The sequence below is a fragment of the Rhinoraja longicauda genome, chromosome 4, assembly GCF_053455715.1.
Source record: "Rhinoraja longicauda isolate Sanriku21f chromosome 4, sRhiLon1.1, whole genome shotgun sequence".
Lineage (NCBI taxonomy): Eukaryota > Metazoa > Chordata > Chondrichthyes > Rajiformes > Arhynchobatidae > Rhinoraja > Rhinoraja longicauda.
In genome coordinates, this window is record NC_135956.1 from 76,116,092 (window position 1) to 77,166,383 (window position 1,050,292).

A 1,050,292-nucleotide genomic window follows, 5' to 3' on the forward strand; every position below is an offset into this window, starting at 1 on the left:
GAACTAGTTTGTAAGTTCTCCCTGTGACCTGTGTGGGTTTTCTCTGGGATCTCTGGTTTCCTCCCACACTCCAAATACATACAGGTTTGTAGGTTAATTGGCTTGGTATAATTGTAAATTGTCCCTCGTGTGTGTTCAATAGCGTTAGTGTGCGGGAATCATTGGTTGGCGCGAACTTGGTGGGCCGAAGGACCTGTTTCCACGCTGTATTTCTAAACCAAACAAGACTAGTACACGGGTGATCAATGGTCTGTGTGGAGTCTGTGGGCTGAAGGGCCTGTTTCCACGGTTTCTCTAAACTAAATCAAACTAATTGTATACAATACTCCAAATGCAACCTGACCAAAGTTTAATAGAGCTGCAAGATGACTTATTTTTCTCTTATACTTAACCTCAACTAATTAAGGCAGGTATACCGTATGCCTCCTTTACCACTCTATCTATAAATGTGATACTTTCAGGGACCGATGGATTTGGACCGTGAATCCTTATGTATATCGGTAGTATTGAGAATCCTGCTATTAAATGTTCCCCTTACATTCAATGACCCAAGGTGCAACACCTCACACTTGCTCAGGACTAAGCTGATAGGCAGATTCACTTCTCACCCACACTCTGAGCTTTACATCACGGTTGGCCTTCATTCGAATAGGGTCACCGACCTTGAAGTCACCAACAGACCAAATCCTTGCACTTTTTGCCATGCCTTGGAATTTGATGAGGCTGAGGTTGCAGCATACTAACATACAAAATATTTGGCTAAAACATTAATAGACCTTAAACAAATTATACCAAACTTTAAAAATAATACTTTGGTATTAGACTGAAAGGTTGATTAAATGAATAATTCATCTACATAAGCAACAACATCTACAATTTCATTCACTGCAGACCCAGTTAGCATTTTATTCAACTAACATGTACATTTAATTTCAGTTTCTTTTCAAAATCAAGCCATTCCTTTATCAGTCAAGGCTAGAGTATACCAGCTGTATTATTATGCTCATTATTCGAATTACTTTATACACCCATTAAAAAAACCCACTTAAAAGCAAGACCTTCTCATCAAGTGTCAACCTAAAGTAATTCACCAGTACTTCAATGCCTGGTCTCAAGGGCAATAATCATCCATGTACATTTATACCACACTACCACCTCTGATAAAAGTCTCCAAATCCACATTGTTTAAATAAAATTTACCAAACTGCTTGCTGAGCTGGCAACTGTTTCAGTAGTATCAACCCAAATTAAGAAATTAAGAGCAAAATAAATATGTGCACATAGTCCAGGTAAATGAAATATCAAGGAACATATTCTATGCTTTGCCTCAAATATCAAGTCCCAAAGCAATTTACACATCAGTTCACATCTCCCTTGTCCTCGTGCAGCATTTGTGGTAAATGCATCACTAAATACAATTGGCTAAAGTAGTTACTCAATTCATTGTGGAAAGCAATGGAAATGGAAATGATGATAATTATCAACTTTAACCAGTTAGCCACCTTGAAAATTTTACAGTACCTCAGACATACAGCTATTGATATTTACATCAACCGTTTGTAAAAATCAGCATGTAATCAAAACTTCAAAACAATTAAGTACCATCTCCTCTGATATGTTGAAGTTAATGTTCACCTTTTACATCCAGATTTTATCTATTATTTCAACAGCAAGTTTAAAACAAAGTATCTTTTTTATCTAATAATTCTCAATCCTTATCCCATCACAGACTTTGCACACTTAAACTTTATCACATCTGCAACAAAACCTTGAACATCAACTTGACCTGCATTTCACAAAACGTTGTATTAAAATACAATAAAATAATAAAATATATAATTTTCTAATATGTTCAGATAAATTTCCTTCTGGGCGAATTTAAATAATTGAATGAACTATGTGTCATCTTGCAACATTAAACTGTACAAGGTTGTCATTTCCTAGTCCATTCTCATCTAGTATCATCTGGTCCTCATCGTTGCTCTTTAGATTTATTAAAAAAACATATTTAAATTTCTAAGTAATGAATGGTTAGAAAAGGTGAGATAAGCTTACTGTTCATTGACTTGTCAGTCGTGTGATAATCTTTATCCCCATATCAAATGACTGCAAACGTCTGCTTCCTTTCTTTTGCTCCCTTTCCTGCATCTGTGCAGTCATAGAAAATGCCCAGTCTTTTCTGATCATAACGACGTTGCACAAAAAAAAAACGATCACCCTATCTCAGTTACCATACACTTCCCTCTTGTAATCCAAGTTCAGGAAATAGCCGTATATACTTTGTCGTGTCCCTTGCCAATACCTTTCATCATTTGTGCTTGTTATTTTATTCTTCTGAAAGGGCAACGATGAACACCTTATACTTTAAATATAAATACGTCCTCGTAAATACAATGCAACGAGATTACATTAATGTCAGATGACATATAGGCCCTGCACTCACAAGCCTGACACTCAAGGTTTGACACAAGCCTGAATATTTACGCATACAGACATGTTTTGGGCATTAAATTGTTTTACATTTACTTTTTTTTTAAAATCACAGTTAATCTCTGTAAATTTAAACAGGCGAACACCGTGTTTATTATAAATACGTGAAGTAGTCCTTTCTCACCTAATGCTACCTCGCAGGCTTTGCGCAACTGGGAATGATGCGCCTTCTTCACCTCCTTATCTGCCAAAATCTTCTCAAGCGCTCTGGTGAGAAACATGTTCTTCGTCTTTTTCCCTTCATACATGTCGCGCTGTCCACTGGAAGCGGCCCGGGGTTCTTTTCCTCCTCTCTCTCTCTCTGTGTCTTTCTCTCTCTCTCTCTCTCCTGTTGGATTTTCCGATTATTATTAATTTATTCTCTTTTTCCTTTTTGCCTTCTTTGCCACCCCCCCCTTTCTCGAGGCCAGCACCGCCGATCAACAACAAGAGGAGGAGAGAGAGGGGTTGAGGAGGGGGGCGGTGGTGGTGCCGCCGGTGCAGTGAGTGTCTCGGCGGGACGAGAGCTGTGGCGTTGTTGCTGTGCCGAGCACCGAGCTTCCCCCATCACCGGCCTTCCGTCGCCATGTTGGAAGGAAGCAGCGTCACGCGCGTCACGCCGGGCTGCAGCAAAGAGGACGCGCGGCGCGGCGCGATGCGATGCGATGCTGCCCAGTTGTGCCTGCCTGCACCCGAGCTGACATGCACCCTTCCCACTTCCCCCAGGCCTGCAATCCAGCAAGCAGCGAGTGGAGCAATACAACAAAGAACGGACACACGCACCGCTGGAGCAACTCAGAGGGACAGGCAGCAAACATCTCTGAAGAAAAAAGGAACCGGGATCTGAAGAAGTCGAAACGTCACAATGATCCATTCTACATTTCTTTGATCATCATCTGCATCATTGATCTGACGATAGACATTAAAAAAAAGACTGGAATAACTCAAGAGGAGTTACTCCAGCAATTATTTTTTAAAAGGTTTTTATTCACAAAATGCTGGAGTAACTCAGCAGGTCAGGCAGCATCTCGGCAGAGAAGGAATGGGTGACGTTTCGGGTCGAGACCCTTCTTCAGACTTTAATGTCTGTATCTTCGGTGTAAACCAGTTCCTTCCTACACATTTACGTCTGTTTTGATTTGTCGTTTTCACACCTTATCCTTCAACATATCTCCAGCGTCCCTCTCCCCTGACTCTCAGTCTCAAGTCAATTTTCAAGTCAAGTCAATTTTATTTGTATAGCACATTTAAAAACAACCCACGTTGACCAAAGTGCTGTACATCAGTTCAGGTACTAAGAACGAACATACAGTGGCACACAAAACATAACAGCACATACATAAACAGTTCACAGCACCCCCTCAGAGGGTCTCAAACGCTAGGGAGTAGAAATAGGTTTTGAGCCTGGACTTAAAGGAGTCGATGGAGGGGGCAGTTCTGATGGGGAGAGGGATGCTGTTCCACAGTCTAGGAACGTCACCCATTCCTTCTCTCCAAAGATGCTGCCTGTCCCTCTGAAGTTACTCCAGCATTTTGTGTCAACCTTCGATGTAAACCAACATTCCTTCCTACACAATGAAGGGCCTTGCCGTTGACTTCAACATCAACCTGTGACACTGCAACTCATAATAAACGCCCATTACATCATGTAAGGTGCTTCTTAAAATCTCAATCCAAGTCAAGTTGTACCATCCATTTGAAATCAATTTGTACAAATTCATCGAGTTAATAGTTTTTTTTTGGGGGGGGGGGGGGGAGGTTTTAATGTCAGAAAGCTGCCTCGGCGAAAACAATATTACCCCCAACGGCCATAAATAGTGTAGCATAAATTAGTCATTCGGAGTGGAGCAATAGACATAAATGAAACGTTCGAACATAAAATAATTTTATTTAAAAGAGTTATACGGAACTATGGCAACATTTTACAATGGAAAATCAGCAGAGCATCCGTAAAGATTTTGAAAACAGGGCGCGGTGTGTGTAAGAATTGAGACTGAAAGGTAAATGCATTTTAAAGAATGCCTGGGTTTTTACATTGTTTTATTGCGCAATTCTATTTACTGTAATATTCCCAACTAGTAACCCAACCAGCACATCCCAATAAATGAACTTCTTGATCTACACACTGTAATTAAAATTAAATGTTATAGATATGATAGAGTACAGTTAAAAAAATATATGATTTTCCAGTTGTCCAGGGAATCGGCACACTGAATAATGAGGAGAGGTGTGGAGTGGGTAGATTGGACTGTAAAACCAGTCATCTTAGGGGAGGGACACGTTTGTGAGAGGCGGGCACTCGTTGGCAAGGCGGTGGGAAGGAAGTAGGAAGAAAAATGCCAAGGCTATAAAATTATCAGTTCGAGTCTAAATAACACGTTTATTCAGATAAAAATGCGTTTTGTACTTTGTGACAAGGTTTCTCGTGATATTGGATTGACGGGTATCAATCACGGGAACACACAGCCCTTGCTTTCCCCCTCTCTGTCCCTCCCCCACCACAGTTCTTCGACTAGTTTCACTGTCCTTCAGATTAATTTTACAGATTGTATGCCTCCTTGTCACCTTCCCCTCAGCTAACAATGAACCATCGTCTGCTTTGATCAGTTGCTTACACACCTTACCCTTCCAGATTTCCAGACTCCCTCTTCCCTGACTCTCAGTCTGAAGGGTCTCGACCTGAAACGTCACCTATTCTTTCTCTCCAGAGATGCTGTCTGCCCCGCTGAGTTACTCGAGCATTTTGTGTCTATCGAAAGCTAATATTTCCACAGGCCAAGTGTGTTTGAGCCATTTGCAACCAACTATCATTTTCTTCTCACCATTCAGGTGGGAGAAAACACAAAGGTCACGGAAAGAATGCATAAACCCCACGCAGGTAAAACCGGAGGTCCAGATTAAACTCAGCTGGCGGGTACTGTATGACAGTATCTGCTCGGCGCATCGTTGGGTTGTCTAGAGTAGACAAATTAGCTGTTTTAGATACGTTACTGATGGAAAGAGGAAACTGGAGAGGCCCTGGTCATAATCTTCCAAATATTTATAGATTCTGGACTGGTGCTTAGGAGCTGGAAGAACCGCAAATGTTACAGCCTTGCTCAAAAAGTTCTATGAGGATAAACTTAATAACTAGATAGCAGTCCTGTGCCTTCTTCTGATGATAAATAGGTGGCTAGTGTGGAGTGGGTCTTTGATGATATTATCTGCCTTTTAGAGGCAGTGCTTCCCATAGATCCCTTCACTGGTGGAGTGGTCAGTACTCATGATGGATCCGGCAATGTCCACCACTTTCTGCAGCTCCCTTTGGGCATTTGAGTTACTGAACAAGGCCGTGATGCAACCAGTTAATATGCTGTCTCCCATGATGGAGTTCAATAGAGTATTTTGTGACATGATGAAGAATATCAATCTTCTAAGGAAGTTGAGGCATTGATAAGCTTTCTTTGTGATTGCATCAATGTTCTGGGCTCAGGACATATTTTAAGAGATTATGTACATATGTAGACATACACAAATAAAAGACACCTCAAAACTATGGATAGAAGAACTAAGAACAGATAGTAGAAAGTATGTTGTTTTTGGACTGGAGGGAAGTGTGCAATGGAGTTCCTCACAGATTGGTATGAGGACTACAACTTTTCTTAATATGTACAGGTATCAGGTTCACTTAAGCTATAATATATTGTTAATTATGTTCAGAAATACGTACTGCCTATGTTTATTTTCAAGGGAAACTTGATAAATCACTTGATCCATTTACTAAATCTCAAAACAGGTGGAATCTGAACATACATATGGATGTACATTTCATGGCATAAAAGAAAGATTTCTATGTTTGAGTAACATTGAAATGGGTTGATGATATTGTAAAGGATTTAAAGAACTGTGTCTATAGAGAGAGAAACAGTCAGAATTAAGAGACAATAAGCATGAAGGGTGACAGGAGATGTATGAATGGGAGGAGAAATAAAGGCCTTTATAAGGTTTAGTCAGGAATTACACCAGAACAGAAATATTTAAATAACGCTTTCTAATTTCTAAAGATCAGATCAAAGCTCTGCAGTCATAAATTCCAGTCATAAATCGTATTAGACAATTAAAAAAGCTAAAGGGAGGCTCCAAGAACATTCTCATCTTCAACAATCGTGGAAACCAATTGCACAGTTAGTTGAGAGCTGAACATGGCCAGGGGAAGCATTTGCAACCATGGTCAGCCAGATGTGCCAATGCAAAAATCTTGTGTCCAGGTGTCAAGACAATAACCTTTCTCGCAATGTCAGCAAGGCAAAGGAGATAGTAAACGACTTCATAAAGCGAAAACTGAACACTGGACCACCCATATTGAAGCAATGGCCAAGAAACCACACTAACGCCTCTACTTCCTTAGAAGACTTAGGAAGTTCGACATGTCTCCACGACATGTCCCCAACAACTCTCACCAACGCCTAGAGATGTACCATAGAAAGCATTTTATCGGGATGCATCACAGCTTGGTTTGGACCCCAAGAAATAGCAGAGAATTGTGGATGCAGCTCAGACCATTACACAAACTAACCTCTCTTCCATTAACTCCATTAATACCTTGCGCTGCCTCGGCAAGGTCAGTGGCATAATTAAGGATGAGTGGCACACTGGCCACTCCAGGCGAGGTGGACAGGACGTGTCGCTGAGAACAAAGGGGGACGCAGCATGGGGGAACGAGAAAGGAACAAGTAGTTTTTGTAGGTATACGCAAAATGCTGGAGTAACTCAGCAGGTCAGGCAGCATCTGGAGAGAAGGAATAGGTGATGTTTCGGGTCGAGTCCCTTCTTCAGACTGATGTCAGGGGAGGGGGCGGGATAAAGATAGGATGTAGTCGGAGACAGGAAGACTAGTGGGAGAACTGGGAAGGGGTAGTGGATAGAGAAGGAAAGCAGGAACTATCTGAAGTTAGAGAAGTCAATGTTCATACCGCTGGGGTGTAAACTACCCCAGCAAAATATGAGGTGCTGTTCCTCCAAATTGCGCTGGGCCGCACTCTGACAATGGAGGTGGCCCAGGACAGAAAGGTCAATAGACAATAAGTGCAGGAGTAGGCCATTCGTCCCTTCGAGCCAGCTCCGCCATTCAATGTGATCATGGCTGATCATTCACAATCAGTGCCCCGTTTCTGCCTTCTCTCCATACCCCCTGACTCCACTATCTTTAAGAGCTCTATCTAGCTCTCTCTTGAAAGCATCCAGAGAATTGGCCTCCACTGCCTTCTGAGGCAGAGAATTCCACAGATTTACAACTCTGACTGAAAAAGTTTTTCCTCAACTCTGTTCTAAAAAACGTTTTTCCTCATCTCCGTTCTAAGATTGGGAATGGGAGGGGGAGTTGAAGTACTGAGCCACCGGGAGATAAGCTTGGTTAAGACGGACTGAGCGGAGGTGTTCAGTGAAATGATCGCCGAGCATGCGCTTAGTCTCGCCGATGTAGAGAAGTTGACATCTGGAACAGCGGATGCAGTAGATGAGGTTGGAGGAGGTGCAGGTGAACTTCTACCTCACTTGGAAAGACTGTTTGGGTCCTTGGATGGAGTCAAGGGGGGAGTTAAAGGGACATGTGTGGCATCTCCTGCGGTTGCATGGAAAGTACCTGGGGAAGGGGTGGTTTGGTTTTTTTTCCTACACAAGTAGTTTTTGTAACTTTGTCGGCACCTTTGTGGCGACTCTTTTGTGTACTTTGTATGCCAAAGCAAAAAAAAAAGAATTTCACTGCACCTAGCTAGGTACAAGTGACAATAAAGTATCAACATCATCATCAATATGGATCACATTTAGGCAGAGATTAGTGTAACTTGGTTTCATGTTCGGCACAGAAATTGCGAGATGCTGGGCCTGTTCCTGCGCTGCATTGTTCTATAATGTAATAAAAAAATAACTGCAGTTGCTGGTTGATACCAAAGATAGACACAAAATGCTGGAGTAACTCAGCAGGTCAGGCAGTATCTCTGGAGAAATTGAAAGGTGACGATTTGGGACAGGACCCTTCTTCAGACTGATTGTAGTAGGGAGAGTGGGAGAAAAAACTGGAAGCAAAGAAAAAAAACATTACAAATTGGGGCCGACAACAGATGACCTCAAGCAGGGAGGGTTGGTTCGAGACAGTGTGAGCCCAAGAGGAATAGATTGTCGCAAACTGGGGAGAGAGGGGGGGACGAGGGGGGATAGGGCCTATCAGGGAATCTCCTTGTCCTAGGTTATCTGATGCCGACCCCGATTTGTTTTTTTTTCCTTTGCTTCCATCTTTTTCCCCACTCTCCCAATGACAATCAATCTGAAGAAGGGTCCTGACTCAAAATGTCACCTATACATTTTCTCCAGATGTTGCCTGACCTACTGAGTCACTCCAACATTTTGGCCTTCTGAATTTTTTAATGTTCTGTGAATAGTTACTTGAATGAACAGGACATGGAGGGATATGGAGTGAATGCAGTCAAGTGGTACCAGTAAAGATAGGCACGATTGTCAGCATGGATGCAATGTGCCTTAGAAAGTGCTTCTAAATTTCCAACTCTATTACTCCATGAGAACTGAAAACATGTTGAATGTCCCTAATTTTCCCATTCCAAATACAGATCAATCCAACCCTCAAGAATCCTCTCCAATGGCTTCCCACCCACTGATCTGAGGCTCACCTGCCAACAATTTTCTCTCTTGTCTTTCTCAACATCTCTATGTGCTGCAATTTGTGTTCATAAATATCTCTACCTTAATACATGTGCACATGCCACCCAAAAGGGGAGGATTTTTTTTCACCTATATTAAGATGCTATCATTCTTGTTCCTTCGTAGACATCAAGCAAATCATATTTCTTTCACCTTCTGGCATGCATCTTACTCCAATATTCCCTGATCTTCCTCTCCGGCTCTATCCCAGTTAATTTTGCTGAGTAAAGTAACATTCAGCATCTTCAGTCTTTTCCTACACAACTTCCCTTTGAGTGGGGAGCATGGGAACTGGGGCTCCAGTGAGTGGGGAACGTGGGGATTGGGGCCCCTGTGAGTGGGAAGGGAGCATGGGAACTGGGTGCATCAGAAGAGAACATAGGAATTAGGGGCACTCAGCATGTTTTCAGTTCTCATGGAGTCATAGAGTTGGAAATTTAGAACATAGAACAAAGGAACATGTCCTTTGGGCCACAATGTCAGTGTTGAACTTGATGCCAAATTAAACTAATCCTTCTGCCTGCACATGGTCCATATCCCCTCATTCCCTGCATATGTAAAAGCCTCTTAAACACCACTATTGTATCTGCTTCCACCACGACCTTTGGCAGCATGTTCCAGGCACCTGCCACTGTGTACAAATCTTGCCCCACAAAACTCCTTTAAACTTTCTCCCTCTCACCTTAAAAGATATGCGGTCTTGTATTTGACAGTTACACCCTGGGGAAAAAAAAAGTTATTGACTGTCCATCCTGTCTACATCTCTTATAATTTAATAAACTTCTATCGTGTCTCCCCTCAGCCTCCGACACTCCAGAGAAACGAAAATCCAAGTTTAAGGTCATAAGTGAGTAGAATTAGGCCATTCGGCCCATCAAGTCTATGTAATCATTCAACCATGGCTGATCTGTCTCTTCCTTCTAACCCCAAGGTTTGTCAGCCCTCTCCTTAATGCCAATACCCTCTAATCCAGGCAGCATTCTGGCAGTTCTCCTCTGTACCCTCTCCATAACTTCCTCATTATGCAACCGGAATTGCACACATAACTTCAAATACAACCAAGCCAAATGTTAACCATTTGTACCAATAATACAGCTAGATTACAATCAGTGAATGTATAATTTTGAAGATTTGAAACCCAAAACATATCTGACTAATTGAAGATAGTCACAAAATGCTGGAGTAACTCGACAGGACAGGCAGCATCTCCGGAGAGAAGCAATGGGTGACATTTCGGGTTGAGACCCTTCTTCGGACTGACCCGTCTGAAGAAGGGTCTCAACCCGAAACGTCACCCATTGCTTCTCTCCAAAGATGCTGCCTGGCCCACTGAGTTACTCCAGCATTTTGTGTCTATCTTCGGTGTAAACCAGCATCTGCAGTTCCTTCCTACACACTTCTTCTGACTAATTGAACTCTGATGAATAATTAACCATCTGAAAAGTCAATTCTCTGCAGATGTTGCCTGGTCTGTTGCCCGCACTATTTTTATGTTAAATTTTGATTAGGAACCAATTTGTTTTCTGGAAAAATTAATCTATTTAATTGAGGACACGTGGCACATTTTCACTCTCTTCCAGGGTTTAACCCGTTTTCTGAGCTTAAAGCAGCTGAAGAGAGGAATTCATTGCTTTGCAGAAGAACTAAGTGTTTATTTGGCACTGATGTGGAACAGAGATAATAGCAGCGTCTTTAATTCCAATGATGAATACTTTACCAATCTTCTCAAAATACAATTTATAATTCTGTCTTTGGAATCTTTTACTTCTGCATCAATGCAGTAGTAAAAGATTCTGTCTCCTTGTAGGGTTCTCGAATGATATGTCAATATTCACATTTTTAATACAGTTGTTTTCTAAGATTTAACCTCTCATCAGTGAAGTATATTAACTTCTTTTCAATAAGGTTTGAATACATATTAAAGACTTAATTAAAGCTATCAAGCAACTGTAGAAGACATTCCCATAGAAATGTGGGACTGCTCAACATTATTAAATACGCCAAAGGGTGATTTTATCTCATTCTCATCATCCAAAATAATTTGAACATTGAAATACCAAATTATATTTAGCTAGCTATTTTACTGTTCATCAACCATGTGTAAAATCCCATGAGAAATATGAATTCTACAAGTAAAGTTTAATATTAAGATGCACTTCATTTTCTCATGATCCACATGCAGCAACAGGATTGAAGTGTAACCAAGTCCCAGGTGGCACAATAGTTTGTGTGCTCAATGACATTGGCTTACAATAAATAGCTGCCCTCAAGATGTCTCAGCCTTTCTGTGCTTCCTTCTGGGATAAATAAATTATGAGCAAAGCTCAATTAAAAAAATATTACACAGTCAGTAACTTTGAAATAGAAGCTGAAAACGATAATTGTTTAGATATTTCCTCTTTGGGCCACTGGACTATTTGAGTAGCTATTCACAATTTCTTCCAAAAAAAATCAGAATTTTTCCGATAACATCAGTCACTGTAGTAGTCCCAATGAAAGCACCAGTGAACTTAGAAACACTGTATCTACTCCACCTGCTGTCTAATGCTGGTATTTTTCCTATGTAATATCAAGCACCATCATGAATGGGTAAAGGAGGTATTAGGGAAAGGACTCCAGTTACTGGATTTGGACATATTTTGTATTGCATTTTTCTGGCAAGGCCACATAATAGCACATCTGACATTTTCCCAGTATTAGATATTCATCTACTGATGCCATCATCTTTGCAATGCCCACTTTTCAAATTACTAAATTGCAGCTGTCACTTTTGGAAAAACAAGATGCGAATTTGTGGCAGTTTGGCGAAGGGAGGCGAATTAAAGAGTCATTAAATCAATGTTCCCTTCATAGACTCGGTCTGACTTATTTTTCAGCATTCAAGTCAAATGCACAATCATTACTGTGCATTCCCCTAATGAGCAGAGCACTTCCCAGATTGATGAATCTTTACCACAGTGACATGGGCTCAATCAGGCAGTTGATCATGTGGGGGCATAGTTGGGGATGCAAGGCTGTTCCCTCTCCCACGATTGACCTCATCTCCTTGAAGAGATGACAGTTGTCCTGTCGTGCCATGTTTAGCCATGGGAAGGCAATCAGATCTTGAAGGATAAATGTGAGGTTATCCACTTTGGCGGCAAGAACAGGAAGACAGATTATTATCTGAATGGTGTCAGATTAGGATAAGGGGAGGTGCAACGAGATCTGGGTGTGCTTGTACATCAGTCACTGAAAGTAAGCATACAGGTACAGCAGGCAGTGAAGAAAGCCAATGGCGTGTTGGCCTTCATTGCAAGAGGATTTGAGTTTAGGAGCAAGGTTGCAGTTGTACAGGGCCCTGGTGAGACTGCACCTGGAGTATTGTGTGCAATTTTGGTCTCCTAATTTGAGGAAGGACATTATTGCTATTGAGGGAGTGCAGCATAGGTTCACCAGGTTAATTCCTGGGATGGCGGGACTGACATATGATGAAAGAATAGGTCGACTGGGCTTGATTTCGCTGGAATTTATAATGATGAGAGGGGGTCTTATAAAAAACATATAAAATTCTTAAAGGATTGGACAGGCTAGATGCAGGAAAAATGTTCCTGATGTTGGGGGAACCCAGAACTAGGGGTCACAGTTTACGAAAAAGGGGTCGGCCATTTAGGATTGAGATGAGGAAAAACATCTTCACCCAGTGAGTTGTGAATCTGTGGAATTCTCTGCATAGAAGGCAGTGGAGGCCAATTCACTGGATGTTTTCAAGCGAGAGTTAGATTTAGCTCTTAGGGCTAAAGGAACCAAGGGATATGGGGAAAAAGCAGGAACGGGATACTGATTTTAGATGATCAGCCATGATCATATTGAATGGCTGTGTTGGCTCGAAGGGCCAATTGGCCTACTTCTACACTGAGTTTTCTGTTTCTAACCCTATGGCAGCTTTGGTTTTCTAGTTGATCTGTAGCTGCCATGGAAGAGATTCTTTAAGGTCTGTTGGGCTTCCCATAATTAAGCACGGCAAACGCAGTGCAACTTCATCTTCATCTTCATGCAGCTGCTGTTACAAAACCCACACGTAAAGTTTTAATGGGCGACAACCAATCTAATAATTTTGTTCCTGTGTATTTCCTCAATTTCCAGATATTTTCCAGGTCACTGGATGCAGCCCCCAATTGGTACTCCAAAAATCGGTGCATTCCAATTTGTAGGCAAAGTTGTTTGTGTCCTTCCTAGTTATAGTTGATAGGAAGTATCAACCACCGGGTGACACTGCAATGGCTGCCTCGCCAACAGTTTGTCTCGTCCTTTTCTCTCTTTGTTGTTTTTTAGTATGTGTTAAATGTATGTTTTAGTGCTCTTTAAGTTTGTTTTACGTGGGAGGGGGGGATACTTACCTCGACGGAGATGCGATTATTTTCCGTATCTCCGTCCGCACTGCGGCCTAACATCAAGGAGCTGGCGGCCTCTTGCTTGGGATCGACTTTGGGAGCGGACTTTAACATTGTAGAGCTTTAACATTGTGGAACCCTTGGTTAGGTATCGACTTCGGGAGCTCCAGGCCGCAGGAGCTTCGACCACCCCGATCTTGGGAGCTTCGATTCCCCCGAAGAGTGAAAAAGATTAGACTTTATTGCCTTCCATCACAGTGAGGAATGTGGGGAATCAACTGTGGTGGATGTTTATGTTAACTTTTATGTAGTTGTGTGTCTTGTTGCTTTTTTTAGTGTGACTGTATGGTAAATCGAGTTTCACTGTACCTTAATTGGTGACAATAAAATACCTTGAACCTTTATTCAAAATTATTGCCTCGAGATTCTGTGGTAGCAAGCCTTTATTGATTCAGATGTGATTTTAAAAGCGTCAGTTCCAGAGTTGTTAGAATTTCCTGATTATTTATTTACATGGAACATCATAGTCATTAGCGTTGCTACAACAGTATATTTGAGTGTATGTAGGAAGGAACTGCAGATGCTGGTTTACACCCAAGATAGACACAAAATGCTGGAGTAATTCAACGGGTCAGGCAACATCTCTGGAGAAAAGGAATAGGTGGCGTCTCAGGTCAAACCCTTCTTAAGTGAGTCAGGAGGGGGAAAAATTAGAGGTAATCACAGAGGGAGAGCAGCAAGAGAGGGTGTTTCTGAACTCCCATCAGAGAGAGGTGGAGAACTTCTTCAAAGTAAACATACCTTGAGGAGATATTGCAGTGGAGCAAATCAAATGTTCAGGACGGAAATGTATATTTGAGTACTATGGTGACACATTTGTACCATATATGATTGCACAAAAAGATAAAATGTAGGAATAGACGTAAATCTTAGTTTTAACTTATTTAAGCAAAAAGAATTACACTGCAAAATTAAAATATCAAATTGTGTGGCTATGGATAGTTCCTCGCTTCAATGGGCATTCTTTTAGGAGATTATCTGTGATATTTTTGATGGCTAATGTTGTCTCTGTACATGTGGGTTTAATTAGAGATTCTGGCAGCAAAAATCCATAATATCCTGTATCTCGCAATTCAAATGCAAATGAATAAGGAATCCCATGTTTATAGGCCCAATCAATAGAACTACCGGAAGTGACATCTAAAAGGCAAGAAACAAATGTATTACAACATGCATTTAGTAGATCATAATACAATATATTTACGTATGATAATAATTTGCCCCACCTCAAAAATTACTCTGAAATCCAAAATATTTAAAAAATCAAGGATCTCGCAACTACATCGCTGTTCAGAAGTCTACATTCTTTCCTCAATCTATGTGAATAAACTTTAGAACCTGATCGAAATTTACCACAGGGGAGAACATTAATGCTATACTGACTCAAGTTGTGTTCTTAAAATGTAATTCTCCCCTTGGGCTATTCCCTCTGTCAAATTATGCTTAGAAATTTTCTTAAAGAAGGCAACATTAAAGGAAAAAAATGTGTCATTGACTTTATTCAATTCTTTGATTAGATAACAGGGAAAGTTGCTCAAGGTAATGCAGATTATGTATGTATGGATTTTTAGAAGCTATGATTAAATGGCATACAAGTGGTTTGCTAAGGCGATAAAAGCCAATACAATTAAAGGAAAAATGGTGATATAGACATTTTTTATTATTTGAAAATTATGTCCTATTATCTAATTTCAGACCATTAATATATAGCTAAAGGAACAATGGTTTTCTTTTCAATCACTGAGAACGGCATTGTGAAACTTTTTCTTGCCATGTGAAACATGTTCACAATTATTCTTCTGATTAAGAGTGAATTTAGATTCTGTGCTTTCCCTTTCTATCTATTACATGGATTTAAAAAAATGTGGCATTTTAACCAGAATCTTTGAAAGTCCGTGTAGAAATTTACAGCAAAACTTGAATCACCTAACATTTACACAACATCACAATAATTGATAGTGGAAGAGTCTAGGACTAGAGGTCATAGCCTCAGAATGAAAGGACATTCCTTGAAGAAGGAGATTAGGAATTTCTTTAGTTAGAGGGTGGTGAATCTGTGGAATTTTTTGCCACAGAAGGTTGTGGAGGCCGTCAATGGATATTTTTAAGGCAGAAATAGATTCTTGATGAGTATGAATGTCGGGGGTTATGGGGAGAAGGCAGGAGAATGGGGTTAGGAGGGAGATAGATCAGCCATGATGGAATGGCATAGATGATGGGTCGAATGGCCTAATTCTGCTCCTAACACTTATGAACTTATGAGCCAGGTCATCTCAGTTTGTCCTTAACAAGTGTAATTTGCATCTTCCTACAATTTTATTACCCCTTATAAATAATTGCCCCACAAATATTTCCCCACCATCGACATTTCGTATTCTACTCTAATTACCAGATTTATCTCTCTCCCATTTAAAAAAAGCAATGTATTTCATTTTACAATCATTAGACATTCTGAAAACATCCTAATGTCCAAAGAGAATTGGAAGATTGCATTCAAGCCCACATCAAATTCCACTTTTGCTTCCGTCCATAACCAGGTTGCATCCCCTCCAGAGCAGTGGTATTTATGCTCAAGAACTGTCGAACTCTAAATAATCCCCTTTCCATTCTTGTTTTCCCCAACAATCCTGATGGATTATTTTACTGTTACATTGGTAGCACCGTTTCCCAAATGAAGATAGATTTCATTTAGCACACCAACAGGCCCATGTAAAGCTTTGTCTCTTAATCACTTAATCACCTTAATCACTTTGGACATTGAGGGAGCATCAGGGTTTAAATTGTCTTCTACACTTCCAGTTAACCTTCCTACGAGGGCATGGCACCAGATTTGTTAATTGGCAACTCATCTATGTGTCTTGGATGATGTGTCTTGGATTGATTGATCTAATTATTATTAATGATAGTTTTCAATTTATCTGGCAAGTTTCATTTGCCATTGTTTTACTTTGTATTCAGTTAGAATTTTATAACAATATTTATTGTAAAATATCTGTGATATATTTTCTTTACAATTAAAAATGAAACATAATTTCAAATATGCTTATATAACCTTTACTGGGGCCCTATTTAAATACCATAAATTTTAAGACTTACATGCTAGATGCTGGCCCATGTTTGTACTTGATACGATACGCAGAGTAAAGAGCACTGACTGCTTTGTATGCTGCAGATTCCTGAAAAACAAAATAAAAAATATCATTACTTAAACAATAATAGTTGAAGTTAAAAGTAACGATTGTGTTTAGTTAAGTTGTTGACATCAAAATGATCACAATGTATATTGGTGATCACAATTAATTCATTAAAGTAACATGTTATGTCATGGTGTTTATCCACATGTGATGGTCTAGAAATTGCTTTATACCACCATTTGGTGTTGAAATATTTTTGAGCATAACCTTAGTGTTGTCTGTGAAAGTCCCATAAAGATCGAGAACTGCAATTGTGAGGTTAACATGACAGTACTGTTCGGTAGACACAAAATGCTGGAGTAACTCAGTGGGCCAGGCAGCATCTCTGGAGAGAAGGAATGGGTGACGTTTTGGGTCGAGACCCTTCTTCAGACTGATGACAGGGGAGGGGGTGGGACAAAAATAGAATGAAGTCGGAGACAGTAAGACTAGTGTGAGAACTGGGAGGGGATGGAGAGAGAATGCAAGGGCTATCTGAAGTTAGAGAAGTCAATGTTCATACCGCTGGGTTGTAAACTACCCAAGCAAAATATAAGGTGCTGTTCCTCCAATTTGCGCTGGGCCTCACTCTGACAATTATAAATCATACTTTATTAGCCAAGTATGTTTTGCAACACACGAGGGACATTGAGTCTTCCGTTGTTGGGGTGATTTTGCCTCCCACAGCCGGCGATGGGTCCTCCACATCGGGGCGATCAAGCTCCCACATCGGGGGTATCTCAGCTCCCCGCGCAGAGCGATCGGACCCCAGGTCAGGGCTAGGTGACCTCTTGCAACTTTTGAGCTTCCCGACATCAGCCTCTACCCGAGACTGCGAGCTCCTCGATGTTGAAATCCGCAGGTCGCCAGCAAACAAACCAGAGAACATTAACATATACTTTTTAAAACCAACTAAAAATAATGAAAAAGACGAAAAGGCAGAGAGTTGGAGAGGCTGCCATTGCTTACGGCGCCACCCGGTGGAACAATGGACGAGGCCCAGGACAGAAAGGTCAGATTGGGAATGGGAGGGGGAGTTGAAGTGCAGAGCCACCAGGAGATCAGGTAGATTAAGACAGACTGAGCGAAAGTGTTCAGCGAAACGATCGTCGATTCTGCGCTTGTTCTTGCCGATGTAGAGAAGTTGACACCTGGAACAGCGGATACAGTAGATGAGGTTGGAGGAGGTGCAAGTGAACCTCTGCCTCACCTGGAAAGACTGTTTAGGTCCCTGGATGGAGTCGAGGGGGGAGGTAAAGGGACATTTGGGTCCTTGGATGGAGTCGAGGGGGGAGGTAATGGGACACCTCCGCTCAGTCCGTCTTAACCTACCGGATCTCCCGGTGGCTCAGCACTTCAACTCCCCCATTCCCAATCTGACCTTTCTGTCCTGGGCCTCCTGCATTATCAGAGTGAGGCCCAGCGCAAATTGGAGGAACAGCACCTCATATTTCACTTGGGTAGTTTACATTGACTTCTCTAACTTTAGACAGCCCTTGCTTTCTCTTTCCATCCCCTCCCATTCCTAGTTCTCCCACTAGTCTTACTGTTTCCGACTACATTTTATCTTTGTCCCGCCCCCTCCCGACATCAGTCTGAAGAAGGGTCTCGGCACGAAACGTCATCCATTCCTTCTCTCCAGAAATGCTGCCTGACCTGCTGAGTTGCTCCAGCATTTTGTGTCTACCTTTGATTTAAACCAGCACCTGCAGTTCTTTCCTACACAGTACTGTTCGGTATCTCTTTGTATTAGTGCAATGAAACTGGTATTACCACTATTCGAATTCTTGCATTAGCCTTAGTTGATTTCAGGTGATCTAAGTGGTATTTGCAATCAGATGCAAAAAGGGACACATCACAATAAATAACATTGTTTCAGCTGTAAGAGGAGCTGTTGTTGCTTAATGTGGCAGTAAAAAAATTCCAGGGAGGACAAAAATCCTGCTGAAGAGGCGATGGATTCCCCAACTGGTTCAAAAACACACAGAAATGTGCACATGAAACTCTACTCTGACTGCTTACAGCTGCACAATGACATTTCTTCTACCAACATTTCAGTCTGACGAAGGGCCCCGACCCGAAACATCACATATTCATGTTCTCCAGAGATGCTGCCTGACTCGCTGAGTTACTCCAACACTTTGTCTTTTTTTGTAAACTAGCATCTGCAGTTCCTTGTTTCAACATTTCTTCTAACTTGCCTATATCCAAAGATAAAACTTTCATGGTAAATCTAAAAAGACTGGTCCAAGTCACCTTAATTAGTTGATTTCAGGTGATCTAAAATTGTTCTGTAAAGTCCATACTAAACAAAAGATAATTGGAACATCGACTTTGAATTTTACAATTAACATTTTGTTACCATGATACATCATCATTACACTTAATGGCATAGGGTAAGTTGAGCCTGATCTTGTTAGTTATTGCCACTGTGGGACAGTCTGTGATACCTTTGTAAAACTTTGTAAAACTGAGATGTGCATGAAGTAAAAAATGGACTTCACAAACGGATCTGGAATCACTCTGCCATCGAACTTCACGTTAAGTTCAGGAGCAAGCTGGGCTTTCCTGAGACTAAAGGAAACATCCTTGTATGTCTATTTTAAAAAATGTGCCATAATTCAAATCGCCTTTAAAAACTAGTAAGAAAAAAACAAGATATGAAATACACTTTGGGAGGGGTAACAGATTAGCCTGAAGCTATGTAGATTTAATTGTCTTGCTGCAGTACTGTACGTTTTAATAACATCAGGACCCCTGGCAGCACATGGAGGAAGTCCCGGACCCAAATCTGCTTGGTGGCAGTCATTTTAATTGACGTTCAGAGATGATAAAATGATCAAAAATAAAATAAATAATTAACATTTGGTTAAACTAAAATAAAAACTTAGTTTTCCATTATTGGATTAAGCAAACTTAATGAAAATGAATGTGGAGAGATGAATGCTTACAATTAACTTTACCATGTGCGTAGAATTCGCAACCAAAGACTAATTTCTCCCTCAAATGAACTTTTGGTTAAAAACAGATTAAAATGAGCATGCTCATTCCTAAAATGCATTTGTCAACCAATTGAGGTTTATATATTTCAAGGTATTCCACAAACAGATTCACTGAATATTTCTCCATGTGACGCTATGTTTTTGGACTAACTAGATTGCAGGTTCACTATACTTGCCTTTTACAGCGTTTCTTTGTTCAACCCTCCTTGTCATTGTTAATACTTGTTTTTCTTGAAACACAGGTGGTGATGAATCAGTACACCTGTTTGAGTGCACCTAAACGACAACTTTTTTGGTAGAGAGGTTGAAAGACCCTCTACCAGTTTTCATTGGTGGGTCAGCAGTGGGGAGAGTTTTCAGCTTCAAATTTCTGGGCCTTAACATATTGGATGGCCTGTCCTGGGCCCAGCAAACGTATTGATGAAGAAAGTGTTTTAGCCCCTCTACTTCAAAGAAAGTTTAAAGAGATTCAGCATAAGTCGTAAGCAATAGTAGAATTAGGGCGTTAGTCCATCAAGTCTACTCCACCATTCAATCATGGCTGATCTATCTCTCCCTCCTATCCCCATTCTCGTGCCTTCTCCCAATAACCTCTGACACCTGTACTAATCAAAAATTTATCTATCAATCTCTGCCTTAAGAATATCCACTGACGGCCTCTACAGCCTTCTGTGGCAAAGAATTCCAGATTCACCTCCCTCTGACCAAAGAAATTTCTCCTCATCTCCTTCCTAAAAGAACGTCCTTTAATTCTGAGGCTACGACCTCTAGTTCTAGACTCTCCCAGTAATGGAAACACCCATGTCGTTGAATACTCAAACAACGACCATAGAAGCACTGTACAAAGTATCCTGACTGGTTGCATCATGGCCTGGTACGGCAATTCCAACACATAAGTAGGCAAGAGGCTGCAGGGAGTGGTGGACTCAGCCCAGTCTATCACAAGCACCGCCCTCCCCGCCATGAAAAACATCGACATGAGGTGCTTCCTTAAGAAGGCAGCATGCTTTATCAAGGAACCTCACCATCTGGGCCATGCTCTATTCTCGCTGCTTCCATCAGGCAGGGGGTACAAAATCCTGAAGTCACACACGGCCAGGTTCAGTAACAACTACTTTCTAACAACAATTAGGTTCTTCAATCGACTTGTACAACCTTAATCCTACATTGGAAATAAAATACTGCAGACCACCCTCCTGTTGGGCAGAAGATACAAAAGTTTGAAAGCATGTTTCAGCGGATTTATGCTTGACTAATCTTCTGGATTTTTTTGAGGATGTGACAGGTAAAATGGATGAATGGGAGCCAGTGGATGTAGTGTATCTAGACTTTCAGAAAACCTTTGATAAGGTCCCGCACGGGAGATTGGTGACTAAAATTAGAGCACATGATATTGGGGGTAGGGTGTTGACATGGCTAGAAAATTGGTTGGCAGACAGGAAGCAAAGAGTAGGAGTAAACGGGTCCTTTTCAGAATGGCAGGCAGTGGCGAATGGAGTGCCGCAAGGCTCAGTGTTGGGGCCGCAACTGTTTACCATATATATTAATGATTTGGAAGAGGGAATTAGAAGTCACACTAGCAAGTTTGCAGATGACACAAAGCTGGGTGGCAGTGTAAACTGTGAAGAGGATGTTAGGAGGTTGTAGGGTGACCTGGACAGGTTGAGTGAGTGGGCAAATGCGTGGCAGATGCAGTATAATATAGATAAATGTGAGGTTATCCACTTTGGCGGCAAAAACAAGGAGGCAGATTATTATCTCAATGGTGTTAGGTTAGGTATGGGGGAGGTGCAGCGAGACCTGGGTGTCCTTGTACACCAGTCACTGAAAGTTGGCGTGCAGGTACAGCAGGCAGTGAAGAAAGCTAATGGAATCTTGGCCTTCATAACAAGAGGATTTCAGTGTAGGAGTAAAGAGGTTCTTCTGCAGTTGTATAGGGCCCTGGTAAGACCACATCTGGAGTATTGTGTACAGTTTTGGTCTCCTAATTTGAGGAAGGACATCCTTGTAATTGAGGCAGTGCAGCGTAGGTTCATGAGATTAATCCCTGGGATGGCGGGAATGTCATACGAGGAAAGATTGAAAAGACTAGGCTTGTATTCACTGGAGTTTAGAAGGATGAGAGGGGATCTTATAGAAACATATAAAATTATAAAAGGACTGGACAAGCTAGATGCAGGAAAAATGTTCCCAATGTTGGGCGAGTCCAGAACCAGTCTTAGAATAAAGGGGAGGCCATTTACAACTGAGGTGAGAAAATAACTTTTTCACCCAGAGAGTTGTGAATTTATGGAATTCTCTGCCACAGAGGGCAGTGGAAGCCAAATCACTAGATGGATTTAAGGGACAGTTAGATAGAGCCCTAGGGGCTAGTGGAATCAAGAGATATGGGGAGAAGGCAGGCACGGGTTATTGATTGGGGACGATCAGCCATGATCACAATGAATGGCGGTGCTGGCTCAAAGGGCCGAATGGCCTCCTCCTGCACCCATTTTCTATGTATACTCTAGGAATGGCTTCTTCCCTGGTCTGATCAGACTACGAAACACTTCTCTCATTAGCTAGGTGTGTAGTCCGCATCTCCCAGCCTACCTTATTGCGCTTTCTTCTTTTACTGGCACCTCTGTCACTGTAACGCCATAATGCTGTAACACACTATTCTGCTCTCTGGTATTTTTCTCTATATTCTACCTGTTGTACTCATGTATGGCTTGATTGTACTCATGTAGAGTATGATTTCACTGTCTAGCTTGCCAACAGGTTTTTCATTATGTCTCGGCACATATGACAAGAAAAATCTAATACCAATATCCCTTTTGCACCACCATGGACTTGTTTTCTAATTGTATACCTTTGCACTTATGTCTTGTCTTGTAGACTTTTTGTGTAATTAATGGATAATTTGAGTTTGCGTGTTTTCTAAGTCTATGTGCTTGTGACATTGCTGTAAGCAAGATTCTTATTATTCGTGCACCTCACTCTACTCGCACATTTGACAATAAACTTGACACTCCATAATGGTTGGAGAATGGCAATTTTTTCTTGCTCCTTCACTAATTTGTTCAGATAAATCACCCTAAAACAATACCCTCACCTCCACTATAGCGCACAATCCCACAATCTATACCGACTGATGGCATATGGAGGTCTTCCAGTAATGTAGAATATCAACATGTTAATTATTTCCTTTCAATAAAAACCATTAAACCTATACTATTGCTTGGCTCTAGGTATGAAATCTTGTCACATTTGGGAAGCAACTCCTTAAATATTATTCATCACTGAGGTGCAGACAGGTAGCAGTAAAGGAAAACCTATGCTGTATTCAAAACTTTTCTTACAAACTTGAATTTTATTATTTGAGGTAGCCTTCTCTTCTAACTTTTTCAAAATATTTAGATGTGAAATAAAAGATCCGAACCTATTTTGTTACTTTCACACAAAGTTTCTCATTCACCAGCTTATCCTATCTCTGATAGAACTATTCTAGTTCTAGCTCTGCTCAACCTTTGATCTCTACTTGCTCTCCTCCTGCTTTTAAAGCAGCTTCAGCTATGAAATTGACATAATATGCAATCAAATACATTTTAAATTATATCTACTGTTATTGTTTGATTCACAATTGGCAAATAATTGTTAATATCTGGTCTACAACATCAAGAAAGGAACCAAGATTTAATTTGTTGCACTTTGATTTGTTAAACAGGCACTGACATGATCTTGTAATATGATTAGAACACTAATTTAGGTTAATTCTACTTACCACACAATTGAAGTTAGGAATGATTGCTTCCCTATAGGAATAAGGATATAGGAGCATTTGTGAATATGAATGGAATGAAATGTATGCTTTAATTTGTTTCTTGTTTTTACGCAAGAAGTTTGCAACAGCCTTTACTTCCGGTTCAGATTCTGGCGTGGGTCCACAGTATGTGTCAGCACAAGGATGCAATGATGCCCCTTCGCCTAAGAATTACAAAAAAATTGTTATACGTAGAAGCTAGAGAGTAAATCAGAAAACTGGTAATATTTAAAAAGCATTCATATTATAGAGGAAATATAATGATGCCAGGATTACAATCAAACTTAAATAGTTGATAATGATTTGCTTTTATAGATGAGATTAATGTTTGAAATCACTTCCATACGTCTGAAATATGAAAACATAATCATCACATGCAACCTAAAAGCAGAAAATGTCAAAATGCATATCACCTGAAATAAAAAGTCAAGTTACCATTTAATTGTAGACCATAAGAGTTCCTATATTTTCATTTTATAAATAGAAGCTAGGTTTGAGAGAGATCTTCTTCTGCCCAGTTTGTTTTACTGATGCCAGGTTTCATCGTAGATAAAGATAACCAAAATACTCCATATTGTTATTATCTGACAATATCTACACTAAAAAATATATAATTGTGATGTAATCATGGCAATTATACCATGGGAACATATAAAATCAGGTTAATGCACAACCTTTATTAAAGTTATACAAAAATATTAAATAAAAAATATTTTTCATTTGTAAAAAACAATTATTTTTTAGAGATGAGAGATTTATTTTGTAAACTTTGTAATTACACTAAATATAACTTATACTTTTACTTCTTATAATCACCTTTTGGTTTTCTCTCTTTTGACATAACAGAGGAAATGTTTAAAATAAGCCATGTTTAAAATTAATGCAGTGAATAGATGCAGTCCCTGAATCCGAAGGAATTGCAGTCTGTGAAGGAATTCCCAGGGCATTGTTGCCAAACTAGGATATTCTAATGTTTTAGGCCAGCAACAAAGAAGAAACAACTTAGAGAGTTTCTCGGGCAGAGGTTACTGATTGTAGATGATCAGCCATAATCACAATGAATGGCGGTGCTGGCTCAAAGGGCCAAATGGCCTCCTCCTGCACCTATTTTCAATGTTTCTATGTTATAGACAATAGACAATAGGTGCAGGAGTAGGCCATTCGGCCCTTCGAGCCAGCACCGCCATTCAATGTGATCATGGCTGATCATTCTCAATCAATACCCCGTTCCTGCTTTCTCCCCATACCCCCTGACTCCGCTATCCTTAAGAGCTCTATCTAGCTCTCTCTTGAATGTATTCAGAGAATTGGCCTCCACTGCCCTCTGAGGCAGAGAATTCCACAGATTCACAACTCTCTGACTAAAAAAGTTTTTCCTCATCTCTGTTCTAAATGGCCTACCCCTTATTCTTAAACTGTGGCCCCTGGTTCTGGACTCCCCCAACATTGGGAACATGTTTCCTGCCTCTAACATGTCCAACCCCTTAATAATCTTATACGTTTCGATAAGATCCCCTCTCATCCTTCTAAATTCCAGTGTATACAAACCTAGTCGCTCCAGTCTTTCAACATAGGACAGTCCCGCCATTCCGGGAATTAACCTAGTAAACCTACGCTGCACGCCCTCAATAGCAAGAATATCCTTCCTCAAATTTGGAGACCAAAACTGCACACAGTACTCCAGGTGCAGTCTCACTAGGGCCCTGTACAACTGCAGAAAGGACCTCTTTGCTCCTATACTCAACTCCTCTTGTTATGAATGCCAACATTCCATTGGCTTTCTTCACTGCCTGCTGTACCTGCATGCTTCCTTTCAGTGACTGATGCACTAAGGCACCCAGATCACGTTGTACGTCCCCTTTTCCTAACTTGACACCATTCAAATAATAATCTGCCTTCCTATTCTTACCACCAAAGTGGATAACCTCACACTTATCCACATTAAACTGCATCTGCCATGCATCCGCCCATTCACACAACCTGTCCAAGTCACCCTGCAACCTCATAGCATCTTCCTCACAGTTCACACTGCCACCTAGCTTTGTATCATCGGCAAATTTGCTAATGGTACTTTTGATCCCTTCATCCAAGTCATTGATGTATATTGTAAATAGCTGCGGTCCCAACATCGAGCCTTGCGGTACCCCACTAGTCATTGCCTGCCATTCTGAAAGGGACCCATTTATCCCCACTCTTTGCTTTCTGTCTGTCAACCAACTTTCTATCCATGTCAGTACCCTACCTCCAATACCATGTGCTCTAATTTTGCCCACCAATCTCCTATGTGGGACCTTGTCGAAGGCTTTCTGAAAGTCGAGGTGCACCACATCCACCGGCTCTCCCCTGTTAATTTTCCTAGTTACATCCTCAAAAAATTCCAGTAGATTAGTCAAGCACGATTTCCCCTTCGTAAATCCATGCTGACTCGGAACGATCCTGTTACTGCGATCCAAATGCTCCGCAATTTCGTCTTTTATAATTGACTCCAGCATCTTCCCCACCACTGATGTCAGACTAACTGGTCTATAATTACCAGTTTTCTCTCTCCCTCCTTTCTTGAAAAGTGGGATAACATTTGCTATCCTCCAATCCACAGGAACTGATCCTGAATCTATAGAACATTGAAAAATGATCTCCAATGCTTCCACTATTTCTAGAGCCACCTCCTTAAGTACTCTGGGATGCAGACCATCAGGCCCTGGGGATTTATCAGCCTTCAGTCCCATCAGTCTACCCAAATCCATTTCCTGCCTAATGTGGATTTCCTTCAGTTCCTCCATCACCCTAGGTTCTCCGGCCCCTAGAACATTTGGGAGATTGTGTGTATCTTCCTCAGTGAAGACAGATCCAAAGTAACGGTTTAACTCGTCTGCCATTTCTTTGTTCCCCATAATAAATTCCCCTGCTTCTGTCTTCAAGGGACCCACATTTGCCTTGACTATTTTTTTCCTCTTCACGTACCTAAAAAAACTTTTGCTATCCTCCTTTATATTATTGGCTAGTTTACCCTCGTACCTCATCTTTTCTCCCCCTATTGCCTTTTTAGTTAACTTTTGTTGCTCTTTAAAAGAGTCCCAATCCTCTGTCTTCCCACTCTTCTTTGCTATGTTATACTTCCTCTCCTTAATTTTTATGCTGTCCCTGACTTCCCTTGTCAGCCACAGGTGTCTCTTACTCCCCTTAGAGTCTTTCCACCTCTTTGGAATAAATTGATCCTGCAACTTCTGCATTATTCCCAGGAATACCTGCCATTGCTGTTCTACCGTCTTCCCTGCTAGGGCCTCCTTCCAGTCAATTTTGGCCAACTCCTGCCTCATGCCTCTGTAATCCCCTTTGCTATACTGTAATACCGACACTTCCGATTTTCCCTTCTGCCTTTCCATTTGCAGAGTAAAACTTATCATGTTGTGATCACTGCCTCCTAATGGCTCTTTTACCTCTAGTCCCCTTATCAGATCAGGATCATTACACAACACTAAATCCAGAATTGCCTTCTCCCTGGTAGGCTCTAGTACAAGCTGTTCTAAGAATCCATCTCGAAGGCACTCTACAAACTCTCTTTCCTGGGGTCCATTTCCAACCTGATTTTCCCAGTCTACCTGCATGTTGAAATCTCCCATAACCACTGTAGCATCACATTTTTGACACGCCAATTTTATCTCCTGATTCAACTTGCACCCTATGTCGAGGCTACTGTTTGGGGGCCTATAGATAACTCCCATTAGGGTCTTTTTACCCTTACAATTTCTCATTTCTATCCATACTGATTCAACATCTCCTGATTCTATGTCACCCCTTGCAAGGGAATGAATATCATTCCTAACCATCAGAGCAACCCCACCCCCTCTGCCCACCTGTCTGTCTTTTCTATACGTTGTGTACCCCTGAATATTCAGTTCCCAGCCCTGGTCCTCTTGTAGCCATGTCTCAGTGATCCCTACAACATCATACTTGCCCATGACTAACTGAGCCTCAAGCTCATCCACTTTATTTTTTATACTACGCGCATTTAAGTACAACACTTTAACTTCTGTATTTACCTCCCCTCTCACATCGTTCACAATTGGCCCTGCCCTTAATTTCTTTTCCCCTCTAGAACTTCTGTTCCCATTCTTCCGAGAGTCTTTTGCAATATCTCCTGTATTCCCTTTTACCTCATCTTCATATTCACAATTTATTAACCCCTCCCCCCCACTACTTAGTTTAAAGCCACAGGTGTCACAGGTGCAGCACCCTCTCCCCCCCACCCCCCCCACCCCCCCACTCCCCCCTTTCCCTCTCCCCCCCACTCCCCCCTTCCCTCCCCCTCCCCCTCCCCTCCCCATCTCCCCCTTCTTCCCTCCCCTCCCCCACTTCCCTTCCCCTCCCACCCCCCTCACCCACGCCATCCCCTCAACCCCCCTTATCCCCCCCCTCCCTCCCCCACTCCCTCCGTAAGTACCGGATCAACTGGCCCCAACTGCGCATGCGCGGTTTTAAAAACTTTAAAATGTGAATAACTTAAAAAATATATAGCACCAATTTGAATGAAATTTCATCCAGAGCACCACAGGATGATGGTGAGTATGGTGGGCCTAAAATGGTTGCGCTTTTATGTACCGTTTTGGCTGTAGTTCAAGAACAAACAAACAAACAAAGAGTTTTAGTATATTGATGGGCTAAATGCAGGTAAATGGTAGTAGCTCAGCATGACAAACTTGGTCAGCATGGACAAGGTGGGCCTAAGGGCCTGTTTCCATACTGTAGCATGTAAAGCTCTATGACTCTATGAATGTAAATTACATTATTTTCATAATGGAAATAACAATGTGTAGATTAAGTATTTATATCAGACAAGTATTTTAACCCTGCATATGCAGTGAGTGCTACAAGATTTCAATTATAATATATTTTGGATTGAAGCAAAAGCACGTTTTTTTTCTTCCACTTAAGGCTGTACAAACATATCGCAGTGATCCTGTAATCCGAAGGCTTCTAAATCAACTGTATTTTTACATCATGCCTGTTTTTAATGTAGACGGATACCATTACAGCTGGACAACTGTAAGTGAATTATTTGATTTAATTCATGTCGTCTAAAGATCAGTTTCAATTAGTCTACCTTGATGTCTTCTTTAAAAGAAGCAGTTTAATCTCCTGCATTCTAAAACATAATGAATGAATCATATTACTCTATCATAGGATAGGATAGTTACTCTATCATTTTCCAGAATGCCGCCTTGGTTAAAGGGTATTAGATACAAGGAGAGGTGGGGCAGACTTGGATTGTTTTCTCTGGTACATCGGAGGTTGATAGAAGTAGAGAAAATTATGAGAGGCAGAAAAGAAGTAGACAGTCAGAACCTTTTTCCCAGGGTGGAAGTGTCTAAGACTGGATGGCATAGCTTAAAAATGAAACTGACACCATTTAAAGATGTTTGGGGCATTTCTTTTTTACACAGAGAGTGGTGTGAGCCTGGAACACACTGTCAGGGGTTGTGATGGTGGAGGCAGATATCATAGTGGCATTTAAGAGGCTTTTAAATAGGCACATGGATATTCAGGGAGGGCAGGGACATGGATAATGCGCGGGCAGATTTGATTTGTTTAGTTTATCATCGTTCAGCACAGACATTGTGGGCCAGAGGGCCTGTTCCTGTGCTGTACTTTTCTATGTTCTTTGTTGTTCCTCAGCCTCAAGACAAATTAAGCTTTGCCCATTCTTGCCAATATGTAGGAAGGAACTGCAGATGCTGGTTTAAACTGAAGATAGACACAAAAAGCTGGCGTAATTCAGTGGGTCAGACAGCATCTCTGGAGTCAGTCAGCTCAGATGCTCAGTCTGAAGAAGGGTCTCAACAAGAAACGTCACTTATTCCTTTTCTCCAGAGATGCTGTCTAACCTGCTGAGTTAAGGGGTTGGACACATTAGAGGCAGGAAACATGTTCCCAATGTTGGGGGAGTCCAGAACCAGGGGCCACAGTTTAAGAATAAGGGGTAGGCCATTTCGAACGGAGATGAGGAAATACTTTTTCAGTCAGAGAGTTGTGAATCTGTGGAATGCTCTGCCTCAGAAGGCAGTGGAGGCCAATTCTCTGAATGCATTCAAGAGAGAGCTAGATAGAGCTCTTAAGGATAGCGGAGTCAGGGGGTACGGGGAAAAGGCAGGAACGGGGTACTGATTGAGAATGATCAGCCATGATCACATTGAGTGGCGGTGCTGGCTCGAAGGGCCGAATGACCTACTGCTGCACCTATTGTCTACTCCAGCTTTTTGTGTCTATCTTCCATTATTTACGAATATATGAACTGAATCTCAGTACCCTGGGATTAAGATTGCCCAGATATAAATGGCAGAATCTAGGTTAAGTAGGAAGAGCTTTCAATTTCTTAATGTATAGCCTCACATATCGATTTCAAATTGGGTCAGTCTGAAGAAGGGTCTCGACCCGAAACGTCACCATTCCTTCTCTCCAGATATGCCGCCTGTCCCGCTGAATTACTCCAGCTTTTTGTGTCCATCTTGGGTCAGTTATTACTTAACTCAATACGGAAAACCTTGCCTGGTTTCACAGTGTAACTGAACTGTTGACCTGTTGGTCCTCTAAAGAGCCATTAGGAGGCAGTGATCACAACATGATCAACCTATTTCAATAACCAAGGGAAGGCCAGCAATTCCCCACTGGGAATATCAAACTGTTATGTAAAATTGGGTTAAACCTGGAACACCCATATCATTCTGTTGAAAACTACTGCAAGACACCATCAGATACTCCATGTCACCACTCTAGGCAGCTCATGTGGCAATGTGCAACCAAATACACTTTACACATGCTATGTTCATTTTAATCCGGATGTCACTGTCAGATGTGCTGTAAGGAGGATTTTATTCTGCAGATAATAAAGCTTAATTCACGAAGAATCATACCTGATCAACTGCAAACAACAGTTGGCTGCTGCATTTTGAAATGTGATCTTTCTTTTCCTTTTCAGTCATTAATTATTATCTAGCAATAATGATTTTCATTCACTGCAGCTATATAATAGCTCATTTGTTGCAATACAGTGATTTAATTAGGATCTTGAAAATATTTTAACCAATTTAATGCTAATGTATTAAAACACTGTCAGAGTGTGAAGTTTACTTGCTTTCTTTGTTGAGTGTAAATAGAATTTTTACGGACGAAAATCCAAAGGTGTGATTAAATTAAACACTTCATACAATGTTATTTTTGAAACACGATTGTATCAAAAACTTGAACATGTATTAAGGAAAAAAAGTAACAGGAACAAACAACAGATTTGACCAGAGGAAAAATAAAAACTAAGATTTCGCCTCATTAAGATTTAGCACTTGGAGATATCATTTCTTTTAAAATAAAAACATCACTAAATATGTGCAAGATGTTTGGAATACTAGCAGAATGAACAGAGAAAAGCATTCTTAACAGATCTGAAGATCGAGAGAGAATGAGGCCCTTATGATTTAACTATCCATATTTGATCAGAATGTGTAGTCTGTATGACTTCTTCATACAATATAACAACCATGAATACAAACCCATGATAAAGAATATTAATAGAAAATGCTGGGACTATTTGCCAGAAATATGCAGACAGAGAAACTGAGAAAATATTTCAGGTCAATGTCTTTTCATTAAAATGACGAACAGTTGGAAGAGCTTTTAATATGGTTGAAAGAAGATGAAGATAAAGAGTGGAGTGTGCTTAATCAAGTTGTTTTTTGAGTTGCTGGAATGACACACTGATGCAAACCATCCCAAAAAAAGTACTTGATACATAAAAAATTGTATTTTTTTAAACAAGTGGAATAACCCAAATTTTAAAATTACCTTGGACATTAATATTTTTTAAAGAATTTTTGCTTTTACCTTAATCTCACTTCTAATTTTATCTCGTTCACTGTATGCCACAGATAACTTATTGCTGATTGTTTTGCATAGCGTGATGATCACGAACGTTTCTCACTTTAAGCTTTCTGTGTTTGTTAGCACTCTGTTGAGTGCTTAACTGTTCATTGTGTTGCCACGTCATTCGTGTAGAAACATTTGGAGCTGTAATGCAATGGTTAAAATAGGCTAAAGATGGACACAAAAAGCTGGAGTAACTCAGTGGGTCAGACAGCATCTCTGGAGAAAAAAAATAGGTGACATTTCTGGTCTAGGCCCTTCTTCAGATAGGCTTTCAGCTAAAAAGATATCTGCTGCCAGTCTCAATATTGAGCAAACAAGCTCGCTTAGAAAAACAATTAGGCGCTTAAGAAAAGAATAGGGTTAACTTGATAGAACTGGTAAATCATGCCGTCTCAGATCATGCAGCTGCAAGCACATAGTGTAGTAAGAGAAACCTTTCTTTCCAGAGACACCTGAGATTAGCTCAACTCCTGGTATAATAAATAACCACTGTTCCCATCACTAAGGAGGATACCTAGTTTTTAAAACATAGTTGACTGATGTTTGAAGATCAGGGGTTTATGGAGTATACAAGTGTTGGCTATAAGCCAATTTACTGGACTTTTTGGACCAGGTTCCAGAATCGGACCAGGATCCTTGAGTTCAGCCATCACAAGCCAGAGTCCACAATGGTCAGCAAGGTCAGCGAGACTTGTTGCTACCAGCCACTGCTCAGTGAAGACCTGACGAGCAGTAGGGCCTAAGACTTGTGACCTATTTAATCATTTTACTGTATTTCACTATACTTTATTAAACTTAGTTTCTTTGTAATCTTGAAGTGTTTTTTCTCTACCAGGATCCCAATCCTCAGAACCTGCATGTGCCTGAGAGGAACCCACCTCTGAGGAGCCATTACGATTATCATTCATGCCTGTTAGGGGGCTGTTGTGAATATATTGAGTATGTTACTTCACAGTCCAACAGAGAACATATACAACACAGTAGAGAAAAGGAAGCAATACTATGGAAAGTCCGCACTGAGGAAGGTGGGATTGGGTGAGTCTGGAGATATTGAAAGAAAGTGACACAAGTCCAGAAGGCAGATCCCAGTAAGGGAATTCAGAAACAAAATTATTATAGAGGTTATGTAAAATGATAAATTAAACACAGGCGTGATAACTTGGAAAGCTGGATGGGTGCAATAAGGCACCGAAAATACTTTGCACTTATTTAGTTTCACAGAAGCAGTGATAGAGAAACTTGAGGAACAAAATTATGAATTTTTATCCCTGGCATGTGTGGTCCCATGAACATTGGGCTAACATTTCTGAAGTTATTTCTAAGGTTATGAACATTTTAGAACTATATTTTCATGTATTTAAGATGAACAATTATTTATCAGATTGGCTCATGATTCAATATTAGTCAATAAAATATCAATGGTGAAAGTTCAGCTTTTTCTGTAATGACAAATACAATGAAATATCACCCACTTTGACCTGTTCACTGATGTCCTTTAGTGCTTCCACATGCTGTTCAACTTTTGGAATTAATCGAATAACTTGATCTCTACATCAAAAAAAGACAAGTTGATCTACGCAGTATATAACCAAACTTAATAAATGTTTTATTGTATGAACAATATTTGGAATCACAATTTTTATTATCACTATATCTACAGTAAATGGTAAGACAGTATTTAAAAAATCCATTAAACCACTCAGGATTTCAAACAGAAATTGTTGAGAGCAAAAAATATTCACCTAGCATTCAACACATATCTGTTCCTGAGATTTGCCTGAGTGTCACTGGCAATCTAGAAACTTAGTACCTTAAATACAATTGCAATCTAGGGAATATTGGGGCAGTAATTTCACAGCTGTCATTAGCTATTTGAGGATGGATGACAAAAATCTCCAATTCTGAGAAAACTTGACAACCCATTTGATTTGTTTAGAAGATATGTGTGTTTCAAAGTCATATTTTAAAAATTATTTCAGGGAATGTGAGCAGCGTGTTGAATTCTCAAACTGCGGTTTTGCAGAGTTCAAGCATTTTGACCCAGTGACGATGGCGATATATTTCCTTGTCAGAATGTTATGTGATGGAGGACAACTTGCCTGAGCTACTGAACCAAAGACACGGTTGAATTCCCATTCACAGCAAATGGAAGAATTTAAATTCATTAAATGGATCTCAAATAAAAAAATCACAAAATATACTGTGGTTGTAGAGAAATATGAAGCCATCATCAGACTCGGGAAACCCAGAAACAGAATGGTAATTTCTAGATTTGATCCACTACTATCCTAGATTTACACTCAGCTTTGTCACGCAAATTCACAGCTATTAAGGAAATGTATATAATTTGCGCAACAAAAGTGTCAGTTGCAAATTGCTTTTTTGTACACTGCAATGCCAACCAGCAGTAAAACCCGCTCGTAATGTTTCCTAACATGGAATTGGTCAGTAATTATGGATAGTGCTTGTAAAAAATATTTGTTTTCATGTTGACTGCATGTGAAAATAAAGCTAAAATAAAGAAGGTTGTGTTGGTAATTAGACTAGGAGTTGCAATATTTCACCAGTTCTCGTTGAGAAAACCATTCACACAAGTAACTGACCAAAGGTCCCCAACTGGTCATTTTGGGACAAAAACATTTCCATTTCTACGACACCAATATCAAAAATGCATAGATGGACTTTGCTGCAACAGTGATACTGCACACAGAGCATCCAAATAAAACAGTTGTCTTGTCGAGATGACCCTTTCAAGAATCCCTAACAAAGATAGAAAACCAAATTTTTGGTATTTCTCATAAGTATGAGGTGCTACTCCTCGCGGAATGTTAATAAACCAAACATTTAACACGCAGTTGAGTATTGAGGGTAAATTGGAGTAGCAAGGCTCTGTGGGAGAGGACCACAGTCTAGGGTCCTTAGGCTGCTGGACATGGGGGGAGGGGCAGGGTGTGGTGGTATTATCCGCTCCAAATAAGGGAACGGATTCTGAATAATTTTGTATAAATTTGGCAATTAATATCGGTAATGAATGAATGTATAACCTCCGGGAATGTCGGATAGAGTTTTGAAAGGTACATGTTTTGTATTATATTTATTTCTGGATTAAAGTATTTTTTGATTAAAAAAAAAAATCAGGCTGTTATTCCTTTGGGCATTGTGTCATGCAATTGCCTGCTCTCCAGATTGTAAATTGTGATGGTGCTTTCAAAAAAGACCTGTGAGGAGCCCTTGAATAAATCACCCACACACTTTGTTTGAGCTCTGCATACCTCATGTGTTATATGATGATCCTGTAATAGACTTTGCTAAGGTTAAGGACTGATTGAGCATAAAGGACTGTTACTTATTAATACTTCTGTTTGTATTTGGTCCTTACTGTTTACTTATTCTGATCTCAACTACGGTCAATACTCTGCAGTGATTTATACATGGGTTCCTTGCAATTTTAAAATTAATCTTATCAACCTTTATTAAGATGGAGCAAACTTAAATGTTATTGCTTGCTTGCATTTCCCACATTAATGTGTAAACCGTTAAAACGTCTTTTAGTTTAAAAGACTGGAAATATATTTCCACTTTCATTTTGTGACAATGTAAATGATATGATCGTCACTCTCAAGTGTCGTTCCATTTATTGAAGTAATGAATTGCACAAATATGCTGACTGACTTAAAAACTCCAGTTTCCCCTCTAACTACCACCAGTGTAGATTTTGATGCATTTATTGCTGGCAGAGAAAACCCCTGACCAAGTAAACAGACTCCATAAAACAAGCGCAGGTTCACGCAGTTAATCCCTGGGATGGCGGGACTGCCATATGGGGAAAGATTGGAAAGACTGGGCTTGTATTCACTGGAATTTAGAAGGATGAGAGGGGATCTGATAGAGACGTATAAAATTATAAAAGGACTGGATAAACTAGATGCAGGAAAAATGTGCTCAATGTGGGGGGAGTCCAGACCAGGGGCCACAGTCTAAGAATAAAGGGGAGGCCATTTAAAACTGAGGTGAGAAGAAACTTTTTCACCCCGAAAGTTGTGAATTTGTGGAATTCTTTGCCACAGAAGGCAGTGGAGGCCAATTCATTGGATGAATTTAAAAGAGAGTTAGATAGAGCTCTCGGGGCTAGTGGAATCAAAGGATATGGGGAGAAGGCAGGCACAGGTTACTGATTGTGGATGATCAGCCATTACAATTAATGGCGGTGCTGGCTCGAAGGGCCAAATGCCCTCCTCCTTGCACCTATTTTCTATGTTTCTAACGTGACTACATTCCAGATTTTGAACCAACAAAATAATCAAAAGTCTCGAAAGGTAATAAAAACCATTTATGACTTCTTTCCCTCAACTCAAGACAATATTCAAACCGCTGGTTCAAATTACCATAACAATCTCTTACGGCCATTCATCATGTTTTAATTACAGAGACTAATTTTCATTTCCATCCAGTAGCCGCGCATCTGAAAAGTTACCACCTGAATGAAAGTAATCCAATAAAAGGGAGGGGAGGGGAGGGGAGGCAATCATCCCGAAAACACCTCATCTGTGGAGAGAGAATGTGAGTTCATTTTTGCCACTGTTGATCATTCACTTAAAAAAAGGATTGGCCAGTTCATTGGCTATATTTAAGAGGGAGTTAGATGTGGCCCTTGTGGCTAAAGGGATCAGGGGGTATGGAGAGAAGGCAGGTACAGGTTACTGAGCTGGATGATCAGCCATGATCATATTGAATGGCGGTGCAGGCTCGAAGGGCCGAATGGCCTACTCCTGCACCTATTTTCTATGTTTCTATCTGGTTTTCTTTTAATCATCTGAAAGAGAATTAGCTACTAAGTCTTTGGACTTTACTGGCTTTATCTTGCGCTAAACTTTATTCCCATATCAGGGTAGACACAAAATGCTGGAGTAACTCAGCGGGTCAGGCAGCATCTCGGGATATTACCCATATCAGGTGTCTGCACATTGTTAAATGGCTCGATTGTAATCATGTGTTGTCTTTCCGCTGACTGGTTAGCACTCAGTTTTTCACTGTACCTCGGTACATGTGACAGTATACTAAAACTAAAAGGACACAAAATGCTGGAATAACTCAGTGGACAGGCAGCATCTCTGGAGGGAAGGAATGGGTTGAAGTTTCGGGTCGAGACCCTTCATCAGTCTCAAAAGGCCACCCCTTCCCTCCAGAGGTACTGCCTGTCTGGCTGAGTTACTCCAGCATTTTGTGTCTGCAGCAGCATCTGCAGTTCCTTCCACATACTAACAACTTCATGGGACTATGTACCTTACATCCCCAGGTCCTTGGGACTCTCTGACCTACAACACTCTCGAGGGCCATCCCATTTTTTGTGCAAGTCCAGCCCTGGTTTGTCTTGTTAAAATGTAACACCTTGCATTTATCTGAATTGAGCTCCATATAATAATAATAATAATAATCCATTTATTTTATATAGCGCCTTATCACATGCTCAAAGCGCTTTACAAAAACGATTAACATAGAAACAAACAGACAAACTATCCTGACGGAAAAGCGGCGAATACACAACGCCAGCGTCCTCTCACGTCAGGGTCCGGCAGTAGACATTAAAAAGCACAAGACCCACAGATATAATTTTTTACACAAAACAGCCATCACAGTGATTGCTCTAGGCCTACCCTCACTGTGATGGAAGGCAAAGTCTTATCTCCTCCTCATTCTTCTCCCGTGGTGCCACGAGGTGATCGAGGCTCCCAACTTTTTGAAGCCCCCACCGGGCGATGGAAAGTCCCAGGGCCAAGCCGAGCAGGCCGATGAAAGTCCTGAGCCCCCACCGGGCGATGGAAAGTCCCAGGGCCGAGCCGAGCAGGCCGATGAAAGTCCTGAGCCCCCACCGGGCGATGGAAAGTCCCAGGGCCGAGCCGAGCAGGCCGATGAAAGTCCTGAGCCCCCACCGGGCGATGGAAAGTGCTGCGGCCGAGCCACGCAGGGCGATGAAGGGCCTGCGAGCGGGTCGATCGAACCTCGCGCTTCGGGGCTACGGCTGGAGCTCCCAAAAGCCGGTCGCCAGCCAGGGACCTGCGAGCTCCCGATGTTGCGGTCTGCAGGCCCACGGCCGAAGCCTCCGAGATGGTAAGTCCAGGCCCTGCGACCGGAGTCTTTGAGGTCGATCCCAGCTGGAGGCCGCCGACTCCACGGTGTTAGGCCGTAGCGCGAACGGAGATACGACACAGTAAAGGTCGCATCTCCGTTGAGGAGGAGATTTGAAAAAAGGTTTCCCCCAACCCCCCCACCACCCCCCCTACATACACAGAATTAAAAATAAAACAAAACGTACATTTAACAACGACAATGACATATGCCTTTCCTTGGCCCATTGGCCCAGTAAATGTAGATCCCATTGTAAATTTAGATAACCTTTTCATTGTCCACTATACCACCAATTTTAATTATATTGGCAAACTTACTAACCGTGCCACCTACATTCACATCCAAATTGTTCATATAAATAATTGACCACAATGAATCCAGCACCAATCCCTTGTTAGACACAAAATGCTGGAGTAACTCAGCGGGACAGCTGAGTTACTCCACCATTTTGTGTCGTCTATCTTTGGTTTAAACCAACATCTGCAGTTCCTTCTTACACCAATCCCTTATTGATCTTTAAGGGGCCTTCAGTCTGAAAGACAATCCTCTACCATTATACCCTGTCTCCTACCTTCAAACCAATTTTGTTTCCAATAAGCGGGTTCGGTATTACAACTGTGCATGCCCAGGTCATGGGTCATTCGGGATAAACTTTCTCGCCAGCTGAGCTACTGTGTGTATACGGACCTGCGTATTCATTTCAATGAGATTTATAAATAAATTTATCCGTCAAATATGTCATCAATAGGCCACAGCATACTGCAAGCTGCACAAATCCACAATTGTATCTATTTAAATTATTGACTCAATACAGCACCAGCCTTGGAAACGCACGAATGCCTGGAATGAACCTGTCAATTATCAAATCCCTGGCATTAGCCTGAGTCACAGCCATTCAAATTCAATATTGATTTACACGAATTACAAGTTTTGTGGTCAACCAATTTGAGACAGTCCTTACATTCTTATCCAAACAACCTGTAGAAATTACAGCAGTGTTATACATAATCCCCCCATTTCAGGGCATCATAATGTTTGGGACACAGCAATGTCTCTATCAACGGGGACAGTGTGGAGAGAGTGTCCAGCTTCAAGTTTCTTGGCACTCACATTTCGGAGGACCTAACATGGTCCAATAACACTGCTGCGCTGGTCAAGAAGGCACAACAAAGACTGTTCTACTTAAGAACACTGAAAAAGTCTGGTCTACCCCAACAGCTGCTGACGACCTTCTACCGCTGCACCATAGAGAGCATCCTAACGCATGGCATCCCTGTGTGGTACCTCAGCTGCACGGAGGCAGAAAGGAAAGCTCTACAGTGGGTAGTCCATAGAGCTCAGAGGGCCATCGGAACACAGCTACCAGACTTGGAGGGCATCTACAACACACGATGCCTCAGAAAAGCCACCAGCATCCACAAAGACTCTTCACACCCCTGCAACAGTCTGTTCGAACTCCTTCCATCGGGCAGACGATACAAGGCACCTCCAGACTCAGGAACAGCTTCATCCCCAGGGCCATAGCTGCTATGAACCGGTCCTGCTGAGCCGGATGGCCACAACGCATAGATCAACTTGCACTTTACCCTGTCCAAAACTGTTACAACTGTTTCCTTTCGTTGGGTTGCTGCTGTCTAAATTACCTAAATTATTGCATCGTATGGGAGGCGCATTCCCAATCTCGTTGTACCCCTGGGTACAATGACAATAAAGATATATTGTATTGTATTGTATTGTTGTATTGTAATGTTTAGTATTTTGTTGCATATCCTTTACATGCAATGACTGCTTGAAGTCTGCGATTCATGGACTTCACCAGTTGCTGGGTATCTTCTCTGGTGGTGCTCTGCCAGGCCTGTATCATAGACAATAGATAATAGGTGCAGAAGGAGGCCATTCGGCCCTTCGCGCCAGCACCGCCATTCAATGTGATCATGGCTGATCATTCTCAATCAGTACCCCGTTCCTGCCTTCTCCCCATACCCCCTGACTCCGCTATCCTTAAGAGCTCTATCCAGCTCTCTCTTGAATGCATTATTGCAGCCATCTTTAGCTTATGCTTGTTTTGGGGGCAGGTCCCCTTCAGTTTTCTCTTCAGCAGAAAAAGGCATGCTTGATTGACTTGGCCATTCAAGAATTGACAATTTTTATCTTTGAAAAACTCCTTTATTGCTTAAGTAGTATGTTTGGGATCATTGTCTTGCTGTAGAATGAACTGTCAGCCAATGAGTTTTGAGGCATTTGTTTGAACTTCAGCAGATAGGATGTGTCTATACACTTCAGAATTCATTATGCTACCACCAGCAGCAGTTGTATCATCAATGAAGTGAGCCAGTACCTTCAGCAGCCATACATGCCTAGGCCATAACACCCCCACCACCATGTTTCACAGATGAGGTGGTATGCTTTGGATCTTGGGCAGTTCCTTCTCTCCTCCATACTTTGCTCCTGCCATCACTCTGATATAAGTTAATCTTCGTCTCATCTGTCTACAAGACCTTTTTCCAGAACTGTGGTTGCTCTTTTAAGTACTTCTTGGCAAACTGTAACCTGGCCATCCTATCTTTGTGGCTAACCAGTGGTTTGCATCTTGCAGTGTAGCCTCTGCATTTCTGTTCATTAAGTTTTCTGTGGACAGTGGTCATTGACAAATCCACACCTGACCCCTGAAGAGTGTTTCTGAGATGTTGAACAGGTGTTTGGGAATTTTTCTTTATTATGGAGAGAATAATTCTGTCATCAGCTATGGAGGTCTTCCTTGGTCTGCCAGTGCGATTAGTAAGCTCACCAGTACTCTCTTTCTTCTTAATGATGTTCCAAACAGTTGATTTTGTAAGCCTAAGGTTTGGTTGATATCTCTAATAGTTTTATTCTTATTTCTCAGTCTCATAATGGCTTCTTCGACTTTCATTGGCACAACTTTGGTCCTCATGTTGATAAACAGCAAAAAAAAGTTTCCAAAGGTGATGGAAAGACTGGAGGAAAGACAAGGTGCTGAGAGCTCTCTTATACCTACATTAAGGAGGCAATTCAACATGCCTGAGCAATTACAAACACCTGTGAAGCCATGTGTCCCAAACATTATGGTGCACTGAAATGGGGGGACTATGTATAAACACAGCTGTAATTTCTACATGGTGAAACCAAAATGTATAAAAATGTCCTTTAATAAATTCTGACGATGTGCACTTTAACCACATGTGATTTTTTCTATTATAAATCTCAAATTGTGGAGTACAGAGGCAAATAAATAAATGATGGGTCTTTCTCCCAAACATTATGGAGGACACTGTAAATTGCTAATTACTGAATGGTTTTGGGGAAAAACGTGTTGATGTCAGAATATGAATTGTCTGATTAATGAGTATTTTTATGTTGTATTAGGATCCATTCCACACAAATTAGTAACAGATCGTGAATATTTCAGAATAACCAGTGTCCAATTAACAATAATTTCATACCGTGCCCCAAAGCTAGAGAAAAGAAATGCATGGATTGGTGTTTTCCTGCAGGAAAGCAAATAGAATACAGCTTTAACAAGATAGACATAAAATGCTGGAGTAACTCAACGGGACAGGCTGGACCCGAAACGTCACCCATTCCTTCTCTCCAGAGATGCTGCCTGTCCCGCTGAGTTACTCCAGCATTTTGTGACTATCTTCGATTTAAACCAGCATCTGCAGTTCTTTCCAACACAGCTTTAACAAGGACTGACTTGTTGAGTGATTTGAAAGCGTAGGTGTAAGGAAATTATTTCCTCTGTATGATTCCTTGGGGCAGAATGTTAAATTGGGGATGAATTGTTATCATATCATATCATATCATATATATACAGCCGGAAACAGGCCCTTTCGGCCCACCAAGTCCGTGCCGCCCAGCGATCCCCGTACATTAACACCATCCTACACCCACTAGGGACAATTTTTACATTTACCCAGCCAATTAACCTACATACCTGTACGTCTTTGGAGTGTGGGAGGAAACCGAAGATCTCGGAGAAAACCCACGCAGGTCACGGGGAGAACGTACAAACTCCTTACAGTGCAGCACCCGTAGTCAGGATCGAACCTGAGTCTCCGGCGCTGCATTCGCTGTAAAGCAGCAACTCTACCGCTGCGCTACCGTTATGTTATGTTACCGTTTCTTATGTTAGAAAAACTCCTTCATGCAAAGCATAGTGAAAATCTGATACTCTTCAAAAAGCATTTTGAGACTAGAACCACTGAAAATTTCCAGACCAAGATTTGTTTAAAAGTAATCTGTATTAAATAATGTGGAATAAAGAGAGTCAACGCAGGTTAAAGTTATAGAAATCTTATTGAATGGGGAACATGTTAGGGGGATTAACAGGTTTACTGCCTTTAAACATTGATCTACAATTCATGATTTCATGTGCATCAAGCAGTCTTCAATCTCTCCAGACAGCTGTGTTGTAACTATTTTACTACTAGGATCATCATGCCATCTCAATGCTGCATTCTATCTGCTTCCCTTCATAAAAACACCAATTAATGCTTTTCATATCATTTCTTTTCTCTGGCTTTGGGGCACTGAGTACTATATTACTGAAATACTAATGCCCTCCCAGGAACAATAAGGATTGAACTAAGAGATGCTTTTTTTTCCTGTTTATCTGAGCTCTGACATATGAATTAACTTGCTCAGCATTACTCATATTAAATCTATATGTTTTCTTTCCTTAATCGATTCCGCTGTCATAATATTGAACTTAAGAAAATCAAAAGCATTGCACTTTTCTTGAGAGTCAAAGTAGCTGAAGATGCTTGAAATCTGTAATTGTTCTTTCGAAGAGATCTAATTGTAGACTTTCAAAGAGATCCCCCTCCCCTTCCCCCACTCACCATCAATAACACCAGTCGCTTCTGTGGAGTCATTTAAGTTCCTCGGAACCATCATCTCCAGGGACCTTAAATGGGGGGCCACCATCGACTCCACAGTCAAAAAGGCCCAACAGAGGATGTGCTTCCTGCGGCAACTGAAGAAACACAATCTGCCACAGGCAATGATGGACCAATGCTATACTGCTGTCATTGAGTCCGTCCTCACCTTCTCCATCACGGTCTGGTTTGGCTCAGCCACCAAGCACGACATCCGGAGGCTGCAGAGCATCGTTCGATCAGCCGAGAAGGTTGTTGGCTGCAACCTTCCCCCCATTGACGAACTGTACACTGCAAGGGCCAGGAAGCGAGCGGGTAAGATCATCTCTGACCCCTCTCACCCTGGCCACAAACTCTTTGAAGCACTTCCCTCTAGAAGGCTACTCTGGACTGTCAAAGCAGCCACAGCCAGACATAAAAACAGCTTTTTTTTCCGCGAGTGATAGTTCTACTCAATAACCAAAGTCTGTAGTCTCTTTTTTGCTTTGGTTTATTTTCACCCACATGTTCAGACCGTAATGGTGTATCCTTATTGTTTTGATGTGTTTATGCTTTATTCTTAATTGTTAACTGTATGTTTGTGTTGTCATTTGTGAGCGGAGCACCAAGGCACATTTCTTGTATATGCATACTTGGCCAATAAACTTATTCATTCATTCATTCATTCATTCATTCATTCATTCATTCATCTGAAAAAAAACCAAAACATGCTGGAAGCACTGAACGGGTCAGGCTGTAAGAGAAGAAGAGTTAACATTTTGGTTTCAAGTCTCTTTGTTAGAACTGTAAAAGGGAGAAAACAAGTTATTTTTTCAGGAGCAGATGGAGAGGGTTGAATAAAACAAAGAATATCTCTGGTTGACACAAAATGCTGGAGTAACTCAGTGGGTCAGGCAGCATCTCTGGAGATAAGGAATGGGTGACGTTTCGGGTCGAGACCCTTCAGACTGATGACGGGGGTGGGCGGTACAGAGATAGAATGCAGTAGGAGACAGTAAAGGGCCTGCCCCACTTAGGCGGTTTTAAGGCGACTGCCGGCGACTAGGCTGTCGCCGAATGTTCGCCGGGGTGTCGCGGGCATGATCGTGAGGAGTCTTCAATGAATCGTAGCGGATCTCGGCGCGGTCGTGGAAAAATTTCCAGATCGAAATTTCTCGGCGACAGCTGGCTTGTCGCCAGGTATCGTAGCTTATTGCGGGCGCTGTCGCATGCTGTCCCCAGGTTTGCTAAGTTGTGGCAGATGCATTTAGAAGCACATAATATTAAATTAAGAAAAGGCATTTGAAGACACCAGAAGATAGTTTTGTTTAACCAATTTATTTACCGTCAGGACATTTGACAGGTAGATTGGAGGCGACAGTTTGACGGTCAGGTAAGCGTGAGAATTTTGCGATGTTTCCGAAGACGGTATAATCTCTTAGACGGGTGCTAGTTTCACAAAAAAGTAACTTGTATTGACCTGACTTGGCATTGTCATGGTCATTGTCGTGGTCATTGTTGTAGGGTAAAAGAAGATTTTGGTGATCTGCTACGACTTTGACAGTCGCCGGCAGTCGGCTTAAAAATCGCGTAACTGGGACAGGCCCTTAAGACTGGTGTGAGAACTGAGAAGGGGAGGGGATAGAGGCAGAGGTTAAGCAAGGGCTATTTGAAGTTAGAGAAGTCAATGTTCATACCGCTGGGGTGTAAACTACCCAAGCGAAATATGAGATGCTGTTCCTCCAATTTGTGCTGAGCCTCACTCTGACAATGGAGGAGTGGTCAGATTGGAAATGGGAGGGGGAGTTAAAGTGCTGAGCAACCAGGGATTAGGTAGGTTGAGGCGAACTGAGCTCAGCCCGCCTCAACCTACCTGATCTCCCGGTTGCTCAGCACTTTAACTCCCCCTCCCATTCTCCCTCCTATTCCCAAACTGACCTATATATCCTGGGTCTCCTCCATTGTCAGAGTGAGGCCCAGCGCAAATTGCAGGAACAGCACCTCATATTTTGCTTGGGTAGCTTACACCCCAGCGGTATGAACATTGACCTCTCTAACTTCAAATAGTCTTACTGTCTCTGACTACATTCTATCTCTATCCCGCCCACTCCCCTGTCATCAGTCTGAAGAAGGATCTTGACCCAAAACGTCACCCAATCCTTCTCTCCAGAGATGCTGCCTGTCCTGCTGAATTACTCCAGCATTTTGTGCCTACCTTCGATTTAAACCAGCATCTGCAATTCTTTCCCACAAAGAATATCTCTGATTGTGTGAAACCAAATGAGTTAAAGTGGCACCGAAGATAGACCCAGAAAGCTGGGGTAACTCAGTGGGACAGACAGCATCTCTGGAGAGAAGGAATGGGTGATGTTTTGGGTTGAGACCATTCTCTCTCCTACGAGTTAAAGTGGGAGTTAGAATTAGATTAAACTTCTTTGTCTGTTACATACTGCTGGTTGTTAGACAAGCCAGAGGCCTTTCTGTACTAATGGAGAGGAAGAACTGAGCCAAATGATGGCTAATAGGCAGAATTGGTAATTTTTAAACAGACAGAAATAGGGCAGGAGGGGCTACCTATGGAGGAGAATTTGAGATTGTGCCCGAAAGGGAACAATGTGCTCAGAAGGAAGATGAGATATTTACATGGAGCCAAATTTCAACAGTGCAGAAAGCCATCGACAGATATACCAGTGAAGAACGAAGAAGGGTCTCGACCCGAAACATCACCCATTCCTTCTCTCCGGAGGTGCTGCCTGCCCCGCTGAGTTACTCCAGCATTTTGTGTCTACCTATGACAGATATGCCAGATTGGAGTGGGATGGAGAATTAAAGTAGAAGGCAACTGGAAGCTCAGAGACACTCATGCGGTCTGAATATAGATGTGCCGCAAAGCGATTTCCCAATCTGCATTTGGTTTCTCCAATGTAGGGGAGACCATGTTGACCACTGAATGTAGTATACTAGATTGCAAAAAGTGCAAGTAAATTTTTGCTTCATCTTGAAAAACTGTTTGGCTCCTGGATAGCGACGGAAGGGAAGAGACTCGACAAGCTCGTCAGGAAGGCCAGCTCTGTCCTGGGTTGCGCCCTCGACTCAGTGCAGGTGGTGGGAGAGTGGAGGATGATGGCAAAGCTAACATCGCTGCTGGACAACGACTCCCACCCCATGCAGGACACTGTCACTGCACTAAGTAGCTCTCTCAGTTGCAGATTCCTTCACACCAAGTGCGTGAAGGAGAGATATAGGAAGTCCTTCATTCCCGCTGCTGTGAGACTGCACAACCAGCACTGCTCCCAGCAGACGAGTCAACAATAACAGCTAAGAACACACAGAAAACTGCTCACAATTTATGTATCTTTTATTTATAATGAATGATCTCTTGCTCTCTTGCTATCTACTTTGCTGCTGTAACACTGTAAATTTCCCCGGTGTGGGACGAATAAAGGAATATATTATTATTATTATGATAGTGGGAGGGGAAGAACCAAAAACGTGATGCTGAAGATGGAACACCCGCCATCTGCAGTTTTATTTAACCATTGGCTTGAAAGCTCGTTTATTCCTGTACTGGTAAGTTAAATTAGACGTGATTTATAATAAAAATGTAATGCAATGTAGTCTGAAGAAGGGTCCTGACCCAAATCATCACATCCATTTTCTCCAGGGATACTGCCTGACCCGACTAGTTATTCCAGCATTTTGTGTCTACTTTAAGTTAAATTAGCCACTTATTCCAGCAAGGGTAATATTTTAAATTCTGGCAATAAAAAGTGTTGCATCTTATTTTGCTTTGTAATCCGCTTTTTAGATTAGCATGCTAAACACCAATGTTAAGTATGCCATATTATAACATTCTCCAGTGAGTCTTTCATCTCCCAAGTAGATCCAAAGCCTTTTCACCACTGACAGGTTATCAGTCAGGATGGAATACTCTCCTTATATTCACAAAATGCTGGAGTAACTCAGCAGGTCAGGCAGCATCTCGGGAGAGAAGGAATGGGTGACGTTTCGGGTCGAGACCCTTCTTCAGACCGATGTCGGGGGTGGGACAAAGGAAGGATATAGGTGGAGACAGGAAGATAGAGGGAGATCTGGGAAGGAGGAGGGGAAGGGAGGGACAGAGGAGCTATCTGAAGTTGGAGAAGTCGACGTTCATACCACCGGGCCGCAAACTGCCCAGGCGAAATATGAGGTGCTGCTCCTCCAATTTCCGGCGGGCCTCACTATGGCACTGGAGGAGGCCCATGACAGAGAGGTCAGACTGGGAATGGGAGGGGGAGTTGAAGTGCTGGGCCACCGGGAGATCAGTGGCGTTAATGCGGACCGAGCGCAGGTGTTCAGCGAAGCGATCGCCGAGCCTGCGCTTGGTTTCGCCGATATAGATGAGTTGACATCTAGAGCAGCGGATGCAATAGATGAGGTTGGAGGAGGTGCAGGTGAACCTTTGTCTCACCTGGAAAGAATGTTTGGGTCCTTTGATGGAGTTGAGGGGGGAGGTAAAGGGACAGGTGTTGCATCTCGTGCGGTTGCAAGGGAAAGTGCCCGGGGTTAGGGTGGTTTGGGTAGGAAGGGACGAGTGGACCAGGGAGTTGCGGAGGGAACGGTCTCTGCGGAATGCAGAGAGGGGAGGGGATGGGAAGATATGGCCAGTGGTGGGGTCCTGTTGTAGGTGACGGAAATGTTGGTGGATGATATGTTGGATCCGCTGGCTGGTGGGGTGGAAGGTGAGAACGAGGGGGATCCTGTCCTTGTTGCGAGTGGGGGGATGGGGAGCAAGAGCGGAGCTGCGGGATGTAGAAGAGACCCTAGTGAGAGCCTCATCTATAATGGAGGAGGGGAAGCCCCGTTTTCTGAAAAACGAGGACATCTCGGAAGCCCTAGTCTGAAACACCTCATCCCGGGCACAGATGCGGCGTAGACGGAGGAATTGGGAGTAGGGGATAGACTTTTTGCAGGGGACCGGGTGGGAAGAAGTGTAGTCCAGATAGCTGTGCGAGTCGGTGGGCTTGTAATAAATGTCCGTCACTAATTTTTCTCCTGTGATGGAGATGGTGAGGTCCAGAAACGGGAGGGAGATGTCAGAGATAGTCCAGGTATATTTAAGTGCAGCTGCAACAACTCTTGGTGTTTGATTCCTTCAAAGTCATATGAGGCACCTTGATTGCGAATACATTTACAGCTAAAATCTCCTCACAGCATTGGCATACTGGTTGCAATGTGTAGCAGCAGCAGCAGCAGCAAGCTGCATTGCAGCAACTTACAGGACATCTTCAACAGCACCTTCCAAATCCATAACCACTTTCATTTGGGATGATTGGAATAAATTTACAGGAGCACCAGCATCTCCAGGCTTTTCTCCAAGCCGAGTACTATCCTGACTTGATTGTATACCGCTGATCCATTGCGGTGTTCAACACGGGAAAGATGTTTATATTCTGCATGGAATAATTTTGAGTACTGTTTCCACAATTTCATTTGGTGTAAACCAATAGTTAGTCATTAGTTAGAATTAATCTCTAATTCTAGTTTTCAGCATCACTGGTAGAAGATTTCTTTTAAAATGTTGTGTAATAGCTATTTACATGTTAAAATATATTAGCCCTACTGCTTATAAATATTAGCTGTGTATATTAAGAAAATAACTGCAGATGCTGGTACAAATCGAAGGTATTTATTCACAAAATGCTGGAGTAACTCAGCAGGTCAGGCAGCATCTCAGGAGAGAAGAAATGGGCGACGTTTCGGGTCAAGACCCGAAGTATGGGTCAGTCTGAAGAAGGGTCTCGACCCAAAACGTCGCCCATTCCTTCTCTCCTGAGATGCTGCCTGACCTGCTGAGTTACTCCAGCATTTCGTGAATAAATAGCTGTGTATATTACCTGCCTTCTGTCTATGATGCAGAGGAATGCTCCCAGGACAGAGAATTGGCAAGATTATGCAGTAACTTGCCACTTGGCACTCTGCTGTGACATTAACTCTGGAAGGAAAATAACAGCTGTGCCTATGCAACTTTCCAATTAATATATACACTCAGTGAGAGTGTCCTCAGAGTGCAGAAGTGTAAAATGTAATTATTTTACTGTCAGTTTAGTCAGATATTCAAACAAAGTGGTAAAGGTTGTGCTTTATCTATGAGGTATTTTGATTACTTTGATTAAGTATTTGCAATCTGTCGAATCAATAGATTTTTCTGGTATTACGTTGAATTTCGTCATAAAATTTACAGAGGAGCTCTCAGAAATTCCTGTGAATTATTTGTTGACACACAAAATCCACAGGAATGTCTCCAGCACCAAAGCTGTGGTCTTTTGCATTACTAACCAAGCTGACTTTTCTGACTGCAGCAGTGTCCAGAACTAACTCTGCCCCCAGTTTTTCATTTAGATCAGGCTGATCCAACTTTCTGTAATTGGCACCAAAACTTGTCTGAAAACACATGAGTGGGTTGAAGAAATAAGAGCCTCCATACACAATAAGCAAAATAAACATCAACCATGCTTGGAATATTCAACAGATAAAGCAACATCGGTGGAGGTATACTTTCAAGGTCGCCAGAGGAACGGCAGGTGAAGGAGGGAGCGGCCTGTCGGGGAGTGGCCTTGTGGAGGGAAGTGCCTTGTGGAGGGAAGTGCCTTGTGGAGGGAAGTGCCTTGTGGAGGGAAGTGCCTTGTGGAGGGAAGTACCTTGTGGAGGGAAGTACCTTGTGGAGGGAAGTGCCTTGGGGAGGGTTGTGCCTTGTGGAGGGAAGTGCCTTGTGGAGGGAAGTGCCTTGGGGAGGGAAGTACCTTGTGGAGGGAAGTACCTTGTGGAGGGAAGTGCCTTGGGGAGGGAAGTACCTTGTGGAGGGAAGTGCCTTGTGGAGGGAAGTGCCTTGTGGAGGGAAGTGCCTTGGGGAGGGTTGTGCCTTGTGGAGGGAAGTGCCTTGTGGAGGGAAGTGCCTTGGGGAGGGAAGTGCCTTGTGGAGGGTTGTGCCTTGTGGAAGGTTGTGCCTTGTGGAGGGAAGTGCCTTGGGGAGGGAAGTACCTTGTGGAGGGAAGTGCCTTGGGGAGGGAAGTGCCTTGGGGAGGGAAGTGCCTTGTGGAGGGTTGTGCCTTGTGGAGGGAAGTACCTTGTGGAGGGAAGTGCCTTGTGGAGGGAAGTGCCTTGTGGAGGGAAGTGCCTTGGGGAGGGAAGTGCTTTGTCGAGGGAAGTGCCTTGTGGAGAGAAGGGCCTTGTCGACTAAAGTGCGAGTATTTGGCTCGAGAGTCTTTGGCGAGGAGACTGAGGGAGGAGACTACACCAAAAGCTGGAGAGAGCGAGACGCTGTAAAGAAATGACAGGTAAGCTGAGTCAGTGTGATTTTTGCAGGATGTGGAAGGAGGAAATGTGGGAAATGTGTCCAGGTTCAGCTCCTGAAGGATCGTGTTGGGGAACTGGAGAGGCAACTGGATGACCTCAGGATCATCTGAGAAAACGAGAAGTTCCTGGACAGGACCTAGAGTGAGATTGTTATACCAAAGGTGCCGGAAGAGAGAAGGTTGGTGACGGTGTGGAAGGGAAGAAAGCTTGGAGTACAGGAGACCCCGGGGGTTGTACCTCTTGAAAACAGGTTCACCCTCTTAGAAGCTGCCGGGACAGAAGACACTGCCAGTGTGAGCGGTGGACAAGTCTGCGAGGCAAGACGTGGTGCTGAGCTGAGGCAAAGCCGAAGAGACCGACGTCAGGCAGAGCCGTGGTAGTAGGGGATTCCATTGTGAGAGGTACAGATGGGGATATCTGTGGCAACAAGCGGAATTCAAGGATGGTGTGTTGCCTCCCTGGTGCCAGGATCCAAGACGTCACGGACCGATTGCAGGGCATGCTCAAGGGTGAAGGTGAACAGCTGGAAGTGGTAGTGCATGTCGGCACAAACGACGTCGGGAAGAAGAGGAAAGAAATTCTGCAGCGTGACTTTAGAGAGCTCGGAAGAAGGCTGAAAAGTAGGACCTCCAGGGTGGTTATCTCAGATTTGCTTCCAGTTCCTCGTGCTGGTGAGGGCAGGAACAGGGAGATAGGGGATCTGAATGCGTGGCTGAGGAGGTGGTGCAGGCGGCAAGGATTTAGATTCTTAGACCACTGGGATCTGTTTTGGGGTAAGAGTGAATTGTACAAAAGGTTGCACCTCAACAGGCGGGGGATCAGCATTCTGGCAGGCAGGTTTGCCACTGCTACACGGGTGGGTTTAAACTAAATAGTGGGGGGGGCGGGGGGTGGGTGACAAATGGGATAGACAAGGATGGAGTCAAAGGGAAAGAGAGTATAAGAAAAGTTAAGAAAGACGCCAGAATTAATGGGACAGAATGCTCACGAAACGACAGGAGAGTATGGCCAGGTGTAATAGGAATCGATGTGAAAGGTGAGTAATGGATTAAAAGTATTATATATGAATGTGCGAAGTATAAGAAGTAAAGTGGATGATCTTGAGGCTCCGTTAGAGATTGGTAGATATGACACTGTGGGGATTGCAGATTGCTGAATTAAATATTCAGGGTTATACGTCCTATAGAAAGGACAGGCAGGTGGGCAGAGGAGGTGGGGTAGCTCTGTTGGTGAGGGATGAAATTCAGTCCCTTGCGTGCCGTGACATATGGACTGACGATGTAGAGTATTGTGGATAGAATTGGGAGTTATCTACAGGCCCCCAAACAGTAGCCTGGATATAGGGTGTAAGTTGCAGCAGGAGTTAAAACTGGCATGTAACAAAGATAATGCCACTGTGGTTCTGGGGGAATTCAATATGCAGTTAAACTGGGAAAATCATGTTGGTTCTGGACCCCAAGAAAGAGAGTTTGTAGAGTGCCTCCGAGATGGATTCTTAAAGCAGCTTGTACTGGAGCCTACCAGAGAGAAGACAATTCTGGATTTAGTGTTGTCCAATGAACCAGATTTAATAACGGAACTCAAGGTAAAAGAACCGCTTGGAGGTAGAGGGGGGTGGAGGGAGGGGGTAGGGGGAGTGATGGGGGGTGAGTGGAGGGGGTGAGTGGAGGGGGAGAGTGGAGGGGGGGAGTGGAGGGGGGGAGTGGAGGGGAGGGGAGTGGAGGGGAGGGCAGTGGAGTGGAGGGGAGTGGAGGGGAGGGGAGGGGAGGGGAGGGGAGGGGAGGGGAGGGGAGGGGAGGGGAGGGGAGGGGAGGGGAGGGGAGGGGAGGGGAGGGGAGGGGAGGGGAGGGGAGGGGAGGGGGAAGAGGGGAGGGGAGGGGGAAGAGGGGAGAGGGGGGAGGAGGGGGAGGGGGTGGGGGAGGGGGTGAGGGGAGGGGGAGGGGGGGGGGGAGGGGGGGAGGTGAGGTTGCTGCACCAATGCAGGAGAGGTTTGGGCCCAACAGGTCCACTTGGTCTAGTGCAATATGAAACTTGAAGAAACGATGTGAAACTTTCCAGGTGTTCAACTTGAATTGGGGAAGCTAGAGTTGTCAACAGATTTAAGAGTTGGGGAAGGACGAGGAAAGAGCAAACAATTAAAGGGGAAAGGCTGTAATCGGGTGAAAGAAAGAAATTATGGATCAAGAACCAAATGGGTAATAATGTACACAATTCTAGATCTCTAGGTCTCTGGATGTTGAAAATGAAAAATAAATATTGCCATCATTTGCCATGATCTGAAATAGTCTGGAACCATGCAAAGTAACTCTGAAAGATGAACTTTGTTTTCCCAACTTGCAGTTTTTCAACCATGAGCCTGAGTGGGAATGGGGTAGAAAACCAAAATACAAGTGAACTGAACCAGAGAGCCATGATTTAGGTGAGCGTATTATAGCGGAGACCATACTGTGAGAGATCGTTGAGAGGGCTATCCCTCAAGGTCGAGGATGATGTTCTACGTTCCGATATCAGAACGAAGACGCCTGTGCGTGTGTTTGTTTAACGTGTACTTGATGTTGCACTCCAAGAAGCGCACGGTCCTTCACAAATCAATCAACTAATTCTAATGGCAAGGGAACCAAGACGATTGGAGCTGATAGATTTGTTGCAGCCTTCATCCGCCTTCACAGCCGTTGAGTTCAAGATAACTTTGTCCGCCTGGCCTGCCGTTGAGCTCTTGTACATTGGATCGTTCTTAGTCTGGACCCTCATCCTCGACCTTACCGCCATTGGTGGCCCAACCGGAAGCTTGTGTTTCCAACGGCATCGCTCTCGGAATCATGGGGGCACGCAAGCCTCTTCACCACAACAAGGTGAACGACCCGAAGAGGTGTGAGAGATAATGCTAACTTAATACAATACAATACAATACAATACAATACAATATATCTTCATTGTGAGAAATAATTGTAACTTAAGAGGTGTGAAAGATAATTGTAACTTAAATTGCAAATCAAGTAACAGGTTGTTTCACCAGACGTGATGAAGGGTCTCAACCCGAAACATCACCTATTCCTTTTCTCCAGAGATGCTGCCTGACCCACTGAGTTACTCCACCTTTTTGTGTCTATCTTCGGTTTAAACCAGCATCTGCAGTTCCTTCCTACACAGGTTGTTTCACCTGGCAGATCCAGGATTAGGTGGAAGGAGAAGCGAAAAGGAAAGGTGTTAGAACTCCAGTGATTGCATGGGATGGCCCTTGCTGGATGGGAGAATTGTAAGGGGTTTCTGCGGCGAGCTTTCGCCCGACCTAAGGTCCCTGTGCCTTGCTCTGGTCCCTCGACCAGGCCGCGCACACTGGTTCCCCGTGAGTGGTTCGACCCACTCACCCCCTACGGTTCTAGACACTGGACTTAGATGCAGGAGCGTTGATAGTGCAGAAAATTCAACCAGACCAGATTTGAAGACCAGGGTTTAAACGGAAAAAGGCTTTTATTGAGCGCTTGGGACTATGGTACATGAATGCTTTGATACCGTTCTATAAGACATATGCATAATTACATGAATACTTTGACACAGTTCTATTAGACATATGCATAATTACATGAATACTTTGACACAGTTTTATTAGACATATGCACAATTACATGAATATTTTGTCTCTGAATCATAAACGCAATGTTCTATAAGACATATACTTGACTGTAAGATGGGGAACGTATGACACATCGTAAAATTGGCCAACACATATACACTTACACCCACGTTAATTAAAACCACCCTCCCCTCTACACCAAACTATGTCCAGGATGTGCAGGATCGGGGTACATGCTCACCATGGGGCTATTACTGGGGTTACTGGCTATTCGTGCTGCTTCCTCCGATGTTTTCCGTTTCTTGCGTGCCCGTGCTTGTCCTGTGAGTTTCCTGCCGTTCGTTGCGTCCTCTGACTTCTGCCGTGAGACTTCCTCTTCTTCCTTCTGACTGCCGTCCCCTTCTGGCGTTCCGTTTTCCGTTTTTAAAACCCAAAAATCGTGGCCAGTTATACTAATCTTGACCCGTCATATCTCCTGCCAGATCTCGGGATCTCTTTGTTTCAAAGATAGGTTTCGAGTTTTCTCTTTGTTCTGCGTTATGTCCGGGGGTACCGGTGATGGCTAGACGGGCTGTTAATTTGTTTCTCGTTGAGAGGTGATGGGTTTAACTGGTTTCCCATCACCTGCCAGGTAGGTTTCTATGGGCTATTGTGCCCCCTTAACGGGATTAACTGTGTAGGTCGGCTTGGGGCATTGTGAAACATGCTGATGTCAGCGCCCCAGTGTCTGGACTTCGACCTGGTTTCGCGGGTTTCTGCACGGCCAATATCCATCCATTGTTCTGGCCGTGGCTTTGCAGAAACCTAGAGACTGGGCTGTGGGGTTTTTGCTTTTGTGGCTGGTCACGAGGTCCCGCGGCCATCTTGGGACCCACGGATTGTGACAGCCCTAAAAAAACTGACCGCAGCCTTTCTCCGCTATCAGCCCCGGTCCCGTATAGAATGTCCAAACTGCAGCTCTTTGGTTTTGTTGTTTGCAGAATGAGGGAAAACTTCTCAAATCTTACAGAATGTGTTTAGAGGATTGCTGTGTGAATCAAGGCACCACATATAATCGTTCCTTTGTAATGTGAACATGAATGAGAAATGGGTAATTTTTGTTTGAATCGTGCTGAAGATGGTGAAATTGTTGGTGGAGGATCTCTCGAACATTGAGGCAGGGGAGATTGAAGAAGGTCTCTGGGAAGGAAGGTAAAGCTGTGCAATGGGCATTGTTGAAGACGCTATCAACCACAGTGAGTGGAATCCTCAGTTCAGGTGAAAGGAAGATGTACTTGTGCAGAAGGTTCCATTGTTATGGTTCCATTATCCAGCAATGAGTACGTTAACATATGATGAACGTTTGACAGCACTGGGCCTGTACTCGTTGGAGTTTAGAAGAATGAGGGGGGACCTCATTGAAACATACAGAATAGTGAAAGGTTTGGATAGAGTGGACATGGGGAGGATGTTTCCACTAAAGGAAGAGTCTAGGACTAGAGGTCATAGCCTCAGAATTAAAAGACGTTCTTTTAGGTCAGAGATAAGGAGGAATTTCCATAGATGCAGCCTGACCTGCTGAGTGTTTCCAGAAATAAATTTTTTCTATTAAAGCAGATCACTTGATCTTCCAAAACTTTGTGGCAGTTTTAATCCCTGTCAATATACTAATTTGAAGTTAAAATATTGTTGCATTACTTAACTTAGTGTCAATTTTCCTGAGGTTAGAATATTAAATTACAATAATAATAATAATCACAATAATACATTATTAGCCAAGTATGTTTTGCAACATACGAGGAATTTCATTTGCCATCACAATAAAAACAACAGGACACACAAAATACATTTTAACATGAACATCTACCACAGTGACTCCTCCACATTCCTCACTGTGATGGAAGGCGAAAAAAAGTTAAATCTCTCCCTTCTTTGTCCTCCAGCGGTTGGGGGCCTCTAACCTTCCGTTGACGGGACGATCTTGAGCTTCCGTAGCCGACGGCGGACCTTCCTCGTCAGGGAGACTCAGCTCCCGCATTGGGGGGGGGGGGGGGAGGGGGGATCTCAGCACCCCCGTGCCGGCAATCTACCCAAGGTCGGGACCAGTCGAACCTCGTGCAGCATGGAGCTCCCGACCTGGTCTCAACCCGAGACTGCGAGCTCCTGATGTTAAAGTCTGCAGGCCACGTTGGAGCATTGATCCCAGGCAAGGGATCGCATGCTCAGATGTTAGGTCCACGCCCCGTGGGGGCTCAAAGTCAGTCCCAGGCATGACCTCCAGCTCCGTGACGTCAGGCCGCAGAGCGACCGGAGATACGATCCGGAAAACAATCGCATCCCCGGCAAGGTAAGAGAATGAAAAAAAGTTTCCCCCGATCCCCTCCCCCACTCCCCACATAAAACAAACCAGAGAACATTTACACAAACTTTTAAAACTTACCAAAAATAACAAAAAGAATTCAAAAGGGACGGACAGACTACAGGCAGGACTGCGATTGTGCGGCACCCCCTGGTGGCACCCTTTGATAAGGAAAAATAGTTTAGGCTGCAATTCAATCATGATGCTATGAATCAGCGGTTTTGGTCTAGTATCAAGCTTGTAAAGATATATCAGCTTGCATTGCATGTATCAAAGCCACTCTGCCTCTGTATCATTCCCGGTTGCAGTAGTTAGAATGCCCCTTATTAATGTCTATTCTTGCAGCAAAGTGCTAAGAGGACCAGCACGTATTATATTTCCTCTAGACAACAGGAAAAAAGATGAAAGAACATAATGAGCTTTTCGAGAATATGATGGTTCAACTGTCCGAAGATTAATTAATTGTATTTTTGTTGCTATGTGAACACCTATGCTATGCTGACAATTTTCCTAAAAAGGAAAAGCTTAAATATCATTGCTCTTTCAGTAGCAAAAGCAGGCATATGATTGATGACTGGCAGTAAGGCAAAGGCTCCAAAAATCCAGTTAAAAGATATTTTGCATTATTCTCACTGTTTGGCAGAGCAGTATTACAGCTGCAGCCAAAGCAATCTCCATAGTGTGATAAGGGCAGGAGTTCTGAAACAAACATTCACATTTCCATGTAAGGGAGCTCTTAAAAAAAAAAGCTACTCTGAATTTCCCACATGCAAGTCGTGCAGGCATGCTGCAGAACATCGCCATCCATAAGTTTTCACAAATAAGAAATCAACATTTCCTAAATAGGGACGAGCCAAACTTCAACTGCAAACACAGAGGGCTACCCCATCCAATAGCACTGATGTGAAATCGATGACACTGGAAATGCTTGTCCAAGGGACTTGCTGCAGACGAATGCATCTTGACATATGTTAAGGTAATGTGGCCCAAGTAATATAGTCAGTCCTTTGTAGTCATTGGATAATGGCGGGTTTAGAAAAACAGTACTTTCCTTCCAAGGGAACAATAATATCCTTGTTTACCAGGACCTCCAGGGTATTCTGTTGCATGAAGCTGAGAACCTGTTGATGGATGGCAGTCCTCCTCTCATTTACTTTTATCCAGAAGGGCAGCATTTTAGTTTCTGAAACTTTGGTTTAGCATGGCTGATAGCAGGAGGGTTGGAATCATCCTCATTGATCAGAATTGGGCAGATAAGGGAACGGCGAGTGCAAAGGGTAGGCATCAACACAAACAAAGTAACTTTTCCCTTGTCTTTTTTTAAATTTATTATTTTTTTTAATTTATTTTTTTACAGAACTTTTTAGAAAACAAACCCTCCCACCCTTCCCCCCACCCCCCTTATACTAACCCCAAGTAAGAAAAAAGAAGAAAAGAAAAAAAGATTAAAGACTGCCTGGGTGTTGGGGGTCCTGCACACGCCCCATGGAATTCCAAACAGAATAAACTGTATATATATATATACATCTCTCCCAAAAGAACCATTGAGAATATGAACAATTCTTCTATATATATAGGCCCCTCTTTTGTAGATAAGGACGCCAGATATTTAAAAAAGTATCATATTTGTTCCTTAAATTATAAGTAATTTTTTCAAGTGGGATACAGTTAGAAATTTCATTATTCCAAAGGTCCATACTTAAATAGGAATCAGATTTCCAAGTAACTGCGATAGTTTTTTTGGCTACTGCTAATGCAATTTTTATAAATTCTTTCTGATATTTATTCATTTTAAGTTGTGGTCTTATTCCTTCAGCATCACCCAATAACAAAAATCTTGGGTTGTATGGAAGTTGTATTCCGATAATCTGTTCTAGAAAACTTCTTAAGTTTGTCCAAAAAGGTTGTATTTTTGAACAGGACCAAGTAGAATGAAAAAAAGTACCAATTTCTTGATTGCACCGAAAACATTGGTCAGATAAACTTGAATTTATTCTCTTTAATTTAAAAGGTATATTGATGTCATTTGAACAATTGAAAAATAAATATCATATATCAAATAATTCTCTTTTCTGTTACTTTCAATTAAGAGCTTATTTAAAAGATAAATTGGGTCAAACAATGTTATTGCCGAAATCTAAGGAAATTGAAAACCTAATTCAAAAAGGACAAATTAAAAAATTTACTTCTATTATATATAATCTAATTCAAAAAAAGGCCCCTAAACAAGGAATTCATATATCAAGGCGAAAATGGGAAACGGATTTGAATATTAATATTGATGGAACAAATTGGTCAAAACTATGCCTTGACAGTATGAAAAATACAATAAATGTTCGGTTTAGACTAGTACAATATAACTTTCTGCATCAATTATATATCACACCACAAAAATTAAAGAGAATAAATTCAACTTTTCCCTTGTCTGAACACTTTGTGTCACCAAAACTTTCATGGCACTTTACTGTGACCTGGAAGAGAGGCTGATGGTGTTAATTAATGTGTTGTCCCCATTATTGCCTCTACAGTGTTGGCCTCAAGATTTGATTCATTCATGATTGGAGGAGGACACCATTGCACACCCTTGCTGGCTCCAACAAAAGCATGAGTGTGAAGAAGGGTCTCAATCCAAAACATCACCCATTCCTTCTCTCCAGAGATGCTGCCTGTCCCGCTGAGTTACTCCAGCATTTTGTGTCCACCTTCGAAAAGCATGAGTGTTATGTCTGCAATTTTAAGCATCGTTGTACAGTCAAGACCTTTTACCTTCAGGAAAATGTAAAGATATTTTTGTTTGAATTTGCCTTCAGAGATAGAAATGTGTTTATATGGATGATAAGTTGCTCATTAATGTCAAAATATGTGGACGTGCCTCTAACTTTGGGCTGCATTCAATTGCATGAAAAGTGCTAGAGAAATAAAGTTATTATTAAGATATTTTTATAAATGAAATGCAAATATGGGGTAAAACATTTCCAGTAAACAACTGGGTAGATTTTAATATCATGTTTGGATGGGGAAACCAAACATGATATTAAAATCTACCCAGTTGTTTACTGGAAATGTTTTACCCCATATTTGCATTTCATTTATAAAAACATCTTAATAATAACTTTATTTCTCTAGCACTTTTCATGCAATTGAATGCAGCCCAAAGTGCTTTCCAAAAATACAAACACATGTCTAAACAAAAATACAATTTATGTAGACATATGCTGTTAATAGCATATAAAGCATAGATCTATATGAAAAAATAAAATGTAAAATGTAAAATTGTGAGTGTAAAAAGTCAAATGAAGTAAAATCAATAAAAAGCTTGATTAAAAAGATTTGTTTTTAACTGCTGTTTAAAAATGTCAACTGAGTGGGCGTTTCTCATAGCCCTGGGTAGTGTATTCCACAGCTTGGGGGCCTAGTTGAAAAAGGCTGCTTTACCATTTTTTTTATTGCTGCGGCATTGAGTGGCTAACAGGCCAGCATCAGCAGACCAGAGCACTCGAGTGGGGGCATACGGAAGGAGGGACTCTGTAAGATATTCTGCTTCTAAGCCATTTAGGGCTTTGTAGAGAAGAAGGAGGACTTTGTTGTCTATCCTAGATCTCACAGGGAGCCAATGCAGGGAGTGTAATACTGGGGTGATATGTTCCCTTTTCTTGGTATTTTTTAAAAGCCGGACTGCGGCATTTTGAATGAGCTATAAATTGCTGGTAGATCTTGAAGGCAGACCGGTTACTAAGGCATTACAGTCTGAAGAAGGGTCTCGACCCGAAACGTCACCCATTCCTTCTCTCCTGAGATGCTGCCAGACCTGCTGAGTTACTCCAGCATTTTGTGAATAAGACATTACAGTAATCAAGTCTGCTTGATATGAAAGCATGTATTAGTTTTTTACACTCATGTTGAGTTAAGAAAGGCCATACATTAGCAATATATCCGAGGTGATAGAAAGCACACTTTGTTACCTTATTTATGTGAGATTTAAAATTAAGATCATTGTCAATTATTACCCCCAGGCTTGTGATTTCTTGTTTGACATAGGCAGTCTAATTTCCCAGTTTACCAAGTAAAACATCTCGCTCTTGGGTTTTGATCCAAGTAATAACATTTCTGTCTTGTCATCGTTGAGTTTAAGAAAGTTGGCATTCATCCATTTTTTAATGGAAAATAGGCAGGAGGTCAAAGAACTTAAGGCATTTGCATCAGTGGGTTCGACAGAAAGGTAGCACTGAGTGTCATCGGCAAAATTTAGAAAATTTACATTATGCTGTCTGATAACTCCTCCTAGCGGCCGCATATACAAGGAAAAGAGTAACGGGCCAAGGAAGCTCCCTTGTGGTGTACACAAAAGGGTATATCATGCAGCTGTGACACAAAGTCCCCAGGGCTAACAAAGTACTTCCTTCCACTTATATATGATTGGAACCAACTTAGTACCTGATCTGACAGGCTGACCCAGTTTTTTAGGCGATCTATAAGAATACTGTGATCTATGGTGTCAAAAACTGCTGTGAGGTCTAAGAGGATCAGCACTGAGACTTTGCTATAATTTCCTCTGAAGCCAGATTGAAATATCTCTAAAATCTCTATACCCATCAATTTCTCCTGATAACTCAGAATATTCAGGTGATGGAGATTTATGATCACCATATGGCCAGTTCCTCCTATGATCATTTCAGCCATCAAAATATGATTTTCCTACTCCTAATATTTTAAAATCACATTGTAATTATTTGCATTATGTTGTTGCCATTGACCCCCTGTCAGAATCAATTGCACCTTCTCTCAGCAGATGCGAAACACAGTCACTTGCTTGCTTCACCGTACAGATGACAAAAACAGATATTAAAATGATTGTGCAGTAAACTAATTGTAGAATCCAGATGCCAGTTATGAAGCACTTCAACTCAATCTATGTAGTGCATGATATTGTCAATGCCCTTTAATAATAGTATTGCAGTGCAGTACGTCACCTATCCATTATTTGTAACATATCCAGCTTCAGTGTCTGATTTACCTTCGGGGAGGGGGGGGGAGGAGAGGGTGGAGAGGGCGAGAGGGGAGGAGGGGGGAGGGGGGGGGAGGGGGGAGAGAGAGGAGAGGGAGGGGGAGGAGGGGAGGGGAAGGGAGGGAGGGGGGAGGAGAGGGTGCTGCACCAGTACAGGGGAGGTTTGGGCCCAACGAGTCCACTTGGTCTAGTACATTAAAGAAGTTGTTATATTTGGTTATTATTGCTTAAAAAGAATATACTAAAAACTAAGAACACAGATTATAAATCATATTTTTGTATTAAACAATGAACACATATCACAGAACAGATTTTCAACAACACATTGGTCTGGGATTTGCACTAAGTAACAATAAGGTTATCAGCGCTTACTGTTACAAAGAAGGTAACTTGTATGAGCTTCTGAAATACACATATGTGCACTAAAATCAAGAAATCTGGTTTCAGTGACATGTACCTCCTTTGTGGGGAACACTGTCGCAGTTTTGACTGAGGCAGTCAGTCAATAGATGTAAATTCAAGATTTTATGTACTGTTTGCAGAGAAATGCTGCAAACGTCTTGTGGAATGAGGTGAAATAAACTTCTGTGGGTTCCAATTCCTGAGAATAATTTCATATTTTCATGTATTTTAAAGAGTAAAATCTTATAGTTTGTTCATGATCTTTCAAATTCAATTTTAATTCATAACCCACAGCAAAATATATTTTAAATATTTACAAATTTTAAAGATTAAAAATATTGTTCTTAGACAATAGACAATAGGAGCAGGAGTAGGCCATTCAGCCCTTCGAGCCAGCACCGCCATTCAATGCGATCATGGCTGATCACTCTCAATCAGTACCCCGTTCCTGGCTTCTCCCCATACCCCCTCACTCCGCTATCCTTAAGAGCTCTATCCAGCTCTCTCTTGAAAGCATCCAATGAACTGGCCTCCACTGCCTTCTGAGGCAGAGAATTCCACACCTTCACCACTCTCTGACTGAAAAAGTTCTTCATCATCTCCGTTCTAAATGACCTACCCCTTATTCTTAAACTGTGGCCCCTTGTTCTGGACTCCCCCAACATTGGGAACATGTTTCCTGCCTCTAATGTGTCCAATCCCCTAATTATCTTATATGTTTCAATAAGATCCCCCCTCATCCATCTAAATTCCAGTGTATACAAGCCTAATTGCTCCAGCCTTTCAACATACGACAGTCCCGCCATTCCGGGAATTAACCTGGTGAACCTACGCTGCACGCCCTCAATAGCAAGAATATCCTTCCTCAAATTTGGAGACCAAAACTGCACACAGTACTCCAGGTGCGGTCTCACCAGGGCCCGGTACAACTGTAGAAGGACCTCTTTGCTCCTATACTCAACTCCTCTTGTTACGAAGGCCAACATTCCATTTGCTTTCTTCACTGCCTGCTGTACCTGCATGCTTCCTTTCAGTGACTGATGCACTAGGACACCCAGATCTCGTTGAACATCCCCTCTTCCTAACTTGACACCATTCAGATAATAATCTGCCTTTCTATTCTTACTTCCAAAGTGAATAACCTCACACCTATCTACATTAAACTGCATCTGCCATGTATCCGCCCACTCACACAACCTGTCCAAGTCACCCTGCAGCCTTATTGCATCTTCCTCACAATTCACACTACCTCCCAGCTTAGTATCATCTGCATTCTTGACCTTTATCTCAGCAGCAGATAGGCACAAAAAGCTGGAGTAACTCAGCGGGTTAGGCAGCATCTCTGGAGAGAAGAAATGGGTGATGTTTCGGGTCGAGACCCTTCGGCAGACTCAAAATGTGTGATGTTTCTGATCGAGACCCTTCTTCTGACCCTGAGCAGCAGATCAGATTATTTTGATTTTAGTAACAGATTTCCTACAGCAAATGATCTTGAATAAGAGTATCTTGCTATGGGCAATTTCAAAAGGTGAACAATGGTCCCATTGATAGTGAATGGAAAATCAAAGGCATTGTTATACAGATTCCATAACATATATGATGCTGTTAGAACCAAGTGACAGTGGAGTTGTTCATTAACCTAATAATCTGTGCAACAAGGTATATCTTTATGAATTAGGCCTGCAAGGGACATGAAAAAAATAGATATGATCTGGAGAAATAATACCCCACGTATATCACTCTTATAAATATGAACCAAAATTTTGCAGGATGACCGATGCATAATTATAATGGCACAGAAGGAAGCCATTCAACCTATCCAGATAAATGGGAAGGGGGGGGGGGGGGAAGGAGAGGTGATGGGGATGCAACAAGAAAAATGTGATTTTTCGCATGGGTGATTGGGCTTGATGATTGGGCCTGGTAGGATGTTGGGCTTGTTGCTTTCTGCTACGCTGTAATTTCTGCATTAATGCTTCACAGCTTGGGAAATAATATTTGTGGTCACTTTTTATGGGGGCCAGGAAGAGAAGCTGAATTGTTCCAAACGATAACGAATGGGGACATAATGGATTTGAAAATGCAAAATAGACAAAATGAGCTTTGCAAAAGCCTGAGGGAAAAATGCAGGAGAAAGATGCAGGTTGGGAGTGGGGCACAAAGTGCGTCAAACCTGGGGCCAGTATAAATTTGTTGAAAAATAGGATGTTAAGTAATTTAAAAAGGGGATTGAGCAACTAGATCTCCTCAACCTGGTCAAAAAGGCCCACTTCAAAATTTAATCACTACTCTATTCACTCCGACCTGTGCGAGATAACCACTTATGAGGTGTTTGCGTAGTAATCATGCCAGAACCAGAAGCAGCTGAATCAGCTGGAAATTGGATTTCACTGATTTTTAGTGTGATTTAAATGCCTATGTGTTTCATGCTAAGTCCATTCATGTTCTCGAAAGAAGATACTGAAATTGCTCAAAAATACATCACCTTCCAGTTCCCTAAAGGTGGTGACACACTTTTGCCAGATGGGGCGTAAAGAAGACTTGAGACATGCTGGCCATCATCATAATGGCATTGAGAATAGAAGTTGGAATGCGACAGAGGAAAGATTTAAAAGGGATCTGATGGGCAACCTTTTCACACAGAGGTGGTATATTTATGGAACGAGCTGCCAGAGGAACTGGTTGAAGCACGTGCTATAAGAATATTCAAAATACACTTGGAAAGATACATGGATTAGGAAAGACTTAGAGAGACACCTCAAAAGGATGTGAAGAGCAGGCACCTACGATTCAGGATGTACCAGCTGTGCCAACTGAGTAATCTCCATGTCCAGAGGTTTGATTAAGAATCTGTAAGCCGCCAACCATTCTGATCATTGACCCTTCAGAGGTCATGTTGACACCAAATTACCTTACACCTCTGAGGTAACATGCTCACCTCTGCTCCAGAGTAAGCTGTTCCAGACTTTTTTTTCAACTGGCTTTAAATGCCTCATTGGGTTCCCTGCAATGTTGGTCATCAAAGATACTTTTGCAGACAGAGCAGCCCGATTGCACCCACACATGGAATATAGCATCTGGACCTTAAAGTCCACATCAGTCTGTACGGAGTTTGTACGTTCTCCCTGTGACATGCGTGGGTTTTCTCCGAGATCTTCGGTTTCCTCCCACACTCCAAAGACGTACAGGTTTGTAGGTTAATTGGCTGGGCAAATGTAACAATTGTCCCTAGTGGGTGTAGGATAGTGTTAATGTGCGGGGATCGCTGGGCGGCGCGGACTTGGTGGGCCGAAGGGCCTGTTTCTGCGCTGTATCTCTAAATCTAAAAAAAAAATCTAAAAGCAAACAAGTAAGTATGAAACAAGCAAACAAGTCCACATATGAAACAAGCAAACACTAGGGTACAAAGACACAAAGTGCTGGAGAAATTCAGTGGGTCAGGCAGCATCTCTTGAGAACATGGATAGGCGATGATTCCGGTCAGGACCCTTCCTCAGACTGCTTGCAGTAGGGGGGAGAAAGCTAGAAGACAGGTCGAGGCAGGACAAAGTCTCTCACTTGCCAGACTTTGTCCTGCCCCCACTTCTTTTCCAGCTTTCTCCCTCCCTATTACAATCAATCTGAAGAAGGGTCCCAACTGGGAAAATTGCTTATCCATGTTCTCCAGACCCACTGAGTTACTCCAGCACTTTCTGGTAAACCAGAATCTGCAGATCCTTGTATTTACACACAGACCTCAAAAGTTCAGACCTCAAAGTTATAATTTTTGTTTAATGTTATTTTTTAGTACAGAAATTATTCCAAATATATCGTAGAACTTTTCAAACATCATTATATAGAGCAAATCACATCTTTCATTGTGCAGAGATAAGTGATGCTGGAGTGACAGCTGCTGACCTTGCTATAAATCTTCCCATTCCTCATCATGAAAGATTGCTGATGGAATATTGCCTTTGCTGGTGTGACTATCAGCAACAAAATGCTGGATAAATTACTCCTTGGTAGTTGTAGTAAATTCTGTGAATCTTAGAAATTTGAATACTCTACAGTGAGTTCTGAAAATGCCCAGTCAGATCTGTCAATGTAATTAAGGATAAAAGCAACTAAATAGCAGAATTATTCCTAAATGTATCAAGACTGTTCTATAATGGTTACACATTGCACCTTTGAGCTCCAGTTTATGTACTTAATGGCAGAAACTTGTTCTGTATGAATAATGATTTCATTGAGTGCCTGTTTGACATCCAAAAGGCATTAAGGGTGCAAAGGTGAACAGCATTTGGAAATACCCTGACTACTTTCCCAATCACTTAAACCAGAAATGATCCTAAGCATGTCATTTTTGGTGCTATTTGTTTATAACAGAGGTGTTAACTGATTTCATCTGAAAATGGGAGCGATTGTTAAGGGATAAAGTTAATGTTAGCATTAATGTTAGCATTAGCTGCAGAAGTGAATAAACTTAACTTTATTGCCTATATAGTTGTACACACACCCATTTATTCTGAATGTTTTGGCCACTTTTCCTGAGTTGGCATGTGTATTAGTGTAAGGACCCAAGGATAAAGAGGTTAAAATGGAAAGGAAGGAGAATTAAAATAACACGCGACTTGGAGCTCAGAGCTATGATCACATAATCACGTTATTTTTCCAGATTGTTTGTATATTCTTCAGATTATTAATGTCCTGAGATGTTCTCAAATCTGTTTTTTTCATTTCCTTCAACTACTGATTCAAATTGTTTGTAAATCAAGTACTGTACCTGATGAAATGTGGTAAAATTACCTTCCATTTAAAAAATTTGGTCACCTTAATCTATAGAAAACAACACTGTGGGCCTGGATAGAGTGGACATGGAGAGGATGTTTCCACTCGTGGGAGAGTCTAGGTCCAGAATTAAAGGACGATCCTTTAGGAAGGAGATGAGGAGGAATTTCTTTAGTCAGAGGGTGACCAATCTGTGGAATTCATTGCCAGACAGCTGTGCAGGCAGTCAATGGACATTTTAAAGGCAGAAACAGATAGATTCTTGATTAGAATGGGTGTCAGGGGCTATGGGAAGAAGGCAGGAGAATGGGGTTAGGAGGGAGAGATAGATCACCCATGCTCAAATGGCAGAGTAGATTTGATGGGCCGAATGGCCTAATTCTGATCCTATCACTTATGAACTGATATAAATCCAAGGCACATCTTTGAAACACCAGTACTTATCTTTTTTTCCTCCTGAATCTAGGACTTGCTTCCCCTTCCAGTTCTATGGTGGTTGGAGGCTGGTGTAAGATCTGTAGATTCTGCCACAGGTGGCGACTAATGGGGCGTATTAATGGGTGTATTGCAGTAGTATCACATTCTAATTACCTGAAAACTCGCAACACGCTAAACCCTTTTTTGCAATTGGTGTTACAAGAAATGGCGCACATCTGAATCTGAAGCAACAAGCAATCTGCTGGAGGAAATCAGTGGGTCGAGCAGCATCTGTGGGCGGAAGTGAATGATAGACCATTCAGGTGGAAAGTTTACATAGGGGCTGAGAGTGGAGAAGGGGAATCGCTGGTTCAAAGAGCGGGATGGGTTGAGGATAGTGAGATAATTAAGATAATTGATGGGTTGGGATGGGGGTTAAAGGTAGACACAAAATGCTGGAGTAACTCAGCGGGACAGGCAGCATCTCTGGAGAGAAAGAATGGGTGACGTTTTGGGTCGAGAACCTTCTTCAGACTGATGTCAGGGGAGTGGGCGGGACAGAGATAGGGGGTTAAAAGTGACGGGTTAACTCGAGAAGGGTGAGGAAAGGGTGAAATTGGTAGGCAAAGAGAGGTAGATGATGGATGAAGGCAGACAAAAAGGGCAATTGAAGTCAGGAACCTGTATGGTGGCCTCAGGTCCCAGCGGATACTTTAAGATTATGCACTGAGATTGTCAGAGTTTGAAATCAAGGTGTTTTTGTTACTTTTAAATTAAACTGAAACATCATTTCCCAGTTTCCCATGACTATTGCCGAAGCACGCACACACAGAAGGATCAACAGTAGGGGGCGCTTCACATTGAAATGTATTATGTAACAGTTCTCTCCTTCGTTCAGTTGTGACATTTTAAGGTCATTTAGAATTTGAATGCAACAGGTTATCAAGAATACAGAAAAGTAATGACTGTGTTAAATTACTAAATTGCGCCATCTAGCGCACCACGGACATCTTTTTTATAAAAACGAAATACAGTACTAGAAATAAAATGGAAAAATATTTAAAGGGTTCTGTTTTATCAACAATGCTGGTGTTGACAGTTTGCTTAACTCAAAAACACAATGCCTGCTTGTACGATTATTATGGTAAAGCCTTTGAACAGCATGTACCATTTTCTATGTGTCTATTAATCTAAAACGGTATACAGATAAGCACTCTTCCATATGCAATTCAGCGTTCAGTTCAGTACTATTTGTGCTGGTATTCACTAATATTAATTCGACAAGTGTGATGGATTTTACGGTTTGACGTTCAGTAAACAAGCTGGTTCTTACTGTTGGCTGATTTACAAATTGGTTGAAGTAACAGGTTTGTGAGATCTGACATTACTAATGCCTTTAAAGCTTTGTGTTTGCTTGTTTCCATTTGCAGTGTCCCAAAATAAAGGGGCAGTATTTTGAAATGGAACAATTTTAATTGTTGCATTTTATCTCGTGAATGTTTCCCAATTTTAGACATGTGTAAATGAATGAAACACATTATAATCGGAGGACTCCTATCTCGCCGGTTCTTTGAAAGTGCTCTCACTCCCCTCCTCGCGGTAATTTTTCACCCTTCAGGCAAACTACCCAACTCGTCAAAAACTCCCTGCATAAATTATGTTTCCTCCTGCGCCCTTTTGAACTTTTGCCTATTACGTTATTTTGGTTTGCAGCTGAACATAATTTGTTCTCATTTAAAACATGATTAAAGCATGTTTGAAATGCAGTTTTGCAATTCAGCAAATGTAGTTCATCTTAATCCAATCATACGTTGTAAGCATATCCTCTCCTTCCACATTTCGGATTTTACTACCTGTTAGTCCCTTCGGTAATATGAACTTCACTGGGGGAAGAGGTAAAATGAAACCTCGAAGAGCTCTCTTTCCAAGTTAAGACATTTAAAAATTCCCACATAAATCCTGACAGCGTTTAATAGTTAATGCGACTCGGGCCCTGAGCAGGTTTGATGGGAACACTCTGGATATCTGTGTGTGTGATTGAGATGTCACAGTACTGTAAAAGAAGTCAGTGTGTGTTTTGAGCGATATTCGTGCGGCCGTAACAGCGTCTGAAGATAGTTTCATGATGCTTTAAGATGCTTTCCACTTTCCTGATTCGGTTTGGCGATGCAACTATTTGAATGGGCAAAGAAAAGTCTTTCCATTGGATTATCGCATTCAGTCAACACAGAGAGCGCCTGCTCGCCTTGGCCTCTCCTGCCCTCCCTTCTCCACTGCAGCCTTGATTTATTGGAGTCGTCCAGCTGACGGGAAGCCAGCCCTCCCCTCCCCCTCTCACCTCTTCAACATTCAGCAGAAACTCGCCGAAATCCCAAGAAAACAATGCTCCCTTTCCCACGTGTAGACGGACTGACCCCTCTAACGTGAAGGGGGGGGGGGGGGGGGGGGAGACGAGCAAGTGGCACATCCAGCACGTTAGATTAAATGCAAGCGCATCTCTGAAGTAAGATGACCGACGAGGGAAGGTCGGAGAGCAAAGGAGAAGTTAGCGGCAAAGATTTGGAAAAACAGCTTCGTCTTCGAGTTTGTGTCTTGACTGAAATCCTAAAGACTGAGAGAGATTACGTGGGGACTCTGGAGTTTCTCGTCTCCGTAAGTTTATTTTCTAACCCCTCGCCAACATTTAAGACGTTTCATGGTCCTACTTGAGTTACAGCTGCATTCGCGTATGTTTTGTCAGTTTGATCAGGAACCGAGAAACCACAGTGAACTTTCTTTCGCACTGAATGGTAGGGTCTGAGAGAACACTGTTCTTAATGTTTGTTAAGGTGGAAGTTTGAATCTGTTCGGCTGACCGTTATAATTTTTGTTTGATATTTATTTGCTAAACATTTGATGATCAAATATTTTTTTCTCGTACAAAAAGAAACTCTTGTGAGTGAGAGCACCTTTTGATTATTCATCATCCGTCCCCAGACCCCATTAACTGTTTGGGTTATTGATTTAGCTTCAGGTTTCAGTAGGTTTCCCGAGTTTTAGTTATACCTGTAAACTTCACTCACACTGCTCAGTCAGACTAAGGCTTACATGCCTATTAAAAGCTCGAAATGGTCCGGGTTCTTATTGCTGCCATAGTTTACGCTCTCGTGGGCTTCGGAAATGTACACAACTTTTCCCCATGTGGCTAATAATTTGTCCTGATCGTCGTTTCAATTGAACGGAGCATCTCTACTGTTCCACGTTATTGGCCGCGGGCAACGCCGGCTCCACAATAAACGCTCAGGTGGCTTCTGTGAAACAGCCAAAGTCTCTCCCACGATTTATTTGTTTGTCTGGATTGTGCAGATGGTGGGAAACTTCGCAGAGGGGAACCCTGCGGGAAATGTTTGGAAAAGGCGATTTGGCTTTTCTGTGATTAGGGAGGAAATGACGCGAATCCCGGGAATTTGTAGGCTATTTATAAACACTTTATTTCCTGATTTAAGAGCCCCCCAAAGGACTCGGAGGGAGTCCAGACAATAGGCTGTAAACTGGTCGGTATCCTGCCTGAATGAAGGAAAAGCACAACACAAAAAATGATATTATTTTGGAAGCCTTTGTTCGTTTCAGAGATGCATTGAATGACATATTGTGACACTGTGCAGTGTAGAAAGACATATACTTTAGGAGTTTCAATAAGAACGTACGCCAATTCAGAAAACAACCGCTTAAGTAATATCTGACCGTTCAGTAAAATTGAAACATTACACTTGACAATTCACAAATTTGCCATTCATTCATGCAAGTTGACAGTGTGATTCTGCAAAGCGAGGCTCTTCTAAGCCCGGCTGCAAATAAACCTAGCTGCAGATGAATGTTTATTCATTTCGAACCCAGGAATGGACTTGAATCTGATCGCTGACACTGTGATTAAATCGTCCCACCAGCTTTACAAACTTGACCGAAATATCTACGTAAGAAACTAAGAAGGTTGCATTCGGAGACAAGTCCCACGTTTCCATGATGAATTCCGATGTCCACATTTATTCAGGGACGGCCGTGCAAGATTGTCATGCTGTATGTATATACATTCGCTCACCCCAGGTGGCGATGAGACGCTTGGATTTGTGTGCCTCGCTCTCCGAGTCTGCACCGCGGGGGAGGAACCTAAGCAATCACTACTTCCCTACATTCGAGGATGTCTTTTTATTCGCCTATAATTAAAATCGAGATATGGTATGAAATAAAGGCTCCGTGGAATTTACGGTAGAAAATAAATTATACAATACAATACAATATATCTTTATTGTCAGAACTTGTCTTCGCCCTAAACAATTTCTTCTTTGCCACTTCTCATTTCCTTCAAGTCACAGGTGTAACCAGGGGCACCTGCACGGGCTCCAACCATGTCTGTTTTTTTTTGTGAAGTTAGGAACTGCAGATGCTGGTTTACACCGAAGATAGACACAAAATGCTGGAGTAACTCGGCAGCATCTCTGGAGAAGAATGGGTGACGTTTTCGGATCGAGACCCTTCTTCAGACTGAGAGTCAGGGGAGGAGAGGGACAGAGAGATATGGAAGGGTAGGGTGCGAAAACTAGACAAAGGGGACCAAGTTCAAGGACAATGTAGATCATTGTTTGCCAAAGGAAGATGACAACAAAGCATGCAAAGATAAAATTGAATCAGGGGGACAGTCCAAATGGTCGAAAAACTAGGATGGGGGAGGGATGGAGAGAGAGGGAAAGCAAGTATTACTTCAAGTTAGAGAAGTTAATATCTCATACCGCTGGGTTGAGAGCTGCCCAAGTGATATAGACAATAGATGCAGGAGTAGGCCATTCAGCCCTTCGAGCCAGCACCACCATTCAATGCGATCATGGCTGATCACTCTCAATCAGTACCCCATTCCTGCCCTCTCCCCATACCCCCTCACTCCGCTATCCTTAAGAGCTCTATCCAGCTCTCTCTTGAAAGCATCCAACGAACTGGCCTCCACTGCCTTCTGAGGCAGAGAATTCCACACCTTCACCACTCTCTGACTGAAAAAGTTCTTCCTCATCTCCGTTCTAAATGGCCTACCCCTTATTCTTAAACTGTGGCCCCTTGGTGCTGTTCCTCCAATCTGTGTTGGGCTTTCTGTCCTGGGTCCCATACTGACCTTTCTGTCCTGGGTGTCCTCCACAGTCGGCGTACTCAGGTGTCATTCCCCGACTCTTTCTTCCTTACATGGACCATTGCAACAGGGCTGCTCCCAGCACCATGCAGAACTTGTTGAATGCATCAATTTGACTACAAATTGCACCCTGCCCTCAAATTCACTTGGACTATCTCTGGGACCTCTCTCCCCTTTCTCAACCTCTCTGTCTCCATCACAGGGAACAGACTATCTGCTGACATCTACTACAAAACCCATTGACTCCCACAATTCCATTGACTACACCTCTTCCCACCCTGTCTTTTTCAAGGACTCTCAATTGTTCCATATCCACCACAACTGCTCCCAAGATGAGGCTTTCTATTCTAGGACTTCTGAGATATCCTCTTAATTTTCAATAAATATGGTTTCCTCCTGCTATTGTGGATGGAGCCCTCACACATTTCTCTTTTATGCCCCACCAGGTAGAAAAATGGACAGCGTTCCCCTGGTCCTTACCTTTCATCCCACCAGCCTCCGCATTCAACACATTATTTTCTGACTTTTGCTACACCTTCAATGTGAACCCACCACTAGTCAAATCTTCTGGTCCCCTCTGCTTTCTCCAGAGACCGCTCACTCTGCAATTCCATTTGTTTGCTCATCTAGTTCCACCTAACCTGCCTCTCTCCAGGCACTGTCTCTGGCACCCGCACAAGATGTAATGCCTGCCCTTGCACTTCCATCTAGGAACCCCAGCAGCCCTTCGCATGCACCTCTTCCACCCTTGCCTGTTGCATTTGGTGCTCCCGATGTGGCTTCGTTAGACTGAACGACTATTTTGCTCTATCTGCCAAATCCTGCTGGAGGTCCCGGTTGCGAACCATTTCAACTCTCCTTGCCATTCCCATACTAACCTTTCTGTCATTGGCCATCACCATTGCCAGAATAAGACCATGCAAACTGGCGGAACAGAGCCTCATATTCTGCTTGGGTAGCCCACTAACCTATGGTGTGAACGTTGAAGTCTCCAATTTTAAACAATAATCCCCCTCCCTTTTCCACCCTGGTTCTTCACTTGAACAAAGGCTACAATTACCTGAAGAATAGTCCTGACCTGAAATGTCACCTGCTGATGTTCTCCAGAGATGCTGTCTGTCCCGCTGAGTTACTCCAGCTTTGTGTCTATCTTCGGTTTAAACCAGCATCTGCGGTTCCTTCCTACGCCAGTATCTATAGTTTCTTGTGTCTACATTGGTCTTAACTGTTGGGTGCAATGCCATCAAAGAGCATTGAGTGATACATTGCAAATGTTATGTCAGTGTTCACTTTCAGTTAAGCCTGACAATTGTTACATTTAGATTACACTGTTGAGTCAGCACTTGATTGTGCATATAACCTTGTTTGCACTTCAACTGAGTATGGCAGAAAAGATGTGGCAACATGGGAAAATAATGTCACATTATTACAGGAGAGATTTTGTGAATGAAGGAAATTATTTCGAGGAACAAAGTAAGATTACTTAAGTTAAAAAGGTGAGCAACCAGGTAGCGGCAGAACTGCAAGTTTAAATTTGGCTATGAGAAAAGTATCAAAGTTGTAATTGGTGATGGATTAGTTCAGCACTTGGACCAGTGTGAATTGATCAGAGAGAGAGCATGTACATGACAAAAATAGACTATGCCTGGTTAATTGAGAGTTTAACTTTTGAGGAGGTGACTAACATGGTGGGTAGGAACATGATGGTTGGGGGACTCCAAAAGGCATTTGATAAAGCTCAAATAAAGGCTCAGTACAAACATTGGGCAAAAATGTTTACCTTAGCTCTACTTTCCTGCCAGTTTTTCATAACTCCTGATTACCCTCTTGTCTAAAAGTATCCATCTCAGTCTTGAGTATATTCAATGAATTAGTTTCCACAGCTCCCCTGTGGAGGGAATTTGAAGGATTTGCGACCTTATAAGAAAATTAATTACTTTTGATTTCTTATATAGCAAATCCTCTCCCCTACTCTATTCTGAATCTATGCCACAGGGTAGAACATCCTTTCAGTATTTACGCTACCAAGCACTTGCAAAATATTCTGTTTCAAAAAGATCACCGAGTGGGTCCAATCTGCTCAACCTTGCCTCATAAGATGACCCTTCCTTGCACGAATCAACCCAATGACATTTTCCTGCCTCCTCCATTAAATGCATATCCCACCTTAAATAAGGAGACTAAAATACGTAAAGCTCCAGATGTAATCCTTCCAATGTTCGGTACAGTTGGAGTAAGATTTTTTTACTTTTTTAATTCCATCCTTCAAATAATGTTTAATATCCCATTTGCTTTTCTAATTACTACTTGTATATGTGTTTCATGTACAAGGTCATTAAGACCCATCTGAATGTATGCATTTCTGCAATCTCTTTATTTAAACAATAATCTACTTTCTGTTCTAATCACATTTTCCCAGATTATATTCCATCTCAGCGCTATTTGATTTTGTACAGCTTTGTCCACTGGGCACATTTGGCTACGCTGGGTTCCCTTCTTCCAAATTATAAATATAGATTGCAAATTGTTGAGGCCCTAGCCCTGATTTGTGTAGTATTTGCAAGCACCAGCTTGAAATTGATCTATTTATCCTGACTCTATTTTCTGCTCATTTGCCATGGTAATATGTAATCCAATACCATATCACTTCTTATGCACCGTGACATTTCCAATCTTCAGGAAGTCCAAGTACACCAAATCTATGCGTTCCCCTCAATGCACCCTGCTAGTTAAATCCTAGATGAACACTAATTCATAAAATTTGTCAAACATATTTTCCTCTTTATGAAATCGTATTGACTCACTTTATTTGAATTCTAATTTTTGAAAAATATATTATTTATACCTGCTTAATATTTGATTTCAGCAAATTACTGTTCTCTTTCCTGATTCTAGGAAGCTTTGAAGCCAATGCGTCCACAAATTTGCTACCATTTCACTCAATTAGAAAAAGCAAGTGCATGGTACAAAAGGAACAAATATCCACTTTCATGTTGGCCTTTAACTTAAAGAAATTACTGGGCATTTGATCATAGAAAACTTTTAGTCTTACAGGAGGACTCTATCAATTCACCAGTGTAAAATAAGTTAAAAGATTAAATTATGAAGAGAGGTTATAGCAAAAGCTTAGCATCTATTTCCTTATATTTAGATGGTTGATGGATCATCTAATCAATGCCATTATATTGATAAAATGATTTGACAGGCCTGAAGCAGAGAAACTATTTCCCCCAGTGAGACATTCCAGGATGTAAATGGGATGAAATCAGGAAATATTTTGTGAAAGAATTGGTCATGTAAATCTGGAAGTCTTCCTTAAAAATAATTGTTGAGGCTGCACCAACTGCATTTCAAGTCTGGATTAATATATCTTTGTGTGGTAAATATTGGATCGAAACATGGAATGTGCATTATTGATTCTCAGATAAAACATTGCATCGTTAGATGGATCAATTGATCCAGGAACTGATATGTGATGATGGGATTGGATCTCATAATAAGCAGCATTGGAATGGCAAAGTAGCCCTGAGCGTAGAATATTTAAATAACAGTGACCACTTTAAAGTGAAGGTCAAGGTTAGGATTTTAATAGGAAAGAGAATGTTTACAAATGTAGTCAGAAATTCTTGGGAAAAGGAAAGGTAATCAAAATAAATTGACTCAACAGCATTTTTAGAAGTTAAACATTTAGAAATACTTTACAGAAGACAGAGATGTGACATTCCAGGGAAAAAGGATTGCAGAGAAAAAATCTAATGTAGGAAATCATGAAAGGAACGCACTGAGGTGAAAATTACTTGAGACAAATAAACAGTAATATGCGGATGCTGAAAAGAGTAAAGATACATTCCTTTGTGTTAACATTTAGTATTTCTAAGAGAATTAAGGGTATATGGAAATCAGATTTAAAAAATATTTTAATATATAAATGTTATATAATATCTACATACCTGTAATATTTACTATGTTTTAAGTTTAGTTCAGCTGAGTTTAGTTTATTATTATTGTCAAATGCACCAAGGTACAGTGAAAGGTTTTTGTTTGAGTCCTATTCAGTCAAAGAAAAGATTAAACATGAATACAATCAAGCCGTCCACAATGCACAGGGAACAACATTAGTGCAAGATATAACATTGAAGTCCGCTAAAATCCAATTAAAGATAGTTCAAAGGTGTTCAATGAGGTAGATGGGAGATCAGGACCCTACTCGAGCTGATGATGGGAAGAACTTTTTCGGTCAGAGAGTGGTGAAGGTGTGGAATTCTCTGCCTCAGAAGGCAGTGGAGGCCAGTTCGTTGGATGCTTTCAAGAGAGAGCTGGATAAAGCTCTTAAGGATAGCGGAGTGAGGGGGTATGGGGAGAAGGCAGGAACGGGGTACTGATTGAGAGTGATCAGCCATGATCGCATTGAATGGTGGTGCTGGCTCGAAGGGCTGAATGGCCTACTCCTGCACCTATTGTCTATTGTCTATTGTAACCTGATAACAGCTAGGAAGACACTGTCCTTGTATCTGGAATATTTTCAGACTGGAACTTGATTATGCCAGTGGCCTTGTCGAGGCAGCGTGAATGTTGGAGTCGATGGAAAGGATTCAGCAAAACGATCATCCAGTTTGCGCTTGGTCTTGCCGATATATAGGAGTCCACACCAAGAACAGCGGATACAGTAGATGAGATTGGAAGAGGTGCAACTGAATCTCTGCCTTACCTGAAAAAGGACTGTTGGGGTCCTTGGACGGAGTGATGGAGGAGGTTTCGGGTCAGGTGTTGCATCTCCTGCAGTTGCGGGGGAAAGTACCAGGGGAGGGGGTGGCTTCCCATTCCTTCTCTCCAGAGATGCTGCCTGTCCCGCTGAGTTAATCCAGCATTTTGTGTCTATCTTCGGTGTAAACCAGCATCTGCAGTTCCTTCCTACACCTTAAACAAATGTTCATCTGTTCTATCAGGTGGGCATAGAAAATTGCTTGGCACTATTTTAGGGAAAATAAATTGTGCCAGGTACATTGATGAATATTACTTAAATAGATTAGCTAATCATTATAAGGTTACAAATGGTGGAATTTAGCAGCTGCATTTCCTACATTCCATCAATAACTACTTTTTAAAAAAGTGCTTCAATGCCTGTGATGTACTTTGTGACTTCAGAAAATGCAAATGTTTCACCAATATCCTACCCTTTATAATTCTGATTTCCATGGTTTAATAAAACCTCTGCCCTCCATCCCTGCTTAACCTGAAAACCAAGCTTCATCTTGACTAGCTGGCTGCATTGCCAAGGGAAGTCATATATTTTTGTGTTTTGAATAAACTGTTACATGTAATTGTTTATATCGCACTAATAGTTGGAATTTTAATTTCGTTTCACATTCAGTCTGATTTTTATCTGTGTCTATGCAATATGTTTGGTATTTGCTCTCTTGTTTATTTTCAGCTTAAATATTTAAAAATGAGATGTCTTTCTTAATGGTGTTTGCATATTTATGTAAGCATCTGGTCACATCATGTTCCCTTTTTTTGTTTTGGATGCACGACAAGCTTGTGAAACATCGTCTCTGTCCAGTTTATTCAAGTTTTCCATGACAAGTCCATTTATCTACAGGATTTTGAGCTTATTTATAGTTTTTTTTTTAACCACAATCTGATGGATAAAGCCCTCGGTCTGAACAAATGACTTGCATAACTTTATTACCTTAATTTTTTTCAAAACTCTGTACTCCCTTATTAATTTAAATGACTTTTGAACATTTTATTTACACAGATCTTCAATAAGCAATTATCACGTTGTGGTGGTCCCTGGGTATCAGGCCACTCCTTGGGTCAGCCCCCTCGGCACTTGACAATACAATACAATACAATATATCTTTATTGTCATTGTACCCAGGGGTACAACGAGATTGGGAATGCGCCTCCCATACGATGCAATAATTTAAGTAATTTAGACAACAGCAACCCAACGAAACAATTGTAACAGTTTTAGACAAGGTAAAGTGCAAGTTGATCTATGCGTTGTGACCACCGGCTCAGCAGGACCGGTTCATAGCAGCTATGGCCCTGGGGATGAAGCTGTTCCTGAGTCTGGAGGTGCGGGCGTAGAAGGCCTTGTATCGTCTGCCCGATGGAAGGAGTTCGAACAGACTGTTGCAGGGGTGTGAAGAGTCTTTGTGGATGCTGGTGGCTTTTCTGAGGCATCGTGTGTTGCAGATGCCCTCCAAGTCTGGTAGCTGTGTTCCGATGGTCCTCTGAGCTCTATGGACTACCCGCTGAAGAGTTTTCCTCTCTGCCTCCGTGCAGCTGAGGTACCACACAGGGATGCCATGTGTTAGGATGCTCTCTATGGTGCAGCGGTAGAATGTCGTCAGCAGCTGTTGGGGTAGACCAGACTTTTTCAGTGCTCTTAGGTAGAACAGTGGTTGCTGTGCCTTCTTGACCAGCGCATACGTGTTATTGGACCATGTTAGGTCCTCCGAAATGTGAGTGCCCAGAAACCTGAAGCTGGACACTCTCTCCACACTGTCCCCGTTGATAAAGATCGGGGCGTATTCCCCATTATGTGACCTACGGAAGTTGATGATCAGCTCCTTGGTCTTGGTGGTATTTAGGGACAGGTTGTTATCAGAGCACCAGTCCGCCAGGTTCTGCACCTCCACTCTGTATTTTGTTTCATCACCGTTGGTGATCAACCCGATCACCGTTGTGTCGTCTGCAAACTTGACAATGGTGTTGGTGTCGAATGCAGGAACACAGTCGTGTGTGAAGAGGGAGTTGAGCATGGGGCTCAGAACACAGTCCTGTGGTGTGCCGGTACTCAGGGTGATAGTGGAGGACAGGTGCGGGCCCATTCTCACTGCCTGCGGTCGCCCCAGCAGGAAGTCCAGGATCCAGTCGCATAATGACGAGCTGAGGCCTAGCTGGTGGAGTTTGGTGATGAGCTTGGTGGGGATGACCGTGTTGAAGGCAGAGCTATAGTCAATGAATAGGATCCTCACGTACATGCCCTGTCTCTCCAGGTGAGTCAGGACAGTGTGAAGAGCCAGAGAGATGGCGTCCTCTGTGGATCTGTTTGCCTTGTATGCAAATTGATGTGGGTCCATTGAGTCAGGGATGCTGGATTTGATGTGTGAGAGGACGAGCCTTTCAAAGCACTTCATGACTATCGGAGTTAGGGCAACCGGACGGTAGTCATTCAGGTTGGAGATCTTTGCATTTTTCGGCACCGGCACTATGGTAGCCGACTTCAGGCACTTGGGGACCGTAGCCAGAGATAGTGACAGGTTAAAGATCCTGGTGAATACCTCAGCCAGCTGTTCAGCACAGTCCTTCAGTACCCTTCCTTGAACTCCATCCGGGCCTGCAGCCTTGCGTGGGTTGACCCTTTGCAGAGCGCGTTGTACTTCCTGTGTGCTCAGTTGCAAGACCAGTCCCTCCGCCTCGGCTGGGGTTCTTCCACTCAAGGTGGTGTTGCCAGTTTCGAAGCGGGCAAAAAAGGTGTTTAGCTCGTTGGTTAGTGTCATATCGCTGTGGGGGCAGGCAGGGCTGCTCTTGTAGCCAGTGATGTCCCTGACACCTTGCCACATGCTTCTGGTGTCCCTGGTGTTGAAGTGGTCTTCCACCCGTTGCCTGTGGGTGTCTTTGGCCCTTTTAATACCTCTGTTCAGGTTTGATCTGGCAACACTGTATGCTGAAGTGTCACCAGATTTAAAGGCATTGTTGCGTGCCCTCAGCAGGTTCTGTACCTCCTTATTCATCCAGGGTTTCCGGTTTGGGAACATCTTTATCTCCTTGTCATCCGTGACATTCTCCACACAGCAGTTGATGTAGGAGAGCACAGTGGATGTGTATTCCTCCAAGTCTACCTCTGAACCGCAGGTCGCCTGCTGTGCAAACAGGTCCCAGTCGGTGCGATCAACGCAGTCCTGGAGTTGTAGGGTGGCGTCCTCGGGCCATATTTTGACCGTCTTTATTGTAGGTTTGGTCTTGCGGATGAGGGGTTGCAGGGGTGTGAAGAGTCTTTGTGGATGCTGGTGGCTTTTCTGAGGCATCGTGTGTTGTAGATGCCCTCCAAGGCTGGTAGCTGTGTTCCGATGGTCCTCTGAGCTCTATGGACTACCCGCTGAAGAGCTTTCCTCTCTGCCTGAATGAATGAGTGAATGAATGAATGAATGAATGAATAAGTTTATTGGCCAAGTACGTACACGTACAAGGAATGTGTCTTGATGCTCCGCTCGCAAGTAACAACACGAACATACAGTAAACAATTTAGAATAAAGCATAAAACATTAAGAATATAACATTACAGTTTAAACATGCGAGTGAAGTAAACCAGAGCAAAAAGAGACTACAAACTTTTGGTTATTGAGAAGAGCTACTACTCACGGGAAAAAGCTTTTCATTAATGGGCGGCACGGTGGCGCAGCGGTAGAGTTGCTGTTTTACAGCGAATGCAGCGCCGGAGACTCAGGTTCGATCCTGACTACGGGTGCTGCACTGTAAGGAGTTTGTACGTTCTCCCCGTGACCTGCGTGGGTTTACTCCGAGATCTTCGGTTTCCTCCCACACTCCAAAGACGTACAGGTATGTAGGTTAATTGGCTGGGTAAATGTAAAAAAAAAAAAATTGTCCCTAGTGGGTGTAGGATAGTGTTAATGTACGGGGATCACTGGGCGGCACGGACTTGGAGGGCCGAAAAGGCCTGTTTCCGGCTGTATGTATATGATATGATATGATAATGTCTGGCTGTGGCGGCTTCCAGAGGGAAGTGCTTCAAAGAGTTTGTGGCCAGGGTGAGAGGTTATATTACCCGCTTATTATATTATATATATTATATTATATTGAGGGGGTGAGAGATTATATTACCCACTCACTTCCTGGCCCTTGCAGTGTAGTTTGTTAACGGGGGGGGGGGGATGGTTGCAGCTAACAACCTTCTCAGCTGATCGAACAACAACCTTCTCAGCTGATCGAACAATTCGTTGCAGCCTTCGGATGTTGTGCTTGGTGGCTGAGCCAAACCAGACCATGATGGAGAAGGTGAGGACAGACTCTACGATGACAGTATAGAATTGGACCATCATTGCCTGTGGCAGATTGTGTTTCCTCAGAAGGGGGTCCCAGGGTTATGTTTCTGTTTCTCGAACCTGCAGTAGAACTCGTTCAGGTCTTTGGTCAGCTGATGATTGATCAGCATCTCTAAATGATCAACTGTTTCTTTGATTATTGATTCCAACATTTTGCTATCAATTATGTTAATGGACAATCAATGGATTGATGGATGTGGTGTCTATCTTCAGTACAGAATACAAGTTGGGACATTATGTTACAGTTGTACAAGACATTGGTAGAGGCCGCACTTGGAATATTGTTCAGTTTTGCTGCTATAGGAAATATGCTATTAAGCTAAAAGAGTGCAGAAACGATTGATGAAGATGTCATCAGCTCTCGAGCTTTTGAGGGAGATTGGAAAAGCTAGTACTTTATTATTTGGAATGCCTTGGTACTTTACCAATTGGTACATGGTACCAATTCCTTGGTACTTTACTCTTTGTGGAACTTGGAATCAGTACTCTGCTCAGCAACAAGATTCTTGACTTCCGAACAAATAGCCCGCAATTGGTGAAGATAGAAGACAGATGATCCTCCATGATAATCCTCAACATTGGTGCTCCTTAGGGATGCATTCTTGGCCCCCTTGTTTACTCTTCATACACGCATGATTGTGCAGTCAAATACCAATTCGACTCAATTTAAAAGTTTGCAGTCGACACCAGCATACTCGGCCAGAAATTAAATAATGCGGAGACGGAGCGCAGGAAGGCGATCGAGAACCTCGTGACCTGGTGCCATGACAATAATCTCTCCCTCAATGTCAGCAAGACAAAGGCGATCACGATTGACTTCAGGAAGCAATACAGTGCACACATCCTGGTAACAATAATGGCACCGAAGTAGAGGTAGTCAAAAACTTCAAGGTGTTGGGAATAAACATCACCAGCAATGTTCTCTGGACCAGCCACATCGAAAATACGGCCGAGAGAGCACACCAACACTCCTACTTCCTTAGAAGGCATGGGAAGTTCAGCATGTCCTCAACAACCCTCACCAAATTTCACTGATGTGCCGTAGAAAGCATTTTATCAAGATGTATGACAGCATGGTTTGGGAATAGCTACATTCATGACTGCAAAAAATTGCAAACAATTGTGTACAGAGCCCACATTATCACACAAAACAACCGCCCTCCCTTGACTCCTTGTAGAGTCACACTGTCTCGGCAAAGTTACCAGCATAATCAAGGAAGAGACACACCCCGGTTACTCCCTCTTCTCTCTCCCATCAGGCAAGAGGTGCAGAAGTTTGAAAACTCACACTTACAGATTAGTGGACAGTTCTTTCCCAGCTGTTATCAGGCAACTAGAAACATAGAAACATAGAAAATAGGTGCAGGAGGCGGCCATTAGGCCCTTCGAGTCCTTGTGATCATGGCTGATCATCCACAATCAGTAACCTATGCCTGCCTTCTCCCCATATCCCTTGATTCCACTAGCCCCTGAAGCTCTATCTAACTCTCTTTTAAATTCATCCAGTAAATTGGCCTTCAATGCCTTCTGTGGCAGAGAATTCCACAAATTCACAACTCTCTGGGTGAAAAAGTTACTTCTCACCTCAGTTTTAAATTACCTCCCCTTTATTCTTAGACTGTGGCCCCCGGTTCTGAACTCCCCCAACATTGGGAACAATTTTCCTGCATCTAGCTGGCCCAGTCCTTTTATAATTTTATACGTCTCTACACGATCCCCGCTCATCCTTCTAAACTCCAGTGAATACAAGCCCAATCTTTCCAATCCTTCCTCATCTGACAGTCCCGCCATCCCAGGGTTAAACCTCGTGAACCGAGGCCTGACTGCCTCAATAGCAAGGATGTCCTTCCTCAAATTAGGAGACCAAAACTGCACACAATACTCCAGATGTGGTCTCACCAGGGTCCTATACTACTGCAGAAGGACCTCTTTACTCCTATACTCAAATCCTCTCGTTATGAAGACCAACATGCCATTAGCTTTCTTCACTGCCTACTGTACCTGCACACTTACTTTCAGTGACTGGTGTACACCCAGGACTCGTTGCACTTCCCCTTTACCTATCTGACACAATTGAGATAATAATCTGCCTCTTTGTTTTTGCCACCAAAGTGGATAACCTCACATTTATCTACATTATAATGCACCTGCCATGCATCTACCCACTCACTCAACCTGTCCAAGTCACCCTGCAACCTCCTAACATCCTCTTCGCAGTTCACACTGCCACCCGGCTTTGTGTCATCTGCAAACTTGCTTGTGTTACTTCTAATTCCATCATCCAAATCATTAATATATATTGTAAATAGTTGTGGCCCCAGCACCGAGCTTGCAGCACTCCACTCGCCACTGGCTGCCATTCTGAAAAGGACCCATTTATTCCTACTCTTTGCTTCCTGTATGCCAACCAATTCTCTACCCATGTCAATATCCTACCCCCAATTCCATGTGCTCTAATTTTGCTCACCAATCTCCCGTGTGGGACCTTATCAAAGGTTCTGAAAGTCTAGATACACTACATCCATTGGCTCTCCTTCATATATTTTACTTGTCACATCCTCAAAAAATTCCAGAAGAGTAGTCAAGCAGGATTTCCCCTTCATAAATCCATGCTGACTTGGACCAATCCTTTTACTGCTATCCAAATGTGCCGTTATTACCTCTTTAATAATTGACTCCAGCATCTTCCCCACCACCAATGTCAGCTAACTAGTCTATAATTCCCTGTTTTCTCTCTCGCTCCTTTCTTGAAAAGTGGGATAACATTAGCTACCCTCCAAACCACAGGAACTGATCCTGAATCGATTGAACATTGGAAAATGATCACCAATGCGTCCACGATTTCTAGAGCCACCTCCTTGAGTACCCTGGGATGCAGACCATCAGGCCCAGGGGATTTATCAGCCTTCAGTTCCATCAGTCTACACAATACTATTTCTCGCCTAATGCAAATTTCTTGTAATACCTCTCTCTCCCTAGATCCTCTGTCCTCTAGTACATCTGGGAGATTATTTGTGTCCTCCTTAGTGAAGACAGATCCAAAGTACCTGTTCAACTCTTCTGCCATTTACTTGTTACCCATAATAAATTCACCCGTTTATGCCTTCAAGGGACCCACATTTGTCTTTCCTAATCTTTTTCTTTTAACATACCTAAAGCAGCTTTTACTGTCCTTTATATTCTTGGCCAGCTTCCCCTCGTACTTCATCTTTTCAGCCCATATGGCCCGTTTTGTTACCTTCTGTTGTCCTTTGAAAATTTCCCAATCCTCTGGCTTCCCGCTACTCTTTGCTATTTTATATATCTTTTCTTTTAGTTTTATTCCATCGCTAACTTCCATTGTCAGCCACGGTTGCCTCTTGCTCCCCTTAGAATCTTTCTTCCTCTTTGGAATGAAATGATCCTGCATCTTCTGGATTATGCTCAGAAATTCCTGCATTTGCTGTTCCACCGTCATTCCTGCTAAGATCCTTTTCCAGTCGACCTTGGCCAGCTCCTCATGCCTTCATAGTCCCCTTTGTTCAACTGCAACACTGACACTTCTGATTTAACCTTCTCCCTCTCAAATTGTAGATTAAAACTAATCATATTATGGTCACTACTTCCAAGTGGGTCCTTAACTTTGAATTCCCTTATTAAATCTGGTTGTTTGGACAACACTAAATCCAGAATCGCCTTCTCTCTGGTAGGTTCCAGTACAAGCTGCTCTAAGAATCCTTCTCGGAGGCACTCTACAAACTCCCTTTCTTGGGGTCCAGAACCAACCTGATTTTCCCAGTCTACCTGCATATTGAAATCCCCCATAACCACCATTGCATTACCTTTGTTACATGCCAGTTTTAACTCCTGCTGCAACTTACACCCTCTATCCGGGCTACTGTTTGGGGGCCTGTAGATAACTCCCATTAGTGTCTTCTTACCTTTACAATTCCTCCACTCTATCCACAGAGACGCTACATCATCAGTTCCTATGTCACTCCTCGCAAGGGACTGAATTTCATCCCTCACCAACAGAGCTACCTCACCTCCTCTGCCCACCTGCCTGTCCTTTCTATAGGACATATAATCCTGAATATACAGCTCCCTGTCCCGATCCTCCTGCAGCCACGTCTCTGAAATCCCCACAATGTCATATCTACCAATCTCTAACTGAGCCTCAAGCTCATCCACTTTACTTTATATACTTTGCGCATTCATATATAATACTTTTAATCCATTACTCATCTCACCTTTCACATCGATTCCTATTACACCTGGCCATGCTCACCTATCCCTTCGTGAGCTTTTTGTCCCATTAATTCTGGGGTCTTTCTTAACTTTTTCTAAACTCTCTTTCCCTTTAACTCCATCCTTGTTTATCCCATTTGACCCCCCCCACTATTTGGTTTAAAAACACCCGTGTAGCAGTGGCAAACCTGCCTGCCAGAATGCTGGTCCCCCGCCTGTTGAGGTGCAACCCGTTCCTTTTGTACAATTCCCCCTTACCCCAAAACAGATCCCAGTGGTCTAAGAATCTAAATCCCTGCCCCCTGCACCAGCTCCTCAGCCACACACTCAGATCCCCTATCTCCCTGTTCCTGCCCTCACCAGCACGAGGAACTGGAAGCAAACCGGATATAACCACCCTGGAGGTCCTGCTTTTCAGCCTTTTTCTGAGCTCTCTAAAGTCACACTACAGAATATCTTTCCTCTTCTTCCCGACGTTGTTTGGGCCGACATGCACTACCACTTCCGGCTGTACACCTTCACCCTTGAGGATGCTCTGCCCTTGGTCTGTGATGTCCTGGATCCTGGCACCAGGGAGGCAACACACCATCCTTGAATCCCGCCTGTTGCCGCTGAAACCCCTGTCTGTACCTTTCACGATGGAGTCCCCTACTACCACGACTCTGCCTGATGTTAGTACCTTCGGCTTTGCCTCAACTCCACGTTTTGCCACGCAGACTTATCCGCCGCTCAGACTGGTAGTGTCTTCTGTCCAGACAGCTTCCAAGAGGATGAACCTGTTTTCAAGAGATACAACCCTTGGGGTCTCTTGTACTCCAAGCTTCCTTCCCTTCCTCACCGTCACCCACCTTCTCTCTTCCGGTACCTGTGGTGTAACAATCTCACTGTGGGTCCTGTCCAGGAATGTCTCATTTTCTCGGATGATCTTGAGGTCATCTAGTTGCTCTCCAGTTCGCCAACACGATCCTTCAGGAGCTGAACCTGGGCACACTTTCCACATTTGTAGCAGCCAGTGGTACCAGCTGTGTCCCTGACCTCCTACATCCTGCAAACATCCTGGAACTGACTTAGCTTACCTGTCATTTCCTTACAACATCTCTCCATTGGGCGGCACGGTAGCGCAGCGGTAGAGTTGCTGCTTTACAGCGAATGCAGCGCCGGAGACTCAGGTTCGATCCTGACTACGGGTGCTGCACTGTAAGGAGTTTGTACGTTCTCCCCGTGACCTGCGTGGGTTTTCTCCGAGATCTTCGGTTTCCTCCCACACTCCAAAGACGTACAGGTATGTAGGTTAATTGGCTGGGTAAATGTAAAAATTGTCCCTAGTGGGTGTAGGATAGTGTTAATGTGTGGGGATCGCTGGGCGGCACGGACTTGGAGGGCCGAAAAGGCCTGTTTCCGGCTGTATATATATGATATGATGATATGATCTCTATCTTTTGGCATAATCTCCTCCCTCAGCCTCCTCGCCAAAGACTCCCACTTCCTTCGACAAGGCCGCTCCCCGACAGCAAGCCTTGCTTATATTAGCTGTTAAATTGACTAATTAGCAAACTTACCAATTTGGTGATTTAATTGCACAGCCAATCCCTGCGCTCACTCCTTCACCTGCCGCTCCTCTGCCGACCTTGAAGGTATGTGTTGTAGGCTGGTCCCGATCAGTTTTTAAAACCCCCTCTCCTGTAAAAATACACTGAAAAACGGAACCATCCTATCACCATCTAGAGTGAAATCCTGACCTCCCATCTACGTCATTGGAGACCTTTGAAATATCTTTAATCGGACTTTATCAGACTTTATCTTGCACTGAAGATTGTACCCTTTATCCTTGTTTATTGTGTGGATGGCTTGATTGTAATCATGGAGTCTTTTCTTTGACTGGATAGCACGCGACAAAAAGCTTTTTACCGTGATGATAATAAACTAATAATAAATTAACCTAAGCACTGCCATCAATTTTCATGTCGTGTGCATAAATGAATTCTGCTCTAAGTACACATGTTCCAAATTATGAGGGAACCAGAAAATGTTGTTAAATTACGACTCGAGTCTGCACTCACAAGCAGGAGACTTTATCTCTAACTATTTCTTTAAGATATCTTATTGTTGATTGTTAATGACCTGTTTGTTGACATGCTATTGCTGGAACTAATTAAAGCTAGAAAACTCATTGCACCACAATAGTTGTTATTTTCCACCAACACTTTGAGGTCTCCTGTATTTCTGGTTATCTTTCTTGTTAGAATTTGATATCAATGGACTGAAAAAGTTTGGCAAAATATTTTTTCCCCTCTCTTTAATCTCTTCACACTTTCATGGTAATTATTCAAGGTTATTATTTTGTCGAGGAACCTTCTTTTTCATATATTAAATTCAAACAACCACAAAATGAAATCTGACATTATTGAAATGTTATGAAATCTGCAGGGGAATAGTGGGACTGCCATTTGTGGGCTGTTTAGCTTAATGGAAGATCATGGTACTCGTGAGAACAACCTTACATTTTGAAGAAAATAAGTGAAGAACTGGGAAATGTAGGTTGCACAACATGTGTATATTTAAGGTATCTAATGAAATTCTGCACACAGCAATGTACAGCATGATGGTTCAGGGATTAAAGTGAGAACAAATGTTGGAACTGTGTATCTGAGTCTGAATGTTATTATATGACAAAACAGGTGTGCACCCGTTGGGTGCCAATCTTTCCTGTGGGCGCGGCAACCCCCATTGCGTGCAAACCTCTGCTGAGGGCCCAGCAACCCTACAGATCCGTGGACTCGTTGGCGGGCGGGGAGTGTCCCCAGGGGCGTGGGTGGGCGAGGGGGGACAGGGAAGGGTAGAGGGAGCCACTCACATCGGCCTTGGGCTGCCATCATATCGGCCAGAGCGAGCCGTGGACCCGAAACCTGTCCTGCAGCGGTCGGCAGCGAACGGCGGCGACGGCCATCTTGTTGGATCCTGTTGGACCCTCTGCCGCCGCGCTGCACCATGGAATAAGGTTAGGCACGGGGCACGCCGGGATGGGCACCGGTCCTCCCTCTGGTCCTCCCGGCAGGGGGGAGGGGGGGAGGGCAGTGTGTTGGGGGGTGGGGAGCGCATTTCTTAAAGTTTATGAAGTAAATTGTTTTTAAAAAGAAACAAAAGTTTATTTATTGAGTCCGCGGAGGAATGGTGAGCAGGGTGGGCCTATAATTGTGGTGCTATCGTGTACCATTTTTTTTCCAGATTAACACTCCAATCCATCTGGTGCACTGATGTCTTTCAGAGTAGGAAATTCAGTGTTCAGTTTGTGATCTCATGTTCACAGCCACGTAGTCCACCCTTTGAAATGATTGGAATGCTACTCAGTTGAGGGGCAAACTATGACCTTTCTAGTAATGCGAACATCCTGTCAATAAAAACGTAAACATTTTGCTGTTAATGCAGTAGATTATTATTAATTTGCATGGAGCATATTACAGCTCCAACAACACAAGCAGCTTCGCACTATCCAGGACAAAATAAACAACTCGATTAACACCCACTCCACCATTGTAAACATAGAGTCGAAACAAGTGACTGCAAATGCTGGTTTATAAAAAAGGGCACAAAGTGCTGGAAAAACTCAATGAGTCAGGCAGCATCCCTGGAGAACATGGATAGGTGAGGTTTCAAGTCGGGACCATTCTTCAGGAGGATTGTGGGGGTGGGGGTAAAAAGCTGGAAGAGAGGAGGGGCATGGTAGGTAATAGGTGAACACAGGCGAGGGCTAGGCAGATGGTTGTATAAAGGCTAGAGATGAAAAGACAGAAGGTGTGAGACAAAAGGATTGAAGAGTAATGAATTGTGAAGCCAGAGAAGGAATGGAGGGGGAGGGGGAAAGTAGTTGTGAGTCCAGGTTGGGCACTGGGGAAGAGGAAGGTGAAGAAATGGAGGTGTGGGGAGAAAGTGGGGGGGGGGGGGGGGTTAGGGGGGTGGGGGAGGGGGGGGGGAAGGTGAGGGTTGTTACAGGTTACTTACAATTGGAGAATTCAATGCTTATTTTGTAAATAAATATTGACTTATGGATGGATGTATCTTAGTTGCATTGTATACCATCCATGAAAATGTTCTGCAAGTTACGGTGGCGCAAAGGTAGAGTTGCTGCCTTACAGCGAATGCAGCGCCGGAGACCTGGGTTCGATCCCGACTAAGGGTTCTGTCTGTCCGGAGTTTGTATGTTCTCCCCGTGACCTGCATGGGTTTTCTCCAAAATCTTCGGATTCCTCCCACACTCCAAAGATATACAGGTTTGTAGGTTAATTGGTTTGGTAAATGTAAAAATTGCCCCTAGTGGGTGTAGGATGATGTTAATGTGTGGGGATCACTGGTCGGCGCGGACCCGGTGGGCCGAAGGTCCTGTTTCCACGCTTTATCTCTAAACTAAACTAAATTAAACTCACAAAGGCATCTTTGACTTGTTTGGCTTCCTTGTCATCTCATCATAACTCTCCACTGCTTCATGTATTTTAACAAGTGTAGTGTCAAGAATTGCACACTATACTCCTTAGGAGTTGAAATATTTTCTTACATAGACTTGGAAATGATATTTGTGTGATTAATAGAATGGCTCACCAATTGGCTCCACACTGACATGGAGCTTGCGGAGGTAAGGTCCCAGGTGATGGTACCATGCCACCCTTCATTTTGCTTGAGCTCAGTGGTTAAATCCAGTAATTGAAGCAATTTAGAAGCAAACTCCATCACTAATTTTACATTGACTTGCCAGAAATGCTTCTGAGCCGCTTAAGAGTTCTCTTCTACATAAAGCTGAATGTGAATGGAATGAATTAACAATGAGCTGGAATTTCAGCTGAAGATTGAGGATTCTTACTATTACAAAAAGGCCCTTATTTGCATGCTGAGTACATCTTTTATGAACCCCCTGAGTATTCTGTGTGACAGCAGCATGAAGGTTTAGCTGGAAATTTGCGTGGGAGAGAGTTTCAAGTGGAGACCGGGTGTGATTGTGGAATGTGACATTTCTTGGTCTCTGCACACCCGATTCTTAATCCATTAGGAAATTTTAACTCATTATGATAATATTTTCAGCAGACTTGATCTATTTCTCACTTTAATCACATTTTCTTAAAAGGTCTTGACTTTTATGTTGCACACTGTAATTACTTGCTAAGTTTCTTATATGTTTCATTAAATTGTGATTTTATAAAATGGTCCCCACCAGGTACCACCTTGTCCCCTTCATTTGTCAATGAATCAGGCTAAACATGATAACTTGCAATTCAACCTTGACCCGTCTTTTGATCTGCACATTCTAATCATTAACAAAGTCTGCATGTTCATCTACACAGCATTGTTTTCCTTCCCTTCTATCTCAGCCTTTCACTATTTAATCACACTTTGTCAACACAGTTGGGATTACAGTCATGCTGCCTTGCTCCATCTTTGTTAAACTCAAGTGTGTCGTATGTATCCGCTTTCTTAATATATTCCATTGTTTCTCAAGGTTGCTGATTCACATGGGCTCGTTTTTCTCAATGATAATTCAAAATCTTTGTCGTTATGCGGAGTGTCTTTTTTGGTTTTGCCACACGAAATCCATACAATTTCCTTAACCTCTGTATCCTCTTATAGTCACACAACACAGAAACAGGCCCTTTTGGGCCAATTTATCCATGACAACCAATGGGATTTAAGCCAATCCCCTTTGCCTGCATTTGGCCTTTATTCCTCCAAACCTTGCCTATCTGTTTACCTGTCCAAGTGTCTTTTAGATGTTGTTATAGTACCTGCCTCACCTTCCTCCTCTGGCAGCTCATCCCATATACCCAATATCCTTCTGAATGATCAATTCTTAACCTCTGGCCTTTGATGTGATGCTCCTTCCTAACATATCCTAGTTTTGTTAAGTTTATTATCGTCACATGTACTGAGGTAGTGAAAAGCTTCATATTGCTTGCTATCCAAAGAAAAGACGATTACAATCAAGCCGTCTACTTTGCATAGATAAAGGATAAAGCGTATCATTGATGGTCGAACTCTTATTCATCTTAATCCAATTCCTTGGTGATGGTGCATTGGTGGGGTTACCAGACTAATAATTCTGAAACCTTGAGTGACAATCCAGACTCTCAAGTTCAAATCGCACTACTGCAGCTGTGGCGTTGATATTTAACTAGACCAAGTGGACCCGTTGGGCCCAAACCTCTCCTGCATTGGTCCACCACCCTGTCCCCCCCCCCCCTCTGTCTCCTCAATCCCTTCTCCCCCACTCCCCCTTCCCTCCCTCCTCCCCCCTCCCCTCCCCATCCCCTCCTTTTAAACTTTAAAATGTGAATAACTTTAAAAATATAACACCGATTTCAATAAAACTACTTGCATTATCACTAAAGTGACAATGGTGAGTAAGGTGGGCCTAAAATTGTCGCGCTATCGTGTACTGTTTTGGCTGAAGTTCAGTCACAAACAAGATAACAAACGAGAGTTTTAGTGTATAGATTAAATGGAATTTCGGGTGAAAGAAATGCCAACTATTCTTAGTAATGAGAACTATTGATTGTTGTAAAAATTATTTTGGTTTACTCTTGTCCTTCAGGGATGGGAAATTGCTATTCTTACCCAGTGTACATGTGACTCTAGACCTATTCCACATGATTGACTCTAATATACCCTCTGCATGGCCCAGCAATCCACTCAGTCGTACCAATACTTATACTTTTAAGTAAAGAAGGGAATAAAACTGGGCTGATCATTCAACGTCAACCAAGGCACTGAATCTTGACAGGCTCAGCCTAGTCACCCTTGCACAGTGTTTCTCACAGACATCCGAGCACTGGTAGTCTAAAAAGATAGACCAGTATACAGACTAGTTCAAGCAGTACCCTGACATAGCCATTCCCACAGAATCAAGCCATACCTTTGTTTCTTTATTTCAGTAATATTCTGGTTTGCTTCCTCACTCTTTCTCTGAAACTATGAATGGAATAAGCTGCTTCTTGGCATCATACAGAACTTGAAAATTTCATCCCTTTTTTTTTTTACTGCAATTTTTCACATTGTTCTCACCCATGGTTTATCTCTTTCTTAATTCTCCTCTTTTTGGATGTCTTCATCACTGTATCAAATGATGGGTTAGCCAGAAACATCCATTGCTTCCACAGATACCCTGAAAATATTTCCTACCACACGACCTCCTGAACGGTCTCCATTCCATTCTCCTAATTCTTCTATCTCCATTGCATTTACTCTGATGATAACATATTCCACATAAATACCTTGATGTCTTCCTTCTTCCTCACCCACGGCCCCTCTTCTAAAAGGATCAGTTTTAGTGTGCCTGTCAAACATAATGTTAAAGAGTCTCCGTCCATCCCTCTTCTCCACAGCTGCAGAAACCCTCATCCACGCCTTCATCACCTCCCGTCTGGACTACTGCAACAGCCTCCTCTATGGTGCACCTTCAAAAATCATCAGTAAACTTCAATACATTCAAAACTCCGCTGCCCGTCTACTCACCCACACCCCGATCCGTGACCATATCACCCCCGTCCTTTACAAACTCCACTGGCTCCCCATCCCCCAGAGAATCCAGTACAAAATCCTCCTCATGACCTACAAAGCCCTCCATAACCTGGCCCCATCCTACCTGACTGACCTCCTCCACAGGCACACTCCCAACTGCACCCTCCGCTCTGCTGCTGCCAATCTCCTATCCCCCCCCTCCGGACCAAACTCAGATCCTGAGGGGACAGGGTTTTCCCCATCGCTGCTCCCACCCTATGGAACTCACTACCCCAAACCGTCAGAGACTCCTCCTCACTCACCACATTCAAAACATCACTGAAGTCTCACCTCTTCAGCACTGCCTTCAACCACTGAAGGTCACCTCACCTTCTGTCTCCTTTCTCTGTTCGTTTACTTATTTATCTATTTATTCACTTCCCTATGTTCTTTAAATCCCTGTAAAGTGTCTTTGAGTGTATGAAAAGCGCTATATAAATGTAATGCATTATTATTATTATTATAGTTGTAACATATTTTTGCCAAGTCATAGGCTAAGCTCCATCCTAAGACTCCAGCACTTAATTTAAATTGACAGCTGGGTGCAGTTCTGATTAAAGGTTGCATTGTCAAATGTGCTACTTTGCAAATGAGATTTTGATCTAAGATCCTGTCTGCTTGTTCAGATGAACAACCCCATGGCACTTCTATAATAGGGTGTTTATTAGATATTATTGCACACATTCCTCATGAGCTTGGTTCTGGTAATCCCATTATTTTACATGGAATAGGGTTGAGGTTAATAGATCTTTTGTTGCCTTCGGCTATGTTATCCTCCTCTACGAATATCGTGTTTAATCTACTTGCATTTCCCCAAGGTTCATTAATCTCTAATAATGGCTGTCAAAGCCTTAACTGTCTGCAAGAACTGCAATGGATATCATCCAGCGTGGCCATTTGTTTCCTATAAACCTTGTTAGTCTGTCTAGGATTTCCATTTCATTTATATTGAAACCATCATTTTTATTTAGACAGCCTCTGTTTGGTTGTTTGGAACCAACATGTTATCTGTGACTTTTCTCGTGAAAATTGGATACTTCATTTCAAAATTGTGCTTGTGTTCATTTTGATCTAACGGTCCGATCTCTGTTTACAAAAGGTATACATTCCTGGAAAATGAGCAATTCCGTGAAATTTTGTAATTTTAAAATGCAGAGTGAACTGCATTATGTATATTTCATTAAACTTCATTGTAGTGGATGGAATCTTGCACACTATTTGTTATAGCAAAAATAGATTTGTAAATCCCTCATGACCTACAAAGCCCTCCATAACCTGGCCCCATCCTACCTGATTGACCTCCTCCACTGACACACTCCAACCCGTAACCTCCGCTCTGCTGCTGCAAACCTCCTGTCCCCCTCATCCGGACCAAACTCAGATCCTGGGGGGACAGGGCTTTCTCCATTGCTGCTCCCACACTCTGGAACTCACTACCTCAACCCATCAGAGACCTCCTCACTCACCACATTCAAAACATCACTGAAGTCTCACCTGTTCAGCACTGCCTTCAATCACTGACTGTTACCTCACCTTCTTTTTCCTTTTCTCTTCGTTTACTTATTTATCTATTTATTTTATTTTCTGTTTTAGTAAACCTTGTAAAGCGTCTTTGAGTGTTTAGAAAAGCGCTATATAAATGTAATGCATTATTATTATTATTACATCCCAAAAAATCAATAAAGTGAATATTTGTAAAATGAGGTATACCTGCATTTTGTTACTTTTATAGTTTAGATCTCTATCTGTTCCCTAGCAGTGGTTCAAATTAATCATAGCTGGTGGCCAAAGAGGACGGAGTGAATATTCCCCAAGAACCTTTAGTTGATATTACAAATTCACACGTGGGAGTGATGCGCTCGCACTAACTCATCATCTGTTTCTCTGTGGGGTCTGAAATAAAAGTGGTTGAACTAAGTGTCTTATTAAGCTTGTTAAAGAACTGTTTCTGTTCGAGGGACCGATGTCGGGCTTGTTACACAAAGGTGCAAGTCGGAGGGCAATATTCTGAGATGTTGCAATTCACATGTTCACCAAAGGTCTGTGATCCAATTTCAGGTATGCGTAAATCATTCACAGGTTAAAAATGCACCATAAATATGTGAGTCTGTTGGCCATAACTCCTTTTCCCTCGGATACCAATCTTACACACATTACCCTCTGAAAATCATTGAAACAATTCTGCACTTTTGAAAATCATTTTTCAGAAAATTGATAATATTTCACTGTAAAGTTGATCTGATGTGTCTGCTCATCTTGGAGTGTATTTTCTCCAAGTTGGGTCATTTCACTATTTACTGTTTAGGCCTACCATTTAAAATAAGGCTCAAAGTTTTGATTAGTTAAATCAATCCTTATTACACTGCTCTTGCTATTCTTATTAAACCTGATTTTTTTCCCCATTATTTAAACTTTAATTTCAGTCAAGTTGAGTTTATTGTCATATACACAAATATGATGAAATAGAGGGATAATGAAAATCTTGATTGAGGCAGCATTACACATGTATTGTACGAGACAATGAGAACAAAAATTATGTCAAAGAAATTGTGTAAAAATACACAATTGCTCAACAAGTTCATGCAAGAGTTGGACTGCAGTGATCCTTTGCAAAGCTTGGATAATTATTTTGCAGGTCGGTTCAAGAACTTGATTTTTGTAGGAAAGTAGTTTTCCTGAACCTGGTGCTGTGAGACTTCAGGCCTTCTGTACCTTCTGCCTGATGGTAACAGCAAGAAGAGGGCGTGACTCGGATGATGGGGAACCTTAATGGTAGATGCCACCTTCTTGAGACAAAGCCTCATGTAGATGCTTTCGGTGATTGGGAAGGGCTGTGCTCAGGATAAACTAGGCTGAGTCCACCATTCTGTCCACCTTTGCATTCCTGTTTGTTGGGATTACCATAACAGGCCATGATGCCACCAGGCAGCCTACTTGCTGAAGTGCTTCTGTAAAAGTTTGTTTTTGTGTTCAGTGATATGCTGAATCACTTTAAACTTTGAGGAAAGTATATGCAGCGGCACACCTACTTTGTGATTACGCCTTTGTGCTGGGCTTGGGACATGTCATCTGACATGCTAACTCTCACCTTCATCGAATCTCCATGAAAGCTGACACACAGTCTCCTAGCTTCCCCGTTCTGAAGTCTCTATTTTCCATTCTGAAGTAATCTATTTTGACCATCAAGGACAAAATAGATTACTTGATCAATACTTCTGTTACTGGATGCAGTATACCTTTTCTACTAATGTACTCTCCCTGAAAGATTCATGATTACAATTCTTGCATTGACAGTACTTCCCAGTCTTACCATTAACAAACAGAAGAGTGGGATGGAAACATTATCATCTTTAAATTTCTCACTTTATTTCCATCGTCGTGCTTATTCCTGTTCCTCATCGTCACTGAACCAAAATTCTACAATTCCATATCTAATACCATTGCAGGAGAAACATAATTGGAAGGAATATAAAGTTTCAGAATTAAGGTGCACACGATACGTTTGAAGCAAAAGAAATAGGCAATATGTGGGGCTTATCAGGGTCATCACATTGAGAAAATAAATAAATGGAAAAAAAGCTACTGTCTGTTTCTGCCATTACCATTAAGTGTCTTTGTTTTCATCATAGCAGGCTGGGGATTAGTCAGTGAAATATTGTGAGGGAAGGAACTGCAGATGCTGGTTGTACACCGAAGACACAAAATGCTGGAGTAACTCAATGGGCCAGGCAGTGTCTCCGGAGAGAAGGAATGGGTGATGGTTCGAGTCGACACTCTTTGGATTGAGTCAGGGGAGAGGGAGACTAGAGATATGGAAGTGTAAGGTGTGAAAACGACAGATCAAAGCAGACGGTGTTCAAGTAAATATAGAATAGTACATTGTTAGTTATGGGGAAGGTGATATGGAGGTATACAATAGACAATAGACAATAGGTGCAGGAGGAGGCCATTCGGCCCTTCGAGCCAGCACCGCCATTCAATTTGATCATGGCTGATCATTCTCAATCAGTACCCCGTTCCTGCCTTCTCAATAGTCAATAGTCAATAGTCGTTTATTTGTCACATACACATAAATATGTAGTGAAATGAAACATTACCCGCAGTTGAAACACTAAGACCAATAAGAATAATCAATAAAAATGCATTAACACATACAATCATACACTAACACCAAACAAAAGAAACATCCATCACAGTGAGTTTCCTCCAGTCTCTCCTCACTGTGATGGAAGGCCACAATGTCTTTTCTCTTCCCCTGCCGTCTTCTCCCGAGGTCAGGCTGTTGAACTTGCCACGTCGGGGCGGTCGGGACTCCCGACATTGGAGCGCCCGCTGGGCGGTGAAAGGTCCACGGCCTATTCCAGGCCACGCTGGACGATGAAAGGTCCGCGGCGGGCCGACCCAAGCCCCGCGATTCGGGGCGGGCGAACACGCTGCCTCTGCCGTTGCCGGTGCTCCCGATGTCAGCCCCCATCCAGGGGCCTGTGGGCTTCCGACGTCCACGCGGCCCGCGCCGGAGCCTCCGGAGACGAGTCGCAGCCGCTCCCGCAGCATCCGCAGGCAGCCAGCGCCGCAGGTGGTGAGTCCGGGCCGTGCGTTCTGCGAACCAGAGCCCCAGGTGGTCCCAGGTGCATGGCCGGTGGTAGGTGGAGCCCGCCGGTCCCAGGTGCATGGCCGGTGGTAGGCCGCAACGGGAATGGGGACACGACACAGAAACAAAGTTCGTGTCTCCGTTCGGGAGAGAGAATTTTTTACAGTTCCCGTTCCCTCCCACCCCCTCCCCCCCACATAACATACAAACACTACACCATATTAAAACCACAATTCATACAAAAACAACAAAAAACATAAAAGACAGACGGACTGCAGGCAAGCCGCAGCTGCGACGGCAGCGCTGGCTCCCACCATACCCCCTGACTCCGCTATCCTTAAGAGTATCCAGCTCTCTCTTGAATGCATTCAGAGAATTGGCCTCCACTGCCTTCTGATACAATCCAGTAAAATTAAGCAGGAGGATAGTGAAACTAGTTGGAGAGCTAGGGTGGGGGACGGAGTGAGAGAGAAAAATAAGGGTTACTCCAAGTTAGAGAAATCGATATTCATACCACTGGGCTGTAAGCTGCCCTAGCAAAATATGAGGTGCTGTTCCTCCAATTTGTGTTTAGCTTCACTCTCAGTGGAGGAGACCCAGGACAGAAAGGTCAGTATGGGAATGGGAAGGGGGAGTTAGTGTTTAGCAACCAGGAGATTGCGTAGGCCTAAGCAGGCTGAGCGGAGGTGTTCAGCGAAACAATTGCCAAGCCTGGTCTTGGTCTCGCCGAATATATTGGAATCCACGCCTGGAACAGTGGATACAGTAGATGAGGTTTGGAGGAGGTGCAAGTGAACCTCCACCTCAACTGAAAGGACTGTCGGCGTCCATACCACACTAGTTAGCATGGTGTGTAAGTAATTTATATTTGTATTTAATTGGCCCATGGACTATCCTATTACCTTGATAGAATGAAGTTGTTCAGAGCTTGGGCTTTAGGCATTTATGGTGTGCTAAGCAGATCTTGCACAAAGCCCCAATGCCCAACCCAAAGACACACAAAAGAAAATTGTGAAATCAGGATATCCTAGCTTTAAGAAATAATTTGTGGTTTTCTTCCCTTTAAGGTTAAATCATGTACTTTCTCATTTCACAGTTGCATCTCAAAAGGCAGCTCCAGTCTCATTGGCCTGATGACATTTGCGAAGCGGGTCACTGGTTTGAAGGGAATTTCTCCAAGGCATTTCTGAGAGCGAGGGTTGTGGGTGCTCACAGCAAATGCTGGGAAGGGTGGAGGATAACAGTGTGTGGTTACCATGACTGTAGCAGTCTGATCACGCCTTGTTGCCATGCACGATCCTGGCACAGGTTTGACAAATCCATGGACCTGTGAGATGGCAGTTAACAATTCATCAAAGCCTTGATGTTCACATGCCTGCTGACACTTGTTTTAAAAATTATAAATTACAGGATTGTTTTTTTAAAAATCACTTAAAAATAATGACCGGGGATCACTTTAAATTGTACATAGCTCTTTAGTTTCAATCTAACAAGCCTCTCATTTTATTGTGGATTGTTTATTAAGGGCACAGCAGAGGTTTTTCTGCCTTATTTTTCTGCCTTAATTTTTTTTAAATAGGGCTCCCAGATATACATACATTGTGTATGTGGAAAGCACCATCATAGATATGAAACCTATACAAAGGTAAATTTCAAAAGAATGTCCGAATTATACGAGTCCAGCATCGATAGTGTGAGGGACACCACACCTCTGGAAACTTTAGAAACAAGAGCACTGTGTGATTATCTTCATCAGAAGGACCTCCTCAAGGGAAATAAATGCTGGAGCTTCCAGTGATGCCCAAAAACCGGGAAACTCGTTTAGAAGAAAAAGCGACTCTTGTCCTTCATTGGCTTCGTCAATCCCGTCGGAACTCTCAGAACTAGAGTGGAAGTGTACCATCTTCAATCTCAAGCGTCTGCTTGAGAAAAATAAGCCATCTCACCCTTATGACCTTTGTAAAAGCAGGATATTTCACCATGAGAAGCATCCAAGCAGAATATGCTCATATTTTCAGCCAATATTCAATTCCTACATTCCTTTGGGGGGGGGGGGGGGGAAAGGTCACATTCTTAGACCTAGTTGACCGTAACATTAGGATGAAATTCATTTATATCTCTGGCCTTTGCTACATTTGTTAAAATAAGTTCAAATTAAATGTTGCAGATGTTTATTGTATTTTTAAATGAGGATCAGATGCTTTCCTGTTGAAAGAATTGTAAAGAGACAGAATTGCAGTTAATGTTAAAAGAAAATGCTGTTAGTATGGCAACAAAATATTTTCAATAATGTGTAGTAATGGAAACGTTATGCTGGTGAGTGACCAAATATATTCTCAGTGATCATCGTGGATCTATTTGTAGATATTTGTAGGTCCACATCTTAATTTGAAATATATGTTTGATGTAAATGGGTAAATAAGCAGTCCTATTACTTAGCGTCATTTGCTAATGTAACATGAGCATTTGGCATATTTCCATTGTCCCAAACCATAGTTATTTGTGTTGCTATTTTGGGTGCGTAAACATGATGTGGTTTTATACTTGTGGCTGGTAAAGCTTCCAAAATATGTATGGATAATTGAACTCAGGGTATTTTAAAGCTTGTTTCAGTCCAAGCCCATTTCCTGGAATGTTAGTACATGTGGCTTGTTACAAGTTGGATGCATTTCTTCTCTTTTTTCTATTTGAACTTGGAGATGTTTGAAACATTTTGTTATAATGTAATCAGTGACGTGAAACATGGAAATTTATTTAGCTGATTTTGGTAAATTTCTGAAGTGTGTTCTAGATAGTTTCTCACAACAAAATATTCTAAAACCATCCTGCTCTGGAAACAAAGATTAATTAATGTGGTTGGTGCAGTTGATGTAGTCATCGTCTTCAGTTTGGTCTTTGACAGGGTCCCATATGATAGACTTGTTCAAAGTTTAAAGCCCATGCAGTTCCAGGCAAGTTGACAAATTGGATCCAAATTTGGCTTGATGATAGGAGGTAGAGGATGATGATGGATGGTTGCTTTGGTAAAAGGAGCTTGTGACCCATGGTCTGCCACAGGGATTGGTGTTGAATGCCTACAGATTGTTGTACACATTAACAATTTTGATGTGAATGTAGGCGACATAATTAGTAAGTTTGCAGATGACACAAAACTAATGGTGGTTTGGTGAGGAAGAGTGAAGTATTGGGTTATGGAATCATACAGGTTACCCATGCGTTTCAAAGAGAACCATCTGTATCATGATTTTCTGTCCAGTGAACCCTGTCTTCTAATTGAACTGCAAGTTTTAGGTGGAGATGCCATCCCACAGGATGTTTTATTCTTGTATTTTATTGGCCGATGCCTGCATTAGACTGAGGATGTAAAAGGCTCATGTGAATAAAATAAATGTTATCAATTTTTATTTTTCGTCACTCAATATTGTGGGAAAATAAGATTTGGATATAGAAACAAAAAACTGCAGATGCTGGTTTATACCAAAGATGGACGCAAAGTGCTAGAGTAACTCAGTGGGTCAGGCAGCATCTTTGTGTCTAAGACTTGGATATGATTGTGTCGATTGGGTTGGCTGTCACAGCTGAGATTCCCCTTTGCCACATCCTTCCAGTCTGTGGTTATGGAACAGATGTCTCGGAGTGTAGCACTGTCAGGTTTTTTTTATCTGTGACGCATTGATTCTGAAATGTTAGGCTTGTGGATAGGAAAGGATTTAAGAAGTGGAGGTACTGGGGAAAGGGATGGGATTTGATGATATGATAAACGGGGGAAATGTGGCGCAGAAGGAATTCAGCAGAGTAATGGGTTAAAGTGCGATGACTCAGTAGAAGTGAAGTACAGCATAACTTTAATTGGTCATGGCTATTGCACTGGAATGAGTAAATATGAGTACTCGATGGGCAGTATGAACGTGGTGGCCTGAAGGGCCAATTTCTGTGCTATATGAGGTTGCTCCATTGTACCATGATAAGATAAATGGAATTGAGGTGAATTTGTTATTTATGGTATGTCTGACAAAGTCCCCTAAAAAGACAGCTCTTTTCCATTTGTAACCTATTATTAGGCAATTATGCAAAAATGAAAACACTTAAAAAGAACTAATTGAATAAAGAGGAATTTCTATCAATGCAATTAACACTCAAGAAGGCATTTGAAATTAAATATGAAATTGAGTCTCGTATGAATTTCTTTTGCCAATTCTGACACAGAAATATTAGCCCCAATTGGAAACCAGAAACAATCAAGAATCCAACATAGCGGGTGCCCTGGTCATTCTATGAAAGGTAATAGTGGTGAGGGTTGCCATCTTTACCTTCCATTTTTAGCCAGGCTGCTCTTGAGATTGGCAAACTGAATGATCAGTCATGGTCCATGGCATGAGATGAAAGCCTTCAACCCTAGGGGCATGGTTTGTGCAAGTGGAGGGATTTTGGGGTAGACAGGATTATGATTGGAGATTGTCGAAGAGGAATAGAGGAGGCAATGATCTGCAGAGACGAAGCTTTCCCCTCACGTAATGAGGCATAAACTCTCAAAATTGTCAAAATATCCAATGGTCTATGAATGTGTTTCTATTTATTTTCATGTTAAACCAATACACAGACTTTTCTTGGTGTAACTGAGATCTCTGGAGAGAAAGAATGGCTGGCATTTTGGGTTGAGACCCTTGAGGCTGATAAAGGTCTCAATCCGAAATGTCATCCATTTCTTCTCTCCTGAGATGCTGCCTGTCCCGCTGAGTTACTCCAGCATTTTGTGTCTATCTTGGGTGTAAACCAGCATCTGCAGTTCCATCCTATACAGACTTTTCCTGTTTGTCATGGATGACAATTACAAGGCAATCCTGACAGCAGCTTTTTCAGATAAAATGCAAGGGAATGCGACTGATAGATCTTTGAAGTCTTAGGTATTAAATGATGGGGATGGTTCAGGAAAAATGCAGATAGAAGAGTTTAGTTCAGAGAAAGACTGCAGTTGTTGCTCTCTTAAATTGTTAGATCAGAATGGAAGCAAACTTTTCATCTGAAAATGATGAATGGGTGAACTGCTCCGGTGGCAGCAGCGTCTTCGCCCGCCCCGAATCGCGGGGCTTGGGTCGGCCCACCGCGGATCTTTCACCATCCGGCGCGGCCTGGAATAGGCCGCGGGATATTCTCTGCCCGGCGGGGGCTTCAATGTCGGGAGCCCCGACCGCCCCGACATGGCAACTTCAACAGCCTGACCGCGGGAGAAGACGGCAGGGGAAGAGAAAAATACATTCTAGCCTCCCATCCCAGTGAGAAGGTGACTGGAGGAGACTCACTGTGATGGATGTTTCTTGCTTATTTTTATTGCTTATTTTTATTGGTCTTATTGTTGGACTGTGGGTAATCTTTCATTTCACTGCACATTTACGTGTATGTGACAAATAAATTGACTATTGATTAACCTACCTTGTTTATTTCTATTGGGTGAATCAGTATTCAAAACTGTAACTGAAATATTGTGTATTTCAGGTTGAAACTGTGTGATAACTAACCACTCCTCATGATAGTAACCAAAGAAGAGAATTATTTGAGACCAAATATACCACATACAGAAAATTCCCAGTAAAAAATCTTAAGTTAACCTCGATTGAGGCTGCCTTCTTCGTTCATCCATTGCACAGGCTCTTGAATATTTTAGTAAGAAGCTGTTCAAAGGATATGGGGTTTATATAACTCTCTGGTCTAAAGGCATTGAGCCAAATGTAAAATCCTCCAAAATTAAAAGCATTGGATGCTTATGGGGTGTGTAGAAGATCCAATGTTGACCACTGGGAAAACGTGGATTGATTAAGCAAAGCAGCTACTGAATATTTCTTGAATAATTTAGAAACAGATAGTTGTGTGTTCATAATCTGCCGAGGGGAGCCAGAGTGGTTCAAAGTAAGTAGGGAAACACTGTCAAGACCCCTTTCACAGGGTGTGATGAGGTCTAGCTGGTTGAACTGGGTCAGATTCATCTCGCAAACAAACATTCTGTTCTGTGGCACTTGCAACAGGATGCTGCTGGATTCCCTGGCTGCATCAGTGGTCAGGGCAAAGGTTGAGCTGCAGTTTCATTCACAGACACTGGGATGGCGTGGGGCCCAGTTTCTATCTGTGAGTGCTGTCACTGCAGCTTTTCATTTCAACTCATGATGCTGATCAGATTTTTTCAGGCTTTTTCTTTCACTGGAGCCAATTCCCTCTTGTGAGCCAAAAACATGCTTTGGGAAAACAACATGAAAATCAGAGCTGGTTTCTCAGCAAATCACAGAACCTTTCTCAATTATGACATATATATTTTCTCTCCTGTGTATGTGCATATATTTCTGTTTTATATATGTAAAAATATTTGTATTATCCTGTATATCTAGTGAAAACAAAATTTGGTGTTTTAAAAAGTTTAGAAATATGAAAATCACTGTTTAAGTGAAACTGATTGGTCTTGCATTTTGCCAATATTGCGGTCAGTGCCCTGACGTTGGACATTAGCAAATCTCTCCAGTTCAGTAGCACAGGAGGGGGGTGCTGATCTTCACTGACAAGAATCCTGGGGTTTAGCAGCCTTCGTGAACATAGGGCTGGACCTTTCCTTCCAGCCTGAATTTCAAATGCTCGCTTTCTTTTTTCTTACTATTTGACATATATTGTTCTGCAATAACCTTCTAAAGCCATTTGTGACATTTTTCCACTCAAGAAATAGACACGCGCACCGTTGTTGTTGTTATGTTACTCACACCTGCAAGGCCATTCCATATCTGTTGCTCAAAACAGTTTATGAATGGAGTTGACATCTGATGTAGACATTAACTAACTAGATAGTGGTGTATTGGCTACAAGGAGAAGTTGGACAAACTTGGATTATTTCCTCTGGAGCATCAGAGGTTGTTGGTTGAGGGCTGATAGTGCGTGCAACCTACTAGGACAATATAAAATAATGAGAGGCATGATTGATAGGGTAGATTGCCAGAGCCTGTTTCTAGGTGTGGAAATGTAGAGCATTAGAAGGGATATGTTTAAGGTGAGAGGGGGAAAGTTTAAAGGCAAGTTGTGAGGCAAGTTTCAATTACAGAGTGCTAAGTGTCTGGAACATGCTGCTGGGGAGGTAGTAGAAGCAGATATGATAATTTAAAAGAGGCATTTAGACAGTCACAATCACTTACAGAGCCATTCACAGTGTACAGATACATGATAAAGCCAGTAAAATCCCATCAAAGATAGTCCGAGGGTCTCCAAATGAGGTGGATAGTTGTTCAGGACTGCTCTCTAGTTATGGTTGGATCGTTAAGGTACCTGATAACAGCTGGGAAACATGATACTTGGTTTTTTTTTTAAATTGCCAGTTCAAAGGTGTGGTCAAACCTTGGAGCTCATTGATTAACATAATTTAAACATCATTAAAGAGACACTTTGTGAAGTTAGGTAGTTTTCTTGGAGTTGTGTGTGCAAATTTCCTCCACCTAAAACGAGGATTGCGTAGACCGCAAAAGACTCCAAATGCAAAGGAGCAGATATAGCAACAGGCCCTGCCTGGGTCCTGGTGGAAGAGTGGTGTCCAGAATGTGAAGGAACTGGTGAAACTTGGTTAGACAGATAAGGGCAGCAATACGTGTGGAAAGGTCTTCTCCTGTGTCGCAAGGCTGCAGAGAGTACATAAAGACATTATGTCCTATGGTCAGAATACCAGACAATGCCGCTCTGATTAGAAGATTTTGGTATTCTAAATGTGTATCCCTGTTGGGGGTTAGTGGAAAAAATGGAGTGGTTGGAAATATCTAGGAAGAGAGAACAAGTACGAGAAGAAAGTGAGAGAACAAAATGCAAGACATACGAGCAGGAGAAGGCCAATCAGTCCTTTGAGCTGTTCCATTATTTAATGAAATTACGGCTAATTGTATACTCCCACTCCACATACTCTTTGATTCCCTTATGAATTTAAATAATCTACTAATCTCAAAGCGCTCGGACTGACAATAATAATTATCAATAATAGTTCTTATTGATAAGAAGGCAGAGATTTCTTAAATTGCAAAACCTTTGATTAAAGAAGTTGTTCCTCATCTCAGCCTAAAGACTGAGACTTTATTCTATACCTGTGACCTGGTTTCTTCAGCCAGCAAAACATTAACCCATGTGCACCGTGTCAAGTCCCTTGAGAATTTTATGTTTCAATGAGATAGCCTCTCATTTTTCTAACCCTTTAGGGAATTTTGACCAATTCCACTCAGTCTCTGATTGCACAAAATACTGTCATCCACAAAATTCAAAGCAGTTAATCTTTGCTATTTTCTCATTGGAGTGCACCCAAAGTACAGTTCTTCCAGCAATACAGTGTACGCCAAATTTAGCAAGGGTTGGAGGTTGAAACACATGTTTTATAAAGGGGTGGTGATGTGAAGGGGGAGGGGGGGGCAATGAGGTGTAGAAAGAATATTGAAAGGGAGAAATTTAGGGGCAGCACCTCTGGATAGACAGAATGGGTAACTTTTCGGGTTGAGACCCTTCTTCAGACTTCAGAGATGCTGCCTGTCCCGCTGAGATACTCCAGCATTTTGTGTCTACCTTGAATCTGTTTGTCTGGCTCCGATGCAATTGACCTTATAGTGGCCTTAAATTTCACCCTTTCTATATTCTTTCTACCCCTCATCTATCATCGAGGTACCTAAGGGTAATATTTTGTTCGAGGTGGAGTGATCACAAATATGCTTGTGCGTGCCAATCACGAAAGAGTCTGTGCCGAACGATTAGTCATTCGTTCCTGTTGCAATTAATTATTAGCAGCCGGAAGGAACAAGTCTTGAATGCATAGACAACATTTCATGAGTTTAATTGATCCTGTAGTTGTGCCATGTAGAAAATGCAGCAGCCAATTTGTGTGCTTCATGCTTCCACAAATGTTAGTGTGATAATGTTTGATTATCTATCTTAAAGTTGTTGATTGAGGGGTAATTGTCAGTCTGGACAGTGGTCTTTGATTTATCTGAAAAAGTAGATGGTTTAATTTGTCTTCTGAAAATCTCTACCTAAGCTCTGTCAAGAGTCAAGAGTGTTTTACTGTCATATGGCCCAGATAGAACAATGAAATTCTTACTTGCAGCAGCACAACAGAATATGTATAATATATATATATAATATACATAAGTGCTGTATTGAAGTGTCAACCCAGATTTTTGTGCTCAAACTCCTGGAATGGGATTCTAAAGTACAACCTTCTGAATCTGATGCAATAAAGGGTTCATTAAATGTTACTTTTATGTTGTCGTCAGTAAACTTGAATTGGTCGGTTTATCAGGTGCTAAAATCGGTGCTTATGCATTTGACTATTAAAAAGCCGAATTGGATGTTACTAATCAAAGGATATAGCAGGCAAATTTCACTATACTCTACACTCAAAGCAGTTCCCACAATAATATGTTTAAATAATATTTGTTGAGCTAAGGAAGCAACTGAACACCAGAGGGTCCTTTACATCCTTATTTTCTCCTTCCAAAGCAACCTCAATGCGAGCATTTATTTCAAGAGAGCTTGTATACAAAAACAAGGATGTAATGTTGAGGTTCTATGAGGTGCTTCCAAATGCCGCATTTGGAATATTGTGAGAAATTTTGGACATCATATCTGAGAAAGAATTTACTGGCTCTGGAGAGGATCCAGAGGAGGTTTACAAGAATGATCCCAGGAATGAGTAGTTCAACATATGATGATCATTTGACGACCTTGAGCCTATATTTGATGGAGTTTAGAAGAATGAGGGGGGCCTCATTGAAATGTACAGAATAGTGAAAGGCTTGAATAGTGGATGTGGAGAGGATTTTTCCACTAGTGGGAGAGTCTAGGACGAGAGGTCATAGCCTCAGAATTAAAAGACGTTCTGTTAGGGAGGACAGGAGGAGGAATTTCTTTAGTCAGAGGGTGGTGAATCTGTGTAATTCTTTGCCATAGAAGGCTGTGGAGGCAAAGTCAGTGGATATATTTAAGGCAGAGATGGATAGATTCTTGATTAGTATGGGTGTTAGAGGTTATGGGGAGAAGGCAGGAGAATGGGGTTAGGAGGGAGAGGTAGATCAGCCATGATTGAATGTCGGAGTAGACTTGATGGGCCGAATGGCCTAATTCTACTCCTGATCTTTTGATCTTCCCAAACCTCCCCATGCCCCTGCCCTGCTCCTCTCTAAAATCATATATATATATATCCATGTTTCGATTGCATTTGCTGTCCACAGACTCAATTGATCTAATTTACTATTTTGAACATTTGCTATCTTCTCCATTCGAGAAGGAATTTTTAAAAATTTGCTGGCCATTTAAAAAAAAACTGGTTGTTTATTGATCTGTTGTGTCAAATGTAACCACATCCTCCTTGTAGCAGATAAATCAATATGTGGTGAGATTGCTACTTGTTTTTGTCTAAGTAAGTGTTCTGGTTCATTACATCAGCTGTGAAATTGCTGAACTGCAAAATAACCATTTCAATTTTCAATTTCAAAAGTTAGGAAAAGGGGATGTACAACAAGATCTGGGTGTCCTAGTGCATCAGTCACTGAAAGGAAGCGTGCAGGTACAGCAGGCAGTGAAGAAAGCCAATGGAATGTTGGCCTTCATAACAAGAGGAGTTGAGTATAGGAGCAAAGAGGTCCTTCTGCAGTTGTACAGGGCCCTAGTGAGACCGCACCTGGAGTACTGTGTGCAGTTTTGGTCTCCAAATTTGAGGAAGGATATTCTTGCTATTGAGGGCGTGCAATGCAGGTTTACTAGGTTAATTCCCGGAATGGCGGGACTGTCCTATGTTGAAAGACTGGAGCGACTAGGCTTGTATACACTGGAATTTAGAAGGATGAGAGGGGATCTTATCGAAACATATAAGATTATTAAGGGGTTGGACACGTTAGAGGCAGGAAACATGTTCCCAATGTTGGGGGAGTCCAGAACCAGGGGCCACAGTTTAAGAATAAGGGGTAGGCCATTTAGAACGGAGATGAGGAAAAACCTTTTCAGTCAGAGAGTTGTAAATCTGTGGAATTCCCTGCCTCAGAAGGCAGTGGAGGCCAATTCTCTGAATGCATTCAAGAGAGAGCTAGATAGAGCTCTTAAGGATAGCGGAGTCAGTGGGTATGGGGAGAAGGCAGGAACAGGGTACTGATTGAGAATGATCAGCCACGATCACATTGAATGGTGGTGCTGGCTCGAAGGGCCGAATGGCCTACTCCTGCACCTATTGTCTATTGTCTAATTTTCAGTCTCTCACTGGAGAAATTATTCATTTAATAGATAATAGGTGCAGGAGTAGGCCATTCAGCCCTTCATACAACTATTTATATCAGAAACAAATACTGCTTTAAAATGGACTAACTAAAATATGTAATTAGAAATTATTATTAAATGCATAATCATGCTTAAACAGCGGCATCAAATTTGAACACGTCTATTGAAAGTTGTCTTGGAATGTCAAGCTGCTGGCGTGAGTTTTAAGGTTCTGGATAAAGCAATACTTTGTTATGCATCAAGGATACTTGGAGTATGAAACAAAACTTATTTTCTCTGCAATGTCTCCAAACAGGCAAGTGAGTCTTTGAGCCAGTTGATTAGAAAATTGCTGGAGAATATCAAAATAGGACAAGTTTTTGCTGCACTCTCTCTTTGCTCTGTATCTTTCTCTTCTTCTCAATTTCAATATCAGTGAAATAAAAACTTTGATGCATGTCCCTGTCAGGATAAATATTATGTGTTTGCATTCTACTGGTTAATCCTGCTAGCAGCGTGGGATGTTCTAATGAAATAAGCTAGGAGGTTTGCTCAGTTTTTCTGTCGACTGCATCTTCTCAATAATATGGTTGTGCAGGAAGTGAAAGACAGATTCATGTTCATGATATTATTGCTTTATCGTGTATTCAACCTTGAGAGCGATGATATTTCACCATTCCCTACCTTAAGAGAGAAAGTCAATAATCAGTGAAGGACAGCTGAGATGAAGGCATCAGTGGGACCTGACTTAACTCTAATAATTGCAAGTGTTTTCCATTGTGTTAAGTATTATTCTACTCAAATAAATGGAAGGTATTCCCTTTTTGCCCTTTGACATAAATTCTGAGAACAGCCTGGTGCAATGCTCAGTTAAATGGCACTTTTCTGTTGAGAGCAGCTGCTTCTCAAACATTCTGAAGATTTGCACTTTGTTTAGTTTAAATCATGAAATTGACAGTTGCTAAGACCAAGAAGAAAAAAACATACCTGATTGTAGATAAGAATAATAACTATAAAGTAATGGTTAAATACGACCATTGCAGATGGTTAAGGGGTATATTCAGAATGTTGGCCAACTGAAAAGTGTATTATTGATCACTTGACAGTTTATCAATGCACAGGACAGTGATTAACCCTTGAATGATAGTTAATCAGTACAAAAATCAACAACGGCTGGCTACGTTTTGTAAGTTCCAACATGTATAAAGTGCTGAAGTAACCCAATGGATCAGGCAGCATCTCTAGAGAACATGGATGGGTCTGAAAAGGGGTCCCAAAGCAAAGTGTAGCCAATCGATGTTCTCCAGAGATATGTGACCCATCTCCAACCAATCTCTCAAGCAGTACACCCTAAATACTTTGTCTGAAGAAGGGTCCCAACCCAAAACATCACCTTTCCATTTTCTCCTGTGAAGTTGCCTGACACATTGTTATTCCAGCACTCTGCCTTCTATTCTAAATACTTACCCCATTGCACCTTCTCCAGCGCTACTGCATCTTTCCTCGAGCAGGTGACCAGCAGTACTGAAGAAAAGGACTAACCAATGTTTTATAAAGTTGGTGCATAGTCACCCCACTTCTGTATTCGGTGCTATGACCAACAAAGGCTAGTATCATATATGCATTCCTAACCACATTATCCACCTGTGTTGCCATGATCAAGTCTCTCTTTACTCCGTCCCTCTTCTTCAATACTAGCGAGGGAAGGCGATCAACCGGAAGTAGTTGTGCACGTGGGCACGAACGACGTCGGGAGGAAGAGGAAGGAGGTGCTGCAACATGATTTTAGAGAGTTAGAACAAGACTGAGAAGTAGGACGTTGAGGGTGGTTATCTCTGGATTGCTTCCTGTACCTCGTGCTAGTGAGGGCAGGAACTGAGAGACTGGGGATATGAATGTATGGCTATCAGGTTGGTGCAGGGAGCAGGGATTTAGATTTCTAGACCACTGGGATCTCTTCTGGAGTAGGGGTGACCTGTATAAAAGGGATGGGTTACACCTTAACAGCAGGGGACCAATATTCTGGCAGGCAGGTTTGGTAGTGGGGGGGAGGGGTTGACAAATTGGGAATGTGAAGATGGAGTTAAAAATACAGGAGAAATTGCAAAGGACTCTCGAATAAATGAGAAGGAAAGTTCTAGATGGGATAAGAGAGTTAGGTCAGGGCCAATGGTGACCGGTGTGAGAGGGGAGATGAATACTGAAGTTAAAGTGTTGTATTTAAATGCGCAAAGTATAAAAAATAAAGTGGATGAGCTTGAGGCTCAGTTAGACATTGGCAAGTATGATGTTGTGGGAATTACAGAGACATGGCTACAAGAGGACCAGGGCTGGGACCTGAATATTCAGAGGTATATGACCTATCAAAAAGACAGACAGACAGATGGGCAGAGGGGGTGGGGTCGCTCTGTTGGTAAGGAATGATATTCACTCCCTTGCAAGGGGGGACATAGAATCAGGAGATGTAGAATCAGTATGGATACAAAAGAGGAATTGTAAGGGTAAAAAGACACTAATGGGAGTTATCTACAGGCCTCCAAACAGTAGTCTCGACATAGGGTGCAAGTTGAATTAAAAACTAAAATTGTCATGTCGCAAATGTAATGCTACGGTGCTTATGGGAGATTTCAACATGCAGGTTGACTGGGAAAATCAGGTTGGTACTGGACCCCAGGAAAGGGAGTTTGTGGAGTGCCTCCGAGATGGATTCTTAGAACAGCTTGTACTGGAGCCTACCAGGGAGAAGGCAATTCTGCATTTAGTGTTGTGTAATGAACCTGATTTGATAAGGAAACTCAAGGTAAAAGAGCCATTAGGAGGCAGTGATCATAATATGATAAGTTTTAATCAACAAATTGAGAGGGAGAAGGGAAAATTGGAAGTGTCAGTATTACAGTATAGCAAAGGGAATTATAGAGGCGTGAGGCAGGAGCTGGCCAGATTTGACCGGAAGGAGGCCCCAGCAGGGAAGACGGTGGAACGGCAATGGCAGGTATTCCTGGGAATAATGCAGAAGTTACAGGATCAATTCATCCCAAAGAAGAGGAAAGATTCTAAGGGGAGTAAGAGGCACCCATGGCTGACAAGGGAAGTCAAGGACAGCATAGAAATAAAAGAGAAGTATAACATAGCAAAAAAGAGCGGGAAACCAGAGGATTGGGACTCTTTTAAAGAGCATCAGAAGATAACTAAAAAGGCAATACGGGGAGAAAAGATGAGGTACGAAGGTAAGCTAGCCAAGAATATAAAGGAGGTTAGTAAAAGCTTCTTTAGGTACTTGAAGAATAAAAAAATAGTTAAGATAAATGTGGGTCCCTTGAAGACAGAAGCAGGCGAATTTATTATAGGGGAACAAGGAAATGGCAGATGAGTTGAACCGGTACTTTGGATCTGTCTTCACTAAGGAAGATACAAACAATCTCCCAGATGTTCTAGTGGCCAGAGATCCTAGGGTGACGGAGGAACTGAAAGAAATTCACATTCGGCAGGAAATGGTGTTGGCTAGACTGATGGGACTTAAGGCTGATAAATCCCCAGGGCCTGATGGTCTGCATCCCAGGGTACTTAAGGAGGTGGCTCTAGAAATTGTGGACGCATTGGTGATCATTTTCCAATGTTCTATAGATTCAGGATCAGTTCCTGTGGTTTGGAGGGTAGCTAATGTTATCCCACTTTTTAAGAAAGGAGGGAGAGAGAAAACAGGAAATTATAGACCAGTTAGTCTGACATCGGTGGTGGGAAAGATGCTGGAGTCAAAAGACGAAATTGTGGAGCATTTGGATAGCAGTAACAGGATCGTTCCGAATCAGCATGGATTTACGAAGGGGAAATCATGCTTGACTAATCTTCTGGAATTTTTTGAGGATGTATCTAGGAAAATGGACAGGGGAAAGCCGGTGGATGTAGTGTACCTTGACTTTCAGAAAGCCTTTGACAAGTTCCCACATAGGAGATTAGTGGGCAAAATTAGAGCTCATGGTATTGGGGGTAGGGTACTGACATGGATAGAAAATTGGTTGGCAGACAGAAAGCAAAGAGTGGGGATAAATGGGTCCCTTTCAGAATGGCAGGCAGTGACTAGTGGGGTACCGCAAGGCTCGGTGCTGGGACCGTAGCTATTTACAATATACATTAATAACTTGGACGAAGGGATTATAAGTAACATTAGCAAATTTGCAGATGACACAAAGCTGGGTGGCAGTGTGAACTGTGAGGAAGATGCTATGAGGTTGCAGGGTGAACTTGGACAGGTTGTGTGAGTGGGCGGATGCATGGCAGATGCAGTTTAATGTGGATACGTGTGAGGTTATCCACTTTGGTGGTAAGTATAGGAAGGCAGATTATTATCTAAATGGTATAAGAAAATAACTGCAGATGCTGGTACAAATCGATTTATTCACAAAATGCTGGAGTAACTCAGCAGGTCAGGCAGCATCTCGGGAGAGAAGGAATGAGTGACGTTTCGGGTCGAGACCCTTCTTCAGACTGATGTGAAATGGTGTCAAGTTAGGAAAAGGGGACATACGACGAGATCTGGGTGTCAATAGACAAAAGACAATAGGTGCAGGAGGAGGCCATTCGGCCCTTCGAGCCAGCACCGCCATTCAATGTGATCATGGCTGATCATTCTCAATCAGTACCCCGTTCCTGCCTTGTCCCCATACCCCCTGACTCCGCTATCCTTAAGAGCTCTATCTAGCTCTTGAATGCATTCAGAGAATTGGCCTACACTGCCTTCTGAGGCAGAGTCCTAGTGCATCAGCCACTGAAAGGAAGCATGCAGGTACAGCAGGCAGTGAAGAAAGCCAATGGAATGTTGGCCTTCATAACAAGAGGAGTTGAGTATAGGAGCAAAGAGGTCCATCTGCAGTTGTACAGGGCCCTGGTGAGACCGCACCTGAAGTGCTGTGTGTAATTTTGGTCTCCAAATTTGAGGAAGGATATTCTTGCTATTGAGGGCGTGCAGCGTAGGTTTACTAGGTTAATTCCCGGAATGGCGGGACTGTTGTATGTTGAAAGACTGGAGTAAGTAGGCTTGTATACACTGGAATTTAGGATGAGAGGGGATCTTATTGAAACATATAAGATTATTAAGGGGTTGGACACGTTAAAGGCAGGAAACATGTTCCCAATGTTGGGGGAGTCGAGAACCGGGGCCACAGTTTAGGAATTAGGGGTAGGCCATTTAGAACGGAGATGAGGAAAAACCTTTTCAGTCAGAGAGTTGTAAATCTGTGGAATTCTCTGCCTCAGAAGGCGGTGGAGGGCAATTCTCTGAGTGCTTTCAAGAGAGAGCTAGATAGAGCTCTTAAGGATACCGGAGTCGGGGGGTATGGGGAGAAGGCAGGAACGGGGTACTGATTGGGAATGACCAGCTATGATCACGTTGAATAGTGGTGCTGCTGGCTCGAAGGGCCGAATGGCCTACTCCTGCACCTATTGTCTAAACTCCATCTGCCATTGTTCTGCCCATTTCACCAAAACTTCAATATCTCTCTATGGCTTAAAACTATCTTCTGCATAATCAATATCTCCACTAGTCATCATATTATCCACAGACTTAGTGATCATTCCTCCCACATCCAAGTTATTCATACATATAGCAAACAGCAAGGCTCCCATTATCCATGTTCTCCCATAACCTATCAAAAGTACGAAATGACATATTGCTGACTCAATATGTACAGGTTAAACATGAATGCTCTATTTATGTGAGCTCAAATTGTACATTACTTAATGGAGAACACAAAGTAGTCCACATATGGTCACCTAGGATCTGGATCTTTCTGTCAACATTAGTATATATTACCCATCCCTAATTGCCTTTGAACTGAGTGGAATGGTGGACCATTTCAGAATCAACCACGTTGGTCAGTTTGGAGTTACTGATAGGCCAGTTCAGTATGGACAGAAAATTCAATTACTTTCCCCCACCTCCCCTACAAAAAGGCATTTGTGAATGTGAATGGCTTTACTACCATCTGGTGCTGTTCATCACTGCAACTTGTGCTTACTAATTTATCGACGTGAGGAACTGCAGATGCTGGTTTACAAATAAAGATACAAAGTTCTGGAGTAACTCAGCAAGTCAAGCAGCATCTCTGGAGAACATAGATAGGACCATGTTAACTGTTGTTAGCTGTTTAAATGTTATTAATTTACAGTTTATTCCATGAATTTAAATTGTACAACTGGCGAAGTGGGATTTGATTGTTCGTCAACTTTTCTGGCTTACTCGTCCAGTAATTTAGGTGTTGCTGCACCAGCATGCATGTTATACCAGCACATTCAAACGGGTGCAACAAAATACTACAATGTTCGCTTCGCCACGGCACCGCCATCATACACTAGTTATGTTCTTTGAAAACTGTTGCCCTTCTGAAGACTCTTGGAATATAGTTTTTGTGAGATGTTTATTTGTGTAGCTTTATAAACATCTTCTAATAGTTATCAGTGGTGCAGCTGGTGGGGTTGCTTACTCACTCCACCAGAGACTCTGGTTCAATCCTGACCTTGGGTGGTGTCTGCGTGGAGTTTGTGGGTTTCATCTGGGTACACAGGTTTCTTCCTACATTTAGTTTAGAGATATAGCATGTTCACTGGGAGAACTCAGGGAGCTGATGCCCTTAAATGTGCATCAGCTCAATGATCGTCAAACTTCCCTCATTTCAATGATTTTTGTCACATAACAACATTTCTGAAACACATGACTACCTGGTTAAAGTAGATATATATGTAAATACTCTTGCTCGATCACAAATTTATATTTTGATATTAAATGTACAATAATTATAACTTTGACCAAGATGAATTGCCTACAGCAGCCACTGTGATGAAAATTCAAAATGACCCAATTTCATTATGAAACCATGTTTTTCTGTATTTTTGGGAAAAATGTATTGCAACAGGTAAAAATGTTTGAATATCAAATGCATTGATTAATTGATTGATTAAACGATACAGCATGTAAACAGGCCCTTTGTTTCACCAAATCCATGTTGACCATTGATCAGCGGTTCACACTAGCTCTATATTATCCTAGATGCTAATTAACCCACACACCCGCACGTCTTTGGGATATGGGAGGAAATCGGAGGATCCGGTTGAGACCCAGGCGATCATGGGGAGAAAGTGCAAACTCCACACCGACAGCACCCAAGGTCAGGATCAAACCCAGCTGCTGTGAGGCAGCTGCTCCACCAGCTGCACCTCTGCATCACCCCAATGGATGTTTCTATCTCCATTTAGCCATTAATCTAGATGATCATTATTTCAAAAATATTTGTGAAAGAAAAACGCATTTTGTCCTTGTGCAGCCATTTAATTTGTGTCTAGGTTCTCTTGTGGTGAGTTTTTATTGTATTATCCTAAGATACACAATGTACAACAAGGGTTCAGGAACAGAGTTTCCTGCGTTGCTAAGGAATCTTGTCAAAAGGTATCCGGTAATTATAGCTGCTTTTGTATCCTTATCATTCCCAACACAAAGCCTTGTCTCAGCTTGAATCCATGTACATTACAACCAATGGCATGCATGTGAAACGTAGTTACTGTTGTAATGTAGGAAGGTAACTGTAATTAGGAACCTCCTTCCTGCATCTAATCTGTCCAGACCTGTTGTAATTTCATAGGTTTCTATGAAACCTCCTGTCCTTCTAAATTCTAGTGAATATAGGTATAATTGACCCAATCTCGCTTCAAATGTCAGTCCGCTTTCCAAGAAACCGAGGATCAGTTTGGTGAATGAGGAGTAGGACTGAGATGAAAAGAAACTGCACTCAGAGCGTTGTAAATCTTTGTAATTCTCTATCCTGGACTGTTGTGGAAGCTCAATCGTTATACATACTCAAAATGCTTTCTAGGCATTACGGAATTGAAGTGAGACTGGGATAGTGCTGGAAAATGGCACCGAGGTTGAAGGTCACCCATGGTTTTGATGAATGGTGAAGCAGGCTTCAAGTTTAGACAATAGACAATAGGTGCAGGGGGAGGCCATTTGGCCCTTCGAGCCAGCACCGCCATTCAATGTGATCATGGCTGATCATTCTCAATCAGTACCCCGTTCCTGCCTTATCCCCATACCCCCTGACTCCGCTATCCTTAAGAGCTCTATCTAGTTCTCTCTTGAATGCATTCAGAGAATTGGCCTCCACTGCCTTCTGAGGCAGAGAATTCCACAGATTCACAACTCTCTGACTGAAAAGTTTTTCCTCATCTCAATTCTAAATGGTCTACCCCTTATTCTTAAATTGTCCCCCCTTGTTCTGGACTCCCCCAACATTGGGAACATGTTTTCTGCCTCTAATGTGTCCAACCCCTTAATAATCTTATACGTTTTGATAAGATCACCTCTCATCCTTCTAATATCCAGTGTATACAAGCCTAGTCGCTCCAGTCTTTCAACTTATGACAGTCCCGCCATTCCGGGAATTAACCTAGTAAACCTATGCTACACGCCCTCAATAGCAAGAATATCCTTCCTCAAATTTGGAGACCAAAACTGCACACAGTACTCCAGGTGCAGTCTCACTAGGGCCCTGTACAACTGCAGAAGGACCTCTTTGCTCCTATACTCAACTCCTCTTGTTATGAAGGCCAACATTCCATTGGCTTTCTTCACTGCCTGCTGTACCTGCATGCTTCCTTTCAGTGACTGATGCACTAGGACACCTAGATCTCGTTGTACGTCCCCTTTTCCTAACTTGACACCATTCAGATTATACTCTGCCTTCCTATTCTTACCACCAAAGTGGATAACCTCACACTTATCCACATTAAACTTCATCTGCCATGCATCCTCCCACTCACACAACCTGTCCAAGTCACCCTGCAACCTCATAGCATCTTCCTCATAGTTCACACTACCACCCAGCTTTGTATCATCTGCAAATTTGCTAATGGTACTTTTAATCCCTTCATCCAAGTTACTTCTCCGTTTGCTGATCATAATGGATTCCTTATTTGTGGCAGGAAAATTTGATACGGTTGGTCCCATACATAACAGACTTCAGTTTGGGTGCATGTGAAGCAGAATTACAAACCACGTTAAGAAGGATTTGTGTAGATATAAAATGCGTAGCTTAACTCTCCTTTATTGAAAGTTTATATTTATTTTGCCATTGAAGATACAAAAGCAAAAAGCCATGCAGGCCTTGCAATGGAAAAAAAAACAATGAGAAAAATCCTGAGATAGATGGAAGCCAACTGTTGAGAGAGAGTTGTAAGATAATTTGCATCAGTCGCATCAAAATGTATTGGCTCATGATAGACGCTGAAGGGAAAGAACACACAACTATTTGTACTTTTCAATGGCTTTTACATAAACGTTAAGGGAGTGTAGCTTCTTCTTTGGGGATGATTTTGCAGAATATTATTTAGCTTATACATTTAGTCTTGTCAAGAGATTTGTTTCATGTTTAATTCTATTATATATGTTTGTATTAGCAACTGATTCAGAATCATGTGGAGAATCTGAGAAACTGAAGAGAGAGTCTGTTGTATCCTGTATTTTAAACACTTTAAGTGTGTGATGCAGGGTGAAACTATTGTTTCAAAAGGCTTAGGTTTTATCAAAGTATTAAATAGCAAAATTGCATTGTGCCAATATGGCATAACCACTTGTTGTACTTTAAACACATTGTCTGGCGAGTGGGATCTCATATCCATGATGAAAAAAAAATTAAAGACATTAATCTATATATTTAATCTTAATCATCTTAATCATCAAAGAAGTTTTTAACATAGATAGTTGTCAGAATAAATAAAATTACCGGAGAATTAATAGGTTCAACGAGAAACATGATTTATTAAAGATAATTTATTTCATAAACTTATTTTAATGCTTGAAATTAATCTGTTGATTATTTGCTTTTGCTTGCATTTCAATGAGATATTGCACAGATTAAGCAATACTAAATTCAAATTTTCTTTTGGTGTTATCAAATTCCTGTTCCTTTTAAATAGTCTAGCTTCCTTTTTTCTTAAACTTTAACAAAAGTGGCTATGTCAGCCTGAGTCCATTGGTATTGTCTCCTCAAAATTTAGAATTTAAATTATTTTTCTTACCTAATTGGTGTTGAGTTTATTAATTTCATCTTGACTTACATCCACAACATGTCATGTGGACTCCTCAAATATTTAATGATATATTTATTGTTTATCTCCATAAATATCTTATTAATCTTAATTGCATCAAAATGGATGAATGTCAAACTGCTTCAGTTCCTGATTGATTAAAATATTAAAAAATTAAAGCTTAAATATTTGCACTATAATAAGCTCAGAAAAAAATTCAGAAGTTCACATGAGTTACATGTGACAAGAAAGTGAGACTGAGCTATATAAGAAAATATTGGGGTGTCATTGTCAATGAGAGAGATTTCATAAGACCTGAGGTATAGGCAGGGAATTCTGGACTTGGGATCTGGAGAGCAAAAGTTACAGCTGCTACTCGTGGAGTGATTACGCTGAGGAAGATCCTGGCTAATGGGCAGAATATTGGAGACCTTACCAGATGCATAAGGTCTTGTGCGCACAGTTCGACTTCAGACTAAGAGCAACATCTTGGAAAGACCGATAACGAAGATATGTCTGCTCCTCGAAGCTGAAACCTAAGTACAGCAAAGACTGGTGGCCTTTAAGATTGAAGAATCACTGAAGTAGATTAGATGCCAACATATAGTGCATGCTTTTTTTTTGATTATGTGTGAAGTTTTTATGGCTCCTTTTAAAGTTTGTTAATAATTGTTTCGTTATATACTTAGAACAATTAGGGGCCGGTGTGTAGGAGCCATTTGTGTTTATTAGCTGTTTTAGCGTATTATATTATTTTGTATCCATCCTGTTTTTGGACACTTGGAGGTTGTCGTGAGATGAATACATATATGGGCATTAATGGACTGGGAGGAGCCAGAATTATGAGTATAATTGGGAACGCAGAGATGTGATGCGTCAGACACGAAGGAGCCATGGCTAGATACAGTTCTTAACAAGTCGATGATGGGAGAAATACTATCTGTTTGTAGCACTACTTCAATAAACGACTCATTAAAATGAAACGTTGTGAAGATCTCTCTGTTGTTGTTTGCATCAGGAGTGATCACTCCACTCCTTTCGTGAAGTGGTGACTAAAGGAGACGACTCGATGGTAAGAATCAAAGTTGCCACTATACCTTCTTTTCATGAAATGTAGGAAAATAACTGCAGATGCTGGTACAAATCGAAGGTATTTATTCACAAAATGCTGGAGTAACTCAGCAGGTCAGGCAGCATCTCAGGAGAGAAGGAATGGGTGACATTTCTAGTTCTGAAGAAGGGTCTCGACCCGAAACGTCACCCATTCCTTCTCTCCTGAGATGCTGCCTGACCTGCTGAGTTACTCCAGCATTTTGTGAATAAATACCTTTTCATGAAATGTCTATATGCAATAGGGAACATTGGCGAAAACTAAGACTTCCAAATGCATCACAGTAGTTAATATCTACAATACAATACAATATATATTTATTGTCATTGTACAGGGGTACAACGAGATTGGGAATGCACCTCCCATACGATGCAATAAATTAATTAGATACCCTCGGTATTAATTTAAACAACCCAATGAAACAAATTAGAACGGTTTTAAAACAGAATAAAGTGCAAGTAGATCTGTGCCGGTTCACTGTCAATGTGACCATCCGGCTCAGCAGGACCGGTTCATAGCAGCTAATGCCCTGGGGATAAAGCTGTTCCTGAGTCTGGAGGTGCGGGCGTAGAAGGCCTTCTATCGTCTGCCCGATGGTAGAAGTTCGAACAGACTGTTGCAGGGGTGTGAAGAGTCTTTGTGGATGCTGGTGGCTTTTCTGAGGCATCGTGTGTTGTAGATGCCCTCCAAGGCTGGTAGCTGTGTTCCGATAGTCCTCTGAGCTCTATGGACTACCCGCTGAAGAGCTTTCCTCTTTGCCTCCGTGCAGCTGAGATACCACACAGGGATGCCATGTGTTAGAATGCTCTCTATGGTGCAGCGGTAGAAGGTCGTCAGCAGCTGTTGGGGTAGACCAGACTTTTTCAGTGTTCTTAGGTAGAACAGTTCTTGCTGTGCCTTCTTGACCAGCGCAGCAGTGTTAGTGGACCATGTTAGGTCCTCCGAAATGTGAGTGCCCAGAAACTTGAAGCTGGGCACTCTCTCCACACTGTCCCGGTTGATAAAGATCGGGGCGTATTCCCCGTTGTTATTGAGTTATTAATGCACTACTGCCATTGATTTAAAAAAATGCATAAAGTCATGAGTTTCCATTAATTGAATCCATACTATTGAAACCTGGTGTAAGCAGATCCAGCTTATGCATTATTAAAAAACACAAATGAAAAGCAACGCAGATAAAATATGACTCCAAAATGATCACTCAGCAAAATCAGCATAAAATTAATGAAAAAATAAAATTTAGTGCTGTCCTTGTCTCTAATTGTTCATATATAATAAATAATCTGAAACTCATTAGGTTATGCTGACTGTTTTTACTGAATTAATAAATAATGAAGAATCTGTCTAATTGCATGGTCTATACATTTCCCTTCCTTGCGATTACTCAACACCAATTAGGATTGTCTGATGGAACATGAAGCATTTCAATACTGGTAAACTATTTTTAATGTTTACTATCTCAAGATAAATTAATTTAATTATTTTTCTTTATATCAGGCCTTTCTTCAGAGAATGATCCAGCATGCAGCTTCACGAGTTGACAAAAATGTAACTGAAGAAACTGTTAAGGTAAGAATCATATAAATAAGAACAAATTTGTTCCTTTGAGCCTATTTCATGACAAATATGTCATTTGAGCAGCATATATTTAGAAACCACTGCTGGTTTCCAAGTCCGTGTGCGATCAGTGAGACTACAGTATAAATGGAGTCAGCTTAGGCAACAGGAAAAATGTCCTCAATATTGCAGCTGAAAAAAATTATTATCAATTGTGTTTTCTTTATTTATCATTCCTAGATTTTGCATTGATGTGAAGTTGGTGTGAACAGGATTAGATCTATTGTGATGGTATTTGTGTCTAGAAGTTGGTCTGGCACTTGCATAAGAACGATATGGGTGATCAACTGGAAAGTTAACTGGGCATATGGAGGCATATCTCAGCATTAATCATGGGTTTTGGTGAAGTAGGGAGAAAATGTACTTGGCGTGGGTATGGAAGTAGCATAGGGAGAAAGAAGAGAGTGTTGAAAATAACTCTTGACAAAAACTATTTTGACAATACAATTTGACAATTGTTACAAACTCTGATTTTGTGATTTTTGATATTTACTTTCAGACATTGTTTTCTAATATTGAGGACATTCTTGGAGTCCACAAAGAATTCTTGAGTATGATAGAGCAGTGTCTGCAGCCTGAACCCAGTGCCCAACATGAATTGGGAAGTTGCTTTCTTCAATTTGTAAGTGTTACTATCTCTGACCAGACTGTCTCTGACCAAATACTTCCTCATGTTCTGCACTGATTTCATGTCCAATATTCTAACGAAAGAAACATGTTTTTATTTATCTATGGTATTACCACCAAAATCACTTTTTTTCAATATAATCTTTTCCATAACTTTGCAATCACTGTTTTCACTTTGTAGTTGTGTTTCTATGTAAAACTGTTTGTGTAACAATTAATATCATAACTCCAGCTTTTGTTTGAATCTCGGGGTGATGACATTTTAACAGATCTGGGTGACGCTGGGGATAAACAAATTTTAGTAAGTGGAGAAGGAAAGAAAGAACAAAAGGGAGAACATGGAAAATAGGTGCAGGAGTAGGCCATTCGGCCCTTCGAGCCAGCACCGCCATTCAATATGATCGTGGCTGATCATCCAAAATCAGTACCCCTTTCTGGCTTTTTCCCCATATCCGTTGATTCCCTTAGCTCCAAGGGCTAAATGTAACATTCTTGAAAACATCGAGTGAATTGGCCTCCACTGCCTTCTGTGGCAGAGAATTCCACAGATTCACAACTCTCTGGGTGAAAAAGTTTTTCCTCATCTCAGTCCTAAATGGCCTATCCTTTATTCTTAAACTGTGACCCCTGGTTCTGGACTCCCCCCAACATCGGGAACATTTTTCCTGCATCTACCCTGTCCAATCCTCTAAGAATTTTGTATGTTTCTATAAGATCCCCTCTCATCCTTCTAAATTCCAGCGAATACAAGCCCAGTCGACCCATTCTTTCATCATACGTCAGTCCTGCCATCCCGGGAATTAACCTGGTGAACTTTCACTGCACTCCCTCAATAGCAATAATGTCCTTCCTCAAATTAAGAGACCAAAATTGCACACAATACTCCAGGTGTGGTCTCACCAGGGCCCTGTACAACTGCAGTAGGACCTCCTTGTTCCTAAACTCAAATCCTCTTGCAATGACGGACAACATGCCATTGAGTTTATTCACTGCCTGCTGTACCTGCTTGCTTATTTTCAGTGACTGATGTACAAGAACACCCAGGTCTCGTTGCACTTCCCCTTCTCCTAATCTGACACCATTCAGATAATAATCTGCCTTCCTGTTCTTGCCACCAAAGTGGATAACCTCCCATTTAACAACATTATACTGCATCTGCCATGCTTCTGCCCACTCACCCAACTTATCCAAGTCACTCTGCAGCCTCATAGCATCCTCCTCGCAGCTCACACTACCACCCAGCTTTGTGTCATCCGCAAACTTAGAGATGTTACATTTATTCATTTATATATTTATATATACATTTATACAAATTCAAACTACAACCAATGGCAGGGGCCTGCATCCGAGCGAGGCCCCCCTTCCCCCCCTTGGAAACAAAGTGCTATCAGCCGCAGACTGGTAAAGCAATACACACAGTGCTAGCTGCTTAGCATGTGGAGTTTTAATCAAAGCGCTGTTGGCTACAGCGCTATGGGCTTTAAATATAGCACTACTGGCCACAGCGCTGTGGGTCACAGACTGTTCGAGCAAAATTCTTATTACACATATATGATAATATTTAAGTTGCATTTGGACAGATAATGAACAGGGAGGAGATGGAGGGTCATAACCATGTGCAAGCAGGTGGGATTAGTTTAGATTGGTACCATGGTTGGCACCAACTAGGTGGTCCAAAACGCCTGTTTCAGTGCTGTCCCGTTCTACGTTCTATATTTCATTGATATGTTACTGTGTAACATCTTTTTAGAACTGAATTATAAGCACAGATCATTAATTAAATAACATCTGGAATTCTGGAGAATTTGCCAATCCACCACCACCAAATTTGTGAGCGTGCCAGATTAACACAGCTTTAGTATCATTAGGTTTGGAGTATTTAAAGGGGCAGGCCTCGAGCCCACAACCCTCCACAATGCCACAATGCAACACTCCCAAGCAAAGTGTTGCACAATAGTTCTCTGTTTTACTGCAACTCATCAAACAATCCATTTGTCCTTGGGAGTGCACAAACGGTAATCCATTATTGTTGGGGTAAGATACTGATAAATAAATCTCACGGGTAGCTCAGGAGGAGTTATCTGCTATATAAAAGGGAACTTACTATCTCAAAAATCAAGAAGGATGCATTTAGTAGAGAAAGAAGCAAATGGACATACAGACTGGATGAGGTCAACCGAAGTGGAGTGTTCATTGCAACAGGTCATGTCAGTACCTCACTGGATGGAAATGATTGCACCACGAGGTGTCTGATCCGACAGGCGCACTGTAGAAAGCATCTTATTGGGTATATACAACTTAGTTTGGCAACAACTCTGCCCAAATCCGCGAGAAATCAGAGAGTTGTGGGCAAAGCACCGTCCATCACACAAATCTGCTGAGCCCGTCTTGATTCTGTCTACTCTTCATACTGCCTCGTGAAAGCAGCTAACAAAATCAAAGACCATTTATGCTCCTCCCCCCCCATCCCACTCCATCTGGCAGAAGATGCAAAAGGCAGCAATCACGCACCACTAGATTCAAGGACAGATTCTTCCCCACTGCTATCCGAGTGCCGAGAGACATGTTGTTTGGAGCAATGTGACCCTTTGTGCAGCCTTCTGCTAGAAGCCTTGCTCCATCATTTCTGTGTTTTTCCTTATTGTGTTCCTTTATTGTTTGAAAATGCAGAAACACCGATTTTCTATCTATGATGAGTATTGCAGTAATCACGAAAAAGCACAAAGGTTGCTATTGGAACTGAATAAAATGCGGACTGTGAGGACGTTTTTACTAGTAAGGACACCATTTTATGCGATTGTAAAATGTGTTTAGTTGAATTGTTTTGAAGGCAAAGCAAAGTGATATTGTGCACAACAAATTATCTTTTAATGATAAATAAGATTTTCAGAAAACCACTGTAGATGAATGGTTGCTGGTAGGATTGATCTAGGGGAAATCTCCTGGTTGATTTTAACTGCCTTCTTGTGAGGCAGCGTTAAAATGTTTCGTTTTTCTGTAAGTTAATATTTGCATGAGAACTTGCACCTGTACAGTTCATGAAGTATGCACTTACACTTATGGGAATGCAAAAGCATCCACATTTAATCACTTTTATATCTCTGAATGTATAATTTCGAAACTGCAAATAATGTGTGTATGACATTCGGTGCTTCATTTAGTTGATTGGGAAGAACAAGTAAGGATTTATATTTTATTCATGAAAGGTTTGTACTTAGGTGGCCAGTGATGTACATTTTCATGACGTTGACTGTCTTACCTGATGAATACCTTTGATGTTTTCTATTGAACTCATAGTGCTGGAGTAACTTAGTGGGTCAGGCAGCATCTCTGGAGGGTCTCGACCCGAAACGTCACCCATTCCTTGTCTCCAGAGATGCTGCCTGTCCCGCTGAGTTACTCCAGCTTTTTGTGTCTATCTCTGGAGGAAATGAACTGACGATGTTTCAGGTTGGGAGGATCTGAAAACAGGTCCCGACCCAAATGCTGCCTATCCATGTCCACAGGTACACTTCCTGACCCATTGAGTTGCTTGAATACTTTATGGGCATTGCAAGATTCCAACATCTGCCATTCCTTGTATCACCATCTTAATGTTTTTTACTTTTGTTTTGGATTTTCAACAACAAAACTATTTTTCTTATTTTTGAACCATTTTAACAGACCTATAATTCAAAATGTTATTTCAAGACTAGACCAAGTTGGGCCCAAACCTCTCCAGCATTGGTGCAGCACCCTCTTCTCCCCTCCTCCCCTCCCCCACTCCCCCCATCACCTCTCCCCTCCTCATCTCCCTTCCTCCACTCCCCCCTTCCCCTCCCCCACTCACCCTCCCCCACTCCCTCCCTCCCCTCCCCCACTCCCTCCCTCCCCTCTCCCACCCCCCTCCCTCCCCTCTCCCACCCCCCTCCCTCGCCCCCTCCTCCCTCCCTAGGAGATAGATTTAAACTTTAAAATGTGAATAACTAAAAATATAACACTGATTTCGATGAAACTTCTTCCATTAGCACCAAAGGGACAACGGTGAGTAAGGTGGGCCTAAAATTGTTGCGCTATTGTGTTCCGTTTTGGCTGTAGTTCAGGAACAAACAAACAAACAAACAAGAGTTTTAGTATATAGATGAGGTTATTTTTGCTTTGCAAATATCAAACTAAAGAACAAATAAATTGATGGTTTAAGTAGTAATACAATGGATAACATTAGGCTGGTGAAATGCAGGTGCAGGAATTATTTTCACACAGAGCCCAAGAAGATTTGGAATTTAACTCTGTAGGATGCATATCCTTGCATGTTAGTGCAAGTAGGTGGATAATATATAGAAACTTCTTTCTCCATGTATAATTTGAGGATGCAAGTTACGTCCCAAAGGATCCAAATCAGCAACATGTTATGCTGGAGCAATGTGGGAAAACCTCATCCAAACAAAGCCAAGTAGAATTCCCTAAAAGTCAATATATGAGGCTTCCACATCTTGAACTAATTTCCAACTCATTAATGCACTCCTGCCCGAACAATCCCAGGTGTATCATAGAGTCCCCAGCTGGAACTATCATAGGTTTTTAGTGCCTTTTAATTGAAAGATGTAAGTGAACACCAAAGGTTGTCTTTCATGATTCTGTGAGCTACAGAAACATTTGTACTTTCCCTTCAAGTCTCGTGATGGAGCTGCGATCTAAATCGCTGCAAGTTAGTAATTTAATAATTATGTTTGGTTTGGCACTTTCTCCTTGTTGTAATTCCTATTCTTTGTTTCTTCGTGTTGAAAATCAGCACAGGATTAATTCTTGTAATTCTCTCTTTCATTCATCACTGTGCCATGATTTTAGGTACTTAAACCATTTTACCATCTGAGATGTTTAAGTCATCCACCTGTAATCCATCGACTATTGGTGGATTAAACTATCTGAGTTAATAATATTGCTTTTCATAGGCCATGATTGGTATCTTAATACAGATATAGATACTTTCTCATAGAATTATTTATTACTGCTTTGACCTTTGAGTGTAGTTTTGCAACACATGAAAGGAAGCTTCGTGCCATCTAATCAGTACTTTGTGGTTTGCTCCATCTTTCATGCTTGGAGAGGAGTTGCGATTTAGTCCTTGACCATTTTAAAGAAAACCAGTTCTGGGAGTCTGCAATTTAAAATTCCTAATTGTTGGACTGTGAAATATCAATGCATGTGAAAAAGAATATTAGGAATCAGTTGCGTCATTAGAAATATGGCTTTACAAATGGATGGCTGGAGAGCAAGGATTTTTTTTGTGTAACTTGTATCACCCTTGACAATACCTCTGCAGTAGTTACATTTCTTGTGATTTATGGCTACAGGAATTGTTTTTTAACTATAATAAGTTGCACTAATATCAATGCATATACAATCTAATTCACTTTTTCATTTGGCTATACGAGGGTTGTATGCTGCTGGCAGGGCGGAAGAACCCTGATGTTCCACTTGAGGGCTATCTCGTGGCTCCAATACAAAGGATCTGCAAGTATCCACTTCTGCTAAAGGTACTCAAAATGTTGATATAAGTGGTAACATGATAGATGTGGATTTTTTTTTAACTAGAACCATATGTTGCTTCCTCTGTGACATTGAAATATTGAAGTAATATTCAGACCAAAATTGGTGCTGAGATTTCAAAAAATCAGTTGTTTTCTTTAACTTTGAGCCGTTGTAATGAAATAATTTCATTTTTAATTGGCTGCCGTGTTTGTGTAGTATTTTTGGTGCTCTGGGTTTAATATTCAGTACATGCACAACTCAACCCAAACAGTGGATGGTGGGATAGAAGTATGGATACGTCAGTGGAGGCTGTGGTTTAGCTAAGTAAGACTAACAAAGTTAAGTTTTCCCAAATATGGAAAAACTTGTGTCTTTCTTAAAAAAGAACACATTTATGAATACTTTGGAATTGCTTGAAACTTTAATTGTTTAGGCAAGTGTATGTTTTTGTATCTTTATAAGTTAGTCATTATTTGTGTTTATATTGAGAGATTTGAGAAGTTTGTGACTACATTAAGTTGGTTTTCTAACTTGTAAGATGAGAATACCAGTTGATGATAGACTGTCTTATATTTTTCGAAATTGTAATGTTCATGGTAACGAATCAACATTTTTTTGGGAACTAATATGAATCAGTTGTTAGATTTATTTCCAGTTCATGAAACCTTCTTTGAGAAATCTTTTTCATTTGTTTTATAACACAAGCAATTCCAAAGTATTCATAAATGTTATAACATAAAACAAATAAGATTGTTTCTAAACACATGTTTGCTTATTATTAATATAATTAATTTTCCATTCTCAGACTCACTAATAAAAGAGTCTTATTGAATACTTTGGAGAATAATTACCTTGAGGTGAAGCATAATTTTCTTTTACCACTGGAAGTAAACAGAAGTTAACATTTTTAGGAATTATTTTCGTGAGCAAATGTGCACTTGCATTTATTCAGGAATTGATGAAGAGGACACCAAAGAGGCACAATGACTATTCAGCAGTACTCGAAGCTCTTCAGGCCATGAAAACTGTTTGCTCCACCATTAATGAAGCCAAGCGACAAATGGAAAAGCTGGAAATTCTTGAAGAATGGCAGTCACACATTGAAGGATGGGAGGTATGTCTGCCCTTTCTATTTTAAACTTTTGTAACCTTGAAGTTAAAAGTTCAGCATGTTCCCAAACATGATGTTCTGTTTTAATGCTAGCAATGAGCAATTGCTGCATGGTGTATGAAAAAGAATGCAATTCTTTTTGTCATAGTATCGCTTCACATATTAGAGATATGTAGCACATTGATTGTGTATTTGGCCTGTTACATTTACTCTGGCTCTTTGAAAGAACTTTTCATTTCATCCTCTCCTACTTCTCTCCCCATTGTCACAGAACATGTTTTGGAATTTTAACCCAATGACAATAAAACATTGCAAAATATCTTAAGTCTGCATAGTGTATGAATGAATGAATACTTTATTGTCACATGTGACAAATCGCAGTGAAATGCTTTGATTGCATCTCCAAGGCATGCAAAAGTCACTGTATAAGTATACACAGTATCTGCACCAGGTCCCCCTTTATTTTCCCCCTCATGGCTCACCGCCCACGCCGGGTCCTCCATTGTCCATTGTTGATTGAGGTGGTGGAACACTTGGAAGTATTGATGTTCCAAAATTTCAGAGTTTTGGGTGATTTAGAAGTTGTAATAAAAGAAGCTTTAATGGATTGCTGCGTGTGTATTTTGTGTATTGTTTTTATTTGATACGCAATGTCGCTATTGCTGGTGAGGCACCATTAATTTTTCGTCTTTAATTTCAAATATCGTCTTGAACCTATGAAGACCATTGGGGTAAATGTTGAGGTAAAGTTGTTGCTGCAGTTTTGTTGCACAGGGAGCTTCAATAAATATACTCAGCCATGGTCAAGGAAAGTTTTGAGCAATTGGGTCACACTTAATCGGACGTTGTCTAAAGGTCGAGGTTAGTAGCAATGTGCTGATGAATGGAAGTAGCATGGTAATTGGTCCCATCCCGAAACATCACCTGTACTTTTTTTGTCTCCAGCCATGCTGCCTGACCCACTGAGTTACTCCAGCACTTTGTGTCTCTGGTAATTGGAAGTTTAACTACCACGTATTTGAATGCCTGGGTCCACAGCATTGTGAGTTAGAGAATTCCAAAAACTCATGACATGACTCATTCTTAGAAGACCGCTTCTTCATCTCAAATGGCTAACTTATTATTGTGAAAGTATGCTCGTTGTTTTAGATTTCGAACCCTCCCCTCCCCCGGAAAAAAAAAAAGTCCTGATACCATCTACTATATATGGATTACAGGACAGGAGGAGGACATTTGGCACATGTGATCCATGTCAATTCCCAGCAGAACAATCCCATTAGTCCTGTCCCTTCTCTCACATGCCCATCAACTCCTGACCTTCCAGCCTTTACCTTGTCCAGCCATCCTTCTTTAAATCTTATGTCTCTTATATATAATCACTTCCCAGTTTTTCTACATGCCAATGAGACTCAAAAAGAACACAGCGCTCAAATGGGGCTCAACAGAAGTAACGTGACTTCTCAATTTTTGTGCTCTATTCTTTGCCACAAAGGGCAATGTTTCAGTTGCCTTACAAATGTCTTGCTGTATCTGAATGCTGGCATTATTAATGCTGGATTGGAACTGATTGGCAGAGTTGCACTCGTTCTTGAACAAATTCATTCAACATTACGCTGGGATAGTTGTTTTGTTTGCTTTCTGGCTTTGGAGAAGGGTTAAGCAATTAATATTTCAATTTGACACCCAAAACATATTTTACTACAGAATGCCAAAGAAAGTGGAGATGTTCATTCTAGACATGGAACAGGAAATATAGTATTGAACTTTTCAGTATTCTGTTAGGCACAAGGAAATAAAACTTTAATAATTGTGTTAATTACTATTTTTCTTACTATGTGTTAATGTGTTAAACTGGTCACGCGGGGAGATTATGAAAGCACACAGTGTCAGAAAATATAGCGTAGAGATTAATAGTATTTTTTCAAACAGGTTAAGATTTATGGAATACGCATGGCATTTCAATTGGTTGGATAGATGATTTACAGTCATTCTTTCTTTGCTGTCGATTCCTCTGAACAACCGTTACTGCAGACAAACTGAGAAAACAAGTGATGCATATCTGCACCACCTACCTTAAAGTTATCGTTTAGAAGGTAATTATTTAGTTGAGGGAGAAACATAATACAGTGAATATTTTTGTGCCTTGCATCTGCATGGTCAAAACAAAATCTCTCGCTTCTCAGCCAATATCTTTATTTCATTCATGTTGCAGTGGAATAAACTGAGGAAGCTGCAAAAAAGAAAAATTGTGGGAATGTTATTGCACAATATGTTGGTGAAGTTGCACATGCATATAGTGTTCAGTTTTGGTCACCCTGCTATCAGAAAGATGGCATTAAGCTGGAAAAAGTGCAGAGAAGGTACAGGAGGATGTTGCCAGGACTCGAGGGCCTGAGATATAGTGAGAGGTTGGGCAGGCTTGGACTTTAATCCTTGACGGGTAGGAGGCTGAGGGGACTATCTTCTCGATGTGGTTCAAATCATAAGGGAAATAACGCATAACCGAAACTAGTAATTTGTGAAAGGTTTGATGACAATTTGCAATTGTGTTGAATATTCAATCCAAGGTTGTGCAAATGTCACAATCAGAAGTGGAAAAATTATTTGCGACAATACAACTAACATTTTGCTTATATTTAATTTGCATTGTCACAAAAATCAACTTGCAAGAAAAATATCAATGGATATTGAAATGGAACACAAAGCAACTTAATGTTATCACCAATGACAATGAATGGCAGGTTCATTGAACCTTAATGCAACAAAGCAACTTAATGTTATCAACAATGAAATGTTCAGATAAAACCAGCACTATGATTAATGAAGTGACTTTATAGCCAGCATTGTTGGAAGGTCAGGTGTGGAAGAAAATAACTTCTAGCATAAGTTATACATTTATCAAAACCTCAGACCTGCTAAGAAAAGAACACTTATGGTTTACTTTATCGTATAATTTCAAATTAGATCCAGAGCTTGGTCTGGAGCCAAAGTAGGAAAGGAATCGAATTGAAAAACACTTTTGTGTAGCAAAGTTGATTTCAAATGAAATTGTTTCATACATTTTCCACAACCGCTACTATTAAATAAATGATTATTAAAAGCAGCTATAATTTACAGTTTATGAAATGTTATAAAGGTAATTGTGAAAAGACAACAAATAATAAATCATTTTGAGGGAACAAAATTTCTATGAAATTCCTTTTTAGCTGTGTAAAATGTGCAAGGTATATACATATTCCTTCAATATCTCATTGATAAGCTGTTAGCTAAATTGCAGTATTGCACAAATTACATATTTGGTATCCACTGCATTAGGCTGGAATGTATGTCCTGCTTCTGCGTGTGAAATCTATGGCCTCTGTTTCAGCCACTCTCGGGATTTCTGGCCTCGATCTTGACAGCTCCCTATGTTGTTGGCCTTCAGCTTGGCTGTTCCTGGGGTCCCTTGCAGCCATTTCCAGAGTTTCCCATTTGCCAACCTAATCCCAAATTCGCCCTTGTCCACAGCAGATCCCATAACCCAGATCAAATGTGTCCCCTTGTTAGAGCAATTGACTGAAGTGCATCAAGGGATGTATATTTAAAACCCAGGTGACTAATGAAGGTAAACTGCTTATGGACATGATTTAAATATTTAAAAAGAAATATAATTGTTTGTTTAGTTTAAGTTATTTCTCAACAGAAATGAATATGGCAACTAACATTTTATGCACTATCACAATTGACAAAAGTAAATATTACTTTTCTGCCTTGTCCATAACCTAGCCACATTTTTTAGAACTTCGTACTGCAACCTAGGTAGGGTCTGACTGATGAAATGCACAACTTGTTTAAACCCATTTTGCAAAAATGTGGTGTGTGCCTATTTTCCCACTCAGATAAAATTCCTTGGTTCTAATTAAGCCTTTAGTCGGGGAAAAAAAGGATAAGTTTCACGTTAATAAACTTAAAACCATAGACGATGGCACACCAAATATTTGGCCTTTTAACCAATGCAGGCATTTAGATGGAACTAAAGTAATCGCACTACAAAAATATCTTCACAAGTCCATGTTTAACTTTAAATAATTCAATACTTTAATGGAGGTTTAAGAGAATATTTTTGGTTTAATTCACAAAGAGGTCAGTGCTGAAAATAGGGCAGTTGTAAAGTATGTATTTTTATAAGTGTGTGTTTCATTCTAATGCAATTTATGAATCTACCTTAAACCAGTGTTCCCTGTCAGAAAAAGCAATTTCCATCATTAATTTAACCCCATGGTAAGTCCTAATCAAGATTTTTGAGCACTACTGAGAAACATGTGTTCATTGGATAATTTTCTTAGAAGGGGGTGATGATTTTGCATTTCCACCAATTGGTGAATGGTAATGGCTTCAGATATCATGTTAGATGACCCCCCACTATATTGAAGGTCGAGAAATTCAACTTGCTGGTGTTGCAGAAGAGCAAGGGCAGAGAGTTAGTTTTTCTTGCACTCACACTGACAACTTAACACTTGCAAGGTTTAAGCAACAAGCCTCCAGTCTCTTCTCAGCCAATATCTTTATTTCATTAATGCTTTGGCCAAATAAATTGAGGAAGTTGCACTTATCATAAGTGGCAAAAATGTTGTAGCTGTACAAGACATTGGTTAAATTGCATTTGGAGTATTTTGTTCAGTTTGGGTTGTCCTGTTAAAGGAAAGATTTCTTTGGGCCAGAAAGGGTGCAGAGAAGATTTCCAAGGATGTTGTCAGGATTTGAGGGCCTGAGCTAAAGGTTGGGCAGGGTATGACTTTATTCTTCAGCACGCAAGAGACAATAGGGTGATTTTGTAGAGTATATTAGGGAAATAGTCAGATTAATGCAGTCTTTTTCCAAGGACAGGGAATCCAAAACTAGAGGCCATGGGTTTAAGGTGAGAGGGATGGAATTAATAGCAACTTGAGAGGCAACTTTAATATATAGAGGATGATGGGTTTATAAATGAATGAATTAATGAATTGAATGAACAAATACTTTATTGTCACATGTCACACGTCACAGTGAACGTCTTTGCTTACATACCCAAGGAATGCAATTGTCGCCACATAAAGGGCGCTGACAAAGTTACAAAGTATCCGCGCTCAGTCCCCTTGCACTGGGTCCTCCATTGCTCTCCCTCCCCCCTCCCACCCTTCCCCAAGGCCAGGTCTCCATTGTCCTTCCCCCCCCTCCCTCACGGAGGTTCCCCCATGCGGGGAAATGAGCTGCCACCGTAAGTAGTTGAAGCAGGTATAATAACAACATTTCAAGGTATTTGGGGAGGTAGATGGAATGCACGATTTCAGAGGGAGAAAAGGGCCAAACACAAGCAAATGGGACTAACTTACTGTAGATGGGGCATCTTTGACTGTATGGATGAAATGTACTGAAGGGCTTGTTTTTGTGCAGTATGATATGCATTCATGCTGCATCTGACCTTATGATAAGAATATTTACATCGGGCAATAGGTTAGATGGGTGGTTGGCATAAGCTATTTAATATATTATTGAAGTAATACCAGAAAAATGATTACAGTAAACTCTTAACAATGACAAATATATATTGTGATGGCAATTCTGCTTTGGAATAGTTGAGATTCTGTGAGGATATAGTAAAGCAAGTTGACGTGCATAGCAGGAGCTATGTATCACTGGGTCTAGACATGCATACCATTTTAGTGTCGAGGATTGAAGTGTGGAGACATCAACTTGGTTTGAATTAAGCGAGGTGATTTAGTAGGTTCTTTATGAAACGCTGACAGTGGCTCTGCCCTCCGTTCAGTTTGGGCATGAGGTTTTGGATGTTCGGCTGAGAAATTCCTCTGGTAGCTCTGTTTTAGGCTCAGTCTCGTGCTGCTGATATTCCTTGTTTTCTATACTACTCTTCCACTGGCTGCTGTCTGTGGAATGCAAGGTTGTGGAGCATTTTGATGGAGTCTTCACATCTGGTTGGGATTTATTGCTGGGTGTCCCCAGAGTGATGAATGTAACACACTATCATCTGAGAGAGAAATAAATTACCAGAATTTTGCTTTCCTCAAGTGACTCTAATTCAGTTGGATTGATGCTCAGCTGTTGTGGTCGGAGCTGAAATAGATGTGAAGAGCAATAGAAATGGAGAGTAGCCATATTGCCTAAGGCTTGATCCCTCTGGGTATTGCTGGCCACTGTAAATACCTTGCACCGCGGCCTTCCTCAGAAGTAAAGAGTCATTCGTACTTCCAACAAACATGGCATGTGCCATTGTGCAATTCTTCGTATGATTGATAATCAGGTGTACATTTAAGAAGCAGCAGTTCCGTGTTCTTAATTGGGGCCCTCACAGTGGCTGCCTGCATTCACGGGGAACCGGCAAAGCTGGCAAAATACAACCCTTGCGATGCCACCTCAGTGAAATGGGAAAAAGGATGTAACAATTTATTTATGAGCAGAGACGCTGGGCGATCCTAGGCTGTACTGAGCATCAAACTGAGAAATATGGCGACACTTGGCTGGGAACTGAGGCACCCACTGAAGGAGTAACTCGGCACCTTCTGTGGAACTTGATAAATGTTTGAGCAGTCTGCAGTCACCTCTGTAACTGCCCAGCCATACCACTCAACGTCAATAGAGTGTCCCTATAAATAGCAAGGAGAGCTTGTGTGACCTGCTCTTATTTCTACCAAGACTGAGCTTTGATCCATAGCAGTGCAAGTGTTAACGTGTGGTACTGCAAGCAGCGACACCACTAGGTGCATGCTTGATGGGGGGTGAGATAGGGGGATGGGGAGGGAGGAGACGGGGTGGGGGGCTGGGACGGGGTGGGGGGGAGGGGGGGGGAGGGGAGTAAGGAATGCTAATGGGGTTTGCAACTTGAAGTGGCTGATACAAATTTGCCAAAGTGATCCATTCCAAAGTGTTGTTGTGACTGCATTTAAATTTCAGAAAATCAATATTTTGACTGAAACTCTTTAAACAGGAAGTAGACCACATCTTTGAATTCTGAATAAACAGTTCTGATTATTCAGAGTGGGTGCCAACGTCTCAGATCAAGTCCCAAGCTTTTTGTCATGGAATGGATAATATATTTTTTTAATACATCGACATCTGGTTCTGGGTGAATAAGCTGAAATACAAAAGAGAAAAGCTTGAGGATTTTCTTCCAGAAGGAAATGCTTAGCTTGCTGCTTGGCTTTGAGGAAACGGAGGGTTATTTTTGGATTTTAACAAGATCAAAGCTTAGTTGTAGTTCCTGTGTGGGGTAAAATAAAAGGGGAAGGTCGTTACTGAGATCAGCAGAATCAAAAGTCAGATGTTGGAAACCTGAAAAAAAATCCATAATGCTGGAAATGCTCATCAGGTTAGGCAGTATATGTAGCTAGAGAAACAGAATTAATTATTCAGTTCACTGACGTTTCATCTGAACTAACCAATTATTATCTGTATTTATTCAATTCATTGTTTTGCTCCGTGGGTTGAATGTCCGAAGCAGTGATCTGATTTCTCATGCTCACACAGGGTTTCATTGGAGCCACATAAGAGGGCAAAGACGGAGAGGTCAGTGTGGGAGGTGCATAGAGAATTCAAGTGATAGGCAATTGCAAACTCAGGAGGAGTCATTGTAAAGGACTAAATTGAGCTGTTTATTTGAGTATAGAGTTATAGGACATAGAAGCAAAATAGCCCCTTGTGGACCAAAATGGCCCACTGTATCTATGGCTTTCACTGTATCTATCTATATAATCCCATTTACCTACATTATGTTCTTGAAGTATGTCTCCAGAATTGTTCCCAGTTTATGTTTGACTTTCCCAATATAGAGGACGGCACTTCACTGTCCCACCATAAATGGCAATCCGTCTGGTTTTGTATGTTCACCCAATCTTTCATTTAACAGTGTTGTAAGCTTCACACCCACTTTTCACAACTTCCACACACTGCCAGCTATTCAACAATGACAGGCACATCACCTGAAAACTTTGCATCACACTGGGCCTTACAGCGCCAGAGACCCGGGTTTGATCCTGACCACGGGTGCTGTTTGTACGGAGTTTGTAAGTTCTTCCCGTGACTTGCGTGGGTTTTTTCCCCAGGAGCTTTGGTTTCCTCCCACAATCCAAAGACATACAAGTGTGTAGGTTAATTGGCTTGGTTAAATTGTTCCTAGGCTGTGTAGGTAGTGCTGGGATTGATGGTCGTCATGGACTTGGTGGGTCGAAGCGATTGTTTCCGTGCTGTATCTCTAAACTAAACTAAACACTGACAAGAAGGTAGACACAAAATGCTGGAGTAACTCAGCGGGTCAGGCAGCATCTCTGGAGAGAAGGAATGGGTGACGTTTCGGGTCAGACTGAAGAAGGATCTTGACCCCAAACGTCACCCATTCCTTCTCTCCAGAGATACTGCCTGACCCTGAGTTACTCCAGCATTTTGTTTCTGCCTTCGATTTAAACCAGCATCTGCAGTTTTCTTTCCTAAACACTGACAAGAGTTCTTCTCAATGGCAGGAACAGGTGGCACAGGAAAGGGAATCTGTTTTCTTTCCTAAACACTGATAAGAGTTCTTCTCAATGGCAGGAACAGGTGGCACAGGAAAGGAAATCTGTAATTCTTAGCTGGTTTGGACTTCATATCCACATTGGACTTAAGAGCCACCTCTGCTCTTTGAAATGGCATTGAAAGTCATCAGGAGCCAATAGGGATAGATAATAAGTGTTGGTCTTGCTAGTTACAATAGCAACTTCTACTCAGATGATGTCAGGGTGTAATTTAGAAATTACATTGGGGACAAGAGCGCTTTTGAAGCTTGCTTTTTCCCAGTACTCACTTTTATTTTAATATTTGCTGCTTGGTTTGTTTCTCTTCAAGCCTAGCCAGTAAAACTGGTGTGTTAAAAATTAATTATCTCAGTTTGTCAGACCTTTTCTCAGATGCTCCATTGCATGCCAATTTAGAGCAGGTGACTGGGTGATCTTATGCCATTTAAAGACACCACAAGACATTAACATTTAGTAAAAGAGACACCTAGAGTGTAATGTAGTCTTTTATATTCTAACAACCATAAATTAAATAATTATAATTCAGTATTCATAATATTTGGAAGAAACTGGATGAGGGGAAGGAAAATATTTTATTTTCAATCTCTCCAACATTTGTTAATTAAAGGATATGAGTTTTGAGAGTTAATATAGATTAAAGGGTCAGAGTTGGTTTCAGACTGAGATAAAGAAAAATGGAATTATGAATAAACTGCGTGCACATTAAAATTCAATTTTATGCATTTTAAATATGACTTAACTGGCACTGTTAGTTGTCAATTGGCGATTTTGGAAGTGAGAATGATCTGATTGTTCATTGCCTACTTCAGCGAAACAATACAAATATTGTCCTCGGATTATCTTGGCCTTTCATCCATCGTGGCAGAGTGACAAGTGAAGTTCTGTACGAATAATTTGCTAATCGAATTTTAAAAGAAATGAAGTACATTGATTATTTCTTGCTTAGAACTGTCAATAATCAATTTTATTTTGCTTTATATGTTTTCAGGGATCCAACATAACAGATGCATGCACTGAAATACTGATGCAAGGCAATCTACTGAAAATTTCAGCTGGGAATATTCAGGAGCGAATTTTCTTCCTCTTTGATAACTTGCTGGTATACTGTAAAAAGAAGCATAGGTGGGTGATTTCATTGTCACTGTTTATGATTTGGAAATGCTTTGAAGTATATCATGTTCCGTTTGGGGTACATAATTTACGAGTGGCTGTCCTTCACAAGATTTGCTAATCCTAATATAAATTACCAGAGGAAACATTTCTAAATTGTCGAGCACCTCACCAAAAGTTGTCTGAAGTTAAGTTTGAAGAGAAAGAAATATGTGAAGGTGATGGTGGGGAGGGTTGGAGCAGTGTATTTGCTGAATTTGTACAGACGTGCTGGGAATATATTTGGTGTACCACATTATTCAAATTTCACAACAGGTTGAAACTATATAGTATCACATCTCATGATATATCCTGTTCTCACTGTCTGACACAAAAACTTAACAATACCAACCTGCTGTATTTGTTCTCAGTATTTGTTCTTTATCATCATTCATGGTGGGCAGGTTGCCTCTGTTAGAAAGTTATGGCTTATGTCCTGCTTCTAACACCAGACCACAAAATGTTGCACTATTGACGGAGAACAATACAGCCAGAATAGCCAACAATTGCATAAGATTTTAAACCAAGGCTTTGCCTCTCCTCTCGGGAGGTTTCCTCTCATGATTGAAGAACCGTGAGGAATTTTCCCCGGAGTCTTGGCAAATATTTATTCCTTGACAATAGCCTAAAAACACATTATCCAGATATTGAATTTATGGGGTGGGACCAAGCTGGCATAAGTTGGTTATTGAATTGTTTATTGAATTTAAAAGAATATATATTATCTGGGTGTATTGCATTTAGGGACCTGATAAGCTGCTGAAGGAAGAATTTCATTATTCTGTTGTCAGTACATATGACAATTAATCTCGCTTCACTCTTGACTGTCATCCAGCTTTATGAAGGAGTAAATTCAAAAAAAAATTTGTATTCAATGTGAGGCGCTTCTAATGTTTCAAGGTCTTGAAAGGTGCTTTGTAAATATCGTTTTTAAAGTGTTTATTAGATACAGCAGTTTAGCCATAATTACCAGCTGTCACCTTATACAATATTCAACAGAAAAAAGCATAATATCATAATAGTATGTCACAATGTATATTACAGAATAATGAAAGGCTTAAATAGAGTGGATGTGGAAAGGATGTTTCCACTGGTGGGAGAGTCTAGGACCAGGGGTCATAGCCTCAGAATTCATCTGTGGAACTCATTGCCACAGATGGTTGAGGAGGCCAAGTCAGTGGATATTTTTAAGGCAGAGATAGACAATTTCTTGATTAGAACAGATGTCAAAGGTTATGGGGAATAGGCAGGAAAATGGATTTTAGAGGCTGAGATCAGCCATGATTGAATGGCAGAGTAGACTCGATGGGCCGAATGGCCTAATTCTCCTCCTATAACTTGTGAACTTGTGAACAATAGAATGGACTTTATTTAAACATTGACATTGAAATTGACTTGTGTATGCATGGGATGGGAACCTATTTGCTCAAAACCACAATATAATATTTTAATGAAATGGCTAGTTTAAAACATACTGACCGATGCATTGCATTAATTTCCATGCTTGCCTTGTGCTACTTGCCCCTGGTGTCCAGTCCGCAGTTTTAAGTTAAACTTTAGCCCAATATTTCCATTCATGTACAAACTTGTACATTTGAGGGCAGAAAAATGAAGCCGCCTTCATTTTATTACTTTTTCATTATTTCTTCCACCTGCTCCTTGCAGCAACTTTGAATTGCATTACGTTTTTGAACCTGGACTTGTAATTTCATGAGCAGCTAGTAATGCATTGCATATGCTATGCATTTGTTTGAAGTTCAAAGATGGAGAGGCTTAATTTTATATTTCCTGTTCTCTGATCACTTTCATTATTAAAACCACCTCGTTAAGCAAACAGTATTAAAATAGTAGGAATCAGAGTGAAAAGGGTATAATTTTTAGCTTTTGTTTGTGGAGTGAGGACATCACTGGCAATGCTGACAGATATTGATCATTCCTAATAGTTTTGAAGTGAGCAGGCACTTAAGAGTTGAGTTCACGATGATAACATTGGTTTGTTATGCATTCAGATCATGCCCAGATCCTATTTGCCTGCACCATGTTGTCTTCTCCCTTCCCTATAAAGATGCAAGTGGCAAAATGCTCCATGTGATTCATGAGGCTCCTGAAACATTGACATACTTCACATGGGGAGGCGCATTGTTGATCACCTGACACAGGTGTTTAGATTTTAATTTGTCCCCCTTGCAGGCTGTTTAAAGGTTGATCACGTCACATATTTTACAAGTTCTCAGCGTTGCAGTTTTAATCAGGTAAAGTTCCAATGGCAGATGGGGGGAGGATTGGAGCAGATAACAATGGGAACAAAGGGAGAAGAAAACTAACTGTACAGGTGCGTGCGTATGGGAGAAAAACACTCGGGATGAAGTTACCTGAAACATTCTCTGTCCCGCTGAGTTACTCCAGCTTTTTGTGTCTATCTTTGGATTAAACCAGCGTCTGCAGTTCCTTCCTACACATTCCATTTTTTTGCACCAGATTCTGGTATCTGCAGCCTCTTTTGTTTTATTAGATGTACTTTCGGCTATCTTTATTTTGAATTAAAAAAAAATTGTTCATAAGTTCATGGCTTGCGAATTGAAATGTATAGTTTTATTTAGTGTGAGCACATTGTACTCCGCTTTGTACCCATTTTACCACATTATAGAAGAAGAAACGTGTGTCAAATCAAGTTTTTAAAACTCAGATTTATTTAGAGATGAGCAATGTGAGTGTCCTCCATTTCCCCTTCACTTTCTTCCCTACTTCTTTAATATGCTCACTTACTTTCCTCCAATTGTCAAATCTGGAGAAGAGGTTCTGTACTTCATTATTACTGCAGCAAGACATCAGTTGCATTGCTAGCATGAATAGTGATTTTGCGAAAAATTCAATTAAATTGTTGATCCTCCTCTGAAGTTACATAAGAATCCACCAATGTGTAATTCCATAGGAAACTTCTCGAAGAAATCATTTAATGGTTTCCTACATATTATGTCAAACACATATGTGGGAAAGCATCAGGTGATGGGTATAAAGTGCTCTTCCAAATCTTGTCCTAATTTAAATGGGAGGTGCAGTGTCACAGCGATAGAGTTGTTGCCTTACAGCGGCAGAGAGCCAGGTTCAATCCAGACTGTGGGTGCCGTCTCTATGGCGTTTGTACTTTCTCCCTGTGATTGCATCATGCAGCATATGTGAAAGGAGAAACGAGGACCAAGGTGTCATTGAAACTTCACAACCTAAACCATTAGCTTTGTATCTCTGTCAGACCTGATGAATATTCTGGCTTTTTCTATTTTTAAATCAGATTTCTAACATTTGAATGTGTTTGGTTTGTGAAAATTGTGGCATTGCAGCTAATATCCATTTCACATTTACAACTTCATAATCCCAAATCATCAGTTCATTTAAATACTATTCTTGTGCTCAATGAATTCTTATATTGAATACATAATGTGATTATGCCCTTGATAATACAGGAATACATTAACACTCCATAAAACTAAATTTAAACACAATTAGAATGAACTTGAGAAAGGAGGTAAAATGTCGGGTTGGATAAAGGATGCAATACTTAAACTTGCAGGCGTTTAAAGAATACCACACACCCAAAGAAAGTAGCTGATGGACATCGGTATCTTTTTCGTGGCAGAATAAATACAGAGATCATGGAAGTGGAAAATGTTGATGATGGAACAGGTAATTATTTTTTACATTGCTTAACCTATGTTTAAGGATTTCATTTTCTTTTCTGTGTAATGGATTAAAAATGTCACCAAATATAAATGTTACCTTGGAGGGAACATTAATGCAATGAAATTACAATTATTTATGCAGAAAATGAAATATTAATTTCAAATATTCATAAATCAGGTTTTTTTCCCCTCAAAATTCCAGCATCCGTAGTTTCTATATCTCTAGCCTTAAACATTAACTTTGTTTCTCCCTCAGAAAATGTCCTGAATATTTGCAGTTATCCCTGTATTTATTTAAACTGGTCGACAGTTCGCTGCTCTCTCTCTTTCTTTATTAATGGAAGAACTGATGTAAGTTTCCAATCTAAGGGGGCAGCTTTGAATCTAAGGGAAACTTGCAATAAAAACAAACACATTGCTTTGATCCATCTAGTAAAAATGAGTGTTTGGGTCTTGGTCACTCTTTGATGTTATTATTTTCTTTGTGCTGTTATTTTGTTTCTGTTCACTTCGGTGAACTTCCAGTCCCTGAATCAATGTTAGGTTCCTTTGAATGTCCAGTTAGCTGTTAATACTGTAAATACTGAGGCAAAGTAAACGTAGGTTTGTCATTTTAATAGTTTCATTTATTATATTCCCAAAACCAGTTTGCAAAGGGCATGCACTGCTCCTGACTCCCTTAGAACTCCCTCCTCCTGCCATTCTGCCATGCTTCTCCTTTGCTACCTTAACTTGTATTAATGTATACTAATTCAATGACTCAGCCCAAAAATTTGCTTGCAAAATATTTCACTACAAAAATAAAGTAACATGAAAAAAAGAATTTCTCATAGATTAGAAAAATCAAATTGTAATTTCAGGTTTTGTTCAAGCACTAACATTATGCAATTGATCAGAAATATGTTGATTGGGATAAAAAAATACTTTATCATGGAAATAAATAGAGTTCATGCACTTTCATTTACATATTATAATGTATTTCAATTAATTGACATTAACTACTGAACTCACATATTTTCATTCACAACTTTCATTCATTCAGAGATATAACTGACCAGAATCATGATCTTCACCAACTTGGTGGTTGGAACATTATGACTAATACAATGTAAACATTGAATCATGGAAATTATCCTTGTTTGGGTGGGATTTTGAAAACAACGTTGTTATATTTTCAAGGAAATTCTGAGCTTTTACCCACAGGACAATTTTCCTTTGATTAGCATTCTCCTCAAGGATGTGGGGAAGGGAGAGGGGAAAACCAAAATGTTTGTCTGGTTTGCCAGATTTTAGAATTACCCTGCAAACATAGCTAGGCAGGAAAACTCTGGTCATTTTAGAGATTATAAAGTAGTCCCAATCTGATACAATTTGATAGGTTTTGCATTGACCGTAGAGCACCCTGGAAATTAAAAAAACCCCAAGAAGTACTTTAATTCCTTCTCTGTGCAGAAAACAGAATTGTCATAAAAATAGAGAGAGAATTGTAAATAAGTTAAAGAAAAACAGTTTAAAAATCATTGAGGTAATTTTACATAGCATTTGAGCATCTGATATTGTGATATCTAAATAATTTTGTGCACTATGAAAGTAATGGTATTACAATTATAATTATAAATGTTTTTTACATATGCAAGCTCTGGAACAGAGCTTCATCCATTTAAGATTAATACTGGGAAACGTTTGGCCCCTGATACCATTTTAATAAGGTTTGCCTAACACTTTATGTGCTTTTCAAGTTTTCACAAGACAAAAATTTGCAGCTGTCCTGACACTTAGAAGGAAAATATTTCTCAGATAATTGCTCAGCTTGATATTTTCCACTTTGCTCGTGAGGATTCTTGATTAGTCATTTAGTTTAGTTTAGAGATACAGTGTGGGAAGAGGCCCTTCGGCCCACCGGGTCTGCGCTGACCAGCAATCCCCCGCATATTAACACTATCCTACGCCCCATATTTTAACAGCCCAAACCATTCCGTGGGAGTAGGTTTGTCGACTGGGCCTTGCCCTGCTTTACTCTGAAGTGGGATATTTGGAATTGAATTTCAGATTTCGTTTTTTATAAACTTTTCTGTCAAGTTGAAGCCACCAGTTTTCCTTGAATTAAGGATCCCTCATGCACTCCAAAAAAATATTATCTTGTGATTATCACTGTTTGAAATTAAGTGGTTGGGATTTTTCCTGCAAAGTCATGCCCTAGACTGAAGGAATGAACAATATTGCATAGTGTTATTTAAGAAATATTATGCTGTGCCATATTATTTGATCTGATCCTTGAGTCCATTTCCTGGAATATGAAAAAGTGAAACTTGATTGATGAGAAAATGGTGACATTACTGATGTAATTTGTCTATTTTCCATATTAACGTTGAACAGTGTAACGTTCTTGAATTTATGATGGACGATATATGGATGATACGGAGTGATTAAACACCTCTTGCGACTTTACACCATGACCTTATATTGTGGATAATCGTGGATAATCCAAAACGTGTGATATTTTAAACATTTTCCCTTTGAGATATGGAATATAACACAATGTTGTGTATAATTAGCTTTGTTATTTTCTCCAGCGGATTATCATAGCAGTGGCCACACTGTGATCAATGGTTGGAAAATACATAACACTGCCAAAAATAAATGGTTTGTCTGCATGGCCAAGTCATCAGAAGACAAACAGAAATGGCTGGAGGCCTTTCTAAAGGAGCGAGAACGAAGAAAGAGTAAGCTGTATAATTTTACACTTCATTAAGCATGAATGACATTAATGAATTTGAGTTTCTCGGTACAGCTGCCCTCTGACTTCCTGTCCTCTTTCAACCCGCGACGCTTCAATCCTCACCCCTGCTTCTCTCTGCACACTCTCCCAGCTGTGCTCTGACCCAGGCAGTTATGTACTTGACTATGGACCTGGCCATATTCTGGCATCCTTTGCTCCCGACCACATACCTGCCCTCGCTTTTGCCCACTTTCCCTCTGCCAGTGATTTAAAGGGTGTTCTGCCCAGCCATTGCTGAGTGGGATTGGTTAAGACAGAAGCAGGTGAGTGTGGCTGCAAATGGCAGTTATCCCGTAGTCAGTGAACTCATGGTCTGCTGGAACTGTAATGATAGCTGTTGTCTATGCTTCTGAGACTTGGACCACTTGTATAGAGCAATTGTTTTCCATTTAGGATCTGGTTGTTGCATGCAAGACCAACTTTTATTACCCATCCTTGATAGTCCTCGAGAAGGTGGCAATGAGCTGCCTTTTTGAACTGATGCAGTCAATAAAATAAAGGAATCACCACAGTCCTATTGAGAGGGGAATTCTAGGATTTAGATCCAACAATAAAGAAGCAGTGATATATTTCCCAGTCCAACTTGAAGGGGATCCTGCAGGTCTTGATCCTCTTTGGTTATGGTTTGGTGATTGCTGTCGGACTAGCGTGGGAAATTGACTGCCACGCATTTTATATATGGTACATCCAGCAGTCATTGTGTGCTGGTGTTGGCAGCAGTGAATGTTTAGGATGGTTAATGCAAGGCCAAGCAATTAGCTACATTGGCCTGGATTGTATTGAGCTTCCCTGAGAGCTGGTACTGCTCTTATCTAAATAAGTGCATGACATTCCATCATTCTCCTGACTTGTGCTCTGTAAATGATCTAAAAGACTTTGGCGTCAACTGTATAGGAAGGAACCGCAGATGCTGGTTTACACCGAAGATAGACACAAAATGCTGGAGTAACTCAGCGGGACAGGCAGCATCTCTGGAGAGAAAGAATGGGTGACATTTCGGGTCGAGACCCTTCTTCAGAATGAGCAGGTTACCTAGCCTCTGCACAGCTCCTGTAGCCATAGTATATATGTGGCTTGTGTAGTTGAGTTTCTGGTCAATGGTGACCCCTGGGATATTCATTGATAGTAATGCTATTGAATGTAGGTAGGTGATTGGGCTCTCTCTTATTGAGTATGGTCATTGTTGATAACTTATGTGGAGCAATCATAACTTGCTGGTTATCAGCCCATGGCTGAATGTTGTCTAGATTTTACTGCCTCTTGTCATGGGCTGTTTAATTTGCTAAGGCACTATAAATGCAATTTAACATGATGCTAACATCCCAATTGTGGAATTTATGATGGAAAGAAGATAGATGGGGCTAGATCACTGTCCTAAATAAGTCGTGTAGTGATGTCTTGAAAGTGTGATGATTGACCTCCGATAACACTCCCATCCATTGGCAGGATAACTGAACCCTAATCAATGCCTTTGCTCAGGCTGACATTCCCAATACTGAGCCTCTAATTACACGCACGTGTACGATGAAAAGGCCGTGCCATTCACATGCCCAACACGAGTCCCGAAACACATTGCCAGAGGAAAGGTTGCAATAAACTCACCAACTCCAGGGAATCCCATGATGACTCAAAATGGAGAAACACCGTTCAGGTATAGCACTGATGTTGACCTTGTGCACATGTGGTGGAAACCCGGCTTAAATGGTGAAAGAAACACACAACTTACAAACTGCTCTCCCATTAAAAAAAACCTTTGTGCAGAAGATGCGTGTCCCACATTGGCCTCATCTGTCACAGGTCCAGGAGTGGAAGCAAGTTTCAGGGCTGCCTAAGAAGAGAAATTAATTTATAGTGAATTAATTGTTGTTTGTATTTCAACCTTTTTGTATTTCTACCTTTGATTTGAACACAGTACTTTTTTGTGTGTTAAGATTTAGGCCATGAGGTATTTAGATTTAGATTTTAAGAAAAGCTACAGTTTTTTCTATGGAAGATAGACACAAAGTGCTGGAATAACTCAGCAGGCCAGGCAGCATCTCTGGATAGAGGAATGGGTTACGTTTCGAGTTGAGACCCTTCAGAAGAAGGGCCTTGACCCGAAATGTCAGAAGAAGGGTCTCTACCCGAGACGTAACCCATTCCTTCTATCCAGAGATGCTGCCTGCCTCTCTGAGTTACTCTATGTCTATCTTCCGTGTAAACCAGCATCTGAAGTTCCTATCTACACATCCTGTTTTTTCTACGATTGCTTTAAAATGAATTGAGGTACTGAAATAAAGAACACATATTTCTAATTTTACTATGGATCTGATATTCTGGCCTTTAACATTTTATGCTGTTTGTGGTATTTGGCCATTAATTGTGGCCTAAATAACAAACTTACACCCTCTGTTTTCATTGGGGTCAAGTCAGGTAGAAAAACACAAATAATATTCGGAAATATCCCCAACGCGTTATTCCAGCTGCAAAATAAACATTTATTTTGTTTTTATCTCTTCCACATAAAATGTTGCCTCTTTTTCCAATTTTGCTTAATTTCCTGATCCTGCTCTGTTATGTTCAGCCAAATCAAACAATTTTACGAGAATACTACATTTTTGCTAATGGTGTATTTCCTGAATGTTAGCCATTGAGTTTGAGAGGCTTTTGAGCAAATGGATTAGAATAAAGTGCAAGGGAACATATTCACATCCTGAAACTCTGGAATTCCATTTTGTAGTTCAACTCTGTCCATGTATGATCAAACAATTCAATAGTGGAATTTATAGTGTGGTCAGCTATTATAGTGCACGCCAGAGAGGGAAACGGAAGGATTTTTTAACACTGATATCATGTAGCATAGGATTTAACATTTGTTGAAGGTCTTGAATGTGTACAATAGTGAAAACCATGATGTGTGATTTTTTTTTTTTGAGAAACTATTTTGATGCTAAAACCTTTGGGCAATTGAAAATGTAGCTTTTTCAAAATTGGCTCTTCCAATCTGAAATTGGACATTTCCGAGTAGACTGCAATAGATTGTTTTCATCATTCAAAAGAGAAGCTGTTTTGTTTAACTATCCTGGTTTGCAAATGTCACTTTTCTGGCATGGCTGACAATTTAAAAAAACATTTTGTATCATTAAATTACAAAGGGAAAATGTTCTCATAACATTCAGGTTGCCAGAAGAATATATTCAGACTTCTAACATTGCTCCATTGGCATAACTATTCTGACTGAGTCACAGAGTCAGTGTGGAAACAGGCCCTTCGGCCCAACTTGCCCACACTGACCAACATATCCCATCTACACTAGTCCCACCTTCATGGGTTTGGCCCATATCCCTCTAAACCTGTCCTATTCATGTACCTACCTAATTGTTTCTTAAACATTGCGATAGTCCTTGCCTCAACTACCTCCTCTGGCAGCTCGTTCCTTACACCCACCATTCTTTGAGTGAAAACGTTACCCTTCAGATTACTATTGAGTCCTTTCCACTTCACCTTAAACCTATGTCCTTGGTTCTCGATTCCCCTCCTCTGGGCAAGAGACTCTGTGCATGTACCAGATTCATTCCTCTCATGATTTTATATACCTCTATAAGATCACCCCTCATTCTCCTGCGCTCCAAGGAATAGAGTCCCTGCTTGCTCAACCTCACCCTATAGCTCAGACCCCCGAGTCCTGGCAACCTCCTTGTATATCTTCTCTGTATTATTTCCAGCCTGATAACATCTTTCCTTTTACATGGTGCCCAGAACTGAACACAATACTCTAAAAGCGGTTACACAAACGTCTAATATAACTGCAACATAACCTCCCAACTATACTGAATACTCTGATTGAAGAAGGCCAATGTACCAAAAGCCTTTTTGACCTCTGTGATGTACATGTAATATAAATGCCAATGCCCCCTTGAGGCCAAGAGCAGAAGCTGGCCAATGTGCGTGTGCCTCATGACTGAGGTCAGGTGACCTTCTAGAGGTTTCCTGGTGAAGGATCATTATTAAAATCGTCTTACAAGATGTTGGGCGTATATTCATTGTGCTGGCCACAACAGGGTCTTACAGTGGACATTACAACCTCCCTATCTATCTGTAATGTTACCTTCAGGGAACTATGCACCTGCACTCTGAGATCCCTCTGCTCTGCAACACTCCCCAGAGCCCTATCATTCACTGTATGTTCTGCCCATGTTACACAGGGACATGCATGTCCTGAGTTCTTGTCAGCACACTTTTAAAAACATCCCACTTTCCTGCTGTTCCTTTTCCTTCAATCAACCTACTCCAATTAAAGTGAGTCCTGCTCTCATACCCTCAAAGCTGGCCAATTTAGCATTTAAACTCATGGGCCCTCACTGTCCCTATCCATAACTATCTTGAACCTAATGGAACAGTGGTCACTGGTCCCAAAAGGATCATCCACGAACACATCATTGAGATTTATCAAGAGATTGAGAGTGTTTATTTGATATATGCACCGGATATAAACCGAATCATTGAAATTCTTAACTTGCTGCAGCTTTACAGGCACTTTAGACACAAGGTGATAAATATAGGTGTCAGAGGTTATGGGGAAAAGGCAGGAGAATGGTGGGGTTAGGAGGGAGCGATAGATCTGCCATGATTGAATGGCAGAATAGACTAGATGGGTTGAATGGCCTAATTCTACTCTGATTCCTTATGACCGTAGGACAATAACGACAAAAATCAATAATCAATTATTTTAAGTAAAGTAGACCATGATAGTACTGGCAGTAGTAAAAGCAATGTACATAGAACAACCATAATAGTTTCCGACTAGTATAGTTGAAACTCATGCTGGAGTTGAACAATGGGCATTGAAATTATTTTTGGAGTTTCAGGCCAAAGCCATATTTTTCCAAGCGCAGTAGCCGAGAAATGATTGCCATTCTGCTCTCCTCCACTCTACAAGTTCAACGTATTTTTAAAGGCGAAGCATCCATTTTAATCGCTGTTGTAACAACCCGTTTCTTTTTCTAGGAATATGAAACAATGAAAGGTTTTGAAAAGTAAAGTATGTTGGATTGTACTTCCTAGGTTTGAAACTTGGCATGGAACAAGATACCTGGATGATGATCTCTGAAAAAGGGGAAAAGCTTTACCATATGCTGTGTAAACAGGAAAATTTGATCAAAGACCGAAAAAGGAAACTCAGTACATTTCCAAAATGCTTCTTGGGCAGGTAGGATATGGAATTTTATTATTATCTATTGGGGCAATATCATATATCACTTTTTATTCCCTCTGCCAGTTTTCTCTAATTTGCTTCTCTTTTGAAAATGTTTGGCCAGGCATATGATAAAGTCACTGTGGTTGAAAACTCCGATTTTTATGTGACTGTTGGGTGCTTAAAGGCTACTTCAGAGAAGGTGCCATGATAGTTGAACTTCTCTCATCCAATACTCTTGCACATCCATAATGTCTGACACCAGTGATACAGAAAAGGAAAAAAATCAATATATTTTGTGAACAGACACATAATTAACACTAGAGCTGAGATCCGTTTAAAAAGTAGAGGGAAGATTAATGTTAAAAGATTATTGGCTGTATTGCTCAAATGCTATACTCGATAAAATGTTATTTACCTAGAGAGTGGTTCTGGCACTTCTGCTCCTGCCCTTGTTGAATCTGCACCCACATGAGATGATTATGCAAATATTTTGTTAGCAACATTTTGTCATTGTTTATTCATTTTGTTGAAATCATATATCATTGGCAAGACCAGCATTTATTATTCATTCCTCATTGTTCCTGAGAAGATGGTGGTGAGCTGTCATCTTAGATTGCTGAAGATGTGCCGACAGTGCCTTTTTGATGGGATTTATAGACAATAGACAATAGGTGCAGGAGTAGGCCATTCGGCCCTTCGAGCCAGCACCGCCATTCAATGTGATCATGGCTGATCATTCACAATCAGTACCCCGTTCCTGCCCTCTCCCCATACCCTCTGACTCTGCTATCTTTAAGAGCTCTATCTAGCTCTCTCTTGAATGCATCCAGAGAATTGGCCATCTGAGGGAGAGAATTCCACAGATTTACAACTCTCTGACTGAAAACGTTTTTGCCCATCTCCGTTCTAAATGTCCTACCCCTTACTCTTAAACTGTGGCCCTTGGTTCTGGACTCCCCCAACATTGGGAACATGTTTCCTGCCTCTATTGTGTCCAATCCCTTAATAATCTTATATGTTTCAATAAGATCCCCTCTCATCCTTCTAAATTCCAGCGTATACAAGTCTAGTCGCTCCAGTCTTTCAACATATGACAGTTCCGACATTCTGGGAATTAACCTAGTGAACCTACGCTGCACGCCCTCAATAGCAAGAATATCCTTCCTCAAATTTGGAAACCAAAACTGCACACAGTGCTCCAGGTGCGGCCTCACTAGGTCCCTGTACAACTGCAGAAGGACCTCTTTGCTCCTATACTCAACTCCTGTTGTCTTAAAGGCCAACATGCCATTAGCTTTCTTCACTGCCTGCTGGACCTGCATGCTAACTTTAAGTGTCTGATGAACAAAGACACCCAGATCTCTTTGTACTTCCCCATTTCCTAACTTGACACCATTCAGATAATAATCTGCCTTCCTGTTCTTTCCACCAAAGTGGATAACCTCACATTTATCCACATTAAACTGCATCTGCCATGCATCTGACCACTCACACAAGCTGTCAAAATCACCCTGCATCCTCATAGCATCCTCCTCACAGTTCACACTGCCACCCAGCTTTGTGTCATCCGCAAATTTGCTAATGTTACTTTTAATCTCTTCATCTAAGTCATTAATGTAAATTGTAAATAGCTGCGCTCCCAGCACCGAGCCTTGCGGTACCCCACTAGTCACTGCCTGCCATTCTGAAAGGGACCCGTTAATCCCTACTCTTTGTTTCCTGTCTGCCAACCAATTTTGTATCCATGTCAGCACCCTGCCCCCAATACCATGTGCTCTAATCTTGACCGCTAATCTCCTATGTGGGACATTATCAAAGGCTTTCTGAAAGTCCAGGTACACTACATCCACTTGTTCTCCCATCCATTTTCCTAGTTACATCAAAAAAATCCCAGAAGATTAGTCAAGCATGATTTCCCCTTTGTAAATCCATGCTGATTTACAAGGTTTAGATCCAAAAATGATGAATGGCGGGCTATTTATTTTCAAATCAGTAGAATGTATGTTCTGGAGTGGGTTCTGCAGGTGGTGCTCTTCACTTTAGGTGAGAGACGTTACAGGTATGGAAGGTGTAACCTGGTCAAGTAAATACTCTGCTTTGTAAATGGTACACATGACAGCCACTGTGCTCCAGGGAAGGACGGAGGGAAGGAATATTTAGGGCTGTTAATGGTATACCAGTCACGACCGTTGGTTTATCCAGAATGGTGTCATGCTCCATGAAAGTTCAAGGCACACTCATCTGGAAATATAGTGTATTCCATCACGCCCCTCACTTGTGGCCTTCAGATTGTGGAAAGGCTGAGATGTTCGCTGCAGGATACCAAGCCTCTGACTTGCTCTTGTGGCCACGTTTCTATGAGGATAGTTTTGTTGATTTTTTTCAAACTCTCCTGCAGAATGTGAATTGTGGTGGATCGGCAGTGGTCATTCCATTGAATGTCAAAGGTAGATATTAGACATCTCTTGTTGGAAAAAAAGAATATTAGAGCATAAGGAAAACAAGAGTAAGAGTAGATTCTTGACCTCTCAAGCCTGCCCTGTCATTCAATATGATTATGGCATTGCTACCCTTGGCATCATCTCTGCTTCTGTGCCAGTTCCTCAAGGATCCTGATCTTGAAAAAAAAAGTATTTCCTCTTCACATATTCAAATAATCTATGCTGTGCAATTGTGTGGGGTAGAGAATTCCAAAGACTCATTATTCTTTCTGAGAAGTTTCTAAGTACCTCAGTTTAAATCAGCATCTGCAGTCCCTTCCTACACATCAAGAATCCATGTAAGTTGTGGAAATCGGCCAGCTCCTTGGACATCCGACAGTTTTTGTACCAGAGTTCGAGGGATTCTAGGGGCATGAGGCTTAATGATGTCACAGCAGTCTGAAGAAGGGTCTCAACCCGAAACGTCATCCATTCCCTCTCTCCTAGATGCTGCCTGACCTGCTATTAAAATACTTCAGTTACTTCAGCATTTTGTGATACCTTCACAGCAGTGTGTTGTGTGAAACCATCTGAGAAACCATCACATTTGTCCTTGCTCTCTTGGAGCTGGAAAAATCAGTACTGAGAAACAGGCTTCTTCCACAGAAACATACATGCAGGATCAATGAATGGAGGCCAGAGATGGGTGGATCAGAGTGCTTTAGGGCAGAACAGAAGAGAACATTTTGGACATTTATAAACCAACTTTAACAATGTTTTACTTTCCTGAACTACCTGAATATACATGATGTTGACAATGATAGTTAAAGTTTGCGGTGGAACCGGCCAATCAAGCCCAATTACAGTGATTTGAATTCTATGAAATCTTGACAAGATGAACTGCAGAATTATGAAGGGTGGGTGAATGACTTTTTGAGATCAATAATATTTTAATAGGATCAAAAGATTTAAGACCTGCTTTATATTTCTTGTTGCTTTGACACTTTAGTGAGTTTGTTGCATGGCTGATGGAAATTAAAGAGATCAGTAAACCCGAAGAAGGAGTTCATCTGGGTCAAGCCCTGTTGGAGAATGGAATCATCCATCATGGTGAGTGACTATGCAGTTAACACTTGGCTGATAGAACATTTGGAGGGTGTAGCACACACCCATCATTAGTTTGACCTTATCCTGGCTGAATGGGGTAAAAAGTAGTCAAAACGCACAAAGCAATGAAAAACTTTTTTTTTTAATAAGAAGCCTGAGCAAAGGTCACAAGTAAACAGAAAGTAGTGCTGTGGAACAGAAAGACCTAAGAGTGCAGATACATAGTTCCATGAAGTTTGCATCACAGGTAGACAGGGTAATGAAAATCGCATTTGGCTCTCTTGTTTCCAGTGGTCAGGGTATTGCGTACATGAGTTGGGACGTTATGTTCCTGCTGCACAAGATGTTGGTGAGGCCATATTTGGACTTCTGTTTACAATTCAAGATGCCTCATTGTAGAAAGTATGAAAGTATTGTAAATTTCCCAGGTGTGGGACGAATATAGGAATATTTTATTATATTAAATTAGAAAGAGAGTGACAAAGATTTATAAGGATATCACCAAGTCTGGCGAGTTTGAGTTTAAGGCTGGATAGGCTGGGTATTTTTTCTCTGGAGTGTAGAAGGCCGAGGGATGACATTGTGGAGGTTTGAGGGGGACTGATGAGGGGCACAGATAAGGTGAAGAGCAAGTTTTCTTTTCCTCCCATGGTGAGAGTCTAAAATAGGAGGGCATGAGGAGTCTCCACCCCTGAGGAACACCGTGAGTCACTGGCAGTCAACCCGAATAAGCCCCCTTTATTGCCACTCTTTGCCTTCTGCCATCTAGCCAACCTGCTATCCATGCTATTTTCTTCCCTCTGATACCATGGGCTCTCATTTTCTTTAGCAGCCTTACAAGCGGCACTTCATCAAAGGCTTTCTGAAAATCCAGGTAAACCGCAACCACTCACTGACTCTTCTTCGTCTATCTTGCTATTTACTTCCTCAAAGAATTCCAACAGGTTCTCCAGGCAAAATCTCCCTTTCACAGAATCAAGTTGACTTTGGCCTATTTTAGCATGTGCTTCTAAGTACTCAGAAATCTCATCTTTTATAATCTAAAATCTAAAATCTTGCCAACCACCGAAGTCAGGCAAACTGGCCTAGTTTTCATTCTTCTGTCTCACTCCCTTCTTGAACAGCAGGGTAATATTTGCAATTTTCCAATTATCTGGAACCACCCTTGACTCCAGTGATTCTTGAAAGATCACAACTAATGCCTCCACAATCTCTAAAGCCACTTCTTTTCGAACCCTGGGGTGCAGTCCATCCGGTCCAGGTGACTCATCCACCTTCAGATCTTTTAACTTCCCAAGCACCTTCTCTTTAGTGAAGGTCACTCCACTAACTTCCACCCTTGATTCTCTTGAATTTCCAGGACATTGCTGGTGTCTTCCACTGTGAAGACGGATGCAAAAAATGTATTCAATTCGTCTGCCATTTCTTTATTCCCCATTATCACTTCTCTCCAGCACCATTTTCCAGCAGTCCACTCTTGCCTCTTTCTAACTCTTTATATATCTGAAGACACTTTTGTTATCTTCTTTTATATTTATGGCTGACTTTCATATTTCATCTTTCTCCTCATATTGCCTTTTTAGTTACCTTCTGTTGCTTCAAAATGCTTCCTAATCCTCTAGTTTCCCACTGATCTTTGCAATGTTATATGCCTTCGCTTTTAGTTTTGTGCTGTCTTTGACTTCCCTTGTCAGCCACAGTCACCTCTTTCTCCCGTTAGAATCTTTCTTCCTCTTTGGAATGAAAACATCCTGCATCTTCCAAAGTGATGCCAGAAATTCCTGCCATTGCTGTTCCACCGTCATTCCTGCTAGGGTCCCTTTCCAATCAACTTTAGCCAGCTCCTCCCTCATGCCCCTGTAGTTGCCTTTGCTCGACAGACAAATGGGCACATGCAATTTCATCTTCTTCCACTCAAATTGAAGGTTGAATTTTAGCATATTAATGGTCACTGCCCCCTAGTGGTTCCTTTACCTTAAGCTCCCTCATCAAATCCAGTTCATTAAACATTACCAAATCCAGAATTGCCTTTTACCTGGTAGGCTCAACTACAAGCTGTTCTAAGAAACTATCTTGGAGGCACTCTACAAATTCCCTCTTCCCTCATCCCCCAATACCAATTTGATTTTTCCAGTCTACCTGCATATTGAAATCCCCCATGACCACCGTAACATTGCCTTTCTTACATGCTGATTCTATCTCCTGATGTAACTTGCACCCTACGTCCTGGCTATTGTTTGAAGGCCTATAAATAGCTCTCATCTGGGTCTTTTTACCTTTGTAGTTTTTCAGCTCTGTCCACAAGGATTCTACATCTTCTGATCCTATGTCACCCCTTGCTCAGGACTGAATTTCATTCCTTACCAGAAGAGCTACTCCACCCCCACTGCCCACCTGTGTCTGTCTTATCGACAGGACGTGTAACCTTGGATATTCAGCTCCCAGCTCAGATCCTCTCACAGCCATGTCTCCGTAATGCCTACAACGTCGTACCTGCCAATTTCTAACTGTGCTATGAGCTCATCCACTTTGTTCAGTATAAAGGGATTTAAGGATCAGTGTTTTCATACAGAGGATGCTGTGTACATGTAACTCGTTCCCGAGGAAGTGATAGAGGCGTGTACAATTATACTTAAAAGGCACTCGTACAGGTACATGGATAGGACAGGTTTGGAGAGATATGAACCAAACGCAGGCAAGTTGGACTAATTGGGCATCTTGTTGGCATGGGTGAGTTGGGCCTGTTTCTGTGCTGTAGAGCTGTTTGACTTCATGACTCTATGTAATTGCTGAAGATTACCTTATGCAAATTACATGCCATTATGCACTAAACAACATCTGTCTTCCGCACCGTACACAGCTTTTACCTTTAACAGTATCTGGATCATCCATTCATATACATCTCCCTCTGATTAAAACCCAACTCACTCCAAAGGTTATTTGAAAGAATCCTTCCCAATCATGCACAAGGAATGAACTGTCCGCAGTCCCCTTGCAAGCTGTTCTTTAACTTTAAAAATGTATCACTTTTGCGCAAGACTGTGGGTGTAATATAAGGCATAAAAGCTGCTTTGCTTCAAGATATTTAGGATATGCAAGTACTCCCTTAGTAGGATTTTGTATACTTAGGTTGAAAATCACCATATGGTTGCATGTGTATTGGAAAAACATCTTCTATTAACTTTGGTTTTCTGAATTTTGTGCAACTGAATCAGTTCTATGCACAGCAATTGAAAGTTTTACACATATACATAATTGGCACAGCAGGCAGAAGCTACCTTCAAGTTATTAATTATTGGAGTTTGAACACTTAACGGGTTCATTTTAATATGAGAAATCTCCACAGAATTCAAATATGATCATTGTCTAAATGTGCTTTGTATTTACAAGTTATAAACATAGAATTAATTGGTAAGTCAAGTTTATTGTCATGCCCACAAGTGCAGGCAGAGGCAGTTTAGATGCAATAAAAATCTTGCTAGATGCGGCATCACAGGCAGATAGGCATAAACACAAAAACAAATAATGCATATATGTCACATAAATTAGACATTAAATTTCTCAAAGAAAGAAGACTGTAAAAACAGGCAAAAATGAAAAACACAATTAGAAACTAAAACGTCCATGGTAGTGCATAGGTTGGACTGTAATCGGTTTGTAGTAGAAAATGAAATTGTGGAAAAATCTTAGCAGCTTGTGCACTTTTAATTGTTATTAAATTACATTTATGTTAAATTAATAAAAGATTACATTCACATTGAATTAATTATTATTGTTTTGAAATGTTATTCTTGTTAAATTTGTGGATGCTTGTTTTTGACTAATACACTTTAATATTCAGTAACAGATAAGCACCAGTTTAAACCTGATCATATGCTGTACAGATTTCGATATGATGATGGAACATATCATCCAAGATGTGAAATCCAGGATGTTGTTTCTAAGGTACAGATTTCATAAAGGATCTGCTGATACAGCTAAAAATGTTAAAAAGCTAACGGAATGAAAAACTGTATAGAATTAACGCATGCACATTTTAAAATTGATTTTTTTAAAAAGTAGTGTTTACAACATTGGCTTTGCATCCTTACTGCAGAATCTTTCATAGATTTAGAAGGTACAAGGGAATAAGGTATAGAAGCAGGAGAAGACCATTTAGGCCGTGTCTCCACATATTTTCAAAACGAAAATTGTTGATATTGACCTCGGCTTGACCTAATTCCATTAGGCCCATAACTCTTTATTCTATTAAGATGTATAAACAAAACTCTATTGATCTCTAATAAAGGCAGAAAATGCTGGAGGTACTTAGTGGGTCAGAGGGCTGCAATGTAATGAGAGAGAGAAATAAAGTTAACATTTCAGGTCAATGTCATGGAGTCTCTGAACTGGGAAAGTGAGAAAACAAGTGTGTTTTATGTGTCAGAAAGGGGGGAAAGGTTAGTGAAGAAAGGGAATCTCTGTGATAGGGTGAAGGACAAGGTTGGCTGGGTGAATACTGGTCTTCAATACCTTCAAGACTCAACCATTCCTTGTGTAAGATCTGGCCTCATGAGTGTTCCCAAAATGCATCACTTAATATTCAGAATTCTAAGTATCAGGTCAGGAAGGCACATTGCACAGCCTCTGAAATCAAAGAAGAATAAGGAAAGGTGAAGGAGTAATTGTCATTCTGCTAATATAGTTCTATGTTGTAGGAAGGAAATGCAGTTTCTGGTTTAAACTGAAGATAGACACAAAATGCTGGAGTAACTCAGCAGGACAGACAGCATCTCTGGCTGAAGGAATGGGTGACGTTTCGGATCGAGACCCTTCTTCAGACCCGACTCGAACATGACCCGAAACGTCACCCATTCCTTCTCTCCAGAGATGCTGTCTGTCCCGCTGAATTACTCCAGCATATTGTGTTTAATATGTTTCTATATGTTATTTTACTGGATGGAAAGATTCATGTTATGTTTTGTTGACAGGGTGTGAGACTTTACTACCGACTTCATAGTCTCTTCACTCCTGTGATCAAGTAAGTAAATAAATGTATTGCACTATGTAGCGACAATTTGAGTAGACTTCTGAGCACACCTGCAGTATGCAGAGAACTCATTTTTAGCAGACAATGCGCTGGTTTACATTTATCTTTAGAGTGGGTCTTTTGAATATTTTCAGTTTTTTAAACTTCATTTAATCTAATGAGTAGCATGAAAAAGAAATTCCTGGTTAGGTATTTAATCCAAGACTCAGTAAGCATTTGTACAAACATATAATTAGGTGTCCATGTGTCCCATGAACCTAGGGACCACTTTCTGCAGTAAATCAATATGGGGATAGAATTTGGCTCACTTGTGCCAATGGTCGAGACCCTTCTTCAAGCCCGACCCTAAACATCACCCATTCCTTCTCTCCAGAGATGCTGCCTGTCCTGCCGAGTTGCTCCAACATTTTGTATCTACGGTGTAAACCAGCATCTGCAGTTCCTTCCTATACATATCCCTGGTTTTCTTAGCTTGGCCAAAATTCTGCAAAATGTCAATATTTGATCTGATGGCTTTGATGGTGAAATGGGGTAACTTTACACCTTCAAACAATCCACACTAGGTGGAAGTTTTGGGCTGATTGAAAGAAGGAAGAAAGATTTGTGGTAAAGTGGGTGAAGGGTGGCTTCGTGGAGAGGTGCGTGCTTCCATGCAGTTGTACATAGGTTCAGGTCTCCTTTGCAATGAATGTGAACGTTCTGAACATCAATGTGGCTGAAGTCCAGTCATGTGAACACTGCACTTTGCTGTATCCGTTCCTGTGGTGGACTGAACTAACAATATAGTTTTCCAGTGCTTATGTTGGAAAATCTGTCCACTGAATGCGGGTTTTATTGGCGAAGGTACACCATACCCATCCATCTTATGGGAGAAGAATTTTTAGAAAGTAGAATGATGCCTGTAAAGTTACTTAAATATTTGTGAATTTAACAGAGTTAATTTAAATATTTACTTTTTAAATGTATTTTCGGAAGATTTTGTTTTAATGTTTAAAACATTTCAAATCGATTGTATGTTTAACTTTCAATAGCTTTTTAATGATCTCTGAAAAATTTGACAGTTGCAAGTTCCTGTGGTTGGGCATATTATTTTGGATTTATGATCAGTTAGAACCTGTTGCAGGTCAGACCAGAGTTACTGGGCAAGTAACCAGCAAGCATAGACCATGACTCAGCTGTACCAAGTTTACGCCAGTGAATATGTTCGTGCCACATTCTCTTTTTAATCCTGTATTTTCTACTCTTTGTGGACAAAATGTCTGGAATGGTTCTGTGCATCATTTTCATCAGTAGACCATGTCCACTTTAAAGCTTGGCTCACTGATCTGGTTCATGGGCATCGTGCAGCAGAAGAGTTCAGAGCAGAAGGTTCTGGCTTTATTTCTTGAGATATCTGAGGTAATTGTCAATAGTTGGGTGAAGTTTTCAAAGTGATAAATGGCAACACTGAGGAGTTTGGTACCTGGTGAGGTGGCTAGGGATGGGAGTTGCTAAGAATCAAGCTAATGTGTCAAGAGTGAGTGTAAAGGACAAGATTAACAGGAGGAGGCGATGGGAAATCCGAGGAAAAACTTGGTAAAGAGATGGTTTAAGAGCAAAGGCAGGGGAGAAACTGAGAGCAGATTTGATTTGGTGAGTAAAGGGAAGAGAGGAAGTAGTCGAGGTGGTTTAATTAATTTCTCATTTGTAGCTGCAATGTGGCACATCTGAGGTTATTTAATGGACTCATATATTTGTGTACTGATAAAATCTTTCACCAATTCTGTGTTCTTGTTTGGATTTGATACATTTAGGAAATTGATATTTTCTCCAAGATGATGTCACAATGTGAAATTGCAACCATATAATTCAACACTCTTTGAATGTATCCAAGATCCCCAACATGTATTTAAACAGTGAAGTTCTCACTGAAATTCTGAAATATTTTATAATCTTGAATTACTCATTAATGGGATGGATTACGCATATCAATAAATAAATAAAATAATCGTCACATTGAAATACTTGCTTACACTGGGAAACAGTCTTCAGAACATATTTTGACATGAATTTATTTTTAAAATCAGCTAATGAGGAATCTGGGTCAATCTCTGATTTCGTTCTGGATGGGAAGATTTACTCAGCTGCAGTTTCAGCTGCAATGACAGCAGGAGACGGCCCATGCAGATTCAACTCGTACAAGCACAGCGTTTAATAAGCCAACAAACATTTGCCGGGTTGAAGCATCGCATGTGTAACAATTGCAATGTAGAGTTATTTACACAGCATACTTTTAACTTATGTTTTTTATATAGGGATAAAGACTACCATCTCAGAACTTACAAGTCAGTGGTAATGGCAAACAAGCTTACAGACTGGTTAATTGCACAGGTAAAGAAAATATTTTGAATGCCTCTGTTGTAAAGTCCAACATCTGAATGACTACTTTGAAGCATCATGATAAAGAAATCAGTCACTACAGTCATTCACTATTTGGCAATATCTTGGATGTGTGGCAGGTTACATTGAGGTGATGCTGAAATATCAGGCAGTATGTTTTGTAACGCAAGTCAAACTTTTATGAATGGCTTGGGATCATTCCGAAAGCTGTGATCACATATCTTGATTGAGTGATTTAATTATAAATTAGAATTTTATTAGTACTAGAACAGTCCACTCCCACATCTGTAATATTGCCTGACTTTGTTACTTGTTCATCTCATCTGCTGTTAGATCCTTATATTTTCCTTTATTACCACATAACTGAACTATTTCAACACAGTCCTGACCAGACTTCTATCTTTCAACATCCATTAACTAATGATAATTGAAACCTACTGTCTTTTTCCTAACTCTCAGCAAATCCCGTTCATCCATCATCCAAGTAATCTTGTAGTTGAGCAATGCATTATTAAAAAAAAAAATTGTTTTTAAATCTCTCTGTGATCTTCCCCACCCCTTTAAGGCACTGACTAAAACATACTTTTTAAAATCAAACCTTTTTCTTTCTCTTTCTCTTTCTTTCTTTCTCTTTCTCTCTCTCTCTCTCTCTCTCTCTCTCTCCCCCTCCCTCTCCCTCTCCCTCCCTCTCCCTCTCCCTCTCCCTCCCTCCCTCTCCCTCCCTCTCTCTCTCTCTCTCTCTCTCTCTCTCTCTCTCTCTCTCTCTCTCTCTCTCTCTCTCTCTCTCTCTCTCTCTCTCTCTCTCTCTCTCTCTCTCTCTCTCTCTCTCTCTCCTCTCTCTCTCTCTCTCTCTCTCTCTCTCTCTCTCTCTCTCTCTCTCTAAATGCTGGAAAAAGCTTATTGGGTATTTTACTGTGTCAACGGCACTGTATAAATGCAAAGTGATGTTCGTGATACCTTTTGAATATGGCTTTATCCATTGGCAGTCAAGATTATGAAATTAGTTCTTGCATTATGCTAAAAGTGCATTCAAATATCTTTTTCTCCGTAAACAAGGTACTTAAGAAAATGTAACAGTAATTGGTAGCTATTACATTGTATTTGCATTATCCATGGAGAATGTCTATTATTTTTTCATCAGGGCGACTGCAGGACCAGAGAGGAAGCAATAATCCTGGGTGTGGAACTGTGTGACAATGGTTTTATGCACCATGGTAAGGTTACATTCAGTGCATCGTTTAAACACCAGCTCTTTTAGAATAGCAAAATGGCGCAAAATTTATGCTGAATTTCAATTGCCACAGAAACAAAAAACCTTTTCAAGTTTATCTTTTCTGACCTTTGTTAACTGCAATTTTACATGCACAACTTTCCCCATGCCAACATTAAAACATCTGTCCTCATCTTTAATTTAGTAAATAAATTCTAATGTTTCCAGAATTAATATTTACTATCTGATTTAAGGTACTATGGTAAATGACAAGTACTGTGTGATCTCAGAACATCTCGGTCGTTCAACATTTATTTATTTATGGCAGGCAGTAACTAGTGGGGTACCGCAAGGCTCAGTGCTGGGACCCCAGTTATTTACAATATATATTAATGATTTGGACGAGGGAATTGAATGCAATATCTCTAAGTTTGCGGATGACACGAAACTGGGTGGCAGTGTTAGCTGCGAGGAGGATGCAAGGAGGCTGCAGAGTGACTTGGATAGATTAGGAGAGTGGGCAAATGCATGGCAGATGCAATATAATGTGGATAAATGCGAGGTTATCCACTTTGGCAGCAAGAACAGGAAAGCAGAGTATTACCTGAATGGTGGCCAATTAAGAAAAGGGGAGATGCAACGTGACCTGGGTGTCATGGTGCACCAGTCATTGAAAGCAAGCGTGCAGGTGCAGCAGGCAGTGAAGAAAGCGAATGGTATGTTAGCATTCATAGCAAGAGGATTTGAGTATAGGAGCAGGGAGGTTCTGCTGCAGTTGTACAGGGCCTTGGTGAGACCGCATCTGGAGTATTGTGTACAGTTTTGGTCTCCTAATCTGAGGAAAGACATTCTAGCCTTAGAGGGAGTACAGAGAAGAGTTCACCAGATTGATCCCTGGGATGGCAGGACTTTCATATGAAGAAAGACTGGATAGACTAGGCTTATATTCGCTGGAATTTAGAAGACTGAGGGGGGATCTTATAGAAACATATAAAATTCCTAAGGGGTTGGAGAGGCTAGATGCGGGAAGATTGTTCCCGATGTTGGGGAAGTCCTGAACCAGGGGGTCACAGCTTAAGGATAAGGGGGAAGTCTTTTAGGACCGAGATGAGAAAACATTTCTTCACACAGAGAGTGGTGAGTCTGTGGAATTCTCTGCCACAGAAGGTAGTTGAGGCCAGTTCATTGGCTATATTTAAGAGGGAGTTAGATGTGGCCCTTGTGGCTAAAGGGATCAGGGGGTATGGAGAGAAGGCAGGTACAGGTTACTGAGCTGGATGATCAGCCATGATCATATTGAATGGTGGTGCAGGCTCGAAGGGCCGAATGGCCTACTCCTGCACCTATTTTCTATGTTTCTATGTTTCTATTTTACCATAAATAAAAATAATAACATAGTAGGGCACCAGTGGAGGCCTATTGAGTCTCTTGATGAGCTCTCCAGTTCACAAGTTATAGGCCATTCGGGCATCGAGTCCACTCTGCCATTCAATCATGGCTGATCTCTGCCTCCTAATCCCATTTTCCAGCCTTCTCCCCATAACCCTTGACACCCGTTCTAATCAAGAATTTGTTTATCTCTGCCTTAAAAATATCCACTGACTTGACTTCCACAGCCCATTGTGGCAATGAGTTTCACAGATTAACTACCCTCTGACCAAAGAAGTTCCTCCTCACCATCTTTCTACAAGAGCGCCTTTTAATTCTGAGGCTCTGGTCCTAGAGGTCCTCTCCAGTTAGTCTAAATTCCTGACTTCCTTATCCTGACATATCCTTGCTGTTACACTTTGAATTGAAATGATGTATTTGTTTACATTGTGTTTTTTTTTGTTGCAGTACTGGAAAAAAGTGAATTTAAAGATGAACCCCTCTTATTCCGCTTTTTTGCTGATGAGGAAATAGAAGGCTCAAACTTAAGGCAGAAGCATATGCGTCATGACTTGAAAATAGTTGAAAATGTTATCGCTAAGACATTGTTGGTAGGTAGCTCTGACTCACGCAGTAAGAAATGATGTGAAATGGGAGTGCTTGGATGACAAATATAAGCATTCAAAGCAGAAACAATAATTAATTTGACAATGTTAGGAATTATGTATCATCCCTTAAGTACATTTTACAATTATATGTAAAATTCTTGCTCCTGTAACTTGATCTTTGTATATTTGTTGTATGTAATTTTTTCAAGTATATTTTTAAATTTAAAACTAACAAATCGTCATAATAGAAATTAGTTTTTGTCTAATATCTGTTCTCTTAATTACTGTTGTTAGTAAATTAACATGGATATTTCATTCACATAAATTGTCATGGATGAGTAGATTTCAAAAAAATAAGCTAAAAATTTCAAAACTCAATGTACTTAAATGTGTTGAATTCTGTGTATTAGTTCCATGCTGCTTTTTCAAGGTATTGCCTCATGCCTCTCATTCAGTATGTTGTAAGTTCAAATTTTGCTCTAACTTTTAAATTCAGATTCAGTTGCCACAAACACCAGAGTGCAGTGGAATTTGTTATTCACACAAAGCTCAGAGTAAAGAGTGTAAATACAGAAATGATAAATACAGCAATAAATAGAATAATAACTGAAAAACAGCAGAATGGTGCAAGAGTCATGGAGTGATATAGCGTGGAAACAGGCCCTTTGGCTAAACTTGCCCACACTGGCCAACATGTCCCAGCTACACTAGTCCCACCTGTCTGCGTTTGGTCCATATACCTCCAAACCTGTCCTATCCATGTACCTGTCTAACCGTTTCTTAAATGTTGGGATAGTCCCTGCCTCAACTACCTCCTCTGGCAGCTTGTTCCATATATCCATCACCCTTTGTGTGAAAAAATTACCCCTCAGGTTTAAGGTGAAGGGGAAAAGATTTAATAGGAGTCTTTGTCCTCTGGTCCTTGATTCACCTACTCTGGGCAAGGGACTCTGTGCATCTACCCAATCTATTCCTCTCATAATTTTATACACCTCTATAAGATCACCCCTCACCCTCCTGTGCTCCAAGGAATAGAGACCCAGCATACTCAACCTCTCCCTATAGTTCAGACCTTCCAATCCTGGCAACATCCTCATAAATCTTCTCTGTACCCTTTCCAGCTTAACAACATCTTTCCTATAGCATGGTGCCAAGAATTGAACACAACACTCTAAATGTGGCCTCACCAACGTCTTGTGCAACTGCAACATGACCTCCCAACTTCTATACTCGATACTTTGACTGATGGCCAATGTGCCAAAAGCTATTTTAATCACCCTATCTACCTGCGACTCCACCTTCAAGGAACCATGCACCTGCACTCCTAGATCCCTCTGCTCTACAACACTCCCTAGAACCCTACCATTCACTGTGTAGGTCATGCCCATATTAGACTTCCCAAAATGCAACACCTCACATTTCTCTGTATTAAATGCCACCAACTATTCCTCGACCCATCTGGCTAATTGATCTGGGTCCTGCTGCAATTTTTCACAACCATCTTCATTATCTGCAAAACCACCCACTTTTGTATCATCTGCAAACTTGCTAATCTTGTCAGGTATGTTCTCATCCAAATCATTGATATAGGTGACAAACAGTAACGGGCCCAGCACCGAACCCTGAGGCACACCACTAGTCTCAGGCCTCCAGTCTGAGAAGCAACCTTCCACCATTACACTCTGCTTCCTTCCGTGAAGCCAATTTTCTATCCATTGAGCTATCTGATGCGATCTAACCTTCCAGAGCTGCTTACCATGCGGAACCTTGTGAAATGCTTTGCTGAAGTCCATATATACAACATCTACGGCCCTGCCCTCATTAACCTTTTTGGTCACATCTTAAAAATAATTAATCAGATTTGTGGGACACGACCACCCACGTACAAAACCATGCTGACTATCCCTAATCAGCCCTTGTCCATCTAAATGCCTGTATATCCTATCCCTCAGATGTTTGTAACGTAATCTAAAGTAGTGCAAAAAATTATTAAAGTACAATAATGGAATAACCGAATGAGGTAGAGTAAAGAATAAAAGTGCATGATCGCACCTCTGATTCAATCTATCCTTCTAAGGAGCAACAGTGGATCGTTACTTTGTCAAAGTTTTAACAAACAAACAATCTGCTGGAGGAACTCAGTGAGTTGAGCAGGATCTGTGGGGGAAATAGGTGATTGATGTTTATTGTTGTTATAGATTCCAGCATCTGCAGTCAGAAAGTCAGAAGTGATAGGCGCAGAATTATGCCATTTGGCCCATCAAGTCTACTGCGCCATTCAATCATGGCTGATCTATCTCTCCCTCCTAACCGCATTCTCCTGCCTTCTCCCCATAACCCCAAACACCCGTATCTTGTTATTTTCTCCAGTCACTTGTATCTCCTTGTTTTCTCTCTCAGTTCATCTAGAGGTTCGTCAACCACAACTGTTAACTTGTTTTTTTCCCCACAGATGTTCCCCAACCTGCTGAATGATTTCAGTGCTATTTATTTTTGCAACTAATGTTACTCAATGTCTGCAGTTAGCATTGTTTGTTATTGGTGAATGTTCTTGTGCAATCCACTGCGGAGAAAATTATACTGGATTAGCAGTTGAATTGAAGGAAAAGATTGCTAAACTCTTGTTTGCTTTGGTGATATGCAGAGGTGGATTTGCAGCTGTTAATCTAAACATCTCATCAGACCTGTAATAATTTTTTTGTAGAATGATAATTTCTTACATATGAGCAGGAATGACTCTGTGGGGGTTCTTTTCTTGCCAAAATTAGCACAGTAAACAGAAAGAAGGAAACCAGATGAAATGGGATCTGAGGCAGATGCAGCCCTCTGGATATTAAACCCACTCAAGATCTTAGCAAGAAGTATTGTCTGACAACATTAAGGATTGCAAAAGAAACTAGTTAAATTCTATCTGATAGCACAAAAAGACCTGCTTCGTATTATTTCCTGTGGCTGTTAAAGGGCATATCTTGATGGTGGATTTAAGTCACTGGCATGTTTCAAGCAGCAATGCAAACCAAGCATGTTTCTGATGGATTAGGCACACAATCCTTTGAACACTCGGTGAATACACCGATGAGCCAAAACATTATGACCACTGACAGGTGAAATGAATAACATTGATTATCTTGTTACAATGGCACCTGACAAGGGGTGGGATATATCAGGCAGCAAGTGAACAGTCAGTTCTTGAAGTTGATGTGTTGGATGCAGGAGAAATGGGCAGGAGTAAAGACCTGAGCGACTTTGACAAGGGTCAAATTGTTATGGCCAGACGACTGGGTCAGAGCATCTCCGAAACGGCAAGGCTTGTGGAGTGCTCCCGGTCAGCAGTGGTGAGTACCTATCGACAGTGGTCCAAGGAGGGACAAACCACAAACTGACGACAGGGTGTTGGGCGCCCAAGGGTCATCGATGCGCTAGGGCAACAAAAGCTATCCCGTGTGGTCCGAACCGACAGAAGGTCGACTGTGGCACAAGTCACAGAAAATTTAATGGTGGTCACAGGAGGAATGTGTCACAATACACAGTGCATCGCACCTTGCTGCGTATGGGGCTGCGTAGCCACAGAGTGCCCATGATGACCCCTGTCCACCGTCAAAAGCGCCTACATTGGGCAAATGAACGTCGGAACTGGACCTTGGAGCAGTAGAAGAAGGTCGCCTGGTCCGATGAGTCCCTTTTTCTTTTAGATCACGTGGATGGCCGTGTATGTGTGCGCCATTTACCTGGGGAAATTATGGCACCACAATGCACTGTGGGAAGACGACAAGCCAGTGGAGGAGGTGTGATGCTCTGGGCAATATTCTGCTGGGAAATCCTGGGTCCGGCCATTCATGTGAACGTCAATTTGACATGCGTCACTTACCTAAACATTGTTGCAGACCTGGTACACCCCTTAATGGCAATGGTATTCCCTGATGGCAGTGGCCTCTTTCAGCAGGATAATGCACCCTGCCACACTGCACACATAGTTTGGGAATGGTTTGAGGAACATGATGAAGTGTTCACATTGTTGCCCTGACCTCCAAATTCTCCAGATCTCAATCCGATTGAGCATCTGTGGGATGTGCTGAATCGACAAGTCCGATCCACGGAGGCTCCATCTTGCAACTTACAGGACTTGAAGGATCTGCTGCTAATGTTTTGGTGCCAGACACCTTCAGGGGTCTTGTAGATTCCATGCCTCGGTGGGTTGGCGCTGTTTTTGCGGCACACGGAGGACCAACAGCATATTAGACAGGTGGTCATAATGTTGTGGCTTATCAGTGTCTGTACAGTTTGGATACTACAAGGCAAAATCATGAATCATTTTTTCTCTTCATTATTACGTTGCTAGTAGTTCCCATAATCCCCAGAGAGAAATAATAGACAATATTCACTAAACTGTGGTTATCAGGCAACTAAATCATCCTACCACCACGAGAGAGCAGTCCCGAACTAACTACTTCATTGGTGACCCTCGGACTATCTTTGATTGGACTTTACTGGCTTTACCTTGCACTAAACTTTATTCCCTCATGATGTATCTGTACGCCGTGAATGGGTCGATTGTAATTGAGCATTGTCTTTCCGCTGACTCAGCTTATCACTGTACCTCGGTACACGGGACAATAAATTAAACTGAACTGAACTGTACATTGCAATGACACAAACCACCACTTTTGACTCTCCAAGCCAATAAACGTAATGTGCTAAAACAAATATTGCGCTTAAATGTGAAATATTCACACAACTTTGACTGTATATTTGCGGTCTTTCCTGGAAGGCAGTAGAACGTTCTCCTGTTCAATAGAACTTTCTCTTAGCATCGTGGACCTTAGCTTCTCCAAAACAATAAGAGCTGAAACTGAGGTTTCATTCATCATTGAAAATCAGGAAAAAATGCAGTTGTTGGAAATTGGAAACAAAAGGAAAAAAATATTGAGAGCTTGTCAGGCTAAGGTCAAACACATTTCTGTTGACATCACAAGAGTGTCGGGAGGAACTGCCAATGCTGGTGTACATTGAAGATAGACACAAAATGCTGGAGTAACTCAGCGGGACAGGCAGCATCTCTGGAGAGAAAGAATGGGTGACGTTTCGGGTCAAGACCCATCTTCAGCCTGTCCCGCTGAGTTACTCCAGTATTTTGTCATGACACAAGAGTGTCTGTAAGTGTCCTGATGTCTGTAACTGTAATTCTGCATTCCATCCCCACACTGACCACTGTGCCAAGAAACAAGATCTAGGTCTTTGAACTGTGCAAAAGGGAACAATCTGGAGCAAGTTACTTACTTTATGGATTGTGCTTTCTCATGTTTTCCTGGAGTTGTTTGTGCAGCTCTTTCATTGCCGTCATGGTTAAATATTGTTGTCATTACTTGACAATAGTAAATATTGCTGCGGGGATAAGCTATTGATGAAGTCATCTGGCTGATGAGGGCTAAGAGAGAGGTAGAGAGAGAGAGATTAATCCATTGATCCGTTGAATGTGGAGACTAGGACGGAACTGCAGATGCTGGTTTAAACTGATAGACACAAAATGCTGGAGTAACTCAGCGGGACAGGCAGCATCTTTGGAGAGAAGGAATGGGTGACGTTTTGGGTCGAGACCCTTCTTCAGACTGGTTGGAAACTGGTTGGATGGAAAGTAAGGTAGCGGGGAACACCATTCTTGCTCACTCTGGTAGAGAAGTGGATGAGAGCAGAGGTGTGTGAATTTGATGGCAGGATGGAATGGAGTCCATGGATGAAGAAGGATAGAGGAAGTTTACTTCAGATTGTTGTGGGAGTCCGTAGGCTTGTAATTGATGTTTGTGCAAATATCTCCCTGAAGATGGTGACAGAGAAATCCAGAAAGGGAAGAGAAGAGACAGACTTGGACCATGTGAAAGTAAGAACAGGATGAATATTGGCAAAGAAACTAATTACATTTTTTGAGTTCCATATGGGTCACACGAAGCAGTTATAGAAGCCAATGTAGTTGTCAATGTACTGGAAAAAATTGATGAGGGAACTCAGATAGCAGTGAATTAGAGATTGTTCCATGTAAGCAACAAAAAGATAGACTAAGCTTGAGCACATGCAGTTCCCAGATCTAAATCTTTGAGCTTTTTTTGTAATCTCTCGCTTGACCCACTCTTATTAGCCTATCTCCCAGATGACTTTATCACATCTTATCACAGTGCACCTGAATATCATCTTCAGAGATATTCCGTGTGTCGATCCAATCCACCCACTCTCGCTGCAACTTAAAACTGAGTAGTTTCTCTCTTCCAGATTTTACTGAAGGGTCTTCAACCTGAAATATTAACTCTATTTCTTTTTCCACAGACTTCCCAAAGTTGAGAGTTTTCAATATATTTTTGTTCATACTTTGACGATGATATTTTAGTTGCTTTAAATCGCAATGTGATCGAATAGTTTTAACTCATTAATTTGTTCATTTATTTAATGTATTGATTTAACCATGGAAACAGTACATCTAAGCAAGATGTCACCGTTTAATGCAATTCTTAATTGCAAATTGAAGGTTATTTATTTCATTCACTTCAGTGAATAGGTTGACACCAAATGGTCATGATATTGTCACTGCTGACGATGTTCGAAGTTACTGTTCTGCTTTCAATGGCTTCGAAAAGTACAAAAACATGGGCAGATTAGCAATGCTGAGATTGCAGCAATAGATGCCAAGATTTATAATGTGTCGTTTAATGTACATTTTTCCTCGGGTGAAAATGTCAAAGACTAGATGACATGGCTTTAAGATGAGAGGGGCAAAGTTGAAAGGAGATGAATGGGGCAAATGTTTACGCAGAGAGGGGTGGGCACCTCAAACGCACTGCCCGAGTTGGTGGTGGAAGCAGATACAATAGTGGTGTTTAAGAGGCTTTTAGATAGGTGCATGCATATGCAGGGATCATATGCACGCAGAGGAGATTAATTTAACAGCGTCATGTTTGGCACAGACATTCTTGTGCTGTACTTTTCTAAGTTCCATCTTCTCCATTACTCTAAAGTCTAGACCATTGCGTCAGAATGCTTTGAAACATTTTGATGTGGTAGGAAATCCAAGTACCACATGGCATGTTTCTCTAAACGGAGAGGTTTTTTTCCCATCTAAAAGATCTTAAAATAGATCTAAATAACATTAATGTCATGGACATGCTGTGCACATGTGGTTGCCTGTGCAATTAGTAATAAAATAATTGGTGCAATGCAGCATTTTAAAGAAAACAGCATATGTGACCAATTGATGTTAGGCCATGCAGATGTTTAAGTTTCTGTTATAAATTACTCAAACTATAGTCTTAACTCTTTTGTATATTCTTTCACTGTCGTTAGATTAAAGCTCAGGATGAAAGTTATGGATTCACTCTGGAGGAGAGAAACAAGGTTCCTATTGTGAAATCTGTGGAAAAAGGATCTTATGCTGAGGTGAAGTTCAGCATATTTAAAAGTAAATCTTTTGGGGAATGATTGTTGCATTTTGAATTATCATAAATTTGTGAAAAAAAATATTGCACAACATTTAATGTTTGAGTAGTACGTTTGTACCACTAAGTATTAAAATCCTCAGATGAATGACGACTGATCTGGACATTTTCAGTTGCTGTTGCATATTGGAGTTTAATGCCGTTTACTGCAGGCTTAGTTGAGGTTTTCTTCTGCCCGTTTACCAAATGGTAGGTTGAGGGGTGATGAGTTGGGGAGGATGCCATGCACAAAGTTTAGGAAATTTGGAACAGAATCATGATGATCACCACCTTTTCCTGGGCAAAACCTGGCAATAGATTCCCCAGCTCATCAAGGCTAGGCATGGTATTTGAAGCAAAGGCAAAAAAAAATAATATCCTGTTGAATTTTTAATTAATTATCAATATTTACAGTGGAAAGTCTAAAGAAAATGACTTGTTTTATGAGAAATATGTAATGCTGCTATAGTAACAATCTTTAAAAAAAAACAGTATTGGGCACTAAACATCATTACTGTTGCACAGCTAATTATTTGATTATGATGTTTGACTAAACTATGTCTACACCCTTGGAACTATCTGTAAACACAGGCTTTAAATGATTCACAATGATCTTGTATGACTCAACTTTCTGCTGTTTCTGTAACATTTGCTCTGTTGTGTGCAGAACTTATGTGCATCCCATTTTTATGTGATTCCACACAGATGGCAGGCCTGGAGGTTGGGAAAAAGATTTTTGCTATCAATGGAGATGTGGTTTTCCAAAGACCCTTTCAGGAAGTTGAATGCTTCCTGCAGCAATGCATCAATAGCAGGAGGCCTCTCAGGGTGCTTCTAAGCACAAAGCCACGAGAGTAAGTGCTTTTAATTTAGCTCATGCATGCAACAATGGAACACCTGCCTCAAAAATAACCCTTTTTGTTTTCATTCACCAATGAACAATTCTAGATTTCACCCAACAACCTTCAGTCTTCAAGGATACAATAGGAAAAAAAAATCAACTGATGAAAATGATTTGGTTTACCTGAGGTTTACGATTACCTGATCTGTGCTGCTTATTGAATTATTTTTCAAAATTCAGTACCTCCTCAAACCTCAGTTCCAGATGTTTAAATTGCAAACATTTATGAAGAGCCATTGACATTTGATCCACTACATCCTAACTCTACAGTGCTGGAGAAAACTTAGCTGTGGTGGCTAAAGCTTGCTGTCTTTAGTGCACGAGGTTCACTTCCCGGTAAATTCTCTTCTGAAGCTTAAAGAATCATTTAATTTCATGTAAAAATGCAGAGTGAAGGCATGATTCCTTCTGTATTATTTTGTGAAAATTTTCCCTGGAGGATGTTTTAGGGAAGTTTGCACATGAAAGTCTGGCAGCGTCTTTGGAGGGAGCAAATCCAAGAATGTTCCAGGTTTTTGACTGACCAGACAACGAGGTGGCCAACAGATCACCAAGGTTTTATTGCTGAGGATCTTTAAAACCTCCTGCAGCAACATGCAGTTTTCCACTGATTCCCAAATTAGAGACTAGTGAAACAATTCATTGGGGTGAGAGTAGGAAAGATCATCATGTTACCTAGCACAGTCATTGGACAAAGAAAGTTCTGACTCTAATTGGGCAGCCACTTGTGATGTGATGATTTTACGTTTATATGCATTTTGACTTGCACTTACAACGTTCATGATCTCAACCATGTCATCAGGAGAGGAGACTGGGCAACTGAAAGATAAGAGCTTCATCCCACAAACCAATTTACAACTGGAAGTAAATGAATGGAAACAATTTTTTTTTTCAGTTGCATTTCTTGATGCATGTGCAGATGATGAAACTTTACATTATGAAAAATTGCAATCCGGACCGTACTCTAGGATCGCGACCCTCTGTAATTCTGGGGTTGCCTGTAATTCTAAGTGATTAAATGTTAGATATTAAACTTGGATCGTTGAGCATGAAATGTTTGTAGGCCAACAACAACTTTGTGGATCATCCCAGCAATGAAGGCACAAGAAACTGCTGTTGCTGGAATCTTGATTGAAACAGTGTTCGAGTAACTCAGCAGGTCAGGCAGCATCTCTGGAGGGAATAGACAGGCGATGTTTTGGGTCGTGTTGCTCTGAGTTACTCCAGCACTTTGTGTGTTTCACCCTAGAAATAATAGTTGATACTTAAATGACTTAAATCATTCTATGGCTAAAAATGAAATAGAAAAATATACAGCAACATCAATTTTTCAATTTAATGTTACGTGATCTGCCTTCATGAGAAAACTTGAAAATGTATTTTCTTCATTTTGCCATTATTAGGAGAAACAGTTGTTGAGGGCAAGCTAAAAAGCACAAGCTAAATTTCATGCATTTTTTTTTTCCTGAAGATAATTGAAGATTTGTAGTCTTTAATGCTAGAATGTGTAACAGTAGAATGCGCATAGGATTTGTCTTATGATCTATTTTGCACCGGGCCTGTTGGCATATTCACAAAGGAACTGAACTGTCAGTTTGCTTTTCCAGAGTTTGGACACTTAATACTTATCCTTGTGTTGAACTGCCTCAGAAGGCAGTGGAGGCCAATTCTCTGAATGCATTCAAGAGAGAGCTAGATAGAGCTGTTAAGGATAGCGGAGTCAGGGGGTATGGGGAGAAGGCAGGAACGGGGTACTGATTGAAAATGATCAGCCATGATCACATTGAATGGCGGTGCTGGCTCGAAGGGCCGAATGGCCTACTCCTGCACCTGTTGTCTATTGTCTATTGGTTAGGACTGACATTCATTTGTGCTTGGGATCCAACTAGATGGCCATTATACATGCAATAGAAAGCCGAATTATTTATCATTTTACCCCTGATGAAAACAAATAATCTTACCCAGGAGTATGAATTTGTTTGAAATTGAATGTGAGGAAATGAGAGGTTTAATGAACACTTGTACAATATACCATGGCGAGTCTGGACTGTGATCTCGAGTATTTTAGTTATATGATGTTTTCAGTTAATTTCTGTGCAAAAGAAAGTGGTACATTACAATACATTTCCAATCAATACACACCAACCCCCTTTTTGCTCTTATCCTACCATTGAACATCATTTTTTCATTAAAGTGTTACCATACCCAAGGTAATATAACAGCTATTCTATTAGCAGTTATATTACATTGAGTAATGTATATTTTCCCCATATTCACAATTTGTTATTTCATTATTTTTTTTTGCATATTCCTTCTCTAAAATATTTTAATCAAACTAAGTGCTGAATGATAAAATTATGTTTTGATTACATAAAATAAAATAATTTAACCAAGATTTTCTAGTTTTGAATACCAATCAACTGAAATGTACTTAATATTATTTTCATAGAATCAAATAATAATTGATAAATTAAGTTATTCTTTAGATAACTTCAATATCAGGAGATGAATAAAATAAAATAATGGAAAAATAAATATTTCAGTCCAAGTGGTGAGGCAGCTGCTGCTCCAATTGAAACATATGTATATGCCTCCTTTCATTCTTTGGTTTTTCAACATGCATCAATTGGATGCACTGATCCTGAAGTGCTCTGGTATTGCAAATGAGACATCCTCTAATTGGGCCATTCTTATTACTTCCCTTCGATTGAGTTGGTGAAGAAAATTGGAATCTGGAGAAACGTATATCTGGAGTTCTGACCATAAGACTCCCGGTGGAATGAAAGATATTTAGCATGCATTCTGCAACGCTGTACCTTCCAGCAGCTTCTAAACTTGTAGCAGATCTGCCAGTGAGTACAGAATACCAGTGCGAACCCCTTTGCCCTTTTCAATTGCCTGATTTGCTGCCACATTGGTGGCCCAGCGGTCGAGTTGCTGCCTTACAGCGCCAGAAATCCGAGTTCCATCCTGAGTACGGGTGCTGTCTGTACGGAGTTTGTATGTTCTCCCCATAACTTGCATGGGTTTTCCCTGGGAGCTCCGGTTTCCTCCCACACTCCAAAGGCCATACAGGTTTGTAGGTTAATTGGCTTGGTAAAATTATAAATTTTCCCTTATTGTGTGCAGGATAGTGTTCGTTTATGGGGATTGCTGGTTGCTGCGGAATTGGTGGACTGAAGGGCCTGTTTCCGCGCTGTATCTCCAAACTAAACTTTAAAAAATTTAATAAAAAGTGCAGTAAGATAGAAGATCTTTTCTAATTTATTCAAATGCATTCTTGCTGCTGTTAAGACCATCCTTGATTTCTTGCATTTGCTTCTCGATTCATATTTAAAACAAATCCACAGACTCTTGTTTTGGGTGGGAATTTAATCCAACACCAATCTCATTTTAACTCTCCTCTCATTCCGAGCAACTGTACAATTGTGTACACTGCCAAATTCTGGACCACACCAACATGCTGGGGGCAATTCATTATCATCACTTAATCGATGAGTCCTCGCATCTTCAGGATGTGGGAGGCAACCAGAGCACTTGGAGGAAACCCACATGTCACAGCGAGGAGATGCAAATTTGATTTCAGCATTTCAATTCAACGTGCTGTTTCCACACTCATCTCTCTGTTATTCATGGAGTCTTTCAACGAAGTCCATCACGAACTGCAAAGGGGTCTTTTATTCTCCATAGCACTGAATAATCCTTTGATCTGAATTCACTTCAGTAGCTTAATATTTGTGTTATATTTTTATATTTTAGCACGTTTTATTTCAACTTTTAATTTCTTTAATAATATATCGCAGTTGTTAAATACTTGACAGAGTTTACCTGCAATACTTTTCTATCAAAGCTTCCTCTCAATCTTTATTGTTTCTTTCTCATTGGATATACATTAATTAATATATAATAAAACTGATGCCAAACTTACAGATTTTTGACGTTAATACCTTGACACATTTTACTTCAATTTTAATTTATTGCATGGTAGTATTAAATGTTTTCGTGAACTCAATGAGTTAAAAAAGACTGTGGGAACTGGAGGCTCTGGAGAGTTTCAAAGGGGTGTGGGAAACAGCATCCCACATAGTTTAAGGGGAACTGGGGAAATAGGTACTAAGTGCTTTTGGAGGGAATGCATGAGATGCTGCCCGAGTGAATTTAAAGGAAATGCAGAAAACAGGGCTCCCGTGAGTTTACAGAGAACAGAAGAAACAGATTTCTGGTGATTTTGTAGGGAATGTAGGAAGTTGGGCCCCAGTGAATTTGGTAGGACTGTGGGAAATGAGGTTTGAGTGAATTTAAAGCCAGTGTGGGAAACAGCATTCAGTGAGCCAAATGCTGAACTGTTGGGATTTCTGAACGAAAGAGTTTATGCTACTTGTAATGCCGGCGACAATGTGTCCCCGATGAACTCAATGTATTCTGTGCATTATCAAAAGACTCTGGTGCACTCATGCCTGTGGTCACTGGAGCAGATATCAGATTGGCCTTCCTGTGAGTGAACGTGCGGAAAGCACCAGGCCTGGATGACCTCGTCCTTTAGATCCGTGCGGATTAGCTGGTAGGAGTATTCAAGGACATTTAAATATTTCCCTCCTCCATTCTGAGGTTCTCACCTGCTTTACGAAGACCACTATCTTAATGAATGCAGTGCAGTGACTCTAATGCCCACCGTCATAAAGTGCTGTAAAAAGCTAGTCATGGTCCACATTAACTCCAGCCTTCCAAACAGTCTTGATCCTCGGCTGTTCGCCTATCGTTGCAACAGGTGCATGGCAGATGCCATCAACCTGGTCTTACATTCATCATTGGAACACCTGATAACAAGGACACCCACTTAAAAACATCCTATTTATTGACTATGGCTCCACCTTCAACACCATAATCCTAACCAAATTCATGTCCACACTCCTGGACCTAGGTGTAAGCACCTCCTCTGCAATTGGATCCTTGTCTTCCTGACTCACAGACCACTGTCAGAGCCCTGCTGGAATGTGTTCTCAGCATCTTTGTCTGCTTCCTACACTCACGACTGTGTGGCCAAATTTAGTCTAACTTCATTTACAGGTTTGCAGGACAGACTGTTGTAGAGGGAGATTAAGGTCTGGTGCTCGTCTGTGTGTTTGCAGGACAGACTGTTGTAGAGGGACGGATCTTGACAATGACTACTGGACAGAGATAGGGAGCATAGTAACCTTGTACCATTACAGTAACCTCACTCTCCATGCCCCAGTCAGCATCAATCTTGACAAGTGGAGATGGTCGAAAGTTCCCTGGTGTAAATATCATCAACAATTTGTCCAAACCAACTACTACGGCCCAAACAGTACATTTATGCCTCTTCTTCCTCAGAAGACTAAAGAAGTTCGGTGTGTCTCCAATGACTTGTGCACAGTAGAAAGCATCCTATCAGGATGCATAAGAACTCCCCCGGATGGCCCTCTACCTTCTTTAGACCTTTTCATTTCCAACTGCCGGGGGGACATCAACTGCCTCAACTTTTCCACTCCCCTTGCTTACTCTAACCTCCCCCCCGCTGAACCTACAGCCCTCTGCTCACTCTGCAGCAACTGACTTGATGATCAAACTCGTTGACAAGGCGACAACTCTCAGACACCTCCTCCTACTTATCCTTGGACCATGACCCCACAGACGAGCACCAGGCCTTAATCTCCAACACCATTTCTGATTTCATCACTTCCGGCTCTCTGCTCTCTAAAGCCTCCAACCTTATTGTTCCCCAGCCCCGCATGGCCTGATTTTATCTTCTCCCCAGAATCCACAAACAATGGCAGACCCATTGTTTCTGCTTGTTCATGTCCCACCGAATTAATTTCCATATACGTTGACTCCATCCTATCCCTCCCTACCTATGTCCAAGACACCTCACATGCTCTTCGTCTCCTTAATGACTTCCGTTTTCCAGGCCCCCACTCCCACATCTTTACCATGGATGTCCAGTCACTCTACACCTCCATCCCCCACCAAGAAAGTCTTAAAGCCCTCCGTTTCTTCTTCGACCGCAGAACCAGGCAATTTCCGTCCACCGATACTCTACTCCGCCTAGCAGAGCTGGTCCTTACCCTCAACCACTTATCCTTTGACTCCTCCCACTTCCTCCAAATCCAAGGCGTAGCTATGGGCACTCGCATGGGCCTGAGCTATGCCTGCCTCTTTGTAGGGTGCATCGAACAATCACTGTTCCAGGCATACACTGGCCCAATCCCCAAACTCTACCTCCACTACATTGACGACTGCATTGGTGCTGCCTCCTGCACCCATGCAGAACTCACTGACTTCATCAACTTTACCATCAATTTCCATCCTGCACTCAAATTCACTTGGATCATCTCTGACATCTCCCTACTGTTTCTAGACCTTACCGTCTCCATCACAGGAAACAAACTATTGACCGACATCTGCTACAAACCTACTGACTCCCATAGCTATCTAGACTACACTTCTTCCCACCCTGCTTCCTGTAAAGACTCCCCTACTCCCAATTCCTCCGTCTATGCTGCATCTGCGCCCAGGATAAGGTTTTCCATACCAGGGCATCGGAGATGTCCTTATACTTTAGGAAATGGGGGTTCCCCTCTTCCATTATAGTTGACGCTCTCACTAGGGTCTCCTTGATATCCCACAGCTCCACTCTTGGTCCCCCTTCCCCCCATTCATAACAAGGACAGTCCCCCGTGTCCTCACCTTTCACCCCATCAGCTGTCACAAAGAGCATATAGTCCTCCAACATTTTTGCCACCTCCAACGTGATCCCACTGCTGGCCACATGCTGGAAAATTGTTCCCAATGTTGGGTGAGTCCAGAACCAGGGGACACAGTCTAAGAATAAAGGGGAGGCCATTTAAAACAGGTAAGAAGAAACTTTTTCACCCAGAGAGTTGTGAATTTGTGGAATTCTCTGCCACAGAAGGCTGTGGAGGCCAGTTCACTGGATTAATCTAAAAGAGAGTTAGATAGAGCTTAGGATAAGGTTCTCCATACCAGGGCATCGGAGATGTCCTTATACTTTAGGAAATGGGCTCGTGGAATCAAGGGATATGGGGAGAAGGGAGGCACCGGTTACTGATTGTGGATGATCAGCCATGATCACAATGAATGGCGGTGCTGGCTTGAAGGGCCAAATGGCCTCCTCCTGCACATATTTTCTATGTTTCGATCTTCCCATCGCCACCCCTTTCTGCTTTCCGCAGAGACTGTTCCCTCTGAAACTCCCTGGTCAACTCATCCCTTCCCAACCAAACCACCCCTTCCCCAGGTACTTTCCCCTGCAATCGCAGGAGATGCAACACGTGTCCCTTTACCTCCCGCCCCGACTCCATCCAAGGACCCAAACAGTTTTTCCAGGTGAGGCAGAGGTTCACGTGCACCTCCTTCAACCTCATCTACTGTATCCACTGTTCCAGGTATCAACTTCTCTTCATAAGCGGGACCAAGCGCAGGCTCGGCGATCGTTTCGCTGAGCACCTCTGCTCAGTCCGTCTTAACTTACCTGATCTGTCGGTTGCTCAGCACTTCAACTCGCCTTCCCATTCCCAATCTGACCTTTCTGTCCTGGGCCTCCTGCATTGTGAGAGTGAGGCCCAGCGCAAATTGGAGGAACAGCACCTCATATTTCGCTTGGGAAGTTTACACCCTGGCGGTATGAACATTGACTTCTCTAACTTCAAATAGCCCTTGCTTTCCCTCTATATCCCCTCCCCCTTCCAAGTTCTCCCTCCAGTCTTACTATCTCCGACTACATTCTATCTTTGTCCCACATCCTGACATCTGTCTGAAGAAGGGTCTCAACCCGAAACGTCACCCATTCCTTCTCTCCAGAGATGCTGCCTGTCCCGCTGAGTTACTCCAGCATTTTGTGTCTATCAGACTGCAGCTTGGCTTGGTTTGGTAACAGACCTTCCAAGACTGCAAGAAATTGCAGAGAGTTGTGAATACAGCCATGACACAAACCCTATCTCCCTGCTCTCTCATTGTCTCCACCTACAGCTCATGCTGCCTCAGGAGAGTAAGCAACATAAGCAAGGACCATTTTCACCTCAAACATTCCCTCTTCTCTCCTCTCCTGTTGGACAGAAAATGCTAAAGCTTGAAAGCATGTACAACCAAATTCAGGAAGATTTTTTCCTCACTGCTATTAGACCATCGAACAGGCCTCTCATTGGCTAGGATGTAGTTCTGATCTCCCAACCTGCATTTTTTGAAATCTGCACTTCCTCTAGCTGTAATGTTATAACCCTGTAACATTATATTCTGCACTGGTATTTTTCTCTTTGCACTGCCTGTTGCACTTGTGAATTGCTTGATTATACTTGTTTGTTGTGATTTGACTGGATAGCCTGCAGTTTTTACTAAATCTCAGTCAGTGTGACAATAACAACCAACCAATATCAATATTTTTCAGGCCTGTAAAATGGTCTCTATAAAAGTAAAAAATCGTCTTTCAACCCAGAAATGCTCTGAAATCTCATCATTTTCTTTTCTGTGGATTGCCTATGTTTGTCCTGCCTTGTGCAATGGGACATTAAGAAAGAGACACAAGAAACCTTATAATATAAAGGAAAATAAATTTGAATCTCATCGTACAATGACCTGATTTATTGAAAATTGCCAATTGCTATTCAAATAATTTTCCTCAATTGCTTTTTCCTGATTTAGTGTCTGGATTTTCTTTTAGATCATTTTATTTTCTAATTAAAAATACCTGTCATTTAGTACGTCACAAAATAGCATTAATTACCACGTGGATTTTCTTTGGACAGGACAATCAAGATCCCGGACTCTGTGGACGGTCTTGGATTTCAGATTCGAGGATTTGGTCCATCAGTTGTCCATGCTATTGGCAGAGGTAAAAAGATTTTTTGCCAAACAAGTTTAACGTCAGCTACTCACAAGCACCTGGCTGACAGCTGGACCCTGAGGTGGATTATCTCAGTTACTGTTTTAAATCAGCCTCATTGTGCACTGGTGTGTACTTTTACCAATGGACCACGCTGAATGTTTCACTTCAAATGTTGTACTGTTGCAACTTGTAATTTACGTTCCATGGTTGTACTGTTTCAACCCGCATATTTATTAGTCATGAAATTTAGAATGGTGAATAGTGAACATCATGAATAGTGAAGGGCTTGGATAGAATCGACGTGGAGAGGTTGTTTCCACTAGTGGGAAAGTCTCGGACTAGAGGTCATAGCCTCAGAATTAAAGGACGTTCTTTTCGGAAGGAGATGAGGAGGAATTTCTTTAGTCAGTGGGTGGTGAATTGTGGAGTTCTTTGCCACAGAAAGCTGTGGAGGCAATGTCAGTGGATATATTTCAGGCAGAGATAGATAGATTCTTGATTAGTATGGGTGTCAGAGGTTATGGGGAGAAGGCAGGAGAATGGGGTTAGGAAGGAGAGATAGATCAGCCATGATTGAATGGCAGAGTAGACTTGATGGGCTGAATGGCCCAATTCTACTCCTACAATGCCCTCCATGGGACAAAGACCCATTATTTATTTATTTGCCTCTGTACTCCACAATTTGAGATTTGTAATAGAAAAATTCACATGTGGTTAAAGTGCACATGGTCAGATTTTAAAAAAGGCTATTTTTATACATTTCAGTTTCACCATGTAGAAATTACAACAGTGTTTATACATAGTCCCCCCATTTCAGGGCAACATAATGTTTGGGACACAGCAATGTCATGTAAATAAAAGTAGTCATGTTTAGTATTTTGTTGCATATCCTTTGCATGCAATGACTGTTTGAAGTCTGCGATTCATGGACATCACCAGTTACTGGGTGTCTTCTCTGGTGATGCTCTGCCAGGCATGTATTGCAGCCATCTTTAGCTTTTGCTTGTCTTAGGGGCTAGTCCCCTTCAATTTTCTCTTCAGCATATAAAAGGCATGATCAATTGGGTTCAGATCGGGTGATTGACTTGGCCACTCAAGAATTGACCATTTTTTAGCTTTGAAAAACTCCTTTGTTGCTTTCGTAATATGTTTGGGATCATTGTCTTGCTGTAGAATGAACCGCCGGCCCATGAGTTTTGAGGCATTTGTTTGAATTTAAGCAGATAGGATGTGTCTCTACACTTCAGAATTCATTATGCTACTACCATCAGCAGTCGTATCATCAATGAAGATAAGTGAGCCAGTACCTTCAGCAGCCATACATGCCCAGGCCATAACACCCCCTCCACCGTGTTTCACAGATGAGGTGGTATGCTTTGGATCTTGGGCAGTTCCTTCTCTTCTCCATACTTTGCTCTTGCTATCACTCTGATGTAAGTTAATCTTCATCTCATCTGTCCACAAGACCTTTTTCCAGAACTGTGGTTGCTCTTTTAAATATTTTTTGGCAAACTGTAACCCAGCCATCTTATTTTTGTGGCGAATCAGTGGTTTGCATCTTGCATTGTAGCCTCTGTATTTCTGTTCATGAAGTCTTCTGCAGACAGTGGTCATTGACAAATCCACACCTGACTCCTGAAGAGTGTTTCTGATCTATCGAACAGGTGTTTGGGGATTTTTCTTTATTATCAGGAGAATTCTTCTGCTCATCAGCTGTGGAGGTCTTCCTTGGCCTGTCAGTCCCTTTGCGATTAGTAAGCTCACCAGTGCTCCCTTTCTTCTTAATGATGCTCCAAACAGTTGATTTTGGTAACCCTAAGGTTTGGCTGATGTCTCTAACAGTTTTATTCGTGTTTCTCAGTCTCATCATGGCTTATTTGACTTTCATTGGCACAACTTTGGTCCTCATGTTAATAAACAACAATACAAGTTTCCAAAGGAGACGGAAAGACTGGAGGAAAGACTAGGTGCTGAGAGCTCTCTTATATCTGCATTAAGGAGGCAATTAAACACAACTGAGCAATTACAAATGCTTGTAAAGCCATGTGTCCCAAACATTATGGTGCCCTGAAATGGGGGGGGGGGGGGGGGGGGGAACTATGTGTAAACACAGCTGTACTTTTTCCCTGGTGAAACCAAAATGTATAAAAATGGCCTTTAATAAAATCTGACAATGTGCACTTTAACCGCATGTGATTATGTTTCTACTTTAAATCACAAATTGTGGAGTACAGAGGCAAATAAATAAATGATGAGTCTTTGCCCCAAACATTATGGAGGGCACTGTATATCTGGGAGCACCAGTTAAGAGGACATTGAAATGCTGCTGGAGGGATACGGGTTGCTGAAGAGCATTAATGGGACTGCTTCGAATTGGTGGACTGGGCCACATTCAAGAATTTATTAGTGGACCTGTTGAATATGTTACAGTCGTTACCAACCTCATGCAGAAATGCTTCGATGAGTCAATATGTGTGAATCAATTCCTGCCTCAGAAATTACTTGGATCCACTTCAATTTGCTTTTCTTCAAAAACAGATTCACATCAGATTCTATCTCTCGTTTCCCTGTCCCCCGACTCTCAGTCTGAAGAAGGGTCTCGACCCGAAACGTTACCTATTCATTTTCTCTAGAGATGCTGCCTGACCCGCTGAGTTATTCCAGAATTTTGTGTATATCATTGGCTTTCCACTCAGCCCTGGGCCATCTGGATAATCAAAATACATACAGCTGTTGGATCGACTATATTTCAGGATTCAACACAGTTGTCTCTTCCAAACACATTACCAAGCTCCAAGACCTGACCTCCGCACCTCCCTTTGCAACTGGTTCTTTACTTCCTCAATAGCAGACCTCAATCAGTGCAGATCAGTCACAACATCTGCACACTGGTTATTAACACAATGTGTACTTAGCCCCCTGGTCTACTCTCTTTATGCCTCATAATAAACAATGGCTAAGCTTCGCTCCAGTGCCACCTACAGATTTGTGGGCAACATCATTCTTGTTGGCCTAATCATGGGTAGTGGTGAGTCGGCATGCATGAGAGCGATTGAACAACTGGCTGAATGGTGCCACAACAACAACAACAACCCCGCTCACAACGTCAACAAAATCAAATATACTAATCGTTGACTTCAGAAAGGGGAAATCAGAAGACAATGTGTCAGCTTTCACCAAGACTGTACGATCGTTTCGCTGAACACCTTCACGCAGTCCACTTTGGCCTGAATGATCTCCAGGTTACCAAACGCTTTAAGTTGGCGTTCCCATAGTGATCTTTCTGTCCTGAGCCTCCTCCATTGTCAGAGTGAGGCTAAACGCAAATTGGAGGAACAGCATCTCATATTTTGCTTGGCAGCTTTCAACCCAGTGTTATAAATATTGATTTCTCTAACTTCAAGTAGCCCTTGCATCTCCTCTCTCTCCGACCCTCCCGCAAAGCTAGTCATCTTAATAGTTTCACAGTCGTCCTGTTAAATATCACTGTATAACTACCTCTTCTTGCGTATGGTGTGCACAGCCTAAAGTTGTAGGTCAAGGGTAGACATCCAGGCCAGGGCAGCATCAGTTGCTGGGTGGATGGCCTTGATGCCACCAGGAAAAAGCCTCAGTGAGCAGTCATTCACGATGTTTGGGATGGTCTGGTCTGGATATCCGCAGTCGCAAGCAGGGCTTTCTGTCTGTCATCCCCCACTTGGGCAGGTGATGGGCTGTTCTTGCATGGAGGGTGCCGATCCTGTTCAGGGTTAGCCATTGCTTGCGATGGAGGTCAAATCCCAGTGGTTTCACTGTATAACTAGTTGACACCTACTCCACAGCCAACCATGGACCTTTGTGGGCCCCACCTTTCCTTGATCATCATTGCTTTTTGCAGATCTTCCATTCTTTTGTTTTATATCTCTCTATATCACCATCTATATCCCTCATTTCCATTTCCCCAGACTCGCTTTCTGAAGAAGGATCTCGATCTGAAATGTCACCTATTCCTTTTCTCCAGAGATGCTGCCTGACCCGCTGAGTTACTCCAGCTTTTTGTTTCTATTGTCAGTTTTCATTGGTGGGTTGGTGATGGAAAGTGTTAGCAGCTTCAAATTCCTGGGCATTAAAATATTGGATGACCTTTCCTGAGCCTCGTACAAAGATAGAATCACGAAGAAGGTTCGCCAGCATGTCTACTTTCTTTGAGGTTTAAAGAGATTTGTCAAGTCACCAACCTTCCTCAGAAACACAAACTTTCTCAGAAGCACGATAAAAAGTACTGGCATTTCAAACACACAGGTGTGCAAGAGTCTCCAGGGACTAGTGACTCAGCTCAATCCATCTCAAGCACAGCCCTTTCTACCATTGATTAATCTACATGAGGAGTTGCCTCAAGAAGGCGGCATCTATTATCAAGGATCCCTACCATCTGAGCTGGCTTCAGGCAGGAAGTACAGATGCCTGTGGTCCCACACCACCAGTTTCAGGAAAGCTGAAACCATTGGGTTCTTGACACCTGCTCAACCCCCTAAACCCACCCTTATCCCCTCTTGCACAATAATGTTTTATAGACAATAGACAATAGACAATAGACAATAGGTGCAGGAGTAGGCCATTCAGCCCTTCGAGCCAGCACCGCCATTCAATGCGATCATGGCTGATCACTCTCAATCAGTACCCCGTTCCTGCCTTCTCCCCATACCCCCTCACTCCGCTATCCTTAAGATCCTAATTGAATTTTGCATGTATTGTCTTGTTTTTGCAGTCTTTTTCTTTACCCTGTGTTGTAGAATATATGTGTAATTTATATATAAGTTACATATGTATATTTTATGTTTTTGTGTATTGGCTTGGTCAATATGCCTGTGATGCTGCTGTAAGTAGATTTTTATTGTACCTGTACATACGTGCTTGTGCAGGTGGCCATAAACTTAAATTGACTTGACAAAGTCATGTTGGCCATCCCTGATCATCCCTGCCTTTCCAAATGGTCATGTATCCCATCCTATGTAATTTTCTCCTGACATTTCCTACCACTGATGTAAGGCTCATTGGCCTGTAGTTACCTGACTCATCCTTACTGCCGGTCTTAAATATAGAACTAACATTAGTTATCCATCGGTAGACACAAAATGCTGGAGTAACTCAGCGGGACATTCTTCTCATACCTCAACTGTGGCTAACAAAGATGCAAAATCTCCAGGGCCCCAACAATCTACTCCATTGCTTCCCAAAGCAGCCCGTGATAATGTAACCTGATTATCTGATTAACTTGGGGATTTGCTGATCATTATGTCTTGCATGACAAATAACACCTTGAACTTAATGAATCTCGACCATCATTGTGATCGTTATTACTGTTCCATTCTATTATCTCAATCTACATAGGATTTTTGTAATCGTGTGTATATTTCTCCAGAATTTCTACTTTATCTGTTTAATATAACCTGGTGTTTCAGAGCTTCCTTGTGAATTCCATGCCAGTGGCCTTATTGCTTACACTTGCTAATGGAAGTGATAGAGTGGAATATGGTAATATATCCAAGATGTAAAAGGCTAATTGTTCTACCATTGGTATAAACGGTGCATCAATTTTTAATTAATCAGTCCAGTGTTTTGAACTGTATTTAACTTGGGCATTATTGCCATTTTATTATTGATGAAATAATGAGGCTTAAACTTTCATGAAATATTGCATTATCCACTATTAAAGCACAAAAGACCAAAATTGATATTGTACTTCAAGTTTTCTGATGGCCTTTTTATGTGGCATAGGAACTGTGGCAGCGGGAGCTGGCCTGCACCCTGGCCAATGCATCATCAAAGTAAATGGGATCAACGTAAACAAAGAGAGTCATGCAAGTGTGATAGCACATGTCACAGCATGTCGGAAATACAAGCGCCCTTCACAGGTAAACACTTGATTTTTTTGGTCAGTTCGGAAATATTTGAACTTACTGAAAATTAAACTTTATTCACAAAATGCTGGAGTAACTCAGCAGGTCAGGCAGCATCTCAGGAGAGAAGGAATGGGTGACGTTTCGGGTCGAGACCCTTCTTCAGACTGATGTCAGGGGGGGCGGGACAAAGGAAGGATATAGGTGGAGACAGGAAGATAGAGGGAGATCTGGGAAGGGGGAGGGGAAGAGAGGGACAGAGGAACTATCTAAAGTGGGAGAAGTCGATGTTCATACCACTGGGCTGCAAGCTGCCCAGGCGAAATATGAGGTGCTTGCTGTTCCTCCAATTTCCGGTGGGCCTCACTATGGCACTGGAGGAGGCCCATGACAGAAAGGTCAGACTGGGAATGGGAGGGGGAGTTAAACCTTTGTGCTTTTAAAGTCGGATATCTTTATCAAGAAAATAAAGGGGTTAACAAAGTGGCACGGGCTGGTGGTTGGCCGGAGGACTCGGAGGTTCTAGAGTCTAACAACAACAAAAAAGACAAAAGTTCACAAGAAGTGAGAAAATTGATTTTGAGAAAAAAACATTTTGTGTCTGTGGTTACCTAAATAGGAAGAAGGTGGGTGGGTAGTTGTGGGACTGCTCGAGACCAAGACCGATGAATTTAAACGAGGATGCAAAAAACTGCAGATATAATAAATAAATCAAATTAATTGCATCAGTTTTCACCATGAGATAACAGGTGGGCTAATTTCAAATAAATTCCAGGAGGGCACCAGCAAATTGGAAAACACCTAACCAGATTCACTTGTACAAAAAGGGAAGAATGCAGAAGATTGGGAACGAAATGCTTGTTAATTTAATGTCTACAACTGGCAAGATGATAGAAACCATAATCTTTCTTGAGTAGTACAGGTGTCAGAAGTTATGGGGAGAACGCAGGAGAATGGGGTTAGGACGGAGAGATAAATCAGCCATGATACATAGGCCAAATGGCCTAATTCTACTCCTATTCCTTATGACCTTATGACCATAATGAAAGAGGAAATAACTAATTGTTTAGAAACCTGGACATAATTCAGCCCAGTCAACATGATTTTATGGAAGGTACAACCACATTTGGCAAACTTGGTCTGAAGAAGGGACCCGACATGAAACGTCACCGGTCCATGTTCTCCAGAGATGCTGCCTGACCTGATGAGTTACTTCAACATTTTGCGTCTTTTTGAGGATGTGACAGGGAGTTGATTGAGTGTAAAACTATGGATGTAGTGCATTTAGATTTCCAAAATGTATTCGTCAAGGTCTTGCATAAGTGCATTATTTATGCTTGGGCATAAATTAAGAATCTAGGTTAATGGAGGAAGTGTATTGAAAACTTGTTGTTGCATGGAAATCTCAGAGCTGGACCAATGGGTTCTTTTCAGGCTGGAAGGATATAACTGATGGAGTACCCCAGGGATCAGTTCTTGGCCCTCAACCGTTTATTATTTGTATTAATGACCTGGAGGAGAGAATAAAATGTAAGGTTTGCAAGTTTGTTGATGATGCAAGAATAGGTGGAAGGACATTCTGTGATTTGCAAATTATGGTTCTCCAATGAGTGAATGGAAGATTGAGTGATTGTGCAAAAACCTGGCAAATGGAGCTTATTGTGGGTAAATTGTGAGGCCATGCAACAGGGTGAAGGGATTAAAAGGCTGATTATTATTTAAACAAAGAGAAATTACAACTGAATGAAGTCCAGCGGGATTTGTGTGTTCAAGTGCACGAATTGCAAAAGAAGATAGCAGGCATGTCCAACATGAGATTAAGAAGCATGTTGGCTACTATTGGTGTTAAAGAATGGGGAAGTTTTATTGCATTTATGGAAGGTAAAGCATATTTGCCAAACTTGGTTGAAGTCTGAAGAAGGGTCCCCACCTGATGCAGAAGACTGTGGAGGCAAAGTCAATGGATATATTTAAGTCATAGATAGATAGATTCTTGAAAGTATGGTTGTCAGAGGTAATGGGGAGAAGGCAGAAGAATGGGGTTAGGAGGGAGAGATAGATTAGCCATGATTGAATGGCGGAGTAGACTTGATGGGTCAAATGGCCTAATTCTGCTCCTGTCTAATGATCTTATGATGGAAACTTGGAGTTGATGCTGTTCTGAATGCTTGTTGCATTGACCTTTGATATGATTGCGGCTTCAGGCTTGTTGGATGCAGTGCGTCCATTAGATTGTAACCATTAAGACAATAAATTCCAATTTGGTTAAGGAGCTAATGGAACAAATGACTTTGACCTGCATGACATTGAGCTTTTGTTACAGCATAACAACACAAGATACGTCAATCTAACGTGGCAATCTACCACAGATTCAGAGTTGTGCAAACTCCACAGACAGCAAAGTCAGAATTGAATTTGGTTTGTTGTTGAGAGGCAGCAGCTCTGCTAGCTGCTTTACTGTGCTGCCAGTGTACCATGATGGTGTAGAAAGCACTCCACTTATCACTTGACTTCCATACCATTCATTTAAAAACTGGTTAAAATTTCTCCACTTTCCTCCCCTTTCAAAAAAATGCAACAGCTTTTATTAACATCTTTAGAGATTAAGATGGACTACGAGGTCCATCTTGGAATTATTCAGCACCTAAAAATATATGTTTAGTAGCAGTTAAATGGCCTCACTGCCAATTTTGCTTACCGTCAACTGGATAGCAATATTCTGTTGTACATGATCCCAATAAACAATGGGTATATACATTAACTCATGCAAAGGTCTATCCTCCACTGCCTTCAGCATTGCATGTTTAGCAGAGATCAGGTTGGCAGTAAATCTGAAAATTGCAATACCTTTTTATAACAATAGATAAACTGTGTCCAGAGATTTCCATGCTTGCTTATGAATTCAGCACAGAATCAGCATGAAATGACAATGGTGAAATTAATTTTACCCGTAGAATAACTTTTGTTTTGGTCATGTAGCAAGACTCCATTCAATGGGTATATAATAACGCTGAGAGTGGTCAGGAGGATCTTCAGAAACTCTGTTCAAAGGGTCCAGCTTCAGGAGGAAGTGACACTGATGTGCAAGATGGTTTTAATGAAGGTAAGCCGCAGTTACATGTTAATGAAAATGAAACAGAGAATACCAGAGATGCACAGCAGGTTAGGCAGTATTTATGAGGAGTCAGAGTTTCAGAAAATTGACAAGTCAAGTCAAGTTTATTTGTCACATACACATACACGATGTGCAGTGAAATGAAAGTGGCAATGCCTGCGGATTGCGGACATTTCATCAGAATGTTAATACTCTTACTATCACAGGGCGGCACGGTGGCGCAGTGGTAGAGTTGCTGCCTTATAGCAAATGCAGCGCCGGAGACCTGGGTTCGATTCCGACTGTGGGTGCTGTCTGTACGGAGTTTGTATGTTCTCCCCGTGACCTGCGTGGGTTTTCTCTGAGATCTTCGGTTTCCTCCCACACTCCAAAGACAAATGAAGGTTGTAGGTTAATTGGCTTGGTAAATGAAAACATTGTCCCTAGTGGGTATAGGATAGTATTAATGTGCGGGGATCGCTGGTCGGAGCGGACCTGGTGGGCCGAAAGGGCATGTTTCTCTAAAAAAAAAAAAGGAAGCTGCATGACATGCTGAATATTTCCAGCATTGTGTTCTTGTATCAGATTTCTAACACCTGTAACTTTGCTAATGAGACGTTATCAAAGGTTAACACTATATTCACACACATGATTTTAAAGTACTGCTTTTTATCGTCCTTTCAAATTATTTCATTGCAACCTTGCAACTCGATTACTTTTTTCCACATTGCTACCCCCCACCCTTATTACTCTGCTCCTCCTCCATTTAAAGTTTCTATTGCCCCAATTTAATGACATTCTTTCCCGATGTATTGATTTTGTAATTAAATGATTGCAAAATAATTGAGTAATGCAAGAATGAGTCTTGCCTGAAGACTGCAGGATTTGAGGATTTTCACTTGTTCAACTGGGTTTAAATCTACATCAGGATGAATGTCAACAATATAAGGTATTTTGAGCCAGTGGTCCAGATCCGTCTTTTAGTCCATGGGGCAATAACTGCAGCAAATGTATTGGAATACCTTGCAATATATTTTCCAATTCATTTATCTTTTGCAAAAGCTGTAAGATGGAGTAATTTATGATATATTAACATCTGTTAAATGACCAAGAAAGCAAAGGATCAAAATTTAAAATGTAGTGTCAAGTAGAAAATCCTCAAAAGAAGCAGAAAAATCACTTGCATCCCTGCAATAGACAATAATGCATGCACTGTCATATGTCAATTGATGCATAAGTCTGTAAGATGCTCCCTTTCCCCCAAAAACTGCATGTAAATGAATTAATAGCAAATCACAAAGATTAATGTAGCAAATGAAATGAACTGCGTATTAAAATAGCTTAAATTATTTCACTCGCCTTCTCGTTTCCATACTGACTTTGCTGTCCTGGGCATTCTCCATCGCCAGTGTGAGGCCACATGCAAATTGCAGGACTGCACTTCGTATTCCGTTTAAGTAGCTCACAACTCAACAGTATGAATATTGGATGCTCCAATTTTAGTGACATGGGTGCACGCATGGCCCCAGGCTGTGCCTCTGCCTCACCTAACAGGAAAAAAATATTCAGCATTGCTTATGATCAAATTTCACTCTATACCTTGAGCTCCAGGTTCTAGACAGACTCCTTTCAGCATCCCTCAGTGCAAGTTCTCTTAAAATCTTCCTTAAAAGCTCCTCTACAGACTTTATCTCTGAAATAAAACCTACAAATCTCCAGACATTGCATCCTTGACTTGTCCCATTTATAATTCCTAGAAGTCTTCTCATAATCTTTTCATTTACTTTTTTTCTCCCTAGAATCTTTTACAATCTACTTTTCCCGTGATGTCTTCTCCGAAAATCCGGCCTACAATTTTCAAACGCCTCTGTGTTTTCTCCACTGCATTCTCTATCTCTTCCTGTTACCTCTCCTCTACTTCAATTTCAACTCAAATGAAATCTCTCTACTCATTAGGAATTATTCTCCATCAATATTCTCAATACATTCCCTTTCATCCTCCACTGTCCCCTTGATCCTGATTTTGTTGAATTCTCCATAGCAAAGTATCACTGCCAGGCAAGAGCCAGAGTTAAACAACTCAAACCAGTTCCTGTTGTAATGTTCTGCAAATATTTTGCAATCTTGCCTTTCTCGAGTCATCAGGCTGTTTACCCATTTCATCCCATAATAAATGTTAAGGCCATTGTATTTGCAACAGAAACTACATTGGCATAAACATTACATACAGGTATGTAGGTTAATTGGCTGGGTAAATGTAAAAATTGTCCCTAGTGGGTGTAGGATAGTGTTAATGTGCGGGGATCGCTGGGCGGCACGGACTTGGTGGGCCGAAAAGGCCTGTTTCCGGCTGTATATATATGATATGATATAGCTAAAATATATGAAGAAGTGCCTTTTGGTTGTAAATTGAAGGGTTGAAACTGGTTAGTGCCAGTATGTAGCTTACCTGTAACCTATCTAAGGTACATATTTAATGCGGAAATAATATAATCTAGAATTCCATAGAATATAAATGGATGTGAAACATTGTTTGAATGCTTCCAATTCTGTCATATGTATGATATTGGGATTACACCCTAAATTATAAATCTGATTCAATTGTGTTCAGTTTCCCTTTTTTAATAACTATTTTCAGTTGTATTTAATGAAGAGAACAGAGAATTATTTAGGAGTTTGCTTTTGGCCTTTCTTGTTAGTTTTATGCCAGTATTACCAACATGCCTGACTCTTGAAACTAATAATCGATATGTCTGTCGTTCTTACTGACAGAAACACATTTCAATGTTATGTTCACCACATTAATCACTTTCATACTGTAGATTATATGTTTATAATGGTTTGTTTTATCTTGAAGTAAGTGGATGTCAGGATGACAGTATCTTTCCTTCTCCCCAGAAGTCTTTGATAAATTTAATACGATGGCTATAATTGATGGGAAGAAGGATCATGTGAGCCTAACAGTAGATAATGTTCACTTGGACTATGGTGTGGTGTATGAATATGACAGCACTGCTGGTACAAAGTGCCATGTTTTGGAGAAAATGAGTGAACCCAAGGGATTTTTCAATTTGACTGCAAAGGTATGATAGAAAGAACAAATGAAGAATCAGTTTGTAAATTACTGTGTTTTTAAAGTTTAACATTTTCTTTCCTCATCAAATGACTTGAAGGCCTTACTAAAAGAGGCAAGCCTGGCAATGTAGCTGCCTGTAACAGAATTCCCGACATATCCTCTCAGGAGATGCATTCGTTGGGAAAGTGGTCTTATTTGGACACTCGCCATATTCCCATAGGTTAATTCCCGGAATGGCGGGACTGTCATATGTTGAAAGACTGGAGTGACTAAGCTTGTATACATTGGAATTTAGAAGGATGAGAGGGGATCTTATCGAAACATATAAGATTATTAAGGGGTTGGACACGTTATAGGCGGGAAACATGTTCCCAATGTTGGGGGAGTCCAGAACCAGGGGCCACAGTTTAAGAATAAGGGGTAGTCCATTTAGAACGGAGATGAGGAAAAACTCTTTCAGTCGGAGAGTTGTAAATCTGTGGAATTCTCTGCCTCAGAAGGCAGTGGAGGCCAATTCTCTGAATGCATTCAAGAGAGAGCTAGATAGAGCTCTTAAGGATAGCGGAGTCAGGGGGTTTGGGGAGAAGGCAGGAACGGGGTACTGATTGAGAATGATCAGCCATGATCACGTTGAATGGTGGTGCTGGCTTGAAGGGCCGAATGGCCTACTCCTGCACCTATTGTCTATTATAGCTATTTAAACAGTCTTTATCCACAGTGTCAGGGTTCTATTGTTATGGCTCCAAATCATCTCACCTCTTCTTCCTCACCCACTGGGCATTCCAACTTGGCCGAATCACATGCAGTTATGCGATTCATTCCAACATTGCTGACTCAAGGAAGCCCTATTTATCAGTAATTGTTAAGGTAATGGTTTGGGGGCAATATATTTAACAGTATGTTTTAAAAATTAATTAACAGAGCTCAAGTGATGTTACTTTCTGCTCACGCAATCTATGGCATTGTTGTGAAAATTACAGAAATGTTAAATCATTGGGAAAAACTGTGACAGAAATCAAACACTTTTGGGAGAAAAGTAGCAATGCTGTGGAAATGTTAAGCAGGCGAAAAACATGGGAGAATAATTTTCTGGAGCTTTTAAACATAATTCTTACAAAATACCACAGGAAATAATTAATGTTTTATGGCTTTTTGAATGCAGAACTCAAAATAATAGAATATGCAACCAGTGGTTTATATTATCACATAACAAATATTTGGCAACTCCTTTCGCAACTTCTCTCTGCCTCAGAGGGCAGTGGAGGCCAATTCTCTGAATACATTCAAGAGAGAGCTAGATAGAGCTCTTAAGGATAGCGGAGTCAGGGGGTATGGGGAGAAAGCAGGAACGGGGTACTGATTGAGAATGATCAGTCATGATCACATTGAATGGCGGTGCTGGCTCGAAGGGCCGAATGGCCTACTCCTGCACCTGTTGTCTATTGTCTATTGTCTAATCTTTGGAACATGTACATTAGATGCATTTTTATCTTGAATGGTAACATCATTTTGGATTAGGTTATGAATGACAAAAAATTAAACGGTATTTCTTTAACAGATCCTTGAGTGCATGGCTAAGAACGATGAGCTGTTTGTAGAGAACTGTGTCAGGCTAAACTGCTTAAGTGAAGCCATGCCTCGTGAACTCCATTCGAGGTTCAGCACTGTGCCTGGTGAAAAGCTTGAACATATTAACCGAAGAATCATGATCTACAAGAAGGTAGGATGCTTTTGAGGTGCTGTGATTTAAGGAGGCCAATGTTTCATCCACTTAATCGCAGCCCTTCATTCACGGGAGAAGTAAATTAAAACACAGTTAAACGGTAACCATGCCACTGTTTAAATCTGCTAATCTTGTACTATTTATTCCATGACCTCCAGTGCATTTCTGTTGGAGTGAATAAGATAAATATGGAGGAATTTCTATAATGCATGGATTAAAGGGGTCAAAAAGGCGGCAGTGTGAGCTGCGAGGAGGATGCTATGAGGCTGCAGGGTGACTTGGATAGGTTGGGTGAGTAGGCAGAAGCATGGCAGATGCAGTATAATGTCAAGTCAAGTCAAGTCAATTTTATTTGTATAGCACATTTAAAAACAACCCACGTTGACCAAAGTGCTGTACATCTGATTAGGTTCCAATGGAAAAAAAATGAAACATACAGTAGCACGCAAACAGTTCACAGCGCCTCCTCAATGAGCCTCAAACGCTAGGGAGTAGAAATAGGTTTTGAGCCTGGACTTAAAGGAGTCGACGGAGGGGGCAGTTCTGATGGGGAGAGGGATGCTGTTCCACAGTCTAGGAGCTGCAACCGCAAAAGCGCGGTCACCCCTGAGCTTAAGCCTAGACCGCGGGATAGTGAGTAGCCCCAAGTCGGCCGACCTGAGGGACCTGGAGTTAGAGAGGGGGGTTAGAAGATTTTTGATGTGGGGGGGGAGTGTCCATTTATGGCTTTATACGTGAATAGGAGGAGCTTGAAGTTGATTCTGTACCGTACAGGGAGCCAGTGGAGAGAGGCCAGAATCGGGGTGATGTGGTCCCTTTTACGGGTACCCGTAAATGTGAGGTTATCCACTTTGCTGGCAAGAACAGGAAGGCAGATTATTATTTGAATGGTGTCAGATTAGGAGAAGGGGAGGTGCAACGAGACCTGGGTGTGCTTGTACATAAGTCACTGAAAGTAAGCATGCAGGTACAGCAGGCAGTGAAAAAAGCCAAAGTTATATATATATATATATAATATAATAATATTCCTATATTAGTATATATATATACTATATATATAATATTTCTTTATTTGTCCCACACCGGGGAAATTTACAGTGTTACAGCAGCAAAGTGGATAGCAAGAGATCATTCATTATAAATAAATAAATAAGTTCGCCTTCATTGCGAGAGGATTTGAGTTTAGGAGCAAGGAGGTCCTACTTCCGTTGTACAGGGCCCTGGTGTGACCGCACCTGGATTCGTTGTGTGCAATTTTGGTCTCCTAATTTGAGGAAGGACATTATTGCTATTGAGGGAGTGCAACGTAGGTTCCCGGGATGGCGGGACTAACGTATGATGAAAGAATGGGTCGAATGGGCTTATATTTGCTGGAATTTAGAAAGGATGAGACGGGATCTTATAGAAACATATATAATTCTGAGAGGATTGGACAGGGTAGATGCAAGAAAAATGTTCCCAATGTTGGGGGAGTCCAGAATCCAGGGGTCACAGTTTAAGAATAAGGGGTAGGCCATTTAGGACTGAGATGAAGAAAACGTTTTCACCCGGAGAGTTGTGAATCTGTGGAATTCTCAGCTACAGAAGGCAGTGGAGGCCAATTCACTGGATGTTTTCAAGAGAGAGTTAGATTTAGCTCTTCGGACTAAAGGAATCAAGGGATATGGGGGAAAAATCAGGAACAGGATACTGATGTTGGATGATTGGTCATGATCATATTGAATAGCGGTGCTGGCTCGAAGGGCCGAATAGCCTACTCCTGCACCTATTTTACTATGTTTCCAACTCTATGTTAAATTAAAATCATGAGAGAGATTGTAGGAAAGGTGTACATAATAGCTTTTTAGAATTTAAGCTATTACCTGGGAACTAAAGATTAGAGTTTTCAGTTTAGTCATGTGTTCAATAGGTGCCATGTGCCCAATCAGCTGATCAACAAAAAAAAACTTAACATCTGGGGAAAATCCGATTAAAATATCACCTAGGAGGTTTTCCCCCTGAATCAAGCATAAAAACTATGCCTGTGCACTGTGCCTGACCATTGCGAGGTGAGTTAGCTCTTCAAGTACACTCTATGTGGTGGTTACAGGGCAGTAGCATTAAAGGCTGAATGGAGATGAGGGAACTTGGACCAGGGGGCCAGGAGATGGAGGGGTACTTTATGGTCTCTTGTGTGATTTAGCAGCCTTCTCCCCAAACTAGGGGACAGGTCCAATTTCCCCTGTCCTTATGTTGCAAATAGCCCCAAGGGCACCGTTTAATTGAGAGGATTTTTTTGAGATGAAACTGTGATCAGTGAAGGGAATATCTGGAAATTATCTAACATAACATTGATCTCATATAATATAATATGGAAAAGGAAGTTTATCCTGAACCATTATGAAAGCGGAGGTGTTGGTGGTCTTAAAGCACATAAAGATGTATACATGCCTGGGGACTGAAGCAGGTGTACATTAGGACATTGTGAGTGAGAATCAATGGAAGAAATTATTGATGCCATAACAGAGATTGTTGTATCCACGTTTGAGCTATCAGGTGATGGGGGTGGGGGTGGGGAGGGGGGTAGTTAATTTTGTAGTTTAACCCCGCACCAAATGCACTTTTGAGAAGATAGTAGCCCCAGCCAAATGGCCGTTGAAGTCCTGGATGTGGGGCACGGGGTAACGGTCCGCGGCGGTAGCGCCATTCAGCCGCCGATAATCCCCGCAAGGTCGCCAGCCCCCACGTGCCTTGGGGACCATGTGGAGTGGGGGCGCCCATGGGCTGTTCGAAGGGTGGACGATCTCTAAGGACTCCATCGTGCGGAACTCCTGCCGGGCAGACGTAGCTTATCGGGCGGCAGTCGGCGTGCTCGTGCATGGAGGGGTGGGCCGGTAGTTGATATGTAATGCACCACCCCATGCTTGGGGGTCGACGACCGGAACTGTGGGGTCAGGATGTCCGGGAACTCGGCCAAGACCCGAGCAAAACTGGAATCCACGGACAACAGGGGGCGTGCAATCGGCTCATCCAGGCGCAGCGCGATTGGCTCCATCGTGGCGGTGTGGACCAAGCGCTGCCACCTGACGTCCACCAGTAGGGAGTGAGCCTGGAGGAAGTCGGCACCGAACAACGGCTGGGAGACATCGGCGATGGTAAACCGCCACGAGAAATGGCAGGAGCCGGAAACGATCTGGACTGTACAAACCCCATATGTACGGATGGGGCTGCCATTTACCGCGGTGAGGACGGGCCCCTGCTTACCGGAACGAATGTCTGCCAGCGAAGGGGGCAGGACGCTCAGCTCCGCCCCGGTATCCACGAGGAAGCGACCCCCGGAGCCCCAATCCCAGGCGAAGAGGTGGTGAATCTGGCCGGCCGCCACAAATGCAGTGTGCTGGACCTCAAAGTGGGCTCTTAAAAAAAAAAAATCATCCCCTTCCCAGACCATGTTGGTATTCTCCAGCTTTATTTTGAATATCGAATGAAAGTTACATGTTTCCCAGAAGCTAACCAAGCTGGCATGTTGTAAGATGCTTCTTTCCAAAAAACACTGCACCATTATTTGCTCAGCACAAATCTACAGCTGTTTCAGTATTTCTGATTAAAGGTAGATATTGCTTATTTGTATAATAAAATTACATATAATTTATCTTCTCGTTCAATTATCAATTATACCTCCTCTACTGACCACCATTGTCATGCTGTATAATTTTAGCAGCCTTTCAATGTTTTGTGAAAACAGTCTATTTCATCTATAAATTGAATGTCTCTTGGTGAGCAATGTTGCTAATAGAGAGACAGATTTGTGTTCATCCTAATCTGACATTTATATGTGTGTGTTCCCAACAAGTGGATGTGGCAGAGTATTTTTTCTCCCCTCCCTTCTCAGGATGCAGAATTCCCTATATCACTGTTGTTTCAGACGATGGATTTCTCTTGTCTATATTCTTCAGTATCACAGAAAATTGTGTTATTAGTCACGGTGGCAATTGTTTTCAATATTATTCATTCTATCATAGGAATGATAACTATAACTGTTACATCAGTCATTAGTGTCTTAACAATTTTTATCTGTCTAGTTTTCCCGAGTTCTGAAAAATCGAGCCTGGCCGACTTTTAAACAAGCCAAGTCCAAGATTTCTCCACTACACAGCAGTGATTTCTGTCCCACCAATTGCCACATAAATGTCATGGAAGTATCTTATCCCAAAAATGTTGCATCACTAGGAAGTGCTTTTGGTGTTCAACTGGACAGTCGGAAACAATCCTGCAGTGACATTGACGAAAAAATCTTAGATCAAGGTAAGACTCCAGGCTTCATGATTCAATTTTATGTTTGGTTACAGGGTAATGTCATGCTGGAAAATCCAAATCTGCCAGTTTTACGTTGATTGGTTGTTTATCTCTCAATCTAGAAAAGCCTTAAGTTATTTGCATTATTTTGCGGTCCTGGTTGGAATCTTTCAATTGCTGGTATCAAAGCCTCAAGAATTGTCAAGAAAATTAAGTGTCCAATGTTATTTATGAAATACTTTCATGAGTATGGACGACAAGAATATAATAGTGGTGGCAATGCCTTACTTGATGTTGACATTTATGTTCCATGTTATACCATCTTCAGAACTTGACCTAATTATATTTATGAAGGGTTTGTGACTTGCTGTACACTTTTGCTTAATGGGCAGATCATTTAGCAAGGTTATACGTGCCAGTTAAATGTAGATACAAGTAGGAGAAGAGAGACAGTTTTGAGTGTGGGGATTAAGGAAATTTGAAGGATGATTGGGTGAGAACTGTAACATATTTGATTGAATGATGGAATGGGTAGCAACAAGGAAAGTCTAATTGGTGCTGTGAAAAACAGGCTACAACATCATAAGAAGTGGATACATTTACAGCCACATCAACAAAGAAATGTAATTGAGCCGGAGGGATTATTTTACCCAATAAAACTTTTGAAAACCTTCACCACATGATCAACGAATGAATACAAATATCATATCATATCATATATATACAGCCAGAAACAGGCCTTTTCGGCCCTCCAAGTCCGTGCCGCCCAGCGATCCCCGCACATTAACACTATCCTACACCCACTAGGGACAATTTTTACATTTTCCCAGCCAATTAACCTACATACCTGTATGTCTTTGGAGTGTGGGAGGAAACCGAAGATCTCGGAGAAAACCCACGCAGGTCACGGGGAGAACGTACAAACTCCTTACAGTGCAGCACCCGTAGTCAGGATCGAACCTGAGTCTCCGGCGCTGCATTCGCTGTAAAGCAGCAACTCTACCGCTGCGCTACCGTGCCGTATCCGTATCATTTATGACTGTGACTGCAGCAATGAGCCTCACCAAATTGAACTTGAAGACTATATAGTTATGTAGAAACAGGTCTAATGGCAGGGCAACCAATGTAAATCTGCTGCTTTCCTTGCAGTTGCTCTATATGATATGCACTTCTTATTCATTGAATGCTTGATAGCAGACGTGTGAGAGGTGAGAGCTGAACAGACTTCAAAAGTAATCTGATGTCTGAGCCTATGTGACCAAATTCACTCCTCATAAAACAATGACCATTACTCTCATGTAGATATCCTGAGGATCATTGAAGGATTCAGGATAGATTGTCGAGGTCTCAGGAAAGTTCATCCATGTCATCCTTGTTGCCAATATGTGAAAAGGACGGAACACAATACACTACCTGCGCTAGATAGTAGTTTCATGATATTTTACATATATCTACAAAGCTACCTTCACATCCATCAGGGGGTATGGGGAGAAGGCAGGAACGGGGTACTGATTGAGAATGATCAGCCATGATCACATTGAATGGTGGTGCTGGCACAAAGGGCCGAATGGCCTACTCCTGCACCTATTATCTATCGCCTATTGTCTATTGACATTCGAGGTGTTCATTATATATCCAGGAAAGGTAATTTTGAGAAGATGATGGGAAGCTGGTCTGAACTTTGGGGGGCACTGTATTAGGATCTAACTGGTGACATGGCAACTGGTACAGTGGCGCAGCGGTAGAGCTGCTGCCTTACAATGCCGGAGATCCGGGTTTAATCCTGACTAACGGTGCTGTCTGTATGGAGTTTGTACGTTCTCACTGTGACCACGTGGGTTTTCTCCGGGTGCTCGGTTTCCTCCCACACTCCAAAGCCGTACAGGTTTGTAGTTTGATTAGCTTTGGTAGAATTGTAAATTGTCTCTAGTGTGTGTGTGTGCAGGATAGTGTTATTGTATTGGGTACAATACAATATGCTGGTTGGCGCATATTCAGTGGGCCAAAGGGCTTGCTTCTGCACTGAATCTCTAAAGTCTAAATCAGATCTTTCTTTTTGATGATCAGCAGGAACTTGCATCCAGTAGATTTCAAACCTGTCAAATAATTCAACATGGCTAGAGTTTTTCCCTCATGAATCTTTCTTCTGATGATCACAGGGTATATTGATTTAGGATCAGTCTCTCCCCACATAATATAGCAGTGCCCAGACATTATCTCCAGATATTAAACCTACATTCTCTTCACCCCCTTTCCAAATCTCCAGACATCACAGCATTGACTTGTCCCATTTGTAATTTCTAGCCACTCCCACAATATCTTGAGGCCTTCTCATAATATCATATCATATCATATCATATATATACAGCCGGAAACAGGCCTTTTCAGCCCTCCAAGTCCGTGCCGCCCAGTGATCCCCGTACATTAACACTATCCTACACCCACTAGGGACAATTAAAAAAAAATTTTTTTTACATTTACCCAGCCAATTAACCTACATACCTGTACGTCTTTGGAGTGTGGGAGGAAACCGAAGATCTCGGAGAAAACCCACGCAGGTCACGGGGAAAACGTACAAACTCCTTACAGTGCAGCACCCGTAGTCAGGATCGAACCTGAGTCTCCGGCGCTGCATTCGCTGTAAAGCAGCAACTCTACCGCTGCGCTACCGTGCCGCCCTGCAATCTTTTCAGCTTGCTGAATGCTTCTTTCAGAACAAGGCTTAAGTTGACTACCATTTTAGTTCCAGAAATCTCATAAGAGCACTGACATTTTTGCCATAGTCTCAGGTGGTAACGTGATAGTGCACAGGTTTAGTTTGATAACAGAGCAGAGTGCACCACAGTAATCATTGTCCAAAGGGAGCATTTTCTATATATATAACATGGTGAGTACACCCCAATGTGCAAGCATATATTAGCACAGAAAATCCTTTGCTACATGTAATCAAACATCCTGAAATATGTCTGGTTTTCATTTTCATCTCTAAGAGTCTGTTTAAAGGTAAATTTGCAATGGATTACACAGGAGCCTATTTTGGTCTCTTGCATCTGGTAGGAACTGGAATAAATCATTTGCTGTTTGTTTGCAATGTTTGAAGATCCTTAACAAGCTCTGGGCCTCTACGGATAGACCTGATGGCGGAACTGCTTTTATGTGGAAAACATATGTACTAACTGACTTTCTAATGAAAGAGTTGGTAGCACAAGCTGCCAGAGGAGGTAGTTGAGGCTGGGACTATCCCAGTGTTTAAGAAACAGTTAGACAGGTACATGGATTGAACAGGTTTGGAGGGATATGGATCAAACGCAGGCAGGTAGGCAGGTAGGACTAATGTAACTGGGACATGTTGGCTGGTGTGAGCAGGTTGGGCCAAAGGGCCTGTTTCCACACTGTATCACACAATGACTAATCTTTGCATACCGTTAGCATTTTTTCTAGGGCTCTGAGTGCAGAAATAAAAACTATGTGCGAAACTAAACATAATCATCTGAGTGGGGAACGTCATAATATGTTTGAATGAGAATTACGCCCGGGTAGACCGACTTAATAGTTGTAAGCATTCATTGGTCATATCGCCAGGCTGCCACATGCATGCACTTATTTTCTCAGGCAAATAAAACCCATTGGAACATGACTGGAAGCATGCATTTTTATGATGGGTGGTCACTGCTTATTTGCACTCAAATATTACCAGAAATTATTGCCAGTGCCATTGATATAAAGACAATTCAACATTCAGCATTCATTTTCCCCTTTGTTATTCATTCATAGATAAATTGGATCCAGTGGAATACGTTCATCATTGCATCACCACCATGGCAGCTCCCTCTGGACACAGCTTGGGTCAGCAAAATGGACCTGGTCTGTACTTCACTCTGAAGGAAAAGGATATTGAAACTCAAGATGTCTACCAGAAGCTTCTGAATAAGTTGCAGACAGTTGTGAAAGAATTGGAAACCTATATTGGTCAGATAGACGAGTGAGTTCACCAGCAATTTCTTATTTAATATTGAAAAAGATGTAAAATTTGCATCTGGAAATTGTGGTTGTAAATTCTTCCTCATGTTGTTATGAAATTTTATGAAACCCAATCCTACCTACAGTGAGCTTATTTGATGATATTCTGAGCCTGTAACCAGTGTATTCTCTGAAGATTCCCATTTGATAACAAACACCCACTGACTTCGCTAAAATATAATGGCATAATGCCATTGGGATGCTAGATCTGTATTTATTAAAAATCTCAGCATCTTTTCCACCAAATATTTGCAACCAAATAAATGTAAAATGAATCTCGTGGTAATCTTCATATTTCACAAGAATACTCAGCAGTCAGTATAAATAAAAATACGAGAGTGCCTTCGAATTACACTGGTGTTATGAAAAGCATATTCTCCAGTGATGAAAACTGAACAATAATCAAAACCTGAAGCTATCAAAATGAGCCATTTGGAATTCATTTAACAGTAACTGTCTGTTTCACAGGTTGGATTAATTTAAAATCCACATGCTGTATTGCTTTGAAAATCATGAATGCAGGTGTAGAAAATATAAATGCAACCAAATGTTCCACTATCGTACCTCAATTCACAAGCTTGTAGGTGGTTTGTTTGAAACATTGTTATTTAATAATGTTACGTACTCTCCATGGTTCTGTTGAGAAAGTTGAATCCTGTCCTTATTGTGAAAATGGGAACTGGAGATCCCAGTGGCAATGAAGACAATAATAATGTTAAAGACGTAAGAAGATTGGTACTAGATCCCTAATGGTATGCTAACATAAATAGCCAATGAACATGTCTATTCGGTTTCCCAAATATTTGTTACAATATCAGCTTCCTGCTTTTGAGTTTTTGGTTCAATTCAATATTATCACTATATATTCCTTAGCTTTATTGTGCTCCATAATGGGACCCATATTATTGCAACCCTACATTGCTCACCTCATGAGCTGACATAGAGGACCAGTGCCTTTAATGATTAATGGTGGTCTTGTGATTGTGTGCAGTGAGAACTGGTGGGTGGGGAATGGGTTGGTGGTTGATTCTCAGCAGCTGCTAACTGAATTTAATTCTGAATTACATTGGGGAGACAGTCTTGAGGGATAAACGCTATAGTGATGTATTAATCTTTGAACAGCTAATTAAACACAAAAACCTTCATTTTGGATCATTCTGTCTGTCTGTCTGTCTGTCTGTCTGTCTGTCTGTCTGTCTGTCTGTCTGTCTGTCTGTCTGTCTGTCTGTCTGTCTGTCTGTCTGTCTGTCTGTGTCTGTCTCATAACTTTTGTGGTTCGCACAGCCAAAACGGTACACCATAACGCCACAATTTTTGGCCCACGTTACTTACCATTATCCTGGGCATATTATGTAACAACTCTCATTCAAATTGAAGCTATATATTTAAAGCTAGAGAGATTTTAAAGTTTCAAAATTTCCTTTCTAACCCATTTCTTGAAGGTCTTCAGCGTGTGACATCACAATGGGACCCGTGTGCCTGTGAGAGATGAGCTCGCACTCCCCCCCCCCCCGGTATGACGTCACAATGGCACATGCACGTCTTCAACAGATCAGCTCGCACCCCACCCCCGGACCTTTAACTAATGCGCTCCCCCCCCGGACCTTTAACTAATGCTCTCCCCCCCCCCCCAGACCTTTAACTGATGCGCTTCCCTGCCCCCGACCTTTAACTGATGCGCCCCACCCCCGGTGCACCGCCGCCCGTCCCGGCATGTCTCGCGCCTGACATTCCTCAGATCGGGCAGCGCTGACCGCCAGGAGGTGTGGTCGCCTATCCCCCTCCGGGGGGTGGTGTTTTGCCCACTAATCTCCTATGTGGAACCTTGTCGAAGGCTTTCTGAAAGTCGAGGTACACCACATCCACCGGCTCTCCCCTGTCAATTTTCCTAGTTACATCCTCAAAGAATTCCAGACGATTAGTCAAGCATGATTTCCCCTTCGTAAATCCATGCTGACTCGGAACGATCCTGTTACTACTATCCAAATGCTCTGCAATTTCGTCTTTTATAATTGACTCCAGCATCTTCCCCACCACTGATGTAAGACTAACTGATCTATAATTTCCCGTTTTCTCTCTCCCTCCTTTCTTAAAAAGTGGGACAACTTTAGCTACCCTCCAATTCACAGGAACTGATCCTGAATCTATAGAACATTGGAAAATGATCACCAATGTGTCCACAATTTCTAGCGCCACCTCCTTAAGTACCCTGGGATGCAGACCATCAGGCCCTGGGGATTTATCAGCCTTCAGTCCCATCAGTCTACCCAACACCATTTCCTGCCTAATGTGGATTTCCTTCAGTTCCTCTGTCACCCTAGGATCTCTTGCCACTAGAACATCTGGGAGATTGCTTGTACCTTCCTTAGTGAAGACAGATCCAAAGTACCGGTTCAACATCCGCAAAATTGAATGATCAGGGGTATGCCTTCTGTTGTAAAGTCACAAGATTATAGAATTTCCCCAAAAACATCTCCATCTCAATCTGCCAATCTTGCTTTTTGAAGCTACTTAAAATGTACCTAATTGATTTTAATATCATATGTGCTATTATTGAATTTGTGGCTTGGTGTCTTTTTTGTTTGAAGGTGCTCCTGTGCAGAATCCAATTGCTTTTGCTACATTAAAGATGTAGAATATTTTAAATATATTGTTACAATGGCAGCTAAAGTCAAAGAATCCACTATGATTTGTCATGAGCTTTTAAGTACAATACATGCATAGCATTTACGGCAGATGAAATTAAACTCAAAATACCCACTAGGTGTACTCAGAATGTCCCGAAATAATCTCTGCTAATTTTGCTGAATGAATCAAAATCAACACATAATTAGTTGTTCAATGTCAAAGAAGTAAAGCGTTATGATTGTTTATTGCATTTTAAAAAAACCCTCAATTACATCTAGACCTACAGCTATTTTCAAGATGCTTTTACTATGTGAAGTATTGAAATACCTGTCAATTGACTAATTTAATATTTCAGCAAAATCTGCATTAGTGCACTAAGCAGAGGAGCAGGATCTCCCTATCAAAAACCAAAGGTTCCCCTCTTATAATTGTACACATTCAGTAGGGGCAGTCAGCGTCCTTTCATTATAATGATGAGTGGTGATTGTTAATGTTACTTTCTCTGTCTACTTTAATTGTATATGGGACACCAGCAGTGTGAGCAGTGCCGAATACTGTCCAGTACACCATAATGCAAAGCTCTCACCTTGTATGGATAATGCATTCGTCTATGCATGGTTGTCAAATGGCCTTTAACAGAAATGAATCATGGCCTGCATTAATTTGGTCAATTGAACGTGGTGCTTCCCTGATCATACAAATGGCAGAAGAGAATTAACAGGAGCAGGATATGATAGCAACAATCAAATAGGAAAATACATTGGAGACTTCAGGGTCAGAATTTTAATATGCTGATATAGTCCTTAAGAAGTTACAGTACTTCTAACTATTCCACACAAAGAGAAGGAACTCAGTCCCCTGTGTCTCCAGTTTAATTCTATGCATGTGCACAGATTACATCATAGAAACATATTTTCAATTAATTTTCATGGAAATCTGTATGGTTAATGTCTGAGCTTCAACTATTCCATGCTCTTGTATCTGCAAAGTTAAAATTTGTTAATAATTTGTAGCACTTGGTCCAGTATTTCTGTTAGCTGGTACAATATGATAGCACACTCTGAACAATCTTATTATTGAACTTTTGCATAATGTTGGATTTTACATTACAACATTTTATTTATGGAGTTTACGAGCAGATACTTTGTAAGTCTGTGTCAAAACCAATTACAAAATTTAGTTTTAACATGGAGTACTGTACTACATTGCAGAACCTTCTCCTCCCCTCCCTTAATGTATTTATTACATGTTGTTAAGTCAATATTGGAGAAATAGGGTTTTTGGTGAACAGTTGTTATTTCTCAGTGTTAATGCCAGAATTGTGATTTACGCTGTATGCCAAAATCCCAAACCAAATGGATCGATTTTGCTGGTGAGGCCCCAATTGAACTTCAATATTGGTTTTGGCATGGATCATAGGACTACAGCAGTGGAATGTGAACCTATTGCAGTTCCCCAGAGTTATGGTGGGTAATCAGTCCACTGGACACGTGCCAGAGTAGAATTGGCATAGGAAAATTATACTGAATTATTTGATTTGAGAGAACAGGTGTGAAGGACCAAGCTAAGTAATTTAAATTTATTTTAATTAATTGAGCTTGTGACATAATTTTAAATACATTTTTAGATTATAATTTATGAATTATTAACTGCTTTAATGCTTTCAATGATTTTCAATATTTTTTGGAAAGTTTCTGAATCCTTGACGGTTTTGCTAGTTGGCCAAACCCAGGTCATGGCTTAGTCAACCAGTGGTTTCTTCCCATCACTTTATTAGTTGGGGGTGGGGTGCAGGAAAATGTGCACGTTCTGATGTGGCCACCTGATGGCATTGGAATGGCAATGCCTTGTCACTAATCATGATAAAAATGACTTCATCATATCAGGATGAGGCAAGTCCATATTCAGTTCAGTTTCAATTTCAGTTTAGTTTATTGTCACATGTACCGAGGTACAGTGAAAAGCCTTTGTTGCATATTAACCAGTCAGCGGAAAGTCAAAACATGGTTATAATCGAGCTATTCACAGTGTACAGATACATGATAAAGGAATCACATTTAGTGCAAGATAAAGCCAGTAAAGTCCGATCAAAGATAGTCCGAGGGTAACCAATGAGGTAGATAGTAGTTCAGGACTGCTCTCTAGTTGTGGTGGAATTTTTCACTTGCCTGACAAGAGCTCGGAAGAAACTGTCCCTGAATCTGGAGGTGTGCCATTTCACACTTCTATACCTTGTGCCCGATGAGAAAGGGGAGAAGAGGAAGTGGCCAGGGTGCGACTCGTCCTTGATTATGCTGCTGGTCTTGCCGATATTTACCCTCATGAGTTAGTAATAACTGTCGGTGGCTCTCTTCTGGGAGCAAGATTGCCCGTAATCTGACTTTGCATTTTGTAACAGGGCTGTACTAGATGGATAAAGCAGAACAGAGAGGAAAATTATCTACCTCAGGAATGTTAATAGGTTGACCAGACTAGTCAGATTTATTGCACTTTTGAAACTTGCATGCATCATTTATTCAAGGCTGTCAGCCTCTATTTATTTCCTCATGGCATAACAAAATCCCATAACAATTTCATTGGCCCTAGACTTCAATTGGCATTTATAAATCCACAGAAAAAAAGTTAAGAAAACTGAGACGATGGAGATAAACTGTGTTCTGCATGGGAATCTAACAACAGGAGCAGATGGAGCATTTATTTTGTCAACATATTTGGCAAAGTGCTGAAGTTTAGTTTTGAGCTGAAAAGGCTGGTGTCAGTGTAGTGTTGCAAATGAGACAGAAACGCTATTTTTCAGTGCTGGATTTAGAAATGAAATTTTATGCATGGTGAGTTCAAGTGCATGCATGAATACAAAATGAGGTCTTTGCATATTTACACATCCATGAACGGATCATTTTCCCAGCAGAATTAGATCAGTGAGACTCTGTATTTATACTTGACTCCTGCCCAGCGTTTGACTGAGTAACATGTAGAGAAACTCGAGTATAAAAGTCTTTGATGGAATAGGTTGGGATAAACAGTTTTTAAGGCAGGACGAGGGATAACTGAAGTTTAGTTTAGTTTGGAGATACAGCGCGGAAACAGGCCCTTTGCCCCACCGGATCCGTGCCAACCAGTGATCCCCGCAAATTAACACTACCCTACACACACTAGGGACAATTTTTACATTTACCAAGCCAAATGCACGGTGGCGCAGCGGTAGAGTTGCTGCCTTACAGCGAATGCAGCGCCGGAGACTCAGGTTCGATTCTGACTACGGGTGCTGTCTGAACGGTGTTTGTACGTTCTCCCCGTGACCTGCGTGGGTTTTCTCCGAGATCTTCGGTTTCCTCCCACACTCCAAAGACGTACAGGTATGTAGGTTAATTGGCTGGGCAAATGTAAAAAGTCCCTAGTGGGTGTAGGATAGTGTTAGTGTGCGGGGATCGCTGGGCGGCACGGACCTGGTGGGCCGAAGGGCCTGTTTCTGCGCTGAATCTCTAAATCTAAAAATTCTAAAAATCTAAATAACCTACAAACCTGTACATCTTTGGAGTGTGGGAGGAAACCGAAGATCTCGGAGAAAACCCATGCAGATCAAGGGGAGAACATACAAACTCCATACAGACAGCACCCGTAGTAGGGATCAAACCCAGGTCCCCGGTGCTGTAAGTGCTGTAAGGCAGCAACTCTACCGCTGCGCCACCGTGCCGCCCTTGCTGTGCTACCGTATTGGAGCTGACGTGGACTGGATGTGCCAAATGCTCTCACAATGCTAGTATTTTAATAAAAAAACAAGTGGCTTTATTTCAAAAAGTATGTATCAATAACCAATTAATTTTAAAGGTATATAAAAGGAAACACCAAAATTAATTAACTTGCTATTGACTATTCAGTAAAAATGGCACAGCCCATGATTTTACCCAAGGCAGTGATTTGTGTGGAAAAAAAGACACAAAGTGCTGGAGTAACTCAGCGGGTCCAGCAGCAACTCTGGAGAATATGGATAGGTTATGTTTCGAGGGCAGGGCCCTTCTACAGACTGGAGTCAAAAGAAAGTCCTGAATCAAAATGTTATCTATCCGTATTCTCCAGAGGTGCTGCCTGACCTGCTAAGTACTCCAGCACCTTTTGTCTTTTTTTGTAAACCGGTACCTGCAGTTCCTTGTATGAATGGTTCAAGAAATTTTAAACTCCAATTTCTTGGCCTTGATATGGAACTCAGACTGAAGCTGGCTGAAGGCAACTGGTGATCAGACAGGAAACAGTCGAAGTCAAGCAGAAAATCAGGAATGGTTTGTGTTTGGGTAGTTAGTGAGCATGCGATTCTGAAACATCTGCATTTGGGGAACGAATATGTTCTAATCGGACAAAATGAGCAATGTTCCTGTAAGAAAACTCCTGCAAGAAAAATATAATTGACCTTGATACTTGATGCAGTGATTCGACCTGAAACATCGCTATTCCTTTCCTCTCTCGGATGCTGCTTGGCCCGCTGAGTTCCTCTAGCAGATTGTTTGCTGCTCCAGATTCCACCATCTGCGGTCACGTGTCACCATTATTTACCTTGACTCCCTGTGGCCTGGATCCTGTTGATTTCAACTCTCAGATTACAATGACTTTCCCATGGTTGAAATTGACACTACAGTATGTCATTGAGGTTTCACTTGAAATTAGGCACCTTCTCTTGAGAAAGAGTCTGCGCTACCAAACCTTGGCTATAAGAATGTAAGGGACGTGGGCCAACAGTGAAAATACATAGAAACATAGAAAATAGGTGCAGGAGTAGGCCATTCGGCCCTTTGAGCCTGCACCGCCATTCAATATGATCATGGCTGATCATCCAACTCAGTATCCTTTACCTGCCTTCTCTCCATACCCCCTGATCCCTTTAGCCACAAGGGCCACATCTAACTCCCTCTTAAATATAGCCAATGAACTGGTCTCAACTACCTTCTGTGGCAGACAATTCCACAGATTCACCACTCTCTGTGTGAAAAAAAACTTTCTCATCTTTGTCCTAAAAGACTTCCCCCTTATCCTTAAACTGTGACCCCTGGTTCTGGACTTCCCCATCATCGGGAACAATCTTCCTGCATCTAGCATTTGCTGCCCTATTTTCTCCACCTAACAGAACGTCCCCCCTCCCCTCCCCTCCCCTCCCCTCCCAATGTACATCTGACATGTTTGTCTCAAATTGTTCCTTAAATTTCTCTAAAAAACAGATTTCAAAATAGAAAATTAAAAAAAATATAGAGCAAAAAAAATGCTTACAAGTGTGACTTTGGTCTAAACGGTTCTTGGGTCCTGCATGATAGGATTTGCTGTACTGTAGGAGAATTGTGGTTCCCAAAGGACCGAACAATTACTTGGGGTACAGTTAAATGAAATAAGAGGGGCTGTTTTAAAAAATGTAATTTATCGGTTTTCATGAACATGAAAACCAGCACAACCTTTATGTCAGCGTTTACATTAATATCTAATTATCTTTGTCTTTGTTGCTTCATTATAGTTACGTTTAGGCTTGCATTCAAAGATGAATAAATCACCACTATTCCAAATTACTCCCTGGCCAATTGATAATGACAATAAAGGGTTCTAATTGAGTCATTGCGAGAGAGAGCACCGAAACGGGGGCCTTTATCCCACCAGGTCTGTGCAAATTGTTGACCATCCATTTACACTAATCCTACAAATGCAAAAGCCTGCAGCATGTTTTCATTTTTACTGTGTTGACTCCCAGTCAATTGTCTCAGACTCCCAAATCCACGCACTACTGCAGATTAAAATTCAGCCCGCCATTTTGTCCGTTTTCCAGTGAATAATCTGCTGCATTATATTGACTTCTTATTCCCATTATATTCCCATCTTAATTGACTTGCTTTGTTTCCCATTTTATAGCCTCCTCTCATCAATAACCCATCCAACTACACTAGAGACGGAGACCACTGAATCGCTAATTACGGGAGAGAATGAAACCGACAAGGTAGAACGCAATAGCAAGAAGGTCTGTTTTGTGGTGACTGGGGATGACCAAGAAGATTCGGGTCACGATACAATAAGCAACAGGGATTCTTACAGGTAAAATATGCTTTGGGTTGTTCTGCAATGGAGTTAAACTAAATAGTTTTTTTGGAAGCAGGAACTGTAAATCATGAGTCACCTATGCCTTTACTTCATCTTAACCAGGCATGTAGATGTGTGTTTAAATTTGGTGGAATTATGTTCCTGAACTGAAATACACAAGCATCATTAGCCAAATCTTCCAAATTAGCCAATCAGTGGAACTAATTGTAGACTTTCGAAGAGCTCCCCCTCCCCTCCCCTCCCCTGACTCACCATCAACAACACCACAGTCACATCTGTGGAGTCACTTAAGTTCCTTGAAACCATCATCTCCAGGAACCTTAAATGGGGGGCCACCATCGACTCCACAGTCAAAAAGGCCCAACAAAGGATGTATTTCCTTCGGCAACTGAGGAAACACAATTTGCCACAGGCAATGATGGTCCAATTCTATACTGCTGTCATTGAGTCTGTCCTCACCTTCTCCATCATGGTCTAGTTTGGCTCAGCCACCAAGCATGGCATCCGGAGGCTGCAACAGATCGTTCGATCAGCTGAGAAGGTTGTTGGCTGCAACCTTCCCCCCCATTGATAAGCTGTACACTGCAAGGGCCAGGAAGCGAGCAGGCAAGATCATCTCTGACCCCTCTCACCCTGGCCACAAAATCTTTGAAGCACTTCCCTCTGGAAGGCGACTCCGGACTGGCAAAGCAGCCACAGCCAGACATAAAAACAGCTTTTTTCCCCACGAGTGATAGTTCTACTCAATAGTCAAAGTCTTTAGTCTCTTTTTTGCTCTGGTTTATTTTCACCCACATGTTTAGACCGTAATGTTGTATCCTTATTGTTTTGATATGGTTATGCTTTATTCTTAATTGTTAACTGTATGTTTGTGTTGTCATTTGTGAGCGGAGCACCAAGGCACATTCCTTGTATATGCACATACTTCGCCAATAAACTTATTCATTCATTCATTCATTCATTCATTCATTCATCTTTCCATCTTAAGAAAATAGAAAAAAAATGCAGACGTAAGTACCTCAAATATCACTGCACTTTGCATGAAACTGTATGACCCTATATGGCAATAATGAGATTTGAGTATATCACTGCATGGCGGTAGTTGATTTAAACCATCAGAAGATACAGTATTTGTACTCGCTTTGCCTCTCAGTTTAATCACTTGCAACTAGCTCGATACTTGTGTCAAGAAATTTTAAAAGATGGCTTGTCCTAATCGGTCATCTTTTACTTCCACATAGTGTGTAGGAAAAAAACTGCAGATGCTGGTTTAAATCAAAGGTAGACATAATATGCTGGAGTAACTCAGCGGGTCAGGCAGCATCCCTGGAGAGAAGGAATGGGTGACGTTCAGAAGAAGGGTCTCGACCCGAAACGTCACCCATTCTTTCTCTCCAGAGATGCGGCCTGACCCGCTGAGTTACTCCAGCATTTTGTGTCTACCCTCCTTTTACTTCCGCATCATTCCCCTGTGTGGATCTTAGGGCTTTAGCTAACACGAATATCCTGTTATTTTTTTTGTATTTTTAAATTCAAAAATGGTTTTTAATTGGATTTGGCAGCTAATCACCAAGAACATTATTCTCCAACTTAGTGGGTGGTTCACAATGCAATTTAGAAAGCATGTAATTTATGGCTTCTGTGGCTGCATATTGGCTTGAGAATTGAAGCACAATTCAATAAAGGGGGTGAGTACAGATGCTCATTAAGGCATTTATTAATGTCAGATTGCCAAAAATAGCATTAGTTAATGCTTCAAAACTACACCAACAACTCACTTGTTTCAACTGTCATCAGCACACACTGGGCAATAAATTTTCAGTTGGTGAAACTCAATTACAAATGTTTTGTGTGCTTTTCGTATATCTACTGTTCCAAGCTTTGGGCAGGCAAACTGAAATATTTCTAAATATGTTAACTTCTGCTCAATGAAGCTCACAGCAAAATGTAATTCACATATATTAACCATTTATATCTGGATATCACCAACAACCTAATATTTAAAAGCTGAGTATTAATGTTGCCATTGGAGAAATAGCTTGGTGTAGAATCTCTTACTCACCTCATGTCAATGTACTGAATTATAAGCAGTAATTAAAATATAGCCCAAGGACATAGCAATTGATTTAGTTGATTGCAGTTAATACAGCAATTGGTTTAGTTGACCTTGATTTAATTATGTGCTCGAAACTAATCTTAATACTATTAGTTGTTTCCAAAATAACTTTAGTTGACTAAACAATATACCATTGTTGCAAAGAATGATCAACTGTGAAATCTCAAACCAGAGCCTGGCTACTCGAACTGAGCCTGCTAAAACCTTACTATGCGCCAGGTCAGATCAGGTCAGGTATCATTATAATTAGAAGTACTCTGTCTGGGATTACATGGTGAGCTTGGTTCTTGGTAAACAATGTATTGAGGCTCAATACTATTGGAGATGATGGGTCTAAGTGTCCTCGTATAACTGGGAAATTTTATGTAGCACATGGAACAGATTATATTTATCAATATAAACATTCACATAAGCCAACTATATGCGTTAGTTCAGGGTTGGGTATCAAAACTAAAATGTCCTTGGGCTCAGGCCAGTATTGGATTGACAGGTTTTGATTTTTTTTATCCGAGCATTCCTAACGCATTGTGGGGGAAGGAACTGCAGATGCTGGTTTAAACCGAAGATAGTCATAAAAATCTGGAATAACTCAGCGGGACAGGTAGCATCTCTGGAGAGAAGAAATGGGTGACGTTTTGAGTCAAGACCCCATCTTCAGATTAGTCAGGGAAAAGGGAAACGAGCGATATAGACGATGATGTAGAGAGATAAAGAACAATGAATGAAAGATGTGCAAGATGATAAAAGAAACAGGCCATAGTTAGCTATTTGTTGGGTGAAAATGAGAAGCTTGTGTGACTTGGGTGGGGAAGGGATTGAGTGAAAGGGAATACCGACCGGGGTTACTTGAAGTTAGATAAATCAATATTCATACCACTGGGCATACCTAATGCATTGTTAGGCTTAGCATTGTGTGTAATCATTTTAACTACAAGAGAAAGGGCCTGATGTTTAACGACGTGCAGATGCAAGAAACCTGAAATGGAAACAGAAAATGCTGGCCAGACAGCACCTGCAGAAAGGGAAAGAAAGTAATGTTTTTAGTTTAAAGATCTTTCGTCATAACTGAAAAATAGAGAAAATGTTAGTTTTAAATTGCAGAGAAAGGTAAGGGAGAAAGGGATTTCATAAAGGGTGGAGAGATCAACTGTTGATGAAGTAATAATAATAATATATTCCTTTATTCGTCCCACACCGGGAAAATTTACAGTATTACAGCAGCAAAGTGGATAGCAAGAGATCATTCATTATAAATAAAAGATACATAAATTGTTATCAGTTTTTCGTGTGTTCTTAGCTGTTATTGTTGACTCGTCTGCTGGGAGCAGTGCTGGTTGTGCAGTCTCACAGCAGCGGGAAGGAAGGACCTCCTATATATACGGTTATACGGTTAACAGATTATGAGGTGGAAAGTGAGATAGTCACATTTTTATAGGAAGGTGAAAAAATTATGAAATGCAGATCAAAGCTGTTGAAAATGTCCAGTAGATCAGGCCATAAAAGGAGAGAGAAAATTGAATTAATATAACAGATGGGGAAACCACAGCTGAACTGCCGGTTCTAGTATAAACAAAGAAAGCAAATTACCTGATGATGGTGAAATCAGTATTGAGTCCTACAGAGTTCATTGCGACCAGATAAAACACTGTTTCTCAAATTTGCATTGGGATTCATTGGAAATTTGCATTCAGCCTCAGATGGATGGTTCAGAATGGCAGTGAGTTTGCAAATTAAAATACCAGGCAACTGGAAGATCATTGTCAGTGCTGCAAACTAACAAACATACTCTGCAAATGATCACACACTGGGATTTGGTTTCTCCAGCGTAGAGGAGATCACATTGTGAATGTCAAGTGCGAGACATCACATTGGGAAAAAAAACAAATTAACTGCTGCCTCATATAAAAGGCATGTTTATGTCATTGGGTGGTGGGGAGGAATGAGATGAGAAAGCAGATGTTAATCATTTGCAGTTGCATGGGAAATGCTGCTAGAAGAGGAAAGAAAGGTGGAGATTGAAAACAAGAGATGAGATTCATTAAGAGAAATGTCCCTTCAGAATGCTGAAAGGAGAGGAGAACATGTGTCTGGTGATAGAATCTCGTCAAATATGGAAGATATACAAATTTCCAAAGTGGCCACTTTTTTAATAATCCGTACTGAAAAATAATTTTGGAATAAAACTTCTGTTCAGAAATATATGTTATTAAAATTCTGGAAATTCAGGAATACTGAGGAGGATAAATCTCATCTCCAGACATACTAAAGAAGGATTACACGCCCGATTTCCCATACTAAAACAATATTCAACGTGAGCTGCATCTGTTCTGAGAGAAAGAAGACTTAATGTGTTTTCTTCCTTCCCCAGTGACTGCAACAGTAATAGGAATTCCATTGCTTCTTTTACAAGTATCTGCAGCAGCCACTGTGATTCTTACGTACACAGTGACGACATGGATTCGGGTAAGCTGCATGTGGTAAAATGTATTCATTGAACAATAATTGCTGTGGGTAGAAAAAATCATATTGGGTGTAGGTGAGAGATTTGCTGGCCAGAGGTGCATGGGAAAGTTGAAAAATCGTACAAAAATTTGATCGCTCATTTCAAGATTTTACTTGTGTAGGAAGGAACTGCAGATGCTGGTTTAAACCGAGCTTAGACAAAAAAGCTAGAGTAACTCAGCGGGTCAGACAGCATCTCTGGAGAAAAGGCAGAGGTGATGTTTCGGGTCGAGACCTTCAGACTGAAGAATGGTCTCGATCTGAAACGTCACCTATTCCTTTTCTCCAGCGATGCTGTCTAACTCACTCAGTTACTCCAGCTTTTTGTGTCTATCCAAGAGTTTACTTGCCTGCCATGTGTCTTCTGCATGTCTTTTAATTTTACATGGTGAATTTATCTATGCAACTACATGCATGTCATGACCTGGAAAGCATTTTGACAAAATTATTGTAACAAGGCTACAGAACATATCATGGGGAAAGAATAAAGAGAGACATTTTAGAAAATTCAGTCTGAGACGGAACTTCGAAAGGATATTGGGAAAGAAAATCCAAGGACAAAATGTCTTGAGAAAAGTTGGAGAAGGTAGCAGAGGAATTTGCTATTCAAAAATGAACAATGGTTCGATCCCACTTCCTAGGTTTTGGGTTAAGTCTGGAGATTATGGCTCTTCGTGTCCTTTTCAATTGAAAGCATATCCCTCATCATGGCTAGTTCCAGATTCCCACAAAATTTATTTCAATCTCATATCTCCTCTCATCCTTTCACTAAATAAGTTAAATAATTAATAAAATTGTGTAATTACAACATAATTGATAATATTTATAAAATAATAATGAATGATTCTCCATATTTACCTTCACTTGATTTTTCGTAATTTTATGCACCTCAATTAAATCTGCCTTCAGCCTCATCTTTTTCAGTGAAAACAATTCTTGACAAGACTGTCTCTCTTCTAAATCTCCAAACCTGCTTTAAATCTGCACCCTTTCCGGTGCTCTCCCTTCCTCACTGTAGAGTGATGATCAGGATTGTACACAGTGCTCTGGTCGAGACATAACTGGCATTTTATATATTTTCTAGATGATCATTATCTTCATGTATTAGATGACAGCCAATAAAGGCACATTTTCCATATGCCCATAACCATCTTATCCAGAGTGCATTTCTGGACAGGCACTCCAAGACCTCTGTTTCTGAAAAAATCTTAGATTACCGTGGGTTCGTTTGCCTTATTTATATTCCCCAAATGTATTATCTTGGGTTTGTGGAACAGACTTTCAAGAAGATGGTTGAGTTAATTTGAAGAATAAATGTGTAAATGTTGAAAATAAAATTTTTATTGTGACAACCTAGAATAGGACAGAATGGTCAGATATTCGATGTAACGAGCTGGATGGATTTTGTCTGAACTTCAATGTTTCAATTGTTTTGCGAATCACTTATTCATTCCCAATGTTTCAAGTGCATTGCTTTTGGGCTCTGTTAAGTTTACTTCTAAAGTATAAAATGATGGGATTAAACATATTGGATGTAAAACCACGATCCTATCTCAATTTGTGATAAAAAAAATCAGTCCTATTGATACTGTGGTGAATTTTGTTTAGAATGGACTTGAGTATAATTTCTATTTTTCTTATCCAGGTAATTATGAAGGTCCTTTTCTAGCTGTTAAATAGATAAAGGCTTGGACAGAGTAGACGTGGAGAGGATGTTTCCACTAGAGGGAGAGTCCAGGACCTGAGGCCATAGCCTCAGAATAAAAGGATGGTCCTTTAGGAAGGAGATGAGGAGGAATTTCTTTGGTCACAGGGTGGCAAATCTGTGGAATTCATTGCCACATAAGGCCAAGTCAATGGATATTTTTAAGGCAGAAATAGATAGATTGTGGATTAGTACAGGTGTCAGGGGTTATGGGGAGAAGGCAGCTGAGAGGGAGAGATACATCAGCCATGATTGAATGGCGGAGTAGACTTGATGGGCCAAATGGCCCAATTCTACTCGTATCACTTATGAACTTATGAAATGTGAATGGTTCTGAAAGTATTGTGTTGTCAGTGTTTTAAAAAAATAATTATTTGAAGCTTGAGGTTGTTCCCATTTCAGTGAACCCGAGTCCCCTGAGGGGTATGTGGAAGATTGGACATCCTGAACTAGAGATGGACTTTCCTTGCCCTATCTCTTTCCTCCACGAGTGAGAGGATTTGAAGGTTTTGTAGGAAATTTTATTTACTGAACTGTTGTGAAAGTCTGCTGGGCCATAAGGCATGGATTACTTTTGGCCATGATTTACCAGAAAGGCAGACTGAATCAATCGCTGAAAATGTTTCGTTTCATTTATTTCCAGTCTCTTGTAACTGGTATCCAAGGGGCCTGCATCTTAGGTGAACCGGCTGTCCAGAGCTCTGAGTTTCTTTAACAGTTAGACAATAGACAAGAGGTGCAGGAGTAGGCCATTCAGCCCTTCGAGCCAGCACCGCCATTCAATGCGATCATGCCTGATCACTCTCAATCAGTATCCCGTTCCTGCCTTCTCCCCATACCCCCTCACTCCGCTATCCTTAAGAGCTCTATCCAGCTCTCTCTTGAAAGCATCCAACGAACTGGCCTCCACTGCCTTCTGAGGCAGAGAATTCCACACCTTCACCACTCTCTGACTGAAAAAGTTCTTCCTCATCTCCGTTCTAAATGGCCTACCCCTTATTCTTAAACTGTGGCCCCTTGTTCTGGACTCCCCCAACATTGGGAACATGTTTCCTGCCTCTAATGTGTCCAATCCCCTAATTATCTTATATGTTTCAATAAGATCCCCCCTCATCCTTCTAAATTCCAGTGTATACAAGCCTAATTGCTCCAGCCTTTCAACATACGACAGTCCCGCCATTCCGGGAATTAACCTAGTGAACCTACGCTGCATGCCCTCAATAGCAAGAATATCCTTCCTCAAATTTGGAGACCAAAACTGCACACAGTACTCCAGGTGTGGTCTCACCAGGGCCCGGTACAACTGTAGAAGGACCTCTTTGCTCCTATACTCAACTCCTCTTGTTATGAAGGCCAACATTCCATTGGCTTTCTTCACTGCCTGCTGTACCTGCATGCTTCCTTTCAGTGACTGATGCACTAGGACACCCAGATCTCGTTGAACATCCCCTCTTCCTAACGACACCATTCAGATAATAATCTGCCTTTCTATTCTTACTTCCAAAGTGAATAACCTCACACTTATCTACATTAAACTGCATCTGCCATGTATCCGCCCACTCACACAACCTGTCCAAGTCACCCTGCAGCCTTATTGCATCTTCCTCACAATTCACAATACCCCCCAGCTTAGTATCATCTGCAAATTTGCTAATGGTACTTTTAATCCCTTCATCTAAGTCATTAATGTATATCGTAAATAGCTGGGGTCCCAGCACCGAACCTTGCGGTACCCCAGTGGTCACTGCCTGCCATTCCGAAAGGGACCCATTTATCCCCACTCTGGCTAGTTTGTGCTGGATTTTCCAGGCTTGCCGTTTTAAATCATTAAAAACATCAGAACAAAGAAACAGAAGTTGGAATAGGCAGTATGTTGCTGACTGACCACCCCCTTCCCCATGTTTGCTCCATCAACCAGAGAGCAGTGCTGAATTTTTATCTACCTCTTAGATGACCCTCGGACTATCCTTAATATATACCGATGAGCCAAAACATTATGACCACTGACAGGTGAAGTGAAAAACATTGATTATCGTGTTACAATGGCACTGTCAAGGCAGCAAGTGAACAGTCAGTTCTTGAAGTTGATGTGTTGGATGCAGGAGAAATGGGCAGGAGTAAAGACCTGAGCGATTTTGACAAGGACCAAATTGTTTTGGCCAGATGACTGGGTCAGAGCATCTCTGAAACGCCAAGGCTTGTGGGGTGCTGCTAAAGGATCTGCTGCTAATGTTTTGGTGCCAGATACCACAGGACACCTTCAGGGGCCTTGTAGAGTCCATGCCTTGGCGGGTCAGCGCTGTTTTGGAGGCACACCGAGGACTGACAGCATATTAGGCAGATGGTCATAATGTTTTGGCTTATCAGTGTACACCTTGCACTAAACTTTATTGCCTTATCATCTATACAATGGCTCGATTGTAATCGTGTATTGCCTTTCTGCTGATTGGATAGCACGCAACAAAAGTTTTTCACTAATACCTTGGTAAACGTGACAATAAACTAAACTAAAACTATCATTCAAAAGATCATGATTTTTTTCATCTATATGTTATTATCAATGCTCTAATGTGATTACTGTCATCAAACGTACATCAATTGTCCCATATTTGCGGACAACTTGCTGATTGTCTCAACATGCTCTTTCTTTAGTTGTTGAGCTTCTCAGGTATAGATTCTTTGGTTGCTCAAGTCAATATGTGTTCTTGATGTCCCAATAATGGCCATGTCCTTATTAACAATCATAACTTGCTCTTCATTACCCATGCAATATGATGCAAGTCTGAGTAATTGTTTTCATTAGATTGCAATGGGCTGATGCTTATGAACAGGAAAACAACAATAACACAGGTGAACCAAATAATGATTGAAGTGCGAAGAGATCTTGAGGCCTGTTTTTTGTTTTAAGATCTTGTTGAGTTTCTCAAGCACATTTAAAAATTGAAAGTAGGTTAAATCCTTCAAAATAAAAATATCAAAGTCATTTTCAAAATGTGTAGGAAGGAAAGCGTTTCTCTTTCCCCTGACTCTCAGTCTGAAGGTCTCGACCCGAAACATCACCTATTCCTTTTCTCTAGAGATGCTGTCTGATCTGCTGAGTTGCTCCAGCTTTTTGTGTCTACATTTTCAAAATGACTTAACAGTGTTTAACCTGACAATTACTTCTATTAAAAAAGTCATTTAAGCAGCCAGCTCTGATTAGATTTTAAAATAAAACACAACACTGCAGATATTCAGCAGATAATGCAGTATTTAGGTAGAGAGAAACAGAGTTAATGTGGTTAAATGACTGATACAACTTTACTATGTAGCAGCCAGATCATCTATTATCTTGACACTTCCGATAATCTGCCTTCCTGTTAAAAGGGGTTCTGGCTTTGTTGTCTTAAACCTCCTCTTAAACTTTAAAAGTGTACAGAGAAGATTTACGAGGATGTAGCCAGAACCTGATGGCCTGAGCTACAGGGAGAGGTTCAGCAGGCTAGGACTCTATTCCTTGGAGTGCAAGAGGATGAGGGGTGATCTTATAGAGGTATACAAAATCATGAGAGGAATAGATCGGGAGATGCACAAAGTCTCTTGCCCAGAGTAGGGAAATGGAGAAGCAAAGGACATAGGTTTAAGGTGAGGGGGGAAAGATTTGATAGGAACCTGAGGGGTAACCTTTTCACACAAAGGGTGGTAGTTGTATGGAATGAGCTGCCTGAGGAGGTAGTTGAGGCAGGTACTATCGCAGCTTTTTAACAAACATTTAGACAGGTACATGGGTAGAACAGGTTTAGAGGGATATGGACCACATGCACGCAAGTGGGAATACTGTAGATCGGACATGTTGGCCAGTGTGGGCAAGTTGGGCCGAAGGGCCTATTGCCTCGCTACAAGACTCTACGACTCCAAGAATGACATCTCTATTCTTCTGTCATTTACCAATTTAATGCAGCTGATTAGAGGTGAAAGTTGAATCTATGATATAAGATAAACCTTCACTCTGATTGCGGGGTATGGGGAGAAGGCAGGAACGGGGTACTGATTGAGAATGATCAGCCATGATCACATTGAATGGCGGTGCTGGCTTGAAGGGCCAAATGGCCTCCTCCTGCACCTATTGTCTATTGCGATGGTGAGATCAAGAAAAACCATAGCAAAATGATGCCGATGGGAAGTTTTTGTACTTTCTCAGGGAGACTCCTGAATGTTGGTTCCTTTATGTTAGTTGATTTGATGAGATCATTAAACTTTTTAAGAAATAGATCATTCAAGAGATTCAGATGACAGCTTTACAACTCCATCATTCTCACTCAATGACAGCAAGAAGCACAATAACTTCTTCTGTGTCATTCCATTTGATCTGAATAACCAGCCTAGTGTCCTCACCACAGTTTGAAACTGTCTTTCTCAGTTGCTACTTGTCTGCACCAACAAGACCTCCTCTGAGCAGTCTGAATTAATCTGAAATCATTAATTTGGAAAGGTTTTTAAGAGGTTGCCAGGATGTTACCTGGACTTGTGGGCTTGAGTTATAAAGAGAGGTTGGATAGACTGCAATTTTTTTTCCTTTGAAGCCATGGAGGCTGACGGGTGACCTTATTGAGGTGTACAAGATCATGAGAGGCATGGATAAGGCAAGTCCTCATAATTTTTTTTCCTGGCGTAAAATATTCAAAAACTAGAGAGCATAGACTTAAGATGAGAGAAAAGAGATTTAAGATGGATCTCAATGGTAACTTTTTCACAGAGGGGGTTGTTGTATCTGGAATGGGCTGCCAGACGAACCCATAGCAGTGAATGCAATTAGAACTTATAAAAGACCTTTGGACAGATGTGTAGACAGGAAGTGTTCAGGGGGATATGCACCAAATGCAGGCAAATGGGACCAGCCATGCCCAAAATAAACCATGCTCAAATAAACGACAGGATTTTTAATTTCATCAGGTCTGGTACTAAAGATTGTGTAAAGGCATGCGCAGAAATGCTCTTGGAAAGCACTATGTAAATCCACAATGTATCAGAATTCACTGCCTCAGAAGGCAGTAGAGGCCAAGTCTCTGAATGCATTCAAAAGCGAACTAGATAGAGCTCTTAAGGATAGTGGAGCCAGGGGTATGGGGAGAAGGCAGGAACGGGGTACTGAATGAGAATGATCAGCCATGATCACATTGGATGGTGGTGCTGGGTCGAAGGGCCGAATGGCCTACTCCTGCACCTATTGTCTATTGTCTATCACTGTGTGATATTCATGGTACTCTAAGAAGGCAGATATTGGACTTTACAATCCACACATTCAGTCCACATTAGTCTTTCTTTCATGATGGAAATAAGGTTGTGTGGCAAACATAAATACAGAAAGGGATACTTGAGAGATTAAAGGGAGGGAGAAATTGAGGGTCAGTCATGGGACGTAGAAGGAATAGGTGAGAGAGGTTGTGGGTGAGGAAGTCTTTGGGAGGAGGGGTGCCTGATCAAGGGGGTGTCAACAAGGTTCTTGCTGGGACACAGAAAAAAATCCTACACAACCCGAAGTACAAGCAGTACGGGTAAAGCTCATCTCTGATTAATACATTCATTCTTATTTCCTTCAGAACTGGATATTGGAGATCTCAGAGATCTGTAGTTGGCAGTAAAATCAGAAATTGAGATAAAATCAGAGAAACAAATGTTTGAATAAGGAACCTGCCTTCAGAGATCGGATTGCATGTCTGTCTCCCCGGAAGCCTTTATTGAAATTGAAAGTTGGGGGTCACATTTCCTATTGCTTTGGGTCTAAATTATCGTAGTATTGCTCACCCCATCACTGGTAATTGTATTTGATAATTGTATTTAATAAACTTCTTAATGGAGATAGATAGGCAACTGGTGTTTAGCAAAGTAATACATTATAGATTGTACTCCCTTAAATAGACATATGCTGAATGCAGTTTGAGTAGGTGAATAAAAGTTGATAAGGATCATTAAAAGTTGATAAAGTGTGCTGTGGTGAATTAATAAGTTTAATTTATTTGTATTTTGCAGGCGATGAGCTACCTTGCAGTGTACGCATTTCCCATGATAAGCAAGATAAATTACATGGCTGCCTGGAGCATCTCTTTAGTCAGGTGAGTCAAAATTAATCCTAAATATTTTTTGCTAGTTATTTCTTAACCAAACTGTCAATAGGTTTGCCAAAAATGACCTCACTTTCATGAATCCATGTTGACACTGGCCAATCCTATTATTTTCCAGGTGCCACTCTCTTTGCAATAGATTCCAATATTTCCCCAACCACTGATGTCAAGAGAATAGTTCCCTGAGATCTCTCTTCCTTTCGTAAACCATGGTGTTATATTTGAAGTTTCTAGAACTACCAGTGTTCAGTGTCTAGCTGGTGATCAAACATGCATGGAGAATCATGGATGTCATTCCTGGATATCCGTGCAGCAATGATGTTGAAACAAGGAACTGCAGATGCTGGTGTACACATAAGGACTCAAAGTGCTGGAGTAACTCAACGGAGCAGGCAGCATTCCTGGAAAACATGGATAGGTAATGTTTCCAGTCAGGAACCTTCTTCACTTTGATTGTGTGGATCAGTTTGAAGAAGGGTCCCCGACCCAAAATATCACCTATCCATGTTCTCCAGGGTTGCTGCCTGGCTCGCTGAGTGACTCCAGCACTTTGTTTCCAACAATGATATTGCCTTTGTTCCTGCTATGTATTGGGGGTTGGATGTATTAATTTATTTTAATAATGTTTCAGTGTAATTTGGCAATCATCACTGCCTGATTCACACATGTGATCATTATGCATTTAGTGTCATGGCATTTTGGCCCTCGGAGCATAACTTCTGGCATTGATAATCTACATTTTCTCTTTTAAATGCCTTTGCAGTTTGCATCAGGGTGATTTCTTGGCAAACAGCTTGAAAAGGTGCAAATCTTTTCAGTGTCAAAGATTGTGGATTTCCCTTAAAGAAATCTGGGCTAGCTTTAAACACAGCAGACTAGTTGTAAGTGATACTAACCATTCTTTAGTTTGGTCCTTTGCTGAGCTTTACAGCTAGTAGTTATGTAGCAGTCCATATAAAGAAGCAGGGAGCCTATAGCTAGCATGTTGTCCATTGCCATTATCTAATGATAGCCGGTTAATTGCACATCATGCTCTCTATACACCTTTTTTAGAGGACATCCACTTTAATCTGCATCGCCACTATACATAGTTATAGTATTTTCTTCTTGTCACAGTCAATTTCTATCATGCCAGCAGATGTTGAATTTGCCTGCAGAGATGGGTTCAGGCAAATGATTCCTTTGATAATTATATGGCATTCAGGCTCTTGCATGATTTTACAGTAACATGGTGTAATTGCATGTTATTCGCTCCAGCAGTTGTGGTTTTCTTTGATTGAACCTACTGCTGGGCATGCAAACGTGAAAATATCACCTCAAGATACAAAGCTATCATCAATAACACATGTGAGAAGTGCAGGAGTTCAGCTGACCTCGGCTCTAGGAATTTGATGTCTTGACCTTCGCACAACAGTCCCTTCAACATCAGTAATGAATAGATATTGAGTAGAGAAGCAGGGGATGCTGGTTTTAATGCAATAAGCTTCAAGGATGACAAGAAACCCTTTTCCACCAGGGAACAGTGAATTTATTGAAAGGATTCCCAGCATTATAAGCTGAAGCTGTGATAAATTACTTGATTAAAGAGTTCGGACTGTTGTTTCTTTGCAGAATTGGTAAAATGGTATAATGTGGGAGCATAGACCAGTTATTGTGATGTAGATGATCTTGGAAAATGAAAGGCTAGAGTACTTGCCAGGAGCATTTATTAAGTAATCCTCTGAATATTTAGCAGATACAAATTTTAAAAACTCTCTTCCCTTCGAGGACAACAATATTCACCACCATAAATCAGCATACTGTGGTTTCTTGCTTTCTTTTGTCCTTTGCCCTCAAGCACACATCCAAGCGAGATGTATACTCAGCAATAAAAATGAGATCCCAAGAGCAGATCTTCCATAAATAAATTATTTTCTACATTGTTGACATTTTCAATGTGTGACACAGGAAGTTTACCCGACTGTGTATGAAAATAGAGGAAAGTGGAAGAGAAAGACAGAGGTGAAGAAAAGAAGATGAACAGACATTTCTTGATGCCATGTGTATAAATCACTGAACAGGACACAGTAGGCTCTCTGTCCATTGTTAGCAATGGTGATTGTGCTTTCTGACTGCAATAGACAATAGACAATAGGTGCAGGAGTAGGCCATTCAGCCCTTCGAGCCAGCACCGCCATTCAATGCGATCATGGCTGATCACTCTCAATCAGTACCCCGTTCCTGCCTTCTCCCCATACCCCCTCACTCCGCTATCCTTAAGAGCTCTATCCAGCTCTCTCTTGAAAGCATCCAACGAACTGGCCTCCACTGCCTTCTGAGGCAGAGAATTCCACACCTTCACCACTCTCTGACTGAAAAAGTTCTTCCTCATCTCTGTTCTAAATGGCCTACCCCTTATTCTTAAACTGTGGCCCCTTGTTCTGGACTCCCCCAACATTGGGAACATGTTTCCTGCCTCTAATGTGTCCAATCCCCTAATTATCTTATGTTTCAATAAGATCCCCCCTCATCCTTCTAAATTCCAGTGTATACAAGCCCAATCGCTCCAGCCTTTCAACATACGACAGTCCCGCCATTCCGGGAATTAACCTAGTGAACCTATGCTGCACGCCCTCCATAGCAAGAATATCCTTCCTCAAATTTGGAGACCAAAACTGCACACAGTACTCCAGGTGCAGAAAGCAGAATGCAAAATTTGAGAATAGCAAATAACATAGTACCTGAAAACATGTTCATGGGGATAGTAAGCTGCCGGTGCTTATTTTGAAGTTTACCTTGCCTTCAGGATCTCATACCGATTACTTTTAAGTTTAACGAATATTTGTTTTTGTTAGTGTAGGCAATGTCAAATAGGTGATTACAAAGTGATAATTTTTCCTTTGAGGTCACCATTGCATTTAACTTTTAATAGTGACATGCAGTAGTTTAATGTGCAGGAAGGACCTGCAGAGGCTGGTTTAAACCGAAGATAGACACAAATGGCTGAGTAACTCAGCGGCTAACAAGCAGTATCTCTGGAGAAAAGGAATAGGTGATGTTTCGGGTCGAGACCCTTCTTTAGACTGAGTCAGGGGAAAGGGAAACGAGAGATATAGTCGGTGATATCGAGAGTTGTAGAACAAATAAATTAGAGATATGAAAAAAAAGTAACGATCAACGAAGGGGTCCATTGTTAGCTGTGGACTAGGTGAAAATGAATTATACAGACAATGAAACTCACCAGGATGACAGTGAAACTAATACACCGACGAGGGTGGGGGAGGGACGGAGAGAGAGGGAATGCAAGGGTTACTTGAAGTTAGAGAAATCAATTTTCATACTGCGGGGTTGTAAGCTGCGTAAGCGAAATATGAGGTGCTGTTACTCCAATTTGCGTTTGGCCTCACTCTGACAATGGAGGAGGCCCAGGACAGAAAGGTCAGTAGGGGAATGGGAAGGGGAGTTAAAGTAGAGCAGTAGTTTGATGTTGCAGTTGTGAGTTGTGCAGCTGACAGTGCCGTACATTTCCTTTGTGATGTGAAGGCACATCATGCATTGCTATTTAGTGAGAAGAGGCTAGTGTTTTGCACTGTGTAGACACTCTATGAAAGTATTTTCCCAGAATATGCCTATCATCAATACCTCATGTAGGATGTGCAGGAGTTCAGCTGACCTGAAGGTTCTGATAGTAGACAACGAAACGTATAAGATTATTAAGGGGTTGGACACGTTAGAGGCAGGAAACATGTTCCCAATGTTGGAGGAGTCCAGAACAAGGGGCCACAGTTTAAGAATAAGGGGTTGGCCATTTAGAACTGAGATGAGGAAAAACTTTTTCAGTCAGAGAGTTGTGAATCTGTGGAATTCTCTGACTCAGAAGGCAGTGGAGACCAATTCTCTGAATGCATTCAAGAGAGAGCTAGATAGAGCTCTTAAGGATAGCGGAGTCAGGGGGTATAGGGAGAAGGCAGGAACGGGGTACTGATTGAGAATGATCAGCCATGATCACATTGAATGGGCCGAATAGCCTCCTCCTGCACCTATTGTCTATTGTCTAAACTAAGTGGACAAAAAGCTTATGTCTGTTGGGGGCTGTTCTCTTAATGGCTGTTATCTTAATATCTTAAAAGAGACAGCTACTGAGATGGTGTATTCATTATTTATAATCTTCCAAAAGCTCTGGAGAAGTGCCATGGGATTGCAAAACCTAAAATGTGATATCCCTATTGAGAAAAGGAGGGTGGCAAAAAGGAGGCAACGTAAGACCGATTAACCAATGTATATTGTCTTAAAAATGTTAGTATCAATTATGAAGGAAGTGATATCAATACATTAAAAAAATCATAACCTAATCAAGCACAGTCAGCATAACGTAATGACAAATTTAGTCGAGCATTTTTGAGCAAGCCCTGACCAAAGTTGATGGAGAGGAACCTCTGGATCTATTGCGCTGGAATTGCCAGAAGGGGTTCACGAAGGTGCCTCATGAAAAGTTGTCACAAGTTAAAAGACCATGGTGTTGGAGGTAATACATTGCCGTGGACAGAGGGATGATTAACAGGCAGGACGCAGCAAGTATGAAAAGGGAGTCATTTTCAGATTAGCAACCTCTGACCAGTGGCATCAGTACCAGTACTACAACTATCTGAAGATTAGGAAGAAGAAAGCAAATGTATGGTAGTCAAATTTACAGGTGAAACAAAAAGGTGGGAAGGCAAATTCTGAGGAGGATACAAACAGTTTACAGATGGATATTGATAGATTGTGAGTGGAATGTTTGTCAAATGGAACATAATGTACAACTTATGAAGTTGTTCACTTTGGAAGGAAGAACAGAAGAGGGCGATATGGTTGCGCAGTGGTTGCCTTACAACACTTTCAGTGCCAGAGATGCAGGTTCGATCCTGACTACGGGTGCTGTCTGTATGGAGTTTGTGTGTTCTCCCCGTGACCTGCGTGGGTTTTCTCCGAGACCTTCGGTTTCCTCCCACGCTTCAAAGCCAAACAGGTTTGTAGGTTAATTAGCCTGTTATAAATGTAAATTGTCCCTTGTGTGTGTAGGATAGTGTTTGTGTGCAGGGATCACTGGTTGGTACGGACTCGTTGGATCAAAGGTCCTGTTTCTGCGCTGTATCTCCAAACTAAACTAAACAAAAGAACAGTGCCATTTAAAAGGAAAGAAATTGCAGAAAGCTATTGCACAACGGGATTTAGCTTTCTTAAGCAGGGAAAAAAACAACTCTCAAATTTGACAGGAAAGGCCAAGAAATGTTGGCTCTTTTCAGGTTAGAGTATAAAAGTAGGAATGTCTAACTGCAAATTTTACCAGATCTATAGAATTGTGAACATTTCTGATCCCTTTATTTGAGATATTATTCCATTGGAAGCAGTTTGGGGAAGGTACACAATGGCTATCCTGGGGAGTAATCTGGTCACATTCTCAAAAGTAGTGTGGACCAATTGACTGGTATTTCATGGACATCTTCAACCTCTCATTCCTGAGGTCTGAAGTTTCCACCTGCTTTAAAAAGGCATCAATAATACCGGTCCCAAGTGGAGTAAGGTGACGTGCCTCAATGACCGATGGCACTAATGTCCACGGTGATGAAGTGCTTTGCGATGTTGGCTATGGCGCATATTAACTCTGACATTAGCAAGAATCTGGACCCAGTAAAATTTGCCTACCGCCGCAATAGATCAATGGGAGCTGCGATCTCTGGAATTTTATGCGATCTCGCTGGTTCGCCACTCTGCACTGGACCACTTGGACAATATAAACAATAGCGTCAAAGTGGCACAGCTGGTAAAGCTGCTGGCTCACAGTGCCAGAAACCCAGGTACAACCTTAACCTTGGGTGCTGTCCTTGTGCAGTTTGCACGATCATCCTGTAACCGTGTGGGTTTCCTCCGGGCGCTCCAGTTTCCTCCCACCTCCCAAAGACGTATGGGTTTGCAGGTTAATTACCCTCTTTTCAATTGTCCCTAATGTAGGGTGTGGGTGAAAAAGTGGGATAACCGATCTATTGTGAATGGGTTATCGATGGTTGGGGTGGACTCGGTGGACTGAAGGGCCTTTCTATTCCGTATCTTTTAACTAAACATACATCAGGCTGTTGTTCATTGACTACAGCTTACCTTTCAACAACATCAGCACCTTTAAACCTGTTACGAAGCTCAGGGAACTGGGTCTCTGACTTCCAGAGCTAGATAAGTTCTTAAAGATAGCGGAGTCAGGGGGTATGGGGAGAAGGCAGGAACAGGGTACTGATTGAGAATAATGTGCCATGATCACATTGAATGGCAGTGCTGGCTCAAAGGGCTGAATGGCCTACTCCTGCACCTATTGTCTATTGTCTATTATCTATTGTCATTATTGGCTGAGTAAAAATGGAAATCTATCCCCATTTAGACGTGCTAAAGATGCAACACAGTCGGAGCTTGATCTTAGTCTCAGCTTCTAAAATTTAGTGCTATTGAAGTCGATGGAAATAAATTGCCAAAGTAGAATATAGTACACCAATTATGATTTGCTACTTTAAATCCTTTATATTACAGACTAATCCAATTGTAACACAGAAGTTTGATTAAATTGTGCAAGGAATGCTTTACAAGTGATATTTCATTGATTTCAACAGGTGGATGCAGTCACCAACCTTCTGAAAGGCCCAGCGGTGGTAAAGGCATTTGAACAAACAAAGAATTTTATCCCAAAAAGAAACTTGCAAGGTAACATTAAACATTAGTCTAGGAAAGCTGCCAAATCCCTAGTATGTTAGAGAATTTGATAAATTCATTATTATTATTATACTTAGTATTGGGAATATGAGTCATTTGTATTTCTTTATCTCGATGGCTTTCCTCACACCAATGTGTTCAATGTGGAAAAGAACAGCAGCACTTATATATATAATACATATTATTATAATATATATTCCACCGGGTGGCGCCATCAGCGATGGCAGCCTTGCCAACGGTCTGTCTGTTTTTTCATCTTTTTTCTTATTTTTAGTATGTTTTAAAAGTATGTGTTAATGTTCTCTGGTTTGTTTTATGTTGTGGGAGAGGGGAGGGGGAATTTTTTTCAGTCTCTTACCTTGCCGGAGATGCAATTGTTTTCCGGATCGTATCTCCGGTCACTCTGTGGCCTAACATCATGGAGCTGGCGGCCTTGCCCGAGACTGACTTTAAGCCCCACCGCAGGGACGTGGACTTACCATCAGAGCCTGCGATCCCTTGCCTGGGATCGACGCTCCAACTGCGGCCTGCGGATTTCAACATCGAGGAGCTCGCAGTCTCGGGTAGAGACTAATGTCGGGAAGCTTCAGTCGCAGAAGGTTTCGACCAGCCCCGACCCGGGGCAGATCGCCAGGCCCGGGGGAGCAGAGATTACCCCCTGATGCAGGAGCTTGATCGCCCCAACACGGAGGGCCCACCGCCAGCTATGGGAGTCAAGATCGTCCCGTCAACGGAAGGCTCGAGGAGAACAAAGAAGGGAAGAGATTGAACTTTTTTTCGCCTTCCGTCACAGTGTGGAATGTAGAGGAATGTGGATGTTTATTTTAAAATGTGTTTTGTGTGTTTTGTTGCTTTTTATTGGTATGACAAAACAAATTCCTCATGTGTTGTAAAAAACATACTTGGCTAATAAAGTATGATTATGATTATTATGAATAACTTAATATTTATCTATATAACTGCATTTGAATGGGTGTTAACTGTTAAAATTATATTTTTGCTTACTATAAATACAGAAGACATTCAAGACTTGGCGTGAGGAAAGCCATCGCGACAGAACTCATTCCCAATGGGTCTTTGCCAGTTCCCGGTAGAGGATTTCCATCTATCTAATTTCTTCTCCCTTTATTTCCCTGTGCTCCTCCAACTCCTTTTCTGTTTCATATTGCCCATCAACTCGCTTGCTGTTCTTTCTACCATTTAGCTACGGCGAGGTTATTTACAGAAGCCAATTAATGTGCCAGCAAATCATTTAGGATGTGTTAATAACCTGGAGAATCTGACAGAAACCTGCACATTCATGATGTCCAGATTAAACCTGAGTACCTAGAGCTGTGAGGCAGCATGCAGTTGTGCACAATAGGATTTTAGTGAATTTTTTAATGTGCCTATTTTGAAATTGAAATGAAGCGATTTTTAAAAAAAAACTGAGTTTAATATTCAAGCCCATTAGTATTAGTGCAGTAAATATCAGAGTTTTGAAAATTTGTATAGTGATCATAGAGTTAAAAATTCATTGAGCACAGAAACAGGCCCTTCGGCCCAACTTGTCCAAACAGTTCAATGTGCCCCATGCAAGCTAGTCCCATTTGCCTGCATTTGGCGCACATTTCATAAAACATTTCCTATCAATGTACTTGTCCAAGAGTATTTTAAATGCTGTAATGGCGCCGTTCTCAACTACCTCCTCCGACAGCTTGTTCCATATACCCACCAACCTCTGAGTGAAGGATCCTAGTGGCCACTGGGAACTTCCAGTGATCTTGAGGGTGCTTCCTCACTGACCAGGGTTCGATACTGACCTCGAGTATTCTCAGTGTGAAGTTTGCACATTCTCCCTGTGACCACATGGGAGCTCTCCGGGTGCTTTGGTTTCCTCCCACATCCCAAAGGTGATTGGGTTTGTTGGTTAACTGACCTCTTTAAATTGCTCCGAGTGTGTAGGGAGTGGATGAGAAAGTGGGACAATGTAGAACTAGTGTGAATGGGCGGTTGGCGAGGTCTCAGTGGGCTGAAGGGCCTGTTTCCATGCTGTGTCTCTAAACTAAACGAACAACATTGAACTTCTGTTGATATACATTACAATTCTTGGGGGTGGGGTGGGGTAAATTGGATAACCATAGAAAATGGGTTAGGATAATCCTGTATCTTATACCCTGTGACAACTTTGTGCTTCCTGCTAATTGAGACTGCAGCATGATAATAACTCACCAAGCTGTCAACAGATGCTTGTAGGCCATCGTGTTCTGTATTATCTATATGCATACTGATGGAAATGACATAAAGAATCACACCAACTAATCTGAAAGTAGTTGATGAGCCCTTTATATTGTGTGATGGTCCGCATCTCTCCCATCACTCATTGTGTGGTCAGCTGTGCAATGATAAGAGGCGTAGGAAAGAACTGCAGATGCTGAATTAAATCGAAGGTAGACACGAAATGCTGGAGTAACTGGGGGCCAGGAAGCATCTCGGGAGAGAAGGAATTCAGAATTGTCTGAAGAAGGGTCTCGACCCGAAACGTCACCCGTTCCTTCTCTCCCGAGATGCTGCCTGACCCGCTGAGTTACTCCAGTATTTTGTGTCTACCAAGGATAAGAGGCAATGGAATTGGACACTGCTTTCACTCGTGGAGAAGTATGAAATGACAAACAGTAGCTGGCAATAAAAACAGAAAATACTAAAAATACACAGCAACAGGGTGTATAATCTCAAAAGAAAGTCTTTACTTTGAAGTGCACAATATTATTTCTTACAATGCCCCAGAAAAAGGAGCACTAGAATGTGTATGACACATCTCGATCTCTTTCAAAACTCATCCCTATTCAAATGCTTTATTGATCAAAGAAGTGGCTGAGTTCACCTTGAAATATTTGCTTTGCAATCCACTCTTTTCTCAGTGATGCCATAACTTAAAGCTCTCTGGATATTTCCACACATTCCTTTATATTGGAAACAGAATGAGCCAGAGCAGGAGAAAGAGGAAATAACGTGGGCACAAGGTTGCAGCGGCAACTGCTCCCTCATCTCGCGTCAGAAACAATCTTTTGGAGCATTGACACAAAGTGCTGGAGTAACTCAGCATCTCTGGACCCTTCTTCAGACCCGCCCGAAACGTCACCCATCCTTTTTCTCTGGAGATGCTGCCTGACCCGCTGAGTTACTCCAGCACTTTGTGTCTATCTTGGGTATATACCAGCATCTGCAGTTCCTTTGTATAAATCTTCTGGAGCAACAGAATCAATCGGTCAAGCAGCATATGTGGATGGAAGGGAATAGTCAACCTTTTGGCTTGAAACCTGCTGTGTCTCCTTTGTGTTAGATGAGTAGATGCAGGAAGATGTTGTAGTGGCTGTAAACTACAGATGTTCCTGCTGAATTTAAGGGCAGGATCCCATTTTAATCTCTCATCTCAGTTTCCTGCCTGGCAGTCGGCCAGTGTCTGAAGGTGGTTACCTTCTGTGAGCATTGAATTAATTGCCTGTTCCAAAACATGTCTGAATTGAAAGCAGATCTGTACATTCACTGCAGATAGATTGTCATAAATTTCTCGATTTGTGGAATTGTTGGCGTCTTTAATCTCCCGTCTATCCTTGAAGGTGAAAACAATGACAGAGCTTGTTAAGAAAAGCTCTGTTTCTCTTTGAGAGCTGACACTCAAACATCCTCAGACCCTTTGCAACGTGGGACTTTAATATGATGATGCAGTTTTACTGCAAATGTCGCAGCTGGCGAATATTCCCAAGTTAATCCCAGTGAATTGCTGGGATGTTAGTGGTACTTGACCATGCTTTGCTGTCATGAACCTCTTGGGAGAAAGAATCCATGGATACCCATTCACATTAGGCCTATGTTATCCCAATTTTTACATCCACCCCCAACTCTAAGGGCAATTTACAGAAGCCAATAAACCTGCAAACTTGTATGTCTTTGGGAAGTTGGAGGAAATGGGAGTTTCCCATGGAAATCCGTGTGGTTGCAAGGAGAATGTGCAAACTTCATACAGACAGGACCCAAGGTTGGATCGAAGCTGGGTCTCTGACACTGTGAGGCAGCGGCTCTACCAGATGCACCAGCGTGATGCCCTCAGAATTTTGTCAATTTTGTATCAGAATTTTGAGACATGGGACCATCTTCATAATTTTGCGAGGGATCTTTCGACCATGTTGGTATTCTGAAACTCCTCCTCAAATACTTTAACCATTTCCCATCTCATACCATGCTCAAAGTTCCTGGTTCAGGAATTCCGGTACTCCTATTTTAATTCATCTTTCTTGGATCACCATTTCATTAAGATTTTTTTATTTCGGGAGCCTGTACTTTTCTTTCCCATATTGATGTTTGTTGCAGAAATTAAGGTGCCATTATTTTTGAGTATTTCTTCTAAGTAGCCCATCAGTGGAATGAGAAAATGAAGTGAGTGGTTTTGCAAATCAGAGTTTGACTGAATAAATGGCTGTCAACTGTAGAAGCCAGTTCCTGTGCCACCGCACATGCATGACCTGAGCAATTTGATTAAATATTTATCTGCATTACCTCTTGAAATTAAATGGTTGTAGAATAAGTATTGAAGAGAGGGATTCTACAGGTTGAAGTCCAACATAGTTGGTTGTCTCAGTTTCGGCATTGGCTAAAGAACCCATGTCAGAGGATAGAATATGGGCTTTGGTAAGTGGATCTGCTGTAGCGAGCACTAGAGAGACAACATTCTCCATTATCACCAACAACTCAGTCACAGTGGCGCAGTGGTAATGTTGCTGCCTTACAGCACCAGAGACCCGAGTTCGATCCTGACTATGGATGTTGGCTGTATGGATATTGTACGTTCTCCCTGTGACCTGCATGGCTGTTTTTCCGATATCTTTGGTTTCCTCCCACATTCCCATTTTAATTCGTCATTCATTCAGACACTGATGTTCACAAACTGCAAAGGATGTCTCAACCTGATAAATAATACTGAAAATTGAGTTCTGTGCAATTTGAAGTTGACTCTCGATATAGACTGTTTTGTACTTCTGTTCTATAGTGGGTGAACTTGGGTCAGACTGACCTGGAGCTGAATGAGAAGCTGTGCAATGTGTTACCATCTTGTAATATGCGGATCTGGCATCAGCTGTATGAATGCTGATGATTGGATTTTTAACTCAATGGCATTTCCTGTAAAACATCATTTGGTTTCTCTTAAATAAATGTGATTTAATTTACATAGATACATGGATACATAGACAATAGGTGCAGGAGTGGGCTATTCAGCCCTTTGAGCCCAGCACCGCCATTCAATGTGATCATGGCTGATCATCCATAATCAGTACCCTGTTCCTGCCTTCTCCCCATGCCCCTTGATTCCACTAACCCTACGAGCTCTATCTAATTCTCTTTTGGATACATCCAGTGAATCGGCCTCCACTGTCAAGCTCCTCATGTTTGTGGATGACATAACCCTGATTGGACTGATCCAGGATGGGGAGGAATCTGCCTACAGACGGGAAATGACACCGCTGGCATCCTGGTGCCATCGCAACAACCTGGAGTTCAATGCTCTTAAGACAGTGGAACTAATTGTAGACTTTCAAAGAGCTCCCCCTCCCCTCCCCCCCACTCACCATCAACAACAGCACAGTCACATCTATGGAGTCATTTAAGTTCCTTGGAACCATCATCTCCAGAGACCTTAAATGGAGGGCCACCATCGACTCAACGGTCAAAAAGGCCCAACAGAGGATGTACTTCCTGTGGCAACTGAGGAAACACAATCTGCCACAGGCAATGATGGTCCAATTCTAAACTGCTATCATTGAGTCCGTCCTCACCTTCTCCATCATGGTCTGGTTTGGCTCAGCCACCAAGCACGACATTGGAGGCTGCAACGGATCGTCCGATCAGCTGAGAAGGTTGTTGGCTGCAACCTTTCCCCCATTGACAAACTGTATACTGCAAGGGCCAGGAAGCGAACGGGCAAGATCATCTCTGACCCCTTTCACCCTGGCCACAAAATCTTTTAAGCACTTCCCTCTGGAAAGCGACTCCGGACTGTCAAAGCAGCCACAGCCAGACATAAAAACAGCTTTTTTCCCCACGAGTGATAGTCCTACTCAATAACCAAAGTCTGTAGTCTCTTTTTTGCTCTGGTTTATTTTCACCCACATGTTCAGACCGTAATGTTATATCCTTATTGTTTTGATGTGTTTATGCTTTATTCTTAATTGTTAACTGTATGTTTGTGTTGTCATTTGTGAGCGGAGCACCAAGGCACATTCCTTGTATATGTACATACTTGGCCAATAAACTTATTCATTCATTCATTCATTCATTCATCACTGCTTTCTGAGGCAGAGAATTCCACAAATTCACAACTCTCGGTGTGAAAATGTTTTTCCTCATCTCAGTTCTAACGGCTCCTCTACAAATTGCAGTGTGGAACTTGTTCACCTGGAGATGTCCAACAACAGTGGTGTCATCGGCAAATTTAAAGATGGCGTTAGAACTCAGTGCAATTACACAGTCATGGAAATAGAGCGAGGAGAGCAGGGGACTGAGCACGGCCTTGAGATTCCCCTGTGCTGATGGTTATTGAAGAGGAAGTGTTGTTGCCAATTTATACAGATTGTGTTCTATTAATGAGGAAGTTGAGGATCCAGTTGCAAAGGGATGTTGCAGAGCCATTTTGTAAATCTCCTTCATTCCTGGGCGTTCGGGTTGCCGAACCAGGCCATCTTGCAACCAGTCAATACGCTCTCTACTGTACAAGAGAAGTAGTTCCGGAACACAAGAGACCCAATTCCATGTGGTTGTAACATGTTTGGAGGTGGGATAAAGGGATCATTGAACCAGATAGATTTTTGTTTATCACAAAAGGACACAAAGTGCTGGAGCAACTCAGCAGATCACGGAGTTACTCCAGCACTTTGTGTCCTTTTGTGTCAACCAGCATCTGCAGTTCCATGTTTCCACATTTTCATAACAGTTCAACACTTTCATGTCCATCATTACCGATGCACTCTTTTTATTCCACATTTTGAATTTTGTCAAATTTTGTTGTAATTTACATACCTCTCAGATGGATTTCTAATTATTAAAATGAGATTGTGGGACATCAGTATTGTTACAAACATTGCACCAGAGGGCAGTCTTGTTCCCTAGGTCCCCTAACTGTCTGACAGTAGTCATTCTCTGAATTACCTTTAGTTCAGTTTATCTTAATATTCTGTCTATTAATGGATTCGTACAAAATATTGTTCCACCTTTATTCATTAACCTCCAACCCCCATTCATGGCCACTGAAATGTGTGTAAAGTTAAGGTCAGGATATGATGTTGAAGTCTCTGCAACGTGATCTTATGCCTTTTTCCTAATCATATGTGCAGCACTTTGGTCAACGTGGGTTGTTTTTAAATGTGCTATACAAATAAAATTGACTTGACTTGACTTGACTTTTTGTCACTGTTCTATAGATAATACCTATAACATGGCATGGTTACAATAGTTTTTTTTTAAAGTATGAAAACAAAAAGATACATTTAATTTCTGCTTGTCGTTCTTAAATCTCTTTTTGGACAGAATTCAAGAAAGAAATGGAGTCAAAGATCAATTGCACAACGCAGCTCAGAATTCACGTTCAGAGAGATCCCTGGAATCTACCAAGTGGCGTTCACAACCTTATAGAGGCCATTACAAGATTTGTAGAAGGTTTGTATCAAGTGATGACCAGTTCTGTAATTATGCAAGTGTTAGATAAGATGACACATGATGTGAGTAACGTGCAATTGTGAAGCAAGTATTGTTGGAAGAAAAATGTCATCTCTTTCTTTAAAAACAAAATTGATTTAGCTGGTAAAACGTGTCAATGTTTTCTGGTCTCATCCAACTTCTGCTATAATTAAATAGTTAAATACATTACAGGTGAAATATGCACATAGTAGGCAGCATTTAAGCATTTCTTTAGAAATATTTTGACGCTATTTTTGAATTACATTGCTTGTGACATTGCTATTTAAGACATTGGTTTTATATGTCTCCTCAGCATTTGTCATAATGTATATGATAACAATGAAAACAATCTGTGTCCTCAGTTTCATTTCCAATTCCCAATAATATGGCTTTAATAACTAATAATTGGAGAAAATATTAAATGTGTGAAATAAAAAATATAAAGTAACACCAATTTGATAAGAATATTGCCTTTGATGGGGAATGCTGCATTTTGGTTAATGTTCTTCAGCTCTGTGGGCCCAAAAGTTGGGAACATTAATTCAATCTTCACATCAGAGCAAATGAAGTAATCTGAAGTGTACTTATAATCTGAATTATTATAAATATGCAGAATAATGTTCTAAAAGCATTCACATATATTGATGGACACATTTAAATATTTAATTAGCTAAAAGGAGATGATATTACCAAACAAACTACTTCTATGTATTGATATTTGGAAGTAGATATTGGGTTTTAAAATCACTAGGTTCAGCGGTGTAAATAAAGACTGCACCATATTTACAGAGACAATGACTGGTTTCTCAACATGCATCTAGATATTTGTACAGGTAGATAAATGTAGGTATAGGTATAGAAGGTATAGAACTGTGAAAGACAGTAGACAATAGGTGCAGGAGTAGGCCATTCAGCCTCTCGAGCCAGCACCGCCATTCAAGGCGATCATGGCTGATCACTCTCAATCAGTACCCCATTCCTGCCTTCTCCCCATACCCCCTCACTCCGCTATCCTTAAGAGCTCTATCCAGTTCTCTCTTGAAAGCATCCAACGAACCGGCCTCCACTGCCTTCTGAGGCAGAGAATTCCACACCTTCACCACTCTCTGACTGAAAAAGTTCTTCCTCATCTCCGTTCTAAATGGCCTACCCCTTATTCTTAAACTGTGGCCCCTTGTTCTGGACTCCCCAACATTGGGAACATGTTTCCTGCCTCTAATCTGTCCAATCCTCTAATTATCTTATATGTTTCAATAAGATCCCCCCTCATCCTTCTAAATTCCAGTGTATACAAGCCTAATTGCTCCAGCCTTTCAACATACGACAGTCCCGCCATTCCGGGAATTAACCTAGTGAACCTACGCTGCATGCCCTCAATAGCAAGAATATCCTTCCTCAAATTTGGAGACCAAAACTGCACACAGTACTCCAGGTGCGGTCTCACCAGGGCCCGGTACAACTGTAGAAGGACCTCTTTGCTCCTATACTCAACTCCTCTTGTTACGAAGGCCAACATTCCATTGGCTTTCTTCACTGCCTGCTGTACCTGCATGCTTCCTTTCAGTGACTGATGCACTAGGACACCCAGATCTCGTTGAACATTCCCTCTTCCTAACTTGACACCATTCAGATAATAATCTGCCTTTCTATTCTTACTTCCAAAGTGAATAACCTCACACTTATCTACATTAAACTGCATCTGCCATGTATCCGCCCACTCACACAACCTGTCCAAGTCACCCTGCAGCCTTATTGCATCTTCCTCACAATTCACACTACCCCCCAGCTTAGTATCATCTGCAAATTTGCTAATGGTACTTTTAATCCCTTCATCTAAGTCATTAATGTATATCGTAAATAGCTGGGGTCCCAGCACCGAACCTTGCGGTACCCCACTGGTCACTGCCTGCCTTTCCGAAAGGGACCCATTTATCCCCACTCTTTGTGCACACCTCCAGATTCAATGGCAGTTTCTTCCCAGCTGTTATCAGGCAACTGAAACATCGTACCACAACTAGAGAGCAGTGCTGATCTACCATATACATTGGAGACCCTCAAACAATTTTTGATCGGACTTTACTGGCTTTACCTTGCACTAAACGTTATTCACTTTATTCCCTTTATCATGTATGTCTGCTGTGTAGGGCACGATTGTAATCATGTATTGTCTTTCCACTGACTGGATAGCATGCAACAAAAGCTCTTTTCTGTACCTCGGTGCACATGACAATAAACTAAACCAAACTTGTGTTCAAGATAATTTAACATGGAACTGGAGCTGACCTCATGAATGTGCAGAACCTCCATTTGCAAATCAACAGGTAACAATGAGTGAGAGTCGATACTTCTGTCGACTGTTGCTTTGCGGATTACTACCACATTATTGGTCCGCCTCGTTGGATCATATTGTATTCTGAGGCAGAGATCAAAGCTATGACCAAACATTTAAAATTCTGAAAACTTAAATACTTAGTAATTGCTCCCAGGCCATAAAATTTATTAAACTGACACTTCACAGGAGCCAACGGTAAAATAATAATATTCTCTTGTGTACAAGGGGCAAGGCTATGGCTGAAGGAATATAATACATTTTAAGTTGTACTTGGGTAATATTGTCTTCAGGGAAAGAGGAAGAGAATAGTGATTAGACCTTAAAAAAAATACAATTGACCAAGTAGCTTGTTAGCTCTAAGAATTGCATTTTAGCAATACTAAAGTATTGTTAGTATCCATGTGACCACCATGTCAAAGAGTATTAAATTAGGTTTGAAGGAGATGTAGTTCAATGTGTGACCAGGGTCTTAACTCTAAGCATAGGAGACAATGGCATTAGGGGAAAATTGGCTGTGGTTGATTTGGAAATTATTTTGAAACGTCTGATAATTCCTCGGCAAATCTTTTGTAAAAAAAAAAGTTTATTAAATAGAGAATGCCTTTAGGGCATAAAAATCCAACAGGAAAGTGGTCTATTTATGGCTGACAGGATAATTCAAAAGTTAGAATTCAATGAATGGAAGAGGCTTATAAATTTGGGAGAAATAACATTAGGTCTGAGACTGGAAGCTTTAAAGAATGCAGCAAAGAGTAAATTGATAAAGAAAAGAAATATAGAACATGAGAATCACATACCAAAACTTCCATTATTATGTAAAAAGTGGACCATCAAGGACAAATGTGGATCCCTTACAGAAGTGGGAACTAATTGTTTGTGAACTGTCTCCACAGATGAAGGCAAAATAAATATTAAAGACCCAGGGTTTGGCAAGAATGAGGAACTGAAGGAAATTTGAATTGCTTAAAAAAATTGAGGGAAGTTGGTGAGTCAGCAGATGATAAAACCCAAGGACCTGATGATTTACACTGCAGAATTTTGAATGAGCTGACAAAAGTGTTGATAATCATCCTTCAAAATTCAATAGCATTTGGAATGGTTCTTGCAAATTATTTAATATGACCCCAATACTGAAGAAAAGAGGGGAAGTGAATAAGATGAGCTATAATTATATCTCATAAAAACTGCAAAAGGAGAAAAGCTGGAATATATAAAGAAAGATGATGTAAAAAAACACTAAATAATATTAGGATTGAGCAAAGCCAACCTATTTGATTGATCTGTTGGTGTTCTTTGAGGATAACAGTTGTTTACAATTTCGATCAGCAATTTGGCTGAGAAAACCAAGTGTCATATTTTCAAGTTTGCTTGTGGTGTAAAATCAGTTGGGAATATGCAGGAGGATGTGAGAAAGGTTCAAGGAGATGTGTACAAGTTCACTGAGTGGACACACTCAGAATAAGGGGTAAACCAATTGGAATTATTCAGGAATCATGTATATCGGTAGACACAAAATGCTGGAGTAACTCAGTGGGTCAGGCAGCATCTCAGGAGAGAAGGAATGGGTGATTTTTTGGGTCGAGATCCTTCTTCAGACTGATGTCAGGGGAGGGGCGGGACAAAGATAGGGTGTAGTAGGAGACAGGAAGACAGTGGGAGAACTGGGAAGGGGGAGGGGAAAGAGAAGGACAGAGGAACTATCTGAAGTTGGAGAAGTCAATGTTCACTCCGCTGGGGTGTAAACTGCCCAAGCGAAATATGAGATGCTGTCCTTCCAATTTGCGCTGGGCTTCACTCTGACAATGGAGGAGGCCCATGACAGAAAGGTCAGATTGGGAGTGGGAGGGGGAGTTGAAGTACTGAGCCTCTGGGAGATCAGGTTGGTTAAGGCGGACTGAGCTGTGTAAATATATCAGGCATTAAGTTTTTTTAAAGTCTTCGAAAAAAGAGAAAAAAGACAAACCTGACACATTCCACCCATCTCCCAATCACCCTCTTCCCCACTCACCTGTATCCACATATCACTTGCCAGACTTTGTCTCGTCCTCACCTCTCTTTTCCAGCTTTCCCTTCCCTTGCTCCGTCAGTCTGAAGAAGGATCCTAGCCCGAAATGTAATTTGTCAATTTTCTCCACGGATGTTGCCTGACCCGTTGAATTCCTCCAGCACTTTTTCTTCGTTCAAGTGTATTTTAGGTTTCAGGTGTTCTTTGCTCAGAAACCTTCAGACCAGCCAGTGGCATTTAAATATTCATATGGATTCTGCCAGTGGAATGTGCTTCTGTTGCAGTTATATCATTTTGCAAAAGTTAGCTTCTCCATTTTTTAATGTCAACGTCAAGTATGTAATTGCAGCCACTGAAACTAGTTAATTCAAGTCAAGTCAAGTCAAGTTTATTTGTCACATACACATACACGATGTGCAGTGAAATGAAAGTGGCAATGCCTGCGGATTGTGCACAAAAAAGAATTACAGTTACAGCATATAAATAAAGTTAATACAGAGAAGACTAAATTTAGTCCCAGGAGTTATAAAAGTTGACAGTCCTGATGGCCTGTGGGAAGAAACTCCGTCTCATCCTCTCCGTTTTCACAGCGTGACAGCGGAGGCGTTTGCCTGACCATAGCATCTGGAACAGTCTGTTGCTGGGATGGCAGGGGTCCCTCATAATCTTGCTTGCTCTGCATCTGCACCTCCTGATGTATAGGTCCTGCAGGGGGGCGAGTGTAGTTCCCATGGTGCGTTCTGCCGAACGCACTACTCTCTGCAGGGCCATCCTGTCCTGGGCAGAGCTGTTCCCAAACCAGACTGTAATGTTGCCGGACAGGATGCTCTCTACAGCCCCAGAGTAGAAGCAATGAAGGATCCTCAGAGACACTCTGAATTTCCTCAGCTGTCTAAGGTGGTAAAGGCGCTGCTTTGCCTTACCCACCAGTGCGGCAATGTGCGTTGCCCATGTCAGATCCTCTGTGATGTGGACTCCCAAGTATTTAAAACTGCTCACCCTATCCACAGTAGACCCATTTATCTCCAGTGGCGTGTACGTCCCTGGAGGTTTATTGGAGTCACCAGAAACTGCAGATTCAAAATCTTGACTGAACTTAGAACATAGGACAGTACAGCACGGGAACAGGCCCTTTGTCCCAACATGTCTGTGCCAAATATGATGCCAACTTAATCTAATTTCCACCCCCTGCACATGATCCACAACCCTCCATTCCCAACATATCCATATATCTATCTAACAGCCTCTGAAATGCCGTTGCACATCTGCCTCCACCACCAGCCCAGCTTGAGCGTTCCAGGCACTCACCAATCTCTGCCCACATCCCTTGCCCACATCTTTTATACTTTGTGCCTCTCACCTTAAGGTCATGCCTACTACGGTAGTCTTTGACACTTCCACTCTGGGAACAAGGTTCTGACTGTCTCCCCTATCTGCGCCTTTCATAATTTTATTCTACCAGGTCTCCCCTCAACCTCCAATGTTCCAGAGAAAATAATCCAAGTTTGTCCAACCTCTCCTTGCTGCTGATCCCCCATCCCCTACCTCTAATCCTGGCATCATTCTGGTAAACCGCTTCTACACTCTTGCCAAAGCCTCCACATTCTTCCTGCAACGGGGTGACAGAATTGCACACCATAATCCATTTGTAGCCCAAACAAAGTCCTTTAACATCGCATCCTGACTCTGAGATACAATGCCCTGACCGATGAAGGCAAGCATGCCTTTATCCACCTTTCAACTTGTGTTACCACTTTCAGGAATTTATGGACTTGGACCTCAAGATCCCTCTGCACATCAATGCTGTTAAGGGTCTTGCAATTAGCTGAGGGTATCACAAACTGCTGGAGGATTCAGCGGGTCAGGCAGCATCTCAGGAGAGAAGGAATGGGTGATGTTTCGGGTTGAAACCTTCTTGGGACTTGCAATTAGTTGTGTACTTTCTCCTTACATTTGACCTCACAAAATGCAATACCTCACCCTTACTTGGGTTAAACGCATCGACCCCGAAAAATCATGTGTGCATTTCCCTCCGCAGATGTTGCCTGACCTGCTGAGTTCCACATTGTTGATTGTATATTGTTGTCTTTTGTGTTTTAAAAGTATAAAACAACACTGTACTGTTGAGTGTGAGGAGAGGAAAAATAGATATTCCTGTCTGTGATGAGTAAAGCCTAGTACATCGGTTTTTGCAGTGACTTAATTCATTGTCACAACAAGCCATTTAGGACAGAAACGAAGAGAAATTTCTTCACTCAGAGGGTGGTGAATTTTTGGAATTCTTTACATGAGTGAGTTGTGGAGGATCAGTATGAGGTCATTGAAAATAGAGCAATGGATACTTAGAGATGAAGGGAATTGAAGTTCTGGGGATTCTGCAGGAAAATGAAACTGAAGTAAATGATGCTAACAAAGAACAGAGTAATCTTGGAGAGTTAGATGGTCTATTCGTGCTCCTGATTCTTATATTCATATTAAAATGTTAATGTCATATAAATAATGGATAATAAAATTACATAAATCCTTTAATAACATTTGCAGATCACATGGATAAATGAATCTCTGTTTAAATATCACTAACGGATTGGAAATAATTATTCTTTTGATTACTTTATAATCTATCTGCTACTTTAAAATTCCATTATTGTAAAGTAGTATATTAAATATAACATTTTATCAATAAATTAATACAATTTCTTTCTGTTCAGTTCAAACCTACAGGGCAGAAACAGGCCCTTCAGCCCACCAAGTCCGTGCCAACCTGCGATCCCCACACACTAACACTATTCAACTAGGGACAATTTACACATTTTTCCTGAAGCCAATTAACCTTCAAACCTCTACGTCTTTGGAATGTGGGAGGAAACTGGAACACCCGGGGAAAACATGGGGAGAATGTACAAACTCCGTACAGGCAACACCCTAGTCAGGATCTAACCCGGGTCTCTGGCGCTGTAAGGCAGCATTTCTACTGCTGTGCCATCGTACCGCCCGAACCTTTTGCACAACTATGGTCTAGAAACTAATGACGCTATATATATAATCATGCTCTTATAGGGCCTGTCCCACTTAGGCAATTTTTTTGGCGACTGCCGGCGACTACCAAAGTCGTAGCAGATCGCCGAAATTTTCTTTTACCCGACGACAATGACCACGACAATGCCGAGTCAGGTCGAGATTACACCGTCTTCGGAAACATAGCGAAATTCCCACGCTGTCAATGCTTCTCCGGCGTCCTAATTTTCGCTGAAATCACTGACAGGTCGGTAAGTACTTGAGAGTTTTGAATTATAACATCTTGTATGGGTTACTTAAAAACCAAACTTCACTGTAACAAGGCATAAACTGGATTTTGTTTCAGTTTACTAATAGCTGCATTAAAAAAAAAATTTTTTTTAAGTGGTTAAGTGGATTTTTGTGAAAAGTGTGTGGGCATTCTTTGAAAATGTACGGGAGATGCATATCTGGTTTCTGGGTTGCATATTTGGGTTGTAAGCCCACTTTAAATGTAATGGCTGATGGCCATAAACATTGCGAAAATTCCCATGCTTACCTGACCGTCAAACTGTCGCCTCCAATCTACCTGTCAAATGTCCTGACGGTAAATAAATTGGTTAAACACAAGCATTTTATGGTATTTTGAAATGACTTTACTTATTTTAATATTATGTGCTTTTAAATGCATCTACGAGAACCTATCAAACCTGGGGACAGCACGCGACAGCGCCCGCAATAAACAACGATACCTGGCGACAAGCCAGCTGTCACCGAGAAATTTCAAACCAGATGATTTCTCAGCAAAATGCTGAGATCCACTACGATTTTTGGAAGACTCCTCACGATCATGCCCGCGACACCCCGGCGAACTATCGGCGACAGCCTAGTCGCCGGCAGTCGCCTTAAAATCGCCTAAGTGGGACAGGCCCTTATTTCTGTAAAGAAATGTATGCAATTTAAAAATAAGCAAATTTAAGTGTAATTGCATCTGAATAGGAAAACTGAACTTTGAGTCATCGAATTTTTCTGCATGAATAAATTGCCTCTAAAAATCGAGGGTGTTTTCCAAGAAAATACAACTGTCGGCGGATTCTCTGATTCTTACCAGTAAATCATAAGATTTATGAGCCATTACTTGCCCATGACATCTTAATATTAGTGTAGCAACTATACCAATAATACAATGTTTAACACTACACAACACTAACTTCAGCAACAATGATCTTCTATGCAGTGTGTTTTTGGTTGCACTTTAGGTGTTTGCACTATTTTGGTTAGGTTTAGGTTTATTATTGTCATATGTACTGAAGTACAGTGAAAATCTGTGTTTTGCATGCTATCCAAACAGATCAGAAATTCTGTACATAAATACAATCAAATCAAACTCAAGTGTAATAGATAGAGCAAAGGGGAAGATACAGAGTGCAGAATATAGTTCTCTGCATTGTAGCGCATCAGTTCCAAGGAAAAAGTCCAATGTCCTCTTTGGGATAGAGGAGAACTGGACAGTACCCAAACTGATGGAAGGGCCGTTCAGAAGCCTGATAATGGAGGGGAAGAATCTGGATGTTTTCAAGCTTCTGTATCTTCTGGCAGATGGAAGCAGGGAGTAGAAGGAATGACAGGTGTGGGACAAGTTTTTGATTATGTTATGTTCGATTATGTCTGCTTTTATGGGGCAGCATGAAGTATTATGGCTATTGATTTATAATATTGCAATTATTATATATTTATCTGTGTGTTATTGTGATTACAGACCTGTTAAGCTGCAGAAATTAAGAATGTTATTGTTCAGTTGCCAGAAGATATGGCAGAAGAGGCACCCTTGCCTCTTGATCAGTTTGCCACTTATTGCATTTTCTAATGAAGTCGTTTTCTTTCAGAGGTACAGAAGCGAGTACTCCTGGCTCTGCTAGAAAATACAGGTAATGTCAGAACTCATTAAATTGAAACAAATTAGTTAGTGGTGGAAGGAACTGCAGATGCTGGTTTGAAACAAAGATAGACACAAAATGTTGGAGTAACTCAGAGGGACAGGCAGCATCTCTGGAGAGAAGGAATGGGTGACGTTTCGGGTCGAGACCCTGGTGGCATGTAACTTCCTAAGCTTATGCAGAGCCATAAACAGTTCACACCCTCTTGCAAGAGCTTAGGGATATTCTATTAATGTCAGGATCATCCAATGATCTTTTACTCCAGCTAGTGATTGCAGTTCAGGGGTGCCTGGTCAAAGCACAAACCTGACCTATTTCTAAATATGGTTCTGCTGAAGTTTATACGTTCATAAGTACTTGGCCCATCAAGTATACTCTGCCATTCAATCATAATGTGACTTCTAATTCGATCATCCAAATCATTAATATATATTGTAAGTAGTTGCGGCCCCAGCACCGAGCCTTGCAGCACTCCACTCGCCACTGCCTGCCATTCTGAAAAGGACCCATTTATTCCTACTCTTTGCTTTCTGTCTGCCAACCAATTCTCTATCCATTTCAATACCCTACCCCCAATACCATCTGCCCTAATTTTGCTCACCAAACCTCCCTTGTGGTCAAGAACCAACCTGATTTTCCCAGTCTACCTGCATATTGAAATCCCCCATAACCACAGTGGCATTACCTTTGTTACATGCCAGTATTAACTCCTGCTGCAACTTACACTCTATATTCGGGCTACTGTTTGGGGGCCTGTAGATAACTCCCATTAGTGTCTTCTTACCTTTACAATTCCTCAACTCTATCCACAGTGACTCTACATCGTCAGTCCCTATGTCACCCCTCGCAAGGGAGTGAATTTCATCCCTCACCAACAGAGCTACCCCACCTCCTCTGCCCACCTGCCTGTCCTTTCTATAGGACGTATAACCCTGAATATTCAGTTCCCAGTTCTGATCCTCCTCCATCCACGTCTCTGTAATCTGCACAGTGTCATATCTACCAATGTCTAACTGAGCCTCAAGCTCATCCACTAATAATCATTGAATAGCTAGGATTTATTATTAATAGTTCTGTTGCCCAATGCATTTTTCACGCACAAACAGGAATTGTATGAATTATTTATTTTGTACAGAAGGAACAGTATTAATAATGTTTTTTTTGTCTAATTTTAATGTAGCTACTGCATTGACATACTTGGTACAGTAATAAAAAAATTGAGAGATAATTGTGAAATCAATTCATGGTTTGACACCTAATTGGTTTCTGGTAATTTGGGTGGTAATTCCACATTTCTTGGCCACCAGGCTGATATTTCATATAAATGTACAATTAAAATGATCATTGTACCTAATTAAAAATATGATTCTAAGTCAATTTTTCATATTTCATTGGACCACAAGTTCTAAGTTTAAAATATATGTATGAAGTTAAGAGACAATCCATTTTTAATTACTTCAAGGGAGCAACCTTGTTCTGAGCAGGTACGGGCATTGTACCACTTCAGGAGAATGCAGATCAGAACACATGATGTTTCAGGAAAAGACTCTCTTCGAGAGGACATAGAATTTTGATTTGAACATATAATTTGCTGCTATAATGAACTGCTGTGTGTGATACAGAGAGGCTTTTAATTCCTCAATGTTACATTCATTTGCTGTTTGTAGAAATGCTGAAATACCTTTATTACATTTTACAAAATTTCTGTGAATGTTACAACGTATTAAATTATTACAAAGGTCTATGTTCAGATTTATTAAGTCACAGGATGCTACAAACATTTCACGAACATCACCCCTTAAACAGTTACAGTAGTTCAATCTTCACTTGATTTGCACACAGGTTTTTTCTAGCTCTTGTCAAGATGAAAGGGAATCTAGCTGGAGGGATGAAGAGTGGGTGAACCACGTCAATTCATTCAGTAAAAATATATATTGTTTAATGGATGGGATTAGTTTACTTTTTAACAGTATTCAGTGACTTCAGCAGCAAATTTCTGTGTGAGCAAAGGTGCATATTTTAGTGCATTTACTGCCAATTGGGGTTCATTAATATAGGGCTTATTGCAAGGCTAGTAATCTTGTGCTCACTGTAACATTTGGAAAATTTAAATTCAGTTAATTAAATAAATCTGGAAATAAGTATTGCCAATGAAGGTGACCAGAAAACTACAGGTTGTTGTAAAAACATGTTATCATGGAAGGAAGAAAATCTGCCACTGTTATGCAATGTGGCTTCAGACTCTCAGATCCTTAACAATCCTCTGCAATTGCCAGTTGTATGAAACCACTATGACAAAGAGTAATAAGAAATAAAAATGTCCACCTGTCATAGTTTGGGAAGATCTACCTGCACTAACAAATTGAAAGAGATGTCCTGCAGACTTGTCAATAAATATCTTCTTCTTGCGTATGAGGCAGCAGGAGTTATGAAGCTGCTTCTGCTTCTGCTGTCTCTGTTTGTTGTCGTTTGCCTGACTGAGGTCAGTTGACAGGGCTCACCACGGGGAGGTCGACATTGAGAGCCTCTAATAAATATCAGAGACTTGCATACGTAACTTTGGCCTAAAGGCACATTCTTTATCATCCAGCATGCTTGGGTGCCACAAGTACTGTCTAGGTTTAATAAGAGTTTTCAGCATTAACTCCAGATCTCATCAATTTTATGCTTCAGGTCAAATGTAGGTCAGGAAGGCTGATAGTTATCAATTCCTGCCATCCGTTTAATCGTGAGTCACAAGTTGTCCATGTTGAATGCTGCTTGGAAGAAGGTCATAAAGGCATCCAATATAATCATGGACCTCAGTGAGGACTTAATAGCAATGTTAATGATCAAATTGGTCAAATCCTGAACAGTGACAGGTGGTAAGATACAAGATACAAATAATTTATTAGCCAAATATTTACGAATATACAAGGAGACCAACATGAACAAATATAATTCGTAAAGCTCCCTACGCAAGAACTCTCCATTACAAAGCTGTCTCCAGACCTTGAAAGGTGATGAATCAAACATTGAAATACCTGGCGGCACGGTGACACAGCGGTAGAGTTGCTGCCTTACAGCACTTGCAGCGCCAGAGACCCGGGTTCAATCCCGACCATGGGTGCTGCCTGCACAGAGTTTGTATGTTCTCCCTGTGACCGCGTGGGTTTTCTCTGAGATCTTCGGTTTCCACCCACACTCCAAAGGCATACAGGTATGTAGGTTAATTGGATTGGTGTATGTGTAAATTGTCCCTAGTGTGTGTAGGATAGTGTTCGTGTGCGGGGATCGCTGGTCGGTGCGGACTCCGTGGGCCAAAAGGCCTGTTTCCATGCTGTATCTCTAAACTAAACTAAACATAGCAGAGCCACTCTCCTTAAATCTAGACCCTTTGAGAAGATTCTCACAGATAAGAAATTATACTTCAGTGTCTTTTGAAGGAAGAATTATGGTGGACTTTATGATATGTTTATAAAAGGAATCTTACAAAAAAAGACCTGAAATATAATTTATGCTCAGTGTGTAATTACAGGGACATATAAAAGGAAAATGTATAATATAACAGTCATTTGTGACAAATATTGTCACAGTGAGGATGAAATAGCACTTCTAAACTTTGATAGCCTCTAACTTGGGTCAGACAGTTTCCTCAAAGTTTCCATTGAGAATTTATAAGAATAACAGTTTACATTTCACAAATCTTTTGGACCAGTTCATTTGGTGAAGGTGCTCACCTTTCAGTAACCACCTGGGATTGTAACAAATAGCTGCGTCATATTTCAGATGTTGCTCACAAATGTTAGAACTTCCATCGGACTTCCACTGGAGTTACAGGAAAGTACTGATATAAATTTTGAGGTGATTTTGGGCCATTGTTAACTTTAATAATACCTATAATAGTCTGTTATCTTGGGATTGGGCATTGTATGTAGATCTAATCTTTTCTTAATTGAGAATACCGCAGTTAAAATAAAACCCTCTTACTGGTGTTCACTGAATCATTTTCTATCACTGATTTTACTTCGACATTCATCCTCAAATGAGTCAATTTATCCTAATTATCAATGTCACTGAGGATTTGTAAATGTTAATTGTATCTTCACACCACTCAGTTATAAGGGACATGTGCTAATTTATTTAGATATTTGAATAAATTATTTTGTTATAGGCTTCACTTTAAAACATTGTCACCATCCATTCCACCTACATCCAGTGCACCTCGTTGCCCTCCAGCATTTTGACATCTTCCGATTCCCTGGGACCCACTAACTCATCTTCAATATGGATGCCCCATCTTTCTTTCACCTCCATTAGACAATAGACAATAGACAATAGGTGCAGGAGTAGGCCATTCAGCCCTTCGAGCCAGCACCGCCATTCAATGCGATCATGGCTGATCACTCTCAATCAGTACCCCGTTCCTGCCTTCTCCCCATACCCCCTCACTCCGCTATCCTTAAGAGCTCTATCCAGCTCTCTCTTGAAAGCATCCAACGAACTGGCCTCCACTGCCTTCTGAGGCAGAGAATTCCACACCTTCACCACCCTCTGACTGAAAAAGTTCTTCCTCATCTCCGTTCTAAATGGCCTACCCCTTATTCTTAAACTGTGGCCCCTTGTTCTGGACTCCCCCAACATTGGGAACATGTTATCTGCCTCTAATGTGTCCAATCCCCTAATTATCTTATATGTTTCAATAAGATCCCCCCTCATCCTTCTAAATTCCAGTGTATACAAGCCCAATCGCTCCAGCCTTTCAACATACGAGCATAAGCTACGTGCATAAGATATTCTGGAGCAGTCTCGAGTGTTGCAGTCATTCAAGAATATCATAGTATGATAAAGTAGAAATGTCTAAGTAAGTCAATGGATTTTCAACATTTAATTTTTTTTTAATCAATGTCATAGTTGGCTATAATAATATAAAGTATTGTTAGGATTTAATTTGTATTCTTGTTTGAAGAAAAAAATCTGTGAAACATTTAATCACTACTTCATTATTTTTCTTCACGATTTTTTGTCATCCTCAGATACCGAGATCCAACTCAGACAGGACATGGTGTTTTGTCAAAGTCTCGTTGCCACAATTTGTACTTTCTCAGAACAGCTACTGGCTGCATTGCATCAGATATACGACACTAACACAGAATATGAAATGGAAATACAGGAGCCAAGTAGAAAATGGTTGGAACAAATAGCCAATGTGGGAATCCTCTTTAACTTCCATTCACTGCTCTCTCCTAATCTGGTAAGAAGTTACTAATGGCAGAATTCGCTATTAAGTTTTGGTAGCCATGTAGATGTATCAAATGTTTAGTCAGGGATTATCTGGCTGATTGAGTAATGTGAACCAGTTTTCTAAATTAATGCATTATGAATTACAGACATCGAATAATATAAGGTAACTGAATATATAATTGTTGAGAACAATATTTTATGCCAAATAAAAAGACATCTGATACACCCCAAGCCATGAGGATATGTTTTGAATAGTTTAGCCCCAACAAGAGGACAGAAAATAATGTGATCAGAATAAACAAAAATGTAGACCCAGGGCACTTGGTAGGCAAAAGGGACCAACCTAGAATGCCAAGTTGGTTGGCATGGGCAAGGTGAGATGAAGGGCCTGCTTCCTTGCTGTGTAGCTCGATAACTGTATCGACTCACTACACTCAAAATGTGTCTAATTGGGGTGAAGAAATCGGATTAGAGAACTATCCCAATTCTGCTGAGTGCCTTCTTCACTATCTAAAAGATGGGTGTCAGATGTTTGGACAGGGGCTCAAATTCAGTGCTTGCCATAGGGGCTATTTTCCGTAGATACACCCCTGATCACACTTCACAACAAACAGTAAATTTGTGGAACATGTTATATCAGATGTGATGTTAATTAAAAAATATAATGAGTATGGCATTCAATCCTCTGATTTGCTTCCAAGTACTGTAGCTGAAATACATTCAATCTCAATTTTCTGTTTTTGTCCAATTTTCTTTAGTACCTTTATCTACTATTTATTTCCATCATGGAAACTGCAGTTGATTCACGATTCTCTAATACTGGTGTGTAATTCTTTTGAGAAATTCATCTCTCCTTGGCAGCTTGGAACGTTGCACTTATTGCTCTGCTTCCAGAATTTGATTCCATTGTTTTATTGAGACAGTAAATTTTCAAATATTGAATTGTCCAAGATACTTCTGGAATTACTCTTGGCTTTCATAGATCTGTTTGCAGTTTTCATTTTGTGATAAAACATTGCATCATTGAACCTATCAAAACAATTGAACATTTTTTTCACAAGATATGAATACATTGAAATAAGACCAATAAATGGGTTGCCTCCTCTGATATCTATCAAAATGTATGTTTTGTTGAAAGTAAAGCAGTGAAAGGTCATAATCTGAGTAATTAGCTTGATTGCATATACCCAAAATAAAGAGAATGAGAGAAAATGGATAGAATTTAAGGCACTAATGACTGAAGCAGAAACCATATCAACTTAAGAATTAGGTCTTAGATGAATAATTCATGTAGAGAAATGAAAGGTTTAGCACACACATTGAAATGGAATAATTGTCTTTTAATTTGTAGGAATGTTATACTTTTCATTTAAATACCTTTTATATATGAGAAGTTGTTGTTATTTATCGCCCATATGGGAATTGTACTATTCAGAACAGTATCTGAAGGAAGTTCCAAACTCCGTCTTAGATGCCGGCAGCTCTCCTTAAGCATCTCCAATGAACAATTATTGAGATCTCTGGGATATGAATAGCCAATAATCTCATGGAAATAACAAATTAGATATTTAATTTGCATGTAAGTGAAAAAATAAACTGTAATATTTATATCCATTTAAGTTTCAAAGTTTGAGTAAGGTTGTTAATTTCTTCTATCTCTGATTATTGTTCGATTCAAAGGCATGGTTTGAAAATGAAAATAAAATTAGAAATAGAACAGAAAATGCTGGAAAGAAACACTCAGGAAGTCAGGCAGCATCTGTGGAATGAAACAGGACATTTGTTCTGACTACAATTGATGTTTTAGGTTTACTGTTGTCACTTGTACCAAGGTACAGTAAAAGCTTAGTTTTGCATGCCATCCTCTCAGATCAGATCATACTAACTATAAATACTATCAAGTCAAACTCAAGTGCAATAAGTAGAGCAAAGGGGAAGATAGAGAGTGCAGAATATAATTCTCAGCATTGTAGTGCACCAGTTTTGTTGACAAACTCCAATGTCTGGGGTAGAAGTGAATCGTTCAGTATCCAAGCTGATGGAAGGACCATTCAGAACCCTGATAAAAAGAGGGGAAGAAGCTATTCCTGAGTCCAGTGGTGAGTGCTTTCAAGCTTCTGTACCTTCTGCAGGATGTGAGTAGGGAGAAGAACAAATGACAGGCGAGGGACAAGTCTTTGATTATGTTAGCAGCTTTCCCAAGGCAGAGTGAAGTGCCGATGGAGTCAATGGTGGTAAAGTAGGCACGGTAGCGCAGCGGTAGAGTTGCTGCTTTACAGCGAATGCAGCGCCGGAGACTCAGGTTCGATCCTGACTACGGGTGCTGCACTGTAAGGAGTTTGTACGTTCTCCCCGTGACCTGCGTGGGTTTTCTCCGAGATCTTCGGTTCCCTCCCACACTCCAAAGACGTACAGGTATGTAGGTTAATTGGCTGGGTAAATGTAAAAAATTGTCCCTAGTGGGTGTAGGATAGTGTTAATGTGCGGGGATCGCTGGGCGGCACGGACTTGGAGGGCCGAAAAGGCCTGTTTCCGGCTGTATATATATGATATGATATGATAAAATGCTGGAGTAACTCAGCGGAGTTGAGTTACTGCAGCACCTTCTATCTATCTTCGGTATAAAGAAGCATATGCAGTTCCTTACTATTCTCAGTTGTGGTAAGTCTGTGTGAATGAAACTGTGGCTCTGATTTTACCTTTTTATACAAAATTAACAATATTTATAGTGACAGTTCAAATAATGTCCAGGAATTAATGGATTATTTTACATGTAGAACATGTAGTGGTTCAGTTATTTTCATGATTTATTTGGAAAATAATCAAGTTTTGCAAGTAATGAGAAGAAAAACTAGTTCATTTGGGGCGACTGAAACCACTCTGCATTAGATCTTTTTTTCAACATGACACGAGAGTATGCTGCAGCTTATTAGTTAGAAAAGGATAGAAACATGCAGTAATATTTAAGTTTTGCCTTCAACAAGTGTAACTGCTCTGAAAAATTATTTGTATCATAAATTTCAAGAATCAGCTTTTCCCGAAGATTAAAAAAAAAAAATCACTCCACTGCATTGTTCACTTCGCTAGAACTGGTTAGATCTAAATGCAGCACGGTTCTATCAGGTTATTCAGACCTGAAGAAGGGTCTTGACCCATTCTTTCTCTTCAGAGATGCTGCCTGGCCCGCTGAGTTATTCCAGCATTTTCTGTCTTATCTTTGCTTTAAACCAGCAACTGCTGTTCCTTCCAGCACATTATTCGAGCCTTGGTGCAAATCAAACTAAAGTTGAAGCTGGTGTATAATGATGACAAACTGAACTTGAAATATGGGGCCTTTTGGTGTCACTATTTCAAATAATCTTACATATCCACACTCATTGTGGCTTGTTGACTTAAATAGAGATTTCTGAGCCACGTCAATATTTACTTTATCAAAATGGAATTGCGATAATTTGCCAATGAAGCTTATAAAAGTGAAAACTATATAAATAACACTGATTGAAGGTTCTATTTTTAGATACATAGTGTCGATGGGCAAAAATGGTCATAGTGGGCCGAGATTTTGTACTGTAGAACTCTTACGACTTTATATCAGGCAGAACTCATAAAGAGATAGATTTGTACCAGCATGGATATTCTTTTGTATGATGGGTTTTATTCTTCCATGCCATAATCAAATATATTTTCAAAAAATAGAATTGTGATGCATATATATTTGCATGCAGAAACCAAGTGAGATTGATGAGCAAAACTGTGGACATCCGTTTGTATTTGAGACATGTACCGTGCAACCTTTAACATTGACGGTGAAAGAGAATCTATCATTTTTTTTGTTTTTGTTTAAGCATTTCCTTCTGTATTATACGGAGCTAACCCTTAAAATTCTGTTTTGCTCTTTGATGGAAGAATGGGAAAAGGTTTTTAGAACATAGGGTTGCAGAGAATGTAAGTTAATTAATCCAATTTTTCAAGAACGTTGAATTTTAATTGTTTTCATTCAGTCAAACTCATTGCAGGATCCACCAATGTTTGAATTAGACTTTTGTCTGTGAAACATAAAATCATGAACCATTATTGGATTCTCGACTCAAAGATAAAAGAACATTTGCTGCATTTTGATAAATTAGCTTTGAAATTCAATTGCAAGAAATGATCTCTGCTACCAATTCTGCAAGATCAGAAGTGCATCGGATATTTGGCCTCCGTCTTCATTTCCGTGACACTATGAGCGATGGATAGATATGCCGTGGTCAATCGGCTCACTCACAAGGATGATTAGATCTTTGAGCACTTACTGATAGCAGCTCGAGGAGAACGTTTAAAAAAGGAAGTGAAGACTATTGGGAAAAGAATATCAGCATTAGTTTGCAGTTGAATTGACAGAAATGTTCCTGCACCTCACAGCTGCACATTTAAATTATTATTTTTTGTAAGCCCCCTATTTTAACAGCAGCAAGCAGTAGTCAGTGCATAATAACGTCCTCTCTTCGCTGACCGTAAGCACAGGCGCATCTCAAGGTTGTGTGCTTAGCCCCTGGCTATACTGTCATTACACCCATGACTGAGTGGCTAAGCACAACTCCAATGCCATCGATAAATTTGGCATCACTTTTGTTGCCCAAATCACAGGTTATGCTGAGTTAGTATACAGGTGAGTTAGAACACCTGGTTGAGTGATGCCGTAACAACAATCTCTCATTCAACATAAACAAAATCTAGGAAGTAATCATGGTAGCCATATTCAGCAGGTTAAGATGCTTGGGATCTATGGTGAATTGGTAGTTTGGATTCAGAACTGCCTTATGCATAGAGGACAGAGGGCAGTGGTGGAAGGATGGTCTGGAGGTCTGTGACCAGTGATGTTCCGCAAGAACCTCTGGTGTTTATGACACATAGAAATGACTTGGACAAAAATGAGTTGATGGTTGTCTGTAATCTCGTTTGTTATCCTTTGTAATTGAATATTGCTGCCGCAATAAACTTCTTTAACAAAGTACAAGCCTCCAGACTCGCCATAATGGGTTGGTTAGTAAGTTTACCGATGACACAAAAATTGGTGGAGTTGCAGACAGTGAAGAAGGCTGCCAAAAGATGCAGCAGGATATTAGATCAGTTACAGATATTGGTGACGAAAAGGCTGATTGAGTTTAATCCAGGCAGGGGTGAGGTGTGTAGAAAGGAACCTCAGATGCTGGTTTACACCGGAGATAGACACAAAATGCTGGAATGAGGTGTTGCACTTTTGAAGGTCAAATATTAGGGGAACATATATAGTTAATAGCAGGACATGAGAGGGATCTTGGCGTGCAAGTCCATAACTCCCTGAATGTAGCAACGCATAGAGATAGAATGGTAAAGAATGGTATGCTTGCCTTAATTGATTATAAATGTTAGGAAGCCATGTTGCAGTTTTATAAAACTTTGGTTAGACCACATTTGGAGTATTGTGTGCAGTTCTAGTTGTCCCATTACAAGAAAACTTTGAAGAGGGCGCAGAAGAGATTTTCCAGGTTGCTGCCTGGAGTAAAGAGTATTATGTTTCAGGAGAGATTGGACAAACTTGGATTGTTTTCTCTGCAGTGTCGGAGGCTGAGGGGAGACCTTATGGAAGTTTATAAAATAATAAGAGGCATAGACAGGGTAGACAGTCTGTCTACTATTCCCAGGTGAAATGTCTAATACCAGAAGGCAAAGTGATAAGACTAGATGGAGAAAGCTAGGGTCTAGAAATAGTAAAGAGCGTTGAAACATGTAGCACTGGACATTGAACCGATGAAATGCAGTTTTGTTATTGTATTGGAATTGTAATGAATTTATTAGCCAAGTATGTAAAAACATACAAGGAATTTGATTTGCCATATAGTCATACCAAAAAAGCAACAAGACACACAACTACATAAAAATTAACATTAACATCCACCACAGCGCACTGTAATGGAAGACAATAAGGTATTATCTTTTTCTATCCTTTTGTCCGGCGATCGGAGTAGTCGAATCATCCGCAGTCGGGGCGATCGAAGCTCCTGCGTCGGGGCGGTCGAAACTCCCGTGACCGAGTCGGTTAAAGCTCCTGCGGTTGGAGCTCCCAAAGTGGATCCTTAACCAAGCTCCACGATGTTGTCCGCAGGCTCCCGCGATTGGTGCTCCCGAAGTCGATCCCTGACAAAAGGATCGCAAGCTCCACGACGTTAAGTCCACAGGCTCCCGCTGTTGGAGCTTCCGGAGTCGGTCCCCAGCAAAGGGACCGCCAGCTCCACGATGTTAGGCCACAGCGTGGATGGAGATATGATACGGAAAAAGTCGCATCTCCGTCGAGCAAAGTTTACCCCCCACATAATACAAAACTAAAGATACACTAAAACGTACATTTAACAACAGGCTAAAAATAACAAAAGAAGAAAAGGACGAGACAGACTGTTGGCGAGGCTGCCATCGTATGGCGCCACCCGGTGGAGTTATGTGCTCAATATGCAAGAAGGCATGAATATAAGCATCATGGATCCTGCACCTTCAATGCTTTTGTGGCGGCTCCCAAGGGTCGGGCCATACTACTACCGACCCCTCGGCACGGGAATGTACCAGTCCCGGGAGGCGGTCCTGGACTCAGGTATATAAGGACAAGGTTTGGGCGCCAAGCCATTCCGGCAGACTAGACCCGTCTAATACCCACGATACAATAAAATATACCTTCCCGAAATACCTGGCTCCTTGCCTTTATCGATGCGCTACATTGGTGACCTCGACGGTCCATTCATTAGGATGGACAGAAAAGCAGAATCCGACCGCCCGTCCGGCTCGCAGGCCGACCAGGCCCCAGCTGTCGACGCGGTAGCCATCAAGCTCCCGACCTTCTGGATCACCCGGGCTCGCGTTTGGTTTTACCAAGCGGAGGCCCAGTTCCAGCTGCAGGGCATCACAGTGGATAACACCCGGTTTTTCCACCTGGTGGGAGCCCTTGACCAGGACACGGCCGAAGAGGTAACGGAGTTCCTCCAGGACCCCCCGGCCAACGGTAAATACGAAGCCCTTAAGGAGCTGCTGCTCCAAACCTACGGGCTAACCCGAATGGAGCGGGCCGAAAAGCTCCTCCACATGCCGGGCCTCGGTGACCGGCGCCCATCTAGCCTCCTGAAGGAGATGGTCGCGCTGCTCGACGGGCACAGACCGTGCCTAATGTTTGAATACACGTACCTGCACTTGCTGCCGGCCGACATTCGCCTGCAGCTCACCGACGCGGTGCGAGGTTACAACCAGATCCCGGTCCACCCGGAGGATGTACCCAAGACGGCAATCATCACGCCGTTCGGACTCTACGAGTTCGTACGGATGCCGTTCGGCCTCAAGAACGCCGCGCAGTCATTTCAGTGGTTAATGAACGGCGTGTGTCGCGGGCTGGATTTCCTATTTGTCTACCTTGACGACATGTTGGTAGCCAGCCGCTCGCGGCAGGAGCACTGTGCCCACCTCCGGCAGCTTTTCCAGTGGCTCAGCGAACACGGGTTGGCCATAAACCTCGCCAAGTGCCGCTTTGGCGTGGCCACAATCGACTTTCTCGGCCACCGTGTGTCCTCGCAAGGAGCGGTTCCCCTGCCGGACAAAGTAGACGCCATCCGCCGGTTTCCCCGTCCGTCCTCGGTGCGTGGCCTGCAGGAGTTCGTCGGCATGGTGGCCTTTTATAACCGGTTCCCGCCATCCGCGGCCCACATCATGCGGCCGCTATACGAGCTGCTGGCGGGCAAGCGTAAGACCGTCGTGTGGACCGACGAGGCCGTAACAGCCTTTGACGGCGCGAAGGAGGCCCTGGCTCGGGCTGTGCTGCTGGTTCACCCACGGGAGGATGCCCCGACAGCCCTTACGGTGGACGCCTCAGAGTTGGCGGTTGGTGCCGTACTGGAGCAACTCACGGACGGGGGTTGGCGCCCCCTGGCCTTCTTCAGCCGGCACCTCGACAACGCCCAGAGGAAGTACAGCGCTTTCGACCGCGAGCTCCTCGCCCTGTACCTGGCCGTTCGTCACTTCCGCTATTTTCTGGAGGGCCGCCCGTTCACCGCTTACACGGACCACAAGCCACTCACTTTCGCCCTGACAAAGGTCTCCGACCCATGGTCCGCCCGACAGCAGCGCCAGTTGGCCTACATATCGGAATTCACCACCTCCATCCGCTTCATCAAGGGGAAGGAAAACCGGGTGGCCGACGCATTGTCTCGCCCCGCCATCAATGCCGTGTTAGAAGTGGCACCCGGCATTGATTATTCTGCCCTGGCGGAGGCCCAACTAACGGACGGGGAGATGCCTGCTTACCGGACTGCCATCTCTGGCCTCCGCCTTGAGGATGTTCCCCTCGGCCCCGGAGCGACGACGATACTTTGCGATGTGTCGGCAGGTCAGCCGTGCCCCATCGTCCCGGCCGCGTGGCGCAGGAGGGTGTTCGACGTGGTCCACGGGCTGGCTCACCCATCCATCCGGGCAACGATCTCATTGGTAGCTGCGCGGTTCATGTGGCATGGTCTGCGCAAGCAGGTTGGCCACTGGGCCCGCACCTGCATTCCGTGCCAGACGTCAAAAATTCAACGCCACGTCCGGGCGCCACTCCAAGGGATCGGTCTACCCTGCCGCCGTTTCGACCACCTGCACGTGGACATTGTGGGCCCGCTCCCGCCGTCCCGGGGCATCACCCACCTCTTCACGGTGGTGGACCGCTTCACGCGGTGGCCGGAGGCCATACCACTGGCTGATACGTCTACAGCCACATGCGCTCGTGCGTTGGCCGCGCACTGGATTGCTCGCTTTGGTGTGCCGGTGGTCATCTCATCGGACCGGGGGCCACAGTTCACCTCCGAGCTGTGGTCGGCCATGGCCCACCTGTTGGGCGTGCGGCTGCACCACACCACGGCCTATCACCCGCAGGCAAACGGCCTGGTGGAGAGGTTCCACCGGCAGCTGAAGGCAGCGCTGAAGGCGCGACTCGCCGGCCCCGACTGGATGGACGAGCTACCATGGGTTTTGCTGGGCATCCGGACCACCCCCAAGGAAGACCTGGCTTCATCCTCAGCGGAGCTCGTCTATGGGTCTCCGCTCACGGTGCCCGGGGAGTTCGTGCCCTCGTTGCCGGGGCAAGAGGAATCGTCCTCATCCACCCTACAGCGCCTCCGAGAGCGAGTTGGCAAGCTCGCACCCGTGCCGACGTCCCGCCATGGGACATTCCGCCCTTACGTGCCATCAGCCCTCCGGGACTGCGCCTTTGTGTTCCTGCGCCGTGACGCCCACCAGGCGCCACTCCAGAGGCCGTATGAAGGCCCATACCGGGTGCTGGAGCACGGACAGACAACCTTTGTTTTGGACATGGGGGGCCGGCCGGAGGCCGTGTCAATTGACCGCCTGAAGCCGGCCCACTTAGACATCGACCAACCGGTGCGGGTGGCCCAGCCTCGGCCACGAGGTCGCCCACCTTTGCGGGTCCCACCGCCTGTCCCTCCAACTGTGCCTCCGCCGGCCCCTCTGTCGACCGATTACCGTACGCGGTCCGGTCGGGTTGTGCGACCACCAGTGCGTTTCGTGCCTCCGGTTCTGGGGGGGGGTCCTGTGGCGGCTCCCAAGAGTTGGGCCATACTACTACCGACCCCTCGGCACGGGAATGGACCAGTCCCGGGAGGCGGTCCTGGACTCAGGTATATAAGGACAAGGTTTGGGCGCCAAGCCATTCCGGCAGACTAGACCCGTCTGATACCCACGATACAATAAAATATACCTTCCCGAAATACCTGGCTCCTTGCCTTTATCGACGCGCTACACTTTGTTTATAATGACCGTGCACAAATTGAAAAGAAGTGTGAGGAGCACTCACTACCTGCATGAAGTTCCACCTTGGTGGGATCTCTTAATTTGGCTGTGAGAATTTGTGCTTCAAGTATCGATGCTGAATTGGATTAAGTGAAGAGGCAGTGAAATAGCAGCAAGAAAGGTCTGCCATACCACTGACAAACTGACATAGCAACAGTGGCAGTGCACACTTGGGAGAAGCGAGGGAAGATTTGAGATCCTCTCTCATCTTCTAAAGAAAGAAAAAGGTTTGATTTCAAACATCAGGACATTGTGCCAAGAATGAAAGTTCCATGGCTCACTGGTAGATGTCTCAGTGGCCACTTCGGTAACAAATTCTATTTGAAGATGATCTCCTGTTAAGTCCTGCTCCTATGGTCAAGATTTATGTCTTCTTGTAACATAGTTCAGCAACATGGCAGAGATGTCAAAATGTATAGTAGGGAATAAGAAAATGGATGAGGAATTGTGTTCTCATGGAAGAAGACACATGACACTATTCCGCCGGGTGCCGCCAGCAATGGCTGCCTCGCCTGTCTGTCCCTTTTTTATTATGTGTTAAATGTATGTTTTTAGTGTTCTTTAGCTTGTTTTATGTGGGGGGGGGGGGGGGGTTGGGGGAGATGCGATTTTTTTCCGTATCGTATCTCCGTCCACACTGCGACCTAGCATCGAGAGGCTGGTGGCCTTCGCTGGAGACCGACTTCGGGAGCTCCAACCGCGGGAGCCTACGGACTTTAACATCATGGAACTCGCGATCCCTGGTGAGAGAGCGACTTCGGGAGCTCCAAGCTGCAGGAGCTTCGACCACCCCGTCGCAGAAGCTTCGATCGCTGGCTGCGGGAGCTTCGATCGCCCCGACTGCGAATGGCTCGACTGCCCCGACTGCGGGAGAATTAATGAGAAAGGAGATTGGACTTTATTGCCTTCCGTCACAGTGAGGAATATGGGGAATCCGCTGTGGTGGAGTTTATGTTAACTTTTATGTAGTTGTGTGTCTTGTTGCCTTTTGTTTAGCATGGCTGTATGGTAAATCGAATTTCACTGTACCTTAATTGGTACATGTGACAATGAACTGACCTTTGAACCTTTGAGATATTCCAGAAAAAAATCGAGAACCAGTGCAAATGAGGAAATCAGTAAAAAACTTCTTGGGTTACTTTTAATGAACAAAAAGCCCCCCAGAGTGTATTCCACAGCAGTGTGGAATTTATAATTGTGTTTGTATATGTGTGTGTCAGAGAAAGATCAAGATACATTTTAATCTCCTGGCTCTTATGTTCCCCATCATCAGTCTCCTCCTTCAATGAACCATCCTTGACAATTTCTGCATTCTTTAATGAGGTTCTACCACCAACCACATCTTCTCCACTTTCAGTATTCTTATGGGAGTGTTCCTTTTGAGACACACTAATTGGCTCTCCCGTCTCCACCAACCACTCCTCTTTTCTCCTCACACATTACCATTCAATGAAGGGAGATGCAAACCTGCTCTTTCAAATTATCTTATTCAAGGGACCCAGTAGTCCTCACTGATGAAGAAGGAAGCCCCTTGCACTTCTTCCAATGCGATGCGTTGGATTTGGTCATCACAATATGGTTTCCTCTAGATTGTAAAACTAAACATAGGTTAGGTGGCCATTTTGCAAAACACCTCTGTTCAGATTGAAGGGACATGAACTTCCATTTGCCTGCCATTTTAATTATCCATCCCACTCCCACTCTGACCTCTCTGTGACCTCATGCACATTTCCAACAAGCCTAAACTTAACTTTGAGAAACAACACCTCGTCTTCCCTCTGGAAACATTGCATTCAATTGGACTAATGTGAAATTTAATTATTCCCGATAAATTGCTTTTCCTGTTTGTAGAGAATCGTGGACGCAGCCCAGACGGCAAACCAACTTCCTTCCATTGACACTGTTTATACCTCATGCCTCCTCAGCAAGCCCACTAGTATAATCAAGGATGAGTTGCACCCTGGCCACTCTTCTCCCCTCTACCATCGGGTAAAAGGTATAGGTGTGAAAACGCACACCTCCAGATTCAGGGACAGTGTCTTCCAAACTGAACCACCCTACCACAACTCGAGAGCAGTCCTAAACTACTATCTACCTCAGTGGAGATCTTCGGACTATCTTTGGATTGGACGTTACTGGCCTTATCTTGCACTAAACGCTATTGCCTTATCATGTATTCGTACACTGTGAATGGCTCGATTGTAATGATGTATTGTCTTTCTGCTGACTGGTTGGCACGCAACAAAAGCTTTTCACTGTACCTCGGTACACGTGCCAATAAACTATACTAAACAGTATCAGCACTAGTAAGTTCTGATGTAAGGTTATCCCTCTCTATATTAACTCAGTTTTACTCTGCTCAGACGGTGCCTGATCTGTTAGGCATTAGCAGCATTCTTCTTTTGGTTTTGGGTCTCAGCAGCAGCTCTGATTTGCATTTCACTGCTTCAATATCTCCCTTCATTTGCTTTCTTTTTCTTCAATTGTCCTTGTGAATCTATCAAACTGACAGTTCCATTCTTGTGAAGACAGCAACAAACTATGAGAAAAGATTGGGTCAGTAAGGCTTGTATTCACTATAGTGTTTGGAAATAGGAGGGGTTCTTGTCGAAACCTATGAAATTCTGGGGGAGGGAAACGGACAAGAAATGGGAAGGATGTTCCTGATGGCTGTCGAGTCCAGACCAAGGGTCACGACCTTGGGATATGAGGCATGCCATTGAGAACAAAGATCAGGAGAACTTTCTTCACCTGGAGGGTGATAAACATGTTAAATTCTCTATCACAGAGGGTAGCAGAGGACATGATTAAATATATTCAGGGAAGAAGTAGAATTTATTCATAATGCTAAAGGGATCGGGGATTACGGGAAGAAAGCAGAAACAGGGTACTGAAATGAATCTGAAGAAGGGTCTTGATCCAAAAAAAGTCACCCATTCCTTCTCTCCAGAGTTGCTGCCTGGTTACTCCAACATTTTGTGTCTATACTTAAATGAATGATCAGCCTGGATTGCATTCAATGGTGGAGCGGATAGGCAGGGCTGAATAGCCAACTCCTGCTCTTAGAAGGTAGACACAAAATGCTGGATTAACTCAGCGGGTCAGGCAGCATCTCGGGAGAGAAGAAATGGGTGACGTTTCGGGTCGAGACTCTTCTTCTCTCTGACGAGAGTTTAGCAACATCCTCTCTCAATGCTCCCCCTCTGTGCTTCTCTCCTCCTGCTCTTAGATTTATGTTTCTAAACTACAGGATCGTGTTGCCAGTTCTATTTTCACCTTGTCAGAAAGATTCACTTTATCCTTTTAATTCCTTCCTCCATTCTCTCTGTTCCAGTTCTGACATAGTCCTTGACATGATATGTTAACACTGTTACTCTTTCCATAGCTGCTGCCTGTGCTGCTGCGTGATTCCAGTATTTTTTGACAATCATCTTTGGTTCTAGACTTAATTCTAGAAATAAGTTATTCTGAAGTATATATTTTATTTGTACCGTCGATTTGTACTAGCATCTGCAGTTATTTTCTTATAAGAAAATAACTGCAGATGCTGGTACAAATCGAAGGTATTTATTCACAAAATGCTGGAGTAACTCAGCAGGTCAGGCAGCATCTCGGGAGAGAAGGAATGGGTGACGTTTCGGGTCGAGACCCTTCTTCAGTCTGAAGAAGGGTCTCGACCCGAAACGTCACCCGTTATTTTCTTATATATTTTATGATATCAACCAAGTTTTTAAAATTTGAAGTCATCTTGTTAGGTGGTAGTGGTCACGGGTATAGAATATTTCTTCATTTGGTAACATGTGAACAGCATCAAATCATTTCAGGAGCAGGAAAAATTACTTTAGTCAGGTAAATCTGCATCTCCTCTGGCCAAACATTGATTGTTATTGCATCACAGCATTGCATCCTTAGCGGAAAAACAAAGTGCTGGACGAACTCAGTGGGTCAGGCAGCATCTGTGAAGGGAAATGAACAGACAACGAATCCGGCTGGCTTCTTCAGACTGACAAATTACAGGGGAGGGAGCTGGAAACATATTGGAGGGACGGGGGAAAATATGGCAAATGACAGGTGGATGCAGGTGAGGAGGGGTCATTGGCAGATGGGTGGATGTGAAAAAGAGACGAAAGGATGTCAGATAAGGAATGAAATGCAAAGCTGGAGGTGGGGGGAGGGGGGTTCAAGGTGGAAGGGGACAGAAGGGTGGGGAAAGAGGGGAATAAAATGGGAAGGGGGGATATGTAAATCAGAGGGGCGGGCAATGAGCGAAAGGAGGGGAAAAGAAAAAGTTGACAAGGGTGATGGGAGAAATATATGCACACTGAGCGGGTGGGCAATGGAGGAGGATGAGGACAGAATGGTGGGCCTGTGAGTCGTGCAATCAGCATGATTATGGCCAAAGATACTAGAGGAGCAAGATGAACCACTCCTTTGAAATTGCCTATACTGAAGTGTAGTATGCAAAGGATCGGAACATCTGCCATTTTAATAAGCAAAACCCACCGTTTGTTATGCCTCTCGCAGTGTAATCAGTGTTTTGGGGGAATAGTATGTGTGATGATACCATAAAAATGCAGAATATATCTCATCTATCAATTCACAGATTTTTGTTATTTTTCTTTTTAAATGTTTCTGCAAGTTTCTACCTACTTAAATGGCGCCATGACATACTATGTTTTTTATGGTCAAGGGGTCTATCTTGCTCTGCTCTGTTATCTTTGATTATGGCTGATCTCCCCTCAAGCCTCAAGCCCTCCTCTGTGACAGATACCCGTAACCTTCTATTCCCCAACCTTTCAAAAAAATTGCACCAAATGCTGGAGTAACTCAACGGGTCAGGCAGCATCTCTGGAGAACATGGATAGGTGATGTTTGAGGTTGGGACCCTTCTTCAGACTGATCAAAAATCAGTTTCAAAATATCATCTACCTTCACTTTAAATATAGTGATCTAGCCTCCACAACTCTCAGTTCCAAGTGATCAGCTTTTTAACTTGAAATGATAACCCCCTCATTCGAGACACTCACCAAATGAAAACATCCCAAAGCCTCCTTGGAATTTTAAGTATTTCAATAAGATCACTTCACATTCTGCTGAACTTCAAAAGAGGACAGATCCACCCTGTTTAGCTGCTCTGATAGAACAATCCACTCATCCCAGGATTAGCCTAGTGAATCTCTTATGGACTGCATCTTAATATCACTACCTTAACTAACATCCCAGTTCATTTAATCAAAGAATCAGCATCATTTTTGGCTATGATGTCACATTAAAATGAATACATGCAAATACATTTTGAAGTCAGATACATTAGGAGTGGTAGTATATACTTTTACAAGATATTAATTCCATCTAATACTTTATTAAACTTTCTTCTGTTTGCATGCGTTTTCTAGATGGATGAGCAGGCTATGCTGGAAGACACCTTGGTTGCCATGTCTGACCTGGAAAAAGTCACTTTCTATTTTCGACAGTCTGAAGAAGAACCACTTGTAGCAAGTAAGATGTTTTTCCCCATTGTATGTCCACAATAATAACTCTGTTCAGATGTCAGCAGAGGAATTATAAACATAGTTTTTGTTTTAATAGATTGCTTTGCTGAAGTAGAGAACAAAACATTGATTTTTTGGTTAAATTATGAATTGTTTATAAGAGTTTATATATTGTTCAAAACTATACTGAAATTATCAGATAATATCGGACGTTATCTGCATTTTCTCAACATGCAAAGGGCATCGCATTAATATCTATGCTGAGCAGAGTCTCCGGTCTCTTAAGTTTCAATGATACTGCACAAGACAGTGCTCCACCTGTACTGTGCAGTTCACAAATAACAAACAAGTTCTAATATTGATTGCGTATAATTGTGTTCTGGATGTAGTGTAATCACTGTCTCTGGCCAGAATGTAGATGAATAATTCTCTGCCAGTCGCGCGTGGATACCACAAATGACTGGGATTCATATTATGCACATCATTGGTATTTAATAGCGATTGTCCTGTCAATGCATTTTTTTAGGAAACATTACTCTGTTTTCATTGGAAAAAATTACATGGTGGCAAGTGTTCTGTTGTTTGTGCATTTGCAAGTTTTGGGTTACATGGTGCAATCTATGACTGTTTTTGTCATAGCAGACAATATATCAATAATTGGGTTTTACACTAAAGCTTGTTATGAGTGAGTACTCAGAGTACATCCTTTGCTGTATCCACAAAGCGCCACTCAATGGTGATTAATTTTTAATGCTTTGAAAAAGCTGGTGACTACATCCATTTTTTGTGCACATGGAAATTATTGAGATGTTATAGAGACACGAGGGGGGGAACGACGACAGGGGAAATACATGGGTTTAACCCGAAACATAGACAATCCCTTTACCCCTACAGATTCTGCTCAACCTGTTCCTCCAACAATTATGTTTTGCTACGGTTACAGAGTGCCCAGGGACTCCATTGTATTGTGCTCAAGTTACACTATACATTTACCCAGTGTGATTATCTTCCAGGAAAATGACCTGTACTGTATCTCAGAGTGTTACTGACCCACAATGAAAACAGACTCCTGAATTTCTCCGAGATCTTCGATTTCCTTCCACACTCCAAAGATGTAGTTTTGTTGGTTAATTGGGCTTGGTATAAGTGTAAATTGTCCCTAGTGTGTGTAGGATGGTCTTTATGTGCGGGGATCGCAGGTCAGTGCAGGCTCGGTGGGCCAAAGGGCCAGTTTCTGCGCTGTATCTCTAAACTAAACTAAACTAAAAAATAGAAACGTGAAAATCATAAGCAAAAATGACTCCTAACCTCTGGTGATGCAGCCAATGCTCATCAGTCACTAATATAGTGGACAAGCATAATTCATATGAATGGCAAAAGCACACCCTGACATTGTACGGATCAATCTCTGAAACTTCCTTATCTGTCAGTGATATCGAAAGGAATTTGGGCCTAGAGGTCGAGAACAACCCCAATAGTTTTTAAGACTTCAGGCTGTTGCCTTTGTTGAATCTAAACCAGCTTTATTTGATAGAGACCAAGTGTACCTGTTGGGCCCAAACCTCTCCTGCATTGGTGCAGCACCCTCTCCTCCCCACTCCCCACTCCCCTCTTCCCCCTCCCCCCTCCCCCTCCCCCTTTCCCATCCCCCTCCATCCCTGTCGCCTCCCTCCTCTCCCTCCCTCCCCTTCCCACTCCCCCTTTCCCCTCCCCCATTCCTCCCCCTCCCCTTCCCCTCCCTCCTCTCCCCTCCCTCCCCCATCCTCCTCCCCTCCTCCCGTCCCCCTCCGCTCACCCCTCCATCCCTCCTCCCCTTCCCTCCCCCTCCCCTTCCCCTCCTCCAACTCCATCCCCCTCAACCCCCTTTATGCTCCTCCCTCTCTCCCCCCTCCCTCCCTAGGAGATAGATTTAAACTTTAAAATGTGAATAACTTAAAAAATATATCACCGATTTCAATGAAACCAAATGGTGAGTAAGGTGGGCCTAAAATTGTCTCGCGATCGCGTACCATTTTGACTGTAGTTCAGGAACAAACAAACAAGCAAATGAGAGTTTTAGTATCTAGATAAACAGGTAACTGAAATAGATAGAGATGAGAGTAGATTAAACCTACCTATATTTTCTTCCCTGTTAATGCTGCTATCAGTACAGCATTTAAGTACCAGTGACCTATGCCTTCAACCTAGACTTCTGCGGGATGATTTTATCCCAGTCAAAGAGGAATATGGGGATTTAAACAGAAGCAGCATTCTGCTCTCCAGTTTAACGTAGCACTGATGGTGACATCAATTTAACTGACCTGTTTTGCTCAGCTTGAGGCCATTTCTGAAAGAATTCTGAAACAATTTCCTAAATATGAAGAAGTGAGAACTTTAATGTAAGTAGGAGCTTGATGTGATTTTAGCATGTGATTGCATGACACATGGATAATACCATATTTGCCACGGAAGTTTGATGGCAGCAAGGTGTCAGCACAAAAAAGGTCAGAGTTATTTTCATAATTTTTTAGTGGGGCTTTTAACTAGTAGTAGAAAACAAATTCTAAATAACAAATATAATTCTAAGTCCTCCATCAGTTTGTTTGGATAATGAAGTCACGGAAGTAATATCCACTATAAATCATTTGGTATTCTCATCATGATATATATTGTCATTACTTCAACTATATGTTGCTTGGAATTCCTCACCCAACCCCATATGAGATACCGTGCCACTACCATTCAAATAGAATTTTAAGCATAGAGAAAGATCCCAAGATATTTTATGGAGATATCATCAGAAGAAATGAACAGACGATTTTAAAAATGGAGAAGATGCCTCACAGATGTGTCTTAATAAAGGACTTTGTGACAAGCACACATATATCTGATTTGTCTGCTTACGCAACCCTCTGAATAATCTCATTGAAGCAACCAAAAAGAAAATCAGAAAAATAAACTTTCTTAGAGGAATATTACCTTTATGAAGAATCTCATTGCTGCGGTCCCAGTGCTTATGACAAGTAAACACTTTTGACACTCCCTCAACACTCTTGAGCTGCACACGGCTTGTTGTTAAATCACACCCATCATTGGACTGGGTAAAATGTTCACTTACTTTTCATTTCACGCAGATAATCCCATCACGTACAATGTAGAAGGGAATCGACAGGCCTTAAAAGTATTTTTCTACCTGGAGAATTACAATTTTGAGCAACTTCCTCAGAGATTAAAGAATGGAAGTGGTGTTAAAGTCCACCCAGTGCTGTTTACACAAGGTATGAAATAATATCCTTATTCCTAGATGATGTAACTGGAGTTTGTGATCCTGCTAATTGTTTCAAATGCACAAACTGATGAATGAAACTTCTTTCTCCTCTAGCAATGGAAAGCTTGGAAGGTTATTACTACACAGAAAATACGTCCGTGGAAGAATTTCAAGCTCAGATCAATGCATCCTCCCTGGAAAATGTCAAGCAATACTGTCAAAAGCTCAGGTATGGGCTTTGCTTGTATATTTCATGATTATTGTGCTGACTGACAATGTTTTGAATGTTAGAAATCAGACAAAAGAAATACACTCTTGTAAATCACCTTACAATGCTCTTCAGGAGTTAGCAAACAGACAATAGCAATGTAATTTGAATTGGTAACATAACTTCATTATGACAGTGTGGAATAATTAATCGAAAAGCATCTCGCTTTTCAAAGCTCAGCTGCAGCTTTTGTGTTAGTTTATGTGAATCAAAGAAAATCAGCCAAAAAAATCTTCAATCAGGCAAATTGCCAACAAATAATCCATTTCTCCACCCTGGACTATCTCATAATATCTGTCTGATATGGCAGTGGCATTTGGTGGCTGATTTCAGCATATAAACTCCAGAATGCTGCTGTCCTACATTCTCTTCCAACTGAACCGTCATCCAATTGATGAGGTCAACAGCGCTGGCATTTAGGCATGTGATTCATTTGGGCATCAGAAATACAAAATCTAGACATGGCTGTCTTCTATTAGACCCTCTGAAATCACTTTTGTAATTATATTTAACTCGTTATCAGTGATCATTCAAAGTCGAGTATGTTTGTCCTCCTGGTGGGCTGTTTCTATGGGTCTCATAGACCCAAATACATTGATGTATTCAAGAGGGAGTTCAATATAGCTCTTAGGGCTAATGGCATCATTGAATATGGGGAGAAAGCAGGAAAGGGGGTACTGATTTTGGATGATCAGCCATGATCATATTGAATGGCGGTGCTGGCTCAAAGGGCCGAATGGTCTACTCCTGCACCTATTTCCTATGTTTCTGTTTCTATATCTTGAGATGGCTAAAATGGCTGATCATGGAGCCACAGGCATTATTTAAGTGTGGGTATGGATGGATGAGTGGTATTGATGGTGGGACATGGTTGTGCCTTTTTGGTGGTGAGCCTCCCCTTTTGTTGCTGGCATGTCGGAGGACATTTTCAAGGAGTGTGACTCCTTTGTGAACGGTGATTCTCCATATTACTCCATCCTGTGCCAAGTCCTCTCAGCTATTGGGGCTGTAATGGCGCTTTTTGAGTTGATCCTTATGTTGTCCTTGTGTTGTGCTTCTGGCTTCTGGGAGCTCACTGTCCTGCCAGTAGTTTAGAGATACAGCGTGGAAGCAGGTCCTTTGACCCACTGAATCCATGGTGACCAGCGATCACCTGCACACTAGTTTGAACCTACACACTGGGGACAATTTACAGAACCCAACTAACCTACAAACCTGCACGTCTTTGGAATGTGGGAAGAAACCGAGCACCCGGAGAAAACCCACATGTCACAGGGAGGACATACAAACTCTGTACAGACAGCACCCATGGTCAGGATCGAACCCAGGGCTCTGGCGCTGTAAGGCAGCAATTCTGCCACCGTGTCACCCTGGTAGTTGGGAGTTGAGGGTGTATTTTAAAATAGCACCTGTACTCATTCTGTTATAAAATCTGGACCACCTTTCATAAAACCAATTGCTGTTTTGATGTTTCTAATTGTTCAGTGTGGAATCCCAGTTTCCAACGAAGCACTCGCCAATGGAACATATGGATGATGATAGCACCTAACCCTTCCTGCTTACCTTCCCAACAAAGTCTATAAGTTCAGTGTCAGTTATTTGTCTCTTAGGTACCTCCAGAGCTTATGATTTCATCAATTTAGTCGGAAATATTACCGAGTATTGATCAATTTCTGGACAATGATGTGGATCTAGAAATCTGATTGCATCATTGTCTGAACCTGAAGACGAGTCCTGACACAAAATGTCGCCTATTCATGTTCTCCAGAGATGCTGCCAAACCCACTGAGTGACTCCAGCACTCTGTGTCCTTTTGATTGCATCATGCTATTTTATTTCTAAAAGCAAGACTTCATGATTACCAGAGACCCTGGGCCAGTTCACACCATTTCACAAATTTGATCAGACACTTTCTGTCATGAATTGCATTTGCACAGTTTCCTCACTGAGCTCACACATTATAATGACATCCTCCATTCTATCCTTGTTCAAAGTGTTAGCAGGAGAAACAACTTCACCTTGTTCAGAAGGTGATCTGAAGGAGTTCTGAAGCTTGCCTTATTAAGCTGCACGAGGGCAATTTAAAGGAGCCCTTTTGTCCCAACTCAGCTCTGGAATTTGATTTAGATAAATGATTTAGGTAATTTGATTTAGTTTATTTACTTACCTGGTGTCCATCAAGTCCTCCACCATGTCCTTGTTTCCAGTGGATATCCTAGACTATTACTAACGGTGTTGCCTGTTCCATCCTGACACCAAGAGGTCAGTAATTTAAACAAAACTTTAATCACCGGTCCTTAGATCCACCCTCTATCTCCTTGACACCAATCCTACCCAAACTGCCAATCACAAATGACCACCAAATGCGGCATCTGACCTTCATCCCAACATCTTCCTATTCTGAACCTTAATCCAAGCCTCTAGTTCTTGATTCAGGTGATATTTACCTGTGGTACATTGGTGTAGCAGTTTATGTAGTTACCTCACAACTCCAATGACCAGGTTTAATTTCTGACCTTAGCTGTACATTCTCCCTGTGATAGTGAGATGTAGATGTAGCTAAGTCAATCTCACAGACCAGACTCACCACCACAACACATAATCCTCCAAAACTTCCGCCACCTCCAACGGCATCCCACCACTGGCCACATTTTCCCATCTCCACCCCTTTGCGCCTTCCGCAGAGACCGTTCCCTCCGCAACTCCCCGGTTAACTCATCCTTTCCCACCCACACCTTCCCATCCCATCCCCAGGAACCTTCACCTGCAACCGCAGAAGATGCAGCACCTGTCGCTATACCTCCTCCCTCGACTCTGTCCATGGACCCCAACAGTCCTTTCAGATTAGGCAGAGGTTCACTTGCACCTCCTCCAACCTCATCTACTGTATCCGTTGTTCAAGATGTGGACTCTTATACATCGGCAAGACCAAACGCAGACTGGGCGATCGTTTTGCAGAACACCTTCGCTCAGCCCGCCTGAACCTACCTGATCTCCCAGTTGCCGGACACTTTAATTCTCCTTCCCATTCCTACATAGACCTTTCTGTTCTTGGTCTCCTCCATTGTCAGAGTGAGGCTAAACGCAAATTGGAGGGACAGCATTTCATATTTCACTTGGGCAGCTTACAGCCCAGTGGTATGAATATTGATTTTTCTCACTTCAGGTAGCCCCGGCATTCCCTATCTCTCTATCCCTCCCCACCCTAAGTCGCATTAGCTTCTCATTTTCACCTGAAAAACAGCTTACAAGGGCCTGTTTCCTCTATCATCGTTACTTTTTTGCATATCTTTCATTCATTGTTCTTTATCTCTCCACATCACCGTCTATATCTCTCATTTCCCATATCCCTATCAGTCTGAAGAAGGGACTCGAGCCAAAACGTCACCCATTCCTTCTCTCCAGAGATGCTGCCTGTCCCACTGAGTTACTCCAGCTTTTTGTGTCTATCACCACCATTAACTCCATCTACACGTCATACTGCCTCAGAAAAACAGCCAACTTAATCAATGACTTGATCCATACTGGTGATTCCTTCTTCTCCCGGGTTCCGATGGGCAAAAGATACAGAAACTTGAAACGGCACCTCTAGACTCAGGAACAGCTTCTTACACTTTGTTGTTAGGCTTCTGAATGATCCTTCCATAAGCTTGAGTACTGTCTGATTTACTTCTAATTGCATTCCCATTGCAGTCATTGGACTTTGTTTACGGAACAGTTGTGCTACAACGCACTCTGTATCTTCCCCTTTGCCCCACCTATTGTACTTGCATTAGACTTGATTGTATTTATTTATCATATTATTTGGATTCTTTATTATTACATAATATTTATGCATCATATTATCTGATTGAAAAGCATGCATAACAAGGCTTTTCACTGAACCTTGCTACACGTGATAACAATAAACCTAAACCTAAATACCAAATGGAGTATCCTGATGGTTAGCAAAACACAAAGAGTTGGAGGAACTCAACGGCTCAGGCACCATCCGTGGTGTCTTCTTTAGACTGATTGCAGTAGAGGGGAGAAAGTTGGAAAAGAGAGGTGGGGGCAGGACAAAGCCTGGCAAGTGGTAAGTGGATGCAGGTGATGGAGGTTTGATTGTCAGATGGGTGGACTAAGTGACAAAGGCTTGAGGTGAAAAGGAGACAAAGGGTGTCAAACAAGGAGTGAACAAGCAGTAAGAAATGTGAAGACCGAGGGATGGATATAGGTGGTGTTAAAGAAAACTTTAAAACACACCACAAGGATTGGGTGAAAAAGGCAAACATGGCTACACGTTATTCAAAAGTGTCAATAACAACAACCATTGGGAATAGTCAAACTAGACAGTTCACCAAACAAAGATTCATGTGATCTTTTATACAAATTTTTTTTCTTTGTTGTTTGTTAACACTATTAGCCTTGACAGATTTCACAAGGGCACTTCAGCATTCCTCATTCTCAGAATGCTCGAACAACAGTGGTAAATCATGCACCTCCGCGTTCCTGGGGTTTTCTTTCAAAACCAACCCCAAGGCAGTTCAACAGTTGTCCTGTTACCTTTGGACATCATCATCCCATTTTACGATTACCGTTTTATTTTTTACAGTGGCAGAGGAAAGTGGAAGGATGAAAGGGAAACGAGGGATTCAGGGATGGGAGATGAGTGTATGAAAGGACACTCAGAATATAAAGACGTTCCTTTAGGAAGGAAACACGGAGGAATTTCTTCAGTCAGAGGGTGGTGGATCTGTGGAAATTAATTACCACAGAAGGCTGTGGAGGCCAAGTCAATGGATTTTGTTAAGGTAGAGATAGATAGATTTTTGATTCTTATGGGTGTCAGGGGTTATGGGGAGAAGGCAGGAGAATGAGGTTGAGAGGGATAGATAGATCAGCCATGATTGAACTGCAGAGTAGACTTGATGGGCCAAATGGCCTAATTCTGCTCCTATCACTTATGAACTTAAGAAGATGGGGAAAGATGCAGTGCGACTGGGGTGGGAGGCTGAGATGGCCTGCAATAGGTGCACACCAGGGTGGAAAGGCACAGGATAGAGGGAGAGAGTGAAGGGGGGGTGGGTAGAGGGTGGAGTTGTCCCCCCCCCCCCCCCAGGTGTATTACTCAACATTGGAAAACTCAATGTTCACACCGTTGGGTTATAAACTATTCCGCTTAGCAAATTCTGTGAAATAATTCTGGTCAATTTTCCAGTTCATGTGAAATCGGACAGGCAGTGAAATTTAAAGAAACCAGCTTAAAGTACAAACTTAATTAGGGATGAAATTTAATGAGCACAAGTGTTGATAAGAAGGAAAGGTGATTTACATGAATGACATTGTAAACATTACATGAATAACGTTGTTTTAATCTGAAGAAGGGTCTCAACCCGAAACTTCACCCATTTCTTCTCTCGAGATGTTGCCTGTCCCGCTGAGTTACTCCAGCATTTTGTGATCTACCTTTGTTTTAGCTACAGATCTATTTTGAGACCTGGATGTCTTCACAGACTCAGTGGGGATAGTTATTAATCACCTTTAGTATCTAGAGAGCAAGATGACCAATAAACAACTATCTGTTGAAGAGCACTTCTGTTTTCCCCACAGTAAAAACAATGCAATAATCACCAAAGTCAATTGAAAACTGAATTACCCAAACTAATCAAACTGTGTAATATTTTGATTGTTCTGCACGTTAAAAGCTGTGTTCTGATTATACTAATACTATATATTTATGAATCAATGACTATGAAGAGAAGAAATATTAGATAAATCTTCAGAGCTGTCAATCTGAGTAATGGAGAAGGAATTGGAAACAATCTGAATTTTTCAACTTGAGAGATGATATGTGGACTAGGCACTAAGTTACGAAATGATGTTGAAGATTACAACTAGAAAATGACTGTTAAGCAAAGTTTCACATTAAGAGCGGAAATTTCAATTTACCTAAAGGCAAACTAAATGCTGATTTGTGAATTTTAAAAAGTATGATTAAAGCAGAGAACAGACGCAAATATTCGGAGATAGGATGGATGGTGCAGTTTACAATCTCCCTGAGTGGATGATGAGGCCAATCGGCTTTATTCACATGTAATTATTTTGTGGTGATATGTTAGGGTGATATTCATGAGGATAATTTTTCAAATCACATGTTCTGAGCAGAATTTTGCCCAGGGCAATGTTGGTTGGAAATAGAATTTATATGACTCTGCTTCTCCGAATCAAACTCCCACCAAGTGCAGCTTCAGCGTGGCAGCCTTAAACCTGTGCCTTTGCTCGAAGATTTGAAGAAAGTAGGATTAGAAAATAATTTTAAACAGAGTAGACAAAAAGATTGGATTATTTACCTTCGTGTCAGTCAAGAACAGTTGAGGTGGGGGGGGGGGGGGGGGGGAGTCAGAATAAAAATCGGGACTTTTTGCATTTCATAAGCCACAAAATACTGGAGTAAATCAAAGAAGGATCTCAACCCAAAACGTCACCCATTCCTTCTCTCCAGAGATGCTGCCTGTCCCGCTGAGTTACTCCAGCATTTTGTGTCTATCTTCGGTGTAAACCAGCATCTGCAGTTCCTTGCTATACAGTTGACGCCAAAGTCTTTTAGATCATTTACAGAGCACAAGTCAGGAGAATGATGGAATGTCATGCACTTATTTAAATAAGAGCAGCACCAGCTCTCGGGGAAGCTCGATACAATCCAATACAATGTAGCTAATTGCTTGGCCTTGCATTAACCATCCTAAACATTCACTGCTGCCAACACCAGAACACAATGACTGCTGGATGTACCATATATAAAATGCGTGGCAGTCAATCTCCCAGGCTAGTCCGACAGCAATCACCAAACCATAACCAAAGAGGATCAAGACCTGCAGGATCCCCTTCAAGTTGGACACCATCCTGACTGGGAAATATATCACTGGTTCTTTATTGTTGGATCCAAGTCCTAGAATTCCCCTCTCAACAGGACTGTGGGGATTCCTTTATTTTAATGACTGCATCAGTTCAAAAAGGCAGCTCATTGCCACCTTCTCCAGGACAATCAAGGATGGGTAATAAAAGTTGGTCTTGCATGCAACAACCAGATCCTAAATGAAAAACAATTGCTCTCTACAAGTGGTCCAAGTCTCAGAAGCATACAGGACAACAGCTATCATTACAGTTCCAGCAGACCTGACTAAGGGATAACTGCCATTTGCAGCCACACTCACCTGCTTCTGTCTTAACCAATCCCTCTTAGCAATGGCTGGGCAGAACACCCCTAAATCACTGGCAGTGGGAAAGTGGGCAAAAGCGAGGGCAGGTGTGAGGTCGGGAGCAAAGGATGCCAGAATATGGCCAAGTACATGACTGCACTTGAAAGCCCTAGGTCAGAGCACAGCTGGGAGAGTGTGCAGAAAGAAGCAGGGGTGAGGATGGAAGTGTCGCGGGTTGAAAGAGGATAGGATGTCAGAGGGCAGCTGTACCGAGAAACTCAAATTCATTAATGTCATTCATGCTTAATGAAGTGTAAACTTATACAGCTTACTCTTTCTTCGTTCTCGCTCCTTTAGAAAGGCCTTCAGCCATTTCTGCTTGTCTTCCGATGACTTGGCCATGCAGACACACCATTTATTTTGGGCAGTGTTATGTATTTTCCAACCATTGATCACAGTGTGACCACTGCTATGATAATCCGCTGGAGAAAACAACAAAGCTTATTATACACAACATTGTGTTATATTCCAAATCTCAAAGGAAAAAATGTTTAAAATATCACATGTTCTGGAAAGCCATTTCTTCTATTTTGATTATCCACAATATACGGTCATGGTGTGAAGTAACAAAAGATGTTTAATCACTCTGTATCATCCACATATCATCCATCATAAATTCAAGAACATTACACTGTTGAACATTAATATGGAAAATAGACAAATTACATCAGTAATGTCACCATTTTCTCATCAGTCAAGTTTCACTTTTTCATACTGCAGGAAATGGACTCAAAGATCAGATCAAATAATGTGGCACAGCATAATATTTCTTAAATAACACTATGCAATATTGTTCATTCTTTCAGTCTAGGGCATGAGTTTGCAGACATTACAGAAAAATCCCAACCACTTAATTTCAAACAGTGATAATTACAAGATAATATTTTTTGGAGTGCATGAGGGATGCTTTATTTATGGAAAACTGGTGGCTTCAACTTGACAGAAAAGTTTAAAAATACTAAATCTCAAATCCATTTCCAAATATCCCACTTCAGAGTAAAGCAGGGCAAGGCCCAGGCGACAAACCTACTCCCACGGAATGGTTTGGGCTGTTAAAATATTCCATTAAAGCTGGAAGAATCACAGATGACTTCCCTTGCAAGATTTTTGGTTCCCAAGGAGGATATCGAGGATAGTTTCAAGGAAATGTTGAGAAGCCTTTCAGTTCTGCCTTTGGGCCACAAAAGGTTATCCCTTCCATTCTTCCAAGTTCACCTGCTTTGCTGCCATCAGGTTGGGAATACACCCATTATCCCCTAGAAATACCCACCCACAGATCGGGAATCAGAGTAGCCATGGATTGATCACTCACCCCAGGATCAGAGTCTAACTTGCAATAGGATCAACTCCCTCAGGATCAAACTGAGAATCAAGGATCAAAACACCCACCACCTAATAGAGCTCGGGATTGGATCCCTTCCTCTCCTTGGTTGCCACCAGATGTTTTGCCTCGGGCAGTGTTGATTGGAAATAGAATTTATATCACTCTGCTTCTCTGAATCATACTCTCACCAAGTGCAGCTTCCGCATGGAAGCCTTGAACCTGTGCCTTTGCACTAAGATTTGAAGGAAGTAGGATTAGAAACTAATTTTAAACAGTAAGCAAGATTGGATTATTTACCTTAGTCTCAGTCAAGAACAGTTGGGGGGTGGGGGGGGGGGGGGTCAGAATAAAAAGAAGTTATTGCATTTCATAAGCCACAAAATGCTGGAGTAACTCAAAGAAGGGTCTCGACCCAAAACATCACCCATTCCTTCCCTCCAGAGATGCTGTCTGGCCAGCTGAGTTACTCCAGCATTTTGTGTCTATCTTCGATTTAAACCAGCATCAGCAGTTCCTTGCTAAACATAGAATAGTACAGCACAGGAACAGGCCCTTTGCCATACAATATCTGTGTCAACAATGATGCCAAGTTAAACTAATCTCCTCTGCCTGCATGTATTCCATATCCCTCCATTCCCTGTATATTCATACACCTACTCAAAACCTTGTATTTGGTTCCATTACTGCCCATGACAGTGCAATCCAGGCACCCACCACTTTTTTTTGGTGTAAAAAAACTTGACCCACACACCACATTTGAACTTTCTCCCTCTGTCCTCGAAGCCACGCCCTCTGGTTTTTGCCATATCCATCCTTGGAAAAAAGTTGTGAGTGTCTACCCTATCAATGCCTCTCTTAATTATATCTAATGCTCTCCGGTGTCCCCTCAATCTTCAATACACCAGAAAAAACAACGCAAGTTTGTCCAACCTCTCTTTATCAGACTGGATCGTCTCTAATCCAGACATCATTCTGGTAAACCTCTTCTCTCCAACACTTCCACATCCTGTAATGGGGAGACCAGAACTGTACACAGTACTCCAACAATAGCCACACCAAAGCTTTATAAAGCTGCAAAATGACTTCCTGATTTTTATCTTCAATGAGCCTACCGATGAAGGCAAGCATACCACATGCCTCCTTTATCACTCTATCTACTTGTGTTGCCGTCAGGAAACTATAGACTTGGACCACATGATCCCCCACCCTGTACATCAATCCCGTCAAGGGTCTTCCCATTAACTGTATACTTTCCCCTTGTATACACCATCCCATATGTCACACTTGGTCGAATTAAACTTCATCTGCTATTTTTCCACCCATATGTGTAACTAATTGTTATCCCACTGCATCCTTATTCACTGACCGCAACTCCACCAATTTCGGTGTCATCTGCAAACTTACTAACCAATTTGTCTACATTGACAGAGTCATACATTATGGGAACAGACCCTTCGGCCCAACATATCAATGCCGACCAAGGTACAACATCTAAGGTGGTTCCATTAGCCTGCATGTGGCCCGTATTCCTCCAAGCCTTTCCTATCCATGTACTTAGCCCAAGTGTCTTTTAAATAATTTTATAATACCTGCCTCAACTACCTTGTCTGTAAGCTCATTCCCTATAACCACCATCCTCTGAGTGAAAAAAAAAAGCCCCTCAGTTTCCTGTTAAAGCTTTCTCCTCTCAACTTAAACCTATGTCCTCTGGTTCTTGATTCCCCTATCCTGGGTAAAAGACTCTGTGCATTCACCTTATTCCCCTCATGATTTGGTATGCCTCCATAAGATCAACCTTCTGCCTTTTGCACTCCAAGGATTGCCATCCTAGCCTTTCTATAGCAGGATGACCAAAACGGGACATAATTTTCCAAATGTGGTCTTATCGATGTCATGTACAACTGTAACATTATGTCCCAACTTCTATACTCAGTATCTTAACAGATAAAAGCCAATATACCAAAAGCCTTCCACCCAATCCACCTGTGGCACCATTTTCAGGGATCTATGTATCTGTACTCTTGGATCCCTCTGGTCTCTAACACACCCCGACCCCTACCATTCACTGTGAAGGTGATGCTCTAATTTGACTTCAATGCAACAGCTCACACCTATCTGCATTGAACTCTATTAGCTATTCTTCTCCCTACTTGCCCAGCTAATCCTGCTGTAAGTTTTGATAATCATATTGTCTGTCTATGATACCACATACTTTAGTGCTATCTGCAAACTTATTAATCCTATCTTGTACATTCTCATCCAAATCATTGATATAAACACATACAGCAATGGGCCGAGCATAGATCCCTGATGTACATCACTAGTCACAAGCCTCTAGTCTGAAAAACAACCCTCCCCACGACCCTCTGCTTCATTCCATAAAGCCATTTCTGTATCTAGTTGGGAAGCCCAACAACAGTACACTGGGGAACTCAGAAAAAAACATTACAATCTTCATGGGACAGATAAAAAGATTGTTAATGTAGCATATTAAAAACTAGGAGAGGCTTTTCGAGACTGCTATGATGCAATTTTATTTCATGTTTTCTGATCATTAACCAAAACTTATGGATCATTGGTTCAGTAGCCTAACCACTATATTGCTATAATCTTTGCTTTATTTTATATCATGTAAATGACACCGAAGATAGACACAAAATGCTGGAGTAACTCAGCGGGACATGCCGCATCTCTGGTTTAGGAATGGGTGACATTTTGGGTCGAGATCCTTCTTCAGACTGATGTCAGGGGAGAGGGATTAAGGAAGTGTAAGAGATCAAAGAGATGAAGCTCAAGGAAAGTGTAAAGTGGAGCATTGTTGGCTAGGAGGTGACAACAAAGCAAACAGATAAAATGTAATCCGGGGGACAGTCAGACTGATCGGAGAACTGGGAAGGGGGAAGGAAGGAGAGAGAGTGAAAGTAAATGACAATCATTGAAATCAGAAAGCAAATCCAGTCCATGTAAATGACAGTTGTGTGTGAAAAATAATAAGTGAGATATTGCAGACAAAGGGGAAAAATAAAAAACAGCTATTGGAAATCCCTTGATAATACACTACATTGACAATACCTGAATTGCAAAATGATATACATGTGACATAACCAAAACATAGATTGCAGAATTTAAAGGCAGTATTTGCATATGTGCTGTCACTGAATTTGACAAGAAGTTTGTGAAGTCAATAAAATTATAACGTTTGGTCGATTCATCTTTCCACAATGTTTTCAGTTACAGTAGGTTCATTAAGTGGAGAGCTCAGATATAAGATGATTGACAAAAAGTTGTCAAGCACAAAAATAGGTCCTTTCGTCCACCATGTCCATGCTGACCATTGAACTTTTCTACATTAACTCCATTTACCAGCACGTGGTTCATAACATTTGATAAATTGCTATGCTGGGCTTGTCTAGTTACTTCATAAATGGTATGAGAGAACCTGCCTCCAAATGGCGAGCACCTTCCATATTCTGGTCACGATCTGGGCGGAAAACATTTCTCCCCTGATCTCCTCCAAACTACTACCTTTTACTTTAAACCCATGCTCTCTGGTATTAAACACTTCTGTTAAGGGGATAAGTTTCTTATTCTCCACCCTACCTGGGCTTCTCATAATATTGTCTATGTTTATCGGGTACCCCCTTTGCTTCATCCATCCATCCCAGCCTTTCCAGTCTCTGCTCACAATTGAAACACTTCATCCCAAGCACCACTCTGGTGAAACTCCTCCGCATTCTCTCCAGCCTAATCCCATCCTTTTTAATCGCACATAATATTCCAAATGTAGCTGAATCAATGTTTTATGAAGTTGTACCATGAGCTCATCCCTTATAATCTATGCCCCAATGACGATCGGCATCCTGTATGCCGACATGCCACCTGATTTGCTTGCATTGCCACCTTAAGATATTTTTGGGCATTCACCCCAAGCTCTCTGTTCCTTAATACTGTCTTCATCAGTTCATAAGTGATAGGAGCAGAATTAGGCCACTCGGCCCATCAAATCTACTCTGCCGTTCAATCATGACTGATCTATCTTTCAATCTTCATTCTCCTGCCTTCTCCCCATAACCCCTGACACGCAAACTAATCGAGAATCTATCTTTCTCTGCCTTAAAAATATCCATTGACATATTTGTTTTTGGTCTCTGTCATTATCCCAATTAACTTTTTTTCTCAAAATAATCTCTTTTTTTAAACCACAATGATTTGACTTTCACTATTACTCATTGTTGTGATTTCTGACTGGGCTGACAATTCTGTCAGTAGTGTTAATTATAACACATCAGTTCCCGTAGGAAAGTTAGAAAGGCTAAATTAGTCTTGCTCAATTTGTTAGATGCATTTTTGTATGTAAGCCAACAGCAGCAGCAGGGAGAAACTCTGAAGCAGGATTGCAGTTGTAATATTCCGAGTATGACATGGAATGTGCGACCTTTGTAAATTGTTCAATGAGGTTCACCAGGCAATACATCTGTTCTCAAGTCATAAATCTGAAGCAAATGCCCTCCTGTTATTTACTTTCACAAGCTGAATACAGTTTCATTGTGATCCTTTAATTGGAACTTCCAATCTTCTGTGAGCTTGATACAGATTAATATCTGTCATAGTTTAGATGAAAATCTTCAATTCCGTGCAGCCTTCATGACATATAATAAAGTGTTTTGTGCAGGTCGAGTTGATCATTTCTGGTATTATGCCTGATACAGGAAAAATAATTAGTTCATAACCATTCAAATTTTCCTCATCTTAATCAGTCTCTCCAATAAGGCTCTAGGCTTTGTACCCTCATGACCAGGTGGTTCAAACTTAAACATGCCCTGAACACAGATGGCGTAGCTAAGATATGTCAGCTCTGATTAAAAACATCGAGTTGGATTGACCTGTCTCCTCTGCAAAAAACACTCCTTCCTGCTTCCCTTGAAGCAAGTATATCCCTACGTACCTTTATTCACACAAGGTACCTTATTTTACTGTAGCTATAACATTGATATTCTGTGCTCTTTTTATTTTCTCTTTTGCATTACCTCTGGTACTCATGAATGGTATGATTGTTCTCGTGTGTGGAATAATCTGCCTAGATGGCAGGCAAAACAAACCTTTTCACTGCATCTCAGTACGTGTGACAATGATAAATCGGTATCTATACCAATACTGTTGTTAATCTGTCATCCTGCAAAGTGCCAAAGCTCATTTCATAAAGTGACATTTTAACGGTCAATATACATATATGTTATTGAATTAGATTTGAAACATTTACTGTGAACATCCACATTGGTAACTGGTGATCAATAATTCAGGAGGTTATCAAGATCTTTACAATGGTTTCCATTTCATGATCTTCCATTAGATGATGGGGGTTACTGAAACTCCATCTCCCAAAATCACATTTTTTATTCCTGGAGTGAATTGAATTGAATTGAATTACCTTTATACAAACCGTCATACAAGTGTTTTTTCTCTTTGGGAAAATGGGAGTGCCCAGTCATAAAAAAAGCTGATATAATTAACCATTGAATAAAATTGATAAATCGTTGATTTATTTATTATGCAAGTTTTCTGAGTCTACTCGTCTCATGATAATATGGTACTTGAAACGTGAGCTTTTCCCCTGCTGCTGCATCTTACATTCGTATGTCTGAAGTTTCTTTAAATAGCAGGCCCATAAATTTAAGATGGAACAAGGTTAGCGGTATTTATTAATTCATTCCAGGGATCACTAGCTTGGTCAGAATTTGTTTTTATTTTCCATGGATAATAACCAACATTTGTCAAAAAATTAACATGATGAATGAATGAATGAATAAGTTTATCGGCCAAGTATGCATATACAAGGAATGTGCCTTGGTGCTCTGCTCACAAATGGCAACACAAATATACAGTTAACAATTAAGAATAAAGCACAACCACATCAAAACAATAAGGATACAACATTACGGTCTAAACATGTGGGTGAAAATAAACCAGAGCAAAAAAGGGGCTGCAGACTTTGGTCATTGAGTAGAACTATCACTCGTGGAAAAAAACTGTTTTTATGTCTGGCTGTGGCTGCTTTGACAGTCCGGAGTCGCCTTCCAGAGGGAAGTGCTTCGAAGAGTTTGTTGCCAGGGTGAGAGGGGTCAGAGATGATCTTGCCCGCTCGCTTCCTGGCCCTTGCAGTGTACAGTTCGTCAATGGGAGAAGGTTGCAGCCAACAACCCTCTCAGCTGTGCGAACGATCCTTTGCAGCCTCCGGATGTCGTGCTTGGTGGCTGAGCCAAACCAGACCGTGATGGAGAAGGTGAGGACGGACTCAATGATAGCAGTATAGAATTGGACCATCATTGCCTGTGGCAGATTGTGTTTGTTCAGTTACCACAGGAAGTGCATCCTCTGTTGGGACTTTTTGACTGTGGAGTTGATAGTGCCCCCCATTTAAGGTCCCTGGTGATGATGGTTCCAAGGAACTTAAATGACTCCACAGATGTGACTATGGTGTTGTTGATGGTGAGTGGGGGGAGGGGAGGGGGGTCTCTTCGAAAGTCTACAATTAGTTCCACTGTCTTGAGAGCATTGAGCTCCAGGTTGTTGCGATGGCACCAGGACGCCAGCTGTGTCACTTCCCATCTGTAGGCAGATTCCTCCCCATCCTGGATCAGTCCAGTCATGGTAGTGTCATCCGCAAACCTGAGGAGCTTGACAGAGGAGTCTGTGGAGGTGCAGTCGTTGGTGTAGAGAGAGTAAAGGAGAGGGGAAAGTACGCAGCCTTGTGGTATTCCTATGCTGAGGGTCTGATATCACCTATATCATGATGTCACCTATATCATGATGTCAATATAAATCTTACTGGAACACTTAAAAAACACAAGTAGTTGTCAGAAATAACATTGAATCACATATGAATGAATGAATGAATGAATGAATGAATAAGTTTATTGGCCAAGTATGTGCACGTACAAGGAATGTGTCTTGGTGCTCCACACGTATGTAACAACACAACATACAGTAAACAATTAAGAATAAAGCATAAAACAGTAAGAATACAACATTACGGTTTAAATGTTTTATTTAGAAGCAGTAGATTGTAAGTGATTGATAGTTCCCTTATGCCTGAAGAAAATTGTATTATTTTTCTTTGGAGATTCTAATGGAGGGGACGTGGGTGACTATATTCCCCATACTGTTTGTTGAGACCATTGCTTTCGATTCTCATTCAAAAACGTGGCGTTCTCATTTAGACATTTGCTTTTGCCTTTATTCCAACACTTGTGGGAAATGTGCCGTTAATGGGCAGAGAGGACTTACATGCATTTTTTAATGGAAAAGCAAGATTCCTGGAATGACTGCTCCGTTATCAATTTGTACATGCTTAACTTCTTCCTCGAATGCTAACTAATGGCTTTATTCCCTGAACAGGGCTTTTTATCTGGACAAATCAAATTTGCCTCCGAATTCATCAAAAGCTGCTGCAATTGATAAGGTAATGCAGATAACTTGAACATTTTTACAACTAAATATATGTTAATTTCATACATGTCTTTAATTATATTAAAATTAAATTAAATCAAAGGGTGGTGAATCTGTTGAATTCATTGCCACAGACTGCTGTAAAGGCCAATTCAATTAATATTTTTAAGGCGGAGATTGACAGATTATTGATTAGTAAGGGTGTCGGGTTATGGGATGAAGGCAGGAGATTGGGGTTGAGAGGGAAAGTTAGATCAACCATGATTGAATCATGGAGTAGACTTGATAGGCCGATTGGCCTTATTCTGCTCCTAGAACTTATGGGCAGGATTGCTTTAATTTTTCAGTCTTTTTATGTAAAACCTAATATTGCTAATTTTTTCTCAGAACATTGAGGATGCGTCCCAGCGCATCCAGAGGATGTATCTTTCACATCACATTGGTTTAAATTCTTTTCATCGAGCAGGAGTTTGCAGAGGGTAGAAGCACTGTTCAAATGTTGATGTCTTATTAGCCTTGTTAATTTTTTTCCCCCATGAGCTGATTGTAAGTATTAAATTCAGTATCCTTCGCTCTCTGCCTCCAGCTTATGCGGCCCCTCAATGCACTGGATGAACTTCATCGACTGATGGAATCATTTATTGGGTCAAAAAGGACGGCAGCCTGCACTTATACTGCCTGTGGAGCCTCTGGCGTGGGATTGTTGTCAGTTTCTTCTGAACTCTGCGATCGTTTGGGAGCTTGCCACATCATAATGTGCAATAGTGGAGTCCACAGGTTTGAGACGTGTTTTGTTTTCATATTGTTGTGACTTTGAATGGAGTCCAGAGCTGTAGAAGTATAGATCTTTATTCTGCACGGCTAATGGACCTGGTGAAAGGTTCTCTCAGTAGTGTCTCGGGAGAATCTCTCTAAACTCCAGGTACTTTGAGATTTTATGCTCGTCATGCAGGTGATTAAATACTGTCTCAATAGTTACAATTGCATAATTTACATCAGTATATTTGAGGGTAAGCAATGGGTCCTTAAAATTACATATTTTCAATGGGAGAACATCTTACCAGGCAAAACCACTACTAAACTTTCTAACACCTTTTATTGGAATCCAGGCAACTAAATCAGAATTATTTTACTATTGCATTGAGAGATGATTCTCTGGAAACACAAGTAACAAATATTGACTGACAAAACAAATATGACAATTACCAGACTTAATGTGCTGTGTGGAATCTTCCTTGTTCTCTGCCACAATTGTGCTTGGTATTTTATCTAAAATGTCTGTTTCTTAGATTGATGTCCACACATAAACTCTACTGTTTGTATGTTTGGTTAATGCACACGAGAATTTCTTACGGTGACATCAGGTTCTTGAAAAGGAAATTAGAGCATCAGGTTGAAGAGATTGAAAGGACAGCTGCCCATTATCATAGATTCACAAGAAATCAGAGAAACAGGAATAGTGTTTGCTGGGTGTGGGTGGATGGATAAGATGCCTATGGAGCTGGAAGGTGTAACAGAGTTAGTGAGAGGTTTATTCAAAATGCATATGAGAGTTTTATACATGGAGAATATAAAATTACCAAATATGAAATTAACATAGGTAAATAAGACAAGCCTTGATGGGTCCGTAAGCCAAATGAGAAATAGGATCTTATTTGGATTTTAACTATAGGGCAATGCCCAGCAGTTCAACTGGAGCAAAACAAACTCTGTCTTTACTGAGTGACTCCCCATATTAACAGATGGATGGGCCTCAAATATCTATTCTGCTGCAGCTTTGATCTTCTGCATGTATGTATTGTCAGAAGATCAATCAGATCTTCTGAGATGTTATCATATTAAGCCCCAGAGAGAATGGGAGAGCCACTTCATCTTTGCCTCACGAAGGTAACTTCAACACCAACCTTTTTGAACTTCTTTAGCTGCTCTGCCAGGTTTAATTGAGCTTACAATGGCGGATGAATTATCCAGTGAGTAAATAGTTAAAATTATACCAAGGTCACATTCACATCATCTGACATCAATTTGCAGAGATCGGTGAGGTTCTGGCCTGATTCTGGAAGTTATCTTAGCCACCCAGTGAAATACCTGACTCAAAAATGGCAGTATAGTAACAAGAGAAAACCGAGTCGCAAAGAGGATTTTCCTTAATTTATGTCATGGGATAGAATATGCAATATATTTGCGACTGCATTTTGTAGTGCTGAATCCCCATCATGGAGAGCAAAGCATTGCTGCCACTATACAGTGCATTTAGCATACATGGCCGAGACTAAAGTTCCACTTCCATGTTCAATGCTATCTGCAATTACAGGATTCCCGAAAGGTTAATTGCTGGTGCAGGATTCCCAGAAGGTTAATTTGCAAGTTGTTTGAGTCGGTAATAAGGAAGGCAAATTTAATTCGGATTTCATTTTGTAAGGATTGGAATTTAAAAGCAAGCATGTAATGTTGAGGCTTTAAAAGGTGCTGGTCAGACCACATTTGGAATATTATGAGCAGCTTTGGACCCCATATCTGAGGAAGGATGTTGGAGAGGGTCCAGAGGATGTTTACGTGAACGATCCCAGTGATGATTGGTTTAACATACGATGAATGTTTGATGGCTCTGGGTCTGTACTCAATGGAGTTTAGAATGATGAGGTGTGATTGCATTGAAACCTACTCAGCAATGAAAGATCTAGATAGAGAATTGTGAAGAGGATGTTTCCAGTGGTGGGAGAGTATAGGACAGCCTCAGAATAAAAGGTCATGCCTTTCGAATAGAGATGAGAAGGAAATTATTTTGCCCGAGGTTGGTGAATCTGTGGAATTCATTACCCCAGGTGGCTGTGGAGACCGTGATTGGGTATTTTTAAAGCAGAGACTAATAGGTTCTTGATTAGTAAGGGCATCAAAGGTCATGGGGAGAAGGCAGGAGAATGGGTTTGAGAAGGAAAAATAGTTCAGGCTATTGGTCGAATGTCCTAATTCTGCTCCTATGTCATCTGGTCAATCCAGGCAGGAGAATGGGGTTGCAAGGAAAAAAATTGATCAGCCATGATTGGATGGTCGAACAGACTTGATGGGCTGAATGGCCTAATTCTTCTCTATATCTTTAGTTCTTGGGGTTTATCTTTCCTTATGAAAGCGGAGCCAGAATATGATTAGACAAAGAAACTTGTCATTTGACTGTTGGTTTCATGTGATTCACTTAGGGTTATATTTGCAAATTGTAATTTTTCCTGCAACCTATATTTTCTCTATAAAGCATAGTTACTTGGATTATCATTGATTATCTTTGGATTACAGTTACTGGAGAATCTTTGCTTAAAATCCCAACAATCCCGAATTTACCTGTCCCATAACAGTATCACAGACCTGTTTTACTTAGTCCGCAGCCAAGTGATGAGGCACACCTAGTGTGCATACCCTCTGCAAACAGCATAGCAGTAAAACTTAGTTTATCTTTATGTTAGTAGTGTCTGTCTATGTGTGAGCTTTGGCCTTTAATAAACGTAGTGAAATGCCTGTGTATGTGTTTGCCTCGTTGATCTAACTAAATGAATGAAAAGTGTTCTCATTGCGCAGCATGTATGTCAGCGTTTGATTTTAATGGTCAAAATGAATGCGACTAAAATCTTTGAATGAGATGTCATGATAAGGTACTTAGAAATTCAATAAATTCCGACACCTATTTTAAAAAAAATCACCAAAATCAACTTTATTCAAAAACAATATATTCCTATGAAAAATGGATAACTGCATGCCAAAATCTTTTTTTTAAACAGACACTTCACACAAATGCAAAATATACCTAGAAATTTCACTGGACGGACCTTGCTGTCGGTTTGTTCACTTGTGAGTTGTGCTTGTGATACCTCCACATAAGTGCAGGTTTTCGTTGGTTGTCTTGCATGCCGTGGTCCCTCTCGTAGTGGACGTCCTAGGTAGCGAAGACTGAGTCGCCAGTTGACGTCAGCTTGCCGTCGTCTATGTGGTAGTTTGTTTTAGCTTGTCGCGGGCATTGTCATGGACATTGTCGTAGGGTTAATTTTTTCGGCGATCTGCTACAACTTTAACAGTCGCCGGCAGTCGCCTAAAAAATCGCCTAAGTGGGACAGGCCCTTCAGTAAGCTCCTACTCCAAAACTGGGCTTCTTAACTCCTTAACTCCTTAACTAGCAAACTATTAAGCAGAGTTGTCAATGGTTCCCAGAACCAGGGGTCACAGTGTAAGAATAAAGGGTGGGCCATTTAGGACCCTATCTACTGTGGATAGGGTGAGCAGTTTTAAATACTTGGGAGTCCACATCACAGAGGATCTGACATGGGCAACGCACGTTGCCCCACTGGTGGGTAAGGCAAAGCAGCGCCTTTATCACCTTAGACAGCTGAGGAAATTCAGAGTGTCTCTGAGGGTCCTTCATTGCTTCTACTCTGGGGCTGTAGAGAGCATCCTGTCCGGCAACATTACAGTCTGGTTTGGGAACAGCTCTGCCCAGGACAGGATGGCCCTGCAGAGAGTAGTGCGTTCGGCAGAATGCACCATGGGAACTACACTCATCCCCCTGCAGGACCTATACATCAGGAGGTGCAGATCCAGAGCAAGTAAGATTATGAGGGACCCCTGCCACCCCAGTAACGGACTGCTCCAGATGCTACAGTCAGGCAAACGCCTCCGCTGTCACGCTGTGAAAACGGAGAGGATGAGACGGAGTTTCTTCCCACAGGCCATCAGGACTGTCAACTTTTTATAACTCCAGGGACTACATTTTTGTCCACACTATAGTAACTTTATTAACTTTATTTATATGCTGTAACTGTAATTCTTTTTTGTGCACAATCCGCAGGCATTGCCACTTTCATTTCACTGCACATCGTGTATGTGTATGTGACAAATAAACTTGACTTGACTTGACTTGACTGAGATTAGGAAAAACGTTTTCACTTTTAGGGCTAACTGAATCAAGGGATATGGGGAGAAAGAGGGAACGGGGTACTGATTTTGGATGATCAGCCATGATCATATTGAATGGTGGTGTTGGCTCGAAGAGCCGAATGGCCCACCCCTGCACCTATTTTCTATGTTTCTATATTGAGCAACAAAATCGGGGCAGCATTGACCACAGATTAATATTGCACTATTTGTATCCTCTCCTGAAAGTTCCATAACTGGACTTATTATCTAACTAACATTTTGATGAAACTTGGACTCTGAATGTAAACCTCAAATGGATTAAAGCATTTCCTACCCCGTAATAATTCAAGCATCATAACAATACAGTTCATTGATGACTCATAACAATTTAGTATTGCTGCATAACATCCTCATTTTTATAACTCGGTTTCATATCGGACATGGTTTTTAAGAAATGGTTTTACCTGGTTGGATTATTTAGATACCCCAACATTTTATAAATAAGATTCATCTTCTCCTGATGTTAACATGTTATAGAAACAACACCATTGATCTGATTTGGAAAGTTCAGGAGATCCTTGCTAACGTTATATTTTAAACATTTTTTTTTCAAGTTAAGATATTTATTACTGTCCAGATATTTACCATTTACGAATAAATCACATATGTGAAAGGAGACACAAAATGCTGGAGTAACTCAGCGGGTCAGGCAGCATCTCTGGAGAGAAGGAATGGGTGATGTTTCGGGTCGAGACCCTTCTTCTGACCCGCTGAGGGTGCAGGTGGGAGTGTGCCTGTGGAGGAGGTCAGTCAGGTAGGATGGGGCCAGGTTATGGAGGGCTTTGTAGGTCATGAGGAGGATTTTGTACTGGATTCTCTGGGGGATGGGGAGCCAGTGGAGCTTGTAAAGGACGGGGGTGATATGGTCACGGATCGGGGAGTTGGTGAGTAGACGGGCAGCGGAGTTTTGAATGTATTGAAGTTTACTGATGATTTTTGAGGGTGAGCCATAGAGGAGGCTGTTGCAGTTGTCCAGACGGGAGGTGATGAAGGCGTGGATGAGGGTTTCTGCAGCTGTGGAGGAGAGGGATGGACGGAGCCGGGCGATGTTTTTGAGGTGGAAGAAGGCTGTCTTTGTGATGACAATAAAGGCATTCTAATTCTAATTCTAGTACATTAATACACAATTATATAACGTCCATCGCAATTAAATAGGTGGTCAGTCGTGAGGTATAATTAGGATTGTGTCGCTTGTTTTCAGAACCTCATGGTTGTAGGAAAGTAGCTTTTCTGAACCTTGTGATGTGGCACTCCAGGCTTCTGTACCTTCTGTACAACTGTTGCAGCAAGAAGACGCATGACCCAGATGTTGCAGATCCCTGATGATGGATGCCACCTTCTTGAGGCAGCACCTCATGTTGATGCTTTTGATGGTTGGGAGGACTGTGGTCATAAAGGACTGGGCCAAATTCACTACATGTGCAGCCTCTTGCATTCCTGTGCATTGGGATTGATGTAACAGACCATGACGCCACCATTCAAGATATTTCCAAAGTGCATCTGTCAAAATTTGTTGGATATTAAGTGGCATATTGAATTTCTTTAAACTACTTGAAAACCTATGTTTTATTTCAGTAAAATGCAATTTAATCATGCATCAATAAAGCGATAAACATATCAGTAGTGAAATGCTTTGGAACTAGACTGATCCCATCAAAAGCACTCTTCTATCTAATATAAACATAAAACATATAAACATGAATTTAAAAGAGAGTTAGATAGAGCTCTCGGGCTAGTGGAATCAAGGGATATGGGGAGAAGGCAGGCACAGGTTACTGATTGTGGATGATCAACCATGATCACAATCAGTAGCAATGTTGGCTCGAAGGGCCAAATGGTCTCCTCCTGCACCTATTTTCTATGTTTCTATGTTTAAAGCTGTAAAATGTGTTAATTCTTCTTGAGGTGGTGGGAATTATTCTTTAAACATTCTTGCAATAGATGATGGGAAAATCAATCAGATACGCAAGAACTGAAGTATCCTCAGGGCATATTTTCAAACAAGTAACGAAGGAAAGATGTAATTAAATAGCGTGGGAAGCTCAGTCACTGAAAACTATTAATATGCAATAACATTTGAAACTATCTCTTTCAATCCCCCCTGTTAACTAGTTGGCAAGTAAACATTCATTATCTTTGTAGTTTGATCCCAAGGTTGAAAAACGAGTGATGGTGTTATCCCTGTAGGAATGGGGTAATTTAGGAAGATGTAAGAGAAACAGAGAAAACAGTTTAAAAAAATGGAGACAAACATGATTGTAAAAGGTTATTTTCCAGACAGCACAAATTTTTTTTATGTCGGAATAGTTCCCATTTGGAACGCATGGGTCATGTTTTAATGCATAATTCTGTGCGCAAATCATCTTAGCAATGTTTCTGATTTTTCTTTAGTTCGATTGGGGATCTGGCTATATTAGCTCATGCCTAGCACACCAAAAGAGAATAAAATCCATTTTCAGTCCATTGTATTCACTGACTCATTTAGCCAAAATAGCCAGGCAGGGATCAGACCTTAATGCTTTTTCAGACTATAGGTATGTGATCGCGTATGGAAGCGGGATTGGGGAAGGGGGGGGGGGGGAGGGGGGGGTAATCCAGATGCACCTCTCATTCTGTATTCTCCAATAATGTCCTTGCTTAACAAACTTGCAGCAGAGAAGCCAGAGGTACCATTGAATGTGCAAAATTACCCCTGAGACCCAAACATTTGGTGCATAAATAATAATAAAAGTGTGGCAGAAAGAGTCTGCTTGAGCCTCTACCCTTTCATGAGGGCATAGCAGGATCATCGCCAGGGCCTGCTGTCATTTTCCTCAGGAAATAAAGATAACATGGATAGGTGATAGGAAATTTTCTCTAAACCTGTGTCCAACATTGCTACACCACCACCATATTTTAAATACATATCAGAGTGTTGAATGTTTTCATTGGCATTTTTATATAAATATAGCTAAAATAACTTATACCATCAATTATTTAAAAATGCGATACCTTAGATTCAGGTTTGCAAACTTGAACATATAATGCACAACATTTTTAATTTTAGTCTTTAAACATTATCATATCATATCATATATATACAGCCGGAAACAGGCCTTTTCGGCCCACCAAGTCCATGCCGCCCAGTGATCCCCGCACATTAACACTATCCTACACACACTAGGGACAATTTTTACATTTACCCAGCCAATTAACCTACATACCTGTACCTGTACGTCTTAATACCTCACTGACACTGAAAGCAAATTCTATTTTCCACTTGATTTGTTACTGATGCACATTTTGGGAATTGTGTTTCTTGTGTGTGTTTAAAGATGACCTGAAATGCAGAGTTCATATTTTAAGATATATATATATATATATATATATATATATATATATTTTGCTCAGCAACATTTATTGGAACATTACAAGAATGTGAATGATCTTCTAACATACATGAGACAATAATTTTTTATTGGAGTCGTTTTCACCAGAGATGGGAAATTATGTTCACAATAATCTGTGTAGGAAGGAAATGCAGATTTGATTTACACCGAAGATAGTCATAAAATGCTGGAGTAACTCAGTGGATCAGGCAGCATCTCTGGACAGAAGGGATGGGTGACATTTCGGAGCGAGACCCTTCTTCAGACTAAGTGTCAGGGGAGAGGAAGACTAGAGCTATGAAAGGGGAAGGTGTCAAAATGACAGATGCAGATCCTTGATCAAAGCAGATGCTGATCAAGGAAATGTAGAAAGGTTTGTTGTCAACTGAGGAGAAGGTGACTACGGGGCATACAATCAGTAAAATTAATTTGGAGTACAATGAAACTAGTCAGAAAACTACAGTGGGGGAGGGACTGAGGGAGAGGGAAAGCAAGGATTACTTGAAGTTAGAGAAATCAATATTTATACTGCTGGGTTGAAGAAGGGTTTCGACCTGAAACATCACCCATTCCTCCCTTCCAGAGATGCTGCCTGTCCCGCTGAGTTACTCCAGCCTTTTGTGTCTATCTGCTGAGTTGTAAGCTGCCCAACTGAAATACGAGGTGCTGTTCCTCTAATTTACGTTGAACCCCACTCTGACAGTGGAGAAGGCCCAAAACAGAAAGGTCAGTATGGGAATGGGAGGGGAAGTTAGTGTTTAGCAACCGGGAGATTGCGTAGACCTAGTGGACTAAGCCGAATAATCTTGTTTAGAAATGGGATCCACAATGTTTGTTGGCAATAGATTTCTTTCCTAATCTGATACTTCAGTAAGTACTTTGAATAATTAATATTTAGTTACTCTGTTGCGTATTCATGATTTTCCCCTTAATGCTAGAATTACCATCATCAAATGAATTAAATATAAACCAAGTTGGAATGCAAAACACATTTATGAACAATGCACATAAATGAGCAAAACCATGCCATCTGCTAGATGGCTACTTGCTGGATCCAAATGGCAACGTGAGATGCACTTGGGCACATGCATTGGAAGCCTGGGTGACAATGCCCCATTTATCACTGCACACTCTGATCCTAGATTCCACATAAAAGTCCTATGATGTAGCCCAGAACAACATGGAACCACAGCAGTTTGCTGCAAGCATGAAATGAATCCTCGATCTGGCACAGAGTCTGAGAACTTGTTATTCGCAGTTGGTATTCTAGACATGCGGATTGGAAAACAAAGTAATGATGTTATTTTTATATTATTTAAATCTAGCTAAATATCTGTCAGCGTTTTAAAATTATTTTTTTATTTTTATGTTTACATATTTAAAGTAATTATTTTGTTATTTATTTCAATGTTAACGGATTACATAGAAATAAATAATAGATAACTTCAGTAACAGGTTTGACAGGAGACCATGCTGCAACAGATAGTGCAGACAAAGGAGGAGTAAATACCTCCTTGTCCCTGTCTGCATGTAGATTTCTAATAAAGCACATGCAGGACCTTCAGCGTGAATCAAAGCCATGGGTCGGTCTCAGGACGAAAGCTCTTTTGGACAGACGATTAAACTTGATGTTTTCCATTCAAAGTGCAGCCTCAGGAAAGCAATATGTTTAACATGGAGATCTCATCAAGGGAATAAAGCTGGAAAATAGTCCAACCTGCCCAATGTCTAGCCAGCATGCATTTGATCTCCAAGCCCATTCCTGGACTCACCATTGAGTTTAGAAGTATGTGGCTAATGCACTTCATATTTGGCCCACAGCTCTATGGCATATAATTTGGCATGTTCAATAAAAGAGGCCACTGATATCCATTTAAAAGGTTTGTTTAAGTCAGATTAAAAAAAATAATTAAGTATGTCTTTATGGTTTTAATTCATTAACTGTTTTAAAAAATAAATAATTTAAATCTTTTAAAACTATTTTCAATACTTATTTTTGTTTTAATGTTTCTGATTATCGGTGAGATTTAGGTACAGTTGAAGAACCTGAGACACCCTTAGGGCCTTGGTTCCCACTGGTGGCAGCCCTTGTTGCTCGTGGCTGTGGAACTGAGCATAAGCTTGATGCATCCTGTGTAGTAATGGACTGCAGCAGGGATGGAAAAAAAGGATCTGCTTTGTATTCAGCCCATCATGTGAAAACCTAATCCTATTTTACAGCATTTGGTCTTTAGCTGTACTGGCTGTGGCTTTTCAAATACATATCCATGTTTAAATGCAATTAGGGTTTCTGTCTCTACCACTGTCATTCAGCCAGTGACTTCTTGATCCTGACCAGTTCACAAATAAACATAAGGATTTCCAAGTACCTAATCTACAAATTATTTTAAATCCACCCCCTCTACTAATGGAAATAGGTGCTGTCTATTTTATATTGTTTTTTATAATTTTATCCAGGCCTTTCATAATTTTAATCCCTCAATTAAGTCTCCTTGGTCTTCTGTAATCCAACAAAACGAGTCCAGCATATCAATCTTCCAGTCTTTCCTTATGGCTACAGTTTTCCAGTTCTGGCAACATCCTTGTGAATCTGAATCGTGTCCAAGTGATATTGGGGAAGATGATGAGGATGTTGCTTTTGATGAATGCAACATCTCGTGTGTTTGTTGGACCCACAGATATTAATGTGGCCCATATCTTCCCAATTTGATTAAAAAGATTTGATTTATTTGAAGATTAACATGGTGTGCCATTTAACATCCCATGAGTAGAGCCATCCTTGTTGTCAAGGTTGACAGCAGGGCAGTTTGAAGTGGGGCGATGGGGTTTAGTTTAGTTTAGTTTTAGTTTAGATACAGCGCGGAAACAGGCCCTTCGGCCCACCGGGTCCGCACCGACCAACGAACCCTGCACATTAACACTATCCTCCACTAGGGACAATTTTACACAGACACCAAGCCAATTAACCTACATACCTGTGATGTATATGTGATGTAAATGCCAGTGCCCCCTTGAGGCCAAGAGCAGAAGCTGGCCAATTGGCTTGTGCCTTGTGAATGAGGTCAGATGACCTTCTAGGGCCAATGGGCTTGTGACTGAGGTCAGGTGACCTTCTAGAAGTTTCCTGGTGAAGGATCAGTAATAAAATCTTCTTACAAGATGTCGGGCGTATATTCATTGTGTTAGCCACAACAGGGTCTTACAGAAGACATTACATGGTCCCAGTCGGGCGTATATTCATTGTGCTAGCCACAACAGGGTCTTACAGAGGACATTACATGGTGTCAGAAGTAAAAAGCAACTAAAGAAAAGAATGTCTGGACTTAAGCCACCGGGACCACTCTCTCTGCAAGGGAACTTGGCCAAGAATTATAAGGACTGGATAAGGGCATTCCAGCTGTACGAGACGGCAACAGAGCTGACGAGTAAGCCAGAAAAGATTCGGTGTGCAACATTCCTCCACGTAGCAGGGCCGGCCACTCAGCAGATTTATGAAACCTTTCAGTTTGCCCAGGAGGAATGTGATAAAATATAACCGCTGAAGAATAAGTTTCAGACATACTGTGAACCAAAGAAAAACCTAACTGTCTCAAGATATATCTTTAATACACGTGATCAGCGGCAAGGGGAGACCTTCTCCAGCTACCTGACTGCAGTAAAGTCTTTGGCTAATGATTGCGAATTTGGCATTATCCATGACTCGTTGCTACGAGACAGAATCGTCTGTGGCATCACCAGCCAGCCGCTCCGGGAGAAACTACTACAATGCGATGATTTAACACCGGAAAAATGCAGTGACATGTGTTTGATCGCCGAGGCATCAGCCGAACACATGAAGCAGATTGCCCCGACCACCATCGACACCGAAGAGACTGTTGATTACGTGAAGCGGGACAGCGCCGGTCGGCCATGGGGCCAAGGCAGGGATTCGCAACCCAGACAACCACAGACAGGAATCCGTGATTCTGGTAAGGATACCATCTGTCGGTCATGCACCCGTGAGCATAAAAGCAACTACTGCCCCGCTCAGTACATCCGATGTCACACCTGCGGAGAGATTGGACATTTTTCCAGATCCCCCGACTGCCCGGTAAATGGAGCGCCCACCAGCCGACCACGGTCCCAACAACATGACCGGCTAATCAGACAGAAGGCCGGGGACTGGAGCCGTGACGTTCGCGACATTGAGTTCCAGATCAACACTTATCCACTGCCTGAGCCAGTGGATGATGACGTTGATGTATTCTACATTGACACTGTGATTGACGCTGTGATTGAGTCGACGCGTGAATGGGGACAGATGTGCAGCATCAACAATGTGAACATTGAGTTCAAACTTGACTCTGGAGCTCAAGTGGACATCCTGCCAGAGCACTTGTTCAGAAAGACTGGTCTTGCCTTACTGAACACGAACGTAACACTGAGATCATACTCTGGACATACAATGAAGCCTGTGGGACAGGCAAAGGGGAATGTCAAAGTAGGTAAGAAAGAATATAGGGTTGTCTTTCAAATAGTGAGGGGGAATGTGAAAACCAAATTTGGGAAGCAAACGTGTGAAAAGTTAGGGCTTCTTACACGAAAGGAGGCAGTTGATGGCGTGAGTGCAAGCCCACTATACACTGCGAAGATCATTGAGGAAAACCGCGAGCTTTTCCAAGGGCTGGGGAGGCTAAAAAGACATGAGTACAACATAGCGCTCCAAGCGAACATGCAACCTAAGCAAAACCCACCCCGCACTATCCCCTATAAGATCAGGGATAAGGTCAAGGACGAATTAGTGCGCATGGAAAACTTGGGAGTCATAACGCCCGTGCGCGAACCGACAGATTGGGTGAATTCAATGACTGTGGTTAGAAAGCCTAATGGCGAAGTCCGCATATGCCTTGACCCACGTGACCTCAATGCGGCCATTCGTAGGGAGCATTTCCCGATGCCGACGTTCGAGAACATTGCAGCCCGCATGCCGAAGGCAGAATGGTTCTCGAAATTTGACGCTACAAGTGGGCAGTTCCCACTGAGCGACGATAGCTCGCGTCTGACCACATTTAATGCTCCTTTTCGGCGATACCGATACCTCGTCCTTCCATTTGGCATCTCATCTGCAAGTGAGATTTGGCAGCGGGTGATGCAGGAAGAGTTTAGCGACTTAGAAGGGGTGGAGATAGTCGTGGACGACATTCTCGTTTGGGGTGTGAATGCAGCACAACATGACGAAAGGGTGAAAGCCTTACTCGAACGGGTGAAAGAATCCGGCCTAAAGCTCAATCCCAGAAAGTCGGTAATGCGTTCAAACGAGATTGAATATGTGGGACACGTCATCTCGCAAGCAGGCGTGTCACCAAGCCCATCTCGTGTCAGCAGCATGCTACAAATGCCATACCCGACAAACAAGGCGGAAGTGCAAACTTTCTTGGGGATGGTCACCTACATGGCCAAGTTTATTCCGAACCTCTCGGAGATCACCGCCCCACTTAGACAGCTAACAGAAAAGGGAGTAACGTGGCATTTTGAGCAGAAGCACAGACGGGCAGTAGACAAGCTGAAGTGTCTTCTCACATCACCACCCGTACTCAAACTGTAAGATGTGAACGCACCCGTTTCAATTGCCACAGACGCTTCCAACAGTGGATTTGGAGCGGTCCTGATGCAAGACGAGAGACCGGTTGCATATGCATCACGACGCGTGAACGCGGCCGAGCGCAATTATGCGACTATAGAGAAGGAGCTGTGCTCCATATTGTACGCGTGCAGAAAGTTTCATGACTTCATCGTCGGTCAGCGCACAGTGATCCTTACTGACCACAAGCCATTAGTGGGCTTGCTCGCCAAGCCGCTACACAAATTAAGCCCCAGACTCCAGCGAATGCGAATGCACCTGCTACGATACGACATGGAAATACGGTGGAAGCCGGGACGTGAAATGTTTGTCCCCGATGCCCTGAGCCGGCTGCCCCGTGCAGACACACCTGCGGAAGAGCACATCGCACTGCCGATCGTGATACAAGCTGTAGAAGCCATCCTACACATGTCAGACGAGCGCCTTGCGCAGTCCAGAGCTGAAACAAAAAAAGATCAAACCCTGACACTTGTGCGAGTATATAAGAAAGGGTTGGCCTAATGACAGGCGCGATTTGCCCTCGGACTTGACTCCGTTTCATACATACCATGACGAGCTGGTTGAAGTCGATGGATTAGTCTTGAGGGAAAACTGAATCATAGTCCCCCAAAGCATGCGGAGGCAGATGCTGAACGCGCTACATGAACCACATCTGGGAGTAGTGAAACTTAAACAACGAGCCCGCAATTTATTTGCATGGCCAGGAATGAATGCACAGATTGAGGACACAGTGGGAACATGCTCGATATGCCAGGCGACTAGGAAAGCACATGCAAGCGAGTCGCTACAACCACACCTCATCCCCAGCAGACCTTGGTCTAAGGTTGGCGCAGACATCTTCCATCTGGATGGAGTTGACCATTTGCTTGTAGTGGACTATTACTCCAAGTACCCAGAAATAGCACAGTTGACAGACATGACGTCACATTCGGTGATACGTGAGATGACGGGCATGTTTGCCCGGAATGGCATTCCTGACTTGGTGATGACAGACAACGCGAGACAATTTGACTGTGCTGAGTTTCGAAGGTTCCAGGAGGACTGGGAATTTGCCCATGTCACCTCAAGTCCCATATATCCACAGAGCAATGGGCAGGTAGAGCGCTGTGTACAAACTATAAAAGGTCTCATGAGAAAAGCAAAACGCAGCGGCCGTGACCCGATGTATGCCATCCTCGAATACCGCAACACCCCCCTTGATGGGACAGGCGGCTATGCCCCCTCACAGCTATGCCCCCTCACTGTTAAGAAGCCAATTGCCGTCGCCTCTATCGCTATTACTGCCACATCATGTCCCTCCCATGGGACCACAACTGGTCGCCCGGCAAGAAAAACAGGCAGCATACTTCAATGAGAAGGCAAGCGCCGAGCTGCTGCCGCGCCTGGAACAACAACAACAGGTGTGGTTTCGTGCCAAACCAACCGAGTGGCAACGTGGCCGCTTTGCAAGAGAAAACCTGTCCCCTCGGAGCTACGTCATCTCTACACCGAGTGGTACTGAGTTCCGCAGAAACAGGAAGGACATACAACCTGCGCACGAAGCAGCTGAGCAATACCCTGGCAACACGCAGCAGACGAGCGCGAGCACTCACCCACAAGGAGGACCCCCTCTCCTAGAAGGAGCTAGTCTCCCAGATTCAAGAGGACTATCACAGGCCGCATCACAAGGTCCTGTGGTGGAGGAACCGGCTCAAAGCGTGCCAAGCCACACACGCATACAACATAAATACGACACAGAACGGGTTGGAAATACGACTTGCACGAGAAGTGGGCGATTGTCCAAACCCTCGGCACGGCTTGTTATGTAACGTTGATAGTTTTGTAGTTTGAAGAGCATTGTGTAATTTGTGGTGTTTCATCCACATTAAATTGATTAAAGCTTCAAGTTATTAGTTTTGACCCCAACGTTGAAGGGGGAGATGTGATGTATATGTGATGTAAATGCCAGTGCCCCCTTGAGGCCAAGAGCAGAAGCTGGCCAATGGGCTTGTGCCTTGTGACTGAGGTCAGATGACCTTCTAGGGCCAATGGGCTTGTGCCTTGTGACTGAGGTCAGGTGACCTTCTAGAAGTTTCCTGGTGAAGGATCAGTAATAAAATCTTCTTACAAGATGTCGGGCGTATATTCATTGTGCTAGCCACAACAGGGTCTTACAGAGGACATTACAATACCTATACGTCTTTGGAGTGTGGGAGGAAACCGAAGATCTCGGAGAAAAGTGACTGGTGTACAAGGACACCCAGGTCTCGTTGTACTTCACCTTTTCAATCAAGAACCTATCAATCTCCACTTTTAAAATATTTAATGCCTTGGGCTCAACAGCCATCTGTGGCAATGAAGTCCTCCGATTCACCACCCTCTGGCTCTAGGAATTCCTCCTCATCTCCATTCTAAAAGTACGTTCTTTTAATCTGAGGCTGTGCCATCTCATTCTAGGGTCTCCCATTACTGGAATCATCCTTTCCAAGTCCACTTTATCTAGGCCTTTCATTATCCGGTAGGTATCAATGAGATTCCCACCTCATTTCAAAACCCCAGCGGGTTCAGGCCCAGAGCCATCAAACGCTCCTCATATGTTAACTCAAATATTCTCCAGAATCATTCTTGTAAACCACCTCTGGACCCTTTACACATCCTCAACACATCCCTCCTCGGGTATGGGGCCCAAAACTGCTCAGAATAGTGAGTAGATGAGTGGCAGAATTTGGAAGGTGGGGAACCACTCCGTCGTAATCACCTATACTGAAGTGTAGTACGCAAAAGAGCGTAACGTCCGCCATTTTAGTAGGCAAAACCCACCGTTCGCTATGCCTCTCGTAGTGTAATCACTGTTTTTGGGGAACAGTATGTGTGATGATACCATAAAAATGTAGAATACATCTCATCTATCAATTCACAGATTTTTGTTATTTTTCTTTAAAAATGTTTCTGCAAGTTTCTGCCTACTAAAATGGCACCATGACATACTACGGTTTTTAGGGTTGATTGGTCTATTTTGCTCTGCTCTATTATCTTTGGTGGGGAAGGAGTTGATGGGAATGTGGAAAGAATAAAATGGGTTAAAGTCAGTGTTAAAAAATTGCAGAGTCTTTTCTGGGGTTCATTTAAGGCAAAGCCTTACCATACCATATTTATCCATACCACCAAAATTTGGCCCATTAACTGCAAGCAATAAGAAAACTTTGTATTGCTTTGATTTTACCATTGATAGCTGGTTTAGATAAATTCTAAACTAACAAAATTGCTGGAGTTACTTGGTGGCTGTGGGGATAAGAACTGTTAATATTTCCAATTGAAAGCAGTGTAAGGAGAAGAATGTCACTTTTAGGCAATTAGTACTACTTTAGTACTATCAGTAATTAGTACTATCAGGCAATTAGTACTATCAGTCTGAAGAAGGGTCTCGACCCGAAACGTCACCCATTCCTTCTCTCCTGAGATACTGCCCGACCTGCTGAGTTACTCCAGCATTTTGTGAATAATTACTATTTTTAAAGTAATAAAGAAATTAATTTTGTAGAAATGTATTAAACATTAAAAGGTATTATTTTAAATGGATTCTAAGCAAAATATTGCTTGTGAACACAAGTTTTTAAAAATTACTTTTGGTATAAATATTTGTAACCATATGCTGGAGCAGTAATTCTTAAAACAAAGTAAATGCTTAGAAATCCCATGGTGTGTTGGAAATGGCAGAGATGTGGTGGAAGAACAGCAATTTCTGCCATGCTTAACCTAAGTTAAGACTTAGTTCTGACTGAGGTCCTTGAGTCCTCTGCTCCAGTGTCTGAACTCAGGACTTGGTCTCGTGATTGATTTGCCTGTGAACGGTTGGGCTGAAGTGCGGTAAGAGATCGGAGCAAATGTGCAGGATTGGGTTGGTAAAAATAGGGAAGGCTGGCTGGTCCTTAAGATGGCGAGACATTGGGGATGCCGGTATCATGTTTGAAGGGAGTGGAGAGATTGGGATGGAGGTCAGCATCATAATGCTATAGCTGCAAAGTAGGGTACCTCAGGTCAGGGATGGAGGTGGTTGTCTTTGGGGAATGAATGTTGGTGGCAATTCAGTGTGGTCGGATGTGGGGGGTGGGGGTGGGTAGGGTGTTGTTTGGGGAGGCTGAGAAATGGAGTAGCTTCAGATCTAGTTATGTTTTTAGACTGGCTCCCAATTCCCTCTGGTCAACACCATATGGTTTTTGAAGTGGCTTGTGATGAAACGTGTCTCAGCAATACTGCAAAAGGAACATTGCACAAGGAATGACATAATCCCATGTGATATTAATTTATAAATCACTTTGAACTACATTGGTGACTCGTGTAGGAACTGCCATCCCAGATGTATTGATTGTCACGATTCAACCAACAAGTGGTAATAAACACCGTTTTCTGTTGGTTAAATTGATTTAAAGATATATGTGCTATGTAATCCAGTTTCAAGGTCCATGTTTTCGAAAGTAGTTAGTGGCTGCAAGCTTTGGACATGTATATTAAAGCAGTCAGGCTAGAAAAGGAGAAAGTATAGCACCTTACCTGATCAAAAAGAATGCATGCCAGATGTGATCCAAACCTGTTAGGTCAGAGTGTCTACAATTCATTTTAAGAATCGAATGAGAACATTGGTAATCAGGAGTTTGAGGCAGCTGCAAACCTTGGCCACTGCAAACTGTCTGTTGTAAAGCAAAGCCAATTTATTGAAGAATACAGGAAACAGCATGGTAATTTCTCCAGAAAATTCAATAGATGGTGGTTAGAGAGAAATAATGTGCACCAAATCAATATCAATGATTTACAGCACCACATTATTAAGGTTTGATTGCCAGAGGCATAATTCAGCCACTTCCATTCTGCCAGAAAAATAGCATTATCATTATCACAGCAATTTCCTCTGTTGGGATCGCATGGCAGTCAATTTTATTGATAGGCTTATGGACAAATGGCTGATTGTGGAAAGAATCTTGGGTGTTAACATGTCCACTAATTCAGCGTATCTAAAGTTGTTTCTAAGTTGATGATACTAAGTTGGGGGGTAGTGTGAATTGTGAGGAAGATGCAATAAGGCTGCAGGGTGACTTGGACAGGTTGTGTGAGTGGGCGGATACATGGCAGATGCAGTTTAATGTAGGTAAGTGTGAGGTTATTCACTTTGGAAGTAAGAATAGAAAGGCAGATTATTATCTGAATGGTGTCAAGTTAGGAGGAGGGGGAGTTCAACGAGATCTGGGTGTCCTAGTGCATCAGTCAATGAAAGGAAGCATGCAGGTACAGCAGGCAGTGAAGAAAGCCAATGGAATGTTGGCCTTCGTAACAAGAGGAGTTGAGTATAGGAGCAAAGAGGTCCTTCTACAGTTGTACCGGGCCCTGGTGAGACCGCACCTGGAGTACTGTGTGCAGTTTTGGTCTCCAAATTTGAGGAAGGATATTCTTGCTATGGAGGGCATGCAGCGTAGGTTCACTAGGTTAATTCCCGGAATGGCGGGACTGTCGTATGTTGAAAGGCTGGAGCGATTGGGCTTGTATACACTGGAATTTAGAAGGATGAGGGGGGATCTTATTGAAACATATAACATAATTAGGGGATTGGACACATTAGAGGCAGATAACATGTTCCCAATGTTGGGGGAGTCCAGAACAAGGGGCCACAGTTTAAGAATAAGGGGTAGGCCATTTAGAACGGAGATGAGGAGGAACTTTTTCAGTCAGAAGGTGGTGAAGGTGTGGAATTCTCTGCCTCAGAAGGCAGTGGAGGCCAGTTCGTTGGATGCTTTCAAGAGAGAGCTGGATAGAGCTCTTAAGGATAGCGGAGTGAGGGGGTATGGGGAGAAGGCAGGAACGGGGTACTGATTGAGAGTGATCAGCCATGATCGCATTGAATGGCGGTGCTGGCTCGAAGGGCTGAATGGCCTACTCCTGCACCTATTGTCTATTGTCTATTGTCTAATGTTTATAAAAATCAAATGTGAAATGTAAGAAATAGAAGGCAAATATCAGTAAGAGATGAACATTACCTTGCATGTGTAATATTGAAGATCCTTTTGTTGAAAAAATAGTTATCTGATTTAGTTTTTTGCTGGAAAATAAGCAATTTATACCAACACATCAAAAATCATCAACAGATTCGCCTATATTAGCTTGAATGAAATAAGAATGGGAAAATTATGCATCAAGTACAAGGAATTAAACTCTTGAAATTGCAAAAAGGAAGGAGCCCTACATCTTAAAGCTAAAGGCATGATTAGGACCTAAATTCCAATGAGAAATACAAACAAAATGAATATTATTACTGTGAACATGCTGGGTGGCACCAGCAAGTGGCTGCCTCGCCAACAGTCTGTCTGTCCTTTCTCCTGTTTTTGTTATTTTAAGTACGTGTTAATGAGTATCTTTTAGTGTTACTTGGTTTGGTTTAGGTGGGAAACTTTTTTCAATTTGTTACCTCGACGGAGATGCGATTTTTTTTCCGTATCATATCTCTGTACCCACTGCGGCCTAACATCGTGGAGCAGCGCAGCCTTTCCTGGAGACCGACCCAGCGCTTCAACCACGCGCGTGGCACAGACTTGCCATCGTGGAGCTTGCGATCACTTTGCAAGGGATCGATTGTGGAGGGCCTGTAGACTTTAACATCGTGGAGCCTGCAGTCCCTGGTTAGAGAGCTACAAGCCGTGGAGAGTTTCAACCGTCCCGACGAGGGAGTTTCGATCGCCCCGACCCGAGGGCTTCGGATCACCGGCTGCGGGTGCTTTGATGCCCCCGTCTGCGGATAGTTCGACAGCCCCGATCGCGGGAGAATAAAGAGGGAGAGGATTGAACTTTATTACCTTCCAGCACAGTGAGGAATGTGGGGAGCCGCTGTGGTGAATGTTTATGTTAACTCTTATTTTATGTGGCTGTGTGTCCTGTTGCTTTTCACTTAGTATGGCTGTCTGGTAACTCAAATTTCACTGTACCTTAATTGGTGCATGTGACAATAAACTGACCTTGACCTTGTAGCCTTGAAGTAATTCAGTGAGAGTACAATTGCCATGCTCATCATGAGAATGCCAATCTTACTCGTAATACCCTAATCAGAAAATTGTTTGGTTTGATTCTGTTTTTTGACTTCCACTACATATTGTAAATGTTTTTTTCTCTCTTTACCCATTGATTGAAATTGCATTCCTAAATAAATTAGATGGGAGTGAACCATTTAATCCTTGAAATAGATATTAGCTGCCAAATAAAAACAAGTCAGGCAGAGATTAGGTGGACTGGTACTTTGTAAACAAGAAGCTTTTTATCTGTAGATGAGAATTTAAAGATTATGTTGGTGACTGCTTTCATGATAAATTATGTAAATCAGAATAACATAGTGGTATGGTTGTGAGATGAAGCCATATGTCTGTTAAGTCCTTACTAACTCAACTCCTCGCCTCTCCCCAATGAATGACAAATTCTTCACTTTCCATTGTTTATCCAACTCCCTTGTCAATGCTGCAGTTGAACTCCATTACTACACTTGGCAGAGCATTGGCTTTCTTCACATTTTATTATTTTGCAGATCACCTTCATTCTACATACAACTTCTCTCTGTAATAACCAGCATCTACATCGTCTCTCTGTCTGCCCTGTTTCTATTCATCCTGATTTTAAGTACCTTTGTCAGATCTCCTCATATTTCTCTGTTCCAAGATGAATAATTCCAGCTTCTCCAGTGGGACAAAATGATGTTTTGTTATTGGAACCATTTAATAAATCTCTTATGTACACTTTCTAAGGCTTTCATATCTATCTTAAAGTGTCCAAACTGGATAAACTACTCTTGTGCTTTCCTTGTTCTTGTACTCTATGTACTCAAAAAGCTTAAATTCTTGTATGCTTTACTCATTTTCTCAATCTGCCCTCCACTTCATTAGTTAGCCCTAGATCTGTCTGTTCCTTGCCATCTTTTAGAATTATGGTGCTTTGTTTATATCAGTTTAGTTTAGTTTAGAGACACAGCTTGGAAGCAGGCCCTTCGGTCCATCGTGTCCATGCAGGCCAACAATCATGAGTACACTAGTTCTAACCCCACACTAGAAACAATTTACAGTAGCCAATTAACCTACAAACCTGCACATCTTTGGAATGTGGGTGGAAACCAAAAGACCCGGAGAAAACCCACGCAATCACATGGAAAACATATAAACTCTGTACAGACAGCACCCATAGTCAGGATCGAACCTGGGTCTCTGGTGCTAAAAGGCAGCAACTCTACCATTGAAGGGATCCATAAGAGGCACTGTCTCAAAAAGGCAGCAAGCATCATCAAGAGCCCACACCATCCTGGCCACACTCTCATTTTACTCCTGCCGTCGTGAAGAAGGTGTCGGAGTGTGAAAACCATTAGCGTCCTGGTTCAGCTTCTCAATTATTGGAAGAACCAATACTGCGATGATTGATTATGCAGGGTGGAATAGGTTCCTCATTCCTGGAGGCATAGACATGCTTGTCAAATATGACTCTATTCCCCAAAAATCTTCAGAGACACAACATCCTCTCTATAAAATTATTCCGATGTCACGTCAGGTTTTCAAAGGTAATCATAACAAGAACACGTGACCTGGAGACAGAAGGAACTGCAGATGTTGGGATTCTTGAGCAAAACCCAAAGCGCTGGAGGAATGCAGCGGGTCAGGCAACTTCTATGGAGCAAAGGGCAGACAAAGATTTGGGAGGGGACCCTTCTTCAGACTGACAGTGGAGGGAGAGAGGTGAAAAAGAAAAGTGGGAGTGGGTCAAAGCCTGGATCCTCTGCCCATCACACTCAGTATCATCACCCCCTATTTGGGGGACACTTTCCTTATTCTTGTTCCTGGATACCTTTGCTTAAATGGAGAATATAAAGGATATCAGTAAACGTTGTTATTTGTTTCCATTGAATGCTTGACCCCTGTTTGCAGTTAGTGCATACCTCTGTACGACAAATGGCATAATATCAATGCAGGTGATGGTGGAGAGGTATGTAAGAGATAAAGTATCAGCAGGAGAGATCCATTGCTTGGCTTTACATATTACTTCCAGACATATCTGGTCAAATGTTAAAACTTTCTGCAGCACCTCTCCATTGCAATGGGAATTGATGTTGGCAGCTAGACACTATCCCACTTGCCTCCTTGTCAAACTCTTTTGTTGTCAGAGACACAATTTGCAATTACAGTATTTCAGCTCAGAACCAGAACAAATGAAATTACGTTTTTAAAAATGGGAATTTTTCAAGATGACAGTTTTGCTTATTTTTAAAATTCAAAATAGTTTTTGTAACGATTTGCATTTTGTTGATAGCATAAACAGGAACTCCTTCTCGATCACTTGTGCTAAATGCTGAACATGGTAAAAGCTGTGTTTTCTGCTCTGCTTCTGAATTCTGAAGCATGCCATAATGGAAGGCCACTACCAATACTCTGCATTCAAGAGAGAGCTAGATAGAGCTCTTAAGGATAGCGGAGTCATGGGGTATGGGGAGCAGGCAGGAACGGTGTACTGATTGAGAATGATCAGCCATGATCACATTGAATGGCGGTGCTGGCTCGAAGGGCCAAATGGCCTCCTCCTGCACCTATTGTCAATTGTCTATTGTCATATCGTGCTGGTAACCATGGAAAATGTCTGCTTGTCTGAAAATGTGTCCAGCCCTCAGGATAATTTGTGAATTAATGTTTCTCTTTTCTTCCAGATGTACATTGAGTGTCACTTTGGAACAGGCAATAATCCTTGCAAGATGTCATGGGTTACCTCCACGTTATCTGATGCAGGCAACTGATATGATGAGGAAACAGGTACACAAACTAAAATCTACATATTAAAAAAATGCACAGAATGTTAACTGAATCCTTAGATCATGGGTCAAAGCTCCTTGCTTTATGAAAGTAGATCTGAAAATTCTGATCCGCTTCCCATTGACTCAGTTGCAGTTTAAGCTGAAGAACTAATCAACTGAGGTACGAGCAACATTTGATTCAGTTCTTTGGACCAAAGGAACCATTTATTATAATGCACGGCCAGCATCAAATGCAAGATTTAATCTTGCAGCTTTCATAAAATTGTACATATCCAGGGCTTGAAGTTTTATTTGGTACTACTTGGAGGAGTGAATCTTTTGGTTATTATTCAGGCATGGTTAGTTAACTGAATATATGTGGCCATCACCGGGCCTCAAAGGCCTGGCACAAACATATCAGGTAATGTTAAATAAATTGGTTGATCCTGCAGACATCCTCAATGTTAGGATGAAAAGAGAAGGGGATTTAAAATCTTAATGTTATAATCATCTAGATAGCCATCAAGAGTGCCATACTAATAGAAATCTGTTTTAAGGAAATAGCACAGTTCCATCATTATCCTTTTGCTGTGCCTCAGTTCATACTGAGTATAAATGTGGATGCAGCCCAGACCATCACACAAAACAATCTCCCTTCCATTAACTCTGTTTATACCTCACGCTGCCTCAGCAAGGCCAGCTGCATAATCAAGGATGAGTGACCCCCTGGCCACTCCCTCTTCTCTCCTCTCCCATTGGGCAAAAGGTATAGACGTGTGAAAATGCCCACCGCCAGATTCAGGGACAGTTTCTTCCCAGCTGTGTTCAGGCAACTGACCCAACCTACCACAAGTAGAGAGCAGTCCTGTACTACTATCTACCTCATTGGAGACCCTCGGACTCTCTTTGATTGGACTTTACTGGCTTTATCTTGCACTAAACGTTTTTCACGTTATTCCCTTTATCATGTATCTGTACACTGTGGATGGCTCGATTGTAATCATGTATTGTCTTTCCACTGACTGGTTAGCATGCAACAAAAGCTTTTCACTGTACCTCGGTACATGTGACAATAAACTAAACTAAACTGGGCATTCGTGCAACAGAAGTGGAAGATTTTGCAACCAGATCACCAACAGAGGCAGCTGTAAACTTCTTGTGATCTTCACTGATCCATCCGAGCTCTCTTCAGCCAAATTTTGTAATCAGTAAATATAAAACCTATTTATTATTTTAGAAATCAACAGTGCAATCAATTATCCATCACCATCCACAACCACTTGTATTTTGCTCTATTATAAGTTCTGATAGATTGGATATCTGAACTGCACTACAACTGTCCTTTCTTCATCAATCTTCAACCCTGTGAAGTCTTTGTGTTACAGCATTTGGTCTGGTACGTTTTGTGATGCTTTTTTTAAATATCCAGATATTTTATATCCATCGATTTTCCTCCCTTAATGACTTTGCCAGTTACATTCTCCAAAGCTCCATTAGATGTGTCAAATATATATTTTTGCCTTTATAGAACCATATCAACTGCATAATTATATTATGATTCTCTAATGTCCTGTTACTGGGTCCTTAAGTGATGAAATTCCACCATTTCGCAACAATATATCTCAGGCTGCCTGGTTTATAGCTCCCTCTGTTTTCTCTTTCACCTTTTTTAAAAGGCACAGTTACATTTGTTAATATCCTATCTGCTAGTGTAATTCCAGAACTGAGAGTGTATTAAAAGGTAAACAAAAGGCATCAGCGGTGGTCTCTGTGATCATCTCCTTTAGAACCATGGATGCAGACTGTCAAACTCAGGGGGTTTGTCCAGTTATGGTCCTAATTAATTTCTCTTAACACTTTCTTTTGCGTGATATTAGATATCTTGTCATAAGAGCTTTCAGTTATGTCTCCAGAATCTGTCTTTTGCAGTGCAGACCAATACAAAATATTATTTGGCTTCTCAGTCATTCTCTATTCTGCATTGTGATTTTTCTGTCCTTGATGGAAATGTATTTCTGTTGTTATTCTGCATATGTCAGGGGTAGAATATGACAGGATATAGGTGTATGATTGCAACAGGATCTCAATCATCTGGGAAAGTGGACCAAGGGAATGGTGGATGGAATTTAATTGTGACAAATATGAAATAGTTGCCATAGCAGATGTCTAACAGATTAAGTGGGTCATAGTTACTTTCATTTTGGTGTAGATATGAACTAAAGAATCTTCCATAGAAAATTATGAGCTGAACACAACGTGGCAATTTCGATTGTATTGCTTTGAATTGCCCTTGGTACCCTTGGAGTCAGATTTTTTAGCAATCATCAATGAATTGACATATGCATGAATAGTGTCTAATGAAAATCATGTTACAAAGCAGCTGTGGATAAGATATTGGTGAGACAGAGAGTAATAAAAGTGTATAGCTGGTGATGCTAGTCAGACTACTTTATAATATCTCCGATTTGAACAATATGATTTTAAAGCTCTTTCAGTTTGGATGACAAGTGGCATAGGTTGAACCATATTATTGACAGTTTTGACATTTTGTGAATTGTAACTATCAGTTTAATATTGTCTAGGATAACACTTGTTGTAGAATTGTTTAGTAGATTTATTTGTACTCTCATCTGCCTGATTAGACACTCACAATGGGGCCAAGGAGTCCAAGAATTATCATCAGTCTTATATTTTTTTCCCAAACTGGCATGAAAGCATAATGATGTTGTACAGGCAGAAAAATAAGTTTGTTAGCATTTCAATTTAGTCGCCATATTATGTTGACGAAGAGCTGTTTGTAGCTATTACTTCACTTCAGATGTTAATCATATTGTTAAATCTATAGATTACATTTCCCCAACTCTCTGAAAAATGCATTTTGGCACAGCACAGTGCATTGCAGCTAATTAAAAATCCTTCTTCATTACTTAAGACATTAATACCAGAATATAACATGTTATTAAGTACAGGCAGCAATACTTAAAAATTTGGAGTACAATATAGAATCAATTTGTGAAATAGGTATTGTTCAAAAAATGTTATTAATTAAATTACCTTTCAATGACAAGAAAATGAAAGAAATGTGAAATTTTCATGAAAAAGTAATGGAAATCATGAGTATTTAATTATTGCCCTAATGACTGCTCATGGAATATACAGTATCCCCTTAAATAGCACATTTAATTTGTAATGGTGATAATTCAGGTTAAATAATAATGTCAGTGTGACAGATATATTTATACTAAGGCTATTGAATTCTACTAAATTATGTGTTAATGTAAATCAGCAACTTTCCAATCTGCTTCTGTGTGAAGAACAGAACTGAATCAGATCCCATTTGCAGAACCAGAAGGAAACATATTAAACATTTCTTTTAATGTTCAATTTTTTTTGGAAATTCAAATATTTCAAAATTTTACTTTGAAACCTTGCAAACTTATCACAACTAACCGTCATTTACTTCTATTACCATTGCACTTTCCAGTCAGAACAGTTTCCTTTGTGCAAAGTTGTATCGGTGTCAGAATTCTGTGTCCAAATTGATACCAAAAGTTAACTTGTTCATCGTTGTTTCCGAGATGCACCCGGCCAAATGCACAATTTAGGTTTGCACTCTGGCGCACAATGCTGATTTGATGTAGATGCCAATTTTCAGATGAGATATAGGTTAAAGTTCTGTTTACCGTGCCCCAGTCATCTTGTGGAAAATGAAAGATCTTTTAACAATGCTTAATGACAAACAATAACAGGTCTCCTTTGTGTAGGAAACTACAACTGCAGATGCTGGTGTAAATTGAAGGTAGACACAAAATGCTGGAGTAACTCAGCGAGACAGGCAGCATCTCTGGGGAGAAGGATTGAGTGACGTTTTGGGTTGAGACACTTCTTCAGACTGATGTCAGGGGAGTGCCCACTCCCCTGACATGTCTGAAGAAGGGTCTCGACCCGAAACGTCACCCATTCCTTCTCTCCAGAGATGTTTCCTGTCCCGCTGAGTTGCTCCAGCATTTTGTGTCTACCACAGGTCTACTCTGTCCTCCCCTTCACGCAATTGCCACAGCAACAAATTTAATGATCAATCATGTTATTTTAATGTTCTTGTGATGCATAAAGTGCCTGTCATGTTTCCACTGCATTTCAAATTAAATGGTTGTACATTAAATTACTTGAAATGTTTGTGTAATTTATGGTAAAATGGTTTACAAATTAAGTTTTCTAACTTTTAATGCACTATTTGTTGATGTATCGTCCAAGAAATTAAATTACCTGAAGGAATCAATTAATCTGCCACCATCCATGAAACTCTGCACTCCAGCTTTTATCCATTATAGACAATAGACAATAGACAATAGGTGCAGGAGTAGGCCATTCAGCCCTTCGAGCCAGCACCGCCATTCAATGCGATCATGGCTGATCACTATCAATCAGTACCCCGTTCCTGCCTTCTCCCCATACCCCCTCACTCCGCTATCCTTAAGAGCTCTATCCAGCTCTCTCTTGAAAGCATCCAACGAACTGGCCTCCACTGCCTTCTGAGGCAGAGAATTCCACACCTTCACCACCCTCTGACTGAAAAAGTTCTTCCTCATCTCCGTTCTAAATGGCCTACCCCTTATTCTCAAACTGTGGCCCCTTGTTCTGGACTCCCCCAACATTGGGAACATGTTATCTGCCTCTAATGTGTCCAATCCCCTAATTATCTTATATGTTTCAATAAGATCCCCCCTCATCCTTCTAAATTCCAGTGTATACAAGCCCATTATGAATGAGTAAAGATAATTTGATTGGGTATTTTTATCACTGCGGTCTCTTCGAAGACGTGCATTAAACAATTGAGTCAGCTCTATCCATAAATAAGAAGTGCTTGTTTTATTTCAGGGAGCAAGAGTGCAGAACTCTGCTAAGAATCTCGGAGTGAGGGACCGAACTCCACAATCTGCTCCAAGGTAACTGCTCTGTACACTTTAAACAATCAAATGCTCCCAACAACCTAATACTTCACCGTGGCGGCACGGTGGCGCAGTGGTAGAGTTGCTGCCTTACAGCTCTTGCAGCGCTTGAGGCCAGGTTCGATCCCGACTATGGGTGCTGTCTGTATGGAGTTTGTACATTCTTCCCGTGACCTTTGCGTGGGTTTTCTCCGAGATCTTCGGTTTCCTCCCACACTCCAAAATGTACTGGTACACTATGTAGGTTAATTGGCTTGGTAAATGTAAAAATTGCCCCTAGTGTGTGTAGGATAGTGAATGTGCAGGGATCGCAGGTCGGCATGGACCCGGTGGGTCGAAGGGCCTGTTTCTGCGCTGTAACTCTAAACTAAACTAAACAAGCAACTGAAAGGTAATAATTTAACGTAAACGATCATACATTTATTTATGGTGAAATAGTTATTGTACCACAGATGATGCACCAATAAACCAGAGGTAGATTGTATAAGATTATTTTTGGCAGCATTTTAAATCAGTTCCAGTATCAAAATATTCTTTCTGTTGCATTTCAAGTTCTAATAACATGATGTAAAAATGTTTCCTTGTGCCACTGCTAATTTATTTGTAACTGTAAATCTGTGCTAACTGGTCATTCACTTTTTTATAGACACAAAATGCTGGAGTAACTCAGCGGGACAGACAGCATCTCTGGAGGGAAGGAATGGGTGAAGTTTCAGGTTCTCCCATTCCTTCTCTCCAGAGATGTTGCCTGTCCCGCAGAGTTACTCCAACATTTTACGTCTATCTTCAGTTTAAACCAGCATCTGCATTTCCTTCCTACTCACTCTTTTATCATTGAAAGCAGCTTTGTTTTTGTTTTTCAATTCTTCTTACGAGGCAGTCCCTAGGGATGGAGAATGACATGCTTCCATCTGGTTTAGTGAGCTCTAAACTATCTGATGAGGTCAGAATGGGAACATCATGCCAAGATAACTTGGTTTACTGGGTTTGTGTCTGCCCCCAACACATGGACTCTTAGGTTCTTATCAACATTCCAAATACTTGTACTCTCTGGGTAGCAAAATGTTGAACCTTTTAAGTGCTCTCTCATCATCTTTCTGTTCATCCTCCTTTTTTATTTCCCTTCTGACCACAATAACTTGAGCCATACTATTACATTATTAAGTTGAGAATAATGAACCCATCCAGGTAGGATAAAGTTAGACAAAATTCAAGCGCAGCTCAACACAAATCTTTTCAAAACTTTACTGAAAATAAATAATATTAATCCTAAATAGAGTAAAACACCACTAATAATGTGACATATTACACGAAACGACAAAATAATTACATCACATTGGATGTACAGCAAACTATAATAAATGCATGCCATACACCATTGTGTTTTAGTCATCTCGTACACATATAACTCCTTGCAACAGTAACTTCCAGTGTACAATTATCTCCAACTCTTATTCTGGATATCAATTTATCCCACAGATCAAACAAAAGTAACTTGACCCTCATCTGTAAAGGGTGATAGAATCAATCTGCACATTCTTATTGCCAAGATTTGCCCTTGAAACCATCCTTTCATAATACAAAATAATCACGGCCGAAATAATTGATTGTTGCACAACCTCCCATTGCAATTGTCTATTCAATGACCAATTCATTCCTTTTGTCCAGGCATCTGAGTCCAATTAATTTAATTAGTCCTCTGTCATTAATTTTCATGAAAGCATTGTTTTGAAGGAGAAATGCTCTTAGCTTATCAACACTGGAGAAGTTTTTACTCTGTAGAAATTCTGCAGAGAATCATACTATAGTGTCTGTGGAGAAAGCAGATAGTACAAATTGAGTCCTTGGGTTAATGTTGTTTGTGAAGGAAAATGACTTTTTCCGTAAATTATTCAGTTCACACTCTCTTAATTTAGAAGTTGTCTCTAAAAAGGGTGCTGTGGTTTCTCGTGGCATGCTAAATTAGGATTTTTGGTTGGTGTTGGTCCATCAAGAATTAAATGGTCTTCTTGCTGAATCTGTCTGCCTAGAGAATATGATAAAGGTTGCACGATGAGATTAAATATTTTTTGTTGCATAAATAGGAGAGAGAACATTTGTCAAAGTGAGCACCTGTGCAGGAAAGCATCACCACACTGAGCATATTCAATTGTTGTGAAAAATGTTGATTGTCATTATGGAGGCATATTGTTTCTATCAATGAGGCTTCATAAGTTCTTACCCATAACTGAAAATGTTATGGTATGTTGTGCCTTAAAATAATCCTTACCTAGGAGTTCCATGAGTGTTTTCTCATCAGTTAATATGTAGTCTGGTTTAATCCCTGAAGCATCTACTTACTTAATGCATACCAAAATAATCAATCTGCATTGACTAAAATGGTAGATAACAACCACAAATGATAAGTCCAGAATATTCAAGCTCTCAATCACTGTTTACTCCTGCAGGATCGAAATCCTCTGAGAAAAGGCATAATTCTTTGAACAAGATGCTATTTATCAGAAAATGTATTGATGTTGTAGGAAGCCATTCAATTGATCAGAAATTCAGTCATTTATCTGTTATAATCAGTGTAGGTAAAGCCTAAGGAAAACTAGTGTGCAAATAGATCCAGACAAGAGAAAATGGGGATAATTCAAAATCAAAATCTTAATAGATCTAATAAGTTAACAAGAAAAATCTAAATATATTGGGTTCTAAATCCATGAAGCATTGTAACAAAGAGAAAACATTTGCAGTGCAAATAGATATAAACAGACAATGGAATTGTCTTTTTAGAGGCAACACTGTAGTGTAGCCAAAGTTGGGAAATAAATAGTCAAATGGATTTGATATTTGAAAAGGACAGCTAAAATGGAACAGGAGAATGAGTGGCATTGTTCGTAAAAGATGAAGTTGGTGCAATAATGCGTAAAGATATTTGTTTGTAAAATCAAGATTGAGAACCAGTGGGCAGTTTGGATAGCTATGCCTGCCTCTTTGTAGGGTACATCGAACAATCCCTGTTATCGCCGTCTCCATCACAGGATACCGACTATCGATTGACATCTATACAAACCTACTGACTTCCACAGCAAGATATGCTCTTTCTCTCCCTGCCTCAAAGACTCTATCTCTACTCCCAATTCCTTTGTTTACGCCGCATCTGCACCCAAGATGACGTCACCATCCAAGATGTCCTCATTCTTTAGGGAACGGGGTTCTTCTATCATATGTGAGGCCCTCACATGTGTCTCCTTGGTACCCCGTAGCTCCACTCTTGCTCCCCCTCCCCCCAGTCGCAACAGGATCAGAATCCCCCTAGTCCTCACCTTTCACCCCATCAGCCGTCACATGTAGCACATAATCCTCTGCCATTTTCACCAACTCCAACGGGATTCAACCACTAGTCACATCTTCCCATTGCCACCTCTCTTCCCAGGTACTTTCCCCTGAAACAGCAGGAGATGCAACACCTGTCCCTATACTTTCTCCCTCGACTCCATTGGGGACCCCGAAAGTCCTTTCAGGAGTGGCAGAGGTTCACTTGCACCTCTTCCAACCTCGACTACTGTATCCATTGTTCGCTATGTGGACCCTTATATATCGGCAAGACTAAGCATAGACTGGACGATCATTTTCTGAACACCTACACTCAGTCTGCCTAGGCCTATGTGATCCTCCAGTTGTCCAACGTTGTAACTCTCCTTCCCATTCCCACAGTAACCTTTCAGTCCTGGCCGTCCTCCAGGTCCTGTTTTATAATATTGAAAACACATTTGCCCCACTTCAGAAACCTTCATTTCCTGACCATTCATATCCATTCCTATAACTACCTTGAAACGTGCAGATTTATGACCAATGTGTCCAAAATGCTCTCAAATTACACTTCAACCACTTCCCTAAGATTACATCCAGTGCAGTCCCTTCTATAAGTGGATTATTGGTATTGGGGAAAATGCTTGAGGCTTGGAGAAAAAGATGATATTCAAGATTCAAGATTCAAGATATCTTTATTTGTCATCCAAAAAACAAGATTTTTGGACGAAATTTAGTCACCCACAGTCCAATAACAAAAGCAATAAAACAAGCAAATTACACAACCCCAACCAACACACAAAAAAAAGAAACATCCATTACAGTGAGTCTCCTCCAGTCCCCTCCTCACTGTGATGGAAGGCCAGAATGTCTTTTCCCTTCCCCTGACGTCTTCTCCCGCGGTCAGGCTGGTGTCTGATAAGATAAATAGAGTTAGATTGGAAAATGCTGATGTACATAGGGACGGTGTTTTTATACATCAATCACTGAAAGCAAACACGGATGTGTAAACAAACAATTAATAAGACAAATGGTATGTTGATCTTGAGTAAGAGAGCTTTGATGAAACTTGCTACAATATACTAGGGCTTGATGAGACCATAGTTGGAGTCCTATGTGTAGTTTTGGCCTCCTTACCTGTAAAGATATCTACTTGCCATAATGGGAGTGCATTATAGGTTGAACAGACAGATTCCTAAGATGGGAGGACTGTCATGTTCAAAAAGAATAAGTGAAGATCAAGTAGTATGCATTCACTCAAGGTTGAATAATGTAAGAAAATAACTGCAGATGCTGGTACAAATCGAAGGTATTCACAAAATGCTGGAGTAACACAGCAGGTCAGGCAGCATCTCAGGAGAGAAGGAATGGGTGACGTTTCGGGTCGAGACCCTTCTTCAGAAAGTGTGTCTAACTGAAATGTACAAAAATTTTGAACAGGCTGAACAAATCTGGAGGGTCCCGACCCAAAACATGACTTATCCATGTCCTCCAGAGATGTTGCTTTACCCACTGACTTATTCCAGCACTTTGTGTTCTACATAAGATTCCCATGCAGTTTCTTGTATCTTCCTCTTTCAATATTTTGACAAGGTTAATCAAACTAAATATGGAGATGTTTCGCTTGGATGAGCTGTATAGAATGAGAAATCACAGTATCAGACTCTGGGCAAGAGACTTTGGGCTATTTATCAATGCAAATTTTCTTCACTCAGAGGATAGTGAATTTATGGAACTCACTGGTGCACCCAGCTTTAGAGGCCAAATTACTGAGTATTCTCTTTGGATACATTTCTGGACGCAAAGGTCACCAAGGGTTGTGGAGACAGTGTGGGAATATGATATTGAGATCTGATGTTGATCAATCGTGATTTAATTAAATGGACGAGCTGGGTGAAAGAGCTGATGGTTCATTCCCCTGTTGCATTTTTTCTTTGATTATACGATCCATTCCTCAGTACGGTGCCGACTGCTGCAAATCCAGCAGTGCGGATTCCCTGAAGTGATATGTCCCACTTCAAAATGCGTTACTAAATGACCATAAAATTAACTGATTCCAACAAATCAACAGTGGAAAAACACTTCAAGATGCGATAGAGCTAAGCGACACTTTGCGTGCTGTCCCATACGAGGCTCTGCTATCATACGTTATAAAACAATGTCGCTGCATAATCAACTGGGAAATCCCCACTAATTGTTGGCCACAGTGAATTGCTTTAATGTTGTTATATGATGAATACAAAGAGAAGCAGAAAATGTGTGAAGAGATTTGCAAATAAATTTAAATTATTATTTTGGAATAATGGTTTTACTTTTTTCTTAAAAACAATATAAATGTTAGAATTCTGAAATAAAAATATAATTTGAGGAAAATACTCACCAGCCCTGGAAAGAGAAAAAATAAATTGTTTCAGGTTGAAGACCTTAGATAGTGACACTCTCTGTGGATACCACCTGATCTACTGAGTATTTCTAGTTTCTTTTTTTACAATATGTCACTACGATGGCCTATTTCTGTTCACAAAGATTTTCTGTGGATTTAGCACCAATAATATTTCAATAAAATATTAATGCAAGCCATGTCTAAACCCTTTGAGATAGTAGGCTTATCAACAAAAACTACAGCAGGATTTTGATCAGCTGGATACTGGATAAATAGGCTAAGGAATGGCTAATGGAGTTCAATGCAGGTAAGTGTGAGGTGTTGCATTTTGGGGCAGGACCTTCACAGTCAATGGCAGGGACCAGGGTAGGGTTGTGGAGCAGAGGGATCTAGGAGTGCAGCTACATATTTCCTTGAAAGTGGCATCACAAGTAGGTCAGGAAGGCTTTTAAAAGCTCCATTGGCCTTCATCAGTCAAGATATTGAGTGTAGAAGTTGGGATGTTATTTTACAGTTATACAAGACATTGGTGAGGTTGCATTTGGGGTATTGTGTTGTTTTGGTTACCCTGTTAAAGGAAGGATGTCGTTAAGCTGGAAAGAGTATAGAGAAGGTTTACGAGAATGCTGCCAGGACTCATGGGCCTGAACTATAGGGAGAGGTTTGACAGTCTGGGACTTTATCTCCTGGATTGCAGGAGGCTGAGGGATGGTCTTATAGACTTGTATAAAAACATGAAGGGAATAAGTGTGGTGGAGGCACAGAATCTTTTACCCAGAATAGGGGAATCTAGATCTAGAGGACATAGGTTTAAGGTGAGAGGGGAAAGATTTAATAGGAGCCTGAGGGGCAACCTTTTCACACAGAGGGTGATGGGTATATGGAATGAGCCAGAGGTTGTTGAAGCAGGTGCTATGATAACATTTAAATGACATTTGGACAGGTGCATGGATAGAAAATGTTAAGAGGGATATAGGCCAAAAGTGGACAGTTGGGACTACTGTAAATGGGGCATCTTAGTTGGCATGGACGTTGGGCTGAAAGCCCTGTTTCTGTGCTGCATGACTTTGTGCTCTACCAGTATGGCGCACTGTCACACCAATAACAATGCTTGCAGCTGCTCCCTGCACCTTTGCTGGATGTAGTGATGTCAAAATAATTATTTGGTATCCAGCTGTATCTCTGAAAATGGATCATTGATGCCAGGCCAGGAAGTATGGGTATGATTTTTTTAATACATGTCAATGGAGATCTCATCTGAGTCTATCCTAAGTGAGTTGAGATTGTTTAATATTCCACTCACATTATGGAGTGGGTAAATCATTTAAATAGAACTCGGATCTAATGCATCCCTGAATATGATGAACCTTGCGTGTCTGGTTGAGAACTTCTATCAGATTGTGCAGCTTTCCAATACACCATGCTGCTGAATTATTTTAAAGGCATACTCACTAAATGAGGCAAGATACTTTGAGTAATCACAAATTTTGATCTGGGCAATTGGTGGAATGACAGGGGATTAAAGAGAGAAGGTCTTTGTATCAGAATGTATGTATAAAGGCGTAAAACCTCTTTTGCTATTTACAATGCTTTGGACTTCATGTACATTGGAGCCCTGTCCCTTGCACGAAACAGGTGTAGGCTCATTGTGCAGCATGTCCTTAAAAGGTATTGTAACATTTGCTTCAGTTTCTAAGCCTTTGAGTTTACTTTCAAAATCATGATATCTGATACACTCTCGTGCCATAATTGCCTACCATCTAATTATCAGCCCTGTGCAACATTGAGCCTTATTCAATGTAGATCTTGAATAGCTTTACAGAATGATACACTAAACACAAAAGACTACCTCCCCATTAAATTGCATCTGCTTATATTAATCAAGGAAAAATAATGAGTTTCTATTTCCAGATGCTCATAGTATAAAAAATCCCAAAACAAGACTGGTGTCAATGATTATGGGGAGAAGGTAGGAGAATAGGGTTAGGAGGGAGAGATAGATCAGCCATGATTGAATGGCGGAGTAGACTTGATGGACCGAATGGCCTAATTCTGCTCCTATAACTTATGAGGATCCCAATTTTGTAAAATTGACCAATTTAGTGAACTTCTCCCAATATTATTCTAAAAGCATTTTTGTAATTAAACAGAAAATTATTGTATTTGAATTATGCACATAGTGAATCATTTCTGAAAGACTATTATATAATAAAAAAGTGTATTGCAAATTAATAGTAAAAAATCTTATGCAGGGGATGAAGGGATATAGACAATAGACAATAGACAATAGACAATAGGTGCAGGAGTAGGCCATTCAGCCCTTCGAGCCAGCACCGCCATTCAATGCGATCATGGCTGATCACTCTCAATCAGTACCCCGTTCCTGCCTTCTCCCCATACCCCCTCACTCCGCTATCCTTAAGAGCTCTATCCAGCTCTCTCTTGAAAGCATCCAACGAACTGGCCTCCACTGCCTTCTGAGGCAGAGAATTCCACACCTTCACCACCCTCTGACTGAAAAAGTTCTTCCTCATCTCCGTTCTAAATGGCCTACCCCTTATTCTTAAACTGTGGCCCCTTGTTCTGGACTCCCCCAACATTGGGAACATGTTATCTGCCTCTAATGTGTCCAATCCCCTAATTATCTTATATGTTTCAATAAGATCCCCCCTCATCCTTCTAAATTCCAGTGTATACAAGCCCAATCGCTCCAGCCTTTCAACATACGACAGTCCCGCCATTCCGGGAATTAACCTAGTGAACCTACGCTGCACGCCCTCCATAGCAAGAATATCCTTCCTCAAATTTGGAGACCAAAACTGCACACAGTACTCCAGGTGCGGTCTCACCAGGGCCCGGTACAACTGTAGAAGGACCTCTTTGCTCCTATACTCAACTCCTCTTGTTACGAAGGCCAACATTCCATTGGCTTTCTTCACTGCCTGCTGTACCTGCATGCTTCCTTTCATTGACTGATGCACTAGGACACCCAGATCTCGTTGAACTCCCCCTCCTCCTAACTTGACACCATTCAGATAATAATCTGCCTTTCTATTCTTACTTCCAAAGTGAATAACCTCACACTTATCTACATTAAACTGCATCTGCCATGTATCCGCCCACTCACACAACCTGTCCAAGTCACCCTGCAGCCTTATTGCATCTTCCTCACAATTCACACTACCCCCCAACTTAGTATCATCTGCAAATTTGCTAATGGTACTTTTAATCCCTTCGTCTATGGATCATGTGCAGGCAGCGGAGATTAGTTTAAATTGGGATCATGTCCGAATGAACATGAGGGACTGTTTCTGTACTGTACTGTTCTATTCTATATAAGCCATCTTGTTGGAACTCTCAGCGTTAATAAAAAAGTTCTTAATTAAGGATTGGAATTCTGCTGCATGTCACCATATCATTTTCCTCATGGTTCAGCCATGATTGGATATTAATTTTGTAGCTTGATTGAAAGTCACTGATTGCCATTTTTAGGTATCTCACTTTATGGACAGGCATGATTTAATCCAGCTGAAATTAGTAGTGGTTCGCCATCACCAATTTCAAATAAAATTGTCAATATTGTTCACAATTTAATTTACCCTATCTTTAGTCTGTATATCTGACTGACAGTGATCTTTGTTATTTTGACCAATGCACTTATAAAAATTCAGAAGATTGATACAAAGGCATGGACAAATACACACACCCTGATTCAGATGGAATAAAGTATTCTTTACTGTCCTTTTCGCACACCCTGCCTCCTTCACAATAATTTGATTTTCCTTCTTAACTAATAACCTGGTTGAAAAAGACTGTATTAAAACTCATTTTCACCTTGAACTAAGTTTCATCCATTCTTAATGGCTACACCTGTTTCCCCGATCCTCACTTAAAGAAAACACAATAATGCTTCCCAATTGCTAACTTCATGCAAGATAAACTGCTGATATACCTATACTACACCTTGGAGGGATGCTATGAACTTTGGCATGAAATATTAGTATCAACTCACTCAGATAAGGAGTAACCGATATGTGAGTTATTGTTTTTAACATCATGAGTTAATAGATGTACTGTGCTAAGAAGATCGCAGCAGAAGAATGAGTCCTCTTTATGTAACTGAGTAATATCAGTGCTTATCCAGAAGAGAGGGAGCGTTTTAGAAACCAGTAAAATAGAGGCAAGCATGTAATATTAAAAACAACACTGAGGTTTCTGTAATTATATCAAAGAATATGACGGGAAGATCAATAGTGAATAATGGGCAGAGGCTTTGTCCTTGTCTTCATAGTAGATGGCGTTAAAAACAACTCCATAATAGCAGAAAATCCAGAGATAAAAGGAAGGAAAGAACTTAAAACTATTACTATCACTAGGAAAAGTGGCCAGGCAAACTAATGACAAAATTCCCCTGGACCTAGTGACCTGCATACTGGTGTCAAATTAAGTGGCTGAAGAAAGACAAATTGCACTGTGAGATCTTTCAAATTCCCCAGGTTCTGTTACAGTCCCAATGAAGTGGAACATCAAAAGTGTAACCCATGCCATCCCTACTCCATATCAGTAAGGCAGAAGATAGAAAGCAGATAACCATTGTTCTCTTAACCTAACATCTGTTGTGGAGATAATGCTTGAACGTTGCATTTATGGAAGTGAAAGTTTGACACTCAGAAATGATAGTGGTGTTAAATAGAGTCAACATGGTTTTATGAAAAAGGAAATCATGTTTGGCATATTTATTAAAGTTTATTGAGAATGTAATGACCCGAGTGGATATTGCGAAGATTTAGCACACTTGGATTTCCAGAAGATGTTTGATTAGTTAAAAGGTTAACACACAAGGGAAGGGCTCATGGCATGGCATGTCGTATATTTTCCCTGAATATAGGATTAGCTAAGAAAAAAACAGAGAGTAAGGATAAATGTGTAATTCCCTTGTTGGTAAGCTGCAAGAGATCAGAACTAGGTCCTCACAATCTAGATGAAGGAGTTGAGTGTATTGTAGCCAGATTTGCTGATGATACAAAGATACGTAGGAAAGCGAGTTGTGAGGAGCATACAAAGTATCTGCAAAGCAGTACAGATAGGTTAAACATAAGAACAAAAGTCTGTGAGTGTAGAAAAAGAGATATAAAAATGCTGGATTAACTCAGCACATTTTTTCACTTACTCCAGCACTTGTGTCTTTTATTTGTAAACCAGCATCTGCAAGTCTTTGTTTCTATAGAAATATAGGTTATTGTTTGAATGGAGAATCACCACAGAATCCTGAAGTCCATGGAGATTTGTGTGTCATTGCAAATGAAACACAAAATTAACATGCAAGTATAGCAAATAATTAGATGGGCAAATGAAATATTAGTCTTTATTGTATAAGCAATGGCTTAAGTTTCTATTGTACATGCAAAGTTTCTCATCCGATTGCACAGGACACGGTGAAAACACCCTCGTGATGGCTATTCATGGAAACTGACAGCCAGCAATAAAGATGATGATTTTGGTAGGCCAGCAATTAAACAATAATCAGAAGAGAAGGAATGGGTGACGTTTCGGGTCTCAACCCAAAACGTCACCCATTCCTTCTCTCCCGAGATGCTGCCTGACCCACTGAGTTACTCCAGCATTTTGTGTCTACCTTCGATTTAAACCAGTTTCTTTTCCTAAACAATAATCTGAGAAGCTTGAGATCTGTGTGGTGCAAATTTTTGATGACTTTGTAAATAGGCAAAAAACCCGAGTACCTGAAAGCAGGTATTAATTTTAACAAGTATGCAGTTCAAGGCTTTATCCTATTCTTTACCTATGGCTTTACCTATTACCAAGGCTTTACCTATCGTCAGGTATAATGAATGATTTGTCATGGCCTGTGATTGCCCCGCATCACGCACTCCAACTTCCCTTCAAACCTGCTTCTAACCGAACGTCAGAAAATTGCTTGTATTTTAGCGCTTGGCTGACATTTTGCTGGTGTTCAAAGAACTGGTGAACTTAACAGTGCTGACTGATCTTAGGCAGAATTTAAACAGAATTCAACCATTATAATTGCTTGAGACTCCTGGTGAACAGATAGAATGGTTGCTTCTCTGACTTACAGCTATTTTGGATGCTTCTTGAAGGACACGCAGTTTTTTCCATCCTCCTTTCACAGGAGTATCTACATATGGACCTAATGGAGGCAAATGGGATTAGTGTCGACAGGCATCGGCGTCAACATGAATGCTTTGGACTGAAGGGGGCTTTCTGTGCTGTACAACTTTATGACTGAACTCGGGCCATCTCAAGTCAAGTCAAGTTTATTTGTCACATACATATACAAGATGTGCAGTGAAATGAAAGTGGCAACGCCTGCAGATTGTGCTAAACTACAAAACAGAATAGAATTTTTAAAATTTTTTAACACAACTAAATTAATACAGTAAATTAAATTAGTCCCTGGTGATATGAGAGTTAACCGTCCTGATGGCCTGTGGGAAGAAACTCCGTATCATCCTCTCTGTTTTCTCAGCGTGACAGCGGAGACGTTTGCCTGACTGTAGCAGCTGGAACAGTCCGTTGCTGGGGTGAATTGGTACAATGAGTTTACTCTGAGATCTCCGAAGATGAATTGGTACAATGAGTTTACTCTGAGATCTTCTTAGGACTTGGAATGTCCTATCAGAACAAGTGTTAGAAGCAGACTTTATAAAGGCTTTAAAAAGAAATATAGATGGTTTAGAGATAAAAATATAAAAGTGAAAAATAAATCATTATAACTCGGTAGCCTCCTCCTGTGGTGTAAAATCTATCACTCCGCACTGCAGCATTGTCTCAATCTGCTTCTATCTAATCCCAGTCTGCAGAATGTTATGTTGATAATTTGTATTGAAATTTCCAATATCCTTCTTGTCAGCATCTTACCACGTTATCTACAATGTTCTTACTAAGACCCACTCATATGTGACCAGCATCTGATTATTCATCTAAGCTGGCTCCACATGCATATTAGCCTGGTCTTTGTTGGTAATTGGATCTGCCTACTCTGGGACTTTCACACATGGAAGTTCCAAACCTAAGGAATAATACTAGCAGATGTACTGTAAATTTTGCTTTATTGGGGACTCCTGATGGAGCTATGCAATGGATGTCAGGTTGCCCAGCATTTATACTGGGAAGAAGAGTTGAGTATAGGAGCAAAGAGGTCCTTCTGCAGTTGTACAGGGCCCCAGTGAGACCGCACCTGAAGTACTGTGTGCAGTTTTGGTCTCCAAATTTGAGGAAGGACATTCTTGCTATTGAGGGAGTGCAGCATAGGTTCACTAGGTTAATTCCCAGAATGGCAGGACTGTCATATTGTTGAAAGCCTAGAGCGACTAGGCTTGTATACACTGGAATTTAGAAAGATGAGAGGGGATCTTATTGAAACATATGATTATTAAGGGATTGTACACACTGGAGGCAGGAAACATGTTCCCAATGTCGGGGGAGTCCAGAACCAGGGGCCACAGTTTAAGAATAAGGGGTAGGCCATTTAGAACGGAAATGAGGAGAACCCTATTCACTGAGAGGGTTGTAAATCTGTGGAATTCTCTGCTTCAGAAGGCAGTGGAGGCCAATTCTCTAGATGCTTAAAAGAGAGAGTTTGTTAGAGCTCTTAATGATAGCGGAATCATGGGGTATGGGGAGAGGGCAGGAACGGGGTACTGATTGTGAATGATAAGCCATGATCACATTGAATGGCGGTGCTGGCTCGATGGGCCAAATGGACTACTCCTGCACCTATTGTCTATTGAATACAGCTGTCTGATCCTGCACCACATTAGATCCAGGATCCCATGGATTTCAATGGAATTTATTGGGATACATTGAGGAAATTAGAACAGAAGGCACATTTCTTCTTGTAAAATTATTTATATTTTTCTTTAGTGTGTTTCTTTGCTGATTATATCTGTTTCATTTTAAATTATTTTAAACATTTCTGACTATCAAAGATGCTCAGAAGTATCTAAAAATCCTTGCTATCACAGCCAACGAAATGATGAAATGGGCCTTTAAGAGGTGTCAAAGGCTTTCAGGAGATGTTTGGGTGCATGGGGTGGGGTGTGAGATGAGATGGGGTGGTGTGAGGGGAGATGGTCTTCTGTTCTGAGGCCATACAATCCTTCATGCCTTGTCATTGGGATCTGGGAGGGTTTAGGCCAGTGAAATTGACTCTGCACATCTTGAGATGTATCAAAGGGTCTAGACCTGAAATGTTAACTGTTTCTCTTTTTACGGATGCTGCCTGACCTGCTGACTATTTTCAGCATTTTCTGTTTCTATATAAGAATGAGGGCAGCAACTGCTGGTGTCAGGCTTGCACCTGCATCTTTAAATTTTAATTCAAATGTCTAATTTTTCTCTCTTTTCAGTCCCTTTTCCCCATCTTATCTCTTGATCCTCCACCAATCTTCCCACTATTACTAATGAAGACTCTTGGAATCTACTCTTGTAGTTTCCTCCAAGAACCAATTTGCCTTTATTTCCCTTGCCATCCTTAAATGTTTTGTGAAATCTGTCTTTTTGAGCAGCCTTCAAGCCACTATTCCTAATTCTGCCACAATGGATTCGATTATATTCATTTCTTATCTTAGAGCACTTTAGGATGCATTTAATTTAAGTATAATTGAACTCCAAAAGTCGGTGACAAAAACTGTTATGAATGTTCTAGTAAAATACTGTCTAAAGCATTCATTCAATGAGTTTTACTGAAATATGTTTGAGTATATCACTTTGCATATTCACAGCATATTGAATTTAATATAGAACTTTTATTATAATGAAAACTCAAAGCCAAATACATAATCACTGTCTTTAAATACACAAACCCTATATCTTAATTTACCATGTATTTTCTCACATTTGCAATGAGCTTTCTAAATGTAAAGAAAAGCACCAATCACTTCTGATTGGGAGGACTCATCATTATGCCAACTTGGTTGCCCTGGGTAAAGTGAGGTAAAGTGTGCTGTGAGGCCCTCTGACTCTTAAGTGGCAGCAGATATAGCAATGAGAACATTGTGATTCTGAAACAAGACAAAGATAGATTAATAATGGGCAAAAAATATTGATAATGGGCAAAAATCTGACAAATGGAATTTAATGTGCAGAATTATGAATCATCCATTTTGGTAAGAGGAATCAAAAGGCAGATTATTCCTAAATGGAGAGAAACTGCAAGGGAGTGAAATTCTGGGTGATCTAAGTAATAATAATAATAATAATAATAATGTATTACTTTATTCGTTCCACACCGGGGAAATTTACAATGTTACAGCAGCAAAGTGGATAGCAAGAGATCATTCATTATAAATAAAAGATACATAAATTGTCATCAGTTTTCTGTGTGTTCTTAGCTGTTATTGTTGACTCGTCTGCTGGGAGCAGTGCTGGTTGTGCAGTCTCACAGCAGCGGGAAGGAAGGACCTCCTATATCTCTCCTTCATGCACTTGGGGTGAAGGAGTCTGTCACTGAAGGAGCTACTCAGTGCAGTGACAGTGTCCTGCATGGGATGGGAGTCATTGTCCAGCAGCGATGTTAGCTTTGCCATCATCTTCCTTTCTCCCACCACCTGCACTGAGTCGAGGGGGCAACCCAGGACAGAGCTGGCCTTCCTGACCAGCTTGTCGAGTCTCTTCCCTTCTGCCGCTGAGATGCTGCTGCTCCAGCGGACCACTCCATAGAAAAGGGCCGATGCAACCGCCGTGCTGTAGAAGGTCCTTAGGAATGCCCCCTGCACTCCAAAGGACCTGAGTCTCCTTAGCAGATAAAGTCTGCTCTGGCCCTTTCTGTATAGCACATTGGTGTTTTCAGTCCAGTCCAGTTTATTGTTGAGGTAGACACCAAGGTACATAAGAATCCACCCTCTCGATGTCCATTCTCTGGATATTCACCGGTGTCAGGGGGACCTGGCTGTGGAAATCTACCACCATCTCCCTGGTTTTCCCCGCGTTGATCCGGAGACAGTTCCGCTGGCACCAGTCCACAAACTCCTTGATCAGTTCTCTGTATGCCCTGTCCTCGTCGCCCGTGATGAGGCCGACGATGGCAGAGTCGTCAGAGAACTTCTGTAGATAGGAGTCTGCAGAGCTGTGCCTGAAGTCCGCAGTCTACAGGGTGAACAAGAATGGAGCTAGCACTGTTCCCTGCGGAACCCCAGTGCTGCAGACCACCCTGTCCGAGACCAGGTCCTTTGTCCTTGCATACTGTGGTCGGTTGGTGAGGTAGTCCAGAATCCAGGAAGTGAGGTGGTGATCCACTCCTGTGCGCTCCAGCTTGCCCCTCAGAAGCCCCGGCTGGATGGTGTTGAATGCACTGGAGACATCAAAGAACATGATTCTCACAGTGCAATCCGGCCTCTCCAGGTGTGAAAGAGCTCTGTTCCACAGGTAGATGATGGTGTCCTCCACCCCGATGCTGTTCTGTGTTCCAGTGCATGGATCGAAAACAGTTAGCAGGTCCAACAAATATTTAAGAAGGGCATGTTAGCATTTCATTACAAAGGGGTTGAAATTTAAGAATTGGTTAAGTTTTGTAAAGGATGTTGGTGAAGTCACACCTGGAACATTATGCAGTGTTGGTCCTCTGTTTAAACAAAAATACATAATTGCATTGGGGCACTCCACAGGAGATTTATCAGGCTAAGTCTTGGCAGGGAGGTTCGACCCTATCAAAAGACACTAGGCAGTTGGAGTCTGCATTTGGGGTTTAGAAGAGCAAGAACATGATCTTATTCAAACATATGAGACCTGCAAGGGACTCGACAGGTTATATATTGAGCTGTTTTAACTTGTAGGAGAGTCATGAACAAGGGGACACACTACAAAATAAGCAGCTGTCAATTTAAAATTGTGGTGCACAATATTTTTTACACTCAAGAGTATGAAATCTCTGGAATTCTCTGCCCCTAAAAGCGGTGGAGGTTAGATCATTAAATATACTTAAAATAGAGATAGATAAGTATTTGAAAGATCTTTGGAGTCGAAGGTTATGTGAATCTGGAACAAAAGAAAAGTTCAGGCCAGCATAGATTAGCCATGGTTGTATTGAATAGCATGGCAGGGTTGAGGGGCCTGGTGGTCTGCTCCTATCTTTATGTTTAGTCGACCCACTGTAGCAATGTGCTTCGGTAAAAAATCCAGTAAAAATCCAGTGAACTGCAATGCACATTACTTATTTATGGCAGGGCTCAATGTGGTGTGATGTGATGGTTCAGCTCAATCCAGTGCTCTTTATCGATTGCTTAATAAACTTGATTATTATTGACACTTTCATCCTTTCCATATATAATTAACGCTATTTGTTTCTTCTAGATTATACAAGCTGTGTCAGCCGCCTCCTGATGGTGATGCTTGAAGATCCGTGGTTCACCATTGAACTTGGAGATATATGAACATAGAATCTTCAACAACAATTCAAGAGTTTTCATTGTAGATAGTAGTATAATCCTGGCTTGCAAACAAGATATTGCTGGGATGTACCGGTAAAATGTGCTGATTTTATAAAATATTCTAAGGTAAACCTCAGACACTCAAAATGGAATAGATGCCTTTCTTTGCCACACTGAACAGACGCAAACTAGGGTTGTTGTTAAACCATAAATTTAATTATTGCTTAATGTAATATCATTAAGCATAATTTTATTTCATTAACTATCAATTTCAAAATCTAGTGAGCTTGAACTTATACATTCCTTTCATCTTTACCTTTTAAAATAGTAAACAATAATTTGTTGATGCAGTTTTGTATATTTGAACAATTTCACTATTGAGAATGATATTGTAACTGCCTATTTTCAGCCTATGAACATTAACAAAAATGCATTATAGTCAGATGTTTGGCCTAAGCTCTTTGCAGATAGCTGAGAGCTTGTGAAAAGACTGCAACATTACCAAGGGATTCAGATGTTTTAAATAGCACAAGTACAGTTTTATCTTATCTCATCAAAACTGAGATTATGTTATAAACTTAGACCCAGGACCCACTATGTTATTTCTATATGATAAAATATAGTTGTTTTTTAATGTAGTAAAGAAATCACTGTTCCAGTTTCTTCTTTCCCTGTGGCAGTATTTGTACTGTGAGATTGGAAAGCAAGGGACATAAAACAGGAGTAGTATTTGTTCATATTGTCAAGAAGGAAATGTGATGACGTTTTCTTTTGCAGAAGACTTACCATCTTGCATATATTGTAAACACTTAACACTTGAACATGCATTAATTCCTTCAATGCATACAATATGTAAATGCATATATAAAGATTTGGATGTACTTCTCATAAGATAGGAACTGATTTAGAAAACCTTTACATTGTATAATAGACAGTAATATCAGGTAACATTCTCTCAGGACAAAGATTTTTACTGATTCAGGTGCAAAAATAACTTTAAGGTCCAAAAATAACTTAATGGCCTCGCTTGTAGGTCTTTTAGCCTTACACTATTTTATCTACCTACTTCAATGTAACAAATTATTAGTGTTTCTTTATTATTGTCAAGTGTACTGAAATACAGTGAAAAGCTTTTGTTTGTGCACTATCCAATTAAATTAGATCATATTATACACAAGTACAATCAGGCCATTCACAAGCACAAAGGTTGTGGAAAGACAATACCAGAATACAAAATATAGTTTTTACAGCATTGTAGTGTTACAGTTATAGAAAAAAGGTCCAATGTTCACATTGAAGGTAGGTTGGAAGATTTGGATTACCAACTAATTTATGGGAGGACCATCGTATAGTCTGATTACAGAGGGGAAGAAGCTATTCCTGAGCCTGGTGTTGCAAGCTTTTGTATGTTCTGCCCAATGGAAGAGGGAAGAGGAGGGAATGGCCAAATTGAAAACAATCTTTGATTATGTTGGCTGCTTTCCCAAGGCAGTGTGAAACGTTGATGATGGGAGTCTGCTTTGTGTGATGGACCAGGCAACATCCACATTTCTCTGCAATTTCTTGCTATCCTGGCATTGTTCCTGAACCAAGCTGTGATGCAACCCGATAGCATGCTTTCAATGGTGCACCTGTAGAAGTTAATAAGAGTTGTTGGAGACATATCAAACCTCAATAGACTCCTGAGGAAGTAATGGTGTTGGTGCACTCTATTGACCTTGGTAGTGTCGTGTCATTGTAGTTGGTTCAGGGCAGATGGTTGGTGATATTAAGGCCAAGGAACTTTCAAGGTCTTGACCATTTCCACTTCGGCATCATTGATGCTATTTGGAACATGTACTCCACCACACTTCCTGAAGTCAATAACTTGCTTCTTCGCCATGCTGACATTGAGGAGAGGTTGTTGTCTCTATTTCCTTTCTGTACTCCATCTCGTCATTGTTTGAGATCCAGCTCACTACAATGGTGTCATCTGCAAACTGGCAGACGGAGATAGAGATGACTGGCTGCACAGTCACGATTGTAGAGGAAGTAAAGTGAGGAATTGAGAATGTGTGCATTGCGGGGAACCAGTGTTGAGAATTATTGTGGAGGATGTTTTGTCACCTATCCTCATTGATTGTGGAGGTCAGAAAGTTGAGGTTCCAGAGGCAGATGGGGGTACTGACTTCTACAAGGCCCAGGAGTTTGGAGAAGAGTTTGGATGGGATTATGGTGTCAAACATGGAAAAATTATGCCTTTTTTTATGTAGCTCTAGATTGTGTTAAAATGGACAATCATGTGGAAGGTTGTGCATGATCGTGCATGACCACAGTGAATGGCAGTGCTGGCTCGAAGGGCCGAATGGCCTACTCCTGCACCTATTGTCTATAGTACACAGGGATGGCTGTAATTTTGAATAATAAGTGGTTACGTTTCTAGATATTTTACTACTTGAAAAACGATTGCTTTCAAATATTTGGCTTCACAGATGCATAGTCAAATGTTCTTGTACTCTGATGACCATTGCACATTTATGGACGATAATCATGTAACTTAGCTGATCAGTGATATCTTTCCATAAGGGCCATTTGGATGTGTCCCATTCAAGCATTAATGCAGTGACCTAAATTATTTTCTTCTCTTTTGCAAAAAATATACAATTCTCTGACTCGTATTTGTGAAGAATATCCCTTTTTTTCTCAGCAAACAACAAAACTTTATATTTCATTAAGCTTTTAATCAAGCTAAAAATTGGTGTTCTTCATGTTGATCTTATTGTTAGCCCCATCCTTTGTCTCCCCGTGATCCCCAGTGACTGTCAAGGAGACTATAAGTCTCAGTTAAGCTACCTACTTAATCAAATGGTGTTAGGTTGTAATAGTTCTGAAAGGTGGAAAATTACAATAGTTTTTTTTAAGGCAATAATATAGTACATTTACAATTTTTTGTGACTTTCTCTCGGGCAAAACAAACATATAGTGCATCAAAAATTTGTGAAATCCTATTGCTGGAAAAATTCTGAGGATGAACAAGGGACTGGCCACTGCATCATCTCACAACTCACTTTTTGAAGTGTTGTATTTATATTTCTTTCCCTGTAGCTTGCTCGGTTCCTGATTAATAAGTAAATAACTTGCTTTAAGAAAAAACTATTATCATTATAGGCAAGTACATGATAAGCTGGTTCTAGAAACTGCTGCTACCTACAAATGCATGTTTTATTGGGTATGTAGCACACCTATTTAAACATTCAAAATTAAGTCAATGAATTGCCTATGAATGTTAAAATCATTCTTGCAGAACACAATCTGAAACATTAATGTAAAATTCTGGGTTTTTCCACTGACCTAGTTTCCTACAGGACAAGGGACTGGCCACTGCATAATCTCACAACAGCAAGCAAACCTATGTTGCTTCGTATTTTAGAGTTGCTTGATGGCTCTGAAACATTTGTATAAAAAAAGCATTGTTTTTAATTTTTAGAATATGTGAAATTATTGAGTCTAATTTTAGCTTAACATATCTGTCAGGAAACAGATGGCATTGATCTTTTACCCATTTTGCACACTCTCTGATTTTTGCCTTCTGGCAGGTGGGATGCAGTTAGTTTCCTGTCAGTTTCCCACTGGATGAGCTAGAAGATAATTACTTCCATTACTTCACAGGAATATTTCTTTCTTAAATATTTTCAACGACATTATTCTTGGCCAATGGTATGTTAGATTTACATTTTTTTAAATATACATGTTAAAATTATAAGAAACAAAGACATGAGTTTATCTAAATATTCTGTTAACTTGTATTGAGATTTGTGGTTCATATTTCAAGTATTTTAATTTTGCACTAACTCATAGAATTCAAACTGGGAGATGGCATCAGGGAAGAAATATTATAAAAATGTGATTGTATTAGTTCTTGATGTGGAATCTGCCTGAATCATCACTTTGCTTACCGACATTCTGAGGTCTATTGTAATCAAGATGGCAAAAGATAAAAGAAGCAAATTAGGTCATATTTTTACACTAAAATTCAATTAACCATAAATTCAACCTGGATCAGTCCATGTGGTTTCGAGATGCATCACAAAGTACAATTATTGTAAACCAATATAGTTAGATTTGCCAGGAATGTCCAGGTTGCATTTCTGACATTTTCTCTGTATTTTCTTTGGCGAGGGCGCTGAGAGATTGTTACAATGAAAATAGGAAATCAAAATGTTGAGTGAGAGGGGGAAGTTTTGTGAGAGTGCATTCTCTGCAAATTTTTAATGAAATATTGTAATCTTCAACTGTCAGACAAGTAATGCAAAAATAATTAACTAAAGAGCAGATTATTTTTCTTGCATCTTAAGTAAATTATAAGAGTTTATTTGTTTTCTCATATCTGCATTCTTGTTGCTAAATAGAAAATTGTTCAGAATGGAAGGTTAAACATAAAATCCAATTTCCTTCCATGTCCATTGAATGCCTTAATGTTTAGTAGAGTATTAAGATGTTAAAAAATTCCACTTGGCTTTATGTATCTTGTGCGGCTTAACTTCTATTGATGCAATGGTGTTTTGTTTGGATAAAGCCACGGAGAAAGCTTATTCTGAAAATAATGATTGTTTCTGAATGTTATGAGCTTGATGGTTAAAATTAAGGCTTTAAATTCCTTAACGTCTTGGCACTGCAAATGTACCACAATGCATTTTAGTTCAATGTACATAACATGTTTTCTTTTCTCTGAGAGACTTATAAACTGATGCCTGTTTACCTTTAAAAAGAATACCTTTCTCTGTAAATACGTAATTGCAGTATAGTGTGATATATTGTTAAATTATACTGACTATTTAATCATACTTATATATTAAACATATTGCAGGAATTGGAACATTGTATTTAAAGCAAAACAGTTACATTTTCTTTACATTTTAAGTATATTGTTGTAGAAATGCAAATAAATTCAACTGAAAATGAAATGTGCAAGATACAATAATCATACGAATTTTCCAAAATAAAGACAATTATGGTTTAAACAAATGCTAATTTACAAAAATATAGCACTGGATTTCAGATGTCAACATTATCACAATGCTCATCATTGATCTTTAAGGAAGAGGTCCAGAAAGTTCTTAATCTTTGTGGTGTGTATTTAATCTTTCCTAACATCAAATTAGTTCACATTGCAGCAACAGGGATATTCCAGAGATAGTATGGAATTTTATTGGTATGGTACTTGTAATGGCAACTTCAGTCCTTACAATAAAGTCCTTCCGCTTGCTACCACTTCACAGAGGGTGGAGTGATTGATCTTGACGCAAACCAACAACAGAGAGATCTTAAAGACTCTTCAGTTTAATCAGTCATTTATTGAGTAGTAATACAAACAGATTTGTATCTATCCAAACTTTTCTCTTGTCATCGGTCTTGTAAGAACTATATCTGCCAAGCTTCCTGTCTGACCCCTCCCGTCTCTGCATTCCCAGATATACTTCCAATTCTGGCTCCTCCCAGTCCATTATGCCCATATATGTATTCATCTTACGACAACCCCCTAGTGTCCAAAAATAATACAACAAGATACAAAATAATATAATATGTTAAACAGCTAGTACAAACACAAATGGCCCCTACAGTACTTTATTGGTCACATGTACCGAGGCACAGTGAAACTCATTTTTGTTTACAGTTCAGAACAAGTATCACTATACATAAGCACTGAGATACATCTTAGATAAGCATCTCAGATACAATACAAGTGTATCGCAGTAGTACACTGATATAGTCGCAAGTTTGGTGCCATTTTCAAGTCCCAGAAGTGCACGGTTTTTGGCCTAACCTTGAAGGCCCGTTGGCCTGGTGGTATTGCAGGGTTGGCCTGGCAAAGCGTATCTGCGGTGTCGTCCGCCACTTCTCCACCGCTGTGGGCCGCTTCTGGTCCGTATACTCGGCTTCTTGTTACGGCGCCCGGTCCAGCCAAGCCCCAGACTGTTGCAGGGCCTCCAGTGGCTCACTCCACCATCAAGGCATTGCACTCCCTCCCACAGACGGTCTGCTTACTGGCACTCTGTCCGAATCCTTCTACTCTAGGCGGGCGAGCCAGGCCTTCTGGGCGGGTTCTGGTCCACGGTGCGGGTCCTCTATCTGCGGTGTTCTCTGGGCTTTTTGGTTGGAACCTTACTTCCTCGGTCCGCGGTGGGCGAGCTGGACCTACCGGGCAGGTCCTCTGTCTTCTCTCCGGGCCTGCTGATGGGTCTGGCTGCGGCCTGCCGGAATACCCCAGGTATCATCAAGCAGCCTGAACAGGAAGAGCTAAGGTATAAACATTTTACGAACAATACTGATAAGATTAAAGCAGGTCAAAATATCATGATACTTCATCAAACTGAATTAATTATGATAGAAGCATAATATTTGTAAATTGAAATTCAGGGAACAAAAATCCATCCGTAGATTTTTTTTGAATATCAGTAAGACTGTTTGGTGTTAATTTCGGCTTAATGCACATCATTCAATGAGATTTACAATTTTGAATGATTTTTACAAAAAAACATTTGTCTTTTTATGTTCTTGTCAAATGGACATTTTCTATCTGCCTCTGTGGAATCTTGAGCCATCTCTACCAGAAACCTCATTTAATTCCACATTGCATCGACACAAATGGTTGTTGCATATGTTATTTTTTTATTATGTTTAGACAATTGAGCCAGCGCATAGAAAATGCAAACTTTTGTGCAATATACTTTGCAGTATACTAAATGTAGTAATGTTTGTCATGCATTTGATTAAATATGCTGTAACTGCTCGTTGAGATCTAAGTCCACAAAACAGCTGGTAACTTCAACGCTCCAGATTCTCTGCTGCATATTAGCAATTGGAATATATTTCCAGCAGTGTTATGGAGAAAATAAGTGATGATCAGCCCAAGAATGATGCATGAAATTGAGCCATAGGTGATGATGACTCAGTCATTCACAGCTAAAGGATAGTTTGATCATTCAAACCATGTATGGACATTTAGTATGATTGTACTGGGAGATTGTAAGAATTGTATGTTAACTATTTAGGAACAATCCAATTTTAGCTGCACATAAAATACACTGAAACTGCATTTTCACAGTAAAACAACTGTACATGTAGAAGCTCACTTCCTACTGAAAATGTTATGAAATAATGATTTCACATGCAAGGTTTCTTGGCTAAAACCATTTTCTAAAGCTTATTCTGATATATGCAGTTCACAGTTCATTTAATGAAGACTTGAAAATGGAGCACACAGTATTTCCTGTGCATAATTGGAAAGTATATAATTTGAATTTATAAATCACAAATTAACATTTTCATAATGCAAAAGATCTTTCTATTGATCATTACTAATAGGCAACTAATGAATATTCAGACAACTGTAAGACAAAAACTGTTCTGATGGAGTGCACTAAAATTATACTTTGTCTCTGAAAGTCATGCTCGAAGCAACTCATTTTAAAGGATAAAATTAATTTCTCCCCTAGGCACACAGAATATTCTACTTGAAGAGTCTACACTAACCTGCAGGCCCTTCCTCATAATTACTAAAATAATAAATTAAAGCATTAAATGCAATTATAAACATAATTATTGTTGAAAATTAATTTATTGAATTCATTCTATGAGAAATGCATATGATTTGAAGTTCATATAGTGTATTGGGATAAAGACGGGCTTTTATTCATCCCTGATCTACCTGGCATGAGATAGTACTTTGAAAAATATTGAAAAATAATACTCACTTCGTTATCTCAAAATATCTCATCTTGGTCAATAGAAAGGTTGCCTCTTTGAATGAACTGAGATTACTTATAATTGTTGTCTTTTATTCCCTGATGCCTGATGATATTATTGATAATCCCCAAGAGTGTAATTATACGTAAATACCAGTTTTATTCAATTTAAGGCTTGTATTTTTCCTCTGACTTTACCTTTCCCTTGCGAGGAGCATTTTTAACTTAGGGACTGTTAACTTATTGAAGACTAACTGTCCACCAGGAATAGAAACAGAGACCCATCTGACCAGAATTGACATATACTGAGTGCAACATTTTCACCAACACTTTGCGTTGCTTGGGGAGTTAAAACAATGGGAACAAACTATAATGATTCACGGAACATAGAACCGTACAGCAGAGCAACAAACCCTGTGCTGATCCAACCAATCCCATCTGCCTGCATGTGGGTTGTATTCCTCTATTTCCTGTCTGTTTATATATCTGTCCAAATGCCTGAAATGTTACTATCATATCTATTTCTATCCCCTCCCCCTGTCAGTGCATTCAAGCACCTACCACTCTCTGTGCAAAATAACTTTAGTTCTACATTCCTTTAACCTTTCTCCTTCTAAACTTGAACCTGTGCATTCTGGTATTTGACATTCCCATCCTGGGAATAATATGCTGAATATCTATCCTTTCCAACCCCTCACAATTGTATATACTTCTATCAGATTGCCCCTCAGCCTCCAATGTTCCACAGAAAACAATTCACAAAGGGAAACGGAATAAAATAAAAAGTTCATCCAAACTTTCCTTACAGTTAAAACACTCCAATTCAGGCAATACCCTGGTGAACATCGACTGAACTTTCCCAAAGGTGTAGCAACCAGAATCTCTACACAATACTCCATGGTGGCCTAACAAAAGGTTCATATTGCTGTAACATGACTTGCCCACTTTTACACTTAAGGTCCTGACGTACGAAGGCAAGCATGCCATATGCCTTCTTTACCACTTTTTCTATTTGTTTCGCCACTATCAGGGAGCTATGGACTTTCACAGTACATCAATAGTCTCAATTTGCATTTATTAGATGACAAGGGCATGGATAAGATTTCCTTTTCAATATCTCAATGCCTATTTTACAGAGCAAAGTATTGAACAGCATTTGCACATTCCATGCAGGTAGCTTCGGAAAATACCGCACCAGCTCAGTGCCATTCGCTGTAGTTGCCAGGATTTTGTGGTGCAATGTCCTACCAATGGCAAGGAAATTTGAGAAATACATTAATTGTACATACTGCACAGTGAAGCACAAAAATGTACACAACAGAAGACAGGCATATGAGCCATCATGTCTGTTAGAGCTACCAGAAGAGCAATCCAGACAAAAAACGCTTTTCCCAACCCCTCATCTATGGATACCGGCTGAGACATATCAGTAGGCATCGTTTTAAATGCCACAGGTTCTGTCTCAGCCACCATGTCAGTTAGTGAGTTTCAGACATCTGTTATCCTTGAGGTGAAGAAAACAAAGTCACCTAAAGCTGCTCTGGTCTTTCTACAAATAATCTTAAATCAATGCTCCTGGTTGTTGACCATATTTACAGAGATTTTGACTCCGTCTTAATATAGATCATGCAAAGTGAGCTGCAGAACATTGGTTGACTGGCCCATGAAAAAATAACATGCAGTTATTATAAGATCACCTACAAGTCATACAAAATGAACATAATGTTGTCATGATGTTGGCCCAATTGGTCAGGGAAGCAAGCAGCAGCATGTTATGTGGTTCAGTTCTGGCAGCAAGCTATTGGGAAGAGAACAGCTGAGTGTTTTTCTTTGGTCATCTTCTTGGTTTAATAAACTGTTTAGACGAGGGTGCACTAATTCCCATTTCAAGAAATCTGGTGGTCATGTTCCTAAAATCTGCTCTATCCTGGTTGATTGTAGGGTTAAGGAGGATTCGTCAATCAATCACTGACTCGGATACAACTCTCAAAGCAAACTCTCAATTGTAAGAAGACAGGTAATAAGAGGAATTCTCCTATCCCAAGAACTCGCCCAAGGACTTTTCTGGTTTAGACAACTAACTAATTTTAAAAAGGAAGGAGAAAGCAGGAAAATGCAGACTGGGTGACCAGCATAGAAACAGGTCTATGCTGTTTTGGCCCATCACGTCCAGGCCAACTGTCAAGTACTAATCCCAAGATAGATGGAGGCTTCTGTCATGAATCCCCATTACTCTGTTAATCTTACTTATAACTATTAATTATTTATCTGATTACTCTTATTATTTGTATTTTCCTATCCTTGTTCTGGATTTTTTATGCTCTGTGTAAAGCACTTTGAATTGCCATTGCTGTATGAAATGTGCTATATAAATAAACTTGCCTTGCCTAATAGACGCAAAAAGCTGGAGTAACTCAGTGGGACAGGCAGCATCTCTGGAGAGAAGGAATGGGTGACGTTTCGGGTCGATCTGAAGAAGGGTCTCAACCCGAAATGTCACCCATTCCTTCTCTCCAGAGATGCTGCCTGTTCTGCTGATTTACTCCAGCATTTTGTGTCTTCGGTTTAAATCAGCATCTGCACTTCCTTCCTAAAGAAGTAATAATCCTAATAGTCTTGATTAATTTTGAAGGGGATTTATAGAAACGATCTGGACAGTGCTATTGCCAGCCTTTCATCAAAATGTTACAACCTCTACAACTGGTCTTTTTCTGACCAATGTCCTTGATCCACTAATAACTAATGCAAAAAATATTTAATGCATTTTCTGAAGTTGTGCTGACATAGCAAAATAGCTGGCCAACAGTGGGCAAATGTATACAGGCCTCCTCATAAACGACAAATTCTTAACATAACATCAATGTAGGTTTCATGAATTATAAACCTGTTCATTCGCGTTTACGGTAGTACCATTCCTCATGTTTTTACGATCCATTCTATCAAGATTTCTCATAATTTTATACCTCTATTAAACCTTGCCTCAGAAGTAAGAAATCGGTCCCATAAAATGTAATCTTTGCAGTTAAAGTCTGCATCACTGACAGCATCTTTGTAATTTCTACTTTGCCTTCTCTGATGTAATTCCACGGTGCCCAGAACTGAATAGATTACCTTAGCTATGCCTAGCTCATTGGTCTTACATTCTATGCATGGACTAATATTACCTTGAATGCTCAAACATCTTTTCTGCTCCCATTATCTACCTATACCCTCAGCTCATTGTCCTTCTTAACTAGAATTCATATAAAGCACTTTGAAACACGTATTGTTAGTTTTTTAGCTTTTGTCTCTTGCCTTCTTAACTTACTAATTCTCAGCCTTCTAATTCCAATTTTGATGCTCCTACTGAAATGATGTAATGTTCCCATCCTCTTTCTTAACAGAGCTATATAACCAGCTACCATACTGAGTAAAGGACACCGTAGACATTGTAAAGGCCAACAGAGTTGAGACTCTGCACAGGAACACCTGACAGGCACCAAATTTTACTGATAGGTCTAAAAGTTACTTTAATATGTGTAGGAGCAGCGATACTACTCGTTTTGGCATTGTAAGGAAATTTATCAACGCTGTTGACTTTTCTGCATTTCTGAAGCTCCCTTGCATCTGCCACTTGTGCTTCCTGGATATCTGGCTGCTGGATAGAACTCTTGAGGACCATGTGATATCAGCCACCTGGTTCAGACTGGCTACCCAGAGCAAATTATGAGATGAGGGACTGGCTTGTAAAAGATACTGGACCTACTTGTGGGTGACCCCGAGAGCCAGGAATCCAAATTACCTGGATCTTATTTCTAAATATTGCATTTTATTGTTGACAAAGAATTTTAAAAAACAGGATCCAGATGCCTACCTTCCCTAATGCAGCCACCCACACTTCACCATGTCATTCATCTCCCCCCACAATATGTGATTCAGGATCCATCAGCTCTCCCAGATGTTTGACTTTGTTAGCATGGATTGAAACAAATATTTCAAGGTGGCAACGTGCAGCCCAAATTGGATATTGTAATTATTGGTGCTCACGCTATACAATTGCATTATTTTTGGAAAATATTTGTGGATGTCAGGCAGAATTAAAAATAGAACATGCAGCTGGAGGACTGGGAAGTAAAAGAGCATCATAATACCTGCAGGGCATCGAACTGTAAGTGATTCAAGCACTTTTATAAAATGTGGGAGGAAATCACTGAAATTTGCAGACTAGCTTAGCACAATTTGTCCTCTGATGCTACGTCTGACTGTTCATAATTTGTCGGAACAGACACGATTGTACAAACCTTTCCTGAACTCCGTGACTATGCATGGCGTAGTTATTATTACACTGATTGCTTCTGGCTGACTCCATCACTTATACTTCCTTCCTTGCACCCTTGTCCCACTTCACTGATAATATATTTTACGTGATTGAATGGCTGTCCTCCTTGCCACAGTTGATCATTAATAGACAACAGCGTAAGTTTATAATTTAAATGAAATCATAACGTCAAAGTAGCCTACTGTTACATCAGTTTTGGTGGAGTGACATACATGCCCCTAGCTAGCACAATAACAGTTGACAGCAGTTGAACAGTACAATTCGGTGAGACAAATGAGTTAAATATAAACAATGGTATGTACTCATTACCATTCCACTTACTTATTCCATCTAATTTTTCCTTCACTTTCAATTTGATGTTTCTTATCCATCTCTCCTTTGTATTCATATACCTTCTTGCTCTTTCTTTTACTGGCTTAATATGTACTAGTTTCTATTCAATGGTTTTGCAATATTTTTATTTTTTATATAATGTATGTAATCTCACAAAATTAAAAACAGAATATGTTAGAAGGACTCAGCTGCTGGACGGTAACTTTAGAGAGGGGTATTTTAATACCCAAGATTATCAACCAGAAACATTAAGCTTGCCTTTGTATCTACACAGAGAGCTGCCTGATCCGAATGATGCCAACATCATCTATTATAGTTGAGAATTCCAGAATTTATGGCATTCTAGCATTTAGCAAGTGTTACTTTTAAGCTTAAGGTATCAATAATTGTGGGCTGTTTTTTGCAATGATACGAGTGCAAACTGTTTCACAATTATTATTGAGCAGTAAAGAGCAAGTACAACTAAAACATTGCAACTGGTTGCCAAGTTACCCTGCTCCTCCGCAAACTTTGCAACAATAGTAACTCAGATTGATTTTAATCTTGAGTCAACAGCCGTAAAGCTGCAGAACTTACTAAACATGGCAGAAGAAGTTAGTAATGATCAGTTTTAATGGATACAATGCTATCATTTGTCCAGTTATTATGGCACAGGAGAAGCCACATGGCCCATTAAATCCATGCACACTCACTGCAGAGTAGTCTGGCCAATTGCATTCTTCCAATCCAGTGACCCCTCAAGGGCCGCTACACTGGGGACCTGGCAATAAGTTGAATGGCAAATGCAGTGTTGAGCAAATGAGACCGCACCTGGAGTACTGTGTGCAGTTTTGGTCTCCAAACTTGAGGAAGGATATTCTTGCTATTGAGGGCGTGCAGCGTAGGTTTACTAGGTTAATTCCCGGAATGGCGGGACTGTCATATGTTGAAAGACTGGAGCGACTAGGCTTTTATACACTGGAATTTAGAAGGATGAGAGGAGATCTTATCAAAACGTATAAGATTATTAAGGGGTTGGACACGTTAAAGGCAGGAAACATGTTCCCAATGTTGGGGGAGTCCAGAACAAGGGGCCACAGTTTAAGAATAAGGGGTAGGCCATTGAGAACTGAGATGAGGAAAAACTTTTTCAGTCAGAGAGTTGTGAATCTGTGGAATTCTCTGCCTCAGAAGGCAGTGGAGGCCAATTCCCTGAATGCATTCAAGAGAGAGCTGGATAGAGCTCTTAAGGATAGCGGGGTATGGGAAGGCAGGAACGGGGTACTGATTGAGAATGATCAGCCATAATCACATTGAATGGCGGTGCTGGCTCGAAGGGCCGAATGGCCTCCTCCTGCACCTATTGTCTATTGTCAGTGTTCATTGCTGAGCTGGGATGTGGGATTATTTAAGGTACTTTGTGACCCAGTCTTTTGTCATTACTCACCACTACTCTTGACTCTGGGAATAGAAGGTTGGAAACTACTCCTATTAGGAGTGGGCATTAAAGGGGGAAAAACATTTAAAATAAAATTCTCACTTGATAAATTACTCAAGTAACATCTTCTGGATATACACCTGTTAAAGCCAATAACCTGTTAAAGCGAATATGCATTGCAAAGATCAATCTTACTTTTTAATAGTAACTCTCTCACGCCTTTGCAGAATACGACCTTGCAAATTTATGTGTGTAACAGTTAATTTTTTGCATATCTTTCATTCATTGTTCTTTATCTCTCTACATCATTGTCTATATCTCTCGTTTCCCATTCCCTGACTAGTCTGAAGAAGGGTCTCGACCCAAAACGTCACCAATTCCTTCTCTCCAGAGATGCTGCCTGTCCCGCTGAGTTACTCTGGCTTTTTATGTCTATCTTTGATTTAAACCAGCATCTGTAGTTCCTCCCTACACAGCTCTTCTTACTTCATCTCCTCTGTTCTCCTTTCAGAATTCTGAGGAGGCCATTTCCTCAAAGCACCCATCTCATTCACCTTCCACTAACAGTCCTTCCCCTTGTAGCTTCCCATTCATTCAAAGTAAATGTAACATCTGTTCATTCACCACTTTGCACACCATAATACCCTGACAACTTTCAAATGATTGACCAATACTTCATTTATTCTGATATAAATAATAATAATAATAATGCATTACATTTATATAGCGCTTTTCATATACTCAAAGACGCTTTACAGGGATTTAGAGAACATAGGGAAGTGAATAAATAGATAAATAAGTAAACGAACAGAGAAAGGAGACAGAAGGTGAGGTGACCTTCAGTGGTTGAAGGCAGTACCAAACAGGTGAGACTTCAGTGATGTTTTGAATGTGGTGAGTGTGGAGGAGTCTCTGACGGTTTGGGGTAGTGAGTTCCATAGGGTGGAAAATACTGCATTTACTGCTCACAATGTGGTTGTCTTTTCTTTAGGCAGATTAAATATCATATCATATCATATCATATACATACAGCCGGAAACAGGCCTTTTCGGCCCTCCAAGTCCGTGCCGCCCAGTGATCCCCGTACATTAACACTATCCTACACCCACTAGGGACAATTTTTTTACATTTACCCAGCCAATTAACCTACATACCTGTACGTCTTTGGAGTGTGGGAGGAAACCGAAGATCTCGGAGTAAACCCACGCAGGTCACGGGGAGAACGTACAAACTCCTTACAGTACAGCACCCGTAGTCAGGATCGAACCTGAGTCTCCGGCGCTGCATTCGCTGTAAAGCAGCAACTCTACCGCTGCGCTACCGTCAGATATTACCTAACTGCCTACATGTTGTGTACAAGTACAAACTTCGGTTTATTTTATCCTTCCCTGATATTTATTTCCAAGATTTTCATCACAATTTAAATGAGACTCAATAACAAGCTGATGAAATTACACCTCATCTTTTGAAATACAAAATTATCCCAATCATTATGGCCAGCATTCCTCTCTCAGCTAACATTAGTAAATTTCAATATCCTCATTACTATTTTGCTGTTTCTATGAACTTGCTGTGCATACATTAACTGCCTCCTTCAAGATAACAATGACCACCATGTAAAAAGTTATTAATTTGTTGTAAAGTGCTTTTGTGTGCACTGGGGTAATGAAAGAAATTATACAAAAACAATTTCCTTTGAGGTATTTCACAGATATCTGGCCATAATATTGATTTCAGCAAATACAGCTTCCATTTTTCCTCTGACAATTATTGATGAAAGTGTTGTGTGATTTATTCTCATTCTGCCGTAGATTTGTCTTCAGATTGTTAATGCTATTTTTGCCAAACTCAACATGATCCCTTTCCCAATCACATGTACCTTGTATCATAGTACATAGTATAAGCTACCCAAGTGGAATATGAAGAGCTTTTCCTCCAGTTCACTCCAGGAGTGGAGGAGGCCCAGGACAGAGAGATCAGTATGGGTATGGGAAGGGGAGTTAAAATTGTTAGCAACCGGGAGACCCAGTAGGTCTTGGTGGGCCAAGAGCAAGTGTTTGGAGTATAGGCTTGGTAACGCCAATGTAAAGGAGGCCACATCAGGAAAACAAGATGCAGTAGATGAGGTTAGAGGATGCAGTGGATGAGGCTGGAGGAGATGCATGTGAACAGAGGGAGTAGATGAGGTTAGAGGAGATGCATATGAACCTGTCTCAACTGGGAGGACTGCTAAGGTTCCTGGATGGATATGAGCGGGTTGGTTGCAGGAGAAATTACCTGGGGGGGGGGGGGGTTCCTAATGCTGTCCAATTTATCACAACTCTGGAAAATAGAGAACCTGTATTCGCCCACAACCAGAGGATGAATCATGCACCTGGAACAGCACCTCATATTCTGCTTGGGTACCTTGCAACCCAACAGTGTGAACATTGAATTTTCCAATTTCAGGTAACTAACCAAACCCCCTCTCCTGTGCCCTACCTGGACTCGCACCCATTTCTCCCCTTCCACCTACATTCCTTTCTCTGGCTTCACAATGTGCATCTCTGGAGAACATGGCAGGTGAAGTTTAGGACGAGACCATTCTTCAAACTTCCCTCAGTCTGAAGAAGGGTCTCAACCCGAAACGTCATCTATCCATGTTCTCCAGCGATGCTGAGTTACTCTAGGATTTTGTCCTTTGTGTGTTGTGTATCCACAGTTCCTTGTTTCTTCCAGTTATTTTCAAATTTATCATGCCTGTTAAAGCAATGCTACAATCAACATCACAAATCTTTACAAAAAACTACAGTCCTCTGGTTCCTCAACTTTTCATTAATGTTTTAAGTTATGTTCAAAATAGTAACTACTATAAATAAACGCCTTCAATGATTTGTACATGGGCAACACCTCAGAACTAAATTATGTGTAGGAAGAAATGCAGATGCTGGTTTACACTGAAGACAAAATGCTGGAGTAACTCAGCAGGACAGGCAGCATCTGTGGAAAGAAGGAATGGGTGACCTTTTGGGTCGAGGCCCTTCCCCAGGCTAAGAGTCAGGGGAGAGGGAGTCTAGAGATATGGAAAGTAAGGTGTGAAAACGACAGATCAAAGCAGACGCTGTTCAAGGAAATGTAGAATGGTTTATTGTTGGCTGAAGGGAAGGTGACAACGAGGTATACAAACAGTAAAATTAATCAGAACAGTGAAACTAGTCGGGGCAGAGACGGAGAGAGTGGGAAAGCAAGGGCCACTTTGAAGTTAGAGAAATCAATATTGATACGTGAACATGATGAAGGGTCTCGACCCGAAACGTCACCTATTCCATTCCTCCATAGATGCTGCCTGACCCGCTGAGTCACTTTGAGTCCATCTTCGGAATTAAATTATGATTCGTTACATTCCGCTTGGGTCCGATTTGCCACGACTCTGGAAAGCATCGTGCAATTTGCATTGCAGTAGGGGAAGGCGGAGCTTTGTTGCTGGCGGATCTTTGCCGTGTTTGGCGTGGAGGCAGGCTTGGAGGGGGTGGGCTCTTGCTGCCGGGCGGCCGGCGATCCCAACTCCACGCTGCCTGGAATGACCAAAACCAAACGTCGCTAGGGAGCAACCGAGAGACGCAACAACGCTCTGTGTTGACTAGGGAACAGCGAGCAACAATCTGAGCCCGTGTGCCAGCACAGCTCGCCCTGCCGGCTCTCACAACTTCTACACCGCGAATGCAATGAGGAAAAAGTGCACCGTCGGCGAGTTGCACTCGTGAAGCAAGCACCGCACTGTCCAACCCCTTGTTTCCTTTCCGAAAAGTTAACGTTCTGAATTATTTGCAAACAATTTCGGATGTCGTAAAAGTAAAGGACAAAACAAAAATCCCCGCTCTCGGCTCGGTGACAGGAGGATATTTTGGATGGCGTCTCAGCAGACCAGAATTCAAGCCTACCTCGAAAAAAACAAGATTGGCCCTCTGTTCGAGGTAACGTACAGATAGAAAAGTGATTGGAATATTTAACACCGGGTGGGAAAAGACTGCAAACGGGGGGGATGAAGAAAGTGATCGTCGAAAACTGGAGTTAACCGTGATGTCATCAATTCACACAAAACTAATGAGGGGAATTAAACCTTCAGTTTCTGGCAAAGAGGGTGGTTGAAATTATGTCAGGAAGGTCCAGTCGCTCACCGAAAGTGTCTGAAACCTGGTGGCACTAAATGTGGTGCGGGGTTAGTTGGTGTTGAGGGGTGTCAGTCAGGTCACTGGAACCTCTTTCAGAAATGTTGCAGTGTACACTATTCATGCTTCTTTTTGGATTTGGCGAGGTTCGGATTGTGATGCTTATTTAAAAGGTGTGGTGGTTAATTCCCTACATTTGTCCAGCAGAAGTTACATAGAAAATAGGTGCAGGAGTAGGCCATTCGGCCCTTCGAGCCTGTACCGCCATTCAAAATATGATCATGGCCTGTACCTGCCTTCTCTCCATACCCCCTGATCCCTTTAGCCACAAGGGCCACATCTAACTCCCTCTTAAATATAGCCAATGAACTGGCCTCAACTACCTTCTGTGGCAGAGAATTCCACAGATTCACCACTCTCTGTGTGAAGAAATGTTTTCTCATCTCGGTCCTAAAAGACTTGAGCTCCACACATTGAGCTCCTCAAGGCAACAAACGCGATTAAAACATAACGATATCTTACTGCTTGAGGCGTTGTAAAGTTGTCGTTTTATCTAAGAGGCAGGCACGTCTGTGCTCGGAGCCGGAGACCCAGAACACAATGATGTGCACGACTTTTGTCCTGGTGAAGCGACGCTTCCTTCTTTGGGCACTTTGAATGTGTGGATCATTTTGCATGTGTTTTCGCTAAGCTCTTACCTAGTTACGGCTTTGATATTTTTAGAGGCACTCGAGGTTTAAACAAAAAAAAACCCTCCATGGTCATCGACATTACAGCGCAGCCTGCAGCAGAATTCATCTCTTTAGAGAAGGGGACATTTCTGAGGCAAGCACGTTGTGCACCTAAGCCCCAGCACAAGCGGCCAAGTCCCTTCTGCTACATTTTGTTCTCTGGGAATCAGTACTTTACATGTCGGGGCGCGCAAGCGTGTTTCAGTAGCGACGATAACCACGAATCTGAATTCGTGGAACAACCCCTTCTTAAAGGGACACTGTTCTTTTGAAAGCAACATCTCACTATTTCTGTTTGTGGTTGCACAATTAGAGTTGATAGTTTTCAGCTGCAAACACTGGCGCGCACCTCCATTCTGTGAAATGGTTCCTCTTTCCCAAACGAGAGATAATGCTGTTCAGGTATCCTTAATGAAACCGGGGACCCTTTAATCGTATTTTTAAGATGTTCTTACGATACACAAATTACACTGTGCAATAACCCAGATAATGCTGAATATATGGTGTGCATTTAAATATATCTCAATAACGCAATTAACATCGCAAGGTTAAAATACCACCGATGATGAGGAAACCATGAATTAAAAAAAAAAAATGTATAACTCTTCAATCTTCCCTTTCTCTCTGATTGTCTTTTCAGTTTAATCCTTTAACAGGTGCGAATGCATGCACCTGTGAACAAGTGTAATTCTATTTTTATACCCAGGATAAGTTTCTATCCCAAGTAACAGAATTAGACAATTTAGTAATTGGACCCTGTTTCATTGTTCGGTGAGATTAAGTTTAACCTGAAACTGACCATTGTTCGTTTTGTGCACATTGATTAACCCGTTTTGATTAAAAATCTGTCAATTTTGTTTAATAATTTATATTTGCAGAAGAGAACTCCAAACGTTATATACCGTTGTGTATAAAAGTGTTTCTTAACTTCATTCCTGGAAGACCGGACTTTAATTTTTAGCTATGTTTCTTGACATAAGCCTGAACCAATATACACAGTTTATGTGCCATACTATCTGTGTCCTTAATATCTTATCCAATTGAGAAACCACCTTTCTAAATTTTAGCGAATAGTAGCCCTATTTAAATATTCACCTCGTAATTGAACCCTTAGTGTTTAGATATTATTGGTAAATTCATACTACACTTTCTTCAAGATGAATACATTTTGTGATATATTAACCAGACCATATTACCATAAGATGTAGGAAATTGAGTAAGCTAATAGGCTTCTTAAACCTATTACATTCAATGGGACCACCTTCCTCAAGTCCAATTTTCCCATCACCCTTGATTTTATTTTACTGATTCAACACATATTTATCTCAAAAACGTAACCAAGTATACTGGCCGTACAACATTATGTGCTGAGGAACTTCCAACGACACAATTATCTCAGAAAATAAGTTAATTCTCAAAGAATTAAATAAGCACCCTCTTATTCTGCAGTCATGCCATGGACATGGACACTCTCACAAAAGGGAAAAACCTTTCGCCAATTACTCTGTGTAGCCCTTGAGGATTTTATCATTTTTAAATAAGGTTTTATCTCATTTGTCTAAACTCTATTGAGTAGTGTCCCAACCTGTTTAAACTTTCCTTGAAGGAAAACTCCTCGATATGTGGGATCATCCTAGTGAATCTTCTCTGAGCCTTGGAGCCATAGAGTCTTGCAGTATAGAAACAGGCCCTCCGACCCAACTTGCCCATGACGGACAACATATCCCATCTACACTAGTCCCACCTGCCTGCGTTTGGCCATATCACTCTAATCCTGTACTATCCATGTACCTGTCTAAATGTTTCTTAAACATTGCGTCAACCTGCCTCAGCTACCTCCTCAGGTAGGAGATAGGCACAAAATGTGGAGTAACTCAGCGGAACAAGCAGCCTCTCTGGAGGGAAGGAATCTCATTTTGAGACCCAAAATGTCACCCATTCCTTCTCTCCAGAGATGCTGCCTGTCCCGCTGAGTAACTCTGGCTTTTTGTGTCTATCTTCGGTTTAAACCAGCATCCTTCTTACACATACCTCCTCTGGCAGCTCGTTCCATATGCCTACCAGGCTTTGTGTGAAAAAAGTTACCCCTCAGGTTCCTATTAAATCTTTCCCCCCTCACCTTAAACTTATGTCCTCTGATTCTCGATTCCCCTACTCTGGGCAAGAGACTATGCGTCTACCTATTCCTCCCATGATTTTGTGCACCTCTATAAGATCACCTTCAATGAAGTAATGTCTTCCCTTAAAAAGGAAGGTCAGAATTGTTTACAGTATTTCCAATGTGATTTCCTAGTGCTTTGTACAGAGGCCATATAAGTTTTCCTCCCAGGTACTCCAAACCCTTGAAATTTCCCCGTCTGTTCCCTGTAATTTGCAGCAATTGAGAGCTAGCTATCTATGGTTTATGCACGATTCTCAATTCTCTTTGTGCTACATCTTTCTGTAATCTTTCTCTAGGTAGCTAGCACTCTGACCTTTTGGTTTTGTTTCCAAAATGAACATTTTCACATTTGTTCATGTTATCCTTAATTTCCCAACTATTAGCCTATTCTCCTAACTTACCAACATAGAATCACAGATAGAATCGTAGAAACCAACCTGAGAGAAATGAGTTCTCACACCGACTGCAGTGCACACCTACACTAAACCCTCACCCCACCCTCCCTCCACCATTACCACCACCCAATTTGGCCCATATCCCTCTTTACCTAAATATCTATCCAAATGCCTTCTAAACATTGTAATTGTATCTGCTCTTACTCTCTCGATAAACTCAAACTGTTTGTACCCGCCTCACAATTTGCCTTTTCATCTATATTTGTGTCATTACAAATTGGCCAGTATATATTCTTTTCCTTGGTCATTAATATGTACCGTAAACAGTTGCACCCCGATCGCTATGGTACTGTCTGCTTCCAGTTAGCCTGCCTGAGAATTATCCTTCGTCCCTACATGCCGTGACAGTCTCAGTGTAGTTTAACTAGGATTTTGTATAGCATTAATATTCTTTTTAATTTCTTGTATATTGGCACTCTTGATATTAAAGTTAGTATTTTGTTAACTTTTGACCATTTTCTGTTCCTGCCTGTGATATTTAATTAACTTTTTTTCATGGATTCCTATATTTGACCTCATCGTTTCTAGCTTTGCATTATTTATGGCGTATTGTACCCTTTCAAGATCTGAAGTGGATGACCTTCATTCACATACTACAAAATCTATTGTCCACAGTTTTTCCCATTCCCTTTGGAGAGTAATATTACTTTGTAGCATAGTATTTCTCTCTGCATTGATTACAGTCACACCTATCTGTTGCCCATCGACATAATAGCTTTTTAAACCATCATGTAAATTGTAATAACAATGCAAACTGTTGAGATCCTGTCTCTGTCAACAGCAGGACAACATCAGTCAAATAATCTGTTCATTGTCCCCATTCTGTGTCCTGCTACTCTAACTTGCCTTCAATTCCAAGAGTTTCAATTTTAACTCAAAGTCTTGTGAAAGCACCATCCAGATGTCTACAAAATAGCATGCATCAGACATCCCCATTTGCCATATTAATCATCTCTTCAAAGATTTAATTCAGGTTCATCAGTTATGACCGACTCTTTCCAAATCTATGCTGGTTCCCTCTGATCAGCTGGAAAATGTCAAAGGTCACTCCATTATTAACTCTAGATTTTTTAAATTTCCTGAAAATACTGCAAATTGACACTGCTGCCATCAATGTCTGTTTCTAGTTTCAAATTACAGCACTGTTTTTTTCCTTTTGCTTAGGTGCTCCCACACTCCAAAGATGTACAGGTATGTAGGTTAATTGGCTGGGTAAATGTAAAAATTGTCCCTAGTGGGTGTAGGATAGTGTTAATGTACGGGGATCACTGGGCGGCACGGACTTGGAGGGCCGAAAAGGCCTGTTTCCGGCTGTAGATATATGATATGATATGATATGTGTCTATTTTAAGCTCCATCGAGTTCAAACACACTGCTTTGACATACGCCAAACAAATGCACTACAAAACCTAAATTATACCCTTTTTGAACTGAAATGTTCATTTGACGAACACCTTCCTGCCCTCTGGTGGATCATTCAGATTAGGTAATGGCATTTCCCTTATCTTTTAAATTGCAAATTCAAGCTCTTTGCTTTTAGATTTTTTTTTTTTTTTTTTAGATTTTAGAGATACAGCGCGGAAACAGGCCCTTCGGCCCACCGAGTCTGCGCCGCCCAGTGATCCCCGCACATTAACACTATCCTACACCCACTAGGGACAATTTTTACATTTACCCAGTCAATTAACCTACATACCTGTACGTCTTTGGAGTGTGGGAGGAAACCGAAGATCTCGGAGAAAACCCACGCAGGTCACGGGGAGAACGTACAAACTCCGTACAGACGGCGCCCGTAGTCAGGATCGAACCTGAGTCTCAGGCGCTGCATTCGCTGTAAGGCAGCAACTCTACCACTGCTCCACCAACAATCCAGTTATTCCTAACTGATGCTTTTTATGAGGAAAGCAATTCCATGACAATTCTATTCAGTTGCATTCTTTGCAGTTGCTCCAAAGTGTATGGAGCAACAATATTACCGTCCACAGGATCTGTCACAGCCCCATCTTCTTTTCAGCTAATCAACTTGAATGCTTCCACAATGTTACACGAGTTCTGGTAGCATGTATCCATCCTCCTGGCACTTGAGCTGAATCAGAGAATTTAACACCAGTGTGATCAGAAAGCAATCACTAACCTAATTGGGCAGTCCTGCTACCCTGATGCAAGTGCTTACGACAAGGAGTTATCAGTGGATGCCATGATATCCAGCTCTGGGGTGGCCATAGGTCAGTAGCAGAATCTTCAATCCCGCAATCCTGCCAGCTGGCTTGGTGCTGCTCCGATTGTCCGTGGGGCAACACAAAACGTGGGGAATTCTCCAGGTCTCAGGCTTGGAAATCATCCCACTGCGCCTGCAGTCGGTTGAACCTGCCGTGTTTGAATAGATGGTAGAAATCAGCTGCTTGGAAGATAGCAAGTGAAGGTCTTTTTTGATCAAGTTAGCTTAACCTTTTCGGTCATCACAAAGTATATACAGTTTTTAGATCTTTTAATGGAAAACAATTAATATTTCTCTCATTTCTACCAAATTTGTGTTTTTATATGTTTATGAATCTGAGGCATATAATCATTGACAACATGACAGTGGGTTATGGCAGTATTGTATTTAGGTACTGGAATATAAATGCGAGGTGCTACATTTTGGTAAGACAAACCAGGGCAGGGCTGACAGAGTAAATGGTGGGACCATGGCAAATTTTATAGAACAGAGAGACCTATGAGTGCAGGTACATAGTTCCATGAAAGTGGTGGCATAGGTAGACAGGATAGTAAAAAAGGTGTTGGACACGTTTGTCTTCATCGGTCTCTGTATTAACTATAGGAGTTGGGATATCTCCCACTTCAGGTAGTCCCTGCTTCACCTCTCTATCCCCTCCAACTTCCCAGTTCTCCTACTTGTCTTCCTGTCTCCGTCTACATCCTATCTTTATCCCGCCCCCTCCCGTGACATCAGTCTGAAGAAGGGTCTTGATCTGAAACGTCACACATTCCTTCTCTCCTGAGAGGCTGTCTGACCCACTGAGTTACTCCAGCATTTTGTGTCTACCTTCAGCTGTACAAGATGTTGATTTGGCCACATTTGGAGTATTATGTACAATTCTGCTCATATTGCTATTGGAAGGATATCATTAAACTGGAACGGGGGCAAAAAAAAATTGACACAGATGTTACCAGGTCTGAAGGATTAAGGTTATATGGAGTGGCTGGATAGGCTGGGTCTTTTTGTCCTGGAGCATAGGAAGGCTTACAGAGGATTATGAAGTCATGAGGGGCATAGATAAGGTGTGTAGTCACAGTCTTTTCCTGAGCATAGGAGAATCTAAAACTAGAAGGCATCGGATTACGGTCAGAGGGGAAAGATTTAAAATGGACCCGAGAGGCAACGTTTTCACACAGAAGAGGGTGGGTACATTGAATGAGCTGCCAGAAGAAGTGGGAGAGATGTGTATAATTACGAGATTTTAAATGCATTGTTGTAGTTGTTGACAGGTACATGGATATGAAGGTTTGGAGGGATATGGGCCAGGCACAGGCAAGTGGGACTAGCTCGGTTAGGCAACTTGTCGGCAAGGATGAGTTGGTCCGCAGGGCCATGTTTCCATGCTATACAACACTTTCATCTCTGATTCTAATGCTGGACCAACTCAGTGGGGCAAGCAGCATCTGTCGAGAGAGAAACAGTGTTAATAACTCAGGAGGTTACCTTTCTGATGAAAGGCCATTGACTTGAAACGTTAACTGTGGATCTCACTCCATGGGTGCTGGCCAATCTACCAAATATCTTCTTTTCTAGTTCCCTCTATTTCAAATGTTCTGCAGGTGCAGGGTTTAGCTTTTTGTTTATATTACTGACTCAGCAGACAGAGTTCTGGATCATTGATTCAGAGGTACATATTGGAATCCTGCCATTGTAGCTTTGAAATTTGTTCAAATAATTACATTTATCCTGAATGTAAGTTAGGCTTGTAACAATGAAAAATTAGACTGTAACAATGATAAAAACTACATAGTACACCAGTATCCTTGAGGGATGGACATTTTATCCTGTCTGGCCAAAATGCGACTCCAGAAGCACCAATGTAGTTGACTCTGAATTGTCTCTTCAATTCAAGTGACACCACCAGCATAGGAGGCTGTGAGCACATGCCATGGACAAGTAAGTATAAAGAAGGTGATGAGTCAGGGAACATGGTCTCACCATATGTCAACACTATCCTGTGAAAGCAGTTAGATGTATGCACTGAGACACACAAGTTGCTGCATTCTGTCACATCAATACGTTCCCAGTTACACAACTTTGACTGTGCCAGTCAAGAAGAAAGGGCACAGCCCAGGGGAAGGTGGTCTACTCCAATATATTCCTTCTCCAGAGGAGCATCTGGACTGGACCAAACTTCATTCAGTACAAGATCAGTTAAATCCCACACTGTTTTTCAAGAAGATTTTTAGGTAATTAGAGTTGTGTGATAACAGCAGCACTTAATAAGTAAGTAAGTACATAAATAAATAGATCAATAATAATAAACACATGCACACTATATTTGACTTCTGGACCCTGGAAAGATGAAACACACTGGAGGCCATGAACAACACACTGGGTGCATTGGCTCATTACACACACACACACACACACACACACACACACACACACACACACACACACACACACACACACACACACACACATATATATAGATGTATAATGAGCTAATGCTCTCAGTATGTTGTTCATGGCCTCCAGTATGTTTCAACTTTCCAGGGTCCAGAGGCCAGATATAATTGTCTGCACAGGCAACTTTATTATAGCTTGCTATAGCATTTCCCCGCTGCAACAATTGGCTAGCCACCTTGGCAATCTTTTCTATGATATTGTCCTGGGGAGGGGTGTAATGAGAGTGCAGTAGGTTGATTCCTGGGTTGGCAAGTCTACCCTCTCACTAGGTTGGATTATAAAGGGGAGTTTAGAAGAATGATATTGGAATTCATTGAAGTGGAAAAATCTGTGGTCTTGACAGGCTGGATGCCAAGGGGTTAATTCCCATGCTTTAGTCAGGATCAGGAGAGAGCCATTTAGCACACAAGGATAACTGGAACCATTCAGATGGTTGGAAACGTTTGGGATTCTCTCACCTAGAGAGGCGATAATACGCAATCACAAATATATTCAAGATGGATAATCTGGCAACCAAAGGAAATAAAAACCAATCGGGTGGGAATATTATGGGTGTTGTGGATTAACTGATGGTGGAACAGTCTTAACGAGGAGAGTGGGTTAATCCTTCAAAAATTACCTCTGTTCTTTTGAGGGAATTAGGTCAGACATAGAACATGAGGCATTTCAACAGATACATGACCAGGTATGGGATGGAGAGATATAGACCATGTACTGTTCTATTATAGGAAATTGACAGATAAAAATGTCTAAAAAGCTGTTTTGAAGAATAAGCATCTTTTCGAACTGCTGACATGTTTTCAATTTCAAAGCAGACGGCCAACAGAGAAGTACTTGCTGATTTTCACTGGCTCAGCATTACCAGGCAATATTATTTTGATAAGCTGGTGGCCCAAATTAGAACATCTCACCAGGTAGAGGTATATGTACGGCTAAATTGGTTCAATTTGTGCGACCTCAAGGGATTATTTTACTTGTTTTTATTACATATAAACATCACAGAAATCTTTCCCTTGCTGTGCAGAAATTTAAAAGATGATTAAGTGGAAAAAAGAAAACCACAAGTGTGTTGTTAATGTTGGTGAAGACAAGTGGAATAAATGACTGCAGTGTAAATAAAATGCAGTTTCTTTTCCCAACCAAGAGAAAAGTGACTATATGATTTTTTTTTTCAGCTCTAAACTTATGAACTAGAAGTTGCTGCCTTTAAATCATGTGGCGAGGGATGGTTCCAGACGGATCTTAAGAAAACGGACACAATTTTAAAAAGCAATAATAGATTTGCCGAATTGTTCTGTAAAAAGTAAATGAACGTTAAAGTAGATTGGTATGAAATGATGTACCTTGGTTGATGGAATAAGGAAAGCACATACACTTTAAAAAATAATTAAAAATAGATTAGTGAAGCAAAAAAAAAAAATCAGAGTTCAAACTCGCTTCATATTTCAAACCCATAAAATTGCACGAAAACACTGAGCCAGAAGTGGAAAGCAAAGAATTGATGTTACATTTGGTAAGAATATTGGATAGAGTCAATTATAAAATGGACTCAGGAAAGAGCAAAAATTATTTCAGCATTAATCCTCAACACAGGTGCCCCGCAAAGATGCATTCACAGCCCCTCACGATACCTATACCTTCTTCCTGATGGCAGGAGTCAAATGGGATTGCGGCCAGGGTGGTGTGGGTCACTGATGAAGCTAGCTGCCTTTTTGAGACAGCGACTCTTGCAGATCCCATCGATCTGGGGGGGGGGGGGGGGGGGGGGGGTCTGCACCCGTGATGGACTGGGCAGTGTTCACCACTTTTTGTCGTCTTCTTCGTTCCTGGGGATTCAACTTGCTGAACCAGACCATGATGCATCCAGTCAATTTGCTCTATAATTTGTACACCAGTAGAGAGTCAAGAGAGTATTTTGCAACATGCAAAATCTCCTCGATCTTCTGAGGAAGTAGAGGCATAGACAATAATCTTCCACTTCAATGAATTCCAAGAATTCATTTGTACACAATATTCAGAAGACTCCGCAAACGTGGAAGTAGATTATTCATTTGAAACTGGTGCAACACTTTCTGAATATGCAAATTCGATTTTTATGCTGGTTAAATAACTCAAACTGGGAATGTCATGTGCAATTGGGTCTTGTTTGGTCTATGTAGATGTGTTAGCCTTTCAGGGATCAATGCAGATGTTGCACCTGCTCAACCTAATTTTCAATGTGCTGAGAGGACAAATGAATAGTTCCATGAAGCAGTAGAACTTGTACTGGGTGTACAACAAAAAATATTTAAAATGATGTGAGTTGCCAACTGCTTAAACCAACATCCCAGCTTCCTCCTGCGGCAAACGACATAATTTAGTGGTGATAGGGTTTGAATTGATGCCCAGCTCGAATCGGGCTCAGACTTGGCATGGCACAAACTGACAGGGATGCTAGTTGCTTTCCTGGCCTTTTGTACAGAAGACTAATTACTTAGCAATTGCATTGATGCAAGTGCATTAGGATAAACTTTCCAAACACAACATTTGGTTATTGGGGTTCTCTATCACCAGCACATGTACATAAAATTTCTCAACATTTCAATTAAATGTAGCTGCCATTTGGTAAACCTCTCGGGTAGCTCTTTTCAAAGTAAAATTAATAACTATTTAATTTTTTTTAAAAGGGCAACAACAACACGTGTGGAATTTGACACAATGTTGTCAGCGGATATTTGGGCCATTGTCAACCCTGGTATGTAGATTCAGACGACTGATATCATCCCCCCTCCATAGTTTGCCAAGCTGTACGCTCACATGAGCCCCAGAAACAGCGATCCAGATTGCTCCTTCAATTAGTCCCAGGCAGAAATGCAAACCCACGCATCTAGCGCAATCTGCAGACCCTGCTATGTCTCAACTAGCATTGTTGCTATTGATGAATTGCTAGCAGTGCCGTCACTAAGGCTTCCATTTAAGCAGCACTATATCAATCCCAGAATTGCAAAAGCTCTTTATTGTTAGTTATGCCGTCAGCACCAAGAACGTGTTCCAAGGGTATAGTTTGTGAGGAGCTCTTGCTAAGTAACTTAAGAAATTACATGTGAGGCTTGAGTCACAAATGTGTCATTTAGAGTGCAACACAATAGATGGATGGTTTGTTGATTACTTTTTGGAAAAGTTGTTTGGGAGAATGCCAAGTTCAGCTGTAAGAAAAACTTTGCTGTTCCCAGTTTATAAAGAGATATGAACATGTAGATCTACTGAGCAGTTGCTGTATTTTCTAATAACCTAATTATTCTGAATTGCATTGTATAAATGAATCCAAAGCAATACGTTGAATTCAATAAGCAAATGAGAATAATCACCTCAAATGACCCAAGGAATTAAAAAAATTCAAGCACTGAACAATCGAGCATTTGGCATCCCCTGCTTGATCTGGCATACAAATAATCTTTTGTTCATTTATGACTAATTAGCTGTATTTCAAGTTTAAAAAAAATATTTTAAAAAGTTAATAATATTTTCAGTTCCTTTGAACAATGTTGGAGAAATCTTGTGACTATCATTTGCTGCAATTTCATAGAGTTTCTTTATCAAATTGCTAATGGGGTCATGTCATAAAAGCTATCTGTCAGATTGAATACCGGGAATAAAAGGACTGATCTTTGCACAATAAATGGTAGAAGATTGGACCATAGGAGATCAATTTTCATCATCAGATACATAGAAATTCAGCAAGAGATTGATGGGATTAGATTACTGCAGTTGAATTTTTGAACTGTCCTAATGGTTAGTGAGCTGTCTTGGATAGACAGTTCAGCATCACCAGGCACAATAGATGTTATTATTATAGGACCTAAAGAGAAAGGTTGGGTAGGGGTATATGAAATACCAATTTTGAATTCAATGTGCACTTTTAGAACTCTGCTTACTTAGAGCGTATGAATGACATGTCTGGTTAAGTGTGTTCAGTCAAAGTGTGTTATATATTCTAGAATTTCATACTGTACTACAGTGTGGAAACAGGCCCTTCAGCCAAACTTGCCCACACTGACCATTTACACTAGTCCCACCTCCCTGCATTTGGTCCACATCCCTCTAAACCTATCCTACCTGTCCAAATGTTCCTTAAACGTTGCAATTGTACCTGCCTCAACTACTCCTCCGGCAGCTCATTTTATACACCCACCACCCTCTGTGTAAAAAAAGTTACCCCTCAGGGTCCTATTAATTTTTTCTCCGCTCACCTTAAACCAACGCCCTTTGGTTCTCAATTCCCCTACTCTGGGCAAAAGACTGTGCGCTTACACAATCTAATGATTTTCTCTCATGATTTTGTATACCTCATCTTCCAGCGTTCTAAGGAATAGAGTCCTATCTGGTTGAACCAATCCCTATAGTTCAGCTCTCCAGTCCTGGCAATATCCTTGTAAATCTTCTCTGCACCTTTTCTAGCTTGACAACATCTTTCCTATAACATGGTGACCAAAACTGAATAGAATACTCTAAATGTGGCCTCACCGATGTCTTATATAATTGTAACATGACCTCCCAACGCCTATATTCAATACTTTGACTGATGAAAGCAAATGTGCCGAAAGCCTTCTTGACCACACTATCTACCTGTGATGCCACTTTCAAGGAACCATGTACCTGTGCTCCCAGATCCATCTGCTCTAAAACACTCCCCAGAACCCTACCATTCACTGTGTAGGTCCTGCCCACGTTAGTCCTCCCAAAATGCAACACCTCGCATTTCTCTGTATTAAATTCCATCGACCATTCTTCAGCCCACCGATCAAGATCCTGCTGCAATTTTGACAACCATCTTCACTATCTACATTTGCGCTGTAAGACTGATCCCTTTGGTCATGTTCTTTTCAAGCAGGACCAAACAATGGAAATCTTTATGGCTGTTGTAAGATAAAACCATCGTAGCATCGCTGTGCAAGTGGTCAGTAACCCACACAATTTTGCAAAGATTGCAAAGATTGCAAATCAGATCACATTCAGCCTAATGCTGGTCTTTACATAAAATCTGGGCGGAAAATGCAACAGCTTACTACCACATTCAGGAACAGTTTCTTCCCCATTGTTTTGGACTACTCAATGATCCTCCCATCAGCTGAGGTATAGTCTCTATCTCCCAAGCTTCCTTATTGCAAACCTTGCACATTTTAATGCTCGTTCTCTGTAAAGGTATTGCTATAATATTATATAACATATTATTCTGCATATCGGTATTTTTCTCTTCACATTCCCTGTTGTACTTGTGTATGCCTTGATTGTACTCATGTATACGCTAATATGATTGGACAGCACACAAATATTTTTACTATATCTTGGTACATAAGATAGTAATACACCAATACCAATACCAAAATACTGGAGATGTTCAGCAGGTCAGGCAGCATCAATGGAAAGAGATACACTAACAGTTCAAGTCCAAGCCCCTTTGTCGGAACTGCCACAAATTCTTTGTGATTTGTGAAGATTGCAGTATTATGAGGAGTGACTCAGAGCAACACTCCAACATGTAAAAACAATGATGGCCAGCTGTATTTTGGAGAATCCTATACTTTCTGTAATTTCCAAAACTCTCTGTCATGAGAGTTACAGAGACTGCAGTTGAACTGATCAAATATATTTATTTGACAACCTGGAAAGAGCAAGAGGCCAAAAGCACATTGACCTTTCTCTCAGCAAGTAATTTGCATGCTTGCCTTGAGGATGGCTGCAGGTGACAAGTCTCTTGGTGCCTCAGTGGAAGAGTGTAGCCTTGACATACATTATTCTTTAATTTAGTACAAGAATGATTGGAACAGTCTCTATGTAGGAAAATAACTGCAGATGCTGGTTTAAATTGAGGGTAGACACAAAATGCTGGAACAATTCAGCGGGTCAGGCAGCATCTCAGGAGAGAAGGAATGGGTAAAGAGCCTGTCCCACTTAGGCGATTTTAAGGCGACTGCCGGCGACTAGGCTGTTGCCTTAAAATCGCCTAAGTGGGACAGGCCCTTCAACCATTCCTTCTCTCCTGAGATGCTGCCTGACCCGCTGAATTGCTCCTGCATTTTGTGTCTACCTTCAATGAGGAGTCTTCCAAAAATCTTAGTGGATCTCAGCGCGTCGCTGAGAAATCATCTGGAGTGAAATTTCTCGGCGACAGCTGGCTTGTCGCCAGGTATCGTTGCTTATTGCGGGCGCTGTCGCCTGCTGTCCCCAGGTTTGATAGGTTCTCTTAGATGCATTTAGAAGCACATAATATTAAAATAAGTAAAGTCATTTCAAGATACCATAAAATGCTTGTGTTTAACCAATTTATTTACCATCAGGACATTTGACAGGTAGATTGGAGGTGACAGTTTGACGGTCAGGTAAGTGTGGGAATTTTCGCGATGTTTATGGCCATCAGCCATTACATTTAAAGTGGGCTCCCAACCCAGATATGCAACCCAGAAACCAAATATGCATCTCCTGTACATTTTCAAAGAATGCCCACACACTTTTCACAAAAATTCACTTAACCACTTTTTAAATTAATTTTTTTAATACAGCTGTTAGTAAACTGAACTAAATCCAGTTTATGCCTTGTTAGAGTGAAGCTTGGTTTTTAAGTAACCCATACAAGATGTTATAGTTCAAAACTCTCAAGTACTTACTGACTTGTTAGTGATTTCAGTGAAAATTAGGGCGCCGGAGAAGCATTGACAGCGTGGGGATTTCACGATGTTTCTGAAGACGCTGTAATCTCGACCTGACTCGGCATTGTCGTGGTCATTGTCGTCGGGTAAAAGAAAATTTTGGCGATCTGCTACGACTTTGACAGTCGCCAAAATAATCGCCTAAGTGGGACAGGCCCTTGACGTTTCGGGTCGAGACCCTTCTTCAGACTGTATGCTTGGTTATAAGAATAGAAATAGAATCAACTGTTTTCTTTGTAGTATATATAAAATATCACAAACATGAATGTAGATGGTTTTGTTAGTAACTTTGCAGACAACATCAAAATTGGTAGAGTTGGGGACAGTGAACAGGATTGTCAAACTATACAATGGGATACAAATGAGTTACAGAAATGGACAGAGGAGTGGGAGGTGGAGTTTAATCTGAGCACGTGCGAGATGTTGCACTTTGGGAGGTTGAATGTAAGGGGCCGTATATAATTTATGGCAAAGACCTTGAACAGCATTGATGTGCAAAGGGATCTTGTAGTCCAAGTCCATAACTCTGAGAGAGTGGCAACACTAGCACATAGTATGGTAAAGAAGGCGTATGGTATGCTTGTCTTCATTGATAAGTGTGTTGAGTATAAGAGAGGAAGTTATGCTGCAGCTTTATAGGACTTGCGTTAGATCGCATTTCAAGTAGAGTATGCAGTTCTGGTTGCCTCATTACAGGAAGGATATGCAGGCTTTGGAGAGGGTGCCGAAGTGGTTTACCAGTCTACTATCCAGATTAGAGGCTATTAGCTTTAAGGAGAGGTTGGACAAACTTGGATCGTTTTCTCTGATACATTGGAGCGAGAGGAGATGGGTAGAAATTCAGAACCTTTTTCCCAGGGTGGAAAAGTCAAAGATTGGGGGGCTTGGCTTTAAGGTGAGAGGAGCAATGTTGAAAGGAGATGTGCAGGGCAAGTTTGTTACACAGAGAGTGAGTGGTTGGTGCTGACACATGCTGCAGCGGGTGGTGGTGGAGACTGATACGATGGTGGCATTTGAGAGGGTTTTTGATAGGCACTTGTATATGCAGGCAATGGAGGGATAAGCATCACATGCAGGCCATGGAGATTAGTTTAACTTGGCTTTGTACTCATCATAGACATTGTGGGCTGAAGGATCTCATTCTGTGCTATACTATTCTATGTTCTGCAAATCTCACCTGTCCCCTTAAAGTGCACTCCACCAGCCTGACACCTCCCCAATTACCTTTGTAGCCCACCCCCGCAGTACTAATCTGCCAACCACCCTGCCATTGGACTGCAAAACTATTAATCACAAAGCCTCTTTGACAACTGCCTGCCAATTTCCAGAGTCCCTGTTGCTTAACCTCCAATGAACGCAACAGAGCTGAATTCTGGCGAATGTTCAACAAACTGTCATGACTGGAAAGCATGTTAGCTCGACAAGAGATTGCTGAGCAAATGTATCCGAATGCTTAGAAAATGACAGGAATGCAAACATAATAATAATAATAATAATATTCATTTATTGTCATTGCAACGAGTACAACGAAATTAAAAAATAGCCAATCCTGACGGTGCGTACAAACATATATGCAATAAATGCAAAAACAAATAAATACATAAATACAATTAAATACAATTATATTAAGTACAAGATTTTTTAACGGTGTTGCCTAGTGCAAAGGTAGTGTTCAGTTCTCGTATGGCCCTGGGGTAAAAACTGTTCTTATTTCTTGTTTCTTTAAGTTTTGCATGTTAAAACTATTAACTAGATGAGATATGGTGACATCAGCAAGGCTCCATCATTGTTTCATGTTTTAAATAGCGGTTCTGTGTATCAAGGCAAATACTACTAATGGGGATATATTTTTTTAAGGAATTTCACACAACGCTTTTGGTTTTTCAGCAGCTTGCTGAACCAGCCTGCTGAGAGGGAATATTATTTCTCCAGTGACAAGTTGACAGGAGGCTCCCTGCGGAATATGTTTGCCCAAAGTGCACTATTGGATGGGAACTGATTGGCAACCCATACATGAAATGAAAAGATTATCATGCACTATTTTACATTCCTGCAGAATATTTTGTTTCACCTCCTTTGACTGTTGGATCTTGTACTCGGATCAGGCTATTGGCCTGATGCGTATCAAGAGAGGGATGCTTAGCACTCTCTTAGGACTTAGGAAGCAAGAATGTCGGTTTGTATAGATAGAAATTGAAGAGTCAGTTCTTTTAGCTCTGCTTCATCCCTCACAGATTTCACTGACCCAGACACCTATAGCTCACAGAAATGCAGTTCTGGGCACAACATTAATGAGACTCCCACTTGCTAACAGATGTAGGAACAGCAGTTTCACTTTGCAGGTTTGAAATGGTGTGGCAAACCATGCCTCTCTATTTGCACATCCATTCTGCTGATCAGAAGGAATTAATATTATCTTACGAATGCTCAATAAAAAAAATATTTTTAATGTATTAAAAAGTATATTTATTCATAAAGTTACAGCATCAAATTACTTAATGAACTGATGGATCTTAGCAATACAAAAAATATTAAAATAATGGTTATAATTTATCAATAATTGGAATTATAATTTTGAAATTCATGTTCTTTCATAACTTCCAAAAGATGAGTGAAGTTATCTTTTCATTAAATGTCATTTTGGGGTCAAGTTTAGTGATAATCAATAAATTATTTCAACTTGTATTTTATTCCCAGCTTTCATTCCTACACGTATGCATTCACATCATTTTATTGAGAGAAAGGTCTACCCCTATTAAAAAAGCTCAAGAAAGTAAAATACAAAGTAACTATATTTGAATTAAACCTGCTGAGTTTAGGGGTAACATGAGGGGTAATTTCTTTACTCAGAGGGTGGTGGCTGTATGGAATGGGCTTCCGGTGGAAGTGGTGGAGCCAGGCTCGATTTTATTATTTAAGAGTAAATTGGATAGGTATATGGATGAGAGGGGATTGGAGGGTTATGGTCTGAGAGCAGGTAGATGAGACTAGGTCAGAGAGAGTGGTCGGCGTGGACTGGTAGGGCCGAACGGGCCTGTTTCCGTGCTGTAGTTGTTATATGGTTATATGGTTATAATGCGAATACAAATGGAAGAAATCTTGTTTTAAAATTGCTATCTTTACTGTTAACTTACCTTTTTTTATAGAAAGTAAAATTATTTTAAATTTATATTCCAACAGTAAAAGCTGCTAAACTGAAAAGCTATTTTTATTTTGAATGACACATTTCACATCATTATATGGTCTTCATGACTGATGGAGAATGACAGAGATCAGGTGGAAAAGTTCATCCCTATCTTGGCATAATTAATGACTGAAAGTAGGATTGTTATTTTACCTTGCAAACCATTTTGATTAATTAATGGTTTTCGGAAGCAATCCTTTCCTTCAATTAATTTTCAGGGTAATTAACTGAAAACTATTTGGATAAACCGCTGAATTAATTATGAATTGCTGGAAACAGCAGTTGGGGGAGGGCAATCAGCCTTCAGAGACCTCTGGTCCTTGGAGAAGGTGGTTGGTGGCAGACTCCCCCTGGTAAATGGTCAGCAACTGGGAAACTATGGTTCACGACAGTAGGAGGAGCAAGACATTGGACAGGACAAGTGACAGTGAGGAGGGAACAACCTAATAAAGAGGGTGTGAGTGCATGAAGAAGAGGATAGGAGCATATGAGAGGAAGGGAAGCTTAGAGAGTGCGATTAAGATTGTGTGTGGGTGTGTGCATTTGTTCCGATACGTGTGTGTGTGTGTTAAGTCTATGCAGTAGAGACTGGGTCTTTAATCATCTTGGGTCACCAAGACCTTGTCCGATCATGACTGTGTGGAAGCTGTTCTACAATGACCACCTCATATCAAAATATATTCTCATAAACAGATCGGAAGGATGCCACCCTCGATCCTAGGGAATTATTAAGAAAATAAAAAGATATAGCAAATCAGTGTCCTTATGGTTTTTTTGTTTTTACATGGATATTTTTGCTATATTTTCCTTTTTTTGACACTAGTTATTCAGGTGCCTTATTCCTGGATCTTGGTCATTTGCATCCAAGCACTGGAAGATATCTGAGAACGTGTCTTGAAAGTAATAGTTCTACACTGTGGATTTTTCTTTTTTTCATGCAGAGATAGATTGAGTTGCATCATTCCATTAAGAAAATTTTCACCCAGACCCTGTGCTTCCATTTGCCTGCCACACTGATTCTTCATTCCAATCCCACTCTGATCTCTATGTTTTTGGCCTCTTAAAGCCCAGTCAATGTAAGCCTGAGAAAGAATATTGCGTTTTCCAGTTTAACATGTAACTGCTTCAGAATTAGACATTATATTCAATCACTTCAGATAACTGCTTTTTCCAGTTTATACCAGAGCGCCATTTTCTGTAAATAGGTGACTAACTTGTAAGTCTTTTTTTTCTTTCCAGAAATGCTACCTGACCTGCTTAGCATTTCCAAAATTCTGGTGTTTTCGATCTCCACCAGTGTTTTGTATCTCGCTGTACTCAGCAAATTTTCTATTTTCTCTCTCTTCTGTGTCCAGTCACCTCCTTAGAATCACAGTCATCCAATGTGGAAACAGGCCCTTCAGACCATGTCGACCACTATACCCCATTTATACTAGTTCCACGTGTCTGCGTTTGGCCCATATGCCTCTAAACCTATCCTTTGTATCTGTCCAAATGTGTTTTAAACATTGTGATAGTACCAGCAACAACGACCTTTTCTGGCAGCATGTTCCATATACCTACCACCATTTGTGTTAAAAAATTGCCCCTCAGTATAGTATAGACGTTGGGAGGTCATGTTGGAGTTGTATAATACATTGGTGTATTATACTGCATTTAATGCATTTAGTGTATTGTGTTCAGTTCTGGGCACCATGTTTTAGGAATGATGTCAAAATGGAAAGGGTACAGAGGTTAACGAGTATGTTGCCAGGACTAGAGGGTCTGAGATATAGGGAGAGCTTGAGAAGGTTGGGACTCTATTCTTTGGAATGCAGGAGGATGAGGGTGATCTTATAGAGGTGTATAAAATCATGATTGGATAGATGCATGGAGTCTCTTGCCCAGAGTAGGTGAATTGAGGATCAGGACATAGATTTAAGGTGAAGGGGAAAACATTTATTAGGATTCTGTGGGGTAACTTTTTCACACAAAGGGCGGTGGGTGTATGGGACAGCTGCTTGAGGAGGTAGTTGAGGCTCGGACTATCCCAACATTTAAGAAACATTTAGATAGGTACATGGATTGGTCAGGTTTGGAGGGATATGGGCCAAACGCGAGCAGGTGGGACTGGTGTAGCTGGGACATATTGGCCGGTGTGGGCAAGTTGGGTCGAAGGGCCTGTTTCCGCACGGTATCACTCTATGACTCGGGTTCCTATTAAATCTTTCCCCCCTCACCTTAAACTTCTATTGCACCTCCTCTAGACAGACCAATTGTGATAATCAAACTGTAAATTTCTCTCAACTGGCAGTGTAACCACTTGCATCATTTTGTGGCTCTTGCTCTCTAACCTACCACTTAAGTTCAATTGTTCTCTTTCTGTTTTCCTAACATTAGAGTTGGTGGGGAATGGGCAGGGTTAGGGGATGGTGGCTGTTGTGCTTAAAAAGTAAGTGCATGAATTTTTGATTGGGATAAGCATGATAGAAGAAAGATATTAAGGGATTTATCATCTTTACAAGGGGATAAATTAATCACCAAGCCTGGATGAAATACATCCCAGGCCATTAAGAAAAGCAGGGGAGGAAATTTCATAGTCTCTGATTATTATTATTTAAGTCAACCCTGGCAGCAAGGAATAACGTAGCAAAGGTATGGAGGTGGAATACATTTTCAATGATTCTATGATAATTAAGTATTTACTTTAGAGATACAGGACCTTAGGCCTATGAAGTCCGCACCGACCAGTGATCCCCACACATTTACACAATCCTACAGGCGCCAGGGACAATTTACAACTATGCCGCCCTTTTGCATTAATGCACAAAATTTACTTCCTTACTTCTTGTAACTAGAAGTAAAAAGACTACCGATGGTGGAAACCATTAAAGGCACTTCAATCCAAGTTGCAGCTCATTGTTAGAATATTTTTTGGAAAACCTTTTTCTTTCTGACTTTGCTGATCAAGGACTTGTGTCGAGTCATGGAAGTGAATTTCTTTTAAATCATTATTTTTGCCATGGCCAGATTTTGCTGCTGGGCCCTTTCCCCTTGCATAGAATATAAAACAGCACAGCACAGGAAAAGACACTTCTGTCCACAATGTCTATGTCCCGCACATGTCCTTTCAACTTTCCCCCTCTGACCTTAAAGCTATGCCCTCTAGTCAAGAGTGTTTGTCATATGTATCGACAAAGGAAAAATGAAATTCTTACTTGCAGTCGGATAATAGGCCTGTAAACAGAATACACATAGATAATATAGAATAAAAATTCAATAAATTAATAACCCCAACACTATTGCAAAAATCATCCAAAGTCCTTATTACAATCAAAGACAGTCCATTACAAATAGTTGAGGTTAGTGTCGCGTTGTGTTCAAGTAGGTTGTTGGGAAGAATCTATTCTTTAACCAGGTGGCCATGATTTTCAGACTCCTATACCTTCTTCCCAATAGTAGGAGTGAAATTCCAACCTGGGATGAAGGTTCTGACTGTCTACCATATTGATTCCTCTCATAATTTTATATATTTCTATGAAGTTTCCCCTCAACCGTTGATGTTCCAGAAAGAAGCAATCCATGTTTCTCCAACGTCTCCAAATTCATTGGAATTTAGAAGGATGAGAGGGGATCTTATAGAAACGTATAAAATTATAAAAGGACTGGAGAAGCTAGATGCAGGAATGTTGGGGGAGTCCAGAACCAGGGGCCACAGTGTAAGAATAAAGGGGAGGCTATTTAAAACTGAGGTGAGAAAAACCTTTTTCACCCAGAGAGTTGTGAATTTGTGAAATTCTCTGCCACAGAAGGCAGTGGAGGTCAATTCACTGGATGAATTTAAGAGTTAAATAGAGCTCTAAGGCCTAGCAGAATCAAGGGATATGGAGAGAGGGCAGGCATGGGTTACTGATTGTGGATGATCAGCCATGATCACAATGAATGGTAGTGCTGGCTCGAAGAGCCAAATGGCCTCCTCCTGCACCTATTTTCTATGTCTCCTAATAGCTAAAACCTGTAATCTAGGCAGCATTCTGGTGAGCTACCTCTCAACCCTCTCCAAAGCCTCCACATTCTTGTTGTATTGGGGTGACTAGAACTGCACACGGTGCTCCAAATGTGGCCTGACTAAAGTTTTATACAGCTGCATCATGACTTTCTGACTCTTGTACTCAATACCCCAACCGATGAAGAAAAACATACCATACATCTTCTATGCCACTCTACATACTTGTCTTGCTACTTTCAGGCCTCTTTGGACTTGTAATCAAAGATCCCCCTGTACACCATTCCTGTAAAGGAAGCAGTTAATTTAGTTCTCGTATTATTTTGTCAAATACACAATATTGTTGAAAAGTCATATGTTGTTAATATTTTAAGACTCCTTTCACTAATCTCGTATGAATATCTAGAATAGCTACTGTAATTGTTTTTTAAAATATATTTACATAAAATACAGAAAAGAAGATTTTAGGTTTTCAGCTAATTTTCAAATATAGTTTTGTATCTTTAAGGTTAGGATGTGTTCTCAGAGATATAAAACAACTTGCATTTCTGAAGCTTTTCTGTGCAAAACATAAAATAATCACCAGTATCACAGTGACCAATCTTAAAGCATGGTAAAAGACTTGGAGAATCAACCCACTAGCATCTCTCCATGTGTCAATCCATCCAGATTGTTGTCTGGCAGGTGTAGACTGAGCGAGAGTGAGAAATTCATGAGGAACTGAATTGTTTGCAGCCTGCAGTCTGCCGATTCAAGAAATGGTTTTGGATTACTTTAATTGTGTTTCACATTCTCCAGTTTCTTTTATTGTTTGAGGATTTTGTGTTCTTTTTCCTTCTCTCCTTTGTCAATTACATTGTGATTTACGACTAGGTCTTCAAATATATCCATGAACTAGTCTCTGAAGTACATTGTGGAAAAAAAAATCCAATCTTCTGAATTTTATCATTAACACATAACTCTATATTTTTGCACACAGAAGAGGAATCTGAATGTCACCAATTTTGTTTTCTCATTCACTTCATCTTTTGAATTATTTTAGATTTAAATTCAAAATTTAGAACACTAAGAACGTGTGTGTGCATATTGATCTAATTAAACTAGATAAGATATTGAATATGCTGCACAGGACACTTCATCCGTACAATTGCAGATTTGATACTCCATAATAAATTGCTTACTGCTTTGTTCAAATGCAATATATAGCAGCTCCAGTAGAAAACAAACTTTAAAATATGAGCCCCTTTCCATGCATAGTGACAAATAAACATGATCTATAGCAATAATGCATGTATCAAAATATCAAAATTAAATTAATGATTTTTTTTCTGACAGTGAATACAAGGATTATTTGGAGATTTATATTTTGCAATTACTGATACCTGGGAATGTGGTGTGCAGGGACCCCAAAGATAATGTTTTATCAATTGCACAAATATGGCTGGCAATTTATTGCAAGGACAGCAAAAATGTAAGTGAGCAGATAACTTTTTTAGTTTGTTGGTGAACGATAACTTGTGCATTGGACATCGGGTAAACTGCTATTACTCCTTTTATATCTATTACAGAAAGAAAGATCAGTCTGATTTGAATGCCCTTTCTAAAACAAACCTGGAAAAGCAACATGTCCAATAATGCAGCCTTCCATCAATTCTGTTTTGAAGTGCCATGTAGATTAAGCACCTTGGCTAATGACTTGGAACCATGTAAGAATCAAGGGTCTGGCAATTGTCCAGGATGCCACAATATGCAGTAAATAATTGATTAGTGCACGGCAAACCTGATTTATGTTTTACTGAAAGCCAAAAGACTCTGCATGCATATGAATGAAAGATTCAGCGTCACATTCCATGCTATGATTGCAGCAAAATTCGGTTCTTAACAAATGTAGAAACTACTAGACCAAGTGGACCCGTTGGGCCCAAACCTCTCCTGCATTGGTGCAGCACCCTGTCCTCTCCCCTGTCTCCTCAAACCCCCCCCTCCCCTCTCCCTTCTCCCCCTTCCCCCCTCCCAATCCTCTGGCTTCCCGCTCTTCTTTGCTATGTTATCTCTTTTATTTTATTTTTATGCTGTCCTTGACTTCCCTTGTCAGCCACAGGTGCCTCTTACTCCCCTTAGAATCTTTCCTCCTCTTTGGGATGAATTGATCCTGCAACTTCTGCATTATTCCCAGGAATACCTGCCATTGCTGTTCCATCGTCTTCCCTGCTAGGGCCTCCTTCCAGTCAAATCTGGCCAGCTCCTGCCTCATGCCTCTGTAATCCCCTTTGCTATATTGTAATACTGACACTTCCGATTTTCCCTTCTCCCTCTCAATTTGTAGATTAAAACTTATCATATTATGATCACTACCTCCTAATGGCTCTTTTACCTTGAGTTCCCTTATCAAATCAGGTTCATTACACAACACTAAATCCAGAATTGTCTTCTCCCTCGTAAGCTCCAGTACAAGCTGTTCTAAAAATCCATCTCGGAGGCACTCTACAAACTCCCTTTCCTGGGGTCCAGTACCAATCTGATTTTCCCAGTCTGCCTGCATGTTGAAATCTCTCATAACCACCGTAGCATTAAATTTACGACATGCCAATTTTAGCTCTTGATTCAACTTGCACCCTATGTCGAGGCTACTGTTTGGAGGCCTGTAGATAACTCCCATTAGGGTCTTTTTACCCTTACAATTCCCCATTTCAATCCATACTGATTCTACATCTCCTGATTCTATGTCACCCCTTGCAAGGAAGTGAATATCATTCCTTACCAACAGAGTGACCCTTCATTGGCTATATTTAAGAGGGAGTTAGATGTGGCCCTTTTTGCTAAAGGGATCAGGGGGTATGGAGAGAAGGCAGGTACAGGCTACTGAGCTGGATGATCAGCCATGATCATATTGAATGGCGGTGCAGGCTCGAAGGGCCGAATGGCCTACTCCTGCACCTATTTTCTATGTTTCTATGTTACCCCCTCTGCCCACCTGTCTGTCTTTTCGATAGGTCGTATACCCCTGAATATTCAGTTCCCAGCCCTTGGACACCCAGATTTCGGTGTACTTCCCCTTTTCCTAACTTGACACCATTCAGACAATAATCTGCCTTCCTGTTCTTACCACCAAAGTGGATAACCTCACAGTTATCCACATTAAACTGCATCTGCCATGCATCTGCCCACTCACACAACCTGTCCAAGTCACCCAGCATCCTCATAGCATCCTCCTCACAGTTCACACTGCCATCCAGCTTTGTGTCATCTGCAAATTTGCTAATGTTACTTATAATCCCTTCATCTAAGTCATTATTGTTAATAGCTGCGGTCCCAGCACCGAGCCTTGCGGTACCCCACTAGTCACTGCTTGCCATTCTGAAACGGACCCGTTAATTCCTATTCTTTGTTTCCTGTCTGTCAACCAATTTTCTATCCCTACCCCCAATACCATGTGCTCTAATCTTGCCCACTAATCTCCTATGTGGGACGTTTATCAAAGGCTTTCTGAAAGTCCAGGTACACTACATCCACTGGCTCTCTCTTGTCCATTTTCCTAGTTACATCCTCAAAAAATTCCAGAAGATTATTCAAGCATGATTTCCCCTTCGTAAATCCTTGCTGACTCGGAACGATCCTGTTACTGCTATCCAAATGTAGAAAGGGTAGGCAGTCAGAACCTTTTTTCAAGGATTGAAATATCAAATACTAGAGGGCATAGCTTTAAGGTGAGAGGGACAATTTTTAAAGGAGATGAGACGACCATCTTGTGTTGGGTCCAACACTCTCCTGCAGGCCCGGCAACCCCCGGTGGGTCCAAACCTCTCCTGCGGGCTCGGCAACCCTCCCCCAACTGAATCCATTTAATCCAAACCTCTCCTGCGGGCCCGGCAACCCTCCCCCAACTGACGACCCGTGGACCCCTTGCTAGCCGCGGAGTCTTCCCCGGGGCCGGGTGCGGGTGAGGGGGCAGAGGAAAGGGGAGAGGGATCCACTTGCCCCGGGTGGCCATCGCAGCAGCCAGAGTGACCTGTGGACCCGTTGGGTGCAAACCTCTCCTGCAGCGGCAGTTCGATGGCGACAGCCGTTGCTTTGAGCGGGAAGAAGCCCCGGCGGACAACTAGCGCACATTGAGCAGGAAGAGCCGGCAACCAATCAGAGCGGTGGCGCGCTCTACCCACTTGGGACCCGGAACAGTGACCAATCGGGCGTCGAGCGGGAGGTCGGAGCCAATTAATCGACCCCACATGGGGAGAGCCGCAGGAGCCAATCAAGACGTGCCGGACCCCACGTGGGGGGGAGGTGGTAGAGCCAATGAAATGGCGATCTCAAAATGGCGATCTCAAAATTGCAACCCTCCCCAACTGCGGCCTGCTTACCGTTACCTACTTACCGGCGGCCTACTTACCATTGTGATGCAAGGTGAACACGCAATTATTAGATTAACGGGCCCCAACTGCGCAGGCGCTGGGTTCCCATTGTGACGTCGAACACGGAGGTATTACTGCGCAGGCGCGGCTAACGGCAACAGCAAGTTGGAGCGAATAATTTAAGTTTAAAAAGTCAATAGCTTTTAAAATATAACAACAATTTGAACGAACCTTCCTCCAGCACAACGCAGGCCAATGGTGAGTAAGGTGGGCCTAAAATTGTTGCGCTATTGTGTACCGTTTTGGCTGTATTTTGGGAACAAACAAACAAACATACAAACAAACAAACATTCAAACAAATATACATACAAGATGAGAGTTTTAGTAATAACTAGCACAAGTGTGCCCGTTGGGCCCGTCCTCGTAGGGTTTCCATTGTAACCGGGAGGGGAGTGGGGGGGAGGGAAGGGGGAGGGAGGGAGGAGGGAGGTGTGGAGGGGGGAGGGGAGGGGGAGGGAGGGGGGGGAGGGAGGGGGGGGAGGGAGGGGGGGGAGGGGAGGGGGGAAGGGAGGGGGGAAGGAGGGGGAGGGAGAGGGGAGGGAGGGGGCAGGGGGGAGGGGGAGGGGGGAGGGGAGGGGGAAGGGGAGGGAGAGGGGAGGGAGGGAGGGAGAGGGGAGGGAGGGGGGGAGGGGGAAGGAGGGAGAGGGACCTCCCCTTTTCCCAGTACCCCTCTTTCCCCGTTGGGCCCGTCCTCGTAGGGTTTCCATTGTAACCGGGAGGAGGGGAGGGAGGGAAGGGGGAGGGAGGGAGGAGGGAGGTGTGGAGGGAGGAGGGGAGGGAGGGGGAGGGGGAAGGGGGAGGGAGAAGGGGGAGGGAGGGGGACCTCCCCTTTTCCCAGTACCCCTCTTTCCCCGTTGGGCCCGTCCTCGTAGGGTTTCCATTGTAACCGGGAGGGGAGTGGGGGGAGGGAGGGAGGAGGGAGGTGTGGAGGGGGGAGGGGAGGGGGAGGGAGGGGGGAGGGGGACCTCCGCTTTTCCCTGTACCCCTCTTTCCCCGTTGGGCCCGTCCTCTTAGGGTTTCCATTGTAACCGGGAGGGGAGTGGGGGTGAGGGAAGGGGGAGTGAGGGAGGAGGGAGGTGTGGAGGGGGGAGGGGAGGGGGAGGGAGGGGGGGAGGGGAGGGGGAATGGGGGGAGGGGGAAGGGGGGGAGGGTGAGGGGAGGGAGGGTGGTAGGGGGGAGGGAGGGGGACCTCCCCTTTTCCCAGTACCCCTCTTTCCCCGTTGGGCCCGTCCTCGTAGGGTTTCCATTGTAACCGGGAGGCGGGGAGAGAGGGGGGAGGGAGGGAGGAGGGGAGGGGCATGGAGGGGGGAGGGGAGGGGGGAAGGGGTGGGAGGGGAGGGGGGGAGGGGGGAAGGGGGGGAGGTGGAGGGAGGGGGGAGAGGGAGGGGGAAGGGGGGGGAGGGAGGGGGAAGGGGAGGGAGGGAGGGGGAAGGGGAGGGAGGGGGACCTCCCCTTTTCCCAGTACCCCTCTTTCCCCGTTGGGCCCGTCCCCGTAGGGTTTCCATTGTAACCAGGAGGGGAGGGAGGGAAGGGGGAGGGAGGGAGGAGGGAGGTGAGGAGGGGAGGGGGAGGGAGGGGGGGAGGGGAGGGGGGGGGAAGGGGGGGAGGGAGAGGGGAGGGAGGGGGTAGGGGGGAGGGAGGAGGGAGGGAGGGGGGAGGGGAGGGGGGAAGGGGGGAGGGGGGAAGGGGGAGGGGGGGAGGGAGGGGGACCTCCCCTTTTCCCAGTACCCCTCTTTCCCCGTTGGGCCCGTCCTCGTAGGGTTTCCATTGTAACCGGGAGGAGGGGAGGGAGGGAAGGGGGAGGGAGGGAGGGAGGTGTGGAGGGAGGAGGGGAGGGGGAGGGAGGGGATGGGGGTGGAGGGGGGAAGGGGGGAGGGAGAGGGGAGGGAGGGGGTAGGTGGGGAGGGGGAGGGAGGGGGAGGGAGGGGGGAGGGAGGGGGACCTCCCCTTTTCCCAGTACCCCTCTTTCCCCGTTGGGCCCGTCCCCGTAGGATTTCCATTGTAACCGGGAGGGGGGAGGGAGGGTGGAAGGAGGGGGGAGGGGGAGAGGGATGGAAGTGTGGAGGGAGGGGGAGGGATTGGGGGAGGGAGGGGTGGAGGGAAGGAGGGAGGGGGGGAGTTAGGGGAGGAGGGGTGAGGGAGGTGGGGAGGGAGGGGGGAGGGAGTTGGGGAGGGAGGGGGGGAGGGAGTGGGGATGGAGGTGGGAAGGAGGGGGGATGAAGCGGTTGAGGGGGGAAGGGGGACCTCCCCTTTTCCCAGTACCCCTCTTTCCCCCACCACCAAGCCCCCTCCGCAACGACCCCTGTTGTCCCCCTCCCCAGTCCCCCTTCGGTGACCGAGCTTTTGCGGTTGCAGCTCCTAGACTGTGGAACAGCATCCCTCTCCCCATCAGAACTGCCCCCTATATCCACTCCTTTAAGTCCAGGCTCAAAACCTATTTCTACTCCCTAGCGTTTGAGGCTCATTGAGGAGGTGCTGTGAACTGTTTGCGTGCCACTGTATGTGTCATTTTTTTCCTTAGTACCTAATCAGATGTACAGCACTTTGGTCAACGTGGGTTGTTTTTAAATGTGCTATACAAATATAATTGACTTGACTTGACCAAGTGCTTCTCATAAAAAAATGTAAATTTGTAAAGAGTAGACACCCAATAGCAGCTGCTTGTCCATTGTGACGCCCATCTCATAGGGGCATTGTGACATCACAAGCTGAAGACCTTCAATAAATCCGCACCACAGTGCCCCCTATAAATTAGGGGGGGGGGGAGCGCTTTAAAACCTCTGTAACTTAAAAAACATGTGACCGAATTAAATAAAAAATAATTTTCCAGCAGATAACCGCGTGGTGATTAAGGTGGTGCAAAAATCGTGGCGCTACGGTTCACCGTTTTGACGAAATCAGAGAAACCGCTGTTACGCGCATACATCTACGGTCCGCCGTTTTGCTGCAATCGCTGTTACGTATAAATATACGATATATTCAGGTCAAACCCAAAAAAAATATATATATATATTCACAAGATCTGAGTTTTAGTATTATACTAGAACAAGTGTGCCCGTTCAAAGCGGGCCCGTTGGGCCCGTGCCCACACCCAGGGAGTGGTGGAGGGAGGGAGGTGTTGAGGATGGAGGGGGGGAGGAGTGGTGGAGGGAGGGAGGTGTTGAGGATGGAGGGGGGGAGGGTGATGAGAGATGGGTCGGTATTTGTGGAGGGGGGAGAGAGTGAGGGTGGAGGTTGCCCGGGGGGGGGGGGGGGGGGATAGCGGGGAGATGTTCTCCCGGTTTTTGGAGAGAGGAGAGAAGCAAGGGGAGAGAGGAGATGTGAGCCGGTGATCGCGGGCTGGCGCCGCTAACGGCGTCCATTGTTTTGGTGCGAGTGAGGAGATGCCGCGCATGCGTGCTGAGTACAGAGTGAGGAGATTCCGCGCATGCGTACTGAGCACTGCCGGACCGCAGCGCCCCCCTTCTGTCAAAACTTCGATAAATGAGGGGGGGCAGCACTTTTAAACCTCTGTAACTTAAAAAATATGCGTCCGAATTAAATAAAAATATCATTTTCCAGCAGCGAACCGCATGCTGATTAAGGCAGTTCAAAAATCGTGGCGCTACGGTTCACCGTTTTGCCGGAATTGCCGTATTCAGCCGACATCAGTGGAATATATATACAACGCTACAAGATCTGAATTTTAGTAGTAGATAGATAGATAGATAGATAGATAGATAGATAGATAGATAGATAGATAGATAGATAGATAGATAGATAGATAGATAGATAGATAGATAGATAGATAGATATATACATATATATATATATATATATAGATGTGCAGGAAGATAAGAGTTGGTTTCGGCATCATGTTCGGCACAGATATTGTGGGCCAAAGGGCATGTTCCTATGCTGTACTGGGCGGCACGGTAGCGCAGCGGTAGAGTTGCTGCTTTACAGCGAATGCAGCGCCGGAGACTCAGGTTCGATCCTGACTACGGGTGCTGCACTGTAAGGAGTTTGTACGTTCTCCCCGTGACCTGCGTGGGTTTTCTCTGAGATCTTCGGTTTCCTCCCACACTCCAAAGACGTACAGGTATGTAGGTTAATTGGCTGGGTAAATGTAAAAAATAAAATAAAAAATTGTCCCTAGTGGGTGTAGGATAGTGTTAATGTACAAGGATCGCTGGGTGGCACGGACTTGGTGGGCCGAAAAGGCCTGTTTCCGGCTGTATATATATGATATGATATGATATGATATGTTCTATGTAAGGCTTCTTCCTACATTACATAGGTGCTCTTTAAACCACTCACCTGATGTAGAACACCATCACTACTACTTCAAAATATCCCTGTGCTTTCTCCCTCTGTGGATACATGAATGGAACCATGGTGATAAAATCTTCATAATGCTTATTTCTTGAGAACACTTCCATAGCCACAATCCATCTTTACTTTAAGCATTCGAGGCTTCCACTAAGGAGCACTATCTATTTGTGATACTGGCAAATTACCCACTGACCTGCACAGTGATGGCTGCATACAGCAATGGTGGAAGTCAGCAGGCAGCATAAATTTAAAGCTCTAAGTTCTGGCTTAAGTGCAATAATCTGTTATTAGTGATCTCTATGCTCATTTTGGGGTCTTGTCAAATCCAATTTCCACAGTCTTTATTTTGGCTTGGCAGAAAAACCAATCCAATTTAATATTTAACCACTTTTTAATATTCAGATGTCTTGAAAAATTCCATTCAGATGTTTAAAAATAGAGATACTGCTGTGGAAAAACATTTATCAGCACATATAGTGCAATCAGGAGAGATTTATTTTGCTATATGCTGGGAAGTGAATTTTTCGCTGAATTCATTTCAGTGAGTTTCTTACTGTTTTGCCTTCAATTCTTCTGTTGGCTGATAACTAAATCATTAATTCATTGATGGATTTTCTGGTTTAAAATTATTTGTGCTGATAACAACAAAGACTAAAGTAATATATTTGAAGGTGTGGATGAGTCTAGCTAAATCAGCAGACCAAATGGTCTGCGTCAGCATAGTGCATATTGCAAATGTTAATTATAATCCTTCACAGGCTTCCTGTGATATGATATATGTTTGCACTATTTAGGCACAAACATATGTTACAGAAAATTTTATATACATTATCCGAAATATTTAATTTGATAAATGTGTATTATTGAAGGAGTGCATGATGATCAATTGAATAGTGTCAATATATAGAGGGTCTTTCTTTACCAGGTTATATTTATTAATTCGGTCTGTACTAATAGAATCCAATGCATTATTCTTGCTGAACAGCATAACTAAGATGACAAACTACATGGAGAAAATATTTCTCCAGGCATTGACATTAATCCTGGTTACTTACACCAGATTTTGTTTCTGTTCTGTAATATTCAGTGATACTTAAATTAATACTGATGAACACATAACGTTAAAAAAATGTTTAGTCCTTGAGGCATCGGCATCAGTGGAAAACTCTGTTTTGTTCTACATTAAGTAAACTGTATATGGAAAACTGGTTACACAGATCCATTGCAGGAATTAGATTCATGCCATTTTTCTTTTCTATACAAAACTAACTTGTATAGAACATTGATGAGCTTTCTTTAAAAACTGAGTTAAGTTTCTTTTCATGAAATAGTTGAAAATGGTAGGTTGTAGATGAAGTTTGTTTATGTTTATAAAGAAATAAGCTTGATTGCAACGAACAACAAATACTAAACAATTTCTTTGAATTAAATGCAAATGAAAGGATACCACCTTCCACTGTGTAAAAACTAATAATTTATGTGAAATATGAGAATATTGTATAAACAAGTTTGATGGATTGAGTGGCTAGAATTTTTTTATATGTGAGACATTAATTAATAGTGTTTATTCAAGTGGCTGATGTACTTACAATGGACCCAATTTACAGTACCCTCCATAATGTTTGGGACAAAGACCCATCATTTATTTATTGGCCTCTATACTCCACAATTTGAGATTTATTTCATAATCTATTTGAGATAGTTTCACCATGTAGAAACTACAGCAGTGTTTATACATAGTTCCCCCATTTCATGGCACCATAATGTTTGGGACACATGGCTTCACAGGCGTTTGGAATTGCTCAAGTGTGTTTAATTGTCTCCTTAATGCAGGTATAAGAGAGTTCTCAGCACCTAGTCTTTCCTCCAGTTTTTCCATCACCTTCGGAAACTTTTATTGCTGTTTATCAACATGAGGACCAAAGTTGTGCCATTGAAAGTCAAAAAAGCCATTATGAGACTGAGAAATAAGAATAAAACTGTTCGAGACATCAGCCAAACCTTTGGCTTACCAAAGTCAACTGTTTGGAACATCATTAAGAAGAAAGAGAGCACTGGTGAGTTTACTAATCGAAAAGGGACTGACAGGCCAAGGAAGACCTCCACAGCTGATGACAGAAGAATTCTCTCTATAATAAAAGAAAATCCCCAAACACCTGTCCGACAGATCAGAAACACTCTTCAGGAGTCAGGCATGGATTTGTCAATGACCAATGTCCGCAGAAGACTTCATGAACAGAAAAACAGAGGTTACACCGCAAGATGCAAACCACTGGTTAGCCGCAAAAATAGGATGGCCAGGTTACAGTTTGCCAAGAAGTACTTAAAAGAGCAACCACCGTCTGGAAAAAGGTCTTGTGGACAGATGAGACAAAGACGAACATATATCAGAGTGATGCCAAGAGCAAAGTATGGAGGAGAGAAGGAATTGCCCAAGATCCAAAGCATACCACCTCATCTGTGAAACAAGGTGGTGGGGGCATTGTGGCTTGGGCATGTATGAATTCTGAAGTGTATAGACACATTCTATCTGCTCAGGTTCAAACAAGTGCCTCAAAATTCATTGGTGATGTCCATGAATCGCAGACTTCAAGCAGCCATTACATTCAAAGGAAATACTAAACATGACTACTTTCATTTACATGACATTGCTGTGTCCCAAACATTATGGTGCCCTGAAATGGGAGGACTATGTATAAACACTACTATAATTTCTACATGGTGAAACCGAAATTTTATTAAAATCTGACAATGTGGACTTTAACCACATGTGATTTTTTTCTATTACAAATGTCAAATTGGGGAGTACAGAGGCAAATAAATAAATGATGGATCTTTGTCCCAAACATTATGGAGGGCACTGTAATTACTTGCTGAACGTATCTGAGGTGATTTGAGCTGGCCTGGTGTTGAAAGAATAATAATTCTTTCTGTCCAACCTTGGCAGGACTTTAAATCTGAGAGCTCTACATAACATTGACTTCACCATCTTCCCCACACAGGAGTATTAGTAGCAGAGGCCACATCTAAATCAAGAGAGCACCAAGAATGTTTTATTGTCATTTGTCCCCAAAACGGAACAATTACATTTTTACTTGCAGTAGTGAGATCCCAACAAAACGAGCAGGAAACTAAGGCTCCTTTCAGTCCATGCCCATGTCCCGCCCCCACCTCTTACCCAGGTTTCTCCCCCCTATTACATCAGACTGAAGAAGGGTCCCAACCTAAAGTCACCTATCCACATCCTCCAGAGATGTTGCCTGATCCGCTGAGTTGCCCCAGCACGTCGTGTTTTGCTCAATATTGTAGCATTTGTAGTTCCTTATTTCTCCAGTCTGTGTCTCTATTGTTTCTCTTTGCTTGGACCAACACTTTTGTTGAATATTCAACCACTGATCAGTGGGCTTGTATGTGGTCAATTGCACCTATTCTTCCACTGTATCTCGCAGTTCTGAGCTCAGACCGAATGTCTGGCCCAACTAGTCTTCATGCGATTTGGATCTTCCACTTATCCAATATCAGTTTGGCCGATTTCCCATTTCCTAGATTTCCTGTTCTGAGGGCTACTTGATTACACAGTGTGATGCTTTGGAATACCAGCAAGGTTGGGCGCAACCCAAAAGTTTTCATTGGGCCTGGATTTGCAGCATATGTGTAAACCCAAGGCTTTCTTTGAATTACTGAATCCCAGTGATTTTCTTCAGAATCAATCCACCCCAGGGTATAAAGAAGGCCAATTGATTCGGGCAAATCTGGTCGTGACATTAGCATTGTACACTGGAAATAAATTGATATTCCTACTTTACACTCATAAGATTAGAGTTGAAGGTTGAGTGGGATTAGTATGATTTCTTATTGAAAAGTATTACTAACTTCAGAAGATAATAGATATGTTTGCCGTTTATTCATCAACTTTTTTTCCCCTGAAATTTATGTGCCACATGTTTGGAGAGCACTGGAATGTGAAGAGAAAAATTCACAATTTTGTGTGATAAGTAAGCCAATTTCAATTGTGCCTTGTTTTAAAAATTGGATCATGCAGCTCACAAAACCATGGAGCTAAGCAATCCATTTTCTAGATAGATTAATCCATGATTTGGAACCCAACTTCAAGAACTTAGGAAAATGCAAAGGAAATCCACTAAGATGATATCAGTGCATAGAGTTCTATATAGAGAAAATTCTATTAAAGAGAAAATACTTTTTATGGCATTAGAAAGTTAAATGAACGCCTATTCATAAACTGAAGCTTTTGATATGATGACAAGCTAAATAGCTAGCACGTTAATGGTTGGAGACGTAAAATGACGATGATCATTCATTACACAAAACAAAATTTTAATGTTAATCAATTTAATGGTTTTTATGTATATAAATAAATGAAAGGATAGGGTCGTTAAACATTTAATTAAGAAACTTAATCAAAAGAAAGGAAAAAGAGTAATGATATTAAGTTGATAGTTTATTCAGAGCGAACACAAACGTACAAGGGTATTAAAGATTCCGTATTTTGTGGTACTTGAACATTTGGGCATCAAAATGCGCTACATCAATTTTGACTTCAATCTCTCTGACCTATTTGATTCTTAATTTGAATCTTGATTAAATCTCTCTACATTCTTTTTGCCATTTTTAACTGGTTTGTCCCTTAAAATATTAGAATGATAATTTTCATTAACATATTTTAAAGATGCTTGCTTGTTTTCACTATATTTGTTTTTTAAGATCGGCCTATCATTATCATAAACAGCACTTTAAATATTTGGGTAGGAAGGAACTGCAGATGCTGGTTTAAACCAAAGATAGACACAAAAAGCTGGAGTAACTCATCAGGTCAGACAGCATCTCTAGAGAAATGGAATAGAAAGGAGTCCCTCTCGACCCGAAACGTCACTTAATCCTTTTCTCCAGAGATGCTATCTGAACCTCTGAGTTACTCCAGCATTTTGTGTTGAAATATTTGAGATTCTAATAAGGACTTCCAGTTGGAGGCTGTTTATTCAAAAGTATGTGATTACATTGCACCGTTTCACCAGGTGGAGCAAGCCTACAACTTTTCTAGGATGGTGGTTTCTCAATGTCACGGTGTAGGGTTCCGTTGAATTGAAGCAGATCATTTTGTAGAAGCTGCACTTAAATTCTGCTTTAAACTAAAATTGAAAATGATTCAATTCCTTATCTCCGACTGGTATTGAACCAAGAGCAACAAATTGTGCAGATGTGTGTCCAGTACTCACTCCAACAGCACCTTCACTCTGCAGTCATCTCTGCAAGAGCCACGACAAGGGATAACAAAGGTTGTCTACTGCCAACATCACTCATTGACTGTGGACCAGTGTGCAGCATTCATACAATCATAATGATAAATGGTATCATGCGTGAATATCTCTGGTGGAGCCATGGTGGCATATGTCAGGAATCACTGTGTCTGCTGCACAACTTGTTATCGGGAGGGGATAAATTTCTCTGATATCCTGATGATAATCAGCTGTAAAGCAAAAGGATAGGGTTAGCTCTACACATCAATGCTGTTAAGGGTCTTGCCAGAATCTTCACTTTTTTTTGTCTCTTTAATTGGTTGTCTTCCTCATTGGTGCTTCATAGGAAGCATTGAAAGGAGCAGTAAATTCTGGAGCTGGCAATTAACAGACTCATTTGTGATGTGAGAATCCTAACACATGAACCTTTGTCTCACCTGGAAGGACTGCTGAGGTCCCTGAATGGAGGTGAGGGAGGAGGTATAGGGACAGGCGCTACATCTCCTGTGGTTGCAGGGGAAAGTACCTGGGAAAGGGATGGTTTGGGTAGGAAGGGAGGAGTGCACCAGGGAGTTGGGGATGGAGTGATCAAAAGGTTGAGAAGGGCAGGGATGGGAAGATGGGACTGGTGGCGGGATCACATTGGAGGTGACGGAAATGTTAGGGAATGATGTGTTGAATGCGGGGGCTGGTGTGGTGAAAGGTGAGATAGAGTTCCCCTGGAACCTTGTTCTGTCTGGAGGGAGGGGGTACAAGAGCAGAACTACGGGATACAGGGTTGTCTTAATGGGTGATTTTAACTTCCCCAACATTGATTGGAGTCAGTGAGCCTCAAGTCAGTGGTAGGAAAGCTATTGGAAAGGATTCTTTGGGATAGGAATGACTCCCATTTGTATGTGGCAGGTCATGTCTTACTAACTTAATCAAGTTTTTGGAGGTGGTGACGAAGGTGATTGATAAGGGTAGGGTGGTGGATGTTGTCTGTATGGATTTAAATAAGGCATTTGATAAAGTTGCCTTTGCCAGGCTGATCCAGAAGATTAAGATGCACGGGATTAACAGTGACTTGGTCATATGGATTCATACCTACCCTACTGATATAAGACAGAGGGTTGTGGTGGATGTTGGATGTGGAGAGGATGTTTCCATTAGTGGGAGAGTCTAGAACTAGAGCTCATAGCCTCACAATTAAAGGATGTTCTTTTAGGAAGGAGATGAGGAGAAACTTCTCAGAAGAGTGAATAAACTGTCGAATTCTTTGCCACAGAAGGCTGTAGAGGCCAAGTCAGTGGATATTTTTAAGGCAGAGATTAGTACAGGTGTCAGAGGTTATGGGAAGAAGGCAGGAGAATAGGAGGTAGAGATAGATCAACCATGATTGAATGGCGGAGTAGACTTAATGGGCCAAATGGCCTAATTCTACTCCTATTCCTTATGACATTATGGAAGGACAACATTCAGTCTGGAGGTCTGTGACCAGTGGGGCTCCACAGGGATCTGTGGGGGGACCTCTGTTTGTGATATATAATTGACTTGGACATAAACATAGATGGGCTGGTTAGTCAGTATGCAGGTGATATCAATATTCCTGGAGTGGCAGACTGCAAGGAAGGCTGTCAAAGTATATAATAGGATATGGATCAGCTACAGAAATTGGAGGAATTAATGCAAATGCTGATCAAATACAAATCAATATGCTGGAATTTAGAAGGATGAGAGGGGATCTTATTGAAACATATAAGATTATGAAGGGATTAGAGGCAGGAAACATGTTCCCAATGTTGGGGGAATCCAGAACCAGGGGCCACGGTTTAAGAATAAGGGGTAGGCCATTTAGAACGGAGATGAGGAAAAACTTTTTCAGTCAGAGAGTTGTGAATCTGTGGAATTCTCTGCCTCAGAAGGCAGTGGAGGCCAATTCTCTGGATGCTTTCAAGAGAGAGCTGGATAGTGCTCTGATAGCGGAGTCAGGGGGTATGGGAGAAGGCAGGACCGGGGTACTGATTGTGAATAATCAGCCATGATCACATTGAACGGTGGTGCTGGCTTGAAGGACCAAATGTCCTACTCCTGCACCTATTATCTATTGTTTATAGTCAATTAAATAAATGTGGTCTTAGATCTCAAAGGTGGGTGTGGGGAATTAATCACCTGCAATTAATTAAGTATTAAATGTATTAAATTCAGTTGGATTTTAGGGTGAGCAGACTAGCTCCGATATTATGAAACAAAGTTGGCCTTAAGATGTTGAATTGAAATTCAGGGAATCCAGCTGCCAAGTCAGGAGTTAAATAGGTGCTGCTGATTGTAATTGAGCTCAATGCAGAAGGCTGATTATTCACAATATTTAATTCAATAAATGTCATTTGAGCTTTGGAATAGCAGAGTTACTCCAATTTAATTATTTTAATGTAGACCAAATCAAACTGGGTTTTTGGTAATCATCAAACACAATTAGTTAATTAACCAAACAATCTCTGATGAATATAAATACATCTCTAATACTTCTATTTATAATACATCTATATATAAATGTGTGTCTTGATAGCAATGATATTTTGGATGGAAATTTCCAGACAGTCTTTGACAGACTAACGTGTTGAGCGGACTGACTGGAGAATATGCTGATTTAAACTGGGTTTTGTGCAATGAGAAAAGAATAATTAACAACATTGTTGTAGGCAGCCCTTGAGTAAAAGCAATCATAACATTTTACAATTTTCATAAAATGTAGTGTTCATGTAGTACTGTTTATTTCAATTTTATAAAATTGACGTAGTTAAAACTATATTCAGATTGTTTTTTGTCATGCTTTATTTTGAGTGGGTATTTCCTGATGTGTGTAATTTTGTGCATCTCATTTATCAAATGAACAGTATACCTTGTGCAGCAATTGCTTTGCACCAACATTTTTAAAGAACCATTCGCTACACAGCAATCCCTTTGCACCACAATTTTCTAAGGACCGTAGATTAGAAGTTCATTTCCACAAATGCAAAAAGGTGCTGTGAAACAGATTTTTGGTTCAACTCTGAGAGTCAAACAACATTTTGCACGTTTCTGGTTGTCTTTGATACCCACTGTGAAATTTGATGCTTGGCTTTTCAGCAGGATTTTCATTTGCCTTAACATCAATTTTTCTGATGTTTTATCACAAATGATGCTACCCACAAAGCAAAACTCAAAAGTCATTTATAGTGAAATAGAACAAAGAACAGTTCAGCACAGGAACAGGCTCAAGGCCACAACGCCTGCTCTGAATATGATGCAAAGTTAAACTAATCTCCTGTGCCTGCAAGTGATCCATATACCTCCATTCCTTGCTTATCCGTGTGCTCATGTGCCTGTCCTAGGTAAAGGCTTTCTTACGGTTTGCCTCTGTGCGAGTGACTTGGTCTGGGGTCAAGGATGCATTTTGCACAAGTAACATTAACACATATATGCTGTTTAGCAGATGTGCAACAAATTCTGTGACTGACTGATTCCCTCCATGTTAGTCATCGAGGTTTTGATCAAATTCACACATGAAACCAGTGAATTCTTCAGCTATGTTGTTGATCAATTGTACAGCAATGGAAAGGATTCTTTGATTTCTCTATTGGTCTTTGTATATATAAGATTATTAAGGGGTTGGACACGTTAAAGGCAGGAAACATGTTCCCAATGTTAGGGGAGTCCAGAACCAGGGGCCACAATTTAAGAATAAGGGGTAGGCCATTTAGAACGGAGATGAGGAAAAACTTTTTCAGTCAGAGAGTTGTAAATCTGTGGAATTCAAGGCAGTGGAGGCCAATTCTCTGAATGCATTCAAGAGAGAGCTAGATAGAGCTCTTAAGGATAGCGGAGTCAGGGGGTATGGGGAGAAGGCAGGAACGGGGTACTGATTGAGAATGATCAGCCATGATCACATTGAATGGTGGTGCTGGCTCGAAGGGCCGAATGGCCTACTCCTGCACCTATTGTCTATTGTCATGTGTACTGAGATGCAGTCAAACATTTTTGCCTGCTATCCAGGTACATTATACTATACATTTGTTCAAGAAGTAATACAAAAAGAGAAAGGCAACAGTGTTACTGCTACAGAAAAAGTCTAGTTAAAAAAATAACAGTGGGGAATAATCTGTTCTTGAACCTGGTGGTACGGCTTTCAACCTATTGTACCTTCTGCACAACGGAGGAGAGAAGAGAAAATAATGATCTGGATGTGTGAGTGCCCCTTGATAATGTCAGCTGCCTTTCCGAGGCAGTGTGAAGCATGGAGTTGATGTGGGTGGATGGAAGGCTGATTTGTGTGATGCGATGGACTTGCCTGCATCCACACTCTCCATAATTTCTTGCGGTCTTAGGCAGAGCTGTTGCCATACTGTGATGAATGCCATATGTTACTGTCTATGGTGCATCTTTAATTGCTACCTAAGTATCATTGGGAGAGCAAATTTTCCTGTAATGTCTTATTTGCAGTGACATTATGTGGTACATTCATTCTCTTAGCTGATAATAAATTAGCAATTTCTATAATAAACATATATAAATATAATTCTAATACTGAAACTTAGTAATTCTGATGTTCTTTTTGTTCAACTCTGCCCAATTTTAGAGTGACTTTTTCATCTGTTATAATCACATGAATATATAGATTATCATGTTTAGAATATGAGTATGTCTACATTTGTGTAGCCATTATAACATATTGTGCACGTAAAGTTTATTGAATACAAATACTGCTGAGTTTTATAGATCAAACAAATATATGTATTCAGCAAACTATAGATATAAAGATGGAAATATAATAAGACTTTATCTCAAATACATTTGTCTCTGTTCTTTATCATTTAGGAAATGATGACAAAATTAATAACAGAGACACCTAACAAGCCAATTCCATTTTTAATAAGCCATCTGCAAAATAAACAAGGAAGTCTCAGCCAGCTGCAAAGAACATTTTCAGGCTCGGCTGCCCTTTGGGCTGAAACTGGTAATGAAACAGTTTTCTCAATGTTCAAGTATCAATGAACAGAATAATGTTTGAATATAATCGAGAGACTATTTTATTACTGTGAGAGCATATGAAATATTGCGAAATCCCAGACTAAATCCATGGACTAGTTGTGCAGGCCAGTGGACTCTCTTGATGCAAGGTCTCTGCACTCTATTTGTGCTCACGTAAAGTTCCTGGTGGAAGGTAGGGACGATTGTTTTCTTTGGTTCCTTTGCACATATCTAAAGGATTAGAGAATCACCCAGAAATCCCACAGCAATAGTTATATCTCCTTCATCACCAACAGCTGCACTGGGCTGGTGTACTGGTTATATTGTGTGATGGGTTATATTGTAAGGTTATTATTGAATAACTGGAACTGTAAGCAAAAATGTAGTACTGAAGGAGGATATAGCTCTTTGCAGGAAAGCTTTAGCATAGAACATAGTGCAGCACAGGAACGGGCCCTTCAGCCCACAATGTTTGTGCCGAACATGATGCGTAGTTAAACTTATCTCACCTCCCTGTACATGATCCATATCCCTATATTCCTTGCACTACCATGTGCCTATCTACAAGCCTCAAATACCACTATTGTATCTGTCCCCCCACCACCCCTGGCAATGCATTCCACAAAAAGAAATTTACCCACACATCTTCATTAAATTTTCTCCCTCTCACCTTACAGTTATGCGCTCAAGTGTTGGACATTTCTGCCCTGGCAAAAAGGCTAGGACTGACTGCCCTATCTATATGCCTCTCATAATTTTATATACTTCTATCAAGTCTCCCCTCAACCTCTGACATTCCAGAGAAACAAATCCAAGTCCATCCAACTTCTCCTTCTCCCTGACGCCCTCTAATCTGGGCAGCATTCTAGTATACCTCCTCTGCAACCTCTCCAAAGCCTCAACATCTTTCCTGTAATGGGGCGACCAGAACTGCACACAATATTCCAAGTATGACCTAACCAAAGTCCTATGGAGCAGCAGCATGACTTCCTGACTCTTATATCCAATGCCCTAAGCAATGAAGGCAAGCATACCATATGCCATTTTTACCACCCTCACTACTTGTGCTGCCACCTTTAGTCCAAGCTATGAACTTGGACTTCAAGATCACTCTGCACATCAATGGTGTTAAGGGACTTGCCAGAATCTTCAATTTTTTTTTGTCCCTTTAAATGCTTGTCTTCCTCATTGGTGCTTCATAGGAAGCATTCAAAGAAGCAGTAGACTCTGGAGCTGGCAATTGACAGACTCATTCGTGATGTGAGAATCCTAACAGGAATCCACCATGCATGCTAAATGGCCTTTGAAATCAGTAAATTGGTTATTATTGAATCAGTTTTAAGGGAGAAGTGGACATTTACTACAAAGGGCAAAATGTAATGTTTTCTGAATTTACCTGATTAAAGATTTAAAAAAAATTATAATAATATAATTGGAATGTTAAAAAAAAAGTGGTAATCATGTTGGACCTGCAAAGTATTATATATATAAAAAATTTAAAAGATTTCTTATCTAATAAGCAATGTTAATTTAGCCAGTTTAGAATTTCTTTGTCTTGATTACATTTTTCCCCTTTCTTTCAGGAAACAAAGGTTTGCGACGAGATTGTAGAGGTTATGAAAAACCATGGCTTACAAATGCTAAAAAGCCAAAAAAGTCAAAAAGTGACCTTGCTATGTCCAACACTTCACCAGAATCAAAATCCCGTAAGCAAGTTCTCATTAAATTGCTTTTCTTTACAGTTATTTATTGGGTTTCAGTGCTGAATGGTGTAGCTTTTGCTGCTGTTGTAATCACCCTTAAGTCACTTGGAGCCTGATTGTTTTTTGAGTGATTATTCGGTACTGTACGATATTGGATAATTGAAAAGAAATAAAACTGCAGTTGCCAGGAATATGAAACGAAAAAACAGAAATGTTGACTGGCCCAAAACATTAGCTATGTTCTCTTTCCAAGTTGTTGCTTGACTGGTTGAGTTCTTCCAACACTTTTGTTTTTATTGGTGAACATAGATGTCTTTTTAGTTTTGTTAGGGAGGTTCTTTTCCTTGAACTAGCTTGAAATTATGGTAGGTTCTGCAGTTGATATTGATAGGATACAAATGAATGTTGTTCATCCCTAAAATGAGTTACATTTTTGATGTATGATAAATAGAGCAAGTATCACACAAAGTGAATTTATTGAAAACATTCTTAGATTTGGTCGGACCACATTTGAAATGACAAGAAGAAATTCATGCAGAAAATGAATGCACATATCCTTATAATCGTATCTATCAGTTTAACTGTAAGACATTTCTCTTAGCACAAATGTTTAGGGGAGCTTTATGCAATTAGTTGTCAGGTAAGGTTAATGCTCCATTAATGAAAAAAAAATGCTAAATGTGAGAATCAGTGAGGATAAGCTGCTGACTTTTTACTCATAATGCCTTTAAAACCTGCAGTACCAAGGTCAATAGAACATGCTGCATTGGACTGGCAAACAAAACCTGAAAGCCACAACTTTGATGAACTGAATCACATCCTTCAGGAGAGCAAGAGGCTGGGCAAGGCTCTGGAAAACCTCTCTCGTAGTGAGTATTTTTCATTGGTAACTGACAATAATGAGAACACAATCTCTCTTTATAAGTGGAAATCACACCAACCCTAGCTTTGTCTTCCAAGATAGATTGACATGAAATACTTTTGAATTGAATTTGCATTCCTTTTGGTGCAAGAGTGTCAAATTTACAGTGGCCAATTTACCTAACAACCCTGATACTGAAATATACTTTAGTTGTATGGCAATGAGTGGAAAAAGGTAAAAATAAAAATAACTTTGCTTAATCCTTGAACCGAGCACAGAACTCCAACTTTAAAATTCATTTGATAGTTTCCAAGAGAGGACATTCACAACTATTTACTCAATGGAATTAACTGCTTGTAACCTCTGGTGTCATTCTCCATTTCAAATGTTTCTCTTTAATACGTATTATTGACCAGTAAACTACCTATTCTCCAACAGAAATTGAAGAAATGATTGGTATTTTCTGCATTAAGTATGTCTAAGATTATTTTTGAACAGTTTTAGATGTTAATTGCAGGCTTGCTGACACGTGGCAAAGCATGCTAAGTTTTGAATGTGTTGAGACAGTTGAATGGAAATAACCTAAATAACTTTACACAGAGCGAGAAATTACTCCCTTAACCCAGAACAATCTTTGAAGTCTTGGTAATAATCTAACCCTCTAGCATCTTATTTCTTAGTATCGGCATCAGAGAGTACCTTCTGCCTCCATCTCTATTCATGCCTTTGTTTTTTAAAACTTATTCAAGTTTTTTTTATTCCCCAATGGGCTGATCAACAGAAAATCAACTAGGTTGTGTGTATTTGTTTCACTCTAGCTGCTGTCTCTTGTCTCAAGAGAGATGCTAATTTTATACTTCTGCCCTGAAATTCTGCAACCGCAGTTTGATTAACCTGCTTAAGTCTGAAAATCAAGCAGATTGGCTATTCTAACATACGCCCGCTACAATTATTTAATGAGCCAGATAAAACTGGATCCTTTGTGTTAATACGTTCAATTGCTTTTCTTTAATTACAATAGTTTTGAGTTTGTTCTTGGCACAAAGTTGTTCTACATCAAGCGCTTAGAACTTTTGGTGCCTTTCTACATTTCCTAAATTGATTCTTCAACAATTACTTCAAGAATACAGCTGTCAATAGACAATAGACAATAGGTGCAGGAGTAGGCCATTCAGCCCTTCGAGCCAGCACCGCCATTCAATGCGATCATGGCTGATCACTCTCAATCAGTACCCCGTTCCTGCCTTCTCCCCATACCCCCTCACTCCGCTATCCTTAAGAACTCTATCCAGCTCTCTCTTGAAAGCATCCAACGAACTGGCCTCCACTGCCTTCTGAGGCAGAGAATTCCACACCTTCACCACTCTCTGACTGAAAAAGTTCTTCCTCATCTCCGTTCTAAATGGCCTACCCCTTATTCTTAAACTGTGGCCCCTTGTTCTGGACTCCCCCAACATTGGGAACATGTTTCCTGCCTCTAATGTGTCCAATCCCCTAATTATCTTATATGTTTCAATAAGATCCCCCCTCATCCTTCTATATTCCATGCATATTCACACCAACAGGGATGACATCTCTTTAAATTCACTGCTGTCAGTTAATCAATATAATTGGCCTTATTTATTGATTGTGGCACAGTACTGAAAATTCTTGTTTATCTAAACCATGCTATTTATTTCAAGTAAAATCTTCTCTCGCTGAAAGCAGCTCTTTGTTGAAGCTGTCAGAGGTGAGACTCATCACGCACAATGTCAAACTGCTGGTAAATCACAATGCGGAAGATCGCATCAAGATTAATAGTCATAGTGTTTGTTAAAATCAGAACTATAATGGGAACACAACTGCTAATTTTTTTTAAACTGACATAATTTCTTATTGTTTCTATACTTGATTTTATTTATACATTTTATAAATCTACCATTTTTACAGTATTTGCTAACAATTGGGATAAGCAGGGACATTATTGTGGTGTAGGAAAATAACTGCAGATGTTGGTACAAATAGAAGGTATCACAAAATGCTGGAGTAACTCAGCAGGTCAGGCAGCATCTAGGAGAGAGGGAATGGATGACGTTTCGGGTCGAGACCCTTCTTCAGACTGATGTATTGTGGTGCAGTCAGTTTTCAGTTTCCATTCAGACTGCAAATAGATTAAACTTTCAGTGACTCGCTGTTGATAGCATAAAAAGCAATTCCAATTCCAATTAGATCTCCAAATAATTATGAACATATTACAAACTAATCTGTATTTGAATTTTACCAAAGACAGAAGATGATTTTGGAGTACTCAGTTTATCAGGGTTGAAACCCTAGATAGACATAAAATGCTGGAGTAACTCAGGGGGACAGGCAGCATCTCTGGAAAGGCCAGAGATGCTGCCTGTCCCGCTGAGTTATTCCAGCATTTTGTGGAATTAAAACCCATTAAATCCCAGATGTAAGTTTGCTTGCAAGGCACAGTGAATTACAGATGCATAGATGCATTCTGATGACTTTAGCTCCTCTGGGTTATCGTATAATTGATTTCCTGAACTCGGATTCGCCAGTTTGGGGAAGGGAGAAAAGGCCAAGTCTTTAGAAAGGTTCGAAAGGTGATTTATCTCGACTAGTTCTGTTCAAAATGCGTGCTCTTGTCCATTTAATGCATTGGCAAAGTAACAGAAAGAGAGATTTGAAAGGAACATTGAAATATATTTCTAATTACTCATTGTTGATTTTGTTGTTAAACACAGCTCAAGTTGTCTCTCTTCTGCAGGAAAGGTTTGATTATAGATATTGATATTTTTGTTAATAATTATGAAATGTCTGAGTTGTCACCATGAATGATGGCTCTTTTTTTGGAATCACTGTCCCCCACACAAGTGTTTGGTAGTGGCCATGAACAATGTGAACCAAAGGGTGTGTTGTCCCTGTAACAATGTGTACCCTGTTATGTGTATTAATGAGAATTTCGTAGAACTATAGACGTAAAATGCTTGTATTGGTTTAAGACAAAAATAAAACTGAATAATAACTACTGATAATATTGCTCCTTTAAAAGTTTAACACCAAAATTAATATTTTTGCATGAATGATAACATATAATGAAAACATTGTGGCAACCACTATTTTCTGCCTTCCACTTAACAAATGCCTGATGTCAAAAGTTAAGAGTGTTTAATTATCATGTGTACTGTGACCTGAACAAAGATATCCATACTTGCTGCAGCTGTATGGGCACATTAACCTCAACAACATAATGATAAAGATGCAATAAATTATCAGTATTCAAGTAAAGCACGTCATGATAGTGCAAGCCAAAATATTGCTGTGCAACTTTAGTAGTGCAAAGTCCATTGTAGTTTGGTGCTGAAATAGGGTTGTAGTTAATGTTGTCAGATTCATAAGGTCATAAGTGATATGAGCGGAATTAGGCCATTCGGCCCAATAAGTCTACTCCCCAGTCAATCATGGCTGATCTATCTCTCCTGACCCCATTCTCCTGCCTTCTCCCCATAACCTCTAACATCCTTACTAATCAAAAAAATATATATCTCTGCGTTAAAAATATCCATTGACTTGGCCTCCACAGCCTTCTGCGGCAATGAATTCCACAGATTCACCACCCTCTGACGAATGAAATCCTTCCTCATCTCCTTCCTAAAGGAACATCCTTTAATTCTGAGGCTATGACCTAGGCTCTCCCACTCGTGGAAACATCCTCCCCACATCCTCCCCACATCCATCCCATCCAAGCCTGTTGTTTCAAGATTCCGGAGGTTGATGGGAAGAAGCAAAACCTTTCTCCCATAATTGGACTATTATGTAGTTTTCTCTGGTTCTCTCGTGATTTGGAATTCTGTCTACATATATCTGATGCATGCTTCATGTAGAAATTAACCTGCATAGGAGAATGAACCAAATATGACTTTGTATACAAAGTATCTAGGATAGCAAACCTTGAGGTGAATGAACTCCCCCCTATCACAGCAGAGTTTAAATTACTGAAATCATGTTGAAGGTCAAACAAAGAAAAAAGTGCTTCACTTTATTTAATTTTTAAACTTTATTTAATCTATGAATAATCAATACAAAATTCAAGTCCTTCAGTGATTTAGAGCCTGCATTCGTTCTTTGTTGTAAGACTGAACTCCTTTGGAGCTTTGTATCTGTTCACAGCATAAATCATAGAAAAATGATCGTAGGTGTGGGAGAAGCAGAGAAATGCTGTAGTGTAACATATCAAAGTGTATGCCTATTCTCTGTTTTGAAAAATCTTGCAAAGGTACAGTTATGTTAAATATAATGAACTAATATTGTCTGTCAAAACAGACTTAAAATTGTAATAGCTGGCTGCCAGTTCTGCTTCAAGCATTCTCAAACTTCAAGACTTCAAGATAATTCTTTCTTCCTTGATGAATCCCCAGAAGAATCATTCAATGCTAAATAAGCTACTTTTTTTGGGGAGGTTCTGGAACTAATCAACTTCTGTGCCAGCTTGCAAAAGCAATAACATAAGTGCAAATAACTATGTTAAAACTTATTTAAATGGAATTTTACAGATTGTTGCAAATGCAGTGCAATCCTCTTGTTAAAGGGTAAATCCTAAAAAATTACAAGAATTCTAATTCTCTTTTTTCCTGGCTAGGTATTGGTACTCCGGATGAATTTGACCAGGTAAGTCTTTTTTTCCCCTTGTGTATACATTGTGTGTGTGTGCGTGTGCGCGTGTGCGCGCGTGCGTGCGTGTGTCGCTCTCCTGGGTCAGGCGGGGCTTCATTGTGCTATTCCTCCAGTTTGTGTGAAACCTTATTCTGGCAATGGAGGAGGCCCACGACAAAATGATCAGCACAGTAAAGGATGCCACATTGGGAGCACCGAACACATTAGATGAGATTAGAGGAGTCACATGAACCTCTGTCTCACTTGGGGCTGCTAGGGTACCTGGAATGATGTGAGGGAGGAGGTGTAGGGACAGGTTGAATAAAGCCATGTTTACATGAAATGGTGTTGAAAACAGACAGGAAGATTGCAGTGTGTAAAAACCATGCCTGTTGCTTCCTGTGAAGGCAACATGCCAACTATGTTGACTGTTAATTTAATTTGCACTGTTGAGGTGAAAACATTACCGTTTCATCTGAAGAGCAATATCGTGAGCGAACCACTTCCACTTCTTCAAGGGAGTGGGGGATGAATTATATTGGCAGCAGGAGCTGGCAGGTAATCTTTAATGGAATCTGACCTAGGACACCTTTATAAATGAAGCACTGTGAGCACGAGCTTCAAGATTTTCTGAAACTTCGCTGGAAAAATTCTGTCATGAGAAACTTGAGATCCCTTCAATTAAATTTCTCAAAGGCAGTGGGAGAAGATACTTGTAACAGTGGAAGGGAAGCGTGAAGCACCGAGACTAGGATGCATTGCCATATGTCCAGTGGCCTTGTGCAGGCTAAATGTCATGTTGTGCTCCACTAGTCTTGGTCAATGCGTGGCAGCCTTTCATTCGCCTACCTTTCACTGTCAATCGGGGCCTAAAGCAACATTTGCCTCAATATCATAGCGTTAGCATGGATTCAGGTCTAATAGATGCATCTTATACCTTGCTTACACTATCAACCATTTCTGCTTTGAAGATGGAGATCACTCTATGACTCTATGAAAGAGGCTGAGGGTGATGGTGGAAGATTGGTTTTCAGACTGGTGGTCCGTGACTAGTGGTGTGCCTCAGGTATCAGTGCAGGGCTGTTTGTGGTTTATATCAATGATTTGGATGAGAATGTATAAGGCATGATTAGCAGGTTTTTGCAGATGACACGAAAGAACTGTAGGTGGTATCGTAGACTGCAAAAATGGATGTCAAAAGTTGCCGCAGGATCTTGATCGGTTGAGCAGGTGGGTGGAGGAAAGGTTAATGAATTTAATACAGATAAGTGCGAGGTGTTGCATTTTGGGAAGTCAAAGCAGAGCAGGACTACACAGTGAATGGTAGGGCTCTGGGGAGTGTTGTAGAGCAGAGGTAACTGGGAGTGCAGCTACATAGTTCCTTGAAAGTGGTGTCACAGGTGGATAGGGTGGTCAAGAACACTTTCAGCACATAGACCTTCATTGGTCAGAGTATTGAATATAGAAGTTGGGAGGTTAAGTTAGGGTAATACAAGAAGTTGGAAAGGCCACATTTGGAGTTCAGTTTTGGACACCCTGTAATAGGAATGATGTTGTTATGCTGAAAAGGGTGCAGAGAAGATTTATGATGTTACCAGGACGCGAGGGATTGAGCTATATTGAGAGGTTGAGTATGCTAGGATTTATTTCTTGTTGTGCACAGAGTAAAGATGGATCTGAATAAAAGCTGAATCCTGCCAGTCCTGTTGAGATCCTCTGCTGCTCCCTGGTCCAGGGAACAATTCACCTGGCCTCCTGCGTTCCTTCCACATTGTCTCAGAGTTAATTTAAATTACCGGGACACATATCAGCCTCACCAGTGGACAATCTGCCTTCTGATATTCAGTTACTTAACATGCAGTACCGGAGATGATGATTTTGGTATTCAGCCACTGTAAGTTACCCTCTGCCTTTCAAATGATTTGTGCTGCTTTTTAATATTAACAATCCCATCACATATTCCATCCCCTTCCCCCAATAATTGAGTGTAGTATATGGAGAACAAATAATGCCCAGAGCACATCCTTGGTATAATGAGGAACCATCACATAAAAGGAAGACACCGCTCATTGACTTCATTGGTCAAGCAAAATTACAGTTTGTACACTGTCCGCTTAATACATGTGTTCTATAAAATAACAATACCATTTTATTTCCTTTAGAGCAACATATGTTTTGCACTGTGAGGGACTAATAAAATATTTATTGTTCTGTGATTGCTGCAACTCATGACACTTACACCAGCTCATAGAGAGTTGTTGAGGCCCTTTTTATTTTATAATGAAATCTTATCAATGTGGATTATATGGTTTTTTTCTAAGTAAATTTCAGTCGCTTCTTGCAATTTATGTTTTAAATAGGAAGTTCAATCACGAGAGGCCACATTAAGTAAAGATGCACATGATATTAGAAAATCTGAAATTAGATGAAAATTAAATTAGCCAATGTGTGTCAGGATGATGAAATGTTTGGAGATCAGGAATTACGTGGATATTTGGATATTAGTTCAGGCTCCCATTTGAATGAATTTCCCTACAGAAATTTCCGTACAAATTTCCCGACAGTTTTCCAAATCTATACATTGTGAAATCAAAATGATTAATAGAATGCAATCAATGTAAAACTTGGACAACTTCTGAATATACTACCATAAAAAAATTACTTCATGCTTGTAGGTAGTATTTGAACATATATTAAAATGGCATTGTAGCGACCATAGGGATTGGTCCTGAGAGTCGAACCCTCGGATTGGCCAGCAAGGTCAGGTGGTGGTTTTGGCGCCCAAAACCAGTCAGTGGGAAGAGAACTTCGATGTGAACAGTTTGAGTTAATGGTTGTCTGTAATCTCGTTTGTTATCCTTTGTAATTGAATATTGCTGCCGCAATAAACTTCTTTAACAAAGTACAAGCCTCCAGACTCGCCATAGCATTCAGTTATTTTGAACTGGATAAGTTACAAAGGTTGTTACATTTTATCTCTTAATTGGTTGCTGCTATGTTTTATTGGCAGTAATATTACTTGTCTTTGGAGAATTAATTATAACTTGATAGTTGCTCTGATTTATGGTGTCCTCACTTGCCCCATATGCATCAATGACTAAAATGTGAAAAAATGTTTTCTTTCTGTTCAGGCAAGGAGAAATATTTACAAGATTTTTAATTAGTAAACCTGCCAAATTGCAAGAAATATGAGATTTTTTTTTTCTTCAGATTGTGTCCCCTAATATTTTGGGAATATCAATATTATGGGCAGATAATTTGATTGCTAATATTTTGCAATAGATTTACGTGAATGGCACGGCTCTTGAATTTCCTCCTCCTTTAACACCAATTCATTCTCACATTTTAGTCATTCAATGGGTTTTGGTGAAAAATGTTAATTACTTGCACGATATGTTAATGCAGATAAGTTTTCTAAAACAATGCTACATGCATTTGAAGTAGATCTTTGGTAGACACATTACCAGTTTCTATGTTTCTATTTTCAGAATTTGTGTTTGGGTTTTAATGAACAGGTTGATATGGTGTCTATAGAACTAGGTACTCAACTGCCTTTCCCTCAGATGACCAAAGAGTGTACTGGTGCACTGACAGCAGTGGTGAATATCACACCCTTTGTCAACCTTCACTGTAGAACCCTACCCAAGGAAAAATGTCTCTATAGCTTCTCCTTATAACTCAAGCCACTCAGGTCCAGTAACATCCTTGTGAATCTTCTCTGTAGTTTAGAAATACAGCGTGGAAACAGACCCTTGGGCTCACCGAGTCTGCACCGACCAGTGATCCCCGCACATTAACACTATCCTACCCACACTAGGGACAATTTACAATTATACCAAGCCAACTAACCTATAAACCTGTATGTCTTTGGAACGTGGGAGGAAACCGAAGATCTCGTAGAAAACCCACGTGATCGCGGGGAGAACATACAAACTCCGTACAGACAACACCCATAGTCGGGATCGTACTGGGGTCTCCGGTGCTGCAAAGCAGCAATTCTACCGCTGCCCCACCATGCTGCCCCAGTTGTACTCTTTCCAGTTTAATGACATCCTCTTGCTGGCATCCAGCACTGCATGCAGCACTCCCAAGTGTTGTCTCATCAACGACGTTTACATTTGTATCATGACATCCCAACTCCTATATTCGATGCCCTGAGGATGTGAAGGCAAGTATGCCAAATATCTTCTCCACAGTCTTGTCTATCTGTGTCAGTACTTTGTTCTGTTGCACTTGTGCACTGCATTAAATTCCCCAGTGTTGAAGCACCGTAGAATTGTGATCAGTGGAAAGTTTGGAAAGCTTAAATTGAAATGTTTGGAAAGCTTAAATTGAAAATTGAACACATGTTCAACACATGCACATCGTTACACATCTGATGATAATTGTGACCTTTAGCAAATGATCAATGAAACTTTTTGAAACGTTTTAATGCATAGTCGCTGTAGAGGAGTTGGTGCACACTCCATGCAATGGTTTTATTTGGTTTCTGATTCCTTTTTTCAACAGGAGATCTAAATCCAATTGCTAATTTTATTTTTCTTTATTGCGATAAATTTTGACCTCAAGAATGCCTGCATATTTATTTGAAATATAATTTATAGACTAGCAGTGCAGCGTAGCTATATCTTACCAATCTCTTTGCTAAAGAAGAAGCATTTAATGCCTGTGGGTAGTCTATTTACTATGGTTGGGTTTTAATTTCTACAGTCGGATGATATTTATCGCAGCAGTTAATGTCATTAAAAGCCACTGATAAGGAGTTTTTGTTTCAAAATACTTTTGCATTTAGCAGTTTGGAAACTAAAAATGCTGAAAAGGACATAATCTAAGAGGTAAAAGCCTTTTTGGAATTATTTGTGAGCCGATGGGGGGGGGGGGGGGGGGGGGGGGCAGGGATCCTTCTCACAATTTGGCAGGGAAGGCTATTTCCCTTCCAATGAATAACCACCTATTCTTCACAATCTGTTGTTAGGGTTTAATAAGCCCTTTATTTGATTTTTTATTCTTTCTGTTTAATATCTCCTCTATCCTGACCCAATGACAGCCTCCCTTAACTTTCCATTCACAATTTCTCAGTAATAATCTTGAACTGCTACTTCACTATTTATTAATTATGCCCATCAGAACTTCCCTCCTGCTCAACAGCTCAATATTCTGTACAGAGAGCAATGGAGTAGAAATAAACCCACTCCAACCACCCACTCGCTGGAATCCTGTATTTATCTCGTGTTTTATTTTCCCCAAATCCCACAAGATTTTACCACTCACCTCCCACAAGAGGGCAGTATAAAATGGCTAATTAATCCACCAACCTGCGTGACTTTGGAGGAAACTGGAGCACCCGAAACAAAGCAAGGCGGGGTCAGGAGAACATGCAAGCTCCACACAGACAGCAACTGATGTCAGGATTGAACCCGGGGCTATGGCAGAATGAGACAGTGGCTCTAATAACTAGCCACTGTGCTGTAAACTGTTCTGGGCTTCATGTGAAGTAATCAAGTCAAATGGCTCCATTCACAAAACTACAGAGAAACGTTTGAGAATTGACAAACCTATTTTTGTTGCCTATGAAGATGCTCAAAATGCGTTAAAAGTGAAATGAATGATTAAACAAACTGAAAAAAATATTAATTTGCTAATAATAAATTGAATATAATCAACCAACTTGTGAATATAAACATTACTGCAATTACAAATGATTAAAATGTATCTTATTGTATTCTTGCCTTTTTTTCTCACTGAAGCGAAATGCATTGGTTTGCAATTTTTTCTCTTGGTGCAGGAACTACAAGTAGATTCTCTGGAGTCCAGTAGCAGAGCATTTGGCTCATCTATTAGCAAGTTCAGGACTTCTGTACTAAGCATATGTAAGCCTCCGACCAACAGATTTGGGGACATTAAAGGAAAATGGGTGATTCTTTTCAGATTCTTTTTGAGATCTGAACATTGCTGAAGACTTATTTTAATAGTATATGCAGTGTAATTTTCAATGGTTTATGCTGTACATGTGCTTTATATATTTCTGAGTATGATTGCTTGTTTTATCTTTAGAACAACTCCTCAACAATTTGCCACATTGATAAATCTGCACTTAGGCTGCACGGATTTAATGATTAAATTATGTATATGGTTCAGGTCAGGATAAAATAATAACTACATATATTCTGCAAGGGATTTCTTGTGTGAATTCCTTGTCACATCATGAATATTTTCTCATAAATAAATTATAGTATCTTGGGGAATTCTCTTTGGTTATTGATTCCACTATTATTATGCTCAGTGTGTCCGACGACATTCCACTCATCACAATAAGCAGGGGCTTTGACCAATGGCAGGAATGAGTTTGAACTTTAATTGTTGGCTTAAATTACAAGATGTGTGGTATTAACATGCCTTGCAGATTAGCTTTGATAGAATTCGAATGATATCTTTTTCAAAGCAAATAAATTAAAGAAGCTAGATCTTGATATCAAATGGAGCAGCAATGTGTCTAATTGGATCCCCTTCACTTACAGTTACCTGAGCAAATATCAGTGCATCAGAGGGATATAAAGTATCCAGTTTCATTCAGCCATTTGCTACTTCATAAGTGATAGGAGCTGAATTAGGCCATTCGGCCCATCGTCTACTCCGCAATTCAATCATGTCTGCTCTATCTTTCCCTTTTAACCCCTTTATCCTGCCTTCTCCCCATAACCCCTGGCACCTGCACTAATAAATAATCTATCTCTGCCTTAAAAAGATCCATTGATATTTTGTTATTTGTTAGAAAATTCCAGGACAATAGTTTTAATGTTCCAGGACATCTAAATCCTTTAAACTAGGCCTCAAGGTTGGGGATGAAGTTGGGTGGAGTGTTTGAATGTTTTGGAGGCTGCCACATGCTGGGCTTAGGAGCAGAGTAGCATGCCTAACCTCAAGAATATCTGCAACTCATAGTCAATGCCTGGATAGTTCAAGAGAGTGTCAAGAGTGTTTTATTGTCATATGTACCAAAATGGAACAATTAAATTCTTACTTGCAGCAGCAACAGGTTTGTACATACAGTACTCAACAGATATTAAACAAACAAAAAATGGGAAAGCAGAGAGAGGCAGGACTCCATGTACATGAAGTCATGCATAGACAATAGGCAATAGGTGCAGGATAAGGCCATCCGGCCCTTCGAGCCAGCACCGCCATTCAATGTGATCATGGCTGATCATTCTCAATCAGTACCCCGTTCCTGTCTTCTCCCCATACCCCTTGACTCCGCTATCCTTAAGAGCTCTATCCAGCTCTCTCGTGAATGCATTCAGAGAATTGGCCTCAACTGCCTTCTGAGGCAGAGAATTCCACAGATTCACAACTCTCTGACTGAAAAAGTTTTTCCTCATCTCAGTTCTAAATGGCCTACCCCTTATTCTTAAACTGTGGCCCCTTGTTCTGGACTCCCCCAACATTGGGAACATGTTTCCTGCCTCTAACGTGTCCAACCCCTTAATAATCTTATACGTTTCAATAAGATCTCCTCTCATCCTTCTAAATTCCAGTGTATACAAACCTAGTCGCTCCAGTCTTTCAACATATGATAGTCCCGTCATTCCGGGAATTAACATAGTAAACCTACGCTGCACTCCCTCAATAGCAAGAATATCTTTCCTCAAACCATCTTCTATTGCTGAGGCACAGAGATGAATCCTAAGGACATTTACAAATCCAGAGACGGAAGTGAAATTGTTCTAATGAGGAGTTTGCTGCTTCCAGATATTTATTATATTGGCATTGGCAACAACATATTTAACCAGGTTCTGTCTGTTTTTAAAGCTGACTACATTTCTGTACAATGACCGTGGATTTATTTTGTGTTTTTGTTTAAGGATCAGCGGGCTTACAATTCGTCCCTTGTTAGACCCCGAGTGGTTGGAGAGTGGGTTGGTCGTGAGGAAACTGATGCCGATCCGTTGGCTGCAGAGATGCTACAGCCTCCAGTTCCCAGAGTTAAGGATGAAACTGAAGAGGCCCACAGCCCTGGAAGGTAAACACCAGCAAAGTATGAGCAAGAGTGTCAGTACTTGATATTTCCTCTTGCTCGCATTCTTGTTAAATCTATAAACTGCCAAAATTACATTATTCTCGTGGCAATAACCATCATGAATGTCATTAGCATCACAATTTAAATAGTTAACTAATTATCTCTTAGATAGAATACAATATTCTTGCTAAAGTTTACCCTAGGCAAATACTTTAAAGTGCAAAGAGCACTTTATGCCCTTGGAAGGAAGTGTATGTTGACTACTCCATACTTCTATGTTATCCCGATGCTTAGCTTGTTCCATTGACTGATGTTGGTCAGCTTGTGCCATAACTTGCCATGTATTATGTATTGAAATGGTTCCAGACTGTGCCATGTGATTCATCTGAAATTTTCCCACAGTTCAAAATTGATTTCTGTTTTTAAATCTATTCATGGTGTAAATGTGTTTGGAATATGTTGGTTGGGTCATACTTGGGTCATAATCATTAGTGAGATGATGTGAAATGTTCATTGTACAACTGATTGATCTTTGTATTAAATTTACACAACAAAATTTGAATCCTTTCCCATGGGTTTGTTCTCCCCAGACCTGACTTTTCCAGCGCTATCCTTTGGAGAGGAAAGGATCCAAAGAATAGATTTTACTTGGATTCTAATGTCCAGAAACAAGATTACCCCAAACTCGGCTGTTCATGTATGAATGAATGATATTTTATTGTATCAGCTTGCACTAAGTTCAGTTCATCCATTACATTGATCCTTACAGGCCAATACCAACTCCCAATTAAACAATGTCTTTATTTTAATATTTTCATCCTTATTTTCACATAAGTGAGAAACTGTGTTTCTCCGAGTCTGGAATATTGTGTACACCAAATTTGATCTCTTCACCATTGTTCAATGTTCTAGGACCTTAAGTTCTGGAAATCCCTGCCAGAACTCTGTTTCATTACCTTCCCTTTTTCCTATAACATACAGCTTAAAATCTGTTTCTCTAATAGTGATTTTGATCGTTTCATCTTCTGTCTTCTTGACTTGATGTCACTTTTTCATGCTTGGTGGCTCTCCTGTGAAGTATTTTTCCATTTAAAAGCACTGTAAAAATTGAACTTGTTTCTATTAAAATATTGTTACGGCAATCTCAACCGTTTTATTTTACTTACATTTGGTGCTCCTTTGATTTTAATGCAGAAAATCAGGTGGATTTGGGTTGCGCATTATACAAAAATGTTAAGAGCTTAAAGGTTTTGTGACCTGACCGAAACTGCCCATGTTAATGTGAATGTGTGACAGTGACTCTTGCTGCTGTACAGCTCAGGGAGGCATGCCGGACCTTGACCATGGCTTTTGCCTGCATAGAGGCTCCAAACTCTCCCAGTTGACTGTGCCTGAACCCCTCGGTCAGTGGATCATCAACTTCCTGACAGACAGGAAGCAGCATGTGAGGCTGGGGAAGCATATCTCGGACCTGCAGACCCTCAGCATAGGAGCACCGCAAGGCTGCATACTCTCCCCTCTCCTTTACTCTCCCTACACCAACGACTGCACCTGCACAGACTCCTCTGTCAAGCTTCTCATGTTTGCAGATGACAAAATTCTGATTGGACTGATCCAGGATGGGGAGGAATCTGCCTACTGACAGGAAGTGACACAGCTAGCATCCTGGTGCCATCGTTCCTGGAGTTCAATGATCTTAAGGCAGTGGAATTGATTGTAGACTTTAGGAGAGCTCTCCCTCCCCTCCCCTCACACCATCAACAACACCACAGTCACATCTGTGGAGTCATTTAAGTTCTTTGGAACCATCATCTTCAGGGACCTTAAATGGGAGGCCACCATCGACTCCACAGTCAAAAAGGCCCAACAAAGGATGTACTTCCTGCGGTAGCTGAGAAAACACAATCTGTCACAGGCAATGATGGTCCAGTTTTATACTGCCATCATAGAGTCTGTCCTCACCTTCTCCATCATGGTCTGGTTTGGCTCAGCCACCAAGCATGACATCTGGAGGCCGCAGCGCATCATTCGATCAGCTGAGAAGGTAGTTAGCTGCAATGAACTGTACAATGCAAGGGCCAGGAAGCGAGCGGGTAAGATCATCTCTGACCCCTCTCACCCTGGCCTCAAACTCTTTGAAGCACTTCCCTCTGGAAGGCGACTCCGAACTGTCAAAGCCGCCACAGCCAGACATAAAAACAGCTTTTTTTTCCACGAGCAGTAGCTCTACTCAACAGCCAAAAGTCTAGCCTCCTTTTGCTCTGGTATTTTATTTCTTTCTTCACATTGTTTAAATTATAATGTTTTACTTTTAATTGTCTACTACATATCTTGTTGTTACTTGCGAGCAAAGCACCAAGGCAAATTCCTTTCATGTATACGTATTTGGGTAATAAAATGTATTCAATAAAATATCCTCTCCATGACCACACGGGTTTGCAAAGGTTTTCTGGTTTTCTCCCACATCACAGGGCCCTGCTGGTAGGTTAATAGGTAAATTATTCTTTCATGAAGGTTGGTGGCAAGAGAATCAAACAGGAATTGTGAAAGAGAAAGAGTTTCACAGGGAAATGAGAAGAGGGGGAATGGGACTGATGGGATTACTTTGCCCGGAGCAGGCATAGACTCATGGGCCAAATGTGGATGCTGAATAGGGATAACTTCTGGTAGCATTTTCTTCCACCTGGTTCTCATGTGTTTTTGCAACTCAAAGATCTGCAACTTTCGTGTTACAGCTTTTCATACTGTTTTTCTTCTGATACTGCTGTCGTCTATAGAGCTCTAGGGGCTAGTGGAATCAAGGGATATGGGGAGAAGGCAGGCACGGGCTATTGATTGTGGACGATCAGCCATGATCACAATGAATGGCGGTGCTGGCTCAAAGGGCCGAATGGCCTCCTCCTGCATTTATTTTCTATGTTTCTGTTAAAAATACAGCGCAGCTCTACATAGAAAAAGCACTTCTTTTCATCACACGGTATATATTGGAAGATGTTTGAATTGCCTTTCGAGAGCTGTGAAACTACCAGGATGGGTTCTGCAATGTCATGGAGCAACCTTTTAAACAGCAGGAAAAGCAACAACTAGCGTAACAGACTAGTTTTATTGAGACTGTTCCATGACAATAGTTGTGTAGAATTTTGTGCTCCAGTTTATATTGGTAATGGGTTGTGTGAATAATGACACTATGAGCTGCACACAGATGCATTAACATGGATCATGCACAAAAGTGCCTGGTCTAATTTTGGATTGCTATAGTTTACTTTGGAAATCATCACCAGCCCAGTCTACTTATACTCGCTGGAATTTAGAAGACTGAGGGGGGATCTTATAGAAACATATAAAATTCTTAAGGGGTTGGAGAGGCTAGATGCGGGAAGATTGTTCCCGATGTTGGGGAAGTCCAGAACCAGGGGTCACAGCTTAAGGATAAGGGGGAAGTCTTTTAGGACCGAGATGAGAAAACATTTCTTCACACAGAGAGTGGTGAGTCTGTGCAATTCTCTGCCACAGAAGGTAGTTGAGGCCAGTTCATTGGCTATATTTAAGAGGGAGTTAGATGTGGCCCTTGTGGCTAAAGAGATCAGGGGGTATGGAGAGAAGGCAGGTACAGGTTACTGAGCTGGATGATCAGCCATGATCATATTGAATGGCAGTGCAGGCTCGAAGGGCCGAATGGCCTACTCCTGCACCTATTTTCTATGTTTCTACTCCAGACACAATCAAGTTGTGTGCAGTTAGTGACTAAAAAAAATAGTGACTAAACAAGGAGTGTTTGGTTTGTTTCTTAACCATTAAATTTTTGGTGGGGTGTGGGTGGGTTATAATTTAAACAGCCAAATCTACAGGCCAATTCCCCCCCCCCAACTTAACATCACATGCTTCCCTAAATCGAGTTTTACTGTACCTTAATTGGTACACGTGACAATAAAATAACTTTGAACCTTACCCCCACATCCCCCCCCCCGCACTCCCGTCCTCCCTTCAGGTATATGTTGGAATGTCATAGCAGTTGCATAAAAGGGCCGCTTACCAACCAAAAGCATTTATGTATCTTTCATTCATTTGTTCTATATCTTTTTATATTACCGTCTATTTCTCTCTATTCCCTTTCCCCTGACTCACAGTCTGAAGAAGGGTCTCGACCCGAAATGTCACCTAATCCTTTCCTCCAGAGATGCTGTCTAACCCGCTGAGTTACTCCAGCTTTTTGTGTCTATCTTCGGTTTAAACAAGCATCTGTAGTTCCTTCCTACACTGTATCTTTAAAGATAAGAATTGGGCAGTCAGGCATAGATTGAATGGTTGGATGGAAATAGAATGGCCTAAGCTCTTGTTCGATATCTTTGCATTCAAATCTCTAGAACTTTGAAGTCTTTATCGCAAAATGTTAAATTTCCTGCTTTAAAAACATGTCGACATGACAAGAAACTCTCTTCAGCAAGTTGTTACAAAGAGGCTTTTGCCACCTTCATCAATCTAATTTATCAGCTAGTAATAGATAGCTAATTTTTTGCTGAATAGATTAAAAAAGGTAACATATTTGCTCTTCAATTCAAATGCTGAGACCATGTTAATAGTATAAAATAGTGACGTTTACTGTGCTTTCATCACCAATAGGCATTTTTTTTTGTGGTTTCATTTTGCAGTTAATTTGGATCACATGTTGCAAGCATTTAACATTTAAAACTGACACATTATTTCTAAAATGGTCTTGCAGCACAAAATTGGAGCAGAAGAGTAAAGGCTTGAGACAACAGCAGCAACAGCACAAGAAGCTTTTAGCTGCAATGCTGTCCCAGGATTCATTTGACTCTGTGCACAGTGCAACACCATCAGTGGCTGAAGAGGACATTGAGGATGAGGATGATGCCATGGAATTACTGGGTAAGACATTTGGTGCTTTCTTATTATCGCACAATCCAGGGCACCTTTCACATGTGTTAAAATGCACAGACAACTGTAGGTAAGCATAACTCAGATCCACAGGTTCTACATTACTACTGTTTTACAAGAGACTATCTTTAAACACACCATGACTGTATAGCAAATTTTAATTTTGATCGTTATATCGTAAAATTATATTGTGAGTCATTAAAAAAATGAATGTACTGCAAGTAAATTGGCAGTCTTAAAGTCATATCACTGTGTAGAAATGTGAAGTACATGTTAACAATTTGGATGGAAGTAATTTATCAGAACACTTGCAGGAAATCAGTAGAGACCCTTTTTAAAAGCAGAAATGGGAAAGCAGGTCGATTTGACAAATGCAGCTGTTCTAATTGTACATTGCCAGCATTTGTGATTCATGTGCATGTCTCATATTTAACTTTTTTTCCAAAGCATGCAATGTGAAAAATTTAAATGTAGCTTGCTGTATATTTAATTGCATGTGAATCGCAGTGTGAAAGGCACTTAGGCTAATAATAGGCATTCTGTGATTTTGGGTTAATAGCTAGTCAGCATTTAAAGGGAGACCCACTTCAATATGAGATTTGGGTCGTTTGATTTAGTTTTGTGCTAGAAGTTGTTTTAAGTGTGGTTTTGTGTGCTGGTTCTTTGATATTGAAAGTAAGAATCTAGCTGGGAATACTTGTGGTTATTGCAATTATAATTTTAAAATTTGCATACCCTTCTTTGTGTTATTTGAAGTTGATGAAAAATGGGAAATAAAGAGATCATATTGTATGAAAGGCAAGATGCCAACAATACTAATATAGATGACCAGGTATTTTATAGATGGAGATGACCTAGATGTGAAAGTTGCAATAAAACTACATTGCAGGGGCATACTGACAGATTTGTCCAGAAAATAGCCTCTTGATATTTTTAAGCATTTGGTGCTTCCAAGTTGCCACAAGGAGATTACATTTATCTGTAGTCTCTGGATGCTATTTTTTTTACAAAGGAAAAGACGTTCATCATTCGACCTTGTGAGAAATACTGCATTGAAACAAGTTTTTGCAAAGTCCAAAAGAATGTGATATCCTAATACTGAATGTGTAAATGTTTGGTACTAAGTTTCTTTGAGCCTTTGTTATCTGAGGCTACCTTTACTCACTGAAGATAGACTCAACATGCTAGAGTACCTTGGTGGGCCAGGCAGCATCTCTGTAGAAAAGGAATAGGTGACGTGTTGGGTTGGAACCCTTCTTCAGACTCAACATTTTGGGTCAGAACCTGTCTGACGAAGGGTTCCTACTCGAAAAGTCACCTATTCCTCTCCTCCAGAGATGTTGCCTGACCCACTGAGTTACTCCAGCATTTTGTGTCTATCTTCGGTATAAACCAGCATCTGTGGTTCCTTCTTACACCTTTACTCATTATTCATCTGATTTGTAGCCTTGGTACATGACCTGTTCATGATGCAAATTATTAAAAGTGGACAATAGTTTGTGCAGAATTGAATCTAAATTGCACCAAGCCCCACAAAGCCTAGCTGGCTCATCAACATGCATCCCAAATTAAGTGAAGTCAGACAAGTAAGTACTTGTAGAATGGGAGACATTTCACTGAAGAGTTGATATGCATTTGTTGTGAATGGAATATCAAGATAATTTGTATCCAACAATCCATCATAATTCAGTTTATCTTTACCTGAGCTTTTATTGTGATGTATCAATTTCTGAATACCATTCTGCTTCCAATGAGGATATCCCAGAGATCTGCATTTCTGTTAAAAGACAGAGGAATGGTTCCAAGATCACACCAGCTTCATTATGTATTATTCTTTGATTAGCTTATTGTTTAATTATTCTACAACTCCATGCTCTAATATAGTTTTTACTTCAGAAGAGCTGTTAAGGCATCATTGCATCTGTGTGTGTTTGAGCATGATACAGTTTACCTTAGAAAGAGAGTAGAAAGGCCCTAGTTGAAGGAAAATATAGTATTTTAAGGAACAGAAAAGCAATTTCAACTGAGTGAATTAGAGTCAAAGGATGAGCTAAATTGTCACTGTATAAACGTGCTACTGCCATCTCAGACTTTACTTGAGGCATTTGTAATTATGCTTATTTCTTCATATGCTGCAGGTTGAACAAAAGAAAATCTAATATGTCAAACTGAGGCCACATTTCTCCTAAGTACCGTCTATATCTCTCATTCCCCCCTTTTCCCTGACTCTCAGTCTGAAGAAGGGTCTCAACCCGATACATCACCCATTCTTTTTCTCCAGAGATGCTGACTGACCCACTGAGTTACTCCAGCCTTTTGTGTCTGTCCCTTATCTGATTTCATCTCAGTATAGATCCTAAAAATAAAAAAAAACAATTATATAAATTAAGTTAAGAAAAATTGAAGTGCAATGTCTTTAATATATTTTAGATAAATTATGTTTAAAATGGCAAATATGTTGTTTTAGGTTGTAATTCCTGTAGCAATATAAGAATTAACCTTCTCTTGTTCTCAAATAACTCTTGGATGCGAGGTCCTAAATTTGAAGTTTAATATGCCAGCATTTATACTGTGTAAAAATTCATAAAACGGTTATGGTGGTATACGTTGTAGTTAAAGAGTCACTCAGATATTGGAGTCATAAATGTAACAAATTATTGTTCAATCGGTCATGGTGTAAGCTTTCGTGCAGGTGAAATAGAGTGGATGAATCTCCCTGAGAATCAAAACACATTGAGTTTTCTACCTGTTGTATACAATGATAATGCATGACAAACAATTGACAGCCTACCATGTGTGTATGAAGGAACTGCAGATGCTGGTTTAAACCGAAGATAGACACAAAAAGCTGGAGTAACTCAGCGAGACAGGCGGCATCTTTGGAGAGAAGGAATAGTTGACCTTTTGGGTCGAGACTCTTCTTCAGACTGAAGAGGGGTCTCGACCTGAAACGTCACCCATTCCTTCTCTCCAGAGATGCTAAGCTGCCTCTGCCGCTGAGTTACTCCAGCTTTTTGAGCCCATCATATGCGATCATTTTTTGGGAGGCTTAATGTTAGGTAATATTCAGGCATCTCCTTTGGCCCCTTGGCGTATTCCGAAATGGATAGCCCTCCTTTGCTATCCATCATTCATACTTCTTTTGCCTGGTCCATTTATACCTAGTCTGTTTCTCACCAAGGATTGTTCTCATCCATATAATACATTCTATGCTTTGAGGTCTTGCCGTGTTATTCTCCCTTATCCTGATTACATTGCTGTGTTGTGGTCTGGAGCTCTGAAGAGCCTCTCAAGGTAGGAATGCAATCTTGTTTACATTTCCTTTGTCTTTTCTTTCTTGATCTTCCTCTTCATTGGCCCATATATTTCAGAATATCTCATGGCCATGTCTCATTCGTTCTGCTTCGTAGGTAGTTGAGGCCAGTTCATTGGCTATATTTAAGAGGGAGTTAGATGTGGCCCTTGTGGCTAAAGGGATCAGGGGGTATGGAGAGAAGGCAGGTACAGGTTATTGAGCTGGATGATCAGCCATGATCATATTGAATGGCGGTGCAGGCTCGAAGGGCCGAATGGCCTTCTCCTGCACCTATTTTCTATGTTTCTATGTTTCTATGCTTCAATATTGATCACATGTTGAAAAACTAGGGATAGTTTCCAGTGCACTTGTCTCAAGTGGCTAATATGCACATAAACATATCATGGTTTATTTTAAGAGATAATTATCTCGAGTGGCTGTAGCTGGTGTCAAAAATGCTGAATGACTATTCTAATCGGCTGGGGTCTTTGAAATGCTGAATGGCTATTCTAATAGGCTGGGTGCATAGATGTACACGATGATTTCATTGACAGTCACTGCTTGAAATATCAATAACATTATTGTTCCATGACACAGTGTAAAGATACGATGTAAGTAGTTTGAAGATTGGTGTGCCTACATTAACTAGAAGTGACCATGTTTCTCTATTCTACAACACGAAGCAAGTAAATTCTTACTCAGCGAACATTTTATTTTATTCTATATTATTCATTCATGAGATGTGGTTATCAATGGCAAAGGCACTTAGAAGGTGCTAGTAGATCACTTTCTTGAACTGATGCAGACCTTTTTATGAGATCCACATTATCAGATCCCGATCAACAGCAAAATTGGTGGCTGCACCTTTGATCATCCCCGAGAGAGAGCTATGTTGTCGAGAGTGTTTAAAGGAGGATATAATCAGAGAATATTGAGGAATATAATAAATGATTGTAACTACGATGAGATTATTAGACTATGCTCATTGCAAATATTCTTACCTTGAACAATGTTGTAGTTTAGTCTAATACGTTGATGCACATTAGAAAGTTTGCAAGAGAGCAGCTATGCATAAAACTTGTTTCTTTCTTCAGGGCTGTTTACTAGAATAGTGGTTCTGAGAGCTTCCCTGAATATTAATTGTCAGCAACTTGCCCTCAATTTTTATAATTGGTCTTTATTTTGGCAAAGCAGTTCTCCATTTCTGCTACCTTTTATGATTTGACTTGAAAATTATATTAAATAATATATTCTCTTCATTTGAACTTCTACAGATGCAACAAAGAATGCGTCTTAATGGGATGCAATGCCATTTGGTTTGGCAACTGCTCTGCCCAAGACTGCAATAAATTGCAGGGAGATGTGGATGTAGACCAGACCAGCCTCCCTGCAATTTTCTCCATCTATACTTCATGCCACTTTGGGAAAGTGGCCAACATAATCAAGACCATTTACATTCTGATCATCCCATCTTCACCCTCTCCTGTCAGGAGCTTGAAACCACATAATATCAGATTCAGGAACAGATTCCTTCCTGTTGTTATCGGACTACTCAGCTGTCCGCTCATAAGATGAGAGCATATTCCACATCACCCAAGCTACCTCGTTGTAGCCGTGCGCTTTTTTTAATGTGCACTTTCTCTGTAATTACAATGCTGTAACACTATATTCTCCACCCTTGTCTTTTTTTCCTTGCACTATCTATTGTATTTGTATATGGCCTAATTGTACTCGTGTACAGTATGATTTGACTGGATAGCACTCAACCAAGTTTTATACTGTATCTCAGGACACGTGACAATAATATACCAGTACCCTTGATCCCTCAGGCCATGTGCCAGCTTTGTATTTGTCTGGAACGTGAATGTTTAAAATTCCTCAAAAATAATCTTTTTGGGTGAAGTATAAATCTCCAAGCTCTGAAATAGATAAGTATGTGGATTATTGAGCTGCTTGTTTATATTGTAGCTTCTCTCAAACGGCCATCTTGTGGTGACACACTGAGGAAATGCAACACCTTCTCAGGTTTTCTTAATGAATTTATAGTTGAAGACATCATTTCCCCTTAGTTGCATTGCTCTGTATAAGGTAAGCCTGTTGGCTAAATTATTTACTCACTCAGCGTTGCTTGATATACCATTGTATTGTTAAAAGAATCTTGCTTTTGCAACTGAACTCGGCATTTCTTACAACAGATGGTTGCGAAATGGTTTAAAATGATCCATTAATATGTAAGATGCTGTATGAATTAAATAGCTTCTATTGGCCTAGAAGGGGGTGAAATTACACCAACTATGGGAGGTGTACGTTCACTTGGTAGTCAGAGAAGCATCTGAGAAGGCCATGTATTAGTTATGAAAATTATTGGAGAAAATCTTAAGGGATAGGATTGACATACATTTGGAAGGGTAGGGGGTGATCAAGGATTGTCAGATCATGTTTTGCTATTCTTATTGAATTTTTTGAAGAGGTAATTAGGAAGATAGAAAGCAGGATGTTGTCTATAAGAACTCAAGCATACCCTATGATAAGGTCTCACATAGTCAGCTAATCCAGATGGTTAAGGGATGTGGGATCCAAAGCAAACAGATTAATTTCATTCAAAAGTAACTTGGTGATTGAAGGCAGAGGGTAGTTGTGCAGATTAGTTGTAGAAGGCTATTCTCATTGCAAGTCTGTGGCCAGAGGTGTCCGGCAGAGATCAGTGCTGGACTCTTGCAGTTTGTGATATATATTCATGATTTGGATGTAAAGTTTGCAGATGACTTGAAAGTTGATGGCGCCTTGGGTAATGAATAAGATGTCTAAGGCAAGAGCAGGGTGTAGAGCAGATGAAAGGTTGGGTGGAACATTTCGGATGGAATTTAATCCGGACCAGTGTGAAGTGATGATTTTTATAAAGTCAATTAAGGGCAAGACTTTTACAGTAAATGGTACAGCATTAAGGAATGTTGATGAAACAGAGACAACTAACGATTTGTCCATATTTCCATGAAAGTGGTAATACAGGTAGATAAGATGGTGAAGAAGGCGTATTGCATGCTGGCCTTCACAGGTTAGGGCATAGAATATAATAATTGTGATATTTATGTTGAATTTTACAAAATATTGGTTGCAGCACACTTGGAGAATTGTGTGGATTTCTGGTCCCTACTCTGTAGGAAGGATGAGGATGCACTAAAGAGACTGCAGAGAAGTTTCATCAGGATGTTGTCTGGAATGGAGGTGCTTAGTTTAGTTTTGAGATACAGATGGAAACAAGCCCTTGTGCCCACCAAGTCTATGCTGACCAACAATCACCCGTACACATGTTATCATAGTTTCACATCCTACATACGTGGGGTGACTTATGGGAGCTAATTAACTAACAAACCTGCACATCTTTGGAATGTGGTAGGAAACTGGAGCACTAGAGAAAAAAACACGTTGCTACAGACTGTTTTGCCTCATGGTATAGCTGCAACAGAATATCAGGACCCATGCAGTCACAAAGGCTTAACATGATTGCAGGATGGGTGTCGGAACTAGAGCAGATTTCAGGCTTGGGCATCTCAGACCAATAGTAGCCATGGTTTGGGTAGAAATATTGGTTGATAGAAGTATTGTTACCTCTTGCAGCAGTTCTGGTACAACTTGAATCAGCAGTTGTTCAGTCATCCTGCTTTTCATACCAGAGTGGTGACTTGAAAGGTTATTACTTCCATGCATCAGTAAAGATCGGTACAAGCTTATTACTGTCACATGTAACTGAGATACGGTGTAAAAACCTTTGTTTTGTGCGCTAGTCGGGCAAATTGTATCATATGTGAGTGCAATCAAACTATACACAGATGCAGCAGATAGTGTAAAAAGAGAAAGGAAAAAGAGTGTCGAACATTGTGTTACAGCATCAGAGAGAATTCAGATTAAATAGTGAAAGGGCTGCAATGAGTTAGATTGGGAGATCGGGACTGCATTCCTGTGAGAAGACAATACATTAGTCTTATAACAGCATGAAAAAATCTGTTCCTGAATCTGATGGTATGAACTTTCAAGCTTTTGTAACCTGCCTGGTGGAAGAGGAGAGTAGAAGATATGACCGGGATGTGATTGCTCTTTGATTCTATTGGCTACTTTCCTGAGGCATCGTGAAATGTTGATGGATTGGGCTGCGTCTACAATACTCTTCAGTTTCTCATGGTTCTGGGCAGAGCAGTAGCCAAACCAAGTAATGTTGCTTCCCCGTAGGATGTTTTCTATAGTAGTGCATCCACAGTAATTGATCAGGATCATTGTAGATATGCCAAATGTCCTCAGTCTTCTGAGCAAGCAGATGTGTTGATATGCTTTCATGGTCACAGCATTAAAGTGATTGATCAAGGACAGATTGGTGCTAATATTTGCGACTAGGAACACAAAGCTCCTCCTCACCTTCACCAGCACCATCTCCACTTCAGATGGGGCTGTACTCCATCCTGCTTCCTGTAGTAGAAGATGTAACATTAAAGGGCTGAATTTGAATCAGAATGATTGCATGGACTAACAGAAAATGAATTTTAAACGAAACGGCTAATGAGGTTGATAAAGAAAATACAATATGCAGAAGAAAGTTTGATTACTGATAACTGATTTCAAACATTTTATGTGTAAGATGCTGGTTTCTGCAGATGCTGGTTTAAACCGAAGATAGACACAAAAATCTGGAGTAACTCAGCGGCTCAGGCAGCATATCTGGAGAGAAGGAATGGGTGATGTTTCAGGTCAAGACCTTTCTTCAGACTGGTCAGGGATAAGGGAAACGAGAGATATCGACGGTGATGTGGAGAGATAAAGAACAATGAATGAAAGATATGCAAAAAAGTAACGATCATAAAGGAAACGGACCATTGTCAGCTGTTTGTAGGGTGAAAATGAGAAGCTAATACGACTTGGGTGGGAGAGTGATAGAAAGAGAGGGAATGCCGGGGCTACCTGAAGTGAGAGAAATCAATATTCATACCACTGTGCTGCAAACTGCCCAAGCGAAATATGAGATGCTGTTCCTCCAATTTGCATTTAGCCTCACTCTGATAATGGAGGAGGCCAAGGTTAGAAAGGCCTTTGTCGGAATTGGAAGGAGAATTAATGTGTCTAGCAACCGGGAGATCAGGTTGGTTCAGGCGGGCTGAGCAAAGGTATTCCCGTAAAACGATCGCCCAGTCTGCAATTGGTCTCGCCGATTCATAAGAGTCCACATCTTGAACAACGGATACAGTAGATGAGGTAGGAGGAGGTGCAAGTGAACCTCTCTCTAGCATGAAAGGACTGTCAGGGTCCCTAGACAGAGTCGACGGAGGAGATACAGCGACAGGTGTTGCATCTTCTGTGGCTGTTGGGGAAGGTACCTGAGGAGGGAGTGATTTGGGTGGGAAGGGACGAGTTAACCAGGGAGTTGCAGAGGGAACGGTCTCTGCGGAACGCAGAAAGGGGTGGAGATGGGAAAATGTGGCTCATGGCGGGATCCTGTTGGAGGTGGCGGAAATTTCGGAGGATGATGTGTTCTATGCGACGGCTGATGGGGTGGAAGATGAGGACTAGGGGGACTCTGTCTCTGTTGCGACTACAGGGAAGGAGGAGTAAGGGCAGAGATGCGGGGTACCGAGGAGACACGAGTGAGGGCCTCATCTATGATGGGAAAGGGGAACCCCCTTTCCCTAAAGAATGAGGACATTTCGGATGTTCTAGTATGGAACACCTCATCTTGGGCGCAGATGTGGCGTAGACGGAGGAATTGGGAGTAGGGGACAGATTCTTTGCAAGAAGCAGGGGGGAAGAAGTGTAGCTAGATAGTTATGGGAGTCAGTGGGTTTGTAATAGACGTCAGTCTATTTCTTGTGATGGAGACCGAGATCAAGAAAGGGGAGGGAGGTGTTGGAGATGGTCCAGGCAAATTTGAGTGCAGGATGGAAATTGGTGGTGAAGTTGATGAAGTCCATGAGTTCTGCATGGGTGCAGGAGGTAGCACCGATGCAGTCATCAATGTAACGGAGATAGAGTTCGGGGATAGGGCCAGTGTACGCCTGGAACAGAGATTGTTCAACGTACCCTACAAAGAGGCAAGCATAGCTTGGGCCCATGCGGGTGCCCATAGCTATGCCTTGGACTTGGAGGAAATGAGAGGAGTCAAAGGAGAAGTTGTTGAGCGTGAGGACCAGCTCTGCTAGGCGGCGTAGAGTGTTAGTCGAGGGAAATTGGAAGGTTCTGCGGTCGAGGAAGAAACGGAGGGCTTTAAGGCCTTCCTAATGGGGGATGGAGGTGTAGGGTGACTGAACGTCCATAGTAAAGATGAGGGAGTGAGGGCTCTGAAAGCGGAAATCATTAAAGAGATGAAAGGCATGTGTGGTATCTTGGACATAGGTCGGGAGAGATTAGCCCAGGGGGGATAGGATGGAGTCGAGGTATGTGGAAATCATTTCCGTGGGACAGGAGCGGTCAGAAACAATGGGTCTGCCAGGGCAGTTGTTTTTGTGGATTTTGGGGAGAAGTTAAAAACGGGCTGTGCGGGGCTGGGAAATGATAAGGTTGGAAGCTGTGGAGGGCAGACAGCCAGAAGTGGTGAAATCAGTAATGGTGTTTGAGATTAAGGTCTGGTGCTCATCTGTGGGGTCATGGTCCAAGGATAAGTAGGAGGAGATGTCTAACAGTTGTCGCCAGGCCTCAGCCCGGTAGAGGTCAGCGTGCCAAATTACCACGGCACCTCCCTTGTCAGCCGGTTTGATTATAATGTCAGGGTTGCTGCAGAGTGAGCGAAGGGCTGTACGTTCAGAGGAGGTGAGGTTGGAGTAGGTAAGGGGAGTGGAAAAGTTGAGATGGTCGATGTCATGCCGGCAGTTGGAAATAAAGAGATCTAGAGAGGGTAGAAGGCCGTTCTGGGGAGTTCAAGAGGAGGGGGACTTGTGAAGATGGGAGAAGGGGTCATCACTGGGTGGTGAGAACTTCTTCCCATGGAAAAAGGCACGGAGGCGGAGGTGGCGGAAGAAAAGCTCTGTGTCGGTGGCGGACCCGGAACTCGTTGAGGTGGGGGCGCGGGAACATCAACCATTGTATGTATAAGAAAATAACTGCAGATGCTGGTACAAATCGAAGGTATTTATTCACAAAATGCTGGAGTAACTCAGCAGGTCAGGCAGCATCTCAGGAGAGAAGGAACGGGTGACTTTTTGGGTCGAGACCCTTTCAGTTTACAATATTTTATCAAATGTTCTTGTAACATGGATATACAGTAATAGCTAATATAGGTTGGTACTACTCTCAGGATTGTATTTTGTGACCAACTGTTCTGTGTTCTTGCAACGTTGCTTAATATAGATTTTGCCAGAGGTCTGATTGTCTGTCTGATGAAAGTCACAGGAAGGAATTGCTGTTACTGACATTCTAGCATTCATCTGTTGATTAAGGTTCTCACAGTTTGAATGCTGACTACTTTTCCACCATCTTAGAGAGAGATATTGAGGTAGTTACTGGCATGGATCAACGCTAATGTTTGCCAGAGATATGTTCAGCTTTAGTTTATTGATAGGTTAACTATTACCTTCACTTGAAATTCCTGTTGAGCCTCAGCAGAGCCAAAAATATTTTTTGTGTTAATACTGGGTAAATTGCATTAGGCTGTAAGTTATTTACAGTTTGGTAAAGGCAAATGTATAAAACCCCTCTGATGGTGATAAGTAATACTTTGACCTTTCACTTGGAATGATGAAAGTAAAATTCTTTGATTGGGAAGCCTCATCTGTCAAACATGTCTTGTTCAGGCATCGTAAAGCCTAGCTTTTCAGAATTTAAAAGCAGAGATTTCAAATTAGTGGGTATGCCACTGAGATTCAATTCAATTCATCCATGTACACTGTACATCCAAAATGCTCATCTCCAACCCCTATTTTTCCCAATTCTTTAAAAATGCATGTGCCCTCCTCCTCCCCTCCTAAAACTTTGTCCATTATTTCCAGTAACTCTTTGTGTCTGAAACCCTATAATCATTTCTACATCTATATCGGCATTGGAAATAGATCATTTATCTTTCATCTCTCTGAGCCTGAAGCAGTGATTTGGTATTCCACTCCATGTTCCTTCACCATCTTTGTGCTGGTGGGACCTCTCCAGCCTGAATTCATACTCATTGGCCAATTCCAGCCTAAAATCAACTCCTTCCACAATTGCCTCTGAAGTCCACCAAGGTTCTACCCTTGGATTCCTCCTGATTCTCATTTACCTCTATCTCTTGGTGACATTAAGTAAACAGATGGGTTAGTTTTTACAGACCCATTGTCTCTGCCTGCTCATGATCCACCGAACTTATCTCTACCTACCTCGACTCCATCCTATCCCCCCTGGTTAAATCCCTCCCCACCTACGTCCAAGACACCTCACACGCTCTCCATCTCCTTGATAACTTCCGGTTCCCAGGCCCCCACTCCCTCATCTTCACCATGGATGTCCAGTCACTCTACACTTCCATCCCCCACAAGGATGGTCTCGAAGCCCTCCGTTTCTTCCTCGATCGTAGAACCAGCCAATCCCCATCGACCAACACTCTCCTCCGCCTAGCAGAGCTGGTTCTTACCCTCAACAACTTCTCCTTTGACTCCTCCCACTTCCTCCAAACCAGAGGCGTAGCTATGGGCACTCGCATGGGCCCTAGCTACGCCTGCCTCTTTGTCGGGTACGTCGAACAATCCCTGTTCCAGACGTACACTGGCCCCATCCCCGAACTCTACCTCCGCTACATCGACGACTGCATTGGTGCTACCTCTTGCACCCATGCAGAACTCACTGACCATACACTTCACCTCCAATTTCCATCCTGCCCTTAAATATACCTGGACTATCTCCGACATCTCCCTCCCATTTCTGGACCTCACAATCTCCATCAAAGGAGACAGACTAGTGATGGACATTTACTATAAACCCACTGACTCGCACAGCTATCTGGACTACACTTCTTCCCACCCAGTCCCCTGCAAAAAGTCTATCCCCTACTCCCAATTCCTCCGTCTACGCCACATCTGTGCCCGGGATGAGGTGTTTCACACTAGGGCTTCCGAGATGTTCTCGTTGTTCAGGAAACGGGGCTTCCCCTCCTCCATTATAGATGAGGCTCTCACTAGGGTCTCTTCTACATCCCGCGGCTCCGCTCTTGCTCCCCCTCCCCCCACTCGCAACAAGGACAGAATCCCCCTCGTTCTCGCCTTCCACCCCACCAGCCAGCGGATCCAACATATCATCCACCAACATTTCCGTCACCTACAACGGGACCCCACCACTGGCCATATCTTCCCATCCCCTCCCCTCTCTGCATTCCGCAGAGACCGTTCCCTCCGTAACTCCCTGGTCCACTCGTCCCTTCCTACCCAAACCACCCCAACCCCGGGCACTTTCCCCTGCAACCGCACGAGATGCAACACCTGTCCCTTTACCTCCCCCCTCAACTCCATCCAAGGACCCAAACAGTCTTTCCAGGTGAGACAAAGGTTCACCTGCACCTCCTCCAACCTCATCTATTGCATCCACTGCTCTAGATGTCAACTTATTTACATCGGCGAAACCAAGCGCAGGCTCGGCGATCGCTTCGCTGAACACCTGCGCTCGGTCCGCATTAACCAAACTGATCTCCCGGTGGCCGAGCACTTCAACTCCCCCTCCCATTCCCAGTCTGACCTTTCTGTCATGGGCCTCCTCCAGTGCCATAGTGAGGCCCACCGGAAATTGGAGGAACAGCACCTCATATTTCGTCTGGGCAGTTTGCAGCCCAGTGGTATGAACATCGACTTCTCCAACTTTAGGTAGTTCCTCTGTCCCTCCCTTCCCCTCCTCCTTCCCAGATCTCCCTCTATCTTCCTGTCTCCACCTATATCCTTCCTTTGTCCCGCCCCCCTGACATCAGTCTGAAGAAAGGTCTCAACCCGAAACGTCACCCATTCCTTCTCTCCCGAGATGCTGCCTGACCTGCTGAGTTACTCCAGCATTTTGTGAATAAATCGATTTGTACCAGCATCTGCAGTTATTTTCTTATACCATTCAGATAATAATCTGTCTTCCTGTTCTTGCCACCAAAGTGGAAAAACTCACATTTGTCCACATTATACTGCATTTGCCATGCTTCTGCCCACTCACCCATCCTATCCAAGTCACCCTGCAGCCTCATGGCATCCTCCTCCCAGTTCACACTGCCACCTAGCTTTGTGTCATCCGCAAACTTAGAGATGTTACATTTAATACTCTCGTCTAAATCATTAATATATACTGTAAACAACTGGGGTCCCAGCACCGAGCCGTGCGGCACCCCACTAGTCACTGTCTGTCATTCTGAAAAGGATCCGTTAATTCCTACTCTTTGTTTCCTGTCTGCCAACCAGTTCTCTATCCATGTCAATACCCTACCCCCAATACCATGTGCTCTAATTTTTACATACTAATCTCTTGTGTGGGACCTTGTCAAAGGCTTTTTTAAAGTCCAGACGCACCACATCCACTGGCTCTCCCTTATCCATTCTACTTGTTACATCCACAAAAAATCCCAAAAGATTAGTCAAGCATGATTTCCCCTTCATAAATCCATGCTGACTTTGTCCGATCCCATCACTGCTTTCCAAATGTACTGCTATACTAACATCTTTAATAATCGACTCCAGCATCTTCCCCACTACCGATGTAAGGCTAACTGGTCTATAATTCCCCATTTTCTCTCCCCCTTCTTTCTTAAAAAGTGGAGTTACATTGGCTACCTTCCAGGCCACAGGAACTGATCCAGAGTCGAGAGAACATTGGAAAATGATTACTAATGCTTTCACGATTTCTAGGGCCACCCCCTTGAGTACTCTGGGATGCAGACCATCAGGCTCTTGGGATTTATCTGCCTTCAGTCCCAACAGTTTACCTAACACCATTTTCTGACTAATGTGGATTCACTTCAGTTCCTTCCTCTCACTAGATTCTCAGTCCCCTAGTATTTCCGGGAGAATGTTTGTGTCTTCCTTAGTGAAGACAGAACCAAAGTACTCGTTTAACTGTTCTTCCATTTCCTTGTTTCCCATTATAAATTCACCTGTCTCTGACTGTAAGGGACCTACATTCGTCTTCACTAATCTTTCCCTTTTTACATACCTAAAGAAACTTTTACAGTCAGCTTTTATATTCCCCGCAAGCTTTCTTTCATGCTCTTTTTCCCCCTCTTTTAATTAACCCCTTTGTCCTCCTCTGTTGAGTTCTAAATTTCTCCCAGTCCTCTGGTTTACAGCTTCTTCTGGCCAATTTAAATGCCTCTTCCTTGGCTTTAACACTATCCTTGACTTCCCTTGTTGAGCCGCCCTCCCAGTTTTATTTTTTTGCCAGACAGGGATGAACAATTTCTGGAGTTTATGCATGCGGTCTTTAGATCTTCGCCATTGAATCACCACTTGCAACCCTTTAAGTATAATTTGCCAGTATATCCTAGCCAATTGCTGTTTCATTCCTTCAAAGTCTCCTTTATTCATGTTCAGGACCATAGTCTCTGAATTAACCATGTCACTCTCCATCCTAATGCAGAAGTCCACCATATTATGGTCACTGTTGCCCAAGGGGTCTTGCACAACAAGATCGCTAACTAATCCTTGCTCATTATACAATACCCAGTCCAGGATGGCCTGCCCTCTAGTCAGTTCCTCTACATATTGGTTTAAAAATGCATCCTGTATAAATTCCAGGAAATCCTCCTCCTCAGCACTGTTACCAATTTGGTTGGCCCAATTTATATGTAGATTAAAGTCACCCATGACAGGGGGGAGAGCATTTCCATTTCCATAACTCTGTAAATACATGCTTTATTACATTTTCCATAACAGCTGAGTTATAGTTTTAAGATTATGGCACTGTTTTATAAATTCTTTTGCAAGATAAATAATTTATACCTTATCAGTCAAATCATTCAATCATCTTAAATGTTTCAAATAGAGTATCCTCCAAACATGTTTTATTCAAGGTGTATATTGTCTTTTTGTGGAAAATGTTAATGTCGATATTCTGGTGATTTGCATTGCACTCCTTCCAAAACCAATAAATCTGAGGTGTGCTGCCAAGAGATGAACACAGATCATCCATCTTGTTGGGAGAAGTCAGCATTTCATTCTGTTATTTATTGCTTTTGTTTTGTACATTTCCAGTAGTTTTAAGTGATTTATGTTTTAGACTCATGGACCATCCAAGTCTGCAGATCCACATTCTCCAAGTTCTTGCCCTTTAGAAGATATATGAATGATCTGTCTCGTTCCCATGTTGAACTCTGAATTGCGTACCATTGTTCACTCACCAAACCTGATAATGTGCTTCTAAACCTTTCTGGTCTTGAAGATGGCTTGGTGGTATAGCAGTTGGTATTGATGCTTCACTGCCCCAGGAACCCTAGTTTGATCCTGACCTCTGGTGCTGTCTGTGTAGAATTTGGAAATTCTCCTGGTGACCATCTGGGCACTTCATTATCCCTCTCACTTCCAAACATGTACTAGTTGATTGTAGGAAAATAACTGCAGATGCTGGTTTAAATCGAAGGTAGACACAAAATGCTGTACTCTGTGCATCTACACGATCTATTCCTCTCATGATTTTATACACCTCTATAAGATCACCCTTCTCAGACAGTCTCGTCCCGAAATGTCATCTATTCCTTTTCTGACCTGCTGAGTTACTCCAGCTTTTTGTGTCTATCTTTATTTTTATTGGTAATCTTTATTTTCATTTGAATTTAAAACCAATTAAATATTTGCTTGTGACAAGTTTATTAAAGTATGCATTGATATTGACTTCCTTAATCTGTTCTACATTCAGCTCAACTGTCTTGCACTTTAAGATGTAACCCTGCAGCAACCTTTGTTAATTAAAAAATAATAATTTACTGTAGCTAATGCTGAATGCTTTAATTAGTCTTGATGCACACATGCACTTTCCCCTGCAACCGCAGGAGATGCAACACCTGTCCCTTTACCTCCCCCCCTCAACTCCATCCAAGGACCCAAACAGTCTTTCCAGGTGAGACAGAGGTTCACCTGCACCTCCCCCAACCTCATCTATTGTATCCGCTGCTCCAGATGTCAACTTCTTTACATCGGCGAACGCAGGCTCGGCGATCGTTTCGCTCAACACCTTCGCTCAGTCCGCCTTAACCAACCTGATCTCCCAGTGGCTGAGCACTTCAACTCCCCCTCCCACTCCCAGTCTGACCTTTCTGTCATGGGCCTCCTCCAGTGCCATAGTGAGGCCCACTGGAAATTGGAGGAATAGCACCTCATATTTCGCTTGGGCAGCTTGCAGCCCAGCGGCATGAACATTGACTTCTCCAACTTTAGGTAGTTCCTCTGTCCCTCTCTTCCCCTCCCCCTTCCCAGTTCTCCCTCTATCTTCCTGTCTCCACCTATATCCTTCCTTTGTCCCGCCCCCCTGACATCAGTCTGAAGAAGGGTCTCAACCTGAAACGTCACCCATTCCTTTTCTCCTGAGATGCTGCCTGAACTGCTGAGTTACTCCAGCATTTTGTGAAATAAATATATAAAGGCATATGTTCTTCACTCTTCCTCCTTGTCGACTAAACTGCATGGATGCTTTTTGCTTATCAGTTGATGGTGCATTGAAATGTGATTCATCCATTATACATCTGGTGTCAGTACAAATTGAGGTCAGACGGGCATGGTATGCTAAAAGTACTGTTGGAAACTGATAGTGCTTTCTTCCAGGATAGTTTTGGTTTATCCTGAACCTCAAATTAAAAATAAAAAATTCTCGTAATAGTTCCACTTTTATTCTGCATACAATCAATAACAAATTGTGAAATTGAAGATTCGTTATGTGTTAATAGTCTGAGGATGGAGTGAAATATCAAGTTTATGTTCCCTATGATTGTTTTTGCTATCTGGACAAATTATATTTTATTTGTTTGTGGGAGATGTCATCTGACAATGTAATTGGATTAATCCTTTGAAAGATTTTGCTCACATTCGAAGGAGACAATATCACACTTATTATCCATTGGTAGTTATGTTGTTCGCAGTGAATATAATTTCCCTGCTTATTGTATTGATATTTTTGAATGCTATTTTGACTCCACTGTTGCGGCATGTGTGTGCTCATACATTATCCTTTTGGTGTAATGTTTTGTATTTTGCAACTTTGGTGCCTTTGTTATGAACAGATTGTTAGTTAGTGTTAGGTGGTGTAAATTTATGTCTTTGATCTCTTCCCTACATTTGTGACTTTTTTAAAGTGAGATGTTATTTGAATGTTGTTGATATGCAGGATATTGCTGTTTCACTGTTATGTGCATTTTTTTTCATTGTGATTTTACTAAATCAGTTTGTAATGTATTTTGCTGGTGAGTTTAGTGATTTTAAAGCCGATGTTTTCAGTTATCTCAATGTTGACCAGATGTAAATGTGTGTTCGAAGGTACCAATGTAAAGGTTTTCCAAATGTCGGTGCATTGATTTATACCTGTGTCCATCTCAACTCCATTTGTCTGTGATGTTATCTGTAGGCTTTGTGATAAGGCAGAACAGTGGCCTAGTAGATCGAGCATTTGAACTACAGGTGAAGATCTCAGTTGGGTAAATGGTGAGGGGGGTGATGGTCATGATAGGAAGAAAGGGAAGACTGAGAGCATGTGAACAGCAACGCATATGGCAATGATGTCGAGAGAAAAGAATTGAAATTAAATGAGAATTTCGGTAGACAGCAATAGATTGAAGGAGGATTTGGAGCACAAATACATGACATCTGGGCAGCCATCAGCAGATGTTGAACCTTTCATTTAGCTAAGGAAATGGACTTGGATCCAGATTGAATTGGTTACAACAAGCTGATGGTTATTAAGCCCATTGAGTCTTGATGGTTTTCTGGAAGAAATATGTAAATCCACTGTGATAGATATTAATGTATTGGAGTATCAGATATTTCCATCTAAAGAGCACATTTTATGCTGTGTGGTTCAATTTTTATGAAAACTGGGAAATTGTGCAGTCAATCATAATGCTTTGTAACTCCAGTTTCCTTCCTAAGTTTGCCACGTACATGATTAATGCAGAGGGCCGATGTATGTTGAGTGACAGCCGATGGTAGAATGACCAAATGCCCTCCACAGGTTACGTGCGGGAGTAGGGTTTCATAATGTGTGTTTCTGCTCGATTTAAAACAGTTAGAACCTAACTAGAGTCGATCTCTTAAGTCAAGAGACCAACCTCCGTTTTCAACTGATGCCCAATCCACTCCTTGCATGGTGACAATTTCACCCAGAGAGTTGGGAATCTGTTGAATTCTCCGCCTTAGAAGGCAGTGGAAGCCGATTCACTGGATGTTTTCAAGAGAGAGTTAGATTAGCTCTTCGGGCTAAGGGAATCAAGGGATATGGGGAGAAAGCCGGAACGGGGTACTGATTTTGGATGATCAGCCGTAATCATATTGAATGGCAGTGCTGGCTCGAAGGGCCGAATGGCCTAGTCCTGCACCTATTTTCTATGTTAACGATTCCCAACCTCTACCCAGCCTCGCAATCCTCTGTAGATCTGCTGGCTGAGTTGGCTTGATTTCGCTCACTAGCACTGACCACATGCCCCACTCTCACCACTGAGCTGTCAGCTCTTGCCTGACCTGGTTACCCCAACCAATGATCAGAACCTCCTTTTACCATGAACTTCTCAAGCAGTTCTTGCAGCCTTTCTGACTCCCTGACAGATGATTGCAGGCCACTGTCCAACTTCCAGTCTAATCCCCTGGTGGACTCGACGGAGGTGATGACTACAAGATACAAGATATTCCCCACTAATCTCTGGCAGAAAACCCTTGCCACAAATAGAAATCCTTCCTCTCTGCCACGCCAGTTCCTCTCATAGTACTGCAGCAGCAGGTGAAGGACACCTGTTGATTGTACAAAGTGATCCAGTTACGAACAAGGCTACAATGTGTTTCCAAGCAATGTGCCAGTAACTAAAATTGTTTATTAATCTTGCCTCTGCAATTGCAGAAATTTCAGCTTTTAAAACCACAAGATAATGGAAAATCTCTCAGCATCTCTCTGATTTTTTTTTAATAGTGATATAAAATTTGTCTTATTTACTATCAAAATGTATTCAACTTGTCAAATCTACTCTCACCCTTAGATTTTCATCACCAAGCTCTTACCTAGTGGACTTGTTTCGGAAGTCTGGTTTTAATCGGTAATTTTGTCTGATTGCTTTTTTTCCACAATTTGAATTTGTCTGGCATTACCAAGCAGATACGTAAAGAAATAGCAATCAAGCACTTTTTTAGCTTCAATTTCCACCATTTCCATGGCATATATAGACAACAGACAATAGACAATAGGTGCAGGAGTAGGCCATTCGGCCCTTCGAGCCAGCACCACCATTCAATGTGATCATGGCTGATCATTCTCAATCAGTACCCCGTTCCTGCCTTCTCCCCATACCCCTTGACTCCGCTATCCTTAAGAGCTCTATTGAATGCATTCAGAGAATTAGCCTCCACTGCCTTCTGAGGCAGAGAATTCCACAGATTTACAACTCTCTGACTGAAAAGTTTTTCCTCATCTCCGTTCTAAATGGCCTACCTCTTATTCTTAAACTGTGGCCCACTGAAATATAGATTCTATTCATCCAGCTACAGAATGCGTGGACTATGCTGATTGATATCTTCAGTATTTTTCAGTAGAACAGAGGGAGACCCTACACTACCCTACCCTACATGGTTATTGGACATGTGTTTGTAGGTCCCAGTGGTGGAGAAGGACCAGGTGAGATGGACAACCTGCAATGGGGCAGAAGGTATCAGAGCCTTCTACCTCCTCCTTCTGCCGTAGCCTGTGTTCTAAATGCAAGTTCAAGTTCTTAAATTGTTCCTACTGCATCTTAAAGAGGATGTCTAATAAACCATCAAGGGGCAAACTCTCCACAAATCTGGAGAATTCAGGACCAGCCACACCCAAGGATGGGCACCTCCCTTCAAAATCAGTGCTGTATTGATTCATCATATTGATTCCTGGGATGTGGAGTTTTTGTTATTGATAATGATTTAAGATTGGGCTACTGAAATGGGATGTTGCAGATTCTGTGAAAGAAGATATTAAGAGGCTCTCTCCCAAGTCTGGAACATCTGGGACTTGGTAAAATTGCTTCAGTGTAAGGGATTAGCCATTTTAACTAAGATTTAATATATTTCAAATGCGTTATGTTAACTCAGCATTTTTATTTCCTTATGTTGTAGGAGACCATTAGCCCATTGAGTCCACGGTGGCTCAGAGACCAATCTCATTTTCTAATTTAAAGTGAGTTGACTCTTAGTCGCAAATCTTTGGAATCCTTTACTCAGGAAAGCTGTGCATATTTAAGACTGACATCATTGGTTTTTATGCATTCAAGAAATATGGGAATTTGGTGAGAAGAGGACATGAGTGGAATGGATGACACAATAGTTTTATTGTATGACTATATCTGTTATTTCCTTTTGTTATAAGAATGCCAGATGAACACAAAGCCTTGAGTGAATTATTAATTAAATGTTGATTAAAGCATTGGTGAAGATTTAATAGAGTGTCCCAGGAAATCTCTAAAGTTAATTAAAATAATTAATTCCAAATCTCCATCCACAAGGGAGCAGGAATTAAATAGGTTTGAATTTGACCAATTTGCTTGCTTTCAATCAGTTGATCAGTGTTTGGTTTATCGTAGCTAACAAAATACCACATTGTCTTAATGAGTGCTTTCGGGTCTTTTAAGTGGTGATGGGCAGTTTAACAGACCTGAATAAAACCACCTGCTTCAATGTGGTTGACTTGGATTGACTTGGGCTAGACTGGCTTTTAAGCTGAAGAAGACACAATGTGCTGGAGTAACTCAGCGGGTCAGGCACTATTGGGTCAGGGCCTTGGTGAGACCGCACCTGGAGTATTGTGTACAGTTTTGGTCTCCTAATCTGAGGAAAGACATTCTAGCCTTAGAGGGAGTACAGAGAAGGTTCACCAGATTGATCCCTGGGATGGCAGGACTTTCATATGAAGAAAGACTGGATAGACTAGGCTTATACTCGATGGAATTTAGAAGATTGAGGGGGGATCTTATAGAAACATATAAAATTCTTAAGGGGTTGGAGAGGCTAGATGCAGGAAGATTGTTCCCGATGTTGGGGAAGTCCAGAACTAGGGATCACAGCTTAAGGATAAGGGGGAAGTATTTTAGGACCAAGATGAGAAAACATTTCTTCACACAGAGAGTGGTGAGTCTGTGGAATTCTCTGCCACAGAAGGTAGTTGAGGCCAGTTCATTGGCTATATTTAAGAGTGAGTTAGATGTGGCCCTTGTGGCTAAAGGGATCAGGGAGTATGGAGAGAAGGCAGGTACAGGTTCGAAGGGCCGAATGGCCTACTCCTGCACCTATTTTCTATGTTTCTATGTTTCTATGTTTGGTTTATCATAGCTTAACAAAACACCACATTGTCTTAATGAGTGCTTTCAGGCATTTTAAGTGGTGATGGGCAGTTTAACAGACCTGGGTAAAACCACCTGCTTCAATGTGGTTGACTTGGATTGACTTGGGCTAGACTGGCTTTTAAGCTGAAGAAGACACAATGTGCTGGAGTAACTCAGCGGGCCAGGCAGTATTCTTGGAGAACATGGAGAACTGACATTTTAGGTTCGGACTCTTCTTCAAACTTAAGATGAAGACCCCCATCTTGGCTACATCAGAAGCTCTAAAGTGCCTCAACTACCGTTTGCCTTTTAACTTTATCCATGCATTCAGAAAACATAAATTCAGTTTGAAAAGCTGACAGGCCTTATGCCAAATAGGACCTGCTACATGGTTGAATAAGTTAAATATAGCTGCAAAAATCAGATTGGTGAGCTAGGCAGCAATAATTGCTTGTATTTGGATACACTCTAGGATTCTTGCGATTCATCTTCTTTCTTTCCACTGCATCTTCACCTTGTCCTCTAACAGTTCCTAACTGAAAAGCGAAAAAACCAGCAGATGCTGAAAATCTGAAAAAAATGTTGAAATTTCCAGCAGGTCAGGCAGCATGAGAGAGAAGAGTGAAAGTTAACCACCATGCCTGTAACTGACCCTAACAGTTCACTTGGCAGATCCAGCAGCGTGCCCTTCCAATTCAAACCTACAGGTGGAATATTAGGATAAGCGGTGGGAAGACCAGCGGGAGGTTACATGAGGTATTGGTTCTGACATCATTAAAAAACTTCAATCCAGAGACCTTCCAATCTTTATTTTCTAGTGTGGAATACGAGGTAGAACTACTCGAAACTAAACTTTCCTCCCGGTTTGCAAGTAATTCTCCTTGCAAGAGAGTCATCAATTTCCAGATACTCCCACTGAAAATGAAGACGTTCAGAACCTTAAATTAGATTTAAAAGCGCAAATAACATTTCCTAACTTTAAAAGTGATAATGAAGACTGGACTTGTAAATTTCAGCTGAGATAATACATAAATCTCACTTCCTGTGTAAATATTTCCAAATTATTTATGGTCCCAGTGTTGGCACTTTGACGCCGCAGATTTCTGACGCCTAAATTGAGTCTCCCACACTACTGTTGAAAGGTAATTTCATACTCAGTGATATTCAAAAGCACATGATATCATTTCACAGTTGGTCTTAACATTATTAGCCTCTCAGGAAGAATTTACATTATCCAGGAAACAACACCTTGATTTCAACATGCAAATCACCATTTATTTCGCTCAGTGGGATGATGTTGCTGGCAATTAAACAAAACATGAAAAGTTTTGTTGCATCAGCAGTGAACTGACTCCCTCTCGTGGTGGCAAGTGAAATGGCAGTGTTATTTTAAACCATTCAATAATTATAATGTTAAACCATTTTAAACCATTCAATAATTATAATGTTAAACCATTCAATAATTCATGCATCTGTGTGGGTAATTTTAGATTTTTTTGTTTGATCAGAAGGCGGAATCAGCTGAGGAGACTCATTTCCCCTTGTAGCCTCGGGTCACTTTTACTAGAGTTAGTTCCTCTGATTTGTATTTCGATTTGTTGGCCAGGTAAATTTTTTGGACTTTTTCACTTTTATTCGCACCCACGTCACACCAATTGTGGAATACAGATGTCTTTATATTTATTTGTTTTCTTTGTGTAAAAATGTCACATTGTTTTCCTTCAAATTTCAATTGTCCTCATTTGGTCCCTGTGTACACTTGTCTATACACAAATATTTGCTACACCTTTAGTAAAATTCCTCTTTGCTCTTGTTTTTCTAACTCCAGTTAGGTGTTGCAACATTGATTCTGTTTCTCTTCAATGTTCCTTGTTCAACATAGCTTGCACTGAAATAGCATTTTTTTATTTTCCATCGCCCTTCATACACCTTTGCTCTAATAAAAACCGCAGTTTATCAAGCCTTTATCAAAAGGGCGGCACTGTGGCTTAGCGCCACTACCTTACAGTGCCAGAGATCTGGGTACAATCCTGACCATGGGTGCTGTCTGTACGGATTTTGTACGTTCTCCCTGTGACCAGGTGGATTTTCTCCAGGTGCTCCAGTTTCCTCCCACACTCCAAAGACGTACAGGTTTGTAGGTTATTTGTTTTGGTGAAAATTGTAAAGGTTGCCAGCTAAGTTAAGCTAAGCTAAGCATGGTTAATATTTTATCTCCTGTTGTGGATTATGTAAGCGAAAACAAAATGTTGCCGTTATAACTTTGCACACAAATTATTTGAGTTGGTGTGGAACTGTTGTCAAATGGTGTTTGGCAGAACACAGTCTCCTCCCATCCCCATACCTGCAAGAAAGTAACTAGATCTTTCAGGAAAAGCAAACAATTCTCATTTGTTATAGATTATTACAGGTTTGTCTGTGCTGTGTTAAGGCAGTAGTTTCAAAATATATTTATTGTCAATTCTTTCAAGCTGAAGGCAGTGGAGGCCAGTTCGTTGGATGCTTTCAAGAGAGAGCTGGATAGAGCTCTTAAGGATAGCGGAGTGAGGGGGTATGGGGAGAAGGCAGGAACGGGGTACTGATTGAGAGTGATCAGCCATGATCGCATTGAATGGCGGTGCTGGCACGAAGGGCTGAATGGCCTAGTCCTGCACCTATTGTCTATTGTCTATTGTCTATTGAAGTTCAAAAGATATAGGCCAAGAAATTCTCCAACCTGTGAACATTCATTACCCTGCTGCTGTGGGAAGGAAGACCTGGGTCAATGATATTTCTGCCTGCTTAATATGCAAATCCTCAGGCATGTTCTAAGTGACAGTCCCAGTGCACAAACCGCGCGTGCAAAGAGGGTGATTTGGCTTCTGCAATTTCATGTCATATCAGTAGCAGTGAAACTTTTGCCTGAGTTACTTGGACAACTGGAGAAGATATGCCCTCAAGAGGAAAAGGATTGTGGGTGAGTAGCCCACAGGCACAGTCATGTTCAATGGACAACAGGGCTTCAGCCATTTGGAAGTTTGTAGATAAGATGAGCAACAATGTTGTAATGGCACCATTTGGTCCATCGGTCGATCACACTTCCATACTCTGACTCATCACCATCTGTAATTCGTCCAACAACGATGGTGTCGTCGGCGAACTTGAAGATGGAGTTCTCACTGTGTCCGGCTACACAGTCATAAGTATAGAGTGAGTAGAGCAAGGTGCTGAGCACGCAGTCTTGAGGTGCTCCCATACTGATCGTTAATGAGGAAGAAGTGTTTCTGCCAATTCGAACAGACTGTGGTCTGTGGATGAGGAAGTCGCGGATCCAATTGCAGCGAGGTGCGCGGAGACCCAGTTCCGTGAGCTTGGTCACCGGCTTGGAGGGGATGATGGTATTGAACGCCGAGCTGCAGTCTATAAACAATAGCCTGACATAAGTGTTTTTATTGTCCAAGTAGTTCAGTGCAGAATGGAGAGCCAGTGAGATCACATCCTCCATTGACCTGTTGTGATGGTAGGCGAACTGTAGTGGGTCGAGGTTCTTGTTGAGATAGGAGTTGATATGCACCATAAGCAACCTCTCAAAGCACTTTATCACCACGGACGTTAATGCCATTGATCAGCTAGGTAAGTGGTCTGTGGGATGGCAAATGGAGTTCAAGCCAGATAAGTGTGAGGTGTTGCATTTTGGGCAGTAAACCAGAGTAGAACTTTCACAATGAATAGTAGGTCCCTTGGGAGTGTTGAGGAGCAGGGGAAACTTGGTATGCAATTTCATAGTTCCCTGAAGGTGGCATCGCAGATAAACAGGGTGGCGTAGAAGCCTTTTGATACATTTGGTCTTTATCAGTCAGGAAAATGAGTTTAGAAGTTGGGACGTTATGTTACAATTGTACAAGATTTTGTAGTGAGGCCGCACTTGGAGTATTGTGTACGGTTCTAATTATCCTGCTTTAGGAAAGACAGAATTAAGCTGGAAAGACTGCAAAAATGATTTACGACAATGTTGCCAGGACTCAAGGGGCTGAGCTCTGAGGAGAAGCTAGGCACCAGCTATTGAATTTAGCTGTGGAGTTTAAGAAAGTAGTCCTGCTGGACAGTTGGCCACAAATGTAAGCACTGTTGGTTGATCAGTCTGGTACATTGGACAATGTCACACTCTGCCTTAACTGGATACATTAGATGTGGTTTCCTGATGGTGTGACTAAAATGGCATTCACAAGGATGCATGACGTAAGGATGCATGACGTAATAAGGGAAATGACACTGATTCTGTTTAAAAAGATCTGCTTAATTTGCATATCACTGTGCCTTAATTGGTCCACCTGACAACAAAAGACCTTTGAAACCTTTGCTTTGCAACTTTTATTTTTCTACCCAATAAAATAGTGGTAGATTTTTTGGAAGGAAAGTTTAGAAGGATGAGAGGGGATCTTATAGAAACATATAAAATTATAAAAGGACTGGACAAGCTAGATGCGGGAAAAATGTTCCCAATGTTGGGGGAGTCCAGAACCAGGGGCCACAGTCTTAGACTAAAGGGGAGGCCATTTAAAACTGAGGTGAGAAAAAACTTATTCACACAGAGAGTTGTGAATTTGTGGGATTCTCTGCCACAGATGGCAGTGGAAGCCAAATCACTGGATGGATTTAAGAGAGAGTTAGATGGAGCTCTTGGGGCAAGTGGAATCAAGGGATATGGGGAGAAGGCAGGCACGGGTTATTGATTGGGGACGATCAGCCATGATCACAATGAATGGCGGTGCTGGCTCGAAGGGCCGAATGGCCTCCTCCTGCACCTATTTTCTATGTTTCTATGAAAGTTTATGCTGTAAAATGGTTTACATCATCTGCCTGTAAACTTTCATAATGCACTTTTGAGATTGTTACCTTTGTTTCATTAAAATGAACAAAGGAAAATCCATTCTGACACTAGAATTGATATCACTTCACCATATCCATGCTGCTTCGCAGATTATAGAGAGCAATTTTATGACATTGCTATTAAGGAACCATAATAATTGAATTCTGGGCTGTTGCACTATTTTTTGGTTGATTGAGCACATAAATAATGTACACCCTTTTAATAAATTTTGGAGGCAGAAATGAGCAGTCAAGTATAAAATTGTTAAAGATTCATTTTAAATAAATATTTATATTTTGCATGGATTTAATGGAGTTTTAATTCTCTTTAAAATAACATTAGAATTGCACCTTGCTTTTTGGGAGTCAAGATTATGGTTTTTAATTAAGAAATTTAAATGGAAATATGAACAATGAATTAACAACAAAATAGTTTATTCTGACAAGAAGGAATGGGTGACGTATCGGGTCGTGACCCTTCTTCAGACTGAGAGTTGGGAGAGGGAGACACAGAGATAAGAGATTCTTATCGCTGTGTCACCCTCACCCCTGACTCTCAGTCTGAAGAAGGGTCGCGACCCGAAACGTCACCCATTCTTTCTGTCCAGAGATGCTGCCTGTTCTGCTGAGTTAATCCTGAATTTTGTGTCCATCTTCGGTGTAAACCAGCATCTGCAGTTCTACACATTTTATTCTGACTAACTGAATAAGAGGGCAGCATTTATATCAGTGGCATATTTAAAAGAAATGGCATAACATTTTTATTTGGCTGTAATTAAATGGTAGAAAAAATTGTGATAAGCTTATTTCCATGCTTAAACTGACTATCACCACCAGAGGGGGTACCAGAATTAGGGTTGACATATTTCATCTGTTTTACTGGAGCAAATGCAATAAGGTGAGTCAGGTGCAGCAGTTCCAAGGCATGCACCTGACTGAGTGAGTGTCACAATCTGAGGAGATCCTTGTCCTACACTTTAGGAAACGTAAGGAAAGAAAAGAATTAACTGAAGTAAAATAATCAAAGCATGAGTATTTTTTATTGTGATTTTTACTTTTAATATGTTTTCTGCAGTTTTTATTCTTTAACAATTTAAATGAAAAACAGGCATTAACTATTACAGATAGACATAAAAAGCTGGAGAGGATCTCTGGAGAGAAGGAATGGGTGACGTTTTGGGTCGAGACCCTTCTTCAGACTGGTTAGCGACAAAGGAAACGAGAAATATAGATGGTGATGTGGAGACATAAAGAACCATGCATGAAAGATTGCAATTGTAATTGATTTATTAGCCAAGTATGTAAAAACATACAAAGAATTTGACCAAAAAAGCAACAAGGCACACAGCTACATAAAAATTAACATAAACATCCACCACAGCACACTTTGATGGAAGGCAATAACGTATTATCTTTTTCCCTCCTATTCTCCCGCGGTCGGGGCAGTTGAACCATCTGCAGTCGGGACGATCGAAGCTCCCGCGATCGGGGCGGTCGAAGCTCCTGCAGTTGGAGCTCCCGAAGTCGATCCCTAACCAAGATTCCTCGAGCTCCACGATGTTAAGTCTTAATAATATTTTGGACAAACCTATAATATGTTTCTACAAAGCTGCAGTGATGTATTGTGAGTAGAGTCCGTAATATCTTCTCGGGTATAGAATTGAGGCCTCCCATATCTCTGACTGATTCAATGCATTTTCTACCATTTAGACGGGCACCTTGTTCGGCATGGATGAGCTGGGCCAAAGGGCCTGTTTCCATTTCCCTCCTATTTCCCTCCTTTCCCTCCTAGGTGCGGCTCGGTGGCGCAGCGGTAGAGTTGCTGCCTTACAGCGAATGCAGCGCCGGAGAATCAGGTTCGATCCTGACTACGGGCGCCGTCTGTACGGAGTTTGTACGTTCTCCCCGTGACCTGCGTGGGTTTTCTCCGAGATCTTCGGTTTCCTCCCCCACTCCAAAGGTATGTAGGTTAATTGACTGGGTAAATGTAAAAATTGTCCCTAGTGTGTGTAGGATCGTGTTAATGTGTGGGGATCGCTGGGCGGTGCGGACTCGGTGGGCCGAAGGGCCTGTTTCTGCGCTGTATCTCTAAATCTAAATCTAAATCATAAGTTTATGTGATATGAGCAGAATTAGGCTATTTGGCCCATCAAGTCTACTCCACCGATCAATCATCGCTGATCTATCTCTCCCCCTTAACCCCATTCTCCTCCCTTCTCCCCATAAATCCTGGCACCCGTACTAATCAAGAATCTATCTATCTGTGCCTTATAAATATCCATTGACTTGGCCTCTGAAGCCTTCTGTGGCAAAGAATTCCATAGATTCACCACCCTCTGACTAAAGAAATTCCTCCTCGTCTTTTTCCTAAAGGAACGTCCTTTTACTCTGAGGCTATGACCTCTGATCCTAGACTCTCCCACTAGTGGAAACTTCCTCTCCACATCCACTCTTGTCCATGCTGTAGGACTCTATGATTCCATGACTCTATCATGTGGGAACATTCTTTGACAGGTGAGGCAGGAGGTGCCCTTTGGGGCAGATGAGTTGGTCGTTTGTAAGGTGGTCTGTTACTTCTGATGCAGAGCTACCACATGCTTCTGAATCCCATCACAAATGCTCCTTCTCCAGTTTGAGTGGTCATGAGCCAGAAATCCCTTGGAGATGGTGAAGATAAGGAGCTTAGGAAAACAGGTAAACAGAGGCCATGGTGAGATTTAAAAGCAAGGATGACTTTTTAAAAATTGATTCTAAAAGTGTTTTAGGTCACAGTCGGATAGATGAGCCATGATTTTATTAAATGGCAGAGCAATCTTGAGGGGTTTGGTGGACTACTCATTCTCTTAATTTGTACCTTCAAATAAGGTGGTGTTTCAGTCCAGGTTATTGGACTTCAAACTGATGGGTCGATGGATGTCAGTGTGAATTAGAACACGATGAGCAAAGTTTTCAACACAAGTTTGCAGAAGGTGGGAAATGGGAGTCATCTAGGAATTCACTGGAATAGTCAAGTCTGGACATGAGGGGTGAAGGTTTCAGCAAAAGATGAGCAGCAGGGGCAGAATTAGTTAACATTTATGGAAATGGTAATCGGAGTAAAGGTGCGGTTATGTGACTGGAAGGTCATCTCAGGATCAATGTAACATAAACTAGCAAACAGTCTAATTTTAACTCAGACTTTTGCTAGAGAGAGGGATGGAGTTAGTGGCAAGGGAATTTGTGGCATGAAAGTAATTGTTTTCTGTCTTCCGAATATTTAACTGGACGAACTTTCTGCTGGCTATTGAACAAACAGCAGACAATTTAGAAAGCGTGAATATAAAAGACTGAACTAATCCACATATTTGGCACCAATATGTAACTTTTCCGTTGACAGACTTGAGATTTACTTTCAGCCCTACTAATCTGTATGGAGCTTCTGCACCATCTGCTACTTGATGTTTGAACAGGAGGAAACAGTCCTTTTTGAAATTCTTAGTTATACTTTGAACTTCTTTGAGCTGAGTCTTGGAGGAGCATTTTCTTCCCCTTTCCCTCATCAACATTTGGAAAGATGATGAAATTGCAGCAGGTCACACACTTGTTGCGCTATGCATGTCTCTTGATCTGACTGTTTGTCCAACTTTAATTATTATCTTCCAACATGTTTTCTCTGTCTATCCATTCCATTTTTGCTGGGCAGATCCTTTCTTCAGTACTATGAAAATTGCCATTTTGTCTAGAAACATTTCCTTAGTATAAATTTTAAGAGTTGGGGTACTCTGGTCCCATCTTTTATTTAATTACTGTGCTTGCAATTCCTCTTCCAGTCTTGGGCTTTGTCCATGTAATATTGTTCTTAATCAGTATAACTGTGTTTAGTTTACTTTAGAGATACAGCACGGAAACAGGTCTTTCGGCCCACTGAGTCCATGTTGACCAGCAATCTCCGCACACTAGCACTATCCTACACACACAATGGACAATTTACAATTATGTCAAGCCAATTATCCTACAAACCTGTACGCCTTTGGAGTATGGGAGGAAACTGGAGCTCAAGGAGCAAACCCACGCAGGTCACGGGGAGAACGTACAAACCCCGTACCGACAGCACTCGTAGGCAGGATCGAACCCAGGTCTTTGGTTCTGTAAGGCAGCAACTCTATTGCTGCACCACTGTGCCATTTGCCCCACTGTGCTTTGGTCATTTCAGATTTGTCAATTTGTTTAAACATGAGAACGGATAATGTCATAGAATAACACAACATGGAAATGGTCCCTTCGGTCAAATCCATCCATTTTTTAATCAAGATGTCAAGTCAAGTCAAGTTTATTTGTCACATACACACACACGATGTGCAGTGAAATGAAAGTGGCAATGCCTGCGGATTGTGCACAAAAAAGAATTACAGTTACAGCATATAAATAAAGTTAATATAGAGAAGACAAAATTTAGTCCCTGGAGTTATAAAAGTTAACAGTCCTGATGGCCTGTGGGAAGAAACTCCGTCTCATCCTCTCCGTTTTCACAGCGTGACAGTGGAGGCGTTTGCCTGACCGTAGCATCTGGAACAGTCCGTTGCTGGGGTGACAGGGGCCCCTCATGATCTTGCTTGCTCTGGATCTGCACCTCCTGATGTATAGGTCCTGCAGGGGGATGAGTGTAGTTTCACGCTAATCCCATTTGTCCACATTTTGCACATATCCCTCTCAGCCTTTCGTATTGATGTACCTGCCCAAATATCTTTTAAATGCTATTATAATGCCTGCCTCAACTGGCAGCCTGTTCCATATACCCACCACTTTAGCTGCTTGGTTTCTCTAGCCTGTTCTACTATTCAGTAATTATGGCTAACCTATACCCTATCTTCAAAAACCTGTGTCTTTGCCACAAATCGTTCAATAAATTTGATTAATCAAACTCTATACATCTTAAGATTTAAAATGGACTTGCCATCAATTGACGTTTGTGAAAGAGGAGTCCAGACTTCTGCCATCCTTTGTGTGCACAAGTATTTTGGTAATTTCAGCACTGAAGCCCTGACTCTAATTTTTAGGTTGTCTTCCTGGTTCTAAGGTTCCCAATCAGCAGAAATAGTTTTGCTTTAAATACTTCATCAGTTCCTCTTACATTCTTGAACACATTGGCCGAATCACCATTCAGCACACTACATTCCAGGAATGTAGCCCTGATGCAAATAAATAGTGGTGGTGATAGTGCAATTCTAATGCACTGAAAATGACAGGTGGCCTTTCATCTTTTTTTTAATACTTTTGCTGCTCTTTCTTCGCATGTTGCACATGTTATTAATTTATTTTAAATTCTGCAAATAAAATGTTTAGAAAAAAAGACTCTAATGAGACCTGATCGGAAATGTCTCTAATCAGAACTGATTAGAGACAGCTTAAGTTAATTTCACATAGGATTCTATGCCCATCAATGAGAATAGAGGCTTTCATCTCATCATTCCGGCTAAAGACAAGTACAAGAAATGAATGAACATTTTTTTAAAATCCAGTCTGCGAATCAAAAGCTTCATGTAAAATAAAACTTTGGTGTGTTCTGTCGCTTCAGGGTCGAAACGTTTCATGCAATGAGCTGGGGATGGTTTCTTGTTTCACGATATCTTCACCCTGGAGAACACTTTATTAGTGTGATGCAATGTAAACTAATGCCAAATAGGCTTCTTTGTGGGTCTCCAGACAACTGAGTTCCAATAATTACTTTCCTCTCAAAATCTGATAGCTCTGGTCTATTATAGAACCTTCCTACAAAATGCCTGCGTTTTTCTATACTTCATGGTTTCTATAGTTCACAAATGTATAACCTTTCAAATTAGTTCTCTTTATTTCATCAATTATGTTTTGTTTTTAATTAATATGTTCAGTGAGCTTGATTGTATTTTTAGCAAATCAAAAAAAAAAAAGAATTAGGATTGATGGTTGCACAGAGATAGAGCTCTTAAGGATAGCGGAGTCTAGATAAAGCTCTTAAGGATAGCGGAGTCACGGGATATGGGGAGAAGGCAGGAACGGGGTACTGATTGAGAATGATCAGCCATGATCACATTGAATGGCGGTGTTGGCTCGAAGGGACGAATGGCCTCCTCCTGCACCTATTGTCTATTATCTATTGACATCTAACATCTGAGAATTTAATAGAACTGTTTGGAAGTTAAGTTCTGTAAGCACAGGAATCTCTCAAAGGATTGAATAAAACATTAGGTACAAATAGTAAAAACAGCACACAAACGCTGTTATTCCCATTGATAAATTCATAGCACCTGTTTTTCAGGTGTTCCGGGCTAAGTTTAGGTGGTAGCCTGACACCACTGAAAGAAATGCACTCTGTCATACAAGCAAATGGTAGGGGTGAGCGGGGTTTGGGAGATTTAACAATTGGGTATAAAACCTATCAATATAAAAGCAGTATTAATGGTATTTTTGTACAATGTGTGCAAGAAAATACAGTTTATAGTATACTTCAGTTTGAAGGAAGTTACTACGTAGAAGAATTAAAAATGTGATTGTAGTTTATTAGTGATTGTAGTGATTGTAGTTAGAGCTCTTAATGATAGCAGAGTCAGGGTATGGGGAGAGGGCAGGAATGGGGCACTGATTGTGGATGATCAGCCATGATCACATTGAATGGCGGTGCTGGCTCGAAGGGCCGAATGGCCTACTCCTGCACCTATTGTCTATTATTGTCTATTATGGTAATCATCATTATTCTCCTGCGCAACTGTACTTGATTAAGTAAAAAAACAACAGACAGTGAACAGGTTAATTCAGAATATGCAGCTGTTGCTATTCTACAGCTCCTTGCCAATGAAGAGTAGATCGGCCATTGTCCTTGTACCGTTGGGCGATATCTAGAAATTAGATAAATTAGTGCCCAGTTTAGGTGCAAAGTCTGTCTTTTCACAGTTTCCATGTTGTATGACTCCATAACTAGCTGCTGGAGCTCCTTAACTGGTGATGTAGTGGGAGTTTCCTCACAGCGCAGACTGCAAACATTCTTGAAAAAGCCTCACCTTCAGATTCTCGAGGCTGACAACGTATGGACAATAAATAACAGCTTTGTTTATGTCACAGAAATGATTTGTGAAAGTCATAGATTAAAGCCTTTTGATCACTAAGGTGCAAAAATAATGGAAAATTTACCATATAGACTAAAATGTCAATTTATGATTGGGTTTATGGCATCTGTTAATTTATTTCCTTTCTTGTAGTCTATTACCTCCACTATCTTGCAATATTTCACTTATGGTATTGGCATTGTGTCACTTTGATTGCCTTAAAGTCAGACTGTTGTACCTTTTTGGAACAGGCTACATGGGTGTGTGTCTGATAGATACCAGATTGTAAAAACCGTCATATTCAAATGCTTATAATCTTGAAGAAATGCAACATTCCCACGTACTCCTGAGAACCTATGAGACTGCTCAGAGCATTCAGATTGTTATTGAAGAACTCAAGTCCATGTATCGGGAGCAGGCAGAGGCCTGGCATAAGGGCAGGAAGGAAAAATCACCTCGTAAACTACACACCTGCCATACCCGTTGTGCATCTGCTCCCCCTTCTGTGAAAGCGCCCAGGATTTCCATCTCAGAACCAAAGTGGAAACAACACATATTTGACCTTAAGACAATAGACAATAGACAATAGGTGCAGGAGTAGGCCATTCAGCCCTTCGAGCCAGCACCGCCATTCAATGCGATCATGGCTGATCACTCTCAATCAGTACCCCGTTCCTGCTTTCTCCCCATACCCCCTCACTCCGCTATCCTTAAGAGCTCTATCCAGCTCTCTCTTGAAAGCATCCAACGAACTGGCCTCCACTGCCTTCTGAGGCAGAGAATTCCACACCTTCACCACTCTCTGACTGAAAAAGTTCTTCCTCATCTCCGTTCTAAATGGCCTACCCCTTATTCTTAAACTGTGGCCCCTTGTTCTGGACTCCCCCAACATTGGGAACATGTTTCCTGCCTTTAATGTGTCCAATCCCCTAATTATCTTATATGTTTCAATAAGATCCCCCCTCATCCTTCTATATTCCAGTGTATACAAGCCTAATTGCTCCAGCCTTTCAACATACGACAGTCCCGCCATTCCGGGAATTAACCTAGTGAACCTACGCTGCACGCCCTCAATAGCAAGAGGTAAGCGACTACCTATGGAAAAAAAGATGATTTACGCGAGAATAAGGTGGCTTTAAACATACAAACAATTCTAGAGGTGTTTTATACTTCACAGGCAGTTGATTGAAATACAGTTCAATCTTAAGTGTCTTCAATCTATTAAGTGTCTTCTTGCAACTGAAGAAAGTTAATTGAGAACAATATTTTGAATCCCAATTATAAAATCTCTGAGGCTCCCTTTATCAAATCCTTGCAGCAATCTCTTTCTGAAATTCATGGGAAATCTTTTGAAATTAAGTTTCCTGAATTTTTGTTCTCCTGGCTATGGAATTGCTGTGGAGACGAAAGCATGTCTGGCTCGAAAGTTAGCCAAGGCCGACATAGCTTCATAAAGTTGAGGAAAGCTGGCAACTCAATGATAGTTCTGAATTTAGACATATTTCAAAACTTACTTATTTTTTTCGGAGCAAAGTAGATAGATTCCACTTTCATTACATGTCAGGATATTTATGAATATTTTGGGAACTGTAACACCTGCATCTGTGCTGTTTTTTCTGTGATAAGTAATACTTGGCAGTGTTTCCTATGATTATAGTGCAGTAGAAAATGGCCTTGTTGTAATGCAAGCTGCAGAATCGTTTAATACTCCTAAGGGAACAGGCAAAATATCAAATTGGTTAAAAGTGTACTTTGAACACGTTTCCTTTTTGTTTTGTCCCCACCCAAGTCCCTCCTCCCAGTAAATCACTCAGCTGTGGCTGGAAACTTGTGGACAACACATTCTCTTGACAATGCAGACACATAAAATTACCTCAGTCGGGCTAGGTTGGAGTTCTGTGGACAATTTTGATATGGATTGATGTTAGCAACAGATGTGGTAATGAACACTAGTTCCCAAATGTTGACAGTCTAAAAACAACAGTTGGATGTATATATAAAGGAAGGTTGATTGTCTATTGCCTTGGACAAAACTGATATCCCATTGTTCAGATTAATGAACAAGTTTCACTTCTGCAATTTGGTGCGTCTGAAGTATATCAGAGAGCATTATTTGCATTAATGTGCAATGAATACACTGCAACAAATAGAGAAACCAGTTGAGTAAATCACGTGGCAGACCAGAACAAAGGCAAACTTCTGTCTCTCCAAGTTGAAGGCTTTTGTCACATTGGAAAGTCCTTGTGGAGTGGCTGATATTGCACTTTGCTAATTTTGCATCAAGGTGAGTTTATTCCTTGTACATTTTGATGGACAGAATCCACTTAGATTTAGCTCTTGGGGTTTAAGGAATCAAATGATTTGGGGAAAAAGCAGAAACGGGGTACTGATTTTAGATGATCAGCCATGATCATATTGAATGGTGGTGCTGGCTGGAAGGGCCGAATGGCCTACTCCTGCACCTATTTTTCTATGTTTCTATGTTTTCTCTGTGACCAGCAGAGGGACTTTTTGGCCAGTAGGTGTTACGGACCTTTGTAGTGGCTTTCACTGGGTACAGATCATCACAAATACCTCAGGAAGAAAAATACTGGGTACCTTTATCATAACAATCCTCATAAAACTGTCAAACATCTAAACTATGTACTACACCAGTTTTTCAACATTTTCAGCATGCTTGAAATAAGTGTTTAGTCAGTGCAGTGCCCTTCCATCCTGAAATGGGTCATTTGCTTCCTGCATTTACTTTCTGTGGATGTACTTACCATCGGAGAGTCATACAGTGTGGAAACAGGCCCATCGGTCCAACTCGTACATGCCCACAAAAATGTCCTCCTAAGTTAGTCCCATTTGCCTGTATTTTTTCTGTATCCCTCTAAATCTTTTCTATCCATGTACCTGTTCAAATGTTTCAAACATTATAGCTGTAGCCACCTCCAGAGCTTCCTCTGATAGCTCTTTCCAAATACCCACCAACTTTTGTGGAATACTTGTAAACAGGGCCATGTCTTTTTTTTTCTTCTGGTGCATGTTTTTCTACATATTTTTTGGTATTTATATTGGGGTTTTTTTTGTCTTGTGTACAGAGACATAGAGAAAAACGTTGTGCTTGTTATCCATGGTGTACATGAGTACACTCATACCATACACGTACAACAGGGCGTGCAGAAAGAAAAATGCCAGTTCCAGAATGTAATGTTACAGCATTACAGTTACAGAGAAAATGCATATTATAAAAAGGGCTACAATGTGGTAGGTTGTGGGATCGGGACTTCTCCCTTGGCTGATGAGAGGTCTGTTCTGTCGTCTAATGACAGAGTGGAAGAAGCCGTTCCTCTTAATTCCATAAGCAACTTCGAGATTTCTTTGAGAAAAAAGAAAATTGCCTCCAAAACCTGGCAACGCAAAAGATCTTTATCCCTTGCAATCTATTACGATTCAAGCTATGCCTAATGAGGGAGCAGGTTCACAGCGTGTATAGAAAAAGAAAATGCACTTATCCTGCGTTGAAAAGTCAGTGTAAAATTGTGCTCTCCACAAGTCTATTGCTCACTCTGACAGTTGTATTGTCTCTAGGCTGAGATTGAAAATGATTCTTTCACAGTGAAAAATCACCATGGCATTGGCCATGTATGCAGAACAAAGAACTCTTGTGCCAGTTCGCACATCATTCGCTTTTGGACACCTACATCCACACGTTTTTCTATGTAATGCAAAAGTAATTTGTACACGGACGCACTCTGTTTAAACGACTTGTAAAATGGGTTTACGCATTATCTTTAAAGTTTGTACATATTGGAAACCAGTGACTTCTGCAGGTGTGGTGACGTGTAATAACTTCAAACATAGAACATAGAGCAGTACAGGACAGGAACAGGCTCTGCGGCCCACAATGATTGTGCCAAACCTGACGCTTCACTTAACTGAATTCATCTGCCTGCACATGATCCATATCACTCCATCCATGGTTCCTTTACCTTGCCATCCTTAACCTTCCTCCTTACTGGAACATGCTGAACCTTGCATTTTGACCAGATGGCCTATAAACGACTCCCACATATCCTTTGTGGACTTACCCAATAACAACTGATCCCAATCTACCCTCCTTAATGCCTGCCTAATGACATTGTAATCTGCCTTGCTCCAATTAAGTACCTTCCCCCCAACATCCAGACTTGTCCCTATTCAAAACAATCTTAAAACGTATGGATTTGCCCTCATTATCCCCACATTCTTCTTCCACCGCAACACCTGTCATCTGGCCAGGCTCGTTTCCCTATATAAGGTCCAGTACCGTCCCTCCTCGCATATAGTTTAAGGAAACCTTCTTGGATGCACCTACAAATTCCACTCGTCTAATCCTCTTGCCCTGAGTAAGTCCCAGTCAATATTGGGAACCCTGTGGTTCTTGCAGTGCATCGTTCAGTAAACTGTCTATATATCTGATCGTCCATCTCCCACTGGTTATTGGGTGGCCTGTAATATAATCCCATTTGCCACATTAGAATAATTGCTCCTTTCTTATTTTGTAATAATGCCTCAGTAGACATACCTCCAATATGTCCTCTATGAGTACTGCTGTGACATTCTCCTTGATTAGGAAAGCAACTCCTCCACCTCTTTAACCCCCCCCAATCTCATCTGAAACATAGAAACCCAGGCACATCGTGTCCCTCTCTCAACCAAGTTTCCGTAATGGCCACAACATCATAACTCTAACCACTGATCCAGGCTCTAAGTTCATCAGCATTACCCACAATACTCCTTGCATTGATGTAAACACACTTCCGCCCTTCAGGATCCCCACATTCTTGAACATCTCCCTGTCTGTGCTGCCTTTCAGACTTACTTATCATAACCTGCACTTTCTCCTCAACCCTTCCATTTGCTAACCTGCTGCTCTGGTTCACACTCCCTGCCATTCTAGTATAAACCCTCCCAAGTAATGGAAGTGGACAGAAATTCATTGAAACAAGTGCATGGATTGATTACGGTCTCTTGCAACCAACATATCCTTCTATAGTGAGGAGTGTTGAAGTGATTGAATAGTGTCATGCACATATTCAGATTGTTGCTCTCCAGTCAAAAAATATTCCATCTCCTAAAATGACTGAAGGAGCTTAACGTGCTTTTACAATTTTAATTTTATAAATAGGTGGAATATTTAGAAATAATGTGTTTCAGCATTGTTTTGGCACTGCATTTTGCAGTTTTTTAAACCAAATATTAACTTGTACCTTAAAGAAACTGGATATATGCATCATGCAAAAGGTGAATGTTTGTTGCCCAGATCCAATTCTTCTTGAAGCACGTTCTTGACTAGGAAGTTCCTCGATTTAGACACTGTGACAATGAAGGACCATTAAGAAAAACCAAAGTGCTGGAGAAAATCAGTGGGTCAGGCAGCAACTCTGGTGGACATGGATAGGTGACCTTTTGGGTTATGCCCCATCTTCAGATATTGCCCATCCATGTCCTCCGGAGTTGCTGCCTGACCTGGTGAGTTACTCCAGCATTTTGTGTTTTATTTGGCAAACCAGCATCTGCAGTTCCTTTTGACTCCATGAAGCACCAGCATTCTATTTCCAAGTCAGAGTGGTACAGCCTGCTTTCCTGGTTCTTATTGGTGGTAGAGGTTGAATATTTTGGGAAATAAGATCAAAGTAGCAAATGTAAATAAACGGTAAATTTTGTAGATAGTATACAGTTTGGGCCCTCAATACTATTGCTAAAATGAAAATGATGCTTAAATGTTTGGTGCACTGGATGGTGTATCAATCAAGTGGATTTATTTGTCGTGCTTAGTACAAATCCTTCTTGAAGGAGTCGATCCACTTTTCCAGATTTTCTGTTCACAATTCTGACTTAGGACATGCAGACGATGGAAAGGCTTTAAATATCTAAAGTTTTTAACTCAGATATTTTCTTTGTTAAATTTTCTACTTGGAAAAGAATATCCAGGTAGCCGCAGTTAACGTGAACGTAAAAGCTGCATGCTTCACAGGCCTGGTTAATACTAATGGGCTGAAGTGAATAGATGATGTTGTGCTTCTAGCTTACAGTCAATTGCTTCCAACAGACAGATTAGATCTTACATAAGACATTAAATCGAGATATATTTTGTGAATTAAAGATCAGACTTTGCCTGTGTTAGGGTGGATTTTAATCGTTTCCTCTTAGGCTTGTTGAGAAGTGTTACAAGGGAACAGGTTCAAGGATCTGACTAGTAGAAAGATCTGACTAGTGGGCGACACGGTGGCACAGCAGTAGAGTTGCTGCCTTACAGATCCTGACTACGGGCGCCGTCTGTACGGAGTTTGTACGTTCTCCCCGTGACCTGCGTGGGTTTTCTCCAAGATCTTCGGTTTCCTCCCACACTCCAAAGACGTACAGGTATGTAGGTTAATTGACTGGGTAAATGTAAAAATTGTCCCTAGTGTGTGTAGGATAGTGTTAATGTGCGGGGATTGTTGGGTGGCGCGGACTCAGTGGGCCGAAGGGCCTGTTTCCGCGCTGTATCTCTAAAACTAAATCTAAAATCTAAAAAAAATCTAAAATCTAGAACAGAAAAAAGGCACACTCGTCCGTTAAGTTACAAATCAGTTTTATTGGCATGAGGGAGAACTAAAACAAACTTATTTTGACATGCGTGGGGCCCCATCATGCAGCAGCACACCTCCCTCTCTCTCGGCCTCCATCCGCGATGCTGATCGTAGCCCAGCCCGTCAAGATCTACCTTATGGCTTACCGGCAGAAATCAGTTATTGAAATAACTGCCGGTAAGTCCTGACCAATAGAACTGCTCCCAAATTCAATTGACAAACAATGGCAGGGGACTGCATCCGAGTAAGGCCCCTCCCCCCACCCCCTTTGGAAACAAAGCGCTATCAGCCGCAGACTTGGCGCTCAAGGTAATACACACAGCACTATCAGCTGCAGACCTGGTGCGTAAAGCAATACACATAGCACTACAGACTTGGCGCGCAAAGTTTTAAACAGCGCTGTCAGCTTAGCGGGTGGGAATTTAAACAAAGCTCTATTGGTTGCCGCGCTATGTTTCTATATATAGTACTATCAGCCACAACGCTATGGGCTTTAAATATAGCTCTATGGGTCACAGATTGTTCGGGCAAAATTCTCGTATAGCAAGAAGGTACTTGTATTGCGTTCTATTTTATTTTCCATAGTAATTAAAATCCTTCAACAAGGAAGAGCAGGTCAGAAAGGTTCTTTAGTCAGATAAACGAAGGATTGCTAGATAAGAATAATGGTATGATGTTTGTTCCGCATACCAGCATAAAGCTGTTTATATAATATATGTTACTCAAAAGAATGAGCCAAATGTAATACTTACTGCAAGAATACATCTACTGTTCACTTGATCTTTTGCTATTAAAGTTATGTGGCAACAATAACTTTTACTTTTATTGTGTATTTAATGTTGGAGAAACGGACCCAAGGCGATTAGATCATAAACCCAAAACCTTTGAAATATTTGGATTTGCAGATGCATCACACGGTTAAAGATGCGGCAACAATAACTTCTACTTTTATTGTGCCTTTAATGTTGGAGAAAAGGTCCTCAGGCGATTAGAATTGTTAAACCCATTTCCCTTGAAATATTTGGATTTGTAGATGCATCATATGGTTAAAGATGCATCTACAAAGCCAGGAATCTGTGAATGCCCAGGGTTTCTGATGCAAAAATAGCTCGGCATATATATTGCTCATCTTAAAGGTGCACAGTGAAAGCATACTGTATTCTAACAGGAAATTGTCACCTTTCTTAAAGGTTCAGAGTTCTCTTTTGCTGACCTCATCTTGAGAACGTGTTTAAAAGGCATAGTTTGTCAAAACCAATATATTGAGGCTAGGCTGTTGTTTAAAGGACCCCCCCCCCCAGGATTTCCTAAAGAGACTTTTGGCCTAATCCTGGGATTTTTTACACATATTGCAAAGCAAAAAAGTTGTTTTGTATTTTTGAAAGTATTTTCTGGTGTTCTGCAATACTTTTGGATCAAGTCTCCTGAACCTGGACTGCTGCCTGAACTCACTGCCGACAGTCTTTGCTCACCCACTTATTTCCCCTGGAAGTGTGAAGTGGTCAAGCTGACCCCACATAACTGGCATCTGCTGAGTTGACAGGCGGTAGGCATTACAAAAACATTTAACTAATTACAAAAGGTAAACGTTATGAAAAATAACGTAAAAACCTTAAAAAAAATTATTAAAGTTACGTCAAAACACAAACGTGTAAGGAAAATAAAAGTGAAACAGAACAACACAAATGAAAGTGTAGGAAGGATCTGCAGATATTGGTTTAAATCAAAGGTGGACACAAAATGCTGGAGTAACTCAGTGGTCAGGCAGCATCTCTGGAGAAAAGGAATAGGTCTAGACCCTTCTTCAGACTGCGAATCTGGGGAAATGGAAACGAGGGATATAGAAGGTACATAGAACAAATGAATGAAAGATATGCAAAAAGCAATGATGATCCAGGAAAGGAGAAGCCCACAATAGGCCATAATTGGCTGGGGGGTAGATGATAATGAGTTATACAAACAGTGAAACTCAACAGGACAACTGTGAAACTAGTATGACAACTAGCGTGGGGGAGGAATGGAGAGAGAGGGAATGCAAGGGTTACTTGAAGTTAGAGAAATTAATAGTCATATCGCTGGGTTATAAGCTGCCTAGGCTGTTCCTCCAATTGAATTTGGCCTCACTCTGACAATGGAGGAGGCCCAGGCCAGAAAGGTCAGTGTGGGAATGGGAAGGGGAATTGAAGTGTTTGGCAACCGGGAGATTTTTTAGATTTTAGGTCCGCGCCGCCCAACGATCCCCGCACATTAACACTATCCTACACACACTAGGGACAATTTTTACATTTAGTTAACCCAGCCAATTAACCTACATACCTGTACGTCTTTGGAGCGTGGGAGGAAACCGAAGATCTCGGAGAAAACCCACGCAGCTCACGGGGAGAACGTATAGATGGCGGCCATAGTCAGGATCGAACCTGAGTCTCCAGCGCTGCATTCGCTGTAAGGCAGCAACTCTACCGCTGCGCCACTGTGCCGCCCTTCACATAGATCACATAGGCCTAGGCAGACTAAATGAAGGTGCTCAGCGAAATGATCGCCCAGTCTGCACTTGGTCTTGCCGGTATATAGGACTCCTCACCTGGAACAGCCGATATAGTAATGAGGTTGGAGGAGGTGCAAGTGAACCTCTGCCTCACCTGAAATACATAAGTATGTGAAACAAATGAAGGACTTACTGCACAGGATCAATAACCTATTCAAATGGGTGGCCATTCTTACTCCAAGCCTCCCTGACTTGAAGCTGAGGGAAGGATGAAAAGTGCATCTGGACCATTAACTCTGTGCGTCACCGTGCTACCGCTGAGCTCAATAATCAGTCCAGTGGCGGAGGACTGTCAGTTGTATTGACGCCTAATACTCAGCACATCTGGGACTTATGGATTTGACTTGGCACAAACAGGCATCCAGTGGCATGCTCTCCCAATGCAAATGCAATTTGCTCTCAGCAAATGCAATTTGCTCTCAGCAAATGCAATTTGACTGTTCTACTTTGAGACCAGAAGACTTGCCATTGTATCTTCCGCTAACAGTCACATAACTTGTGCAAGAGGAAATAAACAGGAAGAGCCCGTGCATGATTCCAGGATAAAAAGGCAACATTTAAGAGACCAGACGATTTTGCACTACACGTCCAGAGGGATGTATAAACCCAGAGGTACTTCACAAATCCTTCCTTCATGCCATTGTGCTTCATTCCTACAGCTTTGTACGAACTCTGTGCATTATAGCTGCTGGATCTTCAATCAAGAACCAGGGCATATGTACCTGTGATTGACAGACTAGCACTATGTTTCTCAGCTTTTAAGATGTAGGCTTCTTTTTTACGAGTCACTTAAGAATTCTTTTTCAGGTTATCTCAAATATATACAGTATCTATAAAATATAAATGTAAGGTATCATTTCTGCAATTATTTAATATTATTTGATTAGTACATGTGTCAGGGGTTATGGGGAGAAGGCAGGAGAATGAGGTTGAGAGGGAAAGATAGATCAGCCATGATTGAATGACAGAGTAGATTTGACGGGCTGAATGGCCTAATTCTGCTCCTATGAAATGAGCAAAAAGATGAGGCAATATAGCAGTAACACATGATGCTTTTGTACAATAGATAATAAAATGAACTTGCTCAAAGTTATGCAATATACAGTATAAATAGCTTATCTGCTAGTCTTTGACATGGCAATCTAAGTTATAGAATTCAATGGTAGTCCCAGTTGTTTGCCAACAAAAAATGCTCAAGTTAATTAATTAATGATTTGATATTTTTAAGACTGTGGGATTTATTATGTGTTATTATTAGATGGAAATGTGAACCCTCATATTTATATGAAGACAAATTGATTCCATTTGCTAACTGTGCAGTTCACTTACAGTGATGGTCGCATGGGAATTCACAAGTGCTGAGAGCTGTTATGATGCTTTTAATACTTTATCATTATTTTATCTGAAATCTATTTCAGTGGCATGGGATGCTTTCCAGGTGGTGAGAAATAACCATTGCTCTCATGGTTCAATAGTGCTTGTCAATTAGATGAATAGCCCTTTAAATGACATGGCTGTCATGGAGGGAGTGCTGTGAAAATATTATTTTCTATGAGTGGCAAATGATGTTTGAAAATGATGTCAGGAAAATGTGACTTGATTTCGATAAATGAGCAGTGCACGATGGATGACAGCTCTCTGTGTGATGCACAAGATGTCAAATATCTGATGTGTGCCAGTGCACACCACAGCCTGAAGAGATAGGCGATATTTCCCAAACTAAACAATAATGCAGAATGACAGGATTTTCACAGTTTACACTCTAAAACCTTGAAATTCAATCGTAGTATTAAATAACACAGTGATCCTGTTTCTGGTCAATCAAATTCAAAAGGGGACTTGACTGGGTAGATGATGGAAGGATGTTTTCTTTGCCAGGAAAGTCTATTTTGAGGAATCAAAAGTCTCAGATAAAGGGTTAAAGATAAATTATTTCCCTTGGAACATTGTAAACCTTTGGAATATTTATCCCGGAGGACTGTGCATGCCCCGCTGCTGAGTTAAAAAAGATAGAAATTTTGTCATTCAAGGCAGCTGATGAGTAAATGGTGGAATCCAGGAATATGTGGAGGATGGTCATTGAAATTAGTGATTATTTGTGATATTAAAGGGTGGAGCAGGCCTAAAAGGTAGAATGACCCACTCTTCCTATTCTTATGTTCTTATAAAGAGCTTAATTATATTGCAGTTACTTAATCATAAAATAAATTATAATTAGATAGTGCACAATGAAAAGATTTCAGATGGATAACTCAGCACTGTTGATGTTGACTAAGAACCTCGATTTCTGAAGTCGATAACTTGACCATTCGTTTTGCTGACATTTAGAGAGGGGTTGTCATATTGACACCACGTTATTAAACTCTATCCCCTTCCTGTATTCCATCTTGCCATTGTTCAAAATTCAGCCAACTATGGTGATGTCATCTGTGAACTTATAAATGGAGTTGGGACAGAATTTGACTGCACAATCGTGAGTGTAAAGGGCCCTGATGTTGTGGATTTTCATGGACGATAATTTGTCACCTATCCTTAATGACTGCAGTCTTTGGGTCAGGAGGTTGATGATCCAATTGTAAAGGAGGATGCTGAGTCTAGTTCCAGGAGTTTTGACATGAGTTTGTTTGGAATTATGATGTCAGAGGCATAGCTATAGTCATTATATATGACCTGTCTGACCTTTATAGTCAATACAGTCAGACCTTTATAATCCTTGCAGAATGTTTAATGACAGGGATGGGATGCAACATGATCCAGTCTTGGAGAAGTGGTGTCATCCAGTCTTTTTTGTTAGATTGCCACATTGCTGGGGATTTGGCCTTTGAATAATGCTTTACAGCTTAAAGATTCTCTTAGTGGTATATCAAAAATGGCATAAGCTTAGTTACTCATGGCATTGCCTTCATTGTGGTGGTATTGAGGCCTGGAATAAGTTTCTTACCCTTGAGATGAATATGCATAGTACATCCTCTTCCAAAAGTCCCATCTCAGCTGCACTTGTTTAGAGGAGTAATTGGTATTCGCAATGATCCATTCAGCTCCTTTGGGAAATGTATTGCTGCTATGCTGTTTGCAATTGCAGTGCCTCCCTTCAAGATAAATATTACACAGGTCTGCATGTTTCTTTAAATGTTCAAATCAGTGATTGACTTTGAATGTATCAACACTTTCAGAAGATCCATTAGATTCTGCACATTCTTTGTCCCGGATTATCAACAAACTCAGAGGTGCATGGCATGGAGCTGATTCTCCTAATCGCAGGCTTACTCCATTTTCCACTCACTCCATTATAGCATCTCTGCCCTTCAGGACACTCTATGCACTCTCCAGGATAATATTTTTGGGCACTAATTTTTATTTGGTTTGTATTGGTAAGGATTGTTTGCACATTCAATGCTGCAAGACTTAAAGAACTGCTGATGTCCACCCAATGCTCAAACCTATTGTAAACTGTGGTGTGAACGGAGGAGATTCAGATATGTGGAAACTTTAATTTTTACACGGTCTCATCAACGCTGCAGTATATAAACCCCGTAATGACTGATCAACTAAAGAGAAGCATTATCTCCCTCTGAAGAATGAGGTGATACAGCCATGTTTAAGCCCAACAAGTTAATACTTTATCATGGGATGTGGAAGGTTCTGTTGTGATATTGCTGGGACTACTTTGTGTATCCAAGAACTACTTTGTATGGCTGTGTATATAAGTGATGGGTGTGATTAGGCGGTCACTCTGGATGCAGGTGGCCACGGAATAAACAGCCTGGAGTTGAGCTCCAGCAATGTAACCTTTTATACACGTATACTTGTGGTCCGTCCAGAGTCACTAAAGGTACAACAGGTACCGGACCACGAAGTATAACATGGTGGCAGCGGCTTGGTGTTTCGCCTAGGGAGGGAATGAAGCATGCCCGAGCAGAAAAGGTAAAAAAAAAAAGATTAAAAAAAAGAGCCCTGAAGAGAAACAAAACGAAAGAAAAGTTTCCAGCTCGGTACGGGACGTTTGGAGTGCATCCCGACAGGGCCAGTGTGAGTTGGTATAGTTACCTGCTCAGTAGTCGGCGCCGAGTTGCCGACGTGACGCTGCAAGCTGCTGGGGCAGGTGCGTGTAGGCCCACGTCGCACCCCAGCACCTGTGTAGGCCCGAGATTAGAAGCCTGCGACTGCTTCGCGGGGGAGAGACCGGGAGAGCCGACACACGGAGATGTGCGGTGATCGGGGAAGACCGACGCCCATGGAGGTGTGCGGCGACCGGTGGAGACCGGCACCCATGGAGGTGTGCGGCAACCGGAGGAGACCAGGAGACCCGACACCCACGGAGGTGTGCGGTGACCGGGGAAGACCGACACCCACGGAGGTGTGCGGCGACAGGGAGAGCCCCGGGGGAGGCTGACACCCACGGAGGTGTGCGGCGACCGGGAGAGCCCTGGAGGAGACCGACACCCACGGAGGTGCGGCGACCGGGAGAGCCCCGGAGGAGACCGACACCCACGGAGGTGTGCGGCGACCAGAGGGACCGACCACCCGCGGAGGTGCGGCGGCCGGTAAGGCCGAGGCACTACTTACTTACCCAGGCGCGTCGACCGTAGAGTCGGGACGGCCCTGGGCCCGAGGCAGCGGCAGCGCTTCAAATTGCGCGGCAGCTGCCGGGAGCACCTGTGGGCGGGGCCGGGGAGCACCTGTGGGCGGGGCCAGTGCGCAGCGGCAGCGCGTTCGAAAAGTTGAGCGGCAGCTGCCGTGGAGCACCTGTGGGCGGGGCCAGCGCGCACTGCAGAGGAGGCGCGATCGCACCGCGATTACAGCAGTGCCAGCCCAGCAATGGGAGCCCAGCAGTGCCAACCCAGCAGTGGGAGCCCAGAAGTGGGAGCCCAGCAGTGGGAGCCCAGCAGTGCCAACCCAGCAGTGGGAACCCAGCAGTGGGAGCCCAGCAGTGGGAGCCCAGCAGTGGGAGCCCAGCAGTGGGAGCCCAGCAGTGCCAACCCAGCAGTGGGAGCCCAGCAGTGCCAGCCCAGCAGTGGCAGGCAAATCATGGTGGTGGAGCATCTAGAGCCTACACTACGTTTGATCTACCCAGCACGTCTTCTTGAGGGAAAGATATGGAACAAAATGAATATTTTGTGTTTAATGACCTGTGTAGTGATCTGTGTACTGAAAGCTTAATGAATTATATTTGATGCTTTTGTATATATGTATATATCTGTGGAGTGACCACACGGAGTGAGTGACCACATGGAGATGAGTGACCACACGGAGTGAGTGACCACATGGAGTGAGTGACCACATGGAGTGAGTGACCACACGGAGTGAGTGACCACACGGAGTGAGTGACCACCCGGAGATGAGTGACCACACGGAGATGAGTGACCACCCGGAGATGAGTGACCACCCGGAGATGGGTGAAATTCCGCAGAGGAGTGACCACCATGATGGCGAAAAAAGCAATTGTGTTTAATTGTGCTTAGTTGTGTTATTGGTTTCGTTAGCAAAAAGCAATGGTGTTTTGGTTTTGTTTGTTAAATATATTTTAGCCCTCGAATGGTAAAGAAAACAATTTTATATAAGACAAGGGGGATGTTGTAATATATAAGACAAGGGGGATGTTGTGATATTGCTGGGACTACTTTGTGTATCCAAGAACTACTTTGTATGGCTGTGTATATAAGTGATGGGTGTGATTAGGCGGTCACTCTGGATGCAGGTGGCCACGGAATAAACAGCCTGGAGTTGAGCTCCAGCAATGTAACCTTTTATACACGTATACTTGTGGTCCGTCCAGAGTCACTAAAGGTACAACAGGTACCGGACCACGAAGTATAACAGGTTCCAGCTTAAGACTTTGCACTTCCTAATTCTGCCCTTTTATGGTGCTGGTGGGTCCTATTAGGAACAGTTAATGGTGCCATGCAAGGCAGATCTACATGGGAAGGAGACATGAAGAGAGAACCCTAGCATATTGATTCCAGTGAAATATACAACTCACAATTGTCTCTCGGTTTCAAAAGTATGTTCAAAGCTGAGGCTTTTCCTTAAAATTCATTGGTATCAGTGTTCATTTATTAACGTCCCATGTAGTAAAAATCGTTTGTTTTGCAAGCTATCTAAGCAAATCATGTGATACGTGAGTACATCAGGTATGTGAAAAAGAGAAAATAGATAGAATATAGTGTGATAACGACATAAAAACTTCAGGTAACAAAACAGCAGCAATCAGCAGTAGCAGCAGCAGCAAGCAGCACCAAGCTGTGTTGCTTGGGAAGTAGTGTGTGGGGATTGTGTGGGGATAGTAAGGAGTAAGACCTGTGTGATCTCCCGGACTAGTTTCGATCGCCTAGCTTGGGGTCGGAGAGGAATTTCCCGGATTTTTTCCCAAATTGGCCTGGGTTTTTTATCCGTTTTTTTGCCTCTCCCAGGAGATCACTCAGTTCTTTTGGGTGGGCGGTTGGAGCGGTTGGAGTAGCGGCCGGGCGGTAGGTTTAGTAACCGAGCACGGGGCTTTGTTTGGAGAGTATGAGTGCCAGGGCAGTTTTTTGTTCTGGGTGTCGGATGTGGGGAATCTGGGAGTCTGATAGTCTTCCAGACATCCACATCTGCGCCAGGTGTGACGAGATGGGGCTTCTAAGGGACCGTATTAGGAACCTGGAGCGGCAGATTGATGACCTCCGTCTGATCAGGGAGAGTGAGGAGGTTATAGATAGGAGTTACAGAGAGGTGGTCACTCCTAGACCACGGGAGGTAGACAAGTGGGTCACTGTTAGGGGGGGCAAGGAACAGAGGCAGGGACTAGGGAGTACCCCGGTGGCTGTACCCCTTGGAAATAAGTACTCCTGTTTAAGTACTGTTGGGGGGGACAGCCTACCTGGGGGCAACGACGGTGCCCGGGCCTCTGGCAAGGAGTCCGGCCCTGTTGCTCAGAAGGGTAGGGAAAGGAAGAGGAGAGCAGTAGTAATAGGGGACTCTATAGTGAGGGGGTCAGATAGGCGTTTCTGTGGATGCAGTCGGGAGACCCGGATGGTGGTTTGCCTCCCTGGTGCCGGTGTCCGGGATGTGTCTGAGCGTGTCCAGGATATCCTGAAAGGGGAGGGAGAGGAGCCAGAGGTCGTGGTACATATAGGTACCAACAATATAGGTAGGATAAGGGAAGAGGTCCTGAAAGGAGAATTCAGGGGGCTAGGAAGAGAGTTAAAAAAAAGGACTTCCAAAGTAATAATCTCAGGCTTACTGCCTGTGCCACGCGATAGTGAGAATAGGAATGGAGTGAGGTGGAGGATAAATACGTGGCTGAGGAACTGGTGCAGGGAGCAGGGTTTCAAGTTTCTGGATCATTGGGACCTCTTCTGGGGGAAGTATGACCTGTACAAAAAGGACGGGTTGCATCTGAACCCGAGGGGAACCAATATCCTGGCGGGGAGATTTGCTAAAATAACTGCGGATACTTTAAACTAGTACGGTTGGGGGGAGGGACTCAAACACAGATAGCTAATAGGCAGTGTGTGAGGCAGGAGGCAGAAAAGGGAAACACTCAGACCCAATATGTAGGAGAGAAAGAAGGGAAAAGAAATAAACTGAGAATAAGAAATGATGGGTCCCTTAAATGTGTATATTTTAATGCTAGGAGCATTGTAAGAAAGGTGGATGAGCTTAGAGCCTGGATTGACATCTGGAAGTATGATGTTGTGGCGATCAGTGAAACATGGTTGCAGGAGGGTTGCGATTGGCAATTAAATATTTCAGGATTTCATTGTTTCAGATGTGATAGAATCGGAGGGGCAAGAGGTGGGGGTGTTGCATTGCTTGTCAGGGAGGATATCATAGCAGTGCTTTGGCAGGACAGACTAGAAGGCTCGATTAAGGAGGCTGTTTGGGTGGAACTCAGAAATGAGAAAGGTTTAGCAACACTTATAGGGGTGTATTATAGACCGCCAAATAGGGAACGAGAATTGGAAGAGCAAATATGTAAGGAGATAGCAGATATTAGTAGTAAGCACAGAGTGGTGATTGTGGGTGATTTCAATTTTCCGTATATAGACTGGGAATCACATTCTGTTAAAGGGCTGGATGGTTTGGAGTTTGTAAAATGTGTGCAGGATAGTTTTTTGCAGCAATACGTAGAGGTGCCTACCAGAGAAGGGGCAGTGTTGGACCTCCTGTTAGGAAATGAGATGGGTCAGGTGACGGAGGTATGTGTTGAGGAGCACTTTGGGTCTAGTGATCATAATGCCATTAGTTTCAATATCATTATGGAGAAGGTCAAATCTGGACCAAGGGTTGAGATTTTGGATTGGAGAAAGGCTAATTTTGAGGAGATGAGAAAGGATTTAAAAGGAGTGAAATGGAAATTGTTGTTTTATGAAAAGGATATAATAGAGAAATGGAGGATATTTAAAGGTGAAATTTTGAGAGTACAGAGTCTTTATGTCCCTGTTCGGTGGAAAGGAAAGAATAATAATTTGAAAGAGCCGTGGTTTTCCAGGGAAATTGGACACTTGGTTCGGAAAAAGAGGGAGATATACAATAAATATAAGCGGCAGGGAGTAAATGAGGTTCTTGAGGAATATAAAGAATGTAAAAGGAATCTTAAAAAGGAAATTAGAAAAGCAAAAAAAAGATATGAGGCTGCTTTGGCAAATAATGTAAAAGTAAACCCCAAGGGGTTCTACAGATATGTCAATAGCAAAAGGATAGTGAGGGATAAAATTGGTCCATTAGAGAGTCAGAGTGGACAGCTATGTGCTGAGCCGGAAGAAATGGGGGAGATATTAAACAATTTCTTTTCTTCGGTATTTACCGAGGAGAAGGATATTGAATTATGTGAGGTAAGCGAAACAAGTAGAGTAGTGATGGAAATTAGGAGGATTAAAGAAGAGGAGGTACGGACACTTTTGAAGAATATAAAAGTGGATAAGTCTCCAGGTCCTGATAGGATATTCCCTAGGACATTGAGGGAAGTTAGTGCAGAAATAGCAGGGGCTATGACGGAAATATTTCAAACGTCATTAGAAACAGGGATGGTGCCGGAAGATTGGCGCATTGCGCATGTTGTGCCTTTGTTTAAAAAAGGTTCTAAAAGTAAACCTAGCAATTATAGACCTATTAGTTTGACGTCTGTGGTGGGAAAATTAATGGAAAAGATACTTAGGGACAATATATATAATTATTTGGATAATCAAGGCCTGATTAGAAACAGTCAACATGGATTTGTGCCTGGAAGGTCATGTTTGACTAATCTTCTTGAATTTTTTGAAGAGGTTACCAGTGAAATTGATAAGGGCAAGGCTGTGGATGTTGTCTATATGGACTTCAGTAAGGCATTTGACAAGGTTCCAAATGGAAGGTTGATTAAGAAGGTTAAATCGTTGGGTATTAATAGTGAGGTTGCAAGATGGATTCAACAATGGCTGAATGGGAGATACCAGAGGGTAACGGTTGACAATTGTATGTCAGGTTGGAGGCCAGTGTCTAGTGGAGTGCCCCAAGGATCTGTGTTGGGTCCACTGTTGTTTGTCATTTACATTAATGATCTGGATGATGGTGTGGCAAATTGGATTAGTAAATATGCAGATGATACTAAGATAGGTGGAGTAGTTGATAGTGAGGTAGATTTTCAAAGTCTACAGAGAGACTTGGGCCTTTTGGAAGGGTGGGCTGAAAGATGGCAGATGGAGTTTAATGCTGATAAGTGTGAGGTGCTGCATTTTGGTAGGACAAATCAAAATAGGACGTACAGGGTAAATGGTAGGGAATTGAGGAATGCAGTGGAACAGAGGGATCTGGGAATAACTGTGCATTGTTCCCTGAAGGTGGAATCTCATGTGGATAGGGTGGTGAAGAAGGCGTTTGGTATGCTTGCCTTTATAAATCAGAGCATCGAGTATAGAAGTTGGGATGTAATGTTGAAATTGTACAGGGCATTGGTGAGGCCGAATCTGGAGTATGGTGTGCAGTTCTGGTCGCCAAATTATAGGAAGGATGTCGACAAAATGGAGAGGGTACAGAGGAGATTTACTAGAATGTTGCCTGGGTTTCAGCACTTAGGCTACAGAGAGAGGTTGAATAGGTTGGGTCTTTATTCTTTGGAGCGTAGAAGGTTGAGGGGGGACTTGATAGAGGTTTTTTAAATTTTGAGAGGGACGGACAGAGTTGACGTGGGTAGGCTTTTCCCTTTGAGAGTGGGGAAGATTCCAACAAGGGGACATAGCTTCAGAATTGAGGGACAAAGGTTTAGGGGTAACATGAGGGGGAACTTCTTTGCTCAGAGGGTTGTGGCTGTATGGAATGGGCTTCCGGTGGAAGTGGTGGAGGCTGGCTCGATTTTATTATTTAAGAGTAAATTGGATAGGTATATGGATAGGAGGGGATTGGAGGGTTATGGTCTGATTGCAGGTAGATGAGACTAGGTCAGGGAGAATGGTCGGCGTGGACTGGTAGTGCCGGACAGGCCTGTTTCCATGCTGTAGTTGTTATATGTTATATGTTATATATGTTATTGTAACTGCTGCATCAAAAGTGGGGAATTCACCCTGAGCATATGAAAAGCTTGTTCAAGAGTAATAACAAAGGGGAAAAAGCTGTTCTTGAATCTGGTGGTACATGTGATAATTAGTAATTCTCAGCAATATTCTGAGATAAAAAATTATACAAAATATTACAGTTTCTTCTTATCTGCACCTATTATTTTTGCAAAATGGCACTCCTTCACAAAATTTCTATGGGAAGAAAGAAACAAAATTTCCTGGAAATATAAGACTTCCAATGATAGTATGTCACAGACTGGAACTTGCAAATTACTATGTTTAATGTTGTAGCGAAACCTGCGACATAGACCTCAGTAATCTTTTAGAGCACAGATTGTCAGAGTGCTATAGGGTCCTGCAAGGCTCGCTGGTGATGCCTGCATAATAATTTGTTGCAGCGGTCAGTTAGTTATGCCCTAAAAGGTTACTTTGGTCTACTGTGGTACATATGTATACACACATTGAACTTTTTTTTCTCATTTATTATGTTGTTTACAGTGTACTATGTTTGCATATACTATTGTGCGGTTGCAAGTGAGAATGTCATTGTTCTATCTGGGACATGGCAGTAAAACACTCTTGACTCTTGATGTCACAGAAACTTTTTGTAAGATATTTTAACGTTCTGTATGGCCAGTACAATTCATGCATAAAGGCAATGAAATGAAATAAGTTTAATTCTACGCCCGCACCTCCAGACTCAGGAACAGCTTCATCCCCAGGGCCATAGCTGCTATGAACCGGTCCTGCTGAGCCGGATGGTCACATCGCACAGTGAACCGGCACAGACTACTTGCACTTTATTCTGTTTTAAAACTGTTACAATTTGTTTCATTGGGTTGTTTAAATTAATACTGACTAACTAATTAAATTATTGCATCGTATGGGAGGCGCATTCCCAATCTCGTTGTACCCCTGTACAATGACAATAAAGATATATTGTATTGTATTGTATTGTTAATGTTCAAATTAACTACGTGACCTGCGTGGGTTTTCTCCGAGATCTTCGGTTTCCTCCCACACTCCAAAGACGTACAGGTATGTAGGTTAATTGGCTGGGTAAATGTAAAAATTGTCCCTAGTGGGTGTAGGATAGTGTTAATGTGCGGGGATCGCTGGGCGGCACGGACTTGGAGGGCCGAAAAGGCCTGTTTCCGGCTGTATATATATGATATGATGATATGATATGAACTAGGCATACAGGTGAATTTGAATCATTTTCAGATCCTTTCAAGTAATAATTAATGATTTCACTTTTGCCATTTAATCCATTGTCCAGTTTTGCATTAATGTTTTATTGCTCTACTTTGTCAGCAGGAGTTTGTCACGGAATAACTATCAATAACGCAAATAGAAATACTGACGTGATAGCAGTTTAGAATTATAATCCCCGTCAAACCTGGCCGGAGCTCAGAAAGTAATGATTTGCGTGGGAAAATGCATTTTGAGGAATAACAGCTGCAGGAGATAAAAGTTCTAGCTGTTCATCCACTTCACCACTAATCCTCCTGATCATTTACAGCTGTTGAAACTGAAAATGACTTTTCCACACCTGTGCCTTCCTAATTTATTGGTGCATTTATTCAAATTCTCTTCCGCATTTCTACCATGTCGAATTTATGGACCTTTTTCACTCAGTGGGTGGTCTCATAATATTATTCTAATTTGTTACATTCTATCTGTATTAATGGAAAGGCAGAAATTCGCTACTGCTGCTGGAAATTATTACTAAATACAATCGTCCAGGCCGTGAAAGACCATGCCTGAACACGATTGTCTGAATCCCTGCTCCATTTCCAGCTTTGCATTGATATCCTTTGGTTGAAGCTTGTCCATGTCAACCTACACTAATGAGCATTTCAAAAAACATTTAAAAATAACATACCTCTATTAATGACTGATGATTCAGCTCCAATTGATCGATCTCTTTGCAGTACTGTAAAAATCTTTGATTCGGCTTTGTTGCAATGCAGTAGAACACATACAGAAATGTATTCAGTTGTTTATGGAAGGTTCATGTCCCATAATTTTCTGGAGGTGATCATCCTCGTCTCAGGAACTTTTGGTCTCTGATGCTCTTAAATATAAAATTCTCTGGGATTTTGGCATGGAAGCCAAAAATAATTCACACCGCACCAGTTACGTAGAGAGCATGAGTTAGAAGTTACAGATGTCTTCCAGATTTTTGCAAAAAAAAAGTAATGTGTGGAAACATATGTAGTCTTGGGGCATAAAATCCTGTCCTTCCATAAAGCACAAAAGGACCTTACAGCCATCAATGCAATATTTCTTCATTTCAACCTTTCTACCATGTACATTATGTACAAAGATTAGCAAATTCAAGAGAATAAATGGTCTGCTTGAATTACAATAAGTTCATGTTTTCTAGTGTAATCCATATGGTGAGAAGGATTTTGCAGAGTGGAGAGAGAATAGGCGGGAGTAAGCGGAAGATTCCTGCTCGCTTACCACAATTTATTGTATTTGTTGTGTCAGTCGCTCAGTGATATCACAGATTTCAATAACCCCTGTCTGTTATTTTTTAGCTTTTTAAGATAATAGTTATTATTTAATCCCAGGTGCCAAGTTAACAGAATTTAGCAAGAGAAAATTTCCACCAAAGATATAATCAGCCTCACCTACATAACAATCAGCATTCTGTAGTGGAAATTTATGCCTGTTAAAATATGAGTGCATCTTTATGCACATATTTCACAAACTCACCCAGAAGCAGTTAAATAATTTCTACGTTTCTGACCCTGTCATTATCTTACATAACTGATTTCTACAACAAAGGTGCAGGTAAGGTGTGTCACTTTAAGTTGTGCACAATTGGACCTGCTTCCTCCTATTTAGGTTATGTGACCAAACGTCTCAATGGGCACCCTGCACACTAGTGATCCAAGGACCTGATCACATTCTTTGATTGATCAAATCACTCATTTCAAACGTATGACACCTTAATAAACATACACAACACAACTGAATTGGAGCTAAGCTATAGGTCATGAGAAAGGATGTAAAATATTCATGTGCAGGAAGGAACCGCAGATGCCGGTTTAAACCAAAGATAGACACAAAAAACTGGAGTAACTCAGCGGGTCAGACAGCATCTCTGGAGAAAAGGAATAGGTGACGTTTCGGGTCGAGACCCTTCTTCAGACTTCATGACTTTATGCCTTGTTTCATCAGGACATCGACTCAAGATCTAAAAGGATGCAGTTCAATAAGGTGAAAAGTTCCAGGTGCTGCTTTACAGACAGAGCGGGCGGGAGGTCATACAGCAGTCATACTCAGAAATAAGTCCTTTGGCCCAACTTGTCCATGTTGACTAAGATACCCATCTACATTTTCTCACGTTTAACCCATATCCTTTTAAACCTGCCCTGTACATGTACCTGTCCAAATGTCTTTTAAATGTTGTTATTATTGAGTTAAAAACAGGCCCAAAGGTTCATTTAAAGATTAGTCATAAAATACCGAGCAGCCTTTTTAAAAATTATTCATTGAGTGTCAGGGAAATGCCTCGTATCCTTTTCCCAACTATTCCCTCACCTGCCACCACACTCACAACCATTCAACATACATTGAAGCTTGGCCCTGTGGGTCTTTTTCTCGGGAAATTACCATGACACATGATTTCTCATGGAGATTGATCTTCATTTCCCAGAGATTATGTTGAAGATTCCCCTAGGATGCTGTGATAATTCATGGTGGTAATATTACAGAACACTTCATTTTCTCCCAACATCAGCAGTTCCAATTCGGCCTCATCATTATACGTTCAACATCGTAGCCCGCACTGAGGGAGGGAGTGGATTCTATGGTTCACAGACTGCCACATGGAATTCCTGGTGCATGAACTATGTGTCGGGACGGAGGTCATGTGCACACTTGGGTCCTCTGTCAATGGTAGGAGACCCTGGCAGAAAAAGGCTGGTGTTATCATATCATATCATATATATACAGCCGGAAACAGGCCTTTTCGGCCCACCAAGTCCGTGCCGCCCAGTGATCCCCGTACATTAACACCATCCTACACCCACTAGGGACAATTTTTTACATTTACCCAGCCAATTAACCTACATACCTGTACGTCTTTGGAGTGTGGGAGGAAACCGAAGATCTCGGAGAAAACCCACGCAGGTCACGGGGAGAACGTACAAACTCCTTACAGTGCAGCACCCGTAGTCAGGATCGAACCTGAGTCTCCGGCGCTGCATTCGCTGTAAAGCAGCAACTCTACCGCTGTGCTACCGTGCCGGCCAACTCTACCGTACTGTGCTACCGTGGTGTTGCTGGTTCCAGGAGTGAGAATGCCCATACTATGGTGTAATATGCAAAGAAAATGTCATGGTCGTGAACAACAGCCAAAGTGAGCTGCACACCACAAAACACACTGCCTCCTTGCAGAGGCTTGATTATTTTATTCAAAACCTCTCTAACCACACACTCACGCACAGACACTTTATTTTACAGACTTCGGAAAATCATCTCTGACGATGTCGCTTATAGTCAGCATAAAATAAATGCCTGTCTCACGTGTTCCACTGGGAAAATGGACCTTGCTCTTGCCACAGAAGGTCATGAATTTAATTGGCAACAGTGTTGGAACACCTACGCCAAAATTGCATTGTTGATCAGAGTGATCTCGTTGGATGCAGTTTCTCTGATGATTCTACATGACTCTACCCTTTGCATTACCTAACCAAAGTAGCCAACCCTCCCTATGTGGCCAGTCAGGTCCGTACTGATACCACTACCACATATTGTGGAGTGCTGCCAAAGTGTTACCACACCATTACATGTGTATCTCAGCAGCCACATGCTGGAAAATAACATCACTCCCTCTTTGTTGTTGAATGTTTTGTGACTTTGAAAGGTGTTTGAGTTGTCAGGCCAACAGGTTCCAGTAACTAACATTATTATGTACGATCGTTAGTGAGATCACCTAATCTCAGCAGAGTATTCTGTTAAATAGACGAGAAAGGTAAATCAGTTTGTTTCCAGTTGCACTGAGACTGTTCCGTGATGATTGGAATTCTCACCCATCCAGCACAAATTTGGTATCTAAATGACATGGAATTGATTGCTATCATGCCTTCCAACCGAAGTAGACCAATCTTTATTGTTCATATGTATCAGTAGAAAGGAGGACTTCTTCAGTCTGAAGAAGGGTCTCAACCCGAAACGTCACCCATTCCTTCTCTCCTGAGATGCTGCCTGACCTGCTGAGTTACTCCAACATTTTGTGAATAAATACCTTCGATTTGTACCAGCATCTGCAGTTATTTTCTTATACTACCAGTAGAAAGAAGGAGGTCATTCAGCCCATCAAATCAATGCTAGCTCTCAGACTAGTCCCATCAATTGCATTCCTCCAATCATTTCCCAGTCATTTGTTCTCTCTCAGAAGCCCATCAAATACTCCCAGTAATTCCCACCTTGCATCCATACTAGGGGCGATCAAGGTACTGACCTTTGGAATGTGGGAGGAAATTGGAACCCCTAGAGGAAACCTAGATGGTCAATGGGAGAGTGGCAAACCACACAGATAGTAAATAAAGTGAGGATTGAATCCAGATCGCAGTAGCTGTGAAGCAGCAATATTAACCTCTGCGTTACTTTGCTATTCTTTAGAAACAGGCTGAAAAACACTTGATTTTTACAACACAACCATTACTTATTATCGTACTAATCTGTCCCGCTACATTCAAAGATTTCTTCCCAGGTAACCCCAGGTCCATTATTGCACTCTTTTTAAAAAGAGCGCAATATTGATCTTGGGGGAAACGTTAAAGGAGATGTGCGGGGAATGTTTTTTTAACCTAGAGAGTGCCAGGGATCATAGTCAAAGTAGATACAGTAATGTTTTTTAATGTAGGAAATGAAGGGATATTGATCATGTGCAGGCAGATGAGTTTATTTTAATTATGCGTCTTGTTCAGTACAAGCATCATGGGCTGAAGAACCTCTGCTGTATGGTTCCATGTATTGTCTCTTATTCTAGCTGCTAAAACATACCAGTTTACAGTCTTCTGCAATGAAGCTTATCTTCAATGCCTCCTTCTCTTTCCCCAGTGCCTCTTTCTCTTTCCCCAGTCTGTGTCATCCCCCTGCCTATTATTGTCTTCCACATTATTTACTTACAAGTTTTCTGTCTTGTAAGTTTTACAATTCTGCACAATTGCTCAACGTGCATTAATGATGTTAAAATAATTATTAACATGTATCATAAACACCAACCATAAACCATAATACAGATGCAACCCATCTGGAATTGGAAATTAAATCGTCCTAGAAGTTGTATTGCTACATTTTCATGGCATTACAACTGTACTGAGGTCAACTTAACATTAGATAGACACAAAAAGCTGGAGTAACTCAGCGGGTCAGGCAGTATCAACTTCACCTTAACATTTTTTTGATAACAAGATCTGACAAACATGGCCATCTTCAATTGCAGACGTTTACTGAATGCCTTTGTTGGCTTTTAACACTTCAGATTAAAGGGATGTGAGATACTTAAAGTGGCATTGATGAAAGGTGGGTTTGAAAGAGTGCTCCAGGGGATAGAGGGATTTGGACAGGATAATGTTTCCACAGGAACAATGTTCTTTGCTTCAGTGGGTTTTGGAAAATCCCTGGAACTATGGCCAGTAGCACCAGGCAAGAGGTTGCCAGAGAGGATTAGCGGGGTATAGGGTAGAACTGCGAGCTCACAGTGCCAGAGATTCAGTTCCTGACCTCATGTGCTGTCTGGGTGGAATTTGTATGTTTTCCCTTTGACTGTATGGATTTCCTTCATGTGCTCTGGTTTCCTCCCACATCCCAAAAATGTGTGCGTTTGTAGGTTAATTGGCCTCTGTAAATGAGCCCCCAGTGTGAAGGGTGTTTGAGAAAGTGGGATAACTTAGAACCAGTGTGAACGGGTGATTGATGGTTGGTGTGGGCTGAAGGGCATGTTCCTATGCTGTATCTCAAAACATCAGTAAAGACATACATGCAGTTTATGAATTCCTGTACTAGCTGCAAGCCTGCATTGCAGGTTAATTTCTGCATCTGTAGGCTGAAGGAACAGAAACAGTTTATCTTTGTGAATGCAAAATTTGGGTGACCTCTAATGCAGCATTAAAGTGAGTAATAATCTATGAGATGTGGCAGAGAGAGGCTGAATTTACAATTGCAGGAAATCCCTGATCTCTGTGAAGACAATGACTGCAGCTTGACTTTTGGCTCTTTGCATGGCATGGTTTTAAGGGGAAATGGTCGTAAGACTTTGTTCTCTGAGTAAATAAGAATTGTAAATTTTTGGATCAGTGTAGATGTATTCAATTTTATGCATTGAATTACTGTTAACATCATTTTGGGGTTTTAAGCCAGAACAGAAGTGCAAGGGAGAACAAAATACCGATTGAGAAACGATGGGACAAATTCTCATGGGCATCAAGACACCCAGATATTGTTGTACCCAGGTTAATCCAATTTCCAACTATAAAGTGTTTTTGTGGAATTATGTAAATATATTTCCTTGCTGACTAGCAAATTCTAGCAAAGAATTAGGTTCTAGTATTTTCCTTTATCATCAAATTGTCAAAAATATCGGTATGTTAATTTTAGAGGCTTGCATTTATTTAGCACCCACAACATTAAGAAAATCCAAAGAGGATTCATAGAATTAGTCATCAGACAAACATCTGGCATTGAACCATGTAAGGGTATGTTAGAACAGATGACCATAAAGAGATGGGTATTTATTTCACAAAATGCTGGAGTAACTCAGCAGGTAAGGCAGCATCTCAGGAGAGAAGGAATGGGTGATGTTTTGGGTCGAGACCCTTCTTCAGTCTGCAAAAGGGTCTCGACCCGAAACGTCACCCATTCCTTCTCTCCTGAGATGCTGCCTGACCCGCTGAGTTACTCCAGCATTTTGTGAAATAAATACCTTCGATTTGTACCAGCATCTGCATTTATTTTCTTATAAAGAGATGGGTAAAAGAGAAGCTTAACGGCAGAAATGGAGATACAGATGCTTAGAAATATAGGAAGGGAATTCCAAAGTTTGGGATCAGGCAACTAAAAGCATGGTTGCCATTGGTAAAACAATTAAAGTCGTGGATCACAAAGAGGCCAGAATTTGAGGGCAGCAGACAGCTCAGAAGGTTGAATTTCCAAATCAGGCCACAGACAGAGGGATAGACAATGCCACTGAGGGATTTGAAGAAAATGAGGTTTCTTAATATCAAGGTGTTGGTCCCTTCTTTTGATACTTGGACATTGTAAATAACTGAAGAAACTCTCGGGAATTAATGTTTAGTATGAAAATGAGAGTAACACAGTGAATTGTCTCACTAGTATTTGAAAACCCCTTCAATCGTCGAAATCCCAAGATAATCTCTCATTCAGTGACAGACTTTGAAAAACAGGCATTATATGCACCAGAGCATTTTTGTAGACAAAAAGGTGTTGGGATGCAAGATAAATAAACATAGGTGTTACATGGCCGGGATACAAAATAATGAAGTTTAAATGTTTAGAAGTTCCAGTATGCTATACCGACAGGTACCGTCACAAAAATTGCACTACATATAGCACAGAATGACAGAAATCTGCACAGCAGGATTTCACAAATGTTACAGATTCTGTTTTAAGTGGTGTTGGCTGAGAGAGCATCATTTGTTACTAATGAAGCAGTACCAACCAATGGTCTGTCAAAAAAAACCCTCACCTGGGTTGACCTATTACCTACTATGCTTTGTCCTGCCTCAGCCCTTTTCCATCTTTCTTCTCCCCCATTACCCCCCCCCCCACCCAGTATGATGAAGGGTCTCGACCCTTAACGTCATCTATCCATGTTCTCCAAAGATGCTGAGTTACTCCAGCACTTTGTGTCTTTTTTTTAATCATTTGTTACAACATGGGGATGCAGCCTATACTTTTTTTATATACGTCATGGAACCTTTTAGATTTACCTGAGCAAGACAGGCAACCCTTGCTTTAGTGCTGGTTTGAAAGAAAGTATTCACAGGGCATCACGATGTGCTTGGTTCAGGTTGGATTTGAACCACACTCCACTGCTCTGTGCAGCTGTCAGCCATAACTCCTTGATCTGTTTCACTCAACATGCTTGACCATTTTAACCACCCACTTAGTGAAACCATCTAGTTCTGTATATATGAATATTTGTTTTATTACACAATTTGATAGCAAACCAATTCGAAGACAAGATGTGACCAAAACACTAATGATGGAATTCTGCCAGTAGAGGGCAGCACAGTGACATTATGTAATGCCCACTTAAAACACTGGCTGCCATAGCGAAATTCTTTGATATTTAATTCACTCTTCACACATTCAACTAATGATCCTGTTCTTTGACAGTATTCCAAATAATTGTTTTTTTGCAACTCTTAATCTCCTGTTATGTTTTTAAATAACTTTTGGATTCAGCCTGGAGAATTTCCAGATTAGTCTACAGGCTACATAAATAGCTTTATAAATTAGCAAATTGATTAGCTGACATTCACCAAACATAGTATTTTAGTTGCATTAGTCACTTTTGCATTTTGTTACCGAAATTTTAAATTAACACTTAAATGTTTGAGTTGCACAGTACTGTGCATCCCAAAGTTGCACCAAAATACTTCCTTGCCCAGGAGGGTCCGAAGAAGGGTCTCGACCCGAAACGTCACCCATTCCTTCTCTCCTGAGATGCTGCCTGACCTGCTGAGTTACCCCAGTATTTTGTGAATAAATACCTTCCTTGCCCAGGAGAGTGTGTTGCATGTTTTGCAACAGTAAATTTCAAGCTATCAATAAGTATTATTTTCCAGAAGTGCACGATGTAAGCTTTGGATTTAATTCTGTACGAACACATTTTTGTTAAGGATTAGATGAACATCTAAAAATTCTCACTGGATTTTAAGAAATGTTTTGAGGGGAATTGGATATCGCCATCAAGCACAACTCTAGTTTTCCTCGAGGGCTTGCTTGGCCAATTCAGGGAATAAGGCATTTTTGGTGTGGACTTGACTAAAGATTTAGTTGATTTTAAGGCGACTGCCGGCGACTAGGCTGTCGCCGAACGTTCGCCGGGGTGTCGTGGGCATGATCGTGAGGAGTCTTCAATGAATCGTAGCGGATCTCGGCGCGTCGCGGAAAAATTATCCAGATAGAAATTTCTCGGCGACAGCTGGATTGTCGCCAGGTATCGTAGCTTATTGCGGGCGCTGTCGCATGCTGTCCCCAGGTTTGCTAGGTTGTCGCAGATGCATTTAGAAGCACATAATATTAAATTAAGAAAAGGCATTTGAAGATACCAGAAGATAGTTTTGTTTAACCAATTTATTTACCGTCAGGACATTTGACAGGTAGATTGGAGGCGACAGTTTGACGGTCAGGTAAGGGTGGGAATTTCGCGATGTTTCCGAAGACGGTGTAATCTCTTAGCCAGGTGTTAGTTTCACAAAAAAAGTAACTTGTATCGACCTGACTTGGCATTGGCGTGGTCATTGTCGTAGGGTAAAAGAACATTTTGGTGATCTGCTACGACTTTGACAGTCGCCAGCAGTCGCCTTAAAAATCGCGTAACTGGGACAGGCCCTTAAGGATCCCCACCCCAGTTACTAGGTTACCATGCCCCACTGTGAATCGACCTCTAAAAAATCTATCGTTCCTAACTCGCGATCGACAGGATTCAAGCAGTGGTTACATCCTCTTGATGATTTCAATCAGTGTTTAAAGATGGTGACTTAGCTGTTCATGGCATGCTCCTTGCTGGTCTACTGCAGATAATATATTGCATTCCACCTTCACCCATTCTGTACATCTTGACCCTGCCAGACTTGGCTGTCAGTAATTACTGTTTGAGCATGGGGCACCAGCTGGGTAAATTAATGTTGTCTCAGGTTTACAGGCAACTGTTTGTGTTCTCTGCCATGACAGAAGACTGTTGTGGGCATAATGATGCAGCTGCTGGATCTGCTGCCTCACAGCCCCAGAGGCATTTCAATTCGGGTGCAGTTTGTGTGGAGTTTGCATTTTCTCTCTGTGACCTTGCTTGTTTTCTCTGGGTGCTTCGGTTTCTTCCCACATCCCAAACACCTGTGGGCTTGCATGTTAATTGGCCGCTGTAAATTGTCGCTTTGATGTGGGGAGAGGATGAGAAAGTTGGATAAGTTAGAACTGATGCGAAAGGGTGATCGATGATCACCCCCACCGGCACTCCCACCCTGTCGCACCCCTCTGTCACTTATTTACCACTTATTCCTTGGGTATTTAGCCTTAACCAACACCTAAATGTCTTTGGAGTGAATCTGATATATTTCACTCATTTATTCTGACTTGTGCCAAAATTCTGCATTCGCACAAGCAACTCTAAGTGAGGCTAGCTCAGACAGGTTTGCCCTGGGGTGAAGGGTTTATGTAAGGTGATAATCAGTGTCCAGGGTTGACTGAGTTTGTCTGATCTCTATCGGTACCATCTTGGCGGTTAAGGCATCTCGAAGGAGTAACATCTCCCTCAAAACTGCCATACTAATTCCTATATTTAATAAAAGACAAGGGAAGGATAAAAATTAAAGAACACATACTTGAAACCAGAGTATATCTCCTCTGCAATCTCCTCCTTCCGTGTCACTGAGGTCACGATGCCTATTGTATTCCCTTTCACAGAAACCCATAAAAGTTCCAACTGTGTTGCCCCTCCTGGATCATGTCTCAGAGGTATTTTACACAAACACGCACACTCGCGAACAAATGTACTGCCGGACGGGTCTCCCGAACGAGTGTGCACGCACCTCTCTGGTATCCTAGACAGTCAATAACCTCCTTTTGCAACTGGTGGCCCTGTCTCACCAAAGTACGCAGCACTGTCTGGTGGATAATCCATTACAGGCAGGCAGACACACACGCTGTGTCTCTGTCTCTGTCTTTCTCTTTGTCACTCTCTGTCTTTCTCTCTGTCACTCTCTGTCAGTATCTATCTCTGTCTGTCTCTCCCTGTCACTCTCTGTCTGTCTCTGTGTCTCTTTGTCTCTCTCTCTCTCTCTCTCTCTCCCCCCCCTTCCTGAAACATGCACTCAAGATAATTAACAACATTCCACAACATTCCTACATTGGGTGCTGGCTGTTGCTCTGCTAAATCAGTCATTCTGTCGATGTTATACTTCTCAGAAGGGTATAATATTGTTGAATTTGGCCAATGTCCTGATAAATAATCTATTGGAAAGAACTCGTATATCTAAAGTAAAATGTAGTTTCCATCATACTGAAGTAAAATGTTTTAAGTTTCCAGTTGTGATATCATTGTCATTACAAAGTTGAGTTATTTATGAATCTAATTGTCAATGGAACAGATTAATGACTGTGTGTGCCAAATCACTTCCTAATTGTTGCATTTTTATTTACTTAATCGACGAACTAATGATTTGATAAATTCCCTTGATGTTTCAGAGGACCTGGATGATTTGAGAATGGAGGGCATTACTGATCACGTGCCGTCTGGTAGCAGGTTTAGCCAAGGTCGAAATCCGTATTCTGCAGAACCTCAAGCCAAAGTTACGCTCAACATCTGCTCGAGGTGTGCCAGGTATTGTTGCATCAGTTCTGTATCCTTACTGCCAAAGTATTATCAATTGAAAAATCACAGTCATTGCTTTTCAAATATCGAAGCAATTATTATTGTCCTTTTGGAGCAGCTTTTAAGTTGCACCTGGATTTTCAGGTTTCGTTTTTCAGCAAGAAAATGTTACCTCCTCGTAGACAATTCATTGCAATGCAGCACCAGCCATCTAGTTCCTTCCTCAAAACTCATCCTTAGTTATTGGCCCAAACTTTCTTGGTAGTTTTCCAGTCCACTACCCGATTTTGTAGCAGCAACTTTCTGAATGGAATTAACAACAATGTGATGGCCTTTTCTGGTTGTAAATAATATCAGATGGCAGAACATGAGCAGCCTCCACTCAAGGAAATGCTTTGACATCCAGTTAAGCCATGCTACCAAATTTAACCAGGTATCATGGCTGTCAACAATTCCAAACAATTAAAGTTAATAAAAGCATTAAAATGTTTTTGAATATAACTTAGAGTCCAACCTGAAAACCAGACCTTCCATACAACCTGCTCATGCCGACCAAGAATCCCATCTAAGTTAGTCCTATTTGCTCACATTTGACCCAATTTCTTCTAAACCTTTCCTGTCCATTTACCTGTTCAAAAGTCAATAATTGTTGTTATTTCACCTGCCTCAACTATTTTGGCAGTTCCTTCCATATATCCTCTAGTCTCTGTTCCGCTGAGGTTTCTATTAAATCTTTACTCTCTCACCTAACAACTATGTCCTATGGTTGTTGATTCCTCTGCCCTGGGAAAAAGAAAACAATGTACGCACCAGATCTATTCCCATCATGATTTTGTATATCTCTATAAGATCAACCCCTCAGCCTCCTGTGCTCCAAGCAATAAGGCCCTAGCCTGGCTAACCTCTCCCTACAACAAGCCTGGCAACACCTTTGTTAATCTTCTCTGTATTCTTTCCAGCTTAATGGCATCTTTCCCATTATAGAGTGACCAAAACTGAACATGACACCCCAAGTGTGGCCTCACCAACATTTTAGAGTAATAGAGCCATACACCATGGTAACTGTCTTCTCGGCCCAACCCATCCATGGCAACCAAGATGTCCGGTTTAAGCCATACCCATTTGCCTAAGTTTGACCTGCATCCCTCTAAACCTTTTCTATCCATGTAACCTGTCCAAATGTCTTTTAAATACTGTTACAGTACCTGCCTCAACTAACTTCTCTGACAACTCGTTCCATATACCCACCACCCTCTGAGTGAAAAAGCTGCCCCTCAGGTTCATATTAAATCTTGCCCCTCTCACCTTAAACATAGGTCTTCCTGTCTTTAATTCCCCTGCCCTGAGTAGAAGACTTTGTTTATTCACCTTCTCTATTCCCTCATGATTGTGTGCACCTCTATGAGATCAACCCACAGCTTCCTGAGCTCCTAGGAATAAAACCCTAGTCTGCCCCGTCTTTCCCTATAGCTCAGCCCCTCAAATCCTGGCAACATCCTCGTAATATTTTTTTTGCACTCTTTCGAGCTTAATGACATCCTTCCCTTTAGTTGAGTGACCAAAATTGACCACAGTACGCCAAGTGTGGCCTTACCAACGTCTTGTACAACTGTAACATAATGTTCGAATTTCTACTGATGAAGGCCAGCATGCCAAAAGCCTTCTTCAACCCACTCTATCTGCCCACGATGCCACTTTCAGGAAACTGAACATATACATGCTCATGCACATGTATTCCTAAATCTCTCTGCTCTACACCGTTCAAGGCCCAAACATTCACTGTGAAGATCGTGCACTAGTTCGACTAGCCAAAATGCAGCACCTCAGACTGATTTGAATTAAACTCCATTAGCTATTTCTCAGAGCATTTGCTCAGCTGATCAAAGTCCTGTTGTAATTTTTAATAACTATCTTCACTGTCTATAATATCACCTGTTTTAGTGTTATTAAAGCAAAAAAGATTATTTAAACACTGGGAAATATGGAAACTGTTACATATATTTAGGTTTGCTTAATTAACTCACAAAAATTTAAACAATTCTGAAACTTTCACCAGTCAGTACTTCATTTTTGAAATGAATGGAACTGCTGAACTTGTGCCAGATATTCTGGCAGACAGATTGCCTGGTGTAACTACTGGGAAACTGATGGAATTTGATGTCTTGTTGCAGGACTCCAGGAGGAATCTAATGTTTGAGGAAAATAGCTGGTTAGCACATCTCAGGAATTTAGGGAATAGTGTGTGCATGCACATTTCAACAGGAATATTGAACTTCCTAACATAAAATAGACCGGGCTAATATTTGTGTTGAAGATAGACACAAAACGCTGGAGTAACTCAGTAGGACAGGCAGCATCTCTGGAGAGAAGGAATGAGTGACGTTTCAGATCAGATCAGATTGATCCCTGGGATGGCGGGACTGTCATATGAGGAAAGATTTAAAAGACTAGGCTTGTATTCACTGGAGTTTAGAAGGATGAGAGGGGATCTTATAAAAACATATTAAATTATAAAAGGACTGGACAAGCTCGATGCAGGAAAAATGTACCAAATGTTGGGCGAGTCCAGAACCAGGGGCCATAGTCTTAAAACTGAGGTGAGAAGGAACTTTTTCACCCAGAGAGTTGTGAATTTGTGGAATTCTCTGCCACAGAGGGCAGTGGAGGCCAAATGGCTGGATGGATTTAAGAGAGAGTTAGAGAGAGATCAAGGGGCTAGTGGAATCAAGGGATATGGGGAGAAGGCAGGCACGGGTTATTGATTGTGGACGATCAGCCATGATCACAATGAATGGCGGTGCTGGTTTGAAGGGCCGAATGGCCTCCTGCAACTATTTTCTATGTTTCTATGTTTCTAGGTCGAGACCCTTCTTCAGACTGAGAGTCAGGGGAGAGGGAGGCATAGAGATATGGAAGGGTAAGGTGCGAAAACACAGATCAAAGCAGACGATGATAAGGAAATGGTGAAAATTGGTAGCTGAGGGGAAGGTCACAAGGAGGCATACAATCAGTAAAATTGAATCAGGAGGACAGTGAAACCAGTCGGTGAACTGGGATGGGGGAGGGACGGAGAGCAAGGGTTACTTGAAGTTAGGGAAATCAATTTTCATACTGCTGAGTTGTAAGCTGCCCAAGTGAAATATGAGGTGCTGTTCCTCCAATTTGCATTGGGCCTCAGTCTGACAGTGGAGGAGGTCCAGGGCAAAAAGGTCAATATGGGAATGGGAGGGGGAGTTAAAGTGTTTAGCAACCGGGAGATCACGTAGGCCTGGGCGGACTGAGCGGAGGTGTTCAGCGAAATGATTGCCAATGTCTCCGAATCCACACCTGGAACAACAGATACACTAGATGAGGTAGATTACACACTGGAGTAATTTATAGCAGAAAAGCAAAATGTATGGTATTATTTATTAACATCCAAAGATTTTACTTCACATTTTACCAAAATTCACAGTTCCAGAAGGAAGGCTTGCATATCAGCAATGAGTGTGCTGTGTGCTTTTGTAGGTAGTATTTTAAATAATTTTGATCTGTATTACCACAGGATGAGGTATCTGCTCAGAACAAAGCTGGGAAATATCTTGCACAATTCCATTCTTTTATTTTTTTGGTCCATCTGATTGCCAGTCCTATGTGAATAAACCTATTGGATGTTGCCAGTGAATTTTCATCGTCTCCCCTTATTTGAACTGAACTTCAGAACTTTAAATTGCTCCTAAGTTTACTCTCTCTTGTTTCTGATTAGTGTTCCAATGTCAGGACTTCAGAATCTTCATCTCTTCAGAGAGCCTCCACAGACAGCGTTGAAAATTTTAAAGTGACTATTATTAGATCTTATTTGGGAAGATTTAGTTTAAAGTTCAGAGTTACAACAAGACATCAAAGTTAAAGAATAAGATAGCAAATCTTGACAACTTTTTAACCTCTAGCAGCATGCTGCAGAGGTCATGCCCCTTGAGTGACCTAATAGGGAGTGTGAACCTCGTAACCTGGTGTCAAGACAACAACCTTTCTCTCAATGTCAGCAAGACAAAGGAGATAGTCGATATACCTTGACACCGCCAAAGTAGAGATGGTTGAAAGCTTTAAGTTCCGCTGAGTAAATATCACCAGCAACTTGTACTGGATTAGCCATAACGAAGCAACGGCTAAGAAAGCCCACCAATTCCTCTTCTGCGTTAGAAGGCTGAGGAAGTTTGGCATGTCTGCAACAACTCTCACCAACCTCTACAGATGCACCATAGAAAGTATTTTTGTCAGGATGCATAACAGCTTGGTTTGAGAACAGCTCCATTCCAAGACAGTAAGAAATTGCAAAGGATTGTGGATGCAGCCCAGACCATCGCATAAACCAACCTCCCTTCCATTGATTCCATCACGCTGGCTTGGCAAGGCCACCAGTATAATCAGGAACGAGTCTCATTCCGGCCATCCTCTTCTCCCTTCTCCCATCAGGCAAGAGGTACAGAAGTGTGAAAATGCACACTTCCAGATTCAGGGACAGTTTCTTCCCAGCTGTTAGCAGGCAACTGAACCATCCTTTCACCAACTAGAGAAAGCTTTTCACTGTACCTCGGTACACGTGACAATAATAAACTAAACTAAACAAGACTTGGATGGAGTCCTGCAATGGGAAGGAGTGATGGGTTGGGTGAAGTCTGTCAATAAGGCTGAGGCTGGCAGGATCTCTAAAGGCCCTGTCCCAGTTAGGCATTTTTAAAGGCGACTGCTGGCAACTGTCATAGTCGTAGCAGGTCGCCGAAAAACCGGCGACTCAACCCCCCTACGACAATGTCTACGATCTAGTCGACGTCAAGCTACGACATGCTACCGACAACCGGCGACCTAATCATCGCGAGTAGGATGTCCACCTACGACCGCACCTACGACCACACAGGTGACAACCTGCGACAACCGAAGTCAACCTATGTCCACCCGCGACAAGCTACGACAAGCTATGACCCTGAAGACTGAAGACAATTCACGTTTCACCCACTTTCCCTATAAAAGGGGGTGTACGATAGGGTTTCCAATCATTCTGCATCATGACTATTTGTAAGTGATGCCATGAGAAACTACTCTGAAATACAATAACTTCATACATCAATTTTCCGTCAAAATGACAAGAATTTCCTTTATTGACATAAAAACAAATTTTTTTAAAAGGTTGATAAGAACATACAACATTGCATACAAAAACAGTGTAATAAACTTCAATAAATTTCAATAAAACTTCAAACTTTAAAATTCCAACTTGAAGCAGAATACACGTGCAAAAACATACAAAACCTAACATCATTTATGGACATATCATATCATATCATATCATATATATACAGCCGGAAACAGGCCTTTTCGGCCCTCCAAGTCCGTGCCGCCCAGCGATCCCCGTACATTAACACTATCCTACACCCACTAGGGACAATTTTTTACATTTTACCCAGCCAATTAACCTACATACCTGTACGTCTTTGGAGTGTGGGAGGAAACCGAAGATCTCGGAGAAAACCCACGCAGGTCACGGGGAGAACGTACAAACTCCTTACAGTGCAGCACCCGTAGTCAGGATCGAACCTGAGTCTCCGGCGCTGCATTCGCTGTAAAGCAGCAACTCTACCGCTGTGCTACCGTGCCGCCCGACATATTACACTGATGGATGATCAGATCAAGTCCACACTTGGAATTTGCCGAAGTCAGCACCAGCGACAACCTACGTCACCTGGCGACAACCTACGACAGCGCCCACATCAGGAGACGTCAAGCTACGCTCATTGGCGGCAAACCAACAGTCGCCGAACATTTTTACGCCTTCGCAAAATCCAGCGGCGACCAGAAAAACGCTACGACTCTTTGGAGACTACTCACGACCATGCCCAACGACACCCCAGCGACCGTGTGGGGACAGCCTAGTCGCCTGTGGTCGCCTAAAAAATCGCCGAACTGGGACTGGGGCTTAGGTCTGGGACTTGACTTCAGTCTGAACGGTTCTGGAATTCCCTTCAAAACTGACAATCACAGCCAGGAAGTTCAGTCCAAGGAAGGTCAATGTTGCTAAAGACAGATGTCGCATTTTAAATGCAGGAGGGATTTCCCAGTTGTCTAACGTCCTAAAATTTGAGTTCATTTTCATATCGCAAATAGCATCCCCATCCTGTTATTAATGGTCATGTAAAAAATCATTTGTTCTGCAAATTTCAAAACATTTGCAACATTGTATCCTAGACTTCCTCTGATGCACCCAAGCAAATCTATTGCAAAATAATTTTCCTTGTTCAAATTCTGTATATTTTTTCCACTTATCTCTATATCAGTGATCTTTGGTTGAATGGTTTATTCTTCCTGCTTCATACAGTAGCAAGCTGATTTGAATTTTGATTTAATATGCTGTTTAGTTTTTGCAATTCATGCTCTGTTGAAGACTGATGCCAGAGGCTGATAATTGGTGCTGGAGATACAGGTCACTTGCAAACAGCCAGCCTGTTTCCCAGCACTTCCTTATTCAGACAGTTGAAAACATTTAGTCTCATTGGTTTAAAATTTCCAATTTTATTTTCAAAGGGCAGAAATGAAAGATTAAACCATATTTTAGGTCATAAGGTCATAAGGGATAGGAATAGAATTAGGCCATTCGGCCCGTCAAGTCTACTCTGCCATTCAATCATGGCTGATCTATCTCTCCCTCCGATTCCCATTCTCCTGCCTTCTCCCCATAACCACTGACACCTGTACTAATCAATTTTGTTTTACTGTTTAATTTTTTTTTAAGAGAGCTCTCTGCTTCTGCATATAGACAGAGTTTAATGACCATCATTTGTAAGTGAAGATCGTTCACACTAAAATGATTAAACTTTGTTGGAGCCTTTTCCGGAGCCCAAGGTGTACAGGGATTGCAAAGTGTTTATTTGCACTAATTTGTGGGATTGGCAGCATCAACCATCTCGTGTTGGATGCCAGGAGCCACACACATGGCAACCTCTTCGTGTAAGAGTGTCTCAGACACGGAGGAGTGCACTGCAATTTCCTGAAGGGATTTTCACATTGAACCGTCCATGGTTTTAAGTGAAAATGGATTGAAGTCATGAATTAGTTGGTGTATCTGGAATCCGGTTGTAAAGTGCTGGACATCTGCTGTAAAACACATGTTTAGCTTTATGAATACAATTCTTTCTCTCAAAGAAAGACAGATGTCGGGAACACTTTCTGGTTTTGGGTGGGAAGAGATGAATGAACCAAACAGTTGTGGAGGGAGCGGTCTCTGCGGATGGCGGAGAGGGATACAGATGGGAATTTTCCCAATGATTGGGGAGTCCAGAACCAGGGGCCACAGTCTAAGAATAAAGGGGAGGCCATTTAAAACAGAGCTGAGAAGAAACCTTTTCACCCAGTGAGTTGTGAATTTGTGAAATTATCTGCCACAGAAGGCAGTGGAGGCCAATTCACTGGATGAATTGAAAAGAGAGTTAGACAGAGCTCCAGGGGCTACTGGAATCAAGGGATTTGGGGAGAAGGTAGGCACACGTTACTGATTGTAGATGATCAGCCATGATCACAATGAATGGCGGTGCTGGCTCGAAGGGCCAAATGGCCTCCTCCTGCACCTATTTTGCTATGTTTCTATGTGATTAGTGGTGGGATCACGTTGAAGGTGATGGAAATGATGGAGGATGATGTGTTAGATACAGAGGCTGGTGGGGTGAAAGGTGAGGACCAGGTGAACTCTGTCCTTGTTGCATCTGGGGGGGAGGGGAGCGAGAGCGGAACTACAGGACATAGAGGGGACATGTGTGAAGACCCATCTATGATAGAAGGGGGGGGGGGGGGGGGGGACCACATTCACCAAAGAATGAGAACATCTCTGATGTCCTTGAATGGAAAACCTCATGTTGGGAGCAGATGCTGCGGAGAGAGAGGAATTGAGAGCAGGGGATAAGATCTTTGCAAGAGTCAGGATGGGAAGAAGTGTACTCCACATAACTGGGGGAGTTAGTAGGTTTGTAGTGGATGTCGGTCGATAGTCTCACCTGTGATAGAGATGGTGAGATCAAGTAAGGGGAGAGAGGTGTTAGAGATAGTCCAGGTGAATTTGAGGCCAGGGTTGAAGTTACTGATGAAGTTAATTAAGTCCATGAGTTCTACACGGATACAGGAGGTAGCCCCAATCCAGTCGTTGAAGTAGTAGAGAAAGAGTTGGGGGATAGGACCAGTGTATGTCTGAAACAAGGACTGTTCGATGTAACTAACAAAAAGGCAGGCATGGCTTGGGTCCAATGTGAGTGCCCATGGCTACACCTTTAACTTGGAGAAAGCAAGAGGAGTCAAAAGAGAAGTTGTTGAAGATGAGGACAGGTTCTGCTAGGCAGGGGAAAGTGATAATAAAGGGAAATTGATTGGTTCTTTGTTCAAGGAAGAACAGAGGTCGTTGAGACCCTCCAAGTGAGGAATGGAGGTGTAAAGGGACTGGACATCCATGGTAAAGAGAGAGGTTACATATAGTCAAGTCAAGTCAATTTTATTTGTATAGCACATTTAAAAACAACCCACGTTGACCAAAGTGCTGTACATCTGATTAGGTTCCAATGGAAAAAAAAAAGAAACATACAGTAGCACGCAAACAGTTCACAACGCCTCCTCAATGAGCCTCAAACACTAGGGAGTAGAAATAGGTTTTGAGCCTGGACTTAAAGGAGTCGATGGAGGGGGCAGTTCTGATGGGGAGAGGGATGCTGTTCCACAGTCTAGGAGCTGCAACCGCAAAAGCGCGGTCACCCCTGAGCTTAAGCCTAGACCGCGGGATAGTGAGTAGCCCCAAGTCGGCCGACCTGAGGGACCTGGAGTTAGAGAGGGGGGTTAGAAGATTTTTGATGTAGGGGGGGGAGTGTCCATTTAGGGCTTTATACGTGAATAGGAGGAGCTTGAAGTTGATTCTGTACCGTACAGGGAGCCAGTGGAGAGAGGCCAGAATCGGGGTGATGTGGTCCCTTTTACGGGTACCCGTCAGGAGTCTCGCTGCGGCGTTTTGGACCAGTTGCAGGCGGGACAGGGAAGATTGGCTGATCCCAGTGTATAGGGAGTTGCAGTAGTCTAGGCGGGAGGAAATGAAAGCGTGAATGATTTTTTCTGTGTCGTCGAATTGGAGGAAAGGTTTGATTTTAGCTATGGTTCGAAGTTGGAAGAAGCAGGCTTTTACCACAGCGTTGACTTGCTTATCAAATTTTAATGCAGAGTCAAATATCATGCCGAGGTTTTTGACATGCGGTTTGACTAGGCAGGATAGACTTCCAAGACTGCCTGTTATCAATTTGATGGAGTCGGGGGGGGCCGAATAGGATGACCTCAGACTTGCTCTCATTTAATTGGAGGAAGTTCTGTGCCATCCAACATTTTATGTCCTCAAGGCAGTGTAAGAGGCTGTTTAAATTTGACTGGTTGTTGGGTTTCAGGGGGAGGTAAAGCTGAGTGTCATCGGCATAGCAGTGGAAAGAAATGCCGTGCCTTTGAATGATTTGGCCAAGGGGGAGCATGTATAGAGAGAAGAGAATGGGGCCTAGGATGGAGCCTTGTGGAACTCCGCAGGAGAGGCTAGCTGGAGCAGAGGAATAACTGCCTATGTTGATGGCGAAACTCCTATCTTTGAGGTACGAAGCGAACCAGCTCAGGGCAGTGCCATCAATGCCAACCGCTTACCGGAGACGGTCAATAAGGATGGTGTGGACCACTGTATCGAACGCTGCGCTGAGGTCGAGAAGGAGCAGGATTGCACAGTCGCCGGTGTCGATGGCGAGAAGCAGGTCGTTGTGTACCTTCAACAAGGCAGACTCTGTGCTGTGGTGGGCTCTGAAACCTGACTGGAAACTTTCCAGGATGGTGTTTTGGTGCAGGTAGGGCACTAATTGGTTTAGAATTGCCTTTTCAAGGACTTTTGACAGGAATGGCAGTTTGGAAATGGGTCTGTAGTTGCTAGGCAAGGTGGGGTCTAGGTTAGGTTTTTTCAGTAGGGGCTGGACCACCGCGTGCTTGAAACTGGTTGGAACAGTGCCAGTGGCACTGTTCCATAGGGGACTATACAGTTCATGGCAGGATCCTTAGGAGCAGTGATGTACATAGGGGTTAGAGTCCAAGTCTATAGCTCCCTGAAAGAAGTAACACAAGTAGAGAGAGGTAAAAGGGCATGTAGTATGCTAGCCTTTATCACCCAGGGCATTAAGCTCACTTTGCAGCTTTATAAAACACTGGTTAGGCCACATTTGGAGTATTGTGTGTTGTTTTGGTTGTCCATTACAGGAAGGACGTGGAGGCATGGGGAGGTGCAAAGAATGCGTACCAGAATGATACGTGGATTAGACGGCATTAGTAAAAAGAAGAGGTTGGATAAACTTGAATCATTTTTTCTGGAGTGTTGGAGACTGAGAGGAGACCTGACAGAAGCTTTTAAATTATGATCGCATGGGATCCAAGGAAAGATAGTTGAACAGATGGAAAATTGGCTTCATGGAAGGAAGCAGAGGGTGATGGTGAAAGGTTGCTTCTCAGATTAGAGGCCTATGACTAGTGGTGTGCCTCAGGGTTCAGTGTTGGGCCCATGTACATTCTCATTCAAATCGTTGATATATATTGTCATATATATATCAATGATTTGGATGAGAATGTACATGGAAAGATTAGCAAGTTTGCAGATTAAATAAAAGTGAGTGGCATTGCAGATAGTGAAGATGGTTGTCAAAAATTGTAGCAAGATCTTGATTGGTTGGCCAGGTGGGCTGAGGAATGCTTAATGGAATTTAATACAGAGAAATGTGAGGTGTTGCATTTTGGAAATTCTAACCTGGGCAGGATCAACACAGTGAATGGTAGGCCTCTGGGGAGTGTTGTAGAGCAGAGGGATCTTGGAGTACAGGTGCATAGTTCCATGAAGGTGACATCACAGGTAGACGGGATGGTCAAAAAGGCTTTTGGCACATTGGCCTTCATCAGTCAGAGTATTGAGGTTGGGCGGTCATGCTACAGTTATACAAGATGTTGGTGAGGCTGCATTTAGAGTGTTGTGTTCAGTTCTGGGCACCATGTTATCGGGAAGATGTCAAGTTGGAAAGGGTACAGAGAAAATTTACAAGTATGTTGCCAGGACTCGAGAGTCTCAGCCATAGGGAGAGATTGAACAGGCTTGGACTCTATTCCCTGGAGCGCAGGAGGATGAGGGGTGATCTTATAGAGGTATATAAAATCAAGAGGGAAGTAGATTGGGTAAATACACATAGTCCCAGAGTAAGGGAATCAGGAACCAGAGGGCATAGGTTGAAGTTGATGGGGGAAAGATTTAATAGGAACTTCAGGGGTAAGTTTTCACACAAAGGGTGGTGGCTGTATGGAACGAACTGCTGTGGGAGGTAGTTGAGGCAGGCATGATTGAAACATTTAAGAAGCAATCAAACAGATACATGGATAGGACAGGTTTAGAGGGACATGGACCAAACGCAGGCAAGTGGGACTAGTGTCGATGGGGCATGTTGGTCGGTGTGTGCAAGTTGGGCCGAAAGCGGAAGAAACTGGAACATCCATATGGTCAGAGGGAGAATGTGGAAACTCCAGACATACACTCACACAGCACTCAGGGTCAGCTTCAAACCTGAACAATCTCAGCCATAATGAAGCTTTATATAAGAAAATAACTGCAGATGCTGGTACAAATCGATTTATTCACAAAATGAAGCTTTATACTTTCTTTCCTACCAATTGTGTGTGATGCAACTACCAAACATGCCCAAACCTTTTTCTGATTGCTGAGATATTCATGACTGACATACTCCGCATTCCAAGACTCAAGACGACCACCCCACCTGTATCTCTGCAGAATCCAAGTGACGAGGAAACATGTGGCCTGTTGACTGAATGGGATGGAGGTCAAGGGGCACAAGTAAGAGTGCTTTGAATGTAATTGCTATTTCATACATTCTTTAACCATCATGGGTCAGCCACAGTTCACTCACAGGGCAGTGGTATGGTTTCGGGCCACACTGCTTAATTTGCTGGGGATGTTGTAGCCAAAATGTGGTACGGCAATTTCATTATGGTGAAAGTTGGTCCACGAAATTGGCCGGCTTTTGGGTGAGAGAAGGGAATCTTGCAATAGCCCACAACATAAACTGACTTCTTTTTGAGCTGGATACTAATTGTTTCTGGAGTCTAGAACTGGGTGAGCTCAATGCATTCTATGCATGCTTTAATAATAATAATAATAATACATTACATTTATATAGCGCTTTTCATATACTCAAAGACGCTTTACAGGGATTTAGAGAACATAGGGAAGTGAATAAATAGATAAATAAGTAAACGAACAGAGAAAGGAGACAGAAGGTGGGTGACCTTCAGTGGTTGAAGGCAGTACTGAATAGGTGAGACTTCAGTGATGTTTTGAATGTGGTGAGTGTGGAGGAGTCTCTGACGGTTTGAGGTAGTGAGTTCCATAGGGTGGGAGCAGCGATGGAGAAAGCCCTGTCCCCCCAGGATCTGAGTTTGGTCCGGATGTGGGGGGATAGGAGATTGGCAGCAGCAGAGTGGAGGGTGCAGGTGTGCCTGTGGAGGAGGTCGGTCAGGTAGGATGGGGCCAGGTTATGGATGGCTTTGTAGGTCATGAGGAGGATTTTGTACTGGATTCTCTGGGGGATGGGGAGCCAGTGGAGTTTGTAAAGGACGGGGGTGATATGGTCACGGATCGGGGTGTGGGTGAGTAGACGGGCAGCGGAGTTTTGAATGTATTGAAGTTTACTGATGATTTTTGAGGGTGCACCATAGTGGCTGTTGCAGTAGTCCAGACGGGAGGTGATGAAGGCGTGGATGAGGGTTTCTGCAGCTGTGGAGGAGAGGCATGGACGGAGACGGGCAATGTTTTTGAGGTGGAAGAAGGCTGTCTTTGTGATGTGTTTGATGTGTTTGTCGAAGGAGAGGGTTTGATCAAAGATGATTCCAAGATTCCGGATGTGAGGGGAGGTGGATACTGGGAGACCATCAATATTGAGGATGAAGTTTTGGGTGGATTTGGTGAGCGTTTTTGGACCAATGATGATGATTTCAGATTTGTTGCAGTTGAGTTTGAGGAAATTTGATTGAAGCCAAGATTTTATTTCAGTGATGCAGTTTGTCAGTGTAGGGTGTGTGGTGGTGGAGCTGACTTGGTGGAGATGAGGAGCTGGATATCATCGGCACGCTGATGTGCCTCCCCAGGTCCCAGTAGCCTCTGATGGTATTACAATCTCAGTCACAGAGGTTGGTCACAAAATCCTTCTGGGGGATGAACACTCGGAGAGCGTCTGGACCTGATGGTATACCTGGTCGTGGACCAACTGGCTGATGTTCTTGCAGACAATAAAGCACTCTTGACTCTTGGAGGGCCTTCAATGATTATCTTGTTAATCAACAACCAATACTCTATTAATGTAGAGCTGAGCCGAGCTTGAAAAGATGGCTGTGATTTTAGGCATGGACCATCCACTCTTTTGCCTGTGATTATCATATTGCTCATATTTTGTGTTTGTGATTACAATAAAACTATTGCCATTCCTTGTCGTTTAAAAATGTAAGTGAATGATTTCCATGAATGCACAGTTTAACTAACATTGAAGAAATATGTTCAGCTGTTGAGAACCTAAGTATTTGCAAAAAGGATTGCTGGAAAGTTAATTGATGTTATACTTTGTTGAATTATTGTTGCAACAAAACCTAGTGCAGTAAACCCACATTTTATTGGACCTCTTTTAACGGATTTTAACGAATGTGTTGTAGACCGAGTTCAGTCTGAAGAAGGGCCTTGACCCGAAACGTCACCCATTCCTTCTCTCCTGTGATGCTGCCTGACCTGCTGAGTTACTCCAACATTTTGTGAATAAATCATTGTTTCAGGAATGACTACTAGGTGGATAGAGGGATTGGTGTTTTTGAACGAATTTTTGCTTAGTTTAGTTTTGTAATACAGTGTGGAAACACTGAGTCCATGCTGACCAACGATCATCCTTGCACTCGTTCTATCAGATACACTAGGTACAATTCGCAGTGTGTAGGATGGTTCTGTCTTTCCTCCCACGTTGCAAAGACAAAGACATTGTGACACCGGGGTTTCCCCAGGAGTCTCCCCCCCACCCCCACCCCATCCCCCGCCACAAAGACGTGCAGGCCTGCAGCACAACTGGCCTCCTTGAACCCCACGAACAGTCAGCAGAGCCGCCACCCCACAAGTCAAGACAAGTTTATTTGTCACATACACATACAAGATGTGCAGTGAAATGAAAGGTCACCCACAGTCCAGCAATAAGAGCAATAAAAATAAGCAATTTCACACACAATCACAAATCAACACAAAACAAAAAAAAAAGAAACATCCATCACAGTGAGTCTCCTCCAGTCACCTCCTCACTGTGATGGAAGGCCAGAATGTCTTTTCTCTTCCCCTGCCGTCTTCTCCCGCGGTCAGGCTGTTGAAGTTGCCACGTTCCAGGCCGCGCCGGACAGTGAAAGGTCCACAGCGGGCCGACTCAAGCGCCGCGATCCGGGGCGGGCGAAGACGCTGCCGCTGCACGTCGGGGCGGTCGTGGCTCTCGACATTGAAGCCCCCGCCGGGCAGAGAAAATCCTGCGGCCTATTTCAGGCCGCGCCGGACGGTGAATGTTCCCCGACGGGCCGACCCAACCCCGACCCCAGGCTCCCCAGCACATCAGCTCCACCCCAAACACTGGGGAAAACTCACAGTGTGTAGGATAGAACCGGAGCACCCGGAGGAAATCCAGGCAGCCACATGGAGCACCTGAGGCCAGCGTCAAACCCGCGCCACGAAGTGGCTGCTCCACCAGCGACCCGCACAACCCACAGAAACCAACCAAAGCACATCCTGCACGTCTCCGCAATGCGGAGGAAACCCGAGCACCTGGAGGAAACTCTTATTTAAGAATAAGGGGTAGGCCATTTAGAACGGAGATGAGGAAAAACTTTTTCAGTCAGAGAGTTGTGAATCTGTGGAATTCTCTGCCTCAGAAGGCAGTGGAGGCCAATTCTCTGAATGCATCCAAGAGAGAGCTAGATAGAGCTCTTAAGGATAGTGGAGTCAGGGGGTATGGGGAGAAGGCAGGAACGGGGTACTGATTGAGAATGATCAGCCATGATCACATTGAATGGCGGTGCTGGCTTGAAGGACCGTATGGCCTCCTCCTGCACCTATTGTCTATTGTCTATTGTCTAATGTCATACTGCCAGAGGGAGCACCTGATATCAGGTCAAACTCTGGTCTCTGATGATGTAAGGTGGCAACTCTACCGTGGCACCACTGTGCCATCCCAAGGTATTGTGTATTTTGTGTCCTTTACTGTTTATGGTGTACTGTATGTTTATTGGTTGTTTTTCCAACAGCACTGTACATATTAACCCTCTTATTGGGTTATAACGGACAATCGGTAATTATGGAAACCCACTCCCCCGTGTGGTCTGTCATAATGAGGGTTTATACTGTATTTAGTTCAAATGTACGCAAATCATTATTACATGAAAATCTTCTCTGAATTCAGATTACTATAAAATAATGATCAATCTGCCCATGTGAGATTTAGTTTCTTGCAATATTTTTACATGAATTTCTAAACTTAATTGAAAATAAATTGGAATGGTACAGTGCCCTCCATAATGTTTGGGACAAAGACCCATTGTTTATTTATTTGCCTCTGTGCTTCACAATTTGAGATTTTTTCATAGGTGGTTAAAGTGCACATTGTCAGATTTTAATAAAGGCCATTTTTATACATCTTCATTTCACCATGTAGAAATTACAGCAGTGTTTTTACATAGTCCCCCCATTTCAGGGCACCATAATGTTTGGGACGCAGCAATGTCATGTCAATGAAAGTAGTCATGTTTAGTATTTTGTTGCATATCCTTTGCATGCAATGTCTGCTTGAAGTCTGTGATTCATGGACATCGCCAGTTGCTGGGTGTCTTCTCTGGTGATGCTCTGCCAGGCCTGTATTGCAGCCACCTTTAGCTTATACTTGTTTGGGCCATAGGTTTTCTCTTCAGCATATAAAAGGCATGCTCAATTGGGTTTAGATTGGGTGATTGACTTGGTCACTCAAGAATTGACCATTTTTTAGCTTTGAAAAACTCCTTTGTTGCTTTAGCAGTATGTTTGGGATCATTGTCTTACTGTAGAATGAATCGCTGGCCAATGAGTTTTGACGCATTTGTTTGAACTTGAGCAGATAGGATGTGTCTCTACACTTCAGAATTCATTATGCTATTACCATCAGCAGTTGTATCATCAATGAAGATAAGTGAGCCAGTACCTTCAGCAGCCATACATGCCCAGGCCATAGCACCCCCACCGCCGTGTTTCACAGATGAGGTGGTATGCTTTGGATCTTGGGCAGTTCCTTCTCTCCTCCATACTTTGCTCTTGCCATCACTCTGATATAAGTTAACCTTCATCTCATCTGCCCACAAGACCTTTTTCCAGAACTGTGGTTGCTCTTTTAAGTACTTCTTGGCAAACTGTAACCCGACCATCCTATTTTTGTGGCTAACCAGTGGTTTGCATCTTGCAGTATAGCCTCGGTATTTCTGTTTATGAAGTCTTCTGCAGACAGTGGTCATTGACAAATCTACACCTGACTCCTGAAGAGTGTTTCTGACCTGTCAAACAGGTGTTTGTGGGTATTTCTCTATTATAGAGAGAATTCTTCTGTCATCAGCTGTGGAGGTCTTCCTTGGCCTGCCAGTCCCTATGCGATTAGTAAGCTCACCAGTGTTCTCTTTCTTCTTAATGATGTTCCAAACAGTTGATTTTGTTAAGCCTAACGTTTGGCTGATGTCTCTAACAGTTTTATTCTTGATTCTCAGTCTCATAATGGCTTCTTTGACTTTCATTGGCACAACTTTGGTCCTCATGTTAATAAACAGCAATAAAAGTTTCCAAAGGTAATGGTTAGACTGGAGGAAAGATGAGGTGCTCTCTTATACCTGCATTAAGGAGGCAATTATTACGCACCTGAGCAATTCCAAACACCTGTGAAGCCATGTGTCCCAAACATTATGGTGCCCTGAAATGGGGGGACTATGTATAAACACAGCTGCAATTTCTACATGGTGAAACCAAAATATATAAAAATGGCCTTTATTAAAATCTGACAACGTGCACATGTGATTTTTTTTCTATTACAAATCTCAAATTGTGGAGTACAGAGGCAAATAAATAAATGATGGGTCTTTGTCCCAAACATTATGGAGGGCACAGTATATAATTTGTCACTGATCAAAATAATTGTATTCACTTTTTCAAGGCAACTTGTTTTAGGGTACAGTGGTTTCTCCAGATATTAGTTCTTCTAAGTTTCTAAAGCACTGCAGTACTCAGAATACCATTAGTAAATAGTTGTACTGTTTTGCCTAGATTCCAGGGAGATAGTTTAATGGAAGAGTCTGATAATGGAACACAGATGTCGCATTCCCCTGAACAAGCAGTCCCTGACGCCTGTGCAGCTTGTAAGTAAGAACATTTTCCTATATGTTAAAAGTGATATAAGGAGCGGTGCAGGGTAGCCCAATAAATAACAAAATCTGAAACTGACTACAATTCTAACCACCATGGTTAGAATTCTAACCATGAGTGGGAAATTTCAATGGACTACAAGTTGAAAAGTCAAAAACAAATGTTGAAGTGGCACCTCAGGTCCATATTGATCATGTGAGAATCATGGGTGTATAGAGAGGTGGATTCCACAGATCCTGAGATTTGAGATGGCGGGCAATGAGTCAACTCAAAATCAACTCAACACCTGCAGATTCTTCAAAGTTTACATCTGCTGCGATAACTGCCTGTCTGTACATGTTTAAATCAATGAGATAGCCCCTCCAAACGTTGCAGTAGGTTGTGGAATTTGTCCAAGTGGGAGCAGAGCCACTTTCAGATTTTGTGCATGTTTGGAGGTAAAAGACTGATTTTCCTTGCAAAATGATGGCGATTCTCATTTTCTATCAACATTGCAGTAGATCGTCAGATTATATTGTGCCTTAAGACTATAGAGTGGGATTTAAACCCATGCCCTTCTGACTCAGAGGTAAAATGGCCAAACTAAGTCCCAGGAATTGAAACTAATTAAATAACGTAACTGCTGGAAGTATTTTAATGATCTCTCTGTTTCATGCTCCAACATGCTGAAACATTCATTATGGCCGTATAATTGCTATCCCTAGTGCCCAAGGAGAAACATACCTATACAATTGCTAGAAAAACACTGTTGATCTTGAAGCATAGTCACACCGAACCGAAAATCCAACTGGATTATTTACAATATAAATCATTGACTTGGGATAATACCGAGCGCCAGAAATTCCGGTTTTCAAGTAATTGCAGCAAGGAAGTAGACCTAATTAAAAAGTGGCAGAATGAATATAGTAAGTGCAAATGTAATCCTTTCACCATTCATCCTTTCAGAAAAACTAAATTCAAGAATATCAGAGAAAATAATGACAGGGTTTTTTTTTGTGAGACCATGCAACATTCTTCAAATGTATAGTTTGATCACAAAAGGGTTTCTTTTATTATCCATATATTTTACTTTGCTCTTTCTTCAGTTTCTCTGCAGCCTTACTTTAAAAATAGAAACTAGAAATTTGCACTGTACTCAAAATGTCATCCAACCGTGTTATTGCATGGTTACCATAATTTCCAGAATTTTGAATTAGGAATAAGCTGACTTTCGTGATCTGTACCATTATTTTTAAGGAGTTGGGTATTTGCGCCGTAATTTCCAATGAGTAGTTGCCTCCTTATTCTCCCTATATTGAAATTAATTTGCAATTTACATGCTCATTCTACACATAGATTTTCATCTTGCAATTGCAATTTGTAATTTGTAGTTAATTTCTTTACTATTGACTGTCTTGGTTTGCTGTCATCTGTAAAATTTGTAAATTATGATTTTTTTATTTCTGACCCTCAAGGAAACAATAAACTGTTTCTTCCGTATGTATCCTGTTAGTGAACAGTGCAGTTTATCGAGGATGCTCACCCCAGGCAAATACTATACAATGTTGTGCTGAGTGCAATCCCTCCCCATAAAAAGATCAATCATCAACTGAAGGGAAGAATATTTGAACATTTTTCCACTTCTCCAAAGCTACTCAGTTCAAAACCTTCCGGTCGAGGCTGCTTTTCATAAGATCATAAGTGTTCGGAGTAAAATTAGGCCATTCGGCCCATCAAGTTAACTCCGCCATTCAATCATTGCTGATCTATCTCTCCCTCCTAACCCCATTCTCCTGCCTTCACCCCATAACCTCAGACACCTATACTAATCAAGAATCTATCTATCTCTGCCTTAAATATAAACACTGACTTTACCTCCACAGTCTGTGGCAAAATATTTCACAGATTCACCACCATCTGACTAAAAAAATTCCTCCTCATCTCCTTCCTAAAAGAACATCCTTTAATTCTGAGGCTATGACCTCTCGTCCTAGATTCTCCCACTAGTGGAAACATCCTCTCCACATCCACTCTACCTAAGCCTTTCACTATTCTGTATGTTTCAATGAGGACCCCCCTCATTCTTCTAAACTCTAGCGAATATAGGCCCAGTGCTATCAAACGCTCATCATGTGTTAACTCACTCATTTCTGGGATCATTCTTATAAACCTCTTCTGGAGCCTCTTGAGAGCCAGCACATCCTTCCTCAGATATAGTGCCCAAAATTGCTCACAATATTCCAAATGTGGCCTGACCAGCACCTTATAGTTCTCATCCTCTCTTCGACGAGAGTTTAGCAACATGCTCTCTTGCTGCTCCCCCTCTGTGATTTCTCCTGCCCTCCTACTCTACGACTAACCGGTGGTATGAACATCGACTTCTCCAACTTTAGATAGTTCCTCTGTCCCTCTCTTCCCCTCCTCCTTCCCTGATCTCCCTCTATCTTCCTGTCTCCACCTATATCCTTCCTTTGTCCCGCCCCCCTGACATCAGTCTGAAGAAGGGTCTCGACCCGAAACGTCACCCATTCCTTCTCTCCTGAGATGCTGCCTGACCTGCTGAGTTACTCCAGCATTTTGTGAATAATACAATACAATACAATATATCTTTATTGTCATTGTACCCAGGGGTACAACGAGATTGGGAATGCGCCTCCCATACGATGCAATAATTTAAGTAATTTAGACAGCAGCAACCCAACGAAACGAAACAGTAGTAACAGTTTTGGACAGGGTAAAGTGCAAGTTGATCTATGCGTTGTGGCCATCCGGCTCAGCAGGACCGGTTCATAGCAGCTATGGCCCTGGGGATGAAGCTGTTCCTGAGTCTGGAGGTGCGGGTGTAGAAGGCCTTGTATCGTCTGCCCGATGGAAGGAGTTCGAACAGACTGTTGCACCTTATAGAGCCTCAGCATTTACCCTTATTTACCCCTTTACCATTAAACATCCTGACTGATCAACCTCCCTGCATGTCTTCACCTTTACAGCTGTCTTATGGTGTATATCCATCCAGAAACAGGCCCTGTTTTACTCGGAAGGCTTGCCTAATGCACCTAGCCAGCAATATTCCAAGACATGAAATGTGAGCCCAAGAGCTCACATTCCCAGTTCCTTGCACACCCACCTAGAGTGCATACTAAACAGTAAATGCATGAATCCTTAGGATGATATGAAAATAGTCAATAACTGACAAATTTCCCCTCCATATTTTTTCTAAACCCTGTGCACCTGGAAAAATTATTATTTTCTTAAGCGAAGGGATAGGCAAAATTTGTCTTTCTTTTCTCATAATTGTCTGAGGTGTGCTCACTTCTAACCCCATAGCTCGTACCATAAACATACCACCCAATGTGTGGAAAAACGTTGCCCCTCAGGTTTCTTTAAGTCTTTCTCCTCTTACCTTGAACCTCTGCCCTCTCCTTCTTGATCCCCCTTCACTGGGAAAAAGACTGTGCACATTCACCCTACATACGCAACTCATGGCTTTATACACCAATGCAAGATCACCGCTCAGTCTCCTACTCTTTAAGGAATAATGTCCTAGCCCAACCTCTTCATATGACTCAGCCGCTCGAGTCCTGGCAACATCCTTGGGAAGCTTCTTCGCACTCTTTCCAGTTTAATGACGTATATCCCACAGGACGGTGACCACAACTGAATGCAATACTTCCAAGTATGGCCTCACCAGCGTTTTGTACAACTCATTGGGTGGCACGGTGGCGCAGCAGTAGATTTGCTGCCTTACAGCAAATGCAGCGCCGGAGACTCAGGTTCAATCCTGACTACGGGCGCCGTCTGTACGGAGTTTGTACGTTCTCCCCGTGACCTGCGTGGGTTTTCTCCGAGATCTTCGGTTTCCTCCCACACTCCAAAGACGTACAGGTATGTAGGTTAATTGGCTGGGCAAATGTAAAAATTGTCCCTAGTGGGTGTAGGATAGTGTTAATGTGCGGGGATCGCTGGGCGGCGCGGACCCGGTGGGCCGAAGGGCCTGTTTCTGCGCTGTATCTCTAAATCTAAATCTAAAATCTGCAACATAAATATGTTCAATCGATTCCACCACTGGCAGCTTTGACAGTCTGGGAGATCCAGCGGTTGCCACAGTGTTTCTGTGAGTTTAATGGACTGCCTTTGCTGTTCACAACCATAGCAAATTGCAGGGTGCTGGGCCCCAAACAGAAAACTGTGCTGGGGCCCTATTGGAACAAACAGTATGACCTCAGGACAGGTGGACAGTGACCTTCCACATAATATTAAAGGAGTATTGCAGCTGTCCCTTGCAGCCGTTATCCACATACTCAACATTAATTTATGACCTTATTATTCTGGAGGACTCAATTTTTGTGAAATTGAAAGATAACTTGAAAGGTCCAGGGCAATTTGATACTTCAATTTTAACTATTTCTTTAAGAACATGTGAATCTGTAGCACTAGAGTTAAAGAGCATAACAAAAGAAAAATATTAGAAATCTAAACAGTAAACACAAATTGCTGGGCATGTTCACTGGGTTAGGCAGTCATCTAACTTGCTGAATATTTCCTATTTTTTTGTATATGATGATGATAATGACGATGATATTTTATTGTCACTTGTACCTAGCTGGGCACAGTGAATATCTTTGTTTTTGCATACAAAGTGAACAAAAGAGTCGGCAAAAAGACCCGACAAAGTTACAAAAAGTACTCATTCCTTCTTTTCCCCCCCGGCGGATCCCTATTTATTCTCGGTGGACCCCCCACGCCTGGACTCCCTGTGTTCTCGGCGATGCGGCCTGTCCACCTCGGCCTGACCTCGAGACTCTGACCTCGGCCCAACCCTGGTCCTCGACCCGACCTCGTTCTCAGCCCGACTCGAACTCGGGGCACCGACCCAACCTTGAGGGACTCCGTCCCCGAGGACAGCGGCCTCACCCCGCGCCGGCTTCTCCGTAGGGCACAGAGCCCTGTGGATATGTTATAAACAGCATATTTTGCACTAATGGATTTGCTTCATCATAATGGTGTGGAATAGGCTATAGTCAATCAGCAGGTGGTTGTACATCATACAGAAACTGTTTATTTCCCTTTGGAAAACAATAGGTAGAAAAAACAAAATCATTAAAAAAACTGACATGGATTTCTGTTTATACATTATATTCCTGACTTTGATCAGCTACTAGATGCCGAAAGTAGAAGCAGTGAGTACAGGATGGGATTTGAAAGATCATCTTTTACATTAGAAATCGAAACGTGCTTAAGTTGGGCAAAAAATAAAATCCTAATAAATGTATTGTATGACAGCCTACCTTTGGTAAGTTAGATCTGGTGAGGGTGACTTCCAGGTTCTGGAATACGTCATTTTTAATTAGTTAATTCACTAACGTTCAGAATAGTAAACGACAATAGAACAATTCTCCTACATCGGCACATCACTGATTTTGTGCAATGGTTTGAAGGTGCCGTACAGATATGTGTTTGCTTGTAAATGTAGTTGTCGGCATCTCAGTGTGCTTTACTGTTTGATGATTACTTTGGTATTGGGGTAGTTCCAATGCAGCATTCATCAAATTACTCGGGCATTTCCACAACACAACTGAGCCACAAGGCTTGTTCACTTCAGCCTTGGTAAGGAAGGATGTGAGGCACTTACCATTTGCTGGAAAACGAGAATAAAGAATCTGCATGGATAGGTGAAAGGTGGCACAAGCAAAACTGGAAGAAAGGAAGAGAGAGGTTATCACAAAAAAAGGCTGTTGAAAATCAAAATGGAAAAGGAAAAAAAAAACTAGACAATTACCAGGAGAATTACTGTTTTCACTAAACCCTTTCACTTACATCTATTAATAATCTACGAGCGATGAATCCCCATTATTTATGGAAATCATTTGTAAAATACACTATTTTAATATTATATGCATTTTATTAAGAAGTCCCTGACAAATTCTGTTGAGAGCTTTTACCATCTGCTTCAAATTGCTCTGGAATGAAAAAAACTACCAATGCGAAACTCAATCCCTTCTACCCTTTTGCAGAATTTCTGTGCCCCATTCTGGGACTGCAAATACCAAAGTTGATTGTGATATTTTCCTAAGAGCACTGAAATGGGTCCCATTTACTTAACGTGTATACAGTGCCCTCCATAATGTTTGGGACAAAGACCCATCATTGACTTATTTATTGAAACATGTTTAAGTTGGACAAAAAATAACATCTATTTATTTATCTATTTATTTATTTATTTGCCTCTGTACTCCACAATTTAGATAATAGACAATAGACAATAGGTGCAGGAAGAGGCCATTGGCCCTTCGAGCCAGCACCGCCATTCAATGTGATCATGGCTGATCATTCTCAATCAGAACCCCGTTCCTGCCTTCTCCCCATACCCCCTGACTCCGCTATCCTTAAGAGCTCTATCTAGCTCTCTCTTGAATGCATTCAGAGAATTGGCCTTCACTGCCTTCTGAGGCAGAGAATTCCACAGATTCACAACTCTGGCTGAAAAAGTTTTTCCTCATCTCAGTTCTAAATGGCCTACCCCTTATTCTTAAACTGTGGCCCCTTGTTCTGGACTCCCCCAACATTGGGAACATGTTTCCTGCCTCTAACATGTCCAACCCCTTAATAATCTTATATGTTTTGATAAGATCTCCTCTCATCCTTCTAGAATTTGAGATTTGTAATAGAAAAATCACATGTGGTTAAAGTGCACATTGTCCAATTTCAATAAAGGCCATTTTTATACATTTTGGTTTCACCATGTAGAAATTACAGCAGTGTTTATACACAGTACCCCCATTTCAGGGCACCATAATGCTTGGCACACAGCAATGTCATTTATGGTACAGTGCCCTCCATAATGTTTGGGACAAAGACCCATCATTTATTTATTTGCCTCTGTGCTTCACAATTTGAGATTTTTTAATAGAAAAAGTCACATGTGGTTAAAGTGCACATTGTCAGATTTTAATAAAGGCCATTTTTATACATCTTTGTTTCACCATGTAGAAATTAAAGCAGTGTTTATACATGGTCCCCCCCATTTCAGTGCACCATAATGTTTGGGACACAGCAATGTCACGTAAATGAAAATTTAGTATTTTGTTGCATATTCTTTGCATGCAATGACTACTTGAAGTCTGCGATTCATGGACATCACCAGTTGCTGGGTGTCATCTCTGGTGATGCTCTGCCAGGCCTGTATTGCAGCCATCTTTAGCTTATGCTTGTTTTGGGGGCTAGACCCCTTCAGTTTTCTCTTCAGTATATAAAAGGCATGATCAATTGGGTTCAGATCGGGTGATTGACGGCCACTCAAGAATTGACCATTTTTAGCTTTGTTGTTTTAGCAGTATGTTTGGGATCATTGTCTTACTGTTGAATGAACTGCCGGCCAATGAGTTTTGAGGCATTTGTTTGAACTTGAGCAGATACGATGTATCTATACACATCAGAATTCATTATGCTACTACCATCAGCAGTTGTATCATCAATGAAGATAAGTGTGCCAGTACCTTCAGCAGCCATACATGCCCAGGCTATAACACCCCCACCACCGTGTTTCACAGATGAGGTGGTATGCTTTGGATCTTGGGCAGTTCCTTCTCTCCTCCATACTTTGCTCTTGCCATCACTCTGATATAAGTTAATCTTTGTCTCATCTGTGCACAACATTTTTCCAGAACTGTGGTTGCTCTTTTAAATACTTCTTGGCAAACTGTAATGCCTGCATTAAGGAGGCATTTAAACACACTTGAGCAATTACAAACACCTGTGAAGGCATGTGTCCCAAACATTATGGTGGCCTGAAATGGGGGGACTATGTATAAAGACAGCTGTAATTTCTACACGGTGAAACGAAGATGTACAAAATTATCCTTTGATAAAATCTGACAATGTGCCCTTTAACCACATGTGATTTTTTTTCTATTACAAATCTCAAATTGTGGAGTGCAGAGGCAAATAAAGAAATGATGGGTCTTTGTCCCAAACATTATGGAGGGCACTATATTTATGACCATACTTACTGAGATTGATTATTGCTCAAAGTTAACGTGAAATGAGTTTTGTTTTCTCTTGGAACAGCTCAATTGCTGGGGGTGGAAAGAGTGATGCAAGATGAAGAAGAATTGGAGAGTGCTTCTCAAGTGTCAGGGGCTGTAAGTATATTTAATTACAGACAGTTTGTCTAGTGCAATTGATGATCTTTTGTGATAAACCCTCTCGGAAAATCTATTGCCAGTCTTAAGTTTTGTTTGGATATTTGGTTCAATTTTATTTTACATTTTTCAGTCCAAAAGGAAATAAATCTGAATAGATTTCTGCATGATGAAATCAGTAATATCTTCAGACTCCTTGTTGTAAAGGGCTTACTTACAGGAAACAGATAAGCAAGTTCCAAAACCTTTGAAAGCTGATTATCTTTTGTGAAAGTTCTTTTTCATTGTCTGAGCATTTTTTTATACTTAGATATTTAGTTTGTTTGCAAAAATGTGCAGCAGGTTTTGTCAACATACTCTGTACCATTAGTAATTACATTTCTTGCAGCATTTTGTATTAGTGACCTTTATTTTTAATTTTACTTTAAAAGGCAGAGCACCACCTTCCATTTCCAAAGCACATGCCATATTTTCAGAGAATTCTAAAGCAGTTCACAGTAACGTTTTCAGACTGATCACCTCCCCTACTCCCATTACAACCTCAGCAGATACAGCAATCAATTTGTAAAAGGCAGGGTCCTGCAAATTAGAGGTATAACTTATGAGGTAATATATTTTAATATTTCAGGGCCAAATGTTGATCTGAAAAGGAATGTAACTAACAAGGCTCTGTCGTCCATGAATTAGTGGGAAACTCAGCCACAAAAAGTTACATTATCGGGGACAACGGAAAATTTATATTGTTTTGTGGAAGTGGAAAGCAAATTTTTTTTCAGTGATTTATTGACCAATTACTGAAGGCTTTCAATAGTCAATGATAGTCAAATAAAAATGCAATTTCTTTTATAATAATAAGTAATAAAACAGCACAATGGTACAGCGGTAGAGTTGATGCATTATAGCGCCAGAGACCTGGGTTTGATTCTGACTACAGGTACAGAGTTTGTTCATTCTTCCTGTAACCACCTGGGTTTTCTCTGGGTGCTCCAGTTTCCTCCCATATTCCCAAGATTGCACATTTGTAGGTTAATTGACTTCTGTAAATTGTGCCCAGCGTGTTGGATAGAACTAGTGTACAAGTGATCATTGTTGGGCTGAAGGGACTGTTTCCACACTATATTTCTAAACTAAACTAACCTATTGGTAAGACTACATTTGGAATTCGAGAGTAAGTGTGGGCAATCCACATCCTCAATCATTATCATAGAATTGTCGTCCAGTCTGTGTTCATGTGAGTTCTTTCATTCGGAGTGTTAAATTATCAAGTTAGCTTTATTTTCTGCACCTCTCCAAGTTATGAAGAGGGAGGGAGAGTGATGGGAGGGGGGGGGGGGGGGAGAGAGGCACACAACTGAGTTGTTTTCACTATAGGTTTGGGCAAGGGGTGTGATGACAAGCCTGAATATTTGGATAAGTGTAGGGTATTCGAAAAATATCATTGCACACGTAGATCCACGGAAAGATGCAACTTTGAAAGAAGCCATTTGAATAATCAGCATCTTGCTGGTTAAATGTGTTATTCAGTCAGTTGAAGTGGCCAGAAATAGACTGGACGCCAGGCAGGTTTTGAAAGTTCTTTAATGGAGGTTGTGAGCATCCACTCACAACGAGTTCCACCGAAGGGATGAACACTCCCCAAAAAGCCTTGGGTAGAAACCCCGTAGCCCGAAGCCTGTGGGCAGTCCCTCGTCCCTGTCTGTCAAGTGCCGAGGGGACTGACCCTAGGAGTGGCCTAATATCCAGGGACTGCCACACTGTATTGTTTCCAAAATCCAAAATCCAAAATCCAAAATCCAAAATAGCTTTATTTGTCATTCGTTCCGAACGAGATTACTTAGCCAGCAGTACAAAAAACACAAGACACAACCCCAACACAAACATCCATCACAGTAACTCCAAACACCCCCTCACTGTGATGGAGGCCAAAAACTTCCCCTCTCTCTTTCCCCATGCCCCTCCCACGTACAGACAACTCGACCCATACCGAGGCGACCGACCCGCACAGCCCCCGCGCCGCGCTGGAAAGTCCCGCGACCGAGCCGCGCCGGGCGCTGTTCAGTCCCGTGGCCACGCCGCACCGGGCGATAGAAGGCCCGGCGGCAGCACCGGGCGCTGTTCAGTCCCGCGGCCGTGCCGCACCGGGCGATGGAAGGCCCCGCGGCCGAGCCACACCGGGCGATGGAAGGCCCCGCGGCCGTGCCGCACCGGGCGATGGAAGGCCCTGCGGCCGAGCCGCATCGGGCACTGTTCAGTCCCGTGGCCGAGCCGCACCGGGCGATGGAAGGCCCGCGGCCAAGCCTCGCCCCGAGGAAGAGACCTAAAAAAAGAAAGATTTCCCCCCCCCCACATACACCCCCCCACACATACACCCCCCCCCCCACACATACACAACCAAAAACAAAACACCCCAACACCAACACACAAACAAAAAAAGGACAAAGGACAAACATACTGCCAGCGAGCCGCAGCCGTTAGGCGCCGCCACACGTGACTGCACGTTTGTGTTTCACTGCTCTTCTCGCTGTAATTATTTATACATCAATTATTTACCCAATTCTTTTAGTCATGAATCAGGCCACGTTGGATTAAGTTAGACTCAGGAAACAATCATGATCATAACAATTTTCTACATGAAAATGTCATGTCACCCCTGGTTCTTTTGCCAATTACTTCAAACCTCCATCCACTGTTTAGGACCATTTTGCCACTGGAAATAGCAAGGGAGAAATTAGTTTTTGATTCATCACTGTTAAAGCGTTGATGCCTGTTGAATGTTGATTGCCTGTATTCATGCATGGACAGTTGATTGTACAGTGGAATCACACCAGTGAAGATAACTATTGACAGCTGATACCCTCACACTCATTTAGTACTAGCCACCAGAAAGATGACATTCTACAGTATTTTGTGTGCACACCAAACTCCCACAGATTTCAATCTGATCAACTGATTTTTAAGAATGGTATTTGAGGGATAAGTATTGTTCTACTCACCACAGATAACTTCCCTACCTTTCTTTGAAATAGTAGCATGAGAACTTCTATGTTCTCCTGAGCCTGCACACGTGAATGTCTCACGTGAATCCGGATCTCCAGCAGTGCAGCACTCCTTTACACTGCACTCGAATGTCAGCCTAGAGTTTTGCATTCAGAATTCTAGTGTTGACAATTCACAAACTTCTGATTTAAGTTGGAACAGCCACATCCATCTAGCATTGCTACTTCCCTTACATTCTCTTTTGCCTTTCCTATTTGTTTTTTTATTTCAACTCACTCAACTCTTTCAGTTTTATTCTCTGCTGAAATGCTTCACTTTAATCTTCCCCATTTTTTGTATTTCAAATGATTCATCACATCTTTGGTCATCCACGTCTTCATCTTTTCTCCTCACTGAAATATATTTGGTCTGTATCTGAACTATTTCCTCTTTGGAGTTCTTCCATTGCTCATTTATGTTTTCACCTGCAAATCACTGATGGTGTCAGTGACAGATCTCTCGAGAACTCTCTGAAAGTAGTTGTCCTCCAATATAAAAATGACAAATGATAGTACAGATAAAAATGATCAATGTGCTCATTTCCGTAGTGCTTAGAGCATGAAGATGTTATCTTAGAAAATTAAATAACCAAAGGTGAATAAACAAGCCCTAAGACTAGGTAAATATTCTGGAATTTTACTCTAGGCTATCAAAAGTTCAATTCACTAAATTGTGCCTCAGGCAATTACATTTACCAAGTAGAGTCTATGTAAAGAATACTGCATGAATAACCACAGTTTTGAAATGAGTAAATAGCCTCCAATACTTTAATAGAAGCTTTTTGAAAGTGAGCTTCATCGCATCGTAAAGTTAGCCACTGCACGTGTGGGTTGTTGAGAGAGTTGGGCAGACAGGATCTTCCCCTTCTGAATTCAGGCTGACTGCTATTAACGAGATAGTTGTACATTTGATCCTCTTACCATTGTTATTTTATATCTAAGATTTTCAACCCGTGAGCAATTTGCTAATCAGGAAAATCCCAAGTATAAATCAATTATAATTAAAACTATGTTAGTTTTCAAAATGCTACTTTGTGAATGCAAATTAAAGTATGGGGAGAAGGCAGGAACGGGGTACTGATTGAGAGTGATCAGCCATGATCGCATTGAATGGCGGTGCTGGCTCGAAGGGCTGAATCGCCTACTCCTGCACCTATTGTCTATTGTCTATCTTTAACCATTTTTGCAAAAAGATTTAGATTGGTCAACTCCAAAGACGTACAGGTTTGCAGGTTAATTGGCTTGGGTTTGTATACTTGGTATAAGTGCAAATTGTTCCCAGCGTGTGTAGGCTTGTGTTAATGTGCGGGGATTGCTGGTCGGTACGGACTCGGTGGGCCGAAGGGCCTATTTCCGTGCTGTATCTCTAAACTCAACTAAACTAAAATTGACAGATGGAAACTTAGTTATTAGTTTTTATGGCATAAATCCCATGTACAGCAACTGTACCCAAAATATAATATGGGTTAGACAATCTAATAGTATTGGATGAAATAATGAATGATTTTGTCACTCCTCTGGGCTTTGTTCCTATTTTTCTTTTAGATGTTTACTCTGCAGTGGACCCAATACAGCAGACACTGTGAACTTCTCTGGGTCATTTATTATCTCAACCAAAAACAGAAAGTGCTGGAAAGAAGTGTGTAGGAAGGAACTGCAGATGCTGGTTTAAACCGAAGATAGACACAAAATGCTGGAGTAACTCAGCAGGACAGGCAGCATCTATGGAGAGAAGGAATGGGTGAAGTTTCGGGTTGAGACTCTTCAGACCGAAGTTAGGGGAGGGGGACATACAGAGATAAGGAAGAGTAAGGTGTGAAAACAAGACATAGGGGATGTTGATCAAGGAAAATGTCGAATAGATCATTGTTAGCTGGGAGAAGGTAACAACAAAGCAAACGGAGATAAAATGTAAACGGAGACAGTCAGACTGGTCGGAGAACTGGGAAGGGGGAGCTACGCGACAGTAGAACTTTCATCTCAGTTCAATTCAGTAGAACTTTATGATGATACAGCAGCTGATGGCCAGTGTTCTTTTACAAACTCAGAGTGATGCCTTCACTGAGGCTTAGGATGCCGTTGTTCAAAGTAACTTCTGAGTGAAAGTTCGCAGTCAGTGGGGAAACAGCACTTGGGATAATTAGATTGCTTTGGAGGCGATGGTTGAATACGTAATATTGGAACTGAAAGTGCATTTTTATCCTCCGTTGCTGTTTATTTTGGTGTTGTGGAAAGAGGCGGATATACAATACAACAATACAATACAATAGAACTTTATTGTCATTCGGTACCTTAAGTACCGAATGAAATTTCAGCAGTCACAAAACACAACAAAAAAAAGAAAAAAAGCACACAGGAGACACGACCCCAAGACAAACATCCATCACAGTGAGTCCAAACACCCCCCTCACTGTGATGGAAGGCAACAAAACTTCCACTCTCTTCCCCCCACGCCCACGGACAAGCAGCTCGACCCCTAACGAGGCGACCGACACGCACAGGGGATGGAAGGCCCCGCGGCCCCGCGGCCGAGCCGCACCGGGCACTGAAACGTCCCGCGGCCGATTAGTCAGTCAGTGTAAGGGGGAATGAGGTTGAGACTAGTCATAATGCTTTTAAATTCTCTAATAAGGAACTACCAGAAATGTACTGTCGGCATTGTAACCCTATTCGTGTCTTCCATCTCTTTCTATTATACTTTCTTCCTCTCCTTATCTTGCTCTCATGTTCATTAAATTTTCATTGATGTGGCACTGTTCCTTAATAATGATAACGTTTTCAACTATAGCAAACTATAATGATCATAGCTGGCTTCTGTTGGGCTCCTGCAGAGTGATCTAAGCAGTGGATTGTCAGCATTGATTCAAGTGCCTGCGATTATAGTGGATTATCGCTGCCTTATTGGTTTGTCAGGAGCTGTATCATGTTGATACATGATGAGCATTGTTGTCCACATTGTTGTCCACAGCCCATCCTTTGTCTTGCCAGAGGTCTGAAGGGGTGATAACAACTGGCTGAATAAAGGAGAAGGTAAAGCCAAGAAATTGCATTCATTGTTGACAATTCAGATAGAGCACCTTAAAGTAACTTTACCAAGATAGATCCCACTAACAATCGCTTCAAGATGAAATCAAGCCCATCATGAAATTAACTTGGGTGGTGGGTATATGGAACGAGCTACCCGAGGACATATTTAAGTCAGGTACATGGAAAGGAAAGGTTTAGTGGGATATGGACCAAACACAGGCAGATGGGACCAGGGTAGATGGGGCATCTTAGTCCGCAAGGAAAAGTTGAGCCAAAGGGTGGTGTGTTTCTGTTCTCTATGATTCTATGATTATGCCTGTTACCCGCACAACTCAATTTAGCACATCTAACCTTGTCACAGAATAATTTGCACGCCCAAAGATATCACAAGTTGTCAATTGCACATTTCCTCCATTGCGAACATAAATCGGAGCTTTTCATTGTAACCTATAACTTTGTTCAACATTCTCAGAAAAATCGTGTTGTCCCTTTATTATTCGTGGCCTTTTTATGCAAGACTCATCTCACTGCCTGCAGTGATCCCTGCTCCCATCATCCTCCACCATCCTGCAGTGACATTGAGCCACTCATGACATGGTACATTGTTATGTGTGCACTGTGACACTAGATTGACTGTGTCCTCCCTCCTTTGCATTGTGCCTGGCACTCTGCGGTATTGCTTGCAGGTATCAGGAGTATGTGTACACTCCCTTCACCATTTTGTGCCCTGGACCTTCCCTGTTGAAATGTGTGCCTATATCAAGTTCCTTATTTTCAAATGAATATCTCTGCTTAACATCTAAACAATGGATGCCACGGGTCCTTGCCCTTGGCTAAGGAGCATAAAACAGAAATAAAGGAAAAGGCTTGCATTTATCAACTGTCTTTAGGACTTCAGGACATGCTTTGCAGTCAATTAATTCCTTTTCAAGAATTGTCACTTCTACAATGGAAGAACTACAAGTTTGGTTTAATTGATAGATACAGTGTGGAAACAGCCCTTCAGTCCACTGAGTTCATACCAAGCACCGATTACCCATTCACACTAGTTCTGTGTTATCCCACTTTATAAACCACTCCTCACACACTAGGAGCAATTTAATAGAGGCCAATTAAATTGCAAACCCACAATTCTTTGAGATGTTGGGGGAAACAAGAGCACCCAGAGGAAACCCATACTGTCCACAGGAAGAATATGCAAACTCTACACGGATAGCATTCGGGGTCAGGATTGAACCCTTGTCTCTGGCACTGTGAGGCAGATCTACCAGGTGCTCCACCGTGTCACCCTATCACACACAATGCCATATGGTAAACATCAAAAACTGCAGATGCTAGAAATTTAACATAAAACAGAAAATGCTCGAAATGCTCAGCAGATCAGGCCACATCTGTAAGAAGATAAACAGAGTTAACACTTCACATCGAAGACCTTTCGTCTGAACCGGGAAGGAGACAAAAGAAGCTTGTTAAACTGCAGGAGGATGTGGGAGGTGAGATATTTCAGATAGGGTAATCTATGCCAGATAATCAGTTTTACTAATGTTAATTAAGGAATTGAGTACTTCACCACGATTCTATACTTATTGTTCAGCCTAAAAGGATTGGATGCGATTAAACTAACAGAATTGGGAGGCAGTTTATATGAAACATAAACATTATATGTACACCAGTAAATTCTATGTAAAAAAAACTTGATCAATGTAATCTAGTATCTTTTGGCAGATTGCCCATAATCACTGAGTACAGACCAGTTGATCAACGCATATTGGTGTCTCCAGGCAAATACAAAATCTTTGTCTGTATACCTGCTGATTCTTTTGATTACATTTTTTAAAAGATCTGTTACAGGAAACATTTGGTCTCAAGATTGCAATCATTTAAGAAGCGTACAAGCAGATTCAGCATGATCTCAATCAAGTAAACAATCTGTTGCAGGTCAAAGTTTGCACTTCACGATGAATTTATAATAATAATAATAATAATGCATTACATTTATATAGCGCTTTTCTAAACACTCAAAGACGCTTTACAGGGTTTACTAAAACATAGAAAATAAAATAAATAGATAAATAAGTAAACGAACAGAAAAGGAAAAAGAAGGTGAGGTGACGGTCAGTGATTGAAGGCAGTGCTGAACAGGTGAGACTTCAGTGATGTTTTGAATGTGGTGAGTGAGGAGGAGTCTCTGACGGTTTGGGATAGTGAGTTCCAGAGTGTGGGAGCAGCGATGGAGAAAGCCCTGTCCCCCCAGGATCTGAGTTTGGTCCGGATGGGGGGGGGGGGGGACAGGAGGTTAGCAGCAGCAGAGCGGAGGGTACGAGTTGGAGTGTGTCTGTGGAGGAGGTCAGTCAGGTAGGATGGGGCCAGGTTATGGAGGGCTTTGTAGGTCATGAGGAGGATTTTGTACTGGATTCTCTGGGGGATGGGGAGCCAGTGGAGCTTGTAAAGGACGGGGGTGATATGGTCACGGATCGGGAAGTGGGTGAGTAGACGGGCAGCGGAGTTCTGGATGTATTGGAGTTTATTTATGACTAATATAGGAGAACATACACAATTCCTGCACGTGTTCATTCCCTGATATTGCCCCTTTACATAATTGGAAACAGTTTAATAGAAAATCAGCATTAAAAATCAGTCACCATGAAGTTGTATACAGACCATTTAAAATGATTTTTACGTATATTCCTCTCAATATCCTTTCCTCTACTTACAACAGTGTTGTGTTTTAGGCAACAACTGCATGGATGCCAGTAAATCCATGATACTTTACCCAAGTGGATGTTGTTCAAGTGTAGACCTAAGCACATCTGAAAGCTGCTTGAAAGTTGTTTGTGAGTAGACAACATAATTGGCCTAATTCCTGATGTCGACATTTACAACACCCACGAGAAGTCTGAGAATATGGCTGAATGCTTCCCCTTACTTGATTAATGGGCACTGATGTGAAACAGAGTGACCATGTTGTCATTGTAGGATGCTGCTCAAGCCCATCAAATTTGTTTTTCTCCTGACACTTCCACTGTTGAAGGGGAAAACCTTACAGTCACCACTAATCATTGCTCACTCACTCTGCAATTCTATTCTGCAGTAAGTCACAACTTAATGGATTGTAAATAAATTACATGATCAATTGATAGAGGTGGAGCTGAAGTAACATTGCTAAAAATGCAGGCGTGGAAGTGAAGCATGATGTAACTTAGATCTGAGATTATGGTACAAAGATCCCGACATGATGAGGAGAATGCAAGCAAATCATCAGACACTTGTGAGCCTGCAGGTTGCCCTGATGTGTGTGATAAGTGAGTCGATTGCAATGCTGTGCATCAAAATTCAATTGGAGTTCAATTTATTGCAAGAAAGCCTGAAGGAAGTGTCATTCCAGGAATAATGGCAGCAAAGAGGTTTGGAAAGGAAGTACTGAAGTGCCTTGAGAGAAATTCTGATGATGATACTTTCATAGGTTTTCGTGCTGATTGATGGCACTTCCGAATGTGGAAGCACCAGAATCTGGGTGACACAGTGGTTGCTACTTTACGGATCCAGAGGCCCGGGTTCAATCCTGACCTTGGGTGCTGTATTTGTGGTTTGCACATTTTCCATGTGTGGCTAGGTAGGTTTCTTCCAGGTGCTCTACTTTCCTCTTTCCTCCTAAAAACAAGAGTCGAGTCCAGACTCAAGAGTGTTTAATTGTCATAGGTACCAATAACGGTACAGTGACATTACTTAGCTGCAGCTTAACAGTCCTGTAAACGTGTGGCGCATGAATAAATATGAAATAATCATATTTCTGTCCAGAATACTGTCCATAGAAGATCATAGTTGCTGAAGTCAATATTGTCTAGTGTTCTAGAGCCTGATAGTTGCTGGGGGGAAAGCTATTCTTGAACCTGATGGTCATGGTTTTCAGGCTCTTGTGACTTCTTCCTAACAGTAGTAGTGAAATGGGAGCATGGGAAGGGTGATACAAGTCTTTGATGATATTGTCTGTCTTTTAAAGTAGCATCTCCAATAGATCCCTTCAATTCTGGGGAAGTCAGTATCTATGATAATGTTCTCCATTTTCTGTAGTTTCCTTTGTTTCTCAGTGTTCAAGTTACTGAACAACGTGTGGATTGATAGGTTAATTGGTTAATGTGGTGGGTGACAGGAGAATCGGGAACAGGGGAGTTGATGGGAATCCATAAAGAAAAATTGAATTAGCATAGATGGGTGATTGATAATTGGTGTGGACATGGTGGGCCAAATGACTGTTTATATGCTGAATGATTCTGTGACTATATGACCAGTGAGTTGCAAGGAGTGACAATTGATAACCCTCTATTATCCTATCTTTAAATCCATTTCAGTGACAGCATTTCAGAGGTGTCAGAATTTGGCATGGCAACCCATAATATTTGCAAGGCCAATGGAAGTAGAAGCCTTCAGCTTTTCTGAATTGTGAGTCACATTGGTCCTTAAAGTTTTCTGGAAAATTACTCCTGCCCCAATTTATCATTCTTACAATAGACAATAGACAATAGGTGCAGGAGGAGGCCATTCGGCCCTTCGAGCCAGCACCGCCATTCAATGTAATTATGGCTGATCATTCTCAATCAGTACCCCGTTCCTGCCTTCTCCCCATACCCCCTGACTCCCCCTGATTCTTGTGTCAGGCCTGCCTTTTGAAGTAGAGCAAGAGCAAGCAAGTAAGATAGCTGGTACAATGGCACACCATGTTAATAACCAGAATATATAGCACATAGAATATGATATCTCTCATCTTTCCTCATCAAATCCTGTCAGTATACTCCCCTCGCCCATTTGCAATTATCTCTTCAAATATCATTAAACTGTGTTAACTACTACCCATGGTAATGAATCACAGATTTTATTGCTCTCTGGATAAAGAGTTTTTGTTTTGATATTCATTACCAGTCGGCAGTGGCAAATGTGCTTCTATACTAACGTCGTAATTTGTTTTATTAGTTTCCCATAATTTCAGTGGCAGTGTAGAGAACACAGTCACTGCAACACAACATGTTTATTGCCGTTGACTGGGGATGAACTTATGGGTATCTTTTAAATTCCTTGTTTGCTTCCTTGATGACTAATGTAACTTCCTTTTGGTCAACTCTTTCTCATAAGTGGGAATGTTCTCTGATTTTATTCTCCCATATTTTTCAATTATCTGCATAAGTCACACTTCTGCCTTCTCGTTGCAAGATAAAAGAGTTCCAGCCTGATCATCCTTCGCTGACATCTATAACCTTATATTATTGGAGCCATCTTAATAAATCTATGTTTTGCAACTTCCCTGGCTTATCCATACATAATATGGTACAGAACTGCACTCAAGAGTTTCAAATATCATCTAACTAAGGTTCAATACAAGTTTAGCAAAACATACCTTGCTTTTCTCATCCATAAGAAATAAATCCCAATGCTTGATATATTTTGTTATTGCTATAATTTCTGTCATTTCATTTTAAAGAGATTTGTATATCACAGTGTCTGAGAACTTTATGATATAGAAGTTCATCCGGTCTCTTTATAATTGCATTAGATAATTGTACTCTCAATCTACTGTGGTTTTATGTACTATGTTTGATCCTATTTTTTATACTGTCATGTAATCTGGGTTGAAATTTATTTGTCAAGGGATATTCTTTGTTTATTAATATTTTGTTGTAGTTTGCTGTACTCTTCTTCAGTGATTCTCAGAATTCTCAGGTGCCCAGAATTCTCCACATACATCATCTCAATTTGGCGTTTTCAACAAACAGAAATTGTATTTTTGATTTCAGTCAAAACTCCTAATGCACATATTAGTTAGTATTTAGTCAGCACTGATAATTGAGGGATCAAACATCTCTAACTTTAGCCAAATGATGTGAAAGCTACTGCTACTGTTTTCTATTGTCAGACGGTCATTTTGTTACCTGGCCCTTGACTCCAATGACTCTGATCTTTCACATTTGATCATTATGTAATAAGTTATTAGAGTCCATTTAAAAATCTACATTTTCACACTGAAGAAGGGTGTCGACCCAAAACATCACCCATTCCTTCTATCCAGAGATGCTGCCTGTCCCACTGAGTTACTCCAGTATTTTGTGTCTATCTACAATAGCTGTAACTACTTGTGCTATGGCTTCTAGTGAATTTGGTGAGATTGATCAAACAAATCTTTCTGAAGTGAATCTTTGAAAATACTGGAGGTAGACACAAAATGCTGGAGTAACTCAGCGGGTCAGGCAGCATCTCAGGAGAGAAGGAATGGGTGACGTTTCGGGTTGAGACCCTTCTTCACACTGACTGAAAATACTGAATTATTTGAAGCATGTTAGGCAAATAAAAGTGAACTGAACACAAACTGTAGCAAATTTGTATTTTCTCTTCATGTAAGCACTTTTGTTAACTGAGTTAATGAACTGTGAGATTTCTGCTGTTAGATGCAGAATGTTTTTGATGATGTAGATCTTAATAAGTTAATTGGGGATGAAGAGGAAACCAGTCATGTGGGAAGGATCTTTTATCTTTCTTTTCAATTTTGTTTTGAAATTGTAATGAATTACAGCCTCCTTTTCCAGCTCCCCATTGATTTACTGCTCCTCTTTCTCTCCCTCCTGGGAAGCGAGCTTATTCAGAAGAAAATGCAGCAGAATGTTCAATATTTCCGAATAATTATAACCTTAATTTTGGTACCAACCTTCTAAATCTTTTTTGGCACTTTCTCTGTAATCATTTTATAGCTGGCGGCTGAACTATAGATTGGGGTCCAAGTTATTGGCAAATTTAACAAAACCTTTATTTTTTTTCACTTCTATTCATCTGGAATTAGACACTGTTACTTTGCATTCATATTTAAGGCTTAATTAACCTGCTGTTTATAATAATTTGTTAATCCTTACTTCTAATTTCATAGCAGCACTATGAAATTGTAATTTTCAAAGACTAATTCAAATTTTTAACAAACTGTGCCATCTTGCGCCTCATTGAATCATTGAATGCTTGTCACAAATTGAGGGCATTCAGCCCATCATGCCGATTCTGGCCAAAATAATGCTGTTTATTTTATTCCAACTTCCCAGCTCACCCTCTTGTAGGTTATGGCTTTTCAAGTGCACACTCGTGTGTCTTTAACATGTGAACGAGTTCCAGACTTGTATTGCTCTGTGTGACGTGTCTGTAGACGCATGGGTGTTGTAGTTTAATGGCAAATAACATCGGTAAAACCCTTCAACAAAACCTCATTTATCGAAGGCAGTAAATTCTCAACAACAGTAACTGGCATAACAGTATACGGTAATACGGTAACACTGGAATTTAGAAGGATGAGGGGGGATCTTATTGAAACATATAAGATAATTAGGGGATTGGACACATTCCCAAACATGTTCCCAATGTTGGGGGAGTCCAGAACAAGGGGCCACAGTTTAAGAATAAGGGGTAGGCCATTTAGAACGGAGATGAGGAAGAACTTTTTCAGTCAGAGAGTGGTGAAGGTGTGGAATTCTCTGCCTCAGAAGGCAGTGGAGGCCAGTTCGTTGGATGCTTTCAAGAGAGAGCTAGATAGAGCTCTTAAGGATAGCGGAGTGAGGGGGTATGGGGAGAAGGCAGGAACAGGGTACTGATTGAGAGTGATCAGCCATGATCGCATTGAATGGCGGTGCTGGCTCGAAGGGCTGAATGGCCTACTCCTGCACCTATTGTCTATTAATATACAAAATCTCATACCACATGGCGACTTTGGTTCTCAAAGCCACACTCATAACACATCAGTTGAAAATATTGTATTCCTCAATTCTCATATAACTTATAAATTAACTGTTTGTAACTATAAACCTATCTGCCATAAGGAAAGAAATCCTTCATATTTGCCGTGTCTGCCTTCATAATCTTGACTACTCTAATGCCACTCCACCTCTCTTTTTTTTGTTCGAAAGAAAACAGCCTATCTGTGTTAGTCTCTCCCCGTGACTAAACTCCAACTTTGACAGCATACTTTTCAATCTGCCCTGCATCCTCACTAGTCTCGCAAATTCTTTCTCCTATGGTAATCAGAACTATATAAAGCACTCTAGATTCAGATTTATCAGTGTTTGTGTTTAGATTTTTTCTTCCATTGAAACATCCACACTGTAAATTTATATATATATTTTGTTTTTGCCTCAATTGCAGTTGTACAAGGCATTTGTGAGTCTGCACTTGGAGTATTACATTTAGTTTTGTTGAACTTGCTCTAGGAAAGATGCCAATAACCTGGAAAGAGTGCAGAGAAGATCAATGTGGATGTTGCTTCAGCTATAGGGAGAGGTTGGGCAGACTCTAAGTTCATTCCTTGAAGTTACAATTTTATTATTTGGAGCATAGGAGGCTGAAGGTTGATATTATTGAGCTGTATATAACTGTGAGGGGAATAGATAGGATGAATGCATATAGGCTTTTTTCTCAGGATAGGGGAATTCAAGGTTTCAAGGTCAGTTTATTGTCACATGTACCAATTAAGTTACAGTGAAATTAGAATTAGGGTAGATTTACAGATCTGTTGTGCTGCTGCAATAAGAATTTCATTGTTCTGTTGTTGCTACAATTGACAATTAAACACTCCTGACTCTTGACATAAGAATGAGAGGCACAGGCTTAAGGTGCAAGTGGAAATATTTAACAGGAACCTGAGGGGAAACTTACACACACAGAGAGTGGTGGGTGTATGGAACAAGCTGCCTGAGGAAGTAGTTGAGGCAGATACTATAACAACATTTAAAGGGCATTTGGACAGGTACATGGAGAGGAAAGGTTTAGAGGAATATATATGAGGCAAATACAGGAATAAGGAATGAGCTTAGATGGCACATCTTGGTCGGCATAGATGGGTTTCCATGCTGTATGACTTTAAAAGCGTATCCAATAATTTTTCTTTGGAAATTTGCTGGTAACATTCTACAATGGGGTCTGGAAGGAGGCAGAAAATGGCAGTCCTACTTTAAGATGATAAAGCATACATTTACTGCTTTCAGCATATTTGCCATGTCCCTGGATATTCTCACTGGTTCTCTGGGCGAACTGCTTTAACCCCACTAGGATGACGGTGTACCTTCCAGGTAATTGAATAAGACCCCTGTTGGGATGTGTTTGTGGAGAAATGTTAGATGAACACCGACCGGACTTTATGGAGCTCTGATGGTTTGCATAGTGAAATCGCCCTTTAGTATCCTGTACAAAAGAATTCCATAGCTTTGATTTTATTCCTCTGCTTTATTTGATTTCTGTGGGAGTATCACAAGTGCCCGTGTGAAATATGGTAAACGACTCGGTTGCACCTGTGTGGGACTTCAGTGTGGCACCGAAGATAGACACAAAAAGCTGGAGTAACTCAGCGGGACAGGCAGCATCTCTGGGGAGAAGGAATGGGTCAGTGTGGCACCATCTCGCCTCATGTGTAGGTAATGTATCATGTGACATGGTTTTGTATTCCCAAGATAAATCTGTCCTGTTATGGGAAGATGATGAAGTAAATTCTCAGAATATTTAAGGGGACATAGTAAACCTCCATTTAAAACATGTTCACTATTTTTTGCACATGTAGCGCCAACCATTCTGGGAGTCCTGCGAGTTGTCCAGCCAAAGCGGAGGTTCCGTGAATCAAAAACAATCAAAAGATTACTTGACCTCAAAGGAACCGTTGACAGTGGAGAAGCATCTCAATGGTAAGATTCCCTTCACTTAGTTCCTTTAATAGAATACCTTTAGAAGAGTGTTACATTTGCACCATGAATGTTTGGATGTTTGTACAAAAACAGGAGGATTTAGAAGCCGCTCAACCAGCAATGAGGTGGAACAGGTGGTGGGTGGTGTACGTTAATTACATTGTCATGATGACACAAACACAATGATATGATTGTGTTAACTCCCCAAGTGGGTAGATCCTCTAATGGGATTCAGCATGTACAATGTAATAGGTATGATGTACCCTTGAGTCTCTTCCATGCGTCTCATGTCTTTCCCTGAGCATTGCACAGGAAGTTTCTGGCAACAGTAAAGCAGATGTTGAAAGCAAACCGCTGTGCAGCCTCACACTATACACGGCATTGAAATAGTCTAGTCTTGAAGAAAAGATGTTTAAATGCTTAGGCATGTACAAGTAGAGGTGTACTTCCAGATATATTTTCATTTTTTATTACCTTCATGGCATTACACTGAAAATAGTAAAGCTTAACATTGAACCCTTGCTTTTCCTCCCTCGACCTAGTTCCCCGACTAGTTTCACTGTCCTGGTTAATTTTACTATTTGTATGCCTCGTTGTCATCATCCCTTCAGCCAACAATGAACCATTCTACATTTCCTTGATCAGCTTCTGCTTTGATCTGTCATTTTCACACCATGCCCATCTATATCTCTAGTTTCCCTCTCCCTCGACTCTCAGTCTAAAGAAGGGTCTCCACCCGAAACGTCACACATTTCTTCTCTCCAGAGATGCTGCCTGACCCACTGAGTTACTCCAGCATTTTGTGTCTATCTTCGGTGTAAACCAGCATCTGCTGTTCCTTCCTGCACACAATGCGTATTTAAAGTTCTACCAGTCAGTAGGGAGCAGTTGAATCTAAATTTGTTACATCTCACCTCACATATTGGTCTGGATTGCTTTATTGGTGGTTGAGAATTTATTCAATACAAACACTTGGTAAATGACTTGGAATGTTAATTAAGCCTTCAATGCCGCTCCTCAGTTTCTGTTAAATGCATTGAGATATTCATTACTCCGCTGTAATGTCTGAAATGTAATTATTTTTCATTGATGTAGTTCATCAACCGAAGGTGTTAAAGCTTTTAACCATAGTTAGCACCAGCAGAATGGATAAACCTTGAGGAAAATAGATTGGATAGAGATCAGTTTGTTTTATGTGGTGTGCCGTCTTTAAGAAAGAAAGCGTAGTGAAACAGTTATGTACAAGATCAGTGTTTAATTTGTAGATGTGCTGTTGCCGAGGAACATGCAAGAAAAAGTTATGTTATATTCAAGGTCACTGATTTTGTTTAAGGTGCATGGCGATGATGAAAGGCAAAGGTGTGGAAAGGGTCACATCTAATGCAAAGAGAATCAAAACTAATGCTGTAGGAAGGAACTGCAGATGCTTGTTTACACCGAAGATAGACACAAAAATTTGGAGTAACTCAGCGAGTCAGGCAGCATCTCCGGAAAAAAGGGAACAGGTGACATTTCAGGTCGAGACCCTTCGTCAGACTGAGAGTCAGGCGAGAGATATGAAAAGGTACATAGAGCAAATTAATGAAAGATACACAAAAAGACAGATCAAAGTCAGCCACAATGATCAAGGAAAGGTGGAGCCCACAATGCTTCATTGTTGGCTGTGGGGAGGTGATAACGAGTAATACAAAAAGTGAAACCCAGCAGGATGACAGTGAAACTAGGTTGACGACTAGGGTAGGGGAAAGGACAGATTGAGAGGGGATTTAGATTTAGATTTAGAGATACAGCACGGAAACAGGCACTTCGGCCCACCAAGTCCACGCCGCCCAGCGATCCCCGCACATTAACACTATCCTACACACACTAGGGACAATTTAAAAAAAAACATTTGCCCAGTCAATTAACCTACATACCTGTACGTCTTTGGAGTGTGGGAGGAAACCGGAGAACTCGGAGAAAACCCACGCAGGTCACGGGGAGAACGTACAAACTCTGTACAGACGGCGCCCGTAGTCAGGATCGAACCTGAGTCTCCGGCGCTGCATTCGCTGTAAGGCAGCAACTCTACCGCTGCGCCACCGTGCAGAGTTACTTGAAGTTAGAGAAATCACGAATCCTACCGCTGAAATATGAGGTGCGTTTGGCTCACTCTGGCAGTGGAGGAGGCCCAGGACAGAAAGGTCAGAATGGGAAGGGGAGTTAAAGTGTTTGGCAACCGGGAGATCTCGCAGGCCAAGGCGGACTGAGCGAAGGTGTTCAGCAAAACGAGTCTGCGTCTGGTCTCGCCGATATATAGGAGTCCACAGCTGGAACACTGGATACAGTAGATGAGTTTGGAGGAGGTGCAAGTGAACCTCTGCCTCGCCTGAAAGGGCTGTTGGGGTCCCTGGACAGAGTCGAGGGAGGAGATACAGGGACAGGCGTTGCATCTCCTGCGGTTGCAGGGGAACATACCAGGGAAGGGGTGGGTTGGGCGGGAAGGAATTAGTTAACTGCGGAGTTGTGGAGTGAACGGTCTCTGCGGAAAATGGAAAGATGTGGATGGGAGGAATCTGAGGGGCAACATTTTCACATAGAGGGTGGTGGGTGTATGGAACGAGCTGCCAGAGAAGGTAGTTGAGGCAGATACATTTAAAAGACATTTGGACATGGTTAGGAATGGTTTAGAGGGATATGGGCCAAACATGGGCAGGTGTGACAAGTATAGATGGGGCATCTTGGTCAGAATGGGCAGGTTAAGCCACAGGGTCTCAATCCATGCCGTATGACTCTATAACTCAAGCTCATATTTGCAAAGGAACATTCACTTCTGTGTCATCTTTGTCCTCTCTCTGTAAATGCTAATCATCCTTGGACTCGAGTGTGGTCTTCCTCAGGCATAGGTTGTGCCCTTCTACAACAGGCCATGGAGCATTCATGAGTCAACTACAAAGTCTTCCTATCGGTTGGGTACTTAATGTAATACACCCCGGACCGACATATTAGCATAGTCTGATCTGTAATGAATTGATGGCATTATCTGTGATTGTACTGGCTTTAGTGTGGAGCCAGCAAAGATAACCAAACAAATTTAGGACTTTAAATAACCCTTAATACATGAAAATTTAGGTTTATGTCTGCTGCAATTAAGAACCTGGGGAGCTGAGTTTTTCAGAGGAGGGAAAATATCAGATGTCATAAATGATGATTATACCTCTGTACGCTAAAATTGAGAAGTTTTAAAATAATAAATACCACTACCCTGGTACCAATGTGGCACTTGATTTTAATTTTATCCACTGAAATGTTCTTAACATTATAAAATGAAGAATGGCAAGAGTTCAACATATAAATTCAAGAATTCTTCAGTGGTGCTTATTGTATTTTTTGAACGAGCAGGGAAACATTTTCCATACATCTAGAAGAAGAAGTAGAGAAGTTTGGAACGTTATTAATTATGCCAATCATCTATTTTTGAGATTCTTGTATATGTTGCTCAAGAAAACAAAATCTTTCTCCTGAGGTAAAATATCTCAGTTTGTAATTCAATATGAATAGTTTTTTTCTTATTAGCAGCTGTTTTCTGCATCATTGTCAAATACCGTTAACCAATATGTCAGTATGTAAAAATGTGATAATGACCAATACATCTCATCAACATTTATTTTTAAATTAATTTTCCTTTTTCTCCATTATATATAAGCAACAAACGCTGACAAACTTTATTGCGGCAGATATATCCCTTAAATCTTCTCATTTAGCAATACATTTTTGATTAATAATGGGGTTTTCTGGAGCACTGCAGTTGGACTTACATGACGAAAAGGAAAAGGAACTGATTTCTCAATGAAGCTCAAAGTTGGTACTGATGCTGTTGCCACTCTGTGAGAAGACTGACCCTATTTTTGCATTTGATAAACATCTACAATTAGGCCTTGTCCAAGCCACTAAAATGTGCTAAATAAGACATATGCACTGGTTATGCCTCTAATCAATTTTACATTATAGACAATAGACAATAGGTGCAGGAATAGGCCATTCGGCCCTTCGAGCCAGCACCACCATTCAATGTGATCATGGCTGATCATTCTCAATCAGTACCCCGTTCCTGCCTTCTCCCCATACCCCCTGACTCCGCTATCCTTAAGAGCTCTATCTAGCTCTCTCTTGAATCCATTCAGAGAATTGGCCTTCACTACCTTCTGAGGCAGAGAATTCCACAGATTCACAACTCTCTGACTGAAAAGGTTTTTCCTAATTTCAGTTCTAAATGGCCTACCCCTTATTCTTAAACTGTGGCCCCTTGTTCTGGACTCCCCCAACATTGGGAACATGTTTCCTGCCTCTAACGTGTCCAACCCCTTAATAATCTTATATGTTTCGATAAGATCCCCTCCCATCCTTCTAAATTCCAGTGTATACAAGCCTGGCCGCTCCAGTCTTTCAACATATGATAGTCCCGCCATTCCGGGAATTAACCTAGTAAACCTACACTGCACGCCCTCAATAGCAAGAATATCCTTCCTCAAATTTGGTGACCAAAACTGCACACAGTACTCCAGGTGTGGTCTCAGTGGGGCCCTATACAACTGCAGAAGGACCACTTTGCTCCTATACTCAACTCCTCTTGTTATGAAGGCCAACATTCCATTGGCTTTCTTCACTGCCTGCTGTACCTGCATGCTTCCTTTCAGTGACTGATGCACTAGGCCACCCAGTTCTCGTTGTACGTCCCCTTTTCCTAACTTGACACCATTCAGATAATAATCTGCCTTCTTATTCTTACCACCAAAATGGATAACCTCACACTTATCCACATTAAACTGCATCTGCCATGCATCCGCCCACTCACACAACCTGTCCAAGTCACCCTGCAACCTCATAGCATCTTCCTCACAGTTCACACTACCACCCAGCTTTGTATCATCTGCAAATTTGCTAATGGTACTTTTAATCCCTTCATCCAAGTCATTAATGTATATTGTAAATAGCTGCAGTCCCAGCACCGAGCCTTGCGGTACCCCACTAGTCACTGCCTGCCATTCTGAAAGGGACCCATTTATCCCCACTATTATCTTATGGAGTGCCAGAAGTAACCCTTGCTTCTGTATGGAATTTGTATGTTCTTATCGAAGGGCCGAATGGCTTCCTCCTGCACCTATTGTCTATTGTCTATTATCTTCAGTTTCCTCCCTTACTCCAAAGACATACAGGCTTGTAGGTTAATTGGCTTGGTAAAGGATAGTGTTAGTGTGCAGGGATCACTGGTCGGCGCGGACCCAGTGGGCTGAATGCCCTGTTTCCTCACTGAATCTCTAAACTAAACAAAACTAAAGTATCCAAAAAGAAAGCACAGAAATATATATTTTTAACTCTAATGATTTCCATAGTTTCTGGGCCATTTCATTTTAATAAATACTTCTTACTTACTTTTAGTAATGTTTCAAATTTATTTTTGCTTCAAATTCTTTTGTTCCTCTACCATTGCAGTCAATGTAAACTGGAAAATATTTCACTGTGATGGATGTTTCTTTTTTTTGTTGTGTTGGTTGGGGTTGTGTAATTTGCTTATTTTATTGCTTTTATTGTTGGACTGTGGGTGACTAAATTTCGTCCAAATGGATGACAAATAAAGATATCCTGAATCACATTCCCTTACATTTGAAATGTTCTGCTGGTATCTGGAGCCAAGACGAAATTTTTTAAAATCTGTTCTTATTACAGAACTTGACAAGGATCTTGCTGCTAAAGCATTATCAATTGAATCTGAAATGCAAAGGAGTTCCAACGTTCAAAGCAGATTAAGCATGTCAAGTTACCATGGAAGTCTGTCACAGACATTATTGGGCCAGAATTCACGACCTCAAACACCATCAAGTCTTACTGGGAAAGATTTTCCACAGATCCAAGGAAACAAATTATTGCAGAGTTCCAGTAACCAAAACAGTACGACTGAGATTCCAAACAGTCAGCACAACAGGCCTCGGACATCATCAGCTCAAGGAAGCAGGCCTGCAACTCCGAACAGTCAATCGTTTCAAAGTCCTCTTTCCAGCAACCCTGCGACCAAAGGAGAAACATTCGAGAATCCAAAGAACAAACTGGCAACATTTACCAGCCAAGCTGTGAGACCTATTAGTGCTCCAGTTAGTCAGGCTGGAGTAATTGCTGGGAATATTTCACAAAGGAGCTATTTTTCTGAGGTGAGAATAAATAGATTAACATGATAGTTGGTTATAAGTGATTAAACGGGTGAGGAATTAAGTAAAACACATTTGGAAATTATATTTTGCTTCTCTGTAAATTAATTAATAACCATGTGGCCATATATTAATTCATGCGTGAGAAAGGTTTCAATGAAGGCTTTAGTGTGTAGTTTTGTTTTCAGCGTTACAGTTAAAAGCAATTGAAATGTATGTGACCAAGGAGAAACATCATTGTCCTACAATATTATTAAGGAACTCATTTTAAGGCCCAACCATAAACTAAAAGTGCAGTCTGCGTGTTGAATTTCATTTGGAACATAAAAAATAACAGCTTATTTCATAAAAATTAAATTGACCTTTCTATTTTTGCCTCCATTGTTAGTCATTATTCATTTGCAGCAAAAAGGTGACCCATATAAGAGGGTCAGGTTGCTTCTGAACTGGAGGGGGACCAATTTCCTTGCAGAGAGGTTTGTTAGTGCTACTGGGGATGGTTTAAACTAGAGAGGCAGTGGGATGGGAAGCAGCGAAATAGGTCAGAAATTGGAAGGAGTAAGGGGAAGGTAGAGTGTAGGACTGGTAAGGAAGGACAGGCAGGGAGAGGTGAAGGAATCTGGCAACCCTGATGAGCTGAAGGGTGTTTATTTCAGTGCAAGGAGTATTGTGAAGAAAGCAGATTAATTTAGAGCCTGGATCAGTGTTTAGAAATATGATGTTGCGGCCATTGCGGAAACGTGGTTGCAAGAGAGACACAACTGGCAGATCAATGTTCCGGGGTTTCGATGTTTCAGACGTGACTGAGAGGGAGGCAAAAGAGGTGGAGGAGTCACGCTACGAATCAGGGAGACTGTCACGGCAACACCCAGGGTGGACATATTGGAGGGTTCATCCACAGAGGGATATGGGTAGAGCATTGAAAGAAGAAAAGTGCAAACACTCTAATGGGATTGTACTCCAGGCCCTGCAATAGCAAGTGGGAGATAGAGGAACAGATATATAGACAGATTACCAAAGGGCAGCAAAGCAACAGGGTTGTCAGTGTATGTCTTTGACTTCCTTAATATTGACTGGGACTTGCTCAGTGCCGAAGACTTACACAGGGCAGATTTTGAGAGGTGTATCCAATAGGGCTTCTTGAAACAGTGTGTGATTAGTCCAACCCGAGGAAGGAACATACTGGACCTTGTGTTGGGAAATAAGCCTTGTCAGGGGACTGGTGTTTTAGTGGAACAGCATTTTGGGATAGTGATCACAACTCCTAGAGAGAGAGTCAGCGTTATAGAGTCACACAGCATGAAATCAGGCCCTTCGGCCCAGCTTACCCATGCCGACCAAGGAGCCTCATCTACACTAGTCGCACCAGCTCACGTTTGGCCCATATCCCTCTAATCCTGGGCTGGGAAATGGCTTGGACGAATCGGAGTAAAGAAAATCCCAGAGTTGTTTATACCTTTATTAAAAAGAAGAGAGTAACCAGGGCATAGGTCGGACCATTTGAGGAAAAAGGAGGGAATTTGTGCTGAAATCAGGGGATGTAGGTGAGGTGCTAAACAAGCACTTTGCATCTGTTTTCACCATGGAGAAGGGCATGGAGGACAGTGAGATGAGTGAAGAGAATGTAATACGCAAAGGCAACATGAGATTAAGGAGGAGTTGGTGTTAGTGGCCTTCACAAGCATTAAGGTCGATAAGGTCACTTTATACATGAGCATTCGATTTCAATCATATATATTTTGCTCAGCCCATTACATCTTTGAGCTGCCTTCTGTAGTTGCATTGTCTCCTGTATTGTTAATAATTGAATCAAATGGACAATTGAATAACAATTGAAATTCAGATTTGCAGTAGGTTTCACAATTTAAATTAGACAAATTCATAGTTCTATTGATAAATCTTAAAAGTACCCAATTATCTATCAACATCACTCAACAATACAGAACAACTTGTATTTAAACAGTATCTTCAATGTCATAAAATGTCCAAAGGAAATTGGCAAATAAAATCTCACACCACAGCCCTTGAGATGTTAAGGTAGGTGATTAAAACCACAACTTTAAGGACTGCAAGGACTCGCAAGGTACAAAATCCAAAGGAAGCACTGCCAAGATGACGAAGCAACGTGAAGAATTGCACAATATTGAAGGTGTGTAGGGATTACGTAGAGTTAGAGACTTAGAAGGGGTTTCAACAGTAGAGCTGGTTAATGCCATTTTTTTATTTGAAAACAAGGATATGAATTTCAACATTGAGGGCATGATGGTGTTTGGTGTTTGGTGTTTGATGGTCGTCTTGTGCGCATGATGGTGTTTGATAAATATAAGGATCGACTATTTTAACTGTGCAGGACGATGAAGAGTTAGAGTTCACATCTGGATTGTTATACGTAGTTTTAGAAGGGCAACTATTAGAATAAAGAGAATAACCTTTGAGGGGAGATTGAGTAGAATGGGCCCAGATTCATGAAATATCGAAGGATAAGTGATGATCGCATGGAAATTACATTGGCATTGACAGGGTTGATGCTGGGAGGCTTTTCTCTAGCTGAATCTAGAACTGAATATTGTCATTATAACGAACCAGCCATTTTGAACAGATGAGGGGGATTTTTTAAAAATTCAGATGGCTTTTAATCATTGGATATCTCTTCAATCAATGATTGTGATTGAGTATTTGAGTCTACACTGTTATTTGAGTTCATTCAAAGCCAAGGTCGTAGAGTCATCTATATACTAAAACTCTTGTTTGTTTGTTCCTGAACTACAGCCAAAAAGGTACACGATAGCGCGACAATTTTAGGCCCACCTTACTCACCGTCATCCCTTTGGTGCTAATGAAAGAAGTTTCATTGAAATCGGTGTTATATTTTTAAAGTTACTCACTTTTTAAATTTTAAATTTATTTCCTAGGGAGGGAGGGTGGTGGAAGGAGGGGGGGAGGGGGAGGAGGAAGGATAAGGGGGGGGTTGAGGGGAATGGAGTGGAGGGATGGAGTAGGGGGGGAAGGGGGGAGGGGAGGGAGGAGGGGGGGAGGGGAGGGGGGGAGGGGAGGGGGGATGGGGTGAGAGGGGAGGGGGGGAGGAGAGGGTGCTGCACCAATGCAGGAGAGGTTTGGGCCCAACGGGTCCACTTGGTCTAGTAGAGTTATATATTGCACTATTATTTCACCACTGACCAAATTAAAGGATGCAAGGACCAGACAGGAAGTAAATTGTTAAGTATGATCCTTTACCTTGCATGTTGAAGCTGCATGATCTGTGCTGATCTTAATTTTTAGGTTAATTTGGTTCAGCAAAGCCGTGAATGAGTTATGGTATGTGCACTGATGTTTTGGATAAAGTTAGACACATGGAGCTAATTGAGTACGAAGTTAGCAGGAGAGTTTTGGAGTGTTCGAATCTGAAGGTCAAATGGCGTGGTTGGTGATTTATGAATAGATGAAATGAGGTGGTGACTGGGTCAGCCAATATTATGGAAATGGAAGAAAGCATTGTTTGCAATTTTGAAATAAGTTCAGTTTAAATTTCTCACTTTTGTGCTTCAACTCCTTCTTGGTCTTAGTAAAGTATACATCGAAAGCTTCTTGCTTTTTGTAGTGTTTTCATCCATTTGCAGTTGAACTCCCACTTATCAGGAAAATTGTCCCATACACAATTATCCACAAATAATTATCCACAATTAATACAAATGGAGGTGCCATTTCCCCTGGTGATTCATACCCATGAGGACAACCTCTGGACCAAGCTTTTAAATCTGTATCTATTTTTGTCTGAACAAATGTCTGGAAAAGTTTTGAGTTCTTCTCGACATGAAAGGCACTTTATTAATGTGAGTCAATATGCTGCATGACCTGTTAGGTGGAATGCTGTCAGCTGGTACACTGCATTGTTGCCACATCAGTGCTGCTAGTCTTTGTAGAGTCCATGCCTGGGTCAATGCAAACATAAAACAAAGTTTCATCGTCCCTCTCCATAGTGGATCAAGGGTTTCAGGGGGGTCTCCAACGTCTACTTGGCTGGTGTACGCCTGCCACAGTGTGTGGACAGACATCTGCTCCAGATGTGCTCTGAGTAGTCTAGGTGTTATCATATCATATATCATATCATATATATACAGCCGGAAACAGGCCTTTTCGGCCCACCAAGTCCGTGCCGCCCAGCGATCCTCGTACATTAACACTATCCTACACCCACTAGGGACAATTTTTACATTTACCCAGCCAATTAACCTACATACCTGTACGTCTTTGGAGTGTGGGAGGAAACCGAAGATCTCGGAGAAAACCCACGCAGGTCACGGGGAGAACGTACAAACTCCTTACAGTGCAGCACCCGTAGTCAGGATCGAACCTGAGTCTCCGGCGCTGCATTCGCTGTAAAGCAGCAACTCTACCGCTGCGCTACCGTGTTTGCTGGGCTCTTGAAATGAAGGATGGCTCCTTTGGCCTCAGACGTTGCAAGGCCAATTCCAGAGGTCGACAATAACTACACCTGCTTTATGTGTCTAGATTAAGCCCCTATGAATTTTGGCCTCATTAGCAAATGAACCTTCATTTGTTTCAAACAAAACTTTTTGATGGTTTTACTAAAATCCTCAATTCTTTTAGTTGAGTGAATCAGGTTTGGCGCTTGTCAGGAATTGTGTGTATGAAACATAAGCACCTCAATAGTTCCCGTGAATCAATGCTTTTTCTTCAGGAGGAATGCATTGAAAATAAATCTGCTATTGTGTTTCACTTTCAGAAAGAATACAGATGTGCATAGCCCTTCAAGTATGCTTGTCAGATAATCAATAATTATTCCCAGTCAGCATTTTGGCACAAATTGCTTTAATAAGAAACAGGCATGCAACTTCAAGCCTCCAAGAACGTACAATTATCTTAAATCAAACCAATAAATATTTGTGGAAATAAATGCAGTAAGGATCATTTACATGTTTGAATATATTCCCCACAATGTAATAATTTATTATGTAGAACTTCTCAAAAGAAAGTTCCATTGCAATCAGAACCTTCTGTTCCTTGTGTAGTATATGGAAGAAGTATAATTCCTTCCTCTTCAGGTAAGATTGCAATTGCTGATCTTGTTTCAATTCATGCATTATGTAGGTTGATTACTTGATTTCTATTTAAGCAGTGGGCTGTTCTTTTATTTCTTAAATTTTTAAGAGATCAGAGCCAACTCGGTCCTCTATTCATGTTATTGCTTCCAGCAGGGCTTACATTCGCAAGTGACCTTATCACACAATATTTGATGTGGGCAGAACGTAGTGAATTTGTCTAAAGCAGAAACGTATGTGTTGATTTGTATGGAGAAAAGCATTCAGATGTGATATTCTCTGAGAGGTTTGAGCCACATAAGTGCCTGTTTCTAATTACATATGTAGACTTCTTGGCACTTTAACCCTGTAAAAGCAGCACTGAAACTTTTGCACTTTGACCACATCGCAATTTGCCTGGTCAGTTTGAATAAACAATGCAATATGAATCCTTTATCTCAGATAGACAGCGTAATAAGTAATGAGATGTGTGAGCAAAAAAATATTCAAGGGAATTCACTGCCCGCCTAATAAGGCCTCCAAAACAAAATCAGAAAATATTGGAAATATCCAACAGGTTAGACACCATTTGCAAAGAGACAAAGATTGAGTTAATGTTACACGTTGATGAACTTTCATTGGGAATAAAGATTTCTGACACAAATTGGGAAGACTGGTTATTACTGATATCCATTTTGTTTTTCTCTCTCTCCCTTCTCTACAACTTAAAGCATGCTTGTTTTCTAACTTTTTCATTTCTCTAAATTACCTTGCCTGATGCAGCACTTTCTGTTTTTAACTTCAGATTTCAGTACCTGCAGTTTTTTGCTTTTTGGTCACTAATCTTGATCCTTGCCTCAGCCCATCAGCCACCAAAGCCCTTATCCATTCTCTTTGCTTTGGTGCCCCCCATAAACTTAGATTGATCCAAAATTCAATTTCTCATTCACCATTGCTGACCTGCATGGACTCCCAGTTTAACCGAATCTTCATTTTAAAATTCCTTTCCAATCTGGATGCATTGCCTCTCCTTCTTAGCTCTTTCAGCTCCACAACTCACACAATGAGTGTTCCATCTAATGGTGTCTTTCATGCATCCACAATTTTAAATTGCTCCACAACAGGCCTTCAGTTGATGGGCTTGAGTTTTTGAATAAAACATTCCTTTAAAAAAATAACCAATTTTATGAATTTTCTGATTTTCTGCACTAATCTCTGATTCAGTATCAACTTCTGCTTGAGTACATTCCTGTGAAGTACCATTGGATTTCTGATTATGATAAGGGAAAAATGTAAATTCAAGATGCTGTAGTTGGAATTTAATGCACAAATGGATGCACAACCATTAAGAAAGCAAATTGAATTTTGTCATTTATATATATTTGGAATATTTGGAAGTGCAAATGTTTAAGTGAGACATTATAAAATAATAGTTGACTCGCATTTCGAATACCATAACAGTCTAGGCTTATTATAGTCAAAGAGGAATAATACTCTTGAAGAAAGAATAACGTCCCACAATATTATCAGAAAGAGCCTGAGCCCTAGATTGTTTAATCTTGAATTGAGAAAATTGAAGGGAACTTGATAGCTGTTTTGAATATTATAAAGAAATAGGAATGTAAGTCCATGGGATAGAAAACCAAAAACAATGTATCGGAATAAAATTGTTAGGAGGGATAAGGAATTTTTTTGAAAGGTAAAAATAACATGGATTTATTTTTGCCGTTTAGACTGATGTAGGAATAATGATGGGATTTGACCTTAGATAGGAGAAATATATGAAGTGTCTGAAGTGGATTTGGCAGGTAATAGTAATACATATATATATATATCGATATATATATATCAGATTAACCACAAACTCCGTACAGACAGCACCCATACTCAGTATTGAACCTGCGTCTCTGACCCAGTAAACCAGCTATTCTATCGTTGCACCACTGTGCTCCCTAATAAATAACTGCTTTGGATGGTTGGGTAGAGGATGCTGTGGGGCTCATTAAGGCTTCACAATATAATGGAATAAATGCTTTGAATAGGCAGCAAGGGAATTGCTGAAACAAACATTTGATGGCATTGGTCTTTTTTTTGGAAGGAGTGATAAGATGATGATATTTGCAACAGAAGTGAGTTAAGAGATGAGGAGGTTCTAATTGAAATGTAAAGAAGCAAAAAGCTGTGATAATAGAATCAATAGCCCCCCTCATTTTATCCCATTTGGATATATGGAAATATCAGACATTCCAGGATCATGGGCATTCTTGATTTAGGGCTATTGTAGGGACATACGGATTAGCGGGGGGGTCTCGAACCCTCGGTTGGGCTAATGAGTCACGAGATGCGGGAGCGCGAGGTATAGTTGTGTCTGGCGCCCAGCTGGAGAGATGAGATTAGATTGTATTGGCTAGTTAAGTAGTGTGTGTCCAAAGTAAGCAGTTGCAGTTTGTTACGGTTACCTACAAATAAAGACCTTTGAACAATAACGTTCGTTTTGGACTCACTACACTATATCCTTTCTCAAAGAAGGATGTGAAGAAAAAGGGAATATCATATTGATGCAGTTGGATGTGTTTTGTTTAGTGAAGCGGTGTGTAGGGCACATTGCAATAATGTGAATGTAGCCAAATGTCAGACTCATATATATATATATATATACTATATAACTACTTAATGCTGACACCAGAGAACTGAAATGGGAATTTATATTGAAAAAAGATTAGGTGCCTATCCGTTGAGCATTAAAGATGCCTCTTTTTTTCCATTAAGCCATTCAACGTGCATGCTGGTGTTGAATGCATTGGCCAATGTACTGGGAAGAATTGTGAGCAATTCTGGTTGCCACATTGCAGGAAAGATATGAAGGCTTTGGAGGAGGTGGAGAAAAGGTTTAAAGTCTGAATTTTTGAAGTTTGAAGTTTATTGAAATTTATTGAAGTTTATTACAATATTTTTGTATGCAATGTTGTATGTTCTTATCAACCTTTTTGAAAATTTTGTTTGTAAATCAATAAAGGAAATTCTTGACATTTTGACGGAAAATTGATGTATGAATTTAATGTATTTCAGAGTAGTTTCTCATGGCATCACATTCAAATAGTCATGATGCAGAATGATTGGAAACCCTATCGTACACACCCTTTTATAGGGAAAGTGGGTGAAACGTGAATTGTCTTCGGTTGTCTTCAGTCTTCAGGGTCATAGCTTGTCGTAGCTTGTCGCGGGTGGACATAGCTTGTCGTAGCTTGTCGCGGGTGGACATAGGTTGACTTTGGTTGTCGGAGGTTGTTGCCTCTGTGATGGTAGGTTGTCGTAGGTGCGGTCGTAGGTGGACGTTCTACTTGCGACGATTGGGTCGCCGGCTTTCGGTAGCTTGCCGTAGCTTGACGTCGACTCGGTGGTAGGTTGTTGTAGCTTGTCGTAGACATTGTCGTAGGGGGGGTCCAGTCACATGTTTTTCGGTGACCTGCTACGACTATGACAGTTGCCGGCAGTCGCCTTAAAAAACACCTAACTGGGACAGGGCCTTTAGACTTTAGGGTAATTCCCCATAAAAGGTGGTAATGACATATAAGGCCATTGTCTTTGACACCTTCCACCTCAACATCACCCAAATAATGAATGGATTCAGAGATCTTAATTTGAATTTAAAAACATGAATCTGATTTTAAAGACTTCAGCAAGTACATACTGAAGCTTTCATACAGTTATTTTTCAAACATTTTGTGCTGTTCTCATAAATCTATTATTTCTTATATAAAGAAGCCCCATTATCTGAGATAGTGATACGTATTACTCAGTGAATCTGGTGTAATTTCCGCATTAATATCTCATTAAAGAGAGATTCCCTGTAAGATTCTCTGATTCCCACTTATATATCTCCTCCCTGGCCTCCTTCCAGGGACCTCCTCCCTCGACTCTGTCCAGAGACCCCTACAATCCTTTCAGGTTAGTCAAAGGTTCACATGCACCTCCTCCAACCTCATCTACTATATCCGTTGTTCAAAGTGTGGACTCCTATACATCGGCGAAACCAAACGTAGACTGGGCGATCGTTTAGCTAAACACCTTTGCTCAGTCTGCCTGGACCTACCTGATCTCCTGGTTGCTAAAAACGTTAATTCTCCTTCCCATTCCCACACTGACCTTTCTATCCTAGGCCTCCTCCATTGTCAGAGTGAGGCCAAACACAAATTGGAGGAACAGCATCTCATATTTTGCTCGGGGAGCTTACAGCCCAGTGGTATGAATCCCCCATCCCCTCCACCTTCCTCTGCCCTCCATGTGCCCCAATGGACTCACATCCACTTTTCCTCTATCCCTCCTCCACCACCTACATTCTTTCTTCTGGCTTCATAATTCGCAACTCTAAATACATTTTGTCTCTGGACATTGTCCAACCATCTGCCTATCAAACCTTCCCCCTGCCTGTGTTCATCTATTACTTGGTATACTTTGCCCTGCACCTCCTCTCTTCTATCATTCTTCCCCCCAATCTACAATTAGCCTGAAGAAGGGTCCTGATCCGAAATGTCTCCTATCCATGTTTTCCAGGGATGCAGTCTGACCTGCTGAGTTACTCCAGCTCTTTGTGTCATTTTTTGTAATGAGCATCTGCAGTTCCTTGTTTCTAAATATTAGTCAGTTGTTCAAACATTGAATTAGCTGCATACGGTCTCGACCCAAAACGTCACCCATTCCTTCTCTCCAGAGATGCTGCCTGAGTTACTCCAGTATTTTGAGCCTATATTGGATTAGCTGAGGTAGAAACCCCAGCAGTATGTAGGTTATTTGGCTGGGTAAATGTAAAAATTGTCCCTAGTGGGTGTAGGATAGTGTTAATGTACGGGGATCACTGGGCGGCACGGACTTGGAGGGCCGAAAAGGCCTGTTTCCGGCTGTATATATATGATATTATGGCGAGTCCGAAACTTGTTGGTTGTAGAAGAAGTTTATTGCGACAGCAATATTCGAATACAAAGGTTAAACAACAAGGTAAAGGACAACCATCAAAAACTCACTGTCTTCTTCGAAGACTTCTCTGAACTGAACCTTTTCGGGCGCCAAAAGCGCACATGACAACGCTGTCCAATCAGCGATGTCGCTCTCTGGACCAATCCCTACGGTCGCGCTCACACGTGACCTTGCTAGCCAATCTGAGGGTTCGACGACCAGGGCCATTCTCTATGGTCGCTACATGACCCCCCCCAGAACCCGAGGTACGGAACCTAACAGGGAGCCGGATTTCGCGACCATAACGAGTAAGGAGAGGGGCCGCCTGAATCACAGGAGCCGGAGATTCCGGACTTGGAGGAACAGCCGGAGATTCCGGACTTGGACTGAGCGGAACTGACGGAGGCCGGTCTCTCCTAGGGGTTTGGCCGACCAGGACTGGTTGCTCCGGATCCAAGTGTGCAGGTTTAAGCCGGGACACCGAGACGAGCTCACTCCTGCCGCCCACGTCTAAGGTGAAGGTAGCCGTCCCCTTACGCAAAACCCGGAACGGCCCTTGATAGACCCTCTGCAACGGGGCACGATGGGAATCTTTTCGCAAAAACACAAACTCACAGTCCTTCAGGGAAGGCGGTTCATGTACCATGGGACACCCATGACGTGAAGTCGGAACTGGGGCCAGGGAACCCACCCGTGCCCGGAGCGATGCTAAGACTGATGGGACTGGAGGCAGCTGGTCGGAGGGGTCCGGAAACAAATCCCCGGGTACACGAAGTGGCGAGCCATATACTAGCTCCGCGGACGAAGCACCGAGATCTTGCTTAGGAGCAGTCCGGATGCCCAGAAGGACCCAGGGGAGTTGGTCTACCCAGTCCGGGCCTTCAAGCCTTGCACTGAGGGACGCCTTGAGTTGACGGTGGAACCTCTCTACCAGTCCATTTGCCTGGGGGTGGTATGCAGTAGTGGGTTGTAACTTGGAACCGTACAGCTCTGCGAGCGCGGCCCAGAGGGACGAAGTAAACTGCGGCCCCCTGTCAGTGGTAATAACTGCCGGGACCCCGAAACGTGCTACCCAATGGAGGGCCAAAGTCCTGGCACAAGAGGCTGCCGAGATATCAGACAATGGGAAAGCCTCTGGCCACCGGGTGAACCGATCCACCACTGTGAGGAGATGGGTGTAGCCCCGGGAGGAAGGCAAGGGCCCGACTAAATCCACGTGGATGTGGAAAAAACGAACTGCTGGGACCTCGAACTCCTGTACGGGGGGCTGGACATGGCGCTGGACTTTAGCGGTCTGGCAGGGAACGCAGGAACGGGCCCAACCAGCTACCTGTTTACGCAGGCCATGCCAGACAAACCGAGCTGCTACTAAAGCAGAGGTGGAGCGGATGGACGGGTGCGCCAGCCCGTGAATGGCATCGAAAACCCGGCGCTGAAGGGAGGGCGGTACTACCGGCCTGGGACGGGGAAGGGAAACATCACACCAGACTTTTGTGCCTTCCGACCCGCAGGCTACCTGAGCCAACTTCAATCCCGAAGTGGTGGACTGGTATGCCGAGGCGGTATCCGCTAGAAGCTGTGCCTCCGCAAGCTCCTGGGGATCCACCTCGCAGTCCACCGCCGAAATAGGGGAACAAGCAGGTCTAGACAGGGCGTCAGACAATTTGAAAAATGCAAATGTTAATGGTTTGTGGTCCGTAAAGGCCACAAATGGGCGGCCCTCAAGGAAATACCTGAAATGACGAACAGCTAAATAGAGGGCCAGAAGCTCTCGGTCAAATGCGCTATACTTCAGCTCAGCCGAATTTAGTTGCCGGCTGAAAAACGCCAAGGGCTGCCAACGGCCACCGACCTGCTGCTCCAAGACCCCACCCACCGCCACGTCAGAGGCGTCAACCGTCAGGGCCGTGGGGGCGGAGGGGCTCGGATGGACCAACATGGTGGCGTCTGCCAAGGCTGCCTTAGCTGCTGTAAAAGCCGACTCTGCGGCCGGGGACCATATCAACTCAACCGGTTTTCCCGCAAGGCACTGGAAGAGCTGGCGCATGACCCGCGCAGCTGCCGGAACGAACCTGCAGCCCTTTTACTGTGGTGGGCCTGGGAAATGCCCGGATAGCCTCCACCTTCTCGTGCAAAGGGGTGGCGCCGGCAGGGGTGATTCTGTGCCCTAGAAAATCAAGAGAAGGGAGGCCGAATTGGCACTTGGAGGGTTGGATAATGAGCCCGTGGTCTTGGAGCCGCTGGAACACAGTCCGCAAGTGGACCTGGTGTTCCTGCACTGAGGGGCTGGCGACCAGGATGTCGTCTAAATAAATAAACAAAAAGGGTAAACCCCGACCCACACGGTCCATCAGTCGTTGGAAAGCCTGTGCCGCGTTCTTTAAACCGAAAGGCATACGCAATCATTCGAACAACCCGAACGGAGTAATCGTGGCAGTTTTCTGTATGTCCTCCGGCCGCACTGGAATCTGGTGGTATCCTCGCACCAAATCGATTTTGGAGAACACCACCGCCCTTTCCAGCCCAGACGAAAAGTCCTGCAGGTGCGGTATGGGGTAGCGATCAGCCGTGGTGACAGCATTGAGACGCCGATAATCGCCACATGGTCTCCACCCCCCAGATGCCTTGGAGACCATATGCAACGGCGAGGCCCATGGGCTGTCGGACTGACGGACAATGCCCATTTCCTCCATCTTCCTAAATTCCGCCCGTGCCACCACCAGTTTGTCTGGCGGTAGTCTCCTGGCCCGAGCGAAAATGGGAGGGCCCTCGGTGCGGATGTGATGGACCACGCCATGCTTGGCCGAAGGAGTGTCAAAACGTTGGATGAGCAGCTCTGGAAACTCCGCCAGGATCTCAGCATACGAGTCAGGGGCCGCGACGACGGCCTGGACAGTAGGGCTGGGCGGGGAGGCGATTGTTATAGACCTCAACCATTGAACTATCTCGTGTAGGAAGGAACCGCAGATGCTGGTTTAAACCGAAGATAGACACAAAAAGCTGGAGTAACTCAGTGGGACAGGCAGCATCTCTGGAGAGAAGGAATGGGTGATGTTTCGGGCCGAGATCTGAAGAAGGGTCCTTCTCTCCAAAGGTGCTGCCTGCCCTGTTGAGTTACTCCAGCTTTTCGTGTCTATCTTCCATTGAACTATCTGAATAATATGTAAATATGTGATTCATTTTTATAAATGTCATATTGTTTTTAATGATTAAATGGGTGAAGACAGGGAGATGTGAGAATCCTAGGGGTGTACTGAACAAACTGACCTGGAAAAGTACACTCCAAGCCCAAATGATAGTCATTGCTTTACAAAGGAATCTTTCACGTACTAATGCAATAACCATATCTAAAGCCTGCCATGGCTGGAGTGTCATTAAAGATCCTATCTACCTTGAACTTTCTGCAGTAGAATCAGGTAACAATTTCACACCATGGGAGGTTTTTTTTGTGGAGGGAACATTTTCAAGTGCAGAGAGCACTCTGCAACATTCTGGTGTTGATGATAATCTACTTAAGCACTTAGTCACAGCACAGTGTGACAGAGAGCTCATTGTCTGTGGCTTGAATTGAAAAGAAAATTGGGTGCTGTGTAAAATGGTCTGCCAAATGACTCTGAGGCTGTTTTGTGCAACTGGCAAAGATCAATTTCACTGGCCTCCCTCCCCCTGCCTGCCCAAGGGTTTCCTCTTGTTTAGCTGTTGCAACCAACATTAATAAGACATTGTGCTGGCCGCAGCTGATTAAGCTTGAGAGCAATGTGATTTTTATGTTGCAAAAGCAAGATAGTTCAGTAGATATATGCGTATCAGTGTATTGTGCATTTGAATGCCTCCCCCTGCTGTGATGTGAATTCCAAAATAGTATTTATTATATCACGGACTCGCTGCTATTTATTCATTGGAATATCTATTTTAAATATTGGTAAATTGAATTACTTACTAAGCTGACAGAATGAAATGCTCGGTAGTGAAATATTGCTCGTTTTCCTCTCTTAGCATAAATAAATAAAAAATGAGTCTCCGGTCATCCTGCTTTGGAACAAAGCTCTCACTTTTTCAGTTCAACTTTAACCTTGGCTTGCAAAGAATTAGAAATTCTGTTTCAATGTTGTCAGCATTCCACATTAGGTCCCCATTTTAGCTAATGCAAGCAATGTTAGCAATTTGTATCACTGACTGTGGAATTATTACTGACTGTAAGATTTGTGTATTTTTGGAACTGTCAGTTGGGGAAGTGTGGGGGGGTAGTTAGATGGGTAAATGTTTTGTTGTACAGGACTTTTACGTTCAGCAGCAAAGCAGAAGACCTTTACCCAACTGACTTGTTTGGTTTAAAGCCCAGTATCAAAATTGACTGTCCAGATATCAATCCACAGTGCCATTAAATCTCCATTAAATACAGATTGACCTGTTTATGGATGTTTTAAAATGTTGCCATTAACAGAATTCATCCTTTTATTCAGGATTCAAACCATCTGTGCTTTCATTTCAATGTCTCCGACTTTGAGTTTATTACTTTTTTTATCACAGTCATTTCATAATCTATTCAAATTTACTGAGGCAGATAACTAGTTAAGTAAAAAAATAATGTACAAGAAAATGAAAGGCAAAATTCATAAGATATAAAGTTCTTAAAATTGTAAAACAGCTTTAAAAATATATATATTTATTGATCATATAGAGAGGGATGGCTGTGTTCCTTCTACGATTTATAAATGTAGTACTATCAGTTGCTTGGAGCATTAATGGGACCGCTTGTTAGCACTATATTTTGCTCTTACAACAAGGTAAGTTTCGAGCTTTATTTCGAAGCTTGACCACACAATCTGGATTGTTAAGTAGTTGCGGTGCTGAAGTACTGCATTGTCAGAGGTGCAGTCTTTCAGATGTTAAACTAACATTGCTTATGAAACAGATGAGAATGGTTACATGATACAACTTAAAGAGGAGAGGATTATTTTCAGCAACCTCAAACTATAAAACTTATAAAATATTAACTAATATTCATTTCATTGCTATTGTGGAATCTTAGTAACTAATTGTGACATTTTCAATATCCTGAAAATTTGATAGGTATTTCACAAATGAATGTTCTTCCTCTCAGCATTTTTTAACAGTATCATTGCAATCTATTGAATAAAGGTGAACTGAATATTGGTGACATAGATGATATGGATGATTCTCCTGCATTTTCTTTAGTTTTGAATTGGTCAAGTAAATTTTCAAGAGCTAGAGTTATTCAATTAAGATGAAAAGCCAATGTTTTGGTGTTACTGGAATTTACTTTTAATTTGAACATAAGTTCTAAGGTATATTTTAACTTTTTTTAGGATGAATCTTTTTCACAATTGTTAACTGCTCGCCAACCATGGACTCTACCCAGTAATGCAAATGATGAAGGTGTGGATCCAGATCAAGACAAACGTATGTATTGAGGTTGATGGCCTGGAATACATATTAACATATATGCTTGTTTACATTGCGATAAATGCTAGTGGTTCAACAACTTAACAAAGTTGTTGAAAAATGTCCATGTATGTGATCTTGGACTTTACAAGCAGGCCCAATGAGTTAATGAAACAACCAAAAAAGCTAAATCTAAGGTCACTGTGCATAGAAGCAGGATTTGGCAGCAATATACAATATTCAACAGGAATCACTCTTCTCCCACATCATTCAGTGGACTTCAGAAACTAGGACAAGGCCTGCAACAATCAATGAGTACTTCGAACATGCGAGTAATTGATGGCAGGTGCTAATTCTTCCTGCCGTTAAATGATCACATCTGCACTCAAGTTGACAATATGGTGCTGGCTACATTTCTGACATCCAATTCGATATCGCTGGCATCTGATCAGCATTTCACGAGGGTAGACACAAAATGCTGGAGTAACTCAGCGGGTCAGGCAGCAACTCGGGAGAGAAGGAATGGATGTCCGTAACCCCTTCCTTCTCTCCTGAGATGCTGCCTGTCCCGCTGAGTTACTCCAGCATTTTGTGTCTACCTTTGATTTAAACCAGCATCTGCAGTTTTCTTTCCTACAGCATTTCACGAGGATTGGTTGACAATATGGCTGCTCTGTACACTTTCAGCACCAGCGTGGCAGAATTCACAAGCATTATGCAGCAAATTTGAATGTAGTTAGCACTCTGTGCCCAAACAACAATTGTCTGGACATATTTCAAATGAAGCATTATATTAAGGTCTATTCTCAGTGTACAGGTGATCATAAAAGCTCTTTCCACACTCTTCGTAAGATTAACTGGTTTTGCTGGTTAACATGACCCTTCAGCAAACATCACTCAGATAGATCAATTGGCGATCAGTCTAATTTGGTATTCATGAAGCATTTTTCAATTTTGCTGCTACGTTCTCTTAAATAGTAGGTGATTGCACTTAAAAGCAATTCATTGCTGGCATTTTTTTAATGCAACATCCCAAGTGCACTATCTAAATACAGGTTAATTATTTCTTATGGTAACTTGTACAATAATTTTAGAAAGATGACATGCTAGATAGATAGAGCTCTTAAGGATAGCGGAGTCAGGGGGTATGGGGAGAAAGCAGGGACGGGGTACTGAATGAGAATGATCAGCCATGATCACATTGAATGGCGGTGCTGGCTCGAAGGGCCGAATGGCCTTCTCCTGCACCTATTTTCTATTGTCTATTGTCTATTGACTGGGGTCAAAGGACAAAGTGAGTTGCTCTCGTTCATGTGTTCAATGGTGTTATGGTTCTGGGCTAGTTTAGCTTGCCTGAGGGATCAATAGACAATAGACAATAGACAATAGACAATAGGTGCAGGAGTAGGCCATTCAGCCCTTCGAGCCAGCACCGCCATTCAATGCGATCATGGCTGATCACTCTCAATCAGTACCCCGTTCCTGCCTTCTCCCCATACCCCCTCACTCCGCTATCCTTAAGAGCTCTATCCAGCTCTCTCTTGAAAGCATCCAACGAACTGGCCTCCACTGCCTTCTGCCACAGAAGGCAGTGGAGGCCAATTGAGTGGATGTTTTCAAGAGCGAGTTAGATATGGCTCTTAGGGCTAACGGAATCAAGGGATATGGGGAGAAAGCAGGAACGGGGTACTGATTTTGGATGATCAGCCATGATCACATTGAATGGCGGTGCTGGCTCGAAGGGCTGAATGGCCTACTCCTGCACCTATTGTCTATTGTCTATTGACATTACATTAGAGAAGGAGCAAAATATTTACAATGGTGTTATTGGTTCTAGAGGATTTGAGTTATAAGGAGAGGCTGCAAAAGCTGGGTCTTTTTATCCCAGAAATGTATGAGGCTGAGCGAAGAACTTATAGAGGTTTATAAAATCATGGGGAGTATAGATCAGGTAAACAGCCACAGTTTCTCCCCCCCCCCCCCACCCACCTAAAGTTGGGAAGCCTCTACCTAAAGGACATAGATCTAAAGTGACAGGAGAAAGATGTAAAAGGGACCTGAGGGACATAATTTTCACACAGAGGATAGTTCGCGAACCAGAATGAGCAGCAAGTGGAAGTGATACAGGCAGGTACAGTTATGATATTTAAAATAAAAACATTTGTACAGGTTCATGGATAGGAAATATCAGAGGGAAATGGGCCAGGCACAGGCAAGTGGGACTAGTGTGGTTAAGCAACATGTTTGGCATGGACTAACCTGGCTGAATGGCCTTTTTCCATGCTGTATAACTCTATGACAAGAAGAAGGTTTTGGGAACATCTTACCTTGATAATCAACATTATCACCATCACTAACATCCCCAGCAACAACATCATTTCTCATTAGCAGAAATGTAGCGACATCATACATGCTGTCTCCATCCGATAAGTCATCTCCTGATTACGTAAAGCCTTGCACCATCTATCAAGGCACAGGTGAGGAGTATGATGGAATAATCTCCAATTGCTTGGCTGAGTATTGGCTCAGTTACACTCATGATACCACCTAGCGCAAAACATCCATGTGCTTGGCTGCTTATCTAGCCATTCTAAACATTTATTCCCTAATGGAAGTTATCTACAGGCCCCCAAACAGTAGCCTCGACATAGGGTGCAAGTTGAATCAAGAGCTAAAATTGGCATGTCGCAAATGTAATGCTATGGTGGTTATGGGAGATTTCAGCGTGCAGGTAGACTGGGAAAATCAGGTTGGTAAAGGACCCAAGGAAAGAGAGTTTGTGGAGTGCCTCCGAGATGGATTCTTAGAACAGCTTGTACTGGAGCCTACCAGGGAGAAGGCAATTCTGGATTTAGTGTTGTGTAATGAACCTGATCTGATAAGGGGACTCGAGGTAAAAGAGCCATTAGGAGGCAGTGATCACAATATGATAAGTTTTACTCTACAAATTGAGAGGGAGAAGGGAAAATCGGAAGTGTCAGTATTACAGTTTGGCAAAGGGGATTACAGAGGCATGAGGCAGGAGCTGGCCAGATTTGACTGGAAGGAGGCCCTAGCAGGGAAGACGTTGGAACAGCAATGGCAGGTATTCCTGGGAATAATGCAGAAGTTGCAGGATTAATTTATCCCAAAGAGGAGGAAAGATTCTAAGGGGAGTAAGAGGCACCCGTGGCTGACAAGGGAAATCAAGGACAGCAGAAAAATAAAAGAGAAGAAGTATAACATAGCAAAGAAGAGTGGGAAGCCAGAGGATTGGGACTCTTTTAAAGAGCAACAGAAGAAAACTAAAAAGGCAATACGGGGAGAAATGATGAGGTACGTGGGGAAGCTAGCCAATAATGTAAAGGAGGATAGTAAAAGCTTTTTTAGGTATGTGAAGAGGAAAAAAATAGTCAAGGCAAATATGGATCCCTTGAAGTCAGAAGCAGGGGAATTTATTATGGGGAACAAGGAAATGGCAGACGAGTTAAACCGGTACTTTGGATCTGTCTTCACTAAGGAAGATACAAACAATCTCCCAGATGTTCTAGTGGCCAGAGATCCTAGGGTGACGGAGGAACTGAAGGAAATCCACATTAGGCAGGAAATGGTGTTGGGTACACTGATGGGACTGAAGGCTGATAATTCCCCAGGGCCTGATGGTCTGCATCCCAGGGTACTTAAGGAGGTGGCTCTAGAAATTGTGGACGCATTGGTAATCATTTTCCAATGTTCTATAGATTCAGGATCAGTTCCTGTGGATTGGAGGGTAGCTAATGTTATCCCACTTTTTAAGAAAGGAGGGAGAGAGAAAACAGGAAATTATAGACCAGTTAGTCTGACATCAGTGGTGGGAAAGATGCTGGAGTCAATTATAAAAGACGAAATTGCAGAGCATTTGGATAGCAGTAACAGGATCGTTCCGAGTCAGCATGGATTTATGAAGAGGAAATCATGCTTGACTAATCTTCTGGAATTTTTTGAGGATTTAACTAGGACAATTGACAGGGGAGAGCCGGTGGATGTGGTGTACCTCGACTTTCAGAAAGCCTTCGACAAGGTCCCACATAGGAGATTAGTGGGCAAAATTAGAACGCATGGTATTGGGGGTAGGGCATTGACATGGATAGAAAATTGGTTGGCAGACAGAAAGCAAAGAGTGGGGATAAATGGGTCCCTTTCAGAATGGCAGGCAGTGACTAGTGGGGTACCGCTGGGCTCGGTGCTGGGACCGCAGCTATTTACAAGAAGAAGGGTCTCGACCCAAAACGTCACCCATTCCTTCTCTCCTGAGATGCTGCCTGACCTGCTGAGTTACTCCAGCATTTTGTGAATAAGCAGCTATTTACAATATACATTAATGACTTGGATGAAGGGATTAAAAGTACCATTAGCAAATTTGCAGATGATACAAAGCTGGGTGGTAGTGTGAACTGTGAGGAAGATGCTACGAGGTTGCAGGGTGACTTGGACAGGCTGTGTGAGTGGGCGGATGCTGTCCTTCATTCCCACCTCCACTTGCTGGCTCACGAGAGGGCAAGTCCGATTGATGGTTTGCATTAAATTGCTTTCGCAATGGGGAGAATCAGTGGATAGAAAATGAAAGTTATTTTGTGCTTCCTCCATTGTATGTCGTATTGTTGCTGATGTGTTTACCTCACAATGTAAATGGGCATATTTCAGGCCATCGGGAGACATCGCAGATTGCAGAGCATTTACCATACAAGTTGGTCTACAGTAAAAAGTTCTCATAAAATCAATTCATTTTCATCCCTGTCTTAAGATATTCATTCTTTTATCATTTCCCGTGTGTATTTTGCAAAGAATCTTGTGGTTTGGTGAGGCTCATATACTTTTTGTGTTATGGAAAAGGAAATTAACAAATCAATAATGTATTTAATATCATTGTAATTTATCCACATCTGCTGCCCAAGGACTATCTTACCCGCTGAGCGATGGTGTTGAAAGTGAGCAGGAGTGCACGTGCTGCAGTCTGCAGAATAGCAATTAGTGACTCCAGTTGCATCTCACCACATCCAGCATGTTAAATGCCTGTCACCTCCAGACCCATTTGTTCCAAAGCTTCTCTGGTTGTCTTGCAATGATAACATTTTACATACTTCAGCTCTTTCCGTCTGGGACTGATGCAGTACAGTCTCCAGGTGAGCTATGACAGTTTGTCCCTCACCTTCGAATGGACTCATTTTCACTCCAGGGAGGGCAGATTGCACTCTGCCCAGTGTTATGTATGATGGGATTTCTTTCCTAATTTTTCCTTCCTTCTCTTTGGAAATCTATCCTCGTAGGACCACCAGTTAGACCCGAACCCTCCCAACACAGAGAAAATTGGGCATAAGCCAGTGATCCCATTTATTTTCATTCCACGGTTGACCAGGTGTAGAGTGGATATGAGTGATTAGACTACAAATCGAGTGCACCTCTTGCCATTCTGCATAAAAATACCTAATTAAAGACGGCTGTTGGCTGCTCCATCACTTGCCCATTGAATTTTAAATAATTCCAAACCTTCCAATTATATGCTCCCCACCTGCTGTTAATTAATTGTACAATTGGACAACTTTTTATACTCTTCTGACAAGATTGCTGAAGTGCCAAACTATTTAAACTGACTTGCATCAAGATTTTAAAAATGTAACCCTGCATTTATACCAAAAAACAAGAAAAAATAGTAGAACTATTACAGTGTAAGCCTGGTACTTATTACAGCCAATTATCATGGCAAATAGAGCAATATTGGGCATTAAAATTTATGTACTTGTGCAGTAAAATATTAAGTACACTGCTTCTTTATTCAACTGGATTGTTTGAGGGAGGCATTGAATGAAGCCAAAATGCTTCTCAAATCAGTGGGAGGAAGTCAGAGGGAGAGACACCTTGATCCACGTTAGCCGCAACACACCGCAGAACCATTTACGCTGAAGGAACTTTGGAGATTGTAAATCGTTCCATCCACCCTGCTGTTATTCCCAGAGTCAGCTCATTAACACGTTCAATAACGTGCCAAAAGTGCAGCTTCTATGTAACAAGTGAATAAAAGGTTTGCCGAATGGTGCTGGAATTTATGGCTGTTGTGAGGTTTTTGAATGAAGTTTGTGACTGCAGGGACTTTCACCCAAGGAATCCAGAGAAAGTTTAAAACTTGCAGTAACTAACTTATGGAGCATCAAACAACCGGAGAAAAGAGCAGATGAGTATTCTTTTGCTTCCAGTCAAGACTTTGGAAATGCTTTTTTGTTTTGACTGAGAAATGTCTGGATTCCAATCTCAAGGACCCTGCTCTGAAAAGAAGGATGTCCAATTAGCAGCACACCTATGCGAGGCAGTGACTTCTTTCCCAATCCAAGTTGTAGAAGGGAGATACAGAAGGGAGCTTACCTCATAAGCAGTAACATCATGGGCATCTTTCCCTGTTGAAAAATAATTAGAAAACCCAGAGGTTGACAGCTCGGCCCACGTTGCAGCTGCGCTCCACTTTGTTCTGCTTTGTAGCTGTACATTCGTTCGGGACAGTGCTGTGCCAGATGTGCCACAGGCCACGATTACCGTTCTAGACACAGTAATCAGCCACAGCTCGGCCACAGCATGTACACTGCACCTGCCCAACGGTGTAAAGAGGAAGTCAGGAAAACCTGTAGCATGATCTCATAAGGATTGTGGAAGTGTGGTTCAGCTCACAATACTGGAATTAGTTCAACGTGCATTGTTGTTGTTCCAAAAATGTTTCTAAGAGAGGAAATATCTGGAATAATTAGCATTTCAAAGGAATTTCTAGGAAGGGGATAAAATTTGGAATCTGCCATAGATATCACCTGTTCTCACATGAGGTGAGATAAGAAAGGCAATATTATGAATAATGATTCCATAATATGCAGCTTGATGAGAGGCACCCACTCCACTGTCAACAGTGATTCATAATATCTGATTATTATTTGGGGAATACACAAATTAATATGGTTTCATGGCATCTTAGTTGGTAAATATGTACAAGGCTGATTGATGACCTCATGATGTAGGCGGATGCCAGGAATGATGCTTGAAATCATGATATGGGACTAGATCCATTTCAATTTGTGGAACAGACTGTAGGAAAGTAGTACCAAGGGCTAACTCTGTTAGGAGACTACAGTTGACTCTCTTATGGAACAATCAATGTGGAGCCAAGATAGTGAGATCTAATCACATATCATTGACAGGACCAATGTAACTAAAATGGTGAATAGGCAGTTGTGAGGAAGAGCTAGGAAGAGTCAGCAGACGTTACTCTGTGTCATCTCTGAAGAAAAATATTTAACTTTTTCAAGGTCTTCAACAAACCCTTAAAGGATTATAGCCAGGTCAATCAGTGTTGGAAAATACATATATTAGTGCCCTCCCATCCAGAAGTACTAAATTTGGTGCAATAACAGGTGGGAAGAATCTACTTTCGGCACCTTTATTGATCTAAAATTGACAGAAACATCTGTTCTTGACATTATTGGAAGAAGTGACTGTTCCACTATCTTTACATTGAATCTACCCATGTTGTGTGAATTGACTGTATTACTAACGAGGATAGATTCAGAATGTATCTGAAAGTTCCATGTTGGACATCCTTGAGGAGTCGATGTAGTTCGGAGCTTATTTGAAGGTTGTAGCATTTAATAGCCTGGTGGTTGTTGGGAAGAAGCTGTTCTTAAATCTGTATATTACAGTTTTCAAGCTCCTATAACTTATTTCTGGTGGCAGGAGTGAAATGGTGGTGTGGTCAGGGTGGTGTGGTTCTCTGATGATGTTGGCTATCTTTTTGAGACAGTGACTCCTGTAAATTGACCTTCGATGGTGGGAAGGTCAATACCCGTGATGGACTGGGCAGTGTTCACCACTTTTTGCAGTCTTCTTTGTTCTTGGGCTTTCAAGTTGCTGAACCAGGCCATGGTGCAACCTGTCAATATGCTCTCTACTGCACGTCTATAGAAGTTCAAGAGAGTATTCTTGAACACGGTAGCGCAGCGGTAGAGTTGCTGCTTTACAGCGAATGCAGCGCTGGAATTAGGTTCGATCCTGACTACGGGTGCTGCACTGTAAGGAGTTTGTACGTTCTCCCCGTGACCTGCGTGGGTTTTCTCCGAGATCTTCGGTTTCCTCCCACACTCCAAAGACGTACAGGTATGTAGGTTAATTGGCTGGGTAAATGTAAAAATTGTCCCTAGTGGGTGTAGGATAGTGTTAATGTACGGGGATCGCTGGGCGGCACGGACTTGGAGGGCCGAAAAGGCCTGTTTCCGGCTGTATAGATATATATATATATATATTCGTTGACATACCAAATCTCCTCAGTCTTGATGGGCTTTCTGTATGATTGCATTGATGTGTTGGGTCTAGGACAGGTCTTCAGAGATATACATGCCCAGAAATTTGATGTTTATTACTCTCTCCACCACTGCCACTAATGAAGACGGGCTAGTAGATCCTCTTCTGATGTCAACTTGGTTTTACTGACGTTGAGAACAAGGTTGTTATTCCGCAGCACGTTAGTCGGGCCCATTCCTCGCTGGGAGCATCGCGGCCCACTGCTCGGTAGATAGGGGGTGGAGAAGGCATATGGCATGCTTGCATTCAAAGGATGGGCAGACAGTGTAAAAGTTGGGAAGTTATGCTGCAACTTTACAAAATGCTAGTTTGAACGAAATTGGATTATTGTGCACAGTTCTGGTCACCATACTATGTGAATGATGTGGTTGAACTGGAGAGAGTACAGGGAAGATTCACGAGGATGTTGCCTGGATTGGAGGAGTTTAGTTAAGGGGAGAGATTGGATAAGTTGGGTTTGTTTTACATGGAGCGAAGGAGGGATGAGACGGAGCTTCTTCCCACAGGCCATCAGGACTGTCAACTTTGATAACCCCAGAGACTAAATTTTTGTCGACACTTTTTGTGCTATGTTTAGTAACTTATTAACTTTATTTATATGCTGTAACTGTAATTATTTTTGTGCACAACCCGCAGGCATTGCCACTTTCATTTCACTGCACATCGAGTATGTGTATGTGACAAATAAATTTGACTTGACTTGACTTGACTTGAGGTTGAGGGGTGACCTGAAAGAGGGATATAAAGTTATAAAAGTAGGAAATGGAGCAAATAGTTTCAATTGTTTTGCCTGTGGAAAGGTATAAAAACAAGAGGTTTAAGAGCAAGGTTTAAGGCTTAAAACAATATGTTTAAGCTGAGAAGGAGTTTTAAAGGAAATCTGAGGGGAAAGTTTTCACATACTGGTTGATGTCTGGAATATGATTTTAGTTGAGATACAGCTTGGAAAAAGGCTCTTCGGCCCATCAAGTCCACACCGACCAGTGATCCCCGCACATTAACACTATACACGCACTAGGGACAATTTACATTTATACCAAGCCAATTAACCTGCAAACCTGTACGTCTTTGGAGTGTGGGAGGAAACCAAAAATCTCGGAGAAAACCCACGCGGTCACGGGGAGAACGTACAAACGACGTACAGACAGCACCCATAGTCGGGATCGAACCCGCGTCTCTGGCGCTCAAAGAGCTGTAAGGCAGCAACTCTATCGCTGCGCCACTGTGCCGCCCTGATGTTGGAGGAGGTGGTGGAATCAGAGACAATCGCTCATTTTTTAATTTAGTTATTTAGACAGGCACTTGAATAGGAAAGGAAAGGCAGAGAAGGATAAGGATCTAATGCAAACAAGTGTAGATGGACAAAAATAATTGGCAAATAACCTATTTCTGGGCTCTAAGACTTGAATGTGCTAGTGTACATTATATACAGTATACTGTATGTAACATCCAGATCCAATTTAGCAATCAATTTTATTCCACAATTCAGTTACATTAACCATTAAAAGCATGCAATGTACAATCAAACTTGTATAACCTGAAGCTCATAATTTGCAGCTACAGATTTTTCCTAGGTACCACTATAAAGAATTACATTTAATACAGTGACACTTTGTCATAAATGAAATAGCAGAAAACCTGAATACAATTTGTGCTCCAGTGATTCAATTTCTGTCTCAGGAAGTGAGTGAAATTAGTGCACTATTCACTTGTTAGAAAGCAATTATGTTTTGCGATCATAACTTAATTGGTGATTGAAAAATTCTGTGCACATCTGTTGGGTTTTAAAGGAAGTGGGTGTTTTGTTCAAATGTAATGCTCAAGGTGAATACCGTTTTGCACAGATTCAATCATTGTGGAAAACTAAGTTAATATGTATGAATTTTTTGTATTGAGTGCTTGTCTTCCATTTTTGTTTTCATATAGCTACCCAAACTTTAAAAATAATGCAAAATTACATACAGCGCCGTAAGATTGGTCAAAGCAAGGGTTTGTGCCCAGTGTAGCACTAATGTAGTTTCAACGGCGAATGACAGGGTGGCATGATGGCGCAGTGGTAGAATTGCAGCCCAAAAATAGGGTAATGCCACCAGTTATTGGTATCCATTTAGTTCTGGTTGTGCCTTCTTCACTTAGGTGGCTCATTTTTATACCTGGTTCTTCGCCCAAATGTTTTTTTAACGCTTGTCATATTGTCTGATTTGATGGCAAAGGTAGAGTGGGGTTTGTGCTGGTTTGGAAGGACACAGACTGTGGTAGAAGAGAATGCTGCTGCATTTAATGGTCCACATGGCTGCCCAGTTTTCAGACGTTACTTGCTGTATGAACTCTGACCCATTAAGGAAGTGTAGCAATAAAATCTCGGATAATGATTCTGTCATATAATTCAGTAAAAAGATGAAAGCAGTTACTCATCGTGGCATATACATGTGTGTGGTTTTGAACGCAGGGTTTACCATGTGGTATGATTTTTGATTCAGTGTCCCAGACATTGCTGTCAATTGACATTTGCTTTTTTTCAATAAAAATATTCTGTTGAGGGCTCTGTCTGTGCTATTTCTAGAAAACAGAAACATAAAGAGCTGACTGATACTATGTTGGTGTTGAGTTTGAAATTTCACTGCTTTGGGAAATAGCAGGGCAACATCTAATATGAAGTTAATAGAAAACATGATTCTCTAGGTAGTGCAAGATGAAGGTAGACAGACACAAGGGCATGGTGAAAGTGTTAGTGAGCTCAAGAGATATGAGCAGTTTCAACACTTTGTCCTGAACATTGACTGAGGAGGAATATTCCAAAGGGTAAATGATATCATTGATGACTTGGGTAAGGACAGGGAATATAATACCATGGTTATGAGCAAAACAAGGAACACAATGTGTTGCTTGAGGTGGATCTGGAGACATTGGAGACGAAGGTGAGCTTACAGGGACCACAAAGCACAGACAAGGTCTCATACGAGGACACAGGGAAACCAAAATAGATATTTTCATCTATTAAATCAGTAAGTCATGCAATTATAACCTGGAAATGGACCGAAAAACTGGTAAATACGCAGTCAGACTGAAGCCACTGGCAAAGAGGTGCAAATTCCAGAACTTTATAAATTGATTCTTCCAGGATCGCTGTGTGGGTGGACTGATGAATGAGAGAAGTCGGGTGAAAACATTTGATAAGTATGAGCATGCCAGCATGGAAATGATGCGTAAAATGTGAGGCATCATTCAGGGCATAATTCCCAGGGGCAGTCAATAAACAAAGCCCACAGAACATGACTATCGCCTTCCCAGCATAGGGAAACTATAAATGGTTACATGTAACGTATGTGAAGCTTACAGCTTATGTGGATACAAATGCAGACAGCCTTGATATGAATGTTATGGGAACATTTATGCCTCAGTAATTGACACCGGGTAGGTGCATGTTTCTGAAGAAAGTAACTGTTAGTTATGACTGCGGTCCCTATTTTCCTGTGATGCGTCAATCCCACAGGACTACTGTGATGGGGGAATCTATTAATAAGGGAGTGGAAATATATGTATTGAATAACTTTTATTGATCGCACCAGGAAAATGGTCAGGACAGTACATTTAAGGGCACTTTATAGATTAAGAAGCCAATTATAAGTATATCCTTATGTTTGTGTCCCAGTCATCAGCTTCTGGTTACAAGTAATTTGAACTCTCCTTCTCACTGCCCCACTAACCTGTCTTCTTTGGCATTCTCCACTGCCACAGAGAGGCCAAATGCAAAAGAGTGCTTGGGTAGCCAGTGCCCCAATATTCTGAACATTGAATTTTCCAATTTCAGGTAACCCACACCACTGATGTTCTTCTCTCTCACACACACACACACTGAACAATCCACCCAATTTTCTTCTCTCTTTGTTCACCTTTCCCATCCGCTCTCTCCTCCCCCTGTCTGACCCAAATCCATCGGCCCATCATCCCCATCCCCTCATCTGGGTCAACATATCAACCAGTAGCCTCTGATCCACAACTCCTTCTCCATCTGCCCCCCTGGTAATATTTTCCCCTTTCCTCTCTTTCCCAATGCAATATCTCAACCTGAAACATCTACATCTATCTTTTGCCTGCCCTGATGCTGCTTCACCAGCTGAGTTTTTTTCCAGCAATCTGTTTTTGTTCTAATTGTGCATCAAGATGTGAATCAGAAATACCTGAACAAAGCAGTGTCAGATAGGTATGCAGGGGAACATGATCCCCTTCACCCATGAGTTATGGGGAATGTGGTTTGTTGGGCTGTATGTCAAGGCACATGGACTCTCATTGTTATCAGGCAGAGGTGTGCATCTCATGTGAACGATGGCAGCAGGGAAGCAGAAAGGCTCACCTTACCTGGTTATAGCGGACAATCGGCAATAACAGACACCATTTTTATTAAAGTGTTATGGAAAAGTTCAGCATCGACATGGAAGGCAATGTTTACATTATAACATAAGAGGTCATTAAGCCCATTGGGTCTCTGCTGGCTCTCAAACCAAGCCCATTCCACATTAATTTCCCCTGTAATCCCATCAACATATCCCTCACTCCCCCCACCGTTTGACCACTTACTTACACATTACAAGTAAGTCTTATGTATACTTAGAAATAGCAGTAACCTACCAACCTTCATGTTTTGGGTATGTTGTGATGAAACAGGAGCACCTGGTGGAAACTCATGAGGTTTCAGGATGAACTAGATTTCGAGGAGAACATAGATCGCTGGTGCTGTGAGATAGTCGCTTTACTATCTGTGCCATGCTGCTGGGATATTGTGCTACAATGCATTTTCTAGGTTTTAAAAGTTGTAAATCGATATAAGTAATTCTGTTGTTTGGCTGAGACCGAAATTTTCAGCAAAACAAACAAAAATCCCCAAACATGCAAATGAAGTGTTGTCTTTGACACTCCAGCTAGGTCAGTTTTAGATATCGTCAGGCAATGCTAGTATAGTTGTGATTGGGTCTATGCATCTTTCAGTTCAACATTATTACATACTTAGTACAGTACAAATAATCTGTGCTTTCTGTTTTTTCCAGGTTTATGACCTGAAAGAGTGACTTCCAGATTTACCACGTTACACAGCAGAACACAAAGGGAAAGGCCTGAATACCTCTGTGCATTGAAGTGAAACAACACAATTTTTATATTTTTATAAGGACAATGGATTGCAATGAGAAATTATAGAAGGAATATAATAGCATATTGCTTTGCACCATTACTTATTGTAGCTTGTTTGCAATAAATCATTTAAAATAATTCTGACAAGAAATAAAGTTATGTTGTGAATGTCATGCATGTTTCATTGAAAGTATTATATTTTCAGTGTATTTTTATCAAACATTTGTTGTGAAATCAAGTGATTGTTGCACCTTTATCTTCGGCAAATCATCAGTTTCAAATGCATGAATACCTGTTAAACAAAATAGAAGGATTCTTGCTTTAGAGAGCTTACAATCTAATGGATTTTAGTGTATCTTTATGATTGTTGTAATGGGTTTCCTCTTTGGCTTGGATCAAAAATAAACAATGACTTTTACATGACTAAAAAGACTTTTAGGAAAACATTGCGTTTTATTTCATCACTAATGAAAGATTTCTAAAAAATCATAATTGATTGAAATATGGAGGCATTTAATGCAATATCCTTCATTATCAAGAATAACATGATGAAAATTATTTTCCTTTATGAACTTGTCTTGTCACAAACCTTGCAAGTGCTTAATGCTGTCTATTACTTTATTTTCCCATTCATTATAAAATATGCCCATATCTTTATTGACTCCCTAATATAAGTTCAAATACATCAGAGGAGTTTGCACATTCTCCCTGTGACCTCGTGGGTTTCCTCTGGGTGCTCCAGTTTCCTCCCATGTTCCAAAGACATCCTGGTTTGTGATTTAATTGGCTTCCACTAATTACCCCTCATGTGTAGGGTGCATGACAAAGTAAGATAACACAGAACTAGTGCGAATGGGTAATCGATAGTCGAGGTGGACTCGATGGGCTGGAGAGCCTGTTTCCTTGTTGTATCTCTAAACTGTAGGTGAGGCCAAGTGCTTCCAAGAGGTAAGTGCTTTTTTGTTTAACTGCTATATTGAGCTAACCAGTCTCCCTCTTCTCCTTCTGCTTGCAATCAGAAGCTAATCAATAGACACATCTGACCTCTCCCCTGATAGTCTGATCTCCTCCATATCTTTCAAAGTCTTCCGCAACCTTTCGGATCACTTGTAAATCTCTTATCTCCTCTTCACATTTCAATATATCTCTGGGCATATATTGCTGCAACCAAATCTTAAAATCTACCTTGCCCTTGAGAACACCCCTCTAGTCTCCAATTTCACCACCACAACGTTACATCATCCTTTTTAATATCTCTTTCCGCTTCTGCTTCTGACCGATGATCTGCCACTAATGACTTATTCATCCATTAATCAGTGAGTCTCTCATGCATTGGGCAGGAATTAGACATTAAAAAATTAATCAGCTTCTGGCATTTAACTAAGAAGTATTCATTTGGGTTTCATGACTGCAAAAGAGAATCCTGTCCACATTACCTTTGGATGGTAAACCAAAGAGTGCTGTGGGTTTCAATCTAGTCAGTTGTACACATTTAAGTTCACTGGGATCAGTGACTTGTGCAATAAATAACCTAAATATGAGATTAGAGGGAAATGACCATATTTAATACAGGCAGATGCTTTTACCATAAGTAGGCTTTTTTTGGATTGTTGCCAACTCCCAAAGCTTTGAGAATCCTGTATCAGTTTGATTTTCCCCTTTCCAAAGGTAGGCATGTATTGTTACAATACCAGACCTATATGGACTTTGTGGTATCATCATTAATGATAAACTTTCAGAGTTAACTTGTCTTCGGAACTCAGATAATGTACCTGGCTTGATCTTCCAGGTGGGCCCAATTTGAATCCTTTGGTTGGCTTTGTCTCAATTGGTTAATTTGTCTTTAAATTTATACCAGATTACCTAGAGATGTATGTGATGTTTTGGCAGCACTCTGAACCCCTCCCCATTCCCGTTCTGTTTGTCTATTTGTTTGGAACAAGAAGAGTCAATATAATATCAGACATACCAGGCCACCAGAAGCATCATAATAGAGGCGGTAGACATTTGCAAATGTTTTACTTAATGACCAGACAAATCTGCTTTTGGAAGTGTTTTGAACTGGTAGATCTGTACATGAAGTCATAGGAATCAAAAGATAGAAAATAGGTGCAGGAGGAGGCCATTCGGCCCTTCGAGCCAGCAACGCTGAACCCCTGGTTCAAATCAACTGGTTCAAAGTACATTTCCTTTATGTTGGCTCGAGCACAATTGAAGGCCTCCAACTTAGGACAGAAGTTCTGGCTCCTGGTTTGAGCTGCTGTGTCTAGGACATTGTATCAGGTGGAGCCTCTTTCCAGGACAGGCATGTGTCACAGGCATGTGTCACAAGTAGCTTGTGATGAGACAATCAGGGATAAAGGGAATACCAACTGGCAGGTGTTTTCCTTGTCCAGCCATGTTTTCTTACAGGCAGGCAAAGAGCAGGCATTTCCATAAGGGGCATTTCGTTCTAAGAAGAAGTAATTTTATGATATGTTCCTGTTTGGAGTCTCACAGCTTTAAACTGAATTTTAGTCATTAAGGTGTGCTACATGATTTTTCTGAATTGTAACCCATATTTCTCAACTACAGAACCTAGAAAAGTGGATAAATCATAAGAAAACGTACAGCAGTAAAATCCTCGTGGGAAAAATAGGACAACGGCTTGGAAACATATGAATATACCGAACTCCTGCTTATAACAGAAAATTTCTCAGTGTTTTGGTGTTTTATTCGCAATTCATTCTTTTCTGTGGATTGAACCATACCTTTTTCATGGCTCAGAGCTGGAGAGACTGATGGTGAACACTCAGGTACTGTGAAGATGAGGGAAGGAGTCTGGATGACATTGTTTATTTTATGCTGCATCAATGCTCCAGGGTGTGTTCTTCATGTTTTCCTCAGTTCTGTGTTAAAAGGGTTCAAGCGGTTCTGTTTTTAGGTTCAAGAAAAGCTCCTTTGAGGTTTACTGGTTAGAATTACACAAGATTCAAATCTAAACCCAATTTTAGTTCTTTAGCTGCCCTCATTTGCCCATCAGCTTTATAGAACAAACTATTTTTGAACTGAAAGATGAGTTAAAAAATCATTTCATGAAGGTAGGTTTCTGGTTTCCTTTTCAGCAAAATAATAGCCATTATGTTCAAATTTCAGGGTTTTGTCAGAGCTATTTATTGACTCTTTCAGTTGACCACATGGAACTGGTTGTCATCCAAGCACTTTGTGATGAGAGGAAACAGCCAAAGAACATTCTGTACTTGATGAAAGATTCAAATTTAAAGCAACTTCAATTTAACAACAGGTACTTCCAAGCTCCTGTATTACAGTGATAGTTTGCAGCTTTCTGAAGAAACTTGCTTCCATGATTGTCATGTCGCTCAACTAAAATACCTTTGATGATGCACAAGCCTGTTATTCAGTTTTGGATTAGTGAGTCTTGATGATTGACATACCCTAAAGTGTGACGTGCTGCACTTTGGAAGATCTATTGTAAGGAGAAAGTATACAGTTAATGGCAAGACCCTTAATAGCATTGATGTACAGAGGGATCTTGGAGTCCAAGCCCACACCCCCGCCCCCATGGACGTTGCAACACAAGTAGATAGAGCGGTAAAGAAGGCATATGGTATGCTTGCCTTCATTGGTCAGGGCAATGAAAATAAGAGTTAGGAAGCCATGTTACAGCTTTATAGGACTTTGGTTAGGCCACGGGTGGAGAACTGTGTGCAGTTCGGGTCACCTTATTACAGAAAAGTGGTGGGAGCTTTGAAGAGAGTGCAGAAGAGGTTTATCAAACTACTGCCTGAATTAGAGGGTATTTGGTATAAGGAGAGGTTGGACAAACTTGGATTGTTCTCTTTGCAGTTTCAAAGGCTGAGGGGAAACCTGATAGAAGTATATAAAAATATGGAGGCATAGAAGGACAAACAGTCAAAAGATTTTTCCCAAGGAGGAATTGTTAAGGACTAGTTAGTACAGCTTAAAGTGAAACGGGTAAAATGCAAAGGCGACGTGCTGAGGCCAGATCTTTGCACAGAGTGATGGAGGCCTGGGACGTACTGCCAGGGACGGTGGTGGGGGCAGATACACTAGTGGCATTGAGGTTTTTAGATAGGCGCGTGGCTGTGGAGGACAACGTAGGCAGAGATGAGGTTAACCTAGCATTATGTTTGACATGCACATTGAGGGCCAAGGGGACTGTTCCTGTGTTGTACTGTTCTGTGTTCTAAATATCTGTAATAGAGCTGGTGCAGAAACTGGTGCAAGGCACAAATCTGTTGAAAGGGAGAAGCTGGATGTCAAGTTGTGACCAGGCACTCATTTGTGCAGAGTTCAAGGGGGTAAGTTAATAGTTTCTACTTTCCCACTAATTAAATTAAAAATGGATTGCTTAACTGCCTTTGTTTGGGTTGAAAAGCCAATGGTAATGACTGTCAACGAGTCACATGTCTGGTATGTCAAGTAAGATAAGTTCCTAACAATGATAAGTTCCTAAAGTCTCACAACTGGTTTGATTTGGCCAATGATGAAATAGATAGGAAATCTCATATTGGCTGAAATCTATGTTCAAGTTTCCGGTACAGACGCCATTTCAACACATAATATAGAGTCCACATACCAAGCAATTCTGCATTGACGAATGTAATGTCCATTAGCAGAGGCACCCAGCTGAGGTTACATGTCTCTATTCCGATGGGTCTGAGGTCGTTGTCGATGAACTGAAGTGAGTCCCACTGCTGTGGCCAACTCTCATTCCTGATGCAACACCATCTAAAATAATTAAAATAGATTATCTGGTTAGTGAAGTATTTGTAGATTGCAATGTTTGCTTACAAAAAAAGTATACGTAAACATCAAATAAAAGTATTCCTTATAACTAACTTGCGCCTCATCTTAAGCCCCCTCAGTCATGGCTGACCATGGGTGATGCATCCTAGTTGGCTGCTTGCTCCACACCTCGGCAAGAGCAGTGTCGCTTGTGAATGAAGAGACCAATGCGGGAGTGACAGTCTCTGTCGCAAAGGTCACATTTGTGTGTGGACTCTGGTCTGTTGAAGTTGCTGCGTTCCTTTCTGCGTGCCCGCTTGTCTGCTGCTGCATTCATCAGTTTCTCTTCCCCCGTTTTGAGATGTTGGTTCAGGGTACCTCTCCACCTTGTACGGTCAGCTGCAAGGCTCTCCCAGGACTCCACATCGATGTCGAGCACCTTCAAATCTCTCTTGCACCTTCGAGCACCTTCAAATCCCTCTTGCAGACATCCTTGTAACGTAGCTGGGGGCGGCCGATGGTTCTCCTCCCAGATATTAGCTCTCCATAGAGGATGTCTTTTGGAATAAGGCCATCCTCCATGCGGTGGACATGGCCCAGCCACCGCTGCCTGCGCTGCCTGAGTAGAGTGTACATACTCGGAAGGCCAGCGCGAGACAGAATCTTGGCGTTGGACACTCTGTCTTGCCAGGATATACCCAGGATACGGCGGATGCTTCTAAGGTGGATGGTGTTGAGTCTTCACTCCAGTCTGGCATACGTAGTCCATGTCTCACTGCCGTACAGCAGCGTGCTGTTGACACAGGCGTTGTAGACTGCTATCTTTGTCTTCACTGTCAGCTTTGGATTGGTCCACACTCGAGTTGTGAGGCGAGCGAGAGTTGTAGCTGCCTTCCCGATCCTCTTGTCAATCTCTGTGTCCAAGGAGAGGTTGTCGGTGATGGTGGAGCCGAGGTACGTGAACTGATGGACGGCATCGAGTTCGTAGTCGTTGATGGTGATGACAGGCGGTGCCTCTGTATCCTGTCCCAGGACGTTCGTCTTCTTCAGGCTGATGGTCAGCCGGAAGTCCTTGCAAGTCCGATAGAAGCGGCCCATCTGTGACTGTAGTTCCTGCTGGGTGTGGGACACAACTGCTGCGTCATCGGCGAACAATGTGTCTCTGATAGAAACATAGAAACATAGAAAATAGGTGCAGGAGTAGGCCATTGGGCCCTTCAAGCCTGCACCCCCATTCAATATGATCATGGCTGATCATCCAGCTCAGTAGCCTGTACCTGCCTTCTCTCCATACCCCCTGATCCCTTTAGCAAAAAGGGCCACATCTAACTCCCTCTTAAATATAGCCAATGAACTGGCCTCAACTACCTTCTGTGGCAGAGAATTCCACAGACTCACCACTCTCTGTGTGAAGAAATGTTTTCTCATCTCGGTCCTAAAAGACTTCCCTCTTATCCTTAAGCTGTGACCCCTGGTTCTGGACTCCCCCAACATCGGGAACAATCTTCCCGCATCTAGCCTCTCCAGCCGCTTAAGAATTTTATATGTTTCTATAAGATCCCCCCTCAGTCTTCTAAATTCCAGCGAGTACAAGCCCAGTCTATCCAGTCTTTCCTCATATGTAAGTCCCGCCATCCCAGGGATCAATCTGGTGAACCTTCTCTGTATTCCCTCTAAGGCAAGAACGTCTTTCCTCAGGTTAGGAGACCAAAACTGCACACAATACTCCAGGTGCGGTCTCAGCAAGGCCCTGTACAACTGCAGCAGAACCTCCCCGCTCCTAAACTCAAATCCTCTTGCTATGAATGTCAACATACCATTCGCTTTCTTCACTGCCTGCTGCACCTGCATGCTTGCTTTCAATGACCGGTGCACCATGACACCCAGGTCACGTTGCATCTCCCCTTCTCCCAATCGGTCACCATTCAGGTAATACTCTGCTTTCCTGTTCTTGCCGCCAAAGTGGATAACCTCACATTTATCCACATTATATTGCATCTGCCATGCATTTGCCCACTCGCCTAATCTATCCAAGTCACTCTGCAGCCTCCTAGCATCCTCCTCGCAGCTAACACTGCCACCCAGCTTCGTGTCATCCGCAAACTTAGAGATGTTGCATTCAATTCCCTCGTCCAAATCATTAATATACACTGTAAATAACTGATGAGAGCTTCATGTAGTTTTGTCTTGGCTCGGAGGCGGGTGAGGTTGAAGAGCTTGCCGTCTGATCTAGTACGCAGGTAGATCCCCTCTGTTGCGGTGCCGAAGGCATGTTTCAGGAGCAGAGCGAAGAAAATCCCAAAGAGTGTGGGAGCGAGGACGCAGTCTTGTTTGACGCCACTGCAGATGTCGAAGGGTTCCGAGAAACTGCCATTGAACTGCACTGTCCCCTTCGTGATGATGTGGAAGGATTCTATCATGCTCTGCAGTTTTGGTGGGCAGCCAATCTTTGGGAGTGCCTTGAATAGGCCATCTCTGCTGACAAAGTCGAATGCCTTGATGAGGTCAATGAAAGCAATATACAAGGGCATCCGCTGTTCTCAGCACTTCTCTTGGCGCTGGCGAAGGGAGAAAACCATGTCTACTGTTGACCTTCCAGCACTGTGACTCTGGGTAGACATGTTCTGTCAGCTTCTGCAGGCGGATCAAGATGACCCGAGCAAAGATGTTGAGGAGGGAGATGCCTCTGTAGTTGTTGCAGTCGCTTCTCTCGCCCTTGTTCTTGTAGAGGTTAATGATCGTGGCATCCCTCATGTCCTGCGGTACAGCTCCTTCTTGCCAGCACTGGCGGAGGACTTCATGCAAAGGAAGCAGTAAGGTAGTCTTGCAGTGCTTGATCAGGTCAGGGGCAATCCCGTCGCTGCCTGGGGCCTTGCCTGAGGCCAGGCTGTCAATGGCCTTGCTGAGCTCTTCTACCGTCGGCTCTCCATCTAACTCATCCATGGTCGACAGGCACTCGATGGCATCAAGGGCTGAGGACAACACGGTGTTCTCTCTCGAGTAGAGGTCGGAGTAGTGTTCCACCCATCTCTCCATCTGCTGGCATTTGTCCGTGATTACTTCCCCAGTGGAGGATTTGAGGGGGGCTGTCTTGCTCTGGACTGGTCCTAGTGCCTTCTTAATACCATCGTACATTCCCCTGATGTTATGGCGGCCGTCTGGATGTCCTCACTAAGCTGTGTCCAATACTCATTGGCGCAACGCCTGGCAGTCTGCTGAGCCTTGCTCCTGGCAGCCCTGAGGATCTGCAGGTTCTTCTCGTTGGCTGACCGCTTGTACTCGGCTAGGGCGGCGTGCTTGGCTTCGATGACGGGAGTCATCTCGGTCGACTTGGCCTCAAACCAGTCGTGTGTCTTTGAGATCTTCTTCCCAAAGCTAGCCAAGGCTGTGCGGTGCATGGTGTCCCGCAGAGTTTCCCACTTCTCTGTTGCAGAGTCTCCAGGACACGAGGTGCCAAGTTCTCTCTCAAAAGCCTCTGCAAACTGTTGCACGAGGTCTGGATGGGGCATCTTGCTGACATCGATGCGGGGTTTCCCCTTCTTCTTGGTCTGGTAGAACCTCTTTGGTTGCAGCCTGATCTTGCAACACACCAAGGAGTGGTCTGTGTGGCAGTCCGCACTGTGGTAGGAGCGTGTGTGGAGAACGTTCCTGAAGGCGTTGGCGTTCTTGAGGTTTTAGATGTCAAATGATTGAACTGAATCAAACTTCCATTGCAAAACCTGGGATCTAAATACACGAGCAATCAATTTACAGTATTTCAGAGCAATGGTGATGAATGGCCTGTTTGGGTTATGATGGGATCTGAAAAATTAACCTGTGTTATTTTTAACACAACCAGAGCTTGTGTTATTTCCATTTAGTTCTAGAAAAGTGTGCAAATCAATGCCCTAAATATTTGGATGACTTCAGCTGGAAGAAAAGAAGGATGTTCATTAACAATTGAGCAAAACAATCAATTCTCACTGATAAATATGTATCTATCATAAAACTATGGCAGAGACCATACACTCTAATGCCAATCTACACCTAAAACCTCTCGATTCCAAAATGTGTGGTTTGTCTCGCCAGAAGGGACGTCGGTAAGTAATCATTTACATTATATTACTGTAAAATCACATGAAACGTGGATACAAATATTTGCTCGCTGCTTCTAGTTGATAAGCTTCACAACCTCACGTCTTAATATTCACACTCAATCTACTGTATATAAGGTCAATCAAAGCCATACTTTAGGTGAAGGAAGACGGTTGAGGTTATTGGAATTCTACCATCCCAGCCTACATCACCAAGGGCAGAGTCTGAGGCAAGAATAATGCTGGCTGCTTCAACAATGATCACGAGGGCAGAAGTGGAACTGTTTGTAGATTAGTACATTGTGCACAGTTCCATTCACAACTCCTTAGCGAATGAGGAGTGCACACCTGCATCCCACTAAACTGAAGTCTGGGCTGCTCAAATGATAAGTAACAGGAGCATCATAAAAAGTGTTTCTCCAACTAATGGAAATCTATCTGCCTCACCTTGAGGTTCAATATCATTACCAGTGACATATCTCTCACCATCAACATCTGGGGGTAATCATTTCCCAGAAACGTATCTGGAACAACCATGTTAATGCCAAGGCTGCCAGAGCAGCAGCTGCTTGCCTTCAGGCTCCCCAGAGCCTTTCCACCATCTGCAAGGCACGAGACAGGATGTTATGGAGTGTTTTCCAGTTGCCCAGATGAGGGCAGATCCAACAACATTCAAGCATTTCATCACGAATCAGGTCAAAACAAGGCACTTGACTGGTAATTGGAGCGTGAAGCCTGCAATGCCGCAAATCTGAAACAGAAACAGAAAATGCTGGAAATGCTCAGTAGGCCAGGGAACATCAGTGGGGAGAGAAGCAGTTAACCTTTGGGGTCAAGAACCCTTCATCAGAACTGGGAAAGATTAAAGCCTCTTCTGGCATTTTTAGTCCTTGTTTCCATTTGACTGGTTCTCCATGCACAACTTAAAAAGTCACTCCCTTCATCACTGGTTCATTGGAGCTGCAATATGTATCTACTTTTTATTTTAGTCTTCAGAGATACAGTGTGGAAACAGGCCATTTGGCCTACTGAGTCTGCGCCGACCAGCATTCACCCCGTACACTAACACTATCCTATACACTAGGGACAATGTTTTTTACAACTTACCAATTAACCTACAAATCCACACGTCTTTGAAGTGTGGGAGGAAATCAGAGTAGAGAAAGTCCACATTGTACCATCTACAATGTGTATAGCAGTTACACACCTGGACTCCTGCAAGTCCCAATTCTCAATTCCACAGCTCTCCCGCCAAAAAGACAAACAGATAGGGACACCACCACCTCTGGGTTTCCCTCCAAGACTCACCCCAGTTCTCCTAAATCCTAGAACACCCCTCCCAAGGGTGGAAGTACTTGGCTTGGTGGAAGTACTCTCACCAGAAGGATAGCAGTGGCTCCAGAAGACAGTCCATTACCATTTTTTCAAGGGCAAGTGGGGACCCCCAGATTCCAGAAAATAAATTATTCCACTTTAATATCATATTGCACCCAGTGCTTGAACCTAGGATCACCTGCATAATAAAAGTGTGCTTGAACCAAGTAAACCATGGAAACATTGGTCAGTCGTAAGGTTTCTTTTTTCTCATCATAATTCCTAGAATTGCACAGAAAAATAGCTGTGAGGGGCAAGATTTGTCCCAAAGAAGTCCAATTCATCTACAGTATATCTAAGACTCGGAGTTTCATGCAGGATGAAACTGATATAATACAAGAAATTGTTTTTTTGTGGCCATTCAACATAGTGAAGGGTGGAGATTGTAGAGAAAGTGGTGAGGAGCATTTGCCATGGGATGGATATAATTGATAGGGAGAAGATTGGGGATTGAGCACGGGATGGTTACGGGGTGAGGAGACTATTGTTGATGAAGAAGAGGAATGTAAAGGGGATTTTGGGGATCAGGGTCAGTATGCGGACAGTTACAGGTAAGATGATTGGGGGCATTGGAGAATATTGGTGTGGGCTTGAGTATGATGGGAGAAACTTAGGTGAATAGAAGTTTGAATCTGAGGAAATTTGGCAGATGATTGGAAGTGTTAGGAGAGCATCATTCAATCCTGGAAAAAAAATTAAGTAGTTATGGATGGCACAGTGGTAGGGCTAGCAGTGGCAGGGCTAGCAGTGGCAGGGCTAGCAGTGGCAGGGCTAGCAGTGGCAGGGCTAGCAGTGGCAGGGCTAGCACAGCTGTCTCCTCACTGCTCAACTGGAGATGTCACCAAATGGATGTGATAATGTGAATAGTGCCTGAAAGAGCCTCGTCCAATTTTCAAGACCTTGATCCAATCTTGACAATCGTGTTCAGTTAGCACATTTTCCTTGCAATAGTGTCAGTTTCTCTCTGGGTTCTTTTCTTCCAAAGATACAGAGGTTGGTAGATCAATTCGCCATCATGTATTTACCATAGTGTGTAAGGTAGTGCTGTTGGGAATGTGGGGAGAATAAAACAATGCAGGCAAATATCTTTGAGCCACTACCCTTCTATGCAAAGCATCAGACATTGTCCCAAATTAAATGCCCCCCTGTTAGGAACTATGTAGGTTTCATTTTGGCAGAATATTTCTGAGTGTAAACCATCCTGTTTCAGACGCTTTTTTGGCTAATTTTACAATGTTTCTCATAAAATGATGTTAGCCCAGAAGCTAGTTTACATCTTGATTTCCTGCATCGTGTTTTGCATTGATGCTAATTTGGTTGCCCTTATGGAATAGGTCTTCTAAGGCCCATAAAAAGGTGCTTTAAAACACTTACTGGATGGAATCTCCGGACTCCTGGATGCCGGATCAGGTGCTGCCTTCTGATCCAGCTGGTGGACTCCTCAAGGGGTCTGACAGGGCAGTGCAGACCACTTCAGAATATAAACCAAAAAATCTGTTGATTGAATCTGGCACAAATCCAGCAGCCCTATTAAAGTGAGTGGGAAGAAACAGCTGTAGGGAGAACAATAAATAGACCCTTCGATTTAATTTGCTTTAAATTTACTGAATTGCGTGTGTGTATTCTGGCGTTCCAATTTTCCTTAAAAAATTGCAGTAATTGAATCTTTTAAAACGTTATTTTTTGCAATAGTCCCCAGGTGTTTTTGAATGTTTGCGAATGTCAAGCACATGTACAAACATCCAATCTCAATGACAGATTTGATAAGTGATAGCCCAGGGGGCAGGGGCTCACTGGCTAACACAGACATGTTGGAAGTACTGCTGAGCTTTGAGAGGTCCTGTAATGTACTGGGCTCTCACTGATCAGCTCAGAATGACTCCCAGTGGAGGACTGCACTCAGGACCAATCTGAAGTAAACAACATTGTCAAAAACTACATGTAACAGTGATCCAAATATCCAATCCTTTTCTGGGGTTTGAAGAGCACTGATTTCTATGTTGTATGTGAAATCTTGAGGAATAAATCCAAAAGGTTAAATGAGTGCATTAACTGTTGTAATTTTTTTAAACAAGAGGCAGGAAGTCTACTGCCAATATTTATGTGATTAAATAAGTCTTACAATGTAACTACAAAAAAGGGCAGCCGCTAGCATAAAAATATAACTGGTGTACCAATGGATTTAAGAGCTATTTGGAAAAAGGTCAGGTTTTTAAAATTGTTTTGATGACTGAACTCAATATATTTCCTCGAAAGAGAAGCATACTTCATACCAATTCCATGTGAAAAGAACAAGTTTCTTTTGACAATCTGCTCACCCTGTAAATTCAGACTGTCAGAAATCAAAGGTGTTGGATATACGCTTAAAGAACTCTGGCTGTTTTCAAATATAGTATTACATTTCTCTTCAAAAGATTTGAAATGTTGCCAAGTATCTGCAATAATATTTCATGTGTCGACCATGTACATTGAGTATGACAAGCTTGCTGTCTATAGAACAGTCACATGGTTTTCTTCTTCCTTGCACACTAAATGCATACATTTCTTTTGGCTGCATTGGGGAAAGCCATATGTGTGTTATTAGCCTGCACACCACAAACCCATTCATCAGAATTATTTTCTTGAAAGTTTTAGCACAGGTTTTAAAAATCCATATTAAATAAATCCCTTCATCATTTGTATCAATATTGTCATGTTATTATTGTCGTGTGTACCGAGATGCATTGAAAAGCTTTTGTTTGCATGCTACCCATTTAAATCAAATCCTACCATGTATGATCACAATCAAGTCATACACAAATACCCCAGGGAGTGCAAAGAGAAAAAATACCAGAGTGCAGAATATAGTGTTATACTCACAGAGATGAAGTTCAAAATCATAAGGTCATAAGTGATAGGAGCAGAATTAGGCCATTTGGCCCATCAAGTCTACTCTGCCATTTAATCATGGCTGATCTATCTCTCCCTCCTAACCTCATTCTCGTGCCTTCTCTCCATAACCCCTGATGCCCGTACTAATCAAGAATCCATCTCGACCTTAAACATATCCATTGACTTGGCCTCCACAGCCTTCTGTGGCAAAGAATTCCACAGATTCACCACCCTGCAATGAAGCGGGTTGGCAGATCAGGACTACACCCCAGCTATCGGAGGGGTGTTCAGTATCTGAGAACCGTGGGGAAGACGTTGTTCCTGAATCTGACTGTATGCGCTTTCAAGCTTTTGTATCATCTGCCTGATGGGAGACGGCAGAAGAGGAAATTACTAGGGTGCTTTTTAAATCCCCCGCACTGCTCCTCTCTCAGCTGTTCACTCACTGCTGAAACTCATTGCTTGATTTATGTCACTGGTGATGATGAACAGGACATTAGTGTTTGCAGTCTCAAAGTGCTGATGATTGAGTATAGTTTGCCCAGTGCCACCTTGGCGTTGGCTTGGGGTGGTATGTAGACCACTGACAAGATGGATGAGAAAGATAAAAAGGACGGCATTATATGTCCAGGCATTCCAGATCAGGGAAGCTGAATGAATGAATGAATGTTTATTGGCCAAGTATGTACACATACAAGGAATGTGCCTTGGTGCTCTGCTCGCAGGTAACAACACGAACATACAGTAAACAATTAAGAATAAAGCATAAAACATTAAAACATTAAGAATACAACATTGCGGTTTGAACATGTGAGTGAAATAAACCGGATCAAAATGAGACTACAGACTTTTGGTTATTGAGTAGAGCTGAGTAATAATTGTGTTCTTTTCCAAAAAGTTGGGTCGTAACTGAGATGTGTGGTGCTGAAATGCAATCACAAATAATAAACTGAGAAAAAAGAGAGAGTGTGGAAGGCAGAGAACATAATAACACACTGACAAGGATGGCTCTGCTAGGGAAAAGAATGGACAACAAGGATCCCATTCCATTCCCATAACAAGAATCATGCTCATTCACAAATCTAGGGACAGTGGACAGCTAAGCGCTGCTTATGATCCACTAGAGAACCCCACTTCATGATGCTTCACCAATATGTCTTCTCCATGTGTACCCCCAGACCTTTGACTGTTGATGTCCCTACCAGAACCCATTACTAGACCCCTGCCTGCTTAATTTTTTTCAACAATGCCCACCCCCCTCAGCTCCAAAACAAGGGAAACCATTTGAAAATTGGCAGTTGTCTTCTTTACACAAAGAAAACATCTTATGGCATATGGAATGCTTGCTTTCATAAGTTGGAGCTTTGCGTATTAGAGTCAGGAAATTATAATGCAGCTTCGGAGGACTTTGGTTTGGCCACATTTGGATTCTTGCGTGTAGGTTCTGGTTGTCCCATTACAGGAAGTAGGTAAAGACGTGGAAAGGATGCAGAGGAGGTTTGCCAGAATGATGCGTGGGTTGGGGGCTATGAGGACGAGAGGCTGGCCAGACTTGGATTGTTTTCTCTGGATCGCCAGAGGTTGAAGGGAGACCTGATAGAAATATATAAAATTATGAGGGGCATAGATATGGTAGACAGTTAGAACCTTTTACCCCGCATTGAAATATCAAATACTGGCAGCACAGCTTTAAGGTGAGAGGGGCAAAGCTTAAAGGAGATGTGCAAGACAAGTTATTTTTCACAAAAGATGGTTCCAGGGGGCAGTGGTGAAGGCAGATTAGTGGCGTTTAAGAGACTTTTGGATAGGCACATGGATATGCAAGGAATGGAGGGTTGTGGATTACATGCAGGCTGATAAGATTTGATCTTGGCATCATGTTCAGCACAGACATATGGGCCCAAGGGCCTGTTCTATGTTCTGTTCTAAGGTTTTGACATTGTACTTTCTGTGTTGTGGCAGAACTCTCTACGTCCAACAAAGTATTTCTGAACTGTTGATGTTGTAATGCAGAAAATGGGGCCAGCAATTTTCACCATCTTGGGTCTCCAAACTGCAAGCTGACAATGACTAGATTCTTGTATTATTGAGTGAAGGACAAATATCAGCCAGGAGGTTGAGGGCAGCTCTGTTTATGAATAAAATACCACAGATTTCACACAGGCTTGAAAAAGAAAACAAGTCAATTCAACTTCCCACCTGAAAGGCTTAGCAAGATTAATGGTGTTGTCTCACTTCCTCTTTATTCCATTTAAGCATCGGCCTACATTTTTGTGTTCCCACTGGTGGGATTTCAACCCACAACCTTATGATTGAGAGCCAAGAATGCTACTAATCAAGTCACAGCTGAATGCCTGTGGAAGCATGGCTACACTAAGAACATAACAGAGGAGTCAAAGTCAATCAGGTTGCAAAGCATACTCATTACTGCAGAAGGACAAAAAGCACAGGGCATATATAACATGGTGTGATTGAGGGTGTGGTAGGAGGTAATTCACAGAGTATAATTATGTCATGAAAAATAGTCCCTGCAGTGATGCCGTGTTTACCCTAGAGTAGATTTCACTTTGGTGGGGAAAATCTTATACTGCTATCACTGAGTCCATCCTCACCTTCTCCATCATGGTCTGGTTTGGCTCAGCCACCAAGCACGACATCCTGAGGCTGCAACGGATCGTTCGCACAGCTGAGAAGGTTGTTGGCTGCAACCTTCCCCCCATTGACGAACTGTACACTGCAAGGGCCAGGAAGCGAGCGGGCAAGATCATCTCTGACCCCACTCATCCTGGTCACAAACTCTTTGAAGCACTTCCCTCTGGAAGGCGATTCCGGACTGTCAAAGCAGCCACAGCCAGACATAAAAACAGCTTTTTTCCACGAGTGATAGTTCTACTCAATAATCAAAGTCTGTAATCTCTTTTTTGCTCTGGTTTATTTTCACCCACATGTTTAGACCGTAATGGTGTATCCTTATTGTTTTGATATTGTTTATGCTTTATTCTTAATTGTTAACTGAATGTTTGTGTTGTCATTTGTGAGCGGAGCACCAAGTCACATTCCTTGTATATGCATACTTGGCCAATAAACCTATTCATTCATTCATTCATTCATTCATTCATTCATTCATTCATTCATTCAATATCAGCATAGATTGTCACAAGTAAGACCTAGGCTGCCTTGCACATTGACGTCAAAAAGCCAGGCAAAATCATGTTCCCAGCTTCACCTGGATCTGTTCAAATGCTAGGCATAATTGATCCAATTTTGTGTCAATCTCAGCTGATCCTGAGTTAAGAGTGAGTTTTCTCCTTCCAATTTACGCAGGGCGTCTTGAGAGTGGAAGTTCAGGAAAGGTGGGACTGATGCGTGTCTGATGCTCATTTACATTTATAGTACTTCAATAAAAGTGGATTCAGTCACGGAAGGGTTAGAGTTAAATAACAAACTTGGCACCTTGTGCATAGGCTGGAAAACTGGTCATAGAAGTTGTTTAAATTTGTGGACCTCTTATATGTTTTCGCAGTTCTCCAAAGCTCCTGAATTTTCAAGAGCACAGAATCTGTTTTTCACTCACTAAAACACAGGAAGATGAAATGTGCATTAGAAATGTGCATTTGATTAATAAATAGAATATTTTATTAAACAAACAAACTTACAGAGAGTATAAGAAAATAACTGCAGATGCTGGTACAAATCGATTTATTCACAAAATGCTGGAGTAACTCAGCAGGTCAGGCAGCATCTCGGGAGAGAAGGAATGGGTGACGTTTCGGGTCGAGACCCTTCTTCAGACTGATGTCGGGGGTGGGACAAAGGAAGGATATAGGTGGAGACAGGAAGATAGAGGGAGATCTGGGAAGGAGGAGGGGAAGGGAGGGACAGAGGAGCTATCTGAAGTTGGAGAAGTCAACGTTCATACCACCGGGCCGCAAACTGCCCAGGCGAAATATGAGGTGCTGCTCCTCCAATTTCCGGCGGGCCTCACTATGGCACTGGAGGAGGCCCATGACAGAGAGGTCAGACTGGGAATGGGAGGGGGAGTTGAAGTGCTGGGCCACCGGGAGATCAGTGGCGTTAATGCGGACCGAGCGCAGGTGTTCAGCGAAGAGAGTCAGGCTACCTTTCTCAACTGAGTGCTTATTCCCACAAGGACAAGCAGCTTTGGCAAGTTTTAACCTAAAACAGTATGTCGTGAATAACAATATCACAAATGCTGCTTGACCTGAGTATCTCCAGCCTTTTCTGTTTTGATGGAATATATCAGGCTGCATGAGCTTGCCAGGTTGAGAGGAAAGAGTGTTTAATTGTCATAAGTACTTACAATGGCTCTTGCATCAGCTTAACAGGCTTGTAAACACATTAGACATTGATAATACATAATAAACAAAAATTCAATAAGTTAGTAAGCCCAAAACGTGCAAAAAATCCTCAAAGTCCTTAGTAAGTCCATAGTTCATACTTGAGGTTAGTGTTGTGTAGTGTTCAAGAGTCTGATTGTTGTTGGGAAGAAGCTATTCTTGAACCTGGTTGTCGTGGTTTTCAGTTTCCCATACCACCTTCCCGATCATAGGAGTGAAATGAGGGTGTGGCCAGGGTGGTATATTTTGTTATATATTTTTCTATTTTTTCCAATGAATACAAGACACAATCACGTATTAGATAGCTGACTTCCAAACAATCAGTGAGGCCTTTCTAAGTCAATCCAATACTTGAGAAGCCTCTGAATTGCAGTTCAGTTTCATTACAACATGTTCCTGCGTTCCTCATTTTTGCAGCACAGCCTTCAATTTTTTTTCAAAGTGACATAATTTATTATTTGAACCAGAACTACTTCCCCAGAAAATTAACATTCAAGTATTAATAAACTGCTAGACTTAAGACTTTTGAGATACAGTGCAGAAACAAGTCCTTCGGCCCACTGAGTCCATGCCGACCAGCGATCACCCTGTACACTAACCTACACACACTAGGAACAATTTTAAACTTACCGAAGCCAATTAATCTACAAACCTATGCCTTTGGAGTGTCGGAGGAAACGGAGCACCTGGAGAAAACCCCACATGGTCACAGGGAGAATAACAAACTCAATACAGACAGCAGCCATAGTCAGGATTGAACCTGGGTCTCTTGCGCTGTAAGGCAGCAACTCTACCATTGCGCCACTGTGCTGCTCGAATGTTACTTCCTAATCACTACAAAGAAACAATTTAAAAAAGATTATTGGACTTTTTTTTGTGTATTTATCATATTGTCCAATGGGTATTGTGTTTACAGTGTAAAAATGTTAAATTGTCATTTGTACCGAACAACGGAACAATTAAATTCTTACTTGCCACAGTTTAACAAGCCGTAAATGCAATGACACACAGACGATATACAATAATCAAAAATACAATAAAATAATAAGCACCAAGACAAAAGAGGAGGAATGTATAAAAGTCCCTATCCTTAAAATAAGCTTCCCGTGAGATTTCTATGTCTGCAGATATTGTGACTTGCATCAAATTAACAGTAAAATTTAATCTAGGCAAAAATTTTGATGAAGAACAACGCTTAGCAGTTAAGTTCTTCAAGTACATTCAAAGCGCGCTGAAGAGGCCGTCTAGGATAAAACTACATAAATGAAAGGTCTGTGAGAAATTCTAGGCACATAAAAAGTTGTGATGCTGAAATAGATAAGATTGCTGCCAAGTTGAGGGAAAGGCATATTCAATGGTGCAAAGTCAATGGTCCAATTTAGTGCTTTAGCTCTGAAAAGTCTTTCCTTAAATACAGTCAGGGAATCCAACTATTGTAGACTTTGAGTTCCATGGCTCAGTCTTTTGACTGTAGGCATCTCAGGGACTTCAGTAAGACTTAGCAGCAAATCTGATGCAAAGTAATTGCCTATTTTGTGTCCTTTTGAATTAGTCTAGACTTTTCAAATTAAATAAAGGTTTCATACAAATGGAAGTGCTATGCATTCTAAATGAGGTCTCTTTTGTGTTTGCATGTGGTAGCTTTGACAAAGATGAATAATTTTGTTGATCAGGCTAAGAGGGCATCTTTTCATTGCGGGCACTTACTGACATGCTGAAGATGCTTTTTCATCAAGTCAGGGTTGTCTCCATGGATAGAAGGGCCCAGTCTTCTAGTAATGAATCTTTACTGTCTGGTGGTGACTGGATAGGAAAACAAATAAGAGTTGGATTGTAACGATCTTCCATAGACTTCAAATCCTAGGAAACTGTTTCTCATTCTAATAACCACGCTGGGTGATGTGTCTTGCATTGAACAGTATGGCACTTCCTAAAGACGAGAAAATTCTCAAAGTGTTCCACCCTTCAGACAGTGCACAATGACCACAGGTTAAAATCTGTGCTTTTTTTTTCTACTTATGGGGAAATAATGAATTCTTTGTTCTTAACAAAAGATCTCTCATCTGAGTTGGGGCATGATTTTTGTTATTTTTGAAATGGTGAGTCCGGCAGTATTTATGGATTATTATTAAGTGTTACTATGATTTGTGGCTTATGCCTTGGAGATCTTTATCGAGGGAAGACAGAAATCTGCACTATTTCTGCATTAATTGACTTTAGAGCCAGCACTACTTTGAAAATGTTGATCCTGTTGGGAGTTTATGCAGCTGGTGTTCAGAGATATAATAAAACAACCCCTTTCTGCTTTTATTTTTCTCAAAGGAGTAATTCTGACAGGATTGAGTTGTGACAGGAACCATCACTCATAAAGTCGATGTTAAAGGAAAGTCATGTCAAAAAAAAAATGCCCTTCAGAACACCTGCCGTTCTCAGTGAATTCAAACACAGAGCAATGGCTCATGGACCAGGCTGCAGATGCCAGGATACTGAAATGAAAGAAAATTCCTGGTGGACACTGTTCCCACCTGTAAAACAGGCAGGAGACTCATGAATGTGTGTGAGCCTGGTTATATGATGTCATTATAACTCTGATGTAATTTCCCAAATTTGCCAGCAGACCATAAGCATTTCTTTCTCTATTCCTCAAGATGTGATTGATAGCAATCTGAGGTTATCATCTCAAAGGTGATTTATAGAGATCCAGTGTTTCTCTTGTGTAGTGCTAAACAAAGCATTTGGAGATATTTGGTCAGTATTTAAATGCAAAAGCAGTTATTGTCGGCTCTGCTTATTTCAGGAATGACAAGAGATGCTGCCAAATAAGGGCAGCCAGCATCTTCAGAGACCCACAACACCTTGGCCACCCTCTCGTTTTACTCCTGTCAATGGGAAGAAAGTATAGGAGCTTGATAACAGTGATGCAAGTTCAGGAGCAGCTTAGACACAAAATGCTGGAGTAACTCAGCGGGACAGGCAGCATCTCTGGAGAGAAAGAATGGGTGACGTTTCGGGTCAAGACCCTTCTTCAGACTGGATTCGACCTGAAACGTCACGCATTCCTTCTCTCCAGAGATCCTGCCTGTCCTGCTGAGTTACTCGAGCATTTTGTGTCTATCTTCGGTTTAAACCGGCATCTGCAGTTCTTTCCTACACATTCAGGAGCAGCATCTTCCCTCCAGCCATCAGCCTATTAAACACTACCATCTCCAATTAGGCTCCAAACTATATGGACGTGGTCATTATTTTTGGACTGCACTATTATTGTTGAGATATCTGTCTTTTTTATATATATATACTGAACTTGTTTCTGTTCATTATGGGTTTTACAGAGTGCTACACTTAAATATCTGTTGTGTTGTTTAAAGTAAGAATTTAATTGTTCTGTTTTGGGACATATGACAACAAAACATTCTTGACTATTGACTCTTGAATTTTATACTGTAGTGAATTTTTCATAGGGGTTTTAAATAGGAATAAAATGGAAAATGTTGGCAATATTCAGGTCAGGTAGCAGGTGTGGAGAGAGAAACAAAGTTAACATTTCAGGTCAATGACCTTTCATTAAAATAGGAAACTGGTTGCTCTATTTCTAGAGATGCATGGTTTACAATCTGTACAACTGAAGTTCATACCAGTCAGATAGTGAATAAGATAACCCAGATCCTATTCCCCCACTAGTGAATGAGACAACCCAGATCCTATTCCCCCACTAACTTCCTTCTCATTAGAATCTGTGCAAGAACCCTGAGAAATAAACTGCCCAAGCATCCTGAAAGATGTCTGTTGAAGGTCAACAGGGTAATGCCACTAAAATGATGGATCAGCAAATAATTACAACTATACAATTCATCACAATGCTGAAATTGACAAACTTGTTGCCAGGATTCAGAAGAGGGACATTCATCTCAAGAGAGTTTATATTCTAATTTGCTGCAGAAGATATGTAACATAGCAAATGCACATAAATGGAAGTTCTAAGTAACGAAACTGACAGGGAAAATGTGTAGACAAATGGTAGAAAAACTTATTTTCTAATATAAGTGAAACAAATAGAGTGTCTGGGAATGACTATGTGACCCATCAGGCCTGAGCTCACAGAGATGCATTGATGTCACCGCTGTCCCTGACAGGGGTAAAAGACAAACAGGGCAGTTGAGGGAAAAGTTTTCTAGAAAATACCTCTCTGAGGGATTGGGGGAGTCCAGAACAAGGAGCCACAGTTTAAGAATAAGGGGTAGGCCATTTAGAACGGAGATGAGGAAGAACTTTTTCAGTCAGAGAGTGGTGAAGGTGTGGAATTCTCTGCCTCAGAAGGCAGTGGAGGCCAGTTCGTTGGATGCTTTCAAGAGAGAGCTGGATAGAGCTCTTAAGGATAGCGGAGTGAGGGGGTATGGGGAGAAGGCAGGAATGGGGTACTGATTGAGAGTGATCAGCCATGATTGCATTGAATGGCGGTGCTGGCTCGAAGGGCTGAATGGCCTACTCCTGCACCTATTGTCTATTGTCTATTGATCCCTCAGGCAAGCTAAACTAGCCCAGAACCATAACACCATTGAACACATGAACGAGAGCAACTCACTTTGTCCTTTGACCCCAGTCAATAGACAATAGACAATAGAAAATAGGTGCAGGAGAAGGCCATTCGGCCCTTCGAGCCAGCACCGCCATTCAATGTGATCATGGCTGATCATTCTCAATCAGTACCCCGTTCCTGCCTTCTCCCCATACCCCCTGACTCCGCTATCCTTAAGAGCTCTATCTAGCTCTCTCTTGAATGTACTCAGAGAATTGGCCTCCACTGCCCTCTGAGGCAGAGAATTCCACAGATTCACAACTATCTGACTAAAAAAGTTTTTCCTCATCTCTGTTCTAAATGGCCTACCCCTTATTCTTAAACTGTGGCCCCTTGTTCTGGACTCCCCCAACATTGGGAACATGTTTCCTGCCTCTAACGTGTCCAACCCCTTAATAATTTTATACGTTTCGATAAGATCCCCTCTCATCCTTCTAAATTCCAGTGTATACAAACCTAGTCGCTCCAGTCTTTCAACATATGACAGTCCCGCCATTCCGGGAATTAACCTAGTAAACCTACGCTGCACGCCCTCAATAGCAAGAATATCCTTCCTCAAATTTGGAGACCAAAACTGCACACAGTACTCCAGGTGCGGTCTCACTAGGGCCCTGTACAACTGCAGAAGGACCTCTTTGCTCCTATACTCAACTCCTCTTGTTATGAAGGCCAACATTCCATTGGCTTTCTTCACTGCTTGCTGTACCTGCATGCTTCCTTTCAGTGACTGATGCACTAAGACACCCAGATCACGTTGTACGTCCCCTTTTCCTAACTTGACACCATTCAGATAATAATCTGCCTTCCTATTCTTACCACCAAAGTGGATAACCTCACACTTATCTACATTAAACTGCATCTGCCATGCATCCGCCCACTCACACAACCTGTCCAAGTCACCCTGCAACCTCATAGCATCTTCCTCACAGTTCACACTGCCACCCAGCTTTGTATCATCGGCAAATTTGCTAATGGCACTTTTAATCCCTTCATCCAAGTCATTGATGTATATTGTAAATAGCTGCGGTCCCAACACCGAGCTTTGCGGTACCCCACTAGTCACTGCCTGCCATTCTGAAAGGGACCCATTTATCCCCACTCTTTGCTTCCTGTCTGTCAACCAACTTTCTATCCATGTCAGTACCCTACCTCCAATACCATGTGCTCTAATTTTGCCCACCAATCTCCTATGTGGGACCTCTCTGCCATCTCAACATCCTGGATGGAGCTCAATACTCTTAAGACGGTGGAATTGATTGTAGACTTTAGGAGAGCTCCCCCTCCCCTCCCCTCACTCACCATCAACAACACCACAGTCACATCTGTGGAGTCATTTAAGTTCCTTGGAACCATCATCTCCAGGGACCTTAAATGGGAGGTCACCATTGACTCCACAGTCAAAAATGCCCAACAGAGGATGTACTTCCTGTGGCAGTTGAGAAAACACAATCTGCTACAGGCAATGATGGTACAGTTTTATACTGCCATCATGGAGTCTGTCCTCACCTTCTCCATCATGGTCCGGTTTGGCTCAGCCACCAAGCATGACATCCGGAGGTTGCAGCGCATCGTTCGATCAGCTGAGAAGGTTGTTGCCTGCAATCTTTCCCCCATCGACGAACTGTACACTGCAAAGGCCAGGAAGAGAGCAGGTAAGATTATCACTCTCACTCTGGCCACAAACTCTTTGAAGCACTTCGCTCTGGAAGGCGACTCCGAACTGTCAAAGCCACCACAGCCAGACATAAAAATGGCTTTTTTCCCACGAGCAGTAGCTCTACTCAACAGCCAAAAGTCTGTAGCCTCCTTTTGCTCTGGTATTTTATTTCATTCTTCACATGTTTAAATTATAATGTTTTAGTTTTAATTGTCTTCTATATATCGTGTTGTTACTTGCGAGCAAAGCACCAAGGAAATTCCTTGTATATGTACGTACAGTATTTGGCTAATAACATTTATTCCGTTCAATTCAATTCAATTCAATTCAATACAATCATGACTGATTCTTTATCTCAATACAGTATTCTTTCTCTCTTTACAACGTCTTTTGTGCAAAGAAATCTAGCTATTTCATAAAGTCAAAACTTCGTATACATAGAGTGGTACAGCACGGAACTAGGTTCTTCAGTCCACATCCATGCCAATCAAGATGTTCCATTTATACTGGTCCCACCTGCCCGAATTTGGCCTATATCTCTCTAAGCCATTCCTATCCATGTACCTGTCCAAATGTTGTCCTGCAGGTTCTTATTAAATCTTTCACCTCTCACTTTAAACCTTTGTCCTCCGGTTCTTGATTCTCCTACACTGGGTAAAAGACTCTGCATTAAACATATTTATTTCCTTAAACATATTAATAGTCTCCATTGTCTTGCATGGTAGCGATTTCCAAAGGTTCACCACCGTCTTGGTAAATAAATTTCTCCTCATCTCAGTCCAAAATGGCTTTGGACTATGGTTCAAAATTTCCAGAACGCCAGTGAACATAGGTTTTGTTAACCCCATCTCTCTCATGAATCAGTCTGGTGATCCTTTGCTTCACTCACTCTGGGGAAAGTATATATTTTCTGAAGTATGGACGCCAAAATTGTACACAATCCTCCAAAGAAACACATGGATAAAATGTAACCTCTGGATATGCCTAACTTTCCACATGTTTTAGTTTCTACCAGAGGCAAGAGCTGGTCTTCCAGCCACAATTAACCATAAGTTCTCCATTGGGGAAAGATGAACTGCCTGGCATACAGTCTTTGCTCCTTCTACATAATATATATTTATATTTTCCACTGTATCTTGTGAGATCTTAGCAAAACAATAACTTGAAGCAAAAGTTGTAAGCAACATAGAAACATAGAAAATAGGTGCAGGAGTAGGCCATTCGGCCCTTCGAGCCAGCACCACCATTCAATATGATCATGGCTGATCATCCAAAATCAGTACCCCGTTCCTGCTTTCTCCCCATATCCCTTGATTCCGTTAGCCCTAAGAGCCATATCTAACTCGCTCTTGAAAACATCCACTCAATTGGCCTCCACTGCCTTCTGTGGCAGATAATTCCACATTCCTCACCTCCACCAGTGAGTACGAGATAATTGCAGAGTCCACAGAGAAATTGACTAATTTACACTGACAGAAAGTGGAACCAATAGCGTTGGATTCTACAATATATTATTCCATAAAGACTGGATGCATTTGGATTGCACAAAGTGCAGGAAAAAAAGTTGGATCTTAACTTCCATTCATCCCAAGAAGGTATACCATAGATAAACAGAACCATTCCAAAAATATGGTCAAGGTCTTGGCATTCTTGATGAACTGTGCAGGTAGTCCTGCACCAGCCCTTGTTCATTTACCAAGGCATTTCAATTTTTTTGGCCATTGCTTCAGCATTTCTTTCATCAATCCAGGGCTGCAAGCCAAAACCAATGTTTGATTAGGTCATGTCTTTTCTCAGCAGTGAACATGAGGTATTTGATCCGAGTGTAGATAAAATCTGGATATTTTTTTAATGGTAGGTGGCATAGCCACACAAGAGATCAACTTCCTGCTTATAATTGTTCTACTGGACCCAACAATCCTTGTGGTTGGTGCTCCTTTCAATATGTTCATAACTTGTGAAACCAAGTCGTGTTCACGCAGACCAACTCGTACTTTACGGCAAAATGTTAATGTTTTATTTAGGCACTTCATCGCCTTCTGCACTCCATTTTTCTGGACAGCAACTCTTTGGTAACTTTTCTCTTATTACAATTTGGAACTTTTCTGACTCTGCCTTTTATCTCATCTTTTATCTTAGACAGCCACTCCCTATTGCCATTTGTTCTTCACTGCCGTCCACCCTCCTTGACAACTTCTCTTGAGACTTATCCTCCACTTTGCCCTTCCTCTAACTCGTTGTTCATAAACTGTCACATCTGTATGATTTCCAGTTCTTTACCTAAAACTATAATGCTGGATCTCCCTCCACAGATAATACCTGCTCAAATGTATATTTGCAGTATTTCCTACCTTTATCTCAGCTGATATTCACATTTCATTTTCCCATGACTTATCCAGCAGTTTAATAAATCAGACGATGTATGTACAGAACTGAATTCATTTATGTGTTATTTGGAGCAGGGATATCACTACCCAGTGCTTTTCTCTGCCTTAATTAAATCCTTTGAGACTGGTGGATGGAATATACAGGACGGTGGAGGGTGGTTATAATTCAATGATGTGAGAGGAAGGTTGGATTTCTCCTTTGGTTTCACTCAACCATTAATTTACAAATTTTGCCCCAACTGGCAATTGATCACACAAGGTATAATTACTTTAAAGTCACCAGCCATTGATTTATTTATATCCAAATAAAATGATATCTGACCATTGCACGTCAGTTCCCACTTTGAGAGTGTTCCTTGGAATGTGTCCAACAGTTCTTCATTATCTCATTGATCCAGCTCAGTTTCTGCTTTTCACACCCAACCCTCCCCAGTTCACATAAATACTCTGTGACATTCTGATGAATTAAAGACATTATGTAAGATTAAGCTGATGCTAAGATTACAGAAAATTGCATCAATGGATAACAGCATGGTAAGTAATGTCAGCTCCACAGGCACTGCTGGATTTTCTGTTGACCTGCCAGAGAAATGACAGAGCATGAATGTTTATCACCCATGCAACAGTAGACAGACATCCCACACCCACGTTTCCTGTTGGGCCTCATGTGATAAACAGATTACTTTTCTTCACCACCTTGACAGGCTCACAGACTCGGGGACAGAGGAAAATGCATTGTTGCTGTGTTTAAAAGGCATCATTTGCTTTGAGAGCCAAAGAGTGTGAAGTGGAAGGATTAACACATTTCTGAAATAATTACAGGAAGAGCAGAATCAAGGACTTCAATGATAAGAACTTCCAAACGTAAAGGGCAGCCATGGGATCTTCCAGCCATGAGGTTTATGCATGTCAATTGTGCAGAAGGTATAACGGAGGTTATGGAGGCGTTGCAAACAAACTACACTGGCTGGTAACAAATTGTATCATCCGAGTGAATTGGGTTAGTCCTAACCACTGCCATTCTCCTCCATTGTGACTTCAATCATTGCTTTGTAATTTCTTGAAGTGCAAGGCACCACCTATCCAAAGTTACTCCAAGATAGCCATCAAAATCAAGACACTTTAACTAGATGAAAGAAGATACCAAAAGCTTAGTCGAAGAAATCGTTTAAAGGCATGCCTTGAGGAGAAGAAGGAATAGCAGGAATGTTTGCAGAAGGATTTGGAGAATTTGCGGCCTGGGTGAGAGAAGATATCTCGGAGGGCTGTTGGGTGGAGGAGTTTACAGAGGTGGAGGTTTGTGTGGGAATGAGACCATGAAGAGATTTAAAAGATATTTAAATGGTACCAGTTCACAAGGAGACAATATATTCAGTAATCACACGATTGGTGTGTTTGGTCTTATCATTTACAGTAATCTAGTTTATTTAAGCTTGCAATATATTTTACTAGTCATTAACTGCAGTTAACTTTTCTTAGAAACAGAAAATCCTACAATATCCAGAAAGTCAGGCAACATCTGTGGAGAGAGAAACAGAATTGATTATGTACGTCAATTAATCTTCATCGAAATTAGAAAAAATGAGATATTTTGCAGGTAGAAGAGGGGGAGGAAGGACCAATGACAGAAGGCTTGATATTAAATGGAAAGGACGAGGGATTAAATGACACCACTGATGAAAGAGGCACCAGCAGAGAAAGGTAATTAACATAGCAACATAGAAAATAGGTGCAGGAGGAGGCCATTTGGCCCTTCAAGCCAAATTCATTGTGATCATGGCCGATCATCCACAATCAGTAACCTGTGCCTGCCTTGTCCCCATATCCCTTGATTCCACTAGCCCCTAGAGCTCTATCTAACTCTCTTTTAAATTCATCCAGTGAATTGACCTCCACTGCCCTCTGTGGCAGAGAATTCCACAAATTCACAACTCTCTGGGTGAAAACGTTTCTCTCACCTCAGTTATGAATGGCCTCCCCTTTATTCTTAGATTGTGGCCCCTGGTTCTGGACTCCCCCAACAATGTGAACATTTTTCCTGCATCTAGCTTGTCTAGTCCTTTTATAATTTTATACGTCTCTATAAGATCCCCACTCATCCTTCTAAACCCCAGTGAATACAAGCCCAGTCTTTCTAATCTTTCTTCATACGACAGTCTCGCCATCCCTGGGATTAACCTTGTGAATTTACGCTGCAATGCCTCAATAACAAGGATATCCTTCCTCAAATTAGGAGACCAAAACTGCACACAATACTCCAGATGTGGTCTCACCAGGGCCCTGTACAACTGCAGAAGGACCTCTTTGCTCCTATACTCAAATCCTTTCGTTATGAAGGCCAACATGCCATTAGCTTTCTTAGACAGGAACAGGAAACAGGAATTAGACAGGAAAGGGAATAAAAAATAGGTCCAGAGGAGGAATAAATGACACCGACAAAAATATTAATATTGTCTGCATACAGAAAAATATGGAAGCATTAATCATAATATGGTAAGATCAGTTTCAAGTCTGGTAGGTTTTAAAATGCACAAGCAAATGTTAAAAGGCTGTTCCTCAGATTTACATTGAACTTCACCGTAATAACATAAGAGGCTGAGGATAGAATGGTTAAAAGGGATTGTGATGGAGCCTGACTTTATTGCACCCTAACATATATTGGCATGGTTCTACTAAACCATGCTGGTTCTACTAAATACATATTGGTTCTTGCTGGTTCTTGCTGGTTCTACTAAATACCTACCCTAACCTTTCCAACCTTTTCCAGCACCAAGTTATTCTAGAGGAACATTTCACCTCTTTGTCAATGAACTTGCCTGCAACCTAATCTATCCTTCACACAACCTTTCAACTTTATGTAAAGACACTCTGCTGCATCATAGTCACCATTAAGAAATCCCTTCCAGTTGACATCTGAAATTGAAGGGCTTAGAAAGTGCTCAGTGCATAATGCATTCATGTAATGACTATCCCAGATGAAGGACTACAGTTAGGTAAGTGATTCAGATACAACTCATTTTGAAATTTACATACATTCTCTCAGAACTGCCATTCAATTTAAATTGAGTGCCCGCAAGCCATTTGCTGGCGGTTGCTGCAGTTTGCTTAAGTAGTAATATTGAGGCAAAGACTTCCTGCTGAATCCACTCACTTTGAAGTCGCAATTTGCTGAATATTTTTTTCCTGCATCTGCAAATGATGCAATGGGAATGGAAACACACAAGTAAGTTGAGATCTATTTATCCTCTGGTAGAAACAGTGGTTCACTTGGTGATTCTGGGAGCTTTGGTAAATATTCTCAGTTCACATCAAAGAAGTAAGATAAACATATTACAACTCACTGAATTATTTCCAAATACACAATGTGGTCAGACCAGCAGTGAGCTGTAAATGGACAGAGTTAACTCTTAGAATACTGAAAGACTTTCAAAAGATTTCTCATGGGTTTTCATACCTGTCCTGCAAGGTGCCAAGTTTTATTTGGACAACGAGTGATTTAAATTTATTCTGTTTTGTCCAAGGAGGATTTGCTTGTTTATTGTATGAAAAAAAATCAGATAACAGAATCTTTTTTTAGTCAGAGAGTTGTGAATCTGTGGAATTCTCTGCCTCAGAGGGCAGTGGAGGCCAATTCTCTGAATACATTCAAGAGAGAGCTAGATAGAGCTCTTAAGGATAGCGGAGTCAGGGGGTATGGGGAGAAAGCAGGAACGGGGTACTGATTGAGAATTATAAGCCATGATCACATTGAATGGCGGTGCTGGCTCGAAGGGCCGAATGGCCTACTCCTGCACCTATTGTCTATTGTCTATTGTCTATCATTGTTCCAAAGAAATGTGAGTTCATGATTGAGGAGGATGTGGAAATGATAACAAAAGAGGGCCATTGTATGGTGACTCTGAAAAAAGGCAAAGCTTAAATTAGGACATGATTTGTAACTTGATGCCCTCGTTTTTATGTAAGAAATGCTAACAGTTTGGAAAATAATTCTTGGCATTCCCTTACTAGAAGCTTTCAGGAATCTCGGGACTCCCATACAAGAGTGTGCACTTACATATTCCAAACTTGGTAAAAGGGGCTTGTGGAAACCTCTGGGTTGTACTTTAATGTTGGGCTCTAGCTGAAGTTCCCCAATGGATGTCAATGGCTGTAATCTTCCAGCAATTCTAGTGATGCAGGTTCAACACCTCATTCATTTAAACAGACTTAAATATTTTAAGTGTTTTCCAGGATTGCATGCGAAACAATGATCTTTTACAATGACAATAATAAATCAATATACTATATGCCAATATATGGATGCAATTAGGTGGGGCAATGCTTTTTCACATACCTCATCATACTTTTCTGCTGAGACCGTATGGATAAAATAATAAAAATGCAAATCTAGAAATCATGGAACTAAATCAGAAAAGGTGAGAAACAGCCAGTCAATTGCACTGCACCTGTGCTCAGTTTATTCAATGTAAACGTATTTAACTCCTGTTGCTTGGAAACGGAAATTGAACATTAGATTTCTGTTTTGATGCAGAAGCTACAAAACATTGTGCAGGAAACTGTTAGCTCAGTATCAAAATTTGCTTTAAAATGTGCAGATTAAAATTAATCGTAGAAGTAATGACTATTTCTGATTTATTCACAAAATGATGGAGTAACTCAGCAGGTCAGGCAGCATCTCGGGAGAGAAGGAAGGGGCGACGTTTCGGGTCGAGACCCTTCTTCAGACACTATTTCTGATTTGATTCTTTGATTGGAACAATTAGATTTCTAATATACATTTTTGAACTTGAACGTGCATGCCTTTGGAGGTCAATAATATCAGTTTTGCATTCCTGCTGGTCCTATTGTAGAATTTGTTTTAAGCTGTTTGCAAGGGCAGAGTATCAGTTACAAATGACGTTTGCTTCTGTAAACTGCCCACTTGCCTTGTGCTACTCCATTGGGTTCCTCAATTGAAACACTGGCTGCATTGTGCTGAAGAACACCCAACTTATGCCCGCTTAAAGTTCATAAAACAACGCTGATCTGTTTATTATTTGTCATACGGAGAGGTATAATCAAAGGAGAGAGGGTGAAAGGGCTTCTCCCACACCACCATTAATAGTCAGCTCTCTTTTAGACCCCAGTATTGAGATGTGTTCACCTCATAATGCTCCAAGTACATTTCTTATGGTTTGGTTTGTCTCCTTCAAAATATAGTTGCAGTCCACAACGTGCATGACCTCAGCAGTCACACAGAAACCTTGGGTCAAAGGGGTTACCACTTTTGCTCAGCAGTCAGGCTCCCAGTCGGAGCATGGGCAGGCAGATCCTCTATCATTGTTATTTGTTGTAAACCTGCCTAGAAGCTGTATTCAGGGTTTAAAATGGAAATTGAGTCTGCAAATATCCTTCTCATTCTTTAGGCAACTCACTTGAGACAGAAAGCTGCACATAACACAGATGTTGGCCAGTCTTCACTGCAGAAGTTTTCCTGAGGCATTTTGTCACCAATTACAAAGTCTGTGCCAAGCATTAAAGTATACAAAGGGTCTTGTGTTATACAAGATACTTCAGCTGCCACTGAGAAGCTTAGCTTTTTTGCCTTTTAATAGAACTAAAAATTAATTTTGAAGGTTTCTCCATTTTAATTAAAATAATGCGCCTACTTACACAGTCTGGTATGTAAATTAAATGTACCGGCTGTTAGTGAAGCACAGCCATGCTATAATGAACAGAGATGGTAACGGTTTATTCATTACTTTGAACAACAATTACAGTTTAGCTGCAGTAGGTATTATTATTTGATAGATACCAGCACGGGAAATTTCAAATACAGTAACTGTTTTTTAGGCTGCAGAATCAATATTATAGACAATAGACAATAAGTGCAGGAGTAAGCCATTCGGCCCTTCGAGCCAGCACCACCATTCAATGTGATCATGGCTAATCATTCTTTGGTGGCCCTTCCCAGTGGTCCTCTGCACCAACAAATAGCAGGCTGCATCAATGACATTTAAATCAACGCCAAACTGCATTTGGGGAAGGGTCTATCACTCTTGGCCATTTTTGTTGAATGTAAAGGTTTCAAATCTTTTGTAAAATGGGTTTTAGCTGCTGTAATACTTAGTAAAGAATCTTGGGCTCTTTATATGTGACAAACGGGTCTATGATGTAAAGAAGAGGAACGGCAGCAAGGATGAGATCAGAGATCTGCACCTGCTGCCACGAGAGGGGAATGGGGAAGAGTGCAGGAGATCTAGTGCCATGCAGGGGGACTGTGGGTGAGAGACTGGCCAAGGAGCACTGGGCCAGGATGAGTTCTGATCAATGGAACCAGTTGTGTAACCTTTGACATTCAATGTGTGTTCATCTTCTGCATCTGTACACATTCTGTTCGCAGGTTGGAGCTGGGTTTGAGATTTAAAGAAATATTTCTTACCCACCACCCCAATCTCAACCTATCTTTGTAGCAAACACATTCTCTAACTGCCATCCCTAAATTCCATCCAAGGGGACCTCATGTCAAATTACATCCAAATTACACTGAGTATATGGTCTCTATTTTGATATTGAAAATACTGTGAGCTTATTGATTGGGGTCCAGGTGGGTTTGCGAGTCTTGGTGGAGTCCAGGTGAGCTTATTGATTGTATATAATTGCGTACAAAGACAATCACGCTCATTCTCCTCTGCCGGTCCTCTCTGAAGGATGTGGGCGTCTTTTCAGGAGTATGAATGGGATAATGAGCTTTCCCTCTACTGTACGTCCTGATATGCGGTGCTGGCTCAAAGGGCCGAATGGCCTCCTCCTGCACCCATTTTCTATGATATGCAGGGTTAGTGAAATACTACCCCCTAGATGTCTGCCACTCAACTCCAGCTGTCTAGGTGACGGAAAAGTAGAATGGGATCCAATGATGACTGTGATTTCGGAGCTGACCAGCGAGCTTTAATATATCAGCTTTGCCTGCACCTTCAGATCCTGGGCATTGGGCCAATTTGAATCTTAGATTGATCAACTCTTGAGTGTCACTTCATGTCAGGATCTAAAGCAAGAGTCATGAAGCAGTCAGCATGGGCATGAGGGCTGAATCACCTCTTACTGGGTTGCAATATGTAAGATTCTATCAGTTCCACAAGTAAAGTGGTTCACTCTGTAAACTCATGTGGATGTGCAAAAGATAATTGTGCAAGGTGTTCTTGGATCTGTTGAAGACATACAGACTATTTATTTTATGTGCAAAAATGTGAAGATTAAAAAGAGTATCTGCAAAGATGATAAGACCCCTGAGAAAAAGTGTGCAAGACATAAAGCATATCTGGACCAATGCTGATCAAAGCATACTTTAAAAATTAGGATTAATGGCATTTTTAGATGCCAGCCATGAAATGATGAGCTTGTTTACTGTGGGCAGCTACACCAAAGGCATATTGAAGAAAAATCAATGACTGATTATTTCTTTTCAATGAATTCATTGTGAATGTTCATGTTCTTTTATCGTCAGTAGACTCTGTAACGCATTATACTGTCAGTTCCAAAATTGTAATGAGACAGTCAGTACATTCAAGAGTGGACTGTTCTTTTTTTACTTGACTTTGTAATTTTTTTAATCAAATTCTGATGAGCTGGAACAAGGTATGATGGCTCTTGATAGCATTGGTTGAATCTTCGCCTAGATGCTTTCAGTTATTTGCATGAGGGCCAAGTTTAAATTATATTTCCTCAATAGTATCCAAGCATTGGTATCTTTCGGATTAATTATAGCCTAGGTATAATTTGGATTATTTAGCTTGTAATTTAGTTTTTCTGCACTGTTAGCAATTATTAACAGCAACTCTATCAAATTGTAGAATTCACCTTCAACTTTTGGTGTGTGATATCAATGATCAATCATAATATACAGCATTTTTATGCAGAAGGGTTTATAGATCTAAATGGAGCAATGGATCACCAATGTTAATGCCACTGATGGATTTATATCCTATCAGGATAAAGACATAAGAAAGTGGTTACTATTTCCATTGACAGTACCCAATCCATTCTAAGGTGGACTCCAAAATCCATCAAAATTATTAGAAAGGAAACCTTACTTTTATTAGAAAGGAAACCTTCCAAAGAATAGACAAACAAAATGGAGGTAGCTAAATGGAGGGCCAATGCACGATTTTCCCTTGACATGTCAAACTAAGTGAGGCAAGACAAATGTGAAAAATAAGAAAACATATTTTTACTGCCATGACCTAAATTTTACTGGCTGCTATCACTCCTTCCTTGCCATATATAAATGCCAGCAAAGAGCAATGCGATAGAAATAGTCGATTTATCTTAGTGCCAACGAGTATGGAAACAGATCATTCAGCCCAACACATCCAATCTGACTTGTGGGCACTCATCTGTATTAATCCCACCTTCCAGCAAATGACCTGTAGCTTTGGATGCCTCGGCAATTAAATTGCTCATCAACACACTTGTTAAATGCTGCCATCAACTCTGCTGCCACTGCTTTCTCCCTGGGTGCATTTCAGCTGCTCACTACTCTCTGACCTCTCAGATCCCCTCAAAATGTCTTACATTTACTTTTAATCTCTCTCCTCTAATCACTAGAATAACCTCTACCACCACCTTTGGATCCTATTAAGGTCCTATTAAGGTCCTGTCCCAGTTAGGTGATTTTAAGGCGACTGCCGGCGACTAGGCTGTCGCTGAACGTTTGCCGGGGTGTTGCAGGCATGATCGTGAGGAGTCTTCAATGAATCATAGCGTCACAGAAAAAAATTCCAGATAGAAATTTCTCGGCGACAGCTGGCTTGTCGCAGGTATCGTAGCTTATTGCGGGCGCTGTCGCATGCTGTCCCCAGCTTTTCTAGGTTGTCGCAGATGCATTTAGAAGCATGTAATATTAAATTAAGAAAAGGCATTTGAAGATACAAGAAGATAGTTTTGTTTAACCAATTTATTTACCGTCAAGACATTTGACAGGTAGATTGGAGGCGACAGTTTGACGGTCAGGTAAGCGTGGGAATTTCGCGATGTTTCCGAAGACGGTGTAATCTCTTAGCCAGGTGCTGGTTTCACAAAAAAAAGTAATTTGTATCGACCTGACTCGGCATTGTCGTGGTCATTGTCGTAGGGTAAAAGGAAATTTCGGCGATCTGCTACGACTTTGACAGTTACCGGCAGTCGCTTTAAAAATCGTGTAACTGTGACAGGCCCTTTACCAAGCTAATTCTATATCTAATTTGTCAACTTGCCCTGGATCCCATGAACCTTTTAGTCTCTCATGTGGAACCTTGTGGAAATTCATGCAAATCATTTCTCTCCTATCTTTGCCACTTGTTACTGTCTCTAATCAGCCAGAGCTTCGGGCAGAGTATACTTGAGTTCCTGTTGTACATTTTCAATAAACAAAGCTTCAGACCGGAAGCACAAATTCATACATTTATCCAATTAAGTATTTATTTCAGCAAAGTGAAGATATTTGATTTAGCAATTACCCAGTAAAATTACCCAGCAATTCGAATTGCTGTTTAAATAAAATGTAAATTAAATAAATGTCTACATTTACTTTCTAAGTCAGCAATTGATAACCCACACATTTCCTCGCATTAAGTTAATATTTGGACCAGTTCAGTTCCATTCAATGTGACAATAACATATTTCTGTGCAACTTCTGAAAATTATTAACATTAAAATGAAAGGCCAAGGATAATAATCATGAAACCGAGCAGCAAAAGAATTTCAAAACTATATTTCTTTTTTCTATTAAATTATGTAGTACACATAAGTTTTGAAAAAATAAAATTATTCTTTCTGTTTTGGTATTGCTCAGTAATTCTAAGATTATATTTTACAGATGAAGATTACAAACTTTGTTATGAAGCGTCCTTGACCATAACATATTGGTAATGAATAACAGAGCAGTAAAGAGTCTGTATATGAAACTAGAGTTACCGTATCAACATGCAGTGCTCCAGAGGTTAGGATTTGCCTTATTTAGTTGGAAATCTGGTCTATGTTAAAGAAAGAGCTGGGAAGCTTTTGTATTGGGTGAAATGTCATCAATAGTCTGGAGGCAAATTGCCCATCTATCCTTTTTGTGCATTAGGGACATTGAAGAAAGAGAAAAAAAACTACCAAGAGAAAAATCATACAACAGTACAGCACAGGAACAGACCCTTTGACCCACAATTCCGAACATATTGCCAGGTTAATCTCCCCTGTCTGTACACAATCCGTATCCCTCTGTTCCCTGCATACCAATGTGCCCATCTGAAGGTCTCAAACACCACTGCCATATCTACCCCCACCATCACATCTGGCAGCATGTTCCGTAGACTCACCATTCTCCGGGTAAAAGTCTCTGACTATTTACCCTATCAATCCTCTCATAATTTTATATATTTCTATCAGGCCTCCCATCAACCTCTAATACCCCAGAGAAAGCAATCCAAGTTTGTCCATCCTCTCCTCAGAGCTAATCCAGGCAGCATTTTGGTAAACCCCTTCTGCACCCTCTCCAAAGCCTTCACATCCTTCCTGCAATGGGACAACCAAAAGTGCACACAATGCTCCAAATTCGGCCTAACTAAAGTTTCATATAACTGCGACATGACTTTAGGCCTCTTAAACTCAATGCCACGACTCCAATTTATGCTGACAAGGGAGAAATTGTTATATTATTAGGTAGGAGACATTGCTGGAAAATGTCTGCCAACCTATGGTGTGTGGGCTGACTAACTGATATGACTGCAAATTCGCACAGAAATAACCACCAGTGAAATCTAACATGAGTAAAAAAAAAATTTTTTTTCTCAATTCGTTCTGTTCTCCTGCTGTTAATTTCCTGAGAAATAATTACATGTTCTTGATTCATCCTAATGAATTCTAGACTTAAGATTACCAAATATCATGGCCAGATTTCATTATCGACTGTTGGATGTGGCAGATTTTCTGTTTAAATTTTTATTCCAGAATTTATACATATCATTTGTTCTCATTTTACTGTTTATCATTTTACACTGCGAACTCTACATCGTCCAATGTTTTTGGATTATTTTCTCATTTCATTTTGTTGCTTTCTTCTTTAAATTTGGCTTTGCTGCCGCTTGACTTTGCTTTCATAATGTCACATAATATATTTTAAAATATTGGCTGGCAAGCTGGGCATTGGAACAAGAGAGCTCCATTGTATTGCCACTTCAGCTCTCACAGTTAATAATTCCCCCCAGGAGAATTTGCCTCCTAGAAATAACATTTCAGGAGCCAAGTTTTCATAAAAACTCTTTTGGAGGTAAGCCATGTGGAATGTCACAGGTTGTTGTGAGGGAAGTAAACTGTGGAAAGTTTTAGGAACATTAACAACAAAATAATTCCTCTCCTTCAACTACAAATCAGTTAATTGCCCAATGCTTATTATCAACTTTTCACAGGTACAAGTTATATTAAAAATCAAAAATAGAAAAATGTGTGATTTCACTTTACGTTATGACTTTTATGAAATTATTTCAAAAATACTGCAATGGAATTGTAAATTCATTTACGTGTTATTCATTTCACATCTCTGGACATTGGACTGAAATATGTCTTCCCTACTTTGTGGATTGTTCCCAGAGAGCTGTGTGACTGTCTTGACGATCCAACCATACATCCCTTCCTTCCAAAGTCCTTGAACTTGTTCTCACTTCCCAAATCTGCGCGTGTCCCCCCCTTGTTTTCCTGCAACTACACGTTTGATTAGAGTCATAGAGTGATACAGTGTGGAAACAGGCTCTTCGGCCCAACTCGCCCATTGTCCTGCACGAGATCCCACCCCTCTGCCAGTCTAGTTTAAACCCTCCCGTGTAGCGTCAGCCAACCTTCCCATTAGGATGTTGGTTCCCCCTCCAGTTTAGGTGCAGCCCGTCCCTTTTATACAGGTCACCCCTGCCCCGGAAGAGATCCCAATGATCCAGAAATCTGAATCCCTGCCCCCTGCACAAACTCCTCAGCCACACATTCATTTTCCCTATCTTCCTATTCTTACCTTCACTAGCACGATGTACCGGAAACAATCCTGAGATCACTACCTTGCAGGTCCTGCATTTCAGTCTTCTACCCAATTCTGTAAATTCTTGTTGCAGAACCTCCTTCCTCTTCTATCATCTATATCATTTGTACCAACATGCACGACAACCACCGGCTGCTCCCCCTCACTCTTGAGAATGCCGTGCAGCCGCTCCGAGACGTCCTGGACCCAGGAAGGCATCCTGGAGTCTCACCTTCTGCCGCAAAATCTCCGATCTGCACCTCTGATGATGGAGTCTCCCACCACTATGGCTCTGCCTGACGTCACTCTTCCCTGTTGAGCCTCGGCATCAGGGTTGGAATCACAGCCTCACACTTTGCTCACCAAGGCACTTAGACTCTTGAGCCAAAGACTCACACTTTACTCACCAAGGCACTTCACCTCAACAAGGCCGCTCCACGACAGCTGCACTTCTTTATCTGTTACCTAATCTGTTACCTAATCCACTACTTTAGGGCTAATTTGTAAATTACTTGAACCTGGGCCTTTGGCACTCTTTTTAAATCTTCTTTCCCTCGGACTCACCTAGTTCCAGCCAATACTCGCTCTCGCTGTTTCTGGCTGCTGCTTCTCTCTAACTTTCCAATCGGATCAAATAGCCTTCAACTAAAGCTCTAATGAGATCTTGTGTGTCTGTGGTAAATGATCCCTTGGCAACCTAGCCTCAGTCTTTGTCCTATATCCTCCTTCTCCAAAGTCTCTTCTTCATTGCCCATCTGGGTGATCTTGCAGTATCTGGTTCCATTTTTATCTCTGCTCAATAATTGCCTATATTGGTTTTAATCTCAAACCTACACTGCCACCCTGGACTTTACCAAAGATTCATCCCTGATCAGAACAAAAGCACAAGTTGCTGGAAATGCCCAACAGGACACTCAGAACCCGTGGACAGAAAAAAAAATTACGTTTGAGGACCCCTCTGACCTTAAACTCCATGGATGTCCTGAGCTTCTCAATGTTTCCAGCAATTTAGCTTTTGTTTCACTTTTCCAGCAAACAGAGATGTTCTTTCCCTTGCTACACTCTCGGGTTACTGCTAGCAAGGGGAAGAAGGTACACTCAGAAAACCGTGATCTCCAGGTTGAAGAATAGCTTCTTCCCAGCAACCATAGAGCCAAGGAACTGTAAATTGACAAAAGAGACACCAAGTGCTGGAGTAATTAAGCGGTTTGGGCAGCATCTCTGGAGAACATGGATAGGTGATGTTTCTGAAGAAGGATCCTGGTCCAAGACATTGCCTAACCATGTTCTCCAGAGATGCTGCCTGACCTGCTGAGTTACTCCATCACTTTGTGTATTTGTCTTCCCCGGAAACCATTTGGCTCTTCAACGCAATATAGCACTAATCTCTGCAATTTTGATATTCTATGGGGTGTGTCATTTGTTGTACGACAGTGCAGGTACTATCACAATGTTTAAGAAACATTTAGACAGGTACATGGATAGGGTAGGCTTAGAGGGATACGGGCCAAAAACAGGCGGGTAGGTCTAGTGTGGACAGGGCATGTTGGTCATCGTGAGCAAGTTGGGCCAAAGGGCCTGTTTTCACGTTGTATGATTATATGGCCTTAGGACTCTATGACTTTCGGACTCTATGACTCTATGCGGTTTTTATCACAACCTAGTATTATGGACATCAATTTATTGTATCTTTGATTATTATATATTACCTATGTGTCATACCTGACGTGCCACAGCAAGTAGGAATTCCATTGTTCTGTTGTTGGTACATATGACAATTAAATACACTCGACTCTTTCGGGAATGACCAAGGTGAAAAATTTGGCCCATGATTATGTTGTCTGCTTTCCCAAGGCACGTGACACTCACCATTATATCTATTTCCAATTCCATATCTGCTCCTGTACTAATATTGCCAGTTTTCACTATGAGAACATTGCCTGCCTCTGTCTTTGCTTCAGCTCACCAGCGACTGAAATACTCATCCATTTTTGATTACCTTTAGATTCAAGTATTTGGGCGGCACGGTAGCGCAGCGGTAGAGTTGCTGCTTTACAGCGAATGCAGCGCCGGAGACTCAGGTTCGATCCTGACTACGGGTGCTGCACTGTAAGGAGTTTGTACGTTCTCCCCGTGACCTGCGTGGGTTTTCTCCGAGATCTTCGGTTTCCTCCCACACTCCAAAGACGTACAGGTATGTAGGTTAATTGGCTGGGTAAATGTAAAAATTGTCCCTAGTGGGTGTAGGATAGTGTTAATGTACGGGGATCGCTGGGCGGCACGGACTTGGTGGGCCGAAAAGGCCTGTTTCCGGCTGTATATATATGATATGATATGATATGATATGATTCCCAGAAGCTGGAAGTCAATACTCTTCTGCCTATGTTCTAACTTGTATCGTGTTCATTTTACCATCATCCATTTGCCATTCGGTTTGGCAATAACTTCATTTTCAAAATTCTCATCCCAGTTCTCAAATCCATTTATATTTCCTCCCTTCTGGATCTCATCCAGCTCCGCTAATCCCACATTCATCTAAGATATCCATTTCATTGAACAGTTTTGATTTTCATTTTTCTGCCTGCTGCAGTCATTATTCAGTGGCCTTGGCTCCCAGCTTTGGAATTTCCTTCCTCATTCTAAGCTCATCTCTACCCTTATGCACTTCCCCACTGTCACTGCCATATCTTTAAGTGTTTTGAGTATTTCTGTTTTTTCTTATTTCAAAGGCAAACTGTTCAGTTACTATTTTTGTAACAGACTCCAATCGCCACAGTCTGGATAGTTTAGAACAGCCAACGTTTTCATTTCCAAAAGCAAGGTTACGATACAGCAGTCTATAGATCCAAGGCTAAGCAAAGTAGGACAGGTCATTTCAATGCCAATTAGAAATTGCAGAATATAATCACAGAAAGAAAAACTGCGGTTTGAAAATTCTTTGAGATAATTAAGAACTAGGATTATGCGGCAACTTTTTCACAAGCAGTAATGGCAGCAAATAGACCTTTAGGTAAAGTTGTTTATTAGTAGCGAATTGACATGTGAATTGTTACTCCCGTAGACTATTTGTTAAAATGTCAACACACCTATTTGATCAAGTTTAGCTAGATACATTTGTCAGAACACCACCATTTCTTGAAAATGGCATTTAAATGCTGAATGTTAACAAGGAATGGTGGGCTGAAACAACTTAAACTAGATTGCAGCAAGACACAAAATGCTGGAGTAACTCAGCGGGTCAGGCAGCATCTCAGGAGAGAAGGAATGGGTGATGTTTCAGATCGAGACCCTTCTTCAGACTGGTTACTCCAGCATTTTGTGTCTACCTTCGATTTAAACCAGCATCTGCAGTTTTATTTCCTACTAGATTGGAGCAATACGAGCAGCTTTGATGCTTTACAATCATACTTGGATATATTGTTGGATGTATGCCAATTGCCCTGGTTTAACCGAGAGCAATGCATAGATTATCACTGGACCTTACAAAGTTCATTGTAGAGAATATGAGCCTGGTCTGGTAATCTGTGTGAGAATAACCTTGTTGCTGGAGACCCTTCTTCAGACAGGTTGAGACTGGTCATGTCTCGACCCGAAATGTCACGCATTCTTTCTCTCCAGAGATGCTGGCCGTCCCACTGAGTTACTCCAGAATTTTGTCTCTATCTTCGGTTTAAACCAGCATCTGCAGTTCCTTCCTATATATACATATATATATATATATATATATATATATATATATATATATATATATATATATGATATATATATATTTATATATATATATTTATATGTGTGTGTGTGTTTGTGTGTGTGTGTATGTATTCATGCGTTTACTCATACACATATATATTTATACACACACATACACACACCCACACACATGCACACACACATGCAAATACCCACACACGCGCGCACACACACACACACACACACACACACACACACACACACACACACACACACACACACACACACACACACACACACACACACACAGCATATATATCCATCATATATACACTAAAACACTCATTTGTTTGTTTGTTTGTTCCTGAACTACAGCCAAAACGGTACACGATAGCGCGACAATTTTAGGCCTAGCTTACTCACCGTCATCCCTTTGGTGCTAATGGAAGAAGTTTCATTGAAATCGGTGTTATATTTTTAAAGTTATTCACATTTTAAAGTTTAAATCTATCTCCTAGGGAGGGAGGGGGAGGGAGGGAGGGAGGGAGGGACGTTGCTGGTCTCTGGATTATCCTGGTGGCCAGTCTTTGCTTGTGTGTGTGTACTGCAGTCCCTCGTTGTCTCTGGGCTTGAAGAGTTTAGAGATACAGCACGGAAACAGGGCCTTCGGCCCACCAGGTTTGCGCCAACCAACGATCCCTGCACACTAAACACCATCCAACACACACTAGGGACAATTGTAACATTTACCAAGCCAATTAACCTACAAACCTGCACGTCTTTGGAGTGTGGGAGGAAACAGAAGATCTCTGAGAAAACCCACGCAGGTCACGGGGAGAACGTACAAACTCTGTACAGACAGCACCCAAAGTCGGGATCGAACCCGGGTCTCTGGCGCTGCATTCACTGTAAGGCAGCAACTCTACCGCTGCCCCACCGTGCTGCCTTTTTGGCAGAGGTTGACATCTCAGGCTTGCCCCGACCACTCAGTCTTAGTGCACAGGATATTTTCCCGACAGCGCAGTCTTGAACTATTGGTGGTGCTAATAGTTGTCCCAATGGCTCAGACTTGCTCAGCTGTGACAGGGAAGCACAGTAGTAAGGAGGCATTCCACTTTGTCTCCCTTCCCCTCTCTCCTTTCTTCCTCTTTTTCTCCTACTTCTTTTCTCATCGTCTCCCTTTTCCCCTCTGACTAGAATGACTTGGTGTTTAATCATCTGATGGTTGTAGGGAAGAATCTGCTCCTGAACCTGAACGTTACAGTCTTCAGGCTCCCATACCTTCCCGATGGCAGGAGAGAAATGAGAATGTGGCCAGGGTGGTGTGGGTCTCTGAAGATGCTGGTTGCCTTTTTGAGGCAGCCTCATGTAGATCCATTTCATGATGGGGAGGTCAGTACTCAAGATGTTCACCACTTTTTGAATTTTTTGTCATTCCTGGATTGAACACAGCACAGGAACAGGCCCTTCAGTCCACAATTTCTATACCAAACATAATGCCAGGTTAAACTAATCTCTGACTGAACGCGATCCTCCTGTATTCATTGCAATGGTTAAAATAAATTGCTACTCATTTTTAGACTTCAGACTTTAGAGATACAGTGTGGAAATAGGCCCTTTGGCCCACCGAGTCCGCGCCGACCAGCGATCACTAGCACTACCTTACACATTAGGGACAATTTATAATTTTTTTACCGAGGATAATTAACCTACAAACTTGTACATCTTTGGAGTGTGGGAAGAAACTGGAGTAAAGCCACGGCGTCACGGGGAGAAGCTACAAACACTGTACAGGCAGCACCTGTGGTCAGGATCAAAACCGGGTCTCTGGTGCTGTAAGGCAGCAACTCTACCTTGCTGTCCTGCATGTCAAAAATGATCCGATTGAGAGGACTATGCCAACAGTGGAAGTATCTAAAGAATGCAAAAAGCTGCCGCTAGGTGGAAACTGCAAGATCACAGTTGATTAGAATGTAGATGATGAAGCGCACTTTGCAAGATGCCAACAGGATGAAACTGATTAGAAGACATTACAGAATGGATCTCTCTAAAATCTGCACGCAGAAGAATGTTGGCAACACCTGACCATAAATGTGTGCAAGGAATTTACCCAGACACAAGACTATTCAATGAAATCTTTATCCAAGATTTCTAAGACCAGCATGAATAAGATTTTGCCAAGAGTGAATTACTTGCTGCGGAACCAAAATGAACTGTTGATTGTCATGAGCACAGAAGAAAAAAATATTTTCTAAGAGATTACATGAGCACAGCGTGAGGTTGGAGTGAAGCAATGCATGAATTTGCAATGAAAAACAATATACCTTGGGCTGTAGATTGAAATCAATGCCAACGACCAGAGAAGGAATTGGCAGAGATCCTTTCTAAGGAGCCAAGTCTGAAAATACAACATTGGGGTTGTTCTGAGGATGGTGCAGTACGGCATATAATTCATTCCAATTCTTGCTATTGAGGGCGTGCAGCATAGGTTTACTAGATTAATTCCCGGAATGGCGGGACTATCATATGTTGAAAGACTGGAGCGACTAAGCTTGTATACACTCGAATTTAGAAGGATGAGAGGAGATCTTATCGAAACGTATAAGATTATTAAGGGGTTGGACACGTTAGAGGCAGGAAACATGTTCCCAATGTTGGGGGAGTCCAGAACAAGGGGCCACAGTTTAAGAATAAGGGGTAGGCCATTTAGAACTAAGATGAGGAAAAACTTTTTCAGTCAGAGAGTTGTGAATCTGTGGAATTCTCTGCCTCAGAAGGCAGTGGAGGCCAATTCTCTGAATGCATTCAAGAGAGAGCTGGATAGAGCTCTTAAGGATAGCTCCGGGGATATGGGGAGAAGGCAGGAACGGGGTACTGATTGAGAATGATCAGCCATGATCACATTGAATGGCGGTGCTGGCTTGAAGGGCTGAATGGCCTCCTCCTGCACCTATTGTATATTGTCTATTGTCTTGTGATGCAACTCAGACCTTGCATCACCTATTGGAAAAGGATATGAATTGGATGTGGAGAAAGGAATGATATAATGAATATGATGAATGCAAGAGGTGCCTAACCAGCTGAGTTACTCCAGCACTTTGTGTCCTTTTGTGTATTAACTAGCAGTTCTTTGTTTTTACTAGTTCTCCAATGATACACTATTACTTGGTAATTCCTTGTGTAGGAAGGAACTGCAGATGCTGGTTTACATCTCTCTTGATCCATATCTCTTTTGATGTCTCATTTTCACACCTTACACTTCCTTATCACTGTGTCTCCCCTCTCCCCTGACTCTCAGTCTGAAGAAGGATCTTGATCCAAAATGTCACCCATTCCTTCTATCCAGAGATGTTACCCCAGCATTTTGTAGCTATCGGCATTAATGGACACAATGCCCCTCCCAGTTGTCTGCTGTAACGAGGGTTTACTGTAGATACATGATGCATCATCTTCTGGTGTAGGTGCATTCATATACCATACGAGGGGTGATTAGCAAGATCACTTCATGCATCCTTATAACAAACAAGTGTAATTACACACATATCATGAGGAGGCAACTGGAAATGCATTTGGGTAAAGAAATGCGATCATATTTTACTGGACATATTCTTTACACTGGAGATGTTAAGTTTCAAAAAGCAATAAAAGTCCCATCAAAGAACATAACAGTTGGCTGAAGTAGACAAGTTCAGGACCTTATTCTGCTCGCATCTAGAACTTGTTGCCAGCTAATAAAATACTGTTAGATATGCTTAATATGCAGGATCAGACTACCATTAGCATGTGGAACAGGCTGTTCTTCAGTCTCACAAGCAAGAACAAAGTCTTTTATGTCATTGCCTTGATCTACTTGGGTGGCACAGGGACACAGCTAGTGGAGGTGCCTCGCTGGACGAATGATCTACGTTCAATCCTGACCTCTGGTACTGCCTCTGGTGCTGAAACTTGCATTTTCCCCCTGCAACCATGCACATTTCCTCCAGAGGCTCTGATTTCCTCCACATCCACAAGACCCGCATGTTGGTAAACTAATTGGCTGCTATGAGGGTGGTGGGGAATTGATGGAAATGTAGGGCGAATAGATATGGGCACGACATTCTCCTGGATGGTCTGAAGGGGCTGAAACTGGAACATCATCCCTGAAACTAAAAGCAAGGTTTCGCCAATGAAAAATTGGGTATGTTGGAAAATTGTGGTGTTGTTGTAACATGGCAGGTTTGGTGGATGTTACCTGTATAACTCCCTCTGATTGTTAAGGCTGAGGTAGACCATGGTGGCGCAGTGGTAGAGGTGCTGCCTTAAAGCACTTGCAGCACCGGAGACCCAGGTTCGATCCTGACTACGGGTGCTGTCTGTACGGAGTTTGTACGTTCTCCCTGTGACTGCGTGGGTTTTCTCCGAGATCTTCGGATTCCTTCCACACTCCAAAGACGTACAGGTTTGTAGGTGTATGTGTAAATGGTCCCTCGTGTGTTGTCCTAGTGTGTGTAGGATAGTGTTAGTGTGCGGGGATTGCTGGTCAGTGCAGACTCGGTGGGTCAAAGGGCCTTTTTCCTCGCTGTATCTCTAAACTAAACTAAACTTCTTACTCCAGACCCAACCCCAGTTTCGGTGCATATGTAGGATAAATCCAGTTTAAGGGGGAAGCGGATACAGGATAATTTGCAAAAGACTCTCGAATAAATGGGAAGGAAAGTTCAAGATGGGATAAGAGAGTAAGGTCAGGGCCAATGGTGACCGGTGTGAGAGGGGAGGTGAATACCAAAGTTAAAGTATTGTATTTGAATGCGCGAAGTATAAAAAATAAAGTGGATGAGCTTGAGGCTCAGTTAGACATTGGCAAATATGATGTTGTGGCAATTACAGAGAAATGGCTACAAGAGGACCAGGGCTGGGAACTGAATATTCAGGGGTATACGACCTATCAAAAAGACAGACAGGTGGACAGAGGGGGTGGGGTCGCTCTGTTGGTAAGAAATGATATTCAGTCCCTTGCAAGGGGTGACATAGAATCGGGAGATGTAGAATCAATAAGGATAGAACTGAGGAATTGTAAGGGTAAAAAGACCCGAATGGGAGTTATCTACAGGCCACCAAACAGTACCCTGGACATAGGCTGCAAGTTGATTCAAGAGTTAAAATTGGCATGTCGCAAATGTAATGCTACGGTGGTTATGGGAGATTTCAACAAGCAGATAGACTGGGAAAATCAGGTTGGTACTGGACCCCAGGAAAGGGAGTTTGTGGAGTGCCTCCTAGATGGATTCTTAGAAAAGCTTGTACTGGAGCCTAGCAGGGAGATGGCAATTCTGGATTTAGTGTTGTGTAATGAACCGGATTTGATAAGGGAACTCGAGGTAAAAGAGCCACTAGGAGGCAGTGATCATAATATGATACGTTTTAATCTACAAATTGAGAGGGAGAAGGGAAAATCGGAAGTGTCAGTATTACAGTATAGCAAAGGGGATTACAGAGGCATGAGGCAGGAGCTGGCCAGATTTGACTGGAAGGAGACCCGAGCAGGGAAGGTGGTGGAACAGCAATGGCAGGTATTCCTGGGAATAATGCAGAAGTTGCAGGATCAATTCATCCCAAAGAGGAGGAAAGATTCTAAGGGGAGTACGAGGCACCCATGGCTGACAAGGGAAGTCAAGGACAGCATAAAAATAAAAGAGAAGAAGTATAACATAGCAAAGAAGAGTGGGAAGCCAGAGGATTGGGACTCTTTTAAAGAGCAACAGGAGATAACTAAAAAGGCAATACGGGGAGAAAAGATGAGGTACAAAGGTAAGCTAGCCAATAATATAAAGGAGGATAGTAAAAGCTTCTTTAGGTACGTGAAGAGAAAAAAAAATAGTTATGGCAAATGTGGGTCCCTTGAAGACAAAATGTGTTATGGGGAACAAGGCGAGTTGAACCGGTACTTTGGATCTGTCTTCACTAAGGAAGATACAAACAATCTCCCAGAGATCCTAGGGTGACGGAGGAACTGAAGGAAATTCACATTAGGCAGGAAATGGTGTTGGGTAGATTATTGGGACTGAAGGTGGATAAATCCCCAGGGCCTGGCGGTCTGCATCCCAGGGTACTTAAGGAGGTGGCTCTAGAAATCGTGGATGCATTGGTGATCATTTTCCAATGTTCTATAGATTCAGGATCAGCTCCTGTGGATTGGAGGGTAGCTAATGTTATCCCACTTTTTAAGAAAGGAGGGAGAGAGAAAACAGGAAATTATAGACCAGTTAGTCTGACATCAGTGGTGGGGAAGATGCTGGAGTCAATTATAAAAGACGTAATTGCGGAGCATTTGGATAGCAGTAACAGGATCGTTCCGAGTCAGCATGGATTTATGAAGAGGAAATCATGCTTGACTAATCTTCTGGAATTTTTTGAGGATGTAACTAGGAAAATGGACAGGGGAGAGCCGGTGGATGTAGTGTACCTTGACTTCCAGAAAGCCTTCGACAAGGTCCCACATAGGAGATTAGTGAGCAGAATTAGAGCATATGGTATTGGGGGTAGGGTACTGACATGGATAGAAAATTGGTTGGCAGACAGAAAGCAAAGAGTGGGGATAAATGGGTCCCTTTCGGAATGGCAGGCAATGACTAATGGGGTACCGCAAGGCTCGGTGCTGGGACCGCAGCTATTTACAATATACATTAATGACTTGGATGAAGGGATTAAAAGTAACATTAGCAAATTTGCAGATGACACAAAGCTGGGTGGCAGTGTGAACTGTGAGGAAGATGCTATGAGGTTGCAGGATGCCTTGGACAGGTTGTGTGAGTGGGCAGATGCATGGCAGATGCAGTTTAATGTGGATAAATGTGAGGTTATCCACTTTGGTGGTAAGAATAGGAAGGCTGATTATTATCTGAATGGTGTCAAGTTAGGAAAAGGGGACGTACAACGAGATCTGGGTATCCTAGTGCATCAGTCACTGAAAGGAAGCAAGCAGATACAGCAGGCAGTGAAGAAAGCCAATGGAATGTTGGCCTTCATAACAAGAGGAGTTGAGTGTAGGAGCAAAGAGGTCCTTCTGCAGTTGTACAGGGCCCTAGTGAGACTGCACCTGGAGTACTGTGTGCAGTTTTGGTCTCCAAATTTGAGGAAGGATATTCTTGCTATTGAGGGCGTGCAGCGTAGGTTTACTAGGTTAATTCCCGGAATGGCGGGACTGTCGTATGTTGAAAGACTGGAGCGACTAGGCTTGTATACACTGGAATTTAGAAGGATGAGGGGGGATCTTATTGAAACGTATACGATTATTAATTGTTTGGACACGTTAGAGGCAGGAAACATGTTCCCAATGTTGGGGGATTCCAGAACCAGGGACCACAGTTTAAGAATAAGGGGTAGGCCATTTAGAAAGGAGATGAGGAAAAACTTTTTCAGTCAGAGAGTTGTAAATCTGTGGAATTCTCTGCCTCAGAAGGCAGTGGAGGCCAATTCTCTGGATGCTTTCAAGAGAGAGCAAGATAGAGCTCTTAAAGATAGCGGAGTCAGGGGGTATGGGGAGAAGGCAGGAACGGGGTACTGATTGAGAATGATCATCCATGATCACATTGAATGGTGGCGCTGGCTCGAAGGGCTGAATGGCCTCCTCCTGCACCTATTGTCTATTGTCTATTGTTTATTCAAGAAACTTCCGGTACCATTCAACATTATGCTTCAGCTTTGATATCGCAATTTACCTTTACAAGTCAAGTGCCAAGTCAATAGTCAAAAGTCAAGAGTGTTTTATTGTCGTACATCCCGAAACGGAACAATAAAATACTTGCAGCAGCACAACAGATATGTAAACATAGTACCCTGTAAAACCCATAAGAAACAAAAAAATAGTTCGGTATATATATCAAAAAATTTAAAAACTGACAAATAAATAAAGAATAATAGTGCAAAGTCAAAAATAACGTCCCCAAGTCTACATAGTTTGAAGCCTATTTGGAGGTTGTAGTGTTTCATAGCCTGATGGTTGTCGGGAAGAAGCTGTTCCTTTAACCTGGACGTCACAGTTTTCAGGTTCCTGTACCTTCTTCCCGATGGCAGGAGTGAAATGAAGGTGTGGCCAGGGTGGTGTGAGTTTCTGATGAGGCTGGCTGGGATTTTTGAGGCAGCAACTCCTGTAGTTCTCTTTGATGGTGGGGAGGTCAGTACTCATGACAGACTGAGCAATGCCTACCACTTTCTGCAGCCTGCTCGGTTGGTTCTGAGCATTCGAGTTACCGAACCAGCCATGATGTAACCGCACACCTGTACAAGTCCGATAGGCTCGGCAACATTCTGAATTTCCTCATACATATCGTATTGAAGTGAGATGTTTGCAGTGCAGATGCTCCCCGACTTACGATGCTTCGAGTTACAATGCAATGGTGCAAACGGCAGCGAGCCGCAGCTCGCCCCCGGCCACGTGATCAGGTGTATTAAATGCATTTCGACTTATGCTATTTTCGGTTTCCGATGGGTTTCTCGGAGCGTAACCCCATCGTAAGTTGAGGAGCACCTGTACCCTCTTCGGGTCAATTCCACCTTTGTTTCAAGTCAAGTCAAGTCAAATTTATTTGTCACATACACATACACGATGTGCAGTGAAATGAAAGTGGCAATGCCTGTGGGTTGTGCACAAAAAGAATTACAGTTACAGCATATAAATAAAGTTAATAAGTTACTATTAGTGTCGACAAAAATTTAGTCTCTGGGGTTATAAAAGTTGACAGTCCTGATGGCCTGTGGGAAGAAGCTCCATCTCATCCTCTCCGTTTTCACAGCGTTTGCCTGATCGTAGCATCTGGAACAGTCCGTTACTGGGGTGGCAGGGGTCCCTCATGATCTTACTTGCTCTGGATCTGCACCTCCTGATGTATAGGTCCTGCAGGGGGACGAGTGTAGTTCCCATGGTGCGTTCTGCCGAACGCACTACTCTCTGCAGGGCCATCCTGTCCTGGGCAGAGCTGTTCCCAAACCAGACTGTAATGTTGCCGGACAGGATGCTCTCTACAGCCCCAGAGTAGAAGCAATGAAGGATCTTCAGAGACACTCTGAATTTCCTCAGTTGTCTAAGGTGGTAAAGGCGCTGCTTAGCCTTACCCACCAGTGCGGCAATGTGCGTTGCCCACGTCAGATCCTCTGCGATGCGGACTCCCAAGTATTTAAAACTGCTCACCCTATCCACAATCGACCCATTTATCTCCATTTATGTTATAAGTGTAACAGTCTTTCTTATTGTAACACAGAGTGGGAGACTCAGCAACACAGCTGTTCCTCTGGTGTATCCATCTTTATTCTGAGAATTCTGCAACATCCTCTCTTGCTGCATCTCCTCTTGTGATTAATTGTCTGCATAACTTGTTATCACCTAGCCCACAGCAAACAGTGGACCTTTTTCCTGGAGCATCGTTACTTGGTGTCTTTCATTCATTTTGTTCTTTATCTCTCTGTATCACCATCTCTATCTCTCGTTTTCCCTTTCCCCAAACTCTGAGTCTGAAGGAGGGTCTCGACCTTAAACGTCACCAATTTCTTTTTCCAGAGATGCTGCCTGACCCGCTGAGCTACTCCAGCTTTTTGTGTCTATCCACAGACAAATGCAGGAGTTCCAAGCAGACGCCGTGTCCTAGCTGTTGCATGAGAGCTCTGATGATGGAAGTGAATGTGTGAGCTACGTGTTAAATGCAGTTGATGGGGACTTGCCAATGACGCTGTCTGGAATCATAGACAGGACCCAGAAATACACAATGTTGAACAGGGTTTATGAAAACGCATTGAAAGGATGGACAAGGATGACATGACCAATGTGCAGAGCAGGAACAGAAACCATGTCACTGTGGTGCTCAGAGAGGGCATTCTGGAGGGGCAATGGTTATTGGTTAAGTCTCCATCCGACATGTGGGAATTGTTGAAACACCAGTTGATCGAAGTTCAGAACTGGCATTTTCCAGTGAGGAGGAGGAGGAAGTATAAGGATGGCAAAGTAAGGGTACCTTGGATGACCAAAAAGATTGTCAATTTGGTCATAAAGAAAAAGGAGGTGCATGAAAGTTTGAAGAGGATGGAATCAGGCAGCACCTTTGAGAATATAAAGAAAGTAGAAAATAACTCAACTAAACTAAACTAAACTAAACTAAACTGAATGACTTGGATGCAAATGTCAATGAGATGGTTAGTAACTTTGCAGATGACACCAAGATTGCTGGAGTCGTGGACTGGGAGGAAGGCTGTTAAAGTATATAGCGGGATATAGACCAGTTACAGAAATGTGCAGACAAATGGCAGATGGAGATGAATCCAAGCAAGTGTGAATGGAATGGAATGGAATACTTCATTGTCACATGTGACAAGGCACAGTGAAATTCTTTGCTTGAACACCCAAGGTACGCAAAACGTCACCACATACGGCACTGGGAAAGTTACAAAGTACCTCCACCGGGTCTCCCTTTGTTCCTCCATTGCTGGGTCCTCCATTGTTCTTCTCCTTCCCCCCCTCACGGTCGTTCCCTCGTCCCCTTACGTGAGGCTTCACCACCATCGCCGCCGAGGCACCGACGCCGCTGCGGAGGCCCCACTACCACCGCCGTGAGGTGTTGCACTTTGTGAAGTCAAACGTAAGAGGAAAATATACAATTAATGGCATAACCCTTAATGGCATTGATGGCATGTGGTAAGCTTGCTTTCACAGGTCAGGACAATAGACAATAGACAATAGACAATAGGTGCAGGAGGAGGCCATTCGGCCCTTCGATCCAGCACCGTCATTCAATGTGATCATGGCTGATCATTCTCAATCAGTACCCCATTCCTGCCTTCTCCCCATACCCCCTGACTCCACTATCCTCAAGAGCTCTATCCAGCTCTCTCTTGAATGCATTCAGAGAATTGGCCTCCACTGCCTTCTGAGGCAGAGAATTCCACAGATTCACAACTCTCTGACTGAAAAAGTTTTTTCTCATCTCAGTTCTAAAAGGCCTACCCCTTATTCATAAAACTGTGGCCCCTTGTTCTGGACTCCCCCAACATTGGGAACATGTCTCCTGCCTCTAACGTGTCCAACCCCTTAATAATCTTGAGTATTACAATCATGAAGTCATGATGTAGGTCTTTGGCTAGGCCGCATTTAGAGTATTTCACGCAGTTCTGTTCGCCCCATTACAAGAAGGATGTGATGGCTTTGGAAAGGGTGCAGAGTAGGATTACCAGAATGATGCCCGGATTAAGGGGTATCATTGCAGTGAGAGATTGGACAGACTTGGATTGTTTCTCTCTGAGATGCTGGAGGCTGATAGAAGGCTAATAGAAGTATATTAAATTATGAGAGGCATAAATAGGGTAGACAGTCATAACCATTCTTCCAGGATGGAAAAATCATATACTCGAGGGCACAGTTTTATAATGCTCATATTCTGTCAATATGGCAGATAAACACACGAATCTTAAAACATATTAAATAGAAGTAACCAAAGGAGAGACAGGCACTCTATATAGGTTTGGAGGCTGCATACATGGGCCCTGAGATTGTGCAACACTCAACCTGAACTCTTTGCATTGGAAGAGCTGTACCAAAAGAAATGACCTGCAAGGCTATTCTTTTGAACCCCATACAAATTCTGCACAAGAAAGCGCCTTTGTCAATGTCTGTCTCCAATGATTTATAAATTCAGGTTAACAATAATCTAGTGATTTTAGAAAAATCACAAAGTGCCTTTTTACTTCTGAAATTTAAAAAGGTATAAGTGCAGCCTTTAAAGTATCGAGCTGATCTTGCCTGACATTCTAAACCAGACAGATAATCCTCCATTCAATATGAAAGGGATGTGCAGAGAGAATGATAGAAACATTGAACAGTTTGCGCTTTCTCTCCCTCTCTCTCTCTCTCCCCCTCTTTCCCCCTCTCTCTCTTCCCCCTCTCTCTCCTTCTCTCTCCCGCTCTCTCCTGCTCTCCCCCCCTCTCATTCCCCTCTCTCCCTCTCCCCCTCTTCTCTTCCCCTCTCTCTCCCTCCCTCCCTCCCTCCCTCCCTCCCTCCCTCCCTCCCTCCCTCCCTCCCTCCCTCCCTCCCTCCCTCCCTCCCTCCCTCCCTCCCTCCCTCCCTCCCTCCCTCCCTCCCTCCCTCCCTCCCTCCCTCCCTCTCTCCCTCTCTCCCTCTCTCCCTCCCTCCCTCCCTCCCTCCCTCTCCCTCTCTCCCTCTCTCTCTCTCTCCCTCTCTCCCTCTCTCCCTCTCAACACCTCACACTTATCTGAATTAAACTCTATTTTCCATCCCTCAGCTCATTTGCCCAGCTGTTCAAGATACTGCTGTAATTCTTGACAGCGATCTCCATTGTCTACTAATACCACCTATTTGGTGTCATCGTCAAAATTACTCACCAACATTGATATTATTCAAAATCGTTGATTTGGATGACAAACTGCAAACTGCCCAGCGTCGATCCCTGTGACATTCGTTACAGGACTCCAGTCCAGAAAAAACTCCCACCACCACCTTCCATGTCCTATCATTAAGCCACTGTTCTATACCTGAAGGGACATTATTCCACTTAATGCATTATAATAGGGGATACCAGCCTATTGACTATAAGTAAATCTTTATATTGTATGTATAAGCAGGAACTGCAGATGCTGGTTTAAACCGAAGATAGACACAAAATGCTGGAGTAACTCAGTGGGACAGGCAGCGTCTCTGGAGAGAAGAAATGGGTGACGTTTCGGGTTGAGACCCTTCTTCAGACTGATAACAGTTTGATATTTTAGCATCAGGCACTAAGATCCGTGATAATGTCTGTTATTCTGTTAAAACTGCAAATAGGATCCTTAAATAGATACAAAAACCCAGAGTAACTCAGCGGGTCAGACAGCATCCCTGGAGAAAAGGGAAAGGTGGCGTTTCGGGTTGAGGCATTGTCTGTATAATTCGTTTTTTCCTCGCCCACAGCTAACAATGGGCCGTTTCCTTTATCATTGTTACTTTTTTGCATAACTTTCATTCATTTGTTCTATATCTCTCTCTATCACTATATCTCTCGTCTCCCCTTCCACTGACTCTCAGTCTAAAGATGGGTCTTGACCCGAAATGTCACCTATTGCTTTTCTCCAGAGATGCGGTCTGACCCGCTGAGTTACTCCAGCTTTTTGTGTCTATCTTTGGTTTAAACCAGCAGCTGCTGATCCTTCCTACACAACAGGACCCATAAGTGTACATGCATACTTTTCTCGATGTATTTCATTTTTACACCCTACCATTTTAAAAGGTACTTTTTATTCTGTGTATGCATCGGCCACACTAGTCTGCATCGCCCACATTGGCAATTGAGTCCCAAATGGTCCCAAACAACTGTAGATGCAAGGAGTCTTGATCACTGCATCGAGCTCAGAAGTGGTTTGAACAAAATAATAGCAAACAGTAAAGATCCATATTCCTTCTGCTGAAAACTGCAGCTGGCAGATGTTGCATTGATATCACGGTGCAAACACACTTTAATCGCTGTGGCATTTCGAAATCCTCTGTGACATGCTCTTAGTTTTTCTGTGAGTAACAAAAGTTGTAGGTCACTGCTAAAAGTTCCAATTTCTTCTGGCAGTGAAAGGAAAGTGTACAACATGGCCTGGAACATCTTTCGGTGCATGTCTGTTGGGGAAAAACATCAGCAGTGCTAGGGTGAATTGTGCATGTGAACGCCTGGACTAATTTCCTGACTCCATTGACTCCATCTATACCTCACACTGCCGCAGCAAGGCCAACAGCATAATCAGGGACAAGTCGACCCTGGCCACTCCCTCTTCTTCCCTCTTCCCTCTCCCATTGGGCAAAAGGTATAGTCTGAGGAAAAGGTATAGTTTGTGGAAGTGTGGAAATGCACACCTTCAGATTCAGAGATGGTTTCTCCCCAGCTGTTATCAGGCAAACTGAATCATCCTACCACAAGTAGAGAACAGTCCTGAACTACTATTTACCTCATTGGAGACCCCTGGATCAGACATTACTGTCTTTATCTTGCACTAACCATTATTCACATTATTCCTTTATCGTGTATCTGTTCACTGTGAATGGCTCGATTGTAATCATGTACTGTCTTTCCGCTGACTGGTTAGCACGCAACTAAAGCTTTTCACTGTACCTTGGAACATGTAACAAAAAACTAAACTCAACTGATGGGCTTATTTATTCAGGAATAATTACTGGCATGACCCAACCCCCAAGCAAAACTTCTGTTATGTTTGAGAAGTACATAACAAAATGCACAAGTGATCTAAAATCTGAACTATTACAACAATGTGATGCTGGCAATTGCCTGCAGGGTAAAGAGGACCAATGAATGAACGAATGGACCCTTAGTGGCTGGTATGCTGACATTTACCTTTCTTGGATGGCCACAGTTTCAATATTTGTTGATGACACAAAACTGAGCAATAAATTTGGCAGCCGGGCAACTGGTGCCTTCTAATGTGGATAGGTGGAGTGAATCTAATGGTTAATCAAAGGTGGCCGATTGGAAAGGTTATGCGGAGAAAGGGAGAGTGTTAAGTTATACTGGAACTCTTTCAAAGGGCTGGTGCAGACAGGCACTCCAAAGCTAGCACATTCTGTACCCTATGATTTAATGATTGTCTGAACTTTTGACAACTTTCAGACTGAAGATAAATTGATGGCAGTATTTAAATCAGCTTCAGTGATTAAAATGATCCAGAATTCATTTTGTCGCAGGCTGCCAGAGAAATTAATTCACCCAGGTTATTTCCAACTAAAAAACACTTCAGGCCACAATTACTTCAAAAGCAAATCTCATTTCTATAAAATTCCCTTAAACATTTTTTTATGAAGAGAGCTCTCGTCAAAACCCACTTTTCCCTAAAGGTGATGAATTTACCAAATAACCCCTTATCTGATCTCTACCCCAGAGATACATTTGCAATGTAGTTTATTCCTTTAATGATTTTCTGAATAAATGCTTTTGACTGGAAGTCACACAAATTGAAATTCTGCTTGCTATAATTAAAATGAGCAGATGGAAAATAAAAGTTAATGCGATTCCTGTTAATGCTTCATAATATTTCAATATTATTCTGCAATACTTCAAGAGATATAATGCTGCCATGCAAATTCAATTGGTTAATTTCTATATTAAACAATATTTATAAAGATATTAATTTGTAATCGATGGACCAGTGAGACTGCTTTATAATCTTCAATCAGTTTAATTTGAAGCCAAAAAACAAGCAGTTTAGCTGGACATTCACATTTTACTTGCAATTAATAGCCGCACTACATTAGGACAGAGGAAAGATTATGGGCACTGTGCTCTGTATTACTGCCGGCCAACTAGTGCATTGGGCATGTAGATATTGGAGGTCTTTCTCTGGAACCTTTGCTGAAAGTCGTTATAGAATTTAATTCCAATCGAAGGACCAATAGTGAATGGAAACTAATATCCAACCAGAAATGGGGACCAGCAGAACTCTATCCTAGTTCTTTCTGGAGCAAGGAATGCAAGACCAGAACTGCAGGACACAGAGGAGACATGGGTGAGGGCTCCATCCACAACAGCTGGGGATGGGAGGCTACATTTACTGAAGAGAGGACATCTGAGATGTTCTAGAGTAGATGCCCTCATCTTGGGACTAGATGTGAAGGAGACAGAGAAATTGAGAGTAGGAGATTGAGTCCTTGCAAGAGGAACGGTGGGAGAAGGTATAGTCAAAGTATTTGTGACAGTCAGTGGGTTTGTATTGACTGCTGATAGTCTGCCCCCTGTGATCGAGACAATGAGATCGAGAGTGTCTTTGGCCCGCCTCCACCTCTCTTTCCCAGCTTTCTCTCCCCTACTCCTTCAGTCTGAAGAAGGGTCCCGGCCCAAAATGTCATCTGCCGATTCCCTCCACAGACATTCTCTGATCAGCTGAGCTCCTCCAGACTTTTGTTTTTTGCATATATTTTTTAATTTCTCTGTTTAGAGAAATCACAAAAAGGTGGAGGTGTAAAATGGATGAAGGTGAGCCAGTGGATGTAGTATATCTAAACTTTCAGAAAGCCTTTGATAAGGTCCCACACGGGGGATTGGTGGGCAAAATTAGACCACGTGGTATTGGGGGTAGGGTGTTGACATGGATAGAAAATTGGTTGGCAGACAGGAAGCAAAGAGTAGGAGTAAAAGGGTCCTTTTCAGAATGGCAGGCAGTGGCGAGTGGAGTGCTGCAAGGCTCGGTGTTGGGGCCGCAACTATTTACCATATATATTAATGATTTGGAAGAGGGAATTAGAAGCAACACTAGCAAGTTTGCGGATGACACAAAGCTGGGTGGCAGTGTAAATTGTGAAGAGGATGTTAGGAGGTTGCAGGGTGACCTGGACAGGTTGAGTGAGTGGGCAGATGCGTGGCAGATGCAGTATAGTACAGATAAATGTGAAGTTATCCACTTTGGCGGCAAAAGCAAGGAGGCAGATTATTATCTCAATAGTGTTGGGTTAAGTAAGGGGGAAGTGCAGCGAGACCTGGGTGGCCTTGTACACCAGTCACTGAAAGTTGGCGTGCAGGTACAGCAGGCAGTGAAGAAAGCTAATTGCACGTTGACCTTCATAATGAGAGGATTTCAGTATATGAGTAAAGAGGCTATACTGTAGTTGTATAGGGCCCTGGTAAGACCACATCTGGAGTATTGTGTACAGTTTTGGTCTCCTAATTTGAAGAAGGCCATCCTTGTAATTGAGGCAGTGCAGCGTAGGTTCACGAGATTGATCCCTGGGATGGCGGGACTGTCATATGAGGAAAGATTGAAAAGACTAGGCTTGTATTCACTGGAGTTTAGAAGGATGAGAGGGGATCTTATAGAGACATATAGAATTATAAAAGAATTTTCTATGACTGGGCCAGCTAGATGCAGAAAAAATATTCCCAATGTTGGGCGAGTCCAGAACCAGGGGCCACAGTCTTAGCATAAAGGGGAGGCCATTTAAAACTGAGGTGAGAAGGAACTTTTTCACCCAGAGAGTTGTGAATTTGTGGAATTCTCTGCCACAGAGGGAAGTGGAGGCCAAATCACAGTTCATAAACAGAACTGTCCCGGCAGACCCATTGTTTCTGCCTGTTCATGTCCCACCGAACTTATTTCCACCTACCTCAACTCCATCCTATCCCCCCCTGGTCAAATCCCTCCCCACCTACGTCCAAGACACCTCACATGCTCTCCGTCTCCTCGATAACTTCTGGTTCCCAGGCCCCCACTCCCTCATTTTCACCATGGATGTCCAGTCACTCTACACTTCCATCCCCCACAAGGATGGTCTTGAAGCCCTCCGTTTCTTCCTCGACCATAGAACCAGCCAATCCCCATCTACCAACACTCTCCTCCGCCTAGCAGAGCTGGTTCTTACCCTTAACAACTTCTCCTTTGACTCCTCCCACTTCCTCCAAACCAGAGGCGTAGCTATGGGCACTCGCATGGGCCCTAGCTATGCCTGCCTTTTTGTCAGGTACGTTGAAAAATCCTTGTTCCGGACGTACACTGGCCCCATCCCCGAACTCTACCTCCGCTACATTGACGACTGCATTGGTGCTACCTCTTGTACCCATGCAGAACTCACTGACTTCATACACTTCACTGCCAATTTCCATCCTGCTCGTAAATATACTTGGACTATCTCCGACATCTCCCTACCATTTCTGGACCTCACCATCTCCATCACAGGAGACAGACTAGTGACTGACATCTACTATAAACCCACTGACTCCCACAGCTATCTGGACTATATTTCTTCCCACCCTGTCTCCTGCAAAAAGTCTATCCGCTACTCCCAATTCCTCCGTCTACGCCGCATCTGCGCCCGGGATGAGGTGTTCACACTAGGGCATCAGAGATGTCCTCATTCTTCAGGAACCGGGGCTTCCCCTCTTCCATTATAGATGAGGCTCTCACTAGGGCCTCTTCTACATCCCACAGCTGCGCTCTTGCTCCCCCTCCCCCCATTCGCAACAAGGACAGAATCCCCCTCGTTCTCACCTTCCACCCCACCAGCCAGCGTATCCAACAAATCATCCTCCAACATTTCCGTCACCTACAACGGGACCCCACCACTGGCCTTATCTTCCCATCCCCTCCCCTCTCTGCGTTCCGCAGAGACCGTTCCCTCCATAACTCCCTGGTCCACTCGTCCCTTCCTACCCAAACCACCCCATCCCCGGGCACTTTCCCCTGCAACCGCACGAGATGCAACAACTGTCCCTTTACCTTCCCCGTCAACTCCATCCAAGGACCCAAACAGTCTTTCCGGGTGAGACAGAGGTTCACAGAGGGTATGAGTGGTGAGGAGTATCCAAGGTTGAGTACATGGGGTGGAGCTAAATTGCCTTGTGCCAAAACAGCATGCCTTGATCGGACAGACTGATCTATTTCTCCCCATCATCCCCATTCCCCTGCCTCGGACATACTGCTTGTTCCAACTAGGAGCACTACATGGGCTCTCTGGCAGAAATCCCAGACTTTCAAAGAGGAAAAGATAGAGAAAAATAAAATAAAAATAAGAAGTCCAAATTGGAGAAATGAATGGAGTATTAAAAAAGTTATCCATCATTGGAGATATATCGATGATTTACAATTCATAATTCTTCCTCCATTCCATTATTCAGGCCGCGGTCAGGTCCTCGCACCAAGCCATTTTGACCCTTTAAATATACGATAAATGGAGACCATATTCCTCTGAAAAGAATCAACCTGTCCATGAGTATAGAAATGTATAAGATATAATAATTTATTAATATGTACTTATGCTTAATAAAAATATTTATCAAAAAAGAAATCCCAGACTTTGCAGACCTGTATGGGGAGAAGGCAGGAACAGGGTACTGATTGTGAATGATCTGCCATGATCACATTGAATGGCGCTGCTGGCTCGAAGGGCCGAATGGCCTACTCCTGCACCTATTGCCTATTGTCTATTGTCTATTACAGTATAGGATATCTTCTCCCTCTATCCAAATCTACACTACAGATTTCTCCGAAGATACACACAAAAGGCTGGACTAACTCAGTGGGTCAGGCAGCATCTCTGGAGAAAAGGAATAGGTGGCATTTCGGGCCGAGACCCTTCTTCAGACAGCGAACCAGGAGAGAGGGAACTGAGAGATTTGAAAAGGTACATAGAACAAATTAATGAAAGACATGCAGAAAGCAATGGACTCTTTCTTTCTTGATGATTTTCTAACTCCAAGCCCTGGTATCACAGGCCCACCAACCCCTTCTTTATTCCTTTGGACAATCTGATTATGATTTTTTTTTAACCCTCAATAAACATGACACCTCTCTCCATCAATTTGAAGAATATTTTTCTGGTCAAATATTTGTGCTTTAGCTGTATTTTTTTGTTGAGTCTTACCAGTCTCAATATTCTTAACCGTTTTGGTTTTATTTATCTCATGCTTTTCTTTTAGCCGTTAATTTTTTAATGACTCCATTATCCTTTTAAAACCATCCCAGTAGTTATTTATGCTACATTTATATCCTCCCCAGCTAATCTTGCTCCTGTTCAATCCCATTATTATAAATACAGCCAGTGTTACATATTCAGCACCATTAACTAGGCTGATCAGGTTCAGTCCAATGATATTATGGGCACTGTTGCCTGGGTGTTTCCCTGCATGAAGTTCTGATATACCTGTAGTTTTAAAATATTGCATTGTCTGCTTCCTAAACATGCTATTTAAGAACACAATTATTCATAAGTATAATAATTATTTCTACCCAATTATCATAATAAATGATATATCATTCTTTCACAAAATGCTGGAGTAACTCAGCAGGTCAGGCAGCATCTCAGTAGAGAAGGATGATGCCTGACCTGCTGAGTTACTCCAGCATTTTGTGAATAAATATCTTCGATTTGCACCAGCATCTGCAGTTATTTTCTTACACTTATATATCATTCTTTGTGCACTAAAGAAGGAAATTACTCCTTTTAGGTTAGAGGGGAGAGTGAAGACCATTAACAGCTGTGCTGGTCAGACAGCATTTGGAATATTGTGAGCAATTTTGGACCCCATTACCTGAGGAAGGGTGTGCTGGTGCAGGAGAGGGTCCAGAAGAGGTTTACGAGAATGATCCCAGGAATGAGTGGGTTAACATATGATGAGTGTCTGACGGCACTGGGCCTGTACCCAATGGAGTTTAGAACGATGAGTGGAGACCTCATTGAAACTTACTGAATAGTGAATGGCATGGATAGAGTGGATGTGGAGAGAATGTTTCCATTAGTGGGAGAGCCTAGGACCAGAGGTCATAGCCTCAGAATGAAAGGACGTTCCTTTAGGAAGGAGATGAGGAGGAATGTCTTTAGTCAGAGGGTAGTGAATCTGTGGAATTCAATGCCACAGAAGGCTGTGGAGGCTGTCAATGGATATTTTTAAGGCAGAGATATTGTCTATTGTCTATTGTCTATTGTCTATTGTCTATTGTCTATTGTCTATTGTCTATTGTCTATTGTCTATTGTCTATTGAGATAGATTCTTGATTAGTATGGGTGTCAGGGGTTATGGGAAGAAGGCAGGAGAATGGAGTTGATGGGGAGAGATAGATCAGCCATGATTGAATGGCGGAGCAGCCTTGATGGGCCGAATGGCCTATTTCTGCTCCTATCACTTATGAACTTATGAACATCTCAAATGTGCTGTGGAAGCTGGGTAAGTTGAGAGATTTATGAGGATGTTTCTCACTTTCCTTTCACCCGGCTGTTACTAGAGTGAGGTCAAACACTTCTCACGATGTAGCACCAACTGTTGGGAAATTAATATTGCTCCTGACGTAATTAACTTGTTTAATTAGTGCGTAGATCATCTAGTATAGAGGGTCCCCTGACCCAACGGGCCTACAACAGGTGGTAGTGATCAATTTTGACTGAAGGTTGAACCTCTGTTTAAGCTTCAACTTTATTGTGCTAATTAAATCATCAGTAGAAAGACATTCATGAACAAACATCGCTCCTTTTATTTTGTCCTGCTTTAGCCTTTCAGAATCCATTGCCTCTCTTTCACTGAAGTTTGCATCAATTTGTATGCAAGATCACAACAATTGCCTTTGTATTAAAGTGCGTAATAATGGTCACAGCACAGAAAGCCATTCAGCTCATTACTCACTACCAGAGCGACTCATTAGTTTCACTCCCTCCGAGTCCTTCTATATGATTTTTCCGGAAAACTTTTCATCATGATATATTCATTATCTACTTGAAGCCAATAAAGAAATCTGGAGATAGACAGAAAATGCTGGAGTAACTCAGCGGGACAGGCAGCATCTCTGGAGAGAAGGAATGGGTGACGTTTCATGTCTCTTCTTCACACGCCTGTCTCCAGCATATTTGCAGGCAGAATATTCCATTTACCTCACACACACCAAGTAAAATAAGTTTTTCCTAGTGTCTCTCTTAATTATCTTTCCCTTAATTGGAAATCTATGATCTCTAGTCCTTGCCCACTTCAATAACAGGAACAGAATCACACTATTCGCTCTGCATCATTTTACACAGTTCTATTAAATCTCCCTCAGTCTTCTTTAATCTATCACCTTCTAATGTTCTAATGTGGAGATGTTATCCGCACCACATTATGCCTGCATCTGGTACTATTTTTCTGCCTAGAAATTCAATCAGTCTTGTTAAGGTGCTATAAAGATCCATCAGTGTGCTGTACTCTTTTGCAATGTGTTCCACTGATTACAAAGGAATGAATGTCAGAAACAAAGTACCAGACACAGATCTCGTTAACGCAACTGAATGGGATTGAATTTCTAGGTATCTTTGCCCAGATTCAAACTGTAATTTTATCTTACATATTCCGATAATATTGAAGCTCTCCATTGCTGATACATTTGGTGTTAATATAAGATCTCAATTCTCCTGCGTAACTCTTTTGTTACAGCCTTGCACCCTGCATAGTACAGTAAAATTCTGACAATCCACAATTCCAACGGTTCAACATTTGGCTCAGTGGGTGCTGATTCCTGTTCTCCCTTGGCACACTGGGGTCCATGCTCTCTATAACACAATGGGGCCTCGTTTCCTCTGCTCCCTTGAAACTCAGCAAGATTCCATACTCCCTTGAAACTCATTAGCTCGAAGTACCCACACTCCCTTTAACCTACTATGGCCTAATTTCCTCCCTACTTCAAATCCACCTGATTGTTTTTGAGCAGCTCTCTTGAGATCATCTTCACACTTTCTTTATCATATCATATCATATCATATCATATATATACAGCCGGAAACAGGCCTTTTCGGCCCTCCAAGTCCGTGCCGCCCAGTGATCCCCGTATATTAACACTATCCTACACCCACTAGGGACAATTTTTACATTTACCCAGCCAATTAACCTACATACCTGTACGTCTTTGGAGTGTGGGAGGAAACCGAAGATCTCGGAGAAAACCCACGCAAGTCACGGGGAGAACGTACAAACTCCTTACAGTGCAGCACCCGTAGTCAGGATCGAACCTGAGTCTCCGGCGCTGCATTCGCTGTAAAGCAGCAACTCTACCGCTGCGCTACCGTGCCTTTAGGCTTGGCCAGTTCTGTTTAATACACACCCCTTAAAATTACTAGATTTCACTGAAACGTTTATCATTCTACTGCATGACATCTAAAAATGGTGAACTCAAAATATGTTAGCTATTAGTTGGAATAAGAGGCAATAGTCTGGAAAATCTGCCAGTCCAGCACTACCAAAGTTCCAAGTGTGTCGGATTAACAACATTTTACAGTATTGTAGGCAGAAGGAACCACAGATACTGGTTCAAAAAAAACCCACAAAGTATTTGAGTCTGAAGAAGGGTTCCACCCAAAATGTTACCTTTCCACGTTTTCCAAAGATGCTGACTGACTCACTGAGTTACTACAGCACTTTGTGTCTTTTCTTTACTGTATTGTGGTGTTTTTTTTCATTATTAACTTTAAACCTAAATTGGAAATGAGCTGGCTAAGAATTTACATGTGCACATTTGCAGATAGACATGCTGTTCACAATTCATCTTCTAAGTTGTCATCTCTTTCATCTAGCAATAGCTAGCACTCATTGCCAGGATGCTGGGAAATTGCTAACATACCATATGGGTGGGTTAGAAACTACATAACTATTTGCTTTGTGGATTAACATTGAGATTTCCCCAGTTGTCAATTACTCAGGCAACAGAACCAACTAGTCGTTTTATAACAATACCTTGAGAATTTTCTGATTGTACTTGAAATTCTATACCTTGTGAAAAATTAAGGTAGTACAGTGCAGAAACTGGACTGAGGTTATCATAAAATTTGCAGGAGCTTGAAGTTTATCAAAAGCATACGTTATGAACAATTTAACATGAAGTAGCACTCACGATGGAAGTTTAAACAATCAGTTTCTCAATTAGTCTGTCGGAAGTCAAAAACGGTTTGCTTTGACTACTGAAGGCTCTGGAGACATTAATGTTTCAGGTGAAAATATCCTAATGAGAGCCTCTACTCTGACTCTACGCTCATCTAAGTGGAGCATTTATCATGAAACTGCTTCTGCTTTGGTGCAAACTATTTTATGAAAGTCCACAGGGAAAGTAAAAACATAATTAAAAGAGATTACAACAGGAACCCATGTTTTTGTTTGGTGAGCGTTTAAAGCATTACTTCATGCATAAGCTTAAAATTGCGTACCATCTTTGGCCAGAATTTCACTTGATCCGCTGTACAAATTAGAGCATTGAATGCCGCTTACTAGATTTCATTAGACCAATATAAAAGATCCTTAGGCAGCATGTGAAGAGTAAATGAGGTCTTTCTAGGTCACATGCCACCGTTTAGTTCTCAATAAAGGAGAAACCCAACCATTTATTTCACTGCTGGTTGTGCAACTGAGCTCAGTACAAATTGGCTGTCAGATTCTCCTGGGTCCTGACCAATACTTATTTCTCAGCTACATAACTATGAAGAGGTTATTTGTTCATTCACCTCAATCTGTTTACTATGTGTAGGTTGGCTGCCACATTTCCTACATTTTATCAACCACATTTCAAAAGTAATGGCTGTGAAATACCTTGGGCTGCTCTTGAGGGTGAAAGATAATGTACAGATGCAATTGTAGTCTTTCTTTTTGACTTCAATTACCGATTGTCCTGAGATTCCCATCCCAGACGTTAGTTTTGGAACCATTTAACTTTAAGAGGTACCATGGTGAATCTTATTTCTGCCCTTCATTGACTATGTTACAGAATACACAGAGAAATAAAAGCAAAATCAGGAAGGGTTTCATATTTTCCTCTTTTATCTTGAACCCCTGTGACCTGCAGTAACATCCTGCCATTCTGTTTAAATCAACTGATTTGGTAAACCTGAGATCTCTCTGGCCTCGGTTACTCAGCACAAAGTTTACTCATCTTCAGGTGATTGTCATTGGGCCACTGAGACAAATAGTTTTGTAGTGTAAGATGAAAGCAAAGTATTAGAGTCATAGAGTCATAGAATGATACAGTGTGGAAACATACCCTTCGGCCCAACTTGACCTGGCCAACATGTCCCAGCTATACTAGTCCTACCTGCCTGCATTTGGTCCATATCCTTCCAAACCTGTCCTATCCATGTAGCTGTCTAACTGTTTCTTAAATGTTGGGATAGTCCCTGCCTCAACTACCTCCTCTGGCAGCTTATTCCATACATCCACCACCCTTAGTGTGAAAAAGTTATCCCTCAGATTCCTATTAAATCTTTCCCCCTGCAACCTATGTCCTCTGGTCCTCGATTCTGGGCAAGAGACTCTGTGCATCTACCTGGTCTATTCCTCTCGTGATCTTATACACCTCTATAAGATCACCCCTCATCCTCCTGCGCTCCAAGGAATAGAGTCCTGGCTTATTGTTGGAAGTAAACACAAGGAAATACAGGTGCAGAATCTTGAACAAAAAACACAAAGTCTGGAGTAACTCAGTGGGTCAGGAAATACCTTGGGAGATCATGGATAGCTGATGTTTCGGGTTGAAACCCTTCTTCAGAGCCAATTGGAAGTTGTATTATTGAAAGTGTTTGCACTGTAGCTGATCTTCCTGTGGAAGAAGTCAATACATGGGCCTTGCGTTGAGTTAATTATGCAGATTATTCCTACTTGTTCTGTAAACTTTGAAAAACAACATTTGTAGCAAATGTAGCCTTAGTTCAGCATGTCATTTAGCTATACATTTAATGAAATATAAACTTTCTGTCTTTCATTATCGTTGACACGTGTTTGGATTTAATCATTCCCTTTCCTTGGCGCCATTTAGAGCTTTCAGAACTTTATTCCAATCCCTTGACAGTAAATCTATAATTATTAGACAAACAGCTTTGGTTGCAATCTAAACAAACTGAACCACCTTGGCAAACATACATATTTCAATCCAATTCAACTCTGTTAGTTAAATGTATGAATGCTACCTGCACACAGATCTATTGACAATGCAGCTCAATTTGACAAACTAACATTTTTAAGTTAAAATTTTCTTAAACGGGCAATAGCACATATTCAATGTTCAGTTAAAAAGTAAATTAGTGAATGGATATTCCACATTGAACAAAATGCGAGGTTAAGCAGTTTTAGTCTGGTAAAGGCATATCCCTTGGAAATTATGTAAAATGAAGGTAGACACAAAATGCTGGAGAAACTCAATGGGACAGGGAGCGTCACTGGTGAGAAGAAATGGATGACGTTTCAGGTCAAGACCCTTCTTCAGACTGAGAGGCAGGGGAGAGAGAGACTAGAGATATGGAAGGGTGAGGTTTGAAAATGACAGATCAAAGCAGATGCTGAACAAGGAAATGTAGAATGGTTCATTGTTAGCTGAGGGGAAGATGACAATGAGGTATACAATCAGTCATATATAATCAGGAGGATAGTGAAACTAGTTGGAGAACTAAGGTGGGGGAGGGACGAAGAGAGAGGGAAAGAAAGGGTTATTTGAAGTTAGAGAAATCAATGTTCATACGGTCGGCTTGTAAGCTGCCCAAGGAAATGAAGGTAATTGACCAATAACTCTTTCTATGCCTCTGCTGGTTTCTGAAGGCCAATCTGCCTTTATATCTATGTTTTAAAGAGATTCTCAGTAGAATCCCTCTAATTTGCTGCTTGTTCCTTTGCAGCCAGAACAGAGTTCTCTCATTGCCTATTGGAGCAGCATCTAATTTTATGAACAACCGATGCATTACTTTTCACCCTGCCTGAGGCTCCACCCCCCTCCCCCCCCCCCCCCCCCCCCCTCACCAAAGCCCACCATCTCCGTTGCCCTTGCAATCAGTAATTTCCATGCCCCTTTGTACAGCTTGATCTGTAACCTGGATGCTGGGCAGAACAGATTCTGTAAATCAAATCATAATTCATAAATTTTAATATAATGACATGTGTGACTCCTGCAGGTTCTGTCCTTACATGTAAAATGGACAAGTTCAGAAACATGAAAAGAGCGTTGCGCAAAAACTGTGTCGACAAGGGAGTGAGAATGGGTTTATGGGTTAGTTCACTATTGTGTGCAGTTTTGGTGTCCTAATTTGAGGAAGGACGTCCTTGCTATTGAGGCAGTGCAGCATAGGTTCACGAGGTTAATCCCTGGGATGGAGGGACCGTCATATGAGGAAAGATTGGAAAGACAGGGCTTGTATTCACTGGAGTTTAGAAGGATGAGAGGGGATCTTACAGAGACGTATAAAATTATAAAAGGACTAGACAAGTTTGATGCAGGAAAAATGTTCCCAATGTTTGGGGAGTCCAGAACCAGGGGCCACAGTCTAAGAATAAAGGGGAGTCCATAACAAAACTGAGGTGAGAAGAAACATTTTCACCCAGAGAGTTGTGAATTTGTCAAATTCTCTGCCACAGAAGGCAGTGGAGGCCAATTCACTGGGTGAATTTAAAAGAGAGTCAGATAGAGCTCCAGGGGCTAGTGGAATTAAGGGATATGGGAAGAAGGCAAGCACAGGTTACTGATTGTAGATGATCAGCCATGATCATAATGAATGGCGGTGCTGGCTTGACGGGCCAAATGGCCTCCTCCTGTACCTATTTTCTATGTTTCTATGTTTTTATTCTCCTATTTTTCTCAATTAGCAGCAATAAACCTGCATCAAATTCCAGCTTCTTCATCGCAGGAATATTCGGGTCATCGAGGCAAATAAATAGGGTATGGAACACACCACTGACTTATGTAGAAAGCAACTGCAGATGCCGGTTTACACCAAAGATAGACATAAAATACTGGAGTAACTCAGGCAGCATCTCTGGAGGGAAGGAATGGGTGACATTTCGGGTCGAGACCCTTCAATAGACAATAGGTGCAGGAGGAGGCCATTTGGCCCTTCGAGCCAGCACCACCATTCAATGTGATCATGGCTGATCATTCTCTATCAGTACCCCGTTTCTGCCTTCTCCCCATACCCCCTGACTCCGCTATCCTTAAGAGCACTATCTAGCTCTCTCTTGAATGCATTCAGAGAATTGGCCTCCACTGCCTTCTGAGGCAGAGAATTCCATCGATTCACAACTCTCTGACTGAAAAGGTTTTTCCTCATCTCAGTTCTAAATGGCCTACCCCTTATTCTTAAACTGTGGCTTTAAAATCTTCAGACTGGGAGTCACGGGAAAGGGAGACACAGTGATAAGGAAGTGTAAGGTGTGAAAATGAGACATCAAAAGATATGTGGATCACGGTAGCGCAGCGGTAGAGTTGCTGCTTTACAGCGAATGCAGCGCCGGAGACACAGGTTCGATCCTGACTACGGGTGCTGCACTGTAAGGAGTTTGTACGTTCTCCCCGTGACCTGCGTGGGTTTTCTCCGAGATCTTCGGTTTCCTCCCACACTCCAAAGACGTACAGGTATGTAGGTTAATTGGCTGGGTAAATGTAAAAATTGTCCCTAGTGGGTGTAGGATAGTGTTAATGTGCGGGGATCACTGGGCGGCACGGACTTGGAGGGCCGAAAAGGCCTGTTTCCGGCTGTAGATATATGATATGATGATATGATATGATAAGTGGACGTTTCGGTTCGTGACCCTATTTCCGAAATGTATTTATAAGGTGGTGTGCAAAACCTCATGCTACTGGGGATGGCCTTGGTAGCTGTGGCTGTGGAGCACTGCTGCCAACCACAAAGGCAGAATTTGGACTGCTGCCTGTGTTCACATTTGTGCTGAATGGGAAGGTGTTGCCTAGTCTATTGGATAAAGCCCAGGGTTTCTGTCCAGTGCCGTATCTCCCAGGAGAGGAAGACTCACTGGCATGATTTATTCCATCCACAGAAGCATGAATCACCTTATGTGATCATTAAGCACCATTACTAAGGATGACAGACAAATCAGAACTCGGAAGAGTTCAGGTCAAACCCGCACAGCAACTTAATGGAGATAATTGGTAAAAATTCAGTTTGATTTTTATACAACATTTACAACAAAATAACTTCATAGAACTGTTGAACCCAAATGATTGATTCATTTCCAGAAAATGTTTCCACAATTTTAACCAAATGGATTATTCAAACTTATTAGTTAAAGTTTTAAAAATAAAATGTAGTTTATGAGCTATAAATGGCAGATATGTTCTTAAGATGAGGCACTTAAACAATCATCTCCTGATGCTGGGTTGCAACTAGTTCCAAAGCAAATAGTTTTGAATCAGCTCAATGTAAATAGTCTGAATCAAATCCCTGTTGGTTTCCTGTTCTATGGGTAACTTGATAGTGTCCGGCATAACTCCAAATAAAGGATAGGGAGAAGTGTAAACTTTAGAGAGATAGAATTTAGCCTAGCTAAACAGATCACTGTGTTCCTGTGGTAACAGTCATCAACCAGCAATGTGTTAGTGGCAGGATCTGTTCAGTTTTGAAAAGGCAGAAAGGACTGTTGACACTGGCCATCAATGACCTCACAGCACTGAGAGAAATCTTAATCCCTGTATTCAGCGGAGACGAGAGTAAGTTTCATCTTCCAGCTCACATATAATGTCTGAGGTCAGTTGCTAGGCTTTCTTTGAGATTAATTTCCATGTGCCTCCACCATTTGAATGAGTGAATTCTGGAGCCTGGATGGTTTTTAACACACACACAATCATTCCTTCTCTCTGCTTGAAAGGACCTGGCAACCTTGGTGGGAGCAAAAAGATTGAGAACTTGATTAAATCTACAACATTGCAAAACTATGATTGCCAGCAGTAAAATCTTAGCTCTGGGAATTATAACCTTGATATATGTTAGCTGGCTAAAATTTTTTTTAAATGTGTTAGGAAAATACAACAAAAGACTTTTCTTTTTAACTCTCTGCATTTCTTAAGGGAGAAAACATATGTAACTGCTTGTTATTAGAAGAGCCCATTTAAAATCTTTTATTCTCAGTGTTGTGGTTATCATATGAAATAACTATACATTTTGCTTTTTTTGTAACCATGTGGTTTTAATCCTTCAATAATTTATAAATACATGGAAATGGGAATCTTTGAAATTTTTGAATTGTTATATTTTACTTTCGATCTGCGTACTTCCGTATTTTGTTGTAAACTTCTTACACTTGCTTGCATAGTTACATGAAACACAGAAAAATTCTAAAAGGCTCTTCACTGTATTAAGGCGAAGAAAGCAATATTACTAATGATGGGCATTTCTAGCCATATTAAATACCAAAAAGGTTATGACTAACATTAGTAATTCATAAGACCTTATGGTTTCTCTCATTGGTTGATGTCATCTTGTAAATGGTTGGACAAAGGCAGCAAAAACATGAGAACCATGCAAGTTTATTGGAGCAAATCAAAATTATGATTTAACTACAGCTTTCCCATTGGTATCTAATACAGCAATAGTTTACTGATGGAGCCCATTCCTACTGCTTCAAATCTACTGTAGGACAAAGACTCAGTCCAGCTCAAGATTAACATATCCATGTGAACCATTTACACTAGAGCTTTATGCTTACAACAAAGCGTGTTGTGCTTTGCAGCAAACTTGCTTTCTTTAAGTCCTGGTTCAGGAGCCAAACTGTTTCTGGGGCCTCAGAATTACACATCCTTTGAAGTGTTATGGTGGCATATTTTTCAATGAGCAGTTTAGGGTGCATTCTAGAATGGGACAAATTCTATTAAGATTTTTCCAAGTCACAGCTGCATTTCTTCTGACAAGTTTCAGTGCTGTCCATCAGTTCAGTTGCCACAGATCATTCTCAGTACAACATTGTGTGAACAATCTATGTTATGCACTCTTGATGCCTGGGTAATTAGTGGCAAGTCAAAAGACATGCACCAATTGCCAATGCCAGCCACAAAATATTTTACTTTGAGCAGGTAGTTCATGGAGACAATGGCGCTACCCCTCTAATTATCTGTTGTCACCGGAGCCCACCAGGAAATGCTTTCACCCCAAAGTAGATAAGAATTACAGTTGCAAGATGCAGTTGGTATACCCTTCCTTCCCACTTCATTGGAGGAAGAGAGGCACATTTATATACTAAAACTCTCGTTTGTTATCTTGTTTGTGACTGAACTTCAGCCAAAACGGTACACGATAGTGTGACAATTTTAGGCCCACCTTAGTCACCATTGTCACTTTAGTGATAATGCAAGTAGTTTTATTGAAATCGGTGTTATATTTTTTAAGTTATTCACATTTTAAAGTTTAAAAGGAGGGGAGGGGGAGGGGAGGAGGGAGGGAAGGGGGAAGGGGGAGTGGGGAAGGGAGAGGGAGGAGTGGGTTGAGGTTAGAGGGGAGAGGACAGGGTGCTGCACCAAAGCAGGAGAGGTTTGGGCCCAACGGGTCCACTTGGTCTAGTTGGAAATAAAGGTGCGTAAGATAGAATATGAGAACCTTCTATTAAGGATAATCACTTTTCATTATGCCATTTTGCGGGTCAAATGAATCTAATGAAAATACCAGTAATGAATTCAGCAGAAAACTGGCTGAATAAAAGAGGCTATTGGAGTGCTGTATTACCTCTGCATGCAGGTATACAGCCAAGGTTATCATATCTTCTAAGTTTTGGCATATCAAGTTGCCTGATTGTTTCATGGAAGATTTGAAGTAAGCTGAAGGTTCTTGGGCAACTCCACTTATACTTGTGAGACAAGTACCAAGGTGATGTAGATGGTACCGCAAGTGAGGAATTACAATTGAGAGAAAGTTAAGGGGTGAAATGTGCGATTTCACTGTCCCAAGATATCCAAATTGTCGCAGCAAAATGCTCCATTGCAAGCAAATTGCAGAGGTCATTTTCCTTGCATACCTTCCAGCCCAGAAAGGATTGATCCTTGAAATTTTACCTAGTGAAAGTGGCTCCACATATTTTGGAATATAAAGTGAGTTTCCAGAAGACTGGGGACTCCCTTGAACACGATTGCAGGGGACATCAGAGCTCAATATATCAGTGAAACACTCCCACATCTTTAATAGTCAATAGCACTGTGAGTGCTTCAAAGAACAAACTTCCACAATGTTCCACAAATGATGGCTGCAAACTGTAGACTTGCAGTTGAATCTGGTTTGATAAATTTGCTTGTCAGTTCAGGGAATGATTAAATAGCAGCAATAACCTTGTGAACATAGTGAGCTGTGGATTTAAGACAAGATTGTTAACAGTCTCCTACATTAGTGCAATAATCCTTACATCATTCCATGTACCTAAATCAAACATGTACCTAAATCAAAGTTTTAGCCTTTTCTCTGAACAGACAAAAAGGAGCCTTGATGACTGACATCTCAAATTTTTCTACAGTAAGCAATTATCTAATCACCGTTGTCTGAGTATCTGAAGAAGAATTCACCGCAGACAGAATTAATGTTTGTTGCAATTAAAGTTGTAGAGTAGGTGCATATTGAAGAGTATCATATTTCAGACATGTTTTTAAATAGAACTTCACCTTGAAATATTGAATGCAGTCTACGAGTGAGGTATTCAATGCTTTAAGGATATTTTAACTATAGGAATTAAAAAAACCCTTCTGCAGTGGAGGGATAACACATATATTATCACTTATCACAGGAATTTAGAAGGATGAGAGGAGATCTTATCGAAACGTATAAGATTATTAAGGGGTTAGACACGTTAGACGCAGGAAACATGTTCCCAATGTTAGGGGAGTCCAGAACAAGGGGCCACAGTTTAAGAATAAGGGGTAGGCCATTTAGAACGGAGATGAGGAAAAACTTCTTCAGTCAGAGTTGTGAACCTGTGGAATTCTCTGCCTCAGAAGGCAGTGGAGGCCAATTCTCTGAATGCATTCAAGAGAGAGCTAGATAGAGTTCTTAAGGATGGCGAAGTCAGGGGGTCTGGGGAGAAGGCAGGAACGGGGTACTGATTGAGAATGATCAGCCATGATCACATTGAATGGTGGTGCTGGCTCGAAGGGCCGAATGGCCAACTCCTGCACCTATTGTCTATTGTCTATTGTTTATCCCCGTGAATGGTCTTTGGGGTTGGACCAGCCTCTCAATTTCTACAATACTGTCAATGTCGTATTCATCAGCTGAAAGTTGATGAGTTTAATGAATCACAAAAAAATGTCAACTGAATCCTATTCATCATTACCGGGCATCCACTCGTTCCCACCACTTTTCCAATCAAATAAACGTGGCTCACTGTTATTTTGCATGGGGAAACTCTCAAAGTGAATGTCAGATCAAACTGAATTTTTAGCGGAAAAAGAAGTGCCCTATGATTTGACCAATTGAGTTGGCTGTCTTACACATTTTATTATAATATAACTTCACTGGCAATTTATTTTATCCATAAGCGTTATATCCATAACAATGTTCTTAACAGTATTTGAATTACCGTGTTCACATGTTCGTATCTTCTTTCTTGTTGTGGCATTTACTTCATCTTTTAACGCATTTACTTGAAATGGATCAACAAATGCATTAAAGTGGTGCGCAGAGAAGTTTTACAAAAGCTGTAACACACCAGAAACAAAAACAGCTGCCGCTGGTTGTACCCCAAGAGTTCTTGAAGGTCTCCATTGAATATAAAGGAATTCTACATAAACAATAGACAATAGGTGCAGCAGGAGGCCATTCGAGCCAGCAACGCCATTCAATGTGATCATGGCTGATCATTCTCAATTAGTACCCCATTCCTGCCTTCTCCCCATACCCCCTGACTCCGCTATCCTTAAGAGCTCCATCTAGCTCTCTCTTGAATGCATTCAAAGAATTGGCTTCCACTGCCTTCTGAGGCAGAGAATTCCACAGATTCACAACTCTCTGACTGAAAAGGTTTTTCCTCATCTCAGTTCTAAATGGCCTACCCCTTATTCTTAAACTGTGACCCCTTGTTCTGGACTCCCCCAACATTGGGAACATGTTTCCTGCCTCTAACGTGTCCAACCCCTTAATAATCTTATACGTTTCGATAAGATCTCCTCTCATCCTTCTAAATTCCAGTGTATACAAGCATAGTCGCTCCAGTCTTTCAACATATGACAGTCCCGCCATTCCAGGAATTAACCTAGTAAACCTACGCTGCACGCCCTCAATAGCAAGAATATCCTTCCTCAAATTTGGAGACCAAAACTGCACACAGTACTCCAGGTGCGATCTCACTAGGGCCCTGTACAACTGCAGAAGGACCTCTTTGCTCCTATACTCAACTCCTCTTGTTATGAAGGCCAACATTCCACTGGCTTTCTTCACTGCCTGCTCTACCTGCATGCTTCCTTTCAGTGACTGATGCACTAGGACACCCAGATCTCGTTGTACGTCCCCTGTTCCTAACTTGACACCATTCAGATAATACTCTGCCTTCCTATTCTTACCACCAAAATGGATAACCTCACACTTATCCACATTAAGCTGCATCTGCCATGCATCTGCCCACTCACACAACCTGTCCAAGTCACTCTGCAATCTCATAGCATCTTCCTCACAGTTCACACTACCACCCAGCTTTGGCCAGCTAAACATGTGGCTAACCAAAGCTCTGCAGCCAATATCCAAACACGCCATGTCCTGTATACTAATCACCCTTTATTCCCTTCAAGTAAAATAATGTCTTCATTTCAAAATTCAGATTTCAAATTCAGCAGTGGTTTTGCCTCCTATTCCTGTAGCTTCCTTCTGTTCCTTTATCCATCAGAATATCTTTGTTCCTCCAATTCTTGCTCTTGATCATTCTTCAGATTAATCTTCTTCATCCTGTCCTTCTGCTTCTTCTTAGGCAGTCTATTACAAATTTGAGGAAGGATATTCTTGCTATTGAGGGCGTGCAGCGTAGGTTTACTAGGTTAATTCCGGAATGGCGGGACTGTCATATGTTGAAAGACTGGAGCGACTAGGCTTGTATACATTGGAATTTAGAAGGATGAGAGGGGATCTTATCGAAACATATAAGATTATTAAGGGGTTGGACATGTTAGAGGCAGGAAACATGTTCCCAATGTTGGGGGAGTCCAGAACAAGGGGCCACACTTTAAGAATAAGGGGTAGGCCATTTAGAACTGAGATGAGGAAAAACTTTTTCAGTCAGAGAGTTGTGAATCTGTGGAATTCTCTGCCTCAGAAGGCAGTGGAGGCCAATTCTCTGAATGCATTCAAGAGAGAGCTAGATAGAGCTCTTAAGGATAGCGGAGTCAGGGGGTATGGGGAGAAGGCAGGAACGGGGTACTGATTGAGAATGATCAGCCATGATCACATTGAATGGCGGTGCTGGCTCGAAGGGCCGAATGGCCTCCTCCTGCACCTATTGTCTATTGTCTATTGTCTACCCTGAGGTGCTGTGTTTCTGTTTGCATGTGGCCTTATTCTGGTAATGGAAGAGGCCAAGGACAGAAAAGTCCTTGGGAGAAGGGTCTCGACCCGAAACGTCACCCATTCCTTCTCTCCCGAGATGCTGCCTGACCTGCTGAGTTACTCCAGCATTTTGTGAATAAATCGATTTGTACCAGCATCTGCAGTTATTTTCTTATATCCTTGGGAAGGGGAATTAAGATGTTTACTTAACAACTGGAAGCTCCAGCAAACCTTGACAGACAGAACGCAAGTGTTCAATGAAATGGTTGTATAGTGTTCAATTGGTCTTGTTTGGTGCTCTGTCTGGGAGAAAAGCACCTCCTATTCTGCTTGGGTAGCTTACAATGCAATAGTATGAACATGAATTTCCCACTTTCAAGTAATACTCCCCCATCATCTCTCTCTTTACCCTGCCCTTCTGAACACAGATTTCTACCACCACATTAGTCACCACGCTCATTTCACATCTCCATATGGCCTCCTCCCATCCCCAAGTCTAATATTTCTCTTGTATCCCCCTGTTCTCTTTACATTTGCATTCTTTCTTTCTTTAGCTGACACCTTTTGGTCTCTTTTTTAACCTCTAGCCGTTGCCATGTATCTTTAGAAAGATGAGGAGGAGTTTCTTTAGTCAGAGGGCAGTGAATCTGTAGAATCCATTTGCCACAGGCTGCTGTGGAGGCAAGTCATTGGGTATTTTTAAAGCGGAGATTGTCAGGTTCTTGATTAATATGTGTGTCAAGGGTGACGGGGAGAAGGCAGGAGAATGGGGTTGAGAGGGCAAGAGAGATCAGCCATGATTGAATGTTGGAGTAGACTCGATGGGACGAATGGCCTAATTCTGCACCTATCACATGAACATGAATTTACTCCGCCCATCTGACAATCAGCTCCCTTACCTGTATCCACCTATCACTTGCCAGACTTTACTTCATTCCCACCTCTCTTTTCCAACTTTCTTCCTCAAACTTCATCAGCCTGAAGAAGGGTCCCAACCCAAAACATCATGGGTCCATTCCCTCCACAAATGCTGCATGCCCTGCTGAATTCCTCCCGCCTTTTCTATTTTGTTTGGTCCATTTTTAGGCAATCAGCTCTAATCTGCCTGATTGCAGCTCAGTGTGATATTAATTAGTGCAAGTTATTTTTTATTAGAAAAGCACGAAAAATGCATGTAATTGAGCAATAAGCAGAAGAAACAACCCAGCAACTAGCAGGCAAATAAAACATTGTCCCTTTAAATCATGTTGACTCTTTGCTCTGGAACTCCTCCTCAGTTGTGCGAGTTTAAGAAAAGATGCAGATTGGAACATATAACTTGAAAATGATAGTGCTGCTGTCAAATCAAGATAAGTGCCTGGCTGTTGGACAAGCTTTTAATGAGAGTTGGGTGAATTCAGGCAAACCACATATATTTGGAATCAGACACACTTTCCCTCAGAAGGGGAGAATGTGTGGCTGCAGCCACCTTATTAATAATTTTACAAGATTTTACAAAAGCCATAAATTGGATTTTGAATTACTCAGTTTTATTCCATTCCCTTTAAATGAAGCTTAATGGGGCTTTGCCATGTTTCTCAAATAAACTTTGAAATGCAATAGTTTTAGTTATTTTGAATCCATGGTTGAATCTAAAAGTTTTAAGTTGCCACAAATAAATCATAAGCAACTATTTGGTCACTGCGGTGAGCTTATACTCTGCAGTATCACAGTGCAATTTTAAATCAATTTATGATATTTATTCAATGGGGTCTAAATCATACTTGAATCCACCCAGTCACCCAATGTTGTTCTTGCATATTGTATGAAAAAGTGTCTTTCTGCAGAAGATCAGTTCAGGGATGAATATTAATAAAGTGCAGATAATCTATATACTAAAACTCTCGTTTGTTATCTTGTTTGTGACTGAACTTCAGCCAAAACGGTACACGATAGCGCAACATTTTTAGGCCCACCTTACTCACCATTGTCACTTTAGTGATAATGCAAGTAGTTTTATTGAAATCAGTGTTATATTTTTAGTTATTCACATTTTAAAGTTTAAAAGGAGGGGAGGGGGAGGGGAGGAGGGAAGGAGGAGGGAGGGGGGAAGGGGGGAGTGGGGGAGAAGGGAGAGGGGAGGGGGAGGTTGAGGAGAGAGGGGAGGGGGGGGGGAGGACAGGGTGCTGCACCAATGCAAGAGAGGTTTGGGCCCAACGGGTCCACTTGGTCTAGTGGAAAATAAAAGCAGGAAACGCTGGAAAACCTCTGCTTGGGCAGCATCTGTGGAAGGCGAAACAAGGCAAATGTTTCAGATTGTAAACTCTTATTCAGAACTGGGAAAGAGAAAAAAACTAGTTTTAAGACATCAGTGAGGAATGAATAGGACAATTGGAATAACCCTAACCGGGCGGGGTCTGGGCTGTAACCTGAATTGAATCTGCACTTGAGAATTACAACAAGGTTTTCTCATTTGACTGCCTTGATGTCAGTACCAAAACCACATAAATATTTATTTTTCATGTGAACATGATTCCCCTCCCCCCTCCCCCCCTCCCCCTCCCCCCGCCCCCCCCAACATCATTGCAGATGACCAGGAGAAATCCCGGATAATTTTACCCATTAAAAAGAGGAAGAATAAGAGGAGACACGTCAGGTATAGGGAATTGATGAGATGATAGGGGCTTGCTCGGATCGGGAGCTGAATCTTTTGCATTGGACCAAACATCTTCAATCTGTATGAAGATTCTTTGATATTAAATTAGTGTTGTGTAGTGTGTCCCACACTGGGAAGACACAGTATTAATTTCTGGCATGAAACTTTGTAAAATAATTTTAGGAGTCAGGTACTGTGTTATGAATTTTATTAATGGACATTTATTCTTCAACAAGAGAAGAGTTTGCACTGTCAAAAGGTGGAGGATTTAAGCCCCATTCCAGATCACGCTCATCAATAGAAACCAGAAAAATGGATGCTAAATTGGCAATGTCAACCACAAGGGACTATGTAGTAATATTCCTGTCATTAAATCAGAAGTATTGATTGAGACAGTCCCAATGTATAGAGATCAGGGTACCAGTTCTAAATATGCATCTGATGTTCTTCTGTTGATGGGCGATCTCCAATCATTTTGATGCCTCTTTGGCCTTAGCTGCAGGTGTCCTCATGAGGTATTTATCCCCAAAATAAATTAAAAAAATTTAGCTGCTTCCCCAGTAAGTAAATCAAGAACCTTTGTTGTGAGAATTGAATTAGTTTACGGAACAGAACACAATGGACAGCCAATATTCGGAATTATAGTTATTGGGTTACAAAAAGAATGGAATTCCATTGTGGTATTACTTCAGTGGCCTGCTACACTTCTTTGTGGCCTCGTTACCTGTCACTTGAGATATTCTTAAGAGATGACTCATACTTCACTCATATTTTGTATTTTGCACTGACCCCAAAATACTTTGCCAGATCAGTGCTCCATGTGTGGTGCCTGGCACGCCTTTTAGTCGTGATATGTAGAAAATGCACGTGGTTCTTTACGTCTGCCTAGGCTTATGTTATTACTCATGAAAATAATGGTGCCCCATTAGTTCACTTCTACCGCAGACATTTGGACAATGATTGAATGGATAATCTGTGAAGAAAAAAAACTGGACATAGAAATCTCAAGGCAATTCAGCATTCTGTCGAAGAAAACAAAGCAGACTTATTTCTGAATTACTTTTATTCTTGGGAAACCAAATCAGTAAGACAATGCAAGTGCCCTTTATGTTTTTTGGACTGACTGAGTAAGTTGATGCTATTTATCACAACAGTGAATACATGCCATAAATGTTTTATTGGTTGTGAAGTACTTTGAGCTATGCTGTATATGTGAAATATACTATATATGTTTTATAAGAAAATAACAGCAGTTGCTGGTACAAATCGAAGGTTTTTAGTCACAAAATGCTGGAGTAACTCAGCAGGTCAGGCAGCATCTTTATTGTGCCTTTATTGGCTGAGCCACCTAATACATGAAGATAGTGATCATCTAGAAAATATATAAAATGCCAGTTATGTCTCGACCAGAGCACTGTGTACAATCCTAGGTATTTATTCACAAAATGCTGGAGCAACTCAGCAGGTCAGGCAGCATCTCAGGAGAGAAGGAATGGGTGACGTTTCGGGTCGAGACCATTCTTCAGACTGATGTCAGGGGAGCGGGACAAAGGAAGGATATAGGTGGAGACAGGAAGATAGAGGGAGATCTGGGAAGGAGGAGGGGAAGAGAGGGACAGAGGAACTATCTAAAGTTGGAGAAGTCGATGTTCATACCACTGGGCTGCAAACTGCCCAGGCGAAATATGAGGTGCTGTTCCTCCAATTTCTGGTGGGCCTCACTATGGCACTGGAGGAGGTCCATGGCAGAAAGGTCAGACTGGGAATGGGAGGGGGAGTTGAAGTGCTCGGCCACCGGGAGATATGTTTTAGTTCTTCTTCAAGATTTAAACCTGCACTTACAGATACATTAACAAATTTGTATCTGACATGTATCCACTGTGCTTGCTGGAAAAGAGAAGGTATCCAAAATTTTGATGTATCGATATTTCCAATTAATCTCCAATGAATATAATCTGATTGTGTAGGAGGGAACTGCAGATGCTGGTTTAAACCAAAGATAGACACAAAATGCTGAAGTAACTCATCGGGACAGGCAGCATCTCTGGAGAGGAGGAATGGGTAATGTTTCGGGTCCAGATCCTTCTTCAGACCTGTCAGAATCAGTCTGATCAGTCTGAGGAAGAGTCTCGACCCAAAACGTCACCCATTCCTTCTCTAAAGAGATGCTGCCTGGCCCACTGAGTTACTTCAGCATTTTGTGTCTATCTAATCTGTTTGAGTGTTTTAAACTTACATGAAACCCTGAGCTAATTAAAAACACTTAAATATTCACACTGTGAGTATGCATCAAAATGAGAAGCTGAAGAATGAATCTGCCGTGCCAGTACGCCTTAATCCTGGTGCAGCATATACACTGTCAGAGCGGCAGTACAGCCAGCTCCCAGAGCACCAAATGGAGATCATGTCAAAGCACTCTCTCCTCTCGGTCCTACCCACCATATTTCTGGCACAGCAGACTCAAGGTTCCTGCAGTTTTGGCTCTACTTCATACTAAAACCAACTGTTAGCACACAAGTTTATTATTAATTTATTGTGTCTCAGCGCAGCACAGCTGCAGTATCAACATCTGGCGTGCTGGAATCATTTAAGGAAGGCTGGTGTGTATTGGAAGAAGTTCAGTAATGGTTTAGTCAAATAATAACTAGAATGGGTGGGCTGTCTTATGAGGGAAAATCAGATAGGCTAAGCTTGCCACAACTGGAGTTTAGGAGAGTGTATGGGGATTTGATAGAAACAAAATATTCTGAGTGGTCTTGATAACATGGATGTGGATAGAACTGTCCCTTTGTGGGAGTATTTAGAACTAAGGGGTCACATTTCAAAACCAAAGGGTTAGTCCTTTAAGCCAGAGATGCAGTTACATTTTCTCTCTAAGTGGGTTGTCAGACTTTGGAACTCTTTTCTTCAAAAGCCAGTTGACACAGAACTTTTGAATATTTTCAAGGCAGCAATAGACAGATTCTTAGAACATAGAACATGGAACAGTGCAGCACACGGACAGGCCCTTCGTCTCACAATGTATATGCCAAACTTGATGCTAATCTCTTGTCTACCTGCACATAATCCATATCCCTCCAAACCCTGATGAGCAAGCAGCTTGAAGGTTAACTAGTAGTGAATTGGTTTGAGGTTTTAATCAGGTCAGCCAATGTTTGGGTAGCTTACAACCCAATGGTATGAACATTCAATTCTCCAATTTTAGGTAAGCTCGAACACGCGTGCCCTCTCACCCTCCTTCTCCCCTTTCTCACCCTCTCTCTCCTCTGTGCCTCCCCTGGATTTTTACCTATTTCTCCCCTCCCCCTCCCTCTCCACCCACATTCCACCCTCTCACTTCACAACCACAATTTTTCAATCCTTTTGTCTCATATCTTCTGTTTTAACCTCTGACCTTTCTTCCAACCATCTGCCAAATAACCACCCCTTCGCCCATGCTAACCTATTACCTGCCATGTTGTGTCCTGTGCCTCCTCTATCCCAGCTTTCGTTCCTCCGCCCCCCCCCCCCCCCCCCCCACACCCTCACAATAAGTCCGAAGAAGGGTCCTGGACCTGAAACGTTACCTATCCACATTCTCAAGAGATGCTGCCTATCCTGCTGAGTTACTCCAGCATTTTGTGTCCTTTTTTTGTAAACCATCATTTGCAGTTCTTTCTTTCTACTTCTTCAGCCATTTATTTGTATTTCCTGTTGACAGAGAAGGAGAACATTTGACCCATCAAGTCTATGTCAACGTTCAGAGCATCCCATCTATCTCCCACTCCCAAATGACCATACAGCACAGCAGCCTCAAGGTCTAAGCAGCCTTTTCCTGTATTTATGTATGTATGTCTGTATGCATGTATGCATGTATGTATGCATGTATGTATGTATGTATGTATGTATGTATGTATGTATGTATGTATGTATGTATGTATGTATGTATGTATGTATGTATGTATGTATGTATGTATGTATGTATGTATGTATGTATGTATGTATGTACATCGATCAGCCAAAACAATATGACCACCGACAGGCGAAGTGAATAACATTGGTTATCTTGTTACAATGGCACCTGTCAAGGGGTGGAATATATTAGGCAGCAAGTGACCAGTCAGTTCTTGAAGTTGATGTGTTGGATGCAAGAGAAATGGGCATTAGTAAAGACTTGAACGACTTTGACAAGGGCCAAATTGTTGTGGCCAGAGGACTGGGTCAGAGCATTTCTGAAATGGCAAGGCTTGTGGGGTGCTCCCGGTCAGCAGTGGTGAGTACCTACTGACGGTGGTCCGAGGAGCGACAAACCACAAACCGGCGACAGGGTGTTGGGCACCCAAGGCTCATCGATGCGCGAGGGCAACAAAGGCTTTCCCGTCTGGTCCCACCCTGCAGAAGGTCTACGGTGGCACAAGTCACAGAAAATCTTAATGGTGGTCACGGGAGGATTGTGTCACAATACACAGTGCATCACACCCTGCTGCTTATGGGGCTGCACACAGAGGACCAACAGCATATTAGGCAGGTAGTCATAATGTTTTGGCTCATCAGGTCATAAAGTTTTGGCTGATTGGTGTATTTCATGAACTTGAATTCTCCATCTGTTACATTTTCTTTTATTCAAATACTTTTAAGAATTCAGATACATCTAATCAAAAAACCTACAATGGAATTTCTTATTGTACGAAGACATTTTACAAGTAAGAATCGCTGTGTGCATTATACCCATGGACATGTTGTGACATTAAACACGTGACTTTATCAGTCGTGTTATATGATAAAGACACAGTTTCAATGGCAGCTGGATGACACGTGAGATTATATGATGTTAATGTTTTCCAAAAGAGTTTGGATGCTGCTGTTCCATGTGAATCCAAGTTCATACTATTAGGAGTATTGGGACATATTTTTCAGTTGCTATGTTATTGTTTAAATCCTGCAAAACAAGTCAGAGATTGTCAGAGTGTCTGAAATTAAAAAGAGAAATCTTCCAAACGTGCTTGGGGCAGATGTTAAGTTATTTGCATATACAAATGGGAGCCTGCCATTGGGTTCAAGACCCTTCAACTGGGCTGTTTGCCTGAAACGCCCAACATGTTAGGAAAACCATTCCAACATAATAGCTGCAAAAGAAAAGCAAAATGCTGTATCTCAGTTTGGAAATGATATGTGCAAGAGTATTCCTTAAAATCCTGTGTTAAAAAAATCCTTTTCAACTATCACACCTAACTCCAAGCAACCGACCTCCTCTCACCATTTGCCTGACTTTGTCGTGCCACCCCTTTTCTTTTCCAGCTTTCTCCCCCCTACAACTATCAGTCTGAAGAAGGGTGTCAACCCCAAAACATCGCTCTTCCATTTCCTCCTCAGAAATTGCGTTACTTGCTATGTTCTTCCAGAAAGATTGAAACAATGTGCTGGAGCAACTCAGTGGGACAGGCAGCATCTCTGGAGAGAAGGAATGGATGACGTTTCAGTCTGAAGAAGGGCCTCCACCCGAAACGTCACCCGTTCCTTCGCTGCCTGTCCCGCTGAGTTACTCCAGCATTTTGTGTCTATCTTCAATGTAAGCCAGCATCTGCAGTTCCTTCCAGAGCTTTGTGTTTAGCATTAAACAGTACTCTTGTTTTTACGGGCGGGTGACCTAAACATTTCCACATTAGATACGTTGTAGAAGTAAAGTCGAAAATCCTGAATAATGGCATCAAATATTGGGCGCATAGATACAGTACCACAGGAGATGACCAGGGAGGTGAGTGATGGCAGTCTGGGCTGCTGTTTGGTCACAGCTGTTCACAGGTCAGTGACTGCCTCAGCTAGGTTGAGAGCGAAGGTATCAGGGACTGGCAGGGCACATCAGGAAGCTACCTGGCAGCGTGCAGTTAGTGACAAAGACTAGAGATGGACAGGAGACAAAAGATGTTAGATAAAGAGAGAAAATGAGTGCAATGTAAAGCCAAAGGGTGGTGATAATGAGAGTCACAGAATTGAGCTTTCTGAATAAGTGCAATTTCATTTTTATCACAATTCCTCTTAAGTTTGGTGATCATTAGGTATCCAAAGGACGAATTTTCATCTTTGCTACATCACCAAATATATCTAACTGGGTGGGTAGGGAAATGAAGGAAAATGGAAGGGGAACTTTCCATTGGCTTGCAGAGAAACGGCATTGACACAGGCCCTTCGGCCCATTCAGCCCACGGCAACCTGTGATCCCCATACACTAGTTCTACCCTACATTCGAGGAACGATTTACAGAAGCCAATTAACTTACAAACCTGCACGTCCTTGGAATATGGGAGGTAGCCGGAGCAGCTGGAGGAAACCCACATGGTTACGAGGAGAATGTCCAAACTCCATACAGTCAAGCACCCGTAGACAGGATCGATCGCAGGTCTCTGGTGCTGTAAAGGCAGTAACTCTACCACTGCGCCATTGTGCCACCCTTGGGATTCCTGGGATGTTTTGCCAAGGATAGTTGGCATTGTTGTTATATCTACTTAAGTATTGATGGCAATATAATAGTACACAGCCCTTCCCGAGCTACCACGCGGCAGAGGCCTTCCTGAGGTGCCGCAGCCCTGGTGCCCGCCTGGAAGACCCGAAGGCTCGGAGGACCGCAGGAACCTGCCCGTAGGCTCAGCCGACCGTGGAACCAGGAACCCGCCCGGAGGACACGAAGCCTCAGCGGACTGTGGTAACAAGTGGGTGCTGCTGGAAACTCAGAGGACGTTAGGAGCAACGGTCAGTAGGTAATGCCTCCAGCTCCATCAAGGTCAGCTGCAGAACACAAAGATCATAAGGTCATAAGGAAGTCACCCATTCCTTCTCTCCAGAGATACTGCCTGACCTGCTCAGTTACTCCAGCATTTTGTGTCCACCGTAGAATTTGGACATTCAGCCCATCAAGTCTACTCCACCATTCAATCATGGCTGATCTATCCCTCCCTGCCTTTAGAAAAACTCCAATGACTTTCTGCCTTCCCTTTTAGCTGCTAAAAGTTGAACTATGTCCAACTAAGTGTTTCGGACGCCTGCTTCACTCCAATGTCCCGCCTCCACGATTAGCACTCTGAAACTGCTACTCTAACTTATTCCCGACGATCTTAAAAATCCTTTGTCCGGTAAAAAGCAGATTATTACTTGGAGCAAGATTCCCCTTCCCCCTCCGCTTTCAGTTTTTGCAGCAGATTTCCGGGCGAGGAGAGGGACGTTGGTTTGTGGGCTGATCTGGTCGAAGCCGACGGAGGTAGGCCCGGCAGGAGCCTGAGGCCTACCTGGATAGGGAAATTGGAACCAGTAGACTGAGCACGAGGGCGGACTGGATTTTGGACTTTTGGAAATGCCGCAAAGCATGGCGTCGCCTGCATGTGTAAATATGCAATATGTATTTCACTGTGCAGTAGCACGTGACAAATAAAGCACCATTGAGATGTCAGGATGGTGTTATATTGATAGTATTGCTATTTCAGAGGCCTGTTAATCTATTCTCTAGACACAAAAAGCAGGTGTAACTCAGCAGGTCAGGCAGCATCTCTGGAGAGATGGAATGGGTGATGTTTTGGTTTGAGACCCTTCTTCAGACTAGTCAGGGGTGAGGGAAACCAGAGATATAGACGATGATGTAGAGAGATAAAGAACAATGATTGAAAGATATGCAAAATAGTAACGATAATAAAGGAAACAGGCCATTGTTAGCCGTTTGTTGGGTGAAAATGAGAAGCTGGTACAACTTAGGGATGGAGAGAGAGGGAATGCCGGGGGTTACAAAGTTAGAGAAATCAATATTCATACCACTGGGCTATAAGCTGCCCGAGCAAAATATGAGATGCTGTTCCTCCAATTTGCGTTTAGCCTCACCCTGACAATGGAGGAGGCCCAGGACAGAAAGGTTCTAATTCTCTAATTAGAACTCTATTCTCTAATTGGTTTCTCATTGTTAAGTTTCTGAGTTCTGGTAAGGGGGGTCAGAATTGTGTGAAGGAACCAAAGAGGGTATATGAGTTGAGGACGTGACTGGGGAGCTGCTGAGGTCTGGGTGGGGGACACACAGTGGGTGGTGTGAGCAGGGCTGAAGTATTCTATAACAGAGCCAGGAACAGCACTTCAACAACATAAATCATGTTGAAATCATGCAGACAGGACATATTGCTCCGGTGAGATAATAAATCTCTGCTGTCCTCAATTTACCTTTACAAAATGTATTTCCATGAGTTATTCTTTTCTAGGTTTGCATAGCAAACTGGAATGTGTTTGGAGTGGAAGCAAAATGATGCAAAGCTCACCCACGCAAATGCCAGGAAGTCCAGAAAAAGTCATTTGCCCACATCCTTCCAAGGAATGGGAAAACAAAAGAAAAACATGAGTCAGGGCTAAAATTAAAGGCCGATTTGTTTTTACTGTGATGACAATTAGCACTTCAGAGAGTTAAATACGTGAGTAATGATTCAATAGGACAGGCAGCATCTCTGGAGAGAAGGAATGGGTGATGTTTCAGGTCAAGAAGAAGGGTCTCGACCTGAAAAGCGCATACCTCCAAGCTCGTCAGGAAGGCAGGATAGAAGTGAGTATGTGGATTGGCTGATCAATTAAATTAGAAGTTTGGTAAATTGGCCAATTAGACAATTTTGTGACTGGTATAAACAAAAAATCCAAATCCAAAAAAAATAAATCCAAAATAGCTTTATTTGTCATTCGTTCAGAACGAGATTACTTAGCCAGCAGTACAAAAACACAACACACAACCCCAACACAAACATCCATCACAGTGACTCCAAACACCCCCTCACTGTGATGGAGGCCAAAAACTTCCCCTCTCTCTTCCCCCATGCCCCTCCCACGTACAGACAACTCGACCCCTACCGAGGCGACCGACCCGCACAGCCCTCGCAAGGAGATGGAAAGTTCACGCGGCCGAGCCGCACGGGGTGATGGAAAGTCCAGCGGCCGCACCGGGCGCTGTTCAGTCCCGTGGCCGCGCCACACCGGGCGATAGAAGGCTTGCACAAGAGGTATGCCCCTGTCTGGTTGTGGCCCTGTCGAGGGAAGTGCCCTGTGAGAAAAGTGCGAGTCTTCGGCTGCAAGTCTTCGGCGAGGAGGCTACACTTGTTTTTGAGCCTGAAAATCAGGTTGGTAATGGACCCCAGGAAAGGGAGTTTGTGGAGTGCCTCCGAGATGGATTCTTAGAACAGCTTGTACTGGAGCCTACCAGGGAGAAGGCAATTCTGGATTTAGTGTTATGTAATGAACCTGATCTGATAAGGGAACTCAAGGTAAAAGACCCATTCGGATGCAGTGATCACAATATGATAAGTTTTACTCTGCAAATTGAGAGGGAGAAGGGAAAATTGGAAGTGTCAGTATTACAGTATAGCAAAGGGGATTACAGAGGCATGAGGCAGGAGCTGGCCAGAATTGACTGGAAGGAGGCCCTAGCAGGGAAGACGTTGGAACAGCAATGGCAGGTATTCCTGGGAATAATGCAGAAGTTGCAGGATCAATTTATCCCAAAGAGGAGGAAAGATTCTAAGGGGAGTAAGAGGCACCCGTGGCTGACAAGGGAAGTCAAGGACAGCATAAAAATAAAAGAGAAGTATAACATAGCAAAGAAGAGTGGGAAGCCAGAGGATTGGGACTCTTTTAAAGAGCAACAGAAGATAACTAAAAAGGCAATACGGGGAGAAAAGATGAGGTACGAGGGTAAGCTAGCCAATAATATAAAGGAGGATAGTAAAAGCTTTTTTAGGTATGTGAAGGGGAAAAAAATAGTCAAGGCAAATGTGGGTCCCTTGAAGACAGAAGCAGGGGAATTTATTATGTGAACAAGGAAATGGCAGACGAGTTGAACCGGTACTTGGGATCTGTCTTCACTAAGGAAGATACAAACAATCTCCCAGATGTTCTAGTGGCCAGAGATCCTAGGGTGACGGAGGAACTGAAGAAAATCCACATTAGGCAGGAAATGGTGTTGGGTAGACTGATGGGACTGAAGGCTGATAAATCCCCAGGGCCTGATGGTCTGCATCCCAGGGTACTTAAGGAGGTGGCCCTAGAAATTGTGGACGCATTGGTAATCATTTTCCAATGTTCTATAGATTCAGGATCAGTTCCTGTGGATTGGAGGGTAGCTAATGTTATCCCACTTTTTAAGAAAGGAGGGAGAGAGAAAACGGGAAATTATAGATGAGTTAATCTGACATCAGTGGTGGGGAAGATGCTGGAGTCAATTATAAAAGACGAAATTGTGGAGAATTTGGATAGCAGTAACAGGATCGTTCCGAGTCAGCATGGATTTACGAAGGGGAAATCATGCTTGACTAATCTTCTGGAATTTTTTGAGGATGTAACTAGGAAAATAGACAAGGGAGAGCCGGTGGATGTGGTGTACCTCGACTTTCAGAAAGCCTTCGACAAGGTCCCACATAGGAGATTAATGGACAAAATTAGAGCACATGGTATTGGGGGTAGGGTACTAACATGGATAGAAAATTGGTTGACAGACAGAAAGCAAAGAGTGGGGATAAATGGGTCCCTTTCAGAATGGCAGGCAGTGACTAGTGGGGTACCGCAAGGCTCGGTGGTGGGACCGCAGCTATTTACAATGTACATTAATGACTTGGATGAAGGGATTAAAAGTACCATTAGCAAATTTGCAGATGATACAAAGCTGGGTGGTAGTGTGAACTATGAGGAAGATGCTATGAGGTTGCAGGGTGACTTGGACAGGTTGTGTGAGTGGGCGGATGCATGGCAGATACAGTTTAATGTGGATGTGTGAGGTTATCCACTTTGGTGGTTAGAATAGGAGGGCAGATTATTATCTGAATGGTGTCAAGTTTGGAAAAGGGGACGTACAACGAGATCTGGGTGTCCTAGTGCATCAGTCACTGAAAGGAAGCATGCTGGTACAGCAGGCAGTGAAGAAAGCCAATGAAATGTTGGCCTTCATAACAAGAGGAGTTGAGTATAGGAGCAAAGAGGTCCTTCTGCAATTGTACAGGGCCCCAGTGAGACCACACCTGGAGTACTATGTGCCGTTTTGGTCTCCAAATTTGAGGAAGGATATTCTTGCTATTGAGGGTGTGCAGCGTAGGTTTACTAGCTTAATTCCTGGAATGGCGGGACTGTCATATGTTGAAAGACTAGAGCGACTAGGCTTGTATACACTGGAATTTAGAAGGATAGAGGATCTTTTCAAAACATATAAGATTATTAAGGGGTTGGACACGTTAGAGGCAGGAAACATGTTCCCAATGTTGGGGGAATCCAGAACTAGGGGCCATAGTTTAAGAATAAGGGGTAGGCCATTTAGAACGGAAATGAGGAAAAACATTTTCACTCGGAGAGTTGTAAATCTGTGGAATTCTCTGCCTCAAAAGGCAGTGGAAGCCAATTCTCTGAATGCATTCAAGAGAGAGCTAGATAGAGCTCTTAAGGATAGCAGAGTCAGGGGATATGGGGAGAAGACAGGAACGGTGTACTGATTGGGAATGATCAGCCATGATCACATTGAATGGTGATGCTGGCTCGAAGGGCCGAATGGCCTACTCCTGCACCCATTGTCTATTGTCTATTGAAAAGTCCCCCATTTCTTCTCTCCAGAGATGCTGCCTGTCCTGCTGAGTTACTCCAGCATTTTGTGTCTATCTTCGGTTTAAACCAGCATCTGCAGTTCCTTCCAACACAGTAATGATTCAATGTTCTTTTTGTTTTGAATAGCAAAGATGTCATTCTGCAGGATCAGATTAGTAAAGGTCAGTGTGTGTGGCCTGAGGGAGACCATGTGCAGATGATGCTGGAATATGAAGTTGGTCTGGCAGTGATATTTTAATCACACCATTGCTACAATGTTCTCGAGGGAAAGGTGGTTTATGAAATACAACAGATCATCAAAACATTGCAAACCTGTTGTATTAAAAAATAATAAAGCAACTCATGCGCTGAATTCTAAAGTATTTCCTGCTCAGGTATGTATGTCTATATGATATTGTCACCCTAAGTATTCACAGGTAGAGAGTGGAGATCACCTTCTTTTGGGCATTTAGATTTACATTGATTATTGTGATGTGTATAAATGACAGTGAGAAGATTTGTTTTGCACGTTAATCAATCAATTCAGATAATACTATGCATAAATACAATCAAATCGAACTCAAGTACTGTAGATAGAGCAATGGGGTTAGGAGGGAGAGATAGATCAGCCATGATTGAATGGTGGAGTAGACTTGATGGGTCGAATGGCCTAATTCTACTCCTATTCCTTATGACATAATGAGGATGATAGCAGTGTGCAGAATAAAGCATGTATTTCATGTAGCCCTAACACCCATCCCAATCTCCAGAAGAAGTTCATGACAAATGACTTCAAACGCAGTGGAATTTATTACAATTGATTTGCTAAAGCCGGACCTGTATGGTTCCCATTTGGGAACTGCATGAAGAGCTTGGAGCTGCTGCATCACTGGGGTCTTGATCACTGGAAGGTCAGTCTGTGCTTACTGTGTTTTCCCTAGAGTAGCCACAGTTGAGATGTGGAATGGGTTGGCATGGAAGTGAGGTAAACACTGGGTACAGGGTCCATGGTGTTCTCCTGTGTAGCTGCGAACCACCCCCCCCCCCCCCCCATGATTATCTGGCTAGATTAACTACCATACCATGAGTGTTCCTTGGACACAGTGAAGTGCAGGCTGATCAAGGCTCCAGGGAGATCATGGAGTACAGTTCAGTAGTGATAGACAATAGACAATAGGTGCAGGAGTAGGCCATTCGGCCCTTCGAGCCAGCACCACCATTCAATGTGATCATGGCTGATCATTCTCAATCAGTACCCCGTTCCTGCCTTCTCCCCACACCCCCTGACTCCGCTATCCTTAAGAGCTCTATCTAGCTCCCTCTTGAATGCATTCAGAGACTTGGCCTCCACTGCCTTCTGAGGCAGAGAACTCCACAGATTCACAACTCTCTGACTGAAAAAGTTTTTCCTCATCTCCGTTCTAAATGGCCTACCCCTTATTCTTAAACTGATCAGTGTGCAAAGGCTGTGCTCAGGGAAGGGAGTTCATGGAATCATCTCACATGATACTGATTATGGGAAGGTGGTCCTGGCGGATGCTTTGTGCAAGATATCAAAGCAATAGCGTAACCCCTTTAATTACTACCTCATTTCGAAACAATGCTCAATGTGCTTCTTGTTTCTTCATGAGTTAACAACACAATGGCATTGTGGCACAGCTGGTAGAGCTGCTGCCTCACAATGCTAGAGATTTGGGTTTCATCCTGACCTTGAGTGCTGTCTGCACCTTCTTCCTGTGACTGCGTTAGTTTCCCCCATATGCTTGGGTTTCCTTCCACATCCCGAAAACATATGGGTTTGTAGGTTAATTGCCGCTGTAAATTGCCTTACGTGTCGGGACTGGACGTAGAAGTGGGATAACATAGAACGAGTGTGAATGGGGTGATCGATGGTCGGCATGGACTGGGTGGGCTGAAGAGCCTGTTTTTATGTTATAGCTTTCAATCCATCAATATAAAAAAGGTAGTTTCTCCAACAAAACTCCAATTTCTTGCAATCGTGAAAGAAACGTGCCGAAATGTGATTAATTGTGGATCTGACTCCAGGCAGCTGCACCGAGGTGAATCGTACCTGAAAATGGCAATTGAATTTCACAATGCCTGCTGATACATGGAAATGACCGTTAAAGCAATCTAATGTGTGAGATGGCTTTAATGCAGAAGAAATGTAGGCAAACAGGTCCAAACTGTCTGGGCAAAAACGTTTTGTGATGGCAGATTGTTTGTGATGGCACATTATCTATTTCTCCTTTGAGGATTTGCTAGATTTGAGCAGAGCGTGCAGCTGCTTTTCACTGAGATATTGTCACCAGCAGAATTAAAATCCACAAGCTACAATTTATCTCATGACAGCCCAATCTTACCCAGGGAATAAAGGGCTGAATACTCATCCACGAGCAGCTCTTTGGGCTGTTATCTTGTCTGAAGGTGTTTGCGAAGTGACAATTGAGGTGAAATAAACGCATTGTGGCTGCATCACAGGATGTTTGCCAGAGAATGAGTGATGGCATTTTTGACATCACTGCCTAGCTGCACATTCACAGAGCACAACTCGGGAAAAGGATTGAACTCTCAGGCAATATACTGTGCAAACATACTTTTTCTCATGATCTTGAGAAGGCAAGATACGTTATTCTGTTTCTCAACTTGATGAAAGCTGCAAAGAAAACAAATTGGGCCAGAAAATCAATCGTATAACTTGTGCTTTGTTTGTCTGCTGTGCAATGAAGGGAAATGTCTATGGTTGGGTGATCAAGAGAGTGGTGGTAATGCGAGTTCCAGCTGAGAAATAATGGAGAAATAATGGTTAATTGCAGATGGTCTGTCAAGAGGAGGTGTAAATATAGGAAAATGAAAGAAAACAGAGGAGAGAGAAGATTAAACAATGCTGGGTGTGTGAGATATAAAGCACAATAATCACCAGTAATCTGGAATAAGAATGTTGTACCTAGCAGGTCAGCTAGCATCGGTGGATTGAAAAACAGTGACAATATTACACCTATAACTTTATTTCTGGGCTGGTTAGATAGCAGGTTCTGTTCTTCCAGCTTAACATGGCCTTCACAGGAGCAATTTAGAAGGTCAACGATAGAGAAATCATGGTCGGAGGGGTGGAGAATTACACTGGAAGCTTGTGGTAATCTTTGCAAACTGAGGTGTTCTGCACAACAGTTACTTAATCTGGATTCTTCATTATAGAAGACACAACAGCAGGAGCACCCAATGCCGCGCACTAAATTGGAAGAAATACACGCGATTCGCTCTTCATCTGGAAGAAGTACTTATGTCGCTGGATAGCAGGAAGCGCAGTGGTTAAAGGGCAGGTGTTGCAGCTCCTATGTTTACTTGAAAAAATGTTAAGGGAAGGGGAATATTTGATATAGATGAAACAGTGAACTAGGAAGTCTCAGAGGGAATGGTCCCCTGGGAATGCTTAAAGGGGAAGAGGGGGGAGTTGTGTCAAGTGGTAGAATCACATTAGATGTGGCCGAACGCATGGTATGAGAGGTGATGTGAGGGGAAACCTTATTGGTGCTCTGAGAGGAGATATGAGAAGTGAAATGAACACTTGAAACCCCTGTCAACTAAGGCGAAGGGGAAGTCATGGTTAGGGAGAATGGATGGCGTCTCAGATGCACTGGTGTGGAAGATGTCATCAACAGAACATATACAATGGAGCGAGAGTAAATAGGAGAATGGAATAGAGTCTGCATCAGCAGATTGGGAGGGATAGAGATAGATGTGGGATTCTGTGGCTTTATAATGTTTATTGATTGTCAACCTTGCCCCTCAAATGGAAATATAATTGATGGAGCTATAAGAGGATAGGTTTTCTTTTTAAAAAGCTTTCAATAAAAGATAGACACAAAATGCAATAACACACTGGGTCAGGCAGCAAATATTCCGTTGTTAACTATGTCTGGTCCAAATCATTTACAGCAAAACCTAACAAAAACATTGCTTCTACTACTGTAATATTTCTGATAATGACAAAATTGTGTTCATTGCAGATTCCTAATGCATTAATCAATATCTTTTAATGGAATGAGTTATGTTAGATTTATCACCCAAAATCTCTACGAACAATGCAGTGGGATTGAGTCAAAAACTTCAATCAACGTCAGTCTCTGCATTGACATACAGATTTGAAATGTTCTTGTGTGAGTATCAGACAAGGATATTTAAACATGTAACAAATATTCAATTAATACTTAAAAAGTCATCATGCATACATATAAAATTGAAATTGGCATGACTTTTATTTGTGCTCACGAGATGGCTTACAAATGAATGAGGTAGAAGCCAATGTTCTTTCCTTTCACAGATGGGCATTGGCAAATCCATAAAGGAAATTATTTTGAGAACTGGAGAGAACCGTGCAGCTGGGGATACTGGCTTGACTTCTTACTCTTTTAAACAGCAATACCACCCAGCTGGTCTGCAATAGTATTAGCCATTATAGACAAATGTAAAAAGATTCCGAATCACCAAGCAGAACATTGGGTTTTTTTCTAATGCTTTGCAACCAATTAATTCAGCTGTCAGAGAAGATTTTAATCCCTTGGTTTTATCTTTACAGAATTTATAAAATAAAATGACTAAAAACGACTCGGGTGGGTGACAGAATGGCGCAGTGGTAGAGTTGTTGCCTTACAGCGCCAGAGACCCGGATCAAACCTGACTACGGGTGCTGTCTGTATGAAGTTTGTACGTTATTCCTGTGACCACGTGGGTTTTCTCCTGGTTCTCCGGTTTTCTCCCACACCCCAAAGGCGCACAGGTTTGTACATTAATTGGCTTCTGTATATTGTAACTTGTCCCCAGTGTATAGGATAGTGCTAGTGTACGGAATGATCATGGTCGGCGTGGGCTCAGTGGGCCAAAGGGCCTGTTTTTGTGCTGTATCTCTAAAGTCTAAAGTGAAGTCATCATTACATTTATTTTAAATGGTTCAGTCAATAACCCATTCACTGTAAAACAATGTGGAATGAATGAATTGGTATTATTGTTTACAATCAACGCCTTTGTTCTCTGGAGCTATATTTTTCAACCAGCTAATAACGTGACCTTCACCATGAAAGAATAACAATAGAAGATAAACTTTGAGAAAATGTCATTTCGCCCACAAATCAATTTTCAATATGCTCTATTGTAATTTGGCTCAACTCACTCATGAGCTGCACTTCTGATCTTGTCTTAAAAACACTTTTAGATTTGTAGCATGTGAAGTTTTACAAACTATGAGGCTTTGGTGTGAGATTATCTACAGAAAATGCTCTCAACGATTCAACTTCCATGTAATGACATCTGGTGTGATGTGTAAAGTCTGAAAGATACTCAGGCGTTAATGATGGAGCAGCTGAAAACGTTATCATTTTTAACATTAAAAACATAAAAAATAAACATTAAACATAACTTTTTGACATTATTTTTTAATGGTTGCAGCAAATTTTGCCAGATACAATTAAGTGGCGTTAGGATCAGAGAGTAAAGGTACAGAGTACCATTTACTTTGGTCAGTGTAAAGTGGAGAGGGGATGGTTTGGCTGGGAAGGGACGAGGTGACCAAGGAGTTTCGGAGGGAACGGTCTCTGCGGAAAGCAGAAAGGGGTGGAGATGGGAAGATGTGGCCAGTAGTGGGATCCCGCTGGAGGTGGCGGAAATGTTGGAGGATTATATGTGGTGTACATCGTTTCGCTGAACACCTCTGCTCAGTCCTTCTTAACGTACTTGATCTCCCGGTGGCTCAGCACTTCAACTCCCCCTCCCATTCCCAATCTGACCTTTCTGAACTGGGCCTCCTCCATTGTCAGTGTGAGGCCCAGTGCAAATTGGAGGAACAGCACTCATATTTCGCTTGGGTAGTTTACACCCCAACGATACGAACATTGACTTCTCTAACTTCAAATAGTCCGTTTTCCCTCTCTATCCCCTCCCCCTTCCCAGCTCTCCCACTAGTCTTCCTGTGTCTGACTACATTCTATCTTTGTCCTGCCCCCTCCTCTGACATCAGACTGAAGAAGGATCTCGACCTGAAACGTCACCCATTCCTTCTCTCCCGAGATGGTGTCTGACCCGCTGAGTAACTCCAGCATTTTGTGTCTATCTTCGATTTAAACCAGCATCTGCTGTTATTTTACCTACACATCCTTCCAACCTACAAACCTGTACGTCTTTGGAGTGTGGGAGAAAACCGAAGATCTCGGAGAAAACCCACGCGGTCACGGGGAGAACGTACAAACTCCGTACAGACAGCACCCATAGTCGGGATCGAACCCGAGTCTCTGATGCTGCAAGGCTGGAAGGCAGCAACTCTACAGCTGCACCACCGTGCCGCCCAACTGCTCATTTCTTCAATCTGCCTTGAATATGAATACAACAAATCAGGAAATCTTTTAAATACACGAGAGCTCAGCCCAGGGCTTTCATTCTTCCCTTTGATTTCAAAAAAGCACAAAGTACATTCAGAATTAATCAAAGCTGTCAATCAAAGTAGATTTCAAAGGGATTAAAATGAATCATACATCTTCGAGACAAAGCAAAACTGCCATAATGAGTATAATTCTTGCTCACGGTGGTATAATGATTAGAGAGGCCTTTAATAATTACTGATGGAATAGACTATAACTATAGACAATTTGATAGTTGGTTACCATTGTCAATTCCTTGCCTCATCAGATAGAGTTTGGGTCGGTTCATTCAACAGGTGAGTCATCTTCCTTTGAAATCACCGTTTATCTATTTAAGATTTTGCAATTAGTGTACTCTTTCCCAGACAGCTATTATTGAAAATATTATAATATTTTTCCCACAAGGACGTATTTTAACCATAAGTGCATGATTCCCACAAAATTAATAAAATGAGATTCCCTTAATTTGGAACAGGAGGGATCTATACAGATGATGAGATAACTTTTTTATTTTAATATCAAAATGGACAGCTAGACAGGTACAGCAGTTTCAGTTTATGCTTCCGATCTAGCAACTCGTAAGTTCAAACCCAAAGCCTAGTTTAGTTTTTTTTAGTGTAGTTTAGAGATACAACAGGCTTAAACAGGCCCTTCTTTCCACCAAGTCCGCACCGACCAGCGATCCCCACACATTAACACTGCCCTACACACACTAGGGACAATTTTACATTTTACATTTATACCAAGCCAATTAACCTACAAACCTGAACATCTTTGGAGTGTGGGAGGAAACCGAAGATCTCGGAGAAAACCCATGCAGGTCACGGGGAGAACATACAAACACCGCACAGACAGCGCCCATAGTCAAGATCAAACCAGAGTCTCTGCCGCTGTAAGGCAGCAACTCTACAACTGTGCCACCGTGCCGCCCTTCTGTAAAACAATGCTGTACAGTGTTATTAACAATACATTTTGTGGTCTAGTACTGGAAAAATGGCAACAAAAGTGGTTGGATTGCTGTATAAACTGAAAATGTTCAAAATGCCCTTCAGGAACAGTAATCTGGTGTCCTCTCCCACTCTAGTCTACATGTGATTTGATGTGATTATGGAGTTGATCCGTGTTCCTCCATGGAGCTCTGTTTCACAAAACCTGCGAAGCTCAGAGTTTCACAATTAAGAATTTGCATTCCACACATCCTCTCTTCTGTTTATAATTCTGCAATTGTCCTCTTCACTGAATAGCTGCTCTCAATCATTCCATGAGGAGGTTTATGCAAAGTGGCTTCGTATTGTTGTTAAATCATTCTCAAGATGTATGCGGCAAATAAAGTTAGTTCTCTACGTTAGAAATGCAAGAATAATATTATTGCAGAGCAATTTTATTCCAAAACAATTTTATTGATACTTTTTATCTCTGTATTTAAATTGTGTTTCAGTCTGATGATGTTCCTAAATGCCAGTGCTCCGGACATAGTGTTTGCATTTCAGAAAAAATATATATTTTGAACACTATTTATCATTCCTTATTGATGAGCGGAATGTTGTTTCTGGGACATGTTATCCAAGTGCAGCCGGGAAATCTGGTCAATTAGTTTGAATCATCTACCCCATATTTATTTAAATTGGAATATTTTGCAGTCATATTTTCATTAATCTAGCACATTTGACATTCCTATCCAATGACTGTAGCCCTCTTCTCCAGATAAAACACACCACTTTCCAGCTCACGTCAGCCCAAACCAAGGAACTGTGTGTCCTTGTAAGGATTAAAAGCTATCAGCAGGAACTAGGCTAGTAAATAGATGGGAAATATTAGCACTGAGGAAGAATATTAGAACACAAGGAATTGATAGGGTCTGCTGTTGGTAAACATTGCATCAAAGTGGTATGTTGCTCATCTCAAGCAAGTATTAACCTGATTATTTCAGTTAATGTCATCAAGTTCTGAGCCTTGGCTCAGTGGTGGGATTTTTACTTCTGCGTTTAGGCATAAGATCATAATGGTGTTGGGTAGACTGATGGGACTGAAGGCTGATAAATTCCCAGGGCCAGATGGTCTGCATCCCAGGGTACTTAAGGAGGTTGCTCTAGAAATTGTGGACGCATTGGTGATCATTTTCCAATGTTCTATAGATTCAGGATCAGTTCCTGTGGATTGGAGGGTAGCTAATGTTATCCCAATTTTTAAGAAAGGAGGGAGAGAGAAAACGGGAAATTACAGACCAGTTAGTCTGACATCAGTGGTGGGGAAGATGATGGAGTCAATTATAAAAGATGAAATTGCGGAGCATTTGGATAGCAGCAACAGGATCGTTCCGAGTCAGCATGGATTTACGAAGGGGAAATCATGCTTGACTAATCTTCTGGAATTTTTTGAGGATGTAACTAGGAAAATTGACAGGGGAGAGCCGGTGGATATGGCGTACCTCGACTTTCAGAAAGCCTTCGACAAGGTCCCACATAGGAGATTAGTGGGCAAAATTAGAGCACAGGGTATTGGGGGTAGGGTACTGACATGGATAGAAAGTTGGTTGACAGACAGAAAGCAAAGAGTGGGGATAAATGGGTCCCTTTCAGAATGGCAGGCAGTGACTAGTGGGGTACCGCAAGGCTCGGTGTTGGGACCGCAGCTATTTACAATATACATCAATGACTTGGATGAAGGGATTAAAAGTACCATTAGCAAATTTGCCGATGATACAAAGGTAGGTGGCAGTGTGAACTGTGAGGAAGATGCTATGAGGTTGCAGGGTGACTTGGACAGGTTGTGTGAGTGGGCGGATGCATGGCAGATGCAGTTTAATGTAGATAAGTGTGAGGTTATCCACTTTGGTGGTAAGAATAGGAAGGCAGATTATTATCTGAATGGTGTCAAGTTAGGAAAAGGGGAAGTACAACGTGATCTGGGTGTCTTAGTGCATCAGTCACTGAAAGGAAGCATGCAGGTACAGCAGGAGGTGAAGAAAGCCAATGGAATGTTGGCCTTCATAACAAGAGGAGTTGAGTATAGGAGCAAAGAGGTCCTTCTGCAGTTGTACAGGGCCCAAGTGAGACCGCACCTGGAGTACTGTGTGCAGTTTTGGTCTCCAAATTTGAGGAAGGATATTCTTGCTATTGAGGGCGTGCAGCGTAGGTTTACTAGGTTAATTCCCGGAATGGCGGGACTGTCATCTGTTGAAAGACTGGAGCGACTAGGTTTGTATGCACTGGAATTTAGAATGATGAGAGGGGATCTTATCGAAACGTATAAAATTATTAAGGGGTTAGACACGTTAGACAATAGACAATAGACAATAGACAATAGGTGCAGGAGTAGGCCATTCAGCCCTTCGAGCCAGCACCGCCATTCAATGCGATCATGGCTGATCACTCTCAATCAGTACCCCGTTCCTGCCTTCTCCCCATACCCCCTCACTCTGCTATCCTTAAGAGCTCTATCCAGCTCTCTCTTGAAAGCATCCAACGAACTGGCCTCCACTGCCTTCTGAGGCAGAGAATTCCACACCTTCACCACTCTCTGACTGAAAAAGTTCTTCCTCATCTCCGTTCTAAATGGCCTACCCCTTATTCTTAAACTGTGGCCCCTTGTTCTGGACTCCCCCAACATTGGGAACATGTTTCCTGCCTCTAATGTGTCCAATCCCCTAATTATCTTATATGTTTCAATAAGATCCCCCCTCATCCTTCTAAATTCCAGTGTATACAAGCCCAATCGCTCCAGCCTTTCAAGATACGACAGTCCCGCCATTCCGGGAATTAACTTAGTGAACCTACGCTGCACGCCCTCCATAGCAAGAATATCCTTCCTCAAATTCGGAGACCAAAACTGCACACAGTACTCCAGGTGCGGTCTCACCAGGGCCCGGTACAACTGTAGAAGGACCTCTTTGCTCCTTGAGGCAGGAAACATGTTCCCAATGTTGGGGGAGTCCAGAACCAGGGGCCACAGTTTAAGAATAAGGGGTAGGCCATTTAGAACAGAGATGAGGAAAAACGTTTTTAGTCAGAGAGTTGTGAATCTGTGGAATTCTCTGCCTCAGAGGGCAGTGGAGGCCAATTCTCTGAATACATTCAAGAGAGAGCTAGATAGAGCTCTTAAGGATAGCGGAGTCAGGGGGTATGGGGAGAAGGCAGGAACGGGGTACTGATTGAGAATGATCAGCCATGATCACATTGAATGGCGGTGCTGGCTCGAAGGGCCGAATGGCCTCCTCCTGCACCTATTGTCTATTGTCTATTGTCTATTGTATACACTGGACTTTAGACGGATGAGAGGGGATCTTATCGAAACATATAAGATTATTAAGGGGTTGGACACGTTAGAGGCAGGAAACATGTTCCCAATGTTGGGGGAGTCCAGAACCAGAGGCCACAGTTTAAGAGTAAGGGGTAGGCCATTTAGAACGGAGATGAGGATAAACGTTTTCAGTCAGAGAGTTGTAAATCTGTGGAATTCTCTGCCTCAGAAGGCAGTGGAGGCCAGTTCTCTGAATGCATTCAAGAGAGTGCTAGAGAGAGCTCTTAAAGATAGCGGAGTCAGTGGGTATGGGGAGAAGGCAGGAACGGGGTACTGATTGAGAATGATCAGCCATGATCACATTGAATGGTGGTGCTGGCTCGAAGGGCCGAATGGCCTACGCCTGCACCTATTGTCTATTGTTTATTGTCTATTGTCTATAAGTGATAGGTGTAGAATTAGGCCACTTGGCCCATCAAGCCTACTCTGCCATTCAATCACGGCTGATCTATCTCTCCCTCCTAATCCCATTCTCCTGCCTTCTCCCCATACCCTCTGACAACTGTACTAATCAAGAATCTTTCTATCTCTGCCTTAAAAATATCCACTGACGGCCTTCACAGCCTTCTGCGGCACAGAATTCCACAGATCCCTCTGACAAAAGATTCCTATTCCATAATTGAATATATAATCTGTAAGGACACTTCAGTGCTGAAGAGATTGAGTAATGTTGTATTGTAGGTGCCAAGTTTTAGATAAGACATTAAAGCAAAATTCCATCTATCCATGTGGCTAGATCCAAATTATGTGGTGATATTCTAAATTCTCCAATGCTGATTTGGTGATCTCAGACAATAATGAATTTGAATGAATATTTCAATTAACACCCTCGAGTTCTCAAACTTCTATGTTTCCCACCAATGCAACAAAATTGCAGTTTAAAAGTAGTTAAATAATTATTAAGGATTTGGGATGGTCTGTGATGATGAGAGGTACTGAGTACATTTTTCCTTTTCTTCATGTTAATGCCAGTAGGCAACATTTTCTTTTACTGTGATGGATAGGAGCAAGTGTACAGCAAGAGATCTATTAGCCCCTCAAGACCTGCAGTGTTCAGTGAGATCATGGATGCTCAATGATGTTATGTCATCTATGTGACTTTGCCTTACATCCTTAATGCCTTTCTGTAACAAGAATCGTTCAATCTAAAGTTAGCAGAGGACCTTGCCTCAATTCCCATTTGTGGAAGAAAGTTTCAAATTTCTTTCACCCACACCACAGAGAAGTGCTTCCTTAATTCGGTCCTGAAAGGTCTCATCCAATAATTCATTTTCTACCCATACTAAACTCTGACCTAGCATCTGGAACTCTTCAACCAGAGGAAATAGTTTATCTCTATCCACCCTACACTTCCCCTTGCTATCTTGCGAAATTGGATAAAATCATTCCACATCTTTCTAAATTCTAGCGAATATGGACCTGCTTTGTGGAAACTCTCCTGGAAATCTAGTCTTTGCGTCACGGTTTCATTCTCGTAAGGCTATGGTGCACTTCCTCCAAGAGCAACATATCCATGTTGAGGTGTTTACTTAAAACTGTTCTCCATACTCAAGGTATGATCGATCAGGCATTGTGTAGATTATTGTCCTTTTAGTTTTGATCCTCTAGATATAAAGGTTATGTCCTATTAGTCTTACTGGTTGTTTGAACAACCTGTCCATGGCATTTTGATGATTTATGTACAAGGAATCCTTTAAACATATATTATTTCTAGTTTTTCACCATTTAGGAGTTACTTTGTTTTAACTCTCCAACAAATGACCTCAAATTTTACCATATTAAAATTAACTTTACAGAGGCTTGTCCATTTGCTTCATCGATTAATACCATTTTATAATTCAGTTTCCATCCATGCTATTTACAATGCTGTCTGCAGCATATTTGATTTCCTGCAGCATATATAATCTAAATTGATTATAAATCTTTTTTAGGCAATTCCTTGGGATTAAGGACAAACTCCTCCAAAGCCAGAGCTGTAGGTTTTGAGGTGGATAATGTGACCGATATGGGAACCACAAACGGTGCCTCCCATTATGTCAAGACATTCAAAATATTTGATGGGGGGGCAAGTCAGTGGGTGAGTAATTTGTGAGTAATTTGTAAGTGGCACTAAGTCCTTCTGATGCTTGCCGTGTGCTTCTGTATGCTCTTGAGAGGTTTTCGAGAACATCTTTGAATTGTTTCCTCTGTTCACCTGATAGGCTTGTATTCACTGTAGAAGGATGAGAGGGGATCTTATAGAAACATGTAAAATTATAAAAGAACTGGACAAGCTAGATGCAGTAAAAATGTTCCCAATGTTGGGCGAGTCCAGAACCAAGGGCCACAGTCTTAGAATAAAGGGGAGGCCATTTAAAACTGAGGTGAGAAAAAACTTTTTCAGCCAGAGAGTTGTGAATTTGTGGAATTCTCTGCCACAGAGGGCAGTGGAGGCCAAATCACTGGATGGATTTAAGAGAGAGTTGGATTGAGCTCTAGGGACTAGTGGAATCAAGGGATATGGGGAGAAGGCAGGCACGGATTATTGATTGGGGACGATCAGCCATGATCACAATGAATGGCGGTGCTGGCTCGAAGGGCCGAATGGCCTCCGCCTGCACCTATTTTCTATGTTTCTATGTAATCTCTTCGGGTAACATATTTTCAGATGGAATGTCTGCTTTGGTGTCAGACATATGATTGATGTGGCCTGTCACTGTGGCTGTCTGAGTGCCTTAAGATTGTGGTGTGGACCTTGGCGAGAATGGTGAGATTGGGTCACTTCTGTTACCAGTGGATGATTTTATTGTCTAGGAAGGGACTGTCATATGAGGAAAGATTGAAAAGACTAGGCTTGTATTCACTGGAGTTTAGAAGGATGAGAGGGGATCTTATAGAAACATGTAAAATTATAAAAGAACTGGACAAGCTAGATGCAGGAAAAATGTTCCCAATGTTGGGGGAGTCCAGAACCAGGGGCCACAGTCTTCGAATAAAGGGGAGGCCATTTAAAACTGAGGTGAGAAGGAACTTTTTCACCCAGAGAGTTGTGAATTTGTGGAATTCTCTGCCACAGAGGGCAGTGGAAGCCAAATCACTGGATGAATTTAAGAGAGAGTTAGATAGTGCTCTGGGTGCTAGTGGAATCAAGGGATATGGGGAGAAGATTGGCATGGGTTACTGATTGTGGATGATCAGCCATGATCACAATGAATGGTGGTGCTGGCTCAAAGAGCCAAATGGCCTCCTGCATCTATTTTCTATGTTGCTATGTTTCTATGCAGATGCTGGTTTAAACCAAAGATAGACAAAAAATGCCGTAGTAACTCAGCAGGACAGACTGCATTTCTGCCAAAGATAGACACAAAATGCTGGAGTAACTCAGCGGGACAGGCAGCATCTCTACCCAAGATAAGATGATTTTGTTGTGATGGTTTCTTTCTATCATCTTCCCTGAGAGAAGGCTCCTGAGAAATGGAAAGTAGTCCACATTTTCCTGGATGTTGGTGGCAACCTCTATCGTTGGGTGGAAGGTGTTGTACTGTGGGGGTGGCAGTGACATCAGAGCATGGCCAGGAATGGGAAAGGGAGCAGGTGTGTGGCTGAAGTGGTATGGGGAACTCAGGCCAAGGCCGAACAATTAGTGGTGCGCTGAGCCCAGCATTGCTGCAAATGCTGGTCAATGTGCAGCCAGACTGGGGGCAGAGCCAGGATCGGGTTCTGGAGCATTTATAAATACAGTGAATGTTAATGGCCTAACATAGATGCCAGGAGGATACTGGAAAATGGACAATGTAAGTACTGGGCAATTGTCCCCACACTCGGGCTCTGATAATTCATAGGCTCACTGGATGAGTAAGGCCAAATGGCGTTTAAGTACTGGGCAATTTAGGTATCAGGCAATTGAAGTGCCAGGCAATTATCCTTATATGCAGACTGTGATGATTTAGTAGTGAACTGAGTGAAGAAGGCCAAATGCCATTATTCTTGAAAAATAGCTGAAACTCTGATGACTGCATGTTTACAAGTAAGTTATTCTCACAACTCAAAGGGCAACTTCCATATCATTAATAGACCAGTGTGTTGTCATGGACTGGCAGGGTCCAGCTGGAGTTTGTATATGGAAAGACAACCAGCTAGTGGACTTAAAGAACTTTTTTGTATATTTGCTTGGTTGGTCAGGGAATTTTCAATGTCCCCCAATCCTAGTCGTGTTCCCTCAATCCATTCTGTAAGTCCTGCATCTGCTGCCTTAGGACAGGCAGCCAGGAGCATCTCACACATAATCAGCCATCTCACAGTCATTAGTTCTCTTTTGTTATATAAGAAAATAACTGCAGATACTGGTACAAATCGATTTATTCACAAAATGCTGGAGTAACTCAGCAGGTCAGGCAGCATCTCGGGAGAGAAGGAATGGGTGACGTTTCGGGTCGAGACCCTTCTTCAGACTGATGTCAGGGGGGCGGGACAAAGGAAGGATATAGGTGGAGACAGGAAGATAGAGGGAGATCTGGGAAGGAGGAGGGGACGGGAGGGACAGAGGAACTATCTAAAGTTGGAGAAGTCAATGTTCATACCACTGGGCTGCAAACTGCCCAGGCGAAATATGAGGTACTGTTCCTCCAATTTCCGGTGGGCCTCACTATGGCACTGGAGGAGGCCCATGACAGAAAGGTCAGACTGGGAATGGGAGGGGGAGTTGAAGTGCTCGGCCACGGGGAGATCAGTTTGGTTAATGCGTACCGAACGCAGGTGTTCAGCGAAGCGATCGCCGAGCCCGCGCTTGGTTTCGCCGATGTAAATAAGTTGACATCTAGAGCAGCGGATGCAATAGATGAGGTTGGAGGAGGTGCAGGTGAACCTTTGTCTCACCTGGAAAGACTGTTTGGGTCCTTGGATGGAGTTGAGGGGGGAGGTAAAGGGACAGGTGTTGCATCTCGTGCGGTTGCAGGGGAAAGTGCCCGGGGTTGGGGTGGTTTTGGTAGGAAGGGACGGGTGGACCAGGCACTTGGGTTTCACCACCATCATGTCAGTGTTACAGCAGGACTCAGGCAGAACTCCCCTGTATTATTGGGTCTAAACCTTGGTGCTTACTTTTGATTACGCAATTATCAACAATCATTGGATTTTTTTTTTGCTAGTACGGACAATACATAAATATATGAATATATAAATACATATTCACACACACACAGACAATTATATATATATAATTTAAAATTAGGGGATATATTAAAACATCACACCTCATTGCTTAACTTCTAAAGCTCTACTGCATTTTGATATTCTGAGATCATGCCAGGGAAAGAATCCCCTCTGAAAGCAAGTTTCTGTTTTATTTTTCTCAGAAGAGCACATGGATAACTGGTCTGTGAATTTCTTTGGAATGTTCACAATCTGATGTAAACAGGGTTTAGCTAAACTGTTGCAAAGTTATATAAGTTATATAAGGGAAAGCCTCAGAATATTTTACACATTTTTCCAAATCAGAAGGCTGGAAATAACTGTCCTTCCTGGTCTCCCAAAAGGACACCTCAGACATGAGGACGCGTGAAGAAGGTTGTAAAACCTCATCGAAGCAAATACTCTAAAAAGCAAAGGGTCAATTTGGCGCTCAGTTAATAGAGTTTACTGTGAAGTTCCTTTTGCTTTACCTGATTAAATGGTGCCAGGTTATCCTTGATTCTCCTACCCACCTCCACTGTTCCAGCAATCGCATTTACTTTTTGTGACCATCACAGATCCAATTGTCCTCCAGGCGTGGCTGCTGCAGTCTTCAAGTGAAGACGTGTGTAGGAAGGAACTGCAGATGCTGGTTTAAACCGAAGATAGACTGGTAATCTGAAGAAGGTTCTCGACCTGAAACGTCGCCCATTCCTTCTCTCCAGAGATGCTACCTGTCCCACTGAGTTACCCCAGCATTTTGTATCGACCTTCAAGTGAAGAAGAATGCTCTGGAGAGGGACCAGATCATTAGTGGCAGGTTCGCTGGATTGGCCTGGTGGCTTTTGGAACCTCTCTCTTATTATAAACTTCCGAGAGTTTTTCAAAGTTTCTCCGATGATAGTAGTAGCACGATGAGAGTGTGGCGAGGATGCTGTGAGTCATAGACAATAGACAATAGGTGCAGGAGGAGGCCATTCGGCCCTTCGAGTCAGCACCGCCATTCAATGTGATCATGGCTGATCATTCTCAATCAGTACCCCGTTCCTGCCTTCTCCCCATACCCCCTGACTCCGCTATCCTTAAGAGCTCTATCTAGCTCTCTTTTGAATGCATTCATAGAATTGGCCTCCACTGCCTTCTGAGGCATGAGAATTCCACAGATTCACAACTCTCTGACTGAAAAAGTTTTTCCTCATCTCCGTTCTAAATGGCCTACCCCTTATTCTTAAACTGTGGCCCCTTGTTCTGGACTCCCCCAACATTGGGAACATGTTTCCTGCCTCTAACGTGTCCAACCCCTTAATAATCTTATACGTTTCGATAAGATCCCCTCTCATCCTTCTAAATTCCAGTGTATACAAGCCTAGTTGCTCCAGTCTTTCAGCATATGACTGTCCCGCCATTCCGGGAATTAACCTAGTAAACCTACGCTACACGCCCTCAATAGCAAGAATATCCTTCCTCAAATTTGGAGGCCAAAACTGCACACAGTACTCCAAGTGTGGTCTCACTAGGGCCCTATACAACTGCAGAAGGACCTCTTTGCTCCTATACAACTCCCCTTGTTATGAAGGCCAACATTCCATTGGCTTTCTTCACTGCCTGCTGTACCTGCATGCTTCCTTTCAGTGACTGATGCACTAGGACACCCAGATCTCGTTGTACGTCCCCTTTTCCTAACTAATAGATGATATTAGCTACCTTTTTGAGGCGGCATCTCCTGTAGATCCCTTCACTGGTGGGGAGATCAGTTCCCGCAATGGACTGGGCAATGTCTAACACTTTCCGCAGCTTCCATCATTCCTGGGTGTTCATTGTTCTAAGGAAAACCAGGTCATGATGCAACCAGTTAGTAGGCTCTCTACCATGAACTTGCAGAAATTCAATCATTCAGCAACATACCAAGTCTCCTCAATCTTCTAAGGAAGTAGAGGCGTTGGTGAGCTTGCTTTGTGATTGCATTCAATGATCTGACATTTAGGATTAATTTAAAAGGATTTTAATATGTTTTTAAAATCTAAAATAATTATAAAAATAATGAAAAATAAAACCAAAATGATGGAAAAACTCAACAGGTAGGTCAAGCAGTGTCTGGGAAAAAAAATAGAGTTAATCTTTCAGGTCAAGGACCTCCTCAACAGATTTCCAGCATCTGCAGTTTTTTTGATTTTTATTTAAGTGCTAAAAGTTAGTTAACAAGATTAAATAATAGAAAGAACTCTCCTGCAGTCGGTTCTGGTGTTCAGTTCCATGCAGCCCTGCAGTCCCTTAGCTCAGGGTGGTTTCTGCTCTGCCCATGAGCTTGGTGGTCAGTGGGAAGTCAGACGTGCTGGCAATCGACTGGCACGCGAGTCCAAAACCAGCTGACCCACACACTGCAGCTCATTGATAATTCTGTACGAGGAGCAACATGATCCTGCTCAGTTTCTAGCAATCCTTGGGCTTCTCAGTTCAGTTGCACTTTCCCACCGCAGTGCAAAGCTTGGGAGAATTTTTGAGGTCATTCTTATTCCTGGCTGCTTACATTCTCTTACCTCCTCCCTCAACTCCGTCCAAGGACCCCCAACATTGCTTTCAGGTGAGGAAGAGGTTCACTTGCACCTCCTCCAAACTCATCTACTGTATCCGCTGTTCCAGGTATGGACTCCTATATATCGGCGAGACCAAGCGCACGCTCGGTGATCATTTCACTGAACACCTTCGCTCAGTCCGCCTAGGCCTTCGCGATCTCCCATTTGCTGAACAGCTTAACTCCCCCTCCCATTCCCATACTGACCTTTTTTGTCCTGGGCCTCCTCCACTGTCAGAGTGAGGCCAAATGCAAATGGGAGGAACAGCACCTTATATTTTGCTTGGGCAACTGACAACCCAGCAGCATGAATATTGATTTTTCTAACTTCTATTGCAGGGTTCTTCTTCTTGGGTCCCTCCCCCACTATAGTTTCACTGTCTCCTACTAGTTTCAATGTCCTCCGGATTAATTTTAATGTTTGTATGCCTCGCTATCACCTTCCCCTCAGCCAACAATGCACCATTCTACATTTCCTTGATCACCATCTGCATTGACCTGTTGTTTTCACACCTTACATTCACTTTGTACACATCCATATCTCCAATTTCCCTCTCTGCTGACTCTCAGTCTGAAGAAGGGTCTCGACCCGAAACGTCACTCATTCCTTCCCTCCAGTGATTCCACCTGTCCCGCAGAGTTACACCAGCCTTTTGAGTCTATCTTAGACAATAGACAATAGGTGCAGGAGGAGGCCATTCGGCCCTTCAGGCCAGCACCGCCATTCAATGTGATCATGGCTGATCATTCTCAATCAGTACCCCGTTCCTGCCTTCTCCCCATATCTCCTGACTCCGCTATCCTTAAGAGCTCTATCTAGCTCTCTCTTGAATGCATTCAGAGAATTGGCCTCCACTGCCTTCTGAGGCAGAGAATTCCACAGATTCACAACTCTCTGACTGAAAAGGTTTTTCCTCATCTCTGTTCTAAATGGCCTACCCCTTATTCTTAAACTGTGGCCTCATGGTTCTGGACTCCCCCAACATTGGGAACATGTTTCCTGCCTCTAACGTGTCCAACCCCTTAATAATCTTATACGTTTCGATAAGATCCCCTCTCATCCTTCTAAATTCCAGTGTATACAAGTCTAGTCGCTCCAGTCTTTCAACGTATGATAGTCCCGCCATTCCGGGAATTAACCTAGCAAACCTACGCTGCACGCCCTCAATAGCAAGAATATCCTTCCTCAAATTTGGAGACCAAAACTGCACACAGTACTCCAGGTGCGGTCTCACTAGGGCCCTGTAGAACTGTACATCTTTGGTGTAAGCATCTGCATTTCCTTCCCACGCATGCTTCCATTCACTTCCTGTTCGGAGTGAGATTACTAGGAATCTGTCTACGCATTTCACAATGGTCCGTTGCAACTAGCAGAACAAAAGCAAGTCTCCTATCTGTACGACCAAACATTTGAGACATGGAATAAAATTTGCTCTCATAGAATTTATGTGCAAAATGCAATTAAGTAATGTTTTTATTGTTCACAACTCACCTTTCTTGACAATGCTCTGCATTACAGAAAATCACAATATGGTTTTTTAGAATGGAGATGAGGAAAAACTTTTTTTAGAACGGAGATGAGGAAAAACTTTTTCAGTCAGAGAGTTGTGAATCTATGGAAATCTCTGCCTCTGAAGGCAGTGGAGGCCAATTCTCTGAATGCATTCAAGAGAGAGCTAGATAGAGCTCTTAAGGATAGCGGAGTCAGGGGGTATGGGGAGAAGGCAGGAACGGGGTACTGATTGAGAATGATCAGCCACAATCACATTGAATGGCGGTGCTGGCTCGAAGGGCCGAATGGCCTACTCCTGCACCTATTGTCTATTGTCTATTGGCCCTTTTTCTAAAAGCACAACACACTGCATCATTGGATTCGCCTGTATGCACCAAAATTAAATGATTATATTCTGCATTATTTTATTCCTTATTCAGAATTTTAAAAGTAAAATGAATAAAGACACTAAAATTATTAAACACCCCAGGAAATGAAAAAATCAACCAGATGCTTTTTCAATTGCTTTTTCAATTGATTCTTTTATAAAAAATACCGGGAATTCAATCTTTGCGATTAAGCAATTTATTTTTCTGACGGCGAAAAAATTCAAAAGAATGCGGCGGATTGTGTCTTTTTCTAAACCAACCACTTTTTTGTGTAGGAGTTGATAAAATATATTTTCGTTCCTGCGTTGGATATATTTATCATACTGGTAATTATCAGCTAATCCCTCACTGCTCACTGATTGATGAACCTGTCAAGGGTTAAAAGCCACAGACACAACTCATGAACAGCTCCACTTAAGGATAGAACCATCCCCATCTAAATTATATATGACGAGATGCTACCAGTAATTTCTTACAATGTGGGTTTGAACTTGTCAATTTACAGTTTAGCAGGTATTCAACTTTTATAGACAATAAGTGCAGGAGGAGGCCATTCGGCCCTTCGAGCCAGCACCGCCATTCAATGTGATCATGGCTGATCATTCTCAATCAGTACACCGTTCCTGCCTTCTCCCCATACCCCCTGACTCTGCTATCTTTAAGAGCTCTATCTATCTCTCTCTTGAATGCATTCAGAGAATTGGCCTCCACTGCCTTCTGAGGCAGAGAATTCCACAGATTTACAACTCTCTGACTGAATTTTTTTTTTCCTCATCTCCGTTCTAAATGGCCTACCCCTTATTCTTAAACTGTGGCCCCTTGTTCTGGACTCCCCCAACATTGGGAACATGTTTCCTGCCTCTACGTGTCCAACCCCTTAATAATCTTATACGTTCCGATAAGATCCCCTCTCATCCTTCTAAATTCCAGTGTATACAAGCCTAGTCGCTCCAGTCTTTCAACATATGACAGTCCCGCCATTCCGTGAATTAACCTAATTAATTCCTTGGCCATGCCCGCACATTCCAGAAAAGCCAGAGAACAGTCTCTCGTCCCAGGGCAGCACGGGTTTGATTTCTACTCTGGTAACTGCATTGCGGCACCAAAGAAAAAAACGGTGGAGTGTCTTTCCCAGGATGTTAAATAGCCCACAGGTAGCAGCCTGATGAAAAGTATGTCATAAATGTATAAAATCATAAAGTGTATAAAATCGTGAGAGGAATAGATTGGGTAGATGGACAGAATCTTTTGTCCAAAGTAGAGGAATTGAGGACCAGAGGACCTAGGTTCAAGGTGAAAGGGAAAAGATTTAATAGGAATCTGAAGGGTGACTTTTTCACACAAAGGGTGGTGGGTGTATGGAACAATCTGCCAAAGGAGGTAGTTGAGGCTGGGACTATCCCACCGTTTAAGAAACAGACAGTTACATGGATAGGACAAGTTTGGAGGGATATGGACCAAACGCAAGCAGGTGGGACTAGTGTAGCTGGGACGTTGCCAACGTGGCCTGTTTCCACACTGTATCACTCTATGACTCAAACATAAAACAGTGCAGAACAGAAACAGGCCCTTCGGCCCACAATATCTATGTCGAAAATAGTGCCTTGATAAACTAATCCCATCTGCCTGCACGTGATCCATATCACTCCATTCCTGCACATCTATGTGTCTATCTAAGAGCCTCTTAAATGCCACACCATATCTGCCTCCACCTTCACCTCTGGTGCTCCAGGCACTCACCATCCTCTGTGTATGAAACCTGCTCTGCACATCTCTTTAAAGCTTTCCCCCTCTCAATTTAAAGATGTGCCCTCTAGAACTTATAATTGACTTCAGAAAAACCAGTGAAGAATACGACCCACTCTACATCAATGGGGTCTGTGTGGAAAGGGTACCCGCTTTCAGGTTCCTGGGTACGCACATCGCAGAGGATCTTACCTGGTCTACCAACACCATCACCACAGTAAAGAAGGCACAGCAGAGACTCCACTTCCTGAGGATCCTCAGGAAAACCAACCTGCAGGAGAAGCTCATGATGTCCTTCTTTCGCTGCTCCATCGAGAGTGTGCTGGCATACTGTATAACCACATGGTATGCCAGCTGCTCAGAAAAGGACAGGAAGGCCCTTCAGAGGGTCATCACGACGGCCCAGAAGATCATCGGCTGCTCACTGCCCTCCCTGGAGCACCTGTTCAGCCTACGCTGCCTCAGTAGAGCAGGCAAAATAATAAAAGATCCATCCCACCCCGGCCACCGTCTGTTTGTTCATCTGCCCTCTGGTCGACGTTTCAGGTTGATCAAATCCCGAACAAACAGACTTAAGAACAGTTTTTACCCCAGGGCCATACGAGAACTGAACACTGCCTTCTGCACTAGGCAACACTGTTAAAAAAATCTTTTGTACTTAATATAATTGTATTTATTTGTTTTTGCATTTATTGCATATATGTTTGTACGCACCGTCAGGATTGGCTATTTTTTTTATTTCGTTGTACTCGTTGCAATGACAATAAATGAATATTATTATTATTATTATTATTATTATTAGTCCTTGACATTTCCACTCATTGTGCAGAACATGCATCGAATTGGTGTGAAAAATTGTTTACCAACCAGTAGGAAAAACAGACGATAGGGCATGTTCAAGCGGACATACTATTTATAACCTTTATTATAACTTCAGCATACTTCCTTGCAAAGACACAAGGGGTTTACGGTTGAATTCAGTGACTTTCAAAACTTTGCCTCATTTATAGTAAATGGTTCAAGACATCGGAGAGGCGAAGGGGCGCCTTTTCCAACAGGAGGAAATGCTGCCTTTTGGGATTTTCTTCAAAAGATTGGAAGTATAATTCCGCCTGCAAAAGACTTTGCACAGATCTAATGGTGCCAAACAAAAGAAACTAAAGCATTTGGCAAATAGTGTGAAATTTGCCCTAACTGGATTACTGTGGAGAATTCTGGCACCACACTTTAGACAGGATGCTAATGTATTAAGTAGTGTGGAGGGGGAATGAAACTTGCCTCTTCCTTTTTACCACCTCTTTTCAATTTAGCTTTTCACCTTCAAGGATTTATGTCTATTTCAGCAAAGTCGTAGTGCATATCTTCCCTTTTCAAAATCAGCACAATTATAGTTTTCTGGCTTTCAATATCAAAAGTGCAACTGCTCAACTTCTCTACATCGAACCTTGTCCTGCATATTTTTGTAGAAACAAGGAACTCCAGATGCAAGTGCAAGTGCTACTGCCATGAATGTCAGAACAGATCTTCAGTGCTTCACCCAGTGAGCTTGAGTTTCCAGATAGAGAGCATTTGGCAGCACAAATTGGAGGAACAGCACCTCATATTTCGCTTGGGCAGCTTACAACCCAGCGCTATGAATATTGATTTCTCGAACTTCAAGTAACCCTTGCTTCCCCTCTCTCTCCGTCCCCCTCCCACCCTAGTTCTCCGACTAGTTTCACTGGACTAGTTTCACTGTCCTCCTGATTAGTTTTACTGGTTGTACATTTCTTTGATCAACATCTGCCATGATCTATCGTTTTCACACCTTGCTCTTCTATATCTCTAGTCTCCCTCTCCCCTGACTCTCATCTGAAGAAGGGTCTGAACTGAAACGTCAACCATTCTTTCTTTCCGCAGATGCTGCCTGTCCCGCTGAGTTACTCCAGCTTTTTGTGTGTATCTTCAGTGTAAACCAGCATCTGCAGTTCATTCCTACACAGCAAGTCACTCACTGTAATTTTCAGGCCATTATGCCGGAAGTTAACCTTGGTCACATACCTGTCCAAGGGCCTTGGATGAATGAATCACTTGCAGTTCATAAAACTAAGCATCTGTTGGGTGAAATGGCACCCACAATTAAGTTTTTAAAATGTCACATTAAAAAAAAAAGGCTCATATGAGTCAAAGAAATCTGTATACTATTTTAAAAGCCATTTTCAGTTATTTAAAATTAAAATGGTGAACTAAACAGTCTGATTAAATATATATTCTCGAGCCTAACTTTAATGATGAAGCCACTTTAAAATGTCGAGTGTGTTTTGTTAATGCGAAGTTATCTTTCTAAAATAACATACCAAAGAACTTCCAAATTGCACTGTTTGCAGATTTGGTTGCAGCTAAATGAAAGTGAGTGGAAATTTGGGCGAGAATAGATCCACAATAACCATTGATCATCCATTCACAGGCCCCATAGCAGAAGCGTCCACGTCGCTGGGCTGGAAACTGGAAGTGTCCTGAGCTAATTCTGCTACCACCATCGTCTACTGTACAAGTGAGGCTCCCACTGATTGTCGCCGGAAGCTTGCGCCCTTTTCAGGCCGGACGATGACAGTGATGTAACATTTGAAACATGGATGATGGACACGAAAGAAGAAGTTCCGTGCCCACTATGTGATCTATGTGATCTCACTTTCTTATCCACTAGATACACGTTAGGCACATCTTTGGGATGTGGGAAGAAACTGGAGTACCCAGAGGAAACCTTCACAGGGAGAGCGGGCGAACTCCACGCAGACAGAACCCGTGGTCAGGATCGAACCTGGGTCTCTAGCACCTTTGTGAGGCAGCGGCTCTACAAAATGGAAAGGTTAGGGCCATACGTTCATCATAAGTATGCAAGCAGCAGTGCCACTCGTGAGTAGTTTCAGTTGTAATACTGCTGAGCTCTATAATTGCACGTTACCTTTCTGACGTAAACTTTCAGTAAAGAATTGACATTGAAATAATGCAACAAACACCAGACAATTATGCACTCTCAGCACACCATTAGCATCAAGGGAGCTTTTAAACCTCTACCAACCAGAATTCAGCCTTTGATCTTTGTGCTAAGTATGTTCTTTTCTAAAGTTGAAAGAAAAAAAAACCCTTAAAACAAACACTATAAATATTTGGGGATTCTTTTAATTGGTAAATACAAATTTTGTACAATTTTCAACACATTTACTCCTGAAAATTGTAATACAAATCTACCAATCATTCTCAGAAGGCATTAAAATCTAATTCTATGTTTGTGGTTTAGTACTCCCTTTTCCCACATAGTTTATTGTTATGGCTGTTTCTAAGGTCATGATCAGAGCTGACTCAAGAAGTTCTAGACATAACTGGTTTCGAATCAAAGACATTCATCAGACGAGTTCCAGCAAGGATCAAGTGTGGAAAACGTTAGTGTGAGTGACATATTTTTACCACATGACTTTAAATATTAGAAAATGAAAATTACCATCCTAATCTTGTGATAATTTTGAGGCCAGTTGAGTACAGCATTTCACATTTTGAAAATGTTTGTTGAAACAAAATGTATTACCTCAATTAGAATGCATCTCAATTGATTTATTTTGAAGGATCAAGTTAGAGTCATAGAGTGAAACAGTGTGGAAACAGGCCCTTCGGCCACACTGGCCAACATGTCCCAGCTACACTAGTCCTATATGCCTGCGTTTGGTTCAAATCCCTCCAAACCTGTCTTATCCATGTACCTGTCTAACAGTGTCTTAAATGTAGGGATAGTCCTAGCCTCAACTACGTCCTCTGGCAGCTTGTTCCATACACCCACCACCCTTTGTGTGAAAAAGATTCCCCTCAGATTCCTATGAAATCTTTTCCCCTTCACCTTAAGTTCTACATTGATTCAGTGCTCTCTCTCTCTGATAATGGTGACTATTTTACAGATTCGAATCAGCTTTTGCCGCAGTTGGAAGGCCATCATATAGCCATAACTATTTTTAATCTCAACTGTGTCATGATAAAGCTAATACGTTTCTGCAAATGCATTATGTGCACGAGTAAAGATGAACTATTTGTAGCTTCAGTGTGGTTTTTCCTTTTGAAGGTTGGACCCCATAATCTTCTCCGTTAAAAAGAACAGTGGCACTGTGCACTTCCAAGGCTGCCTCCCTTTATCTGGTTTTCCTTTGTCATCCAGCCTCAACTGTTTCAAGCAAAAGACTGCAGCTGTTGGAAATCTAAATAAATAAATGTAATGAGGCGGCATGGTAGCGCAACGGTAAAGTTGCTGCCTTACAGCACCAGAGACTGGGTTCAATCCTGACTACGGGTACTGTCTGAAGTCCTCCCTGTGACCGAGTGGGTTTTCTCCGGGTGCTCTGGTTTCCTCCCACAGTCCAAAGACGCGCTGGATTGTAGGTTAATTGGCTTGAAACAATTGTAAATTGTCTCTAATGTGTAGGATAGTGTTTGTGTATGGGGTGGTCATTGGTCGGCGCAGACTTGATGGGCCGAAGGGCCTGTTTCCACGTTGTATCTCTAAAGTCTAAATAAATGAAAGAGATATTCATGAGGATAGATAATATGTGTGAAGAGCATGTTTCAGGCTAGTGACTTGAAATGAACTTCTGTTAAAAAGGCTTAAGCCTGTTTCTCTCTCCACAGATGTTGCCTGACCTGCTGGGCATTTTCAGCATTTTTTGTTTCAATGGTCTCTTGGCATCTGCCCTCTAAAATTCCATCCCTTCCAAAACTGACCTGCATGGGTTCTGTACTGCTTCAACTAACACTTAAATTACACACTCCCTCCTCAAGGGGCCATTTTGGCTCCAGTCCACCAACAGCCCACAATTAACATCGTTGTATTTCAATACTTCACGATCATCATAAGATCATAAGTGATAGGAGTAGAATTAGGCCATTCGGCCCATCAAGTCTACTCTGCCATTCAATCATGGCTGATCTATCTCCCCCTCCTAACCCCATTCTCCTGCCTTCTCCCCATAGCCTCTGACACCCGATTTTGCCCTTTTATTTGTAGCTTCAAAAGCTTAATAAATATAAGCTAAAAATCCCAGAAACACTCAGCAGATTAGGAAGCATTTGTGGAAGGAGAATTAGTAAACATTGTAAGCCATTGATCTTGTTTCCAAATTTGAGTATTTAATTTGCACTTCCTACCAACCCTTTCTCCTGCCACAACCCCACCCCAAAACAAACCAACTCCCCCTCTCAATCCCACACAACCCCTAGCGCCTAATTCTGAAATTCTGTCAATAAAGTATATTCTGAATTTCTTTCTGCATTTCATTCTTCAAGATCCAAAGGCGGCACGGTGGCGCAGCGGTAGAGCTATTGCCTTATGGCGCCAGACACCCGGGTTCGATCCTAATGACGGGTGCTTGCCTGTACGGAGTTTGTGCGTTCACGCTGTGACATGCGTGGGATTTTTCCCAAAATCTTCGGTTTCCTCCCAAACTTCAAAGACTTTCAGGTTTGTCGGTTAATTGGCTTGGTATAAATGTAAAATTGTCCCTTGTGTGTGTAGGGTCGTGTGAATGTGTGGGGATCGCTGGTCGGTGTGGACTCGGACGGCCGGAGGGCCTGTTTCCACGGTGTATCTCTAAACTAAACTAAACTCTGCATAAAATCCTTTCTCTTTGACTATACAATGCATCACTTCCCCTGATATCGCTCTGTTTGACATTGGGGTTTTTTTCTGCACTGAACTTGTTGTGAAAGTTCTTGATCTGTTAAAGGGAGAAGTCATGGTATTTCTTGATATTATCGAAATGACAATGTTAAATAAAAGATTACTCGGAACAGAAAAAAGCCTTCAGCTCTATTAAATGCGTTCTTTGTTCATAAATTAATACCACAGATTTGTCTCTTACTGGATTCCTCAATTCGTTCTTTAACTTGGAAGTCCATCAAATAATAAATCATAGCCATTTTATCTGTTTTTGTGACCTTCTCAAATGTGTTTTCCAGATTTTATCCATTTAATCCACCTTTGAACAAAATGTTATAATCTGTATTGAACCGATCCAAATCGAAGTCATCCATTATGGTGTAAAGAAAATGGTATTAAGAAAGGTTACCACTGAATTCAGGAGGATACAGTCACATAATGTGCATCATTGTTAATGCAAAAGGGTCAAGTGAAAGTAATAGGGTACCATTGGCCATCTTCTGTGCATCCATTAAAAAAAAACATCGATGAAGAATTATCATTGACTTGAGGCGATTATTGAACCAGGAAATGTTACGAGCTGCATGGTGGAGGAGAGATGAGACTATATCCCAAACAACAAGGCACCATTTAACCAAGTACAGTAACAAAGAATTTTCATAAATCTGAGACAATGCAGAGGAAGGAATGAAGAATCAGGAGCAAACCTACACCAGCATGAGTTATAAGTGGCAGAAAGCATGATGTTTGATGCTGTTAAATGCATCACAACTTTGTCTCAGGATATCATTTGGAACATCAATGACTTTTCCCCCAACACTAGGTCATGAAGGAATATATTTGCTGATAATTTTGCAGTGCTCTCCATTTTCATATTCCCTGATAATAAAGCAGGCCATGTTTACTTACAGTTATATAACATCCGGAAGTGGCTGCGCCTTGCAGCTGTGGCTCACCGGCAGTCTGCCTGTCTTTTTCTTTCTTTGTGTATTATTAGCGTTTAAATGTATGTAATGTAATGACCTATTTTTAGCCGTGTATATGTGGGGGGTGGTGGGGGAAACCTTTTCTTTTAAATCTCCACCTCAAAGGAGATGCGACCTTTTTCCGTTCGCGCTACGGCCTAACACCGGGGAGTTGGTGGCCTCCAGCTGGGATCGACCTTGAAGGCTCTGGTCGCAGGGCCTGGACTTACCATCTCGGAGGCTTCAGCCGCAGGCCCTATGGACCGCAACATCAGGAGCTCACAGGTCCCTGGCTGGCGACCGGCTTTCGGGAGCTCCAGCCGTAGCAGCTTCAACCGCCCCGAATCTCGAGGCTCGATCAACCCGCTCGCAGGACCTTCATCGCCCTGCGTGGCTCGGCCGCGGCACTTTTCATCGCCCAGTGGGGGCTCAGGACCTTCATTGGCCTGCTCGGCTCGGCCTGGGCTCTTCCATCGCCCGGCGGGGGCTTCGGGAGTCAGGAGCCTCGATCGCCTCGAGGCAGCAGTTTGACTGCCTGACCGCGGGAGAGGAACAGAGGAGGAGATAAGACTTTTCTTTGCCTTCCATCACAGTGAGGGTGTGCCTGGAGTAATCACTGTGATGCTTGTCTGTGTTAAACTGTAATTGTGTGTCTTGTGCTCTTTATTGTTTGTGACTGCATGGTAACGACAATTTTGTTCAATTCATTTTGAATGACAATAAAAGGTATTTGATTTGATTTGATTTGATTTGATTTGATTGATATTCAAGACAACGGCCCAACCTTAGGCTAAAAAGTGCCAACATATTTGATTGAATGATTCAATGATACTTTATTGTCACATGTACCGAGGTACAGTGAAATGCTTTGTTATGCATGCAACCCGGTAAGATCATACAGTAGACTTCACCTAGGCAGTACACACGAGTCGCCGCGTTTCTGGCGCCGACAAAGTTGCAAAGTGTTCATCGAACTGTTTTATCCTTGTTCGCAGCGATGAACCAGGTCCATGGCAGCAGGGCCCCTCTTTGTTCTCGATGGCCCCCGCCTTCCTTCTATGCAGATCCCCGGGCGGAACGGCCAATATCTAGAGCCAGGTGGTGGTATACACGGGTAGCAGCCAATGCCATCTTTAATAACAAACTAAATTACTACCACACGGTATTTCCCTTTTGTATCGCCATTGATCAAATTTCACATGCTGAAGTGGAATACATCTGACTGGTGTTACAGTATTTCAATTAACCAGATTGATTTTATTCTGTAAAATAATTGGCATACAAATATATTCGTGAAGGACTGTTGATGTTGGCACTCATCATGTAGGCAAAATGGAATATGTTTTGGCGATAATAAGTAACAATGTGATGCACAGCTGCAAAGTTTATTTAATTTGCAAAGCAAAGGGCCATTTAAAATCTCCAAAAGACAGTGTCATGCTGGTGACTAATGAATAGAAACATAGAAACATAGAAAATAGGTGCAGGAGTAGGCCATTCGGCCCTTCGAGCCTGCACCGCCATTCAATATGATCATGGCTGATCATCCAACTCAGTATCCCGTACATGCCTTCTCTCCATACCCCCTGATCCCTTTAGCCACAAGGGCCACATCTAACTCCCTCTTAAATATAGCCAATGAACTGGCCTCAACTACCTTCTGTGGCAGAGAATTCCACAGAATATCCCCTTAAAAATCACAGATATATAACTTTGCATGTTTTATTATAGCCTGAGCTTAAAATTCAGCCAGCAGATGCATACCGACAAGTCTACTCCATTTTCACCAGGTGGATTAACTATTCTTGGGAATGAAACTGATATGGGAAAAGTAAATAACTGGAGGAATTACCGGGACATGAATTTATGTGTCAGATTTTACTCAAAATAAAGCTTTAAAAATGAAACAATAAAGAAATTAGACCCTTAGTATGTAATTTCTGGAGCCATATTTAACAAACCATAATTTTTTCAAGTAGTCTATGATGTAGTCATAGATTTATCACCGATGACATAATGTAGCTTTTGGCTAGTGCACACTGACATTTTTTTTATCTCTGTGAAAACTACAGCAATATAATAACATTCTGCATGATCACCCATATGACATAGAATGCACTGTAAAACATCATGCAGTGGCAATTTAGAAATGGGCCTCCCACTGAGACCTTTGGAAGGGTTTCGTTAAAAAAAAATTATTACCTATCTGTCATCATTCCATCAAATTTATTTCTGACTTAGTGCCAATGGTAACACGAGTTAGTTCATTAAACTTATTTTGCAACTTTAGCATAAATCTCAAAGGGAAATGTCAGAAAATGAGCAGGGCACTAAATTTACCTAAGAACATTCACAATTGTAGCAAATGGATACAAAGCACTAACATGGTTAAGGCACTGTTATTGTAGGCATTTCTGGAAATTCATCCCAAGTCAGCAGTAAATTCTCTACACTACAACAATTTCACTGTTTTTCCTATTCTTAACTGTGACCATGATCTGCTTCGATAAAATCCCTTGGTATATATTTTGAAATGCAAGATGACAAAATACCAAATGCACAGCTGTATTTGACACAGCTGGCATCCTGGTGCCATCGCAACAACCTGGAGCTCAATGCTCTTAAGATAGTGGAACTAATTGTAGACTTTCGAAGAGCTCCCCCTCCCCTCCCCCCACTCACCATCAACAACACCACAGTCACATCTGTGGAGTCATTTAAGTTCGTTGGAACCATCATCTCCAGGGACCTTAAATGGGGGGCCACCATCGACTCCACAGTCAACTGAGGAAACACAATCTGCCACAGGCAATGATGGTCCAATTCTATACCGCTATCATTGAGTCCGTCCTCACCTTCTCCACCATGGTCTGGTTTGGCTCAGCCACCAAGCACGACATCCGGAGGCTGCAACGGGTTGCTCGCTCAGCTGAGAAAGTTGTTGGCGGCAACCTTCCCCCCATTGACGAACTGTTGAAAGACTGGAGCGACTAGGCTTGTATACACTGGAATTTAGAAGGATGAGAGGAGATCTTATCGAAACGTATAAGATTATTAAGGGGTTGGACACGTTAGAGGCAGGAAACATGTTCCCAATGTTGGGGGAGTCCAGAACAAGGGGCCACAGTTTAAGAATAAGGGGTAGGCCATTTAGAACAGAGATGAGGAAAAACTTTTTCAGTCAGAGAGTTGTGAATCTGTGGAATTCTCTGCCTCAGAAGGCAGTGGAGGCCAATTCTCTGAATGCATTCAAGAGAGAGTTGGATAGAGCTCTTAAGGATAGCGGAGTCAGGGGGTATGGGGAGAAGGCAGGAATGGGGTACTGATTGAGAATGATCAGCCATGATCACATTGAATGGCGGTGCTGGCTCGAAGGTGCCGAATGGCCTCCTCCTGCACCTATTGTCTATTGTCTATTGTACACTGCAAGGGCCAGGAAGCGAGCGGGCATGATCATCTCTGACCCCTCTCACCCTGGCCACAAACTCTGAAGCACTTCCCTCAGGAAGGCGGCTCCGGACTGTCAAAGCAGCCACAGCCAGACATAAAAACAGCTTTTGTCCACAAGTTGTAGTTCTACTCAATAACCAAAGTCTGTAGTCTCTTTTATACACTGGTTTATTTTGACCCACATGTTTAGACCATAATGTTGTATCCTTATTGCTTTGATGTGTTTATGCTTTATTCTTAATTGTTAACTGTATGTTTGTGTTGTCATTTGTGAGCGGAGCACCAAGGCACATTCCTTGTATATGCACATACTTGGCCAATAAACTTATTCATTCATTCATTCATTCATTCATTCATTCAATCTTGGAATAACTATGACAATTAAAATAATGTGAAAATAATTGACCTTTCTCCTATACCAAATTGACATTGATTATAAATTATGTTTTAGTTTTGAAAAGAATGAAATAAATAGATTGACTACTTAGGTTTGGAAGAGCACAATGAAATGTTATATGAACACAATGACCCCTTATTCAACAATATCAGTGACTGTAATTTAAAGTTAAATTTTTGGATTAACATTCTGGGCTTTGAAAATGTGTGTTTTTCTTTTAATTTTTGAAAAGATTCTCTACTAAATCTGATTTTTTCCAAATATTGAAAGCTGAGCTCAAGTTTTCAACATTCTCAAGAATTTCTGCAACAAAAAATAACTTTCAACTTTCCACTTTCAAATTTGAGTTGATATAATCGTCAAAGGAAGTGTGTATGAGTAATCAGTAACAAAGGCATATACTGTGGTAAAGAGATACAAATTTAATGTGATTGAATGTTGCAGAAAGTACTGAGTTATGGGGAAGGAGCAGTGAAATTGGATTAATTGGATAGCACTTTCACAAAGCACAATGGGCTCAATGTCTTCCTGTGTGTTTCTATGATTTATGCAAACAGGTGGTTAAAGCGGGATATGAATACAGAACTCATGGAATTGTGAATAATATAATAAAACAGCACAAAACTGGGAAAGATCTTCTCCCAATCAAATGGTGAAAGTGGGGAATGAAAGGAATATCAAATTTGAATTAAGATTGCCGATCAACCATGAAAAGGAGCAGGAATGATCATCTGTTTTAGATTAGGAACGGCACACTTTGGTAGCAGTAGAGTTGCTGCCTTACAGCGCCAGAGACCCGGGTTCAATCCTGACTATGGGTACTGTCTGTACGGAGTTTGTACGTTCTCCCTGTGACCGTGTGGGTTTTCTCTGGGTGCTCCAGTTTGTAGCTTAATTGGTTTGTAGCTTAATTGGCTTTGGTAAATTGTAAATTGCTCCTAGTGTGTAGGATCGTGCTAGTTTGTTTAACGCCACTCGGCTTGTACTCGCTGGAGTTTAGAGGGATCGTGGGGGACCTCATTACCGAATAGTGAAAGGCTTGGATAGAGTGGATGTGGAAAGGGTGCTTTCACTAGTGGGAGAGTCTAGGACCAGAGGTTATAGCCTCAGAATTAAAGGACGTTCCTTTAGGAAGGAGATGAGGAGTAATTTCTTTAGTCAGAGAGTGGTGAATCTGTGGAATTCTTTGCCACAGAAGGCTGTGGAGGCCAAGTCAATAGATATTTTTAAGGCAGAGATAGATAGATTCTTGATTAGTACGGGCGTCAGGGTTTATGGGAAGAAAGCAGGAGAATGGGGTTAGGAGGGAGAGATAGATCAGCCATGATTGAATGGCGGAGTAGACTTGATGGGGCGAATGGCCCAATTCTCTTCCCATCACTTACAACCTTATGACTTATAATGTGGGGTTGGATAGATGTTGCAGTGTATGAAACCTTATAAACTTCACTCAGCAAATTAAAGAACCATTTTTCAGTCTGAAGAAGCGCTTGGACCTGAAAAGTCACCCATTCCTTCTCTCCAGAGATGCTGCCTGACCCGCTGAGTTACTCCAGCATTTTGTGTTTACCTATGATTAGATAGTTTGCAGGTGGCACTAAAATAGGTGGAGGTGGTAGTCTCCATGGAGACAGATGGAGACAGTGAAGATGGTAATCAAGAGTTATAAAAGGATCTTGATCGGTTGGGCAAGTGTGCCAAGGAATGGCAAATGGAGTTTAATTCTGGTAAATATGAAGTGTTGCATTTTTGGAAGTCAAACTAAACAGTACCTTCACGGTGAACGGCCATGTTCTGAGGAGCATTGTGGAGCAGAGGGATATAGAAGTAAAGTATATAGTTGCCTGATAGTGGCATTACAGGTAGATATCATGATGGGACATTGAACTTCTTTAGTCAGGGAACGGAGTATAGAAGTTGGGATGTTATGTTACAGTTGTACAAGATGTTGGTGAGCCCATTGTGTTCAGGTTTGGTCACCTTACTACAGGGAAGATGTCGTTAAGCGGGAAAAGGTGCAAAGAACATTTAAGAGGATGTTGCCAGGCCTTGAGGACCTGAGATATAGGGAGCGAGGGCAAGCTTTGCCTTTATTCCTTGGAGTGCAGGAGACTGAGGGGTGATTTTATAGAAGTGTATAAGATCATGGGAATAGATAACATAAATGTACAGAATCTTTTACCCATAATTGGGGAATCAAGAACAAGAAGCCATACTTTTAATGGGGAAATATAAACCTGAGGCACATTTATTTCCACACAGAGGGTAGTGGGTAAATGGAACAAGCTGTCAGAAGAAATAGTTGAGACAAGTACAATAACAATATTTAAAAAAGGGCATTTGGACAGGTACATGGATATGAAAGATTTAGAGGAATATGGGCTAAACATAGTCAAATGGGAATAGCTGGTTGGCATGGACAAGTTAGGCTGAAGGGCTTGTTTTCATGCTGTATTAATCTGTGTGACTCTGAGGTTGCTAATCATTCCTTCCAGGTTATTAATATGTATCACAAACCACAAAGGTCGCTGTGATCCACCACTGCTCACAGAGGGCCTAATCTATAGGCGGAGATTGGGCAGGCTAGCAATGTTTGCTCATTGTGGGAACGGGATGGGTTTGGAGGAAGTAGGACGTCAGTTCAACGTCAAGGGATGTGGTCGAAAAAGGCAGAGTGCATGGAATATACGGATTGAGGAACTATTCCTGACAGGCCTTCTAATCACCAGAGACTTCCTTCTTGGCATGTGATTGTCTGAGAAGCACTTTGTGCCCCTCTTTGATTATCATGGAACTCTCTCCCACTCTCCAATAGTCTGTCTTCTCTATGTGCTTGCCACTGTATGACTTCCATGCAGGTATAGTTTTTAAGCACAGAATCCCTTTGATAGTTACTGCTTGGAAATATTGGGAGTTCTCACTGAATTTAGTGTGGCCATGTCAGGAACTGTGCAGGTCCTACTTTAAGACTTCCTTCTGGGAAAACATCCTAATTGTTGTACACTTGCTTTTGACAAGTTTTATTTTGAGATGTAGCCGTTTAGTGCCCCAGCGAAACACAATTATGTTAATGCACCAAAAGTAATTACAATCCAATTTCTAAGCATATGATCCTTTGAAATTAAAGCCAAGTAGAAACAACTAATTATAATAACTTGTTGACTTTTCCTTTCTGTAAATATTTGAAATAATTATTTTTAAACTAAGTGGTTATGATAAATTTAGATGAGGTGATAGAATCAAAGCAGAATATTTATGTAATGTGCTCTTTTTACATAAATATTCTAGGGCAAATAAGGATGAAATTTCTCTTATGTATAGATTAGTGAATGGACTGAAATGCTAATCACCATTTCTGATCCCAGCTGTTTTATTTATCATACTTCAAGCAGTTGTATATTTTATTGCTTAGGCTCAGTACCTGCCATGTTGTGAACTAAAGTTTAATATTATTGTGTGCTTTTGGAAATATTATAGAACTATTACTGTGAAGATAGATACAAAATGCTGGAAAGAAAGAATGGGTGATGTTTCCGGTCGAGACCCTTCAGGTCTGAAGAAGGGTCTTGACCCGAAACGTCACCCATTCCTTCTCTCCAGAGATGCTGCCTGTCCCACTAAGTTACTCCAGCATTTTTTGTCTATCTTCGGTGTAAAACAGCATCTGCAGTTCACATCCCACACCAAATTTATTAGTGTTGTGTGCCCTCATGATTATCTTGTGTAGTTTAATTTGTGTGCTTCTTGTGTCTGGCAAAACCTAGTTGTAAACATTACTGCAGATCAATTAACTTGTGATATTTTCTCATCGTAACTGGAACTTGTGTTGACAACTTATATTGACAAAAATAACTTCAGTTTTACTCAGACTTGGTCTCAGCAACTATAAAGCAGCAATTGAGGCAAACTGAAGTCAGACATTGCTGAAAGTTACCTATTCAGAATACTAATTTAGCAGGTTAATCCAAGCTGTGAAAAGGCCCTAAAACACTTTTTCATGAATATAACACTGATTTGAAATGTGTCAATAAATTGAAGGTGCCAAGTGCCATAATTACATTGGCTCTCTGTCAAGAGTGATGCAAGGTTTTGGACAAGCTGAGGGAGGACAGGTTTGCATGTCTGCATTTTACCAACGTCCCAGAGCTATAATAACCAAAGTGTCACTGTGCGGAAAAACAGCCCTGAAATGTACACAGATAAAGTTAGAGTATGAGATTTATATGCATTTTTAACACGTTTAGTAACACTGCAGCTGTTTTACCTCAAAATTTTTGACAGGTAGCAAATGATTTATAACAGCTCTTTTTTTTTTCTTAAGAAATGCAGAAAATATTTGAGATATAACATAAATGATGAGCACGCAGTGTTTTACAAAAGTGCTTGGTACAGATTAGATTGTCGTAAATGATGAGCTGATGGATGATGATGGATAATGGTGAAAACGATATGAAATACCCAACTGGGGAAAGTACGAGTGCATGTTAAAATAGTACAGGTAAAAACTCACAGACGAGCTATTTCATCCATCAGGTTTTTACCGGCACCATGAGACCTTCATTCTATTTTATTTCGTCTAATTTTATCTTAGTAACATACTGTTCCTTCCTCCCACATGTACATAGCAAGTTGCCCCTTATAGGCTTTTTCATATTTACTTCAGATTGTTGTACAAATAATTTTTTTCATGTTATGTGTGATTGAGATATGGAATAAACGTGTTAAATGTGTCGAAAGGAACTGCAGATGCTGGCAAAAACCGAAGATAGACACAAAGTGCTGGAGTGGTGGGTCAGACAGCATCTCTGGAGGAGAAGGATGGGTCGATGCCCAGAGATTCAATTGCAACCTTCAAAGTAGAATTAGATAGATGCATAAAGTTGAAAACATTGCATGTCAACTAAACCGAGCAAACGTAGGAACTAAAGAGATCTGTTCTTCAAAAGAACTAATGTCAATTCAATTGACCAAAAATTATCTTCCTGCCCTCTAATATATATATTCTGATTCACCATCCAGAGTAATTGGAATAAATTCCACATTTCAACCACCTACTGAAAGAAGACATTTCCCCATTTCCTGAGGGAATTTATGAGTAACGACCAATTTATGAGTCACCTTGTGGAGGTGACTCCTAGTTTTGGATTGCCAACTCAAGCTGTGACATCCTTTCCATGAATAATGCCATGAATAGGTCACCTCTGATTTTTCCGCCCTTTAAAGAGGAAACATGGAACATATGAACAAAGAACAGTACAGCACGGGAACAGGTCCTTCCACCCACAATGTCTATGCTGAACATATTACCAAATTAAACCAATCTCTTCTGCCTGAATTTGATCAAATCTCTCCATTACCTGCATGTCTGTCCAGTGTACCTATCTAAAAGCTGCTTAAATGTCACTATCGTATCTGCTACCGCCACCAGAGGGGCAACATTATCCACACACCCACCAATCTCTGTGTACAAAACCTGCCCGCACATAGAAACATAGAAAATAGGTGCAGGAGTAGGCCATTCAGCCCTTCGAGCCTGCACCGCCATTCAATATGATCATGGCTGATCATCCAGCTCAGTAGCCTGTACCTGCCTTCTCTCCATACCCCCTGATCCCTTTAGCAAAAAGGGCCACATCTAACTCCCTCTTAAATATAGCCAATGAACTGGCCTCAACTACCTTCTGTGGCAGAGAATTCCACAGACTCACCACTCTCTGTGTGAAGAAATGTTTTCACATCACCTCTGAACTTTCCCTCTCTAATCTTAAAGCTATGCTCTCTAGTTTTTGCCATTTCCATCTTGGGAAAAACGTTATGACTGCAATTCTCAAGCTTTTTACCCTTGCGGAACCCTTGAAATAATTTTCATATCTCAGGGAACCCCTACATAAAAATTATTTTCTATCTTTATTAACTTGATAAATAACACTTAAACAAATTCCAGGTTTCTACCCCCTATTTTGTCAGTCTGAAGAAGGGTCTCGACCCGAAACGTCACCTATTCCTTTTCTCCAGAGATTCTGTCTGACGCGCTGGATTACTTCAGCTTTATGTGTCTATGTTCGGTATAAACCAGCATCTGCTGTTCCTTCCTACACAGTCTGAAGAAGCGTCCTGATCTGAAGGTATTTATTCACAAAATGCTGGAGTAACTCAGCAGGTCAGGGTCATTTGAACATTCCCTGGGATGTTCTGATGATCAGGGTCATCTGAAGTGTAAGAAAATAACTGCAGATGCTGGTACAAATCGAAAGTATTTATTCACAAAATGCTGGAGTAACTCAGCAGGTCAGGCAGCATCTCAGGAGAGAAGGAATGGATGACGTTTCGGCTCGAGACCCTTCTTCAGACTGATGTCAGGGGGGCGGGACAAAGGAAGGATATAGGTGGAGTCAGGAAGACAGAGGGAGATCTGGGAAGGGGGAGGGGAAGAGAGGGACAGAGGAACTATCTAAAGTTGGAGAAGTCAATGTTCATACCACTAGGCTGCAAGCTGCCCAGGCGAAATATGAGGTGCTGTTCCTCCAATTTCCGGTGGGACTCACTATGGCACTGGAGGATCAAAGGGTCATTTGAACATTCCCTGCACAAATGCTGCCTGGCTCGTTGAGTTCCTCAAGCCTTTTGTGCTTTGTACAATTTAACAACAATGCATACTTTAGTGAGTGCATGTGGCTGGGTTTTGTTGCAGATATTTGACTTATTTACCCGTGAAGATGCTAATGGAGGCATGGGAGCTAAAGCAGTCCAGCCTGCACTTACAATTAATCAGGAGGACAGTGGGAGCTGATGCTTGCTCTGACTGCCCAGTGCTCACTATTCTCTCTGAGTTACATTCAGATGGGATTGTGGATTGAAGATTGCATTAGGGTTAGGGTTAGGGTTTGGACTGGACTGGACTAGAAATTGGTTATTGAGCCAATTCTTTGATCTTCTGCAAAACTTGTGGCAAAGGCTCAAGAGCATCTGTGAGGATTCAGTGCACCTTCAAGTAATGACTCAGTGATGTGGAGCAAGAAATCTGCACGTGATGGAAAAATCAATGTGCAGTGCTGAAATAATGGCTAGCTGGGTACACCTAATACCCTGCTCCTCTCCTCTATTCACCACTGTCCGGGAAAATTCTGAGGGGCTATCTGGAGTGGTCCCTTATTGGGATTGCCATTTGAATTAAATGTTTTTCTTTTCCTTAATTTATGTAAATATGAATGTTTTAATTCACTTTCAATAGATACATGTGTCACTAAATAATTGTTTTATGTTTAAAAAAAATACCACTTCAATTTGTTTAAGTTTTCCATATATGTTTAAGCTATTTTTAAATGACTCTGATCTTTTGAGACACTTGGAAACAAGCTCTCATGCGGCCATTGGGATGGTTCTTGGGGCAAAGCCTTGGGCTCCACCACCCATGTCCTGGTCATCACCCCTGCACCATTCTCCTTCGGGGGATGAGCGTGACAAAGAGGTGAGGGAATCAGGCACTAGGGTGTGGTCTAAAATTTAGATCCAGGCCTTTCAGGAGTGAACAATGGGGCAGGAGAATTTGAATTTGAAACCCCATTCCGCAAACAGCAATTAATGGTCGGTCAGTTGTTATTTTAAATCTGAGGTTGATCTTTTTTTTTTAATTTTTAAAGACGTTAAGGGAAGATAGACATGAAATGCTAGATAGGCAGCATCTCCGGAGAGCAGGAATCGGTGGCCTTTCAGTTTGAGACCCTTCTTCAAATGGAGAAAAAACATGCATATGGAATAAGGTTGCAGATTAGCCATGATTTTATTGAATGCAAAGCAGGCTCTGGAGGAGACATAGGTTACTCTTCTTCCTATATTCCTTTATTCAAATATTCCCATGTTTAGTTTAGTTTAGTTTAGCGATGCATGGCTGAAGCAGGCCCTTTGGCCCATGCTGACCTGCACTCTAGCACTATCTTACACACTAGGGACAATTTACAATTTTTACCGAAGCCAAACCTGTACGTCTTTGGAGTGTGGTAGGAAACCGGAGCACCGGGAGAAAACCCACACAGTCACGGGGAGAACGTTCAAACTCTGTACAGACAGTCGAACCCTGGTCTCTGACGCTTTAAGGCAGCAACTCAACTGCTGTGCCACCATGCAGCCTGAAACACTAACTATGAAATAATTAGCACAAATGTGCTTATGATACATAAAATATACGCACATACACACACGCACATCATTTTTATATATGTGTCACAATCTAAAGAATTAGGTGGTATTCTGAGAAAAGTTTTAATGTGAAGGTTACACAAAATTATTAATGTTGAACAATTTGATTTGGAACAGACTTTGGAGTAGAAAAGGCACTCTGCACATGTTTTTCGAGTAAACGTTTCCCCTGTGACAGAGGAGCACATCTGGTGTGTGATGCAGTGTAAACATATAGCTGATAGGACTAAATGGGTAGAGTGTTTAGCAAATGACATTAGGAATGAGGTCACAGCTGAATATAAGTAGCTGTGTACTAATAGAAATATAGCAATAGCTTGCAAAGTTTCTGAAAATATTATTACTCTGACAGACTGCCGCATAAACCTGGCTGGAGGTACATGAGAATGAAATATTTAAAGCTGCAAAGGCTAAGGTACTGTTCCAAATCTGACTAATTATTTCATTTCTAATTATTTCAATTTGAAGTCTTTATGGATGCAAGGTCAGGAGTCTTCACGTTATGCTTCTTTCACATTGGTTTATGTTCTGAATTAAAATCATGCAAATCACAATACGACTTATGTGGAACCTTGTAAGAATTGTACTCATAAGTAGTATAAGAAAATAACTGCAGATGCTGGTACAAATCGATTTATTCACAAAATGCTGGAGTAACTCAGCAGGTCAGGCAGCATCTCGGGAGAGAAGGAATGGGTGACGTTTCGGGTCGAGACCCTTCTTCAGACTGATGTCAGGGGGGCGGGGTCAGCCTGGGCGGGGTCAGGAGCCCCGCCCCCCTGACATCAGTCTGAAGAAGGGTCTCGACCGGAAACGTCACCCATTCCTTCTCTCCCGAGATGCTGCCTGACCTGCTGAGTTACTCCAGCATTTTGTGAATAAAAAAAATTGTACTCATGTTGATTCTTTTAATTTCGGATGGATTCTTTGATTTGAGTTCAGTTTGATGAGTAAATAGAAGCAATTTTGTACCAGACCTTTCTACATTGGTTCTGTTACCTGCTCTCTCCACATGCCTGTGCATCCCTCATCCAGATGGGCCGAAGGGCCACGTATTTCAATGACATGAAGAAAGGGGATCTACTAATCCCTGTGACCGCGTGGGCTTTCTCCGAGATCTTTGCTTTCCTCCCACACTCCAAAGACCTTACAGCTATGTAGGTTAATTGGCTTGGCGTATGTGTCAAACTGTCCCTAGTGTGTGTGGGGTAGTATTAATGTACGGGGATCGCTGGTTGGGGGTCCACTCAGTGGGCCAAAGGACCTGTTTACGTACTGTATCTCTAAACTAAACTAATGCCAAGAGGAAGGGACGTATGTATAGCTCCTGCCATTTGATAAATGTAGCAAGCCATTTTCCTCAATATTTCAACTCAATTAGAACTGAAACAAAGCGGTGTAGGATAGTGTTAATGTACGGGGATCACTGGGCGGCACGGACTTGGAGGGCCGAAAAGGCCTGTTTCCGGCTGTATATATATGATATGATATATGATATGATGATATGCTTCAAAAATCAAAAATATTAACCAAAAAGCATTCAACTAAAGTAAAATAACATTAAGTAAATAGTAAAAACTTTTTTGCCTCCCACAGCCTTTGACCCCCCTTTGATTTCAGTGGGAACTGCCCTGTGAAAGAATTCCTCAGAGTAACACTGGGAAATCTCAGCAAGACTGTTGGACTCCATGGGGAGTCTAGCGACATAGAAAACTGACAGATTTAGTGCTGCAAATCTGTCAGCAAGTTTGAGGCTTCCATGTTTCAGAGCACATCTGTACAAATCCCAGGCTTTGCACCTGAACTGCCAACATTAGCCAGGAAGAACAGGCCCTATAATAAAATCAAAACATCTCTATCTGACTGCAAGATCTTGGAGGGAAGTGCTGCATAGCTTTCGCATATTAGATTGATGCTGCCTGTTTACTTTCAGCAAAAATATGGTGGTTGTGAAAAAACAGGTGCATAGAAACTTCAAACAAATTATCAAAGGAACTAGCTCTCAGCAGTGCTTCTGAAATCAGTGGGAATCTGTTTTTTTTATAGTCGTGGCAAACCCACAATATGAGTATTTTGGCAAGCAGCGAATGGAAAACCTATCTCATATTGTGGCCTGTATTAAAATGAATCATTTAATCCCATTTACCCATTAAATAGTCTAAAGAATGATCCTCAAGAATCACAGTCTCGGCAATGGAGGTAAAGAAGAGATATTTTCTATAGTGTAGATAGGTCTTTGGGATGAGAGAGGAAACTGGAGCACCCATCGGAAATCCATGCGGAGAATGTGCAAACTCCACACATACAGCACCTGAGGTCAGGATTGAACCCGGGTCTCTGGCGCTGTGAGGTAGCAGCTCGACCAGCTGTGCCACTCTTCTCTGGTTTTCTCCCACATCCCAAAGACCTATAACCTACAAAGTAGGGTTGTAGGTTAATTGGCATCTGTAAAATTAGCCTATTGTGTACGAGGAAGTGGGACAACATATAACTATATACAACATATAACTTGTTAAGAATAAGGGGTAGTGTAAGAAAATAACTGCAGATGCTGGTACAAATCGAAGGTATTTATTCACAAAATGCTGGAGTAACTCAGCAGGTCAGGCAGCATCTCGGGAGAGAAGGATTGGGTGACGTTTCGGGTCGAGACCCTTCTTCAGACGTAGGTAATTTCAGGGGTAGGTAATTTAGGACTGAGATGAGGAAAAACATTTTCACCAGCGAGTTGCGAATCTGTGAAAGTCTCTGCCACAGAAGGCAGTGGAGGTCAATTCACTGGATATATTCAAGAGAGAGTTTGATACGGCTCTTAGGGCTAATGGAATCAAGGGATATGGGGAGAAAGCAGGAACGGGTTGGTGGTCGATGAGGACTCAATGGGACAAAGGGCATCTTTCCATGCTTGTGTCTCTAAACTAATCATTCAGCCTAGCACCTTTGTGACCCAGTCCATGTGTTTCAATTAATGTGAATACAGATAGGCTGTTTACTGTAAATGATAGAACAATTCCCATTACTTTTTTGTGCTCTGTTATTTTCACGAGAATCAATTTCTCCAAAGATACTGAACTAAAACAGAGGATGCTGGATTGAGCAGCATCTGTGGAGAGAGGAACAGAGTTAATGATTCAAGTGGATGACTTGTGAAACATGCTCCCATATTAACAGGCTGGAGATATTTTAAGGTTAGATTACGCCATCTAGCCCGTGTTTGTACCAGGAAATTCTTTCCATACTCTGTAGTCCGAGTTGTTATGTACCTGTATGTCAAGAGGAAACATAAATGAAGGCTCATAAGTTCAAAAGTAGCAGTAGCAAACAGCTGAGAGTGGGGATTACTTAGTATTGGACTCTTATTAAAGAAGGATTACTGACAGCTTCTCCAGAAATTCACTCCTTGGAAATGGAATTGGTGTTGGATAAAAACATAATAAACCCAATCCCTTTATATTCTCCTGTTTCACAAAACATCTAGCCTGATCAGTTCTTAATGTACAAAAGTGCAGCAGGCTTGACAGGTGTTTTATTTTTTACAAAGAAAGTGTTACGTGTAAAACGAGATGTATAGTCCCTTCCTTTCATTGTACAAGACTGTTGTTCAATTGCATCTTGAAAACTGTGTACAATTCTTGCTAACTGCCACGGCAATGGCTCCTGAGGTTCCTGTAAAGACTCACAATAGCGCCAGTCGGAGGGTATCGGTTTGACACACCTTACTCTTACCCTTCCATAACTCTGTCTCCCTCTCCCCTGACTGTCTCTCCGTCTGAAGAAGGGTCTCAACCTGAAAAGTCATCCATTTCTTCTCTCCACAGATGCTGCCTGCCCAACTGAGTTACTCCAGCATTTTGTGTCGATCTAGGCTGAAAGTATTGTCAAGGATGCCTGCCACCCTAGCCATTCCCATTTCTCTCTTCTATCTTCTGGGGGTAGATACAGGAGCTTGAAAGGTTATGCATCAGATTTAAGAACAGCTTGTTCCCCACTGCTCTCAGACTCCTGAACCAATCACCTCTTTCACAAACCCATCCTAGAGGTGCTGTCACATCTCTTACTCCTAACACTATGTCATTTGATCATTCTTTCGTTGCACTTCAATATTTTTTGCACCACTCCAGGTTGCACTACAATCCATAGACGGTTCTGCTGTATTGCACTTGTTGTATTTATTGTTATATTTATATTATTGCGTGTACACTGTTGACTCCGTGAGCTTCACACGCACAAGGAAATTCATTACACCATGCAATGTTTATGAAATTAAACTAATCTGATCTGATCTGTCCTGGTAAATAACTGCAGATGCTGGTACAAATCGAAGGTATCACAAAATGCTGGAGTAACTCAGCGGGTCAGGCTGCATCTCTGGAGAGAAGGAATGGGTGACGTTTCGGGTCGAGACCCTTCTTCAGGCTGATGCCTGTAGTTTGAATAAGGGTCTTGACCCAAAACGTCACTCATTCCTTCTCTCCAGAGATGCTGCCTGACCCGCTGAGTTACTCCAGCATTTTGTGATCTGTCCTGGTTGGTCTTTAGCTTTTTAAGCGTTGTTGGAGCTGCATTCATTAAGGCCAATGGAGAATATTCCATTGTGCTCTCTACTCCTACCTTGTAGATAAAGGGAAAGACCTCGGGGCATCAGTCGGTGAGTCTGGTGGCCTTGTGGAACTGGTATTTATGTGATAACATTGGCTGTTTAATGATAGCCCAAGGATAATGATGTGAAGCCCACCAATGGTATTGTCATTGAATGTCAAAGCTAGGTAGTTATACTATTTTTTTTGAAGACAGTCACTATGGTAGCACAAATATGATAATTATGAATGTCTGAATGTTATCTTGGTCTTGCTCCATGGGAATAGGCACAAAAAACTGGAGTAACTCAGCGGGACAGACAGCATCTCTGGAGAGAAGGAATGAGTGATGTTTCGAGTTGACACCCAGTTTGTAGAAGGGTCTCGACCCGAAAAGTCACCCATTCCTTCTCTCCAGAAGTGCTGCCTGTCCCGCTGAGTTACTCCAGTTTTTTGTGTCTATCTTCGGTTTAAATCAGCATCTGTGGCTCCTTCTCACACACTTGCTCCATGGGGAATGGAAAGCTAATGGAGAAAATTCTTCATGATAGGATTTACTCCCATTTCAAAGAGAATGTATAAATTAGGGACAGGCAGCATGTCTTTGTACACGGCAGGTCATGTCTTATTAACGTGATTGAGGTTTTAGGAGAGGTGATGAAGATGATTGATGAAGGTAGGACGGTACATGGATTTTGGAGCCATTTGCTAAAGTCCCCGATAGTAGGCTGATGTTAACTGCGTTACTGGGCTTCCCCTAACTGCATCACTGTGCCGCCCTTCAGCATCCTGTTTGTGTTAGCTGTTTCATTGCCCACCACTATTCACGATTATATGACAGAGCTTTCATTTTGCTCCACCAGTTGTGAAATCACTTAGCTGGTCCATTGTGTGCTGTTTTAATAGATTTAAATGAACAGTTTAAAACTAGTGGAGCTTCAGCACACTAAAGCTCTTCAGTTTTGCTAGGTTTCAGGAAGACGTTCTTCTTACGATTTAAAAACACAAATGCTAGAGTTGCACAGTGGGTGAGGCAGTATCACTAGAGCACATGGATAGGCAACATTTCGGGATGGAACCCTTCTTGAGGCTTCAGATTCCAGCATCTGGAATTCCTTGTGCCTTCTTTTTATGTCGAGTTGCTGACCAATGAAAAAAAGTTTCCACTGCACACAATTAATATGAGATTACTGAAAAGTGTTCAAAAGGGAACTCGATGGGTTTCAGCAAGGACAAAGTACCTCAACGTTTAGAAGTGGGCAGCACAGTGGCACAGCGGTAGAGTTGCTGCCTTACAACGCTTGCAGAGGAGGCCTGGGTCCCATCCTGACTACAGGCGCTGTCTGTTCGGAGTTTGCACGTTCTCCCCATGACTGCGTGGGTTTTCTCAGAGATCTTCGGTTTCCTCCCACACTCCAAAGGCGTACAGTTGGTGTATGTGTAAATTGTCCCTAGTGTGTAGGATAGTGTTAATGTGCGGGAATCGCTGGTCGGCGAGGACTCAGTGGGCCGAAGGGCCTGTTTCCACGCTGTATCTCTAAACTAAACTAAAGTAAACTCAACATGTGTGGATTAACAGGGAGTTTTGAATCCACCTTTTTCCCACCATGCTTTGTCCTTCCCCTTCTCTCTTCCAGCTGTCTCTCCTCCCCCCCCCCCCCCCCCTCCCCTCAACCCCCCACCTACAATCAGTCTGGAGAAGGGTTCCATCCTGAAGCGCCATCTATCCATGTACTCCAGAAATGCTGCCTGGCCCGCTGAATTACTTCAGCATTTTGTGTCTCTTCTGTGTAGTTTACTGTGCATTTGGGATTTTTCCTCAGTAATTAGTGAATTTGTTAGGTTAGAGTACTTAAAGTGTGGCTGAAGAAGTCACGAGTGCACAACCTACAATAGTCTGGCGCAGTACAGAAGGTGAGTATGCGGGCAGTTGGGAAGTAGTTATACAGATTTCCTTATCTCTAGTTGGCCTGAAATGTGATCTTGCGCAGCTCGCACGCATGATTACATGCCTTTGGATGGGTGGGAAATGCCTGCCCTAAAATGTGCAAAGTACAGGCAGAGTGGACAGACCACTGGGTCACTTACAGGAGGTCACTTCATATTTTGAAACAAAGCCCCACGTGACAGTAATCCAGCCTCAATTTCCGACCTCACATTGATCACCATAAAGTTGTACGGTCTGCAAATCGAACACAAAAGGTTGAGAGCCCAGTTTTCAAACTGTCCTCCTGCCACTCGTTAACAGGGCCTCTCAAAATCGGTCCTTTTATTCTGAGGTCCAATTCTCTCTTTGAGCATTTCCTTCTGCCAGCATCTATCTTTCTGACCTCGCGGTCGTGGGTCAGCTCACCAGCAAAAGCGCGTACAATGCGCCGCCTTTAGCGTGACAGAGCAACAATGGCTGAAGCTGACCCACTGGAAACTGCTTGGCGAGAGAGAAGAGAGAGAGAGAGAGAGAGAGAGAGAGAGAGAGAGAGAGAGAGAGAGAGAGAGAGAGAGAGAGAGAGAGAGAGAGAGAGAGAGAGAGAGAGAGAGAGAGAGATTTTAATCTCTACTCTGCTTCAACTTCGTCAGAAGTAAGCAGATATCATCAAAATTTGTGGAAACATTTATCATGAATTCAACTCCCAACTGAAGTCCGTAAGCGACTTGATAAATAAGGTCATGGTTGGGATGATACAGGCTCAATTCCTTTGTGAAAACTTCTTGCATTGAAACAGCAGCTGCACCAGTGATCAGAGATGTCAGTCAGCCTTCCCAAGTTTCTGTTTTCGTATTGAAATTGTAATAGAAAAATTAAAAACAAAATTTGCAAATGATGTTCAAATGTGGCGGTTTTTTTCAGTCTGATTCTCCATAAAATCTTTCATGGGAAACTATATAATGTAGTGTATCAATAACTGGTCAATCAGCTTTCAGTTCAAGGTTTATACCTGGTTTAAACTTGGTTCAAAGATGCAAATCTCCTCTGTGTGAAATGAGTTTTGGCAGTTTTAGTTCACATTCAAATGATCATGATCTACAATACAAAGCAGCCTCTGATGTGTCACATGAGTGCATCAGAGACTGTCTTCCTGGGTGGGGTCTGAGGCCCATTGTTGGGGCATATATCTTACATGCAAAGGAAAGGCTTTTAGTTATACTAAACGTGGAAGACCTCTTCTTTAGCATTGTGTACAATAGAACATTGCAGCAATAGACCACTGCACCAAGCAAGTGTCTGCCTATCATGTAGTGAAAACTTCAGGACCCTTTTCCAACACAGGAAATGTTTTCTGGACTGGGTTTTCAATCTTTTTCTTTTCTACATCACATCAAATTCACTTTTCACTCCTGTGCTGGCTCACTTGTGTCTTTTCCAGGATGACCAAACTTCAATTTCAAAATTCTCACAATTGTTTTCAAATTACTCTATGGTCTTGCTCTTCCCTATCTCCGTAATTTGTCCATTACTGTATTCCCCTGAGATATACGCCGATTAGCCAAAACATTATGACCACCTGCCTAATATGCTGTTGGTGCTCTGCCAGAATTTGGAGGCCAGGGCAACACCATGGACACTTCATCGTGTTCCTCAAACCATTCCCGAACAATGTGTGCAGTGTGGCAGGGCGCATTATCCTGCTGAAAGAGGCCACTGCCATCAGGGAATACCATTGCCATGAAGGGGTGTACCGGATCTGCAACGATGTTTAGGTAGGTGACACGTGTCAAATTGACGTCCACATGAATGGCCGGACTCAGGATTTCCCAGCAAAACATTGCCCAGACATAGTCTAACATCAGTGGTGGGGAAGATGCTGGGGTCAATTATAAAAGACGAAAGTGCGGAGCATTTGGATAGCAGGTACAGGATCATTCCGAGTCAGAAGGGGAAATCATGCTTGACCAATCTTCTGGAATTTTTTGAGGATGTAACTAGGAAAATGGACAGGGGAGAGCCAGTGGATGTAGTGTACCTTGACTTTCAGAAAGCCTTCAACAAGGTCCCACATAGGAGATTAGTGTGCAAAATTAGAGCACATGGTATTGGGGGTAGGGTACTGACATGGATAGAAAATTGGTTGGCAGACAGAAAGCAAAGAGTGGGGATAAATGGGTCCCTTTCAGAATGGCAGGCAGTGACTAGTGGGGTACCGCAAGGCTCGGTGCTGGGACCGCAGCTATTTACAATATACATTAATGACTTGGATGAAGGGATTAAAAGTATCATTAGCAAATTTGCAGATGACACAAAGCTGGGTGGCAGTGTGAACTGTGAGGAAGATGCTACGAGGTTGCAGGGTGGACAGGCTGTGTAAGTGGGCGGATGCATGGCAGATGCAGTTTAATGTGGATAAGTGTGAGGTTATCCACTTTGGTTGTAAGAATAGAAAGGCATATTATTATCTGAATGGTGTCGTTAGGAAAAGGGGACGTACAATGAGATCTGGGTGTCCTAGTGCATCAGTCACTGAAAGGAAGCATGCAGGTACAGCAGGCAGTTAAGAAAGCCAATGGAATGTTAGCTTTCATAACAAGAGGAGTTGAGTATAGGAGCAAAGAGGTCCTTCCACAGTTGTACAGGGCCCTAGTGAGACCGCACCTGGAGTACTGTGTGCAGTTTTGGTCTCCAACTTTGAGGAAGGAAATTCTTGCTATTGAGGGCGTGCAGCCTGGGTTTACTAAGTTAATTCCCGGAATGGCGGGACTGTCGTATGTTGAAAGACTGGAGCGACTAGGCTTGTATACACTGGAATTTAAAAGGATGAGAGGGGATCTTATTGAAACATATAAGATTATTAAGGGGTTGGACACGTTAGAGGCAGGAAACATGTTCCCGATGTTGGGGGAGTTGAGAACCAGGGGCCACAGTTTAAGAATAAGGGGTAGGCCATTTAGAACAGAGATGAGGAAAAACCTTTTCAGTCAGAGAGTTGTAAATCTGTGGAATTCTCTGCCTCAGAAGGCAGTGGAGGCCAGTTCTATGAATGCTTTCAATAGAGAGCTAGATAGAGCTCTAAAGGATAGCGGAGTCAGGGGGTATGGGGAGAAGGCAGGAACGGGATGCTGATTGAGAATGATCAGCCATGATCACATTGAATGGCGGTGCTGGCTCGAAGGGCCGAATGGCCTACTCCTGCACCTATTGTCTATTGTCTATTGTCTATGGTCTATTTCTATTGTCTATTGTCTATTGTCTATTGTCTATTGTCTATTGTTTATTGTCTATTGTCAGAACATCACACCCCATCACACTGTCATCTTCCCACAGTCGGTTCGGACCGAATGGAATAGCCTTGGTTGCCCTCGCGCATCGATGAGCCTTGGGCGCCAACACCCTGTTGCTGGTTTGTGGTTTGTCCCTCCTCGGACCACTGTCAGTAGGTACTCACCACTGCTGACCGGGAGCACCCCACAAGCCTTGCCGTTTCAGAGATGCTCTGACCCAGTCAGCTGGTCATAACAATTTGGCCCTTGTCAAAGTTGTTCAGGTCTTTACTCCCGCCCATTTCTCCTGCATCCAACACATCAACTTCAAGAACTGACTGTTCACTTGCTGCCTGATATATCCCATCCCTTGACAGGTGCAATTGTAACAAGATAACCAATGTTATTCACTTCACCTGTCAGTGGTCATAATGTTTCGGCTCATCGGTGTACACAAAATGTTGGAGTAACTCAATGGGTCAGGCAGTATCTCTGGAGAAAAGAAAAAGGTGATGTTTCGGGTCAAGACCCGTCTTCAGACTGAGAGTCATGGGAGAAAGAAACTAGAGGGACGTCCTGCTAGTTTTACTGTTCGTATCTCCTTGTTATCACAACCAACAATGGACTGTTGTGGGCTCTTTGGTAATCGGTGCCAGCTCTGATCTGTTCTTTATCTTTCCAAACTTGTAGTTTCCCTTTCCCCTGACTCACAGTGTGATGAAGGGACTTGACCCGTAACGTTACCTATTCCATCTCCCCAGCGATGCTGCCTGTCCTGCTGAGATACTCCAGCATTTTGTGTCTATCTTCGGTGTAAGCCAGCATCTGCTTCCAACACATTTCCCCTGAGATATATTTGGTTCTCCATTTCTGGCCCTTTGCCATCACCAAATGTAATCGCTATTGGCCTCGAGTTAGCCTTATATTGGTTTCCTCCATGCAATATAAATGGAAGCAGTTGTTGAAATGCTTATGATTGCTCCAGTATTATGGAATGGCACCGAAGAAAGCCATTCGGCTTTATCAGGTTCATACCAATTCCTAGGGCACAATCCCGTTCATTCCATTCTCCTTCACTTTGCATCCCTATAACCTATTCACTCTCACACATTGATGCCAATGTCCCTATTGAGTCATTTTTCTCATTAACTTACACTCAGGGACAATGGCATTTAACTCACCAGCACATTTTTGGCATGTGGGAGGAAACTGGAGCATTCAGAGGAAATGTACATGGGTACAGATGAAACATACATGGCTGCTGAAGACATGTTCATAGATACACTATTGAACAAAAGATTATTCCAATTTGATGATTCTTTTCTCTCCCAGGTAGTGAAAACCGTTGTTTCATTTCGTGACTCCATATGTTCTTGCACCCCATGTGATGTAATTGCATTCTACTATTATAATTTCTAATAGTTTGTTTACTCACAGTAATGATATTTGGATTTTTTTGTTTTAAAATTACTTTGTCATTCACCTAGTTTTGCTCATCTGATCAATCTGCATTATCTGGATTTACCAGAGCTAGAGCAATTAGAAATGAATATGATTGAACCCGTGACTGCCAAAATGTTGAGGCAAGAATGCTACCAATGATGAAGGATAAGTGCTTATATAAATTATGCACTTTGTATATTATTTTTAGTGTGTGATAAAATGAGCAGCATCCAGTGAGCTTGTAATGAGTGATGATTACAGTGCACAGACTAAAAACATTGTGTCATTTGTGAACTGCTTGGGGTCACTGTAACTGCTGTCCACAGAGCTTTAAATTTATTATTACAATGGTACTTTCTCAGTTGGACTTGTTGGCACATTATCAAGGCTTCACAATCTGACCCATGTGACACATATCCCACAAGCATTAATGCTGTTTATAGACCACTTCATCTCTTCCCTCGGGAACGATCTAATAGCTTCAACAAGCCTGCACAGAATCAAATCTGCAATGAGATATTTCAGGAAATCCAATTTAATCGTGTAATTGTCAAGGAAAATATTCTGACAATCCATGTTTAACGATGTCTTTACTGTTATAATTTAACTTTGAATAAAAAAAATTAATCCACTTAATTAATATTCGTAATAATCGTTACAAATTCTATAACTAAAATTCAATTAAATCTTGGTGTCTCAGTTCCTAGGGGACCCTGATAAGTTTTACATTTATTGGATCTTTATAAATCTACTTTGAGCAGCACAGTCATTCAGAAGCTAGGTTTGACGTAAACTGGGAACAATGCACATCACAAGGTGACATGAGAGACAGAGAAAATATCTTCAAAGATCCTCAAAAATGCAGAATTAATTAAATTAATACAGTGCCACAGTGCAGAAAGCAAACAAAGACTGCAAAATCTTCCTGCTTTTTTCTTTCATTTCACCCCCTTCTTTGCTGCAGCTGTTGACATAAAGTGGGTACAGTTCCACATGTACGTGCACCATGCTCACTTGGGCATTTCTTGCCTCTCAAGCATTGACTACAGAGAACATCTGCTGCAAAAGCAACCTAATTCCTTATGGGTGACTCGAGAGGATTCAGCCTGCAAAGACAAATCCATTGCAACTGAGCTACTAGCAATCAGCAATAGACATGTTTTTTGTGTGTCTATCTTATGTTTTTAAGTTGCATTGCCTCGTGCTACAATTGCTGATACACAATCAATTAACTGATGCATGAGTTTGTGCCATGCCATGAATAATTTGTCTCTGGCATTCGGGCGTGACATGAACATTGATAAATGAGGTAAATCATGAGAGGAATAAATCGGGTAGATGCACAGAGCCTCTTGCCCAGAGTAGGTGAATTGAAGACCGGAGAACATGGGTTTAAGGTGAAGGGGAAAAGATTTTAAAGGAATCTGAGGGCACAGGAGGATTAAATTGATGTAAAGACAAATGAATATGGAATCAAGACAATTGGACAACAACCAATTTATGAATAGTTTTTCAGCACAATGGCTCAGGTTTTAAATGTGAGTTAAAGGAAAATGGAGAATTGCACCATATGATTCAATTGAGTTAATATCGTAACATTTTTCAGTAAACATCAAACTATTTTTCAGATTTGAGTCTGTCATATTTGGTGGAAATCTATCTATGTCCCCTTTACAGTACAGATATATTTTACAGTATAGATATGATGTTCTAAAAAAGATGAGAAATCTTGATGCAAACTGAAAACTAATGCTGCCTCTTGAAGTATGAACAACCCAATCTAAATTGGTTCATTTATCTTTGTTTGCACTTTTGCTAATACCTCTTGATTAAGAGGGACAGTTATCCAATCTCACCCAAAATGAAATTCTGATGGAGATGGAGATTGGTTTGTGTTGCAGCCAAAAAGGCAAGATATTTTAAAATAGGAAATCTGCTTGATGACTGAGAACTGTACTTTATGTTCCTATGCTCATGTGAGCTGATGCATTGTTCATAACAATACCAGAAATTCAATGCATTTCTAACAAAAAGTTTATTTGCCTTAACTGCTTTATCATTGATCTTTTATGTTCACCTGAAAAAATAAGTACCCTGCATCAGAGCTGTCAAACTACATTTTGAGTGACACTCTGATAGACTGCATTCTCTGCAGTTCACAAGCTATTTACCAAATCAATCAGACATAAAAATCTCAGCGGGTCAAGCAGCAGCTTTTTTCAGACTGGTGTGAAGAAGAATCTCGATCCGAAACATCACCTATTCCTTTTCTGCAGAGTTGATGCCTGACCCGCTGAGTTATTCCAGCTTTTTGTGTCTATCTTCGATTTAAACCAGCATCTGCAGTTACATCCGACCAAATGAATTAGACTGGGTACCAGCAACACTACACGCAATCTTTCTTTTAGAATCTCTCAGAATAAATGCATAATAATATGAAGATTGTAATTTTCTTTCCTACCATAACTTTGATCAACACTGCAAACATTTAGATTGGGTGAATTTGCAAAGGGACTCGCAGTGATGCTCAATAAGTTTTTTATGTCAGTCTATTTTATCAATCTCCTTACCTCAAAGCCTGGCAAAGTTTCATTTTCACATAGAATGACCACCAAGTCCTTAAAACTACTGGAAATTGCATTGTAGTCGGTGACTGTTAGGTTTATTATTATTATTATTGAAAGGCCGAAGTGTTGTGAGGATGGTGGGTAAATGTTTTTGCTGTGTTTTAGTTAGTTAGACCGTACAGCAGATCCGGGCCTCCATCGTCCATGTTTTAGCTTTAATGTTTCTGTTGTGTACAATAGCTTTGGTAAAGGTTACCCCTGAAATCGGAATATAAAATATCTATGAAATAAGAATACAAAATATGCCATTGATAAAAGCAGAGAATACAGGAGGGCAATCTCTCTGCAACCACACCTCAATGAGATCTGATCCTGCCTTGATTAGAGCTCTTCTTCTGTTGCATCTGTCTCCAGGCCTTTTCCTCTGGTAAGGAATCCTTGCAGCCCAGTGATAACTCTTCTCCTGTCTCCAACATTCCTCCAGCTTTTGAACTCCTCATGCTGGCCTTCTACCCTCTCCAGACGTCTTTATTTCCAACTGCCAAACTGTTTTGACTTCTTTACTCCCTTAGCCACTCCAATTTCACCCCTCTGAACAGCACAGAATTGAGTCTGAAAAAGAGTCCCAACCTGAAGCAGATTGTTCTCCAGGGATGCTGCCTGGCCTGCTGAGTCACTCCAGCACTTTGTGTGTGTGTGTTTTAAGAGAATAATACTTCTCTGGGGCAATTTATAATCTGGAATTCATGGTGGCACATCTCCTCTAATATGCATTTACTTGAAGGTTCCTATTTTCATGATGCTCCTTTCCAGTAGAAGTGGGCGTGGGAAATCTATTTACAGATTTTGTAGATAGAAAGCAGATTACTTTTGAGAACTCAGATTTGACAGATGCAGTGAGCAGTGGAAAAGAAAAGCAAGCTAATAATGTGCAGATGCTGTTGTATTGATCAATTCCCCTTTCTTGGCAAAGGCAAGCTTGTGAGAGTAAAAGGTTAATGGTCCAGCACTAAAAAAAATCCTTTCTAGCTTCTCAGTGCTGATTGAAGTGGTGAAGAGTGAAAGAGTGCTAGGTTTCTGCTGTCATTAGCTAAACACAACAGTATTTACATAAGGTGTTGATTCAAACTTGTCAGCCTTTATTATTTCTCTTTGCTAAAAGTTGGATTGGAAGTCAAGTGCACACATGGTAAGATCAGTGCGAACGAACGCTCAATCACTATTTTCTTCAGACTTGGCACGAATCTTTATTGATGCGCCTGAGGTAAATGTCCTGCATTGAAACTATTTGAGTAGACAGGCTGGAGGCTGTCTTCTCTCTGTCTTATGACTGTGCCTGGATAATAGAGAACAATAGATAACTCTCAGCACATCGCAAATCAGTAATCCGATAAGGGAGTTTAGATGGCATCAAGCAGCAGAATATTTTTAGGAATTCACAGCATTTTAATGAGTGTACAGCATTTCTGGTGTACCATGAGTGGATTAACTTTAAACTTATTTACGCTATTCACCAAATATACATATATCATCTGGCTTTTGTTTTGTTTCTATAAATCTTTGTTTCCTATAGAAGATGTCACTTTTGTTATTGCTGCTGTTTTTGAAGAAGGTAACTGATTATTGATTTTATCTCATTGAACCTGGAGCTTTATAAGATTAGTGTTACAAATCCTGAAGGGTTATTAGATTGGTACACAGGATGTGTGGCGTATCCAGATTATAGCTTACAATGAGTGATAGCAAAGGTCTCCATCCTTTGTTTCAGATACAGCCGTTAGCTGTGCTGCCTTTACATACACCATTGAGAACATCAGAACATTCAGATAGAATGATATTTGTTATGGGTATTCACCAGGCCCCGGCATTTGACTTTAGTCACTAATACACTATTACTGTTAAACCCTCTTACCTCAAATTGAATCATGTTGTGCTGTTGTTTTGAGCACAACACATTCCAAAATCAATTTTGCTTGAAGAAAAACAAAAATCAAAATGCTGGAAGAGCTCAATGCATCAAGCTCTGAGCAATGGAGGCAAAATATGGAAGTTAATGTTCTGGGTCAAGACCCTACATCTGGAGTGAGAGGGAAGAGGAAAGATTACCAGCACACATGAGTGTGAGGGTGTTGGGGAGTTGGAACAGAGGCTGGTAAGTGTTAGATGGAACCAGATGGGGAGGGGGTGATCGTCAGATGGAATACAAAATACTTATGAAGTCAAAGAGTATCTCAAGCCCTCCAATCCAGGCAACACCCTTGTGAATATTACCCTTGAGGTACCTTGCGTATCTGTGCCTCACCATTCTTGTGCATAATCACAATAAACTTGAACTTGGATCACATCTCTCCTGTAGTATGGCGATCAGAACTACACACAATACTCCAAGTGCAGCCTAACCAACTTCTTTGTACAACTGTAACATGATATCACAAATCTTGTATTCAATGTCTTGGCCGATGAAGGCAAGCATAACATACTCCTTCTTTCCTACCGTCTGCCTGTGTTGTCACTTTTAGGGAACTATATACTTGTATTCCAAGGATGCTGTGTTCAACAACACTCCAATTCACTCGCCCACTTTCTCAGTTGATCTCACTTTGTCAACCTTCTTCACTATCCACTACACCATCAATATTGGTGTCATCTACAAACCACCTCCAGTTTAAATTCCATTTGGAATATTTTGGAGGACCAGGAACCAAGAACCAAGAACTTACTAATCATACAGCTCCATTCCCATCTAAATAGATATATATCTAACAATACCACCTTTGTTGGACAAATAACAGGTAACAATGAGTCAGATTACAGGGAGATTCATAATCTGATTGAATTGTGCCAGAACAACAATCTTACTCTCAATGTCAGCAAGACCAAGTAGCTGATTGTTGGTATCAGGAGGAGAAAATCGGCAATTCATGAACCTGTCTTCATTGTTGGGACAGCGATGGAGAAAGTCAACAGCTTCATGTTTCTGGACATGCATATCTCTGAAGATCTGTCCTGGGTCCAGCACATTGATGCAATCACAAAGAAACCTCATCAACACCTCTATTTCTATAGGGCAACACGGTGGCGCAGCGGTAGAGTTGCTGCCTTACAGCAAATGTAGCGCCGGAGACTCAGGTTCGATCCTGACTACGGGCGCCGTCTGTACGGAGTTTGTACGTTCTCCCCGTGACCTGCGTGGGTTTTCTCCGAGATCTTCGGTTTCCTCCCACACTCCAAAGACGTACGTATGTAGGTTCATTGACTGGGTAAAAAATGTAAAAATTGTCCCTAGTGGGTGTAGGATAGTGTTAATGTGCGGGGCCGCTGGGCAGCGCGGACACGGTGGGCCGAAGGGCCTGTTTCCACGCTGTATCTCTAAATCTAAAAATCTAAAAATCTAAAAATCTAAAAATCTAAAAATCTAAAAATCTAAAAATCTAAAAATCTAAAAATCTAAAAATCTAAAAATCTAAAAAATTTCCTTAGTAGATTGAGAAGATTGAGAAGATTGAGAAGAAGGGTCTCGACCCGAAACATCACCCATTCCTTCTCTCCTGAGATGCTGCCTGACCTGCTGAGTTACTCCAGCATTTTGTGAATAAATACCTTTGAGAAGATTTGGTATGTCGATAAATACTCTATTGAACCTCTAGGTGTATATGGGTAGAGAGCTGATTGCTTGTATCAATGCTGAGGAATGAGTAACCTTAACACCCAGGAATGAGGGAAACTGCAGAAAGTGATAGACATTGCCCAGTACATTACAGGTAATGACGTCCCCACTATTGAAGTGATCTATGTCAGCAGGGTTGCCATTTTCCTTGTGGCAGTGATGCACTTAGACAATAGACAATAGACAATAGACAATAGGTGCAGAAGGAGGCCATTTGGCCCTTCGAGCCAGCACCGCCATTCAATGTGATCATGGCTGATCATTCTCAATCAGTACCCCGTTCCTGCCTTCTCCCCATACCCCCTGACTCCGCTATCCTTAAGAGCTCTATCCAGCTCTCTCTTGAATGCATTCAGAGAATTGGCCTCCACTGCCTTCTGAGGCAGAGAATTCCACGGATTCACAACTCTCTGACTGAAAAAGTTTTTCCTCATCTCAGTTCTAAATGCCCTACCCCTTATTCTTAAACTGTGGCCCCTTGTTCTGGACTCCCCCAACATTGGGAACATGTTTCCTGCCTCTAACGTGTCCAACCCCTTAATAATCTTATACGTTTCGATAAGATCTCCTCTCATCCTTCTAAATTCCAGTGTATACAAGCCTAGTCGCTCCAGTCTTTCAACATATGATAGTCCCGCCATTCCGGGAATTAACCTAGAGGTTAAGGACATTAATCATTATCCATCATATCTTTCAGTCCAAGAACGAGAGGGAAGGGGTTTAAGGAGAGAGGGGAAACACTTAATAGGAACCTGGGGGGGGGGGGAGGGGTAACTTTTTCACACATAGAATAGTGAGTAAATGGAACTAGCTGCAAGAGGAAGTAGCTGAGTTAGGTAGAATAACAATATTTGAAAAAACATTTGGACAGGTACTTGGATAGGAACAGTTAACAGGGATATGGATGTGGAACTAGCTTAGATGGGGAATCTTGGTTGGCACGGACAAGTTGGGCCAAGGGGCTCGTTTCTATGCCATACGATTACGACTCTATTAGATAAACCAAAGGCAGTCTGTGAGACTAATGTGTCGAGGGCATTTGTTCAGCCCTCAAGGGTGATCTGGAGATTCTAGATGCCTGTCACTTTAATTCTCCATTCTGGCCCATCCATCCATGGCTCCATTTACTTGCCATTACCTTAATTGTTGAGTGGAAGAGTGGGTGTGGAATGGAGACTTAAAGTGACAGGCAACTTGCTTCCTCTGTTAGCATCAGAACTGACCATTTCTGTAGTACATCAACTGTGTGTAATATCTAACCCGATTATTTTATTTTCTCCATTGTCACTGCCTGATCTGCTGGACATTTCTGACAGCTCTGACTAACATTTTGTTTGTTTTCTTATCTTTCCCCAACTCCACTTTAACCTTTAAACCAGATGGCTTCGTAATTGGTTAGCACCAAGGAAACTCTAGCCCTACTCGAGTAGAGAGGCTGCCTTTATCACTGCTGTCCATTTTCCCGCCATCCCTGCAACTAAGCATTTTCTTCTTTTTCCCAGTTGTGACCAAGGGTCTTTCACCCAAAACATTATCCCTGTTTCTTGCCCCACCGATGACCTGCTGAGCGTGTCCAGCACTTTTCTGTTTTCATTTCTCTCCACCTTTTTCTCTCCTCTCCGTAATGCCAAAGGTTTGCTTATTCTGAGTTCTGGAAAAGTAATCCCTCTGCCCAGCAATCTCCTCCCAGCTCCCATTACAAAGATTCCCTGAAGATAGACACAAGATGCTGGAGTAACTCAGCAGGACAGGCAGCATCTCTGGAGAGAAGGAATGGGTGACGTTTCGGGTCGAGGCCCTTCTTCAGACTGATGTCAGGAGAGTGGGCGGTACATAGATCAGGAAGTGTAAGGTGTGAAAGCAGAACAAAGAAAATGGAGATCAAGGAAAATGTAGAATAGATCGTTGTTAGCTGGGACAAGGTAATAACAAATCAAACAGAGATTTTAAAAAACTGGAGTAACTCAGCGGGACAGGCAGACTCGACCTGAAACATCACCCATTCCTTCTCTCCAGAGACACTGCCTGTCCCGCTGAGTTACTCCAGCTTTTTGTGTCTGTCTTCAGTTTTATCCAGCATTTGCAGTTCCTTCTTACACAAACTGAGATAAAATGGAGTCGGAGACAGTAAGACTGGTCGGAGAACTGGGAATGGGAAGGATGGAGAGAGAGAGAGAGGGAAAGCAAGGGTCACGAAGTTAGATAAATCAATGATCATACTGCTGGTATCCCCTGTGCGGCAGCTTCAGACATCCCCCTCTCTATCCCCTCCCTGGAGGTTTTCCTCTTCCTGTAGTCTTAAAATTTATCTGCTCCCAACAGCCCAAACCTCTTTATTTCTCACTCCATGATACACATTTTCTATTCGCCCACCCAGTGCTGGGGACAGTTCTTAGGCCATAACTCTTGCACGTTACGAAAATCCTTTTGTTGTTTATTATTATTTTTACAGAGTACTATGTCTACATATCTGTTATGCACATATCTGTTGTGCTGCTGCAAGTAAGATTTTCATTGTTCCACTTTGGAACATTAGACTTTAGAGATACAGTGTGGGCCAGCAATCACACCGTTCACTCTCCTACACACACTAGGAACAGTTTTTGTTACCACTTACCGAAGCCAATTAACCTACAAACCTGTACGTCTTTGGAATGTGGGAGGAAAGCGGAGAAACCCACACATTCCCAGGGAAATGCACGAAGTCTGTAAAGGCTGCACCAGTAGTCAGGATCGAACCCAGGTCTCTGGCGCTGTAAGGCAAGAACTCTACTGCTGCGCCACTGTTTTGCACGAGATAGGACAATAAAGCATTCTTGACTCTTGGCCTCTGCCAGAGGTTGGAGAAAGCAGGGGATAAAATATTGCTGCTATTACAATGGCGAGAAATCGGATCAGTTCATGGTCAAGTAATTCTATCCTGATATTTTAAACTCCACTCTTGCCCATTGAAGCACTAAATTTGAATCCAATTATTCTGCAAATTGTATCACAAAATGCCCCACAGATAAAATCGTCTGAGCTTCAGATGCTCACGCTGAAAGATATTAAATTGCCTTTTCCATCATACATTCACAATGTTTTCAATGACTCTCTTTTGATATTTTGCAGCATTTTGAACTTATTGCATTTATTTAAAAGAAAAATTCTCAAATCCATTATGTACTTTGATGCAATTCCCATTCAGAGAATACCCATTCATATCATCGACCACCAGAGCTTTAATAATACTACTCTTGAGTTAGATGAAATGTATAGGATTGCAGATGCTTGACAATAGAAATGCTGCCTTTCCCGCTGAGTTACTCCTGCATTTTGTGTCTACCTTCAGTTAGACGTTAGGGCGAACAATTTAAGCTTTACATTTGCACTCTTGGCATGAGCAGGACTCTAAACATCCAGTGTATGTTTTCCCGAATTATTTCTGCTCAGTCTTTTGCAACAACCAATGTCTTTGCATGTGCAGTGCCTGCAAAAACTAATTGCAACTGATAGGTGGTAACTTTGGCCAATTATAAAGGTAAACACTTAAAGTGATAAATGCATCTGTTTCACAGTGGACTTTATTTTGAATGGTAAAGGACACCTAATCCAGGCCACAAACAGCTTATTCTGAGCTGCAACACTCAGTCTGCCAGGTAAGGGTTATGGCTTGCAGAGAATGAGCAAGGCTATCTCTGTGTGCAGCAGCAATTTGCAATCAGGTCTTTCTTAGACACACGGACATCCCTGTGGCATTTGGAGCCCTCAGTATGGCTGTTGATGTGAGTTCACTGGGTGGGGACAGATTGCCTGCATATTAAGCCTAGTGGGTATGCTGGGCTTGGAACATCTGACATTACTGTCTCACAGAACATTCCTAAAAATATTTGTAATCTGCCAAAAAATAGATAAAATAGATAAGAACTTCAGCCTGAAGCTGAAAGCTTACGTCATGCATAACAAAGGTATGTTTTCACCTTGACATTCTGCACTTTTGGAAATGCATAGTGCTAAAGGCGGAATGAAAACAGTTGCCAGATTATTTTCAATTTATTTTTTTGCCTGTAGCGTAAACTTGTCTGTGCTATGAATGTCTGCCGAACAGAAAGCTTTAGTTTTGAATGATGCTTGCTGTGACAGAATAGGCAGCCTTTAATCATTGAACCTGAGCACAATGTGCACTGTGTTTGTCCAAAGAAAAATGCTTATGACACTCAACAATACATCTTTATTTGGTACTGTGCACAGTTGTTACCTTCCTGCATTTAGTGTAATCGTACGAGTCATTAGTCTAAATGAAGAAAAATATCTGAAATTTGCAGATAAGCCAGGGATTGTTCATTTGACAGGGCAAAAATGTTCAAACTGTAACAGAACCATTAGGAAAGTGGTTCAATTGGTTCCAAGTCACTTCAAAGGTCAGCAGAGAGAGACATTGCGTGTTTTTTCAAGCTGGTAAGATAGAAAACATTATTAGTTACTTTGGAAGAGGATGTGGGAACTATACATTTCCAAGTTATCACTGGCTTGAGCACAGTTCTTCCTTCCTAACTGACTTGATTGAGAGTGTGGATTTTTTTTTGTCATCAGCAGTTTTTCCCTTTTTTTGAAATTTCTTTGGATGGCAGTAAAATTTAAAATTTTACAGCCACTAACACTGTTAAGGCTTTAAAATGTCATGAGATCAGGAATGTTTCTTATCAAAGCTGAGAAAACTAAAATGAAATGTTTAATGATAAGTTGGCAATGTCTGCTGGACCACAATGTGTGAAAATGTGAACAGTTACTAAAAGATTGAAGTTGCTGGAGATTCTTCGAGCAGATTTTAACATGGCATTTAATCATAACATGCATTCGACAGTTTCCGGATTTCCTTTGATATTTCCTGCATATCTATGAGAATTTTAAACTGTGGTCGTTGAATATGAGAGAGAATTTAAATGATCTATCAAAAGCTTAAAAGAAAACCATGGATTTGGAAAAAGTGGGTTGGAGATTATTCTGCCCTAAATAAATGTACTCGGGTGGTACAGTGCTGAGGTCCAATGCCTATTTCTCCCAGGTTCACTGTAGTATAGTTCCTAATAGAAACATAGAAACATAGCAAATAGGTGTAGTAGGCCATTCGGCCCTTCGAGCCAGCACCACCATTCAATATGATCACCCCATTTCCATGCTTTTCCCCCATATCCCTTGAATCCTTTAGCCCTAATATTTTGTGGTGGAACACAACAGGTGAACCATTCAATACGTGGTGTAATGAATTGCTAATTGCCGTGCATGAAGCATTTATTATCCACCAAATACAGAGCACCTGGAAAATTAATCCTGCGGGAACCGATGTCAGGGCTTCAGCAGTTATAATGGACCTGACCACGGAAGGACGTTCTGTTTGAAGTTGCTCCAAAGTTCTCTGACTCCAATATCATCAGGGGTCTGCAGAAAAGGCAGCTCCCAGGCTTACAGGCAATGATTGTGAGTGAATGGTGAATAGGGCCGAATGGCCTACTCCTGCACCTATTGTCTATTGTCTATATGGTTCTTAAAAACCATCCTGTACAATCCTAACCACAACGTTATCTCAGCATCAAACTACTATGGAGTTTTTACTGCTAGGTTTGCACTCCATTGTTTGGCTTGCAATGTTATGGTCTGGTTTACCACATATAACTGATAATTTGTTGTTTCTTTATTTGTTATGTTGTTGCATTTAATGCACCTGCAAAGCTGCAGCTAGTAAGATTTTCATTGTTGCGATCGCGGTGCATATGACAATGAAACACTCTGGACTCTCTCTTGCATGCCAACCTGCGCAGTGGCCCCTTCCTTCCCTGGGGAACCTGGTGTTCCATCATTTCTTCTCAGAGGAGGAATCAGAAAGGAGAGCCTACTTTAAAAGTAAGCTAAAAGACTAAAAACGTTTTTTTTAACTTAAAGGCTAGTGTAGATACACACGCAGATGCCTTGTTGCTTTGTCCCCTTGCTGTGTGATGCCCGGAAACATGGGAAATCGTTCTCCAACTCGAGTCAATGTTTCAAAGAACCAGGATCCCATTTGCCATTACAGATTGGTTGGTAGTTTGACAGGGTAAAGGCACAGAGCTTTTTTCTCCCATGGTAGGGGAATCGAGAACAAGAGGGCATAGGTTTAAAATGTGAGGGGAAAGATTTAATAGGAACCTGAGGGGCAATGTTTTCACACAGAAGGTGCCCGAGGAAGGAGTTGAGGCAGGTACAATAATTGAAAGCCATTTGGACAGGTACACGGATAGGAAAAGATTAGAGGGATATGGGGAAAATGTGGGCAAATGGGACCAGCATAGATGGGCTTTTTGATTGGCATGAATGAGTTGGGCCGATGTACCATGCTGTATGATTCTATCACTCTATGACCATCCTCTCAGGCAGTGGATTTTGGGACGTTGGCATTATGGAGATAGAAAGTTAGTGAAGCAGTTGTTGAGGCATTCATTTTGAGATGCCGTTTCCACCAGTCCCCTGATATCAGCCTCATGTCACCATAAGTGTGAGTTGCACTTTTCAAATGCCATGGATTATGGTGGCAAAGACACAGTCATCGGCGATGGCCAGTTTTCATCAGTTGCTCACCAATATACACGTTGAAAAGACTTGGCATCAGGCCTAAACTTTTGGAAAACCATGGGTTTGCTCTATTTGTGTAGGAAAGAACTGCAGATGCTGGTTTAAATCGAAGATAGACACAAAAAGCTGGAGTAACTCTGCGGGACAGGCAGCATCTCTGGAGAGAAGGAATGGGTGATGTTTCGGGTCGAGACCCTTCTTCATTTTGCTCTATTGGATGTTTAACAGGTTAGCTGTCAATAGATGGCTTAATAAATAGATGGTTAATAGTGCATCAACCACTTGGTCAATATCAATAGTCAATAGTCATTTATTTGTCACATACACATAAATGTGCAGTGAAATGAAAAATTACCCGCAGTTCAACAATAAGACCAATAAGAATAATCAATAAAAATGCAATAACACATACAATCATAAACTAACACCAAACAAAAGAAACATCCATCACAGTGAGTCTCCTCCAGTCACCTCCTCACTGTGATGGAAGGCCAGAATGTCTTTTTCTCTTCCCTGCCGTCTTCTCCCGTGGTCAGGCTGTTGAAGTTGCCACGTCGGGGCGGTCGCGGCTCCCGACATTGAAGCCCCCGCCGGGCGGGGAAAACCCCGCGGCCTATTCCAGGCCGTAATTGTTTGACTAAACGCGCAGAACTCATTCAGCTGCATCTTTAGATGTTTGCCTTCTGCCAGGTTATGTTGTTGTTGTTAGACAATGCAAAGCACTAGAGTGCAGTCACCAATGCTCTCTTCACAACCAACACTCCAACAAACAAGGTCAAACCAATGGCAACTTCAGCTCTAGGTCTACACAGCCTCCTGGACATTTCCCATTGTTTGCAGGCCTGATAACTTTGCAGTCCTTAAACAGAGCTGTGCAATAGTAATAGATTACCAAACAGCAGAGAAAACATTCAAGTAAGTTCTCAAAACTTCCTTGAAAAATTACAACATATTCCCAACTGCAGAGATTCTATGGCCCATAAGCAGTCAAAATTGAGAAGGAGCATTTGTAATGGGGTTGAGAATATTGAATCTATATTTTGGGAGCATGCTCAGATGTTTTTTTTTTAAAAACCTCATCAACTTTCGATAAAAAATATTCTTCTAACCGGTTTCCTGCAGGCAAGGCTCCACTTCCCCCTGCTGTGTTGACCTGTGAGAGCTACATAGGTTGCTGTGGGAAGCCATGTGTGGAACTGCTGCCTATGGTCCATGATTCACAAGGCTCCATCCTGTGACTGATCAAATCATTTACGATTATTTTCCAAGGTTTGCCAGGAAATAAAATGCATTCTATCCTCCGCCCCTCATTTCTGAAGTAGCATCAAAATGAATCTCCAACGGAATTTGTCTCATTTAACAGTGAGCCTCTACCTCCTTTGCCCACCAGAGGTACGGACTTATGGTGAGGTGCAAGTTTCCCCCTGACATTGCTAGAACCGTTCTGCAACTCTGGGCCCCGGTATTAAGTACTGCAGAATAAGAATGGGGCAGATGAGAAACAGCTGAGCCTTGTCCCCTCCTCAATCGGCCTCTGTATAGGTTCAGCTTTTTTATTATTGTCACGTGTACCAAGGTACTACCTTCCAGAGGAAGGAAAACCCAGATAGGAAATAGATTTAGGAAGTTTATCTGATATTTATTCTACTGCTGAGCAGTGAAGTCAACACCACTGTCATACCAGCAGAATTAGTGAACTCAATGCATCCAGAAATCAAAAGGGACTAAATGGGATAGCTGACAAAAATGGGCAAGACGTTTGTGATATGAAAACAGAACATCCTGAAAATACTTGGTGGATCCAGCAGTCCCCATGGAGAGAGAACCAAAATGTCATCTTGATGATCTTTTTTTAATCATGATTGTAATGTTGCGTTAGGCCATGTCAACTGACTGCAGTGCAGGCAGCAGAGAGGCTCAGTGTTTCCACCAGCCAGTGTACCTTGGCCATATTGCTGACTGGCTGGAGGTCTGAGAGACATGGAGAATAGATTAATAATGGGGTGGGTGGTCAGTAAGGTTTTTGAAGGCAGCGCAGGACTCTGTGACGGAACTGCAGAGTCGGAGAGGCGTGCCATGTCCTTGGGTGCCCAGCAAATACTCGCTCAGAATGAAGCTGGAAAAAAACTATGTCAGTCACTGTCAGGGGTTGGAGCCAGATCATCTGGATGCAATGCAGCAAGGAATTCAGTGACATCACACATGTGTTTTAATGTCAGGAAATACATCTTTAACTCTCATATCCCAGTGCACCCTGCATCTATGAACGTGGGTTTTGTAGAAGCCTTGATCAAGAAAATGCCCTTCAGCACCTGTGACCACATCCCATAGATTTGGCTGTTTGGAGCTGCAAACATTCGTGGAATCATCTCAACAGCCAGAAGATATCACCCTGCAACTAATCTGTACATAGTTAGTATAAGACAATAACTGCAGATTCTGGTACAAACCGAAGGTATTTATTCACAAAATGCTGGAGTAACTCAGCATTAGTATATAGTTAGTGGTCCTTCTAATCAGCATTGATAGTGACTCCTTCCTGACACCAAAATCACATACTGCAGTGGAAGGTTCAATGGGAGCTTTGCCTGTTGCACTCGGCTGCAAAGTTGCAGCACTGAGCTCGAATCTCTCTTCCATACTAATTGACATCAAGAATTACTTACTGCACAATTTTCCTGTGGACATTAACGAAGAGCAAAGCAACAGCCTAACTGGTACATTGTCTATTGCGTTTGCTTCCCCTAACCCCTGAGTGTGAATAACACCGACATGTAACCATGGAGAAAATAAACCATGGTTCTGTTTCGCCATCCCCTTTGTGGAGTGAGGGAATGTAATGGAGTGCATTATTCACTGAGTCACTGGGAATCCTCATTCTACACGAGTGTGTATGTATTTTTATGCTTCACGCCTCGGCCTATTTCACATCAATCTCCCTGTAATAGTTTTGCTTGGGCAACTTACAACCCACTGGTATGAATATTGATTTCTCTAACTTCGTAATTCTTGCATTCCCTCTCTCTCCATCCCTCCCCCACCCAAGCCGTACCAGCTTCAAAGTCTGAAGAAGGGTCTCGACCCGAAACGTCACCCATTCCTTCTCTCCCGAGATGCTGCCTGACCTGCTGAGTTACTCCAGCATTTTGTGAATAAAAACCAGCTTCAAAGTCGTCTTGTTGAGTCTCATTGTCTGTACTTGTTCTCTCCTAGCACACAGCTAACAATGGTCTGTTTCCTTTATCATCGTCACTTTTTTAACATATCCTTCCTTCATTTGCTCTATATCTTTCTACATCTCTCATTTCAATAGTCAATAGTCAATAGTCAATTTATTTGTCACATACACATAAATGTGCAGTGAAATGAAAAATTACCCGCAGTTCAACAATAAGACCAATAAAAATAAGCAATAAAAATATGCAATAACACATACAATCATAAACCAACACCAAACAAAAGAAACATCCATTACAGTGAGTCTCCTCCAGTCACCTCCTCACTGTGATGGAAGGCCAGAATGTCTTTTCTCTTCCCCTGCCGTCTTCTTCTGCGGTCAGGCTGTTGGAGTTGCCACGTCGGGGCGGTCGGTGCTCCCGACATTGAAGCTCCGCGCTGGATGGTGAAAGGCCCGCGGCGGGCCGACCCAAGCCCCGCGATTCGGGACGGGCGAAGACGCTGCCTCTGCCGCTGCCGGAGCTCCCGTCTATATCTCTCATTTCCCTTCTCCACCCGAAATGCCACTAATTCCTTTTCTCCAGGGATGCTGTCTGACCCGCTGAGTTACTCCAGCATTTTGTGTCTGTCTCCATAATAGTTGTAGTGCTGCCAGAACAAAGATGGAAGAGCTCTGTTGAGCCTTTCACTTTGTCATAAGATCAGCCATGCTTGCACCTTACGAAGGAATAAAAACTTGGCTTTGGAGTATAATTTGATGGTACTGCAACAAATAGAGGAAGATGCATGGGATTACTGAGCCTCAACAGCTGCAGGAGAAATACCCCCAAAAAACAGCAGCTGTGGAAAGGCTTCTGGCTGACGAAGGCCATTAAAAAAAAAACCAAGGCAAGGAAAGGAAATTACATGTAAAGACAACAGTGACCCGGGATCAACAATAATTATATCCACATGGACCTCACTTGGTGACTAAACCATTGTTAAGATGGTCCATTCAATATGGGAGGCCCTTCATGTGAATAATGCTTGGGGCCTGACTGACCTTATGCTTAGTTTGAACACAGCATGGTTGCAATTTGGTACAGAGCACCATCATATCATGTGGCAGATGGGAAGGGAGAAATGCAGAGGCCAGGTAGAAGAAAGCCACCAGTGACATCGGGCTGCTTTGCCACTCAATTAAATCATGACTCCCCTGCGATTTAATTCCATTTATTTCGCATTGGCTTCATAACACTTTACATCCTTATCTTACAACAATCCTTTTGGGTTTCAGTTTTAAAGTCACCCACAGTGACCACTGAGTATATAGAAGAGAATTACACAGCTCCACCAAGCTTTGTGTGAAGAGGTGTTTAATGGCCAAACTCTTCTGTTCCTTGGGATATGAAAATGTTGTGGTGATTTGATTAGAGTTTCAGGATTTGATCAGATGATGATGCAATTAGAGAGAATTACAATCCTTTACAAGGGGACTAATGTCATAGATGTCAAAATTCCTTGGTGAGCCAGCACAATGGATCATCTACGTCTGTGGGAGATATTTTGGAGAAACTCTCTGATCTCAAAAGCACACTGAGGTTTTACATCTTTGAGCACCAAGTCAACAACAAATGAGTAAATACAGTTTCAATGGTCACAATTACAGTTCACTTCAACAGTCACAATGGGGACATGGATTTTGTAGAAATATGTATTTATAATAGGAGCACATCACAACAAACAAGAACACCTCTGCATATACAAACACCTTTGTTTGGGCTCCAGACACACAAAACAGTCTTCTTTGCCATTGCATGGAGAGATAGCACTCTGCAAATGACTGTACATTCATGCAGATATCCCAGTCTTAGACTGAAGACTGGTTTTCATTTGTATTAACAGGTTGTGACCCCCGTCCCATGACTCCTGATAGATGTTCCCTACCTTGCACTTGCTGGCAATTTTAAACTACCAAAGGATGCATTGGGAATGGTTTGCAAATAGGATTGTGTGTTTTAAAACTTCTTTCATCCATTGCCTCCTAACACCTATCCATGTTCTCCAGAGATGCTGCCTGACCCGCTGAGTTATTCCAACACTTTGTGTCCTTTTGCGAAAGTAATCCTGGATGCTTGAGTGTTGACTGAATGAGAACATTTCCTGTTTACAGTTGTCATGGGACGTTGCTTGGGCACTTGGTAAATGATATCAATGAAGCTTGGTACTCCTGCCTGCCTTGTGGCTTAAAGTGCCGTGCCTTCCTTCACTGCTGTTTACCACTTTTCATGGGCAGGGAGTCAAAAATTATCCCTAACCAACCAAAGCTTCAGCAACCTGCATGGTCAATATTTGACTAGTATTGCAAGTATCACGGGTGGCAGCTTGACAGATTTTAGTGGGCAATGTTGTCAGCAGCAGGAAGGAATGTCCGTGTAGGTACAAGGATCAGATTCTGAGAGACTCCATAGATTGCCCATTATGTCCCCTGATGAAATGACGTGGACAAGCAGGCGTGTCTGGATCCGAGTGGTTACACGTCCTTCTGCCAGCTTGGTGCCAAATGTCTGGCATGTAAATTCTTGTGATTTTTGTCCCCACTGGCCAGTCCAGGGCAGACCTTGGCAGGTAGAAAGGAATGCCCACACCGTACATGTGGTTCAGGCTGAGTTTGCCAGGTGGTGAAAGAATTCTGCTCCACTCCAGGTCTGTTGAAGAAAAGCCCTGCACTGGAAGGAACCCAACGGCAAACACCATGGGGAAACTCCTACACAAGCAATTAGGTAGAAACAGCATTGCAGTTGGCCATCTACAGCAGCGAGAGAGGCTGCCTTCCAAGAGCCAGGGGGTCTCTCCTTTAAGTGGAGACATTATGCAACAAACACAACGTAGATGTCATCCAGTGTCTGTCTTTAACAATTGAATAGCAGACAAACAGCTGCCAGGCACTTAATCACAGAAGGATGTAGCTACAACTTACTTAGCAACATATCAATGACTGTTTCTCTGTTGTAAAATAAATCCATTCATCTTCATTTGGCGCTTTTAGTAATGTACAATAACTAGTAACCATTTTTTCTTTTCTTTTTCTTAAAATGTAATTCTGTGCAGAACAAAACCCATCGACTAATTGTTGTGGGGGAACTGAAAATGGAAAAATTTATATATTTTATTTCAATTAAACTGATCAGCCAACAGAGAGGCAGATTGTCTTTGCAGCAGCTGTATATTTTATTTTAATGCTTTGAACAAATGTTCAAATTTCATTTTCCCTTTGGGTGTGAAAAAGCTGAAAAGATGTATGATTTGTTTTTAATCTAAAATCCATCTGTTTGCTAAGTAGTGTACTGGAGCTCCAGTTGGATGTGTGGAAGTGTCTTGCCTGGTGTCTCCAAGGAATCCATGGAGAAGCTTACAAGCATGCAGTGGGGTTTAATGTTTGCTGAGTGTAGCTGGTGATGTAACTACTGTGGAAGTACAAGTTTCCTTTCTCCAATTGTCAGGCCACACAAGGATTGAAAAATGATCCGTTCAACAAATTAGCATAGCAAAGCTACACCACTGTACGTCTGCATACACACAGTGCACTAGATAGACACATCTTGGCAACCGGCTCCTCTGCTGATGCTCATTCATGTCAAATGGCCAATCATAAATGGAATTCCCACCACATCCTTGCACCACATGGTTCAGCTAGAAATCCTTCAGCGCTGTTGGGTCGCACTGAGGAGAATGATTTGTTGCAATGTATTGCAGATTGTGCAATGATATAGCCAATTGGGCAAGAATCCTGCTTATGATCAATGGAGGCGGTCTATGGTAAAGATGTGCTGTGTGAATTATCAAGCAAAGACTAAATTGATCCAGATACAAATGATCACACACAGCACTTTCACCTTGCAAGGAGTCAATGTCTTCAGGGAAGATTAATTACCATAACAACTTGTATTTATATAAAGACATTAATATGGGAAAATGTTCCAACATTTGTCAAATAATGTCCAGTATAAGTCAGCTGGGAAACTGGGTGAATGGGATTTGATAGCTGTCAGGACATGGAGAGACCAAGTGGCCAAATGAAAAGCCATGGGTGGGAATTTCAGGAGCAGGTGCAGGGATGGAGAGAGGGAGAGCTTACTGAGGTATAGGAAGGCGATTTTAATTTGGGCAAGGAAATGTGGTCAAAGAACGATGTGGAGGCAGTTCAATTCATCATCTGTTCCAGTTCTTTTAGTTAGTTGTGTAATTACTGTCAAAATTCCCTTTTCTTTCCGTACAATTATTCTGCTTTTGTTCCTCTCATATCCAGATTCAAGGACAGTTTCTTCCCAGCTGTTATCAGGCAACGGAACCATCCTATCACCAACTAGAGAGTGGTCCTGACCTATATCTACCTCATTGGAGATCCTGGGACTATTTCTAAACAGACTTACTGGACTTTATCTTGCACTAAACGTCATTCCCATTTATCCTGTGTCTGCACTGTGGATGGCTTGATTGTGATCATATATAGTCTTTCCACTGACTGAATAGCACACAACAAAAAAGCTTTTCACTATACCTCGGTACATGTGACAATGGAGCAGTCTGCACGGGGCCACATTGTTGAATACTGATGAAAAAAAATACTTCTGCTAAGAGCACATAGGCCAATGCCATTTGTTGCATCCAGAGTAGCTTAAAGCAATACGCCTGGTTTATATCACCACAGTCCTAATATAACCAGGGATTCTGGAAGGGAAATCAGTCTAACATTTGGGCAGAATGAGTCACAACTCCTTCAGTTCAAAAAATCATTCCAGGCCTTCTAGGTCGGTGCATTTCACAACAGCACTCCACCTCTGCTCCCAAGTTCTGTACAGTTGGGACTCGGGATAAGCAGTAGACTAAATGGCCTCACTGTCGGAAATTGCAATCTCTGTCTTGAGACTGAGTCTGACTGGCAGCAGGTATTTGGCAAATGTACACTGCGCCTGGTGTAGCCATGCTGGCATCTGTGCTGTCTTTGTGCATGTTGCTGAGCGTTTGCAGTCAGAGGAGCAGCTGCCTGTGTGTGGACTAGTGTTAATGCAACCGCTCAGATTGATTTCCAGCTCTGTACCAAGAGACTCTTGTACTGTTTTCCCTGGAGGTACAGATGCAAATGTGTCTATAGGCAGAGATACCAATGGACGTCAACATAGACAAAGCCCTGTTTATGCACAAGGCCACAAACTTAAATTTTTGAACTGTAATTCCCAGCCAAAACTAAACTAAACTAGACTCTGGTGGTGGGGTTCAGAAAAAAGCCTTGATCCTGGCTGGAGCTGTGAAATAAATTCATATTCCAATAAATCTATGATTCCAATAGTTTCCCTGTCTATGCGTGCGTGTGTGTGTGTGTGTGTCAATGTCTGTGTGTTGCTCTCTGTGTGAAGCAATGAAAGGGCTGTGCTTGTAGAGTGGAAAGGGAGAAATATTTTTTATTTCATCTATGGATATTCTGATATTCAGCAGCCAAGGGTGCAAACCTTGGTTGGCAGGGGAGAGCAAGAAGTCAGATTTAATTGCACATTGGCACTCTCTGAGTGCATGGGAAATATTGCTGGCATATTCCCAGCTTTGGCAGAAGGCCAAGAGCAGATTACTTGCCTGGTCTCTTTGTCAGGACCTTTGATTCAGTCGTCCAAAACAGGCAGAGTGGAAAAACAAGTCAAAATGTGAACAATAGAATGGGAGTTTTTTTTGTTGTAAGTATCATTCACAACAGGATAAGCGCAATCAGTGGAGAAGCATTGTCCGAGGATAGCTAAATCTTCCCTGAGCGGCAATTAGTACTGGTAAAGAACCGATTCAATCCCTGATTTTTTTCAGTCTAAGTACAAGAACATAGGAAATAGGGGCAGGAATGGGCCATTCAGTCCTTTCAACATGATTTATCAAGACCATGGATAATCTTCTAACTTGGTGTAATTTTCTTGCACTGTCCATCGATGCCTTGATTCCCTTAATAACCAGAAATCAATCGATCTGTGTTCTGAACAAACTTAATGACCGACCCTCCACAGCTCTTCAGAGCAGGCAATTCTAAAGATTCATCACCGTTCATGTGAAGAAATTCATCCTCAGTCCTGAACAGCCTTATCCTAATTGTGAGATTGTGACCTTTGTTTGTTTAATGCCACTAGGCCTGTACTCGCTGAAGTTTAGAAGGATCAGGGGGGGCCTCATTGGAAATTACCGAACAGTGAAAGGCCTAGATAGAGTGGATGTGGAGAGGATATTTCCACTAATGGGAGAATCAAGGACCAGAGGACATAGCCTCAGAATATAAGGACATACCTTTAGAAAGGAGAAGAGGTGGAATTTCTTTAGCCAGAGGGTGGTGAATCTGTGGAATTGCCAGAGAAAGCTGTGGAGGCTGTCAATGGATATTTTTAAGAGAGATTGATAGATTCTTGATTTGTACAGGTGTCAGGGGTAATGGGGAGAAGGCAGGAAAATGGGATTGAGATGGGATGAGATGGGATTGAGAGGGAATGATAGATCAGCTATAACAGAATGGTGGAGTGGACGATGGGCCGAACGACCTAATTCTGCTCCTATCATTTGTGAAATGAGAAGTTATGCGACTTCACAGCTAGGGGAACCATTGTCCCTGCATTTAACCTCATAAACTCAAGAAGAACTTTATAAGTTCCAATGAGATCTTCTTTCATCCTTCTAAACACTAGAGAATCTCAGATTAGAATATTTCTCCCCACATAGAAAATCAGTCCAATGAATCAACTTTGTACTTCTATGACAAGTAGATCCTTTCTTGGGTATGGGAGACCAAAACTGTGCACAATACTCCAACTGCAGTCTTTCAAGGCCGCATGCAATTGCAGAAATATGTTCTACTCCTGTATTCAAATCTTTTCATAACAAAGGCTGAGACATCATTTGCCTTTTTCGTCATCTGCTGCACTTGCATGTTGGTTTTCTAGTGGCTTGTGTCCAAGCATACTGGAGTCTTTTGATCATCAATATTGGCCAATTCCTCACCAGTCAACACATACTCTTATTTTTGTGTTATACGCACCAAAGTACATGACCTCATATTTCCCACACTATATTCCCCTTGTCATGTTCTCACCCACTTACTTAGCTTTTCCAAGTCCCTTTAAAGTCTCGTTATCTCCCCCCCCCCCCCCCCCCCCTCCTCCCCTCTAACTACAATTCCACCTAGTATAGTATTACCAGCAAACTTAGAAATGCAACATTTGCTCCCCTCAGTCAACATGTTGATACAAATCCAGGGTAGTTGGGGTCTCAACACTTACCCCTGTAGTATCCTTCTAGAGATAGTTCCCAGAGAAGATTTTGTTCATTCCACTCTTTTTGTTGTGTCTGAAAACCAGTCCATATCCATATATTATCCCATTCTATGTGCCCAACATTGTCCAATCTCCTGTGTGGGAATGTGTAGATAGCCTTCTGAAAATCCCAATACATCACAACAACTTAGTTTCCCCTTATTTGTTCACCGAACAACACCTAAAATTCTAGCAGATTAGTAAAACATGATTTTCCTTTCATATATCCGTGTTGATTTGGCTCAATTCTAAAATTATTTTCAAGGTGTTATGATATTGCCTCTTTCATTATACACTGATCAGCCAAAACATTATGACCTCCTGCCTAATATGCTGTTGGTCCTCCGTGTGCAGCCCCATACGCAGCAGGGTGCGATGCACTGTGTATTGTGACACATTCTTCCATTAAAATTTTCTGTGACTTGTGCCACAGTAGACCTTCTGTTGGTTTGGACCAGATGAGATAGCTTTCATTGTCCTCACGCATCAATGAGCCTTGGGCGCCCAACACCATGTCGCCGGTTTGTGGTTTGTCCCTCCTCGGACCACTGTCGGTAGGTACTCACCACTGCTGACCGGGAGCACCCCACAAACCTTGCCGTTTCAGAGATGCTCTGACCCAGTCCTCTGGCCACAACAATTTGGCCCTTGTCAAAGTCACTCAGGTCTTTACTCCTGCCCATTTCTCCTGCATCCTACACATCAACTTCAAGAATTGACTGTTCACTTGCTGCCGAATATATTCAGGTGCCATAGTAACAAGATAATCAATGTTATTCACTTTGCCTGTCAGTGGTCATAATGTTTTGGCTGATTGGTGTAGATGCCAGCATTTTCCCTTCTATTGGGCTAACTGGTCAATAGTTTTCTATTTTCTCTCTTGCTCCTCGTTTAAATAGTGGCACCGCATTCTTTCTTCCATCCCCACTCCAGTCTTCAGTAACCATTGTAGAATTCACCGAATTTCAGGGAAATTATGATAACCAGATCATTCATAGAAACATAGAGACATAGAAAATAGGTGCAGGAGTAGGTCATTCGGCCCTTCGAGCCTGCACCGCCATTCAATATGATCATGGCTGATCATCCAACTCAGTATCCCATACCTGCCTTCTCTCCATACCCCCTGATCCCTTTAGCCACAAGGGCCACATCTAACTCCCTCTTAAATATAGCCAATGAACTGGCCTCAACTACCTTCTGTGGCAGAGAATTCCACAGATTCACCACTCTCTGGGTGAAAAAAAAAGTTCTCATCTCGGTCCTAAAAGACTTCCCCCTTAACCTTAAAATGTGACCCCTTGTTCTGGACTTCCCCAACATCGGGAACAATCTTCCTGCATCTAGCCTGTCCAACCCCATAATTCTGTAACCACCTCTTTTGAAATTCTTGGGTGTAGTTCATCAGGTCCTTGGGAATTATCATCTTTGAAGCTCACCAACTTCTCGAATAACGATTCTTTGATTAATACTTATTTCCTTCTCAGTAGAGTGGGTGTTTTTTTGGGGGAATTCACAAAGCAACCTGATTAATAACAAGGTTATTGCAGATGGCAACAATCATTTAAGCAAGATAATGAAACCCTGAATCTTTCTTATACATGTAACTGTCTGAAGAGTGAAGAGTCTTTAATTATCATATGCGCTGGCAATGGTGCAAATTTTGTATTACTTGCAACAACGTTACAGGCCAGCAAACACAATACACAAAGATAATGTATAATAAACAAAAAAAACAATATTCAAAACTTTCCAATTATCCAAATGTCTTTAAAATGTTCTGTATGAGTCAGAAAGGGCCTGAATTATAGGAGAGGTTGGGGTGGCTAGGCATTTATTCCTTGGCATGCAGGAGGCTGAGGTGTATAAAATCCTGAGAGGGATTGAGAGGTGAATGCACAAAATATTTTGCCCAGAGTAGGGGAATCAGGAACCAGAGCACATAGGTTTACGATGAGAGGGGGAAAATGTAATAGGAACCTGAGGGGTAACTTTTTCACACACAGAGAGATATATGGAACAAACTGCTGGTTTACAAAAGAAGATACAGAGGGCCAGAGTAGCTGAACGAGTGAGGCAGCATCTCAGGAGAACATGGAACGACCACGTCGCAAGTCGGGACCCTTCTTCAGACCAGAGTAGGTAGTCGAGGTGGGTACTGTAACAATGTTGTAAAGACATTTGGACAGGTACATGGAGTGGAAAGATTTAGAGGGATATGAGCCAAATGTAAGCAATAGACAATAGACAATAGACAATAGGTGCAGGAGTAGGCCATTCGGCCCTTTGAGCCAGCTCCGCCATTCAATGTGATCATGGCTGATCGTTCTCAATCAGTACCCCGTTCATGCCCTCTCCCCATACCCCCTGACTCTGCTATCATTAAGAGCTCTATCTAATTCTCTCTTGAAAGCATCCAGAGAATTGGCCTCCACTGCCTTCTGAGGCAGAGAATTCCACAGCTTCACAACTCTCTGAGTGAAAGAGTTTTTCCTCATCTCCGTTCTAATTGGTCTACCTCTTATTCTTAAACTGTGGTCCCTGGTTCTGGACTCCCCCAACATTGGGAACATGTTTCCTGCCTCTAACGTGTCCAATCCCTTAATAATGGGACTAGCGAAGATGGGGCTTTTTCGGCGACATGGGCAAATTGGGCGAAGGCCCTGCTTGCTTGCTGTATGACTCAAATAAATTAATCACCCCCAATACTTGTGCAAAAACACAAAGTCCTTAAAGACGGTCCATAAAAATTCATAGTTGAGGTTAGTGTTGTGTAGTGTACAAGAACTTGGTCGCTAATGGGGCAAAGCTTTTCTTGAACCTGACGGTCACAGTTTTCAGACTCCTATACCTTCTTCCTGATGATAGGTGAAACAAGAGCGTGGCCAGAGTGATGTGGGTCTTTGATGATATTGGTTGCCTTTTTGAGGCAACACCTCCTATAGATCCCTTCAATGGTGCAGAGGTCAGTACCTGTGATGGACTAGGCAATGTCTACCACTCTCTCTGAACTCTTATGTTCCAAATGTCTTTTAAACATTCTATATAAGGATCACTGTCAGAAAAAAGCCATTCTTCTTGCTATGTAGGATTATTTCCAAGGTGTTCAAAAGAAGGGAAATGGACAGACTGTCTTAATCCCAGATCTAAACCCTGGCATTTCCCTCAGCATGGAGATAGCATAATTGGCTAGAACATAATCTTCACCACACTGAAATGATGCTGCATCACCATTCCGAGGTTTTTACTACTCTTTGCTTGGCAAAGCCATTCCATAGTTGCCTGGTGATATTCAATACAAAAGATCACAAAAATCGCACAATAAAATCTTGTTGCCCAATATCTGTTTATCTTGCCCCATACTTCTCCCTTAAACTTTATGTAGGAGAGAACTCCAGATGCTGGTTTATCGTGAAGATAGACACAAAATACTGGGGTAACTTAGTGAATCAGGCAGCATCTCTAGGGGAAAAAATTCAGGTCGAAACCCTTCTTCAGACTGAAAATAGAGATGGGGTTGGGGGAAATGGGGTTGGGGGAAATAAACTGGAAAGGGAAAACAGTTGGAACAAATCATGTCGGCAACAGATGACCTCAGGAAGGGTGGAGCCCATAATGGCTCATTGTTAGCTGGGGAAGATGTGATAACAAGAGGGGTACAAGGATGCGAACAGTGGAACTGGTAGGACATCTAGGGTGGGGGAGAGAGGGGAATGGAGAGAATGCAGGAGTTACTTGAAAATTAGAGAAATCAACGTTCATACCGCTGAGTTGTAAGCTGCTTACCAAAATATGAGGTACTGTTCCTCTAATTTGCGTGTGGCCTCATTCTGACAGTGGAGCAGGCCCATGGCAGAAAGGTCAGTGTGGGAATGGGAAGGGGAGTTAAAATTGTTGGCAAAGGGGAGATTGCGCAGGCCCAGGCGGACTGAGCATAAGTCACTGTAAGGAGTTTGTACGTTCTCCCCGTGACCTGCATGGGTTTTCTCCGAGATCTTCGGTTTCCTCCCACACTCCAAAGACGTACAGGTATGTAGGTTAATTGGCTGGGTAAAATGTAAAAATTGTCCCTAGTGGATGTAGGATAGTGTTAATGTACGGGGATCGCTGGACGGCACGGACTTGGTGGGCAGAAAAGGCCTGTTTCCGGCTGTATATATATATGATATGATATGATAAGTGTTCAGCAAAACTTTGCCTCTTTCACCTTAAAGCCATGCCCTCTACTCTTTGACAATTCCACTCTGAGACAAAGGTCGTGTTGAATGTTTCAAGTTGCAATCCTTCTTCATCCAATCTCATTCCACATTAATCGCAACTGCGACATGCTCTCAATCCAATTCTTTCACTGTCCCATATAATTCAATACTTTCACTCGTGTCTCATCCAGCAGTGAGCCATTTGAGAGGTTGTTGGATGGGGGGGAGGGAGGGGGCATCCTGCTATGTCCCACAACAGCGGCAGGATCCTGGGCTATGGTCCGTCCCCACTGAGCATCGATGCTGGTTGTGCTGAACATCAATGTGTTCTCACTACGTACTCCTGCACCTTGAATTGCACCAGCCGGAGGCATTCGGAGGACACTGGAATTTAGAAGGATGAGAGGGGATCTTATTGAAACATATAAGATTATTAAGGGATTAGACACGCTAGAGGCAGGGAACATGTTCCCAATGTTGGGGGAGTCCAGAACCAGGAGCTATAAGTTTAAGTATAAGGGATAGGCCCATTTAGAACGGAGATGAGGAAAAACTGTTTCAGTCAGAGAGTTGTAAATCTGTGGACTTCTCTGCCTCAGAAGGCAGTGGAGGCCAATTCTCTGGATGCTTTCAAGAGCTAGATAGAGCTCTTAATGATAGTGGAGTCAGGGGGTATGGGGAGAAGGCAGGAACGGGGTAGTGATTGTGAATGATCAGCCATGATCACATTGAATGGTGCTGGCTCGAAGGGCCGATTGGCCTACTCCTGCACCTATTGTCTATTGTCTATTATTCAGCAGCGGACAATTCCCTGCACTGGAGAAACAATATGCTTTTAGCAAACCAATGTGAGCCCTTCGCTGAGTGAGAATGGTTCAGTAGCTGTCAATGTCTGTCCTGTCAATGTGTACCTGGGAACAGCTGGTTGAGCACCGTGTCCTGTATTATGCGGCTGCTCAAGATGAACTCTTTCAAAGACCACTGCATTCCTTTCCAGACTTTCTTCACAAACACATAGTCCACAAGGAAGTGAATGAACTCGAAAGAAGCCTGCAGGTATCTCAAAGCAAAGCACTATATTTCATGACTTTGGTCTAGTCCCTTTAATCCACTAATACAAGCCGTGCATTCATTATGAGAGGCTGCTTGTGAGGGGCCAAGTTAATCAGGCAAGACTTGATTTCAATTCTGCTCCTGTTTCTCAACAGGATGACTGTAAATTAATATAAGATTGGTGGTGAAGGAAGTTGGGCGTTTTTTCCCTTGACATTGGATCATCTCAACTGAGAGCCTCAGTGGATGGACCATAAATTTCTTATGGAACATAGATTCCTAGAGTTATAGAGTCATACAACATGGAAGCAGGCTCTTTGGCCCATGCTCACCAATATATCCCATCTAAACTACTCATTTGCCTTAATTTGACTCGTATCTCTTTAATTCTTTCCTAACTATGTACCTGTCCAAACATCTTTAAATATTGCTATTGTATCTGCCTACCCAACTTCTTCTGGCAATTCGTTCCATATACCCACCACCCTCTGTGTGGAAAAAGTTGCCCCTTAGGTTCCCATTAAATCTTCCTCATTTCATTTTAAACCTTTACCATCTAGGTCTTGCCTTCCCTACCCTAGGGAAATGATTCTGAGCATTTATCCCATCAACTCTCCACATGATTTTAAACACCTGTATAATGTCATCTCACAGCCTCCTGCACTTCAAGGAATAAAGTCCTAGACTGCTTAATTTCTCCCTATAGCTCAGGGCCTCAAATCATGCGACATCCTTGTAAATATTTCTCTGACCCTTTTAACATTAATGGCATCTTTTCAATCGTAGGATGACCAAAACTGAAGACAATACTCTAAGTGTGGCCTTGTATATCTGTACAATACATTCCAACTTTCATACTCAATATGCTGACTGATGAACGTCAATGTGCCAGGAGCCTTCTTCGCCACCCTATCTACCTGGGACACCACTTTCAGGGAACTATGTACTTGTAGTCCTAAATCTTCCTGCTCTATGACACTTCCCTCGGCCCTATCATTCATCTGCCTTGGTTTAACTTCCCAAAATGCAACAACTCACACTTATCTGAATTAAACTCAATTTTTGTATTTCTCGGCCGACTTGTCCAGCTGATCAAGATCCTGCTGTAATTCTTGATAACCATCTTCATTGCCTACAATACCACCTATTTGAGTGTTATCACTGACTTGGAGTAGGTTCCCTCCAGTGAAATGAATGGAAGGAAAAAATTGTAGATTTTATGAAATGCACTCAATCCTAATTGCTGTCTTCACTCCGCTCAGGCAATGTCTGATACCCAGGGTGAAATGAGCAAAGCCTGCAAAATGATTGGTTTTGTTCCTTTGTCTGTTCGAGGGGTATAATCAAAGGAATGTTCAAAGAGGGATCTGGCAGAGGCTTACAGAATAGAACGGCCTCTGCTATGTTGACTAACTTTGCGCAAACCCAAGACTGAAGTGTGAAAGTTTGTTTTCATTCATTTATTTGTTACCGCCCAGAATTCATTAAAAGGTTTTGGCTTAATTATAAGTTAAGTAGAAACTCACAACTCTTATCTTTTCCAAGAAATGTCACGTCACCCACTATATGTATTTACATAGCTCTGTGTCTGGACAAATATTCATATTTATACACCTGAATTTAAATATAGCAGAGTTAATTCCGAAGATTTCAGGAGCACAATGGTAATTTTCTTTCTCTAATGGTTCTCAGTAATAAATGCTGAATATATGACCAAAGTGCTGATGGTATCTGTCCATCATACATCTCTCAAATATCTACATCCACCATGAAAAACATCACTACCCCATTTCCACAAACTTCCCATGCGTCAGGAAGGACCTAATGGACAGTAAGTCCATCCCATTGAGTATTCCCCCATTTTGCATCATGACTGGCATTGTGACAAATGACAAGCCACACAGAGACTGAAGGCTCCCGACCCAAAACATCATAAGATCATGAGATAATTGCAGAATTAGGCCATTCGGCCCATCAAAGTCTACTCCGCCATTCAATCATGGCTGATCTATCTCTCCCTATCTATCCCATTCTCCTGCCTTCTCTACATAACCTCTGACACCTGTACTAATCAAGAATCTATCTATCTCTGCCTTAAAAATATCCACCGACTTGGCCTCCACAGCCTTCTCTGGCAAAGAATTCCACAGATTCACCACTCTCTGACTGAAGAAATTTCTCCTCGTCTCCTTCCTAAAAGAAGGTCCTTTAATTCTGAGACTATGACCTCTAGCCCTGGGCTCTCCCACTAGTGCAAACATCCTCTCCGCGTCATCTGCCCATTCCCTCCACAATTGTTGCCTGACCCGTTGGGCTCCCCCAGCTCTTTGATTTTTGCTCAGAGTCTGGAACTGTTAAATGTAAAAGGTCTTTGACATCCTAGCAGTAAAATCTCTCCGATCTCAAACTACATCAGGTTTTTACACTCGTTTAAGAACAAAGATAACAGCGGGTGATTCAATAAATTCCAATAGCCTACAATAGCCTCCAGAACCAGGGACCACAGTTCCAGAACCAGGGGCCACAGTCTAAGAATAAAGGGGAGACCATTTAAAACTGAGGTGAGAAAAAACTTTTTCACCCAGAGAGTTGTGGATTTGTGGAATTCTCTGCCACAGAAGGCAGTGGAGGCCACTTCACTGGACGAATTTAAAAGAGAGTTAGATAGAGCTCTAGGGGCTAGCGGAATCAAGGGATATGGGGAGAAGGCAGGCACGGGTTTGTGGATGATCAGCCATGATCACAATGAATGGCAGTGATGGCTCAAAGGGCCTCCTCCTGCACCTATTTTCCATGTTCCCATGTTCACAATAACATTGTTTACTTCAATATTTGGTGTTTGACAAATGGTTCTATTTAATCACATATTTTACAAGGGGAGAACACAGAAACTGGCTCGGCACATTCTCAAACACCTTTGCAGTGACAAACTAATTTGCATGGATGGTCTAAACGATTTTGAGGACGGACACCCAAAATCCAACGGGATCCCACCACTAGTCACATCTTCTCATCTCCACCCCTTTCTGGCTTTCGCAGACACCAGCCCTCTGCAAATCCCTAGTTCACTCATCCCTTCCCACCCAAACTACCCCCTCCCCAGGTACCTTTCCCTGCAACCGCAGGAGATGCAACAACTGTCCCTGTACCTCCTCCCACGACTTCAACCAGGGACCCCGACAGTCCTTTCAGGTGAGGCAGGGGTTCACTTGCACCTCCTCCAACCTCATCGACTGTATCCGGAGTTCCCGTTGTGGCCTGCTGTACATTAGCTAGACTACGTTTAGACTTGGCAATCGTTTTGCTGGACACTTACGCTCAGTCCACCTAGGCCTTCACAATCTCCCGGTTGCCAAACATTTTCCGTTCCCATTCCCACACTGAGCTTTACGCTCTGGGCCTCCTCCATTGTCAGAGTGAGGCCACACGCAAATTGAAGGAACAGCACCACATATTTCGCTTGGGCAGCTTACACCCCAGCAGTATGAACATTGACTTCTCTAATTTCAAGAAACTCCTGCATTACTTTCCACCCACCCATCTCTTCCCCCTCCCCCACCCTAGTCATCCTACTAGTTCCTCTGTTCACATCCTGAATGAATGAATAAATGAATGAATTAATTAATTAGTTAATTAATTAATTAATGATACTTTATTATCACATGTGACACGTCTCAGTGAGATTTTTTGTTTTGCTTACACAAGTATGCAAAGTGTTGCCATATATAGGGCGCTGACAGTTATAAAATATCCCATTTAGCCATTTAGTCCCCGATGGTCCCTCTTTGTTCTCGGCGCCCCCCCCCCCCCCCCCATGCAGAGTCCCCATTTGTTCTCCGGGGCCCCCACACGCTGGGTCCCCCTTGTTTCTCTCAGCGGCCCACCCATGCCGGGTCCCCCTTTGGGGTCCCCCTTTGATCTCGGTGGCCTCCCCACACCAGGACCCTCTTTGTTCTCGACGGCGCGTCCAATACCCACGTGGGCCCATCCGACCTCCGGCACTCACGCGGGCATGCCCGTCCAACCTTTCCATGTCGATAGCAAATCTTCCCTAGATAACAATAGGCTATTATGGACTACACCCTTCCTGAGGTAATCTGTTGCCGGCCCTGTTTTCTTCTGGCGTTCTCTATCCTTCAGTCTAGAGAAGGGTTCCAATCCGAAACTTCACCTATTCCAGAAATGCTGCCTGCCCCGCTGAGTTACTCCAGCATTTTGTGTCTATCTTCAGTATAAACCAGCATCTGTAGTTCCTTCCCACACCCAAATTTAATGTAGTGAGGGTTAATTCCCTGGGTACACAAATATTCCAGTTATTAATGGACAAAATGTCTGGTCTAGAATGTTTCTTGATATCAGCTATAATGGTGCAAAATATCTGAGCTGAAGATGTCTGACGCCTCGTTTGGTGCAGGCTAAATAACATTGCTTTATTGGTTTATGTTTGGCTGATGCATACGAGAACATCTCATGGTCATCAGCTTGCAAATCACATCTCTTGAACAGCCTGCCTCCTGCTGTGAGCCAGTAGCCTGTGTTTAGTAGATAGCATTGTTTGCTTACAAAGCTGTCCTTTTAAATTCAAAACAGAATACTGTTTTAGTTAACATTTGATCAGGGATTTATAAAGACTGATTCTTGTTGGTACTGTGTAGGAAGGAACTGCAGATGCTTGTTTAAACGTAAGATAGACACAAAAAGCTGGAGTAACTCAGCGGGACAGGCAGAATCTCTGGAGAGAAGGAATGGGACCCAAAATGTCACCCTTTCCTTCTCCACAGAGATGCTGCCTGTCCTGCTGAGTTACTCCAACGTTTTGTATCTATCTTCTTGTTGGTATTAATGCCTGCTGCCCCCTGAATTCCTAAAGAATGTTCATGTCTAACAGCCCAGGACAATTTGAAAGAAAAATGAGGCAAGAGAAGACTGGGCTTGTATACACTGGAATTTAGAAGGATGAGAGGGGGTCTTATTGACACATAAGATTATTAAGGGATTGGACATGCTTGAGGCAGGAAACATGTTCACGATCTTGGGGGAGTCCAGAACCAGGGGCCACAGTTTAAGAATAAGGGGTAGGCCATTCAGAACGGAGATGAGGAAAAAAAAATTCACTCAGAGAGTTGTGAATCTGTGGAATTCTCTGCCTCAGAAGGCAGTGGAGACCAATTCTCTGGATGCTTTCAAGAGAGAGTTAGATAGAGCTCTTAAAGATAGCAGAGTCAAGGGAGAGGGCAGGAACAGGGTACTGATTGTTGATGATCAGCCATGATCACAGCGAATGGCAGTGCTGGCTCGAAGGGCCGAATGACCTACTCCTGCACCTATTGTCTATTGTCTAAGACAGCATAAATGATTTCCCATGTTGGTGTTGTCATAAGTTCATAAATTCATAAGTGATAGGAACAGAATCTGGCCATTTGGCCTAGCAAGTCTACACCACCATTCAATCATGGCTGACCTATCTCTTCCTCTCAACCCCATTCTCCTGCCTTCTCCCCATAACCCCTGGCAACTGTACTAATCAAGAATCTGTCAATCTCAGCCTTAAAAATATCCACTGACTTTGCCTTCACAGTTTTCTGTGGCAAAGAATACCACAGATTCACCACCCTCTGACTAAAGAAATTCCTCCCCTCCTAATAGACAATAGACAATAGGTGCAGGAGTAGGCCATTCGGCCCTTCGAGCCAGCACCGCCATTCAATGTGATCATGGCTGATCATTCTCAATCAGTACCCCGTTCCTGCTTTCTCCCCATACCCCCTGACTACGCTATCCTTAAGAGCTCTATCTAGCTCTCTCTTGAATGTATTCAGAGAATTGGCCTCCACTGCCCTTTGAGGCAGAGAATTCCACAGATTCACAACTCTCTGACTGAAAAAGTTTTTCCTCATCTCTGTTCTAAATGGCCTACCCCTTATTCTTAAACTGTGGCCCCTGGTTCTGGACTCCCCCAACATTGGGAACATGTTTCCTGCCTCTAATGTGTCCAACCCCTTAATAATCTTATCCGTTTCGATAAGATCCCCTCTCATCCTAAATTCCAGTGTATACAAGCCTAGTCGCTCCCGTCTTTCAACATATGACAGTCCCGCCATTCCAGGAATTAACCTAGTAAACCTACGCTGCACGCCCTCAATAGCAAGAATATCCTTCCTCAAATTTGGAGACCAAAACTGCACACAGTACTCCAGGTGCGGTGTCACTAGGGCCCTGTGCAACTGCAGAAGGACCTCTTTGCCCCTATACTCAACTCCTCTTGTTATGTAGGCCAACATTCCATTGGCTTTCTTCACTGCCTGCTGTACCTGCATGCTTCCTTTCAGTGACTGCCCTTTAATTCTGAGGCTATGACTGCTAGTCCTAGACTCTCCCACTGGTGGAAACATCCTCTCCACATCCACTCTATCCAAGCCATTTGCACTTGCTTTACACTAGAACATTAAAAAACGTCAATGGGAATAGAGCAGCTGACCACTCTGGTTCCTTGACCATTCCATTTGATCATGGCTGATCAGCCCCAAATCTCAACTCCTTTTCTACGCCTGTTCCCCACCAAGCCCAAGGTGCTGATATTTCAAATATGTATCTTCTTATTTCAATGCCCCCAGTTACCGCATGGTGGAGAATTCTACAGACTGCTCCCTCCTCTGGAAAAAGAGCCATTTTTTACCTTTCATTAAATGAGCTCTGTACAAGAGTGGAGCAGGTGTTTTGCATGAACCCAGAACTAAATTTGGTGTGATTTCTGTGAGTGCAGGACAGAAAGGGTGACAGTGGTTATGGGAAGAAGGCAGGAGAATGGGGTTGAGAGGGAAAGATAGATCAGCCATGATTGAATGGCGGAGTAGACTTGATGGGCCGAACGGCCTAATTCTGCTCCTACAACTTAAGAACATGAAAATTCTTGAGTATCATGTCAAATTACTCGACTGCAGTTAGACTCTCCCCTGAAAAGTCATGACAATGAAAAAACCTTTACCATACATGGGCAGATCTGACCATGACGTGATTGGACTATTAGTCTCAGTGTACAAGGTTTTGAGGTGAGTATTGAATATCATGGCAAGTATTTTAAAAGATCAAACAAATTACTTCTAGGTCTATCAAGTGCATACGTGGTGATTGCAAAGGGACATGGTAGTTCCAACTGGTGACTTCAAAATACCTCCTTCAAAACACCATTTTTTTAATGTACAATTGTGGATGTGTGAGTTCCTTTATGAAATCTCTGGATACGTTTTACCTTCAAAATATCACCTTTTGGGTTTGCGAAATCTGACATTAAATGCTTCCAAGTTCCTCTGTACTGAAACATTGGGCTTTGAAATTTGGAAGCAAACCCAGTTTTGATTATTCGTTTCTGATGTCAGTGGTTTGGAAGACTTCAATGAAACTGTGGGTAAAAGACCTAAACACATGTGCCATTTGAAACAGATGAATAAACTATGATTGTAGATTATATAGTAAATCAGAGGCTGAAATGCATTAATTTTAAAGCATTGAAAAGAGCTGATTACAACCTAAGTTAGATGACACAATGTGCCAATTAGAAACAATGGGCACTGGAGATATCAAAGAAGTGAAAGCATATTATTACATATCTTCTGGTAATGTCAGCATATTTTCTTTTTGGCTCATCTGGGGATTTTTTCCAAATGATCCATAACTGTTGTTAAATCTTTAAAAATGAAGTAAGACAATGCTCCCATTCAACAGGTATAACAGGTATAACAGAGCTTTATTTGTCGTTCGGTACCGAAGTACCGAACGAAACTACATAGCAGTCATAGAAAAAAAAAAAGAACACAAGACACATGACCCCAACACAAACGTCCATCACAGTGACTCCAAACACCCCCTCACTGTGATGGAGGCAACAAAACTTCCACTCTCCTCCCCACGCCCACGGACAGACAACTCGTCCCCGACCGACCCGCACAGTCCCCGCACCGGGCGCTGAAACGTCCCGCGGCCGAACCGGGCGATGAAAGGCCCGCGACCAAGCCTTGCGCAGCTAAGTCCCGTGGTCGAGCCGCACCGGGCGATGTCAAGTCCGCAGTCGAGCCGCACCAGCGATGAAAAGCCCCGCAGTCGAGCTGCACCGGGCGATGTTAAGCCCCGCAGCCGAGCTGCACCGGGTGATGTTAAGCCGCGCAGCCGAGCTGCACCGGGCACTGTTAAGTCCAGCGGCCAAGCCGCACCGGGATGTAAAGTCCAGCGGCCAAGCCGCACCGGGATGTAAAGTCCAGCGGCCGAGCCGCACCGGGATGTAAAGTCCAGCGGCCGAGCCGCAGCGGGCGATGTTAGGCCCCGCAGCCGAGCCGCACCCCGTGCCGTGAGGAAGAGAAAAGTCCCCCCCCCCCCCCACACCCACCCCCACCCACCCACACCACCACCCCCTCCCACACATACACAACCAAAAAATATATATATAAAAACCATCCCAACACCGACACACAACAAAAAAAAGACGGACAGACTGCTAGTCAGCCGCTGCCGTTAGGCGCCGCCACATAAAGTGCAATATTCCAACAGTTATGTTCTCTCTTTCAAAATCCACTGTCAAGTGTTAGGATAATTCAAGTTGCTCCATCGGTCTGTTTTGTAGGCGATTGGGTCTTTCAGCAAGTAATGAATTGCAAATGCTTGGGTGGTTAGATCAAATCTCCAACTCTGGGAACCTTTCCACCTTCACGCTCTCCCACACACAAGCTGCCTCGTGTGTTTCTGATCTCTCTTTACTCTCTCTTGTCATTCCCGCATTTCAGCCTTATCACCAGCCCTTCCTAATATTGATCTGATTGAAATGGCTCACTAAATAAGCAATGCAAAACAAGTAAAACATTATATATGATATGTATATAATGTGTATAAAATCACGAGAGGAATAAATCAGCTAGATGCACAGAAGTTCTTGCCCAGAGTCGGGGAATCAAGGACCAGAGGACATAGGTTCAAGGTGAAGGGGAAAAGGTTTAATAGGAATGTATTTTTTAACACAAAGGGTGGTGGGTGTATGGAACAAGCTGCCAGAGGAGGTAGTTGAGGCTGGGACTATCCCAACATTTAAGAAATAGTTAGACAGGTACATGGATAGGACAAGTTTGGAGGGTTATGGACCAAGCGCAGGCAGGTGGGGACATGTTGGTTGGTGTGGGCAAGTTGGGCCGAAGGGCCTGTTTCTACACTGTATCACTTTATGACTCTATGACTCCAATATATACAATCATGTATTGGTACTCTGCCTAATATTGTTACATCAATAAGATCTTTGGTTGCCTAAACAGCATGAGACTGGAATTCAACTCCCAAACGGCTATGTTCTGGGCCATTTTACAAGACAGAAAATATGATATTTTGAAGTATTGTTGGAAAATAATATACATTGGGGAAAAATCACCATTTAGAATTATCGAAGGAATGGAAATCATCATGGCTATGATATAGGGATGAATATTACCATTTCTTTTGATGAGAGGTAAAGTTATGCACTGAGTTACCAGCATTAAATGAAGCAGTGGGTTACAGGTGCTGGGTGAACTCATTCTTGCACATGTGGTTCTCCTGGCTTCATTTTTGGGGGGAAATGTGGTCCTTATTCTGCAGATGTTGAATTAGTGGGTGAGATAATGAAGTTCACCCCGGGGCTGTAGCGGCACGGTGGCACAGCGGTAGAGTTGCTGCCTTACAGCGAATGCAGCGCCGGAGACTCAGGTTCGATCCTGACTACGGGCGCCGTCTGTACGGAGTTTGTACGTTCTCCCCGTGACCTGCGTGGGTTTTCTCCGAGATCTTCGGTTTCCTCCCACACTCCAAAGACGTACAGGTATGTAGGTTAATTGACTGGGTAAAATGTTAAAAATTGTCCCTAGTGTGTGTAGGATAGTGTTAATGTGCTGGGCGGCACGGACTCAGTGGGCCGAAGGGCCTGTTTCAGCGCTGTATCTCTAAATCTAAAAAAAAATCTAAAAAATCTAAAGATGTACTACATTTTAAAATCCGTGTAATGTTATGTTCCTGAAGTCAAAGTGATAATATGATTCACCACACAAGCTTTATAGAACAGTACAGCACAGGATCAGGCTATTCGGCCCACAATGTCTATGTCCTATATGAAGAGAAGTTAAGCTAATTTCCTCTGACTGCATGTGATCCATACCCCTCCATTCCCTGCCAATCCACGTGCCAATATAAAAGCCTCATAAATGTCACTATTGTATCTACCTCCACACCACCCCTGGCAGTGTATTCCAGGCACCCACCACACTGTGTAAACTTACCCCACACGTTTTTGTTAAACTTTGCTCCTCACACCTTAAATCTCTGACCTCGAGTCCTTGAGGTTTCCACCCCTGGGTAAAACATTCTAACTGTCTGCCCTGGAGTAAATATTGTGGTGTCTCTGTAATATTATTACACACATCTAATGACGTGCTCTTCAAATGACTGACTTTATTGTCTTTGCAGTGAACGTATCTCGAGGGCTTAGGAAAATTCTGCATTTTTCTGCAAAATTCTGCAAATTTTGATATAATATTTGTAGTGTAAATATTTTTTAAGACTAATTTGTTCAGTGACCAAACCAGGGTAGAGAGCCAATGTGAGGATCCAGATTAATTTCTCTCTGGAGCTCACCAGAATGAGTCAGGATAGCTGCAGCTGTCAGCCGGACAGCTTGACATTGTTTGGCTGATGGGGCCTGTAATTTTCAAATGTTCCAGGCCCAGAATCAAGCCCTGGACGAGCAAACCAAAGGGGTGTCATGGCAGGTTTATGGCAGCCTCTGGTCTTCCTGCAGAATAAAGTTGAGCAATCCTGTCTCTTCCAACTCCACAGGAACAAAAGTTTGGAGTGTTTTTGCAACTGACTGCGTCAGTCGCTTTAAGAATCATCAGACTTACGAAGAATGGAGGTTTCCTGCCCATGCTGGCTTTAGTGGGAGAAAATAACTTTAGGAAACAGATCTGTTACGGGATCTTGTGTAAGGAGACACAAGCAGTTATAAGTGACCCAAATCCCTGTCCAGCACAGGTGTGGAACTGGCTTTCTGTTTAACGTGTAGAAGCAAGGAACTGCAGATACTGGTTAAGACACAAAGGGACGCAAAATGCAGGAGTAACTCAGCAGGTCAGACAGCATCTCTGAAGGACATGGATAGGTGATGTTTCGTATCGAAACGCTTCTCCAGAGATGCTGCCTGGCCTGCTAAGTTCCTCCAGCAGGTCGAGTCCTTTTCAGTTAAAAATGTTGAACCTTGAACCAGTTCCGCAGATTAATCAGGCTATGGTGAGCATCCCCCTAAATCTCTCCTCCTCACCCTCTCATCCTCTCAACTGCTTTCCTTTAATCAAAGTCATTACAGCGCATTCAGTTAGCTCTCTTGGCAAGTATTCTTTGTCTGGAGGGAATTCATCTGCATAAATCGTGTCTTCCTTAGAAAGCAGACATGGGCTGATTATGGTCGAGGAAAGGAAAAGGAAAACACTCTTCTTAGCTGGTTCAAGCTGAATGACTTTGGGAGGATTTAAACTTCTGGCTGAAAATTGTTCACTCTAACATTCCTTTGAGCATCCTTTTCAATCAAAGCTGGCACCAATCACAAAGTAAAATCCATCACTTCCGTTCAAAGCTGTTATGCTGGACGGTCTGTCATGGTATCAGGAAGATGCCTTCTCATTGTTGAAAATATGAGGAAATCAGAGTGCATAAGAGATTAGACCTTTGTATGGTAAATCTGTCGCACAGCAACACCAGACTTGTGATAATACCTATTAGACCCTGGTGACTCGGCTAATAGGATAATTAAATGTTGGAAACAGTTATAGTTCTCTGGTCACTGCTTAAAATGGACTATGGTATACTGTTCCCACGGGCTGTATATTTACAAATTAAAAATGAACAAAATTACCCACCTTGCACACCATGGAGGGCAACCCATTCTCCTCATTCACAATGTGTAGGAAGGAACAGCAGACGCTGGTTTAAACCGAAGATAAACGCAAAAAGCTGGAGTAAATCAGCGGGTCATACAGCATCTCTGGTGAAAAGGAATAGGTGAGGATTTGGGCTGAAAGGGATCTGAAGAAAGGTCTCGAACTGAAACGTCACCTATTCCTTTTCTCCAGAGATGCTGTCTGACCCGCTGAGTTACTCCAGCTTTTTGTATCTATCTCCTAATTCACAAAGATGGTTGGAAACTTATCGTCTTATGGATTCATTTGCAAGTCCAGCAGTAAAACTGGTCTGCACATACAATGCACAGACTCTACCCAAAATCAAAGGAAGGTAGACACAAAAAGCTGGAGTAACTCAGCGGGACAGGCAGCATCTCTGGAGAGAAGGAATGGGTGACGTTTCAGGTCAAGACCCTTCTTCAGGCTAGTCAGGGGAAAGGATCATTAAAGGAGGCTGATTTACCACCAGCCAAATCAGATGATCACTCTGGCCACTCACAATGTGCCACTTTCAAAGTGTTGATGGCTGGAAGCATGGAGTTAACTAACACTACTGATCCTATTTTGAGGCAGTTAGTAAGTACAATCATACAAGCAGAGACCTATTGTGCCATTTAAAATTATTAAAGGATTTAAAAATATAAACAGAGAGAATCTATCGGAAGGAAAAAAACTGCAGATGCTGGTTAAAATCGAAGGTAGATACAAAATGCTGAAGTAACTCAACGGATCAGGCAGCATCTCTGGAGGGAAGGAATGGGTGACATTTCGGGTTGAGACCCTTCATCAGACTGATGTCAGGGGAGGGGGTGGGACAAAGATAGAATGTAGTCAGAGACATGAAGACTAGTGGGAGAACTGGGAAGGGGAGGGAATAGTGAGGGAAAGCAGGGACTATCTGAAGTTAGAGAAGTCAATGTTCATACCGCTAGGGTATAAACTACCCAAGTGAAATATGAGGTGCTGTTCCTCCAATTTGCGCTGGGCCTCACTCAGGACAGAAAGGTCAGATTGGGAATGGGAGGGGGAGTTGAAGTGCTGAGCCACCGGGAGATCAGGTAGGTTAAGACGGACTGAGCGGAGATGTTCAGCGAAACGATCGCCGAGCCTGTGCTTGGTCTCGCCGATGTAGAGAAGTTGACACCTGGAACACCGGATACAGTAGATGAGGTTGGAGGAGGTGCAGGTGAACCTCTGCCTCACCTGGAAAGACCGTTTGGGTCTTTGGATGGAGTCAAGGGGGGAGGTAAAGAGACAGGTGTTGTATTTCTTGCGGTTGCAGGGGAAAGTACCTGGGGAGGGGGTGGTTTGGGTTGGAAGGGACGAGTGGACCAGGGAGTTGCGGAGGGAACGGTCTCTGCGGAAAGCAGAAAGGGGTGGAGTTGGGAAGATGTGGCCAGTAGTGCGATCCCTTTGGAGGTGGAAAAATGTTGGAAATTAATATGTTGTATGCGATGGCTGATGGGGTGGAAGGTGAGGACAAGGGGGACTCTGTCCTTATTACAAATAGGGGGAGGGGAGCAAGAGCAGAGTTGTGGGATATGGAGGAGATCCTAGAGAGAGCCTCATCTGTAATGGAAGAGGGGAATCCCCGTTTCCTAAAGAATGAGGACATTTCCGATGCCCTTATATGGAACACCTCATCCTGGGCGCAGATGTGGTGTAGACGGAGGAATTGAGAGTAGGGGTTAGAGTCTTTACAGGAAACAGGGTGGGAAGAAGTGTAGTCAAGATAGCTATGGGAGTCAGTAGGTTTGCAGTAGACGTCGGTCAATAGTCTGTCTCCTGCGATGGAGACGGTGAGATCCAGAAACAGTAGGGAGATGTCGGAGATGGTCCAAGTTAATTTGAGAGCAGGATAGAAATTAGTGGTGAAGTTGATCCAAGTAAATTTCAGTCTGAAAAAGGGTGTCCACCCAAAACGTCACCCATTCCATCTCTCCAGAGATGCTGCCTGTCCCGCTGAGTTACTCCAACATCTTGTGTCCATCAACAAGATTTGGAAATTCAAGGTTTGGAAATTCAAAGGATTATGAATGTCAATGATGAGATATTCAGTTGAAACAGGTTTTTGGAGAGAAAGTTCCAGAATTCTCCTGGCCTTCACACGATTTCTGACATCACACCGATCCTATCACACTGCTCTTATATTAAGGGTTCAAGCTACCCTTTTCTTAATCTCCGTCACCAGATGAAACAGTTTCTCTCTATTTACTCTTCTCAATCCTTTAACCATCTTAAATGGACCCATTACACTCCCCTTTGATCCAGTGTGCTCAAAGCAACACATGTTTGCCTGCATAAAGTGTCCTCATAGTTTAACTCTTTAGCCCAGCAATCATCCTGGTGGATCTATAAAGTCTGGCAGCAAATTCTCCGCCTCCTCGATACACACACCTCTCCCCACTATCCACAGAACCTTCCTGGTGAATGGCACTGAATGCAGTGCTTTTTGTGGTGTTGCATTAAAACGGTATGTGGCTGTAACAGAATGTCCATCTCACTTTGTGATATAAGCCAACATCACCTTGGAGTTTAAAAATCATTTTTTGCACTGGTTCTATAGTGATTTCTGTACCTCAACATTTAACCCTCTGAACTCTTCCACAGTTCCCTTGCGTCTAGCTGTATGAGAATACATAGGTTTGAAGTGGATGAGTTCAAAATTTTCCACAGTGAACCTCACTTGCCATACCTTTGCCCTTCAATTTTCACATTCATTTTATGCTTTATTTGCAAGTTAATTCAGATTATAACCCCCCCTCCTTCTTCCCTGTGCCCCACATGATGGACACCTATTTCTCCCTTTCCCCTTCTCCCCATCCCCTTTCACCTATATTCCTTCCTCTGGGTTCATATTTCATGCCTCTTCTCTCCTTATTTCACACATTTTGTCTATCTCTGTCCTTTGTCCAACTGTTTGGCAATCAAATCCTCCCCACCCATCACCTGTATCCACCTATCACTTGCCAGGCTTTGTCCCACCCCACCTCTCTTCCAGCTTTCTCTCTCCGACTACAATCAGTCTGAAGAAGGGTCCCAACCCGAAGCATCGCCTGTCATGTTCTCCAGAGATCAAGAGTCAAGAATCATGAGTGTTTCATTGTCTATATGTCCCAAAACGGAACATTGAAATTCTTACTTGCAGCAGCACAACAGATATGTGAACATATTACTCTGTAAACACCACAATAAACAATAAAAAAAGTTCAGTATACATATTAACAAAACAAACAACTGATATCAGTGCAAAGACAAGAACAATGCCCCCAGGTCTCTGTAGTTTGAAGCTTATTTGGGGTTTGTAGTGTTTTACAGTGTACTGTGTTTAAATATTTCGTTGTGCTGCTGCAAGTAAGAATTTAATTGTTCTATCTGGGACATATAACAATAAAACACTCTTGACATTTGACTTTTGACTCTTATTAGCCTGATGGTTGTGGGGAAGCAGCTGCTCCTGAACCTAGACATTACCGTTTTCAGACTCCTATTCCCATTTCCCGATGACATAAACATAAACATAAACATAAAACAAACGCGCAGGAGTAGGCCATTCGGACCTTCATTATGATAATGGTTGATCATCCAAAATCAGTACCCCGTTCCTACTTTCTCCCCATACCCTTTGATTCCACTAGCCGTAAGAGCTATATCTAACTCTCTCTTGAAAAGTTCCAGTGAATTGGCCTCCACTGCCTTCTGTGGCAGAGAATTCCACAGATTCGCAACTCTCTGGGTGAAAATGTTTTTCCTCATCTCAGCCCTAAATGGCCTACCCCTTATTCTTAAACTGTGACCCCTGGTTCTGGACTCCCCCAACATCGGGAACATTTTTCCTGCATCTAGCCTGTTCAATCCCTTAAAAATGTTATATGTTTCTATACAATCCCCTCTGATCTGCTCTAAATTCCAGCGGATACAAGCTCAGTCGACCCATTCTTTCATCATCTGTCAGTTCCGCCATCCCAGTGAACCTACGCTGCACTCCCTCAATAGCAAGAATGTCATTCCTCAAATTAGGTGACCAAAACTGCAAACAATACTCCAGGTGTGGTCTCATCAAGGCCCTGTACAACTGCAGTAGGACTTCCTTGCTCCTATACTCAAATCCTCTTGCTCTGAAGGCCAACTTGCCATTGGCTTTCTTCACTGCCTGGTTTAACTGCATGCTTACTTTCAGTGACTGATGTACAAGGACAATAGACAATAGGTGCAGGAGTAGGCCATTCGGCCCTTCGAGGCAGCACCACCATTCAATGTGATCATGGCTGATCAATCTCAATCAGTACCCCATTCCTGCCTTCTCCACATACCCCCTGACTCCACTATCCTTAAGAGCTCTATCTAGCTCTCTCTTGAATGCATTCAGAGAATTGGCCTCCACTGCCTTCTGAGGCAGAGAATTCCACAGATTTACAACTCTCTGACTGAAAAAGTTTTTCCTCATCTCCATTCTAAATGGCCTACCCCTTATTCTTAAACTGTGGCCGCTGGTTCTGGACTCCCCCAACATCGGGAACATGCCTCCTTCCTCTAACGTATCCAACCCCTTAATAATCTTATATGTTTCGATAAGATCCCCTCTCACCCTTCTAAATTCCAGTGTATTCAAGCCTAGTCGCTCCAGTCTTTCAAAATACGACAGTCCCGCCATTCCGGGAATTAACCTAGTAAACCTACGCTGCATGCCCTCAATAGCAAGAATAGCAAGGACACCCAGGTCACGATGCACCTCCCCTTTTCCTAATCTGACATCATCCAGATAATAATCTGCCTTCTTGTTCTTGCCACCAAAGCGGATAAACTCAAATGTATCCACACTCTACTGCATCTGCCCACTCACCCGACCTATCCAAGTCAACCTGCATCCTCATAGCATCCTCCTCACAGTTCACAATGCCACCCAGGTTTGTGTCATCCGTAAACTTGGAGATGTTACATTTAATTCCTTCGTCTAAATCGTTAATATATATTGTAGATAACTGGGGTCCCAGCACTGAGCTTTGCGGCACCCCACTAGTCACTGCCTGCCATTCTGAAAAGGACCTGTTAATTCCCACTCTTTGCTTCCTGTCTGCCAACCAGTTCTCTATCCATGTCAATACCCTACCCCCAATACCGTGTGCTCTAATTTTGCTCACTAATCTCTTGATTACCAAAGTAGGTAACAAAATAAGTTCCTTTGCTTGAAGTTTGAAGAAATCAACGTCCCCACTGTGTCCTGGGAACTGTTGAGTCATGGCCGCACAAGGTGGAGGAGCAGCTTTCCAGAGTGTAGTGAGAACTTTGAGGCGATGCACACCAACACCCTTGTATGCAGCAAGAGTGCACTACCTCTGAAGCCTCCTACGCAGCTGCCCCATGAGTCATCTACTACCTCTTCTGCACTTCCCAAGTAGGCCCTAACAGCCACCTCAGAACTCACAAATCCGGAGCGGAAGCAAATTATCTTCCATCCCAAGGGTCTGCCTAAGAAGAAGAATGTCTGGGAATTAGGTTTCACCCTCTTTTGGTTTGCTAAGTATGTGGTGCAGAAAGCACTCATGCCCAACTGCAAAAAATTATGAATTAAGTGAAAAAATCTGCTGAAGACTGTACATGGTATCTCATGCTACAGGTAGATCTGTGTAATTCTTGTCATTAGCTGCACATGCTACAGCTACACAGATGACAGGGGTGAAATGTGAGTGTGGACGGGGAGGTGTGGGTCTCTGATGATGCCGGTTTCCTTCTTTAGGCAGCGACTCTCGTAGATCCCTTTGATGGTGGGGAGGTCATTACCCGTGATGGACTGGGCAGTGTTCACCACTTTGTTTGCAATCTTCTTTGTTCCTGGGCATTCGAGCTGCCGACCTAGGGTGTGATGCAACCAGTTAATATGCTCTCTGCTGTGCACCTGTGGAGGTTCTGGAAAGTATACTTTGACATATCGAATCTCTGCAATTTTCTTAGGAAGTAGAGGCATTGATGGGCTTTCTTTATGATTGCATCAATGTGCTGGGTCCACGACAGATCTTCAGAGATATCTGCAACCAGGATTTTAAGATTTTGACTCTCCCCACCACCGTCTCATTGATGAAGACAGGTTTATAGATCCATGGCCTTCCTCTTCTAAAGTCAACAATCAGTTCCTTGGTTGTGTCACGTGTGGCGGCGCCGTAATGGCTGCGGCTCGCTGGCAGTCTGTTTGTCCTTTTTCCTTTTTTGTTTATGTGTTGGTGTTGGGGTGGTTTGTTTTTGGCTGTGTATGTGTGGAGGGTGTGGTGGGGTGGGGTGGGGTGGGGGGGGGGAAATCTTTCTTTTTTTAGGTCTCTTCCTCGGGGCGAGGCTCGGCCGCGGGACTTAACAGCGCCCGATGCGGCTCGGCCGCGGGGCCTTCCATCGTCCGGCGCGGCTCGGCCGCAGGATTTTCCATCGCCCGGTACGGCCATAGGACTTTTCAGCATGGCGCGGCACGGCCGCGGGACTTTCCATCGCCGGTGCGGCTCGGCCGCGGGACCTACCATCGCCTGGTACGGCTCGGCCGCGGGACTTACCATCGCCCGGTACGGCTCGGCCACGGGGCCTTCCATCGCCCGGTACGGCTCGGCCACGGGGCCTTCCATCGCCTGGTAAGGCTCGGCCACGGGGCCTTCCATCGCCCGGTACGGCCGCGGGACTTTCCAGCGCCCGGTACGGCTCGGCCGCGGGACTTTCCATCTCCTTGCGGGGGCTGTGCGGGTCGGTCGCCTCGGTAGGGGTCGAGCTGTCTGTCCGTGGGAGGGGCATGGGGGAAGAGAGAGGAAGTTTTTTTGCCTTCCATCACAGTGAGGGGGTGTTTGGAGTCACTGTGATGGATGTTTGTGTTGGGGTTGTGTGTCTTGTGTTCTTTGTTTTTTTGCTCTGTGACTGCTGGCAAATTAATTTCGTTCGGTAAAACGAATGACAATAAAGCTATTCCGTATTCTGTTATTGACATTGAGAGCTGCCTGACGTGCCTAGTTACATCAGCACTTTATGTCTTTTTTTGTAAACCTGCATCTGCAATTCCCTGTGTCTCCTTATAATCATAGATAGGTTACCTTTCCATGTTCCCAGCACCTATTCCGTAGGCATTTTAAGTGCACATCCAGATACTTCTTGAACACTGTTCGCAACCCAACTTCATTTATTCTCTCAGGCAGTGCATTCCAGGTGCTTGCCACTCTCTGGGTAAAGAAGGTCCTCTTCATATCTATATGCTAAAAATCTTGTTTATTTGTTTGTTTGTTCCTGAACTACAGCCAAAACGGTACACGATAGCATGAGAATTTTAGGCCCACCTTACTCACCGTCGTCCCTTTGGTGCTAATGGAAGAAGAAATCGGTGTTATCTTTTTTAAGTTATTCACATTTTAAAGTTTAAATCTATCTCCTATCCTAGGGAGGGAGGGAGGGGGGAGGGAAGGAGTGGGGTGGAGGGAGGGGGGAGGGAGGGAGAGGGGAGGAGGAAGGATATGGGGGGTTAGAGGAGGATGGAGGGTAAAGGATAAGATGGGGATGGAGTGGGGGGGATGGGGAAGGGGGGGAGGAGGAGGGGAAGGGGAGGTGAGGGGGGGAGGGGGGAGTGGGTCGGGGGGAGAGGGTAGAGGGGAGATGTGGAGGAGTGGTTGCTGCACCTATGCAGGAGCAGTTTCGGCCCAACGGGTCCACTTGGTCTAGTCCCCTATAAATCTCTTCCCCCTTTACCCTAAATTCATGTTCTCTAGTTTTATCTAACTCTGATATGAGGAAAGATTCCGTGCAATCTCTCAAGTCAAGTCAAGTTTATTTGTCGCATACACATACACGATGTGCAGTGAAATGAAAGTAGCAATGCCTGCGGATTGTGCACAAAAAAGAATTACAGTTACAGCATATAAATAAAGTTACTATAGTGTAGACAAAATTTAGTCTCTGGAGTTATAAAAGTTGACAGTCCTGATGGCCTGTGGGAAGAAACTCCGTCTCATCCTCTCCGTTTTCACAGCGTGACAGCGGAGGCGTTTGCCTGACTGTAGCAGCTGGAACAGTCCGTTACTGGGGTGGCAGGGGTCCCTCATAATCTTACTTGCTCTGGATCTGCACCTCCTGATGTACAGGTCCTGCAGGGGGACGAGTGTAGTTCCCATGGTGCGTTCTGCCGAACGCACTACTCTCTGCAGGGCCATCCTGTCCTGGGCAGAGCTGTTCCCAAACCAGACTGTAATGTTGCCGGACAGGATGCTTTCTACAGCCCCAGAGTAGAAGCAATGAAGGATCCTCAGAGACACTCTGAATTTCCTCAGCTGTCTAAGGTGGTATAGGCGCTGCTTTGCCTTACCCACTAGTGCGGCAATGTGTGTTGTCCATGTCAGATCCTCTGTGATGCGGATTCCCAAGTATTTAAAACTGCTCACCCTATCCACAGTAGACCCATTTCTCTCCAGTGGCATGATATCTCTGCTATCTATACCCCTGATTATTATATCTACCTCAGTCATATCCAATCTTAATCTCCGCCACTCCAGGCAGAGTAGACATAGTTTCTCCTCAGAAATGAACCTCCATCTGAGGAGGTCCTAGCGAATCTCCTCTGCACTCTCTCTACTATTATCACATCCTTCCTAAAGCACGGGTGACCAGAACTGCATGCATTAGTCCAGTTGAGGTCTGTCCAATGCCCCGACAAATGAAGGCTGCTCTTATTCCTTTGTCCTTCCTAACCTGCTGCCACCTACAAGGGTTCATGGACTTGTACTCCAGGTTCATCTATTGTTCAAAACTCCCTGCTGCCTTTCTCAATGGTCAATGGTTCTTTATTGTGACATGTGCAGATGTACAGTGAGATCTGTGTTTTTGCATATAATTCAGGAAAGTATTGCCATACTTAAGCACAATCCCCGATTAGTACAAAGTATATAGAAATAGCCCACTGAGACCGCATGCAAGTGACGCCAGGTTTTGGTGCCATTTACAAAGTCTAGTCTTGTCCATGCACCGTGCGGTCTTCTGGAACAGCGGCCAATCCAGGCGAGTCCCAGGCTGCTGCAGGGCCTGCAACCGTCACCTCCACCTGGATCATCCAGCGAGCCGTCAAACCTCTCCTCACCCAGTCACCTTCAGCCTTTGTACCCCGGGGACACCTCCCTCAGCCCATTCTAAGGGCACAGAAGGTACGACCCTAGTTCATTCTCTTACCAGACATTGCTCTCATGTGCTCCTTCCATCCTCCTCTCTGGTTCCCCGGTCCTCAGAGGACAAGCATTGGACAGCTTTTTAAAACATTTTTTAATCTAAAATATTTATTCAAATATTAAAATAATATATACAATACAATAAAACCAAAACAGAACCCACCACCAGAATACTACACAAACAAATATACCAATTGAAACTATTATACAATTATATCACAATCCCCATCCAGGATAGATCCAATCCCCCGCGGTGCCCAACGGTCCCGGAAATCCTCCAGGGTGCCCGTGGACAGCGCGTAGTCCCTCTCCAACACCACCCGGGCGCGGATGTAACCCCGGAAAAGGGGTAGGCAGCTGGCTCGGGCAGAGCCCTCTTCCGCCTGGTGCCGTGAGTCGCGGATGGCCAGCCTGGCCAGGCCCAGGAGCAACCCAACAAGGACATCTTCGGCCCTACCCTCTCCCCTACGCACAGGGTGTCCAAAGATGAAGATGGTGGGTGAAAAGTGCAGCCAAAAAGCAAGGAGCAGCTCCTTTAGATATTGGAACAGGGGCTGCAACCTCACACACTCCATGTACACGTGGTACACAGACTCTTCCAACCGGCAAAAGTGGCAGGCGGCTGGCGAGTCTGTGAACCGCGCGAAGAACAGGTTGCAGGGGACTCCTTGGTGCAATACCCTCCTCCCCAGGTCCCCGATGGAGAGGGGCAGAATCCCTGTGTAGAGGGACCCCCACCACGGGGCCCCCTCGCGACCGGAAGGCAACACCGACCGCCACTTAGTGTCCGGACGGTGGACCAGGGCGAGGAAGTGCAGGGTGTGGAGGAGGAGCCCGTACAGGACACGCCTCCCTAAAGCATTGGAAGGCTTGGTGGCAATCCTCTGCAGTCCTTCCGTACGGCCGCACAGACTCCCAGTCCTTCCTGTCATCTGATACCTCACTTGTGCCCAGCAAAAACATTTCAGCCAGAGCCCATCAATCTCTTTCCTTGCCTCCTTAGCAGCCAGGGTTAAATCACATCGAGTCCTGGAGATTTATCTACCGTTAAATCTGCTAAGATATTGATTACCTCCCTTCATTTATGGAGACCTTCACAAGACATACAACCCCGCTTCATCGAATTATTTAACTATAAAGAGTGTTTCCTTTAAGAAAACGAATGAAAAGTATTCATTTATGACCTCACCTGCACCTTCCTCAATTTTATAGAACGTTCTATCTTAGCACGTTCTATCCGCTTCATTGATTACGTGCTACCACATGCCTACCTTGATCAGCAGATGGATCAGCAGTTACGTCTTCATGCTCTGAAACTCTTTGGTTTTGATTTTTCTTCTCATATAAAGATTTTATTGGAACCATAGTGCCTCAAGCTGCCTTTAAAACCAGAGTAAATAACTTACTGATTTAAGATACATGGTTGCAAACTAAATTAACAAAAATTTTGTTACTAAAGTTTATAACTGTAATTTCTCACGGTATTGGACAGAGCTTTTGCCACACCAAGCTGCAATGCATCTCGGTAGCAAGGTTTCTATGTGCAAGTAGGTAAGGCATACCAAACTTCCCTAGTTTTGTTTTAGAAATACTGTGTGGAAACAGGTCTTTCGGCCAACCAAGTACAAACCAACCCATCTCCCGCACACTAGTTCCATGTTATTCCACTTTCTCATCCTACACACGAGGGGCTATTTACAGAAGCCAGTTAACCTACAAACCTGCACACCTTTGGAATGGGCATCACAGTGGCATAGCAGTAGAGCTGCTGCCTACAGCACCAGAGACCCGGTTCGATCCTGTCGACGGGTGCTGTCTGTACGGAGTTTGTATGTTCTCCCTGTGACCATGTGGGTTTTCTTCAGGTGTTCTTGTTTCCTCCCGCACACAAAGATGTTGATTAATTAAGTCACTAAATTTGTCCCTAATGTGTAAGATAGTGTCAGTGTTAAGATAGTGTTAATGTACGGGGTGATCGCTGATCGGCACGCACTCGGTGGGCCGAAGGGCCTGTTTCCGCACTGTATCTCTAAGGTCTAACAGCAGGAAAACTATCACTTTAAATTGATCGTTTAATTATGGACGATTGTTGAAAATTGCACAGTGGCCTGCTGCCTGGTAATACTGAGAGAGACCTCTGTATTGTGGGAGTATAGGTTTTCCTTCAATTCTTATTTTCTTTTTGCCACCCTCAACTGTAAGAGGCCAAAGAGAAATAAAACAGGATGAAGCAGGGCCACACAGAAACACAAAAGTCAATAAGGCTTCCAAGGTTGTTAAATAAAACTCTCCATCATCCTCCTGCAACCTAAGCACATGGAAGCATCAATAACCAGAAAAGATTCAATCTTAAATATTTTTAATTTAACTCTTTCCTGGCTGGGTTATTTTTCCGTGGAATGATCACCAAGGGCACAAGGCACCAGTCAAGCTGTTGAAAGATTCCACTGAGTGTTTGCTGGACCATTGGGCCAGTTGGACAGCTACAACCATGGAATTTTGGAGTGAGATCAAGCAGCTAAGAAAAATAAAAATGCATGTAAGTGGATACTTTAATGCAGTAGAAATTCGAACATTGTGTTTTAGTGCACGAGAAGATGTTTGGCATGGGTAAGGCACTTGGAATAAATTTGAACAACAAAGGCCACTTAGCTGCTAAGTCTTAGCAGGTAATTTATCTCAACTGGCAGCCTCATTCTAAGCCCCGACTCTGTTCACCATGGCCTCCAACCCCAACCTGAACATTTAGTGGAGCATTCGGGACCAATAAGGAAAGAATATTGAACGGATCCTGTGCAAGGTGGCGTTTGGATGGCAAGGGTGGCTTGTTTAAAGATAGGTATGAACACTACTGAGTATGACACTAATGAATGTACAACTGCTGAGAATGTCTGACGAGTGTTTTGCACAGATTTTGTTTCATATACTTTTATTCCGAATAAAGTTTTTTTGGAAATAAAAAAAACAAGTTTAGATTAGATTCAGATTAGTTTACTGTGGTATACACCAGGCAGCAATGAAAGTCCTTAAATAGATACAAAATCCTGGAGTAACTCAGCAGGTCAGGTAGCATCTCCGGAGAAAATGGATAGGTCATCTTTCGGGTTGGGACCCTTCTTTCTTGTTTGATAGAGCTATGAGAGTAAACAGGATACATATTAACGATAAATACAGCAATAAATACAATGACAATACAACAGAAGGGTGCAGAGATCGTAGGGCAAACTGAACGATACTATACGATACGATATGATACGATACGATACGATACGATACGATAAAACATTATTCTTCCCTGGAGGGAAATTGGTCTGCTGACTGTCACAACACACAACAAGGTACGCAAAAACTTGAAGTTAAAAGTGAAAACAAAAAGAAAAAGACAAGCGACTGTTGACTGGCTGCCATGTGCACTTAACTGGAACAAACGAACAAACAAACTCATACTTATCCCCTGGACAGAAGATTCCAAACTAGAGTGTCCCCCCCCCATGGGGTCCTCCATTGTTCTTCATGGCAGTCCCCCACGCAGGGACCTCCATTGTCTTCCCCTTCCCCCTCCCACATTCATCGACCGCGAGGTTCCACCGCCACCAAGGCCCACGTTGCCACCGAGGCCCCACTGCCGCCGAGGCACCCGCTGCCGCCACCGAGCCTCCCATCGCCGCCGCCTCTGAGGCTCCTTTGGCCCAGACTTCGGTGCGACAAAGCACTAAAGTACAAAAACCAGAAAAAAAAGAGTTAAGAGGTAGAATTAAGATTACATGGCAGCACCTCTGGGAAATGTGTGTGAAAGAGGTGTTGTAGGAAAGAACTGCAGATGCTGGTTTAAACCGAAGAAAGACACAAAATGCCGGAGTAACTCAGAGGGAGAAGGCAGCATCTCTGGACAGAAGGAATGGGTAACATTTTGGGTCAAGACCCTTCTTCAGACTGAGTCAGGCAGGAGGGAGATATATAGATAGGTGAGTGTAAGGTGTGAAAATGAGACGGAGGATGCAGATCAAGGAAAATGTAGAATAGATCATTGTTAGCTAGGAGTAGGTAATAGCAAGGCAAACTGAGATAAAATGTAAATGAGGACAGTCAGACTAGTCGGAGAACTTTGAAGGGGGAAGGGATGGAGAGAGAGGGAAGTCAAGGGTTACTTGAAGTTAGAGAAGTCAATGTTCATGCCGCTGGGATGTAAGCTGCCCAAGCGAAACATGAGGTGTTGTTCCTCCAATTTGCACTGGGCCTCACTCTGACAATGGAGGAGCCCAGAACAGAAAGGTCAGAGTGGGAATGGGAGGGGGAGTTAAAGTGTTTAGAAACCGGGAGATCAGGTAGGTTTAGCTGACTGAGCGGAGGTGTTCAGTGAAACAATCTTTTTTTTTTCTTTTTTTTAATATCAAAAAATACTTTATTCAAGTAATAAATATCACTTACAAAACATCTTTTTTAACAAGCCCATCCGACATTTCCGGAGGTTACACATTCGATACAGGCATTCACTTAGATTACTTACATTTACAGACATTAACCCAGTATCCCTTATTTGGAGGGGCGTCTCCACCACACACTGCCCCCCATGTCCAGCAGCGGAAGGACCCTAGACTGTGGTCCTCCCCCACAGGACCTTGGCGTTGGCTGCACCGAGCTTCAGTGCGTCCCTCAGCAAACGATCGCTGAGTCTGCGCTTAGTCTCACCGATATATAGGAAAGAGGTGATTGCTTCAGGCCCAACCACATTGAAGCTACAGCCAAGAAACACACCTTTACATCCTCTTAAGGGTGGCACAGTGATGCAGCGGTAGAACTGCTGCCTAGCATCAACAGCGACCCGGGTTCCATCCTGATTACAGGTTCTGTCCGTGTGGAGTTTGCATGTGCTCTCTGTGACAGCGTGGGTTTTCTCCAGTTTCCTACCACATTCCAAAGACATGCCAGTTAATATGTTAATTAGCTTCTGTTAATTGCCCTTGTGTGTGGGATGCAAAAGTGGCATAACATGGAACTAGAGTCTGGGTGATCAATGGTCGGTGTGTACTCGGTGGGCCAAAGGGTCTCTTTCCATGCTGTATCTCTAAAAAAACTAGGGAAGTTTGATTTGTCTTACCAACTTCCACCGATGCATGTAGAATACATGCTACTGGGATGTGTTACAGCAAGGTTTGGTAACAGCTCTGCCCAAGACAGTGAGAAATTAGAGTTGTGGATGTCGCCCAGTTGATCACACAGACTAGCCTCCCGACCATCGACTCCAACTATACTTCACGCATCCTTTGTAAAGCAGCTCGCCGAATCAAAGACCTTTTTCACCCCAGTCATTCCCTCTTCTCTCTTTTTCCATTAGGCAGAAAGTACAAAAGCTTTGATATAAAGTAGCACCAGATTCAGAAACATTTTTTTTCCCCACTGTCATCAGAATGCAGAATGGTCCTCCCATAAGCCAGGGTATAGCACCGATCTTCCAACTGACCACATTGGCACCTGGACCATTTTTCCTGTAATTGCTGCGATAATGCTTTAACACTATATTCTGCACACTGGTACTTTCCTCTTTGCACCATCTGTGTTTGGCCTGATTGTACTCTTATATAGTATGATAGGTAGGAAAATAACTGCAGATGCTGGTACAAATCGAAGCTATCACAAAAAGCTGGAGTAACTCAGCGGGTCAGGCAGCATCTCAGGAGAGAAGGAATGGGTGACGTTTTGGGTCACGACCCTTCTTCAGTCTATAGTATGACTTGCTTTGACTTTATAGTGCATAAAATAAAATATTTTCACTGTATCTCAGTACATGTGACAATAATAAACCAATACCAATACCCATACATTGTCCAGTCGCATAGCTGTTCTTAATTCTAGATGTCCGAACTTTCAAGTTCCTGTCTCTCATCCTGGAAGTTAGAAGTGAGAAGAGGGAAGGCCAGGGTGTCTGGCATCCTTGATGATACTCCCAGCCTTTCTGATGCAACATATTGTGCAGTTGGACTGGATAGAAAGAAGTGATAAGCCTGTGTTGAAATCGTTTGCTTTCACTTCAATATACAGGTTCAGGCAGTCAAGGACAGAACAGTTATCATACCAGACTGAGGCGCATCCCATCCGAAACCTTTCTGTAGAGCACCTGTGGAAGTTTGAGAGAATTGGTGTGGACATGTTGAATCTTCTCAGATGACATTGATCCCTGGGATGGCGGGATTTTCATATGAGGAAAGAGTGAAAAGACTAGGCTTGTATTCACTGGAGTTTAGGAGGATGAGAGGGGATCTTATAGAGACATATAAAATTATAAAAGGAATGGACAAGCTAGATGCAGGAAAAATGTTCCCAATGTTGGGGGAGTCCAGAACCTGGGGCCACGGTCTTAGAATAAAGGGGAGGCCATTTAAAACTGAGGTGAGAATGAACTTTTTCACCCAGAGAGTTGTGAATTTGTGGAATTCTTTGCCACAGAGGGCAGTGGAGGCCAAATCACTGGATGGATTTAAGAAAGAGTTAGATAGAGCTCTAGGGGCTAGTGGAATCAAGGGATATGGGGAGAAGGCAGGCACAGGTTACTGGTTGTGGATGATCAGCCATGATCACAATGAATGGCGGTGCTGGCTCGAAGGGCTGAATGGCCTCCTCCTGCACCTATTTTCTATGTTCCTATGTTTCTATGTCTAAGAAAGTAAAAATGCTGATGTGCTCTCTTAATTACTGCATCAGTGAGAAAGGACCAGTTTCCGTTGCTGGTGAGATGGTTGCCGGGGAACTTGAATCCATCACCCATTTCCACAGCCGCTCCATTGATGAGGACCAGGTTGCGCTCGATCTTGCATTGGTCAACAAGCAACTCTTTTGCCTTGCTAATGTTAAGGACCTCGGTGGTTGTCAGCAGGGGCGTATCTACGGAAAATAGCGCCTATGGCAAGCACTGAAATTGTGGCCCTGTCCAAACATCTGACACCCATCTTTTAGATAACTTTACCATAATATCAGCTCAAAAATACCAGTCAAGCTCATTAATCTTTTAATATGGCACTACATGCAAATTGGTCTATGATGTGATCAAAGTCAGTTTTGTTCAGTTCTCTTTCTACACTCAGCAGAGCGAGATCACAGAGTCTGCCTTAACCCACGGAGGCTCTCAAATATGAAAGTATTTGTTTTAATTTGCTGAATGATCTCTCCCAGCTGGCGGTGGAAACTGCGATGGTGAGCATTATCTGAATAGCAATGTGAAGATTGGGGAAGACACTCTCATCTCCATACTGAACAATAAATTCGAGAAGCTCTTCAGGTCTTGAAATTTTCATGTTAGTCCACCTTGATAGCAACATTCTGCAATCCAAAATTTCTTCATATAGCTGCTGTCCATCAACATCAGAGCTGTACAATACGCCCAAATTTTTGCACTTCTTCTTTAGGTCGTTTCTGTCAGCACCATAACACAGTCCCTCGATATCGAGAAGGAACCCAAACTTGGCGTCAGTGTGGAGCTAACCTTTCGTCCATTTCTCCGTGAAGACGGTCGAGTGTTCCCTTCATGACGCTTTCCATTTCCTCCTTAGCTGTTAACCCAGCGTCTCCTGAGTTCTCATCAGCCATTCGTTTCTTTCGACTCTGACGTCTTTAATAGAAACTGCTCTGTGGCACCCCCCCTTCAAGTGGCGCCCAAGACATGTGCCGTACCTGCCATACCCTAGATACGCCACTGGTTGTCAGGCACCATGACATAAGGTTCCCGATCTCTTTGAAATCAGGGGCTCATCTGAAAATGCCAACAAAGACTGTGGCCAGTTGACTTGCACACAATTTCAGAACCTGTCGAGGGATTCATCCGGGCTGACTGAATAACGGCCATTTTGCCAGGAGTGTGCATTGGATAAATCACCTCCAACTTAAATATGATTTTCAGAATCACAATCTTGTAACATTCATGTGCGTCTGTGCGTCTGTGCGTCTGTGCGTCTGTGCGTGTGTGCGTGTGTGCGTGTGCGTGTGCGTGTGCGTGTGCGTGTGCATGTGCGTGTGCGTGTGCGTGTGCGTGTGCATGTGCGTGTGCCACAAATGATCTTGCCTGGCAAATGGCATTGGTAAATTGCGGGCATTGTTTCATGACACTTCCTTACATGGGGAGATGCTCTACACTCCGACAACTCTTTCCAAACAAAAATCACTAAGTCTGGTTAAAATGTCAATTGAACGCATCTCAGAGAAGTTACATTATGTTAAGTGTAGGAAGGAACTGCAGATGCTGGTTTAAACCAAAGATAGACACAAAATGCTGGAGTAACTCAGTGGGACAGGCAGGATCTCTGGAGAGAAGGAATGGGTGACGTTTTGGGTTGAGACCCTTCTTCAGACTGAAAGTCACGGGAAAGGGAAACGAGAAATATAGACGATGATGTGGAGAGATATAGAACAAATGAATGAAAGATATGCAAAAAAGTAACAATGATAAAAGAAACAGGCCATTGTTAGCGGTAGCTAGGTGAGAACTTAAGCTGGTGTGACTTAGGTGGGGGAGGGATGGAGAAAGAGGGAATGCAAGGGTTACTTGAAGAAATATGAGATGCTGTTGCTCCAATTTGCGTTTAGCCTTACTATGACAATGGAGGAGGCCTAGGTCAGAACGGTTAATGTGGGAATGGGAAGGGGAATTAAAGTGTTTAGCAACCAGGAGAAGGTCGGTCCAGGCGGGCTGAGCGATGGTGTTCAGTGGGACGATTGCCCAGCCTACGTTTGGTCTCACTGATGTTTAAGAGTCCACAAATTGAACAACGGATACAGTAGATGAGGTTGGGGGAGGTGCAAGTGAACTTCTGCCTCACCTGAAAGGACTGTTGGGGTCCCTGGACAGAGTTGAAGAAAGAGGTATATAGACAGGTGTTGCATCTCCTGGGTTTGCAGGGGAAGGTACCTGGGGAAGGGGGGAAGTTTGGGTGGGAAAGGATGTGTCAACCAGGGAGTTATAGAGGGAAAGGTCTCTGCGGAAGGCGGAGAGGGGTGGAGATGGGAAGATGTGGCTAGTGGTGGGATCCAGTTGGAGGTGGCGAAAATGTCGGAGGATTATGTGTTGTGTGCGACAGCTGATGGGGTGAAAGGTGAGGACCAGGGTGACTCTGTCTCTGTTGTGACGTGGGGGAGCAAGGGCGGAGCTGCGGGGTACCAAGGAGACGTGCGTGAGGTCCTCATCTATGATGGAAGAGGGGAACCCCCATTCTCTAAAGAACCTCGGATGTCCTACTATATGTTATGTTGAACTGAATTTCTGCTCTGCAAATTTGTCGTTTTAACTTGTAATTTGCAGAATATAGGGGAGAGTGCTGCAAATGATTTATTCACAAAATGCTGGAGTAACTCAGCAGGTCAGGCAGCATCTCGGGAGAGAAGGAATGGGTGACGTTTCTGGTCGAGACCCTTCTTCAGACTGATTTACTCTGATTTACTCTGTCTGCATGCTTGAATAAGAAGTGGCATAATCTCTTTCCAGCACTGAGTGACAGACTCCTATCAATTAAGAGGATTTTAACAGCTCCTTATGCTTGCTGAGAAAATGAACCAGATCCCAACTGTTACACAGATCTGATTAGCTCATGAGTTTCATATTTCTTTGAATACTACTGCAGTTGGCACGATGAAGAATTCTCCCCTACTAAAATCCGTCTGATCACTCACAGTCCCTGTAGCCAAAAGGTTCCGCAGTCTATGTTGTCACCGGTCCAAATGCAGTTTTAAGTTACTTGAAAATAAATGAATCAGTTTCCTTTATAACAGATGGAAATGTTCATGATGTGCAGGAAAGAACTGCGGATTCTGGTTTAAATCGAAGGTAGGCACAAAAAGCTGGAGTAATTCAGCGGGACAGGCAGCATCTCTGGAGAGAAGGAATGGGTGACGTTTCGGGTCGAGACCCTTCTTCAGACATATTCATGATGATGGGCGTCATAGAGTCGTGAAGCTTGGCAGCTATACTGCAAGGAATCAGGCTATGCCGACTAGAACAGTTCTCGAGGGACTGCGCTATAGGGAGAGGTTGACCAGGCTAGGGCTTTATTCCTTGGAGTGCAGGAGGATGAGGGGTGATCTTATAGAGGTGTACAAAATCATGAGAAGAAAAAATTGGGTAAATGCATAGAATCTTTTGCCCAGAGTAGAGGAATCAAGAACCAGATGCCATAGGTTTGTGAGAGGGCGAAAGATTTAATGGGAACCTGAGGGGTAAGTTTTTTACACAAACGGTGGTGGGTGTCTGGAACAAGCTGCTGGAGGAGGTAGTTGAGGCAGGTACTATTGCATGTTTTGAGAATCATTTGGATAGGTACATGGATTAGATAGGTTTAGAGGGATATGGACCAAATGCAGGCAGGTGGGAATAGTTTCGATGGGGCATGTTGGTCGGCGTGAGTAAGTCGTGCCAAAAGGCCAGTTTTCACTCTGTATGACTCTATGACTCGTAGTTGCCTAACTGAGATTGTCCCACTTGGCCCATATTCTTCCAAACCTGTTCTATCGATTTACCTGAATAAGTGTCTTTTAAATGTCATAATTACACCACCACTACCACTTCCTCTGGCAGCTCATTTTATGCACGCACCACCTTCTGTGGGGAAAATGTTGCTCCCTCTTCTCACTTAAACCTATGTCCTCTAGTTTTAGACTCCCCTATTCTGAGCAAAAGATTGGCTATTCACCTTTCGCTGAACACCTCATTATTTTATAAATCTCTGTAAGAACACCTCTCAGCCTCTTGCGCTCCAGGACAAAAAGACCCATCAATCCAGGCTCTCCTTATAATTCAACCTGCTAGGAGTTGAGTCCAAGCAAATTGGAGGTTCATCCGAGAAAATTGATGTTTAATACTGAGCAGGTGGAGTTTAATCCTAGCAAGTGTGAGAAATTTCATTTTGTAAGGTCGAATGTGTGGGGATGATCTACACTGATGGCAAGACCCTTAACAGCATTGATAGGCGGAGGGATCTTGTGGTCCATGTCCAAAGCTTCCTGAAAGTGTCCATACAAGTCGATAGAGTGGTAAAGAAGTTGTACGGTGTGCTCTCACCTTCATTGGGCAGGGCATTGAGTCAGGATGACACGGGTGCAGCTCAAGAAGATTTTGTTTAGGCTGCATTTGGAGTATTGCTTGCAGTTCTGGTTACCCCATTGCAGGAAGGACATGGAGACTTTGGAGAGGATGCAGAAGAGGTTGACTAGAATGTTGCCTGGATTTGAGGGTATTAGCTTCAAGGAGAGGTAGAACAAATTTGGATTTGTTTTTCTCTGGAATGCCAGAGATTGACGGGAGACCTAATAGGCATACATAAAATTATAAGGGGCACAGATAGGGTAGACAATCAGAACCTTTTTCCCCCCAAGGTGGAAATGTCAAAAACTGGAGGCCATAGCTTTACGATTAGAAGGGCAAAGCTTAGAGGAGATATACAAAGCATGTTTTTTGCATAAACAGTGGTGGTGGAACCTGAAATGCACTGCCAGGGGTAGTGGTGGAGGCAGGTATGATAGAGGTGTTTAAGAGGCTTTTAGATGGGCACGTGGATGTGCTGGGAATGGAGGAAAATTAATCATGTGCAGCAGTTGAGATTAGTTTATCTTGGTATCATGTTCATCACAGACATTGTGGGCTGAAGGACCTGTTCCTGTGCTGTACATTTCTATGTTTTATGTTCTCAAACCTGTAACAGAGCAACATCTGGGCCGCATTTTTAAACAATCTGGCAACAATATAAAACGTTTTCACACAAAAAATCCTCTCCGAAACACGCTGCTTTATTTTTATCGTGTAACCATATTGTTGCGTTGTGTTGCATTAGCAGAGATTCACTTCTCAAAACTATGGAAGAATTCCACTCTAATATAATACAGCAGCTGGTGAAATATATTCAATCAGCAGATGGTAGATTACCTACTGACACATGGACAAACTACTTGTGGTGAAAGAATGTGGAATACTTGAGGATTAACCCTCATTCCGTTAAGTAAATAAAGATTCCCAAAAGTTAACATTTTGTACCTGGGTCTCCAAATGGAAGTTGAAGCTAACGATTTGTACAGAGCAAGGCCATTAGACAAGATAATATCATTAATATCGTTAAAGTACTACTTCAAGAGAGAGCTGGATAGAGCTCTTAAGGATAGCGGAGTCAGGGGGTATGGGGAGAAGGCAGGAACGGGGGTACTGATTGAGAATGATCAGCCATGATCACATTGAATGGCGGTGCTGGCTCGAATGGCCGAATGGCCTCCTCCTGCACCTATTGTCTATTGTCTATTTAAAATAAGATAGAATATCAAGGAATGACAGGATGTGACAAACAGCTTTGATTTTTTTGAAACTAAGAACTGCAGAGTGGGGTGGTACAGTGGCACAGCAGTAGAGTTGCTGCCTTACAGCACCAGAAACCCTTGTTCAATCCTGACTACGGGTGTTGTCTGTACGGAGTTTGTACGTTCTCCCTGTGACCGGGTGGATTTTCTCCGGGTGCTCCGGTTTCCACTCACATTCCAAAGACGTACAGGTTTGTAGGTTAATTGGCTTTGATAAAATTGTAAAATTGTCGCTAGTGCGTTGGATAGTGCTAGTGTCTGGGGATTGCTGGTCGGCATGGATTCCCTGGCCCAGAGTGCCTGTTTCCATGCTGTATCTCTAAAGGCTAAAGTCAAGATAAAATAAAATTGTGCTCTCGACGTCTGTAAATTTGAGCCCATTGAAAAAATCAGGATCTTGTTTTGTGAACAAAGTAAAAATGATACAAGTGGTGGGGGTTGTGCCGGTTGGGAGAGGGTGACAGGAGTTTGTTAATCACAGGGAGCAAAACAGAGAAGGAAGTGTAAAAAAATCCCTGCTACAACTGTGAGGTTCAGAGCAATGCAGTCACTGGAAATCTTCAATAAAAGGGAAATACTCAACGCGCCAGGCAGCAGCTGTGGAGAAAGACAATGTTAATGTTGCAAGTTGGAATGCAGCTAATGAAGAAATATCTCGATCAGGTGTCGATATTTTACAGCAGCCGCATATCATTGCAAAGTGCATGAGTAATGCATTTAACACGTGATGAAAGAGTGAGTTACTATCCATTTACTAGGCTTGAGAATGCAATCACATCTAGAAATATAGAAAAAGGTGCAGGAGTAGGCCATTCGGCCCTTTGAGCCAGCACTACCATTCACCACCACCTCTTGTGCCTTCTGTGGCAGAGAATTCCACAGATTCACAACTCTCTGGGTGAACACAATCACTTTGAGTGTTCAATCAATGTTAAAATTACTTCTGCGCCCATAAATAAGGGCTGTCAGATGTTCTCCTCCAGTTCCATCTTAGGATAAGCCTCTGTGACCCTGAGTAAATGCATGGTATGTTTTTGATTGGCAGCAAATTGGGAAGCAAATTGGCAGAGCCTGAATATTTACTGCTTCGAGTCCCAACCTGACCTCCTGTGCCTGCTGTGTAGATGTTATAGACAATAGACAATAGACAATAGGTGCAGGAGGAGGCCATTCGGCCCTTTGAGCCAGCACCGCCATTCAATGTGATCATGGCTGATCATTCTCAATCAGTACCCCGTTCCTGCCTTCTCCCCATACCACCTGACTCCGCTATCCTTAAGAGCTCTATCTAGCTCTCTCTTGAATGTATTCAGAGAATTGGCCTCCACTGCCATCTGAGGCAGAGAATTCCACAGATTCACAACTCTCTGACTGAAAAAGTTTTTCCTCATCTCTGTTCTAAATGGCCTACCCCTTATTCTTAAACTGTGGCCCCTGGTTCTGGACTCCCCCAACATTGGGAACATGTTTCCTGCCTCTAACGTGTCCAACCCCTTAATAATTTTATACGTTTCGATAAGATGTTGCATGTTTTCCCTGTGACCTGCGTTTCTTTCAAGTGCTCTGGTTTCCTTCCGCATCCCAAAGACATGCAGGTTGGTAGGTTGTGTCTGAACGAAGGGTCCTGACACATCTGCATCAACTCTCTGCCATTTTAGGGAGTTTCCTGACTGCCTTGTTACAAGCAAGGTGGGACAAGGGACTTTGTTGTAGCACTGTGACTCCATGGAGTGCAGGAGGATGAGGGGTGATCTTGTAGTGGTGTATAAAATCATGAGAGGAATATATCGGGCAGATGCACAGAGTCTCTTGCCCAGAGTAGAGGAAATGAGGACCAGAGGACATAGGTTTACGGTGAAGGGGAAAAAATTTGATAGGAATCTATGGGGTAACCTTTTCACTCAAAGGGTGGTGATGTATGGAATGAGCTGCCAGAGGTGGTCATTGAGGCAGGGACTAGCGCAACGCTTAAGAAACAGTGTGACAGGTACATGGATAGGACAGGTTTGGAGGAATATGGCCCAAACGCAGGCAGGTGTGGACTAGTGTATCTGGGATAAGTTGACCGGTGTGGGCTAGTTGGACCGAAGGGCCTGTTTCCATGCTCTATGACTGTAAAATAGTAGCACAGTTCAAGCCATTGAAGGCAGATGAAGGTTCCTTGAATTGAACAGACAGACACCAGCCCGATCAGGAAATATTTGAACTGACTGCTGATCATCTGAATAGTACACAGGATTCTCACTGGCAAAATCGAAGCCCATCATGTGAGCTTTTTCTTTTGAAGGGAAACATAATTTCAGTTTTGAACACCTGCCCCATTATTTAATCCTCCAAAGAAAGTGTGGTCAGTGGAAAGCTTGGTCGGCACACGAAGGAGAAAGATCGGGTGAAGTGAAGATAATAAATGACTTGCGAGTGGCATAAATACGGTTGGGTGAAATGACCTGAACTATGCTGTAAATTCTATGTAATTTTTGGATTAAAAATAGCACAAGCATTCACTGAGGATCCAGACTCCTGGGCAGTGATTATCTTTCAATGACAGATTTGTTGAAATTAAAAGTCACTCACTTGATGGTTGGTAGTGAAAGTGAATTAGTATTTACAAGGACTATAAAACTGCATCTACATAGAAACATTATGACTTGCAAAGGTAACAGCAGACTGCAAGAGCATAGAGTGATAATCATGTGTAACAGAGCAGTTTACATCTAAAGTTTACATAATGCATGCCTTTACTTAGAAGTAAAATAGCAACTGCAGTCATCTTAAAGCTGAGAAAAATTAGACGACATATTCAAATTTTATACCTTTTCTCCATTGAATTATATATTGCATGAAATACTTTGTAATTGGTGAAATCAACATAGAATGACTATTTCAAAGATATAATTTTGTAAATAAAAGGAAATAACTTGAACATTGATGTGAAATGTCATAAAATACATAAAAGTAACCTGGAATTGCTGTGATTGGATTTCTGAATTGTCCCTTTTTAATTTCTTCTGTTGTTTTCTCATTGTGCCCTTCCTTTACTGAAAGCAGTAAATCTTCTACAATGGTGACCATTGTCTCCCTTTAGTAGAAGTAGACAATGAATGTGAGTGGTCTATTTGGTCATGAGTTACTAATGGCCAAGTGTAATCTTGATTGTTGTGCTTGGAACCTAATGGAGGAATTGAAGTATTTCAGGGAGGTGCCTTGTTTGAGGACTGGAATTTTTACCAATGATATTAACACTAAAATTATGACGCACAAGTGCAAATAGTACTGTCTGTTTTCATGGCTGGAAAAGCTGTGACAACGGTTAATGCTTTCTGAAGTTTACTGGTTACTGACGGGTTACTGGTTACTGATTGTGGGTTACTGATTGTGGATGATCAGCCATGATCACAATGAATGGCGGTGCTGGCTCGAAGGGCCGAATGACCTCCTCCTGCACCTATTTTCTATGTTTCTATGAATATACATTGAGCACAGATCCTTTTATGGAAGTGTTTGAGAAAATGAGGAATGTGAATTTTCCTTTTATTTTTAGATGTGGTGCAAAATTAATACTATGATTCAGTATGTGTAAATACACATGTCACTGTCTTCATAGTAATCCGCTGAATCCATCCCAGCTGCTTTCAAAGTCAAGTATTTAGCAGACTACCTTCACAGATGCTCCACTGTGCTGAGGTGAGGTCCATGGTCGTCTGTCTGATGCACCCGTCTGGTGCCGTTAGTCACTGGACGTGGGATGCAGAAACGGACCCGCCAACACTGATCTGCCAACTCGCCACAGAGTCCGTTCAGACTTAGAGGCGCACTTTAAAACGTGTAACACATTTCATCTGAAAAATACACGACTGCATGTTTCCTGCTTTACATCACTGAGCTGAATCTGTTCTGTTGTAGATGTATTTCCACAGGAATTGTAATCGGGTTCACTAATGCTCCAGTTGCCTTTCTCCGGTTGAGTATTAATACGAACTGCCCCACATTTTGTCATGCCATCCTTCCTGCTCAGTGCCTGAAAGGGACTTAATCCCACTAACATCCTCTTCTGTCCTGCTCATTGGTCTAAAAGCGCAACAATCCGGAGTGATTTCCTCTCTCAGTTCTTTGCTCATAGTTGAGAGAGGTTCTTATCATACAAAGTTGTGTTACTGCAGGTGATCTTGGCTTTACCTCAAACTTTTACCCAGTCTCTATATTCCTGGCTTCTCTTGAAATCTGTTCACTTTTCCAAGACCTCTTTCACCCCAGAGGCCACATTCCCTGTGGGGTGCCTATCGTCAAATCACAGCTTGGTTCCTGTCCTTACTCCTCTGGTAGTTTCTCCTCTCCTTTAGGCACCCCTCATTCCTACCCCCTCACATACTCCAAGATCATCTATTTCCGGTTGACAAAAGGTAAATTATGAGCTGCTGGGACCGGCTTATGCAGGGACAAGAAAACGGAATGTGAATCCATGCCAGAGGAAACCTAAGATTTGTTTAGAGTGCCTAGAGGAAATTAAGAAAAATAATAATTGGAGTCATTTTATTAAGTTTGCGCAAGTTTATCTATTTTGAGACTTCTGGCTCGGCACTTAAGACTGGATAAATGGCTCTACATTCAAATTGGACACATGTGGTTTGTTTCAACATTCCAGCATGGTTCATGTATTTCCAAACAACATTTAAAGCAAATTCAGACATTGTATTCCTTCCCACAGGAGAATAAGTCAGATCATTAATTTTTTGGGGGGGTTTTCCGCTTTTTTGTTGTTGGTTACATCAAACGGTGCTTATCCCGGGCATACACTGGCCCTATCCCACAACTCTTTCACTGCCTCATCAATGACTGCAATGAGGCTACTGCCTGCACCAGTGCAGAACTCATGGACTTCATTATCCTCACCACTTCCATCCTGCCCTCAGATTCACCTGGACTATCTCAGACACCCCTCTCCCAGATCAGCCATGATTGAATGGCGGAGTTGACTTGATGGGCCGAATGGCCTAATTCTACTCTTATTCCTTATGACCTTATGACCCTTTTCTTGATCTCTCTGTCTCTAACATCAACTAACAAGACTATCAACTGACATCTACTACAAACCTACCAACTCTCACAGTTATCTTGACTACACTTCCTCCCACCCTACCTCTTGTGAAAATGGTATCCCCCTAATCTTAATTCCTCCGTCTCTGCCGCATTTGTTCCCAAGATGAGGCTTTCCGTACAATGGAAGTACGAGATTCTTTAGTGAATGTGGTTTCCCACATGGCTATCATAGATGGATCCCTCGCCCACATCCCTTCTGTGTTCTGGAGGTCTGCTCTCACTTCCTCGCTCCCCAGACACAACAAGGACAGAGTTTCCCGGGTCTTCATCTTTCACCTCACCAGCCTCCGCATCCAACACATCGTCCTCCAACATTTCCGTCACCTCCAACGTGATCCCACCACGAAATCACTTCTTCCCACCTCCACTGCATCCGTCTTCTGCAGAGACCGCTTCCTCAGCAACTCCTTGGTTCACTCATCCCTTCCCACCCAAACCAACCCCTCCCCAGGTACTTTGCTCTGCAACCACAGGAGATGTAACACCTGTCCTTATACCCCCTCCCTTGACTCTATCCAGGGACTCCAGCAGTCCTTCCAAGTGAGACAGAGGTTGATATGTACCACCTCTAATCTCATCTACTGTATCCGGAGTTCCCAATGTGGTTTCCTTTACATTGGCGAGACCAAGCGTAGTCTCGGCAACTGCTTTGCCGAACACTTGCGCTCGGTCTGCCAAGGCCTCTTGGATCTTCCGTTGCTAACTGCTTTAACTCCCCTTCCAATTCCCATACTGATTTTTTTGTCCTGGGCCTCATCCATTGCCAGTGTGTGGCCACACGCAAATTGTTCCAGAGATGCTACCTGACCTGCCAAGTTACTCCAGCATTATGTGTTTATCTTTGGTATTAACCAGCATCTGCATATTACATGTACTTATTCCAGTCCAGTCTAGTTTATTGTTACGTGTACCGAGATACAGTGAAAATCTTTTGTTGCATGTTAAGAGGTCAACAGAAAGACAATACATGATTACAATCGTGCCATTTATAGTATAGGTATGTGATAAGGGAATAACGTTTAGTGCAAGGTAAAGCCAGTAAAGTCCGATCTAAGATAGTCCGAGGGTCATCAATGAGGTAGATAGTTCTCCGTGGATTGTCACCTTGTCGTGGTGGAGAAGCTTGTGTGGTCCTGAGATCCTGAGAGCGATGCTGTCTGGAGCTATGCTCCTGGTAGGGTCACCCATGGCAGTAAGGTTGAGGGGGAGGTCCCTGACAAAGAGCAATCCAACCAAGACCTCAACGGTGGAACAGGCGGAGGATGATGGCTGACTTTAGTGGAGCGTCACAACGGCTGGGAAGGCGGTTGACGGCTGCAGCAGAAAAGGGTCCCCGGTCGTCTTGGATTCCATGCCACTGGATCCTGACCCAGACCTGTCAAAGACCGTGTGGTGGCTGTCTGTTGCACCAGTCTCCCCACGTTAAACAAAGTCACGCACAGGCATCCTACATAAAGGAGGACAGCCATACTCGCTTTGAGTGACCGCGGTGTGGTGAGGGGGGGTGCAACTCATCCTTGATTGTGCTGCTGGCTTGTGTTGTATAATTCGGGAAATAAGTAGACGGTGTTATCATGCAAATAATTGATAAATTGTACCACAATCGTCTTTCTATTTTAATAGAAATCTCAATCCATTAAAAATATATACTAAACTCCTGGTTTAGAAGCAATGAACACAGTTGTATTAAATATTTCTGCAGTGACATCAGCCAAGGTAATTTTGAGGCTGTGATTTCCATGGGGGAGCAGAATCTCACTTTAGCATTGTATTTCCTGGATATTCTCTCCCTGAACCCACTGAACCTAGGAAGGTTTCCTTTCTGTCCAGTGATTCAGTTTCACAACATGACCTTCCACGAATCTCCAAAGACGAGTGTGACTTGCACTCCCGCGCGTGTGTGTACCTGGGCAGTGGGTTAACCACAGACGGCATGGACATGGATGTATGCCTTTGGCTGTAGTGATGGGCTCGTCAGGGAATTATTAGAAATGTTATTAGGTCTGAGTTGGCAGTGAGTGGTCCCAGATACAAGAAGAATGAGAAACCTTACTCAATGAAGCTGTTATCTTTTTACAGTCATCTATTTTTTTTAATGTTGTTAAAAAGAGGGATTGAGGGATAGGTAGATCAGCCATGATTGAATATTGGAGTAGACTTGATGGGCTGAATGGCCTAATTCTGCTCCTATTACTTATGAACTTATAATACCAACATTGCATTTCTAGAGGTTTTCAGGTGACCAATGTTGGACCTGAATATCTATAGGTTATTAGTCAAGAGATCTGGATTAGTAGTCCAGTAATAGAACAACCACACTGCCATAAAATGGGAACTGAACTCCTTCCATGTCCCAAGTCTATTTTGCCCTCTAGGTTAGAGATACAGTGCGGAAACAGGCCCCTTGGCGCATCGAGTCCGCACCGACCAGTTGTCACTCCATACACCAACACTGTTCTGCACACTTGGGACAATTTTTACAATTTAGCTGAAGACAATTAACCTACAAACCTGTGCATCTTTGGAATGTGGGAGAAAATCAGAGCACCTTGAGAAAACACAAGCAATCACGGGGGAGAACGTACAAGCTTCGTACTGACAGACCCCTTAGTCAGGATTGAACATAGTGGTTTCTGGCGCTGTAAGGCAACAACTCTACTGCTGCACCACCATGTCACCTTAAACCCTAACCCTTCACTTGATCACCACTCTGCCAAAAAAAACTATGATCTAATTTGTATTACCAATTACAGACGAAATAATGTCATTGTTACTGAGCACATGTGAAGAAAAGGGCAATGCACTGCTAAAATTGAAAGGCACAAACAAGAACGTACAAAGTAGAAGTTGTGAAATGGGAGTAAATTCCTGCTTGCGATAACTACTGAAACAGCTTAACTGTTCATTCAGGAATGCCAAAATGTGATAGCTTGCTTTTCTTAAAAGCATTTTGAATATAAACATGTGATGTTAAATCTGACAATGTTGGCATTATCAAATGCTTAACATTATCAATGACTAAAGCTGATGAAGGGAGGCATCGAACTATGCAGTATGATTGAGTCGTCGGATTGTCCCGATTGGCTTTTCGGCAATTGAAGTAAATTTGTGTCATTTTGTAGACTGAAATATGGAAATTAATCAAATGAAGATAGACACAAAATGCTCGAGTAACTCAGCAGGTCAGGCAGCATCTCTGGAGAAATGGGATAGGTGACATTTCGGGTAGGAACCCTTTTCAGACTGAAAGATAGGGGTGGTGAGGGGATGGAAAAAAGGCAAGGAAAGGTCAGAACAAATCAAGGCCGACAACAGATGATCTCCGGAAGGATGGAGTCCATAATGGCTCATTGATGGCTGTGGAAGATGTGCGAATGAGAGGGATACAAGGATACGAACAGTGGAACTAGTAGGATGATTAGGGTGGGGGAGAAAGGGGAGGGGGTGGGGGGGGGGGGGGATGCAGGAGTTACTTGAAATTAGATAAATTAACATTCATCTTGGTTGTAAGGCGCCCAAGCAAAATGTGAGATGCCGTTCCTCTAATTTGCATGAGACCTCACTCTGACAGTGGAGGCGCAGGGCAGGAAGGTCGGAATGGGAAGGGAGTTAAAATGTTTGGCAACCGGGAGATCGAGTTGGCCAAGGTGGACTTGTTTCGCCACAGTCTTTGTCATAGGACAGTTTATGGATATAAACTTGAAGGAATATTAATTCATTTGATATCAAGACTACTGTGCCAATTTTTATTTTAAGAAAAAGAGGAATCATAAAATTGATATCATATTCATAAATCACCATCAGACTTGTATATCCGTATCTAATCATCTGCCAGAAAAGCTATAAAGGGGTAAACTACAAAGGAATAAACACTGATGTATCTCTACTAGTGCAGACGTTCAAAGGAAGGGAGCATATATTAAGTGTCTGTTATTTTAGAAACATAGAAAATAGGTGCAGGAGGAGACCATTTGGCCCTTGAGCCAGCATCATCATTCATTGTGATCATGGCTGATCATCCACAATCAGTAACCCGTGCTTGCCCTCCCCATATCCCTTGATTCCACTAGCCCCATGAGATCTATCTAACCCTCTTTTAAATCCATCTAGTGAATTGGCCTCTACTGCCTTCTGTGGCAGAGAGTTCCACAAATTCACAACTTTCTGGGTGAAAAAGTTTTTTTCTCATCTCAGTTTTAAGTGGCCTCCCTTTATTCTTAGACTGTGGCCCCTGGTTCTGGACTCCCCCAACATTGACCATTTTTCCTGCATCTTGTTTGTCCAGTCCCTTTATAATTTTAAACGTTTTTATAAGATCCCCTCTCATCCTTCTAAATTCCAGTGAATACAAGCCCAGTCTTTCCAATCTTTCCGCATATGACAGTCCCGTTCGATTAATTAAATTGACTGTTTAGAATTCTATTATTACATTGATAAAGTAATATGCTGTAACATTAATTCCATATGACAGGGTTAACACGCTGATCAAATCTTACAAAAGCACCTATCTTCCAGGAACCCAATGCAACTCAACATTGCGGTCAATATATATTCTTCACTTTCACAAATCAAAAGTTTGATTTGTTTCTGGGAACAAAGTATGCAGCAAGCCAAGTACACAATGTGTTTCCTCTGGGCACTTTGGTTTCTTCCCACACCACAAAGGAATTCTGGTCGGTAAGTTATTTGGCCACTGTAAACTGCCACTGGTGTAGATGAGTGGTGGAATCTGAAGGAGGGATGTTCATGTGAATGTGGTGAGGAGAAGATACAGGGAAAATTAGTGAGGAGTGGAAATGCCCTGAGAGCTAGCATCATCCCAAAGGGCCAAATGGCCTTCTTCAATGTTGAAGTTTGAAATTGTTATAAACTGATTTCATTGTTCTCCTTTAAGAAAATAACTGCAGATGCTGGTACAAATCGACTGAAGGGTCTCGACCCGAAACGTCACCCATTCCTTCTCTCCTGAGATGCTGCCTGACCTGCTGAGTTACTCCAGCATTTTGTGAATAAATACCTTCATTGTTCTCCTTTGCTATTTTCATCTTATGATTTCCCTGGCGATAGATTTGTCATGATAAAGAAGGTAAGCAGGGTTTTTTTCAAGAGATACAGCGTGGAAACAGGCCCTTCAGCCCAACGAGTCCGCGCCGACCAGCAATCCCTGCATATTAACACTACCCGACACACACTGGGGACAATTTATAGATACACCAAGCCAATTAACCTAGAAACCTGCACGTCTTTGGTGTGGGGGAGGAAACCAAAGATCTTGGAGAAAACCAAGGCGTTCACGGGGAGAACATACAAATTCCGTACAGACGGCACCCGTTAGTCGGGATCGAAGCCGGGTCTCTGGCGCTGCAAGCGCTGTAAGGCAGCAACTCTGCCACTGCACCACCATGCCGATAACAGGTTATCAACCTGTTCCCGTCTCTTCTATCACAAAATGTCCAACACCACTATTCTCAAGGCATTTAGCTGTGTAAGTTCAGATAGCAGAGATGACATCAATAACGGGCATATGAAGAGCCTTAGGACATTTTCCTATATTAATAATGCTTTGGAAATTGTCATAGAAACATAGAAACATAGAAAATAGGTGCTGGAGGAGGCCATTCAGCCCTTCGAGCCAGCACCGCCATTCATTGTGATCATGGCTGATCATCCACAATCAGTAACCTGTGCCTGCCTTCTCCCCATATTCCTTGATTCCACTAGCCCCTAGAGCTCTATCTAACTCTTTCTTAAATCCATCCAGTGATTTGGCCTCCACTGCCCTCTGTGGCAGAGAATTCCACAAATTCACAACTCTCTGGGTGAAAAAGTTCCTTCTCACCTCAGTTTAAAATTTCTTAGAACTTTATTCTAAGACTGTGGCCCCTGGTTCTGGACTCGCCCAACATTGGGAACATTTTTCCTGCATCTAGCTTGTCCAGTCCTTTTATAATTTTATATGTCTCTATAAGATCCCCTCTCATCCTTCTAAACTCCAGTGAATACAAGCCTAGTCTTTTCAATCTTTCCTCATATGAAAATCCCGCCATCCCAGGGATCAATCTCGTGAACCTATGCTGCACTGCCTCAATTACAAGGACGTCCTTCCTCAAATTAGGAGACCAAAACTGTACACAATACTCCAGATGTGGTCTTACCAGGGCCCTATACAACTGCAGAAGAACCTCTTTTATACTGAAATCCTCTTGTTATGAAGGCCAACATGCCATTAGCTTTCTTCACTGCCTGCTGTACCTGCACGCCAACTTTCAGTGACTGGTGTACAAGGACACCCAGGTCTCGCTGCACTTCCCCCTTACCTAACCTGACACCATTGCGATAATAATCTGCCTCCTTGTTTTTGCCGCCATTGTTGTTATTGTTATAGTCATAGTTCTTTCCCCTCTGGCTCTCATGAGGTAAGTATACCATACATGCTCATTACCAGATTTAAAAGGAATTATCCAAGAGTACATTATATAACATAATCCAACTAGAAATTATAGAAGCATTAAAGGTATGCCATAGAATTGTTCAGAGCTATAGGGGCAGTGATAAAGAAGGGACAGGAGTTCTGAGGTGGGCAAAGAAGGGCGATCAAAATGTTGGGGCCAGGTTCAATAATAGGTGAATACAAGGAACTGCAGATGCTTGAATCTTGCATGGATCACAAAGTGCTGGAATAACAGCAGGTCAGGCATCATCTCTGGAGGACATGGATAGGCAACGTTTCAGTTCAGGACCCCCCCCTTCGGACTGATATTTTCGTCCAATATTGGATGACATATAAAGCTATCTTGAATCTTGAATCTTGATTGTAGTGTAGCTGGAAAAGAGGTGTGGGTGAGACAAAGCCTGACAAGTGATAAGTGAATACAGGTGAGGGTTTTTGTTTTGATTGGCAGATGAGTGGACAAAGACTAGAAATGAAAAGTTGACAAAAGAGTGTTGATAAGGAGAGAAGGGTAGTGAAAGATGAGTAAGATGTAAAGCCTGAGAGAGGGCTATAAGAGGAAGGGGATGGTTGGGGGAGAAAGAGGGTGGGATCGTGGGAGAATGGTTGTGCATGGAGGGAGAAGAGAAAAAAAAGATGATGGGTGTTATCTAAAATTGGAGAATTCAAATGGTGCGCGCCCATTCTCTCACAACCCACCCCTTCCCCTTTTGTCTTCTTTTCATCTCTAGCCTTGCCAGGCTCTGTCCACGTCCCATCACTCTCTCCCCTTGCCATAATCAGTCTGAACAAGGGTCCCAACCCTAAACGTCGCCTACCCATGTCTTCCAGAGGTACTGCCTGACCCGCTAAGTTACTTGAGCATTTTGTGTTCCTTGACTTGATAGGGGGTAGAAGGGGAATGATTTGGTGTCATTTACAATCCAGGGAGATGGGTGGCTCAGGGCTAGGAACAATCAAGGGGAAAGGTAAGAGCTGGGCCAATCAGTAGATATTAGCGCAACTGTGTAGGATGGGCGAGTAGGATATGGTGATAGACAAGACCAGGATGGAGTTCAATGTATGTCACAAAGTGGACCACTGGCATCATTTTGGGGGGGGGGGGGGGGGCTTCTGATAATCAAATGAAAAGCAATGACATTAATTTGTCTAAGATTCCAAACCAGCACAAAGCAGTACAGTAGAACGCCACACTCAAGGCTTTGATTATGGTTGATTTTCTGGACTATCAGGTGTAATTTTTAACATTCCATAACACTTTTTAATTCGCATGTGTTGAGATGTTCACAAAAACATTTTAGTGAACTCAATAAAATGAAATGAAGAACAGGAAACTGAACCACATTAATGTCTAGACAAAGTGGTACATGGATAGGAAAGGTTTAGAAATACACCGATGTGCCAAAACAATATGATCACTGACAGGTGAAGTGAATAACATTGATTATCTTGTTACAATAGCACCTGTCAAGGGGTGAGATATATAAGGCAGCAAGTGAACAGTCAGTTCTTGAAGTTGATGTGTTGGATGCAGGAGAAATGGGCAGGAGTAAAGACCTGAGCGACTTTGACAAGGGCCAAATTGTTATGGCCAGACAACTGGGTCAGAGCATTTCTGAAACGACAAGGCTTGTGGGGTGCTGCTAAATGATCTGCTGCTAATGTTTTGGTGCCAGATACCACAGGACACCTTCAGGGGTCGAGTCCATGCCTCGGCGGGTCGCTGCTGACAACATACAACATATGTTTCCATGTTGTATGACTCTAAAGTGGCCAACAGAACAAAGTGGACCCCAAGAACCAGGGCCATAAGATTGGACAGGGAGCATGGGACAAGGACCATGGTGAACAGATGGGGAGCACGGCAAACATCACCTGGTTAGTCAGATGCCCAAACATTAGGATTTTCAAATGTCTGATAAAAGATTATCATAGAATGATTGTGTATTGAATTGTATCTACAAGACGACTGATGGTCTTTCTTGGAAGAATGTAATATAATTTCCCAATTGATGTAGTGCAGAAATCATGTGACTTGATGCAAGGATGTTGCAGAAATTGCATTAGAACCAGAATGTGGTTCTTCCCAACTTCAACTCTCGAAGTTGGGAACAACCGCATTGAAGTTCTAGAATGGCAAATGTAATCCAGAAAGAGTTGTTGCCATATTTCACTCTGGTTAAATTGCGTTTTCAATGGCATAATGTTGAAGTAAACACCTCATCAGATTTTGTAGGGTACTTTGCTTTAAGAATGCAAATGCAGTGCATGGATTAAAATGATTAAGCTTTAAAGAATACAATTTTATTACATTTTGCAAGAGTTGATACATAATCCACAAAAAATGTGTCTTATGTGTTCAGATAATGGAACACTTGGAAAGAAATCCAAGTCGGTTCTTGGAAAATGTAAGAGAGGTAACGGGAAGTGAGAGTCAAGCATTAACATTTCCTGCTTATCTGATATGATATCATGCATGAATTTGTGCTTACTTAGAAATTAAGCAATATTGAAAGGTTTTGAATTGCAAGACTCGCATGGAGTCTGTGATCTGAAAGGCATTTTCGTACCAAACATAGATAACGGTGTTCTGAATTTAACAAAGTACATTGTGGCATAGCAAAAATAACCACTGTCCTTGGGGAAAGAACTACTATATTTAAAGCTAAACAACCAAATATTCGGCAGGATTGAGTTCCTGGGTAATTTGTTTTTAGCTCAGAGTGCAGATCTACCAGAAAAGGACATTCGTCCAAGAATTGAGACATCTTGTTGCAACTGTTCATGATGTTGATGAGGCCACATTTGGAGTATTGTAGGAAGATCTGGTAACCAAGCTATATGAAAGATGCCATTTAGCTGGAAAAGGTGAGAAAAGATTCACAGGGATGTTACCATGGCTGGAGTTAAAAGGAGGGACTGCATCGGGCTGGGGCTTTTTAATTTCAAATAATTTCACTGCACCTACCTTGGTACAGGTGACAATAAAGTATCATGGTGATCATCATCATATTCTGACACTACCTCTGGTTGCAAAATAATTCCTGTTTACTCTGTTCACTATGATGTTCCTTATAATCTGTAGTGCTGTGTCAACCTCAGTCAATCACATGCTTAGCATCCTGTAGATGAACACTTTACTGCACCTCCCTGAGATGTAATAACACTCAGCAGTATTCAGGAACAACATTGCACTATAATTGTAGGCAATAGGTTTCAGCTGTGCCCAGCAATTTGCATAAAACCAAGTCACATATGTTCTACATAAAGATATATTTTTAGTTTCGTATCCCACTCCGGTTTATTATTTAATTATTTGCAGTTAGGAAACATCTGGTGAACTTAACTGATGTGACAAAGTAAAAGAAGAAAATCGACAGCAGGCTTGATTGCCAGGGTAATTTTTTTAAACTCAGAGTGCAGATCTATTGGAAAAGCCACATCTAATGTACCATGAAAATTTGGTTGAAAGATCAAATAAAAATATTTAGTACATAGCTTGGTCAATGCAGAAATTACCATTTCATGTCCCCACAACTTCTGAGATATTTTCTAAAGGATAAAGATATTGTACATCTTCACTGTACATGAAAAGGCTGAATGACATATAATTGCTCACTCCAAAGAACTGTAAATCAAAGGATTTATAATAAAGGAGTTTAAATTCTTGCAGGCATTTGTGAATTTCTTGGGAGCTATGACAAGGGATATACTGTAGCCTTTCCTGACAAGATCTGAGTGCGAAGCTGTTTGTTTCCTCCTGCAAAATGTAATGGTCCCCAGCTACAAGGAATTACAGATGTTGGAATCTTGATGAAAGCACACATTGCTGGAGTAATTCAGCGGGTCAAGCAGCATCTCTGGAGGACATGGATCAGCAACATAATCCATCCATTCCCTCCACAGTCACTGCCCAGTGCCAGATTAACATAGTAGTAAAAGTAGCATTTGCTACGGGCCCCACACATTTGAGGGCCCCGCGCTAAATGCTTGAAATCAGCATCCCACTGGGGGGCGCTGTGTTGTGCGCGCCGCTCCCCAACCGCCGCGGTTTGAATGTGTTGGCGGGGCTGCGCAGACCAATGGGCAGCCGGCGCGTCACCATCCATCCGCCAACCCCAAGACACAGACCCTCACCCCCCCACACACACACCCAGAGGGACAGAGACCGGGAGCAAGACAGAGAAAGGCAGCGGCAGCGGCACAGAGGTGCGAGACCGGGGTAGATTGTGGGGTGGGGGGGGAACACCTACGGTTGCCAACTGTTCCGTATTAGCCGGGACATCCCATATTTTGGGCAAAATTTGTTTGTCCCTTATAGGACCGCCCTTGTCCCGTATTAGGCCCGCGGGCCATTGTAGGCCCCGACACTGTAGGCCTGGACAGTGTAGGCTAACGGAGCTCGTTAACGTTAACAGAGTTTGGGGAGCGGGGCCGAGAGTGTTCGGGGAGTGGGGCCGAGTGTGTTCGCTGAACGGAGGTTGCAACCCGCCTCCCGGCCCGGGCGGCCGTCATTGGTGGTGCGGGAGCACGTGGCCACTGGCTGGGTGAGGTCACGTGGGGCGCGAGCGGTGATGTCACCTTGTCCCGTATTTAAGGCTCCTTTATAACATATGCTATGGGCCCCGCACTAGCTTAATCCGGCCCTGATGCTGCCTGACCCATGAGTTACTCCAGCAATTTGTGTTTAGTCCTAGTTACTGGGAATCTGACTGAAAATGTTCACACTAAACCTTGCAAGATGGCACAGCAACTGAGAAAACATTTAAGAAAGCAAAATGCTGCCAATCCTCATCGGGTCAGGCAGAGGTGTTGTCTGATCAGGTCAGGCAGCACAGTTGAAGCGAGGGTGAACATCTCATGTTCATCACCTCTCATCAGAACAGTTTAAAAATACAATGCCTGGGGTTCATTCTGTGCCTAACATTTAGCGTGAAGAAGTGACGGAAGTATTATGTAATCCCACACTGACACTGATGGAAAGCCATAAACATCATCATTGAGATCTAAACACAGGGATGTGCCTCCATTGCCAGCACAGAATTTTTTCTGACACTTTATTCCATTTTTATATATAATTTCTCAGTGCCAGGAGCACTCCATTCTGAGAGCAGCCATGCCCCTATGGTACTGGCGCAGTCGAGTTTCCCTGAGGATATGGATGATTAAGTAAACGTCATTGTCCGGATCGACCGGTACGAGGGTAAACTAGCCAATAATATAAAGGAGGATAGCAAAAGTTTTTTTAGGTACGTGAAGAGAAAATAAATAGTCAAGGCAAATGTGGGTCCCTTTAAGACAAAAGCAGGGGAATTTATTATGGGGAACAAAGAAATGGCAGACGAATTAAACCGTTACTTTGGATCTGTCTTTACTGAGGAAGATACACACAATCTCCCAAATGTTCTAGGGGCCGGAGAACCTAGGGTGATGGAGGAACTGAAGGAAATCCACATTAGGCAGGAAATGGTTTTGGGTAGACTGATGGGACTGAAAGCTGATAAATCCCCAGGGCCTGATGGTCTGCATCCCAGGGTACTTAAGGAGGTGGCTCTAGAAATAGTGGAAGCATTGGAGATCATTTTTCAATGTTCTATAGATTCAGGATCAGTTCCTGTGGATTGGAGGATAGCAAATGTTATCCCACTTTTTAAGAAAGGAGGGAGAGAGAAAACGGGTAATTATAGACCAGTTAGTCTGACATCAGTGGTGGGGAAGATGCTGGAGTCAATTATAAAAGACGAAATTGCTGAGCATTTGGATAGCAGTAACAGGATCATTCCGAGTCAGCATGGATTTACGAAGGGGAAATCATGCTTGACAAATCTACTGGAATTTTTTGAGGATGTAACTAGGAAAATTGACAGGGGAGAGTCAGTGGATGTGGTGTACCTCGACTTTCAGAAAGCCTTCGACAAGGTCCCACATAGGAGATTAGTGGGCAAAATTAGAGCACATGGTATTGGGGGTAGGGTACTGACATGGATAGAAAATTGGTTGACAGACAGAAAGCAAAGAGTGGGGATAAATGGGTCCCATTCGGAATGGCAGGCAGTGACCAGTGGGGTACCGCAAGGTTCGGTGCTGGGACCCCAGCTATTTACGATATACATTAATGACTTAGATGAAGGGATTAAAAGTACCATTAGGAAATTTGCAGATGATACTAAGCTGGGGGGTAGTGTGAATTGTGAGGAAGATGCAATAAGGCTGCAGGGTGACTTGGACAGGTTGTGTGAATGGGCGGATACATGGCAGATGCAGTTTAATGTAGATAAGTGTGAGGTTATTCACTTTGGAAGTAAGAATAGAAAGGCAGATTACTATCTGAATGGTGTCAAGTTAGGAAGAGGGGATGTTCAACGAGATCTGGGTATCCTAGTGCATCAGTCACTGAAAGGAAGCATGCAGGTACAGCAGGCAGTGAAGAAAGCCAATGGAATGTTGGCCTTCATAACAAGAGGAGTTGAGTATAGGAGCAAAGAGGTCCTTCTACAGTTGTACCGGGCCCTGGTGAGACCGCACCTGGAGTACTGTGTGCAGTTTTGGTCTCCAAATTTGAGAAAGGATATTCTTGCTATTGAGGGCGTGCAGCGTAGGTTCACTAGGTTAATTCCCGGAATGGCGGGACTGTCGTATGTTGAAAGGCTGGAGCGATTAGGCTTGTATACACTGGAATTTAGAAGGATGAGGGGATCTTATTGAAACATATAAGATAATTAGGGGATTGGACACATTAGAGGCAGGAAACATGTTCCCAATGTTGGGGGAATCCAGAACAAGGGGCCACAGTTTAAGAATAAGGGGTAGGTCATTTAGAACGGAGATGAGGAAGAACTTTTTCAGTCAGAGAGTGGTGAAGGTGTGGAATTCTCTGCCTCAGAAGGCAGTGGAGGCCAGTTCGTTGGATGCTTTCAAGAGAGAGCTGGATAGAGCTCTTAAGGATAGCGGAGTGAGGGGGTATGGGGAGAAGGCAGGAACGGGGTACTGATTGAGATTGATCAGCCATGATCGCATTGAATGGCGGTGCTGGCTCGAAGGGCTGAATGGCCTACTCCTGCACCTATTGTCTATTGTCTATTGTCTATTGACCCAAAAGTGAAAACTATCCCTGTGGAATACCTTCCCAGGTCAATTCTACACATAGTCTGATGATGAAATATACTGTAGCATGAATGCTTAACCAAGAGTGAAGTGGACAACACTGGGTCGTCAATGTGAAGGCCGTTGCAAGTGATTGCTGACTGAGCAATTCTTGCATCAGGGGCTCAAAACTGACCATGCTCAGGAAATCAAGGCTTCAGAGCAAACGGACATTATGTTCATATGATATGACTTATACGCAGGCCTTGTGTAATTGATATTACAAATGAATTAAATATGTGATTCATTATGAATTAAATATGAATGACATATTTAATTCATATGTAATCTGAAGCAAATAACTCAAAGAAATTATTCAGAATTATGACAATCTACTAAAATCAATGTACTAAACCTACGTCCTCTAGTTTTTTGGGGAACGGTTTCCTATTATCTACCCTGTCTATGTCACTTATTGTATACTATAGTATACAACCTCTATCAACCTCTATACGACCTCTTATCAGGTCCCCTCTCTGCCTCTTCAACTCCAAGCAAAACAAACACATCTTATCAGTCTCTCCTCATAAATCCAATGCTCCATCCAATGCAGAATCCTCGTGATACACCACTGCACCCTCAGCAGTGGAATCTCACCTTTCCTATAGTCTGACAATCTACTCGAAGCAATGCCGGAATGGTTCTGGTAGAAATTCGGGAGAGTTTCATTTAACTGGGGAAGTATTACTTGAAATTGGAGCATTCATTATTCATGCCATTGGGTTATAATTGACCTAAGCAGAATATGTGCTGTGCTTTAAGATCCCACCATCAGTCACATCTCTCCATCCGCATCCCTTTCCACTTTCCAGAGAGTCCAATCTCTCTGCAGCTCATTGGTTTGCTCATCCCTTCCCACCTGACCCGCTCCCTCCCCAAGGCACTTTCCCTGCAACCTAGGAAATGTAACACCATTCTCAATACCTCCTCTCTCACTTCCATCCAGGGTCCCCAGCAACCCTTCTAGGTGAGGCAAATGTTCACGTGCACCTTCTCTATTGCATTTGTTGCTCCCAATGTGGCCTTCTTCACATCAGCAAAACCAAGCATAGGCCAGGCCATTGTTTTGCTGAGCACTCTATCCATCCAGGTCAGCTGGATCTCCTGGTTATTAACCATTTTAATTCCATTTCCCTTTCCCATAACGCCTTTTCTGTCCTTGGCCTCCTCCATTGCCAGCGTGAGGCCACATACAAAATGGAAAAGCAGTACCTCATATTCTGCTTGGTTAGTTTACAACACAAAGGGCTGAACACTGAATTCTCTCATTTCAATTCCCTCCTCTGCCTTCTCTACTCCAAGGTAAACAAATCTATCTTATCCAGTCATCTTATAAATGAAATGCTCCATCCCAAGCAAAATGCTAGTGAATCTCCACTGCACTCTCCACACTACAATCACATCCTTCCTGTAGTGTGGTGAGCAGGACTGTGCACAGTTTTCTAGCTATGACCAAAACAATGTTTTCTGTGCTATACCATAACCTCCATGCTTTCATGTTGTGTACCTCAGCTAATGATACCTGATATCCCAAGTCAAGTCAAGTCAAATTTATTTGTCACATACACATACTCGATGTGCAGTGAAATGAAAGTGGCAATGCCTGCGGGTTGTGCACAAAAAGATGCCTTCGAAACCGCCTTAACTACCCGTGCTGCCACATTCAAGGCTCCCTGGCCTGTACATCAAGGTCCCCCAGTTCTTCAATCATTGCGTATGTTCTGCCCTTGTTAATCGTCCCATATGCATCACTTCACAATGATCAGGAATACCTTCCACCTGCCTTTGCTTGCCGCATTTTGCCAACTGATCAATATTTTCCTCTGCTCGATGAATATTTACCTCATTATAAGCAATGCCATCAATTTTTGTGCCAATCTGCGAGCTTACGAAATCAAACCTCCGATTTCCAGATTGTTTATGCAAACAGTAAGGCTCCCAGCATCTTGTGTTCAACTGAGAAAGCAGATGTGGTTAATGTCTCGTCCAGCAGATAGGGCCCGTGGCACTGCACTGAAGCAACAGATGAAATTATTTCTTTCAAGCCCTCCAAGTAGGACTTGAACCCATAACTGTCTCAGAGTGTCAGTGCCATTAAATGTCCCCACAGACAACATTTGCATTATTGAATAAAATCCCAATACTCTAGTGAACCTTAAAGTTATTCTCCAAAAAGGTCTGTTGAAATCTTCACATTAGTGCCTGTCTGTGGTAACATGTTGCAAGCAGCACAACAGAAAATAATCAAATATAGTAGTTCTGAGCTTACCTGGATAAAAGAAACAGCAATAATCAGTGCTGTAACTAACAAGCTGCTAAGCCCTTTAAACGCATTAGTGCTATTGCGAAGCTCTGTACTATTTTGACTTGGGGACATTGGTTTTGTCTTTTTGCACTAATATTATTTGTTAGTTTGTATATGTGTGTATATATACACATGTGTACATCTGTACGTGTGTGTATATATATATATGTGTGTATATATATATATAAAACTTTTTTCTCGTTTCTTATATTGTTTACAAATTCTGATGTGTTGCTGCAAGTAAGAATTTCATTGTTCTATCTGGGATATATGGCAATAAAACAGTCTCGACTCTTGACATCTGTCCTGAGGTAAAAACTTGTGTTCTCTTGACTGTGGTCTCGCAATGGGGGAGGATTATGTGGCTGCAGTGGGCATATCCACATTGGTAAAATTTTGAGAATATTGAATGGCAATTCTTCTGTTGCGCATTCAGGTGACAGATCTTTTATGGAAATATCTTCCTAGGGGATTTCATCATTCTGAAGTAATGGAAATCACAGGCAGATGATGAGACTAAAAGGGCCAATGAGCTCATTGAGAGAGTGTGAGTTAAGAATCTGAGCTTTTTAATAGCCTGAAGGTGCTATCATGGTTTTTAAATCAAACTGTGTGAGACCAAAACTATTCAATTATTATGTTGTTGCTTAGACCAATTTTTTTTTACCATTTAAAAAAAAACCCTGTTTATTTTATACTATTCTGTTTATTTTAGTTGAAGAAAAAGATGTAATTTCCAAATCACATCCATATGGTGAGCCTAACTTTGGGTGCAATTTTAATTTCTGTCTGCAGTTGGCCCATTTTGTTTTATCACTGTACTTTTAAAATTGATTGATTCACAGCAGTTTACATGCTAAAAATCAGTGTAGTTTGAGACCCACTATTATACCTGACATAACTAATTCCAGGTCTGTTTTTCAGTCGCCTTAAAAACAAACCAAACAGAGGGGAGGAATCCCAAGGGTCCTTCCATTTGGTGGAAGCTTTCTGTTGATATTAAATAGGGGAAGCACATGGGCCCGTCATCTGTTTTTACAAGTGGAAACTAGGCTTTCATGTGTTTGTACAAGTGAAAGGTGGTTTCAAATATCTAGCCTGTTGCGGGCTGGGAACAGCTATTCATTGTGGAGAAGTGAAAAGCAACCACAGTAATGTTGCCGAACTGAAGTCATTTATGTCTTATTTGGGTTCTTGCTTGTACTATCAAATCCAAACCACTGATATCAAACATCCTTACAAATTATTACAGGCAATTGTTTCAGAAAGAAAATAAATATTTGGATTTCAATGTTAATTCTGTCTGTTCCACTACATTTTCAATCTAATGGAAAAGATTATCCTCCTAGGAAAACATGTAGGACAGTCTCTGTAAGTCCAGAGCACACATTATTAAAATCCCATTCAGATTACATAGGATACAAAATAGATGGAAGACAACTTTATATTGTGTCTGCTCTGTGCTGACAAAGGCTTTTGGGAAATTGGATCATATATTGTCAAGTTATTAGAGTCATGGTCATGCAGCACAGAAACGGGCCCTTCAGCCCAACTTGCCTATGCTGAGCAAGATGCCCTCTCTACACTAGTGTCGGAAGGAACTCCAGAGGCTGGTTTAAACCGAAAATAGACACAAGAGCACCAAGGCACATTCCTTGTATATGCATATACTTGGCCAATAAACATTCATTCAAGATGCTGGAGTGTCTGAAGACACTCTGAAGAGTCTTGACCCAAAATGTATATTCCTTCTCTCCAGAGATGCTGCCTGTCTTGCTGTTACTCTGGCTTTTTGTGTCTATCCTCTCTATACTATCCCATCTCGCTGCAATTGGTCTATTTCCCTCTAAACATTTTCTCTCCATATTCCTGTCTAAATGTCTTTTAAATGTTATTATAGTACCTGCTGCAACTACCTCCTCTGTCAGCTTGTTCCATATACAAACCACCACCCTCTGTGTGAATTGGCACGAAATAATATTACATTCATTAACTGGGAAGACTTTTATTATTCCACCTGTTTTTTTTGTAAACATAATTGAAAATTGCGGACTTACTGTAAGTTACACAAACTCTGAGGTCCTCCTCGTATCTGATGAGCTAGTCCACAGCGAGGACTTAACATGCACGGTATGCACGGTATGCACGGTAACAGCGAGGACTTAACATGCACGGGGCGGCTCGGTAGCGCAGCGGTAGAGTTGCTGCTTTACAGCGAATGCAGCGCCGGAGACTCAGGTTCGATCCTGACTACGGGTGCTGTACTGTAAGGAGTTTGTACGTTCTCCCCGTGACCTGCGTGGGTTTTCTCCGAGATCTTCGGTTTCCTCCCACACTCCAAAGACGTACAGGTATGTAGGTTAATTGACTGGGTAAAATGTAAAAATTGTCCCTAGTGTGTGTAGGATAGTGTTAGTGTGCGGGGATCACTGGGCGGTGCGGACTTGGTGGGCCGAAAAGGCCTGTTTCCGCGCTGTATCTGAAATATGAAATAAAATATGAAATATGAAATATGCACAATGATAACCAGTACCATGGAAACCAATTCTGGGATTATTGTTCAAACTTTGGGGCACAGGTGCAGTAGAAGGTCTTTATAATGCTTGTGAGGCTTGCTTCAGTATTATTTCAATAGTCACCTTCTTGTCACATGCACAGAGATGCAATGAAATGTTTTGTTTTGCTAACAATCGAGTAAAATCACACTATACATGGGCACAACCATGCATATTTAACAGAGTGTAATGATTGTAGTATATTATAAAAAAGAGTTCTTCTGAGGCAGTGGACAAAGAGCCATTACGTTTTTCGACATCGTCTAGTAGCTTTCAAGTATCAATTTCTTCAAAGTAACAAGTCTCATCTTGGCCTTAAAGGCCCATTGTCCCTGTGGTGGTGAGTCTGAAGAAGGTTCTTGACCTGAAACGTCACCCTTTCCTTCTCTCCAGAGATGCTGCCTGTCCCACTGAGTTATTCCAGCATTGTGTGTCTGTCCCTGTGGTGGCGATGGACCAGTGATGTCGGGGTTGGTCAGGCCTGACGACGTTGCTTATGGAGACCACCGTCAGGAACCTATCTTGGCTAGATACTCTTTCAGTGATTCGGTGTTCTTTCCTTATTCTTCCTTAAGTGCTCCATCCTTGACTATGACCCCTAATCCTTGCAGTTTTATGAATCTCACCCACTTTCAGCCTGATCGTCCAACCGGCAGATTGCCAGGCCAATCTCCTGACCAAATCCCCATGAGCCCGAGCAACCAATATTTACTGTCACCATTCAACTATTGTGAAGGGTTTTTAAAATAAATTAATTTAGAGGTGTTATGCTAATGTAAAAGCTCCCTGCTGTGCTCCTCATTTCAAAAAAAAATCTTTATATAACACTCCTGGTTACAGTATTATATTTACTCTCCCAGATGTTACCTGATTGAATTTGAGACCAAGTATTTCTTCTGTATTGCCCTGTTATTGAGCTGTCATAGTATATACAATAAATTAGCAAATTAAAATGTGGTGTAGTGGCAATCTATATTTATGGTGTAAATACAAGTACGCACATATGCACATGAATAATAACTCAAGCAGTTTATAAAATTCTAATTTATGGCATTTAAAATGCTTGCAACAGATGGAACAATCAAAGTCTTCCCAGCTAATGAATGCAAGATTGGTATGTTCCCATGATATTATCATGTTTTCTTAATTATGTAAAATATTGTTAGAAGTCGTTAACTGTTGCATTCATACTGTTAAATTGCTTCATTAAATGTGTATGGGTCACATTATTGAATTGCCACAGGACTTCGGTCATTAATTTGTAATATAGGAACATAGTCTTCTGATTCTGCAGCACAACATTGTGATCTTGTTCCATTATAGTACCTACTATGAAGACGGGAACAAGGCTGATAATATAATCATATCTTGCTGGAGGTTTCAATTCCATCCACTCCTTTCATCCTAATCTTATTCAACAATCTTAGATTATGAAATGAGACAATAAAGTCAATAAAAGTAAGTTTAAATCTAAATGCTATTGTATCAAATAATGATTGCTTAAATAAAGTCTCCCATATACACAATGCTAAAAGCAGTTCTCACGTCAGAGCATAAGAAATAGAATCAGGAGTCAGCTATAAAACCCCTGAGTTCTGTTCTGCCTTTCAACAGGATTGTGGCTGGTTTACACCGATCAGCCAAAACATTATGACCACTGACAGGCAAAGTGAATAACATTGATTATCTTGTAACAATTGCACCTGTCAAGGGGTGGGATATATTAGGCAGCAAGTGGACAGTCAGTTCTTGAAGTTGATGTGTTGGATGCAGGAGAAATGGGCAGGAGTAAAGACCTGAGCGACTTTGACAAGGGCCAAATTGTTGTGGCCAGATGACTGGTTCAGAGCATCTCTGAAACGGCAAGGCTTGTGGGGTGCTCCCAGTCAGCAGTGGTGAGTACCTACCCGACAATGGTCTGAGGAGGGACAAACCACAAACCGGCGACAGGGTGTTGGGCACCCAAGGCTCATCGATGCGCGAGGGCAACAAAGGCTTTCCCATCGGGTCCGAACGGACAGAATGTCCACTGTGGCACAAGTCACAGTAAATTTTAATGGTGGTCACGGGAGGAATGTGTCACAATACACAGTGCATCGCACCCTGCTTTGTATGGGGCTGCACACGGAGGACCAACAGCATATTAGGCAGGTGGTCATAATGTTTTGGCTCATTAGGTCATAAAGTTTTGGCTGATCGGTGTATATACAAATGACAGACAGGCATCGTTTGAACCAGTCTGGTGAAACTTTGTAGAATTCCCTCTAAGTATTTCCCTTTTTAAGAAAAGAGAACTAAAATTCGACCCAAAACATCATCCTTTCCTTCTTTCCAGAGATGCTGCCTGTGCCGCTGAGTTACTCCAGCATTTTGTTTGTATCTTCTCTCTGGTCCATTAGGTGTGTTCTCACTGAGGCTCTATAGTTAGACACCCTTACTTGCAATAAAGGCCAATAAACCACTTGCCTTCCCAATTGCTTTTAAATAATTTTTTGCATCCTCATCAAAACTCACATTCACATTTAGTTCCATGTCATTAGCAAATGTGAAAATTAAACATTTGATCTTCAGCCAAATCGTTGTTACACTTGTTACTAACACTAATTTCATTTATGTCGGAAGGAATTGCAGATTCTGGTTTAAACCGAAGATAGACACAAGTTGGAGTAACTCAGCGGGTCAGACAGCATCTCTGGAGAAAAGAAATAGGTGACGTTTCGGGTTGAGAAGGTCTGAAGAAAGGTTTCGACCTGAAATGTCACCTATTCCTTTTCTCCAGAGGTGCTGTCTGACCCGCTAAGTTACTCCAGCTTTTTGTTAGCTACAAGGACAGATTGGACAAACTTGAATTGTTTTCTCCAGAATGCTGGAGGTTGAGGAGATATCTGGAAGAAGTGTATAACATTATGAGACGCATAGATAGGGTAGACAATCAGAACCTTTTTTTGCCAGGGTGAATAATTTCATTTATTTCCTTAATTGCGCTGGAGTCTTGGTTCACCATTATTTCTGGAAGGCTTGTTGTGTCTTCCCTGAAGAAAAATGCAAAGTATTTAAGTCCACTGTCATTTATTTATTCTCCATTGTAAATGTTCTAATTTCTGCGATGGGTTCACATGTGCATTTTTTTTCAGCTCTGCACCAGTTAATAATTTTATTCAGAGAAAGACACAAAGTACTGGAGTAACTCAGCAGGTCAGGCAGCATCCCTGGAGAATAGGTGATGTTTCAGGTCAGGACCCTTCTTCAGACTGAAGATTGGTCTTGACCTGAAATGTCTCCTATCCATGTTCTCCAGGGATGCTGCCTGACCTGCTGAGTTACTCTGAGTGGATAGCATTTTGTGTCTTTCCTTGGTAAACCAGCATCTGCAGTTCCTTGCATGTACAATAATTTAATACAATTACTTATTTTCCTCTCTTATACACGTTTAATACTTGGCCATCAGTTTATACTACTGGAATAAAATAGGCAACATTCCAGTGATTCTTTTCCCAATTCCCTGCACTCTGCTGAAAGCTGTGCTCATCTTTACTGATATCTCATGACGCAGAAGTCTGCCGGAAAATGTTCACTAGCCACTTGTCAAACAGCTATCTGGCATACACTGATGCCATATTTGTAAAGCAATGTCAAAGTTGGGTTGCTCCAATTGCCCCCTGATTCACCAAAACCCACCTTCTAAGAAAACCTGCATTCTATTCCTCTATGCTCAAACCTGTGGGGGGAAATATATTCTTCCTTGCACTATATTCTTCCTCGTATTTGTACCATTCCTTGAGGAATTGTCATAATTTACTCAATATTGTATTCAGCTTTATTCAGACCTAGGTCTTAACTAGTTCAACTTCCTTCTTTCTGAATTCTGAGCCCTTGGGTACAAAGCCAGGTATTTGTCTTTATATTTTTGTTCTGCCTACAGCTATTGATCTCTCATTCTCAATGGACTATCGTGGTTCCTTTACTCTTACAACATAGATGTACAGATGGATCTTGGGGTCCAAGTCCATAGCTCCCTGAAAGTGACACTTGTAGAGTGGCAAATAAGGCATATGATATGCTTGCCTTCATTGGTTGGGACATTGAGTATAAGAGTCAGGAGGTCATGATGCAGCTTTTTATAGGACTTTGGTTAGGCTGCATTTCAAATATTTCATGCAGTTCTGGAGGCCCCATTACAGGAAGGCCATAGGAGCCTTTGGAGATGGTGCAGATGTGAGCGGAATGCTGCCTGGATTAGCATGTGTTACCTACAAGGACAGATTGGACAAACTTGAATTGTTTTCTCCAGAATGCTGGAGGTTGAGGAGACATCTGGAAGATGTGTATAACATTATGAGAGGCATAGATAGGGTAGACAATCAGAACAATAGACAATAGACAATAGACAATAGGTGCAGGAGTAGGCCATTCAGCCCTTCGAGCCAGCACCGCCATTCAATGCGATCATGGCTGATCACTCTCAATCAGTACCCCGTTCCTGCCTTCTCCCCATACCCCCTCACTCCGCTATCCTTAAGAGCTCTATCCAGCTCTCTCTTGAAAGCATCCAACGAACTGGCCTTCACTGCCTTCTGAGGCAGAGAATTCCACACCTTCACCACTCTCTGACTGAAAAAGTTCTTCCTCATCTCCGTTCTAAATGGCCTACCCCTTATTCTTAAACTGTGGCCCCTTGTTCTGGACTCCCCCAACATTGGGAACATGTTTCCTGCCTCTAATGTGTCCAATCCCCTAATTATCTTATATGTTTCAATAAGATCCCCCCTCATCCTTCTAACCTTTTTTGCCAGGGTGAATAAAAGGATAGAGGGCATATCTTTAAGCTGAGATGGGATAAAGTTTAAAGGAGATGAGCAAGGCAAGTTTTTTTTTTCCACAGAGATTCGCGAGTGCTGGGAACGTGTTACTAGGAGTAGTGGTGGAGGCAGATATGATAATAGCTTTTAAGAGGCTTTTGGATAGACAAGTGGATAGACATGGAATAGAGGGACATGGATCATTTGCAGGCAGATTAATTTAGTTTATCTTGGCATCATGTCCGGCACAGATATTGTCAGCTGAAGGGCCTGTTCCTCTGAAATACTGTTCTATGTTCATTATCTATATACTAAAACTCTCGCTTGTTTGTTTGTTTGTTTGTTCCTGAACTACAGCCAAAACGGTACACGATCACGCGACAATTTTAAGGCCCACCTTACTCACCATCATCCCTTTGGTGCTAATGGAAGAAATCTTCATTGAATCTTCATTGAATCTTCATTGAAATCTTCATTGAAATCTGTGTTATATTTTTTAAGTTATTCACATTTTAAAGTTTAAATCCATCTCCTCGGGAGGGTGGAGGGAGGCTAAGGGGGGGAGAGGAGAGGAAGGGGGGGAGGGGAAGGGGGGAGGGGAGGGGAGGGGAAGGGGGGAGTGGAAGGGGGGAGGGGATGGGAGGGGAAGTGGGGGAGGAGAAGGGGGAAAGGGGAGAGGGAAGGGGAGAGGGAGAGGGAGAGGGAGAGGAAGGGGGAATACAGGAGAGGTTTGGGCCCAACGGGTCCACTTGGTCTAGTACCTTATAAAAGCTTCTGTGTATTCTCGAGGTATTTAAAATTGTTACTGTTTTTTTCTGAAATGTATGAAACAGTGTACTTCCATTTATTCCCGCTTAGTACGATTATTGCAAAATTTCTCTTCTGTGGCCTAACTTTGACTGTTGTAAGTTCTTACGGAGTCACAAGTCGCTATTTTGATTTTCAGGAAATCTTGATATTGTTCCTTCAATGATATTTAAGGTATCGTTTTACGATTCAACTAAATAAGAGCAACAAATGCCATATCTTTGCAGTCTGAGAAGCAGATTTTTATTCTTACATTTTTATTTCTAGATTGCAAACATATCATGATCCATGTCACCACATCCCCTTTCGCTCTTTTGCCAAGCCTTTTACGTAGAATCATAAAAATGTTATGTGATATAGAGGTATAAATAATTAATGAAATGAAACTAAAATAGTAGCAATCTCAACATTTATCTCTTTGCCTTTCTGTATGTATAAATTGTTACATTAATTGACTTCAAGCCCATTTGTTAAATTAATGAATCAGTTGCAGATTTCGATCATTAATTAAAAAGGGAAACAAGATTATTGTGATTCTCCGGGGCCTATCAACTTAATCCCATTCTGTTACAGCAATAGACTAATGACATAACCCTTGTATGCGGGGAGGTTTAATTCCCATTGCAATCTCTCACTCTCATTCAGTACAGGAGCTGTAATCTAAACCTACTCAATCTTCTTAGAAGGTATGCTCTTGGGGTTGAGGATGAAACTAGTAAGGCAGGAATTATCACCAATCTCACTGGCCCTGGGGATTTGTGCAGTTTTTGTGAAGATCCCTAAAACAGTATTTGGGAATTCTAAGATTCTGTCCTGGAAAGTAGAAGGAGAATGATATCTGTCAAAGTTAACAAGTCATATGATCTGGAGATGAACCTGCTTTCACCGTCGGGCGTGGCCTGGAACGTGGCAAGTTCAACAGCCTGACCGCGGGAGAAAATGGCAGGGGAAGAGAAAGGACATTGTGGCCTTCCATCACAGTGAGGAGGGGACTGGAGGAGACTCACTGTGATGGATGTTTCTTTTTTTTTGTGTTTTGTGTTGGTTGGGGTTTGTTGGGGTTGGTTGTGTCATTTGCTTATTTTATTGCTCTTATTGTGGACTGTGGGTGACGAAATCTCGTCCAAAAAACTTGTTTTTTGGATGACAAATAAAGATATCCTGAATCCTGAATCCTGAGATACTGGTGTTTGCATGACATTGTTGTTCTTGTCTTCTCAATGATAGAGTCACAAATAAGGGAGGCTGCGCTGAATCAACATCAATGAGTTGGTGCAATGCATCATGCAGAATTTACACACTGCAGCTACTGACTGTAAAAATGTTGGTTCCTCAAAAAAAAAACAAGGTTATAACATTTGAAAGAAAGATGGGTGACTCAGTGGCAAGTTGCTGGTAGAGTTGCTGCTTCACAGCACCGGAGTCCTGGGTTCAATCCTGACGTCGGTGCTGTCTGTGTGGAGTTTGCAAATTCTCCTTGTGACCGTGTGGGTTTCCTACAGGTGCTCTGATTTCCTCCTGTCATCCCAAAGATGTGTGGATTTGTTGGTTAATTGCTTAAAAAAGGTTTATAAGAATTGCTCCTAATGTGCAGGGAGTGAGTGAGAAAATGGGATAACATAGAACCATTGTGAACTGGTGATCGAGGGTCGGCGTGGAATCGGTGTGCCAAAGTGGCTGTTTCCATGCTGTGTCTTAAAGAAAAGGAACCTATTCTTATCATCTACTCATCCGTCCCTGGTGTAGAAAAACATTTTATAAAGTCTAAGGGCCATGCACCAGCAAACCTGGACTTTCCCATTTGTTGCAAAGTCACACTCACATTGCTATTGACTGAGCTTGGCTATACTTCAGGAGGGTATAGAGGATCCTCCAGGATGTAGCCTGGCATGAAGAACGCCAGCTAAGAGGAGAGGTTGGTTAGATTAAGTTTGTTTTTCTTGAAGTGGAAAAGGCAGAGGGGGATCCGATTGAGGAAGATTTTTTTTCATCCAGAGGGTGGTTGGAATCTGGAAGGTATTGGCTGAATGGCTTGTGAGTTCAGGTACTCCCACAACATTTAAAAAGTATCTGGACGCACTCTAATCACCAGGGCATATAAGGCAAGGGACCAAGTGCTGAGTAAGTGGGAATAGTATGAATACTTTCTGGTTGGCATGGAACAGTAGGCTGAAGGCCCTCTGGCTCTGATATATGACCCGATGACTCTGTGACGCACAATGGATGCATCTGTTGGCCAGGCATGGTGTTTTTGTGGACCAGCAGTCGGGAAAAGTACTTGACCAGTTGAGCAATCTGGATCGGTCTTCCTGTTGCCCAACACTTGGTGGCCTGCCCATTTCTTCATTTACATCGCACATGAGAAAAACAGATCTCAAAAACTAATTGGCAGCAGATCCCAATATGAGGCAAGATCTTTCTGCAGGGATCAGTCTTGTGGCTTTTCTTTGTGATGCCCCGCAATACCAATGCCCCAGATGTGTTCAATTTACCCTATGATTGTTCAGCCCCTTGGTTTAACAATAGACAATAGACAATAGGTGCAGGAGTAGGCCATTCGGCCCTTCGAGCCAGCACCACCATTCAATGTGATCATGGCTGATCATTCTCAATCAGTACCCCGTTCCTGCCTTCTCCCCATACCCCCTGACTCCCTGACAATGAATGTTTAAATAATTTATATTTTTCTTCATTCGTCATATATATATATATATATATATATATATATATATATATATATATATATATATATATATAAATATTTATAAGAAAATAATTGCAGATGCTGGTACAAGTCGAAGGTATTTATTCACAAAATGCTGGAGTAACTCAGCAGGTCAGGCAGCATCTCAGGAGAGAAGGAATGGGTGACTTTTCGGGTCGAGACCCTTCTTCAGTCTGAGTATACTTCACTCCAGTATATATATATTTACATCTTTATTTATATTTAACATTAATAATTTAATAATTCTCCACAATAATGAGATTAATCAGCGGCATCACAATTTGCACAAGGGCACAGAAATTGAGCAAAACCATTCAAGGTGAGCCAAAGAAATATTGTCAAATACAATTGGGACATCTCTAGATTTGATCCAGAATTCATTCATTTATGAAAATGGTGAAGGGAAGGGGGCTTGGTAGTAAAACCAAGTCTTTGGCAAATCAGAACTGCACACGTGTATCCAAAATCACAAATGTGCACGCACTTCCACGGAGCCTGCATCCTGAAAGCTTCAAGGTCATAATAACAAATGAAATTTAGCCATGTCAAGACATTTTAATGCAAAGTAGACACAAAATGCTGGAGTAACTCAGAGGGTCAGGCAACACCTCTGGAGAGAAGGAATGGGTGACATTCTGGGTTGAGACTCTTTTTCAGACTGGTCATGGTCTTTGGTTCAAAGGAGCATTTTAAATAGAGAATAGAGTCAAAGATGCTTAGAGATTCCAACGTCTCCTCACCAGGCAGTTGATAACAGGCATTGGTGATTAAAATTGGAAGAACATCGAAATCTGCTGGTTGTAAGACTGGAAAAAGTTACACAGGTAAAGCCATAGAGGGGTTGGAAACATGGATGGAGAATTTTAAAACTGAGACAGTTTTAAAATCTTTACTCGTCTCAGGAGCATGAGTGAATTGCTGTTAGTCTGAATAGAGGCAGCAGATGTTTGAATGAGTTCCAATTTATAATCAAATGAATTAGGAATAGGATTAGGCAGTCGACCCTTGTCTAGCATTTAATAAAATCATAATTCTTATGGTGTAAAAGATGTAACCTCAAATTGGCATTCCTTATCAACATTTGTAACCTCTCGTTCCCTTGCTTATTAAGAATCTATCTGCTACTGCCTTTAAAAAATCCAGACCTCTGCGTCCACTGTCCTTTGAAGATGCAAGTTCGAACAGTTTGTAACAGCTTGGCACAACCTTGATGCAGATATGCATCCAAGAGCACACACAGTGAAGAGATGTGAAGAGGTGGGAGCTGCTTTCAAAGCATAATTTCAAAGAGTAGCAGTAAATAGGTGCTCAAGGGAGACAATCCTTCAGTGGCTGGAAGCCTATCGGATAGACTAGATGATCTTTTTCCACTCTTTTTGATGAGTTTCAGTGAATATTAAGAATTAACAATCCAAACATCTTGATGAATGAATGATACGTTATTATCTCATGTGACATGACGCAATGAAATTCTTTGCTCTGCATGCCATGCACAAAGTATGCAAAGAGTCGCCACATATAGGGCACTGACATAACCTCGCGTATGACCTCACACATTAATGACCATTACTTCACAGAGGTATGTGTATTTTCCCTTTGTAAAAGTAATTTTACAATCATAGTTAATCTTTCATCTCCAAAAGCTTGGCTTTCAAGTCTCAATATATTTATCTGAATCATCCGCTTCTGGATTAGTTTGCTTGATAACCTAGGCAGGATAGATATCCTCTGGGACAAGTAAAGATTCCTCTCTTGTCGTGTAACAAAGCTGTCCCTGGAGTGAGTCAGGGAAAACCTGGAACAGATGACGCTTTCTGGAGGAAAATGACTCACAGAATGAGCAATTACCATTCCCTTGCAAAAGACAAGTTAAAGGAAAGATTGTGCAAAATAGGCCCAATCCTTGCATTTTTTTGGTGTTCATCTGAAAACTTGGCATAAAGAGTACAACAATTCAGATCCAATAATAAACACTGAGGCAATCAACAGCAAAATGTATTTACTCCTATTAACATCGCTGCTGGACAACGACTCCCACCCCATGCAGGACACTGTCACTGCACTGAGTAGCTCCTTCAGTGACAGACTCCTTCACCCCAAGTGTGTGAAGGAGAGATATGGTAGGTCCTTCCTTCCCGCTGCTGTGAGACTGCACAACCAGCACTGCTCCCAGCAGACGAGTCAACAGTAACAGTTAAGGAATACATAGTAAATTGATGACAATTTATCCTTGTCTTTGCTTTTATTTATATTTATGAATGATCTCTTGCTATCCACTTTGCTGTTGTAACACTGTAAATTTCCCCGGTGTAGGACAAATAAAGGAATATATTATACTATTATTTAAAGTTCATTGGGAAATCAATGCAAATCTGATTTAAATCTATTGCTATCTCTCAGACATGCTTTCCGTGAGCATTGGAATCAGTGAGGTAGAAGGTGACCTGATAAATATATCTCAAAGCTCATGAGAACAGTTAAAATGGGATACTGGTCAATGTTAGGAATCATGCTCTAGTAAGAATTAGCTAATGTCAAGATCACAATCATCATTATATTTGAAATCTGTCATGAATGAACAGGATCCCTGAAGCTTGAATGTAGCAATGAACTCCTCGGAGGCAAATTTTCTGACATTTCATTACATAAACGCTTTGAATTCACAAGGAGGTTGTTAAGGTTGATTGATTTTCTTCTTCTTCTTGGCATTAAGGGTTTACTTCCTTCAGCTATTTATTTTGGCACCATGACAATGGTGTCCAAGGATTCAGCCCCACTTTCAGCCAATAATAATGGAGAAAGGCAGTAATATATGTTATGCCATGCAAGTAAGATTTCTCGAGGCAACGAGGAGACCCATTGCAGTAAATGATATTGAACTCATCTGTGTTGGACTCAAAACATTGTAACCAATATGAATCATTGTATTCTAACTGAGTATGCACCACATTACATATTCAGATTGTTTAAAATAAATTTCCAATTAATAAGGTTTTGTGTGAACTGAGTATTTGAATCTAACCAACCTTTGATCTACTGTTTTTATCCAAAATATGTGTCAATAAGCTTGCAAATTGGACATTTTAATCACTGTTGAGGAAGTCGTTTTATAGAGAATCTAATGCCCAATATTATGGTTGAATTAGTTGTAGTGGCATTGAATTGGCAGAGTTTTCCTTTTGTTGCAGGTCATGTGGTAAATTCAGGCTTAGTTGCTCTTATAATTATGGTTATGCCAAGATTGGAATAGAAGGCTTTAGAGATACAACATGGATACAGGTCCTTTGGCCCACCAAGTCTGAATCGACCAATGATCACCTCGTACACTAACACGATCCTGCACACTAGGGGCAACTTACTGAACCCAATAACATATAAACCTGTACGTCTTTGGAATGTTGGTGGAAATTGGAGCGCCCATATGATACGAAGAAGGGATATCCTGTCCTCGTTAAGGATGAGAGCTCGCCTTCTGCCCAAATTCTACTCTATGTATCCTTGTCACTACCATGTGACCACCAAGCCAAACTGTCCAAAGCCATGCTCCGTAGTCAGAACCTTCAGGTCCAAAGGTGGCTGAGATAATCAATGATGAGTGTCCAGAGTGGAAAACTCACCAATCTTCCAACTCTCAAGCTATGGCCACCGGGGGCACCTCATTAGAACAAGATATAACAAATGATGATGCGGGAAATCTATTGGGGTGCATTGTAGCATGAAAAGTATCAGTGCAAGATGTATCAAAAAGTATTCTACTTGCTCCAAACAATTTAATCTGTTGACTCTAATTAGCTATTGCTGAAATTAGAAGTGAGTTCTTTAAGTTTCTTTGTGATAGATAAATATCTGGTGATGTTGATAGTCATTTGATGACGGATCCTCAGCTCATTGATCGGATCGCTGAACTGTTTAGAACTAAATGCACAGTCAGTATAAAAGGTCGCCAGTATTCTTACACATGTTTAGTGCTGGCAAACCAAAGATAAGCTTCTTGTCTTTCAGACCTGAAGGGTCTAAAATTAAAAAGACTCATGAGGCAAGACAGCATTCAAAGCATGTGTTTTATTTTCATCTTTGCAGCTCCTTTCAACATTAATTGGGTGTATTAAATATAATGAGCTCTTAAGCAAGGCAGGAGACAGGGTATTATGCAGAAGTCTAAAACAAAACGCTCCAGAGCCTTGAGATGTCATCTGCATTTATACAAGCGAGCATTAATGTTGTCTGTTTACAGCAAGAAAGAACATGATCCACTCACAGATGTCTGTTATAATCACACTCAATAACTCAAAGGAAAGACAACAGATTCTGCATATTTAAAATCAAATGCAAGCATCTGGAAAGAAAATTGAACAGCTTCTGTGAAAACCATCAAGTCTGGCACATTTTCAATCAGGCAGTAAATATTTTTTTGTGAAGATAGACACAAAATGGAGTAAGTCAGCGAGACAGGCATCTCTGGAGAGTGAGAGTCAGGAGAGAGGGAATCTAGAGATATGGAAGGGGAAGGTGAGAAAACGACAGATCAAAGCAGACGTTGATTAGGGGAAATGAAGAATGTTTGATTGTTGGCTGAGGGGAAGGTGACAACAAAGCATTCGATCAGAAAAAATAATCAGGAGGACAGTGGTGCCAGTCGGAGAACTAGAGTGGGGGAGGGACAAAGAGAGAGGGAAAGCAAGGGTTACTTGAAGTTGGAAAAATCAATATTCTTACCGAAGGGTTGTGAGCTGCCCAAGTGAAATATGAAAATGTTTTCTTATTCTCTGTATCCCTCAGTTAATATTACCCCCACTTACTTCTCTACAATCATGGTGATCAAAGCTTATGGCAGGGGTGGCCAAACCGCGGCTCGCGAGCTACATGCGGCTCTTTGACCTTTAATATGCGGCTTGTGGAAATATGTTGAGCTCCTTTTTTCATCACAGTTAATATAAAAGGTAAATAAGAAAAAAATTCAAGCTTTATAATTATTTACTGGGTATGAATTGAGACCCCATTGGAATAAAAGGTAAGTTTAATGTTCATGGTTAGTAAAAATATTTAAGTTCATGTCTTGCGGCTCTTTTGTTCATGTCTTGCGGCTCTCAAACATCTGAACTTTATCGTATGTGGCTCTTACATTTAGCAAGTTTGGCCACCCCTGGCTTATGGTGTGTTCCTGACGTTCTGAATGATGTTTCTGTGATGGGTAGACACATGCAGAGTTAAATGAAGTCGCATCTGCCAGGTTTAGGCTCACCGAAAACAACAGCAAATTTCTCCATGGAGGTCACCAAATTTAATTGACAGGCTGCCACTTCAATATCTGACTGAGGATTCTGTTTGCCTGGATTGCCTCTGAAGACTCTTCCTCGCCAAGGAGAAAAGGAGTTTACAAGAATGATCCCAGGAATGAGTGGGCCAACATATTACGAGCATTTGACGGCACTGGGCCTGTACTTGCTGGAGTTTAGAAGAATGAGGGGGGGACCTCATTCACTACAGAACTACAGAATAGTGAAAGGCTTGGATAGAGTGGATGTGGAGAGGATGTTTCCACTAGTGGGAGAGTCTAGGACCAGAGGTCATAGCCTCCGAATTAAAGGACCTTCATTTAGGAAGATGAGGGGGAATTTCTTTAGTCAGAGGGTGTCACTGAAAGGAAGCATGCAGGTACAGCAGGCAGTGAAGAAAGCCAATGGAATGTTGGCCTTCATAACAAGAGGAGTTGAGTATAGGAGCAAAGAGGTCCTTCAGCAGTTGTACAGGGCCCTAGTGAGACTGTGTGCAGTTTTGGTCTCCAAATTTGAGGAAGGATATTCTTGCTATTGAGGGCATGCAGCGTAGGTTTGCTAGGTTAATTCCCGGAATGGCGGGACTGTCATATGTTGAAAGACTGGAGCGACTAGGTTTGTATACACTGGAATTTAGAAGGATGAGAGGGGATCTTATCGAAACGTATAAAATTATTAAGGGGTTGGACACGTTAGAGGCAGGAAACATGTTCCCAATGTTGGGGGAGTCCAGAACCAGGGGCCACAGTTTAAGAATAAGGGGTAGGCCATTTAGAACAGAGATGAGGAAAAACATTTTTAGTCAGAGAGTTGTGAATCTGTGGAATTCTCTGCCTCAGAGGGCAGTGGAGGCCAATTCTCTGAATACATTCAAGAGAGAGCTAGATAGAGCTCTTAAGGATAGCGGAGTCAGGGGGTATGGGGAGGGCAGGAACGGGGTACTGATTGAGAATGATCAGCCATGATCACATTGAATGGCGGTGCTGGCTCGAAGGGCCGAATGGCCTTCTCCTGCACCTATTTTCTATTGTCTATTGTCTATTGAATCTGTGCAACTCTTTGCCACAGAAGACGGTGGAGGTCAAGTCAGTGGATATCTTTCAGGCAGAGATAGATGGATTGTTGATTAGTGTGCATGTCCGAGGTTATGGGGAGAAGGCAGGAGAACGGGGTTAGGAGGGAGAGATAGATCAGCCGTGATTGAATGGTGTAGTAGACTGGATGGGCCGAATGGCCTAATTCTGTTCCTATCTCTTATGATCTGATGAGTTTCAAGATCCTGCCCAGCTTTCCTCTTCTACTGGGCCTCTTCCAACATATCTTTCCATGGTACACTTGATGCTTGCTGACTCATACTGGCACCCATGAAGCAAGTCCTCATTTAAATTTACATCCTCATTGTTTGTTTTATTATTTTATTCACAAAATGCTGGAGTAACTCAGCAGGTCAGGCAGCATCTCGGGGGAGAAGGAATGGGTGACGTTTCGGGTCGAGACCCTTCTTCAGACTGATGTCGGGGGTGGGACAAAGGAAGGATATAGGTGGAGACAGGAAGATAGAGGGAGATCTGGGAAGGAGGAGGGGAAGGGAGGGACAGAGGAGCTATCTGAAGTTGGAGAAGTCGACGTTCATACCACCGGGCTGCAAACTGCCCAGGCGAAATATGAGGTGCTGCTCCTCCAATTTCCGGCGGGCCTCACTATGGCAACCATATGGCACTATGGTTTGTTTTATTATGTTGTCTATTGAGTACTGTGTCTGAAGAAGGGTCTCCTTCTCTCCAAAGACTGCTCTCTGGTTGCGGTAGGATAGTTCAGTTGCCTAATAACATCAGCTATCATTTCACCACATTGGAGAATTCTCCATTTTCTTCCATTGAAATACATTTAGAGCTTCGACCAAGATATCAACGGTAATTTCTCTTTATGTGATTCGGTTAAATTTAGTTTGATAACACTGTGGTGAAGTGCCTGGGAATCTTAGATTTAGCTTTTCTTGATCGAGTCATATAAATTGCCTAGCAAAGGCACCATATTTATTTTGAAAGATGGAAGGTATTGCGGACTGTAGGAATAACAGAGTTTGAGATTCCTTTGCTGTTGCATGTACTAAATGTGAAAGGTAGCAGCACAAGTCCTGATTCTAAAATGTGGTTCCATTGACATGAGAAGAGATAGTAAGAGAAGAACTCTGAAGAAGGGTTTCGGCCCGAAACATCACCCATTCCTTCTCTCCTGAGATGGTGCCTGACCTGCTGAGTTACTCCAGCATTGTGTGAATAAATACCTTCGATATAGTAATCAACAAGGTAAGTTTCAGAGACACAAAGAACTGCAGATGCTGGAATCTTGCATAGAATGCAAAGTGCAGGAGCTAATCAGTGAGTCAGGCAGCATCGCTGTAAAACCTGGGTTGGGATGCTCCTTCAGACTGATTGTAGTTGGGGAGAGGGAGAAAGCTGGTAGCCTTGGCGATCCACTCCAACCATGTTGCATGCCTCAGCCCCTCTGAACCAGTTCACCAGCACCTTCAGGTAAACAGACCTTATGGTGAAGTGGATGGAAGATCGTTCAGGCCTTTTGCCAATATGCATGCCCTTGCTCTTCCTGCGGTTAAGTCTGGCACCCAGTGCCAACTCAAACTGGTCGCAGATGCTGATCAATCTGCAGACTGACCATGGATCTGACCAAAAGTGGGCAACATCATCCATGTATAGGGAGGATTTGGTCTGAGTGCCCCCACTGTCTGTCAATGTCATCCCTCTTATGCCCGATGGATTCAGCAAAGAGTTCCATGCAACACACAAGACAGGGGGGAGTGGGCAACGCTGCCGAACTCCAGATTTGATGGGGAAGCTATCCATTTCCCACCCATTGATTTGATCTGCATTACAGATATCAGGTTCAGAGTTGTCTCTGCTTGGACTTGGACAATTCCCAGGGATAGTTCAAAGGTAGGACAAATCAAAATAGGACGTACAGGGTAAATGGTAGGGAAGTGAGGAATGCAGTGGAACAGAGGGATCTGGGAATAACTGTGCATTGTTCCCTGAAGGGATAGGGTGGATAGGGTGGTGAAGAAGGCGTTTGGTATGCTTGCCTTTATAAATCAGAGCATCGAGTATAGAAGTTGGGATGTAATGTTGAAATTGTACAGGGCATTGGTGAGGCCGAATCTGGAGTATTGTGTGCAGTTCTGGTCGCCAAATTATAGGAAGGATGTCGACAAAATGGAGAGGGTACAGAGGAGATTTACTAGAATGTTGCCTGGGTTTCAGCACTTAGGCTACAGAGAGAGGTTGAACAGGTTGGGTCTTTATTCTTTGGAGCGTAGAAGGTTGAGGGGGGACTTGATAGAGGCTTTTAAAATTTTGAGAGGGACGGACAGAGTTGACGTGGGTAGGCTTTTCCCTTTGAGAGTGGGGAAGATTCCAACAAGGGGACATAGCTTCAGAATTGAGGGACAAAGGTTTAGGGGTAACATGAGGGGGAATTTCTTTACTCAGAGGGTTGTGGCTGTATGGAATGGACTTCCGGTGGAAGTGGTGGAGGCTGACTCGATTTTATTATTTAAGAGTAAATTGGATAGGTATATGGATAGGAGGGGATTGGAGGGTTATGGTCTGAGTGCAGGTAGATGAGACTAGGTCAGGGAGAATGGTCGGCGTGGACTGGTAGGGCCGGACAGGCCTGTTTCCATGCTGTAGTTGTTATATTGTTATATTGTTATATTGAATACAAAGCATACAAACTATAGTGTACACCTCACATTTGAGTTGTGCTTACCTGTTATACATCATTTTGCCCTACTTGCAGAAGAGTACTGGGATATTTTAAATTTGAAGTACACATTTATTAAAGCACCCAGGTGTGTCCCAGTTCCCGCTTGCATGTAAGTAAATAATTATGCAGCCGAGAATGCTGATCTTCCTGGCCCTGAAGGAAAATAAAACGTATTAATTGTTTAGACCTGTTCAGATCCCTGACTTCCTGCCCTGGCTGTCATCGTGAAATTGCAGTCGCAATTATAAATGTGTCTGTATAAAACAAGACCCAGACAGCTTTGGGGAAAACATGCTAAAAGAAAAACTCCCTGTCCTTTGACTCAAACAGAACCTAATCCATCAATGGTGGCCAGTATACCCAGTAATGGGGTGCTTTGGATTTCTACAAGAGTGGAGCAGAGCACTATCAGTCAGTCAAATCCCCTAAGGAAGGAATCTAATTCTTTGTTACAGATTACCCCTTACATAGCGCAAAGGGGATTCTGTGAGGATGTAAGGCTGGAGGGGCTTATTTCAGTATGAATGAATAACTGTACTTTCAGAGTCGTTCTTTTGCATGAGACATACATTTATAACCCTGTGAGCACACAACAAAACCAAACCAATGTTAACTGAGGATGTGCAAAGAGAAATTCAATCAAAGAGAAAATATTTGAGTAGGTACAAAATAATCACATCTGAAGTGAATCACATCTGTAGGTATCAGATTTAATTGTCGGCAGCAAATTTTACTCCCTGATTGAACAGAAGAGCAAAGTGAAAAGGGATTGTGAATTGGTAAGGCATTGACAGCAAAACCCTCATCTCTATGTCTGAAGAAAAAGAGCTATTGAGGGATGTACAAGGTAGATTTTGGGCGGAATTTGTTGATATGAGTTGTGCTTAAATTCTATTGGCCTTTCCTCACTTCCTCGCAGTTACTGGAGTTACTACTTGGGAATGATACTAAAATTGAATTTGTAGAAGTGATAAATAATTTATATTAGAATTAAAGGTGCTATTGCAGACTTGTCTGCTGGGCCTCATGAAAGAAATGGGGGTAGCATTACTAGAATGACTTGCACCTCCTTGAAATCTGTGATTGCTTCCATGAATTGGAATATATCCCATGTGATACCAATATAAAAAAATAAGCAGCAAATCAAAATCAGGCTCTTGGAACGGCTATAGCTTTTTAATTTTATTTCAGTTTTAGAGAACTCAGTAATAAGAACCATTGGAGTTGTGTGGTTTGGAAAGAGTAGAGGTTTTTATGGAAAAGATCTGCATAATTTCCGGGAAAGGAAGTTCAAGATGTTGGGTTCTATGGCTGAATATTATCAGTGGATTATGCAAAAATAATAGAAATTATTTCCTCTGATTAGATGCTGCCCAAATGACCACAAAATATAGTCGCGTTTTGTGTAACTGTGGATGATATTAGGTTGGAATATGCTTTTGTTTAGAAGGAAGATGATCATTAAAGACAGCAGTTCTGATGAGGCTGATCAGTGGTAGAGTTTGCAGTTTCTTGAGATATTTGCTGTTTTCAACCATTTTGATTAATGATCTGGGTAAAAGAATCTGGGCAATATTCCACACATTTGTTGATGACATAAGCTCGACTGACTATACACTACACAGATGAAACCAAGTACGTTGGGGTATTTGGCTCAAGCATGGTGATGTTTGATGCATTTGGACTGGTGTATTCTAGCTTTGTGTTGGACTTGGTCCATGCTGCTGAGTGGGAGTAGATTTGTGGGTTAAAGTTGATGAAATATATTACCAGCTGTAGCAAATGCAAGTAGAAAATTATGATGCACAACATAAACACCTAAATATAAAACTAGAAGTACAGTTGCACAAGACCTTGATTTAACTGAAGTGAAAATACTGTAACTGGTTTTGGTTATTTCACAATTAAATGGATATCATTAGCCTGGCAATGGCAGTTAAAGGCCATTTAATTAATAACTAGCCTTATTAGCAATGCCTCAGTGTAGCACCAATTTTTCTGAATTAAAAGATTGAGAGTTCAAGATCCATTTCAAAGACTTGGCAAAAAAATTGGGCAACATTTTGTGTAGCAAGGAACTGCAGATGCTGGTTTGAACCGAAGGTAAATATAAAAAGCTGGAGTAACTCAGCGGGTCAGGCAGCATCTCTGGAGAAAAGGAATAGGTGATGTTCCGGGTCGTGACCCTTCTTCAGATTGATAGCCAGGGGAAAGGGAAACGAGTGAGATAGAGGGATATAGAACAAATGAATGAAAGATGTGCAAAAAAGTAACGATGATCAAGGAAACCATCCATTGTGAGCTGTGGGCTGGGTGAAAAATAGTTATACAGTCGGAGGAAAAGCTCGTTGAGGTGAGGGAGGAGGGGAACGAAGGTGAGGTCTCTGAGGACAGACTGTTCTGTATCCGACAGGAGAGGTCAGGGGGGAAATGGTGAAGAGACAACACGATGGTGAAGTCTGTATGACTCGTTTTCATCCAGCCCATAGCTAACAATGGACTATTTACTTGATCACCATTTACTTTCTTGCATAACATATAACATATAACATATAACAACTACAGCATGGAAACAGGCCTGTCCGGCCCTACCAGTCCACGCCGACCATTCTCCCTGACCTAGTCTCATCTACCTGCACTCAGACCATAACCCTCCAATCCCCTCCTATCCATATACCTATCCAATTTACTCTTAAATAATAAAATCGAGCCAGCCTCCACCACTTCCACCGGAAGTCCATTCCATACAGCCACAACCCTCTGAGTAAAGAAATTCCCCCTCATGTTACCCCTAAACCTTTGTCCCTCAATTCTGAAGCTATGTTCCCTTGTTGGAATTTTCCCCACTCTCAAAGGGAAAAGCCTACCCACGTCAACTCTGTCCGTCCCTCTCAAAATTTTAAAAACCTCTATCAAGTCCCCCCTCAACCTTCTACGCTCCAAAGAATAAAGACCCAACCTGTTCAACCTCTCTCTGTAGCCTAAGTGCTGAAACCCAGGCAACATTCTAGTAAATCTCCTCTGTACCCTCTCCATTTTGTCGACATCCTTCCTATAATTTGGCGACCAGAACTGCACACCATACTCCAGATTCGGCCTCACCAATGCCCTGTACAATTTCAACATTACATCCCAACTTCTATACTCGATGCTCTGATTTATAAAGGCAAGCATACCAAACGCCTTCTTCACCACCCTATCCACATGAGATTCCACCTTCAGGGAACAATGCACAGTTATTCCCAGATCCCTCTGTTCCACTGCATTCCTCAATTCCCTACCATTTACCCTGTACGTCCTATTTTGATTTGTCCTACCAAAATGCAGCACCTCACACTTATCAGCATTAAACTCCATCTGCCATCTTTCAGCCCACCCTTCCAAAAGGCCCAAGTCTCTCTGTAGACTTTGAAAATCTACCTCACTATCAACTACTCCACCTATCTTAGTATCATCTGCATATTTACTAATCCAATTTGCCACACCATCATCCAGATCATTAATGTAAATGACAAACAACAGTGGACCCAACACAGATCCTTGGGGCACTCCACTAGACACTGGCCTCCAACCTGACATACAATTGTCAACCGTTACCCTCTGGTATCTCCCATTCAGCCATTGTTGAATCCATCTTGCAACCTCACTATTAATACCCAACGATTTAACCTTCTTAATCAACCTTCCATGTGGAACCTTGTCAAATGCCTTACTGAAGTCCATATAGACAACATCCACTGCCTTGCCCTTATCAATTTCCCTGGTAACCTCTTCAAAAAATTCAAGAAGATTAGTCAAACATGACCTTCCAGGCACAAATCCATGTTGACTGTTTCTAATCAGGCCTTGATTATCCAAATAATTATATATATTGTCCCTAAGTATCTTTTCCATTAATTTTCCCACCACAGACGTCAAACTAATAGGTCTATAATTGCTAGGTTTACTTTTAGAACCTTTTTTAAACAACGGCACAACATGCGCAATGCGCCAATCTTCCGGCACCATCCCTGTTTCTAATGACGTTTGAAATATTTCTGTCATAGCCCCTGCTATTTCTGCACTAACTTCCCTCAATGTCCTAGGGAATATCCTATCAGGACCTGGAGACTTATCCACTTTTATATTCTTCAAAAGTGTCCGTACCTCCTCTTCTTTAATCCTCCTAATTTCCATCACTACTCTACTTGTTTCGCTTACCTCACATAATTCAATATCCTTCTCCTCGGTAAATACCGAAGAAAAGAAATTGTTTAATATCTCCCCCATTTCTTCCGGCTCAGCACATAGCTGTCCACTGTGACTCTCTAATGGACCAATTTTATCCCTCACTATCCTTTTGCTATTGACATATCTGTAGAACCCCTTGGGGTTTACTTTTACATTACTTGCCAAAGCAGCCTCATATCTTTTTTTCGCTTTTCTAATTTCCTTCTTAAGATTCCTTTTACATTCTTTATATTCCTCAAGAACCTCATTTACTCCCTGCCGCTTATATTTATTGTATATCTCCTTCTTTTTCCGAACCAAGTGTCCAATTTCCCTGGAAAACCACGGCTCTTTCAAATTATTATTCTTTCCTTTCCACCGAACAGGGACATAAAGACTCTGTACTCTCAAAATTTCACCTTTAAATATCCTCCATTTCTCTATTATATCCTTTTCATAAAACAACAATTTCCATTTCACTCCTTTTAAATCCTTTCTCATCTCCTCAAAATTAGCCTTTCTCCAATCCAAAATCTCAACCCTTGGTCCAGATTTGACCTTCTCCATAATGATATTGAAACTAATGGCATTATGATCACTAGACCCAAAGTGCTCCTCAACACATACCTCCGTCACCTGACCCATCTCATTTCCTAACAGGAGGTCCAACACTGCCCCTTCTCTGGTAGGCACCTCTACGTATTGCTGCAAAAAACTATCCTGCACACATTTTACAAACTCCAAACCATCCAGCCCTTTAACAGAATGTGATTCCCAGTCTATATACAGAAAATTGAAATCACCCACAATCACCACTCTGTGCTTACTACTAATATCTGCATATCTTTCATTCGTTCCATATCTCTCTATCTCACCATCTATATCTCTCTCTTTTCCCTTTCCCCTGACTGTCTGAAAAAGGGTCTCGACCTGAAACATCACCTATTCCTTTTCTCCAGAGATGTTGTCTGATCAACTGAGTTACTCCAGCTTTGAGTGTCTACGTTGGGCCAACATTTCTCTGAGTGCATGCTGCAGTGTCTGGGGAGCCTTCTGTGGAATGTGCTATTGAAGCAAGAACACATGAACCCTCTCTGTTTGACATTAAAAATCCAATGGCAAATTCAGCAATAGAGTTTATCAATAGAGTTCTCTCCAGTGTCTTGGCCAACATGCTTTCTTCTATCTGCATTAGAAAAACATATTATTTGATCATAATTATATTGCTGCACATGGAGCTGTATTTAAGCCACTTCATTAGCAGCTGTGGTCATGAAAGGTTGCATATAAATACAAATCTTTCTTTTTCAATGGGCTTTTAGATATCACTTTAATTATTGGGGATTGTGGGTGTTTTACTCTTGAAAAGCAGTACAATGGTGATATGAAGAGATTAGTTCTGTCTGAGTGAATGGATTATTTGAGCCAGAGAGGCATGCGATGTTTCGGGGTTTTGGTACAAAAGCACATTTAGGCTTGCTGCCAGAAAGTACTTTTATTCCCAGAGAGTCATCTAACTCTACATTAGGTTGCCTTTGAATGTGTCAAATGGTTGGCACGTCTTTAAAGGGAGATAGATTGAGTAATTGGCTTTCCAAAAGTTATAGAATATGGAGAATAAGGAGGTGGGTGGTGGTTCGTAATACTATCTGTATCAGTTACTATAAGCTCCTGGAATACGTATTGGTTTTCCACAGGGGGGGGGGGGTGATGGGTGGAAGGCAGAACATGAATTTCCTGAGTTTATTCCCTTGTATTATTTTCTGCTTTTTGTCCACCGAGTCTGGACCGACCAGCAATCCCTGCACATTAACCCTATCCACACACTAGGGACAATTTACATTCATACCAAGCCAATTTACCTACATACCTGTACGTCTTTGGAGTGTGGGAGGAAACCGAAGATCTCAGGGAAAACCCACGCTGTCATGGGGAGAACGTACAAACTCCCATACAGATAGCACCCGTAGTCGGGATCGAACCCGTGTCTCCGGTCTGCAAGCGCTGTAAGGCAGCAACTCTACTGCTGCGCCACTGTGCTACCCTCGTTGATTGTAAAAGAAAATAGTGTAAGGGACTTATCTCATTCTGAATCTACACTGAAGTTACAATGACTATTTAGTTTGGAGATACAGCATGGAAACAGGCCCTTTCACCCACCATGGTGACCAACAATCACCCTTTAATGCCAGGAAGCGAGCGGGCAAGATCATCTCTGACCCCTCTCACCCTGGCCACAAACTCTTTGAAGCACTTCCCTCTGGAAGGCGACTCCGGACTGTCAAAGCAGCCACAGCCAGACATAAAAACTGTTTTTTTTCCATGAGTGATAGTTCTACTCAATAACCAAAGTCTGTAGTCTCTTTTTTGCTCTGGTTTATTTTCACCCACATGTTTAGACCGTAATGGTGTATCCTTATTGTTTTGATGTGTTTATGCTTTATTCTTATTTGTTAACTGTATGTTTGTGTTGTCATTTGTGAGCGGAGCACCAAGGCACATTCCTTGTATGTGCATACTTGGCCAATAAAGTTATTCATTCATTCATTCATTCATTCATTCATTCATTCATTCATTAATGCCAATGCTATGTATTCTGATTTCTCATCCACTCCCTACACACTGGGGGCAATTTACAGATGCCAATTAACCTACAAACCTACCTGTCTTTGGGATGTGGAAGGAAACCAGTGTACCTGAAGGAAACTGGAGCACCTGGAGGAAACCCATGTTGTCACAGGAAGAATATGGAAACTCCACACAGACACCACCACAGAACTTGGATCCCTGACTCCGCTATCCTTAAGAGCTCTATCTAGCTCTCTCTTGAATGCATCCAGAGAATTGGCCTCCACTGCCTTCTGAGGCAGAGAATTCCACAGATTCACAACTCTCTGACTGAAAAAGTTTTTCCTCATCTCAGTTCTAAATGGCCTACCCCTTATTCTTAAACTGTGGCCCCTTGTTCTGGACTCCCCCAACATTGGGAACATGTTTCCTGCCTCTAACGGGTCCAACCCCTTAATAATCTTATACGTTTCGATAAGATCCCCTCTCATCCTTCTAAATTCCAGTGTATACAAGCCTAGTCGCTCCAGTCTTTCAACATATGACAGTCCCGCCATTCCGGGAATTAACCTAGTAACCTAGTAAAGCCATTGCCTCACAGCTCCAGGGATCTGGGTTCAATCCCAACCTCTGTTGCTCTCTGTGTGGAGCTTGCACGCTTTCCCAGTGACGCTGGGTGCTCCAATTTCCTCCAAAGAAGTGTGGTCAGTAGGTTAATTGGCTATTGTAAATTTATTCTCATATCAGTGAGTGATGGGAGTGACTTGTTGGGCATGTGAGGAAGAACAAGTTACTGGGAGATGTGGGTGATTGCATATGATGGGTGACACAGAGAGCTGGCTTAGACTTGGTCAAATGTCTCCGCCTCTATCAGAAGAAAATGCTTGATCCCATTGTGTGACACAATACTGAAATTGGATCAATGAGTTTATCATTGCTATTATCAGACAAAACCGTAAGACGTAGGAGCAGAATTAGGTGATTTGCCCCATCAAGTCTAATCCACCACTTATTCATGGCTGATCTATTTTTCCCTCTCAGACCTATTTTCTTGCCTTATCCCTGTAATCTTTGATGCCCTTACCAATCAAAAACCTATTAATCTTCACTTTAAAAATACCCAACTCCTTGGCTTTACCTCTCACTACCACTAATATTTTCCTGCCTTGTGCTCTTTTATTTTTGGCAATTTGTTCTTCCCCAGATGTAATCATTTGGGGTAGGCCATTTAGAACGGAGATGAGGAAAAACTTTTTCACTCAGAGAGTTGTAAATCTGTGGAATTTTCTGCCTCAGAAGGCAGTGGAGGCCAATTCTCTGGATGCTTTCAAGAGAGAGCCAGATAAAACTCTTAATGATAGCAGAGTCAGGGGGTATGGTGAGAAGGCAGGAACGGGGTACTGATTGTGAATGATCAGTCATGATCGCATTGAATGGCTGTGCTGGCTCGAAGGGCCGAATGGCCTACTCCTGCACCTATTGTCCATTGTCTATTACACTATTGGTGTACATTCCTCAAGGCCACACTGATTCAAACTGTGGGCTTCCTCAGCTACGTTTCTCCACCATCCTATCTCATTACTCCTTTACGACATTGCCCGAGGTTACCTCCCTTTGACCGCATAGGTTTCCTCTGGGTGCTCCTGTTTCCTCTGGGAGCTCCAGTTTCCTCCAACGCTCCAAAGACGTGCAAAACCTGAGGAGAGTTGCAGGAAAATGACCAAAAATGTGGTCATTGCGGTAACATTAGGCATTACCATAAAGGATAAAGAGATAAGATGGTGGAGAAATGTAACTAAGGAATTCTGCAGTTTGTATGAGTGGGGTCTGGGGCTCAATTCTTCCATGATTACCTCTGGGGAAGATCAAATAAATAAGCCTATGGCTGAAAAAAAGATCAGTGGTAGGTAAAGGTAAAGCTGGGGAGTTTCAGCCCACAACGTCTTTGCCAACTCACAGAGTAATCCCCACTAGTCAGTGCAATCTCCTCCCACCACATTCTCATCAACTCTTCCCACATTCCACCCGTAACCTGCAAATTTTTGAATGCGGCTGGAAATTGGAACGCCCAAAGAAAACTCAATTAGTAATAGCTGGAACTTCTACAATCTACTCAAACAGTGCTGGAAGTCAGGATTAAAGCCTATCGAGAAACAGCGACTGCACCACTGCACTTCAAGATTGTAAAGGAAGGTCTGAGAAAGCCAGCTAAAATCCGAGATAGTTTCTTAGAGCAACATGTACTGGAGCCTTCCAGAGAGAAGGTAATTCTGGATTTAATGTTGTCCAATGAACCAGATTTAATAAGGGAACTCAAGGTAAAGGAACCGCTTGGAGGTCGTGACCATAATATGATTAGTTTTAATCTGCAATTTGAGAGAGACGGTTAAATCAGAAGTGTCAGTGTTGTAGCTTCACAAAGGGGACTATGAAGGCATGAGAGAGGAGCTGGTCAAAGTCGACTGGAAAAGGATCCTAGCAGGAATTATGGTGGAACAGCAATGGGAGGAATTTCGGAATATGATCCAGAAGATGCAGGATCATTTCATTCCAAAGAGGAAGAAAGATTCTAAGGGGAGTAAGAAGCTACCGTGGCTGACAAGAGAAGTTAGGGATGGAATAAAACTAAAAGAAAAGATGTATAACATAGCAAAGAGTAGCGGGAAGCCAGAGGATTTGGTAACTTTCAAAGGACAACAGAAGGTAAGAAAACGGGCAATACGAGCTGAAAAGATGAAGTACGAGGGGAAGCTGGCCACGAATATAAAGAAGGACAGTAAAAGCTTCTATAGGTATGTTAAGAGAAAAAGATTAGTAAAGACAAATGTGGGTCCCTTGAAGGCAGAAACGAGATCAATTATTATGGGTAACGAGGAAATGGCAGAAGAGTTGAACAGGTACTTTGGATCTGCCTTTACTAAGGAAGACACAAACAATCTCCCAGATATACTATAAGATGGAAGATCTAGGGAGAGAGAGGAACTGAAAGAAATTTGCCTTAGGTGAGAAATAATATTGTGTAGACTGAAGGCTGATAAATCCCCAGGGCATGATAGTCTACATCCCAGGGTACTCAAGGAGGTGGCTCAAGAAATTGTGGACACATTGGTGATCATTTTCCAATGTTCAACAGATTTGAAATCAGTTCCTGTGGATTGGAAGGTAGCTAAAGTTATCCCACTTTTCAAGAAAGGGTCGAGAGAAAAAACGGGGAATTATTAGACCAGTTAGCCTGACATCGGTGGTGAGGAAGATGCTGGAGTTAATTATTAAAGAAGTAATAACGGCGCATTTGGATAGCAGTAAAAGGATTGGTCCAAGTCATCATGGATTTAGGAAGGGGAAATCCTGCTTGACTAATCTTCTGGAATTTTTTGAGGATGTGACAAGTAAAATGGATGAAGGAGAGCCAGTGGATATAGTGTATCTAGACTTTCAGAAAGCCTTTGATAAGGTCCCACACAGGAAATTAGTGGGCAAAATTAAGCACATTGTATAGGTGGTAGGGTATTGACATGGATAGAGATGATTTGGATGATGGAATTAGAAGTAACTAGCAAGTTTGCAGATGACACAAACCTGGGTGGCAGTGTGAACTGTGAAGAGGTTGTTAGGAAGTTGCAGGGTGACTTGGACAAGTTGAGTGAGTGGGCAGATGCATGGTAGATGCAGTATTTTGTAGATAAATGTGAGGTTATCCACTTTGGCGGCAAAATCAAAGAGGCAGATGATTATCTCAATGGTGTCAGATTAGGTAAAGGGGAAGTGCAACGAAACCTGGATGTCCTTGTACACCAATCACAGAAAGTAAGTGTGCAGGTACAGCAGGCAGTGAAGAAAGGTAATGGCATGTTGGCCTTCATAACGAGAGGATTTGAGTATAGGAGTAAAGAAGTCCTTCTGCAATTATATAGGGCCCCGATGAGATCACATCTGGAGTATTGTGTGCAATTTTTGTCTCCTAATTTGAGGAAGGACATCCTTGCTATTGAGGCAGTGCAGCGTAGGTTCACGAGGTTAATCCCTGGGATGGTGGAAAAATTGGAAAGACTGGGCTTGTATTCACTGGAGTTTAGAAGGATGAAAGGGGATCTTATAGAGACGTATAAAATGATAAAAGGACTGGACAAGCTAGATGCAGGAAAAATGTTCCCAATGTTGGGGGAATCCAGAACCAGGGGCCACCGTCTAAGAATAAAGGGGAGGCAATTTAAAACTGAGGTGAAAAGGACCTTTTTCACCCAGAGAGTGGTGAATTTGTGGAATTCTCTGCCACAGAAGGCAATGGAGGCCAATTTACTGGATGAATTTAATAGAGTTGGATAGAGCTCTAGGGGCTAGTGGAATCAAGGGATATGGGGAGAAGGCAGGCACAGTTTACTGATTGTGGATGATCAGCCATGATCACAATGAATGGCCTCCTCCTGCACCTAATTTCTATGTTTCTAAAAGGGCATTGGAATAGTTAACCCTAGAGTTCTCAGCCTCAGATAAGCAAAACTAGACAATATTTTGCAAGCAGAACTGGACAGTTTTAGTAATGTTATGATGCATGTGGTTGATATCTGAAACATGCTGCCAGAGGAGTTGGTGCAATCAGATATGATGTTCAAGTGGCATTTAAATTGGCAAGGTATAGAAGTATGGCTCCTAATACACAACAAATGGGATTAATATCGATGGGCAAAAAGGTCGGCATGGACATACACAGTGGGTTGCGGTTTCCTGGTGGTATGACTCTCTGGCTCTATGAGTTGAATCTCATGTTTAGGTCAAATGTGGCATCAAGGTTTAACATGGTTTAGTCAGTCTGGGGCATTTTCCAGAGTGAGAGGTGGAGCTGAAGTCTAGGGAGCAGAGTTTATGGTGGGAGCAGAATTCATCTCTCATGGACGTTGCTACTCTGTCGGATGCTGGTGAGGTGAGGTGAAGCAAGCGGATTAAAAAGAAGTTTAAAATAAAGGATAAATTGGTGCACTAGTCATAATGGTGCAGGCCTGAGGGGAAATAAAGTCAGCTACCTCTAGATTGATAAGAATAAAAGCAGGCAAACGCGACTGCACCTATTTGGGCCGTGGATGAGAAACACAGTAGAAGATTATATGATCTACGGCATGGTGGTGCAGCGGTGGAGTTGCTGCCTTACAGCGAATGCAGCGCCTGAGACTCAGGATCGATCCTGACTACGGGCGCCGTCTGTACGGAGTTTGTACGTTCTCCCCGTGACCTGCGTGGGTTTTCTCCGAGATCTTCGGTTTCCTCCCACACTCCAAAGACGTACAGGTATGTAGGTTGATTGACTGGGTAAAATGTAAAAATTGTCCCTTGTGTGTGTAGGATAGTGTTAATGTGCGGGGATCGCTGGGCGGTATGCAGACTCGGTGGGCCGAAGGGCCTGTTTCCGCGCAGTATATCTAAGTTTAAAAAAAATCTAAAATCAACCGCGCCAAACATGTGGAAGGTGAGCACTGGTACATTTAATTTTGGAAGAACATTGTGCAAGGTAAACGATGGCAATTTTAATGAGCTATTTTGGTATTACATTGGTATTGATGGAGACCTGATCAGGGAGATTGAAAATGAAAGACCGATGAAATGGATGGAGCAACAAATTCTCAGTGCGGAAAGGGAGAATGGACATGGGTTCGAAAGTGTTTCAAGAGTTTTCCGAGGGGCGACGAAGGAGAGAGACTCGGGACCCGAGCAGAGATCACTGTCGGTAATTAGGTTAATGAGTTCTTTAGGGAGCAATGATGTAGGATTGGTAGTTTAATCAGAATAGGGTGAAAGGAGAAGAAGCTCGGTTTCATGGGAAAATTCAGAAAAGTCGTGATTGGAGATTGGAGAGAAAGTAGCAAAAGATGTGATTTCAAGGGTTGAAACTTGAAGTCCAACTTTTTGGTCTGTGCGATGGAGAAGGGACAGAGTAGTTGAATAGTTATCAGTGAAGGAGAGACTTTGCCTTCTCTCTGTCTCTTCCTCTGCCTCAGTGCTGATGTGGACACAGCATCATCCCTCTGATTACTGCTGATGCCTCTGCACCTGCAAACCACTCACCCAACTTGACTGCAGAACTTCAAGACCAACCCAGACCAAGGCCAAAAAAACCTTCTAGATCAAGCAGAAGGTGCACAGCCTTTTCAGCAAAGCACCACCACAAACATCTGGCTTGGCTGTTCAATTTTCCAAAGGTCTTTGAGATTAGGCCTTCAAAATCATCTTCTGCCTCTTGAGCAGTAGTTTCTAACTCTGTCTAAGATGAATAGACAATAGACAATAGGTACAGGAGTAGGCCATTCGGCCCTTCGAGCCAGCACCACCATTCAATGTGATCATGGCTGATCATTCTCAATCAGTACCCCGTTCCTGCCTTCTCCCCATACCCGCTGACTCCGCTATCCTTAAGAGCTCAATCTAGCTCTCTCTTGAATGCATTCAGAGAACTGGCCTCCGCTGCCTTCTGAGGCAGAGAATTCCACAGATTTACAACTCTCTGACTGAAAAAGTTTTTTCTCATCTCCGTTCTAAATGGCCTACCCTTTATTCTTAAACTGTGGCCCCTGGTTCTGGACTCCCCCAACATTGGGAACATGTTTCCTGCCATTAACATGTCCAACCCCTTAATAATCTTATATGTTTCGAAAAGCAGTGTCAGCAGGGAAACCGTGCCTCACATGAAAGCTGCTGGTGAGCTACAGGGACTGATCCTGGCGCAAGCCTTCGTTTACTGACGAGGCGAGGTGTGAGCCATTTGGAAGTTCTGCTGATGGAGGAGGAAGCGGGTGCACCTCTGAGGATTTGAGCAGGGGCCGCATTTGGACTGCAGAAGATATGCAGAGCCAGGAGTGGAGGATTTATTCACAAAATGCTGGAGTAACTCAGCAGGTCGGGCAGCATCTCGGGAGAGAAGGAATGGGTGACGTTTCGGGTCACCCATTCATTGGAGGATTCTTGTTTCTCTTGCCTCTGCACAGACTTAAGGGATTCCAGTATTCCTTTTGGCACTTGATGATTGTGGCAGCGGCACGCCACAGACTTTACCCCAAAGCCTTAATGCCATTGAATGGGATTATACTTTCATGGGGTTAAATAAATGCCCCTAGGCTGAGGCAAGGTTCACTGGTTGGGCAAGTGCCAGCGACGACCGGCACTCATGCTACTGAGTGAGGCCTGAGCACAGTTGGTGCTGAGTTGATGCAGTTGTGACAGTCAGTTAAGTGTTGGGAAATTTCAGATTTGCTTAATTAAGCTGCTGATCATGTTTCCTAAGCGTTGCATTTGGAGAGCTTAGACATCCCAGAGGACATGAGCCCAAGATCTAACATTTTATGTCAACATCCAGCGCACCAAGTTGTTGACTTTATGGCTTCTGCTTTTTAAAAAAAAATAAGCAAAATTAAATATAAGTCAAAGACGCAAGGAATTGCAGATGCTGGAATCACGAGCAAAATGCAATGTGTTGGGGTAATTCAATTGGTCTGGCAACATCTGTGGAGGGAATGGACAGGCAACGTTTCAGGTCAGAATCCGTCTTCACACTGGAGAAGTGTTCTGTCCCAAAACCTCCACAGATACTGCCTGACCTGCTGAATTATTCCAGCAATCTGTGCTTTGCTCAATCTTAAATGTATTTTTTTTTCTAAAACAAAATGCAGCTTTGGCAAGCGATTGAACTTAGCCAATAAACAATTTAAGTTCTATTTTGTCAAGAAATCTAACAAAATTCCAGTCATTCAGATTAAGACATTTGGCCAGGATAAGCAACGAAATTGTAACAGCCAGTGGCATTTTGGGCACCTAACAATATCAGATTCTGTCATTATTGACAGACGTACTCCAAAGACGTACAGGTATGTAGGTTAATTGGCTGGGTAAAATGTAAAAAATTGTCCCTAGTGGGTGTAGGATAGTGTTAATGTACGGGGATCACTGGGCGGCACGGACTTGGAGGGCCGAAAAGGCCTGTTTCCGGCTGTATATATATGATGATATGATGATTAGTGGCCAACTGTTTGTGAGCTCACAATCAAGGCTGAGAAAAAATACAATATATGTCTTTTTTCAGGAAAGTGTTCTGCCTCGGGGGCTTCCCTGCTAATCTTCCAAATAAATAACAATTTGATGAAGGATACCTACCAAAGTATTTGATTTCTGTTGAACTGCAAGACAATCTTCGTAATATTTCAGTATTATTTTCTCTCAACCAGAAATGTTAGGTTCTTTCTCCTTCTTATCTGTTAGACATCTTATCCCAAATGTTTACTTAAGAAAATAGATAGACTAACATTTTCCTCATTAAACTAAATGTTCAATAATAAATTCCTGGTAATGGCTGCCAGGCACAAATTATTGGGAAAGTCCAAATGGTGCAACGAACCACAAGAATGGAGTTGTGAAAGTTTGTTCCTCTGTAGAAAAGCACATGAATAGCCAAGGCATAGAAGGCTACATACCCAGTGCTGTGAAATGGGATCTGTATCATAAGATCAGAAGTGACAGGAATATAATTAGGCCATTCAACCCATCAAGTCTATTCTATAGACAATAGACAATAGAAAATAGGTGCAGGAGAAGGCCATTCGGCCCTTCGAGCCAGCACCGCCATTCAATGTGATCATGGCTGATCATTCTCAATCAGTACCCCGTTCCTGCCTTCTCCCCATACCCCCTGACTCAGCTATCCTTAAGAGCTCTATCTAGCTCTCTCTTGAATGTATTCAGAGAATTGGCCTCCACTGCCCTCTGAGGCAGAGAATTCCACAGATTCACAACTCTCTGACTAAAAAAGTTTTTCCTCATCTCTGTTCTAAATGGCCTACCCCTTATTCTTGAACTGTGGCCCCTGGTTCTGGACTCCCCCAACATTGGGAACATGTTTCCTGCCTCTAACGTGTCCAACCCCTTAATAATTTTATACGTTTCGATAAGATCCCCTCTCATCCTTCTAAATTCCAGTGTATACAAACCTAGTCGCTCCAGTCTTTCAACATATGACAGTCCCGCCATTCCGGGAATTAACCTAGTAAACCTACGCTGCACGCCCTTCTGCCATTCAATCATGGCTGATCTATCTCTCCCTCCTAACCCCATTCTCCTGCCTTCTCCCCATAACCTCTGACACCCTATCTGGAGAGTTAGGAATTGAAGGTTGGCAGGGACATGTTGGGCTGAAGGCCTGGTTCTGTACTGCATGACTCTATGACTTTATATTGGGAGCAATGCAGTAAAATGTAAACATGGCGATAAAGGGTAAAAAAACTCAGTCTTGACTACACCCAATCAAACCAAAATTTACCAAAGATTCCAGAAATAAAAATAATATATATAATCCAAATATTAGTAATTTCCATGAAATATTTAAACATAATTTAGTATATTTAAACATTTTGCCTTATGTTTCGTGTTTAGTTTTACTTTATTTAAACCATCTTGTCCTCCTAAAATTGTTTAGTCTGCTACACTGCATACCTATGTCTTTGCTGACTGTTAATACTGAGAGCGATTTAGTTAATATTTCCTTCCATTTTAACTGATTTGTTTGACCTATATTGTGTAGGAAAATAACTGCAGATGCTGGTACAAATCGAAGGTATCACAAAATGCTGGAGTAACTCAGCAGGTCAGGCAGCATCCAGGAGAGAGGGAATGGGTGACGTTTCAGGTCGAGACCCTTCCTCACTCAGACTGACCTATATTGATTTGTTATGGTTAACTAAAGGCCATCAATGTATATTAAAAATTAATATTGCGCAGTCACTCTGAAGTATGCCCCATCTAGTTATGTCCAAAGGCTGGTTAGAACTGCTTCAATGTGTGTGCTTTTGCTTGGTTTTCAAAGATACAAGAGGCAATGCTAACCTGTTATCTGATGGAGTTTCAGTCAATTGATGGCAGTCAATAGGCAAGTCTATATAGCAAACAGTAAACCTTTTCACTGTATCTCGCTCTCTGTATAATTCAGTGAATTAGAGTGAACAAAGAATGTTCTCATTACCAGGTGCTGAGAGATGCTGAACTGATAAGAGAAGCCCTTTATCGCACTACTAGAAAACGGGACACATTTTAAGAGCTAGGAATTCTTTCATCTCGTCTGCATTAATTCAGAAATTTTGAACAAGTTTGTGATCATTGTATTTTGATCTTCAGTGTAATAAAATAACGAGTGACACGTTTTTCATTTTCTATGCAATCTGCTTCCTTTCTTAGCAATGCTCCCCCCCCCCCCCCCCCCCCTCACAGTCCACATGCCCCTTTGGCACTTTAAAGTAAAAAGGAGATCTGTCTTCCTTTGGTCGCCTGATAACATTGTGGCGACTTCAAGAAGTGTGCTCGATTGTAGGAGCACAAGCCACAAACCGCAGAGTGTGTGTTGCCCTCCACCTGAAACGAAGGGAGAGAGGGGGGAGGTAGCAGAACTAGTCTCATGGATCAAGCAAGAAAAAGGAGACCAAATCTGACACTCAGTAATTGAGCAAAAGTCCCATTAACTCGGGAGTAAAAGCAAAGAGCACATTAGCTTCCCTTCCTGTCGTCTCCTCGTTACTGAATATACACGACATGCGGAGTTTGTTGATTGATCCAGTTGCAAAAGTTTCGATCCTTGAAGTGAGACGGAAGGTGGGTAAGACAGGGAAACAATGAGTGCTAATTAAAGGGCTTCTGAAAATGCACATCTGAATTCAGGGAGCATGAAATAATAGTGGAAGAAGGGATTTTTTTTTCTTTTCACTCTGCATCATGCATATGTAAGCACATCCTGAGTAAGGACTGGCTGTTGTGCGTCAGACGAGCAGTACAAAAGATCGAGGCGAACAGAAACAGCTGTATTTCAATGCAAGTTGAACAATCGCCACCGCAGCAGCAGCAGCAGCAGCAGCAGCAACAGCAACAACAGCAACAGCAACAGCAGCAACACCACAGCCATGTTTGGCAGGACCTGAAGTACTTCTTCCAATAACAAAGTTTATTGTGTTTGGTATAGTCTGCAGCTGCCGAAAGGTATGTGAGTTTTACTCTATCTATTCTGTGGCTTGTTTCTGTAAAGCTGGGACTGTAACATTAATAAAAGTGGAGAATTCAGCTGGTTGCTGCAGCGAGAGAGAAGATCCTGACAGCTAACCTCGAGGGCCGGAAAATCTTGATGGGACCGTTAACAAATGTCATGAAATGATTCATTTATTTTCAGATGCTGTTAGCAGTTTGCTCTTTGTCCAGCTCTGTGAATCATGCTGCTTTGATTTGTGGAGCTAAGAAGTCAGTGATTTTCTAATTCTTTTTTTCCCCTCTATAATCTGTGTTATTTCTGTGAATATCTTAACTATTTGACACTGCTTTTCATATTACAAATGCCAAATATGTTAAAATAGGCAGTAAAGGTCTATAAACTATCAGTCATGAAATAGTCTTAAAATCTGGATTATGAAGCAGACTTTTCGATTTGTAACCCAGTATAAACTGAGTCATGAAATTCACAGTATCTACATTGAAGTTATACTTTATTTAGATGAATACTTCAGTGTTAGCTTGAAACTGAGCATTTTGAGCTCGTGATACAGTAAAGTGCCTGATAGAGTAATGCAACTAATGACTGGATCCAGTCTGACACACTGCCTGAAATAGATTTTGTTTGTTCAGTTGCCTAAGTTTGCATGCAAATTTACTGCAGGCCCCCAGATTGATCTCCAAAGTTCCTAATTACATTCTCTGGAACAGTTTAGTCAATCTGGGAGCTACCAACAGAGTTAAATAAAATAATTAAGTGCCATAAGTCTAGAGTAAGAATTAAAATTGATTCAGACAACCGTACTCACTTTGAAGAGAAGGATTGGGTGACGTTTCGGGTCGAGACCCTTCAGTCTGAAGAAGGGTCTCAACCCGAAACGTCACCCATTCCTTCTCTCCTGAGATGCTGCTGAGTTACTCCAGCATTTAGTGATAGCTTTGATTTGTACCATCGTCTGCAGTTATTTTCCTACTGTACTCACTTTAATCATTTTATGGTGCTTCAATAAATTATGATAAAAGGGAAGATGACTGGGAAAAAGGAAAATAAATCACATTATTCAAAAGAATAATGTTAGTTGGAGACACAAGAAACTGCAGATGCTGGAATCTTGAGCAAAACATAAAGTGCGAGAGGAACTCAGTTGGTCAGGCAGCATCTGCGGATAGAATAGACAGTGGATGTTTCAGGTAGGGACTCTTCTTCAGAATAGTGTTCTTGTGATTTATAAATTTGGTAAAAAAATAACTTTTGAGGGGATTGTTGCAGAAGTGGAATGAGGAGAGGTTTAGGAAAGAAAGTCCACAGTCTAGAGTCCATATCCTGGAAGGCACAATCCACTAACAGTTGGCAAAGAGATACTGTAATTACACAAGGCCAGTGAAAGGGAGATGCAGAGGTGTTGAACGCCTTCTGCTTCTGGCTCCACTTTCAAACAGTTACCTTTTGAGCTTTTTGTCAACTGGACTTCAGTGTGTTTGTCCTGTTTTCACAACTTATACTTCCTTATCTATGTATCTCCCTCTCCCCTGACATCAGTCTGAAGAAGGGTCTCGACCCGAAAAGTCACCCATTCCTTCTCTCCAGAGATGCTGCCTGTCCCGCTGAGTTACTCCAGCATTTTGTGTCCATCATCAGTGTGTGGAATCTGGTTAGTAATCCACTGAATTGGTATCTTGAGACCCACCCATTCTGATTTGCAGGAAGACATTAATCCTATGCATGAGTCAAAGTTGGGAGGGGCACAAGATAAGCCACACGTCTCTCAAGTGGAGGAGTTTAGCCCGTAACTTTTGTACACCAAGTTAGCCATGTCCAAATTAAGAGGATTTTTCCATCCTTCTACTATTTCCGTCATTATCTTTAACAGATGTATGTCAGGAAATATTTACAAAATTGTCATAGCACACCAGAAGAAATGTGAAAATTCAAGCCCATTGTTGATGGTAAGGCATTAAAAGACCACTGAAACATCTTAAGAAAATTGTTTGTATTTATATTTTGTCTATCCAAGGTCAACTGCAGTTTTCTTTAATTTACCAATGACTTTAAAATCTTCAAATTATAAACCTGTATTCCTCTCTCGTAATTGCTGAGCAGTTTGGGAAGAACATACTAGAATATGTCATACCAGGCACATGACCTCAGCACCCAAACTTTCTTTAATCCTATTTTAATACCATTGGCACGCAATGGGCAGACACTGGGGGTCATTATGAGTATTGGTTAAATGGAAGCAGACACCTCAGCATTCCTGGAAACTCATTGTGATTTTCTCAACTTCTCAATTTACCAGGGAAACTTTTAACAATACAACTTTGGTAGTTCTGTGGGGGGAAAATTATGTTAACCTTTTGTGAGGTAATTCACTATCTACTGTTACTAATCTGTATATTGAGTTTTTAAAATGCACGCATATTACTAGTTACTTCTTGTGGGGGTTGTAATAATTGTGTGATTTTAAAAAAAAACTGAAGCAAGAGGAGTTATTCCACATTGGATTCATTGAGCAGTCACAGATTTAAAGGAAAAAATTATTTTATTTTTATTTTGCCAGAGATGAAAAGGATTGAATCATTTTACTCATCCTAAGGCAGTATTAGCACTGCAGCAGGATTCCTGGCACTTTGGAACAAGTGTTTGGTTTCCAAAGTGCCAATTAATAATGGTGGACCAAGTATGATGAGATAATAAACAATGATCCAAAGAGGAAGAAAGATTCTAAGGGGAGTAAGAGGCAAACGTGGCTGACAAGGGAAGTTAGGGATGGAATAAAACTAAAAGAAAAGATGTATAACAGTAGCGGGAAGCCAGAGGATTGGGAAACTTTCAAAGGACAACAGAAGGTAACAAAAAGGGCAACACGGGCTGAAAAGATGAAGTACAAGGGGAAGCTGGCCAAGAATATAAAGAAGGATAGTAAAAGCTTCTTTAGGTATGTTAAGAGAAAAAGATTAGTAAAGACAAATGTGGGTCACTTGAAGGCAGAAACGGGAGAAATTATTATGGGTAACAAGGAAATGGCAGAAGAGTTGAACAGGTTCTTCGGATCTGTCTTCACTAAGAAACAATCTCCCAAATGTACTAGAGGGCAGAGGATCTAGGGAGCAGAGGAACTGAAAAATATTTGCATTAAGCGAGAAATAGTATTGTGTAGACTGATGGGCTGCCTCCCTGGGTACTCAAGGAGGTGGCTCTAGAAATCGTGGACACATTGGTGATCATTTTCCAATGTTCTATAGATTCAGGATCAGTTCCTGTGGATTGGAGGGTAGCTAATGTTATCCCACTTTCAAGAAAGGAGCGTGAGGAGAGAGAAAACTGAATTATAGACCAGTTAGCCTGACATCGGTGGTGGGGAAGATGCTGGAGTCAATTATTAAAGAGGTAATAACGGCACATATGGATAGCAGTAAAAGGACTGGTCCAAGTCAGCATGGATTTATGAAGGGGAAATCCTGCTTGACTAATCTTCTGGAATTTTTTGAGGATGTGACAAGTAAAATGGATGAAGGTGAGCCAGTGGATGTAGTGCATCTAAACTTTCAGAAAGCTTTTGATAAGGTCCCACATGGGAGATTGGTGCGTAAAATTAGAGCACATGATACTGGGGGTAGGGTATTGACTTGGATAGAGAATTGGTTGGCAGACAGGAAGCAAAGTATAGGAACAAACAGGTCCTCTCCAGAATGGCAGGCAGTGGCGAGTGTACTGCAGCAAGGCTCGGTGCTGGGGCCGCAACTACAATATATTATTACTGATTTGGATGATGGAATTAGAAGTAACACTAGCAAGTTTGCAGATGACACAAAGCTGGGTGGCAGTGTGAACTGCGAAGAGGATATTAGGAGATTGGAGGGTGACTTGGACAGGTTGAGTGAGTGGGCAGATGCATGGCAGATGCAGTATAATGTAGATAAATGTGAGGTTATCCACTTTGGCGGCAAAAACAAGGAGGCAGATTATTATCTCAATGGTGTCAGATTAGGTAAAGGGGAAGTACAACGAGACCTGGGTGTCCTTGTGCACCAGTCACTGAAAGGAAGCGTGCAGGTACAGCAGGCAGTTAAGAAAGCTAATTGCATGTTAGCCTTCATAACCAGAGGATTTGAGTACAGGAGCAGTTGTATAGGGCCTTCGTGAGACCACATCTCGAGTATTGTGTTCAGTTTTGATCTCCTAATTTGAGGAAGAACATCCTTGCTATTGAGGCAGTGCAGCATAGGTTCACGAAGTTAATCCCCGGGATGGCGGGACTGACATATGAGGAAAGATTGGAAAGACTGGGCTTCTATTCACTGGAGTTTAGAAGGATAAGAGGGGATCTTATAGAGACATATAAAATTATAAAAGAACTGGACAAGCTAGATGCAGGAAAAATGTTCCCAATGTTGCGGGAGTCCAGAACCAGGGGCCACAGTCTAAGAATAAAGGGGAGGCCATTTAAAACTGAGGTGAGCAGAAACTTTTTCACCCAGAGAGTTGTGAATTTGTGCAATTCCGCCTCAGAATGCAGTAGAGGCCAATTCATTGGATGAATTTAAAAGAGAGTTAGATAGAGCTCTAGGGGCTAGTAAAATCAAAGGATATGGGGAGAAGGCAGGCACAGGTTACTGATTGTAGATGATCAGCCATGATCACAATGAATGGCGGTGCTGGCTTGAAGGGCCAAATGGCCTCCTCCTGCACCTATTTTCAATGTTTCTATGATTGAGGAGAAAGGGGAGGTTCCCTTATTAGTGCAGACTGTTGGAGCAGGCAGTGAAAGGAAAGATTCATTGTCCGTAGCAAACCACCTAATACCTGGAGTACTGTGTGCAGTTTTGGTCTCCAAATTTGAGGAAGGATATTCTTGCTATTGAGGGCGTGCAGCGTAGGTTCACTAGGTTGATTCCCGGAATGGCGGGACTGTCGTATGTTGAAAGGCTGGAGCAATTAGGCTTGTATACACTGGAATTTAGAAGGATGAGGGGGGATCTTATTGAAACATATAAGATAATTAGGGGATTAGACACATTAGAGACAGGAAACATGTTCCCAATGTTGGGGGAGTCCAGAACAAGGGGCTACAGTTTAAGAATAAGGGGTAGGCCATTTAGAACGGAGATGAGGAATAACTTTTTCAGTCAGAGAGTGGTGAAGGTGTGGAATTCTCTGCCTCAGAAGGCAGTGGTGGCCAGTTCGTTGGATGTTTTCAAGAGAGAGCTGGATAGAGCTCTTAAGGATAGCGGAGTGAGAGGGTATGGGGAGAAGGCAGGAACGGGGTACTGATTGAGAGTGATCAGCCATGATCGCATTGAATGGCGGTGCTGGCTCGAAGGGCTGAATGGCCTACTCCTGCACCTATTGTCTATTGTCTATTGTCTATTGCTGTGTAGAGGGTGAGGTAAATGTCCTTTAACACCCATCCAAATGCAGGTGATTGCTGCCCCTCTTCGAAGCTCAGCTGTGCCAGACGATTGTTGATATTTATAGCAGCAAATGTTAGCCTTCAATCTCCAAGTCCACCATTGTTGAAAATGCCAAAAGTGATAAGACCATTGATTAGTCCCTCCTAAAAGAATAATAGCACGTACTGTCAACTTTGGCAGCGATAGCACTCGGCTGTTATGAGAACAGGCTGCCCAGATTCGCCCAGCTGTTTGTGCAAAGGCATCTGTAAATTCCATATCTGCATTCTCTTCAGATGCTGTTAGATGAGCAGAAGGATTGGATGCAGAGCTGTCCAGCTGTACAAATGAGCAAAACCATTCAAAACAATCTCTGTGTTACACTTGTTCCAGAATGAGGTAGGGATCTCCCTGCTTACACATCACGGCCCACCCTGCACCAGTTACATGCCCACAGCAGTGTGTGTGGATTGAAATCTCCACCCTTTTTTTTAGCTGAAGTAAACTGGGCTTTTCCCAGGAATGACACCAAAGGTGGGCACAAAATGCTGGAGTAACTCAGCGGGTCAGGCAGCATCTCTGGAGAAAAGGAATAGGTGATGTATTCTGTTTCTCCAGAGATGCTGTCTGACCTGCTCAGTTACTCCAACATTTCGTGTCTATCTTCGGTGCCAAACACCTTCTTCACCACCCTTCTCCTCCATCACCTTCACCACGGGTGATCTTTGACCTATGTGCCACTGTCATTGACCAACACATTATCCTAAAATCAATCAATCTCTGCCTTTGAATATGCTCAACAACCGAGCCTCAAGGGAAGAGGATTAAAGAGGATCACTACTTTCTGGGTAGAGGATCTTGATATTCCTCTCCTAAACGGATTGTGACCTCTACTTTAGTTTCGAGGTATAGCATGGAAACATGCCCTACGGCCCACTGCATCCATGCCGACCATCGATCAACTATTCACACTAGTTCTATTTTATCCCATGTTCTCATCCACTCCCTGCACACTACGGGCAATTTTGCAGAGTCCAATTAACCCACAGACCCACATGTCTTTGGGGTATGGGAGGAGACCCGAGCACCTGGAGGATACCCACATGGTCACAGGGAGAACATGCAAACTCTACATAGACAGCATCCAAGGTCAGGTTGAAACCAGGTCTAAGATGTTGTGAGGTTGCAGCTCTTCAAGTTGTGCTACTGTGCCACCCTTCTGAACACACGGAGAAACATTAACCACACATCTGTCCTGTCAAACCTCATGGGTACCTAGGTTTCAATAAGATCACCGGCTATTCTCCTCAACTCAGGTGAGTACAGATTCAGTTTGCTGAATCACTCTTCATGGCAGGTATGAAGCAGCTCAGTCATTGCTGAGGTCATTACATTGGAAGCATTTAGTGTGGCTTGAATACCAGAGTTAATCTTCCGCTGGGGATGGACATATGGAAAGTGGGAGGCCAGAGTGTTTGAAGAAATTAACAGCCACAGACATTCATGCTGAAAGAAAAGCCAAAACCTTTGGCAGTTGTAAGTCACGCAAAGGGGTGGACGGTTGTGGGTGGAGAATCTTTAGGAAGACTGGGATTAAATGAGGGAATGAGGCAGTGGTAAACAAAGGGCGGAAGTGGTGGGGAAAAATTCCATGCGAATTAAATCATCTTTTGTCCTTGTGTTCACTACTTCTCCTGAAAAGATCTGAGACCTATTTTCAAACCACTTCATGGTCTCACCAACTCTCCAGGCATGCTGACCCTATCCACAGCTCGCTCAGTCTCCCACTCCCTCCCAGCCCTTGGCTCATCCACTTCTATTTTCTTGAGCACAAAAGCTCTAAGTGCTTTATCGCTGGTGTCTTCAGCGGTGTAAAGTTAGGTTTGGAGACTTGAAGCTCTGGAATTCCTATCTCGGCCTTGCACTCTCTCTCTCCACCTTAAAGGGTGCTCTACAAACCCACACTTCTAAACGAGCTAAGACAAATTCTGGGAAATGCTGAGAAGGTGCGGGCTAATTCTGATGAAAGGAGCTGGCTGATCAGTTTGGTATTTCAGCATTTTCTATTGTGATTTTTGAATTGTGGTATTTTGCTTTTCGATTTCTGATCAAGTTATTGGCTACATATTCCATAATGTGGCCATCGTAACATTTCTTTTGAAGTCACTCCTTGGAGACAACCTGATTTATTCCATCCAATAAGTCGACAGTTATGGTCCTTCGAGCATCACTGATTTTAATTGCCCCACAAATGAGACCCATGTCTTGTTGAAACCTCCGGCCTGCCATTCCCTCCCTTAACCTTTTCATCTCTCAACCTCCCCTCTCTCCTTGAAGACATAGCCGAAAACCAACCTCCATACCCAAGAGTTTGGTCGTATGTGGCTCGGTGTAATTTTATTTAAGTAATTAACCCTTTTTTTTTTTTAAACTTTAAAAATTAATTTTATTTAAATTTTAACAAAACACATACATGTTACAGCTCATCGTACCCAATGATACCTACATTATAAATTCGATTATACATTATAAATTCGATTATACATGTATTGTTCTGTATTATCTCCCCACCCACAACCCCCCTCCCCCCCCCCCCCACCCCCCAGTTAGAAAAAAGAGGAAAAAGGAGAAGAAAGAAAGGTTAAAAAAAAATAAAAAAATTTTAAAAGAAAGAAAAAGAAGGAAACCTGGAGACAAGAAGGAAACACTTCCGGCTAATTTCTTATTAAATTCTTTTAAAGGGTATCAAAACAATCCTGAAATTAAATATTTCCAATTCTTAATCCTATCCACATATTGATCAACCCTTTTTAACACTTTCGGAGTATAAATAGTTATGCTGAAGATGACGACTTTTCAGTTGCTACTTCTTTTCCTGGTTTCTACGGTGTAGATAGGGAATCATTTCATTCCTTTTGGAAAAAAAGCAGCTGGCTTCATGTTTATAAATATGTAATACAATAACTGCAGCAGTTAGTCCTACTGCTTTACAGCTCCGGTGATCCAGGTTCAATCATCTGGTCCATCTGGATTTCCTCTGGGTCCTTCTGTGTCCTCCCACATTCCAAAGGATAGGCTAATAGGTTATTTGGCCACTATAAATTACTCCTTAATGTAGGTTAGGAACAAAAAGAATCAAAAGAGAAATTAAGCGGCTTGTGTGAAACCATAAATTGCATGGGCACCGAAAAATAAGGAGAATGGATTAATAGGATTAGTCCCTTGAGGGTTAAAATAGACTTGACGTGCCAAATGACCTCTTAGTGTATTGTTTGAACATTCGTGACTATTTCAATATGATAAAGGCGACACTTCAAGTAAAGTTAGATTTCCTTTTTCGAACAGTTCAAAACTAGGTAACGGCTAGCGTTTTAGAAGAAAACACTGCAATTTACTGAAAATGCATTTCTGAACCGATTCACATATTGATATTTTTCAGGATCCTGGGGTTCGAGTATATCAGGGACATGGCCAGTTTATTTCTTCTAACAATGGGACTGTGTCATAAATTACGGAAAGTGAAAGGCGCTCTCTATAAAAAGAACCTAAATTATAGATGATGGATTATATGCAGGACATTTGCAGCTACTCTTGTGATAATTGCTTTGGTTATTGAAAGAACGGCCTTCTGGAGGCAGGTAGACCGAGTGCTTATTCTGGTGTTACCATGGTTTCCTTCTGGCATAAAATGAATTTGTTTCCATGAATTTCTTCTGTCATAATAAGCCGCTGCATTACCATGAGGTGGGATGAAGAGTTAGTAGTAGATACAGTTGATTGTCAAGTTAGTATCAGTGATATACAACATAACATTGAAGACCATAGGATCTCTGCACCATTTCTATCAGTGTGTGCTCACGTTCTTCGATTTCTTTCTTGTCACACTAAAACCATTTTTAACGTCACGACCTGATATGAACAAAAAGGCACAAGGTGCTGGAGTCAGGCAGCAACTCTGAAGAACATGGATAGGTGATATTTTGTTTTTGGGACCCTTCTTCAGACTGATTGTGAGATTGTGGGGGGGAGAAGAGGGGGAGAGAAAGCTGGAAAAGAGGAGAGGCAGGACCACCAAGCCAGACGCAAAATGGGCGGATACAGGTTAGGGGATTCTTTGTTTGGTTGGTCAATGAATGGACAAAAATCAAAGACGAAAAAACTGAGGGTATGAGACAAAAGGATTAGAGTGCTGTGAACTGTGAAGCTAGAGGAAGGAATGTAGTTGGGAGGGGAGCGGGAGGGGGAAAATAGGTGTGAGTACAGGGGGGGGGGGGAAGAGGGGAAAAGAAAGGAGGGGGTGAGTTGGTAGTTACCTAAAATTGGAGAATTCTATGTTCATACCATTGGGTTGTGAGCTATCCAAGTGAAACATGAGGTTAGTTTAGTTTAGAGATACAATGTGGATATAGGCCCTTCGACCCACCGAGTTTGCACTGACCAATGATCACCTGTGCACTAGTTCTATCCTACACACTGGGGAACAATTTTACAGAGGCCAATTCATCTAAAAACCTGCACACCTTTGGAATGTGGGAGAAAACCAGAGCACCCAGAGAAAGCCCACGCTAGCACAGGGAGAATGTACAAACTCTAGAGACAGCACCCATCGTCAGGATTGAACCCAGATCTCTGGCGCTGTAAGGCAGCATCCCCATCGCTGCACAACTGTGCTCTTTTTCCTGTTTACGTGTTGCTTCAATTTTGGCAATGGAGGAGGCCCAGAACAGAAAGATCAGTGTGTGAATGGGAAGGGGTATTAAAATGGATAGCAACCCGGAAATGCAGCAGGCCTTGGCAGACTGAACACATTTGGCAAAATGGTCACTGCGTCTACGCTTAGTCTCGCAGATGTACAGGAGGCCAAGTCGGGAACACTGGTTGCAGTAGATGAGCTTAGAGGAGAAGCACATGAACCTCCATCTCACCAAGACTAACTGGTGGGGTCCCTGGATGGAGGTGAGAAAGGAGGTATAGGGACAGGTGTTGCATCTCTTGTAACCAGACTTGATCAAAGGACAAAACTCTGATGAGATCCACCCAGATGAACAGTGTGTACATTGCAGTGTTCTTTGTGTATGTTTTTGCTGCTTCTTCGACTGTTCCAAAGGGTTCCCATTGAAAATATTTGGGAAAATCATTCAGTATTTTTTGATACGTATAAATTCAGTTTTACGCAGTGGTCCATCCTCATTGCCATTTCAAATAATAGACGACAGACAATGGACAATAGTTGCAGGAGTAGGCCATTCGGCCGTTCGAGCCAGCACTGCCATTCAATGTGATCATGGCTGATCATTCACAATCAGTACCCCGTTCCTGCCTTCTCCCCTTACCCCCTGACTCTGCTATCTTTAAGAGCTCTATCTAGCTCTCTCTTGAAAGCATCCAGAGAATTGGCCTCCACTGCCTTCTGAGGCAGAGAATTCCACAGATTTACAACTCTCAGACTGAAAAGGTTTTTCCTCATCTCTGTTCTAAATGGCCTACCCCTTATTCTTAAACTGTGGCCCCTGGTTCTGGACTCCCCCAACATTGGGAACATGTTTCCTGCCTCTAATGTGTCCAATCCCTTAATAATCTTATACGTTTCGATAAGATCCCCTCTCAACCTTCTAAATCCCAGCGTTTACAAGACTAGTCGCTCCAGTCTTTCAACATACGACAGTCCTGCCATTCCGGGAATTAACCTAGCGAACCTACGCTGCACGCCCTCAATAGCAAGAATATCCTTCCTCAAATTTGGAGACCAAAACTGCACACAGTACACCAGGTGGGGTCTCACTAGGGTCCTGTACAACTACAGAAGGACCTCTTTGCTCCTATACTCAACTCCTCTTGTCATAAAGACCAACATGCCATTAGCTTTCTTCACTGCCTGCTGTACCTGCATGCTAACTTTAAGTGACTGATGAACAAGGACACCCAGATCTCTTTGTTCTTCCCCATTTCCTAACTTGACACCATTCAGATAATAATTTGCCTTCCTGTTCTTTCCACCCAAAGTGGATAACCTCACATTAAACTGCATCTGCCATGCATCTGCCCACTCACACAACCTGTTCAAGTCACCCTGCATCCTCATAGCATCCTCCTCACAGTTCACACTGCCGCCCAGCTTTGTGTCATCCACAAATTTGCAAGTTACTTTTAATCCCTTCATCTAAGTCATTAATGTATATTGTAAATAGCTGCGGTCCCAGCACCGAGCCTTACGGTACCCCACTAGTCACTGCCTGGCATTCTGAAAGGGACCCGTTAATCCCTATTCTTTGTTTCCTGTCTGCCAACGAATTTTCTATCCATGTCAGCACCCTACCCCCAATACCATGTGCTCTAGTCTTGCCCACTAATCTCCTATGTATACTCCCATTATCCATGAAGGGTTGGTCCAAAAAGAGTTATGAAAAATAGGCAATGATTCCTTATGCAATGTCTCAGTTTCAGGTTTACAATATGTTGTTAGCACAAAATATTATATTTTGGAGTGAATTTATAAACATTTTTATTTTTTGAAGCTATACTATCGTAACTGCTTATGTAAACTGCACACTAGTTAGATGACACTTGCTACTTCTGCCCAAGCTGTCTGCAATTAAAGCATTTACAAAAACTCAGCCATTGGTGGAGTGAAGCAAAAAGTTCAGATTTTCACTCAAGCTCTGGCAACAAAGAGGCACCTAAGTAGAAGGCATAGAGACCCAGGATAGTTGCCAAGTCAAATAAAGGTTAATGATGTCTATGACGTTGCTGCCCAAAGCCTTAAAATAAATTAACCATTAGTCATAAACAAGAATCGATTTTCTATATCGCTCCATCTCATTTGCACAGTAGCACATCTAATAATCTTTAATTTTTTGTTGTTGTGTATAAACTTGTGCCATTGCCGGTATGGGTATAATTTTGCTATGTACACTGATTATCACTGTCTGGTTTCACAGATTCTGGACCATCTGTCTGGTTTCACAGTTCTGGACCATCAAATAAGTTATTTCAGGTCCACATTGGCAAGATTAAGCACAACGAGCTGTGTTCTCACCAGAAACTCTGTTTACCCTGGTCCATCGCCCACCTTAACTCTTGTCTTCAGCCGGGTCCAGTAGGATGATAAGGCGCTGAGCATTGAAGAATGGTCTCAACCCAAAATGTCACCTATCCATGTTCTTCAGAGATGCTGCCTGACCTGTTGAGCTACTCCAGCTATTTGTGTCCTCTGTTTGAGTTCACCTCAGCTTCTACCAAATCCTGTCCCATTAACACTTTGTAAACACTTATTGCAGCTCTGCTTGATGGTCTCCAGAATGCAACCTTACAACGGATAGATTTAATTATTTTACTATGGATGGCAAAATAAACATCTAAAATTCTGCCTTTTGGAGCATTTAATCAAAAGGGAGAATTTAGTTTTGCTTTTTCTCCTTTATTGATTTCAACATCCCAGAATGTCATTAATTTCAAAATCATTTGAAAAGAAAATCACTTGGGACTTCATTGAACATATGGCACAAAAAATCTGACTGTTATGCTTCGTGGGTCAATAGACAATAGACAAAAGACAATAGGTGCAGGAGTAGGCCATTCAGCCCTTCGAGCCAGCACCGCCATTCAATGCGATCATGGCTGATCACTCTCAATCAGTAACCCGTTCCTGCCTTCTCCCCATACCCCCTCACTCCGCTATCCTTAAGAGCTCTATCCAGCTCTCTCTTGAAAGTATCCAACGAACTGGCCTCCACTGCCTTCTGAGGCAGAGAATTCCACACCTTCACCACTCTCTGACTGAAAAAGTTCTTCCTCATCTCCGTTCTAAATGACCTACCCCTTATTCTTAAACTGTGGCCCCTTGTTCTGGACTCCCCCAACATTGGGAACATGTTTCCTGCCTCTAATGTGTCCAATCCTCTAATTATCTTATATGTTTCAATAAGATCCCCCCTCATCCTTCTAAATTCCAGTGTATACAAGCCCAATCGCTCCAGCCTTTCAACATACGACAGTCCCGCCATTCCGGGAATTAACCTAGTGAACCTACGCTGCACGCCCTCCATAGCAAGAATATCCTTCCTCAAATTTGGACGTCAAATGAGTTTTCCATGATCCCATCGTACTCTTCATCATAACCTCTCGGCATAGACTACTGGTCCTTGCTCTCTCAGCTATGCATCTATAGGTGGTGGAGATGGAGAGAGGGAGAGAATCACTTAAGCATTGAGATCAACAGATCATAAACTCCCTCCAAGACAGCAGTGCAGAATTTATAACCCCAGGGCTCTGTTTTTAGTGCTCCTTTTGTTTGGTGGTGGTCCTGTAAAAATGAGCCTAATGTGTTTGAGAGCAGTTTGTACTCAGGATTAGACATAAAAAGCTGGAGTAACTCCACGGGACAGGCAGCATCCCTGGAGAGGAGGAATGGGTGACCTTTCGGGTGGAGACCCTTCTTCCGACTCAGTACGCAGGATTGGTTGGTTGACTTTTAGTTTAGTTTAGAAGTACAGCCCAGAAACAGGCCCTTTGGCCCACCTAAACCGCGCCGCCCAGCGATCCCCGCACACTAACACTATCCTGAACACTGGGGACAATTTACAATTTTCCCAAGCCAATTAACCTACAATCGTGTACGGCGTTGGAATGTGGGAGGAAACCGGAGCTTCCCGGAGAATGCCCACGCAGGTCATGGGGAGAATGCACGAACTCCGTACAGACAAGCATCCATAGTCTGGATGGAACTTGAGTCTTTGGTGCTGTAAGGCAGCAACTCTGCCACTGTGCCACATTACCGCCCTAAGATGATTAAATCTGAAAGAAAATCAAAAGTTTTGTGATCTAACAGACAGTGAAAGAAACAGTTCTGGAGCAAACAATGCAGGACGTCAAGAGCTAATTTTTCAAGTGTGGTGTCAATGGCTATTTGGGACGTTCAGGATGCCTATCCAGTAAGATATACCTAAAGGACGATATGCAGTATATAGCTTCTCTCTGGCTTCCTCCTTCTATGGATTAGGTTTCCCTCGAAATATACTTGGACATAAAACAAATGATCCAACAGGCAGGGGAAAAATAGAACAAATCATTTGTGCAACTTTTCCAATTTTTCTTCAATGAGTCCAATTCTCTTTTACTGCCCAAATACAATAAGATGACATTTAACCATAATAGGCTTGAAATTGGATCAATTTGTGCATGCTGACATGCCACAAAAAAATATTGGCGAACACTGTTAAGGGATAGGAAAGGAGACGGTACTGTGACATCAATGTCAATCTGCTAGCCTCAGTTGTCTCGGGTCAGGATTATGGAATCAGTGACTGTAGTGCTTCCCACGGCTGATCACAGCCATTTGATTCAATCATGACCGGATTGCGTGATGCAAAAATGAACCCTTGATCAGGTCACACCCTACAGTGGTGTAGTGTGATCTGTGGCAAATGAGTCACTTGGAGTAGACTTTAATATGGGGGCTGCCCAGAACAGAGCCTTAACATCGGCGGCACGGTAGCGCAGCGGTAGAGTTGCTGCTTTACAGCGAATGCAGCGCCGGAGACTCAGGTTCGATCCTGACTACGGGTGCTGCACTGTAAGGAGTTTGTACGTTCTCCCCGTGACCTGCGTGGGTTTTCTCCGAGATCTTCGGTTTCCTCCCACACTCCAAAGACGTACAGGTATGTAGGTTAATTGGCTGGGTAAAAATGTAAAAATTGTCCCTAGTGGGTGTAGGATAGTGTTAATGTGCGGGGATCACTGGGCGGCACGGACTTGGAGGGTCGAAAAAGGCCTGTTTCCGGCTGTATATATATGATATATGATATGATCCACTGTTTTTCACTTGCTAACGTGGCAACCTTACCCGCAGTGGTTCTGTGGCAGGTCAGGTGAAAGTTCCTGTACGCAGTGACATGCCTCCCAATATTGAGCAAGGCAATTGTTTGGCAGACAACAGCCCTTCATGTAGCTCCTGATGGGAACTGAACTGGCCCTGTTTTAGTACATAATCTGTCTGTAAATCACAGCATTAACGTTTCAATGCAATTTTTGCATCGTTAAATGAATTATTGCAAGTGATCTGATTGGGATCAAGCATCAGAATCAGAATCAGAATTATCTTTATTGTCATCCAAAAAAACAAGTCTTTTGGACGAGATTTCATCACCCACAGTCCAACAGTAAGAGCAATAAAATAAGCAATTACACAACCACAAACCAACACAAAACAAAAAAAAAGAAACATCCATCACAGTGAGTCTCCTCCAGTCACCTCCTCACTGTGATGGAAGGCCAGAATGTATTTTCTCTTCCCCTGCCCTCTTCTCCCGCGGTCAGGCTGTTGAAGTTGCCAGGCCGTGCCGGACGGTGAAAGGTCCGCGGCGGGCCGACCCAAGCCCCGCGATTCGGGGCGGGCGAAGACGCTGCTGCTGCCGCTGCATGTCGGGGCTGTCGGGGCTCCCGACAATGAAGCCCCCGCCGAGCAGAGAAAAATCCCGCGCCTAAATCATATGCACTTTTAGTTCATAATAGAAAGCAAAATCTAAGTTCTAGGCCAAATTTCAGGCTGTGAACATTTCATCAGAGGAGGCCCTGTGGCCTGATTTTCCTCTGCATCGTGTAGTAGAGTTGGCCCCGGCTGGGATGCACAGAGCATGATACAGGGAGCCGGTAGAACCTGCAATAGGATCCTTTGCATGTTTAGTTTAGTGATACAGCGTGGAAACAGGCCCTTCCACTCACTGAGTCCATGCTGACCATCGATCACCCGTACACTAGTTCTATGTTTTCACATTTTCACATCCTACACACTAGGGGCGATTTTACAAAAGGTGATTAGCCTTCCAACCTGCACGTGGGGATGTGGTAGGAAACTGGAACAGCTGGAGAAAACCCATGTGGTCACAAGTAGAAAGTACAACCTCCATACAGGCAGCACCGGTAGTCAGGATCGAACCCTGGTCTCTGGTGCTGAGAGGCAGCAGCTCTATCACTGCGCCACTCTGCCACATGAATACTTGCCTGAACAATGATCCAAATGGAATCAGCTTTACCTGGTGGACTTTACATAGAAACATAGAAAATAGGTGCAGGAGGAGGCCATTTGGCTCTTCGAGCCAGCACCGCCATTCATTGTGATCATGGCTGATCATCACAATCAGTAACCTGAGCCCAACTTCTCCCCATATCCCTTGATTCCACTAGCCCCCAGAGCGCTATCTAACTCTCTTAAATTCATCCAGTAAATTGGCCTCCACTGCCCTCTGTGGCAGAGAATTCGACAAATTCACAACTCTCTGGGTGAAAAAGTTCCTTCTCATCTCAGTTTTAAATGGCCTCCCCTTTATTCTAAGACTGTGGCCCCTGGTTCTGGACTCCCCCAACATTGGGAACATTTTTCCTGCATCTAGCTTGTCCAGTCCTTTTATAATTTTATATTTCTCAATAAGATTCCCTCTCATCCTTCTAAACTCCAGTGAATTTAAGCCTAGTCTTTTCAATCTTTCCTCATATGACGGTCCCGCCATCCCAGGGATCAATCTCGTGAACCCACGCGGCACTGCCTCAATTACTGCACTCCAACTGCCTTATATTCTGAAGGAGAAAGTATCCAATTTTGAAACTTGTTTTCTTCGAACAGTTGAAATAATAAACATTAAATGGGCATTGTGGATGAGAGCTGGTGGAAGAGTTCTGGCTAACACGTACAAATTTTGAAAGAAGACAGACACAAAATGCTGGAGTAATTCAGCGGGACAGCAGCATCTCTGGGGAGAAGGAATGGGTGACATTTCGGGTCGAGACCCACTTTGAAAGGACAGCTCAGGTTTTGATTGTGTTTTTGCATGTGATTGTCATACAATGATAATTTTGCAGAAAATACTTAGAAAGCATCAGCTTGCAGAATCTAGTAAGATCATTTTATTTTTGTAGACAATTGAACAAAGATTGGTTGGAACAAAAGTCCTAATCTCAAGCAATTATTTCTTAAAGCTGGAGTCAAGTCAGCAGAGATAAATGGATATTTCCATGTTGTCAGGAATGTATCTGAAACTCTGATCAGCCAGGTGGGAGACAGATAATCCTATCTAGACCAGACCATTCCTGCCACATGTTTAGAATGGTACAGGCGACACCCAAGGTTGAATTGCGGGAGAAAACTTAAAGTCAAACAAATTCACAGAGCTCAGAGAATTCAAGGTCAAAGCTTAACCTTTGTTTTGTACTTGTCCTAGCTGGTGAAAAGAGAACAACAATGAGGTTTAGAACCAGTGTACTGTATCATGGCTGAAAAGATCTAAGTTGCGTTTACACATGTTTGTACAAAGTGTTACTCCAATGGTCAGATAAAGCCCGGAGTCTCGACGGTGTTTACATTGCCGCAGGCCTAGCTGCTTAGAATGTAGTTATAGAGCCACACAGGATGGAGGGTATTGCAGAGATATTGTCTCAACTCGTTGCTGGTCCCTGTTGCCTAGAGACACGTGGCACAGATCAAAGGTTGATTCCACGCGGGGCCTGTTTACATTGTGCTAACGTTCTCTCTCCCTCTCCCTCTACCAATCCCTCCCTCTCGCACTCTTTCTCTCTTTCTCTCTCTCTCTCTCTCTTGCTCTCGCTCTCTCTCTCTTTCTATCTTTCTCTTTCTCTCTCTTTCTCTCACTCTCTCTTTCTCTCTCTCTCTCTCTCTCTCTCTTCTCTCTCGCTCTCTCTTTCTCTCTATCTTTCTCTTTCTCTCTCTTTCTCTCTCGCTCTCTCTCTCTTTCTCTCTCTTTCTCTCTCTCTCTCTCGCTCTCTTTCTATCTTTCTCTTTCTATCTTTCTCTTTCTCTCTCTTTCTCTCTCTCTCTCTCTCTCTCTCTTTCTCTCTTGCTCTCTCTTTCTCTCTCTTTCACTCTCTTTCTCTCTCTCTTTCTCTCTCTCTCTCTCTCTTCTCTCTCTCTCTCTCTCTCTCTCTCTCTCTCTCTCTCTCTCTCTTTCTCTCTCTCGTTCTTTCTCTTTTTCTCACTCTCTCGTTCTTTCTTTTTCTCACTCTCTCTTTCAATTCTTAAATGGAGAGTGGCATTTTTTTAAATAGATGAGTAATATTGACACAAAACTATGGAAACATTAAATTTGTGAAATATTAGAGATGTTGAAACTTGGAAATTAAACAGAAAATGATGCACTCAGCAGGTCAGGGAGCAAACGTGGAGTGATGCAATCAATGAGCAAAGCTCTATTAGCCCAGGAACTTTGGAGAAGACAAAGATGAGATCAATAGTACGGGATAAGGCTTCTTGCTGGCAAAATATGTGTTGCTTCTGGGAGAGCAGTAGGTTTATGCTGGTGCGTGAACCATTTGAACACTTAGATAGGCATACCTTGATCATTACATTTAGATGGCTGTGTAGATAGAGTGAATCGCACCGCACCCTTGGTGTTGTTCTGCTTTAATCTCCTCCAAGGTTCTTGGACTACTGGAGTCTGACCTGCTTTTCCTGCTTCTATTTCAGTATATCACTTACCACACCCCTCCCCCAACCTCCCCTGACCCCTGTCTCAGCTAGTCACACATTTCAATGATTCCAAAATTCCTTTCTCTAGTTTCACCTCTTTGTCCCAGCCATTCAGCCACCTCCTGCCTGCTACTGAAAGCATTTCACAAGTCATTCTCCGACCTCCTGATGGATTAGTGTGCATATGCATGTGTGTGTTCTCCCTCCATCTCTGTCCTGCTTCTTTTTAAAGGTCACGTACGTATCTATCATTTCATTTGCTCATAAAGAAATAAAGAATCCACACCTGAAACTTTACCTGTCAGTACCCAACACACGTAGTGAATTATGTGTAAGAAGGAACTGCAGATGCTGGTTTAAACCGAAGATAGACACAAAAAGCTGGAGTAACTCAGCGGGACAGGCAGCATCTCTGGAGAGAAAGAAAAAAGCTTCCTTCTCTCCAGAGATGCTGCCTGTCCTGCTGAGTTACTCCAGCTTTTTGTGTCACACTTAGTGAATTAGTCTGTAGGAGGGTCTCACTCATTCCTTCTATCCAGAAATGCTGCCTGTTCTGCTGAGTATCTCCAGCATTTTACTTATATACCTTTGGTTTTCACTGTGACTTTTCACATGTGGCAATAAAGTATTTATCCATTCATTCACTTGTTGGGTTCTGCTGCAGTACCAGCTGTTAATTAGCCATCTTGTTGTAGATTAGAAATCAAAACTAGGACCATTCAATCACATGGCTCAATAATTCTCTCCTGAATGTGACAGGGCAAAGCCACGAGAGATTGAGTAGGTTTTGATCAACTGGGACCCACACCTCATTGAATATTGTGAGTATAAATACGCAGCTGACTCTGAGGAAATTAGATTAGTTCAGATGATGTAACCAATATAAAATAGATGAGCTTATGTCAGTTAAACAGTAAACGTTTGTACTTTGATCATTCTCTAAATAAGTTCAGGAAAGTGAATGGTTTTGTATGCAGCATCCAAAAACAGATCAAGAATTCTAAGAAAGTTAACATTTGGATTCGCATCATGACCTAAACACAAAAAGACCATGAGGAACAGAAGGATGATATTATTTTGACACCAAATTAGCTCATCAGAGTAGACACTCTGATCAGACCTATGATCAGCCATGATCACATTGAATGGCGGTGCTGGCTCGAAGGGCCGAATGGCCTACTCCTGCACCTATTGTCTATTGTCTATTGACACAAAAATCTGGAGTAACTCAGCGGGACAGGCAGCATCTCAGGAGAAAAGGAATTGGTGACGTTTCACCTAATAGGCGACGTACAGAGATACAGCACGGAAACAGGCCCTTCGGTCCACCGGGTCCGTGCCGACCAATGATCACCACACATTAACACTGTCCTACACACACCAGGGACAATTTACACATACACCAAGCCAATTAACCTACATACTTGTACATCTTTGGAGTGTGGGAGGAAACCTCAAAGAAAACCTACGCAGGTCACGGGGAGAACGTACAAACTCTGTACAGACAGCACCTGTAGTCGGGATCGAACCCGGGTCTCCGGCGCTGCAAGCGCTGTAAAGCGTCAACTCTACCTCTGCGCCACTGTGCTGCCCCTTGCGACAATTGATCACAGAAAATCTATTTGAAATGATTATCGGGATTGTGAATGGGAGATTGAATTGCATTGCTCACTATCAAACTGAGGTTTTCCATGATGAACATGTATGTGTGCAAAGAATTGAGAAGATTTAAAATCTTGGCTTTACAACAGCTAATTAATTAATAACAGCTTGTATAGCACCTTTGAGATAGTAAAAATTCCCCAGCTGCAGCCCAGGAATGTTATCAAACACAAATTGACACAAAATCATAAAAGGACAAATGATCAAATGTGGTTGGAGGTTTAACTTGGGATCAGATATGAATGGTGAAGCTCAGCCTTAGATAGTTACCTCCGAGAGTTACCTGCTAAAGGTCAAGTTTGCAGTGGATTAAAGATAATGGTTTCAGTCCAATTTAGTTGGCGCTGTTCTTGCACTCGGTCTTTTGTGCTGAACTAGTGCAGTAATGCTAAACATTTTAATATGCACGCCTTTCCACGGTAAATTAAGTATTCAGTATAATTGCGTGTGTTAGAATAATTATGTTTCTTGCTTCAAATTACTATTTGTGTGATTAGTCAAGTTCACCGATCAAAAACAAGGAGGAGAGGAAACTCCTCCAGAGTCGTGGTGTCAGGAATGGGCTGATCTGATTGAGCTATCTCAGAATTTTGCCATTTTCATTCATCTCCTGGCTGTCTCATCAGGAGCAGGAACTTTGTCCAGCAGTTAAAAACTAGGTAGTGGGATTGTCATTCAATTTGGGATTTCCTAAGAAGGGAGTTTCTAATTCTGAGCCTGGAAGGGGCGGGCGTTGGTCTGCTGGGTGAGTAGATGTATCAATGATGATTAGACAATGCAAGTGACATGCAAGTAGCACCCAAGGACTCCTATTCATTTCAAATAAAAATGAACAGGACTGGTCACTTTATGCAAAGATCGAAGGAGACCATCTTCAGTCAGAGGGTGGTGAATCTGTTGAATTCATTGCCACAGAAGGCTGTGGTAGCCAAGTCAGTGGATATATTTAAGGCAGAGATAGATAGATTCTTGATTAGTACAGGTGTCAGAGGTTATTGGGAGAAGGCAGGAGAATGGGGTTAGGAGAGATAGATCAGCCATGGTTGAATGGCGGAGTAGACTTGATGGGCCAAATGGCCCAATTCTGGTCCTATTACATGATCATGACCATTGCCTGGGACAAAACGGGTCCATGAAGACTCAGTAACTTGTCTCAGTGTGAGATAGGAAGATGCCAACTACATGCCTGTGATGATGCCTGGCCTCCCATTATCATTAGCTAATAAAATGCCGATGAATCAACCCTCCAACCCCTGAGATGTCACCCCTGCTTGTAAAAAATGTTATAATCATTGGGATTAAGTTCAGTACTTTTGGAGACATCTTATTTTTGGTCAAATTAGTACATGGAAGGTAGATTGGTATAATCAATGACTCCGTTTTGGGAATTGGTCCATTCATCCTACTCCCACAGTCATTTCCCACAGCCCTACACATTGCAGTGACAAGTTTCTTCAGGGTCAATGCCTTTCTAATTCCACTGTGGCTGTTGAAACCCTTTTGAAACACCTCTGCTGAACTACTATCTACCTCTTTGATGACCTTTGGACTATCCTTGATCGGACTTGGCTGGAATTCACTTGCACTAAACATCATTCCCCTATATGTATCTATACTGTGAATGGCTCGATTGTAATCATGTATTGTCTTTCTGCTGACTGGATAGCAGGCAACAAAAGCTTTTCTTTGTACCCCAAGTCACATGACAATAAACTAAATTGAACTGAACTGCTCCTGATCAGATTAGATATAATAACAGTCATGTCATAGAAACATAGAAACATAGAAAATAGGTGCAGGAGTAGGCCATTCGGCCCTTCGAGCCTGCACCGCCATTCAATATGATCATGGCTGATCATCCAGCTCAGTAGCCTGTACCTGCCTTCTCTCCATACCCCCTGATCCCTTTATCAAAAAGGGCCACATCTAACTCCCTCTTAAATATAGCCAATGAACTGGCCTCAACTACCTTCTGTGGCAGAGAATTCCACAGACTCACCACTCTCTGTGTGAAGAAATGTTTTCTCATCTCGGTCCTAAAAGATTTCCCCCTTATCCTTAAGCTGTGACCCCTGGTTCTGGACTCCCCCAACATCGGGAACAATCTTCCCGCATCTAGCCTCTCCAACCCCTTAAGAATTTTATATGTTTCTATAAGATCCCCCCTCAGTCTTCTAAATTCCAGCGAGTACAAGCCCATCCAGCGAGTACAAGCCGTCATCACAAGATGCGTAATTAAAGGCTCCAAAGATGAGATTGAAATATTACAGTCTGACAGGGGCTCCCTGCATTACTCCACAACCAGAGGGGCAGCTGGCGCAGTGTGCAGTGCGGAGGCACAGCTGGAGGAGGCACTGCCTCACCGTGCCAGAGAGCCGGTTTTGATTCTGATTTTGGGTGCTGCCTGTATGGAACACATGTAAAATCTCCCTGCGGCCATTTGCACTTCCTCTGGTGTACACCCACATCACAAGCATTTGCGAGTTTGTAGGTTAATTGTAAAGGAATAGTAGGGGGGAAAAAAACTGCAGATACTGGTTTAAATCGAAGATAGACACAAAATGCTGGAGTAACTCAGCGGGTCAGGCAGCATCTCAGGAGAGAAGGAATGGGTGACGTTTCGGGTCGAGACCCTTCTTCAGACTGATCCTGTCTGGCTGTCTACCTGTCTAGGTTAATTGTAAAATTGCCCTAATGTGAAGGTAATGGGATAGCATGGAACTAATGTTGACAGGTGATCGAAGGTCAGTGTTGACTCATGGGGCAATTGGCCTTGCAAAGTGCCCTGCCATTCTTTATGTCGGCAGCTGCATGATTGTGCATTGAAGCTATGATGGTGGTGACACTGAGAGCCACTAAATGGGAGATAGACACAAAATGCTGGAGTAAATCAGCAGGACAGGCAGCATCTCTGGAGAGAAGGAATGGGTGACGTTTCGGGCCGAGACCCTTCGTCAGACTAAATGGGATCTTCAGCTACTAAATGGGATCGGTTACAAAGTCCCCAATGGTGGATGCACAGTTCTGACAGAGTGCCAACTACATGCATGCAGAAGGTGAGCAGCCCCCTTGTTCCTGCCACAGTGCAGGCTTTTGACAAGCCCATCAATATTGTGTAGGATTGAACTGCAGATGCTGGTTTACACCGAAGATAGACACAAAAAGCTGGAGTAACTCAGCGGAACAGGCAGCATCTCTGGAGAGAAGGAATGGGTGACGTTTCAGGTCGAGACCCTTCTTCATACTGATGTCAGGGGAGAGGGAGATACATAGATAAGGAAGTATAAGTTGTGAAAACAACTTGACCTTTTGGATCAAGAAGAAGGGTCTCGTCTAAATTGCCTCATCTAAATTGTTAAGGATAGCGGAGTCAGGGGGTATGGGGAGAAGGCAGGAACGGGGTACTGATTGAGAATGATCAGCCATGATCACATTGAATGGCGGTGCTGGCTCGAAGGGCCGAATGGCCTCCTCCTGCACCTATTGTCTATTGTCTATCTATTGTCTATTGTCTCGGCCCGAAACGTCACCCATTCCTTCTCTCCAGAGATGCTGCCTGCCCTGCTGAGTTACTCCAGCATTTTGCGTCTACCATCAGTCTAGTCTATGTTTGCTGATTATCCTCGCACATTTGCCTTGCCATGACTGTATTCCAGTGATGATGTGTGAAGCCTGGACAGGCCAGTGCCTTCTATACCATCCCAGCCACCATTGTCTGCTCCTGTTCACTTCTTCTGGGTGACCGATCGCACTGTGATTCATACACAGAGTGCTAATAACATCTCGGTGCTTGGCAGGAATCATTGCTTGATGGTGGATTGAGAGGAGTGTTCTCAGGAATGGTACAGGAGTGAGTAGTTAACCCTCAATGAGAGAGATAGAGGAAAGAGGAATATCTGCAGAGCAGTGAGAGGGATTTGTCACATAGGATGGAATCTTAAGAGCTGATGAAATGTGTAGGAAGGAACTGCAGATGCTGGTTTAAACCGATGATAGACATAAAAAGCTGGAGTAACTCAGCGAGACAGACAGCATCTCTGGAGAGAAGGGATGGGTGATGTTTCGGGTTGAGACCCTTCTTCAAATGTCACCCATTCCTTCTCTCCAGAGATGCCCGCTGAGTTACTCCATCGTTTTGTGTCCATCTTAAGAGCTGACCTTCAGTACAAGAGCTTGTGTTGCATGAATGGGTGCATGTTAGGAGTTCTCTCTCTTTCACTGGAGTTGTGAGTCTCAAATGGTGGCAGTGTTGCACTGTGGCACTGCCCAGAATTCTCCATGGTCTTTTGCACTGTTTACGAGAGGTTCACAAATTGTTGAGGTCTCCTGTCATTCCTGTCATCTTGCCCCCTATATTACATCCAATTCTCCAGAAAAATAGGAAGGAAAGGGATGCATGTGATTGTTATATTTATATAGTGATTTTGAGCATATGAATAAGTTTGAATGAATGAATAAGTTTATTGGCCAAGTAGGTGCATACTTGTGCCTTGGTGCTCCGCTCACAAATGACAACACAAACATACAGTTAACAATTAAGAATAAAGCACATCAAAACAATAAGGATACAACATTACGGTCTAAACATGTGGGTGAAAATAAACCAGAGCAAAAGAGAGACTACAGACTTTGGTTATTGAGTAGAACTACTACTTGTGGAAAAAAGCTGTTTTTAGGTCTGGCTGTGGCTGCTTTGACAGTCCGGAGTCGCCTTCCAGAGGGAAGGGCTTCAAAGATTTTGTGGCCAGGGTGAGAGGGGTCAGAGATGATCTTACCCGCTCGCTTCCTGGCCCTTGCAGTGTACAGTTCGTCAATGGGGGAAAAGTTGCATCCAACAACCTTCTCAGCTGATCGAACGATCTGTTGCAGCCTCTGGATGTCGTGCTTTGTGGCTGAGCCAAACCAGACCACGATGGAGAAGGTGAGGACGGACTCAATGATAGCAGTATAGAATTGGACCATCATTGCCTGTGGCAGATTGTGTTTCCTCAGTTGCCGCAGGAAGTATATCTTCTGCTGGGCCTGTATATGAGGAAGGAAGGACAAGAGAGAAGGTGTGAGACCAACCGGGAAAGAGAGGTATTAGATTCTGTTCTTGTGAGCAGTGGTGAAGGAGGAGATAATGAGCACTTTTTTGCCTTTGCTGACCTAGTGAGATAATTGATTCTTTTCCAGAACTGTATGTGATAACTCCAGGTGATATTAAGACCGCTTATTTCTTATGTCAAATCCAACAATACCTTCTCTGAGAGACCATTGGGACTTTTTATTCCAAACCTGTGAAATAAGACATTCTTCGATCTCAACAGTACCCTGTGAGATTTCTCTGGAGAAGTGGAGGGGTGCAGATTTCCCCTACATTTTGCCAACTCCTGGGAATGGTTTCATTTAGTTTCTTTTAGGAGTTAATGTATAAAATATAATCCATCTGTCATAGTGGAAATTGGAAATATATGTGCTTGTGTGAGAGATTGCAGTGGCCTTTTCTCAGTACTGGAGGGCAGCCAGCAAGCATCACTGCTTTCTGGAAATGGGCAATAATCATTCCATGAATGAAAAACTATCAAAAAAAATCAGCAGTTTTCAATGTCATTAATGAATGTAGCCATTGTGGTGTATTGAAAATGTTACTTAATTTCATCTTACTCCAAATCCTTTTAACTTTACATCTGATGACAAAATACAACATAATACAAATAATATCGTTTACATCTGCCATGCGATTCGAATTTCTGCGAAGACTTTCTGTTCAAAAATATCTGGACTTGGTGCATAGGTTGGGGGGTGAGTGGCTTTCTGTCTGAAGTGCTAATCCAGATCTCCTCAGATATGCACATCTCTGGCTTCCATGGGCATCACAGTGCCTTGCAGTGTCAGAGATTCGGGCTCAATCCGGACTATGGGTGCTATCTAATATGGATTATGTATGTTCTCGCTGTGACCACGTGGGTTTTCTCCGGGTGCTCCGGTTTCTACCCACACTCCAAAGACGTACAGGTTTGTAGGTTAATTGGGTTCTGTAAAATTGGAAATTGCTTTAGTTTGTCGGATAGTGCTAGTGTCCTGGGTGTTCGCTGGTCGGCGCGGACTCAGTGAGCCGAAGGGCCTGTTTCTGTGCTGTATCTCTAAAGTCTAAACAAGCATGGCATGCTGTTCGATAATTGTTGTGCACATACAGTCCACGAACCACTTGGGTCACAATGCAGAAGCAGTTTTTCAGGAATATGTGATGCTTGTTTAAACTTTAGCTAAAGAGTCCCTGCCGGTAGAGGTCCTAGGCTGTGGAATCTAGTACTAAGAATCATATTTGCCACTCAAAATGGTTCTGTCACGAGTTTCCAAACTGCCCCATCCCCATTTCAGCCATCCCCATCCACACTCACCCCCTCAAGATGGCTGACCCAAACCCAAATGTTTGTTACTGGTACAGAAACAAACACCTTCTCCTTCACTAACTGCACTGACATCAACACCCTCTCTCACTTCTCCTCCCCACCACAAACTTGATCCTGGGCCTGAGATCCACCCATGTTCTTTCATTCGTGTGGGTGCATGCTGGCCGGTACCTTGGCAAGCGTTTACACATGAAGGTTCTTGCTTTCTGTTGCGTTTTTTAATCCAAAATTGCCATTCTCCATTGGGTGCCACAGCTTTGACTTTCTCATTGATTTGCTTTGTGGAATTTTGTTAAATGTTTTGCCAAATGCCACGAGACTAAATCAATTCTCATTAACCTTCCTTAATCTCTCTGCCAGAAAGTCAGTGAAGTTCATTAAACACAACCTTCCTTTTAATGAATCTATGCTGCCTGAGCTTGAATAACCTCTTTTTCTTTAAATGATGATGGATGTGGTCTCTGAATGTTTTTCCTTCAATTTGCCCATCACTGATGTTAGGCTGAAGATAGATACAAAAAGCTGGAGTATCTCAGCAGGTCAGGCAGCATCACCCGGAGAAAAGGAATAGGTGACGTTTCAGGTCGAGACCCTCTCTCGATACACACTAATTAATGTTAGGCTGACAGGCTGATAGACACTCTCCTTTAAACCTTTTCTATTTTTGCAAACATCAATACCATGTGATCTGTCACCCAGTCTTCTGAAGCTGCAAAAGGAAAATGATACAAAGTGCTGGAAGAACTCAACGGATCAGGCTGCGTCTGTGGACAGAATGGATATGCGAGGAATGCAGAGGGAATGGATCGATGTTGCCTGACCCGCTGGGTTTCTCCAGCACATTGATTTTACTCAAGGTTCCAGCATCTGAAATTACTTGTGTCTCCAAAAGAAAATGATGGTTGAGGCTGCATTATTTCCTCACTTGTTTCTTTTAAAACTCTGGGATCCATTGAAATCAGACTTGACATCACAACCACTTTTAACAAGACCTTTTTCCTTGTTTTATCATTCTCAAAACTTTATTCATCCTGTTTGCATCATTCCCCTGTTCTGAGAAGACAGATGCAAAGTATACATCTGGAATTATACATTACTCGTCTGCCACCATACAAGAACTGTCCTTTTCACAAGGAGGATTTATGTTTTCCTTTGCTTAGTTCTTTCCTTTTACATATATATTTTAAAATCTTATGGTTTTCCTTAATTGACTTGCTAATAGTTTTCATGTGCTCTCAGGCTCTCAATTTCCATTTCAATTTTACCCCTGCATTTTCCTTATTTCCCTTGACGTTTTCCAATATTGACTCAGTATTTGTCAGAGGCTTCCCATTTGCTTTCTGCCTTAGCCAGCCATGTGTGCTCCTCAACTTCCATGGGTTCTGCACTTGTGGGGTGGGAGGGGGGTGCAGGGGAGAAAGGGGACGTTCCCTTTTCCTTGATTAAGAACATATTTGCCCAAACCCATATGTGTCCTCCTTCTAACCTCTTCCCCATACTCACACGCGCACAAAGATTTCCTTTCCAGTAGCTATTATATTACCATGTCTGTCAAATCTTATGGCAGATTTGTAAAATTAGCCTTGGCCCAATTTAAACCTTTTAAATATTTAATTTTAAACTTATGGTTTTTCAAAACCCTTTAAAGTTACGAGTTTCAAAACTCTTCAAACTTAAGATCGCAGTCGACAATGTTCCCATAGCTATATGTTCTACTTGTCCAGGTTTATTCCCTGAAGCAAAGCTCAGTATTATTCCACCTCTTGTTTAGTTTGCCATGGACTAGTTCTCGTAAATTAAAGTTTTAGAATTATAAACTTTTTATACTCCTTTACTCTGCCACTCTCCCTTTTAGCTTGTGTTTATTGACATTTCCCACCATAACTGTTGGTGTTCCAATGCTATACTGTTCTATATTCTACTTTATATTTCTTGGAGACTTGCCTATATAGTCCCAAGGAACTGTGGATGCTGGTTTACAAATATGCTGCCGATATCTTTGTTTTTCCATCTCCTTCTGACTGACTCTTTCTCACTCCCAGCAATAGAAATGTTAATATCAGTTCCATTAGATTCACAATTTCTTAAAGTAACAAATACCATGATCTCCAGCAGTAAAATATTGTAAATACTGGAACTCTGAAATGAAAACAGAAAACGTTGGAAATACTCAGCAAGGCAGGCAACATCTGTGGAGGGAGAAGCATAAATATATTAATGATGAGGTCCTATGATTTTAGTTATGAGATTTTAAGTGACACAAGTTCTAACTTATCAAGAGCTTTGCAGAGGACATTTGCTAGTATTATAGTAAAATGCTCAAATCCTCATGCACCATACCATACTTTGATTAGTACGGGTGTCAGGGGTTATGGGGAGAAGGCAGGAGAATGGGGTTAGGAGGGAGAGATAGATCAGCCATGGTTGCATGACGGAGTAGACTTAATGGGCCGAATGGCCTAATTCTGCTCCTATCACATGACCTTATGACCTTTTATTGGTCACTTTTAAAATTAGGAAAAATTCAATTTTGGCAGAGTTCTTGATATTTTCCAGTGCCTTTATTTACAAAGTATTTATAATGCGATTTTAACATAATTAAATGGCTTGGAAGCATTGTCAAAGAAAGTCTAACAGCCAGTTGTAAGGATATTAGAAGGCAGTTGACAGAGCTTTCTGACAAAGGTTTGTTTTAAGGAATGCCTTAAGAGGGAAAAGTAAGATCGAGGGAGACATTCAGGGAGGGAATTCCAGACTTTTAGACTTTGCCAGATGAAAGCACAGCCACCAACAGCTGGTCATCTGATATGCACAAAAAGAAATTCTTCACTGCTATAGAATTTCTTATTAATACAATGCTTTGTGATCTCTGGCTTAAAAATTAACCTTTACAGAGGCCCTTAAAAAAAAGAGAAAGTCAGAAATGTAATATTTCTATCGATTTGCAACCAGTGGAACGATTAACCGCTGACTAATACCACCCAAACCAAACAGTTAAATCTTGATTAAATTTTCAACTTTGTTTGCTAAGCAATATTCTGAGGTAACTCCAAATTGCAAGGTCAGCAATTGAGCCTGTTTAGATGATGAGCATCGATTGTTAAGACACTATCAAAGGTACGCTCTCCATGTAGCCAACAGCTATACCCAACCCCTGGAGCTACTTCTTGGACATATTCAACGGCAGGGAGGAAAATTTCCTTTTGGCTCACAGTGCCCAAGCCAGCCGTTGAGAATCCATCTTCACCAATCGCACGCTAATCCCATGTAGTGTTTTCTCTTGCATCCCTATTGCTTCCAGTGCCTTCCCTGCTCCTCCCAGTTTCCAGTCACCCACCTGCAACTTATTTTGCCCAGAATAGGCGAATCGAGAAGCAGAGGACATAGGTTTAAGGTGAGGGGGGAAGAATGTAATAGGAACCTGAGTGGTAATTTTTTTTACACAAAGGGTGGTGGGTGTATGGAATGAGCTGTCGGAGGATGTAGTTGAGGCAGATACTATTGCAACATTTAAGAAGCATTTAGACAGGTACATGGATAGGATAGATTTAAGAGGGATATGGGCCAAACGCAGGCAGATGGGACTAGTGTAGATGGGGCAAGTTGGTCAGCATGGGCAAGTTGGGCCGAAGGGCCTGTTTCCAGACTGTATGACTCTGTGACTCTATAACTTACAGAAGTCAAATAAAATACCACCCACCAAGTCTTTGACATGTAGGAGGAGATCACATCGCCCCAGCGAAATGCTCTACAGTCATTTATTTCATACAAATGAAATCCAGAAAGCATCCGAGACCAGGATTGATCATGGGTTTCTGGAGCTTGAGGCAGCAGCTCCCACCAGCCGCTGTGCCATAGTTGCTTACAGATCAGGTAACGTGAAGATCAGCTACTGAATGCTTTTCCACAGGTGCAACAATGGAGAAGAGGAATAACCAACAGCAAAATCTTGCTTGAAACTCTCAAGTGAAATGCTCCTGTTGTGCACATATAGCAGAAAAGACCTCAGACAAATTTTGTATTAAACTGTTTTATGATTCACATGAATATTCTGCGTACCGATTCTAATAGGATAGCACTTTCAGCTCGCATTGTTAGACTCAATGTACTTTCCATTCCACTGTTGGCCTAATTATAAGAGACACAGATTTACAAGCAAAGGAAAAATTATATCATGCTTCTGTCCCAACATAGAAACATAGAAAAATAGGTGCAGGAGTAGGCCATTCGGCCCTTCGAGCCAACACCGCCATTCAATATGCTCATGGCTGATCATCTAAAATCTGTAACCCGCTCCTGCTTTTTCCTGATATCCCTTGATTCCGTTAGCCCTAAGAGCTAAATCTAACTCTCTCTTGCAAAACATCCAGTGAATTAGCCTCCACTGCCTTCTGAGGCAGAGAATTCCACAAATGAATGAAATTCATATTCCAGGAAATATCGCACATTAGAATCCATTCTCCAAGAAGTAACATTTTGTTATAATTGATAAATTAATTCTATGACAAGAGACAAAGTTAATCATTGACTTGAGTCAGAAATTTACAAGCAATTACCAATGTCCTCTGACTCACCTCAGCAGTTTATAAGAGACTGTGGTGACCTGGAGTTGCCTGCTTAATGGCCTTAAATGCACCAGATTAGTAGCTAAACATGCAGATTCAAAACGACCCATGAGCAATGCCAGAAGTAATCTAGGTGATTTACAATAACTATTTGAAGTTTTCATCCAATATTCTGGGATTAAATAAACATAATTCACATTAATCTCTTCAGAGGAGATGCTGTTCAAGTTTTTAATTAAATATAAGCTCTCTGGTATAATGCCATTGTTTGCCCCTGCCTTTGTGAATGTTTAAATGTAGATAAAACAGGACATCGTTTGAGTATTGTGTTTCTGTATTCAGTAAGATTTGGCTGTTAAAATGCCAGCTGTTTCACTCCATGTGAGCTAACAACATGACCTTGCATTAAGTGCATTCTGAAACACGCAAAATAGTTCATAAAGACATCAACATACAAGTCCCTCAAGGAGCTGGAAGGAAAACTGAAGGGTTCACTTATTGAAATAGGTTGCCCCTTGGGCTTTATGGTGTTGGTAGAGAAAAAATACAAGCAGTGGAAAACGCACAGACCTTGAAGCAAGTAGAAAATAAAATATTTCCACAAGCCAGAAACAAACTAATTTCAAGGTTGGGCTTCAGAGAAGTAATTGTCCTTAACTAGGAAGCAATTTAAGGAGCTAAATTGAGAACAGTTCTCATATGACTGGAATGGAAAATTCTTAGGAAAGTATAATGTACGGCTTCATCGACCCTCAATGGAGCCAAACAATAGAAAAATAACCACGAAAATACACTCTCGAACAAATACCTAAAATACTTAAAAAATAATGGCCATGGGTACAGGAGAAATACTTCTTGAAGTGAGTGTAATTTTTAGCTATTGAAATTGTGGAGTAAAGCTGAAGGGTGACCAGAAATGTAGTTGCTGTGGAGCACATTTAGATATGCTGCGCTATGCAATGTGTTACAAACACAGTGAGTGAGATAATGGCCCATTGGGCAACACAACTACACACAGCCATTTTCTCTGCTACATTAGTTTTCTATGGGCTGCTTTTGGGCTTTGACAAAACAGGACAGCAAAGGTCACCGTATTTGGAGCAGTTGCAGAAGGGAAGAAGGACAGCTATTACAATGACGGGGAAACGCGGGCCATCAGCTTTCAATGTGTGCACATGACATGTGTGAAATTGACAAGTAACAATATGATTTAAGTCCAAGAAAGCAGTTTGTTTTTTCCCCTTGGTGTTGGCGAAGGCTTGGTGCTTGTAGCCGTCGTTAGTTGTAATGTGATCAGTGGAGATATGCTTTTTAACCGGCGCAGCACTCTTTTTGATGATAATATACATTGGGTAGAAAGTAGGAGTTTAATGGTTCTTGTCAACAACTTAGCAGATCATTGAAGGAGTGAGTGAGTCTGTTCAGCACTCCCTGCTCTGCTCCGCTCCGCCCAGCCCATGAATGCTGTGGTTCAGAGGAGGGGGGGGTGGAGTGGGTGGGTGAGGATGGGGGGGAAGGTAGAGTCTTATAGTGTGGACACAGGCCCTTCAGCCCAGCTTTCCCACACCGATCAACATGTCCCATCTACGCAAGTCCCACCTGCCTGCGCTTGGTCCATATCCCTCTAAACATAGAAACATAGAAACATAGAAACATAGAAAATAGGTGCAGGAGGAGGCCATTTGGCCCTTCGAGCCAGCACCACCATTCATTGTGATCATGGCTGATCATCCACAATCAGTAACCCGTGCCTGCCTTCTCCCCATATCCCTTGATTCCACTAGCCCCTAGAGCTCTATCTAACTCTCTTTTAAATTCATTAAATTCATATCCTTCCGAACTCCAGCAACATTTCAGGTCGAGACATTTCTTCCGTCTGACCTGAAACATCACCTATCCATTCACTGTCCGAAACCTGTCCTATCCATGTACCTGTCCGATTATTTCTTAAATGTTGCGATAGTACCTGCCTCAACTACCTCCTTCAGTAGCTTGTTCCTTACAAACACCACCCTTTGTGTGAAAAAGCTACCCCTCAGGTTCCTATTAAATCACCCCCCCTCATTCCCAGTGTTTAAGGTGCCTGGAAACTCACAGCCAGCAAATCCATCCCACTGGTCTGCCAAATGCTCATTTTTACATAGGGGCTGCACATAAATCAGGACATCATAACCTTGGGAGAGCCTGTAAGGTTGATTAACTTTATGTCTCTGCTTATGGAGCAGAAGGAGCAGTTCCCATTAGATTCTCCCCCTCCATGCTTGTCTGTTTCCCCTTGCCATTTCCCCTTGATTTCCTACCATTCCATCAATCCTTCCAGGATCAGGATCTCTCATATCTGATCACCATCTTCCCCATCTTGGCTGTGATCTATCCCCGTGATCACGTTTGCACACCACTCCTCCTGTTACATTATTGCAGAGTGAATAAGGTTCTCAGCTGTTCGAGGGGCAAATATATAATTTGTACTTGGTGCACATTTGTTGGAACTATATTTTGCGCAAGAAGTGCACACTGGTCTACTCAGCGACACATGTTTATAGTCTGAAAATAAATGGGATGCAAGCAGTATATTTGTGCCTTAATTAAGCACAGGAGCTGCTGCCACAACAGAATGGATCAAAGTGGCCGCAGTTCAGGGAGCAGAATTCCACACCAAATGAATAATGTGAACACTCCGTTAGATTCTTAAAAATCAATAGTATCCTATGATCAGAATGTAAAAGATGGTTGTGAGGAACAGGAAGGCTAAAAATGTAGATCTTCTTCTTAGGCCCCCGCTCGGTCATGGCTGACCATGGGTGATGCATCCTAGTTGGCTGCTTGCTCCACACCTCGGCTAGAGCAGCGTCGCTTGTGGCTGAAGAGACCAATGCGGGAGTGACAGTCTCAAAGGTCACATTTGTGCGTGGTCTTTGGTCTGTTGACGTTGCTGCGCTCCTTTCTGCGTGCCCGCTTGTTTGTCGCTACATTCATCAGTTTCTCTTCCCTCGTTTTGAGATGTTGGTTTAGGGTACCATGTAGAAGGGACTGCAAATTTAAACAAAAGTATAAAGTAACTAATAAAACATATGTCACAGTTTACTGAAAGGCGCAGCAGGCTGTGGAGGCCATCAATGCATAATTTTAAGGCAGGGCAGAGAGAGATAAATTCTCGATTAGTATGGGTGTCATGGGTTGTTGGAAGTAGGCAGGAGAATAGGGTTAGGAGGAAGAGATAGATCAGCCATGATTGAATGGCAGAGTAGACTTAATGGGCTTTAATTCTGCTCCTCTCAATTATCAACATGAAAATGTGATGAAGAAAAGATCAGTTCAATCCTTTCTTCAGGCCGAGCAAGCTACTAATTGTACGTTTTACGTCACAAAAGTGGAAAGACAGGCTGTTATAGGTGTCAGATACTGTGAGCATAAACAATGATCTCAGAAAATCATGAGAAGTAAGAGATAATGCTGAGAATTGAAAACAAAATGCTAATCAAATGAGTGGTATACAGTTATAAGCAAAACTGAACCAAACTGAATCGAATGGAAAAGGGGTCCTGTCCCGAAACATTGTCTGTCCATTCACTCCACAGATGCTGGCTGACCTGCTGAGTTCCTCCAGCATTTTGTTTTTTGCTCACGATTCTGCAATTTCTTGTAAATTTCATCGTTAATCCAAAAGTACCTAGAATGTTTGATAAAATGGTTGGATGGCTTAAGGGTTTTGAATATCACTTCACTGTTGACTAGGGGTGCCAACTATCTCACTCCCAAATACGGGACAAGGTGACGTCACCGCCCCGCGCCCCACGTGACCTCACCCTGCCAGCGGCCACGTGCTCCTGCTGCACCAATGGCGGTCGTCTCCGTTAGGTGGCACTCGGGCCTCCGGTCCTAGACTGTCCAGAGCTAAAATGTCGGAAACTTCGAGTGTTGGGACCTAAACTGTCGGGACCTACAGCGTTGGGGCCTACAGTGTACGGGCCTACAGCGCCCCCCCCGGGCCTAATATGGGACAAGGGCGGTCCTGTATGGGACAAAACAATTTAGACCAAAATACAGGATGTCCCAGCTAATACGGGACAGTTGGCAACCCTACTGTTGACGTCCCAACCCCCAAGTAAAAAATCAATAAGTTTGAAGAAAAGGCTGGCCTATGAATTCAGAGTGATGAAGAATGGAAAAATTAACCACAGTCACGAAAGCTACCAAATCTATTTTGATGAGAGATGATTGAGGATATGCTGAGATGCAAACCACATGAATTAAATAATCACGAGTGACCACTACCCATCCCCAACTCTGGAAGAGGCTGTGACTGCATTGATGATTTGTTTATAAATCGGCTACCAAACATCATGCCAGGAACAATGTAATGTGAAGTTTCACAGAGAATCTTCATGTTGATAATATTTAACATAACTAGCGGGGGGCATACAAGTTCTGCTGCTCGCTTTTTGACCCTGGAGAAAGCCCAGACATGTTTCAGTAGGGAGAGTAGATTAAGGCTTAAGACATGTAAAGGAGGTCCAGAATAGTGAGTGTATCAAGTAAATTACGAGACAGCCATCGCCACAGGGTGATGGACAGAACCGGAAAAGCTAGGTTTAAGCTGCATGCTTCCAGATGTGTGACAAAGGGGATAGAATGATATGTTTTAGAATGGTATACCGACCAGAAAATGTTACAGTCATCACTGGGATGAACTAAGAATCTTTCTGCGCCTGACCCTGTATTTTCATTTCTCATCTGTCAGAGAGGCCTGCTTAAAGAAAAGAGGCCTAGTACCACTGTCACAATCCCATGAAGCAAGTTGCAACAAGCTTGAGGAGCTGAGCCTTTCATTGTCGACCAAAAACAACTAGTCATTTGACAGGCGGATGCCTCTATTATAGGCCTTGGAGCACAATAAAAGATGGTAAGCCTCTTGATTGCATTCAGTTTAGTTTAACTTAGTTTAGAGATACAGGGCGGAAACGGGCCCTTCATCCCACTGAGTCCATGCCGACCAGCGATCATCGTACACTCTCACTACCCCACATACCTCTCATCCAGGGCCTTGGTGAGACCGCACCTGGAGTATTGTGTGCAGTTTTGGTCTCCTAATCTGAGGAAAGACGTTCTTGCCTTAGAGGGAGTACAGAGAAGGTTCACTAGATTGATCCCTGGGATGGCGGGACTTTCATATGAAGAAAGACTGGATAGACTGGGCTTGTACTCGCTGGAATTTAGAAGACTGAGGGGGGATCTTATAGAAACATATAAAATTCTTAAGGGGTTGGAGAGGCTAGATGCGGGAAGATTGTTCCCGATGTTGGGGGAGTCCAGAACCAGGGGTCACAGCTTAAGGATAAGGGGGAAGTCTTTTAGGACCGAGATGAGAAAACATTTCTTCACACAGAGAGTGGTGAGTCTGTGAAATTCTCTGCCACAGAAGGTAGTTGAGGCCAGTTCATTGGCTATATTTAAGAGGGAGTTAGATGTGGCCCTTTTTGCTAAAGGGATCAGGGGGTATGGAGAGAAGGCAGGTACAGGTTACTGAGCTGGATGATCAGCCATGATCATATTGAATGGTGGTCCAGGCTCGAAGGGCTGAATGGAATACTCCTGCACCTATTTTCTATATTTCTATGTTTCTATGTTTCTATACAAGGGACAATTTACAATTTTTACCGAAGCCAAATTAACCTACAAACCTGTACGTCTTTGGAGTGTGGGAGGAAACAGAAACACCTGGGGAAAACCAAGTGGTCATGGGGAGAACATACAAACTCCATGCAGACAACACCCTTAGTCAGGATCACACCCGGGTCTCTGGGGTGCAATAAGGCAGCAACTCTACTGCTGCTCCACCGTGCCACTGCAAAATGTGTATATTATGCATTCTCATCACCAGAGACAAGATAAATAAAGACAGAAAGAGGACTATTAGCAGCATTACTGTATAAGACATTCCACACTTATCTCAGTAAAAGGACTAGCCCCTGGAACAAATCTACAAGAGAGATTTTGGAGCAGCGGTAGACCTCCATGGATTGGAGTCAGAGGAGATCAAAATCTTACTTTATTATCACTCCTGGCTCTATCACTTAATATCTTTCTATCCGAATGGGAAACAGTTTTGAAATCCTGGTTAAATGTTTTGAGAAAGCATACAGAAAAATTAATCGTTTTCTGAATTCTAAGAATGAAAAGGGAACTATACTGGTGTAGGCGTATGTGTATTTTCTCTACTTTTGGTACTACTATATCATTCACAGATGCTTATTTATCTGTGCAGAAAACACATTCTATACCTTGACAGCACATAATATTTAGTCTGAAAATAAACACAATGAAAGCCACAGCTTTGTGTTAACGTGCATTAAGATACGGAGTGCTGGGGGAATATCAGGATTTTCCCCCAGACCACCACTATCACCCCCTTGTGAGTATTCTTTCCGTCTACCCCTCCCCCACCATCAAGCTGAGGTCACCTCGGCTTCCTCACAGCCGGCATCCCACCTCTTCCCACCTCCCAACTGGTGTGTTCAGCAAGCTTTCCCGCAGGTCAGTTCTATCCATCAGGCTGGCTTTGTGCAGGAAACCTGCAGAATCATTTTAAAGGACATGTGTCTAGAAACCAGATGTACATGTTACATGATCTAGTTTCAATGAAAGATCAAACAACATTTAGAGAGACGGGACTCTATATCATTTGTGCAATGTCTACAATTTTTGTGTTGGACCCTCTGTACGTCTGATGCACGGAGGAGCTACGACGCGTTTTTGTCCGGTCTCTGCTCCATAATATTCACTCGGGTGTGGCTGCTCGATGTACGGTATGGATAACTCAGACTTTCACAACAGTCATGAGGCTTGCTTGAAAGTGAGAGTCACTCAGAGCAGATCAGGTGTTGGGTACCAACTCGAGTTAGGACGAATTACGACTGAGATCCGTTCTGCTCTGCTTGAGGAATCTACCGCCCCCAAACTCCCAAAGCAGCCCTCCACTCCCCGGTCCCATTCAGAGCACTTAACCCATGGGCAATCTCTCGCAACCACCAATCTGTGAACCAATAGCCCTACACATCTACCCATCGATCTGCAACATGCCTGACCCAACCTCAGATCACACAACCCCTGAACGTAGTTTCCAACCATCAATCCTATTGTTCTAACGCTCATTCTACCCCCCAACCCCCACATACCAACTTGTCACCTCATACTCTTTGACACCCTCCCTCCCTATGATTCTGGCATCAGAGACTCTCGCGAAGTCCATTACCAAACGACAGACCTTGAGATCCTTCCTGATCCCTGCCCCAACCCCAGGTCCCTGTACCCCATGACCCGGTAACTCCTTTCCAAGGGAGGGCAGGCTGACTGCACAAGATCTGGTCAGTGGCCTGCAGTGCCTTGGGTCTGTGGGCCAATACACTTCTGTGCAGACTTTTCTTGGCTCGACGCAAACTGAATTTTGAATATACCTTCACAAGCACTGATCAATTTCCTGCCCACAACTCCTCCCCCACCACCCACTCCTACTCACATTCCAAACATGCCTCTTGAAAGTATCAGGGCCAGCAGTTTGAAGTTACTTTTAAAAAAATCATTCTCAGTTTTAGTAGAATTGAGATGAATTGTAGAATTATGGCACTTCTCTGCTGCTACCCTGTACCACATTTGGACCAGTATATCCCAAACTCCTTTCATTATATCAAATAACGCACTTTAATCAAATCTCACAGGGGTTCCCTATTCTCCAAAACTGTAATATTTCACTATAAAAGCCATCTCGCTGCCCTCTCTAAGACTGATGATCAATTCCGTGCTGGGTAGATTTGTCCTGCAAAGTTACTATTGCATCAGCTAGCAGGAGGGTTGAGACAGCCCAAGCTTGTTTCAAATAGAGTATTGAGGGGAGGAGGTTTGGGTGGCCTCGGATTGTTGGGGTGAAGGGTAATCCCAAGGGAAGAAGTGGAGAGATGGTTGGGGGAGAAGTGGTGGGTGTACATCGTTCATTTAGCAGATGGAAATCTCCTGAAACATATGATGTAATGCACTTAAGGATGGAACATACATGATGGGTTGTAGGGCCCAGGAGACAATTGAGGAACAGAGGGATCTCAAGGTCCAACTCCAAAGATCCCTGAAGTTAGCAGCACAAGTAGATAGTGGTGAAGAACATATATGAGATATTAGCCTTCATTAGCCGAAGCAGAGAATATAAGAACAGGGAGATTATTATACAACTTAATAAACATTGGTTTGCCCACAGCTGGAGTATGGTGTACAGTCGGGTTGCTTTACAGTAGGAGTATCTAATTGCACTGGAGAGGCTGCAGAGAAGATTCACTAAGATGTTGCCTCCGGATGGAACATTTCTGCAATGAGGAGAGATTGGATATGCTGTGTTTGTTTTTCTTGACCAAGGAGGAATTTGATAGAGGTATACAAATATCATGAGGGGCATGGATGGGGTAGATAGTAGGAAATTTTCCTCGTGGCAGAGGTTTTCTAAAACCAGGCTTAGAAGTGATTGGAATCTGGAAGTCGCTGCATGAGGGGGTGTTGGAGGTATTTACCCTCTCAACATGTAACAAATATTTAGACAAGCACAGATCACCAAGCCATAGAAGGCTACACTTCAAGTGCTGATTAATGGGATCAGTGTAGATCGGCAATTGATAGTTGGCATCTCTGCAATGGGCTGACGGGAATGTTTCCGGGATCTTTGCTCTATGACTCAAAACAATTGCTGGACATACTCAGGAGGTTGCAGCATCTGTGGAGAAAGAAACAGAATTAATATTGTAGGCTGATGACTTTTCATAAGAAAACAGATGATGAAATGTTATTAAGCTGAAGCATTTACTCTGTTTCTCATTTCCTGTCCGATATGTACAGCCAAGGAAACTTTGAACCGAATCTTATACTTCAGTCATAAGTTGTTGGAAATTCTATGTAACAAAGCCTTTAGCCAACATTTTTCTTCACTGCCATTGGCATCGTGTAGGAAATGGGAGAGTATAAAATGGTAGGAAGAGAACTTAAGTAACTAGAGCAATGGAAAGGAATGATGTCTCCAGATAGTTGAAGTGGAAGGTTAAATAGCTAAAAATGTATAAAGATTGAAAAATTGTGGAGAATAATTGATCACTCTGCAATCCACAGTAACCCTCCAGGAGAGGCTGTGTAAAACTTAAGTCCTCCCTCCGAAGCAATAAAACAAAGTTGGGTGGGGATTACATGACAGTATTTTGTGAATCCAGTACAAATAAAGTGAAGGCTTGCATTTACATAAATTTAAAGTCAAAATGTCCAAAGGATATTCTGCTGCCATTGAAATATATCTGAAATGTAACAAAAACTGAACTGAGTTAGGGTCATTGGCTCAAGCCATTAACTGGTTTCTCTTTCTATAGATGCTGCTTGGCTGCTTGGCTGGCTAATTTCTTCCAGCCAAGTTCTTTTTCAGGTTCCAAAATCAGCATTTTTATTTGTTTTATGTTTTTGAAATGAAGTTACTGTGTATCATTTTTGTTGCATGACAATTGCGTGTTGCGTAACATTAGTCTGCTATTCTTATGCAATCAGAATTGGAGGCTGAGGGGAGACATGATAGAATTATATTAAATTAAGAGAGGCATGGATAGAGTATATGGTCAGAACCTTTCTCCCAAGGTGGAAATGTCAAATACTGAATAGCATAAAGGGCCAGTCCCACTTTAGGCGATTTTAAGGCGACTGCCGGCGACTAGGCTGTCGCCGACAGTTCTCCGGGTGTCACGGGCATGATCGTGTGGAATCTTCCGAGAATCGTAGTGGATCTCAGCGCGTCGCTGAGAAATCATCCGGAGTGACATTTCTCGGCGACAGCTGGCTTGTCGCCAGGTATCGTTGCTTATTGCGGGCGCTGTCGCATGCTGTCCCCAGGTTTGCTAGGTTCTCTTAGATGCATTTAGAAGCACATTATATTAAAATAAGTAAAGTCATTTCAAAATACCATAAAATGCTTGTGTTTAACCAATTTATTTACCGTCAGGACAATTGACAGGTAGATTGGAGGCGACAGTTTGACGGTCAGGTAAGCGTGGGAATTTCCGCGATGTTTATGGCCATCAGCCATTACATTTAAAGTGGGCTCCCAACCCAGATATGCAACCCAGAAACCAGATATGCATCTCCCGTACATTTTCAAAGAATGCCCACACACTTTTCACAAAAATCCACTTAACCACTTAAAAAAAATTTTTTTTTAATACAGCTATTAGTAAACTGGAAGTAAATCCAGTTTATGCCTTGTTACAGTGAAGCTTGGTTTTTAAGTAACCCATACAAGATGTTATAGTTCAAAACTCTCAAGTACTTACCGACTTGTCAGTGATTTCAGTGAAAATTAGGACGACGGAGAAGCATTGACAGTGTGAGAATTTTGCGATGTTTCCGAAGACGCTATAATCTCGACCTGACTCGGCATTGTCGTGGTCATTGTCATCGGGTAAAAGAAAAGTTTGGCGATCTGCTACGACTTTGACAGTCGCCGGCAGTCGCCTTAAAATCGCCTAAAGTGGGACAGGTCCTTAACTTTAAGGTAAGATGAGCAAAGATTAAAGGAGATGTGCTGGGCAAGTATTTCTTTTCGCACAGAGTGTGGTGGTGCCTAAAACGTGCTGCCAGGAGTGGTGGAGAAGGCAGATACAATAGTGGCATTTAAAAGGTTTTCAGATATGTACATGGAAAGCCAGGGAAAAGGAGGAATATGGATCACGTGCAAACAGAGGAGATTGGTTTTTATTCACAAAATGCTGGAGTAACTCAGCAGGTCAGGCAGCATCTCAGGAGAGAAGGAATGGGCGACGTTTCGGGTCGAGACCCTTCTTCAGACTGACTTGGCTTCATGTTCAGCAAAGACAGGCCTGTTGCTGTGTTATACTGTTCTAAATTCTAATTTGAGTGGACGTAATCCATTGTTGTTCTGCCAGCGACAAATTGGACAAGAAGGGAGCGAACAATACTGCTTTAAGTTTATATATTTTTTTTAAATTATTTGGGTTCCTGCATATTTGGCCTGAATGCCATCTGCCATGCCAACAGTTAACCATTTCTATCTACCACTGTGATGAGCAAAGTGCATTTAGCAGGATAAATGCTAGTTGACAGTCCACTGAGGGATTCAAATTAAAACAGCACTATTAAAAAGTGGTCCTCATCTATCAGCGAGGTTTGCAACCACAGACAAAAGCTGAAGAATCAAAGAAACACTGCCTGTCTCCAAGCACTGGGATCAAGTTCACTTTATTGTAAAGAACTTGCTACAGGCATTTTCATACTCTCACGTGAATTTTTCCACTTGTCTCTACCTTTGGGTCTTCTTTCCACCAATTTCGATATTGTTTTCTTCAGCCCAGTTCTGGTCTTTTCAGGCACTGTAGACACATTGTTTTTCCAGCTGCAATCTATGTGGAGATATAGTGTAAAAATTTGGCTGACTTTGTCACTGGCCTGTGGATGCTGAAACCAATTGTACCAGTGCTGACTTATCTTGAACAAGACTATTGGACCGACAGAAACCTGCAGCCAAGTCAGAGGGGATTCCTGGCTTTAACAGGTGAGCCATTGGTTGTATTTCTGTCTGGAAACATTAAAGCTGTGATCAGTTAATGAATCAGGGTTCTTGGAGAGGAATTGTTTTGACTTCCAATTCCTCTTTCCTGCACTCTACTTCCTCGTGGCTTTGTTCCCAATCTTTAAGAAACAGTACAGACTTTCCTAAATTGACCACTTGGAAGCCATTCCTTCTGATTGAACGAGTCAAGAAACAGCTTGATAACCTAATCTGTTTGCATGGTACAGCATCATGGCGCAAGAGAGGGCCTTGCACACTTTAAAAATCCAAAAGATAGGACAAAAGTAATCATTAACTTCAAGTGCAGGGTTTTAGCAAAAACAATCTTAAACTTTTTTTCTCCAGTGAAACAAACTGTACTTGTGTTAATAATAGTCTCCAGTTGTCAGATAGTTATTTAATGTTCCACATTACCATATGACTCACTTTAAAATAAAAGTTAAATCATTTAAATTGCAAGTTATGGATACATTGTCAAGCACGTTGTAATAATGCAGAAAGATCTGATTTTCTTCTAGTCTTTAGGTAAATTAATATTCTTGTGGTAACAAATGAATGCCAGAACCAAAGTATGATGAAAAAAGGCCTGTTTCCGGCTGTATGTATATGATAATACAACCCTGTTGTGATGTTGGTGTGTTAAAAGTGAAGCTTCAAATAAACTGTGGCTTAAAGTGCTACTAATTTAAATAAGCAGACCCTTTTAAGTCAAACCTACCAGTAATTTCCTTTTTATATTAAAGAAGGAGTGGGATTCTTTCAAACCACAGCTTACATTCATGGTTAGTGGAATTTTCAATGTCTGCAAGATCTTATTTGGTTACATTGCTACAGTGTCAGGTGGTACTTGCAGCTGTTACCCAGCTGTTGTTAAGAGAAACATGTATACTGTTTGATTCCTGCCTGGTGGTGATAACCACAGTACCTGGTTTAAAATCAGATGGCATATGGTTAGATGTTGACTTTTTATGCTTTGTTTTTTGGACGGTAATCACTGATGGTTGAAGTCCCAATCTATAATAAAATCTCTTTCTCCGTATCCAATTTTGATAAGAGCAAAACCTTTTTTTTATTATGGTGTGCATTATCTACAGATTCCGGCAACCCACTTCCTGTACAATAAAAATTGTGGTGAAACATTTTGTGCAAAATGCCAAAAAATATATAGATACTGGAAATTTAAAGCAAAAATGAAAACTGTGGAGATTTACAGTACGTGACTAAATCAGGGGGTTTATAGACGTTGTCTGCATTAATTGAACTCAGTTCATTTCCTTTTTCTTGTGTCGAGAATGAGCATAATGGGGATTTTCCATTTTAGTGGGAATCCCAATGTCGCAATGGAGCCATTGACATCATCTATGGTACTTTCAGAACTCTATCTCAAAAATCGTCATCCAGGAACCAAAGGAATTTTCATTCAAAGGTTCAATGATACTTTATTATCACAGGTATTTATTTACAAAATGCTGGAGTAACTCAGCAGGTCAGGCAGCATCTCAGGAGAGAAGAAATGGGTGACGTTTCGGGTCGAGACACTTCTTCAGACTGAAGAAGGGTCTCGACCTGAAACGTCACCCATTCCTTCTCTCCTGAGATGCTGCCTGATCTGCTGAGTCACTCCAGCATTTTGTGAATAAATACCTTCAATTTGTACCAGCATCTGCAGTTATTTTCTTACACTTTATTATCACATGTACCTAGGTACAGTGTCATTTCTTTTGTTGCTTACATTTCAGTAAATTTTTTACTATACATAGGCACATTCATACTTAAGTACAAGAGTGTAAGAAGAGTGTAAGATTACACTGAGGCAGTACATAAGAGCTATTATTTTACAGCCATCATGTCCAAAATGGCTACTTGAGACAAGTGAAGAAAAGAAACAGCAATTCGTAATGCCAAGTAGTCGGGGAGAAGCTGAAGGCATTGCGCATCCAGTGAAAAACGCCACAATTGATTAGCTCTGCAGAAAATTAACCAGCCCATGCAGCAAGAGGTGGATAATGATCAAGCATGAGATGATAATTGGGGGGTGGCATTGAGCTACGCATGCCTTATCCAATACCAACATCCCCTCTTTCAGAATGTACCTCACCTCTTCCAGAAGAAGCTCAGTAACTTGTTTACTATGGGCCAACTTATGCCGGGTCTGGCTATCAGTTCCCAATTTATTTGTTCCGAGATATGTCCTGGACATCAATATGGACATGCTCCATCTGGGAGATGCTGAGTAACAGATATTGAAGCTGGATGTCAGGTGGAGTCAGATGCTGTAGCCTTGTCCTACTAAGATTTAAGATTATAAAAATGGAAGCCAGAGTAGGCCGTGTAGCTCTTTGAGTTTGGTCGATCATTCATTAAGATCCTTTAGCTCACCCATATTTCCACCTAATCCTTATTCTCCTTGACTTCTTTATCTATTTGCTGTAACATTAACTTTGATCACTTTCCACATGTGTAGCTCCATCTGTAAACTGATTGATCCTCAGTAACGTAGCAACAGGCCTCAAAGAAACCTGTCCGCAAAGGTTCAACAGTGAGGTCTCCACTTTTCTGATCTCCTTTGCTGACAGGTGTTCATAAGTTATCTGTACCATTGATATCATTAAGCTGTTCGAGCAGCCAACCATACTGAAGAGTTCTTACCGGCATCTACTAGCAATGAAAAGCACAATTTTAATTAGTCATATTAGTCACTACATTATGTGATAAATGAAGATGAGAACTTTATATTTTGAATTATTCATTTGAAGGATGTCCAATCCACTTACAAAAAAACACATTTTTGGCAGGTAGACTTTTGAATAGTTATGGTTTCGGGCACCGATGCAAACTTACTGAGACCTCCTATAGACTGAAATACCCAATGCAAAATACTGAATTGCTTCTAAGTTTACTCATGAATGGAAATCTCACAGTTACTGTCATTTTGATTGTGTAATGATGAAGAACACCAGTATTTTGTCATCATAACCAATAAACAACACGGGCCATAGTTTCATGCAGTCTTTAACCCCAGCTCTATTCTGAACACTTCTGATTTAGTAGAAGGGTCTGATGTGGGAACAGAGGCTGTTGATGCCTTTTCAGTAAGCCGGTTGTTCTCAACCTAGGGTGCATGATCCTTTGATAGGTGGCGGGGGGGAAGGGCCGGGGCCTAAGGTTACATTTTATTGAGGCAATTTAGTTTACAAAGTTCACAAATATGTAAACATATGTGAAAAGGTAATCTCTGCCATTGGACTGTTGGCATTCCACTAGAATCACTGGGGCAGCGTCAACTCCAGCAGCTTGCAATGTCATCAGGTTATATGAAGGGCTAGGGTTGGGGGATATACTTTACTGAGTGTGAGCAAGTGGAGCTTTCCTTCAGAGAGGTTGGGAGCCTTTCTAGAAGACTGATTGTGGTCAGTACTTTCTCTTAATTTTCTCTGTTGGGTGCTTAATAAGGACAGAATAGAGCTCAACTATAATGCCTTTCATAGTCAGATAGCTTTCAGACATCCATTCGACTGTGACAAATTGCATTTATGTACAGGTATAATTTACAACCGACTGTTTCAAAATCACATAAGGAAATTAGCCACACAGCCAAGGAGAGATTAGGGTAGATGGTCTAAAGTTTGGAAAAAGAAATGGATAGCCTTAATCAGGAACATGCATATCTAATTTATCACCAATTGGGTAGCATACAAGGGTACTCCAGACCATTGCACAGCATGTTGCCACCTGAGTCATTGAATTTAGGAACTCAATGAGAAATGCTTTACAGAACCTAATGATTATAGTATCCAATGCAGGAACAAAGACTGGTAACTCTTCAGAGATTTAATTGTTGGCAGTTTCAGTGAATAAGGTGTTCCTGCCTCAAACAAATTAAATACTTTATGGGCAATTTCACTGCTCTTATTTATTCAGTCCAACTTGCCACATTTTGAATTCATTGCACTTTTCCCACTACGGATCAACCCCCAACGTTGCTAACAGAATTGCTGTAAAGGGTGGAATTATTGTGGTTTGGCAAACTGACCTGTAGCGTGCAGAGGCTGAATGCCAGTTTTCCGCTGCCTCCTCGTGCTTCCCTCTGCATCATGATCTCACCATAAAACCGTGGGTTTTCAAGCAGCTTACTTCCTCTGCAGATCATTCTGCGAAGTGGTTAGTTGCTGGCAATGCCAGAACCTATTGGTCTGACACTAACTCCCTGCTTTCACATCCTCCCCGAGATTCACAAGCTGAGAAGTGGATCTATGATTTCAGCCCGTTCTTGTCCCCTACTGCCATTTTGCTCTGACACCAACCATCACTTTTAAAATGTTTCCTTGTCCTATTTTATAATGGATACCCAATCTATCATACCACGTCAAAATAACCTTGGGACTTTCACATATTTGAACAGAGGCTGAGCCACCACTGTCCTTCATCTGGCTGAACTTATTCTCGTAGTGAATAACTTATACAGCACAGAAACAGGTAGGGTTGCCAACTGTCCCGTATTAGCCTGGACATCCCATATTTTGGGCTAAATTTGTTTGTCCCGTACTGCCTTCTATGGCAGAGAATTCAACAGATTCACAACTCTCAGGGTGAAAATGTTTTTCCTCATCTCAGTCCTAAATGGCCTATCCCTTATTCTTAAACTGTGACCCCTGGTTCTGGACTCCCCCAACATCGGGAACATTTTTCTACCCTGTCCAATCCTCTAAGAATTTTATATGTTTCTGTAAGTTCCCCTCCCATCCTTCTAAATTCCAATGAATACAAGCCCAGTCGACCCATTCTTTCATCATATTGATTGCCCCTCCATCCCGGGAATTAACCTGGTGAACCTTCACTGCACTCCCTCAATAGCAATAATGTCCTTCCTCAAATTAGGAGACCAGAATTGCACGCAATACTCCAGGTGTGGTCTCACCAGGGCCCTATACAACTGCAGTAGGACCTCCTTGTTCCTAAACTCAAATCCTCTTGCAATGAAGGCCAACATGCCATTAGCTTTCTTCACTGCCTGCTGTACCTGCATGCTTACTTTCAGTGACTGTTGTACAAGCACACCCAGGTCTCATTGCAATTCCCCTTGTCCTAATCTGACACCATTCAGGTAATAATCTGCCTTCCTGTTCTTGCCACCAAAGTGGATAACCTCACATTTTATGTGGTTTCCTTTATACTGGGGAAACTAAAAGCAGATTAGGGAACCATTTTGCAGTAGTTGGCGCAGCGGTAGAGTTGCTGCCTTATAGTGCCAGAGACCCGGGTTCAATTCTGACTACAGGTGCTGTCTGTGCGAAGGTTGTACACTCTCCCCGTGACCTGCGTAGGTTTTCTCCGGGATCTTCGGGTTTCTTCCACATTCCAAAGACGCGCAGGTTTATAGGTTAATTGGCTTGGTAGAATTGTAAATTGTCCCTAGTGTGTAAAGGATAGTGTAAGTGTGTGGGGATTGCTGGATGGCACAGACTTGGTGGGCCGAAGGGCCTGTATCTCTAAACGAAACTAAAACCTCAACTATCCACAAGGTTATCCGGAATTTGGTGTTTCTGCCTCTTTCATCTCCACCCTACTCTCCCTTTGATCTTTGTCTTTGATCTCTTACACTGCTCCATTATAAATAAGCAAAACTTATCTTCTGATTTGGCACAATGCAACACCTAATACTTAACACATAATTAGCAATTTTCAGATGATCAGTCATTCCCACCTCATATCTTACATAACATTCTATTTTCTCTACTGGTAATTTCCAATTTCATTTGGCTCCTATTTACCCCAACCCCCAAACAAGCCTTTTTATTATACACTAATCCTTACTTCAGACAGAAGTTGGCACAGTGATGCAGAAATTAGTAACACTGCCGATAGACAGACACAAAATGCTGGAGTAACTCAGCGGGACAGGCAGCAACTCTGGAGAGAAGGAATGGGTGACGTTTGGGGTCGAGACCCTTCTTCAGACCTGAAATGTAACCCCTCCCTTCTCTCAAGAGATGCTGCCTGTCCTGCGGAGTTACTCCAGCATTTTGTATCTATCTTAGGCGTAAACCATCATCTGCAGTTCCTTCCTACGCAGTAGTGACACTGTGTCCTGGCTCCAGTAACTCAATTCTGACCTTCAGTTTTGTCTATGCGGATTTTTACTGATGCTTTGATTTCCTCCCACATCTCACATTCAACTTAATTGACCACTTCCTTCCAGGGATCACAACAGTCCTTCCTGGTGAGATAACCATTCACGTGCACCTCTTCCAACCTCACCTATTGCATTAGTTGCTCCCAAATGTGTAGGCTGCGTGACTATTTTGCCGAACACTTTGACTTAGTCCACCAAGACCTGCTGGATCTCCCCGTTGCTAACCATTTGAACTCCCTTTCCCATTCTCATACTGACCTTTCCATTGTCTGCCTCCTCCATTGTAGGAGGGAGACCTCACGCAAACTGGAGTATCAACACCTCATATTTTGCTTCGGTAGCTTATAACACAATGGTAGAAACATTGAATTTTCCAATTTTAGGCAACTAACCAAACAGACCCCTCCTTTTCCCCCTTTCTTCCCCACCTAGATGGGCACCCATTTCACCCTTTCCACTTCTCCGCATCCCCTTTCATTTATTCCTTCCTCTGGCTTCACATTTCACGCCTCTTCTATCCATACCTCGCTATTCCACACATTTTGTCTTTTTAGCTCTGACAGTCCAATCATCTGGCAATCAAATACAACCCTCGCCTGTATTCACATGACACGTGCCAAGCATTGTCCCACCCCCACCTCTCTTCCAGCTTTCTCTCTACCCCCCAAACTACAATCAGCCTGAAGCAGGGTCCCAACCACAAACATCACCTATCCAGGTTCTCCAGAGATACAGTCTGATATGCTGAGGTACCACAACAACATGAGTCTTTTTTGGTAAATTAGCATCTGCAATTCCTTGTATCAATATCTGCAATGTTTGGTCTCCTGGAGGAACTAGTTTCTGATATTGGTCTATTGTTTGGGTTATTATTTTAGAGGCTGGGTTTGCAGAGTAGTTTAAATTATCATTTTTGGACCAAAGTCTTAGTTTATGTGAGTTTAGGACAGGATTTTTTGGCCTCTTTTTTTTTTAAGAATCAAGGCTGTCTCAAAGCCGCAATAATTTTCTTTCAGTTTACAGCAGGGTGTTCTCATTTATGCAAAAAACTGAAAGGTACCTCTGGAAAAGTGTTTTCTGCATTCTGCATGGAGTATTTGAAAATAGTTAACTTTTATGTTGGGGTTGACTTCACTAATGTGTGTTTTGCACATTCACACCTTTAGCTTTGCAAACTTTTGGTTCCTACCGAAGTCTGGGGTGAAGAATGAAACACAGTTTACCTCAAACAAAAAATAAACACTTCGGAGGTGTTAGTGTTGGCTAAGCAGCACCATTCTCATCTCATGGTCAGAAGGGTGATGGCTTCTAGTCCACTCCAACACTCATTTGCCACTTAATCTACTCTGCACTTTGCCTGTATCTGCAACTCTTCATTTCCAAACTCCCAATAGATAAGAGATCCCAAAAGACTTTAAAGTAATAAGGGGGAGATTTTAAATTGAATATGGAATCCACTGCAGTGGAAGATAGTACCAAAACAAATAAAAATCAATCCAGAGATGAGAATATTAAATGCAAAATTACCTAGCAAAATACACGTAAAACCAACTCCCATAGAAAGTAGAATAATAATAATAATAATATATTCCTTTATTCGTAGAATCATGAAATTACAAATTTAAAGGACAAAGTGGACTGTTAGCAACATTATCATGTTTATCATGCACAAAAAGGGAAGATTGCTTTCACATAATTTTCAGATCAGAACACAATGCCATTACAAGATTATTGAGGCAGGAGCACAGCGCAGAACCAAAATTCCCCTCTACCTTATGGGGAATTGATATTGCTTAAATTTTTGCCTCTCCCCCCCCCACCCCACACACACACACACACACACACACGGTAGGAGCGCTTGTGTGCCACAGAACAAAGCAATACTATATTTCCTGTGGACAATTAATACATTTGTTGATGTACGCACATTGATTATTCCTTATTAATTAATTACAAGCTCATTGATTAAAGAACTTGTTCCTAAGACAATAAAGTGCTTGTTCCTAAGACAATAAATAAGGTGCTTACATTTCTGTGCTGGGCAGTTTTAAAAAGAAAGGAGACCATGGCTTATCAGAGAGTGTGCTGGGCTGCCAGTGGAACAGCCCTGCACAGCCATGGCTGTGTTAATAGTCTTATCAGCAGATCAGATAGAATGTACCTCCACCATCAAAGGACTGGAGCTGTTAGGCGAAAGTACTCTCATTGAATGTACAAGAAATGTATTGAATGTACTGTGACTGTTTTGAGGCATGAATATTTCAGATTTAATTGATGCAAGTTAAAACTCAGAGCTATTTGGAAAAAAAATGAGTTTTCCTTTCGCTGATAAAACGGTGATGGCAGTAAATGTCAACCTAATCAAAGATTCAGAATGTACTTTTTATTTCATTTTGTTTTATGAATGCCACACATGGCTTTCAAAGTGCTTCTATAAACTACTGATCAACCCATTTGTTTGTGGTGTGACAGTGATGGAAAAAGGCCAGAAGATTAAAAGCACAGGCGGGATCCAGGGTGTCAAACAAAAGTTTATATGATTGCATGAAAGGGAAAACATACGAAAGAAATAATTAAGGTAAACTATCAACTGGTCTGTCATTATTATCACCAATGTTTTTGATTTAGTTGCACTTTATAGAGACTGAAAATGAATAAATCTCCTGTGCTTTTTGTTTAATAACCCAAGACACAATTTTGCTGACCATAATAAAATTGAAGAAATACACCTGAAGGGAGCCCAGAATAAAAATTCAAGCCCCGTGAATGTTTAAGTGGGACTAACGTGCCTCTCTCTATTTAACCCTATTGTGAAGTTTCCTTGGATGTGGGGGAAGGGTGTCCTTTGGGATTCCAGGGAACTGTGTTAAATAACTAACAGCTAACTGTTGTGGGGGGGGGGGGGGGGGAGACGTTCACTCTCCTCCTCTACCCCTCCAGCACCTCCCCTTCCCCTCATTTATGGCAGTCTTTTCTTTCACACGCTCTCAGGTTACTGGTGCTTAAAGTCTTAAAAAACGCACTTTTTTTTTCTGTCCTTGTCCCAACCTCCTGCTTTTAAGAGCCACTCAGCTCCGGTGATTGGATTGGGTAAGCTGTCTTGTGCTGACTGTTTGAGGACGTGTTTCAACAGATGGTTGGGGTTAGTGTGTGTCATCACATCTGAGTGGGGGCTAGAGAAGGAAGGCTGTACAGTTGGAACTGTGTGGTCCCTGTGAGAGTGCACTGCGTGTGGAAAGCAGATTCTTGCAGGAAGACCACTTCAGCAAGGCATAGAAGAACAATCTCTCAGGTACAGGAAAGTGCACTTTGTTTTCAACAGGGAGAGTTTTTAAAATGTTTGGAATGTAACTAATATAAAACTGTTTCTCCTTTCTGTCAATTACCACTGGATGGCTAAAATATGTAAGTCTTTCCTACATGTTTGAGTATTATAGATGATTACGTTTTTTTTTGGTCCTTTTAAGTTTTGTAATAAAGAGACCTGTGATTCTAACAAATCGCCTCGGTCTCAGTGAGGGCAGACTTGGTTAAGCTACGGTGGGAAAGTAAGAGCCCAGGAGGTTAGGAGCCTCGGTCTTCAATCAGCCTTGTTTCCAGTGATACCACTTATGGGAATCACAAAGGCAGCAATATGCGTTCCTGATGGAACTGCAGCAAACGCAGTCTGCTTCATTTTCCGACGCTTGCTAATTTCTAGCCATCTACACAGTCACTGGTAAATTAACAGACATGTTTTATATGTAACTAATTGAATTATCAGCAACAGGGTAAAACCAATTTATAACCATGCTACTTTATATACTTTATGTTTTTGGTATTCAGTAAAAGTATTTTTTTTAAAGATTATAGCATATAAAAGTTGATGTGATTTTTCTAACTCCAAGAATGCTGTGAATTATAGCAACACACAATATGTTTCTAATTACAATTACACCCGCTACAGCAAAAGGTTTGGGCAGACCTTTCTTATTTTCTAACCCTTGCTATGAAAGAGGTAACCTTGGACATATTCCAATATTAACAAACATTTTTTAAGTAAGGGTTTGAGAGTGTTGTGATAATTCATTGACTTTCTGTAATTTTCGTTTTTTTTCCATTGACCAATTGTACAGGACTTAAGTGTAGGACCAGTGCAAAAATGAGTTGTATACAGACTTTTTGCCTGGGATTTAGATGCAATCTGTTTTATTGTGAATAATGCTTGCATGTATCTTTTGGAACGACAATTGTAGTAGGGGTTTATTCACAAAATGCTGGAGTAACTCAGCAGGTCAGGCAGCATCTCAGGAGAGAAGGAATGGGTGACGTTTCGGGTCGAGACCCTTCTTCAGACTGTACTTTCTTGGGAAGTTGGGCATCTCTGTTAGATGATAGCAAATCTGTGGAAGCGGATTGATGAATAATTCAGAAATATTAGCTGTTTGCACCTGTAGATTTAAGGAACCCTGCACCAAAAACTTTGAGAAAGGCAATAACACATAGGATTACAGAATGAGAAGAAAAATGATGAATCATCAGTATTAATAGACATAGTGGAAATAATGATAAAAATGTTGTGGAAGAACCAAGGAAATGCATTGTCAGTCAAAAAGCAGACATTGTCAATCCGCATGCTTTGTGTTAAAGGTGCTTTTGTTCAGGATTTGGGCTCTTCAGCACAGGTTGCTCTCAACCAACAAGTAAAATGTAAATTGCCAGGACTTGTTGGCAGCATGAAAGATCTGTGGAAAAAAAAACTTACTTCCTGACAGCCAGCCTTAGCATGTGGCAACGGTCTTTACATTTGAGTTCCAGTTGGTCGCACAAGATCCACACTTCAAGAATCTGGCATGGGACTCATGCGGGTCGCACGCAAGAAAAAATATTCTTTAAGTTTGTTGAGCCTTTATTTTGTGCACCATAAACTCTGCACAGCTGCATCAATGTCCTAGCAAGAGGAGCTCTGATGTTAATTGAATGTATGTGCATCTATATATCACAGAAGAAAAAAAATCACTCTTGTGCCAACACCTTATAAAACTATGCAATAAGGTTTTTATTGCCTTATTTATTATCTATCTGCTTTGCCCATGACAGATCTATGGACATCATTTCTGCATCCTGTTGTATAAAGCTCAACTGGCTATCATCAGACATAAAGCAGATTTGGAAGAACAAAATCTACAAATGCCCCAGATTTTATTGATAGTTTACTGCCAATGTTAATGTGTCAATTGCCTTCCGACTGACAATATTGTATGAGATGGCAGGGAGATCATTGCGCTTAACCTTTTAGGTCTGCAGTTCCATTGATCCTGTTACGAACCTAATACTAGAAGTTAAGGAACGCAAGGTCCTTTGCAGTTTCCTGGTTTAGTCTTCAACATAGAGCTGACTCTTTATTTTCAAGTCTAAAAATGAGTCTGAGCTAGTTTTTTAGCCAAGTATCAGGATTCAGCAGGTCTGTGCATTAATCTTGCCATTTTTAGCAGTCTACAGGAACCCCTCTAAGGATGATATTAGGCTGCATGTAAGCCGAATTTTCCAGAATGCAGCAAGAGTCTGCTTTTCATTCATAAAGTTGTGTTTAGCATTGATCCAATTTTTTTTTTAATGGGCACAGCATCTTGGAATTTCTAAGCCTTAGTGTCTCCCTCATTAATGACCTGCACTTTTTTTCATTTTTGTCGTATCCATGTCATATGTGCTGCATTAAAACCAGCTGCTTGATGTATTTAACAGATTTGGCTATCAGGATTCTGAGGAACTAAACTAACCAGGAATTTGATCTAATCATACTAGTTTTTGAAAATGTGTTCAGCGTAGAACTTGGGTGACATTCATGAGTAACATGAATGGAAAAGTGTAGCTAGAGTTTAATATTGTATTTTACAGTATAATACCAATAATAAATGGAACCTGTTAATGTGTTGATAACTGTAGTTAAGAAATAATCAAAAGATTAAACTTGTTAGCAACTGAAGGAGTCATTCAATAGTCCATACATCAAATCTGAAAAGATGGCATGTTATGTAAATGTTAGTGTGATGTTAATGTATGTACCTCCATTATCGCTGGGTCCAATTGCAAACACTATCTTTGTTATAATAAGGTGACTGCATGTTTGCAATTCACTTTATTCAGTTATTCAATTTGTATAACCTGTTCATTTGAAGTTTAAGCTCCTGCCATGTAAAAGGCCATGAAATGTCCTGCTTTATTCCAAACTACTTAATTCATAAAAGCAAAATTAGATTAGAACTACTAACTGATCCTGACCAATGTAATTTACTTAACTGAAATGGAATTATTTCTTGAGATGACTGGAAATTCCAGGATTTTCCAAGATTGGTCTTCAATTGACCTGAAAAAAGTGATCGAGGTCCTGCTCATAAATCATTGCAGCCAGTGTGTTGAAACTTGTTGCAAAGTATTGCTGGTTAAGAAGTTCAGGATTTTGAACTGGCAACAGTGATAGTACAGTGTAGGAAGGAACTGCAGATGCTGGTTTAAACCGAAGATAGACACAAAACATGTTCCCAATGTTGGGGGAGTCCAGAACCAGGAGCCCCAGTTTAAGAATAAGGAGTAGGCCATTTAGAACGGAGATGAGGAAAAACCTTTTCAGTCAGAGAGTTGTAAATCTGTGGAATTCTCCGCCTCAATTCTCTGGATGCATTCAAGAGAGAGCTAGATAGAGCTCTTAAAGATAGCAGAGTCAGGGGGTATGGGGAGAAGGCAGGAATGGGGTACTGATTGTGAATGATCAGCCATGATCACATTGAATGGCGGTGCTGGCTCGAAGGGCCAAATGGCCTACTCCTGCCAATTGTCTATTGTCTAAAATGCTGGAGTAACTCAGCGGGCCAGGCAGCATCTCTGGAGAGAAGGAATGGGTAACGCTTTGGGTCGAGACCCTTCTTCAGACTCAGGTAGCACAGTATTGGTGTACAAGTCAAAATGATGTGTTACCTGTGAGTTGTTAGAGTTTCTATACCTTCTTGCCTTTTGTCCTAGACAGTCATGGATTTTGGAAGTGCTGTTAAAATTCACCCCTGTTCTGGTAGGCCTATAAACTAATTCAACCTTCAATTTCCGAGAAAGGAAGAAGAGCTGATACCAGAATGTGGAACTAATCCTGTGCTACATTTTCGGTGATCCATTACAAACACTGTGAAACAATAGTGCATACATCCACAAAAGGGAGGCAAGTGATTCTCCGCAGGAAGTGTTGACAGCTGATAATATTCCTGGAAATTTATTACGCTATGAGCACAAATCCAGTGACAACAACATTCTGTTGAACAGTGCCTTTAATGCAAAAGCAACATTTCACAACAGCTTGGGGGAGAATGAAGATCAACATAAAGAAGAAATATTAAAAAAGACGTGGAAAGCATTGTTTCGTGAGTGCTGAAAGATAGATTGGGAAATAAAGTGCTCTGAGGAGTCGAGATGCTTGAGAGCAAAGAGCAAGGGAATGCACAGAAAGCCAGGGATAGATGAACAGAGGTTTGAGTAGAGGTGGGGAGGATGGGGAAGTGGGAGTGAGGGCTGGGAAATGGGAGTGATTTGATGTTACAGATATGAACAGAGCTGAGTAGATTTGAAATTCAGAATAAGCATTGTAAATTTGAAGCATTGAGTGAACACAAAATGGCGAACACAAACATCAGCAAGGTTGGAAGCATTGGGTAACAGACAATAGACAATAGGTGCAGGAGGAGGCCATTCGGCCCTTCGAGCCAGCACCGCCATTCAATGTGATCATGGCTGATCATTCTCAATCAGTACCCCGTTCCTGCCTTCTCCCCATACCCCCTGACTCCGCTATCCTTAAGAGCTCTACCTAGCAATCTGGAGTCTCACGTGGGATAGGTGGGAGGATGGTGGGTTTTGAATGAGCCGAGGACCACTTAGCGTGAAAGTGGACTGATTAGGAGCAAAATGAAGTAATTATAACTATAGATGACAAAAGCAACCCTGTTCCAGGGACAGGTGGCCTAAAGTAGGGTGAGGGGGGGCTATATTATGAAGGTTGAAGGGGGCAGATTTAGAAATAAAAGATGTGCAGAGTTAAACCTTCAACTGAAAGTAGAACAGGATGCCAAGGTTCAGTAGGGTTTGGAAATCATCAGAAAACTATTGTTGCAGCAACTATACATGATTTGCGGCCAAGACAATGGCACTACTTGTCATGCTGCTCCGCTCTTAAGGATAGCGGAGTGAGGGGGTATGGGGAGAAGGCAGGAACGGGGTACTGATTGAGAGTGATCAGCCATGATCGCATTGAATGGCGATGCTGGCTCGAAGGGCTGAATGGCCTACTCCTGCACCTATTGTCTATTGTCTATTGCTGCCTCATAATAATCTGCCTTCCTGTTCTTGCCACCAAAGTGGATAACCTCACATTTGTCCACATTATACTGCATCTGCCATGCATCTGCCCACTCACCCAACCTATCCAAGTCACCCTGCAGCCTCATAGCATCCTCATCGCAGCTCACACTACCACCCAGCTTTGTGTCATCCGCAAACTTGGAGATGCCACATTTAATTCCCTCATCTAAATCGTTAATATATATTGTAAATAACTGGGGTCCCAGCAGCGATCCTTGCGGCACCCCACTAGTCACTGCAAGTATAGGGTTCTTTCATTTGGAGGCCAGCGACAAGTGGTGTGCCACTGTGATTGGTGCTGGGTCCCCCGCTGTTTGTCATGTATTTTAAGAGTGTGGATAGGAATGGAGATGACATGATTAGTAGGATTGTGGTTGTCGGTGGTGTAGTGGATTGTGAATAAGGTTGTCTAAGGTTGCAACAAGATCTAGATCAAGGGTTCCCAACCTGGGGTAAACTTACCCCCAGGGGGTAAATTTCGCCTACCCAGGGGGTAAATTTCGCCTACCCAGGGGGTAAATTTGTTGATTCTGGATTTGTACATATTGACTCAGTCGTGTTTGGTTCTGGTATACGTATCTGTTCATTAGTTGTTCATAAATAAGTGAAATAACATTGTTATGTACTGTTATCATTGTTATTTGAATTTAAAATAATAATGTTAAAAACAGTATTTTAAAAATTCCCCTTTGTCGGTTGCTTTATTATGGTAGAAGTGTAAACTCAAATTACTGAACAAAACAGGGTGGGGGTAAATTTACCTTTGAAAAGTTGCAAAGGGGTAAACAGGACAAAAAAGGTTGGGAACCCCTGATCTAGATTAACTGGGAAAGTGGACAAAGGCATGGCAGATGAAATTGAACTTGGACAAGAGCAAAGTGATGCATTTTTGGAATTAAACAAGGGCGGGATTTGCATAGTAATTGACAGAATCCTAGGGAGTGTGATGCAGACCTAGAGGTACAAATATCTAGGTCCCGGAAAGTGGTGACACAAGTAGACAAAGTAGTGAAGAATCATATGGTATGCTTGTCTTCATGGGGTGGAGCATTAAGTACAAGAGTTGGGATGTCATGTTACTGTTGCATGGGACTTTGGTGAGACTGCACCTGGAATATTGTGTGCAGTTCTGGTCTCCATGCTGCAGGAAGGATGTGTGAGGGAGTGCATAAAAGAATCTCAAATATGTTGCTGTGGCAGGACGGCTGAGGTAAAGAGCGACTGAATAGGCTGGGGCTTTTTCCCTGAAGGGGAGACTTTATTGAGGTTTATATAGTGATGAGGGGCATAGGTGGATGGTCAATCTTTCTATCAGGGTAGATGAGTCTAGAACGGAAGGGTACAGTTTTTAAGATGAGAGGAGACCTGAGAGGCAATTTTCATTCACATAAGTTGGTGGTTATATGGAACAAGCTGTCAGGGAGGTGGTAGAGGTGTGTATAAGTACAATGCTTCAGACATTTGAATCAGTTCATGTATGGGAAAAGTCGAGAGGGATATGGGTCAAATAAATGCAAATGGAACAAGCTGAGGAAGGCACCTTAGTCAGCAAGGACAAGTTGGGCCGAAGAGTTTCAACTTCCAATCAAACAGACTTTTTATATAACTGTTTTTATATTGATGCTGTTTTTGCCTGAATATCCAAGCCACAGATTTATGAATCGTACTACTAGGTCTGGCTCCATTGTCCAGGCAACAGACCTATGGACCTAGTTTCTTGTGGATTTACAGGTGAACTATTCACTTTTATGGGCTCTAATTTGTACATTTTATGTACTCCCAACTTTAAGACTCGGAGAGTCAAATAGTTCGCCCTTCGGCCCAACTCATCCATGCCAATCGGACTGGTAGCTGAACAAGTCTCATTTGCCTGATTTATTTTCTACCAAGGTCGCAGTTGAATGTTGGTGAAGCAGCTGTGTTTGGGTGTTCCGAAATCAAATTTTAAACAGCAATATGAAAGTAAACTTATATTCCGCCGGTAAGGTGCAGTTTTGTACGAGATGACAATGCTTGTGTATAGGCTGTAGGCATACCTGCTACAGAGAGAGCTATCAGCTACATCACAATACACGCAGGAGCTGATGCAACTGCACCTGCAAAAAGGCAAAACAATGGTGACAATTAAAAAAGATGCCGGCAAACTTCAGCATAATACAAAAAAGATGCATCTCAGCACTCCATAAGATGATCTGAAAATGTAAAAAAGGCTCGTTCAGAGTCTTTAGATGGTTTTCATGATCTCAAGATCATTGAGTACAAAAGTTGTGACGTTATGTTACAGTTGTACATAACAACCTTTGCATGTTGTTGGTGAGGCTGCATTTAGAGTGCTATGTTCAGTTTTTGTTACCCTGCTGTCCGAAGGATGTCATTCAGCTGGAAAGAGTGCAGAGAAGATGTTTGAGGATGTTGCCAGGACTCGAGAGCCGGAGCTATGGCGAAAGGTTGAGCCGGCTAGAATTTTATTCCTTGGAGTGCAGGAGACAGAGGGGTAATCTTATAGAAGTGTACACAATCATGAGAAGAACATTTGGGGTGAATGCATAGAGGGTAGGGGTATAAAGAACCAGAAGACATACGTTTGTGAGAAGGGCAGGATTTAGTACGAACTTGAGGCATTTTTTTCATTCAGAGGGTGGTGGGTATATGGAACAAGTTTCCAGAGGAGATGATTGAGGCAGATGATATAACAACAATTAACAAGCATTTGAGCAGGTACATGGAGTGGGAAATGTTTGGAAGGATATGGGGCAAACGAGGCCAAATGGAGCTTGCTTTGATGGGGCATCTTGGTCAGCATAGACGAGTTGGGCCAAAGACCCTGTTTCTGTGCTGTATGAATCTATGAATCTGAGATATCCCAAAGCACTTCATGCAGTGAAATAGTTTTGGAGTGTTTTCATTGTGGAAGTGCAGGAAATTATATTTAAGTTGGAGTATAACTATGATTTAAGTATTGTACCACAATCTTGTGTTTTTTTGATATAGATACATATTATTTTTGTATTTATACATTGCTAAAACAGCCAAAGTTCAAGAAAGACTAAATCTGGAAATCCGAAAATGTATTTGATTCAGTTCTTCCAAGAAGCAAGTCCACAGAGAATCACTGCCAATTGCTATTTTCAAAACCTAAAGATGTATTTCATGACAAACCAGTAGCATACCAGATGTTCCTGGGGACATTGTCATTCAACTCTGAAAGAAAAATGCAAATATTTTGAAGTGCTCCTTTATGTTATTGGCTGATCTATTGTATCCAGTATCAACACCCCCGCCCCTCATCTGTATCCACCTATCACTTGCCAGGCTGTGTTCCGCCCCACCTCTTTTTTCCAGCTTTCTCTCCCCTACTACAATCAATCTGAAAAAGGGTCCTAACTGAAAATGTCTAATGTCCATACCCTCCACAGTCTGACCCGCTGAGTTCCTCCAGCATTTTGTGCTTTGCTCAGGATTCCTTCATCTGCAGGTCATGTGTCTCAAAAGCCATGTAGGAAAATATGCAGATACTGGTACAAATTGAAAGTATCACAAAATGCTGGAGTAACTCAGCGGGTCAGGCAACATCTCTGGAGAGAAGGAATGGGTGACGTTTCGGGTCGAGACCCTTCTTCAGACTGAAGTAGGGTCTCGACCCGAAACGTCACCCATTCCTTCTCTCCAGAGATGCTGCCTAACCCGCTGAGTTACTCCAGCATTTTGTGATACCTGTCTCAAAAGCCATAATTATTTTCTGTGAGCTAGAGTCCAGGTAGCCTTTTTCCCAGTTACTTTGCTTCTTGGGACAAATGGGCCAGTGATACCTCAAAATTATTAGAAGGGTATAAAAGTCAGTGTAGTCCTGGGGTTACAAGGGATAAAACAGTGCAGGATGAAAAGGCAAGACATGCAGCACAAAAAATCCAGTTCCATGTTTTTGTTTTAAACTTGATACCTGACTGGAGTTACTGGAACAGGAACATTTGAGTTATTGATGGCAGTGGATCCCTTGAGGCGTAGTTATTTATATTGAAGTATCAAAATTAGCAGCATCGACCAACTATTTTCCAGAGCCAATGATATTCCACATGGAATTCTGGAACACAGAAAAATCCATTTCAAATTAATTGAAGTTAACTGAATAATAATTAGAAGTTTCATCATGACACCTTTTTACAAAGTAGCATAAAGTTCGTAACTTATCAATACCTTTTTCACCTGTAATTGTTAAATCAGTAAACCAGGATACCTGGGACAAACCACAAAGGGATCCCTTGCAAAAATTTGGCAGATGTTTATTCAAGAGCTAGCAATTGTCCCTGGAGCAGTGGTACAGTTGCAATGTTCCACAGTTATCCAACAGAACCTAGGCCTCCTCCACTGTCAGAGTGAGCCCCAACGCAAATTGGAGGAACAGTACCTCATATTTCGCTTGGGCAGCTTACAACCCAGTGGTATGATTATTAATTTCTCTAACGTCAAGTAACCCTTGCTTTCCATTCCTCCCCCGCCGTAGTTCTATGACTAGTTTCACTGTCCTCCTGATTAATATTACTGACAATTTACTGCTTGTATGCCTTGTTGTCACCTTCCCCTCAGGTAATAATGAACCATTCTACATTTCTTTTGAGCCTCATCTGCTTTGATCTGTCGTTTTCACACCTTATTCTTCCATATCTCTTGTCTCCCTCTCCCCTGACTCTCAGTCTGAAGAAGGGTCTCGAACCGAAACGTCACCCATTCCTTGTCTCAAGAGATGCTGCCTGTCCTGCCGAGTTACTCCAGCACTTTGTGTGATCTGGACAAAGCAGGTTTTGCCAGTTTCCTCTGACCCTCCCCTTCTGATGCCATGAATGTCTTTCAATGGAAAAAAAACTTACTATTAAGCACTCAACCTATGAAGTAAGTAAACTTGCCTTTCTGACCTTTTTTTAATTTTAATAAAAAACATCTCCTAGGAGACTAGCTTATTATTCTGCTAAATCTGGAATTTAACCTAACCATTTGACTATCCAAATCTTGCTATTTTTGTTGACCTAGTAATTTACTGAGGATTTTTTTAAAAGGTCAGTTTTAGTGGTATGGATATTGATTTTTCAGAATCTAGAATGTAACGTTATATTTTAAAGAAATTGTAAACCTTTGCTTGTGTGGCATATTGACAAATTGTTAGTAACCTCACCCCCCAAAAATATCCCAATTGCACTGAATTATTTTTAAGATGTTAGTCGTGTTGCCTGCACAGATTACTCACAATACTTAGTGATAGACAAAACTGCTGGAGGAACTTGGCGGATCAGCCAGCTTATATGGATGGAAATGAACAAGACTATGTTTTGGGTCAGGACCCTTTTTCAGACCAAGTCTGATGGAATGGCACTTATGGAATGTTTATGGATGAAACATTAGTGAAAGATTGAATTGTGTGATGCAGTGAATGAATTGTATTGAGAATATGGTCGCGATTGTGGAGTAAGTAGTGTTGCACGTTTGAATGGGGTGAGATTGGATGAAGAATTGCAATTTTGGGTGAGGGAATGGCAGAAGGAGTATAATCTATTTTTTTTAAAAGGGAGGTGACACATTTTGGGAGGTCAAATGTAAGAAGAAACTATACAGTAGTTTAGGAGCATTGATGTATGAAGGGACATTGATGTACAAATCCATAGCACCCTGAAAGTATCAACACAAGTGGATAGGTTATTAAAATGGGTTATGGCATTTTTTACTTCATTGGTCAGGTCATTTAGTATGAAAGTTTGAAAATCATGTTACAAACGGTATAAAAGATTTGTTAGGCAACATTTGCAATATCATTTGCAGTTCTGGTCGTTATACTATAGGAAGGATGTCGAGGCTTTCGTAAGGGAACAGAAGAGTTTCACCAAGGCTTAGTTTAGTTTAGAGATACAGTGGAGAAATGGACTTTTCGCCCCACCGAGTCTGCACTGACTAGCAATCACCCGTACACTCTTCTATCCTACACACTAGGGACAATTTACACAAGCCAATTATCCTACGAACCTGTGCGTCTTTGGAACGTCGGAGGAAACTGAAGCATCTGGAGAAAACCCACACAGCCACAAATAAAACTTGCAAACTCCATACAGACCCACAGTCAGGATCGAACCTGGGTCTCTGGTGATATAAGGCAGCAATGATACTGTTGTGCCACTGCGCCACCCATGGTTTTGACAAGATTGGCGTGCATTAGCTATAAGGAAGGTTTGGGCAAATTTGGATTATTTTCTCCATCGGAAGCTGAGGGACAACCTGACAGAAGTATATAAAATGATGAGAGGCATAGATAGAGTAGGTGGTCAAAGTCTTTCTCCAGCGTGGAAATAAATGTCAGAGACAGGAGGACATTGGTTTAAAGTGAGATTTGCGAGGTGTGTTTTTCACACAGAAAGTGGTAGGTATTTGGAATCTGCTGCCTGCGGATGAGGTAGAAGCTATAACAATGTTTAAGAGGCATTGAGACCTGCACATGAACACGTAGGGAATGGAGGGATATGGAGCAAGTGCATACAGATGGGATTAGTTTAATTTGGCATCATGGTCGGCACAGACATAGTTGGCTGAAAGGGCCTGTTGCTGTTCTATGTTCTGTTCTATGTTTTATGAGATTTGCAAGGCATGGTTTTTATTGAGAATGGGTAAGTGTCAGTAGGTGCCTGGAATTCACAACCAGAGCAGATGGTAGAAGCAGAAGCAGTAACTTTTAAGAGGCATTTAGACAGACACATGAACTGGCAGGGAATAGAGAGATATGGGTCATTTGCAGACAGATGGGATTAGTTTAGATTGACATCATGTCCCTGTGCTGCATTGTTCTATGGTTCTAAACCAGAAATAAAACACCAACATACAAGCATTTTTAAACAGAATCAAGGTAAAAGAAGGTTCAATCTGAAAAGTAACTGCAGATATTTTGCTCGTATACCTTTGATTATCAAGCACAAATCTGTAGCTTTTGGACCATTGTTCACCATTTGCAGTGGCTGGGCAGTAGGTTACCCCTGTGGGTGGAGATTTGGTTACATCTTTGTAAATCTTCACTAGCTGATAAAATTTCACTAAGTCACAGGGTTGTACCTCGTGCAAAATTAACTAATAATTGTCTTATAATGTTAACGTTTAGTCCTGGTAGGATTAATATGCAACAATAAAATCAGAAAATTCTGGCAACGCTGAGCAGATCAGACAGCATTTGTCGACAGGGAAACCAATATAACATTTCAAGTAAATGGCCTTTAAATCAGGACTGGAAAAAAGTAGACATAAGGAAAGGTATGGAGGCAGGAAAAGGTAAGGTAGGTAGAGAAGGTATGAGGGAATAGAGGACAGGGATAATGATAAAACATAACCTGGGCAGTAATGAAATAAGCGAAAGAAGATAAGACAATTCTTACTTTATTTTTCCATTTATAGTTAAATTTAATTAGTCTGACATCCATGGATTTTTAAATCAAAGGGAAAAGAACACCTCATAATTGATGAGTATTACAAATTTGAAGTTACAGAACATCCTTGACTTGAAAAAGTTAATGAATCAAAAATAGAAAAACAAATCCTGAGATGTTGCAGGATTAGCCATTTCACGTCTTGTGTGTGGTCGGTCAGCTTCCAAATTTGTTCCATACCTTGCATTTTTGATCTGTTTGTTTCTTTTAGCTTTCTTTGTTGAAAAGGGTTAAGGCACTATTGTCTGCTTGAAATAGATTCCTAGTTCTGATCGAAGAACAGACCAAACACTTGCTGATTCTAAGGTTTCTTTCAAAACACCGAGGCATGCATCACTGGCTCTGAAACCATTATTCGCTTTCCAAATAAGCTGCTTGACATTTCCTACTTCAAGCCATAAAATATTGTTTTGTGAGAGGCTTTTTTAAAAGTTGTGGCTGAATTGCTTAATCATTGTAAATGCAAATAAAACGGCATTATTACTATATGAATAAGGAAGGTTCAGTGAAGCTGGCTGAATGGGATATAAACCCCTGCAGCGCAGAATAAAACAAATGAGACGAATGGTGAAAGGACACCTGATATGTGCAAAACCAAGTAGAGGAATGTTAACTGGGATTATTTTCATGACTGAAATATTAAATTCAGAATGTTAATCTGGCACTCAAATTGTGATGAAAATATGTTTGCAAGCAATATATTTAGTTTAGGATCTTTCTTAATTTACCCCTCTTCAACAAAGCCATTTGAGATTAAATATAAACCAAATACAGCAGAAAAGATGACTCAATTGACCCTGGATTTAGATGAACACAAATGTGCAAATATTACATTGTGAAAGACACGATTTGCTCTGCATCCTAGCTACAAAATGTATATTGGATAAGAACATGACAAAGATGGATTGCAAATTATCCAATTTTGCATTTTCACATAAATGCTGTCTTTTTTGTTTTACCACTGCACACAATTACTGAAACAGTGGTTGCAGAAGAAATATTATAAAGCATATTGTGGTAGGGTTCAAAAGGTGAAAGAACAGGTGTTTTGGGCTACATTTTCCAGTTGGTCTGTTTAAGGTTGAAAGACTCATGCTGGCTAAAAAGTCATTCTGATAAGGTTTCTCGAGACAAAGAACCCAGCCTTGCCATCTGGAACTGTTCACATTTAGTTAAATTCAAAATAATTTTGTTACTTCCCCTTTGATGAGAGTCATGCTAATTGTCAGAAGTGATGGGGTAACCATGTTAACTGGGAAGTGATTTGAATTTTGTTTTTGGTGCAATAAATTGTAGATCGGGTCTTATTGTCTTATAAGGAAGAACATTTAGCATTTTGGAGTAATTGCTGTTGACTGATTTCTGAATCAATTAGAAGGAGATGCACTGTTATGGTGCAGCTTTTCAAAGTCTTCATGCTGCGAGACAAGTAACAGACAAGAGAAGACTTTCAGACCATCTAGTTTGTCTAGTCACAGCATTCACTCGGTGTTGCTGAAATCCCTGAACCCTATTAGTTTACATAAATGCAATCATGAATTTCTTGTTCGGCAACTCATGTCAGTAACCTTTTGCCAAAAATTCCTAACTTAAAAAATGTTTGCTATGCACCTAGTTCTTAACGTGATAGGCACTTATAATTTTAAGGCTAACTTGGATCCAAACCGTCCAGATTTTTCACCGCCTTGTATTTCTCTATTATAAAAAAGCTGGAGTAATTCAGCGGGACAGGCAGCATCTCTGGAGAGAAGGAATGGGTGACATTTCGGGTTGAGACCCTTCTTCAGACCCAACCCGACATCGTCTTGACCCAAAATGTCGCCCATTCCTTCCAAAAGATGCTGCCTGTCTCGTTGAGTTACTCCAGCTTTTTGTCTATCTTCAGTTTAAACCAACATCTGCAGTTCCTTCTTACAGACTTCTCTATTATACTTCCCCTCAGAGTTTTCTGTTCAGCATATTAAGTGGCTATATCTCTGACTTTAAAAGTTGGAATCTAAAAAATTTATAGAAAAACAATTGATTTAGTTCAGACTAGAACCGTACTTCTTTCTAACTTTTACACATCATTGTTTAACAACATCTCCGACCCACCAAGGTGCTGCAAATCCTCCCACGGATCTCGGCTAATAAGATTCAACTTACAGGGAACCATTTACCCCAACACACCCCCTGACTTCTGTTTATTCAGCTCTCGGTCCTACCCTCAACTGGTTTTGCCTCACCAACTTTTCAGTGTTTTCTCCCTGTTGCATCTTTCCAGGTGGTGAAGCAGAAAATAATCCGCCTTTCAAATTCTCCCAGTTAACACTAAGCAGAGAAAGGTGACAACAGATTGCTGAACTGAGCACTGCACCAAAATGTTATACCATCCATCTCTAATGATCTGAGCAAATGCCACTGTACTCTTTGTGAAGGTGAATCTTCATTGAAGAGAGTGTTACACTGTACTGTGTGAGGTGACGATGACTCATGTTTAGCCCGATGGGTGGTATGCATTAATTTGGGAAGATAGAGAAGCAAGGAACTGCAAATGCTGGCTCACAAAAAAAGTCACAAAGTGCTGGAGTAACTCAATGAGTCTGGGTCTGAGGACAGGTCTGGACCCAAAACGCCACTTATCCATGTTATCCAGAGATGCTGCCGACCTGTCTACTCTGACGAGCTTGGGCACTTTGTCTTAATTTGAGAAGATATATGCACAAGTGAAAGGAAGATCGATTTAAGACAGAGACTCAAAAGTATATTTCTAATCCATTAATTGGCCTACCCTTCTGCAGTTCATGTTTTTGATCCTTTTATAAAAAATAGACAAGGTGTGTTTAAATGTGAGGCCAGAGTGAATGACAAGAAATCACTAGTCCTTTTGACTCCAAGCACTGTTATGCGGCTGCACAATACTCCAGCAAATCAGTTGGGCTGCTTTGCAGCTGTGAGAAAGAGCTGTGTGGCAGCAGTGATTTTAACCATTGACCAGTAGACAGATAATCTATCGATTCTGAAAGTGTGTTCACATAGGCCCAGAATTCATGTCAATTCTACTGATTTTCCTATGATTCCAGTGGAAAAGGTTGCAAGCAGCACGGTGGGTATGGGAGCAACTTCATGATCTGTGGGATGCATTCACTCCGCATGCACAAAAATCCCAAAGTTGATGACAGTTTCAACAGGAAATGTCAATGTACAAAGAAGGTTTAGGCATCCATATTTACTGCAAAACCTTGGTTGTTATGACTTTAGTATTGGTACAAAATTGTTTTGCTGTACATCCGAGCTAGCATTACAGTGTAATTGGAAGCTGAACCAAGTGTCAGGACTCATTACAGCACAAGATTGAAGGTAGACCAAGATTTGCTTAAAGTAGTAGTGTTTTTCCACTTGCCTCTGCATTCAGCTTGCCCTGACTTCAAATTTTGAAATCCCACCAAGGTATTTTAATGTGCTCGGTGTGTAGGTCACTTTGGTTCAGACCTGGAACAGCACAAGATTGAAATAAATGCTGAAAGATAAATATAGAATAGAATATAAAACAATACAACCCAGGAACAGGCACCTTCAGTCCACGATGAATGTGCCAACCATGATTGCAAATGACACTCATTCCATCTGTCAGTACATGATCTACAACCCTACATTCCCTGCCTGTTTGTGTGCCTGTCTAAATGCCCCCCAAACATTGCAATTTTATCTGCTTCCACCACTTTCCCTGGCAGTGTGTTCCAGGCAGCTACATTAAAAAATGGCCTCATAAATCTCCTTTAAACTTTTCCTTTCTCACCTTAAAGCTATGTCCTCTGGTCTTTGAAATTTTCCCTGGGATTTAGATGCTGACTATCTCTGCCTCTTAAAAATTGTATTTACTTCCATCAGGTTGCCCCTCAGTTTCTGACCCTCCAGAGAAAATGATCCAGGTTTATGTGACTCTCTTTATAGCTAATACATTCCCATCTAGGCACTTGGTGAACTTCGGCATCCTCTCCAAAGCCTCCACATCCTTCCTGTATCGTGGCCACTAGAACTGCATACAATACTCCAAATATGGCCTAACCAAAGTTTTATATAGTTTCAAATGCTATAATTATGTGTCCACAATGTTTGCATCCATCAAGGGATAAGGTCTCCAAATTCCAGAGACACTGGATGTTAAAAGTCACAGTATCTGGATAATTATCAGAGGATTTGGAATGGGCTTTAGTGGTGAACTATCCTTTTATTTTGTGTAGGAAGGAACTGCAGATGCTGGTTTACACTGAAGATAGACACAAAATGCTGGAGTAGCTCTGTGTCAATGTCCCGACAGGCAGCATCTCTGGAGAGAAGGAATGGGAGACATTTGAGACTTCAGTCTGAAGGGTCTTGTCCTGAATCATCACCCATTCCTTCTCTGCAGAGATGCTGCCCTGCTGCTGAGTTACTCCAGCATTTTGCGTCTATCCTTTTCTTTTGTATGTTCAAAATGCTGCTGGAGAGGCAGGTGTGTACTTCTTGAAGAAGCATTTATTCACAAAATGCTGGAGTAACTCAGCAGGTCAGGCAGCATCTCAGGAGAGAAGGAATGGGTAACGTTTCGGGTCGAGACCCTTCTTCAGACTGATGTCAGGGGGGCGGGACAAAGGAAGGATATAGGTGGAGACAGGAAGATAGAGGGAGATCTGGGAAGGAGGATGGGAAGAGAGGTACAGAGGAACTATCTAAAGTTGCGATTTCTCTTGAAGAAGCATCATCTTCATCATCGTTCTGGAAATCATGCCAATTTTTGCCTCACCCTACTTGCACAAGTATGAGAGAAGTTCACTCATGAGCCAGGGTGTGAGGCTGACAGTGGTATACCCTACTATTATTTTTTAAAGTTAGCTTGCCCTCAACAGATAAGATTAGAGCACCCGGATACCCAGAGTATAAATGAGTGACGTTGCATGTGATTTACTTGATCTTTGTGAATCATTGTGCACGTGTGCATAATTTAACAACTATGCCACAACTTGTGGAGCTATCTGTGGATTCCCTGTGTAACTCCATACCCCAAGAGCACACAATGGTAGGTTTCTTACATTGCCTGTACTCCAAACCTCATGTTTAATGGGGTGTTGGGAGACTTCTGTCCTCCTAGATGCTGTTAGCATTACATTTATGCAGGCAAGTGTGGTGAATTCCATCACTCTCCTGACTTGTGTCTTGTCGAGGGTGGAAAGGTGTTGGAATATCATGGGTGAGACTCTGACCTGCCCCATTCGTGGTAATATTAATGTGGATGGTCAAGCTTATCTTACTGGTCATTGGTGACCCCAGAATGTTGGAGGTGAGGCATGTTGGAAGTGATTATTGTCCTGCATTTTTGTGGGATAAATCAATCATCAGTCGGACAACAGGATCAATTGATCATCAGCTGGGGGATTTGGGAACAATCGATCATCTGTCAGATCTGGTAAACTGAATCATTGGCCAGTGTGAGTAATCAGTGGATCCGCAGCCAGGTGGATGATGAGGGCAACAGTCATGTCTTGAAAGGAAATATTCTGCCTCAGATTGTAGCTTTTGGGAACAGAAAGGGAGTGGTTGAGGTTTAGTCTGGCGAGCAAGAGCAATCACCCTTTGGCCAGGATTTTGGGTGGGGAAGGGTGGATGGCAATGAATGTGATGGTAGAGGTGCTGTACCTCAATGGGGAGATGGTGTAGATGTATCCTTCAGACTGAGTGGGGCCAGACTGGAGACAAGTAAGTCTCTGGACTATGGATCATTCTTGAGACTCTGGGGAGAGAGGATTTTTCTCAATCTGGGAAGGAGAAATGGGCCCCTAGAACTGCGGAAGAGAGATCATTTGTGAATGAGCATCGCTCAGGGGAGGCCTAGTTGATCCTCAAACTGAGAGATTCGGAGGTAGGATGGATACGAGAGATTGGGCATATCTGATGTCTGCCCTGTGATAATGGTGGGAGTGCAAGTTCACAGGTAGCTGCCAGGAAGCAAGCCTTGTAATGAAGATTTAGAAGCAATATTCCCTCTGAAGTTTGGCAACAATCACCATCTTTGCGCAACCTACAAAATTATGATGCATGGAACTTCAAACTCTCCCGTCAATAAAAAATATCTCAACAAATATTTATCTGCCTGAGACTGTATCTTAACCAAAGCATTGGAATGAATGTCCCTTCAACTTTTGAGTTCTGCTCCAAATGATTTGACAGAAATGGCTGAAATTAGGGATCTTGCTTTGAATTCAGCTCTGAAAACTGCTTGATGTACCCCAGAACGTAAATTGCACTACTCGGCTGCGATGTTGATCTTTTTGCCGCATCAGATTTCAGCACCATGAATTTCTGCAATCCAATTCTCACAGATATATCTTTTATTCACCAAGGTATTGATAGTTTTGTATAAATGCATTGATATCGTTGCTTCAGTGAATGGTGAAATTTAACTATATGTGTTACCATGGAAACTAGGGCCCTTCAGATCGTGTTTGAAAAGACATATTGAACTGTGGCTTATTCAAATAAATTGTTGTGTTGTTCGATTTTGCTTGGAGCAAGTGTAAGTGGATACCTGAGAACTGAGGTTGCACGTGCAACTTTGGTAGCTGGTGAAACAGACTGATTATTATTAACTGCAGATGGGCGCTCATCCATTTACAAGTAGCTGTTCTTATGGTGCTGCTCATTTCCTGCCTCATTAGAGAGCTAAAAGGCTTGATGACATCTGTTTGTAGCATTGTTAACTGTTACGAAAAGTTTCAAAATTGTGTATTGAACCTCTGTGCACACAAGGAAGCCTTTCAGAATTGTTCAACAAACAAGTAGATGAAATCCAGTCTTCCTATACATTACGGGAATATTGTATTTGACAATTTGTTTTATTTCTACTAAATTAGATTGTTCCAGTGTGCCACCTATGAAGCAGGAACGCTAAAATCTGAACTGACGATGATTCTGAATAGAAAGACATAATTTAACGAAGGCAGTTAGTTAACACCACAAGCTATAAAAACAAGGTTCAAATAACTTTATGGACCGATTTGGACTTTGTTTAACAGAATGTTATATTTAGTAATAGAGTTTGAGTAGTACATTTTATAGGTCAGGTACATGATGCCACAGAACAATGTTCTGAGAGCAATCATTTTTCTGCTTTGGTGACCCTTTCCTTCCTCATTTCCAAAGACAAGACCTCTTTAAATGGCTGTCTATTACTCAGTTAATACTAATATATTTTTATTTGGTGCAGAACGCGTCATATGATTTCGTTTTTGATATGTCTTACTCAGCTACGTAACCAAACTAACAGTGATTATGTTGCCTCAGTTGTAAATATCATGCTAGCTAACATAGTCAAAATTTCTTGAAATTATGTTTGGTGCAAAGGTCATAGAAGGAGAACCAAAGATCAATGTTCCCCCATTGGATGCAGTATTGTTTGAATTGCGTTTTAGAAAATGAAAGGTATTATTCATTGGGTCAATGCATAAGCAGATAAGAGTACTTTTCAGTTGTTCTTGTTAAGGAAATATGCAGTCAATTTCAATGGAGAATTTCAAGATCCCATCTTTCAATTAAGTACAGCTGCGATAATATCTAGAGGTGAGATGAATGTGTGATTCAAGTAAAAATGTCAATAAGTCAATAAGAGCATAATTCTGTTTCACATAAAGATATGATAGTGTCAGAGCTTGAAGCACAATTGAGGTGCTATATGTACTGGGAATGTCTGATTCAAAATAAACTCATGTTTTTGTGCTTTTGTCTTTTTTGTCACATTGCAGTTCTGTTTTTTTTAAAATTTATTTAAATTTATTTATTTGTTTGTTTTTGTTTGTTTGTTTTCATGATTATGTAGGGAAGGGGAGGGATGGGGTTTACTGTTGTTGTTATATGCACTGTAATTAATTAAATTAAAAAAAAATTAAATTAAAATTAAAAAAAATTAAAATAAACCAAAACCGTTATCTAGCTTCATCTCTATAAGAACTCGAGGAATCCCAGGAGTTTCACAGGAGCGGTCAGGTCAATAAGATCTCAACAGCATGGAAATCCTGGCCGATTAATTCAAAGAAGTTCACGGTGATAGATTAAACTCATTGAATTTCTTTCAGAAAGATCTATTTTAGGCCTGAGGTTTGGTTTAACATCTAATGAACATCAACGTGAACCTCATTGGTTCATTAGAATGTTCACAGCAGTTAAAAGGCACTTGGACAGATATGTGGATAGGAAATGTTTGGAGGAATCTGGGCCAAACGTGAGCAAATGAGATGGGGCATCTTGGTCTGCTTGGATGAAGTGGCCCAAAGGGCCTCTTTCTGTGTTCTTTGATTTAAAGTAAAATTTCAAAACAAATTGGAAAACAATAAAGGTTTGGTTCAAGTCAGAATTTGGTTTGCGTGAGGAATTTACTTTCAATTTTTAACCTGCACTAGAAACTCAAGCAACTCTCTTTCCATTTCATTATCTGTGCCTTCAAACAAAACCCCTCATTCAGAGAAATTTTTACAATGCATGCACTGAAAAGTATAAATGATTGAATATTCTGTTGAAGAATCATAAATTGATATGCTGTCTAAATATTTCAGATATGTGTAAATTTTAGGCATGAGCATGCCATTAAGAATGTTGAAGAATGTTAAAATGTTGTTAAACTAAGATCATTTAAATTATCAATGAAACTGTTAATCTGTTGTATTTGGCATGACTGTTACAATGCATTAACAACAGTTGCTATATGACAGAATTGTAAAATCAGCAAGGATCTTGTCCAGGAATGTGCACAAATCAGAATTCGGAATTACTCCAATAATCATTTAGCATGTTAATGATACACATGTATGTTTCTATATGTGTAATCTGTGTGTAAGAAGAAACTGCAGATGCTGGTTTAAACCAAAGATAGACACAAAAAGCTGGAGTAACTCAGCGGGACAGGCAGCATCCCTGGAGAGAAGGAATGGGTGACGTTTCGGGAGAAGAGTCTCGAGCCGAAACATCACCCATTCCTTCTCTCTAGAGATGCTGCCTGTCCCACTGAGTTATTCCAGCTTTTTGTGTCTGCGTAATCTGTGTGTTTTACATGCTCCTCCAAATGTTGTTAAATTTAAATCCCTTGCCAAAACCCTCCTTTAAAATAAGTGTCAACCCCACAGAACTGCAGGGACCTCATGGAAATTCCTTTCTAGACTCACTAATCCTAAATTTGCACAGACTATAATGAGAGACGGGCTGAAAGTAAAATGCAGATGCTAGAAATTTGGAATTAAATATGAGATGCTGGAAATACTCAGAAGGTCGGGTCATTTCCGTGGAGAGAGAGAAGCAATTAATGTTTCAGTTCAATACTTTTCCTTAGAAGTGGCTGTTTTCACTCTAGTATTAATAACAACATTTATTATTGAGTAAAATCTGGTACAAGGGTTATCTTTGAAATCCGCTACCCGTACACAGTATATATTTTTTCCATTAAAAATGAATTTAATGTTTTTAAAGTTACAGTGTGAGGGATTCAACTGAAATGAATAATTTGCAAAAAATGAAAAACTAATACCTGAATTTCAGAAAAATTCAGACTGATTGATACAAATTATTGTGCAGACATCCTATGAATTTATTAAATAGAGGCAGATTTTGCTTTCAAATTGATGTTTTAATAAGACACTTTAAGAGATGAAATACATTTTTTGAATGCTCAGCCCGCTTTCATACTTGTGTTGTAAAAAAGATAAGACAGCATCAGCACACCTCAGGCAGTGACACCTGTTATAGGATTATATTGGAATGTCTAACAAGTGCAACGACATCAATTTCATGAATTTAATTAAAATCATTAATAATCTATGCCTCTAGGGTTAAAAAAAAAGAAAAAAGAAAATGGCAAACCAACAATGGATCAATATCTCACTAAGCCATCAGTTGTATTATTTACTGTTCCACACAGCAGAAATACAATAGCTTTCACTTTGACGTCTGCAATCACCCTTGTTTATAATGGCAAGTAGAGCTGCTATAATGAACTGTTGACTGTTTTTGTACACGGAGATAAAACTCCAGGAAGTTGTGGAATGCCGAGTGTAAAGTCACTTACATTAGAATTTCTTTCTTTTATGCTGCAAAGTGGGCCCTCCAACATGGATGGACCTTTGCAAAGGCACAAGTGTGCCAATGAACTTCAATCCTTTGCCACTAGGCAACCTGCAGCACTGTTTGTTGTAAATTGTAGCATATACTAATAATATGTACCATATTATTCAGCTGCCAAAAAGAATCAGCATGTCTCATGTCATCCTCCTTTTCATAATTCAAGGCATAACAGCTGTGAGTAGATTTATCCTCACTCATTGACAGGGGAATTCCTGTTTGGAGTGCTTCCATTAATAGAAGTCCCCTTTTCTTGTAGATTTCCAACCATTTGCAAATCTCCAAGGAAACAGAACCAACAAAATACTTTACCTTTCCCCTCTATATAATGTTCTCTTTACATTAGTATGAAATATGGCAATTCGAAATACAGTATGTCTCTGAATCATGATGGATTGCAGAAAGAAAACAATCTGCATTGTGTAGGTGAAACCATATAGTATCTAAAAAGTGAAAAAATATCATTAGTGCAGTGAGGGGCTGATCACAACATTCTAATTATATTGTGGATGGAAATAACAGATAATTGATACTTTAGCTTAACTGAAGCTTCCCTTCACTGATTGATTAACTGAAGAAGGATCCCGACCTGAAGCACCACCTGTCCATGTTCTCCACAGATGCTGCCTGATCTGCTGAGTTACCCCAGCATTTTGTGTCTTTCCTTGGTAAACCAGCATTTGCAATTCATTATATCTCCATTTTAATTTATTTCCAACTGCAGATTTCACTGTAATTCCAAATATTTACCACTGAGTGGGGCTGCATAGCAGCCATCTTTGTTGGAAATTTACTTTGCCCATCTTGACCTCAACAAATAATCTATAAACTCAAATGTCACCTGATTGTCTTTTATCAGTTTAGGTGATTTGTGATCTTCTCATGTTTCTGCTCAATGACCCAGCATTCTTTCCCAAGACCACACCAAATTAAACAAAGATAGTTCTGAATGTACAGTTGCATTTTCCCAAAGCTGTCCAGAACCTGAGCCCTCCCAACTTTTCTATATATCAGCGAGATCAAGCGCAGGCTCGGCGATCATTTCGCTGAACACCTCTGCTCAGCCACCTAAACCTACCTGGTCTCCAGTTGCTAAACACTTTAACTCCCCCTTCCATTCTCACACTGACCTTTCTGTCCTTGGCCTCCTCCATTGTCAGAGTGAGGCCCAGCGCAAATTGGAGGAACAGCACCTATTTGGGCAGCTTACACCCCAGTAGTATGAACATTGACTTCTCTAACTTCAAGTAACCCTTGCTTTCCCTCTCTCACCGTCTCTCTCCCTTCCCAGTTCTCTGACCAATCTGACTGTCTCCAACTACATTTTATCTGTTTGCTTTGTTGTTACCTTCTCCCAGCCAACAATGATCTGTTCTTCATTTTCCTTGATCTCCATCCCCTTTGTCCTGTTTTTACATCTTATACTTCCTTATATGTGTATCTCCCTCTCCCCTGACTTCAGTCTGAAGGTCTTGATCCAAAACGTCACCCATTCCTTCTCTCCAGAGATGCTGACTGTCCCGCTGAGTTACTCCAGCATTTTGTATCTATATTTCCTGAACTTCAGATCACCATTATTCCTGAAGCCTTTGTCACACCTTGAGCCAATGGATAATCCAGATCTGGACTCCTGTACTGCACCCTAGCCTGATGGCATAAGACATTTCCCTTGGCTCTGGCTCACAGCCTTTCAAAGCCTTGCTCAGCAGCCTATTTCTGCATTTCATTATGGATCTTGCCAATGAACACACTGACATACTTATAGTTCAACTTGATCTAATGATTCAGTGGCTGTCACACTTACATCAAGTTTTGTCAGGCTCATATTCCATATATCTCAAGGTACAAAAAAAGGCATAGGGTTATCTTCGTCTTTCAGGCTCCACTGGGTTTGGGTAAAGAACAATAATCAACTATATACAGGTCCAGAGCACAAAATTAAGTGCAGTAGAAGCTTAGCAGGCTAGACAACATCTACGGAGGGAGATGGACATACGACATGTTAGGTTGGGATCCTTCTTCACCCGAAGGAGGATCCTGACCTGTAATCCAGCTTTCCATCTCCCACCACAGATGCTGCTTGACCCACTGAGTTCCTCCAGCACTTTGTTTTATGGATTTGCTGGCTGTTATGGGGCTGCAGGCACTTCCTGATGGGTGGGAATGGGACAGTTTTGCGTGCCTTCTCTCACTCCCCACCATGTCAACCCCTGAGCTACATCAGGATGAACAGAGTTGGGAGGAGTGAGCAGTCACCCACTCACTCAGTGAGGCCAGCTGATGACAGCTCTGCCCATGCCTGCTCGCTATAACATCACGGCTGATCCTCTCCTACACAAGCTTTTGTTCTTTTTTTCTAGTCCTCACCCCCATGCCACCCAGTTTCTTTCCCCTCCTCCATCTGCTCCTCATCTGCGCCTAATCCCTCTAGATCTCCTATTTATTACACCCCATCCCCACCACCCCTCCCTCTGGTTCTACATTTCACTCCTCGCCATACTTCCTTATCAGATTCAACTATCTGCAGCCCTCAGTCTTCCTTACCATCTTTATGATGTGTAGGAAAATAACTGCAGATGCTGGTGCAAATCAAAGGTATCACAAAATGCTGGAGTAACTCAGCGGGTCAGGCAGCATCTCTGGAGAGAAGGAATGGGTGACGTTTCGGGTCGAGACCCTTCTTCAGTCTGAAGCAGGGTCTCGACCCGAAACGTCACCTATTCCTTCTCTCCAGAGATGCTGCCTGACCCGCTGAGTTACTCTAGCATTTTGTGATACGGTCTTTATGATCATCTCCACTCTTCTCCCAATCCTCGATATGCGATTCAACACCTTCTTGCCTAGACCCACCTATCATTTGCCAGCTGTTACCATCTCTAATCTTGAAGAAGGATCCTGACCCGAAGCGATGTCAATCCATTGCCCTTCTCAGTTGCTGCCTGACCCATTGAGTAACTACAGTAGTTTTTTTGGTTCACGATTCTAGCATCTGTAATCTCTTGTCTACAACTTTCTCGTTCATGTTTGACTTACAAACAATTTGGGTTACAAATAGTTCTCAGTTGTAACCTGAGGAGGACCTGTGCATTCAATTATATTTTACTAAATGACACCACCTCTGATCGGTATGTTGCTTCTCGGGCCACAGGCATTCAAGAACTTCATTCCAATAATCTATGACAACATAACATGAAAAACAATTGTCAGAGAAAGAGTAATGTGAACACCTTATCTTTGTATCTCAAAAGACCCATTGTTCTGCTTATCAACTATCATGAAAGTTTGATTAGAGTAGTTCTGCTCAACATGTTTAAAGACTGCTTCTCATTATCAGTAAGCTTTATGAACTCTTGAGGAATGTACCTCTGATCGGCACAAGGTTGTTGACCTTCCCTGTGACAGAACCTTGACTGTAATATTAAATGGGACGATACAGTCATTTGAAATTGCTAAGCAATTATATTATTATTGAATTGCCCAAAGGCAATAAATAATGGTTTTGGTAATATATACCTGTTAAAAAAATATTTCAAATATGTTAACTAATATGTTATTAATATGGTACAATGCAATTTTAACTCTGTGTCTGCTTCAGAAACTTACCCAGAGTGGGATGAAGTAACAATCAGGACATTTAAAACCCCCCCAAAAAGAATGACAGAGCAGTCTGCAATTTAAATCACCGACATTTGCAGCAACATGGCTTGACATGATCAGATAAGCAGGTTATCTCCTCAGTGACTGTGAATTACAGCAGTCAAAGAACCGCAGCTCATTTGTGCCCCAGGTGTAAGTGATCAATGACTGTCGGTCACATTAGCATCTAAGCACCTGGATTTTTTCATTGCTGGTGGTATCTGTTTATTCTCCGGTCCAAGATCTAAAAAGAATTATGTGCAACTTAGAAATTCCAAACTGCCACATATTTCTACAGAGTGAATGTAATTAACCATAAAATCGCCCGTCTAGGCCTTACGATATCTTCAAACTTCCGCCTACATCCGCCCCTTCAGAAAGTGTGCATCTTCTAGAGTTATATGTACACACATACTGATTGAAATGTACCATCCTAGAAACTTGGTGCATCCAATTCTTAGGTACTAAATGAAAACTTAAGAATCCAATATGTTAGGATGAAGGCACCTGTGATTGAAAAAGGGGTTGACAGAGCCAGACCTGACTTGGGTGTTAAGCACTCTCTTTATTTGTGCCAATCAGGGTGTCTTAAAGATAGACACAAAATGCTGGAGTAACCCTGCGCGTCAGGCAGGATGTCTGGAGAAAAAGAATAGGTGATGTTTCAGGTTGGAACCCTTCTTCAGACTGAAAGTAGAGTTGGGGGGGAATAAACTGGAGGCGAGAAAAGGCCAGAACAAATCTGGGCCGGCAACAGATGTCCTCAGGAAGGGTGGAACCCATAATGGCCCATTGTTGGCTGGGGAGGTGTGATAACGAGAAGGATACAAGGATGCGAACAGTGAAACTGGTAGGATGACTAGGGTGGAGGAGGGGGAGAGAGAGACGAGGGAATGCAGGAGTTACATGAAATGAGAGAAAACAATGTTCATATTGCAGGGTTTGTAAGCTGCCCAAGCAAAATAGGTGCTGTTCCTCCAATTTGCATGTGGCCTCACTCTGACAGTGGAGGAGGCCCAGGGCAGAAAGGTCAGTATGGAAATGGGAGTTAAAATGTCTGGTAACTGGGAGATCGCATAGACCAAGGTGGACTGAGCGTAAATGTTCAATGAAATGATCACCTGTTTTAAGAGGCAAATGTAAAATTGGCTGCCCTGAACACAGACAATCAGACTGTACATTGCCTCCCCCACCTCTCCATCTTCTTGAACACTGCCTCTTCTAGCCACACAGGGATACTGTAAGCAATGTAACAGTAATGTAATCTCAAATCAAAGCCCTCTTCACACTCAAGTTGCCTGGAAATGCCCAGCAACAGCAATTTCAAGTAACAGAAGCTCCAAGCCTAACATCAGTCACTCTGTGAGACTGCCCAGCACAAAGACAAAAACACATCTCCCTGTTGTGTTGGGGAATGGCTCCAATGCACACTGAGAACATGTCTCCTCAACCTCTGCAAGTGTGTTGTCAATGAATTGTCTTACACAATTGACTTATAGTGCACTTCATATTTACTTTGTGATTAGCCTTTGCAATATCATAAAACAGCTTGTCTACTCACTTAGAATATTAGAATCATGAACCTTATTGTTACAAAAATGATTTCTAACTGAAATACTTTTGATACTCAGAATGGGACCTAGGGAGAACTTGCTAAATGGCTTCATGGCAAGTGTGGTGTTGCAAGGTCTATTATTTGGACTGGAGGCATTTGACTAGTGATATGCCTCACGGATCTGTGCTGGGCCCACTGCTGTTTGTCATCTCTATCGATAATTTGGAGAATGTTCAAGGCATGATTAGTTAGTTTGTAGATGACATTAAATAGGTGATATCATGGACAGTGAAGATGGTTATCAAGAATTACAGCGTGATCTTGATCAGCTGGGCGTGGACAGCGGAATGACTAATGAAGTTTAATTGAGCCAAACCAGGGACGGACTTTCATAGTGTTTGCTGAGTAATGTAGAACAGAATGATCCAGGAGTAGTTCCCTGAAAGTGGCATCATAGGTAGATAAGTGGCGAAGAAGACTTTTGGCATGTTGGCCTTGATCAGTCAGGGGACTGAGTATAGCAGTTGGGACATTATGCTACCATTGTTCAAGATGTTGGAAAGGCTGCATTTGGTGCATTGTATTCAGTTTTGGTTACCCTGCCACAGGAAAGATGCCATTAAACTGGAAAAAGTGCAGAGATATACAAGGATGTTGCCTGGACTGGAGGGCCTGAGCTTAGGGAGAGATTAGGCAGGTTCTGACTTGATTCCATGGTGTGCAGGAGGCTGAGGGATGATCATGAAGTGAATAGGTAGAGTGAATGCACGGAGTCTTTTTCCCAGGGTAGGGGAATCAAGAACTTGAGGGCATAGGTTTCAGGTGAGAGGGGAAAGATTTAATAGGAATATGTGAAGCAACTTTTTCACTGAGAGGGTTGTGGGTATATGGAACAAGTTTCCAGAGGAGGTAGTTGAGGCAGGTACAATAACAACTTTTAAAAGACACTTGGTATGTGGATAGGAAAGGTTGAGTAGGATATGGGCAAATGGGACTAACTTAAATGGGCTATCTGGGTCAGCATGGACAAGTTGTGCCGAAGGGCCTGTTTCTATGCTGTATGACTCTAATTATGAGTTATGTGTAGTTTGCACAGTACAAACTACACATGAAAAGCAAATGCACAAACTTAACATATGGAAAAGAAAACATGTTTTTGCATGCAAATATTTTGGTCCAGGATGATCTATAAAGACACCAGAACTGAGACTTTAGTGTATCCCTAGGTCTGAGCAATAACAGCATGCAACCTGTGGCATTCTCAGCAGCGCCTGTTTTATGTTTCCTGCCATTAATGCTTTGTCTCTGGTGGAGAAAATCAATACCCAGTTGTAGCACACTATTCCTATCGACACATTCTGCTACCAAAGGCTGCCAAAATAAAAACAGGCATTTAGGACAGAAAGCATTCACTGTGCGATGCAGGTCATCAGAAAAATCATAAAAATCAAAACACAAAAACAAACAAGTTTTTAAAATATGTTTTTATCTGACACTTCCTTTGCATTGCGGATACCACAAACTGAGAAGAAAGCCATGTCAGTCACATTGCAACTCATAAAATGGGACAGAATTTACTACTGCTCAGTCAGAGCTTGTTTTCTTTTTAATGGGACCTTATCCAAATATTTCCCCCCAAATTGCATAAAAATTAACTTTGTCTGATCAAATCCTAATTTTTGTTGCTTCGTATCTCCAGCCTGTTCCCTGTTGTTGGAGTCTTCACTGCCGCTTTTCACATGAAACCATATCATTTTCCAAAAGGCAAACATCTGCTTGCAATATTCCTTTATTACACTCTAATGAAAATCCCGTGTTTCTTAATGTGTTGTTTATTTGCCTTTACAGATTCTCTCATTGGAGATTGTCATATTTAATGGAAGCCTGAGTCCTTCAACATTGATCACCCACTGACATGTCCTAGGCCTAAAAGACCTGGAAGAATACTTGGAATCAAGGTATGGAACAGAAACCAACTTCACCCAGGACAAATAAATAATCATGCAGTCATAACCTTTCATAGAAAACTGCAAAGAATGATTGTACTTTTAAATATTGTGGAAAGGTATCAGAGTAATTACAGCACAGAAGGAGGCCAGTTCAGTCATCACAAGCTTCATGCAAGATAAAACTACTCCCTTATCCTCAGTCTCTAGCTTTGCAAATCATTTCCTTTCAGATACTTAGTCAGCTGCTTTTGAATGTCACAATTGATTGTGCCTCCTATTGTATCCCTGACAATGTATCCGGGACCTCAGCCATTCACTGAGTAGGAAAAAAAAGTAGTGCCTCTTCTGATTCTTTCGCGAATCACTTTCATTCTACCTCACTTCATTCTTGATACCTCCATTTACACTGCCTAAAATTGACTTGATTTTAAGGACCTCTATTAGATCTCCTCACAACCTCCTCTGCAATTGCAGGTAGAGGCTTACAGCATGGTAGCAGACCCTTCAGCCCAGATTGTCCATGCCAACTAAGATGTCTCACCTAACCTAATCTCATTGGCCTGTGTTTGGATGATATTCCGCAAAACATTTCCTATTAATTTCATTTGATCATATTTCATGCATCATTTTGATAAATTTATGCTGCACTCTATCCAAACTTTAAAAAAAACCTTTCCAGAACGGAAATCCCAAACTGGACACAAGTTGCACTCCAGTTGTGATCAACCCAGTGTTTTACAAAAGGTTTATCACAAATTACTTGTTCTTGTGCATTTTGGGTCTACTTATAATGCTCAAGATCTCATTTGCTATTAATTAACCAATTTTCTCAACATTTTCTTGCCACTTTCATCAAACTATGCATTGACACCCCCAAATTTCTCTGCTCTAGAACCCCTGTTAAAATTGTGTCCTCCAGCAGTCTGCCTCCATATAAAATACAAAGTTATAAATCGCAAAGTGGAAGAATGAGAATTACTCCTTCTAGGTTATATTTTATTTGTAACTGCTATTATTTGAAATATAATCATTAACTTTGGTTTAGTTTCCCGTACAGTTGGTGGTTTCAGAATAATCAGTGAACCCTATGGAAATTTAACGTAAATAGTGATAAACCTAAAGCATTTACTATATAGTGTAGAAGAGGGCAAGACAAAAATATTAACAGGGTCAATAATTCTGCAAGTGTATACATATAAGAACATTTTCGAATAGGATGTGACCATTGGCAACCCATTTTCATAGTGACTACAACAAATAGGAAAATAAATCTTGGTCTGATGCAGAATGAAGTGACCTAAGCTCTTATAAATGAGTGCAAAAGTAAAATACATTGACCAGCAAACTGGATTCACCAAGTTGAAAAGGCAGGCAGCCAATATCTTCACATTCTCTGCCAACGAGCACCAACAAGCATATTAGTTAAGAATGTGTTCATCCAGGGTGAATGCATCCAGGGTGTATGCTAGAAAATGATACGAGGTACATTGCAAATCTCAGTCAGAGCCCTTATCCTTTTCCAGGCCCTTATGCCAAATTGGATCAAAATAATTGCAGTTTTCAATTGCATAGTTAATTATACCACTGTAGAGCAACCATACTAAGATTTTTTTGAACACCCCCACCCCCCACCCCCAACTCCCAGTACACATGAAGGCAGCACTGTGGCATAACTGCTGTCTCACATCTCCAGGGACCTAGGTTCGATGCAGTCTACGTGGAATTTGCACTTTTTCCAGTGTCCAGGTGATCAGTTTCCTCTCGCATCGCAAAATCGGATTGTTTTTAGGTTAATTGACCACTGTAAAATTAGCCCTTATAAGCAGTGGATGAAACAATGGGATAGCATAGAACTAGGGTGATTGGTGGTCGGCATGGACTCATTGGGCAGAAGGACCTGTTTCCACGCTGCATCTCTGAGCTAAATTAAAAAGTGCTAAACTAAACTAAAAAAGACTCAGCAGGTCAGGCAGGATCTGTGGAAAGAGAAACAACTCTACATTTTACGTGTTTCTAAACTAGACTAAACCTGTCATCCAAAAGCTAAGTTTATAGTTTATTCATCCATTTTTGGAACAGGATTAAACTACAAATAGCTGCTTCTCCTACCCGTCCCAAATCCAGCTCGATGTGGCCACCCATTCTTGCTGTTCCCTCTATATGTCCTAATGACAAGTAATATGTTTCCAGACCGCAAGCATTTCCCCAGTGATCCTGCCACTGCCTTCATTAGGAACTTACTTGATTTTGGGGGAAATAACCAAATCTTAGGTCATTGTATTCTGTTTCCGATTCAGGAAGGTTACATGCAGATACAAGAACATTAAATAAGCAAACTGTGAAGGGATAAAGGAAAAATGGTTGTGCCCTGGTCAAAGATTATTGCTAAGTAAAGTTGGTAACACGCCAAAGTAAAGAAAAATAAAGGGTTTATTTTCTGAATAGAAGTTAATATCTACTATTATTTCTGCCATGAGTACCTCAGGATCTGACTTGCATTGTATATAACTATTGCTGTTTGAAGTGAAAACCTTTTTTGGAATTTCACATCCAGACTGACACTAGGAGCATTATCTCAGATCAGTACTCTTGACGGCAGCAAGTATCAGCTGGTTCAGGCATCTGGAGCTTTGAGGGGAAAAAAGAGTCAGCACTTCCCTCAATCTCATTCAAGCTGACTGGTGGAAATCACTATCTGCAAACACAAATGATAAGAAAATAGATTCTGGCATTATTAGGTGGAATCTTAAGTGGCATTGTTTCCCAGCATTATCTTGCTGGGAAGCAATGCGTGCCCATGTAAAGAGTCAAACATATTCAGAACATTGGTTCAAATATATTGTGAAAAAGGTAAACTTAGAAGCATGGGCTTTGTATGCCATGACAACTTGTTACAAGGTTGAAATCCATTGTGCAGAGTAACGAAAAAAGTAGATTTGCCAACATCTAAATGTGTAAAGCATGCATTTTGTACAAAGCTATTGTGTATTGCTCCTCTCAGAGGGATAGGATTGCCAGTCGTGACATTGTCTTTCTTGCCCCTTGGCTAATTTTCAGGACAATGCTCTAGGTGAATAAAATAACTCTGTCAATGTGCATGATTTAAACAAAAACAATCAGTCTTAGTACTCAAAATGCGACATTTAAGATTTTTGTTATGTGGACCTAATTTAAAAAAAGTAAGAATGGCATTAGGATGACCAAAAAGGATGGAAAGTAGGATTAATGAGAATCCCAAGGCATTTCATAAATGCCTTAAAAAGAGGGTAGCAAGGGACAAGGAGGAACATCAAGAATAAAGGAAGGAAATTATGCTCAGAATCAGGATGTAGGCAAGGTATGGGTATTTGCATGGGTATTTTCCAAGGGAGAGGACAGTGAGACAGTGAGGCAAATAAGGAGGTTGCTGGGGCCTTGACGAAGATCTTTGTGTGCTCATCAGTCGCAGGTGTGAAGATAGATTTATAGAGCTGTGCCACATGGAAACAAGCTCTTCAGCCCATGTTGTCCATGATGGCCAGGTCCTGGAGGACTGGAGAGGAACCAATGCATTTCCTGTTTAAGAGAAATGGTGACCGTGCAGGAAATTATAGGCCAGTTTCACTTCAGTGATAGAGAAGTTATTGGAGCAGATTGTTAGGGATACGATTTACTCGAATTTATAAAGGAATGGTGGGTTTTGTATACGTGGACTTTGGTAAAGCATTTGACAAGACCCATAATGATAGGTTATTCCAGAAGATTAGGATGCAAGAGATCCATGGTGACGCAGTTTGGATTCAAAATTTGCTTACCCATACAAGATACAAGGTGCAGTGGAAGGGTTTTACTTTGGCTGCAAATCTGTGGCCAGTGGTATTCCACAGGGATCAGTGCTAGGACTGATTGTGATATATATCAATGACTTAGGACAAAAATGCAGATGAGTTGGTTAGTAAGTTTGCAGATGACACAAAAATGAGGGGAGTTGTGGACAGTGAAGAAGGCTGTCAATGATACAGCAGAATAATACAGGATATAATCACAGATAAAGTTGTAAATGGATAGAAAATGGCAGATGGAGTTAATCTTGACAGGTGTGATGTGTTGCGCTTAGGGAGGTGAAATGTAAGGGGAAAGTATATAATTGATGATAGGACCCTGAAATGCATTGATGAACAGTGGGATCTTGGGTTCATAGAAACATAGAAAATAGGTGCAGGAGTAGGCCATTCGGCCCTTCGAGCCTGCACCGCCATTCAATATGATCATGGCTGATCATTCAGCTCAGTAGCCTGTACCTGCCTTCTCTCCATACCCCCTGATCCCTTTAGCAAAAAGGGCCACATCTAACTCCCTCTTAAATATAGCCAATGAACTGGCCTCAACTACCTTCTGTGGCAGAGAATTCCACAGACTCACCACTCTCTGTGTGGAGAAATGTTTTCTCATCTCGGTCCTAAAAGACTTCCCCCTTATCCTTAAGCTGTGACCCCTGGTTCTGGACTCCCCCAACATCGGGAACAATCTTCCCGCATCTAGCCTCTCCAACCCCTTAAGAATTTGATATGTTTCTATAAGATCCCTCCTCAGTCTTCTAAATTCCAGCGAGTACAAGCCCAGTCTATCCAGTCTTTCTTCATATGAAAGTGCCGCCATCCCAGGGATCAATCTGGTGAACCTTCTCTGTACTCCCTCTAAGGCAAGAACGTCTTTCCTCAGGTTAGGAGACCAAAACTGCACACAGTACTCCAGGTGCGGTCTCACCAAGGCCCTGTACAACTGCAGCAGAACCTCCCTGCTCCTAAACTCAAATCCTAATTCTAACTGCATAACTCCCTGAAAGTATTCAGCAAGTTACACAGCATCTGTGGAGAGAAACAGAATTAGCATTTCAGATCATTTACTATTCATCAGAAATGAAAAAAAATGAGATATGTCGGTAATGTTTCCAAGTTTGCTAATCATAAAGAGCAAGGGAGAACCATGAATTTTGAAAAGATTAAAAATAATTTTCAAAAGCATGTACACAAGTAGAGTGGCTAAGTAAGGAGAAAATAGAGTAAAAGTGTGGGAAAAAAGTAAGATTCACTTTAATGAAATTAGAAAACTTGTTAAATGGTGAGAAACCAGTAAACGTTGATTATATTGAAGGATCGTGATGTGTACTGTGTGCAGCGTTTTGTTTCTGCATTAAAGAAGTGTATAGTAGCTTTAGATTCAGTGCAGTATAGATTCACTAAATTAATTCCTGGGATGAGTGCACTGTCCTTTGATGTAAAATTGAGTTCCAGTACTTTGAGAATGTGTATCGTAAATGCTGGGAGATTGATGGATTTAATGAGCAGTTTAGAGGACCAAGTGCTCATATTTAGGACTAAGAGAACGAGAAGTTTCTATATTCACAGAACAGCAAGGAATTAATTATCTCTACCACGAAAAAACACCAGACAGGCTTTGAAATTTTAGAACATGCATTAAAGACTTAACTAAGCAAATTCAGACACTGTAAAGATTGACTGGATATAGCCTCTAAAATATATGTAAGGCAACAGAGAGGTAAAGACACTAAACCATAATAAGCATTTAGTTTTATTGAAAATTGAAAAATCCCTTCTCAATGTAAATTGGCATGAATATGGCTACCTGTAAAAAAAAGTGCATTATTTTATTCCTGATTAAACATTTATAATTTTATTGTTTCCCTACTTTTAGTGGTATATCGTCATACAGCAAAATGTGAACACTACGTAATCAGCAGGAAGGCTTATTTATAAGTTTAGGAACATGTTGTACGTATTCTTAGATTTAGTTCATGCATCTGTCGCTGAACATGATCCTGAGTTATTAGAGATGTATGGCCAGGATTGGGACATACTGGCCTTAACTATTAAAATATTGATTGTTGCCCTCAGGAGGGATGGGGCTAAGTAATTGCAGACAGATTTAGTGAGTTTCCTGCCCTTGTTGAGTTTTAATGCTGTAGAGTTTATTTAGTTATAATCTAATCACACCTCAAAGTTAGTTAGAGTATTGAGTATAGAAGTTGGGAGGTCACGTTGAAGTTGTATGAGACGTTGGTGAGACCGCATTTAGAATATTGTGTTCAGTTCTGGGCACCATGTTATAGGAAAGATATCGTCAAGCTTGAAAGAGTTCAGAAAAGATTTACGAGGATGTTGCCAGGACTAGAGGGTGTGAGCTAGAGAGAGAGGTTGAGTAGGCTGGGTCTCTATTCCATTGAGCGCAGGAGGGTAAGGGGTGATCTTATAGAGGTGTATAAGATCATGAGAGGAATAGATCGGGTAGATGCGCAGAATCTTTTGTCCAGAGTAGGGGAATCGAGGACCAGAGGACATAGGTTCAAGGTGAAGGAGAAAAGATTTAATAGGAATCTGAGGGGTAGCTTTTTCACACAAAGGGTGTTGGATGTATGGAACAAGCTGCCAGATGAGGTAGTTGAGGCTGGGACTATCCCATCGTTTAAGAAACAGTTAGACAGGTACATGGATAGGACAGGTTTGGGGGGATATGGACCAAGTGCAGACAAGTGGGACAAGTGTACCTGGGACATTGTTGGCCAGTGTGGGCGAATTGGACCAAAGGGCCTGTTTCCACACCATATGACTCTTTGACACAGAAAAATAAACAGTATGGATTTTTTTCCCACCATCAACATTATAAATGCATTAATTTTTTTTCCGTACCTCCTGCTTGAGAGTTGAATTGTATTGTTGAGTTCAATACAATCTAATTGCATACCATGCATTAGTATCGAAGGTAGCAAGTAAGCAATACTCTTTCATTTCTTACTACTTCTGTAAAATGTATAAACTAGAAAAATTGCAATATTAATGAACAATTGTGAATGTTGGTAACACTGGGCTGAATTCAATAAACTGTATCCTGAATGACATTTCTAGCCAAAAAAACATGTTCTTAATCTCTGCCAATTCCACTTTCCTTCAGAAATTCTCTAAGAAAAATAAGACTTTCAAGAAAAAAAAGGAAGTAAGCTGCTCCAATAAATATAATATGGAAGGTCAATTTTATTTACTTAACAGAATTTTAGATTGTTAATCAAATTTTGAACCACAATGTACTTTGGTAAGATATCTCTCTCCACAATACTCACAATTCTCATTTGGCAGTATGATCAATCAGATAAGTTAATTCTTGGGTTCCCTCTCATGGTGTAACTATGTTTATATAAAAGTTATCTCTTGAATATTAATCCAAAACAGAACTGGCTTTGGGTCAGAACAGATGTATAAAATCTTTTAAATCTCACATATGAACCCAACCTACCTTAAGCCTGCCAGCTTCCATTTTAGTGAATTGAGTATTTACATATCTTAATAAAACTCTGTACCTCACATTTAGTTCCATTTTAGATTCAATCGGATGTGGACTGGTTTTGTCCTGTAAAAAAATCTGGCAGATAAGGATTGCTGCTTGGGAGAGACAAGTGACTGACTTGTGGGCCACAATGAGCAGAGATCCATCCTCCTCTTCTCCCCAAAACGAACTTGGTTTCCTTTCCATGCTTTTCTTCACTCCGCCCCCAGTCACCCATCCATCTCCTTCACAATCCCATCAATGTCTTGCCTCCTTCCCACACCTCACTTCATCCCCCTACTCTATCCATACCTGCACCACAGAGCTTTGAAGAGGCATCCTAATAAAACCTTGGTCCAAATCAATGGCATGAATCTTAATTACAAGTTGCCAATATGTTCATTGTACCTCAAACTAATGTCTCACTTAGATGTTTATTTATTTTTAGCTGCAAATTGACAAATCTTATTTAATTGTGTTTTTGTAATGTTGTGCTAGTGAATCTTTCAACTGCATAGCACTTCAACCATTAGTTTCAAGAAAGATTTTTTAGTGAGGACACAGGCTTACAGAATGAATTAATTTATCAATTTACTTGAAGGCAGCAGGACAGGTGGACAGGGTGGTCAAAAAGGCATATGGGTTACTGGCCTTCATTAGCCGGGGCATCGAATATAAAAGTAGGGGGGTAATGATGGAATTGTACAGAACATTGGTGAGGCCACAGCTGGAATATTGTGTACAGTTCTGGTCACCACATTATAGAAAGGATGTGATAGCTTTGGAGAGGGTGCAGAGGAGATTCACCAGGATGCTGCCAGGGATGAAGGGCCACGGCTATGAGGAGAGACTGAGCAGACTGGGGTTGTTTTCCCTGGAGCAGAGAAGGCTGAGAGGGGACATGATCGAGGTGTACAAGATCATGAGGGGCATAGATAAGGTAGATGGCGGGGAACTTCTTCCACTGGTGGAAGGTTCAACAACGAGGGGACATAGATACAGGGTAAGGGGAGGGAGGTTTCGAGGGGATGTGAGAAAGAACTTTTTCACCCAGAGGGTGGTTGGAGTCTGGAACTCACTGCCTGGGGTGGTGGTGGAGGCGGGAACACTCACAACGTTTAAGAGGCATTTGGATGGGCACTTGAAATGCTACAACATTCAGGGCTACGGTCCAAATGCGGGAAAATGGGATTAAAATTAGACTATGTTTGGTAACGGGCGGCGCGGACACGATGGGCCGAAGGGCCTCTTTCTGTGCTGTGGGACTCTATGACTCTATGACTTGCTTGAAAGTGTATTCATTTCTTTGACTTTAAACTTCACCTTTGACCTTTGAAAGACGTAATTGAAGTCATTACAATCAAGGAATGTGCAGTTATAATGTTTGCAGGTTGTTATCATTCATGAAGGAAACTTCATTGCATTAAAATCTTTGGTTGCCATAAGGTTAAAAAAAAAAGATGTACTGTATTTTATTGCTTCACTTCAGATGTTTATTTTGCACTAAAATGACAATTAGTGTGACCATTAAACTTATTAAATGTTGCTAACATGAGCCATGAACCAAATCGGTGTTTGGGTTTCATTTAAATGTACTGACATTGTGGATTTACCAATCAGCTTAAAAATAATAATGTTTAGAAATTCTGTTGCACCCTAATGGACAGTGCCTCGACCAGCTGCCTGCCTTTACTGTCATAAAACCATAGTCTGCCAAAGCCTAAAGCAAAACTGATCAGGTATTGTACATTTTAGCACCGATACTCCTTGTGGAAGCCAGTTTTCACTGCAGATGGGGAAGAGGTCAGTGACTACTAGCTCAATTGGGTCTTTATTGTGACCAGCCTTGGAATGGGGATGGTGGAGTTGGGACAGTGAGGTTGGCATTGGAGCCCTGCAGTTTGGAAGAACGATGCGTGGCTCAAAAACTGTCATTCTGTATTCTGGGGTTTTGCAGAGTGGGGGAGGTCAAAGTGGAAACAAGCAGAATCACCACATGATGATGGCAAGCATGGAATTGCAGAATCTGTAGGAGAGAAAACAAAAATCAGTCGCCAGCAAAATTAATAATTGAGCTCAAGTGATGAGGATCTGGCACTCAGAGATCACTGAGGCTTTAAAAGAGACTGTGTTGAGGGAACGTTATTGGATGGTGGGGATGTTATGTCCATGCAGGCTCAACGCTTTCAGCCACCCATCCAAGATTGACATTGTGGAAATAAAACCGTGCAGTTCGTGGAAAGTGCTCCAAAGTCAAACTACAACATTCCAGAAGAAGTGTACGGGGATGGGCAGAAAAAACCCAGTAGTTTCCGATTTAAATTTCCATATGATGCAAATTGACCCGAAGGGATTGTGATCATTAGTCCCTTTGGGGAAGAAAAAAAAATCACTTGCATAATACTGAATAGAGGGCATTATGGCAATTAATGTATTAATTGGACATGTACATGTTGTTTTTCATAACAGAATCTGCTTTTGCTTTGAACTACAGGAAGGGCATTTCAATGCTTTAAAATAATTATTGATAGTCATCATTTAAAACATGTTTAAATAAGCAGCAAGTGTTGGCTACAGAGACAGATCTGGCTGTCCGAAGTTGAGTCATTCTTGAGACAAAGTTGAGACAAGTAGAAAAACAGCATTTTAAAAAAGTGTACTACAGATAATTCTTTCAGACTGGGGAGGAAGGTTAGGAATCTGGTGACGTAAACCTTCATCAGTGGCTGACCTGCTCACACCTAAGTATTTCAGTTGATTTGATGTTTTGTATGTTGTATTTTGTAAGCAGAATATTGGAAATTGATTTATTTCCTGAATTACAAGGTAATGTACATCTGTTCACTTGGAACAAAAATTTGTACCTATCTTGAAAATAGCTGCAATTTGTTTCAAATTGCTTTAACAATCTTGCAGCAACAGACCAAGTGGGATTAGTCGGGAGAAAATAAAAGTTACATGATCATTGCAAACATAATCAGCAAAAATGATAAATTGAATATTATTTCCATAAAAGGGAGATGAATTGAAAATCACTGCTTTCAATTTTTTTGTCTTGAAGAAGAAAAATAATGTAGTTTTATATTCTAACTTTGCATATTCCAAATGCAAACTTGCTTAACAGCAAATATGCCTTTTGGTGGTGTTGTCTGGCTTAGTTTGTTGCACTCTAACCTAAGTCAAAAGGTTACAGTTCAAACCTCTCAAGAGAATTTAACGACATAATCCGAAACCTGATCGCAAAAACATTCTTGACAAATGTTTTCACTTTCGTTTATCCAAGAATTATCCAATAACACACAATATCAATGTCATCTTAAATTACATTTGGTTTGATAACCTTCTTGTAAATTGCCTTAGAATTTTAACCAAGTAAATTCTAGTTATTATTGTCATCAAGGTCCATTTTCGAAATCTAACATACCCCATGACACTACTCAAATAATAACATCAAGTCAAGTCAAGTTTATTTGTCACATGCACATACATGATGTGCAGTGAAATGAAAGTGGCAATGCCTGCGGATTGTGCACAAAAAAGAATTATAGTTACAGCATATAAATAAAGAGAAGACAAAATTTAGTCCCTGGAGTTATAAAAGTTAACAGTCCTGATGGCCTGTGGGAAGAAACTCCGTCTCATCCTCTCCGTTTTCACAGCGTGACAGCGGAGGCGTTTGCCTGACCGTAGCATCTGGAACAGTCCGTTGCTGGGGTGGCAGGGGTCCCTCATAATCTTGCTTGCTCTCGATCTACACCTCCTGATGTATAGGTCCTGCAGGGGGGCGAGTGTAGTTCCCATGGTACGTTCTGCCCAACGCACTACCCGCTGCAGGGCCATCCTGTCCTGGGCAGAGCTGTTCCCAAACCAGACTGTAATGTTGCCGGACAGGATGCTCTCGACAGCCCCAGAGTAGAAGCAATGAAGAATCCTCAGAGACACTCTGAATTTCCTCAGCTGTCTAAGGTGGTAAAGGCAGTGCTTTGCCTTGCCCACCAGTGCGGCAATGTGCGTTGCCCATCTCAGATCCTCTTTGATGTGGACTCCCAAGTATTTAAAACTGCTCACCCTATCCACAGTAGACCCATTTATCTCCAGTGGCGTGTACATCCTTGGATGTTGAGCCCTTCTAAAAATATCTTCATTTTGCATAATAACTTTGTATTATGCAAATTGACAGCTGGAAAAGTGGAAATACAGTAATGCAGCCACAGAACCGAAGAAAAGTCTCGACACGAAACCTCGCCCATTCTGTCTCTGCAGAGATGCTACCTGTCTTGCTGAGTTAACCCAGCATTTTATGTCCAGCTTTTCACTGTAGCGAAGGAATGATAATAAACTAAACTGAAAAAACATGTTCAGAGATGCTACCTGACCCGCTGAGTTAATCCAGCGCTTTGTGACTTTGTTTTTGTAAACCGGCATCTGCAGATCCTTGTTTCCAACAAGTGGGCATTTTTTTGTGTCATGATCTTTGAGACCTGCCTGGACTTGAACCGCCGACCTTCGGCTCTTGTGAGGTCGATGCGCCGCGAGGCGGCGGGCGCGGGCGTGACGCGCCACTGGCGCGAGCATTTGAACTGAGCGCGGTTTTATTCAACGGTCCGAGTGTCGCCCGCGGGAAGCGGCCCGCGAGCTCAGTGTCGCCCCAGGCCGCGCGCGCTCGGAGCAGGGACTGTGCGCGTGTCCGCGGCGCCCCAGGCCGCGAGCTCGGAGCAGGGACTGTGCTCGTGTCCGCGGCGCCTCCACTCGCTGGGAGAGGAGGGTGAGTGCGCGTGTCCGCGGCGCTACCGCCCGCTCGCTAGGAGGGGGGGTTACGCGCGTCCGCGTCGCCCGCTTCTATCGGGCCTTCCTCAGGCAGACGCGATGTCGTTGATCCGATCGGTCCGTTCGGGCCACTCGCAGGTGGTCGGGAAGAGCCGCAAGAAGGGGAGGCCGGCCTCAAAGAAGGAGTGGGACAGCACCATCAGTAACCTGAGCGTCCATCGGGCCGACCCGGGGGAGCTGGCGTGGCGCCGGCTGACCCGCATCTCCAAGCACCGGGCAGCAGCGCAATCGGAGCTGCGGGAGAGGGAGGCGGCGGCGAGCGGCGGGCAGAGGCGAGGAGCGCAGCAGCAGCGGCCGGCCATGGCTGAGCTGCAGCTTGAACAGTGGCAACTGCGGGACGTGTTGGCTCGGTCCGACCGCGCTCTGGCCGTGGTGCGGGATCTGTTCGGAGACGCCCCGCGGCGCCAGGCCGGCTTCCCCAACGTGACCGTGGCCCCCGGCGGCCGGCAGCCTCCCGCCGCACAACTCATAACGCATCACAGCGAGCAGCCCACACAGCTGTCTCTGCTCAGCGAGTCGGTAATGGACCCGCAGGCCCTAAATGAAGCTTCACGCTGTTCAGAGTCGGGGACAGAGTGTTCACTGCAGCATCAGGCCGATGGTCAGGCACTGGAGCCGAAAACTCCTGAAACCCCAAGAGTCCGGCCTCGGACATCACCCACCTGGACCCCAGAAGGTGCCTCAGTGGCCCACGCCAGTTTAAATGCAACTGCAGCTGTCCAGAGAGTGAAGTCCAGAGTGGAAAGTAGAGCGGAAAATGGTGCAGAACTAGAAGGCACATTTCCATTTGAAACCATGCAGGCAATCCGACAAGTACTCCATCCTGGTTCAAGGAACTCTCAAAGGTGTTTTGACATGTCAGAAGACAACATTTGTGATGTGCCTACCAAAAGAATGGAAACCAGGAGGACTGAGGACAGGTCGATGAACCTAGAGATGCTGCAAGAAATGATTGAGAAAATTGATAAGGAACTGCGGGAATATGAACATCAAACTGGATGCGTGGTTACCAACTGGTTGCCTGAGAAAGATCGTGGTGTAACTAGTTTCACTTTCTCATTAGTGAACTTGATCAGCAGATTGACCTACTCTCTAAAAGAATGTGGAATTCGGCAGTGGCAGGAGAAGGAAACCCATCAGCAGCTTCTGGAAAAATCTGACCATCAACAAGCACTGATTGATGCATTGACAGCAGAATTTCTAACAGTACAAGATAAAATTGTTTCTCTGCAGGCTAACCTGCAGCAATATGTGATCAAAACAGACAAAGAGCTGTACTCCCTGAAACAAATGTTGCATAGATCTACCGAAGTTGAAAGAGATATACCAAGACAAAACATTGCTCATGAAGTAAATGAGATTGCAGTAGAATCTGAGAGTTTGTATCATTGTGCTAACCCTAAGAAACAAGGCAATGCTCTTTCAATGGTTGTGACAAATGTTGAAGAGGAATTTTTAAAAGGCCTGTACCAAAAGCAGCCATCAGCTGTTCAGTACAAAGAGAATCAGTTGGAGAATGAAAGAAGGGGTCAAGGTTTACCTGAGCATTCATTTAGTCCTGCCGTATTGCTTTCTCCTCCAAGACAGAGGAATAGCCAAATAGCTACTGGATCACAAATCACAGTTAATTTGTGTCAAGAGTCCCCTCGGTGTAGCAATGAAAATAAGGAATCGAATGGTTCCTCACAGATTCTTAAGAATGTTTCAGATGTTCCACACAGAGAAAATGACTTTGCAAAGCAATTAGCAGTACTGAATCAAATGCCAGATTGTCAGGGTCCTGCCCAGCAATGGAAGATTTCTGATGCCATCCGTGAGCATAAGAACTTGAGTCTCAATTCACCTGTTTCTGATTTGCCATGCATGCATTCGGGAGCGGTTGATGACACAACATGCAACCTGAGAAAAATGGAAAACAATGTAGTAGCTGAAGGCAGTCAAAATGCTTTGAACAATTGGCTGAAACATCAAACAATGTTAACTCAAATTACTGAGCTACAGTTGCAGAATTCTGCTCTCAAAGCCCAACTTGGTCAGTTCAAAATAGGTAAATTATCTAGCCCAGCACCACAAATTGAAAATGTTACTCCCACCACTTCTGATAATCTTGAACAAAGGATAGCTGACCTCAACCATCAGAGTGCTGAAGCACGGAGCAAACTTTTGCACCTGATTGAACAGCAAAGACAGATTTCCTCTGAGTCGGTGTCTCCAACAATTTCTCCTATTCCACCTGAAGGCACAGCAACAGGAACTGGCAGCAAAACATTGGAAGTATTGATCCCACTCCCCAGTTGCTTGGACTCTTCCATGGGTAGCTCACCTTCCCTTGCCAGTAAAATTGATAGAAACAGATCCATAGATCACATTAGTACAGCTAGTTCCTCACTCTATTTGAATAAAGCTGATGGAAATAGGACACTTGTAACTCAAGGAACAAAACCAGAAAAATTGAAAGAAGAAGGTTGGTTTGCACTGTCTACTCACACCATGCAATTATAATGATGGGAGATGCATAAATCATATTTGGATATTTGCAGAACAAGCAGAAATGTTTTCAAATTTGTAGAAAGAAAAATGCTGCAGATGCTGGAAATCTGAAACTGAGAAATCACATTTTGAATGGTCAGCATAAGAAATACCAACTTATTCTATTTTCACAGATTCCAGAATTTTGTTTTTGTTTGTACATTTTTGCTTGATTATTTTCAATGGAAATTGATAAAATATAAATTTGTGAGCCTGAATAGTTCAATATTTTCAATTCTGTTGATTAATCTATAGAGACAGAATATAGACCAATGAAGGCGTGTAAAGGAAAGAAATGATTCGTATTGCAGTTGTTTTTACCAGTTTTTTTTTTTTTAAGTTGAATGGGGGTGATTATTGAGCATGTTAGGCAACAAATTGGAAATTCATATTATATCCTTCCCACGTTTATTTCCACTGTAAATAAATGTGTGATGTGTTAAGTTACTATCAAGTCTTTTGGGCTTGGATGTTTGGAGTGTTTTTGATGCAAATCACATATTTTCTTTTTTCTAACCTGAAACAAGGGGCTATCAATGTTTGACAAGTAAATTCTTTATTTAAAATCATGAATTTTATTACATTTTTAGATTACAAAAATATTTATATTTCTTCAATAAAACTTTCACAATACAAACAGAAATGAAGAGTGCTTCCTTTTATGGTATTTGCCTAAAAAGTCTCCAATATCATTTCTCATAAGCTGTTGGAGATTCGCTTAGATCAGGCTCTCTGATCTACCTGTATGACAATAGGAACCAGGAATCATTTAGTGAGAAAGTCAATAGGGCTTTAGTTGTCACATATGCAACTGCAGTGAAATTAATTTTGCATATATTGCACATGCAGGCCATTTTTGGTGCCATTATTCGAAGTTCAAAGTCTGGTGGGGCCACGCGCTCGTACTGGCGCAGTTCCCGTGAACCGACACCCCTCTCCTCACCTGGCCATCTTTGTGTCCCGGGGCAGCCTCCTGTAGCCTACCTGAAAGCGGTGGCGGCATTACCTGGGTTTACCCTCCTACCAGCATCTCTGGATAAAATGGATAGGTCACATTTTGGGTCGGGAGCCTTTTTCAGACTAATTAGGAGAACGAAAAAAGTGAAGACAGAAGTGCAAGCGATCTCAATGAAGTTAATTTTAATTAATTTGATATTTGTTTTGGTAGGACCAGAATTGAACTTAGTTTCTTCATTGTAAAAATGCAATTGATTCACCTAATATTTCTATTCATTCATGTGCTGCTGGTGTTCATGTTCTTGTAGCATTATGTATGTCACCCTCCAATCCCATCTAGGATACATCTTGATCAAGCTACACTGTCCCGAGCTGATGGACTTAAACACATTTGCACTTCCCTATGGAACTTAATAATCAGATCCATCTCCCAAATATTCCCTGAATTAGTTATGAATAATCCTAGCTGTGAAACTGATTGATCTGTTTGGATATCTTCATCCAAGAGTGTTAAGCCAAATACTACTTTGTGCATGTCTATGAGGTTTCCTGTGTCTTGTATATGAAATGAAGGTGTCCCGGAAACCAATGACTCCATTTCTGGTTTATCTCCCTGTTCTAGAGGAAGCTCTCAAGCAGTGAACATAATAATACTAAGTTGAAAAAATTACAGAGAATGGAATTTTCTGCAGTAGTCAGGAAGGAGGTAAAAGGGGAAGTGTTGCAACTCCAGATTTTGATTGGGAGTTGTGTTTGACGGGGAGGGTGATTAACAATGATGAAGAGTGAAACAGGTTGTTATCAAGGGATAATTTAAAATGCTGAAAGAAGGATGTGAGATGTATGGTCTCATGCTGGAGGATTATCCATTCATTGGGGATAATGGATGGTTGGGCTCTGACAGTGCTGAGGAATCTCAGCATGCCATCACTCAGTGAATTACTACTGATCCATCCAGGATCTGCACTGAAATAATAGGTTTTCTGCTGCACCTCTCTTCCAGTGTCTGCAGAGCTGTTTCTCCTGAGAAATGGTGGATCTTCGAATACAGGCATACCTTGTGTTTGCAATTATTTAGCTTCTTGATCTTCAATCATTCCCATCAAATAACTTTGTTCTTTGTAGAGAAGCCTAAGGTCTCTGTGCATATGACAGCTATGATGGACTTTAGAGCAGCCCATTACTTTGTACCTCTGAGGATGCGTGTACACTTGGCAATACCAAGCCTAAGAAATAATTTCTCCAGTAAATTACACCTGTTTCATTCTTTACAAAGTACTATTGTGCCTATGCATAACTATGGATACATTATATCACATGCTTTATAAACACTAACCGTATTCCCCAAATTACATATTTTAGTAATTACAATTATATGTTGATTCCAAAAAAATCCTGAGTACTATATCACAAATTCACAAAAGGAATCCATTCTTCCTAACGTTTCCTATAATTTGTCTTTTTTTTCCACATTGCAATCGTCATTGTACATTGGACCTTTCTTATTTTCTATTGACCACCTTGAAACTCAGTGTTTGCCTCTAACCTCTCTTCTGAATGGTTTCATTTATACACAACTTGGTCATCGTGATTCTTAGCCTGTCTTGCTGCACCTTGAGTACAGTTTATGATCTGACATTACTCCCCATATCTGATGAAATAGACTCAACATTCCTCCACAGTACCATCTGGCAATTGAAATTTGCTGTGCAGATCTTTCTGCCCTCCAACAGTATCCAAACATTACAGTGAACAATGCCTCATACAATCTAAGTAAATTACAGAAACATTTCCCGGCACGTTTTTTCATAAAGGCTACAAATAATTTGCATATCACTGCACCTTGATTGGTACACATAAAAGACCTTTGAAATACTTCATTCACTGAGAAGAAGCAAAATCACTGGATCACTAGCATATTGTATCTCCTAACCAAATTCATGTCCTTATTTTCCAATGGATGCTAACCCAGGCCAATTGGTCTGCACATTACATCTGAGGCAAACAGAAAAACTCCACTTATATGCACATGCTTAGTTGTGAAGATCATGGATATTGGAGGTGCTGCAATAGTACACAATGCAGTCACTGCTCTGGACATGGAGCATATGAATATTGTGGATGGTTGATGAGGGGCTACGCTACGTTGTTCTAATTGCTTGTTAAGAATTGGAGCTGTGCTCATTAAAACTTGGTGAGTATTTCATCCTGCTTTTGACTTGTGCTTTTGGGAGCAGTGAAAGGCCTTGAGGTGTCAGGAGATGAGTACTTTCTACAGGATATTCAGCTCCAAAATGCCTTTGTAATTATGGTTGACAATAAATCTCCAGGATATTAATGATTGGAGACTTGGCAATATCAATTCTATTGAATGTGAAGTGTAGATGGTTAGAGTTTTCTTTTGTTGGAGTGTTTTTTTGCTGGCACTTCTGTGACATAAATTTGACTTATCACTTGTCTGCCCATTCCTGAATGCTATCTCAATTTTGCTATGTGCTGATGCTTTCTGAGGAGTTGTAAATGGAATTGAACATTTTTGCAACCATCCATGATCATCTGACATTATTATAGGTGGACTGTCATTGATGAAGCAGCTGAAAATGGACAGGCTAGGACTTAACCCTCAGGAACTCCTCCGGTATTGCTGGTAAATGGGGTTAGTACAGATGGGACTTGATAGTTTGCATGGACATGGTGGGCTCGAGGACCTGTTTCTCTACTGTTTAACTCTATGATTATATGAACTACAACCAATCCCTTGTGTGACTACAAGCTCTAGTCATTGGAATGTTTTCTCCTTGATGCCACGCTCAGTCAAATGCTGCTTTATTGCCAAGGTTAATCACACAGTTCACTTCTGAAATTCAACTCCTTGGCCCATATTTGGACTAAGATTGGTGAGGTCTGGAATTGAATGATCCTTGTGAAACCCAAAGGATTTTCTCACCCAGAGTGAGTAGGTTATTGGTAAGCAAGTGCCACTTGTAAGCACGCTCAAAAATGGGTTCCATCGCTGCTGATGATTGAGATAAGATTGATTGGAAAGTAATTAGCAGGATTGGATTTCTTTTTCTGTATGCACGCAGGAAGGGCAGGGATTGTTTAGTTTAGAGACACAGCATGGAAACAGTCCCTTTCGGCCTGTCGGGTCCGCGCCGACTAGCAATCCCCGCACATTAACACTATCCTATATCCACTATGGACAATTTTTACATTTACCAAGCCACTTAACCTACACACCTGTACGCCTTTGGACTGATTAGGGATAGTCAACGTGGTCAGGCCGCATTTGGAGTATTGTGAACAATTTTGGGTACCATATCTGAGGAAGGATGTGCTGGCTCTAGGGAGGAGGTGGAATCCACTCATGCCAGGAATGAGTGGATTAACATATGATGATCGTTTGACAGCACTGGGCCTGCACTCGTTTGAGTTTAGGGAGGACCTCGTTGAATAGTGAAAGGCTTAGAAAGAGTGGATGAGGAGAGGATGTTTCTGGTGGGAGTCTAGGGCTAGAGGTCATAGCCTCGGAATTAAAGGACATCAGTGGATGGTGAATCTGCGGAATTCTTTGCCACAGAAGGCTGTGGAGGCCATGTCAATAAATATTTTTTAAGGCAGAGAGAGATAGATACTTAATTAACACAGGTGTCAGGGGTTATGGGGAGAAAGCAGGAGAATGGGGTTAGGAGGGGGAAATAGATCAGCCATGATTGAATGGCGGAGTAGACTTGATGGGCCAAATGGCCTAATTCTGCTCCTATCACTTATGAGCATGATGACAATGAATACTCACCATCAGCTGTGGCTGATACAACTGTATCAAAAGTCATGCCACATGCTGCACATCGTTCTTAAAGGTAAACAAACTTGATACCTTCCAAATCACCTTGGAAAATAAGCCAGGAGAAACACAGGGTAATGTTTTGTCTTGAAATAGCTTAAATTTGAACCTTGAATTACATACATCATTAGTGCAAATCTGACTTTTTAAGAACTGATATATATTTAGCCTACATCGAGCAATCATCCCTGCATAAGTGTCTCATTTATTTCTTAAAAATAACATTGTTTATGTATTTTAAACTCCGAGGCTAGTTCAATGTGATTCACTTTTTCATTTGCTGATCTCACAGCCCATGTCATTGGTTCACTATACACTATAAAGACATGGATACTTAAGGAATATGCCAGCGTAGCAGATCAGATGAACGTTGCTGAATTCAAGAAGCATTTGCAGATGGCAGAAACACAAACTTTGTCTTAATTGGGTGCAGACACTGGAATAGGATTGCACTTGAAAAGAGCAGGTAATAGGAAGCCACGTAGAATAATAATAATAAATTTTATTTGTCATTTGTAGGTTGGCACAGGGTCAACGGTACAATGAAATGTATTTGACAAGACAACGAGTCATCTCAGCAGTAATATTCCAAGGATAAATAAGATTTTTTTTTTTAAATTAAAAAATGACATTAGTAAGGTAAAAAGACAATATTAAAAATAGGTAAAATGACAATATTAAAAATAATCAACATATGATTTGAAATGTGTTTATGAGTTCAGAGGCCTGATGGCCTGATGGAAGAAACTGTTCTTAAGTCTTAAGTCTAGTTGTATTGCTGCAGTTTACATGATGTTGACCAGCTGCAGTTGGAAATCATTTCGAGGGGTAGCTGTGTCTGCAGAGATAGCAGTGAAGATGAAGTGAAAGCACAGAGCACTGTGATGACAGCCAGATAGTAAGGTTTAACATTATTAATGACCTTGTGGGCCACTTGTGGTTTGCGGAATATGAGAGGTATTCGCATTATTGAAGCTTGAAGAAAAAGTATTGTATTGAATATCTACTTCGTGTATCTGTCCTACAATTTGCTGAACCATTCCCAGCAGTTAACTGCAGTTTCAAGTAGAAGCTGTGGATTGATTCCAGAAACAAACACTGAAAAGAGAAATTGTAACCATGATGGCTTTCAGTCTGCAGTAACTTTTAATCAGCGACTGTGCTGCATCAACCATTCAATACAGTAAGTTGTTTTTGCTTTATTTGTTTAAACCATGCTAATCATTGTGCTGTTTCAGAGTTGAAATGTTTCGACAAAGCAATGCATTAGAACTTAGATCATTATTTCAAATCATTAATTTGCTAATTTTATATTTAGGTAGTTGAAATTTAGAAAACCCCTAGCATATTTTTGGAGTAGTTGATGAAACTCCCACATTTTTTATCAATTTCTTTCAGAAAACATTGGAGTCTGTTGTAGTTTTTAAAACTGAGTTGTTTTTTTGTGTGCAAGGCCACTGACGTCAATAGATTATTAACTGCCTAGAACTTGCTACATTTGTTTTTATTTAAAGCTGAAAGTTCTCAGATTTTATGCCTGTTTTCTACTGAACTTTAGCACAGTTGAACTTGGGGAAGGCGGAGGTAAAATCATTTCAGATTAATATTCTATCGATCATTGCTGAAAAGTTTATTTGTGTAGCTGTTTTTAGGCTCACCCATGTTCAGCTTGGATTTCAGTAGAATGACATCTGTAGGTTTGTCCATGACATTTACACTACAAAATCCCATGTTAAACTAGGCATACAGTTCTGCCAAAACATCAGAATAAAGGACTGTATTTAACAGCATAAATACAAGGAACCGACTCACAGATTTACAGACACCGTACCGGTCTACTGGTAAAAGCAGCTTATGAAAATCGGGGAAGAAATGGACCTGGCATGGCCTGGCTTTGATGTTCTTATTTGCAAGAATAGCCCAAAGATACGTGTTCCTTGAGTCATTCATGAATATATGGTTAATTGGGTGTGGCACTGGAGAGTTGGCAGCTCTTGTGAAACTTGTGTCTCTACTGAAATCGACAACTATGATGGAGAAATTACTTTTCTAAATAGACCATTGTGCAATAATTATGGATTTTCAAACTTTGTAACTAATCACTCAATGTCTATTAAAATGAGTCAGAAGAAAAATGAAAGAATGGTTGTTGTATTTTCCAGGATTACAGTTCACTGTCTTTCATTCCAAAACATGGCTAATTTAAATCAGATCCAAATCCCACATCCATAACTATTTAAAATGTCATCTTTTTCAAGTGTTGATGTAAACTGCATGCAACTCTTCTGCGTGTTTTTTTATGAAATATTAAACTCAATTAAATGTTACGCACAAAACATGACCTTGGCTTAAGTTTTAGGCTTCGTATATGTTAAAAGCCAGCAGATTTGGTGTTTATTACCCATTGTAATAAAATAAAATTCTGGAAGCTATTTGTTTGTGTCCTAGCAATTAGCTTTACATTTGATGATAGATTTTCACATTAAAGGGTGCTGCCATATTCTATAAACTATAGTGAAGATGCCATGAACATTCAGTGGGAAATGTTTTTGATTTTAAGAAAAGACCCAAATATGCAATATGTAAAGTATTACCTTTCTGGTAAAGATGGCAAACACTGATTTAGTAGCATGGGTGCTCCCTGTCATGCATAGCTTCTTTATGGTGTGATCTACACTGTTATGCATCAATCTGAATGTCACAATAGAGTAGATCATAACTGAGTGTTATTCAGATATGGACAATTAAACACTAAAATTTATTGAGAGCACAAGAACATGCATTTATCTGGTGCCTTCCCCAGCATCTATTTTCTGAATAATTTCACAGATAATTAAGCAATTTTGAAATATAGTAGTGACTTAATATTAAGAAATACTAACCAAATTATAATAGAAGATAGCCACAAAATGCTGGAGTGACTTAGTGGGACAGGCAGCATCTCTGGATAGAAGGAATGGGTGACGTTTCAGGTTGAGACGCTTCTGCAGACAAATTATAATATATACATGTATTATAAGGATGTAATAATATGGCCAGGCATACATTTTTTAAAATGTCTCTGAGGCTAGACTGTAAATTTCCCCGGTGTGGGACGAATAAAGGAATATATTATTATTATTATTAGATTTTCAAAAATAATCAACCGAATCCAAGTATTGAGCAAAACTGAAATTCTTCACTTTTGAAAGCTGCATCTTCACGCAGTATATATTATCAAATTTCGCTTTCATATTTGTCAGGAGGAAAAGACATATGACAATGTAATATAAACTATTTTATAATATTAAAAAATGTAAGCCTGGTCATATTTTTACATCCATATATTATACTTATAATATATGATCAGTTGATCAAGCTTTAACAACTTTGTGTGAATGGATGTTATGTATCTTTGCCCATTGTTGACATCATTCCCTAAATAGTCCAGGTCCAGTATATTATGTGTAGGAAAAACTGCAGATGCTAGTTTAAATCGAAGATAGACACAAAATGGTGAAGGAACTCAGCGGGAGAAGGAATGGGTAACTTTTTGGGTGGACCCGAAAGGTCACCAATTCCTTCGCTCCAGAGATGTTGCCTGTCCAAGTACATTATGTCTTTTTAAGGATTGCATGCGTTCTCCCTTCTTATTTCCTTTCCATAAGGATTCAGGAAAAAATGGAGAACTCTAGTTTAATCTGGACTACAAGGAAATAGAGGACTTCAATTGGGTTTCCACAGTTTTGCTCTACCTCAATGAATGCTCTTTCCTGACCTTTGATTGTTTAACATGTTAAAACATGCTATATACTATACCTTCTTACTGAAATACCTACCAGTATTTGCCAATTTTTCCAAAAGCGGGCATTACATCCAGAGTTTAGTGGATAGTGCTTTTAATTTTTAATTTTCACAAGGTTTAAATGACCACTATACTAATCTATACTCATTTTGGTTCTTTCCATATTTCTGATAGAATGATATGCTGCTTGTTTATCTGCCTGTCAAAAACCTGATCCTTATTTCACTACAGGTCAGGTCAGTTGTCATCTGCGGAGGAAAAAAGTTACCTGTCAGTTCTGGGTAACGTAAAGAGATTTTGAGAAAAAAGGAGCGGAAAGAGCAAAACGAAAGATCTGTGATAAGGTGGAAGGCACGATAAACAGAAGGATGGTGCAAGGAAAAGAAGTGTGAAAGGACAAGGTGAAAAGCAATAGTTGGCTGTATTGGAGGTCTGAGACGAACAGATAATCATTACTTTGTATTGTTGAGACCAATGTGTAAGAAGGAGCTGCAGATGCTGGTTTAAACCTAAGATAGACACAAGAAGCTGGTATAACTCAGCGGGCCAGGCAGCATCTCTGGAGAGAAGGAATGGGTGACGTTTCGGGTCTCGAGTTACTCCAGCTTTTTGGGTCTATTGTTGAGACCAACCAATGTTGAGTTCAGATGAGGTGCTAATCCTTGAGTTTGCATGGAATTCCTTTGAATAGTGTTGGAGACTGAGGCCAGAGAGATCAGATTGGGACTGGAAATTAAATGACGTGTGACCAGAAGGTTGGCAATACTCTTGGAGATTAAAAGAGGCATTCTGCCAGTTGGTCAACCATTCTGAGTTTGGTGGCCCCAGTGCAGACTGATAGTAAATCAGATTGCAAAAACTGCATCTAGATAGTTTGTTCATATGGGAAATGTATCTTGAGATGTGGAAAGTCATAAAAGAGCAGACATTTTGAGTGGGGGGGGGGGGGGGGAGGAGGAGATGAAAGGGCAGATGTGAATTTCCTTTACTCGCATTCTATGATACCACAGGAGTGAGAGTGGTTATTGGTGGTGATTGAGATTGGACCATGATCTATTCAGATGGCTGAAAAGGGAGGGGAAGATCTTGTTTTGTTTCTATTTCCAGTGCTAATGGAAGCCCAGTAACTTAAAATGTTAAATCTGGTTTTTTTAAAAAAATTCTCTGTAGATGCTATTTGACCTGCTGAGTACTTCCAATCGTTTATGGTTTTAATATTTCAAGCGTTCAGTATTTTTGTGTTTGGCAAGTTGCTCATCTGCTTGTCTGCTGCCTTTGTCATTGATTATTTACTTGGCGTCTTGAATGATTTGAATACACTACTAATGGACAATAGGATCATGCAGTTATATTTTGATGTTAACTGAAACATCTTACTAATGCAAACCTAAATACCAGATGGTTTAATAAGTTCTTACTAATTAAACATAAAAAACACATTTTAAGAAGTCAAATGATTGCAAGAGTGAAAGGCTTAACAGTAGAGAATGCTCAAAAGGGCAATATTTTGTACCTGGAGTAATTCAGTGTTCATATTGTACATTAAAAAAAAAAAATTAGGAATGACAGATAGTTGTAAGAGATGGCTAATTAGGTGATAGTACATGAAGGATGACTTTGGAACTCTGACTGCAATGACAGAATGGAAATCATGGCACTCTGAGGAAGAGGAGCAGGAATTAAATACATGTTCATTTTTCCACATATCGTTGCATGTATGCTCCCCTTTCATCAATAGCAAAAATATTGTTGCAGCATGCCTGGATTATTCATCTCATGTGTTATTGAATGCAGAGAAGATGCCAGTACAATGAGTAATTCCACCTCTTTTTTTACTATGCCAAGGACAAGGTATAGACTCCATTCATTTTCCAAATCTGTCAAGCACTGCAATAATTTATTTCATAATATAACCCATCAAATCACAATACCACTGTTAGCTGCACCAGTGGCCATTAGAATACAAACATTCAGTCCGAATAAGAGGGATCATCTCAACCCTCCACTGTGATCAATACCTGATTGGTTTCCATGTATAGAAAGATAGAAGAAATAATTACGAGTAGAAAGAAGTGCATGTTTCCCTCTATGAGGATAAGGTTGCAAGGATTGACCCAAAATTTATTGCTATTAAAAGAAATGGCGTTTTTTGTGTGGCTTTGATTATTGTGTTAAAAGTGGTTTACCTGTAGTAAAGGCAAGGTGGATAGTGTAAGTGATTAAAGATTTAGTGATGTGATGAAATCTACAGATGTGTAAATGATCAGTCATTTTTAATGTACTGCAAAATCATCCTTCATGGTCCATCACTTAAATTGCCATTTTGTACAACCTATTCAAGGAATAGAAATGAGACTGTGGTCTTCCCATATAATTTGTTTAAAGGCACAGTTGATTCTAGTTGAAGTAAACTTGTAACATCCTTACACATTCATCATTTTGAATTAACAGATGCTACACATAAATTTCTTTAAATTGTTTAACTATATGCGCCCAGACTTCTTCCAAAAATAGTGACACACTACATTAGGTATACGCTAGAACAACCTAGCTAAAGGTTATTTTTGAAAAGCCACAATTAGCATCTAGAAAAATAGAGGAACAGAACATATTTTCCATTTTTATTCTCAAAGATAGTCATTCAGTACTGGACATGGACATATGGCATTATCTCATGCATCATACAAGTGTCGATTCTTTAATGTAAGCGTTTACCATGAATGACAATGGACTTTTGAACCAAGGGAGGATTTCGCTAAATTTATTAATCACGAACTTAGCGACCAGAAGTGAAACTCCAGCTAACTTCCTCACTCGATATATGTTGTAATGAGAAGTGTCACTTTTTTCTTGTGGGACCTTCACACAGCTGCTGTATCATTTACATTTTTCATCTTTAATATCTCTGAGAAGCTTCTAATTTGCTTGTGAGAGACACTTGTGCTATTTTCCCTCTGTTTAAAGGATGAGCAAATTTAGAAAAAGCTGACACATTGTTTCACCAGCAAACCCGCATTTAGAAATCAAAATGGAAAAACTATTTCTTTCCTTTCCATACCATGATAATATGAGATTTTCAGTTAAAAAAAATGTGATGCACTAGTTTCTTCAGGAGTGAAAAGTAATGAAATTCCTAGAATCCTAGAATCAATACACAAATTGCCGAGAATCAACAGCCTTGAGTTGAAATTCCACGTGCATTGCCAAATTAAATAACATTTTGATTATTTGTGGGCTGTCACCATGAAAATAACCAAGAAATCTTCTTGAAAGTTACAAAAATCAAAAGGGTCTGGAATGTTCCCAACTTGTAGTTAATTATGCAGTCCAATGCATTCAATAATTATGCATCCAATGCATTCATTTGGTTGTTATCTGGTACGAAGTGGGTAAATTATCTGCATTGGTGATGACTTTCAAAGGAGACCAAGTAACATCATTCTATTCACAAAATGCTGGAGTAACTCAGCAGGTCAGGCAGCATCTCGGGAGAGAAGGAATGGGTGACGTTTCGGGTCGAGACCCTTCTTCAGAGTAACATCATTCACTTGGTATTTATGGCTGAAGACATTTGTAATTTCTTCAGTCTTGACCTTAACTCTCATGTGCTAGGCATTACAATAGGCAATAATGTGGATTTTTAAGGATTCTGCTTGCCTGGTAAACATGCAGAATATTTGATTGGTAAAGATTTGTTTGATCTATTATTTATCTCTAGTCTACCACTCTGCAGAAGGACATGGACAGGTTGGGAGAGTGGGCAGAGAAGTGGCAGATGGAATATGGTGTTGCAAAGTTGAGGCCTACAGGAGCCGGGATACAGACCTCTACAGGCAGGCCAAGTACAAACTTAGAAGAGGAATCAGAGCTGCCAAGGAAAGGTACTCTGAGAAGCTGAGGAGCAAGTTCTCAGCTAATGACGCTTCTTCAGTTTGGAATGGCTTGCAAGAAATCACCAGGTACAAGAGGAAAACCCCACACTCCTTGGACAATTGTCAGCTGACCAACGACCTGAATGAGTTTTACTGCAGGTTTGAGAAACAGAAATATAACCCTGGGACCCCCTCCCTCCACCCCCAATCATCACTTCACATGTACTCCAGTTTGCAAAGCATGGATCTATCCCACGCACTCCTCCCCAAGCAGCAATTCACACCTACTCTGAGACTGGCTGGAGTTTGCAAAGACTGGCCCTCCCCCCCCCCCCCCCCCACCCCTCTGCAATCACCAATTTGCACATCCTTACAGAATGACTCCAGTTTAACAATAGAAATTGCGGAGGTGGAGAGGCTATTCAGAAAACAGAAAAGCCGGAAATCTCCAGGACCGGACAATGTTTCCCTCTCTACCCTCAAGCTCTGTGCCGAACAACTGGCACCGATCTACACAGACATTTTCAACCAGTCCCTGCAAACCTGCACTGTCCCTGCCTGCTTCAAGGTCTCCACTATTGCCCCTGTACCCAAAAAGATAAGGATCACTGGTACAGTTGCACTTACATCTGTAGTCATGAAGACCGTTGAAAGACTTGTGCTGGCCCAGCTGAAAAACATCACAAACCCCCTACTGGACCCCCTGCCGTTTGCATATAGGGCCAATAGATCGGTGGACGACGCAGTCAATCTAGGCCTGCACTTCATCCTCCAGCACCTAGACCGCAAGGGGACCTATGTCAGGATTCTGTTTGTGGACTTTAGCTCTGCTTTTAACACCATTGTGCCAGAGCTACTACGCGACAAACTCTCCCAGCTGACTGTGCCTGAAATTTCTTGGCAACAGCTGGCTTGTCGCCAGGTATCGTAGCTTATTGCGGGCGCTGTCGCATGCTGTCCCCAGGTTTGCTTGGTTGTCGCAGATGCATTTAGAAGCACGTAATATTAAATTAAGAAGAGGCATTTGAAGATACCAGAAGTTCGTTTTGTTTAACCAGTTTATTTACCGTCAGGACATTTGACAGGTAGATTGGAGGCGACAGTTTGACGGTCAGGTAAGTGTGGGAATTTCGCAATGTTTCCGAAGACGGTGTAATCTCTTAGCCATGTTCTAGTTTCACAAAAAAAGTAACTAGTGTCGACCTGACTCGGCATTGTCGTGGTCTTTGTCGTAGGGTAAAAGAAAATTTCGGCGATCTGCTACGACTTTGACAGTCGCCGGCAGTGGCCTTAAAAATCGCGTAACAGGGACAGGCCCCTTACAGTGCATGAGTCATGCAGCACGTCACAGCTCAGGAGACGTTTCGTAGTCTGGAGGCCCCGTCCGCACTCACAGTCTGCCGCATCTTCAGTATATCCCCACTTCAGCATGTTCGATTTGCTCCTCCCCATGCCTGTCCACAGTCTGTTGAGCCAGCATTGCAATCAAGACCATCTGCTGGATGCACTTACAACAGCTCCCCAAGGATATTTTAGACATTAAACTTAGATATACAGCATGGGAACAGGCTCTTTGGCCCTCTGAGTCTGCGTCGACCAGCGATTACCGCATACACTAGCACTGTCTTACACACTAAGGACAATTTACACTTTACAGAAGTCAATTAACCAACAAACCTGTACGTCATTTGGAGTGTGGGAGGAAACCGGAAATCCCAGAGAAAACCCACATGGTCACAGGGAAAACGTAAAAAACTCCGTACAGACAACAGCCGTAGTCAGGATCAAACCTGGGTCTCTGGCACTGTAAGGCAGCAATTCTACCGCTGCACCACTGTGCCACCTCTAAAGCCTAAAAGTGACTTGAGCAACTCTTCCAACACCTACCACAAGGAAGACAATGGGAATGTTATCAGCTTTAAGTTCCTCTCACCCACCATCCCAATTTAGATGCATAACATAATTGTGTTATCATGATAAAAATTAGAAACCTCATATACCTGAAATACATGCAGCTACGCTTCAAATGAACTTAAAAGTTGCAAAGCTTTTGAGTCCAATGTCTACTCCCAGCCTGGCAGCTTAAGGTTTTTCAGTTCAACATTTTGGGTGGAACTGGTGAAAGATGATGAAGCATATGACTCATTCCAGGAGGCTACAAAGAAATAAACTGGGTCTGGAGCATCCATATCCCAAAGTGGTTGCAGGTTAATCACTCACAATGTGCTCTCTATATTCTGCACCATTCACCACTAATACTAACTATTAAAATGATACCCAGCACATTTAGTATAAGAAAATAACTGCAGATGCTGGTACAAATCGAAGGTATTTATTCACAAAATGCTGGAGTAACTCAGGTCAGGCAGCATCTCAGGAGAGAAGGAATGGGTGACGTTTCGGGTTGAGACCCTTCTTCAGATTGATGTCATTTAAATGTATTCATTCATTCACTTATGTTTGCAATCTATTTTTGAGTATGTCATTCTCCTTTATGTTGGCAGTTACTTATTTTTTTAATGAAAATTGAGGAGATATGTAATGGCAACTGAGTCAAAGTATTTTCTTTAATCTGGCGCAAGCAGTAAAATATCCCTCACCCTGCCCATACTCCAATCGTCATACTCCCACACAATCCTGTATGGAAATGTTTAGTAAAGTTGTAGGGAAAAGTTATTCAATGAGGTTTTGTTTCAACTGCACAAAACATATGCAGCGTGACTTACTTTTAAAATTAAAGATTCCTTTCAACATGAAAGGGAGACTGAAATATCTTGGGCAAAAATGATGGCAGCAAATTACTTTGTGGAAACACAAATATTTTGAAAATATCACTCACCTCTTACCTTAGATCATCTCTTTAAATTATGGTTCTTGTGTGAAATGTTTTAATATTGATAGTTCTTTGAGAATATTCACACGTATGGAACTGGACCATCCCTCTCATTCTGCATTCTAAATAAGTGATTGTCGTGCTGTTACTTCAAGGTTTGCACTGTAACATTGGTGGGACCTAGCTCTTGGGTTGATTTTGGTTTCCTTCCTATTAATTTTCTTTCAATCACGACAGAATATTTGTTATTTTAGTGGCATGTCTACTCCACTGTTTGCTGAAATATTGCAGGGGCATTCAGAGCTCCACAGTGACTTGGGGTTTGGCTCTGGAAATTCATTCAACAATTTACTGTCCTTAAAATAGGTGAGACAAAGTCCTGATTCCTTCTAAACGATGAAGATGAACAAGATGAGGAACGTTAAACATTTCCAAATTATAACCCTCACTGGGAAAACTATTAATATTTTGTGTTGCCACCACTGATTGGCAGTCTCTGTTACAAAGAGGTTCATTATTTTGAATTGTACACTATTTGTATGGTCTTATTAAATCATACTTAAACTTTTAAAACGTAATTTTAAGGAGAATTGTTCCATGTCCTGAATACTGTTTAGTGTGTTATGTCATGTTTCTTTTCTGGAAGTGATCACACAGTAATTTTTAAAACCCCAGAAATAAATACTAAATTAATGTAATTACTTCTGGCTGTTATATTAGTACATTCTTCCATGAGCTCAGGAACTCAGTTGGTTTAATTGTCCAACTAAATAAACCTGCTCTGGATATTGTCAGCTTGTATATTAGACTTACAGAGAGAAGTTATACTAATAAAAAACATTACATAATCACAAGTATTTTAAAAATGTATCTAGAATATGCCACCCTAAACTTGCCACGAATCTCCTCATGAATGTCAGTACATGTTTTAAAGAACTATAATGCTGAATATTTTCAATCCTGACAACTAGCCAAAGAATTGGGCATGGTACCTATAAACTGATTCAGGAAATAGACATAAACATTTATGATCCAATTAAGTTATGTTAGAAGAAGTGAGAATTCCTGTTCCTTAGTTAAAATAAAACAAAGTAATCTTCTGTTCGTTAGTTTCATTTAACCTGGCTGCATAGTTTCTGAAATGTGCATCAAAATGTGACATTAGCAAAACTACAGGATCATCCATGAAGGTGCTTGGTGTCTGCTAGTACTGTTGCTGAAGGAAGAAATAACTTGCATTAAATAATAGGTATCACAAAATGCTGGAATAACTCAGCGGGTCAGGCAGCATCTCAGGACAGAAGGAATGGGTGACGTTTCGGGTCGAGACCCTTCTTCAGACTGATGTCAGGGGAGGGGGCTGGACAAAGAAAGGATGCAGTAGGAGACAGGAAGACAGTGGGAGAACTGGGAAGGGGGAGGGGAAAGAGAGGGACAAAGGAGCTATTTAAAGTTAGAGAAATCAATGTTCATCTGGGGTGTAAGCTGCCCAAGCGAAATATGAGATTCCTCCAATTTGTGGTGGGCCTCACTATGACAATGGAGGAGGCCCATGACAGAAAGGTCAGACTGGGAGTGGGAGGGGGAGTTGAAGTACTGAGCCACCGGGAGATCAGGTTGGTTAAGGCGGACTGAGCAAAGGTGTTGAGCAAAACGATCGCCAAGCCTGCATCTGGTCTCGCCGATTAAATAATGCCTTTCTTGGCCTCAAGACGTTCCCAAGTATTATGCAGTTAATGAAGCATTTCAATGTTGTAACATGGTAAACACAAATGAACAATTTGTGCTCAGTAACATACCATTGACAGCAGTAAGGTGATTGAATGGAGATTGTGAAGTTTGGGTCAGTGACAGAACCTTCCTCATCTTTATTAACTTCCATGGACCCTTCCTGACCACCTGTGCAAGCAACACGGCAGCAGTTTTACATTCCATCTGCAAAGATCACCCCTGTCAGTGCAGCATTCCCTGAACTCTTCAATCTCGTGTGGGTCTTGAACTCAAGGTTTTACTTTCAGAGATAGGTTGAAGCTGAAATAAAATTGTTTTAGACCAAAGGAAATGTATTATCATAAATTTCAATGAACCGATTAATCATTTTCATTCGAATGTACTCCTTGATCAGTATGTGTAAAGGTGAAACTCATCGCTCCAGAGAAACCTTTATAGAGGTACTGCTGAACATCTTTAAAATATCCTCACTTTACTGATGGGCTAATGTACATTGACTCATATTATAATTCATTTATATTCAGTATGTTTTGCTATATCATTTTAACAGTTGATCTTATGAGGAGTATTAGAGTTTGCACATCATGAGAGAAAGTCCAGTCTCTACTGGAATAGATTAATCCTGTATTATCAATAATACCTTTATATAGAATGTATAAAGCAGAAACACATCTCTGTTCAATTGGTTTACACCCATGCTTATGCTCAATGCATATATTTTCCAAATCTACTTTCTCCTTTTGTTTGAGTTTTGTTTATTGTCACGTCTACAGTGAAAAGCTTTTGTTATGTGCTAACCAGTCAGTGGAAAGACAATACAATATATTTAATATATCCTTTAATTCCCCTTTCTTTCAAGTCAGTCTTCCCTTTTTATAGCATATGTAAAAAAGGTTTGGAGGTATAATTGCTGCTTTAAAGATGTCACTCCTTTAAAGAAATTTCCAGAGGTAGTTTGTGGAAAACCTATAACGAGGTGAATAGAAATTTACCAAGGTAGTTTGTGGAGAGCTTTGAATAAACTAGACAGAGCTAGTTTGATATCTTCGACTCTCATTTATTTCATGTCTGTACACCACTCAATGGTCTTTATTGGCAGTTAAGAGTTCAATGAACACAGAAACTTATGCATTTAATAAGCGGGCTTTTTTTGGCCGGCAGAGTATTTATGTTCACAATCAACTTTTCATGTTATCAGTTTGCATTTAGTCATATGATTTTACACTGCACCACTAAGGTCTACTCTTAGGTAACTGAGGCCTTGAGATCACTAAAGGAATAGACTTGTTTCTAACAAGGTGTCTCAGCTTTGCTAAGATTCTCCAAAGGCTTAATCAGGAGATGCATTACACACCACGAGGACAAACTCCAGTATTAACTGCCAGAAACTGCTGGAGGGCAGCATTTTTGCCGAAAACGTCTGGGTTTTAGGTGAAGGATCACCAAGGTGTTTTACTCCTGATTGCTATCCGTTCCATGCTGCTGGGTGGGTGGATGCCGGGTGAAGGTGAGGCTTCAGGATCCTCTGCATGATGGAACAGCTTGTCAGTCGAGGTTCATGGGTGAAGGATAGCTGCTTGCACCGGGAACAGCTGCTGTGAACCCTACTCCAGCAAACATCCTCGGGGCAAAACAGGATTGGTACTGGGGCTTATAATTGCATTGCAGCATATTTCATTTTTGTCATTAGTACTTGCACCATTACTACCAGTCTCGCAGAAACTTAGAATGTCAAATGAGGTGAATGCCATTTTTTTTAAAAACCTGATATTTCCCAGAGATTGTTTTAATAGTATATTGTATGGAATATTCAATAATGTTAGTTTTTCTGCCTACTCAATCTGGAGACTGTATATTATTTTAACAGAGAAGAGGATTTATAGTAGATTTGGACTTATTTGCACAAAGGCAGCCTCAGTAGACATTGATGGAATAAGTGTTTTACCTCATTCAGCTTAATTATATTTACCTTAACATGGCATTTTACACTGAAATATTGGTTCCTGATAGAAAATAATTACAGGTTCTAAAATTAGAAATACACATGGATTAAGAATATAAACATGTAATTAATCTATTATGCTAAGATTCTGTTTCCAGGAGAGTTTTCTATCAGAATCGTTAAATGTATTTTTCAGTGGTTTTGAAACATGCCTATAGTGACCCCAATTTCCCCTTCGTCAAGAAGATATCTCCTTTACATGCAACAAAAGTTTAAGAGATCTGTACTTTAAATAATCATTTCAAGAAACTAAATTTATTCTTTTGTCGTTTCTTGCTGCACAGAGATTAAGCCTCTGGCCTGAAATTTAGGCTGCCAGAAATAGGCTGAGGGAAGACCTTTACTTACCATTATTAGGGTGACCCTCATGTATATTATGGGTTCAGAATTCAGAACCAAGAGATCAGTGGTTGACTGGTACAGTGAATCTGAAAGTAGTTGGAGAAGAGTTGCTGTTGGGGAGATAAAAGCAGCTTTTGCTTGAATCGTAATCGAGAAGTAGAGTTGGATGATAAGCTCCCTGAGAAAGGACCAGCAAGCAACTTGGTGGTAAGCACCTTGTGGTGATGGGTGGTGCTTAATAATATCTCCATGAACTCTGTGATTGCTTCGTAGTACAGTTTGACAGTGAATGAAAGTTTCAACAAAAACGTGCACATGTAAAAAATCTGAATTAAAAACAGAAAGTGTAATCAATTGTCAGCAAGCCAGGCAGCTTCTTTGGAAAGGGAAACAGTGAATGTTTCAGTTTCTGGATCCTTTTTCGGAACTGGGATAGAGGAAAACAAATAAGCTTTCAGCAGTAGGGAACACAATGAAGGGATGGATAGAATGTAAGGAATATGTAGGTATGTAGGTTAATTGACTGGGTAAATGTAAAAATTGTCCCTAGTGTGTGTAGGATAGTGTTCGTGTGCGGGGATCACTGGGCGGTGCGGACTTGGTGGGCCGAAAAGGCCTGTTTCCGCGCTGTATCTGAAATATGAAAATAAAATATGAAATATTTCTAATATGGAGAGATGAAATGGAAAATCATGACCAAAAAGCAGAATTTTAAGAGCTTCATCAGAACAAGAAAAATCCACTTCTCCAAACCCTTTCTCATAGTTTTTTTATGTGTGGCATCTGTTGGCCCCAGAGTGCCAGGAGAATTGGTTGTGAAATTGAGACATGGTGGGAGAGAAAAGAGCAGCACTAGTCAACATGGAGCTTCTGATCCCTTGGATCCCTTTTGAGGTTCTGCTGGTAAACTTGGAATGTCGGATCCAGATCACAGGTATCATTTAAGAACATCTTGGAAAATTTGAGACCATGGGTAAGTTTCATAGCAGAGTTAATATCAATATCCAAAGATCCAACACAACTTTACACTATCTGAGGAGTTTGGTAGTACCAGCCATATCTGTTCTCAAAAAGACACATCACCAGTTAATGCTCATTTAATATGTATGCTTTGACCAAGTCCTCGGGACCTTTTCAATAAAGTTTTAACTTGGGTTCAACAAACTGTGAGACATCATTTCTTGATCTCATCAGAATCTAACGAGAGGGGATCTTATCGAAACGTATAAAATTATTAAGGGGTTGGACACTTTAGAGGCAGGAAACATGTTCCCAATGTTGGGGGAGTCCAGAACCAGGGGCCACAGTTTAAGAATAAGGGGTAGGCCATTTAGAACAGAGATGAGGAAAAACTTTTTTAGTCAGAGAGTTGTGAATCTGTGGAATTCTCTGCCTCAGAGGGCAGTGGAGGCCAATTCTCTGAATACATTCAAGAGAGAGCTAGATAGAGCTCTTAAGGATAGCGGAGTCAGGGGGTATGGGGAGAAGGCAGGAACGGGGTACTGATTGAGAATGATCAGCCATGATCACATTGAATGGCGGTGCTGGCTCGAAGGGCCGAATGGCCTTCTCCTGCACCTATTTTCTATTGTCTATTGTCTAACCATTACATCAGGTCTCCCTCTGCTGATCTTCCCATTTGACGTTGGTGACTCTGCCATTGGATTCTTGTCATAGCTCATCTCTCATTTTCAGAAGCTTGATGACAAACTGAACTGGTAATAACGTATTTATTTTGCAACAGCATGTTTATTGTACTTTACAGAAGTATATATTAATCCAGAGTACTGTACTGATGGTTTGTTTGGGAGTTGTAGCAACCGTAGGGATTGGTCCTGAGAGTCGAACCCTCGGATTGGCCAGCGAGGTCACGCAGTTGTTTTGGCGCCCAAAACCAGTCAGTTGGAAGAGGACTTCGATGTGAATAGTTTAAGTTTAATGGTTGTCTGCAATCTCGATTGTTATCTTTGAAACTGAATATTGCTATCGCAATAAACTTCTTTGACAAAGTTACACGTCTTCAGACTCGCCATAGAGTCAGTCGATGAAGATTAAGTTAAATGAGTGAAGGATGGTGACGAATGATCAACAATAAATTAGGTGATGTTCATAAAGAATTTAATATAATATTTGAAACTCAAACTCGGGCCAGTTTAAAGTAAATTTAAGATAATATTGTCACAATTATTTTCTTATTGATCACAAAGTTTCCATTCAGAAAACATGGAGATAGATGTATCATTGCAAGTTCTGTGAATCAAGGAAGTCTAATAATCTACAATGAGCATGCAGATCCATGGCTAAAAATATTCTAAAACATTATGTCAAAGTCATTATATGTGCCTAAACAAAGATAAGATTTGAAAACGTAACTATATTTTAGTATGTCAGTGCAATTACAACACATGGTCAATAGTGCTTTATTTGTCACAAATGCAACTGCACATTGAAATTCCTTTTGCATATATTACACATGCGGGCACTGCCATTTTTGGCATTATTCAAAGTTCAAAGTCCGATCGGCCCGCACGCTCGATGTATTGGAGCAGTTCCCGTGATCCAGCGTCCCTCTCCACTTCTCGCCCTGTCATTTTTGTGCCTCAGGAGGGGGGGGTGAAGGCACTGGAGGCATTACCCCGGTTCACCCTCCTGCTGGTCCTTGTTCCTCGCGTCCGACCTCTCTGGCTCCCTTCCGGTTATGCCTTTTGACGAGCCTTCGGGCGGGTTACCAGTCGTATCGACATACCAGATTAATGCTGTTCGTACTAGTTAGAAATTACATTGCTTACTGACCAACAACCTTAAGCAGAACACATCTTTGTGTACGTACCTTATTATCTTTTTTACTGGGCATGTGCAGTTTAATGCACCTTCCTATGTGCATTCAAGTAAAGGATCTATATGGAAGGTTCAGCAGCAGGCATGTCCACTTGTATTGTGATACACTATTTCTGTCATGTGTACTTCAGTGTTCCTCATGCATGTATATTTTGAACATGCATTCTAATTAATGGTTTATCTAATTACCAATTTCATATGTGCAGAAGCTAAGGTGTAGCGTCCTTCATATATAGTTTCTGGCATTACTGTAATAAAGTTAAGTTGCAGCTATTCAAAATTCTAATATTTTGTAGCAAGAAAATAAAAGTTCTTGATTGAACTGCATCAGGGTCTTGGTTTAAAAAATTGAAAATTCTTCTGCCTCCACAGACGCTGCTTGACCCGCTGAGTTCCTCCAGCAGTTTGTTTTTCTGCTCCAGTTTCCAACATCCACCATCACACGGTTTTATCTAGTATTTTCTGAGTTGTTTTGCATCTCTTTCTTGTGCCAGGTGGCAGCAAAAAAGGACCAGCAGCAATGAATGAAATGTTGACAATCCCAGCAGAAAGTGCTAACTTCTGACGGGAGATCAGGGCACTGGAATTTTATTTGTTAGGTTTTGAATTGCCAGCAGTGAACCATTCACAACTTGCTGCAGAGAGGCTGCCTCAGGGCTCATGTTGGGAAGGCCAGAATCAGCAGTTTGGCAGCCCAGCACTTAGAGAGGGGCTGCAGATCGGACAACCAGCACTGGCTGACACAGTAAGTGCTGCCCATTTCTGGAGACTGACAGTAGCTGCTCCACATGTTAGGAGACCATCTGTCTGTCCTACAGTCTCTCTCATCACCTCCTGCTGGATGTGATGGTCGCTGCTGCCTGCCCCTCTCTGCATTTTGCCTCATAGCTCTCTTCAGGCTAAAGATTTATCTTTGGTAACAAATGCAATGGTGGCTGCTGCCTATCATTAATTTAAATCTCCAACAATGGCCAACAACACTCGTAGACAGTCTCTCCACACCAATCCATGGTGCAATCATTCTGGACCAGTGGTGCAATTAGTAGAGCTGTTACCTCACACTCCAGTGATCCTGGAATTTGTGGTTTGTAAAGAAGACATTTAGTACACTTGCCTTCGTCGATCAAGGCATTGAGTACAGGAGTTGGGACATCATGTGCAACTGTGCAAAATGACAGTGAGAACATGCCTGGAGTATTGTGTGCAGTTCTGTTTGCCCACCTGTAAGGGTGGGGGGGGAGGGGGGGGGGGAGTGTCAATAAGCTTAAGGGAGGGTGCAGAATATATTCACAAATTGTTGCTGAGACATGAGGGCTTGAGTTATGGGGAGGGACTGGATAGGTTTGGATCTTTTTTCCTGGGGCATAGGAGGTTGAGGGGTGACCTTATGGAACAATGTAAAATCATGAGGGGCATTGATAAGGTGAATGGTCACAGTCTTTTTTCTAGGATAGGGGATTCTAGGGCATAGATTTAAGGGAAGGATTTAAAAAAGGACCTGGGGGGGGTAGCTTATTCATACAGAGGGTGGTGTCTATGGCTTTGGTCCATTTTAAATCCTCCAGCCACGTTCATTCTGTTTCACAAATATCTTGATGGGTTTTCAATACAACTATCCTTTCTGGAAATCCATTTCTTCATAATCTATTTGCTATATTGCCACAGTGTCTATACCTGAGAAATATTGCATTGGCTGGAAAGCACCTTGGAGCATCCTCAGGTACAAGACTATCAGGAAAATTCCTGTTTAAAAATGTTTTGATGTCATTGTGCATACAAAGGTTTCCTAATCAGTCCTAAAAAATTCATTTTATTCATTTGAAACAATGGTACTTGCAATTTGACAATAAAATTCCTTTCACTTTTTAAAATTTTCTGGATTATCATGCATCAGTAACAATCATTTTATTTTTCGGAGTTGCAAAATACATTTTCTCCAAAGTTTGAATCCTTTCTCTGTGTCATGGTGGTCAAATTGAACATGACACAGAAGTAAATTATTCAGAAATTGAATCCTTGAAGGTTTGTCTGAACTGGGTTGTATGTAGCAAGTGCTCTGTCCTTGTTGATGTGGTCTATCGCCACAAAAAAGCATTGAGCTATGGAGGTACAGGCACAGAGTTGTGTGAAATCTGTGGGGATTGATTATGGAATAAAATCAGCAGAATCCAGACTCGGCAGTAAATGAGATAAGAGATATCAGAGACCAATAGGAAAAGGGAGGGCAGAGCTAACAACTCGCACCTGATTTGAAAAGCATTTGCAGGAATCTACCATAGAATAAATTGGCAACAATATAAAATATAAGAAATAAAATGAAGTTATTTCCCAAAAACGTAGGTTCCATAAATTATAACCCAGTCCTCAAGGAAATAATATATTTAAGGTAGAAGTGCTGCAGTAACTCGGCAGATCAGGCAGCAACTCTGGAGTACATGGATAGGTGACATTTTGGGTTGGGACCCCTTTGTATTTCAGGTCTGAATTGATGTTGATAACTGATTAACTTGTCCCTTGAGGTGTTAATAATATTGCTTTACAACACTGTTCATCAGCGTTATGAGACGTAGATTATCCCGAGGATGGGATTATTTTCTTTTATATCCACCACATAAAATAATAAATGAAGGTCAACATGAAAACCATGACATTTGACCTTCATTTAACGGTAGTGGACAGAGCAAAGATGAGTTGTAATACATTTTACAGCAGATGCTGGGCCAAAATTATTGGAGTAATTTAATTTGAAGGTTTGAAAAATGAACAGGATGTTTAAATTTAGCTGTTATAGTTTATATCACTTGAACCTCTTCTGCATTCAGTCATTGACTCTCCTTTATATTATACTAGACCAAGTGGACCCGTTGGGCCCAAACCTCTCCTGCATTGGTGCAGCACCCACTCTTCCCCCACTCCCTCTCCCCCCCTCCCCTCTCCCTCCCCTTCCCCTCCCCCCTCCTCCCCCTCCCCTCCCACCTGCCTCCTCCTCCCCCTTCCCATCCCTCCTCCCTCCCTCCCCTTTCCCCTCCCCTCTCCCCCACTCCATCCCCCTCAACCCCCCCCCCCCTTATCCTCCTCCCTCCTTAGGAGATAGATTTAAACTTAAAAATGGGAATAACTTAAAAAATATAACACAGATTACAATGGAACTTCTTCCATTAGCACCAAAGGGACGACGGTGAGTAAGCTGGGCCTAAAATTGTCGCGCAATCGTGTACCTTTTTGGCTGTAGTTCAGGAACAAACAAACAAACAAACAAGAGTTTTAGTATACAGATACAATGCCAATAGAAATTCTTGCCACTTAATTACAGACCAACATACAAGAGGCTTGTGGAGGTCTCGTCATATCATATCATCATATCATATATATACAGCCGGAAACAGGCCTTTTCGGCCCTCCAAGTCCGTGCCGCCCAGTGATCCCCGCACATTAACACTATCCTACACCCACTAGGGACAATTTTTACATTTACCCAGCCAATTAACCTACATACCTGTACGTCTTTGGAGTGTGGGAGGAAACCGAAGATCTCGGAGAAAACCCACGCAGGTCACGGGGAGAACGTACAAACTCCTTACAGTGCAGCACCCGTGGTCAGGATCGAACCTGAGTCTCCGGCGCTGCATTCGCTGTAAAGCAGCAACTCCACCGCTGCGCTACCGTGCCGAATTGACAGTATTTTATCCAGGGCATTATTGTAGTCTTTTGTAATCACAGAATGTCCTAACCTCAATGCTACTGGCAATCAATGAAAAGACGAAATGGAATGAAACTTCCAGCTACAAAATTATTATCAGAAGCAGTTTTAAAATATATATATTCTGTACATTTTATCACATGGAATAGCAGTGGATTTGCTATTCAATCTGATAAACATACAAAAGTCTGAACACCTTTACAGTGGAAGCTGTCTAATCAATTTGCATATGATAAATTAATGTAGTGCTTTGTTTATCCTTAACATTGCAGTATGTTACACATCATGACTTATTACAACAAGGAGCTTTTTCATTACTTAAGCAAAAATCTGAATGAAGTTCAGTATATAGAACAGAGTAAGTGCAATATTAAATTCCATAATGCCTGCTGCTGGGATAAATGCTGTTTATCATTGATATCAAGGTTTTGGATAAGAACATGCAAGGTACGAGTAGTACAGTGCCCTCCATAATGTTTGGGACAAAGACCCATCATTTATTCATTTGCCTCTGTACTCCACAATTTGAGATTTGTAATTAAAAAAATCACACATGGTTAAAGTGCACATTGTCAGATTTTATTAAAGGGTGTTTTTATACATTTTGGTTTCACCATGTAGAAATTACAGCTGTGTTTACACATGGCTTCACAGGTGTTTGTAATTGTCCAGGTGTGTTTAATTGCCTCCTTAATGCAGGTATAAGAGAGCTCTCAGCACCTAGTCTTTCCTCCAGTCTTTCCATCACCTTTGGAAACTTTTATTGCTGTTTATCAACATGAGGACTAAAGTTGTGCCAATGAAAGTCAAAGAAGCCATTATGAGACTGAGAAACAAGAATAAAACTGTTAGAGACATCAGCCAAACCTTAGGCTTACCAAAAGCAACTGTTTGGAACATCATTAAGAAGAAAGAGAGCACTGGTGAGCTTACTAATCGCAAAGGGACTGGCAGGCCAAAGAAGACCTCCACAGCTGATGACAGAAGAATTCTCTCTATAATTTTTTTTAAACCCAAACACCTGTCCGACAGATCAGAAACATTCTTCAGGAATCAGGTGCGAATTTGTCAATAACCACTGTCCGCAGAAGACTTCATGAACACAAATACAGAGGCTACACTGCAAGATGCAAACCACTGGTTAGCCGCAAAAATAGGATGGCCGGGTTACAGTGTGCCAAGAAGTACTTAAAAGAGCAACCACAGTTCTGGAATAAGGTCTTGTGGACAGATGAGACAAAGATTAACTTATATCAGAGTGATGGAAAGAGCAAAGTATGGAGAAGAGAAGGAACTGCCCAAGATCCAAAGCATACCACCTCATCCGTGAAACATGGTGGTGGGGGTGTTATGGCCTGGGCATGTATGGCTGCTGAAGGTACTGGCTCACTTATCTTCATTGATGATACAACTGCTGATGGTGGTAGCATAATGAATTCTGAAGTGTATAGACACATCCTATCTGCTCAAGTTCAAACAAATGCCTCAAAACTCATTGGCCGGAGGTTCATTCTACAGCAAGACAATGATCCCAAACATACTGCGAAAGCATCAAAGGAGTTTTTCAAAGCCAAAAATGGTCAATTCTTGACTGGCCAAGTCAATCACCAGATCTGAACCCAATTGAGCATACCTTTTATATGCTGAAGAGAAAACTGAATGAAACTAGCCCCCAAAACAAGCATAAGCTAAAGATGGCTGCAGAGCATCACCGGAGAGGACACCCAGCAACTGGTGATGTCCATGAATCGCAGACTTCAAGCAGTCATTAAATGCAAAGGATATGCAACAAAATACTAAACATGACTACTTTCATTTACATGACATTTCTGTGTCCCAAACATTATGGTGCCCTGAAATGGGGGGGACTATGTATAAATGGGCGGCACGGTAGCGCAGCGGTAGAGTTGCTGCTTTACAGCGAATGCAGCGCCGGAGACTCAGGTTCGATCCTGACTACGGGTGCTGCACTGTAAGGAGTTTGTACGTTCTCCCCGTGACCTGCGTGGGTTTTCTCCGAGATCTTCGGTTTCCTCCCACACTCCAAAGACGTACAGGTATGTAGGTTAATTGGCTGGGTAAATGTAAAAATTGTCCCTAGTGGGTGTAGGATAGTGTTAATGTACAGGAATCGCTGGGCGGCACGGACTTGGAGGGCCGAAAAGGCCTGTTTCCGGCTGTATATATATGATATGATATGATATGAAACACTACTGTAATTTCTGCATGTTGATTCCAAAATGTATAAAAATGGCCTTTATTAAAATCTGACAATAGCCACATGTGATTTAGCCACATGTGATTTTTTTCTATTACAAATCTCAAATTGTGGAGTACAGAGGCAAATAAATAAATGATGGGTCTTTGTCCCAAAAATTATGGAGGGCACTGTAAGTTTGCAGAGGACACTAAAGTGGATGATATTGTAGATGGTGAAGATGGCTGTCAAAACTTGCAGGATCTTGATTGGTTGAGCAGGAGGGCTGAGGAATGGTTGATGGAGTTTAACACAGGGAAGTGTGAGGTGTTGCATTTTGGGAAGTCTGACCAGGATGGGAGCTACATTGTGAATGATGGGGGCTCTGGGGGAGTATCGTAGAGCAGAGGGATCTTAGAATGCAGGTACATAGTTCATTGAAAGTGGCATCACAGTTAGATAGGGTAGCCAAGAGGCTTTTGGCACAGTGGCTTTCAGCAGTTAGAGTATTGAGTATAGAAATTGGGATGTTACAGATGTACAGGACAATGGTGAGGCCACATTTAGAGTATTGTGTTCAGTTTCCATCACCCTGTTGATAAGCTGGAAAGATGTTGTTAAACTGGAAAGGGTGTAGACGAGATTTACGAGGATGTTGCTAGGCCTCAAGGGCTTGAGCTTTAAAAAGAGGTTGAGCAGGCTGAGGTAAGATCATGAGAGGATTAGATTGGGTAAACGCACAGTCTTTTACCCAAAGTAGGGGAATCAAGAACCAGAGGATATGGGTTGAAGGTGAGGGGGTAAGATTTAATAGGAACCTGAGGGACAACTTTTTTTTTACACAAAGAATGGTAGGTATATGGTAATTGAGACAGGTACTATCACAACTTTTTTTTAAAAATCGATAGGTACAGGGATAGGATAGGTTTGGAGGAATCTGGACCAAACGCAGGCAGGTGGGACTAGTGTAGATGGGGTTCATTGGATGGCGTGGGCAAGTTGGACCGAAAGGTCTGTTTCCAAGCTGTATGACTATCAATCTATGCATGGGCTTATTGATTCCCTTTGGGTTAAAAATGCAATGCAGTATTCCTTACATAAGATGCACCAGTCTAAAATTGGTGAACTCATTATCCACACAATTAATGTCAGTTTGTAGAACAGAGATCATGACCGAGCAAAAAAAGCACAAAAATGACTGGAAACTTTCAGCATAAGTGGCAGTTTCATTTGCAGATACAGCATGGAAACCGGCACCTTCGGTCCACCAAGTCCATGCTGACAATCGATCAGTATGCAGAAACAAGGAACTGCAGATGCTGGTTAATACACAAATGGTCTCAAAGTGCTGGAGTAAGTAAGCAGGTCAGGCAGCATCTCCGGAGAGCGTGGATAGGTAACATTTCGGGTCGAGACCCTTCTTCAGACTGGCATGTCGCGACCCGAAAGGTCACCTATCCATGCTCTGCCTAACCTGGTGAGTTACTCCAGCACTTCGAGTCCTTTCCAGCATCTTCTAGTTTTTATTTTGGTTTTCCACATCTGCAGTTCTCTGATTTTCAGGACATCTAGCAATACTGATTTGACACCTCTGCTGCCATTTGGAACACTCCTATTGACCGTGGCCTCCTATTGGCCTTCTATTGACCTTGCATGTTGATGCAGGAAAGATTCCAAATCTGCATAATATCAAGGGATTATTATTTTTTAGTTGGATGGGATTAACAATTTATGGGTTCAATGTTAACTTATTTTTTTGTTTCTATGATTTTATAAATACATTAATAAATTGCAACGTTCTACAGCTGTGACATATGCTAAACATCTTTTTGATGGTTTTAAGTTTTCTGCAAAAGACTAGTTGCTACCAGATGTGATTACGTTAATAGACATTCCCTATGGAACACAGTAAGTCTAGAAGAATGTGCAAAGGACAAGTTGCATGAAGAGGGAGTGGGAATAAGATTTCAGTTGGAGTTCTTGACGTCAGAGATGATTCTCCTTCTTGAACAGTGAAGTTTGTGAGCATCTGCCACCTGCTGCTGCCATAAAACAGCCTCAGCGCAGGCCAAATACCCATAACAAAGAACATTTATGTATCTCACTGGGAAACAAAACAATTGGGGTTCTGGGAGGAAGGGTAAGGGGGGAAGCCAGAAGTATAGGAAATAGAACAGGCGTAATCAAAAGCCTTGCCAGCCAAGTTCATTTGGATCCTGTACCAAGAAAGACACAGTAAAGCACTGGTATGTAATAGGCATAATCGGAACAGTTATGGTGGACATGCAGAAACTGGGAGAATAAAATGGAGTTATTATAGGATATTGAATAGGAGGATGTGTAGTGAATGAGATGTGATAGACAGCAGACCTGGAGTGGATAGTTGTCAAGTAACAATGCAAGAGAATTTAAGAGAGGAAGAGTGAAGGATGGCTCTTAAGAATTTTCTACTTCAGCTTGATACCAGGAAATAGAATTGAATCAGGAATCAATGAACTGGAAGGAGACCGGAGACATACTGAAACAAACAATGTTCCTTAGATCTCACTGATTGACTGGTGCAGCTAGGACTTGTGCAGATTGATAAAATATGGTCTTGTTTGGAGAGGTGAGTGGAGACAAAGGAGAGGTATTTGATGTGCGAACCAGTTCAGCTGGAGGGAAGATTGCGTTGGTGTTTGGCAGAGGCTGAGCCCCAGCTCCTGAAACAAGCACAAGGGCAAACAAAGCCCATCACGCTAGGAGGCAGAAATCTAGTGGGACTGAACAATCATTATGAACATGAGATGCCCCAGAATGGAAGGAGATGATGTGAAAGGAAAGCAGCAGAGCACCTGTCTGAAAGGTAGTCCTCTTCCATGAAGCTCTCCCCCTCAACCAAATAATGATCTGCTGGCTATGCCAATCCTCAGATTCCCAGATGCGACTTCATTCTGGCAAGATGAACTGCTACAATGGATTTAATTTTTAACAAGTATAAAGCAGCTTAAAGCAATACTGGCAGGCTTAACCTGATGCCAACAGATTACGATATTGAAAGTCTGCTGATGAGAGGAGATCTTATCGAAACGTATAAGATTATTAAGGGGTTGGACACGTTAGAGGCAGGAAACATGTTCCCAATGTTGGGGGAGTCCAGAACAAGGGGCCACGGTTTAAGAATAAGGGGTAGGCCATTTAGAACTGAGATGAGGAAAAACTTTTTCAGTCAGAGAGTTGTGAATCTGTGGAATTCTCTGCCTCAGAAGGCAGTGGAGGCCAATTCTCTGAATGCATTCAAGAGAGAGGTAGATAGAGCTCTTAAGGATAGCGGAGTCAGGGGGTATGGGGAGAAGGCAGGAACGGGGTACTGATTGAGAATGATCAGCCATGATCACATTGAATGGCGGTGCTGGCTCGAAGGGCCGAATGGCCTCCTCCTGCACCTATTGTCTATTGTCTAACCCATTAACAGCACAAGATGAGCTGCTCACCTGTATAAGCCACCTGTATACATACAGTCAGCACAAAATTAGCACGCAGCTTTGGCGCATTGCATCCAGCTGGTGTGCGTCAATCAGCCCCACTCTCCCACTATCTCTTTAAGACCCTCCAATTTAGCTCCCAATATTTACCAATGAGGGATAATAGTGGAGCAATATTGCGACAGACCTTCAACTCCCCGTTTTGCTTTCATGAACATCAAATGCGTGACAGGTGAAATGTAAATAGAAATGCTGGATGTACTCAACAATTCAGTTGCCACCTTTGGAAAGAGAAACTGAGTTAACGGGTCCTTCCTTAAGTTAGGATTCAATCGCGATTTTCCAACCTACCTCTATGCGGACATTGGACTTTTACCTCTAGAACTGCTAGGCTGCAACGCTGAGAAACTTTACTCTGCAGTCTAGTATCTTTCATTTTGCTCTTCCTGTTACACTTGTGTCAGGCTTGATTGTATTCATGTGTATTATTATCTGATTTGATTGGATAACATGCAAACAGACTCTTTCCACTGTGTTTTGGTACATCTGGCAATAATAAACCAATGCCAATAGTTTGGACACCCTTTTCAGTCTCATTGCATTTTATATTTGAATGACAGTGCAGTTAACATTGTTAGTAAATTTGCAATTTGGTAGTATGGTGTAGAGTGAGGATGGATATCCAAGTTTACACCAGGATCTAAATCAGTGTGAGATGGTGCACCTTGGTATGTCAAACCAGGGCATTGCTAACACAATAAATAGTAGAGCCTTGAAGAGTGTTGTAGAACAGGGAGATCAGGGAGTACAGGTGCATGGTTCCCTTAAAGTGGCAAGTCAGGTGGAAACGTTGATGAAGAAGGGGTTTGGCACACGTGATTTTGTTGGTAAGGGTACTGAGTACAATTGTGATGCAGCTGGACAAGTCATTGGTAAGAACACTTACTGTGGACAGTTCTGATCACCCAGCTATAGAAAGGATGACATTAAATTGTAAAGTATACAGAAAAGATTCACCAGAATGTTACCTGGAAATGTGAGCTTGTGTTTTGTGTTACAGGGAAAGGCTGGGACCTCTCTCTTTGGTGTGTAGGTGGCTGAGGGCTGACTTTATTGAGGTGTACAAGATCATGAGGGCATCGAAAAGTGAACATTCACAGTCTGTTCCCCAGCATAGAGGATTCTAAACCCAGAGGGCACAGGCTTAATGTGTAGGAAGAAACTGCAGATGCTGGTTTAAACCAGATAGACCCAAAAAACTGGAGTAATTCAGTGGGACAGGCAGTATCTCTGGAGAGAAGGAATGGGTGACGTTTTGGGTCAAGACCCTTCTTCAGACACTTCTTTTGACTTAAAGTGAGTAGAGAGAGAGATAAGAAAAATCTCTCCTTAACTGCTTTTCCACTATCACCAACCAAACCCATCTCATTTTTCCCTCTTACTTCTATATCTTCACTCTACACCCTCTGTGTTGTAGTAGGATCTCGACCTAAAAGGTTGATCAGCCCTTTGTCGCTGGTGGTTCGATCAGCCCGCACAGCCGCCCGTTTCCACAGAAGCCAGCAGAGGGGGCTGGTGCTACTTTCACCGCCGCTGGGGACCTTCAGCCCGTCAATGCCGGCAGCCCTGCTCATTCCCGGGAAACGCAGGGGCCGGCCGTCAGCGATTGCTTTGGCGACCGGCCAGATTAATCGCGTTTTTGCCTGGCATCGCCGCACCGGGGCACGTTTCCTTATGGACACAGGGGCTGAGGTGAGCGTTCTTCCCCCTTGGAATGATGACATCCACTATGGTAAACGCAGCCCCCTCCTCACCACGGCAAACGGGACACCAATCCACTCATAGGAGGTGCGCACGCTCTCACTCAACTTTGGAGAGGGCCGCGTCTCCTGGCCATTCATCATTGCGGATGTGCCCCAGCCATTGCTGGGCGCGGACTTTCCACGGGCACATTCCCTGCTCGTGGACGTCAAGCGGCAGCGTTTGGTGCACTCCGTCACCACAGCCTGTTTCCCTCCGCGTGGGCGACCCGGTCGTGCTGCCTGATGGGCCCCTGTCGTCCGTGGACGTTACGTTCTCGCGCATTCTGGCCGAGTTCCCCGAAATCCTCGACCCCCAGTTCCACTCCGCGGGGTGGAGCATCACATTCCCACCACTGGCCCGCACCTGCACGACCGGGCGCGTCGTCTTCCATCGGACAAACTCCGTCTCGCTTGGCAGGTGTTCCGCCTTATGGAGTCGCTGGGTCTTGTGCGCCGCTCAGACAGCCCGTGGGCGTCCCCGCTCCATATGGTCCCCAAGGCAGACGGTGTCTGGCGCCCTTGCGGTGACTACCGTCAGCTTAACGATGCTACCATCGCTGACCGGTACCCGCTCCCCCACATTCAGGACTTTAACGAGCACCTGGCTGGGGCCACGGTGTTTTCCAAGGTCGATCTGATGCGTGGCTACAATCAAATTCCCGTCCACCCAGACAACGTCCCCAAGACGCCAGTTGTTCGAATTCCTCCGTATGCCGTTCCGACTTAAGAACGCGGCGCAAGCCTTTCAGCGGCTTATGGACTGCGTGTGCCTTGGCCTGGACTTTGTTTACGTTTACCTCGATGACATTTTGGTGGCAAGCCGCTCGAGACAGGAGCATGCTACCCATCTCTGCCAGTTATGCCAGCGCCTTGGCGGCACACTGGATTACCAGATTTGGAGTGCCGCTCGACATCACGTCCGACCGGGGGCCGCAATTCACCTCCGAACTGTGGTCGGCCATGACTCACCTACTGGGAGTTAACCTGCACCGCACCACAGCGTACCATCCGCAGGCGAACGGCCTGGTGGAGTGGTTCCACCACCAGTTCAAGGCTGCCCTGAAGGTCCGGCTCGTTGGCCCGGACTGGGTCGACGCGTTGCCGTGGGTTTTACTGGGCGTCTGCACTGCGCCCAAAGAGGACATGGCCACCTCCTCGGCTGAATTGGTGTACGGGGCCCCGCTGACAGTGCCTGGTGAGTTTATTCTACCAGCCCAGGCGGAACAACCATCGGCCGCCCTGCAACGCCTTCGGGAGACGGTGGGCAAGCTTGCACCGGTGCCGACGTCTCGCCACAGTTCAGTTCAGCCGCACATCCCTTCCGCTCTGCAGGACTGTCCGTTTGTTTTCCTGCGCCGGGATGCACACCGGACACCCCTTCAGCGGCCGTAAAAAGGACCATTCAAGGTGCTCGAGCGTGGTTCTGCCACCTTTGTTTTGGACATGGGGGGTCGTCCTGAGACGGTCTCTATTGCACGGCTGAAGCCGGCGCACGTGCACATTAGCCAGCCGGTCCTACTGGCGTGGCCTCGCCCTCGAGGTCGTCCTGCATCCTGGCCATTACCCCCAGCGTCCTCTCAGCTTTCTTCGCCTGGCAGTGTGGTTCCGGTTCCTGCGACCGCCGTGGTGCGCGCACGGGCTGGTCGTCTCATACGTCCCCCTGTCCGTTTCGTGCCTCCGGTTCTTGGGGGGGGGGGTCCTGTGGCGGTATCCAGGGATTAGGCCACTCCCTGGATCATCCTCCTCGGCACGGGTTGGACAGGGCTGGGGAAGGGACCAGTGCTACGGGGTTTGCCTGAAGGGGCTAGAGAGATAACTCGTGCTTGAGACTGAAGAGAGTGTGGATGTTCTGTTGCTGGATTAAATTACTGTTAATACCTACCTGGCGTCTTGCCTGATTCCTACTGCGTCCAGACCCACTACAATGGGGTCTTATGGATACATAATTGCAGTGGACATTATGCAAAACAGCAGAATGCCAGATTCTAATTTTCTGTTTACTTAATGATCCATTTAAAAGAAGCTTGCAATGTTTGCCATGCCTTATGTTGTTTCCTTCTGCCACAAATGTGTATGGATTTTGTTTATTTGATTTTAATTAGTTGCTCATGGTAATTAGTCAAGTAATCAATTGAGTTCCTTGAACAGAGTTCAGATTAGTTTGTTGATTTCCTTGCTAATTACTACATCGATGAGAAAGAACTTGCATATATAATGTCTCCACACATTTATATCGAGGAGCGCAGCGGTAGAGTTGCTGCTTTACAGCGAATGCAGCGCCGGAGACTCAGGTTCGATCCTGACTACGGGTGCTGTACTGTAAGGAGTTTGTACGTTCTCCCCGTGACCTGCGTGGGTTTTCTCCGAGATCTTCGGTTTCCTCCCACACTCCAAAGACGTACAGGTATGTAGGTTAATTGGCTGGGTAAATGTAAAAATTGTCCCTAGTGGGTGTAGGATAGTGTTAATGTGCGGGGGTGCTGGGCGGCACGGACTTGGAGGGCCAAAAGGGCCTGTTTCCGGCTGTATATATATGATGATGATGATATGAAGACTGCACAATTGATCTACAGAAGGTTACATCAACAAAGGACTTTCAACCTCAGAGGTTTTGCAACAGTGTATGATTTGGACAGAAACACAAAAAGCCGAACTAACTAAGCAGGTCAGGCAGCACCTCTGGAGAAAAGGAATAGGCGACAAATCTGAACAAATACGTCACCTATTCCTTTTCTCCAGAGATGCTCCAAAGACGTACAGGTATGTAGGTTAATTGGCTGGGTAAATGTAAAAATTGTCCCTAGTGGGTGTAGGATAGTGTTAATGTACGGGGATCACTGGGCGGCACGGACTTGGAGGGCCGAAAAGCCTGTTTCCGGCTGTATATATATATGATATGATATGATATGATATGACCTGCTGAGTTATTCCGGCTTTTTGTGTCTATCTTCGGTTCAAACTAGCATCTGCAGATCCTTCATGCGCAGTATATGATTTAGTTATCTTTTTAAAACCTTGTGCAGCCACACTTGTAAATGTGTGTTTCCGTAAATAAGGGTATACCAACCTGTGACATGGGTGGCTAAATTTTAAAGTTATTAAATCATAATGAAATACCATAGGATTAAAAATGGGCCTACCTATGATCCCTTTGAGCTCATTTGTGACCAAAATTTGACCAAAATGTAATACTTTCAAAACTTGAAAAAAAAAAAAAAAAAACATATGACATGTGGGACACTTACTGATTTCGAAGCTCCCTTACAAAATGCCAGCATCTAACCCACCACGTGGCCTGTAGTTCATTATAATTGCGTTGTTTGAAATACAAAATAAATCACGATGAGTGCAAAAATCCGTGATAGCGCTATAAATAACATTGACAACGGGAAAGACTACAGAAAGAGACATTGCTAAAATAGGTGAGCAAACTAGATTTTTATTTCATGATTTTAAGTTCTCTTCATTATTAAGTATTTCAATGGAAAGCTTAAACACAAAATATAAACAATCATAAAAGGAAACAATAAATATAAAAACTATTCACACGTGACACATTTCACACGTGGCCAAAGCTACTCTCGTTCCGCTGCAAAAACTTGGGACATCAGAAAACCATCTAATCGGGTGATAAATGATAAAAATCATAAGCATAATCAGAATTTAAACATAGAAACATAGAAAATAGGTGCAGGAGGAGGCCATTCGGCCCTTCGAGCCAGCACCGTCATTCATTGTGATCATGGCTGATCATCCACAATCAGTAACCTGTGCCCAACTTCCCATAATCCCTTGATTTGGCTTAAACAGAGTTATTTAATTGCAAAATTAATGTAATCTTTCTGGTATAACTTAGCCTAAGGATTTGATGAAATCCTGCTTGAAAAAAAGGTAAAACACAGGGACATATCTGATATTTTTCTTTGTAAAAACAGATTTATTTATTTTTGCTTCATCTCATTATATTGGCTATACACCATGATCTATTCTACGTAAAATACAGGATATGAAACAATGGGAATATTACATAAAAAACAGGAAAAACAGGTTTGGAGACTTCCGTTTCACTACTGTGTGGTATTTACGGAAATACCCAAATCATACAGGTTTGTAGGTTAATTGACTTCTGTAAATTGTCCCTAGTGTGTAGCATAGTGCTAGTGTACAGGTGATTACTGATCGGCGTAGACTCATTGTAGTAAAAGATGGATTTTGTGAGGAAATTCTGAGCTGGGGAAAAAAAATTGATCAAAAAATGTTACGGGATTTTTGGGAGAGAACCATTCTTAGGTTATGTTTTTTCAGATCTTTTTATTTTTATGATACAATTGTGAGCCAAAGCAAATATATTTTTTAAAACAGCCAGTAAAAACAATAGGCACAAGAACCTGCCGATGCTGGAATCTTGAGCAAAAAATAAAGTGCTGAGGGACCCAATGTGTCAGGCAGCGTCTGTGGAGGGAATGGGGTGACTCATTTTGGGATGGAACTCTTTTTCAGACAGAAGATAGACACAAAACGCTGGAGTAACTCAGCGGGACAGTCAGCATCTCTGGATAGAAGGAATGGGTGACGTTTCGGGTCGAGACCAGATTGAATCGGGGAGAGGTGAAGGACTTCAGACAGATGGAATATGGGGGTGAAATCTGGAAAAGAGGGGTGGGGTGGAGCAAAGCCTGGCAAGTGATAGGTGGAAACAGGTGAGATGGATGGAGTAAGTGACAAAGGCTAGCGGTGAAAATGAGACAGTAGGGTATTAGGTAAGGAAAGATGAGGAGGAGTGAAATATAAAGCCAGAGGGAGCCATATGAGTGGATTGGGACAGGAGGAGTGGAAAAACGAGGGATAAAGAGGAAATATGGGACTTAGGGACGGGTGATGAGCAAATGGAGAAGAGGAATTGAGCACAGTGACAGGGGTGGTGAGAGATGGTGGGAGATCTGTATGGGCGCGGTGGTAGAAAGTAAAAGAGAACGGGGTTGGGGAGAGGGGGGAGTTACTAGAAATTGGAGAATTCAATAGTTCACACCGTTGGCTTGTAGAAACAGTAAGGGCAATTTCTAATGACAATAACAAAGTATTGCATTTTTGGCTTTTCTCCAAATTTCAAAAGAATGTAACCTGGCAGCAACGGGCATTATCTTTCCCACAAGTGAGCAATCTAGGTAACTCAATGCCACAAAATGGCATGGTGTGTTGTGGTTCCAAGCCAGTAACAATGAAAAAAACGGATCGGTGACGTTTCGAGTTGGGAACACGTTGTGTCTGCAGTTCCTTGTTTCTACAATGAAAAACATGCTAGTTTCATTCTTCAACTTATTCACGGTGCCTCTGACGCCATTACTAGTAAGATTACATGTTGTTGTCATTACCATTAGAACAAAATAAAGTTGCCTGAAATATTTTTTTCAGAACCTACAACGTATGCCTCTTAAAGGTAGAAAGTAGTAGCTTTGAGCATTTCAGATGTAGGTTATTCATGTATCGATTGGGATTTGCACTTCAGTCAATGTGCACTTTAAGTTTTCCTTGGTAATCTTGACATATAAGATAAGTTTCACAGGTCATTGAAGTGTTTTGAAATGCATTTATTATATCTAGTTGTGGAAAAATTGGAGTATATCACAATGCATGGGAAATAGAACAGGAGCCTTATGATTGCTAAAGACTGAACAGATTCTCTATCTGGCTGGGTATTCTGTTTGGATGATACAGCAATAAATAATTACACTGCTGTGCTGGCAGAATTACTGCAATATTGTTTTCTGTGCATCACTGACTTGATTTCAGAGTATTTCCTTCGCTGCAGGGCCAGTGTTTGACATGCCATCAGTGTTCTGCTGTCGAATAAGTGCATAGGTTTGTGAGGCTTGCAAAGTGCCAGGAGGCTGTCTCGTTGGATTCCGCACGAAAATACTGACATCCTTGTCCCTGAAGACAAGCACTGTACTTTGTCAGTATTAGTTCTACAGCTTTACTTCCCACTGCAGTAGGAGACCAGCCTGCGTGGGGATGTCAGGTAGGAAAAAGGTCAGCACGGAACGGAGAATTGTCCAGGTTTGAGGATGAGTGATATGGATCCCCTTCTCCCACAGCTGAACAACTTTATCCCAGATATCTCTGGCTTTCCTCCAGCTCAAGAACGGCGCTTCAGGCTGCAGAACTGTATGGGTGATTTAAAAAACCTAATGCCAGCTGATTTGGCTGTGATTCTGCTTTCTTTCGCATTGTCACTGAGGTATGATTGTCTGGCATTTGTAACTACATACTGCGAGGGATTATTTAAAGTCATTGGTGCCAATGTTTACTCAATGCAGTCAGAATAACTGCAGTAGTTGGGTCAACAGTGTCTGTAAAGTTTGCTGTACAGTACTAAATGAAGGCAGTGAGGCCCGACTCCCTCAGCTGCTGAGGTTCTTCACTTCCAGAGACTCAATTCATTTTCTGAAAGTAAGTGATACTGAAGATTCTTGCATTTCATTCTTTCAGCATTTTAGTAAGTTGGAAATACTACGCTGATATTTGACAGACTTTGTTTGAAGTACAGCATGCACGTTGAAAAGACTTCCCTGTGTGATTGTAAAGTAAAAGCTTTTGGTATTGACTTTTATGGTCTTCAATAGTGAATTTTGTTTTGGGTCCAGCTACTGTGTATGTTTTACAGCGGAATAATGTGCACCAAAGGATATACTTGGTTTTAACTGTCATCAAAAAACCCATCACAGAAATATTTTAAGTCTATGAAGTGGTTGTTTTATATAGCAGTGTACTTTCATACATCAAACGGATGACTGAGCCCACTCTCATTGATCGGCAATGCCATGCTCAATTTTCTCTGACTTTTTTTATCCATATGCATTTAAATACTTGTAATGCAGGTTTCTAGATCTTGCCTCAACTGCTGTGTCCATTTTTCAAGTCGTAGCTGTGCAGTAGAAAAGCTCCAGCATCAATCACTTACCCATTAAGTGCAAAGCAGTTTGCTTGACCACTGAAGCTTGCAGTGATCGGCCCTGCAATAGCTGCTGCATGCACTCCTACTTAGTTATGCAGCTGTAATAATAATGTGCTCCAGATTTGCAGAATCTGTACAGACCTCTTTCTGTTAACCTTGCTGGTTTTATAGCTCGAATGAAAAGAGCTAAAAGTAACGGAGGATTCACAAAGATGGAGAGACTTTTCTTTTGCTGTCCTAAAGAATCAGGTCATCTCATTCAGTAAGGAATCTGCTGCTGGCATAATTTCTTTTTTTAATAATGATATTCTTAGTACATGCCGTCTGTTTTCGTTTCCTTTTATTTACGTTGTTTTGATCTCTCAAGGCTGGCTGCTGTATTAGTGACTATTCATATGAGAGCACAAGGACAAAATCCCAGGTGTGAGCACTCGGGCTTCTGATGAATCTCATTAAATGCTCATTTAGACCATTTGATGGTGAATCTCATGTGCCATCTCCTAATTACTATGCCTGCAAATGTTAAATTATAATGGACTTCTGCCCTTCGAATGAAACTGGTGCAAATGTGCATGCTCGCCTAAATGCCTTTGTTAAATAGTCTTTCAGTAAGTCACTAATCACTTTGAACTATGTGCGCATTCAGTGTTCAATCCAAAGAATTCACAAATGTGTAAAGCTGCCAGCGTGACAGCTGAATGCAGAAAATGTCAAAGAGGAGCAAGTTACCTTTGGTCTTAGGCCCCATCAATCAATTCTGAAGCAGCTCGATGGATTGTGGCTAAATCAGCCTCCTCCTCCCCCCCCCCCCCCACGCATAATCAGACTCATGGAAATATAGCTCTTTGACCAGTAGGAGTTGAGGGAGCACTGATTATAGTATGTGTATCGATACAAGTGTTGAAATATCTTTAAAGAGACTATCTACATCTTAAAATGATGAGTGCACATCGAAACTTCATGCACTGTAAGTTCACCTAGGCTGGATTATTGATGGGTGCAATACGTTTGGAAGTTTTGGTGATATCGAGAAAGATAATTGCTGTCATTCGATATATTTCTTCTGGAAAATGTACTTACTGAATATTCCCCACTGTGTGACAGGACTTCGGTCATGCGCATGGGCTTCATTGAGAGGACAGGTATTGTACAGATGAAAAGTTGTGTTCTGATACTGATCTCGTAAAACGTCTGAGAATTACAAGATCTACTGTTTTTTGTACTGTCTATGTAAGATTGTAGGTGAGCTATAGATTCACAAAGGTCATGAGGCATTTGGCCCAAGAAGATTCAATGAATCATCCTGATCATCTTAAATCAATTAATGTAAAACATATGTAACCTATTTCATGGTTTCACATTGGCCTGAGAAGTAACTACATTCTCTGGCGTTGCTTTTCACTGTTTGCTGTTGTGCTTCAGTGTCACAGCAACCTGACACAGATTTTCTGGAACAGATATTTTTACTGTGTTTATTCCTGTTCCATGTTTATTGTGGGTTTTTTTTTTATACATAGTGTGTCCCATCACAGCTGCTCTTAAATAAAATGTTCAGCCTCAAGGACAACAAATTTGTGGTCAAACGGCAGCAAATTATTTCATTTTAAAATCATGTTAACCTTTTCAAATTTAGGCATAAGCATCGTTGCATTCAAGCTGACTCTTCTAATTTGTTCCATCTTAATTACAGATCACTCGGTGGGAGACGGTGAAGCCAAAGATACTCTTGTTTCCACTGTGATCTCCAACATTCCGGCATAATGAAAGTCTCACCGCTGACTCTGCTCTTGGTTCTGCTGAGTAATGGACTGATAGATGTCCTCAGCTCAAGCTTAAAACCACAGCGGTTTAAAGGACGAGTGCAGCGTGATCGAAGGAATATCAGACCCAACATCATTCTTATTATCACAGATGATCAGGACGTGGAGCTCGGTAAGAAAGTTTTACCTTCATTTGTCTGCATTGTCCTCCCGTCTCCTGAAGGCAGTCATCTACTGCTGACAGCTGGCTGCCTGTTGGTCTGAATTTGCAAGCTTTGGTGCAGCAAGGTTTAATGACAATAGGGGGCAGCACAGCTCAGCTTGCACATGCAAATCCATTAGGGGCACTGGAAAGTGATTAAAAGCAGCAACCATAGCTGCTTTATTTTCCTTGACTTGGAGGCACATTAGCATTCCATCTGCCACCTTGGATTTAAATCGGAGTCTTATTATCAGCCAACTCAGCACAAACCAGGGATTGAATCTGAGACCTCCAATTGTGCATCGTTGGGCACAAAATGCTGGAGTAACTCAGCAGTACAGGCAGCCCCTCTGGAGAGAAGGAATGGGCGACGTTTTAGGTTGACCCTTCAATTGTGCATAGTTTATTTATTGCTTAACCACACTGAGGGTAATTTTGCCTCATGCAATAGCATGGAACTGGTGAGGTTGAAATATCTATGTAAAACCCTCGGATTTATAATTTTATTGAAGTAAATTAAAATAAAATCCACCTGCTGAAATAAAAATTAGGAGAGGTATTGTGTGGATTGTAGATTTGCTGTTGTCATTTTAACACTGATTCAATATTAGCAAGCCATCAGGGGAGGCTTGAAAATAATTTCAGCCTTAATTTTAACTGCTGTACAAAGGAAAATCAGGAGAGGTGCAAAATAGTTACTTGTTGTGTCCATGACAGGTGAAATTATTATAATATACCTTTTATTATTAGTAGACACAAAAAGCTGGAGTAACTCAGCGGAACAGGCAGCATCTCTGGAGAGAAGGAATGGGTGATGTTTCGGGTCGAGACTCTTCAAGTGACCCATTCCTTCTCTCCAGAGATGCTGCCTGTCCCGCTGAGTTACTCCAGCTTTTTGTGTCTATCTTCAGTTTAAACCAGCATCTGCAGTTCGTTCCTTGACTTTTAATATTAGCATATGATTTTCTTTCTATTAGATTTAAACAGAGGAATTAATTCAGGACTCTGTACTTGTGGATTTTCTCAAAACATCCAGATTGGTTGCGATACAATTCTCACACATTGTTCATGTTTTCTTCTTGAGCTAATCAGAACATTGTGTGGAGAATGTTACCCATAAGTTTGACTTTGATACATATTTAAGCTATTAAGTGAATCAAGGAGTGTGATTTTTGGCATAGAAAAATGACAATGACATAAAATATCAGCCTGATTATATTGAGAGGTCGTTACTTCTATTTCTTATCATTCTTGCAGGTGTAATTTATAGTATTTGAACAGTTCATATATCTCTTCCCTGGACACTGCTCTTGATATATGGATATTATCATCTATAAACTAAAACTTTCGTTTGTTTGTTTGTTTGTGATCAAACTACAGCCAAAACGGTACACGATAGCACACCAATTTTAGGCCTACCTTACTCACCGTCATCGCTTTAATGGTAATGCAAGTAGTTTTATTGAAATCGGTGTTATATTTTTAAAGTTAAGTCAAATTTATTTGTCACATGCACATACACGATGTGCAGTGAAATGAAAGATGTGCAGTGAAATGAATTCACATTTTAAAGTTTAAATCTATTTCCTAGGGAGGGGGGAGGGGGGGAGGATAAGCGGTTGAGGAGGGAGTGGGGGGCAGGGGAAGGGGAGGGGGTTGGAGGGAGGGGAGGAGGGAGGGGAGGAGGGAGGGGAGGAGGGAGGGAGGGGAGGGAGGGGAGGAGGGAGGGGAGGAGGGGAGGAGGGAGGGGGCGGAGGGAGGGGGTGGAGGCGAATAGGGGGGGGAGAGGGTGCTGCACCAATACAGGAGAGGTTTGGGCCCAACGGGTCCACTTGGTCTAGTCCTCATTAACACTGGGATATACGGCTTTACTCATGACATTGGGAAGTTGTAAGCACTGATTCACGCACCTTTTAAAAAATATATTGATGCATAAAGATGAAATGCAATTAAACTAATAGTTGATAACTTACGTTTTCTGTGAACTGTACAATGTTTAAACATTTCATGCACCAATGCAATGAGCATGATGTCGAGTTACCTGATCAAATTGGAAGACATAGTTTGATGAATGTTGCAGGATACTTACTATTGTGTGCCGGGTGAAAAGCATTAGAGCAAAGGCAATTCTGCAATGTGTTACTAGGTGGATGTAATTTTGAGCTGCTCTGGGCTTTTTTGATATGAATTGAGGTGATCCCATAGTTACCTGCTTTGTTCCTTGTTACTTCAGATATATTGGTTGTGTCCTATGATTGTGATTACTTTGTGGTAGGGTCAGAGTCGGGTGTGCATGACCAATTGTGTACATTGTCAAGGGGACCAAAGTGAGCTAGTGATCCAGGAATAGATAAACTGATCTCATTCAAAAGATATAACGGCTTCTTGGGGAGTCCATTGGGAAAGAGAGTGTCTTGCTCCCACTCCTATTTTGTGGGTTCTGAGGTGGCTAATAAGGCCATTGTGGAACCTTAGCCTTTTCCGCACATGGTGCATAAAGTATCTGACTGTGCAGGCAGGTGGGTAGTTTGTGTCTTTTATCCAGGGTGTATATATGTTCCTAATGCATGGACTCAAAGTTCTCAATACCATTCTGAATGTTCCTACTATAATCTGTGCATTGGTCAGGGATTCCTAAGCATCAATGAAGTTTGTAATTTCCCAAAGAGACTTTGAGCACTTCCTTGAATCTGTTCCTCTGTCCATGTGATAATCTAATCTCATGACAGAGCTCAGATTGGACGGTCTGTTTCAGAAGTCTGGGATGGTGCATCGAAAATCACAATGTATTTCATCATCAGTGTTTATTTTTGCCAAGTGATGGCCCACATGTTTCAGGGTCTCTCCGTGAATTTTTATTGTTTGTTTGAATCTTTACTGTTGGAAGGCCATGTTGTGTGGGCGGGGGGGTGCATATTGGAGGGCAAGCTTTTGCAGAGGTGGCAGATTACTAGAGGACTTTAGTTCTGTGGATACTGAGCGTCCGGACCATCCAGTCTTGGTTTAGTTTAGTTTAGAGATACAGCGCGGAAACAGGCCCTTCGGCCCACTGAGTCCGCACCGACCAGCGATCGCCGCAAATCAATGGTACTTTATTGCCACATGTTCGTAGACACAGTGAAATTCTTCACTTTGCATGCAATTCAGTGATATCTTACTATACATGCCACAATCATACGTCAGACAAGAGTGCAGCAATTGCAAAGTAAGAATAGTAGATTACACTAAGGCGGTACACAAGGCAGTGCACAAAAGTCATCTTGTTTCCGGTGCCATCTTGACCGTTCAAGTTTCAACATTTTAAAAATATATAGTTTTACCTTGGCATTAAAGCCCTGCGGCAGCACTGGGTCAGCAATGTAGGGGTCAGCCTGGGCTGGCAATGCTGTCTAGATTAATTTAGTTGAATTTAGAGACACAGCATGGAAACAGGCCCTTTGGCCCACTGAGTCCACACCGACCAGCAATCCCCGCACTTTAACACATACTCGTACTCGGGACGATTTTACCAACCCAATTAACCTACTACTAACCCGTACTCTTTTGGAGGATGGGAGAAAACTGAAGATCTCGGAGGAAACCCACGCAGTCACAGGGAGAATATACAGACAGCATCCGTAGCCAGGATCGAACCAGGTCTCTGGCACTGTAAGGCAGCAACTCTACCGCTGCGCCACCGTGCCATCCTGTCCGCCACTGTTGCTCTACTGCTGCAGGCCACGTTTAGCCACATACTCGTCCAACCTGTGTTGGACCTCCCAGCGGCCCACTGCACGGATACCTCATTGCCTGGTCTCCTTGCCTCCCGCAACCACCACTCCATCGCCATGAGTTGTTGGGGAACCTCCACTAGCTGGTCTCAGACCTCTCAGAGGCAAACCCACAGCATGCTCACCAGCACACTGATCCTCTCCTCTGTCCCATTCCCATGAAGGCTGTTGAATGCTTGCAGTTTGTAACAAGTGTGGGTAAGCATGTGTCCATGTGACTTTATTAATGACCTTCTCACATTGCATCTTAACTATCTGCCATGAGGGCTTTCTAAATGTGTAGGAAGAAACTGCAGATGCTGGTTTAAACCAAAGACAGACACAAAAAAGCTTGAGTAACTCAGTGGGTCAGACAGCATCTCTGGAGAAAAGGAATAGGTAATGCTTTGGGTCAAGACCCTTCTTCAGACTGAGCCTGAGATGCTGTCTGACCCGCTGAGTTACCCCAGCACTTTCTAAATGCCCGAATAAAATGTAACCTTTATTCTTCTCCTCAGTCATGGTCTTCAGAGCCTCAGAGACTCATTGTGATTCTGTTCTCAGCTGTGGTCAGTTATGTTTGCTGCAAACTTCAGAATTCTGTGGAATAATTTACACCTCCAGCAATTTCTCCTTTAAGAGGCACAGTCTTGGAGTCATTCAGTGCCAGTTAACATCAGCTGGCCCTCGCTGCTGATTAATTGGATCAATAGATGTGCTACACACATGCTTAGTATTAAGTGAGCACTGAAATCATATTAATGAGGTCACAGTGTACATTTTTGTGTAGTGCGCTAGGTCAAATGGACATGGACTAGTCACATATTATGATCCCAGTGTGGTATATTAGTACAATTCAATAGTCCTCACCCCGCCATTCGTGCCATTTAAATGGACAATAATAACGATCTGAAGGAATTAATTTCTGTTGCATTAACCTGCAACGTAACCTGCAGTCACTTCAATGCACCCACACAAACTGTGTAATGGTATACTCCTGGTTAAACAGCAGGGGCTTATCAGTGAAATTCAGAAGGACAAACAGACACAGCTGAACATTTAACACAATTCAGCACAGTAAAATTACATCACTGCTGTTTCAGAGGAGGTCTGTAACGTTGTAAAATATTTACCTCTTCTGAGCATAGAACCAGAACTTATTGCATAGTTTTAAGATTATAGAAGTACTGCAAAATCAACTCTTTTATGAGGCACTTGAATCTATGACTTAAGCAATATTAACATTATTGCTCCCAGGATTTCTAATCCTATTTGCATGTCATTTAAAAACGTTCCTGTATATGTGAATGAATAATCAAAGGGTCATTCTCTTGTACAGAATTGTGGAAGACCTTTTGTCTGGCTATGGAAGAAAAAGAATGAGAACATGCTTAAAATGAAATAATTCATTGCCAGTACATTACCAGTGGTAATAGTACATTAAAGATTTGTTTTATTTTCACGTAGACTGTGATAATGATGCCAAACCATGTAGTAAATGTTTTACTGCAAAATTATCCTCTGGTCAGAAGAAATGATACTGCTGGGAAATAATCCATTGTTATAATTTTTTTTAGCGCATTGATATGTTGAGAATCAAAAAAAGTGCTGAGCCCATATTGCACGTTGATCAGAAAATACAATTTATGTTTCCAAATTAACCCCTTTGAAATGTCCTGCTTTAATTTATTTACTTGTAATGCCTAGCTGCTGAGGTTTTACAAAGCCTATAAAAACTGTTTACTGGGAGATGTTGCTGGCCTTGTTGATTGAATTTCTCTATTTCTACTCTCATCTCTGAAAATTAATATTAGTTAAATTAGCTGGCCCAATATCCGCTGTTCCCTTTGAGCTCCCACAGAATTTGATGTAGAGTCATGAAGTCATGTAGTACATAAACAGGCCCTTTGGCCCAACTTGTTTATGCTGAGCAATAGTCCCATTTGCCTGCATTTGGTCCATACGCCTTTAAACCTTTCCTATTCATGTATCTGTCTCAACTACTTCCTCTAGCAAAAAAAGACACAGAGTGCTGGAGTAACTCAACGAGTCAGGCAGTTTCTGTGGAGAACATAGATGGGCAACGTTTTGGGTCGGGACCTTTCTTTTGTCTGAAGAAGGTTCCGAACCTATAACGTTGACTATCTGTGATCGGTGGTCGCGGTATCAGGGGTTGTTCACCAGCAGACGATGTGAGGGGTCTGTAATTGCAGAAGGACAGGTCTTGCGTCCGTGATTGATGTACGGGGTGAGGAATGAGTCTGGCATCTGTGTTCGGTGAAAGGGAAGGGTCTGGGGTACATCATCGGTGGATCGAGTGAACTGCTGGTCAGTGTTCAATGAAGATAGAAGGTCAAATATCACAATAATACAGCATAAGAACAGGCCCTTTGGCCCACAATGTCTGTGACGAATATGATGCCAAGTCCAACTCCTAACTGCCTACACATAATCTATATTCCTCCATTTTCTGCACATCCGTATGCCTGTCCAAAGGTCTCTTAGGTGTGACTGTCATATCTGCCTCGACCACCACTCCTGGCAGTGCTCACCACCCTCTGTGTAAAAAAAATTGCCCCACATATCTTTCTATATATTTCTAAAACTCTCATATTGTATTTGTGTATATATAAGTATATATATATATGTGTATAGATATTGCATTTAGTACGTTCCCGAAATACAGCCAAAACGGTACACAATAGCGCGACAATTTTAGCACCACCTTAATCGCCATTGTCCTGCGGTCAAATGGTTGTTATATTTTTAAAGTTTTCATTTTTTAAACTTTAAAAATCACCTTTTTAAACTTAAAAAATCCCTTTTCCACCTGCCCTGCCCGTCAGCCGTGTTCGACGTCAGAATGGGAACCCAATGCATCTGCACCTGCGCAGTTGGGGCCTGTTGATCTAATACTTACGTAAGATGGCCCACTCCCGCCCGGCCCCAGCGCCCCGGACCATCACCGGTCAACAACCCACAGCGGGCAGCGTGGCACACACACACACACACACACACACACACACACACACACACACACACACACACACACACACACACACACACACACACACACACTGCGGCCGCTCTTCTTCTTCTACTCCTCCTTCCGCTCCGCCATCTTGTGCACGACTCCCATCGCCGCGCTGCCCGCTGGGAGGTGTAGTCCACGCTCCCGCCCGACCCCAGTGCCCCGGACCATCGCCGGACTACAACCCCCAGCGGGCAGCTCGGCACACACGCGCGCACACACACACACATACACCCCTGTACGGTAATAATAAAAATAATAATGAAATAATAATAATAATAATAATAATAATAATAATAATAATAATAATAATAATAATAATAATAATAATAATAATAATAATAATAATAATAATAATAATAATTAAAATATAATAATGTAAGAATATAAAATGTTATATTGTATATCTATGAATATATATTAATCTCTTGCAGGGGAGGGGGATGTGGGGGTCTAACTGATGCCCGAGTTGAGGGGGGTTGGAGTGGGTGGGGGGGAGGGAAGGATGGGGGATAAGGGGGGTTGAGGGGGGATGGAGTGGGTGAGTGGAGGGGGAGGGGGAGTGGGGGTGGAGACGGTGCTAGACCAGTGCAGGAGAGCTTTGGGCCCAGCGGGTCCACCCTGTTCTAGTCTCCTTTAAATTTTGCTCATCTCCCTTTGAAGCGATGGCCTCGAAAATATTTGACTTTTTTTCCATCCTGGAAAAACAGTTCTGTCAACCCTGTCTATGCCTCTCATAATTTTATATACTTCCATCAGGTCTCCCCGCAACCTCTGGCATTCCAGAGTAAACCATCCAAGCCTGTCCAAGTGCTCACAGTAGCTAATACCCACTAATTCAGACATCATTCTGGTACATGTAAAAACAAGGAACTGCAGTTGCTGTTTACAAAAACAGCACAAAGTGCTGGAGTAACGCCCCTCAAGCAGCATCCCTGGAGAACATGGATGGGTGAGGATTCTGGTTTGGACACTTCTTCTGACTGATTGTGGGGGTGGGGGGTGGCAGAAGAAAGCTGGAAGAGTGGGCAGAAAAAAAACTGGCAGGTAATAGGTTAATACAGATAATACAGCTTTTGATGGGCAGATTTTTGGACAAAGGCCAGAGATGAAAAGACAGAAGATGTAGGACATTCTGACATTGTGACATAAATGATATTTATCATTTCTGGTAAAGCAGAGGTCCTTATTCCTGTCTGCTCGTCTACATGTTCTCTAAATACAGATAACATTTTGACTTTCTTTCATGCTAGATTTTGATCAAGTCACATTCTGTCTTTGCCCTTCTTCCTTCATTTACCATTTTGTCTCATTATCCTGTATTCAGCTTGATCCTTTCTCGATCTCCAAAGGCTTTTATCCTCTTTTTCTATTTTATCCGGAGAGCCAAGTCTTTGGATTCCTGACATTTCCCCTTGATGTGAATAGGCCTAGAATATAAGAATGTGCTCTTTTAATAACTATCTTGCCTCCCACTCTTTGATTTCAATTTACCCATTTTATCTTGGCCAGATCCACTTCCAAACATTTGACCAAGGCTTTTATGCCTTAAGGCTTTTAAGGCGATTTGTACCAGCATCTGCAGTTATTTTCTTAAGGCTTTTATGATGTACTGCGATCATTCCTCCTAAATATGTCCCCATTGATAGTTACTCCACTTGATTCTTCTCTTTCCCTGGAACAAAATCCAACAATGCTTTCTTTCTGAGTAAAACATAGTACTAGAGTAACTCAGCAGGTCAGGCAGCATCTCTGGAGGGAATGGACAGGCAACATTTTGGGTTAGGACAATTCATTAGATTGAAGAGCGTTCCCCACCCAAAACGTCGCCTGTCAATTGCCTCCACAGATGTTGCCTGCCTGCAGAGTTACTTTGGTATTTTGAGTCTGTCTTCGAGTTAATCCAGCACTTGTGATTTTCTTAAGATCTCTGCATTTCCTTGTGTCTCGAATGCTTCCTTCTTCATCGGTCTGGAATCTTGCTGATAGAGGAAATTCTGAACCCATTCCTTGCTACTTAAAGTGTAGGAAGGAAATGCAGATGCTGGTTTATACAGACACAAAATGCTGGAGTAACTCAGCGGGACAGGCAGCATCTTAGAGAAAAGGAACCGGTGACGTTTCAGGTGGGAACCCTTCTTCAGACTCCTTTTCTCCAGGGATGCTGCCTGTCCATGCTACCTAATTCTGAGCCTGACCAGAGGAAGCAGCCTCTCAGCATCTTCCCAACCATTCCCATTCGAAGCCATATCTCTAAGCAATTGTAGCAACATTTCACAACTCTTGTTCCTTTATTGTTTGCAATAAAAGTCAATGTAACATTTGCCTATGCAAGTGCTTGCAGACTTGGACAGGTTGTGTGAGTGGGCGGATACATGGCAGATGCAGTTTAATGTAGATAAGTGTGAGGTTATTCACTTTGGAAGTAAGAATAGAAAGGCAGATTATTATCTGAATGGTGTCAAGTTAGGAAGAGGGGATGTTCAACGAAATCTGGGTGTCCTAGTGCATCAGTCACTGAAAGGAAGCATGCAGGTTCAGCAGGCAGTGAAGAAAGCCAATGGAATGTTGGCCTTCATAACAAGAGGAGTTGAGTATAGGAGCAAAGAGGTCCTTATACAGTTGTACCGGGCCCTGGTGAGACCGCACCTGGAGTACTGTGTGCAGTTTTGGTCTCCAAATTTGAGGAAGGATATTCTTGCTATTGAGGGCGTGCAGCGTAGGTTCACTAGGTTAATTCCCGGAATGGCGAGACTGTCGTATGTTGAAAGGCTGGAGCAATTAGGCTTGTATACACTGGAATTTAGAAGGATGAAGGGGGGTCTTATTGAAACATATAAGATAATTAGGGGATTGGACACATTAGAGGCAGGAAACATGTTCCCAATGTTGGGGGAGTCCAGAACAAGGGGCCACAGTTTAAGAATAAGGGGTAGGCCATTTAAAACGGAGATGAGGAAGAACTTTTTCAGTCAGAGAGTGGTGAAGGTGTGGAATTCTCTGCCTCAGAAGGCAGTGGAGGCCAGTTCGTTGGATGCTTTCAAGAGAGAGCTGGATAGAGCTCTTAAGGATAGCGGAGTGAGGGGGTATGGGGAGAAGGCAGGAACGGGGTACTGATTGAGAGTGATCAGCCATGATCGCATTGAATGGCGGTGCTGGCTCGAAGGGCTGAATGGCCTACTCCTGCACCTATTGTCTATTGTCTATAACTATGTGAGTGTCTGTAAGCAGATGGAAAGTATGTAAGTAAAAACACTGATAATATTCAGAATAGTTGTGCACTCTTTATTCTCTCCAGTGCCTCAGTGAGTTTTGATGACATTGTGCCAAACATTACACAATACTTTCATCAATTGCCTGCAGACGTGAGTGAGGAATATAGTTTATTTGGTTACTTTAACACAGTAGACACGCTCAGAATAATTTTATGATTCAATTTGATGGACCTCCAGAACACCTGGTTCTTCAAGGTTGGATATCTTGTTTCAATGAATAATTAGATGTCTTTTAGATGAATTCTAATATGATTCGTTTTGTAGATATGACCTTCATGTTCACTAGACAGTTTAGTTGAGTTATTATATCCAAATTGTTTTCCTTTCCTACCTTTGCAATTGGATATTCATTCATCGTCTGTGTTCACTTGATATTTTTCCTCCTAATGTGCACTATCTACTATTTACTGATGTTAAATTATCATTTCACAGCACTTCAATTTGCTTGGCCTAGAATTCTTTGAGTATTGTCATTTTCTGTTGAATTTGATTTCTGCAATATTTTGTTCCATATATATGAAAGATTTTAATGTACCCTTATCAAGTTATACTATTCACTGACCTCCAGAAAAGAATTTTATTATCACCTTATTTCTCTTGGTGGTACAGTTTTCAATCAAAACTAGCTAAATTGCTATTCGTTCACAGATGTAAAATATTCATTAAATTCCTCACACCTTTATATAAAAGCTTCTTCAAATACAAGTGGATAATATCATATCCTGCATTCCCATATCATTATCAATATGCCAAGCTCAAGTAATTCCTTGAATAACTTTTGGAGGCATGACCTGAGCTTTGATTTTAATTGGAATCATTACATATTTATTCTTTAGAATATTGCGCCAGAAACTCAGGTTCAATCCTGACCTCAGGTGCTGCCTGTGTGCAGTTGCACATTCATGGGTTTCCTCTAAGTCCTCTGGTTTCCCCTCACATCCCAACAGCACAAGGGTTGAGAGGTTAATTGGCCAAAACACATCTCTGCAAAATTACAGAGACGTGGCTGTAGGAGGATCGGGCCTGGGAACTTAATATTCAGGGTTATACATCCTATAGAAAGGACAAGCAGGTGGGCAGAGGCGGTGGGATAGCTCTGCTGGTGAGGGATGAAATTCAGTCCCTTGCGAGGGAAGACATAGAGACTGACGAGGTAGAGTCACTGTGGATTGAGTTGAGGAATTGTAAAGGCAAGAAGACACTAATTGGTGTTATCTACAGGCCTCCAAATAGTAGCCCGGATGTAGGGTGTAAGATGCAGCAGGAGTTAAAACTGGCATGTAAGAAAGGTAATGCCACTGTGGTGATGGGCTATTTCAATATGCAGGTAGACTGGGAAAATCAGGTTGGTTCTGGACCCCAAGAAAGAGAGTTTGTAGAGTGCCTCCGAAATGGATTCTTAGAGCAGCTTGTAATGGAGCCTACCAGAGAAAAGGCAATTCTGGATTTAGTGTTGTCCAATGAACCAGATTTGATAAGAGAACTCGAGGTAAAGGAACCGCTTGGAGGTAGAGATCATAATATGATTAGTTTTAATCTGCAATTTGAGAAGGAGAAGGTTAAATCGGAAGTGTCAGTGTTGCAGTTGAACAAAGGGGACTATGAAGGCATGAGAAAGGAACTGGCCAAGGTAGAATGGAAAGGGATCCTAGCAGGAACGACGGTGGAACAGCAATGGCAGGAATTTCTGGGCATAATCCGGAAGACGCAGGATCATTTCATTCCAAAAAGGAAGAAAGATTCTAAGGGGAGTAGGAGGCAACCATGGCTGACAAGAGAAGTTAGGGATGGAATAAAACTAAAAGAAAGGATGTATAACACAGCAAAGAGTAGCCGGAAGCCAGAGGATTGGGAAACTTTCATAGGACAACAGAAGGTAACAAAACGGGCAATACGGGCTGAAAAGATGGTACAAGGGGAAGCTGGCCAAGAATATAAAGAAGGACAGTAAAAGCTTCTTTAGATATGTTAAGAGAAAAAGAGTAGCAAAGTCAAATGTGGGTCCCTTGAAGGCAGGCACGGGTGAAATTATTATAAGTAACAAGGAAATGGCAGAAGAGTTGAACAGGTACTTCGGATCTGTCTTCACTAAGGAAGACACAAACAATCTCCCAGATGTACTGGAGGACAGATGATCTAGGGGGGTAGAGGAACTGAAAGAAATTTTTATTAGGCGAGACTAATGGGACTGAAGGATGATAAATCCCCTGGGCCTGATGGTCTGCATCCCAGGGTCCTCAGGAAGGTGGCTCTAGAAATAGTGGACGCATTGGTGATCATTTTCCAATGTTCAATAGATTCGGGATCAGTTCCTGTGGATTAGAGGATAGCTAATGTTATCCCACTTTCCAAGAAAGGAGCGAGAATTACAGACCAGTTAGCCTGACTTCGGTGGTGGGAAAGATGCTGGAGTCAATTATTAAAGAGGTAATAACGGTGCATTTGGATAACAGTAAAAGGATAAGTCCAAGTCAGCATGGATTTATGAAAGGGAAATCATCCTTGACTAATCTTCTGGAATTTTTTGAGGACATGACAAGTAAAATGGATGAAGGGGAGCCAATGGATGTAGTGTATCTAGACTTTCAAAAAGCCTTCGATAAGGTCCCGCACGGGAGATTGGTGACTAAAATTAGAGCACATGGTATTGGGGGTATGGTGTTGACATGGATAGAAAATTGGTTGGCAGACAGGAAGTAAACGGGTCCTTTTCAGAATGGCGGGCAGTGGCGAGTGGAGTGCCGCAAGGCTCGGTGTTGGGGCCACAACTGTTTACCATATATATTAATGATTTGGAAGAGGGAAATAGAAGCAACACTAGCAAGTTTGCGGATGACACAAAGCTGGGTGGCAGTGTAAACTGTGAAGAGGATGTTAGGAGGTTGCAGGGTGACCTGGACAGATTGAGTGAGTGGGCAGATGCGTGGCAGATGCAGTATAATATAGATAAATGTGAGGTTATCCACTTTGGCGGCAGAAACAAGGAGGCAGATTATTATCTCAATGGAGTTAGGTTAGGTAAGGGGGATGTCCAGCGAGACCTGGGTGTCCTTGTACACCAGTCACTGAAAGTTGGCGTGCAGGTACAGCAGGCAGTAAAGAAAGCTAATGGCCTTCATAACAAGAGGATTTCAGTATAGGAGTAAAGAGGTTCTTTTGCAGTTGTATAGGCCCTGGTAAGACCACATCTGGAGTAATTTGTACAGTTTTGGTATCCTAATTTGAGAAAGGACATCCTTGTAATTGAGGCAGTGCAACGTAGGTTCATGAGATTGATCCCTGGGAAGGCGGGACTGACATATGAGGAAAGATTGAAAAGACTAGGCTTGTATTCACTGGAGTTTAGAAGGATGAGAGGGGATCTTATAGAAACATATAAAGTTATAAAAGGACTGGACAGGCTAGATGCAGAAAAAATGTTCCCAATGTTGGGCGAGTCCAGAACTAGGGGCCACAGTCTTAGAATAAAGGTGAGGCCATTTAAAACTGAGGTGAGAAAAAACTTTTTCACCCAGAGAGTTGTGAATTTGTGGAATTCTCTGCCACAGAGGGCAGTGGAAGCCAAATCCCTGGATGGATTTAAGAGAGAGTTAGATAGAGTTCTAGGCGCTAGTGGAATCAAGGGATATGGGGAGAAGGCAGGCACGGGGTATTGATTGGGGACGATCAGCCATGATCACAATGAATGACGGTGCTGGCTCGAAGCACCTATTTTCCATGTTTCTATGTTTCTATGAGTGTGATAGAATTTCTATGGGAAATTGCAATGAGAATGTGGCGAGAACTAAAAATTAGATTGATATAGAATTAGTGTAAATGGGTGGATGATAGTTGGTGCTGATTTGCGAGGCTTGTTTCTATGCTGCATCTCCCTCTATGTTATTTATGTTTCCAAAATTGATTCAATTCGGAACCATTTCATCCAATTTAAAATAATGTACAGCAGATCACACTGGGGTCCCACACATGTGATCCACAGCCATATTTGTACTGTTTACCATAACTGCATTTATTTAAAGTTCTTTATGCTCGACTCATACAATGCATCAAGAGCCTGGTTAAATATCATTGCAGGAGGCTAAATGCCTCATCAATAGCCATTGTATGCAACAGGTTGGTTTGTGGAACATGCAAAGCAGCCTTACTGCAAACAATTATTTACAATCTTTCAAAGCCTGCACCAAGCAAACATACTTCCTATATGTGTTTATAGCAGCATTAGCAATTCCAAGGGCATTTATACTAGAAAGCATTTTTCAGCAGAGTGTTAATAGACCTTTCATGCTGGTAGACCCTTCTCAGTGTAAACAGGCTTATAGTCAAAAATAATAGCCTGCAAAAGGTTTGAGTAGCCTGGGAAAAATGAATAAATTGCATTTGAACTGTCTGCCTATACAGATGGTAAAACAGTCTGAAGTTGCTGCTAAAGTCTGAATGTCTTTCAGATTTACACAGAACCATGGGTGATTCTGAAAAGACTTAGTTTACTTTTCACATCATTCTTTCTTATTACGTTAAAGATTCCCAGAGTGACTGTTTATTCATAAAGAAATGCCACACACAACGAACAGGGCCAGTTTGGAGGCTCATGTTTTACAATGAATCTAATTTCAAAGGGATTACTTTGTATTCTCAGAACCACATACCTAACAGTGAAATTTGCCTATGTTCCTATTTCTTGCAAAATTGCTCATAGTTTGTCGCTGGTGAGACAAAATTGAGTCAAAATGTTTTCTTGAAGATGTATTTCATATTAAATATCGTGGAATATGTTCATCTTTCATCCAATGCCTTTGGTTCATATTGATTTTGAGGTATTCGCGGGTTGCGCAGAAATTACCTCATTGTTCGTAACATCATTAAAACAGATTATCTAACTGCTCATTTGGGGAGTTTGGTCTGCATTAATTCCCTGTCACATTTCAAACTCAACAACATAAACTAGTTCAGAAATACTCATACCATCAGTCCGAGAAGGGTCCCGACTCGAAATGTCGCCTATCCATGTCCTCCAGAGATACCGCTGGACCCACTGAGTTACTCCAGTTTTACTCAAAAATCGTTGATTGGTGGTGAAGTGCTTTGGAAAATTTTGAGGTCACAACACTGGTCTTTCCTTTTTCCCTTCTGAATATTTATTTTTCAATACCAATTTAACTGAAGAGTGACAGTGAGTGATGTGTAACATTTGGATCTTGCCCTTTTACTAACTGCTGCACTTCTTTAGGTTCACTGCAGGTGATGAATAAAACCAGAAGGCTCATGGAGCAAGGGGGTGCTCATTTCACCAACGCCTTTGTCACAACTCCAATGTGCTGTCCTTCTCGCTCTTCCATGCTAACAGGAAAATATGTTCACAACCACAATACTTACACAAACAATGAGAATTGCTCCTCGCCTTCCTGGCAAGCAATGCATGAACCACGGACATTTGCAGTCTACCTGAACAACACAGGCTACCGAACAGGTTTGTAAAATCGTCTGTATTCTGTTAGATGGGATCATGTATTTTAGTGCATTGATCATTTAACTAAATAAAGAAAGTAGAATTTATAATATGTGAACTATTTGATTATGGGGCTGCATGTAAAAGATTAAAATCCAGCATCCGAGTTCTATGCTCATACTAAATTCAAGAGCTGCAAAGTAAGTACTAGATAATTTCATAACTGTAACTGGTCTTTAACTGCATGTAGTTTTGCTTCCTTGTGCTTATTTATTTTGTTCTTTTTATATTCTCATTGTCAAATGAAAAATGAGGCATTCTTATTTTCAGATCTAAAAAAAATATTTATTTATATTTTCTGTTATCGATGATTAACATATGTTTTCTTTTTTTTGGGGGGGGGGGGGTGGAACATTTTTAGATATGTGCATCAATGAAAGTTAATAGTTTCTCAGTTGCCCTGTGTTTCTTGTTCTGTGCTTCAAGCCTTTCATGAACTGGAGCTGTTCTAAGACACCACTTATAAGATTTATCCCGTTCAATTTTATTGAGCCTGAGAAGAACTGAGCAATGTGGCGTGTTCCAGCTTCCTGCTATGCTTTAAGATCTTATGAAATGTTATTTTCGCAAAATAGTTTAGTTCTAATTTGTTTAATCATTCTTATCTGAAACTGCACATACCTTCACGATTGTTTGATTTTAATGCCCTGACATACTGAGAAAGGGAATCACATCATTGGTATGTAGGTCAGAGCCATTCTTACCTCCTTTAGATCTCACTTCAAACTTCAATCAGTGGAACTTCAATCTGAACCCACACTTAGTTTAAGATACCCGGAAACTTTACTAAAACAAAATTGAGCATATGAATAATCTGCAGTTATATGACACATTTATATATTTGAGCACAGGGTCTTCTATAACAACTTGAAAATAAATTCCTGCAACATCATTGTGCCAAAATATGAAATGCAGCAATATTGAAATTGAAATTGAAATTGTGACTCCAATAGTTTTGCCTCTTGCTTCCTTAATTTCTAAGGATGATTCGTAGAAATTTAGGGCTGCAAGAACTCTCAGACTGTAACAATAAAGAGAGAGAGTCAACTAATAGATCACGCAGAATAGATAAGTACATCAGTTATCTGGACTACACTTCCTCCTCCACTGCCTCTTGTAAACACCATCCCCCTACTCTCAATTTCTCCGTCACCGCTACATCTGCACCCAAAATGAGGCTCTCCTTTCTAGGACATCTGAGGTGTCCTCTTTCTTTAGTAAACCTGGTTTCCCCCCCCTGCTGTAACAGATGGACCGCTCATCCACGTCACCTCGCTGTCCAGTGTTTCTGCTCTCACTCCCCCTTCTCGCAGACAGAACAAGGAAAGACTTCCCCTGATCCTCCCCTTATACCCCACAAGCCTCCGCATTTAACACATCATCCTCTGACATTTCTGTCACCTCAAAGGTTTCAAAGGTCTTTTATTGTCACGTGTACCAATTAAGGTACAGTGATATGCGAATTACCATACAGCCATACTAAAAAAAAGCAACAAGACACACAACTACATAAAAGTTAGCATAAGCATCCACTACAGCGGACTCCCCACATTCCTCACTGCGATGGAAGGCAATAAAGTCCAATCCTCTTCCTCTTTATTTATCCAACAAGATCCCACCACTAGTCACATTTTCCCATACCCACCCTTTTCCGCCTTCTGCACGCTGCTCCCGAGGTACTTTCCCTGTATTGCCAGTCCCTAAACCTCCTCCCTCGCCTCCATCTTGGTACCCCGGCAATTCTTGTGCAGCCTTTGGTTATCTGAGCAAAATAGTGTTCGGGGATCGTAACTTCAAACCTGGCACAAAGCATGTGGTTGACCAAGTAGCAGTCATTCTGCGAAATACAGCAATGCACACTACTCAGATATGGATGACCAAAAACTGTTACCTGAATGCATTAGATTGGTGGTTAGGGATAGCCCTAGAGTCAGTGCCACATCTCTGGATAGAAGGGACGGGTGACGTTTCGGATCGAGACTTTTCTTCAGACTCAAACTGAAGAAGGGTCTCAACTTGAAAAGTCACCCATTCCTTCTATCCAGAGATGCTGCCTGTCCCGCTGAGTTACTCCAGCATTTTGTGTCTAACTTCGGTGTAAACCAGCATTTGCAGTTCCATCCTACACCTATAACTGATGTCAGCATCAACTCCCAGGCCTACATCCCCAGCATTGAGCCCATAATTATACCTAATCATCTCTGATGGACAGGCCGCTTTGTTCTCATGCCCAACATTAGGTTTGGGAAACAGACACTCCATTCTGATGTATGTCACAGCAAGGGATCGTCAGGTGTAAAGGGAAAGAGTTCATGGATGTCCTCAAAGACTGCTTGAAGAAGTGGAACATCCCCTCATACTTGCGGAATCCCTGCCGCAAGACAAGCATGGCATCGGGAAGCTAGGCATAAATAATGGAAAGGGTCCACCTTCCTCCCAACTTACCCACCTCAAAAGCCACGGGAACTGGAGAGGAAGCAAGCCATGGTAAACCCAAGGGACTGCTGAAGAAGAAGGAGGCAGCGGGCAGAATTGGGTGCAAAGCATAACAGTGGTTGGCATGAAGAATTAATATTGGTGGTATTAGCAGTAAAGTTAATAGAGCTTTGGGATTTAAACAAAGAAACATTTACCAGGCGGCATTGTAAATGAAGCAATTAGCATACGGCACACTGATTAGAGCTCATTTAGCATGCACTAGCACAGACGGCACTCTGTGAACGACAGTCCAAATAAATTAACTTGACAACATACAAAGAAGATGCATTGTCAAGGAATACTCGGCTGACAGTAGTGTCAGTAAAACGCAGCAAAACCTGATGGGAACCAGCTGAAAGAAGGCAATACATAATAGCTGAATCTGTACAATATTCCAAATGTTCACATCAACCAAAACTATTGGCAACATCATGAACGCTACAAAGGAGTTAATGTTTTCCTGTTCAATGATCTAGTGATTCGATGATGCTTTTCTTATGACTTACAATCAAAACAAAAAATATTGTGCACCCAATATGCCAGGCGGTGTGTCCATTCTAATTAAATGTGGAAATTTGACTTCCAGCATATTGGTGAAGATATCAGAAGAGGGGTCAGGTGTCCACAGCTGAAATCGGTTGAATGCCCTTTTGTTTTACATTAGTGTCTATTTGGTGAAACTGATTGAGTGGTTTTCATGAACATAAAATGTATCTCGCTGGGCTGGTGTAAATACCTGAATTGTCCCTTCCACTGTTAGCATCTTTCCCTGTGCTAAGAGCTCTTGATCTTTTTTCTGGTGCCTCCAGCCCTCACCTGAAGCCAATGAACCAATGGTCTTTCTCATCTATTTTGCCCTGGGTCCAGTAATTCATTGAAAGTCTTATTTGCAGACTGATTTACTAATAAGGACATGGGTAAATCATTTCCCAACATGGTTCACAAGAGCTGGAATCATGGTTGATTTTTTTACCCTAATTCGAAGCCTTTAGGTTGAACCAAAGAGCTACCAGCGCAATCCCAGCTAATGCAAAAATGTAAAGAGAACTGATAAGATGTACAAGATCTTGACAAGTTTAGATAGGAGGAGTAGTGGAACACCATTCCATTAGATTTCACGGACACAGATTCAAAATACAGGTGTCAGAGGTTATTGGGAGAAGACAGGAGAATGGGGTTAGGAGGGAGATATAGATCAGCCATGATTGAATGATGGAATATTGATGGGCCGATTGGCCTATTTCTACTCCTATCACTTATGACCTTATGACGTCACTTAACGTGATGAGCTAAAGATTTTGGGAGAGACAATTGGGACGTGATATGAGACATTTTTAATGTAAAAATAGCTTATGATCTAGTCCTGGTTGCTGTTAGGGAAGGTGGAAACAGAATCAATCAGGAATTGAAAATTGGAATTGAAAAGACAGGAAGAATAATTTGCATAGTTATTGGGAAGTAGCGGAGGAATGATTGGATTTCTTCTTGGAAAGCTGTTGTGTTATGTGATAAGTGGCTTTCTATACCGTAACTCTTCTATCATTCTAGATTTATTATTTGTATTACTTCGTAGGCAACATTAAAACAGCAACGGACTCCCCAATCCAATGGCCAGAGACAACGTCACCTGTGGGAGCTGTGGGGGGGTCTGCCTGTCAAGCAAAAGCCTAGTCAGACACAGCAGGGAATGCAATCACAGATGAAACATTCCCCTCTTCAAGCAGAACAATGTCAAAACCCCACCATCATCTCTCGCAGATGGATGGATGCTAACTAACTTAATGATAGGGCACTTGGTTTTGCAACTAAAAACATTTCCTTGCTTTCCCTGTGGTTAAATATTGCAATAAGGCAGTTTGCACACAGAAACTGGTGAGCACACTAAACCAGGGAGCCTAAGCAATCCCTTGGAAAGCTCACAGCTGCTCCATCCATGTTATGCTGATCAATGAGAAGAACATTTGACTTGAAAAGATATTCTCCCTATGATAACCACAGAAGAACCACATAAAAGCTTGATGAGGCAATGTTCAGAGAAAGAATACGATGAACCCCAGAGTGTCTGGATGACGCTCGAGGCAATCGGCCCCTTATCAAATCCAATGTTGGGGGAGTCCAGAACCAGGGGCCACAGTTTAAGAATAAGGGGTAAGCCATTTAGAACAGAGATGAGGAAAAAAAAATTCAGTCAGAGAGTTGTGAATCTGTGGAATTCTCTGCCTCAGAGGGCAGTGGAGGCCAATTCTCTGAATACATTCAAGAGAGAGCTAGATAGAGCTCTTAAGGATAGCGGAGTCAGGGGGTATGGGGAGAAAGCAGGAACGGGGTACTGATTGAGAATGATCAGCCATGATCACATTGAATGGTGGTGCTGGCTCGAAGGGCCGAATGGCCTCCTCCTGCACCTATTGTCTATTGTCTATTACCACGAATGGATCCATGCCAGTGCAGTGTGCAGGTTGGACAAAGCTGAAGAGATCACAGCCTATAACTTGTATGTGAAAAGGTTGGCATCAGTAATGTATTTTACGTTATATGGCAGCAATGAGAACTATAGCTATTGGATGCTGTTTGCAAGACCCCATTGTCACTGTACAGCCCCTTTAATTCATATCTCATTGTGATCTAGGCCATGTTTGGTCCCAGTATTTACGTGAGTGTTCATCACATGTTCTAGCGAACTCCAGTAGCTCTGATATATCACAGTAATGAATGAAGCATGCAGTTTGTGACATGTTATGTCATGAAGTACATGACTGAAGGTAAGAAACCGTCAGGCACGCTAAAGTGCATTGTGCTTGCAAGTACCTTTAGGAACAGAGTGTTGCAGTGGTCTAACTCTTGATACATTGTCCTTCCTGCCACTGCTCTTTAGTTACTGCCATCAATATGGTATGCTGACAGCCCTACCTTTATTTGTTTCATCTATGCGGCACGGTAGCGCAGCGGTAGAGTTGCTGCTTTACAGCGAATGCAGCGCCGGAGACTCAGGTTCGATCCTGACTACGGGTGCTGCACTGTAAGGAGTTTGTACGTTCTCCCCGTGACCTGCGTGGGTTTTCTCCGAGATCTTCGGTTTCCTCCCACACTCCAAAGACGTACAGGTATGTAGGTAAATTGGCTGGGTAAATGTAAAAAATTGTCCCTAGTGGGTGTAGGATAGTGTTAATGTGCGGGGATCGCTGGGCGGCACGGACTTGGTGGGCCGAAAAGGCCTGTTTCCGGCTGTATATATATGATATGATGATGATATGCTCTCAGCAACACCAAGAAACTAAGACACTACACAACCAAACTGGAAATTCACTTCCTTAGATGTCCCTGTTTTCTATCATTGTGCTTTCTAATCACCATTCACATCTGAGGCTGGCTTCGACTACTGCCTCTGTTCCTCCCTCCCATCAAAATCTCATATCTGTCATCCTAGTTGTCTCCCAGGTATTATCCACAGCTTATTCTATCAAGCACAAGGAATGCAAAGTGGCTATAATTGCTACATAGCTGGTTTTGCCATCTGCCGCCAGATATGATTTGATTGCATCTGCCTTGGCCACATGCAGCTCATTTCTGCCCAGGCTGCCTATTGCTCTAACGTCAGGAGTGTAACAATATCTTTGAACAATGCCCCAGCTCACAGTATTGATTAAACGTCAAAAAGTGTGTCCTTGGCTGTGGAGAATTTTGAGATTCCCTGTCAATAAGTAAGGCATCATATAATGATCTATTTTCTTGTTTATCAGGATGACTTTGTCCCTCATACACAAACAGGTAATGCGAGCAACATTTAAGAAGTCGGGATATGACTGCTTTGCTCATCTGTCTGGTTGCCTGTGTCCATCTCCATCTGTCTTCACTTGTCTACATTTCTCTCGATTAGGCGACGTGACCGGCTGGCTGTATAAGTCACTGTGTTTGAATGGCTGTCTGCACCTGCCTCTAACCAATCCCTCCGATCGTACTACCAACCAACACAATGCAATGCAAGCACCATTCACTGACTCTCTCCACCTTGGCTTCTCTCTGTTACATCGTATTTAACACCACACAAGCATCACACACAACACACGTTTCGGGTCGAGAACCTTCTACGACGTTTCGAGTCGGGACCCTTCTTCTGGGTCTCGACCCGAAACGTCACCCATTCCTTCTCTCCGGACATGCTGCCGGTCCTGCTGAGTTACTTCAACGTTTTGTGTCTACCCACCTGCTATTGTCTGTCCTATTCGCATATACTGTGTTACTTTTCACACAAAGGGTGGTGGGTGTATGGAACAAGCTGCCAGAGGAGGTAGTTGAGGCTGGGACAATCCCAACGTTTAAGTTTAGTTTAGTTTAGAGATACAGCGCGGAAACAGGCCCTTTGGCCCACTGGGTCCGTGTTGACCAGCGATCCCTGCACATTAACACTATTCTACACCCACTAGGGACATTTTTTACATTTACCAAGCCAATTAACCTACAAACCTGTACGTCTAAGATTCCGTTAGACATAAGTTCAGTCTGTATCCTCTGAAAGGGTTAATAACCTCAGTAAAACAATGCAAATAGGATATTAAAGGACATTAAAATAGTGTGAAAGGAAATTAAATTCCAATAATGGTTTATTTAAACGTGGCATGATCTAAAGATCGTTTTGTCCTGGGATCACTATGTTCTGAGAATGTTATGTACCATCTGGCTGCAGTGTAGTGCAGCACATTTGGCTGACTACATGGCAAAATAGTTCACCGAGACGTCATCTCATCCACCACTGGTGCATCATGGTTACTTTTACAAAATGCACTGCTGTAACCTACTGTGGCTTCTTCAAATGCATCTTCTAAAGCCACGACCTCGGACATTAGAAGGATGAGAGCACCACTGACTCCAAGTTTCCCTTCGGTGTTCATAAGATCAGAAAGCAAAGAGTGGGGATAAATGGGTCCCTTTCAGAATGGCAGGCAGTAACTAGTGGAGTATCGCAAGGCTCGGTGCTGGGACCGCAGCTATTTACAATATACATTAATGACTTGGATGAAGGGATTAAAAGTACCATTAGCAAATTTGCAGATGATACAAAGCTGGGTGGTAGTGTGAACTGTGAGGAAGATGCTATGAGGTTGCAGGGTGACTTGGACAGGTTGTGTGAGTGGGCGGATGCATGGCAGATGCAGTTTAATGTGGATAAGTGTGAGGTTATCCACTTTGGTGGTAAGAATAGGAAGGCAGAGTGTTATCTGAATGGTGTCAAGTTAGGAACAGGGGACGTACAACGAGATTTGGGTGTCCTAGTGCATCAGTCACTGAAAGGAAGCATGCAGGTACAGCAGGCAGTGAAGAAAGCCAATGGAATGTTGGCCTTCATAACAAGAGGAGTTGAGTATAGGAGCAAAGAAGTCCTTCTGCAGTTGTACAGGGCCCTAGTGAGACCACACCTGGAATACTGTGTGCAGTTTTGGTCTCCAAATTTGAGGAAGGATATTCTTGCTATTGAGGGCGTGCAGCGTAGGTTTATTAGGTTAATTCCCGGAATGGCGGGACTTTCATATGTTGAAAGACTGGAGCGACTAGGCTTGTATAACACTGGAATTTAGAAGGATGAGAGGTGATCTTATTGAAACGTATAAGATTATTAAGGGGTTGGACACGTTAGAGGCAGGAAACATGTTCCCAATGTTGGGGGAGTCCAGAACAAGGGGCCACAGTTTAAGAATAAGGGGTAGGCAATTTAGAACTGAGATGAGGAAAAACTTTTTCAGTCAGAGGTGAATCGGTGGAATTCTCTGCCTCAGAAGGCAGTGGAGGCCAATTCTCTGAATGCATTCAAGAGAGAGCTGGATAGAGCTCTTAAGGATAGCGGAGTCAGGGGGTATGGGGAGAAGGCAGGAACGGGGTACTGATTGAGAATGATCGGCCATGATCACATTGAATGGCGGTGCTGGCTCGAAGGGCCGAATGGCCTCCTCCTGCACCTATTGTCTATTGTCTATTGTCTATCATAAGGAATAGGGGTAGAATTAGGCCCATCAAGTTTACTCCACCATTCAATCATGGCTGACATATCTCTCCCTCCAAACCCCATTCTACAGCCTTCTTCCCATAACCTCTGACATCTGTGTTGCCTAGAGTTGCACACTAACCCAACTTAACCCACAATTCTTTTTATTCACAAAATGCTGGAGTAACTCAGCAGGTCAGGCAGCATCTCGGGAGAGAAGGAATGGGTGACGTTTCGGGTCGAGACCCTTCTTCAGACTGATGTCGGGGGTGGGACAAAGGAAGGATATAGGTGGAGACAGGAAGATAGAGGGAGATCTGGGAAGGAGGAGGGGAAGGGAGGGACAGAGGAGCTATGAAGCAAAATCCGAGAGCACGTTCACCACAGAGAAATACAAGCGTTTATCAACTTCTCAAGCAGTATTAAGGATGTATAATAGATGTTGGCTTTGCAGCAAAGCCAGCAGCTTCTGAGTGAACAAAATTGTGACAATGAAATTATAATATTTTATCATCAATTCAGAGTGGTGATTTATCTAGTCGTTACCTAGATCTTCGTGTGCTCATATCATTGATCCTATTGTTATTCTTAGTATTTAAATGTCAGTGTTTTTTTTAACCTACATTTACAGTTTAGTATAGATATACTGGGTGGAAATAGTCCCTTTGGTCCACCAGGTGCGCGCTGACCATTGATCTCCATGCACTAGTTCTATGTTTTCCCAATTTCGCTTCGTACACACTCGGGGCAACTTTGACAGAAGCCAATTAACTGACACACCTGCATGTCTTTATAATGTGGGAAGAAGCCAGAACACCCAGAGAAAACCCATGCGCTCACAGGAAGAACGTACAAACTCCGCGCTGACGGCACCGGTAATCAGGATCGAACCCAGGTCACTGGCACAGTGAGGTGGCATCTCTAATGCTGCATCACTGTGCCGCCATTTGTTGAGTTGCGACTATGGCTTAGGGAAGAAAATCTGTTTGCACTAGTCCTACAATAAATGAAGTAAAATTTGGTGTCCTGAGGCAATATATTCAATAAGGATTCCTGAGACTTTGGACTTGATCTCAATAGAAATATGTCTTAATGAAGTTTTCCTCGGTGCTGTAAGAAATAGATAAACAGAGCAGAATAATCTTCTGGACTGTATAGTGACTTAGATATGAGATATCATGCGTTTATTTTAAACAAGCTATTTATATTTCGTTATGTGGATTCATCTTCTACAATTCTTTACCTACAGTCCGCCTGAGGATTCTTCCATTGAGAGGTTGGTCTGTGGGACCTTGTGAGAAGGGCTGGCCTGTGTGATGTTTACTGTCTACTTCATTTATTGGTTTTGTTTAGTTATTATTGTGATTTTGTTTCTTGTCTTAAAACCATGAAAACAAATGGGAATGGATTGGAAATTGGATGGCCAGGAAAACCCCAACTCTCAGTATCTTCCTGAGGTCCATGGAGCACCAGAGGAACAATACACAGCAGTTAGTACTGTTGCTAAACAGTTCCTGCAGTCCAAGTTCAGTCCTGACCTTGGACGATGTCGGTTTCCCTTTGACCATATGGGTTCTCCCTGGATGCTTCAGTATCCTCCTGCATTCCAAAGACTACTTCTGCTTTTGTACATTGACCTCGGGTGGGTTGGTTGCAGGAGAATTGAAGGGAATGGATGGGCAATTGAGAAAAGAGATCACAGGGAAATCAGGAGTGGAGCAGTACTGATGGGATTGCTTTGTGAGCCGTTACTATTTCAATGGGCCAAGTGGCCTCCTTCTGTTTTGTAAGAAAATATGAACATTGTCAAACAGCACTGACAGATGCTAACGTCAGGGTGAGTTGTGTCCTAGTCTCTAAGTGAAAAGTCTGATACTATTTCACAGGTTGTTTAATTCAGTTTTAATCCAAATGCTATGTATTGACTTTCATCTCTTCTAGCTTTCTTTGGGAAATACCTCAATGAATACAATGGCAGTTACATCCCACCAGGATGGCGAGAATGGGTTGGACTTATTAAGAATTCGCGCTTTTATAATTACACCCTGAGTCGGAATGGCTTTAAGGAGAAGCATGGATTTGATTATTCCAAGGTATGTAATTCATATTGTTTGTAGGTGTGACTTTTATTCTTCACTAGACGACCCGTGGACCCGTTGGGTTCCCGTTGTGATGCCAGCGATCTCAAAATGGTGATCTCACCTTGTGTATAGATTTGAACGAAACTTGATACTGCACACCGCAGGCGAATGGTGCGCAACAATTTTAGGGGCATCTTACTCACCATTCGCTTATGGTGAGCAGTATCAAGTTTCGTTCAAATTGTTGCGCTATCATGTACCGTTTTGGCTGTATTGCGGGAACATACATATATATATACAAGATGAGATCGCCATTTTGATCTAATACTTCCGTGTTCATGTCATGTTGCGTCACAACGGGAACCCAACGGGTCCACCGGTCGTCTAGATGAGATCGCCATTTTGAGATCACTATTTTGATCTAATACTTGCGTGTTCATATATCTATCTATTACTAAAAATCTCATCTAGTAGCACAACTATTTGAACAAAACTTGATACTGCACACCGCAGGCGAATGGTGAGTAAGGTGCCCCTAAAATTGTTGCGATATCGTGTACCGTTTTGGCTGTATTTCGGGATACATACAAGATGAGACGTTTAGTTATATATATAGATTTTTATTACTAATTTGAAGGTAGGTGTTCCCATCATTCAAAGCAGTCTCAGATTCCCAGGGAAAATACATGGGTAACTTGAAATTTCTGGTTGGAAAGACAGATTCAGTAAAAATAGTCATGCAGCATGAAACAAAACATGTACTGCGGTCTTCTTTAATCTGTATTGCAAACTATCTTTAACAAGATTGCCCTTTTAGAAAAGGATCAGTCTAATTCAAAACACGTTGTTGGCTTTTGCCTCGGGTTTTTTAATATCTGAAACAAGCACTTTTTTTCATAATGAAAGTACTGCATCTGGAGCAATGTACTCTTAATCGGTCATTTTCTGTGGGCAACATAACTGTTAGCCAAGGTGACCTGCTTACTTCAGAAAAGCTTACTGAGGCAAATCAGACATCCCATTTGTATTCAGTGCATTTCCATAGAAATCACCCTTGGAAGAGCATAAGGTTTGTTGTGTTATTTTTATCCCTTTCATCTCGTTATGCCTGAATAAGATTCGATTCCATTTTTGCATTGGCAATTGCCAATAAGCTCTGTGGTTAGAATTTAAAAAAGGGGAAGTGCAGTTGCTGGTTAATACACAAAAGGACACTAAGTGCCAGAGTAACTCAGAAGGTCAGGCAAAAACTCTGGGGAACATGGATAGGTGACGTTTCGGGCCGAGACCCTACTTCAGACTAATTGTGGTGGGGGGGAAATAAAGCTGGAAAAGGAAGAGGTGGGTCAAAACGTGGCAGGCAGCAGGTGGACACAGGTGAGGTTGGGGGGGGGGGGGGCACATGGTTGGGAGATAAAAGCAGAAGGTGTGAGACAGGAGTGAAGTGTTGTGGATTGCCAGAGTAGCCGTTGGTGGGTGGTGGGGGGTGGGGGGTGGGGGGGGGACAAGTAGGCGAGTCCTGGTGGGGTGCATGGAAAGTAAAGGGGGGAGGGAAGGGGGGGATTTAAGGTGGGTTAGCTAGAATGGGATAATTCCTTCAGATGGGTTGTAAGCTAATGAGTGCTTTACAAAGGAGATTAACACTGTCCTTTCCTAATTCATACCTTCAATCATGGATTTGGTGCTTAATTTGTACATTGTGAAATGCTACTAATTATAACATGAACAGATTTCCAATAATGGGCCACTTTTTCCAGAAAGTGTTTTCGGAAAATATTGGCCTAGAAATTCCTTTAGGCTTTTTTTAAAAATACAGTAAATGACGAAAGGGAATGATCCTAACACAAAACAAAGCAACAGCCAGAACATTGCAAGAAATGTTACTAGTTTAGTCTGCATATTCAGGACGAGCTGCTGCTGCTATCTGCCTTGTTAGTATAGGCAACTTGTCCAATGGAAACATTAAACTTTAACGTTGCCTGTCCATGCCCTCCAAAGATGCCGCCTGACCCGCTGAGTTACTGCAGCACTTTGTGTTTATTTAAAACTTTGGACTAAAATGATTTTATGCCAGCACTCTGTGTTCTTGTGGAGAAAGCTCTGCCACATCAAAGAATATGCACCGACACGGTTGGCTGGGTGCTCAACCCCTGTGAGCCTCTGAGTTAAAATCAATACTGATCTCATGGAAAATACATCATCGCTTCTATTTGCAGTATCAGCTAGGAGATATACACCATGGTAGTTTAGATTGACCCAAAATGCTGGAGAAACACAGCGGTTCAGACTGCTAAACTGGTTCAGACCGGTTGCTAAACACTTTAACCCCCTCCCATTCCCGCACTGACCTTTCTGTCCTGGCCCTCCTCTATTGTCAGAGGCCTAGTGCAGATTAGAGTACCACACCTCATATTTCGCTTGGGCAACTCACATCCCAGCGGTATGAACATTGACTTCTCTAACTTCAAGGAACCCTTGCTTTCCCTCTCTCTCCACCCCCCCCCCCCTTCCCAGTTCTCCAACCAGTCTGACTGTCTCCAACTACATTTTATCTGTTTGCTTTGTTGTTACCTTCCCCCAGCAAACAATGATCTATTCTACATTTTCCTTGATCTCCATTCCCGTTGTCCTGTTTTCACACCTTGCACATCCTTATCTATACACTTCCTCATCTATGGACCTCTCACTCCCCTGACATCAGTCTGAAGAAGGGTCTCGACCCGAAACATCACCTATTCCTTTTTCCCCAGAGATGCTGAGTTACTCCAGCATTTTGTGTTTATCTTCAATGTAAACCAGTATTTGCAGTTCCTTCCTACACATAATAGTTTAGTTTCAAGGATCAAGTTTTTGAATCTGGGATCTCAAATGGCTTTGTACTGGACAGGAGGGATAGTTTAACAGCAGCACCAGCTAGCTGGAGGATGAGACCTACTGTCTCTACTGCTGATGATTCATATGTGAACTTTAAGGCACAGGCAGATGAGGATGTTTGGTGGTTCAGTGTACACGCTTACATGTAATGGATCAAAGTAGGATGGACCAAAGCTCCTACTCTTGGTGTGGTCCACTCAGTAAGGAATGAATTGGTCAGTTCCTAATGACACTGCCACAGTAAAGGATGGGCAGGTTAGCTGGAGGTACATTGCTGCTGGTATTGCCAGAGCAATACAGCACTGTGTTGTTGCAAGTATTCAAATGCAATAGATGCTGGGATTCAGAATTAAAACAGAAAATGTGGAAATGCTATCTGGTCAGGTAGCACCTGTGGAGAGTAAAACAGAATGAGCCGCTTAAATCTATAAGCTTTTATCAGAATTCAAGTCAAAGTCAAACCAGGGCAGGATCTTCACAGTGAATAGTAGGACCCTGGGGAATGTTGTCGAGCAGAAGAATCTAGGAGCACAAGTGCAGTGTTCCCTGGACGTGACATCGCAAGTAGATAGGGAGGTGAGGATGTTTTTTTTTGGCATGCTAGCCTTCATCAATCATGTAATTGTTCTTGTCTTTGGTGGTAGAGGTTGTGTGTTTGAGTGTTGTCAGAGCAGCAGCAAAAATTGAGGGAATGATTGATTAGTTTTTATTTTCAGGTGTCAGATAACCAGGTTGCCTTGGTGCTAGATGCTGTCGAGTTACCAAGTGTTGCACTGATCCAAGCCAGGGGGAGTCTTCCATCAGTCTCCCAGATTTGCCTTGTGGAATGACATTGGGAGTGTGACAGGTGGCTGGTCATTTGCCACAAGATATTCACCCTCTGACCTGCTCTGTAGCCACAGTATTTATCTGATTGGTCTAATTACATTTCTGGTCAGTGTTGGCTCCCAGCATGATACTGATGGCTTATTCAGTGACAGCAATGTCATAGAATGGCAACGGTAGGCACTTACTTTCTGCTGTTGCAGGTAATTATTGCCTCAGAGCCACGTGGCATGGATGTTACCTGCCATTTATCAGTCCGAATGGCAGCTGGATCTAGCTGCATGCAGGCATGGGTTATTTTATTTCCTGACCGGTTGAAGCAACATAACTGTCTCTGGAAGATCTATTGTGGGTATTATCTACTAAGTATGTCCCTTCCTGCTCTCTCTGTTTTCTCTGTTGCTTCCCCTCATCATGAAGCCCTGTGGGCAGAGCTGGCTGACTATGGTTGTTAAAATCTGTCTGATTGAAGTGGATAGTGCCCAGAGCCAGCAAAGACGACTTAAAAGTTGGGAGTTGAGTTTAATAGCTTGAAAACAGATGCAAAAAACACTTTGATGTTAATCAGTATCCTAACAGGGGGACCTATCAGCAATTGTATTCTATTTAGTTGATCTGCACCAACAATAGTGAGGCCGAATGTTCTTCCGACCTAGCAGCACCACAAATTGGTCAGTCACAAGTTGGGGAAGACCTACAGCCACCAATCTCTAGTTCTATTAGACTGTTCTATTAGAACTTATAGAACTAATAGAACTTAGACAAGTTCTATTAGACTGCCTGGAACTGAAATCATATGTATGATATGAAAACAGAGGAATGCTAGAAAGACCTAGCAGGTCAGGCAGCATCCATGAAAAGAGAAAGAGTTAATTTTGCAGATCCGGTCTCTAACCAGAGACCGCGGGCTCCGTGATGTTAAAGTCTCGCAGGCTCCCACGGTTGGAGCCCCAAAGTCGACCCTCGACAGGGATTACAAATTCCGTAATGGTAAGTCCGCAGGCTCCCGCGATGGAGCTCCCGGTCGATCTCCAGCAAAAGCCGCCAACTCCACGATGTTAGGTCGCAGTTCAGACGGAGAAACGATAGGGAAAAAAATCGCATCTCCGTCGAGGTAAGAGATTAGAAAATGTTTCCCTCAACTTCCCCCCCACCCCACATAAAACAAGCTAAAGAACACTAAAAAAACATACATGTAACACTTATAAAACAGACACAAAGAAGGAACAGACTGTCGGAGAGGCAGCTATTGCTGGAGCCAAGTCGCTGTGGAAGTCTAAATATATTGTAATTAAACCTTAGTAGATACTTCATATGCTTCATTTTGACAGAAGGGATTCCTCTTGATTTTCAATGGTGTCAAATTCCTTAAATCTAAAATTTATAATAGCCTTAATGTTTGGCCTGCTGCCCCCCTCCTCTTCCCCTCCCCTTCCCTATGCCCCACCTGGACTTCCATCCCTTTCTCCCCTTCCACCTTTCTTCCTTCCTCCGTCTTCACAATTCACACCTTCTACCGTTACCTTGTCTTTTCATCATAGCCTTTCTCATAATAATCATCATCATTATCATAATCATACTTTATTAGCCAAGTATATTTTGCAACATACGAGGAATTTAATTTGCCACACAGTCATACCAATAAAAAGCAACAGTACACACAAAATACATTATAACACAAACATCCATCACAGTGACACCTCCACATTCCTCACTTTGATGGAAGGCAAAAAAAAGTTCAATCTCTTCCCTTCTTTGTTCTCCCGCAGTCGGGGGGCCTCGAGCCTTCCGTTGACGGGACGATCTTACTCCCATAGCCGGTGGCGTTTGGGCACTCTCGATCCCCTCCCCCACTCCCCACATAAAACAAACCAGAGAACATTAACACAAACTTTTAAAACATACTAAAAATAACAAAAAATACGAAAAAAAACAGACAGACAGTTGGCGAGGAATGGTCCAATCATTTTCCCATCAAAACCCCTGGTCACCTCTATCCACTTATCACTCGCCAGACTTTGCCCTGCCACCCTCCTTCAGCCCTCCTCCCCACTAACAATCTGTGTGAAGAATGGTCCCGACTCAAAACGACACCTATCCATGAGTTCCAGAAATGCTGCCTGACTCACTGAGTCATTCTAGCATTTTGTGTCTTTTTTGCACGAAAGACATTTTCAGCCAGCTTAATACATTTAACACTTATTTACAATAAATGCAATTGTTCTTCCCCTTATTCTGTTCTCATCTGCATATTGATGCATGGAGTTTCAATTGATCTTTCAAAATATGAATTTGATTCCTGTTATTGCACCCTTTGGTTTCTTCTGTATTGACATAGCCCATTGTGTCTCCTGTACATTTAGCTAACTATCAGAAATGCCTCATGATCATGACATTTGCTCTGTCCCTACATTGAACAAACAGATATCCACATACATTATTTACTCACTGATACCCAGTGATTTAATAAAAGCATTAATAAAAGATTGTGGCTCTCTGATACAATATCGTCATGCAATGAAAGTAGTTTGAATGTTGGGGGTTCTTGTTTATTATCACTAACCATATTCGGCCTGACCTTGGAAACACAAGGAACTGCAGTTGCTTGAATCTTGAGCAAAACAAAAAGTGCTGGAGGAACTCAGTGGATCAGGCAGTACTTGTGGAAGGAATGGACAGGCGACGTTTCACTTCAGGACCTTTCTTTGGACTGATCAGTTTGAAGAAGGTTTCCGACCCAAAATGGCGTCTGTCCATTCCCTCCACAGATGCTGCTGGACCCACTGAGTTCCTCTAGCACTGTGTTTTATACAAGATCCACTGGATTGTATTGGGCCCCAAAGAATGGGGAGTTGTCAACAATCTATTAGATTCTTGAACAAATCTGTCAGGGTTCAATTTCCTTGTACTTGTGGAATCACGATCATTCGCTTACAGTGGGAATATTATATTATAACACTGGCACCAATGCAAATGCAGTCCCAGGGCAGTTAGAAAAAGCAGCTAACATAATTGTATGAAAGTAAGATTGAACAATTAGGAAAGTAATTTACAAAAGGATATGAGGAAGCGTCACAACCCGCCACATCGTTGGTTCCTCCACGGATGCTGCCTGACCTTCTGAGTTTCTCCAGCATTTTGTGTTTTTGCTATTATTTATGTGATAGTGTATCCAGAGGCACCGCCTGTCATCACCATCAACGACTACGAACTCGATGCCGTCCATCAGTTCACGTACCTCGGCTCCACCATCACCGACAACCTCTCCTTGGACACAGAGATTGACAAGAGGATCGGGAAGGCAGCTACAACTCTCGCTCGCCTCACAACTCGAGTGTGGACCAATCCAAAACTGACAGTGAAGACAAAGATAGCAGTCTACAACGCCTGTGTCAACAGCACGCTGCTGTACGGCAGTGAGACATGGACTACATATGCCAGACTGGAGAGAAGACTCAACACCTTCCACCTTAGAAGCACCCGCCGTATCCTGGGTATATCCTGGCAAGACAGAGTGTCCAACGCCGAGATTCTGTGTCGCGTTGGCCTTCCCAGTATGTACACTCTACTCAGGCAGCGGTGGCTGGGCCATGTCCACCGCATGGAGGATGGCCGTATTCCAAAAGACATCCTCTATGGAGAGCTAACATCTGGGAGGAGAACCATCGGCCGCCCCCAGCTACATTACAAGGATGTCTGCAAGAGAGATTTGAAGGTGCTCGACATCAATGTGGAGTCCTGGGAGAGTCTTGCAGATGACCGTACAAGGTGGAGAGGTACCCTGAACCAACATCTCAAAACGGGGGAAGAGAAACTGATGAACGCAGCGCCAGACAAGCAGGCACGCAGAAAGGAGCGCAGCAACTTCAACAGACCAGAGTCCACACACAAATGTGACCTTTGCGACAGAGACTGTCACTCCCACATTGGTCTCTTCAGCCACAAGCGACACTGCTCTAGCCGAGGTGTGGAGCAAGCAGCCAACTAGGATGCATCACCCATGGTCAGCCATGACCGAGGGGGTCTAAGAGTGTATCCAGAGGCTGACTACATAACATTAGTTTGATTTTCCAATTATTCTCTTGCACTCATATTGTTTTCCATTGTATAAATTGTATAAATATTGTATAAATTATTATATTTAGCCTGCAGACTGAGACCAGCAGAAAATATTTACAAATGCATATTACTTTTTGAACTAGAATGTTATTCAAGTTTTAAAACAAGTTGAGAGGAAGTGATTACCATTTAGGCTCATCATTAATATTACTATAAACAATAGCTTTAATTGCTTTCTCTGCAGAACATAATTACAATATTAATTTCCAGAAGCCTAGTGCCTGCTGCGATCCTGGTGCTGGGGAGAAAGGACACAGCTGGTTGTCTTGTCTTTACATTAACATGTGGCATAGAGTCCAGCCTCAGGCAATAGACAATAGGTGCAGGAGTAGGCCATTCAGCCCTTCGAGCCAGCACCGCCATTCAATGTGATCATGGCTGATCACTCTCAATCAGTACCCCGTTCCTGCCTTCTCCCCATACCCCCTCACTCCGCTATCCTTAAGAGCTCTATCCAGCTCTCTCTTGAAAACATCCAACGAACTGGCCTCCACTGCCTTCTGAGGCAGAGAATTCCACACCTTCACCACTCTCTGACTGAAAAAGTTCTTCCTCATCTCCGTTCTAAATGGCCTACCCCTTATTCTTAAACTGTGGCCCCTTGTTCTGGACTCCCCCAACATTGGGAACATGTTTCCTGCCTCTAATGTGTCCAATCCCCTAATTATCTTATATGTTTCAATAAGATCCCCCCTCATCCTTCTAAATTCCAGTGTATACAAGCCCAATCGCTCCAGCCTTTCAACATACGACAGTCCCGCCATTCCGGGAATTAACCTAGTGAACCTACGCTGTACGCCCTCTATAGCAAGAATATCCTTCCTCAAATTTGGAGACCAAAACTGCACACAGTACTCCAGGTGCGGTCTCACCAGGGCCCGGTACAACTGTAGAAGGACCTCTTTGCTCCTATACTCAACTCCACTTGTTATGGTGTGGTGAATTTGCAGCTGGGAGGCTCTCTGGTAACCAGGAATCCATGATTATTCATGCCTGCAAGTGCTTGAAATTGCAGCAGTTTCTTCAGTTTATCACTGATGTTTGTATCAGAGCGAATCGTCTAGAAAGTGGCCCTCACTCCTGCTGAAGGCAATGTTGAACGGCTCATGCTATTTTGAGGCTGCTCAAGGGTTCTTGCAATGTGCTCCACACAGTCCCCGGCGTTTAATACGAGATTTAGTCAATGCTAATTTCGGGTTTCGCTTTCAGATTAAATATTCTTGTTATGTTCTGGAAATTAGACATTGCGAATGGAGTTGTCAACCCATGAGAATTCCTTTTGGCAAGATGCAATGACGTTGAAATAGGGATTTTTGTTTTGAATTTTTGCTCACAGTGCCCGACTTGTGTCCGTCAAGAGTGGGAGTCAGGAATTTGGATCCTTATCTCAATATTTTATGTCCATCAAAATTACTCGGAGGAAAATTTGAAAGGGGCACCAAATATATATATATATATATATTTTTTAAAAAGAGATACAGCGCAGAGACAGGCTCTTCGGCCCACCGGGTCCGCGCCGCCCAGCGATCCCTGCACATTAACACTATCCTACACATACTAGGGACATTTTTTTTACATTTGCCCAGCCAATTAACCTACATACCTGTACGTCTTTGGAGTGTGGGAGGAAACCGAAGATCTCGGAGAAAACACGCGCATGTCACGGGGAGAACGCACAAACTCCTTACAGTACAGCACCCGTAGTCAGGATCGAACCTGAGTCTCCGGCGCTGCATTCGCTGTAAGGCAGCAACTCTACCGCTGCGCCACCGTGCCGCCACACTTAGTCCACTTAGTGAGCTAATGCTTAATATTGTGTTATGACCATTCTAAAGAATTGAACCTATTTTTGCCACATTATGGATTTTTATGTTTTAATATAATTTAGTAATTTTCTGTAATTCTTTCATGCCGCACTAAAGAGCGGTTATTTTTTGCTCTCTTGTCTTTCAAGAGGACCTAGGGTAAATGGCTGGAAGCCACACCTTTTCCTTCCATATCTCCAGTTTCCTTCCACCCTGACTCTCAGGCTGAAGGTGGGACTCGACATTCTCAGTGCGTATATATTCATGAGGGTCACATTCCGTAGTGTTCGCAACCATCATTAACCTGTTCACTGCCAAGATTTTTTTTGTTACTATTGGCCAACCTGTGCCGGGTTTTATAGAGGTCAAGGACGACTCATCACACAGCCAATAAAATGGCACTATAAAAGCCATAAAAGGGGCACTGAACTGGTTAAACCAAGCACCCTTGCCACACATGCCCCCCCCATGGGGTGATATCATATTATATCATATCATATATATACAGCCGGAAACAGGCCTTTTCGGCCCACCAAGTCCATGCCGCCCAATGATCCCCGTACATTAACACTATCCTACACCCACTAGGGACAATTTTTACATTTACCCAGCCAATTAACCTACATACCTGTACGTCTTTGGAGTGTGGGAGGAAACCGAAGATCTCGGAGAAAACCCACGCAGGTCACGGGGAGAACGTACAAACTCCTTATAGTGCAGCACCCGTAGTCAGGATCGAACCTGAGTCTCCGGCGCTGCATTCGCTGTAAAGCAGCAACTCTACCGCTGCGCTACCGTGCCCCATTCCCTTGTTTGAGGGGCTTCTCCACCGGACTTTCCTTCTCAATGTCCCACAGCAGAAGGATCCTAGACTGTGGTCCAATCCCACAGTGCCTTGGCGTGGGCTCCACCAAGCCTCAGCGAGTCCCTCAGCACGTACCCCTGCAGTCTAGAATAAGCCAGTAGGCAACACATGATAGCTGAGCTCATTCTCAAACTTAAATAACTGTGACTTTCCCTAGTCATTAAATAACAGGGTTGTTCCCTGAGCTTTCTTCATCTTCCCTCTGCCGTGAGAGAGTTATGGCCAGACGTGCATAAATCTTGTTGATGATCTCTCCTTTGATAGCTTAATTTTCACACAAGAAAAGGTGCACTTAGGTTAAATGTATTGTAATTAATTTATTAGCCAAGTATGTAAAAAAAAAAACAAGGAATTTGATTTGCCATACAGTCATACCAAAAAAGCAACAAGACACACAGCTACATAAAAATTGACATAAACATTCATCACAGTGCACTGTGATGGAAGGCAATAACATATTATCTTTATCCCTCCTTTTCTCCCGCGGTCAGGGCAGTCGAACCATCTGCAGTCGGGGCGATCGAAGCTCCCGCAGCCGGCGATTGAAGCTCCTACGTCGGGGCGATCGAAGCTCCCATGATCGAGACGGTCGAAGCTCCTGCGGTTGGAGCTCCCGAAGTCAGTCCCTGACAAAGAGACTGCAAGCTCCACGATGTTAAGTCCGCAGGCTCCTGCGGTTGGAGCTCCCGAAGTCAGTCCCTGACAAAGAGACTGCAAGCTCCACGATGTTACGTCCGCAGGCTCCCGTGGTTGGAGCTCCCGAAGTCGATCCCCAGCAAGAGGCCGCCAGCTCCTGTATGTTAGGCCGCAGCGCGGACGGAGATATGATACGGAAAAAGTCGCATCTCCATCGAGGAAAGATTAAAAAAGTTTCCCCCACCCCCCACATAATACAAAACTAAAGATCCACTAAAACATACATTTAACAACAGACTAAAAACAACAAAAGAAGAAAAGGACGAGACAGGCCGTTGGCCAGGCTGCAGCTTTTGATTTCAAAAACCAAGTGTGAAATTTTGTTACTGTTCTTAAGTTTATTAGCAATCATCTAAATTGGAATTTTTCTTAGATCTATCAGTTGAGTTGAAAATAGACACAAAATGCTGGAGTAACTCAGGGGGCGGGACAGGCAGCATCCCTGGAGAGACGTTTCGGGTCGAGACCCTTCCTCAGAATCCCATTCCTTCTCTCCAGAGATGCTGCCTGTCCTGCTGAGTTCCTCCAGCTTTTTTGTGTCTATCTTCGGTGTAAATCAGCATCTGCATTTACTCCCAACACATTGAGTTTGAATTGATTTACATGTACTTCTGACACATCCTCGTAACTATCGCACTTCAAGTGGTAATAAGGTATAGCTGTAAAAACTACCAATAAGCATTCGGATAACATGAAGATTTTTGGATTGGACACCGAGCCTGTTCAGCTGCTCCTCTCAATCAGAGGTAAGGAAGAGCATTGGAGTTAGCGAAAGTTTAAGTTGTCCATTAACTTTTGTCTGAAATCCTGGGTCAGCCAAATTAAATATTGCAGGCTGACACGCATGAACTTTTATTCCTAAAGCCCTTGCCCTAAGTGGTCATTTTGCTCCAGTGCCTTGTCACATGATTAGTAAGGTTTTTTGTGCGTGCCAAAATTCTTTGATAAGACCTTTTTGATATTTTTAAACAATAAAATGTTTAATTTTATGTTCCGTTACTTTTAATCATAACCATTCTTTGATTTATTTTCAATGCCTACAATGCAAGCAATATGGGAACTACAAAGTCTTTTGACAATCCCAATGCTTTGGGGACAAGCTGACACTTCATTCACATTGAATTAAATGCCATTCATCTTATACGTCTGTCAGCGAATGTGCCAAGCTTCTGCTCTGCTCAAGAAGTGGTAACATCTTGTGTTGATGATGCAAACTTCACTCTCTAGTCTGATGGTTCATTCTTTCCTGGTGCCCAGCTTTCAGCCAAAGGAGGGAATATTGCCAGGAATTAACTCTAGATCTACAAATTAAAGGAGTATGTGTAGGAAGGAACTTCAGATGCTGGTTTAAACCAAAGGTAGACACAGAAACCTGGAGTAACTCAGCGGGATAGGCAGCATCTCTGGAGAGAAGGAATGGGTAATGTTGCGGGTCGAGACCCTCCTTCAGACTGAAGAAGTCTGAGTTACTCCAGCTTCAGTAACTGAATTACTACTCCAGTTTATTGTGTCTATAAATTAAAGGAACCTTGGCCAAGGGCAAAGGATCAATGCCAAGTCCATAAGGGTAATAAAGGTATTAGCCGGCCTACCTTTGCTAGTGATCCTACAGTAATGTGCAAAGTGTTGTTCACTCGTTTGTTGCATTGTGGGTTAAAATCTATATTTGCCCAATGTGCTTCCTTTTCATAACAGCAAACATCATCAAACAAATAGCTTACCATCTGAGGACTGGAGTTGATTTTAATAGCTCCCGGTGGACAGGCAAGGCATAGCAATGTGCCAGGTGGCATTTTTTACACACTGCCCAAATTTCCTTATCCCTTGCATTCAGTGCAATGGGAAATCAGGCAAAGTGTACACCAGGAGCCCGGTCTGCTACCGCCACCTGGTGAGAACAATGGAAAGATGCCAGCAGCTGGTCATTTAAACCATGCCCGCTCATCCATTCAGAAAACTGCTCAGCTTCTGCCATCTGCTCCAGAGTTAACTTCTCTGCTGTCTGAAAGACAAGTTGAGATGTAGCATGTGGAAAAATAATGTTGTGGCTAATGATGTTCATTGACCCAGACTTGGCCGGCAGTCTCCTGACAGTTGCTGGTGTGCTGGTAGGTTTTGACAATGGGTGAGCTCCCCTGATGGGTCCAGCAACAAAGCAGGAGCTTGCTGAGATTTACCAGCATTTGCAGTGGGGAATGTACACCCAGCTAGAGCCAGTGATTGCAGAAAATGGGATGCGTGAGAGATTTGAATGAAAGATACAGCATGGAAACTGGCCCTTTGGCCCACTGAGTCCGCGCCAATAGACAATAAACAATAGGTGCAGGAGGAGTCCATTCGGCCCTTCGAGCCAGCACCGCCATTCAATGTGATCATGGCTGATCATTCTCAATCAGTACCCCGTACCTGCCTTCTCCCCATACCCCCTGACTCCGCTATCCTTAAGAGCTCTATCCAGCTCTCTCTTGAATGCATTCAGAGAATTGGCCTCCACTGCCTTCTGAGGCAGAGAATTCCACAGATTCACAACTCTCTGACTGAAAAAACCATCACTCTCCTGTCGCACTAGTTCTATGTTATCCCACTCTAGCATCCACTCCCTGCACACTAGAGGCAATTTATAAAGGCCAAGTAACCTACTGACCCGTCCTTTGGGATGTAGGAGGAAACGAGAGCACACGGAGGAAGCCCAAGCAGTCACAGGGAGAACATACAAACAGGAGCCGAGGTCAGGATCGAACCTGTGTCTCTGGCGCTGTAAGGCAGCAGCTCTACTACCTGCACTATTGTGCTGCGGCATTCTCGTCGTCATTGTCAAACGTTTGAATTCAAAGTGTTGCTGAACTGGCAGATATCGTCAGATAGGGCCAATGGATGAATGGCGCGGGAGCAGTTAGGAGGTGGGACTGGAAGAGTTCAGGCTTGTGAAGAATGAAAGAAAGGCAGAGAGCAGTTTGGTGGGAATAAGATCGGAGGAAGGCTTGTTTCATGGTCAAGGTAAGCTTGCAGAACATTAGGAAAGAGTTTAGAGGATTTGGAGGAGACATGGGCTCGATCCAGACCTCTGGTCCTGTTTTCACTGTTCTTGCATTTGTAGTTGCCTGACCCCTCTGAGTTCCTCCAGAAGTTTGCTTTTTGTTCAATTACCAAATATATTTTATGTTTGAATAGTTCAACAGGTCCCTCAATCCTATTTTGAAATGTGTGGGAAATTTCACCGTGTGAGATATGTAATATGTAAGCGTTAGCATAGTCTTGTTTATTTTTATCTTAGTGGGCTGCATTCTGATGGAGTACAATTAAATGTTTACTTGTGATCTACTTTTGATATTTAATATTATATCTGACTTGCTCTTTTTATCATGATGTCAGCTGATGATATCTTTGTTTAAGCAGAACAAATCCAATAATAAGCCTAAGAACAGGAGCAGGTTGACCACATAAATTGTACATTGTTTGAGCTTAATAGATTCACCAGATAGCCTGTTCTTGACATTGTAATATTTGGCCAGGTTGTTACTCTATAGCACATCTGAACATCCTTTGCTGACCCCCATCCCCTCACAGCGTTTTATTATAATTCACCTTTGAAGCACACTGTATTAATGCCCAAAATGTTGAAATTATAAAGAAGGAAATGAGGCTTGTTCCATCTGATCCCAACTCAATCCCAACACCATCTGCACTGCAGATAGACACAAAAAGCTGGAGAGGCAGCATCCCTGGAGAGAAGGAATGGGTGACGTTTCAGATCTCGACCCGGAACGTCACCCATTCCTTCTCCCCAAAGATGCTGCCCGTCCGCTGAGTTACTCCAGCATTTTGTGTCTGTCTTTGGTGTAAACCAGCATCTGCAGTTCCTTCACCATCAAATCCTACACACCATCTGCACTGAGATATTTTGCTGCATGTCCATGAAGAAGATCACTGATATCAGTTACTTTCCTGCCTTGTCCTCACACCCATCCCTCTATTTCTCTTTCTTCTCTCTGCAAAGCAGCCACAGCCAGACATAGAAACAGCTTTTTTTCCACGAGTAGTAGTTCTACTCAATAACCAAAGTCTGTAGTCTCTTTTTTGCTCTGGTTTATTTTCACCCACATGTTTAGACCGTAGTGTTGTATCCTTATTGTTTTGATGTGGTTATAATAATAATAATGCATTACATTTATATAGCGCTTTTCAAACACTCAAAGACGCTTTACAGGTTATGCTTTATTCTTAATTGTTAACTGTATGTTTGTGTTGTCATTTGTGAGCGGAGCACCAAGGCACATTCCTTGTATTATGCACATACATGGCCAATAAAATTATTCATTCATTCATTCTTGTAATATGTCCTGGCAAGTATCTCTTCATTGACCTGACTTGATAAACCTTCACACTCATTCTTCTTGCACCTCTTTTATCTCACCTCTCTCTTCCCCTCATCGTCCCTCTCCTATTGTCCCCCAATGTGCTTCACCACGCTGACCTTTCTTGCCTAAGTGTTCCTCCTGATCTACATTCTGTGAATAGAATCACGTGAACGAGAGCATAAAAGAGATCAGTGATTACTGAGGTTGAAATCTGACACCCATATGGATTTGACATTGTTATTGATATATCAAGTTTGGGTTTCCTGGTAACCTGTCAAGCATTGACTCTAATTCACAGAAAACACATTTTCTATCCAATCACATGCACATCACTTTACAACACAGGAGGCTAGTCAGCCCATCAGTTCTATACTGGTCCCATCACTTCCATTCCCCACTTATTTCCAAGTGATCTCAAGAGTTGTAGATGTGGCCCAGTCCATCACACAAACCAAACTCCCCACCACTGACTCTGTCTACATTTCACATAATCAAAGACGTCCCACTCTAGTCATTCCTTCTCCCTGCTCCCATTGGGCAAAACCTGCAGAAACTTGAAAACACGCGCCAACAGAGTCAGAAAAGTTTCTTCCGCTCTGCTATCAAACTTCTGAACAGTCCTTCCATAAGTCAGGAAACTGTCTGATTCCCCTCTACCCCATCTATGCACTACAATGCTGAGAACTATATTCTGCACTTGGTATCTTCCCCTTTGCCCTACCTATTGTACTTGAGTTTGACTTCATTGTATTTATGTATAGTGTTATCTGATCTGACCGGGTAGCATGCAAAACAAAGCGTTTTACTTTATCTCAGTACACTTAATAATAATAGACCTAAACCAAAATCCTGTTGCATTTTCCATTGTTTTGGCACAATTATTAGAAATGCTACAATGAATGGTTTTGGCATCGTTGAACGAAACTAAACTTTTTAATCTTCTACACTGCTTTATATAACTGTTGCCCTTGATTTTTCAATCCTTAACCTTTGGCAAGTTTGTTGGATTTCAAAAGAATCATGGAGCTTATTAAAATTGCATCTTCATTCCGTGAAAGCAAAAAAAAGCTTAGTATTCTTGGGATTTTCTTTTGCAGGATTACTTTACAGACGTGATCACCAATGACAGCATCAATTATTTTCGCATCTCGAAGAAGATCTATCCGCACAGGCCTGTGCTTATGGTCATTAGCCACGCCGCACCCCATGGTCCAGAGGATTCAGCCCCACAGTTTTCAGAGCTCTTCCCCAATGCCTCGCAGCATATGTGAGTAAAGAACTTGCCGGGTCGAGGCAATCTTAAGTTTGCTGTTATTATTAGAGATCGTTGTTCTCATCTGTGGAACAACTAAATGTGGAACGTATTCATGTGCTGCTTTCTCATTAATATTTATGCACAGTAATGAAGAGCAACAGTTAAATTGCAACGTATTAATATAGATCTCTGCGAACCAAATGTAACCACATTTTTGCCATTACCCGTGCATTTCCAAAAGGTGATTTGAGCCAAACCCAGAGTGATAGTGTAATAGACATCCCTCTCTCTGCTGATGGTAAGGACCCTAGACAACATGAATTCAGGCTGTCTGAATCCAGTTGCTTCAAGTAACAGCTCCAGAGTACATAACACCTTGCAGTTTTGCCTTTAATCTCCAATCTTTTTCAGGTAAGAGTCAAGAGGGTTGCTGTTATTGCAAAAAATAAAAATTCATGGTGGAGGAGATAACATACAACTTGGAACCAGCCCCTTCGGCACAACCTGCCTACGCTGATCAACATGTCCCATCTACACTAGTCCGATCTACCTGCATTTGGCCCATATCTTTCAAATCCTGTCCTATCCATGTACCTGTCTAAATGTTTCTTAAATGTTGCAATAGTACCTGCCTCAACTACTTCCTCCGGCAGCTCATTCCACACACCCACCACCCCCTGCGTGAAAAAGTTACCCCTCACCTTAAACCTATGTCCTCTGTTGTTGGCAACATTTTCATCCAGCAATGTTGGCATGGCTGGAAGAAAATAGGCATAAACAGAGAATAGGCATAAAGCAGGTGTTTTTCTCATTTCCTGGATGTAAAATAAATATATTTTCTAGTTGGTGAGAGTTCTGGGTTTCCCAGGGCATGATTAACAAAAGGCTACACATAATCACTTGTTGCTTGAAAACGAACAATCTTTGGACTGTAGGAGACATTTCAAAAAGGCCATCAAGAAGTTCTGGGGGCAGAGCTGTAGGATCTGGTTTTCTGTGGTCTAGTCACCACTCTCAGGCGCTGAATATCTGGGCAATCTTAGACAATAGACAATAGACAATAGGTGCAGGAGTAGGCCATTCAGCCCTTCGAGCCAGCACCGCCATTCAATGCGATCATGGCTGATCACTCTCAATCAGTACCCCGTTCCTGCCTTCTCCCCATACCCCCTCACTCCGCTATCCTTAAGAGCTCTATCCAGCTCTCTCTTGAAAGCATCCAACGAACTGGCCTCCACTGCCTTCTGAGGCAGAGAATTCCACACCTTCACCACTCTCTGACTGAAAAAGTTCTTCCTCATCTCCGTTCTAAATGGCCTACCCCTTATTCTTAAACTGTGGCCCCTTGTTCTGGACTTGTCACCATTTCAGTGATAGTGTAGGTGAGCATTATGGACAGCAATTTTGGGGATCCAGGACAACCCTGCACTTTGGAAAGCTGCATTTTGGCTATCTTTTACCCAGCAGAGCATGATTGAGGACATGTTCAGAGTACTTTCCAGGGTCAAGCAGCTTGCTGATAGCCATGATCTGAGGTGATGCACGAAGATAGCTGCTTGGGTGAATTGCAGTTGCGCAGCCATTAAATAATGAATCGCACCCCAAAAAGACCAGCACATTTGGGGAAAGGAGAGGAGAAAATTTGGTCAGCATGAAAATGATTTTTTTTCCATTAAAGCACAACAGGAGTTTAATCTTCAGTTAAGCCATAAAACTGACACAATAAAAGGAAACCTCATTCATTGCAACCAGACTCCCACATGATAGCTTTGCCATCATCTTTATTTTGGACTGCAGCTACTCCTCAGAAAGAAAAGGAAACCAGGTGGATTAATATCAACAGAATCTCATAAATGACCAAAATGAAAACTCTAAATCACAGTGCCTTTGCACATTCTCCATTTAAAATTCTTCCCACTAGTGCCACATCACTTGTTTTATTGCATTATTAGATTTGATCTATGAATGCCATAATTTTTCCACTCCACGACAGATGAAGAACATGCACATCCGAGGGAACAATATTGAGCTGTTTTCTAATCTGCTTCTGATTGGATTGCAGTTCTTTAGCCAATGGAAGTTCAGTTGAATGTTTTTACACTGAGCTACGGTAATCACGTAACCAAAGGAAACATCCAGGATATGTTTTACAAGGGTTGTTACCCACCGGTGGAGCATAAAGACATAACATCATAAAATAAAAAAAATTGCTGGCATGTTACTCGTGATTTTCCAATATGTTCTGATTCGAAATGAAATTGGCAAGTACTGCAAGAATTTGAGGTCCAAAAAAAAAAATATTCCATTGCTATTGTATTTCATCATGAATCCTATTGAAATGCAGGACTACGTTTATTTCTTGATGCCGTGGCTATGCGATGTTCACGATCTAGAGCTGTGAGCTGTTTGATTCTTGATGCCTATTTCAGCACCTAATAAGATCTCAGCCAATCTTTACCTCATCACACCATTTTCCTGCACTGATGCCATGCTCTTGATTCCCTAAATATCTAAAAATCTATTTGTTGATATCTGTCTTGAAATACTCAGTAACCTGGCTTGTTGTGTAGAAAACTCCAAAGACTCACCATCATCAGGGTGCAGATATTTCTTGTTCTGAATGTTCTGTTGCTTGTTTTGTAGAAACCGCAGTCAAGGAAGAAGCCTCAATGCATGTACCTTGTCTTGCCCCATTAGGATATTTCGGGTCAAAGCATCAAAATATTTTACATCCACAGATGCTGCTGAACCCACTGTGTTCCTCCAGTAGTTTATTTGAATGTTCTGAAGGGTGCTACACTTTAACGTATTCTTTTCTTTTGGTATTGACCTCCCAAAATAAATTACATCACATTTGTCCAGATTAAATTCCATATTTATATCTCTGCCCAAATTACCAACTGATCTCTATCTCATTGTATTTTTTGACTACCTTCTTCACTGCCCGCAATTCCATGATTTTTTTGTGTCATCTACAAGTTCACTATCAGACTGCCTACACAATACAATACAATACAATACAATATATCTTTATTGTCATTGTACAGGGATACAACGAGATTGGGAATGCGCCTCCCAAACGATGCAATAAATTAATTAGCTAGTCAGTATTATTTTAAACAACCCAATGAAACAAATTAGAACAGTTTTAAAACAGAATAAAGTGCAAGTAGATCTGTGCCGGTTCACTATGCGTTGTGACCATCCGGCTCAGCAGGACCGGTTCATAGCAGCTATGGCCCTGGGGATGAAGCTGTTCCTGAGTCTGGAGGTGTGGGCGTAGAAGGCCTTGTATCGTCTGCCTGATGGTAGAAGTTCGAACAAACTGTTGTAGGGGTGTGAAGAGACTTTGTGGATTCTGGTGGTTTTTCTGAGGCATCGTGTGTTGTAGATGCCCTCCAAGGCTGGTAGCTGTGTTCCGATAGTCCTCTGAGCTCTATGGACTACCCGCTGAAGAGCTCTCCTCTCTGCCTCCATGCAGCTGAGGTACCACACAGGGATGCCATGTGTTCGAATGCTCTCTATGGTGCAGCGGTAGAATGTCGTCAGCAGCTGTTGGGGTAGACCAGACTTTTTCAGTGTTCTTAGGTAGAACAGTGGTTGCTGTGCCTTCTTGACCAGCGCAGCAGTGTTATTGGACCATGTTAGGTCCTCCGAAATGTGAGTGCCCAGAAACTTGAAGCTGGACACTCCACACTGTCCCCGTTGATAAAGATCGGGGCGTATTCCCCGTTGTGTGACCTACGGAAGTTGATGATCAGCTCCTTGGTCTTGGTGGTATTTAGGGACAGGTTGTTATCAGAGCACCAGACCGCCAGGTACTGCACCTCTGCTCTGTAGTTTGTTTCATCCCCGTTGGTGATCAGTCCGATCACCGTTGTGTCGTCTGCAAACTTGACAATGGTGTTGGTGTCGAATGCAGGAACACAGTCGTGTGTGAATAGGGAGTAGAACATGGGGCTCAGAACACAGCCCTGTGGTGTGCCGGTACTCAGGGTGATAGTGGAGGACAGGTGCGGGCCCATTCTCACTGCCTGCGGTCATCCAAATCATTAATATTCATCATAAACAAAGATACCAGCATTGATCCTTGTGGAAACTTTCTGCTTTTTGCATACAAGGTCCAGCTAAATATCAACTTTCAATTTTTCATCCATTTAGTCTGTCTATGAACCAATCCTCAATCCTTGTCAGTATATTGCCCTAATCCCACATGCTCTCATTTTGCTAAATAAACTCTTGTTTGATATCTTAGCAAAGGCCTGCAGAACATTTTAAAAATGCATCAATTGATTCTCCCTTATCTATTCCACCAGTCACAACCTCAAAACAAAGACTTGTCCAGATTTGTCAAATGTGACTTCCCTTTCATAAATTCATGTTGATTCTGCTCAATCTTATTATCACTTTCTATGTGCTCTGTTACTACCTGCTCAATAATAGATTCTAACACTTTCCATAATACTGATGTCAAACTAACTGGTTTGTAGTTCTCTGTTTTCTCTCTCCGTCCTTTCTTAAACAATACTTTCCAAATTGCTGGAATCTATGAAGATGACATCCAGTACCTCCATTACCACCTCTTTCAAAGCCATGGAATGCAGCTGATCAGATCCTGGGGATTTATTGATATTTAGTCCTACAAATGGTTCCAATTCTAGTTCTTTCTGTAATATTAATTTATTTCAGTTCTCCATTCACTCGAGAACAAACATTGTTTGCTCATAACTGGAGTACGAGCTGTTCTAAGTGCAAAAAGAATCAATAAGCAATGGCCTATCACACTTCATAAGGTTACTTATTTCTCTTGGATTTACCCTCATGATGAACCATATCTTGGCTTGCTACTGGTTTTAGCAATAACAGATTAATCCCCGGGGGAAGGAAGGGATATTTCTCTGCTAACGGACTCATTTTTCTGTATCTCCAATTGGTGGGAAGATTACATCCTTTTATCTTTGGCAACTCAGGAGTGTCTTGGTACAATTGTTTTTTTGCAACTCCATGGTGTTCTGAGAGTGTGAAAATTCTGTGTTTGCAAATGGTGAGAAATAGGCACTTTAAACTATTTTTCTAAAAATGTTGCCCCTGATAAAAGCCCAGCAGTGCTACCTTCATTTGTTTCTGGTATATCTCTTACAAAGTTGATCCCTGAAATACTTTCTAGGACTGATTTAAAATGGACCAGTGTAAGAGAGGTGTACGCAACCTACCTGGAACATGCCACTTACCCAGCTCGCTGGAAATCCATCATATCACGGCAACCTAGTCATCCAAGAGAGACCTGACTTACCAACCCCAAGATGAATGAAAGAACACTCCATCAAACCTCGGGAATTAACCATAGAAAAAGGTTTCTCTGGTCTGGTCTTTTTAACCATGAGGTCTGATTAGAACATGTTTGATATCTCAAGAGAGAATCTGACATCTCTCAAATTGGTGAAGATTTTTCCATTAATACCTTGTGTCCCTGTTTCACTGTCATTAGCTTGACAATGCAACATAGAGTCCTTGTGTAAAAATTGTTAAATAAAAGTAGTAAAACCATTGAGGATATACTTGAAGGCGTGCATGTACCTGACCCACATCCATTAGATCCATATTCTCCAACTCAGAAAACTGTATTGAGACAGAACTTGGGCATGATCCCACAGAATAAGATCTCATGCAGCCATTCATGTTTCCTTTTCCATGAACGACCTGAAGGATGTCACTATTAAATCAATTTAGTTTAGTTTAGTTTAAAGATACAGAGCGGAAACGGGCCCTTTGGCCCACCGGGTCCGTGTGGAACAGCAAACCCCGCACATTAACACTATCCTACACACACTAGGGACAATTTTTACATTTGCCAAGCCAATTAACCTACAAAACCTGTACGTATTTGGAGTGTGGGTGGAAACCAAAGATCTCGGTGAAAACCCACGCAGGTCACGGGGAGAACGTACAAACTCTGTACAGACAACACCCGTGGTCGGGATTGAACCCGGGTAAGGCGCTGTGAGGCAGCAATTCTACCGCTGCGCCACCGTGCCACCAAATTATTTTGTAACCATTCCTTGCAGGCCATGATTAGCATTGCCATGTGCAATGAAATCCCCCGGTAATCCCACCCCAACGGCTTTAGTTCCACTTGCAAAACAGCAGCTCTGCACCCTCAATCTGTGAGTCAGATTGCCAATTTATACGGCCTGTCAGTGCTTTCATGGCTGAGTTGCATCTGTCCAAACTCATCTCGCATGAAACCCTACAGCTGGCAAGGGAGCAAAATCTTCATTCTATCAGCCACCTGGATTCAAACCCAGTCCGAGGTTGAAAGATCAGCAAATTTCTAAATCCCTCTTTTCTAGGTTTATATATTTGTGTTCCTTGTTCTTGAAAATAATTTCACGTGGGCTGAATTTGTTTTGTTCAATAAACAGAAACGACAATCACTCAGGTCCTCAATTCATATCAATCATATCAACCCCTCGGCAACTGTTTTACACTATAAATTGCAAATAGTAGAAAGAATGGCATCCGTCCACACGGGTAATCGTGCAGTGTTTTCTGTGACAATATATCCACAAGCATTTCACTTTGTGAAGATACAATATTGACATCTAGTCTAGTCTTTGTGGAATGCACGCTGATTCAGATATCATCAACAAAAAGTTCCAAAGAAAACTGGAGGGTGGCTTCTGAATTCCATACATATCTGTGGCATAATCCCAAATAACTAATTATATGTGCTGTTCAAGGGAGACTGATTGCTTTCATTGCAAAATGGTGATTTTCATAAAGATGTCAAACACTTGATATATTTGAACAATGTTAAAAGTATTAAATAAATATGTGAGAGTCATATTTTGATGACTGATGAAGGTTCCAGACTGTACATAAAGTCAGAAACACTGCTGCACCTTTTATGTTAAGACATTTGTGCTTTCCTTTGTATAGACCACTCCGCTGGTGTTTTTTACAAATGGATTGGTCGGCGCAGATCAGAGATCAGATGGTTTGTTGGTGCACGGGTATGCATGGAATTGTTCTGATTAAAGTGAAGTGTTGAACTTGCATTTGATTTAGTGCCAATGTGAAGAAATGATTCACAATCTCGGTTATTTTAGTTGGCAGTAGGCTTGAATTGTGACAGTGGACCATGAAAAGGAATGAATTAGAGCTGATAAGAATAAGGGAGCGCAGATGATCTTTGCAATTCCTGGGTTTTCTAAAATGATTAAAGAGTTAATCGTTGCTCTTCAAATAAAATCCTGTATAAGGATAAACAGGATCTTGAAGCAAAAATCTTAAAGGGATGGTTATGATTTTCTCCTAGAATCACCTGGCATTGTAAGTAAATAAAATTTAAAATCTTGATTCTTGGCTGTGAATTCAGGGAAATACTAGGAAATGAACTGAACCAAAAGAAAAGGAAAAGATGTTTCTGATGAGGCAGGCAGTATAGAAACATGCAATTTGTAATTTGAGGTCTAAATGTACTCTTTGCTCTCCCACACATATTCTATTCATGCGTACTATTAGTTATATATATTGTCCTGGGATGTATTCTGGTTCCCACAGTTATGCTACATCGAAAGCTAAGATTATTACTTGTGGAATAATGACTTGAGTGTTCCCTGTACTTAATAGGTTCATTTTAATTCCCTGCCAAATTATAATGAAATGCAAAAGTAGACAGCAAAAAAATGTGTACTTCCATGGTTACCAGATCTATTCAGTACAAATATTAACATACTGTACTAGGCCATCGCTTTGCTTGTCAACCTGTTATTAATTAAAGGACAAAGGTTACACCTCAGGAGGGACTGCTGATCATAATGCCATAATCCAAAAATGCATTCAAAATGTAATAATCCATTGGCACTCCCTTGAACTCAGAATAGCAACTATTCTCAAACTAAGCTGCAGTCAAATGCCTTTGATATGACACTGATGGATTTAATGATCCAGTTCAGACTCAATATGTTTTACCATATTAATCTGCTTTACATAAAAATGTCAGTGATGGGGTCAAATGGACCTTTTTCCTCAGCTTCAGGTGAGCCCAAGGTTTCTTATTTTCTTTGAAATAAACTGTTGCTGTAGTTAGGGTCTTCTTTTGTACACGGTATTATTATTCTGGGTGGCTGATTCGATCAAGGTTTATTTACACTGTCAAAGATGCAGTTGGAGGTAGAGGATTATTTCAATGGAATAGGTGAATAGCTGGTTTCTGTAGCAAATCTATTATTAGCCTGTAATGGTTTGAACAAAGGTTTGAAAAGAGTTTGTGAAAACCTAACCACTCAGTCAAGAGATGTAGTGCAATACTGGCATTTTTTGTAAGGTTATCAATTTTTCTCGGCAAATGGATTTTAAATATGGATTGTATAATTTGATCATTAAATTATAATTATTATTACAGCATACCCACAATGTAATATAAAGCCGAAATATTTGTTGTCCTGGTTATATTCCAGTGCCTGAACCGTTACAAATACAGCTCCATCAACAAAAGTTATTGTCGGACTTCGTAATATATCCATTTTCTGACAGACATATCCACCCTCCCCATCCATATGATGCCAGCCACTAGGTTTATTTAGCACGATAGTAATATAGTATTATATTGGAAAAGTAGGTTAATGCTTTGCGATTAACCTTTGTCAATAAATGTAGACCACCCTGGTTTAGGTTTACGTTTATTAATGTCAGTTGTACAGGGCATTGGTGAGACCACACCTGGAGTATTGCGTACAGTTTTGGTCTCCTAATCTGAGGAAAGACATTCTTGCCATAGAGGGAGTACAGAGAAGGTTCACCAGATTGATTCCTGGGATGGCAGGACTTTCATATGAAGAAAGACTGGATAGACTCGGCTTGTACTCGCTGGAATTTAGAAGATTGAGGGGGGATCTTATAGAAACTTACAAAATTCTTAAGGGGTTGGACAGGCTAGATGCAGGAAGATTGTTCCCGATGTTGGGGAAGTCCAGAACAAGGGGTCACAGTTTAGGAATAAGGGGGAAGTCTTTTAGGACCGAGATGAATTTTTTTTTTCTCACACAGAGAGTGGTGAATCTGTGGAATTCTCTGCCACAGAAGGTAGTTGAGGCCAGTTCATTGGCTATATTTAAGAGGGAGTTAGATGTGGCTCTTGTGTCTAAAGGGATCAGGGGGTATGGAGAGAAGGCAGGTACAGGATACTGAGTTGGATGATCAGCCATGATCATATTGAATGGCGGTGCAGGCTCGAAGGGCCGAATGGCCTACTCCTGCACCTATTTTCTATGTCTTGTGTACCAAGGTACAATGAAAAACCTTTATTTTTGCATACTATCCAATCAGATTTGATTATACCGTACGTAAAATACAATCATGTCAAACTCAAGTACAAAGGGGAAGATACAGAGTGCATTATTCTCAGCATTGTAGCGCAATAGTTCCGTAGATAAAGTCCAATGTCTGTGATGGAGGAGAGGTGAATCGGGCAATACCTGTAACGTGTAATCTCACAATGCTTGAAAGAAATGCCCTTCTAGTTCTAGATAAAATCTCTAATTATATTTTAGCGACACTGCACAGGCCAAGTGTTCAAAGTTCTCCACAGCTTCATTCCTTCCTATCCTTAATAACTATTTGCCGATGTTCCTTCAGCCAGCTTTCTCCCTTCCTTTAAGCTTACCCTCACACAACTTTCCAATGTGAGTACGTTTTCAGTCACCTGTTCTCACATCCTCAGTAGGTCTGTGTCGGATTCTGTCCCAGAATACTCCTGTGAAATATCATGGGATGTTATTACTGTGTTGACAATTGCAGGTGTTAAAATGCTTACAGTGAGAAATATGAACATATATGGCCACTTTTAGTAGAAACTAGACGGGCATGGACTTGTTGGGCCCAAACCTTTCCCGCGGGCGCGGCAACCCCCGTTGGGTGCTAACCTCTCCTGCGGGCCCGGCAAGCCTCCCCCAACTGACGACCCGTGGACCCATTGCTGGCCAGGAAGTCTCCCGCGAGGGTGTGGGCGGGCGAGGGGGGAGAGGAAAGGGGAGAGGGAGCTATTCACCCCGGCCCCGGGCGGCCATCGCGTCGGCCATCGCGACCCGTGGACCCATTGGGTGGAAACCTCTCCTGCAGCAGCAGCTCGATGGCGACGGCCATCTTCTTTGACCCTCTACCGCCACTAGGGCCCTGTACAACTGCAGAAGGACCTCTTTGCTCCTATACTCAACTCCTCTTGTTATGAAGGCCAACATTCCATTGGCTTTCTTCACTGCCTGCTGTACCTGCGTGCTTCCTTTCAGTGACTGATGCACTAGGACACCCAGATCACGTTGTACGTCCCCTTTTCCTAACTTGACACCATTCAGATAATAATCTGCCTTCCTATTCTTACCACCAAAGTGGATAACCTCACACTTATCCACATTAAACTGCATCTGCCAAGCATCCGCCCACTCACACAACCTGTCCAAGTCACCCTGCAACCTCATAGCATCTTCCTCACAGTTCACACTGCCACCCAGCTTTGTATCATCTGAAAATTTGCTAATGGTACTTTTAATCCCTTCATCCAAGTCATTGATGTATATTGTAAATAGCTGCGGTCCCAACACCGAGCCTTGCGGTACCCCACTAGTCACTGCCTGCCATTCTGAAAGGGACCCATTTATCCCCACTCTTTGCTTTCTGTCTGTCAACCAACTTTCTATCCATGTCAGTACCCTACCTCCAATACCATGTGCTCTACTTTTGCCCACCAATCTCCTATGTGGGACCTTGTCGAAGGCTTTCTGAAAGTCGAGGTACACCACATCCACCGGCTCTCCCCTGTCAATTTTCCTAGTTACATCCTCAAAAAATTCCAGTAGATTAGTCAAGCATGATTTCCCCTTCGTAAATCCATGCTGACTCGGAACGATCCTGTTACTGCTATCCAAATGCTCCGCAATTTCGTCTTTTATAATTGACTCCAGCATCTTCCCCACCTGTCATTACCTTTCAGTGCAGCAGAACTATAGCGTTGAAGAAAAATTGCAAATGCCGTTATTTTAAGAATGCAAATAGTGTCAAAATGTAGCAGCTCTGTACATTTCACAAAGAGAGAAAAATCGTTTAATATTTCAACCATAGATCCTTCATCAAAGCTTGCCGCAGATCTCTCTGTTTTATACAATAGCTGGGAGGAATTACAGTGAAATGCAGGTAGGAATATTAAATGATATGCTGCATTATGTATCACCAAATTATTAAAGTTTATAAATAAGTGTGCATTCTTATTGTTGAAAGACTGGAACGACTAGGCTTGTATACGCTGGAATTTAGAAGGATGAGAGGGGATCTTATCGAAACATATAAGATTATTAAGGGGTTCGACACGTTAGAGGCAGGAAACACGTTCCCAATGTTGGGGGAGTCCAGAACCAGGGGCCACAGTTCAAGAATAAGGGGTAGGCCATTTAGAAAGGAGATGAGGAAAATCCTTTTCAGTCAGAGAGTTGTAAATCTGTGGAATTCTCTGCCTCAGAAGGCAGTGGAGGCCAATTCTCTGAATGCATTCAAGAGAGAGCTAGATAGAGCTCTTAAGGATAGCGGAGTCAGGGGGTATGGGGAGAAGGCAGGAACGGGGTACTGATTGAGAATGATTGAGAATGATCAGCCATTATCACATTGAATGGTGGTGCTGGCTCGAAGGGCCGAATGGCCTACTCCGGCACCTATTGTCTATTTTTTCCTAGAGAGATTCCAGGCCTAGATCTCTCAGCAGTTTGTCAGATACAATAAACCCAACTTACTTTTTTCTGGTTTGCCTCTTTAATTTGTCAATTTGGTGAAAGGACTTCAGTGATCACCCTACCTCGTGATAAAGATGCACCAATAAAGCAATATTAGAGGATAAAATCAATCCCTCTTTCCAATTCACTAATATTCTTCATATCTTGCTCACTTTGTAAATGACAAAATAACAAGTTAAAATGCACATATATTGTTTGAGTATAAACTTTACTTTCAATTACATTTCCACCTCCCAGCACTCTCCGCAACATGACTGGTTATTTATCGTTTGTAAACTCAATTGAAAGAGATCAGTTTGGTTGCTTCTCTATTAAAATTCATGCAAGAGCTCCTGGAAATCTACAGATCTGTCTTGCAAAGACAGTGGTTACCAGCTCCATAACACTTTCCAGTCTGAAATTTACAGATTGTGTTAAGTACATTTGTCAACAGCTGTGGAATGAAAGCTGGTGAATGGATCTGAGATGCAGATTAACTCTTGACTCAATTCAATAATGGAACGGGCTCAGGGAGCTGCCTTTAGATGCTATTTTCCAGTACTATCAGATGATCACAATTTAATAGTACCACATTTCCCGTCTTCCTCTCTATTCCTCGGGATGTTTTATATTCAGCTACATCTAATTATCAATTCTGACAGCTGCAGTGATGAGATATCATGTTCTTTTCCACTTTTATCATTGACTTCTGTTACCATTTCTCAGGAAATGTTTAACTCTGGATTTTTTTAATGAAGATCTCGGACTCTTTAGCAAAGGAGGAACTTGTAGAAACAAGGAACTGTAGGTGTTGCTGTACATAGAAAGACATAAAGTACTGGAGTAACTCAACGGGTTAGCCAGCATCTGTGGAGAATATGGATGTAACATTTCGGATCGGGACCCTTCTTCAGTCTGAAGAAGGGTCCGGACCTGAAATGTCACCTATTCGTGTTCTCCAGGGATGCTGCCTGACCGGCTGAGTTTCTCCAATGCTTTAATGGGCGCAGATATCAATCTAAATTTATACCTGACTCTGTGATCTTGCTTTTATTCATGAATTATCTCACCTTCTTCCCTGCCTTTAGAAGAGAATATAATTTATTTTACTGGAACTTTATTAAATTTAACAATTAGAAAGTAAATGGTACAAGAATGTGAATTACAGTCATGGATACAGTGAATTTCAATGCACACTCACCTGCACTAATCGATAAAGGAGGACAGCTAAGCTGACCCTCTGTACCTGGCAATCCTTCAGTATATTCGAATAGGCAGCCTGCAGAAACTCAGTCATAGATTTCATATGCTGAAGACCTGCCCAAGAAGTGGCGGCACAGTGGCGCAGCGATAGAGTTGCTGCCTTTCAGTGCCTGAGACCCGGATTCGATCCTGACTAAGGTGGCTGTCTGTACGGAGTTTGTACGTTCTCTCTGTGACCACGTGGGTTTTCACCGGGTGCTCCGCCTACCTCCCACACTCCAAAGACGTACATGTTTGTAGGTTAATTGGCTTTGGTAAAATTGTAAATTGTCCCTAGTGTGTCGGATAGTACTAATGTATGGGGGTGATTGCTGGTCAGTGTGGTATAAGAAAATAACTGCAGATGCTGGTACAAATCGAAGGTATTTATTCATAAAATGCTGGAGTAACTCAGCCGGTCAGGCAGCATCTCGGGAGAGAAGGAATGGGTGACGTTTCGGGTCGAGACCCTTCTTCAGAGTTCAGACTGGTCAGTGTGGGCTCGGTGGGCCGAAGGGCCTGCTTTGCACTGTATCTGTAAAGTCTAAAGGTCCTGAAGGCGTTTAGACAGCTTGTTGACACGGACTATTCCTAAATATCTGTAAGGATCAAATAGGCTTAAAAGAAATAAATGAAAGAAAAACTATTTATAAAACGCAATGGAACAAATGTAATTAATATCCTAAAGTGCTATAAATTTGTCTCATTACAATTGAAAGAAAGAAATGCAAATAAACCAGTAATGTGGCTTGTTACTTGGAGTCAGCAAAGGGAAATTTGTAATAGTAATGCTAGATGGAATCGCACAGAGGTTCTGGGTCCACCTCGTATCCAGTTCTTCTGGGTGCACCTCGTGTTCTTCTTCTCAGTTTGTCTCACTGCAGGCTGAATTCAGTTCTGTGTCCAGCAAGCTAGTTTTTGAGTTCCACGTTTCAATGCACAGATGTAGAAGTCTGACATATGCCAACGAGCAACGGGGGGAAAGCCTGGTACTGCCTTAAGGAGCTGCAGGAGGGGAGCTTGGTTCAGCCCAATAACACCCTGTAGATTCTGCAGTTAAACGCCTTGCGCTGGATTCTGCACCAACAAAAACAGTGAGTAAATTGTTAGCATCCAGACACAGTGTGATCAATTCAACACAGAAGTCGGGGAGTTACCATCCCAATTGCTCTGCTCTGCCTTTGTCAAGCATTGCTAGACTGGTACGGCTTCCAAGAAAAATAATTTTTTAATGGCATTGCAAGTCTCAAGTTACTGCCAAAGAGCCTTCTTGGCACAGGGAATTAAATTGAACAACCATGATCTCTGATTTGGTCATACTTTAATTATTGCCCGTGGTTTAAAACAATAAAAAAAAGAATTTTGCTTGTCTTTTTACCAAAACAGGCTATCTACTACGCTTGAGTTTGGGAAAAGCCCATGTAACCTTATCTGCCCACTTCACCACTCTCTTCCTTTAAGGCTCAGAATCTCTTGAACCCACTCCCCATAAAGAATCAATAAACATAGATAGGGTAACTTATGCTCCCCAGTCTTCAGTAATGGAATGCAGTCTTAAAGTCAACCAGCTTCTGCTCAAGAGCTGTAGCCTCCTTACAACTCTTAGAGCTTGTAGTGCGGTCACCAACAATAGACAATAGACAATAGGTGCAGGAGTAGGGCATTCGGCCCTTCGAGCCAGCACTGCCATTTACCGTGATCATGGCTGATCATTCACAATCAGTACCCCGTTCCTGCCGTCTCCCCATATCCCTTGTCTCCGCTATCATTAAGAGCTCTATCTAACTCTCTCTTGAAAGCATCCAGAGGATTGGCCTCCACTGCCTTCTGAGGCAGAGAATTCTACAGCTTCACAACTCTCTGAGTGGAAAAGTTTTTCCTCATCTCTGTTCTAAATGGCCTACCCCTTATTCTTAAACTATGGCCCCTGGTTTGGGACTCCCCCAACATTGGGAACATGTTTCCTGTCTCTAGCGTGTCCAATCCCTTAACAATTTTATATGTTTCAATAAGATCCCCTCTCATCCTTCTAAATTCCAGTGTACACAAGCCCAGTTGCTCCAGCCTTTCAACGTACGACAGCCCCGCCATTCCGTGAATTAGCCTTGTGAACCTACACTGCACTCTCTCAAGTTTGGAAACCAAAACTGCACACAGTGCAGTCTCACACCTGCAGAACTGTACAACTGCAGAAGGACCTCTTTGCTCCTATACTCAATCAACTCCTCTTGTTATGAAGGCCAACATTCCATTGGCTTTCTTCACTGCCTACTGTACCTGCATGCTTCCTTTCAGTGACTGATGAACTAGGACACCCAGATCTCGTTGTACTTCCCCTTTTCCTAACTTGACACCATTCAGATAATAATCTGCCTTCCTGTTCTTACCACCAAAGTCGATAACCTCACATTTATCGACATTAAACTGCATATGCCATGCATCTTCCCACTCACACAACCTGTCCAAGTCAACCTGCAACCTCATAGCATCTTCCTCACATTTCACACTGCCACCCAGCTTTGTGTCATCTGCAAATTTGCTAATGTTACTTTCAATCCCTTCATCCAAGTCATTAATGTATATTGTAAACAGCTGCGGTCCCAGCACCGAGCCTTGCGGTACACCACTAGTCACTGCCTGCCATTCTGAAAGGGGCCCATTGATCCCTACTCTTTGTTTCTTGTCTGCCAACCAATTTTCTATCCATGTCAGTACCCTACCCCCAATACCATATGCTCTAATTTTGCCCACTAATCTCCTATGTGGGACCTTGTCGAAGGCTTTCTGAAAGTCCAGGTACAATACATCCACCGGCTCTCCCCTGTCCATTTTCCTAGTTACATCCTCAAAAAATTCCAGAAGATTAGTCAAGCATGATTTCCCCTTCGTAAATTAATGTTGAACATTTAATATGGGAACAAAAAAGATACCAGAAAAGATAGCTAAAAAAGAAATGGGAAGTTAGCAGCATGGTTACAGTACTGGTAAGGAAAGGATATATTTGTGTAGAACTGAATAATTATAAAGTTGCTTCTCCACTACTCCCTGTTTTACTGAAAGCCATCAAATGGTGTGATGGAGATACAGGCACTAATTTTCAGGCAATATATAGAATTGTATAGATTTCTTGGTGGGAAGGGATTTAAGGAACATTGCAATAGTTCTAGGAAGGACAATGAAAAATCAAAGCTGAAACCATTCAATTGGGGTTAGGGTTCGGGTTAGGATTTCAAATGGATGAAATTGAATTGACATGAATCAAATCAGATCATTAAATGAGGAATGGAAGGTTTTGAAAAAGGAGAGACATGCTAATAAAATGGGAGAGTTGGGACTTGTTGGTGGGAGAGATAAGGAAAGGAAGAAATTCAAAGCTGGAGTTCTTTGCAAGGTAAACTAAAATAGAAAATAATTTGCTTTTGTGAAATAAAGACACAAGTGGTGGCGTAACTCCACAGGTCAGGCAGCATCTCTGGAGAACACAGGTAGATGACATTTCCTGTCGGAACCCTTTTTCAGACCTTTTAGACATGCTGCCTGACCCGCTGAGCTACAACTGCACTTGGTGTCTTTTTTGTAGACCAGCATCTACAGCTCCTTGTTTCTGCTTTTGTGAGATGTCAGCTTCGCAATTTACTGGAGAACCAAACTGGTAAACTAAACATAGAAGAGAACTGAGAAATGGCAGGTAAGGGCGACAGAGTGTTTAAGAGAATAGATTGGTTGCTAAACTAAATTTGAACTAACAATGATTTTACAAAAACATTTACAAAAATATATATAACACAGTAATTGTCAGAGGAAGACTTGGATCAATTGAAGTTCAAATGTGAAATATTTTTGTGGTGCCAGAGAGCCGAGCTGAGATATTAAATGAAATCATTGCATCCATCTTTACCAGGGATAAGAATTCTGACAATCAATTCCAATAGCTGTTAGTGTGGAGCTCATTTAGCACATCAAGTTAAAAATTATATTGAATCTCTTCCCAGCCAAATAGTATTTCTACTAATATATTAGCATGATATTGCATTCACTTTGAGTTGGTTTATTTAGTATCGTAGATTAGCTGTGCATAAAAAGAGAGCTAAAGTACATTAAAAGATAAAAAGAGTAACACATCTAATTCCTCATAATTTCTTCGCAGCACAGCAGCAATTACCTCTGAAGGATATACTACTTAAGCAACATTTACATATTATAATTTAAAAGTACTACAGCTGGTCAACATGTGGAATTAGGTTTATTTTTCATTTGTATCCGACTGTACTTGAGGTTCATGAGCTCTTACTTGTGATGGAGGGAAGGACTGATAACTTTTAGTCTAATTTAAAATGAGAAAAGGAAACCGCAATGCAGTTTATCTTCCATCATTTACCCACCGATCTTAACCACTTAAGGCTAATGGATTTATTCTGGCAGCGGTGGAAGATGTTAGTTTGTAGTTTTGAAAATGTACTTCTGACAGCAATTCATTTTTAACCTGCTATTTAATGGATCTTGGCAGGCATGAATAACAAATGGATGATACCCATGGTGTATGTGATGCTATTATCAATGCCTCAGTCTATCCCAGTGAAAGATGTTCACACTGCATTGAATATTTACATTAAAACCTATAGGGCTGTAAATTAGCTTCTTGTTATTTCTTCTCTTTAAGAAAAATATTGATAAAATTATTATTTTAATAAAAAATAATTTTCTTTCATGAGAATAAGTAATTTTACATTCCTGGTGGTTTCTCACAACACACTACTAAAATGCTGCTGTGAGAAAACCATTTTTTCTCTGGATAACATGTGCCTTGCATCGTTACATGTTTGCATTCACTTCTAATTTGGTCTCTTCAGTTCATTGGTGCTGTTCTACATGATATTTTCAAGACAGAGAGGGAGAGTATCTACACAATAGACAATAGGTGCAGAAGAAGGCCATTCGGCCCTTCGAGCCAGCACCGCCATTCAATGTGATCATGGCTGATCATTTTCAATCAGTACCCCGTTCCTGCCTTCTCTCCATACCCCCTGACTCCGCTATCCTTAAGAGCTCTATCTAGATCTCTCTTGAATGCATTCAGAGAATTGGCCTCCACTGCCTTCTGAGACAGAGAATTCCACAGATTTACAACCCTCTGACTGAAAAAGTTTTTGCTCATCTCCGTTCTAAATGGCCTACCCCTTCTTCTTAAACTGTGGCCCCTTGTTCTGGACTCCCCCAACATTGAGAACATGTTGATTTATTCACAAAATGCTGGAGTAACTCAGCAGGTCAGGCAGCATCTCGGGAGAGAAGGAATGGGTGACGTTTCGGGTCGAGACCCTTCTTCAGACTTATACCATCGATTTGTACCAGCATCTGCAGTTATTTTCTTATACATTGAGAACATGTTTCCTGCCTCTAACGTGTCCAACCCCTTAATAATCTTATACGTTTCGATAAGATCCCCTCTCATCCTTCTAAATTCCAGTGTATACAAGCCTAGTCACTCCAGTCTTTCAACATATGACAGTCCCGCCATTCCGGGAATTAACCTAGTAAACCTACGCTGCACGCCCTCATATTCCACAAAATTCCTCATATGAAAAATCTTTACGATCAAAGGTTAGACTTGGGGGGTAATATGACCTTATTCCATGTTTTTTTTACCACAATAAAAATAACAATGTAGACTAAGGAAAAGATGCTTGCTAAAAATCCTGGCATTTTCAGGCAGGCTTAGATCTTATATGGCACCCAGATTAAACAAACTCCATCTGTTAACAGTTACATTAGTTCCAGGTTGTTGAAAAGGAAATCTGAATAACTATTAAATTGACAATTGAAATGCAGGTGCAAATGTGCTTGTTATTTCCCCATGTGAATACAATAGGAAAAGTGCCTCAATTTGTTCTTTAATTCTGAAATCAAGATTTGAAGGTTACTTTAGGATCATGTTATCCCCATTGGTTGTTAACATTAACATTGGAGTAACTCTGCATGTTTGGATAGGCAATGATTGGGTCAGGACCCTTTTACACACACAAGAAGGGTCCCAACTCGAAACGCCATCTATCCATAAAATCTAAAGAAATGTCCCATCCTGAATCGTCGCCAATCCATGTCCTCCAGAGATGCTGCCTGACCAGTTGAATTACTCAAGCACTTTGTGCTTCACACAAGGTTCCAGCGTTTGCAGTTCCTTGTATGTCCGGATCTTGTTTTGTTAATTCTCACCAGTTTTGTTATGCATGGCTGTTTTGGAAACAGAGTTTATTAGTCATTGTAATTGCAGTGATTTGGATCTCTGAATTCTAAGTTTTCCGATTTGCTAAATAAAGTAACTGCTGATCTGTTCTATCAAGGATGAACAGCCTTGTTTCAGACATAGCTATTTGCTGTTAAGCTTTGTTGTATATGTTGGTTACCTGTAGAAAATAGTTTTGAACATTATCATAAAGAACCTATCAACATTTCTCAAGAAGTAACCAACATATAACCTTCCACCAAAATGAGACCTGCTATGCAATTTTCCCTGAATTTATCCTAACTTTCTTCAGCATATTTATTGTGAATATGGGGTTTTCAAGGAGGTCAATCATCCTATGTAATTTATTTTGCTCTTCATTCAACCTATCCCTTCTTTTGCTGGAACTTTGCTGTTGTATTCATCAGCCATTTCAGAGTGTTCCATCTTCAGCATCTTATTAAACTAACTTACTTAGGATGAAAAAAATAGCCCCTGGTTTAGATTCTTCAGGCTTTGTATTTTTTGGGGTTTTCCCTCATGCTTTTTGTGGGATTATTTAATTTAGTTTGATTGCTCCAACAAGACAACTCCGCTATCTTTGTATCGTAACGTAACCAGAGATAATCGTAACGTAACCAGAGATAGACACAAAAAGCTGGAGTAACTCAGCGGGCCAGGCAACTTCTCTGGAGAGAAGGAATGGGTGACGTTTCGGGTCGAGACCCTTCTTCAGACTGTTTTGGGATATAGATGGTGATGTGGAGAGATTAAGAACAATGAATGAAAGATATGCAAAAATGTAACGATGATAAAGGAAACAGGCCATTGTTAGCTCTTTGTAGGGTGAAAATGAGAAGCTATTGCGATTTGGGTGGGGGAGGGATAGAGAGAGAAGAAATGCTGGGGCTACCTGAAGTGAGAGAAATCAACACTCACACCACTGGGCTGTAAGCTGCCCAAGCAAAATATGAGATGCGGTTCCTCCAATTTGCATTTAGCCTCACTGACAATGGAGGAGACCGAGGACAGAAAGGACTGTGTAGGAATGGGAAGGAGAATTAAAGTGTCCAGCAATCGGGAGATCTGGTTGGTTCAAGCGGGCTGAGCGAAGGTGTTCCTCGAAATCATCGCCCAGTCTGCGTTTGGTCTCGCCGATGTATAAGGGTGCACATCTTGAAAAACAGATACAGTAGATGAGGTTGGAGGAGGTGCAAATGAACCTCTGCCTAACCTGAAAGGACTGACCGGGTCCCTGGACAGAGTCAAGGGAGGAGGAACAAAAGATGCAGCAGATGAGGTTGGAGGAGGTGCAAGTGAACAACGGAACCAGTACCGTTGCTGAATGCGAAAACCTGGATCCTTCTTCATCCAGCAGTTTTTAAATGTCCATGCATCCTTCAACAAGTTAATGACATCTCATTCCCTTCAATCCTTAAGAGATCATTATATTATTTGCTTAGATAAAAATATTTTTCTCAAATCTTTTGGTTGTTGGATGTAACAAAAATGTACATAATTCTAATAAAAGAAATGCAAGCAAATAGCATGCATTTTAAGGGAATTGTGTACAATATAATATGCCACAGAGTTCAAACAATCAAGAAATTACTCTCCAATATATTTATGAAAATAGAAAATGTGGATTGTTGAAGTAAGTTGTTTATTTTAGTTTTGAGATACAGCATAGAAACACGTCCTTCGGCCCACCAAGCCCACGCTGACCATTGATCAATCGTTCAGTTCTATGGTTATCCGAGTTTTGCATCCAATCTCTACACATTAGGAGCAATTTTACAGGGGTCAATTAACCTACAATAAACTGCGCAAATCTTTAGAGTGTGGGAGGAAACCTGAGCACCTGAAGGAAATCCACATGGTCACAGGGAGAAGATACAAACTCCACACGGCCAACACCCAAGATCAGAATAGAACCCGGGTCTCTGGTGGTGTGAGGCATCAGGTCTATCACGTGCACCACTGTGCAATGGTGCTGCTGGAATCAAAATGTCTGCTCATTATTGCATTATTTAGAAGATATTTATTGCTCAAAATAGAGCTACACCATTTAATTGATGAGCAGCTTTCCTTATTACTGTTGGTCAGACTATACCGAGGTTTATCATGATGATGCCCATAGAGTTTTTAGCTCTGCTATGTTCACCTTGGAGAAAGGAACAAAAAGGAACTAACTTGCAGCAGTTGAAAGAGTCTAAGTGGATTTCTCAGAAGGAGAACTGATTGTGGATCAGATCTCCGGCATGTCAATATTTTGCTCACCTTTTCTTCCCAGCATTTAGAATAAGTGTTTGCATTCAGACAGAAATTGACAAATGAAAAGAAAAAAAGCCAGCTAATTGTCTTGAGCCTTTTTTTGTATTGTTGTCTGCAGTACGCCTAGTTACAACTACGCTCCAAACATGGACAAGCACTGGATTATGCAATTCACAGGCGCAATGAGACCCATCCACATGGAGTTCACCAACATTCTTCAGAGGAAGCGACTGCAGACACTTATGTCAGTGGACGACTCTGTAAATAGGGTAAGGATCACGATTAAACCTTTTAATAGTTAATGGAATGTTAACCATCAAAATAACTAGGTTGCGGGAGTTTATTGGTTTTCCCAGCCGGTTCTAAAAATATAATGCTGCAGAGTGACTATTTCATTGTAAAAACATTTCCTTTATTCTCCTTTATTATTTGCAATTAGTCAATATTATACTAAGACAACTTGCACTATGATTTAGATATTCCAGATGCTTGCAGAGACTGGGGAACTGGACAACACCTATGTCATCTACACTGCAGACCACGGTTACCACATTGGCCAATTTGGACTGGTAAAGGGAAAATCAATGCCATATGACTTTGATCTCCGGGTTCCTTTCTTTGTTCGTGGACCTAATGTGGAACCAGGGTCAATGTAAGGGATTATGTTGTTTATGTATACGCAGCCCATCAGCTAGCATTTTTCACTTCCGACAGACAAAGATTAGATGTAGCATTGTTTGTGATTCATAAGTTCATTCGGCCCATCAAGTCTACTCCACCATTCAGTCATTGCTGATCTATTTTTCCTTCTTAACTCCATTCTCCTGCCTTCTCCCCATAACCCCTGATACCCGTACTAATCTGCAACACTGCGTAATGAGCGTGGCTGACAAATTCATCAGAAATGTGACACTGCATCCTTACAAAATGGTACTTGTGAGGAAATATTATTTTAAATAACATAGTCTGTGTTGTTACCACTTCTGACCTGTGGTATCAATTTCCATGAAAATGTATTCCCAGCTATTTTACAGCTAGTTACATAATTCACAAACACAAAACTATGTCTAAGAAATAAATTCAGCAAATGTTAATGAATAACACAAAGAAAATAACATTGATATGTCCTCACCAGTAATTCACAAAGTGTAACAAGATGTTGAAGGGTAATCTGCCCTTGTGATTCCACACTCCATGAAAACCAGAACTCCCTTTGAAGGAGGAGGAAAGAAAATTGGAAAAATAGACACCAGAGAACAGAATATATATGATCAAATTACCAAGAAAATATTCTCAAGCAATACCATTCAACTTTAATTTGAATTCAAAAAATATTAAGATGAGATATTTTTATGGCATAGGATATGAATTGAACAAATAGCCTAATTGCAGCAAACTCGGGAATATAAATGAATAAAAAGGCTGCAAAGCGTTCAGAAAGCATTGCTTTCCAGTGGCCTCAGAACATAGAATCAGTAATGACTTGGCAGCAAACTCATGGGAACCTATCGTTTAGGGCAGAGTTTCGATTTCTGTTCTGCTGGTAAAACGTAGTCATGTGAAATGTAACAGATACACTATTGATTATTGATTCAGTGGAGAAACGTGTCACCAGAGAGCCATTTGCAGCTTATTTATACAAATCTGAATGTTTCAGAAACAGGAGCAGCAAAATTTTAATCTCTAACTGCAGTTCATAATTTTGGATTTGGCATTTAATTTAGTGCAACCCGTGGCGATATAATTTGGGTCGACCATCACTAATGGTAGGGTTCCAGCGAAAGGTCTTCATCCTGGTGGGAGATGCAATGGAGCGGAACCAAATGGGCTGTTCAAGGAGAAGGCAATCTTTTAGAACCTTTTGACAGGGATAAATTTAGAAAACAGATTTCCTCATTTCTTAAACCTTTGTACCGAGGCTTAATGCAATTTCTGTGGTTCTGTCACAAACCAGCCTGGGAGGTTTCTTTTGATTAATAATCGTGCTCGCTTCTGTCCCTTCGGCTCAAAGTCATGACTGTCTCCGAGAAATGATTCATTGAGAGTTAGAAGTCCTTCAGTACTTTGTCCGACCAGTCATTTGTTATATGTGAACCCAGAAAGTATTGGCAGTCTCTTCGGTCATGTATATTGCAGCTAGGCTAAGTCTCCACACATGCCCACAAGTTCTCATCATCAACAATCAATACATAAGTGGAAACCCCAGCCCAAAAGCCCAGTTCAGCTCCAGGATACCTGAGCAATTGTATTGAACCAGCTGAGTAGCACGGTAGCGCAGCGGTAGAGTTGCTGCTTTACAGCGAATGCAGCGCCGGAGACTCAGGTTCGATCCTGACTACGGGTGCTGCACTGTAAGGAGTTTGTACGTTCTCCCCATGACCTGCGTGGGTTTTCTCCGAGATCTTCGGTTTCCTCCCACACTCCAAAGACGTACAGGTATGTAGGTTAATTGGCTGGGTAAATGTAAAAATTGTCCCTAGCAGGTGTAGGATAATGTTAATGCGCGGGGATCGCTGGGCGGCACGGACTTGGTGGGCCGAAAAGGCCTGTTTCCGGCTGTATATATATGATATGATGATGATATGAGATCAGTTCTATACCACTTCCTCGATTAACATAACCGGGATTTCAACTATTAATGATGTGGAGTTTGTTACATTTTAGAGGATATAAAGTAGATAAAGGGAAATTGGGTCTAAAATAATACGAAGGGAAATTATGAAAAAAAACCTTTGAGGATATGAGAACTTGTAAAGAGGTGAGAGAGAAAAACAAATAATACAATCTAATGGAAAGAAGATGGTGGGGAAATATAAATATGGTCACAATTGACACAACTTTTGTCATTTCACAAGAAAGTTTGGTGAGATTGGAAAATGAATAGTCACAGAAGGGCAGAGAAGGAAGAAAAGAGGATAGATGGTCAATAAACCATTGAAAGGGCAAACAGCGAAAAGCTATTTTTTCAAAGGGGAAAATGGAAATTAGGGAGAAATTTACCTCAAGGATCAAGAGGGAATTAGAGTCATACAGCCCAGAAACAGGCCGTTCAACCCAACTTACCCATGCCAACCAAGATGCCCTGCCTACACTAGACGTCCCTGCCCGCATTTGGCCCATAGCCCTCTAAACTTTTCCTATCCATGTACCTGTCCAAATGTCTTTTACATGTTGTTATAGTACCTGCCTCAACATCTCAGCATCTACCCTCTCAAGCCCCCTTAGCATCTTATACTTTTGAGTAAAGTCACCCATCACTCTTCTAAACTCCAAGGAATACAGACCCAAAATGTTTAACTTCACGGATAGGGCCAGCCTCACATTCCAGGAAGTAACCTGGTGAATCTCCTGTGGAATACTCCAATACTACCATATTCTCTTAAGGGGATTAAGACTGTGCACAATACTCAAATGCATGCACACATGTGACAAAACCTCCCTATTCTTAAACTCCAGCTCCATCACATTAAAGGCCAAAATGCCATTTGTTTTCTTACCTATTTGTTAGACTTTCTTGCCTTCTTAACCAGTTGGACCTGCACTGCTGTAAATGTTAAGCCTCACAAGTGCAGCCATCTCAACCTTTCCCACTCTCACTTGCTGGCACTAATCAAAAGACTTGTTTTTTTGGATGACAATAATGGTTATTCTGATTCTGATGCGGGGCTGGTACACAGGGTTGTCTCTGATTCTGGGACAGGGAAGCCCAATAAGCCTAAGGTGCACATGCCCATGACTCTCTTTCTGAGGAAAGATAAGTGGAAGAAAAAAGAAAGACATCTTATGTGAAAGGGAATTTGAATTTCAAATTCTTTGTAGAAAAAATGAAAGACAAGGAAATTTAACTCCAGGAAGCTGCTTCAACTGGAGAACTAGAACAGGATAAGCACGAGGTCTCTTTAAACTATAAACAGTCCTATTTCAAATGATGCCTATTACAATTTTACAAAATGAATATTCAACTCTTTTGACAGTTTTTGTAGCATCATCACCATTGAGCTTGGTTGGAACGAATCTTAACCTTAAAATTAGAGTGACAGTTACAATGCGCAGATGCTAAGAGAAACTGCTTAACTTACTGCATTTCTTTCATGATCAATGTGCTTACATCAACAGCATCTCTCAACTCGTTCTGAATATTGACCTTGCTCCCACCATCCTGGATATTGCCGGCCTAGATATTCCGGCAGATATGGATGGAAAATCTATTCTGAAACTACTGGAGCCTGAAAAGCCAGGAAATAGGTAAGCTGAAACGACTAATTCCAACATTTCACAAACATTAGATGAAAGTGAGGGGTTGTTAATGAGAAATACAGCAAGGTTTAAAAGGTCTCAGTAAATAAAAATGTTTAAAAATGCAAACACTCAGCAGGCTAAGTAACACATGCAGAAAGGGAAACGTAATCTTTTGGGATCAAGAGAGCAAGTGGTCTCTATAAAAAAAGAGAAAGAGGTGGGATGGGAAGATGCGTTTGGTGGTGGGTTCATATTGAAGGTGGCAGAAAAGTTGGAGCATGATGCATTGGATACGGAGGCTGGTGAGGATGAAAGGCCATGACCAGGGGAACTATATCCTTGTTCCTTCTGGGGGTGGAGAAAGGAGGAGCGAGTGGCAACCTTTGGGGTGCAGAGGAGATACAGGTGAGGGTTCCATCCACAGCAACAGGTGAAATCATGTTCACTGAAGAAAGAGGACATCTCAGATGTTCTAGAGTGCAGATTCCCATTTTGGGAGCAGATGCGGGGAGACGGAGTAATCAAGGGATAGTATCCTTGCAAAAGGCAGGGTTGGGCAGAGGGGTAGTCAAGTTAGCAGTTGGAGTCCATAGGTTTGTAGTAAACCTCAGTCGATAGTCTGTCCCCTGAGACAAGAACAGAGAGATCAAGAAAGGGGAGAGCTGGAAGTTGTAGCTTTCACATTTTCATAAAATCCGCAGTAAAACCAAGAGATCAAACCTTGCCGCAAGGCAACGACAATATACAAATTAACGGGGCCCCGATTTTGCATGCAGACTTTGCCATAATCCTTTCTTTGTGCTGAGTTTTGCATACAGTGCAAAATGCTGCTATTACTGGTCCTCTGATTTTCCAAGGCATCACAATGTCATGGGGGCTAACTGTGTTGGACCAATCGCTTCACCCATTGCCATTCCCACCCCCATTTTTCCACACTTCCATAATAGCCTTTTTGTTACTGTACAGAGATTGCTATGGTGAGTGTACTTTTAAGAATTTAAATTGTTTCCGAGAGGTCAGTTTGGGACTGGCATGGCGGTTCCTGGCTCTGTAGACAGCCACTGGCAATAAGCAGTCACCGTTTTAGGAAATGAATGAAGGTGAAAATTACAAATGATTTTTTTTCTGGGAGTTTGCCAGTTTTCAAGATTTGTGGGTCACCTGAATAGGTGCAAACTGCACTTGTTCAGCACTGCAGTAAAGAACACAATCCTGTTTGTGAACATTTGTAACAACCATCCATTATGTCTTTCCCAGATTCCGTTCAAACAAACGGGCCAGAATTTGGCGTGACACGTTCCTCATTGAGAGAGGGTAAGTTACATCAAGAATTCAGCAAAATACATCCTGCATGTTTTCCCAATCTTCATAAAAAAATAAGATAACAAGAGTAGAATGGAGAATTTTCCACAAAAATATAAATTATTTTATGATTGTATGACTTTGTATTAAACCTAGTAGTTTTGATGTTCATCTGTATTACACAAGTGTTGACCTAAGTATCTATTTCTGAGGCTGTTAAGGAATTGATTCTACCCAAAGTATAGAATTCTCAGGTTTTGTTAATTTGCAATTGTACTGTCTCTCAATAATTATGTACCCACATCAATGTAACTTCCTTGAGGTTAATGCACCCTTAAGCATATTAATCTAGTTCATAACATGAACTTTAATCTCTCCACCTTACTTACAGCGCATGTGGAATTTCAGAACCATGCTTGGATTTCAATTTCAGTTTAGTTTATTGTCATGTGTAACGAGGTACAGTGAAAAGCTTTTGTTACGTGTTCTCTGGTCAACGGAAAGACAGTACATGATTACAATCGAGCCATTACAGTGCAGAGACACATGATAAGGGAATGACGTTTAGTACAAGGTAAAGCCAGCAAAGTCCAAACAAGGATAGTCCAAGGGTCACCAATGAGGGTCACCAATTTTTCTTCTCCGCTGCCAGAAATTTTATGGAAGTGAAGTCCAAATCCATTTACACCATAACAAGAATGCCAGCTGGACTTCTGATGAAGTTGAGAGCAGAATAAAAGAAATTCCTGGTCTTAATCTAAATGTGATTGTACAATTGGAATATAAAACATATTTGAACAAATCTTAGATAGGGATCTGCACAAATAGTAAATCTTAAATGCCAAATAGGAAAGTAGATCAAAAATATCAAAGTCATGTATTAACAATTGTATATTCACTTACAACTTATAGCTGGCATCACCTAACCTTTGGAAAGGGTTATTTGACAAACTAAATAGCAGAGGTTACAAAGCAGACATGTCATATTAATCAGTATTACCTCATGCTGGTGACATTGAACTTGGTCTGAGACTCTTAAATTAGAGAGATTAATTTAAGGTAAGCTTTTTGGGCAGCTGACCAGTTAACAACATGATCGAGTTAAAAATTAGTCAAGTTAAAACTACATCCATTTAGTTTTCATGAATATTTGGGTCATACAAGGCTGCCCTTATGAAACTTTTGGCTCAACCATACTGTTTGAGTAAGAGCTCAAATATGCCGTCGTCTTAGGGCAGACTTGGCAAAGCGACCTGTGGAGGGCAGCTAGATGGCCACATAACACCAATTCACTACTTTAGTTTTAGGATGGATTCACTGGCACTTACACTGGGGTGCAAGTGAATTTACCACAGAGCAGCACAAATATATATATGATCCACACGTGCCACAGTCAGTCTGGTGCCCTTTTCAATACTCCAGCTCCCTTTTCAATGCTGAGTGACTGCCTTGGTACCAAATTAATGGTGGTTTTAATGCACAATTACAGAGCTCTTCATTGATTATCTTTAATCCAAAGTAAATAACAGAAAGGTGGATTTAGCATTCAAGCACTGTTTCAAAACACTTTCTGTGGATCAGTAAATTCAGCCTACATTGTACTACTTCCAATGAAACTGAAGTAAATTACAAATGTTCATCGATAAAGCCTGGATTCAGTTTGATGCTGGATTGTGTGAAGTGGTTCAAGGGTTCTCTGGAGGTTTTGCCAGAGGCATCCAATGGGCAAAGGATTTCCTCCACCCACAGAAATCTACTCATTCCCTTCCCAATTCTCCTGTCGACCAAGGAGTTTCTTAACAAAACACAAATAACTAAGCACGCCCTTTCTTCAGGTGACTCCAAGGTGCTCAATGATGTTGCCAGAATAAATGTTGATAATTGGTGAAATGAACAAATTATTTCAGAAAGTATGCTGTTTTGTTTGAAATGCCCTCTTCAACAGAAAGTGAACATTATACGGTGATATAACCTTCAGGAGAACAGAATCCCATGTAATGATTTGCATATTTCTGAGCGGGATAGTGACTGTTCGATGAAGTGTAACTACTAACCTCCTAAGGAATTCAAGCAGGCAAACAAGAGGCTATTCTATGAACAAGTAGATAGTACCTCATCGATTTATTCACAAAATGCTGGAGTAACTCAGCAGGTCAGGCAGCATCTCGGGAGAGAAGGAATGGGTGACGTTTCGGGTCGAGACCCTTCTTCAGACTGAAGAATGGTCTCGACCCGAAATGTCACCCATTCCTTCTCTCCCGAAATGCTGCCTGACCTGCTGAGTTACTCCAGCATTTTGTGAATAAATCGATTTGTACCAGCATCTGCAGTTATTTTCTTATATCTCTTACAGATAGTACCTCATATTCTCTTTCTCTCTCTCTCTTTCTCCCTCTCTTTCTCTCTCACTTTCTCTCTTTCTTTCTCTCTCTTTCTCTTTCTATTTTCCTTTCTCTCTCTCTCTGTTTTTCTTTCACTATTTTCCTTTCTGTCTCTTTCTCCTCTCATTTTTTTCTCTCATTTTCTCTTTCTCTTGTTTTCTCTCTTTTTCCAACTTTTCTCTCCTTCTCTCTTTCCTCTCTTTCTCTCTCTCTCTTTTTCCTCTTTCCCTTTCCTCGTTCTCTCTCTCTCTCTCTCTCTCTCTCTCTCTCTCTCTCTCTCTCTCTCTCTCTCTCTCTCTCTCTCTCTCTCTCTCTCTCTCTCTCTCTCTCTCTCTCTCTCCCTCTCTCGCTCATTTTTTCTCATTTTCTCTCTTTCTCTTGTTTTCTCTCCTTTTCTAACTTTTCACTTTTTCTAACTTTTCTTCTCTGTTTTCTCTCTTTTTTCTAACTTTTCTCTCCTTTTCTCTCTTCTCTCTCATGAGCTAAAACAAAATAGGTAAGGAATAGGCTCTTATCCAACTGGACACTGGTGGAGATGCTTTGGAAGAGGATGGAACGGTCAACAATGCCAAAGGCTGCAGATGGAATTGAAACATAAGAAGGGATAGATTTCATTAGAGCCAGACAATGCTATTTTTGTGGTAAGAGTTGTTTAGTGACAGATGGAAACTGGCGATTGAAGGGGCTCATACGAAAACCTCAGAGAAAGTGGATTTGGGAAACATTAGCAGTTTCAAGAACTTTAGAGGAGAGGGAGATTGGTATGGCACGGTAGATTGGAAGGATGAAAGTACCAACGATTGTTTCAAGGAAAGCTTTTTCTAAACTGCTAATCATGTATTTGATGATACAGTACTGACTCAATGCAAGGAAGTTCAATTAATAGTTATTTAGTGGGAGTAGGTTCTGCAGAGCAGGAGGTTGGTCTCATAAACAGGGTAAGCTCTGAGGAGCATCAGGAGAGATAGGAGAGATAATAGAATAAGATGGGTTAAAGGGCCGGGCCATAGGAACTAAGAGGAATTTGGATTGATGGGCTAGGAGAAGGAAAGTAACAGAGGCAAGTGATCAGATGATTTTCGTCATGATTTTGTCAAAGGAGTCCATGAACAACTCATACTTGTTGCTGGAGATGAGAGACAAGTGGGGGGGAAGCAATTTTCTACAGTAGAGAAAAGAAGCAAAAAAATATTTTTACATTTTGAGCTGAACATAGCAAAGGGAGCAGTTTTCTTTGGTGGAAGCAAGACCCGATAGTCCTTCATTGAGCTCTTCCAAGTCTATTACTTGAAAACCAATTTGAGCTATGCCATTTCAAGTCTGTGCCTTGGTCTTAGGGGAGCACAGGTGAACACAATGGCGTTATTTATAACACACCTGAGAGAACTTTGGTGCCCAATAATTTTCATTCTTTAAAAATCTCTTTGAAATAAATATATATGTCCCCGAAACCAGTGAATGTTGTTGAGACTGGTAAACTTAATTAGTTAGTGATGGAAGTGCAAAAGAAAAAAATCAGCCAGTCGAATTCATTATATGTTTTATGATGAGTCCCCTCAATAACCGTCTTCAATTATCACTGCCGTGTGATTAAACTCGCTTAATTATCAGAAGCCCCTTCCAGTGGACGAGTCCCCCTGCTGCCAAATTTCAGTCACAATTATTCAAAAAGGCAAGAGAAATTACAACAGGGAAATAAGGTATTAGAAATTGCACACTGTGACAGAATGTAAAGTTGATACCCCCGAGGATAGTGTTGAATAAATGCTACTTGTTCTAGTTTTGTTTATTTCTTTGCTTGCGAGTAGAAGGGTGAGTCAGTAATTTCAGGAAACGCACTGTGTGAGAAATGTCTTGGCCAGCAGCAACCGTGAAACCATTTGTTTTATCCTCTAACTGCCAAGGTTTCCACCTCGTCAGAGAACATTTTAGCAAGCTCACAAATCAAAGCGTACATTCGAAAGGCCTTGAGGCTTAGTCGCTCTCAGCGCCTGGTTTTCGGAAAGTTAACATATTCCACCGAGACCAAGATGCCGAACGCTGATTAAAATCGAGCCTGAGGATAGTAGCACTAAGCCTTGGTCTCACCACCATAATGGGTATTGATCTTTCTCTCCCCAGTCTCTTTGATTGGATCGAGCCGTCCCTGCTGAAGACCAGAGACTCTCTCTTGAAACTTGTTTCAATTATATTAATACGCAGAAGGAATATGACATAAACTAATGTTCACATCTGGGTGCCAAAATTAGCAAACCTCATGCAGTATGCATCAATCAGCTGGCAGGTTGGCAGCAGATTACATTGAAAGTACTGTAAACTACGTAACTTCAGCTCAGTAAATCTTGCTGCAGTCTCACTCACAATGGATTCAAAAGACTGGATCCAGCAACACTGGTATGGCAGTACACATTACAGAATTAAAACACGATCACCATTTGCCTTCTCATTTTCCTTCAGATATATATTTTCCTTTGAGTATAGGAGCAGGGAGGTTCTGCTGCAGTTGTACAGGGCCTTGGTGAGACCGCACCTGGAGTATTGTGTACAGTTTTGGTCTCCTAATCTGAGGACAGACAATAGACAATAGACAATAGACAATAGGTGCAGGAGTAGGCCATTCAGCCCTTCGAGCCAGCACCGCCATTCAATGCGATCATGGCTGATCACTCTCAATCAGTACCCCGTTCCTGCCTTCTCCCCATACCCCCTCACTCCGCTATCCTTAAGAGCTCTATCCAGCTCTCTCTTGAAAGCATCCAACGAACTGGCCTCCACTGCCTTCTGAGGCAGAGAATTCCACACCTTCACCACCCTCTGACTGAAAAAGTTCTTCCTCATCTCCGTTCTAAATGGCCTACCCCTTATTTTCAAACTGTGGCCCCTTGTTCTGGACTCCCCCAACATTGGGAACATGTTATCTGCCTCTAATGTGTCCAATCCCCTAATTATCTTATATGTTTCAATAAGATCCCCCCTCATCCTTCTAAATTCCAGTGTATACAAGCCCAATCGCTCCAGCCTTTCAACATACGACAGTCCCGCCATTCCGGGAATTAACCTAGTGAACCTACGCTGCACGCCCTCCATAGCAAGAATATCCTTCCTCAAATTTGGAGACCAAAACTGCACACAGTACTCCAGGTGCGGTCTCACCAGGGCCCGGTACAACTGTAGAAGGACCTCTTTGCTCCTATACTCAACTCCTCTTGTTACGAAGGCCAACATTCCATTGGCTTTCTTCACTGCCTGCTGAACCTGCATGCTTCCTTTCATTGACTGATGCACTAGGACACCCAGATCTCGTTGAACTCCCCCTCCTCCTAACTTGACACCATTCAGATAATAATCTGCCTTTCTATTCTTACTTCCAAAGTGAATAACCTCACACTTACCTACATTAAACTGCATCTGCCATGTATCCGCCCACTCACACAACCTGTCCAAGTCACCCTGCAGCCTTATTGCATCTTCCTCACAATTCACACTACCCCCCAACTTAGTATCATCTGCAAATTTGCTAATGGTACTTTTAATCCCTTCGTCTAAGTCATTAATGTATATCGTAAATAGCTGGGGTCCCAGCACCGAACCTTGCGGTACCCCACTGGTCACTGCCTGCCATTCCGAAAGGGACCCATTTATCCCCACTCTTTGCTTTCTGTCTGTCAACCAATTTTCTATCCATGTCAGTACCCTACCCCCAATACCATGTGCCCTAATTTTGCCCACTAATCTCCTATGTGGGACCTTGTCGAAGGCTTTCTGAAAGTCGAGGTACACCACATCCACTGACTCTCCCTTGTCAATTTTCCTAGTTACATCCTCAAAAAATTCCAGTAGATTTGTCAAGCATGATTTCCCCTTCGTAAATCCATGCTGACTCGGAATGATCCCGTTACTGCTATCCAAATGCTCAGCAATTTCGTCTTTTATAATTGACTCCAGCATCTTCCCCACCACTGATGTCAGACTAACTGGTCTATAATTACCCGTTTTCTCTCTCCCTCCTTTCTTAAAAAGTGGGATAACATTTGCTATCCTCCAATCCACAGGAACTGATCCTGAATCTATAGAACATTGAAAAATGATCTCCAATGCTTCCACTATTTCTAGAGCCACCTCCTTAAGTACTCTGGGATGCAGACCATCAGGCCCTGGGGATTTATCAGCCTTCAGTCCCATCAGTCTACCCAAAACCATTTCCTGCCTAATGTGGATTTCCTTCAGTTCCTCCATCACCCTAGGTTCTCCGGCCCCTAGAACATTTGGGAGATTGTGTGTATCTTCCTCAGTGAAGACAGATCCAAAGTAACGGTTTAACTCGTCTGCCATTTCTTTGTTCCCCATAATAAATTCCCCTGCTTCTGTCTTCAAGGGACCCACATTTGCCTTGACTATTTTTTTCCTCTTCACGTACCTAAAAAAACTTTTGCTATCCTCCTTTATATTATTGGCTAGTTTACCCTCGTACCTCATCTTTTCTCCCCGTATTGCCTTTTTAGTTAACTTTTGTTGCTCTTTAAAAGAGTCCCAATCCTCTGTCTTCCCACTCTTCTTTGCTATGTTATACTTCCTCTCCTTAATTTCTAGCCTTAGAGGGAGTACAGAGAAGGTTCACCGGATTGACTCCTGGGATGGCAGGACTTTCATATGAAGAAAGACTGGATAGACTAGGCTTATACTCGCTAGAAATTTAGAAGACTGAGGGGGAATCTTATAGAAACATATAAAATTCTTAAGGGGTTGGAGAGGCTAGATGCGGGAAGATTGTTCCCGATGTTGGGGAAGTCCAGAACCAGGGGTCACAGCTTAAGGATAAGGGGGAAGTCTTTTAGGACCGAGATGAGAAAACATTTCTTCACACAGAGAGTGGTGAGTCTGTGGAATTCTCTGCCACAGAAGGTAGTTGAGGCCAGTTCATTGGCTATATTTAAGAGGGAGTTAGATGTGGCCCTTGTGGCTAAAGGGATCAGGGGGTATGGAGAGAAGGCAGGTACAGGTTACTGAGCTAGAAGATCAGCCATGATCATATTGAATGGCGGTGCAGGCTCGAAGGGCCGAATGGCCTACTCCTGCACCTATTTTCTATGTTTCTATAGCGGAAATATCATGTCAAACTGGGCTATGGTATAATCAACTGTCTGGAGTTTTGTCTTTCTACCAACCTAGACAACGTGTCCTCAATGAATGGGAATGCATTGAACAGAACCAGCCAGGCTGCTTAATAATTTGTATTGGCACTGGTTTATAATTGTCACATGTACCGAGATACAGTTTATTTTTCTTATACAATTTTATTTGTGTGTTATCTAATCAAATCAGATAATACTACACATACGTATAATCAAGCCATACACACGTAAAACAGGCTATAGTAATCTCTGCAAAGAGGATTTGGAGCACTCATCTGTGGAACAAAGAAACATGACCATATCACAGCCAATTCCCCCATATTTGATTTCAGATATTGCTGGTAGGACGAGAAGGGCGAACAATCACAATCGCAGTGAAGGTCCAGGCAATAGGCATAATCTTTGGGTCTCGAATAGGATTATTATTTCCCCTGGGCTCACATCAACCATTAATAGGGGTTACCTGGTGTAAATCCATTATCCCTTAAGGGACCATTACCAGATTAAGGGCTGCTCTGTGTTGCACTCGACAGGGCTTTTACATTGTATTGCCACTTACTTGTATTGCCATTTACACTTCATGCTGGCTCAGTAAGAACACCAGCATAATCAAGTCTCACCCGGACACCCTCTCGTCTCCTCTCTCCCATCAAGCAAGAGGTACAGAAGGTTGAAAACTCAGACCTCCAGGTTCAGGGACAGTTTCTTCCCAGCTGTTTCTTCCCAGCTGTTATCAGGCAATGGAGCCGTTCCATCACCAACTAGAGTGCGGTCCTGACCTACATCTACCTCATTGGAAACCCTCGGACTATCTTTAATTGGTCTTTACTGGACTTTATCTTGCACTAAACATTATTCCCTTGATCCTGTAACTGCGTACTCTGGACAGCTTGCTTGCAATCATGTATTGTCTTTCCGCTGATTGGATAGCACACAATCTGTTCACTACATCGATACACTTGACAATAAATTAACTAAACTAAACCACCCAAGCAGTCAGATTGCACAAGATCTTTTATATCCTATCCAACTCCATTTGAATAAATAACCAGAGTCCCACTTTCACCAAGACAGTTCACTGGATGACCATTATTTGAGTACTGGAGTAACTCAGCAGTATAAGAAAATAACTGCAGATGCTGGTACAAATCGAAGGTATTTATTCACAAAATGCTGGAGTAACTCAGCAGGTCAGGCAGCATCTCGGGAGAGAAGGAATGGGTGACGTTTTGGGTCGAGACCGGGTCTTGACCCGAAACGTCACCCATTCCTTCTCTCCCGAGATGCTGCCTGACCTGCTGAGTTACTCCAGCATTTTGGGAGTAACTCAGCAGCTCAGGCAGCATCTCTGGAGACATGGATAGGTGACGTTTCAGATCGAGACCCATCTTCAGACTTCTGACATGTACCTGAGATATCGTCAGAAAACAGGAAATGTAACACCTAATGTGGGCAGTTGGGACCAGTGTAGATGGGACATCTTGGTCCGCATGGGAAAATTGGGCCAAAGCGTCTGTTTCTGTGCTGTATGGTTCTATGACTCTGTGAAAATAAGTTGTCATCATCCTCTCTCTAAGAAGGACGCCTTCATTCCGGCATGGCCTGCATGCTGGGCCTCACAATTATTTTATCTTTAAAGATCATGTACTGAAACTTAATTGCGGCTTTTCAGTAAATCTGCTATATCTTTATTACAACGGGCAGACGTTAAAGTCTTGCAACTGATCCGAACTCTTAAAGTAAGCTGCGAGAAGGCTCCATTTAATCTTGAAGTTCATACATATGTTTTGTTACTCCCTTTTCCAGCAAATTGCTCCGTAAGAAGGAAGATGGAGCTGGTGATGCCCAACAAACAAATTTTCTTCCAAAATATGAAAGGGTGAAAGAAGTCTGTCAACAGGCAAAGTACCAAACAGCTTGCGAACAACCTGGGCAGGTAAACAACTTCAACACTTGTTTTGCGCACGGTTGTATGTCTACGGCTTAATACGGGCAAGAAATTAAATGTATTGTGCAAAGCATTAGTGAACCAAAGCATAAAAGGTGACCGGCTGGCTGTAGGAAATAAGGCAAGAGGTCATTCTCCATTAGCATCAATGGTTCAATTCATTTTGCTGGTCTCTTTGAAGCTTTATGCCAGTTGCTTGGTGATTACAGCAATTGCACAGCTACTGCCCGTTGTTTGCCAATTTGTTGGAGTTTGAAGTTGTTTAACATAAAAGCATTAACTACAAAGACCAGGTTGTAAACTTAATTATAGCTGCAATTACACTGAGCAGTCGCCACCAATCCCTCAAGCACAGATGCCACAAAGCCACCTGCAAGCTGAACATAAAAAGCAGCTGTGACTCTGAAGCCAGAGCTTTTGAAGTTATTATTGCAACACCAAATATGCAATTGCATTATATTCTCTGAGAATGATTCCCACTTGCTTGTCCACAAAGAACCGATGTCATCTAGGCCAATACCTTTGTACAATGACATGGGCATGTTTCATTTATTTTGAGACAAGGTGTTAAGTCAAAGCTTCAGTCACCTCGGATAAACACCCTGATTCCATAGCGGTAATTGTAAAAGAGAAAGCAAAGTGTTCCAACAACTGAGTCAAAAGCACATGCATATGTACACTTTTGCACAAATTTTGGCAAGCCTTATCTGATTTATGTTATTTAAATTGGTTCAGGAAAGACCCTGGTTCAGAAATGTTTTGCTCCACGCAAAAGTTTTTGTGTACTACGTAAAAAGTTGAATCGAAAACCGAAGGAATAAATGTAATCAGGTTCTATGTGTATGGACTTATGCAATAATGTCCATGAATAAGTGCAGACACTCTGAATTTAGATGTTCAAAATTTATTATGCAATTATGGCCTACGGTTGCTGGAGGACATTCATGTAGAAGTTGGCTTTATAATAAGGCAGCTGGAGTCAGTTTCCAAGCTCTTTAAAGATTATCTCCATAACCAGGATTGTGGTTCCAAGTCCAATATATGGATTTCTGGAGGTAAAATTTGCAAGATTTTTCCTTCCAGCTCGGTTCTGTTCCCCAAGCCTTCAGGTCTTGCCCACTAAAATTCTCCACCACCATACTTTGTACTTATGACAGTTTAAATTCCGAACTAATACCCTTGTCCATTCTTTTGACCTGATCAAGTAGGATCTCCCCAGAGACTTTTTTTCTGCGACAGATGACTTATTGATCTGCAATTCAATAGAACAATAGAACAATAGAAAATAGGTGCAGGAGAAGGCCATTCGGCCCTTCGAGCCAGCACCGCCATTCAATGTGATCATGGCTGATCATTCTCAATCAGTACCCCGTTCCTGCCTTCTCCCCATACCCCCTGACTCCGCTATCCTTAAGAGCTCTATCTAGCTCTCTCTTGAATGTATTCAGAGAATTGGCCTCCACTGCCCTCTGAGGCAGAGAATTCCACAGATTCACAACTCTCTGACTAAAAAAGTTTTTCCTCATCTCTGTTCTAAATGGCCTACCCCTTATTCATAAACTGTGGCCCCTGGTTCTGGACTCCCCCAACATTGAGAACATGTTTCCTGCCTCTAACGTGTCCAACCCCTTAATAATTTTATACGTTTCGATAAGATCCCCTCTCATCCTTCTAAATTCCAGTGTATACAAACCTAGTCGCTCCAGTCTTTCAACATATGACAGTCCCGCCATTCCGGGAATTAACCTAGTAAACCTACGCTGCACGCCCTCAATAGCAAGAATATCCTTCCTCAAATTTGGAGACCAAAACTGCACACAGTACTCCAGGTGCGGTCTCACTAGGGCCCTGTACAACTGCAGAAGGACCTCTTTGCTCCTATACTCAACTCCTCTTGTTATGAAGGCCAACATTCCATTGGCTTTCTTCACTGCCTGCTGTACCTGCATGCTTACTTTCAGTGACTGATGCACTAAGACACCCAGATCACGTTGTACGTCCCCTTTTCCTAACTTGACACCATTCAGATAATAATCTGCCTTCCTATTCTTACCACCAAAGTGGATAACCTCACACTTATCTACATTAAACTGCATCTGCCATGCATCCGCCCACTCACACAACCTGTCCAAGTCACCCTGCAACCTCATAGCATCTTCCTCACAGTTCACACTGCCACCTAGCTTTGTATCATCGGCAAATTTGCTAATGGTACTTTTAATCCCTTCATCCAAGTCATTGATGTATTCATTGGTAAATTGTTCTGGTTTGTAATAACTGTACTAGAGTTTTGGAAATCCTCTCTAAAATTATAATCTCCATTAAAATGTACTCCTCAGATTTTAATGTGCTTCATTTAAAATAATGTGACTGTGTTTTAAACTGCTTCATAAGCTGGAAGTATCTCCTTCTTGGGTGGGTGCAGGGGTCACTGCTTGAAATAGTGCACTTACACTCTGCACATGACAGATTATTATGAATTCTGCTTCAACCATTCTTTCTAGTTGGAAGTGTCGTGCCATAATAACCTCCGCCTTTATTCTTCTGGTGATGCTGCCAGAAAGACTCGGCATTTCAAAGGTCAACTTTCATCATTTCCAATCCAACGAAATCCGACCACCCTCCTGCCCTCCCTATTCAAAATTTCAAAGGAACCATTCCTTTCGTGGTTCTTTTACTTTACTTTTTTTATTTATCATATTTTAAGTACATTATACGTTTTCTTTTAACCTTTTCTAATTGAATGAAAGGAGTTCCAGGTTTTCAGTATGTGCTTGATAATAAAGGCATTCATCTATGGTGTCATTCAAGTTATACTCAACTGTACTCTCGCATAATGTCTACCTCCTCCCCGACCAAGGCTTCCAAGGCAGAGCAGAAGATTAATCGTAGCCTGACAAGTGATTTCACTCCTCGCTTTTACATCCCCTCCAAAATCATTAGGAATGGCCACAACAAGGAATTGTCAAATAACCACATGTCCTGCCCTCTTTCTGTTTAGTGCAACTTTTACACTGACAGAATGACAACGAGGATTCATAATGTAGCTTAGATGCAAAATAGGATCAGTAAGTAGTCAAAAAACAAGGCAAGTCTGACAGCATCTGTGGAAAATGAAGTAGTCAATATTTCAAGAGGGAGACCCCCTCATTAGAACTGGGAAAGTGGGATATGCAAAGAAGGTGGGGGTGAGGTATGGATAGAGCAAAGGGAATATCTATGATAGGGCTTGACCTTGGTTGCCTTGGGCCTAAGTGTTACAGATCCTCCAGTCAATGGGTTAATGGGCGCTGTTGGGTAATGATAATACAAAGAAAAATGTGTAAAATGCAGGTCAGGCTGAATAAATGAGGAGAGGAAATCTGAGCTTGCTATAATTGTAAATTGTCCCTAGCGTGTGTAGGATAGTGCCAGTATGCGGGGATGGCTGGTTGGCATGGACTCGGTGGGCCGAAGAGCCTGTTTCCATGCTGTATCTCTAAACTAAACTAAACTAAACTAAAATATATTAACAGTTCAGAACCTATGGACGATATTAGGAAGTCATCCTTTCACAGAGACAAACATGGGGCAATGCCAAAGGTGGTCAATTTCTGCTGCTATCCTGGTGAAGCGAGTGGTAAATATTTTCCGTGTTAAAATGCCTTACTGGAAACGGGTTTTTTGTAGTAAACCACAATAGCCGACTTTATTACATTCCTTTCTATGACCTACGAGCACCAAGTGTGTTTAACGATAAAAACCGCCTGAATACTTCCATTATAAAAGGATTATCCCCAAAGTATTGGGCTCCCGTGGATCTGTGTAGTAGTTAGTAATTTTCTGCTTCAGTCTCTGTGAGTCATTGTGTCACAGCCTTGATATATTGCGTGCTGCTTGCAATACTTAGTTCCCTGTTGTTGACACTGGAAGAAATAACTTGTAAGAAAACTCTTCAAATAGAAAATCATGGGAAATGAAATTGATCATAACAAGCACCAAACCAGTTTGTCATCTTTTCACACGTTTCCTGTGAATATTTTGCACAACTTTCTAGCTTTTACAATGAAATCACATTTTCTGCCTTCAAAGCCTATTTCCAAGGGTGTGATAGAAGGCTGAGAGGCATTACAATGGCTCTGAGATAAGTGCATGGAAATAACTTCTTCCAGTACCAACTTTCAAGGCACCTGAAGTGGCCACCCACAATTGATATTACTAAGGAAGGTTGGGTAGGATGGGTATATCTGAATTATACCAAATAATTATCAATTAAGCATTCCTGTGACAGAAGCAAACAGCTAAGTAGTTGTGGTTATGGTTGTGTATAAAAAGATTCAAGTATTGGCATACTTGCTGAATAAGGGCAAATAGCCTCTATTTTTTCTGGTAGGCACAAAATGCTGGAGTAACTCAGCGGGTCATGTGTAGGAAAATAACTGCAGATGCTGGTTCAAAATGAAGGTATTTTCTCTGGATCAGGAACTTTGATGGAACTAGTTTTTCGGCCAAGAGGCAAAGTAAACATTTACAAAGTCAAACTAGAGCAGGAAGGGAAGTCAAACCACGGCAGGGCCTTCATGGTGGATGTTTGGGCGCTGGGGAGTGTTATAGAGCAGAGGGATCTAGGGGGGCAGAGGGATAGTTCTCTGCCTCAGAGGGCAGTGGAGGCCAATTCTCTGAATACATTCAAGAGAGAGCTAGATAGAGCTCTTAAGGATAGCGGAGTCAGGGGGTATGGGGAGAAAGCAGGAACGGGGTACTGATTGAGAATGATCAGCCATGATCACATTGAATGGCGGTGCTGGCTCAAAGGGCCGAATGGCCTACTCCTGCACCTATTGTCTATTGTCTATTGAAAATGCTTCACAGGTAGATAGGCTTTTGGTACATTGGACTTCGTTAGTCAGGGTTTTGAGGATAGAAGTTGGGACATTACGTCACAGTTATACAAGACATTGGTGAGGCCTTGTTTGGAGTACTGTGTTCAGGTTTGGTTACCCTGCTATAGAAGGGTGCCATTAAGCTGGAAAGAGTGCAGAGAAGACTACCAAGGATGTTGCCAAGACTAGAGGGGCTGAGCTACAGGGAGAAGTTGGCACACTTGGACTTTGTTCCTTGGCTGAGGAGTGATCATGTAGAGGTGTATAAAATCATTAAGGGAATAGGCAGGGTAGAGGATTCAAATACTAGAGGACATTGGTTTAAGGTGTGAGGGGTAATATTTAATAGGAACCTGACTGGCAACATTTTCACTCAGCGAGTGAAGGATATATGGGATGAGCTACTAGAGGAGATATTTGAGGCAGATACTATAACAGCACTTAGAAGCTATTTTTACAGGTACATGGATAGGAAAGCTTCAGAAGCCAAATGCAGGCTAATGGGACTAGCTTAGAGGGGCATCTTGGTTGGCATGGTCAAGTTGGGCCGAAGGGCCTGTTTCCATGCTGTATAAGTCTATGACTCTTTGACTCTGTTGTCTCGACAATGGTGGTAAAAATTGCTTTTGAGTGCTAGTTTTTTTTACCAGAAGAAGAAATAAACACAAAAAAAGAGAATCCGGAAAGTGGTTTCAAGAATATAATCACATTTTCATTCACACAAAGTTGAGAAATAATGCAAAGCATTTGGCTGAAGATCACAATGCAGGAATCTCGACATCTGTTGCAACACCAAATTGCCCAAAAACCATTATAAAAGCCATTATAAAAGCTATGTTCAGAACTAGATGTTACAGGAATTCAGCCAAGCATGCTGCTTCCCACTGAAGTGATAGCACCCCTTTAAATATTGTACAAACACTCAAGGCTGGCCTGATCCTGATCCCAATATTCACCTAAGTGAAATGGTTAGAACCTGTATTAGTGTAGCAGAGATTTAATGTGAGTACTTAGAGGAGGAATTGTTTTAAGGTATTGGAGAGATACTGAGTAAGGTGCTGTGGAACATGGCTTTGGAACAACACAAGCTCCCAATTTACAGAACTAACGGAATGAGATACATAACAACAACAAAAAAAATCACATGATGCCAAACTGGAGTTTGAATGGATGAGAGAAACTACAGAATTAAGTAGATAAAGTGTATAAATAAGTGCGTCATATTTCGAGCAAACACATTGAGGAAGAAGAAACTAAGTGGCAAGGATAGTTAATGATGGATAGTTAATGAATGATGTTTAATAACCGAATACAAAGGTGAAAAAGCCCAAGACGTTTAGGTCATCAGGTCATAAGTGATAGGAGCGGTGTTAGGCCATTTGGTCTACTTCGCCATTCAATCATGGCTGATCTATCTCTGCCTCCTCACCCCATTCCCCTGTGTTCTCCCCATAACCACTGACACCCGTACTAATCAAGAATCTATCTATCTTTGCCTTAACAATATCCATTGACTTGGCCTCTACAGTTTTCTATGGCAAAGAACTCCACAGATTCACCACCCTCTGACGAAAGAAATTTCTCGTCCTCTCCTTCGTAAAGGAACGTCCTTTAATTCTGCGGCCACGACCTCTAGTCCTAGACGCTCCCACTAGAGGAAACATCTTCTCCACTTCCACTCTATCCAAGCCCTTCACTACGTTTCAATGTGGTCCCCCTTCATTCTTCTAAACTCCAGCAAGTGCAGGCCCAGTGTCGTCAAACGCTCATCATTTACTAGATAGTTATCTGCAGTTATCATTTATCAGCAGTTTACAAGACTTGGTGCTTGGGTGTACACTGTAGAAGTTTGTATTACAGTTGCTGCCTGTCCTCCAACCTTAGCTGCATGACTTCATTCACTTGTAGAAACAAGGAACTGCTGAAGCTGGTTTACACACAAGGACACAAAGTACTGGAGTCAATGGATAGGTTACTCCATGTTACTCCAGAGATGCAGCTTGACCTGCTGAATTACTCCAGCACTTTGTGTCCTTTTGACTTCATTCCCATTCTAGCCTAGCTCTGAGAATGGATTTGATGCTTGACCAGGAAGAGGTGTAATTCAGAGCCATGAGATCCACACTGGACCCTAAGATGTTAATATTGTCAGGCACGTCACACAAACATGACTTGCACTGCCTCAAGTGTACAAGCTAAAGCAATAGTCTAGTTGAGCTGTTTAAAACTGTGAAGGGATTTCATGGAAGGGTATCGACCCAAAACATCACCTATTCCTTTTTTCCAGAGATGCTGCCTGACCCGCTGAGTTACTCCAACTTTTTGTGTTTATCTTCGGTTTAAACTAGCATCTGCAGTTCCTTCCTACACAAGGGATTTCATGGGACAGAGAAATGATTGGATTGGAGTGGAAGAAGACAGAACAATGAGCAATCCTCTACATGGGGAGAGAGGCAAAAGGCAGCGTGTTTTCGTACATAGGCAAATAAATATCATGAACTATCTCTCCAAGAAGCTGAGTAATTAAACATTTCAAGATCATGATTGATAGAAGGATTGTTGTAGGGAGAAATCTGCGAATTAGCTTCCTTTCTCAGAACAGCCAGCAACAAATCAGGATGTGATGTGCAAAATAAACATGCTGGAGTTACTCAGCGGTTCAGGCAGCTCCTCTGGAGGGAATGGAAGGGCGATATTTTAGGCTGGGAATCTTCTTCAGACTGATGGACTGTTTCTGAAGGAATAAGCTCAGGTCCTTTGTACTTAATAATTGTTCTTTTTGGGAGAATAAAAAGATAGATATTTTGTAAAATATTTAATCTCCAAACTAAAAACTTGTTAAAAATAAAAGACTGTGACAACATTGAATTGGTCTGTACAGGTAAGAATCAACTTAAAATATTTTATATCAAATAACCTCAACGGTTACATTTAATAAGGTGAAAATTTACTTGAAATACGTTGCAGTCAGATAATATTTCATTTGGATCATTTGAAAACAAAAAGGATGAAAATTATTGTGCTTTCTCTATTGGGCCGACTCAGTGGTGTAGCGGTAGAGTTGCTGTCTGACAGCGCCAGAGACCCGGGTTCAATCCTGACTACAGGCGTTGTCTGTACAGAGTTTGTCCGTTCTCCCCGTGACTGTATGGGTTTTCTCCGGGTGCTCCGGTTTCCTCCCACACTCCAAAGACGTGCAGGTTTGTAGGTTAATGGGCTCCATTAAAGTTGTAAATTGTCCCTCATGTGTAGGATAGTGCTGGTGTTTGGGTATTGCTGGTTGACACAGACTCAGTGGGCCGCAGGGCCTGTTTCTTCGCTGTATCACCAAACTAAACTAAACTCTCACTGGATACGAGTTGACCACAACAGTCAACTTATGCCAGGAATGAAACTTGTTCACTCTACATGATGTGTGGTTCTTGAAAGAAGCAATATACATTAAAGTCTATGTTGCCAATTATATGGTATGATTACGTATATTATCCTTTTGCTAATTCCAATTGACTGTGATTAATCAGCTTAAATTGCATGACATTTGTGCTAAGAAACAATTATAAATGACATGTAAAAGGTTGTAAAGTGAGATTAAAAGGCAAGGATTAAAAACTTGCATAATAAATCATTAAAATCAATTACAGAAATAAAATACCTGGATCTGATTCAACATCCATGTTTTGCTGCTCAAAGCCAAAGAAAACTCACTTTGGTTTCAAAGCCGAGAATTAAAATTTCACATAACATTGCAGACCTTGGTCTCAAGAGAAAAGAGGGGTAGAAGTTAGGAAAATAGAGGGAGAAAGGACAATAGACAATAGGTGCAGGAGGAGGCCATTCGGCCCTTCGAGCCAGCACCGCCATTCAATGTGATCATGGCTGATCATTCTCAATCAGTACCCCGTTCCTGCCTTCTCCCCATACCCCCTGACTCCGCTATCCTTAAGAGCTCTATCCAGCTCTCTCTTGAATGCATTCAGAGAATTGGCCTCCACTGACTTCTGAGGCAGAGAATTCCACGGATTCACAACTCTCTGACTGAAAATGTTGTTCCTCATCTCAGTTCTAAATGGCCTACCCCTTATTCTTAAACTGAGGCCCCTTGTTCTGGACTCCCCCAACATTAGGAACATGTTTCCTGCCTCTAACGTGTCCAACCCCTTAATAATCTTATACGTTTCGATAAGATCTCCTCTCATCCTTCTAAATTCCAGTGTATACAAGCCTAGTCGATCCAGTCTTTCAACATATGACAGTCCCGCCATTCTGGGAATTAACCTAGTAAACCTAAGCTGCACGCCCTCAATAGCAAGAACAAGGACAAGGTGGGAAGAAAAATTTTAAAGCCGAAAATGCAGAAGGGGAAAGGAATGTTTGGGAAGTAGAAGAGAGTGGGAATGGGTTGAGAGGAGCAAGAATGCCAAACGGAAGATTGGGAAGAAATAGGGAGGAACAAAGTAAAGGTGAGAAAGGGTCACAAATTTAGTGAGATCTGGCTCAGAGCAATGGAAGGAGGGGGCTTGGAAAGAGAGAAGAGCAGAAGGGAACATCTGAAGAATGGAAAGGAAAGGAATGGAATGAGGCAAAGCCAGAAGAGAGGAGAAGATGGGATTGTAAACGATGAGAGAGCATAGAAAAAATAGCAGGGAACTAATGGCTGGATGAAAAAAAGGAACATTGCAAGAAAAGTAGAGAGCGAAAAGAGGAGGAGAGCAGAAATGGAGAAAAGAGCAGTTAGAAGCTGTGGAAATGGGGTTTGAGGGGAGAGCATGAGAGAGTCAGGGATATGTGGAAGTAGACAAATAATGTAAGAGAAGCCCAGGGGTATCTTTCCAATTCACGTTTTGGATGTGAATGTGCAGGCAATATAAGCAGAAAACTGGAATATTTAACAGATAAAAACTAATTGGTGCCTTACACTATTTTTTATTTTGCTTTTTCTTGTGTTTATATGTGAGGTGGGAGACATCTGTCAGAGTTGACTTTGGGAAACTCATGCAGTTGGTTCATTTACACAAACACCAAGTCAATTTACCTACATACCTGTATAGAAACATAGAAAATAGGTGCAGAAGGTTTATTTTGAGGATACCACCTGGCATTTGGGACATGAACAGCCGATTATTCCTCGGATCATGAATCCTGCTCTACAAAAGTGAATACACTTGGGGAAAATATTTTTCACTTGCCCAAGAGGCTTCTCTCATTGACGTGGCACCCAAGTTCAAAAGCAAAACATTACTGACACAAACCCATCGCTCAGATATCAGTTCTGTGGAAAGCAATGGAACTGATTGTCAATGGTAAGCCCTATTCCTTAAATCATAGTAAACAGGTATACTTCCCACCTCTTCAATATTCCCTGTGTTTGATGTCTGTTGAATGAAATGAGATCTCCTGGTGTCATGTGAGAGCCAGGTGCAGAGAAAGGCATCTAATTAAAAACGCATTAGGTTTCCAATGGAAGGAATAAATTGGACTTTGTTTTTTAACAGATGACAAAATCTAAATTGGAGTGTGCTGGGTTTTGCTTTGCTTCCTTTTTGCCAATCAGTGTTGTTGCAAAATACACGTCACACCTGTGTGTAGTGTTTCCTACTCAAAAACACATTTGGACAGGTGCACGGATAGGAAAAGTATAGAGGGATGTGGACCAAATGTGGACAAATAGGACTGGACTAGATGGGTTGTCTTGGTAGGCATGGACAAATTGAGTCGAAGGACAAGTTTTTGTGCTGTATGCATCCATCTCGAGCACTGTTTTGATGTCTATAACAGCTGATTCTATAAGATAGCTTTCTGCGTTACTATCAGTTTATATGTACTACAGTGGTCGTGAAGAAGGTCGAAAATGGAATGGAATACATGAAATAAAAGATAGGCACAAAATGCTGGAGAAACTCAGTCTGAATAAGGGTCTCGAACTAAAATGTCACCTTCTTTCCAGAGATGCTGCCTGTCCCGCTGAGTTACTCCAACATTTTGTGTCTATCTTTGTATTTAAACGAGCATTCACAGTTCCTTCATACACATGGACTACATGAATGTGATTCAGGCAAATCAGCATCATGCCGCCCATTCTTTCCAACAAAACCAATGTTTTACATGATCCCGGTGTATTAAGTGCCAAAGTTACACCACACTGCTCGGGCATTTAGCATGTTGTCAAAATCCCTCGGTTATTCAGTGATATTAAACTACATACTTTAAATGAACCAATGAGGTAAACATTAGTGTACTGATATCTCACGGTATCATTCTGGAGCCATTTGCAAATAACATGTCTGTGGCTTGAAGCAGCTTTAAGATGTCTTGCAATTGTTAAAGATGCTATAGAATGCAAACTCTGTCATTGCATACTAATTAGTATTAAAATCATGTACTGTATATAAAGAGGAGAGTATATTTAGGGTGGTGCAGCGGTAGAGTTGCTTTGTTACAGCACTAGAAACCCGGGTTCCATCCGGACTACAGGTGCTGTCTGTACAGAGTTTGCACGTTCTCCCTGTGACCACGTGGGTTTTCTCCAGGTGCTCCAGTTTCCACCCACACTACAAAGACGCGCAGGTTTGTAGGTTAATTGGCCTTGGTAAAATTGTAAATTGTCCCTGGTGTTTCGGATAGTGCTAGTGTACGGCGATGGTCAGCACGGACTCGCTGGGTGTGGGGCCTGTTTCCACACTGTTTCATTAGTTTTAGTTTAGTTTAGTTATCTGTGTGTCTAACGGAGCATTTTTTAATCGCGTTGTACAATATGGAATGTTAGTTCTGTGTGATAAGTGGGGTTTGTAACATTTTGCTGTCTATGATCAGAAATGGCAATGCGTCGAAGATTCTGCAGGAAGACTTCGGCTCCACAAATGCAAAGGCACGACCAAAGTGCACGCTGGCAGCAAGAAAAGCAGAAGCTTGCGTGGTCAGACCTATGGCAGTAATCACTGTGATTGCTACAGGATCCGTCAATCGGAGAGAAGGAACCAGAGACAATTCCTCAACATCCACACCACCCACAGTGAGTATGCAGCGATCTATGACCTTGGGTTGCAGGCATCCTGAACATGGACCTTTGCTGCCATCTAGTGGCATACCAGAAACATTATAAGAGTCAGATCTCAGGCCAAGCTCAACTGATGCATACTGAGTCGTCCATTAGTTTATTGCAGACTGCTCCAGGGCACGATCTCCTGAGGGGGTGGGGGGTGGGGGGTGGGTGGTGGGTTGGGAATTAGCTCCAGGCTAATCAGTGACAACTTTCACTGCAGATTCCACATGCTGGAGGGCAAATGGCAGACAAACTGGTTCTTGCTCCATTTTAAATCACAATGAAACTTTTCTGTTACTGTTTTTGGCAGCACATACAAAGTAGACTTCTGGGAGGGTTTAACTGTCGCTCCAAGTGACTCAGAGAAACATAGAAAATAGGTGCAGGAGGAGGCCATTTGGCCCTTCGAGCCAGCACCGCCATTCATTGTGATCATGGCTGATCATCCACAATCAGTAACCTGTGCCTGCCTTATCCCTTGATTCCACTAGCCCCTAAAGCTCTATCTAACTCTCTTTTAAATTCATCCAGTGAATTGGCCTCCACTGCCTTCTGTGGCAGAGAATTCCACAAATTCACAACTCTCTGGTGAAAAAGTTTTTTCTCACCTCAATTTTAAATGGCCTCCCCTTTATTCTTAGACTGTGTCCCCTGGTTCTGGACCCCCCCTAATATTGGGAACATTTTTCCTGCATCTAGCTTGTCTAGTCCTTTTATAATTTTATAAGTCTCTATAAGATCCCCTCTCATCCTTCTAAACTCCAGTGAATACAAGCCTAGTCTTTCCAATCTTTCCTCATATGACAGTCCCTCCATCTCGGAACTAAAAAGGTAACTCAGCGGGTCAGGCAGCATCACTAGAGAACATGCATAGGTGACGTTTCAGGTCAGTTCCCTTCAATTTGAAGAGGGGTCCCAATCCAAAATGTCACCTGTCCATGTTCTCCAGAGATACAGCCTGACCTGCTAAGTTACTCCAGCACTCTCTGCCCTTTTTTGTAAACCAGCATCTGAAGTTCCTCGTTTCTGTAACTTCATCTGTAACTACTTGGAATGCATGGAAGAATGCTGTGTGCTGGTGAAGCAAGACAAAATAATCACTCATTATCGCTAATGTGGCATATTGACTAGAATTTTATTTGTAAGTGGATGAGCGAACTTCCAATGCTTCCATTTGGGCCTCTCTCCATCAGCAAATTCTCTCCAGGTGCTCCACATCAGACCGGCAGTGTTGTGTGGTTGCATGGACTGTCCACTGTCCCACTGAACTGTGTGGGGAGCACCAGAGGTCCCTGCTGAGCTGCAAAGAGGCCAATGGGAAATAAGGCAAGCGGGTGCCTTTTCCCCATTTGCCCGTCTTCCGATAAGAAAATCCTGCACATTATGGCAACAATTGTGGGCCGATTGTTGGCAGAAATCCCCTCGGTCATTGACCCTTCTCTGAAAACTTCACTTGCATCCAAGGCTTTAGGTGCAAGCGACCAGGCATTATGCTACAGCGGTGAACATTGCAGCCACAGGACTGATAAGAGTTTGGCCTGGTCACGGCGCAAAGACCTGGTTCACATTGCGTGAAGTTCATTTCAATGTTA

General features: G+C 42.0%; 6 protein-coding genes across 15 annotated transcripts in view; 5 read left to right on the forward strand and 1 right to left on the reverse strand.

Moving 5' to 3' along the window:
* arfgef1 (ADP-ribosylation factor guanine nucleotide-exchange factor 1 (brefeldin A-inhibited)) overlaps window positions 1-3,084 on the reverse strand; it is a 148,432-nt gene extending 145,348 nt beyond the window's left edge. For both annotated transcript variants that reach the window (XM_078398115.1, XM_078398114.1), the window contains exon 1: window positions 2,615-3,084. In XM_078398115.1, the coding sequence (XP_078254241.1) occupies window positions 2,615-2,738 (124 nt within the window). In that variant the 5' untranslated portion in view covers window positions 2,739-3,084. The remainder of the gene's footprint in view (window positions 1-2,614) is intronic.
* Window positions 3,085-68,750: 65,666 nt separating this feature from the next.
* Window positions 68,751-333,591, forward strand: prex2 (phosphatidylinositol-3,4,5-trisphosphate-dependent Rac exchange factor 2). 3 transcript variants are annotated; one of them, XM_078398119.1, is made up of 39 exons: window positions 68,751-68,982; window positions 120,843-120,914; window positions 121,462-121,584; window positions 124,260-124,364; window positions 127,004-127,105; window positions 128,053-128,214; window positions 137,740-137,873; window positions 141,469-141,581; window positions 144,151-144,300; window positions 149,400-149,544; window positions 152,962-153,062; window positions 156,901-157,004; window positions 158,030-158,079; window positions 160,383-160,458; window positions 161,609-161,681; window positions 163,514-163,656; window positions 170,980-171,072; window positions 171,816-171,964; window positions 180,792-180,877; window positions 186,629-186,765; window positions 189,730-189,853; window positions 192,743-192,927; window positions 194,479-194,640; window positions 198,705-198,927; window positions 202,693-202,900; window positions 211,450-211,629; window positions 216,120-216,214; window positions 223,968-224,050; window positions 230,674-230,764; window positions 238,331-238,459; window positions 247,698-247,739; window positions 252,764-252,981; window positions 268,208-268,310; window positions 271,417-271,560; window positions 271,665-271,779; window positions 287,779-287,842; window positions 288,416-288,606; window positions 311,468-311,570; window positions 316,430-316,501. In XM_078398119.1, exons 1-39 carry the CDS (start codon window positions 68,839-68,841, stop codon window positions 316,499-316,501), a joined length of 4,794 nt encoding a protein of 1,597 aa, XP_078254245.1. In that variant the 5' UTR covers window positions 68,751-68,838. The 3 variants fall into 3 exon arrangements, with proteins under 3 accessions (XP_078254245.1, XP_078254243.1, XP_078254244.1); XM_078398117.1 differs by lacking the exons at window positions 68,751-68,982; window positions 120,843-120,914; window positions 121,462-121,584; window positions 124,260-124,364 and adding an exon at window positions 333,509-333,591 and having other exon boundaries at window positions 127,008-127,105; window positions 316,430-316,497; XM_078398118.1 differs by lacking the exons at window positions 68,751-68,982; window positions 120,843-120,914; window positions 121,462-121,584; ... (1 more) ...; window positions 238,331-238,459; window positions 247,698-247,739 and adding an exon at window positions 333,509-333,591 and having other exon boundaries at window positions 127,008-127,105; window positions 316,430-316,497.
* A 3,579-nt stretch (window positions 333,592-337,170) lies between these two features.
* Window positions 337,171-555,182, forward strand: c4h8orf34 (chromosome 4 C8orf34 homolog). Of its 7 annotated transcripts, none has more exons than XM_078398121.1 (14): window positions 337,171-337,281; window positions 392,217-392,355; window positions 393,953-394,075; window positions 394,813-394,941; window positions 399,562-399,590; window positions 407,438-407,595; window positions 412,313-412,479; window positions 478,237-478,372; window positions 495,786-495,877; window positions 503,928-504,001; window positions 519,635-519,755; window positions 525,462-525,940; window positions 541,260-541,353; window positions 554,730-555,182. In XM_078398121.1, the coding sequence occupies exons 1-14, from the start codon at window positions 337,279-337,281 to the stop codon at window positions 554,735-554,737; spliced, it is 1,752 nt and encodes a 583-aa protein (XP_078254247.1). In that variant the 5' UTR covers window positions 337,171-337,278; the 3' UTR covers window positions 554,738-555,182. The 7 variants fall into 7 exon arrangements, 6 of the variants coding, with proteins under 6 accessions (XP_078254247.1, XP_078254246.1, XP_078254249.1 ...); XM_078398120.1 differs by lacking the exon at window positions 337,171-337,281 and adding an exon at window positions 350,947-351,330; XM_078398122.1 differs by lacking the exon at window positions 337,171-337,281 and adding an exon at window positions 362,215-362,278.
* A 315,345-nt stretch (window positions 555,183-870,527) lies between these two features.
* LOC144592897 (extracellular sulfatase Sulf-1-like) lies at window positions 870,528-1,027,354 on the forward strand. The gene is made up of 10 exons (XM_078398127.1): window positions 870,528-870,649; window positions 900,349-900,458; window positions 957,134-957,375; window positions 972,688-972,927; window positions 983,363-983,514; window positions 1,000,142-1,000,311; window positions 1,021,916-1,022,066; window positions 1,022,274-1,022,449; window positions 1,025,914-1,026,042; window positions 1,027,294-1,027,354. The coding sequence occupies exons 3-10, from the start codon at window positions 957,204-957,206 to the stop codon at window positions 1,027,352-1,027,354; spliced, it is 1,251 nt and encodes a 416-aa protein (XP_078254253.1). The 5' UTR covers window positions 870,528-870,649; window positions 900,349-900,458; window positions 957,134-957,203.
* On the forward strand, window positions 912,535-915,662 carry spice1 (spindle and centriole associated protein 1). Its single transcript, XM_078398706.1, has one exon. The coding sequence runs from the start codon at window positions 912,633-912,635 to the stop codon at window positions 915,093-915,095; it is 2,463 nt and encodes an 820-aa protein (XP_078254832.1). The 5' UTR covers window positions 912,535-912,632; the 3' UTR covers window positions 915,096-915,662.
* A 21,109-nt stretch (window positions 1,027,355-1,048,463) lies between the features above and the next one.
* LOC144593037 (uncharacterized) overlaps window positions 1,048,464-1,050,292 on the forward strand; it is a 28,104-nt gene continuing 26,275 nt past the window's right edge. Inside the window, exon 1 of the mRNA XM_078398449.1 lies at window positions 1,048,464-1,048,670. Within this exon, the coding sequence (XP_078254575.1) occupies window positions 1,048,464-1,048,670 (207 nt within the window). The remainder of the gene's footprint in view (window positions 1,048,671-1,050,292) is intronic.

Coding starts and splice junctions, on each gene's coding strand:
- prex2 (XM_078398119.1), top strand. CDS start 68,839: ATGACCGACGAGGGAAGGTCGGAGAGCAAAGGAGAAGTTAGCGGCAAA. Junction 149,545..152,961: donor CCAAAATGCTTCTTGGGCAG/GTAGGATATGGA, acceptor TTGACACTTTAG/TGAGTTTGTTGCATGGCTGA. Junction 268,311..271,416: donor AGAAGAACCACTTGTAGCAA/GTAAGATGTTTT, acceptor CATTTCACGCAG/ATAATCCCATCACGTACAAT.
- c4h8orf34 (XM_078398120.1), top strand. CDS start 351,265: ATGGCGTCTCAGCAGACCAGAATTCAAGCCTACCTCGAAAAAAACAAG. Junction 412,480..478,236: donor TGATGCCATGGAATTACTGG/GTAAGACATTTG, acceptor TTGATGTTTCAG/AGGACCTGGATGATTTGAGA. Junction 504,002..519,634: donor CTTCTCAAGTGTCAGGGGCT/GTAAGTATATTT, acceptor TTGCACATGTAG/CGCCAACCATTCTGGGAGTC.
- spice1 (XM_078398706.1), top strand. CDS start 912,633: ATGTCGTTGATCCGATCGGTCCGTTCGGGCCACTCGCAGGTGGTCGGG.
- LOC144592897 (XM_078398127.1), top strand. CDS start 957,204: ATGAAAGTCTCACCGCTGACTCTGCTCTTGGTTCTGCTGAGTAATGGA. Junction 983,515..1,000,141: donor ATGGATTTGATTATTCCAAG/GTATGTAATTCA, acceptor TTTCTTTTGCAG/GATTACTTTACAGACGTGAT. Junction 1,000,312..1,021,915: donor CCCAATGCCTCGCAGCATAT/GTGAGTAAAGAA, acceptor TGTTGTCTGCAG/TACGCCTAGTTACAACTACG.